The sequence below is a fragment of the Chiloscyllium plagiosum genome, unplaced genomic scaffold (assembly GCF_037043375.1).
Source record: "Chiloscyllium plagiosum isolate Xiang-an unplaced genomic scaffold, Cpla_swu_hap1 HiC_scaffold_4, whole genome shotgun sequence".
NCBI lineage: Eukaryota > Metazoa > Chordata > Chondrichthyes > Orectolobiformes > Hemiscylliidae > Chiloscyllium > Chiloscyllium plagiosum.
Genome location: NW_028270142.1, coordinates 123,656,208 through 124,721,786, shown reverse-complemented (window position 1 = coordinate 124,721,786; position 1,065,579 = coordinate 123,656,208). Strand labels below are relative to the sequence as shown.

Sequence of the window (1,065,579 nt, the reverse complement as noted above, 5' to 3'; positions counted from 1 at the left end):
GTCTCATCTTTACATGAGCCTCCTTCTTCCTCTTGACAAGAGATTCAATTTCTTGAAAGGCAAAACAAAACATCGACAGTTAGCTCTGATTCCACAATTGAATAGTGCAGCATCAAATGCATTTCCTAGGGAAAAGATCATCCCCTTCTGATTTGGTCAGCTTTGAGCCAGCATTGTGGATAAACTCTTAATAGACAAGCTGATGAAAGGTGATTGGGGTGGTTGTGAATGTAGATTAATCAGATCAGTCATGACCTTATTGATTGGCAAAACAGGCCTGAGGAATGAGTAGTTTATTTCTGCACTTGCTTTGTAAGTCTTTGCCATGCAAAAAAAGTTTTCTCACATTACATTTGCTTCTTTTGCAACCCATTTTAAACTGTGCCCTCGCTTTCTTGATCCTTTTAGAATGGGAACCATTTCTCGATCTTGTTGCTCTATCTAGGCCCTTGATGATTTTGAAACCTTCTATCAGGCCTCCTCTTCAGCTTCTATTCTCTAAGCAGGTTGTCCCACTTTATGGGAGGTAAGATTGGATATGAATGGCATGCAAATGCATGAAAATAGGCTCTCGGTTCTCATCTTGTCATTTAAAACTTGGTTGTGGAATCTGACAGTGTTTTCCTAATGTTGAGAATTTTATTTTTCTGATTTCACCATGTTGTCCCAACTGACTGACCTTGTCTATGTTGTTCAATGGCTGCAAAAATTCATCCCATTAACTCTGGTCCCTTTTGCAGAGATATTCCCAGAGCAATTGAGCATTTCCAGCACTTTCTGTTTTCTATTTCCTATTTCCAGCAAGTGCCGCATGTTGCTTCCATTTAAGAATAGAATAATAATCTTTTTGATATAAATAGTGAGTATGATATGTCACTGTAGGATGGTGAGTTACCTTGTTAGTGAGTCACCTGCGTAGTTCATTGATGATATTTTCTATTTCGCCATCTGTCAGAAGAAATTTGCATCTGAAAAGAAGAGGCCAAAATGAAGTTCAAGGAGGAAAAATAAATGCAAACATTCATCAAACTACCCAAGTGTCATCTATCACTGAATAAATTGTCTGACGTGAAGTTGAATCACGAAGTACGTGTTCTCTGTTGAGTGACACATTAGCTGATCTCAATGGTACAGGCACTGCAATCAGCCCCAAGGACGAGAAAACAAAATCAGTGAGATTCCAGCTCCTGATTACCATTTAGTCATCCACAACACAATTGTGACAGCGTATCCGAAGTAGATCAATAGCAGTAATATGCCTTTGTGTGGCCCAAGATTATGAATGGCTCTACAAAAATGGAAGTTGTGTTTAACTTTTTCTTTCTCTTTATTGAGTGCATGAGCATGGGCACCAAATAAGGACAGGATAAGATACAGTTCAACATGAAAGGTGCAGTCACCTCGTGGTTAGCTTATTAAACTGCAATTTTATCAATGTTAAATTCCATGGAAAATCATGAAATAGAATTCAGTCACTCTTGGAATTTATATTAGTGGCAGCATAGTGGCTCAGTGGCTAGCACAGTTGCCTCATAGCGCCAGGGACCCGGGTTGGATTCCAGCCTCAGGTGACTGTCTGTGTGCAATTTGCACAATCTCCCGTGTCTGCGTGAGTTTCTTCCGGGTGCTCTGGTTTCCTCGCACAATCTGCGGCACCGCGAGTGGACCGTGTCTCTGCACGGGCCGGAGCCCAGCATGTAACGGGCGACGTGCGTGATTGTGGATTGAAAGCCAATATCCTGGCCTCACTTGAGCTGCAGCTTTCTGACAAGGCTTGCTCTGTGAATATTAGGTGAATTGGCCGGGTTAAATTGACCACAGTATTCATGGAAATGTAAGTTAGGGGCATTAGTCAGGGGTAGGGAAATGGGTCTGGGTGGGTTACTCTTCGGAGGGTCAGTGTGGACTTGTTAGGCTGAAGATCCTGTTTCCACATTGTAGTGATTCTATGAATTGCTAAGACAAGGCTACACATTGTTTCAATCAAGAATCTCTTCTCATTAGGCTACTCGGTGGTGTTTCTCTCCACATGACATCAAGACCCTGTAGATGCCGGTCAGGGAACAGATGAAAGAAGGAAAGATGGGCAGTAAATCACGAGCTCATACAACACGATTAACAGTGACAACATGATGGCTCATCTTTATTTTTCAATATTTATCCTGGAATGAGAGCATCGCTGGCTCGGTCAACATTTATTTCTCCATTCCTAATTACCCAGAAGGCAGTTAAGAGTTAACCACATTGCTGTTGGTCTGGAGTCACATGTAGGCCAGGCCAAGTAAGGATGGCAGTTTCCTGCTGAAAGGACATTTACTAAATCAGATGGGATTTTCCCAACAATTGACAATGAATTCACAGTCATCATTATACTGTTAATTCCATATTCTTATTGAGTTCAAATTCAATCAACTACCATGATGAGATTCAGACTCTGGTCCATAGAATATTACCTGACTCTCTGGAATAACAGTCCAGTGATAATCACACCAGGTTATCACCTCCCCATCTGAAGCAATGTAAATGTGAAACATCGTGGCGCTGGGATAACATAGTAATGAGATAATTTATCCATCCAAGTGCAGCATTCACCTCATTACAGAACTTGGAGCTTGGGTGCAAATTAACTGGGTGCTTCAATTTGGATCTTGACATCTGGTATCTCCCCATGTTTACCACCAGTTTTCGTATTTCAGGAATGCCGTTTGCTTCATGGTGGACTTCCAATTTGCAAGTCTAGTTGCAACTTATCCTTCTGGACAAAGTCAGTTAATTCAAACCTCATCCTGCACAGGATTGAGTTTTGTGCAGGCACCCCTCTGATCTCCAGCATTTACAGCCCTCACTTTCTCCTGTTAAATGTGTCTGATGCCTCCAGATAAGTCTTCTTCATTCAGCTTGCAGATCTCTTCCTCCTGTCTGCTGTAAACAGGACATCCTGCCTTCATCCTACAGTCTGCAGGAGTACCTTCAAGGCGGTGTCACTGACTCAGTGATTAATCGTCATGTCCTTTAAATGAAGTCATTCCTCCACTGCATCCACTAATATGGATTTGTCTTCTTTTGTGTCTTAAACCTGCCTGAGTACTGTCTAAAGGACACCTCACAGTTTGCGGCCAGCACGAGAACCCAGCCACTACTCTTAACCTACTGACTCTACTATCTGATAATTTTTAATTGGCTCTTGCATGTAAACATGACTGAGGTGGTCCCTCCAAATTCAGGTGCATGAACCAACTCAAAAATCACGCCCTCCCGCAAATCTTGGCTGTCTGTAGAAGTCAAGTGATTAACTTTCCATTTGTAAAATGTTACATGACCTGCTGAATATTTCCAGCATTCTCTGTTTGCATTTCAGACTTTCAGCATCTACAGTATTTTGCCATTTGATCATTTACATTATAAAATGGTCAGGTTACAAAGTATATGGACAGATACCATCAAATGATCGTCATAGCTTGTAGTAAATGTATAAAATGTATTTATGACTGCAAGTAGAATTTGATGTATGTTTCAATCTAACAAGATGCACTAATTCATCAGGCAACTTTTGTTTTTTACTATATGTTGCAACAAGTCTATTATTAAGTGGATAACTAATATTAGAACAAGGGGCGTAGTAGTTAATGAGGGTTAGCAGACTCTTTGTGCATCTCTGGAACTCAAATCCACCTACACCAGTACAATGGACGTCACGTAAAGGGTGCACAGATAATAGGTCTTGACAGCTTCAACCCAATTCCAAGTATACATCTTACCACAGGACAAAGTGTCCATAATGCAGTACAAATTGACTCTAATGGAGTTAATTACCTCTATGCTTTGCTGTACCTATTAATGCTGCCCGAATGTACAGTAAATTAGTAAGGTGTCATTAATGGGGTTTATGCTACAATTTGCTCACTTTTACTCCTGAGAATAGCAGGTACAGTACTTCCGAAGATAGACAGACTTCATTGTGCTCTGGATTTTAAACACCTAGGAATTTTAGTCACGGCATTGGTGAATTTTTGTGCAACAGCAGTACTTATTGTCAAAACCAATACTGTTCCATAATTATCTATTGCATTTCATAGATTTGAGGAACATTGTGTTTCTACAATTCATTCACAGGATGGGGCTGTCACTAAGCTAGGTTAGGTAAAAACAAGGACTGCAAATGCTGGAAATCAGAGTCTAGATTAGAGTGGTGCTGGAAAAACACAGCAGGTCAGGCAGCATCCGAGGAGCAGGAAAATCAACATTTCGGGCAAAAGCCCTTCACCAGGAATAGAGGCAGGGTGCCTGTAGAGTAGAGAGATAAATGAGAGGGGGGGGGGGGTGGTGGGGAGAAAGTAGCATAGAGTACAATAGGTGAATGGGAGTGGGGATGGAGGTGATAGGTCAGACAGGAGGGGGGGAAAGTAGCAAAGAGTACAATGGGTGAATGGGAGTGGGGATGAAGGTGATAGGTCAGACAGGATGGTGGAGTGGATAGGTGGAAAGGAAGATTGACAAGTAGGACAGGTCATGGGGATGGTGCTGAGCTGGAAGGTTGGAGCTGGGGTGAGGTGGGGAGAGGGGAAATGAGGAAATTGGTGAAATCCACATTGATGTCATGGGGTTGAAGTGTTCTGAGGCTGAAGAAGCTAGGTTAGCCTTAATTGCCCGGTGCTAATTCCCGAATGCTGTGAGTCTGGTGTCACATAAATGGTCAAACCAGACCAGGATGACAGATTTCCATCCTAAAGGGCAGTACTGAACCAGATGATTATTTTATTGACAATTGTTCTCAGACTAGCTTTTAATTCTTGCTTGTTATTAAATTTAAATTTCATTGTGGCAGGATTTGAACCCATGTGCCTACAACATCAGCCTTACTGTCCTTGGTTATCAGTACTGTGATGTTCTGATGATGCCATCACAACCATTACCCTTTATTGGTGTCAAAGGAAGAACAAATATGTACATTAAGGCAAAAGTCTATTTTTCAGTTGTGACAGGTTATCAATGTTATTTGTGTTCACATTTGGAAATATATCATAAAGCTGCTTGGCCCTGCACTCCCACAAGAACCTGTGAGCAATATTATTTATCTCTTCGTTAGCCTCCACATCTTCACCCAACTATGTGAGACTCACCCTGATATCTGCTGGAATTCAGTACAGCTCTCTGTTTTTGAGCTGGTGTGTTCCAAACTGGATGTTGACATATGAGTTGCTGAAGTAGGAGACAAGGTCTTTCCTTTACTTCCCCTTGAGCTTTGAGCTTTGTTGTTGAAATTGAAAATGACAGATGATGCACTGAAGTAGATTGTTTTACATCTTAGAGCAGCCCAGAGAGGTATTACAATAGCTGAGAAACACTTCAATAAAGCTGAGTGAAGTGCAAGCCACTGGCACAAAGAACATCTGTGCATTATCATTTCTTATGCAGCCAGCATTGTCAACTCTATCAACATCAACATCCCAAAGGCAATGAACATTCTCCTGACCAAAAGACCTTTTGTGATGTCCATCTTTTTGCATCTCCAGTCTCTGCATGTGGTGTATATTGATTGCAAATTTCTTCTGTGAGGAAAACAATAACCAAATTGATGTGTCACAGTACTTTTTAAAAGTGGACATGCTGTGCAGCGTTTATGGAATTTATGTTTGAGGGATTGCAGAGGTAAACTTCTTCAGAAAATTGGTGTAGTTTCCAGACTTCTGTAAGACAATGATTTGTGCACAATTGTGGTGAAAATATCACTCTCGTGTTCACAGGGTTCGAACAAGTAAATATTTTATTTGAGGAAATGCAAGTGTGCAGGTTTCAGTCAATCTAAGAGTTTCACTCAGCTATGCAAAGCCTACAGTGTATTCAAAGTACTCAAACGTCTGCTGTTCCATAACTTGGTTTTACAGTTTCTCAACATATTGCCCATCTGGCATCCTGTGATGACTTCACTTAAAAAACACAAATAATATTGCCTTCCCTATTGTCTCCTTATTGTCCTTCCTTTTTGATCATTGGTTAAGTTAATCTGACACAGGCAGGACATTCCCTGAAATCTTGTTCACCGATAACATTGTAATAATTTAACTATGTATAAATGATATGACTTTATGTCAAATGTTAATATAGTATTTTAATATTAATATAAAATAAATAAAATTATATTTTTGGAATATTCTTTTCTGCACATAACAAACCTAATGTATAACTTCCTATTACCTTTTCCTATTGACTCCTCACAATGCAAATGTGAAAACAAATCAGGTTTCTGTGTGATAAAATTGATTGGTTTTATAGTTCGAAAATATATAAATGACTCCTGTGAAAGAATAGGGTAATTTAACTTTTGAAAGAGTCCAACTGATCTGTTTAGAGCCAAATGTCATATTAATGGATGAACTTTGGAAATATGGGTTAGAATTGACTTAAGGAACACTCATTTCAGAAATTCAGGAGAATGAAAATGCCTAAGCAAATCATCTTTGAAGCTAGTTTGATCGCAACTTGCATTATTCTTGCTAAAAGTGTTGGCTTGATTCTATCCAGAAGGTGAAAGTGAGGACTGCAGATGCTGGAGATCAGAGTCTAGATTAAAGTGGTGCTGGAAAAGCGCAGCAGGTGGGGCAACATCTGAGGAGCAGGAAAATCAACATTTCGGGCAAAAGCCCTTCATCAGGAATGAGACAGGGAGCCTCTGGGGTGAAGAGATAAATGGTAGGGGGGGTGGGGTTGGGGAGAAGGTAGCTAAGAATGCAATAGGTAGATGGAGGTGGGGATGAAGATGATAGGTCAGAGAGGAGGGTGGAGCGAATTGGTGGGAAGGATGATTGACAGGTAGGACAAGTCATGAAGATGGTGCTGAGCTAGAAGGTTGGAACTGGGGTGAGGTGGGGGGAGGGAAAATGAGGAAACTGGTGAAGTCCACATTGATGCCCTGGGGTTGAAGTGTTCCAAGACGGAAGATGAGGCATTCTTGAGATGATTCCCTCGTAATTTCACAGTTCGATAAAAGAGTACAATGGAGATGTAGGCAGTGAGCTAAAGGCTCAGGCCAACACACGGGGGGCATTGATTTAAGTTGCACTATGATGGAGTTCAACTACAAATTGTAAAAAATGGCAAATTGAAAGGCAGTCTGAGTAAAAGTCATGTGTCACAAGGTTAATTTAACTTTATGAGGTAGTAACAAGGAGGATTGATGAGGCTCATTCAGTGAATATTGTCTCTGTGGATTTGGTAACTGCATTTGACAAGATTCCACACAACAGACTACTCAGAAAAATTAAAGACTATAAGATACATGGGGATGTAGAGAGTTGTTTCAGTGTCAGGGAACAAAGGATAATGGTTGACAGATACTTTTGCAAGTGGAAAGCAATTTCCAATGGTGTTGTTCCAAAGGGCTCAGTTTTGGATGTTTGTAGCTTGTATTAATGCTTTAGCTGTTTTAAATCAAAACATTGCTGTCAGAGGTGCTCCCATCCACTACCAACTTGGCAAAATCACTTTGCAACTCATTATCTGGCCCTCCATGCACATGAACTGAGAACTGTGAATTTCCTAAGCTTACAACAAAGTTACAATGAAAATTCCATTGTTATATCATCAACAGTACTATTTGTATTTGAAATAACAAAATTTGCAAAGGCGATTCACAGGAATACTACAAACAAACTTTGATACCCAGTCACATGAGGAAAGGTTCAGGTAAAGATTTGGTGAAAGAGATAGGTTTTAAGGAACATTATAAAGGAGGGAAGAGAGATAGAAAGGAGAGATTTAGGGAGAAAACTCCAGAGTTTAGAGTTTCAGTCGCTGAAACAGAAGTCACACTGTTTACTCATATTCTGCAAAGTCTCAATCTTAGACTTCAGGCAAGTCGCTGTGCAAAATATTAAATGGGAAAAGTTTGCGGGCTGGTGTTGTTGTATTAATGTCACAGGACAAGTAATGAGCATGTGACATATTGGGAGTGCTCCTACTTCAGGGCCAGAAAGTTCAAGTTCTACCTGCCATGCAACTATGTCATAATATGTCTGTACCGGTTGATTAAAAACATATTTTTTAAAAGGGTAAGAGTAAGCCAAACAAATAATAAACACAGTCCATTACCCTGCTGCAGAAATCTTAGTGTCATTATCATGGTCGTGAGTGTGATGCTTGAAAAGCACAACAAGTCAGACAGCATCCAAGGAGCAGGAGAATCAATGTTCCAGGCATCAGCCCTTCATCAAAAAGGGCTTATGTCATTATCATGGGTCAACTAATACATTTTACAAATATATTGATCAGTACCAAGCTACAAAGGGGATAAAACATTAGATCGATATTAATGTCTATTAGGGGTATTATGGTTTCCTACCACAGTCTAAAGATGTAGGTTATGTGGATTAGTGATAGGAAATGCAGGGTTACAGCAATAGGGTAGATCTGGACTCAAAGTTGATATGGACTCAATGGGCCAAACAGCATGGTTCCACACTAAAGGGATTCTATGAATAGATAAGGGGGAGGGGGAAGAATCAATTTCTCAGCTTATTTATGGATCTCAGAAGGAATAGCCTGGGACAGGTAAGTTTTCTCAGTCTTTTTCTACCAACAGAGATGAGAGGTTATTATCCCAGGCAAAGAAAGAAGAAGGTAACATAATGATATGCTTTTCACATTCAGTCACAAGATGTGGGTATCACTGGCTGTGTGCATTTATTGAGGAGAAAGTGAGGACTGCAGATGCTGGAACCCTCCAACCACAAGGGATGAACTCGGATTTCACCAGTTTCCTCATTTCCCCTCCCCCCCCACCTTGTCTCAGTCAAATCCATCGAATTCAGCACCGCCTTCCTCACCTGCAACCTTCTTCCTGACCTCTCCGCCCCCACCCCAGTCTGACCTATCACCCTCACCTTGACCTCTTTCCACCTATCACATTTCCGATGCCCCTCCCCCAAGTCCCTCCTCCCTACCTTTTATCTTAGCCTGCTGGACAAATTCCTCATTCCTGAAGAAGGGCTTATGCCCGAAACGTCGATTCGCCTGTTCCCTGGATGCTGCCTGACCTGCTGCGCTTTTCCAGCAACACATTTTCAGCTGTGTGCATTTATTGTCCATCACTGGTCGCCATTGAACTAAGTGGCTTGGTTGGCCACTTCAGAGGGCACTTCAGAGTCAACTACATTCCTATGGGCCTGGAGTCACATGTTGGCCAGACCAGGTGAGGATGGCATATTACCTTCCCTGAATCAGGTCAGTAATGGTCATCATTAATTCCAGATACTTTTCCCCCAATTGAATTTAAATTCTATCATCTCCTATGGCAAGATTTGAACCCAGTTACCTGGAACATTATCTGAATTTTGGGATTATTCGTGTAGCAATAGTACCACTAGGCCATCGCTCGCCTGCTCTATCTGAGAAAAAGTATGCACATGACTGACACAAATCATGTAAATTAATTAAAATTCATGGAGGATTATCTCACTCACATATTGATTAGTGGAATGTAACAGAGATACATTTGTTCAACAATAATATTTGTTTTGCATTTAATATAATGTCGGATGTTTATTAACTTACTTCACTCTGTTGAGTCATATTTACATACACTTGCTGGCAATATTAACTCTTTTTTTTCCTATCTTATTGTGCTCTGAACTTCATCTATTCCTTCCCTTTCTAATTCCTTTCTACATGGAAAATATGGATATGTCCTCCTACTCAGGCTGTTCTGGTCTTAAACTAGCAATGAGACTGTTTAGGAGAACACTGGATGGTAACTTTTTCCCTGTAAATTTCTTGCCCTCTCTTAAGAAAACAATTTCCACTGGTCCTCATAAGTAGCAAATCTAAGAATGGAAGCTCATTAAGAGAAGCTAAGACCATGCAGTTTCACAAAGCTACACCATTAGCATGGAGAAAGTATAATTATTAATCAATGCTTGTACATTATTTCCTATGCTACAGTTTTAATATTTCTGAACAGTCTCCTGAGGGGTATCTTGATCACAATTTTTCCAAAATTCAAATTAGCTTTCTGAAAAACAAGACTACATTTGATGAAGTATGGTATCAAGAGCCCCAACAAACCTAGAATCAATAGGAATCTGGGGCAATCTCTCCCTTGTTGTTACACCTAGCACAAAGGAATTTGGTTATGGCTGTTGGAGACTAGTCATCTCAGCTAAGGAATCTCTGCAAGAGTTCATCAGGGTAGCTGAATTAACTGGGGAGAAAGTGAGGTCTACAGATGCTGGAGATCAGAGCTGGAAATGTGTTGCTGGAAAAGCGCAGCAGGTCAGGCAGCATCCAGGGAACAGGAGAATCGACGTTTCGGGCAAAGCCCTTCTTCAGGAATCTAAGAATGGAAGCTCATTAAGAGAAGCTAAGACCATGCAGTTTCACAAAGCTACACCATTAGCATGGAGAAAGTATAATTATTAATCAATGCTTGTACATTATTTCCTATGCTACAGTTTTAATATTTCTGAACAGCTGAATTAACTCCATGGAGGCTGATATCCTGTCACCAAGTCACCCTTTATTTACTGGTGGAGAATCCTTCACACTGATTCAGCTCCCTGAGAACCAGCTCTCAGAGTGAACAGAACCTCTGACACTCCTGTTTTTTTTTGCTTTTTTTTTTACAAATCTTTCTCTTTTTTTAAATTTAGCCCCCACACTACCACCTAAGTGCGGTAGTGCTTATTTTTTCCCCAGCACCCATGGTGTGTGTGTGCAGGTGTGAGACACAGTGAAAGACACAAAGTGCACGAATCTTTATTCAAATTCCACCACCAGGAAGATAGGAAAACACCCGGGTGGCCAGTGACAAACACTGCCCTTCACATCAAAGGGCAGTGCTGTGTGATCAAAACAGTGAAGGGGAGGGTAGGGACTAAATCAAAATAGAGTTGGAGGGAGAAATGATGTACTCCACTCCCTGCGGCACCCACCACTCCCTGAACAACTCTAGGGTGTTGGTCGACATCGCGTGCTCCTTCTCCAAGGACACCCGGGCCCTAAGGTAACCGCGGAAGAGGGGCAGGCAGTCGGCCCTAACGACCCCCTCCACGGCCCGCTGCCTGGACCTGTTAATGGCCAGTTTGGCCAGGCCCAGGAGCAGACCCACGAGGAGGTCTTCAGACCTGCCCTCCCTCCTCCGTACCGGGTGCCCAAAGATCAGTAGCGTGGGACTGAAGTGCAGCCAAAAACAGACGAGAAGGTTTTTAAGAAAATCAAAAAGGCAGTGCAAACGCCCACACCCAATATACACGTGGTCCACGGACTCCACAGCGCCACAGAATAAGCAGTTGGGCTGGGAGTCCGTGAACCACCGCAATCTGCGGTTGCAGGGGACTGCTGCGTGCAGCACCCTCTACCCCAGATCCCCGAGAGAAAGGGGGAGGAGTCCCGCGTAGAGAGCCCTCCACTGGGGATCCCCACCGGACACTCCTGTTTTTTTTTCTTTTTTTCTTTTCTTTTTTTTGTTTTTTTTTCCTCAAAGGGCAAGCACACCTGTTTTTTTTTTTCTTTTTTAACCCCCACAGTACCACCTAAGTGCGGTAGTGCTTATTTTATCCCCAGCACCCATGGTGTGTGTGTGCAGGTGTGAGACACAGTGGAAGACACAAAGTGCACGAATCTTTATTCAATTTCCACCACCAGGAAGATAGGAAAACACCCAGGTGGCCAGTGACAAACACTGCCTTTCACATCAAAGGGCAGTGCTGTGTGATCAAAACAGTGAAGGGGAGGGTAAAGACTAAATCAAAATAGAATTGGAGGGAGAAATGATGCACTCCACTCCCTGCGGCGCCCACCTCTCCCTGAACAACTCCAGGGTGTTGGTCGACACCGCGTGCTCCTTCTCCAAGGACACCCGGGCTCTAACATAACCGCGGAAGAGGGGCAGGCAGTCGGCCCTAACGATCCCCTCCACGGCCCGCTGCCTGGACCTGTTAATGGCCAGTTTGGCCAGGCCCAGGAGTAGACCCACGAGGAGGTCTTCAGACCTGCCCTCCCTCCTCCGTACCGGGTGCCCAAAGATCAGGAGCGTGGGACTGAAGTGCAGCCAAAAACAGAGGAGAAGGTTTTTCAGGAAATCAAAAAGGGAGTGCAAACGCCCACACCCAATATATACATGGTCCACGGACTCCACAGCGCCACAGAACAAGCAGTTGGGCTGGGAGTCCGTGAACCACCGCAATCTGCGGTTGCAGGGGACTGCTGCGTGCAGCACCCTCCACCCCAGATCCCCGAGAGAAAGGGGGAGGACTCCCGCGTAGAGAGCCCTCCACTGGGGATCCCCACCGGACACTCCTGTTTATCCTTTTTTTTTTAAAATTTTTTTTATATAAAAATTTAACCCCCACACTACCACCTAAGTGCGGTAGTGCTTATTACATTCCTGTGTATATTTTTTTTTTCCCCCAGCACCCATGGTGTGTGTGTGCAGGTGTGAGACACAGTGGAAGACACAAGGTGCACGAATCTTTATTCAATTTCCACCACCAGGAAGATAGGAAAACACCCAGGTGGCCAGTGACAAACACTGCCCTTCACATCAAAGGGCAGTGCCGTGTGATCAAAACAGTGAAGGGGAGGGTAAAGACTAAATCAAAATAGAATTGGAGGGAGAAATGATGTACTCCACTCCCTGCGGCACCCACCTCTCCCTGAACAACTCCAGGGTGTTGGTCGACACCGCGTGCTCCTTCTCCAAGGACACCCGGGCTCTAACATAACCGCGGAAGAGGGGCAGGCAGTCGGCCCTAACGACCCCCTCCACGGCCCGCTGCCTGGACCTGTTAATGGCCAGTTTGGCCAGGCCCAGGAGCAGACCCACGAGGAGGTCTTCAGACCTGCCCTCCTTCCTCCGTACCGGGTGCCCAAAGATCAGGAGCGTGGGACTGAAGTGCAGCCAAAAACAGAGGAGAAGGTTTTTCAAGAAATCAAAAAGGGAGTGCAAACGGCCACACCCAATATATACATGGTCCACGGACTCCACAGCGCCACAGAACAAGCAGTTGGGCTGGGAGTCCGTGAACCACCGCAATCTGCGGTTGCAGGGGACTGCTGCGTGCAGCACCCTCCACCCCAGATCCCCGAGAGAAAGGGGGAGGACTCCCGCGTAGAGAGCCCTCCACTGGGGATCCCCACCGGACACTCCTGTTTATATCTGTCAGCTAGGGCTTTCTGATTGGACCAGATTAACAGCCCCAGTCAGGGAATTCATATTCCATGTTGTCCACCTGGCTGACCTCATTGCAATTACTACAATAGTGTCCTCAGCCCAAACATCTTCAACAGACTTATCAATGACTTTGCCTCTCTCAAAATTCAGAAGTGGAGATGTTCATTGATGATAGCACAATGTTCAGTGGCATTCACAATTCTACAGATCGTGGAACAGTTCATATCTAAATGCAACAGACCTGAACAATATCTCAGCTTGGGTTGACAAGTGGCAAGTAACATTCACAGCCACACGCACCTAAATTGACTACTTCCACTGGATCTCCCGCCCCACCCGCTGCAAGTTCCTTTCCAGCCCTGATCAGATCCTGAACCTTGGCAATGGATTCTGGGTCATTGCTCAGAGAATGGCATTAACCCTGCTCACTGCTGCTACATGCCTTGTTGCTCCCAAAACTTGAATCACTTCCTGTGCTATGGTTTGCTCAAATAGCCTGCAACCCCTGCTTTCATTTGAGCAGTCTGACAGAAGTTCAAGTCTATTGCTGAGGATGACAATTCCCATGGTGCTGGGTCCTCTCACCTGCCTCATTCATAGTCATACCCTCCTAACCATGACCACTGACCAATCAGAAGACAATATCCTAAGCAATGTAACCACTGTGTAAATTGATCAATGAAAATATGACTAATATATAAAGAATCCATCATAATCCGAATTTTCTTGGAGAGGCATTGCAAGGCTGAACCATTCCTCTGGTTTGATAATAACCCCTCCTTTCATGCCTGGCTTCACTTTTAGTTAAGTACCTTTTTAAGAAAGAACTTATTTACTTGACAATAGCTCAGTTGTTATTTTGCAGATCTGGTTTTCATGTGAAGTGTTTGTGATTGTCAAATCATACGAGCACTGAGCATGGTTGTGTCAATTTCTTATTTTTGCTATTTTAGTGGCAGCATTGACCTACTTAAGATGAAGGAGTTAAACCCTATTAAAATGGTGGAGCAAGGAATTTGACACAAACATGTTGAGTGTTCACTCAGCAGTTCTAAATTGTCATTCCCAAGCTAATGTTGTCTGGAGACTTTGAGACACATTGACCTCTCCTTGTAATTGCAATTTGTTTTTAAGTTTTATGAAAATTTGGATTTCGAAGATGGATGGATATGAAATAATACAAGCGAAGGAACATCATCTGTAGTGGTTGACAAAGAAAGGACATTTACCTCAACAAAAATGCTTCACATTTGAGTATGTTGTGTAGGGAAGGGGTCAGAGGGATTGTAATAAGACGAAGGCGGAATTATTGAAGTATTGCCATAAATAGAAAAGACAAAATAATTTGTTTCGTGTTTTTGCATTCTATATGTTTGCCATGACTTTCACAGTGACAGAGATCTCAGTGTAACTGATTGCATTTTGTGGCACAGGGACAATGTTTGCTCTTCATTCACAAGATAGATTTAGATGAAGAAAACATTTTTTTCTCATCTGTCTAAAATGTCAGCATTTCCATCTTCGCATTACAGCATCTATTTGTTTCTTGAACAAGTGCCCTGGCCTCAACCACTCTTCATGTCAGCCTGTTCCAAATGTTTATTACCCACTTCAGTTAAGAAATATTTCTTGGTAAAATTGCTAAGGTTGCTGTTCAAGATATGCAACCTTTTCGGTGCTGCACTGTGCAGTGTTTTACATCAGTGTCTTCATTTACTTTCTTCAGCAGACTTTAATACTTATAAGGTATCTTATAAGACATAGGAGCAGAATTAGGCCATTCAGTCAGTCGATGGGATCATGGCTGATTTGTTAATACTTAACTTCACTTTCCCATCTTTTTTCTATTCCCCTCAATGATTAAAAATCTCAGCTTTGAATTGACTTAATCTCAACAGCCCTCTGCAGTAAAACATTCCAAACATTTTCTATTTTCTGAGTAAAGAAATTCCTCCTCATCTCTGTCTGAAATGTGGGACCCCTTATTCTGAGATTATGCCTTCTAGTCCTTGACTCTCCCACAAGGGAAAACAAAATTTCTGCATCTATCCTGTCAAGTTCCCAAGGGACGGCACGGTGGCTCAGTGGTTAGCACTGTTGCCTCACAGCACAAGGGACCCAGGTTCAATTCCTGCCTCGGGCAACTGTCTGTGTGGAGTTTGCACATTCTCCCTGTGTCTGCGTGTGTTTCCTCCAGTTTCCTCCCACAGTCCAAAGATGTGCAGGTTAGGTGAATTGGCCATGCTAAATTGCCCGTAGTGTTAGGTGCATTAGTTAGAGGTAAATGTAGGGGAATGGGTCTGGGTGTGTTGCTCTTCGGAGGGTAGGTGTGGACTTGTTGGGCCGAAGGGCCTGTTTCCACACTGTAGGGAATCTAAGATGTTTCAACATGGTGACCCTTCATTCTTTGATATTCCAAGAAGAACAGGTCCAACCTACTCAATCACTCATCATAAGGCAGACCATCCATACCTAGGACCTACCTAGTGAACTTTCTCTGGAATACCTCAAATATCTGTGTACGTTTCTTCTAATAAGGGGCCCAAAGCTGTTCACATTATTCTAGCTATTACCTAACTAGTAGAAAGTGAGGACTGCAGATGCTGGAGATCAGAGTTGAGAGTGTGGTGTTGAAGATCAGAGTCGAGTGTGTGGTACTGGAAAAGCACATCAGGCCAGGCAGCATCTGAGGAGCAGGAGAATTGATGTTTCGGGCCATTCAGGAATTCCCCGAAATGTCAATTCTTCTGGTCCTCGGATGCTGCCTGACCTGCTGGGACTTTCCATGACCTAACTAAAACCTTATAAAGTATTAACAAAACCTCCCTCCTTATATACTTCATTTTCTTTGAAATAAAGGCCAACATTCCATTTGGCTTAAACAAAAACAGAAATTGCTAGAAAAGCTCAGCAGGTCTGGCAGCATCTATGGAGAGAAATCAGAGTTAATGTTTTGGTCTTCAGTTCTTCAGTTCTGATGTGAACTCTGATTTCTTTCCTCAGATGCTGCCAGACCTGCTGACCTTTTCCAGCAATTTCTGTTTTCGTTTCTGATTTATAGCATCTGCAGTTCTTTTGGTTTCAATTCAATTTGCCTTCCCTGTTACCCGCTGAACTTAGAAGTGAACCTTTTGTAATTCATAGTCAAGGACTCCCGAACCCCTCTGTTCTGTAGTTTTCTACAATCTTCCTCCATTTGAATAACATTAAAATCCTTGACTCTTGCAGCCAAAGAGCATAAGCTCATATTTACACACATTATCTTCAATTTGCTAAGTTTTTTGCTGAACCTGTCTATACCTCTCTACAGGTTCTTTATGTCATCCTCACCACTTGCCTTCCCCCCTATTTTTGTAACATCCACAAACTTGATTATAATACATCCACTTTCCTGATTCAAGCCAATAATAAATATTGCAAGTTTTCTGTGGTCTCAGCACTTAACCTTGTGGCTTTCCACTAATTACAGGTTGCCATCCTGAAGATGTCCTCCTTACCTGAACTTTCTGTCTTCTATCAGATTGCCAATCCTTTAACCTTACTGTTATACTGCATATACTCTTAATTTATTAGGTAGCCTAATGTGTGTGGTAGCTTATCAAACCCCTTCTGAAAATCTAAATTTTATATATCCACTTCTTACCCTTTCTCCCTCCTACTTGTTTCCTCCACAGGTAAATCTGTCAGGCATGATTCCCCTTATGAAGCCACGCTGACTCTCACTGATCATGTTATGACTTTGTAAAGGTTCTCCTTTTAGATCCATTATAATAGACCCTAATATTTTCTCAGTATCAAATGTTAAGCTAACTGGCCTATAGTTGCCTAGTTTTAGTTTCTTTCTATTCATAGACACTTGTGTTACACTGACAGCTTTTTAACTCTCTTGGAAGTTTCCAGAATCTGAAGATTCTTGGAAGATTACCCGTGCATCCATGATCTCTGTAGCTGCTTCATATCTTAGGGTGCACCCCATTAAGTCCAGGTTCTGAGCTTTTGTCTCAATGCAGTAAGACCACCCGAAATCTGAAGGAAGCCATTTTTTTCTCTCACCAGTTGAAAGCTGTTGCCTTTAAACAGTAACTAAGAGACTTTGCAATGAGTGTATCAGGCACCCTTTTCTTGTAGAAAAGGAATTAATGAACAAAAGATTGTGGGAAGCAACAGGAACATCATAAGGAAGTTTGTGGACTGGAGTAATGATGTTTCCCAGTTTTTTCCTCTACATATGCATCAGCAATTTTGGTTTGTATCAGTCTATATATGTACAGGTGTTTTAAAAGGGTTTCTATTTTAACTAGAAGAGCTATATATTAACAGTTCATAGTTCTTTACTGAGAATTTATTTGTTTGTCAGAAATAGTAGGTCTTTTTGAGAACAGGATCTTGGTCATTATTTTTATAACTTGATTCCCATCAGATAGGTAAGTTTGAGTGCATTGATTAAATGTTGAGTATATTCCTTCGACCTGAATATAAAGGAGCAGAATTAGGCCAATCAGCCCATTGAGTCTGCTCTATCATACAATCATTGCTGACATGTTTTTTTACCCTCATTCTCGTGCCTTCTCTCCCGTTGGTCCCTTTACATATCAAGAACCTGTCTATCTCTGTCTTAATTTGTGGGGGTATGTGGAACATTCCTTGTTCCAGTCCGACTTGAGCCCCCAGCTACAATTCTTTCTCGGTACATTGATGTCACCATAAGTACTGCTTCTCTCTCTTGGCTGGAATTGGAAAGGTTTAGCAATTTCACTTCCAATTTCCATCCTGCTCTCACCTTTTCTGGTCCATCTCTGACTCTCCCATTCCCTTCCTTGACATCTGCTTCCATTTCAGAGAATAGACTGACACCGATATCCACTACAAACAAATCCACTACCACAGATACTCCGACTATATATTCTCATGCCCTGTTTCCTGTAAAAACTGCATTCCATTCTCCCAGTTTCTCCGTACTCATCATACCTTCCCATGTATTGACAGAAAGTGTAACACCTGCCCATTTACTTCCTCCATCTGCAGTATCCAAGGCCCCGGACCCACTGTGATGATGATGTTTCTTTAACAAGATTATGTTGTCCTTGTTTTTTTTTCAGAGAGATCTAGGATGAAGGGTTTTAGGACCAATTTGATTACAGCTAACAGATACTGCCTGAGGCAGAAGACTTTCAAGTTAAAAAAAACTTGTACAATGAAAGGGGAGTGGCCAGTTCTCCCAGCTCAGTTTTCTCTGAGTTGGTTGGTTAGCAAGCAGTCAGTTGTGAAGCTGCAGTACCCAAAGAAGCAGATCCATGCTGATCCTTCCTCTCTCTGCCATCTCTCTTGTTGGCTTTTTCTGTTTTTTGCAAAGGGGTGTTTATGGGGATTGTTGCAAATATTTGAAATAGCATCATTAAGAGGAGATAATCTGTTGGTTTTCAGATAGCTTAAGTCATTCTACATTCTCTTCTCTTTTGTTTGTGTTTCAGTTGGTAATCTTGTAAATAATTCTGTTTTACTGAAAACTAAATGGTTTGACGAGCTGCATCACACCTGGAATATCCACTCTACACCTGCTTAAAACAATTAGCAAAGTTAGACTATGGGCTACTTTCTTGAAATACTTTTGAGGGCGTCTGGCCTAGTCCATAACATGACCTCCCAGGTGAAGCAGCGATTTACCTGGACTTCACTCAATCTGGTCTACTGTAATCACCTCTCACAATGTGCTCTCCTCCACACTGGGAAGATTAAATGCAGACTAGGTGACAGCTTTGCAGAACACTGACAGTCTGTCTGTAAAAATTATCTTAAGTTTCCTATTGTCTGCTACTTCATCACACCACTGTATTCCCTGGCCAACCTTTCTACTTGGGCTTTCTGCAGTGCTCCAGCAAAGCTCAGCACAAACTGGAAAATCAGCATCTCATTTTCCACTTGGGGATATTCGGGACATAAAACTAAATGGTCATTGGATAGGCATATGGACGAGAATGGAATAATGTAGGTTAGATGGGCGTCAGATTGGCGCAACATCGAGGGCCGAAGAGCCTATACTGTGCTGTAATGTTCTGTGTTCTATATTCTATGACACCGCAGCCTTCCAGATTTGTTAATATGTTCAGTGTTTTAGGATTTGAGAAGCTTCTCCCATGCCCTTACCTCAAACCCGCACCCCAGACCTTGTCATCAAATAGACTGGGGCCACAACCAACCCATTGTCAGCTATTAATGGTCTCCGTTAGCAGCTATTGCTTCTCTCAGGCTGACCTTTACCCATTCCTATCTCTGTTCAACTGTTGTTCTCTCTCCTTTTCTCTCTCTCTTTCTGTCTCCTTCTACACCTATCATTTATTCCTCCCTCCTCACCATCCCATATTCAGCATATATTCTAGCCCTTGCTTAGCGACAATCAGTTCTGAAAAAGGGTCACTAGATCCAAAACGTTAAGTTGCCTTTCTCCTCACAGATGTTGCCAGTCCTGCAGAAATTTTCCAGCAATTTCTGTTGATGTGGAATTACTTTCTTTTTCTTATTAAGGGGTAATAATGTTTAGTCAATATTGCATATATGCTTATGGTCCAACAAAAGCAAACTGCAGTCTTGTTTTCATGTTGCATCAACAATTGGCATTTGTTCTTATAACTCCTGGGCTATCATGATGACTTTCACCACAGGAACTCAACAGGACTTCTCTAATCAATCATCTCAATTAGTGACAATGCTTTCTCCAGACTATTAGTAAACAGTAATTTTTTTGTCCAAATTAGATTCACAAGAATCAACAGGAAGTGCAACAGGTTATCGTTTGCAGATGTAATGATTGACTAGCATCATTATAAAACAAAATATATTTATATAGAACAACTGAATGCAAACAGCACAGCACCTCTTCTTGGCAGTTGATACACAAGACTGTCCTCTTATCTGATTTCTTCCCAGTTGCACAAAGCTGGGCAACCACATTTGCAAAAACCTTATTTATATTTTGACAATAAACTTCATGCTGATGTTCCGCACCTCAAAGACAAAAATGAACAAGAAAAACGTCTACTTTGTAAGCATAAATTCTTTTGAATCTTAGAATCCCTACAGTGAGGAAGCAGGCCATTCAGCCCATTGATTGCCATCCAGCCCCACCCCTATCTTATGTGTATTTCACATGGTTAATCCACCTAGCCTGTATACTATGGACAATTTAGCATGACCAATCCACCTAAACTGAACATCTTTGGATGGTGGGAAGAAACCAGAAACCCATACACACAGGAAAAATGTACAAACTCCACACAAACAGTACCTGAGGGGGGGTAGCAAACTCAGGTCCCTGGCTCTGTGAGGCAGGAGTGCGAACCACTGAGCCAATCCAGTGGCTCAGGACTGAATGTTTAGAATGATAATTGAAACTATAAGGCCAATAATTAACTGTTTGATTTGCTCGACTTGTATCTAAATATCATTCACTGCTTTCTAAGTGGTAGTGTCACTATCTCTGAGCCAGGTGGCTTGGGGTCAAGTACCAAATGCTCCAAGGGTGCATGATAAAGTCTCTGAACAGAGTGATTAGAAAATATCTGCGAACCGATATGTATTTGAGTGGAGAAACACAAAACTGCAAAGTAGACAATAAGATCAAAAGATTTAGGTGCAGAATTAGGCCATGCAATCCAGCGAGATTGCTGTTCAATCATTGCTGATATGTTTCAGAAATCCTTTCTCCTTCCTTCTGCCCAGAACCGTCGATCCCTTTAACAATGACATTCTAATGTACATCAAAGTGATAATTATACTATAATAAAAACTAAATAAAAACCCCAAAACTCGAGCTTTCCCTTTCTTGGCTGTGTTTAGGAAGACTCAGGCAGACACAAATTTTCATTGCATTGTTGATAGCTTTCATTGTTGTTCATTGATAGGAAAATACTTCATCCAGTAGATACATGAGCAGCTTATCAGAATTGTTACAAAAGTGAATCTTGCTCATAAAGATGCTCATAGACATAGATTTTTAATATTTCTGATTTCAAAAGCTGTCAGCTTTTGAGATCATTATTCCTCTCAAGCTGTCAGCAAATATTGGAGTTCATACCTGTACAATCAAACTAATACAAAATATATACATGCAAATTTTGTTGTCATTGACCTACACACTCCCTATGTTAGAAATCAGAGAACTGACTGGGCACTTTTACAATCTTTGATGTCAGACCAACTGTTGAGTGAGATGTAACTGGGTTTTTAACAGCATATAAAATTTATAATTACTGCTGAATGTAAAGCTACTGAGACTACCTTTAATTTCCGTTGAAATTCCACTAACTGCCAGGGCAGAATTTTAAGCAATTCCACCAGAGTATTCAGTTACAAATCTGTGGACTACTGAAGTCCAACCGCATGATCATCTCTCAACTGTTAAACTCTATTAAAGATGAAAGATGTTCAATGCATTCCACTTGTGGCTCTCCTGCCTATGAGATCACCTTAATCTGTTTGACTTTGATATTGCTTGATGATATAATTGCTGTTCAGGCCACCTTTGGAATACTGCATGCAATTCTGGTCTTTCTCCTACAGGAAGGATGTTGTGAAACTTGAAAGCGCTCAGTTTTTCCTGGAGTGTCTGAGGCTGAGGGGTGACCTCATAGAGGTTTAGAAAATCATGAGGGGCAATGATAGGGGGAATAGATAAAGACTTTTCTTGTGCTGGGGGAGTCCACAACTAGAGGGCATAGATTTAGGGTGAGAAAGGAGAGATTCATTTATATAAATGATTTGGATATGAAAATAAGAGGTATAATTAATATGTTTACAGATGACACCAAAATTGGAATTGTAGTGGACAGTGAACCTCAGATTGCAATGGGATCTTGATCAGATGGGCCAATGGGCTGAGAAGTGGCAGATGGAGTTTAATTTAGATAAATGTGAGTTGCTGCTTTTTGGGAAAGCAAGTCTTAGCAGGACTTGTACACTTAATGGTAAGGTCCTAGGGAGTGTTGCTGAACAAAGAGACCTTGGAGTGCAGGTTCATAGCTCCTTGAAAGTGGAGTCACAGGTAGATAGGATAGTGAAGAAGGCATTTGGTATGCTTTCCTTTATTGGTCAGAGCATTGAGTATAGGAGTTGAGTGGTCATGTTGCAGCTGTACAGGACATTGGTTAGGCCAATTTTAGAATACTGCGAGCAGTTCTGGTCTCCTTCCTATCAGAAGGATGTTGTGAGACTTGAAATGGTTCAGAAAAGATTTACAAGGATGTTGACAGGGTTGGAGGATTTGAGCTCTCGGGAGAGATTGAATAGGCTAGGGTTGTTTTCCCTGAGCATTGGAGGTTGAAGGGTGACCTTATAGAGGTTTAAAAAATCATGAGGGGCATGGATAGGATAAATAGACAAAGTCTTTTTCCCTGGGTGGGGGAGTCCAGAACTAGAGGGCATAGGTCTAGGGTGAGAGGGGAAGAGATATAAAAGAGACCTAATTGGCAACTTTTTAATGCAGAGGGTGGTGCGCATACGGAATGAACTGCCAGAGGAAGTGGTGGAGGCTGATACAATTACAACATTTAAGATGCACTTGGATGGGTGTATGAACAGGAAGGACTTAGAGGGATATGGGCTAAGTGCTGGCCAATGGGACTAGATTAGGTTGGGATATCGAGTTGCCATGAACAAGTTGGACTGAAGGGTCTGTTTCCGTGCTGTACATCTCTATGACTCTATAAGCTCTATATCTCTATGACTGATGGTCACTTCAACTTGGCACAAGATTCAAACCAATAGAAGAAAAAGGGATATCCATTCCATAGAGATTGGTAGATCATCATGGATAGTTTTCAATTAGATCAGCAAAGAATGCAGACAATTCACTGGTGATTGCAAACTGCAGGCCACAGATTAATTTTTGGGTGTGATTTTCTACGGAGAAGGCAACCTAAACAATAATACCAACCTTTATTTTCTCTTTCAGGTGTTCACTGCTTTGCTGCACACTTTATATTATCAGTTCTAACCCTCAGCATTTGCTATTTTCTTTTGCTCTCCTCACTGTCAACTTTACTGGAGCAAACAGCTAAATTTCTTGATTGAGGAATATTGTATTTACAGCATACAGTTCAACCTGTGCAAAAATCAACATTCTTCATCAAACATTAGTGCCCATCTGCTGTTATACTCAAATGGCTTTTCTCACAAGTGAGCTCTGAAGGTCTCAGAAAGTGTTTCTACTGTTGGAGAAGTTTTCCATCAAAACGACTTGTCTTGTTATCTGACAGCTGATTTTGCAGTGAGAGTGGCAGAATACTGCCCAAGAAATGGGTATTTTTTGGCTAACATGTTGTCCTGTTGGCCCGAATTGTTGTTGTCATGTCTAGGTTCAGCCAACTCACCCCAGGCTATGAGGGCTGTCATCATCACTGTGTTTATGTATTTAAAAAGTGACTTCTTGGGTTTTGGTTTCAATATTATTTTTTAAATGTTCTATTTGTTAATTTGATGGAATTGTGGAGGGACTCATTTGCTCCTCATTAAGGTAATGCCATGGGATATTTTATGCATAAATGAAGAGCAGATGGAACCTTTTTTGAAGTTGCAACTTCAACTGCTCAGTGCTCCCTGCGCACTCCATCAGAGTGTCAGCCTAAATGCTGTGCTCCTGTCCTTGGACCAAGGTTTGAACCCGTAACCTTCTCACTCAGTGCTGAAAGAGGTTTTACAGAATCATTATTGACGGCATATAATAAGACTCCTTGCTTGATTTTGCAACCTTTTCAAGCTGGAGACCAGATTCTGGCAGTGGTTTGCAGCATTGAAAATCATATCCAATATTCTGCAACAATTTACTGGGTTGAAACACAATTTTGCAACAATTTACTGGGTTGAAACACAATTGGATCTTGTGCAGTATGAAAATCTGACAGCAAATACATCAACAAAATAGTGAAAATATTATGCAGGGTTTAATAGCAGTCATCAACTTCATGACATGTACTAAACACAATGGTTGAGTGACCTTTTCATGCTCAGCATCATTTCATGTCAACTATAATTAACATAGATGTCTGATTATCTATTTTAATTGAGAAACATGGACAACCTGTAAGATGTTTCTTTAAATATCTTCCAAAAACAATATTGATAAGTCAAAATAATAAAGGAAGACAGTCTTGATTGAAAGACCTTGTTCTTTTCCTGTCTTTCAGCAAAGCTTCCCACCCTTGATTAGTTTCACACATTGATTAATATTCATAGAAAAGGTATTGTTATCAGTCACCTTTTAAACAACAGTTGCAAGGAATAATAATTAACATTAAAATTATTTTTCTTTGTCCTTCAATTTTTTTTTGTATAAATAATGAGAGTGCACTAGAGGCTAGAAGGAACAGTTAGGTTATTAAGATGCTGAATTGTTCTGAGTAGTAATGTTACAATTAACCATGAAATGATTAAGCATCAATGATATCTGATAATTCAGCTCTAAGTCAATCTCCTAATATGGTTTGATGAAAAGATTTAGATTCAAAACTATCTGATGTTTTTGGCTGTCATCTACACATTATTTTCTTTTCAATCATGATTCCAGTAGCAGCACTTTTGGTTTAAGAAAGAATGCAAAATGAAAGAGAAATTGAAGCAGGAAAGCAAAATACTCCAATCATAACTCTCGACAATAGTCTGACTTTCAAATGTTTTCTGACCATGACATAATCTGTCTTAAAGTATTCTTGTGGCACCTTAATAATGAGTTTGAAATTCAAAGCTAGCCAATTATTTTTGAGATATGTTTATTCAATTAATTATTTTGGAAATTATAGGATAGTCTACAAAGTATAACAGTTTTTACAAATTAGTGATACAGTACTCATGACCAAATTACAGCGAATTCTTCCTGTAAAACAACATGCTTGCTCCAGCAAAATGCAACAACAAGGATGGTCATAGAGATCTATTGTTCGGAAACAGACACTTCAGTCCAACTTGGCCATGACAACAAGATATTGTCAATAAATCTAGTCCCATTTGCCAGCATTTGGCACATATGCCTCCAAACCCTTCCTATTCATCCAGATACTCATCCAGATATCTCTAAAATGTTGCAATTGTACCAGCCTCCACCACTTCCTTTGGCAGCTCATTCCATATACACACCACCCACTGTGTGAAAAAGTGCCCCTTCGATCCCTTTTAATATTTTTCCCTCTCACCCTAAACCTATGACCTCTAGTTTTGTATTCCCCCAACCCAGGGAAATGACCTAGTTTATTTCATCTAATCAAGCCCCTCATGACTTTAGAAACTTCTACAAGGTCACCCCTCAGCCTCCGATGCACCAGGGAAAATAGCCCCAGCCTTTCAGCTTCTCCCTATAGCTCAAGTCCTCCAATCCTGGCAACATTCTTGTAAATAACAGGGAGATCAGAGTTGCATGCAATATTCCAAAAGTGGCCAAACCAATGTCCTGCACAGCCAAAACATGACTTCCCAATTCCTATACTCAATGCACTGACCATTAAAGGAAAGCATACTAATGCCTTCTTCAAGGAACTATGAACCTGGACTCCCAGGTCTCTTCGTTCAACAACGCTTCCTAGGACCTTACCATTAAGTGTATAAGTCATGTCCTGATTCGCCACTCTGAAATGCAGCACCTCACATTTATCTAAATTAAACTCAGTCTGCCACTCCTTGGCCCATTGGCCCATCTGATGAAGATCTGAGGTAATGTTCTTCACTGTCCACTACACCTCTAATTTTGATGTCATCTGCAAACTTACAAACCATATGTCCTATGTTCACATCCATTTCATTTGCATAAATGAAGAAAAGTAGTGGACCCAGCACTGATGCTTGTGGCACACCACTGGTCACAGGCCTCCACTCTGCCACTCTCCAGCATCACCCTCTGTCTTCTACCTTTAAGCCAGTTCTATATCCAAATGGCTAGTTCTCTCTATTCCATGTGGTCTAACATTGCTAACTAGTCTACGATGAAGAGCCTTGTCCAATGTCTTACTGAAATTCATATAGATCATGTACACCACTCTGCCCTCATCAATCCTCTTTGTTACATTTTCAAAAAAAACTCAATTAACTAAGTGAGACACAAACTACCATGCACAAGGCTATGTTGGCTATCCCTAATTAGTCCATGTCTTTCCAAACACATGTAAATCGTGTCCCTCAGGATTGTCTTCAACAACTTGCTCACCACTGATGTCGGACAATCCCAGTCGATCTTTGGAAAATTAATATCGCCTACCACTGCCACCCAACTATTTTTACAGATAACTGAGATCTCCTTACAAATTCATTTCTCAATTTCCTGCTGACCATTCAGGGGTCTATCACCCAATCCCAATAAAGTGATCATCCCTTTCTTATTTCTCAGTTCCATTCAGATAACTTCCTTGGAAGTATTCCCAGGAATATCCTCCCTAAGTACAGCCGTAATGTTATCCCTAATCAAAAACATCACTCCCCTCCTCTCTGGCCTCCCTGTCTATCCTTCCTTTGACATCTATACCTTGGAACATTAAACTGCCAGTGTTGTCCATTTCTGAGCCATGTCTCCATAATTGCAATGATATCCCAGTCCCATGTTCCCAACCATGCCCTGAGTTCATATACCTTACCTGTTAGGCCTCTTGCATTGAAATAATTGCAGTTTAATTTGTCAGTCCTGCCTCATTCACTGTTTGTTCATAACTGCCCTAACTGGTTGGCTTGCTTATTTTCCCAATGGTAGCACTCTCAGACTAATCGCTTTCATCTCTCTTTCCCTGGATCTCATCTTCTGCCAACCCACCACCACCACCACTTATTGATTTAAATCCTCCCAAGCAGCTCCAGCAAATCTCCACGCCAGTATATTAGTCCCCCTCCAATGCAAGTGCAATACATCCTTCCTTTACAGGTCACTTCTATCCTAAAAGAGATTCCAGTGATTCAAAACTGTGAATCCTTCTTCCCTGCATCTGTGCCTCAGCCACACATTCATCTGCTCTATTCTCCTATTCCCACCCTCACTAGCTTGTGGCACAAGTAATCCAAAAATTACTACACTCGAGGAACTCCTTTGTAAATGCCTGCCTGACTTCCTACATTCTCTCCTCAGAATCTTATCCTTTTCCCTTCCTATGTCATTAGCTCCAGTGTGTACAACGACCTCCTGCTGGTCTCTCGCTTCTTTGAGAATATTCCGCACTCTCTCTGAGATACCATTGATCCAGACACCACACCATTCTGAATTCTCACTGCCAGCCGCAAAAATGTCCATCTGTGCCTCTGACTAGAGAGTTCAATATGACAATTGATTGCTTAGAACCTGATATACTCCTTGTTACATTAGAACCAGTCTTGGTATCAGAAACCTGGCAAACAGTGCTACATGCCCCTGATAGTCCATCACCTCCTATGTTTTCCAAAACAGCTTGCTTGTTTGAGATGGGGACAACTACAGGAGACTGCTGCACTACCTGCTTCCCTTTCTTGGAGGTAATTAATCTACCTGACTGTATCATCAGTTTTTCTCCATTGCTGAAATTACCATCCATGACACTCCCCCCCCCCCCCCCCCCCCCAACTCCTGTAGGTTTTCCATTGCTTCTAACTGCCACTCCAACTGATCCATACAATTGATAGAATTCACAACCAAAGACACTTCGTGAAGACATAATCATCAGTAATATGGAACACAAAGTACAACTTGATTATTTCTCCAGCAGGTTTGACAGAGCTGCACACAAGTTATGTATACAGAAATAGATCATAGTTTCAAACAGCAGAGTGGTCAACAGAATTGGTGAATGGAACAAATACCAATTTTGTCTAGGTTGGAAAATTTCTGTCATAATTAATGGAGCATATAAAAACAATTTATATGATAACTTCCATTTTTAAAGCTACTGTCAAATTATTGTGTTATGGAATCGCGACAGTTGGCTAAGCCAATCAGCCTTTCTACATTTGTACTTGCAAAACAGCAATATTAAACCATTGAAGACCCCTAATAATTGCACCAATGATTCTTAATCATTGGGACTGCATGGTGGCTCAGTGGTTATTACTGTTGCCTCACAGCATCAGGGACCTGTGTATAATTCCACCATCTGTGTGGCGTTTGTACGTTTTCTCCGTGTCTGCATGGGTTTTTTTTCTGGGTGCACTGCTTTGCTCCCACAGTTCAAAGATGTGCAGGTGAGGTGGATTGGCCATGAAAAATTTCCCATAGTTTCTAGGTGGATTAGCCATGGGAAATGCAGGGTTACGGGCAGTGGGTGGATTTGGGTGGGATCCTCTTTGGATGGTCCATGTGGACTCAATGGGCTGAATGGCCTGATTCCACACTGTCGATATTCTTGTTTCTCTATTCTATGATTCCAAACAGAGTTTTGAATAACCAATGCTAGATTTTGTGAACAATTAATTCCAGACAAACAAGCAACAGGCTGATTTGGCTCAGCTGTCTGTCTCCATGTCATGATACAATCATTTGACAGTAGCTTTCAAAATAAGAATTAACTTGCTTAAAATTGTTTTTATGTGCTCCATTTATTATGGCAGCATAGGTAAGGGATAAATAAAAGAAAATAACAAAAACTGGCCAGATTACTGAAGTGGTTTTCACACGATATTGTTACATAGACATAAATATGGACTCCTAGGTTGCTTATCTGGGACTGTTGATTAAGGTCACCTTCTCTGTTTACTCAGTTATCAGTCTTAGCAGTTTTAAATCAGCTTTCTACTATTTGGGCTTCTGGATGCTCTTCTGAGAGATTAGGCAGACAGCTTCAAATCTTTATGCTGTGTTGTAAGTAGACAAGCTCTCATCTGCAAAGAAATCATGTCCCAAAAAAAGTCAATTCTGATTCTATCCCAACAGATGGATCATCTCTTCCCAAGGACTCAACTGCCATTCAGCAGCTCCCATCTGATTCAACATCGGGTTTCTTCCAGACTTGCTGGAACCATTTCCTGCTTATTAACATCATTATTGCCCAATTTTGCTGACTATTTAAACTGCTTTTCCCAGTGTTGCTGTGTCCATTAGAACACTTTTAATTAAGAATCAGTATGCAATTAGCCTCCAGGACGGGCCTCACAATAAAACAAAAGCTTGTTTGTTCTGCTGTTTTCCTTTGTGCTACATCCCTCTTAGACTCAGTAGCAATTATGTTTTTAAAGGAGTCAATTCAACCAGGCTTTTTTGAATTAACTAGAAGAGTGAGTTTATTGAAAAAACGTGAGGATAAATTAAGAATTCAATACACATACAAACAAATTATAAGTAAGAGGTATTGACTAAAAGGCTAAAGGTTTAAAAAAATCAATCTCTGAACTAATCATGAATAGCGAATAAGTAAATGTTACAGCCATTGCAGTGGATGCTACTGGTAGTGTAGATGTAGACAACTGAACAATTTAGTTGGAGATTCTTGGCTTTGTAGATTTTTCTTTGTCCTGATTCCTTTCAGCAGTGCCTTAGCATTCAAAGATGTGTAGTTTTTTTCTTGCAGTGCAGGGGCACCTAAATGGCTGTTCTCAGAGTTGTGAACCTCACAGCACACCAGTCCACACACTAGGACATCAGGTCATTGACATACATAAACTAATATAGCAGTCCGATTTTAACTCTTTGCTTCTGTATTCTTGAAAGGCTAAAGTCCACATATTTTGCGAGATATAATTTTCTGCTGAGAGGAAGGCGTCATTATCTCTTTCTGTTAGTTTTCTCTCTCACTTTGGAGTTCCCCTGACAATCTATAAATGTTACTTTCTATGGGTCTCACAGAGGACTTTGCCAGAGAGTGACTACATTTACATCTGCAGTCATTTTTTGGCTGTGGTAGGTTTTTTTTAAAAAATACATTTTGGAGTTAAAAGTTAATATTGTTTGTGGTACTTCAGGGTTCTAATCCATCTTCATGACAGTGTTAATGACCATGACTTGGGTATATAGAGCATAACTTTGAAATTTGCAAATAACACGAAATGTGAAAATTTAATGAACAGTTAGGAGTAAAATAATATGTTTCAGGAAAGTTAGACAAGCTGGAGAAACAAGCAGATATATGGTGGCTGAAATTTAATGTAGAAAAGTGTGAAGTGATTTATTTTGATAGGAAGAATGAGATAATGCAAACCAAGTGCAACAATTTATGGGAACAGAGACACCCAAGTGTACAACAAAAAAAAACATTTGCACATTGTTAAATAAATTGAGAATCCTGTTTTAGATATCATACAGGATCTTTGTCACTAGTTATGGAGACAGGTTAGATCGAAAGGAAGTAATGCTGAATCTTTCTAGAACAATAGCCAATCCTGAGTCTGTGACTTCGAGTTTTGTTTCAAGAAACCTTTTTTGGTGACTTCATGGAGAGGCTGCCACAGTCATCAAAGTCTCAATATTCTCTCCAGCTGAACAGTCAGCCTATACCTCTATAATGCATTCCACACTTTACAATAATTCAAGAAAATCCTAAACACAGTACAGCTATTGCCTTTGTTCTTTGATGTTCCTCAAGAACAGAGAAACAACAAGCTCAAGAAGCATCCCCAATAATGAGTGTATGATACACTCCCTATATTTCATCAAATTGTATTTACACAACTTCAATCTTTATCTCGAGCAGTATTTTTCCACTAAAGCAAGAGACTGAGAGCCAAGAGACTTTTTACCTTGATTAGGTATACCATCATGCAGCAGTATGCCAAGTTCTTACTATTTCTACACTGAGAAGGAGCTTTGTGTTCAACTCTGGGTCCATACTTCAAGAAGAACGTTGAGGCCTTGTGAAAGAACAGAGGAGATTTACTAGGATGGTACAAGGATTGAGGGTCCATAATTATATGCTGAAAATGTGTTGCTGGAAAAGCGCAGCAGGTCAGGCAGCACCCAGGGAACAGGAGAATCGATGTTTCGGGCATAAGCCCTTCTTCAGGAATGAGGAAAGTTTGTCCAGCAGGCTAAGATAAAAGGTAGGGAGGAGGAACTTGGGGGAGGGGAGTCGGAAATGCGATAGGTGGAAAGAGGTCAAGGTGAGGGTGATAGGTCAGACTGGGGTGGGGGCGGAGAGGTCAGGAAGAAGATTGCAGGTTAGGAAGGCGGTGCTGATTTCGATGGATTTGACTGAGACAAGGTGGGGGGAGGAGAAATGAGGAAACTGGTGAAATCCGAGTTCATCCCTTGTGGTTGGAGGGTTCCTAGGCGGAAGATGAGGCGCTCTTCCTCCAACCGTCGTGTTGTTGTGGTCTGGCGATGGAGGAGTCCAAAGACCTGCATATCCTTGGTGGAGTGGGAGGGGGAGTTGAAGTGTTGAGCCACAGGGTGGTTGGGTTGGTTGGTCCGGGTGTCCCAGAGGTGTTCTCTGAAACGCTCCGCAAGTAGCCGGCCTGTCTCCCCAATATAGAGGAGGCCACATCGGGTGCAGAGGATGCAATAGATGATGTGTGTGGAGGTGCAGGTGAATCTGTGGCGGATATGGAAGTTTCCTTTCGGGCCTTGGAGGGAGGTGAGGGGGGAGGTGTGGGCGCAAGTCTTGCACCTCCTGCGGTTGCAGGGGAAGGTGCCGGGAGTGGAGGTTGTGTTGGTGGGGGGTATGGATCTGACGAGGGAGTCACGGAGGGAGTGGTCTTTACGGAATGCTGATAGGGGAGGGGAGGAAAATGTATCCTCGGTGGTGGGGTCCGTTTGGAGGTGGCGGAAATGACGGCGGATGATGCGCTGTACATGGAGATTGGTGGGGTGGTAGGTGAGGACCAGTGGGGTTCTGTCCTGGTGGCGGTTGGAGGGGCGGGGCTCAAGGGCGGAGGAGCGGGAAGTGGAAGAGATGCCGTGGAGGGCATCGTCGATCACGTCGGGGGGGAAATTGCGGTCCTTGAAGAAGGAGGCCATCTGGGTTGTACGTTTTTGGAACTGGTCCTCCTGGGAGCAGATGCGGCGGAGTCGAAGGAATTGGGAGAATGGGATGGCGTTTTTACAGGGGGCAGGGTGGGAGGAGGTGTAGACCAGGTAGCTGTAGGAGTCGGTCGGTTTGTAGTAGATGTCCGTGTTGATTCGGTCGTCTGAGATAGAAATAGAAAGGTCGAGGAAGGGGAGGGAGGAATCTGAGACTGTACAGGTGAATTTGAGGTCGGGGTGGAAGGTGTTGGTGAAGTGGATGAACTGTTCAACCTCCTCGTGGGAGGAAGAGCGCCTCATCTTCCGCCTAGGAACCCTCCAACCACAAGGGATGAACTCGGATTTCACCAGTTTCCTCATTTCCCCTCCTCCCACCTTGTCTCAGTCAAATCCATCGAAATCAGCACCGCCTTCCTAACCTGCAATCTTCTTCCTGACCTCTCCGCCCCCACCCCACTCTGACCTATCACCCTCACCTTGACCTCTTTCCACCTATCGCATTTCCGACGCCCCTCCCCCAAGTCCCTCCTCCCTACCTTTTATCTTAGCCTGCTGGACAAACTTTCCTCATTCCTGAAGAAGGGCTTATGCCCGAAAAGTCAATTCTCCTGTTCCCTGGGTGCTGCCTGACCTGCTGCGCTTTTCCAGCAACACATTTTCAGCTCTGATCTCCAGCATCTGCAGTCCTCACTTTCTCCATAATTATATGGACAGGCTGATCAAGCAGAAATTATTTTCAGAGTGGACGAGGTTGGTAGGATATTTAATTAAATTATTCAATTTTTTCATAACGGCTCTGAAAGGAGTTAATGATCACATACATTGGCTCCACCCATTCTACTGATATCACTCACAGTCTATATGTGGTGACAAGGAGCTCTACTCTAGCTTCCCGAAGTTGCAGGTGTATCTGAGGTTATCCAGGATTAAAAGGAGATCTTGAGCAATTGGGTCAATGGGCTGAAGAGTGGCAGATGAAGCTTAATATGGATAAATGAATGGTATTACATTTTGGTAAAACAAACAGGGGCACGACTTATACAATTAAACGTAGTGTTGTAGGACAGAGAGACCAAGGGGTTTTGGCACTTAATTCCTTGAAATTTGCATCATATGTAGAAGAGATGGCTAAGAAGGTGTTGAGCACACTTGCCTTTATTGCTCAGACCTTTGAATACAAACGTTGGGAATTTATTTTTAGGTTGTCCAGGATTTTGGTGAAGTCTCTTCTGGAGTACTGTATCCAGTTCTGAGCATCTTGTTATAGGAAGTGTTATTAAGCTTGAGTATTCAAAACAGATTTGCCAGGATACTGCAGGGAAAAGAGGACTTGAGTTATGGGGAGAAGCTGTGACATTTTCTCCCTGAAATGTCGGAGGTTGAGGGGTGACCTTATAGAGGTTTATAAAATCATGAGGGGTATTGAAAAGGTGAATGGCATGTGTCTTTTCCCTGGAGTGGAGGATTTCAAGACTAGGGGGCGCATTTTTAAGGTGAGAGGAGAAAGATTTTAAAAAGACATGAGGGGCAATCTTTTTACACAGAGTGGTTCATGTGTGAAATGAACTTCCACGGGAAATGGAAGATATGGGTACAGTTACGACATTTAAAAGACATTTGGATAAGTACATGAATAAGTACAGGCAGGTGGAACGAGTTTTATTTGGGATTATGGTCAGTGTGGATTAGTTGGACTGAAGGGTATGTTTCCATGTTGTATGGCTCCATAACTCTATGGTGTATCCTCTGACACTAATGATTGGATAAGATCAAGAACAGTGAAGATTAGTGGCAGCAAACTATCTGTGATAACTCTTATCAAGGTCCACATTCTGGTGGAGATGGCAAACACTAGAAGGTGCAAGCAGCGGTCATCTGAGAAAATACCCCGATCAAACTCATCAATTTTGTTAAATTAAATATGGGGAAATTACTTTTAGTGGCAGCCCAGTGCAAAACAAGAAAATACGAACTTGAAATAAAGAATCTTTACTTTTATGTTGTAGAATATTTTGATCTGGAATGCTCTCCCTACAAGGATGTAGCATTCAAAAAAAAAGATTGAATGAATAATTGTACATGAAAAATAAAATGCTTTGAAAAATCAAGAGAATGGAATGAATTAGGTTGCTCGACGAAAGAGCTAGTGAGTGGCATGATGGACCAAATGGCCTCCTACTGTACTGTATGATTTTATGGTTCTATGGTATTGCTGCAACGGTAAGGTATACTATCATGCTTTCTACATGTTTCATTGAGATAAACAGCAGAACTACATTGTTTCATTTCCTATCCAAGTCAGAAGTGTGGCATTTCCTAAGCGAACACTGGCAGCAAGCACATTTGTTGACTGCTGTCATAAAATCCTATTGTTATTGGACACAGTGAGCAATGTTGTAATGTGTTTGATAGAATACGCAGAGATAATGAAGTACCTCAACAATAACACTGAGTTTTTGAAGATGAACAGGTATATATAAAAATGCACTAAGCAAAGGACAGTTACATAATAGAAATTATATGTGAAAAATCAATCCTAGTCACTCACAACAGAGTGTTTGCCTAGCTTGATTGAAGGGTGTATTGCCAAATCAATGATTGCTATTCTGACTAGGCAGATCATACAAATGCAGCCCCTTTATCTGTCCTTTTGCACATTACTGCTGCTTTGTGATTACTTATTTTCCTCATCCTGCTTGTCTCATACTTGGTGGTGCCCATTTAACTCTTTAAGGATATTGCTCAATGTTAATTTGTAAATATGCTCTGGCACTTTTTGAGTCGCTGTCTGTCGGAGACAGGTTTTCAGCAAATGTAATGGCAGCAGAGCCGATGGAAATTCTTACCAATAAAAATGCAAACAGGGATACCTCTATGGTTTTAAAAGCTCATGCTCTCATTTCTGTTAGATACAGTCCTACTGCCACAATTCAAAATAAGTTACAAAAAAGAGTAGTTGTGACATAGTGATAATATCACCAGACGAGTCAACCAGATTTGCAGTCTAATATTCCAGAATGAGTTTGAATTGCATCATGGCAGCTGGTAAAATTTGAAATCAATAAAATAAATCAGTAATCAAAACCTAGTCTAATATCAGTCACATTCACAGCTACGTGATGAAGGAGCAGCACTCCGAAATAAACCTGTTGGTCTCTAACCTGGTGTTTTGTGATTTTTAACTTTGTTCACCCCAGTACAATATCAGCTCCTCCGCATCGTTAATATCAATCATGGAACCATCGTTTATTCCCAGAATAAAAAAAATCTGATTCACAAATGTCTTTGAACAAGGAAAATCTGTCCTCCTTAACTGGTCTATATGTGACTTCAGACCCCATGGTTGAAGTTGAATGCTTGTACTGTACCTTTAAGAGAATATGGTAGCAATACGGTTGACTCTGAACTGCCCCCTGAAATGGTCAGCAAGCCACTCATTCAAGGACAATTGGAGAAGGGCAATAATTGTTGGCTCTATCAGTGACATCCACGTCCCATGAATTAATTTTTTAAAATTACGTTTCCTCACTGAAATCGTTTATTTGAGTGATGTTAGGAATTAAAGCATTAGAATTCAGTGTTGTTCTACTGTTAACACAGTTACCATGAATATTGATATGTCGATCTTTTCAGCATTAGGTGTTAATGATGTTCAATACAAATTAGCATGGACCTTCAAAGGTTCATTTGAAGCCCGACCCACTACGCCCCTAACTCCAAGTTATTGATGACCTTTTATTTTTAAGAATTTTATGAAATCGCTGTTAAGAACCTGTCTTTTATGCACAACAGTCTGTCTGAGAGCTGCTCGTGGTTGAGTTCTAACTGTAGAAAACAGGTTGATTACTGAGGACATTGATTAATTATAAAGTATTAACTTTTAATCCTGAAAGTAATAAGGATGGCAGAAATCAGACTAATGACACATTTTAAATTGGGCTACAGGGTACCACAGCTGCTTATTAATTAATCTACATGCATAAATTTAACTAAGTCAAGGCAGCAACTTATTTATTCCTGATAAAATATAAAATGATATAATTTTAGGAATGAATGTTTTAAATATTTAAACTTCATCCTCTCAGCTTGTCACATAAGACTGTTTTCACTTCTCTGAAATCTGTCTGGGTACTATATGAATGAATATCTAAGCTCAAGAGCTGAAAGGAGTATGTTACAAGAATTAATTGATGCGAGAAAATTGATGATTACTCTCAGATGTGCAGCTGAAAAACACTGAAAGTACTTTTGAAAGCTTAATATTTCATAGAACCTGATGCCAGGTTGAAATGAGAAAGCATATGCAAATAAGGAGGACTTTCATTGGAAGGTTAATCTCTTCTGCAGAAAGAGAAAGGCTCTTTCAGTGATAATTCAAGTGATCTCTAAAGCTCAGCATTGTGTCCACTACGCTGGTGAAAATTGGTGGTCCAGGAATGGGGACAGTGTTACAACACAGCAGTGAATCCTTCTGTTAATTAAACCAAACACCCAGAAAAGCTCACCTTGCCTCATAATCTGTTAAAATATGAGTGACATAGAACTCCCAAATTCCACTATTTCAAGAAAATAATACTAATTTATTCCTTAACTCTAAAAGTGAACATTAAACAACTATTCACAATTCTAAGTCCTCCTTTCTCTTAACTGCTTATTTTCTGCCTCCAAATGTATGGGAATGGGTCTGGGTGGGTTGCTCTTCAGAGGGTCGGTGTGGACTTGTTGGGCCAAAGGGCCTGTTTCCACACTGTAAGTAATCTAGTCTAATCTAAAAAAAACTCTATAACAATATAGTGTTCCAATAAAACACTTATTAAAATTACATCAACTTAATTTCAAAACCTTACAGCAGCTGTCAGTATCAGTATTATTCTTTTTCCAGCTGAAGATCTCCCTGGGTCATCTTCCTTCTTTTGTTGTGAATATGTTTCATATGAAAAGATACCTTTGATAGAGAATGTTTCAAATGGCAGTGACTCTCTCGATGCCAGTTACTGTATCTGACTTTCAAACTGCCTGCCTTTTTAATAGCCCCACATCGGATGTCTCATTGGTTTGATGTTGGCAAAAACAATAAATTTAAACTCAATTGAGTTTTAGTATCCTGGGGCATAAGTTAAACTAAGAGAAAGTGAGGACTACAGGTACTGGAAATCAGAGTCAAGGCTATTGTGCTGGAAAAGCACAGAAGGTCAGGCAGCATCCGAGGAACAGGGAATCACCGTTTCAGGCATAAGCTCTTCATCAGGAGTGAGCCGGGGGGCTGAGAGATAAATGGGAGAGGGGTGGGGTTGGGGGGAAGGTAGCTGAGACTACAAAAGATAGGTGACGTTGGGGGAGAAGGTGATAGGTTGGAGAGGAGGCAGAGCAGATAGATGGGAAAGACGATGGACAAGTCAAAAGTGTGGTGTCAAGTTGGAGGCTTGGGACTGGGATAAAGTGGGGAGATAGGTGATGTGGAAACTGGTGAAATCCACATTAATCCTGTGTGTTTGCAAGGTCCCAAGGGAAAAGATGAGGCATTCTTCTGCCAGGTGTCGGCTGATTAGGATTGAGCGATGGAGGAGACCCAGAACCTGCATGTCCTTGGTAGAGTGAGAGTGGGAGTTGAAGTGTTCAGCCACAGGGCAGTGGGGTGGTTGGTTTGGGTGTTCCGGATATGTTCTCTGAAACGATCTGCAAATTGGTGTCCTGTCTCCCTGATGTAGAGGAGACCACACTGAGTTCACGGATACAGTAGATGACTTTTGTGGAGTTGCGGGTATATTTCTGTCAGATGTGGAAGATTTAAACTGATTAGTTAAATTTGAATTGTTATCAAAACAGCAAACAACTTAGATATCTATTTCATAGTCAAATGTTACATATTTTCAGTTTTCCTGTACACTCTGAGACTGCTAGCTAGTCATATGACAGGTATTTATAAGCTGTCAGTGCAAAACAGCATTCACGCTCTCTTAAAGGTACAGTACACACCTTCAACTTCATAACAACTTCATATTAAAATTGGGTCCCAGTTACCAATCTTGAAGATTCAAAAGCAGCTCATGTTCTCATCCATTTATCCATTTACCCACACAGTCACACAAGCAATCTTGGCTAAATATATTTTAAAAACGAAGCATGAAATTGCATTCGCTCAGAACGGTTTCAGTGATTTCCACTCACTTTAATTCATCCTGATGGATTTATTCTTCCCTCATTCTAATCACTCTACTTGGCATTCAACCCTACTGTCAAGAAATATTCAATGTTTGATTCATGGTCAGTGTTGACTGAATTGTTCTCAGCCAGGACTCCAGAGAATAGTATCAGTGAGGTATAACACTGACAAATTGTTTTCCTACCTTTATATAAGTCCTTAAATAAATTGTTCTCTTTCAAATCTATGTCTAACTTTTCTGCAACTTCATTTTTGACTCTTTTTAATCACTTTACATCAACATACATTGAAATTCTCTTAATTATAGTTGCATGTATTATGTCATTGACTGTGGGCATGTTTCCCCATTAGCAATTCTGCAGGAATTAACATAGTAAACCAAATTTCTCCTCCTTCAAAGAACCCTTTCTATAAAACCAACTCAGTGGATTTCCTTTCAAGTAACTAGTTGATTATAGCCTGAAATGATTTATTTTCCATTTGCTTTTGATCAAAGAAAAGAGGAAAGAGGATGTCATTAATCCCATTGAGCTAGTTCTACTGTTACCTGTGATCTAATTCAGTATGCTGGATTTTCCATTTTACCTCTTATTCACGCAAAGTTTATCAATTTCAATTTTTAAATTAGTCATTGATTTTAAATCAAGTGAATTTGTGGATGGCTATTCTGAGCGTCTATTCTGTTTTATATATAGAAGCATTTATTTCTGATTTCATTTCTGAAGATCTAGCATAGTCCATACAACTGAAGCCTAGACACCCAAACCAGCAGAGGGTATTGGATAATTATCCAGACATGATAAGGATCTTGAAAATATTTCAGCAGAGAGACTGAGGTAGAGTAGAGGGATGACAATATTATGGATGTGATATTAAACAGTTGGTTTGTGATATACTTCTGTAAAATTGTCAAACATTGAATATTTCTTGTCAGTAGGGTTGAATGCCAAGTAGAGTGATTAGAATGAGAGAATAATAAAAGTGTATCTGTTGTAACATTTTTATACAAGTCTGTCATCTCGAAATTAGTGTTCCAATGTTCTCCTTGCTGGTCTTGTATCTACAGGCTCTGTAAACATTAGTTTATTAAAATTTTTGCTTCCCATATCCTATCTCATCCTGTCAGCATTAGTCAGCATCCAGCACTAAGGATTGGCTTACTTCTGCTCTCATTAAACATCTGCAACTCTCTTACCAAGAACCCCTTTCCTCTAGCCACCTCAATTTTCCGTTCCTCTGACTGTGGCAACTATTCCTTTCAGTCCAGAACTATGAGCCATACCTTTCAACATTTATGTCCTATGCTCTAAAATGTTCTTTAAAAACTTGCTATTTCCTTCTCCTTTGCAATCCTTCCATTAATTTGTTGTTTTAATTAAGTTTCTGGTCATCCTTCCCAATATTTTGGATTCATTTTTGTATAATTATGCCACAATGTTTTGTTAGAAATCATATGCATATGCCAGTTTTTGTGCACATGGCATTGCAGCATAATAAACTCCTGTGATACATTACCATGCGTAGCTTCATAAAGGTCACTGGATTCGAAATGTTAATTCTGTTTTTCTCCCAACAGGTGCCACCAGACCTGTTATGTTTCTTCAGGACTCTCTGTTTTTGTTTCAGATTTCTAGCAACTGCAATTCGTTTGTGTTTATGCTGCTGCCTTTATGAAGTCTTGGCCATATAAAATATCTATTTATTGATGTTTGCAAGTAGTTTGATACTCTGTATAGAATCCTTAATTTAATAGATTTCATGTCAGAAATTATATGAAAAATAACATCCATTTAACAAAGTTGCAAAATGATCACCAGAAATATGATTTTAAACATTTCTGGCAAGGAATTAAATTTTGAAAATGTATGCAGCATGTACGGAAGATAAAATACAAACCAACTGCCATTCTGTGAACATAATTGAAGCCTGTGGAAAATGTTTAACAATAGACATGATGTAAAAGAATTGAGAAATTCTGCATCCTAGCAACACTTCTTGAACTGCAGGTTTTATGGCTGATGCAAAGTATATCATAACCTTGACATTGTCGCAGCTTCAGTTCTTTCTTTGTGTTTTCCTCCTTGAGTGAGTTGTACAAAGGGATAGTTCACTGGGGAATCAATGTTGTCTTTTGCTTCTCACATGCCCTATTCTTTACTGGGTGTTGCTGTAGTACTTAATATTGAAACCAACTTAACAGAATGATATATTTCCATTTGTTTCTTTACGGACTTCTGCCCACTGTATTGACTCAAACAATTTTAATCATTATCTGCAACTTCTATCTACTTTCAGTTTGGAAGTGTGAGGTGGTGTGTGGTGCTGACCCTTTTATGAATGGCATCATTATCATTTAATAACGTTACCTGACTTTAAACATGGGTATTAGAATTCAATCAGAAATGGGAATCCTAATTAATGGCTAAACAAAGCGATACTGAGACCAATTGTAGCATACCAATGCTGACCTGGCTGTGAACAATTTAGCCAAAACAGGCCAGGAATCAAATGTGGGGCATTCCCATTTGGTCAGATTCAGTGCCATGTCAGGTAGAGCTTTTAACCATTAATACCTTTCTGTGTAATTGCAATTTCATATTTCTTTGTCATGTTTAGCCAACAGTGTCAGTGTGTCCATGTAGCTAATGGCAAGTGAAAAAGAACACAAGATGCTTTTGAACCTTTAACAATGATGACAGCAAGCTGACCCCCATTCCAGTTTTCAACATAATACTTAGGTTGTCGACTCTCACAACTATAAAGGAGAGAAGCCCCCAGAATCCAAAGGCGTAAATACAGAGATGTTGTTTAAGTTCCCACAGACCTCCAGATGCTTAATTTCACTGACAACTTTCCAATAAACTCCATATTCAAGTTCTTTCTGCTGTGTGAAGGGGACCCACTGAGTGCACCAATAGCTACTGGAGTGGAGGATTCAAAATGTTTGCAATGATTGAAGTGAAGAAATGTCTCCTTACCTCATTTTTAAATATCTATACCTAATCCTGAGATTATGGGCCAGATGTTCAAAGCGGAGTTCAGGACATGAGCATAGAATCTATATATAATACCCCTTTTAAGCATGACAAAAGCATGTTAATGATGCTGAACATTTCTGGGAGGTCTGAGGTGCATTCCTGACATTAGTGGCAAAAACAGACAGCTGCCACATTGGGCCTTGGGCTGCCTAGTCTAAGAGTTTAGCAGCATAAAGGAGTGAAATGTATGCATAGGGTCAAAACTGAGGCAATGTACAGGTTCTGGCGTAGGAAACTGAAGAGGTCAACAATAGTAATCATTTAAAAAAAAAACATTTTTCTTCGGTCTTCAATGAACTTGGCAGTTATGCAGTGATGTACATGAGTCTTTCCTTACTTCAAAAACTCCATTGAAAATTGTAGTTCTGACCTTCTGGTCCAAAATGAGCTTTTAATTAGAGATGAATGGCTCCTTCCCCTACTATGCTTGTATTAGACTTTCTTGGAGGTGTCAGGATGCAAAGGAAACCTCTAAAATAGCAACTGTTAGGTTGCAGTGACACATGGTCATGTCCCAGAGGGCAATTAAAAAACTGGCTCTAAGACTCTTATTTAGCCAGTCTGCATCTACATTGGAAAGGCCTTATAAATCTCGTGCAATTTAATAAGCTTACCTCTCCCTTTGTTCTAAGCTTCAGATAATGTGGCCCCGTTCAACTCAATGTTCCTAAAAAGAGAACCTACAGGGGTCAGAAAAAGACTCAAACATTTAAAACTATGAGGAGAAGAAATTTCTTCATTCAGAACCTTTCAAATTCTCTTCACAAGATGACTTTGTTTACTCAGTTTATATCGGTATATTTAAGATCAAGATTGATAGTTTTTCAACACTTCAGGAACCAAAGGAGTAAGGGTGCAAGCTGGCAGGGTAGATCAATCGAGATCTGATGCAGTGACAAATCACTTTGAGGGGCCAGGTAACCTTTCCATGCCTCTAATTATTATGTTCTAAAGATTTTCATTGAAGAGTAAGATACTTGTAATGATATGTTATGTCTTATTTACCTCCAAACAATCTTTCTGGCACCAAAAAAATTTTCTATAAGTGTAAATAAACATGATTAAAAAAAACAAAAATTGCTGAAAAACTCAAAAGGTCTGACACCATTTGCCCAGAGAAAACAGAAGCAATGTTTTGTGGTTCAGTGACCCTTCCTCAACTTGGTATCATTTTCACCTCACACAACATTTTGATTTAGCCCCACCTAGTCTCTCACTTTTCATTTGTCATTGTTATAGTGACCCTGGTTTGTGATTATGAGTATAATTTGTTTTTTTTAAAAAATCTGGGTTCTTCACATGTGGGATTTTGGTTTATGAACAGGGAAAGGGGGTTAAAGTGAGAAAAGTGGAAACTAGTGTTTATGCAAACAAACAGATTTACAATGAAGCCTTTGTAAATCTCTGAAAATCTTTTTCTATCTCAGTCAATGTATGGATATTTGTCTGTGAAATATTCAATTCCCTTCACAATAAACAAACACATTTGACTGGCTTTTCTAATTCCTTGTCAGCATGCTAACAGTTTCCGATCCATTCATTAGGATACCTAGATCTCTCTGCACCTCAGAACTCTGCAACATCTCCCTATTTGGATAATATACTTCTTTTTTATTCTTCCCATCAAATTGGACAATTTCACACTTACCCCTCATTACAATGTTTCTACTAGGTAGTCCACTCCTGTCACCTGTCTAAATCATTTTGTAGACTCCTTACATTTGTTTTACCTGAAGCTTCATTCCTTCAGATTTTAAACACTTTTGCAATATGTTTTTTCATATCTCTTACTGTCAATCCCATCTAGCTTTTTCTCTATTTCATTTTCTGTACATAATTTGACATTGAATAAACTGTTCTAATTTAGACATCCTGGCTTATGCTTGAAGGGATAGAAATTCAACTCAGTAATTTGTACATAACAGGTTGTTTCAAATCAACCTCTAATTATACACAGCACTTGACATTTAATGCCTTTGATGATAAAACATCCAAATAGCAGAGACCGTGTAGAATAGGCAGCCAATCTGAGACCTCCCGTTATCCAAAACATTGTTTAAAATGAATCTTTCTTCCCATATGTTGCGTTTAGGATTCTTCTATCTAGCGAAGGAGACACACATCTGTTTGCCCTCTTCATCCCAAATTCCATTCAACTCATTTTTTTTCTTTATTCACTCAGATGTGAGTGTCATTAGCTGGCCAGCATTTATTGCCCATCCCTAGTTGCCCTTGCAAAGCTGGTGGTGAGTTGTTTTCTCGAACTGCAGCAGTCCATGTGCTCTAGGTGACCCATAATGCCCTTAGAGAGGGAATTCTGGGATTTTGACAAAGCAACAATAAAAGAACTGCCATACATTTCCAAGTCAGTGGTTTGGTGGAGAACTTGCAGCCGGTGGTGTTTCTATGTATCTGTTATTCTTGTTTTCTAGATGGATGTTGCTGTAGGTTTGGAAGGTATGGTTTAAGGACCCTTGGTGAATTTCTGCAGCACATCTTGTCGAGAGTACGGATTGCTGCTATTGAGCATCAATAGTGGAGGGACATGGTGCCAGTCAAGTAGACCTATTTTGACCTGGATGATTTCAACTTCTTGGCTGTTATTGGAGCTGCACCTATCCAGCAAGTGGGGACCAATACATCATACTCCTGACTTATGCTTTGAAGAGGATGGACAGCTTTTGAGGAGTCACAGGTGAGTTTCTAACCTCTGACCTCCTTTTGTAGCCACTGTGTTTATGTGGCGAGTCCAGTTGATTTTCTGGTAAGTGGTAATCCCAAGGATGTCGAAAGTGGGGGATTTAAAGATGGCAGCACCATTGATTGTCAAGTGGTGGTGGTTAGATAGTCTACTTATTGTAAGGGGCCAAGTGGTATTATCACTGCATTTTTAATCAAGAAATCCAGATAATGTTCTGAGTATCTGGGTTCAAATCCTGGCAGATGGTATAATTTAAATTTAATTTTAAAAAATCTGGACTTAAGAGTCAAAAAAAGACCATGAATCCATTGTCAATTGTCTGAAAAAAAAAACATGATTCACTGATGTCCTTTTGGGGATGAAGCTACCATCCTCTACCTGGTCTGGCCTACATGTAACTCCAGACCCACAGCAATGTTGTTGATGGTAGAATGTTAACACAAATGTAAGAAGTGAATTAAAACAGTGAGTGGTTTATGACTACCCTGAATAAGAAGAATCATATTGGACTCAAAGCATTCGCTCTGCTTTTCTCTCCACAGATGCTGTCAGACCCATTGAATTTCTCCAACACTTTATATTTTTATTTCAGATCTCCAGCATTTGCAATATTTGATTTTTATTTTGGGAACATTAATGAATAACTCACTGACTCTGTTCTTTCACAATTGGCATTAAAAAACTTGGGTCACTGCACTTTGTTTATTGTTCATTCATTATTCAAGATGACATTTTCCAAATGGAAAATAGACTGAAAATGATTGAAATTTTTTTTTCATTCTACTGTTTAAGTTCAGAAGTTTTGCAGAAGTCTTTGTGAAATCATTCAATGCAGAATTGTATGTGTGTGTGTTGGAATACCGAAAGAGCTACCAGTTTGTTCCAGTACCTTGATCTTTCTCCCTAACCCTGCAAGTTGTTCTCTTTTAAGTTGCAATCCAATTTCTTGTTGAATCTCGTTCCTCCATAATTTCAGACAGCACATTCTTGGTCATTACAACTCATTGAGGCTCATCTCCCCCATGGATTTTTGCCAATTACGATAAATCTGTGGTCTTCTGCTTATTGAACCTCCTGCTGATAGAAATGGCATTCACTACCTACTCCATCCCTTACATTATCATCTGATAATTGTCTGTGCTATTTGAATGAAGTTGACGTCCTATTTAAATTATTTGAGTCATGCTGTTATTTCTCATTTCTCGTATCTTTTTGCCCCTAGAAAATTAATTTATTTATACCAATCGTTTCCAGAGAAAAAAAAACAACAATGGTTGTGGCTGCTGGTAACCTTAGGTTATGTAGTCATCATTATTTCTGAATCATGCAATAACTACGTAAGTGGAAATTATCACTACAAAGATTATATCTTTGATATGATGAACCAAACATTGTGGACTGAATCTGAGCAGCTTGTCAGCAAGGACTTGATGAAATGGACTTGGAAAATGTTGACACCACAAAATTAATTCACTCAAGTAGACTTAGCAGGAAAAATGTTCCTATTTTCTTCACATGGCCTGAGTTAGCTGAAGTGGTGCATAAAGAGATTTTTCCTGCATGCATTCTAGCAAACTCACATGAATGTTTTCAGGATTAGGTTATTACTGATGGGTTATTACTCTTAGATGCTGCTCCTGGAATTGATTTTGCCAGTCACTTATTACCCTTGTTTTAAATTTTCTTATTCCTTCCACCTTCCTGCTTTTTTCAAATACATGTATATTGAACAACTTTCTCCTGACATTAGTCTCCAGTGTTCTCCTTGTTGGTATAATTACTGATATCAATATTTCATCAGTATAATAATAAGATCTGTATATACACTAGTTTCCCACCAAACTTCTTGACAAGAAGAATTTCACCACCCTATTTGTTCTCTATCCTAGCTTATTTCTCCCAATCTTTATGTACTTCCTCTACATTTGCCTATTTCTTTATGCATTCCTTTGTTATACTCAGCTGATCCAATTTTGGTTGTTTAATTGTCTGTATTATCTACATCACTCCTTGTGTTATGTCTCTGTTAGCTTCACTAAGAGTCACAGAGTTATAGAGTTGGACAGCACAGAAACAGACTCTTTGGTCCAACTCGTCCATGCTTACCAGGCATCCTAAATTAATCTAGTCCCATTTGCTAACATCTGGCTCATATCTGTCTCAACTCTTCCTAAGGCTGGCAGGATTCAAGCTGTTTAGCCAGAAAGTGTTGCTCATCCCAAGATTGAGTATGAAATTCATGTTGATAATTTTGTGCAATATTAAAGAAGCTCTATTGGAGGTGATGTCCTTCAAATGAGGTATTAAATCATTAGCCTGTCTACTGGTCTACTCTTATTGTTCAAACCAGAAAAGAAAAACTGCATGTTATTTATAGGTCTAAATATATATATAAAGTATGTATAATGCAAATAAAAATGGTAATTTAGTCACATGGGTTTGTGCTGTGTTTCAGCTCCATTTGAACACTTCTTTGAAGGAGTAATATGAAGTTTGGACTGACCGATCCTGTAGAATACTATGTTTGGATTTCCAGAAGGTGTTTGATAACGCACAACATCAAACATAAATACAGAAAATTAAAGCTCATGGTATAACATGTTAGCATGGACAGAAGGTTAGCTAGCTGGCTGGTTGGCAGAAAAGAGAGAGTATGCATAAATAGGCTTTGTTTGATTGGCAGGATCTGATGAGTGGAGTCCTGCAGAGGCCTGGGTTGGGACTCAGTGTTTTATAGGATACATCAATGACTTGAATGAGGGGAGTGAAAACATAATAGATAAGCTTGCAGATGACAGCAAGATGTTAGGAAAATACATTGTGAAGATGACATAAGAAAGTTATAGGCACATACATATAGGCTGAGTGAGTGAGCAAGAATCTGGCAGCTGAAGTATATTTGTTCACTTTGACAAGAAGAATACTGGAGGTGAAAGAAAACCAAGGTAAAAGAGACTTCATCACAACCGGATCAAGATACACAAGTACAGGACATGGATGAGGGATCAGATGAAGAAGATAAAGGTCAGAAGGTCACACCCCCTCCTGAAAATCCAATGCCTTCACCACTTCTCTTCCAGATCAGATTGTCATTAGGAAGGACTATAATTATAGCAATGTGGTTAACTCTTGACTGCTCTCTGGGCAATTAGGGATGGGAAATAAATGCTGGCCTAGCCAGCGGTACCCACATCCTATGAATGAGTAGGAAAACATTGTGGTCCCCTTATTAAAAGAATGGTGAATATACATTGAGGGCAGATCAGAACAGGTTCACTAGATTGCTACCTTGGAAGAGCGGGCTGATTTAGAAGGATAAGTTGAAGAAGCAGGGCTTGTTTCCATTGAGGTTAACTGAGTGAGGGATGATTTGATTCAAATGTGTAAGATCATGAATGGTCTTGACAGAATGAATGTGGAAACGATGTTTCGTCTCGTGGGTAAATCTGGGAACTAAACAGCAACAGATTTAAAATTAGGGAGTCAACCAGTCACCAGGAGGAACATTTTTTTCTCAGGGGATTGTGCAACTTCAGAACTCTCTTTCTTAAAAGGTATTGGAGATGGAGTCATTGAAAGACAGAGGCAGATTGATTCTTATTAGGTAGGGGAGTCAAAGGTCAATGGAGCTAGGTGACAATGTTGAATTTGAAGCAAAAAAAGATGAACAATGATCTCATTCAGTGGTGGTGGAGCAGGCAAAAGTTGTTGAATCATTGAATGGAATGATTAATCTGAATGATTTACTTCTGTACCGATTTAATATGGACATATAAACTTTCTCTGATTTTTCTTCATTTAACTGCAACAATATATCCTAGTTCTTTTTTTCTCAACTTATATAACTTCTCCTTAATTGCATCTCTGTTTTTTAACCTGAGCTATTCATTGTGGAAGCAAGATCCACACTCAAAAACTTGGATTTATTTTGATTTGGATTTATCAGTGTAATGGACACTTGTTCCACATATGGAAGTTTGTTCTGAATGTGTATGCATCAAATCCTTTCATAAACTGTTGTTTGTAACCTCTTTTATTAGAGGCAAGAGCCCCAATCTTTTCAAATGTTGTGAGAGGTTTCACCTCTCATGTTTGGCAGAAGTTTTGAAAATCTTTTTTCTTGCATCTTCTCCAGTATCTCTTGTTATTTTTTTATAAAATGCAGACCAGATCTCTCTTACCTTATAGTTTGTTTGTTGGACTTTGCTTTATAAAAAATATAGCAGATAGACTGCTGCTGGAAAAAGTACAGCAGGGCAAGCAGCATCTGAGGAGCAGGAGAGTCGAGATATCGGGCAGGATTTTTCTTCAGTCCTGTTGAAGAATCCTGCTCAAAGCGTCGACTCTCCTGCTCCTCAAATGCTGCCTGATCTGCTGTGCTTTTTTTCAGTGTCACACTCTATCCCTGGATGCTGCCTGACCTGCTGTGCTGTTCCAGCAATAAAGTTTCAACTTTGATCTCCAGCATCTGCAGACCTCACTTTCACACTCTATCTACTCTGACTCTCCAGCCTCTGCAGGCCTCACTATCTCTTTTATGAAAAACATAATTATTGTCACTACTCAAATTAACTCGTATGTGGGGCCCTTCGAATATACTTTCACAAGATGTACTATTCTAATCTGTACATTATTTCTCTGTGAGTTTTCTTATTTATCCATATGCCTGTCTATTGTCTGATTATTTGTTTAAGTATTTCAGTTTCTGTGCAACTCTTGAATGCCCCAATTGGATTTGGTGCTTGGCAACGAACCAGGTCAGATGTCAGATCTCTTGGTAGGAGAGCATTTTGGTGGTAGAGATCACAACTCCCTGACCTTTACTATAGGGAAAGGAGCAGATGGTATGGGAAAGTATTTAATTGGGGGAGGGGAATCACAATGCTATTAGACAGGAACTGTGGAGCATAAATTGGGAACAGATGTTCTCAGGGAAATGTCCAACAGAAATGTAGAGGTTGTTTAGGGGGCACTTGCTGTGAGTGCTGGATAGGTTTGTGCCACTGAGGCAAGGAAAGGATGGTAGGGTGAAAGGACCTTGGATGACAAGAGATGTGGAACATCTTGTTAAGAGGAAGAAGGAAGCTTATTTAAGCAAGGATCAGACAGGGATTTAGAGAGTTACAAGGTAGCCAGGAAGGAACTGAAGAATGGACTTAAAAGAACTAGGAGGAGGCGTGAAAAAGCTTGAGTGGGTAGGATTTAGGAAAACCCCAAGGCATTCTACACTTATCTGAGGAACAAGAGGATGGCCATAGTGAGGGTAGGGCTGATCAGAGAAATTGTGCCTGGATTCGGAGGAAGTAGGGGAGGTCCGTAATGAATACTTTGCTTCAGTATTCACTAGTGAGAGGGTCCTTGTTATTTGTGAGGACAGCATGAAACAGGCTTATATGCTTGAACAAGTTGATAGAACATTGAACATTGCAGTGCAGTTCAGGTCCTTCAGCCCTCGATGTTGCGCCGACCTGTGGAACCAATCTGAGGCTCATCTAACCCACACTATTCCATTATCATCTATATGCTTATCCAATAACCATTTAAATGCCCTTAAAGATGGTGAGTCTACTATTGTTGCAGGCAATGTATTCCATACCACTACAACTCTCTGACGTCTGACCTACATCTATCATCCCTCAATTTAAAGCTCTTCCCCTCGTGATGTTAAAAAGGAGAGTGTACTGGAAAGTTTGAAAAACATGAAGATAGATAAGTCCCCTGGGCTATTCCCAAGGTTACTACGGGAAGAGATTGCTGTGTCTTTGGCAATGATCTTTGCATCCTCACTGTCCACGGTGTAGTATCAGATAATTGGAGAGTGGCAAATGTTATTCCCATTCTTGAACAAGGGATAACCCTGGGATTTACAAATCAGCCAGTCTTATGTCAGTGGTGGGCCAATTGTCAGAGATGATTCTGAGAGACAGGATTTATGATTATTTGGACAAGATTAGTTTGGTTAGAGATAGTCAGCATGGCTTTGTGGGTGGGGGGGGCGCTGTGGTTATGCCTCATAAGCCTATTGAATTATTTGAGGATGTGACAAAGCACATTGATGAAGGTAGAGCAGTGGGATGTGGTGTATATGGATTTTAGCAAGGCATTTGATAAAGTTCCCATGGTAGGCTCATTCAGAAAGTAAGGAGGTATGGTATACAGGGAAATTTGGCTGTTTAGATACTGAATTAGCTGGCCCATAGAAGACAGTGGATGATAGTAGATATTAAGTATTCATCATGGAGCACAGTGACTAGTGGTGTTCAGCAGGGATCTGTTCTGGGACCTCTGCTCTTTGTGAGTTTCTTAAATGACTTGGATGAGGAAGTGGAAGATTGGGTTAGTAATTTTGCTGATGACAAGAAAGTTGATGGAGTTGTGGATAGTGTGGAGGGCTGTTGTAGTTTGCAATGGGACATTGACAGGAAGCAGAACTGAGCTGAGAAATGGCAAATGAGGTTCAATTTGGAAAAGTGTGAAATCATTCACTTTGGAAGGTCAATTTTGAATGCAGATTACAGGGATAAATACAGGATTCTTGGCAGTGTGGAGAAACAGAGGAATCTTGGAGTCCACGTCCATAAATCCTGCAAAGTTGCTACCAAGGTTGATAGGGTGGTTAAGAAGGCATAGGGTGTGTTGTCTTTCATTAGGGTGATTGAGTTGAAGAGCCGCAAGTTTATGTTGCAGCTCTATAAAACCCTGGTTAGACCACACTTAGAATATTGTGTTCAGTTCTGGTCACCTCATTATAGGAAAGGTGTGGAAGCTTCAAAGAGTGTGCAGACGAGGTTTACCAGGATGCTGCCTGAACTGGAAGGCATGCCTGATGAAAAAAGGCTGAGGGAGCCAGGGCTTTTGGCATTAGAGCGAAGAAAGATGACAGGTGACTTACTGGGCGTGCACATGGTGATGAGAGGCATAGATAGAGTGGATAGCTAGAGACTTTTTCCAAGGGTGGAAATGGTTATCATGAGGGGACATAATTTTAAGGTGATTGATTGGAAGAAGGTTTAGGGAGGTGTCAGAAGTAGGTTCTTCACACAGAGAGTGGTGGGTGTGAGGAATGCACTGCCAGCAGTGGTTGTAGAGTCAGATACATTAGGGACATTTTAATGACTCTTGGATAGGCACATAGATGATAGTTAAATGAATGGTATGTAGGTTTGTCTGATTTTATACTAGGATAAAAGGCCGGCACAACATCGAGAGCTGAAAGGGCCTGTGCTCTGCTGTACTGTTGTATGTTCTACTTTCTAAATAGTGAGAGTCTATTTACCTGCCACACTTAATACAGCAGATCAGATACTCCCTTGAGGAGATTGCTGTTGATTATCTATAGTCATTGAGTCAATACGAACTGTGTACAGATGCTGACCATTGATTATTACCGATTATAACATGAGCACATTTTTACAGATAAAGATTGTCATGTCGATGAGAATGGTCTAATATCAATTGCTTATCAGGATTGATTAATTCTGTGGGTTAGTTTAAATAAAACAATTAAACACATTTTAAGTTATAAAACAGACGTTGCAGCAGCCAACTGATTTTTCTGTATACAGCTCGCGGATCCACAATTGAATAACTGGCAGGCAGAGATGCAACATTGTATGCACATAGCACATTAAGTCCTAAAAGGTGAACTGCCTCAAGAACGTCAGAACCAGGAGCAGAAGTAGGCAATTCAGCCCCTCCAGCCTTTTCTGTCATTTAGTACAATCAAGGTTGATCTCACCTTGTCTTCAACTCCACTTTCCTGCCCCTTCTCCATCACCCATCAACCCATTACTAATTAAAAATCTGTCTATTTCCACTTTATGTTTTTTCAATGCCATGGCAACCATCGCACTCAGGAGTAGCATACTCCACAGATTTACAACTCTTTGAGAGAAGTAATTTCTCCTCATCTCTGTTTAAAACTGCTACCTCTTATTCTAAAGCTATGAGCTCTCGTTCTGGATTGCCCCATATGAAGAACCATCCTCTCTCGGTCTGCTTTATCATCTTGTATAACTCAATTAGATTTATGTGAACTCCAGACAGTATAGGCCTAAACTGCTCAATCTCTCTTCAGAAGACAAATCCTTCATTTCTGGAATCAAACTAATGAATCTCCTCTGAACTGTCTCCAATACAACTACATCCCTCCTCAAGCAATGGGACCAAATTATATGTAATATTCTAGGTGTGGTTTCACTCATGCTTTGTAAAGACAGGGTACACATTTAATATGCCTTTCCAAAATAAAGTTTAACTATTCACAATAACAGCAATAAATTACTGATAAATCCAATGGTGACTTTCTTTGGATATGCTATTGATTTCCATAGTCTTCAGTGATATTGCTTTCGTATTTTTTTCTCTTATTAACCGCAATTGCTGTGTCAGATTTTGTTTCCTCTGACACACTACAGCCAACTTTTATTCCAGATTAGCTGTTGACTAATCTTGTTCCTTCAATGGTTCAAATCCTCTTGGTATTTATTGTTTTGTCCTGAGCAGCTTTCAGCTTATTTTGAAATTTCCAATGTTTCACGCTGGATTTTTCAAATTCAGTGAAAGATTTTGTCTTTCGTTGTCCAATTTGTTTCCTCCTTCATAACCTACTCTGATAACTCATTCCTGATGAAGGGCTTTTGCCTGAAATGTCAATTCTCCTGCTTCTCAGATGCTGCCTAATCTTTTCAGCACAGCACTCTCGACTCTCTACTCTAAAAACTGTCCAGCTTCAAATTTTTAAAAATGTTCTCTTTTCTTTGAAACCTGGATGTCTTTTGTTTGTTGCTTCAATGGTTGTTTGGTTTGCTTAAAGGCCTGCTTGAGTTTTTTTCATTACCTTAGCTGCTGCTCGCACTTTGAGTGCGAGCAGCAGCTAAGGTAAGACAGTTTGTTTTAAAATTACTTACCGGTAGCGGGCAGCGGTGTTTTTTTCTCTCTTTACAGAAAGAGCGGGAGCAGCAGGGGGAAGTGACGAAGACCGGAGGGGCAGCCGGGTAGGTTTTTTTTTCCCTTTAAAAGCACGCAGGAGAAGAACCCGAGGCACTACAGAGGTAGTGTCTCCCACCCGCCCTCCTCCTCTAACCTAAATAATAAGACCCGTTGTGGTAAGTAGGTAAGTGCTGCATTTTGCTTGTTGTATTCTTTAGACCCAGTTTTTTTTTATAAAAGGTTACTTTCAGAGGGATGGCAGTGAAGGCAGTACAATGTTCCTCTTGCAACATGTTTGAGGTGAGGGATGCCATGGACGTCCCTGCTGATTACACTTGCAGGAAGTGCACCCATCTCCAGCTCCTCCAAGGCCGAGGTCTGGCATTGAGGGTGAGTTGGAGGTTTGGATTAGGAGTTGGCTGGCTGGAAGAAGACAGAGGGTAGTAGTTGATGGCAAAGGTTCATCTTGGAGTGCCGTCACTAGCGGTGTTCCGCAAGGATCTGTTTTGGGACCATTGTTTTTTGTCATTTTTATAAATGACCTGGAGGAGGGGTTAGAAGGTTGGGTGAGTAAGTTTGCGGATGATACGAAAGTCGGAGGAGTTGTAGACAGTGAGGAAGGATGTGGCAGGTTACAGCGGGATATAGATAAGCTGCAGAACTGGGCAGAAAGGTGGCAAATGGAGTTCAATGTAGCTAAGTGTGAGGTGATTCACTTTGGTAAGAGTAATAAAAAGATGGGGTACTGGGCTAACGGTCGGATACTTGGTAGTGTGGATGAGCAGAGGGATCTTGGTGTCCATGTACACAAATCCTTGAAAGTTGCCACCCAGGTAAATAGTGCGGTGAAGAAGGCATATGGCGTACTGGCTTTTATTGGTAGAGGAATTGAGTTCCGGAGTACTGAGGTCATGTTGCAGTTGTATAAGACTCTGGTGCGGCCACATCTGGAGTATTGTGTGCAGTTTTGGTCGCCATACTATAGGAAGGATGTGGAGGCACTGGAACGGGTGCAGAGGAGGTTTACCAGGATGTTGCCTGGTATGGTAGAAAGATCGTATGAGGATAGGCTGAGGCACTTGGGGTTGTTTTCATTGGAGAAAAGAAGGTTTAGGGGTGACTTGATAGAGGTGTATAAGATGATTAGGGGTTTAGATAGGGTCGACAGTGAGAATCTTTTCCCACGAATGGAGTCAGCTATTACAAGGGGGCATAGCTTTAAATTAGGGGGGGGTAGGTATAGGACAGATGTTAGGGGTAGGTTCTTTACTCAGCGAGTCGTGAGTTCATGGAATGCCCTGCCAGTAGCAGTGGTGGACTCTCCCTCATTATGGGCATTTAAGCGGGCATTGGATAGGCATATGGAGGATAGTGGGCTAGTGTAGGTTAGGTGGGCTTGGATCGGCGCAACATCGAGGGCCGAAGGGCCTGTACTGCGCTGTATTCTTCTATGTTCTATGTTCTATGTACTGCTTCATTATGTCTAAAGGGAATGTCTCATGCATCATATACTGCTAATTGTTGTGTGTACTGTGCTATTTGTCTGTCATTTTCTCTTGCATTGTTTTGAGCTCATGACAATGTTTCTGTAGCTATTCCTGTTGAGCTTGATATGTTTTATACGTAAATTGCTCCATAATCTCTGGTACACTCACAATCATTTCATTGGATTGATGGGAGAGTGAAGATAATTCATCCTGCTTTCTTTTTTTTTCTTTTAGCTCTTCATTTATTTTTGTGAGCAGAGCAGAGGTAGCTTTGCTCAACGTCAACAGCTCAGAGATTGTATTGTCAGTCTTGGGTTTACCCTGAGCTATTATTTCAACCTTTTCTTCTTGAAATTTTATTGCTCTTCTCTGGGATTTTAGTTCCGTTAATTCAAAAGAGAGTAAAGCATTCTGTTCTTCTTTCATATTCAGTTCTGTGTGTGCTTCTTGAATTGTCCACTGAATTGTTGTGTCTCTGATGTCTGACCAATTCTATGGATTGTGACCAGTGCAAGGTCATGGCATGCTGTTATATCTGCAATTGGTGGTCGAGCAGTGTCAGAAATAGAACATCATCAACATCCAGGCAATTGGCTGTATTTGTACTCCAGCACTATTGATCCAGCACCTGGAATTGGTGAAGAGTTGATGATTTTTATATTTGTAGGTGTTATCATGTCTTCCCATGTCTGTGGATACATGGTTTCAGAAGCCACAGGGCCACAGGTTTTCATTGGCATTTAACCTTGCATCACCTTAGCAATAGCAAATTCCCATCTGCTTTCTTGGAACAGATTATTTGAACCTTTACAAACATTTGAGAAAGCATGATGACATTAAAATAAAGCTAAGAACTGCGGATGCTGGAAATCTGAAAAACAAAAAACCGGAAATTGCTGGTGAAACTCAACAGGTCTGGGAGCATCTGTGGAGAGAAAACAGAGTTAATGTTTGAATCTTGTGACTGTTCATCAGAGGTATGATGGTATTTATGGTTTCCATGAGAGTGACAGTGTGACAGATGTGTTTATCATTATTTGTCTCATTGTGTACATCCTCAGACTCTGGTCTGTTGAATTCTTCATAAACATGTGTCTGGAAGGTATTCTTTACTTTAGCTTGATCATAATTCTTGTGTGTGATCTGCATGGAAAACTGAAAAGTTATTTGCTACTGCATCAACTTCTGTTCTAGTGCATTGTGCCTGCCAATGGCCTTCAAAACTATTGACCTGCAAAATTGATTAAAATTGGGGAATTTCCTTGGTGCATGCAGAAGACTACACCTTCTACATATCTTGCTATTTTGGGGTATTAAATGATTGTGTCAAATGTTAAGTTTGTACTCAGTAAGGTTTGCTGACCCATAAGGACTGCTTTGCACTTACATCTATCCTTCAGTGACTCTTTAAAGCCATAAGCTTTGGTTTGTCTTACAAACCTGGAAAGCTTCCATGATATTGTTTGTGATCAGCAAGTCAACTCCATTTGCTATTGCATCATCTGAAAAATCACATAATGAGCCCTTTCCATTCCATTTAATCATGAAGTGGTCTATGGATTGTGTATGTTCATGTCCAACTGAATAGTGGATAAATAGAAAGGTTTAATTGATTCTGAAATGGCCTTCCAATATGGCCTACACCTTTTGCTATTGCATCATCTGAAAAATCACATAATGAGCCCTTTCCATTCCATTTAATCATGAAGTGGTCTATGGATTGTGTATGTTCATGTCCAACTGAATAGTGGATAAATAGAAAGGTTTAATTGATTCTGAAATGGCACGGTGGCCCAGTGGTTAGCACTGCTGCCTCACAGCGCCTGTAGACCCGGGTTCAATTCCCGACTCAGGCGACTGACTGTGTGGAGTTTGCACATTCTCCCCGTGTCTGCGTGGGTTTCCTCCGGGTGCTCCGGTTTCCTCCCACAGTCCAAAGATGTGCGGGTCAGGTGAATTGGCCATGCTAAATTGCCCGTAGTGTTAGGTTAAAGGGGTGGATGTAGGGGTATGGGTGGGTTGCGCTTCGGCGGGTCGGTGTGGACTTGTTGGGCCGAAGGGCCTGTTTCCACACTGTAAGTAATCTAATCTAAAAAAAGTAATCTAATCTAATTTTTAGGAATCTTACAGCTCCTTAGTTGTTCATCATAAAATGATAAATCTACATAGACATTCATTCCCAATTAATAAACAAATCCTAATGGCTTACTTATTTTTATCATCAGCCCCCAAATATGGAAACCATAGCTCTGAATTCTGTTTCAATACTTTAAAAGTCTGTTAGGAGGTCTGATGTACCTATATCCCAATTTAAACTTGGGAATTTTGTGGACATGATGACATAATGCCTTTGACCTTCCTTTCCTTGCCTTTAATCTGGCATACATGCCTTTCTCAAGTGAGTTAAGCTAGTGTCTCAAGAGGAATTTGTCTGCTTGCCAGAAAGCTGTGTTTTCAACATTCTCTGATACATAGTGACCAAGGGTTGGCTCATGAACTTTAACATGATTTCAGACTGTTGACCATGTGTTCCACCTGTGTATTAATCTGCTTACAGCTGCTCACATATGTTAGGCCTTCTCAAAACAAAGTTATGAAGCTTCTATTACAGTAGTGCACTGCTGACAGACCCAGAGCAGATTAACAGACAGAGTCACAACATTGGGTACATGCAGCACATGGACACCTTAAAGGCAACTCTGTTGAAGGCCTCATACAAATACATGTTGATCTCAGACTGATATCTATCTTATCATGTGGAGGTGATGGACTGAGTTATAATTGCATCTGAAAAATTAATTTTGATATCTTCAGAAGTCAAATCCTTAAATATTTTGTAGCCTACCTGGAGTTTTCTTTTGCATTTTTTTTTCAATTGTAAATAGTTCCTTAAGTAACCATTCATTAAACCTGAGCCATCAATATTGGAAGTTGTCAAGCTATTTGAATAGGCATCATCAGCTGAGCTTAGTCTTGCCTTGAACTGATTTCTATACTTTTCTCCATTCATGTTTGCATGGGTAGACATCTCAGGTCCACCAACTAGACGAAAGTGAGGACTGCAGATGCTGGAGATCAGAGTCTAGATTAGAGTGGTTCTGGAAAAGAATAGTAGGTCAGGCAGCATCTGAGGAGTAGGAAAATCAACGTTTTGGGCAAAAGCCCTTCATCAGATTCATCACTGACTTGATCCTCTTCTTAGCCACTGTCTCAAACTGTTTGCAAACTGTGCGAAACATCTACCCCATATCATTTGCATTTCAAGCTTTGCAGACTACCATTTCCATAACAATTCCATTATTGTCCCCTGTTTCAGCTTACCTGATTCTCAATTACTCATTTATGTACTTATTATCTCTGGATCAAGCTATTCCAGTGGCAGGCTGGTTGACACCTTAATATTATCACTCCATACACTAGGGCTGGTCCAGTAAATTAACCACTACCAAATTCCCTAGGAAGATTCGGGGATGGGCAATAAACCACTGATGTCTATATCCCCATTTTTTAAAAAAATGTCTTCCACACTAATCACTCCTGTGCTTGCTGACCGGCAGTATCATCTGGTCCTCCAATTCTTGAATTTTAAAATTGCTCTTGTCATTCTCCTCTATGGAATTCTTTGTCCCAGTCTCTGTAACCTCTTTCATCCTAAAATTTTACAAGATATCTATAATTTTTCACATTGAAACTCCCCATTCCCTTCACCCCAACTTTTGGATTTGTGCCTGCAGCTGTAGGTGCCACAGTTTCCCTTCCTTGAACCAGAAAATTGTAATGGTCTATCAGCCTAGACATGTAAACAAAACACACATCAGGTGAATGATGATCAACTCGACAAGAAGCTCTTTTAACTATCGAGATAATTTATTGCTTTTACAACTTCGCAGTTGCAGTGTTAGTGTGGAGTTATGAGCCTGAGGCCAACTTAATTGAGATACACAAATCTACAATATCTGACAGAGATCTTTCACTTAGCTACAAATACAGAATTAAATCAGGAACATTACTATTTTTAACAAACACAGTTCTGAAATTTTTAAGTGCCAAACCAACAATTTGGTTGAAGGCTATTGAATTATCGATGTCTTCTTTTCTTGAGACGTGGACAGTACAAATGCCTCAGCCAATTGCCAGGAAAATGCTTGATGTTGTTTGCTCTTGTCTTCTTTACGCTCACTCTTTCCTCACTTTCACATGCACAGCTCAATGACTCTTTCTTCCATGTACACCTAACCTATTTAAATTCACATATGGATTCATGTTTAGCAAGGTAACCGCATGATACATGTTACTTATTGCTCTTCAGTCTTCTCTCAGACCTGTACCAGTCCATTTGACTGATCCCATGGCAACCTGAGCTTTGTCCTTGGTTACCAGTCGCTTTTGTCTGACAGATAAATTTCTTCTAATGTTCCATTATATTAATGTTTTTCAGCTTGCAGTTCAATGTGATTGAGTCATTATTAACATTCTCATTTGTGTTCAAGTTCTGCTTGTTGTTAGACAAACTTAAAACTGACTTTACCTTCTCAACCATCTCGATATCTTAGGGTCATACGCCCTTGTGACCTGCAGAGGTTGATCTGCAGTTATTTCTTTCATTTCAATGTGCAACTTCCATTTAATTTTATTGTGAGACAACAGCAGTGCATTGACTTTCATTACTCACACCCATGGAATAAATATCCTTTCTTATATGGCCAGATATTGTAAACAAGCCACTTCTGTATCCATGGAAACCTGAACTGAAAGTAAACCTGCTTGTTAAATGAATAACGTTGGAAAAGAGATTTGAATTGTGAGTGAATTATGTATTTTTGGGTTAGAAAATGCACTCTGAAGATCTTTGAATGATCCAGGTTGTAGGAAAAGTGCAGGTATTTTAAATTCAGAGACAACCTATTACATAGAAATCATAAGCTATAATTGCATTCCCTTGACTCTTGAGGTATTGGTTTTCAACACTTTTTATGCAACAGCTTTTTATAATGCTGCTGTAATTTGAATTTCGTTTTGTGCATTAAATTTTGAATTTAATTATGTGGTTTGGTGATGTGTCATTAAAGACTCCACACATAGGTGAATATAGATTCAGGATGAAAAAAAAATCTGTGTCACCAGGGGTGTGAGTGAGGGACAAATATTCCCACACAATCATACATATTTCTTCTAATATGGCAGCCACGTGGGATGTTAACCTTTCATTTCTGTCACGATTCATTTTCTGCGTTAATAATTAGATTGGATCAGTGCAAAAAATTCCATGAGCTTATCTTTTTCAAATATTAAACTGTAACCAACCTCTTGATAAGGATGACTCAATTGTAGCAGGGACTAAAACAATCTTCAGAGGGATGAATAGTGAGGGGTCACTCATGTGCTAGCAATAACTGAAGTGTAAATGAAGAAGTGCACAGTGACTTAATCAGTGATGTGACAATTTCAAAGAACTGTTTTGTCTGCCCTCATTCATTTTGAAGTTAGCAGAAAAATTACAAGAAAGCAAAATGAAATGCAAAAGGTTAAACTTCTCTTAGACACTTGACATGGAACTGTTTGTAGCATTTCTTCTATTTGACAGATGGTTAATATCTAATAAAGAGATGATGTTTTATTAAAAATGAAAATGCTTTAATATGAATACATTTGGATATTAAATATTAAGTATGAAAACACAAATTTATCTATATATAACAGATTGCAAAATGAAGATTAATTGTATATTTTATAATTTATAAAGGTAGGACATTCAAATTCAGTTTCATACAAAACTGTATGTTACTCACTGCATTTACAATTAAACTCAATATTCAAAGTGTTTATTACACAACAAATATGCAGTTAGAGGAGTTTTCTACACTTTCAAGCATCTCAGTAAACTGGAACGGCATTCGGCAGTGTCTTTTCCCCATTGTGACTTTGTATCCCTTGACAATGTATCTTGGACCTTGGACTGTGTCAGACTCAGTCACGTAGAACTCTTTGTACTGGAAAACCAATAATTTTCAGGCAGACCAAAAGGTGTTTCACACTGAATTGATAGTCTTCTAGCTGCAGCTGTTGTATAACTCAGTGTGTATGCTTGGAAACAGTCCATAGACTACAGATACTTGCACTTTGGAGCTGCTCAGGATGATCCTAGACAAAACCTACGACAGCTTTTTCAAAACTGCTTGCAAAGTGCATACAGATGTAGGAGGATAATGGTGTCTTCTCCACCAAAATCACCTTGAGGGGAACACAGAGGGGTTGATAGTCCAGCTGGTCAGAGAGATCCTGTGAGAAGGAATCTGCATTCAACAGGCAAGCTACATCATATACTGATCTGAAAGCTCTGGCAATGAGGCATTTGGTTAAATAATAGTCTATAGTCTACTCAGGGCGTCCTATGATAGAATCTATCATCCCCATTTCATGTGAGGTATCTCAAGAACAGTGGTCAACTGTGGAACATTGCCTGATAGATTTGTGAGCAAAGTTACTTGACTCCATAATTTTTTCCACAAGTGACAGGTGGTATGGCATGTCCAACTGGATGGAATTTTTCACAGCTGCCTGCCAACCCCATTCTTCACATTACCAAAGATACATTGACCCTTAGCATGTGTAATCATTTGGAGCCAAGTTTCTGACTCAAGATGGATAACTAGTGTCTGGAATTTTACTGAATTGACAGAGCCCCTCAGGAGAAAGAACCCTGAAAGTTTTGTTCTAGCAAGGGGTTGGTGAATGGAGCAAGACCTGCCCCATCAAGAAGCAGCTCAGAAATGATGACATAAGCAGCCAGTTTAAAGCTAGCTGGTTAAAAAGGCCTGTCTTTGGTCTTTGGGTTGTTTGCTTATATTTTATTGTCTTCTAGCCACCATTCCTCATGACCCCTCACAGCACCATCTATTCCCCATGCCACCTTCATGCTCTTACCAGCCAGAATGACTAATAATATCATTCATACAAACTCATGACCCTCCTCTAACTTCCAATAGACCTTTATACCCTACATGCCAATAGGTAGCATCTCCATGACCACTCATCAAATCTGCACACTGCAGAGAACCAATGAACACTTATTTGGGAAGTACTTTGGAAAAAAAAATGTTTATAATATTCTTTTCAAAAAATAACTGGTGTTGCTGCAACCTGTAAATACTGTCAATCAACCAGACATTACATGCAACAATATCAGAAACAAGAAGCACTTGCATATTCTTTATACTGAATTAAACTTTGAGCTATCGACAAACGATTGCAGAAAAAAAGTTGATTGTCAATCAGGCATAATATCAGGATGTATTAACAAATAATTTTTTAATTGTAGTCTGTACTTTAAGCCAAAACTAATTTTGCATGCCTGTTTTGGGACTTTGAAATAGTCCCAGCTCCTACTTCAAAAATTGAGCCCCATATTTATATGAATGTAGTCAGAGTTTCATTTTTGTATGAGACTGCATCAGGCATAACACAATGCTCTAGATAATAGGACCACACTATTCATGAAAAACAGGTACGGAAAACCCAACAGAGTTATGTAAATAGAGATCGTGTTTAGAATCATAGAATCCCTATAGTTGTTGGTCCTTCAGCCCAACAAGTCCATGCCGACCCTCCAAAGAATAACCCACCCAGACACATTCCCTGAGCCTATAATTCTACATTTATCTCTGATTACTGTGCCTAACCTACACATCCTGAACTATGGGCGATTTAGCATGGCCAATTCAGCCAAGCTGCATATCTTTGGACCATGGGAGGAGACCAGAAGGAAACCCATGCAGGCACAGGGAGAATATGCAAATTCCACACATCCAAAGCTGGGATTGAACCTGGCACCGTGAGGCAGCAGTACTAACCACTAAGCCACTGTGCCACCGATGGTTTACTTCAATGGAAGAATATTATTGTAATGATTTTTTGCATTTTCTTCATGGCGATCAGTGAAATCAACAGAAAGTTTCACCTCTGGGTAAGAAACTGGGAATGTGGTGAAAGGCTGCAGTGTTTAGCTTCGTGGATGGACTCCGGCAATCATAATATCAGGGTAGGCTGAAACTCAAATGTTGGCATGGTCAATTTGGGGGCTTGCCAAGGGTCAGGAGTGGGAAGGTTGGTCATTGAATGAAATTAAGCGGTTTTGTGCTGGGGAAGTAAATCATAGGGCATTTTGCCATGAACACTAGAGATGCTTATATTTTAAAATATTCCCTGTAATTAAAGATGAAACTTAAGATAACATTCTAAAATGATAGATGGTTAAGCCAAGATAACCACTTCCTTGTGGATGCAGGTAATCTCATTGCCATAGGGAAGAAACTCAAATAGGGACATTTTGAGTGAAAGGCTTTACTCCTTTGAACAGTCACGTACAGCAAATAAAAGGCAACTTTTTTTGAGAGACAGACATATGCAAAGATACTGCTGTAGAGATGCAGACAAGGGCTGGTCAAACAAATAGGGAAGCAGCATAACAGATCTCAGAGATTAAAGGAATAGGGAGTCAATGAACTGGGTCTTGCCAGTGAAAAATCCAAACCAGAAATTTGAAGTTGAGTGTTTAGTGATTGTAATGAGTTTAACCAGATGCACCTCAGACAATAAGAGTTCCCTGATTCGGGCTGTTAACCTGGTCCAATTAGGGAGCTCTGGCTTACAGATAAGAACAGGAGTGTCTGTCTCTCACACCTGCACATAAAAAGAAAAAAGAAAGAAAAGGAAAAAAAAAAGGAGAGTCAGAGGTTCTGTTCTTTCTGAGCTTGCTCTGAGGAAGCCGGATCAGTATTAAGGAGTAAAAGGACTCTGCTCTTTTCCCTGTGTTAAAAGAGGAGAGGAGAGGAGACTGATTCTGTGTCCTCGCATTAAGGAGTTTATTTTGAAGTTCTTTGTTTTTTCTTTAAAAAATATAAAAAAAAAAGAACAGGAGTGTCAGACAGCCTGTCACTCTGAGAGAGCTGGATTAGTGTCAAGGACTCTTCACATGGAAGTAAAGGATGATTTGGTGACGGGATACTGGCCTCTGTGGAGTTAGTACAGAGTGTAACAAACAATTTTTGATGGACAGTAGCATGGTGGGAGGAAGTCCAGCATGGTGGGAGGAAATTAAACCACTGCAGAGCTGGAGATTTGTTCCTGTTTTGTGGCATATTTGCTAAAACAGCAATGCTTAGTGCAAGCATTTTATTAGGCATGTCTCAATTGGATGAGGTATTGTAAAAAGTTGGCTTTTGTTGTAGTATTTCATCTGAGAAAGAAAAATTAAGCATTCAGTTGTGCTATAAAATGTTCGAAACTGCAGCAGATATCAAGGGACATCAAATGGTGTAACTGCATTGAATCCTAGTCACAGATGATCATGCTCAAGCAGTCAAACATTTGAAAGCAATCCTAACTTGTTAGATACAGTCATGAACATTCAAATTTAGCTTGTTCAAGCAAGCATAAAGGCGTCAAATGCGGCAGGGTTACGATATAAACAAAAGAAACAAATCTAAAAGCGTACTGTCAAAACTTTTTCCAGCAGCCTCCTTCATCTCTTCCATTTCAAAGGCATGCTAACCCTCCTTCTGAACATTCCTGAGCATTTTATTTTCCATTCCACCACTACACCAGGTGACCAACTCTATGGAAGAAACAAGGGATGCATTGCCAAAGGACAGATAATAAATGAATAGTCAGGAATGTAATGCAGCAACATTGCAGAAATAATAACGCAGAGGGATTAATTTTAGAAGTCTATGTGCAAAAAGGAATATTAGCCTCTCTTCAACTTGCAAAGTCTCCATCAACAGCACTTTCCAAACACATAAATGCTACCCCTGGAAGGCAAGGAGTAGCACATGCATAGCAAAGCCACCAGCCACAAACTCTCTGACAAGCCACACAGCACTCTGACTATAAATGAAATCGCTGTTCCACCACTGTCTCTGGTCACAAATCTGGAAGTCCCTTCCCAACAGCCACCATCTATTTGCCCACTTTTCTAGAGCAGCTGACAGCTGAAATCTGGAGCTAGGGGAGAAGGAAGGCCTAGGACAACAAAGATGACCCACACCATCCTCACCACCTGCACTTCATTAGCTTTCATAATGAGGAACTCCACAGGTTCCTGGCAAGTGTCAACATTAACTAGGGAGCAGGGACAAGGGCTCAGGGGTGAGGAGAGGGGCATGCAGGACTTTAGTCTGAAAACAGGGATGTGTTGGAGTGGATGGGAGCAAGAAGAAATGAGGATGAGTATATAGAGAGAGTACTGAGCATATACGAAGGGAGGAAGGAAGGATGGGAGTGGGAGAAAAGTGGGAAGGATGAATGGAATAGGTAGTGGAGGAGACAAGTAAAGTTGTGGAGGAGATTGGGAAGAGGAAGAGTACACAAGGAGGGAGATGAGGGGAGAAGAGCAGTGAGCGTGATAAGGGACATAAGGAGAGGTGAAGAAAAGAGGTGATGGAAAGTGGTGTGTAGTGTGGAGATGGGTAGCTGAGGATATAGGAATATGGAGAAGATGAGGAAAAAGGGGAAGTGGAGCAGATGTGTTAAGAAGATGGGGAAGAGTAGGAGAGGATAATAATCATTTATGCCATTAAATGTAATATATCATATAACAAATAATTATCGTCACTGCAATTACCAGCCTAAATGATACTAATAACATTTCAATGATCATGACTGTGGTTTGCTTATGTCAAACAATCACTGCAATTGGGATGTGGAAAAATGATTGAGACAAACTTTTGTTTAATCTTATCTTCTCCTTGGTTGGATTCCAATAGCATGAGTTGAACACTGACATCTGCTTTAAAAGAAAATGAAAATTGACAGTTCATGTGCTTGGAACACTGTGTATTTTCATTTCATGGTCACTGATTTCAAAAGACCACTACTAGGTGTTAAGTGATGCCTGAATTAATGCTTTGGAACACAGTTTGTACACTTTTGAGCACAAATCATTGCAGATGAGCTCTAAAGGACATTGCTGCTAGGTTGGGTCTGCAGCAAGTAGTGAGGGAACCGACAAGAGGGGAAAATGTACCTGATCTCATTTTCAACAATTTCCCTGCCCACATGATGCATCTGTTTATGATAGTATCCACAAAAGTGGATACTATCCTTATGGAGACAACACTCAATCCTTATGGAGACAACATCCTGCCTTCACATTGAGAATACCTTCTGTTGTGCTGTGTGGTGCAATCATGTGCTAAATGGGATAGACTTTGAACAAATCTGAATTATAAACTTGGGTATCCATGAGGCCATCAACCGCAACAAAATTGTACTCATTCTGTAACCTCATGTTCCAACGTATCCACAACTCTATCACTACCATCAAAGTTCAGTAAAGACTACAGGAGGGCATGCTAACAGCAGCTCCAGACAGACCTAAAAATGAGGTGTCAACCTGGTGAAGCTACCAAACAAGACTATTCGCATGCCAAACAGCATAAGCAACAAGTGATAGACAGGGCGAAGTGATTCCACAACCAACAGCTTGACAGTCCTGCTACATCCAGTTGCTAATGTGGTGGACAACTAAATAACTCCTTGGAGTAGGAGGGTCCATAAATATATGCATCCTCAATGATGGGGGAGCCCAGCACATCAGTGTAAAAGATAAGGCTGAAACCTTTTCAAAAATCTTTACCAGAAGTGCCAAGTGAATGAACCATCTTGACCTCCGCCAGAAGTCCCCAGCATCACAGATATCAGTCTTCAGCCAATTCGATTCACTCCACGTGACATCAGGACATGGTTGGAGCCACTGGATACTGCAAAGGCTGTGTCTTAACAACTTACCAGCAATAGCACTGAAAATTTATTCTACAGAATATGCTGCACCTCTGGCTGTTCCTATATAGCTACAGCACTGACATCTACCCAAACTTTCAGTAAAGTGACAGAAGGTGTTATTAATAGTGCTATCAAGCAACACCTGCTCAGCAATAGCTGGCTCAGTCATGCTCGGTTTGGATTCTGTGAGGGCCATTCAGCTCCTAACATCCTTGTGGCCTTGGTTCAAGCACGAACACAACTATTGAATTCCAGGGGTGAAGGGAGATTGAATGTTCTTGACATCTAGACTACATTTGACCAAATAATCATCAAGGAGCCCGAGCAAAACTGGAGTCAAGGAGCCCTAGCAAAACTGTGTTACTGAAAAAGCACAGCAGGTCAGGCAGCATCTGAGGAGCAGGAGAATCGACATTTTGGGCCTTCATCAGGAGAATTCTGAAACATTGATTCTCCTGCTGCTCGCATACTGCCTGACCTGCTGTGCTTTTCCAGCAACATACACTCGACTCTGATCTCCAACATCTGCAGACCTCACTTTCTCTGAGGAAAACTGGAATCAATGGGATTTAGGGGGAAAACTGTTCCCTGGTTGGAGTTATACCTGGTACGTATGAAAATGGTCGTGGTTATTGGAGGTCAGTCATCTCAAATCCAACACATCTCTGCAGATGTTCCTCAGGGTACTATCCTGAGCTAAACCATTTTCGGCATATTCATCAATGATCTTTTCTCTATCACAAGGTCAGAAGTGGGAATGTTCACGAATGATTGAACAATGTTCAGGACCATTCACCACTCCTTAGACTTTGAAGTAGTCCATGCCCAAATGTAGCGAGACCCAGGTAATATCCAGGCTTGGACTGTAAAGTAGCAAGTAGCAAGGAAAATTGACACCACATAAATAACTAGATTTTTGTCAAAGTATTGTGAAGAGTTTGTGCACCACGCTATTAGAAAGATGTGAACATAAAGATTGCAGAAGAGGTTTACATGAATGGTTGCATTGATGAAAAACCATAGTTATGGAGGAAGTTGGAAAGGTTGGAAAGGTTGGAGAGGAACAAGAGATCCGATAGAAGTTTTCAACATCATGAGAAATCTGTATATAATGGATAGGGAGAACCTTTCTGTCATCGGGTGACACAGTGGTTAGCACTGCTACCTCACAGCACCAGGGTCCCAGGTTTGATTCCAGCCTCGGGTGGCTGTCTGTGTGGAGTTTGCACATTCTCTCCATGTCTGTGTGGGTTTCCTCTGGGTGCTCTGGTTTCCTCCCACAGTCCAAAGATGTGTAGGCTAGGTGAATTGGTCATGCTAAATTGCCCATAGTGTTAGGTACATTAGTCAGAAGCGGATGGGTTGCTCTTCGGAGGGTTGGTGTGGACTGGTTGGGCCGAAGGGCCTGTTTCTATACTGTAGGGAATCTAATCTAATCTAATAAAAATAATCGAAAATGACAAGGCACAGAGTGAAAGTAGTTTGTAAATGTAGCTAATGTGACGTGAGAAAATACTTTTTCACGCAATTAATGGTTCAGGTCCAGAATACACTACCAGGAAGTGTTGTTGAGATAGGTTAGACTGAGGCATTTAAAAACATCTTAGGTGATTATTTCAATAGAAACAGTGTGCATGGCTATGGGGAAAAGACAGGAGAATGGCACTAATTCATAGCCTTCATTTGGAGAGTCATAGTGCATGCAACAATATTGGTTTCAGGCTAAACACCATAGAGTCAGACAGATATATTGCATTGAAAGAGACCTTTCAGTCCAACTTGTCCATGCTGACCAGATATCACATATTAATCTAGTCCCATTTGCCAGCATTTGGTCCATATCCCTCTAAATCCTTCCTGTTCATATGCCCATTCAGATGTACCAGCCTCTATCACTTCCTCTGGCAGCTCATTTCATACACACACCACCCTCTGCATGAAAACGTTTTCCCTTAGGTCCCTTTTATATCATTCCCCTCTCATCTTTAACCCGCCTTTGGACTCCGTCACACCAAGGAAAAGACCTTGCCTTTTTACCCTATCTATGACCCTCATGAGTTTATAAACCTCGATAAAGTCACTCCTCAGCCTTCGATATTCCAGAGAAAATGGCCCCAGCCTATTCAGCCTCTCCCTATAACTGAAACACTCCAAACCCTGGCAACATCCTTATAAATCTTTTCTGAACCCTTCCAAGTTTCACAACATCCTTCCAATAGGAGAGAGACCAGAATTGCACCCAGTATTCCAATAGTGGCCAAACCAATGCCCTGTACAGCCACAACTCCTATACTCAATGCACTGATCAATAAAGACAAATATACAAATTGCCTTCTTCACTATCCTATCTTCCTACGACTCCACTTTCAAGGAAATATGAACAGGCACTCCAAGGTCTCTTTGTTGAGCAACACTCTCCAGGGCCTTACCCATTAAGTGTATAATTCCTCCACTGATTTGCCTTTCCAAAAAAGAGCACCTCCCATTTATCTAAATTAAACTCCACCTGCCACTCCTCGGTCCATAGGCTCATCTGATCAAGATCCCGTTGTATTCTGAGGTAACCTTCTTCACGAGCCACTACAATTTTGATGTCAGCAACAAACTTAGTAACTGTACCTCCTACGTTCCAAGAGGAAGAAGAAGGCTTGTGTTGGGGTGAGATGTGAAGGCTCAGTTATGATGATTGAGAGTTACAAGGTAGCCAGGAAAGACCGACAGAGAGAGTTAAGAAAAGCGAAGAGGGGCCATGAGAAGTTGTTGGCGGATAGAATCGGGGAAAATCCTAAAGCTTTCTATAGGTATCTAACAGATAAAATAATTACTAGAGTAAGATTAGGGCCAATCAAGGACAGTAATGAGAAGTTGTGTGTGGAGTCAGAGGAGATAGGGGAAGCTTTTTGAATATTTTTTGTCAGTATTCACACTGGAAAAAGACAATGTTGTAAAGGGGAACACTGAGAAACAGGCTACTGGACTAGATGGGATTGAGGTTCACAAGGACAAAGTGTTAAAAATTTTGGAAAGTGTGAAAATAGATAAATCCCCTGGGCTGGGTGGCATTTATCCCAGGATTCTCTGGGAAGTCAGGGCGGAGATTGCAGAGCCTTTGGCTTTGATCTTTATGCCATCATTGTTTACAGGAATAGTGCCAGAAGACTGGAGACTAGCAAATGTTGTCCCCTTGTTCAAGAAGGGGAGTAGAGACAACCCTGGTAATTATAGACCAGTGAGCTTCACTTTGGTTTTGCGTAAAGTGTTGAAAACAATTATCATCTCGAAAGGAATAATTTGATTAGGGACATGCCTCACAAACCTTATTGAGTTCTTTGACAAGGTGGCCAAACAGGTGGATGAGGTTAAAGCCATTGATGTGATATTTACACTTTTCAGTAAGGCATTTGATAAGGTTCCCCATGGCAGGCTGCTGCATAAAATACGGAGGCATGGAATTGAGGGCAATTTAGAGGTTTGGATCAGAAATTGGCTAGTTAAAAGAAGACAGAGGGTAGTGGTTGATGGGAAATGTTCAAACTGGAGTCCAGTTACTAATAGTGAACTGCAAGGGTCTGTTTTGAGGCCACTGCCGTTTGTCATTTTTATCAATGACTTGGATGAAAGCATAGAAGGATGGGTTAGTAAATTTGTGGATGACACTAAGGTCGGTACAGTTGTGGATTGTGCCAAAGGATGTTGTAGGTTACATAGGGACACAGAGAAGCTGCAGAGCTGGGCTAAGAGGTGGCAAATGGAGTTTAATGCAGAAAAGTGTGAGGTGATTCATTTTGGAAGGAGTAACAGAAATGCAGAGTACTGGGCTAATGGTAAGATTCTTGGTCATGTAGAGGAGCAGAGAGAGATCTCGGTGCCCATGTACATAGATCCCTCAAAATTGCCACACAGGTTGATAGGGCTGTTCAGCAGGCATCCGGTGTGTTAGCTTTTATTAGTAGAGGGATTGAGTTTTGGAACCATAAGGTCATGCTGCAGCTGTACAGAACTCTGGTGTGGCCACACTTGGAGTATTATGTGCAGTACTGGTCACCACATTATAGGAAGGATGTGGAAGCTTTGGAAAGGATTCAGAAGAGATTTACAAGGATTTTGCCTGGTATGGAGGAACTATCTTACAAGGAAAGATTGAGGGACTTGAGGCTGTTCTTGTTAGAGAGAAGGAGGTTGAGAGGTGAATTAATTGAGGCATATAAGATAATCAGAGTGTTAGACTGGGTGGACAGTGACAGCCTTTTTCCTCGGATGGTGATGGCTAGCACAAGGGGCATTGCTTCAAATTGAGGGGTGATAGATATAGGACAGATGTCAGAGGTAGTTTCATTTCTCAGAGAGTAGTAGGGGCGTGAAATGCACTGCCTACAACAGTTGTAGACTCGCCAACTTTAAGGATATTTTAATGGTCAGTGGATAGGCATTTGGACGAGAATAGGATACAGAGGAACCCCGATTATCCGAATACCAATTATCCAAAAATCGGATTATCCGAAGGTGATCTTGAGGTCCTGATAGAAACATTACACTAAAAGCATGTTTCCAACAGTGATTGGGACTTTTGTTTACAATGATTAAACAGGCACTGTCTCCAAATGACTGACCTCCCTCCCTCCCTCTCTCTCCCCACACTTTCTCTGGAGTTCTACAGAAGGGTGTGCCCTAACCACTCCCCCTTCCCCAGATAATCTCTCCAACATTGTCCTTCCTGTACAGGGCAAATGTGGAACCTGTCAAAAAGTTGCGGTAAAAGGCTGTGTGTGTGTGTGCGCGTACGCGCTATTTGGAGACTTACCCCACAAAGGCAGCAGCAGCAGTAACAGTCTTATTGTTGGTGTACAGAGAGGGGGGCGTGGGCAGACAGGGGGGCAATATTGGATGGGGTTGGGGGGGGCAGTGTTGGATAGGGTTGGGGATGGGGGCAGGATGGGGGACGTGTTGGAAGGAGTTGTGGGGCAGAAGCGGGGGGGCGGTGTTGGACGGGGTTGGTGGCGGGGTTGAGGGCGAGGTCTTGCGTACTGTTTGCTGCTGCTCATTTCCTGAACGGGGAGCAGACTTTAAAAGTTCCAAGATCCAGAGGAAAGGCATTTAATCAATTAACCAAATAATCGATTATCCGAATGAAATAGTGCCCACCCATCTCATTCGGATAATCGAGGTTCCCCTGTAGTGCAGGTTAGATAGGCTTCAGATTGGTCTTATAGGTTGGCACAACATCGAGGGCCAAAGGGCCTGTACTGTGCTGTAATGTTCTATGTTCTTACATTACAACAGTGACTAAACTTCAAAAATGATCAATTGACTATAAAGCACTTTCGGTGGATTGGGATCATGAAACGCACCGTATAAATGCAAGTCTTTTGTCTCTTAATCTGACTTGTAAAATCCTAGTACTCCAGAAAATACCAGCTCAAATGGCACAAAAGCATAATCATAGCAAAGCATCAAACCTACTCAGTTTACAACATTCTTGACTATGAATTTGCAGAATTGAGTTCAATCTCACTGAAGATTTGATGACCCAATCTTGGTACTTCAATGCAATTTTGAGGATAGGCTTCATTTTCCATGCTTTTTCCATTTTTACCTCAGGATATCATGAGTATGGCAGGAGGTATATTCAAATTCCACAACATCCACTCCTCCATCACTGGCACTCAGGAGCACTCAGGAGCAGCAGTGTGTTTCATTTATAAGATCTTCACCATGGTCGCTGAGCACCTTACAACTCCATGACTACTTTCACCAAGAAGGACAGGGAGCAGCAGAGATCTGGGAGCACCACCACTTCCACGTTCACAAACAAGCCATTCTTCGTCCTGACATGGAAATAAATTGATGCTCCTTCATTGTTTCTGGGTCAAAATCTTGGAGTTCCCTCCTTAACAGCATCTTGGGTTGACAGAGTTCAAGAATGCAGTTCACCACCACCTTCTCAAGAGCAATTAGGGTTTGACAATAATTTCTGGCCCAGCTAGTAACGCACATCCAATACGTGGATTAAAATAAAATAAATGGAAGTTCATTCTTAGGCTTAGCAGAATTAAGTCAATGTGCATCTGGGTAAATATAAACAGCAAGCTTTCAAAGACTATAAATGTTATATAATCACTGTCGGGATACAAATCATTTTAGATACTGCCAATTTATTACACTCCTGAAGTCACTGAGGACCTGTCATGAACATTTCATTGGCTTTGTTGGGACTTATGAACATAGACACAAAGACTCTCATTCCTTTTACTATATTTATAATCTTTTAATATTGCAACAAACTGTATCAGTGATTTCCACTTGCTTTTCTCCAAATGTTCCTGGATCCTTCTACCTTGTTACCTATTCTATTCAGTATCGGTGTAATTTGGTCTCCCCGACCTCTCTTTGATTCCTGTCAAAGCATTTTCCCCAAACGCCATGGCCAAATCAGTTCAGAAGCCCAAAATGTGTTTCCTACTATCACCTATCTGTGAATCTTCATCAAATTGAGTAATTAATTGGTCAGAATAGTCTCTCCATCTAATAAAATATGACAGCATGCTCATGAAGTTTGAGGGCCAGTAGGCAGCAATCCTTAGAGGTATTTGAAGGAGACAGAGCATTCAGATGAAGATATTCTCCAATTGTTTTTGCATAAAAGATAGCCTCAATAGCTGGGCCACTATAATGGCAGGGAAACCCCTCCACACGCAGGCCGGCCAATGTAGCTGAAACCAAGCTATATAAAAGAAAAGGATTTTGGCAACTATACAGTTCCTCAGCATCTTTGAAGACCCAAAAGCCATTTGGAAAATTCTAATGGGCCTCTGACAATCAGCCTTTAACCAGCCTTAATTCCATTTCATAATTTGTGACAAATAACATTTGTACCTCATTGGACGCAGAGGTACAAATGAGAGAATATTTAATGGTGGCTCAGTGGTTAGCACTGCTGCCTCACAGCACCAGGGATTAACTTCACCCTCAGATAAACTATCCATGTGGTGTTGCACATTCTTCCCGTGCCTGAATGAGTTTCCTCTGGGTGCTCCGGTTTCCTCCCACACTGTAAAGATGTGCAGAATGGGTGGATTTGCCATGCTAAACAGTCCTATCGTGTCCAGGGATGTATGGGTTAACTGGATTAGAAATGCATGAGAAATTGGGAAATGCAGGGTTACAGGGAATGGAGGATGGGTTTCGTCTGAGTGGGATACTCTTCAGAGGGGTTCATATGGACTCAGGGCTGAATGGCCTTCTTCAACGCTGTAGGGATTCTATGATTAACCATTTGCCCCTTGATAGACAATAGCATTGCCATCACTAAATCCCCCACAGTCAACTAGGGATTACAAGTGACTATAAGCTTAACTGACAAGCCATGTAAATACTGTGGCTCCAAGAACAGGTCAGAGAATGCCGTAGTTCATCTCCTTACTCCCCAGAGCTTGTCCATCATCTACAGAGAGCGTAATGGAATGCTCTCTGCGTGTGTGGATGAGTGTAGCTTCAATAACACACAAGAAACTTAACACCATCTGTTGTTTAAGGCAGTTAGTTCGTTCAAGAGTTAACTGATATCACAAGGTAACCTCCACTGCCAATGTGCATGCACTCTATGAGTTCCTGAGTGACCACTCTTCATGTGAACAGCATGTAGCTAAATTTGTTGTGTACAATAGATTTAACTAGCTATTAAGTATTGTTCAGTCATGTTTTACTGTCTAATCAAGACTGAAACTACTTCATTCCTGAAGGGCCTTTGCCCTAAACGTCGATTCTCCCGCTCCTCAGATGCTGCCTGATCTACTGTGCTTTTCCAGCACCACACTCTTGACTCTGATCTCCAGCATCTGCAGTCCTCACTTTCTCCTACCTTCCGCCAATGTCATCATGTGAACAACCATTTCCAAATACTATCAGTAGCTTGAGTAATACCAACAATGAAGATTTGTGGCAGTTATATATCGAAGAGAATCCCAGAGCCTACTATCAGAAGTTAAGTTTCACAATATATTGACACTGCTTGCATAGAACAGTACAATACCATTCAGCTACTCATTGATTAACACCATCTACCAACTTAAATATTTGCTCCCATAATGCACAGTGGTGGCAAAGTGTACAGTCTTCACAGTGCACTGCACCAACTCTCCAAGGCTCCTTTGACATCGCCTTCCAAATCCACGACCACTACCACCTGGAAGGATAAGGACATAGGTGCATGAAAGCACCACAACCGAAAGTTTCATTCCTGGCCAATACCAAACTTTCCTGGAAAGGACATCACCACTGCTTTACTGAGGCTGAGTCAAAATCCTGAAAAAACCTCAAGTGCACTTTCAACACATGTACTGCGCCAGTTCAAAAAGGCATTTTTGTGTTACATTCTAATTAGGGATGGGAAATAAATGCTGGTCTGGTCAGTGATGCCTATTCCTATGGAAGAAATCAAAATGCATTTGTGGAAAAGTGGCCTTGTAGTAGCTGTTCAGCTTCTTCATGAAATTAATATTAGTAAACATAACAAAATTATTCATAATAACAATGTATGCAATAGCATTCAATACTAGTGATGGCTCACAGTCGGTCTCAGCAGACCAGCCACAATAGCCAGTGAGAAGAATCTCATTGTCCAATTTTTCCTGTGAGCTCTGCATTATTACCTCCTATAGAATTGATTTACAATTTCTACTTGCTTTATCTATTTAGTTTTTACTGAGGACTACATATGTTCCATTTCATTTAATTCTGGGTGACTGACACCTTTTTTGCTGCATAATGAAGTAATGACAGAATACACGAGTAATTAAAGATGAATTATAATTCTTCAATGCATCAGTGAATCATTGTATGAGTGCACATGGTGTATATTATAAATTAGTTCTGCTTTTATAGTAATTCTATGACCTTTGAATTTCTTGGTAAGCCCTGCACAATTATTATACTGGTCATGTATACTTACCTACATAAAGGAATTGTGGGCTGGTGAATTAGCCATCTACTGTACTCCATTATATCAGAGGGGTTTCCTGCTACAAACCCATTTTACCCACTCAGGTCTGTTCATTTTAAGACCAGCATCAGCATTTGTCAATGTATGTGATATTGTGGAATGGTCACTAAAATGGTTAGTCACCGACTGAGTCATATAATTCAATGTGAACCATGCTGGAAGGCATGTCTTCATAACACCCAGTGAGCTGTTTGAACAAAATATGTTTGGTACTTATGATTTTGTGAGATTTCCCCTTCCCCATTGCCCAATTATATCTCCCAATAGAGGTGAAACTGGTCATTTCTGGAGTGGTGGCATCACTGTCTGGCACCTGAGAGATGTTTTATGGTGGAAGGAATTGAGCGTAAGAGTTGGGGGGTTATACTTTAGTTATTCAGAGAATTGGTGAGACCACAACTGGAGTACTATATGCAATACTGGTCACTGTACTTATGGGAATGGGAACTCATACCTGGAATGAGAAAAGGTTAGACAGGCTGGGACTCATATCCACTGGGGTTTGTAGAAGTCAGAGGTGACTACATTGAAACATAAGATCCTGAGGTGACTTGACTTGGTGGGTGTTGAGAGGGTATTTCTTTTTGGTGGTAGAAATCTAGAATTAGGAGTCATACTTCAAAAATAAGGGGTCATCCATTTAAGATAGATATGAGGACTTTTTTTTCTCAAAGATGTGAATTTTAGAATTCCTTTCCTCAAAAAGTATTGAATGCAGAATTACTTAAATATTCTTAACCCAGAGATGGATAGATTCTTGATTACCAAGGAGATGAAAGATTGATTGGGATATGCAGAAATGTAGAGTTAAGGTTAAAATCAAATCAGTCATGATGGAGCAGGCTTGAAGGGCCAATTAACCTACTCTTGATCCTTGTTTGTGTATTTCTATGTACTGAAAAGGTCACATCTGAATACAACCAGGGCTAAGCTCTTTGTGCCACATTTTTCTGTTTCTGTTGAATCCACAGGGAGCAAGGAAAGAATATTACAACATAATATCCAGGTGCACTAAACACTGGGAGAGCAAGATAGTGCCAAAGTCGTGAATAGTAAATTAATAGGTGGAGTTGGAGAAAGGGAGCCTCTAATGAAGTTCAAATCAGTGTACACTGCCTTTAAGTACAGAGAACATAATTAAATTGAGGAGTTATGGGCACAATCGAGAGCGTGGTGCTGGAAAAGCACAGCAGGTCAGGCAGCATCCGAGGTCAGGATGAAGGGCTTATGCCCGTAATATCGATCCTCCTGCTCCTCGGATGCTGGGTGACTTGCTGTGCTTTTCCAGCACCACACTCTCAACTCTGATCTCCAGCATCTGCAGTCCTCACTTTCTCCGCGTTATGGGCACAGAGAGTTTTGTGGGATTATGGTGTTGCGGCGAAGACAGTAGCCTGGCATGGTCTGGGTGATGAAAATTCCTGGCTAAAAGGTGTTTAGAAAATATCAAAATGAACAAAATGAAGAGAGGTTGCATTTTACAGAGATCATTGCAGTAACTAGAGAAATATGATAGCTTAGTGGGTTCTCGGAATCAATTTGGCCAGAGCAAAGGAATAAGGAGAGTGCTCATTGTAATCTGTAAACCACTAATGGAAAGGGTATAGAGAAACAAATATGCAAGAAAATTACAGAGAGATGTAAGCATCATAGAGTAATTCTAATGGGAGATTTTAATTACCTGTGTATAAACTTGGATTGTCCTAGCATAAGGGCCAGTAAGGGACAAGCATTCCTAGATTATATAGAAAAGAATTCCTGCAATAGTTCAGGATGATGTTGGAAAATGACAGTGGTCAATCCAGAGTGAGAATAATTAACTGGTGAAGAGCTAAGTCTAATGAGGCAGGAACACAGCCTGATCAAATAGATGGGAACCAAAGGTTGATGGAAAAGGCAGCAGCTGACAATGAGCTACCTTCAAAGAAGAGATGATTTGAGCACAGGTTAAGGTATATTTCCTCAAAAGGGAAAGGAAGGAGAAACAAATCCAGAGGTCCCTGGATAACAACTATGGGAGAAAATAAGTTGAAACACAAAATATCTGGTCATGATAGGTGCCAGTTAGCAAACACAATTGAAAACCAAGCTGAATACAGATGATTCAGAAGGGAGGTGAAATAGCAAATAGGTGAAGCAAAGAGGGATCATGAAAAGCCTTGGCAGCTATCATAAAGGGAGATCCCAAAGTCTTCCATATATGCATCAAATATAAAGTGGTGGTAAAAGGAAGAAAAAGGACAGTTAGGGATCAAAAAGGGGGTTTATAAATAGGGGCAAAAGGCATGGCAGAGGTGTTCAATGAATACTTGACCATCCTCCCACCTCTGTCATTGCCAGTGAAGCAGATGCTGTCTGAACAGTGGTGTCAGAGGAGGCAAGTCCATCTCTAAAAATGTTGAAAATAGCTGCCAGGACTGAATAAAATGCATCCAATGTTATTGAAAAAAGTGAGAGTGGAAACTGCAGAAGTACTGGAAATTACCTTTCAGTTTTCCCTGGATTCAGGGTCATGCTAAAGGACTGGAGAATTTCAAAGATTGTGGCCATATTAATGAAAGATTGTAAGACTAGGCCCAGCAATTGTAGAACACTCAGTTTAACTTAGGCATTGGAGAAAATTCTAGACACAATTATTTGGATTAGAATCAGTATTTTAAAGGTGGATTGATGATGAAGGTTTATTTGCTAAAGGAAAATAGAATCTATCTTGTATGCTGAAGTATTTTTAAGAGTTGATTGTTGTACATGGACAACCAAAAGTTGTTTTGTAAGGTGGGAGGTTTATGGTTGAGTTCCCCAGGTATCAGTGTTGGAATTCTTATTTTTGTTGATACCTGTAAATGATATTTATGGGCGGCACAGTGGCAAGCACTGCTGCCTCACAGCGCCAGAGACCCGGGTTCAATTCCCACCTCAGGCAACTGTCTGCGTAGAGTTTACATATTGTCTGCGTGGGTTTCCTCCCACAATCCAAAAATGTGCAGGTTAGGTGAATTGGCCATGTTAAATTGCCCGTAGTGTTAGATGTAGGGAAATGGGTCTGGGTGGGTTGCGGGTCAGTGTGGACTTGTTGGGCCAAAGGGCCTGTTTCCATGCTGTAAGTAATCTAACCTATATCATGGTAAGCAGGGAACAATTTCTAAGTTTGCGGATGACATAAAAGTTGGGAGAATTGTGAACTGTGAGGAGGGCTGCGCACAACTTCAGAAGGATATTAACAAACTGGTGAAGTCGATAGATAACTGTAAGATGATTTATTTTGGTATAAATAACATAGAGACAGTATAACGTAAGGCTACGATTGCTGACACCAATGCCTGTGCACTATGCACTCCATTAAATTGCGTGAGCACAGATTTAGGGGATGCAGCTGGGGTTGGGGTGCAGAGATAGGAACCTAAAAGTTGGGGAGCAATCAGAGAACGCAGGATGAGGAAAGAAGAGGGGAGATTGAGATCCAGTATCGAAAGCAAGGGGGATGGGGAGTGAGATCTGGGGCAAGTGTGGAAGGGTGACCGAGGGGGAGCAAGCCTCTTGGCTCATGGGCCAATCTTGCACCAACCCCTTCAGGTCCTGTGCTGTTTTCCCTTCTCGCTCAAGGGGTATCCTCAACCCGGTCTGTGTTCCCTCTCCCCACCACTGAAGCCCAGATCAAAATCACATGTACTTGCCTGTGCATAAGGAGCAATGTATTTACACATGATGTCAAATGTAACTTTTGCATGATTACATCAGTGCTTGGAACCATTTACATGAGCATTTCTGAATGAGCACACATGTATATTTGCCCACAGTTGCTGATGTCAGCAAACGCTGCCATAAAATAAGGGCTGAGAAACCTGGTGTATACACATACAAAACTTTGTTTTCCAACCTTGATAATTTCCAGGCAAGTCTTTCATTCCAATATCAGATATTTATTAACGTATATCAAAACAGCTCACACAAATTTGTGTTTCAATGCCTCTTGATAGCAATGTTAATTTTGGCTCAGACTGTTTCTTGTTTATTGATGATTTCATGTTCTGGCTCAACCTGTGGTCAACTGATTGCTACGACTATTTTTAGTGGGATTTCTTATACTTTTAAAATCTATTTTAGTCCATAAAGATCCCTCGTATTGAAATCAGATGATGGAAGCGTAAGACTGATAGTCCATATTTAACCATGAGCATAACATGAGCCATGAGTCTGCATTTGAATATTTGTCAGTGGTAATGCTTTCAAGTGGTACTTATTCAATGATAACCTAATTACTGATGCTCAGTTCTGCCATGACCACTCAAACCTTAACCTCTTTCCAGTATGGACAAAAGAGATGAACACAAGAGCTCGAAGTTAATGTTCTTGACATCATGCCATCCTTTGAGGGCTATTTTACCAAGGAGTCCTTGCCAAACTTGAGTCAATGGAAGTCAGGAGGGAGAAAATGAAGTTTTGCTTAATACAATGAAAGATGGTTGGAATTGCTTCGAACGTATCAGCTAAGTCTCATGACACTGATGCAGGCACTCCTCAGTGTGGTATTCTGGACCCAACCATCCATAGGCCAGTCCAAAGGACACTCACATAACTTTCAAAGGATGAAAATTACATGAAGAGAAAATTGGGCAATGATGGCTCACTTTGCATTTGAAAAGGCCCACATCACTGATACCACTGAAATAGCTTGTCACCTGCCTGAGAAATATGAACATGATGGGTGTGTGCGGAGGAGCTCAGTTTCTGACATTCTTGTTATCGAAACCTGGTCGTACAAGACAAGGCAAAACCACCTAACAGTTTGATTGCAAATCATAAGAAAAGCCAATCAGTCTGTTTGAAACAATTGAGAAAGATATATATGGATTATACAGTCCTGACAAATTAAATTTTAAACAAAATTACTACTAACTTGGGTCGGGTCAGATGTTGCAAATTGCATTGTGCCCCATTAATGTTTTACCATAATGTTTTGCAATGCACAATTAACTATTAGAATCCATCCAGGTTTTAAATGCCTTTTTCCCCAATTGTCTTGGCTTTGAAAGCACTGACTCATTGCGAAGTAGTCTTTCACAGACACTAGTAGCTCTCTGGTTTAGCAATCGAATTATGTTTTAGTTCTTCACAATATGTGAGTCTGAGGAAAGGCATCTTACACACAATTAGGTTTTTCTTGAATAATCACAAGAACACAAGCAATAGGAACCTGTTCTGTCATTCAACAAGATCATGGCTGATCTGACGGTGATCGCAATTCTACTTTTCTGCCTGCATCCCATAACCCTTGATTTCTGTTGATCAAAATTCAATTCAACTCAGCCTTGAATATATTCAACAACACAATTCAGTGAAGAAAATTCCATAGAATAACAGTTCCTGGAGAGAAAATAAAACTCCTTATCTCAATTTTATGTTTAATGTTTTAAGGGCAATGCAGGGGATTAGTTAGCTCAGTTGTTATACATTCAGTTTGTGAGGAAGGATCATGCCAATAATGAGAGTTCAACTCCTGCACCTGCTGAAGGTGTAGTGGCTCTCAGGTTAAACTGCCATCAGTTGTCTCTCTCTGATGCGAGAAGGCCAATGTTTCAATTAATGGACACACTTACTTATTAAACTGCTTACCACAGATCTCATTTCTCCCTCAGACAGAAAATCATGTCAGCATTTATTTTGTTAAGTCCCCACAAGATCTTACATGTTTTGTAAGATTAATTCCCATTCTCTAAACTTGAATATTTATAGGCCTAACTTTGTCTCAGAAAGTAAACCTTCTTAGGTACCAGTCAAGTCAATCCTTCTCTGAACTTCTTTAATGCAATTACCAATATATCACGTCTTAGCAAGCAGAACAAAATTGCATGTAGAACTTCAGGTGCATTCTAAGGGCCTGTACAGCTGAAGCAACACTCCCTTACTTTTATATTTGATTGTCCTTGCAATAAGTCTCAACATTTTCATTAGTCTTCCTAGATACTTGTAGCACTTGCATACCAATTATTCATCTACAAGAAGACTCAAATTCCTCTGTACAAAGGAATTCTGCAGTTTCTTTCCATTCAAATAATATATTACTTTAACTGTTTTTCCACTTTGATATTAACTTTATCTTCTTTAGTTCACCATGTACATGATCATTGTCATATATTCTTTCTTTTTCAATGGAATGCATTTTTGCTGAGAGTTCTAAAATATCTCCTTAAATACCTCCCATTGTTTCTCTATCTTTTAATTTATTTTCCTAACCCATTTAGTCAACTCTATCTTTTATTTCCTTGTAACTGCTTCTTTTTTACTTTTGAGACATTTGTATTTGACTAAACTTTTTTGCCCTCAAAGTGAATATGAAATTCTATCATGTTACAATCAAATGCTTTTTTTTTGCTATGAAGTTAATATAAATCCTGTGTTACTGCACATTATGAGATCTAAGCACATCTACTGCCTGGTTGACATTAGAATGCATTGTTCCAAAACATTGTTTGAAATACAACCTGAACTCATCTCACAGGTTGCTTTTATCAAACTAATGCATCCAATCTATATTGTTACAATCTCAACTGATGTTACCACTGGATAAAGCAGAGCCCAGAGTGGAAGCTGGCTTGATATATCCTTTTGTTCCTTTGAATTTAACATGGTAAATGTTTATTAAAATACAACTACATAAAGCTGTAGGTTTGGTTTTAACAATAAAACAGAAGCTTATCACACAAAGGACTTAAGAGAAAAATGAAACAAACCGATTTTATATATAACACAGTTTGAAGCATTTCAAAACACAGGGCAAAATAAAATACCATCTCCTTCCCAAACTAACAGTAACTAGATGAATAAATAAATGTGAACCAGTGGATGTAATACGTTTGGATTTTCAGGAATATTTGGTAAAATTCCACAAAAGAGTTTAGAGTGTAAACCAAAGCACATACTATTGGTGCACTTACTGAGCATTAGTTAGTAGACAGGAAACACAGAGTAGGAATAAATGGATAATTTTTGGAGTGGAAGAGAGATGAGTTGGGTACTATGGGGCCCAGTATTTTGGTCCCAACTAGTCATAATACATATAATTTACATGGGGGAATCAAATATAATATTTCCAAGTAGCTGATGACACAAACAAGGTGGAATTATGAGTGGTGCGGAGGATCTAAAGAGGGTTCAAAGAGTGATTTAAGCGCAGCAGGTCAGGCAGCATCCAAGGAACAGGAGAATCGACGTTTCGGGCATAAGCCCTTCTTCAGAAATGAGGAAAGTGTGTCCAGCAGGCTAAGATAAAAGGTAGGGAGGAGGAACTTGGGGGAGGGGCGTTGGAAATGCGATAGGTGGAAGGAGGTTAAGGTGAGGGTGATAGGCTGGAGTGGGGTGGGGGCGGAGAGGTCAGGAAGAAGATTGCAGGTTAGGAAGGTGGTGCTGAGTTTGAGGGATTTGACTGAGACAAGGTGGGGGGAGGGGAAATGAGGAAACTGGAGAACTCAGATTTCTCCAGTTCCCTCATTTCCCCTCTCCCCACCTTGTCTCAGTCAAATCCCTCGAACTCAGCACCACCTTCCTAACCTGCAATCTTCTTCCTGACCTCTCCGCCCCCACCCCACTCCGGCCTATCACCCTCACCTTGACCTCCTTCCACCTATCACATTTCCAATGCCCCTCCCCCAAGTCCCTCCTCCCTACCTTTTATCTTAGCCTGCTGGACACACTTTCCTCATTTCTGAAGAAGGGCTTATGCCCAAAATATCGATTCTCCTGTTCCTTGGATGCTGCCTGACCTGCTGCGCTTTTCCAGCAACACATTTTCAGCTCTGATCTCCAGCATCTGCAGTCCTCACTTTCTCCTCAAAGAGTGATTTACTCAAGCGGGCAAATGTACAGCTGCAGCCTAATGCAGATCAATGTGAAGGTGTCCACATCATTAGCAAAAACAAAATGGCAGAGTAATATTAATGTGTCAGGCTGTGAAATGTTGATGTACAAAGGAACCTGGGTTTGCTTCTACACTGGTCAGTGTAGTCTAAGTGTGCATGTCCAGTAGGAAATTAGGAAGACAAATAGTATGGTATACTGATCTTCAATGCAAGAAGGTTCTGTTAATTTTATAATTTCTTGACCCACTATTTAACTTAAGGTCTTCTAGATCACCCTGGTTATATGACTCACCAGAAAACTAGCCCTAACTTGATTCAGTTGAAGATCCCACTTTCTTTGGTATTCACATCAGTGCCCCAATCTTTGAGTCATATGTTCAACTTTCCACATCATTTTTCTTGTGGCTAAGAAAATTGTCCTTGTTGAAAAATTTAGCTCTGAACTGTTCAAAATCTCTGTCAAATGTATTAGTCCTACCTATCTTAAATCTATCTTATGATACCTATGAAAACCATCCAAGCTCTCCTCTTTCTCATGCACATTCTTTTCCAGTCCACAGCAGATATCTAAAACCCTGGCTTTCTCTCTATTGCAAGGAACTCTGCTTCTTCCCTGACTTTACGACTTCCTACTCCCCCTACATTTTTTGTTCACTTCCTCAATTGAATGGAGGCCTGCACCCTCATGCCATGGTCAGTTCATTCATCCAAATTGCAGCCCCTGTTTTTATCCATACCAGTTGCAAGAGCCTCAAACCTTTTGGACAATTGGAAGAAATGAATTCCTCCACTACTACCTTCTCAACTCACATCCAGTCACATCTCCCTGACTCTGACCAGAGAACAATTCAGAAGGCTGTAACCTGAGGGGCACGACTGCCTTCAGGAGCAGAGTGTCCAAAATATCACATGTGCTATACAATGTTCCCAGCTAATGAGTTCTAAGATAGAGGCCCTCAAGGCAGAAACATTTACTGCAGACCTAGTCATCCATCATCCTCAACATGTGGCTGAGTGAATAAATGCATTTTCACTTCAATATTTTAATTATTACATAAATGGCCACTTGGCATTACAAAATGCTATTTCTGAAAGAGAAATGCTATCTCAGCGTGCTGTCTTGGACTCATCAAGAAAGGTACAAGAATTCCAGTTTCAAAAGAAAAACAATCTGTATGGGATGAGAATAAATGTGTTGATTGGTTGACAAATGGATTGGTCAAGACATCACCTTGGAGAATGCACCAGCCCGTGCATGCAAAACTTAGAATGTAGTGTATAAAATTAAATTTGAATTCTGTGATTTGATATCACTTACTCAACTATCCAATACATGCCATGAGTTACGCAAGCGACCAATATACAGTTATCAAATAGACTCTAAACATTGCTCATTTATGCTTTCTGGAAGGTACTTGTTTGTACACAGGGTTTGGTCCATTGCAGGTAAAAGAATTTCTCCAAGCGTTGTCTTTTCAATTCACCAAACTCTATGGAACACTGTACCCTACTGAATTTAACATGGTATCTCCCAACAGATCAGAGTTGACTTGCCTTTTATGAAGTTTAAAAATAAATTCCTGGGTATCTGTTCCCTGGTGCATTCTTTATGGCAAACGTTTGATTAACCAGTGTTGACTTGCCAATAAATTAGCATCCAATTTTTCATGCAGTATAAATTGTTGTTTACTTTGAAATTTGGTATTCTTGCATCTGTCCTGATGAGTGCCAGATGAAAACTGTCAACACATGACTCTTTTCTCATCTGTATAGCTAAAATATGTCCATTCCTGAAATGGAGAACAAAAGGAAACATAAATGTCATAAATCATCGCTAAGAGAGAAAAATACTGGAATTTTAAAAATTGATCAAATAACATTGGAAAGCAAATTTAAATTAAGATAAAAGCAAATTACTGCGGATGCTGAAATCTAAAACCAAAAGAGAAAATGCTGGAAAATCTCAGCAGGTCTGGCAGCATCTGTAAGGAGAGAAAAGAGTTTTGAGTCTAACTGATCCTTTGTCAAAAGCTTAATTTAAATTAAGCTTTTCTCAATATTGCATTTGCAATCACTTCTGATTAAGAGGAACATAGTTAGATTAGTGTATCTATTTCAAAGGCAGATCAGCCCATTCTGCATCTCTTGGGGAGGTTGGGACTATTAATAGGTCTCATCACATTGCCCAGCGACCCAATGGATAATTGACATTCTTGTTTGATATTATAGACATAACCAAAGACATGCAAATCGGAGGCTATTAGTAGAAAGGTTGCTGCACACATTGATCTTTTGCCATGACAGATTAGGTAGATTATGTATCATTATACATTTGCATAGCATGTTTAAGATATCAGAAGCAGGTCCTTCTTCTTGCACATAATAAATGTCCAAATTAGGGCACAAAAATATGAATGATCTTGTTCACTTGAAGATTATAATTCAATTAGCACTTTGTGTAAAGATTTGGGTTTTTTTTGTTAACTCAACTTAAGCAAAAATGCATTTTAAATGAGAAAAGCTTAATTTCAGTAGTCTGGCAGGCAAAGGAATTTCTTTTCAATACTGACAGCATTTGTAGACTGCTTTTACATAGCACAAGTTTGTGACATCTTTTCAGAGTTGTTGATGTAACACTGCAAAGCTTTTATTGGGATTCACATAATGGCACTGCTTTAATGCAGGTACTAGTTTGGCACCAGTCATTGCTGGCTCCATACCACTCTGTATTTGGCCATAACAGAGTTTCAGCATAATTAAAATGCATGCTCAGAGCTCCACTCATCGGTATCCAAATGCTGATGATGTTTTAATGGCAGTAAAGACCTGACTATCTGGTTTAGCTTTTCAGGAACAGAAGGGGAGTCCAATATCTTGACTGCTTTTGAAAATTGATTTTATACCATTTTCAGTTGGACTAAATCTCACATTAAAGCACCTGCTATTACTCTACACTAATAGTCTGTGATTAGGAGAGGCGGAAAGTAATTTGCAACTGGCAAGACCTCCGGTACATTCTCTGCCCATATATTATACTCTGATGACCAGAAATGCATGCATGCTTACAGATGCTTATTAGCAGTGCTTATAGAGATTTTGAGAGTGCAGGTGATAATATCTTGCTTTCAAAACATTACCAGGTCCCTGCAGTGAATTTTCAAACATGAATTCTAAAAGAGCTTTTTTTTAAAATCTGATTTGCTACAACTGAACAAAGTTAAGCCCAAGCAGTCAAGATTACAATGTTGACACTTTCGAGCCAAAGATGTGGGTTACATCACCATTATTACGTCAAAGGGTAGTGGAGACTGATATTTATCAGTGTGCAAAAGGAAGTTATATCACAAATTCAGACTCACTATCATATTCACTTTGGAGACCTCACATTAGGCAAATGAAAATAAAACAAATTTGTAACTATTCATAAAATGGAGTCAAAATACAAACATGTGAAAGAAAATTACACAGTAGATCACTCATTACTGTTTAAGGGAAAAATTTGATCTCTATTTTCATCCCTTAGAATGGAAAATCATCCCTTAGAATGGAAAGATGAAGCTTGTTAGTAGAATCAGAAAATAAGGAGAATAGAAGAACATATATAGTACAATCAAAGAGAAGGATTCAATGGTTTTGATTGTATAAAGATTATCTGATTGAGCCAATATTGAGGCAATCTTTTAAAAGTATGCTTATAGTAAAAAAAACTTAAGTAATAATTATGAAACAATGGAGGAATTTATAGAAACATAGAATAAAACCAACAAAACAAAAATGGAGTATGGCCCACGGAGTTAGTGCTCGTCTTGCTCTTTCTCTTATTTCCACAACTTTCATTTTTTACCTTTGAGCATTTATCCAATTTTCTCCCAATGTTATTATTGAATCTGTTTCTTTACCTACTCAGACAACATATTCCAGATTATAACATATGGAGAAGTAAACAAAATCATAGCAGATGAAAGTCTAAAATAAATAATGAAATGTTGGAAAGAAGACATTTCAGTCAAAGTTTGGCTGTCACAAATATGCTTTTATCAAGTGTCTACACCCAAAAGGTTAGGTAATCTTTCTGGCCCAGAGAGGCTAAGCCACAACATATAAACAAGAGAGCTGTCATTCATGAGATTTATTGGGATTCCCATGAAGGCACCTTTTGCCTTAAGGTTTTGGTGTAAATGTAAATAGTAGAGTTAAAGTTTCAAGTCTGTGACCTGTCATCAAAAATGAAGGAAAAATAGAGTATGTGAAAACAAAATTCTCAGTATCTTTGGAGACAAAGGTTATATTAGTGTATTGAGTGGGCACTCTTTATTTTAGATCTGAACACTAAAAGATGAAGCATTTTAGGAAAATTAGAAAATAAAGTGTTTGGGAAACAGTGGCGATCCCAGTCACACAGAGAAGCTCAAATAGGTTGAATTAAATGAAAAATTATCTTAGTGAGGCAAGGCCACTGAAACTAGAGACATAATCTATATCTATAATCACATAATTTGCCTGAACTACACAGTATTTCCAGTATTTTCTGTTTCTCATTTCAGGTCCCCGGAATTCATAATGATTTAACTTACATTTAGAAAAAAAACTTAACCAGGTGGTAGAAAAAGATTGGGAATGGGGACTAGTTGGGTTGCTGCTCCAAGCTGTCTGAAAATCTCAGGAATGGGAGCACAAAGTGATAATGTGGCTGTGGAGAACACTATAACTGCTGGAGGCTGAAGTCATTAAAATGACAGAAGGCATTGAAAGTGTCATAAGTGTTGGTGGATACAGACTAAACAAGGGAAGAATGCATATAAGAAATAAATAGAAATGAATACGTTCGTATAAGGACAAACTAATACAGTTGTTTAACAGGGACAGTGTTTTTGGTTTGTCCTGGGGAGGAAACAACACTTTCTATCTCAGGTTGAAGAATGACGAGATTCAAGGTAGTGTGGGGACAATTCTCCAAATGACATGAAATGGGCTGAGATACCAGCAGACTGGAAGTAATACCATAAAGGTAAACTGGATTTCGTGCATGAAAGCTTGTCCAATGGCAAAAAACTGAGGTAGAAGTGGATTGTTAAACAGAGATTCCCAATGCATTTCAAGGTCAACATTTTCTCCTGCTTCTGTTCCAGTGTCCTCTTCCCTTTCTGTCAGGAATAAATGAGTTGCAAACTGTAAGGAAACAGTCCTATCTGTTAAACAAAGATATAAGTCAAATGTTCCCCATCTAAGACAGCAAATGAGGAGAGGCAATGGTTTAGTGGTATTACGACTTGACTATCAATTCAGAGACCCAGGAAACGTTTTGGGGACCAGTGTTCGAATTCTGCTGTTGCGGATGGTAAAATTTGAATTCAGTAAAATGAAAAGTTTAATGAAGACCATAAAACCTTCATCGATTGTTGAAAAAAAAATCTAGTTCACTAGGGAAGGTAGCTGCTACCCTTACCTGGTCTGGGTAACATGTGACTCCAGACCCAAGCAATGTGGTTGACTCTGATCTGCCCTCAGGACAATTAGAAGATGGACAGGAAACGGTGCCCTCGACAATGATGCCCAAATCCTGGGAATGACTTTTTTAAAAAAAAGATTAACAACATAACGGCATAAAATGGGCATCCTGTAGATTATCATTTCACAGAAGCCGATTGTCCAAATGACATGCAATGGGCTGAGATACCAGCAGACTGGAAGTAATACCATAAAGGACGAAAGTAACATTTAAGCAACTTCCTGTAGGGAACATGGGACCTGTTTCATCAACAAACTTCAAAAGGATGTCAAAGTCAGGACCCTCCGACCGTAATGACATGTGCACAATGTATTGATGCAACAACACACCAGGTATGGGGAAGTTGATTGACAGGGGACATCCACTCACGACATTCGCTCAACAGAACTGCAGGCAAAGTCAATGACTCAGGTAGTCCTTCTCAATGTGTCGCACGAATTGCGTCGCCCACCAATTGAATCTCCAGTTGCCGGGCGCTCTGAGTTGAAGGTTGTTTCCGGTCGCCTGCGATGCTCATGGAGTTGGGACCACGTTGAAGAAAACGCAAGTGCCATCAAGCGGTTGTTCTCCCCAGTTCTCAGACAACGCGATCACATCCCCCCTCCCACTCCACGTCAGGCACACGGTGCTTAAATGCAGGAATTGGAAATCCTCTTGCACTGGCCTGAGCTGCGGAGTTAAATGGGAAGTCCTGACAGGAACAATTATCAAAGCGTGTTACAACCGAGAGCAAGCTTGAAATGCACAGTCAGGCAGCATCTGCGGAGAGACGCACACACACACACAGACCCTATCAGCTCGATCATCCTCTGTCAGTGCTATGCCCTTATGGCCCCCCACCCCCCCGCCCCATTCACTGGGGGACCTTGCTCAGTAACAATAAAGCAATTGAAAACACATTCCCACGCCATCAGTAATGTAGGTTGAGATGTGAGCTGATCCTGACCTGGGAATTGAGCCCGGCCGTATTTACGTGATACAAATAAATACCTTTACAGTAAGGTTCAAGTCAACCGCCCAACGCTGACGCTAAGGCAGTTCGGTTGTTTCCAATTCCGGGCAGTGGCCCCCGCTCGGTGTGGGACAGTGAGATGTTGCGGAACGATATTTAGAGCGATCGTTAAAAGGACAGCTCCAGCCTGGTTCAGTCTGTGGACAGAAATCACTGTGGTTCGAACCTGTGTGACACATGTGTCTTTAAAGGGAGGGGGGGGGGGGGGGGTTGACGAGGGGGTAGGTACGCGGTTTTAAAAAATAAAGAATCAAAATGGATCAATTCCACCCCCGCCTCCCCCAACATGTTAGCTTTAAGTGGAAATTCCTTGAGAGTGGCTGTTTGAACACTGGTAGAGAGACCGGTACTGCCCCTGAAGTGAGGCAGGTGGTGGCTACATAAACACCTGACCGTGAGTACATAAACGCTTCAAGCTGCTTACCTAGAGAGCTTGGATGTTATGAGTGTCTCCTAGATATATTACCAGATATAGAGGAGGTGTTTGAGAGCACCCAATTGTCAAGGCAATCCTTTATTAATAAAAAAAGATTTTGTTTTCGGGATAGGTAGACGAAGGGGAACCGGGAAATGACTATTGCAAAAGCCTAGCGCTGAAAGACGTGACACGAGCTTCCCCTGACGCTTAAACCTTTTTTTCCCCCGTCTTTCCATTCTCACAGATTACATGTGCATAGGCATATGAAACAAGAAAAGCTGGCTTCCCGTCTGACAAATAGGAAAGACCTGTGTTTGAGATCAACTACCAAAATGTTTCAGAATCCAATACTCCCCTTCCAAGGCAAACCAGGTGCTATTTCTCAGTGCTGTGTCGGAGTGAGAGTGGAAATTGCCCCGAGGCTATTGCCGACTCTGTTTCGGTCCCAGCCCATTTAACTCCAGGGATTTCCATTCGCTGTCCGCATGTCGCAGCGAAACAACAAAAAAAGAAATTTTAACATAAAAGAGACTTGAGAAACAAATGTCGAGAAAGAGAATTTGCACCCGGGGTTAACATGGGGTTGACCCAGACAGAGAATCGCACCGAAAGAGGAAAAGGGATTACAATGTGAGGATAATGCAACAGAGATTTGGAATGGCTGAAGGAGATGTGTGTGTTCGTGTGTGTGTGTGTGTAGGCGGGGGTCTCCTTGGTTTTGGGTGCTTCAGATCCTTTCGTTGTTTGAATCCTTGCTAAGAGCTCTCCTGCAACGTATAATCAGAAAAGCTGAAGAGAGCCTGACGTAAGGAATGCGCTCCCCGTTCCAACGTGCTGGCTGTCAGTAGGTGGGAAATGAGAAGGGGAGAACTCGGCGCCTTGTCAGATCATTGTCAACATCACCCCTACTTTCACCTCCCTCCCTCCCCGACATCTCATCACTTTTACCACAAGGATGCTCCAAGTGGCAGTGTCTCGACACTCGGGAGAGCAGGAAGGAGCCGTTCTCATTTGGATGTAAACTGCCTGTTTCTGGACTTGACAATTCTCTCTCTCGCTCGGATTAACCGGAGGACATCCGCCTGTGCGCCAGTGATTGTTTTCCATCGTTTTTATTTTCGAGAAAAACAAATCTTCCCGTCACTTCTGCCGGCGTAGTGTCTGTGTGTTATACATAATCCCAGCTGCAAGTTATGATCGTCTCTGCTTTGCTATTAACCTTTTAAAATTGGACCTTTTTGCTTGTTAATTGAACCGGAGGTTTGGGGGAAAAGTGCAAATGTTTACTTAGAAACTTGAGGTAAGGATAATACTGCATAGCAAGCCCAGTGCCTGCAAGTTGTCTGTGTGTGTGTGTGTCTGTGTGTATTTTGTGTGTCTGTGTGTGTGTATGTGTGTGTATTTTGTGTGTGTATGTGTGTATTTGTGTGTGTGCGTGTTTCTCTGTTTCTCTCTTTCGCCACCTAATGTGGAAACAATTCACACAGCAGAGAGAGAGAGAGAGCACTGACTGAAGTGAAATAAAACGCCATGAGTCGGTGCATTAGCACGGAAGCAAGTTTAGTTTGGGGAACCAGTGGGCACACGTTCGTTAAAAATCGGCGCAGCTGGTCAGGAAACTCTCAGGATATTGGCGAAATTTCATCCGCTCTCCCTCCTTCACATTGGTCACCAGGGCAGCCCGGGCGGAATGACAGTGTGTACTGTCAGCGGGCAACACCAGTGAGGGAGCCTGGCTGGGGCACGGCTCGCCAGGCTGACCTGGGCAGCGGTGGGGGCTTGGTGAGCGAAGGCGGGAGCAATGGGCGATTGCGGGAGAAGATGCAGGATCAATGCAGCCCTCGCTAAGAAATATCAGCAGCACGCATTTGGTGACTACGTAGCTATTGGGGGAGGCTAATCCCTGGCAAATGGGGAGGAAGCGGTGGGTGTGTGGGTAATGTTTTTTTTTATCAAGTAGAGACTGGTACAATTACATTTAAAAGGATGAGTACATGGATAGGAAGAGTTAGGTGGGATGTGGGCCAAATGCTGGCAGATGGGACTAGGTTAGTTTGGGATATCTGGTCGGCGTGGACTTTTTGGAAAAGCATAGCTTCGTCAGGAAGGGCTTTTGCCCGAGGCGTCGATTCTCTCGCTCCTCGGATGCTGCCTGACCTGCTGTGCTTTTCCAGCGCCACATTCTCGACTCTGATCTCCAGCATCTGCAGTCCTCACTTTCGCCTATGGACTTGTTGTACCGAAGGGTCTGCTTCTGTGCTGTACAGCTCTATGACACTATCTGAGTACACCTATTGACGTGGGATTAGTGCAGATAGGTCGGCCTCTTCTGTGCTGTAAGACTCCCGGTGACACTCGGGCGGCCAGATCCGTTTGACACACTAGTGGTGGTTGTAATCCAGCGATACAATTCGCACCAGCAAACCAGCGGGACTGGCCAGACCGAGGAGAAATCTCAATCTGCACGCTACACTTGGCCAGTGAGGAGACTTCAGCAGTGACAGAGTAAATCGCGTGTGTTCAGCAGCAAATCCCAGCCGCCCCAGCTCTAACAGCCCCTGAATTCACCTGTTTTTATTTTGTTTGATTCTGGAATTTAAACTGTTAGGGAAAAAAAAGATATTTAACATGGCTGGCCCATATTGGTTACCAATGAATCTGTCGCCAATAAACAAAACACAAAAAAAAACCTTATGGGGGGTGGGAGGGGGGGAGCGGTGTGGATTTATCCTGGAAACCTATTAGACATGAGGTGTGGTGTATCAGGCGGAAGGGGATCCCCAGCCACCGCTTCCCGGTGGAGCCCTGGTTCCTCGTGATGGGGTTCATTAACCAAGCACACAGTGTTAGCTAGGATCGCTCCAACCTTATTTAACCCCTTCCACCCCGAGGGGGGAGGGTGTAAACAGCCCGTAGGGTGTTCTCAGCAACGACTGTTGAGCAAATCATGCCCACCACCACCACCACCCCCTTCCCCGCAAATAAAAATTAAACCCCTCACCATTTTATAACTTGCTATCAGAAACCTCATTGGGACGAGGGAAGGGAAGAGAGTGGGCTCTGACTGGGGGGAGGCCGGGGTGGGGTAAGAGCAAAGAAAACGCCCCCACCCCTTCCCTCTTCAGACAGGGTAATAGTGCAGCCTCAGTCTACATCACCAAAGCCTTTCCCCACAGGACACTCCTTGCACTTAATGCTTAGATGAGTGCACAGCATTGGGCAAAAGGGTAGCGGGGGAAACCGCGCTGGGCAGTTTTAATAATGCGCCCACCACACAATCCTGCCACCTTCCCTCTGCCTCTTCTCCCAGTTTTAGTTGGCACAGATGGCTTTGTTCGAACACAGTAACATTTCTCCCCCCAAACAAGATGTGGTTGCATTATGAGTCATAGAGAGTGCGATCTCTCTCCACACTCTGAGCTTGTTCAATCCGCCAGTTCTCTCATTTCCCCCGCCTCCCCACCCCATGTCCCTTTCTCATTTTGGCTGAGAGCCGCTAATCCAGCTCGGGAGTTGACCTTCCCCATCGAGGTGAGTGGCTTTCCCGGTCCCCTATCCGTCCGCGCTCCTTGCACACGCATTAAACTGGGAAGGTGTCGTATTATTATTTATTGGTGGCGGAGGAGGCAACAGCCTCCGACAGATCAGTCGCTTCCAATCCCCTGAAGGGAGAGGCCATAAGGGGGAAGCAGTGTGCGCCCATCGTGATGAGCAAGTTAAAATAGCGAGAATCCACCAGCCTCCCCTCTCGCTTTCTCTCTCCAAGAGCCGCCGGGTTGGATACCTGTCCCAACGTCTATTCGTCCCCATTAGTCTTGCGCCTCAGCCTGACACCCACTGAGCGAGGGAGGTTTTGTTCGGCACACCTTTCCTCAATGCATGAATCCTCTTGAATCAGCAGGAGAGCGGGCGCCAGGCAGAGAAAGCTCTGTTGATAACACAGCCCAAGGTAGGTACAGCGCCAGACTGGCAGACAGTATCAGAGATAGCACTGAGCTGGTCAATGCGTAAAGAGCAGCTCGCTTCTTTCGGAGGGAAAATGAAGTGGGATTCAACGTCGGGGAGGTTCATTGCTTACACCACCTTACTATTGCTAAACGGATTGTTAATGTACTCCAATTAAAACAGGCTAAAACTTCAAAGAGTTGAATATGTTTAAACACAAAATCCCTCCATAACAGTTAATCCACACGTTCAGTTTTTGTTTTCAAAATAGCATGTTATTAAATCAACGCGTAAATCGCAGGAAGGTCAATTTCGGGCACTGTCGAGTGCACACGGGCAATATTCAAAATTGGCCATTTGTCCCTGGAGCGTGTCGGTTTGGAAAATGGTCGCATCAAACAGTTCTGAAGTGCTTAGTCAATTGCGAAATGCACGTTTGCTGATCTGGTCACTGGCAAATATGATGAGGAATTGCTATTCTCCAGGCCTGTTGGTGAAGTTAGTCTGCGTTAATAGGGAAGAGCTCATAGTTTATTGCTGTGCGCAGGTCTTCAATGCGTTCCTTGCAAACGGTTCAAATCTGCAATGTGCGTGTGAGAGAGCGAGAAAAAGGAGGAAAAAATATCACACAGTAACGGCAATTAGCTTTAAGTGTTTTTCGAATAACCAGGAGAGAAACATTGCACTTTAATTAGCGTTAATTACCAAAATATTTTGAGATTGTGTGAGAATGTGGTATTCCTGGTTCAATTTTACAAAACAATGAAGCAGACGAGTCCTTTTTGGGGAAAAAAAACACACCGGTGTGAAAATAAGTTTATTTCGTGACTGCGTATTTTCGCCTGGCCACTGCTAAACAGAAGGCGAGTTACGCCTTTAATTAAAGATGAATCATAGATTAAAAATCTCTCGTTGGGTGAAAGAGTAACGGGGAATAGAGCGAATCAACTAACATTAGATGGTGGATGGGTGGGGGTGAGAGAGAGAGGGGGGAGTAAATATGACTTGAAATAAGAGATTGTTAGTGCCCTTGAGGATATTAAAAGAAAGTGATACCTTTTTTTCTTTTAAATTTTTAGGTTCAGGGTTGTCAACTGCACCGTCTGTCTGACTCTCAGGTTCTCCGCCAGCACAGAAATACAATTCTGAATGCATTGAATAAACCAGAGTGTTGCAGAGCAGAAACAATTATCACTTCGGGACTTACAGGGTTATTCTTCGCTTTTTATTCAACACAAAAAAAATCCCAGGAATTTACCACAAGGGGGAGAGCTTGGACAAACCTACAAAGATTGCAATGAAATCATCTCCAGGTCTGTCTCTCTAAAAGGCGATCCTGTTATGTCCAGCGTCTGGGCTCTTGCTGCTATTTCCTCGGCGTTTCTTGGGCTAACTGACCTAGGATGAGGTTCCCTGAACCCGCGGGCACTGTGATACTCGCCGCCGCGCTGTGGACCGTGAGCGGCTTGGACCTGGGGCAGAGTCCGTGTACCACCCTGGTCCAGGGCAAACTCTTCGGCTACTTTTCCTCGTCGATGGTCTTCGCTTCCAACTCGTCGGTGTGCTCCTGGATTTTTCAGAACCCGGACCCTCGGAGGTACACGCTGTACATGAAGGTAGCCAAGACCAGCAACGTTTGCGACCGCCACCAGATCCGCACTTACCAGTTCGACTCCTTCCTGACCAGCACCCGCACCTACCTGGGCATGGAGAGCTTTGACGAAGTGTTGAAACTCTGCGACCCCTCAGCCCGCTACGCCTTCCTGCAGTCCGCCAAGCAATACCTTCAGATGAAGCAAATCGCCCGGCCCCGGGCCAGAGGCTCCCGGCTCAAAGACAAGGAGTTCTCGGCCGAGTACCTGGTGGTGGGCAACAGGAACCCCAGCAAGGGAGCTTGCCAGATGCTGTGCAAGTGGCTGGAGACTTGCCTGGCCCTCAGCACCAGCTCCCGTCCCTGTGGCATCATGCAGACCCCTTGCTCGTGCTCCAGGGGTGAAAGCCTGGGACAGGCCACCGAGATGCTGGGCTTAAACAAGAAGGAGGACATTTGTCTGAAGGACGGCGTGTACTTGGAGCATTGTATCAAGAGCCCGAAGGGGAACGGCGAGACGGATTCTCGCGGTAAGTGACTTCTCTTGGCGACTCGACCTTCGCTTCAATTTCGGTTGCAGCTCGAAATCTCTCCGTGCTGTTCTCTCACAAACCGACTGTCGAGTTAAGTTTCTTGGTACCTGTGAACCAGACATTTGTGGGTAGCCCTGTGAGTGTCTGTGTATGTGTGTGCGTGTGATTGGGGAATGCAATATACCATACAGGTCTATGAGCTTGGAGGTTGAGACATTTTTGCGGGGGGACTGGTGGGCGATCAGTCGGCGAACGACACATTGAGGAAGGGAGTGAGTGAGGTTCTGGGTGATGGAGGACCACGTCTTAGCCTCTCTCACCGATTGCTGCAAATTGCTGAGGCGATTTCCAATAACTAAACCAAACTAAACCTTTCACTGCTTCCTCACTACATCCTTACTAACAGATTTTGTTTTTGATTTGTCTGTTTTAAAATCTGAGAGGATATTTAGTTGGAGATAGCCTTTTCATGACTTTCAAGACCAACTTTCCGACGGACCTGTTGAATTTATTTTTCCTTCCAGCAATGAGATCGACATCATCTGATTGTTGTGGGTGGTGGGGGGAGGTGTGTAGTGAGGCAGAGGTGTAAGGATAACGCGTTTTGAAAGGAATTGCGTGCTTTAATTTTCGAAATGAAATCCTGCCTCATAATCTCCCACTGGAATTCGAGTTACGACAACAACAACAAAAAAATTCCGCGGAAAATCTGTAATGCTAAAAAAAATGCTTTCGTCAAGCCCAGAAAGCCCTGTGCGTCTTTGGAAATTTGAAAGTCGGATTTCGAGACTGTCGCTTGTTCGCAGTCAGTACCTACCCGGGGGTGCGGGCGTGCGCTGTTGTGCAGACCAGCAAGGCGGCATAAGCATGGAGCAATGCGTCGTATCTTCCAATCACCCCCTCAAATAACGCCCACTCCCTACAGTTCAAGAATACAGCTCTGTTGCACGCTGCAACTTTCTCGCAGGCTGGTTTTAAATCCTTCACATCTCATGACATGACCGCTTTTTAAGAAATCTCTGAGCGCTCGCCTGGTGTTCTTTGACTTCTACCATTGTTCTGGTCCCGCATGAACAGGAGAAACAAATTGAACAAAATTAATCTGTACTACACACACACAAAAAAAAGCGGTGTTCAGAAACCCAAGACCAAAATCTGCCCAAATATGGAATCAGGCTATCCATTTATAGAGAGGAAATACGTTAATGATTCAGGATTGAGAATCATTAATGATAAGACGAAGCTTTTCTTTTCACAGATAGGAACAGAAACGGGAAATGGGGTGGATCACGTATAACGGGGAGGTGGTCTGGGAAACTGAACGACCAGTGAAGTGTTTCATGTTGAGAGTAAGCGATGTTTGAATGGCAGAGGCATGCTAAGAGTTGTTGTCAAGACATTTGTGTTTTGCTAACTGAATGTAGAGTCTGCTTGTAAGACATGTAACTATTTAAATCTGGCCTCAGTATGTTTCGAACAAAAAGCCACCCAGTTGTCAGTTGTTGACAATTGTGTGTGGTCAAGAGATAGGGATGGAGCTGCATGTGTAGAACTGTTCCTTTTGCCTATCTTAAAGTCATTTTGTTTTCTTCCTTAGTATGTTTTGTTAAGTAATGACAACATGGTTTGTTTTGGGATCGTTTGAGAAGGATGACAATTGTGAATGACCACAAACACTTTTCTTTTAAACACAGCTTCGGTGTTGTACCTTATATACTCGGTGCTGTTTCTTGTCATGTTTCTTGTCAAGATAAAACAAGTTGATTTATGGCACCTACAGAACAATAGCGAATTGAGAATACATTAGCACCTAATCTCACCGACCAGCACTTGGCTTGTGTCCACACGGGATTTTGTCTGCATTCCCAATGGTTCTGAAAGTTGGACAGTTTGGCTTGTATCTCTGTCGGCCGTCTTTCATTACTCGTCACGTCACCAACCGGGCTGCCGTACATCTTCGATATGTTGCATGGCTTGCTTTTCGTAAATAGACAACGATGTTCACAGCATTCAGTCAATAGGTGCAGACCCCTGAACGCATGTTACAAGGTGTCACCTCAAGACATTGGTGATTTCAGTGATCATTTTTGTTAAGGGATTGGGGATGAGAGAGGGATGCACAGGCCAACATCGCAGCTATGTTAAACCAGCTCCAGTAGGTTAAGATAATTCACAATTATTGGGAGCATTAAATAAAGTATATCTTTGACAAATGACTTCTGTACTGATTATAGACGGATTGTCTAGCAAAGGCAGGCCACCAACGATGATGCAAATTAGAATGAATATATGGTACATATCAGGATCCTTGTTCTGGAATAGACCCCTTTCCCAATGATGGCAACATACAGAATAAATAGATATCAGAAAGTGCAATTGTGAGGATGGATGTCATATAGAAGCTATATGGGTATGGAGAAAATGAAAATCAAAGTCAACAGTGAGTACTGCATCTTGGAGTGAATATATCTAGGATTTTGTTCATGCTTTTTGACAATTAAACTCTTGCTGGAGCCTGATGATAAACAAGGGAAGACTGTGGAATCAGTGAGATCATTCATCTAGTGGTCATTTGGTGCAATAAATGTGAGAATTCCATAATTCTCTTTGTACATTTATTTGCAAAGTAACAAAACTAACCAGAGGGGGAAAAGAGGCATAGCTAGGAGACCTGAGTTCAAGTCCCACCTGTTCAAGATGTGTATAATACCATCTCTCAACAGGCTGCTTAGAAAATATCTGTTCAACTGTGTCTGAACCATAGGAGCAGGCAAGTAGTGCAAGGTGTTAATCTACCAATGCTCTGCCATATGGACCATTTGGACTCAGACTGACGAACATGACTCTCCCTCTGGGCTGTTTCTGATCTCATCAAGACCACTGTGGTGATGGGGGATTGCCTCAGTGTGCACCCGCTTAGTCAGGAATTGCTATGAAGAATCATTGGTATGAAGCCAGCAAGACAGAAAAAGACCAGAGCTCACTTTATAGCTTTATGGATGTGCATAACATGGTGTCTTACCTTTTCAGATTATGGGAATGTTATATGGTCGAATTATTTGGTCAATCAGTTGGCTAGGCATATTTTCTGTGATGGATGCTACCCATCAGCACTGAAAATTGCATCTCATAATTATATCTGGGAGTTTCTCCCTCCAAACATTACTGATTGAAGTATTTGAGTCTCCACCTTCAGCCTGCACAGAAAATGAAATAACTTGTGAGAAGCCCATCAATTATGAATTTAATGTTATTGATCAGACTGAGTGGCCCTTGTCTGAATAGAGTTGGCTGAATGGATTTTCTTGTTCTATGTTCGAGTTTATGGTTGATCTGCAATTTTAAATGGAAAAAACTGTGGGTGGGAAAGGTTGGTGCCATTGGCAATATTTGAGTGGATATCAGCTGCATCAAGTCATCTGCTGCAACAAATCAGCTGTTCTACTGTTCCAGGGGCTAGTTCCCAGATGGTAAAGTCTTTGATCTAGTCATCTGGTTACTCAATTAAATGTTAAGCTGCTCGTGATGCAAATTTGTTACAGAGAAAGCAAAATAAGGATGGACTTTTGGGAAAGGTTCTGACATATTTATGTTATTGTCGATATCAAATAAAAACTGATGAGATGTTATTTTATGCAAAATCCTTGTCACAAGATTTCAGTTCATAACTGGAGTCCAGAAACAATGGATATAGGTTTAAAGTGAGAGGGGAAAGATTTAAAAGGGACCTAAGGAGTACCTTTTTCACACAGAGGGTGGTGCGTGTATGATTTGAGCTGCCAGAGGAAGTGGTGCAGACTGGTACAATTACAACATTTAAAAGGCATCTGAATGAGTATATGAATAGGAAGGGTTTGGAGGGATATGGGCCGCGTGCTGGAAAATGGGATTAGCTTAATTTACGATATCTGGTCAGCATGGAGGAGTTGGACTGAAGATTCTGTTACTTTGCTGTATTTCTTTATGACTCTATAACTGCTGATCCAATTATATCCCTTTCCTGAGTGGAAAGACACTTGAGTTTTGCAAACGTGAGGAATCAAGGGATAGAAATCAAAGGGAAAATAAAATTGTGTAAGAAGATCATCCTTGATTTTACTGAAAGACAGATAGGTTTGAGGAGTTATGTGACCTGTTCCTATGTTGTACATCTGTGCAACTGTTGTTTCAGTTGTCATGGTGCAGAATAAGTAATTTTGAATATTCCCAGGAGGGAGTCAATGCTTCAATTTCACCAGCATTAATGAAATGTTACATTTTATCACTGGGATTTATAATTTATTTCAAAACCACTAACCCACATTCTAGAATTCCTGCCTCTACAATTCCTCCGCTCCCTCACTTTTAAGGCATTTCATTAAAACTTTCCTATTTTATCACCTGTCTTCCTCTTAGATCCTTTGTTCAATTTCCAAGTTTTGTCTGGTAAAATTTCTGTGAAGGATTTTCCAAATATTCAACAATGTTAAAGGTACTACATAAATGCAGCTAAATCAAATTGTTTCCATAGCTTTTTAATGATCTTTATAAACAGGATTCATCTGTAGTAGAGACTCGAGGGAGATGATGACAGCTGACATTCAGTCAAAAATCCTTAGCAAATGAGTTTAGAATATTTGAATATTATGTTCCTTATTACTGTCTACCATATGCCAAAATATGTCAATGGGCTTTACGGAATGTTTTTGGAATAACAATTGAGTTTTAAAGTGGGAGGATAAGTCAATAAAACTACAAAAGTTAAATGCATGAGATCTTTTTTTATATAAACATGAGAATCAAGCATTAAATTAGTTAAGTTTCAGTAAGTTTAAATGTAGATTTTTATTTTACATTTTAAGTGAGTTGCACTTACATATATGGGTGGAATGTGATTGGTTTTGTTAATTTGTATTTGATATTGTGCTGTACTTGTCAGAATAAGCCATAATGGTATAAAATGAAATTCTAATCTCCCCTCTCCTTGCCATATGTCTCACTTATATTCATTTTTGTGATCGTAACATATTGAATGAAAGCCTTTTAATTTCTATCCTCTCGCATTGTGCAACATACCATTCTTCAGTTGTCAGCTGCTCTATCCAGTGATACCTTCAGGAATATACATGTATGGGTATTTGGAAGCCAGGTTCTGCCCAGTTAGCCTCCATAGTTGAGCAGCCAACTGACTTTAACTATCTAATAATGAATGACTACCTGAGTGGTGTACTGCAAGATGCTTGATTTGTGTGGAACATAGCCTAGCATGACTGAACAATTGAAACAAACAGGAATTCTTTTTCTTTAGGAAGAACTTCACTTTATACCAAAATGTACAGTATTTGTGTTGATATACTGTATCTCATTGGGAGCATCCCATTCAGTGTGAAAGGAATTATGATTAAAAACAATACAATATATATGAAATTTATTTTGTCCACTCAATCCAACTGTAAAAGAAAAAAAACTGCTTTTAAAGAAATATTGTATATAACAAGATACATTTTGATGAAAAAAATTCCATTTTGCATATCAAAAACCAACAATAAACACAAATATAGCGCAGTGTGACTCAAAACCAGAACCCCTCTAACGGATTTAATTAATGTACTTTATTTCCCAATTTCAGAAGAATATGAGCATCAAGAATAAAGCTTCTAATGTAAGCCCATTGAACATCTAAAATATCTCAAGGTACTTCATCAGTAAGTCATTAAACATGCTGAGCTGGTAAGGAGTTATTTCATGGGATCAGTAAAACCTGATGAGTGTTGACACCTTCCGAAGTTATGTGACAGTGAACTTAGGATCGAGGTGGCTGAACATTTTATGCAAAAATCAGAATCAGTGAGATAGAGGACTTGGACAGGGAACCAGCTGATATTTCAGAGATTATAGAGGGATTTCCAAGAATGTAGAGGTATTTATTTTTGAATGTCGGTGCTTATTTTATTTGTTACATTTCAAGAGATGGAGCATAAGTATAGGACAGTTAGGATGGGAATAATGTGTTGAATGGCCTTGCAAGACAGGATGTGCCCAGCAGAGTTTTGGGCAATCAGTTCTTATTGAGGGAAAGAGGACTTAACAAGTATTGACAAGATTTAGGATAGCCAAGTGATGTACTAACCATGACAATTACAAGGGTTATTGTGGTGCATGGGGATGAAATGAAGGCCAGGAGGTGAGGATAAGTGATCTCTGTGATGAACACAAGGATTTCAATCTCAAGCCTGAATTAAACAGGATTGCAAGATAACATAGAATCTCGGTGGTCTTGAGAGAAACATAGTGGGATGGCTGAAGTTGATGAAAAAGGAACAAAGTTGGTTGGTTTGAGAGAAGTGGCAGACAGCTTTAGCAGGGAACCAGCAGCAATAAGTAAAAGGTGAGGTGATGCCTGCAGGTAATTTTTAGTGACAGCATGTAAATTAAAAAAAAGAACAGTTGTTTATTACTCTCTGAACTAGTCACCTTTTGGCTGTATGAGAAAAATTATCAATTTACCCAAGTGAATATCAGTTTTAGTGCTTAGTCATCCAATGTCATTCTCCAAATGCCCTACTGCTACCCAAAGGGACATAATGTTAGCTCATTACAAAAATAGAAATTTCTTGAGAAACTCAGCAGGTCGGTCAGATCTGTGGACAGAAAGCAGAGGTAACATTTCGGGTCCCGTGACCCCTCTTCCAAACTATTATTTGTGGTAGTGCACTAGTCAAGCATGGCATGAAGTGAGAGTTTAGAAGTGCTTAACATATTGTATTATCTAGCCTAACATTATTTATTATCTATCAAATACCTCAGAAAAGTGAATATTATGTTATCAAACTAAATTTAACTAATGTTGTGCAATTTCTTTGATACTTCTTGATATATCCTATTCTAATAAAGGTCTTAAATTGATGTATTATTGGTCAGATACCAATTAATTGCAAAACGTTCCTATTGCATGAACATGTGCTAAAAGTTCATAACATATTACAGGTGTTATTATTTGGTGCTTGGATTCTGAACTAGAGGTAAATGGGTTTGTGATTTTCAGTGATGTGCATATCAGATTTGTTTTAAGAGGGGATCAGAAAGTCATTTGAATTACTGAGCTAAAAACACCCTTTCTCAGAAATCAGATATCTTAACCGAAATGACTAGGCAAGCTATATGGTGAGATAATTGGTAGGATGTGAATTTGGTCGAACTTTTATAATCTACTAAAATAGGTTGCCAGATGCCAAAAGCAGTTTGAGTTCAAAAGAAAAGATCCATTTTCGCAGAAGAACTGAATCAGTTTGTGGAATGAGTTGGTTTGTGGAATCAGGGTTAATCAGAGCTGGAAATAAATCAAAAGCTATTTTAGCAGACTCAAAGTGTTCAGACTCGAAAAAAAACCAGACAGTTCAGTAAGAAATGTTGAAGTGAATTCAGGAGTGGTACTCCACTGGGGTTGAGTTGCTAGAAAGGATACTTCTGGGAAAAAAAGAGTTCATTTCATTTACTTTTTCTGATGAGAAGTTTCTACTTTTTAAAATCTTTTATGTAATAAGCTTATGTTCTTTTGGTAAAAGTACATTGACAGTCTCTTGTGATTTTCTGTGACTGATCTCCATGGTAGCCAAATCGCAAAAGAAGTCAATTAAGCCAAGTTATACTCTTGCAACTGATTTGTTCAACACTATCATCAGCTTGGAGGATAAAATACAGGAACTTGGGAAAATATTTGGAAACTGCAAAAACACTGCCTTATCCATGACTGACATTATGATAGCTGCTCAGGAAAACACCCCCCAAGAATATTCCCATTGAATATTTCCTCTGTGCTATCTGTACAATATGTTTAAACAGCAGTATGAGAAATAGACCACCTTCACTGTGTGACATTTCCATTTCCTGGATACCATGCATGACGTTTCTTTGAATTCGTCTCAAGTCACCGAAAATTCAGCACTGAAGGCACCATTGTAACTCACCTTCTCTCTATTGGTGCCAGTTCCACATCAGAACCTGTACTCAAATCTGAATTTCTGACACTTTTAACTCTTTGCCTGTGAATCAAATAATTGACTCAATTTAAGGACTTAATTGACCGTTAAGTGCTTTGGAGTATCCCAAAGTGGAGAAAGATGCTATACAAGAACACGTACACGTTTTTATTGGCCACTTATTCATTGCATCCTTATTTCTAGCAAACTTTTGCATTAGCAATAAATTTTGTCAATTCTTTATGAAAAAGCATAACCTCTATTTGTCTTTTACTGATTTATCTGATGAATGAATGCAATTTCATGTTATTTACCGACTCAAACTTGTATGCAACTTGCAAAAGTCCTTTTTCTTCTCCAGTCAACACTATTTGTTTCAACTTTGTCAATGTAAATATTTCAGTCATTCCTTCTAATACTGCAATTATAAATAATATTTTATTATGCTTTCAAGACAGCTGTTAAAAGTCTGTGTTGTCTGTTCTGGATTTATTTTACTTGGAAATCTTAAAAAGGAGAGGAGGCATGAAAAAAAGCTTTAATTTCACATGAAATACTATTACTTTGCCAAAACAGATGCTTTGTAATTCCCTGCTGTTCTTGAATTATTTGGAAGTTAAAACACTTCAGGTGATTAATCGCCAATGTAAGTTTGCTAAGCTCAAGTTCAAAGTAGACAAGAAGGAGGATCTCAACTTTAATTGTCATTAGGTAATCTTTCTATTAGGGAATTGAAAATGTACTGAGATAAAAGGCTGGGAAAGTAAGGATACTGGATGAATGAGATGCAATAGGATAAGTGTTCTTTCTTTACTCTGTTTCTTGTTCCTGCCTAGCCCATCTCCTACCTAATCAAAAAGATGAGTTTGGAAACCTTTACCATAAATGTCCCAATATGTCTACCCCAATGCTAAGCAGTTTTGGATGTGTACTAATCTTTAACATGCAACTTGCATGTAACAGTAAAACCATAATACTTTGGATACTGAAGATATGAAATAAAAATGCAAAGTGCTGTAAACAAAAAACTCAACAGGTCTGCCAGCATCTGTGGAGAGGAAAACAGTTAATATTTTGAAACTTATATGGCTTGGGAATTTGGACTGAGAATTGCTTTAAAATGGTCAACTATCCCTCTGGTCTCTGCTGTTTAAATTTAAATTTATTTTTTTTTTAATTTGAAGACTTAGTCTATCATCCAGTATTTGAAAGACAAAAGACAGGGCTGATAGTGAACAACCTTCACTCAAGTGCAGACAGCAACAGAATCAAGTCTGTTAGCTGACCATCTACCTATTTAGAAATACATTTTTACTGAGGAAAATTTGGCACCCTTAGCAACACAGCAATGAGGATGAATTAATTTTGTGTAGGTAAGTGAATATTTTTCAGCTGTAAGTTACAGATGATTTTCTGTATTAAGCAACCTGCACGGAGCTGACAGTCTGACCTATATAGTGTCGGAGAAAGCAAGATGGGAATACAGTAGAGAGGCAGCTGTAAAAGAACAAGGCTAGTCAGCATTTGCTTTGCAGGTTCAATTTTTTTTCCATCAACTTCCAATTTGCATATATAGTTACTTCTTCTCATTGTACAATAGAGAAAGTCAATCCTTGGTATCACAGTGAACTATATAGACCAAACAACCTGTTTCAATCCCTTGTCTGTTCTCGGTTTGCACAGCCGAGTCAGTGCTATAGTTGGCTCAGTCACTACTGGACTAGATAACACTTGCAGTGTCTGATAGCTGAGAGTGTGGGATGATAAGTTGAGTTCCAAGTTTTAATGTTTTCCACAACAGACAAGCTTCCTATACTGTTTGGTGAAACTTTACAGGATGGCTGCTTGGATAAGACTCTTCAAATGTTACCAGGGCCACATGAAATTAAGAAGGGAAGTGGCAATATGAGAAAGGAAACTTAAGAAAGAACAGTGTTTTAAAAGAATACTTTTTCACTCAGCATCAGTTTGTTTTACAGCAGAAAGATTCATTTCTGCAGGAAGTCAGAACTTCAAGCATATATCAGTCTAAGTGCATAACGAGATCTTTGTGTGTTAGCTCTTCGCATCTGTGACTATCAAACTGATTTGTCTGAAGGGTCTTGATTTCCTTTCTTATTATTATTGAGACAGATCCCATTTGGGATATGTAAGAAATGAACTACAGTAACAGCCCGTGGAAATGGATGGTAGAGTTGGGAGGGCTGAAACCTGTGGGTAAGAATGGATCTGAGTGAATTCTTGTGCACCTGTATTCCCTATTACATAATCTCAATGACATAGATATTGCCAGTAACTATGTTCTGTTTAAACCAGTAAGGTGGAGTGGTAAAATGATCATTGTATGTCTAACATTGTGTTACAAATTAATCAAATTTGAAATATAACTAGACAATGCATATAAAAACAAATCAATCAGTATTTGAAAGACAAAAGACAGGGCTGACTGTTTCAAATCGACTCTTCATCAGAGCTGGCATTGTCAAGCCAGGGAAGTTGACTTCTTGAATGAAAAATGGGCAGATAAGACATAACAAAGAAGCAGAAGAGAAAACAATGGACAGAAGTATGACTTGAAATCATTAAACAGCAATAACTATCTATGAGTAGATTTTAAAGAGTTAGGCAGATGCAAAGATGCTGTCTGGATCTCAGTCAAGTGACTGGTTATATCTGTGGAATCTGAATGAAGGAGCAAGAGATACAGTTCGTGATTAGCAAGTTAAATGGTGGAAGATTATTGACATCTTTTGGGAGAATATATACCAGGTGCTTGAAGTCATAAAAACTCTACACACAACACTAAGATTAACCTTTGAATCAGCAATATTCAGTAATAGATGTTTAATGCATGCTTGCTTACACAGTCAATAGACAATAGACAATAGACAACAGATAATAGGTGCAGGAGTAGGCCATTCAGCCCTTCGAGCCTGCACCACCATTCAATATAATCATGGCTGATCATTCCTAATCAGTATCCTGTTCCTGCCTTATCTCCATAACCCTTGATTCCACTATCTTTGAGAGCTCTATCCAACTCTTTCTTAAATGAATCCAGAGAGTGGGCCTCCACTGCCCTCTGGGGCAGAGCATTCCACACAGCCACCACTCTCTGGGTGAAGAAGATTCTCCTGAGCTCTGTCCTAAATGGTCTACCCCGTATTTTTAAGCTGTGTCCTCTGGCTCGGCACTCACCCATCAGTGGAAATATGTTTCCTACTGCCAGAGTGTCCAATCCTTTCATAATCTTATACGTCTCAATCAGATCCCCTCTCAATCTTCGAAACTCAAGAGTGTACAAGCCCAGTCGCTTCAGTCTTTCAGTGTAAGGTAATCCTGCCATTCCAGGAATTGACCTCGTGAACCTACGCTGCACTCCCTCAATAGCCAGAATGTCTTTTCTCAAATTTGGAGACCAGAACTGCACACAGTACTCCAAGTGTGGTCTCACCAGGGCCCTGTACAGCTGCAAAAGCACCTCTTTGCTTTTATACTCAATTCCTCTTGTTATGAAGGCCAGCATGCTATTAGCCTTCTTCACTACCTGCTGTACCTGCATGCTTGCCTTCATTGACTGGTGTACAAGAACACCCAGATCTCTCTGTACTGCCCCTTTACATAAATTGATTCCATTGAGGTAGTAGTCTTGCCTTCCTGTTCTTGCTACCAAAGTGGATAACCATACATTTATCCACATTAAACTGCATCTGCCATGCATCTGCCCACTCACCTAACTTGTCCAGGTCACCCTGTAATCTCCTAACATCCTCATCACATTTCACCCTGTCACCCAGCTTTGTATCATCAGCAAATTTGCTAATGTTATTGCTGATACCATCTTCTATATCATTAACATATATTGTAAAAAGCTGCGGTCCCAGCACGGATCCCTGCGGTACCCCACTGGTCACTGCCTGCCATTTCGAAATGGAGCTGTTTATCACTACCCTTTGTTTCCTATTAGCCAACCAATTTTCAATCCAATCTAGTACTTTGCCCCCAATACCATGCACCCTAATTTGACTCTCTAACCTCCTGTGTGGGACTTTATCAAAAGCTTTCTGAAAGTCCAGGTACACTACATCTACTGGATTTCCCTCGTTCAACTTCATAGTTACATCCTCAAAAAATTCATGAAGGTTAGTCAAGCATGATTTCCCCTTCATAAATCCATGCTGACTCTGTCCTATCCTGTTACTACTATCCAGATGTGCCGTAATTTCATCCTTTATAATAGACTCCAGCATCTTTCCCACCACTGAGGTCAGACTAACTGGTCTATAATTTCCTGCTTTCTCTCTCCCACCTTTCTTAAAAAGTGGTATAACATTAGCCACCCTCCAATCCTCAGGAACCGACCCCGAATCTATTGAACTCTGGAAAATAATCACCAACGCATCCACGATTTCCAGAGCCACCTCCTTCAGTACCCTGGGATGCAGACCATCAGGCCCCGGAGACTTATCAACCTTCAGACCTAACAGTCTCTCCAACACCAAATCCTGGCAAATATAAATTCCCTTAAGTTCAGGTCCTTCAGCCACTGTTACCTCAGGGAGATTGCTTGTGTCTTCCCCAGTGAACACAGATCTGAAGTACCCATTTAATTCCTCTGCCATTTCTTTGTTCCCCGTAATATATTCCCCTGTTTCTGTCTTCAAGGGCCCAATTTTTGTCCTAACCATTTTTTTGCCTTGCACATACCTAAAAAAGCTTTTGCTATCCTCCTTAATATTCTTGGCCAGTTTACCTTTGTACCTCATTTTTCCTCTGCGTATTTCCTTCTTAGTAATCCTCTGTTGCTCTTTAAAAGCTTCCCAGTCCTCAGTTTTCCCACTTATCTTAGCTATGTTATACTTTTTCTCTTTTAACTTTATATGTTTCTTTACTTCCCTCGTTAGCCACGGCCGCCCATGCCTCCTCCTGGGATCTTTCTTCCTTTTAGGAATGAACTGATCCTGCAACTTCTGCATCATACACAGAAATATCCGCCATTGTTCCTCCACAGTCATCCCTGCTAGGTTATTGCACCATTGAACTTTGGCCAGCTCCTCCCTCATAGCTCCATAGTTCCCTTTATTCAACAGAAGGACTGTCACTTCCGACTGTACCCTCTCCCTCTCAAATTGCAGATTGAAGCTTATTGTATTATGGTCACTACTTCCCAATGGCTCCTTCACTTCGAGGTCTCTGACCAATTCTGGTTCGTTACACAATACCAGATCCAGAATTGCCTTCTCCCTAGTCGGCTCCAGCACCAGCTGCTCTAAGAATCCATCTCTGAGGCACTCCACAAAGTCTCTTTCTTGAGGCCCAATACCATCCTGATTCTCCCAGTCTACCTGCATGTTAAAATCCCCCATAACAACTGGAGTGACATCTCTGCGACAGGCCAATTTCAGCTCCTGATCTAACTTACATCCGACATCCAGACTACTGTTTGGGGGCCTGTAGATGACTCCAAGAGGGTCTTTTTACCCTTAGTATTTCTCAGCTCTATCCACACTGACTCTACATCCCCTGACTCTACATCCCCCTGCGCAAGGGACAGAATATCGTCCCTTACCAACAAGGCCACCCCACCCCCTCTGCCCGTCAATCTGTCCTTACGATAGCACGTGTATCCTTGAATATTCATTTCCCAGGCCCTGTCCACTTGAAGCCATGTCTCAGTTATCCCCACAATATCGTATCTGCCAATTTCCAAAAGAGCCTCAAGCTCATCCATCTTATGTCTAATTCTTCGTGCATTCATGTACAGTATTTTTAATTTGTTATTGCTCTCACCCTTCCCATCAACCCTTATTTCACTCAACCTTACAGCATGATGCCTGTGTGAACAATTGCTGCATAGGTATGAAGTATAGGTGTCAACATAACGCACAAAGAATGAAATATGTAAGCATCTGAAGCAATTGATGGACACAGAAGGGGGTCAATATGTATTCTTATAGGGGACCTGGTGGCATAATGATATTGTCAATGGTTTCATAACTTGGTATCATAGTGAACTATATAGACCAAACAACCTGTTTCAATCCCTTGTCTGTACTCAGTTTGCACTGCCGAGTCAGCACTATAGTTGGCTCAGTCACTACTGGACTAGGTAACACTTGCAGTGTCTCTTAGCTGAGAGTGTGGGATGATAAGTTGAGTTCCAAGTTTTAATGTTTTCCTCAATTGACAAGCATCCTATACTGTTTGGTGAAACTTTACAGGATGGCTGCTTGGATAAGACTCTTCAAATGTTACCAGAGCCACATGAAAGTAAGAAGGGAAGTGACAATATGAGAAAGGAAACTAACGTTCGAGTGCTGTGGATTCAAATCCCACCATAGTGGCTAGAGAAATTTGAATGTGGGGAAAATCTGGAAATAAAAAATTAGCTCATGGTGACCATTGTTGATTGTTGTAAAACCAATCTGGTTAATTAAGGAAGGAAACCTTTGCCCAATCTGAATTAAATGTGGCTCCAAACCCACAGTGATGTGGTTGACTCTTACCTATCCTCTGGAATGATCTGAAGAGTCAATCCATTTGGGGTATGCAATGCTGGCCTTGCAAGCAACACTCACATCCCGTATAAAAATTAAAAAGGAAAGAAGTTCTGGCCTATTAATATATGGTAATTCACTTTTTGCAATATCTTCAAGTAAATGGACTATGGTGCAACTATCAGGAAGTATCATCATTAAAATCTATGAATTAAGATGCAGATACATGGAAGCTTTGTGGTCGATGTTCACTTGGATACTGACTTGGAATGATATCATTGTTGTTATGATTTGGAAGCAATGTCAAAGCATAATTCAACAATGTAACTCAACTTCTGGCAACTGAAACCTATATAATAAATTTACAAAGTCATAGGGCAATCCATATTCTATTTCTCTATCCATCATTTTGAATTCAGCAGTGTGCAGTCAGCAGCTTGTGTGTTATTGTCATAACCAGTACACTGCTGACATACTTCACACAAGAGATTGTGAGCGTTGTTTTATGAAATTATCGGTCGGTTCGCCGAGCTAGTTGATTTTCTTGCAAACGATTTGTTTCCCTCCTGGGTGACATCTTCAGTGCTGTGTAGCCTCTGGATGAAGCACTGTAGTTGTGCCTTGCCCCAAATATATACAGTTCTATCTGTCATGGCGGTCGGTGCTACTTCTGATTTTGCACTGTGGTGGTCTATAAATGGTTTCTATTTCAACATGCTTGTTTATCACATGCCTTGACTTGAATTGGTTATGATTTGCAATGCAAGACCAAAGTAGATTCATTAGCAACTTTCAAAAGACATATGCATAAATACTTGGAAAGAGAATATGTGCAGGGTTATGAAGAAAGCATGAGGTCAAATTGAATATGTCTTTCAGAGATTTGGCACAGGAACAATGGACCAAATGGCCTCCTTCTCTATGATGTACCACTTTTGTGACTTCATGAAACTGTCAAGTGCAAAGTTGACAAGGTCTGGTTTAGGCTATCTGATTTTACCCCCCACTTTATTTTAACACCCCGGCTGATTGCTTTTTCCATTGAACCTAAGCAATCTCAGGGAGTTAAACTTGAACTTTATTACAGATAAAAACCTACTTCAGATACGTCTAGGCAGAGGAAAGTTCATGGTATATTTTTCTGACTTAAAACTAAAAGAAGTTGTGCTCCTTAAAATAAATTTTCTGGTTTATTAATTGCAGGAGAAAGGGCTGTTCTGTTCTCAGTTTTGTTTGCAGGTCTAGCAACTGGGGAATTGTATCGTTCGTAGTGTTTGTGTAACATTTGAAAATCCAGGGAGCAATGCTTCTTAATTGAATGCTCTCTGAATGCATTCATAATAGTTGCTCATTAAATTAGCTTCTCTATCATTGCTAAGGAAAGCAATGTATTCTGTAATATTTACGAGACGGCATTTCTAACTCAGACCCAGATTTATGCAATAAGTTTCCATTATGTACGTTGGTAAGTTTCTACAGTTACTAGAATATGCTCCAGGCCATGTGCTGGTGAGCACAGTGCAACACTAACCAGCAGCTAGAAAAGGAAAAAACATTCAAGGTCTCTGATGCACAAACAGCTGCTGGAGAACAAGTCCCTGTTGAGATGATGAGCCTCTGGACTTGGTCACTAATGAGCTGACAGTGTTGAAATCCCACCAGTTGTTATTAGCCATCAAGGAAGATCCTAGTCAGGAACTTGACTTGATTGATTATGTCTTGGTTTAAACAAAGTGACCACTCACCGAAAGAAAAGCACACATTGCTGTCGAGTTTGCTTTAACAAAAAAAATGGAAGTTTATTGCAAAAAGAATGTGGATAAAATAGAATTATATAAACTAACTTTTTATAATACATATTCAAACATTTAAATACATGTTAAAAGCATGATCCCGTAAAGCACTCCTTTAGTATTTGAAAAGAAACGAAAAAGCTTTTGAACACCCCTTGTACAGTTCTCAAAACAGCACCCCTATTATATATACACTAGTTTTCCTGCATCTAACACCTTGGTATGTTTGAGTTACTTGAGATGTCAAGTTTTAAATTAGAACTGTAATAGCTTCTACCGGGAGCTATCATACATTTGACTTTCACAACAGTCAGTTCAAACAACCTCTTCTAGAATTTTGTCTGGTCTCAAACCAAAATGAACTCTTCATTCTAAAAACCTCAGAGGTGTGAGGACTGCACATGCTGGAGATCAGAGTCAAAAAGTGTGGCACTGGAAAAACACAGCAGGTCAGGCAGCATCCGAGGAGCAGGAGAGTCACATTTTAAGCATAAGCTCTTAATCAGGAATGAAGAGTTGCCTTGGATGCTGCCTGACTGACTGCGCTTTTCCAACGCCACACTTTTTGATTCTAAGAACCGAGCTCACTATATCTTTCCATCCCCAGGATTACTGCTGTACGCATCCATTCTGTTCCAAGGTCTTCGGAGGATTAAAATATTATGCAAAGTTAGAAGTGAGACAAAACATTGCTCTCACCCAGCCTAAGGTTGGGCCCTGTAAATATTAAAAAAAGAATCCAGAGCTTTCTAATAATCTTTGAGGTATCAGTAGATTGATTGCTGCCCTGCATAGTGAATAAAGTATGTTCAAGTTCATTGAGGCATCAATACCAATTCACTCCACAGACAAGCTTCAAAAAGCTCTTTTTAAAGGAATCGCTGTGTTTCCCAAAATACTTTGAAAAAAGCTCAGTAATTACGAGCTCAACCTCAGAATCAAAGCTTATAACACAGGACATTAGAATTATGCGTTTAAATCCGATCATTTAAATCACAATGAAGATGCAGAGTCAAGCAGAGAAACATCTGGCAGACTGGAGGAAAGGATAAAGAGCCTGTCCAAGTTATGTCTGATAGCTGTGGCATGTCAGTGCCTACCTACCTTCATGGTTTGGGTAGCAGTGCTTGGAGAGCCAGGTCTGACAGAACAATCACTGAGAGAAGCATTATGCACCTTGATCAGCCTCTTGGTACCACAACCCTCAGGGACACAGAAGTTGCTGTTGTCCATCAATAGAGAAGAATTGTGACATACAAGAACCCATAAATTTGCATCTCAGGATACTCCAGCCCTGCCTTAATACCTTCCCTCTGCCAGGGACCCAAATGTTTATGCCAGGCGAGGCCAAGCATCTGCGCAGGAGACACAGCAGGCTGGAGCCTTCTATGCCCCAGACCATCTAAGGATGCCTACTTGAGTCCCCTGAGGCTTGGTGGCAAAGCAAGCCTCCACAAGCTCAGCTGTAGCACCAAGGTGGCACCAAGATGTAATGGTAGGAAAGGGAAGATTGAAGAACATTTAAGTTATTCTGGATGCAAGGGGGTTAACCTTCTGTGCAAAATTAAATTTCACACAAATGCAGCACTTTGTGCAACAGTCTTGTGATCACTTCCAAAGAGTTGAGGCTTGAGTCCTTGTTAACTACTTCACAGTATCCAGGAGGGTATTGGATGATTATTTGGATAGAAGCAGTCTGATATGGGGGAAAAGCAGGAGCTTGGCACAAAGTAATGATGCTTATTTGAAGATCTTTTGCAGACACAATGGGCTGAATAGTCTCCTTCAGTGCCATAACTATTCTGTGATTCTGTGACTACCTTGAAGAACAATGATCATACTGGATATACACTTGTGCATCAAGTGCAGGAGGGCAAATAAATGGCCTCTCCTTCACTGCTGTCATCTGGGTGGAATCTGATTCAGTGGAAAGTGGGAATGGTGGTTGGTATTTAGAACTCAGTCCGTATAGTTTAGCCTTTCTACATAACAGTGATAACTGAATGTCCATTGCATGCATATGTTTAAGTTAGCTAAGTTAAATTGCAAGTAATCCTGTAGGACTCCGTACTGATGCTCTGGCCAGAAAACTGAACAGGAGGCTATTGATGCAAAGGGATCAAATGAACTTCAAACTTGTGCCAAGCAAGGCAGATTAATGTTTTCAAGTTAAAAGTCAAACATTCCCTTAAACTCATTCTTCTGAGTTTGCAGATATGTTAATACAAAGTCTTCAGCATCAGCATTGAGGCCGTCAGCATCTCTGTCAGATTTCCTTCATTCCTCACTTGAGAAATTGGGGCTGACCAACCACATCCTCTGCTGTCATTGAGTTGGCTCATGCTGGATGTAGCAAGCAATCACAATTCTGGAGACCTATGTGACAATTAATGGAGTGCTCCTGCTAAGTGGTCTAGCCAATGCAAGCACATCTTCTGCAAACTGGTTGCTGGTTGAATAATGGCCCTAATGATTGGATGGGCAGCATTATAGTTCTGCTTGGCATCACTCTGAGGATGCAGGTGTGGATGAGCCAGCAGCGCCTGTAGTGGGGAAACAGGATTTCAGCATCAGTAAGCAATCGACCAAGAAAGGGTGAACAGAAGCAGTGAAAGGTAGGGCTAGGGAATTACACTGGTGTCATTCACCATGCCTTGTGGCTAACAAGCTAACCACGTGGACTTCAACACTTATGCAATCTGTTTGCAAAACAAAAACATCACAATGCCTCCTTGGATAACAGATACACACTAGCAGGAATTGCTACCTGATATTACAATGCTGGATATTGAGTGTTTATAATCCCTTCATGTTCAGGAATCTGGCTGAATGATGCTATAGTGCTTTGTGTGCTACATGCAGTCAGTCAAACATTTCTTGCAGCTGAGGGACCTCGGTGATTGTTGGAAATCCAATTGCTCAGCCACTTGGGCTTGCTGAGTCAGTGTATACTGGGCAAACTATATCAATTTCCTGCAAAGGGCATCAATGAATTCATGAGTGCACTTGTGGGCTTTCATCTGGAGCATGTAACATACGTGTACAATTAAGGGTTGATACGTGCCAATGTCTAGGAAGCTGAATGCTAATATAATCATCAACACTACAGGCATAGTTCTTCCTCCCAAGTCATACAGCCACCAATCTGCCTGTAGGAGGTGACAAATGTAGGTGATGACATCCCTATTCATGTCAACATGTCCCTAGCCCTACCTTTCACTGCTTCTGTTCATCCTTTCTTGGTCGATTGCTTACTGATGCTGAACATCCTGTTTTCCCACTACAGGCGCTGCTGGCTCATCCACACCTGCATCCTCTTAAGCTTCCTGGGCCTCATATCTCTGGTTTGTCTGGCAGTATTTACCTCTTTTGATCCTCCTTATACTCTTCCTTATCTTTCTTCTCAGCAGAGCTAATACTGCTGCTTAGTTAAGTTTGTCAAACATCTGGCATGGAAGAACTGATCCGTGAAGAAATATCAAGAATTAGATGAGATCTTGTTATCGCTGGTTTGGGCACTTACCTGGCTGTTCATGTCAAAGCCTGCCCCTACAACCACCACACTGTGGAACACCCTCATGATCTATGATTACTGTATTTTTCACCTTCCTGGTGCTACTCTCTTTAAGGTATTTGTAACTTAGGTCTTTTTATTGCATTCCATGCAAGTTGCATTGATCGCCTTCATTATCTCCTCTGACACAACTTTACGTCTTTCAAATGTACAGGCTGCAAACAGTTTCATCCTTATGCCCTTAAGTTTCATATACACAGGCCGATGACTGCTTCTGCTTGGCTGATTGTGGAGTATCCTGACTCCTCGTCTACCCCACTGCTGGTGATTCTTATGGGCCCCTCTTGTCAAAGGTTAATGGTTGACAGAACATGGTTGGATTGTCTGTGTTTGGTGTTGTAAGAGTTTATCTACTGTTATTCCCCAGTGAGTGCAAATCAAGCATGTGCAAAGTAGTAATTTACAGTAACTGTTTTGATTCTTTCAGTTGGGCATGTTTGCACTATGGAGGAACATGTCTAAACAGATCTGGGGTTGCTGCTATTTATTTCCAATCCTGATTCGGAGAAAGGTAGTAGTTGCAAATCATTTGCAAATCTCCTCTCCTCCTCTGGTATAAATTCTGCCTCCATAATTGTAGATAACATTCTCCTTTCCTTTGGCACCTCATTTATCCTTCTTCAGTTCTGCCACTGAGACTGTCAATCCCTTCAATATCTCCCTCAATATTTCTGCTCTTACCCCAATGCCACTTCCAGCCAGATTCCCATGCTGAGTCTTCGGGTTTCAGATCAATAGCTCCTTCTGCCTCTGATAATATGTAACCGTTCCATGTTCCCTTTGCCCCATCACTATGATTCTCCCATCTGTATCCAAGTTTCCACTCTCCATTTACAATGAAACATTCTTGTCATGCAATGGTGCTGGCTTAGTTGGCATTTACTGCCTACTCCTAGTTGCTCTAATTTATTGGTGTGCCCATCGAATGATTGGATACACCTGACTGGTATTTCAGACCATTTTGAGGGCAGTTCAGATTCAACAGTAGCAAGTATTCCAGTGCCAGTCAATGCTATCAATTTCTCACCTGGTTTGTTTTGGCTGAAGGGTAGACAGTCAACAAGCACAGTAGAAATGTGACATCAGCCAGACACAGACTTTTTCAGATTTGGGAATCTACATGTTGTTTAAATTATGTGGAGTGGGTGAGTAACTAGTTATAATATAGTGTGTTCCTGGCTGTTGTTAGTTGCATCTGATTGATTTCATGGACCCCTATAAGAAAAGAAAGGTAGGTTTTACTGAAACAAGAGTCTTCAGGAAAAACTAACTAAAAATACTTTGATAGCACTTCAACCTTACCACCCTGTGTGTAGAAATACTATTACTTTTCGGTTCTCCTCCAAGTCAACCACTTGAATTTGATGTATAGCAGCATTCTTGCCTTAGGGTTAAAATCCTAGACCTTGTCTATTAACAAAATCGCTGGAGTACCTGATATACTCAAGTAGTTTAACAGGAAGACCTATCATAATTAGCAATACATTAGCAATGGGAATGAGCCAAGGGTAATAAATGTTGACCCTGCTGATGACTCCCACATTTTGATTATTAAATGCAGTAGATTGTGTGCAGTACCAAGTCCTTCTTATTTTGGGCTTAAGCAAATCCTCACTGGAGGTCAGTAAATTCCTGCCATTCCACACCTCCTTTATAAATCAGATCTGAAAAGATTACGTTTTAAAATGAAACATCATTCCTTGCACTTCTGTGTTACATGATGCAGAGGTATTCATTATTATTTAGGTTGTATAATGTTAATGAACATTAATCAGGAGCAAAGGAATTGTCAGCTTTTAAACTTCTACTTCACTCACTAGCCTGTTATCTTTGAGTTTCAGCTTTGGCATAAATTGATTGCTTTACGAGTAATGTGTATATATGTTCTTGGAGATCACTAGAGGGTAGAGATGTCCCTTTGCTTCAAATACAAGTTACAGCCTTCGACTGGATGCGTAAAATTACTGTAGGATTATTGTCACACTCCTGTCACTTTCCCCCCTTCCATTTAGGAAGCTTCCTCGATGTCTGCTGAAGATAAGCATTTGAGCTTCAGGCCAAAGAGATTGATTGTTGCTTCCCTGTGTAGCAAGAATGCTGATTAATATTACTGAATAAAATGATTTAATAGGTCTGGTATTAAATTTAGGGTTGTTATTTTTACAAGGAAAAGCAGGCATCTAAGTTCATCACTAATAATTTAGCATTAGTGAAAAAGCATACTTTTGAAATTGAAAGGGCAAAATGCCACATTGATGAGAATTATTTCTAATTACAATCACGTTATTGCAAAGAATGACTGAGTGCACTGTAACTGATGATGAGCTGAAGAGTGCATGGTATGTAAGGTGATGGAGCTGGATGAAATTACAAAGAAGAGAGATATTTGAGGGGTGAAGGTAGGAAGGAAGTTGAAAATGACAGTCGTGTATTGAAAATGTCATTATGCATTTTGTTCACTTGAGATAACAATAGATGGACTCTGTTAGGAATAGAATAATAAATAAAATATTAATGTTTACTGTCTCAAGCAGTTCTAATGTTAAAATATCTCTGACTGAATATATAGCTGTAACCGCCCTACAAACACCACAATAATAATGAGTTGAAACTAACTGCTTGCGGAAACAAGAAATCTATGTAGTTTTCAAGAATTCTAGTTGGATTAGAAAGATGGAAAGAAAGAGCGAAGAAGAGCAAATGATTCATTTCTGGTGTCCTGGCCAATAATTATCCATCAACCAGTATCACTAAAATTGATTTGCTAGTTATTATTACATTATGTAGTTTGTAGAATCTTGTGTGCAAATTACTTGTTGCGTTACAGCACATTGAAAAAGTGCTTAATTCAATGTAAAGCGCTATGAGATGTCCTGAGATCTTGAAAGATGTAAGTATAAATACATTTTTAAATGTATTTATTAGCAATCATATGCTGTGCAGGTAAATCAAATAACTGTTTCAGCTTTGGGTTAAAGTAAAGGAAAACCTTACATTTGAAATGTTCACTGACACAACTAAAGATAACATCAGAAAGCTTTGTAAAAAACATTGATGCAGATTTGTAGATTTTAGATAACTTGTATCAAATATTGGTTGTGGATTGTTACTGTGACTTGGTACACAATTATTCCCCAACCTCTATGGCGCTTTCATGAGAATATTGAGTATTAAGGGACAGTGGGAAAAAATTGAATGAGAAAACTGCAGACGTGGAAAGACAAATTTAAGTGCATTAGAATTTAATAGTGTATGCTCAGAGTTTTCTGGTTAACTGCAGGACCAATGAGCAGTTAATTGAATATAGCACAATGCCAAACTTCTTATAATGACTGAGAAAAAAAAAATGACAAAGGCTTTGGAAAGCTGTTAACTGGAGGCACAGCTAAACAGCAAAACCTTCACATTCAGTTGAAACTTTTAATGTTTTGTGAACAGCACCAGTTCATGAGGAACAAGAATTTGATAAAGGTTTTTTTGAAAAATTGTTTTAATTTCAAGCTGTCTGAGATAGAACCATAATGGCTTGCTGGAATTCACTGTCATGGATTTTATATGGATGCAGCATTTAAGATTGGAGTTACATTAGATTTAAAGCCGCAATTATAAGGAGCTGCTCAGAATTCAATTAAAATCCCTAAATCATCAATTTGAAAACTTTAAGGATGCATTCACAATGTGTCTGTAGCAGAGGAGCAGAGCAGTTTAGCTCTGCATGGATGCTGCAGTTAGAGAGTTACAGAGTAAATGCAGCTTGCATCTGATATCAGGGCTTGACCTGTGATTGGAATGAAGCTGTGTGAGTTACTCTGCAGAAGGTAGTTTAACTCAAATTAAGCTTGGGAGTTTCATCTTCCAAGATTAAACATTCTTGAATAGCTTCTTGATTAGCGTCAGCTGAACATGTAGATTGGATAAAACACCCTAAGCCTATTTGCAGCAATCATATGTGTCTTAATGTGAAACATTTTAGACAGAAAATACGGAGATATGACATTGAGGGTGAGTTGGAGGTTTGGATTAGGAATTGGCTGGATGGAAGAAGACAGAGGGTAGTAGTTGATGGCAAAGTTTCTTCATGGAGTGCCGTCACTAGCGGTGTTCCGCAAGGATCTGTTTTGGGACCATTGCTGTTTGTCATTTTTATAAATGACCTGGAAGAGGGGTTAGAAGGTTGGGTGAGCAAGTTTGCGGATGATACGAAAGTTGGAGGAGTTGTTGACAGTGAGGAAGGATGTGGCAGGTTACAGCAGGATATAGAGAAGCTGCAGAGCTGGGCAGAAAGGTGGCAAATGGAATTCAATGTAGCTAAGTGTGAGGTGATTCACTTTGGGAAGAATAACAAAAAGATGGGGTACTGGGCTAATGGTCGGATACTTGGTAGTGTGGATGAGCAGAGGGATCTTGGTGTCCATGTACACAGATCTCTGAAAGTTGCCACCCAGGTAAATAGTGCGGTGAGGAAGGCATATGGCGTACTGGCTTTCATTGGTAGAGGAATTGAGTTCCGGAGTCCTGAGGTCATGATGCAGTTGTATAAGACTCTGGTGCGGCCGCATCTGGAATATTGTGTGCAGTTTTGGTCGCCATACTATAGGAAGGATGTGGAGGCACTGGAACGGGTGCAGAGGAGGTTTACCAGGATGTTGCCTGGTATGGAAGGAAGATCGTATGAGGAAAGACTGAGACACTTGGGGCTGTTTTCATTAGAGAAAAGAAGGTTTAGGGGTGACTTGATTGAGGTGTACAAGATGATTAGGGGGTTAGATAGGGTTGACAGTGTGAACCTTTTCCCACGTATGGAGTCGGGTATTACAAGGGGGCATAGCTTTAAATTAAGGGGGGGTAGATATAGGACTGAAGTTAGGGGTAGGTTCTTCACTCAGCGAGTCGTAAGTTCATGGAATGCCCTGCCAGTAGCAGTGGTGGACTCTCCCTCTTTATGGGCATTTAAGCGGGCATTGATTGGATAGGTATATGGAGGATAGTGGGTTAGTATAGGCTAGGTGGGCTTGGATCGGCGCAACATCGAGGGCCAAAGGGCCTGTACTGCGCTGTATTCTTCTATGTTCTATGTTCTATGTTCTCAAGTCAAGAGTTGCTGTCATACTGCTGCAGTTTGCTGTTTTGTGCCTGAAATTGCAGCAAAAAGTTGCTTGTAATCTCCAAGTAGTTTACATTTCATCTGTGAATGAAAAACATTGATCAATTGGAAGATTTGCAACTTGAATGCTCTTGTGATGCATATGAATCCAGGTGAATGAAGAATATTTCTACACATTTAGTACTTTTGTTTTGCAGGAGATGGTGACGCTTCAAAGGGATAAATATGAGATAGCTGTCTCATTGTACCTGATCTCTTTCTTGCTCTGGTAGTCAGAGTGTTGATTTTGTTTTCCCATTTTAAATCTTGTGCAATGGTATCCAACCCTGCCCAGCCTCCTAAGATATCCATGATGTATGATGGGCACTGGATAACATGTTAATACTGAGGATCAAAAAGTGGTTTGAAGCCTATTAATTGACAGTGCTCAACCCACATGCTTGAATGGTGGGGCTGACTTGCTGGTCTATTTTTGCTCTGCTGTCTTATTGACATAGGTGTTAACAATTGTGTATTCCAGGTTTTATTAATCTGGCATGGACTATCCTATGAAGGGTTATCACTTTAACCCACAGTTTATGGTCAGGGAATATCCCAATTCTTGGGAAAGGGATTCTGTTTAAAGTACAGGCTGTTGGCCACAGAAAAGACAAGGCTTTTCAAATACTAAATTAAAACCAAGCCCAACCAACAGAGACATTAATCACCTCATCGCCAGCTCCCAAATGGCTGAGGAGAGGATGACATCCACCAGTCGATATAATTAAGGAGATGACAGAGCCCATGGGAAGGTTGTTCACATTTTACATAATACCCAAGATCAGGAGTACTGTACGTCGTTTTGCAAGACCAGCGAGAGTGAGAACAGGAAAACAATATGCTTTCAAACAGTCCAGGAGACCAATCAGGATTTTTGTTTTGTTTTCGTCCTCTCAGTAGAACATTCTGAAAACGATATAACTGCATCAGTCATGATTTGGAGGTGCCGGTGTTCGACTGGGGTGTACAAAGTTAAAAATCACACAACATCAGGTTATTGACCAACAGGTTTAATTGGAAGCACACTAGCTTTCGGAGTGTCGCTCCTTCATCAGGTGACTATCACCTGAAGAAGGAGCGTCACTCCGAAAGCTAGTACTTCCAATTAAACCTGTTGGACAATAACCTGGTGTTGTGTGATTTCTTACTGCATCAGGTTCAGGTAGGAAGGGGTCGAGAGTGGAAGAAAGAAAGAAACACGAAGTCAGGCATCTTTGAGATTAGTTAATCGGGGCAGCTCCCGCTTTCCTGTGACAATGGAGAGCAGAGGAAGGTGTGTACCCCAATGAATGGGCTACAGCCCCGAGGATACTTTGGGAACATTTCACCCGGAGCCTGCAGAATAAATAATCCAGCACCGTTTGGAGAGTTGCCCGCATGTCCCGGGAGTTTCACGACTGTTTTGTAGTTAGTCAGGAGAACGTTTAGCATTGGTTGTTTCATTTTGGGATCCATTGTACGCATTAAACATACTATTCAAAATCTGAAACCTGTGGCAATTGCATTATTCATCATCCTTCCTGGTGGTTTATAAACGTAAGCCCAGATCTTTGACTGTAAATAAGTGAGTTCATTGGGAACCAGTAAAGCTGAATGATCCTCACACAATCAGAAACACCCTCCACCTATTATAGGATGTATTGTAATCAAATGGAACGCTGTGAATCATTAATAAACAATTTATTCTGGATGTTATAGTAAGGAAAGTTTCATTGATAAAGCAGTTAAGGATGCATGACACTTCCCTGAGGAACTACTATAACGATGTTCTGGGATTATAATGGTTAGCTTCTATTGATTCAACTTGAAGACCGATCATCAACTTTGACATGACTTCAATCACTGACATATTTACGCCCTGACTCCCATTGACCATTCAGGGTTCTATCAAGGACAGTGACTCTCTCTTCTACTTTGGCATTCAGCCTGCGTCTCTCTTTCTGGACCAAGGCTGCGAATAGATCTGGAATCAATTTATTCTGGCAGAACCTGAACTGATTGATGGCTTGATGCTATTTTTATTCTGTCCGGGTCAAACTTTCTGAACTTTGTTTGCCTGTTTTATGTCTTCACACACATTTTCTTGGGGAGTGGTGGGAAATTACTTGAAGGACCAGCAGGTTGAATTTCAATCACTGGATGATAGGTCTGGATGTTTGGGCACGAACCTGTGGCTTCTGGCACAGCAGCACTCAGATCTTCCCACTGAGCCATAGGACCTCCCACTAGCTGAACTGTTTCCTTTGAAGCAAATCTTGTAAACATTGCAAATTAATTCAGCATCTATACCAGATCAACAGAGGACAGATATGACATTAACCTGTTTACATTTGTTCCTTCAAAAGAAGGTGCTCTGCATCAGGATAGAATGAAGCAAAAGCAAATGCAATGAAATTTAACATAGTGTGCTACTAAAGAATAAGCTTAGGTTCATAATTATGAAGGATTTAATGTAAGTGTAGTTTATTGAACTTAACTGGAGTCTGTAATTGCTCATTCCAGTTGGTTCCATGTCAAAAAGAGAAATAAATAAAATGATAATTCTCAACTATGAGGAAAGAGAGGCATGTGTTCACATGAATCTTTACCATTGAAGATTTCTCAAATTCAGTCAAGCTGTTGAAAGGATATTTGCGGTATATGGAAATGGAGATGAAATATTTCTCCAAAGCAAGGCAAGCAAAATCGGATGGTGAATCAACCATTGGCCTTCTTTTGTTCACACCTCAAGGTATAATCAGAGTTCTGAAAGCTGGACGTCAGTTAACCTTAGTCACAGACCATGGAGGGAAGCATAAATAGCAAATGGTTATCATGACCTGAAACTTTAACTCTCCCTTTCCACAGATGCCATTGAGTATTTCCAACATTTCTATTTTAATTTTCCAGCATCTGTAATATTTTGCTTTTGCATGTTCAGTGTAATAGGAGGAGTTATCATGATTCTCGAAGTCGGAATAAACCTGAGTACTGGCTACAAATGTATAAATGAGGCACTGAAGGCAAGTGGAAGCGCATACATCTGTTTGAAATGGTTTAGAGAATACCTATTTTTACTTTGTCAGTGAAAGTGCTCTAAAATATGGAAGAAAACAACATAATGCTCATAAGGAAGGAAGAACAAGTAGATAAAACAAAATTGACCAGAGATGGAAAATGTGATGATAAAAGCCAATCAGTTATTTGAGGGAGAGACAAGTGAAATAGGAGCAGAAGTAGATTATTAAGCTATTGGGCCTTACCTGCTATTTAGTATGATTATAGCTGATCGCCTTGTGTTTCAAATTCCACATTTCCCTCTGTGCCGATAAATTTAGAATCTTGTTAGGCAAGAATATCAATCTACCTCTGGTTCAAAAATATGTTATTGCCTTCACTTCCAACCTTTTTGGAAATAGGGAGTACCAAAGTCTCAACACTCTTTGAGAGAAAAAGAATTTTTACCCATCTCTGTCCTGAAAGGCAACCTCTAATTATTAAACAGTATAATCCCTGTACCACTCCCCAGTTCTGGATTCACCCACATGAGAAGACATCTTTTTCATGTCCCCATTGTCAACACCATTCAGAATCTTATGGACTTCAATCAAACTCATTTTCTAAATTCCAGTGGAATCAAAGCCAGTTCATTTAGCCTATTTTCATAAGTTGGCTCACTCATTTGAGATATCAATCAAGAAATTCTCTTCTTAACTGTCTCCAAAACATTTGCAGTCATCCTTAAATAAAGAGACCAAAACTACACACAGTTTTCGACATGTGGTCTCATCAATGCCTTGATCCTTTGCAGTCTGCCGACTAATGTAACAGGTCCACAGCAGACACCATCTCCCTGGCCCTACACACATCTCAGGAATGTCTGGATAACAAGGACACCTCCATCAGGCTCCTACTTAATAAAAGCAAATTACTGCAATGCTGGAATCTGAAACCAAAAGAGAAAATGCTGGAAAATCTCAGCAGGTCTGGCAGCATCTGTAAGGAGAGAAAAGAGCTGACGTTTCGAGTCTAAGTGACCCTTTGTCAGAGCTCCTACCTGTTGACTTCAGTTCTGCTTTCAACATCATCATTCCAAATAAACTCATCTCTAAACTCTGAGACCTAGTCTCAGTTCCCCGCTCTGCAACTGGATCATTGACTTCTTGACCTATAGACCACAATCAGTAAGAATAGGCAACAACAACACTTCCACCATAATCCTTAACATCGTTATTTACAAGGCTAAGTACTCAGCCCCCTACTATACACCTTGCATGCTCACCACTGCATGGTCAAATTCAGTCCCAACTCCATTTGTAAGTTTTCTGATGACACCATTGATGTAGGTTGTACCTAAGACAATGATAAGGTAGAGTATCGGAAAGAAGTTGAGTGCTTAGCGGCATGATGGAAAGACAACAATCTCCCTGCCAACATCAGAAAAATGAAGGAGCTAGTCATTGACTTTAGGAAGTGGAGGGGATAGTACACCCTTGTCTGCATCAATGGTGCTGAGGTTGAGATGGTCAAGAGCATCAAGTTTCTGGGAGTGACGATCACCAACAATCTGTCCTAGTCTACCCATGTCGACATGATGGTCAGAAAACTTAAACAATGTCTCTACTTCCTCAGGAGGCTAAGAAAATTCGGCATGTCCAGAAGGTCTCTTAACAATTTTTATAGATGCACCAGAGAAAGCATCCTCTCTGGATGCATCACAGTGTGGTATGGCAACTGCTCTTCCCAAGACTGCAAGAAACTACAGAGAGTAGTGAACACAGCCTGGAAGGCAAACCAGCCTTCCATTCATTAACTGCATCTATAATTCCCACTGCCTCCAGAAAGGACCAACAAAATCAAAGACCCCTTCAGTCCTGGTTATACTCTCCTCCACCCTCTTCTGCCAGGCAGAAGATTTAGAGGTTTGTATACACATATGAACAGATTCGAGAACAGCTTCTTCCCCACTGTTATCAGACTTTTGAATGGACCTCTCAAATGGTAATTATGATCTCTCTCTTTGTACATTCTCTGCAGCTGTAGTACTGTATTCTGCACTCTGTTCGGTTATTCCAATTTACTTTATAAAGTATAATCTGCCTGTATAGATGCAAAACAACACTTTTCACTGAATCTCAGTTCATGTGACAACAATAAATCAAACTCACCCTCAAAGTATACCTGGTGCATGATTTCATTGCTTCTAGGATAGCATTCCATTAGTGTTCTTGATAACACACTGCAACTGAATACTAACTTCTGTGAATATTGAAAATACTCTGAAGCTCAAAATTCCACAGTTCTCAGTTTAAGTAATGCATTGCTTTTTCATTCTTCTTGACAAAGTAAACAATTTCACATTTTCCTCATTATAATCTTATCTGGCAGTTTTTTTTGCCCACCTACTCAAACTATATATATTCCTCTGCAATCTTCTTATGTATTCTTCATAACATACTTTCCTATCAATCTTGGTCTGTCTCTGCATTCATCTGCCACACATTTGCTCCCCTTGTCCAAGTTATTGAGTACAACTCTGCAACTGGTGCCTCATGAATGCCCAGACTTGATTTACTAGGTTGGCTCTGAATCTATTCCAATTAACATAATGGTACTACCAGGCAACTCAATTGACAATATGTTCCTTGAGAAGATGGAAATTCAAATTCACAAGGATTGTACCGTGGTTACTCCTCCCATATGATCCATCATGGACAGGCACATCTCCAACAGGTAAATTGATGAGGACAGGTTTGAATTGGTTTTACCCTCTTATGGTTGCCTTGCCATCTATTGTATGGATCATGTCTATTTAATATTAATTTTTTGGTAAGTTTTGAAAGGGTGACTGAATATTTTGAAAACAACTAAACTGACACCCACTGCGGCATCGTGTAAGCAACTGTTTGCACAAGCAGCAGTTGAAATATGAATTGTAGCCAATTTGTAGTGAAGGAAATGTACATTTGTAGCTTTTGATAGAAGATAGAATAGAATTGAATTTGCTGTTAACAGGAAGTTGATTGGTCTATGGAATAATGACTGGTTATCAATGACAGAGGGCTTTTGCCTGCCAACAACTGTATGATTGGTTCACAGACAACTAAACTGCTGCAGCTGGGAACAAGTTTCAGAGAGAGAGAGAGAGAGAGATGGGTTCATTTTTTTTCCCATCTTGGGAGCGGTCTCTCTGTCCACTGCAGTCAAAACTGAAGAGAACCTGCATCAGTTATTGTAAGATGTGATTTTTAAGTAAAGAGTCATAGTTTTTTAAATATAAATAATCCAGCCACTTTATGTCCCTTCTTAACATGGGGAAGCATCTGGAGAAAGGTGACGAAAGCAATGTGCTAGCCAGCAAAAGAGTCATAAGGATAAACTCAGCCACAGAATCTAGGAACAAATATTACTGAACTGTCTTTTCAATTTTTCTTCTCTTTCCAGTACCCTATTTTACTGGTTGTTTCCTATCTATTATCTTTCTATGTATGAGTAAGGGAGGGTTTTTAAGAAGGTTTGATTTTAATTATTAGTGTTATATGCTAATGGTTTATATCTGCTTACCTGTTGCTAGAGGTTAATTACTTGTAATAAAGGAAACTGTTCAGTAGAAACCTGGGACATTGCCTGTTTAGTATTGTTCCATGAATATGACTGGGTCAGGTTGTTATTTGATAGTCAGTGGGACAATTCTTCCAGTTTTGGCTCAAGCCAGATAATTATAAAGAGTACATTGCAGGATCAACAGGGTGGTCTGTATTGGTATTATGAGTGGTCCATCTCTTTTTATTGTTTTTTTTAAATTTTCCTGTTGCAGCTTGATTGAATTAAGTGAGTCATTTAGGATCTAATCACATTGTTTTGAGTCTGGAATCACTTGTCGGCCAGACAAGTGGATAGAGATTAAAATAAAACTGTAGATGCTGGAATCCAAAGTAGACAGGCAAGAGGCTGGAAGAACACAGCAAGCCAGGCAACATCAGGAGGTGTAGAAGTTGACATTTCTGGTGTAACCCTTCTTCAGGACCGGGGGTGGGTAAGGGGTGTAGCTGAAAATAAAGGGGTGGTGGGGGCAGGGTGGTGAAGTGGGGATAGGTGATGACAGGTAGAGGGTATGACCTAGTTGGTCAATGAGAGGAATAAATCTGGTTAGTGGCAGGGAGCAGTGGAAGGGAGGGGGAGGGGCTGGGAAGAGAGTTGGGAGATGGGGAGGGAGGCAATTTGAAATTGGAGAACTCAATGTTGAGTCTTCTGGGTTGGAGGATGCACACCTCATCTTCTGTCTGGGCATCCTACAGCCCGAAGGACTCAACATTGAGTTCTCCAACTTCAAATAACCTCTCTCCACATCCCCCAACTCCCTTCCCAGCCCTTTGCCCTCCCTTCCACTGCTCCCTGCTACTGACTGGACTCATTCCTCCCATTGACCAACCAGCTCAAACCCTCTACCCAGTTCACCACCCTGCCACTGCCACCCCCTTTGTCTACAACTCCCCCCACATCCACCCCAGTCCTGAAGAAGAGTTACACCCGAAATGTTGAGTTCTGCACTTCCTAATACTGCCTGGCTTGCTGTGTTCTTCCAGCCTCTGCCAGGCAAGTGAGGATGGCAGATTCTTTTCCCTGAATTGCATTTGTGAACCAGATGGATTTTGACAGCAATCAATGATATGTTCTTGGCACCACCATCACTGAGGCAAGTTTTCAATTAAAACTTGTTATTAAAAAAAAAATTCCAACCAACTGCTATGGTGAAATTTCAGCACATGTCCATAGGGAATTAACAGAATTATAAATCTCACTTATATTATCACAATGCAACTGGGTCCTAACAGCATTTGACTTGCTTCTGATCATCCCTGTTAATTTAAAGGTTTGAAGACCTGCTGTTTGAAGACCCGACATAGAACTGTTGTCAGCAGATGATGAAAACTGGTCTTTAAAAATAAATTAAAACCACGAATTCATCTTCTTCATGCCAATTGACATTTTTCCCTTGACACACCTTCAGACTGATAAGATTAAATTATTTTGCTATAATTGGAAAAGCTAAGTTTGTAGGTACATTCATGCAAATTGGTTGCCCACTACATCTGTTTTCTTAGCTTAAACATTCTAATCCCATTTTTAAATCCACCTTTGCTAATGTTATCCTAAAGCCATTGATGATGAAATTCAGTTCTCACAATTGTCTTCTCTCAAAGTGTCACCAATGCAACAAATCTGGAGCAAGCACCTAGTCCAACATTTCCACAGTTTGTGATGAGTTGGCATTAAATTGGTATCTCCAACAGCCTGTTTGGAAGGGAAAAAAAATAAAAGATTAAATGGTGTGTGAAATTTTCTGAGGTTGAAGTGAGAAATCATGGAACAGCTGTATAGAAGGATATGAGCTGTATAACTGACGATGTGCAACTGTGTAACCCAGCAAAGCTCAGTACAGTCACGGGATAATATCATTGAAATATTTTAGTCCTTATCATTGATGTGCTTCTCTTTTTTTGAATACAAAATTCAGTTTGAACATTTTTTTTTATAAAAGGGTTTACAACTTTCCTTTGATGTTTACCAAATTGTATTTCTATCGAACAACTATTGCACAGAAGGTAGGCCACCCATCAGATGTAGATATTTTTAATCAACCTGTTCAAATATGTCATGACACAACACTGGAGTAGATGGGAGTAGAACCCATGCATTCTGGGTCAGAGGTAGGGATGCTGGTATTGCATCACAAGATCCTACTTGGCCAATGCATGCTGATACTTATTACTATAATTTGGATGTAGAGCTATAGATGTCTACAACACAGAACAAAGTCCTTCAGCCTATTGAGTCTATGCTGGTTAAAATAAACTACCTAACCATTCTAATCCCATTTTCCAGCATTTTGCTCATAACATGTATGTCTTTGCATTGCAAGTGTACATCTAAATACTTCTTAAATGATACAATTTGACATCTTTGATTGATGTTCAAAGCACAGTACTGATTATTCTACCAATCTACAGCCTGTATCAATGTGCATTTTAGCAACCAGGTGATAGAAAATATGTATCACCAATGAACGATTGAGCATTCGAACCTCAGTTCAAATGGACAGCATAACACTTCTTTGAAATAAATAATGGTAAATGATGGAAAAGCATAAAATTGGCAATTGTATCTTTTTTTGTCTGTTCTGCTTGTCATGTAAGAACTTTTGAACCCTGGCCCAACCTTGTGATGATGTCACAGTGCTGCTGCCCGCTAGCATAAATCGCACAATGTAGACAAGGGAGTGACTGTATGAGCGAAGAAGAGAAAATATGCAGAGAAGCTTATGGAATAGGTCAACTAGAATTAAGTGTCAGGGTAGTAAATCGTCTATCAGTAACGGAACTGTAAGATTAGAGCTTGGTCATCATATTTAGTGGTTTTCAGTCTTAATGTGTAATAAACAGTGTCATAGTGAAATCTAAGCCTCAATACAGTTCTTGGTTTTATCTTCTCCTCAACCAGTCTGCCTTATACATAAATTCTTGGATAAAGACATGGAAACCATAAGTAAGAAGGATCTTCTTTTCCCTTCAACATGTTGTTTGCTGTGCCTTCACAGGTGGTACATCTTAAAGTTACATCTTCATTTTATCGTGATAGTTGATTGTAATTCATGATAAAGTAAGATTGCTATAAAACTGACCTGAATTGTGCATACCATAGACAGTTATCAAAGAGCTATTCCAACAGCCTTTGCCTGGCAAGTCTATCTTACAACCTCAAAGTGGGTAAATTAGCTCAGATTTTACAGCTATTCTTAAGTGAAACTTATAGCATTCATCATCACTAATTGCTGAAACTGTCAACAATCTCTGGGCTTGCAAAGTAAGGTAGAATTCCAGATGTTGGTATGGCGATTCTGTGGTCCATGGTGCTTTGGCATTTTTGTACTTGGATGTTAAACTTTAATAAAGAAAATAATGTGCTGACATGAACTTTGGAAAAATTACCCACTTCTTAACAACTTCCTTCATTGGAAATGTTTAATGCCTATGTGGTCTGGGCAAGGAGTCTGACTTAACTTTCACAACTTTAATGATACCACGAATGTGCCAAAGGAGATTTATGATCAATAAATGCCTGAACAGCTATAAAACTCAGAATCTAATTTTTCAATTTTGTTGCACAGCTCTACAGATTTACTCACATCTAAATAACTCTTGAACATGATTTTGCTCTTATTTACAACTTCCTAATTTATTTTTACAGTTATAAGCATTTAAAAAAATCTTCAGTCATTTGACTTTGCAAATTACTTTTTATATTTCTGTTCACTTATTATGGAAAAGCTCAAAAGTTCTTGAAATGTTTCACAGCTTTTATAAAAGCAACATTTTTTAAATCACTGTTGTCATCTCCACAAATTCCTTGTTGTCCATGTTGACCATGTCATATTCTCTTGTAAATTTTGTCAGCACTAAAGATGGATCGGTAGTTTCAAACATGCTCTGCCCATAATGGAAATGTGGTTTAATTTCATCCTTTTTATGAAACAGTGGCTGTGTCTCTCCTTACTCATTCTGTTTGCAGACTATGACTTTATAAGGACTATTAGAACGTAAAGTTAAACCAGAAATAGGGTTTATTATCTATCCTCTTGGATGCTATTGTATTGCATGTGTATGCTTTGCAACATGGACACACTTACAAATATATAAAGATATGAATAAAAAATAATGAAGACTTTATTTAATTATGAACAATTAATATGTGTGCTGAATTGGTATCAGTCAACAACCATCTCCAACAAGAGAGAATGTGACATTGTCCTTTGGCATTCAGTGGCATTACCATTGAATTCCACACTATCAACATTCTGGGATTATCACTGACTAGAAATTGAACTAAACTAAATATAAATACTGTGGCTACAAGTATAGTTCAGAGTCCAGAAATTCTGCAGCGAGTAATTCACCCCTCTTGTCTCCCCAAAGTTTATCACCAAGGTGAAAATTAGGAGTGTGATAGAATATTTGTCTGGATGGGTGCAGCTCCAACAATAGCCTTAATATCGAGGACAAACCATTTCCCTTGACTGACACTCTATTCACCACAGACAACATTCTGTTACTTCACCACTGATGTACAGTGGCAACATAGAACATAGAAAAATACAGCGCAGTACAAGCCCTTTCGCCCTCGATGTTGCACCGATCCAAGCCCACCTAACCTACACTAGCCCACTATCCTCCATATGCCTATCCAATGCCCATTTAAATGCCCATAAAGAGGGAGAGTCCACCATTGCCATTGGCAGAGCATTCCACGAACTCACGACTCGCTGAGTAAAGAATCTACCCCTAACATCTGTCCTATATCTACCACCCCTTAATTTAAAGCTATGCCCCCTCATAATAGCTGACTCCATACGTGGAAAAAGGTTCTCATGGTCAACCCTATCTAAACCCCTAATCATCTTGTACACCTCTATCAAGTCACCCCAAGTGCCTCAGCCTTTCCTCATACGATCTTCCTACCATACCAGGCAACATCCTGGTAAACCTCCTCTGCACCCGTTCCAGTGCCTCCACATCCTTCCTATAGTATGGTGACCAAAACTGCACACAATACTCCAGATGCGGCCGCACCAGAGTCTTATACAACTGCAACATGACCTCAGGGCTCCGGAACTCAATTCCTCTACCAATAAAAGCCAGTACGCCATGTGCCTTCTTCACCGCACTATTTACCTGGGTGGCAACTTTCAGAGATAGTGTATAGGCAACAGTGTATACCATCTACAAGTTGCAATGTAGTAACCTACTGAGGCCCTTTGACAGTAACCTCCATATCTATGATGTCTATCATTTGAGAAGGATAAGGGCAGCAGATGCATGAGAACCCTAACTCAACTATTACCTGCATGTCCCCTTCAAGTTACAGAATCCCAGATTGGAAATAAATAGTTTTTCCTCACTGTTTCTGATTCAAAATCCTGAAGATCCTTTCCTAATAGCACCATGGATATCCTTAAACCCTAAGGACTGCATCAGCTCAAGAAGACAGCAAGTACTAAAAGGCTAGGGAGAATGAGGTGTTGAAGCATTATTAAGAAGAATTAAATGGAGAAATTAATGGGGTTGAAAGCTAACAAATCCTGGGACTTGATGGATCTTGACTCCACAGTGTGGAAAAAGCTGGCTACAGAGATGATCAATGCATTGGTTATTATCATCAAAAAATTCATAAATTCTGGAACGATCCTTGTGAATGGAAATGTAACAAATGTTAGCCCACTAAATAAGAAGAAAGCAAGAGATAAAGCAGAAAACTGCAAATCTGTTAGCTGAGCCTCACATCAGTTGTAGGGAAACTGCCAGAATTTGTTATAAAGAATAGGATGAATAGATGTCCGGTTGATAATAATATGATTGAGCATAGCCAGCAGGGATTTTCAAATTGGAAATTAACATTGACAAAGTTTTTGAAGTTTTTTTTAAGCTGTTACAAATTTAAGAAAGGAGTGTCAATGGATGAAATATACTTGGATTTTCAGAAGGCTTTTGATAAAGTCCCCTTACTTGCATTGACCCTCTTTATCCCTCTTAATACTTCAATTATCTCTCCTTCTTCAAATCTCTATAGAAAACAGGCCTAGTTTATCCAATCTCTGTTCATCAGACAGTCCTCCCAAAACTATGAACAAATTGGTTGAACCTTTTTGCATTTCCCTTATGGCAATAATATCTTTCTTAAGAAAAGAAGAGCAAAACTGCACAATTATACAATTAGAGCAAGACTGCACTCCTCCTGTACTTAAATGCTCTTGCAATAGGAGCTGCCATTAACCCTCCTAGTAGCTTGCTGCACCTGTGACATTAGCCTTTATTGATTTATCACCAAGGATACTGAGGTCCCTTTCCATTGACATTTTATAACCTCTAACCATTTAAGAAATACTCTGCCACATCTGTTTCTCCTTTGAAAATAGAAAACCTCACATTTTTCCCACCTACCACGTCCTTGTCCAAATCCTCCTGGAGCTGCATTACCTCTTTATCACAGCATACAGTTAACTTTGCATCATCTTCAAATCTCCATATTGTTTGGTCCGCAACTCCAAATCACTGATTTAAAGAGGGTCCCCATTTATGAGTGTCCCATTTAAAAACATGATCCCATGCCTTGGTGTAATTTACTTCACACAATCTAGTCTACCGTATTCTCTGCTCACAATGTGGTTTTGTTTATGTTGGAGGAACAAAGCATATACTGGGTGACGGCTTCACAAAATGCTTGCATTCTTTTCACAAAAAAAGAGCCTGAGCTTCCAGTTTCCTGCCACTTCAGAACCTCACACTGTTCTCTGGCCAACATCTCTGCTTCAGGTTTGCTGCAGTACTCCAGCAAAGCTCAGTGCAAACTGGAAGAACAGTACCTCATTTTCAACTTGGGGACACTGCAGCTTTCCAGACTCAATATCGATTTCCATAACTTTAGTGCTTGAGGTCTCCATGTTGTTGCTCCTACCGCAAACCAAATCTTACTTTCACATAGTCTGCCTTTACACAACACCCATTGTTCACCACTGACAGTCTCCATTAATAGTCATTCATCCTCCCAGTCAGATTGTTATCCACTCCTTTCTCTATCCAACTGTTCTTCTATCTCTTTGGACTCTGTCCCCACCTATCATTTACTCCTTACCCCTGACATTTTCCTAGCTATTATGAGACTGAGGAAGGGTTACTTGACCCAAAATGTCTGATTTCTCTCCACAGATACTGCCAGACCTGTTGAGTTTTCCAGCAATTTCTATTTTTGTCTCTGCAATTTGAAAAACTTGACATACTCCCATTTCCTGTACTTAAGCTACTTACATTGTCCTGAATCGTGTCTGTAACCCAAGGAATGCTTGAATCAGGAATGACCTCATTCCTGGTGAAGAGCTTATGCCAGAAATGACAACTCTCCTGCTCCTTGGACACTGCCTGACCAGCTGTGCTTTTCCAGCACCAGACTTTTTGACTTTAATCTCCAGCCTCTGCAGTCCTCACTTTCTCCTCTGGCAGGTTACTGCTAAGTTCTGTGACAGCTAACTGTTTTGGTCTGTTTAATATATTTTATAAGGTCAGTCATTAATTGTATATAGATATATATTAAAGTTGGTTTTTAATCCATTTGTGACAGCTGTAATGGGGACATGAATTCTTTAACCTTCCCCATATTCTGTGCTAAGTAAACCAAAGCTGTTCAGAATGTGAACATTGCCACAAAATGTCTATTTTCTCATAATTTATTTTTTGTCAAAGCATTGCCCAGAGTTGGTGGGCATTTTTCTGAGGTCGGTCGCAAACCTTGCCTGTCTCTGATGGCAAGATAAAGGATTTAGTCTTGTAAGTACTCAATTTGATCTGAAGAAAGATCATTGGAGCTGAAACATCAACTTTGATCTCTCTTCACAGATGCTGCCAGATCTGCTGAGCTTTTCCAGCAACATCTGATCCTTATATTTTTCTTTACCATTTCCATGTGCACCTTCATCAGAAAGCAATTGGCCAAATACAAGTGAGTAAAACACTGAGGATACTCAACTTTGAAAGTGCTGGACACATTCAGCAAATCAGGCAACAGCTATGCAGAGTGGCACAGATTTAACCATTCAACAGCCATGTTTTAGAATTGGTAAAATAGTTTACATGACTGAAAACCACTATCAATACTCAGGTTCAAGTTGAAGCTTAGCTCAATTGGATCTCAATTGAAAAGCCAAATCTCACTTGAGATTTGGTCAAAATGACTCATGTAGCCTAATATTTGTACCTTCATCAGAAAGCAATGATTTTAAATCTGTTCACCCGATCACACCTGCTACCTCTCATAAACTGATGTTTTCTGATAACTATGTACTGATGAAACCAGTTCCTGGTTCCCCCACTAAGCACTTTAGTTAAGTTGTCAAGTCATCTCACCTTTGTGCCTTTTTAGTGATTATTCAATGCATATTTAGCAATCACGGTTGACCTAGAACATTTAATCTTATGCGCATTCATCAAGCAGGCACTTTTAAATCGGTTGAGATTAGGACTGATGTCAGGATGCACTCCCTCACACAAGGGAGCACTAAATGCCTTGATTGTTCTATACTGAATCACAAGTTATTGCGATACAAGGGGAGGGCTTTTGGTCCATCATGTCTGCAACAGCTCTCTGAGTAAGTGTTATAAGTTAGTGCCATTCTCCTGCCTCTTTCTCAGGAACCTGCACGTTGTGTCTATTAAAATAATCATCTGGAATGCCTTGATAACTAATTTCTTGTAGAGGTTCAGTGTAATCTCTCATTTCTAGTAGTCAACTGTCCTATTGATAATGCTGAGAATACTGCATACTCTCTTAATTGCTCTCTCCAATTGTCCTGTCATCTTTGATGACTTATTCTCATGAACACCCAGGCCTCGCTAGTCCTGCATATTTTACAGAGTAGTGCCCTTTAATTTGTACTGTTTCTTCATCTTGTCTCTACCAAAATGTACCCCCTTATTTTCTCTATTGCCCATCATACTTCTTCTGTTTATGGCCATGGACATAAAACTTAGTGAATAATTCAAGACATAGTTAGATGTAATACAGTGAAATATGTAATCAGGTTTTCAGAGGAGGCTGTTACTGGATGCCACCACAGAGGAAATGTCCCTTTAATTACCAACTGTTGGCTGAGTTTCATCAAATTTTATTCTGTCTATATACTAATGCTTTATAATGACTGATGGTGTTCAAAATTGTAATACCTGTTGTGTGTCTAATGAGACGGATCACACAATGCAGGTCAAAGCATTAAAGTTGTCTCCATTTGTGTGGTTAATGAGAAAAAGCTAAAGCTATCCTCAAAGTTTGTGCGAAGATTTGTAGCTCAGGTGCTCGTTGTTGTGTTTCTGTTCGCCGAGTTGGGAATTTCTGGTGCAGACGTTTCGTTCCCCGGTCTAGGTGACATCCTCAGTGCTTGGGAGCCTCCTGTGAAGCGCTTCTGTGATCTTTCCTCCGGCATTTGTAGTGGTTTGAATCTGCAGCTTCCGGTTGTCAGTTCCAGCTGTCCGCTGCAGTGGTCGGTATATAGGGTCCAGGTCAATGTGCTTATTGATTGAATCTGTGGATGAGTGCCAAGCCTCTAGGAATTCCCTGGCTGTTCTCTGTTTGGCTTGGCCTATAATAGTAGCGTTGTCCCAGTTGAACTCATGTTGCTTGTTGGTACACCAACTAGCCACGAAACGACACGACCAGCTATCCTTAGTATCCACACATGTAGAGGACAAGCAACATGAATTCGACTGGGACAACACTACTATTATAGGCCAAGCCAAACAGATAACAGCCAGGGAATTCCTAGAGGCTTGGCACTCATCCACAGATTCAATCAATAAGCACATTGACCTGGACCCTATATACCGACCACTGCAGCGGACAGCTGGAACTGACAACCGGAAGCAGCAGATTCAAACCACTACAAATGCCGGAGGAAAGATCACAGAAGTGCTTCACAGGAGGTTCCCAAGCACTGAGGATGTCACCTAGACAGGGGATGAAATGTCTGCACCAGAAATTCCCAGCTCGGCGAACAGAACCACAACAATAAAACTAACCTTCGCTGATTGGTCTAGAATCTGGCAAAAATGGAAAATTCTCCTTTCATTGAAAAATTCAGTGCATCAGGATTGAAGAGATCAGTTGCATCCAGTTTGGTGTTGCTGGCTTTGATGAAATCTTTTCTACAAATTAGTTTTGTTGTGAATTCAAGCGGAGGTTCCACTTCATCCATACAAAACTGAAGACCTCAAGAGCCTTTATTGTAAAAAATGAATCAAGTTAAATTAACACCCTTGGAAGATGTGAATGTCTTCCTGGTCTGCCTTCCAAGCAGTCAAGAATAGGAGAACATCATGGGATGTTACAGACTCTTGCCATGCAGAAGAAGGTCATTCAGCTCACTGTGCCTGTGCTAGCTGTTAAGAGTTAGCAATTAGACATGCCCTGATCTTATCCCATTGTGCAATAAATGCATCCTTTCTGAGTATTTATCCAATTTCCTTGTGAAAGTTATCATTGAATCTATTACCATGTTTCCGGAAGTATATTGCAGATCATGTAATACTTTTTTTTAACAGAACAAATAAAACTTTCTCCCCAAGTTCTTTTGCCAATTATCTTAATAAATATGACACCACCGGTGTCTGCCCTCCAGCCGATGGCAACAGCTTCTCTCTGTCAACTCCAGCAAAACAGACGGTTGTGTTTGAAATTTCTCTGTCTTTAAAACTGCGTCTGGTACTTCATTTGAATTAGTTGTTATTTTAAGAATGCTCCCCCATCTCAGCTAACAATCCAGTTACAGTGCAATGAGCTGAGATTAGATTCTAATGAAGTATCAGACATAATAGTGAAAATGGAGGTGCAGAGATGTGCTGTCATATCAGTACACACCATCATCAAATACCAGAGTGCTCTGAAAATAAGTCTGTGCTAACACAAGTGGAGATGGTGATTAGGATCTGCATAGAAGCCACTAGGGAAATAAAAATGCTAATTTAATAAAACTTGAGTTATGTGTAAAAGAAAATACACCGAACCTGCTCCTGGGCTCACTAATCTATATGTCGTGCAATCTTCCCACAGGATTACTTAATAATCAGACAGTAACAAGGAGCTTGCTTTGTAAAAGGACAAGGTACCATTGAACAAAGTAACCAATAGGGAAATGCCATGCTAACTGCTTTGGATCCTCTGGAATGCAGTTGAAATGTTTTCTTACAAACACTGACCTGTAAAACAGTTGATTTAATTATCTTGTTTCTGTGAACGTCGAAGCTATCTTATTTGCTGCTTAGGTTTCAGAAGATTGGTACTATACCAGAGACCTCTCTTTCGTCTCCTGTACATATTACCTTTTGGTGTTGTTCTCCATCAGACTGCAACTGCAAATAGTAAAATTAAATGATGTTCAGACGTAAACACATTTAATTTAGTTATAAACAAAAACAAATTGCTGAAGAAACTCAACAAGGCTGACAGCATCTGTGGGGAGGAGACAGGTGTTGTTTCAAGTCTGTTGATTATTCATCAGTACACAACTTCTGTTTTTGTTTCAGATGGCCAGCAAATGCAGTCCTTTGTTTTATTTAAATTTAGTTAACTCTTTTATATATTTTCAAGTCCAGCCAATTGCTAATTACCACATGCATGGAGTCAACTGAACTGCTAAGATATTAAGGGCTGGTAGAATTGAACTAATCAGCTACTGAGCTCCCTTGAGTTAATTACTATTTACAATGTTGATCCAGGTCATTCACACAATTGGCAAAGTTCACTGATTGAACAGAAGTAATTTAAGAAATACGTCAATAGCTGGAAAGAAAAAGGATGTTCTAACCAATAATACCTCTTTTGTAATTTGCAATATGTTAAATAGATGGTACGGTCATCTTAATGGTTCACTAGAGAGGAAGGTCATCACTCTCATTGTGATTACTTTCGCCAGCAGGAGCAAGAAATGCAATGGCATTTTTACAAATATGTGACATATTTTCTTGCCATCATGTTTATGTTCTGCAGAACTATACTGTTTTTGACGAACAGTTCCCATATAGACTGTGCTCTATAAAGTAAAGAATCAGCTGATTGAGATTTTCTCCACATCATGACCAAAGTGTGTCGCGTAGAGCTGAGCAGCCAGGAAACTAATTGGATTTTCTTTGATTTGAGCTGCCCTACATGCACCACTGATGCTTTGTTGAGTGTTAGCATGTGCCTTGGATTCCCTTTGGAGTTCAATCCTATCAGAATAGTTGTATGTGTGAAAGCTTGCTATTTAGATATAGACCAGTTTTGGAGCTGGCAAGTCTGCAAAAAAAAACACAGTTGAGTTCTACCCCACTGTTCCTTTCTTCCTGTGGCTAGTTTATAGTCCTACACAATGCTCTTTTCTTGACTTGGCTACTGTACAGGACTGCCTAACGAGGACTAAATAATTATCAAAAATGAAACAATGCAAATGCATAAGCATTTTGTAGAAACATGGAATTCAGCACAGTGGGAATTCTTTCAATGTTTAAAAATTTTCTTGGGACCTGGGCAATGCTGGCAAGGCCAAGTCAAATGTTGTAAGGAGAAAATAAAAGCACATGGTGTAGGGACTATTCTATTGGCATGATAAGAAAATTAGCGATCTAACAGAAAACAGAAAGTAGGCAGAAACTGGTAATTTTCTCATTGGCAACATGTAATAAATGGGTTGCCACAGAAATTCATACTAGGGCTTCAATCTGTTACAATCAATATTGTTGACCAAGATGAAGAGAGTGCAGATATAATTGTTGGTTTGCTAGATGACTCAAAGATAGGTAGGAAAGTAAGTTATGAGGGGACAGAAGGAAGCTACAAAAATATATAGTTAGGTTAAGTAAGTTGATAAATATATGGAAAATAGTGTATAATGTGAGAAAATGTGAAATTGTCCATTTTAGCAAGAAGAATTTTAAAAGTAGCATATTATCTAAATGGCAAATGATTAAACAGCTCTGAGATGCAGAGAGATCTGGGTGTCCTATTACACAAACCTAGCATGCAGATATAGCACGTAATTAGGAAAACAAATAGAATATGATAGTTTATTACAAGGGGAATTGAATACAAAAGGAGGAAGACTATGTTTCACCTATAATGAAGAGGAGATGGCCTAGTGGTTTTATTGCTAGACTCTTAATCCAAGAACTCAGCTAATGTTCTGGGAACCTCGATTCAACTCCCACCATGGCAGATGGTGGAATTTGAACTCAATTAAAAAGTTCTGGAATTAAGAATAAACTGATGACCAGAAAACCATTGCCGATTGTCTGAAAATCTCATTTGGTTCACTAATGTTCTTCAGGGAATGAAAACTATCATCCTCATCTGGTCTGCGCTACATGTAATTCCAGCCTCATAGCAATGTGGTTGATTCTCAACTACCTTCTGAAATGGCCTAGGAAGACACTCACTTCCAGGGCAGCTAGGGAAGGCTAATAAATACTGACCAGCCGGCGATATCCATGAGTGGCTTTTTAAAAAATACAGAACATTTATAGACTACATCAGTAGTACTGTATACAGTTCTGGTTTCCTTATTTAAGGAAGGATGTAAATGTGTTGGAAACAGTTTAGAGGCAATCTTCTTAACTCACAGCTTACATGGACAGGTTACCTTATGCAGAAAGGGTGGATAGTTTAGGAGTGTACCTTTTGGTGCTTAGAAAGGTAGGAGGTGGCCCAATGGAAGCATATAAGATCCAGAGTCGATGCAGGAGAGATGATTTCAGGTTTCAGTAAGTCTAGAGTTAGGAGTCGCTGTTTAAAAATATCCAGTTGCCCATGTAAAAAGAGGTGAGATAAAACATTTTCTAACACCAGGTCATGAATTTTTGATACTGTTCTACAACAAGCAGTGGAAACAAAGTTTAAGGTGAGGGATTTAGATTATTGGTAAACAAATGAGTGAAAGATTATTAGGTCGTGGGGTTGATGGGCAGTCAGGATGCTTGTGAATTTGAAATCAGAATCTAGTCAGCTGGCCTTGTTTGAATAGCAGAACACACTGAAGAAGTTAAATTGCCCAGTCCTGCTCCTGTTTCATATGTTTGGCCATATTCCCCCTTCCTATTTGCTCTCAAAGCCTTCCTGAAAGATTCATGTTAATATTTTCTTTTAAAAGCAATTGGCAATTTTCATGGTTGTTATCTTATTATCTTACTTTGCAACAGATAATCTGAGGAAAATATTGTCCTTTAGTATATTGACTCCTCAACATTGCTGTTCTCCCGAGTAAAGTTAGGGAAGGAGGTTCTGTACAATAATATTGCTAGGTTGCTGTGGTCCATCCTACAGATAATACTTACAGCAGTGAAGAATGTAATGCATATTGAATCTAATGGTCCAGGACACAGCTGAATTGATCATGTAAACTGGTCAGCATATGAGCCATTTTTTGCAAGAAGTCCTGATCATCAGAATGTTTTATTGAGATTAGTTGACTTGAAACTTTTGTGGGTTCACAGTCGATATTGAAAGACACTTAGCTATTCTGCCACTTCTGGGTAGAATCTTCTCTCTCTGGTGCAGAACTAGTAGGAGTTTAAAATCACACGTGATGATCTGAATGCTGCTGCCCTTCCTTGTCTGCTAGATTTAATTCTAACCTGGCAAGCGCATCATCAACCTGCCTTCCCTACCATCAAATGGGGCCATTCAGTGATCAATTAATCACCCAATTGATGGTCTCATCCTCTATCACTGGCATTGAGCCAGTGACAGGTAGTCCTGTCACCATAGAATGCATGACAGCTGTAACTATGTGCCAAAATTCTAATGTCTGGAGTGAGGATCCTAATGAAAGGCATTCAGTGCCTGATTGGGTGAATGGACATTAGGAAGGCCTGAGCCACCCTCTTGCTGACCACCCTGCAGCGCCAACTCTGCCCACCCACCCAAGACCCATCCCTTCCCCTAACCACCTTCTGCCCATCCTCCAACACTCTTAAATCACTTCTTGATCATGAAAATCCAGAAACCACTTCCCTTGCAGTAGCCATGCTCTTCACTGTAAGTATAAGAGCTGCCGGTGACTCTCAGTCAGTGAACACTCTGCCCCTTGGACTCTGGGGAGATAATGGTCTAGATGCTTAACTAGAAACTCAGATAATGTTCTGCGGACCTGGGTTGAAATCCTGCCATGTCAGATGGTGGAATTTGAATTCAATGGAAAGAATCTGGAGTTAAAGGTGTAAGGATGACCATGATACCAATCTGGTCTCACTTTCATCCTTTAGGGAAGCAATCTGTCATCCTTTCTTGGTTTGGCCTACCTGTGATTCCAGACCCACTACAAAGTTGTTTATTCTTAATTGCCCTCTGGGCAATTAGTGATTGGCAATAATTACTTACTTAACCAGAGGTATCGCCATCCTGAGAGTGAATTTTTTAAAAAATCCAGAGGAAGGCCTGCGAGTAGTCTCACCATTGCCTGATTGGTTTGTGGTTCAGCAGATCTTACTGAAAAGAGACAGCAGATGTCCTTCATTAGTCTCCAGTCAAGGCAAGGCAAGACCCAATTCCTCAACAAGATTGTGTGTATGTGACTGTGACCCCATCTTTGCAGGGTCTGTCTTTGCACTAGGGTAGGGTGGACCTGGGGATGGTAAGATGCAAGTTGTTGATGTATGACTTTCTCTGTAAAAGCTTGTTGAATAATTTGAGTATTCTCTGTGTGGCCTTCTCACTTGGATTCAAGCTCCAAATGTTGTTGAAGCGGAATTTTCAAGTATGACTGTGGTGGGATCAGTGAACAACCACTGAATGGGGATTAAGTCTCCAAAAGTCAGAACTACATTAGCAATTTCACCTGGATAGACCAGAAGGATATGTTAGCCCATATTGAATAGTTTTCTCAAATCATTCAAGTGCATGGTTGGAATAGCATTCAGGAATCTTCATCTGTGTAGAACCCACTTTGTGACTGACTTCGTAGTATTTAATGCAATGGTACATTGTCAAAAACTGAATCAACATTCTCTTGCTTCAGGCAAAAATAATTCTGTGCCCCATTTCATTTGCCACTTGTATGTGGTGGATATGAGAAACACATTTACAAAAACATTAACACTGTAGCAAATGCAAATCAATTTCTGGGACAGTTCAGATGATCAGTTCTGTTAATTAGGATGTTCTATAACATTCCTAAAGAATGAGCTATTAGGTACTATTGGATTGTTCAAGCTATAACTGATAGACTATATGTACCTAATGGTTCCAAACAATCCACCCTCCAAAACCAAGGCAGCTGGAAATTTGATTTATTCATTGTTTCTTCTCCTGTCTCTGTTTTTTTTTGGAAATAGATGTACTTATCTGTGAAATCTCATTAATAGATGTCATAAATCATAACACCAAATTTTGTTGGACTCATTATGCCAACTTATGACAGCACAGATTTAAGCTTTATATATGGCCAGTGAGACACCAGTGCTCACAACTATCCAGTCCCCAAAACAAAGTTTGCATGTTTCTGTTCTGATACATCAATGTTGAAGGAATTATCTAACATAATTCTAAAATATGAAACTTTACTGCATTAATGGGTAAGTTCACAATAAAATATGAAGACAATTCAGAGTCAGGCTCATATACTAGTGGCAAACTCAAACATTTTGTTCACTTCTGAGGGGACAGTTCTGATCTGTTCCAGTATTATTTTCTTCATTGTTATTTCATAAAATTCATTAGTTCTGAAAGAAGAAATGCAAATTGCTAGTGGTTTGTGTATTGGGATTGGATGGCACATAAGCAAGAATTCTGTCTGCATTGTTTTGATGAAAAATATTTTAAATTCACTTAACACATACATTTTAAAAAATTTATTTTCATAAACGTAGGGATGACATTTTAAAGTTGTATTAGCTTCCATTACTATTTTGTTTGCATTTTTTACATGGTATTAATTCCATATGGACATGTTACAGACATCTGTTGCAATAAAGTAGATGATGCAAGTTCAAATCATGCAGTTAAAAATTACAGAAAAATAAAGTCAGTTAGATTAATGTAGCATAGAGTGGTAAAAAAATAAAATGAACAGAAAGGATACGCTTTTCAAGAAACAGGCTGTTCAGCTCAAATGGTAAATGTTGGTGTTTGTGCTCCATTTGAACCTTCTCCCATCTAAAGCTGCCACCATATCAGCTGTTTGATTCTTCCTCAAGTGAGTGCCTGCCTTCCCCTTAAATCATCTACACTATTTGCATCAATCACAGTTCCACATTCTCATCATTCTTCAGGTAAAGAAGCTTCTTCTGAACTGCCAGTTGGATTTCTGATGACTGTCTTAGAGTGATCCTTCTTCAGTTTCCTCAGTGTGCATTCCATCAAGATGTGTCATAATTTTAAGGTTCCCTATTAGTCACCTCAAAGTCTTTTTCCTGCTATGTACCCTCACACATTTCTGGTAACATCAGCACCAGATGCTATCTGGTGTCTCTATAACCTTTTAATAAAATGAAATTAAAGACAGATCAACAATGCAGCCCTTAAAGTATTGTTTAACCATTCAGGTTACCATAACAAATGTTTGACATGACTTCCCTACTTTTCAATTCCACATCTATCACAATAACGTCTCATGCTTGTTTTTTTCATAACCTCGCTGACTCGTGGCATAACCTTTTGGTTATTGATGTATTTATACTTTGAGAGCCCTTCCTCCTCATTCACATTTCACCTGTCAATAATAAATAATCTCCCTTTTTTTTAATAAAATATATGCCCTCAAATTTATCTGCGTTGTATTTCATGCACCAATTTATTTGTCCATCCTGCAAGTTGATTAATGTCTTCGTATGATGTTAGAATCCATCTCAAGACTGATGTAATCTGAAAATCTAGAAATTGTGTTTTTAATTTCAAAGTCCAAATTGTTATTGTAAATTGAGAACAGCACTGGTCATCATGAATCGCTGTCTTTTTGAAGAACTTCCATTACCTACATTATTAGTTCAGACCTCTGTAATATATCCACTTGGTTACGTATTCACCATTCCGAGTGCCATTTCTAAATATGCCTGACACCATAAGCAATGCATTCCCTAAACCTTATTTCAGTTGGTTGATGGGATAATGCAAAATTTTGTGGGTCATTGGTAAGATAAGCAGGAGAAAAGGGTGCCGCTGATTAATGGCTATGGAGTGTAGATATCAAAAAAAAAGACAAAAACCATATGTGGATAGTTTGGAATTAAGACCATAAGACTATAAGACACAGGAGTGGAAGTAAGACCATTCGGCCCATTGAGTCCACTCCACCATTCAATCATGGCTGATGGGCATTTCAATGCCACATACCTGCACTCTCCCCGTATCCCTTAATTCCTTGCGAGATCAAGAACTTATCAATCTCTGCATTGAGGACATTTAACGTCCCAGCCGCCACAGCGCTTCATGGCAATGAATTCCACAGGCCCACCACTCTCTGGCTGAAGAAATGTCTCCTCATTTCCATTCTAAATTGACCCCCTCTAATTCTAAGGCTGTGCCCATGGATCCTATTCTCCCCGCCCTTTCTAAGCCATGCATTATCTTATAAGTTTCTATTAGATCTCCCCTCAACCTTCTAAACTCTAATTAATACAATCCCAGGATCCTCAGCCGTTCATCATATGTTCGGCCTACCATTCCAGGGATCATCTATGTGAATCTCAGCTGGACACGCTCCTTCCTGAGGTATGCGGCCCAGTATTCTGGACATAGTATTCTAAATGAGGCCTAACCAGAGCTTTATAAATTCTCAGTAGCACATCGCTGCTTTTACATTCCAACCCCCTTGAGATAAATGAAAACATTACATTTGCTGTCTTAACCATGGACTCAACCTGTAAGTCAACCTTTAGAGAATCTCAGACTAGCACTCCCAGATCCCTTTTTACTTTGGCTTTATGAATGTTCTCACCTTTTAGAGAATAGTCCATGCCTGTATTCTTTTTTCCAAAGTGCAAGACCTCGCATTTGCTCACATTGAATTTCATCAGCCAGTTCTTGGTCCACTCTCCTAAACTATCTAAATCTTTCTGCAGCCTCTTCATCTCCTCAGTACTACCTGCCTGTCTGCCTAACTTCATATTATCGGCGAACTTGGACAGAATGCCCCCAGCCCAAATAGTTAATATATAAAGTGAACAGCTGCGGCCCCAGCACTGAACCCTGTGGGCCTCCACTTGTCACTAGCTGCCATTCCAAAAAAGAACCTTTTATCCCGACTCTCTGCCATCTGTCAGAATTATGACCATGTAAAAATAATAATGGAAGCTGATGCAACTTTAAAATGTCATGCATAATTTTTTTAAAATAAAGTTTAAACGGGTACAGAGTAAGAGAATGTGGTATATTTTTCATCAAACCAATGAAGACAGAATTCTCATTGATGTGCAATTATTTGTATTTCTTCAAATCTTTTGGATAACTACCCTTTATTTGCGCTCCTTACTTTCTGTCTTGATACCAGTTAGAAACTCATTCTGCTCTTGGATCCAGCTAGTAATCGATCCTACCAACCAAAGCCCCACTTGATCTACCTTCTGAATATTGAAAAACCCATCTAGTTTGCTAGTAACCCATCTCAGCAGACCTTTCAGTTATACTGAAGCATCATGTGAATCGAGAGTTAACCTGAATTAAATGCCACAAAGAAATTGACCAAATTAAACTGAGTTCTTAAGGATGTAACATAACAGGAGAGCATTGTCTGTCCTGTAAATATGAAGAAACAGAACTAATGTGTTTCAGAAAGTGAGCATTCATCTGGAATTTTCAGTGATCATTCAGAACTACTCTGTTTGAGCATGACCTGATTCAATTTACGTCGTTGACATAATTGGCTGATTAATTGGTGAGATTCCTCTAGGATTAAATTATGCAAGGAGGGCAGAAAGTCGCATCATTCAGATCTAATAAAGGCTGCAAGAAGATAGTTCTTGGCCTGAGGTGAATATTAACACAAAAAAAGCTATCAATTGAGGTGAAAGGAATTGAAACTAAAGGAACTCCCTGGCTCTTTGAGATTCTAAAACATGCTATATTTCAGACTAACGTGCCATATTTCTGTCTACTACCTTTGCATATTTACTGGATATTCTTCTGAAGTCTGGAATTGTTAGTTTTGTTCAGTCACATTCTGAAAATTAAACTGAACTTGTCATTAATCTTGTCTGACCCAACTATTCACCGATTCGGCAGGGTAATATGAAGACATCAGTTAATATTAGGTAGTATCGACTAACTCCAGAATACAAGTGATACAGTGACTCCTTATGAAAGCAATTCATGAAGATATTCACTACAGATCCAATTTGTGAAAATGAATCTGCCTTCCAACTAGAGAGATTGAATCCTGCATCTATAATAGGGTTGGATGTGACAGTAAAGTTCAGTTTTTGAACAGCTTTACTAAAATAAGGATAATATGGAGGTATACACTAAAGACAATGATTTACAGAACAGCACAAGCTATATGTTGTTTGTGTCATTTCGGGAAGGCAGGGCACATCTTGTAAGTTTCCTTGCTCCTTTCTTGTCTGTTTTTTTTTTACCTTTGTTACATACTCCACCAATATGAGAGGACTATTCCTATACTGGCAACTGTCCTGATATTGAGAGTGTGGTGCTGGAAAAGCACAGCAGGTCAGGCAGCATTTGAGGAGCAGGAAAGTCAACGTTTCGGGCATAAGCCCTTCAACAGGAATGATGTCCAAAACGTCAACTCTCTTGCTCCTCGGATGCTGCCTGACCTGCTGTCCTTTCCCAGCACCACACTCTCACCTGTGATCTCCTGCATTTAAAGTCCTCACTTTCTTCCAACTGCCCTGATATCCCCCACCAACTAACTTATCTAAGTCAGCCATTTTGAAGTGTACATGTATGTTTCACTACACACATGGCTCTTGTTCTGATTCTGTTCTGAAAGAAAAAGTGGACCCATTTTTTTCAGCTCTGATTTTTTTAAATTGAACTCAGACCAAAAGTCCTTTTACAAAACTTGACCCTTGTGTTGTTTTTCAAAAAGGCATTTATTTAAAAAGCTGATGAGTTATAATAAAGTTGTATCTCTGAAATCTAATTTATAAAAGGGGAATAAAAATAGTTAGAAGTTAGAAGGTCCTGGCACCAGCTGGATTTTAAAAATATTCAATAACATCAGATATGAAACCTGCTGGAAAAGTGAAACTGAAACAAGAGCTTCCATTTATATGGTTTATTTAATTTTTTTATCGTGAAACATCTGAAGGCTCAAGAAAGAAATTTTACAAGCAAAATTTTGCACAAAATGCTTAATGAGATATTAGTTAGAGACAAAACAATTGCAGATGCTGGAATCCAAAGTACAAAAGCAGAAGGCTGGCAGAACACAGCAAGCCAAGCAGCATCAGGAGGTGGAGAAGTCAATGTTTTGGGTATAGCCCTTCTTTAGAAACATTGACTTCTCCACATCCTGATGCTGCCTGGCTTCCTGTGCTCTTCCAGCTGCCTGCTTGTCTACTAAGGGGAAATTAGGGCAGGTGGTCGGCACGTTTTTAGAAAAGTACCTTGATTAAAGAAAGATGGGGAAGTAGAGAGGTTAAGGGAGGGTGAAGACACAGCAGCTCGCAAGATGAAGGCATGGCCAATAAATGGTGGAGTGATTAATGCAGAAGAGTCCATAATTGCAGGAATGCAGAAATTGTGGAGGATTGTGGTTTTGGGATCATTTATCAAGACAGGGAGATGCAAGGGGTCGCAATAGAATTGGAAAATTAGGCAATTTTACAGCTAGAGCATTGCACAACCAGGGTCCAATGTACATCAGTGAGGAAATGGAAATGGCTGGGAGTCAGGATATGGGAAGTGGAATTATTGAGGGCAAAAAGCACAAGGCTGGCTAGGTCTTGAAACAGGTGCATTGGAATACTGAAATCTAGTGATGGCAACATCATGGGTGAATGTTTCAGTGATAGACAAGCAATGGAAGAGGCAGAGTCAAGCACTACCATGGAGTTGGAAGTAGGCAGACTTAGAGATGGGATGGATATGTGATCAGAAGCTCAGGGTGAGAAGCAAAATATTCAAATTTATGGGACCATTACTAGAAAATGGGACTACTGTAGATTTCTGACTATATGAAAAGTGTGGGAGACAGGAGGACACTACCTTGGGAGGCTGTCCTATGCACACAAACCAACTCCCCACAGTATTGATATCTCCCAAATCTTTCTTTTTGCATTGGTCTTCGAAAAAAAACAATGATGTCTAGAATTGTAACAGCAGTATTATATTATTATAGCAAATATTCAGAATTCAGCTGTAATCCAAGAGTGAAGATGCACTTTAATATTGATTTTTTTAGCTGCATATTCAATGCCTTGAATATAAGACATGCACAAACAAGAACATGTATAACTGACGTTTAATTGGCTGTTGTTGCCTTTGCAGTTATGCAGGTTTTGTTGAAAAATGCTTGTTTGTGATAGCTTTTTTTCCTCGTGATTCATAAGGCAGAACATTCCTACAGCCAGTCCTGTTTTGCTGCTTTAACTTCACTAAAATTGTGCTAGAAACTGTATTTCACACAGAGACAGGATTATGTAATTTCAAGATTTCAATAAAGGTGCAATGGTTGAGCAAGATCTGCTCTGAAGAATTTCCTGTTTGATCTTTTATTGTCAACATACAAGAGCAGTTCAATACCAAACACAACTCACAAATTCACTATTCATTAAGAAGATGGAAGTTGTTTTTATATTGTGCTATTGATGATTTCAGGGCATGCCAAAATGTTTCACAGCCTCCCAAATGTTTTTATGGAAGTGTATTCACTGGAGTAAAGTAGAAAAAACACAGCCAAGTTAAAGTCTGCACAGGCCTGAAGAGAGATGAGATAATAGCCCAATAATTTGCTTCAGTGAAATTCATTAAAAGATAAATACAAGGCAAGACACTTGGAGATCTCTGTTCTGTGAAATAATGTCATGGGATCAGTAATGTCCACCTGCAGAGGGCAGTCCAGTTCTCAGATTAACATCTTGTCTGAAAGATTGCACATCCTCAGTACACGGAGTATTGGCCTCGATTTTGAGTTCAGATCTTTTGAGCTTGACTTTCTGACTTGAGGCAGTTTATTGTTGTTCACACCACTCCAACTTTGACAAATATTTTTGCCATCATTATGCTAGTTTAAGAGTGTAAGCAGACAGCATCTCTGGATTAGCAAAGTCAATCTGACAGATTTATAATGTCTTTCCTGACCTCAAGATGTTCCAAACAGCTTTGCAATCAATTACTTTTGAAGTGTAATCACTGTGGTAATTTTGCAATGTAAGACTGTTGAGAGAGTATCATCATGATTATATGTCATGGGGAAAATTGCATCCTGTGCACAGGCTATCAGGAATACTTGAATCAAAAGTTGCTACAACTTCTGGATCCCTGGTTTCTAACTATAATTAGAAGTTAACAGCTTTGTTTATTCACTCATAATGAAAATGTTGATAGGGTGATGACATAAAATGTTGATGTAGTGCCCGTGTTGAAAGAAATTTGTGTTCCTGTGGAATTTTCTTTGTCGATAGTCTCTAACATAGATCTAGTTCTAGCATTGGGACTGCCAAATGATGGACGGATGGTCCCAATATTCTGGTGGGGAAAAGATCAAAATGATGTCCTTGCTGACATTGCACATGATTTGATTAGTTGGAAAATATGGATGATTTCATGGCAGTGGATAAGAGATGAAAAGAACCATTGGAAATTTGTTGGTAAGGAAAAAGCTGTTTGTGGTTGTGTGTGACAACACTTTCTGACACCAAAGAAGATCAAATTGACGTGGAGTCCACCAGTATTCTCAAGTCTTTTAGAGTGACTTGTGTACCATGCACTGTAGGGCCTGAATGCATTATCTCCCTCTCCAGGGCTGAATTGATTTAGCTTCCTCCATTGTATTCCGCAGTACTTTTCTTTGGTATTGTTAGAGTCATAGAGGCATAGAGATATACAGCATGGAAACAGACCCTTCGATCCAACCCGTCCATGCCAACCAGATATCCCAACCCAATCTAGTCCCACCTGCCAACACCTGGCCCATATCCCTCCAAACCCTGCCTATTTATATACCCATCCAAATGCCTCTTCAATGTTGCAATTGTACCAGTCTCCACCACATTCTCTGGCAACTCATTCCATACACGTACCACCCTCTGCGTGAAAAAATTGCCCCTTTGGTCACTTTTTATATCTTTCCCCTCTCACCTTAAACCTATGTCCTCTAGTTCTGGACTCACCTACTCCAGGGAAAAGACTTTGCCGATTTATCCTATCCATGCCTCTCATAATTTTGTAAACCTCTATAAGGTCACCCCTTAGCCTCCGACGCTCCAAGGAAAACAGCCCCAACCTGTTCAGCCTCTCCCCGTAGCTCAGATCCTCCAACCCTGGCAACATTCTTGTAAATCTTTTCTGAACCCTTTCAAATTTCACAACATCTTTCCAATAGGAAGGGGACCAGAATTGCATGCAATATTCCAACAGTGGCCTAACCAATGTCCTGTACAGCTGCAACATGACCTCCCAACTCATGTACTCAATACTCTGACCAATAAAGGAAAGCATACCAAACGCCTTCTTCACTATCCTATCTACCTGCAACTCCACTTTCAAGGAGCTATGAATATGCACTCCAAGGTCTCTTTGTTCAGCAAAACTCCCTAGGATCTTACCATTAAGTGTATAAGTCCTACTAAGATTTGCTTTCCCAAAAATGCAGCACCTCACATTTATCTGAATTAAACTCCATCTGCCAGTTCTCAGCCCATTGGCCCATCTGGTCCAGGTCCTGTTGTAATCTGAGGTAACCCTCTTCGCTGTCTACTACACCTCCAATTTTGGTGTCATCTGCAAACTTACTAACTATACCTCTTATGCTCGCACCCAAATAATTTATGTAAATGACAAAATGTAGAACCCCCAGCACCGGTCCTTGTGGCACTCCACTGGTCACAGGCCTCCAATCTGAAAAACAACCCTCCACCACTACCCTCTGTCTTCTACCCTTGAGCCAGTTCTGTATCCAAATGGCTAGTTCTCACTGTATTCCATGCGATCTAACCTTGCTAATCAGTCTCCCATGGGGAACCTTGTCGAACGCCTTACTGAAGTCCACATAGATCACATCTACTGCTCTGCCCTCATCAATCTTCTTAGTTACTTCTTCAAAAAACTCAATCAAGTTTGTGAGACATGATTTCCCACACACAAAGCCATGTTGACTATCCCAAATCAGTTACACTGCCCCACTGGAAAGTATTTGTTAATTACTAATAAATTGATGGTGGGTTATTAAAAAAGAAATCAACTTAATGAACACTATCTGTTTGTGAAGGTCAAGTTCTGCATTAGCCTATTATCTATCTTGATTGGAATCCAGAATGTCATCCAAGGAGATATGCAGATTAAGGTGGAACATTAAAGATTGAATGGAATAGGATTTGATAACTAAGATTGATTGACTGATGGAGATGCTCCTGTCAGGCAGAATGTGATCAAGAATGGTTGGGAGGACATTTTATTGAAGAAAGGAATTACAATTGTGAGATCAGGATTCAACATGTGGTGCTATCATGTTTTCAATTCAATGAACTAGTTCTATTCCCTCTTGTTTGTTCCACTTCATTGTTCACCAAGTCCAACTTGACATAATGCCACCACACTGTTTTCATAAAAAGTACATTCTTGAGGAAGTTTCACTCTTGTAGTTTGTTTTTGACTGACAGCCTTGCCTAGGTTCACTGTTCAACTGGATTGAATATATGGCTTTCATCCAATTATAGAGAAAAATGTCAGATGTGTACATCATTTTATTTCTCGATTACCATATCTCTAACAAAGTAAGTGAAGTGAAGCTCTCTGATCTATGTCATGAATTAGGGATGTATAAAATTGCACATGACACTCCCAGCAACAGTTAAATACAAGCAAATAAACTCATCTTTGTTCAATGACACTTTATCAGATTTCAACTGGGGATGTGTTTCTCTTTGTGCACTCATTTCCAGCCAAGAGTCTTGGAGTCATAAAGATGTACAAATAGAATTAAGGCGAATCCAAATGGTTTTAAAAAATATATTAAGGAGAAAAGGGTAACTAGGGAGAGAATAAGGCCCCTTAAAGATCAGCAAGGTGACCTTTGTATGGGGCCACAGAAAATGGGGGAGATACTAAATGAATATTTTGCATCAGTATTTACTGTGGAAAAGGATATGGAAGATATAGACCGTAGGGAAATAGATGGTGACATCTTGCAAAATGTCCAGATCACAGAGGAGGAAGTGCTGGATGTCTTGAAATGGGTAAAGGTGGATAGATCCCCAGGACTTGATCAGGTGTACCCGTGAACTCTGTGGGAAGCTAGAGAAGTGATTGCTGGGTCTCTTGCTGAGATATTTGTATCATCGATAGTCACAGGTGAGATGCCGAAAGACTGGAGGTTGGCAAATGTGGTGCCACTGTTTAAGAAGGGCAGTAAGGACAAGCCAGGGAACTATAGACCAGTGAGACTGAGCTCAGTGATGGGCAAGTTGTTGGAGGGAATCCTGAGGGACAGGATGTACATGTATTTGGAAAGGCAAGGACTGATTAGGGATAGTCAACATGGCTTTGTGCATGGGAAATCATGTCTCACACACTTGATTGAGTTTTTTGAAGAAGTAACAAAGAAGATTGATGAGGGCAGAGTAGTAGATGTGATCTATATAGACTTCAGTAAGGCGTTCAACAAGGTTCCCCATGGGAGACTGGTTACCAAGTTTAGATTGCATGGAATAAAGGGAGAACTAGCCATTTGGATACAGAACTGGCTCAAAGGTAGAAGAGTGGTGGTGGAGGGTTGTTTTTCAGATTGGAGGCCTGTGATCAGTGGAGTGCCACAAGGATCGGTGCTGGGACCTCTACTTTTTGTAATTTACATAAATTATTTGGATGCGAGCATAAGAGGTACAGTTAGTAAGTTTGCAGATGACACCAAAATTGGAGGTGTAGTGGACAGCGAAGAGGGTTACCTCAGATTACAACAGGACCTGGACCAGATGGGCCAATGGGCTGAGAACTGGCAGATGGAGTTTAATTCAGATAAATGTGAGGTGCTGCATTTTTGGGAAAGCAAATCTTAGTAGGACTTATACACTTAATGGTAAGATCCTAGGGAGTGTTGCTGAACAAAGAGACCTTGGAGTGCATGTTCATAGCTCCTTGAAAGTGGAGTCGCAGGTAGATAGATTAGTGAAGAAGACGTTTGGTATATTTTCCTTTATTGGTCAGAGTATTGAGTACATGAGTTGGGAGGTCATGTTGCAGCTGTACAGGACATTGGTTAGGCCACTGTTGGAATATTGCATGCAATTCTGGTCTCCTTCCTATTGGAAAGATGTTGTGAAATTTGAAAGGGTTCAGAAAAGATTTATAAGGATGTTGCCAGGGTTGGAGGATTTGAGCTATAGGGAGAGGCTGAACAGGCTGGGGCTGTTTTCCCTGGAGCATCGGAGGCTGGGGGGTGACCTTATAGAGGTTTACAAAATTATGAGGGGCATGGATAGGATAAATAGACAAAGTCTTTTCCCTGGTGTCAGGGAGTCCAGAACTAGAGGACATAGGTTTAGGGTGAGAGGCGAAAGATATAAAAGTGACATAAGGGGCAACATTTTCATACAGAGGGTGGTGCGTGTATGGAATGAGCTGCCAGAGGATGTGGTGGAGGTTGGTGCAATTGCAACATTTAAGAGGCATTTGGATGAGTATATGAATAGGAAGGGTTTGGAGGGATATGGGCCAGGTGTTGGCAGGTGGGACTAGATTGGGTTGGGATATCTGGTCGGCATGGACAAGTTGGATCGAAGGGTCTGTTTCTATGCTGTATATCTCTATGACTCTATAACTGTATGTACAGCATTGAAACAGACCCTCCTAACCTAATCTAGTCCCATTTGCCAACACCCGGCTCATATCCCTCCAAACCCTTCCTATTCACATCCCCAACCAGTTGCCTTTTTAAATGTTGCAATTGTATCAGCCTCCACCACTTCCACTGGCAGATCATTCCATACACGCACCACCCTTTGCATGAAAGTTACCTGGCAAATGATTGCGTAGGCTAGGATTGTTTACTTTGGAACAAACTGAGTGGAGATTTTATTAACAGTTCTAAAACTAAAATTATAAAAATTTATGTCAATAAAATTATGAGGGATCTTTTCAGAGTAGCCAACAAGATGGCAAGGTGATTAGTTATAATGTATGAGAGTGTGAAATTATTCATTTCTGACATAAGAACAGAAAAGTAGAATATTTTTTTAACGATGTTAGACGTCTGAACATTGATGCTCAAAGAGATGTGGGTGTGCTTATGCAAGGTATATCAAAGGTTAATATGCGAACAGGGCAAGCAATTAAGAAAGCAAATAACATATTGGTTATTATTGCAAAAGGATAGGACTAGAAGATTAACAAAGTCTTGTTGCAATTGTACAGGTGTTCTGGTGAGACCAAATCTGGATTTTGGTCTTTATATTGAAGAAATACATTCTTTGGTGGCAGTAAAGCAAAGGTGTAGACTTAATTCCCTAATAATTGTATCAACTGTTTATGCTCACTCAGTTAGTCTCAGGGATGAGGGTGTTGTCCTAAGAGGAGAGACTGAACATATTGACTCTGTATTTGCTATAGTTTAGAAAATAGTCTCATTCAAATGTGTAGGGTTCTGAAGGTGCTGGGTAGGGTACATGCTGAGAGATTGTTTCTGCTCATCAGGAAATCTAAAACATGAGAGCACTGTCTACAGATAAATGTCTAATCATTTTAGACTGTGATGAAGAGGAATTACTTTACTCAAAGGTTTGTAAATGTTGCAAGTTCTATACTCCAGAGCAGAGTGGAGTTTCCATTGTTGAATATATTTAAGGCTGTGATAGACATATTTTTGGTCTTTTGGGCAATTAAAATATATAGGTAATGGTCAGGTAAGTGGAGTTGAAGCATGAGATCATCTGTGTTCATGTTAATTGGTGGAGCAATCTTGATGCAGCAAATGGTTTACTCCTGCTCCTGTTTCTTGTGCTCTTCTGAGAGTATAGGAAAGACCTAATTTCCTTAGCAGAGACCAATGAGGCATAAATTTGATATAATTGGTTGAAAAATGAGCAGGGAATTGAGCATAAACCTTTTCTTCCTCGCAGAAAATGGGGGCTCAGAACTTACTGTCAGAAAGTGTCACCAAAACAGAGGCCCTCATTCCTCTTAAAAATGAGACAAGGTTCAACACTTGAAGTCCCATAGTCTACAGGACAATGATCCAAGAGCTGAAAAGTGGATTTTAACTTGTCATTTTCTTCCAACAAAAGATAGATGGACCAAATGATCTTCTTTTATGTTGTTAGCTTGTTTCTACATCAGTGCATATTGCTACACATTTTATATTAGTGATACAGTTACAATTAGTATTGGTTTAAGGTTTATAATGTGCAGCTTTAAAGCCAATTCATTGTAATTTTCCCCTTCACTGCCTGAACTTGGTTCTGTTAATGGTATTGCCACCAAGCCATGAAAACAACACACACACACACACACACACAGAATGAAAGCTTATGGTCCTATTCTAAATCCTGGAATTGTACCTAATGTCTTTAATTTGTTTAGCTGTCAACTGGCTGAAGATGAAAGACATCTAACAATGTTGTTTGACTTGGTACACATTAGGTACCTTCTGTGAATAAATAATACTTCTGGTATTGCTGGTTGCAGTCAGTGATCTGTTGGGCATACTCACAAAACACAAAGTTGGTGTGGAGCAATTCTAAATAATACTGCATTTTTGATACAAGCAGCACAACTTATTTATCAACAACAGAGTAGTTGGGTTATAAACAGTATAATATTTTGAGTGTTAGCATTTACTTTGCCATTTACTTTAAGTTATTAACAATGCAGTATTTGAAGAGTAATAGTAGTGTAGCATTTTGTGTCTTGACTATTGTATCTGTAGCACATCAACAGCACATTGTTTAGGTACATTAACAGCATGGTATTTGGATGGTTATTAACAGCACAATTTTGGGAGGTTGAATGCATTACATTACATTCCATTGTTTTAAGCTGGAGGGGTATTATTAGCCCAATAATGACGTGGCATTACAACTAAACAGTGGGGGTGGTAGCGGATTTTAAGGAGCTTTCGATGGTAGGAAATGTCATTTATGGAAATGAAAGAGGTGGGACCTGAAATTTTGATTTCCTTATAGCAGGTTGAAATGCACAGATTAATTTAGCAGCTTGCTAAGACAGTCTTTTATTTTCATCACCCCTTTTCCCCCCTCCAAGCTCCCACCCATAGTGGATTCTCACTTGTGATATATTTGTATGCTGCGTAAGTGCACTTTAGTTGCATCCTCACTTCAAGATGGCACACTGGAATCTGATGGGCACACCCTTGTTTAACGGTGGCTTGCGTCACTGTGTCTGAGTTCCACAATTTTACTTGTTCAACTCAGCAGCTCAAGGGAGGGCAGCAGCGAATGAGGGGTCTCAAGAAATATGGAAATAAATAAAGAAGTATGGAATATGTTGAATTCAATTGGAGCTTAGGAGGGGAAATGACACTAATTATTAGGCAAAAGCAGTCGATCAGAACAACTAATAAGCACTGATGCAGGTTAGGCAAATTGCCTAGAATGCACAAACCACCGTTCTCTTTTTCCTCTGATTGGTGTCTCCTGTCTTTTTGACTTTGCTTGCTGCTAAGGATCAGGCCAGACCCCCTCAAAATATTTCAAAAAAGTTGCCCAGACCCAAACTTTGCTATGTTTTTTAAAGCAGGTATAACACGGATATTCTAGGAGTGATGCAGCTGGTCAAACCACTCAGTTTTAAACAAAATAGAATTTATTTACAAGATTACCATATATGAAACACAAACAAAAGAAAACAGAATACAGAATAACTTAATTTCTCCGAAAACCCAACAGATTATCGCAACTCAATGATGCTGTTACAAATACCTGCGACAATCCCTGTAAACACCACTTGGCAAAAAAAAAAGAAAAATCAAATATAGGGTCTTACACGAGAGATGTCAGACAGAGGGAGGATCAGCGTGGACCTGCTTCTTTGGATCCAGCAACTTGACAACTCGACTTGCTAAAACAACAAATCCAGAGAAAAACTGAGCTGGGAGAACTGGCCACTCTCCTTTCAATGTACAAGTTTTTTTAAAACTCGAAAGCCCTTTGTCTGAGGCAGTATTTGTTAGCTATAATCAAACTGACCCTAAAGCCCATCCACACCAGACCATTCAGAATCACTGCTTTTATGACATCTCTGAAAAAAAAGCCGAGGACAGCATACTCTTGTTAAAGGAGCAGCAGCATCACACTTGCTGAAGTGCGTTCAGATGGATCATCATAAATAGATCTCCACTGCCCAACTATATGGAGGCCTCCCAAACTCTCTTACACTTTATGCCTTTTACATTCAGGAGGATATGTATGTGACTGATATATTGTCAGACTCTCAGTGCCTTATTATACATTGTGTTGTTCCAATTCATGTTGTAAAAACCCATCCCATCTACCAGAAGCTTCTTGGGCCATTGTACATATATCTCCTGTCCTTGCGCAATTAGACTTTTACATTCTTCTTTATTCCATGCCAGGCTATCTCTTCTCTGGCTTTTAACTAACCTGGGAATTTTGGTTTAGAAGTTTACGCCTTTGAAGCAGCTGAACCTCAGCACACTTAGGCCAGGGAACAGTCATCACAACCTACCAAACTAGAATGAAAACAAAAAGTGCTGGAGGAACTCAACAGGTCTGAGAGTATCTGTGGAGCGAGAAATAGAGTTAATGTTTCAAGTCCAACAAGTGTGGCTCAGGCTGAGACACTAGCAGTTAGATCCTGTTAATCACTTAGATCCTGTTAGTTTAGCATTCTGGAAGGATCAGATCAAATAAATTGTAGGTTAGGATGAAGAAGAAGGGCTAATGCCCGAAACATCGATTCTCCTGTTCCCTAGATGCTGCCTGACCTGCTGCGCTTTTCCAGCAACACATTTCCATCTAGGATGAAGAAGACCCTAGTGATTAGCTCATGCAAAAAAGAGATCAGGAAAAGTCTATATTTGAGATCCTGTCTGTGTAGCTGGCTGAATGACACAATTTCAAAAGAAATATATGAAGAAATTATATTGATGTCAGTAGTAGACATAACTCAGCATAAGACATTGTTGTGATGCACTTTTTAAATGGAATGCAAAGTTGCCCCAAGCAATTGTTCCAATTTTTGACATAGTGTACACCAATCTGCATGATTAGTGCTCTTTCTTTCATGGTGTATTGCTATTTCCTGATTAGTATTTTTAAATCAAATATTTAATTTATTTTATCCTCTTTTTTTTAACCACACAAAGATGACATTATCCAATTTGCAAAGCTTCCCAACATCTTGTTTGCTTTGTAAGATTTGGCTGAACACATCTTATTAAACTGCATCTTAAAATGATATCTGGTGTGGTCCTCGCCTCTCCTGTGAATGATTAAACATTCAAATGAGAGATAATTAATATAATTCCATGTATTTACAAGCTGCTGCCCTCTCTATGTCCTCCCACCATGGGTGACGCTAATGGCAGTTAGTGAATACCAAATCTTACAAGCTTACGCCTTACAGTACACAATATACTTTTACAGTCACTTAGGCTAATTTCTGGGCCAAAATTCAAGAGCTCAATTTAACCTTAGCTATTCTCAAGTAGATCATAAAGTAAGTTATAGGTGGAAAGAAGCCATCTGGAAGTGATTAGTTTTTGTTCTTTATACTCTGCTAATTTTTACAAGTGAATGAATCAGAAGCTTGAATCAGTAAGAAGGAATAACAGTTGAGGTACACACGCTGGGATGAATTGACCAAACCCTGGAGTGAGGGGAGGTAGGTGAGGAAAATTTGGGATAAAGCCACACAGGAGTGCAAACATCTTCCTGTCAGCTCCCACATTTCCTGGATGTGATTTCTGTATGCTAATGACAAACTGCCCAGTAGATTGCAAGCCAATTCATGTTTGTTCATGAAGCAACTAGTGTGCATTTTCTGAAGGTAATGAAATGTAAACTCATAGAATGCCACAGTGCAGATAGAGGCCATTCAGCCCATCAAGTCTGCATTAACCCTTTGAAGAGCATTCCACCCCATCTCTATAATTCAAAATTTACCATAGCTAACCCACCTAACTTGCACACTATGGGGCAATTAAGCATGGTCAGTTCAGCTAACCTGCATATCTTTGCTCTACGGGAGGAAATTGAGCACTTGACAGAAATCTACGCAGACCCACAAGGAGAACTAACAAACCCCACACTGACATTCACCTAAGGCTGGAACTGAACCTGGGTTGTGGTGCTGTAACCACTGTGCCACCGTATGTACTGATGACACGCAGAGCTCCAACAGATCATCAATCCACAAGATGTCAGTGCACAGCAAAGTATTGGAGCACAATGGAAATAATAGATGACCTGGACATTTAACAGTACATCCCCAGGCATGAGGCCATCTTCAGGAAGAGTATGATTATGTGTATGATTATCTCCTGGAGATTGGTGTCATAGGTGGTGCTTGCATCGGAGAAGTAGCTTTCCTACTTTCTGTTCACTTTAACATTGCTCTCACTGCAGGCTCAGTGAAAACTGCTAGCCACACAATCACTATGAATTGCTTTCCAACTACCAATAGTTGAAGGACTCCTGGCAGATTATATAAGAAGACCCCTGCAGAGGTGATCATGTTCGCCAGCTGCAAATAACCCTATCATCCAGAAAAATCAATTAAAAGGAAAATAACATCAGCCTGACATCTCAGTGTTGACATGCTCTAGCATGTTTCCATAGCATTTCTCACATTACATCAGGGCAGCATGGTGACTTAGTGGTTAGCACTGCTGCCTAACAGTGCCTGGGGCCCAGGTTTGATTCCACCTTTGGGTCACTGTCTGTGTGGAGTTTGCACATTCTCCCTGTGTCTGCGTGGGTTTCCTCTGGGTGCTTTGGTTTCCTCTCACAGTCCAACGATGTGCAGGTTAGATGAATCGTCCATGCTAAATTGCCCATAGTGTTCTGGAATATGTAGATTAGGTGCATTAGTCAGGGGTAAATATAGGGTGGGGGGATGGGTCTGGGTGGGATACTTTTCAGAGGGTCAATGTGGACTTGTTGGGCTGAAAGGCCTGTTTCCACACTGTAGGGATTCTGATTCTGAAATCAGAGTCCTTGCTGTTCCAGGTTGAAAGTGAGGGTGCTGAAATGATTTAAGGAGGAGTTATTAAGAGATCACCCCAGAAACACAAATTTCTTGACTCCTGAAGGAAGTGCTTTATTTTAATGATTCTTTCTTTGGATGTGGATGTTGTTGGCAAGGCCAGTATTTGTTGTTTTTCCCTGATTACACTCGAACTGTGCTCGCTGAGCCATTCCACATTTCTAGCAATGATGGTTCATGGTATAGGATTTACGTGCTCACAATGCTAGCTCAGACCCGACACTGTTCCCAGAGTCAGAGCATGTTGCAGATGCATGGCAGGATCCTAACAGGTGCTCACTGCCACAACGGATCTCACTAGAGCCTGACCACAAAGTCCTCAATTTGTGGCCCTGAAAATGCAAAGAGTTGGCTGAGGATTTGAAGACGCTCTGCAGAGTTACAGCTGTATGGCCCATGGCAGAGATCACTGGATGCCCGAGCAGAGAGAGAGAGAGAGAGAGAGAGAGAGAGAAAGAGAGAGAGAGACGAGGTTGTTACTAAGCCGTGACATTCACTCCTCTCTTTGACAAGCTAATCCTTGGAAGCCTAGCAAAGCAGGGGAAAGAGAGAGGATTTTTTCAGGTATACCCTTTGCATACAATGAGTGGGTAAGAATAGGGAGAGGGAAAATTTCAGGAAACTCAGGTCAACATTGTGGTAAAATGAAAAATCAATGAGACTAGATGTGCGAATCATTGTCTATTACTGGTAAGTAGGTGGTGAAAGAAAGAAGCAAAGCTATTATCTTGTTTTCAAAAATAAATCAATGACTCTTTACATGTCATAAACCTTGTTATTTAAATTATTTTAAATGGCAGATCCGAGCATTGTTTATAAATATACAATAACGCTGTTCATTGCTACACTGAAGAGCAGGAGAAATGAAAATTGGAAAAGACTGTTTAGCTCTTTGAGCTTCTTTCATCATCAGTAAGGTCAGAAAATGAAATTCTGTATAAATGCCACTTTCCTGCACTATCCCCATAACATGATTGCAAACCTACAAACCACAGAGATGGAGAATTGCAATTTGTGATGAGATTTCTCCTTATTTTAGTCCTAAATGCCTGAATCTTTATTCTGAGAATATGATTCTGTATTCTTGACTCATTAGCCAGGGGTATTTTTTTTCAGCTGCTACCATGTCAAGCTCATTAAAGGTTAATATTTTTCAATGAGACCACCTTTCACTCTTCTATATTCCCTGAAAATATTGACCAAGTCAACTCAATCACCCTTCAAAGAATAATCCCCTTAACCCTGGAGCCAGTCGAATGAGCCTTTATTGCATTCTCTTTAGGACAGGTATGTTTAGTAAAGATATTGAACAAAATCTTCTCAAATCATAAGTTGATGGTACTATTACATAGTTGAACAAGAGTCTATTATGTTATTTCAACCACAAATGATGAGATTGGGGGTGGCTCAGTGGTTAGCACTGCTGCCTCACAGTACCAGGGACCCGGGTTCAATTCCTGCCTCAGATGACTATCTGTGTGGAGTTTGCACATTCTCCCCGTGTCTGCATGGGTTTCCTTTGGGTGCTCTGGTTTCCTCCTACAATCCAAAGATGTGCAGGTCAGGTGAATTGCCCATGGTCAGGGGTAAATATAGGGTAGGGGAATGGGTCTGGGTAGGATACTGTTCAGAGGGTTGGTGTAGACTTGTTGGGCAGAAGGGCCTGTTTCCATACTGTAGGGAATCTAATCTATATGTTAAAAACCATTTGTCTCATTCAGACAGAAGACAAAAATGTCATTGTATAAATTATTTTGCTGACTTTAGAGAAGATGCATTTTGTTTAAAAAAGTTCTTTGTTACAAAACATCTTTCAGAATTATATTTTACCTCGATATGAATTCAATACTTATTGAATTTAGGAAAAAAAAAGTGATGACTATTATTTTGTTTTGGGAATAAAGCAGTAAAATAATCTGATCCCATGTTGCATTGTGGGGATGAAAAAGTTTCAACAATCTAATGGGGTTCTCACTCATACGTGTCTTATCGATTTTGAATCCTCTCAAGTAGTCAATTGTTATAAAAATCAAAGTTCTCTAAGTACATCAAAAGCAACAAATTATTTGATGGTTCATTATTATGTCAATCAACAACAAAGGAGTGTTTGGTATTAAGTAGTTTAGGAGCTTTTGAATCTTTGTCAAGCATTCAAAGTGGACTATAATGAACAATGTTAAAAATCACACGACACCAGGTTATAGTTCAACAGGTTTAATTGGAAGTACTAGCTTTCGGAGCGCTGCTCCTTCATTGACTAGTTGTGGAGTACACAATTGTAAAATACAGAATTTATAGCAAAAGTTTCCAGTGTGATGTAACTGAAATTATACATTAATGAGTACCTTGATTATTTGTTAAGTCTCTCATCTGCTAAAATGACCATGTTAGTTTCACTTCTTTCATACGAAAATCACAATTTTTTAAAAGTTACATTCTCAGGTTAACTTTAACAATTAGTGTCATCCCAGATAATATGTTCAACAACTTAATAAACAATTTAGGTATTTTTCAATGTATAATTTCAGTTACATCACACTGTAAACTTTTGCTATGAATTCTGTATCTTACAATTGAGCCCTCCACAACCACCTGATGAAGGAGCGACGCTCCGAAAGCTAGTGTGCTTCCAATTAAACCTGTTGGACTATAACCTGGTGTTGTGTGATTTTTAACTTTGTACACCCCAGTCCAACACCGACATCTCCAAATCATGTAATAACAATGCTTGCCAAGTACCAAGAAATCTGTTGAAGTTGCACAAATAGATGGTATTTATTTTTCTCAGCTAGAGCAGATGGCCTGTCAATTAATGTACTCCAGTGGCGTTTTTTTTAACTGTTGTAGCCGAGGACTATTTTGTTTTTATCGGCTGGAATTTAAATAACTCCAGATAATGACACTTAGGTATCAGTGTCTACTTTTTAACTCCACAAGGCTTCTCATTAAACAAATATAATGGATTCCATGTTTTACATGAAGTGGAGCTTATATTAATTGGTATATTGTTTATACATATGTTATAACCGTTTCTGAATCTCCCTCATTTTTATACAGTAACTCCTCTTTTTTTTTGCCAGTGCGTTAACACATCTCCATTTTAGTCTCCCTCTCAGCATTCCAGAGATAAATATTATTTCTTACTGGGAATGAATTACTTCGGATTATTCTGTCCTATATTTGCAGAGCATTATTTTCCAATTTCCAAATAGTTTACTCAGTTTACATATTAGACCAAATCCAGTTAAATGGTGACTTGATTTGTATAACAGCCTGATCCATTAATGTAATTCTCATATTTTCCACCCTGACAGTTTTCATTTGTGAACTAACATTGATTTTACTATGGCCCACAGATCTGGTTTTCCATCTGTAAAGTGGGAAAGTGAGTACTTTCAGTTCAAGAAATCTCTATCTCAGTTCGGTTTTTTTAAAAAAATCCTTTGCAGGATGTGGGTGGTGCTGGCTGGATTTGCACTTATTCCCCAACCTTAATGAGAAATCTCATTAGATATTACTGGCTGAACCTGCTGAAATCCATTAAAATAAGGAACAGCTGAGCCCCCAGGGAACTCATTGCTTGATTGACAGCACTGGCCCTTCTGTCAATTTTTGCATAATGTTTGTAAACACAAGGTAAGGAGCTTTCAGTGTTTGCAGTTTATGCTGTCAATGTTTTAATGGTCTGGATTTTAACAGTTTTATATGCTTATTTTGAATGGACATTATTTTCTTTTAAATAGTGGAAAGTAATGGATGGTTTTTACAATTTTCATTTTACACATCCGATTATCACTAATAAGGCTCATAGTTTCCAATACAGCAAGCAGGATGAATAGGTGTGGGAGTTGTTATGAAGGTATAAGGGGTGCTGTACCTTTAAGAGAGTTGAAGTAGCTGGCAATGCCTGGGTTGCTATGTGACAAAAAAAACAAATTTGGCCAATTAGTTTAAATTATGCCCCAAAATACCAAACTCCAATGAAGATTGAATTTGGTATTTTGACAATATTAACACCAATGAAACAATCCGATGCTTTGGGGTATAAAACGGAACAAAAGTTGAACAGTTGGAGAAGAACTGCTAAGCCACCAACACATGCAGACATCCCGGAGAATAACTCTCTTAAAAGTACCTTTATCTATCAACAACCTGTGAACCAGAAATCCCTAAGAAGAAGAAAATAAGACAGAGGAAGATAAAAAGAGAAGATTTGACAGCTGGCTGGTTTTGAAATTTGAATGTTTTGGTAAATCTCAATCGGGGGTTTTATCCGACCAGTATTGTAGAAGGGGAAAGTGAAAGATAGGTGAGAGAAAGGAGTTGTAAATAGTTGTTAGTTAATATTCGATGTTGAACTTAAAGAATAGAGTTCTTAATTTTTTTGTACTTAAAGTTGCGACTTTTGGGATGGTTATGGCCTTTCAAATTTTAACAGATTACAGCACGGGTTAAATCTTTTCTGTTGCTGGTTTAAATTAGTGGGGGGAGGGGGCTTACCCCATGTTGTAACAAAGTGCCATAGCTTGGCAAATAGGGTTATGAGGAGTCATCGAGCTCTGATGGGATAACTTGACATGAAGGACCATGAAGGTTGGCTTTATGACTTGTCATGAAAAGTGATTATGGTTTGACAGGATGTGAGAGGTTAGGACCAGAGGGCCTTTTGTTTGTCATTAAAACTGTAAATAAGCATCACAGCACTGAGATGGGCCTCTGACAAACTATTCTAGCACCCAGTAATCTCTAACGAACTTTTGACCTCTATCATGGACTGATTGGTTTGACTGCAGTCCTCAAATGCATCCATGATCCTCACCATTCCTCCTTTTCCCCTTTCTACCTCCCACGGTGAAGACACCATGTTCATGGGCAATTTCCCACAATACTTGGAGGCTAAGCTGGGAATTTTCCCAACACCCACTTCCAATCTTGAAAATGAAAATCCAGGCATCTACTTTGTTCAACTTTCCACAGATGTTTTCATACCTGCTGAAATTTCCAGCATTTTTATTTTTGTTTATGTTTTCTGGTGTTCTGTTTTTGCCAGTAATTCCCCCCTTTCCAATGGAAACAGTGAAACATCTTTTTTTTGTTTCTTCAACACTTTCAATTGTACATTTGTTTTTGTAATTAGTTATTTGCCTGAATTGTCTATTTGGATTCAACAAAGACACAAAGTCTATTGATGTTTGTGCTCAGCACTGTCTCATAAGAGCTCTGAACCAAAATATCTTGACTTTCAGTCTTTAAAATAAAGCATCCATTATTTCACAAATACAAAGCAACATTTACATAAAACCCAAGACATTTGGTTGACTTCCTACTCTATGCAGTCATCCATATGTATCATGCATCAAACAACCTACCAATGGGCATTATACACCAATTTATATATGATAACCAGCTTGGTCATACACACCACAAGATGTCACCATTGTGCTCTATTTTATGTCAACCTCTGTATCTGTCTCATTGCAAACTTCCATTAATTTCTTCCCGTGATGTAATTGTTTGCCTCCAAAATCAGTCTTGTCATGTTACGTTTGACCTTTCATATGGTCTTACTGTAGCTGTGACCTCTTCCATCGGCTTTAGGCATATAGTGCAGGTTTTGGGCTTCTCATCATAATTCACCACTGACTCAATATGGGTCATTTTGTTTTCGTTATTCACTGGTCTCTGGCCCACATAAGTGCCAGAAATAAGAAAAATGACTGCCACTTACATTGCCCTTTAAAAATGGTGTGTTTTAACGACAATTAGCCAAGAAGAGATGGATTGTGAACAGTAGACACATAAAAGCAGCAACAGAATGAGACTTGTACAGTCCCTTAAGGCTGCTGTACAAGTCAATATGATCATAGCTGCTCATCATCCCTAACTCTGCTTTCTTGCCTGCTCCCTAAATCCTGGGATTTGCCGTGAGACCAAACACCTTCCAACCTCTACCTTAAATGTATTTAATGTCAGGCATTCACAATCATTCGGGGTAAGGAATTTCTAAATTTCACAATCTCCGGAGTAAGAAATTTCTCCTTATCTCCGTCTTAAGAGATCAATGTATTATTTGGTGACTAAGCTCCATGTTCTGTATTGCTCAGCAGGGGGAAATGTCCTCTCGTGTCTCACCTATCAATCGCCTTTGGAGTTTTGTACACTTCAATCAGATCACCCTTAATTGCTCTCAATGCTAACCAGCACAGGACTAATTTGCCCAATCGCCCAACAGAGCACAAATCCCTCTTCTGAGGACCTAATGAACCTTCTTTGCTCCATCTACATTGCAAATATTTCTTTCTTTAAAACTAGATGCGGACCTCAATCTGTGACTTCACCAATGTCATGTACAGTTACAGCAAGACCTCTTTTGAAATAAAGTCCAATGTGTAATTTACTCTCCTAATTGTTTGCTTGGCTCTATGCCAACACTTTGCATAGTTTATGAATACACTCAAGTTCCTTTGAAAATCAACATTTATATATTCCACACCTTTTAAAGATTCTTCTGCATTTCTATTTTAAAATAAATAATATCATATTTTCCAATTTGGGTACTATGTTGGCCACTTGGTTTTCTACTCACTTATGTGTGTTGCTTTGCATCATCCTTGTGTCCTCTTTACAGCTTACCTTCTGACCTAGCTTTGAACTATAAACTTGGATACATTATTCCCAGTCTCTTTGTCTCAGTCATTAATGTAGATTGTAAATTCCTGAGAATCCAGCACTGATTTTCAACACAATCTAGTATTCACAGTATTCCATATGGACGTAAGAAATAGTAGGAGGAGTAGGCCGTATGGTTCCTTGAGCCTGTTACACCATTCAATAGGATCATAACTGATCTGATATTCCTTGCGCCCACTTTCCTGCATCTTCCTGTAACTCTTGAATCTGTGACTGATCAAGAATCTATCTATCTCAGCCTTAAGCATACACAAGGACTCTGCCCCTGCAACTGTCTATAGCAAAGAGTTTTAAAGACTCACAACCCTCTGCAAGAAGAAATTCCTCCTCATTTCAGTCTTAAATTGGCATCCTTTATTCTGAGACTATGTCCTCTGGTTCGAGATTTTCCAATGGGGAAAACATTCTCTCAGCATTTACCCTGTCTAGCCCCTTAAGATTCTTATACAGTATATGTCGAGATTAACACTAAATTCTAGTGAGTAGAGTCCCAACCTGTTTAGCATCTGCTTATAAGACAATCACTCTATACTAGGGATGGTCCTAGTGTATCATCTCTGAACTGCCTTCAGATAAATGACATTATTCTTTAAATAAGGGAATCAAAACTTCTCACACTGTTTCACATGTGGTCACACCAACATCTTGTACAGATGCAGTAAGACTTCCCTACTCGTATATTCCAACCAACTGGAAATATGGGCCAATATTCTGGATTAATTGCTGCCCCTGAGCTTCATGCACAAGTAACCTCAAGTCTCTTTATGTTGCAGCTTTCTGCAGTTTTCTCCATTTGAATAATACTTTTGCTCTCCCAATTAAAATAAACAACTTAATATTTTTCCACATACTCCATTCACCAACTTTTTCCCACTTAGTTCACATTCAGTATCTCTCTGTAAATTGCTTGTATACCTTTTGAAATCTGCCTTTCCACATATTTTTGTGTTGTCTGTAAATTAGGCTACCAGGCATTCTCTTGCTTTCGCCAAATCTTTAATATTTATTGTATACAATTGCAGTCCCAGCACTGATCCCTGTAAAATCCCAGTGATCAAAGGATGCCAATCTGTAAAAAACTCCTTACCCGCACTGAATGTTTCTTGATTATCAGCCAATTCTCTATGCATGCCAGTGTCCTACCTTCGGCACCAAGGGCTCTTATCTTATGATTTAACGTTTTGTGAAGTATTTTGTTGAATGCCTTCTGAAAATCCAAATACAACACATCTACTGGTTATCCTCTATCCACCATGGTTGAGATTTCTTCAAAAACTCTAATATATTATTCAAACACAATTTCCCTTTCATGTGCCCGCTCTATTTGATTAGATTATGATTTTCTAAAATTTCTACTGGTGCTTCCTTAATAATTGATTTCAACATTTTTCCATCAATAAATTTCAGGATAATTGGCCTAGAGTTACCTACTTTTTGCCACCCTTCTTTTTTGAATAGGGATGTCACAATGACAATTATCGAGTTCTCTGGTACTTCTTCAGAGTGCAAGGACTTTTGGAAAATTACTACTCATGCATCCATTGCCTCTGTAGTTGCTTCTTTTAGAATCCTTGGGTGGAAAAGCCAACTGCTTTTAACCCCATTAATAATACTACTTCTCTAGCACTGGTGAATGTACTTAATTCCTCACCCATATGCTTCAGTGTTAATGGGATATCAAAGTGTCTTCTACCATACTGTCTGATGTAAAATATCTGTTTAATTCCCCTACCATTTCCTTGTACCCAAAACTATTTCTAAGGGGCCTATGTTCACTTTGACCTCTGTGTTTTTCTATATATTTAAAGAAGCTGTATTTGCTACTTTTTATACTCCTCACCAGTTTACTTTAATAGTTTATTTTCTCTCCCCTTATTATCTTTTAAAGCTTCCTTTGCTAAGGTTCTGAATTTATTTCAGTCTTCAGTGCTATCACTGACTTTTGAGTCATTTACCCTCACTTGCTACTTCATATCTGTCAACCAGTCCTCTATTCATGCTAATATATTACCCTAAATCCATGAACCTTCATGTTCTAACCTTTTGTATTGCACTTTATCAAATGCATTTTAGAAATCCAAATTTACTGTATCAACAAGCTCTCCTTTATTTACCTGATACATTGCATCCTCAAAAAAACTTTGTCAAGTTTAAACTTGTCCATATGACTTCCCTTTCGGAAAAGGATTTTGACCTGCTGTGCACAATGATTTTTTTTTCAAATGGATTGTTGAGCCTTCTTTCAAAAGAAGTTCCATCATTTTCTGACATGTGATATTAGACTGAACTGATCTACAGTTGGTTGCCTTCCGTCTCTCTTTCAATAACTGAGTTACATGTGTTAGCATGAGAAAAGCCAAGTTACAAATCACTCAACACCAGGTTATAGTCCAACAGGTTTATTTGGAAGCACTAGCTTTCAAAGCACTGCTCCTTCATCAGGTGACAGAACTACCTGATGAAGGAGCAGTGCTCCAAAAGCTAGTGCTTCCAAATAAACCTGTTGGACTATAACCTGGTGTGGAGCGATTTTTACCTTTGTACACCCCAGTCCAACACCATCATTTCCAAATCATGAGAAAAGCCGGGTGATAAAGGTGTCTGAGACATGATCACAGTGTGAGTTTTGTTGAAGGTTTTAAAAAAGAGATAGAAAAACAATGGGACAGAATAAATGTGCAATTCATAAGTGAGCTAAGCGATTAGATGCGGATGGATTTGGAAATTTGAACTGTCGAACTGGAACCTAGGGTTGGAGGAAGTTAAAAATGCTTGAGGGGGCTAGTTGTTTTTGAAGATGATAGGAAAACAGAACTTGGTGTTGTTTTTGAAATTCTAGGATGCGTGTGAATATCTGTGATTTGGAATGTGGGACTCTGGAAAAGTAAGCATTGGATAATTAAAGTTAGGATGTAATTTAAAAACGCAAAGGAATATTTCAGCACTAGCGGGGTAATGTAAGATACAGATGATGTGGAGCTGAAAATATTTTGATAATGTGATAAGCCATTTGAAAATCATTAAAAAGGCCATTGACGTCAGTGGAACACTAGAAGCATACTATAATTTGTCTCTGTTTCTCAATTTTAAAGTATATCAGCAATCACAGTTTTACAAAAAAAAAGAAAAAATCTGCTCAGTTACTCAAATTGCATAAACTAAATCCTTATAGAAAAATTATATTAGTCAATCAAATAAATTGTGACCAAATGATAACACCTGAGTCAAAACATTATGGGTTCAAGTTCACTCCCAGAGTCCTACATAGATTCTAGGCAGACACTTCAGTTTATGAAACTTGTATTGCTGGGTGGATCATCTTTTGATGACAGATTCAATTAATCTATTGTTAGTAGTTCAGTTGGATGCAACGGATCCCATGGAACCATCTAACAAAGAGCAAAGAACGCTCCCTGTGTCCTCGTCAGCATTCATTCCTTTGACAAACAGCACCTAAACACATAACTGGCTATTTATCACATTTAGGATTTGTTGCATCTTACTGTAGATCCTTGGCTAGCAACAAAGGTTCAGTTATTTCTCGAGAGAAAGAAGCATATCATCAACTATGAGGTGCTTTGGAACACCCTGACTCAATGAAAGGTGCTATCAGAATGTAAATAACTCCCCTTTTACATTATTTTGAACAATTATTTAGCAGCTCAATGACTTAATAGCTTCAGTACAATGGATAAAGCTAAATGAAAACTGAGCACAGTCCAATGAAAATCAAAATATAACAGATGATGGAAGCTCAGTTGTCTGAATGATTCCAGCGTGTTGTGGAATAAAGCCAACAGCATTGTTCAGTCCCCATATAAGCTGCAGTAATTCATGGAGTCCTGCCTCCTTACCCAAAGCTAATGGAATGGTTTGCCTCAAGCTATACATAATCAATTGTCTCCTATAATAAAGAAATACCATTGTTCTCTAACTCTACACCATGAGTTGCCTTGAAACTTTGACCAGATTTTCAGATGAAACACAAATTGAGAATCATTCTAATGTTTTCTCATAATTCATTTATGTTTTATTATTAAATTATCTTCACTGAGACCTAACCTGCCTATATTTTCTTGACTCTTTAAAGGACTGAGAATAGTTTTTGAATGTGTAAATGGAGCTTTAAACTTAGAATGAACTTGAGTAAAGGATGGATTATCATAGCGCCATAGAGTCATAGAGATGTACAGCAGGAAACAGACCCTTCAGTCCAACCCGTCCATGTCGACCAGATATCCCAACCCAATCTACTCCCACCTGCCAGCACCGGCCCATATCCCTCCAAACCCTGCCTATTCATATACCCATCCAAATGCCTTTTAAATGTTGCAATTGTACTTCTGGCAGCTTATTCCATACACGTACCATCCTCTGTGCGAAAAAGTTGCCCCTTAGGGCTCTTTTATAGCTTTCCCCTCTCACCCTAAACCTATGCGCTCTAGTTCTGGACTCTCCCACCCCAGGGAAAATACTTTGTCTACTTATCCTATCCATGCCCCTCTATAAGGTCACCCCTCAGCCTCCGATGCTCCAGGGAAAACAGCCCCAGCCTGTTCAGCCTCTCTCTACAGCTCAAATCCTCCAAACGTGGCAACATCCTTATAAATCTTTTCTTTCAAGTTTCACAACATCTTTCCGATAGGAAGGAGACCAGAATTGCACACAATATTCCAACAGTGGCCTAACCAATGTCCGGTACAGCCGCAACATGACCTCTCAACACTCTGTCCAATAAAGGAAAGCATACCAAACATCATCTTCACTATTCTATCTACCTGCGACTCCACTTTCAAGGAGCTATGAACCTGCACTCCAAGTCTCTTTGTTCAGCACAACTCCCTAGGACCTTACCATTAAGTGTATAAGTCCTGCTGTGTTTTTCCAGCACCACATTTTTCAACTCTGGTCTCCAGCATCTGCAGTCCTCACTTTCTTCTAGTGTATAAGTCCTGCTAAGATTTGATTTCCCCAAATGCGCTATAAGAATATAATGAGTGTGAATGTTTACTGAGGAATAAACACAGTGAATAATCTTCAGGAGTTACTTTGGTAATAAGTGAAGAGGGAGTTTGTAACTGTGAGTGGGGTAAATTATTTAGTAATGGCAGAAGTTGGAGGCAGTTGTATGATGAGAGAACATGGAATTATGATTACGTCAGCCAAAGTATTGTTGGTCCTTTAACAATGGTATTCTGAAGAAAGTAATAAATAAGAAAAGACTAATGATAGCAAACCAATTAACATTGAGCTGACAAAAAAAGTAATTGTGAGATGATTCAGTGTGAACTAAGATAAAGGGTGTAATTTAGGAGATGGTATTGATTTAGTAATAACCAAAGAGAGAATGTACCAATCCAGGGGAGCTAGCTAATTGGATATAAAATTGGCTTGACGGTAGGATTCAGAGGATGGTGGGAGAGGGTTGTTTTTTCTGACTGGAGGGCTGTGACAAGCAGTGTGCCATAAGGATCAGTGCTGAGTTCATTGCTTTTCACCATATGTATAAATGATTTGGATATGAATATAGGAGGTATGGTTCATAAGTTTTCAATGACATCAAAATTGGTGGTGTAGTGTAGAGGTTTATCTCAGAATACAACTGGACCTTGATCAGATGTGACAATGGGCTGAGGAGGGGCAGATGGAATTTAGTTTAGATAAATGTGAGGTGTCTTATTTTGGCAGGACAAACCAGGGCAGGACTTAGAAAGTTAATGATAATGGTAGGACCCTGAAGAATGTTGCTGAACAAAGAGACCGAGGGGTGCAGGTGGGTAGCTCCTTGAAAGTGGAGTCACAGGTAGTCAGGATGATGATGAAGGCATTTTGCATGCTTGCTTTCATTGGTCAGTGCACTGAGTATAGGAGTTGGCTATACAGGACATTGGTGAGGCCACTTTTAGAATACTGTTTTCAATTCTTATCTTCCTGTTGCAGAAAAGATGTTGTGAAACTTGAAAGGGTTCAGATAAGACTTACAAGGATGTTGCTGGGTTTGGAGTGTCTGAGCTATAGGGGGAGGCTGAATAGGTTAGGGCTTTTTTCACTGGAGCATCAGAGACTGAGGAGTGACCTTATAGATCTTTGTAAAATCATGAGGGGCATAGATAATGGGAATACCTGTGGTATATTTCCTACGGGAGGGGGGTCCAAAACTAGAAGGCATAGATTAAGTTGAGAGGGGAAAGGTTTAAAAGAGACCTGAGGGACAACGTTTTCAAGCAGAGGGTGGTATGTATATGGAATGAGCTAGCAGAGGAGGTGGTGGAAACAGGTATAATTACGGTATTTAAAAGGTGTCTGGATTGCTATATGAATAAGAAGGGTTTAAAGACATATGAGCCAAATGCTGGCAAATGGAACAAGATCAGTTTAGGATATCTGTCGGTGCGGATGAGTTGGATTGAAGTGTCTGTTTCCATGCTGTATAACTCCATGATTCTATGACTCCATGTCCTGCAGTCAATGATCAGTTCGCAGTGAGCTGAGTTAGAGAATATGTGAATGTGATCATTTAAAATGATTTACAACGCATGGAGTAATGACAGATCATTTCAATAATAACCTAAAACAGAGAGAAATGCTCGCCACCTCATTTAGTAATGAGCTAAGAGGGAGGATGCAATTGTGGGGAATCAGTTGGTAATGATCTACAACACAGCTTGTAATGGGGCATTATTTAATTATGAGCTGAGACAAAAGGTCCAACTACAGGGAGTAATTTAGTAATGAGGTAAAAGATGGACTATTGCTGTGGAGCTGAAAGCCCAGAGAGATTGTGATTATTACGTGGGGTTGTTTAAATTCGAGAGATGAATTTCAATAAAATTGCCTTCTGATCACAGTAAAACTGCCTTAATCACTTTTTAAGTGTGTCATAAATGCTTAGCCAAACAGCAGCAATAACTATTACAGCATTCAAATACCTCCCCACCACATGACATATTTGGGAAAAAGATCAGCTTTGAAAAATATTACCAAGGATATGGCATTCATTACTGGAAGCCAAGATACTGGTGCCATCATCAGCGATTACAATGGTTTAGGAATTTAAATTCATTGCTCTATAATTGCACATCACTGTGGTTCTCTCCCTGTTGCTTCAGCAGTCCCCTCAGATATGGACATCTGAATGGCCCAGTTTCCAAAAGAGCAACCCCAGTTTCCAAGCCTCTACTATTAATTGCTTTGCTTTGCTGTTTCACATAAGGGTTTTGCTATTTACTTATTATACATACAACAGAACCCAATGTAAAGAATCACTTTTCCACCTGACATCTTTTGCTGGTCTTCATTGAGTGTATGTGCGCTAAACCCACCAAGCAGCTTAGATATAAACTTGGATGTATTATTTGTGCATCTCTGTTTCTAGGCAGAAAAGGCATCATAGAATCCCCACAGTACAGAAAGAGGTTATTTGGCCCATGGAGTCTGCACCAACTCTCCAAAGGGCTTCCCACCCAGATCCAGTCCCTATCCTAGTAATCCTGCATTTACAGTGGCTAATCCACTATCCTGCACAGCTCTAGACACTATGGGCAATTTTTAGCACAGCCAATCCACCTAACCTGCACATCTTTGGACTGTAGGGGGAAACCACAGCAACCAATGGAGAACTATGCAAACAGGAAGAGAATGTGTAAACTCCACAGAGTCACCCAAGGCTGGATTGAACTTGGGCCCCTGGCACTGTGAGACAGCAAAGCAAACTGCTTTGTGCCACCCAAAATTGGCAAGGATTTCATGGTCATCTTTAGAGTCTGAATTATTTTTTTTTAGTGAATGCAAATTTCATCATCTACAATGGCAGGATTTGAACGTGGGTCTCCAAAACATTATCTTGGTCTCTGAATTAATAGGTCTAGCAATAATATCACAAGGCCATCACTCCATTTTTAATCTCCCTTTTCTCTTTTTAAGGAAATTTGACTTGTGAGGTTATAAGTGAACCTATAATCTGTATGTTTCGCAAATAAATTTATGAAATGTGTTGCTTGCAGAATGGTTAGTTTGAACAGATGCAACAATGTGCTGAAGGAGTTTCTAGTTTTAAATTTCTTCATTATCATAGTTTAATTTTCATTGGTTTCTGAAATACTTTTAATTATTTGTACTTACACCTCATCCTTCTTTTCCCAAGCTACTAAAACTAAAACTTACTGACTCATTGGTCAGATGGGCAAATCAGTGGCAGATGGAACTTAACCCTGAAAAGTGTAAGGTGATTTAGTTTGGAAACAATAATAAGTCACAGGAGTACTTAATGAATGACAGGATTCTAGGAAGCCTCAAAGGTACAGAAGGATCTTGACCACAGAGCCCTGAAAGTGGCAGGACAGGTTAATAGTTTAGGTAAGAAGGCATATGGGACACTTGCCTTTATCAGTCATAGCATAGATTATAAGAGCAGGGAGCTTCTCAGAAATGGCTAGGCCACAGTTGGTGCACTGTGTATAGTTCTGGTGACCACATAATTGCATTGTGATTGCACTGAAGGGGGTGCAGAGGAGATTCATCAGAATGTTGCCTAGGATGGGGCAGTAAAGGGGTTGGATAAATGTAGGTTGCTTTCTTAGGAGCAGAGAGATTTGGAGAGATGGGAGAACCTGATTGAGTTGTATAAGATCATGAGGGGAATGGACAGGATAGAGAAAAATCAGCTGTTCCCCTTATTTGAAAGGTCAATAAAAGGTGGCATATTTTAAGGTGAAAGACAGAATGTTTGGAGCAAACTAAGGAAATTCTTTTTTCACCTGGAGCGTGGCGGGGATCTAAATGCACTGCCTCGGAAGGTAGTTGAGACCTTCACAATCTTTAAAAAAGACTTGGATGAATGCTTGAGATATCGTAAAATTCAAGATTATGGACCAAGTGCTGGAAAGTTGGATTAGTGTAGAGTTGAAGTAGTTTTTTTTGACAGTTTAGTCTGTACTGTATGATGCTATGACTATCTGACATAGTTGAAAATGTGTTGCTGGAACAGCACAGCAGGTCAGGCAGCATCCAGGGAACAGGAGAATCGACGTTTCGGGCATAAGTCCTTCTCCAGACAGAAGGGTTTATGCCCGAAATGTCGATTCTCCTGTTCCTTGGATGCTGCCTGACCTGCTGCGCTGTTCCAGCAACACATTTTCAGCTCTGATCTCCAGCATCTGCAGACCTCACTTTCTCCTATCTGACATAGTGCAAGGACTTCTATTTCTTTACTGTTAAGTTGTCAATTTTTAGCTTTTTTTCTAGACAATCTTACAAATGTTCAATTATTTGGCCTTCAACTTTTTTAACATACTGTATTCCCAAAGAAACATAAATTGAACTCAAACATAAATTGGACTAGAGCTGTCCCAGTGCTTTCCACCAGTTTAAGCCTGTGCCAACTTTTCCCGGTAAAATTCAGCAAATTCCTCCACATGTTGACCACAATCATTGTCGTTGACATATGTTTGCAATTGGTTGAGTCAAAAACAATATACAGTGGATGCTGGAAACCTGAAATAACAATATAAACTTTTGGAAATACGCAGCAGACTACAACAGTTAAAATTTCAGGTTGTTGACCTTTCACTGGCGTGGTATTGTTTGTATATTGAGTTGTTCTCTTCAAAATGACTGAAGCATGGATGTATAGATCATATCTTAGTCAGCCCATTCAATGTACCAAAGTGTTATAATTTGGAATTAACTAAAAAAGAAAAAGGCAACTAATCTAAAGATGAACTGGCTCCACCCAGCACAGAGGTCAAATGTCAGGTTTCAAGTTCAACTTTGAAGTTAACTCCTATTTTTGAAAGCCATTACTGTAGCTTTGAAATTGTTTGCAGTGACAGGAATTCTCTTGTTGAAGACCATTTTTGGATGTAAGACTTGCCTGCAGTTCTGTGGAGAGAATATGGGCATAGGGGAGGAAATGGAATTAAGGTAGAAATCCAGTGAGGAATCTGAATGTGAGGGTTCAGCCATCTTGAGGGGCCAAATGGCTGACTCCTGTTCTTATTTTTCACGTTCCAGTCCTATGAAGTGAGATTAATATAATGGATCAAATTTGGCAAGTATGGATGAGTTTAGACAGCTAAAATATTTAGCATCTCATAAACTCCAATCTTAAATGGGTGATATAGTCGAGGGAAAAGTTTTGATGATGAGTAGCTAAACATTAACTTTATGCTACTTCTGTTGGGATAAATATAAGTAGTTTGTGCATTTTTTTGACTCAATTGCACTACTTGAGTTGATTATCAAAGTAATGAAATGCATTTGTAGACGAGATCACAAAACCTAAGCTCACACTTCAGTACAGTGTTGCTGTACCATCAGAGATACTATCTTTATAACACTAGATTGACTTACTGAGGCACAGAGGGTGTCTCATGGATGGAAGAAAATATTCAGTAGCATTATTCAAAAGGGACACTCATTTATTCAGGCGTTCTCTCTATGTTTCTAATATTTCTTCCAAAATGAACAGTTTAAACAGATAATCTGGTCCTTTATCATATGATAATTGTGAGACCCTGCTGTGTATAATTAAATGTTAATTTTCTACATTGAAACCAGTGAATTGTCATTGCATCAAAGGAGGATATTCAGCCAGTTTAGCCTGTACTCACTTTCAACAAAACATAATCCATGCCTACTGTCCAAATATAACCCTGTATTTTTTTCATTACAGTGAAGGACTGAGTAGTGTTGCTAACCAAAGAGACATTGATGTACACGTTCATAGTTCCTTTAAAGTAGAGTCACAGGGAGACAGGGTATTGAAGAAGGTGTTTGCTATGCTTGCCTTTATTGATCAAGGCTTTGAGTATAGGACTTAGGAGGTCATGTTGTAGCTGGAAAGGACATTGGTGAGGCCACTTTTGGAATACTGCATTCAATTCTGGTCTCCCGCTATAGGAAAGATGTTGTGCTACATGAAAGAGTGGAGAAAAAATTTACAAGGATGTTGCCAGGGTTAGAGGATTTGATCTATAGGGAGAGGCTGAATAGACTAGGACTATTTTTCCTGGAGCATCGGAGGCTGAGGGGTGACCTTATGGAGGTTTATAAAATCATGAGGAGCATGGAGACCCCAAAGAATGTTTTCACATCTGGCATAGATTTTCCTTCACACTTACCCACTTCATCTACTGTGTCTTTTGCTCTTGATGTGGTCTTTTCTACATCGGGGTGAGAGGACGTCAACTTGCGGAACATGTCAGGGAACATCACACACACACACACACACACACAGACAACAACCACTACCCTGTGGCTGACCACTTCATCACCCCCTCCCACTCCACCAAGGACATGCAAATTCTGGGCCTCCTCCGCTGCCAAAGCCACCCAGCAACTGGAGGAAGAATGCCTTGGGACCCTTCAACCAGACAGCATCAACATTGACTTCACTAGTTTCTGAATTCGCCTCCCCTGACCTCATCCCAGATCCAACCCTCTAACTCGGTCCCAACCTCTTGACTTGTCCTACTCGTCCATCTTCCTTTCCACCTATCTGCTCCACCCTCCTTACTGACCTAACACAATCACCCCCATGTGCATCTTCTTATTGCCTACCCAAATCCCTCCCCTCACCACCCCCTCCCACCCCCCACTACATTCCTGATGAAGGGCTTATATCCGAAACATCAACTCTCCTGTTCCTTGGATGCTGCCTGACCTGCTGTGCTTTTCCAGCACCATCCTCTGAATAGACAAGATCTTTTCCCCAGGTAGGAGTGTCAAAAACTAGAGGCATAGGTTTAAGATGAGAGGGGCAAGATATAAAAGAGGGGCAACTTTTTCACACAGAGTGTGATGAGGAAGGGTTGAGAGGGACTTGGGCTAAATGCTGGCAAATGAGACAAGATTAATTTAGCATATCTGGTCAGCATGGACAAGTTGGACCAAAGGGTGTGTTTCTATGCTATACAACTCTATGAATCTATGGCTGCATTTTAAAGTAATGCGTTGTTTGTCAAGTGCTTTGTGACATCTTTGTGAAATCAAATTTATTCTCTTTTAAGTATCTAGGATTTACTACCACTGGAAGCATTGAGAATTTCTGTGCCCTTCAAAAAGCAATTAAACAAAAGTGACCAAGACTCTGATGCAGGAATGTATCAATAACAAATTAGACTGATGTGACTGTTTCTTAAAAATGTACCAAAATCAATTTGAATGATGTCTTCCTTATTCTTATCATCTTTGAAAATGGATAAATTAGGAAACCTATATCGATTCTTTCATTGCACTGATCATGTACAAGTCTCCTGATAGTTAGCAATTTAGTTTTTCTCTGCTTCTCCAAACATGCATCGATCAAGCTCTAAAACACTGAACTCCACTTGCAGTCTTTCTGCAATAACACTCTTCGCCAGCACATTTCTTGACATGATGCTATAAGGCACAGTAATGGGTCAGAAACAGTTTTGTTTAACATTATATTAGATAACAACTGGTTCAGAAGTTGCTTGAATAGTGAACCAATATATTCACGAAAAATATAGCAACTCACTGCAAAAGATAGAGCATGATTTCTGATATTTTCATAAATTATTGGATGGTTTGGGCTGCTGCATCACTAACATTGGCAAAACGCAAAACAACTTGCAACTTTGCCTTGAGCCTCCCCATTGAATCTTACACTATTAATGTGATTCAATTTAATCGCTTAGGGCAGGTAGTTTATTTCATAAGCATCCTTTTAATGACATGATTTATGGTCCCAACATGCTACTCATCCTTGGAGGCTTGGAAAGGGAACAATTAAACTGTGGAGTCGCAGTTACGCAGGTAGTCAATGTTCTGAGAGATGTTAAAGATCTTTACATTTATCTGGCTAATGCACCAGTCTTGGTATCCACACTTCACTTGGTGTTAGTATATTGTCCAAGCTCTGATTCACCTTTCCTAACATTTTTATGTGGTGCAGTGTCAAATTTTATTTGGTAATTGAGGCTGTGAAACACCTTGGGCTGCTATATAAATTTAAATGCTTGTTTTTCATCTCTCAGTTCCCATAGAAACTGCTTCACTAAATATCATGATGAAAATAATGGCTCGATAATTCACGGCTCAAGTGTGTCTGTATTTTTCACTCACTACCATTCACTCGGAGCCTCTCAAAGCAACAATTCATAATCATAAGTATGTCACAAGGCCCTCTTTTTCTGTATGTTCTCTGAATTTGTTCTTGCTTTACCTTTCTGTCTCTTTTTTCTGTTTGAATCCACTCACTTTATTTGAATGTATCTTTGTAATTTGACTCTTTTCTCGTTCCTTTTCTTTATTCTTTTTCTTTCATTGATTAAGGAGGTTGATCATTGGGTTCATTTTACATGAAGTTCCAGTTATGACATTGACATCACTGTGTCATTATTGTTTTGTGTTTCTGGCATTATTGTGCAGGATTCGAAGAGACAAGTTAAAAAGAAACCACCGGTCCACGCGCTCCTTGCCATAGTTATGTGTCTCTAGAGGATTGCAGGAGATCAGAGTCAAATAGTGTGGTGCTGAGAAAGCACAGTCAGTCGGGCATCCTCCGAGGGATGCTGCTTGACCAGCTGTGCTTTTCCAGCGCCACACTCTTCGATAGTTACAGAGGAACCTTGATTATCCAGCATTCTATTATCCAGACAAGATTGCAAGGTCCCGATGCTTGGCTAAACTGTGTTATCCAGCATTCGATTATCCAAACAAAACATTCCCTGCACCTGTCGTTTCAAATAATCGAGGTTCCTCTGTACATGGCTGAATATTTATCAAAGTGGCAGTGATCTGGAAAGTTGGTGGCAATGCAAGCTCTGTCATTTCTGGTCAGGAATCAGGAGACTAGAAAATGTTTGTTAGTGGATATTGGAGGCTCAGTTGTGATGGCCTTTAAAGTCAAATTGATTTGAGTACATAAGGCCTAACAGAAGGATGGTCAGATTGGCAAAATACTGGATGACTGCAATTCGCCCAGTGTCATTAGGTTCAATAGCAGCCCATTGCATCAGATGCATATTAGAGTCATAGAGTCACAGAGATGTACAGCATAGAAACAGACCCTTCAGTCTAACCCGTCCATGCCGACCAGATACCCCAACCCAATCTAGTCCTACCTGCTAGCACCCAGCCCATATCCCTCCAAACCCTGCCTATTCGTATACTCATCCAAATGCCTCTTAAATGTTGCAATTGTACCAATCTCCACCACATCCTCTGGCCACTCATTCCATACACGTACCACCCTCTGCGTGAAAAAGTTGCCCCTTAGGTCTCTTTTATATCTTTCCCCTCTCACCCTAAACCTATGCGCTCTAGTTCTGGACTCCCCTACCAGGGAAAAAACTTGGCCTATTTACCCTATCTATGCCCCTCATAATTTTGTAAACCTTTATAAGGTCACCCCTCAGCCTCCGATACTCCAGGGTAAACAGCCCCAACCTGTTCAGCCTCTCAAATTACTTTGACCCTCCCAAAAGCTCAACTGGAGACAAGAGGGTTTGAGTTATAAGGAGAGGCTGTATAGATTGGGATTTTTTTTCCCTGCAACATAGGAGGGTGACCTTGTAGAGATTTATAAAACCATGAAGGGCATAGATAAAGTGAATAGCCAAGGTCTTTTTCTCTATGGTAAGGGAGTTCAAAACTAGAGGGCACCATTTTGAGGTGAGAGGAGTAAGATTTAAAAGTGAGCTGAGGGGCAACTTTTTCACACAGAGCATGTTCGAATGAATTCCCAGGAGAAGTGGTGGATGCAGGTACAGTGACAATATTTGAAAAATATTTGAACAGGTTCATGAATAAGAAAGGTTTAGAGGGATACGGGCTAAATACAGGCAAGTGTGACTAGTTCAGTTTGGGAAACCTGGTTGGCATGGACGAGTTGGATCAAAGGATTTGTTTCTGTGTTTATGACTCTATGACCCTAAGAGCGAGAGCAGTAGTTTTATTAAAACACTGATAAATCAAAGTCACTCACCATTTGATTTTGGTTAATGTGAGCATTCTTTCATCATTACTAGGTCCAGATCCTAAAATGCTCTTCCAGCTATCACTGAGGAAAATTTATTCAAAGACTGCAGTGATACATGAATATAACAAACTTTGTAGGGTGACTTCAAATCAACAATTCCAATCTAGCCCATTTGATGAAAACAATTGCAAGATCTATAGAGAATCATATTCCAGTAAAACTCAGTGGCTTCAATAGATGACACCACGTTATAGTCCAACAGGTTTATTTGAAATCACAAGCTTTTAGATTGCTGCTCCTTCATCAGGTGGTGAGCTATATGTGGAATGACCTGATGTGGAATGAACTGATGTGGAATGACCTGATGAAGGAGCAGTGCTCCGACAGCTTGTGATTTCAAATAGACCTGTTGGACTGTAAACATGGAGATGTGTGTCCACCCCTGCCCAATACCGGCACCTCCACTTCAGTAGGTGAGGAGGGAAAAGAGGAGAAAAATAGAGATGTGGAGTGGGGAGAGAGCAAGGTAAGCTGAATAAATGCTGTATTGAAATTGAATTTACCCAAAACTGGAAAGAGCCAGGCTTATTGCTTTTGAATCTTAAATTAATTGGTATTCTGTACTAGAAGCTGCATGACTTTGCTTGTAGAGTCTCACATTAATTGTCTGTTCCCCTAGCTATTACCAAATCTGTTTCTGTTCTAATCAGGTATCTATGATCACTCAGCTAGCAAGTTCTTCAAGAGCGATTAAAAATTTTCAATTACCAGTTGAGCTGCCAAGTCACTTTCAATTTTCTACTGTAGTTTCACACTGCAGCATGCAATGCTGTTTCAACTTGATATTCTTTGTTCCATATAAACTATGAAAGGAAATAGAAGAAAGACTTGCATTTGTATTGCACCTATCACAATCTTGGGACATCCCAAACTGATAAATGGCAAACAAGTGTTTTTGAAGTGTGATCAATGTTGTAATGTAATATAAGAAATCTGGCAGTCAAACATATGAAGGTCCCACCAAGAGTAATTCAATGATGGCGAGACGGACTGTTTTACTAGTTGTTTAAAAATTGAAGTAAAATGGTGTGTTAAATGAATTCCATTAATGTCGTAGAGCTATAATTTTGGAGAACTTAACTATTGGAAGGATGCTGTAAAACTTGAAAAGGTTCAGAAAAGATTTACAAGGACGTTGCCAGTGTTGGAGGGTTTGAGCTATAGGGAGAAGCTGAATAGGCTGGCGCTGTTTTCTCTGGAGTATTGGAAGCTGAGGGGTGACCTTATAAAGGTTTATAAAGTCATGAGAAACATGGATATGGTAAATAGACAAGGTATTTTCCTGGGGTGAGCTTTAGGGTGAGAGGGGAAAAATTTAAGAGACCTTTTTCATGCAAAAGCTGGTGCACGTATGGAATGAGTTGCCAGAGGAAGTGGTGGAGGTTGGTACAATTGCAACATTTAAAAGAAATCTGGATGGGTACATGAATAGGAAAGGTTTAGAGGGATATGGGCCAAGTGCTGGCAAATGGGACGAGATTAATCTCGGGTATCTGGTCGGCATGGACGAATTGAACCGAATGGTTTGTTTTCATGTTTTATGTCTCTATGACTCTATGACTAACAATGTAGATCTTTTGTGTTACAGTCACTCACTCGCAGCTGTGATGTGTTATAAATTTCAGCTTCATCATTCAAGATGGGTAATTACTGTGTCAACTTGCATTAACGCAAGTTACAGTGAGCATTAGACCCTGACTGTGAACTCAAGTTTTTTTTCTTGCTAGCTTTTACAGCAATATATGAATAAGATTTGCCTTGTAATATCCTTACCAATAATTTATTTATAAGCATGTAGCATTTTCAATTCAACAATAGAACCAATGTAAGGGCAAGAGTCTATGAGGGAATTTTAAACCCAGATTTTAAAAATGGACAGTTCTAAGCTTATATAAATGTTATTTTGTTTATTGATAGATTTAGGTACATTGTTGTTGCCGTTGACTATGTACAAAGCAGGACCTTCCAAAATTCATACTGAACTGATCACACTTGCTCAATGCAATGAAGCTCTTTAAATAAGGAATATTTAAAGAGGTACAGACAAGTATTCAAGGGAAACTTTATATCTTGCTGAAATAAAACTAAGAACTGAGGATGCTGGAGATCTGAAACAATACAGAAATCACTGGAGAAACTCAGCAAACTGGCAACATCTGTGGGAAGAAAGCATTTAACATTTTGAGTCTGGTGACTTTTCACCAGCTTGGAAAACTTGGTATTTATGCTGAAGCTAAATGGAGGCAAGGGAAAAGATGAACAAAGAGGTGCAGACAGAGCTAGTAAGAGCTAGCTCTTATTATTTCTTATCCAGCTTTTCTTCTGTCCTGGCCTGCTATCCGTTAACTCCTTGCTAACCTACCTGTTTCATCTCTCTCTCTTTCTGGGCTCTATTTACACCTTCCTGTTCACCTCTTTCACCATCCCCTGCTCCCCACTTCAGCTTTAACATAAATACCACTTTTCTCTGAGCTACTAACAGTTCTGATGAAGAGTTAACTGATGGAGACGTTAACTATGCTTTCTTCCCACAGATGCTACCGGACCAGCACAGTTTCTCTGGAAATTTTTATTTTTGTTTTATGTCTTGTTGTATTTATCCAAGGTGTACACGTAGGCTTTTGGAGTCTAGAGTAATTGCGAGCTATGGAGATTTGGTGGGAAAGTGGACTTGAAGTCAAAGAGCAAGCAATGATTACCTCGGATGGTGGAGCAACTCGAAGGAATCATATAGCCTACAACTTGAACTATTGGTTCTGTTCTTCTTTGGAGTGTTTGCAAGTCATTCTATTTGAAATGTCAGATTAATTGAGATGTTTCTTTTATGATGACCTTTTTGAAACTCATTACTGACTCCTCTGATTATAGAGCCCTCTGATTATTACCCTTACTGCTGGCTTCAAGCAGTGCAAACTTGTTGTAATGCAGCAAATCCCCAAAGTCTATTCAGGGTACTAACAGCAACAATTTGCATTCATATAGCACCTTCAACATAGCAAAATGCTGCAAGATTGTTCATAAAGATCTCATCAAACATAATTTCATCGTGAGATATGCTATCAGCTGTAATTAGAAAGGTCAGGTCATGAAATTTCATGAGTGCTTCTTTTTATCAGCATATTGATGTCATGAAAGTGACTTTTCATATCAAAACTATAGCTATCTGCAGTATGACCACCAAGCAAAGAGTCCAATAAATAATCCACCAGAGAAAATAAAACCTTTAGCTTTTGCAGATATTGACTCCTGTTGACCTGTCTCTAAACTGTCTGCACTGAATCATGTTCTATAAGAACCTGCAGCGAAAGGTACACACAACATTTTGGACAAATAGAAATACAGCCTATGTGAATTGGTTGAGAGACTGAGATGTGGTGATGGTATTTCATGCACCATGCATCTAGATGACCCTAAAATCGCTATTGCTGAGTCAATTAGATTTCCTGAGTCATGAAGATATGTTTAATTTATTTGTATCTGCCAACTCTCTAAGAGGTCAAGAACTGAAGAATAAAATTCTGCTGCTCTCAAGGAGGAAAAAGCTAAGTACAAAATAAGTTTGCCTATGTCACATAGATCCTTCAACAAAGTTAATAGATTATGTTTTAACAACAATAATTCTCATGTTATCTTACCACTGGTTAGCACAGGCATCCAGGGTTCAGTGAGTCATCTCCATTCCCTTGCTGCAATATAACAAACAAAATAATTTAATTTGATTTATTGTTGTTCTCCTATAACGTGAATTTCATCAATACAATTTGGCTGAAACACGATTGGTAAATTAGGGAACAATTTTTTAAAACATGAACTTTTAAAATATGTGTTGGTTATAATGTGATTACATCGTGATTTTTGTATAGCACAGGGTCGCACAGGAACACAATTACCATATAATTGCAGAATTAACTGTATTTATTCTCTCGTGTATTTGTTTGCAATTAAAATAAGAAGTATTGTATAGTGCCACTCTCCGGCAATATTGAAACACAGAAAAATAAACCAAAACTTAGAATGTGAAGGCAGAAGAATAAAGAAATGAAGAAAATTGTGTTCATCTTTACAGTCCTTCTTGTTAAGTGCCATGCCGTGAGCCATAAGACCTGGTGGCAAGGCACGAGTCCCTTGCCATGCAGCTGGAATGATTCAGCATTATCTTGCCTCCATCGACCAATGCAGATCGCTTAGATGCTGCCATGAGTCTGCTTTGGGCCCAGCTCACCGATACCGCCACAGCTGATGCCACCGAGTCTTGTCCTGGGCTCAACTTCGCTTCCACAAATCTGCACTGGACGCAGATGCCGCTGGGAACTGAAACAGCAGCAGTCGGCACTAGGAATGCCTGGTTGATGCAGGGGCTGCTGGGAAGTCAAATCTGCCTCCGAGGCTGCCACCACAAGTCTGTGTTGGGCCCACTTGAGTCCAGGCTGGGCCCACTCACCGGCACCAATGTCATTGTCACAATTAAGCTTTTTAATGAGAGTGGTCAGTGAAATAAATGAGAAAAAAAACCAAGGAAAGTGAAAATGAAAAGAAACAAAAAGAAAAGCAGATGGAGCAGACGATCCCCAGTCCGACGCTCTACTCCACCGCAATCTTACTGGATCTTGGAGAGCATCTTAGTTTGTGATGTATTGAGAAGTTTTCCTTTGTGACTTCTTTTCTCATCTACAAAACATGGTAGCACCCATGGGGCTAGACTCTTCTCGGACTTTGCTCCAGTATTATTCTTTACATGGAAACCTATACAGCGATTTCCAGCAGATATCTATTTCAGAGAATATGATGCCTAAGTCCAATGTTATTCTCTCCTGATTCTGCACATTACCCATTTCAGGTACCGAGACAAACAGTTGAATAAGGGCACAAATGGAGTGGCCGATCTGTTCCATCTGTGATCAGATAACTCTATGTTGTAGAATGTCAGTCTGAGTCTTTGCAGTCAGGATGGCTTCATGAAACGTTGGCCAACTACTTTATAGTAAACTTTTTGGAAAAAGATAAATGATGAGAGCCAATCTTTCTAATAGAAAATCTTAATTGATTTAAGTTTTCCAACCACTGTAACTTATTCAAGGATTTAATACTCTTACAACCAAGAGCACTTTATTTATTCATTAATGGGAGGTGGCCCTCGCTGGCTGAGCCAGCATTTATTGCCCATTTTTTGTTGCCCTTGAGAAGATAGTGATGAGCTGTCTTCTTGAACTGCTGCAGTCCGTGTTCTGCAGATAAACTTACAATGCCATTAGAGAAGGAATCCCAGAATTTTGACCCAGCAACAGTGAAGGAACAGTGACATATTTTAAGTCAGGATGGTGCGTGGTTTGGAGGAGATTTTGTAGTTTGTGGTGTTCCTATGTATCTGCTCCCGTTGTCCTTCGCAATGGGAGTAACTGTAGGTTTGGAAAGTCCTGTTTAAGGTTCCTTAGTGAATTTCTACATGGTGTCTTGTAGATGGCACACACTGCTACTACTGAGCATTGGTATGAGAGGGAAAGGATGCTTTTGGATGTGATGCCAATCAAGCAGGCTGCTTTTTCCTGGCTGATGTCAAGCTTCTTGAGTATTGTTGGAGCTGCACACATTCGGCAAGTGGGGAGTATTCCATCAAACTCCTGATTTGTGTCTTGTGGTGGTGGTCAGGCTTTGGGCAGTCAGGAGGTACTTGCTGCAGGATTCCAAGCCTCTTGCCTGCTCTTGCAGCCACTGTATTTATATGGCAAGTTTAGTTGAGTCTTTGGTAAATGGTAAGTTGATAGTGGGATATTCAGTGATGGCCATGCCATTAGAAAGATTGGTGTTGGAGGGAATGGATGGTTTTGGATGTGGTGCCATTCAAGCAGGCTGCTTTTTCCTGGGTGATGTCAAGCTTCAGTAGTAGAATTCCCTCTTTTTTGTGATGATTATTGTCTGACACTTGTGTGATGTGAATGTTACTTGCCACTTGTCAGCCCAAGCCTGAATATTGTCCAGGTCTCATTGTATTTGGACATGGTTAAAAATCACACAACACCAGGTTATAGTCCAACAGGTTTAATTGGAAGCACACTAGCTTTCGGAGCGACGATTGAATTTGAATCAAAATTTGTTGAAGAACTAATTGCAAAATGTTTCAATGAGCTTTGCATTATATTGAAAGCAGTGCAATTAATTAGCTAGAAATGGTTTGTGCAGGGATATGGGGAAAGGCAAAGGATTTGCACTGAATAATAGAAGTAGTACAAGCGTCATGGGATAAATGGCCTTCCTCTCACCAAAACAATTCTATAAATATTGTGAATTTCTCAGTGTACGTATCATAGTATTCAAAATAGGACAGGGGTATACAATTTGACTCCTCAGATCTTCCTTTTGCCACTGTCACTAAAATTATGGCTGATGTAATTGTAGCCAAGACTCCACTTTTCTACTTGCCCCACCTTCCCATATGCTATCATCCTTGACTCCTTTGCAGGCCAATAATCATCCTGTAAATTGTTCACTCATTTATTCTGCTTTCAACGGGACAGAATTCCAAAGATTAACAACCAGAATGCAGAAATTGCTCCTCATTTCATAAATAGGAGACTCTGTATTGCAAAACTGTGCACTTCCTGTTTCAAGATTTGCCCCCCTCCCCCCCCCCCCCCCCCAAGGAGAAACATCCTCTCAACAACCCACACTGTCAACCCTTAAAAAATCTAATGTTTCAGTAAAACTTCCTCTCAGTTTTTCTAAACCTCAATGGATATGAGCACAAACTGGTCAATCTTTACCTTGTGAGCCAATCTCTTGACCCCAGAAATCACGAACTGCCTTGAATTCAAATCTATTCCTCCTTAAATACTGGGCATGTAGTACTTCAGGTATGACCTCAACAATACCCTGTACATTTCCCAATTTTCATAATTGATTCCCCTTGCAATAAAGACCAGGACCTCATTTGCCTTCCTAGTTATTTGTTGTGCCTACTTGTTAACATTTTGTGATTCTTGAATGAGCACTCCCAGTTCATTACTACCAGAACGTTCTGCTGTCCCTCCCCATTAATAATATTCTGTTTTTACCACTCATTTCACCTGAACAGAAAAGCATGTCATTCTTCCACATTATACTCCATATGTCAAATATTTGGCCACTCACTTAATCTATGTGTAGTCCTGTAGACTTTGTGTGCAGTCTTCATCACAAGTGAATGATGTGGGGATTGGTGAGAAAGTTCAGAGAATTGCATGAGATCTGCAATAAGGGGATTCCTGAGTCAAGAGCAAAAAGAGCAAGGTAGGAAAAGTAATGATTCATACCAATTTACAACTAAGTACTGAAAGGCAAAGTGAGATTTCATTTGCTTATTTGTGTGTACTAATATCCCCATTATTATGTCATTTCATTTTCTTGGTATGCAATTTCCCATTCTTCAATCCATTGAATATAAGCTAGATGGCAAAATTCCCAACATGAAAATTACAATGGTAACCAGCTTTCCACTTGCTCCTACAGCCTTCCAACTGGGACACCAGGTACCAATATCTCAGGGTATGCTTCATAGGCAGTGACAACATGCATTCCTTGTCCACCAGGATCTTCAGGTCCCCATTTCCCTCTGCCAGTTTCCCTCTGTCTAGCATGTCTGGAATGATAGACAGGAATCATGCAGAGTAACTGCAGACTGCTGGTCCTTGATCAGATGCACATCTGGGGTATGAAGATGTTCTGGTGCAAAGAGTCCTCAGAAATGCTGGCAGTGGCCAGTACATCTAACTAATGGGAGAATACGGTGACTGAGGTGCCGAAGGGGCCTTCTGTGTAGTAAATGGGGCAAGTTTGCAAAGATAGATTAAGAAAATTCACTCATGCCCAGGTAGAGAAACCCTCCCTGAAACTCGCCAAAAATGACACTTAGCCAAAATCTGTTACGTTTCATCCCTGTGTCATCCTTAAAAAATTCCTTTCCTAATTACCTTTGAATTGCCAGTACATTTGACTACAATCCACTTGGTTCATTGATCAAGCTCATTAACATAGTTTAGAAGTGGGCGAGGCCTTTGTGGCACTCCTCCAGATAAATTACACCAACCTGAAAATGACCCATTTACTCTGACTCTTTGTTTCCCTTCAGTTAGCCAATCCTTGATTCATTCTGATATATTATCACCAATGCCATAAGCTCTTAATCTATTTAAAAATATTGAAATTAACTTGTTAAGATGCAGCTCAAGGCAGGTGTGACTTGAACTCAGATCATCTGATCCAGAGCTAGGTACATTACCACTTTGCCACAGGAGTCCAAAGTTTATTTGTTTTTAAAATCAACCTGTTCAAACAAACTACAGTACATGGCAGGAGGAACTTAAACCCAGAAACAGGGGCACTATCATTATGCTATGGTCTCAATTTATGGAGTATCCTTTTATGTAGAACCTTGTTGAATATTCTTTGGAAATAAACTACACGGCATTTGCTGGTGCCCTTTCATACAGTTTACTTATTGCATACTCAAATAAGTCTAAAATTATCAGGTGTGATGTTCCTTTATGCAACCTGGCTGACGTGGCATGGTTTTATTATGATATCCAAAGTGTGCGTGCCAATCATTCCATTTTAGCAAATTATATTTATTTAGACAATGAAATTAATGATATTATGCTTGAAAATATTTTTATTAATTGAATTTTTTTCCAATAATGCTAAGTAAATTCTAGCTGTTGAATAAATGCTGAGTATCTGATTAATTTGGCTGCTCTATTGAAAATGCCCCTTTAAATTGTGTAGAAGTCATATATTTGTCCTTCTATTTCACTCAGCCATAAATTTGTTAAATTAACTTGCCACAGAAAAAAAACGAAGAAAACGTGCTGCTGGTTTTCAATAATGCAAAGTCCTTGGTCAAATGGAAGAAACATCTGAGATCTGTACTCTTTCATTGCATTGTAAAGACTCAAAATCATATGTTTTCTTAAGGATGCTATTATATTTACTGGCACTTTCCATCATTTCCTGGTTTTTTCATTCTCAATCAAAATGCTAAAGAGCTCTTCTGGAAGGTAGGAAAAGTAATGATTCATACCAGCATTTGTATCTCATGTATTCACAAGCAGCTGTAAAATAGTTACTGGTAGACAGGTGTCAAGCAATCAGGATTATAAGTGCTTTAAAACCCTTTCTAAAAGAATGAAGCTCCACATCATACAAACATTTTAATGGAAGTGTGTGGCAAAGCATTTAGCTCTTCTAATGTAGGTGAGCAATCTCACTAAACACGGAAACTGAAAGTTAATGGCCATGAGTGATGTTTGCCACTATTCAGACACTACTGTCAAGCCAAAAAGACTTCAAACAATCATACAATTGTGTAATGTGTTATAGAAATTTCAATGCTATTGTGAGACCAGGTGTTTAGGCTATACTCTCCAAAGGCTGAATGATTAAAACCAAACAGCAAATTTGTTTGGCTGTTCACAACAAGTAATGTACTGACTGTATCTAACCAGTCTGCATTTGCAAAGCTCGCAACACATGTTCAACGTTAAATGTGATTCAATAATTAAACATAGACAATATTGAGTGGTTGAAGAATTACCAATTCAGAATTGTCCATCAGGCTTTCAGCATGGGCCACTTGTATACACTGGACGATGCATTTTAATACATATATATTTTGCAGACAGAAATAAACATCCCTGTTTCAGCTCAACAAAATAGTGACAGCTATTCCCTGGTTCATTTCTCAGGGTAATGACTTTACCACTGAAAGTCAACTAACTTAGATTAAAATTTAAACAAGCTCAAGTTGGCTTATTATCAATCATCATGAACTGAAGTGTTCCCCATGTCAACACATCTATTAATCAGAGTCTGCTTGCCAATTGAAGATGGCGTTGCATGATTATTTTAATAGAAATGGTGCTGGGATATGAAGAAAAGACAAGACATTGGCATGGGGAACAGAACCAGAACAGCCACAATGGAAATGTGAATTAGAATTGCATTTAGAACAACTTAAAGAGTTAAATACATGAGATACAAATGCTGGTATGAATCATTACTTTTCCTACCTTCCAGAAGAGCTCTTTAGCATTTTGATTGAGAATGAAAAAAACAGGAAATGATGGAAAGTGCCAGTAAATATAATAGCATCCTTAAGAAAACATATGATTTTGAGTCTTTACAATGCAATGAAAGAAGGGAAAAATTAGAGAATCAGAGAAAGTTTGCTAAAAATGTAAAAACAGATAGGAAAAGTTTCTTCAGATATTTAAAAAGAACAAATTTCTGATGTAAGTGTTGACCCTGTTGAAAATGAGTCTGGTGAAGTACTATTGGAGGATATAGCAATGGCAGATTAATTGAATAGATATTTTACATTGCTTTTTACCAGACAGGATTTAAGGAATGTAAATAGCAGCAAATCAGTATTTGAAAAGGAGAATGTCAAAAAAATTACAAGTAACAGGAAAGTCGTACTGAGTAATGTGTTGGAGTTACAAGTTGATGAGTTCCCATGTCCTGATGAATTTCATTTCTGGATTCTTAAAAACATATCGAGTGAGATAGTTGATGCATTGGTTTTATTTTTCCAAACTCATCCGATTCATGGAATATTCCTTTAGATTGGAATATAAGTAATGCAACTCCTTTGTTTAAAAGAAAGGAGGGAGACAGAAAGAAGGAAACTACAGGTCCTTAACATCTGTCATCAGGAAAATGTTAGAAGCTATTGGAAAGGACATTTTACTTGGGCACTTAGATATGTTCAAGGTAACACGATTTTTTGAAAGGAAAATCTTTTGAAACCACTTTATTATAGTTTTTTGAAGAATTAACTTTTGCCATAGGTAATGAGTGGATGTATTGTGCTTAGAATTCCAGGAAGTATTTGATAATATGTCATATCAAAGGTTCTCACCATGAGTAAATAAAAGCTCATGGTGTTGGAGGTAACATACTGGAATGGCTGGCTATCAGGAAGCAGAGATAGGAATAAAAGGGTCTTTCTCAGGCTGGTCGAATGTGTTGTATGCCACAAGAGGCAATTCTGGGATATGAACTCTTTATAATTTATGTAAATTATTTGGATGAATGATCAAAGGAGTGGTAGCTAAATTTGCTGATGACCAAAAAAAGATAATTTAGAAAAGGGAGTTGTGAAGTGAACATAAGGAGCCTGCAAAGTGTTTTAGCTAGGTTAAGTGGGTGACAAAGATATTGAAAATAGCATACAATATGAAAAGTGTGAAAATATCCATTTTGGCAGAGAGAAGAAAAAAGAAGCAGTTTTTTTAAATAAAAGATGAGATGTTGCAGAGCTCTGAGATGTTGCAGAACTCTGAGATGCAGAGCTCTGAATGTCCAAGTGCATGAATCACAAAAGGTTAGTATGGAGGTACAGCAAGGAATCAGGAAAACTAATAGAATATTATGGTTGCAAAGTAAACTGAATGCATGAGCAGGAATGTTATGCATCAGTTATACAGGGCATTGGTGAGATTGTATCTGGAGTACTATGCACAGCACTGGGCACTATATTTGTAGATGTTATGTGTTGAAAGCAGTTCAGAGGAAGTTTATTTGATTAATACCTGGAATGAGCAGATTACTTTATGAAGAAAGACTAGACAGGCTGGGTCTGCATCCTTTGGAGTTTGCAAGAGTCAAAGAAACATAATTAAAACATAAGATCTTGAGGGGACTTGACCTGGTGATGTTGAAAGCATGTTCCCTCTTATGGAAGAATCTAAAATTGTAGTTTAAAACTAGCGGGGAGCATGCATTTGAAACAGAGAGAAGGAAACTTCATTTTCTGTCAGTGTTGTCAGCTTTGAAATTTCCTTTTTCAAATGGCAGTGGATACTAAACCTGTAAATATTTTAGAAGGCAGAGGTAGATTGATTCTTGAATACCAAGTGGATTATTGGGGATATGCAGGAATGTAGAGCTGAGGTTTAAATTGGATCAGTCATGATCTAATTAAATGGCATATCAGGCTTGAAAGGCTGATTAGAATACTCTTGATCCTATTCATGTGTGTTCTTGTGAGACCAGTTGTCATTGTCTTTCATTGCTCTGATGGTTCAAGAGGTACAGTAGTAGTGTCCCGACTTCAGAGCTGGAAGGCCTATGCTTGAGTCTCTCTTGTCCCAGAGTTTTGTCATAACATGGCTGAACAGATTGACTAAAAAATGTCATTCACTGCCCTGACTAACATCTATTACAAACCGATCGACTCCCACAGCTACCTGGACTACACCTCCTCCCACCCTGCCCCCTGTAAAAACGCCATCCCATTCTCCAAATTCCTTCGTCTCTGCCGCATCTGCTCCCAGGAGGACCAGTTCCAAAAACGCACAACCCAGATGGCCTCCTTCTTCAAGGACCGCAATTTCCCCCCCCGACGTGGTCGACAATGCCCTCCACCGCATCTCTTCCACTTCCCGCTCCTCCGCCCTTGAGCCCCGCCCCTCCAACCGCCACCAGGACAGAACCCCACTGGTCCTCACCTACCACCCCACCAATCTCCATGTACAGCGCATCATCCGCCGTCATTTCCGCCACCTCCAAACGGACCCCACCACCAAGGATATATTTCCCTTCCCTCCCCTATCAGCATTCCGTAAAGACCACTCCCTCCGTGACTCCCTCGTCAGATCCACACCCCCCACCAACCCAACCTCCACTCCCGGCACCTTCCCCTGCAACCGCAGGAGGAGCAAGACTTGCGCCCACACCTCCCCCCTCACCTCCCTTTAAGGCCCCAAAGGAAACTTCCATATCCGCCACAGATTCACCTGCACCTCCACACACATCATCTATTGCATCCTCTGCACCCAATGTGGCCTCCTCTATATTGGGGAGACAGGCCGGCTACTTGCGGAGCGTTTCAGAGAACACCTCTGGGACACCCGGACCAACCAACCCAACCACCCTGTGGCTCAACATTTCAACTCCCCCTCACACTCCACCAAGGATATGCAGGTCTTTGGACTCCTCCATCGCCAGACCACAACAACGCGACGGTTGGAGGAAGAGCGCCTCATCTTCCGCCTAGGAACCCTCTAACCACAAGGGATGAACTCGGATTTCACCAGTTTCCTCATTTCCCCTCCCCCACCTTGTCTCAGTCAAATCCATCGAATTCAGCACCGCCTTCCTAACCTGAAATCTTCTTCCTGACCTCTCCACCCCCAACCCAGTCTGACCTATCACCCTCACCTTGACCTCTTTCCACCGATCACATTTCTGACACCCCTCCCCCAAGTCCCTCCTCCCTACCTTTTATCTTAGCCTGCTGGACAAACTTTCCTCATTCCTGAAGAAGGGCTTATGCCCAAAACATCGATTCTCCTGTTCCCTGGATGCTGCCTGACCTGCTGCGCTTTTCCAGCAACACATTTTCAGCTCTGATCTCCAGCATCTACAGACCTCACTTTGTCCTTAATTAACTTAAATCCTGGCAGTGCATTGCCTGGTCATGTAACTGCCTTGGAGGCCAAAAATATTATGTTCTTCATCATGGAAGACCTTTTGTATCATGATGAGACAGGCAGAGTGAAGATATTCCCACTTGTGAGAGAACCTAAAACTAGGGGACCATTACAATAAGAGAGTCATGGATAAATTTAACAGACAACTAAGTAAGGAATCAAGAGTGTGTTTAGAATGTGGAACACGCTGCTACAAGGAGCTTGTGAAAGCAAGTGGCACAGCTGCTTCTAAGGGAAAAAGAGAAATGAGCAGAGGTATGTCAAGATGAGCATAAACACCAGAACGGACCAGTTGGGTTTAATAGACTGTTTTCATGCAGTAAGTTCAATGAGATGTATTTGGTTTGATGTTCTGCTCACTGGAAGGATTTAATTTCATTATTGCCATTCTTTTTGTCGTGACACATTCGGCATGCTGCTAAAGCAGGCTAGCACACCAATTTGATTTCCTTGAATGCTCATACACCAACATTTCTGCAAGCAATCACATTTAATCATGTGGTTGACTAGCACGTGTGATAAAGTCTCCTGACAGGACAAATGCATTCGTGCATGATTACTGAGGTATGTGGAGCAGGTGAAAGCAGGAATAGCTTCAATTGTAGATGAATGATAGCAACCAGCTGGCACAAGCATTCAAAATGTGAACAAACAAGAGCTGTGAAGTAGCTACTTTGAAACAGTTCCTAAAAACAAAAATCAAAATAGTAAAACCCATTTAAAAGTCCTTAGTTTTATTATTGTCTAACTTTTTAAAATGCTAAAAAAAATCACACAACACCAGGTTAGAGTTCAACAGGTTTATTTGGAGACACTAGCTTTCTTTATCAGCTGATAAAGAAGCAGTGCTTCGAAAGCTAGTGCCTCCAAATAAACCTGTTGGGCTATAGCCTGGTGTTGTGTGATTTTTAACTTTGTACACCTCAGTCCAACACCAGCTCCTCCAAAGCATTTTTTAAAAGTTGTACTTTTTATGCAACTATATCCATTTCTGCATGATTGATTTTCAATTTTCAATATTCATACTGATTCTTTACTTTCTCACTTAAATTTATTTTCCTATAATTCCTCCATTTTTATCTTCCAATGTCATGGTAATTTGTAGAATGCTGGCTGTCATGTGGTACCTCAGATGTTGTTGTTCACATGTAAACCCAAGTGTCAAACATTTTTGAACAATGAGGGAATTTGCAGCAATGCTCAAATTGACATTTTCCTATCCTTTTTTGTCTCCTTTGTTCTCATTGGGGTTAAGATTCTTGACTGCTCTTGAATCCGCAAGTTGGTGGTGTTTCATTTGATGAAACTGGAGAGAATGAAACAAGGTTAGCATGCAGTTGTAAAACTTCTTTCCCACTTTCCTACAGGACACTTTTTTTCCCCTCTCTAACACACCAAACCCTCTTGGCATCAATCCTGTGAGAATTAAGATCATGATGATCACATTGATTCCCATAAGGACATAAGGCCACCATGAAATTGACAGATAAACACAGAGGAGAGGAGATGCATCCTTTTACTGTGGTGACATATCCAGAAAGCTCATTATGTTGTTGACTGAGCTGCAAGACTATGTTACCTGTCAGCATCTGTGGAGAGAAGCAGAGTTAATGGTTTAGCTCCAGTGACTGAAGAAGCGTCATTTGGCCCAAAACATGAATTCTGCTTTCTCTGCACAGAAGCTGCCAGACCTGTTGAGTTTCTCCAGCATTTTTTGTTTTTGTTTCTGACTTCCAGCATCCACAGTTCTTTCTTTTAAATGATAATAGCTGTATTTGATTGATGTTTTATAGGACTTTAAGGGCTGCAATAGTTTTCAAAGGAAATTTTTGAAAGAGTGTTTTGGTTTTAGCATATGGATTTTAATAATTACTACTTACTGTGTGGTTTATTGATTGTGTACGTAGTGATTACTCGATGAGGGGGAATGGTGGGGAATCATGGAGTAGGCATAGATAGACTATTTGCATATATCTTTCTAAAATTGTTTGAATCCCAAGTATGATCCAAGGACTGTGAATTATGAATCCTGAAGAAGCGAGCTTTATCCCTCAGAAACTTGCAGGTATGAGATGGCCACAATGCACTGGAACCCATCAGGCTGGGCATGTACTGTCTGGCTTCACCATTTTAATCCTTATCCTACAATTTCTGATGATGAATTAGGAACAGAAATTCCAAATTTGTGTCCCAGTCTTCATTTTTAAAGGCCTCCAGAATTGAGACAATTCTGCAAAATTTGTTCCAATATGTAACTTAAAGACAGGTAAAAGCATTTCTTCACAAAAGCAGGGTGATTTTGGCTTTGCTTTTGTCTATTAGGAATTATGTTGCTCTATCTGCCACCATCCTAACTCCGCACTCGACATAATCACTGCCTTCGCTTCAAGCAGAAACATACTGAGCAGGAAGTCAAACCAAGTGATACTCATTTGGGTGACTAGTTGTAATTGACAGCAGCTACATGTCAACTATATCCATTTAATAATTTATTAAACTTCAAAGAAAGCTTCAAGAAAATAATAGGCAGTTAATAGAATTGGTAGAAGTGATCCCTGGAAATATAGAGAACTCACTATATTATATAGGTGAAAGTGAGGAATGCAGATGTTGGAGATGAGAGTCAAGATTTAGAGTGGTGCTGGAAAAGCACAGCAGGTCAGGCAACATCTGAGGAGCAGAAGCAGTTTCCTCCTGACTGAAATGTCGATTTTCCTGCTCCTCAGATGCTGCCTGACCTGCTGTGCATTTCCAGCACCACTCTAATCTTGACTCAAAGAAATGTATGTTTGTTTTAATATTGGTACAGTTGTACACTTTGAGTCAAAAGGCACAGTCATAAGTTTCAATCTAGGACAAAGATAGCACAAAGATGGATCATTAATGGGCAGTTTGCATAAGGGTTGGAATCTGATTTCAATCCCATCTTTTACAATTCATTAGTTTCCAGTATTGAAAGCAGGAAAGTAATTTTTCTACTGCCTGTCATGTCAAGGGATTTTGTTTGAAGTGCACACAGGCCACCTTCGGCCATCCAAACCCTCATAGGAGTGGAGCTAAAGAGACACGAGTCTTGCTGGGAACCCAGCAAAAACTTTAAACTTTTAGCCTAGCATTCAGATAGTATGACTGTGGGCTGTCCTTCTTTATAAGGTTAGGTCAGGGAGTCAGGTGATATCAGTAGCATTCTGCACTGTTAAGTGCCAGCAGTCAGCCAGGATAATGGAACTCTGCAATTTGGGATGGGCCTCATGATTTTATACTTGGGTATACAGGCATTCCAGCTTATAATAATGGAGCAGGCTTCAATGAATTTTTCATCTGTCATATTTGTTAATGTATGCATATTTAATAAGACAAATAGTCTGTAAATTTTCTGCCTCAGCTGGTTAGTATAAGGAGGGAGAAATTTCTAGCTGATGTCATTTGCACTATCTTTACAGAAGTTATATGACAATGTTATGCATTGTTGTGAATCATTTGTCAATGGCTTATCATTCACATTTGAATGTACTCTTGTAACACTTTATCTTTGCACAGTATAACCATTATCGTGCAAACCAAGGTTTGAAAAGTTTGTATTTGGAGAACCATGTTGGGTGGAATTGGGAAAATAAAGTATTTCAAAAGAATGTAGAGGGTTAGTGAGATCTGAAAGTTGGCAATTTGTATGCATTTATTTCCATTCCTATTTATACTCACATTCAATGAGGACTGTTGCTCAGTCCATGTTCTACTAAGTGAGCATATCTGTGGTTTTTCCATGCTTACATTGGCTATTTTGTTCAGCACATGCTTCTGAGTCCAGCAGTTTGTATTTGACAATGCTGTGTGACAATTTTAATGTTTTCTGCTGCTAATGGCTGAAAGTCTCACCTTGCCAAATGCTGGGAAATGGATCAGAAGCTTTCAAATTTCAATTTAATGACTTCATATAGTTGTTAGAAATGTGATATTTTCTGAACATGATAAGTCCATATTTAGTTTTCTCTCAGATGCGTTATTGATGCCTTTAAATGCAAGATGACGAGCACTGACAATCTATTTTAACAAAGGGGAAATACATTCATAAGCAAAGGGCTGCACACAATTCTGTCTAAAAAGAATAGCCAAATTATTAATAAGGATTAAGCTGTTGTTGTAGAATTGGTTATTGAATGAAATTCCTATGTCATCCATTTTGGAAACACACATAAATAATGTATTTTGACTGAAAGTTTTTTGTTAATGAACAGCTCTCATTTTCCCCTACTTTCATTCAAACTGGATGTCTAATAATAGGGCATGTGGGTGAAAGCACATGGGGTGGACAGAAGTAGAAAGCAGATAAGCGGATTTTGTTTTGGAGAATGAATTTGTGCAATTATTTTCCTTTTTTAAATATATAAACCAGTACATATGACTAGTTTCAGTTTAAGACTAATTTTACATTATACTATTCGAACCTGAAGTCTTAGGCCCTCTGATCAGGAAATACCTAGCTCTGTAACTATCTTCCTGAACCGAGGAAAGTACTTGTATCACTGGAGGAGAAAGTGAGGTCTGCAGATGCTGGAGATCAGAGCTGGAAATGTGTTGCTGGAAAAGCGCAGCAGGTCAGGCAGCATCCAGGGAACAGGAGAATCGACGTTTCGGGCATAAGCCCTTCTTCAGGAATGGGGAAAGTTTGTCCAGCAGGCTAAGATAAAAGGTAGGGAGGAGGGACAAGGGGGAGGGGCGTCGGAAATGTGATAGGTGGAAAGAGGTCAAGGTGAGGGTGATAGGTCAGACTGGGGTGGGGGCGGAGAGGTCGGGAAGAAGATTGCAGGTTAGGAAGGAGGTGCTGAATTCGATGGATTTGACTGAGACAGGGTGGGGGGAGGGGAAATGAGGAAACTGGTGAAATCCGAGTTCATCCCTTGTGGTTGGAGGGTTCCTAGGCGGAAGATGAGGCGTTCTTCCTCCAACCGTCTTTTTGTTGTGGTCTGACGATGGAGGAGTCCAAAAACCTGCATATCCTTGGCGGAGTGGGAGGGGGAATTGAAATGTTGAGCTACAGGGTGGTTGGGTTGGTTGGTCCGGGTGTCTCTGAGGTGTTCTCTGAAACGCTCCGCAAGTAGCCGGCCTGTCTCCCCAATATAGAGGAGGCCACATCGGGTGCAGAGGATGCAATAGATGGTGTGTGGAGGTGCAGGTGAATCTGTGGCGGATATGGAAGTTTCCTTTGGGGCCTGGAAGGGAGGTGAGGGGGGAGGTGTGGGCGCAAGTCTTGCACCTCCTGCGGTTGCAGGGGAAGGTGCCGGGAGTGGAGGTTGGGTTGGTGGGGGGTGTGGATCTGACGAGGGAGTAACGGAGGGAGTGGTCTTTATGGAATGCTGATAGGGGAGGGGAGGGAAATATATCCTTGGTGGTGGGGTCCGTTTGGAGGTAGCGGAAATGACGGCGGATGATGCGCTGTACGTGGAGATTGGTGGGGTGGTAGGTGAGGACCAGTGGGGTTCTGTCCTGGTGGCGGTTGGAGGATCACTGGAGCCAAACAGTAATATTAGTGAAAAATCTCAAGATGTTAGATGAGCATGGAAACATGCGTGGTTTACTTTTTCACTCACAAACTTATGAAAATAACAGGCAAGTAAGCACAACTGATTTATCGGCTGTCCTCAACCTATGATCCCTGTAGTGGTTTAAGCCTGCCTTTCTTCTTCTCATAACCCCAAATTAAATGGTAATAATGAAATTGGGGAAATTTAAACACAATAAATCTGGAATTAAATAAACTATACAGCTTGTCTTAAAGCCCACTTGGTTTACTAAATGCTTTTTTAGGTAAGGAAACATATTGTCCTGACTCAGTCTGACCTATATGTGCCTCCAGATCACAGCAATGTAATTGACTCCTAACTTTCTCTCTAAGATACCGTAGCAAGTGACTGAGCCATACTAAAGGAGGTATTCCTCATGAGCAGTAAGAAATGGTCAATAAGTCTTGCCTTTGCCAGTAATGCCCACATTCTATGAATGAATAAGAAATATCTTGTCCAATTGCAGCTGGTCAGACTACTATCTTAGACCCTTATACAGTGATGTACACTGTGCAGCATATCTGGCCTTAACAAATACCCACTACTCAGATAATTTTTTCACCAATTCCAACTGCAAATGTGAAAGACAAATAATATTTACACAACTCAATCACTCAGGGCAGGCGACAAAGGCAATAAGTGTTGTGCATTATACAGTCAACTAGCAATGATCACAATCTTTTCGTAACTTAGAAAAGATGTGTTTAGAATGAGAAATCTATCTCTAAAAATAATAGCGTTTTATGGTGTTTGCGTGTGTGTATGCGTCTGTGTGTGTGTGTGTTTCTTGCTACTTTTATTTTGAGAAGTATAGATTGAAATTTGAACAACGATCTTTCTGGATGACAAAAATCTAAGCAAGCAACACAACATAATTGAATCTTTCAGCCTGAACTGTTATGTGTAGTGAATTATATGGTGTTTTCTGGTGTGGATTGAAATTCAATCTAATGGAGACTGTTGAAAATTATTTTGCTTTGAATACCTAGAAGTTTATTAATTAGGAAATGTTTGAGCATGCTTGATACTTGGAACAGCTGGCCATGTAAAGAACCTGCTGTGAAGACTTGACATCAGTTTCTGGGTAAAGTACACACTGCAGGGAGCCACACTGCATGCTGTAGGCTTAATACATGCTCTTTCTTTTCTATTTTTAATCTAATTCTTTTAATTAGCAGTGAGATTAAGAAGTTTGTCACACACAGCAGAATGAGGAGACATTTATAAGTAGATAATTTATGCTAGGTTTAAATTCGGATGTCAGAGTTGCAAAAATCAAATAAAATCATTGGGAGTCAGACTTCCACTGAATAGTGTATGCATTAACATTATGAAAAAAGGTGGAATAAGAAGGAAAACTAGCATTTGTACAGTTTCTAGGCTTTCTGAACTGCTTTACAACGACTAAAGTCCTTTTACAGTCAACAGTTTGCACACAGCAATGAGGTCGAGCAACAGGAATAAGACTATTGGATGGATTGTCACCAGGGTGCTGGGAGGTTTGTGTTAGGAATTTCTCTACTTGTCAGACAATCTTCTTTGAGCCCCTGCCTGTCACATTTTTGTTCTGAGAAGGCAGAGGTATTTTGGAGCTTGGCCTGCTACTCTGAAGGCAATTTGGAGGAAGCCGTGAGGGCAAGTGAGTTTAAAGACAGGCTGGCCTGTCTCAGTTCCCAGGGACTTTATCCTAGTTGTTAAACAGCTGCTGCATCCTCCATCCATCACCTCTTACATCTCACTCCATGTCCCCATTACATCTCCATGTCCATTCCTTCGTCACCATTACATCCCCCATCCCATTCGTTCAGTTGAACCAAAGAACCATATGATAGCAGTGGAAATTTACTTAAGTTCACAAATTTTGATTTGAAAAGGATTTCAGTTCCTATTGCCCTTGAAAAGTGACAATATAACTTCTATCAATATATGATCAATAACTGAAACTTTATCGACTTTGCACCTCTTAATCCTGCCCAAATAAATGGACAGACATTGAAAGAATGAATTCAAAGAAGTAATAACTTAGTGTAACCTCAAAAAAGGTTGTCTGTCAGGGAAGCAAAGACAGCCCCATGCTGAGTTAATCCATTCGTGAGCCTTGTATCTCAGAATGAGGCGACTTCTGAACAGTCTTATCAAAAACAGAAATCCAGACATTTGTTTATCAAGTTGGATTTCATGATAATTGTTGCAGGGAGGTGTTTGAGATCCTATCCCTGCAATAGAGTTGGCCAGGTGGGGCTGCAGAGCATAAGCACGTGACAAACAGCCTAACTTTTTGCTGGTGCCAATATGAGGGCTAGGAATCCCAGGACTGGAGTCCACCTGTTAAAGATCTCCAGAGTTAGCCTGAAATGCTGAAGATCCAAACCCTTGTCCAGGTAATTTCTTTTCATGATGTTTGTGGAGATGTAAATATCAGTGCGTTACACTGATCTTTAGTGGACTTGGCTGGGCTGATGTTGAAAGGGTGTTTCCTTTGTGGAAGAATCTAAAACTAGAGATTAAAGTTTAAAAATAAGGGAGTGCCCATGTGAGACAGAGATGCATTAACAATTTTTTTTTCTCTCACATGTTTGTGATCCTTTGGAATTCCCTTCTTCAAAAGGCCATAATTGCAGAGTTTATAAATATTTTTATGGCAGAGGTAGATAGACCTTTAATTACTGGGGAATGAAAGATGACCGGGGATATGTAGGAATGTAAAGTTGAGGTTAAAATTAGATCAGTTGTGATCTTATTGAATGGCAGAGCAGACTTGAAGAGCTGAGTGTCCTACATTTATTCCTTGTTCGCATGTACATTTTGAAGTAAAAATAATCAGAAGTCCAGTGAAATGACTGTAACAAACATTATTATGACATCTCCACACATAGCAACTCAATTCGAAATTTCTGTTGGGCATTACGGGATATTATCTCCAATTTCTCCTCATTGCATATGGCCCATTTCTTGCCATGCAAACACTCATCATAAAAAGGCCCATTCTTTATGTCAAGCCAGTTTGTCCTGTATATGACATAGCTTAATTATTGCATGTTCATGAAACATGATTTTTCTTGTCCATTCATAGAATGAAGTAATCACTGGCTAAACCAATGCATATCCCCAATTGCCCAGGGGGCAGTTTAGAGTCCACTGTATTGCTGTGTGTCTGGAGTCACATGTTGGACAGTGTAGACAAGAATGGCAGTTTCCTTTCCAAAAGGACATTCATGAGCCTTGTAGCTCAGAATGAGGCGACTTCTGAACAGAAATCCAGACATTTGTTTATCAAGTTGGATTTCATGATAATTGTTGCAGATGTGGGCCAGATGTTTTCTTATCCCCCAACAACTAGCAATGGATTCATGGTCATTTTGAGTCACTTAATTCAAGTTTTTTAATGAATTTTCTACCACCTGCCCTAACAGGGTTTGAACCCAGGTCTCTGGATTATCAGTCCAGTGATAATACCACTGGGCCACACCTCCCCTAATGAGAGCAACGCTGCTATGAACATTCATTGAACCAATCCTTTTAAGGGCATGGGTCTCATTGTCAAGGCCAGTGTTTAATGTCCAACCTTAATTTTCTTGAGGAGAGTTACATGCGAGGCCAGTAGTTAAGCATCAACCACATCGCTGTGAATCTGAAGTCATATGCAAGCCAGACAAGGAAGGTATGCTCCTTTCATAAATGGTACGAGGGAACCAGATTTTGTTTTGTACAGGAATTGATGATAATTTCACAGTTCGGTTGCAATCTTTTAATTCCAAAACTAAAATTGAACTTAAACTCCATTTACAATTGGAGTGGGATTTGAACCTGTATCCCCAGAGTATGAGCTTTTGCTCATTAGCTTTGGGTCCATTAACCTGAGCCTCTAGGCTACTTGTTATGTAAGAGCTTCAAGGCCTTGGAGCAATCTTGTTATGATGTCATGGAGCTGCGCAAAGCTGTGTATAAATAGCATAGTGCAGCTGGAGCTAGAACTAGAATGACAGGCTATAATATCTAATGGACTTGAACACAAAGAAGATAGATTAGTTATAACCTAATGCAGCTATAAGATCAGAGGCTGATATATCCAAGATTACCACGTATAGCAATATAGAGTATTAATGTATAATAAATAATGCTATGTTGAAGTCTTAGCCTGAAGAATTCTTGACTTTGTCTTCTCCTTGTCCAGTCTGTAAAGAAGCCAAAAGCTCACAGTGTGATATAAAACCGCATTATAAAAAAGCTACCAGTCCAGTGACAATATCACTACACCATCATCTCCCCATAGAAGGCATTGAGCTGTCCCAGTGCTTGTGTCATGTAGGAAATGTTACTAACTTTAACCCCATTTACTGTTCCTTTCTCATTAATAATTTTGTTGTATTCATTTGGCTCCTTCTCAAGTGTTCTGGTTGACTTGTCTTATGATAATTCATTCCATATTCTAATAACCTCAAATGTGAAAATGTCTTTAAAGGTACTGGGTCCAAAAGGATAAAAATAAGTCAGTGCTGCCCTTTGCTCCAATCTTATATTCTTTCCCAACAGTAAGATCAGAGCAGAAAAGAGAACTATCTTACCTTATCAGACATTTCACAGATTCTAATTAAAAGATAAAATTAACAATAGAAGAACATTGTGATTTTTAATAGAGGTTCTTAATAATTATATTTGAATTACTGCTGTGTTGTGTTTTATGGACCATGATGTGAAGATCTAATAATTTTAGGATTGAGAAGCCAAGATAAAATCATTAGCCCTTTTTCGTCATGCGTCTTAAAAAGCTTAAATCTGATGTAGGAATGTAGCAGGTTTAAAATCAAAAGGGAATTTTAGGGTTTGCTATGCTTCAAATTAGTGTTGGCAATTGTTATCATATGAATATGTAATGTGATTGAAGGGAATTCTCCACGTTGTTATTAACAGGCATTATTCTCTATCACAATCAAGCTAATCCTCTCTAATTCTCTCTGTATCCACTATCAGGATGTCCTAGGATTTCCTGTATTGGTATGATCTTGAATGACTGACCATGTGCATGGTGAAGTGCTGGCAGCCTATAGCTGTCCTGAATGTCCATAATTTTATTTGCTCCTCATATATCGGAGAGGGGGTAATTGAAACCTAACTTTGCTGATGGAGGACACATGGTCCTGCTGGATTGGCGGGTGCATGTGGTTGCTGCCCATGGAATTTGCCCTGAGGTGTTGGTGATTGATGGAGGTCTGGAAAAGCAAGTGGTGAGCTGGAGTTACCAGATAACTGCTTTGACTTTCAGGTCAGGAACTGCTATGGTCGAATTTACAACTGTCAGGTGGGAAAAGTGCAAATTACATGTCAGTGAGGTGAGATGACTTGATAATGTCTGCTAATGCATGCAAATAGAGCTTGCATGCTGACTTAAGAATCTCATCCAACACTCACTGGGAAACTGTGACTTTATGATCTCAATGCTGGGAAGATGCTTATGCTAATCTCAAGCAACTTCCCCAACTTTGTCATCAATGTTCATGACACGCATGGGATCATACAATCCCTACAATGTGTAAATAGGCCCTTCAACCTAGTAAGTCCACACCAACCCTCCAAAGAGTATCCCACCCAGACCCATTATCCTACACTTACCCCTGACTAATGCATCTAACCTACACATCCCTGAACATGATGGGCACTTTAGCATGGCCAATTCACCTAACCTGCACATTTTTTTGGATAGTGAGAGGAAACCGGTACCCCCAGCGGAAGTCCACGCAGGCGCAGGGAGAATGTGCTCTGCCATACAGACAGTCACCGGAGGCTGTAATTGAACCTGGGTCCCTCGCACTGTGGGACAGCAGTGCTAACCACTGAGTCACCATGCCACCCAATGCCTGGAAAGATTCTATCCTGTCCTGTTGTAATATTGTTATGATCCCAGCTGACAGTAACGATGTTCAAGTCAAATCTTGGAGTGAAAGATGACTTGATAGATTATAAAAGTTTCCTTCATTTTTATCAGGGAGGCTAGACACTGAAAATTTCACAAGAGGATGCCAATGTACTTTTAACAAAAGAACATAAATGTTTATTAAACAAAAGGCAAAAATACATGAATCATACTACATGAGACAAACACTTCATAAACAATTTTATTACAGGTATGAGAAAGTAATTTCCTTTTCTTTTATCCCTGCACTATCCTTACAGAGAATTCAAACTCAGGGAACAGTCCCCTCTATTTCACTGATGAGGTTACTCACTCTGCTGGCATGGCAGTAATCTGTTTCCTTTCAGCAAGTTTCAGTGCATTCACTGAATGTTATTTTATTTTCTTAATGTCGATCTCTGAAACCCTTGCAGCAAATCGCTAACTCAGTTCACTTTGTTTTAACATGAGTTCCTTAACCTTGTATCTTAAGCAATCAGATGGGATGACCTCCTCTTTGAAAACCCTATTGTCTTTTTTTACTGGAACTTTCTCCTCACTGACTTCTAAGCATCTCAGGACTTCTCCCCAACCCTGACTGCTTGGAAACTGCTGATAATAGCATGCTACTGAATCAAAGACTTGTTACAGTGTAGAAGGAAGTCATTCAGTTCATGGTGTTTTTTTGTTTATCTGTTCCTGGGATGTTATTGCCTATGGATAGACCAGCATTTCCTGTCCTTCCCGAATTACACAGAGCATAGTTAAGAATCAATCACCTTGCTGTGGATCTGCAGTTACACTTAGGCCAGAACAAGTAAAGATGACCAATTTTCTCCCCTAAAGGATATTAGTGAATCAAATTATTTTTTTTAAAAAAATGACAATTAATATTCATTACATGATCACCATTAGACAAGCTTTATTAATCCCAGATTTTTATTGAATTTGAAATTCACCAGCTGCATCGTAGGATTTGAATCTGCCCTCCCCTCAGAATGTTAGCCTGGGACTTTGGATTATGAGTCCAATGATAATATCACTATGCTTCCCCACTTATGCATTGGCTCTCTGAGCAATTTAATTTAGTGCCAATCTCCTAAATGTTTTCCTGTAACTCTGAAAATTGGTTTTATTTAAGTAATCATTCAATAATCATTTGAATACCTCACTTCCAAACAGTGTATTCCCTTCACTGTATGAATGCAGAAGGATCCACCTTTGAACCCAAGTTCTCAATATAACTCAAATATTCATAGTAATATGGTGACTAAAATTATATACAGTGTCTAGTTATATCTTGACCAAGGACTGATACAAGTTTAACATAATAACTCATTTTATTATTCCATCCTCAAGTAATATATCTAAGCAGTTGCTTGATTCCTTTTATGGTCTTATTAACATGAATCACTTTTGATTTGTACACCCTTTGCTGATGTCATTTTATTTATTAAAATGTATAATTTAAAGCATATTTTTGAGAATTGCAATACAATTTTAGCATGAAAATGAGAAAATGTGCCTTATTTTAATTTACCTTCAGGCAGCAGTGAATAAGAGGTACCAAAAAGAAAAATTGCAAATGCCTGAAATAAAATAAGAAATTCAAGAATCTTACAACCACTTAACCAGCAGTTGCAAGGGAAAGTGAAGTTAATGGACTGGACACGTAAGTGAGTGGAAAGCAAGGAATAAAATGCATTGAAGGTTGTGTGTAGTGAAGCTTGCCGCTTTGAATCCTACTCCTACTATGACCTCTCTGTCCTTCACCTTCTACATTGTTCCAATGAAGCTCGACAAGCTGTAGAGAGACGCAATGGACTTGATTAAGATCAATGTGTTGAATGGGTTAGGATCTGACGGACATTTCAAGTGACAGTGTGAAGAAATAAAATATGTTTAATGTGGAATATTTAATGAGCTAAAACTCTTCTTCTGTCCTGCCACTGTAAGGATTCTATGTAATAATATACAATGGGAGTGGAAAATAAAAAACTCTAGCTTGGTAGGCATGCACTATTGTGTTTAAAATCTGAGTATAGAGTGTTGTCTGGACTGAAGGAGGAGAAGAATACATTCCATCTGGACTTAAAGTCATTGAGTCATAGAGATGTACAGCATGGAAACAGACCCTTCGGTCCAATCTGTCCATGCCGACCAGATATCACAACCCAATCGAGTCCAACCTGCCAGCACTTGGCCCATATCCGTCTAAACTCTTCTTATTCATATATCCATCCAAATGCCTCTTAAATGTTGCAATTGTACCAGCCTCCACCACTTCCTCTGGCAGCTCATTCCATACACGTACCACTCTCTGCATGAAAACGTTGCCCAGTAGGTGTCTTTTATATCTATCCCCTCTCACAATAAACCTATGCCCTCTAGTTCTGGACTCCCCCATCACAGGGAAAAGACTTTGCCTATTTCCCCTATCCATGCCTCTCATACTTTTGTAAACCTCTATAAGGTCATCCCTTAGCCTCCGACACTCCAGGGAAAACAGCCCCAGCCTGTTCAGCCTCTCCCTATAGCTCAACTCCTCCAACCTTGGCAACATCCTTGTAAATCTTTTCTGAACCCTTTCAAGTTTCACAACATCTTTCCGATAGGAAGGAGACCAGAATTGCTCACAATATTCCAATAGTGGCCTAACCAATGTCCTGTATAGTCACAACATGACTCCCAACTCCTGTACTCAATACTCTGACTGATAAAGGAAAGCATACCAAATGCCTTCTTCACTGTCCTACCTACCTGCGACTCCACTTTCAAGGAGCTATGAACATGCACTCCAAGGTCTTTTTTGTTCAGCAACACTCCCTAGGACCTTACCATAAAGTGTATAAGATTTGCTTTCCCAAAATGCAGCGCCTCGTATTTCCCTGAATTAAACATCATCTGCCACTTCTCAGCCCATTGGCCCATCTGATCAAGATCCTGTTATAATCTGAGTTAACTTTCTTCGCTGTCCACTACACCTCCAATTTTGGTGTCATCTGCAAACTTACTAACTATAGCTCTTTTGCTCACATCCAAATAATCTATATAAATGATGAAAGTAGTAGACCCAGCACCGATCCTTGTGGCACTCCACTGGTCACAGGCCTCCAGTCTGAAAAACAACCCTCCACCACCACTCTCTGTCTTCTATCTTTGAGCCAGTTCTGTATTCAAATGGCTTGTTCTCCCTGTATTCCATGAGATTTAAATTGCTAACCAGTCTCCCATGGGGAACCTTGTCGAATGCTTACAGAAGTCCATATAGATCACATCTACCGCCCTGTCCTCATCAACCCCCTTTGTTACTTCCTAAAAAAACTCAATAAGTTTGTGAGACATGATTTCCCATACAAAAAGCCATGTTGACTATCTCTAATCAGTCCTTGCCTTTCCAAATACATGTACATCCTGTCCTTCAGGATTCTCTCCAACAACTTGCCTACCACCAACATCAGGCTCACTGATCTATAGTTCCCTAGCTTGTCCTTACCACCCTTTTTGAACAATAGCGTTATGTTAGCCAACCTTCAGTCTTCCGACACCTCACCTGTAACTATCAATGATACAAATATCTCAGCAAGAGGCCCAGCAATCGCTTCTCTAGCTTCCCACAGAGTTCTCGGGTACACCTGATCCGGTCCTGGGGATTTATTCATCTTTATGTGTTTCAAGACATCCAGCACTTCCTCCTCTGTAATATGGACATTTTGCAAGATGTCACTATCTATTTCCCTACATTCTATATCTTCCATATCTTCTTCCACAGTAAATACTGATGCAAAATACTGTTTAGTATCTCCACATTTTTTGCGGCTTCACACAAAGGCCTCCTTGCTGATCTTTGAGGGGCCCTATTCTCTCCCTAGGTACCCTTTTGTCCTTAATGTATTTGTAAAAACCCTTTGGATTCTCCTTAATTCTATTTGCCAAGGCAAAAAGACCTTTCTGCCCTCATGAGTTCCCTCTTAAGTATACTTGTACTGTCTTTATACTCTTCTAAGGATTCACTCAATCCATCCTGTCTATACCTGACATATGTTTCCATCTTTTTCTTAACCAAACCCTCAATTTCTTTAGTCATACAGCATTCCCTATATCTACCAGCCTTTCCTTTCATCCTAATAGGAATATACTTTCTCTGGATTCTCATTATCTCATTTCTGAAGGCTTCCATTTTTCAGCTGTCCCTTTACCTGCGAACATCTGCCCCCAATCAGCTTTTGAAAGTTCTTGCCTAATACCGTCAAAATTGGCCTTTCTCCAATTTAGAACTGTAACTTTTAGAACTGGTCTATCCTTTTCCATCACTATTTTAAATCTAATCGAATTATGGTCGCTGGCCCCAAAGTGCTTCCCAACTGACACCTCAGTCACTTGCCCTGCCTTATTTCCCAAAAGTAGGTCAAGTTTTGCACACCATGAATTCAACCTCGTGAGTAACATTGAATATTATCAGCAGCATATTGGTGACAGACAATTCAGAGAAACTGATACCTTTTAAGTATGTACATTACAATGAATTACAATAATCTTATTCAAGGGCATGCTATATCCAAAAAAAAAGCTAAGCTACAGAGCACCTATAGAGGGAATATTTCATTCACACTTTGGATCTAAAGGTGCAGTCACCAGAGTCCCAACAGTCCGCAGGATTGCTCTCACATTAGGAAGAGATGATTGGTGATGAGTTTAACCTCAGGTAATGAGCACGGTTGAGAATGCTGGAAATATCATGGGAGCCTCAGCCATGAATGGTGGAACAAACTCAGTGGGCTGAGGGTTTTCATCAGCTCCTATGTTATTGCCTTAGCTCTTTGGAAGTTGAACCCTCATTGTTGGCATCACTCACCAACCATCCAGCCAACTGAATTAATGGTTCTACGCGTTTAGCAGAGTTGTTACTATAAAGCATAGTCTTAAGGGTCAAAAGTTTTTGGTTATCTGTAAGGCATTACTTTCGCTGAGCAGGTCTTAATGTCAAATCCATTGTTGACAATTTCTTTCATGAAAGATAATCACATCCAATTGCATCCTGCAGTTAAACCCAGGAGAAACTGCAGCCAGCTGAAAGTGATCGATCAGCTTCTTTGCTGCAGAACAATTAACTGTCAGGCCCTTACTACCTCTCATTAACATTCATTTGTCTTGTCATCATGATTCTTGTGCTTCTCAACAGATTATTTAAATCTTTAAACAGTCAAACCTGGCAGAAAGCAGTGGCAAAAGCTAAAAGTGCTGGAAATGTACAGTATCAAATTTAAATTCTAAAAGAGAAAGTTAGATTACTGTAACTCAAAATACTTCAGACCAACCAGTTCACCATTGTTGGCAAAGAAGCTTCTGGAAAAAAAATCATCGGGATAGAGTTAGTAGTTGTTAGTAGTTGCATGGGAAAAAGAGGGTTTATTCCATGGATTTCTACAGGGAAAATCATGTTTTACCAGCTGTTGGAGTTTCCAAAGGGGGCACAAAAAGGTTGATGAGGATAATGCTGCTGATGCGGTGCATATGAACTTCTAAAAGGTATTTCATACAGTACCAGACTCATGAGGAAAGTTATAGATCTTAGATTAAGAGGGAAAACACCCTCATGGATGCAGAATTGTCTGAGTGATAGGAAACAGAGAGTAATGAATAATGAATGCCATATGGATTTGAGGTAGTTTCCTATTGGTTGTTATTGGGGACCCTGCTTTTCCAGAGCTATGTTAATGATCTATATCTTGCTGGGCAGGAGACAATTTCAAAGTTTGTAGATGATACAAAATTTGGAAACTTTATATACTGTGAGGACAACAGTGTCAAACTTAAGATGTTTAGAATTCTCTTCCACAAATGGCTCTGGATGCTGGATCTGTTGTCAGTTGTAAATCTGAGATAGATACATATTTATTCAGCAAAGTTATGAAGTGATATGGGCTAAGGGCAAGTATATGCAGTTAGGCCACAGATAAGTAAGAATCTCATTGAATGGTGGAGCAAGCTTGAAGGGCTACACAGCCTACTCTTGTTCCTATGTTCCTCTTGTTCCTACATAAGATGGATAGTTCTGAAGAAGAATCATACCAGACTCATAATACAAACTCTGTTTCCCTCTCCACAGGTGCTGTCAGACCTGCTGAGTTTCTCCAGTATTCTCTGTGTTTATTTTAGAACGGACATAAACGTTGGTGGAGTGGGCAGCCTGGTGACAGGTGCAGTTCAATGCAGGGAATTGAGGTGGTGCATTTGGTAGGAAGATGAGCAGATAACATAAAATAAGGGGTATCATTCTAAAAGAAGTACAGGAGCAGAGGGATGCGGGTACACACATGCAAAAATTATTGCAGGTGACATTCAGGTGGAGAGACAGTTAATACAATGAGTGGTTTGGGTCAGCAATGCCAGAAAGTATGGTTGAGGCACGGTCAATGGAGGCATTCAAGAGAGGATTAGTTGATTATTTACATAGAAACAATTTGCAAGGGTGTGGGGACAAAACAGGAGACTGGCACTAAGTCAGTATGTTCAGTTGGACAGTTAGTACAGACACCAGTGGGCTGAATGACCTTTCGGGCCAGAATTCTTCTTTCATTTTGTCATTCAGCATGATTACAATTTGGTAGGAATTATTTCCCCTCAGATCTGATAATTGATACTACTCAAAACATTATTAATTTCATACAATGATTTGATTTGCCAAACATTTCTAGCATTTTTGGCTCAAAAGTTTATTTCATGAGATTTTATTCTAATTTTTGGTTGAAATGATTCTCTCAACTCCTGTCAGTGTTACTTGGCTTCTAGCCTGAATTCCTTGTTGCCACTACAAGAAAGCAGCTCCCCACCCATTGCCTCCTTTTCTGCTGTGTATTTCAGTTCAAGGCTTCATTGCCAAAGCTATAACTTGCACTTACCTCTTCAGCCAGTGTTTTTCCTCTCACAAGCTTCAGCTCGACATTAGAGCTGATACCCCACCTGTATCAAGTCCCTCATTCCTACCCCTTTGAGTCTTTGCAAGCTGCAGTTGTGTGATTATAGACTTGTACAGCACAAGAACAATAGCCTGCATTTAGTTAGTGCCTTTAACATAGTACAGTACGTTCAGGTGCTTCACAGAATGATCATTCACCAACATTTAACACTGAGGCAGATGAGGAGATATTATGCCAGGTAAGGAAAAGATTGGTTTAAAAGAGGCAGAGAAATTTAGTGAGAAAATTCAGAACATAGAGACTTGGCAGCTGAAGCGAGAGTCACTAGTTAGAGTCATAATCATAGAGATATACAGATCAAAAACAGTCCCTCCAGTCCAACATGTCCATGCTGACCAGATATCCAAAGTTAATCTAGTCCCATTTGCCAGCATTTGGTCCATATCCCTCTAAGCCCTTCCTATTCATATCTCCATCCAGATGTCTTTTAAATGTTGTAATTGCAGCAGCCTCCACCACTTCCTCTGGCAGCTCATTCCATACACAGACCATCCTCTGCATGAAAATGTTGCCCCTTAGATCCCTTTTAAATCTTTTCCATCTCACCTTAAACCTATGCCCTCTAGTTTTGGTCTCCCCTATACTGCGGATAAGACCTTGGCTATTCACCCTATCTGACCTGTCATAATTTCAGAAACTTCGATAAGGTCACCCCTCAGCCTCCAATGCTCCAGGGAAAATAACCCCAGCCTATTCAGCCTCTCCCTGTATCTCAAACTCTTCAGCCCCAATAACATCCTTGTAATTTTTTTCTGACCCCTTCTATGTTTAACAACATTTTTCCTTTAGCAAGGAGACCAGAACTGAATGCAGTATTCCAAAGTGGCCTGACCAATGTCACGTTCAGCTGCAACATGACATCCCAACCCCTAGACTCGATGTGCTGACCAACAACGGCAAGCATACTAAACACTTTCTTGACTACCCTGTCTACCTGTGACGCCATTTTAAATTATGGCTGTTCAGGAATCAAGAGTTGAAGGAGTGGTGATTTCTCAGTGGGGCTGGAGGGGATAGCGAGCAATTAAGACCAGGGTGAAATTTGAATGCAAGGACATGAATTTTAAATTTGGGGTGTTGCACAAAAGTGTGGATCAGCAAGTATAAAGGTGTTGGATGAATGGACTGTGGTATTGATTAGGTCATAACAAGAATGACTACAAGGGATAGAATATTGGCATAACACAATTGGAACACCATGAGAGGCCTCTTGATCACAGTTTCTCTGCTAACCTAGGCCATACTTTGTTCTTTCTCCATGCCCTTTTGAATTTGTCTTTTCAAATATTTATTTGATGTTCAATGGCATTACTGTCACTGAATATACCACTTGCAGCATCCAGAAGTTCCATTGAACAGAAACTGAATTGGACCAGTTATATAAATGCTGTTGTTACAACAAGGCTGGGAATTCTATAGCAAGTGACGTGTCACTTGATTCTTTAAAACTTATCCACTATCAACAAGGCACAAGTCAGGAATGTGATGGAATACTCCCAACTGACCTGGATGAGTGCAACTCCAACAACACTCAAGAATAATATCCAGGATAAAGCAGCTCACCCGACCTGCACCCCATCCACCATTTTCAGCATTCACTCCCTTCACGACAGTGCACAGTGACAGCAATGTGTACCATCTACAAAATGCACGTCTCAGAGAAAACAGTGTGATAAGTCTTGATTTCAATGCTGGGAGTAGGATTCTGACAGTGAAAAACGACAGCAATAGTTGGAGGGAGTTGTTCCTACTGAAACTTGAAAAGAAAATGGCTGCAAAAGAGCACAAAGTTAAAGTCCAAAAAGTTTCATTGGAAGCACACTAGCTTTCAGTGCGCCGCTTCTTCATCAGGTGATTATGGAGGACATAATTATAAGGCACAGAATTTATAGCAAAAATTTACAGTGTGATGTAACTAAAATTATACATTGAAAAATACCTTGATTGTCTGTTGAGTCTGTTCGAATACCATGATAGTTTCACTTCTTTCATGTGTAAATCACAAAACCTTTGTTGAAAAGTTGCATTCTCAGGTTAGCTGTAACAATTGGTGTTAGCTGGACAATATGTTGAAGGTGTTAGCCCCCTGTTTTCTCTGTCTATGCCATGATATTTAGATTGATTTCAATCTAAAAAGTGAGATAACAGAGTTTTACATGAATGCATGCAGTTTTTGAGCAAAGTACAATGTAACTCTGGAAGTACAAATTCACCCCACAAAATATATGTGTGCATGTGGATTTTTGTGTGTGTATGTGTGTTTGTGTGTGTGTGTGTGTGTGTGTGTGTCCCGAAGTCTGCCTTGAAGGATGGTCACCCGAAGGTCCGAGGTTGAATGTCCTGGACCGCTGAAGTGTTCCCCAACTGGGAGGGAACACTCCTGTCTGTTGATTGTTGTGCGGTGCCCATTCATCCGTTGTCGTAACCTTTGCTTGGTTTCCCCAATGTGCCGTGCCTCAGGGCATCCTTGCCTGCAACGTATAAGATAGATAACGTTGGCTGAGTCACATGAGTACCTGCCATGTACAAGGTGGGAGGTGGGAGGTGTTTTGGTGGTATCTATGTCCACACTCTGACACGTCTTGCAGCGCCTACCGGGACAGGGTTGTATGGAGTTGTTTGAGGTTTGGCGGTTGTTTAAAGGCAAGTAGTGGAGGTGTGGGGAAGGTCTTGGCGAGGTGCTCACTCTCATTGATAATGTGTTGCAGCTCACGAAGAACATGGCGTAGTTTTTCAGCTCCTGGGAAGTACTGAACAACACACACACACAGGCACTCCTATGCACACACATACACACGGACACACATATACACAGACACTCACACACACCCTTACAGACACACACACTCCCACACTCATACATGCACCCCCTCACAGACTTAAGACACTCTACACTCACTACACACACATATACACTCTCTCTCACACTCACAACCCCCAACCCAGACAGACACACACACAGACAGAAACAAAGACCCATATGCACACACATATTTTGTGGGGTGAATTTGTACTTGCAGAGTTACATTGTACTTTGCTCAAAAACTGCATGAATTCATGTAAAATTCTGTTATCTCACTTTTTAGATTGGAATCAATCTAAACATCATGGCATCGACAGAGAACACAGGGGGCTAACACCTTCAACCTATTGTCTAGCTAACACCAATTGTTACAGCTAACCTGAGAATGCAACTTTTAAAAAAAAGGTTTTGTGATTTACATATGAAGGAAGTGAAACTATCATGGTATTCGAATAGATGAAAGACTCAACAGACAATCAAGGTATTTTTCAATGTATAATTTCAGTTACATCCCACTGTAAATTTTTGAAGTAAATTCTGTGCCTTACAATTATCTTCCACTACCACCTGATGAATGAGCGGTGCTCCAAAAGCTAATGTACTGCTAATTAAACCTGTTGGACTATAACCAGGTGTTATGTGATTTTTAACTTTGTACACCCTAGTCCAACATTGGCATCTCCAAATCATGCAAAGGAGTAGTTTGTGTTCAACTAAACTCAATTCGCCTCAGCTTGAGGGAAGAATGGATAAAAGACTGTACACATAACCAATTATTTCTTTTACATTTTGATCTGCATGAGGAATGGATTTTGGTGAGAACAATCCATTCTGTTGTAGAAAGATTTTAGATTTGAATTGTGGAATTATGTAACAAGGAAGGAAAGTGTTTTGCCTTTTATTCCTGCATCTAATCACTGAAAGAGCTATATTCTTAGTCCTATCTTCCTGACATTTCAAAACACCCTCTTAAATTTTCCCTTTATAACTTTTGCATCCATTCCATTTCCACCATAGGTTAGGTTATTGAATGCCTGTTGTATTCTGAGCTGTTTCTGGAAGAGTTATCATCCCGGTACCAAAGAAATATCAAACAGTGTGCCTCAATGACTACCGCCCAATGGCTCTGACCTCCATACTCATGAGTGCTTTGAGAGATTAGTCATGGCTCACATCATCTCCAGCCTATCAAATTGCCATGATCCTTTGCAATTTGTTTACTGGCTCAACAGGTCCATCTTCCTGGCTCTACACTCAAGTCTGGAACATCTGTATAACAAGGATATTTATGATATGGAGGTGCCAGTGTTGGATTGGGGTGAACAAAATCAAACATCACATGACACCGGGTTATAGTCCAACAAGTTTATTTGAAACCGCAAGCTTTTGGAGACCTGGCTCCTTCCTCAGGCAGCTACTTATATAAGTCTTCTGCTTATTGACAACAGGTCTGCTTTCAACACCATAATTCCAAACAAACACATCTCTAAACTCTGAGACTCAAGTCTCAGCTGCCCCCTGTAACTGAATCCGTGACTTCCTGATCCATAGTCTGTAATCAGTAAGAATAGACAACCACACCTTCTTTACCATAATCCTCAACCCCAGTATCCTGCAAGGTTGTATACTCAGCCACCTATTCTCCACTTTATGCACTCACCATTATGTGGCCAAATTCCGTCCCAACTCCATTTACAAGTTTGGTGATGACATATCTTGGACTCTGACCCCGTATCTGGATTTGCCAGTTATCAAGAATGTTCCTCCTGTCTGTTCACCCTCTCCAACCTAGTTAGAATTTTATAGGTTCCTCCCTCATTCTTCTCAACTCCAGTAAAGATAGTCTGAACCAATGCAATCTCTCTTCATAAATCAGTCCTCCCACCCCAGGAATTAATCTGGCAAAGTTTTATTCACTCCACCCATAGGGAGAGCATCATTCCTTAGATGAATTGCCGGTATTCCAGGTGTGTTCTCACCAAGGCTCTATATAGCTGCAGCAAGATATCCCTGCTCCCGTACATGAATCCTCTCGCTATGAAGACGAATATGCCTTGTTCACCCATTGTTGCATTTGCTCACTTACTTTCAATACCTACTGTACAAAGGCATCAGAGTCTCTTTGCAGCTGACTCTTTCCTAACCTACCACCATTGAAATAAAAATCTGCCTTCCTGAGTTTTCTGCCGAAGTGGATGACTTCACATTTATGTACCATTTTGCTTTACCTGCATGTATTTGCCCACTCAATTCAACTTGTCCAAATCACATTGAAGAACCTGCATCCTCTTCACAGCTCATCCTCCCATTTGTGTCTGAAAACATGGAGACTGATTTGATGGGAACCTGTGAAGGTACAGAGTCTATGGGGTTTAAAGGTAGGGCTATCATGAAGGGTATCTGGGTATTCTTGGCCTCACCGATACATAGAGATGGAGGCTGGAAGTCCCTGGCTAACTCGCCCTCATCGTCACCTTTTATCACGCTGGAATTTGAAAGTACATGATAGGAAGGAAAATGGCTATGACCACACACAGAGGCGGCAGGGTAAGTGACTTGAAGGAGGAGGGGGCAGCAGCTTCTACCAACTTGAGCCCCTTTAAAGGGAGTCAACATTGCACCCGTGCACTTAGGATACATAACCTGTGGGGTGCCTCCTCCCTGCCCCAGACGTTACTGATCACCTCATTCACACCAACACTATCGGACATAGAGACCAGGGAATGACTACAATGTTTTAGGGTGAGAGACAATAGTGTGAGCAGAATCCATAGAACAACGTACACCTTGTTAATCCTGATTCTACATGCTACAACAACCTCTTGCCCACGACATGATACTTTGTATACAATGCACCATCCTTTGAAACTTAGAACCCTTACAGTGTGGAAATTGGCCCTTTGGCCCAACAAGTCCACGCCGACCCTCTGAAGAGTAACCCACCCGGATCCAGTTCCTTATTTCTCTACATTTCCCCTGACTAATGCACCTAGCTATTGGCAATTTAGCGTGCCTAATCCACCTAACCTGCACATGTTTGGACCATGGAAGGAAACCAGAGCACCCGGAGGAAACCCACGCCTGAGGGTGGAATTGAACCCAGGTCCATGATGCTGTGAGGCTGCGGTGCTAACCACTGAGCCACCATGCCGCCCCAGTACTGTCCATAGGTTTTCTACTTTCTCTCTGTCTCTCCTACTAGGCCTCAGTGTGGTCCCTGGTTCCACATCTAGGGTGGAATGACACTGCTCGGCAGGAGAGTCCATTAACTTGGAGTTCTGGTCAGGTTACCCGAGGGGGTGCTTTATCTCTATTTTCGAGGCATGCTTCCTTGTGTGCCCTGTGTCATTGTGAGGAAGGGGCACATGGAGTGAGTGCCAGATTCCCACTACCCTCCTTCCCACCCACTCTGTTGCCATGCCATGTGACTGGGGGAATGGAATATAGGTGTGTGAGGCTCTTCGTCTGATAGTATTGTGAATTGAATGACACTGACAGCAGGGTTACTGTCAGAGGTGGAGTGGAGTGAAGAATGATACTTTCTCGGTTGGAAGGACATAGATTTTTCAACATTCCCGCAGCTCGAGAAACGATAAGAATAGTTTACAGGCATTTAATTCCAGAAGGAGCTATCAACCTGTTTCATATTGAGGATTTGAGGGGTTGGGTGCAGTGGTAAAATTATTTGTATAATAAAAATCCATTTGGAAAATTAATCCAAGATAATCCTGAACTGATTTCATGCCAAGTGTGGTATAAATATGTACAGTTCCGATCAACTTTGATTATGATGTGGATACATGTTTTCATTTTTCCATTTTTGCATTTTCCATGTTCCATTGTCCATTAAATTCATTTTCTTCAATTCCTTCCCTTTCTGTTGGATCTCCTCTCTCCTTCTCGTAATATTTGGGCGCAGTTCCACAAAAGCCTTGTCCAGACTGTAAGATAGATGTCCCAACTGGCCACTTAGGTTCAGATATCCATTCAGATATCAATGACTATTACACAAAGTGGCCAGTGAATACAGCACAATCAGTTTGGAAATAGTACATACATGTAAGGATGTCTGCTTGATTTAATGGATGAAATATATAACAGATTCTGTTGATGCATTTTTACAACAAATACTGAGTCTACCGAATATAGCAATAGGTGCAGAAACACAATTATTTTCCAGTGGAACATTAATGTTAAGAACAAACCTATCTTGAGCTGGGATCCACTCAAGCAGTGTCATTCCACCCTAGATGTGGAACCAGGGACCACACTGAGGCCTAGTAGGAGAGAGAGAGAGAGAGAAAGTAGAAAACCTATTGACAGTACTGGGGCGGCATGGTGGCTCAGTGGTTAGCACCGCAGCCTCACAGCACCATGGACCTGGGTTCAATTCCACCCTCAGGCGTGGGTTTCCTCCGGGTGCTCTGGTTTCCTTCCATGGTACTGAATAGCACTCTGGAGTCAGATCTATGGAAGTTTTGGTTTTCTCTTTTCTTTACCAGGAGTGCTGAGAAAACAAGAATTGCTGGAAACATTTTGTCAGAAGTTGGTAAGAACCTCTGAAGGTTACCACTTGTCCTAATGTTTTGGACATGAAAATTAAGACAATTACTGAAACAATGCTCCAAGTCCAAATTATACACTAACATCTTTATTCGGTTTACACAGTGCAATACCCCTGTTACAGAACAGTTGTTAATCATGTGCTTGAAATACAAAAAGTATATACAAATGAACGAGGTAAAAACAATGACTGCAGATGCTGGAAACCAGATTCTGTATTAGTGATGCTGGAAGAGCACAGCAGTTCAGGCAGCATCCAAGGAGCAGCGAAATTGACGTTTTGGGCAAAAGCCCTTCATCAGGAATAAAGGCAGAGAGCCTGAAGCGTGGAGAGATAAGCTAGAGGAGGGTGGTGGTGGGGAGAAAGTAGCATAGAGTACAATAGGTGAGTGGGGGAGAGGATGAAGGTGATAGATCAGGGAGGAGAGGGTGGAGTGGATAGGTGGAAAAGGAGATAGACAGGTAAGACAAGTCCGGACAAGTCATGGGGACAGTGCTGAGCTGGAAGTTTGGAACTAGGGTGAGGTGGGGGAAGGGGAAATGAGGAAACTGTTGAAGTCCACATTGATGCCCTGGGGTTGAAGTGTTCCGAGGTGGAAGATGAGGCATTCTTCCTCCAGGCGTCTGGTGGTGAGGGAGCGGTGGTGAAGGAGGCCCAGGATCTCCATGTCCTCGGCAGAGTGGGAGGGGGAGTTGAAATGTTGGGCCACGGGGCGGTGTGGTTGATTGGTGTGGGTGTCCCGGAGATGTTCTCTAAAGTGCTCTGCTAGGAGGCGCCCAGTATCCCCAATGTAGAGGAGACCACATCGGGAGCAACGGACACAATAAATGATATTAGTGGAGCCTACCTGACTTTTGGCAAAGCACCATATCACCCTTTTACAGCAATTTGTCCTGCTTTCTGAGGTGAGTGGTATGTTACATGGAAAAGGTCATCCTACACTATCAAAACCAATCTCAAGCCATAATTATGCAGTGAGGTATCCAATTTAAAAAAAAATTAGATTCCCTACAGTGTGGAAACAGGCCCTTCAGCCCAACAAGTCCACACTGACCCTCTGAAGAGTAACCCACCCGGCCCCTGACTAACAACTATGGACAATTTTAGCATTGCCAATTCACCGAACCTGCACATCTTTGGAACGTGGGAGGAAACCCATGCAGACACAGGGAGAATGGGCAAACTCCACACAGATTGTTGCCCAAGGCTGGAATCAAACCTGGGACCCTGGCACTGTGAGGCAGCAGTGCTAACCACTGAGCTATCATGCCACCAAATTATTAGATGCTCTTTTTGACAAGGGGCAAGAATCCCCTTCAACTCTCTTGAATCATCATGACAGTTGAAAAATCTTTATCAGTAACTTCTTTCTTTGATTATAGCATAATGAAACAACCCAAATCCTTTCAAGGTTCAGACTTTCTTTTATATAAAATCTGTTTGAAGAAGTCCACTTGGCAAAGTATGTAAACAAAACATGCCTGCTCATCTCACTACGTTTCAAACTGAAATAAACTCTGGACATTTTGCTTTGCATCTTTTTCACAGCCTTCAAACCACCTAACACCAAATGATTTTTTTAAAAAAACATATCAATCGTTTGTCTTCAGATTCCCAGTCATGGTGAGTTGGGATAAGAGAGACAGATAACAAGAGTTGGGAGATTTTCTGATTTGATGTTCCAACCTTGGGGGGGAAAAAAACACTCCTAAAAGACTTGGGAGGTCATTCTGGGAGGTGAGTGTGATCTGTATTCTGTCTCATCACCAACAGAAATGGTTCAGAGTTAGACACGGTGTGGTGTGGGTTTGAATGCCCAACTCAGTTCTCTGGGACTTAATCTGAGTTGTTTTGTGCAGTATTAGGTCCTCCAGTCCTCACCCACTTCATCAGCTCCCCCACCCTCCACCACCACCCTCGCCCACCCACTATTTATGTGCTTTCCATGCTAATTCACACAACCATGACTCCATCCACACACAAGGTCCCTCATACCTTCCGTGCTACTCCATCTATTCCTAATTGCCCCTTATATCCTCATGATGGATGTACGGCAGGAAGCCCAAGACTTACTTAAATTGTTGTTGAAATAGATGCATATAAGGGAAAACATGATTCTCTGTTTGGTAGATTTTCTCATTTTGTTTTCACTCGGTATTTATTTGTGTATGGTAATGATGTATCAAGTGTTTATAGTTTCTGCTATTGATGTTTCAGAGGTTTGTGTTATTGACATAGTTAGAAGTTAATGGTAACATAAACATTTTTCAAAAGAAGTTATGCTTTTTTTCCAAGATTTTCTACATGTGATATTGTTACTATAGGGTTTATTGGCTTTGTACAGAGTTTTTGCAAAAGCAATAGCAATTGGCTTGAAGGTTATGAGAAACCATCTAACCTGGTTAGAGATGCATATGTTTGCATGAAGTCTATGAGAAATCATAGCAAGTAGAAGCATAAGTTGGCATAGATAAGATCGTTTGCAGTCATCTTTCAAAAGATTTGCATATTAAGATTACAGTTCATGATGGAGAATCATGGAAAAGCTGGCCTGATAGCACAATAATTACAGGGGTCTTGGAGAACCCTAGCAATGCAATGGAGCTAACCAGATGAAAAGTACAAATCATGTGCCATCGAAAATTGGGGTTGGAAGGAATGGGGGAAGGAATTCTTTAACAGAGCTCCATTTGCAGTTTTTTACATTTTGCAGACCCTGCAGAAGACAAGCTAAAGCCTTAAAGTTAGAGGAAATGTAAAGCTTCACCAAAAGTGAACATTTCTTTTTTAAACGAATTGTATTAATTTTTGACTTTTTGTGAGTTTGGTTGGTCCTGATTTTCCAATGAGAAGACAGTCTTTGCAGAAGCATAACTAGGAATTGTGTGTCAGGACCCAGTTCTCCAGGAAAAGTTAGAGGATATTAAACATGCTGAGACATCTGATTAACTATTAAACTGATCCCTGTCCCAACACTGACCCTGTTTTTGACATTTCCTCACAAGCCGCTGACTAAACCCTACCCCTCTGACCAACAGCTTTGACCCCCTCCAACCACTCACTAGACCTGACACCTCTACCTTTCTCCCTACCCCAAACCAAACTAGATCTGACCTTCAACCTCCACCTGACTCACATCAAAACGGAACACCAGTGGACATCACTAAGGCAATTGACATACTCTCACGGATTGGCTAACTCTAATCCCCGTGAACCTCACCCTACCCCAACTCCGCACAGACCCAACTGGAACCAACTCCCCAGCCTACACTATCTTCCTATCCCTCTGTCCCCAGAAGGCCCAGTTCCATTCTCTTCTCCCTGCCCACTGCTCCCCTTAAGATATCTAAACAGTCACCTGCTTACATGCCAATGTAAACCCTCAACTTCCGAGCACCTTACATCCTCAGCCCCCTGGCACCCCACCCAATCACTTTCCTTACACACTCAACTTATCTCAGTCCCGGTGAAAGTGGATTCAGGAACTTTAAATCCTGGAATATAGCAGGTATTGTGGGGGTGGGGGTGGGGGGGGGGATGTTGAGGAGCAGGTGGGGGTAGGGGGAATGCTTTCAACATTGATCCACTTTACTGCTAGCTACATAGATTCCTAGCCCGCACTAGACTGCTTTAACTACACATTTCTGACTCCGTATTTCACTCCGAGAACTCCTTTAAATGTCACTTTATGTCTGATCAGGATTGGAAATAAGGTTTCTGATCCTGATCTGAAAGTCTGGGCCATTGTGCTTCACTCATGTCTCTGTTTACCTGTTATGAAACCATGCTGCAAATCCATGCAATCAAGAGCACTCTGAATTAATGCACTCCATTGAGTTCAATAGAAATCACAAATCTCAACAGCAAATTTCAATTAAAAGTATGATTAAGTGAGTCAAAAATACGACAGCTTTTTACAAATTCATGACTTCAATGCTCCAGAGCTATAAACTACTCATGAAGTGTATAAAACATTTGTAAAAAAATAAGGTCCCACAAATAGCTGTGACATGATAACCAGATAATTTGGTTTAATGGTGTTGCTTGAAAAATAAAGCCTAAAATCACAGTTTTTATGGTTTTAGAAAGAGGCCATTCATCCCATTCTGTCTGCACTGGCTCTCTAATCATTTTAACTTAATGCCAATCTCCTGCCCTTTCCCTGCAACCCTGCAGGTCATTTCACCAGGGGCAGCACGGTGGCACAGTGGTTAGCACTACTGCCTCACAGCGCCAGAGACCCGGGTTCAATTCCTGCCTCAGGCGACTCTGTGTGGAGTTTGCACATTCTCCCCGTGTTTGTGTGGGTTTCCTCCCACAGTCCAAAAATGTGCACGTTAGGTGAATTGGCCATGCTATATTGCCCGCAGTGACAGGTGTAGGGGAATGGGTCTGGGTGGGTTGCGCGTTGGTGTGGGCTTGTTGGGCCAAAGGGTCTGTTTCCACACTGTAAGTAATCTAATCATCCCAGGCCATCTTGAATGCTTCAGTTAAACCAACTTTCCTCCATGCCCTGAATTCTTGCTACATAAAAATACCTTTCCTCTCTCAGAGTTTTTGAACACTTTAAAACTGTGCTCTTTTACTTTTGGTCTGCTTGCAAGGAGGAACCTTTTTTCTTCCCCCCCCCCCCCCCTCCCCCCCCCTCACCCTCTCCATTGTATCCAGTACCCTAAAGGTTTTCGAAACCTCTCGCAAATGTCTGCTTAATTTTCTCTCTTCTAAGAAAAACAGTCCCAGCTTCTCCAATCTTGCCTCATAAATGAAACTAACAGTAAGAGTTAAGAAGAGGAAAGCTGCTGGTATGGTGTACGTGGACTTCCAAAAGGCATTCGATAACTGTCACACAAGAAACGTTAGGACTGCAGTGGGTGTGCAATAAAAGGGCCAGTAGCAATGTGATACAAAATTGGCCGAGGGATAGCAAGAGTTAATAGTTATGTTTTGAGGCTGGAAAGATGTTTGTAGTGGAGTTCCTGAGACGTTTATAAAGTTAAAAATCACACAACACCAGGTTATCGTCCAACAGGTTTAATTGGAAGCACTAACTTTCAGAGCGCTGCTCCTTCATTAGGTGGTTGTCTCCAATTTCTGAGAGGTTGGCGTTAGACCCTTGCTTTTCTCCTCATATGTATAAATATTTGGCAAGGCATTAGAAATAACTAATTCTTCTTTGATTAATGGTAATATCATTTGAACCTACTTCAGAAGGTGGACATGGTTCAGATGTTAATCTAATATGAAAGAATACCAGTTAGATTTTAATGGAATCAGGAAGACTCTGTGATTGTAAAAGTGGCTGATTGGATCTGGATTCAACAGTTCCAAACCCATTTCTGACAAAAAGAGGGCAGAGTGTGAAAAGGTATTAACCATTTGAAATTTATAAGCATTGAATTAGGTTGATGACTTTCAGCTATTTTCACTGTCAGCTGAAGTGAGGCTGTAGTAGATTATTAGAAGGTTTCTTATTTTTAACTCTGTGTGGCTTCTGAGGACAGTCCATAATGAATACTTGGTGAATAGTAATTGATATGGAATGTAGGGTAAGTGAGGCCACGGGGAGGTGGGTTGAAAAGGCTCATGAGTTGGTACTGAGTTGGCTCGTAGGGGAAGGGTTCATGGGGTGTAGCTTGAGGGGTTGAGGGGTGCATTTGATGATGAGTTGACAAGGAAGTTATTAGTGGCCTTTGTCTCTTTAACTATGTCCATCTCAAGGTAATGACAGCCCGAGAATGTAGAAGAATTGACCAGAATGTGCAAAGTGAAGGGTGGCCATCAAGCACAAAGGGAGTATCACATGCTGCCAAGACGATTGGCGAAGGAGCGGGCGCGACTAGATAGAGACATCGCATAGCTGATAGGTGTTGCATCCAATTGCTCAAGCCTCCTTCTGTGGTATAAACATCCTATGATTCTGTGAAGAGGGACAGGCTGCATTATGTGAATCAACACAATGTTATTCATTCCCCCAACAAAGGCAGCCAGAAGCATGACAAAGGCTCAGCCCTATGTTACGAACATATTAATGAAGTGGAGCCATTATTTGACATGCTCCACTGAAAGCAGCATGTGCAGGACATGAACCCACAGTTTTTACCTCAAATATTGGTGCAAGCCAATTTTCAACCGAGCTTCTTTCACTTTTTAAGTATTTTGTTGTCACTTTGCTTGTAACTTCCATTTTGCTTGCATATAGGCAATTAATATTAGATTTGACAATTTGAACCAAAAGAACCCTGAGGATTTTAACTCTTAAATTTTAACAGAAACATTTGTCCGAAGATTTATCACTATAGATAAACAGTATAGTCTCTTGTAAGAAGTTTATTATGGTCACACATTATTGAATTTTAAAATATTGTATGCATATAAATAGGGAAAGTAAGTTGCTTTAAATGTCAAATGTAGAAAACTGAGGATCATTTTAGTTAGTGGGACCAAGCTTTAATTTCATGCGATGCATTTTGAGTTGGTCAGAATGGGATGATTCAACCCAACAAAGTTGCTCATAATGATCTGATTCTTCTTTTATCCTTTATAACCAACTGTTTGCACAGCTGTGCTGCAAGGCACAGAGAATATTCAAGCACAAAAATTGCTTTTAAATGCAAAGCTAAAATACGTGAGAAAAAGGTTTTCTCAAAATGCAGAGCTCCAAATGAAAGCAATCGCCTTTGAAAGGTGTGGAGAATGCAGTGTTGCAAGTTGGATTTCTCTGTAATGCATGACACCATGTATTCTGCATACTTGGCTCTTGATTCTGTTTTCCTGAATAAACTGTTGATTTAAGAAAAGAAAGTATATGGCAGAGCTCCATCTTTGGCTTTTATAAGCAAGCCTGTTTATTCAGATCCAATCTCCATTTGCAGCCTATTCAGTTATGAGAGCATAATACAAATGGGATATATTTGGTAACATTCATGAGGCAGGTGGTACATTTCAGATTGGATTTAAGGATGTGAAGAGGTCATTCAATCCTACAGCCGGCACTGCCAATGAAAGTCCTTTTCTTAGAATCTAAAATGTTAATTTTTCATTTCCTTACTCATGCTGTGCTAACTCAATACCCTCTTCAGTTTCATTGAGTGAATTCTTTGCATCGATCTTCATAACACAGAAAGGCGACATGGTGGCACAGTGGTTAGTACTGCTGCCTCATAGCGCCATGGGGTAGGGTTTGATGCCAGACTTGGGTGACTCTCTTGGGAGTTTGCACATTCTCCCTGTGTCTGCATGGGCTTTTACTGGATGCTCTAGTTTCCTCCCACTTCCAAAAATGTACAGGTTAGGTAGACTGGCCATGCTAACTTGCCACATAGTATTCGAGGATGTGCAGCCTAGGTGGGTTAGTTGAAACTTTATTGCTGGAACAGCACAGCAGGTCAGGCAGCATCCAGGGAACAGGAGATTCGACGTTTCGGGCACAGGCCCTTCTTCAGGAAGCTGCCTGACCTGCTGTGCTGTTCCAGCAATAAAGTTTCAACTTTGATCTCTAGCATCTGCAGACCTCACTTTCTCCTAGGTGGGTTAGCCATGGTAATTATGGGGATGGGGTGGAGGCCTGGGTGGCATGCTGTTTGGGGGATCGGTACAGAATCAATGGACCAAATGGCCTCTTTTTGACTGTAGAGATTCTATGAAGAGGACTGTGGTGTTTTGAATCCAGTTATTTTGGCTCTGAAACATGTAACATATGTAAAGATGAATAAAACATCTGTTACAATAAACTGAAAGAGTTAAATGCCTAGAGGTCATTTGTTCATTGAATTCATGCAAATACTTAATTTGATTGGCATTATCAATTGCTAAAACTTACTTTCTGTTGCCCTTGCATATTGAAGATTATTTTGTTCATATAATTATTGAGGTATAATGACTCAAATTAATATCTGCATGAGACATTATGGAGGGTGTAGGGGTGGGTGGAATGGAGAACGTAACAGATGCCAAATCTTGAAAGGAACAATTCTGAAGTGTAACTGATGACTTTTTAAAAATATCTTGGAGATCAGGATGAGGTGAGAGACAGCTAAGGGATTGAGAACTTTGACACCAGTGGGAGTGGGAGAGAAGATGTACAGTAATCTTGAAGTGGAGAACTAAAGGATACAGGTTGGGACACATGGATGGAGAAGGTGACAATATTGTGGTGGAATTTTAAACCGAAAGAAAAGGATATTAAATTTTATGCAGTAACAAAAAAACACATTTCCATGGAGATGATGTCATTATTTTAAGTTAAAAATCACACAACAACAGGTTTAATTGGAAGCACACTAGCTTTCGGAGCGACGCTCCTTCATCAGGTGATTGTGGAGGGCTCGATTGTAACACAGAATTTATAGCAAAAATTTGCAGTGTGATGTAACTGAAATTATACATTGAAGAATTGATTGTCTGTTAAGCCTTTCATCTGTTAGAATACAGTGGTAGTTTCACTTCTTTCATGTGTAAATCACAAAACCCTTTTTTTTCAAGTTGCATTCTCGGGTTAGCTGTTGACAATGGTGATAGCTAGACAATATGTTGAAGGAGTTAGCCCCCTGTGTTCTCTGTCTATGACCTGATGTTTAGATTGATTCCAATCTAAAAAGTGAAATAACAGAGTTTTACATAAATTCATGCAGTTTTTGAGCTCAGAGTTTGACATGAATCTATGTGGTTTTTGAGCAAAGTGCAATGTAACTTTGTACCAAAAAAATTCACCACACACAATATATATGTGTGCAGGTGGGTCTTTGTCTGTCTGTGTGTGTCCTCCAAGGTGGACTTCGGGACAGGCAGCAGAGGAAAGTGGCTGAGCAGAGGCTGATAGCTAAGTTCGGTACCCATAGGGAGGGCCTCAACTGGGACCTTGGGTTCATGTCACATTACAGGTGATCACCATTGCACTACACACACACACAGATATTCCTACATGCACACACACTCTCACATGCGCACAGACACAGATACACACAGACGCGCACACAGACACCCACACACACCCTTATAGACACACAGACTCCCACACATACACCCCCTCACAGATTTAAGACACTCTGCACTCACTACACACACACACACACACACTTTCTCACACTCACAACCCCCACCCCAGACAGACAGACACACAGACAGACAAAGACCCACATGCACACACATATATTTTGTGTGGTGAATTTTTTTGGTACAAAGTTACATTGCACTTTGCTCAAAAACCACATAGATTCATGTCGAACTCTGAGCTCAAAAACTGCATGAATTTATGTAAAACTCTGTTATTTCACTTTTTAGATTGGAATCAATCTAAACATCAGGTCATAGACAGAGAACACAGGGGGCTAACACCTTCAACATATTGTCTAGCTATCACCATTGTTAACAGCTAACCCGAGAATGCAACTTTTAAAAAAAAGGGTTTTGTGATTTACACATGAAAGAAGTGAAACTCTTACTGTATTCTAACAGATGAAAGGCTTAACAGACAATCAATTCTTCAATGTATAATTTCAGTTACATCACACTGCAAATTTTTGCTATAAATTCTGTGTTACGATCAAGCCCTCCACAATCACCTGATGAAGGAGCGCCGCTCCGAAAGCTAGTGTGCTTCCAATTAAACCTGTTGGACTATAACCTGGTGTTGTGTGATTTTTAACTTTGTACACCCCAGTCCAACACCGGCATCTCCGAATCATTATTTTAAAGCATACTCATCAGTTGGACAAGAAATTGCCATCCAAATATCCCAGATGGCTTATTTCAGCATCATGGTGAATTTGACCACAGTTATTTCAAGTCTTGAAAGAAAATTCTACGTAGGTACTACATAGGTGAGGTGCTGGAAGACTGAAGTGTGGCTAAAGTGCTGCCATTATTTAAGAAAGGTGGTAAGGAAATGCCAGGGAACTATACACCAGTGAGGCTAATGTCAGTGATCAGTAAATTGTTGAAGCGGTTTCTGAAGGATCAGATTTACATATATTTGGAAAGGCAAGGACGGTTTAGGGATAATCAACATGGTTTTGTGCATGGGAACTCCTGTCTCACGAACTTGATTGATTTTTTTGAAGGAGTGACAAAGAAGGTTGAAGAAGGCAGAGAGGTGGATGTTGCTTATATGGACTTCAGCAAGACATGTGGCAAAGTTTCACATGGTAGGCTGGTTGCAAGGTTAGATCACATGGAAGCCATTTGGTTACAATATTGGCTCAAAGGTAGAAGACACAGAGTGATGGTGGAGTGTTCTTTATTGGACCCGAAACCTTTTACCAGCGGTGTGCTGCAAGGATTGCTTTTTGTCATTTATATACATGATTTGGATGAAACTATAGGAGGAATGGTTAGTAAATTAGCAGATGACACCAAAATTGGTGGTGTAGTGGACGGTGAAGCAGTTTACCTCAGAGTAAAATGGGATCTTGATCAGATTGGTCAATGGATCGAGGAGTGACAGATGAAGTTTAATTTAAATAAATATCAGGTGTTGCAGTTTGGTAAGGCAAATCAGGGCAAAACGAATACAGTTAATAGTAGGATTCTTGGGGCTGTTGCCGAACAAGGACCCTTGGGGTGCAGGTTCATAGTTTCTTGAAGGTGGACTTGCTGGTAGACAGTGTAGTGAAGAAGCCATTTGGTACGCTTGTCTTTATTGGTCAATGCATTGGGTATAGAATTTGGAATGTCATGTTGCGGTTGTACAGGACATTGGTGAGGCCGCTTTTGGAATACAGTATTCAGTTCTCCATGCTTTAAGAAAGAAGTTGTTAAACTTGAAAGGGCGCAGAAAAGATCTGCAAAGATCTTGCTGGGTTGAAGGATTTGAGCAATAAGGATGGCTTAATAGACTGGGGCTATTTTCCGTGGAGCATTTGAGGCTGAGAGGCGTGACCATATAAAGGTTTATAAAATCATGAGGGGCATGGAGAGTGTGAATAGCCAAGGCCTTTTTTCCAGGGTAGGGGAGTCCAAAACTACAGGGCATATGTTTCAGGAGAGAGGGAAAGATTTAAAAGAGACCTAAGGGGCAACTTCTGCATACAGGGTGGTGTGTGTAGGGAATGAGCTGCCAGAAGTGGTTGAGGCTGGTACAATTGCAGGCATCTGGATGGGTGTATGAATAGGAAGGATTTAGAGGGCTGTGGGCCAAAAGATAACAAATAGCACTAGGTTTATTTAGGATATCTGGTCAGCATAGATATGTTGGACTGAGGGGTCTGTTTCTGTGCTGTACAACTCTATGACTTTGTAATCCCAAGGATAAGAGCTGAAAATGTGTTGCTGGAAAAGCGCAGCAGGTCAGGCAGCATCCAAGGAGCAGGGGAATCGACGTTTCAGGCATGAGCCCTTTGATTCTCCTGCTCCTTGGATGCTGCCTGACCTGCTCCGCTTTTCCAGCAACACATTTTCAGCTCTGATCTCCAGCATCTGCAGTCCTCACTTTCTCCTAATCCCAAGGATAGTTGAGCAGAACTACAAAATCAAAAGATTCATCCTGTCACCATTATTAAACATTGCCCTGATGTCTTCTACAGACATGTTTCTGTCTGAGCAAAATTGCTGAATGAATGTCACTGAAGACCAAATCTGAGTACAATGCAGTTTTTGTGATATCTACACGATAGAATGAGGGCTGATCAATAAAGCACTGATGTGCAGAATGGCTGGCTCCAGACGCATCGCCATTGAAACAACATTGCCACTGATTGTAAAGTATCTCCAAGGATAGGATGTCTCCACAGGTTTTATGTGCAAATGTTTCTTGGATGACAAACATTCTTTTGAGTATTGAATTTATTTTGCTACTTTCAAATGTCCTTGAGTTATGTGTTATATAATGCTCCAAAAAACACTTTTGTGTAAAGTTTTGTGTTGTTCTTTATTAACAATGCAAATTCCACAGTCACAGAATGTTCCGTAGAATAATTTCAAAATAAACCTCTTTCTCCCCTTTGTTAATTTTCACTGGGATGTACTGTTGTCCTGACTGACAAAGTGCCGATGCCAAGTTTGATCAATCCCAAGGATGTACATGACATCAACAATTCCTCATACTTGTCAAGTTAACCAGAGAAGTAACTGCACTACCTCCAAGGTATAATCTTCCCACTGGACATGTACTTGATTATGAAATTCAAAGATATATTTCACCAATTTGGCTTGTTTAATGTGGTGCATTACGCTTTTTGGATGCATTGAGCAAGGTTACCTTTTCTAATGTTTAAATTTGCAGAGTGCTTGTTACTAAGTAACCGTGGAAATGAGGAATTAATGCTAGCCTAGGCAGCACTCCCCAAATTCCATGAATGAATAAAACCTTTCCACACATAGAATAACAGGGTAAATTTGGAATTGTAACATTAGAAATAAGAAGACTTTTTTTAAATTGTAATTTGGAATCCCAGGCATATATTTTTCTGACAATGCAGCATGTTTTATGTTTTCACTTCCTCCTCATCAGTTCAAAGCAGTACCTTCCTTCTTTGTTGCCCATTCTCTGCCAGTTCAAGCTAGCACAGTATATCCCCCTCAGTTTATGCTAATGCCTATCATTTTCATGCTAACAATCCAAAATAAAGCTTTGGAATGGACTTTCATCCAGGAGATAGGAAACTGGAGTTGTTTCTGTGTCAGAAATGGACTTCCAGTGGGAAATTGTAGTTTAGATTCTCATGGAGTCTGCCCTTATTTGATATGGCTATGGCATACCTGACCAATTAAAGTTGGATGAGGCAAAGGAAAGGAGATGGTTTAAGAATCCCAATGCAAGTATCCCTCTTGTTTGAACTGAATAAAAAAATAATCAGTTTGTACCAAAGCTTGACATTGCACCACAGGGAGAAAGTGAGGACTGCAGATGCTGGAGATCAGAGTCGAGAGTGTGGTGCTGGAAAAGCACAGCAAGTCGGTATACTTGAAACATCAATTCTCCTGCTCCTCGGATGCTGCCTGACTTGCTGTGCTTTTCCAGCACCACACTCTTGATACTGCACCAGTGGGAACTGTGTGTGTGTGTGTGCGCCTCTTCCTGGAAACTAAGAGGCGACCTCGCCTTGCAATCAGGGCACATCCATGTTCAGATTCATTTCCAGCTAACTCCAATTCATCATCCTTGCTTAGATCTTGCTCCTCTCTCAAGCCTTTCCTTTGCAGCTAGTTTGGAACAGAGTGGGGATATTGGAAAGTTTTCAGGTTATGGGCCTTTGATAAACCCACAATGAGGATAGTTAATTTCATAATGGATGTGAATCTCCTTCAAGGCTCACCCTCCCTCCCACGTTTGGGAAATTGGGAGACAGTGGTCAAACACTTTTTCTAAAACTTGCCTTCTCTTTTAACCCCATGAAAGATGGAAGCCGTTGGTCATCGGCATGGATTACGAAATTCAAATACAGAGCACCTTAGTGCCGTACCTTTCTTCCTTTTCTTTTCGGGCTTGTTCAGCATATATTTTGGTTTGTTTACACTTTACATTAAAAAATCAACAAACATTCCTGTCAACCTCCAGACAAATTACTAAAAGCATTACGTTCAGGAAGCAATCTTTCTGTTGCTTTCAGATGTAATTGCATAATATATTGTGCTAAACACTGCAGGGATACCTTGTGTTAGCTAGATACTTACAGATTGTATCCTCACTCAAAATGACTGTCATTACTGCAACAGTGAGTTCTCTGTATATTCATACCAGCAATGAGCATATCAGCAATGAGCATGCAGCAAAAATGGAGCTGATAGTATCAAAAGGATATCAATTTTGAGTTGCTGTCCAAAGTTCAAATGTATTCAACTATTCATTGAGCATAGGAAGAGACTTCAGGGCTTGATCATGAGTTTTTCATCTTTGGCCCTGTGCTGAAAGTCGTCAAAGCAGTGAAGTTACACCTCGCTCCTAGCTAATTTGCTCTGAAATATTTTGTCCTCCTGGTGATCAAAAGAAGGGTTAACTTAAGTTCAATTTAGGATGGTGTGTCAATTGGATGGTGACTTTTATTTATTTATTCTTCCACATGAATGTAAATGTCACCGATACAGCAAGTACTTGTTGCACATCATTGTTGTTGAACTGAGTGGCTTACCAGGGCCTTTTGAGTCTATTATATTACTCTGGATCTTGAATCACATTGCAGACTCAACCAGTAGCTTTCCTTCCCTAATGATCATCAGTGAACCAGATGGGGCTTTTGCCATAGTAGGTTTCAGAATTAACCTGATCTTTGCACTCTTATCTTATTGAATTTGAATTTCAATCATTATAGTGGAATTTAAACAGCATTAGCCTGGGGTTCTGGATTGTGAATTCAGTAACATTGCCATTACACCACCGTCTTCCTGACTGAAAGTAAGTGGTATAATGATAGAATGTCTACAACACTGAAGGTTGCCACTCAACCTGTTATGTCTGGGCCAATTCTCTCCAAGATATTCTTAGCTCTTTTCTCTTGTCTACATTTTCTTGGTAACACAGTATTTTAAAAACAAATAATTATCCAGCTTCCTTTTGGAAGACAATCAAATCTGCCCTCCCCATACTCTCAGGCATTCAAAACCCAAACCATGTGTAAGCATTGAAACGTTTTTGCTCAGGGTGACCCTTCTCTTTTGCTGATAATCTTGAATCAATGCCATCAAGTTGACGAACCATTTGCCAAGAGAAGCAGCTTCTCCCTATCTACTCCCTGGGTTTACCATTAGCACCCTGGGGTTACCATTGATTAGAAACTTAACCAGCCAACCATATCAACACTGTAGTTCTGCAAGGGCGGGTCAGGGGCTGAGAATTCTGTACTGAATCCTGCATCACTGACTCCTTAAAGCCAATGATGTTCATGGAGTGGAGACATGGGTTGAAGGTAAGTATGTGTGATTGGAAGGTCAGTAATATAGCTCCCCATTATTTAAAGCAGGTATTTCAGACCTCTAACATATCCTGGCTAACTATTCAAGAAAAATAAATCAGAGCCCTTCGAAGTCCCTAACTCAGAGTCGAAGGCTGTTTCAGGATATTCTGGATGCAGAGTAATTGATCATTGCAAGTTAAGCTGCCTGGGCAACTCCCACATAGTCAATGAATCATAACATTGGAGGTGTCCCAATGTTCAGGATACATTTGGATTATGGCTTTCTGGAGAATGTAAGACTTGGCCCTATATCTTTCTGACTATTAGTGAGCAGTAGAGTAAATCCAATGGCATAATAGTACCTTGATTGTTTCTTGTCTGTAAATTAATTGTTTTGGTCCTTGATTTGTCTAGGACATTCTCTCTGATGGGCATTATATTGAACATGGAGCATAGAACATACAGGCAGTACAGGCCCTTCGGCCCTCAATGTTGCACCGCTGTGTGAAACCAATCTGAAGCCCATCTAACCTACACTATTCCATTCTCATTCAAATGCCTATCTAATGACCATTTAAATACCCGTAAAGTTGGCGAGTCTACAACTGTTGCAGGCAGTGCGTTCCACACCCCTACTACTCTCTGAGTAAAGAAACTACCTCTGACATCTGTCCTATATCGATCACCCCTCAATTTGAAGCTATGTCCCCTTGTGCTACCCATCACCATTCTAGGAAAAAAGCACTCACTGTCCACCCGGTCTAACCCTCTGATTATCTTATATAAGATAATAATAAAGCTACAAGATTGTAATATTCTTATTAATCAATACAGCCACCTTTCCATGCTTTTTTTCCCAATACATAGGAAGCTGTTTCCTAAAATCTGCCTGCATGACTGCATCTCTCTTTTAACTTATAACATTTATATATGTATCACAACTTCAGAATGTTCTCCTTTCCCTTAGTTCAGTGACATCTTCTACCCTGGCATCAGGGAAACAACATGCCATTCTAGATTTGATTCTGTGAGCCACATTAATGCTTGTTTTCTTCACTAATGATTTCTCTCTTATTAATGTTTTCCCAATCTTTCTCCTGTCTACTCTTTACAGCTGAGTCAGCCATGGTGCCTTGGAGCAGGCTGTATCTGCACTCCCTCAGGGAGCTATCATTCTCACCAGTGTTCAGAGCCAAATACAAGTTTGAGACCGAAGTGCACGAGGAGGGAGGTTTCCTGTGCTGCCTTTCTGGTCCTTCTTGACTGCGGGGTGGTTAGCCACTTTATCTCTGTGGGCAGGCTTTATATTACCAGAAAGCTACATCCAGAAACATGCATTTACATAGCTCTCAGTCTCTTCAATGCACTGAAGTGACACCAGCTGCTGTGCAATCTCAGAAACCCAGAGCTGAAGTTCCCCTACAGCTGATGATATTTCCTACTCATAAGGTCATCCAGAATATTGGAAGTTTTCACACATGGCACAGGATGTGCAACCCAGTGAGCTCTTCCATCATTAATTGTTAGGCTCTTAATTGATTCGACAGAAATAAATTCAGATCGTAAGTGAGAAAAACACTCAGCTATTCACCATGTGCTGTTTTCCTGGCATTGATATTACTTTGTTTTACAGTGAGTTTAATTGAAAACAAGTTGAGACATATTTGGATTAAGTTGATAAAACTTACCATACTTGGAATCCATTTAAGCAGCTAACTATATTTTAGTTTAACTTTTGCACTCAATCAATTGCCTTTTGGGCTATTTGGGGTGGCATGGTGGCTCTGTGGTTAGCACTGCTGTCTCACATCACCAGGGTCCCAGGTTCGATTTTGGCCTCGGGCGATTGTCTGTGTGGAATTTGCACATTTTCCCTGTGTCTGTGTGGGTCTCCTCCCACAGTCCAAAGATGTGCAGGCCAGGTGAATTGGCCATGCTAAATTGCCTGTCGTGTTAGGTGCGTTAGTCAGAGGGAAATGGTACTAGGTGGGTTACTCTTCAGAGGGCTGGTGTGGACTGGTTGGCCTGAAGAGCCTGTTTCCACACTGTAGGAAATCTAATAATATCCTTTTTTTGCCACTGCTCCTTGCAAAACCACCATTCAACTCCGTCTTGTATGGTGTATCTGTGCAATCACTTCCCATACATTTTGCAAGGATTGTTCCCTCTGAGACACCCTAATCCATTCCATGATTATCCCTTTCCTTTGGTACCTTTCCACATAACTGCAGAAGGTGCAACACCTACCCCTTCACCTCCTCCCTGCTCATTATCCAAGACCTTAAACAGTCTTTCCAATGAAGCAACATTTCACCTGTAGTTCCTCCAATCTTGTGTATTGTATTCACTGCAGCCAATGTGTTCTACTCTACACTGGAGAAACCAAATGCAGACTTGGTGACTGCTTTGCAGAACACCACCATTCTGTGCGCAAGCATGACCTCAACTTTCCCGTTGTCGGTCACTTTAACACAGTGCCCTGCTCGCATGCCCATGTGTCTATCCTCAGCATGCTGCAATGCATCAGTGAATCACAGTGCAAATTGAAGGAACAACATCTCATCTTCAGACAAGGCACTTTCCAGCTTTCTGGACTTAATATTGAGTTCAACCCCTTCAAATTGTGAACCAATTCCCATTCCTTTCTTCCTTTTCCTTTAGCTTTCCTTGTTACATTCTCTGTCACCATGTCCTCTCTTCCCTCCCCCACCTGAATGGGACTGTCTTCTTTTTTCAGTCTTGCAGTTAGACACACCATTTTTCTGCTATTGTCACATTCCAATCACTTAATCTGAACTATCAACATCCTTTCTCCACCAGCATTCTACACCCCACCATCATCGCATTCCCCAAACCTACTCCCAACAAACTAAACAAACTATAGTATAAATGCTACCCCCTCCACACTTCAGCTCTGATTAAAAGACATCTAAACTCTAAACATTAGCTTACTCTCTCTCCATGGATGCTGTCTGACCCGTTGTGATCTCCAGCTTTTGTTGTTTTCAATCACACCCCTCATTCTGCTAAGTGATAGAAGTCATGGAGTTGGGAAGTGATGTTGAAGATAAGGAAGACATAAGCTTCTTTGAATTTACCAAATTTAAAAGCAGTCTCTGCAACATTGACTTGCAAATGCACAGTCATCTGGACTGGATCATAGGAACATAGAAACATAGGAAACAGAGACAAAAAAAAGGCCATTCAGCCCTCAGCCCTGCTCCACCATTCAACCAGATCATGGCTGATTGTCTGTATCAATTCAGTTTTCCTGCAGTAACTCCATATCCCTTGGAATCTTTAATATCTAGAAATCTGTATTAAACAAACTCAATGTCTGAGCCTCTACAGACCTCTGGGATAAAGAATTCAAAAGGTTTTCCATACTTTAATAAAGAAATTCCTCCTCATCTCAGTCCTACATGGCTAAACTCTTATTCTGAGATTATGATCAGTGGTTCTAGAGTTTCCCATCTGGGGGAAACATCCCTCCTCCATCTATTTTGTCTAACACTGGAAGAATTTTGTCTGTTTTCACTGACATAATCTCTTCCAAACGCTACAGAATACACACCCAATCTCCTCGATCTCTCCTCATAGGCTCTCTCTATTATCCCAAAGATCAATCTGGTGAAGCTTAATTGCATGCCCTCTATAGGAGGTATATCTTACCTACCATGGATAAATACAACATTGTACACAATACTCAAAGTGCGGTCTCATCAAAGGTCTATCAAATACAACTACACCTCTGATAATAAAGGTCAATATATCATTGGCCTTCCAAAATATTTACTGTACCAGCATGTTAATTTTCATTGGCTCAGTTGAAGCATCCACAAGGACATTAAAAATCCATTCAGCAACGAGTATGGGGATATGATCTTGGGTAGGTTAAAAAGTCAAAATATGAGTTGATTGCATTTGGAATCAAGATTCAGATAGTCAGCTGGAGCAGCCTAATTTGTTTTATCTTGCACTTAATTCTTCTAGGTGTCAAGCACCTATTTTCCTGAAAGAAATCTGATTGCCTCCTTTACCCAGTAGATTTTTCAAGTTGTAGATTGCACAATTTTTCACAGTTGTAACACAGATATAATTGACAGAATCTCTTTTCTTTTTAACCTAACCCATGAAGTACTGCACTTCTCTAAATTGGAGAAATGGCTCACTAACAAGAGAAGGGACCCAAACATCATTGAGCGAAGAGAAGCCTGAGCTTCAAGTTGTGCTGATTTGTTAAGACAACTTTTGATTTAAAAAATCAGAGATCTGTTACATAATACCTTCCAGAAGTGCTTCATGCCAAAATGCTTTGGAGCCAATTAAATGTTTTTAGTCGTATTCACTGTGTAATTTCCTTCTTTATAATTGAGACACAGCAAGCTCCCCAAAACAGCCATGTGCTATAATGATGTGTTTTAGTTATGATGATTGAGGGATAAATATTGTCCAGCACACTGGGGTTAAGTCTGCTGCTCCTCTTCAAAGATTGCTGTGGTGTCCTCTGACACCACAAGAGAGATCAGAAAGGCTCTTAGTTTCATTTCTCAACTGAAAGACTGATATAAATACCAAGCTCCTGCTATGGCTCTGTGGTAGTCACTTCTACCATTCATTTGAAACTGTGCTTGTTCTTATGATTTATTTTGACAGCTATGATGAATGTAGGCTGTGTGCATCTTTAGCTTATTGGTTAGTGGTACTCATCGACTAAAAAACAAGAGTTTCCAACGGAGGAAAATATCATTTCTGCTTTTCCAGTCCAGGAAATGATGCAGATGTAATATTCAGCCAGCTTCTTGTAGCAGTACAATTGTCTAGAATTTCACAGAACATAAGCATTCAGTCCATTGAATTTTTTTCTTTAGTTTTCTGAAATACTTAGTTCTATTCCTATTTTATTTTATCTTGAATGATCTATTCACTTCCCTTCATCATAAGGCCAGATGTGGGGATGTTCATCGATGATTGCACAACATTCAGCGCCATTCACAAATTCTCAGATACTGAAGCAGTCCATGGCCAAGTGCAAAAAGATTTGGACTGAAAAGTGGCAAGTAATATTTGGGCCACACAAATGCCAGGCAATGACCATCTCTAGTAATCAAAATGAAAATTTTCCTTTAGTGTGGAGCATTATTAGATATAAAATCTAATGCCATACCTTCACATTTAACTGTGGTACCTTCACTGAATCCCACACGATCAACATCCTTGAGGTTACTATTGTCCAGAATCTCAACTGGGCTCACAAAAGTGGCTGCGAGAACATGCCAGAGGTTAGAAGTACTCTGCCGAGCAACTCGCCTTCTGATTGTCCAAAGTCTGTCCACTATATACAAGGCACAAGTCAGGAGTATGATGGAATACTCCCCACTTGTCTGGTTGGGCACAGCTCCAACAATACTCAAGGGGTTTGACATCATCCAGGACAAAGTAGTCTGTTTGATTGGCATCACATTCACTTCCATATCCGCCACAAATACACCTGCACCTCCACACACATCATCTATTGCATCCTCTGCACCCGATGTGGCCTCCTCTATATTGGGGAGACAGGCCGCCTACTTGTGGAGCATTTCAGAGAACACCTCTGGGACACCCGGACCAACCAACCCAACCACCCTGTAGCTCAACACTTCAACTCCCCCTCCCACTCCACCAAGGATTTGCAGGTCTTTGGACTCCTCCATCGCCAGACCACAACAACACGACGGTTGGAGAAAGAACGCCTCATCGTCTGCCTAGGAATCCTCCAACCACAAGGGATGAACTTGGATTTCACCAGTTTCCTCATTTCCCCTCCCCCCACCTTGTCTCAGTCAAATCCATCGAACTCAGCACCGCCTTCCTAACCTGCAATCCTCCGCCCCTGACCTCTCCGCCCCCAACCCACTCTGACCTATCACCCTCACCTTGACCTCTTTCCACCTATCGCATTTCCAACGCCCCTCCCCCAAGTCCCTCCTCCCTACCTTTTATCTTAGCCTGCTGGACACACTTTCCTCATTCCTGAAGAAGGGCTTATGCCCGAAACGTCGATTCTCCTGTTCCCTGGATGCTGCCTGACCTGCTGCGCTGTTCCAGCAACACATTTCAGCTCTGATCTCCAGCATCTGCAGACCTCACTTTTTCCATCACATTCACTCCCTCCACTAACATGCTCAGTGGCAGCAGTGTGTACTATCTACAAGATGGGCTGCAGAAATTCACCAAAGATCCTCAGACAGCACCTTCCAAAACCACGGTCACTTCAATCTTGAAGGATAAAGGCAGCAGATACATGGGAACACCATCCATCACCTGCAAGTTCTCCTCAAACCCATTCATAACGCGACTTGGAAATTTATCGCTGTTCCTTCGCTGTTGCTAGGTCAAAGTCCCAGCACTCTCTCCTGAAATGTGTTTTGGGTGAACTTACAGCACATGGACTGGAGTGGTTCAAGAGGCAGCTCATCACCGCCTTCTCAAGGACAACTGGGGGCAGGCAATGAAGGGCGGTCAGTCAGCAAGGCCCCTGTCTCACAAGTGAATAAAATAAAAGTGATTAAGAAATTCTGATTCCAACAATTTTTTGAAAGGCATTTCATGTCTAATAATGCTCCACAATGAAGGAAAAGTTTCATTTTATTTATCTGAATAGAAAAAAAAGTTGCAAGGTTACAGTGAACAGGCAGGGAATGTAAATGGCTGAGTGGCACATTCAGACTGTCAACATGGACATGATTCTTTCTGCGCTATAACCATTGTATGGTTCTATTTTCTTTCAATGACCACAGAAATATAATCCGGAGTGCCTCTGCTGCTTAATATGACAGCACTGGACCTTCCCTGGATCAAGAACCCCAGTCCTAGCTGCCAGCTAATCAGAGAAAGCCCCCCTTTGCCAATGCCAGATCACTCAAATTGGCACTGAGTGCCTTTGCACAATGGACCTCAACCCCACCATCCCCCCCAGTCCCAGAATTCTAGAAGGATTTTTTTCTTTTCAGGTCTTCCATGTAGGAAGGTCCCTTAGTCATTGCTGGAAGAATATCAGTGGCTGCGAGATGAGGCACTTTTGAAGGAAACATTAATTGTCCACTTATGGGTCTCAATTAGTGTCAGGTTGGAAAAATGCAACATGGGCCTTTTCACCAAGGACTTAATAGGAACATGGGTGTGGAGTCAAGGCGGGGGGTAGAAATGGGCTCCCCATTCATTCACCAACCTCTCACCTGATTAAGCGCACCTCCACCTCAAAACTCACATTGGTTAAGGCATTACTTTCTGCCTCACAGCTCTAATAACATCATAGAAGAGGAACAACAACATTGGTGAATTTTTACGCCAATTGACAATGTTTCGAGTGTAGCGACTCCACATCAGAACTGCACTGATGAAGAGTCACCAGACTCAAAACATTGACTCTGCTTCCTCTCCACAGATGTTGCCAGACTTGCTGAATTTCTCCAGCAATTTCTGCTTTTGTTTCAGATCTCCAGCCTCTGCAGTTCTTTGTTATGTTTTAATGGGAAAGGAGATGGAAAAATCTGAAATTGCTTCAACTTCTTTATCCGATCAAAGCAACAACAGACATTGTCTAATGTGAAGTTAAGGAATCACACATTATAATTATACATATTTCTTCTAATCTTCATGTTTCTTTGAAGCTGTGAAGAACAAATCATTAACTAGTATTATCTGAGGAAGTATACACTCTTTTTAACCCCCTCACGTTGTTCCAACAAAGATGTTCAATTAATTTTAGCATGCAGTTATTAAAGGTATTAAAATATAATGACAGAAATTGAAAATCTACTCTTACTATTGCTGTAGCAAGAGCTATGGATTCCATAAGACCATAGTCAGGGGTAAATATAGGGTAGGGAAATGGGTCTGGGTGGGTTACTCTTCAGAGGGTCAGTGTGGACTTGTTGGGCTGAAAGGCCTGTTTCCATACTGTAGGGAATCCAATCTAATAAAAAAATAGGAATAGGAGGAGACCATTTTGCCCCTTATATCTGGTCCACCATTCAATAGGATTGTGGCTGACCCGACACTCCTCACATCCATTAGCCTGAAGTTTCCCCTTAATCTTTGATTTCCCTACTAATCAAGATTCACTTTACATTTTTTCATCAGGAGCACTATTGAAAAACAGCAAATAAATCGAAAACTAAAATTAAATAATGTTTTGAATGATTTGCAATTATTTCAAATTGTACTCCGTAAACCTTATTGACAACCAAATCAAACTAAGCTTTTACATTTTAAGCTTTTATAAAGCTTTCACAATTGTTTTATTTCCTGGGCTGAAACACACTCTGTCAGGCTCAAGGCTTCCAGTCTATTGAAACAGCTTTGAAAAGAAAAGTGTGTAGAGGGCATGTGGATTGCAGCAGTTCAAGAAAGCAGCTCACCACCATTTTCTCAAGGGGAGATAGGGATAGACAGTAAAAAGAAATCTCGTGGATAAAGTTTTAAAAAATATGGTGAGGATCCTATTTTCTCAGCTGAGGAGTGTATCTTCCTTTTATATTTTAAGTCTGTTTGTTTCTTCAAGACCTGTCTTGTTGTGAAGGAATTTTGAGAGAAAGGGAGAGAAGGAGTGTTGAATTTTCCCATATTTGGCAGAGAGTTTCATGGAAGGTCCTGCTCCTTTGGTCTTGGCAATGTTTCTTATATAATCTTCCCCTACTCACCACCACATCAGTGATCCGCCCTTCTTGTTGAATTGTATAATCACAGAAATAAAAGTGCTTGCTGCTGATGGGACCTTCCACATTGTACCCCAGCTGCACCCCATTTCAAATGCCATCATTCAAAATCTACTGCTCCACTGTCATTATAATCGGAGTGGCTGAGAAAGGGAAGTGTACACCTTGGTTCGTGAGCAAAGACCTGAAGGTCTTGGTGAACAGAGGGGTGGAGAAGAGAGCAACTTTTATTCTTCCAGACTGCCAAAGGAGGCCATAGTACCAGACAATGCCATCTTGGACTGAGAAAGGCACTTGGGTCAGTGTAATATCCTGGTCAGGAGAAGGTCAATGACATTCTACACTCTGCAAGGGCAAGTACAGGCATCTTCTCTCCACTATCTGACACGCACTGTAATTCTGCCTTTGCATGCATCTATCACCAAGGCTAGTGGTCCACCGGTCCCAGTAGTTTATACAGCATGGAGAAATGATTTCAAACAGGTATAGTTAGGTAGCAGTTTTTCACTCATCCACCTATTCCTCCCAAACTACTATGCTTCATGACACCAGTGCCTCCTAGTCAATTACTGGGGACACCTCACCACCTTTCCTGCTCCTGAACCATGACTAATGGCTCTTCTAGTCATTTTTGCATCCCATATGCTCTTTTATATTTTATTAGATCTTACCTTTATATTTGTAGTTGCCCTCCTTCCCCGGTCATAATGACCCCCTCCATCCCAACATAAGGACTGCAATCCACACCATTGAATTTTCCACTTTTCTCAACATAACACTGACTGCCTTCTAATAACCTTTCTGGACATTTGCTGCCCAAGCCTTAAGGACTGACCATGGCCAACCACTGGACAATGCCCATGATGTGTGCTGGAGCCGCCTGACTGACAACAGTCCTCCCGTACTCTTCTTGGACTTTCAGACATGGCTGTTAGAGTGAATTGTATGCAATATGTTTACCACATGAGCTGCTGGCATATACTGCGGGTATAACATTGAAGTAGCACAGTGCCATTCAGCAGGATTTCCATCTGCTTGTCTTATGGTGCTGGCCACCAGATTTAGCTGCCTGCCTTTCTCTAAGATAAAGATAGATAGATTTTTGAACAGTAAAGAAATTAAGGGTTATGGTGAGTGGGTAGGTAAGTGGAGCTGAGTCTACAAAATGATCAGCCATGATTTTATTGAATAGTGGAGCATGCTCAATGGGCCAAATGGCATATACCTGCTCCTATTTCTTATATCCTTATGTTTTTTGTCTCCACTAAATAACAAGGCAGAGATGCTATGAGTACCTAAGAGACATTTCGATAAATGTGATGTGATGCACTTGGGTGGGACAAATAAGGCAAGGGATTTCATGATAAGCAGTAAGACTCTGGAAAGCAGATGAGATTCGGGAGGGAGAATGATTGAAATTCATAAACTTTTGAGAGGCAGAGATAATGGGTTTGACAGAAAGAAACCTTTTACCCTTGATGGCGGGATGAGTGACTAGAGGACATAGATTTAAATTAAGAGATGTGAGAAAATATTTTCTCATGAAGAGGGTGGCATAATTTGAAGCTCACTGTCTGTAAAGGTGGTAGAAGGAGAAGCCCTCATAACATTCGAGAAGTATTTAGATGTGCTTGTGATGTCAATATATTCAAAGTTGTGGGCCATTTGCAAGAAAATGGGATTGCAATAGTTCATTGTTTGTTTTTGACTAGCATGCACACAATGGGGCTGAAGGGCCTCTTTCTGTGGTGTAGACCTCTATGGCTCTTAGTAAGCTGAATGTGAGTGAGCACTAAGAAAGATGTTCTTTTGTGCATCCTGTGCAGATACATGGGATGGGCCTGTTTCCCTGCACACACCGTGACATGGCAGGAGCATTGCGATGTAAGGTATCGGTGACTGCCAGAGTTTTGTTGAAGTGCTTGATGTGTCTTTTGAATTTAGTCAAAGCTCAGCCATGTTGATGCAGTGAGGCTGGTGTTTTGCCAACGGTGACATCCGTGAACGGAGGGTACAGGTGGCTGCTGCCCAAGGAATTTGCCCGTGTAAGAGTTTGCTGAATGAAGGTGAACATGGAGGCCCGGGAAAAAAAATTAGCCTGCTTCATCCACCAGCTCAGATTTCCATCAGAAAGTGGTGCCATCTAATTTCTCAACTGCATAGAAACGGGGCGAGCTTAGCTAATGATGATATACAAATACATGGAAATAAGGTCCTCACCACTTGTAAGTGGGATTTGTATGTAGCCATGGAAACTCAAGGGGAAAATCGGACTTTGTTTTCTCAATGTCGAGAATCTTGTTTTTTCCATTCTCCCCACATTCTCCCAAATTTCTCCCTATTTCCCATGCCATTTAAGGACTGGGAACATTCCAATACGTGAGGTAAATATATGTTGTTTTAAGTTGCTGATGGGAGTCAGGTTATGCTGGAATATAAGCACATTACAGTTTTTCTCAATCTGTCTACAGCTTTTGAAAGAGCAGGCCATAGTGTACCAAGTCTCCACTTAGTAGCATTCTTATCTATATAACCAGAGCCAGGGAAATCTCTGCAATTGCTTTACTCCACTTTCAGGCTGTTACTTCTGTTGTTTGCAAACTTCTAACATTAGGGAGAAAGTGAGGTCTGCAGATGCTGGAGACCAGAGCTGAAAATGTGTTGCTGGACAAGCGCAGCAGGTCAGGCAGCATCCAGGGAACAGGAGAATCGACGTTTCGGGCATAAGCCCTTCTTCAGGAATGAGGAAAGTTTGTCCAGCAGGCTAAGATAAAAGGTAGGGAGGAGGGACTTGGGGGAGGGGCGTCGGAAATGTGATAGGTGGAAAGAGGTCAAGGTGAGGGTGATAGGTCAGAGTGGGGTGGGGGCGGAGAGGTCAGGAAGAAGATTGCAGGTTCGGAAGGCGGTGCTGAATTCGATGGATTTGACTGAGACAAGGTGGGGGGGAGGGGAAATGAGGAAACTGGTGAAATCCGAGTTCATCCCTTGTGGTTGGAGGGTTCCTAGGCGGAAGATGAGGCGCTCTTCCTCCAACCGTCGTGTTGTTGTGGTCTGGCGATGGAGGAGTCTAAAGACCTGCATATCCTTGGTGGAGTGGGAGAGGGAGTTGAAGTGTTGAGCCACAGGGTGGTTGGGTTGGTTGGTCCGGGTGTCCCTGAGGTGTTCTCTGAAATGCTCCGCAAGTAGCTGGCCTGTCTCCCCAATATAGAGGAGGCCACATCGGGTGCAGAGGATGCAATAGATGATGTGTGAGGAGGTGCAGGTGAATCTGTGGCGGATATGGAAGTTTCCTTTGGGGCCTTGGAGGGAGGTGAGGGGGGAGGTGTGGGGCCTCTCACTTCCCTCCAAGGCCCCAAAGGAAACTTCCATATCCGCCACAGAATCACCTGCACCTCCACACACATCATCTATTGCATCCGCTGCACCCGATGTGGCCTCCTCTATATTGGGGAGACAGGCCGCCTACTTGCGGAGCGTTTCAGAGAACACCTCTGGGACACCCGGACCAACCAACCAACCACCCTGTGGCTCAACATTTCAACTCCCCCTCCCACTCCACCTTGGATATGCAGGTCTTTGGACTCCTCCATCGCCAGACCACAACAAAACGACGGTTGGAGGAAAAGTGCTTCATCTTCCGCCTAGGAACCCTCCAACCACAAGGGATGAACTTGGATTTCACCAGTTTCCTCATTTCCCCTCCCCCCACCTTGTCTCAGTCAAATCCATCGAATTCAGCACCGCCTTCCTAACCTGCAATCTTCTTCCTGACCTCTCCGCCCCCACCCCAGTCTGACCTATCACCCTCACCTTGACCTCTTTCCACCTATCACATTTCCGATGCCCCTCCCCCAAGTCCCTCCTCCCTACCTTTTATCTTAGCCTGCTGGACAAACTGTCCTCATTCCTGAAGAAGGGCTTATGCTCGAAACGTCGATTCTCCTGTTCCCTGGATGCTGCCTGACCTGCTGCGCTTTTCCAGCAACACATTTTCAGCTTCTAACATTAGCCCACTTTGTTTTTTTTTAATCAACGTGACATCCCTTGTACTGTCCAAAATCACTTCCTTGAATGCAAAACATATAATTCTTTTGCCAATTAAGTATTGGAAACTGTTGTCCATATCGTCAACGACAACTACCTAACTATTTTAATCCTATTTCCCAGCACATGGACCATAACCTTATATGCCTTGGGATTGCAAGTGCAAATCTAAATACTTCTTAAATGCTATGAGGATTTCTGTCTCTACCACCCATCTCGGGAGTGAGTCCCAGATTCCCACCACCCTCTGGTGAAAAAGGTTTTCCTCACACCTCTGCTAAACCTTCATGCTTTACCTTAATCTATGCCCCCTGGTTATTGATCACTCCATCAAGGGGAAATGTTTCTCTTGTTGTTCTTGCTGTTCCTTCTTCACCTTTGGGAACTGGTATCAGCTGAGTAAGATTGTCACTTACAAACAGAACATACAAATCAGGAGCAGGAGTGGGTCATGCAGCTGCTTGAGCCTGTTTTGCCATTCAATAAAATCATGGCTTGTCTGATTTTAAACTTAAATCTACATTCTTTCTTACTCCTGATAACCTTTCACCCCCTTATCTATTTATCTCTGACTTAAAAAAAACATCAACGACACTACTTCCACCAACTTTTTTGGAAGAGAGTTCCAAAGACTCATGGGTCTCTGAGGAAGATTAGAATGAGAATTAGAATCCGATTTATTGTCACATTTACTCACGAGTGCAGGGAAAAGTTTAAAAGTCGCCACTTACATTGGTACAAAAGATATCTAGGTACAGATTCTTAGGAATAAATTAGAAAAATAAAGGAATAAAAAGTTCAGAATTACAGCTCTTCCAAGCAGAGAAGATGTGTTGGCCTGCAGTCCATGCCGGGTGGGCTTCGCCTCGAGGGCAGAAGTCTGCGCTGGTATCTCTTGAGGACGGGAGTCTATGTAGGCTTCACCTCGAGGCCGAGAGTCTGTGCTGGATTCTTTCGAAGATGGTGGTCTGCGCTGGATTCACCTCGAGGCTGGGAGTCCATGCTGGATTCATATCGAGACCATGAGTCTGTGCTGGATTCAGCCACAACCAGGTGTCTGTGCTGGCTTCACTTTGAGGCCGGGAGTCTGTGCTGGATTCATTCGAAGGTGGGGGTTTGTGTTGGATTCACCTTGAGGTCGGGAGTCTGGGCTGGATTCACCTCGAGGTCGGGAGTCTGGGCTGGATTCACCTCGAGGCTGGGAGTCTGAGCTGGATTCAACTCAAGGTCGGGAGTCTGGGCTGGATTCACCTTGAGTTGGGAGTCTGGGCTGGATTCACCTCGAGGCTGGGAGTCTGAGCTGGATTCACCTCGAGGTCAGGAGTCTGGGCTGGATTCACCTCGAGGTCGGGAGTCTGTGCTGGATTCACATTGAGGCTGGGAATCTGGGCTGGATTCACCTCGAGGCTGGGAGTCTGGGCTGGATTCACCTCGAGGCTGGGAGGCTGGGCTGGATTCACCTCGAGGCTGGCAGTCTGTGCTGGATTCACATTGAGGCTGGGAATCTGTGCTCCTTGAGTCCAGGAGGCCGTGCTGGATTCACCTTGCACCCGAGAATCTGTGCTGAATTTCCTTTATCTCTGTTTTAAATGGGCAACCCCTGAGTTTTAAATAGTGACCACTCGTTCATGATTCTCCTATAAGAGAAATCATACCCATCAGTTAAGATCCTTCAAGATTTTACTCATTTAAGTCAACTTTGTGATTGCCATTGCTGCACCACAGCCAGTATTGTCTACTTTCACCTCGTTGACATGATTTGATTATGAGTCTACCTTGGCTAATACGCTACCAAAACCTCAACTTCGAGACTTGAGTTCCAATGATCTCCTATTAGGACTTCCATGTTGCACCCTCTGTGACTACTTATCTCCTTACTGCTCTCTGTATCTTAGCAAAATCTTATTCATCCATCACTTCTGCTGTTACTGTACTTCAGTGATTGAGCAACATTTTAGTTTTTTAAGTTTCCACTTTTTCACATCAATTTCCCTCTGGTTTCACTCCTGATAGCCTCCTTCAGACCTTAAAAGCCTTTGAGATCTCTTTGTTTCTTCGATTCCAATCTCTTGTATGTTTCTGATTTTAATTTATCCCCCATTAATGCCCATGCTTTCATCTGTGACTAGAAACTTTGTAGTTCCTTCATTGCATCTCCCTTAGTTTTTGAGGTGCACCTTCAATCTGTGACAAAGAATCCTGCAAGTTCATACTGTTTGGCTGAAGAAATTTCTCCTCATCTCAGCCTTAAATGGCCTACCCCATCTCCTTAAATTATGAACAGCATTCCTTCTCAATTTCTTGACGATTGTGAGGGCCTCCATAGCAACTTCTGGAACTGGAGGCCAATGCTGCAATTGGCATGCTGATGCCAACACAGAACCTTGAAGTGCGTGCCTGCAGCTTAGAGGGAACACTGGCTCTGGGCTCCCCAGTAATTGGTAACATCCTTTCTACATTTACCATGCATAGTCCTTAAGAATTTTAGAGATTTCAATGAGATAGCCCTTCAGTCTTCTGAGCTCCAATGAATACAGTTCTAACCCATCCAGTCTATCTTTATACATTAGTCCTGCCATCTCAGGAATCAGTTTGATAAACCTTTGTTGAACTCCCTCCATAGCAAAAACATCCTTCTTTCAATAATAAGTCCAAGACCCCACACAATACTCAAGATGTGTTCTTGCCAAAGCCATGTATAATTGCAGCAAGACATTCCAGCTCCTGTACTCGAATCCTTTCGCTATGAAAACTAACCTGCCATTTGTTTATTCAACACTTGCTGTACCCGCATGCTTTCATTCAGCACCTGATGTCTTGATGCAACCCCCCTTCCTATGTCATTCAAATAAAAATAGACCTTCCTGTTTTTGCTACCTCACGTTTATCCACATAGCACTTCTGCATGCATTTTCCCACTCCCTCAACTTTAGAGATATTGCATTTAGTTCCGTCAACTAAATCATTAGCATCTATAATGTGAATAGTTAGATACCAGCCATTGATCCCTGTGGTAGTCTCCAAGCCATTGCGTGTCACTCAGTAAAGAGTAATTTATTCCTTCTCTTTGTTTCCTGACTGTGAATAAGTTTTGTATCCATGTCAGTACACTGCCTTCAATCCCATGTGCTTCAAATTTACATGCAAATCCCTATGTGGACCTTGTGAAAAGCCTTCTGAAAATCCAAGTAATCCACATCCATTGGCTCCCCCTTATCAGCTTGATTAGTTACATACTTGAAAACTTACATTTGTCAAGGATGATTTCCCTTTCATAAATCCATGCTGATTCTGTCCAATCTGGACACTGTTTTCGAAATGTTCAGCTATTAAATCTTTGAGAACAAACTGTTGCATTTTCCTACTATTGATGCTAGGTTTACCACCTGTAATTCCTTGTTTTCAGTCTACCATCTTTATTAAAGAGAAGGGTTACATTAGCTACCTTCTAATTCATAGGAATTGTTCAACAATTTGTAGGATGTTGTAAGGTGACAACCAATGTGTCCACTATTTCTAGGGCCACTTCTTTAATATAGGATGTAGATTATTGGGCCCTGGGGATTTATCGGCCTTTAATCCCAGCAATTTCCCCAACAGTATTTCCTTACTACCACTGATTTCCTTCAGTTCCTCCATCTCACAGTACGTTATGTTCCTCTGCAATTTTGGAATGTTATACTTTTTGAAGACAGAGCCAAAGTATGTTTGCCATTGTTCTGACATCTGACAAAAGTATTTTTGTTGATATTGGTCATGTTAAGTGTCTTGGGAAATTTAACTTTGCTAAATGTGCTTTAACAATGCAAGTAGTAATTATGGAAAGGAAAGTTACAGAGAATTTCATTTAAGGCCAATTTTACATGATTCACACAGAAACATAGGAAAACATTACAGCATAGAAGATAGCCATCCAGTCCACCATGTGTGCTGGCTGAATATATTACATAGCCTGATCCCACTTCCCAATTCTTCACCTGTAGCTCTGTAACTGTGACTCTTCAAGTGCTAATCCATGGTTTAGGACAACTGTCCAGAATTGGAGAGGAACTTACTTTGGGGGGAAGAGGATCTTGTTCTCATGGCTTATAGAGGCATCAACAGCAGAGGCACAACAAAGAAAGGGATTAAGTATGAGGAGCTAGGTACCACATTTGCATTATCAGTTCATTTGTTTTATTTCTGCTGTCTTTTGCATTGAAATGGAGAATCTTTCATTTTGCCCTTTTATTATTTTTGTGCCTTAACTTTTGCTTTATTCTTATATTTTTACTCTCTATCCCTTCCTGATGCTGTCAATTTATCATTTTTTAAAAAATATTAATCATTTTCTCTCTGTGTCTCTGCTCTTCCAGAATTAGGAAGCAAAACCTCAACAGCTATCGTCTCTGGATTAATGCCTAACTCACATGCAAATTGACAATGGGGTCAATAAGATTAGAGAAATGAACGCATAGGTCAAACATGAGTGCAGGTGGAGGTGGCTTCCAGTTTGTGGAACACTAATACCAGTACTGGGGAAAGTGGCATCTGTACCTTTGGGACAGTCAACACGAGAACCATGCTGGAATCAGTGCTGCATATCTAGGTCAATAGAGAGGGGTTTAAATTAAATAGCGGGGTAAGAAATCAAATTTTGGAAGATCTGCCATCCATACCTGGTCTGGCCCAAATGTGACTCCAGATCTAAAACTGCCCTCTGGACAAATGGGCAATAAATGCTGACTTAGCCAGCAACATTCACATCTCATGAAGCAATACCAAAAACTTACATATTTTCCAAGCTGAACAGTTGCATGCAACTTTTGATGTCTAATATGTGCACTAATTGTACAAGTGTCAATTAAAACAAAAGACACAAATTTATTGATGCTGACTCTGATTTCTGGTTTCAATGTCTTTAAATAAAATGTTAATTTCCATGCAGGTAGCCTCGCTTATTCCACATTGGACTCTTGACTTGCTGAAATATGTGGTCAAGTGTGATTTTGGGTCAGTATTTGTCCTTTTTAAAAAACATTTTAGCTGAGGGAAAGTCTAAGGCATAACAATCAGAGGATGAAAGTTAAAATTTGAGAATCTATATTAACCACAATGTATTGGAGTTCTTTAAGGAGTTAACGTTTGCTGTGGATAAATAGAACATGCTGTATTTAGATTTTAAGAAAGGACTTGACAAGCTGCAGGGTCATTGAGTGACCAGCAATTTAATTGGAGCAGTACATAAATAATTCAAGTAAATGTGCAAGTCAGAACTTGGGGATTCTGCAGCCGATATTTTACCTTCTGAAGTCCCAAAACCTATCCATAATCCACTAGGCAGAAATCAGGAATGATGGAATACTCCTTACTTAATGGAGCAGTCTGCATGATTGGCACTCTGTCCCCAACTTTATACCATGCTCTCCCTCCATGGATGTAGTGTGTACCAGTTCCGAGACATATTGCAACAGCTTACCGATCCTCCTTCAATAGCAGCTTGTAAATGGTGTCCTCTACCAACTATGGAAAAGAGATGGAGTAAAGAACATAAGAACATAAAAACTAGGAGTAGGCAATCTGCCCCTTCGAGCCTACTCCGCCATTCAATAAGATCATGGCTGATCTTTTTGTGCCCTCAGCTCCACTTACCCACCCTCTCATCATAACCCTCAATTCCTTCATTGTTTTAAAAAAAAAATCTATCTTCGCTTTAAAAACATTTACTGAAGTAGTGTCAATTACTTCACTGGGCAGGGAATTCCATAGAGTCACAATCCTCTGGGTGAAGAAGTTCCTTCTCAATTCAATCCGAAATCTGCTCCCCCTAATTTTGAGACTATGCACTCTTGTCCTAGTTTCATCTGCCAGTGGAAAAATTTTCTCTACGTCTATCTATTCCCTTCACAATTTTATATGTTCCTATACGATGCCCCCATATTCTTCTAAATTCTAATGAATCCCAGGTCTACTCAGTCTCTCCTCATAAGCCAACCCACTCAATTCCAGAATCAATTTAGTCAACCTCCTCTGCACCCTGTATCGTGCCTCCACCTCAAGTAAGGAGACCAAAATTGCACGCAGTACTGCAGGTGTGGCCTCACCAGCACCCTATATAGTGCAACGTAACCTCCCTGCTTTTAAACTCAATCCCTTTTGCAACAAAGGACAAAATTCCATTTTCCTTCCTAATAGCCTGTTGTACCTGCAGAACAACCTACTGTGATTCATGCATAAGGACTCCCTCTGCATAACAGCATGCTGCAACCTTTCACCATTCAAATAACAGTCTTTTTTACTGATACTCCTCCCAAAATGGATGACTTCACATTTATTAACATTTATAAAGGATTATCCATACATTCATTGTCAGAATAGCTACTGAACATGTAAGAAAGGAACTTTGAAAAGATGAGATGAGAACAAGATGGAGCAAGGGTGTGAGTACATAGAGTCCAAGGTTGGATCTTTCTTTCCTCTAGGCGAAAATGAGGACTCCAGATGCTGGAGATCAGAGTCTAGATTAGAGTGGTGCTGGAATGATGAGGCGCTTTTGCCCAAAATGTCGATTTTCCTGCTCCTCGGATGCTGCCTGACCTGCTGTGCTTTTCCATCAGCACACACAAATCTTTCTTTCCTGTCGTTATGTTCAATGAAACCTGTCTGTTCCACTCTTTCGACCTGATCTTACCAGTGGAGGCACAATCTGCAGTTGCAAATTCCCCTTAAGTTCACACACCATCAGGACATGAAACTTCATCATTAATTCTTCACTGTAATTGATTCAAAGTGCAGAAACTCCCTCCTTAACATCACTTTGGATGTATTTACACCCTTGGACTGCAGACGATTCAAAGATGGCTCACCAACACTTGGTTGAGGGCATTCAGAATGGGCAATAAATGTCGACATTGCTATCGACAGCCACATCCCTTGAAAGAATTTAATAAAAACAGAAGGCAGAGAAGAATTAGGTATACTGATGGTGTTGAATGGACATAGAAAAGAGAAGGATTGTATGGAGTACAAACACCAATATCGACCAGTGGGCTGAAAAGCCTGTTTTGGCACTGTAGTTGAAGTGTAATTACTTCCAGCTTGCCATGTTTCATGGTTAACAGTGGAGTTTCAATTGCTTATGACAATGACAGATTTACTCCAAGTAAAATCAATGTCCAAGAAATCCATGGTCAGGGAGGATGTTTATGAGCTGCAGAATTGCAGACAATTACAATTCATCACTATTTGATGAATGTAAGGTCTAGTCCAGACAGCAGGGGGTGCTCATAACCTATTAGGTGAGCTTGCAATTGTTGCTAATGCATTCAGGCATTTTATTTGAGATAATCTGCAACACTGAGATCTTTCCAGCTCATTGCCTATCATTCTTGTCATCACTATCAAACTATCCTGCTTGGTTCCACTAAATTTGAAGTTTTTATTGCTACCATTCAGAACAATGTTGTACCAAACATTTCACCTGTTGCGTTCATCATGACTGAAAGTGCCCCTCAGTGCTTTCACTGAATGAGATGTTATTTGCATTAGTTTGCAGGCACAGTGATCAGGTGCAAGATGATTTAAATGTGTAGTGAATTAAAATTTAGAAATTGTTTCAAAAGTGATGTGAGGTATAAAGTTCAGTCTGCGGGTGTGCTGATAGCGTGAATGTTATTATCCGACAATAACCTGGCAGTGTTGCCTCCTTCAGATGTCAAGCCATTTCTACTGTTTCTAAGCAACAGCTCAGGTGCACCTGTGTTTAACGGAAATAAAAATACATAATTAAAAGTTTTGAATATTTAAAATCACGTCTTGTCAATGTTGCGAGTGCGCAGCAAATCCTTCAATGTTTAACTGAGAGAAGGAAACAGATTAACAATTTGTCCCTTTCCAGCAACCAATGCTAATGGTGCCCTTCAGAGTTCTGTTACCTGTAGGCGCCAAGTCAAGATCTGAAACTAAAACGGAAATTGTCTTTCTGCACCAGCATCTGACTCAAAGTCTTGTGCTTGCTGTGTGACTGTAGACTCTGAGGATTCAGGAACTGTTATACAATACGGAGCTTGCAACTGAGTACAGTTCCATCATTGAATAAATCCCATGCATTTCCACTTTCTAGTAGGATTCGCTCAATAAGGATAAGGTGAGCAAAACCAAATTGACTTTTGAACTTGTAAGTTCATGGCCACCAATATCAAATTTAACACTCCTTACCATCATCCCCGTGAGGTGCTTTGTCAGAATAGATTTTAGTGAATATTTAAATGAGCCTCACGTGTTTTTAATCCATTAAGAGATTTAACACTGTCCAGCACAGAGCATGCTGCCTGTTTGAAGATCTGAACAACCTTTGTTAGAACATGTAGCAATGTGCCCTAATTCAATTTTGACATGAGACCAACTTGGTAACTTCTGGAGTCGAACATGTGCCTGAACTGAATGGCAATTGAATTAGGATAGGGCAAGTGTGACAATGGACAAACAATTGCCATTGCTGAACCTCATTTGAAAGAATTTGCTGAACAGCCAGTCCTCCTCATAGAAAGCTCACTGATCTACTACAGGGAATTTTGGTAAATGATTGATTATGACAGGGCTGCAGCGGGTACCTCAAAGGGCAAGAGTTGGAAGATTCAGGAGTGGAAGGCAACAGCAGAGAATGTTTATTCATAATTTGTAGCTGCAAAGGGATGAAAGATCCGAGAGCCTTTCTGGCTCAAAAAACACGAGCAACCACAGCAAACTGTGTGCCAAAGCTGCAACCAGCATTTCATCAATTTAGATGAGGATGTCTTACATATCCAAACAGAATGGCCACTTCCCTACATCTGTTAAACACAAATATTACAAAGGAGAACTAACAAGTAGTCACAAGTAGATGGAGATGAAATAGCAACAGGGCTCATAACCATGTCAGCTGCAGAAGGAGTTCTGGCTGCCAAAAAATTGGATTGGCTGGACAACCACTTCCTGTGCAATTTTAGTTTCATTACTATCCTATGCTTTGAGGATTTTGTCTCTTTGGTTTGGTTTTCACCCCATTTTTATCAGTTGTGAGAAGTGGGCATTGCATTTTCTGTTTTGATTTTAGATTGATGAGACCAATAGGATTATAGCAACATTGATCTGGGTTTGAGAGAGATTCAAATAAATGTAAACAAATGGTGGAATTTTAGGGACGAGTATAATCTGTTTTAGCTAATCCCAGTTGGCAGAAAATTAATAGAATCAAATCAATGAGAAGCAAAATCCTGTTGGATGTAAAGGAGGCAAGTAATCTTCCTCACCAATTGGCATCTGGATTGGTATTCAGTTACAGTTCTCTGTATGATTCCACAAGAAGCAGATTGTTACCAGTGTAGTGTTCTCTATCTTGGGATGGCTACCAATCCAGTCTTTTGAATATTTCTGCAAAGGTAAAGGGACTTTTCAAGATTGATATATATTAGATGCATTTATTTTCAAAGTACTTCTCTATCCTTTGATGACGAAATTAATCGTTATTAACTGTTGATAGTTTTGGCAAAGTGATCTCATTACTATTAAAGAAAAAAACTCCTTACCTCTTGTCTAGTTTAGGACAGGTCATAGCAATTCATTAGTTTTGCAGGAGATGCGGTTAGTTTCTGTCCAATGTATAGAGCCGGTGACAAAAATAGAAATCGCTGGAAAAACTCAGCAGGTCTGGCAGCATCTGTGGAGAAAAATCAGAATTAGCATTCAGGTCAAGAGAACAGTTCTGAGGAAAGGTCACTTGACCAGAAACGTTAACTCTGATTTCTCTCCACAGATGCTGCCAGACCTGCTGAACTTTTCTAGCAATTTTTATTTTGTCTCTGACTCACAGCATCCACAGTTCTTTCAGTTTTTATATCGAGCCAGTGTTGGGAGAGCTTGACCAGTATCTTTCCTGCAGACGTTAGTGACAAAGCAATTCTGACAATTTTCTGTAACCCATTTTAACTTTGGTCAAGGACTGATTTCACCCTTGATCCAACAGAATTTTTGATAAAATGAATCTTAAACATTAAGTGCAGATATACTTTAACTGTTAATATTTAAATGCAAACCTTTATATTGAACTTATTGCAAAGGAGATTTAACTGTGAGGCAGAATAAGAGGAGTAAAAACATAAAACTTTCAGCCCATTGCTGCCATTAACCTAATTGCCCACATTGTTCTAGGTTTATTTGACTATTTATGAAATGCTAAGTTTGTGCTGCCTCAATATTTTTCCTTCTTAACGGTTTAAGGTTTGACGATTATTTTTAGAACTGCAAGTATTGTACTAATTTCCTGGTGTCTTATCTTCACTTGCATTTCTAATTTATAGCTTTCTGTGCCCATTCAGTATTTTTTTTTCAAAACAAGTGAATAATGACATTGCATCTAACTTGTGAAACAGTGAGAACTAAACTCACTGAGTAAAGAGTCAGAGATGGTTGGGAAAGTAGCAAATGTTGATGTTCTGTGACAAACTAGTTTAATTTTATGAATATATATTAAAAAAGGTATGGATGCATGATTAGTATCAGTGTTAGAACCCTATTAGAATTCTATTAATGTTTTTTTAATTGCTTTTTTTCCTTTAATTGCCTGTATTTGAATGAAAATCCTTAATTTCTGAGCTTTCAACATCTGTCCTTTCAATTGCAATATTTTCCTCTGCCTGTTTGCCCTCTTTCTTCTATCAATCTTAACAACAGTCTTGTTTTCGCTGACCAGTCTTGATATTCCTGTATTTCACTTGCTGTTTCTTTGCTGATCTTGACATCTTATCCTTTACTAACAGCTTATTCACTGACTAATCATGTCGCCTATTATTTGGACAACTAATCCAGAGGCATGGGACAATTGATTTGGAAATATGAGTTTAGTTCTCACCACAGCAACTGGGAATATATTAATTAAATAAATAAATCTGGAATAAAATATCAATTTTAGCGAAGCTACCACCTTGTTGTAAAAACCTGTTAGATTCACTGATGTCAATTTTCAGAAGGAAATCTGTTGAGATATCTCTGTGATTTCAGACTCACAACAATGTGGTCGATTCTTAGGCATTCCTTGAAATGGCCTATCAATTCAATCAATTCTGTTGGAGAAAGTGGCTTACCACAACCTTCGAGGAAAATTTGTAGTGGGCAATAAATGTTGGTCTTGCCAGCAGTACCTGCGTCCTGTGAATGAACAATAAGAAAAATATTGAAAGTTTTGGTGTTTTGCTGTTTCTTTAAATGCTGTTGAAGTTTTTCTGCCTCTTGCACCCTCCTTTACAGCTGTTGAAAACTTATTCCATCTTGGTCTTTGACCTTTTGCACTCTCAATCTATCTATTATCTAAACCTTCTGCTTGCTTGTTCTCTTTCACTTGTCCAACTCTCTTTTATTTGTGACAAAGCTGTATCCCTCACCTGTCCTTCTTTCTGTCACAGCTCTCACTTTTATTCTAGTCTTTCCTCTACTTTCTTTAATGCACTTTAGTCTTTGTTCTCTAATACTCCTTTCTCCTTACCCCTTACTCAGCTTGGCCTCCAATCCTCCTGTTGTCCCTTTATTTTCTTCTTTACCTCCTTCTTCTTTCTGGAGGTAAAGGTATATTTTTTATTCACAACTGAGAAGCACTTTACCTAAATTATATTGGCTATTGGTGTTTCTGAACAAAGTGTTTGACTGAAATGAATTTTTTTTAAAAAAAATCTTTATCTTTGAAGTCATTTTATTTACAAATTTGCCAACCAAGAAAAAAAGAGATCTACTCATTGTGTGGCAAATAACAATCCTAAATGCTTATTTTATGAGTTTTGCAGTTTAAGGTCACTGTACACTTCCTCCTCTTTCACTAACCTCCCTGCAATATGTTATATAAATGTCTTTGGATTTTCTTGGTTTTAAGAACCATTCAAACACAAATCAAAAGAAGGTGATGAAAGTGGCCTACGTTGCTCAATTAATGTGTGTTTACACAATTGTTAACCAATCAAAGCTTTTATTTATTAAAAATGCATGATGCATATCTAACATATGCAAGCAAGAATGAATGCTGCTGTGCACTTTCTCAATAATTGATGATTGGCTGAGTGAACAATAGCTCATTTTGTGATTTGATCCTATCCATGTTCTGTTAACACTTTTTTGTTGCAAAGACAGTGCACAAAAAAATTCATTTTTGCCTTTATATTATTTTTTAAAATATTCCTTTTTGCATTTCCATATTTAATTTTCATTTTTAGATTTTGTTTCAATCTTTTCATTATTTATATTATGATTTTTTCCTCATTGCCAACCTTGTGGTCCAATCAAATATAACCTTACATTATATTTTGGTTATCCTCAATTGAGCTCAACTATTCCCATTCAGCAACTGAGGGTAACTTCTCTCAAAGGACGGTTGAACAATTGGAGATTGCAGCGTGTAAACTCTTTGTATTGAGGGCAAAATCTGATTGCAAGCATCGAAAACTGACAAATCTCCAAAGTGCTCTAACTGCATCCTTCTCCTGTGGAAGCCTCAATCACAGTCAGCAAGTCCTCCTCCTTGACAGGAAAACCACTGACTGTAGACTAATAAGTGGAGGAAAGGAAAGAGAGAAGGGGCTTAGAAGCAAAGTGCTTCCCTGATCCCCCTGGTAAAGCTGATTGCATGATGCATTCATTTATTCTTAGAGGCTTGATTGTAGTTAGTGAATATAGCTTAGAAGCGCCGGGAAATTAAAAAAAAAGAAATAAAGTCCTGTATCTCATACTGCTCTGGTTCTTGACTAGGTGGCTGGAATGCCTGGTCGTCTTGGGGTGACTGTACCAAATCGTGTGGGGGTGGATTGCAGACCCGAAGCAGGACCTGCCATTCCCAGTTAGAGGAAGGGTTTGTTTGTGAAGGAGTTTCAGAAGAAGGAAGATTATGCAATAAGCAGCCTTGTAATAGTAAGTTTCAATTATTTTATAGGAAAATGAACACTGTATAGTTTGGCCTCTTGATTTAGCTGTTCTCCTAGATTCTCCCTCTATTCTCCTTTCTGACCTTTATTTTCTACTTGTACACCTTCACACATCCTCCTTGTCACTCCTGTGACAAAACTAAAACTCCCCTGTTATGCAACAATGCATGTGGCACAGTCTGTCAAGCCCAGGACTAACTGTTCTCCCAATCAAATCTAGTTCAACTCAATATGGTACAATACATTATTTTGAATTTAAAGTCCAGCAATTCCAATTTTCACTCTCTGTTTCTCAGCTCCTCTTCTAAAACAGGCTTAAAGCTAACCCAGGATAAATTCTTAGAAGAATTGCCACCTTCAAATAGGCTACCTCAGAACTATGTTCCTAATCTTCCTAAATTCTGATAATGGCTCCCTGTAGCGTGGATCCACTAGTCTGTAATCTCAGTTCTGACTTGGTTTGTCTGGACTCACCACTGTCAGGACCTGACCTCAAGGGATGGAACCATCCACATTTTCACATTTTCTGTCTTTATGTTGGGATTTATCACGCTGCTTCTTATTTGTTTCATCACACTCATGACTTAATTCTTTCACTCCACTCTTAATCTCACTCCATACATGATTCATTTTTCTGAATATCACTGTTTCCATCTTTCTTTTCTTATGGCCTCAAAGTTCAATAGATATGTGGAGTAATTACAATGTGTGTTATATAACTGTCTGATTATTGTAATGTTTTAAGTATGCTTAATATTGTTAAATTAAGCTGATTCGTACCATCAATATCCCTGCTAATAACTTGATGTAAAAATATTTAATTTGGTGCATACCTTTTACAGTAATTAAGAAATTGCATCATCAGGGATTGTGTTCTTTTCAAAATGACCTGTTTTCATGCTATTTATAGAAACATTGAAAATTTCTTTCGCTTAGTGAGTTAACCCAATCAGAAGCTGATCCATACAAAGGACAATCATGTGAGATGTGTGTGTGTGCGGAGTTTTCCACATTTAGCTGTGTTAATTACACATGCCTAGGTTGGGTAGATTTAATCAACAGGTGTCTTTTGCAAATGAATGTAGACAGGATCAGAGTCTAATGAAATAATTTCACAGCACTTAACATTAAGATTCAAGCAGGGAACAGCTGCCACTTGTCAATTTACTGGAGGGTGGAAAATGTTTGTAGAGTCATCCCCGACAAGAAATCAATGCCATCAGAAAATGAAAGGAGTTGGCAATGGGAGAAAATTGGCTGAGAAAATTCATCAGGAAAAATCCAACTTCTTGCTGCAATTTCCAGCTTTTGCAGAAATGTGAATATTGTCACACTTTAATCTTGCTGCCGAACCTAACCACCCTTAGAAGTCATTTGTATGCAGTGGAGCTTTCTTAGCTTCCTTCAAGATGCTTAGCTCCTGATAAGTCTGTCAAGTTGAAAAATACATTTAAAAACCTCATCTGATGTGCAAAGAAATTTGCTCCATATCTATTCATTTAAAAAAAAAAAAAATTTTCCATGGAGGGAAGAGAGAGTAAAGAAAGAATCATTCAAAGCTGCTTTTATGAACTCCTTAGTGGCCTGCATTTAAAGAAACTTTGTTAGAGATTGGATTTTGCTTCTCTCAATTCAAGCTGGAGGATGGCCAGGGGAAGAAGAGAGACAAAAAAACTGCAATAGAAAAGACGGGTTCATTTTGAAGAACATATTAATAAAAGCAATCTTGCAGTCAAGGCCATTTACAAATCAGAGAAATCTCATGAGATGGTTCATAAATGAACCGAATTGGTGAGAAGATTATCAGGAGGCTCGCTGTAGCTGACAACATTTAAAAATGTAGAATTCCATATATAAAAATAATGGAGAGATTTTCAACATATTCTGTGATTAGGTTTTTATCGGGTTTAATTACTTTTTCTGCTTTTATTGGATTTTGATGTAAATTTGTTGAAATGATGAAGGTTTATGACATCCTCCTCCAACTGCCTAGATAGATTGAGTACTATGGCGTGTGAAGCTAAAATAAGGCAAGTAAATATAATTCAGCTTATATGAAAGATTGTGGTATGTGCAGATATCCACCTCCCTTAAAAAAACTCAGATACAATAGTTTTAAATAGGAGACACATTCCAAATTATTTCAAATTCCAAGTATAAGATTGTGCTAGACTGAACTTCCAAAATGGCTACAAGTATTTGATTAAGCAAACCAATTGTTTAACTTATTAAAACACCTAACCAGATATCATTTAGGAATGCAATATAGACCAAATGTTTCATAATCTGCCCCCCCACCCCACCCCCGACTAAAAGAAGTCCAACTCTTTACTCATGTTCTACTTTGACATTGAGATTATGACATGTATAATGTGGATTGAAAATACTCTGTGGAGATTGCTTGCCAATCTGTTTGCCAATGTTACCCCGTTCTCTTCAGCTACAAACTTTCAGCTCTTTGGATTAGATTTACTCTATTACATAGGGAGCTAATTGTAAGACAATCTCTTATAATACATATTCCCCAATTTTTATCAGTTGACAAAAAAACCAGAAAGACCTGATTTAGTAAAAATCATTGGTATACCTTGACATTTGTTTGAAATATGGGATCTTGATGGTGAGACTTTTGAACTGAAGACACCCTCTGTTAAAAAAGGTATTTGATGTATATGCTTAATTATCTGCTATTATAACAATTATGTAACCTAGTTAAAAGAAAACAATAATTCCAGTAAAATGGACTGCAGAGATTTGAAGGTGTTTTTACTATTATCACAGTAATTTCAATTCTATCTTCAGATGATGTTTACCCAGCAAACATTTTATGTTGTATTTTGGGGGGAAGAATTTGATTTCACAACAGATTTATACTAACAAAAGATGGAAGCATAATGTCCTCTTGAAATTTTGATGTGTGGTAAAATTTTGTTAATTGATTGGAATTTTCTAAAATGCTACATTGACACAAATCACAGGAGAATCAAGCACTCCTACCATATCTTAAAATATTTTCTGTGCATACATGGGATGAGGGAAGAAAACGTTCTGAATCTTAAACTTTATTTAAAAAAATCTGTCTGCACTTCTACAATCTGATCTACAGCATTTTTTAAATTTAAGAAAGAATGTGTACAATGGCCTCCTTCATCCTTCCAGCTCAATAAATGCATCAAGCTGTCATTTCCCCATTCTATTAATTGTTCAAAATAATGTCCATGGCTCTGTTGACTCCTCTGACATTTATTTGAATGAGCTGCTGTTAAAGTCAAGAGTTGTTCATGCCCTCTTGATCTATGTATAGACCTAACAGCTTGTTTACAGGGGAAATTGACTTGATCCAACCATTTAGTCTAGCCATTGCTACCCAAATCTTATTGGCCCCACAAACTCATGATTTTAAATGTTTGCTGACTAGCGTTGAGGGAAGAGCAAATTGTGAATCAGGGCCACATTCAAATTTGTGCAAGTAGCAATTACAAATTCTTTTCTTCTAAATCCAAATAACAATGTGCAATGAAAGGGAGAATTGGGTGCTGAATCGTCAAGTGACTCCCTAAGACTATTATGGGAATTTGGCAACTGGTTTACACTTCCTCCAACTCTTGGCAGAGACACTTTCAAATGTGAACACAATTTAAATAATTATTTTAGTTTATGAGAACTTTGTATTCTTTTTTCTTTTAAGCTGAAGTAAATTACAACACGGTCTTTAGAACTCAGTTTTCCTTTTACTCCAGGCACTTCCACACGAAGTGTGATTGCAACACCATTAATATGTCATTAATTAAACAAATTTTCTCAGACAGCTATTAGAAATAAAAGTAATTCTAATATTTAAAATAACTTTATGTCTTACTTCATTTTTATTAAACTAAAAATCTTTAGTCTGTTTGCAATAATGAATAACTATTATATTCTTACCTTTCTAAAAAGTCATTGGCCTATACCAATATCATATGGTAAATGTATGCCTATGGTATTGTTTTCCTTAATTGAATGCAGGCATTAATGTTCAGGAATCATTCTAATAGGCTAAATGTATTGGTTGTCAGCCTTGCCTGAATAGTCACACTCTTTCCTCTAAGTAATAAGCTTGTGCACGCTGACAGGCAAAAGAGATAAGCAATAACATACAACCAAATGAAAGCACAGGAAATCAAAAGTGTAAAGAATAATGGCAATCTGGAAAACTGGGACTGATATTAAAGGAAGGGAAACTGAAGGTGAATATTTCTGAAAAAGGAAACCATTTGTCGATACTTTGCATCATGCACCCATCAAGACAAATGTAAGAATGCTAAATAACAAATTATCACACCAATGCATGCCTAAGGCAGAAAAGGGGCCAGTTGGTTGGAAAGCCCATTCTGATTGGCTGACGTGAATGCAATGTGGAACTTTGGGCTCCCCAAGACATTTGATAATTCAAAAATAGAGCAAGACTTAAATTTATTCCTCTTAATTGCAAAGATTGAGCCATTATTTATGAATGTATATTTCATGTAACAAGCATAAATGAGACATTTATATGTTTATATTATTTACCTAAAAGTGATAATTGGTGAAAATATTAGCACACTTGGGATTGTTTTGCACATGTTGTTCAATTATGGAATCACATCTAGCAGTACTTATCACACATTTGGCAATATCATGCATGATTTTCAGTGCTGATACATTGCCAAGCATATTGGCCATGTGTTCCAAAGGTTTGCTGATCAAATCAAAAAGTGTTGACCTTGTTGTTTGAAACAGGCAATATACAGATCATACTCAAACAGCCTGTATTTGAAATAGCCAAAATAAAATGTCTACTGTTAGAAATGTTTCTGCAATTGAGCAGCACTTACCGAAAACCCCTAAATGTGCTCACAACAATGCTAAAATCAGTTCAAAATAATCAGTCAAGTTGTAACATGGCTTTTTATTGCTTACTAAAAGCAAAATACATTTTACAATGCAATTCAATATGCAAAACTTATTCTTTGCGAACAAAAGAATATGTTCAAACCTTGCACCTTTTTGAAATACCCAGAGATGAATGGAGCCTATGCTGCCCTCTACTTTCTCCGTCACAATGCCTCAGTCAATCAAAATCACTTGGAAACACTTTCATTATCGGATAAATTGCTGTAACCACTTGAAGTCTGGCAATTCTGCATTATTATCATGATGAGTACATTATGAATAACTTCAGTAACATGTCTCACTTTTGTGAAAGAGAAATGGAAGAAGAAAAAGTAAGAACCACAAAAAAACAAAAATATATTTAGAGTGATATCAAGATTAAAGGTTTTTATAATATTATAGCAGGAAAGAAAGCTAGTAGAATATAACCAAAACTCTTTAAATGAATATTGGGGTCATATTTTAAGTTAAATTAACAATGGGACAGACCTGTTGGGTTTTAGCTTCATATCACTTGTTACTTCTGAGAAACTAAATAGCTGACATTCCACAGAAACTATTCATAACTTGAGGAACCGAACCCTGAAAAGTGGGTTCACGGAAACAGTGAAAAAAGCAGTCAAGATTGGTAGTTTCTCTCCTAGAGTTTTAAAAGAAATTCATAAGGAAATTATTGATACTTCAGCTGTCAACTTCAAAAGCTTCTTGGATCAGGAATTGTCCCTTTAGAGTGGGACATTACAAATATGATTCAATGAAGAAAATTGAGAGGCAGAAAAATTGGGCAATTGCACACCTAATAGTCTGTAATTTGTTGTGGGGAAGTTATTAGAATGTATAATTAAGGGCGGAGAAATTTGAGATGATTAGAAAGAAGTAATATGGATTTGTAAAGGGGAGTTTATGTCAAAGGAATGCTTTGAGAAAGTATCTGAGGTAGGAAATGCCTTACAAATATACTGTATATAAGCTTTCAAAATACATTAGTAAAGTTCTAGGAAAGAGAGTATTAGCTGAACTTCAAACATATGGAATTGAAGGAAAGTTATTGACCTGTTTAGTTTAGTTAAGTAGTAGAAAATACAGTAGGTATATTGGGTTTTGATTCTAATTAGAAAGACTTAAGTGCAAACATAGCCACCCTCTATGAGAATGGAAAGAGTCTAGCAAAGAAAAAAAGATGAATTTTACTGCACCTCTACAAATGTTAAAGATTATAAAAATCAGCTCTCGATTAACACAAAGGCTGCTGGGATGACCTTACCTTGGATTAGTCCTGACAAGAGCCTACTTTACTCTCCCACCTCCTCACTTGATAGCATCATATTGGGTGCTGTTTATCATGCTTAACAAACATAACCTTCCTGGACCCATCCCCTGCAGGCCTTTTTTCTGACCATTGTTATTGTTAAACTTTTATATCTCTGACAACCTCATCTGTCCCCATTCTTTGACTTTACAAATTCAGGTGATTGGAGGTTTTATTTTTATCTTCAAGCATACTCTCTTCAGACTTGGAAGAAAGGAAAACATTATTGTGGAAGGTAATTTGTTTCACTCTCTTTGATATTCTGAGGTTCTCTGCTGAACTGGATAAGCTTTCATTTCTGCTACTTCTTTTGCAAATACATTATCCCTGCTGGAGCAGGCAGTTTTTTTTTTATTGTTGCAGTATCTTGAATCTTTAGATATTGCTTGTCTCTTCTTGGTGATGTCTTCCATGGAATTGTATTTCTAACCTATATTGGTGGATCTTTGTTCTCCACGTTTCAATACATCTATGCTAAAGTCGGTAGACATTTTAGTTCAATTTATTCATTAGTTTTGACTTTTTAAATTTGCTCTCAGTGATTGGAGAGCTAGGAAAAACAATTTGTTTACTTCCTCAGTTTATAAACTGAAAATTTCTTTTGTCTGGATGCAGTGTCTGTGATTATTGTTGAGGATTATTCCATGAAAGCTAAGAATGTCAAATATTCTACTTGGATTTGACCTATCCAAGTCACTTCAAATCTCATGTCTGACTTGGATTTGACATAGCTAATTGCCCACTGTGCTGATTTAAAATCTAACTCGGTTCAGTTGCAAATACTTCCGTTGTCTTGAGTGGAGCATGCTGTTTAGATGCTGCCTCTTTGTTGTTCATTTTGAAGTTTGTTGACGCTTGGAATCTGAATGCTCTCCAATGTTGATAGGAGTAGAAAATATTTCCACTGAATCAATATCATCACAGCTTTCCATATTAGATATGGGTACGAAACAAACTTCTTATTTCAACACAATTGACCTCAGTTTACATTCTGCCAAGAGCTGAAGGAGCCATGTAACCATTGTCTTCTTGCAGGATGTCCAATTTTCTGTTCTATCTGGCCCATCTCTGAAATCAATTCATCCTGGCATTCTAGTTCTGATGCCCTAACCTCCTATTGTGGTTCAGCAGATAATTTTCTTTTTTAAAAAAAAACTCTTTATTTTGGAATAATGAAAGTCTTCTCATGCTTTGCTGCTGTTTTAGAGGGTTTTTGTAGCTTCACAGCTTTAATAGAAGATTTCCCACATTTCCAAGATATAATAAGGTCTCTGAAACATTTCTGTGTTATTGTAGAAATTAGTCGCTTCTTTAAATTGCTGAATGGTTATCTGCTTTAAATGACGAGAGACACAATTCCCCAGTTTTCCACTCATAAATTATATGAATTTATCTTGTGGCAATGTCCAATCTAAACTACAATTTATTTTTCAAATTCTTGCCCTTTCAGTCTGAATTACTGTGCATATTTCTTCTGTTCTCACATTTCTGTTATTAGACCTATTTGAAGTGTTCTTCAGGATTGAATGTTGGCACAAGCTGTCTTTGGGGTTCGCTGCCATCAATAATCAGCGGTATCTGTTTTTTTTTAAGTCTCTTGGTTACCAGCATGTTTACCTCAATGGGACTGATGCTGCTAAATTGCATCTACATCCTACAGCTGCAATGTTATGGATGCTGCCATTCACATCTTCTATTGAGTTTCTTAAATATTGCTGGAGCTGCATTCATCCAGTCAAACAAACCTTTAAATAAGGTAAATTGACACTTAACTATGATGGTCCGTGGGCCAACTTAGGTGACTGCCCACTCTCTGAACTGTGAAAATGAGTTTGGGAGTATATGGGGATAAACCCACCCAGCTGAAATGTGTAATATCTGACCCATTGCTGGAGTAACTAGTTGGGCATAATCATAGTAGATGGATATTAATGCAATTAATTGTGAGGTGATTCATTTTGAATTTTAAAATAAGATTTTCAATTTCTAGAGACCACTAAAACATTATGTTCAAGTCTAAAACATCCAAATGTCAGATGGAATGTCACCATTTATAACTTGAGGGCTAGAATATAAAGGGACACCATTTTTACCTCAGCTATACCCAGGCCTTGGTTGAATCAAATCTGCAAAATAATGTACATTCTGGGCACAATACTTCAGCATGGTCATAGTGATTTGGATAGAGTCACAGTGCAGGTTTACCAGAATGTGGATTATGTGGAGAGATTGCAAACTAAGTCAGAATAAACCAGTTTGTATCCTCTGAAATGTAGATTGGGGTGTTTTGATTAGCTTGGTTCACTGATAGGAATCAATAGATAAATGAGGGTAAGGACATCACCTTAAAATCAGAGCCAGTCCACCCAGGAGAGAAGTTGAGAAATATTTCTTCATGCCAATAACTAGAAATAGAATGCTGCCCCAATTAATAATGTTACATGTGTGATTAATAGGATGTCGCCTCGCACAATTCAAGTGACAATGGAGTTAAGCAAGTGGGTGGAGTTAGAACACAGGTGTGCTACGATCACATTGAAAGGAAGAACAGTGTTGAGGTCTTGAATGAGCAACTCCCATTCCAATGTTCATTACTGTCTTTCCACCTGCTGTGGTGTTTCACCTTGACACTAGCCCCTTTCATAGTTTCTCTGAAAAGCATGGACAATTTACTTCCAATTGGTGCCAAAGGTATTTCCTTTTGAAATCTAATTGTACAGGATTGGAAATGTTCACATTTGGCACCCTATGCAGTTATGAGCTCATGTGATGGTACACAGTCCATTCTGTACTTAAAAGCTTGCTTTGCACCAAAGTGTTTCAGTCAGAACATTGTTGTATTCATGGATAACTCCATTACGAACAGGGTTGAATACCATAAACATTTACAGCAGAATGTGAGCATAAAGCCCAGCATGTGGGTATAGCCAACAAAAGAAATGTCCAACCTAATCTGACTTTCTAGTTGTTGATTCATAACTATGTAGAACAGAGCACTTTGATTTCCAAGAACATTTTTATGATAAAACTTTCCCACTCAACCGAGCCTTTAGGATGGAAGCTTCCAGATCTCATGTTCCTTTGAGTGAAAGATTTCTCCTAAACTTTCCTCTAATTCTCTCACCAATTACTTTAAATCTATGCTCTCTAGATATTGACCATTCCGCTAAATGATCTAGGTCCTTCCAATCCATTCCATCTGGGCAACTGATAATTTTGTAACCTCAATTCAGCCTCCTTTGTTCCGAAGAAAACACTCAGAGGGAAGTTTCAAAGAGAAGCTTTTTTTTTATTTCAGAAGTGAAGAAATATGTAATAATGTAGGTAACAACAAGCTTGAATTTCAAAAACCTGAACATAGTAGGGAGAAAAGAATCATTGGGAGAGGCAAGGATTTTCACAAAATGGAGATCATGGAAAAATAGAAGAACTGCAAATGTCAATCCTTTAATGATTTCTTATTTCTAACTTTCTTTTTAAACTCTGTAAAGTAATGCAACCACTTTTTATTGCTCTTTTGTATCCATGATGTGTACCGAGATACTTGTACCTAAGATGGTGCCATAAGAAGAAGACATTGTAAAAGCTTTTCACTGTACTTCTACAATGGAGTACACATGACAATAAAGGATATTCTGATTCTGACATTACACCCTTCAAACCTGACTCTCAATGTTATAGATTAAGGCTGATCTGTCTCTGACCTCAATTCCTGCTTTGTGTCTGTTCATCATTGCACTCAACTCCTCAATTTTTCGACAATCTATCTACCTCCTCTTTAAACAGTCTCAGTGATCTAGCCTCCACATGTCTCTGGGGTAGAGAATTCTAGACATTCACCACATTCTGTGAGAAGAAATGCCTTTCTTTCTCAGTTTTTGATAAACATTTCCTTATTCTGTAACTGTGCCCCCCCCTCCCCCCCCCCCCCCCCCCCCCCCCCCCCACCCTCCCCATTTGAGATTTCCCTACTGGTAGAAACATCTTCTTAACATCTACACTGTGAAATTATTGAATGTTTCAATAAGATGACCCCCTCATTCTTCTAAACTCATGATTATGTTGTGTTGTGCTCAAAGAAATTAAATCAGGGCTTGCAGCTATGTAATGATCCATTTTTGTTTGAATTCAGAATCCAAAGCAGAGAGGTCAGACTCATTGTGAAGCATAGCATGGACATGAAAAAAGCAAAGAGAAGGACAGTCTAGACCAAGTGGTTGCAAATAGATAACAACAAACTCAACATTTAAAATCTGAGAAAAAGAACGGAAGAAGGGAATAACATATTCTGTTTCAAGATTCCAAAAATTAATAAAATACCACAGGATAACATGCAGTATTTCTTTACCTCAAAACTGTTTGGTCTCAGATAGAGTAGACAGTTTCCAATGAGAGCAGAAGAAGTAAGCTAAGAATGTGAAGAGAATAATATTGGTAAAATAATGGGAAATTATTACAAGAGGAAGAGACAGGGTTTTGGAAGCTAAAGACAGGGAACAAAATCACCTAAGAAAGATACATTTTCTTACCTGATCGAGAATATATCTGGACCGTGAAATGGCTAGCATATTGTCTTAGTAGAAAACATCATCTTCCACTGTATGTGCCAGCAGTTTGCACTGGGCCTGAATGTGACACTGATTCCCAAATTTTAGAAAAAGCAAAAGATTTCAGACGCTGGAAGCATGAAATGGGCCCCAACACAATCTAAAACAAGCTCATTCCAGAATTAGGTTTTATGTTGTTGTGACCATTTCTGGATGGAAATGCACTTTTCTTTTTCAAGATAAATAAGCCTTCAGCAGTCAATATCCCTTTATACAGCCAAATCCCCTTGTCTGTGGTGAAGATTTTTTTTAAAATTTGAGATGAGAAAAAACAGTTTTGCATTTAACTTTTGATGATTCATCTGTTTGAGATAGGATAATTTTTGAAAAGTACTATGTCTTTTATTGTAGGGGACAAAAAAAAAAGCTCTCATCCATCAATTCTCCTTCCTTAAATAATTTAATTGTGAAATTGTAATCCTGAATATTCTTAAAGTTAAAGCAAAGGTTATTTACATAAGCCATTGCCTTGCTGTAGCACATGGACACTATAGTTCCAGAAGCCAATCATTGAGGTCAATAGACTACAGGAAACACCAAGATGTTGACGGTTTCCATCGCTATGGATACTCCCTATCTCAGACAGGTAAGTGGTGAAATGAAAAATCTTTGTTTCATGCTAACTCTTACTGCACCCGACTGTATGTTTGTCAAAGCTTTCACTATGAAACTGTTTCACAATGCTTTTTTATCACTTCTAAACCTGCATGACATTTTTTTTTCATTTTCCATTCCTTTAAAGTGGCTTGGTTGCTTTAACACAGTTGACCCGGCTTGATTTCTAAGTGCATTCTTTTAATTGAATACATGCTTTCAGTTTAAAATATAATGGGGCCCCTTTGTGAAAGGAGAAAAGGAATAACTAAAGACTTAATATTTCATTGCAGGCCTCAATGATCTCCTGTGGGTAATTAATAAGTTAGAATTTAGTCAAAAAATGGATTCCTAGTCATAATTTGCTCTGCTAAATTATAAATGTTAGCTAGAAAGTCGTTGATATCTCTAATTCAAATAAATTTTGATTAGAGTTTCAACCCATTTAAACAAGAAATCTCATCTATATGCAGACACAATATTAGCAGATTACGAACTGATTTACTGTATTAAATGCACATGAAAGGGTTTAAGACTGACCCCTTCAGAGTATGACTATCATTTTGAAGTTAAAGTGTACATTTACAGGCAGAGTAAGATCTTGGGTATCTTTGAATTTTTGTCCAATTAAAACTTCATAACTATTTATACTGTAATTTTTAAAGTCCCAAAGTACTTCAGAAGGAGATTTGGAAATCAAGGCTCAGAGTAGCTCTCCTCTCTCTGAGTCAATGAGCCATCTGGGAGACATAAGCACCATGTAATGCTGTTCAATTGCTATGCTATTAGAAATATTTTGGAAGTGATGTTAAAACAAAGCTTCACCCATTCCTTAAGGCAGATATATCAGATTCCAGAGCACCATTTTGAAAATGTGTGGATAAAATTGAAGCCCATGGAGTAAATGGAGAAGTTTTAATGTTGGTTATGAGGAAGGTGAATGGTTTGGTTTCAGAGTGGAGAAAAACATTCAGTAGTGTCCCTCCGATATTAAGACGTCTGTTTTTATTTCTATATTTATAATGAGGATTTCAACTTGTAGAGTGCAATTTTAAAATTTGCAGATGATACAAGAGTAAAACTTATTGTAAGCAGTGAAGAGGTCGGTAACATATTTGGGAGGAGATACAAAAACAAAATACTACACATGTCTGAAACAAAGACTGAAAAATATTGGAAGTATTCATTCAGTCTTGTAGCATCTGTGGAAGCGTTGATTAGGCAGAGGTTAATGCTGGCCAGGACATTAGGGAAAGAGTTTGGCAGGAGCATTGAAGAAGGTGGGAAGTGTGGTTTCAAGTGCTTGATGTCAGGATAGAAGCTCTGAATTCTCCTGGTAATGGGCTGTAAGCGGGATGTCAGTTCTGGCTTCACATAACAGGAAGCTAATTGTAATTGCTTTTGTATACAATGAATACTTATTAAAACACAAGATTTTATGATTAAATGTTACCATTTTGACTTATAGTAGAGGCAGGAAATACTTTCACAACCAGCTAAAACTGTCATGGCTCCAGGAGAACCTGTCTTTGGGGTGGAAGGGCTGTCATCACTTGGATAATTTGCTGTAAGAGGGAAAAGGACAAAGACCACTACAGGCAGATTGAAGGTAACCGAGGAAAGGTATGGAAAACTGAGGGATGGTTGAGGGTGATCAACTGAAGGTCAAAAGCAACCAAGGGAAGATTGAGGAATATTGAGTGGAGATCCAAGATCAAGGTGAGCAAAACCAAGATGTACTTAGAAAATGGTTGAAGAACACCAGTGTGTAATCAAAGAATATTATGGGGTGAGCTTGGGTTCTGCCCTCTGTTTAATTCCAATTGGTCACATAAACCCAATGTTCCTGGAGTTTCCCTTGGAGGAGAAGCAGTGAAGATGAAACATGACATCAAGTCCTGGAGAACACTGGCCAAAAAGGCTTGGGAGATCAGAGGATGAGGCTGGTCATATAGAAGCAATCTGGGTCAAAAGTCTGGAGTTCCCACTCTTACAGCAATGTGGGTGTCCTGCAATGCAAGGACTGCAGCAGTTCAAGAAGACAGCTCAATGCTGTCTTCTCCAGCACAATTAGGGGTGGACAATAAATGCTTGCCCAGTCATTAATGCCACATCCCATGACTGAATTAAAAAGAAACAAAACAAGAGTCAGTGTAATAATGAGTAATAACAAATACATGGATAGGCAACAATTAGAGGAATATGGGCCAAGTGCAGGGAAATGCGAATAGGTGACCCCACTACACAATACACACTGTCTCTCTCTCTCTCTTTCTCACATACGCAAACACACTCTTACATACTCAGACACTCACGCAGACCCTCTCTCATGCTCTCTCTCACACACACACACTTACACTACTCACAATCCCGCCCATACATACCCCCTCACAGGCATATAATCCATCACACACGCACACACACTTTACCAAGTTTTTGCACTTGCAAACGCACTCTCTCTCATGTGCACTCACACTCATGCACACTTTGCAGAATTATATTTGCAAATACATTCTATTTTGCTCAAAAAATGCACAATCTGTAAGTAGTCAATACAGGCGGTCAATACATGTAATATTTTGTAAATTCCACTTTGGAAATAGCACCAGTCTGACTCAAGATTGGGATAGAGACAGCGTCTAACCTTACACCTTTAATGCATTGCCTGAGCTGAGATGTAACCATTTGTTATAAAACCTTATGTTATCTTGAGAAAGTGACTTAAAGAAATTCTGGAATTTACAAATTAATGAACTTAAACCTGCAATCCATTCTAAAAGATGAAAGAATTAACAACAATCCAGGTTTGTTCTATATATCATTTCAGTTGCACCACACTAGACTTTTGCTCTAAATTCTGTGTCTTATGGCCTTATTCTGCACAACCACATAATAAAGGAGCAGTGTGCCAAAAGCTAGTACTTCCAATTAAATCTGTTGGACTATAACCTGGTGTTGTGTCATTTTTAACTTTATCTAGCATCAGCCAACCCCATTACAATCATTTTGACACTTTGATTATTCACTGGGAATGTGCTTCAGAAGCAAATCAATAGGCTGCCCCAGGTCCACCTTGCTTACAGGGATAAGTACCCAGCTTGTGTAATGGACTCAGCTGCTTCTCAGGAATGCTTGCTACCTGACTTAGTGCTCACTCGTTCGCTGACCACGCGAATACTGTCAGTATTGACTTCCTTTCCTTGCCATGCGAATTAGCGCAGTCATAAAAACAGGCAGCTTGCCTTGCTGCCACACTGTCTTCAGCCTAGGGAATGTACATTTTGTAAATGGCAGTGCAGTACATCAGTCTCATACCTGCACAATGTACCAGCAGTTTATGCAGCGAACATGTTGCATGTGCAGCAAGTAAGTAGTCGATGTCTTAATATCTTAGAGCAATCCTCACTAAAGTCCATGGAAACATGATATCAGTTGGTGAGGTGGGGTGGCACTGTAGGTCAATGGTAGCCTTCCATGCCATACAGCTCAGGAAATTGGCCAAGGTCAGGTGTGCAGCTGGCATGTTTGCTGTCAGGAGGTACGTACTTATGTAATCCAGGTCAGTTTGTGTGGCCCACAGCAGCAGGTTTGGGAGTGTTTGACTGTGGTGGGTGGTAAAAATAATGACTGCAGATGCTGGAAACCAGATTCTGGATTAGAGTGGTGCTGGAAAAGAACAGCAGTTCAGGCAGCATCCGAGGAGATGGGTGGTGCCAACTCAATGTACACAATGGGAAAGAAAATGGCTGTGACCACTCTCCGAGTTAGCAGGATCAGTGACTCGACCCATGAGAGAGAGGAATGCAGCAGACATTGATCATTGGTCCATAGTGGGCAAATAACTAGGTCACAAGTCCATGCTGTATACAACACATGGGCATGCAGACTGCCTTCTTTATTATCCTACAGTATTGACCCTCTCTGTATGTGGCACCTCATTATTACTGCTATTGCCTTACAACTCTGACAGCTACATCTTTGTGCACAGAAGGAGCCAATCATTATGTATTGAGGAAGGACAAAGGTGTCATGATGATCCAATGCCATATGTATGCATTGTTCCTCTGCTTCCAGATTCAGAGTAGAGCTCCATCCAATGAACATTGACTGTGGACATGAGGTGCTGCTGTATGGTGAATGAAAGTTAACATCAAGACCATGTATGCTGTACTGGATAATAACACAAGCCTTTTTCACCTGTGCCACCAAAATGTCCTTAATAGTTTTTTTAGAAGTTTGCTCAAGGCAAGGAAACCCCTGCCCCATAACCTTGGACAGGGAAGGTCAAGAGCAATTCAAAGATCAGGTAATGTTTGGTTAGTTTAAAAATTGCTCTTTAACATTACTCCACTGATGTCTCTGAACCCTGAAATCAAGAAAGGAATTAAACATTTTCTTATCCCCAACATCTGCCACCTTGAATCAGACTGCTCACTTTGTGTAAACAGTTTTGTGTTGTACACTAGCTAAATGTTTAATTGAGTCGAGATTGTGGTGCTGGAAAAGCACAGCTGGTCACGCAGCATCTAAGGAGCAAGAAAATTGATATTTCAGGCATAAGCTTTTCATCATGAAGAACTCTTCCTTTAATATTCAGAGTATTGAGTATAAACGCTGGGAGGTCATGTTGTGGCTGTACAGGACATTGGTTAGGCCACTACTGGAATATTGCGTGCAATTCTGGTCTCCTTTCTATTGGAAGGATGTTGTGAAACTTGTAAGGGTTCAGAAAAGATTTACAAGGATGTTGCCAGGGTTGGAGGATTTGAGCTATATGGAGAGGCTATTTTCCCTGGAAGGTCAGAGGCTGAGGGGTGACATTATAGAGGTTTATAAAATCATGAGGGGCATGGATAGGATAAATAGAGAAAGTCTTTTCCCAGGGGTGGAAAATTCCAGAACTAGAGGGCATAGGTTTAGGGTGAGAGAGGAAAGATATAAAAGAGACCTAAGGGGCAACTTTTTCACGGAGAGGGTGGTACGTGTATGGAATGATCTGCCAGAGGATGTGGTGGAGGCCAGTACAATTACAGCAGTTAAAAGGTATCTAGATGGATTCATGAAAAGGAAGGGTTCAGAGGGATATGTGCCAAATGCTGGCAAATGGGACTAGATTAGGTTGGGATATCTGGTCAGCATGGACCCAAGGGTCTGTTTCCATGCTGTACAACTCTATGACTCTATGACCTTGCAGAAGCAGTTCCGTTGGATAAAGAAAATAACCAGAACAAAAAGTTTGTTTCGAGGCATATAGAATGTGCTATAGGAAAGATGTTGTGAAAGTTAGAAGGTTTCAGGAAATATTTACAAGGATGTTGCAAGGGTTGGAGAGTTTGAGCTATAAGAAGAAATTGAATAGACTGGGTCTATTTTCCCTGGAGTGTCGGAGGCTGAGGGGGTGACCTTACGAAGTTTATAAAACCATGATGGGCATGGATAGAATAAATAGCCAAGGATGTTTGTCCAAGATAGGGATAGGGATAGGTTTAAGGTGGGTGGGATAAGATTTATAATGGACCTAAAAAGCAACTTTTTCATGCAGAGGGTGGTTTGTGTATGGAATGAGCTGCCAGAGGAAGTCGTGGATGCCAGTACAATTGCAACATTGAAAAGGCATCTGGATGGGGGTATGTGAACAGGAAGCCTTTGGAGGGATGTGGGCAAAATGCTCACAAATGGGACTAGATTAATTTAGGATATCTGGTCTGCATGGACAGGTTGGACCAAAGGAGCTGGTTCCATGCTGTACATCTCTTATGACTCTGTGACAATGCAATGAATTGAATAAAGCAGTGCATTTCTGAATAGCATAATAACACTGGAGATGACCCCTCTTTTTATGAAAAGGGAAATTGTCTGCAAACACATTTTTAATGAAGATAGTGCCCCCAGGTAAATATATAATGATTGTCACTCAATTCATTTTCAGATGATTGTTTCACAGAATAAAGTATTGTGGATGTGCCGTGTATTATCTCAATTGAGAATTTCAGATCATGACATACACTAAAGTTTGAGCTATCTAATCACCACTTATTTGCAGAATTAGAATCACCAATGGACATCTGATAGAATCTAATTAATAATGTAGTGTATTTCACATTAACACATCCAGCGTTTTCAATAGTCACATCTTTCTTGCTGTCACTCTGTCACTGAGTACTATCTCAGAAGATTGTTGATAACTTAAAACTGTACTGAATTTAGGATAGGTTTGGTAATTTTTCTTTCAATTAATTTCTTTATTAAAATTCAGAAAACATTCACTGGGTCCAATTTTAATTGTCTCCAGTTCTGAATTTGAAATAATCGAAAGTGGAGTCGACAAGTGAGATTGCTGATCATATCATGCTGCAATGTCACTTACTCCACCAGAAGTAAAGCTCAATTCAAACAAAATTGGCATGAGTAACTTTTGAGATGTAATAAACTCTGCTAAAGCATATTTTGTAGCTTCTCACTACTGTGGTGAGCTGATGCAGATTGTTTTGGTGCCCTTTCACAAAGCTGGATGTAACACAATCTAAATTGCATGTTTTACTCATGTAATTTGGTCATGTAGACCTGTTGGATACATTTGCTTGAGGTGTTTGTGAACTTTTAGGAAATTGCTCATAATAAGTTACGACTTTTAAATTTCAGTCCCCATTGAAAAATTTGCATTGTTTTGAAAAGGAGATATTTTATAGAATTTTTTTTAACAGAATATTACCTTTCTACAGAAATGATATCAAAGTGTTCAACTTTGATACTTGCACAGTGTAAAATTCCTGTAGTATTTGCCTGTCTCCATGCGCAATGGAACTCTTGAGAGGCTGGAGATAATGTATAGGTGAAATCCACCACACTCTTCAAATTTGAATTATTTTGAGACAAGTGACACTGGAAGCAAGTAATTTTCAACAGATTTTGTGCACTTCAATTCATGCAATTTGAGGAGGCTACAGTATCAATATGTGGTGAAATATGCAAAGCTAATAACAGCAGTTGGACTGTTATAAAAAGGGAAATTCCTGGAGAAACTTAGTAGGTCTGGCAGTATCTGTGGAGAGAAAGCAGAGATAACATTTCGGGTCCAGTATGCTTTTTTAGTGACTATGAAATGTTTGCAATATACGCTGAAGACAGTGAGTGGGTGGGAAATAAAGGATTAAATGATATGTGGAGACAGAGCCCAGAGGGAGAGAAAGATGGTTAGACAGACAAATGGATGGATAATGGTGAGCTGGGGAGAACAAAAAGTTACTAATGGTGAGTTGGCAAAATGGGTTGACTTTGCTGAAAGCAGCCCATATGATGATAAGACCTGAAGTGCTGCAGTGGGGAAAGGACATGGAAGAAGGTGTTCAGGCACTGAAATTATTGAACTCAATATATTTAGTCCTGAAGGCTGCAGGGTCCTTGAGTGGAAGATGAGATGCTATTCTTCCAGCTCGCGCTGAGTATCACTGGAGCACTGTTGCAAGCCCAAGACAGAAATGTTGGCCAGAGAACTGGGTGGCAGGCAATCAGATGCTTGGGGTAATTTTTATGGACAGAATTTAGATGTTCCACAAAGCTGTTGCCCAGTCTGCATATCATCTTTCCAATGTAGAGAAAACCACATTTTGTAAGGGACAGATACAGTAAACTAGATTGAGTCCAATCACTGCTCACCTGGAAGATGTATCTGGGTCCTTGGATAGTGAGGAAAATGAGTAAATTTACAGTTGCAAACAAAAGTGCGGTGGCAGGGTGGTGGGATGATGTTGGGAGTGGAGGATGAGTGGACCAGGGTACCCCAGAGGGAATGGTCCCTGTGGAAGGCTGACAAGGGAGTGGAGCGAAGTATGTGGCATTCCACCAGAGGTAGCAGCTAATGATCCTTTGTGAATTGATACTGGTGGGGTGGAAAATGAGAACCAAAGGAACCCTATCAATGTTCAGATTTCAACCTCTGCCCTCCATTCTGACTACAGGCAAGATGAATAGGAAAGTGAAGATGGCATAATCAGAATGGAGGCCAGCCTATTCCCAGAAATGAAAACAGGGATGACAAGGAAAGGAAGTGAGGAGTCAAAGATAGACCAGGTGAAGGTGAGAGCAGGATGGAAATTGGAAGCAAAATCGATAAAAAATTTACAATTCTGGTTGAAAGAGGAAAACAGCCCAGATGATTTCATTGATGCAGGGAGAAAGAGTTGGAGGTAGAGGCTGAGGACTGGAACAAGGAATGTTCTATGTACCCCATAAATAGGTGGGTGCCCATGGCCACACCTTTGACCTGAAGATAGTGAGAGAAGTTGAAGGAGAAGTTATTCAAAGTGAGGGTGAGCTCGACCAGGTAGAGGAGGGTGGTAGTGGTTGGAGGTGATTCGGGCTTTTTTTTCCCAGGAAGAAGGGGAGAGGTTTGAGACATCTGATAGGAGATGTGTGTATAAAGGGGTTGCATGGTCATCACTAAACCTTTAATTCCAAATATTTTTCAATTTGAATGCCTTATTAGTCTGAGTTAAAATCTGTGATGCAGTCAATAACATTGCTGCCTCTGAGCCAGAAGTGTCATGTTCACATCCCACTCCAGAAATGGATGACCATTGGAAGATGTACTCACAGCAGGGCCCAAGAGTTTGATTGTTAATCTCTAAATCTTTGCAGTACACCTATGGCAGCTAGTAGGGATGGCAGAGTTACTTGGTCAGATTGCTTGATGCTGTGGTGACCCACAAATTATAACCTCTGGTAACAGTCCAGTAGTCTGTTCCAACAAAAAAACAGCTGTGGAAACAAACCATACATGTGTATTGTTTGCCTAGAATATCACTTGACACAAGGAAACCACTAAGTCCTTTTCCAGAGTAGATAGAATAATGTTCTTTATTGTTTTTAAGAGGTTGAATGAGGATTTGAATTAAGTATTGAGCTTCAGACTATGATAGTGATAACAGATGAGAAAATCTTTGCCATCCACCTCATTGATAGCCTTCTATTGGCCTGTATTAAAATTGGTTTTCTTGGGTCTTACTAGATAAAGTAAGCAACTTGATGCTAAAACTGAGAGGATGTAACTATCGGGATAAGCTGAAAGAGGTAGCTCTCTTATCTTGATGGAAAAGAGAACCTGCTCAGCAATTTTAAGGTAATGAAATGTAGAGGGTAGACATGTCAAGTATCAATGGTTGTTATCCAATTTAATGTTATAAATACATAAACATCACCTATAAATTCAAGAGCAAATTCAGGGAAAATGTTATGGAGCTTGCTGCATTTGAGGCAAATATCATGGATGTAATTAAGTGGAAATTATAAGTATATGTGTGAGCAGAGACCAATAGGATACACAGATAAGGTTGGATGCAGTAGCTTGGACAGCATTTCATGTGGAATACAGAAGAACCTCAGTTATCCAAAGGACACGGGTGGGGACTATTTCATTTGGTTAATTGAATTCCGGATAATTGAATGCCAGAATACATTGTTTAGTCAAGCATCGGTACCTTGCAATCTTGCTGGATAATCTGATATTTGGATCATCGAATGCTGGATAGTTAAGGTTCCTCTGCAGATCAGTTGTAATAGACTGATCAGCCAACTGGTCAGTGTCTGTGCTGAAGACTCAATGTGAATCAGATCCATCATTTTATTGACCACTGCTGAGCATGTTTATGTGAGGGCTTCAGTCAGGACAATTTTGTTTCCTGTGATTAAATAGCCTGTTAAAATTTACATGCACACGATGTAGAATTGAATAGGTGATTGGTAGAGTAAAAGAAATTTCATAGCCCTGGTCTCACATCCCAGCAAGTAGCTCCTGCTTTTGGAAGCAGAGGAAGAAATGGTCCTCTGGAAAATAAGAAAAGGAAGAAGAAATGGTTTAGAGTCACCTCCATCTAAAAATAATTAATTCAGATTCAAGTTGGAAAATGAAACAGAAAAAATGCAAAAGGAAATTCTAGTCTTATATGGAATTGCATGTGGTACAATTCATATAAGACTAGAATATTGTCTTGAATAAATAATTAGAATATATTTTAATTTCCCTGCTTGTTGAACAGTCTGGCATGAAGATGGGAACCTACAGTTCATCCTGAGTACTAAGCAACTTCCATGGACAGTGGAAAAATGGAAATGGAATATATTGAATGTAAAGTGTTATTAAATAAATCAGCTTGAACAATTTTACTTAGCTTACACCATGTAAAGAGTCTTGGGATGATAGTCTATGTGAAAACTACAAGTAAGTGCAAAGTGTGTTGACCTAATGTGGACAATAACATGAAATAGCTCCTCAAAGGTGGGTACCTAGTCACCAAGTCATCCTTACATACTTGTGCACAGTACATGACACTGATCCAGCTAGCTCAGAGCCAGCTCATAAAAAAGTGAGCAAAACTCCTGATACTCCGGTTTATATCTGCCAGCCAGGATCCCTTGATTGGACCAGGTCAACAGCCCCAGTCAGGGAACTTATATTCCGAGATCTACCTACGTGACCTCTTTTCAATCGCGACAACATGTATTCTAATGTTATTACTTAAGAGTTGAGAAACTGCTAAGAATTTCTATCAGAGCTTTCTGATCGAGCAGATGTTAGGTATAGCAGGTGATATGACACTAAGCCAAACGCAAGAAGGTCTAGTCACTTGAACAATAGTTGAAGAGGAGGGATAGTTAGAATAAGTCAAAGCCTTGGGTCAGGACAAGAGACAAACTGACCTTGATCACTGACTATTGGCTACTTTCATAAGACCCAAATGTTAAAGTCATTGGTGTATTTTTGACTTTGAACAGTGATGCAAAATGGTCAATATTGGATCAGCTAGCTCTTTGTATGTCCCTCCTAATTATCAGGAGAAATGTATAATGCTGACTGACGGAACAGTGCCAATATTACCTTTGCAGACAAGCAGAAGGCTGGAAGAACACAGCAAGCCACGCAGCATCAGGAGGTGGAGAAGTCAATATCTCGAGTGTCACCCTTCTTCAGGACTGGGGATGGGTGGAGGGGGGGCTGCAGATAAAGGGGCTGGCGGGGATAGGGTGGTGAAGTGAGGATAGGTGAAGACAGGTAGAGGGTACAACCTGATTGGTCAATGGGAGGAATGAATCCGGTAGTTGGCTGGGAGGAGTGGAGGGAGGGAAAGGGGCTGGGAAGGGATTCATGGGGATGGGATCGGAGGTTATTTGAAATTGGAGAGCTCCGTGTTGAGTCCACCAGGTTGTCGGGTGCCCAGGCAGAAGATGACATATTGTTCCTCCAATTTATGGTTTGGTTTGTTGTGGCAATAGAGGAGGCCAAGGATGGTCATGTCAGAAAAAGGAGTGGGAAGGGGAATGAAAATGGGCAGTGACTGGAAAGTCTGGTCAGCCCCTGTGGGCCCAGCTGAGCTGCTCGGTGAGCTATTCCCTCAGTTTACGTTTGGTCTCCCTGATGCAGAGAAAACCACATTGGGACCACCTGCTGCAGTAAACTAGGTTGAAAGAGGTGCAAGTAAACCTCTCTCTAACCCTGACGGACTGTTTGGGACCCTGAATGTAGATGAGGGGGTTGATGTGCCGGCAGGTTTTATATCCTTTCTGGTTGCAAGGGAAGGTATCTGGAGGTTTAAGGGGGTTGGTGGGGAGAGGGTGCAAACCAAAGGCTGTCGAAGGGAATGGTTCTTGCAGAAAGCAGAGAGCGGTGGGGACGGGAAGATATTCTTGGTAATGGGATCTGATTGGAGTTGGCAGAAGTGTTTAAGGATGATGCGTTGGATGCAGAGACTAGAGATGTGGTAGGTGAGGACAAGGGGGATTCTGTCTTTATTGCATTTGGAGGTGGTAGGTTTTAGAGCAGTGGAATAGGGAATAGAGGTGGTGCAGTGGAGGGCTATCTGGATGACAAAGGGTAAAAAAGCACATTGTTCGAAATAGGTGGACATCTGGGATGCTATGGAGTGGAATGTCTCCTTGTTTGAGCAAATGCGATGGAGGTGGAGGAATTGGGAAAACAGGACAGAGTCCTTGCAGGAGACTGGCTGGGAGGAGGTGTAGTCCACTCAGTATCCTGCAAGAACCCCATCCCATTCTCCTAATTCCTCCGCCTCTGCTGCATCTGTTCAGGCAAGGAGACATTCCCCTCCCAAGCATCCCAGATGTCCATCCATTTTGAACAATGTGCTTTTCCTCCTCTGTAGACAGCCCTCCATTGTACCACTGCCATTCCCCGTTCCACTGCTCTAAACCCCACCCCTTCTCCAAATGCAATGAAGACAGAGACCCTTTGTCCTCACCTACCAACCCATCAGTCTCCACATCCAATGTATCATCCTTAAACACTTTTGCCAACTCCAACTAGACCCTACCAACAAGAACATCTTCCCCTCCCCACCGCTGTCTACCTTCCACAAGGACCGTTCTCTTCCATTGTCCTTAGTTTGCACCTCATCAACCCCCTAACCCCCCCAGTATCTTCACCTGCAACCAGAAAAGATGCAACACCCGCCAACACGCCACGACCCTCATCTCCATCCCAGGCTCCAAACAGCCCTTCCAGGTGAGACAGAGGATCACCTGCCTCTCTTCCAACCTAATTTACTGCATCAGGTGCTCCCGATGTGGTTTTCTCTACATCTGGGAGATCGAACATAAACTTAGGGAATGTTCCGCCAAGCATCTCAGCCGGATCCGCAGGGGCTGACCAGACGTCCCAGTCACCGCCCTTTTTCATTCCCTTTCCTGCTCTTTTTCCGATATGTCCATCCTTGGCCTCCTCCATTGCCACAATGAACCAAATCACAAATTGGAGGAACAGCACTTCATTTTCTGCGTAGGTAGCCTACCTCCCAGAGAACTCAGCATGGAGTTCTCCAATTTCAAATAACTTCCCTCCCCATCCCCCAACTCCCTTCCCAGCCCCTCCCCCTCCCTTTCACTCCTCCCAGCTACCTACTGAATTCATTTCTCCCATTGACCAATCAGGTCGTACTCTCTACCTGTCTTCATCTATCCCCAATTCATTACCCTGTCACCCTCCCACCTTTATCTGCAACTCCCCTTACACCCACCCCCGTCCTGAAGAAAGGTTACATCCGAAACGTTGACTTCTGTACCTCCTGATGCTGCCTAGCTTGCTGTGTTCTTCCAGCCTCCTGATTGTCTACCTAGGATTCCAGCATCTGCAGTATTTTTATCTCTAACCAGATTTTACCTTTACAGTCCCCAGTAAAGTCATATTCCCCAATATTGCTGTCAGTGGGACCATTGCTCCACATCAGTCAGCAACCTTGGGAAAAGGAAGCTAAATCAAACAGAAGTGTTGCCATATCAAATATTTTATGGTATTTGCATGTATTGGCATTGTCAACATGATGCGTTGCCAGGTACCATAAAGTTCCATCTGTTCTGTTCCAACTACATGTTCTACAACCCTGATGTTTCACAAATGACTTGGTCTTTTCCACTCAGTATTTCCTTTTGTTTTCCTAATTATCTTTCATTCTTTTTCTGAACGGTAATGTCAACTTATGGTTGTATTCTATGTGATTTTGTGCAGCAGATTCTAGCTAGATTGGATCATTCACCTATTATTCACTCTCGAATTAGATGAAAAATTGGGTTAAGGGGGTCAAGGGTTATGGAGAGAAGGCGGGAAATGGGGTTGAGAAACACATCAGCCATGTTTGAATGGCAGAGCAGACTCAATGAGATGAATGGCTTAATTCTGCTCCGATATTGTATGGTCTTTATTCACTTAATGCTGGTTATAATGGATGGACTATCTTTGTTGAGTTAAATGGCTTACTGCTATACATATTAGAATATGTACATACAGATTGGTTAGTAAACTAACAAGTAGCAGTGGTCTGTAGAAAATGAAAGCATTACAATTCTCAGGCATTGAGTCATGCATGCTGCATAATTCAGTAGCACTGAGGACAAGAATCAATATTATTTGTGTTGTGATTGTTCTTTAAATTCCCACACAACTCTGCCACTTTCGAGTTTGAGTTTCTTTTGAAGTTACTTCACAACTTGTGAAGTTTGACTGAAAGAAGTCAAATTTCTTTGTTGACTTGGAATATGCAGGGAAAAATGAGGGCTGCAGATGTTGACTTGATATATGCAGGGACCACTGAAAGCATTAGCGGAGGACACACTTGGAGTTTTGTAGATCGACTCTCATTACCAGGTGGTGGATCTGCTGTCTTGTAAGAAATGTGCTCCTAATAGACAGTTGGGACAGTGTGGTTACTTGTCAAGTTTATTTTTTTTTTCATTGTAAACATAAGGAAACAACATTGTGCAGCAAAAAGCAAGAAAAGTGAAGGATAAGCAGCAGCTCCAGAAAAACACTTGCAAATTTATTAAGATAGAATGTGGCTGGTAAAATGTGTCCTGAAGCTCTACTGTTCACATTATTTGTGTGTGCATATGTTGTGCTTGATAATACTCTAGCATTTAACAGACAATTAGAGTTCAGGAAAGCAACCAACAGGTGCAGCATGTTATATTTGTTATGGGTCTGTTTGAAATTGCAGAGTATTGCTCTCAGCTACTATGTTGTGTTTTTTCTCCCCTGGATATTTTGTTTTCTAAATAAATTGAGATCTGACTGAGATCTTTTGATTGAGTCATAGAGTAATAGAGATGCACAGCATGGAAACAGACCTTTCAGTTCAACCTGTCCATGCCGACCAGATATCCCAACCCAATTTAGTCCCACCTGCCAGTACCCAGCCCATATCCCTCCAAACCCTTCCTATTCACATACTCATCCAAATGCCTCTTAAATGTTGCAATTGTACCAGCCTCTACCACATCCTCTGGCAGCTCATTCCATACTCGTACCACCCTCTGCGTGAAAAAGTTGCCCCCTTAGATCTCTTCTTATATCTTTCCCCTCTCACCCTAAACCTATGCCCTCTAGTTCTGGACTCCCCAACCCCAGGGAAAAACTTTGTCTATTTATCCTATCCAAGCCCCTCATAATCTCTATAAGGTCACCCCTCAGCCTCCGCCACTTCAGGGAAAACAGCCCCAGCCTGTTCAGCCTCTCCCTATAGCTCAAATCCTCCAACCCTGGCAATATCCTTGTCAATCTTTTTTGAACCCTTTCAAGTGTCACAACATCTTTCCGATAGGAAGGAGACCAGAATTGCACACAATATTCCAACAGTGGCCTAACCAATGTTCTGTACAGCCACAACATGATCTCCCAACTCCTGTACTCAATACTGTGACCAATAAAGGAAAGCATACCAAATGCCTTCGTCACTATTCTATCTACCTGCAACTCCACTTTCAAGGAGCTATGAACCTGCACTCCAAGGTCTCTTTGTTCAGCAACACTCCCTAGGACCTTACAATTAAGTGTATAAGTCCTGCTAAGATTTGCTTTCCCAAAATGCAGCACCTCGCATTTATCTGAATTAAACTCCATCTGCCAGTTCTCAGCCCATTGGCCCATCTGATAAAGATCCTGTTGTAATCTGAGGCAACCCTCTTCACTGTCCACTACACCTCCAATTTTGACTGTGCCTCTTATGTTCGCATCCAAATCATTTATGTAAGTGACAAAAAGTAGAGAACCCAGCACCGATCCTTGTGGCACTCCACTGGTCACAGGCCTCCAGTCTGAAAAACAACCCTCCACCACCACCCTCTGTCTTCTACCTTTGAGCCAGTTCTGTATCCTAATGGCTAGTTCTCCCTGTATTCCATGAGATCTAACCTTGCTAATCAGTCTCACATGGAGAACCTTGTTGAACGCTTACTGAAGTCCATAGAGATCACATCTACTGCTCTGCTCTCATTAAACTTCTTTGTTACTTCTTCAAAAAACTCAATCAAGTTTGTGAGACATGATTTCTCATGCACAAAGCCATGTTGACTATCTCTAATCAGTCCTTGCATTTCCAAATACATGTACATCCTATACCTCAGGATTCCCTCCAACAACCTGCCCACCACTGAGGTCAGGCTCACCGGTCTATAGTTTCCTGGCTTGTCTTTACCGTTCTTCTTAAACAGTGGCACCACGTTTGCAAACCTCCAGTCTTCCGGCACCTCACCTGTGACTACTTGTGACTGAGATACAAATATCTCAGCAAGAAGCCCAGCAATCACTTCTCTAGCTTCTCACAGAGTTCTCGGGTATACCTGATCAGGTCCTGGGGATTTATCCACCTTTAACCGTTTCAAGACATCCAGCACTTCCTCCTCTGTAATCTGGACGTTTTGCAAGATGTCACCACCTATTTCCCTACAGTCTATATCTTCCATGTCCTTTCCCACAGTAAATACTGATGCAAAATATTCATTTAGTATCTCTCCCATTGTTTGTGGTTCCTCAGTGAGGACTTTCTATTCTCTTCTCAGTTAAATGAAACCAATATTGGACTCAACTTCAGCAACACATTCCACCCCGACCTTAAATTCACCTGGACCATCTCTGACACCTCCTTCCCCTTCCTGGACCTCTCCATCTCCATTAATGACGACCAAATTGACACTGACATTTTTTACAAACCACCAACTCCCACAGCTACCTGGATTACACCTCTTCCCACCCTACCTCCTGCAAAAATGCCATTCCGTATTCCCAATTCCTCCGCCTCCACCGTATGTGCTCCTAGGAGGACCAGTTCCACCACAGAACACACCAGATGGCCTCCTTCTTTAGAGACTGCAATTTCCCTTCCCATGTGTTTGAAGATGCCCTCCAATGCATCTCATCCACATCCCGCCCCTCCGCCCTCAAACCCCACCCCTCCAACCGTAACAAGGACAGAACCCCCCTGGTGCTCACCTTCCACCCTACCAACCTTCGCATAAACCACATCATCTGATGACATGTCCGCCACCTCCAAACGGACCCCACTACCAGGGATGTATTTCCCTCCCCACCCATTTCCGCTTTCCACAAAGACCGTTCCCTCTGGGACTACCTGGTCAGGTCCACGCCCCCCAACAACCCACCGTCCCTTCCTGGCACCTTCCCCTGCCACCGCAGGAATTGCAAAACCTGCGCCCACACCTCCTCCCTCACCACCATCCAAGGCCCCAAAGGAGCCTTCCACATCCATCAAAGTTTTACTTGCACATCCACCAATATAATTTATTGTATCCGTTGCTCCCGATGCAGTCTCCTCTACACTGGGGAGACTGGACGCCTCCTAGCACAGTGCTTTAGGGAACATCTCCGGGACACCCGCACCAGTCAACCCCACTGCCCCGTGGCCCCACATTTCAACTCCCCCTCTCACTCTGCCAAGGGCATGCAGATCCTGGGCCTCCTCCACCATCGCTCCCTCACCACCCGATGCCTGGAGGAAGAATGCCTCATCTTCCGCCTTGGAACACTTCAACCCCATTGCATCAATGTGGGTTTCACCAGTTACCTCATTTCCCCTTCCCCCACCTCACCCCAGCTCCAGCCTTCCAGCTCAGCACCGCCCTCATGACCTATCCTACCTGCCTATCTTCCTTTCCACCTATCCTCTCTGACCTATCACCTCCATCCCCACCCCCATTCACCTATTGTACTCTATGCTACCTTCTCCCCAGCCCTACCCCCCACCATTTATCTCTCTATCCTGGAGGCTTCCTGCCTCTATTCCTGATGAAGGGCTTTTGCCCAAAACGTCAATTTCCCTGCTCCTCGGATGCTGTCTGACCTGCTGTGTTTTTCCAGTACCACTCTAATCTAGACCCTGGTTTCCAGTATCTGCAGTCCTTGTTTTTACCTATTGAACTTGTACTAGCTGCTGGATGATGAAGCTGTCATGAAGTAAATGAAGTGATTTGGCTGCAAATTTAAAAATTAGAGGATGGAGCATTTCGAAACTTGAAACCAGCAATCTCAGAATGGATCTTGCTGGAGCTACCCAGGTGAGGCTACACTGGACACTCCATCCTGCAATGTAAGCATGGTCTTGGATTTTCCAATGTGCAGTCATTACTCCAACATAGATGGGAATTACGCATGTGGATATTGTGGAATTCGCATTCTTGCAATCTCCAAAGGAACTGCATTAGAATTTGAAGATACCTCTCCAAGTGGAACCCTAATGAAAGAAAGAAATGAAATGAAAGAAATTCCATTTCATATCAGAGGATTCTGATCAAATTGAATAAATATTTACACAGGGAAAGTAGAACTATTAAATAATTAGTTTAACTCCTGAGTAGCTATTAAACTGACTCCATACTTAATCCCCACGCACCCCAGAACTATGTCAACCCCAGACCATTCACAGATTCCAGACTCTAACGTGACGCCTCTCCTGTCCTCCCCAAGATCTCACACTCCATATAACACCCCTGGAACTTCTCACCCCTTCTCCCCACTCCCCATTTCCCTGTTTTCAATTCAACAGCTTTCTTCCCTTCTTCTGACATCCCCTTCTCCCAGTCTAGACCCAGCCTCTCTTTCCCTGCCACGAGGCCAGATACCCTTTACTCCACTCCTCGGCAGAACCCCACATCACCTGTTCCAGACCTGCCTCCCATTTCTCTTGCACCGCTCCAAACTCAATATATCTTTGTGCCATCCCCAGGCTCCAAATCCCACTGGGGCTCAATCCCTTTGCCCTCCTCTTCCCTCCACTGGACCCAACACCTATTGGCCTGACACTCTGTGTCTCCCACCCCCACCCCTGCTGGATGCACATTCTCCCACTCACCCCTACCTATTCTGAACATTCTATCACTTCCCCAGACTTTTTGCATTCTTGCACTCTGACATCCTACCTACCTGATACCCACACCTAACCAACACCCCTGTCCCCCAATCCTCACCCCCCCGGACCGCATCAATCCACTTGGTATTAAAACCTAGCACCTGTCCACATGTCATCTTACCCACATGACACCTTACCTATGGGATCCTATTTACTTCCATCCTAACTAGCTGATACCCTACTTACCTATCATACTGGCACCCTACCGACTTGACACTCTACTTAATTGTCACACTACTGTTATCAACACCCTTATCTCATGCACAGTCAGTTCTGCTAGAATGTGTGTTTCTTCAATGTGAATTAGCTTTAATGTGATTGAAGACTCCAGAACATTATTTGTAGAACACAAGCTTTCCTTACCTGTAATGGCTATAATGTGATTCCGGCCCCATAAAATTTGAATGACGTGGCTATTGCACAATTTTGTTACAATGCAAAATAGCATCTGAATGGAATTATGGTGTTATGTGAGAACGTTGCCACTTGACAATAGTTGCCAAAGTGGCTGTCTGGACCTTGAAATTTCAGAATTTGGCAGCAGGAAAATGAGCTGCTATGAAAGGGGGAGGCATGGTTTGACTTCCTCTAGCAGTTCTGCACTGCCAAAGCAATATCAGAATGGAAGTATTATTCTGCATTTCTGAAGGATCCCTGATTAGAATTTTCTGCCAGATACCCTTTAATAAAAGGGGTGGAGTGGCAGTCCATGTGAGATATGTATTCCTCATTAATCCGGCTGACTGTAAATCAGCTCCAATGAAATGATGGCGGAGCAGAATGAGTGTGGCACTGTGGCTCAGTGGTTAGCACTGCTGCCTCACGGCATCAGGAACCCAGGTTCAGTTCTCACCTTGGGTGCCTCTCTGTGTGGGCATCTCCTGTGTGCTCTGGTTTCCTCCCACAATTCAATGATCTGCAAGTTAGGTAGATTGGCCATAGTAAATTGCCCATATTGTTCAGGGATATGCAGGCTAGGTGGATTAGCCATGGTGAATATAACTAAGGAAGGGTTGGATGCTCTGTGAAGGGTCAATGTGGCCTGAATGGCCTGCTTCAATGCTATAGGAATTCTATGAAAATTCACCAACAATGCAGTAATACAATGAAAGGAAAAAGCTTTTTTTTTTCCTTTCTGCCCTCGTATGAAAAGCATTCCAACTTCTCAGTGCTTATGAACTTTCCTGTGCACATATGGCGTGAAATCAGTTTACATAGGTGTCACAAAGCAGTAAGTTTGGCAGTGTCCAGAGTCATTTACAGCAGGAAGTAAGATTGAATTTGGAGAAGTCACTATGAATTGGTTCTCCAAGTGCAAAGTAAACATGGTGAAATGCTTATTTTTACTTGGCTACAGATACAATATTTGAATCAGACAGGAAGCCATTCATTTGGATCCTGGCTGATTTTAGGTTAGGTTAGATTCCCTATAGTGTGGAAACAGGCTCTTCAGCCCAACAAGTCCACACCGACCCTCCGAAGAGTAACCCACCCAGACCCATTTCCCTTTGACTAATGCACTTAACGCTATGGGCAATTTAGCATGGCCAATTCATCTGACCTGCGCATTTTTAGACTGTGGGAGGAAACCGGAGCACCCAGAGGAAACCCACACAGACACAGGGAGAATGTGCCAACTCCACACAGACATCGCCCAAGGCTGGAATCAAACCTGGGACCCTGAGGCAGCAGTTCTAACCACTGCGCCACCGTATCACCCCAAATTTTAATTCCATGTGTCTTAAATCTACATCTCTTCCTTAGTTCAATTTCCTCATGTATCATAAATCTTTAAACTTCAATCTGGAAATTCTCAATTGTCATGAACTGAATGGGAGCTATGTTAGGTCACTTTTAATTGAGGAGCTATGCAGCAAAATGACAATCAAAAGTGAGTTCTGAGATGCACACAAACAGTTCCAATAATAGATTTGCAACACACTGTCATGGCAAAGTTCAAATGAGATTTTTTTTAATGTTCAGACTGGATGATCACACACTTACTCTCTGAGGAATCAATTGCCACCATTTTATCCAGTTACTTCATCTTACAGCATCTGTTTGAAACTTCCATCCATACTACTTACAATATCATCTAAATGGTTGTCACCACACTCTTGGATAAATGGCTTTCTTATTCTTTATTTCAGCCTCTCATAATCATATTACAATTCTGTTGGTCTAATAACATTTCTAAAGGGGCACCACAAGTCACATCCTGTAAATTGATATGTATAACCATTATCCCTACACTCTGTCTCGTATCTCCTGACCAATTCGTTACGAGACAGAGTGTAGGGATAATGGTTATACACATCAACTCACTAGCATTTCTGCAGGCACAGAAATGATTCTGTGATGCTTCCCTCGGGTGAGGGTCAAGAATGTCACTAAATAGCTGCAGGGGATTCTGAAATAGAAGCGCCAACAATCAGAGATTGGGGTTCACGTAGGGACCAGTGACGCAGATATAAAGAGGGATGAAATCCTCTATCAAGCATTTAGGGAGCTAAGTGGCATATTGAAAAGTAAGACCTTATATGTTGAAATCCCTGGAGTACCACAAATCTCTGGAGCAATATGCTCCTGAGTATAGGAGTAGATAGATGGAGCAAACAGATATGTGGCTGAAGAGTTGGTACAGAAAGAAGAGCTTTAGATTCCTGAATCATTGAGTCCATTTCTGAGGCAGATGAGTCCAACAGGTTGCATCTAAACTGGAATGTGACCAACATCTTTGCTCAGGGAGATGGGGATTTGCTCGTTGGTGGGGTTTAAACAAATATGGTAGAAGGAAAGTCAGGGCATATGTAGGCAAGTTAATGCACAAGGGAGCTTGGAAATGTTGAATGGAATTTATTTTAATGCAAGGAGTGTTGCGAGTAGGGCAAATGAAGCAGATGAGTTGATGGCTGATTAGCAGTTAGAGATATGATATAACTGCTTTCTTGGAGGTACGGTTGAGGGAAGAGCAGGGCTAGCGTCTCAATATTCTGGGGTGGAGAATTTTTAGGCAAAAGGATGAAGTGAGTTAAAGAGAAGATGGTGTCATAATATTGATCAAGGAGTCAATTACCATAATAAGGAACAATGATATCTTAGAAGATTCTTCAGTTGAGGCAGTATGGGCAACATTCCCACTAGTTTGTTTTCTCCCACACAGACCTCCAAGCTCCTTTTGTAGCGGTAACCTTTGGAACTGGAAGCCAATGTTGTGAATGGCATCAGCACACCAGTGTCCAAGCATAGATTCTCAGAGTGATGGGCAAACATATTGCAATGTAGCTCAGAGGGTGCATTACATATGGGTATATAAAATGAAAAAGAGGAAATCACATTGTTGTAAATGTACTATAGACCCTCAAGTAGTCAGGTAGAGATAGAAGGGCAGATATGTCATCAAATATCTGAGAATTGTAAATACAATAGCATAATAATTGTCGAGGATTTCAGCTCTGCCAATATTAACTGGGATGATGAAATGTGAAAGATTTAGAGTGGGTGGGGGGGGGGGGGGGGGGGGGGGTGAAAGTATATCCAGGAGAGCTGCTTAAGCCAGCATATAGAAAATCCTATAAGATACAGGGTAGTGCTGGATCTAATTTTTGGGAATGAAGCCAAGTAAGTGGGAGAAGTGTCAGTGGGAGACCATTTTGATGATGATGACTATAACTCAGTAACATTTTAGTTGTCATGGAAAACAATGAAGATGGGCCAGAAATAAAGCTTTGGAATTTGGGAAAGGCCAGTTTTAAGATGCACGAAGGACAGGAAAGTTGAGTTGAGAACTGTCAGATCAGCCATAATCCTAATGAATGCTGAACAGGCTCAAGAGGCGGAGCGGCCTACTCCAGTTTGTTATTTGTTATGGTCCTATGGTCTCAGATGACATGACAGGGTGTGGCCAAAGTGGATTTGGAGCAGCTACTTGTAGGAAAATTGGGAGCATTTCAAAAATGAAACAGTGAAATTGCAGGGCCTATGCAATCCTATAAATTGGACAAAAATTTCAGGTAACCTTACATTTCAAGAAGTGATCAGAATTGAATATGGAAAATAAAAGAAAGGTTATGGTAGATACTGAGGGCTCAGAACACCAGAAACCCTAGAGGCACATAGAAAGCGCAGGGAATTGCTTAAATAAGAAATGAGGAAAGCAAAGTGAATATGAAAGAAAACACTAATAGATAAAATAAGGGCAAATCCAAAGGCATTTCCATAAACAAGGGGATAACCAGAGAAAGAATGATGTCCAGTAGGGACTTATAAGGCTATCTGTAGGTGGAGCCAGAAGACGTGGGTGAGTTTTTAAATAAGTACTTTACATCTGCATTTGCAATAAGTAAGAATGATGTAGCTAGAGAAATCAGTTAAGAGGGATGTGTTATACTTGAACAAATTCCAAATGATAGGCAAGACGTTTACTGAGCTTTAAATTGGGTGGGTCCTCAGGCTCAGACTTCAAGAGGGGACATTGTAAGGACGCTGTCATTAATTTTCAAATCTCTCTGTTCATAGCACAGCTGCCAGAGGGCTGAAGGATAGCTAACATGGTGCCATTATCCCAGAAGGATAGTAAGGATAAACCAGGAAAATATATGTTAATGAAGATAACATAGATAGGCCGGCCAGATGATCAGAACAATGGCAAATGGAATTTAATCCTGAAAAGTATGGGATGATACATTTGGGACGGGGGCAGGGGGCTAATGAGGCAGGGGAGAACACATTAAATGGCAGCACCCTTGGAAGTACAGAGGATCAGAGGGAGATTGGTATGCATGTCCATAGATCTTTGAAGGGAACAGGACAGGTGGGTAAGGTGTTTAAGAGGCATTTGGCATATTTTACTCTTTGAGGCATTGAATACAAAAGCAGGGAGTTTATAATGAAGCTGTAAAAGACGTTAGTTAGGCCACAGCTGGAGTACTGTGTGTAATTCTGTTCGCCATATTATTGAAAGCAGTGATAGTATAAAGGAGATTCACTGGGAAGCTTCCTAAGCTGTGAACAGACCAGATAGTTTGGAAGTGTTTTCGTTGGAGCTGAGAAAGCTGAGCAGGAAACCTGATTGGTGCATACAAAATTATGAGGGACATAGATAAGGTAGATAGGAAAAAAATTGTCCTCTTCATAGAGGGTTCAATAACCACATGGCATAGATTTAATGTAAAGGGCAGAAGGTTAAGAAGAGATTGAAGGAAGATTCTGTTTTGCACAGAGGGTTGAGGGTATCTGGAACTCAGTGCCTGAGAGGATGGGAGAAGCTGGAACCATTATAACATTGAAGAATTAGTCAGATGGTCACAGTATACAAGGCTACAGACCAAATGCTAAAAAATAGAACAAGAGTAGATAGGTGATTGATGACTGGCATAGAAATGATGGGTCAATGGGCTTTTTCTGAATGGCTGTATGGACTCACATTGAGGCCAGATCAGATAAGAATTTCCTTCTCCAAGGGCATCATGAATCAAATTTGAAAGCGAATTGATAAAGCCTTGTTGGACTCAATTACTGAGATGAGTTTTTGACTTCAAATTTATGAACTGAATTCCAATTGCTCCTGCTGTCATTGTTGGAATTTGAATCCTCATCACCAGGACCTCATTCTGGGCCCTGCTCAGCCAACAGTATTACCATTATTCCACCAGCACACCCAAAGGACTACAATGCATCTTTTCCCACTCCCACATCATTAACTGGTGATCCACAAAAATCTATTCCTGCCCTCTTCCAGTTATCATTGACATGTTTGCCTTGTACATCATTATCCTAAAATCAGCTACAATGTGTTCCAAATGTATGCTGATGCTGACACCCAGCTCTTCCTAAGTCCAGCCACTATCTCTCAATTCTCATTGCTTGTGTGATATCCAGTACTGGATTGTGGAATTTCCTGCTGAAACCCTTGAATATACCTTTGTGCCCTCCATCATTGGCAGTTGAAGTTCATTTCTGCACCAGAGCCACCATTCATCTCTGCTCTATAAACTTAAGATCATCCAAAACTCTGCTGTCTGTACTGTAACCTACAACAATCCCATTCACCTGTTGACCTGTGGTGGCTGACATTTGTTGCTTACTAGATTGGTAATGCCTCGAGACTATACTTCTTGTTTTCAAACATTGCCTTAGCCACATCTTGCCCTATCTCTGCAACTTCATCCAGTTATGCAACTTTTCACACAAAGGATGGTGAGTACCTGGATTCGGCTGCCAGAGGTAGTGGTGGACATGAGTACAATTTCATCATTTAAGAAACACTTGGACATGCACATGGATGGGATATGTCCCGAGGAATACAAACCAAACACAGGCAAATGTGACTAGATCAGTTGTGAAAACTGGGTGGCATGAATAATTTGGGCTGAAGGGCCTGTTTCTATGCTGTAAACCTCTATGACTCTGTAACATTTACAGATTTACATTTCTCCAATTCTGCCCTGAACACATCTTAATAGAACACAATTTGGTGGCCTTGCTTGAAGCTGTGAGATGTAAAAGCTGGTATTTCCTCTTGAAAGGGTTCCATCCTCCACCCCTGTCTTCTATTAAGACACTCCATTAACTACTTCCATGACCAAGTATCTGGCTTAATATGGCTTGATAATGAAGTGCCTTTATTTGGATTGGTGTCAAATATTGTTGAATTGTGTTCCTGTAAAGCACCTTGAGTCTCTTTTACACCAATTGGACAAATACATGGTGCTTGTTATACCTCCAAAGGCAGCTCACACCTTTCCATTGCTAAATTCAGTCTGTTACCCTGTCGCAACAGCCTGAAATTGAGGATTTTGGGAAAGAAGTGGGCAAGGGCTGGTTAGTGGAAGAATGCGTTGATCAAAAAGACTGTGAAATTAGTCATGCATTCTTCTACCACCACAGCAACATGTTTTGTTTTTAAGAAGTTATTTCATAGTGCAACAGCTCCTTATAAGGATGGCCTTATGCAATGCTAAATTCCACCACCTTGTTTCAGCCAGTTCTGAGAAGTATTGATTCATTTCAGAGACATTCTTGCAATTTGCTTTTCCAATTCTTCTCAGTAGTCTACTCAAGTGTGTGTGTGTGTGTGTGTGTAATAAAAGCAGCTTGCAATTGCACAGGCCAAATTCGAAGAACCTGATACTAATTCAGTGTATCCATGTGTGCCTCCAGGCGCTCTAACTTTATGCAGATTATTTCTCAGAGTGAGATTTCATTTTCTCTTGGTTCTGTACACAGTGAAGACTAAATGCAGTAATTGGCTCAAGTAAGGGACCACGGCAGTGGAAGCAATGGAGAAGATGAAAGCAAGTAGGAGCAGGAAGAAAAGAGAGAAGGGCTATATGAAAAGATTAAGAAGGGGTGGTTATTTCACTCATCCACGAGATGCGGCAAGGACAAAATTTCTTGTTTATCTGTTTTTGCCTTGAGAAGGCAATGTAAGCTGAGTGTCTTCCTAGGCCATTTCAGAGATCATAGACTGATAGAGTCATAGAGATGTACAGCATGGAAACAGACCCTTCAGTCCATTATATCCAAGCCGACCAGATATCCCAACCCAATCTAGTCCCACCTGTTAGCACCCAGCCCATATCCCTCCAAACCATTCCTATTCATATACCTATCCAAATGCCTCCTAAATGTTGCAACTGTACCAGCTTACACTACTTCCTCCGGCAGCTTATTCCATACACATACCACCCTCTGCGTGAAAAAGTTGCCCCGTAGGTCTCTTTTATATCTTTCCCCTCTCACCCTAAACCTATGCCCTCTAGTTCTGGACTCCCCGACCCCAGGGAAAAGACTTTGCCTATTTATCCAATCCATGCCCCTCATAATTTTGCAAACCTCTTATCAGGTCACTCCTCAGCCTCTGATGTTCAGCCTCCTCAGCCTCTCCCTACAGCTCAAATCCTCCAACCCTGGCAACATCCTTGTAAATCTTTTCTGAACCCTTTCAAGTTTCACAAAATCTTTCCGATAGGAAGGAGACCAGAATTGCACACAATATTCCAACAGTGGCCTAACCAATGTCCTGTACAGCCACAACATGACCTTCCAACCCCTGTACTCAATACGCTGACCAATAAAGGAAAGCATACAAAACACCTTCTTCACTATCGTATCTACCTGCGACTCCACTTTCAAGGAGCTATGAACCTGCACTCCAAGGTCTCTTTGTTCAGCAACACTCTCCAGGACCTTACCATTAAGTGTATAAGTCCTGCTAAGATTTGCTTTCCCAAAAATGCAGCACCTCACATTTATCTGAATTAAACTCCATCTGCCAGTTCTCAGCCCCTTGGCCCATCTGGTCCAGATCCTGTTGTAATCTGAGGCAACCCTCTTCGCTGTCCACTACACCTCCAATTTTGGTGTCATCTGCAAACTTACTAACTGTACCTCTTATGCTCACATCCAAATAATTTATGTAAATGAAAAATAGTGGAGGACCCAACACCGATCCTTGTGGTACTCCACTGGTCACAGGCCTCCAGTCTGAAAAACAACCCTCCACCACCACCCTCTGTCTTCTACCTTTGAGCCAGTTCTGTACCCAAATGGCTAGTTCTTTCTATATTCCATGAGACCTAACCTTACTAATCAGTCTCCCATGGGGAACTTTGTTGAACGCTTACTGAAGTCCATATAGATCACATCTATTGCTCTGCCCTCTTTGTTACTTCTTCAAAAAACTCAATCAAGTTTGTGAGTCATGATTTCCCATGCACAAAGCCATGTTGACTATCCCTAATCAGTCCATGCCTTTCCAAAGACATGTACATCCTGTCCCTCAGGATTCCCTCCAACAACTTGCCCATCACCGATGTCAGGCTCACTGGTCTATAGTTCCTGGCTTGTCCTTACCACCTTTCTTAAACAGTGATATCAAGTTTGCCAACCTCCAGTCTTCCGGCACCTCACCTGTGACTATCGATGATACAAATATCTCTGCAAGAGGCCCAGCAATCACTTCTCTAACTTCTCACAGAGTTCTAGGGTACACCTGATCAGGTTTATCCACTTTTACCCATTTCAAGACATCCAGCACTTCCTCCTCTGTAATCTGGACATTTTGCAAGATGTCACCATCTATTTCCCTACAGTCTATATCTTCCATATCCTTTTCCACAGTAAATACTGATGAAAAATACTCATTTAGTATCTACCCCATTTTCTGTGGCTTCACACAAAGGCCTCCTTGCTGATCTTTAAGGGGCCCTATTTTCTAGGAGAAAGTGAGGACTGCAGATGCTGGGGATCAGAGCTTAAAAATCTGTTGCTGGAAAAGCACAGTAGGTCAGGCAGCATCAAAGGAGAAGGAGAATCGACGTTTCGGGCATAAGCCCTTTTTCAGGAAGGGCCCTATTTTCTCTCTAGTTACCCTTTGTTCCTTAATATATTTGTAAAAACCCTTTGGATTCTCCTTAATTCTATTTGCCAAAGCTATCTCATGTCCCCGTTTTGCCCTCCTGATTTCCCTCTTAAGTATACTCCTTTTTTCTTTATCCTCTTCTAAGGATTCACTCAATCTATCCTGTCTATACCTGACATATGCTTCCTTCTTTTTCTTAACCAAACCCTCAATTTCTTTAGTCATCCAGCATTTCCTATACCTACCAGCCTTTCCTTTCACCCTATCAAGGATATACTTTCTCTGGATTCTTGCTATCTCATTTCTGAAGATTTCCCACTTTCCAGCTATCCCTTTACCTGCGAACATCTGCCCCCAATCAGCTTTCGAAAGTTCTTGTCTAAAACCATTAAAATTGGCCTTTCTCCAATTTAGAACCTCAACTTTTAGAACTGGTCTATTCTTTTCCATCACTATTTTAAATCTAATAGAATTATGGTCGCTGGCCCAAAGTGCTCCCCCACTGACACCTCAGTCACCTGCCCTGCCTTATTTCCCAAGAGTAGGTCAAGTTTTGCACCTTCTCTCGTAGGTACACCCACATACTGAATCAGAAAATTGTCTTGGTAGTTAAGATTCAACCACATTGCTGTAAATCTTGTGGACTGCTCTAGTTAAAGATAGCAGGTTTATTCTCTTATTGCACATAAGTAAACCAGGTGGGATTTTACGGTCACCGTTATTGGTTTGTTATATTATATTTGTTTACTCAAATTTTAAATTCTCATGGTGTGATTTGAACACATGTCTCCACATTGTCTCGGAAGAAAGATCACTGGAGCGAAACATTAACTCTGATTTCTCTCCATAGATGCTGCCAAACCTGCTGTGCTTTCCCAGAAATTTCTGTGCTTTCTCTAGATTGTTAGTTCAGTTCTTTGAATGATTAGTATAATAATGCAGCAACCAACATAGCACTGGTGGGTTTTAAAGAAATAGAGAAGGAAGATGAAGAGGGCAAGGGGATGAGTAAAAGTAGAGTGGCAAAAGTGAGGGGTCTTATGGAGGAGGGAGCGGTAGCAAGTAAGAGGAACTAGAAAAAACATCTGTCAGAAAAGTTTAGTCTTTGAATGTCATAATTCTGTCAGTGTAAGCTGTTGTGTGCAAGCTTAAGAGTTTTGTAAAGGTTAATTTAAAACTTACCTTCAGACAAAAGGGAATAATGAGAGGATCATCGATGTTATTGAGTGAAGAAAACTCCCAAATAATCTCAGCGTGAACATCAATAAATAATTTTTCAATAAGGAAAAGTTGATTTGAAGTTGTAAATAGCAGTAAGGACTTGGGACAGAAAAATGCTTTAAAATTGCTTTCGGCAAGACTGTGTATGAAGGGCTTTTGCTTGAAACGTCGATTTTTCTGCTCCTCGGATGCTGCCTGACCTGCTGTGCTTTTCCAGCACCACTCTAATCTAGACTCTGGTTTCCAGCATCTGCAGTCCTTGTTTTTACAAAGGCTGGCTATAGACAAGGTTTTTCTGGTACTTAAAATATGGCTAGATACCCCATCACAATAAGCATGGTACACACCGTTCTCATCATCAGACTCATACACAGTCTGTAGATCAGAGTAGTGCTGGAAAAGCACAGCATCCGAGGAGCAGAAAAATCGACGTTTCGGGCAAATGCCCTTCATACACAGTCTTGCCCAAAGCAATTTTAAAGCAATTTTCTGTCCCAAGTCCTTACTGCTGCTTGACCTGCTGTGCTTTTCCAGCACCACTCTAATCTAGACTATAGCCAGCCTTTGCAAAGTCTTCGAAAGGGGCATTTCAAAGAAATGCTGGATAGATATGCAGTCAAGGGTATGGACCAGTAACACACAAGACATGAGAGCAATCCAGAATTGTGTGAGCAACACTATCAGGACAGAGCCTTTGTGTGGTAGGTGATAGAGCTATGAGAATAGATGATAGAATAACAAGGCTGAAGGTAAAGAATGTCCAAAATGTATCCATGCTACACGTTAGTTTAAGCAAGATTAGGTATATCATTAGAATGAAATTATACTTTCAAGTATGCAGTAGAGTTCTTAGTTATTGAGTTTTCTAATTTGGCATGAGAAGATGGTTACATTACGAGCCAATGGGATAGCTGATTCCTCCTATTTCATGACAGAGTGAGGTTTTGCACTGTGTCATTGAAGATTCTGTGTAGACAGATTTCTTGATATAAATGTCTATTGTAGGCTTTTCCATGAGAGATTTTTACTAGAGCTCCATAATTATACACGTAATCATTTTAAAGCAGTTACTATATGTTCCACCGTTGGGTTTGTTATTAACATAACAGGTCATTTATTATTGTTCATGGCAGACAGCATCATCCACAGGACTAGCAAGCATTCATGTACGTACCGAGACTTTTAAACTGGATTTCCCAATGATAAATATTACTGCTTAAGGCCGAAGTTGTAACTCACTCAACATTCCTGATAATATAATTGAGGAAGAGATTCCATTTGTTGCATGAGCAATACTGACAGATTAGCAGAGCCAATGAAGAAATATTGACCTTGAACCCTGACCTTGCTCTGCCCCCAGGTCAAGTTAGCAAGATTTCTCACTTACAATGGTTGAAAGAGGCTCTTCAAATGGTGCTAGTTTTTTAGGCACACAAGTACTGCTCGGCATGTTTCCAAAGTTAATTCATGTTGTGAATTACTTAATAAGATATTGACTAGTGAACCCAAACAAAACAAATAAACTATTCAGTCATTTTTGGTGAAATTGGGTTACAAATGTAGAGGATGGGATTAAGATCTGACTAAAACCATTTTGAACTGACACAATGAAACACATACCAGGTTATTACTATTAACTACATCAAGTAAGATTTTTTGACAGAAACAACTGCAATCCATTATGTTGCTTGATTGAGTTGATCAGTGCTAGATTTTACTTTTGTAACCATGCTCATATATTTCGGCAGAAACTTGAGCTGCAGGCCTCAATCCTTCAAGTACATTTGGGATACAACATCTTGATTATAATCAATGCTGAATTGGCACTCTTAGATATTCTAAGCCATCAGTCTGATCAGAAGTGGTTAACTGTCATTGACTGAATTAATAGGTGGCATTATAGATTGATGCACTTTGCCAAAGACTATTCAAATCTGAGCTTGAGTCCTTTCTCGTGCAAATTCTCAATTTGAAAAACACAGATAGGTCAAAATGTCAAACAATCTAGCTCAATGAGTGATACTTGAATGAGTGAAATATTCATAGGATGAGGTGTGGAAAGTCTGACTTTTATCTCATCAGTTATTACAAAGCAGAAGATCTTCTCTGGTGAAGTTCTTGTCTATGTATCCGAAATGCCTGATCACACACCTTTATTTATAAGCATGCATTTGTTCAATGCGTAAATGTAGCAATGCAGAATAAGCATGTTATTAGTATGCATATAATATTTTTGAGTGCTGAATCCAACACAGGAAGATTGTAATGGCACAGGACAGAAGTTTTACAAAATAAAAGTTTTGTTAATGATGGATGACTTACATTCACTTTTGTATCTTGATGTAATGGCTACAAAAGCTATATAAATAAGCTTTATGGTCACCTACTATGATAGAGCATTGGTTTTCAGCTTTTAAAAAATCTTTGCAAGAGAAAATACCCATGAAGCAAACAGGAGCACAAATAGAGACTTGTTCTCCAGCAAGCTACTAATCATCTTAAATTGCAGTGGGATGTGATTTTGATAAAGTTATGAAAAATATTTGCTATTTGTCACATAATCAGGTTCAAAAGTGTAGCACAGGAGCTTGATTTTTGGTATTTATTGTGTGAGTTGTGTAGCATTAAACTTATTAGTGTAAGATCTGCATGGGTTTATATAAGATATTTTATGAACTAAGTCAGCTAAGTATGTCGAAATTAGGAAGTTAGTAAGACACATCGTTGGTTCCATTAGCTTGTAGGATATTTATAAAGGATAGCATGTAAGTGGTATAAAGTTGGATCCCAGTTCTGCTAACATCTGCCAGGATAGCTCGCAACTGACTAATATTGATGACTCATATTATTAACTTTATTATATGAGTCACAGGTTGATTTGCTTTCCTTGCTCATGTCAGTGCCCACCAAACAAGATGCAATAAAAGCAAAATAAATTCACCTTTGATGTGTCTTCAGCCTTGACAGTCAGCCAATCAGATTTTGTTTTGAACCTAACATGCAGCTCTCGAAAGATTGGTAGGCACTAGCACACAAGAAAATTGAAAATATGCTTGAAGATCTGTTTAAAGGAATCTAAAATATCAAAGTGAGCAGATTCAATAAAGTAATAAATTAAATTGAAAAAGCAATATCAATAAAATCACTAGGCTATGAAATATGTTATATCAGTAAAAATTGAAGAAACCAAATAAGGAGCAGTACAGAAAAAGACTGCCAGGAAAGTTAAAAAAAAGTTTGCTATTATTTATAATTATAGTTGAAATGTACAACATTGAACTTATGGACATAGAATTACTCTGTGTGTTGTAGTGCCTTATTAGTGAAGAACAATGCAATGTTTCAAAATCACTTAATGTGAAGTGAAAATGTTATTAAAAATGGCTGAGCGAAAGAGGCTGAAATTTCCCAGAGGTGCTGACATGCTAAGGTTCAGCGATACACTACATACAAACTCTCTTGTGATTGAATGAGTACAGTGCAGGAACTTGTATTCTTTAACACAAGTCATGTCCTTTACTGTTTGACTCTTAGCACATGACTGACTGTACTGTCTGTTTTATCATCAGCTTAGGAGGCTTGCTTGATTTCTAACTTGTGCATCTGCTGTGCAGTAGACCCTGAATGTGACCGTGGATAACCTTGTAGTGGCAAAGAAAGAACAATGAAACTGAAAACTGGCTACTTGAAGGCCTTGCATTTAAATGGCTTTGAAATATAAATTGGGAGGCAAAAAAGAACATAGTCCTTTATGCTGGTTTGTTCTCATTAAAATGCCAAACTTTGAAGTATTTATTTGAAAAGGCTGAAGGACATTCAGCAGTCGAAGGACAACAAGTCATGATTGAAGTTTTGGGTCAGCAGCAAACCTGCTGCTATGGTGGTCTTTGTGTGCATTAAGTTTACACATTGATAATTCCTTCAAAGATATCTGTACTAAGAGTAACTATTTATTGTTCAGAGTACTAGCAATGTCAATTATTATAATTCCAGCCTCAGATTTTCTTTCCTGAGCTGCCGAGCAAGTAAATCTTTTTGCAAGTAAATCATTAGTCGAGGCTCTATTGCTGAAATTACTAAATCTCACCTTTTCAGTGCAACAGTTTTTAAAAAAAGCTGGTCAGTTAGGATTGGCCAAAGTCCTGGCAAATTGAAATCACACTTTTCCAGAATATGAATTACTGAAGTTAAACAAATTTAGAAACTTTTGTACATTTCATACCACAACAAGATGAATTATCCTAACAAGAGCTTTGTACTATTGACTTGGAGACAGGACATTCCTATTGAAGTGTGTGACTGAATTGAATGATGTCCTTTTTGTTGATCTGTTCCAATAAAATCCCATGGCAAGTCAGGAGGCATTGCAGATCAACCTTAAAAAGTGTGGAATTTAAAACAGCCTTGACTAGGTCAACTATCACCTCTGGTCTCAGCCTCATCCTCAATTTGATAGATTTTGGCAGCTCCAATGCAATCAACTTCCATTTGGCAGCTCAAAAAATAACCAGACAACTCCTGCAAATACCACTCTGAACCATCTCGCAAAAGTATTTTACCATCTCAATATAGGGAGGCAGGTAATGACTGGGTGACGATGGTGTTGATAATCAGTGCAGCAAGTAGAAATGGAAACTGTAGCTCTGTGATTTTTAAAGATGGTCGGAGCCAGGGATAAACCTTTCTGTGTGATAGTCTTCCTTAAATGTCGTCAGTTGTCTCCCGGAAAAATCTTAAAATAATAATTTCTATAGAGCTGCTCAGACTTTGTTCTGCTTGGTTAAATGCCTTTCAGTGGCATTATGGAACCTGTTCTCTCCAAAGTGATGGTAAATTTGATTGCAAACTTTAATTTTCCATCGTCATCAAACTTATGGGATGTTCAGAATGAAAATCAAGGCAGAGTATAAACATTTGGCTTGCATTTGATCTTGTTTGCCAAGTGTTTACCTTGTCTTTCAGATTGATACAACAATTTTTGCACTGATGTAAATAGGAGGGAATAGATGTTTAGTAAAAACAGACAATTTTGGAGGCACTCAGCAGGTCTGACAGCACATGTGGTGAGAGAAGGTCAACATTTTGAGTCACTTATAACATTTCTTCATCACTGAAAGGTGTTGAAAAATAATATTTTTGTACTTGAAAGTATTTGTTTCAAATTTGAGAATACATAGTATTTTATGTTTACTTAATGGATGTGTAATTTGTGAATCAAAAGGCTATATGCAAAACTGGCGTGTGATTCTGTGAAATTTAGTACACCATGATAGAGAAGTCTTATGCAATTATTTTGTTTATAAGCTAACATGTCTTTGGGAAAGGGTTACGCAAAAGACATTTCATGCTGCAACCTCTTCTGCTCAGTCTTGTTGGCACAGCCAGCAAGTCCTCTCCCCCTTCAGAGTCACAACTGGTTGTATGCTAATTAGGGTGCCTGGGGCAGTGGTTTCTTCAGCTCTGTTGATGGTAGTTCATTTCTGTACTCTCATCAGGTACAAACTGCAGGATTGCTTCCTTCTAGGGAGCTTCCCATCTGCTGTGTTGATTCACTCTACTTCAGAAATCAGAATAGGTTGGGTTATTGAAATTAGACTCAATAAAACTTTTCTATCCATTTGTTAGCTTTTAAAATAAATCACTGCATTAGATATTTGCATTTTCTCTTCATGCTCTCAGTGTGGTTGTTTGTTTTGAGGCCAGCTGTGTAATGAAATGTGCATTCTCTGACAGCATGTCGCTGTAACTTCAATGTAACAATTGATCATGATTAAATTTTTACTGAAATATAAGTAGTGTTGTCACCCTAACCCTGCCGATTTGAATTAATGAAAATATCACATCATCAGGCCACGTTTCACAGGCTAAGCTGCAACTCTACTTTATTTTCTCAAAAAAACTATTCAAAAAAGGAAAAATGTAATGACTGTGACTGACTAATTTAGCTCCTATGCTAAGGGTAAAGGACAGAAATAGGTGAAAAATGCTGAATTTTACCAGCACTACCTGTTTCATAGAACATAGAACATAGAAATGTACAACACAGAACAGGCCCACGATGTTGTGCCGAAGTTTAATCCTAATGTAAAATATAATAACTTAATGTACGCACCCCTCAACTCACTGCTATCCCTGTGCATGTCCAGCAATCACTTAAACGTCCCCAATGACTCTGCTTCCACCACCACAGCTGGCAATGCATTCCATACATTCACAACTCTCTGCATAAAGAACCTACCTCTGACGTCTCCTTTATACCTTCCTCCTAATATCTTCAAACTATGACTCCTCATACCAGTCAATCCAGGCCTGGGGAAAAGTCTCTGGCTATTGACTCTATCTATTCTACTCATTATCTTGTATACCTCGTTCAGGTCTCCTCTCTTCCTCCTTCTCTCCAGAGAGAAAAGTCCAAGCTTATTCAACCTTTTTTCATAAGGCATGCCCTCCAATCCAGGCAGCATCCTGGTTAAACATTCTTTGCACCTTCTCCAAAGTCTCTGTACCTTACGTATAGTAGGGCGACCAGAACTGGACACAATATTCCAAGTTTCATGATTAGATCTTCATCCACCCTATTTTTTGAGTTAGAGTTTGACAGTTTTTGAAACTTGCACTGAAATACTATGGGCTTAATGTAGAAAATTTGCTCTTTTGTCTTCCTCATACTCTGTGTGTCACCCCATGTTGACTTGAGTGTCTCCAGGCTGCTGAGATTAAGAAGTTAAAAAGGGCTGTTTTCCCTGGAGCATTGGAGGCTGAGGGGTGACCTTATAGAGGTTTATAAAATCATGAGGGGTATGGATAGGGTATATAGACAAGGTCTTTTCCCTGGGGTGGGGGAGTCCAGAACCAGTGGGCAGAGGTTTAGGGTGAGAGGTAAAGAGACCCAAGGGGCAACTTTTTCAAGCAGAGGGTGGTGCATGTGTGGAATGGGCTGCCAGAAGAAGTGGTGGAGGCTGGTACAATTATAACATTTAAAAGGCATCTGGATGAGTATATGAATAGGAAGGGTTTGGAGGGATATGGGCCATGTGCTGACAGGTGGGGCTAGATTGGGTTGGGATATCTGGTCAGCATGGACGAATTGGACAGAAGGGTCTGTGTCTGTGTTGTACATCTCTATGACTCTATGAGTCTATAAAAGAAGAGTAGATTGATTAAGCGGGCACTGTATTGCCAGTCAGAAAGAAGGTTGCAATCTCTTGTCAGTTATCCTCCTCCTGTTCTTGGCTTGCAGCCTCTGGAGGAAAGCATAATGATTGTTGGCATGTCAGTTGTGCAGTTCCAAGATGAAAAGGTGAACCTTAAGCAGGAACTGTTAGTACATAGGGAAAGAATTATATGTTCGCCAACTCTCTGATGGCACATTGCGTACCATATCTCCATCTTCAAATGCCAGGTCAGATCGGCTTCCAATGATTGACAATCCTCTTCTTCATGATGAGTTACTATGGACATGTGCTTCTTCCCCTGCAGTCTCCAAATTTTGCCGTTATATTTATCAGGATTCATGAAAAGGCTGGATAAGAATAGATGGTAAAAATACAAGGTTTTAGGAAGTAACACTTAAACATGCCCACATGCATTCCAGAATGTGAGTTAGGTGGTATATCTGCTCCTTAGAATATGGTATACTCAGGCATAGATTACCAGTTTACCTCTCAGCTTTTAAGTAATCTTCACAAACTCGCAATTCACTTACATTTGCAGTAAATGTATACAATAACTTTTTAAAATTCTTTCATGGAATTTGAATGTTACTGGGAAGGCCAACATTTTTTGCACTTGCCTAATTGCCTTTGAGCTATAGAGCCCATCTAGTGCAAGTAGACTTTCAGTGCTGTTAGGAAAAGGGAGCTTTGCTTTTTGACAAAGTGACATGGAAGGAATGCTGATTTTGCTGCCAGTCAGGATGGTGTGTGACTTTAGGGAATCTTGCAGCTGGTTGTGTTTTGATGGATCTGCTGTCCTTATCCTTCTAGGTGGTACAGGTCATGGGGTTTGAAAGGTGTTATTTGCAAGTTGCTGCAATATGTATGTTTTATTTGACACAGACTGCTGCTGTCAGAGGGGGTAAATATTTAAGATGGTGGGACATGGTGTTGATCAACAGGCTACTTTGTAGTGGATGGCTTTGAAATTTTTGCGTGTTGTTGGATCTACACTCAGTTAAGTGATTGGTGTAAGTTCCATCGCAGTCCTGATTTGAAACTTGGAGACAGTGGACAGTCTTTTGGGAGACAATACCTGTATAGATATCCCAGTCTTTGACCTGTAGCTACACTTCTAACACTGTAGCAAGACATTTAAAAAGTATTTAGATGCACATTTGTAATGCCAAGGCATACAAGATTGAGGGCAAAGTGTTGGAAAATGGGACCATAACTGATAGGTGGGTGTTTTTGACCAGCAGAGACTCGATGGGCTGAAGAACTTTCTTTTGTGCTGTTGACCTGTATAAGAGGTCTCATCCTCCTTTATCATCCACGTGGTGCATACTGCTGCATTAATTGCATTTTTCCTGGACGTTTCAGCAATAACTTTGCTGTAGCTAATAGAACAATGCTTCGGCAACATTGTTAAAAAAAATCTTTTCTGCTTCTCTCAACTGCTTTTAAATAGCACCTCCCCACAGTCTTTCATCTCTTTCAATGGATTAAATGCTGTAAAAACGATGCTGTTCCCTCCCTTCTGAACTTCCACTGGTGCATCATGAAGCCAAATGTTCAGAGTTATTAAATCCAGAGGCATTGAAGTAAGCAAAAAAATTGATCCCCATGTGTAATATTTAGTTACAACTGAATTATTATGAATTACCACTTTTCAGGCATTACATAAATACTGTTGTGAGTTCATTGTGCCCTAGGTCATTGAGAAATTTGCCTTGGATGGTGAATCTGTGGAACATAAATATGATTAAGAAAGGGAACAAAAGTACTTTACCAAGTGCGTTTAACTTCCTTTGAAAACAGCACTGATTTAAGCGGCATAAACATGTACTCAATGATGTGCTGCTTCCTGACAGCACTCTACTAGTGAGTGCTTATGTGTGTGTGTTAATGAATTTGTGTAATTTAGAACCAATCAATAGTTCTTTGGTACTTATTGTTTGTTTTTTGAGTGATGGAGTGCATTCACTTTGAAACAAGAAAATTTCAGCACAGTTCAATCAAGATATATAAGTTATATAATGAAAGTTTTATATTTCAAGAAATGATAGTTGCTTCTGTGCTATGTTCCCTGTGGAAACTATTTTCTTTAAAAAGGTAGAATTTCCCAGCAAATAATATAAAGATTTGCAAGCCAATTGTTCTTTACTGTAACAAATACAATTAAGTCTGCATAGACTAAAAGTTACTTAAGAGGCAATTAACATGCCAACCTACCTGATGAAGGAGAGCGGCACTCCGAAAGCTAGTGCTTTCAATTAAACCTGTTGGACTATAACCTGGTGTTGTGTGATTTTTAACTTTGTACAACTTACAAACAAAGTATTGACAAACTAATAAATTCATCCAAATTAGCTTTTAACACCTATGTACATTATAATATGCCCTCAGCATATTTGTCTTGGGTCCCTCACATGTCTTAGTTTTCCAGCAGGCTACCTTCATCCTGCAGTCCAAACGCAACTCTGGCAATGTACTTTGAACGTCTTGTCGCTCTTCTTACTGAGTATGATTGTACGCTCATATTCACCTTTAGCTGAAAGGCTCACTCTGGCTCCTTGGTTCTTGAATCAGCAAATCTCCAGTCTATTCCATTTTCTTTGTAAAAGAAAACCAACTTTAACAAGCACCCGGCTGTTATGAAAACAGAAATAGCTTGAGAAACTCAGCTGTTCTGGGAGCATTTGTTGAGAGAAAACACAGTTAATATTTTGAGCCCAGTGACCCTTCAGAACAACAAGATTCACCTCCCAATCTTCTAAACCCCAATGAGTGGAGCGCCAATCTGTTTAGCCTTTGTTGATAAGACAATCCTTTCATATCAAGGATTATACTGTTAAGAATGATGTCTTCCAATTATCTGAACTCCCCTTGTCTTTTCTGTTCCCATACTTAACAATAAGGTAGAGGTAAAAAAACTGCCTTACTATACAAAGCAAACTTTGTGCCTAAGTATTTTTCATGGAATAATGAGAGGGAAGTATTTCCTTGGAAGGCAGTAAAAATATGAAAGGGTAGAATTTCTGAAGAGCTCCATTGATTGTCATTAATGCAATTTGTTACACCTGACTGGGTTAAAGCTGGAAATAAAATACTTCTATTCGTCACAAATGTCAGCAAGTACACAAAGTTCCCAATGTACATATCAGGTAAAGGAGGAGAAAGTGAAGACTGCAGATGCTGGAGACTCAGAGTCGAAAAGTGTGGCGCTGGAAAAGCACAGCAGGTCAGGCGGTATCTGAGCAGGAAAGTCAACATTTTGGGCATAAGCCCTTCAGCAGCAATATGTCAGGTAAATCCAATTTACGTGCACCAAGTTTCTATACTTAATACAAACTATTATTTATTACAATTTAACAAATCCCAACTGCAGGTAAATAACTCTGATCTGTCAACATATTGCTGTACTGGCTAAAGGTCTAAACCACCACACAGACACATATACTTGCACATTGACACAGACAGACAAAATAGAAAATTCTTGCTTTGGGTAGAGGGGGAATATAAACAATCTTAAATTGAGGAGTTCTTTATATATCTTCAGAGCTTTCTGACAGACAATTCTGTGAAAATAATCAATTCTAAAGCACAGAATTGACTCGCCATCACTTTGTTGAGTGAGGATAATTTTGGCACAGCAATTGCCATTTCTGATATTTGTGACATTTGCTGAAGTGAATCTCAAATGGTTGACAAATTGTTACTTCAATACTTGAAATTGCAACTCAGTCCTCTGACTTAGTTAATATCGCTACTTTAATATATGGAATTATACATGAAATGGAAATATTCAATCTTTTCATAAACATTGAGGTTTATCAATTTCTGTGATAGTACAATGTTATGATTAACACCTTTTGTATAAAAAAAACAAACTGGGTAAGAACCTGTTTAGGAATGAGATAGACTATTAAAAAGGGCCAGAAGACATCACTAAATGCTTGGAGACAATGATGATTCCCAGGCTGGTGGGATGTTGAAAATAGGTCAGTGAAAGCCACCGGCAAGTAGGTAAAATACATCATCTAAGCTGCAGTTAGTGACATTATTGTGTGTTTTATATTTGAGGCATTTCTGTAGGAGAATTTATAGTTGTGTTTCTCAGATGAAGAAATTACTCAGGAGTTCTTGCAACCCGGATAGTCTGAGAGAAAGATCTCTAAGTGAAAGGCATTTTAGCCTTTCATGTTCCTATTGATGTGAGCAATTAGTAGTCAAGCTTGTTCAGAGAAATGAATTGATTTATTAGATTTTCTGCTAGCTAGCTATTTATTTAACTTGCCATTAATACCTTGAAAATTGCAAGACTAGAATTCTAACATAAAAGGTATAGAAATCCTGGTAAAAGACAATGATATGCTTCAGTAAAATTGCCTTTCTGGGCTTATTTTTTAAATTGTCATGTCAAGTCTTTCCTTCCTGTTATATTGATTTGAGGTAACACAGAAAATCTTTATGGATGTGATTACTTTGACTGCAGAAGCGAAAAGGAGAATGGGTTATGTTCACACAAAATGTATGAACTCATGAAGACATGAGTTGAAAAATCTGTTGCTGGAAAAGCGCAACAGGTCAGGCAGCATCCATTCTCCTTGGATGCTGCCTGATCTGCCGCGAAAACTCCTTGAATGCTGCCTGACCTGCTGCCCTCCTTGGATGCTGCCTGACCTGCTGTACTTTTCCAGCAACACATTTTTCAGCTCTGATCTCCAGCATCTGCGGTCCTCACTTTCTCCTCATGAAGACATGAAAACTAAGTGGAAAAATATTATGAAATATCTCATATAGTTTAAAGCATAAAAGGTGACTAGGAATGAGTTTGGACTGGAAGACAATCTCAGATTTCCATTTAATTAATGTGCTTGAATCTCTTCTTACCATCAAAAAAGGCTGTGTTTCAGTCCGTATTGAAGGGCTTGCCATTTGCTGTTGATGCATTTTTAGAACTGATTTTGAAAATAAACTAAAATGGCTTTATCAAAGATAGGTTATTTTGCAACATTTATATGGGTATGCCATTCTATAGATATATTAATGGCAAACAATTCATATTCCTGGTTGGAAAGTAATAATCACTACTCCACTGAGATTTCTTTTGCATTTGTTTATGGACTCACAACCACACTGGATGTGTTCTCAGGGCAGTTCACAATCTACGAATCTGTAAACCTCATTTGGCCTCTTTTTACTCTTTGAGTGCTTTTGAGAAAGAACCAAGTATTTGAGAAAGTATTCATTGACAAAGAACCAAGGGCAAAGTTTATTCTTAAACAAAGGTTAATTTATTGTAAATCTGCAAACTTTATTGCGCATTTATTCAAGTAAAAGTGATCATGTCATTATCTAAAATGTATATACAAGATTTAAAGTAAGGACACCATGCTTATAAAGATGCAAGTACGATCAATCTCGAAGATTGTTATATGACTAGCTTTCACAAAGACTTTTCTTTCCACAGCGAGTCAAAAACTTGAAATCATATTCCAGCATCCAGATTTTGGAAAGACACAGGAAGTTTTCATATTAGTCTGTGGTTACAGCACTTGCAGATTGTCTTTTTATCAATCTTTGTAAATGTTCGTTGAATTTTAAACAACCTCTTCCTGGGCTAAGTCCTGCTATGGAATTTGAATTCAAGAAAAATTTTAAACTTCGGGTCGAACAATGCTCATGAAACCACGTTTGATTATCAGAAAAATCCATCTGGTTCATTAGGGAAGGAAACTGCTGTCCAGGTCTGGTCTGATCTACATGTGACTCCAGATCAACAGTAATGTGGTTGAATCTGTCGGGGCAATTAGGGATGCTGAATTTGAGAGCACTGCCCACATCTCATGAATGATATTTTACAAAAGTTCCATTTGTGTTTAATGTCAATTGAAACCTACAATAGTATCACAGTGATGTTTGTTGTGGGAGCCACTTTGTATCTTTCTTTGTTCATTGACCAATCATATAACATTATAATTACACAGTCAAGGCCAGAAGGTGTGTTTGTCGCTGCCAGGACATCTTTTTCAACTGAGAAGGCCCCTTAATAATCTTCATTGCCCCCCACCCTCCTCATACCTGCCCAAATCCCCAGTCCCATTTAACCCACCCACTCATACTTCTGGTGTGGGAATTCAGAATTGGAACTCATAGTCACAGTAAGGCTAAAGTCTTTCACATAGGTTTGGCATCACTGCTTGGCTTTTTCTTTGCCCCTGTTCATAAATTCCAATGAGAGTTCACGATTCACTAAGGTATAGCTTGCAGCCATGGGTCATGGATTTGCCAGATAATTGTATAACCTAATAAAACTTTTCTTTGATCCTGGTTATATGCTGTAGCCAGGCAGTAGCATCCAAAACTTACACAGGTACCACAAACAACTGGAGAGGTGGCAGCGTAGTGATATTATTGCGAGACTGCTAATTCAGTGATCCAGCTAATATTCTGGGGACCTGCATTAACATTCCACCATGGCAGATGGTGGAATTTCAAATCAGGAATCATCTGGAATTGAGAGACTAATGATGATCTTGAAATGATTACCAGGAAAAGCCCATCTGGTTCACTAATATCCTTCAATAAATTACCAGTAACCAATTACCCTGCAGTAATGTAACATTTCTAGACAGTCAAGTTTTGTTAATAAATAGATAACACTTTGCATTGTGTGATAAATATTTTCTCATTTTACGTCAAAATTAATCACACTTACAAAACCCATCATGAAGCATGTTACAGGAGATCCATGTATCACAGATGCTGGAACCCTGAAAGATAAACAGGAAATATTGGAAATACTCAGAGGCCTAGCAGCATTTATGGGGAGTGAAGTGAAGTTTCTTGTTCACAATTTGAATTAAAGAATCATAACATCTCAATGGTGCAGATAGAGGCTATTTGGCCCATCAAGTCTGCATTGATCCCCAAACAACATTCCACCACAGACCAAGCTTCTCACCCTATCCCCATAACTCTGCATTTGCTGAGGCTAATCCACCTAGTCTGCACATCTTTGCACTGTGGGAGGAAACCGGAGCACCCAGAGGAAACTCACTCAGACATCGGGAGAACATGCAAACTCCAGATACCTAAGGCTGGAATTGAACAAGGGTCCCTAGCACTGTGAGGCAGCAGTACAGACTACTGCTAATCTGAATTAGTTATGATTTAGAGTGAATGGCCTCTCTTTCCCTCTACACAGAGGTCACCAGATGTGCTAAGCATTTCCAACACATGTCCTTTTGCCCCCTAAAAGGAACATTATCTCCTTATGAGTTTCTCATTCTGATTCAGCAAGAAACCTGTTGGAAGAAAGCTGCTGAAAATCTCATCTGGGGAATTTTTAAGAAAAGAATTAAGGTATAAAAGTTAGCTGAGCGAAAAAAAAAATCAATCTTGAAGCAATACACTGATAATTCTTCGAAATGGGTAATTAATAAAAATTAAAATAATAAAGTAGCAAGCAACTCTTTTAGAGTCATAGATTTATACAGTTGTACAGCATGGAACAGACCCTTCAGTCCAATTCATCCATGCCAATCAGATATTTTAAATTAATCTCGTCCCATTTGCCAACATTTGGCCCATATCCCTTTGGACTCATCCAGGTAGAATCATAGAATCCTTACAGTGTGGAAGCAGGCATATTTGGCCCATCAAAGCCACACTGACTCTTCTGAATCTAGACCCACCTGCCCTACCCTTGTAACCCTGAATTTCCCATTGGTAAACCACCTAGCCTGTATATCCCTGAACACTAGGGACAATTTGGCATTGCCGAACCACCTTACTTGCACATCTTTGGACTATGGGAGGAAACCCAGGCAGACATGGGAAGATTTCCAGACAGACAGTCCCTAGAGACTGGAATCGAATCCGGGTCCCTAGCACTGTGAGGCAGCAGTGCTAACCGTTGTGTCACCCTCTATGCTTATCCAGATCCCTTTAAATGGTGTAATTGCACCAACCTCCACCAATTACTCAGGCAGCTCATTCCATACACGAACCACCCTCTGCATGAAAACGTTGACCCTTTTAAATCTTTCCCCTCTCACCTTAAAACTATGCCCTCAAGGTTTGGACTGCCCTACCCTGGGGAAAAATCTTGGTTATGCATCCTATCCATGCCCTTTTTGATTTGTAAGTCTCTATAGTCTCTGATGTTCTAGGGAGAAAGGCCCGCAGCCTTTTTTGCCAAAAAAGCAGAGCTAGAGAAAATCAGATAAGTCCCAATTTCACATTGCTGGGGAAGGGGAAGGGAACTAGGGTCAAGATAATATGTTGGATGTAATAAACACAGGCATTGCACTTGTCTCTGGTGGTGCAGACCCCAGCAAATTGCAAAGGAATGTTGTGTGTGTGTGTGTGTGTGTGTATATATACACACACACACACACACACTTCTGGATACATATGTCTGGCTTATTCCCAGTTAAACACACAATCACACATAGTCACTCACTCACATATTACCCACACATTGACTTTTCCCAGAATCACACTTTTTAAAATCAATTTTAAGCCTGTTTTAATATAAACACTCAAATGAGTAGTAGCTCAGTGCTGCACTGCCTCATGCAACCAAAGGCACTAAGGTGTGTGTACTGCTCACTATTTCTTCCACAAGTTTTATCCGTTCCAGTTGTGTACTTCTTTCTCCCTTTCATTGAGTGGACTAGCGATACAATGCATTTTGTTTTTAAGAGAATGTCAAATGTATTCCTGCTCCCTTCATGTTGGTAGATAGGTGATTGCAGGTTGTGTTCAAATACTTCACAATTACTTGCGGTCCAAAATGGAGATGGTGTTATTGATTAATTAATGAGGATTAATATCGCTGAGCAAGTATTTGAGGCGGATGTGAAGGCTGCACAGTATGCTACTTCTTCACTCTGCCGAACACTCCAATTGCCTTACATCTCATTATTGTTGCAAATACTACTCCTACCTCTTTGGCCTGCTCTGTCGTGTTGATGTGAGGGTGACTCCTGTAGAGTTGGTAAGGTGAGAGTGTGACAAAGGCTGAACTACATCACCCAGGATTCACTCTGGCTTTCAAAACAAACATATAGACTCAAGCTCTCACTCGAGAGTTGTATCTAAGGCACAGGAACACCTGTGTTTATGTCCTTATGTCCAAGTTCTTGATCTAAGAGGTGGTTCATTGAGAGGGGTACAATGCTGCTTGTAAATGCAATGGCAAAATAGTGAGCCCAGAATGCCTGAAGAACTTTGTGAATGTCCTCACCTGTGCCTTACCAACAAATCACTTTCTTGAATTGTCACGTACGTGTGATGCATAAATCACAGTGCTTTTGGGCTGGAGTTCCAGGATTTAAACCAGTGACAGGAAAGGAAGAGTGCTTTATTTGATATTCAAGATGATATACAATTAGCAAGGAAACTTGAAGGTGATAATATTCCAAAGTACCTACTGCCCTTCTTCATGAAGTTTGTTGAGATTTAAAGTTTTTAAAATGGTGCCATTAGATTTTTGGTGAGTTGTTGCATGGCATCTTGTAGATATTACATACTGCTGCTACTACCTGGTACTGGAAGGAATGCAAATTTAAGCCAATAGAGGAGATAGAAATCCAGTGGGTCACTATTTTATCAAGCTTCTCGAGTGTTGTTGGAGCTGCATCCATCTAGTTGTGCCGAGAGTATTTCACCACCATCATGATTTCTGTCCTGTAGGTGGTGAACAGACTTTGAACAGCAAGGGGATGAATTAAATGCTGTAAAATTCTTTATCTTTGACCTGTTCATTTCTTTAATTATTTATATGGCTAGCCTATTTCAGTTTCTGGTCATTAGTAATCCCCTGGGGGGATTGAGTAAATAATAATGTAATTGTATATTGATACATAGGTAGTCATGTTGTCTCTTGTTGGAGATAGGCATTGCCTGATGCCTATGAGAGTGTTGCTTCCACTTATCAATTAAAACCTGAAGCCTGAATGTTGTGCAAATCTGCAGTAGACTGCTTCATTACTTGAGGAGTTTTGAATGTCACTGAGATTTGTACTGCTAATGACTGTTGCTCCAAAGGACTTCCAAGTGGAAAAGTTTCAATTGAACCTTTGTTACTTAAAATTAACTTTCCACCTCCTGCTACTCTGAGTAATTGCCCATTACTCCCATTCTCTATTTCCCACCTTGAAGCCAGCTAGCAATCCATTTTGCCACTTATGCCTGGCTCCACACTCTTAAACCTTCTTCATTAGTGTATTGTGGATCACCTAAACAAAAGCTTTGTTTTTGAAAATGATTACGTATCATATCACATTTATTCAACGAGTCTATTTTCACAAGAATTTCAGGGTGGTCGGGGGTGGAGCAAACTGTTTCTCCAATGGAAAGAGTCAAAACCATGAAAATACCATGAAGAATCGTATGGGCAAAGGCCCTGCCTTTGAGTAAAATTATTCCATGCAGGTGGTCAAAGGACGGTGAAGAAACCTCAAGGAGCAGGTTAAATTTGACTTGAGTAATTCTCAATAAGAAAGATTTCCTCAGCAAGAGCAAACTACTGTGGAAAATACTGAAATAAAAGCAGAACGTATTGGAATTCCAGAGCAGGTCTCGCTGTTCCTGTTGTTAAATCTGTCTCTGTACTTGGAACGCTATGTACCATCAAATTTTCACAAACATAGAGGCAGAAGTGGATAAGGACAGCAACTCAGAAAAGTAAAAGTTTAAACTGCTTTCAATAAAGGATTTAGATTGCACTTGATCAGTTGGCTCCTGCTCTTTTTATCATAACAGTTTAAATCAAATCCATTCATTACCACAGAATTCTTCTCACACACAAAATGGAACCATTTTCTGTTATTCCGATAGAATTAATAATAACTTACTAAGCTAAATATAGCTTGTCTTTTGAAACCACATGATTTGGATGTTGAAACATGCTTTTCGCATAGCCACCAGCAAGCTTAATATAAAGCATAATCTATTCCTTGTGCTGAAGATGAAATCACATTACTCAGTAGTTTACTGATACGCAAGATGCTGTAGCCAGATTTCTTACCTATTTGCTGTTGTGCCGAATTCATCATTGGAAATTTACAAGTTTTCTCGACATGCCAGTGGTATTTTGTCCTCTTGTGGATTATCTGAAGGCTTCCTGTTCCTCAGCTTGTCCAGTGCATAAGATCCAAATACCAGACTCAAAAGCTACTGATTTTCTTTGGGCGTTCAATAACATTAATTTACAACTGAGTTGTGCTGTCAGGAACAGGACATAATCAAGTACCTGCTCATTGAATGGATGACTAACATTCTGATTGGACTTTAATAGAAGGGATCGGAGCTGTCTAATTTGGAAAGGCTGTCAATGTTGTGATAGGTAAAGATTGGGACACTTTTGATGTTCTGCCACCGAATGTTACTTGCACATCAAGCCATCCAGATAAATGAACAGACGTCACCATTACATCAATACATTTTGTCTGCTTTGACGATATTAGTTTCTTGGAAACTGACCATGGAAATGTTACTGGAGTTCCAGTTTCAGAATCGGAGGTATAATTTTGAATGATGATAGTACACAGCTCACAGATTTTTGTTTATTGTAAGCCTTTGATTTATTTTTTAAACTGGAATTCTCCATTAGCATGAAAAGTTCTCCAACTTTTTCATATTCACCATGGCTATAACTATTCTTGCAAACACTTTTTATAGCATGGTGCATTTCCTGTTTCTTTACCCCCTCCCCTTAATTGTTTGCAAGAATGCTGTGACTTTTTTTTATTTGCTCTCGCTCATTTTAACACATCCTCACTTAATCCTCATTTGCTTAGTCTTTTCACTTTATACATTGTTCTCTTTTCAAAACTACTTTGTTGAGCTGCTTTATGTCAAGATCTGTTTGGTATCATTCACTGTGACAGGCAAATAATAAGAAGTCGCCACAGCAGCACAGCTGTAACTGAGTAACAATCAAATGAATCTTCTTTTTCAGGCGACCCTGCAGCAGAGGAATGGTCCCCCTGGACTGTCTGTTCTTCGACTTGTGGGCAGGGTACACAGACCCGGATGAGATCCTGTGTATCATCTCCATATGGCACCTCGTGTAGTGGACCTCTGCGAGAAATGAGACTATGCAACAATTCAGCAGTGTGTCCAGGTTTGCTTGAACTAATGGAAACACTTGTTGTTGCTGTGCATTGCCTTCACTTATTTATCCCAGCCTCTGACCTTCCTAATTTTAGTCTATGTTTGTAACTTATCAAGGTATTTGACCTTGACAGTGCTGGGAAATGGCGATTGATAGCATCAAAATTCCAAAGTCAAGAATGACATTGGTCTGATGCAATGCTGATGTCGTTTGCAACTGATCTGACACTAAACTCAAAGTCAATACCAAAGGCACTGATGTGACAATACCATTGCCTGGACCTTTAGATCTTCTAGACAAGTGAAGAAAGATTCGTGGTTTATGTTCTATCATTTACAAGTGTGTTGTAGACTTCTACTGTTGATGCAGGGTTAAAGCATGGCAGACATACTTTGCTTCAGACTCTTAGCAGATATAAGGGAAAGAGTACCTTCATCTTCTCTTTCTGACTTTAATTTTGGCTCCAGAAGTATGCTGCTCTGACGAATTCCCCGACTTCAATTTATTCAGCACAGTTATCATTCCTCATCTGATGCTTTCATTGTGTAAGGCTTATTTTTCTCTAATGTGAAATCACTTAACATTTGGAAATAACTTCTTTACTTCTCTCTGTACTTACCTGGAAAGATAATTGCTTTTTAATCCAGATGACATGATAGAAATAATCACAAAAGCCATAATTGTAATCAATTTGGCAAAATGTGTGCTGTAGGCGTCGGATAGGAAAAATAAGTCCACTGATTTTCCACTAAGCTAATACTATAGATTGAGCTGTCAAGAATAAAACTTGGTTTCTGCTTTGTATGAGCAGTGAGACAGTACTGACTATGGTCTTATTGGCATGTTGTATTGCCTTCAAAGGTTTCAAAAAGTTATGAAACGTCTGAGAAAGAATTTATCAGCTCAGTGAGCTAATTTACAACCTGATCTACAAATCTTCTCCAAAGTTTCAAAATGTCTGGCCTGCTGATAACACTAAAAACATTCACAGAGCATTCTTTTATGAAACTTCTGAAGTGATTAGATTCCCTACAGTATGGAAAACGCCCTTCAGCCCAATAAGTCCACACCGACCCTCCGAAGAGTAACCCACCCCCCGCTGACTAATGCACCTAACACTATGGACAAGTTAGCATGGCCAATTCAGCTGGCCTGCACATCTTTGGAATGTGGGAGGAAACCGGAGCACCCAGAGGAAACCCAAGCCAATACAGGGAGAATGTGCAAACTCCACACAGTCACCCAAGGCTGGAATCAAACCTGGGACCCTGGGGCTGTGAGGCAGCTGTGCTAACTGCTGAGCCACTGTGCTGCTGTGGTTCATGTTTTCTTTCTGTCTAACACATTTTAAAATATTCTGCAAGTTAATATTGAAGTACAGCAAGTAATTTTTTTAGGAGGGCCTTTGATAATGCTATCACATTTGGTTTTGTGATACCAACCACTTGTAGCTTGAGATATCAACCATTTGCCCATAGTTCACTTTCAGCAATTGAGTCTGAGTGAGTAGACACTCATGTCTTTAACAAGATTTTGTTTTTTGCATGACAGCAATCAAGTGCAAGTTATATTGTTGAGATAAAACCTTGACACCAAAATCGTGAGGAGACCAGTGGATTAAATCTGCACAAAAGATCAAAAAATGTTCGTTCTTACCCCCACTCAAAGCTGCATGATCAGATTTGAGTAGAGCTTAATATAGCCTCCAAATTAATCTTTTCAAGACTATTACCTGATGCAAGAGGTGCAAGCCCTGGTTTTTAACATTATTTCTAGAGTTTGGCTTACACTCCAAGGAGTAGAATTTGACTATTCAATTTGCTATCTTTCCCACCTTTTTATTTCAATTAATGTTGCTGAGACATGTAAGCTGAGCTGTCAGTTTGTGATCACCTGCTTTGCAGTTTTGCAGTCAAAATCTACCCAAAGTGTCCATGTGTGATTGCATACATTTTTGCAAAAACCTAGTTGTGTTTCCTTCTAACACCCCAAAATGGCTCTCCATAGTAGTAGATGACTTTTACGTTCTTGTTATGAGCACTAAATATTGATGGATTTCTTTAATTGATATTTTTATTGTAAGAGGTGTTTTACATCATTTCTTTTCCTTAGGGAATGGCATACATGATGCTTGCATTACCACTCTGTGGTGTTGTCTCATAGTTGGTAAGGCCACTTTTGGAATATTGCATTCAATTCTAGTCTCCTTCCTATCCAAAGGATGCACTGAAACTTGAAAGGGATCAGAAAATATTAACAAGGATGTTGCCAGGGTTGGAGGATTTGAGCTATCAGGAGAGCTGAATAGGCTGGGACTGTTTTCCCTGGAGCATTGCAGGCTGAGGGGTGACCTTATAGAGGTTTATAGAATCAAGAGGAGCATGGATAGTATAAATAGACAAAATGTTTTCCCTGGGGTGGGGGAGTCCAGAACTAGAGGGCATAGGTTTAGGGTGAGAGGGAAAAGATATAAAAGGGACCTAAGGGACAATTTTTTCACACAGAGGGTGGTGTGTATATGGAATGAGCTGCCAGAGGAAGTAGTCGGGGCTGATACAATTACAGCATTTAACAGACATCTCAATGGATATATGAATATGAAGGGTTTAAGGAATATGGGCCAAGTGCTGGCAAATGAGACTAGATTAGGTTAGGATATCTGGTCGGCATGGATGAGTTGAACCGAAGGGTGTGTTTCTGTGCTGTACATCTCAATGACTCTACCCCCAGAAGATGCCATGCATTCAGAATCATTTGCCACTATGTTAAAAGGAGATAGGAATAGGAGGAGGTGATCTTGTCCCTCAAGCCAGCTATGTCTTTCACTGATATTATGGCTGAGCTGACCATGGCTGAACTTCACTTTCTGCATTGTCTCCTTTCCAATCAAAATTTATTCTAATCCAGCCTCAAGAATGTTCTGTGAACTGAGTGCCACAGTGAGAATTCTAAAGGATGATGACCACCTGAGAAAATAAAATTATCTTCACCTCAGTCTTGAATAGGAGACTGCTTTCTTAAAAGAAAGAGCTGAACCCTCTAGATTTAGATTTCCCCATGAGAGGAAATAAACTAGCACCATCTGCACTGTCAAGTACACCAAAATCTGGAATGTTTCCATACAATCACGTTTCAGTCTTCTAACCTCCAACCTGCATTGACCTAACTTCCTCAAACATCATTCCTCTGCTGGATAAGTATAGAATCATAGAATCCTTACAGTGTGGAGGCAGGCCATTCGGCCCACCGAAACAATACCAACCATCCGAAGAGCATCCAACCCAGATCCAACGTCCCTACCCTATCCCTGTAACTTTGCATTCCCCACCTAATCTGTGCACCTTTGGCTGTGGGAAGAAACTGGAGGAAACCCATGCAAACAAGGGGAGAATGTGAAAACTCCACACAGACAGTCGCCTGAGGCTGGAATCAAACCCAGATCCCTGGTGGTTTGAGGCAGCAGTGCTAACCACTGAGCCACCAGGCCACCACATATATAAACATATATTAAGTAGCAGAGAAAGGAATTTTGTAGAGGATCAAATAGAGAACCACAGACAAAAAGAGCACATAAAGTAGAATAGAGTTTAAAGATTTCGATAGAGAGAGAGTTTCCGAGAAGCAATGTGGAATTCAGAGACAGTATGATATCTCATAAAACATCATGGCTTTTGCAGAAAGAGAGAGAGAGAGAGAATGACAGTGTGAGAGACAGAGAGAGAGCGAATGGGAGTGCCAATGCAATGTATGATATTCAGAGAGAAGAACAGAGAGAACCCATAAAACATACGAACAAATGAACATACAAATTACAAGATGAAGTAAGCCATTCACCCCTTCAAGTCTGCTCCATTATTCAGTAAGATCTGTCAGTATCCTGAATTCCACATTTCTATCTATCCACGATAACATGGCTAAAGCAATATGGAATTTGGAGAAAGTGGAGAGATATAATTCCCAGGTAGCAGCACCAAGAGTGGAGCAGGAGAGAGAGAAAAAGAGAATACAGGAGCCCATGAATCCATGTGGAGGGAAGAGAGTGGCATTTCAGCCTGTGGGCTAGAAGAAATCAATGTGATATCACATGGACAATTGTAAGTGATTGATTGACAAGTATTCTCTCATTTATCTTTCAAAATATAGTGAGTGAAAGGTTCTTTAAGTGTTACTTAGGCCTGCAAACAGTAACAGTGCATATGAGGAATGGGAAAAGTAATTAATTATAAATTAAGAAAAATGGATGAATTAGCACCTAATAAAATGGCAGGGTGGTTGATATGTTGAAGATGCAGTATTTGAGAGCTGACAGATGCCAGTGTGACTGAAGGAAATTATATTTGCAGTAGGTGCCTGTAGCTTGCGGAGCTTTTGCTCAGTGTCATTGATCTGGAAACAAGCTAAAAATACAGTGATGAATTACAGAGAGGGTATGTTTTCTCGTAATTCCAGAAGGCAATCATACCCTTTAAGTTAAAGCATTGCATTTGGCCTATGCTTGTGACTCAGGTAAAACAGATAAGGGAATTAAAAGGTAGAAATGAGGTTACTTATTACTTATCAAGCCAGGATATGTCTAAGTGTTTGTGTGCAGACACAGGCTGCTTTCGTATCTGAGGAAGTAGACAGGCAGGAGGCTGGAAGGAATCACAAATGATGCTGAAAATTTTGCAAACATCTGCTAACTTGACTATCTATGACCTTCTTTTGATAGTAAGCTTATTAATGAAGCAGTTTAAAATGGCTGGGCTAACAAGACCATCTTGAGGACCTCCAGAGATGTCCTGGAGCTTATTGACCTTCAACAATTACAATCATCTTCCTTTATCCTAGGTATCACTCCAATAGCTGTGAGTGTTCTGCCTGATTCCCATTAACTGTAGTTTCGCTAGAGCCCTTTGATGCCATACTTGGTTGAATGGTGCCTTGATACGAATGTTAGTTACTCTCACATCACTTCTGAAGTTCTTTTGTCCATGTTTGGACAAGCATTGTAATGAGGTCAGGAACCAAATGGTTTGGAAAAACCCAAACTGAATGTCTGTTAGCAGGTTATTTGCAAGTGCCAGTTAATAAGACCATTAATGACCTTTTCCAGTAATAATTGCTGATAATTGATTGTAGACCAATATGGCATTGATTAATAAGGTTGTATTTGATTTTTCTACTCAGGACACACCTAAGCAATTTTCCATATTTTTGGGTAAATGCCAGTGTTATTGCTGCGCTAGAACGGCTTGGCTAAAGATTTGGCTAGTTCTGGAGGCCATCAATAGTATCCTCCAACTGTTGTTGGAGTGCACAACCTTTGAAGTGTCCAGTGTTTTCAGCCATTTCTTGACATCATGTGGTGAATTGAATTGCTTGAGGACTGGCATACATCACCCTGGGGACCTCAGGAGAAGGCCAAGATGGACCAATCATTTGACGCTTCTGGGTAAATTGGATCAAATGCTTCAGCTATGTCTTTAGTGCTGATATCCTAGTCTCTCACATCATTGAGGATGGGATGTTTGTGGAATATCTTGACTGGAAGTGGCAGGATTGCAGAGCTTAGATCTAATCCATTTACTGTGTGACTGCTTAACCATGTCTATTGCATGCTCCTTCCACTTCTTGGCACACAATAAAGTACTGTGCAGTAGTTTCACAAGCTTGACTTTCATGTTCTCCTGCCCTCTTCATTAAACAAAGATCGATCCATTGACTTAATGGCAATGGTAGAAGGTGGGGGGAGGTGGTGGTGCAGTTTTGATGGCAGTGAACCTCTGTGGAATTCTTTATCGCAGGGGGCTGTCAAGGCTATGTTGTTAAGGATATTCAAGGCTGATATAAACAAATTAGTAAGGTAATTAAAAGTTGTCAAATTCAGACAAGAAAGTGAAGCTGAAGATGATCAGATTAGACATTGAGAATAATGAGAAAATGAACTGAAATTAGATTTACTGTCAGGTGTGGAGTTAAGTCAAGCTCAATAGTTTTTCAAAATTCTGATAGGTTTTCAGCAGTAAATAAGGATGAACAATTTCCTTTGATGGGGAGATTTAATAAACAAGAGGGCAGAAATCAAGGTAGTACTCACCCTGGAAAATAAACCTAGATTTATGAAAATTTCCTAATAATGTGGGTTCTTTACATATTGGTGAGTGAACTGCAAGTTTACAATAATTTTACACTTATCAATTATTCGAACAGTTCATTAATTGCTCATGGAGTGAATATGTGACTGTCAGTGTGAGCAGGAGAAAGCCCTGATGAAGGGTTTATGCCTGAAATGTCGATTCTCCTTCTCCTCTGATGCTGCCTGACCTGCTGTGCTTTTCTAACGGCACACTCTCGACTTTGACAGTGTGAGTAGTTCTGATTGGCCATGGCTTTACAAGAAAATTAGTAACTGTGTGAACTATGAGAGTGTGGAAGAAACAAAGGCATAATCTGAGTATGGACAGTCAGATGAAGCTTGTCAATGATATTGTGTTCAGTTGACGTTAACTGCCCTGTGAAGTGGCTGAGCAAGCCAGTATCAATTGTTCAGGAGGTGTGTGCACCATTGCTTTCTATGGGAACATGGAATGGACTAAAACGGTTGATCTTCCCAGCAAAGTCCAACTCACAAGAATGAGTAATAACACAAAGTAATTTTGTTTAAGTTTCAGTATAAATAGGACATTTCATGTAATTAAAAGAGGTAACTTCATTTGATTATGGTTCTGTAATAACATAATTTCAATCAATATAGGGATGAAAGACTTTAATTATTTAAAGAAACTGGAAAAGCTAGGATTTATCTTAGGGCTGAGAAGTTTAAGGGGAACTTGAATAGTTTTTCAAAATTCTGACAGGTTTTCAGCAGTAAATAAGGAGGAACAATTTGCTTTGGTGGGAAGATTCAATAAAGAGGCCAGAAATCAAATGAAATTGTCCAGAACCCAGAGGACATTGGCTTAGGGTAAGAGGGGAAAAATTTAAAAAGGAACTAAGGGGCAACTTTTTCATGCAGAGGGTGGTGCATGTATGGCATGAGCTGCCAGAGAAAGTGGTGGAGGCTAGTACAATTACAATGTTTAAAAGGTATCTGGATAGGTAGATGAATAGGAAGAGTTAGAGAGATAGGGGCCAAGTGCTATCAAATGGGACTATATTAGGTTATGATATTTGGTCGGCATGGACAAGTTGGACTGAAAGGTCTATTTCCGTACTGTACATCTCTATGACTCTCTGACAAGAGGGTCAGAGGAGAGAATGAGGAGGAACGTTACAAGGCAGTAGTTTACACAATTCTGGACTTCTCTGGTTGAAATGTTGTTGTATTCAAATTCAGTGGTAACTTTCAAAAGGGGTTTAAATGTATCCTTGAAAAGGAAAGCCTTGCAGTGCCTTGGGGGATAGTGTGGGCTAGTGGAACTAATTGGATAGCTCCTCAAAGGTGGACTATGTGGTATCCTTCTGTCCAGCTTAATTACAGAAATGAACAAGTTGTTTGATAAATCATGAGCAAAGAATTAAACAAATATCAGGGAAGATTATCGATTGGACAAAATCCACTTTCTCTTGCATTGTTATGCAAAGCAACTATGTTTGGAAGTAGGTGCATATGTAAGAAAGATTCAGTTGTTTTTGAAATTCTGCTGCCAGACTAAAGAATGCTTCTTTTTGTCACTGGGTATTACTAAAAATGATTGTTTCCAGAAGAACACCAGCTCACCATGCATGGATATCCTGTTTAATGTGCAAGTTAGACAATTATCTCTTTTGGAAGAAGATTGATGCTTATGGAAATTAGTATAGTCTGAGATGAGCACAATGATAATAATTATTATGATTCCTTTCTTGTTGCGTCTGGAAGAAGGAGTATTGTTCCCAAGGACAGCAACCAAAATCCACACTGATTCATAATGTGTTCATAACTAGGTGTCTCATTCGGTTACTTTGGACTTCAGAATATATTTATACAAAATCTTCTTTCATGATTGTGTGGAGACTTAATTGTGACCAGAATATACTTGGCAGGCTGAATAGCCTTTAGATGTTTTACACATTCTTTTGTATGCACAAAAAAACTCTGCAAAAGTACAATAATTGATTAAATAAAGCATTCATCAGAAAGCAGAATAAAACATGATCAAAGTTAAACACTCAGTCTCTTATGACTTCTGAATGACAAGAATAATTCTTTCCTGTATAGAAGCTCTGCAACAGGCATCAGACTTGGAAAGCATGTCTTTGAGTCAGAGAGGTTCATTACCTGCTTAATTTCAAATGGTTGCCAAGAACCACACTTTATATCATAATCTGGTGTTTGTCAAGACATCATGAACTGTGGTTCATAATTGGCATACTGTTAGGAAAGAGACGCTGAGCTCCAGTTTGGCACATTTGATTAGATAATATCAGAACAGTGACAGTGGCAACAGTCCAGTCATGGCCACACAGCAGATATTTGGTATGGGAACTGCAGAAGAAACATTGTTCTTCAATAATCCCACAGGAAATCACTGAATTGTTAAAGGACAAACTCGGCAGAAAATGAGGGCAAATAAAGAGGTGACCGGGCAGCACAGTCAGCTTTTGTTTGAGCTTAGTTGAGTAACGTCACTGTGCTTGGCTCCCCTGACTTTACTTGTTAAAGGAGCTCCTTGCCATATTGTGGTCTTCTGATGCAGAACATAAAGTCCTCATTTCCTGTGGTAGAATAAAAAATGAAATAAGAACAAGCAAATTGTTATTCGTCGCTATTGAACAAAGCAGCACTGGGCCATGGCCCAAATGCTGAGCCCAAGTCCATTGAACTGAGAGCCAAATTGAAAAGACTGGAATCATACATTCAAGTCATCACCACTATTAAAGGTCTTCCTTAGCTCTGAGCTAATTTGCTTAGTCTTGGTTTCTCGTACACAGCACAGTCTGTTTTACACAAAAGAAAGCCTAAACAAGCAAAGTTGGGCTGGATTGAACCCATTAGATTTAAACAAAATTGAATTCCTAGGATGTGCCAATGTTTTGTTTAACCAAGTCCTGTAGAGTTAAAGAATGAACAGTGGAACAGCTTGTTACTCATGCTTCTCAAATGCACTAATTGGAACAAAGAAGGTTTATCCACATTTTGTATTTCAGTACAAAGTGACTAGGATCAATTTTTCATGCAGGCGCGTTTAACCACAAGTGAGCAGTTCACCTGCAGTGTAATCTAATCATCTATCGTCAACTCAATGCCATTATTTTTGACAACTCTGTGCCCAGCTCAGACCTTTGTATGGTATTAGAATAATAGGAGTGACCAGCAAACTGTGAAATGAAAATGACATTTATGAGGAATTGTACCCTTAAAAAGGTAAGTGCCGTTATTATATTTGAGCTTTGAAAATGCTCAAAAGGCATTCTGAGAAATTAGCAGTTGACTGATGAGAGAGAGGAGGAAGAAGTGCCAAAATGAAAGAAAAGGTGACAATAAACAGAGTTCAGAAATAAAACAAATTCTGCAGGAGGGAGTGGGAGGGGGTTCAGTTCAGAGCATCCATCATCTGACACCTTGTCAAGGACTGATCAAGTAGAAGTTGTCTGTCTGGGGTGGTTGCAAGGAAGGGTTGTCTGGTTTGCCACTCCAGGGCACACTTTAAAATTATTGTTGTAAAATTCTGGGGGAGAATTTGGAGGCATTTATAAGGCCAGGGCACAATATCACTGACTGTTATATGTTCGATGCAGCACTGGTGGCCTTGCAGCAAATGGCTCCTTGCAGGCTTGAAATCTGAGAGTCCCTATTTTGATTGCCAGTTAGGTGTACATATTTATTTGGTAGCATTTTGCCAGATTCAGATAATCATAGTTGGTCTAGGTGATGATTGTGCCTTCTTGATAGGCAGCACCGTTTAAAATATGACATGCTGCAACTGATGTGCTTCCAAAGACTTATCCTACATTAAAGTAAGTCAGATCCTCAAGACAGTATTTTTGCAATTGGTTCTCTTTTTGCGGCCTACCTTCTGAATTAAAGCCTCACATGCACTTATCTTCTGAATAAAGATTGATGTGTATGTTTGTTTATAAATTTAGGTAGGAACTAACCAAATCTGGTGCAGTATCAACATTTTTGTTTCTCAGCACATCTAATTCAAATCTATTCACTACTGTAAGACTTTTGATGGCTCCAAGTGACAAATGGTTACCAAATATTGGTCATTGAAGTTAAGGTAATTTATTATTGATAAATATGAGCATAGCAATTGGATAAGGTATATAGTAATTCACTCAAACCAATCTACTATTCTGTTTTCACAATAGCTTAAAGCTTTTATTTTCAATGTCCTTCATCTTGTCCTCAAATGATAATATCTTAATGACGTATACTTCCATGGCTATGATCTGCACCCCGAACAATATGATCATTACCAAAATGTATTAGCCTTGGTTCAATAATAGCAATCTTGCCTCCAAGTCAGAGGTTGTGGATTCATATCTCACTTCAAGACTTCACTGCATAAACTATATTGACAGGTTTGTGCAATATTGAAGAAATAGTACACTATAAGTGGCTTGCCTTTTGGATGAGGAATTAAACTAAATTAGATGAACATGAAGTATCCCAAGTTTCTTTTGTTCTTGAATCAACATGACCAAAAACTCATTGCTTTTTTTGGCAGTTTTGTTGCACATAAGCTATTTATTGACATTATATGAGTTATTACATTTCAAAACTAATTCCTCTGTTGTTAGAATGAAATATGTTGTATGGTTGTGAAATATTGCACATAAATTAACAGTTCTTTCCTTCTCCATCTATTTGTGAGGCTCAGTGATCATTGATTGGGACCTTTAACCTAGACATGTCCACATCAATCACTGAATGGAAATCAGAAATTGAACCACCGGCAAGCATTTCCCCTATCTTTTTCAGAAATCCAAAGGTCAATTTTAGTAGCCATAACTCCACTCCACCAGCTAACTTAACCAATACATGGTTCAAATCTATAATCTTTATGCTTTGTATGGTTTAGATGCACATACATTCTTTGTTGCAAATGATAGACACATGCATGGTACCATATGGATATCTATCCATGTTATTTCAAAAATTATTATTTCCTGGTGTGGGAGAGCAAATTTTGTCTATTAAGACAGCATACATTTTTGAGCAGAATGGAGTGATGATTGAAGCAGAGTTGCTGTACAGACAGTTTATGGCACGCCAAGACCATCTAATTTATACTAATTGCCTTTTTCAGCACCCCAAATTTTCACACATAAACCTAATCATAAACTGAGATCAAGACCTTGTTGTTCTGTTTTCAGTCCATGGTGTCTGGGAGGAATGGTCGCCATGGAGCTTGTGCTCCTCCACATGTGGAAGGGGTCACCGAGATCGTACCCGTTCCTGCATCCAACCTCAATTTGGAGGGAATCCCTGTGAAGGACCTGAGAAGCAAACCAAGTTCTGCAACATTGCACTTTGTCCCGGTATGCTGTTTATTACATTTACAATTAATTCAGAGGCAGCATTCAAGATTAATTTTAATCCATCAGTTATGAAAACAACAGAGTTTTTTTTTACTTCACCTGATTTTATTCTCCATTGAAATGCAATATTGGGTTGTGTGTAAATCTGGTTTTCAGTTCAATCCTATGGGTTTTCAGTTAGTTAGATTAAAATTACCTCCTTAGATATTGTTACAATCCATGTGCAGAAACCTTGAACCAAAGTAAATTTACCAAACAACCCCAAAATGGCAATTTCACTTCTTGTAACTAGCACTTTAACAGTTATTAGACACAAGTTAACAGGAAAATGTATGTCAAATGAAAAGGTAAATTGCCATTAAATAGTCAAGATAACACCAAACATCTTGCTAAAAGCCAAAAAAAACCATCACTTTCTCGAGACAATGTGTGCTGCGGCAGTTAATGAGGTAACTCACCACCATCTTCTCAAGGGCAACTAGGGATGGACAATAAATGCTGACCAGTCAAAAATGCCTACATCTCACAAACAAATAAAAAATAAAGACATATGGCACTGAGTGCAGTGCCAGAGCTTTCCACATTCTGAGTGAAGAAAAGCTTCGTCATCTCAGTTCTAGAATTGATTTGCTCAAAAGCTGGGCTTCCTAACCATTTGACAAATGTCTTACAAAGACTAACCATAACCTAATGCAACTTTGGCCGATAAAAATCTGGTATTTTAGCCCAAGACTTCCGAATACACACATGTCCTATAATTGAGATCTTGTAGGTAAACTTCAGATGGGTAATCTGAAGGACTATAAACCAATCCTCAGCTAGCCTGTGAGATGGTCTTCACTTATGATGTGATCACATTCAAAGAACTTTATGGCTATTTGCCCAGAACATCTGTGTGAGGCAAGCTCTTTGGTTGAGGGTCGACATTAAGAAGTTAACTGGTGCAGATCACTAAACACTCGCCAACATCTCCTCTACGTCCATGATTTCAGCTCATGAAACCTGTAAATCACCCTCTACAACAATTTAATCTGCTTCTTGCCTAGCTTGATGACCTGGAATTAATTTGACAACAGTCAGACATCACAATCTGACAATATTATGGTAAAATTATCCCTGTAAAACTTCAGTCTCAACAGCCTGTGCTGACCTTTCTGAAATTACTGGAGATCCCACTAATTTATACCCAGCCAATTTGTCTCTTAACAAGAAATCAACGCTTCAGCAAGTGTATTAAGAATAATGCCCACAATAACAGAACAAAGTAGCTAAGCCACATTTTATATTAACCATACACAAGGGAACTGGCAAACAATTCCCATGAATGATGTAAATCATTATCTTTTATTTTTCAGTACCTTCAGCAATACTTTGGAAGAATTCTTACAATCTAGCAACATTGGCTACAATGCTGATCCTATCTCAAACAACAACTGTTAATTGTTTACCTCACTCGATGAACATGGGGATACTTTACCCTCAACCAAAATCTCTATAGCTTTCTATCCTCTGATTCATTCTCTCAGTGAGTTTATGGGAGAGCCCATGCTTGTCATAAACACTACTGGGAATGCTCCATAACTGGGAAAATGCAACAGTTTCCTTTATTATTCTTTAAACTCCAGCATTCAACCTTCTTATGAGTCATTGAGTCACAGCAACATATAGCATAGAAAAAGGCCCTTCAACCCAACACATCTGTGCTGGTCAAAACAGCCGTCCTAACTGAAATAACTGCACGGGGGTTGATATCTCATCACCAAGTCACCCATTATTTGCAAGTCCATAGTATATGGACTCTGACCGGCCAGCTCAGAGCAAGTCCCCAGTGTGAGGAGACACTCTGAGTCTCCTGTCATATCTGTCAGCCAGGGCTCCTTAATTGGCCCAGGTTAACAGCCCCAATTAAGGATCTCATACTCAATGTGATCCACCTGGCCCTCATTATAATCAGTACACTAATCCTAGACTAACCCTAAAGAATTAGCACATTGGTCCATTTAAATGAAACATGAACCTTCACATTTACTAACCTGAGAGGACTAGATGTTTATCTTCTCCACTATTTTGAGCATCAGTTTCTTCTCAACATCAATATTGAATTTGCTCTCATTCCAATTTATTTGCAAGGTTCAAAATTAGGACCTGTTGGTAAACATCTTGTCACTTGATTCATGTTCATATGCCATTACTGAGGATCCCCATATTATGCAAGACTTTATTACCAAAGAGACAGTATTCTTGATTTCCTGCACCAACATCATCTTTCTAAGTTTATCTAAGTTCTGCTCCACTTTCATGGATCTACACCATCCACCAACTGGCATTTCCTTTACCCTGACAAATTCTACATATGTCTGGTCAGTTTGCATTCTCAATTTTCTACATTTCTGCCTTTAGGTCACTAACTAAGTATTGAATTTGGCAATCTTTATTTTCTCATTGTCAAATGCATTGCTGAAAGAGAGGATTATACACAAAGCTGTCCATACGTAAACACTTTGTAGGAGTGCAGTTTTGTGGCAGTTTGCTTAAAAGACATTTCACTCCCTCTTCTCTAAATTTACGTCCAAAGGAGAAATTCTCTGAATCAGCTTTGACTCTCAGTCAGAAGATCAGAGTGGGCCATTTGGCTCATCAAGTCAGCTCTGCTATTCAATGAAATAATGGCTGATCTGACAATCCTCAACTCCACTTTCCTTCTTTTCCAATGCACACTTGATCACCTGAGTGATTAAAAAATCTGTCTGACTGTCGAGACCTGTGACAATTCCTTGTTAACTTAACTTCACCTAATTGGAAATCAATGCACCATTTTGATTTCCACTTTCCTCCCCTTTTTCTAAGTCAATCTTTTATTAGTTCTATTGCATTTCCAGTTATGGCCTGTTGTGTTTTATTATTAACAAACTATTCTGTTCTTTCCTAAGTCCCTGCTGCTGTGCAAATTCTTTAAAGATTCCATTCACCTGAGCTCCGAATTTTATGTTCAACCCCACATGCTTTGCTACAATCATTATTTTTGCAACTTGTTTCAAGTCACATCAAGACTGTTTCTTGCAATTAAGACTTGAACCTCTGAAGTACACATGTACATTTCCCAATCAGTCTCTATGTCTTTGTACTGGACTTTAATGTTGTTATGAACCAATGGGGAGGGCGGGGGAGAACCATAAATCAAAATATTTTTACCAAGTTACCTAAGAAATTCCCAATATTTCATTTTTTAAGCTTAATTCTAACATGAATTAGAACCAGTGCAAGCTAAATGTAAGTCAACAAGCAAATGATAATTGAAATGAAAAGGTATTTACGTATGTGATACCACAATAACTGCAAGACTCCCAAAACTGGAACACCATATGGAGGTCTGAAGTCCTCTACTCCGGTTCAGCTAGGTAGGATCTCCCACTTTCCCAATCATTTGATTCAGCCATCAAGTTCTATTCAGTGATAGCTACATTGCATCTAAACTCTCTAAGATGGTCATCCTTTGATAAGAACTGTCCTGCAGAACCTCCTCCTTTATATTTATGACACTCTCGATGGCTCTGATTTCTGGTACAATGTCCCTCTATTCACTCCATAATTGATAGCCTTATCCATGGCATCCACGCTCTTTACTCTAAGATTGCCTCTTTACAGCACATTCCTTCCCCATCCTCTCTTTGTTGTCAAAACATTCCCTCAAATTCTGTTGTATCAAACAGGCAATTAAATGTATTGATTCTTAAATAGCTTATTGAACATGATAAATCTAATTGCACAGGCCAGATATTTTGCTTCTGATTCATTAAAATGGATATCTGATTCAGATGATAAAATCTTAAATGAGTAAATATAAACTAGCAAAATTTGGGTTTGAGGACCGAGCCTTGTGTGACCTCACTAGTTATGTCTTGTCAACCGGAAACACATATAACTAGCGCAGTGCTGCATTGGTAACAAACACAGGACATTGAGTAAATTTAAGGAGAAGATTTGCTGGTTTTTAATTAATAATGAGTTCAAAGGTTGTGGGGAGCAGGTAGGAAAGTAGAGTTGAGGCCAAGATGAGATCAGCCATGATCATAACAAGTGGTGTAGCAGGTTTGAGGACCTAAATTGACTACTCCAGCTCATAATTCCTATATTTATCCCTGGACTGTACTCAGGTTAGATGATTTTGCCAAAAGTGATAACAGAACAGCGTAATTGGCTTTTTTTAATGGAAGTAAATGTTTGGGGTTTTCACTCTTGATTTCTAAAGCATACAAGGTATGAGCCAAGTGCTGGACAATGGAATTAAAAGATTTAGATGGTTGTTTTGACTGGCATGGACATAATGGGCCAAAAGCCTTTTTTGGTGCTGTGGATTTCTATTCCTTTATTTCCACCATGAAAATGCATTCCAGGTGAGGACAGCTTCACCTGTGAAGTAAATTGTTTTATTGTCATACAAAATTGTGAAAGTTAACCAGTTACAGTTAATTAATCTCTTCAATATAGTAAAAGACCTTAAGATATTTCAATAGTGCAATCAAATAAAAATTGTCTCAGAGCCGAAGATTAGAATGGGTGCCAAAATGTTTGATCAAAGTGGTACAGACATATGATTTGGACTATACTGCTATATTCACAACTAACTATAATTAGAAGAAAGACACAATAACAAAATAAAATCTTGCCAGACTTTGAGAACAGGAAAGAAACAATTAGGACCAATGAACAAGTCCCTTTGATGACAGTTGGGATGGATTTTATCCCAAGAGAAATAGATTGAGTTGGGGAATTTCACAACTCACTAGACCCAGCTTGGTAGAATATTTCCCTTGAACATTATCATCCAGTAACCAATTTAGGAAACCTCACTGGCCAAGTGGAGATGAAAGGCAAATGAACTTCTCATCATTTAATATGGCTGTCACTCCTGTGATACTCCAAGCTTTTAAATGTCCTGACGTATTACTGTCTTATAAAAAAAAGCATGCTTCTCTTCATACACCACATCAAAGATAGCTAACAAGTTAATTAACCCTTTTAAGTGTCAGTAAACAGTAAACTTGTAAATCCTTATTGAGTAGCTAAACTTTAGAAACTCAGCCAATCATTTATTATAGCATAATCCTACCCCTCAGGGTAATATTATATTCATAGAGGTCTACAGCAAAGAAAAAGGCTGTTCAGATCATCAAATCAGGTCTGTTCTAAAACAAGCACGTAATGATTCTAATCCCATTATTCAGCACTTGGCACAGAGCCTTGAATGCCTTAGCCTCACAAGTGCACATCTCAATACTTCTTAAATATTATGATGCTTTTTGCCACTCTCACCCTTACAGGCAGTGAGTTTCAGATTCCTACCACCCTCTGGGTGAATAAAATGTTTCGTCACACCCCATCTAAACCACCGGCCTCTTACTTTAAATCTATGCATCCTGATCATTGATTGTTCCACCTAGGAGAAAGGTTTATTCCTGAATACCCTGTCTATGTCCCTCATAATCTTATACATCTCAATCATGTCTCCTCTCGCTCTCGTTTGCTCCAGGGAAAATAATTCCAGTCTATCCAATCTCTCTTCACAACTGAAATCTCCAGCCCAGGCAACATCCTGGGAAATCTCCTCTGTACCCTCTCCAATGCTGTCACATATTACAAAGAGCTCTGTTAAAATAGTATGAAAGGATAGTTTTCATGAAACCTATGTGTATCAATTGAATAATTCCAGCAGAGTGTATTTCTCACTGACAGTGACAGCCTGTTTCTTTCTAAATGAAAGAGTGGAAATTAAATAAAAAACTTCAAATCATGACAGTTATAAGGATTGTATATCACCATTTAAGGGTACTTACAATTCAACATTGAGTTCAAATCGCTCTCCCACCTGTGTGCTGTATGTCCTATTCCCTTTGTTCTACCAACAAATACTGGATCTTTTTGAAATGGGAGTGGTACTTTCACATTCAGCTCCTGCCCCCATTTTTAAAGGCTTGTCTGCTCTTCCCAACTCCATTAAAATTCAACCCAAAAATGAGTCTCCCTCCCTGCCTTCTCAGCCCAGTTTCTCATGAGAAAGAAAATAAAAATATTTCTTCACCTCTCCTATATTGTGTACTTTATTGATCTTCTCTATTAAATTATATCATCAGATAACCTTCAGAATAATAAGTTTCAGCAATTTTTGTTTTATATTCATTTATATGCATTTTGATAATTAAATTACTCAGCATTGCAATCAACTTGCCACAGATATCTTTGCTAATTCCCATCATAACCTTGAAAATGCGGTGTTTTAATTTATAGTTGTTTGTTTTCTTTCCAACAAGTGGATGGGAACTGGAATGATTGGTCTAGCTGGAGTCAGTGTTCTGCCACTTGCTCAAATGGGACACAACAACGGACAAGGGAATGCAATGGGCCTTCCTTTGGTGGAGCTGAATGCCAGGGTTTCTGGTCTGAAAACAGGCCATGCTTTCCAAGACAGTGCCCAGGTAAGGTTCATTCATTCAGATTGTGTCCTGTGCTTTTTGTTAGTGAATTATTCAGCGATACCATTTTATAAAGGGAGAGGGAAAAGCTGACAGGGAAGAGCTTCAATATTTTATTCTTGAATTCGCTGTGAACCCAAATTCAAATCTTCAGATTCTCTTATTAAGTTAAAAACTATGGTCTTAATATGACTGGAAAAGTATTCAGCTCCCACAAGTCCAAGGCGCTAACTTTCTTTGTGGAAGATCTGGCATACATCCACAAGGAGGTTCCACCACTGAGTCTGTCACAGCACCAAGGGCTGCGCAGAGAGGTTCTCAATTTTCAGAATGTTTGGGAGGTATCCTTTCTAGTATTGGCACATTTTGGCCACTACTATACTGGTAAGTGACAAATAATGTAGTCCTGGAAAACAACCTCTTCTTCAAGGTTTCCTGGGCCATGAACACATTTTGATAGGTGGATCTTTTTAAACATTTTCTGTTTAAATAACCATTTTCCTTTTACACATTGGGGTGGGGGGTTGGTGGACTGCAGTCCAGGAACCAGAAAGGCTGATATTTGAAACCAGAAAGGCAGTTATTTGTTTTCGGGGCAGCTTAAATGTAATAAAAGCTGAAACCAAATAAACTTCCAAATAAACTTGGGAATTTTCCACTCCCAGCAGGAGTCCTTCCATATAAGTGTTGGGGAGTAATGGATGTCACAATACTAACAACCCTCAATGGAATCTCACCAACCAAACTGGAATGTGGAAGCCTAATTTCTGAGCCTAAGCTTCTCAGCATAATGCTGTTCTGCAGATTTTTGGGATCCATTGTCTGAACAGGCACTTGCCTCATTTTTGTCCATATGTTCTGCAATAGCAAATCTCAAAAAACATGTTGATCACTGAACCAGTGCATATCCCCTTTTCAAGTTACAGCTTGATGTTGCTATATTTTTCTAGATACTGCCAAAGCATGGCTCACTGATATACTGAATCAGAGTCTTAAAACACACTGATTATGTAAGTGACCAGAGTCTTGTCAATTATGATGAGGTTAATAATATGGAGCTGGTAATGTTGCATAGCAACTGGTGACTTGTGAAATGATCCCTGCTTTGGCAGGATTGTTCCAGCCAATAGTTTATTGTCAGAAAAACTGAATTGAGCAACTTGCAATATGTGCTGTTATAATATGATTGTCTCCCTTGATTGGTAAGGTAGAATTTTCTGATTTGGAGTACTCTGTTTTAGCATACTGAGAGCAGGACTGACATTTATGTTGAAGAAATATGATGACAAATCTGACAGTCAATTTCATCTTTTGTAAATAGTGAAATTGGATTAGTTGTAAGGTGTTTTCAGCTGAGACTTCACCCTTTTCAACACTACACTGTTGACACCCAAGTGTTGGTCCAATGCCATACACAATTCCAACATGGGCCATTTGGTCAGATGAGTTGCAAACTGCCACTCTGTCTAGAATCATAGAGTGACAGAGTCATACAGCTTGGAAACAAACTTTTCCATTCAATTAGTCCATACCGATCATGTTCCTAAGTTAAACTAGTCTGACTTGCTTGCATTTGACCCATATTCCTCCCAATATTTCCTATTCATCTACTTATTCAAATGTCTTTTAAATGTTGTAACTATACCTACATCTTTACTGTCACTGACAGTTCATTTTGCACATGAAACACTCTGTAAAAAAATTGCCAATCATGTCCTTTTTTAAAACTTCCTCCTCTCACCTTAAAATTATGCCTCTTAGTTTTGAACTCCCCCACCCTAGGGAAAAGACCCTTGCTATTCACCTTATCTATGCCCTTCATGATTTCATAAACCTCAATAAGCTCAGTCTCCTAAGCTCCAGTGAAAAAAGTCATAGCTTATCTAACCTATTTTTATAACTCAAACCCTCCATTCCCAGCAACATCCTGGCAATTTTTTTCTGAACTGTCTCCAATTTAATAATATCCTTCCTAGAGCAGCGCGACTGGAACTGCATGCGGTGCTCCAGAAAAGGCTTCATCAACATCCTGTACAACTTCAATATAATATTCCAACTCCTTTACTCAAAGGTCTCAGCAATGAAGGCAAGCATGGTTAATGCCTTCTTAACTACCCTGTCTACCTGTGACACAAATTTCAAAGCATTGTGAACCTGAATCCCTCTACATTATGTTCACCAAATATGACAAGGCCCGCTGAAGAGCACCAATCCTCTATTTTACTCTTTCCACATGTAAAATAATGCTAACAGGAGGTAAACTTTGAATCAACAAAATAGTAAAAGCCTTACAAGTCTTCCTGAAGTACTTTGTGTTGAGTTTGCCCGCATTGCTACTCTTAGAATCCCTACAGTGTGGAAACAGGCCATTCAGCCCAACAAGCCCACACTGGACCCTCTGATGAATAACCCACCCAGATACATTTACCCTCGACTAATGCACCTAACCTACACATCGTGATCACTATGGGGAATTTAGCATGGCTAATTCACCTGACCTGCATATCTTTGGATTGTGGGAGGAAACTGGAGCACCCGGACGAAACCCAAGCAGACACAGAAAGAATGTGCAAACTCCACAAAGACAGTCGCTTGAGGTTGGAATCAAACTCGGATCCCTGGTGCTGTGAGGCAGTGGTGCTAACCACTGAGCCACTATGCCACCCTAAAGCTTTTGTTTCTTTAAAGATATACTTTTGCCCCCATCACTTAAAAATGCATGTCACATTTTCTTTTCAGAATTGCCTAAAGCTCCAACCACTAGGTATCACTTTGTGAAGTGAGCACTCATGTTCTCATTTGTCAATGATTTTTTTTAAATACAAGCATAAAATATAATAAAACTGTCTAACTGTAGGATAGAGTAAGTCGATGCTGCATGTGGGATATCTCCAAAGTGGAGACTACTGGAACTCCAGACATCATGCTCTCTTCAAATTGAGATCCATTAGCAACTTTGACTTTTTGTTTTACAGTGGATGGGAAATGGCAAAAATGGAACAACTGGGAACCATGCACCAAAAGCTGTGATGGTGGGACACAGCTTCGAGTGAGGGTCTGCTCTGGGCCATTTTTTGGAGGACTGCAATGTGATGGACCTCAGGAGGAGTACAGATTGTGCAATGACAAAAAGTGCCCAGGTAAAGATTTGGGGCTGTGGATGTATTCTAATCTAAACTTAAATGAGTGTGATGCATTTGGGAAAAGCTTTTGTGTCATAACTTTCTGTATTTATCGACTGAGGAAGTTGTTGGTCATAGTTTCTATTCCACAAACGATGACCCACTGAGGATCTGCAATGTGCATTTACAAGCATAACCATGAAAATGAGTAATTATATGGTTTTGAGAAAATTGAGACATGGAACTATTTAAAACAGCAATTGAAGAGTTGAAAGACAAAAAGAGATTTAGCAAGAATGAGATATCAGGAGAAATTGAAGAGACTAAGCTGTATTTTTCTGAAAATGAGGAAACTGAAACATGACCTGATAGACATCTTCTTAATTTTTATTTTACAATTCTGAATGTGTTCAACAGTGTAAAGATAGAGAATATTCTTTCAAAAAAATTAATAGCTAGGGGTCATAGCTGGAGAAGAGCCTCTAACAAATTTAATTTAAAAAATCAGAAAAACCCTCTGTACTCAGAATAGTGGGAATCTGAAGAGTATTGAGAGGAATTGCATAGATACATTCAAAGCAAAACCAGATATGTACGTAAGGAAGAAGGGCATGTCAACTGCATGGGAGGAGGCTCATGTGGAGCACAAATAAACCTTATTGAAAGGTCCTGAACCTCTGCTGCAAATTCAATTTTAATTTCATGGCACAGAATGCAGAGTTAGTTGTTTGAGTTCGAAATGCTTAAGGGAATTTTAATTTTTTTTAGAATTTATTCTTTCATTGCATGTGAGCATCACTCAGCAAGGCAAACATTTGTTACCCATATTTAATTGTCACTTGAACTGACCACCTTGCATTTCAGAAAGCAATTCAGAGTGAAGCACATTGGCTTGGGTCTGGATTCAGTTATCAGTCAGACCAGGTAAAGATTTCCTTCCCCAAAGAGCAGTAATGAAACAGATGGGTTTTTATGCTAATTTAAGTTAGGTTCATGGACTAGAACGATTAATTAACTCAACATAAATTCCAATAGCTGCTATGGTAGGATTTGAACACATGTTAAAAGCACAGGTAGTCTGGCCTCTGGATCATTAGTCCAGCGACATAAATATTACTCCACTTTCTCCCCCATCAAAATGAAAAAAGGCCATTACATAGAGTGGATAATTAATTGAGGCAGAGGAGGGATTTGAGTTATGATTTATAGGACTGCAGAAAGATTCATTTTGGGTGGCTGCTGTGAGGAGATGGACTGAATGGCTTCCAGTGTCATAAATATCCTATATTTCTATTTGTGGAATCTTGCTGTGGTGCCACCAGTAATCTGGAGGACCAGCAAAAGACTCTTTTTGTCTCCTTATGGGAAGGGCCAACAAACCACAAATTGATCAGGCAATGCCCAGGCCAGTAGACGTTTTCCCATGAATTAAGACCCCACAGGCAGGAATCACACTGACCAATAAGCAGCAGGAAGACCTTGTGCACAGCAGCACCAGAGGTTGAGGTCAGGCCTAATGGAGAAAGAATACCTACCACAGTCACAGGATCAAAGAGAGACCCAAGCCACAGGTATAGTGTTTGTGTGTGCACGTGTTCGTCCACGCACGCTCTCGCCCAGAACTATGTGCTGAGGGATGCATTAAATCTTGCGCAGCTGCTACCATGGCGCAGTGGAGAAAGACCACCATCCAAGATCTTTCTATTGAAGTCAAATAGGGGTCTGTTCAGTTATTGGACTCTCCCAATGCGTCAAATATGTGGAAATACAGTAGAGTCTTGCATAAGTGAAAGAAAATGCCTTAATTATTTTGTTAGGTAGAGTCAAACTCCGATGTTTGTTTGTTTCACCATATGTTACTGCACACAACAGAGCTGCTTTAGTTACTATGTATGTACAGAAAGGTATTTTTATGAATAAAGCACATTTTGAAATCAAAATGCTTTCATATGCGCATGCATGTGCACATGCATTGGGAGGGATATGTGCAGGTGTTGGTTCTGCAAGGAGTGGCAGGTAAAGTGGATCATGAGCATTGTTAGCAATGTCATGTGACTGACCCTCCTCGATGGAGTGCCTTTCATCAAGACCCCCCAAACCACCCCCCCCCGGCCAGGGATGACAACCTGGCTTCATGGTATCAGCTGCTGTGCACAGTACACCCCAAAAGGTCCACCTGAAGCTGATTTCCTCCCAGCAGGGGGCAGAATGAGGCCTTGAGTGATCACTTATTGGACAATTAAAGGGTTCGCTTGGTCATGCTCAGACCATGGGCTTCCCCTGTACGCTTGCCTCCCTTGTGTGATAAACCTGGTCTCTAGGAACTAACAATCAACTGTTAGGCCACTGCTGTGGGCATTGCTGGAGAAAAATCACCAGGACATAAAGAAATACATTCTGTTTGTCATTTTCTTGGAACATTTCTCTGCATCAGATGTGAAAATGTTGAAAATCAGAAAGAAAAGCTGGCAGGTTAACACTTAAGCACCATCCAATTGCATAATGGTTCTTTTTGTTTTCCAATTAGTGTAGGAAGTAACAAGGATAGATGCACTAGCCAACTGATGGTTGCACCATTCGGCAGGAGAGGAGGGGATGTCATGTAATGAAACATCCAGGAATACATTCAATTACTGTTGTCAACCGTACTTCCATCATAGCGTCATATAATATAGGACATAACCCATCAGCTCACCGAACCCTAACCAATTAAGTTCATTCAGTGTCTTAGGTTATTTCGGGCAGACACAGGAAGATGGTAAGGTTCGAGTAGGCCAACATCCCATCTAATTCAATGCCTGACTCATCCCCAAGCTCACTACCAGCCCAACAGCAGAAGATTACTACTGCCTCACAGCACCAAGGACTTGGGTTCGATTCCAGCCTCAGGCGACTGTCTGTGGGGAGTTTGCACATTCTCCCATGTCTGTGTGGGTTTTGGCTGGGTGCTCCAGTTTACTCCCACAGACCGTGGATGTATAGGTTGGATGCATTGACCATGCTAAATTGCCCATAGTGTTCAGAGATGTGCGAGCTTGTTGGATTAATTATGGTAATTGCAGGGTTACAGGGATAGGGTAGGGAAATGGATCTGGGTGGGATGCTGTTCAGAGGATCAATGCAGACTTGATGGCCAAATGACCTCGATCTACACTGTAGGGATTTTTTGATTTTATGATTCTATTCCATCCATAGGTTTAATTCTTAGCGGTTGTCTTAAAAATAATCATGGTCAGGAGAAGGGAGTAGTTTGCCATAAACCTCTTTCATTTAGAAAACTTTGTGTAATGAGACAGAGTTAGAAAGAAGCAAGAAGCTAAATGACTATGTATGAATAATAGATAGCTATGAATGGGGCACAAGGTACTAACACATTCAAGGGACTCTGATGTTTAACTCATCATGTTATTATAAGCAATTGCTGACAGTTGCTGCTGTGAGACACAATTATTAAATTGCTGAGGACTACACCTAAATTAACTGTGTGCTCAACTACTTAGCAACCAATGGATAGTGTTTCCATGGCTACTGTTTCAAAATGGTTGTCAAGGTTTCTCTTTAAAGAGAACCACATAAAGAGGTGACAAAGATAATTACAATAAAAAAAAGCAAACTTCAAGGTCACGGTAGGAAGGATTATGTTTTTACATTAATAAAACCAATTTGTACATGGTTAGAAGTGAAAAATAAGGCTTTGAAATTCCTTTGAACATCTCACAAGCTGCCTAATAGCTCTGCAGCGCAGAAAGGACAGTAAAGACAACATTCATTTTGTAACAAGTTTAGTACTGAAGGTCAAAGGTAAAAGAATAAAATATACTGTCACAACATTTAAATACAGTGGAACACCCTCTTATTCTCTTCAATGTTTCCACACAATGTTTCCAAGTGGGCAGCACGGTGGCACAGTGGTTAGTACTGCTGCCTCACAGCGCCAGAGACCCGGGTTCAATTCCCGCCTCAGGTGACTCTCTGTGTGGAGTTTGCACGTTCTCCCCGTGTCTGCGTGGATTTCCTCTGGGTGCTCCGGTTTCCTCCCACAGTCCAAAAATGTGCAGGTTAGGTGAATTGGCCAAGTTAAATTGCCCGTAGTGTTAGGTGTAGGGGAATGGGTCTGGGTGGGTTGCGCTTCGGCGGGTCGGTGTGGACTTGTTGGGCCGAAGGGCCTGTTTCCACACTGTAAGTAATCTAATCAGTGTCACTTTTTTCCCTAAATTTCACAAGCGTGTTTGAATTTGGACACAGCTCTCTGTCCTTTTTAGTGAACTGACATCCACAGTGAAAGCATATCAGACCCTGCACAGTTAAAATTCTCCTCAATAGGAAGAATAAATTATCATCCCAAGTTATATTTGAACAGACAATTCAGTTTTTATGAATTCATTATTGGGATAAGGCCAACACACATATTGTCCATCCACTAGCGCACTCATGTCATGGATTTTTTGAACTATTGTAGTTAGGTTTTCTCTTTTATTCCTTGATTAGATTAGATTAGATTACTTACAGTGTGGAAATAGGCCCTTCGACCCAACAAGACCCGACCCGCCGAAGCGCAACCCACCCAGACCCATTCCCCTACATTTACCCCTTCACCTAACACTACAAGCAATTTAACATGGCCAATTCACCTAACCTGCACATTTTTTTTTGGATTGTGGGAGGAAACCAGAGCACCCGGACAAAACCCATGCAGACACAGGGAGAATGTGCAAACTCCACACAGTCCCCTGAGGCGGGGATTGAACCCGGGTCTCTGGTGCTGTGAGGCAGCAGTCCTAACCACTGTGCTACTGTGCCACCCACAATGGTATGTGGATGTCTCTGGCTGGGCCAGCATTTATTCCCTACCTCCAGTTGTTCTTGAGAAGTGGTGGTGAGCCACCTTCTCTAACCGCTGCAGACCATTTGCTTGAGATAGACACACAATACCATAAGGGAGGGAGTTCCAGGATTTTAACACTGTAACACTTAAAATAAAACAGCAGTATCTATCTAATTCAGGATGGTAAGTGGCTTGAAAGGGAACATGTAGATGGTGGTGTTCTCATCCAACTGCTGTCATTGTCTTTTGAGATGGCAGTGATCTTGAATTTGGAAGGTACTGTCAAATGAGCCTTGGTGAATACCTGCAGTGCATCTTGTAGATTGTGCATGCTGCTGTGAATGAACATCAGTGGTGGATGAAGTGAATGTTTGTGGATGTGGTGCTAATCAAGTGAGTTGCTTTATCCTGGGTGATAACAAAAGCTGCACTGAGCCAGCCAGGAATATTCCATCACACTCCTGACTTGCACATAGTGGACCAGCTCTGGGGAAGTGAGTTACTCGCTGCAGGATTCCTACCCTCTGACATTTTCTTGTGACCAGTATTTCTCGTGACCACGATAATTGGCGAGTCCAAATCAGGTTCTGACCAATTGTTAACTCCATGATATTGATAGTAGAGCAGGTAGCAGTGTAGTGGTAATGTTTCTGAATTTGTTTTCCAGAACCATAGGTTAATATTCTGGTGACATGACTTTGAATCCAACAATGGCAGGTTGTGAAAATTTAAATTCAATAAAACCTTTAAAAACAAGTGAACCTAATAGCAACCATGTAGCCACTATCAATGTCATAAAAATCCATCTGATCCACTAAGGTTCTTTAGGGAAAGAAATCTACTGTCCTTACCTAGTCAAGCCTACATGTGACTCCAGACACACAGCATTGTAGCTGACTCTTAACTACCCCTGTGGGCAATTAGGAATTTGCAATAAAAGCTGACTTAGCCAGTAAAATATGGACAAATAAAAAAAAACCTCAGTGATAATGTACATATTTCCCTGATTTCCATCAACTCTAGTCTTGCTTGAACTCCTTGATGCCACACTCAGTCAAATACAGCCCCAATATCAAGGGAAACCACTCTTATATTACCTGTTAACTTCATTTCATTTATCCATATCCAGACCAAAGCTGGAAAGAGATTAGCAGTGGTTCTCAGAGAATCTAAACTGAACATCAGTTAATTGGTCATTGCTAAGTAAGAGCTGGAAATGTGTTGCTGGAAAAGCGCAGCAGGTCAGGCAGCATCCAGGGAACAGGAGAATCGACGTTTCGGGCATAAGCCCTTCTTCAGGGCTTATGCCCGAAACGTCGATTCTCCTGTTCCCTGGATGCTGCCTGACCTGCTGCGCTTTTCCAGCAACACATTTCCAGCTCTGATCTCCAGCATCTGCAGACCTCACTTTCTCCATTGCTAAGTAAGTGCTACTTGATAACACTATTGATGACGCCTTCCATCAATTTACTGATGATTGTGAGTAGACTAATGGGGTAGTAATTGATGTTCTGCATCTTGGTGTTAATGGCTCAATTTCAAAGTTTGCAGATGACACACAAAACTTTGAAAGATTATGAAATGTAAGGAGCACATTGTGGAACTCCAAAAGGTCAAGGTGGTGCAGTGGTCAGATAGGTAATGGATGAGATTCAAAGCAGAGAAGTGGGAGATGATGTACTTCAGTAGGAGAACATTAAAAGATAATCTAAAATAGGTGATGTAATTCTAAAGGGGTTGCAGGATCAGAATGACTTGGGATTTTCTATGCGCAGATCATTGAAGGTTCAGGGCAAGTGGAGAGAGCAGTTGATAAAGCACACAGTGTCCTCAACTTTATCCACAGGGACATCGAGTACAAAAACAAGGTGATGTTGAACTTGTACAAGACACTGGTGAGATCACAGATAGAGTATTACATACACTTCCAGGTGTTAGAATTAGAGGTAGGTGAGCACTTTGGGGACAGCGACCACAATTCGGTGACTTTTACTCGAGTGATGGAGAGGGATAAGTGTGCACTGCAGGGCAAGAGTTATAGCTGGGGGCAGGGAAATTATGATGCGGTGAGGCATGACTTAGGATGCGTGGCTTGGAAAAGTAGGCTTCAAGGCAAGAGAGTAATTGATATGTGGAGCTTGTTCAAGGAGCAACTATTGAGTGTCCTTGATAAGTATGTACCTGTCAGGCAGGGAGGAAAGGGTCGAGTGAGGGAGCCGTGGTTTAATAAGGAATTGGAATCCCTTGTTAAATGGAAGAGGGCGGCCTATGTAAAGATGAGGCGTGAAGGTTCAATTGGGGCGATTGAGAGTTATAAGGTAGCCAGGAAGGACCTGAAGAGAGAGCCAAGAGCAGCAAGGAGGGGACATGAAAGGTCCTTAGTTGGTAGGATTAGGGAAACCCGAAGGCTTTCTATAGGTATGTCAGGAATAAAAGAATGACTAGGGTAGGAATAGGTCCAGTCAAGGATAGGAGTGGGAAGTTGCGTGTGGAGGCTGAAGAGATTGGGGAGACACTGAATGAATACTTTATCAGTATTCACTCAGGAACAGGACATTGTTGCCGATGTGAATACTGAGTCACAATTAAGTAGAATGAATGGCTTTGAGGTATGTAGGGAAGAGGTGTTGGAAATTCTGGAAAGGGTGAAAATAGATAAGTCCCCTGGGCCTGATGGCATTTATCCTAGGATTCTCTGGGAAGCAAGGGAGGAGATTGCAGAGCCATTGGCCTTGATTTTTATGTCCTCGTTGTCTACAGGAATAGTGCCAGAAGATTGGAGGCTAGCAAATGTGGTTCCCTTGTTCAAGAAGAGGAGTAGGGATAACCCTAGTAACTATAGGCCGGTGAGTCTCACTTCTGTTGTGGGCAAAGTCTTAGAGAGAATTGTAAGGGATAGGATTTATGAACATCTGGATAGGAATAATGTGATCAAGGATAGTCAGCATGGTTTTGTGAAGGGCAGGTCGTGCCTCACAAACCTTATTGAATTCTTTGAGAAGGTCATTAAGGAGGTGGACGAGGGCAAAGTGGTAGATGTGCTGTATATGGATTTTAGTAAGGCGTTTGATAAGGTTCCCCATGGTAGGCTACTTCAAAAAATACGGAGATATGGCATTGAGAGTGAGTTGGAGGTTTGGAATAGGAATTGGCTGCTGGAAGAAGACAGAGGGTAGTAGTTGATGGTAAAGGTTCATCTTGGAGTGCAGTTACTAGCGGTGTTCCGCAAGGATCTGTTTTGGGACCATTGGTGTTTGTCATTTTTATAAATGACCTGGAGGAGGGGTTAGAAGGTTGGGTGAGCAAGTTTGCGAATGATACGAAAGTCAGAGGAGTTGTTGACAGTGAGGAAGGATGTGGCAGGTTACAGCTGGATATAGGTAAGCTGCAGAACTGGGCAGAAAGGTGGCAAATGGAGTTCAATGTAGCTAAGTGTGAGGTGGTTCACTTTGGTAAGAGTAATAAAAAGATGGGGTATTGGGCTAATGGTCGGATACTTGGTAGTGTGGATGAGCAGAGGGATCTTGGTGTCCATGTACACAGGTCTTTGAAAGTTGCCACCCAGGTAAATAGTGCGGTGAAGAAGGCATATGGCGTACTGGCTTTTATTGGTAGAGGAATTGAGTTCCGGAGTCCTGAGATCATGTTGCAGTTGTATAAGACTCTGGTGCGGCCGCATCTGGAGTATTGTGTGCAGTTTTGGTCGCCATACTATAGGAAGGATGCGGAGGCACTGGAACGGGTGCAGAGGAGGTTTACCAGGATGTTGCCTGGTATGGTAGGAAGATCGTATGAGGAAAGGCTGAGGCACTTGGGGTTGTTTTCATTGGAGAAATTAAGGTTTAGGGGTGACTTGATAGAGGTGTACAAGATGATTAGGGGTTTAGATAGGGTTGACCGTGAGAACCTTTTTCCACGTATGGAGTCAGCTATTACGAGGGGGCATAGCTTTAAATTAAGGGGTGGTAGGTATAGGACAGATGTTAGGGGTAGGTTCATTCCTCAGCGAGTCGTGAGTTCATGGAATGCCCTGCCAGTAGCAGTGGTGGACTCTCCCTCTTTATGGGCATTTAAGCGGGCATTGGATAGGCATATGGAGGATAGTGGGCTAGTGTAGGTTAGGTGGGCTTGGATCGGCGCAACATCGAGGGCCAAAGGGCCTGTACTGCGGTGTATTCTTCTATGTTCTATGTTCTATATTGTGGGGACCACATTATAGGAAAGATTTGCATTCATTTTATAGTGTGCAGAGATGATTCACAAGAATGATTCCACGGGTGAGAAACTTCAGTTATGAGGATAGATTGAAGAAGTTAGGACTGTTATTCTTGGAGAGGAAGGCTGAGAGGAGATTTGACAGTGGTTTTCAAAATCCTGATCAGTCTGGATAAACAAAAGCTGTTCATAAAAGGAACAGGAATAAAGGCATTGATTTAAAATTATCTGCAGAAAAAGCAAAGGTGATGTGAGAAAGAAACTTTTGCACACAGTGGCTGGTTAGAGTACAGAATGCTCTGCTTGGAAGTGCAGTGGAGGCAGGTTCAACTGAGGTATTCAGGAGACTATTGGATGATTAGTTAGATCGCGATAGTATGGGAAAAAGCAAGAGATTGGCACTAGGTAATGATTCTGGATTAGTGGTGCTGGAAGAGCACAGCAATTCAGGCAGCATCCGAGGAGCTTCCTTTTTACTAGGTAATGATGGTCATTTGAAGACCCAGTGCTGGCACAATGGGCCAAATAGCCTTCTTCTGTACCAAAACCGTTCTGTGAAGTTCTGCATGCAAATAGTGAGGACTCAGATGCATTCAGAGAGTATACGAGAGATAATTTGCCATATCTTAATTATATGAAGCCTTGAGCTAGGCTAGCGAGTAGGCTTTCAATCATAAGAAATAATTTTAAAAAGACACAGCATATATATATCTGTATATATATATATATATATATATATATAATGTTTACACACGCACACACATGCAAAGCTTTTTACCTTACACTCATCAGGACTGTATGCAGGGAAACTAATTTAGAAAGGATGCACCAATGTGTATAATATGGGAAGAGGGTGCTGATTCGTTGTGCTATTCTTGGCATGGGGTGCAACAGGTTTTCATGGTCATAGCAAACTGATTAAATTCAAATCAGGCAAGTTGACTCTGATTTGTCAGGGCGTTGTCATGGGGATTCAACAGGGACTGGCTGTCTCCGCAGCCCTTTCCTGTGTGTGAAAGTGAACGTGAATATAACTTGCATGAATCACTAGTATTTATGGCTAACAAAGCGATCTTGTTGATATAATTTTCCACCTGACTTTCTCCCAAATAGCAGCTAAATCTGGTCAGAATCAACTCAAATTGAACGAAATGTCAAGGAGTTTTAGTTTGCTTACAAATCATGTTCATGACCTTTTAAACTTGCTGCTTGAGCCCTTCATCTAATCCAATTCCTGTCAGTAAAATTGGCTACTTCCCTGTGAATAAATAAAAATATCTTCCAATCGCATTTACTTGGGGGAGCAGGGATTAATTCCATTGCATATGGTGGGACTGAGTATTGATGGGGATTTCTTTTACCTCAGAGAATATATATGAGACAAGATTGACACACTTTTAGCCCTGCTTTAAGTTTTTAGCCAACAGAATTTAATTGTATTCAGGCAAGGCATTCATCCCATTCTGGCCCTGTTTCATAGAGCTTTGAGGCTTTTTGCTCTCATACTAACAATGCCACCAGTAAGAGTGGCCCCTAACACTACTGTAGGAGACCCCGAGGACAAAGAGTTGTCAGGAATACTCCAAAACCCCCGATAGGTTCCTCAACCAGGACAGGCCAAACCTGCTCAGTGGAGTGGGGCTGGGCATTTTGGGTAGAGTGATGGGGGAAATGTCCTTAGGGATGGAAAGCTATGAGGTGTGAGATTTCCGATTGGCTTCAGGGATTTGGAAATGTGCCAGCTCACCACTCCGTTTCACAGCCTGTCATCTGCGTCAAGGTTTGCACTTTGACCATAAACCTCTCCTGTCACTCGTTAAAACTAAGCGGCGCTGGGGTGAGGCCCTTCAGAGGGATGGGATTGTCCACTTTAGGCTCTTAGTTGGGCCACAGGTGAGTGACTAACATAATGCTAACCTTGTCACTCTTACAATTGCCCCTTTTATAGAACCAGCCACCTACCTTCCAGCCTGTGGATATCCTGTAAGATGCATCTCCAAGATTTTATGCACACAAGCTGAGGTGGTTGTATGAATCCAGCACAAAGCAGTTGGCCAGCAGTAAATTAAATCCTGATCCACTGCTGCAGAATTCATCCATCCCTAATAAACATTTGATGGATGGGTCGTTTTCTGGTTATTTCTCCAAAGGGTAGGAAACGATAAAAATACTTCAGACACTTTGCAGAACAATTTAAATTAATTACTCTTTAAACATTTGCAGGACAGAGAGATAGGTACTGCTTAACTTCTGTTTCTCAGTTTAAAGGGGAATCATTTCACTCAGCTTTTATGATTGTCCACCTTGTGCCCTGCAACTCTATGGCTCTTTTCCACTCTTAATTCCATCGTGTACAATTATGCTCAAGTTCACACTGATTTATAGCAGATTTTAAATTTGGATTTGTATATTTGCTTGCACAGAAACTTGGCTGCAATTTCAGGACTGCCAGAAGGGCGCAGTGTCGAGAGCATTCTGGGCATAATTTGCTGATTGCAACAAACAGAAAGATTCAAAAGTCATGTTTATACCATGTCTCCATACCAGTAATCTTATGAAGACTGCTGGACTCCTTCCAGTACTGTGGTGTTACATTCTCTCACAAGTACCCGCATACATGGATTCTAACGCCCTTTATCACACAAAATATATTCCAAATTAAATATGTAGATAAGCTGCAAGGTCATTGCTATTCGGAACTGCTTAATCATTTGCAATGCTTGCAGGAGTAATGCTACCTTGCACTCACCATGACTTTCATTGTGTTATCTGTTACATTCCTAGGCACTGCAAAGTATTTATCTTGTGAATGAACTGACATGTTCACCGGTTTCAGTCGTCATGGACTCTGTCCTATATGAGTGAATTTAGCATTGGTGCGAAGATGTAATGTACAAAGCTTCAGCTGCAATGCTTGAATTGCTCTGTCTTAATTCTAATTTTCTCAGTGAGTTACCAGTAGACTTGGTCACTGCAATGCTCATAAGCACGCTTCAAGCTCCATCTCTGTTTTTGTGACCGTAGCTTCAAACTATGAAAAATAATTTTCCACGATCTCCTAAAAGGGAGTGATGAAATGGTATTTTATTGTAAGGCATGATGTACCCTCAAACTATCTAAATTAATGTTACATGCAGCATTGCAAGGTCAAGATAGAATAGAATCAGCTAATGCAGCTGAATTCTTCTGTTTTATTATTCAAATGCTAATTGGCATAGAGGAGTGAAAGAAGTGTTTGCTTTAACTATTTGTCTATCATAACTAATGCATAATTTCTGCTTTAGCACCTCATGAGTATTGTCAGGAAGAAAACTACAACTCCGTGGTGTGGACAAAGACACCAGCTGGAGAGTCTGCAGTGGTCAGTTGCCCACCGAGTGCTGCAGGTAAATATTTCTGGCAGGGAGTGGACCTTTCCTTCCTTTAAAGGGATATATCATATGTCCATTTAACGTTTAGAAGTTTTGAATAAACATGATGTTGAAATTGTGTTTGGGAGGGAATATCAGTAACTATTGGATACTTTTTGATACACGTCTCCTCTACATGGAAGAGAGGTTGGGCAGTGAAATCATAAAATCAGTGTATATTTTCCTAACCTTCTGCATAGTTGCCTGGTGCTGTTTTTGATTCGTGGTAGGTCACGTTGTCTTAGAGAGGCAGAAGACATTATTAGCACATTTCAATCAGGCTCTCTCAATGCAATTTGGAAACTGATTTAAAATGAATGATTTTGATTTTATTGTCACCAGTATTTTACAGCAAGAATACAATAAAATACAGGGAGAAGTTTTCATTTGTCACCATGGTATGGCGCCATTTTCAATAATTTAAGAAGGTAAAAACAAAGATATAGTTTGAAGAATGCCTCATAACTGAGTTTCCTCGGGATTAAGAAACACAGCAGAAAATAAGTGCTGGCTTCTGAAGTTAATGCTTCCTTCTAGCACTCCTCATGGAGCATTCCTCCCACACATTTGAAGATGGATTTCTTATTTTCGCTTGCACGCTGTCCTCACTACTGTAATTGGTGACTACCTCATGCTGCTGCTATCTGCCAACCAAGCCATATCCTTAATCATTATTCTGTCACTCTGGGCTGTTGGAAACCATTCCCAAGTATCTATGGAAATGCACTGGTTTTCCCATCTGATGATTAGCCTGTCAATCTGAACAATTTTTAGACGGGAAGCATAAGAAGAACATCACAATTAGATTCTACTATTAAATAAGGCTGGACCTACGTCTTCCCAAACCTCAAAACCCTTATTTACTGCATAGACTCTTGGCCTCTTCATAAGTGCCAGGCCATTATAATCATTGAGATGAAAAGTCATAATTTGTGTTCATCTATTTCTCACCTTTAACAAATGGGTCTTTGAGCTACAGATAACAATATCCATAGCTGATTAAAATATGCTGTCATTAGGAGAGAAAATTGAGTTTAACCTCAACCTCCACATAGAATATCGACAGTCATCAACTGCCACATAGAATAAATGTATTGGGAGTGAATTGTTATGAATTTTTGCAATAGAATACAATGTACATTCAATATACCTGGAGTCATCATTAAAGCAGAGAACTTGAGGCAGAGTATTCTGAGACACAGCAAACATTGCTGTGAGTCCTCAAGGGACTCCCAAGGTAATACTTTTTGACCAAGAAGTGATGAAGACTTAGGACAGTTGATTCTGGTTAGGAAGGGGAAGAAGAAGACCCTTAGTCAGAAGCTAATAATCATGGAATCCTGAAAGTTAGTCACCGGCAATTACATTATAGATTGTTTTGTAAAGCAAGTCAAATCATATTTCAACAAAAAAGTCCTGCTAAGTTTTATAGTTGAATGAGATGAATTTTGTTTGAATTATTACCAAGGAAGAAAGTACTGGGACTCAGTTTACCAATTAAGTGTGCGTTATTTGACTTTATTTGACAATAATACTGATTCACTGCGCTTGTACAAACCTTCAATACATTCTTCCAAATTCTATCCATGCTGTTTAAATAAATGACAAATAAATGAATCAACAACTGCACTAAATTAAAGCACAGAGGGTATTTTTATGCACTTGTTAGGCATTGGCAGAAAAATGCCTACTATTTCACTGTGAAATGACATTGACAAATGTAACAACCAAATATTTTGATTTTCTCAGGAATAATCCTGAGAAATTGTGTCCTAGATGATGAGGGAATTGCTTTTTGGGAGCCTCCGCGTTTTACCAAATGCATTTCCAATGACTACCAGATGTTGCAGTCAGAGGTAAGTATATTACTTGATGTATTGCTATCATTGCAGAAGGTATTCTCTGATCTAGGAATTTGCGATATCTATTATGTGTAGAATTTTAATGTCATTTCTCGTTCATAATCTATTACCCACTTTTTTTTTCTATTCACAGTTCCACTAATTATATACAGTATTTGTAACTAATAGTAGAGATGAGGAGTCAAATGATATGGGAGAGAAAGGGAGTGTTGAGATGGAGGATCAAACATGATCACTTTAATGATGGAGCAGACCTGATGAGCTGACTGGCCTTCTCATATTCCTGTTTTCTGTATTTCTATTTTGAACAATAACTGGAGATTGTCTTCTGGCATTATTTCTCCTTTTGCTATTTAAAAAAATATATTTTTACATGAGAGATTTAGCAAATTTTACTGACACTGAACAGGTAATGGCCAGAGTAGTTACCAATTTAAGAAGTTTGATGTTTCTTGATTGTTAACTCTTAATATCCTTCTGAATTGACTCAACAAGTCACATTGTTTTCAGAGGCAGGTCCATGAGAGATTCTGAGGGGAGCTAGGGATGAGTAGTTAATAGTGATCTGGACAATGACACCCTAATCGAGAATGAAGATCAAAATACATATAAAGAACTGAGGTTCTGCCAGGATCATCCATTACCATGAATCAGCAATTGTAAAACTAATTGCCCATCTCAATAAAATACAACAATTTAAATCGATTTAATTTGAGTATTTTTCTATCGCACTTTAATGGGTAAATTTTGTTATGTGATGTCAGTGAATTTGAAATCAAAGCTGTCATACCTGTTGGGACCATCATGATGTCCTTGCCTTCCAGCAGACTTCCAATGAAGCACTTTGAGCATTCCTTCACCTTTTGATTAGGCACTGTACTGCCTTCCAGACTCAATACTGGGTTCTTCGAGGAGAAAGTGAGGACTGCAGATGCTGGAGATCAGAGCTGAAAATGCGTTGCTGGAAAAGGGCAGCAGGTCAGGCAGCATCCAAGGAGCAGGAGAATCGACGTTTCGGGCATAAGCCCTTCTTCAGGAATGAAGAAAGTGTGCCAAGCAGGCTAAGATAAAAGGTAGGGAGCTCCCTACCTTTTATCTTAGCCTGCTTGGCACACCTTCCTCATTCCTGAAGAAGGGCTTATGCCCGAAACGTCGATTCTCCTGCTCCTTGGATGCTGCCTGACCTGCTGCCCTTTTCCAGCAATGCATTTTCAGCTCAATACTGGGTTCAACAATCTTAGATTGTGACTGCTTCCTTCAGGTAGACGTTGCTGGTTATGATTTTGTTTCTGCAATTTACAAATCCTTCAGATAAACATGTTGTTTCTTTATGCCCCTTTACACCCAGGTTTTGCTTTGTCCCATCATCTCTCTTGTTAATTAATCACACCAGACTTTTATCAAGGGTCTTCCCTTTTGTGTCTTCCTCCCTTTGAGCTTTCTCTTTTTTTACGCTTGCTTAAAATCTAATACAGATCTAACCTTTGTTAAGCTCTTTAATCCCATTGATCAGAAATGTTAACTCTATTTCTTTCTCCACAGTAGCTGCTTGTCCTGCTGTGAATGGTTTATGTGGATATTTTCAGATAGCCAGCATCTATAATGATTTTCTTTTGTTAAAGTCGAATTGTGTTCAACTAACTTTGTGATTTCTTTGAACAGAGAAGTTTAATGAGAGTTGTATGCTTGATGTGTACATTGGATTTAAAAAAATGATTAAAGTGTGAACTAACAGAAACCTATGGGATTGAATAGGCAGTGGTTACATGGGTACAAAATTGGTTAAGGGACAGAAAGCAGAGATTGGTGATTAATAGTTGATTGCTTTTCAGGCTGATGGGAAGTATACAATAGTACTGTTAGTACCTTGGCTTTTTTGACAAATATTAATGTTTTGGGTAAACAGGAAGTCATTTCCAAGTTCCGAGATGATACTGAACTAGAAAAGATGGCTAACAGCAAGGTGGAGAGTAACGGGTTCAGGAGGATATGGAGGAATAGATTTTTGCAATGTCAGTCCGACTTCAGAGACCTCTGAAAATGCTGAACTAGAGCCTCCATTTCCAGCAAATCTCATTCAGCAAGGGAAAGGGGACAGGGTATGAATCATATAGATTGGAAACATAAATTTTGCTGAATTCAGACTGATTATTTTCACAGTTCAGAGGTCTTTAACCCACAGTTTGGGAACCACATCGTTCAAGTATCCAACGATCTTCAGCTGCTTCATCTATGACCTTCCGTCCATCATATGCTTGGAAATGGGGATTTCACTCAAACATCCCTGGAATCTATTCACCATAAATCCTGTTCTCTGTGGTACGGAGGACATATCCACAAATGTTGTCCCACTGTCCATCTCAGTTAAACAACAGGAACTTACAATTTACACAATACCCATAGTGAGAAGGAAACTGCACTGTACTGATGAGACGGTGGCAATCCATTCTAATGTTAAGGGTGTGTTTTACTGAACATGCAGAGAAAATTACTTTTTTCAGGGTTTTTTTAAGGAAGGGAGAGAGATGGTAAAGTAAAGTAATTTTGAGAGAAAATGACAGCTGCTGAATTACAATTAGAGACACTTGCATTTGCAAAGTGTTTGAATGACAATTAAAATTGAAAGTGCTTTCATGTTCCTCTGTATAATTTTTGTCCTCTTTTGAATAAAGTCAGTGGTTAGATCATAGCTAACAAATAGTGTAAAGTTTGTGAAGTATTTAATTAGTGCATTTAGTCTTTAATACATCTATTCATCTCCAAAATATAACTCAAAGCAACATCAAGTATACATCCCATATAGATTGTATTTTTAAAATATATTCTTCCGTGAGATATGGGCATTGTTAATGAGGTCTGCATTTGCTACCATTACTAACTGCAGTTGAAATCAATGGCTAGCTAGGCTATTCTAGGGGGCAGTTAAGATGTAATCACATTACTCTGTGTCTGGAATCAAACATAGACCAGACCAGCTGACAGGGTTCCATTCCCTAAAGGACATTAATGAACCAAATAGGTTTTATGACAAACAGTGATAGTTTCATAAACAACATTACTGTGACTAGCTTTCAATTCCAGATTTTATCAATTAAATTTAATGCATGGTGGACTTTGACCGATAAGCCCAGTGCATCCATCTGTGCCTCTGGATTGCAGGTCCACTGACATTATTGCTATGCCAATATTGCTGTTGTAAACACAATTTCCCTTTTCATAACATGATAAGGTAGACTTTTGTTGTGTATGGGTCTGAAGAGTTGATTGGGTGCATGCAGTAATCACCAGCCACGTTGTTGATTTCACAAGGACTTGATCAGAATAAAAAAGGAGTTTGTAGGAGACAAACCTGAGACATGTGTACTTCTGTAGTAATTTGGGTCATATTCATGTTATTTACATAGCAAGATTCATCAAATTAGACCAGAAGGGCAAATATTCTAATTGAATAATCCACACTGAGAGGACAGGAGATCAACCAAAATATTCAAGAGCATGAAGTGATAAGTTTACCTTGTTCAGCACAGATCTCCAAGCAGAATGAGAACCATATTCCACCGACATCCATTAAAAATATAGTGCAAACAACTCCATGAAAGACACAACTATAAAGACATAGATAATGTGCAAAGATTCAAGATACTTAAAAAAAAAATCAGCAGGAACCACTATGGCAGCAATAAAGAGTGGCATACCACTCCAGAGTTCTCTGCAAATTAATGCAAGAGGTTACAGACTCTCTAAATCAACAGAGAAAAATAGCTCCAACTATCAAGAAAACAGTTCAAGTGAAGTACCTTCGACCCAATTAACGGTCATTCTTCCAAATCTGAAGAGAAAATGATAGGTGAGGATAGTGAAACCTCAAAATCATCTGAATTTGTAAAGTCAAGGACTTAGAATTGACAAATGAAAATAAATTAGTACAAACATACATACATATGCGCACACATGCATACACACGTACACACACACAATATACACATGCATGCAATGTAATAATTACAGGACAAAAGAACTGAGTGGGGGAATGTTATCTGTTGGTCTGGTTGGGTTGCACTACCACTCTTATGATTTTGCAGGGATTAGGTCAGAATAAAGAAGGAACTGGTAGAAGATAGACCTTGGGCTTGTGTGCTCCCTACAAATCCTGTAGTAATTTAGGATCCTATTCATGTACCCTGTACGTAGTTGCAGTCAACATCCTATTGTCTGTTTAGCAAATCGATCTAGCTAGAGCAGAAAGGCTGAATGGGTGTTAGATGACTTCAGGTTTGAAGATGCCCACACAGCATGGTTGTTTTTCAAGAAATGGGAAAAGATCAATTTGAGGGAAATGGCATTATATGATCAAATACTTTCAAAAATAAGCATTAACTTTAATTTTAATTCCACTATTTACTGCCCTTGTGATCAACTCATTGTATGGGATTGAGAAAAATATTATAGATGCTGGAACTTTGAAATAAAAGCAAAAATGCTGCAAATGCTCACCACATCTGGCAGCATCATTAACGAGAAAAACAGAATGGTAACATTTCATACTGATGCTGGATATTAGCATTATAACCTATTATTTCCATGAAGAACATAACAAAAATGTACATTGTGTATGAACTCAATTTATGCTTTTAAGATTTTGCACATCTTCATATCAAGTTATACATTGCACAAAACGTATTGTTAACCTGCAGACAAGAGAACACCTGTCTAAAGCTCAGCGGGGATTAACAGGGGAAGGAGTGTCAGAAATCATAAGAAAGCTGGCAGACACTTCGGAAGGAGGGACCAGCTACAGTGGAGACATTCTAGCCTTAATTGACATTTTGAAGAACATGACAGAAATCTTCCGTAGAACCTATTACACTCCTGTCTCTGGAGATATCCAGGTTAGTAGATGTGATGGTTGGTTGATGGAAAAGATATAGAAGAAATTTTCCCTGCACAGTTCCAGTTTCATTGAACCCAATTGAATTTGCAATCCACCTTTGTGTCTTCATGATTTAAATATGCTTTGAAAAGCAAATCATCATGGGAAAATGGTTACAGTCGTACTTCGGGCAAAATTACAGAGCTGAGCCATGGGCAGATTCCCACTCACTTTAACTGTTTTAGCCAATGGAGATCTTTAAATTGAGAATTGAAACTCCAGTCCTCTCACTTACTGTTGTATCTAATATGTGTAAAACTGTTTTCAAGCAATATTGCTTAGTTTGAGAGTTTAGACCTCATTCTAAATGGATACAGGGCGGTAAAAGAACTTCTCTATTTGAACTTAGTGAACATTCAATTGACTATTTCATTCAGACAAATCTGTGGGGAGGTTTCAGAATGAAGCAGAAATGCTGTATTGATGCTTTCGGGACAACATTTGAAGCTGTGCTTGAGACACATTATTGATGCACAATTGAAGAAATGTTTTACAATTTTAACTTGGCACTTGAATATTGGTGTTTCACTAATAATTTTCCCTTCGTGGAACAGACAAATGTTTTCAGAAAATATTTATTGTTCTTCAGCAATTTACTTTCTAATTAATGACTTCTATACTCCTCCTTACCTTCCCAATTTATTTTGCAGAATTTTGTTCAGATTGTGAGCAATTTGCTCTCAGAAGAAAATAGGCCAAGATGGGCAGAAGCTCAGCTGGTAAGAATTGAGTGCAGAATGGAGAATTTTAAATCAAAACACTATGTTAAAACAATTATTTTCTTTTCAATGCTTTCATTGAAGATCAATTCTCTGCTGCTCTTTAGAGTAGAAGTCATTGTCTGATCAGGTTGTTTGAGTTACAGTGACAGATCTAATGTTCAAAAAGACAAATTGATTTTTTTTTGACATAATAGTAACACAGACATCGTGACAAGAATAAATCAAATATCTGATAAATTATTTTGGAGTCTACGATAATTGACTTTTTCCTAACCAGCGTCATTTCAAATTCAGCATTTGAAAACTGGTTAGAGATGGAGAAAAATCCATAGCCTATGCAATGCAGAAGAGAGTGTGTTTCATAAGTACCTCACTCTTGGAGAGGTTCTGAAGGTTCATTCGTATTGATAGCTTGCCCATTTAATACATCAAAAATAATTAATTGTAGATAGCATATTTTGAAATGTTCTAAGAGGTGGATTGAGATGATATTAATTCCATGATTGTTCTTACTTTTCTATCTTTTGCTCTTATGTTCATCTATTCCTTCCTTCAAATCCATTGTTTAGCAAAGCAAACATTTGGAATTTTGCTACAAAGGATCAATTCAGGAAATGTTCCTTTGAAGTTTTGTAAAAACAGGAAATAGTTTATAAAATGAAGTGAGGCATATTGGACAAAACACAGATAAGTAATCTGAATGTGGAAATGATTTTCCTTAAGCCTTCAACTTTGGGGACAGAGTCTTCCACAGAGATATGTTTGGAACTGGGATCATGTGCAATGAAGGACTTATGCCTGAAAAGTTGATTCCCCTGCTCCGCGGATGCTGCCTGACCTGCTGTGCTTTTCTAGCGCCACACCTTTTGACTCTAACTCTCCAGTATCTGGGGTCCTCACTTTGTCCTATCAGGAAGTCTTGACAAGGAAGACATAAGGAAGGCATTACTACCTCTTGAAAGGTTTTGAGGGAGGCAGAATCTGACTGGTATTGACTACTTGTCTTGTAATAGCCTGTTCAGATCAGTTAAGCCTCAGCTTGGGGCCAAATTGGTGACGAGATGAGATCTTTTCAATGATCAATTCACATCCTCTCCTTCGCATTGTGGACAAAGCATGACAGGTAACTGGAGGTGATCTCCCAACAACAGGCCAAACAACAATGGGAAATATTGTTTTTTGAATTTCTTCTGATTTGCAAAACCAGGAATATCAGAGTCCCAGATGCAGCTTTAAGCCATTCAGTGGAGGTTACCTTCTTCATATTGTTGGCCTGTAAATTTTAGAAGCCTTCAGGATCCATCTTCAGATCCCCTCATGGCCATCTACCTAAAATGACAGTGTTTGATTCTTTTGGTGGGGCCCACAGTTTCAGGTGCTCTGATTGCTCCTGCACAGGACTTGGACACCATAAGGATCACCTTAGCCTTCAATCATCATGTAAGGGAGGAAGATTCTGCTCAATGGGAGAGTAACACTGAAACAACAAATCTGTTCATATAAAAGAAAGATTTGGTCATCTAGTATGGCTGTCCACCAAAAACATTTTAAATAAACAGCTCTACTCTGACCACAGTTAACTTTGATGGAATATGGAACAGATTTGGGAGGCATTCCCATACTACTGCACCTGCAGGATATACAGAGTCTGAGGAACTCTGGGAACTAGAATTTCAGGAAAGGTACTTTAAGGAGATGCTGACGATAATGCTTAGTCTGAAACACGAAGTGAATTTAAATTTAGTTCACTGAAAAGGACTGCTTTGAATTTTAAATTTGTTTCACTGGTTTCAAAGAGTAAGCACTGACAAACAATGCTTTAATCTGTTATTGTGGGAACAAAGTGGTTAAAGTACAGAGTATTGCACTTCGTTGGGGAAAGAGTGCCAAAGGAAGAAATTGTTAACAATTGTCATATATCTGAATATATCCTGCTAAAGATTCTGCTGCTATGGTTACTATCATGGATGAGGTGGCTCAAAGTGGTAATGAGATTTTCAACTGTATATGTTCTGTAATCACCATTAAGAGTGTTGCTTGGTAACGAATCAAAAAAGAGTGGAGACTAACAGAGACAGCTTCATCAAAAGGAATTGCTAACAAAAGTGATTAGGTTGGAAGGGCCACAGTGGCCATTTTATTTCAGGAATGCTAAATGATGTTGAACATTTCAGATTAATGCTGAGTTATTTCTGTCTGCTCACAAGATGTAAATGGTACTTACTGAATAATTTCATTCCTAAACTCATTCAAATTATTTCTGCTTTACAACTATTTCAGTTATTTTAATCTTCTAATTTACTGCTGATTTTTCTTGAATATGTAACCCTTACTTTTGAACTTACACAATCTCAGAAAGCTCCTGAATTCCAGGCGACAATGTTCACAATCTCAGTCCTATTTTGCCAGACTTCCATGTGTGTACAGAAATATTTGAAACTGATCTCCCTGGGCTAGGTATGGATATATTGACTTTGACTCTAGGGGTGTGTGTGTGTGTGTGTGTGTGTGTGTGTGGTGCATTATGGTTTAGAATTGTCCATTGTCACAGTTCACTCATGAGGAATGGCTATTTGGATAAAATACTGAAGAACTGATGCCATTGGAACTGTATTCCAGTATGAATGTAGCCTTTGGGGAGGGGGTTTGGGTGGTGGTGAGGTCAGGCAGTGAAATGGGTGAACAAAGCTAGCCTTTAGAAATCCAAAAGTAAGTGATATAGTGGGAGGAAAATTTAATCCATTCTATTTCATTAATCAACATCAAAAAACAATGATTGTGTCTCAAATCTCATTCTTCAAAGAGGAACACAAGCACATTGTAAATCTACAAAACTATGAGCAAAATGATTGAATAGGTCATTGACTGTACCATACAGCAAGCTTTGGAAAGGCATAACTTGCTCACTGACCCTCAGTTTGGGTTGCCCCAGGACCACTCAGTTCCTGGCTTCATTGCCATTTTGATCCAAACATGGAAAAATTGACTCAACACTTGATATGAGGTGAGAGTGACTGCATTTCATTTTCAAGCATCTTTTAACCAAACGTGGCACCAAGGAATCCTGGTAAAACTGGAATCAATAGGAATTGAGGGAAAGGGTCTTCGCAGTCATGCCTCCTTTAAAGAAAGATGATTGATTATGGTTATTGGCAATCAGTCAGCCCAGCTCTAGGATATCTTTGCAGGAGTTCCTGATGATAGCTAATTTTCAAGATGGCGGCATTGGCAAGGTAGGCAGCATTCGGGCTCTGGATCCCGTCAGCTCCAGATTGGTCAATTCCTCCCTAATTTCTTTACCATATTTTGCTTTTTTATCTTTTCCTTCATCTTCTTCCTGTTGGTGACATTGGAGAAGGTAACATCACAATGTTGGGCAGCTGGAGTGGGACACTTGGCAAGACGGCGATGATCCAGTACTTGTTCCTCCCTTCTCTTGAATTAGTTCATCTTAACCAGTGCAGGAGAAAGAATGCCACAACTTCCCACAGAAAGAAGAAAGATCAAATAACATTCCACTTTGTATAGTGTATTTGTGCAAAATAAGACAGGCATGGTGACTTCCATACTAAATTTGACTGAAAACTTGATTGAGCTACAGGTAATCTGGTGATATGATAATATGATGGAACAACACAATGAATAAGGCAAGAGAAACAAAATGGTAGAGGAGGAGAAATGTTCACAGCATTGTTAAACTGATCATTGTTATGGGCATCTGGAGGTCAGAGTTTCCATTCTACACTTCCACAATGGACACCTGGTTGTCACTTAATTCAGCATCTGCTTAAATGCTGTTACCTCTTGAAATATTATGTTGTGAGTATGTGACTATAATTCATATGATGCTTCATTTCATCTTACAGACTGGGCCAAATGCAAAGGAAGTGATGCAAACTGTTGAGAATTTTATTGATGTTATTGGCTTTCGACTGAGTGACTTCAGGGATTCCTATCTTGTGACAGAAAATCTAGGTGTGCTAAGATTTATTTTTACTTCTAAAATATGTTCCTTGAAATTGATATTAATTTTCTACTTCATTCCACTGCTCTCTGCCACTGCCTCTCACTGCTCTAATAAAGATAGTCCCATATGGGTTGCACTGAGTATTTAGGACTGATGCAGACTTACAATGAGTCACATTGCTTTCTATCCATCTTTACATTGGTTCATGACCTGTGTTCTTTGATTGTAGATAGTTCATTTCCTTTGATTAATCTTTCACATAACCCAACAGTTAAACTACCAAAAGCCCCAGAAATTAGAAAGAAGAACAAAATCGCATTTATAACACCACTCACAATCTCAGAATAACCCTCCCATCCCCACCTCTGCCCCCCCTCCCCACCACTCCACTCTCCCAAGAACCCTTGAAAGCTGCTGCAGCCAATTTAATTTTCTGTGGTGTAGTTATACTAGCCCTATAGAGAAACTTGACAGCCAACCTGCATCCAAGAAGGTGCCAGAAACAGAACTGAATGGTCATATTTTTTAAAAAAATTTGATTGACAAATGAATGTTTGTCAGGACTTGAGGAAAATTCCAGTCTCCAGCAACTTGTTTGTAAGGTACCAATTGATTTATATGCCATCATAGATAGATGTGGCCTCTGTTTAATGTCCCATCTGAAAAATAGCACCTCCAATACTGAGCAAATGAATTCCAACCTATCCCAGAGAGTCCAGATGAAGACACTGGTCCATGGGTCTTCCCCTGCAGATGTAACTGGGGTGGCGACGTGGAAGCAGCAGGATTCCTATCCTCCTGCTTCATTAAATGACACTCCTCCAACACCACTGCAATTCACCACAAGGAAGGGCATTAAATTCCACCTTCTGAGTGGGGATTAAACTCATGATCTTGTGACTCAATAATGAAGTGCTACCAGTAAACCAACGTTTACACCCACATATAATCTGTGCTTTGGTTCTGCTAGGTGAATGCACTACGTATCAGCTATCATGCAGAAACACATTAATCAAACCAACCAGACTGTGCCACTGTCTGTGATCCATTTGATCCTCCTTCCAACTTACTCATTTAAATCTTTCATTATGACCCTCTACTTCCTTCTCCTCTGTATGTTTGTTTAGCATTCCCTTAAATGTATCAATACAATATTGTAAACTTTAACCATGTCCCACGATAATGAGATCCACACTATTATCGTTCTTTGAATACTTTCTGCATTCCCTATTAGATTCCTTGCTTAGTAGCTTCCAGCTATATTCCTCCTTGCAACTGACACAAGTGTTTTGGATTTAGGTTAAGTTGACTTTAATGAAATGAGACAGAGACTGTCCCACAGTAAACTTGGAAATTCTGCTAAAAACAACCAAAGAACAGTGGAGAAGGTTCAAAGAAATGTTTAACACAATACAAAATCAGTTGATACCCCAAGAGGGAAAAGCTACATTTCACAGAAAGAAAATAGCTATGGGAAATTAATGAGATAAGGGACAGCATTAAAACTGAAAAAGGAACTTGCAAAAATGCAAAACAAAAACAGCACACATCCTGCTTACTGGGCATGATACAAATAAAGGACCACGGACAGCTTTAAAGAGCTACTAAAAGAGATTAAGAAAAGAAACTTTCCAGGGACATTAAAATCAATAAAAGGATATGTTATACCTATATAAAGGGACAATGGTGGTCATGAGCAGCATTGGCGCACGAAATGATGATATTGTCAATGACTATCAGGAAGTGGTAGGCCTGTTAAATAATTAATTTGCCTCAGTATTTACAGTAGAAAAGGAGGATAGCTTGTTGGATGTCCTGAGGAAATTAATAGGAAATGGGGAACAGGGAATGAGTAAAATTAAGATAGGTAGAACATTGGTAATGAGGAAATTAATGGAATTAAAGAGCGACAAATCTCCAGGATCTGATGTTTTCCATCTAAGGGTGGTAAAGGAAGTAGTGGAGCATATTATAGACACCCTAACTGTAATCTTTCTGAGTTCTCTGGATACAAGAGTCACCCTTCTGGATTGGAAAAATGTACATGTCACTCTTGTTTTTCAGAGGGCAAAGGAGGGCAGAGGTAAAACCAGGAAATTATAGGCCAGTTAGTTGAACATGTGTGGTGGGGAACTTACTGGAGTCTATAGTTAAAGATCAGGTAACCAAATTCTTCACCCTTTTATTTAATCAAAGGGGAGCTAGCATTGGTTCATGACAGGTAAGTAATGCATGACAAATCGCATTGAATTTATTGAAGAGGTGACTAAGGTAGTGATAGGAAATGTCAATGGATTTGTTTATATGGACTTTCAGAAGGCATTTGATGAAGTTCCACATGAGAGACTGTTAAGTAAGATAGAAACCCACAGATTTGATGGCAAATTACTGGCATGGCTGGGAAATTGGTTGAGTGGTAAGCGCCAAAATGTTCAGGTAATGAATAGTTACTCAAATTGGCAGGATGTGTTCAGTGGTGTCTCAAATGGATCTGTGTCAGCACCTTAATTATTTACATTATTTATGAACACTTGGATAATCATATATCCAGATTTGCTGAAGGCACAAAGATTGTTGCCAATGTAGACGGCATAAATGATACGTAAAAGCACAAAGGGATATGTTAGACTGAATAATGGGCAAAACTGTGGCAGATTGAGTTCAATGTCAGCAAGGGTGTGCCTATTTACTTTGAACCAATACAGCATAGATCAAAGTATTTTCTAGATGGTGTGAAGTTAATATAGTGGACTTCCAAAGATACTTGGGTTTCAGGTGCTTATCTCTTTAAAATGTCACAAGCAGCTGCAGAAACAAATCAAGAAAGCTAATAGAATGGTGGCCTTCATACCTGGAGGACTGGAGTACAATGATGAAGTTATGCTGTAGTTATACAAAATCCTGGTTAGACTCCACTTGGAATACTGTGAGCAGGTCTGGACACCACACCTTAGGAAGGATATATTGACCTCGGAAGAAGTACAATGCAGATTTATAAGAATGATACCTGGACTACAGGCGTTACATTATGAGGATAGATTATACAAATTAAAACGGTTTTCTCTAAAATTTCAAAGTTAAGGGGTGATCCAATGGAAGTCTTCAAGATATTATCAGGAAAATACAAGGTAGGTAAAGATAAACTATTTCACTGTTTGGGGATTGTAGAGTTAGGGGTCATAGTCTGAGAACCAGGGCCAAACCGTTCAGCAGAGATGTTAGGAAGCACTTCTACAGATAAAAGTTATAGATGATTAGACCTTTCTTCCACAAATGGCAGAGAATGTTGGATCAGTTGTTAATTTTAAATCTGAGGTAGATAAACTTTTATTAAGTAAGAGTATTAAGAAATATGGCCACAGTCCATGATCTCACTGAATGGTGAAACAGGCTTGAGGGGCTGAATCGCCTACTCCTTTGTTCCTAAGAGAACCTGCATTATCTCAGAAGTTTAAAAACTTTGATTTAGTCATCCCTTAATCCTTTGACAAGAGAAAAACAACCAAGTCTGTCTATATTTCCTGACATATGTATCCATGGACTTCTGGTATTATCCTTGCAAATCTTCACTGCACCTCCTCCAGGCCCTTTCCATCCGTTTCATATTCTGTTGAGTTTAGTGTGATATTAAATCAGGATCCATAGCCCCTTGATGTTCTGTGTTATTAGCTTCTCTGATGTAGGTCAGTGTCAGGTATTCCACATTAAGCTGAAACATAATTGCTATGAATACATTCTGCTTATCGAGAACACATAAGGTGGTGTGCCATAGGAATTGTATGCCTACAGTCAAAATTCACTTTCTTATGGTGCCACAGACTAATATTAAACAAATCGAAACCATAGTTACTCAATAGGAACAGACATGGGCCAGAATTATATAAAGGTGTGAGCTGCTTGGTTTATGGCCAGAGTTGTGACAGAGAAAAAGTATCCAAATATCTCAATAGATCTTGTACTTAGCCAAGCACACCTGAGGATCCAGGCAAAGTCTTATACACCTCTCATATAATGTCCTTGAACTTATAATCTGTGCCACACCTAATGAAGACAATTACATCTGCCACTGATTTACACATCTGATCAACCTATCTATATTTCCTGTAACCTAACACTTTTTTCTCATTTTCAACCATTGGTCCAATCTTTGAGTAAATGGCAAACTTACTTGTCATCTTCCCCATATTCTAACTCTAGCGTTTATGTGTATTATGAACAATAAGGGACCCAACACTGACTCAGTGGCATACCACTGAATGTCAGTCTTTAGTCTCATAAGTTTCCTTTAACCACTACCTTCTATTTCTTCCTAAGCCAAATTTGGACTTATCTTTCCACATTACCCTGGATCCAATTTACTATTATCATCTTTTTCAGCCTCCAGTGCAGCACCTTGTACAACATTTTGTTGGAATCCTTATAATAATATCAACTGCACTACCTTCATCAATACTCCTGATAATCTCCTTAAAATTCAATGAAATTTGTTCAACATGACCTAATTCTAACAAAGCTGTGTTGGCTATTCCTGATGAAGCCTTACCTCTCCAAATGGAGATGAATTCTCTCCTTCAGAATTTTCTTTAACCTTTTCCTGACTACTGATGTACTCACTGGCTGTAATTCCCTGGTTGTCAATTTTGATAACAGAAAGCACATTAACTGTCCTCCCAGTTCTCTGCCACCTCCCAAGTGACCAGAGAGGAATTAAAATTTGGGTCAGAGCTCCTGTATTTCCTCCCTCACCTCCCAGAGTAGCCTGGAATACAACTCATCCAGATCTAGGGATTTGTTGATCTTTAAGCCTGACAGAGCTTCCAATATCTCTTCTCTACGCACACCAATCTGCTGAAGAACCTCAAGTTCCCTCTCCTCAAATTCTGCACTTTCATTCTCCTTTTTCCGAGTGAACCTAAGTGCAGTTGTAGAACTAGACTGGCAGATATCGGAGAAGGAGGCCATTCAGCCCATTGAGTCTGCACTGTCAATCAATGACAGCTGTAGGCTAGTATGTAAGGTAACTGTTACCAGAGGGAATGATCTTCCAAATAGAATGACTACTTGTATTATACAGCACCTTCAGCATCAACATATAAAAAAAAAATCTATGGTGTTTCGCAGGAGTGCTGCTAAATCAAGCAGTTGGTCACTTAAGGAGATATAGAGGCAGATGTCTAAAAGAAGTTAGTTTTAAATAATTGCCTTAAAGGTGAAAAGAGAAAAAAAAGGCTGGGAAATATGGGGAGAGAATACCAATTTTTAGGGCCCAAGCTTAGAATCATAGAGTCAGAGAGGTGTACATCATGGTCCAATTCTTCCATGCCGACCAGATATTCTAGATTACTCTCGTCCCATTTTCCAGTTGAAACCATTTCTGCCTTTGATAAATCTATTGGAAATTAGGGTGCTGATAAAGCTCGAATTGGTAGAATACAATTAACCTAAAAATTCTCAGGACTGGAAGAAGTTACAGAGACAGAGATGAGTAAGGCAACAAATGCATAAACTTCAATGGAATGAAGATGTGAATAATGTCAATATGAATTTGCTCTGAATTCTATGAACATCAACATGAAATCTCCATTCTGCAATCTTAGGTAGTAGATACCTGTGCAGGAAATGAATCCTTTTAGTTATTGCATAACTTGCTGAAGCTACGAATCAAATGGGATTCAAATTATTTAATTGAGAAACACAATAGGGTACATTTTGTATAGAACATAGTCATAATACCTTAATCGGAAATATCTCTGTACTTAATTTCCATATTTTTAGCTATTTTACAGTTGTCATTATTTATGTAGATTCATGCTTTTCCCGATATTTTTTATTAAATAATGCAGTGCTCATTACCTGAAAATGCATTATGTTGAATAATTCAACGTGTTTGTATCATCTGGCTTTAGTTATGAAAATTAAGTGTTTGGAGTGCTATAATTTTTAAGTGTTTGCCATAATAAATTGAAGCTATCTGGAGAATGCAGCTCTGAAAGGAAAGGCCATATTTTCTAGCAATACCTCAATAAGCATGTGCACAAAATGTACACTTGCATTAATTGAGTCCTGCAAAGCATTTTTTGCTCAAAGGGATTTTTAAAATTAATTTCTGTCTCTTTGTTAATGTTAAACACCATCATTTTTTGCAGACGCACCTCTTTGAATTAATTGAAAATAATCAGAAAGAACTTTGATGTTTTTGTTTGTTTCAAACCAAATATTTGTTACTGTCTTAACAGGTAGATTTTATCCCTAATTCTTAGTAGAATGCCATATAAAACAAGTACGATTCAATATGTAAGGATTCAACATGAAATGTATGTTTTGCCCACTCATTCTAACACAGAGACTTGTTTAAGTGCATACTTTTTTGCACATCTTCTTGTCTACTTCCCTGAAGATGCCAAAACATGGTTTAATGATTGTTGGAAATGTTCTTGTCACTAAATACAGTGTTCCTTGGCCCTTTATTCTGCACTTTCAAGTTGTTAAAATTGCTGATCTATACTTCAACTCCATCTACCTTTTGTCAGATACTTAGTGATTCAGAAGGAAAAGCATATAAGACAAGTAAAATGTGTTTTTTCTTCTGTCTTCAAAATCTGCCATCTCAGTATTGAAAATTCAAAATGTTCCCACATTCACCACCTTTCTTAGAATCCATACAGTGTGAAAGCAAGCCATTCAGCCCATCAGGTCCACACTAACTCTCTGAAGATCATCTCTCCCAGACCCACCCCATCCCTGTAACCCTACAATTTGCATTAGCTAACCCACCTAGCCTGCACACCCTTGGACACTACAGACAATTTCCCATAGCCAATCCACTTAACCTGAACATCTATGGATTGTGGGAGGATACTGGAGCACGTGGAGGAAACCCATACAGTCGCAGGGCAAATGTGTGAGCTCCACACAGACAACCCGATGGTGGCATCAAACCCAGGTCCCTGACACTGACAGTACTAATCACTGAGCCACCCTGGAGAGGATTTGGAATTTGTAATCTCTGTAACATGTTGAAATGTCATTTAATTTTCATCTTAAAATGCAGCTCAATTCAAAAAGCAAGCCTCATCCTTAATGTATTTATTAAGAGGAACTAGTTTTTCTGTATCTACCGTATTGATTTCCCCCTTAACACTGTAAACACTTCAATCAGATCACCCCTCATTCGTATGTACTCTTACTTGAGGTAATTTCTTAATTAAAAACCCAATGCACAGAGTTGAATGTTAATTCAATAGAACTTGAAATAATCGAGCAAGTTCACAGTGAAATTTCAAACCGTTAAGTATCAAGAACTAATTGTGCACAGGCAGGCAATTTAGATTACCAATGATTTATGTTCAGTCGGGAAAAGATATGGAGAACATTGGGACTGCAACGTTTGAGTCCATGTCGTCAGCACTCCTACTGAAGGAAGACAGCTGTATCTAGCTGGCAGCCCCATGAAGAGAACTCAGAATTGTGAAGTCAGACATCTGAGTAGACTGCCTGTGTAGAAGTGTCCATTAAAAGGCCCACAAGCTGGTAGGAATGACAGGTTAGACATGAAAATTTGTAGCCTTTTCTTTGCTGTGGATCAGTCTTTAGAGCAGGGAGCTCCAATTGCCCGCTAGCCTATTATCAGGCAGTGGCCTTGATTGAGCTGTGGCAAGGGACAATAATCCACACAAGTGCCAGGGAATGACCATCTTCAATGGAACAGAATCTAAACATGATCCTGAACATTGAGTGGTATCATCATCACTGAATTTCCCAGTATCAATATCCTGATAGTTACCATTGACCAGAAACTGATCTGGACTAATCAGATAAGTACTGTGGCTAAACAAAACAGGTCGGAGGCTTGGAATCCAGTGGCAAGTAAATCATTCCTGACTCCCCAAAGCCGTAGATGTGGAGGGAACCAATAACAGGGAAAAAAAAACTTGACCTCATCCTTACCAATCTACCAGCTGCATATGCATCTGTCCATAACCGTATTGGTAAGAATGACCACTGCACACTCTTTGTGAAGAGAAAGTCTCTCCTTCAAGTTAAGAATATTCTTCATTGTTTATGTGGCACTATCGCCATGCTAAATGGGACAGTCTTCAAACAGATATAGCAACTCAGGAGTGGGCATCCATGAGACCCTGTGGGCCATCTTCGGTAGAATCATATTCCAACACAATCTGCAACCTTCTGGCTCTATATTCCCCACCCAATCATTACCATCCAGCCAGGCAATCAACCCGGGTTCCGTAGACAGTATGCCAGAAACAACAGTAGATATCCTGAAAAATGAGGCATCAATTGGTGAAGTTACCAGACAGGATTAATTCTATGCCAAACAATGGAAGCACCAAGTGATAGATGGAGCTAAGTGATCTCACAGCCAACTGATCAGATCTAAGCTATGTCCCATCCAAATGTGAATAGTGGTGGACAATTCATCAATGATCTTTAGATAGCACTTCCATCTAGAAGGATAGGGCAGCAGGTACATGGAAACACCATCACTTTCAAGTTCCCCTCCAAGCCAATCACCGTCCTGATTAGAAATATATCATCATTTCTTCACTGTCACTGGGTCAAAATCCTGGAATTTCCTCCCTAATGGCATTGTGGGTCAACCAGCAGCAGGTAGACTACAGTAGTTCAGTGCCACCTTCTCAAGGGCAACTAGTGATGGACAATAAATGCTGGCCAATTACCACCCCATCAGTCTACTCTCAATCATCAGCAAAATGATGGAAGGTGTCATCAACAGTGTGACCTACACAATAATAACCTACTCAGTCACATCTAGTTTGGCTTCCGCCAGGACCACTCAGCTCCCGATCTCATTACAACCTTGTTTCAAACATGAACAAAAGAGCTGAATTCCAGAGGTGAGGTGAGAGTGACAGCCCTAGACGTCAAGTCTATATTTGATCAAATATGCCATCAAAGAACCATAGTAAAACTGGAATCAATGGGAAACAGGGGGCAAACTCTCCACTGGTTGCAGTCATACCTGGCACATAGGAAGATGGTTGATATGGTTGAAGGTTAGTCAGCTCCAGCACATCTCTACAAGAGTTCCTAAGAATAGTATCCTAGGCCCAACCATCTTCCGTTGCTTTATCAATGAACTTCCTCCATCAGAAGGTCAGAAGTAGGAATGTTTGCTAATAATTGCATAATGTTCAGTACTATTTTTGATTCCACAGATACTGAAGCAGTCCATGTTCAGTGAGTCTGAGCTGGTCTTGTTGCAACATACAGTATTCTAGAACTAGGTGTCCAGTTTGGAAATAAGGGGTCACCCATTTAAGACAGAGATAAGAAATAAAAAAGCTCTTGCAGAGGGAACCTTCACATATTGCTAAGGCAGAGGGGATTGCATTACCAAGGGGATGAAAGGAGACATATAGGAATGTAGAGTTGAGGTAAAACCAGATCAGCCAACATCTTGTTGAATGGTGGAGTAGACTTGAGGACCAAATGGTCTACTCTGTTCCTTGTTTGTGTCTACTCCAAAGGAGTAATACAGAGTAGACAGTGAGTTTATTACCTCTGTTTAGTGAACATGGCAATACCATGAGAACACAGTCTCGGTATAAGATGTGAATTAATTCAAACAGGAATGTGGAGAAATTTCTTCACTCAAACATTAGTGAATCTTTAAAATTCTGTGCCCCAAAGGGCTGTGAATGCTCCCTTGTTGAATCAGCTTAAAGCTGAGGTAGAAAATATCTTGGTTTCAAGGTGCATAGGGAGCATGCAGAAAATTGGAAATGAAGTTGAAATCATTATTTGATTCAAAGACCAGAGCTTTTCCATCTCATCGGAAGCAGACAGTGAAGCAGGGAGGTTTTTAACATGATTTCAGATATTAATCCCTGCACTTTTCGCTAGCAATGGGACATTGGGATATTTCAAAGTCAGGAGCAGCAGTGTCTTGGTCATACTGAGGTTTTAAATGAGTACTTTGCATCTTTATTCACAATAGAGAAGGATGATGCAGGTATACAAATCCAGGAGTTTTGTGACATACTTAAGCAAATTAGTATTGAGAGGGTGGAAATATTAGCAGCTTTGACAAATTTGAAAGTGGATAAATCTCCAGATCCAGATGATACACATTCAAGGCGGGTGTGTGAAGCTAGGCAGAGGATTGTAGCCTCACTTGCATTAATTTTCAAATCCTATCTGGTCACAGGAAAAGTGCCAGATGATGATGGACAGCTAATATGATGCAATTGTTCAAGAAGGGTGGTAGGAGGAGACAGGAAAATACAGACCAATGAGTCCAGCATCTGTAATAGGTAAATTATTGAAAAACATTTGTGAGTGGCAATATTAGTCTGCACTTGGAGGTTCCATAGCTTTGTAAGGGGGAGATCATTTAGAATAAATTTGTTTGAGTTTTTCAAGGAAGTGACTAGGTGTGTAGGTGGGAATGGTTCAGTTGATTCATATTCATAGACTTAATCATGAAGGAGACATGATGTATGATGTATAATCAGTAAGATGCAGATGACATGAAGATTAGTGATGCAGTAAATGGCAAGGAGGAATGCTTTAGAATATGGGGAAATATAGATGTGCTGGTCAGATGGCCTAAAGAGTGCCAAATGGAATTTAATCCCAAAAAGTGTGAGAAGATGTATTTTGAAAAGACTAACAGGGCAAGGTATTGTACATTGAATGTGAATGCCCTATGGAGTACTGAGGATCTGAGGGACATTAGAGTGCATGTCCATAAATCCACAGCAATAGCTCTGGTAGATAAGATAGTTAAGAAGGCATATGGGCTACCAATGATTTTGATGAAGAAGCCAGATACAGTTGGGAATTTACTGATATGTTTCCCACTATAGCAGAAGACTATCTTTCACTTCAGAATTAGACTCCCAAGCTTTCAGGGTAGATGGGCATTTACTTTCTATTCCCCATGGAGGGGTCTCATAGTGGCAACATTCATCCCTAAGACTTGACTGGACGACTCACCCTCTAATCACATTGGCCAACCTGCCAACTTGCTGTGGCACATCAGAACAATTCTGAACCTGCAAGGATGTTTCAATATGGAGGTGTCTCCTCCTTATTTCCTACAAACTCTCTTCATTAAATTTCATTTGTCACCTAATTGCCCACCATCTTCCTTGTATTTCACAATGCTTCCAATATTTGGGAATTGGTAAATGTTGGAATTGTGCACAGCTCATCAAGGTCTAGTAGCAATCACTTCTCCTGGTGACCCTGTGGAACAGCAGACATTCTGATTGGACTGTCACCCCTAAGAGGTAGACAAACAGGAGGCTGAAAGAACACAGCAAACCGAGCAGTGTAAGGAATTGGAGAAGACCACGTTTTGGGTGTAACTTTTCTTCAGGGCTGGGGGTGGGTGTTAGGGAAGCCATAGATAAAAAGGGTTTCACCCAAAATGTCAACTTCTCCACTCCTGATGCTACTTGGCTTGCTTCCAGCCGCCTGCTTGTCTACCTTGGATTCCAGTATCTGAAGTTTTTTGTCTCTAACCTCTGAGAGGTGAGCTACTGACAGTTAATGATGGAAGTCTTGGTTTCAGTCTCTTAATTGACCGCTACTGGTAAAGTTCTTCCAAATGTCTGACTGTATATACACATAGGCTTGGGGCAATTTTCAATCCTGGGACTTCCACCTTTGATATTAAATTCACCCCATGATTTTAATGCTGTGAAAATGCAGGGAGGAAAGAAAATATATTTGAAAATTCAGGGGAGGGAATTTCAAAGATGCCTTGATATTTTATTTGTTGTATCCTGTGGTGAAAAGATATAAAGCAATCTTGATCTTGCTCAGTTTCCTTCATAGAATCAAAGAATCCCTACAGTGCAGACCATTTAGCCCATGGAATCCACAACCCCCTCCAAAGAGCATCCCATCGAGACACACCACACTTTCCCCCTTCCCTATCCTTGTAACTCTGCATTTCCCATGGCTAAATCACCTAACCTACACAACCCTGAACACTACAGATAGCTTAGCATGACCAATCCAACCAACCATCATATCTTTGGACTGTGGGAGGAAACTGGATCACCCGAAGGAAACCCACACAGACACGAGGAGATTGTGCAAACTCCACACAAACAGTCTGAATGGTCACAACGTAACAGCATCCCTGACAATGTATCAATCACTTTTCACCAATGTGTGAGGTTCTGTCGAGCAAAAATCTTAATCCTTGTTTCTTTTCCAGTGATCTGTATTTATAAACGGCCAGCCGTTGGAGCTACAGATATCAATTTCCCAATGAAAGGATGGAGAGGAATGGTTGACTGGGCAAGGAATTCTGAGGACAAAGTGACTGTTTCAAAAACTATTTTTTCTGCAGGATTGACAGGTAAGGTGGCACTGTAAACATTTCCTTTTAGTGTTGGAGATTCAGTGATTGCTATACAAGTGTCAGTCAATATATTGAAAGCACTCTGGGGCTAATCACATTGTTATTGAAAGGCAACTGCTTCACCTTTGCAAAATCATGCATATTATATTGGATTCAGTTGCTTTTTTTCTCCTGCACAACAGCAATGACTGCTCTTCAAAGATTGCACAAAGCAAATTGGAACATTAGGATGGTACCTGCTGCTTTATACTGACACACATATCATTATAGACTATTAGTCAATCTTTCATAGTGCGGTCCACACAGCCACCTACTTGAGCTCAGAGGCTAGTACAGCCTCAAAACTGATTCACTTGTGAACATTAGTGGTGCAGATTGCTTCATTTCAAAATGGGTCAACTGCACCATATCTGAATACCTACCTGTTCAAACTTATGGACTCTTTTTCATCTGGAAATCAAGGCCTAATGATACAAACAAAATCCTGTTTGCCTAGAATCACAGCACAGCCCTGAAGGAAGCCAAATAAATATTATGGTTATTATAGCAGGTCAGACAGGAGGAATGTTACTCAACTCCTACCTCCCCAATGCCTGTCTACTATATACAAGGCACAAGTCATGAAAATAATGGAATACTGTCCACTTACCTGGATCAGTGCATCTCCAACAGCACTAGAGAAGCTCAACACCATCCAGAACAATGTAGCTCACTTGACATGCACCTCATCCACCATTTTCAAACTTCATTGTCTCCACAACTGATTCAGAGTGGCTCTAGTGTGTACTATGTACAAATTCTGCTGCAGGAACTCACCAAGTGTCCTTTGACACCAGCTTACAACTTTGTGGCCACTGCCACCTAAGAGGACATGGGCAACCTTTGCAAGGGAACACCACCGCTTGCAAGATCCTCTGCAACTGCTCTTACTTTCCTGACTTGGAAATATGTCAGCATTCCTTCAAGGTCTGAAACTCCCATCCTGTCAGTACTTACACAACCTATAGCCTCCCGCATCCCACTGCAAATGCACCCTTCATTTTATGGTGGCTCTCCTCATTCTTCCTAACACAATAGACCACTTTATAATTTTCTTCGTTGAATTTCATCAGTCACCTAATTGCCCACCATCGTCCTTGCATTTCATAATGCTTCTAATATTCGGGTATTTGTAAATATTGAAATTGAACTGCACTTCAAAGTCTAGGTGATTGATGTGAATCAAGAAAAGTAGTGGTGATAATGTTGACCATGGGAACCCAAATATATACAATGGACCAGAAATAAAGTTTTTAAATTTAAACAAAGTTAACATTAATAATATAAGTTAGGGCCTGGCCAATGTGACTGGGAAAAGCTACTTGTAGGAAAACCCAATGGCAGAGCAGTTGGGGACAATCAAAAGGGTAATAGTGAGAGTGCAGAGCCAACATGTTTCTGTGAAAACAAGGGATAGTACCAACATGGATTGTACACTCAATGGTAGGTTCTTAGGAAGTACAGAAGATCAGAGGGACTTTGGTTTAAATGTCCATAGATCCTTGAAGGCAGGAGACAGGTAAATAAGGTTGGCAAAAAGACATATGGGATACTTACCTTTGCTTAGTCAAGGCATTGAATGCAAGAGTAGGGACATTATGATGGAGCGGTATGTAACATTAAGTAGGCCAGAGCTAGAGTACTGTGTGCAGTTCTGATGTCACACTTTAGAAAAGATGTGATTGGACCTGAGATGGTGCAGAGGACAGTCACCAGGATATTACCTGGCCTGAAGCTATTCAGCTATGAAGAATTATTAGCGAGGCTGGAATAGTTTTCCTTAGAGCTGAGAAAGCTGAGGAGGCATCTGAGGTGTACAAAGTTCTGAGGGGCAAATTCAGGGTGAATAGGAAGAAACACTGACCCTTAGTCGAGGGATCAACCCCAATGGTTGTAGCAGTTTTAGAAAGGATTGATGAAAAATGTTTTCACCCAGAGTGTATGGTTATCTGGAACTCACTGCCTGAAAGGATGGTGGAGGCAGGAACATTCAAGATATTAAGAGCTATTGAGATGAGCATGTGAAATGCTGGATACAAGTTGTGGACCAAGTGTAGGATTTGAATAAATGGATGCTTGATAACTGGTATAGGCACTCTGGGCCAAGGGATCTCTTTCCATGATGTGAAACTTCATGTCTCTAGCAGTAGACTGACTTTAAGTCATCCGGTGTAATGTTAATTAGTGCTGGTCCTCCATGAACTTGCACCCCTTTTTGAGACAGACAGTGAATAGCACATTTTGTACTGGCTACATGCAGTTATGTAATTTTGAAACCTGAAGTTAAAATGAATGGGCACAGAACAACCATATATCACTATCCATGTACGTGTCTCCAAGAGTTGTCTAATCCATCTCCACTTATGCCCAACAAGGAAAATGTTGAATATTAGTTTTACAATCAATTCAGTATTTCAGAAAAGGACCGAGCAACACATTTACAGAAACTTCCCTGAGGACATAAAACAATTTGAATGCAGCCTACAATAATTGATTCTGTATATGACAAGATGAAAAATATGAGACAGGAAATATTTTCCAATCTGTCCCATTATAATTGTGCATCCAATTCTCACAAACTGATTGTAAAAGCTTCTATAGGTACATGAAGAGAAAAAGAAAGTGAGACAAAAGTAGGTCCCTTATAGTCACAAATTGGAAATTATAATGGGGAGCAAAGAAATGGCTGACCAATTAAATATATACTTTGGTTCTGTCTTCATACAGAAGGACACAAATAATGTCCCACTAATATTGGGGAACACTGGGTCTTGTGAGAGAGAAGAGCTGTAGGAAATCAGAATTAGTAAGAAAGTGGTGCTAGGAAAGTTGGAATTAAAGGGCTATAAGTCCCCAGGACTCAATAATCTGTATCCCAGAGCATTGAAGGAAGTGACTCTAGAACTAACGGATGCATTGGTGGTCACCTTTCGTGATTCTATAGACTCTGGACCAGTGGATTAGAGGGTATCTAATAAAAATCTATTATACAAAAAAGCCAGTAGAGAGAAATCAGAGAATTATAGACCAGTTAGCCTGACATCAATAGGAGGGAAAATGCTAGAATCATTTGTAAAAGATTTAATTGCTGTGAATTTGGAAAACAATGACAGGATTAGACAGAGTCAGCATGGATTTATGAAAGGTAAATTATGTTTGACAAATCTACTGGAATTTTTCATGGATATGTTGGGGCAGATTGACTTAATTAATTAATTGCTTGACACTTGGGTGTACTTCATTGTCAAAGAGCTTTATTGTTTTGCACTAGTGGCAAGAAAATCTCAAGGATGTACAGAAGCTTCTTCACTGAACAAAGGGAAACATATGTATTTATACATTTGCAATCAGATTAGTCATGGAATGCATGATCAGTTGATAGACAGTTTTAGGTCTTCCCATGTAATCAGGTACTTTTCAGACACCCCATCACATTTCGTTGGGCATCCACAGTTCATATTATTCAATCACATTCCACACTTCAGCTCCTGTACCAGTTAATCAGTACACCTCTGCCAATAACAATGGGGCTCCATCTGCCTTAGACTGAAAATCCATGCCAGTGCAGTTAAATCCATTAATACCTTCCATTTTTCATATCTATCATCTGTGGGTACAATTACCTGGGGGTGTTAATGAATGTGGATCAGAGCCTTCCCTTCTATCCCATGATCAATAACAGACTTTGGACCAGCCTGGCATGGAGGCTTCTGTCAGTATTTCTCAACGATGTCCCCTATCAAAATGTCTCTATACAAGCAGCTGTATTTGCTTCTGTTTCAACAGAGTCCATTGTTCACATTCACAACATCCTCTGTGTCTTATTTTAATCTTGTTAACATGGATATACTCCTTTTAGAAAGGCTTCATAACTTCAAAGAATGAATATGGAAGCTACTATTTCAGCTAAAACTCTTTCCCAGCCATTAATGTCAACTGAGAGCCACTTTCAGCATTTTATGGTTCTTTCAATTTTTATTCAGCATTTTAAGCTTCTTCAGCCATGGCTAGTCCTAACCGTTGTAACTTATTGAGTTGATAAAGGAGAACCAATGAATGTGGTTTACTTGGACTCTCAGAACACCTTTGATAAAGTCCCAGCTATGTTTGGATCCCAACTATTCACAATATGGATTTATGACTTAGATGGGGGAACTAAATGTAATATCTCCAAATTTTCAGATGACAGAAAACTGGATGGCAGAGTAAACTGTGAAAATAATGCAGACATACTTCAATGTGATTTGAACAAGTTGACTGAGTGGGCATATATATATATATATAGGAGATGAAGTATAATGTAGATAGATATGTGGTTATCTATTTTGGGAGCAAAAAGAAGGAAGCAGATTATTGCTTGAATGGTGACATATTGGGAAAGAGAGAGGTACAAAAGACCCAAGGTGTCTTTTTACACCAGACACAGAAAGCATGCAGGTGCAGCAGGTAGTGAAGGTGGCAAATGGCATGTTGGCCTTCATAATGAGAGGGTTTGAGTAGAGGATCAGAGAGGTCTTGCTGCAATTACATAAGCCTTAGTGAGACCACACCTGGATAATTGTGTGCAGTTTTGATCTCTCTATCTGAGGATGGAGGTTCTGGCTATGAAGAGAGTACAACAGAGGTTTACCAGACTGATTCCTGGGATGGCAGGACTAACGTATGGAGAGACTAGAGAGAAATTGTAGCAGGACTAGGCAGAAAGGATGTTCCTGATGAATGACGAGTCCAGATACAAGGGTTACAGTCTAAAGATATGGGGTAAAACATTTCGGATTAAGATGAGGAGAAATGATGAGGATAGTGAGCCTGTGGAATTCTCTGCCACGGAAAGCAGTTGAGGTCAAAACTTTTTCCCAGGGTGAAGGATTCAATAATGAAAGGTCACGCTTTCAAGGTGAGAGGTGAAAAGTTTAAGGGGGATACACGCGGCAAGAACTTTACACAGAGGGTGGTGGGTGTCTGGAACGCATTACCAGCAGAGGTGGTAGAGGCAGGCATAGTAGATTCATTTAAGATACGTCTGGACAGATGCATGAGTAGGTGGGGAGCAGGGGGATACAGATACTTAGGAAATGGGTGACAGGTTTAGACAGTAGATTTGGATTGGCTCAGGCTTTTAGATTAGATTAGATTAGATTACTTACAGTGTGGAAACAGGCCCTTCGGCCCAACAAGTCCACACCGACCCGCCGAAGCGCAACCCACCCATTCACCTACATTTACCCCTTTACCTAACACTACGGTCAATTTAGCATGGCCAATTCACCTGACCTGCACATCTTTGGACTGTGGGAGGAAACCGGAGCACCCGGAGGAAACCCACGCAGACACTGGGAGAACGTGCAAACTCCACACAGACAGTCGCCTGAGTCGGGAATTGAACCAGGTCTCTGGCGCTGTGAGGCAGCAGTGCTAACCACTGTGCCACCGTGCCACCCAAAGGCTTGGAGGGCCGAAGGGCCTGTTCCTGGGCTGTAAATTTGCTTTGTTCTTTGCTCTTTGTTCTTTGTAAAACATTGAATGTTTTCAAGAATCTTGTTCACTAATGTCTTTTAAGGGAGCAAACTGCCAATCCTTATCTAATGAGGCCTCCATGTGACTCTAGACTCACAGCAATGTGGCTGACTCTCAACTAGAGATTAGGGATGGGCAATAAATGCAGAGCCAGCAACACCCTCTTCCTGCTAATTAATTTTTTAAAAAAGAGATAGATATATTTCTTCAGACTAAACGGATCAAAGGGTATTGGGAGAAAGCCAGGATGATCAGCCCAGATCATATTGAATGGCAGAGAGGCTTGAAGAGTCAAATACCCTACCCCTGCTCCTTTTTTTTTGTTTTTGTGTTTGAAATATTGGAACAAACAGGTTTGAAGGGCTGCAGACACTTATGCTTTCTCATATTTTTCAATGTAATTGAGTAAGGAAAATTACATGGAACAGCCAGCTCGCTCCATGGACTACTGTTAATCTAGCATATTGTCAGCTTTTTACCTATAATTTGATTTATTGCATAATAATTCATTAGCTTCCATACCAAATCAAAAAGACAGCTAGGATACTGAACAGTTCCCATATGTGGACAATTTATTCAGAGCTGTTCACCATTGGCAGGGCCAACCCTTTTAACATACAAATTGCTGAGATTCCCAAGGCTGTACACTGCTGAGATTCCCAAAGCTGAAATTCTGTTCTTCTGATCTGGCAGTAAATAAGTCTGTCACAAAGCACTGTTCTGCTTTCTAAGACCTGCAACATTTATATGATTTGCCCCTTGTGTACTGAGCTTGCAACATTATATCAGACACCGGTAGACATTTCAGAGTGATAGAAAACAAGAATTGAATACAAATACTATCCCCAAAGGAATACTTTAGCAACAGTTTCATACAATTTCACGTTGGTTCTCCATGTCATGCATTGATCAGTCACTGGTGTTTCCCAGTGGAATGGACTGTTCAGCAGACTTTGAAGTCAGGAGGATGAGCTGAAGTTTTTCAATTCTGATAAAGATTCATGGCACCTGTATTTAGGGAGAGATGAATTTCAACCTTCTTTTAAAATAAAAGACAAATCATGAGAGGTTTTTTTTGAGCCAGCAGTGTTTCATTTCACCTGAGTGGAGGCTGCTATAGGTCACTGAAGGAGCATCATGTGACCTGGTCACCACTTGGATACAGCAGCAAGTATATCTTGGTCATTGCTCAACGCCTTTACCGTCGAAAGAAAAACTGAAACATCAGTTTGGGTGCAATTCAAATAGGAGTCAAGAGTGTGATGCTGGAAAAGTACAGCAGGTTAGGCATCATCTGAGGAGCAGGAAAATCTGATGAAGTGAGAACAGTGCTCACTCCCTCACTCCATTTGTGAATGGTCTTGAACCACCAACCTTTCAGTTTACAGCCGAATGCAATGACCAATCAGCACAGAGACTTGTTGATTCTCCTGTTCCTCAGATGCTGCCTGACCTGCTGTGCTTTTTCAGCACCACACTCTCAACTCTGACCTCCAGCATCCTCACTTTCTCCTAGCAATCGAAATAAGAAGTCATTTACTGTTTATTTTCCTTCATTTGTCAGATATGAACATAATTGGCCGTGCCAACATTTATTGCCTCTCTTAAATTGCCCTCAAAAAGGTGCTAGTGAGATGCTTGAACTACTGCAGTTTACATGGTGTAGGTAAATCTAGACTACTGTTAGGGAGTGAGTCCTTGGATTTTGACCAAGAGACAATTAAGGGTTGGAGGTCTGCTTCCTTCACTTGACTTAAACTTTCAGAAACTTGATGAAAAATTGATAGCTGAAATGTTTGCGACTTATTTTTCCAAATAACTTAAGATACAGCAAACATTGGCCTGAATCTGCCAAACATTAATAATGCTGGTTGGATTGCTGCTGCATCGAAAATGTCCTGAGTCAATACTGTGTACATTTTTTCTAGGGTGTCTCAACACCTTCTGAAATTTGCAACATGGCATTTCTGAAGGAACTCTGATAGAACACAATGGGTTTGGAGGGAGGAAGGATGGTATGCTGAAGGCTGGACACGCACTCCTTCTAATGGGATAAGCTGCCAAATAGCAAGTTGAAAAGCCCAGTCTGAATTTTATTGAATGGGCGAGTGGGTGACTGAGTGAGAGTGTAGGTGGATAGGATGGTGCCAATGGCTAGAGAATAAGGTGCAAGTTGGTTGACTGGTGAAGAGGATGGTTGAGTTGGATGGTGGATGGTGGTTGGAGTTGGACGGTAGATGGGCTGTCAGGATGGGTCTGGTTATGAGGTAATCCATTTTGGAGGGATTGTCAGGTCAGGACCAAGTTTGGGTGAAGGGGGTTGGGGGCTTGTCAGTTGATTGAAGGTACTCAAGATGGGTCGCAGAGCATTTGGGTTAGGTGAAAGCAGAAACATAGAAGGTAAGAGCAGGAATGCACCACTCAATCCTTCAAACATGCTCCACCTTTCAATATGATCATTGCAAATCATCTTACTCAGTATCCTTGTTCTTGATTTCTCTCATACTGTTTGTTCCCTTTAGTTCTAAAATCTATATTTATCTTCTTTTTGAAAACATTCAATGTTTTAGCCTCAGCTGCTTTCTGCAGCAGGGAATTCTTAGCCTCATCACTCTCTGAGTGAATAAATTTCTCCTCAGCTCAGCCCTAAATGGCCAACCCCATCTCTTTAGACTATGCCCTCTGGTACAGGACATCCCAGTCACCAGGAATGTCTTTTCTACATTTACTCTGTCTAGTCCTGCTAGAATTTTGTAAATTTCTAGAAGATCCCCTTTCATCTACTAAACTGTAGTGAATGTAGACTTATCTAGACTCTACATACATCAGTCATGCCATCCCAGGAATCAATCTGGTAACCTTTGTTGCAGTCCCTTCAAAGCCAGAACTTCCTTCCTCAGACAAGAAGATCAAGACTGCACCCAGTAATCCAGGTGTGAAATCAGCAAAGCCCTATATAAACTGCAGCAAGACCTCTCTGCTCCTGCACTCAAATCCTCTCGATCTAAAGGCCAACATACCATTTGTGTCAGAGAAATTAGCCCAATAAAGCAGAGATCGCACAAACACAGATCAAAATGGAATTTACAAACAGTTTATTAACACAGTGATATTGCGGAAGAGAATCTGACCAAGCTGAAACAGCACAGACAGTCTGTCCAGGTAGCCGAAACTCTCTTCCTCACACTGAGAATCAAGCCAGGTTTTATAGGAATCCTGTACAATGATGCTAATTAAAAATAGGGAAAATACAAAGTATTTGATAATTAAATAATCCAGTTATGATGGTGTTAATTGCAAAGCGGTAATCAGAAGAATGTCCTGACTGTAGATACAATGTAGCATCCTGGCAGCATCAAATAGTTCTTAATGGGACCAGGAGATTTCAGGTCTCTTCAAGGTTAGGTGAGAATGCCCCTTTTAAAGCAGTATGGTGTTTCCATTGTTTCTCTCCTGTGAGCGAGGTATTCTGGTGCCTCTCTGTGTGACCTGTCCTTTGTGTGGCTTTGGTATCACTGGGGTACGAGACTGCTCTTAGGGCTTTGGAACAGCTGTGTTGATCGGGTCCAGGAAGCTTATTTTTAGTTTGTTTTGGTAAGTGTATTCACTGGTCTGCGAGTGACTATGGTCATGTCTGGTTTCTCTTGTCAGCTTATTTGGTCAATGCTGAGGCATTCTGGGTGTTCCTTGTATGGTTTAGACAGGCTTGATTTCTGTGTTCCGTGTGGCCATGATGTGGGTAGTTAGGGTGGCAGATCTTTTCCCACAATTTGCCTTCTTGCACTTGCATGCTTACTTTCATTGATTTGTGTAAAAGGATACCTGGGTCTCATTACAGCCTCCCCCTTTCCCAATCTATCTCCATTCAGATAATAATCTGCCTTGGAGATATTACATTTATTTCCCACATCTAAGTTATTACTATATATCACAAATAGCTGGCATCTAAGTGCAGATACCTGGGCTACCCAACTGTTCACTTCCCACCTACTCATAAAATGATCTGTTTCTTCCTTCTCTTTGTTTCTTGTCTGCCAGCCAGTTCTCTATCTATGTCAGTATCCTACCCCGAATTCCATATGAGTGAATTATTTATGCTTATCTCTTTTGTGGAAACTTATCAAATGCCTTCTGAAAGTCCAAGTAAACACATTCCCTATCTTGCCCTTATCACCTCTACTGGTTAGAGCTTTTAAAAAGTCCAGTAGTTTTGTCAAGCATAATTTCCCTTTGTGAATCCCTGCTGACTTTGTCCAATCCTATAACTGTGCTAGGGTGGGTCAGGGAATTTGTTGTGTCAGAGGTTAGTTGGCTTGTTGTGGGAATAGTCAGGGTGTCAGTATAATCAGGTGATTGAGTGGTAGTCAGATCCATGTTGGAAGAGAACATACTTGTGTTTTCTGGACAGTTGAGGAAATTAAGGGATAGTATTGAATAGTCAGAGCGGATTATAATGGGAAAGGTTAGACGTGTAATTACTCAAGTTTTACATGATATACCAATCCATCAAACCATCTCTGGGTTATTATCCAGTGCTTGGTTTCCAGGGCAGGATGGTGCTGGTTGAGGTGGTGCTGGTGGTGTAGAATAGTCAGACCCTTGAGGGAGGAGCTATCTTAGGCTGTGTGTGAAAAGACAGACTAAGGCTTAAGGCTTTCCACCATCCTCCTGGCTGCTTGGACAGTCAGACATACTCTGTGTTTGGAAAACATCTAAAAGTGGCCTTACAGGAAAGATGTGAGCCAATTCGCTGAAAAGCACCTGCTATTGTGAACTTTCTTTTAACTCCAATAATCTTGAAAAGTGTCATCCACATTGCTGTGAGTTCGAAGTTGCATGTAGGCAAGTTGATTAGACAGATGACACATGGTGAGATGAATGTGCAGGAGAGAGGGCTTTATGCAAATGGGTTACATTTGAACAGAGCTGGGACTGAGCTCCTTGTGCAGCGTTTTGCTCAGTGGAAGCATATAATTTAAGTCAGCAAGGGTGTGGGAACCAGAAGAAAATATTAAAGATCAACACCAGGCTGAATGAAAAGCTGGGAGAAGCAGATTGCACTAAAATAGAAAGCAGTAAATTAATATGTGGAGTTGGAATAAAGGAGAAGTCCAGATCAGTGTTACACTGCAGAGTGTATGTGAAGGCTCAGGGTTTAATGAATAAAAAATGAGGAATTACAAATTGACATATGAGATCATGATATTGTCGTGATAATGAAGACATGACTCAAGAAACCAGAGGTCTAAGTGTTAAAACATTCCTGGTTACAAGATATTCAGTAAGTATAAGAAAGAGAGAAAACAGAAGGGGTGATGTTTTTGGTTAAGGTGAGCATTGCAGGATGTTTCAGAGCATTCAGGAAGAGAATTTATTTGTTTAAACCTAAGGAGTAAGAAAGTTGGAATTGCACTGCTCAATTTACTATCACCAACTAATGGGAAAGATACAGGGAAACAAAGTTGCAAGAAAATTACTGAGAAATATAAACAGTATAGAGTACTTACAATAGGAGAGTTTAATTACCCATATAAAGACTGGGATATTGTAAGCTTAACGGGCAGCGAGAGACAGGCATTCTTCAATTCTGTTCAGAATAATTTTCTACAGCAATATGTGTCCAAGAAAGGAAGCACTGCTCGACCTGAGTTGGGTCAAGGAGGTCAAGTGATAGTGGCAGAACCTTGTGGGGAAAGTGAATATTGTATCACAAGGTTTATGATGATGATGATGATGGAAGATGCCATTGGTCAATTCAGAGTAAAATAATTAAATGATGGAGAGTGGACTTCAACGAGGCTAAAATAGAGTTGGGCCAGATGGATTGGAACTAAAGGCTGACGGAAAATCCATAGCTGAACAATGGACTTTCTTCAAAGAGGAAATAATTAGCCCACAGTCAAGGTATATTCTCTCACATAGGAAAAGTAGGACAAACAAATCCAGAGCTTCCTCGATGAGAAAGGGGACAGAAATTAAAGTGAAGAAAATAATCTTTGTTTATCATAGGTATCTGGTCGTAAATGCAAACGAGATCTAAGATGAAAATACTGAAGGTTCAGAAAGGAGGCAACAAAGCAAATAAGAGAAGCAAAGAGAGATTACAAAAAAAAAGATTGGCAAGCTAACAGAAAGAGACTCGTTTAAGCTCAGTATTAGTAAAATAATGGCAAAGGAGGAATAGTACCAATTAGGGACTATTTGCAAAGTCACATGGGGTATCAAGAGAAATGGTTGTGGTGTTATACGGACACTTTGCAGCTTGTATCTTTAATCTTAAGTCAGATGTTACCCAGGCTAGTGTAACAAAGGAAGAAACTCTGTCTTCAGAAGGAAGTAAAATTGCTTAGAGGGAATCATTGCATAAGCAGTTTGTACTGAAAGTTGTAAGGCACCTTGATCTGTTGAAATGCATGATATTGAAGGAAGTGAACTGAGTTGAAGAATTTTGAAAGGCACTGGCAATTATCTTTCAATCTTCCATGAATTCAGTGTTGGAATACTAGTGAATTGCAAACATTACATCCTAGATCAAAAAGATTGTAAAGATATTTCCAGCAATTATAGACCAGTCATTTTAATTCAGTAGTGGGGAAACATCTCAGAACAATAATTCAGGTTAGATTAACAGTCACAGTGAAAAATGTGTGTTATTCAGATGAGACAGCATGATTTTGTTACAGGAAGTTTGTTTCTAACGTGAAGTTTTTTTTAAAGGAGTAAAAGAGAAGGTTAGTAAGTGGAAGGCTGTTGATGCAGTGTACAAGGATTTCAATTTAATTTATCCAGTGTCACACACAGACTTAGGAGAAAGATTATAGGCCATGGAATACAATGGACAAGAGCAAAACGGATATAAAATTGGCTTAGGGACAAGAAACAGAGAGCAATGGTTAATCAATATTTTTTGGGCTGGAGGAAGTTTTGTAGTGGAGTTCCCCAGGGATCAGTATTTGAACTACATAAGATCTTGGTGTGCAGGGAATGATTTCAAAGTTTGCAGATAACACAAAATTTGGGAGAATTATAAACATTGAGGAGGACAGTGTAGAACTTGAAAAGGGCTCAGAGGTATGAGGTAATGCAACTTGGTATAAAAATGTGGAGAGATAGTATTAAATAAAATGTACTAAAGGATGTGCAATAGCACAGAGAGCTGAGTTGTGTATGTTTATAAATCATTAAACGTGGCAGGACAGGTAGAGAGAGTTATTAATGAGACATATAGTATTCAAACTTCATTACAAGGGCATATAGTACAAGAACAGAGATATTATGCTGAACTTACATGCAACATTGGTTTGACCTCAAATGGATATTGTGTATAGTTCCAGGCACCTCACTTTTGCAAGGGTGTGAATGCATTGAATAAAGAGCTGAAAAGGTGTATGAGAATGGTCCCATGCATGAGAAACTTCAATTTTGAGGATTTGTTTCCCTTGGAGAGCTGAAGGATGGTTAGAATAGGTAGGGAGAAATAGTTACTGCACATAAAAAGGCTCTTGAACCATACCTTACAATTTTCAGGTGTATTGCAAAAGAAAAAAATTGTGAGAGGCCAATACAAAGATTGCACAGCAGGTGGTCCAGGTCTGAACTGTGCTGCCTGGAAATGTAATGGAAGTAGGCTCAATCAAGACAGAGGGGATTAGATGATTATTTAAATAGAAGTAATATACAGGAGAAATAGAGGAAAAAGCACGAGGTTGACACTAATCCAAAATACCGAAAGAGGCAGTGCTGACACAATGAGCAGAATGGGGTCCTTCTAATTTATGTAAGATGTAACAATTTTGTGATCCTGCAATGTACTTACCATGGAATGATCTGAAGGCTCTGACTAAAGTGTTCTGCAAAGCAATGGAACTGCCTATCAAAAGTCAAAACTTCCTGAAGAATTTTCATTTAGGAAGTCCATGCATCTGGACTTCCTCAAGATGTCAACGTACACCTTCAATCATACTTCTGGTCTCCAAACATCCTGGGACCTGAAGATTTCGGCCATTACTAAAATGAAAGTGTCTATAGCTGATAAATTCTGCGCATGGAGTAGAATCTGTTTTGAATTAAAATGTATGTAAACAAATCTAAGCTGGCAAGCATGTTGTGAACTTCTGCATTTCATTTAATGGTTTGGTATTGCTCAGTCCACTTTATCATGACTTAATTGCTATTTTTTCACACGCATCTTTCAGTAAAATTCTACTTTTCGTTTTACCCTATTGGCTGCTGTAGAGGGCTATCTTACATTGACACATCGGCTGATCAAATCTCTTGTTATAAAGCCTTGACTGTCTTTGACATCCTAAGATCTGGACACAATAGCATTCCTCCTGTACATTGGTTTCTTTTATCAAATTTACTTTGAAGGCTTCTGCCTGGTGCTGCCCTGAATGGAATGTTCCTGAAGCTGCATTTGGAGAGAGGTGTCAAACATTTTCAATGAAAAGCCAACATAGCCCTTTTGAGAAGAAATATTTGAAATCTGCACATCCATGATGAACTAGAACTGTTTTGTTTCTGTCAAGGTTGAGGTTTCTTTGGAATGTGATTTCTGTGAGAATGTACCTTTCATTTGTCATTCTTAATTTCTGTTAATTGTCAAGTTGGCTTGATTCTTTTGTGCTTATATTTGAAGGAAATTGCAATGGGGAATATAAAAACAGGCCCTAACTTTAACTTCCAGCAACACACAAGTGAGGACTGCAGATGCTCTGATCTCCAGCATCTGCAGTCCTCACTTTCTCCCCTAACTTTAACCTAAGCTGCCTAGTGGAAGGTAGATATTAGTGACATATAGATATGATTTGTTTGGATGGCTAGTTTGTAATGCAGGGTAATGCCAACAGTATGGATTCAATTTCTATGGTTGAACCACCTCATCTACCAGTTGAGGTTACCATGAAGGACTCTCCTTCTCAAGTTCTTCCCTTGTCTGAGGCATGGCGACCTTCAGGTTAACCACTAGCAGTTGTCTCTCTGTCTAATGTAAGCAGCCCTATGGTAACTTTACTTTTTAAGGGTAAGCTGGCCAGCTAAGTGAAATAGTTTGCTTATTTACCCATACAAGTGGATAAATAGCTTTCACTGCATTAAAATTTTCACCTTTCTAAGATTGTTAGTTTTCAGGTTGGGCTTTGATTACATTTAAGTAGGAATGGGTATACTGACCTCCCTTATTCCTGATGAAGGGCTTTTGCCCGAAACGTCGATTTTGCTGAAACTCCTCGATGCTGCCTGAACTGCTGTGCTCTTTCAGCACCATTGATCCAAATACTGATCTCCCTTGTCCTAATGTTTGAAGATTCTGACAATTAACGATGCTCAGCAGAAATCTACAAAACAATTGAATTTAAATAATACTGCCAATTGCAGGGATTTGCACAAACACATTAGATTAGATTCCCTACAGAGTGGAAACAGGCCCTTTGGCCCAACAAGTCCACACCGACCCTTCAAAGAGTAACCCACTCATTCCCATTTCTCTCTGACAAATGCACCAATCACCATTAGCAATTCAGCACGGTCAAATCACCTGACCTACACATCTTTGGACTGTGGGAGGAAACCCACACAGGCACAGAGAGTATGTGCAAACTCCACACAGACAGTCACCCGAGGCTGGAATCGAACCTGGGACCCTGGCCGTGTGAGGCAGCAGTGATAACCCTGAGCCACCATGCCGCCCTCATTGTGCAATGTTACGGTCAGTTAACACCTGAAGTACAATTTGAGACACTTAAACACATGGGCTGAGTGTTCATTTCTGGGTTGAAAATTTCTCCATTGAAAATAAAGTAAGCGTTAACTGGGAGGTGAAGACAACTTAACTGACCATGAAATCATGTCACAAAATCTCTTATGGACAGTTGAAGGCAGTCAAGGTCTTGTTTTCATATCTGGTCTAAAAGACAGTACCTCTGACAGTGCAGCATGCCATATTATATTGTTAGATCAATCTACTGATGTGTTCAGTGGCAAGCATTCAATTGGACTTCCATCTTTTTATTTAACCATATATTTCAGTTTTAAACCCACAAGTTGATTTAAAATCACAAGTTAATTGCTATTGTTCATTGTACTGTTGTCCAAAGAAGACTTTTATATTTTCTTCTGTAACAGATGCAAATAAATTGGCATCATATTGATTCGATCCCCTACAGTTTGGGAACAGGCCGTTCAGCCCAATAAATCCATACCGACTCTCCGAAAAGTAACCCACCCAGACACATGCACCTACATTTACTCCTGATTAATGCACCTAACACTATGGGCAATTTAGCATGACCAATTCACCTAACGTGCACATATTTGGATTATGGGAGGAAACCCACACAGACACAGGGAGAGCATGCAATCTCCACAGGCATTCACCTCAGGTGAGGATTGAGCTTGGGTTGCTGGCACTGTAAGGCAACAATGCTAACCACTGAGCCACTGTGCCACCCAGCCTACTTTGGACAATGGTGCAAAAGAGAATGGAATATATAAAGCAACATAGATAGTTTCACATCTCCCAAACATTTAATTCCAGTTCAATATTTTAGACCTGCTCCATCAGTGACCATTGAAGGTACTGGGGAATAGGATGGCAGTTCAGGATTGTTGCCGTGGGTGAGGAGAGAGGGAGTGCAGCAGGAATGAGAAGTCGTCAAGCTTCATTCAGCTATTTAAAATCACAATTAAAGGGCATGATTAAAGTCAAAATTTGTCAAAGTGGACAATGTGATTTAACAAGTCCTGAAAGGAGAAGTGACTATTAAAGGTCAGAGATGAAAGAGAGTTCCTGCAATGATATTTTCTAGTTTACATGATTTCCCCAAAGAATATATTCTACAATGATTGTAAGATTTCTTCAATTCTTTGGAAGATGTCTTTAACTACTTTGAAATTGTGTTTCAGTTCATTGTAAATAACTTGTCTCTGCTTACCAACAATTGTACACAAGTAAGTGATAAATCTGTATTTATATTTGCAGAGCCAGATGAATCTTCAGTTTATGTGATAGGAACTGTCCTGTATAGAAACTTGGGGGCATTTCTGGATCTTCAAAGGTAAATCTGTTTCACCTTATTCACTGAAGTTATTTTAGATTGATAAAACAAACAGACCCTACAGCAATGTTCAAAGGAGTAAAAGAGTTCCAGTATGTGAGATGAAAACTTGTGGGATGAACAACAAAAACCTATATTTATACAATAACACATCCTAAGTTACTTCACACAAAGCAAGATGTGACACTAAGCTAAATGAGTGTTTAATTTTTGGCCTTTATTATTCAGTATACTTTTCCTAAAATTATAATAAATAATGTTCATATGAAAGACTTCAGTGGAATTCAATAATTTGTTCAATTTTTAATCTAGCTGGGTGACAATCGCTTGAAGTCGAGTGTATGGTGCTGGAAAAGCACAGCAGGTCAGGCAGCATCTGAGGAGCAAGAGAATCAACTTTTCGGGCATAAGTCCTTCATCAGGAATCCTGATATAGGGCTTATGCCCAAAACGTCGATACTCCTCCTTGGATACTGCCTGACCTGCTGTGCTTTTCCAGCACCACACTCTCAACTCTGATCTCCAGCACCTGCAGTCCTCATTTTCCCCAGACAGTCACAGAAAGAGAAAACTGTCTGACTGCAAATATTGATTACTATAGATTAATGTTCCTTCTTTCTCCTGCTAGGAGGATCTTGGATTTTTTTTAACCTTTTTAATGGCTATTTCAGATGGAAACAAAAATATTTAAAACTGTGATTTGATTGAGGTACAATAAAAATATCATTACATAACTCTGTAAGTAGTATGCTTGCAGTATTCTTTTTAGAAATTCTTCCCTGAATGGAAAGATGAAGGGCAACACGGCACGGTGGCACAGTGGTTAGCACTGCTGCCTCACAGCGCCAGAGACCTGGGTTCAATTCCCACCTCAGGCGACTGACTGTGTGGAGTTTGCACGTTCTCCCCGTGTCTGCGTGGGTTTCCTCCGGGTGCTCCGGTTTCCTCCCACAGTCCAAAGATGTGCAGGGTCAGGTGAATTGGCCATACTAAATTGCGCGTAGTGTTAGGTAAGGGGTAAAAATGTAGGGGTATGGGTGGGTTTCGCTTCGGCGGGGCGGTGTGGACTTGTTGGGCTGAAGGGCCTGTTTCCACGCTGTAATCTAATCTAAATGCTGGGACTTACCTCAAGAATTCTTCTAATCAATCTCTAGCTTTGATACAAATCCAGGTTTGCACATAGTTAGCAGGATTCTACAAAGCTTAGAGGGCTCAATTTAACCAGAATCAGCTGTATCAGTTTTGGATTTCAATGTTGGTTTTCTCTCTGTGATCACTGGTATGTTACCTTCCATAACTCTCTTCTTAACCCATGTATCTCGCCCATATGGCATCATACTTTGTCATCTTCTCCCATCTACCAAAGACAGAAGCATTGACACAACTGGGACTGCCCAACCCCAGCACTATTTGGAAGTCTAGCTGTGCTCTCAGTCAAGGTTTGGCAGGCTGCAGCTATCTGCTTTAGTGGGATCTGGACATCCTTCTAGATAGTGAAGTAGAACAGTTGTTACCCATGGAGCATGCTCTAGGATGTTGATGCCTAATGTCCAGGTTGAAGGGCTAGAGGAGCAAATGGTAGCTGGAGTATCCGCTAATTGCTTGAACTTCTCTGTCAGAAGTCAGCTGCTCTGTTTGGAATTATTTTCTATCTGGTGGGAGGGAGAATGCAAAATTACATATCAGTGAGGTGTGTTGATGTAACAGTGAGGATTTAATGGATTCAAATAGGCTTCTTGACACTTACTAGTGGGGATCTAATCTTGCTTTGCTAAACTTAGTTGGAAAGTAGGACTTTTTCCGCATAATATCTTTAATCTCTTTACTCCTGATTGCACCTAATTCTAGGAGAAAGTGAGCACTGAAGATGCTGAAGATCAGAGCTGAAAATGTGTTGCTGGAAAAGAGCTCCTGAAGAAGGGCTCATGCCTGAAACGTCGATTCTCCTGCTCCTTGGATGCTGCCTGACCTGCTGCGCTTTTCCAGCAACACATCTTCAGCGCACCTAACTCTCCCAAGTTTCTCATGAATTCCCAACATTGCTCAGTGGCTAGGAAGATTCTGAACATGGGCTGGAACTTGCTACCTGAAAGGGTAATAGAGATGGAAATCCTCAACTCATCTAAAGAGTATCTGGACGTGCATCTCAAGTGCTGTAACCTGCGGAGCTATAGTCCAAAGGCTAGAAAATAGAATTAGATTGTGTGGCTTATCCTATCAATCCATAATCAGTAACTAATAGAAGAATACTTTGCCAAGCTGTCCCATCAGTGAACCCAGTGGAAACTCCTGAAGAGAAAGAATATTTTAGGAAATACTTCCTCCATTCCTTTATTCATCTGTTCTCCTGACATATTGAATTGAATTGAATTGAATTGAATTTATTGCCATGTGTACCAAGGCACAGTGAAAAGCTTTGTCTTGCGAGCAAAACAAGCAGATCACACAGTTAGGTAGCATAGATAAGTAAATAATAGGTAAACAGCGGCAAAAACAAAAACACACGTACAAGCGAATATTAAGAGTTTGTGAGTCCATGTAGTATTCTAACAACAGTCAGGTAGAAAGTGTTTTGAAACAGTCGGTGCACATGTTCAGGCTTCTGTACCTTCTTCTTGATGGTAGAGTTGGAGAAAAACATTGTCAGGGTGGGATGGATCTTTAAGAATGCTGGCGGCCTTTCCTTGACAGTGGGCCTGGTAGATGCATTCCATCGATGAATTCTATAGTTGGGAGTTTGGCCTTTGTGATTGTCCGGGCTGAGTTCACCACTCTCTGTAACTGTCTCCTATCTCGAACAGTACAGTGTCATTACCAGGTAGTGATACATCCAGACAGAATGCTCTCAATGGCACACCTATAAAAATTGGCAAGAGTATTTGCTGTCATGCCAAATTTCCTCAGCTGCCTGAGGAAGAATAGCCTTTGTAACCAGTGCGTCCAAGAAAGCTTGCTGTGGATGATCACATGATTTCATTTTATATATATATATATAAATGAATAAACTTTGACACTGCTTTTCGATTATTATGACCACAGCTGATATGTTAGTGCTTTGATTTCCACAAATCCATTTTTCACCAACAACCTTTGATTCACTGGCTTAACAAGGGTCAATTTACCCTGATCTTAATAATACTTAATGAACCTTCTACTACTGTCTTCTGAAGCAGGGAGTTCCAATGTTGTATAACTCTCTGAGAGACAAAACGCCAGTCCTTAATTTAAAACAATGTTCCTTAGTTCTAGACTCGCCCACAAGAAGAAGCATCTTGTCAGGATCATTCAGGATCTGAGACACTTCAAAGAAATCACCCCGACTCTTTTAAACTGCACTGAACATAAATCCAATTCCAACCCATTCTCAAAATTCAATCCACTCATTCCAAGTATCAGACTCGTAAACCTCTTCTGAATAACCACCAACATATCTGCATCCTTCTTTTAATGAGACCAAATTTGTGCATAGTATTCAAGACTTGGTTTCATCACTGACCTACGTAATTGAAGGATTGCATCCTAATTTGTATGTTCAATTCCTCTTATAATAAAGGATAACGGCCTTTTTTGTCACTTGCTGTCCCTGCATAAAAATGCCTAGGCTGGAATACCTAGATCCCTCTGCACCTTGGCATTCTGCAATCATTCCCCAATTAAGTAATCCTCAACTTAGCTTTTTTATTTTCACCTCCAGACGATCACACAAATTTTGAACTTCCTACCTCAAAAGTTGGTGGAGGTGGAATCATTAAGCATTTTAAAGGAAGAGAGATGTATTTTTGTTAAATAAATATCTCAAAGGTTATCTGTGATGATTAGTAAAAAAGACAAAGAGTAAGGGTTTCTTCAAAATATTTAAAGAGTTAGCAAAGTGAGCATGGATCTTATAGAAATTAAGACTGGAGAGTTAATAATGGAAAATAAGGAAATGAATTTGCACCAGTCTTCATTGTAGAGGATATATGTTACATTGCAGAAGCAGCAATAATTCAGGAAATGGAAAGGAGGAAGGTATTAAGAAAAATCAGTGAATTGGTATTGAGTAAATCGTTGTAGATTCTGGATCAGTGGTGCTGGAAGAGCACAGCAATTCAGGCAGCATCCGATGAGCAGCAAAATCGACGTTTCGGGCAAAAGCCCTTCATCAGGAATAAAGGCAGACAGCCTGAAGCATGGAGAGATAAGCTTGAGGAGGGTGGGGGTGGGGAGAAAGTAGCATAGAGTACAATAGGTGAGTGGGGGAGGAGATGAAGGTGATAGGTCAGGGAGGAGAGGGTGCAGTGGATAGGTGGAAAAGGAGCTAGGCAGGTCGGACAAGTCCGGACAGGTCAAGGGGACAGTGTGGACTGGAAGTTTGAAACTAGGATGTGGTGGGGGAAGGGGAAATGAGGAAACTGCTGAAGTCCACATTGATGCCCTGGGGTTGAAGTGTTCCGAGGCGGAAGATGAGGCGTTCTTCCTCCAGGCGTCTGGTGGTGAGGGAGCGGCAGTGAAGGAGGCCCAGGACCTCCATGTCCTCGGCAGAGTGGGAGGGGGAGTTGAAATGTTGGGCCACGGGGCGGTGTGGTTGATTGGTGCGGGTGTCTCGGAGATGTTTTTTGGTTGATTGGTGCATGGAGGTCCTGGGCCTCCTTCACCGCCGCTCCCTCACCACCAGACGCCTGGAGGAAGAACGCCTCACCTTCCGCCTCGGAACACTTCAACCCCAGGGCATCAATGTGGACTTCAACAGCTTCCTCATTTCCCCTTCCCCCACCTCATCCTAGTTTCAAACTTCCAGCTCCACACTGTCCCCTTGACCTGTCTGGACTTGTCCGACCTGCCTAGCTCCTTTTCCACCTATCCACTCCACCCTCTCCTCCCTGACCTATCACCTTCATCTCCTCCCCCACTCACCTATTGTACTCTATGCTCCCCACCTCCACCCTCCTCTAGCTTATCTCTCCACGCTTCAGGCTGTCTGCCTTTATTCCTGATGAAGGGCTTTTGCCCGAAACGTCGATTTTGCTGCTCGTCGGATGCTGCCTGAATTGCTGTGCTCTTCCAGCACCACTGATCCAGAATCTGGTTTCCAGCCTCTGCAGTCATTGTTTTTACCTAAATCGTTGTCGATGCAGGTTAACCAGTGTACAGGTTCTGATTGACTTCATCCTTGGGTCTTAAAAAAAATGACTAGGGAAATAATTGAATCATTCGTTTTCATTTTCCAAAAAACCTTCATTCAGGGATGGCCCCATTAGGTTAGAAAACATGAAATCACAGGGTTGTTTATTCAACGGCTACCATAATGAAAATGTGGGAAGCCATTAAGCTTGGATACGTTTAGGGTAATTGGGCAGACTTTGTGAATGAGAAATCATGTTTGGCCAATATTTTGGAGATCTTTGAGAAGATAAGGCATGTGGATAACATGAAGATAAGTAGGAAGATAAATTGAGAAGAGAACACAAGGCTCTTATGAAAGAATATTAATAGGTTAAGTGACTGGCAAATGGTGCAACAAATGGAATATAATGAAAGAAAATATGGAGTTGTACATTTTGGTCAGAAAAACAAAAATAAGTATATTTGCTATATGGTGAGTGTTTGCAGAGCTCAGAAATGCTGATGCATGAATCACAAAGAATAGTATGCGAGAACAGCAAATAATTAGAAAAGCCAATGGAGCATGATCTTTTCTTCAGATTAGATTACAGTGTGGAAACAGGCTCTTCGGCCCAAGTCCACACCGACCTGCCGAAGCGCAACCCACCCAGACCCACTCCCCTAACACTAGGGGCAATTTAGCATGGCCAATTCACCTAACCTGCACATTTTTGGATTGTGGGAGGAAACCAGAGCACCCAGAGGAGACCCATGCAGACACAGGGAGAATGTGCAAACTCCATACAGAGAGTTGCCTGAGGCAGGAATTGAACCTGGGTCTCTGGCATTGTGAGGCAGCAGTGCTAACCACTGTGCCACCTTGCCACCCCATTTATTGCAAGGCGAACTGAATACAAGAGAATGGAGAATACGTTTCAGTTATATGGAACACTACTGAGATCACATCTCTATACTGCTGCTGATTTCCATATTCACATGTAATTACTTCACATCCTTTCACATTAGACTCCATCTGCCCATTCACTCAATTTATTGATGTCAGTTTGCAACATCATTATGTCCTCTTCACAACATATCTTTTTGCCTATCTTGGAACCATCTGCAGGTTTCTCTCTCTTTGACTCCCTTAACTAAGTCACTGATTTAAAACATTGAGGCCCCAGCAATAAAGCATACCACTTATGATGTGCTGCCAATCTAAAAAAAGACCCATTTATGTAAACTATTTGTTTTCTGCCAGTCAGCTAAATATCTGTCCATGCTCAGGGTACTGATTGTCACTGAGAATTAAAACCACAACAATCAGCAAGTTTCCAGTTCTATCTCAGTGTGGAATCTTCATAGTAATTGTAACTGTCCTCTCATTTGAAACTTGAACATGACTACCTTCTTAATGGGATCATCTGGTGATGATTATGGGCAAGCTGACTTTTCACCTATCATTGTTGAAATCAGCCATCTTAGTGTAGTTTGGGATTGAGATCTGAGATCTTGCAATCATTACCACACAATATTGTTCAATATTTTGTTGAGCAATTAGAGAATTACTTTTAAAAAGAATAAATTGCATGGAGAAATTTTGCAATAATTATCCTTTGTTTTGTTAAGTTCCTATTCCAAGTAATTATCCTCGACGTGACCTCCCTTAAGCCTTTCAAATACTGTAATTTATATGGTTACTGTAATGGATATATTCAGTAAAACAGTAATAATGCCAAAGGAATCCTGGCTGTCATTACTGCTTCTATTTATATGAGATGCAGGAACGTTGTACCTAATCTATTACATGGCTGTCACCATGGAGAAGCAGCCTTATTGTCCTATTCTACCAACAACAAGGAAAACAATTGAGAAGAGATGGATTTTGTGGTGAAGGAAAGACAATTAGTGGAAAAGATTATTCAACATGCTCACTTTGAGTCATTACTTAAAGCATATTTTCTTTTGTGCATTTTGTAACAGATTGTGAAGTTATTCATCCTATAAGGTCACCTAGTTTTGGTTTTCCATTAATCATTTCTGTTGAATCATTTGTATGCAGAGCTGATCTTGTGCAGTGAAATAGTTGTTGAGTATACACAGCTTGAGACTGTGCATTCTTTTATTGATCAAATGGCATGTTAGAAGGATTTATATAGGGAGTTGCTGGACTGGAGCACATGAAAGGACAAAGGGACAATTGAAGAATACTGATATCAACAAATCTGAGAGCAAGACTATTACACCTGCATTCACTATAGTCATCATGGCTGTTGAGTACATTATTACTGACTGCACAGGCAGCCATGAGGTAGGGAGATGGGCCATGCCACAGATGCCCCTAGTGTGCCTGAGTAATCCTCATAGGGAAGCTGATCAGAAGATGGATGAAAGCCTCTCTCTGTTACAGAATGCAACATTTCAATGTATAAACTGGAAAACAAATATATAAAAGCAAAAGAATGCAGTTGCTTGAAATATGAAAAAGAAACACCAGAAACACTCAGCAAGACTTCAGAGAAACCAGATGAACAATTCAGGTTGATGAGCTTTTCTCAAGGGTGAAACATTGAGTGATATTTAATCGAGACAACAGGCATCTCATCTGCTGTCTGAACTGGTAGCAAGAGCCTTGTTTGGTACTTTTAGGGAAGATCTGCCTTATGAAGGGCCAGTAACTGAACAGAAATGGGCATTTCCAAGGATCATCAATCGAATCAGAAGTTCCGTTTGACAACAGTGCCACTTTGGAAACTGCCTGTTGCCCTCTTCAGTATCATTGCTGCATCCTGATGTGTGCATCAGAAGATCATCGAATTATATAGTACAGAAGAGGCCCTTCAGCCCATCAGGTCTGCATCAACAAAAAAAACTCTAACTCTATGGTAGTCCTACTTTCCAACATAGGCCCATTGCCTTGAAAGTTTTGACACCTCAAGTGCTCATCCAAGTTACAGTTAGAGTTAGGCTTTTAAAGTTAGCCAGGTTTCCCACCTGAACTATCCTCCCAAGATTGCTGTTTACTTAATGTTATCTCTGTCATCAATAGTTGTAATTCCCTTTTAGAAGACAAAGGATTGAAATGTTCCTCTTCAATTTGTGTAATCCGATCAAAATCTGCTCTTTTAAATTGTTCTCAAGTTCGTGTTTTTGTTGTGGCATTTTCTCAGATGACTACTTCTGGTACTTCTTGATATGCTACCATGACCAATACGTGCATTGTTTGTGGTAAATTGTTGCCACCAATCTTCTGTTGTCTTTGTTTTGCCTTGAGCCTGGTTAATGATTAGTGGTTGAGGATATGCCAATATATGCCAAATAAGCAGAAGGTGTTGTTTGGAGGGGAGAGCCGTGGCAGTGAGCGTAACCAGATTCATGGATGTGCTTGGTGGCGGGGGCCTGGGTTGAATGCTGCCACAGGATATAGTAAGCAAAGCAGTAGTAGACGTCCAGTTTGTGGCCACTGCCATTCGACGCCTTAAACCGACAGTGATCAGACCCGACATCATGCACCAGTTGGAGGATGCTCAGGTGTGTGGTGGAATACCGCCTGTGCTTACCCCTGCCCTGACGGAATTTCACATTGTCTCCAAGGTTTCATACTTCCAGCGGGAACCTGTGCCCACAACCTAAGCCTCACCCGGAGTTTTAGTTTTGCCCCTTTTAGGGATATAAAATGGCTGGCCCTGTGCAGATTGCTGCTGCACACTGCCCACCTCTTTTCCCTCATTGCAGTGGTTCATAGACTCCCAGCCCAACTACTTGTTCTATGGTGCTACGGAATCCATGGACCATGTATATTATGGGTGTGGGCGTTTGCACTCCCTTTTTGATTTTCTTAAAAACCTTCTTCTCTGCTTTTGGCTGCACTTCAGTCCCATGCTCCTGATCTTTGGGAACCCGCTGTGGAGTGGGGGAGTTAGGTCACAAAACCTCCTTGTAGGTCAGCTCCTGGGCCTGGCCAACTAGCCATAAATAGGTCCAGGCAACGGGCCATGGAGGGGGTTGTTATGGCCAATTGCCTGACCCTCTTCCGTGGTTACGTCCGTGCCTGGGTGTCCCTGGAGGAGGAGCACGCGGTGTCTACCAGCACGCTCGAGCTGTTCAGGGAGAGGTTGGCACCGCAGGGAGTGGAGTGTTTTATTTCCCCCTCCAATTCAGTTTTGATTTAGTCTCTACTCTCCCCTTCACTTTTTTGATCATGCAGCATTGCCCTTTGTTGAGAAGGGCACTGCTTGTCACTGGCCACTCTAGTGTTTCCTTTCTTCCTGGTGGTGGAATATAAATAAAGATTTTAAAAAAGTAAGCAGAAGGTATGCTCTTCTTTGATAATAAGGGGGTTTATTGCATGCGAGCAATAAGTTCAACTTCATTTAGAGCTTAGGAGACTGGTAGAAATACATCTGCTCCCTCTGAAACCAGGAGTCGACTTCACCCACAGACTATGTATATCATCAATAGAGGGGATGGAATCAATGTAACATGAGCATTAACTCTTTCAGAACCATCAGAACCATTACGTTATACAACAGCTGCCTGTAGGGTTTGGCAGAGATATCTGAGACCAAAAAGACCAGGTAATGTTTGCATGTTAATTCGGGGCAATTAGGTGAGAATATATCGGTAACTAGTAATCAATATGGTTGGGGTTTTGTGATATGAGAGAAATATCAATAAAGCTGAAATAAAACTCTGAACCTAAAAATATAGGGCTGGACTTTATCGAACCAATCTTTCAACCTCTGATTTTAAAAATCCTAAACAGCTGTAGAGGCTGGAAGCAGAAACAAAAACAGAAATTTCTGGGAGAACTCAGCAAGTTTGACAGCATCTACGGAGAGAAAGCAGAGTTAATGTTTTGAGTCCAGTCACCTTTCTTCAAAACTGAGTGTATTCATATTTAAAATGTAAAGCTACATCATTTGGGCTGGGGGGGGGGGGGTGGCGGGGGGTGGGGGGGATGTTGTCTCAGGTTACAAGGGTCTGAAGGGGTTTATGCTGGGGAATGCCTTAAGCATCACCCACAATAATGATGTCGTACGGGCTGGGTTGGTGAACAGAATCTGAAAGGAGAAGACCTATTTCCTGGATCTTCTTCATAGTCTTCCTAATAATGTTTATCATATTAATGTAAGTGATATATAGTTTCTATTATGCAATAAACTACATATTGTTTCAGACAGAATCATCTTCTAGTTAGACTGCCAAATAGTCGTCTTTCTACCAAACTATACTAAACAGGTTCTGTAGATATCTATTATGAAAGTGGATGGTGGCAGCAAATCCACATTCTCGTGAGCAATAGCACAGAGAGCTCATCCAACGTGATGAGTAGAGGTTATAGGTTCTCATACAACAGGAACTATTCATACTGTCTTAACTAGTAGTTAAATCCACAATTACTCTTCCTGTAAAAACAAATTCCACCTGAATTCTCCCTTATTCCTGACTTAATGTTAAACGTCTGTCATCACAACCAGTTTCTTTACATTGACTTTGGACTTAAACACTTTACCTGTTGAATACAGTAAACAAAAGAGTAATAAAACAGTAACAGTGAACAATGATACAGCCACATAAGTCAGAACTCAAATTGTTAACAGTTGAAAGGCCAGTAGCAGTCCTCCCAAAAATCCCTGCAGCAGCTGTAGTTCGTCATCTTTACTCAATTCCAGAAATACTGATTTGCAGAAAGGTTGCCCTTGGTTGCAAATTGTGGATTGCTGCTTTTGATTGACGATGCCTTCTCCACAACAAGATGGTGATGTGATACTGCACCTCCACAGACAGCCAGGAGAGATGCAATAGCACAAAAGTGGATTGGGAGGGAGAAGAAAAAAACACAACTTAGCAGGAAGTATGAAAATAAGAATAATGAATTGGTGCACATGTTCTTCCAAAACTAATGATCCACCATTATTTGTGGCTGATATATTGTCGAAAGATAATATGAAAGAACAAAAATAAACACAATTAAATGAAGAAATTTAATATTGTGTGATCGATACAAAATTATAAAACTCTATTTTACTTTGCATGCACAAAATTAGAAGACGATTTTCTGTGGATAATAGAAATAATTCACAAAATGCAACCTTCTTGTCTGCTGAAGTAGTTTTAACTTCTGTGCCTTCATAATAATGTGAGCACCTTTCATTACCTTTCATCATTTTGTTTCAAACTGCTAATGATTTGACTGTTAAAAACAAAACCTGTGTTGTGAAAATGCTGTAATGCTTACAGTTAACTCCCAAAAACAGGTGATATGAACCTAGATGGTTGCCATAGTAATTGGATATGTTAATTAGAAATCAATGGAAATCTTTTGAATGCCATCCATTGCATGTGTGGCATTGTGACAGGCTTATTTCCATGTCATGTTGCAACATTTTAACACAATAAGAAAGAAATGAAAGAGAAGATGAAAAAAAACTAAATCAATTGGTAAAATTTATGGTTTATCTTGTCGTTGAAGGAATTAATAATAAATATTTTCAAATAACCTGCTGAGGGATGTTATTACACTCCGTGGAGCAGGTGAGACTTGAACATGGGTTCAGAGATTGGGACATGCAAGAGAATTATGTAAACATTTAACAGAAGAGATATTTTAAGAGAATGGGTGATAAACATGAGACTTATTGAAGAATATTCTCCAAGGATGTGATCCTAATTTTCACACGAGGAAAAGCAGCAGCAGTGACACAGTGGGCCAAAGGGCCTTTTCTTGTGTTGTTGCATTGAATGGGCTGAAATTTCAAACTCCTCAGGGACACGTCTGGAGGTCATGGGATCTTAAAATGGTTGGATGGGGGTGGGGAAGGAGGTAACCCCCATCAGAGTCGAGATTTTAAAGTCGGTTCCTCGTCAGGTCAACAATGCCCATATTTCACCACAGAATTTTTTTAAAATGCCTTTGAGACTTCTTGAGGTTACTCTCCTGACATCTGCTGGTTTTCAGTGGGCATGTAGAGTACCCATTGATCCACAAGACCCAGTGGAACAATGATGGTTTACCAGTGATACGTAGCTAGATATTGAAGTGATATTGTAGCTGGGCTAGTATTGCAGAGACCCAGATAATGTTCTGGGGACCTGGGTTGGAATCAATCATGGTAAATGAGAGAATTTGAATTCAGTGATTATCTGGAATGAAAAGGCGAATGGTGATTATGAAACCATTGTCATAATAACCCAGTTGGTTTACTAATGTCATTTCAGGAAGGAAATCTTCTGCCTTGACTTGGTCTTACTGATATGTGACTTCAGACCCATAGCAGTATGGGTAGTTCTTACCTGTCCTCTGAAATAACCTTTCAAGTCTCTCAGTTAAGGGCAATAAGGGATGGGCAATAAATGGTGACCACACCCAATGAATGAATGTTTTTGAAAAATGAATTCATTGCAGAAGGTGCAAATTCAAACATTAGCTATAATGAGGTAATCCCATCAGAATCGAGATTTTAAAGTCGGTTCCCAATCAGGTCAACAATGCCCATATTTCACCACAGAATTTTTAAAAATGCCCTTGAGACTTCTTGAAGTTACTCTCTTGACATCTACTGGTTTGTATGTGGGACTTGCCCCCTCATGTCCAAAGGCCCTATTGCCTTTGTCACTTCATATATCTCCCTTTCACTGCTGACAACCAGGAATGGAGATATTGTCATGTCTCCCACAATTCTACTGCATTGTCTATCTCCAGCAGCTATGACAGCTGGATGGACAGTCTTCTATTCATCTTCCAGCTTTAGTTGAACAGATTTCCCAATTAGTTGCTTCCTCCAAAATTACATTTTGAGTCAGCACTTGTGGATTCCCGATTCACATTTTATCCCAATGGTGTGAGAAGTCCAGGAATGGAAATCTTGCCCAATGACTCCAGCCATTTTGTTGTCTGAATGAGCCTGTCTAAACTTACATCTTGAGATATTTTTATAAGGTGCTACTAACAATGAACACATTGGATGACATTATTTGGCTCCGTTGAGTAGCTCCCTTCTGACTTAGAGAGAGTGGAACAATTCGGAATCTTCTCTGGGGATCTCTTATTCAAAGTGGCAATCTCCCATGCAGGATTGGGTGCTTATGTGTTGACTTCTCTCAACATTAATCTCAAGAACAAGAATGAAAAGGGAACAAGGAGGTGCATGAGGATGCTATCTGGTGCAAGGGGATATGAAATAGAAAGAAGGATTGATTATAATGTATTCTTCTCAGCAGAATAGTACAGATTGAGCATTGAAGAAATAGCAACGATAATCATGAAAGGATGGGACAGGTTAGAAAGAAGCAGTTTGCTTCCAGTCGTGGAAAGGAATAAGAGGGACATAGGAATGTGATTAAATTTAAGAGATTTAGAACTGAGGCAGGGTTAACACTTTCCTGCAGCTGAAGAGACTATGGACCTCAGATCTGGGATTAGTGATTTAGGCAGAACTAAGGTCCGATTGGAGAGTAGGTGAAGGGACGGAATGTGAACGAATATAGGATCAATAGTGAATAAACAGAATGTAAACTCTAACGTACACTGTTTTTGTGGTTGTTATTGAAATTCATACATAGATTTATTACAAAAGTAGGTTAGTCTCATTTCAGACAATACACATAAAATCAATCTATTTAAATATAAGTAGCTTACGTTTCTAATTTGGAGAGTCATGTTAGGGACTGAAAATACTCTGTCCTAGGATACTGCTCTGCATTAGCAAATCTAGCTGTCACCTAATTGTTCTACTATTGGTTGGTTGAGCCCTTTAGATTGAATTGTGCTGGGCTCCAGGATGCAAGAAGCAGGTAAAATTCCAGGGAGATTCATTGGGATGACTGCCCAACACAGTCCTATCACATTTGAACTTCCCAATGTCAGTGATGGCATAGACTTGTCTGCCCAGTTCCCAGACACAGCCAGCCAATTTATAAATTTCACTTGTGATTTTTATTTTGGGCTGTTGGCATTTTGCTGGTAGCAGAACAGTGCCCTGCCAAATTATAAACTTATTGGCTGCAAAGGAACAGCCACTATGATACTTTTTTTCTTTATTCCTTCATCAGGCATTGTCTGTCTCTAATTGTCCTAGAGCTGAATGGCTTGCTCAGTCTTTTCAGAGGGCAAACACATGACAGTGTATCTGGAGGAACAGTAGGCCAGACCACATTCTTAGGCCATTTTTAAAGGATATCACCTGACTATTTTGAATAATTAATCGTAGTTATCATGGTCACAATGGCTGAGGCTAGCTTTATATCCCATATTGTTCTTAATTAGTTGAATTTTAAGTTCCATCATCTGTTTTGGTGGCGTTTTAGCCCATAACCCCAGATTATTAACCCAGGTCTCTGGATTACTAGTTCAAAGACATTATTGCCATGATAATATTTTCCCAGCTTCCCAGGATTGGAAGCAGTCGAGTTGGTGTTGTGTTATGTCAGTATGTCAGTATATCTTTAACGAACATGCATATGACCTGAGGGTAGAAATTTCAATAGCTTAATGTTAACCCAGACAGTGACGTGTCTGTAAATGTGATGTTTGTAAATAATAGTGGACTGTGATCAATGGTGTTTTTGGATTATTCAATACCATAAAATCAATATATCATGTGGGAATGTATAAGCAGCAGCTAAAAACACCAACCTGGAGGTATCATTCAGAGCCAGAGGGCCTCATTGGTCAAGGAACTGGGATTCCCCTCTGATTGACAATATAAGAACATAAAAATTAAGAGCAGATGTAGGCAATTCAGCTCCTTGAGCCTGCAGCACTAATCATGGCTGATCTCATCTCTGCCTCAATGCCATTTTCCTGTCCGCTCTCACAACCTTTCGAACCAATACTCATTAGAAATCTGTCAGACAAGGCCTTTCTACTTGCTCAGGGATGAAAAAAAATCTGCTTGACCCAGCAAATAAAAAAGATATTTTTTGCCACTTCTGCCAGGCCGTCTCAAAATGGACGTGCCCTCATTATTCCCTTGCTGTCTCAGCAGCAGCCACTTATCATGAGGGCATTACTCTATGAGGTGGCAGAGCTGCTGTCCTTCACTCTTATTAGAGCAGCAGGGTGGCAGCGTTTTCTCCTCTCACCTGCTGGGTTTTTTGATTGCTGCCTCCTGGTTGTAATATTGCGTGGGAAGCCCTGTCGCCTCCCAAGAAACTCCTCAACTCCAACCCCTTGTTCCTTCAGAAAATAACACAAATGTATTGGGGCACTCAGTCAGTCACAATGAGACTCTCTTCCCTGTTTATGGGAGATAGCCCGAACCATTAAAAGGACTGTTTTAAGTCAGCAACTGTCACAGAAGCTGCCAATAACACAATCTTGGAATGTAAGAGCCAATTACTTTTTTTGCTTTGACTTAATATCCTATACCTCACATTTGAAATCACTAACACATTGTCGATCTTTTGCTTTCAATTTTAGGAATGCCACAGTGTTGAATTCCAAGGTACTCTCTGTCATTATGAAACCTTCTCCAAAGACTTTGGCCAGCCCTTTGGAAATTGAATTTTCTCATCTATATAATGTAAGTTTTGTTTTCAGATCACGTTCAGCGACAAACTGTTGTTATCCACAGCACTTTGAATCAGGAATCGTTCTCTAAGTGCAAACTTTATTCATAATTGAAAATGAATGCAAGCTTTAAAAATAATAGTTTACGAAGGAAATAGTTTTTGAAAAACAGCCCTTGGTTAATTACGAGCAACTGAAGTAGGCATTTACCTTGGGTCCTGTGTGGAAAGGGTTCCAAGCTATTTTGGTTTTGCTAAAGAAACAGCAATACTCAATACAGTACTCTATTAATTCCTGTCCAGTCTTCCTGCAGATTGAAACAAAATGCATACATTTCTGTATCTCACAGAGGTGGACTATGCATGTGACACCAGGATGTCACATAGTGATTCATTAATTAGGTTCCCACCCACCACACCCTGTCAATTATTATAGTATAATGAAATCCACTGGACATCAATTTATTTTCTGAATGTTTCATTTTAATATTAAATGTACTCTACACCCTGTAAATGTAGCGATTATGGTACCTGCATTAGTTTAGTCTGGAATCACATTGTGTATTCTGCTCATTTATCTGAAGTGGCTATTAACAATAACATCATGCATGAAGGAGCTGTTAAAGCAAAAAACCTTTTGACTGATTTGTTTTTTTTTCTTCAATTTTCATATTTTCAGTGCCTTATTACTCTTTTCACTTTGACGTTAGTGAATTATAATTCAGTTCACAATAAAGCCATTAAACAAATCCAGGACAAATAAATCCCTAAAAGTCATTATGAAGTTTTCAGGTTGTTGTAGAAACTTGACTGTTTGATGGTGTTACTTAGGGAACGAAGGTCGACCATCTTTACCTAAAATGGTTTACATGTGATTCAAGTGGTCACGGTAGTTGACCCTTAACCACCTCCTAAAATGGTCCCCTCACTATACCTGGAAATACATGGTGGGCTAACTCTCATTGAGATGTGGGTACCAGTAATTCAATGAAATGGCAATGGTCACCTAAGGATCCACAGCCACTGGGATTTTACTCCTGTGTTGGAGGCTGTTATGGAGGTGGAGTGCAGTAAAATGTGGTGGCCTGGTGACCAGGCTATGTATGTTGGATCCTGCCTGGTCTTACCTTCTGTCCAGCCCATCCCAGCTTCAACCTTCCATCATCGGAACTTGTTAGCAAGTCCTCAGCAAAATCCAGAAACACTTCTCTGGGAATAGATATAGACCACCATTCCCACGAGTTTTACATACAAGTTAGTCCATGAGATGTGGGCTTCACTAGATGGGCCAGCATTTGCTCCCCATTCTTCATTGCCTTTGAGAAAGTGATGATGAGCTGCTTTCTTAGACTGCTGTAATCTAGGTGGTGTATGTACAACCACAATGCTGCAGTGAAGTGTGCTTCTGGATTTTGACCTAGCAAAAGAGACAAAGAGCCTAATCTTAAGGCAAAGGCAGGAGGTTGAGAGGGGATTGGAAAAAAGTGTTTTCACCCATAGGGTAGTGGAGGCATCTGGAATGTACTGTCTGAGAGGATAGTTGAGGCAGGTAACATCACAACCTTTAACAAATACTTGGATAAGAACTTGAAGTGTCGTAACATTATAGGTCAATGGGACTAGTGTTGGAAACAGGGACTAGTGTAGGTAGCAGTATATTTTTGTTGGTGCAGACTTGATGAGCCAAAGTGCCTCTTTTGCACTGTATGATTCTATGATTCTAGAAGGAGCAATATAATAGTCAAGCTGTGACAAGCAAAACGAAGTTGGAACCTCAAGTACCATTTCCAATAAAGACCCAATGGCCATTAAATGGGTTTCCCATGGAGTCACCTCCAGCTATTATGTCGAGGGGCATGGATCCAGCTTCCCTTGTGAAAATCAACGTCGTGATTTTGCCTACCAGCAGGCTCAGTTCTAGGCAACCATGCTTTTTGAATTTCCTCGATTTTTCAGACCAGTCTGTGTTTTGGGAATGTCTTTGCTGGCAGGGAATCCACCCAGAGCGATTTGGGAGTGCTAAAGTCAATGCACATGATTGTGCAGCTCTTTTTAAATACTAACCTGGATAGCTGGTCATGTTGACTGACCTCCAAATCTTATCCTTTGATTTTCCTTCCTGTTGAGAAAGGTATTTTTTTACCTATAATGGACCTTTGAAAAACTTAGACTCATAAGGCATATAAACTGAATTGAGAAAGGGATGGATCAGTAATTGATAAAGGATTGGCAGGAACTTTGGCCTGTGCAAGGTTTATTGTTTACATTTCAGTATATCTTCTTGGGTAGACTCAACCCCATTTTAAAAAGACTTCATTTTATTTAACAGGGCACCACGAACCAGTCATGCATTGCATGGGATGAAACAGACACGTAAGTTGTTAGAAATGTAAAATGTAACATGCCAATTAAAAACAGCTTTTAAAAAAATTCATTATGATCGGCTGAAAGTTTTAAGAAGCAAATTCACTCACAGCAAAAAGATTCAATATTGGCAAAATTTTATTAACAACTCTATTGAATTCATTTTTTGTTGTCCATGCTGAATTTCCTTTATTCTTATTTGCTGCCTTCCTCTTCTTAATGTGTTGATTGATGCATTGGGTATGTTGTATGTGTGTCTCTAATTCCCTGGTGTCAAATCCATGCTGTCATATGTCTCACATGAGCCTCAGTAGACAGTGTCAAATTCATCATGAGGAGTAACAAAGCCGAGTCTGCTCTTGCCTTTGATCCGTGATCACATTCTCAACTTTTAGCAGGAATTTGATCTGATTTTTCCCCTTTGCAGCTGCTGCTGTGTGCAGAGATCAGTTCAGTCAGAACAAATCAACAAACTTGACATGCTTCTTAGTATTGCCCAGTATGGGATGGTCCATTTGTTCACAAATCCATCAAAATGATTTGTTTAGTCTAATAGCTGCAATGTTTATGAAAATATGATCACTTTTGTATTATTGCATCTTTAAAGGTATTGCTTTTTTGGTTGTTTGCAAGTTACTCTGGAGAAAAACACGGACAGGAAGTTTGAGCTTCAAATAAACAAGGAGGGATTTTCAATTGAAGCAGTTGTTCAGTTAACAATTGTACTTTTACTTGTTCAGTCAATTTTGCTAATTTAATTTGATTGTTTCATTACTGTTATGTGAAATCTATGTCTGGAAATAGAGTTGCCACAGAACTAACATTTGAGGCTCATCAAGTCTGACTGCTCGCTCAATACAACTCTGTTGTCTTTTCCGCTGATGGGTGAACTGGTCTGAGTATAATAGCTTGACTCAGTTGATAGCTTTATCTACCCCCAGGATTTAAATGTCTAATTCCCTTAAACTGGGTAAATAAAACAATACAGTCGAGATCAAACTATTTGAACTCATTCCAGTTCAGGAGAATGAATTGAAATTGAACTGGCTATTTTTTGACTAACTGACTGAAAAATTAAATTTTGGATTTATATATCCATATGAAATAGCAATGGTCTGGACAAATGAACTCTGAAGTCTTGGCAGTCAGTATTTGATTTACATTCAAATCCAATTATCTTAACAAAACTAAAAAGCTGACTGTGTTCTTGACCATTTCACACTGTACTCGAACATTGTTATTTTGGATTGTTTTTCCTCCCTTTTTAGTTATCCCTTCCCTTTTTAGTTATCCCTTCCATTTTCCTTTCTTCTTTCTCTGCTGAAGATACAGCCTATTAAGGTATAGATTGTGGGGATGCAAGCAGCCCTCGGGTATGCTAGCCTAGTGGTTATTCTTCTTGTCAGAGCTGTTCATATGTAATTTGACCCTGAAAGTTACAGTTCTGTGTGCGTCCAAAATCCACATGCTGTGTTCAGCATGGGCGATGACAGAAATTATGAAACAATATTTTATTGTCAATCGCTCCAGTTGATTTTTAACAGCTCCAAAACTATTTTAAAAGATATTTATCATGTATTAAACCAATAAAATGTTTCTTCCATTCCCAACAGTTTTGTTGACCATACACTTGGACAAGGATTTTTCATACATTAGTCTCACACTTCCTACTTTGTCCTCCATGTCTTCATATTGACTTCACCTCCTTAAATTACTCAATTCACAATAAAGTAGTCAACTTGGCAGCAATCATTACTTTCTACAGTAGTATGTCGTGAAAATTGACATTTGCAATGCAGCAAGAATATTATTACTTTTTATTTTTCATCCTTAAGGCCTCAGAGATCATATAGAAATAATATCCCATTTTAAGTAGTAGATATGTTCCTAGATTTATATCAAAAATCTATTTATCTCAAAATTGCTTCTATTGGAACAATTATAAAATCAATCTGCAAAAGAGATCCCTACAGTATGGTCAGCATACTGTCATGATATCAATTACTCCGATAATCTCTCATGCTCTTTTGCTTCATCACTTAACATGACCAGCTTAGCTGTGCTAAATTTCCATAAGGTTGCAGATATTTATTCTATTACTGAACAATTTCTCTGCCTGAGCCCCATTTTCCTGTGGACCCAGTGACCATTTCCTTGGTGATGGGGTGTTGGTTAGTTAGTGCCATGCTGTAATAGCACTCACTTATGACAATTTGTATAAGTGTATGTGCCAGAGATAAAAGAAATGTTGTTAATTTGGTGTTGAATCTCACATTGTTTAGTCTGTCCAGCAAAAGTATTATGTTTAGCAATGAGGGAGATTTGTAGATGCTGATAACCACATAGATGTGGAGTTTAAAAATCGGATCTTGAACTGTAGGCCATTTGTACCACTGAATGGATTAACCATCAAAGATGCCTGCAACTTTATTTAACAATTGGAGACTGTGAGAGTACAATTGTGATTTAATGCCTTTTGGTGAAAATGTGGAGTGACTTCAGATGATAATAATATCCTGGATATTCCTGATAATCTGGCCATTAATCTGGCAGTGGGAAGAAGGAAAACACTGATAATTCTAACCAAGGCAGACCCAGAGATGGTTTTTTTTAAACCATGGGATGTGTGTTGCTGGCTGGGCTAGCATTAATTGCCTGTCCCTAATTGTTAAGGGTCAAACATATTATTGTGGGTCAAAAGGACATTTTTCAACCAGATGGTTTTTTTTCTGACAATTGACAATGGTTTCTTAGTTCCAGATTTTGTTTTAAAATTGAATTCAAACTACACCATCTGTTCAAGCATGGCTTGAACCCAGGTCCCCACACTATTGCACGGGTATCTGAATAATGGTTTAATGATTATGCCACTAGACCATCAGCTCCTACTGCCATGGAGCACTTGAGAATTTGATGGCCATGCAAAACCAAAAGACAGGGGCCGTCAGGTTTTATATAAGCCTGATCAGCGCTATGGACCCAAACCACTGGAGATTGCTGAAGTTAATGGCTTGGCACATGGGATCTGTTACCCTGTGAATGTACTGTCGCAGTTTTGAAAATGTTATCGACCCATTGTAATTTTTGGAGAATTTTAAGAGACAGCATCACAGGACAGACTGATGGTTCCAGTCAACTATAAGGCGCAATGGGCAAAATTACTCATTATTGTAGTGAAGTGTCAAAAACTAGCCTTGCTAGGAGGAAACTTTAAATACTCTGAAGATAAACTGAAATGAGGTGTTTGTCATCAAACAAAAATTACAATGTAAGAAAATGGAATAGTCAAGTATCCCTGGGTGTTTATTAAAACTGGCCACATGATTCAAGGATATAATGCCAACATACGTGTGCAGAGGAGTGCCACACCAGTCTACCACAGACTTTGTCCAGTGTTCGTTGTCCAAAATGAGCGAATAAGGCAAGAATGGAGGTGGAGTAATTCGGTCACTGCAGTTGTGGCAATGCCAAAAGCAAATGTTAATGAAAGGCTATTAGGGAATTATAAAGAACTTGTGAATCAGATAACCTAATGTCATTCACCCTGTAATCTGTCAAACATTGAGGATCTATTCACTTGGGTGTCAGGGAGCGGAGCCAGATTTTATCAAAATTGGGTGTGAAAAATGTGTACCTGCAACTTCAATTAGCTGAATCAAAGTCATATTTGACTGTTAACACCCTGATGGGCCTACTGCACTTTCACAGGCAGCACATACCTCCCCTGCCCCTTCACCAATTCATCAAGGGGTAATGAACCTGATTTTGAGAGGAATTCAGTGAATAACGTATTACCTGGATGACATACCTAACTGAGCTCGAAAGAGACAGACACATGGTGATTTGCTGAATGAAGTGCTCCAATGTTTGGAAAAGTGTGGTATTTAAGTGGATGCAGTTAAATGTGAAATATTTCTAAATTGTGTCGTTCATTGCTCAACAAAATGGGCTACATCCTAACCAGGGTAAAGTTCAAGCAATAAGAAATGCTCCACTTAGCTAGAATGTTTCTTACCTCAGATTTTTTTTGGGGTCTGTTGAATTCTTGCAGTAAATTTGCAACAAATTTGACAAACCTGTTGCACGCATTGAATGAAGTTTTGTCAATGGTTTTGGCCAAACAAATGTGGCAAAGTGAATGAATTGTCCAAACATATGTTGGAAGATGGTATAAATCTTATATATTGCAATGTGTCTCAAAACACAAAATTAGCATGAAATGCCTTTCCATAGAGAGTAGATGTAATGATCTCTCATGTGGATGATGATACGGAGAGATCCATTGTGTTTGCCTCTCAAATACTCAGTGCCAGTGAGTGAAATTCTGCTCAGATAGAGCATGAAGCATTGTCTTTGACTTTTAGAGACAAAATTCTTTTACAAGCACTTGCAAGGTCAGAGTTTCAGAAACAAAGCTGATCAGAAGCCACTGATGGCTATTTTGAATCCAAAGACACCAGTACCCTCTTCAGCTGCAGTACAAAGCAAAAATGGGCTTTGATGTTTAGATTAGATTCAATTCCCTACAGTGTGGAAACAGGGCGAAGAGTAACCCACCCAGACCTATTTCCCTCAGACTAATGCACCTAACACTATGGACAATTTCACATGGCCAATTCACCTGAACTGCACATCTTTGGACTGTGGGAGGAAACCAGAGGAAACCCATGCAGACACGGGGAGAATATGCAAACTCCATCCAAGGCTGGAATCAAACCTGGGACCATGGTGCTGTGAGGCAGCAGTGCTAACCACTGAGACACTGTGCCACCGTGTTGCTTGCTGATCAGTATGACATTAAAGCAGACAATTGGAATATCCATTTTTTGCATATAGTCTTGATTACATCACCTTCCAACATAGAACCCAACTGTATTTTTCTTTTCATTTGTAGATATGTTGGCCAGTCACAACAGATGACATTGGCAGAACAATTCATACAACAATGTCATAGATGGGTGACCAACAGAGACAGTGGATTTAGGAATCAAGGAACTTTTTATAACTCTACTGAAAGGAGGTGTCAGTTGATAAAATTGGTGATATGCAAGCATCCAGAATTGTAATTCTGGATAAGTAAGTGAACTGTGTTAACTTCATAATGAAGATTTTGGAAGAGTTTAATGGAAAGGCCAGCAAAAAGCTATTTTGCATCATCTAGGATGGTTAACCTTTAGAATTCACCATGTAACTGTGTAGAATGTCAGGTTGCAGAAAACAGTCCTCCATTGATAACATTGTAACCACGGTAAACAAAAGGATTGGAAAAGTATTAAAAACAGGAAAAAAAATCAACAAAACAAGACCTGGAAGTAAATATAAGGGTAAACTAGCAAGTCTTAGAAGACAGACATTAAGAACTTTTTTAAAGAGATAAAAAAGAAGAGAGAGGTTAAATTATACATACCCACCTTACAGCAAGAGGCTGGGGAAATAACAATGAGGAACCAAGAAATTATAAATGTGTTGAATAATTACTTTGCATTACTTTTCATGATAGCGGAAGGTAATTGCATTTTAAAAATTCTGGATAATCAATTGGCAAAAGTAGATGTAGCACATGAAATCAGGACAATGACTATCACTGGAGAAAACGTACTAAGGAAATTAATTGTGCTGAAGGCCGACAAGTCCACTGGACCAAATGGATTGCATCGATTGATTTTAAAGAAAATATCTACAGTGACAGTGGATGTATTGGTAGTTATCTTCCAAGAATACTTACATTTTAGAAATGTCCCAGAGGACTAGAAAACTGCCAATGTAACAATCTTTGTTCAAAAAGGAAGTGAAATGAAAAGAAAACAGGTAGCTATGGTCAGTTAGCTAGCATCTGTCATTAGCAAACTATTAGTCTGTTATAAAGGATGGGATAGCAGCACATAATGTGATCAAGTAGAATCAGCATGGTTTCATGGAGAGTAAATCGTGCATAACAAATTTATAAGAATGCTTTGAAGAGTTAACAAGCAGGATGGATTAAGAGGAATTAGTAAACATAATATCTTCGAATTTCCAAAGGCATTTGATAAGATGCCCAGCATGAGTCTACTTAATAAATGCTCATAGTACTGGGATAGCATATTAGAATTAATAAAAGGTTTGCTACCTAACAGAAGACAGAGAATAGGTGTAAAGGGAGTATTGTGAGAAAACATGAGATTATGCATTTTGGCAGAAATAAAAGAAGATATACTCGGTACAGCAGGATTTGGGTCCTCATGTATGAATCCCAAAAAGCTAGCATCCAAGTTCATTAGGTAATAAGGCAAATGAAATGTTGAGCTTCATTTCAAAGGCAGTGAAGTAAGATGGTGAAGCCTTGCTAAACCTTTAAGAGGTACACCTGAAGTACTATTAACAGTTTTGGTCCAATATCTAATGAAATAATCTAGTGACATTGGAGGCAGTCCAGAAATGTCCTCTAGTTTGAGCCCAGGTATGAGTGGAATATCTTATGAGGCTGAATATATTGATCCTGCATTAATTGGAATTTAAAAGAATGAGAAATAACCTTATTAAAACTTTTAACATTCTTATAGGGGTTCACAGGTTAAATGCTGAGGAGCTATTTCCTCTTGTGATAGAGTTCAAGAGCAGAGCATACAATCTCAGAGTAAGGGTTTGTCTGTTTAACACAGAGATGAGGAGGAATTTCTTCTTTCAGATAGTGTCATAGAATCATAGAGCTGTACAGCATGGAAACAGAACTCTAGGTCCAATTCATCCATGTTAATCAGATATCCTAAATTAATCTAGTCCCATTTGCCAGCATTTGGCCCATATCCCTCTCAACTCTTCCTATCCATATTCCCATCCAGGTGCCTTTTAAATGTTGTAATTGTTCCAGCCTTGACATATTCTCTGGTGGCTCATTCCATACAAACACCACCCTGTGCATGAAAAAATTGCCCCTTAAGTCCATTTTAAATCTTGTCCCCTTCACCTTAAACCCATGTCCTCTAGTTTCAGATTCCACCAGCCTGGGCAAAAGACCTTGGCTATTCACCCTACCTATATCCCTCATGATTTTATAAACTTCTACAAGGTCACCCCTCAGCCTCCAACATGACAGAGAAAATAGCCCCAGCCTATTCAGCATCTCCCTGAACTCAAGCCCACTAACCCTGGCAACATCCTTGTAAATCTTACCTGAATCTTTTCAAGTTTCACAACATCCTTTCTCACGCAGGGCGACCAGACTTGAACACAGTAGTCCAAAAGTGGCCTAACTAATGTCCTGGATGATAGTGAATCTGTGGAATTGTTTACACAGAGGGCTGTTGAGACTGGAGACTGGATCATTAAGAACATTCAAGGCAGATTCTTAATCAGTAAGGGAATTAAAGATTATAGGGAAAAGGCAGCAAAGTGGTGTTGAAGATTATCAGAACAGCCAGGATCTCATTGAATAGCTGAACAGATCCACTGGGCTGTACATTTACTTCTGCTCCTCTGTCTTATGGGTCTCATGGTTTTATAACTCAAAGCTCCTGCTCCTTTTCTCACATCAATGCAACAATCAACAGATAATTTGGTTTGGAATTTATAAAACTGACTGAAAATTGGCAGACCAATTTTTATTTGATTCCCACTTGGTTAATTTAATGATTTTACAATGTTGTTGAGTTTTTTTATTGAATTGTCACTGCATGAGATGCTTTTCTGAACACCAGCGACCAGCAAATATCCAGCAGGTGCTCTCGGATCTACAGTTGTGGGGTACCCACGAATGGAGGCTTATAATTTTCACATTTAATTATTAGTTATACTTTTTGACTTTGCTGGAGATAAAAACAAAACACAGGGAGGGATGTAAAATGGGCTGCTGAATTTTAAATCATCTATTTAACATGAAGACTTATTGCCAAAAGCAAACACAGAAAGTGCTTTTACAGCTGCTACTCCAAGTAGAAATAGCTGGAGACATGTCCGAGCATGTACTTATTTGTTCTTCCTATCGAATTGACAGTGTGTGGGTCTGTAATTATTTAGGTAGGAAGGATAAGCCAATGTTCTATTGCATGAATGCACTCCAGTGATTTCTGTTTGAAGGTGCATACAGACGTCAGATTCGAGCCCCATTATTTTGAGTCTTGCTTCATGTTTGTCTTTACTCGTACAAACCAGGCAGCATCTTACTGAAACTGTGCTAGAGTGATTCTATTGCCTCAACATTCTCCACAGAACATGAAACCTCAAACTGTACATGGTATATCATGCTCTAAATTTGCAAAAGTTTCTGTTGAATATTAATCATGAACGTTTTTGTAATATGGCACACCGGCAGGAAATCCAGCATTTTTGATGTCTGTAAATTGCATGTCAGTTCCATACTCTCAAAGTAGACCTGTGTTTAATTTACAGCACAAAAGGTGTCCATTCATCCAACAGGTCTCTGCAATTCCTACAGTCATAGAGTCATGGTCCCTCTATTCCCATCCCTTTATGCACAAACCTAGCTTACCCTTTCAGCTATTTACCTTCTGTCCTAACTATTCCCTTTTAAAGTACACTGCACATTCTGACCAGGCAAAAGTGAGGACTGCAGATGCTGGAAACTAGAGTTTAGATCAGAGTAGTACTGGAAAAGCACAGCAGGTCAGGCAGCATCCGAGGATCAGGAAAATCGACGTTTCGGGCAAAAGCCCTTCATCAGGAATAGAGGCAGGAAGCCTCCAGGGTGGAGAGATAAATGGGGGTGGGGGGGGTGGGGCTGGGGAGAAGGTAGCAAAGAGTACAATGGGTGAATGGGGGTGGGGATGGAGGTGATAGGTCAGAGGGGAGGGTGGGGCGGATAGGTGGGAAGGGAGATTGGCAGGTAGGACAGGTCATGAGGACAGTGCTGAGCTGAAAGGTTAGAACTGAGGTAAGGTGGGGGGAGGGGAAATGAGGAAACTGGTGAAGTCCACATTCTGACCAGTCTCTGGTAGAGAAGTTTTTTCTTAATTCCTTATTGGATTTAAAATAACCATCTGGCATCCATAGACTCCCATGCAAGTTCTTTCCATCTAAGCCATTGAAATAATTCATGATTTGAAAGATCTCGATCAAGTCAGTCCAATTTCAGATCGTCCTGCGTCTGTATCTATTGGCAAAATATTAAACTTAGGGATAAGAACTAGTGATGCTTGTGAATCATACTGACAGAGTGTGACATTTCAGGTGGCAGTGACCCGCATTCTTTCCGGGAGTGTGGATTGCGAGAGATTGTTTCTGCTCCTCTTAGCTGACAGCAATAATTTTATACCTACTCCATTGGGTCATCTCCCTGTTGGCATTGAATGATAAGATTTTACTACATGTTGTGTGCACAGTTTGTTTTCAAAGTATCTGGTCCTCTAAATGATATTGGATTCTGAAATGCATTTAAGGACTCTGAAACAAAACATAGAGAATGCTGGAAAAATTCAGCAGGTCCGGCAGCATCTGCAGAAAGATAAACAGAGTTAATGGTTTCAGTCTGGTGTGACGACTCTTCATTATTGATTAAAGGACTCCGATTTGCTTAATTTAATGTGGAGACTGGGGCTCAATTTCCAGGAATAGGTCAACAGGTCGACAACTTCAATTTTAATTCCATCACCAAATTATTTTTTTTCCTTGGCCAAGAGAGTTAAAAGTGCTCCCCTTTTAGTATCATTGAGCCTTGTTTGAAACAAAAATTGTAACTAGAGAGCTTAGTATTGGATCATAAAATTGGAGTGATGCCCTTTCATTGAGCTTCCACTCAATTTATTTCAGCACCGTTAGCTTGGAAGAAGGGGCAGAAAAGAATGTCAGAAATGAAACAATCTATTCAGCTGACATGTATCTCCCAATCAAATGTTCAATATTGGATTAGCATAGATCTAGAACTTTGTCTTCTTTACATCAAATGCTGATTTGTGCCATGAGAGTCCTCGATGTACAAAGTTGATGGGAGAGCTGGTAAGAAACTAAACTCTTGTGAAAAGAAATATCCCTGCAGTTCAAGCAGGGTGAGCTGGCTCCAAAACAATACATTATTCCTGAACTCATTTCTTTTTCTGACTTCTTAAAAACCATTTGTGGGATGTGGGCATCAGTGGCTGGCCGGCATTTCCTGCCTGCCCCCAGTTGCCTTTGATAAGCTGGTGGTGAGCTGCCTTCTTGAACTGCTGCAGTCCAGTCATTGTGCATTGATCCACAATGCCAATAGGGAGACAATTAATCCCCAGCAATGGCTGGGAAGGCCAGTATTAATTGTCTACCCCTCATTGCCTTTGGATACAGCTATGACTTGCTCTGACATTTCTGAGGCGACACTCAATCTATTTTGCTGTAGAAATGGATCCACATTTAGTCCAGACCAGATAAGGACAGCTAGATCCATTATCTGAAGGACATTAATGAATCAGTTGATTTTTTTTAGGATAGTCCAAAAGTTCATAATCACAATTACCAGGATTTGAGTTCCAGATTTTGTGAAATTAAATTCAAATCCTCAAATTATGATAGTGGGGTTTGAAATTGTGTGCTCTTGATTTAGTCTTTTGGTCAGTAGTCTCACAATATTATCCTTACATTATTGTGCCCATTCTTGTGTAATAGCTCAGTGTAATTGAGGTAAATCTATGTAGCAAATACCCTTTCTAATTTGTTGTATTGAAGTATTCTTTGCAGTTTTCAAAAAAAAACAAATAAGTGAGAATATAATTAGTGTGCTACAAATGTTATTATTGGAACTTGTTATTTGACACCTACTGAAAAATTGCAGGATTAAAGAGCACTGTAAAGTAATGTAATTATTTACTCGTTAAAAATAATTTAATTATCACAGATAAACTATAAAAAAAAAGCTATGTCACCTGATAAAGGACTGCTGAGAGTTTTTAATTACGCTTACATTAAGTGCCTTGCTAACTTTCAATCGTACTGTCAATTCTGTATTAGCATTTTCAAGTGGCACCTTATCTTGAAGGGAAGTTCCCTTTCCCAAAGATGACAAGGGACACGAGCTGAATGGGAACTTTATCTATCCAAGAGTACCCTGGCCATTTGAATCAATAAAAGAACTCAGATCTGCTCTTACTAGATCAAAAACTGCATATGTCACATTTCAAAAACATGTGTCACCAAGATTCGATGTGAGAGGAGGCTGATTTCTCTACGTTATTTCCTCTGTGAAACATGACCTGACCACATTCCTGGCCTTGCGAACACTGTAGGTACTATATGAGGGCAGAAATGCTAATCCTATCCAATCTCTTTGGAATACCTCTTTTGCTTTCACCTGAGAAAAGTGGCAGGAGGGCTTCAATTTAACATTTCATCCAACACTTCTGACAATGCAGCACTCCCTCACTGCAGTGCAGTGTCAAACCTGACTTTTTTTTTGATTCCGGTTCCTTGAAACCACAATCTTCTTATTTGGAGGTGTAACTGTTACCAAATGAACTCCAACTAAAGATGAGGCCAGCAACAATTGAATGATGGAAACCTGAGAAATTGATGAGACCAAACTTGGTGAAATGCAGAATTCTTGGAAATATTGTCAAGTTGAACAAGGTTTTAAAGATTTAGACTGCTGAGATCATGTAGTAATATGGGGATAAGGTTAATAATTTTAAATTGGATGCATTCCTGGGACAGAAGCTAATCTAGACCAACAAGCACAGAGATGATGAGTGATTGGTATTTGTACGAGTTAGGATATAGGAAGTAGAGTTTTGAATAACCTGGAAGATGGTGTTAGGAGTTGAGTGCAGATTTGCCTTATAAAAAGGTACTGAAATATGTTGAGTTAGCTAAAGCATTAATGACAGTTTCAGCTGTGGAAGGTTGAGACAAGAATAGAGAAATTTGATATTATGGATACTGGAAATATTTAATGGTGACAAAAGAATTTTTTTATTGGATTCTGACATCCCTGGTTGGCCAGCATTTATTACCCATCCATTATTCCCTGAGCTGTTTTCTTGAATGATTACAGCCCATGTGATGTAGGAACACCCACAATGCTGCTAGTGAGGGAGTTGAAACACTTTGACCCCCTGACAGTGAAGGAGCAGCAGTTTAGTCCTACGGCATTATGTAACACCGAATATATAATCAGAAGTTGAGGTGTTGAAGTGGTCTTGTTTAGCTTCAGAAGCTGGCTTTGCATGATGACACCAATGAAGTTTATGGCAGAGGCTAAAGGCACTGACTTTGGCATTCTCAATATATAATTGGAGAAACTTTCAGCTCACTCAATACTCATTGTCTGATGAGCCATGTGACAAATGTAAAATCATAAGATTATAACACACTGGAACAGAAAAAGGTCATTTGACCTATTGAGTTCACTCTGCCATGCAATGAGATCATTGTTGAAATGATAATCCTCAATTCCACATTGCTGCTCTGTCCCCATAAACTTTGATTGCCTGAATGATGAGACATCTGTTTATCTCAGTGTTGAATATATTTTATTTACTCAGACTCAACAGCTCTCTGTGGCAAAGAATGACACAGATTCACCATCCTCTGAGAGAAAGTATCTCCCTGATCTTTATTTTCGAAGGGTGATTCCTTACTCTGAGATTATGCTGTCCAGACATAGATTGTTCCACAAGGGGAAACAACCTCCCTGCATTTACCTTGTTAAGCCTGTAAGAATCTTAAGGTATGCTCTCCTTCATCTAAACTCCAATGACTAGAACCCCAAACTCTGTATTCAAACACTGTTCATAAAAAATTCCTCCAGCCCTGACATCAACCTAGGGATAGTAAAAAGAGAAAGTGTCAGAGCATGTCAGCAGGTTTGACACCATCTGTAGAGACAAAAAAACAGAGTTACGGTTTCAATTCTGCTGTGACACTTCTTAAGAATTTAGTCAACTTGGTGACCTTCACTGGGCTATCGCTAATGTCAGTCCATCTTTCCTTAGATAAGGGGATCAAGTCTGTTTGCAATATGCCAGCTGTGGTCTGATGAGTATCTTGTAGAGTTTTGACAAGGCCTTCCTGTTTTTGTACTCCATTCTCTTTGAAATAAAGCCCAAAATTACCTGTTACCCACTGAACTTAGATTCTAGCTTTTTGTGATTCATGTATTGGATTTCAACATTCCTCTGCACTACAGCATAGGTTAGATTCCCAACAGTATAGAAACAGGTTTACTTAGCCCAACAAGTCCACACTGATCATCAGAAGAGTGACCCACCCAGACCCATTCCATTACCCTACATTTACCCCTGACCAATGCACCTAGCACTATGGGCAATGTTAGCATGGCCAATTCACCTGACCTGCACATCTTTGGACTGTTGGAGGAGACCAGACCACCCAGAAGAAACCCACGCAGACACAGGGAGAATGTGCCAAACCCCACACGGACAGTCACCCAAGGTTGGAATCAAACCTGAGTCTCTGGTGTCGTGAGGTTGCAGTGCTAACCATTGAACCACCATGCTGCCCAGTCTTCCTCTATCTAAATGATATTCATCTCTTCTTTAGGTCAAGTGTGTAATCTCACATTTTCCCACATTATATTCCTTCTGATTAGTTTTCCCAGGTGCAGGTAACGTGCCATTAGACTCCTCATAACATCCTCACTATTTACTTTCCCAGCTATGTTTGAGTCATCCAGAAATTTAACAACAGTATATTCACTTCTATGATCCAAGTCATTGATGTATTGTAAATAATTGCAACCCCAGCACTGATCCACATGGACTTCACTAGTTATAGGCAACCACCTTGAAAATGTTCCCTTTTATCCCAACTCTGTGCCTTCTATTAATCAGCCTATCCTGAAATCAAGCTAATAAATCATCCTGAACATGATGGGCTCTTGTCTAATTATGTGCAGGACTTTGTTGAATGCCTTTTGTAAATTTAAAATTTCAGAGGTACAAGTAGCACTGAGTTGCACAAATGCAGATAAGCTAACTATTGATGCTGTTTTGTCTAGAATTTGAGTGTTGCTTGGATTATGACATTTATTTCTGTTCTTTTTTGGACAGTCCATTTAAAAAGAACTTGAAGAGAAATTTTCACGTAAACCTTCTGAATATTATTCTTTTAACAGAACAGAAGATCAGCCGCAGAAAGGCACAGGAATTGTAACAAAATATTTAATGGACTCAAAAAGAATAGATTGAGTACCACTGATTTAGGTGGCATTACACTATGTTTCCAGCAGAAAGAAATTGTCACAGTGCACTTCCAAGTACGGAAGGTCGAAGTAGATTTTCAGTTTCAATATAAAGAAACCTTTGGCATTATCTGTAAGCTTTTACAAGATTTCTCTTACCGTGAAGAGCATGGCTCCTGATGAATTAAAAGATAACGATCTAATCGAGGGTTTAAATAAAATTCTGAATTGAGAGAATACTGGTATGTGATGCAGAATCTCACAGGCAGTGAACCTCATAACATTATGCTTTATCTTTGAGCGTGAAATTGCACAAGAATATAATCCCTTGAACCTGCTTTGAATTGCTCTTGGTACACTGAATCAAAATAGTGAATGATTGATATTTGATAAGGCACTGCATTCTGTTGCATTTCTGAAATCCTCATCCATGCTTTTGCTATTCCCACATGAGACTTTTCCAATCTACAAAGCAGCAGGAGTAAAGCATAGTTCCTTGAACCTATTCAGTGAAATCTTGACTGACCATGAGCTAGCTTGTTATGCCTGACTTTACCCTATATCTCATGATATCTTTTGAGACAAAACTGTATCACTGTTAGATAATAAAACAAAGAACTGTCAAAAATGTATGTGCGAAACAAAAATAGAAAATGTTGGAGAAACTCAGCAGGCCATGTGGAGAGAAAAACAACTGAGTGATCATTCTGATGAAGGGTCACTGGACTCAAAACATTAATTATGTTTTTCTCTTCAGAGATGCTGCCAGACCTACTGAAGTTCTCTGGTTTTAAACGTCTCAGGTTTAGAATTCACAAGTGTCATAGCATCATTTACCATTTACACAAGGACTTTCCTAATTTTGTTATACAAAGAGGAATTTCCTGATTTCACCCCTGAAAGACAAACTTAATGAACATATGATATAGGAGCAGACAAAACCATTATTGAATCTGCTCTGTGATTCAATAAGATCATGACTAAACTGTTTGTGTACCAAATTCCATATTCTCATCTAAACCCTGAAAGTATTTGATTATTTTGTCTAACCTATTTCTGTCCTAAAAGTATTTAATGTTGTGCTCAAAGGTTTTGACCATTACTCCTTAGTCCTAAATTTCCTTGAATAGTTTCTTCCAACCTGCCATGTTGGATCCTCCAAATCACCCATGTAATCTTATTAATTCCGAGGAATGCATCCTCAGATTTTTATATCTCTTCTTTATCTGGGCTTTATTGATTTATACGTATTTTTAATCGTATAGAAGCTTTGCTGTCATAGGCAACAATTGTTGCCCATTCCTAATTGCCCTTGAAATGAACAGCTTGCTAAATAATTTTAGAGGGCAATACTTTGGATCTGGAGTGGGGCAGACAAGGTAAAAATTGTAGATTTCTTTCTCTATGGTACATTAATGAGCCAGATGACTTTTTGGTGCAATCACATATAGTTTGGTTGTCACCATTACTGAGATTAGATATCAATTCCATTTTTTTTATTAATTGCATTTAAATTCCACCTGCTGCCATTAAGGATTCAAATCCACATCTTCAGAGTACTGACCTTGGTTTTTGGAGAAAGTGAGGACTGCAGATGCTGGAGATCAGAGCTGAAAATGTGTTGCTGGAAAAGCGCAGCAGGTCAGGCAGCATCCAAGGAGCAGGAGAATCGACGTTTCGGGCATAAGCCCTTCTTCAAGAATGAGGAAGGTGTGCCAAGCAGGCTAAGATAAAAGGTAGGGAGGAGGGACTTGGGGGAGGAGCGTTGGGAATGCGATAGGTGGAAGGAGGTTAAGGTGAGGGTGATAGGCCGGAGAGGGGCTGGGGGCGGAGAGGTCGGGAAGAAGATTGCAGATCAAGAAGGCGGTGCTGAGTCCGAGGGTTGGGATTGAGATAAGGTGGGGGGAGAGGATATGAGGAAGCTGGAGAAATCTGCATTCATCCCTTGTGGTTGGAGGGTTCCTAGGCAGAACCAATGTAGGTGGTTTTTGGATTATTGTTGTAGTGATATTATCTCTTTGCCACTGAGGGAAATAGATGGTGACATCTTGAAAAATGTCTATATTACAGAGGAGGAAATGCTGGATGTCTGAAATGCAAAAAAGTGGATAAATCCTCAGGACCTGATCAGGTGTACCTGAGAACTCTGCGGGAAGTTAGAGAAGTGATTGCTGTGCCTCTTGCTGAGATATTTGTATCATTGTTGTCACAGGTGAGGTGCCAGAAGACTGGAGGTTGGCTAACGTGGTGCCACTGTTTAAGAAAGGTGGTAAGGACAAGCCAGGGAACTATAGACCAATGAGTCTGACTTCTGTGGTGGGCAAGTTGTTGAAGGGAATCCTGAGGGACAGAATGTATGTGTATTTGGAAACGCAAGGACTGATTAGGGATAGTCAACATGGCTTTGTGCATGGGAAATCATGTCTTACGAACGATTGAGTTTTTTGAAGAAATTACAAAGAGGATTGATGAAGGCAGAGCGATAGATTTGATCTATATGGACTTCAGTAAGGTGTTTGACAAAGTTCCCCATAGGACATTGGTTTACAAGGTTAGATCTCATGGAATACAAGGAGAACAAGCCCTGGATACAGAATGGCTCAAAAGTAGAAGACAGAGGGTGGTGGTGGAGGGCCTGTAACCAGTGCACAAGGATTGGTGCTAGATCCACTACTTTTTGTCATTTATATAATTGATTAGGATGTGAGCATAAGAGGTATAGTTAGTAAGTTTGCAGATGACACCAAAATTGGAGGTGTAGTGGACAGTGAAGAAGGTTACCTCAGATTAGAGCGGTATCTTGATCAGATGGACCAATGGGCTGAGAAGTGGCAGATGGAGTTTAATTCAGATAAATGCGAGGTGCTGCATTTTGGGAAAGCAATTCTTAACAGGACTTATACATTTAATGGCAAGGTCCTAGGGAGTGTTGCTGAACAAAGAGACCTTGGATAGCTCCTTGAAAATGGAGTTGCAGGTAGATAGGATAGTGAAGAAAGTGTTTGGTATGCTTTCCTTGATTGGTCATAATATTGAGTACAGGAGTTGGAAGGTCATGTTGCGGCTGTACAAGACATTGGTTAGGCCACTGTTGGAATATTGTGTGCAATTCTGGTTTCCTTCCTATCAGAAAGATGTTGTGAAACTTGAAAAGGTTCAGAAAAGATTTACAAAGATGTTGCCAGGGTTGAAGGATCTGAGCTATAGAGAGAGGCTGAGCAAGCTGGGGCTGTTTTCCCTGAAGCATCGGAGGCTAAGGGGTGACCTTATAGCGATTTACAAAATTATGAGGAGCATGGATAGGGTAAATAGGCAAAGTCTTTTCCCTGGGGTGGGGAAGTCCAGAACGAGAGGCATAGGTTTAGAGTGAGAGGGGAAAGATATAAAAGAGACCTAAGGGGCAACTTTTTCAGGCAGAGGATGGTACGTGTATGGAATGAGCTGCCAGAGGAAGTGATGGAAGCTGGTACAATTGCAATATTTAAAAGGCATCTGGATTGGTATATGAATAGGAAGGGTTTGGAGGATTATGGGTCGGGTGGGACTAGATTGGGTTGAGATGTCTGGTCGGCATGGATGGGTTGGACTGAAGGGTCTGTTTCCATGCTATACATCTCTATGACTCTGTGACTCCCTCAATACCCTCTAGAATCCAAATATACATTCTGTAAATCTCTATTGCAAGTTCAATATATCCTTCAAAAGCCCCATTTTACTCTAAGTGTGGTCTATCAACAGCTTTGTGTAGCTGAAACTTCTGTCCCTTTGTATTCTATCTTTTAAATATAAAGGTTAGAATTCCAACACGTCTTTGATTATTTTGGTGATATTTTAATGATTTGTGTACCTGGGCTGCCAACATTTCTGGATTTTCACTATTTCTAGCTTTTCACCATTAATCCTTTGTTTTGATTCAAATACCTCAGAGGCATTGCTGGAGAAACACAGCAGGTCAGGCGGCATCTGTGCACAGAAAGCAGAGTTTATATTTCGAGTTCAGTGATTTTTTTTAACAGCCTCACAATTATCCATGTTGAAATCTATTTGCCCCAGTTTTGTCACTGAATTAATCACTCTCTTTGTAATTTTATACCTCCATTTCTAGTGCTTATAACACCCCATATGTCTATGTCATGGCAAATTTAGATTTGTGACTTTCTGTTCTATCATTGTAAGTCATAAATGTATAAAATGAAATGTTGAGCTTACAATACACACCAGCTAGTCAATTGGTGCATCTGTATTTCCAGTTCAGAATTAGAATTAGAATACAAATTAAGTTTTACATAGGAACATAGAAAATAAATGCAGGAGTAGGCTATTTGGCCGTTCAAGCCTAGACTGCCATTCAATATGATCATGGCTGAGCATGCAATCCCAGTATCTCACTCACGCTTTCTCTCTATTCCCCTTGATCCTTTAGCCGCAAGAGCCATATCCAGCTTCTTCTTGAATATATCTCATGAACTGGCCCCAACAGCTTTCTGTCATAGAGAGTTCCACAGGTTCACAACTCGCTGAGTGAAGAAATTCTTCTTCATTTCTGTTTTATTGTCACATGTACTCAAGTACAGGGATACAGGAAGTTAGTGAAAAGTTTACAATGTCATCATGCACAGCACCATTTGAGGTACAAAGTACAAATTCTTACTTAAAGAGGAGAAAAATTAAGAAATAAGTTAAAAGTTCAATATTACAGTCCTTACCAGTATAAAGTAGTAAATAAGAAATAAAACTAAAAGTTCCACATGACAGTCCTTCTTTCGCCATGGGCTTGCGGTCACTCCACACTTGGCTTTCCCCACGTCAGCTTGATCTCTCTCTCCCACATTCGATTTGATCTCACAATCCCCATGCCTCCTTGCAACCATCTCACCGCCGATTGCCATCCTCTCTTTTCTGCACTGGGTTCGATCTCAAAATCCCTGCGCCTCTGTGTTGCTATCTCACTGCTAACGGCCATCCAGGCTCAGCACTGAATCACATCAAGCTGCTGGAGTCCCATTCTGGCACCGTTCCGGGACTCTAGTCACTTCCACGATGCTGCCGACCACCAGAGTTCTGTCTAAGCACTGCCTTGTGGCTGATAATTACTAAATCTCAAATATTATCCTTCCAGTTTAAAACCTTCTTTATTCCTTTGATGGCAATCACTTCCGTGCAATGCAATACCACAAAGAAGTTTCTACCCAGCAGACTACTAAGACATGCTTCTTGCAAGAAGCTTTGAAATGGTTAAAAAAAATTGTTTTTTTCATGCAGTGGTTTCTCAAAAGGTTATTTGATGTAAACCTTAAAATTATACCACAGACCCATTACTGAAAAAGCCAATAATCAAAATCTGGTTTCCGCATTCAGCATCTTTTTTATGACTTGAAAATTCTGCATCTATTCATTTGCATTTAAATCAAGATTTAAGCAAGATGTGCAAATGTTTATTATTATTGATGTCTTGGGTTAATACTAATGGCTAGAGGTTGCAATAAGTGGTGTACTTCAGTAAACTAGGAACAGAGAGCCAATTAGTTTTCATTGTAAACTGATTCAGCTAGGTATGGCTTCAAGAGACAATTTATCTGATACATAAGTTCCAGATTGTAAAGGTTAGCGGGTAGCAATCATGCAACAACATTAATTGGAGTAAACAATGATTTTAAGAACATTTTCCATTTTTGAATGTAAGCATAATTTAATATGATGATCAGTTCAAAATATTCATATTTCTAAAAACGACATGTACTTTTTGGCATATCAGTTCGGAAGTAAGTGCTGCAATATTTTAATCCTATCTTTGGCTCTGTGTGAATGTTGCTTATGCTGAGAGAACAGACTCAGAGATTTTTACCCCAAGGTTGAAATATGCTACAGTCATTTATGAGAAGATTTGCATTTTCTTTAAAATTACTTAAACATTTCTTATTTACAAATATGTATACATCACGTCAGTTCTAACAGTATATTTTTAGAGAGATTTTCAACCTGATCTTTATAAAGAACCAATCCATTGTAATTCCTGCTCCCGTGCAGTTCTGAGGAAGAGTCACTGGACTTTAAATGTTAACTTTGATTTCTCTCCACAGATGCTGCCAGACTTGCTGAGCTTTTCCAGCAATTTCTGTTTTTGTTTGTAATTCTTGCTCCCATTGATTTAATTTACTAGGTCACCTAATTTAATATGATTGCAAACTTCTGTCTCGAACTGAGCAATGAGATAGACTACCTGGACCAGATATCTATGGGGCAACATTTTGATTAAGATGATCATCACATTATAAGGTTTACATCAATATCAGAGAAGAACAGGGAACAATCTCAAGAACAATATTTAAAAGGCATCTGGATTGGTATATAAATAAGAAGGATTTAGAAGGATATGTGGCAAATGCTGGCAAATGGGACTAGTCAGATTGGAATGTCTGGTCGGACCAGATGAGTTAGACCAAAGGATTTGTTTCTGTGCTATATGACTCTATAACTGAAGGACCATGTTGCATTAAAGAGGCAATGTAAAATTGGTGTTGGTGTTGAGCTATTGATACAGATTCACAGTTGTTAAAAGTATATTAAGAATTAGAAGGTTAATCAAAGGGACCTGAGTATTTTGTTCCATTGCGCAATTCTTGTGAGTCTATGTTTACCTGAGCATCAATGGACATCTAGGAGTGGCAGCTTTTCATGAAAAGCATAAAGCTTGATTGAAGTTTAAAGAGATTACAGCCCTGTCTTCAATCAAACTGTTGTTCTTAATTATGCTTCAGTCTACTCAAAGCTAATTAAAATAATGTAATTATATTTACATAAGGATGCAATCTTATACTATGTCAAACTTTACTTGACACCACTTGACTTCGACCAAGATATATTAGCATACTTTGATATAGTAGCACTAATCAAGAATACTTTAACAATCCTGCATCCTTCATCTGTTGTATTTCAGGATTTTCTTTTAGCTCTCTTATTGTAATTTGTTTTTATTTTTCCATCAAAGACTCAGAATCATTTATAAGGCTTATCTTTGCATCCTTTCAGTACCAACTGCCTTCACATCATAGTATGATTCAGTAGTATAAGCACTAAACATGCATTAAGCCCTAATTGGTGATAATCTTTAGCTATTGACCTTGTCATGTTTTTACTTTGGTCTTAAAACCTGAGGGTCCAGGATTGCAAGTTTAAGACTACTGTGTATCCTGAATCTGCACTTGCTGTTGACAAGACCAGGGTTACAAATTTTCAGAAGGTAGCCTCCTAATTGCTGATTCTGCGCTCGCTATCCTTTAGATGATAATGGTCACTGAGGATGGAAGCACAATCAGAGGACTAGCAGCTCCAGAGCTTGTTATCATCCTCATATGTAGTGAAATCTTATTAAAAATAAATTTTAGTTCCCAGTGGCCAGTTTAAAGGAATTGGACGGTAAGATTTTACATTTCAAGACCTTTACTGTAGCACTAGAATCAAATTGACAAAATACTGTATCAGATAATTTAGATAGAAGAAATTATGGAAAAAAATAACTCATTTAATTTTAAAATGATTAAAAGTCTCCCTGTACAGTTTTACTTTGCTCCGTCCATTACGTGGTCACTACATTCTCCAGGAACCAGTTTGAAGTGATTCTGAGTGCTATTTATCTTTCCGACTGGACAGCTTCTATTCTGACTTTCATTATATCACTTATCTGGCATTTCCCTCCCTTTAGCCAAAGATAGGTGAATCTTCCAACTTTCGATTAAAGTTTAAAGTCCCACATACATTTTTGTAAGGTCAACCACAGAGACTTGCTACCCCTATTTCTCAGCTCTGTCTTACTTGTTTGGATTCTTGCAGATTGATCCTGTTTGTGCAATTCAGTTATATTTTTCAGAAAACCTTTAATACAATAATTACCTATAAGCTTCTCCCTTCCAAAAAAAAATTGATTGCCATGGCAACATGAATCACTTGAGCATTGTAGATATATATAATAACGGTTCTTTACAATCCTAACTTCATTCTATCTTAAAATTAAATAGATGGTTCAAATGTAATCATTTGTTTAGAAAGCCTTACATCCTGTGCCTCTGGAATCTAATAGTTTATTAATCAGTAACCACAGATGCTTTGATCATTTTTCAGGCTGCGAATATCTTGCACCTTCTTTCCCGGAAATTACCTCAATTCCCCTTTAATCTTTAATAACCACACTGTGCGACCATATTGCCAACTGAATTCAGACAGGCTCACTTCATTCCTCCATTTTACCCAAATTAAAGACACAGTGATGCAGCAAAACAACCATGTAAGCCCTTGCATAGGTAATAAACATTGGCAAGAACTTCAGAAAAGATAGGTGATGCTGAGGCAGGTCTGGGGTCTCATGGACACTTTATCATAGAAGCACCTTGATAGCTACCACAGGAGGGCCCCACTGTACACTCCTGAAGCCACTCGCAAGTGGAAGGAAAATCTCTTTGCGTTGCTCCATTAATGGGACTTAGAACCTCAAATACTAATGGCACCTCAGACTTCTGTAGAGAAGCTGCCTCCAATGACCTGCTGTCCTCCATATGTGGTGCAGCGTTGTCTCCCAGGGAGAATTTGTGGTAACACCACAAATCTTTACCCAGTTAGAGCCTCAACCACTCTAATTAGATGCTCATATATGTGACGTGCTCCCACGCAGTTACATCTGTGTAAAATGTTGGCAAGGCTGTATCTGGTGTACTTTATGCACACTTGGTCCCAGGTTTTAAGGGTATACTGGAATAGGAGGCAGTTCAAAAGATAGTCACTAGGCCGATTCCTGGGATGAAGGGGTAGACTTATCAAGAATAGTTAAACAGTATAAGCCCTTATCAACTCAAGTTTAGAGATCTGAGGAGTGATTTTATTGAATAGAATTCTGAAGGGTTTGATAGGGTGGATGGTGAGAACATATTTCCATCAGCAGGGTTATCTTGATCTGGGGGACATAGTTACAGAATTAAGGGATGCACATTTAAAACTGAGTTAGAGGGTAGTGCATGTTTAGAATTCTTAGAGAAAGTTGTGGAGGCTAGATCACTGAAAGTATTTCAAGAATGGGTCGATAGATTTGTGAAATACAGCGGAGTAGAGAGCTATGAGGAGATATGGTATGGAAGAGGAGTTGAGACCTGGGGCAGATCGGCCATGATCTTGTTGAATGGTGGGTCATGTTGAGGGGCCAAACACCTGCTCCTATTTTTTAATGTTATGTCCTCAGTGGTAATGAGGAATCCTTACCCTTTTGCAGCCTTAGCAATGTGTCCTTCTACTATCAAAGATTTGTCGTTACCATTCAGAAATATTCCTTTTAAAGTTATGTACTTTGTTTTATGTTGCTTCTTCTCATTGTTTCTTCCATCTTACTGCACTTTTCTACATTAAACTTCATCAGTCAGATGTTAGCCCCTTTCACCCATCTGTTTGTGTCCTTCATGAAATATGTTAATTTCCCCACTGTTTACCCTAAGATATCTTCAATGCCAGTTGTCTTTAGTCAAAACTGGGATATGAGAAATTATCAATAAAACATTAAATATGGATGACAATTCTTTTACCTTGCAAGATTTGAGAAAAAGCTATAAGCCACATTTCTTTACACTGACATACATGAGCAGAACACTGGAACAAATACCCTTTAATCTTTAATAAATGATGGTAACAGAACCATAACAAATTAGTTAAATGAAGAGTAAAATCGGATTGGATCTAAGATGTGCATCTGACTGGAAACTGCCAGCCTTCTGACAGACATTAGAGTAAGATTACCCTGAGAGAGAAGGCAAACAGAAGCAACATTTTTCAATTCCTTTAGCTTTTTTTAAATGACATCATTTATACTAGTATATCAATCACTGTTATTTAAGTATCTTCACCACTTAAACATCATTGTATATCATTTTTTAAAAAGTGGTTGACCTGCTTATCCAGCAGTCTTTCTGGATCTGTGTAGTTCTCAGATTAGAAATAGGCTGTACTAGCTATTGGAAACATCAATTTAATTTATGGAAATGTAGGTTTGGAATCTGGTGACCAATTGTCTGTGATTATGGCTGGTCGTTGATTTGGAATCTTGCAATACACGAGAAGTGTAATAAGATGGTAAAGCTCACTCTTGCTCTATCTACTTCAGTATGGACTACTTGCAGATCCCGATGCTGATGTGCTTTGAGAGCACTTTCTTGCATGATCTTCCCAGACGTAGTTAGATAGAACGGGAATCCCCCACCAGCAAGATGGCCGATGGCAGCAGTTGTTGACGGATACGGTTCTGGTGCACTTCAGTCCCCAGTTGCTGAGCAAACCAATTTCCAACAGCCAAGGACCATAGCCTAGAATGTGATGGCTGTTTGCTGCTGACTGATGGGCAAACCCAATCAAACCAGAGATGGACTGTGCAGGCTTTCCCTTCCAGATATGCTTCACCTCAAGATGATCACCCTCAAGTACACAGAGAATCTCCTCTCCCCACCTCTCCGCTCCCAAACCCCCCCAGCTACCCCCACCACCACCCCCAACAAACCCCCACTTTATCTATCGTGACATTCACTGACATCCCCCCACATTCCTGGTCTCGCCTTGAAGCAGATCTCTGAAAGATCCCATTCTATTCCATTCCATTCAAATGCACCATCATCTCCTGACCTGGGTATCAGCAGCAGATTCTATGATTCCTGGCAACATCCACCTCCTGAGAACAAATAATAAGACGAGATTAAACTTGTCCTGGAGTGCAGCTTTTTATGGACCACTGCTGTATAATTAACACAGTACTGTGAAATTCAGCAAGGGCAGGTACTTACAATTAGACTTGTTTGACGGCCCATTGTGAGGAGTCAGAGACAAAAAAGCCTAAACCATAGAACCAGAGATGTTGTAGCAGGTTCACAGCAGGCATGCATTATAATAGAAATCTCAGCAACCGTTGCTCAGTAACAAAGTTAACATGTAGTTGGAAGGCTCTGAAGGGGAACTAAATAGAAGGTCCTGAGTGAGTAGTGTTTGCTTTCAATTTGGCAACTTGATTCAACTGAAATCCAGTCTTGCCCCTGATATGCTCAGATCAATGAAATGTAACTAATTATAGAATCTAAAAAGTATACTATAAATACTTCTATTTGTGTTGCTAAAAACATAGGTGCTACTACAGTTAGATTCAATCCAATAGTCATAGAATCCCCACAGTGTGAAAACAGGCCATTTGGCCTAAAAAATCAATAACAACCCTTCGAAGAGCATCCCATCCAGACCCATTCCCCCATCCCTGTAACACTGTATTTCCAGTGGCTAATACACATCCCTGAACACTATGGTCAATTCAGCATGTCCAATCCACCTAACTTGAACAGCTTTGGACTGTGGGAGGAAACCATAGACACCGGGAGAATGTGCAAACTCCACATAGACGGTCGCCCAAGCTTAGGTCCCTGGCGCTGTGGGGCAGTAGTGTAACCACTGAGCCACGGTGCTCAGTGGTTTGTCAACTTCTTTAAAAATTCTTTTGGCTAAGTATGGCGAAATTGATTTTTCTATGCTTTTATACCTTGAATGTCAATACCATGAAGATTCGCCATATGAAGATTTCAAAATTTAAAACCAAATGTAGCCTTGAACCAAAGCAGAGTTAGAGGATTAAGATTAATTGGAAAAGCAATGGACATAATTCAGTCACAATTTTAAAGTCTATATTGATCCCTATTTTTATATTTCTGTTATAAATTTCTCTGTCTACATTCATTATGGAGATTCAATTTGTGAATTTGCAACCAACATTGAAAATGATACAATTGATGAAGATAGTATCAACTTAAGAGTTGATGTAGACCAACACTGTTCTGTACATTAGCAAGGGCAGGTTATGGAAAGGAAGGGGTGATTGGTGGAGCTGGGATGGGGAGGGTGCCAATGTGGTAGCATCTCACCATCTGTGGGAGATGATAGAAATGTCACAAGGTGAATTCAGCAGAGGAGGAGAAGAATTAATTTAAAAATTGAGAATTTAAGCACAGGAAATGGCTGGAGCCATAGGTGTTACCATGCTTAAAAAAAATCTCCTTATCTATTCACCACTCCATCCCTCCTACTCCCAAGCTACCAATGAGAGGCAGTGTCCATTCAGCTGGGGATCTTCCCACATTACAGCACCATTGACCATTAACAAAGAGCTGGTGGCTTGGTAAAATGGCCCTTAACGTAAGTGACTGACATTGTGCTTTGCTACAGAGAGACATCTGAGATATAGTGTGTTTCATCACAGGAAATAATGCAATGTCATATGATCTTCATTGCTCTCACAGACTCATAGTGGGGTGAAGCCACAAAAAGCTGTAAATCTTCTTTTGTGGTACAACAACATGAATAATATTCAGTTAATTTTTTTAATTAATTAATGCTTTTGCACTTTTCAATTGGGTTTCCCACAGCTTGGATTGGGCAACCTCTCCAATTCCAGTCCCAATTATAGCAAAACTTGTTAATGGCAGGACAAGTTCAGGGAACAGATCTATCACATTCCTCACAATTTTATTATTACCAACTTGGTTGTTTATATCATGGAAGGCTATTACCTTCATCATGCCTTCAGCAAACCAAAAAATGACAACATTGACCTTGTCTCTTGATGTAGTCTGTCAATATTTCACCAGCTTCCATTGAAAGGTGCAACCATCTCGAAATCAACCATCACCTTTAGAAAAATATTTGTTGTTTATGGAAGTCTCTCTTCACCTTTTGTATTTGTTACTTTATTTGCTTGCACTTGCACTTTCAGGACATTATGTTTTTTTGGACCACAGGTTCTTTTTGTATACCCCAGTCAGCTTCCATTGCTTGGAGATTCCCATTGCTTTTTTTCTCTCCAACCTACTTCACACCTCTCCACAGAGTAGATTTGTTATTTGTCAGCTCTACTAGTCATCTGCTCATCTCCTCCTGAAGTACTTTTAGAGTTTTCCTTTCTGGCTAACAAACCTGCCACTTTCAAATCATGAAAAATTCTACCAGGGTCATAGTGGGCTTGCCATAGGGCTCCTTAAGATGAGCTTTGTCACTTGGACCACTCTGGTGGAGCCAAGTAGTGTTGCCCAGAAAGTGTGTGCCATATAATGCTGTGCACTTCACAATTGGAACCAACAAAGGGGAGGGTGGGCATGGGGTGAGTGTGTGTATGCAGACAAACTGGTGGTTTAACAACCATCTTCTAAAGATAACCTTCAGAACATTGACCACCAACAGCATCCAAAATGGCAAAACATAGAGAAGTATCATCATATCCAAGAAGTCAGAGACAAATTATTTAAAACTGTTTCCAGGGTGATTAGCTTGGATTTTGATCTTGTTTACTTGTTTAACATCCTGTTGGTGATTGGACAAGTAGTCTCTGATAATACAAATAGCATATAGACCTTGTTATCTTTTCAGTCCTTGATCTTTTGAGTTGGTGAATAACTGTCTCATTATCTGTCTAATTAAGTGCTTGATATCTTTGGATGATCCCACTTTCAAGATCTACATACTATATATCCTACTGACCACTGGGGAGAAAATAAGGTGAGGTAACTCTTAAAGCTTCCAATAGGACACATGTCAAAGTGTTAATCACTGAAATCTCTCATGATAGACAGCAGGTAGAGAGGAATCCTGATGAATCTCATTTTGATTCTCCCATCAGTAATCCTTTAATGTTTCAGAGTGAATGTATATCCTAAAATGTTTGAGTATCCTGGAGGATACCACTTTATCTGCAAGATGTAGCATTCTGTGAAGCTTTTCCCAATGCTTCTGTAACAGAGAGTAAATATACAAGCTTCCTTTTATACATCTTCCAGCTTTGCATGGTTATACACTCCATGGGCGGCACGGTGGCACAGTGGTTAGCACTACTGCTTCACAGTGCCAGACACCCGAGTTCAATTCCCATAGTCCAAAAATGTGCAGGTTAGGTGAACTGGCCATGCTAAATTGCCAATAGTGTTAGGTGAAGGGGTACGTGTAGGGGAATGGGTCTGGGTGGGTTGCTCTTCGGAGGGTCGGTGTGGACTTGTTGAACTGAAGGGCCTGTTTCCACACTGTAAGTAATCTAATTAAAAATCTCATACTTAGAATGAACATTTCCATGGACTCATTCATAAAGTGAGTTTAAGTATGCAATGATATGAGCAGACCAGGCCCTCAAAATATTCTCTGCACGTCACATTTACCAGCAGTGTTAAAGTGTAATGCCTTCATCAGTCATCATTGTCACAGTTGAAGGATACTCGACACCTGAGCTGATCTGCAGTTAAGGAGGCACTAATTTATGACAGATGCGCAATGGTTGGCCATTATAAATTCTTTTATTTATGCGTTGTCAGAAATGACTGCTCATCTCCCAGAGGGATACAGTATAAGTGAGTCTGATAGCGAAAAGTGTACAAGAACGGATATCTTAACAGTGCAAGTCAACATATGTTTAGACAAGTGATAAGTTACTTAAAACTATATTTCAACCAGGCCATCTATGTGCCCTCAGTAACTTTTCTTTCTTCCTCTGCCTCCACTACTTTTAAAGTGTAGCCCTCACTTTCATGACTGGAATGAAGGAATCCTTATTTGTGTTTGGTCTGCTCCTCACCTCTTGTTTTGTTATTGATGAGCATGTATGGCTAGAACAATGGAGTGTAGGCCAATGTATGATTGTGGCAGACAATGTGTATGCTGGTCCTGAGTTTCCATGGGGTCTCCAGTCTGTCCATGGACAATACTAAACACAGATGCTGGAGCCAGCATGGTCCTGACAACATTGATGGACTTTTCCATCCTCCAATACAGCTTATGACTGTCACAGTCAAACCTTACTGCTGTCCCTGCACACTATCTATGTATTTTGACGAAGTTTATTAATGGCTGCAACCAAGAAATCATTTTCTGCCTGGGGCTGAGCAGGTGCCCCACTCTCTTGCAGTCTTCTGAATGCCCAAGACGTTTTTATTTTCCACAACTCATTGCAGAGTTGTGACGGTGATGTGCTCACCAAATTGTACTCTGGTAAAGATCCCAGGAAAGCAGAGCAACAGTCCATAAATTCCATTCTGAAGAATGTTTAGTAGCTTGGTTTCTATGCCAGTGCAGTTCAAGATTGCTTGATAATTAATCAGCCTTTTTCTTTATTGCTAGGAGACTCCTTGGTTTCAAAGAAATTTATGGACTGATTATAACTGATGCTCACTAATTCTCCTGGATTGTACAACTAGTTTGCATTTTAACGATAAGTGGTTACACCCATGACATCACACAAGCATATCTTGATTGATTATGCTAGCCATTTTTATGTTGGAAATATCCAGTTTGGATATATATGGCCAGGGCAGTCCTGACACAGCCTGACCTATTTCCATCCAGTGATGTAGGTGAAAGGCCTTTTGAAAATCAAATTGACCAGATGAAATATCAGAGTAAAATATTTAGATATCACAGGATCCACTAATCTGGGTTCAGTCATTTTTTTCTACTGATTGTTTGGAACATTTAGAGCATTTCAACTGATGTAATTTCCCTCCAAGGTCTTTCCATTTCCTGGAAGTCTCACTCAAGCCCCCACATTAATGTGTGTGGCAGATCCACACACAGCTCTGCCAACCAGTGTTTGCATATTCTCTCTAAACAGAACAGAAACCAGACTCCAATTCCAGATCTTATTTACTTTATGTACGTAAGTGGCTGGTGTTGCAATACACAACACTCAGCAATTTGGACGTCTGAGAAGAGAAAAACTGTTAATGTTTCTGGTTGACAATCTGGTTGAAATTGTGCTTTGATTTCAGATTTGCAGCTTCTGCAGTAATTTGCCTTTGTTTCAGTATAGTGAAGCACTTCTGATTTTCTCTATATTATAAATACTTTGTACTTGTCCTTTGGGTAAAGGTTACTCTAAGAAGAGACAAAAGACATTCCTAACTACAAAGAGAAAGTCATTTATCAAAGAAGAAGAAAATCCAATACAAGAAAAAAGTTGAACTGTGACTTGTAGCCCTTGGTATACTTAAATTCAAAGACAAATATGCTCCATATAATTGATCAGACCTGATTCAGTTGTAGGTGTAAGCACCACTAGGATGATTTGAGCATAACATTTAGATCACATTTAATGCAGTAACAAGATCGGTCAACATTTCTAGATGTCTTGTCCTTCAGATAAGATATTAAGCTAAGGCCTATGTCTCCCCTCTCAAATGAATGTAAAACACTCAACATCACTGTTTTGGAGAAAAACTGGCAAGCACTCATTGATATCTGAACCACAGTCATCGCTTAATGTCAAGGCATGGTCTGATGCCATGGCTATCCTCTGAATGCCCTGGGAGGAAAATAATGACCATTGCCATAAAATAAGGTGTACATTTCACTGTACCTGCTATGTCTGGAGTAAATGTCACAGACTGTGAAGGACAAAGCTAGACTGGCAGCACTTGGATACTTGCACAACAGCTCCTTAAATGTTATGCCTGTGCAAGGAATCTTGGGATGTTCCAACAGTGGCGCATACTTCTGTCTGTGGTGACTGAGAAAATTGGGCTAATGTCAGAGGCATAGGATACCTAAGGATGTGGTTTACACAGTTAATGATTTGAGTCTGGGACAGTAGTGTATGAAACTTGCTAATTTTCGAGGAGAGAAACTACCTTACAAAAATCAACAAAAATGACATTTAGCTGGTTTCTGATAAGACTTAGTTGTATGACTTGTTACACTATGCATAATACAGGATGGGTTACTTATCAACCGTTCCCATGGATAAACAGACATGCTGCTGTTTTAAGTAAAAAAAAATGTGAAAATTTAACAAAAATACAGATTTTGAATTAAATGGACAATGCTCTAAGCATACTCACACTGTAATATGCCCATTGTCTAGATGTACAGTAGTTTTTTCAAGTGCACATCCTTGCAAGTACATCTTTAAGCATGCACTCGCACTCACAACAATATTGTCATTGGAGCAGAAATTACATGGGCAGATGTCTCGAAGGGCCCCTCTGCAAAGAAAGTTGGTGGCCAGCCAACAGATTGTGAATAGCATAAGATGTAATGGAAGGGCTAAGTTATTGGTGAATGTGACTTCTGCCCCTCAATCAGATTGACACCGGTGGCTCTAGAGCTTAATAGTGGGCAATGTGGGATTGAAAGTAGAACCAGAATGAGAAGACAAATGGGTCTTTGCACCAAGGTGAAGTAAAGGACATTCAGCAGGAAGAGCTTGGTGACCTTGGGGTAGGGAGAGGAGGGATTGCAAGATGCGTAGAGAAGTGGCTGCAAATTTCCATGCAAAAAGTAGATACAATCTTCTGGAGGCAGTAGTATTTCTGATGTACAATGGGCACTATTCAAAGGTAGTATCCTCCTTCCTTTCGCAATTGTTAAAAAAAAATGATCTGCCCACTCCTGCCCACCTGCTCATGTCAAATGTGCTATGGCAGAGGCAGAGTAATTATTTTATCTTCTCTATAGTGTGGGGTTGAGCTCCACTTGTGAATGGTTGAGAAGGTAGTAGGCTGGGCACTTTGCTTGTGTTATGTGTCCATGCTGCTAAAAGCCCACCTAGTTGGAACATGCAATAACTTGCCAATGTAGCTCTGTTGTTAGGACATTAGCAAGCTGATGGTGTATCTTTAATCCAAAAGAGAAGTACATCAGTGTTTAATGAGGTCTCTGAAAGCAAAATGATTCAGACTTATGATTGAACTATTCAGATTATATTATTTTCTCCAACCTCTTGGAATATATCAGCACTTGCCTTTCCTTTTAGGTTTCCGTATTTTGTGTTTCCCTGTCCTTTTTCCTTTATCTCTGCTCATTGAGTATTTAATGTAACAAAAGAGTATCAAGCAACATTTATGTTATTTTTTGTATGTGCAGAGGCATTGAGGTTGTAAATAAGGGATTAATTGAACATCTAAAACTGGTAAAATTATGTGTTGTTGCGTTTAAGTAAAACCTAACCATTGATATAGCCATGATAGAATGAAATATTTTGCATCATTGTGTTATAGGACATAAAAAAAGAATACGCTATTCATGTCTTTGAGCTTTTTCTGCACTTGCTTATTCCATGGTTTATCTTGTCTCGGCTCATTCATCTGCCTTGCTTCATGATCTATAGGCGAGAGTGTGGTGTTGGAAAAGCACAGCAGGTCAGGCAGCCTCCAAGGAACAGGAGAATCAATGTTTTGGGCATAAGCCCTTCTCTAGTGGGACAATCCTAAGCACCACCCTCTTGATCTGTCCATCACCTTTCCCACCTATCCACTCCACTCTCCTCGCCGACCTATCACCTTCTCCCCCATCTTCATCTACCTATTGTATTCTCAGCTACCATACCCCCAACCTCACTCTCCTCCCATTTTTCTCTCATCTGCCTGGTCCACAAGCCTCATTCCAGATGAAGGGTTTATGCCCGAAATGTTGATTCTCCCACTCCTCAGATGCTGCCTGACCTGCTGTGCTTTTCCAGCCCACCACATCTTGACTCTGATCTCCAGAATCTGCAGTCCTCACTTTGTCCCATGATCCGTAGACTTTGGGCGAGATAATTCTTGATTGTTCTCTTCTGTTGTATGAGAAAGTGCTTCACATTTTCACTCGTTAATAAGCTGGTTCTGGTTTTAAGAACATATCCCTTGCTCAGGATTGTCCCACTAGAGAAACGGTTTCCCTGTATCAAATAGAAGCCCTTTATTATATTAAGTACCCCAATTCAATTACATCGCAATCTGCTAAAGTTAATGAAATCTAAGCCGTGTTTATGTGTCACCTCTTCATAACTCTTAAATTAAGGAACCTTTCATTTCTTCTTGATAGTAAGCAGTCACACTACATCTTTTGACTTAAATTGGATAACAAAAATTTATAGGTTTCATTATAGAGGTTTTAATTGAAATTCTAATCTTGATGGAGAGCAATTGATTAGCTAGACCATTGGAGTATGTTAAAGTGGCAAGCTAATTTAGCTCCTTGGGACGAATTTGGCTTCATTCTTAGAATTTCATCAGAGGTGAAAAATGTATGTCTGAAGAAGACAAATTGCAATAGGAGTATAATCTAACAATTAGCTTAATACTATCAATGAGAACCAAACAAACTGTAAAGCTGTGGCATAAACTTACGCAAGGCATTAGTTCCAAGTTAACAGGAAATAAATCTGTATATGAAACATTATAGATGACCTCATTGAAAAAAAAGGACTGATTAGGTTTCGTATGTTGTACCACAATAGCAGCAAAGTGTATTTTTATAACATTTTTAATGGAGAACCTCCAGTTACAAAATCATAAATGGCGAAGAGCACCATGCTAAACGAGGAATATTGAGGAAAGGTGATCAAATACTTGATTGAAAAGCTGTTTTTAAGAATTATCCTATCCGGTGGATAATTTGGAGGGACAGAGAGATTTAAGGAGGAGATTTATTTGTTTAGAACTGAAAGGTGGTAGTAATGGAACAAAAGGAATCGCAACATATAAAAAAACTAGTGTCAGAACAATATATGTTTCTTAGTAGGTTGAAGAGCCAGTAAGCTTCCAGAAATATATAGCAAAGAGGCTATTCAGGGATTTAATGTTAGTTAAACTTATGGCAGATGAAAAGAATGTTAATTAAGCTATAACTAGGAAACACATGCTGAAACCCAGCTAAAACTATGATACTGAAATGCTGAAGCTACTCAATTAAACCTAATGCATGTTTGCTTTAGTAATTATCAGGCTAAGTTACCATATTGTTTGCTATTGTAATAATTGATAGGCAATGTGGATGTAATGAAATGGAACACTTGTGTCCTAAATTCCTTTTTGAACAATACATTTGAGGGCCTTTAAAGCACAAATCTAGAATAAACATTTCCAAAAAAGATAGATTCATTAATGACAGGGGCTGAACTGGCCAGGTGGTATTGTTGCTGGACTGTCAATCTTGTGACACAAATAATGTTCTGGGGATCCAAGTTTGAATTCCACCTTACCTGGTCTGGCCTACATGTGATTCCAGACCCACAGCAATGCAGTTGACTCTTAAATGCTCTCTGGACAATTAGGGATGGACAATATATGCTGGCCGGTGATACCCTCATCCCATGAATCAGGGTGCACCTGCTATAATGGTTTAATAACTGGCAACTGATAAGCCACTTGAACAGTATAAATCTCACAAATGTATTATTACAGCTGTGAAGAGCATAAGTGATGCATAAAATGGCTGAATAATAGCAGAGAAAAGCATATATAAAGTATTCAAAGTCCTTATGGAAGCTGTAATAAAATATGGCAGTGACACATTGGTGGGTGAGGAACAGTCTCAAATAAACAGCTAATGAGGCATGCGTAGGAGTACATCACCGAGATTGTGAACAGTAACCAGCACAAAAGAAAGAGTAAAAAAAAATTTCATGACTTGAAAGGTAACACCAAAAATAAAAGACAAAACAGTGCTTTACATTAAAGTTGAAAAATATATGCATTGTCAGAACTGTGCACTATTTATATGAAATTTGAAAACACAAGATTGCATATAAACACATGTGACACTGCTGTACTGGCACAAATATCAGAATTGAGCACTTAAAAAAATTCAAACTAAAAATAGCAAGGCCATGAAAATGGCACTTCATTGCAATTGGGAGACAGTATTTCAGAAATATTTCTCTTAGGCTCTTGCATGTCAAAATAAAATGGGTGCAAATTTAAGGGCACAGTGCAATTAGGGTGTCAGAGAATAAATTACTCACAGCATTCCATATTCTATCACTAGTCAATTCAACTGAGAGAATTTGAAAGGTTTTCTTTATTGAATCCCCTACAGTGTGGCAACAGGCTATTTGGCCCAATAAGTCCACACTAACCCTCCGAAGAGTAACCCATTCCCCTACTTTACATTTACCCCTGGCTAATGCATCTAACCCACACATTCTTGAACATCATGGGCAATTTAGCCTAACCTGCATATCTTTGGAGCATGGGAGGAAACCGAAGCACCCAGAGGAAGCCCATGCAATCACGGGGAGAATGTGCAAATTCCACACAGACAGTTGGCCCAAGGGTGGAATCAAACCCAGGTTCCTGGCACTGTGAGGCAGTAGTGCTCACCACTGAGCCACCACGTCTATGGGTCTTTGGAGTTTAATCAGTAACTATTGACCTCATATTTTAAATTGTATTTTTGTAACTAACTATGCCCAAGCATTGATTATGCATGTGCTACTTTTTGACATATAAAGACAATAGTCATTTGTGGATGCAAGTTAATTTACACCTACACCTTACACTCTTTTACTAATTTCATGAATGAATTAAAAAAAAATCAAAATACTGCAGAATTGAAAGAAATGCAACAATATTGTTTAAATAAAAGCTGCAGGAACAATGATGGGAAGTTGCTACATAATTTAGAGAATGCAGAATAGGTGTAAGGACCAATCAGAGAGATGATGGGCTCTTTTCGGTTTTGTATTTTCTTATATTCCCAGACTGTGAAGGAATCAAAGACTAAATATTAAGAAGTACAATTTACAGCAGAGCAATGGTGGAAAAAATAAAAGAAAGACTTTAATTTATATATCACGTTTAATGATCTCAGGATATCCTATGATGCCTTAAGGCCAATGAAATACTTATGAAGTGTAGTTACTGTTGTAATGTAGGAAACATGGCAACAGTTTGTGCATAATGGTACGTGAGCAACATAATTACTGGATAATCTTTTATCATAATGTCGATTGAGGAGTTAATGTGCACTAACGCTATTTTTGTGTTGGACTTTTTGTTGACCTGAGCAGACAGATGGGGCGTGGTTTAACAGCCCAGGCAAAATATTCAATCTCCAGCAGCACACTACTTCAGTGGAGTATAGACCTAGATTTTGTGCTGAGGCCTCTGTAGCATTTCTTGAACCAAAGCCTCATTAATCAATATTGAAGGTATTGCCACTGAGCCACAACTCAATTATATTGACAAAAGGCAATGGCAAAACCACTGTTGTCAGTTAAAGGTATGATTGTGAGTACATTGTAAGAGTTTTGTGAAGATGTAGATCTCAGACTTTAAACAAGACTAGTAAAGCAACAGGACTGAAAAGAAGAAAAAAAAATGCATGAAAGAACTGAGAGCTCATGCAAACACTATGTTAAGAAAGATCGTGGCACTCTGAGAGGTTGCTCTGCTGTAATGGAATAATGCCCATTGCATATCATTTGCCTGTTGGTACTTGTGTTTGCTGCAGTGCTGTGCCATTTCCTAGCCCTATTCAGTGGTTATAGGTGCTCGTGAAAGCAAGAACACCTGAACTATTGATGCATGACCATTGCTGTTGAAGACACAAGCAGGCCAGATATCTTCTGCACCACATACAGCTTACCCCCAGGTGTCTATACAGCCAGGCACCATGATCACTTGATCAACCTGGGGAACATCTAACAGCAGGGCACCAGCAAAAGCAATCTGCAAAAATTAACTGAGCAAACAGAAACACTTTAAGCAGCAGCAGTTGCAGTGGAACAAAATGAAACTAATTTCTTGTCAATATCCTTTGCAATATATTGGCCTTTTATTTTACAAAAAAGAAATCAGAAGTAAAGATGCAAAAGAATACGGACCTCAGGCAAATAAACATGGAATCCCAGAGGACTATGGGCCATTTCTGTCATTAAAGAGACACAACGGGCGGTGGTTTAACCTTAGGGTCACCACGCCACACACAGGGAGGGGGGGAAGGTTGAGAAGGAGAGCCTTCCTTGATAACATTGGCTAGTAAGAGAATCAAACCCACCTCATTGTGCATTGCAAATTAACCATCCAGCCAACTGAGCTTACTAACCTCCCTTCACTTGAACTTCTATGATCATTGAAGTAAGTTTAATGAAAGGAAAAATGTCCAGTTTCAAAGTTTATTGGAATAGGTAGATATTATTGATGCTCACACTGCTCCTGTCAGTAGAGTTTGTTTTTTTTAATCTTGGCAGCTGCAGGTTTTCTGATCACTCCTGCTTTGCAGTTGCTTCTCAGCTAATATCTTGGTTTGTTTCACATTCTTCTCTTGGACTATAGTTTATGATGTGAAAGGATCTGCAGTTATCTGGCAGGCAACAATCACTTGTACCATGGCCATAACCTTCCTTATTCTGGCTGACTGCAGCAGTTGATGAGTTTCCACAACTCGTTCAATGAGATGAGTGAGCATATTATGGGGGGAAGATAGTTGGATAGTTGGTAAATCACATTACAGCCACTGAATACAAGCATCCAAATGGATGTCAACTGCTCTCCTCAAGCTGAAACTTCAAGACAGGGATTAAAATCATCCAACTTCTGACTTGAAACGGATGTTACTGTGAAGTCAAAAGCTTATTCATATTCCTTGGTGAGGTATCTGCTTTATACCATACATTTTCACAGGACGCAGAATGTAATCTGACTTTTGGACTATTTTAAAAGTGGTCTCTGTCACCTTTCCATTGGTGTAATGAGAAAACTGAGGGGAAGGCAACATAAGGGCAGAGAGGTCATCGATGGTGGCCAATCGGAATAGTATTGCATCAGCCAACAGATTTACAATGATGGATGCAGCTACTCGGAACAGATGTAGAAACAGTGGTAGAGCAACAGGCATGCGGACTGCACTTGCTGCACTAATGATAACAGGGCATCCAGAGGCTTTCATTTCACAAGAGCTGATTGCTTTATACAGCACAAAGCAGAGTTAATGTGAAATATCTTATTAACCAGATATATTTGTGCAACTATTGACTGGATGCCCATGTTCGTTAAACATCAGGCAAATTGTGTTAAATGCATACTTTTTCAAGTCCTTCCTTAGTTTTATTGAATTTGTTCTCCATCAGTTGCCTTTAACAAAGTCACAATAGGAACTCGTCAGCTTTTTTCAGAATGTTCTCTAAGTTCCATAGTTTCTTTAATGTAAATTTGGCAATGATGAGGGAAAGAATCTAAATGAGCAAGAACTTCTTTCAGGGATTTCTCTTGTCTGTCAATTCATTTCTTTTTACAAGCATGAGATATCTCGAATAAACTTCTTGACATGAAACATTTTAGCTCACTTTATTCTGGTCAGTCCCTGCTGGTGTGCAGTAAATAAAGAGTTAAATGGCATTGCAACCACTATCACATTGTATTCCGACAAATGACCAAACTATGGTAGCTCCAAACAATGTCAGTTGAGTTACATTACAATAACAACTAAAATCCTTCAGACAAATGTAAACCTTGACTTTTTGTACAAACCTGACACTGTTACTTTAAATGCAGAAAGGCAATGATGAAATCATCGATGATTGTCTTTTAATGTAGTCACGTGGCCATTCTCTTTAGCTGCGCAGCTGGAAGAGGCTTTCACTTCACATGGGTCGATGATTGCTTTATAGAGCACAAAGCAGAGTTAATGCGAAATTTCTTATTAGCCAGATCAGAGGAGTTCACATCAAAGATCAACACCACACCAGAAAAGGTCAGCAAGTTGTCATTTTTGCACTCAAAATTGTAATAGCTGTAAACACATTTCAAATCCGCTTCATTTAAATTTATCACAGATGATTAATCTAGGTCACATTACTGTATTGATTTATTTGCAGTAATGGTATGCATTAAGGGATCTTTGGGTCAATTATGTGCAGTGATCTAGCTTTCTTCTACATCCATTATCTGTCAGTCATGTTATATCTTTGTAATTTGAAGTGGTTTTCCATAACCTTCATTTCATCATCTTCTAATCTGCTGTCATTGTGGTTGTTTGCTTCTTAAATTAGGATCTGGGTTAAAAAAAAAGTTACATTAGTTTTAACCTGTTTGGCTTGCATCTTGATCAAACATCTCCCTCCCTCATAAAATAACAGATAATGTTATTACTTTCACAGTCCACATCTCAGAGCTGGTGCCTTGAGTAATAATGAGTTGTTTTTGCTATCATATGATTGCTATGACTATAATGTATACTTTTCTTTGAATTGCATGTTCAGGCTCAATTATATTAAGACCTGCATTGGAATCTCTTATCATGGCTTGACTGGTAAAGGCTATGTCATGAGTGTAATTGGTGCATACTGACCAGAAGGTCACAGACTTGATTCCTTGTGTATTGATCTCACTTGGGGCAGAATTTGAAAGCTACAAATTGGCTTAGTGGCTATGAATTTTATGAAGGGAAAGTAAGCCAAAGTTGGGAATCATGAGTGTTCCACAGGCTAATCAAGCAACAGCCCAACATAGACATGGATTTGGAATTTTACCTTACAGGTAAATGTTTTATAAAAGTAGTTTACTGCAACAAAATCTTATTTTTTCTTTGCTCCATCTTGGGTTCATCTAGTGATTAGTAGTAGAAGATATTGCACTATCCATGGGTGGCACAGTGGTTAGCACTACTGCCTCACAGTACCAGGGACCCAGGTTTGATTCCTGCCTTGGGCGACTGTGCAGAGTTTGCACATTCTCCCCATGTCTGTGTGAGTTTCCTCTAGGTACTCCGTTTTCCACCCACAATCCAAAGATATGCAAGTCAGGTGAATTGGCCATGCTAAATTGCCCATAGTGTTCAGGGATATGCACGTTAGGTCTGTTAGTCAGGGGTAAATGTAGGGTAATAGGTTTGAGGATTGGTCTGGGTGGATTACTGTTCGGCGGGTCGGTGTGGACTTGTTGGGCCAAATGTCCTGTTTCCATGCTATGGGGATTCTATGAATGATACATCACCATGGAGTATCTACAGAATGTTCACCATTCTTAGTTAGAATGAAGTTTATTTCACGATAGCAATAAGTACAAATACATTTGGTAGCAATAGGCACTAGGAATTTTAGGAGCTGGTACAGGTACATCTGCTCTCCCTGAAACCTAGTTTGTCTCTGTCCACAGATTGTGTATAACCTCAGGAGAGTGGATGGAACCAATGTAAAATGAATATTAAATCTTCAGAACCATTACCTGATGCAACATGTGAGATGGCAGGTCAGGTAGTTGGGTAAGATTAATAGGAAGAAAAGAAGGTGAATTACTTAGTAGTAGTGTTTGGTGGTCAAGTGATATTCAAGTGGTGGGGTAATTGAGAAAATTGGGGAAGTGCAATTGGTGCTGGTTGACATGGTTCATCATTTTAGGGTTGAGTCAGGTCAGGATGGTTCTGTCAGGGTGAAGTCTAGTTAGATCTTAAGGACGAATTGGGTAATCAGATGTAAAGACCAGGAGTATGGTCTGCTTTGGTCAGAGCTATTGTTAGGTAGGTCAAGAGATTAAGGGTGATTGTGGAGGTGGATAGAAGGGTTTGGTCAGAGGATGGTCAAGTCAGAGGGAAAATTGGGTTGGACCAGTGAAAGGTGATAGTTGATAGTTGGGTTGATAGGCAGGTGGAGTCAGCGGGAGTACTTGAGTGATTTGGAGGTGGTTAGATCAGAATTTGGAGGTAGTCGGGTTGGGGCCGAGTTGAAAACATTTGTGCAGGCTCTTGGAAAGTACAGGACTTCCCATTGGAATTCCTTTGGTAATTCAAGTCATAGAGTCAAAGAGATGTACAGCACGGAAACAGACCTTTGGTCCAAGTCATTCATGCTGACTAGATATGTCACCCCAATCCAGTCCCACCTATCACCACCCAGCCCCTATCCCTCCAAACCCTTCCTATTCATGTACACATGCATTTTAAATGTTGCCTCCACCACTTTCTCTGTCAACCCATTCCACACATGCGCCACTCTCTGTGTGAAAACGTTGCCCCTAAGGTCTCTTTTATATCTTTCCCCTCTCACCCTAAACCTATGTCCTCTAGTTCTGGACTTCTCCACCTCGGGGAAAAGACCTTGTCTATTTGCACTATCCATGCCCCTCATGATTTTATAAACCTCGATAAGGTCACCCCCTCAGCCTCCAATGCTCCAGAGAAAACAGCCCAAGCCTATTCAAGCTCTCCATATAGCTCAAATTCTCCAACCCTGGCAACATCTTTGTAAATCTTTTCTGAACCCATTCAAGTTTCACAATATCCTTTCCGATAGGAAGGAGACCAGAATTGCGCACAATATTTCAAAAGTGGCCTAACCAATGTCCTGTACAGCTGCAACACGACCTCCCAACTCCCGTACTCAATACTCTGCCCAATAAAAGAAAACATACCAAACATCTTCTTCACTATCATATCCACCTGTGACTCTACTTTCAAGGAGCTATGAACGTGTACTCCAAGGTCTCTTTGTTCAGCAACACTCCCGAGGACCTTACCATTCAGTGTATAAGTCTGATGCAGACTCGCAGCTCAGGTCTTCAGAAGGTTCCTGATGTCACCTTCTGTCATAAATTTAGTCTCTGATGATCCAGTAGCAAGATAATTTAGGCCTTGAATATTTTTATACACAATAGATCTAGATAGCTTAAAGGGTTAGTATTGACATGAAAGCAGAAATGGCCTACTCCTATGATATGTATTCAGTTCTGTGCAGCCTGTGAGCACCTTCAGCACCTGAAAACTAATAGGAAGAAAGTTAGCTCAGATGCCTTATTAAGCAAAAATTTTGTCGCTTAAGTCTTGGCTCTTGGCAAGGTTGATTTTGCTTTGAAACTCCTTGCTTTAAAGTTGCACAATGATTTCAAATTTATACTTTTGGAAATGTATGTTATTTATGTCTATGTCTGAACATGTTCCAGTCAAGATTTGTTATGCAAGCAATATTAATTGTGAGTCAGTGAATTACAGTGATATACAGGTGGCAGCACTACTGCCTCACGGTGCTGGGGACCTGTGTTCAATTCCACCTTTCAGGCAACTGTCTTTGTGGAGTTTGAACATTCTCTCCATTTCTGCGTGGGTTTCCTCTGGGTGCTCCGGTTTTTCCTCTGGGTGTTCCGGTTTCCTCCCACAGTCCAAAGAGATTCAGGCTTTATGGATTGGCGGTGGGAAATGTAGGGTGAATGGGTAAGTTGGGTGGGATGCTCTTCAGAGGATCTATGTGGGCCTGTTGAACTAAATGGTCTGTGTCCATACTGTAGGGATTCTAGGACAGAGTTCAAGTAGTACTGCAACTCAGGGTGAGAATCTTTAAATTTGGCCATGAATTTAAAACAATTTGATCATTTACAAGACCATTATTCATTAAACTTGAACACTGCATCTTTTGTTTCTTTTTGTTAAAAATCTATTCTGTTTGTCTTTTTTTGAAGCAAAGGACATCAAAGGGTCAATACAGTAAGATATCACCATCAGAGTGTGCAATTCACAGAGGGTACAAGATAAATCAATAAGTTACCATTGAATAATGTTAAATTTGGGTGTTATAAGTTGGCAGTTATGGGAGAAAGGGAAAATTGCAAAAGGGAACTGGTTCCACAGTTTTAAGTCACAGGAAAATGAATTAGATTACAAGTTGCTGTGATAAATCTTGATTTCAGTGTCAGGTGAATGTAAGGTTGAAACTCATAAAAAGCAATGCATTTGGACCTTGGGAGAAATAAGCAACAGAGGTTTATTGAAACATCAGTCAATGCAGATTGAGTAGACCAGAGATGGTAACCTGGGGCCTTGAGATTCTTTGCTTTGCCAAAAGTGCTGTATAAATACCAGCAGTTATGGGACTGGACTAGTACTTTGGGAATCATTAATTAAAACCTCACCAAGTTCAATTCAATACTTTGGAAATATTTAGGCTAATACAAGGAAGTCAGTGGTTGGATATCTGTGAATCTAAACTGTTTTCTGAATGTCCTTAAGAGAAGGAAGCTTACTTGCCTCAAGAAATTATTTCAGTCCTACTTTATGCTTATTCTTAATACATTCATAATGCCCTTCAGGCAACTATAGACGAACAGTAATAGGGCTCTGTGGAAAAGTAGCATGTCCTGTTTCAAGCCCCCCTGGCTGAGAACTGCATGAACAGGTTGATAAAAACATAACTAGATGACCAATGAATACTACTGGCACTGTGTATGCATCAAAAGTCATAGGCAATGCAACAAATTGGAGTGAAGCTGAAATTAAAATTGTTTATTAGACCACATAATTTGTCTTTTATCCTAAAATGCAGCAAGATTTAATTGACGCAAGTGAACTGTTATTTAATACCAGATGGTTTATCATTTTTGCCATGTTGATTTTTTTTACATTAAATGTAATAATTTACTGGTGATGTTTGTGCAATAAAAATTATTCTACAAACTTGAAAGTGTGAGGACAGGAAAAGATTTTAAGAGGATGTAGGTGTGTGGTAGATGAAGTAGTATGTTGGGAGTAAGAATGAAGAAAGGCAGCACACGATGAAGAATACAGTTCTGAAGGACAGAAAGACTTGAGGGTATATGTGCACAGTCTGTTGGCAGGTTGAGAAAATGTTTATTAAAATAACTGCGATCTTGTGATTTATAATTTAAGGCATTAACTACAAAAGCAAAGAACTTCTGGAAATCATTGATCCAGCCTGATCTGTAGCGTTGTACCTGAACCTGTGCACCACACTGGGAAAGAATTGGAAACGGTGAATAAATTATTTGTGAGAATGGTTCCACAGTTGAGACCCTTCAGTCACAAGGAGAGATTGACAAACCTGGGATAGTTTTGCTTGAAGAGAAGGTTGAGAGATTTAAAGAGCTGTTCTAAACCTCAAAGCTTACAGTAGATATGGAGAAATCATTTCCATTGGTAGAATTGTTGCAAACAATAGTGCACAGACTTAAGTTGGTTTAGCCAAAGAAGCAGAGGTAATGAGTAAAGATGACACCTTACGGTTCTGTTGCTGCACTAGCATAAGATGAGTTTTTTTATTCATTCACTGGATGAGGGCATCACTGGCTAGGCAGTATTTATTTTCTATCCCTAATTGCCGAGGGGGCAGTTAAGCGTCAACCATATTGTTGTGGGTCTGGAGTCACATGTCGGTCAGACCAGGTAAGGATGGCAGTTTCATTCCCCATTAGTAGCTAACAATGGAATGGCTGTTGTAGCAGTCCATGGGATGACAAGGCCGGGTATTTGTAGGCTGGAGTAAGGAAATGGGAAAGATGCTCAGGGTCTAGGCTTTTTACCTCCCTTCCTTTTTTGAACAATGGCAGTTTTCCAATCCTCAAGTATTTTTCCAGAACTGAAAGATTTTTGGAAAATTACAAGCAATCCACTATCTCTATAGCTACTTCTTTCAGGATTCTTGAATTCAAGCCATCGGGGCCAGTGGACTTACCTGTCTTTGGTGCCATTAGTCTGTCTAATACTACTTCTCCAGCAATGTTGATGGCACTTGATTCATCCCCTTTTGCTTTAGTAGTAATGGAACATTCAAAGTATCATAATGACTGGTGCAAAATATCTGTTGAACTGTTCTGCCATTTCCTTGTTCAAATTTCCTTTGCACAAATACAGAAATAAAGTCACTCACTTCAAGGGCAGTTAGTGATGAGTCACAAATGCTGGCTTTGCCAGTGACACCAATATCCCATTAAAAAAAAGGTCTTTATATGCAGTAAGTGGCTTAATCCTATTATGGACTATTTTAGAGTGTGTTGGAGGCAAATCCAATTTAATTTTCAAAAGGAATTGAAAAGGAAATTATTTGTAGGCCTGTGGGGGGAAAGGGTTGGTGGGAGGTGTTAGAATTCTATCATAAAGAGCCAGCATCAGTATGATGGACTGAATGACTGCATTCTATTGTATTATTGGTTTATGATTCGTTTCTTCTCAGGATGGGAATGAGCCATGTCATTGGAGCAAAGAATGGAAATGTTACTTTGCTTCTGACTGTGAATACTTACTGCTAAGAGAAGGTGCCATAAATGAAAACTGCTCAGTAAACCAATGCTAAACTTCATATTTACGAGAACAAAATTCAAACTGGTGAAAAAAATAGCTTTTGGATGACTGGGTGTCCCAAAAACATGTGACTTTTGTTTTGGGGGATTTTTTAAATGCGTAATGTAGAGTTGAAATTATCACTTTAGCTAAGCAGATCACTCATTAACAATTTTAATTAGGAATAAGCTACCAGAAACTATGTCATTTTTAATTTGTGGTATTTATGTCGTCGGTCCCCATTAAATTCAGCATTAATGAGAGAGCTACCATAAGATTTTGGCAGAGCAATATGTATCACACTATTGTTATCGCAACAATACTTGATTAGAAAATAAATATCTTTAGTAACACGAAGTCTTTTGAGTCCACCAACACCAATTTATTCTGACTTGTCCCAAACCCATCTATCTTCTATGATTGTTCTATTTAAGCACTTCTCTTTAGAGGTATGTTTCATTACTCACTGAAACTACTCATATTATCTGATTCAATATCTGTTCTTGGTAAATTATTCTCCAAATGTATTTTTCTCTGTAAATCTGCCTTTCCTTAAGTTTCCATTAATGTTTGAAGCTATGTATTAGTGAAATAACACTATTTTGTGCACCCTTCTGTCTCTTCAAAATTAAGTGAAAACTTGGACCATTTTTTATTCCTTTTCTAAAGAAATATTCTTCAACATTGTTAAATGGGACTCTCCTCATTGCTTCTTCTGTATCCATCAAAGAGCAATAATATATTTTGGAAACTGCACAAATGAATTTAGGGGAAAGCTGACTGAACATGCGGGAGAAAGGGATAGAAGAGCGCATAGCTAGGGATCGATCAAGTAATATGGGAGAAGTCAAAAATGAAGCATGATAACTGCATAGATCCATAGGACAAATTTATAGCACTCAATGCGCTGCGGATTCTAATAAACCATGTAACTTTTATGACACGGGACCAAATCCATATGAAACCAATTGATCCAATTTCCTCCCACAGTCCAAGTACAGGTTAGGTGGATTCACCATGCTAAATTGCCCATAGTGCCCAGGGATGTGTAGGCTATATTAGTTAGTCATAGAATTGCAGGATTACATGAATAAGATGAAAGAGTGAATCTAGATGAGATGCTCTTCAGAAGGTCAGCATGCAGTCAATGGGTCGAATGACCTGCTTCCACACTGTAGAGATTCTATTCTATTCTATCCTATAACTTAGAACCCATCCAAATGAGACTTATTAATCCTTTATTCACTAGCAGTATAACCTCTTAAATCTAGCTGTGACATTACTGAGTGACTGGCCTGCTGATCTTGGACAAAGATCCAAAACTTGACAGGGGACCATGGAAAAAAAATATTACTATCTTCTTATTGTTTCCAGGGTCATGGCTACCCATTTAGTTTCTCTGACTGCATATGTGATTTATAATAGCGTTCAAGTATCACTTTAAGAACAAGAGGTCGGGAGCCTTCTCCCATGTCATTTACTGAGTTGAAGTTGTGAAACAGTGCAACAGTTTGATTCTCTCAATGCCAACCAGGGGATATCCATGGAAAATAGAAACAATAGAATGTGTGTCACTCCTTGCCCCTGTTAATGAAAACATAATACTTACAGTATTGGCCTCAAGGAAATTATAATTTATTTTTAGGAAGTATTTTTAAAATGTGTAAGATGTAATGAACTAAATATATGGAAACATTTTTCATAACATGTGTTTGTCAGTCTTATGAAAATTATAAGAGATATTTCTTCCTCCTCTAATTAAAAGCAAATTACAAGATTCCCTTTTCACAGACACATTACCAGTCCCTTTGCATTCCTGTGTCAGGACATTTCTGAGATGTAGGCTTGATGTTGTAAAATCATTGTACAGATGTGTTATAGCCTACTTGCCCACAGAAGAAGTGCTGAGAGCTCTTCTCTGTGTTTTTTTTGACAGTTACAGCAATTGCAAGCTAAGTGAGGAGGTGATAATGATTTGTACAACACATCTTAGACCAGAGTTACTAGCTGTTCTTATGGATGTTGTGAATTCTTCTAATTTGGGTCTGTTGCTATTCCATTCTTTGATCTCTATTCCTTACTTTGATGATTTTTTTTTCTTTGAACAAATTTTATACTCTTTTGGTGTTTCATTGACTTTGAGATTTATCTATGATGTATTTGCATTTTTTTTCCTTTGAGACTGGATGCTTATCTATATTTAAAAGTCAAGAGTTGCATCTTAGTTGGCTGCGGCAGGATTTATACTTGAAGTAATTTTGCTTCAATATTACTCATTCTCTAAAGAGTAAATTTGTATTCTTTAGAATGTTATAACATTCATTGTTTATAATCAAAAGCTAGCCAGACATCTAGTACAGTGTGACACCTGGACATCACCTTGAACTTGTGGATTCAATCACCCCCTTTTAAGACTGGTCAGAATTGTAATCTGCTGATCTTTGGAGGAGCTAACAGTAATTTCTTTATATTTCTTTATATTGAAAATAATAAAATATGATGGATATTGCATAGCTTGGGGCAATAATGAACAGTTTTGATCTTGCAACGTATAACATAACAGTATTTCGAAGCATTATTATTTGTCTGCTATACTCTCTGATTAGCTCCACGAACTCAAAAAGAAGGGATAAGAGATAAAATACCTCTCGTACCACTGATGGACAAATGTGACTAAATACTACCTTTGGTATATCTGCACTATATTTCTTCATATTAAAAACAGGTTAACACATCTGCATCATTTAGGATTGATCATAAACATCATACTTCCTTTTTCAGGAACAGCACCAGTTGGGAAATCTACTGCAGTGTGTTTTACTATGCTTATACCAGGACAGAAAGTGAAAGGAAGAGTTTTTGTTATTATTACAAGGATATTATGAGCATTGGCAGCATGGCTAACATATTGCCCATCCCTAAATGCCTCTATAAAGATGATGGCTTGTGTATGTTTTCTTTCATCTGTTACACACAAAGCAGATCTGAAAGCGCGAAAATATATGAAAAGGCCAATCTTAGTAAATATAGTATTGTATAATTGAACTCATTCAGAAAGGAGTATATTTGTAAGTTGCAACAGTTAAATACCTTGTGAAATTTGCTGATTCCCATTTACCTGGGATGTAGGAAAGAGGAGGAGGTATCATTAGTGTCAGACAACCAGACGTACTCCAGGCAAATACAATACAAATACATATTTGGATCAGTTTCATTATTTTTGCATTCAGAGAAAATGCTTACACTACAGAAAAAGGCCATTTTACCCATTGTGTCTGTGCTGGCTCTTTGTTGGACAATTTACCAAGTGTTTTGCTCCCATATTCTTCCTGTGGCTTTACATTGTATTTATTTTCAGGTAATAAACAAAGATTCCACCTGTAGCAATGATTTTCCAATCTTCCATCACTGGACACATATCTTAGAGCCTTAAAACAAATAAAGAGCTGCGAATGCTGGAAATCTGAAACAAATACAAAAGTTCCTGGAGAAACTCAGCAGGTCTGACAGCATCTGTAGAGAGAAAGCAGTATTAATATTTGAGTCCAGTGACCCTTCTTTGGAGCTCTTCTGAAGAAGGGTCACTGGACTCAAAACATTAACTGCTTTCCCTCGACAGATATTGCAAGACCTGCTGAGTTTCTCCAGCTATTTTTGTTCATTTATATCTTAGTCATGTTGATCCTAAAGGACACTTCGTATTTCTCTAAATTAAGGCAGCAGAAGATCATTCAGAAAATGAATAAAACTTGATTGATTCCTTGTTATATGTATAGTGTGTCAGGGACAACTGAGCTTCATGAGCAGTAGAATGCTTAACAATATTTAACTAAAAGGCATCATCATTTTCCTTACCAAAGCATGCATACACATCACTTTATAGAATCCCTACAGTGTGGAAACAGGCCCTTCAGCCCAACAAGCCCACACCAATACTCTAAAGAATATCCCAGCCAAACCCATTCCCCAACCCTGCATTTACCCCAACTAATGCACCTAACCTACACGTCCCCGTACAATTCACCTAGCTGCACATCTTTAGATTGTGGGAGGAAATATACAGATTCCACACAGACAGTCACCAAATTTGGGTCCCTGGTGCTGTGAAGCAGCAGTGCTAACCACTAAGCCACCATGCTGCCCAGTGTTTAATTAGAGTTTTAATTACTTTGCAATACTTCAATCTGTTCTCTTTATCCTAAACAGTTAAGATGGTGGAAATCGTTATGCAAATGGATTGTATTTTTCAGTTCCCAGTTACTTCTTCCACACACAGTTTGACTGAACTTTAATTTGTAGTTGGGTCTTTTATTGCACTATTAGCCTGAAAAATTTGATCTGGTAATTTTGATGTTGCTCATTTCTATTTCTGTTGACAGAATTAGCTGGTCCTCTTTGTTTTTGTTAAAAGGCATTTAGATTGAACCTTCTCTTCTTTAGTCTATTTCTGTCTTGCCTTTGCTGGCATTCATGTATTTTATATTTTATGCATGTTCTCATATTTTCAAAACTACTTGGTTTATGTGCATGTGTGCTAATTTTGAAAAATACTGTCTTCCAATTTTATTTCTCCTTACTTTGGAAATGTTAACTTTTTCCAATTTTGTTCTAACCAACCTTTATTGTTTCTTTTGGCGAGCTGTTATACCCTGAAGTATCTCCACAGGTTTCAGTCTTCTCAGTTGGGGTGCAAGTTAATAACTTAAATTCAGCATTCCGTCATTAACTGCCCAGTGTGGTGGTAAACTCTCCATAACAACATGACTAAAGGGGGAACTAAGTTTTACAAGTGCTCTTCGTAGTTCCATGGGCTTAAATATGGAGCTTAAATGTGTTTGATACACAGCTCATATATTTTACCATTTTCTCTAAAGAAGAACATCAGTGATTTGATTGCAGACATTGTGCATTTTTGCATGGTTTTTAATAATTCAGATTTCTCTTATCTGGCCCTTATTACACTTAAAACTAATCACAACATTGTTCATACAAGTGGAAATGTAAGGTGTGTAGGCTAAAGACTGCTGTGCAGGTGAATGCTATGAGGGTGTTATAATCACTGGGTGTGTCATCCTGAGGTTCAGGATCCTGTTTCAAGGTTGGAGGGAACACTCTTTTATAACTTTAGCCATATTAGCAACTTCCTTCTAGGTAGGAGAGAGAGCACCTTATCCTGCCTTCCTCAGGAGAGTTCACCTGACTGCAATCATTCAGATACTGGAGCAGGACCTTGGCTAAAGGGGAGAGTTTAGAAGGAGCTGGGGTTTATGAGTAATCAGATTGCCAAGGTCTATTCAAAATTGCTGTAATTACTGCAAGCTCTGTTAGGTGCATTAGTCAGAGGGAAATGGGTCTGGGTGGGTTAGTCTTTGGAGGGTCGGTGTGGACTTATTGGGCCAAAGGGCCTGTTTCCACACTGTAGAGAATCTAATCTAATCTAATCAAACAAGTAGCTGAGGCCTTTTCCCTGTGGGCCCTTTATTGCATTGACCCTGTAATTAGACATCCTTGCTAAGCCATCCCATTCACCCTCCGCAATTGGCTGTATTTCTATTGCAATGGGAAAGATTCTGTGTAAAGCCCATAGCATTTTTCTTTTATTCGCTCACCAGCTGAAGGTGTCATTGGCTGGGCCAGCATTTTTCATATTCTTAGTTGCCTTTCACCAGTTGGTGGTGAGCTGCCTTATGGAACTGATACAGTTCCTGTGCTGTAGATTGATCTATATCATCTGAGAGAGTGTGTTCCAGGGTTTTGTTCTGAAAAGCAGCAATAATATTACCAAGTTAGAATGATGAGTGGCTTGAAGGGGGGCTTGTAGGTGGTGGTGTTCCCAAGATCTTCTCGTCTTTTCCTCCTGGAAGGTAGTGGTTGTGGGTTTGGAAGGAGCAGTCTGAGGAGCCTTGGTGATTTGGCCAGACTTCATCACACCACTGGAACAAAAATTGCCGGTGTTCAGCCTTACCACTCTGAATCCTCATCAGTGCAAATGCCACCGGGTACTGCAGCAGCCCAAACTCGACTCCACTACCACCAGGAGTCCACTTTGGGCCCACCTTGCTGATGCAGCTACTGCCGTTGCCGCCGGCAACAGAAACTCTCCTCTGCTTTAGCACGGATGAGTTGGAACTAGGACTACCTCATGGATGCAACAGCCACCGGGAACTCAAATTCCCCTCTGGTACTGCTCCTTCGAGTCTGTGCTGAGCCCACTTGCTGACTGTCACAAATCTACACTGGGCCTGAGATGAAAGAAAGTTAGTATGCTTCAAAGGAAAATGATGACTTTAGACTTGTCATTCCAAATAGTTTTGCAGTTGAGGTGTAATTTCTGGGTTTATCTCAGACTAATAGATGCACATTGATTATTATGATGAGTCACTAAGGCCATATCATTGGATCCGTCAATGACCACCGTGACAGAAGGTGGATTGATGGACCTTGGTCCCTTCTTGTCTCACAATTTGTATGTTTCTATCTTTAGGTGGTGGCCTCAATTTGACAGTTCTACTGAAATCCACTCAAAAGCTGGAAATGCCTTCAGGCAATGGGTCGAAAGATCCCAGAGGAATTTTCACACTGCATTGAAGACAGAAAGCCAGTTGCTTTTATATAAATGTGAAGGTTGTTTTCTACTTAACTGAGGCTATGGTGAAACTTTCAAAAACAAAACAGAAGGGAGATTTGACCTGGTCAAAATGATATTTGACTTCCAATTTCCCCTGTTAAAAAATAGAAGGGCCTCATTTCTTTATAACTGACAGCCTGTTGGATGAATGGTGGAACAATGTTGTTTTGAAATTCTGGGCACAATTTTGTAGTAGTCTGAGCAACATGGGCCGTGACGACAAGTAAAGCAAGACCCATTGAGACCCCAGGTGCAGCACCCATCTTTTATGCATCTCACAAACTATGTGATGCAATCATTACTAGGCAGCAGCAAGATGACAGTTTCTGGAGATTAACCTTTGTTTAATACCTTTGTGAATGGCAAAAAATGAACTCATGGGAGCCAGCCATATGCACCACACCAGACTAGACTCGGCTGCATCTCTGAGCTCTTTGCTCGTTGTCATAGTGCTCACTCACTATTTACATTTTCCTTGCCTTGTATTTTTGTACTTTGTGTCCACAGCCAAAGATACCTGGCTCATATTGCTGCTATTTTGCTGTGCCATTAAGAAGGGGCTCAATATTGTTATGGTTGTTGATGCAGAGGTGCTCATGTTGGATCGGGTAGGACTAGGTCAGAAGTCATGCAACACCAGGATATTGCTCAACAGGTTTATATTAAATCCACAAACTTTTGCAATGTTTGGAAAGCTTGTGATTTCAAATAAGCCTGTTGGATTATAACCTGGTGTCCTGTGACATCTGACCTTGTCATGGTGGTTAGCAGACCTCATTCAAAGGAAGGATGCTAGCCTTTGCTCGGGGTTCTTAACACACTAAGTCTAGGTTACGTTTGGCGCAGTGTGCTGAGTTAGGATTTTTTTATTCATTCACAGAATGAGGGCATCACTGGACAGGCCAACAGTTATTGTCTCTGCCTAATTGCCTGGGGGTTGGGGGGTGGGGAGTAGGTAGTGATTTAAGATTCAACCACATTGCTTTGTTTCTGGAGTCACATGTAGGCCAGACCCAAAAGGGTATTAAAGAACCAGATGGGTTTTTCCTAAATTCAATAATGGAGTAATGCTCTCTTCGATTCTCCATTGCAGATTTTCATTGAATTCAAATTCCACCATCTGCCGTGGTAGGGTTCAAACCCAGATCCCCAGAGCATTACCTGGGTCTCTGAAGTAACAGTCCAAGGATAATAACACCAGGCCATCACTTCTGTTCACCTTCTACTCATAAGGTGCCAGCTGCTGAATGATAAGCAGCAGACCACCCATCTTGACTCTTTCTCCTGTTGTCGACTGTTTTCGTGGCACATGTGTTTCTGTTGAAGCAAGTATGGACATGAGTGAGTGGGCAATGCAGAGGGCATGCAGGATTGGTATTGTCAGGCTGGAGTGGGTGAGAGCAATTGGAAAGATATTGCAGGCAATAGTGAGAGAGCATGGCAGCATGAACATTGGAGTGAGCTGGGTACAGTTGCAAAGGTTGAGTAAGGGTGAGGTATCGAAAAGAAGGTGGTGGCACTTATACTGGTGCAGTGAAGAAATACGTTGACTTTCTTCCTACAGTGCTGAACAAATGGCTCTGATTATTTTAACATGATTGGCAACCCTTGGCCAGGCTGCCATGGTCTGATGTGGCCTCCACTGTTGTTCCTGAGAGGTACTCCATCATCCAGCAGGGCTTCCAGGACCCTACCAACAAAGCAGGGCACTAATTTCCCCCTGTCTGCCACGATTAGGGCAAATGCCAGCAGCCATGCTGTACAAATCTGGATTGGCTATGCTTTTCCCATCCAACGGCCTTTTAAAAATGGTGTGGACATAAGGTTCGTCTGTTAATTTCTGATTTCCTGAGACGTGGTTTGTTTGGGGAATAGTACTTGATAAGATGGAAGCAGAAGTCAGACATGAGAGATGGGAAGGGGTAGATAATTAATCTTCAAAGTTTGTGCGAAGATTTGTAGCTCGGGTGCTCGTTGTTGTGGTTCTGTTCGCCGAGCTGGAAATTTTTGTTGCAAACGTTTCGTCCCCTGGCTAGGCGACATCATCAGTGCTTGGGAGCCTCCTGCGAAGCGCTTCTTTGATGTTTCCTCCGGTGTTTATAGTGGTCTGTCCCTGCCGCTTCCGGTTGTCAGTTTCAGCTGTCCGCTGTAGTGGTTGGTATATTGGGTCCAGGTTGATGTGTTTGTTGATTGAGTTTGTGGATGAATGCCATGCCTCTAGGAATTCCCTGGCTATTCTCTGTCTGGCTTGCCCTATGATAGTGTTGTCCCAGTCGAATTCATGTTGCTTGTTGTCTGTGTGTGTGGCTACTAAGGATAGCTGGTCGTGTCGTTTTGTGGCTAGTTGATGTTCATGTATGCGGATTGTTAGCTGTCTTCCTGTTTGTGCTATATAGTGTTTATAGGACAAATGAAACGTTTGCAACAAAAACTTCCAGCTCGGTGAACAGAACCACAACAGATAAGTAATCTGTTGGCTTTGGTAAAACATCGCGAGGCATCACTGTGACAAACTTCCAAAAAAGCTCGATACAACTTAGACTTCGCTAAAAACTGCCATCTTGAGCCCATGATTTCTGACAGTGCAATTTTAACAAGAACACAACAATGTCAGGAAACTGTCTGACACCAGATAGCAATCCTTTGATGATTAGAATGCAAATTGATAAACCATGTCACAAATGCAGAATCTGAGAAATCATTGAGTGTGAATTTTGAATAATCCACAGCGGAGCCATCAAATTTTACACTTCAGAACAAAATGATTCAATTATCACAGCTCTGCCACCTCAACAAATCTTCCTTTTCCCAACACCCATTGAAACTTTTCTATTTCCATTATTAATTCACTTTCCTTTTTTGGTTACCATGGATGTTAAAACTCTTTTGGGCCCTGTCTGTGGTTTTGATGTTTTCCTGAGTAAATTAAAGCATCTAAATCCCCACAAAATATCCTACCTGATGCTTAAATAATATGATTGATTTGCTTTTATACTCAGTGTTGCTATTTTTAAAACCATGATCCTATAGTTTTCTTTTTTAAATCGAGTTATCACTTGTCCTCCCACTTTAAAAATATGCATATCTGAATCCTTTGTTTTTCAGCGATATTAGCAATGTGGGGCAGGATGTGTGATTTGTGTGGTGTGCTAGAGAGGATGAAAAAAGTGAATTTAGAAACATAAGAATATAAGAAACAGGGGCAGGAGTAGGTCATCTGGCCCATCGAGCCTGCACTACCATTCATTAAGATCATGGCTGATCTTCTTGTGTCCTCAGCTCCACTTACCCACCCACTCACCATAAGCCTTAATTCCTTTATTGTTCAAAGAGCTATCTACCTTTGTCTCAAAAACAATCAACAAGGTAGCATCAACTGATATGTTGGGTGAGGAGTTCCACAGATTCACAACACTTGGGGTGAAGAAGCGCTTCCTCAACTCAATCCTAAATCTCTTCTCCCTTACTTTGAGACTATGACCCCCAGTTTTAGTTTCACCCGTTAGTGAAAACAACCTCCTCGCTTCTATCTTATCTATTCTCTTCATAACTGTATATGTTTATTTAAGATCTCCCCTCATTCTTCTAAATTCCAATGAGTATAGTTCCAGTCTCCTCAATCTCTCCTCATAAACCAGCCTTCTCTCTTCTGAAATGAATCTAGTGAATCTCCTTTGCTCACCCTCCAGTGCCAATTTGGATCATTAGTTATTTATCTACATGATCTAGGCATTGTTGGAAAGTTTATTGTTTACTGCCAATCCCAAATTGGCCTTGAAAAGGTGTTAATAAACCACATTAGATTTAGGTCACCCAGTCTTTAGTTCTTCTCAGACTTTAGATTAGATTCCCTACAGTGTGGAAACAGGCACTTTGGCCTAACAAGTCCACACCGACCCTCCGAAGAGAAACCCACATAGACCAATTTCCCTCTGACTAATGCACTTAACACTATGGGCAATTTAGCATGGCCAATTCACCTAACCTGCTCATCTTTGGACTGTGGGAAGTAACTGGAGCACCCGGAGGAAACCTACGCAGACACAGAGAGAAAGTGCAAACTGCACACAGATAGTTGCCTGAGACTGGAATCGAACCCAGGTCCCTGGAGCTGTGAGGCTGCAGTGCTAACCTCTGAGCCACTGTGCACTTTAGGTACATTAGTTCATCTAGTACCTTTTCCCTTGTGATTATGCTTATTTCAAATTTATCTCTCCATATCATCACTTGAGTTTCAATTGTCTTTGGGTAGTTTTCTACATTGAGGTCAATCACACTCCCATCACACTCTGAATGACCAACACTATCTTTCATTACTCAAATATTTCTAATATCTATTACTCTATTTTTATGTTCCTAGTTAGATTTCCCTCACTTGACTTTGTACCTTTTAAGTTTTTTGCAGGTTCTTAGGGAGACTTTATTACTAATCGTTGTGATTTGTACAGTTCTTTCAAGTTGATGCTATCTCTAAAATATTTAGCTTGCCAGATGATCCATTCTTCTCACAGAGTTTTCATCCTTGTTGGGATAAATCTTTTTAAGAAGATTGCTGCAGCAATGCTACTGTTATACTTCTAACTTAGTCATAGTTCACCTAAATCAGCCCTATCTTCATGTTCTCACATTTACATTTATTTCAGTTTAAGACACTAGTCATAGACCCACATTTCTCCCTTGGAAACTGCACATAGAATTTTATCATGTTATGACCACAGGCACCTCGAGGCCCTCTTTCCATGCATTTATTGAAGGGCAGTCAGACTCATCTCTGGAATTCAGCTTCTTTTGTCCAAGTTTGAACCAAAGGTATATTAAAATTTGGATTACGATCCTCATGAAACCCAAACTAAGCAGGTTTTTTGACAGGTAATGACTTACTATCACTTTACTAATGATTGAACTGAGTTTGATCGGCAGTACTTAGCCATTTTGTATTTGTCCTGCTTTTAGGAAATTTTCACCTTTGTCAGGTAGATGTTAGTGTTGCAGTTGTACTATACCTTTGTTAGTGGTATGTGTATCCAATTTTAAGCTATATGGGCTGTTCAGCATCTATTTCATAAAGTATAATTGATGTGCTACAAAGGATGATAGATTTTACCGATGTAAAAAACAGACATTAGTCTCCTTCTGGATTGTGCAGTGATCACTCTTACCAATATTGACATGGACAGATATGTCCGCAACAATAAAAAGACCAATGCTGGGATAATACTTGCTTGGTTTTGATCTCCCTCTGATATTTCTCCAAGTTCCCTCCTTCCCTCATTCACCTGTTCTTCATTCATCTGAGGATGTTTTCTTTGAAGCAAAGAAGGTTGAGGGATGGCCTAATTGCTGTCTAAAAATTTAGAAGGGGTGGAGTTAGGGTAGTTAGAAGAAACCTTTCACCTAAGTAAAGAGGTCAATGAGAGGCATAGACTTAAGAGGCTGGAGGTTTACAGATGGGTTAAGGAAGATTTTTTCACTCAGATGATGGTGGGTACATAGAACCCACTGTCTGAAAGGGTGGCTGTGGTGGGAATGAACACAATCTTTAAGAAGTATTTATATGGACACTTGAAATGCCATAGCATGCAGAGCCAATTGCTGGAAAATGGGACTGAAATAGATAGGTGCTTGATGACTGTGTAGACACTAAGAGGTCAAACGTCCTCTTTCCTTGCTGTAAAACTCCATGACTTTAATTGTTCCTTCCACCTGTTTGACTGTTCTTCATATGTGGGTCTCAACAGTGAACGTTAAAAGCCCATCTATCAACACCTTATTCTGAACTCAGCTGTCATCTACATGGGTACTGTCGTGCAGAGTTAAAAAGACTTGAAGTATAGCTGATTTTATTCCCTAGTATAGAGCTTTCTAAACTGTGGGCTGTAACCCCAGATGAGTCACCAGTCAAGATTGTGGAATATTGAGCTCCAAAGCAGCAACAGCCACCATTTTGGTCTGATCACATAACCTCTGTGTTACCCCTTTTAAAATACTCTCATTATTCTGCATGGCTGAATCGATGACATACTGAGGCACAATTTCCTGTTGTGTGAGAGTCCATATGAGAAGATAGATGATCATTCTGCCTGCCTTTTCATCAAGTGCCTCACAAAGAAGTTGGAGGAAGACTGGGGTTGAGGTGGTGGGAGATAGGGAGCTTGCTCCATATCTATCGTGCCCTCACTTACAACAGAATTACTCCACTTCACTCAATTCTGTGCTACCTCTTTCAGCCCTCTCCATACAATCACCACTTCCAAAAATAATTTCACTTGGGATCACGCAGAATCCGATGAATGAAAATGAGGTCACACCAAAAAATGTTTTGTGAAACAATGACTCTGTAGTTTCTAAACCCAAAGGTCTAACTTTCTAGCTCTGTCAACATGGTCAAAGCAAACTACAGTTATGTAGCAGAACTGACACAATCAATCTTTGTTTGCTGTGGAAAAATAAATTTGTTTAGGAGTTCCTGATAATAATTGAAGGTGACAATGAATAAGGAATGATAAAATGTTAATGACAGTAATTGACTCTGGCTTTTAATACTTTCCACTTTATTTTGTGCTACAATACATTGACCAATGGCTTATCCTACTAGTTTCTGCTATTGCCTGGGGACAGGTACAGCAATGAGTCTGTATGCGCATCATTGTACCCGAGAAATGGGGTCAGACTATAAATGAATGAGAAAACATAGCTGCAGTTTCAAGAGGACAGCCTCAGGGTGCACTACTTTGAAAAGTGAGTGATTTTTGAAAGTAGTCCTGATCGTTCAGTTGGAAATGCACTGTCTTGTGCAGTAACCAGAAATTACAGACATGAAGCCCAAACTTGTGCCTGAGCTACTTATGAACAAGGGCTCAGTCAGGATATACAGTGGACCTCAATCCCCATTTGGGAAGGAGAGAAATTAACCAGAGTTTAAGCTCCAAAGATGAAAAATCTACAATGGGTTAGGAAAAGAATAAAAAATTATTTGTAACAATTTGATACCTGAAAAGATTTTATTTTGAGAGGGAGGGGTGATTTAAAGACTGTAATCTCACATGAAGACAAAGCGTCAACAAATTACAATCGTCAATTGAAAAATAAACCTATATATCTACTCTTTTACCAAAAGTATATGACGGAACTTTGAGGAAAGGTTTTGTTTCTCATTTGTCCTTACACTATGGTTGTTGCTGCAGATCTGAGCCCATCACTTAGAGTTTCATTCTTATTTTCCAATCTGCATTCAGCTGTCTGGGCCCTAAGCTCCAGAATTCCCTCCCTATGCCTCTCTGTCTTTGTACCTTGCATTCCCCCATGAAAACAGTCATTAAATCAACTACTTTAATCAAGCTTATGGTCATCTGCCCATACCTCCTTATGTGGCTGGATGTCATATTTTGTGGATTAATGTCTCAATGAACATTAGAACATTAGAACCTTACAGCGCAGTATAGGCCCTTTGGCCCTCGATGCTGCGCCGACCTATCATACCAATCTGAAGCCCATCTAACCTACACTATTCCATGTATGTCCATATGCTTGTCGAATAATGACTTACATGTACTTAAAGTTGGTGAATCTAATACTGTTGCAGGCAAAGCATTCCATACCCTTACTGAGTAAAGAAACTACCTCTGACATCTGTCCTGTATCTATTACCCTTCAATTTAAAGCTATGCCCCCTCATGCTCGCCGTCACCATTGTTGGAAAAAGGCTTTCCCTGTCCACCCTATCTAACCCTCTGATTATCTTATATGTCTCTATTAAGTCACTTCTCAACCTTCTTCTCTCCAACGAAAACAGCCTCATGTCCCTCAGCCTTTCCTTGTAAGACCTTCAAAGCAATGAAGCATTGATACAAATTGGTGTTTTCTTTTTCTGACACCAATGAGGGTCCTAGTATATGCCAATGGCTTGTGAACTCCATGTAGCCTGAGTATTTTGCTGTTTGTGTTGAAGGACAAATGGTTTTAGTATTTCTGTCGAAAACACGGTGAAAATAGTATAATTAATAATTAATAAGGAGATTAAAGTCACTGTAGTGCTTGAGAGCCAATGTAGGCCAGTGAACAGAGGGATGTTAGGGGAACAGGACTTGGGATGAATAAAGACACGGACAGCTGAATTTTCAATGACCTTGTGTTTAAAGATCGATGTGGGAGCTCAGCTGCAAGTGCATTGGAATAGTTGAGAATCAAGGCAACCAAGGCATCAATGAGGATTTCCACAGAATAGGAGCTGAGACAGGAGCAAAATCGGTCATTGTTATGAAGGAAGAAACAGGCATCTAAATCTTCAATAAAAAACATATACAGTTATTGGAACATTTTAGTTATACAATCCAACTATATGCTGTCTGCATTACATTCTTGGAAAAAGGTTTTCTCCTTAAATATAAGTTCACATTCACTTATAATGAAGAGTAATTAAAGGACATTATATTTTCATAGAACTCCTTCAATACTGTTTAATATAGCTGAACAATGTGCACTTAATCATGCAGTTTGGAAATATCTCAGTACTGTACTCCTGGTAAAATGGTGACTGGCCATTTGTATCACACCTTGCTTGGTTAGGCTGGGGAAATTAGTCAAGATTTCATTTGTGCTCGCTATATGACAATATCAGTGGAGAGTGTGCCTAATTCAACACTGAGCAACAACAGCTTCAAGCTCACTAACCTGTAGCACAGTTTCAGACTCTGTTTCTTCTCCAAGTTTAATAAGAAAGAAGAATGAAAAGCAGTAAGCACTTGTGGAAATGCTCCTCTTTGTAAGTCAGCATGTTCAGAAAAGGAGAGGAAAATACTGGAGAAACAAGAAAAGGTTTAAACATAGAACATAGAACAGTACAGCACAGAACAGGCCCTTCAGCCCATGATGTTGTGCCGATCACTGATCCTCATGTATGTACCCTCAAATTTCTGTGACCATATGCATGTCCAGTAGTCTCTTAAATGTCCCCAATGACCTTGTTCCCACAACTGCTGCTGGCAACGCATTCCATGCTCTCAAAACTCTCTGTGTAAAGAACCCGCCTCTGACATCCCCTCTATACTTTCCTCCAACCAGCTTAAAACTATGACCCCTCGTGTTAGTCATTTCTGCCCTTAGAAATAGCCTCTGGCTATCAACTCTATCTATGCCTCTCATTATCTTGTATACCTCAATTAGGTCCCCTCTCTTCCTCCTTTTCTCCAATGAAAAAAGTCCGAGCTCAGTCAACCTCTCTTCATAAGATAAGCCCTCCAGTCCAGGCAGAATCCTGGTAAACCTCCTCTGAACCCTCTTCAAAGCATCCACATCTTTTCTATAATAGGGCGACCAGAACTGGACGCAGTATTCCAAGTGCGGTCTAACCATATAACATTTCAACTGATATATCAAAGTTTGTTGTGAACACTTGAGTAACTCCCAGGCAATTCATTGCATTCTATTCAGTAAAATCAATATTCAGGCGATTCATATCCAGGGACAGAGGATACAATCTGTACGTTTGCACTAGCACTTGCTTTGAAAATCAAAAGGAAAAGGAAAATAATGGGCTATCATCATTTTGTTTATGAAAAGGTCACTCTCCGTAATGCTCCCATCTGGATATTTGTCACTTCCAACCATTAAGCCCTGGGTGGTGACTGAGTGAAAAGCAGTTACCTTTCCAAAGGACTTGAGTATAGAATCAGTAATTTAATGCCAAGATTGCTCTTTCACTTAAGATGAACGGTGCAATGGCTGCCTCCTAAATAAAATTCTATTCAGTTCATTTTATTAAAAACAAGAAATGAAAAAGCAGAGCAAAGCAAATTGGGAGTTTTTCCTAAAATACAAAAGATGCCAAGTTGGACCATGTGACGATATGATGATGGCTATAGCAAGCACTGTAGAGTGCATTTCACTGTATTTTTATTCTCAATTGCATTTGTAAATCCTCCTTCATGTAGCAGCATAAAATGAATCCATTTCATGGTTCATTTGAAATGAACCATGTTAGCTTTTTACTAATGGTGCACTTTTATCCCAGGGTAGGATTGTGAATTGCATTTGCTTGCTGGAATTCTTGCAGTTTTTATTTCTGCGTATATATCTTTGTCTGAAATATAACAGCATAAATGATTGACATTCTAAATGAAATGAGAATATAGTAATGATTTAGCAATATTATCACAATAATTTTCTTTTTGGAATTGCAATGGACTTATTTCATTGATTTATTATTTATTTATGTAAATTTTCCCCTCGATTGGTGATGCACAAAATGAATGACACACAACTCAGTAGGAAACAGCTTCATTGTCATTTCACAGCTTTGCATCATTTGATTACAAGGTTATTTGAAGTGATATTTCTTCATTTGTAAAATTCATATTGCATTATTTGCCTGATCAAATTTAGTACGAAATGGGGGGAGGTGCTTTGGAGGATTAAATGGTAAATTAGTAAATATTTATCATTTAATTATTAAATTCATGCTTACATCACTTGTGGAATTGTATACATATTAAAAGCACTATTTTAAGCTCAATAGGAAAGAGATCTGGTATAATCAGCCTTGCTCAGGCTCTTGTGATATTTGAACCTAACTAGTTAATATTAATGCCTCTTCAATCACAGACATAATGATGAATAGCCCTGACCCTGGTTTCCACCCAGCAACCATATACAAACATATTCATGCATGGGTCAGAGAATAATGAACTGTGTTTATTTTTCCCCTCCTCCTATTTAGCGATGTAAGCCTTAACAGATACAACATGACAAATTATTACTGACCAGGGTTCTACTGCTACTTTTCTTTTTGTGGATGACATTCATTGGGAGACTAATTTTTTTTACATTGTTAATTGCACTGCAAAAGGTAGTGGTGAGCTATCTTCTTGAAATACTGTAGCTCATTTAGGGTATGTACTCATAATGCTATTAGGGAGGGAATTTCAGGATTTTGACTGAATAAAAGTGAAGAAATGGCCATCTAATTCCATGTCAGGATGGTGCATGTCTTGGTCGGGAACTTGCATCATTTTGTCCTTGACCTTCTGGATGGTAGAGCTCACAGGTTTGGAAGGTGTTGTCAAAGGTGTCAGGGTGAGCTACTGCAGGATTTTTGGTAAGACCATTAGACTGTTAAAACATAGGAGTGCAAATTAGGCTATTAAGCCCATAAAATCTGCTCTGCCATTCAATCAAGGCTGATAAGTTTCTCAATCCCATTCTCTCGCTTTCTCCCCATAACTCTTGATCCCCTTGACAATCAAGAACCTATCCACATCAGTCTGAAATATACTCAATGACCTGGCCTCCACAGCCTTCTGTGGCAATGCATTGCACAGATTCACCACTCTCTGGCTAAAGAAGTGTCTGCATATATCTAATCTAAAAGGTCTTCCCTTTATTCTAAGGCTGTGCCCTCGGGTCCTTGTCTCTCCTACCAATTGAGACATCTTCTCAAGATCCACTCTGTCTAGGCCATTTGGTATTCTGTAAGTTTCAATTAGATTTCACTTCCTCATCCTTCTAAACTCCATTGAGTATAGACATAGAGTCCTCAAACGTTCCTCGTGTATTAAGCTTTTCATTCCTGGAACCATTCTTGTGAATCTTCTCTGAACACACTCCAGGGCCAGTACATCCTTCCTGAGATATGGGGCCCAAACTGTGCACAATACCCCAAATGTGCTCTAATGAGAGCCTTATAGAGCCTCAGACGTACATCCCTGCTTTTGTGTTCAAGTCCTCCTTAAAATAAATGCCATCATTGTATGTGCCTTCCTAATTACTGACTCCACCTTTCAAGTTTACCTTGAGAGAATCTTGGACTAGAACTCCCAAGTCTCTTTGCACTTCAGACTTCTGAATTTTCTCCCCATTTAGGAAATAGCCAATGCCTCTATTCTTCCTACCAAAGCACATGACATCACACTTTTTCACACTGTGCTCCATCTGCCACTTCTTTGCTCACTTTCTTCCCCTATCCAAATTGTTCTTCAGCCTCCTCGCCTCCTCAAATCTACTGATCTTTGTATCAACTCCAAACATTAGCCAGAATGCCCTCAGTCCCTTCATCTAGATTGCTAATGTATAAAGTGAAAAGTTGTGGTCCCAACACTGAGCTTGCAGAACACTACTTGTTACTGGCTGCCATCCTGAAAAAGACTCTATTATCCCCACTTCCCAGCTTTCTGCCAGACAGCCAGGCTTCCATCCATGGGCCCTTATCTTACTCAGTAGCTTCTTGTGCGGCACCATGTCAAAGGGCTTCTTGAAGTCCAGTAGATAACTTCCATTGGCTCTCCTTGGTCTTACTTGCTCATTACTTCCTGAAAGAATTATAACAGACTTGTCAGGCATGACCTCTCCTTGATGAAACCACGCTGACTTTGCCCTATCTTACCGGACGCTTCCATAATGATACATACGGCATCAATGGTGAAGCCTTTTGATGGGGTGAAAAATAATTTGGCTGCTTTGTCCTGGATGGTGTCAAGTTTATTACAGCTGCACTCATTGAGGCAAATAGGAAGTATTCCATCACACTCTCAAGGTGTGTCTTGTAGATGATGGACAGACTTTGAGGAATCAGGAGATGAGTTACTCACCACAGATTTCTAAGCCTATGTCTTGCTATAGTAACTACAGTATTTACATGGCTGTCTACTTAGTATCTAGTCAATGGTTAACACAAGGATTTTTCCAGAGGAGGATTCAGCGATGGTAATGTTATGGAATTTCAAGGAGCAATGTTTAACTTCTCTCTTTTTGGAGATGGACATTGCCTGGCATTCACTGTGTACATTTACAAAGCAATTGGACTGCCAGGACATAAAATATTTTGAACTGTCTTTTTAACTAATTGAATTTCTCCTTCCTTATTACAAATCTCTCTCTTTCACATATTGTTTACTTATCAAAGTCAATTGAAGTTGAACTGTCCCTAAACTTCTAAAATTAGGTGGTTCTAACAGGGTATATAAGGTTGGCCTCTGATTTTGACCTCATTTGGCCATTGCTTAGCATACTTCCAACATACTCCATAATTTGAAATATGAGGAGTCTGTGGATATGGTTCTCTGTGACCATATCATAATCCAGTTAACAATCTTTTTACTTTAACCTTTGGGATGCTTGTTATTCAATGTGTGCCTCTGGCTGCTCAATCATGGTCCGTCCCTCTATGGGATATTGACTGATTTGAATTCAATGTTGTTACTTTCATGCTCTGATACAAAGGAAAGCAAAGACACATCATTAGGTTAATTTCAGTATTCAACTGTTTATTCATCATGTGTTTGTGTAACTATTGAACGAATGACAAGGGGTGATTACACTGTTTGGGAGATATGTACCTTCCTGTCATTAGGTATCTTCCAGCAATACTTGTAGTAATAATAGCAGTTGCAACTGTACCATTGCTGCTGTGACTGAGATCAATGAACCTTTCAATTCTAAAAGTTGCATCGAGTGCCCTGAGAAATGGTGACAACATGATAAGGCATTATATAAATCAAAATAATCTTGTCAAAAATCAAACCACATAGCAGCCCTCAATGGCAAGGTTTCAGCCACATTCTGGTTGGACATTTGACAACCATATCAGAGGCAGGAAGGCTACCAAATGGTTGAGGAATGCACTGGATCAAGGACCCAATTTTTTCCCCAATGCCAAGCTATTTTGCTAGATGGCCCACTAAAGCACCAATTAATGGCAACTTTTTTTTGTCTTATTTCATAATATTCATTTGATTCAAATTGTATCATTGAATTTGGTACTGCAGTGCTTCTGAAATAAGGAGTTAAATAGTCTGCATGCTGTAAGTGCAGTGATTTTGGTGTGGAAATAGTAATATTGCTTTGCTCCCACCAACAATCTGTCAAATATTAAAATCTCATTTAAAAAATCACATCTTAAAAAGATTAGCACTCTGCTACCCCACAGCACTGCCATTTTGCACGTGGGTGTGCTGATCAGACTGCAGTTGCATATCCCACCCACTAGCAATCTGACTCAGCTTCCCACACAGCATGTAGGAAAGTGACAGATAGGAAATGTGCTACTGTGACTGACCGAAGGAGATAAAAAGACATATGATCCTGTTGGATCCTTGGGAAATAAGAAATGAAATCAATGAATATACATAACTCTGGGATTTACAAAATTAATTATAAAAGGTATATGCATGCCTTTCAGCTCACTTATATCCATAAATAATGTTGGCCCTTTCTAACTGGTGAATATTGATAGGAGCACGATAAAAATATCCCACTCAGTGAGCGATATCAGCATCTTTTCAAGGTCAAACTTAAAGCAATCACTTAAAATCCCATTCATGTATCTAGTCCGTCACCAATACCAGCAGTAGCCCCATATAAGCCACATGCTCAACACTAAATGCAGACTCAACTCCTCAAATCTCAGTCCCTTCATATATCAATAGACATGAGCAACACTCACCAGACAATGTCACTGTGACTAAGCACAATAATACATTCCCATCATGGTCACTCTCTGAAACAGCTCTCCAGAATTCTCCACCGCTTGACTTAGTAAGTAACTAGTCATTTACTGTTACAATGTACTTGTTCCATGCTTTTCAACATGAATGTTTTAGAACTGGGTATCTGGTGAGCGCAGGAGAATTATAGTGAAGAAAGTATACATTAACATCATGCCATCATATTGTGTCTACCAAAGTAGCTTTATTTTACAAAATGTTTGTACCAGAAATAAGAAACTATTGCAGACATCACATGATGATATTGTTTACCTTATTTAAGGAGATACGTAAATGAATTTGAAGCGGATCAGAAAAGGTTTACCAGACTAATGCCTGGAATATACAGAATGTCTTTTAGGGAGAGGTTTGACTGGCTTGACTTATATCACTGAAACTGAGAAGAGTAAGAGTCTGCTTGATTGAAACACAAGATTCTGAGGAATCTTGATATAATAGATGTGGATACAACATTTGCTCTGAGTCAAGAATCTAGAATTAGCAGTTATTGTTCAGAAATAAAGGGTTCATCATTTGAAGCAGATGGGATGAATTTCTTATCACACAGATTAGATTAGACTCCATATAATGTGGAAACAGGCCCTTCCGCCCAACAAGTCCACACTGACCCTCCGAAGAGTAACCCATTCCCCTACATTCACCCCTGACTAATGCTCCTAACACTATGGGCAATTTAGCATGGCCAATTCACCTAAACTGTACATCTTTGGACTGAGGGAGGAAACTGGAGAAAACCCATGCAGACATGGGGAGAATGTGCAAACTCCATACAGACAGTTTGCCCGAGACAGGAATTGAACTCTGGTCCCTGGCGCTGTGAGGCAGCAGTGCTAACCACTGGGCCACCGTCTTTGGAACACTCTTCCTGACAATGTGTGGAAGCAGGAACTTTGAATATTTTTAAGGCAGAACTGGGTAGATTCTTGTTAAGCAATGGGGGAGAAGAGTTATTGGATGAAGGCCAGAATGTGGATTTGAGGTTACAGTTGGATCAGTAATGATTTTATTAAATGGTGGAGCAAACTTGAGGGAGAAAATAGATTATTCCTGCTCCTGCTCCTGCTCTCTGCCTGGAAGTTTTGAGGTAAATTTAACAGATACCAGTCTGTTCTGACAATGAGGCTTCCACCAGCAAAGTGCCAATGCTGATTTCAGGTGCTGAATTTTGTGATTTTACTTCATGTGCACATCTGATCTTGGCTCATCAGTACTGATTGCAACACCTGGAATATGTGCAATCACTTTATCTGTTATTATAAAGGGATAAATCTCTGGGATCTTTTTTCTTTATGGTTTTTGCTTTATGGTTGCCAATTTTTGGCCACATGGTCACTTTTATTTTTAAAGTGTGATCCAGAAATTTCAACTGCATGTGTCAGGCATTATCTGCTGGCATAGAATGGCACTCAATAAGATGAACAAGGTTTCAATGAAGGTTTATCAGTGACAAGAAATCCTCAGAACTCATGCTATAAATCCCCTTCCATTCCTCACTCCTTCACTGCATGAAACCTTGCCAGTTTTGGAGAGAAATGGGTGCAAGCCCTTTTGAATATATGCATTTAGCTCTTAATAAAATTGAAGTTTCAGATGGTAGGTAAATCCTTTGGATGTTTAGAATATGTGTACATACATTTGACTCATATGGATATTGTGGGTTCAGGTATTCCCCCATCGAGACTTGAAAAAAAAAGTATTTCCCTCATTTCAACTGAAAATGGACATGCATGTGTGCATACGATCATTAAAATCTGGAAATATATTTTTCCCATGACACAAAGCTTGAAAATAAAAGAATTCCAAAATGTAATTATTTTTAGTAAGAACTAACTGTGGTTACCACATCAGGCATATTGAACATAAAAATTGTCTCTTGCACAGAGGAACAATGTGTCCCAATGATTATTCACACATCTATTTCAGGAGAGACAGGTGTCATTTACTCCAAAATTTGTTCTAGCAGGAACAATTTGGATCTGAGAAACTGAAGCAATTTTAATTTGAATTCATCTCGAAAGTGCAATGTGACTTTTTAAATTTTCAGTTCTGTGTTGTTACTGAGACTTAAATTATTTGTTAATTATTCATATAAGGAATTCATGTAAACTCGAAAAAACTTAAGCTTGAAAGATCCTTTGCCATGGGTTGGTGCCAAACCTGTCACCCGCTCTTTGACTCATCACTTTAATGATGGCATACTTACTTTTCTCCAGAGCATTTTCTTTACCACCTCCTTTCATTGCTTCCTTCTCTGTGTAGCTCCCAAACCCTTGGAACACTGTTACAGTGTGCATTTCTGTTCTAAGTCTGTGCCATTGGGAGAATGGAGCTGTAGTGCCTCTTGTTTTGGAAACAGGTTTGGCGGGCACTTGCTTGTTGATTTGATGACTTGTCCTGTACCTAAATAATTTGGCATGTTTACAGAACGGTTGTGTTTTATTTTACTATCGGGAGCAATGTAAACTGCCATTTCGTGGCTGGGAAGAAATATTTAATAATCTTCAAAGCTGTCTCAATATTGCCTCGACAACCTGTGAGGGGTTGAAAAGTAAATTGAAAGCCCGCTCTCAGGTAGCGAGTAACTGCTGCAATTTATTGATTTTTTTTATTGTTTTGTTTTCATTCGAAAAGACGGATCGCCTACCTTTGCAAATATTGTTTAGATTGTCTTTTGACGTGTTCGTGCTATTTTGTGTGTGTGATCCGCTGTCACTAATCACTATTCTGATACCACTGGGAATATTCTAGGCATCAATACATTTTCTTCTTTTGTGGATCGCGGGACCTGTTAAAGAGAGGAGCGGGAGCAGTTCCCGCAGCCTCAGAAAATTACTTTTGTTATTCTCTCCTAACCAGAGAATGTGGGAATGGAGATTTCACTGTTGAGTGTGTGTTTCGCTGTGGGAACGGCTGCGGTTTGGATGGGGGAGATGAATGGTCGTGCAAGTAGTTGGATTAATTCTGTACGTCGCTGTTTCATTTTTTTTTGGGGGGGGGGGGAAATACATTTAAATATTGCTGTAAATGTTCCTTCTGCGTAGCCGAGCTGGTGCATCGCCCTGTGTCTGCATCTTTTTTTCCTGTTGTTTTTGGTGGATGTTTTGGGTTTGTTGCATTGATCCTGGCTCCTAATTTAAAGATGTGTCTGTATCTTCTCTCTTTTGGAAATTGTCAGCTTCGCCGTACAGGGGGTCTGGTCGAGCCGCGGCTGCAAGACGTTCCCCATTGACTCGTCACGTACAAAATGCCAGTGTGACCGGCTCTCCAGCTTCGCCATTTTGGCTCAGCTCTCGTCAGATTCGGTAAGTCCTTTTTATTTATTATGATTATTTTGGAGGAAATATTGCATTTCGTCTCAGGGGAGCGAAAAAAAAATATGAACAGCGTGAGATCTGCAGGTCAAATCACTGCCTTGCAACACCAACAGGGGCATGTCACCTGTGATTAGAGACTGACATTTCAGTTCAGAAATCTGTATGTTTGGGACTGCTGCATCTATTAAGAAGCTGGCATTTGCCCACCGCTCCTGGCATTGGAATAAATTGCAATCAGCATTGATTAAAATGCCCTGCCCAGATGGTTTCACCAGATATTAGTCTGAATTGCCATGTTTGTGGTCAGTTGCCTCAGATGTGGAGGAGTGAAACAGCTTAAGACTCAGAGATGCTGTCAAATACAAACCTGTTTTGCACATAAAAGTAAATACGCTGCAAGCAGCAAACCATCTCTATTCCTTAAGTGACTATGAATGGATTACATAATTCTGTAGGAAAGAATTATCTAAATGAAATACTTATTTTGGAGCACAGTATCTTTATCGGAATGTTCTCTAATGTTTTGATGAATATTCAGAGATTTGTTGAGTTCCAAGTATCAAAATGCTTATCTCTAATCAATGCAAATGATTTCATATTAGATAGAAATGATATGATCAGTTAGTGACATACTAAAATAAATAGCAAGTAATTTTATGCCAGGATGGTTGGCTAAGTGGTACAGCTATAAGATAAACATCTCCTAAACATTCCGCCATATGTGTTTTTTTTAAACTGCATTTAACTAAACAGTTTAGGAAACAATTGTGAGCTTGGCACCATGTGTCAGCAGAAGCTCATTCTTTTTGCAACTGCTGTACGTTATAATAGCATGAGGAAGTCAAACTTTTGTACTCAACTGAACATGTTACATGGACCCAGATGATTCTCTCAGTTCCACGTAGTCGTCGAGATAAAATATAAAACTGTTAGATTATTTTGCTTACATTGCCATTGGAATTTAATCTTCATTTGAATGGACTAAGAGGAAGATGGATGCCAGTCATGCTGTCAGAAGGACACTGTTTAGAATGGTCCAAAATATGAGTTAAAGACCCTATGATCTTTTGGAATGTTATCTTGAATTAATAGCAATATAAGTCTATTCCTTTGATTTATTGGCAAGAGAGCTAAAGACTGTGTAGCTAAGGATTTTCGTTTGGTTTTATAAGCAAGTGTGACACACAACTAATATTGGCTATTAATGCTTCATTTAGATACATATTATTTAATGATTATATCATTAAATATAGAGTCAGTGCTTACTTACATACATGTGTACCTGTATGTTAAATGAAATGACAGTTATCCTAATCGTTCTCCTATAGTTAATTCTGTACTGAAAATGCAAGTGTCTGTGCATGTGTTGTTACAATGGAATGTTTATGTAACAAATTCATATTGAATATTTTTTGATAAAACTTTTCAAATTAACAGCAAAATATAACTACCACGTCTGCACAAGTTATGGTCTTATGTGAAAATCAGCAGTTGGTATATGTGACATACAAATAGAATATTGTGACTGCACCATCAAGCAGTCAAGCTAGCTTTTGCATTCAAAGGATTTTTTTTTTGTTGATGGTATAAATAACAGGAAACCAAGCAGGTCAGGCAGCATCTGAAAGGCAAAGATGAAATCTTAGTAAGGGTATGAGTTGAAGATCTATTGGAATCTCTGGAAATTTTACTTATTAGCTTAATCAGTGGGTGATATTAGCATTTAATTTTCTTAGCAAACATGTGTTTGACTCTTAGTTATTGCTTGCTGAAGTGATGTATAACTGAAATAGATTTTGATTATAAATGTTCGATTTGTTGCAAAGTTATTGATTATGAGATAAAATTATTCCATGAAAGGCATAATATTGCTTCACAAACATTGTTGGTAGTAACTAATTGGTTTATGCTGTTGTAAAGTTTCATTTGGCCTCTGATCACTGGCATTAATTGGTCTTCCAGTGAGTTTACAAACTGTCTGGATCTTGCGGGGGGTGCAGGGGGGTGGGGCGGTGTTATGTGTACCTCTTCCAATCCAGTTTATATGAAAGTGACAATGAAACAGATCTGTGGTGGGGATCTGGGAATCCAGCAGAGAGAAATTCTCTGCCTGCCCACCCTTGTTCTTGCCTCCACATCAGTGTCAAAATCATGCTCCTTGTCTCAGTTGGCAGTCCTTTCAGTTCGAGACCCAAACATTGCTGGTTGACCATTGCAGGGTTGCTTGAGCACTTGAATTAGAAGGGAGCAATGCTAATATAGTGTTATGGTGTGGAAGGGAGAGACTTTGGAATAAAATATTAAATGAAGGTAATGGCTTGTTTGGTAATATATCGAAAATCCTATTGTTTGAAAAAGAGCACAAACTTCTCAAGGTGAAATGTTGATCAGGGCGCCATCTTTATAATGGCAAGAAAACTCAAATAGGCAATGTTTTTGTTTCTGCTGTTTTGGGAGATTCGTTGATGAAAAGTATTCCACTTTCACCCACATTAAAACTATGACTACAGTCTTTCAGTGCTTTTCTAGTTATAAAGTGATTTGGAAAGTCTGAGGTCATAAAACACACCACATAAATGCAAGTTCTTCCCTTCTATGGCAAAGGACATTGCAAATGGTGTGAAGTGCTTTCAGATATTTTAACGGTAAGAATCTTGATAAATGTCAATTTTTATTTGAACCCATTTAAGGTCAAGATATGTATTTAAATTCTCATATCAGGGGACACTAAGCAGTCCTGCAGTCTTTCTAACTGAATGGTAGTTTTGCCAATAGTAGCAAGCATAGAACTTGCATTTACATTGTTAGCTTATCCAGCAATACCATGATATTTTGTTAGATGTTTCCAGCACAAAAGAAGACAATTCAGCCCATCATGTCCATGCTGGTCAGCAAAGACTTGACCTCACTAAACCCATTTTTTCAGCTATTGGGCCCACAGCACTGTAGGTTATCCCAATTCCAATGAGGATCTAAATCCTGCTTAAATGACTTGAGAGTTTCTGAGTCTTTCACCCTTTCAGGCAGGGACTTTCAGACTCCCACCATCCTCTGAGTGAAACAAATTCTCATCTCCTTCTTTGCCTCTACCTCTCACTTTAAATCTATGCCCCTTGGTTTTTGACCTCTCTACTAATAGAAATGGTGTTTTCCTATGATGCTATCTGTCACCCTCATGGTGCCTGCTCAACCTTCACTGCTTCAAGGACAACAACTGCAGACTGCCTAACTTTTCCTCATATCTGAGCCCCTCAGCCCAGGTAACATCCATCCATCTATTCATGTAAACATGGTGGCTAGAATGATCACAGGAACATCCCACATGCCTCAAATAATCAATTATCTCTGTCCTGATCTTAGCAACTGAAAAATGATTCCACTGAGTGGGAAGCTCAGAATCACAGACACAATTTCATACATTCCTCATCCTGGAGAACTGTGGAAGCTCAGTCATTGAATGTGGTTCAGGCAGATATGTGACAGATATCTAAATACCAATGAGGGATATGGAGGTAGTGGGATAAGAAGAATTTAAGTTGCTGATCAGCCTTAACTATATTGAATGATAGAGCAGGCTCAATGGGTCAAATAGTATACACATGTTCATATATTCCTTATAAGTATTGACCAGGAGACTGGGACTGCTCCCTGCTCCTCTTCAGATTGTAACTTGGGATCTTTTACAACCATCTGGCCAAGCAGCTAGGGACTCTTTTATGTATCATCCAGAAGACAGTTCTTCTGACAGTGCAACACTTGTTTGGTACTGCATTGATGTGTAATCCTAGATTAATATTCAAGTATGGTCTGACTCACAAGTGAGAATGTCACCGATGAGCTGTTCAACACTGCCAGTACTGTCCATAAGTATATGCATTGGGATCATTATTCCCTTTGATACACAAAATTGGAAATTTGGTGGAGCAAAAGTAAATACTTTTGTTTTAGAAAACATTATTTGTTTTCTTTTATTCTTTACCGTATACAATATAACTTTTTGATTATCCAAACATTGATTAGCCGAACTTTGGATTATCTGAACAAGATCTAAACTGTGTTATCCGAACATTCGATCATCTGGACATTCAATTATCCGAACAAAATACTCCCCAACTGTGTCGTTCAAAAAATTGAGGTTGCCCTGTATAAGAATAAGTTATCTTTTCTATTGCTGTTGCTTGATGGTACCATCAGAAAAGAATGCTGGATCTGTGAGGCAGCTGGACTCTGCATATCTCTGCTCGTTCATGCTCTCTCTTCTATGGTTAACATGGTACATAGGTGGCAAATATTTTCTTCAATCAATCTTGATAAGTCAGATCTATTAACTTGAGATTCGAAGATTTTAGTGTTGTGGATAGAAGCTTTAAAATAGAATGTTCAAGCATCAAAAACAAATGTATAGTATTATTCATGTTTACTTCCCTGTACTTAAATACAAAAATGCACAGCCAGCATGCTATACATATGGAATTGTGTTGGTGTTATGACTAACATGTGTACTTCCTATTTAAAATTTTAGATATATTTTACTACATATTGTTAGAGATTAATATTCTGCAGAACTGTAATGAAATCCCATGAACCATAATGTAAGAGGTCTTGGGGCATTATTTAGTTAATATAGTAAATAATGACAAATATAACAGCATACTTTAGGTATACAGATTGATGAAATAGATAGACATACGACAAAGTTAATTTAACACAGTGGAGTGTCGGTTGATTCATATTTGTCAGAAGAATAGTGTGATGATGCAGTCACTTTAAGAGGTTATTTCATCCTACTTTTTTTTTTGAAGAGAGGTTGTAAGGCAGAGGCACTGAGCTGTCTACTGAAGACCTGTTGAGTAAACAGCTCGGGTGGCCTTGGGTTTTTTTAATAGCCTAAATGGATGTGGCCAGGTCTCACAGACCCAGATTTCTGGGTTTCAGTTTTTTCAGTAACATCAGAAGATATTGAGATCTCAAAAGAATTGGAGACTTCAGTGAATATCTCTTGGCTGCTACTATCTCTAAATCTTCTCTTGATTTTATTTTCTTCCTGGATTTGAGAACTTCCTGTGAGAATCTGAATTTTCCTTTTTACCAAGGGGTGTGTTTATGGGATGTTGCTATAATGGAACAAGTTAATTATAGTTACTGTATCTATTATTCCATTACATTTCCAATCTGTTAAATTGTTCTAAATTTCTCACGTAGTATTTTAACTACAGTGTTTAAATAAATTGTGTTTTGTTTGACATCGAGTAGTTTGACCAGTTGTATTGTATTATTTTACATTTACCTTTTAAAATAAGAAAATGTTAGGGTCTAAACTACCTCCCCAAAATATTTTTGAGGGGGCTGATCTAGTCCATAACAATAGGAGGAGGTGATATAAACTAAAATTCCAATTTTAAACTGTGCGTAGGAGCAGATGGAGTATCCTATACCTCTGAATGTGGCACGTCTTTTCAACAGCAAATAATTTCTTTAAAGTAGCAAATTGATGAAGTTATGCCAAACCATGAGAAGTCATGAGGACAGATTTAAAGGCCTTAATGAAAATGGTTCAGGACTTCAATTATGTGGAGCAGCTACATTAGAGCTCAGACTAGAGAAAGGGATGATTCAGTGGCTGGGTTCAAAGTAGGAGTAACTGAGGAGAAACTATTTTTACTAGTAGCATACTCCATCTCCAAAGAGCACAGATTTATGAAATGGGTAAAAGTACGAGATGATATGTTAATTTTATTTATATAACAAGTTCTTAGGATATGAAATCGACTGAATGGAGGACAGTGGAAGCAAATGCAACAAAAGAGAAAACATGGGACATGGAAAGCTGATTGGAACTGATTGGAAAAGCTTTTCCAATGAATGTAGATAATGGCTTGAATAATCTCCTTCTGTGATCCTATTATTTCTACAACACTTCGTGTTGCTCCTAATCAATTCAGTGTTGCAAAGTGACTATTCCTGAAACCAAACCCTCAATGATACTTTGAAAGCACCTGCCCACTGGTAAACAAATATGTTTATATTGTGTTATAGTCCAACAGGTTTACACCTGGTGTTGTGTGATTTTTAACTTGCACACCCCAGTCCAATACTGGCACCTCCAAATCATGGCTTATGTTGTAGCTTTGGAGTGACAGAGTTACTCAGGTCACAGAATGAAATGCCAGAATGGCTAATCAGTTTCCTATTGCAAACACCATTGACCTTGATGAACACAAATTGTAGTTAGCTTTGTACAGAAATGCACAATGTCATTATTGATGTTGCATCACTGTCTTTACAGAATGTTCAATTCTCTAATGTTGTTCTCACCTTTAGACAAGGTTGCACTGGTTCATACTGCGGTAAATCTAGCATTTGTTGTCGCACAGAACTACCCAATATCAAATATAAAGCAGAATCTTTGTAACAGTTTTATTGATTGATCTGGAAACTAAGCCTGTTGGAAAACTCACAAAAAAATGTATTTCTTTTGAAGATGGACCAGCAGGACAAAATTGCCTGATGAATTGAGATACTTTAACCTTGAAATGACTGTAATTTAGTGAAAACACTTAACACATTGTCATGATATTCCATTGTCAATTATTTTAATATGGCACTAATTGATTTCAGTGGATTGATGCCTGCTTCAATAAGAAAGACAAAGAAAATTGTGTGAAAACTAAGTAGATTCACAGGCCAATATTGCACACAGTATTACTGAGGATCTTGCATCTTGATCATTTGTTTAATTACATTGAAATCTGTCTTGAAGGCCATCTGCTCAGAAACCTGTAATCTGATTAATCAGACCTGAATTTCTGTGTGCAGTCTATTCTTGGAGACCCTATGATGTTGATCTTGAAGGTGATTATTGTTGACACATTTTTCTTGTTGTCAAGTGCAAATTGAACGATGTAATTTTCAATTGAAATATCATGCAATTAGAATTCAGTAAAGAACATCTATCAATCACTGCACTATAAGTATGGAATAAAATGCTTTGCAAAATGTAGAAGAGTGTGAAAGCGTTACATACAATATTAGATCAACACCACATTTAAAACTAATGAAAATTGTGACTGGCATTCTTCTCATAAAATGAAGAATATTATTTCTATTGATGAAGGACAAATTGGAAGGGGGAAGGTAGAGGAGAAGTGAGACACTTTTAAAATAGAACATTGTAGGGACTTAGGGTGGTAGAAATTTATCATTTGTCTGAGATTTTTCCATTGAATATTTTTGATATTTCATTTTCATTTTATTGGAAAGAAGGTAATCTGAACAGAAAGGGGAGTATAAAAAATTACTGCATTTAAGAATTTTTTAATTGTAAAGATTGAGTGGCGATATGATCAACTGAGCTGCAAAGAAAGTTAAATGGCGAAAATGACATACAGATATAATGTTTTTACATCATTGTGGAATGAAATGTAAATTCATAGCAGCCTTGACACACACAGTTGATCTCAGCATACTGCTGAGATCTTGATCTTGTCTGTACCACAGTTAAATAGAGATATTAAATAGATGCCAGACAATTTCCCACTCAGCTTCCCACCCCATCGCTACCATCATTGACATGGAAAATCTGAATGACTCATGCGTGTCCCAGCAGTAGCCTTGTTGCAGCAGAAGCTTGGGAGTCGACCATTTTTTCAATTTCTTAATTATAATCTTGACAGGGAAAGGAACAGAGATAGTTTTTTTTTCTATATCAGAATTGATTAGGATTAGTTTAATTCAGTGGTTATCTGTGCTGTTGATTAGTTTCAAAGCAAAAATGGTATAATAAGGCGTGTATCAAAACAGTTTATTTTTCTTATTTTTAAACCCCTAAACTCATAAGAGAATGTGTATTGGCACTTTAATACTGGGGGGAAGGGTGGGGGGGGGGGGGGAAGACAGTGGGGTGGGGGTGGGGGTGGGGGTGGGAGGTCACTCATTATTCGTACTCTTAACAATGTCTGTCAGGTACATGCGGTGTTTTTTCATGAACACAGCTTGATAGAACACCAACAATTTATTTCCCTCCTATCACTAAATCACATTACACCTATATGTATCTATCACAATCACTTACTTAACGATGATTTAATAGTGAAAGCAGTACTGTTATTGAGAAATCACCTATAGGAATTGTTTACTTTTCTCAGTTATGGATATTTCTACTGTCAGTCTCTTGCTAATCAATAAAGCTTTCAGCCCTGGAAGTACAGAGTAAGATTGGTACAGCAGATAGCAGATTTGTTGGGCAAAATGGCCTCTGTCTGCTCTGGAGGCATTCTGTGAACAGCTCAAGGTATTGTAAGTGCTTGAGTCTGCTCTGAAGCTCAGCTAAATTGTGGCTGATCTGTACATTACCTCCATTTACCTATTTTTGTTCCATATTCCTTGATACCTCTACCCATTGTAAATATATAGAGTCATAGAGATGTACAGACCCTTTGGTCCAACCCATCCATGCCGACTAGATATCCCAAACCAATCTAGTCCCACCTGCCAGCACCCGGCCCATATCCCTCCAAATCCTTCCTATTCATATACCCATCCAAATGCTTCTTAAATGTTGCAATTGTACCAGTCTCCACCACTTCCTCTGGCAGCTCATTCCATACACGTACCACCCTCTGTGTGAAAAAGTTACCTCTTAGGTCTCTTTTATATCTTTCCCCTCTCACCCTAAACCTATGCCCTCTAGTTCTGGATTCCCCGACCCCAGGGAAAAGACTTTGTCTTTTATCCTATCCATGCCCCTCATAATTTTGTAAACCTCTATAAGGTCACTCCTCAGCTTCCGACGCTCCAGGGAAAATAGTCCCAGCCAGTTCAGCCTCTCCCTATAGCTCAAATCCTCCAACCCTGGCAACATCCTTGTAAATCTTTTCTGAACCCGTTCAAGTTTCACAACATCTTTCCGATAGGAAGGAGACTAGAATTGCACAGAATATTCCAACAGTGGCCTAACCAATGTCCTGTACAGCTGCAACATGACCTCCAACTCCTGTACTCAATATTCAGTCCAACAAAGGAAAGCATACCAAACGCCTTCTTCACTATTCTGTCTACCTGCAACTCCACTTTCAAGGAGCTATGAACCTGCACTCCAAAGTCTCTTTGTTCAGCAACACTCCCTAGGATCTTACCATTAAGTGTATAAGTCCTGCTAAGATTTGCTTTCTCAAAATGCAGCACCTCGCATTTATCTGAATTAAATTCCATCTGCCACTTCTTAGCCCATTGATCCATCTGATCACGATCCCGTTGTAATCTCAGGTAACCTTCTTCACTGTCCACCATACCTCCAATTTTGGTGTCATCTGCAAACTTATTAACTGTACCTCTTATGCTCGCATCCAAATCATTTATACAAATGACAAAAATTAGAGGGCCCAGCACTGATCCTTGTGACACTCCACTGGTCTCAGGCCTCCAGTCTGAAAAACAACCCTCCACCACCACCCTCTGTCTTCTACCTTTGAGCCAGTTCTGTATCCAAATGGCTAGTTTCCCCTGTACTCCGTGAGATCTAAACTTGCAAACCAGTCTCCTTGCAAACCTTGTCGAATGCCTCACTGAAGTCCATATAGATCACGTCTACTGCTCTGACCTCATTGATCCTCTTTGTTACTTCTTCACAAAACTCAATTAAGTTTGTGAGACATGATTTCCCATGCACAAAGCCATGTTGACCATCCCTAATCTGTCCTTGCCTTTTCAAATATATGTACATCCTGTCCCTCAGGATTCCCTTCAACAATTTGCCCACTACTTAAATGAAATTATTTTTTCTTTAAAGCAATTGGGGACACCCAGCAAGTAAAGAAAGTACCGAGAACCTTTCTACATCTTATAGGCATCACATATTGTGCACTTCAGCTGTCCCATCTCTCACACTAAACTTTGCAGATCTTAAAACTCACAAAATTAAATCCCCTCAATCTCATTTTTGTTCATTTAGACCTTGCTGTGCATAAACTGGCTGAAACATTTGCAAACATTGCAACAGTGACTACGTTTTTAACAACTTGATTTGTGTAAAGTTTTGGGACGCCTGTTGCTATCAAAGACGATTGGTAAATGTAAGTCTTTCTCTTCTGAAAGGGTCACTTGCTTATTTTTGCATTGCACCTCCTTTGAGATAAAGGCCCAACATGCCATTAGATTACTTGCAGACATTTTGTTCTTGCGTACCTGTTCTTCGTGACTTTTATACATAGAAACCTACATTGCTCTGCTCTTCCCAAGTTGTTAATCTCATAATTATGAAAATATTTTGACATAGTCTGGAACTGATGACCTTGCATTTTCTCAAATTTAAATCTTATGTGTACACTAAATTTTTTCTTGTCCTTTTTATGTCCATGTTAGACCATAAGACATAGGAGCAGAAATTAGGCCATTCAGCCCATTGTGCCTGCTCCACCATTTAATCATGGCTGATAAGTTTCTCAACTCCATTCTCCTGCTTTCTCCCTGTAACCCTTGATCCCCTTGATATTCAAGAACCTATCTATCTCCATCTAAAATATACTCAGTGACCTGGCCTCCACAGCCTTCTGTGGCAATGAATTCCAATGATTCACCCTCTCTGGCTGAAGAAATTTCTCCTTTTCTCTATACTAAAAGATTTTCCGTTTACTCTAAGGCTATGCACTCAGGTCCTAGTCTGTCCTACCAATGGAAACATCTTCCCAACGTCTACTCTGTCCAGGCCATTCAGTATTCTGTATGTTTCAATTAGATCCCCTCCCACCCATCAAAACTGCATTGAGTATAAAACCAGACTCTTCAAATGTTCTTGGCTATTCACACTATCTGTGCCCCTCACAATTTTATAAGGTCACCCCTCGGCCTCTTAGGCTCCAGGGAAAAAAAGTCCCAGCCTATTCAGCCTCTTCTTATAAGTCAAACCCTACAGTCCTGGTCCTTCATAAATCTTTTTTGCATCCTTTCCAATTTAGTACCATCTTTCCTATAGCAGGGATTTTTCTGATTTTATTTCAGAAACTTACTATTTTATTATTTTCTCTTGGAAGTCTTCATGCCATCTTTTACCAGTCATTTTGGGTGAGAAAGTGATGTCATGGTAATCTCATTGGACTAGTTGTCCAGAGGCCCATTTTAGTGCTGTATAGGCATTCACATCCCACAAGTATGCTGGTAAAATATATAGTAAATGCAAATAATAAACCTGGAAGTAAGAACTAACCTAAAAGTTACCACAAAACCATTGTTGATAAGCATAAAAAAGTGTCTGGTTCACTGGTATCATTTAAGGTAGGTAATCTACCAACATTGGTCTGTCTTATATTTATTTCCAGACCCACAACAGTGTAGTTGACTGTAAGTGCTCTCTGAAATAGCTTGGAAAAGCAGTTCAGTTCAGAGGAAATCAGGAACTGACAATAAATTCTGGCCTTACTGGTGAAATCTATATCACATGAAAGACGAAAACTTAAAATCTCTTTCTTCTGACTATTCTGCCACTGGAAGCAATTTCAATAAATGTACTGTTTCAAAATTGTGTTCATCATTTTGGACAATCTTTAAAAAATCCTGTTCACATTTTTAGTGTGCAAGTAAAGCCCAGTTTCTCCTGTCTCTCCACAGAACTGAAGTCCTTATTATCCCATTGCCAATCCAGTATGTCTCTTTAGCACCTTCTGTAAGGCATTGACATCCTTCCTAAAGTGTTGTGTTCAGAACTGAATAATACTCCAGTTGAGGTCTTAGAAGCGTTCTTTAAGTGTTTTTGTTCAGAATCCTAGCTTTTGCACTTGTGGCCTCCATTAATAAGGACAATGACGCCATATGTTTTTAAACAGCCTTCCTTTGTTTTGCCACCATGAAAGATTTTTCCATGCTTCCCTGTTCCTGTCCTTCTTCTAATTTTGTCTCATTTACTTTAAATTAATTTTTCTTGTGCTTCCCACCAGTGTGCATTACTTAACACATTACTGTCAAATTTCATCTGTTCTGTGTTTGTTCATTTTTTATATCAAAGAGAACAATGTTCCCTGGTGATTTCTGGAGAATACTACTGTATGCTTCCCTCTGACCTTGGAAGAGTAAGAATTCACCACTGCTCTTTGCTTTAATTCTCTTAGCAAGGTTTGCATCCAGAATTCCTCAGTCCATTCTGATTGACCTCTATTTTATTTTATTTAAAAGTCTAACATTGGGGTATTTTGTCGTTCTCCTTATGAAAGTCCATATATGTAACATCATCCACACTACCTCCCCAGTCACATTCTCGGTGTAAATGTGTGCAGAAACATTCCAAACCTTCCCATCTGCTTACAGACCTCAATCCATCACTGCTTCAATTTCCTGCCTTTCTGACAGGCAAAACAATATCTGCCTTGCTGACAGAGAAATCAGAGAGGCCTGTCTTCCATGTCAGATGAGGGTCTGTATTTGCATTAATTTGGAGACACTACAAGATGGAAAAAATGGGCCAAGTGGCTATCCCAAGATGGGCTATCCCATCTGTATCTCTGACTCGCTGACTCCCATCTCTCACTGTGTTCCACACCACACCCCCCCACCCCCCCCCAACCAACAAAAAAAATTTACCTTCTTGCCAGTGTGAGTCTTCCTGACTTCACAGCCTGGATCTTTGTTCATGATCTCCAGCTGCCAATGGCTGCTGATCTCTGAGGACCAGCAACTTTAGACAGGGCAGGATGTTACTGGTGAGACAACTGATAGGTCTAAGAAGCCTATTCGTCAGGACTTACCTGTCAAATTGGTGCCTGATCCAGTGGCCCTACTTGCATTTGGGAGTAGAGAATGGTTACCAGTTGAAGGCACCCACCCCCGCACCTAGTACGTTTACATAAAATAACAGCCACAATGGCTCTTGTGTGGTGATAGTGCCCTATCTCTGACTCAGGAAACCTGGATTCAAGTCCTACCTGTTCCAGAAATAGGTAGTAGTATTTTTGAGCAGGTTGATTAAAAAGCATACAAATAATAACCATTTGCTCTTCCTATTTCTTCAATTCCTTTTCTCAAATTTCCTATGAGCTTTGGAATTCAGCTTGATTCTGTACTATACTATGTAACATAATTCTTTGCAGAATTTTATTTGATGTTCCAAAACGTACAGATGCATGCGCAATGTGGATTATTATCTGATGCTGGAATGGAAAATTTAGTGTTTAGGCCATAATGTTATACGAATAATCAGATGCATTAAATCTTTGCTGAGGGTCTAGCTTTATTTTCTCTTTTCAATGGCTAGATGTAATTTGCAGATATTAACAATGAAAACAAACCTGTATGTCTCCTTATTTGAATGAATGTAAAATTATATTTGGGTGAAACTGAACCACAAAGAATTGTAATTACAGAAATTCAAGGCAGATGTTCCCTCATTCATGAATAATGTTGGTATTCAAGGGGGTCTGTAGAAGTAGGCAACAATATTGAGACATTTAAGTTCTTTGTGGAAAAGTATTTGAAAACATATTGCTTACCTTTTGGAAAATTGTTGGAATAAGTGACTGCAATATCTTTAAAATTCATCTGAGAGATAGTTTTATAGTTTTCTTAAACTAACCTAGACAAATGGAGGCAATAAATTTGGAAAATAACCATTGAGATTTGCAGCCATCTTTCAGGATACGCGTGTATACAGGTACTCTTGTTTCCACTTTCAACATGAGAGGCTACTCGTAAATTAAGTTATAAACAACAAATGCCAGACATCTGTTGGAGGCCCTTCAACCTTGAAGAGAGGGATAAAAGGCTACTGTTTCTGATGAAGAGCATGCACTATCTAATGGGTGGCACAGTTGCTCAATGATTAGCACTGCTGCCTCACAGCACCAGGGACCTGGGTTTGATTCCACTCTCAGGTGACTGTCTGTGTGGAATTTGCACATCCTCTCTGTGTTTATGGGCTTCCTCCCATACACCAAAGATATGCAGGTTAGATTGGTTACGGGAAATGTCAGGTTATGAGATGGGTCTGGATGGGGTGCTCTTTAGAGGGGCAGTGTGGACATGATGGGCCAAATAGCCTGCTTCCAAACTGCAGGGATTCTATCACCATCTGGCCTCTTACTTATTAGTCAACCATTTTCCTATCTTTCCAAGTTCAATGTAATAGAGGGAGAGCTCTATAGAGGTAAGGGTGGAATACTTTTCAGCAAGCAATATCTAACATGTGCTATCCCATGATATTACCTATGGGAGGGTGATTAAGAATCTGATGAATGGCTGTGATGTTTAATTGTAAATTTGTTCTGCCCCTTTACTCCTAATAGGTGCATCCAATAAATTGTAGCTGCTGAAACCTACCAACAATCAGTCAGCATAGAGTTGTTGCTGATTTTAAATGTCACTGTCTCAGTTCTAACTGTTTTTTGTTCTGATAGTTTTTGTTGGAACAGTATGTGATATCTGAAGTATGATGAATGTCAACTGGATGTAAAATTTTACCATTCTGCTGATCAGTGCATTTTGGGATTGCATGCAGGCAGTATTAGAATATGCATTGAGTACGGACGAGACAATGTTCTGGAGCAGCGTGTCGTTGGAGAAGAGCAAACAGATGTGTTCAGGATCCATTTTAGAGATATGAATTCTAACTTTATTTTTGTCTTGCATTGTAAATTGCTGTATCCCACATTTATTATGTAAAACTTGCATACTGTAATTACTGTGACAATGCTGGCATTGCAGCACCTCCACTGAAGGGGCAGGGAGTGGGTTGTAGAAAGTGCAGTTAATGCCTAACCAGTTTTTATATAACCAGTTTTCATTATAAATGTTAACATCAAAATTATAATGGAAACTAGAATGACAGGAAATGTGCACAGATGTTAGATGCCTCCTATTTTAGGAATGGAAATGGCTTGCAGAGCAATGATCAGACAATTATACAGTCACCTCGACTGTTAGTTGATTGTCACTTATATTTTTAAACAAACAACATTTAATAATAACAGCATGGGCAGATACCCAATTTGAAACTATCTTGGCTTCTTGGAAACCACCCACAAGAAGATGGAGTTTTCTGCCTGACTTTCACTCTTTGCCCAACACGACACAATTCATCTCTTTAATGTCCCTTATTGTTTGCGAGTGGTTGATGAGGATCTCAGCAAGTTAGAGAAACTGCAAAGTGTAGAGAATTTTTTCCTTCACTCTACTGGGTTATGTTTGTTTTATTTTTATATCACTTCCATGGAGCACATTGAAAACAACACGATAAATAATTTGGTATCAATCTGCGCAGGGCAAGAAGGCCCCAGCTTTGAATCTTACTCAGTGTTGAATAAGTTGACATTTGGTGGCTGGCCACCCTACTCCAGAGAAGGAGAGGAAAATATCAGCCTGGCTTCACCTGTTTGATTTAACCCTTTGCCAAAAAATATAATTGCAAAAACATTGGAAGCAGGCGGATCAAGTATTGTGTCAGTGCATTTTGTTGATACTGAATGGTATATGCGCAAGATCTGAACAAATCAACAGAAAGCTGTCGCATAAAACTAATTATATAAAAAAAGTTATTTTTATAGATGGATATCTTTCATAAGAGAAACCTCTGCGAGCATGTTTAAGGGAAAAAAATAAATCTGCAAACTGAAACAGAAACCTATCTTGGGAGGTCAACCAATTGCAGAATCTGAAACAAAACCAGAAATTGCTGGAGAAACTCAACAGGTCTGGCAGCATCTGTGGAGAGGGAAACAGAGTTAATGCTTTGAGCCTGCTTCAGTTCTGACGTTTCTCCAGCAACTTCTGTACTTTGTATCTTTCGAGGAACTTAGGGCAAGGCTTTTGGGTGGACTTCTGAACTCGATCGGCAGGTTGAAATGTCAGTCAGAACCCTGGGCTGTGGTCAATGATTAGCCTTTTAGCCAGGCAGCCAATTAATGGCTCAAGAGTGGGCTTGTTATCTTATTAAGGATGGCAGGCCAGCCCTCAAAGTTAGAGGGACCATGACTGATAACAAGGCCACGTAAAAGTAGTGTGGCAGCTGGGGGGTGGGGTCTTAACAAGGCAGCCTTCAGCTACTGAGGCAAAGTGACCTACGTAGAGTGCTAAATCAGCCCAATCTCTCTCCCACCCACTTCCCTCCCCATCCCCTTTCCCACTGCACAGTTAAACAGACGTCCACTGCTCATAGGGATGTGGAAATTGACCCAGAAAAATCCTAGCTGATCTTTAAAAACCTAATTGATTAGACACTGTATGTGGGCAGATAGCATTGTCACTCCTTCATCGTTCCCATTAGTCCCCTCAAGCCCCACAAAAATGAGATGCAACCAAGGAATCGGCACTCAGGCTTGTGGTGCTCTTTTTATTTTTGCTTCCTGGACTCAGCACAACCTAAAACTCAAGCCTTTTCTCTCTTGTTATGTGCCACATCAAAGATTTAACGTCAATTAACTTGATGGTCTAGCAAATGTCACATGATATAAACACAGCGATTTTCCCCAGATACTTTAACATGCTGTAGAAAAATTTCATTACATCATGTTTTAAAGCTTGATAGTGATAATTAATTTCATGAAAGTATTCACTGAGAGCTTTGATTTCTAACAGCTTCTTCATTCTGGCTTTCTCCTAGAACATGGACAAAGTGATCCTGCCTTCGGTCACTCTAATTGTTGGCTGTGGAGTTTCCTCGTTGACTCTCCTACTGCTAATCATTATTTATGTATCTGTCTGGAGGTAATGATATGGCATTTTGTTTTATTAATGAAACTGAATCGCACCTTATTTTCATGAGATTATATTGTGGTTGGCAAAGTCTGACATAATTCACAGCTTTTGATCCAATGAGGATGGCCTTGACTGAAGAGGTCATTATGAAGAATATAAATCCATTACCGTGATAAAAATGTCTTAAGGATTTTTTCCAAGACACATGTCTTTTTTGACCTCTTGATCCAGAGATTCATGTTAGTAAAAAGAACATACTGAGGCAATATGAAATAAAATTGTAAAGTTGTTACAAGGACAGAGAGGTGTGGTTAATATGTGCATAAATCATTGAAGGTCATGAGCATGATTAATAAAACAATACAGCATCCTAGGCTTTATAGATATAGATATCAAGTACTAAATCAAGATATTATGTTAAACTTGCATTAAACACTGATTCAGCCTCAGCTGAAGTGTTGTGTCTATTTCTGGGCACAGCCCTTGAGGAAGGATGTGTAGTCATCAGAGAGGGTGCAGAAAAGATTCATGAGAATGATTGCAGGGATGAGGAACTTCAGTTACAGAGACAGATTGGAGAAATTGGACTCATTTTTCTTGGAGGTGATTGAGAAGAAATTTCGGAGAGATATTCAAAATTATGAGGGATTGGGACGAAGAAGGTAGCAAAAACTTTTCCATTGGTGGAAGAATTGAGAACAAGAGAGCCCAGGTTTAAGGTAATTGACAAAAGGACCAGTTAAGAAGAATTTATCAATGCAGTGAGTGGTTGTGATATGGAATGCACTGTCTGAGAAGCCAGGGTGAAGCGAGGCATTCAGAGGGGATTGAATTAGTCTCTGAACAGGAAAACATCATGCACAGTTAAAGGGAAAAGGTAGGGAACTAGGATTCATTGAATTGCTTCTTTAAATGAATGGGTATAACAAACAAAATGGCCACTTTGTTTTCTGTACACATTATGTGATTCTGAGCTGTAACAATGAACAAATAACTTGCTCTCAGCCCTAGTCAATACCACCATTAAAGTGAAAAATCACACACCAGGTTATAGTCCAACAGGTTTAATTGGAAGCACACTAGCTTTTGGAGCGACGCTCCTTCATCAGGTGACACTATCACTTGATGAAGGAGCGTCGCTCCGAAAGCAACTGTGCTTCCAATTAAACTTGTTGGACTATAACCTGGTGTTGTGATTTTTAACTTTGTACACCCCAGTCCAACACCGGCATCTCCAAATCATGACCATTAAAGTGGGGGTTGGTTAGTTCAGTTGGCTGGTTGGTTGGTTTACAATGCAGAGTGATGCCACCAGCACAAGTTCAAATCTTATACAAGCTGAGGTCACCATGAAGGTTCTGCCTTCTCAGTTTTGTTCCTTGTTTAAGATGTGGTAAGCCCCCAGGTTGAACTCAGCACCAGTCGTCTGTCTCTCTAATGAGAAGCAGAACAGTAGTGACTTTCTGTGCTCATCATTGTGTATCCACAAGTCTTCACCATCTAATTTTTCCTCCTCCTCTGGTTAAAAAATGTGGTATCCAATAGACACATTACTCCTGAGATTCACATATCCAATTTGCTTTTGTACCTCCTTCAAAATTTGCTACCTGTTTTATTAAAATATTTATTTCCCCTCTCTCCACTAGTTATTAAAATGAACAGGCTGTGGAAGATTATCCTTTACAACTAGGAATATTGCTGAAATTGATTCCAGGCTTATAGTATGTGTGGGTCTCCACTGCTTGCTGGCAGTAAAAGTCTCCTGTTGAATTAATTTAACCAATTAAAGTTCAGTTGATTCCAGATGTGCATTTGCAGGAGAAATCTAAATTGGCAGTCTCACTCAAAGGTTCAAGGATGGTTCTGAAATAAGACATTTTGTAAATAAAATGACAGTGAGGCTAAAGGTCGTGTCAGCTTCATTCTACATCTTGCCAATGTTGTGTCTAATCTGAATCAATTTAATAATGAAGTTGGATGTCTAATGTGGAAAGATGTTTCATTATTTTATGGCTAGCACAAATAAATCTCATAGAGATTGGACATAGAGAAATAAATGACAAACAGAGTGAACAGACTAAACTAAACTTTGAGAGCAAATTTTATTGAGCGAAGTCTTTCTAAAACACAAGTAGAATTTTGATCCTATCTTTTTAGATTTGGGACAGGAGCTCTCTGGATTGCTCACTTCTGGTACAATGTTGTGAGGAAAATGACTCAGGAAATTTGTTATGTGCAAAGTTGTCCAAACATTTCGTAGTTTTGAATTAATTTACATAGGTAGATTTCTTCCTAAATTTTAGCCACGTTGATTAATATCTATGTCTTGGTGTCATCAGTTGCAATTTTTAGAACAGCAAAATGTTTCAATAGACTTAGTGACTTTCAGGGTCCAAAGAATCTCATTATGGGGTTCAAACAGCAAATGCTTCGTATATTGGTAGCGACCTGTACAACAAAGCAAAATCTGCTACTAATATTAATATTTTAAAGATAAACTTGGTCTTGCAAATAATTTGTCATTTGCAAGTGAAATCAGCACCAGGAGAGATAAAATGATTTGTGATCACTCACTTGATCAGTGGTATGACTTAAAGCTGGAATTTTCCATTTTTAGGGAGGGCTGTCCATAAATTAGCACCTGGGTGGCTGAATATACAGCCAATGAGAGTATCATGGAATGATTTAGGCAGAGGTGTCGAAGTATGCAGTCAGATGTGGTCAGTTTTGCAAAGGTGCCTTTATTATGGAGAGTGTCAAGGGATGAATCAAATTTGGAAATAACTTTGTTCAGCTTGAGACGATGGCTGGGGTAGGAGAACATGGTTGTGTGGTTTAGGTGGGTTGTAGGGGGTTAGCAAAGACACTTAATTTGCTCTTCCCACCATTTTAATTGGAGTAAATACAACTCCTCTGGCTGGATGCCAGGAAAGCATTCTCATATTCATTAAGAATAATTTTGGGAATCTCGCCCAATCGAAGTTCTCGGTTCTGCAGTCCTGTTACGTCAAGTTTTGAATGATGGTAGCCAATTAAACACAGAGTTTATATTCCACAGGCTTTAGGTATACTCCACGAAAATCCATATCAAAGATGGAGGGGCCAGAAAATTAGTGCAAAAAACAAAGCTGAAGTATTGTCAGCGGTCTTCAGATTGAAGTGCCAAATAGATGTTCAATCTCCATCTTCTCCCCTTAGTGTTACAGATGCCTGGCTTCAACCAATTTAATTCATTCCAATTAATGTCAAGAAATCTCAGAAGCACTGGCTACCCCAAAGCCTAATGAGCCTGACAATATTCCATCAATAACGCCGAAGAGTTGCGCTCCAGAACTAGCTGAGGGTCAAGCACAGTTACAGCACTGGGATCTGTCCAGCGATATATCCAATTGCCCAGATATGTCATGTCCACCAACAGCAGGACCAATTGAATGTGGAAATTTGTCACACCATCCATGTACTCTCAATCATCAGCAGTGGTGGAAGGTGGCATTGACAGTGCCATCAAGCTCCTGATCTCATTGCAGCCTTATTCCAAAAATTGACAAAAGAGGTTAAATGAGTGTGACTGCACTTGATATCAACACAGAATTTCACCACTGGTCACAGATCTCTAGTCAGAAAGAAACATCCTTCCAGTGTTACTGTCTGTCTTTTATGACTAAACTGTATCCATCTTGTCACGTCATATAACTTCACCTTTTACATCAGCTTGCCATGAGGCACTTTGTCAAAGGTCTTGCTATAGTGCATGTTGACAACACCTACCAACTTGCCCTCTTCAGTCATCTCTGTCACTTCTTCAAAAAAACTCAATCAGGTTTTTGAGACCGTCCCTACACAAAGCCATTCTGTCCACTGCTAATATGTTCATATTTTTCCAAATGTCAGTCAATCCTATCCCGAAGAAACTTCTCCAATAACCTCCCTACCACTGACATAAGGCTCACTGGCCTGTAATTTTCTAGATGATCCCTTTTGCCCTTTTTAAACAAAGGAACAACATTGGCTATTCTCCAGTTCTCTCGGGCTTCTCCTGTGAATAAACAGGACACAAAGATTTCATACAAGGCACCAGCAATTTCCTCCTCTTTCTCCCTTAGCGTTCTGGATGGATTCCTTCAGGCCCTGGAGGCTTATCTATCTTAATACTTTTCAAAGCACCTAACACTGTCTCCTGTTTTCTATTGATATGCCATAGAAGATCAATACACCCCCTCCAAGACTCACCATCCACCATGTCCTTCTTCTTTGTGAATACTGATGCAGAGTTTTGCTAAGAACATCATCCACTTCCTCTAGCTCTATGCATAAATTTCCTCATTTTTCCTTGAATGAACCAACCCTTTCCCTCATTACCATTTATTCCTTATATATGTGTAAAATGCCCTCTTCAGTCCTTTTAATCCTGTTTGACAAAAACACTTCATGCCCCTAATTACAAAATGTCTCTAAAATGGTAATTGTATAACTTGATGGACTGATGCCTGGTTGATGGAGACAAGGCAGAGATAGCTCAACAAGTGAAGTCATGGGTAGTCAATGAGGATGGGGATTGGGAGATTCCAACTCAGATTGGTATTGATTTTAATGCACAAAGGTCAAGTTTACATTGATCCAGGCAGGAGATGTGGGAGTAAGATTATCAGTATCAAGTATTAGACCAGAAAGGCAGAAAATTGGTTTGGAAATAGAAAATAACACTGGCTGTAGAAAGGCTGATAATCTGCTGAATGAGTATGTGCCCTTGAGCTCTTAAATTAGAACAATGGTTTCAGTTACAGGTTTTGCAGAAGAGGAGGCAGTGTATCGACAGAATTATATTATGGGAAGTGGTGTGAGTTACAAAGTGGTGTTGGCTATGATTGATCTATAATTCAATGTCATAAGCAAGTTCCAGTACAACAAATCCTTTTTTGCCTTTAAATAAGCATGTCAATATATGTTGGCATAGTTTTTATCTATGTATCATCTGGACCTCTGACCAACTGTAAGATAGGACCTTGTGCCTTTCTCGTCTGTGTATTTAAAACATGTTGTGAATATGTAAATTTGAATGTTGAATAGTAAAATACAAGTTCTTAATAAAGTACTTGTAAAATATTCCTGTTATTTTAATAAAAGATAAGAATTTTGCTTCTGTCAAGGCGAAAGTACAAAACGTTACCACTTCAACACATTTATATCTTTGTGCATCAATGAATACTAAACTGCTCATTGATTGAAAACCTGATCCCTATTTATAAAAGCTGAGTGTCAATTACCCTGTTCCAAAGATTAGAAATCCTTGACTCTTAGTGTTTGCTTTCTAAATCAGTAGTAGTTGATATTTATTCTGTATAATCAACAAATCAATCATTTATTTGGAAGTCATATCCATCCTGATTGAAACCAATATAGAGTTGGATTGATAAGTATATTTATTTTAAACTGAACTTCACTCAAAGTGAATAGGTCACTTGCAGTCTGTATTTTGCTTTTTGTGTGTTGATTAAGATTCTACAATTTGTAAGTCATTACTTTTGATGCTTGTGTGATTCAGAACCTTGGAGAGAGACATAAAGAAAAGAAAGCAAATCACACTTCAGAACTATCTCTGGTCAAATCCCACTTATGCTGACAAACTTTGAAAGATTCTCCTTTAATGCCAATTTCTAGCTCTTCATCTTTTTTATTTAGGTCTTCTTGTCAAGTGTATGTTGTCTCACAGTGAACAAATATCTATCTAACTTTCAGTGGATCAACTGTTTTCAGTAAACCTCTTGTGTAGAATTACCACTTCAATATTTGATAAACTGACTCCCGTATCTGTTCCTCCACAAGTACCAGTATAATGTAACTGAAGTAATCTTAATAACCTTGTTTTGTATTTCCTTGGCTTCCCAGTCTAAAGGACAATATTCTTCATTTTCAGTCACCAAACATGTGAAGGACGATTGGCATGAGATGCATCACAAAAATAATAATTTTGCACAATTTTGTAATTTAGATTTGAAACTTGTTTTTTTTAATATATTTAACTTTTCCAATATTTTATTTGTCCTGAAAATTCTAAATTTTAAGACACTTCAATGTGGCTCTTAGTTTCAGTTTCCCTGGTTGAAATGATGACCAATTTAACTGAATAATCAAACTTCACAACTGTTCTCTTTCTCCTGTTATTGTGATATCATCTTTCCATAATGACCTTTACTGATTAACTAAGAGTAATATTTGGTAAATAGGATTACTAATTCAAAGATTCTAGTTCTCTTCTGCTTACTGTAAACCAATGTCTTTAAAAGTTTAAAAGTATGACTTTGAATTTTAAATTCCATTTTAATCTTGCTAATAATACATTTCTTAATTTACACAATGTGATCCCATAGAAAATCATAGGCATTCTATGAAGATGCCTGAAAACTTCCCCTTTTGATACCAAAACATTGTGGGTTATGTCTTAGTTGAACGCAGCCTATTCTCAGATCTTAAGCCAAAAAAATTTTACATTTTTCAAGGTATGATTCAAGTCAAAACAGATTTTGTTTAGTTTCCATGGTTTCCTTTCTGTATGTCTTGTCTCCCAAGGCAGTTTCTGAAACACTTCTGTGATAGGAAAATAGCTTTTATGTCAGTTGGCCTACACTGTCATCAAAGTATAGCCAAAAGCGCTGAAAAGGTTTATTTTTCTCATTGTGGGAGAGTCCACTTTAACATCTGCATTATCCTGTCTCCTCATTTAGACTTCTGAATTCCACCTACAAGGATATGTTTTGTAGAAATCCATCTCAGCAACAAGGCTAGCTATCTTTGAAATGTTAGTTCCAATTTCTATTTTTTTCTTTACCTCCCTTGCATAGTTTATCCTTTAGTTTATTGTCACCACCAAAATGTCACAGTCCTGAGGATTTCTATTTCTTGTTCTATTTCTAGACAGTTCTGTGGCCCTTGCTTGATTGCATAATTCATTTGAACTGAAGCTTCTACTTGCACTTTGATGTCTCTTGGGTTTACAATCTATAATGGTCCAAGAGATCAATTGATTAGCATCGTACCCTCCAAATGTTTGGACCAAATTCTTTGCACCATGCTAGTGCGGCTATCCTCTTACAGTTTGGTCAATTTGCTCAGATTTTATGCAGCATTTCATGAGTCATTGCTTGAGTTGTTTCATAGAGTCAATTACTGCAGCTGTTTTGTATCTAATAATCACTCGTTTTAGTGACCTTAATGTGTATTCACCAAACTAGAAACCAGTTGAACTTTTGTATTCCTTGATCTTAGTTTCATCTTCATATAGGAATGAATCTAGATAACATCTTAACCAATATATACTGCACACAGTCAAATTGCAGCTCCTATCTAACACTGCAAAGTTATCTTAACCCATGACTAACACAATAGTTACTGGACTGAAGCTTTTTGTGATAAATACACAGTTCCTTAAAATTAACTATTATCTTGACTGGCTTTCAAATTTTCTCTGGCATGTGTGACTTCACCAACCCTGCTCTGTTTTGGGTAGCTCTTTGCACAAAGATATTCTGACTCACATCTGTTAGCTTCTGAAAGCCGAACTGAGATTCATTTGTTGTTGTTGCTCCACTTCTGTCATCCGCAGTGGCACACCAATAATATTTTATCCTTCTCATTCCTTTTTGTAGCTTTTTTTTTTGTAGTGGTGCTTGCACCCAGCTTCTGGAGAATCTAGAAATGCCTCAATCATAGAATCCCCATCCTTTGTTCCATTTGTGCTATCAAAACTGGCATAAATTACTGCTTCCTTCGGAATTTATCCAAGGCAGTAGACATCTGCTCTAAAAGTGTGTCTTTTTCTGAGAACTGAACCCCAGAAGATGAAGGACCTCTCCATAATGCAACACCTTAGCAAAATTGAGTAATCTAAATGCGAACACTGCACAGAGAATCTCTGAATTGAATTTATACAATCCTTTACATACTACATGAAAATTTATGATATATTCCTCCATAGACTATCAACTTAATTCTGATGTCTATTAACATCTGATCATATTTCATGAACATCCAGTAAATCATTTCGCTGGTACATTTTATTCAGAATATCCAGTAAAATAGGCATATCTACTCACTACTCAACTGATGGGCTTCGAGTTCACAAGATACTTGGCTTCTGATTTTACTTTGTTAGGAAGCGACAATAGCATTACTTCTTTTGGTAAGGTGGTTGTTCAACTGGGATCATTTTCAGATTCAAAAAGCATTTGTGGGGAGATTGTACCCTGACAATCTATATTTGTGTTCAGCCATTCTTCTTTAAAGATAGCCTGATTGAATTCTGTTTTAGAAAAATAAATCTTTATTTCCACCCTTTAGAACATTAAATTCATTAGAGCCAATTGGTGAAACTGGAATTTAGAAGTCAACTTTTACTTCATTTAACATTAACATTTTAAGTGAGACATTCCAAAAATATAGCTCCCAACTCTACAACTTCCTATCAGGGTCAATAATTGTTTTCGTCTGTGTAAGCACATAATTATTTAATGAGTGACTTGTTCCTCTCCCCCTCATTCATTGACACTCAACTGTAATGTATGCAATTAACAAAGTAATGTTTTACTTTTGTAATTTTTGTAATTTTTGTCTGTCATATACATTGCAGGTACATTCGGTCAGAACGGTCGGTAATTTTAATAAACTTCTGCCTGTCAATCATTTCATCAAATGCTCTTATCCTGATAGGACAAACTCAGACAAGAAATAAAGTAAGTGTTTTTTTTACTATATAGACTACATGGTATTTAGCAGATCTATATTTAGATGTTTTAACCTTTATTTGTTCTTTCTAAAGAGATTCAAGACAAGGTGACAGCAGTTTGGAAACTGAAATCTAAATGCATAATTGTCATTATGTCCTCTTAATTATGACTAAGAGCCTTGGGTAATTAGGTTAGAGGTTCAATCCTCATTGAAGAGACTTCAACACAATCTGGACTAACATTTCAATGGCGTACTAAGCACTGTGTTGTTAGTATGATATGTTTTGGATGAGTTGCTAAACCGAGGCTTTGTCTTCCTACTCAGGAGATACTATTTGAAGGAGAGCAGGTGTTTTGCAATATTTATTCATCAAACAACAGCTAAAGATGTTGTCATTTCTTCAGTTACTGTTAAGAAAGTTGGCTTCCACATTTCCTGTATTCTAGTAGTGAGCACACTGGTTGTGAAGCATTTTTATATTTTCCCTGGGTCATGAAAGCCCTTATAAAAATGCAAGTCCTTTTTTTAGCTTGCCTTTGAAAAAAGGGTTAGCATTCTGAAAACCCCTTTGTATTCAAGGGCCCGATAATTCAAGGATAGCTGAAGACAAGAGACATGTTGTTGAGCTTTTTCCATTTTGCATTGTTCAGGACAGATGCAAGATGCAGTTCTGGTCCCGTTCCTTCCAGAAGGATTTTATCAAACTTGAAAGGGTTCAGAAAAGATTTACAAGGATGTTGCAGGGTTGGAGGATTTGAGCTATAGAGAGATGCTGAATAGCCTGGGCCTGTTTTCCATGGAGCATCGGAGGCTGAGGGATGATCTTATACAGGTTTATAAAATTATGAAGGGGCATAGATAGGATAAATAGACAAAGTCTTTTCCCTGGGTTGGGTGAGTCCAGAACTAGGGGACATAGGTTTAGAGTGAGAGGGCAAAGATATAAAAGGAACATAAGGGGCAACTTTTTCACGCGGAGAATTATACGTGTATGGAATGAGTAAGTGATGGAGGCGAGTACAATTGCAGCATTTAAAAGGCATCTGGATGGGTATTTGAATAGGGAGAGTTTAGAGGGATATGGGATGGAAATGTGTTGCTGGAAAAGCGCAGCAGGTCAGGCAGCATCTAGGGAACAGGAGAATCGACGTTTCGGGCATTAGCCCTTCTTCAGGAATCAGGACAGTTTGTCCAGCAGGCTAAGATAAAAGATAGGGAGGAGGGACTTGGGGGAGGGGCGTCAGAAATGTGATAGGTGGAAAGAGGTCAAGGTGAGGGTGATAGGTCAGACTGGGGTGGGGGCGGAGAGGTCGGGAAGAAGATTGCAGGTTAGGAAGGCGGTGCTGAATTCAGCACCGCCTTCCTAACCTGCAATCTTCTTCCCGACCTCTCCGCCCCCACCCCAGTCTGACCTATCACCCTCACCTTGACCTCTTTCCACCTATCACATTTCTGACGCCCCTCTCCCAAGTCCCCCCTCCCTATCTTTTATCTTAGCCTGCTGGACAAACTGTCCTCATTCCTGAAGAAGGGCTAATGCCCGAAACGTCGATTCTCCTGTTCCCTAGATGCTGCCTGACCTGCTGCGCTTTTCCAGCAACACATTTCCATCTCTGATCTCCAGCATCTGCAGACCTCACTTTCTCCTTAGAGAGATATGGGCCAAATGCTGGCAAATGGGACTAGATTAGGTTAGGATATCTGGTCAGCGTGATGGGTTGAACCGAAGGCTCTGTTTCCATGCTGTACTTCTTTTTGCGACTCTATGACTCGCAAAACTCCAAATTTCAAAGGGAACAACAATTTATACTCCATTAAAAAAAATAGAAATGCTTAATGGTTGAAAAGTCAACTCTGATTTGTCCAGGCATTGCCATGGCGAAGACTGCTGCCCAAGCCTCGCCCCAATGATTTTGTTTAGTACCCTGTCAGTTTTTTTATATGATCTGTATGGCAAGACCTTGACTTATCAGTGCACCACTATTTTGTCATCCAGTATAAATTGTTGACTCTTTTGAAATTTGGTACTCTTGCATTTTTCCTGATGAATCAAGTCAAAAACTTCAACAGTGCTGCTTTTTCTTTCATTAAACCTGAAAATGCTTTTTTGGCCCTCAAGCATTTTACATGCACAGAATTACTTCTGAATATTGCAATAACTGTTGACATTGACATTTGTTGAACACATTTAACTTTGTAGCAAGGCTTAACAGCAGTTGGATAAATCAACATCGGCTATCTTTATGTAGCTTGTGGGAAAAGCTCTTTTCTTCGGTTAGTGCCACTGAGTCTGTCAATTGTGCCTGAATTAGCTAAACATGGTTATGTTTGATGTCTGTCTCAAAGGACAGTGTATTTGACACCATGGCAACGATGTATCAGCCATTTTAAGTGCTCTGCTCTTGAATTACCTTTCTCTTGGTCCAGGTTAGCTGAGCCACAGTAATGTCATTGGCTATCTTTATTATTTAATTTAAACTTGATGTTACAAATATGCATCAGATGTATGCTGTAAACGTTCAATACTGGCTAAATCCTGAATAGATAGTATCTCTACATTGATGTATTAGAAATAGAAATGTGGTATATATGTCCTTTATAGAATTGCCCATGACAAAATAGCGGTGAGCAGTATGATAAAATCCCAAACATACTAAATCAAAGAATAATGAGAGCATCATCTTTTTGCTTCAATGATCAGTAACTGCAGAATTTTTCTTGCCTATGAAAATGGCACTTGTAAGATTTTTGGGTTAACATATTATACTCCTGAAACATAAATAAATTCTGATTATCATAACTTAAGTGAATTACAAAAAGTAACATCATTAAAAAACCACTCCAATAGACCGTAAGAAATGGAAACAGGACGAGCATTTTTGACCCCTTGAGCTTGCTCCACCATTCACAAGAATCATGGCTGACCTGATACTCCTCAATTCCACATTTCTGCCCTTTGCTTATAACCCTTGATTCACTTCCTGATCAAGACTATATCTACCTCAGCCTTAAATATACACAAGAAAGTTCCCCCACAGCTCTCTGTACCAGGCCATTCCAAAGACTCATAATGTTCTCTTTCCACAGCGGCCTAATCTTAAATTGACCACTGCACGTTTTTGATGTAATGTGTAGGTAAAGAGTCCAGTTGTCACCTGATGTTTCAAAAGATCACCTGTTTCCATTCAGATGAGCATCATTAGCACTGTTTGGACTGCACCCAAAAATAGCTCAGGTTTCCAGCTCTTTATTTCCATGTATTCGTCGAATCCAGCAAAAAGAGGCCAGTCAACCCATTTTGTTGTTACTGACCTTCTGAAGAGCATTCCAACCAGACCTACAACCTCCACTCTTTCCTTGCATTTCCCATGGCTAATCCACCTAGCCTGCACATCCCTAGACACTTTAGGGTAATTTAGTATGGGCAATCCACTTTATCTGTACATCTTTGGTCTGTGGAAAGAAATCAGGGCACCCAGCGGAAACCTGCAGACACATGGAGAACATGCGAACTCAACACAGTCACCTGAGGCTAGTACTGAACCTGCGTACTTGGCACTTTGAGGCACCACTGCTAATCGCTGTGCCACACGAAGGGCATTGGATCAGGGACTTAAACCCTGACCCCTCAGATTAAAAGTCTGATGCTCTACCGACTGAGCCACCCAGGCTCCCAAGTCTTACCAGATGATTCCTTCATTCTTTGGTCAATGTTTATTATTTGATGTGATTTATATTTTCACCATGCTATTCTCCTTTACACTTCCTTCTTGGACTATGAGATTCATTAGAAGGCTAATATTTATAATTCAGCCCAGGTTGCCCATGAGCTGCCTATAACAATGATTTTTCTTTTATGGAATGGGAGCATGGTTGGCAAGGTCAGCATTTGTACCTTACTAGGCCATGTAAGAGGACAGCTCCGAATAAATCAAATCTTGTGGATCAGGAGCCATGTGTCAGCCAGGTCGCGGAATGATGAAGGGACATCTTCCTGTTAGTGAGTTAGATGAGATTTTATGATATCCCAGTTGTTTCCTGGTCCATTTTAACAATGTTAGCATCTTATCTCTAATTAATTGCCTTCTTTTCTTTGAAAAGTTAGTTAATTAAATTCTCCCAGCTGCAATTTTAAATTTTGCCTGTGGACCATCGCCAGATATCTGGATTACTAGTCCAGTAATGTTTCTCTATGCTCCTGTCTCCCTCCTTAATGTCAGTTGTTCTATCTTTTATGTTTTAAATAGTCTCATGCTGATTTCTTTGATGCCTCTGAAGTCACCCTCCTCTTGCGAGGTGGTACTTTGATTAAAAATCTAAGATGATATTCTCTGAAGACCAGCCCTGGAGGTCGTTTTGTCGCCTTATTGAGTGCTTGCATTTGACAAGCTTTTATGAGTGGAATTGAAATTGCAATCCTCAAGAGTAACATTGAAATGGAAGTTGACTTGTCTGCAATATAGGGAGTTCCAGTCAGGCTTGGATGAGCTGACTCATAAGCAGGCCAATAGGGTAATGCTCAGATGACTTATTCATCATACATACCCAAACTGCACTCAAGAAATAACACTGTACACCAAGGGATGTGCAGCAAGGAATGGAAATGTGTAATTTTATCTCCTTCTTCTGCTCTCAGGAATTAAGGATTGGAGCTTCAAAAGGTCAATTGCATACCCTTCATTTTCAAATATCAACTCACTGCTGTGCCTTTCCAGTGAATTGTCTTCAAACTTGTTTAAAGAATCCCATTCAACTTAATAGCTGACTTCACTGTTGAAGATTGCAATTTCCCATACCACATTTCAATTTGCTTTCATTTAAAATGCTTTCATGGGATCTGAGCATCACTGACAAGGTCAGCATTTGTTCCCCATTCCCATTAGCTTGGGCGGCACGGTGGCACAGTGGTTAGCACTGCTGCCTCACAGTGCCAGAGACCCGGGTCAATTCCCGCCTCGGGCAACTGTCTGTGTGGAGTTTGCACATTCTCCCCGTGTCAGTGTGGGTTTGCTCCGGTTTTCTCCCACAGTCCAAAAATGTGCAGGTTAGGTGAATTGGCCATGCTAAATTGACCGTAGTGTTAGGTGAAGGGAGTAAATGTAGGGGAATGGGTCTGGGTGGGTTGCTCTTCGGAGGGTCGGTGTGGACTTGTTGGGCTGAAGGGCCTGTTTCCACACTGTAAGTAATCTAATCGAATCTAATCTAATAAAGTTGGTGGTGAACTATTTCCAAATCTGTTGCCAGTCCTTGTGAGGGAAGGGGCATTCCACAATTCTGTCTCAATGAGAGCACAAGCGTGACAGTGTTTCCAACTCACAACATTTGAGGCTCAGAAGGGAATAAGCAGTTGATGGTATTCCCATGCATCTGCTATCCCTGTCCTTGTAGATGGCAGGGATGGTCAATTTTGTATGTGCTAGCTAAGGAGGCTTGGTGAATTGCTGCAGTTTTCACACACATACTCTTGCTGCTATGTGCCACTGGAGGAAGGAGTGAATGTTGAATGTAGTAGATGGGATGCCAATCAAGAGGATTGCTTTGATTGGCGTAATGTCAAGCTTTTTGAAGTGCACTCATCTACCAGGTGGAGAATATTCAAAAATGATTCTGATTTGGGCTTTTGGAGTCTGGCTTGTGGAGTCTGCAAGTGAGTACTTTACTGCAGAGTTATCAGCATCAGACCTGCCTTTTTTGCCACAGTATTTATATGATTGGTCCAGTTCAGTTTCAGGTCATTGGCAGCCCTCAAGACATTCGGGGATTCAACCATGGTATTGACATTGAAACATAGGAAATCGATCCCATAGTAGGCCATTTGGTCCCTTTGGCCTGCTCTGCCATTCAGTAGAATCATGGACTACTCATCAACCAACTCAGTAGGCTAAGCAGTGTTCTCCCCACACCTTCTCATCCCTCAACAGGCTCAACGCTCTCTGGGTGGAGAAATTTCTTCTAATTTGTCTATAAAATGGCCTACTGCATATCCATAGACTATGATGCCTGGTTCTAGAATGCCCAGTCATCGGACTGCCCTTCCTGGGTTTACACTGTCTAGTCCTGTTAGAATTTTATAGGTTTTTATGACGTACCTCCCCTCATTCTTCTAAACTCCAGTGAATGTAGTCTAACCAATCCAGTCTCTCTTCGAACATCTGTTCTGCCATCCCAGCAATTAATCGGGTAAATCTTTGTTGCACTCCCGTCATAGCCAGAACATCTTTCCTCAACTGAGACTGAATCTCTGCACAAAATTCCAAGTGTGGTCTCACAAAGAGCCCTGTACCATTGCAGCAAGACACCCCTGCTCCTACTCAAATCCTCTTGCTATGAAGATAATTTATCGGACAGGATCATTGTTTGGTACTTGTGTAGCATGAATGTTACTGCCACTTATCAACCTCTTACGTTGTAGAGGTTTTTACCATACTTACCACTGTCATTATCTGCAAACTTTCTCACGTCTGATGGAGAGGATATTATTAATAAAGCATTTGAAGATGTTTGGATGCAGTGAAGGCCTTGGTTTGAGATGATTAATTTCCAACAACCACAAACGTCTGTGCTCAATATGACCCCAGCCATTATGTTGTTTTCCCAGATTCCTACTTATTTCAGATCTGGTGGGTCTTCTTGGTACCTCACATGATCAACTGCTAGCTTGGTGTCAAAGACCGCCATTCTCACTTCAGTTCTTTTGTCCATCTTTGGATCAAGAATATGATGAGTTTAGGAGCTGACTGGCCCTGCAGGAGAATGCAGAGCTTTGGTGAGCTGTTTGTTGCTGTGTAAATGCCACTTGGTAGCAATGTTTTTGACACCTTCCATCACTCCGTTGATGCCAGAAAAAAGACTGACCTGGCACAGGAATTAGGAGCTGAAGGAGGCCATTCAGCCCATCAAGCCTGCTCCATGATTAGGTTAGATCACAGCTGATTAGAATGTGGCCTTAATTCTCTTTTTCTGTCTGCTCCATAGTTCTTGACACCCTTGACTGAAAAAACCTGCTCAATTTTGCCTTGGATTTGCTCAGTGACACTGACTTTGTTGCTCTCTGTAGTTGAGAATTCTGTAAACTAATGACCCTCTTTATCCCAGACTTAGTTGGTATTCATTTTTTTGTTTAACTGTGTCCTCTTGATCTAGAGTCTTTCATAAAATGAAAGTCCTCTCAGCATCCACCCTGTCAAAAATGTTATATTTTTTTCTAAGATCACCTCTCATTCTTCTAAACACCAAAGAATGTAATCTTCACCTGCTCAACATTTCCTCATAAAGGTATCTCTTTATCCCGGGAGGCAGGCAAGTGAAGCTCTTCCAAATTGCTCCAATTTGCAGTTTTATCCTTTCTGAAATAAGGGGATCAAAACTAAATACTGTTCTCAAGGTGTGGTCTGTCTATTGCCCTGATACTGCTGTAGCACGGCTTCTTTACTTTGATACTCTAGCCCCTTGCAATAAATAACAGCATTAGATTTTCTTTCCCCTTCGTTTACATATCTGTATAAATAATATGTACTGGACACCCAGATCCCTTTGTAACTAGAGTTTTGCAGTCTCTATTTGTACCAAAAATACACTACATTTATATCCTTCCTAAATAATCCTAACTTTTAGCAATTAATTGAACTGAATCTCTTTCCAGAGTCATAATTGTGACAATCACATGGCCTTAAGGGATGCATTTTGTCCTTTTTATTTTGAAGGAATGTTTTGAGCCATAGCCACAGAGCTGTCTCCTCCAAACCAATAAAGTAAACAGCTTATGAGACCTTTAAAGTTGGAACAGCATGACTGGGTGGATTCAGACTCCCATAGAACCAGGGTTTTAGTTTAGCTTTCAGTTGCTGGGGTTTTGAAGCTGCATGTGGAAGCTATTATTCCTCTCTTTGTTACAGCAAAAAAATGGAGTTGCTTCTGCTGCCAGGATAGCATGTGAAGCAATCTATTTTATTAAATTTGTATTTATGGGATGATACTATATTGTGACAGTTGCTGTTCAGTAGTTAAATAATCTATTATTCTGGTAAGTTTTCCAGTAGTTAAAGGTAGGCCAATTCTTCTGTCTTTTGTTTGCATTTTAATGATAGGGTAAGAATAGAGTGTGTTTTGCTGAAAGCCGAGTAACCAATTGAATTATACTGACAACGCAGCATCTTACCCTTGCCTTTAAATAAAAAAAAAAGTTATGGTCTAGGCTACCTACTTAATACATTTGAAGGAGGTTTGGTGTGGTCCATAACATAATGTCCACTTAACAATTTAATTTCCTACCTATCTTTGTATCACCATAAAGCCTATCCACCATACCTTTTGCCTTTTTATCCAAGTCATTGATATAGATTGAGGTAGGAGAAAGTGAGGTCTGCAGGTTCTGGAGAGTCCGAGTCAAAAAATGTGATGCTGGAAAAGCACAGCAGGTCAGGCAGCATCCAAGGAGCAGGAGAATCAGCATTTCGGGCATAAGCTCTTCATCAGGAATTCTTAATGAAGGGCTTACGCCTGAAACATCAGCTCTCCTACTCCTTGGATTTGTTAGTATAGTCCCAGGCATTGATTTCTGTGACACACCACGACTAACAGTTTCCCAGCTGAAAATGATCCTTTATCCGTACTCTTTGCTTCTGTTAACTACCCAATCCTCTATCCAGGCTTCTACTTTCTATTTTCTAATTCCACCTTCTATTCCAAGAACTCTTTAATTTTGTGATGTAACTTTTGATGTAGTACCTGTTCAAATGTCATCTGTAAAGCTATAAGGATACTACACGTACAGGTTGCCTTTAATTCATTTTGCCTGTTATTTTCTTAAAGAACACTAAAGTCTTCTACAATGAAGACAAAAACAAAATACATTGTTAATGCTACTGCTATCTTTTGGTGTACAATTATTAACTGTCCACTTTGTCTAAGGGAATAATATTACATGAGTTACTATTTCCCTTTTCAAAAAACTTACCTCAAAAAACTCTGCCTAATAATCTTGACAGTATTGTATGATTTTTTTTCTTTCAATTTTGCACTATCCTAATTTTCCTTATCCACATCTTTCATTCTCCTTTGTTGAAAGTTATGAAACATATCCTTGAATATTTTAAAAATTATTTTCCCAGTTCACTTTAGCCATCTCAGTTCTCATACCCTTATAATTGTCCTTATTTAAGTGTAAGATATGAGTTCAAGACCCACACTTCTCACACTCAAACTGAAAGTGAGAATATGTTAAATAAATATGTTATCATCTTATGGTCACTATTGCCTAGAGGCTCCCTTACTGTGACGTCATTATTTAATCCTATCTCTTTGCACACTAGCAAGTCTAAAATCATCAACTCTTTGGTTCTAACTAAAATGTACCTCTCCAGTAAATTGACCCAACTGCACTCTAGGAACGCATCTTCCAACATATTGTGGAATTATTGACCAAATTGGATTTGTTCTGCTTTGAGTGTACAAGATAGACATAGACAATTTTCATCTTGTCAGAAAGATACCAGTGTTGAATGTCGGCAGTCATCTTTCAACAAGACCAAATATTCAAATTCCAAATATGGGGAAGATGATGAGTATTAGTCAAACACTTTTAGCTGTCTCACACTTGGTTTCCAGAAGATATCCTGTAAATAAAAGAAAAAGAAAGAACCTGGTATTTTAAGCCTCTTTCATGATGTCAGAATGCCCACTGCTTTAGGGCCAGCAAAGAGGAACAGCCACTGTTTAATGTAGGAAAGCACGACAAGTAATCTGTGCTTAAAAACATCCCAAAAATGCCAGTGAGATAAGTAACCAGTTATAGCTATTTTCTTTGGCAGAGGGAATAACTGTTAGAATCATAAGTTGGTCTCCTACCGTGCGGTAACCAGTCTGCCTGTTAAATCTGTACCAGCTCTTTGCAAGCATGACTTAGTGAATGCAACTCCCACTTCTTCATGAAATAGAAAAGAAAATCTGCCGATGCTTTAAATCTGAAGCAGAAATAGCTAGAGAAACCCAGCAGATGTGCTGGCATCTGTGGAGAGAAAGCAGAATTAATGTTTTGAGCTTAGTGCCCATTCACTGAACCTGAAACATTGAACTCTGCTTTCTCTGTACAAATGCTGCCGGAGCTTTGGGTTTCTCTGGCTATTTCTGGCTTTTGTTCTGAAAACAGCAAATGCTGGAGATCACAGTGGGTCAGACAGCATCCATGGAGACAGAGCAAGCTAAAGTTTTGAGTCTAGATGATTCTTCATTGGAGATGACGTGAAGCGTAAAGAGGGAGCATTTATACAATAGTGGGGAGCAATGCAGAGGGTGGAATGCTGGGAGAGAAAGAATGTTGATAGTTTGGGTTAAATGATTTGCACAGCAATGGTCTAACTGCCTGACTTGAAAGAACAGACAGTCCCACAGAGATGAGGGGAGGGGAGGGAGATTGTAACAAGTGAAGCTAAAAGAAATGAAGGAATGGGAGTTGTTTCACAGTTTGAAGCTGTTGAATTCAGTCTTAAGTCTAGAAGGTTATAGAGTGGTTTTTGCTCCCAATTCCTCATCTCTTTTCTCACAGACTTAAAGATATTGTTTCTCCAGGTGCTTATTGAATTCTCTATTGAAAGCCGAGTTTGAGCCTTCCTACACCATGCTTTTCTTTATACAGTTCAGATCTGGAAAACCCTACCAGAGGTTGTGGTAGAGCCAGATACCAACTGGAGCTTTCACAGTGGAATCTGATTAGTATTTGAAGAGAAAAATTAACGGGACCATATGATAAGGGTAGGCAAGTGGGACTAGCTGTGCTGTGTTGGACAGCTGACCTCCCAATGTGCTGTATTTTGACCATTGGCAAGAACTGAATTATTAGGTTGTGGTTGTTAAAATATGGTCAACCTGGTGAATAAAGTTGATTATAATCATTATGTTGACAATTCCAAACTATATTAATGGAGATAATTCTTACATTAAGAGGATAAGAGTGTATTGTATGATTTCCACTTGGGAAAAAAATCCGTGATTTCCCCAAAGAGATGACTTGGGTCACTGCTGCACTTCTTTGAAATTGATGATAAAGTGTGGAATTTGGACACAGGCATAATAAGGGTAAAGCCAGCAAGATGTGTCTCCTTAGTTCTCATTTTACAGAATACCTGAGCCATTCTATGCTGCTCCATTGTAAAACTCTGATCCAGTTGCTTGCTTTTGCATAAAGTGCCCAGTTTCCAATTCCTAATGTACTGAGTGGAGCTAATTGGCTGCCAACTTCACCATGTGACAACTGTATTTTTTTATGAATGATTTAAGTTGGCCATGGAACAAAGCACAACTGGCCAATTTTTCTGCAATTCAGTGTGCCTCATTGAACTGTAATATTTCTTGACAATTGATATGTTTGTCAGGATTCAGCTGCGTAAGCACACCGTAACCAAGTTCTAATGGTTTTTTAATTTAGCACTGGTAAAATTGCTGCTGATGAATGGAAGTCTGGTTTCAGGCACTGACTGCATGCAACAAGACCCACTTCTGCATTGCTTGCCCTATCGGTCTTTTACTTTATCCATTCACTCACAACTTATCTCCATATTAAATCTCTTACTAGTACCTGTGTTTTGGATCTGTCATTACTCTGTATTTTTACCTAATCTTCCACAGAAAGAAGTGCCATGAACATTATAATTTTAAAGGAAAGTATTGACACACACACAAAATAAAGTCATCTGAATGAAGGATGATGCATGCGTTAATGAAATTGATTTTCTGAATAATTGTAAACAAAAGCAATTTGTTTTTTTTTCTGTCGATAAACTCTCTTGCTCATTGTATTTGGCATCTTAACCTGTTGTTTGCTAAGGATGGACTGGATAGGCTCTTCTTTCAGTAGTAAATGGAGGGGGTAGGAGCATAAAAATGGGTATAAAGAATCTGTGAATTCTAGCAAATACTGTGAAGTTAGTCAGGCTTAAAGCAGAAATATGCAGAGGCAAACTTTGAACAGGCACAGAAGCAGATGAGTAGTTATTTGAAATTATCACTGATATGAGTTATTTAATATTGTTCAGTGAGTAGTTATTTAAAATTATCACTGATATGAGGAAGCACGATGGATTTGTTTTATTTTTTCCATTCACTTCCAAAAGAATGAATGAGCAATTATTAATATCAATGTTCATGTCTTTATATCAAAGACATAAATATCCAGTTCAGATTAATGCTACATCCTAAGGTTATGCTCTCATATATTTAAATAATGAATTTATGTAGCTAACTCAAATGTAAAATGAATTAACATTGCTGCGCTTGAGGGAAAATTTGAGCTAGCACGTTAAATTTGGATAATTCCTTCCTGGCTGCAATCCTCTTGCTCTCGTGATTTCATAGTTTCTGCCTCTTAGCAACATGAAGGAGCAACTTTATTGTCATTCAGTTTGTTCAGCAACCTGTGGAAAATTCTTTCGTTCTGATTCTTCTCAGCCTGATGATATAGTAGAAATTGGAAATTTATCACGTGAAAAAAAACTTCAGTCTAAGCTCCCACAGCCCTCTGCAAGAGCAGCGCATTAAGGTCGGTCAATCCATACTATAAGTAAATTGATTGTTATGATATTATTTAAAACTAAATGACTGCTTGCCTTATTTAAGAACAATATTTCTCTGAGCTAATGTTAATGAATTAGTGTATTAGTGAAAAAGGAAAATGTCAAGCTGGTCAAGAGCAATTCAATCTTGTGGTAATTCCCGTTCAGATGAGGATATTTTCTCATCAAGGATATTTTGAATGGCAGGTTTGAAATTCCTGCATTTAAATGATCCACAGAGCAGATTTAATTTGTAACTGTGAAACTGTTCAAAGAAAATTGCTGCAATTGATTCTGAGAGTTGCATAGTTACTGCTATTTGAGCACCCGAAGATATAGCACCTGCTAGCTATAGTGATTGCTTTACATAGAGCTCCATTGAAATGAATTAACTCCGATTATCACACAGCTGCAAAATCACATTGACTCAAATGCATCTAGTCCTGGTGCATTGGCAGATTCTCCACCAGTGGAATTAGGTGAATTTCTTTTTAATTAAGTGACCAATTCACTGCCTTAGTTCATATGCTGGCATAGAATGTGACATTTACTCTGCTGTACTGACAAAAGTGGGAAATGTTGAAATATTATATGATTCAAAAAGAAATTGCAAGTTCTCAGTGTAGGAAACACTTTCCTTCTCACAAGATGGAAGCTGCTACAGAATATTTTTGCTTCTGTTCTCAGAGTTCTGACAATATTGAATTTTCCACATTTCTCTTCTCTCATAATAAAGTTTGCTGTTTTACATAGTATTGATGTACACTCAATTAAAAATCAACCTTATAATGCTGTAAGAATTGAATAGTAATCATTGCTCTGGGCATGAAGATTTTTCATAAGGAACAGGACAAAAAAAGACCGTATCATGGAATTTAGTGTGTAGTGAACTGATTCTGTGTGAGGATTCAGCAAGAAACACTTTCGGGGATTTAAACTGAAATTATGGAATGATGAGTGATCTGTATAAGGGCTTTGCTAGAAGTTGAGCAGTTAGTAAATCTTCCTTCCTTTTGTAGGGACTAAGCAAAGAGCATATCCCTCTGAATGTAACATTGTACAGGGATTGTATGTGCCATCTGTTCATGAGTTCCTTTGGAAATAAGCCATACATCAGCTCTTTCTATATGGGGAGCTGACTGGGGCCGAAAGAAAGCTCACATCATTCTGCATGAGGTCTCAGAGAGGGAGTGCGCAATCATATGACATTCTTGTCGGAACATTTTAATTGGAATCGAGCAACTTTCTGGAAGTGGGCTTCAGTGAAGGCTAATTGATCCTTTGTAGAAGGATGAGCTGATCATTTTAAAGAAGTAAAAACAACAGCGAATATGACAAATCTGAAACAAAAACGGAAAGTGCTGGAGAGACTGAGCAGGTCTAGCAGCATCTGTAAAAAGTAATGCAGAGTTCACATGTCAAGTCCATTGACCCTTCATCAGAAACAAAAACAGGAATTACTGGAAAAGTTCATCAGCACTGGTAGCATCTGTGGAAGAAGGCAGAATTAATGCTTCGGGTTGAGTGACCCTTCCTCCTTACATGAGTTCTGTGAGACAAGAGCAAGCAGAAACAAGGGGTTTGACCAGTTCTGCCAGGACTGTTCTGGTGAAGGGTCACAGAGTCATAGAGATGTTCAGCACCGAAACAGATCATTCGTTCCAACTCGTCCATGCCGACCAGATATCCCAACCCAATCTAGTCCCACCTGCCAGCACCTGGCCCATATCCCTCCAAACCCTTCCTATTCATTTACCCATCCAGATGCCTTTTAAATGTTGAAATCATGCTAGCCTCCATGGTCGCTGGAGTCAAAACGTTAACTCTGTTTTTCTTTGTATAGATGCTGCTAGACCTGCAGCATTTCTCCAGAAATTTCTGATTTTGATCCTTTTAAGGACATGACTTCACTGGAGAGTGTGCAGTGAATGGGGGAGAGACTTCACTTGGGTCTTGTGATGCTGCATAAATGAATATTAAGAGCTAAAAATGTGATGTGTTCTGAGTTCAGAGCTGGTTAATTAGTCTTGGAAGACCAAATCAAGGCCAGGTTTGTTGGGTTTACCACTAATAGGACAGTCATGTTATCAGATTAATCAAAGACTTCATTTTAAATGACCTTTTGCTTTCTTACTTTTCCAGGTAATCTGTACCCTAGTGGCAGCGTTTCTGCATTTTTTCTTCCTTTCATCATTCTGCTGGGTGCTGACAGAGGCCTGGCAGTCATATATGGCTGTCACAGGAAGATTACGAAATCGAATCATCAGGAAACGGTTCCTTTGTCTGGGATGGGGTAAGTAGATCGAACCTTACATTTCTGATAACCATGGAAACACTATGTTTCAGAGTGGCTTTCAAACCCACATCTGTTTACCTATGGTAACCCCATTTTTAACTTGTCCTTTCCTTAGGGTTAGCATCAAATGTTACTGTGCTCACTTTTTGAGGTGTTATTTAATTGATCAGGAGTCACAGCTGAATGTTATACCAATGAATCCTCTTATAACTGTCGCCACCTCCAGAAGATGTCACTGGTTTCCAGGGTAACTGAGGATGAGGATGACCATTTGTCTCATCTTCATTTCCTTAAAATTAACCCTATATTTTCCCCAACACTGCACTGTAGTTCAAGACTTCTGTCTCTACCCAACAAAACTCATTGATGTTGTTGAAATGAAAGAGCGGGCATGAGATACATGATGTTAGCTTTTCTGCCTTAGTCTACCTGCTTGACATGGGCAATGATATAAAAACACACAAATTCCAGTAACTCTCAGTCTTGGTTGACAGAGCTACCACATGACCCCAGGAGCTGATGAGAAAATCAAGTTTGAAGGGATGTGTCTTCCATTATTTCTCTTTGAAGAAGTACCTAGCTGCCTCTTGATGCTTGCCACTGATGTTACAGCAGAGATGAGCAAACATTTTTGAAATGTTGTCATCTAAACAACCACAACGTGGAACAGTCAGTTGCAGCCATCCCTCAGCTCAGGAGATGTATGATCTTCTGGAAATTGTTCTTATGACTGCTTCTGAGTTTTGTATCAAACTAACGGTTGAGTGCTTGTTCTGTATTATTTAAAGAAAGAAATTAAAGATATTTATAACTTCTAGCATTTCTAAAGTAATGTTCTGTATTTCTTAGGAACTTCTCATCCATTATTCAACATGCTATGCAATGAGTCTCAAAGGTTTTGCAGAATAAGTCAGTTATCCCACAATAATTTATTGTCTGGCTTTGAGAAAAGTATCTGATTTTCAGTATACCCTTTGCTCACACCTAAACATTGATCATCCATCCTTTTATGGGTGAGTGTAGTTTCAACAACACGCTGGCATTTCTACAAGAATCCAAGTCAAAGCAATCCACTAGATGGCAATTGATCTACTGATTTAAGCACCCACTCCCACCCACCATTAAAGTACTGTGCACATGGCTTGCAAAATCCACTATAACAACTCACTAATGTTTTACTTTAGGCAGCACTTCCCAAACCTGCAACCTCTCAACAGTTGGAAGGACAATAGCAACAGCTGCACAAGGACTCCATCACCTCTGGGGTGTCCTTAAAGCAAAAACCCACCTAACTGGACTCATATCACTGATATGTGGGAGCATTGTCATTGGACAAAAAGCATTGTTTTAAAAATGTCTAATGCCTCCTTTTAATAGAGAACAAGGCTAGGCAAAACAAAAATTCTGATCGTAAAAGTGATGCCATAATTTTGAGAATGAATGAATAAGTTACTGATATTTCAGGTCCTGATATGGTGGATAGGTGGCTGAAGGCATTGGCACTTTGCACAATCAACTAATGTGCCAGTTTACTGACTGTCCAACATTGGGGGCTGTTTTTCATGAGGCTTGAAATGGAGCTACCTGTCCATGAGTGGGCTGGTTAAGTGCAGTTGAGGCCTTTTGTCAAGATCAGCTGCTTGGAGATAGCCCCTTGAAGGCAGACTCTAGGTGCAGCAGGGTCCAGGCAAGCTTATCGGCTGTTCTTTGCCTGTATTCAGCTTCAGCTGGAGGCAACTCTGTGGAGGGTTCTCTCTCGTAACCTCCAGCATAACGGCTTTTGAGAGTTTTGTTCATTTTAAGTTTTGAAACTTGGCAGGGGATAGTCCTCAGGAGTGACTCTATCTGTCACTCATCGACAAAAGCATTCTGCTATTGCTTATCAACTGGAAAGCCTTCTACTTGGACACTTCAGTCCACTGCCTCGCTGCTGATTGGGCAATTCAACAAAATTGCAGTCATTGTTCAGTCAACATTGTCTTCTGATCCTCATTTGGGGGTCTTCAAAAACCTCCTTAGAAAGCACAGCACATACTGCACACTTTCATTTTGGAGCATCACTACCTACAAGTACTGAACCATGCAGCAAAAGATTCTGCTGAAATAATTAAATGTCAAGAACTAATCCTGAGGCATTTTGGACCGAGGGACCTAGTGCGTTGTGACAAATTTAATCTCTTAAATTTAGATTTGAAAAAGTTTGAAAAATTTGTTTCAACACTGAGTGTTCAGCTTTCAGATTCTTTCTGAATCTTGAAAATTCTGAATAGATATGTTCTTAAAGATAATAAATTAAGTGCACTTCCCTTAAGGCTGCAACAAAATTGTTCCTCCGTTGTGACAAGGAGCAATAAAGGAAAAAGGACATAAAAATGGTGCTAGTTTAAATACAAAGCAATATCTCATTGGACATCAATGTTCTGTGTACTTTGTTGTTTCTCAAATTATGATAAATTATTCCACATTATTATACAATAATTTTAAATAACATCCAATGCAGTTCTAAAATGAATAATAACATTGCATAGATGCAGTTTTGATTTATTGCTGGCATTGCCAAAAGTTATTTTAGATATTTAAAATGTGTTGCTGGCAGGTCATTATTATTAACATTATTATAAAATGCAGTGACTATTATGCAGTGCATGTCCACCTTTTTCTCCAATTATTGCAGAGTTCTGATGTAGGGAGCCACAGGTGACTCGGTGGTTATCACTGCTGCCTCATAGCACCAGCGACCCAGGATTGATATCAGCCTTGGGTGACTGTCCGTGTGGAGTTTGCACATTCTCCCTGTGTCTGCGTGGGTTTGCTCCGGGTGCTCTGGTTTCCTCCCAGTCCAAAGATGTGCAGGTCCGGTGAATTGGTCATGCTAAATTGCCCATAGTGTTCGGTGCATTAGTCAGAGGGAAATGGGTCTGGATGGGTTACTCTTCGGAGGATCCATGTGGAGTTGTTGGGCAAGTGGCTTGTTTCCACATGTAGGGAATCTAATCAAAATATGTATAGATTAAGCTGTTTGCATTCTGTGCTGATACCTGCATTTAAATCAAATGCCCTTTTGTAAAATGCTACAGTTTCCAAGTGGGATTATAAATTAGGTAATGGGGATTTTGGATCTTTTAGATTTTTAAGAAAAACCTCTATAAAATTTCATATCTTTGCAATTACATAATCATTTCTGCTTTTTTTTTCAAGGTTGTGTAACTCCTGCTTTGTTGTCATGTACTCTATCTTTTTTTTAAATGCAGCATTCCAGATTTATGTATTGGAGACAAGCAGAACAAAAACAAAACTGGTTGTCTGTTGTGACGAGGAGAGGACTGATTTTGTGCCACATTTTATTGACTTTTGAAGGATTTCTTACTGCAGGCTGCTGATGTTTAAATGTTAAATGTATTAGAATTAGGTTTTATTGTCATGTTTGTTCAATTACAAAAGTACAGGAGGACAGTGAAATGGCTGACACAAATACGGGCTCATTGCCTCAGAAATATGAATTGCTGGAAAAGCACAGTAGTTCTGGTAGCATTTGTAGAGAGAAAGCAGAGTTCACATTTCAGGTCCAATGATCCTTCTTCAGAATTCATTTTAGCGAGGAAAAGGCTGGTGTATGTGTTGAAAATAGGTTTGGGGCAGGGGGCCAGGAGTAAATGATATGTAAAAATGGGGCCCAGAGCGAGAGAACAACAGCAGACGAAGGAATGGGTATAGGTCAGCGTGGGAGAATCGGTAGCTGCTAATACGACCATGTAATGACAAAGCCTGGTGTGTAGGGAGTCATGGTAAGAACATGGGAGAAGTTGCTCAGGCCCTAAAATTATTGAACCAATATTGAGTCCTGAAGACTGCAGAGTCCTCAAGCGGAAAATGAGGTGCTGCTCTTCCAGCTTGCACTGAGCTTTGCTGGAGCCCTGCAGCAAGCCTGAGATAGAGATATTATCTGGAGAACATGGAGGCATGTTGTAGTGGCAGACAACAGGAAGTTCAAGGTCATTTTTGCAGACAGAATGCAGGTGTTCTACAAAGCGGTTGCCCAGTCTCCACACATGCTGCCAGACCTGCTCAGTTTTTACAGCTATTTCTGGTTTTGTTTCTGATTTTCAGCAACTTTAGTTTTTGATGTGTTCATTTTTAACTTGAGTTCAGTAGCCTGCATTACTTAAGGAAGTATTCCTGCAGCATACTATAGCTGCCCATATTTACTTTCGATCAGGTATGAAGCATCACACACAGATTATGGTGTACCCTCTTTCCAACACGGATCAGAAGACAAAGAGAAGACAATAGGAAAAAGAAAATTCACCACTGTTGACAATTTCTTTAACTCACTGGAGCTTAGTTCAATTATTTAGCTTAACCTTTATAACTCCCAATGCAACCTTAATTTCTATCAAAACTGGAATGGAACATAACATAGTGAAGCTTCTTCAGTAAATTGATATGTGCATTTCAAGCAGAGTCAGCACGGCTTCATGAAAGGGAAATCGTATTTGACTAATTTTGAGTAAGACTCAACCAGAGTGGATAGAGGGGAACTTAACGGTGTGTTGTATTTGGATTTAATGTCATTTGACAAGGTATCTCTCAAAATGTTAGGACATAAGATTACGACAGTGCAGGGTGGCACGGTGGCTCAGTGGTTAGCAATGCTGCCTTGCAGCGCCAGGGACCCGTGTCTGTGTGGGTTTTCTCCGTGTGCTCCGGTTTCCTCCCACAGGCCAGGTGAATTGGCCGTGCTAAATTGCCCATAGTGATAGGTGCATTAGTAGGGAGTAGGGGAATGGGTCTGGGTGGATTACTTTTCGGAGGGTCGTTGTGGACTTGGTGGGCCAAAGGGCCTGTTTCCGCACTGTAGGGAGTCTAATCTAGTATATTAGCAGAAATAGAGAATTGGCTATTGGGCAGGAAATAGTCAATGGAATTGAGGTTCTTTATCAGGTTGATGACTTGTGACCAGTGAAGTCCAACAGGGATATGTACTGGGACTGCAATTATTTATAATATGTTTAAGTGACAGAGGAAGGAGGTGGGTGTACTGCAGCCAAATTGGCACAGGACAGAAAAATAGATGGAAACACGGGTCATTACAAGGATCCATACAGTATATAGAGAGATATTGATAGATTAAGTAAACAAGCAAAGATAGGCAAATAGAATATAATGTGGGAAAAAGTAAAATTCATAATGTAAGGGAGAACAAAAGGACAGAATTATTTAAATGGAGAAAACCTGCAGAAAGCTTAACACAAAGAGACTTCGGGATACTTGTGCATAAAACACAAGAAGTTAGCATTCGACTGCAGCAAATAATAGGAAGGCTAACAGAATGTTGTCCCTTTTTTCAAAGTGGTTGGATTATAAGAGATGGGGAGTTTTCCCAAAACTGTACAAGATACTGGTGAGTCCACATCTGGAGTACTGAGAGCAGTTTTGCCCCCCTTAATTTTGGAAATATTTCATTTAGAGGCAGTTCAGAGAAGGTCGACTCAGATGATCCCTTTTATGAGACGATTGTCTTCTGAGCAGAGGCTAAACAGGTTGAGAATCTACTCACTGCAGTTTAGAAGAATGGGAGGTGATCTTATTGAAATATGTAAGATTCTTAAAGGGACTGGCAGGGTAAATACTGAGAGTGTATTTATGGGAGAGTCACGGACCGAAGGATGTAGTCTCAGTAAAGGGGTGCCAATTGAAGACTGAGATGAGGAAGAAATCCTTCTCTCAGAGGGTTGTAAATCTTTGAAACACCTTGACACAGCAGCTATGGGGGCAGATTCCTTGTGGATGTTGAAGGCTGAAATAGATGGATTATTTATTGTTAGGGGATCAAGGGTAACAAGGAAAGGGCAGAAAACTGGATGTGAGGAATGTCTCATTAGCCATGATTCTGTTGATGCCAAAGCAGGCTCAAGGGACCGAAAGGCTACTGTTGTTACTAAGTCTTAATGTTCTTATGGCCTTATAAGGAAAATTGGAAAACTAAAAGACCATTCAATCCAATGAGTATTTCCCAAATGCTCTGTAATATTGGCAACAACCTACTTTATCAAAATTCCATGTTTTATCCACCAAGGAACACCAAGGAATGGTTTTAAGAAATGTATTTTCCCAATTATCATCCTGCAATAGAAGCATTGAATGCCAGAAAGCTGACACATGGAGACCAACAAACTAAAAAAACCCTAAATTTATTTAATGAGCCCATTGCTTGAGATTTCACTTTTTTGAAATATATCTTGGAAAGCAAGTACAGAGGAACCTCGATTATCCGGCATTCAATTATCTGAGTATCGAATTATCCAGCAAGATTGCAATGTCCTGATGCTCAGCTAAACTGTGTAATCCAGCATTCGATTATCCAGAATTCAATTTAACTGAATGAAATACTGCCCGCCCATGTCCTCCGGATAGTTGAAGTTCACCTGTAGATGAAATGCTATTGGGAGTAGGTAGGAATGTGGACTTGAAGTCACAGTCACATCAGCCCTAATCTTGTTGAAGGGCTGATCAGACTCAATGGGGACCAATAGCCTACTCCTGCTCTGAACGTCAAGAAGAGTTCCACTTCCTTTTTCCATGCAGGCTTGAACTACTGTTTCTTCTCCAAAGCCTGTTCTAAAACAACCAATCTCTCATAGCTGTGGTCATCACTGAAATGGCCAGTTATCGTTAATCAGTCCCTTTAAAATAACCGAAGCAGCTGCACAACCCCTGTTCCTACTTCCAGTTTTCACAGGCAACATTTTAAACTGCCTCTCTGCCACCTCCACCCACAGCCAGCTTACACTCTACTGCCCAGCTCACCCCAAGGCTCTGCATGGTGTCTGGTTTTAACTGGCTTCCATCTGCCTTGAAATCTGAGTACACAGCTGATTAAAAACCTGAAGTCTTAGTTTCTCTTTCATTTATGAAATGTCTTTTACGAAAAAGCTACATTTAATAAATCATTTACCAACCCGTCTGTGAGGATAAAACTCACACATGTTTCACCACTAGTCTAGCAAATTGCCATCAGTAACTAGTAAATCAACTTTGGGTGTGAATAATGCGGTAAAAACCTGAAAACTAATTGTGTTGTACAAATGCAGTGCAAAACATTGCAAGATTTTTTTTTTCAAATGTTTTAACTCTTTCAGATTAATCTTGCAAAATCAAGCATGTATATGATTGGTCAAAATGTCTCTTTTTCTACTGTAAAACATTTGTGATTCTTCAAAATAATGTTGGAATATTTACCTTGATAAGATGAAAACTGCTTATATTACCATGCATATTGCATTTAATGTATATCTAAAGAGAGTTGCTTTGCCGTATAGTGATGTATTTTTGAAAATTACTTGCACATTCCTATTTTGCCTTTAATTTATTTTAGGTCTTCCAGCCCTAGTTGTGGCAACATCTGTTGGATTTACCAAATCAAAGGGATATGGAACAGTGAACTAGTGAGTAGGCCATGGCACTCTTGCTTAATGATTTGTTTGGGAAATATATGCTCACCCTTTTACTGTCATTTCTATTACAAAGGGAATCATTACAGTCTTTCAGTTCACTAGGAGTTAAACTTGTTGTGAGTACTAGGCACAGACTGCTCCTACCTCTCATAAATTGCCAACCATAGGCTTGTGTTAATCATTCATTTGTCTAGCACCAGGCATGTTTTGAACTGCAGAGAGAAACTTCAGTCAAAGTTCAGTAACTTTTTCATTTAGCTTTTTTTCTTTACCTCTTGTGGTTTAATGCTTCATCATTTAATTACATAACTGTTTATGTTTGCTCTATTGAATGTTTAAAAACTAAAATCATTATTATAATACAACAATTATGATACTGTATCTGTTGTGGCGTACTATTGAAAAAAACACTTGTACAGGTTTCAGATATTTATTGTACACTTTGCTTAAGGGTGATAGTTGGCTTGTACTGGAAAGAAGACATGTACTACTCACTCAGAAAAATGCTCTGAAAATTGGTGATGGTGATCCACATGCAGTTTAAAAATGATTGGAAGTTCTCAAAAGCCACATCATATACCTAAAACTCATTACTAGTTACCTTCGTATTCTCTGTGCCACATATATATGTGCATTTATTTTAGAGAAAAAAAAAACTTACTGATAGGAAAGAAAGCCTTGGTTTTGTGGAGCACCTTTCCTGACCTCAAGACATCCTAAAGCACTTCACAGCCAGTGAAGCCATTGTTGTAATGTGGGAATCTTACAGCAAGCTGCCATGTAGAGCAGTGTGAAGACTAGGGTGCTGATTTGCATTCTCAGGTCAAGTTGCACAGTGTTGGGAGAAATCTGGTCCACACAAACCCAAATTTTAAAATGGAGACCTACACTTCGTATTTTTGGTTGGGTGGGAAGTGCAAGCAGGCTGGATTGGCCAGTGCTGCTCCATGTAACCTCTGTATCCCCCTGGACTGTCTTCCATGTTCCCTCAGATCACTGTCACCCCATGTTATTTCCATGTGCCCCCAACCCCCATGTATTTTCCAGTGCCACTCTCCCTTTATGCACTACCCAATTCCATACAAGATCATTTTATTTTCCTTGGAACGTAGGTTGAGGAGTGGCCTATTCAGCACCTCGAGCCCGCACTACCATTCATCCACCTCACACTGTTATTCCACACTACCCTTAAACTCCTTGATGTCATTAGTATCTAGAAATTTATTAATCTCTATCTTGAACATACTCAATGACTGAGCTTGCATAACCCTCTGGGGATAGAGACTCTGTCCCCTCTGAATGAAGAAATTCCTCTTCACCGCAATCATTAAATGGTTTAAATTATAAGTCTGTTTCCTGATTTTTAAAAATTATTCATTCACAGGATGAGGGCATCATTGGCTAGGTAGCATTTATTGCCCATCAGGCTGTTAAGAGTCAACCTCATTGCTGTGGGTCTGGAGTCACATGTAAGCCAGATCAGGTAAGGATGGCAGCTTCCTTCCCTGAAGGACATTAGTAATCCAGATGGGTTTTTCCAACAATCAACGATGTATTCATGGTTATCACTAGACTCTTTAATTCCAGATGTTTACCAAATTTGGATTCCACTGTTTGCCATGGAAGGGTTCAAACCCATGTCCCCAGAACATATTCTGGGTCTCTGGATTAACAGTCCAGTAATAATACTACAAGGCCATTGCCTTCCCATAGCTTCTGTCTCCAACAGTCCCGAGAAACATCCTTTCTGTATCCGCACTGTCTAGCACTTCAAGAATTTTGTAAGTTTCAATGAGCTCACCTCACATTCTTTTAACCTGCAGAGAACCCAGGGCCAGTTTCATTTTGCTTTCTCTCAAGAAACAATTCCATGACTGCATGAAATCAATCTGGTGATTTTTTTTGCTGCATTTACTCAGTGGTGTACAAGGGAACCAAAGAGGCACCAATAATCCACATGTGGCTTTACAAAGGATCTATACTTTAAAAGCAAAACATATTACATTTGTACTCAAATCCTCTTGTGATAAAGACAGTCCTAGATGCTTGCTGCAGATGCATATTAACTTTCAGTGGAGAGAGAGCTCTCCCCATGTAATAAAAATCTTCAGATCATTGTTTCTAGGATGTGAATAAAAGTTGAAATAGTTGTAATCTTATTACCTTGTATCAGCAAACAATAAATTACATCAACATATTCATCCTCAAATGGATAGAACACATAATGTGCTGAAGTCCAATTACACTTGAAATTCAGCCAAGCATCCACAATGGCCACAGCTGTCCAACCAATAGGTTTGTTTCTGGGAAGATGCTCTTCTCTGTCACTTTCTCTCTCTGTCTTACACTCCTTTCACGTTCTCTCATTTTTGTGTTGAATGTCTAGAAGTTACTAATTAGTCCAGTGCTGGATGTATGCACCCTACCATTGGTATGTTTGCTGAAGTGGTTGGGTGGGATGCTTCGTTTTCATACACTCTTTCCATTATTTATGCTTCGCCTCCATCTTGATCTATCAAAGACGACACTCAGTAGCTGGCACCTTCATAGTTGCTTCATCTTCAGTGAGAGCATTGTTAAGGCAATGGGGATATGCGATTTTTCAAAGAGATTTTGAAGGCGTCCTCAAAGCATGCCTCTATCCCCCTGGTGTCTGCTCATTGTGACAAAGATTGGGGAAGAGAGCTAGTTTGGGAAGTCTTGTGTCAGGCATTCATATGATGTCGTCCACCCAACACAGCTGGTTGACTGTAACCAGTGCCTTGGCACTGGGGATGCTTTCCTGAGAGAGGGCATTGAAACTAGAGTGTACATCTGGCCAGTGGATTTGTGGGATTTTGCAGAATTATTGCTGGTGATGCTTCTCAATTTCAATGGAAAGTTCTTGTCTGTTGACGTAAGAAGAGCAGATAGTTAAATTTTCTTTGCAATGATGATTATTTTCAACTGGCAAAACCAAAAGTAAGAGATCATTAGATGCCTCACAAGTGTCAAAATCAATTCTAATTTTATTGGGCAAAGCCATGTAAATGATGAGTGAAAGATGGGAGGACAGGCTGATAGGGTTATTTGTAGTATTTTTTTTCACTGCATTCTGTTGCTTTCATTATTGGAAAAGCATTGTGTACGGTTAGACAACCCTTTATCCCAAATCCAAAAATCCGAAAAGCTTCGAAATCCAAAAGCTTTCTTGTGAAGTTTTTTTTTCTCATTAACAAAATTGCTTGGCATGCAACAGTTAACCTAAGTCCACACCCACTCGATGCATGTCACTCAGATGAGATGTGGGGGGGGTGGGGGTAGGTGTGGCCTAGCACTGGTAGGCCTCAGTTCTGTCTCAGGGCTCATAGTACTTGCAGTGAGTCTGCTTTTCAGTAAGAATTTTTTTACTTTTCACCGTCAAATTGTCACTTATTCCGAAATTTGGAAAATTTCAAATTCTGAAAACCAGCTGGTACCAAGTGTTTCATATAAAGGATTGTGCACCTGTATACACAAAAAGTAGAAGCCAAAGATTTAGCATAAAGATAGCAGCTTAGGATGACAATGTGTAACTAGTAGAGTGCTATAGGAGTCAGTGCTGGAACCACAATTATTTAAAATATTTATTAATGACTTTATTGACAGAGTAAATGTATTATATCCAAGTTTGCAGATGACACTAAAATAGCTTAGGAGCCAAGTAGTGGCAATGTCATAAAAGGTCTTGAGGTATTTGGATAAGTTTAGTGAGTGTGTGAAAACCTGGCAGATGGAATTTAATATGGGAGACTGTGAAGTTGTACACTTCAGGAAGAATAGAAGAGCTTAGTGGGGAAAAGTGTAGAAAACTACAACACAAAGGGATTTGGATGTCCTAATGCATGAACCACACAAATATAAAACAAATTAACATCCAGGTACATCAGGTAATAAGGAAGGCAACTAGAATGTTGGCCTTTATTTCAAAGGGAATGGAATGTAAAAATAGGGATATCCTGTTAAAACTATACAAGGCACTAGCCAGATCAGAGTTGGAATAGTGTGAAAAATATATTGGTCCCTTTATCTAAGGAAAGATATACAGGTAATAAAGGCAGTCCACAGAAGGCTCACAAGGCTGATAGCAGTATAGAGGGATTTTATTTTGTGAAGAGAGGTTGGCTGGACTTGTTCTCGTTGGAGTTTAGGAGAATGAGAAGAGACCTTATTGAAACATATGTTTCTTAGGGTATTTGATGGGGTTGGTGCAGAGAGGTTGCTTCTCTTTGTTGGCAAATCTAGGACCCAGAGGCAGAGTTTCAGAGTGAGGGAATACCCATTTAAGTCAGAGATGAGGAGGAATTTCTACTTTCGGAAAGTAATGGATCTGTGGAATTTTTTTACTGCAGAGATCTGGATCATTAAGTATATCAAAGTCTGAGATTGGCAGAGTGTAAACCTGTAAGGGAATCAAGGCTTTTGGGAGTAAGACAAGAAAGTGGATTATGAGGTGAGCTGCAATTTCATTGAATGGCAGAGGAGACCTGATGAACCAAATAACTTATTCCTCTATTTCATAGTTTTCAATACACACAAGACTGGTTACTATAAGGGTCAACTTGCCTTAAAGAAGAGGTCCCAATGATGAATCACCATATTAAAAACATGCATGCGATATGATAAAGAATCTAATAAGGATATTTGAAGGTGTGAAAAGAAAATTACACCTTTTCAGAATGTTCCACATTCCCCAGCAGATTTTCCATTTTGGGCAAACTTGCAAACCTGGGTTGTGCTGCGTAAGGGATTCTGTGCTTTTCCAGCACCACCCTTTTTGACTCTAACTCTCCAACATCTGCAGCCCCCTCTTTCTGCTAAAACTCTGCACAGCCAGACAAATATGGTATGCTGGAGAAAATGTGATTTTCACTTCATTTAAAATGGGGAACACGACTTCAGCAGGGATCTTTAGAGTTTTTGCACATTAGCCTTTCCTGATCGGAACAAAGACTAGAGGATAATAGTGTGGGGGTCTGTAATGCAGAAGAAAATTGGATTTCTTCCCAGCAAAATATAGTTGGAAGTTCTTCCACATAGGAAATGCAATAGCATCCACTCTCAAATGAAAATTGAACCCTGAACATGAATGGAAGTTTGATATAAATCTAAAGTTAAATACCGCGAATAGTTTGTTAGGGATCAAAAATTGACAAATATTGCCGCTACTAAAATTTCATATACAATCCTGATAATACGGTTCTACTCAACCTGTAGGGAGGCCAACAAGTCTGTCAACATTAGAATACAAGACAGATAGGTTAGTGTTTTATTGATAACACAATATCATTTTGCCTAAGAAAAGCAATACCTATGCGGTTAGGCTTAACCCTGTCCACTCAACAAGGACAACATTTTGAGTGGCACGGTGCTAAATGTGAGCAATGGAAACATTGCTGTTCCCTCGACAGAACATGTGAGACACAAGTGCACAGGGCAAGCAATTGTGTATCTCCTTAATTAATCTAATTACAGGTTTGTGAACTGAACAGTGCAATTTCTGAGAAGAATGTATGGTTTACAGTGGACAACTTTAATGTAAGTTATGACATGGAGGGAAATTGAGACTGAATTAAGTTTGTGTTTGTGAGAGAGAGAGAGATGAGACAAAAAGCGTTAAACTCAGTGAATTCAAATCATTCCTAACAATTGAAAAAGCCTTAAAGAATGAAACTCCATATTTGAATTTTAATGTTAAGCATCAGAGTGGTTAATAGGGGCTAATTAATATTCAAAACAATTTTAGAAGGTCATTTAGACTTGACTTTCTGAAGTGAATCTTCTTTGGTGTTGTGCAAATATAGAAACTTCACGCTACTGAATTATTTTGGACTGTGAGATTAAGATGTTACAAAAGTAATGGAGAAACAGCGCAGAACAGATTGTAACTCTTGATTTCATAGGAAAATAGGAACAGGAGTAGGCAATTCAGCCCCTCAAGCATGCTCATCCATTCAATAGCATCATAGCTGACCTGTGGCCTAACTCAATATGCCTGCTTTTCACCTAAATTTCTTGATCTCCTTGCTTAATAACTGCTTAATGTCTCTAATCTCAGATTTAAATTTAACAACTGAACTAACATTGACTGTCATTTGAGGAAGAGAGTTCTAAACCTGTACTGTTCTTTACATGTAGAATTGGTTTCTAACCATCTTTCCTGAATGGCCTGGCCCTAATTCTTAGACCTTGTTTCCTGATTCTAGAACTCTTCAAACAGTGGAAACACCTTGTCTACCCTGTCTTTCTATATTCATTTCCTCAAGTCCTTGATTAGATCATCCTTAAACTACTAAATTCTAGATATTAAAGGACTAACTTCCTGATCTCTTCTCATAAATTAACCCCTCAAGCCCAGCTGTCAGTCTTGTAATCCTATGTTGAGCTCCCTCCATGGCCGAAACATCCTTTCAGAGGTGTGGTGCCCTGACCTTCTCCCAGTACCCAAGATATAAAGGCCAGCATTCCGTTAGCCACCTTCAATATTTTCTGCACCTGTTAGTGGCATTTTAGGATCTATACACCTGAATTCCAAAGATTGTTGGACATCTGCTGTATTTAACTTTGTGTCTTCTAAAAAATACCCCAATCTATTCTATGTTGGCCCGAGAAAGATAACCTCATACTTGCATATTTTAAAATCCATCTCCCCAGCTTTACCCATTCACCTAGTCTATCATTATCCTGTTGTAATTTTATACTGTCACCAGCAAATGCTCCTCAATATTGGGTTGTCAGCAAATTTAGAGATTTGACTTTTTATGACCGTATTCGACATTATCACAGTCATTAATGAATATTTTAAAATTTTGAGGTCTCAGGACAGATCCCTGCAGATCAGGACAAATCATGTGCTGCCAAATTGAGTATTTAACAATTATTCTTACTCTGTTTTCAGCCACTCCACCAATTTCCTATCCGTGTTAGTAATTTGTCCTGAATTCTATGGCTTCCACCTTAGCTAACAGCCTTCTGGAAATCCAGATAAACCACACCCTATGTCTCACGTCTGTCCACCACCTTCATCACCTCTTCAAAACACTCTCTGTTCGGGTTTTCAGGCATAACCTACCCTCCAAGTCCATGCTGACTCGCCCTGACTCACTGAAGATTTTCAAGGTGATCAATTGCCTTATCCTTGATTCTAGATTCTAGCAATTTCCTCACTACAGACGTCAGACTAACTGGTCTGTAATTCCCTTGTTTCCCTCTGTCATCCTACTTAAAGAGCAGAGTGACGTGAGCAACTTTCTGCTTCAGGGAACTCTGAAAGATTATGATTAAGATGTTAGTAGTGTGTTCTCCTACCTCCTTTAACACCCGTGGACAGAAACCATCAGGTTCTGTAGATTTATTATTCTTTCAGTTCCATTAATTTCCGCATTTTATTTAGACCCTATCCCTGACTGTCTGTTCTTTTGTTTGGGACTTCTGACAAGCTAACCTCCTTTCCTGCTGCAACTACTGAAGCCAAATAATTGTTCAGCATTTCAGTCATTTCCCCATGGCCACTGACAGCATCTCCACTCTCGGCCTTCAATGGACCAGTAGTCCTCTTAACCATCCACTTTCCCTTTATATAACTATAAAATTTCTTCTTACTGTCTTTTATGTCCTTTGCAAGTTTCCTTTCATGGTCCTTTTTAGCTTTCTTACGAGCTGCTTTGTGGTTTTTTGTTGGACTTTGTATTTGTCCCATATGTAAGATCTGTCCTGTTCTTTGCATTTTTGTAATGCCTTTCTTTTAATTTTATGCTGTCACTAACCTCCTTACATGTCCATGGCTTTGTTTGTTTGTTTGAGGTATCTTTGTTTGAGGTGGAGCTTTTTCTTCTCACAGGTACAAACTGCTTCTGAATAGCATTAAGCATTCCTTTGAACATTCTCCACTGTCCCTTAGTTGTTTTACTTATTAGCAGAGCTTCACAGTTTACTGTAGACGGTCTCTGACTCATCCTACAAAGGTTTGTCTTACACAAATTTAAAATTCTAGTAATTGATCTTTTCTTGTCTCTTACAAAAGCTACATGAAACATAATCTTGTTATGATCACTATTTGACAATTCCTCATAAACATGAATTAAATCAGGCCCATTGTTCATTACTTGATCCCATATTGCTTGTTGCCTTTTCTCATCCAAGACACATTGTTCTCATAAACTATCCCAGACACAGTCTAGAAATTCACAACCTTTCAGACTGATGCTTGTCATCTCTCCCAGTCTATGTTAAGATTAAAGTTTCCAATTACTACTCAGCCTTTGTTACATCGATGCCTAATTTCTGCATTTATACAATCTTGCACTTCTGAGCTACTGCTAGGTGGCCTATATATGAGCTGAAAAATGTGTTGCTGGAAAAGCGCAGCAGGTCAGGCAGCATCCAAGGAGCAGGGGACGACATTTCGGGCATAAGCCTGAAGAAGGGCTTATGCCCAAAAAGTCGATTCCCCTGCTCCTTGGATGCTGCCTGACCTACTGCGCTTTTCCAGCAACACATTTTTCAGCTCTGATCTCCAGCATCTGCAGTCCTCACATTTTCCCTTTTGGCCTATATATGAGACCTATTGTGATTTTAGTTCCTTTATAGTTTCTCACTTCCACCCATAAGATCTCCGCTAGTGCTTTCCCCTCATTACATCCTCACCAGAGAAGAATTCTACATCTAATCATACATCTCTTCTAACTCAAATTTGTTTCATGATTAAAAAAATAACAATGCATCTATTAGCCTCTCCATTATTTTGACTCCCTTTGGACTCTCAGTGCCTTATTATGGTTTGGCATTTCTGAGTATTGATTTCAGTCCTCTTCAATCTATTTAGCCATACAAATGGATTTACTGATCTATCAGTGTGAATGTGAAGCGCAATCTCAAACAATTAACTTGCAATGTCTTTCCTGAAACAAATGAATCCTGCTTTGAGCATTTTTATTGTTATTTTGCCATTCAGAGGTCAGAGCTCTTATATTGACTGGAGCATAAATTCTGAGAAAGGAGAGAAATTCTCCCATATTGCCTTGGGGATGTTTCTCTTTGAAACAGGATTTTGGCTAGGAATTCAACCTGATTGATGGGTGTGTCTTTGTGGTGGTTGGAAATGCTTCAGCAGTCAGAGCAGTTAAGTTTGCAATGCTGAAATAAGGGCTTCAGTGTTGATGCGGAGATCAGGGCAGTCTTCAAGCAATGTGACAGGAGAATACAGTCTGGTTGTAATGTAGAAGTGAAGGTAATTTCAAGAGGCTGGAGACAAATCAGTGTCGGAAGTGAAGAGGAATTGCAGCAGGAGAGCCTGGATGAATATGGATTTTTTTTTGATTGTCAGAGGGAAGTCGGGAGATGTTGATTACAGTAGAGTGGGTCCGATATTAGGGGTAGTGATCGGGTGAGGTCTGACGGTTGGAGAAAAGCTGGTGATCTTGGTGATCTCACCTGCCCCACAAGTAGTGCTTGAAAACGTTTCTCATATAACAGACCTTCCTTAGCTTCTCGGTTAGATTTAAAGTATATAAAATCTGAGCCATATAGACTGATTAAGTATTTAAATGATCAACCTGTGTCCTATGAGCAAGTTGGCTGCTTTCTGGGCTTACTTGCTTTCACACTGGAGGTGGCTGGTTTTGAAGATCATTTGTGTTCATTTTCAAGACTTTTAAGGTCTCTTCATTTCACCTGACCCAAACACATCCATTATTAAGGTTAGGATTTCCCTTTAGATTTCACAGATTTCAATTTGTTATTTGAAATAATTTATGTAGTTTGAACTTCAGAAAATATATGCCAATATTTTGTAAGTGTGTCATGGAACATGTCCATCAAACTATGGGTATGCCTCTTTATAACTCATGCAAATCCACTATGACATCATATTTTAAAAATTTCTAATTTTCAATCAAGAATGAAAGTCCAATTTATTACTAATTGACCCTATCATTCAATGTGTCTCCGAGTGCAATTCGCCTCTGATATTGGGAAGTTGTAGCAATTGGATCTGATTTAAATCGGATTTCAGACTGATTTATATACTTTCTCATAGGAACAGAGTAAAGAGTAAAAAGATAAAGGTTTATAAAATCGAATGAAGGAATTCTGCACATCCCATTTGTATTAGCTCATTGCTAGGGTGATTCAACCATCCCTCTCTCTGCTATCATCTCCCCCTCTCTTTATCTACTTCAAACATCTTCTTTCAAATTTCCTTTAAAGAATGATGTTCTCTGACCCAGCAACTTCCTGTGACCAAAAAATGTCAGACCAGAAGTAGGCCATTCCGCTCATTGGGCCTTCTGCACCATTCAGTGACTGATCTGATAATCCTCATCTCTACTTTCCTGCCTTTTCCCCATGACACTTGATTCCTTTACTAATTAAACATCTGTTGTTTCAGTCTGGAAAATGCTAAATGACTCACTCTTGACAGCCCTCTGCAATAAAAAAAAGTCCACAAGTTAACTACTCACTGAAAGAAGTCATTCCTCCTCATGTTTGTCTTCATTGGATGACCCTTTGAGATTAGGCTCTCTGCTTCTAGATTCTCCCACAAGTGGAAGCACCCTTTCTACATCATCTCTATCAAGTCCTCTAGAATTTTGTGTGTCATAGAATCTTGTGTGTTTCATTAAAACCACCTCTCATTCTTCTAAATTCCAGTAAATACAAGCCCAATTTACTTAACCTCTCCTCATGAGACAGGCCATCCATAACCAGACATAGCCTGGTGAATCTTCTCTGGACTGCCTCAAATTCAGTATTTTTCCTTAGCTATGGCATCCAAAACTGTTCTTGGGGTGTAAAGGTGATGTTATGGAAAACAGTTCCAGGATTAGTGTCGATTTCTTGGCTGATGTCCACTTCTGAGATGTTTCTGAATTTTACGGCAAAGTCCAGTCACGTGATTATAGCAGCCACATTTGGTCTGCTTAATATATTTTTAAATCCTTAACTGTCCACAGGGCAGATAAGAGTCAATCACGTTGCAGTGGATCTGGAGTCACATGTAGGCCAGACCAGTTTCCTTCCTTAAAGAACATAGACATGTATTACAATTGATGTTTACTTATATCTTCTGTTAAAAACCTGTACTAAACCTACCTAGCCTTTTCACAGTATCTCAAGTCTGTTCTTGTGCTATTTTTTCCTGCTCCTGGTGAATCCATGCAGTTTACTGTTAGTGTTTAATATTTTTCTTCAATAGAATGCTGAAAGCTATGTAGAGTAGCCTAACCAATGTTTTGTGTATGTTGATACAGATTATGTATCTTATATATAATTTATAAGATCCATTTTTTCCCATTGCTATATGTACCTGGATTTACATTGCAACTAACTCTTAATGAGAACTAAATATTAAGAAGGAATATTAACATAGCAACTATTATGGTTTAGAAATGTTTTTGCAACATTACGAGCCTGATTAAGCCATGTGTAAGCCCCAGGCCTGCGTACATTTTTTCGAAAATTCATAGAATGAGTGTGTCACTGGCAAGACCAACATTTATTCCCCATCCTGAACTTCCCCGCAGACAGATATGATCAGTCACATTGCTGTAAGTCTGGAGCCACACCTGGTACAGAAGCAGTTTCCTTCTTTAAAGGACATTAATGAATCAGATGGGTATTTTTGACAATTGACAATGGAATCATAGTTATCATTGGACTCTTAATTCCAGATTTCTATTGACTATCTGCCATGGCAGGATTCAAATCCAGGTCCCCAGATCATTACCAGAGATGCTGGATTAACAGTCCAGCAACAGGACCACTGGGCTATCATCTCCCATTTCTCATGATGAGATATTTCCATTATTACCCTTGTTCACAGTGTGATAATGTGGAGGTACTAGTGCAGGACTGGAGTAGACAAAGTTATCACACAACACCAGGTTATAGTCCAGCAGGTATTTCCAAATAAATCTGTTGGACAAAAACGTGGTGTTGTGTGATTTTTACCCATTGATAATTAGACACCCAGCTTGCTTACTTTTTGGCAATGCCAGACATTTTGGTGAGAAATTTGATTTGTTTGTGTGCTTGATCTTTTGGACCAAATTGGAAAGGGAGGTAAAGAATGTTTAGAACTTGTCCCAATTTTCTGCTTGGCCAGGCATGTTTTTGCTTTTTAAAATCAGAATGCTGTTCTCAAATGAACAGACTCTGACATCTTCCAAATCATCCTGATTTAAAATAAGAAACCCTGTGTTGACACTGGCTTTCCTGTCTTATTGCTGTACGTGAACAGCCATAGATGTAAAAAGGTCTAGCTAGTGACCACGAAATTAAAATCAACACGTGCTGAATTTTAGCATGCTTAGATTTTTGCTGTCCATCAGCAATTTGCTGAAATGAAGATTGTCAGCACAGAGCAGAAACAATTTGCAAAGTTGTCGACTGCTCAGTTACAGAGGGTACCGATAGTGGTAATTATATTGGGCTTCTTTTTATAACAATTGTCTGTGGTGCCTAAAATTGGCAAGTGCTGAGGATTAGATACAGTCTGAAAAGGGTTAGGAAGTCAAATAGTGGAGATATTTCTGTGCTTTTTAAAAAAGTTCTTCTGCTTTGGGATCTTTATAGATAAGTTTTAACCATGCAGTCTCTGTGGCTGTGTTTGAGAATTCATGGAGTAGATTTGTTCCTTTTAAAAAATAAAATGGTCTAGAGTTTTGACCTCTTTTTTTATCACAGTTCAATACCATTTAGTGTCTAGAGCTAGTGGGCATAAATTTAAAAATAAAAAAAAATCCTGTAATTCATTAAGAATTATTTACATTTATCTTTTTTTAAAAAGAAGGTATCTTCTAAGCATTTGCTAGTAATTTAATTTGCGGTTCCTTGAGCATCATGGAAACATTTATCCAGAACTATTTTCTGCCCTCCTCTATTAATGGTGCTTCCTACTATGTTGAACAGATGGATCTTGAAAGACTCTGTATCCTGATATTTATTCAGTGATCACTACTTAGAATTTCTCGGATCAATCCTGGACATCAGTTGCAATGTAGTCAAATAACAACATAACGCAGAAGGCTTACAGAATGAGATAGATGGATTTCAGAAAAAGTCAAACGGAGTTGGTCATAAGATTTACCTGATTGAATGCAAGCAGAAGGGCTATTCTAGCAATGGGTGACCTTCAGCCCATATCTCCTCTACTTTCAGTAACTTCGGCACAGCCATCTTCCATTACTGACTCCTGCTGTCTGCCAAAACACAGAATTATTAATAAGATCTGAAGTTGTTCATGTTTTCCTCTCTTTAGAAGGTCAGTGAAAATAAATCAAAGGGCACACACTTTTTAAAAAAAAATCTTTCATCTGATGTCGATGACAGTGGCAAGGTCAGACTTCATAACATCATGGGCAAAATTGATGTCTGTTATTATTGTCTGTGATCAAAATGTCTTCATACGTGAGTTGTTTATATTTTCTTATCCTCAGAGTGATTTCTCAATTTAAGTGATTTCAGCAGGAGCTTTTGTGAATTTTGAAGAAAGATTATTTAGTATCAAGGTAACATCTCTCACATGCCTCCGTTTCTTCATTGTAGCTGTATCAAATTCCTGGAGTTCCTTAACAACACTGCACTTGTCCCTGTGCCCCAATGACCACAGTGGTTCTAGGACAATTAGAGATGAGTAATAAATGCTGGCAGAGCTAGCAATGTCCATCCACATCCTATGAACTAATTGGAAAAAAATCTATCACAATACACAAAGGTGAAGTAGAGATCAAAAGGAAAAATATACCAAGTTGTAATGATTTCAGTCTTTTATCATTTCTTAGCTGAATTGATTCTTTAGCAGGAGTAGACATATGGTAAATGTAGAGGTTTCCTGGCAAGTTGCAAAGTTTCTTGCAGTTTTTGAATTATTTAGAGGTTGACTCTCAGGTGAACATGAAATTCAAACAGGATAGAACCTTTTTCTTCTTGCAAGATATAGTGGATTAAACTTGCTTGGTTGACTTGTAGTTGGTTCAGTGGCTTTACAAATGATGCTTCAGATAGTATCTCTCATGGTATTTCTGATTCTAACTGGCTTCTGCCACAGCTATTATGTATGTGACCTATTATGAGTATATAGTTTAGCTTCCAGCAAAGGTCAAGGTTGATCTTACACAACCAGTGTTGCAGCACTTCACACTTTGAGGTTTTGAGACAGTCAGGATCTTTGAAAATTAGTGACCCATTCATTTCAAATTGGCTGCATTTTTTGCCACCACAATGGCAACGGTGCACTCGTGCTTTTGTCATTGTGCCTGTGATAAAACTGCCAGCGATGCTATGGGGAGCTGCTAACGTCACAGGTCAATGTATTAGGTGCCTGTCTATTGCTTTCCCACTTGCAAGCCCTCAGCTGCCTCACTTGCAGTCTTGTTCACCACCTTATTCAGCTCTCACATGCTGACCGGCTTATCGATTCTCTTATCGCCTTGCTGTGAATACTTGACCCATTATTGCCTCATCCATCGCCTTGTTAACTGCCCAAGTCAAGTGTGGGCAGTGAATGAAATAAAAACTGGAGCAATGGAACTGGCTTGCAAACTGGAGTCAAGATGGTGAGCAAGGGGGCGATTGTGAATGTTAGTGGACTGTATGGAGATTTCTTTGTTGATAATTGATGAGACTAGTTTTCAATTCCAAATTTTTGATTTAATTAACTAAATTTGCTGTTGTGGTGGAATTCTAGACTATTTATAGAGCATTAGGCTAGGCCTCTGTGTTACTTATGTGGTAACATTATCATAGAGCATACAGCGTGTAAACAGACCCTTTGGTCCCACCACTCCACACCAATCATGTTCCCACACTAAACTGGTCCCACCTGCCTACCTCCTAACCTTTCCTATTCATGAACTTATCGAAATGTCTTTTAAACGTTGCAAATGTACCTGCATCCATCACGTTCTATGACAGTTCATTCCACACATTAAAAAAAAAGTAATGAAAAGGTTGCCCCCATGTTCTTTTTAAATCTTTCTCCTCTTATGTTAAAAATATGCACCCTAGTTTTGAACACACATCCCCCTCCACCCCACCTTCAGGAAAGATCCTTGTCATTCACCTTATCTATGCCCCTCATTTATTTTAAAAACCTCAATAAGGTCATCCCCCCAACCACCTCCGATCCAGTGAAAAAGTACTAGTCTTTGCTGTCCATTTTTATATCTCAAACCCTCTATTCCTGGCAACATCCTGGTAAACCTTTTCTGAACCCTCTCCAGTTTAATACTATCCTTCTTATAACAGGCAACCAGAACTGTACACAGTACTCCAGAACAAGCCTCACCAACATCCTGTAGAACCTCAATATGATGTCCCAACTCGTGTACTCAAAAGTCTGAGCAATAAAGGGAAGCATGCCAAATGCCGCCTTAGCCACCCTGTCTATCTATGATGCAAATTTCAAAGAATTATGAACTTGAATCCATAGTCTCTATTCTACATTATTACTACAGTCAAAGAGTTTTCCACCACAGTGTGAAGGAACTATACGTATCCATGTGTGATTAGCTCTGTGATATTTTGCACAGAATGGAGGGGTACTGATCAGAAGCACAGCTCTGGGTACACAATCATGACAATGGTGGCAACATTTTTTTGTTCCAGTACAGCAAGAGATGATTCATAATTACCCTTGCAGTGTCCTTCAGGAAAAGACATTGAGTTACGATGACTCTGCAGAACAGTCTGAAGTATAACGATAAGTTGGCTGATGTGCGTCAATTTAGTGCTGTTGACAGTTCACCCTTTTCAAAGGGACTTACCAAGTTCACAAGTATCTGTGATTTTCCGTAATCTAATTATGTCACAGAATTGTTCTAGCACAGAAGAGGGCCTTTCAGCCCATCATGTCTGCACCAACATTCTGACTGAGCATTTCTCTTAGTGCCTTTCTCCTTCCTGCTTTTCTGAAAGCTTCAACTGAACCTGCCTCCATCACAACCTCCATCAGTGTGTTCCAGATCCTAGCCACTTGCTGCCTGATAAATATGAAGAAGGTATTTGGTTGAGTATCAGGACTGCCAGTGTTGACGAAGATCTGTTGCCAGCCGTCTTAAAAGATGGTTTTTCCACTTAAACAACCTTTTACATTCTGCATACATTGGACATGATAGTTCTGACTCCTTAATTACTTTGAAGAGCAGTAAAGAGTCAACCTAATTGCTGTAGTTATAGAGTAGCGTGCATGTTTGACCAGTTCGGAATGGCAGATTTCCTTTTTTATTGGTTCATTAGTGAACCAGATGGTGTTTTTTTTTAAATGCTGATATGGTGGCTCAGTGGTTAGCACTGCTGTCTCACAGTGCCAGGACCCTGGGCTTGATTCCAGCCTCAGGAGTTTGCACATTCACCCCGCATCTGCGTGGATCTCACCCCACAGTCGAAAGCTACGTATGTTAGCTGAATTGCCCATCTTAAATTGCCCATAGTGACCAGGGATGTGTAGGTGAGGTGGACTGACCTTGAAAAATGCAGGGTTGCATGAATAGGGTAGGGATATGTGTCTGGTTGGGATGGTCTTTGGAAGGATGGTGTGGATTTGTTAGGCTGAATGACCTGCTTCCACACTGTAGGGATTCTTTGATTGATGAACTTTTATGGTCGCCATTAGTGAGGCTGGTTTTCAATTCCAAATTTTGTTCTAAGTAACTAAACATAAGTTCCACTGACTGCCATCATTGCATTTGAACTTGCATTGGCATAGCATTAACCAGACCCCCTGAATTACTAGCTGCACCACTACCACTGCACCATCTTCCCTGTATACCAGGGTTTTTCCATCCTAGTGTGTAGGAACGATTCCCAAATGTGATTATGCATATAATAGCTTGTGCAGAATGGGGATGCATTGATCCAAAGCAAACCTTGTAAGTGCAATGTACATATAAAATTGGTAATTGAATATGTCACATATCAACACTTAAATGTTGATTCTGCCTCAGAATTACTTGGCAGAGGATGATCTATAAAGCATCTGTCATGTTGGCTCTTCTCGCCTCACGTAGTTGTAGCAGTTGACATCCTGGGGGCAAGGTCTCAGCCATCACTTTACCACTAAGGATGGTCTTGGCAATGAGCCATTGTCTTAATCTGCTCTTTCTCTGCATTCACTACAGTGACAGCAGAAACCATCAGGATTTGTTGGTCACAGGATGGAAGGGCTGGTGGAAGTCATCTTTCTTTAGTCAAAGAAAATCTGTTCCAAAAAAATGTAATTTCACACGGCATACTGTGGAGATTCAGTGAATTTGAAATTATATCTGTATAGACCTTGATTGAATTTTATATAATTGAAAGGACAGAGCATGGGTCAGGTTTTTATTTGAAATGTAACTGTCCTAAAATCTTTTCTTAATATTTCTGTTTATTTTGCATAAGTTGTTGAAATATCAAAGGTAACTCCTTGGATGTGAATCCACTTCTGAACTCCAGAGGACCTGAAAAGGTGCCAAATAAATGTAATTCTTTTTATTCACTCATTTTGCATGTACTATTTCTAAATATCCAGGCATCTTTCACGATGAAGTACCATGAATAATGTCCCTGGTAACACCATCACCATTCCTGGGTATGTGCTGTACCTCTGGATTGGACAGACTCACTGATAATGGTGGCACAACAGAACACAGGCAGGAGGAGTTTGCCCAAGAGTTCAGTATGTGACTCCAAATCCATTAGTCTCATGGCATCAGGTCAGTCATGGGCAAGGAGGCATCCTGCTGATTACCACCTAGGCCGTCTCCTCCAATGAATTAGTTTTCTTCCATGCTCAACACCACTTCGAAGAATCACTGAGGCTGGCAAAGGCACAGAATATGCTCCAGAACATTAATGCCCAGCATCAAGAGAAGCTCCGTAACAATACTACAGATCAAGCTGGCTGAGTCCCAGAGGATATAATTATTAGGCTGTGCCTGCAGCAGCTCGTAAAGAAACCAGAATTATACCTGACCTCATCTTTACCAATCTACCTGTATCACTTACATCTGTTTATGATAGTGTCTGTTGGTTTGATCGTTTCTTGTGGAGACAGTTTCCCAGCTTCACATTGGGGATTCCCTCCATTGTGATGTGTGAGACTTTCACTGTGCTGATTGGGACAGATTTCATACAGATCTAGAAACCTGCATCTGGGCATCCATGGTGTTCTGTGGGCCAGCAGCAGCAACAGAATTATATTCAACCCAAGTCTGTAACCTAATGGCCTAGCGTATTATTCACTCAATCATTATCATCTCACCCGGGACCAACCCTGGTTCAATAAAGAGTGCAGGAGGGCATGTCAGGAGCAGTACCAGGCAACACAGGGCTTAGTGTATGCCAAGCAACATAATGACATGGCTAAGCAATCTCACAACCAAAGGATCAGATCAAACTTCTGCAGTCCTACCTCATTCAGTTATTAATGGTGATGGGCAGTATAACAGCTCACTGAAGGAGGACATTCATAAATACATCCATCCTCAGTAATGGAGGTGTTCAGCACATAATTGCAAAACATGAGACTGAAGTATTTGCATCCATCTTCTCTGGAGCAGATATCCCATCTCAGCCTTCTCTAGAGGCTGCAGCAGCTGGTAAAGGAACCAGAAATATACCTGACCTCATCTTTACCCAGTCACCCCAGCATCACAGATGCAGTTTTCAGCCAATTCAATTTGCTTAACATGATTTCAAGAAATGGCTGAAGAGACTGGTCTGCGAAGTCTGTGACCCAGGCAGCATTATGCAGTTGTACTGAAGACCTGTTCATCTTCACAAAAAAGGGCAACTCCAAAGTCACCAATTAACATTGCATCAGTCCTCTCTCAATCATCAGCAAAATGATGAAAGGCATTATCAACAGTAACATCGCATGAGACTTGCTGAAAAATACTCTGCTCACTGATGATCTGGCAGGGTTTACTCAGTTCCTAACCTTCTTACTGCCTGGATCCAACATGGCCAAAGGATCTGAAGTGAGGATAACTGGACTTGATATAAAGGCAGCATTTGATCAAATATGGCATCAAAGAGTCTGAGTAAAGTCGGTGTCAATAGAAATCAGTGAAAAAAATTCTCCACTGATCACGGTGTTGCCTGGAACAACAAAGGAAGGTTGTATTAAGTGGATTGCAATTATCCAGCCACAGGGCATTTGTTCAGGAGTTCCCGGGGTAGTATTTGATACCTAACCATCTGCAGCTACTTCACCAGTGGCCATCCATCATGAGATCAGAAGTAACAATATTTGCACAGTATTAAGCACCAATTCATGAAGCTGTCCAGTTTGAAATATAGCAATACCTAGACAATATGTAGGCTTGGACTGACAAGTGGCAAATAGCATTCAAGAATTTCCTCCCTAATGGCTTTGTGGGTCAACCTGCAGCAGGTGGTCTGCAGCTGTTCATGAAGGCAATTCGCTACTACCTTCTCAAGTGCAACTACGAACGAGCAATACATCCTGGCTCAGCCAGCGACAGCCACATACCATGAATGAATTAAAAAAAGCCGCAAAATTACCAGACACTGACCATCCTTACCAAGCGGTATTCAATTGTCTCCCCTTAATATTAAATAACATGACCATCGCTGAATTCCCCATCATCAAAATCCTGTGGCTTATCATTGACCAAATACATGTCGGAACCTGCCATGTAAATACTGTTAACAACAAAAAAAAAGTCTCAGGCTGGGACTTCCACAGTGAACGGCTCAACTCCTGACTGCTAAAGGCATACCCACCATCTATAAGGTACAAGTCAGGTGTATAATGAAATGCACTTAGAAACTAGGAGCAGAAGTAGGGCATGCAGCTCTATGAATCTGCTCTGCCATTCATTCAAGGTCATGGCTAATCCTGTATCTCAATCCCACTTTTTCCCTGTGTGCCTGATGCCATTAATATTTAAAAAGGTATCAATCACTTTCTTGAACATATTAAATGTTTGAGCCTTCACATCCTCCAGTGATAGAGAATTCTTAGGTTCATTGATGCTTGAGTGAAGAAATGTTTGCTCATGTTTTGAGAAGATTTGTAGCTCAGGTTGAGGTTCTGGATGTGGGTTTGCTTGCTGAGCAGCAAGGTTCATTTTCAGACATTTTGTCATCATACTAGGTAACATCTTCAGTGAGCCTCTTTCAGTATTCTAATAAAGAGGAGGAAAACAACCAAAAACTGTCATTCCTAGATGTCCCAGTAGAGCGAATAGTCACTGGGAACTTCAAACCAGCGTCTACAGGAAAACAACACATACAGACCAAATATTGAACTACAGAAGCAATCATCCCAACACCCACCAATGAAGCTGCATCAGGATATTATTTCAATGAGCCACCACACACATTGCAGCACAGAGGAACTAGGCAGAGCAGAGGAAAATCACCTATACAATGAACACCAAGTCCGCCAATTTCTCAGCAACAAACCAAAACAAGCAGACAAAACGTGTCCAGAAACCCTAGCCACTCTCCCCTACATCAAAGACATCTTGGAAATGACTGCCAGACTACTCAGATCCCTTGGCATCATGGTAGCCCACAAACCCACCAACACACTAAAACAGTAGCTAATGAACTTGAAAGAGCCTATACAGACAACAAGCAAAACTAATGTCATTTACAAAATATCGTGCAAGAACTGTAACAAACACTACATTGGACAAACAGGCAAAAAACTAGCCACCAGGATACATGAACATCAACTAGCCACAAAATGACATGATTCTCTCTCACTAAGATCCTTACATACAGATAAGGAAGGACACCATTTCAACTGGACAACACATTGATTCTAGGACAAGCCAAACAGAGACATGCAAGAAAATTCCTAGAAGCATGGCATTCCAACTGGAACTCTATCAACAAATACATTGTCTTGGAGGAGAAAGTGAGGTCTGCAGATGCTGGAGATCAGAGCTGAAAATGTGTTGCTGGAAAAGCACAGCAGGTCAGGCAGCATCCAGGGAACAAGAGAATCGACGTTTCGGGCATTCCTGAAGAAGGGCTTATGCCCGAAACGTCGATTCTCCTGTTCCCTGGATGCTGCCTGACCTGCGCTTTTCCAGCAACACATTTTCAACTCTACATTGTCTTGGACCCCATTTACCACCTCCTGAGAAAAAGAACAGGAAATGACATCACCGCAGGAAATTACATCACCAACCCAAGGAAACCCAAACATACAAATAGAAAGCAGGAAACATCAGCTTTGCTTTATCTAGAGGTACACTGAAGATGTTACCTAGTATGGTGATAAAACGTCTGGAGATGAACCTTCCAGCTTAGCGAGCAAACCTACATCTATGTTTCAGCATCTCAGACCTAAATACTCTACCCTATATCCAGGTGTGCCCTGATTTTAGACTCTCCAACCCAGAAAAATATCCTCCCCGCATTTGTCCATCAATCTTTATTAGATTTTAATATGTCTCAATCCGATTCAAAACTTTACACTTGACTAGATAGTTGCAGTTCTAACAGCACTCAAGAAGCTAGACACCTTCTAGTTCAAACAAAGCACACTTGATTGGCACCTCTTCTAATCCTTTGAACCGTAGCTTCTTCTACCACTGTGTACCATCTATAAGATGCACTGGAAGAACTCACCAAGGCTTCAGAAATTACCTTCCAAATGCACAACTTCTGCCATCTAAAAGGACAAAAGATACATAGGGATGCCACCACCTGCAAGCTCCACTCCAATCCACAAACCATTTTCCACTGCCTTGAAGTGTGTGTAGAAGCTTGTTCCCTTGAGGCATTCAAGAGGGCAATAGATTGCTCTGTTTTAAAAAAATGTCATGTGCAGGGCAGTAGGGAAAAGATGGGAGGATGGTATTATGTCATTGTATCCATTTCGAGAGCTGATGGAGTCATGATAGGCTGGTTAGGTGCCCTCCGTGATTCTATGATGTGAACATTCCTTGGTAGCGCTGAACGTTTGGTCTGTTGAATGTTGCATTCACGTAACCTACAAGTATGTTGTTTGGAGCATAATTGCCGTAGACGTTACACCATTGAATTAATCTTCTGAAAAAATGTACACATTTTTTTCCCTCTAAACCCAAAACCACAATACTGAGCTTGCGAACACCAATTTTTTTCAGCTGTCATATTTTGCAGCATTACGATCTTCCACATTTCATGATCCTCGATAGCAGCAAATATCTTGGTATTTCTCTGAAATATTATTCCTAATCTGTTTCATAAAGTCTTTGCATATTCCCCACTTTGTCTTCTTGCTTTGTTGCTGACAATTTTACCAGTCACTGCCAGGTGGTCTCATTTCTTTCTCAAGTATGTTTCCAAAATATATATATTTTAATTGTTATTTTCATTTATTGAGGTTCTTCTGGTGCATCTTACATTATATGGGGTAAATACATTCTTGTGATCCTTTTTACTGAAAGGAAATTGTGATATCATCTGCTGCCTCACAGCGCCAGAGACCTGGGTTCAATTCCCACCTCAGGCAACTGTCTATGTGGAGTTTGCACATTCTCCCCGTGTCTGCGTGAGTTTCCTTCGGGTGCTCCGGTTTCCTCCCACAGTCCAAAAATGTGCAGGTTAGGTGAATTGGCCATGCTAAATTGCCCGTAATGTTAGGTGAAGGGGTAAATGTAGAGGAATGAGTCTGGGTGGGTTGCTCTTCAGAGGGTCAGTGTGGACTTGTTGGGCCGAAGGGCCTGTTTCCACACTGTATGTAATCTAATCTAAAAAAAATCTAATCTGTCTCTGTCATTCTGAGTTTGGAGAGGATTAATGACCCAACATGTTTTTTTGATTTGGAGATGCCAGTGTTGGACTGGGGTGTACAAAAATTAAAAATTACACAACACCTGGTTATAGTCCAACAGGTATATTTGGAAACACTAACTTTCGGAGTGCTGCTCCTTCATCAGGTGATTGTGGAGAATAAGATTGTAAGACACAGAATTTAAGGCAAAAGTTTACAGTGTGATGTAACTGAAATTACATATTGAAAAAGACCTGGATTGTTTGTTAAGTCTCTCATCTTTTAGAATGACCATATTAGTTTCAGTTTTTTAATATTTAAATCGCAAAACTTAAACTTTTAACTTTTTTTAACTTTTAAAGAAGTTTTTGACTTAAAAAAAAAGGTTTGGAGATTTACATATGAAGGAACTGAAAACAACATGGTCATTCTAACAGATGACGGACTTAACAAACACTCCGGGTCTTTTTCAATATATCATTTCGGTTACATCACACTGTAAGACACAGAATTTATAACAAAAGTTTACAATCTTATTCTCCGCAACCACCTGATTAAGGAGCAGTGCTCTGAAAGCTAGTGCTTCCAAATAAATCTGTTGGACTATAACCTGGTGTTGTGTGATTTTTAAGTTTTTTTGAGCCCATCATTTCATGACATTAAACCACTCATGGCTTCTTTTCTCCTGCACTGATTGTTCTGGAGACTGCTAAACTGCACTGCTGCTCTTACAATTCTTTCTCACTGAATTGCTTCTATCTGAAATAATCCTGGTCACTCACTGTCCTTTTGGATGGCTCCATCGTCTATAAATCAAAAATTTATGTTTACATCTTTTTGGGCTATTTCTTATCAACAATCTCTTTGTCTGTTCTACTAATTGTTAACTAGAACACTGAACAATTTGCCTGAAGATTTTTTCTTTCAAAAGCCTCATTTCAACATTTAAACACATATCCAGATAGCTCTCACACTAAATCTTTTCCTTCTTAAGCCATGCAAAGTAGAAATAGAAATCCAACTTAAAACTGTGCTTGGTTCTGACCATTGCAGAACTCAAGGTTCCAAATAAAAGAAAAATAATAACATATCGTGAAACATTGTCGCGCGTGGGTCTGAAAAGGTTCATACTGAGGGGTGCCAGAAGTAGTATCCACTGTGATGATGTCATTTAGAACTGTGGGTGGAATAGTTTGGGATCTTGGCGGAATAAGACCTAGCATCCAGGCCCTTCACATGATGTCTGTAACAAGGTCTATCATGACAACATATCCTGTAACTAGTTGGTAACATACAACAACCTCTTCTGTTCAATACAAGATTCTCTTCTTGTTATGCCAGGAAATATTATTTTCTCCCTACTAGAACAAGCATTCCCCATAGATCTCTATACTTAAAGAGAATAGTGGCAGCAAACCTACCCCATGGTAAAATCATCATTGTCCCGGAGGTCTGCTTGCTATGATGCTGAGTTTAACCTGAAGGTTGCCACACCTCAGACAAGGGGTGAGGTTGAGAACCTTAGTGGTAACCTCAAACAGAATAGGAATTGAAGCTACACTGTTGGCATCACTCTGCCTCACAAATCAGCCATTCAGCTTACTGAGCTTCACCAGTTGAGAATCCTCCTTTCAACCTATCCCCTTGCATGAGTTATGGTGATCCTCAGATTAAACCATTACCAGTCACCTCTCGCAAATGAGAGAGCAGCTTTATGGTCCTCTGGGACTGTGGTGACTTTACATTTACCCTAACTCATTGAGAGGTACACACTTTTGTTTAACTGAATGTGCAATACCTATCAATCTTTCCAATGGCTACCAACTTTACTTCAGGGGAGTGTGGAGATCTGTCAACTGTCTGAAAAATATCACTCATATACAATTGGATTTGCCAACTTCAGATTTGTGATTATACAACCTCCAAGCCCCTCTGCTCTCACAACCTCTCAAAGCAGCACTATTTAGATTATGTTGTGTGATAATGTTATTCCTCCAAAGGTTCATCCCAGTGCATTTGCCATGTGTGCATATTTTGTTGTTGTTCAGACACTTTGAGCTTTAGTGTTATTTTAAAGATGGTTTGAACATTTCCCCATTATTGCAGAAATGTGTGAGATATTTTAACTTTGTGAAGAAGCATTGTTATTACATGACTTCATAATACTAGAATCAGAAAAAGTCAAAAGTGATGCCAATACACAACATGCTCATCAACGGATTCCTGTTTTAGTTTAGATGTCAAATGTTCAACAGTTATGCTTGCTTTTCAATCAAAAATGCTGCTTAGATATTTTTCCAGGTTCTTCGTGTTATTAAAAGATAATAGGTGAGAATCTTGGATTGTGGGGCAAAACAGGTTGCAGTGAATCAATTATCTGTTCTGTGCAGAATTTGATTCATAGTTACATGGATTGTAACGGAACTGAATATCTGGCACTGTCTATTACAGGTGGCTATTTCAACTCTGTCCATTTTGAGCCACCTCTTAAGGTGAATGTTTATTTCACTGACTTCAACACTTTGTACTTTTTAATTACTTAACATTGTTCCTGTCCTGCTATCAGCCTTGATGCAGTAATAGTGCTGTTGTCTCTGTAGCAGTTTATTAGCTCAAACCCTAACCTGGCACATATTTCAAGTTTACAGTGCATTGCAAGAGTGAGAGAGTGCAACACAGTTGGAGGTAATGTCTTTCAGAAGACTTGTCAAACCAAGAACCTTTCTGCTAACTCAGGTGGATGTAAAAGGTCACATGGCAGTGTTTGAAGAAGAACTATGGCTAACATTACACCACACCCTCTCCCCCACCACCACCAACAACAGTGCTAAATTATCTTATTATTTAACTATCTATAACTTGTGTGCCAGTAAGATGCCCCCAATATCCTACAGTAAAGAAAGTTCTCAAACATATCTTAAAACCTATAAAACAGTCTCTCGAGTTTGTGAAAGAAAGCCACTTATCATCTTTTACTGAAAAATGCAGAGAATATTTCTTGGAATTACAATTTTCTTAAAAGTTTAATGTGGCTATGTTTGAATAATACAATGAAAGCAATAATTTACATGAACTGCTTCATGCAACAAAATCCAAGGGGAAATACATGTGAATTTGTTTTCACACAGGATCCTTAGAGCAAGATACTTAATTCTCAGGTTGAGTTTTAGAAAATTGTGCATGTGCGCACTTTCAGATATTTAAATTTGGGCTTGTGTAGTTCCTGTATTTATATCCAGCTGTGTGGTTTTATGAGTTAGAGCTTAAAAGCATTAAATATTTAGTGGAATGGCTTTGACCTGCTTGCCAACAGCCAGTGAATACCTGCTGATCAGTTAGCAGCAGCATTTTTACTTTAAAATGCTACAGCAAGTTTCAGATTGGTGTGGGTGATATATATTTTGATATATTTTCTTCACATTTTGAAATTAGTTTGAATGAAAATTGACATTAATTCAAGTAAATAAGTTCAGAGCAAACTTTTCAACATGTTGCATGAAATGAATTAACAATTTAGCAGTCAGTACTAAGAAAAATAAATATCCCTTTTACCCTCATAGAAATTTGAATAATTCAATTCTTTAAGTAGATTTGCTCTGTATGCATTTTAGCAAGATTTTAGAGTCCTATGGTTTCATCTTGTCCTGTAAAATGGGTGTGTTAAATTAATGTGGGATTTAATGATACTTTTTAGAAAGTCTTCTGTATGAAGAATAATTAGTTCCATCTTAGCCCATCTATGCTGATCAAAATTCGATGACACCACCAATCCCTAAACCCCTCCATCAGAGGACCTGCTGATTGGTTGAATGTTGTAAGGTTTTCACCTTCTTCATACTAATTGGAAGTCCATTACGCACATTGATCACTCTTTGTACAAAAAGCACTTAACTGTTTGTATTTTAGAGGTCTCATTGACCGAACTGCAGAGTTATCTGAAATAATGGCAGGGAATCCCATTTGAAGTTGTTTTTGCTTCACTGCGGATCCTTTATTGGAAATGTAGACAAGCAAAGTCAAAAGTACCCTCCCAGTAGCCGCCTTGCTGATCATCAGATCTAACCCTGCAACTTCGATGCTTCCATCTTATCTTTTCATGCGGAATTTTGAGGAAACCTTTTCATGTAAATTAAAATGCACTATGACAAGTTTTCTGCATTCCTCCTGATTTATCATTGGTGAGGTGAAGCAGGATCTGATTGTGTTTTTCTACCTTATATTAGGCTACTATCAACCAATTAATTGCCACATTTGCTCCTGATAATTAGATCCATTTCTTTCATGTAACTAGTGAAGTCATAGAGATGTACAGCATGGAAACAGACCCTTTAGTCCAACTTGTTCATACTGACCAGATAACCCAACCCAATGTAGTCCTATCTGCCAGCACCCAGCCCATATCCCTCCAAACCCTTCCTAATCATATACCCCTCCTGATGCCTTTTAAATGTTGCAATTGTATCAGCCTCCACCACTTCCTCTGGGAGCTCAAACCATACAGCTACTACCCTTTGCGTGAAAAAAAGTTGCCCCATAGTTCTCTTTTATATCTTTCCCCTCTCATCCTAAACCGATGCCCTCTAGTTCAGGACTCCCCCACTCCAGGGGAAAATACTTTGTCTATTTATCCTATCCATGCCTCTAATGATTTTATAGCCTCCATAAGGCCACCCTCAGCCTCCAATGTTCCAGGGAAAACAGTCCTGCCTATTCAACCTCTCCTGATAGTTCAAATCTTCCAACCCTGGCAACATCCTTGTAGATCTTTTCTGTCAGGGTGAAAGGGAAGGCTGGTAGGTATAGGGAATGCTGGATGACTAAAGAAATTGAGGGTTTGGTTAAGAAAAAGAAGGAAGTATATGTCAGGTATAGACAGGATAGATCGAGTGAATCCTCAGAAGAGTATAAAGAAAGTAGGAGTATACTTAAGAGGGAAATCAGGAGGGCAAAACGGGGACATGAGATAGCTTTGGCAAATAGAATTAAGGAGATATCAAAGGGTTTTTACAAATATATTAAGGACAAAAGGGTAACGAGGGAGAGAATAGGGCCCCTCAAGGATCAGCAAGGCGGCCTTTGTGTGGAGCCACAGAAAATGGGGGAGATACTAAATGAATATTTTGCATCAGTATTTACTGTGGAAAAGGATATGGAAGATATAGACTGTAGGGAAATAGATGGTGACATTTTGCAAAATGTCCAGATTACAGAGGAGGAAGTGCTGGATGTCTTGAAATAGTCAAAGGTGGATAAATCCCCAGGGCCTGATCAGGTGTACCCGAGAACTCTGTGGGAAGCTAGAGAAGTGATTGCTGGGCCTCTTGCTGAGATATTTGTATCATCGATAGTCACAGGTGAGGTGCCGGAAGACTGGAGGTTGGCAAACGTGGTGTTACTGTTTAAGAAGGGTGGTAAAGACAAGTCAGGGAACTATAGACTGGTGAGCCTGACCTCGGTGGTGGGCAAGTTGTTCGAGGGAATCCTGAGGTACATGATGTACATGTATTTGAAAAGGCGAGGACTGATTCAGGATAGTCAACGTGGCTTTGTGCGTGGGAAATCATGTCTCACAAACTTGATTGAGTTTTTTGAAGAAATAGGGGAATGGGCCTGGGTGGGTTGCGCTTCGGCAGGTCGGTGTGGACTTGGGCCGAAGGGCCTGTTTCCACACTGTAAGTAATCTAATCTAATCTAATCTAATATGTAACAAAAAAGCTTGATGAGGTCAGAGCAGTAGATGTGATCTATATGGACTTAAGTAAGGCGTTCGACAAGGTTCCCCATGGGAGACTGATTAGCAAGGTTAGATCTCATGGAATACAGGGAGAACTACCATTTGGATACAGAACTGGCTCAAAGGTAGAAGACAGAGGGTGGTGGTGGAGGGTTGTTTTTTAGACTGGAGGCCTGTGACCAGTGGAGTGCCACAAACATCGGTGCTGTCACTTACATAAATGATTTGGATGCGAGCATAAGAGGTACAGTTAGCAAGTTTGCAAATGACACCAAAATTGGAGGTGTAGTGGACAGCGAAGAGGGTTACCTCAGATTACAACAGGATCTGGACCAGATGGGCTGATGGGCTGAGAAGTGGCAGATGGAGTTTAATTCAGATAAATGCGAGGTGCTGCATTTTGGGAAAGCAAATCTTAGCAGGACTTATACACTTAATGGTAAGGTCCTAGGAAGTGTTGCTGAACAAAGAGACCTTGGAGTGCAGGTTCATAGCTCCTTGAAAGTGGAGTCGCAGGTAGATAGGATAGTGAAGAAGGCGTTTGGTATGCTTTCCTTTATTGGTCAGGGTATTGAGTACAGGAGTTGGGAGGTCATGTTGCGGGTGTACAGGACATTAGTTAGGCCACTGTTGGAATATTGTGTGCAATTCTGGTCTCCTTCCTATCAGAAAGCTGTTGTGAAACTTGAAAGGGTTCAGAAAAGATTTACAAGGATATTGCCAGGGTTGGAGGATCTGAGCTGCAGGGAGAGGCTGAACAGGCTGGGGCTGTTTTCACTGGAGCGTCAGAGGCTGAGGGTTAATCTATAGAGGTTTATAAAATTATGAGGGGCATGGATAGAATAAATAGGCAAAGTCTTTTCCCTCGGGGTCAGGGAGTCCAGAACTAGAGGGCATAGGTTTAGGGTGAGAGGGGAAAGATATAAAAGAGACCTAAGGGGTAACTTTTTCACACAGAGGGTGGTACGTGTATGGAATGAGCTGCCAGAGGATGTGGTGGAGGCTGGTACAATTGCAACATTTAAGAGGCATTTGGATGGGTATATGAATAGGAAGGGTTTGGAGGGATATAGGCCGGGTGCTGGCAGGTAGACTAGTTTGGGTTGGGATATCTGGTCGGCATGGACGGGTTGGACCGAAGGGTCTGTTTCCATGCTGTATATCTCTGACTCTATGACTCTAAGTATCACAACATCTTTCTGATAAGAAGGAGACCAGAATTGCACAGAATATTTCAACAGTGGCCCAACTAATGTCCTGTACAGCTGCAACATAACTTCCCAACTCCTGTACTCAATACTCTGACCAATAAAGAAAAGCACACCAAACGCCTTCTTCACTTATCCTATGGGACTAATATTTTTGAAGCTACCTGAGTCTGTTTTGAAAATGGAACAAGTACTAAGGTTTCCACAGTATTCACCCTATGAGCACTCCCTCACAATTCCCCTTCCTTCTCCATAAGAAGTATGTGTCATCTGATATCACGGATTTATTTGCTTTTTGATATTATGAGCCTGACAAGGATGTAAATCATTCATTCATTCATTTTAGTTCTATTATCTTTTACTTAAACCTATTTCTGTTATTTATCTTGTGAATATGACTTCAACCTCCACCAATACTTTGCAGAAGTGGTGCTAAATACAGCACATCGCCATACTTTGACGCTTAATTGGAAATTTTTATGATTTGGGCCTTTTACCTGTGTCCGATTGATAAGTTATTCTACTGTATATTGTTTTACATACACATAAGCAAATATACATTCAACAAAGGTGGTCAGAAAAAGCTGTATATCTGTTGCAATTGGCCTATTGAGCTGTTAAGCTCAATGTTAGCTTTGATGTGGAAGTTTATTGTGAAATGAAACTCACCCAAAGATCATTCTAAAAATAACAAATTGGCTTCACACTATGTTCCTTAATTGCTTCTGTTTAACCTCATTGTTAGTGCAACACCATATTCCTTTCATTGTATCTTTTGTTCTTGAGCATTTCTGGAATGGGACAAGTGTTCGCCATGAGCTACTAGCCTTGGGTATTCTTGCTGGTTGGATTTATGTCCATTTTATTGCCTGAGAATAGCTTTCTGAAGCACAGTTGGAGCTCTCATAAACTATATTTATGCAGCAGAAACACATTTAGCTCGCATCAAAATGAACAGTGCTAAATGTGGTCTATGAATGTTTAAAAAGTCCTGTCAGAAAAATAGCAAATCATGTTGGCCAAGGAATACTATGTTGAATGTAGGTATTTGAGAATTACGAAATGAAAAATTGCCACTCTTTGCACCATGGAAAATTTAAATCATTTATTCATCACTGAGTCAAAATGAAGACCATACAAAGAGCAGAGTAATTACAGAAGTGGCAAGATTTCTAAAAAACGGACCTGACTGTCAAGGAACGATGATAACTGATTCATTTAACAGATCCATTGAACAGAGTGGATAAAGGAGACGTACTTAGATCAGAAATTGTATTCACTGGGAATCAATGGTTTACCTCAGTTGTTCTCAAACTTTGCAATGCGTGCTATACTAATGTTGGAAAAATTCACCTTTTGGTGAAAGTGGATCAGAATGCCTCTGTATGGTATCCAAGCTACATTTAAAGTTGACCTTGCTATCATCATGTAATCTTCTGTCCGCCTGCTCTCATTCTTGTTGACCATTTATGAATAAATGCATTCTCTTCCATGATCTTCCTGTGGATGTTTCCATTGACCTCATTGTGAATAAATGCATTCTCTTCCATGATCTTTCTGTGAACGTTTCCAATGACCTCATGACACGCAATAGATCCAGAAATAAGAACGCAAGGTATAGGATCAGGAGTCAGTAAACCGTTGATTCCCAGTGAATACAATTTCTGATCTAAGTACGTCTCCTTTATCCACTCTGCTCAATGGATCTGTCAAATGAATCAGTTATCATCGTTCCTTGACAGTCAGGTCCGTATTTTAGAAATCTTGCCACTTCTGTAATTACTCTGCTCTTTGTATGGTCTTCATTTTGACTCACTGATGAATGGACAGTCCCTTGCCCCTGCTCCAACATTTATTCTCACTATGATTATGACTAAGAATCAGTATAAATCCCACTTTTTTTGTCTGTTCTCCAAATTCCATTCAATGAGAGACCAACAATCTATCTCCTTCTTTATTCAACAATGGTGCGTGCACAACTGTTTGCAGTAGAGAATTCCATAGATTTGCAACCTTCTGAGTAAAGAAAGACCTCATTGAGTATTGTTTATAAAAGAAACATTTTATCAAAGCTTCTCATCTTGCATTCATCAGGACAGTTTGCAAATTTAGAAGTATGAGGGCTCAACCAACATGTACAGAGGAACCTCGCATATCCAGCATTTGATTATCTGAATTTCAGATTATCCAGACACGATCGCAATGTTCCGATGCTGGGCTAAACTGTGTTGTCTGGCATTCAATTATCTGAACTCTCGATTGTTTGCACAAAATACTCCCTGCCTGTGCTGTTCGGATAATCAAAGTTCCTTTGTATATTTTATGAGAGGAGAGTGCTGACTGGCAAGTAAACTTTGGTAGGTGCTTTACTATGGAGAGTGCATGAGTTGCACAATTCTGGCAGTTAACTGTCAAACATCACTTGTAGATACATTCTCCATGGAAATGTCTCTACCAATCAGATTTGGTACCAGCTGTATGATGCATTAGCAAAACAGTCATTGTTTATATGCAGTCATTGACAGTGGGTGTTAGAAAGCTGCTTAACTATGTGAAGGAGCATCATATCCAATTTAAATTAGCAAGCTCAACTTACCACTCCAGTCCTGCTACAAGACAGGACTAATCTTGGGAAAATGGAGTATATTTGCTCCAGAGCAGCAAATGAAAGAGGGAAAATATATTTAAATAATGGTATCCTGGACTGCTTTCATAGCCAATCTTAATCTTAAATGTAACATTTATGGGTATTTACTAAAATTAGTCCTGTGTGCACACTATTGGATTATTTAAGTTGTGTTTAGGGGCTTCCTTGCACAAAGGTTAAATATCAATTATTATTTTCATCCTGCAGACTTTTGTTTGTTAAAAAAAATCCCAGTTGGGAAAAAAATGAAAAAGTACTGATGAATTAAAATTTTCATCACAATTAATTCCCTTAACTTTATACTTACTAGAGAACAGATTATGTTGTCAATTTATTGTAAATTATTTGCTGAATGCTGATTTTAAATTTTGGTTTAAATATCTGAGCTTCATCAACAAATAGCACTTTATTCATCATTCTTATAGATTTGCTCCTGAATTTGAGTAATGAGTTTCTTTATCAGACTTGGCATTAGAGTTGCTTTGCCAACCTATACTTAATTAATAAACAAATGTTATTAATTACAATAGTTTCCCATTAATCTTTGTTAAGAAATAAATCAACCTGCTAATAAATATTGCAGTAAACACTTCCAATTATTGGAGAAAAAAAAGAGAACTCTTGGACTTATCTTTCTGAAGTGTGAAGTTCACAAGTGATGTCACATTAACTTGTTAGAATTATAACTTTAGGCAAGGTTCCCCAGATTGTGTAACCTGTCCCTGTACTGGACAGCATGGTAGCTCAGTGGTTAGCACTGCTGCCTCACAGCACCAGAGACCCAGGTTTGATTCCAGCCTTGGCTCTCTGTCTATGTGGAATTTGCACATTCTCTCTGTGTCTGCGTGGGTTTCCTCCCGCAGTCCAAAGACGTGCAGGTCAGGTGAATTGGCCATGCTAAATTGCCTGTAGTGTTAGGTGAATTAATCAGAGGGAAATGGTTCTGGGTGGGTTATTCTTCAGAGGATTGGTGTTGGGCTGAAGGGCCTGTTTCCCCACTGTAGAGAATCTAATTTAATCTTAGCAATTTTCTTTTCTCCTAATGGAATTTTTATTCATCCTCATACTTGGTTGTGTCCTGGTGATCCTCCCAAATTTTGCCCACACAACCTCACTCTTCATGTTTAAACTGCAGGGTGAAACTTGGGTTTTTCCATTGCTTCTCAACTGCCATTGTAGTGGTAATCACAGGGCTTGTAAAGGATATGTAAGAGATCTTCAATTCTTTCAGTAATCTGCTCACTTTGAACTTGAAGAAGGCTGCAGCAGTATGGAATAAACCATTTGTTTGCATTTATAGACTGCACTAAGTTAACTTCCTCTTGGGTAAGAAACTTCTCAAGATTCTGGAGTTGAATAGGAATAGACCTGAAGGCCATGAAACGAAAGAAAATAAAACACACAACAATGCAGATATTTGATGAGGAGAAGGAGAACAAAAAGAGAGAAGGAAGCATGGAAAGAACAGGCTGGTGGATGCACTGAGTCGGAAAGACAAGAGATTGAAGATTAGGAAATGTAGAAAAGTGAGAGGCAGAAGGGAAAGGAGTAGCATTTGAGAAAAAAAAGGAAAGGGGTGAAAATAGATAATGGTTGTAGAAATCAAGGAGATTGACAAAATGGGAGCTCGTCTTTCTACGTGCACACATTCACTGAGTAAAAGGACCATCATCATACTGATTCACCAATAGCAAAGAGGAAGACATGGCACAATTAAATATGAATATTAAAGTAGGATATTGAGAGAAGAATGTTTCATCAAGAATGGGGAAGCGAAAGAAAAGACATGAGCATTATGCAGATTAAGAGAAGGAAAGTTTGGACTGCAAGAAGATTATGGGGAAACAGAGCTTGAACTAGATTCTGTGTCACTTGAGTTAAGGATTCTATTTCATTTTCTTGTAGCAATATTAAGGTAATCAGTTCCCTAAATGTGTTGTATCTCCCATTTTCTAGGTAGGAATGCCATCAGTTGCCTGAGGGTCATCTGACACTATTCTCTCTTCTAATGATATGTTTACATGTCTGGCCACTACTACTTCTTTCACTTTAATATGCGTAGATGTAATTCATCCAGATCAATGGTTTTATCCTAAGTTTAACTGGTGGATCAATCTCCTTTCTAATTTTTATGTTAAATACTTTTGTATGCTTTTGAATCTCTACTTTTAATGTCAAGTCCAATTTGGAAACACTGAGGCCAAGTAGTTACGTAATATTTCTGGCATTATCTGTGAATTTATCTGTTGTGTTCTTTTTTGAACTTATGCATGTTGTTATTCCATGCTCATTTAATTTCATAGTTTTTCTTTCGATTTGTCTCTGAACCATTTTTGCTTTTTGTGATGTTCTTTTTTGTCATCAATGTACTTGGAGTGTATTTCTTTTAGTTCATCCATTGGTTAATTTTTTGGTGTGAGATATATTTCTCTTGGACTTTAGCCACATTCTAAGTGTTTCTCATTGTTGTTCTATTTCTTTGTCAATAATCATTTTCTAGTTGATTTGCCCCAATTCCATTGTCATCCTGTTAAAATTTGATATCCTTCTAGTTTATTACTTCTTATTACCAATTCTGCAAATGTGCATTTTTGTCTTTGGCACCAAGGATGAGCTATTTAATGTCCATACATTAAAGTTACATTCCTGTCTAACTACTTTTTAAATAGTTGTTTGATACAATATAATTTAAGTATTGCTGAATAAAGAATCATCTTTGTTGAAGATTTTCATCTTCTGCTCATCAGGACAATTTATAAGAAGTACCGGTGCAAGCCAAAATCAACATTTATATATACTGTTGGAGAGGAGAGTATTGATTAGTTGGCAAGTGGAATTTGATTGGTAGAGGTAATGGCAGGGAATTTGCAACACTTAAATGATGGCTGACAATTAACTGCTGAGTTTTATTTAAATTTTAAAAACAGGCAGGTTCATTTTGATTGGTAAAAGCATTGCCGTGAGAAATGAAGTAGAGAAGAGCCATGCCCTCTTTTGTAGAATCGAAACAGGCACAGAATGTGTACGTGCTATTTACATATCTTAATAGACTGTATCTTTTCCTTATATTTACCATTAAAATGGTGCCGTCAAATCAGCTCTCTTTCCTTGGTGCCCTCAGTGGGAAATCGGCCAGGAAATTCTCCGTTCCTGTCTATGACACCCCTACCTTAACTGGTCAATAGACATATCAGTATTCCTACAGTCCTATGTATATAAGAATGGCCTCATTGACAACCTTGTAAATAGGCCCTGAGGCTATTTGCAGACCATGAGAGGCTGATGTTAAAAGAGAGTGCGTTAAAACCATCCATAGGTTAACTCCATCATTTCTTGCTGATCATCATGCAAACTCACAAACGGGCTGAAGGTAGTCACTTTTGGTCTTGAAAAGTATCTAGTCTGTGGCCTCTGAAAAGTTTGAGCAACAGGCAAAGTAGCTGTTTCTTGCTGCTACTATGGAGTCACAACAGGAATGGTGCTCATCATCAACAGCATTCTGCCATTAATTCAAAAAGGTGTCCTGATTATCACACAAGTAAATGTAGTGGAATGTGAATTAAGTACTGTATGATGTTGGGGTGTAGACCGTATGCCCAAAAGACTGGTGGATCACATCAAGCAGTATACTTTGTTAAACAACAAATAAACAGAAATCGAAATTCTCTCAATACTGTTCCCATCCTGGGACGGGAACAGCATGGAGTTAAATACAAAATAGAGCCTCACTCGACTCATCGAACTAAAAGTAAACTGCTAATAAATATCCCTCAACATTGCCCCATTAAACACTCCCTGTAGGAGGACGGTAAGGAGGAAAACTCCCCCAACTCCTTGAGCCAAAAGTGAACTGAACGTACAGCTTCCTTGACACCATCCCCATCAACAGTCCTGGGATAGGGACAACAAGGTACTGAACATGTCTCAATTGGACAACATTTCCTAAATAATTCTTTCCGTATGAAGAAGATGACCAATTTAGGATTGTCAATCTGGCTGACAGTGTTTTCATGCTTGTGTACACCGGAGTGTAGGTGAATACATACTGAATAGACATTGTATACACTGAATACAAAGTGCTGTTTTCTACATATGCAGAAAGAACATACTGTTGCTTCTGATATCACGGGATAGTTCCATTCTCGTGCAATTCTCGTGTTATCAGAAAATCGCGCAATAGCAGCACCGTTTTAACTAATGGCACCAGAATCAGATTATGACCAATGCACACTTTAAAAGTTTGCACTTTAGAAACAGTGTCCCCAATTGGCAATTGCATAATAGCAAATCTGCATTAATGAGACACACATTATTGAAGAAAGACCTGTTGCAAATTAGCAAAATAGATGAAAGCCATTTTCAATTTTTTTTTTACCTCAAGGGAATGCCTTGACTAATCAGACTTAGCTTGCTGGATTTCAAATTTAAACAAAGCTTGACAATTCATTGTCAGTCATTGTCTGATTGGTGCATTCTCTGTTAGTCCACTTGCCAACCAATCAGCAGACTCCTCATACAGTGTTAATGTTATTTCCCCTTTACATTGCTATTTATTGTGAATTCATCTATTTAGTATGAGTAGAAAAGGTTGTACAAAAGCTGTTTTTGTTTCAGTGATCTATTTCTCAGATGTCAGAGATTTCTGTTGGGGTTAATTCTTGTCTTGTAAGCATTGGAAGTTGTGCTACACTTACATCAATCTGTTGCTTTGCTTTTGCTAATTGTTTAAGTTGACATTTATATTCATTTTGTGTCACATTAGCTTTGACTAATTTTGAATAATACCTGCAAAATGTGTCCGTCTTTTAACACCATCTGTGGTCATAATTTGCTGAGGTCAAAATTGGATATGGGATGATAACCAGGACATGGAAATTTGGGCTCAAAATGTGGTTTACTTTGCTGTTGATGTAAGTTGATTGGAAAACTCATTAGTGAATGAACTGCATGTGACACTTGGATAAATGTGATTTCAAATTGTAATTCGGTCTAAAGATACAGATGTCTGCTTTACAGTTTAACATTTGTGGGCATTCTAATCAAAGACTAGACTGTCCAGCCATAAAAGCAGATGCATGACAATTTGCATTCTTTAGAACCTTTATCTAACCTTGTGCATTTGTATTGTTTCCTTGCAGTTGCTGGCTCAGCTTGGAAGGTGGTCTTCTCTACGCTTTTGTGGGACCTGCGGCCGTTGTTGTTTTGGTATCAAGTTTCCAATCTCATTTCATTACCATTTATTGCAGTCTCAGTAGTACAGTAATGAAAAAAAAAGTTGCATTTTGGAGCTCCAATTGTTGACCGTAAAACTATATTTTATGTTTATACATTTTTATTTCAACAGGTGAACATGGTTATTGGCATTCTGGTATTTAACAAACTTGTATCCAAAGATGGAATAACAGATAAGAAACTGAAGGAACGGGCAGGGTATGATTATAAATACATCATCTAGCATTTTCTTATCTTTAAAAGATACTCACCATATTTCCTTGATTAGAAACAAGCAATATTGTCATTTATTCCTGGAATACAATATTAATTAACCTTAAATAAGCCTGCTAATAGTAGCCTTGAAGTGTTAAAATATTAATGATTATCATATTTAATCTTCAACAATCCATTGACGTATTATAATGTTCACACTGATGTCATGCTTAGTCACTCTACGTTTGCCACAGTGTAATTTTCTTCATAACTGAGTAACTGTTCTCTGGCATGTTTGAGAAGGATATTTGAATTTAAAAGCAAAAGCATCCTTTTTTTTGTTCACCGGCAATGTTTTGCTCTGCGGCATAAATTCCTATTGCCTGCATTCTGTAGAATGGTAAAGTTGCTGGACAGAAATTAAATTAAGCTCTAAAGATCCTTCCGTTTAAAAATCAAAATTGAGACTATCTCATAATTTAGTGGATTTTAAAGCCCAGTGTACAGTTGGACTGTTCTGTTATACATACTTAAATATTGATGCTTCGGAGCATGTTAATAAAACGTTGCTCAATGTTTTTTAAAATCTCCTTTACTTCCTTCCCTGATGCTGTGATCTATGCTGATGTACTTTTCCATAAACATTAGCTTTCAATGCCTCACCTCATGCTTTCATCTTTACAAAATGTATTGCCAAAATGTTCAATCATGTGAAGCATTATAGGCAAGTCTAATTCTGAACTTTCCTGACAAATTAGTTAGGCAGAGTCCGACAGGGAGCTGGATAGCAATCAACATAATATTCATGGCTGCTCTTTAGATTATGGAGACTGCTATACTATTGTCAGTCACCAATGCCAATTGTGAAGATTAGCGAATTCAACACAACCATACCTCATTTTTCTGACTCAATTCCAGGCTAATTTGTATGTATTCTAACTGATTAATTAGCATATCTAAATATTCATCTTTTAACAACTGTATTGGTATTTTTGTGCAACTGGAAAGTAGAATTTTACATCAAATTAATATTAGCAAATTTACAAAACACATAATTTTCTTTAATTTCAAAGACATTTTTCTTTAGGAGTGAGTTTGCTTCACAGTAGTGAGATGTCTGCATACTGACTTAATCACTGATCAGACAATGCAACATGTGCATTGCCTCCTAATCTCTTCACATGATCTCCATGGTGATAGAAGAATGATATCAAGTAAGCATAAACTGTTAATGTTCATTCATTCAGGCTGTTGAAAACAAAATTAGTTCTTTCAAAAATCTGAATGCTATTTGTGCTGAGAGTTGTGGACTTCAAATACCCAGGCCTTGCATTTGAATGCAGGGCCCTTTACGGTGAAAGGGCTGACTTACTCCATGGCAACAGTCGACATGCTCTGTTGCTTAGCGACTTACTTTCTCACAGTCGACGGAAACAAAATGGAGACCAGCTGCGAAAAGATTTATCAGTAAAATATTGTTTTCTCCTGGAAAGAGTGAAATGAAAATGCAAATAAAGATTTATATGGTTTAGTGAAGAGATTGGTGATAGGCGGCTCTGAAGCAGGGGCAGGAAATGAGCTGCAAAATCTATTGCACAAGCTAGCTGGACCTCTGCCAAGTTGAGTCCATCACATTTCTTGGCTGTTGTCTTCAATGCCTTCTGTGACTCCTTGCAGTCTGATATTTAGAGGGACCCTTAACTCTGCAGTAATGCGATCAGTGCCAGGAAGTAGTATAATGGCTTTGTGAATGCAATTAAGAGAAGACTGCACAAAAGGATTTTCTTAAGCCTTTTGGCTGAACAGCCTGTTTACCCTGAAAATGTATATGTTTTTGCATTCAGCAGTATGAGCAAAATGTGCTCTTTTTAAGATTGGGGATGTTTGTGCTAGGGATTGGAGCAGGGAATGCCCACATATCTCAGAACAAAGAAATGAGGTACAACATGGGATCCACTGCTTTTGACCTGTGAACCTGAAAACATGGGTGTTCTCAGGGAAGTGTTTGGAAAATTAAGCCAGAATATATGGGGCGAGATCGCAGATATCATTCTCAGTCCCAACTGTTGTTCCTCCATTGTGCTAGTTCACAATAAAATCTTGTAACTTAATTCTTAACTTTGTCTGTTAATTTGAAATTTATGGACAGGATTTCCCAGCTTTGAGCGGTATGGAAAAAAGGATTGAAAATATTGGTGGAGCGTGCAGGTTCAGACCCGCTAAGGGCCTTTAAACTCAAAGTGAAGGACACTTTGTCTCAAGTTTATTCCATCACTGCTGAGGGGTAGGGATGGGAGGTTTGGGGATAGAGAGGAATTCCAGGCCTATCTAGCAGGAGGCTGAAGTGGGGGCAGAATCCTGCCGTCCCGAGCCTTGCTCTGATTTAAATCCAGAGGGAAGTCTTTGCGTCTGGAGAGTATTCAAGGCCATTAGATCAACACATCAAGAGACTGTGTATCAGAAAGCAAAGGTCTTGCAGAACCCACATCCATTCCCTGACCCCCAACTTCTTGCCCAACACTTCTCTTTGACCCCATTCCACTCAAATTGTGCATGCGGCCTTTAATTAATCCAAGGTCAGTTAAAGGGGGTAGACACATTTTGGCAATGTGTTATCTTCTCCCTTCAGTGCCCCTGACCATGGCAATCCTGCTGGATGGGAAAGGTTAATATGGACTTGTAATTTCCTATCTGGGAGTCTGTGTGATAAATGTAGATGTTTCATTCAGATTATTTGTTGGTATCATAGGTTTATCAGTCTTTTGTTCCCTCTCTTTGAAAATATCCGTCCCTCACCCATGACCACTTGTAACATTCAGGAGGGACAGACATTCAAATCTGTATCTGCAGGTTATTTATTGACTTGTTTGTTCTCTGATATCTCAGTGTTGTAGCATTAACTTATTTACCCTTCTGAGCCCTTAAATCTTCAAGTGCCGTTTCTTAATTCAGAGTAATCAGAACCCATACTGAATTCAAGATTGAAGTTCAGAATGGTCATCCCCTTCAGAAACCCTATCTCATGCAAATAGTTCCTGTAATGATCGTTGAAATAGATTTTAAGTACATTTGACTCAGTAAATTAGTATTCCCTCTGTTTTGCACATCTAGATATAATTTTATTTGAAGAAAATTATTGAAATAAATTATTGATCATATTCATGGATCAGTGTAGATTGTGCAGAATTGAATTATGAAGCATCTGCTTGCTGTGTTAGGACTGCACAAGGGAGTGCGAGCAGATATTCTACCTGCTTTCCTCCACATGCCAGAGGAAAGCATTGGAAGTAGCCGTGCTATCAAGCCCAATCATTTGAGCAGCATTGTAGGGCTCAGGAACTGTCATTAACCTGGCACCAGTTCAGCATTGTCATTGGAGACCATCAGCAGCTGTCAAAGAGCTCTGCACTGTCTCTGCAGTGAATTTGAATGCAGGACTCCAAAATGTGATGTTATTCAACACCTCCCAAGAAAATTTAAGGCTTTACTTGCAAAGGTTTCAAGTATTTCAGAATATTTCTTCAAGTTAAACTACATTCTGTCTGTCCCTTTTTCTATAATCTACAGACTTTTAAAACCTGAGATTGACAATGTCTTAGATTTTTTTAGATTAGATTCCCTACAGTGTAGAAACAGGCCCTTCAGCCCAACAAGTCCACACCGGCCCTCCGAAGAGCAACCCACCCAGACCCATTCCCCTCCATTTACCCCTGACTAATCCACCTGACACTACAGGCAATTTAGCATGGCCAATTTATCTAATCTGCACATCTTTGGACTGTCTTGTTTCTATGTATCATTTTATTACATCTCCTTGCTTTCTTTCAATGTTTGAATGTTTAAACAAATGATTAAGCGCAGACATTTAACATTTAAATGGAATGTTTTCTTTAGTCATCTACCCCATTAATCTCCAGCTGGTATTCTTAAAACATGATGGTACTTTACTCAACACAATCCTGATGGCTGACCCTCAGCAGTTTGACACTGTTTGGTCAAATCTGAGGAATGGTTGGTTAAGGTTATTAAGACATCATTAGTTGACCACTTTAGGTCCTCAACAGGGTAAAGAACAGACAAGCTATGCAACTCCTTACCAGAGCCCTGTAAAATTTCAAACCGGGGTGGATGGGAGTCAGGAAGACTACCCTTTGGATTTTACATGCTCCTCCTGCCTTCAAACCCATAGATGGAGGAAGTAAAATCATGCCCTTAGTCACCAATGTACATCAAAAGCTACTTGTATCCTGTCGCTGATCCCCAAGGAAATTCACTGTATACCTTCTTACAATCTGATAAACATCAGTTCACCACAACTCTCTGTTTTCTATGTGTTAGCTAATTTTGTATATTTCAAAAATTAATTCCTATGACCTGGGGCAGCATTTATTGCCGATCCCTTTTGTCCTGGACAAAATGGTGAGGAGCTGCTTTCTTAAGCTGCAGCTGTAGGTAGACCCACAATACTGTTGCTGCCCTTTTTTATCCTCTGGGCTTCAACTCTGTTCATAAACCTACCTAATTCATCAAACAGCTTTTGAAGGTCTGCTCTTCATAAAACTCAGTTAGTGGAACAGGATTTGCCCTCAGCAAAACCATGCAAGCTGTCCTATGTTAGTCAATGTTTGTCCAACTATTTCTTACATATCATTAAAGACTCAAACTTAAACTGATTATCCCACTGATTTACTAACTTGTGAATATCTAATGAAAGCATAATGAACATTTCTTCTGCAGACGTTTTACATCACGTAACGGATACCTTGTGATTTTTCGGTCCAAACAGTGTCCATGTCAAACATAATCCCAAACTAGACTAGTCCCATGTGTCTGCTCCTGGCACATATTCTTTCAAATCCTTCCTTTTTATGTACTTAGCTAAAAGGTTGTAACTGTGCCCACATCCACCACCACTTCAGGAAGTTTATTCCACACGCGAACGACCCTCTGTAAAAAATTTGCTCCTTATGTCTTTTTTAAATCTCTCTCCTCTCACCTTAAAAATGTGACCCCGAGTCTTGAAATTCCCCCATCCCAGGGAAAAGTCAACTATAATTAATCCTATTTATACCTCTCATAATTTTATAAACCTCAATAAGATCATCTGTCAACCTCCTACACCCCAGTGAAAAAGGTCCCAGCCTTTCTTCATAACTCAAACCTTCCATACCCGGCAACATCCTGGTAAATCTCTTCTGAACCCTCTCCAGCTTAGTAATATCTTTTCTATAACTGGGCGACCAGAATTGGACACAGTATTCTAGATGTTTTATTCCTTGAGGCAACATGAAGAGTGTAAGTATTAAAAAAGATTTGAAAGTGAAATTTGTAGCAGTTTGGTGACCAAACCACATCTCTGAGGCCACATAAGTTTGAAGGCATCGATAAAGGAATCCAATCATTATTAATGATAAGTAATTTATGCCAAGGCAAATAAAAAGGATGCTGTCTCACATTTCTTTGATTTTTAATTGACAAATTTAAAAATAAAGTTAACACAATTGTGTGGTTATTTACTCATAATGTATTTACTTAATACATAATATTTTACAAACTGGAAGAAAAAGATCTCAACCCACATAATGGAAATATGTAACATTTAATGTGGGATTGATTTTACACCAAAACGTAATGACTGTGCTTGTGAAACCTTGCTTCTTTTCAAGGAAATATGGGATGTTGTTTGTCAGTTTAAGTGGATTTCTTTACTTCTGTGTTTTATGTTTTAAATACTGACAATGAACAAACTTGCAAAGTTTTATTTTCTGGATGAATATTATTTGTCTCTGATTTTTGTGTTAAAGTTCAATTTTTGTTTCAGTCTTTTAATTTTAATTGCAGTCAGATGACAGTTCCCATTTACGGTATGACGCTCAAATGTTCCAAGTGTGGAGTTATATCTTCAGCTGAAGTATCGGCTACAGTCACCAGTAACGCCATGTTAGTTCTTGTAATTTCAATACTTGTTTTTATTTTTGTCTTCTGAAGCCCATGTCAGCAGTGGACCGTAGGTTTACTCGGCAGTTTGCATGCTTGGGTTGTAAAGATTAAAAGATCATCTTGTGCTGAGAATGAAACTGTGACTATGTTTTAGCAGCAGCAAAACTTCTGCTTCTGCTGCTGTTATACTTAGCATGTTTAAACTTTCCACAGTCTAATATCCTTGAGCTCCAAAAAAAAAGAACAATCTGCCTGACTGATTTGTGGAAGCAGTCTTTAAATTTCTGTTTAAAGTAATCACCTAATTATTATGGAATCAGGTGGGCGAACTCCCATCCAGTAACAAAACTTCAGTGATGTCTGTTGTAGAAGTGGTTTGAAATGTACTTTTTAGAAATACAAATGTATGAATACAATGCAGATATTGTGATTTTGATGAAGTGGACAATGCTTAGGAAGGCTCTTCAATCTACTACCCACACGGTGCAGTGCTGTGCTGTCAATTTCTGTCAGTCCGTATGGGATCATTGCATTGCATATTTCCGAATTATTACATTACATGCTTTTAAACTCCATTGGATTACTGTGCCATTAAATTTCCACAGTCACTCCCAGCTTTTGACATTCTGTGAGACAAGGACGTTATATTTGGATTATCAGATTAAAGAGTGTAATGCTCTTTAATCCTGCTCCACAGGGAAAACAAAGGAATTCTGAAGATTTAGATCAGAAAGGTGTAGTTCTTACAAAATTACATGGCAATTTGTATTTTTATGGTGCCTATAATGTAGGAAGATGCAAATTAATGCTGCCATGATGTTTCATTTGAATCATAAACCCCTAAAATGTAAAAGGAGGCCATTCAGCTCATTGAGTCCACACTGACCCTCTGAAGAGTGTGCCATTCAAACCCAGCCTTCCCCTAATCCCACATTTCTCGTAGCTAGTCCACCCAGTCTAAACATTCCTGAGCAATTTCAGAATGGCCAATCTGCTTAACCTGCACATCTTTGGACTGTAGGAGGGAACGGGATCTCCCAGGGGAAACCCACACAGCTACGGGGAGAATGTGCGAACTCTGGTCACCTGAGATTAGAATCAAACCTGGGTCCCTGGCACAATGAGGTAGCAGTGCTAACCAATGAGCCAACCTGTCACCCAGACATTCCCTGGAGGAATTGGGGTCATGGGAAGAAGTGCAGTTGAGGGAAAGCTAGGTTTCATTGAAAATTTGGAACTCCAGTTGCTTCCTTAGGTAATGTTGCCCAGAACCAGTATACGTTTACCTTGGACATTCTCTTATCAGAGCTTCCAATTAGCCATTAATACTGTGAATACAATCAATTGCTGCAAAATCTTGGAAAACCTAAGTGCATGAATGTTGTAATTCTCAATCATTTGCTGTTCTTAAATGGGGAATTGGCAATATTTACAATGGCGATAACATAACGCTCAATCAATCATCTCACTGAATTTGTGTTTGAGCTGTGTTCACTTGTGATGTGACAATGTTTATGATTCAATGTTACTGATGCCAAATGTCACCCATACTTTAATTATGCTAACATTTCTGGCAATGCATGCTCCCTAATCAAACTTAACATCCTCTCCATCAGTTCTCTCAGGATCAGTTCATTCCAGAAAGGAAGAAAGATCCTAAGGGGAGGCAGGGGTGGCCGTGTCTGACGAGGGAAGTTAAGGGCCATATAAAGACAAAAGGGAAAAAGTATAACATAGCAAAGATGAGTGAGAAATCAGTGGACTGGGGAGCTTTTAAAGAACAACAGAGGATAACTAAAAAGGAAATACGCAAAGAAAAAATAAGGTACAAAGGTAAACTGGCCAAAAATATAAAAGAGGATAGTAAAGGCTTTTTTAGGTATGTGAAAAGAAAAAAAATGGTTAAGACTAAAATTGGGCCCTTGAAGACAGAAATGGGTGAATTTATTATGGGGAACAAAGAAATGGCAGAAGAGTTGAATTGGTACTTTAGATCTGTGTTCACTGGGGAAGACACGAGCAATCTCCCGAATGTAATAGTGGCTGAAGGACCTGAACTGAAGGGAATTTATATTAGGCGGGATATGGTGTTGGAGAGACTGTTAGGTCTGAAGGCTGATAGTCCCCGGGACCTGATGGTCTACATCCCAGGGTACTGAAAGAGGTGGCTCTAGAAATCGTGGATGCATTGGTGATCATTTTCCAATGTTCTATAGATTCAGGATCAGTTCCTGCGGATTGGTGGGTGGCTAATGTTGTCCCACTTTTTAAGAAAGGAGGGAGAGAGAAAACACAGAATTATAGACCAGTTAGTCTGACCTCAGTGGTGGGAAAGATGCTGGAGTCAATTATAAAGGATGAAATTACGACACATCTGGATAGCAGTAACAGGATAGGTCAGAGTCAACATGGATTTATGAAGGGGAAATCATGCTTGACTAATCTTCTGGAATTTTTTGAGGATTTAACTCTGAAGATGGACAAGGGAAATCCAGTGGATGTAGTATACCTGGACTTTCAGAAAGCCTTTGATAAAACCCCACATAGGAGGTTAGTGAGCAAAATTGGGGCACATGGTATTAGGGGCAAAATACTGACATGGATTGAAAATTGGTTGGCTGACAGGAAACAAAGAGTAGTGATAAACAGCTCCCTTTCGGAATGGCAGGCAGTGACCAATGGTGTGCTGCATGGATCAGTGCTGGGACCGCAGCTTTTTACAATATACATTAATAATATAGATGATCGTATTAAAAGTAATATTAGCAAATTTGCTGATGACATAAAGCTGGGTGGCAGGGTGAAATGTGAGGAGGATGTTAGGAGAATACAGGGTGACCTGGACAGGCTAAGTGAGTGGACGGATGCATGGCAGATGCTGTTTAATGTGGATAAATGTGTGGTTATCCACTTTGGTGGCAAGAACAGGAAGACAAATTACTACCTTAATGGAGTCAAGTTAGGTAAAGGGGCAGTACAATGAGATCTAGGTGTTCTTGTACATCAGTCAATGAAAGCAAGCATGCAGGTACAGCAGGCAGTGAAGAAAGCTAATAGCATGCTGGCCTTCATAACAAGAAGAATTGAGTATAGAAGCAAAGAGGTTCTTCTGCAGCTGTACAGGGCCCTGGTGAGACCGCACCTGGAATATTGTGTGCAGTTTTGGTCTCCAAATTTGAGAAACGACATTCTGGCTATTGAGGGAGTGCAGCCTAGGCTCACGAGATCAATTCCCGGAATGGCGGGACTGTCTTACACTGAAAGATTGGAGAGACTGGGTTTGTATACGCTTGAGTTTAGAAGGCTGAGAAGGGATCTGATTGAGACGTATAAGATTATTAAAGGATTGGACACTCTGGAGGCAGAACGAGTGTTTCCGCTGATGGGTGAGTCCCAAACCAGAGGACACAGTTTAAAAATAAGGGGTAGGCCACTTAGAATAAAGTTGAGGAGAAACTTCTTCACCCAGAGAGTGGTGGGTGCATGGAATGCTCTGCCCCAGAAGGCTGTGGAGGCCAAGTCTCTGGATACTTTCAAGAAAGAGTTGGATAGAGCTCTTAAGGATAATGGAATCAAGGATTATGGGGATAAGGCAGGTACAGGATACTGATTGAGGATGATCAGCCATGATCATAATGAATGGTGGTGCTGGCTCAAAGGGCAGAATGGCCTACTCCTGCACCTATTGTCTATTATCTATTTCCATCGATTTATTGAAAAGTATCATAGAATGGTTGCAAATTAAAAGGAGGCTATTCGTCTTGATTTGTCTGTGCTGACCCTCTGAGAAGATAATTCATTTAGTGCCACCTTTTCAAAAGTTGCTTTTTCAGATAATAATGCAACTCACTTTGAAAGCCTCTGCTAGCCCCACCTCCGAGACTCTTTCAGACCTTGCATTCCAGCTCGTACCCACTTGTGTGAAAAAAGAATTCACTTATGTCACCATTGTTTACTTGCCAAACATCATTACTCTATACCTTCTTGGTTTCAATCCTTCTATCATTGAGTACAGTTTCTCCATATCTAACTTATCTAGATACCTCAGGAATTTGAACGCCGGTGCTGAATCTCTTTGTTTCATTTCCCAAGGCAAATAGTCCAAACCTCTTCAATTTTTCAACATGACTGAAGTTCCTCATCCCTGGAACAATTCTTATGTTTTTTTTGGGTCTACTTTTTTGTGTCCTTCCCAAAATATGTTGCTCAGAACTGGGTGCAGTATTTTAGTAAAGTTGCACCAGAGTTTTAAACAAGTTAACCATAACTTCCTTGCTTTTGTACTCAATGCCCCTGATGATGCCAGGTTGCTTTATGTAATGATCTCTCAATCTGACCAGCCAATTTCAATGATTAATGTGCTCATATCCCCATGATCCTCTGCTCCTGTAACCCCTTTAGAATTGAACATTTAATTTGGCTCACTGCATTCTTCCTACCAAACTGGACCACTTCACACTTCTTTAAAAAATATATCTAAATGCATTGAACTGTTAAACAGCTTCCTTCAAAATACAGTATCTAGTTTTATCATATAACAGGGATTTGAGAAGGCAGTTGGCAAGAGGAAGCCAACAGAAGTGTGCCATTAACAGTTTTGGCATCAATGAGCTATTTTTGGGTGGGAGTATGAGGATAAGACTTTTCTTGCATGCGGTGATGACATTTTTAAGGTTGGCATTTGTTTCCAATTCTTAATTGCCCTTGAACCAATTAGCTGTGTAGGCCATTTCAGAGATCATAGAGTAATACAGCACAGAAACAGATCCTTCAGTCCATGCTAACCATGTATCCTAAACTGAACTAGAACCAACACCCACAAATGGAGCTGCATCAAGACATTATTTCAACAAGCTATATCACACTGCAGCAAGAACTACAAACAGCAGAAGAAAAATATCTATATAACGTTTTCAAGAAAAACGGGTACCCAATAAACACAATCCACCGATTCCTCAGAAACAAACCCAAACAAGCAGATACCACACAACCAAAAACTATAGCCACATTACCCGATATCAAGAGCACATTAGAAATGACTTCCAGACTACTGAGACCCCTTGGCATCATGTTAGCCCACAAACCTACCTACACACTTAAACAGCAACTAATGAACATAAAGGATCCATTAGATACTACTAGCAAAACTAACATCATTTTCAAGATACCATGCATGAACTGTAAAAAAAAAAAATCAGACAAACAAACAAGAAACTTGCCACCAGGATACATGAACACCAACTAGTCACCAAAAGACACGACCCACTATCACTAGTTTCCATACATACAGGGAAAGAAGGACACCATTTTGACTGGGACAACACACATCCTAGGACAGGTGAATCAAAGACACGCACGAGAATTCTTCGAGGCATGGTGTTCTAACCAGAATTCCATCAATAAAGTTGTGTGATTTTTAACTTTGTACACCCCAGTCCAACACCAGCATCTCCTAATCATGACTTCCATGAATAAACACATTGACTTAGATCCCATCTACCTTGCCTTGAAAAAAAGAACTGGAAATGACATCAGCCCCTTTAAGAAACCAAGACCTATAAATAGAGAGGCAGGACAAACCACCAGTGCTTCACCGGAGGCTCTCACTGATGATGTTACATGGTCATGGTGACAGAAAGTCTGAAAACAAACCTTCCAGCTCTGCAAGCTAACTTAATACTGAACTAGTCCCGTTTGCCTGCAATTGGTCTATATCCCTCTAAACCTTCCCTATTCCTGTACCAGCCCAGATGTATTTTAATTATTGAAATTGTACCTGCTTCTACCACTTACTCTGGCAACTCATTCTATGCACACACCTGACTCTGTCCTCTCACCTTAAAATTATGCCATCTAGTTCTTCCTAACCTTGGGAAAAAGACCTTGGCTATTCACCTTGTCTATGTCCCTATTGATTTTATGAACCTCTGTAAGATCACCCCTCAACCTCTGATGCTCCAGGGAAGAAAGGTTGAGAGTCAATTGCAATACAATGGGTCAGGAGTAACATCCAGGCCAGACCTGGTAAGGATGGCAGTTTTTTTCACCTGTAAAGGGCATTCATGAACCAGATACATTTTTACGACAGCTAACAATGGCTTTATGCTCACCATTAGATGAGCTGTAAATTCCAGATTTATCAATTTAATTCAAATTTCATCATCTGCCATGGTGAGATCACATCTATATCTTGAGCATATTACAAATAAAAGAAAACAAAAAATACCCAGAACATTGGCCTGGATCTCTGAATCACTAGTCTAGTGGCATTATCACTACACCATCACCTCCCGTTAAGTTGTGAAAAACAGCCAGACTGTGAGGTTTAATCAACATTGTCAATTGAGAAAAGACTGTAACTCTAGTTTGAAGGATGAGCCATGTGAGGGAGCAAAACAATGCAAAGGAACAGATTTTAGACACGCATAACTAGGATCAGCTATTCTCCCCTTGTTTAGCACTCTTCATCCAACAAGTTATTCACATGACTGATGTCAACCATGTAGTCACTGTTGATTCCAGTTTTCATTGATGAGTGGAGACTTAGGATGAATTATAACTGGAACTCAGCAATCTAATCTAGGATTTAGCCAAACTGCGACTCATATCATACTCCTGATGATATCACATTCTTTTTCAGAGTCACCTGTTGGTCATCAAGATATATGTGTAAAAGGAGAACAGGGCACTCTAGTGCTATGGTGGTAGTATCCCTATCCCAGGACTGTGAGGCCTGAGTTCAAGTCTCACCTGTTACAGGTCATGTAATAACATTTCTGAACAGGTTGATTAGAAAAATAAGTTAAATAAAAGGAAGGTAACAGAACTCTGTTGTAGCACAGTGGTTAGAGGCCTGATCGCTGAACCGGGAGGCTTGAGTTCAGGTCCCACCTGCTCCAAGTGTGAAATAACATCTGTGAAAAGGTTGATTAGAAAAGTAGATTGATATTTTTTTAAAAAGGCAACGGGACCTGCTTGTGACAGTAGTAGTGTCCCTGCCTTTAAACCAGGAGGTCTGGATTCATCATGAGATATGTCACAACATATCTGAACAGTTGATTTAAAACTATTTTTTAATGAAGGAAATAGAAAAGTCTCGCTGCTGAGTGAGGGTTTCATGCTAAGTGTTAAAATCGATATGGTACATATTCTTCCCCTGAATATCAATGAGAAAGCTATTTATTTGCAATTTTAAAGGCCTTAAAGTTTCATGGTAACTGGTTGTTTTTGACAGCACACAAGGAAATTATTCTCAGCCCTCGTGTCACCCATTTATAAAAAGCATTCAGTAGCAAGTTTTTGATATATGAGCACTGATTTGCATATTTCCAAACTTAAGGAGTGTTGATGCAGGCTATAAAGAAAACTTTTGTATGCACATTTTTAATGTATAATTAAAATAACTTTTATTTCCAGTTTAATCATGCATATGTAAAAATGCTTCAGAAAACCATTAGTGTGGGATGATCCTCTGTATGCACTCATAGCCTCTGGAGTTCTGTCATTTCCACTTGCCGATGCAGTGTTTTTGGTGTTGATTAAGAAAGACTGTAACATTTCACTATTTATCATCTCCATAGGGCTTTACCTTAGTATGCACAGAAAATCTAAATATAGACTCCGAACAAAAGGGCCTGGAGCATTAACCTATATTTATGCCTCTGCCATTTTCCTTTTAAAGAGCAACTAAAAAGGCTTTGCAGCAGTTTTGTGCTCTGTGAATGAAGAAGATGTTCAACAAAGACTTCAGGAGCAGGGCCCCCAAGGGGTTGCAGGCCTCCTTCATGTGGGATTTGTACACGTATTGTTAAATGATGTACAAAACGCATTGGGTCTCTCCAAATATAAGACATGTGACAACAGTTAAATTTAATTCTGTAGACTATTGTGGGCTTGCCTTCCATGATTAATGGGCCTGTAACTGCTGATTACATTAAATGTTAATAAATATAGTGTGATGAATGTTGTGAGGGGTAATGTCAAATCTGCTGGGCTCTGAACGCAAGCTTTTGAAAGAGAGGGAGACTGAAGGATTCTATAAAGTTCCAAAATCTGAGCCAGTAGCTATGGAGAAAGTGAATATATAGCTGAGATATGTTGGAATATATAGCTGAGATGATACATTTTGAGGGGAAAAAAAACCTTCAGGCCTAAATGTTTGTTGCAGGGACTGACGAGAATAATGTGTATTTTCCAGATTCATCCATGTTGAAGATTTCAGAATGGTTCAGAATAGGACATATAGATTAATAAGAAAAGTTGAAAATAGGTGCTTAAACAAGGGAGCTGAGTCGCTTCATTGTTAAGTAGACCTCGTGTTAAGAGTTCCAACATCTGTTGTCATCTTGGGAAGAGGATTGTGTTTTGATTTATGAAATCCAGAAATATTGAAAGGAGGACAAGCACATGGAGCAAGCTGGTAGTATTACTTTAAAATATTAGCCTAATGAGACACATTCTTGCATTCTGGACGTTGTTCTCGACTGACTTTCAGGGTTGGATGCAAATTTTCCAGAGTTCCTTCCATCTATTTTTATTCTTTTGTTTTGCTTCCACCTGGAAGTATATCACGTGTCATGTCTTGAACAGAACATGCTTGATGCGACCTGGTTATTTTCAGTCAGTCAATTCATGTTAGTTGATCATTATTTCACTGTAACTTAAATCTGCTTACAGTGTTGGTCAATGGACAGTCATAGCAGAGAAAGCTAATGCACAGAATGGTGGAAGCATCCAGCCTTCACTAACCTTCAATTATGTGCAGCCTGCTCACTCCTTTATCAAGGAGAGGTCATGCCTGACTAATTTGTCTGAATTCTTTGAGGAGGTAACAAGTGAGACAAAGGAAAGCCATTGGACACGATTTATTCAGATTTCCAGAAAGTCTTTAACAAGGGACCACACAGGAGACTGCTAATCAAGGTAACAGCAAATGGTGTTGGGAGTAAGGATAGAGAACTGGCTGACTGGCAGAAATAGAGATGAAAGGGTCCTTTTCAGGATGGCAGTCACTGATTAGTGGAGCTCCTCAGGGGTCTGTATTTGGACCACAATTATTCATGCTATACATTAACGATCTGGATGAAGGAACTGAGAGCATTGTTGCTAAGTTTGCAGATGACAGATGGTTGGAGGGGAAGAAAGTGATGAGGAAGTGGGGAGGCTGCAGAAGGATTGGGATAGGCTGGGAGAGTGGTCAAAAAAGTGGCAGATGGAATACAATGTGGGAAAATGTGAGGTTATGCACTTTGCTGGAAAGAATACGGGCTTAGATTATTTCCTAAATGGAGAAAGGCTTTGGAAATGTGAAACTGAAATGGATTTGCTTGCCTAGTTCAGAATTATTTTAAGGTTAACATGCATGTTCAGTTTGCAGTTAGGAAAGCAAATGCAATGTTGAGCATTCATTTGAGAGGGATAGAATAGAAGAGCAGAAATGTACTGCAGAGGCTGTATAAGGCTCTGGTCAGATCTCAGTTTGAATATTGCAAGAAGTTTTGGGCCCCTAGCTGGACAAGGATGTGCTGGCTTTGGAGGAGGTCCAGAGGAGATTTACAAGAATCATCCCAGGGTTGAAGGGCTTGTCGTACAGGAGCAATTCAGGACTCTGGGTCTGTACTGAATGGAATTTAGATGGAGAATCTAATTAAAACTTAGAGAATACTGAGAGGGCTGGACACAAAGATGTTTCTGTTCATAGGAGAGACTAGGACTTGCGAGCACAGCCTCAAGATGAAAGGATAACCCTTCAGAACTGGGATGAGGTGGAATTTCTTCAGCAGAGGGTGGAAAATCTGTGGAACACATTGCCACAGAAGGCTGTAGAGCCCAAGTCATTGAGTGGAGGTAGATAGGTTCTTGACTGGTAAGAGGGACAAGGGTTATGGCAAGAAGGCAGGAGAATGTGGTTGAGAAACATATCAGCCATGATTGAATGTAGACTGAATGTGCCGAATGGCCTAATTCTACTCTTATGGTCCTGCTTTTCCCACCTTTGATAAAACTGCAAGGTATCTGACGATACAATGATGTGCATTAATCTTAAGGAACAAGGTTATGCTATATCTAAGATTGATGGCATGTAAACATCCATCTCTGTAAACAGCTTGATGTAAAAAGGATTCAGGTTGTTACCTCAATTTCACAACAAGATGATAATTTTCATTGTTGGAGTCCTAATGTGGGAGAGCTCACAATGTCAAATCATAGCTTTGTGTTGTTGTAGAATTATAGAACCTTACAGCACAAATTGAAATCATAATACTTGCAATGGCTCTTTGAAAGACATATCCAATTCAGATATTTGCTTTTCCAATAGCCTGCAAATTTTTCAAATATATATTCATTCCCCTTTTTAAAATTATGATCACATCTACATCCTTAAACATTCCCAGCGATGGATGCTAGATCATAATATACATGGTCTACTATTTATTTGTTTATACAATGAGGGCATCACTGGCTAGGCCAGCATTTATTGTCCATCCTGGAGAGTAGTTAATAAGCAGTCACATTGCTGTGGGTCTGGAGTCACATATAGGCCAGGCAAGGTAAGGATGGCGGTTTCCTTCCCCGAAGGACATTTCTTATCATCTTGCATCTAGTTCTTTTTCCAAGTTTATTACCAACCCATCTGCCAATGGGACTAGTTTCTCCTTTATTGCACTGGCAAAATCACTGACTACTTTGAATGTTTCAGTTAAATCTCTGTGTCATTTTCTCTGACCAAAGGAGAATAATCCCAGACACAAAAACAGAAATTGCTGGAAATAAAAACCCAACAGCTCAATCATTTTCATCTGACTGATGAAATTCTCAATCAATTTCATGTTTGAGAAATTATGTATTTCCACATATGCTGCCTGACCTGCTGTGTTTTTCTAGAAATTTCTGTTTTTGGTTCTGATTTCCAGCATTTGCAGTTTTTATTTTGTTTAGAGAATAATCACAGTGTTTGAAATCTGAAATCCCTCACCAATGGCTTCATTCTTGGAAAGCTTCTCCACAATCCCTACAGATCATTGACGTTCTTCCTAACGTCCCAGTTTTGACACAGCACACTGGCTGAAGCCTAACAGGTGCTGTTGAGGTAGAGGGATATCATCTGGTATTGTCTTGTTGCTCACAATGGTCACAAACTCAGTTGTGTCGATTTCTGTCAATTTGACCAGCACCAAAAATCAGAGAAGTGTGAAGTTGGCATTGGGCAAAAAACATGAAGGAAAGATTTTGAAGGCAGTATATTTCCTAAATAAGTGCTATACTTGATGGTGTAGATTTTGACTCTTTGCAATAGTGTAGAATGAATGATTGTGAACCATTTCAAATCTCTTCTGATTTTGTTTTAAACGACTCACATGCAATAAAAAAAAACTTTGAATAATTTCAAGGATGTCGTCCGGACTGAAGGGTTTGAGCTCTAGGGAGAGGCTGAATAGACTGAGGCTATTTTATGTGGAGCGTCGGAGGCTGAGGGATGACCTTACAGAAGTTTATAAAATCATGAGGGCCATGGGTAAGGTAAAAAAAAAGGTCTTTTTCCCAGGATAGGGGAGTCCAAAACTTGAGGGCATAGGTTTAAAGTGAGAGAGGAAAGATTTGAAAGGGATCTGAGGGGTAATATTTTCGTGCAGAGGGTAGTTGCGTATGGAATGAGCTGCCAGCGGAGGTGATGGAGGCTGATACAATTACAGCATTTAAAAGGCATCCAAATGGGCATATGAATAGGAAGGGTTTAGAGCGAAATGGGCCAAATGCTGGCAAATGGGACTCGATTAATTTAGGTTATCTGGTCAACATGGACGATTTGGACCGAAGGGCCTGTTTCCATGCTGTACATCTCTATAACTCTATGTAAAAGAGTTTTCCTTGCTATGTTCATATCATGCCAATTTTATCTTGTACAGTGAGCACAACAATAATCTATTTTGCACTGCATTAGTGTAATTTAATGCTAATTAGGAAGCAAAACCCTCAATTGACAGCTGAAAAATCCACAGATAGGATATTTACCACATACCAAAAATAAAATGATACTGAATTATGCAAGATTTTCTTTCGAAGTATCTTACCATTACTTCAGTGGGAGATTGGCAGAATGCCCAGAGAAATTAGAAATAAAGCAAAGTTATAGCTAAGTGGACAGACTTTACAGAAATGCACTTCATGCAGATTTCCCAGGATTTCTGCCAAGCACATGGCAGGAAGCATGGCCCAACCTTGTAAAAATTTAGCACCTTTCTCACAAATTCCTAATAAAATTTCTCTTTGAACTGGCACAGATATATGCCAAGTGATTTGATGCACTGTAAATGTGATTTTTTTTGCACATGCCTCATTTATAACATTTCTTAAATTGGGCTTCATATCTCATCTGATAGATGGTTCACTACGACTATTCACTGTCAACATCAGACCTATCTGACAGCTGAGCTGCTTGCTTGAATGGATTCTGACAGAGCTTTCCCTCCACGCGTACGTAAAGCTCTGTACACAAGAAACTCATTAATTTTGCAGCTACATGACTTCTGCACACAATTTGAAGCTGGAGACCTTCAAGTCATGCAATAACATGCTTTTAAATGAGCTCTCTATCAAAATCATTGCCTTTTACAGCTAGGAAGTGAAATTGGGAAGGCCTTCATTTCCCACCTTGTGTAAAAATCTTGCTGAATGCACAAGGTCTCACATCATGTTTGGTCAGTATCAAAGAGGTTTAATACACAGTTCAAAAAGATAACTAGGGCTTTGCTGCTTTCATGAGCTGGTTTCAGTAGTACATATTTCTTTCCCTAGTTCAACAAAAGACATTGCTGAATATGTTTATGTATCCTCAACTTTCATTTTTTTCACATAATGGCTAAAGGATGTTTGAACCATATCAACCAGTGTAAAAAGAGATAAGCAGATGAATGTTAAGTAATTTGTCACTGGTAAAACATCTGACCTTGAAGCTGCTCCCTTAGTTCTACACAAAAATAAATTTTAACCTGACCAGATCCTATGGAATCTTAAACAGTCAGAATTCCCATGGTGGTGTAATATGACTAAACGCTGCATTATAATGTCATATTAACTGCACGTTGTGGTAGCAGAGCAGTATGAAATGTTGGTGCTAAAATATTTAATGAGGCACACCACTGTTCATTTGTCTGCAAGTAATTTTCTTTACCCAGCCATAAGTTGACCTCGGGATCAGAACGACCATGTTTATAATTTATGTAAGTCTAACATTTAATTCTTCCCTTTTAAGCATTTTCATCCCCATGATAAAACATAAATTTGTTTTGTTTTGTTTTGTTTTTACCCACACTTTTCTACTCCCCAAAGAGGGAAAAAAAATGTTGGAAAAATGAGCCAAAGCACAAGCGTTCCTTCTGTGGTCACCAAGTCTGACAGTGGGATGTCAAGCTGGAGCTACTGGCTCACAGGCAGCAGCACAGCTACTGAACCACATGATCTTGTGTGATGTAAGTGAACTGACCACATCATCCTACAGCTAATGATTTCAGTTTGAAATCACACAATCCACACATATAATATCTTGACACAGCAGTTCATTTTGAAGCGAAATTGTAGCCATTTCCTTTCTAAATCCAGTGCACAAATAAAATCCTTCTTTTCATCAAACAAACTTCTGGAAAGTGCAGCCAGGGAAATACAGAGGAACCTCGATTATTTGGCATTCGATTATCCGAATATCGAATTAGCTGGCAAGTTCGCAAGGTCCCGATGCTGGGCTAAACAATGTTATCCAGCATTTGATTATCCAAATTCAATTAACCGAACAAAACACTCCCCGCCGGTGTCCTTTGGATAATCGAGGTTCCTCTGTATTCAGGTTGAGAGGGGTCAGAAATAAAACACAGAGTATCCTAATTTTTAACAATAAGGGGGTAGAGCACAATTTAAAAAAAAAAGTTTTGTAAAACTTGTTTAAAACATTGCTTTGGCTTCAGAAGAAATAGTGTGTCTAATTCTGAAGTTTTGGAAGAATGTGAAGGCGTCTGAGAGGTTGCAGAAAGGATTTGTGAGAATAGTTCCAGGGTTGAGGGACTCAGCATTGTAGAGAAATTGAAATATCCATTAAATGCTAAACTTTGTATCCTGTCACACAGCCAATTTCACATTCTTGTTAGCATCGTTCCACTCATGGACAAGAACTTTTCTTGCGAGTCTCTTGATTGTGTGACACTGTACCAAATGACATTAATGTCATTACCCTGATCAACCCTCACGTGATCCAAATTAATGGCTTTCCTTTGAGAAGGATAAGTGGAGATTTGACAAAAGCATTCAAAATTCTGAAGGATCTATACAGAGTAGATAGGGATAAACTGCACCCAATGGTGGATGGGTCAGAGATAAGAGGGTATGGACTTGGATTAATTGGTAAAAGAAGCAAATAGAGACATAAGGAGAAACTTATTCAATCAGAGAGTGGTCAAGTGTTGGCAGAGAGTGTGATGTAGACAGGTTCCATTGAGGCATTCAAGAAGGAGTTGGATTATCTGGAAGGAAAGAATGTACAGGTTTATGAGGAGGACATAAGGGAACAGGAGACACTGGCATAGTGGTAATGTCACTGGATGTCTAATCCAGAGGCCCAGGGTAATATTATGGTGTGTCGGTTCACAATCTGCTATGTCAGCTGGAGAAATTTAAAATTGAAAAAGAAATCTGGAATTAAAACAGTCATAATGAGACAAGAAAACCTTTTGTAAATTGCCATCATCAGTTGATTTGAGAAACCTGTCTGGTCCCCTAATGTCTCTGGCCTACATGTGACTCCACACCAACAGCAATGTGGTTGATTCATAACTGTACTCCGAAGTGGCCGATAGACAGCCAGTCACTTCGGAGTACAGTTGTTGGACAAGAAAATGGCGGCTTTGTCACACCAATATCCCATAAAATATTTTTTAAAAAAATAAAAGCTGCATTGTTCTTTCAGACAGTCAGCAGGGACAAAGCAGGCTGAATGACCTTGTTCTCAATTCAGCGATGTTAAAGATCTGGATAGTTCTGTGTGCATCAAATATTTGATCCAACATGAAAACAAAAAAGCCATCATTTCTAAAAAATATGCAAAATTAAATGGCAGCCAAATACTTTTGATTCCTCTGAGCATAATTCACAGTGTTTAGGTTTTTTGCTGAAACAGTTTAATATTTACAGTAAATATGCTAAAGTTTTAATGACAACTTGATCTTAATACATTGTTTACCATGGCCATAAGTTCAGAAGATGTGGGACAGAGATTAATATTAGGAAGTTAAGGGCAAGAAGGGAAGTTGGGATAAGTGACTTGTGGAGAAAGTGATCAGTAAGGCCAGTAACATGAATAATGTAAATGAATTAAAGCACTCACTAGTTGTGCTTCAAGAAATCAGGACTGAATTAAAGCTGAAAAAGAATAACTTATGTTGGTAGATACAACAAAAAAGCTACAATCAGATGCATTCACAACACATCCTGGTTCCTGTAAATTTATATGCTGATCAGCAAAAACATTTCATGTTGGCTACAGGCCACATGACCTAGGCAGTCTTAAAAATCTCCTGAACAAGTGTTCCTCAGTGGTGCATAGTTAAAACAAGGGGACCAATTTGTCAGATATATACTGCACAGACAGCTTGACAACCTTGGGAATACGTTCTTTCCAGTAGTCAGTTAAATGTAACTTTTGGCAGTAATGGTTATGGAAACCATTGCAAGTATGGAAAAGAAATGTTCACCACAGCGTTTTTATTTTGATTGAGTAGTGTGTCATGTGTGTAGATGTACTCTTGTCAAAATGTGTTACAGCTGGGCATGCACACAAAGATCATTACAGCCATCATTTGATTTGCTGTCATATACAGTTACTGCAGCCTTTGTGCTAGTAACGAAACTGTGCAGCATGTGAACAATTTTTCTCCATTCTCTGTCAAGAGTTTTGATAATTTATCTTTGTACTTTTCTCGCACTTAATAGGTTATGAATTCCTGACCATCAATCTATCAGCTTGGAAATAGCAGCTTGTTAAAGTTGTGTGAAACCCTCTGATTAGCATGGCATTGTAAGCTATTAAATTATAGTTTTTGACATAATTTACTACCGTCAAAGAAATTCAAATTTATGCCTTTCACACTACAGAATGTTCCAGAACTTTTTACAGCCAATAAGTACTTGTTTTAAAGTGTAGTCACTGTTCTAGTGGAGAACCTGTTGCCATTAGCTGATAGTGCCAAGATTAGGGGTCTCAAATTTAAGGTTTTGGATAAGTGATGCAGCAGAAATAAGAGGGATAACTGTTTTGTACAGCGAATGATAATCATTTGGAATTTATCACCACCATAGCAGCTGGAGCAGGAGAATAGTGGGAGCAGAAACAATTGACGATCTCAAAATGAAATTTAAGACCAAAATTTGAAAAGGTATTTGAAGAAAATAAATCTGTGGGCCTTCAGGATTCAAATGAGCAGGAAGACTGACTGAATTGATCTGCAGGATTCCTACATGAATTCGATGGAGCAGTTAGCCTCCTTCTGTACCATAAGTACCTCTGACAGGAAAGCATGAAACCCAATTTGTGTACAGCAAGCTGCCATGAAAAGCAATGTGATAATGACCAGATAGTCTTTTCTTGACTACGTTGATTGATGGTAAGTTATGGTCAGAATACCAAGGGCAAGAACTTCTTTAACTGACCACTTTCTGGGTCTTAGTGGTGAACATAATTTCTAATGTGACAGGCATCTCTCCAAAACCAATCCATCTGATTACCTACCCTTCCCACCACTTTCCCTACCACTGTTCAGAGGGAAAAATCCTGGCTGATCTCCAGTGTTGTATCAGTACACAAACATTTTTAGGCTGCATTATATACGGAAGTCTCTGGAATGGGGCTTGAGTACAGAATGTTTTGACTCAGAGGTGATTTTACCACCATTGAGACAAGACTAGTACCGAAAAACCACAAGAATGGTCCTAGCTCATTCAGTGGTACTCTTGCCTCTGAGTCAGAAGATTGTAGATTCCAATTCTATTCTGGAGATTTGAGCAGCAATAGTAGGCTAACAGTGGAATACTGATTGTCCAACTGGAATGTTGTCTTTCAGATGAAACATTCAATTTGCATATTCAATAGGACTGTTGCAAATGGACATTAAAAATCCCAAAGCATTATTCACAAAGAAACAGGATATCCTTCCAGTTATTCTAGTCAATGCTATTGTCAGTGCAATAATGGCTGCACTTTGAACATCCCCATTGGTTATGAAATGATATCCTGAGTTGGTGAAAGGCATTGTATAAATACAAGAATTTCTCTTTAATGAGTGATTTTATCTGTGATCCATTGTGTTTCAACAATACTAAACACAGGATTATGAAATTCCTTTGAGATAATCAAATATAAAGTCTGTTTAAGCAGTAAGGAGCTTTGTCCATGGAACTTATAAAGAATGAATGTTGGCTAGTGCTCGTTTCAGAGCTGAAAATGTGTTGCTGGAAAAGCGCAGCAGGTCAGGCAGCATCCAAGGAGCAGGAGAATCGATGTTTCGGGCATGAGCCCTTCTCCTGCTGCGCTTTTCCAGCAACACATTTTCAGCTCTGATCTCCAGCATCTGCAGTCCTCACTTTCTCCTAGTGCTCGTTTCAGGCTAATTGATTTGTCAGTCCCTGTTTACAGTGTTATTGTTGGGCTCATTCTTTTCTCCTGCTCTGTCCTTAGCTTTGTTCTTTACTACTTGCAAAAAAGTGCGAAGTAGTGTTCCCCAGTGGTCACTGCTGCTCAACATTTAAGTAACCAATTGCACTCTGGAATTGGATGTGCAATTTTTGCTTGTCATCAAATACTGTAATGAATTTTGATAGGAATAATAAACTTTATATAATAATGAGCAGCATGTTAACATTATTCAAACTGTGAGTGAGGAAGTTGCCAGATAGCTATACAAGAGTCCAACTGGTGAAAGTAGAGCATTTAGGAAAGACATAACACAAAAAAAGTTGGTTATCAATTTCAGGATATAAGAATAGGTACAAAAATAAGATTTGTATGGGTAATTACATGCAGAAATGTTCAAAACATGAAGGGCATATTGATTCCTGGGGCATCGAAGGTAGAAGTTGACAAGTTACATTACAACTGTACAAAACCTGAAATACTGCATGCAGTTCTGTTTGCCACATTACTAGATGGATGGAGATGCTTTGTTGAGGGTGCAGGGAAGGTTTACCAGGATGTTGCCTGGTCTGCAGGGTTTTAGTTATGAGGAGGGGTTGGATAAACTCGGATTGTTTTCACTGGAAATAAGGAAGCTGAAGAGTGACCTGATAGAGGTCTATAGAATTGTGAGAGGTTACATAGGGTGGATAGTCAGAGGCTTTTTCCCAGGGTGGAAAGGTCAACTACAAGAGGGCACTGATTCAAGGTGAGAGGGGAAGCATTTAGGGGAGAAGTGCAGGGTAACATTTTTACTTAGAGAGTGATGTGTGTTTGGAATGCACTGCCAATGGAGGTGGTGAAAGCAGGCATATTAGCAACTTTAAAGGCATATCTTGATAGACATATGAATGGGAGGTGAACAGAGGAACAGAACCTGTACGTGGGCAATAAGGAGTGGGTCTAAATAAGGATTGGAATTGGCGCAGACTTGGTTCCTGTTCCTGTCCTGTACTGAATTGAATTGAATTGATTTCTGTAGGTCTGAGGCCATGAAAGTCTTTTATTGCAACAGATGAACAAAAAGCGATTTCATCCATTAAATAAATACCTCTGCTTTTTTTCACTTTAATCTATTCCAGGGTCCTTTTAACATATCTTTTAACATTTTCTTTGTAAAGTAAGTTCATGTTTAACTTTGTTCAATGAAGGGTTTGTGACATAATTCCACATGTTGTAATGCTACCTTGAATTATTTTTAACCATCTTATTCAACCAGTGCCAAAATCTATTATAATTTATTTGCGAGTATTGAAAAGATTTGTAGCTCAGGTTGATGTTCTGGATGTAAGTTTGCTCACTGAGCTGGAAGGTTCACTTTCAGACATTTCATCACTATACTAGGTAACATCAGTGAGCCTCTGGTGAAGCACTGGTGCTTTGGTCCACTGTTTACGTTTCCTTAGGTTGGTGATGTCATTTCCTGTTATGTCATTTCCTGTTTTTTCCCAGTGGTTGGAAATTGGGATCCAAGTCAATGTTTGTTGTTAGAGTTCTGGTTGGAGTGCTATGCTTCCAGGAATTCTAGACATTAAAGACATCTCAGAAGTGATTGCCAGACTACTCAGACCCCTTGGCATGATAGTAGCCCACGAACCCACCAACACACTAAAACAGCAACTAAAGAACTTGAAAGACCCTGTATAAACAACAAGCAAAACTAATGTCATTTACAAAATATTGTGCAAGAACTGTAACAAACATGACAGTGGACAAACAGGCAGAAAACTCGTCACCAGGATACATGAACATCAACTAGCCACAAAAGAATATCACTCACTTTCACTAGTACCTTTACATACAGATGAGGAAGGGCACCACTTTGACTGGGGCAACACATCCATACTAAGACAAGCCAAACAGAGACACATGTGAGAATTCCTAGAACCATGGCACTCCAACTGGAACTTTATCAACAAACACATTGACTTGGATCCCATTTACCACCCCTTGAGAAAAAGAACAGGAAATGACATTCCCAACCCAAGGAAACCTAAACCCACAAATTAAAAAGTGGGCTATACCACCAGTGGTTCACCTGAGGCTCATTGATGATGTTACCTAGTATGGTGACGAAACGCCTGAAAACAAACCATCCAGCTCAGCGAGCAAACTTACATCCATTATATTTTATGTTATTAGTACCTTGAAAAGTTCTGAAGATATGCTACATTTGAACTTAACTTTTTCAACTCAAGTGAAAACTTCCCCAATATTTCTTACCTGCAATTCCTCATTGTATGGCTTCAGGTGAGAACTACTAAAATAGAGCAAGCTGATATCAAAACATGAAACTAATAGAAGATGTTAAAGGATATTTCTCAGTTAGCAAAGGCATAGGAAATAAGAGCCATTCATCCCTGCAAGCTTTCTACACTATTCCATAAGAACATGAACATTTTTTTACCTTAACGTTTTTGTATTATGCTCACATCCTTTGCCTCCACTGCTATCCGTAAATCTGGTGAATTTTGTTCTGAATGTACCCAGTGACTGAACATCCTCAACTCTCTGGGATAAAGAATTACAAAATTTCACAAGCATTTTTTTGGGGGGGGGAAGTGGAGGGGGAGAAATTCCTCCTCCCAGTCTTTCATGACCATCGTTTAGAGCAGAGTGGTGCTGGAAAAGCACAGCAGGTCAGGCAGCATCCGAGGAGCAGGAAAATCGACATTTCGGGCAAAAGCCCTTCATCAGGAATAGCTTCATCAGTTGATTTGAAAACTTTGGTCCCTAATTTTCCTCACAGAAAATCGTGCAGCATCAAATCTGCCAAGCCTATCAAGAATGCTAAGGGCCAAAAAAAGGTTTGCTCAGCCCTACTTGCGCTGTTGGACTTGAGTCAGTCTCTACCCCAGGACAAACTTTGCGTGGGCCACAATCTGCAATGGCTTATGTGACATTTCTCATTGATAGGATGCCTCATTTAAATTGATATAAATTTGTAATGCAGTGGTCCATGAATAAAGTTTACCCCCTATATATTTCAGTTCACCCTCTCTTCACTTCTACTTTGAAATACTAGGGAGTGTAGATGTAGCCCTACCTCATTTCTATTATGGACAATCTCCTTCTACCATGGATCAGTGTGATGGACCCTCTGCATTCCTTGTAAGGCAGATTTCCTTTCTTAAATAAGGAGTTGAAACCTCTATGTAGTATTCTAGATGTGGTCTCACAAAGACCTTATATAGTTACAGTAAGACTTTGCAGTAATCCATGAAAATACCTGATTTTAACTCTGTGTAAGTGAATAGAGTTTGAGATTTAAGTGTGTTAAAATTGAACCGTTGTACTGTGGACTATAATAAAGGCCAGCAGACCATATTTTTCACAATTGCTTTTGGAGCTGCAACTATCTATGAATCATATGCCAGGGCATAATGTCACACTCACAAAAAAACCCAGAAATTGCTGGAAAAGCAGAACAAGTCTGGCAGCATCTGTGGAGAGAAATCAGAGTTAACGTTTCGGTTCCAGTGACTCTTCCTCACAACCAGACCTGCTGAGCTTTTCCAGCAATTTCTGTTTTCATTTCTGATTTCAAGCATCCGCAGTTCTTTCAGTTTTCATAATGTCACACTACCTTGTTTCCATGTTCCTACTTCTCCACAATACATTTCATCCACCATATTCTTGCTACTCAGTTTATCGATATCCCTTTGCAGTCTTTTATCTCCACTCAGTTTACATTCCAACAAAACTTTGTATCATTGGCAAATGCTCCACTTGCTCCTTTTGTCGAAGTTATTGATACAAAACATTAGCATTCGAGATCCACAAGCATTGAATTTGCAGTGTCAAATGACTTGGTATTTCTACTTTGTTACCTGTCTTCTAACCAATCCACTAACGTGTTCATGTATTACCCCTAATCTCATGGGGTCTAATTCTGTACAATAAGCTCTTGTGCACCACCTTGTCAATTTAAAATAAAATCCAATTAAACATCCATTGATTCTGCATTATCGACCCTGCCAGTTACAAACTCAGGGATGTTCACAAATTGCCAAAAACCCTTTCACTTTCATAAATCTATATTGACTCTGCTGAATTATATTATGACTTCCTAAGTTGCCATGTCCCTAATAATATATGCAGATTTCCCTTCTGCTGGTTTCAGATTAATTGATTAAAAATTCCATTTTCTCTCTTGGCATCATCCTTATCTAATGCTAATTTTTTGCTCTTTGTCACTTGTAAAAGGTGAGATGTGTTTCACTGCTCATCGTTCGTGCAAATAATTTGTACTTTGGAATCCAATATTCAGTAAATGTTCAGAACGAGCATTTAATTTGCAAAGTAATTCTTGTATAATTCATGTGACGTTCTTCTCTTTGGCACGAAGAATAAAGAGGCTATATACCCCAAAAGAATGGTGGAGGGGGGATGCTAGTGGTAACAGATGGATTAAATCCTGAAAATTTGGAAATAAGGCCATTACAAAAATTGCAAACAAAGGACTAAGATTCTTTCCTCGAGGTTTACAAAATTGAAATGCAGTAAAATCACTTTATGCAAAGACAGAGCCTTGGGAAAATGACATTTGAAGTAGCATGTACCATTCTGGTTTCTATATGACAAAAGGAATATAACATAGGAACAGGGATAGGTCATTCAGCCCCAACTGCCTGTTCTGCCATTTTGAGCGATCATGGCTGACCTGTGGTCTAACTCCTGAGACCGACCTTTAATTCATATGCCTTAATACTACTGCTTAACAAAAAAGTTGCTGATCTCAGATTTTAAAATAAGTAACTAATCTAGCATCAATTGCCATTTGTGGAAGAGAGTTCCAAAGCTCTATCCCCCTTCGTGTATAGAAATGCTTCCTAACATCTCTCCAGAACAATCTGGCCGTAGTTTTTAGATTGTACCCCCTCGTCATAGAATCTCCAATCAGTGGAAATAGTTTATTTTTTGTCTACCCTGCCTTCTTCTCTTAATATCTTGAATAAATTGATCAGATGAACCATAAACCTTCTAAATTATAGAGAAAACAGGCCAAAATTGTATAATCTCTCCTCCTGTAATTTAACCCCTGAAGTCTTGCAGCACTGGAAAAAGAATGATGATGTTACCAGAAATAAGAGGTTATAGAAACCTCTCGGACAGTTGGAGAAGCTAGAGCCATTATCCTTTGGGGATAAGCTTGAGACGATTTGACAGAGCCGTTCAAATAATCATGAAGGATGTAAATGGATTGGATAACAGGAAGCTGTTCGCATTGACAGAAGGATTGACATCAAAGAGCAGGTGATTGATCAACAGAAACATGGGGGAAAACGACTTCATGCAATAAATCACTAGGATTTAGAATGCACTGGCTGAGAGGGAGGCGCAGATAGATTATGTAATTGTTTGCAGAAGGGAATTGGTTAATTATCTATCGGGGAAAAAATATTGCAGGGCTATGGGGAAAAGTAGAGGAGTGGGATGAGATGAGTTGCTCCTGCAGAAAAATGACATGGTCACAATGATCCAAGTGGCCTCCTGTTTTCTGATCCATTCTATGATTTATGGGCGTTTTTTTCTCTCAAAAAGACTAAGTTCACGTGTTGGATGATAGTTTTTGATAATGAAAGAATATCGTGGAATTATTATAATATGGAACAAAGCATTCATACCATCACATCTGTGCTGGGCCTCCTAAGGATTAATTTATGTACTGCTTCCTCTTCCCTGCACATGTGTTTTTTTTATATATATATATATATATATATATATACTGGTATAAGCATCAATTAGACCTCATACAATTTTCACGACAAGTCTATTGATTACACCGTTCTCTGGACTATATTTATTTGTACCTTTCCTTAGAGAGTATAATCTATTCTCCCAGTTTTTCAGTATCCATTGCATCTACTCTGACTAAATCACGTTTCGAGTGCTTCCAATTTGTTTTCCCTTTTCCTGAACCTTAGAAATTGTCAATTATCTGGGTGTCAGCTGTGTTGATTCCATATGTTAAATTACTGCCCTAAACCCTCCTTCCCCCTCCCAGAATTCTGGCAAGCTTCCTCTTGTCATCTTTATCATCCCCAACCAAATGATCGCCTGCTGGTACTTCCATCTTCCCTCTCCTCCTCTTCCGGCATCCTGAGGAAGGAGTTCCCAGTGCGAAACATGGGTCCACTTCTTTATCCCCCCCCCCAATAACCTCGCCATTTCCCTGGCACCTTACTCATGCATGCACAGGAAATGCAACAGCAACCCTTTTATCTCATTCAATCCTGTTGTCCCAAACCTCAAATGCTTGTTTTTTTTTGGTGAAATAGCAATTTATTTGTACTTCTGTCAATTTAATGTACTGTATTTGCTGCCCACAATGCAGACTCCTCCACATTAGAACAGCTTAACATAGGTTGGATGACAGCTTTGTGTAACAACTCCATTCAATCCACAAGCGTGATGCTTCACTCCCACTCTGACTGCTTTGTTCTCAGCCTCCTACGCTGTTCCAGTGAAGCTCATTATAAGCTTCCAGGAACAACACCTCATCTTTCAATGCTGCGCTTTACACTCTTCCAAAATCAATATCAAGTTGCAACAATTCCAGATCAGAACTTCTGCTCCCATGTTTTTATTTTGGATGATTGTTGCATCAATTTGCATCTGTTCATTCATCCTTTAATCGTACATATATCTCTTTACCATTATCCCTTTGCTATTCAATCTTTCCTGTCTTCCTCCATAAGATTTTGGTTTTTGTTCACACCTTGTCCACCCCTTCGCTCATTCGATCTTTACTTTCTCGAGCTCTACAAAAATATCAAGTTGAAACATTAACTCTCTTTCTCTCTCCACAGATGCTGCTAGACCTGCTGGGTTTTTTCCAGTACTTTCTATATTTTTATATCAGAAACACAGATTTGTTTCGACAGAAAGACAGTGGCTGAAACAAGATAATGTAAACTTATGTAGATATGTTGAAGTTTATTTTATTACTTTAAGAAGGAGTAGAGGAAATCTTTAGAGGACAGTTTCTGATTCAATAAGTTTCCAACTGAGCAAGATGTGTATGGAAGATTTGCATCAAATCTCCTCCTATGTCCTTATTACACATATCACATCTCACTGCTGGTAATGACATATCCTCTAATTATTCAAAATGTATTTTTAAGTGTACTGAGTGCAATATGATTTGCTGCTTTATGAAGCTGATGATGTTTTTAGACCAATTATTGTGCTATTAATCATTAGTATTTTCAGCATTGAATGCATAACATCGCACCAGAAAAAAAAGACATTACGAGGAAAAATGAATATTCTTACTGATCAGTTTATTGAAATGGAACTTAGTATGAGGAAATCTGTAATGTCGCTTCCGTCGATAGAAGCAATTAGCTCCTTTAATTGAAATGAAACTAAATATATTTGTTGCAAGTCTGAATGGTTCAGATATTTTTTGTGCATAGGAAACAGTACAACCTTTAGTATTATCTTTAGTACAGTGGAGATTTTTTAAAATTTGTTCATGGGATATGGGCATCACTGGCTAGCCAGCGTTCATTGCCCGCTCCTAACTGCCCTTGAACTGAATGGCTTGCTCAATTGTTTCAGAGGGCATTTGAAAGTCAATCATATCGTTGTGAGTCTGGAGTCACATTTGTTCACTCTGTTCAGTTACTCAATGCACTTTGTATGGTATGATCTGTCTGTACCGCATGCAAAAAAAAACTTTTCACTGTACCTGTCTACATGTGACAATAATAAATCAAATCAAATTTTAGGCCAGATCTGTTGAATCTGGCAAATTTCATTCCCTGAAGAACATTATTTAACTAGATTTTTTTTCTCCCAACAATCAGCAATGGTTTCACAGTCATCGGTAGATTTTTAATTCAAGATTTTTTTAAAATTGAATTCCATTTCCATTATGTGCTGTGGCATGATTCAAACCTGGGGTCCCCAGAACGGTTGCTGGATTTCTAGTTAGCGATAATTCCAATCGGCTGTTGCCTAATCGTAATAGTTGTTTGTTTGGCACTTCTGCTTTATTCTATTTGGATTCTGTGTTAAACTGGGTCTCTTTCCCTCCTTTACAGGGCATCTCTTTGGAGCTCTTGTGTTGTCCTGCCACTTTTAGCACTGACCTGGATGTCTGCAGTGTTAGCCATCACCGATCGAAGATCAGCCCTCTTTCAGATCCTCTTTGCTGTCTTTGACTCTTTGGAAGGCTTTGTCATTGTAATGGTCCACTGCATTTTGAGAAGAGAGGTATGTCACATGGAAATACATGTGAGATTAAAGGGCAGGGGAAACTCTTTGCAAGGTTAACAAATCCTTCATGCACGATCTATCATGAAGTAACTGAAAAGGGAATAAAAATATGTGTGAAGTGGTGATGCCAATGGTATGTTTGGTTTGCATGTGTTTCCTCTTAAATCTGGATTTGATATCTGTTTTACATGTTTCAAAAATATTCAGATGCGATCAAAAATACTTGCCAGTGATTGTAAGGTGTTAGTCCAGGATTTAGATGTCATTAACCATCATATGTGTGGATTATATGATGTCAGTATCAAGGATTATTTCTTGTGATAGTGCAAGAGAAACTGATTATTTTTCTTTCAGGAAGGTCATTTGCACAGCTCAGTCAGAGTTATCTCATTGCTGTGTGTGATCATGTCAAAGGTTGATCAAAATCTGCTACATGATTTTGACTGTCTTCATTGTTCTGCATGGTGTTTCGATTGAAGGAAAAAAAAGTCTGATATGCTTTTCAGTGGTGTATTTCTACGGACGTGGAACCCTTTTCCTGAATAAAAGGGCACCTAGCCCACAACAATGCCTGAGTCTGGAAAGGAAAGTTAATGAATAGGAGTAGACCTAAGGTATCACTTGTTAAAGTTACGATGTCTAAAATGGAAAAGGGGGAAGAAAGTTGAGAAAATGATAGTGAAAGGGAGGGCTGGGTGAGCAGAACTAAATTGAAATGTGTTTTTGTATTTACAAATGATGTGTTTATTTCAGTCGTGTCGACTTGATATTACAGTGTTGTTGTTATTCCTCTTATTCAGGTAATCTTTTTAAAATATATGTACGTGTTCATGTGTGATATATAGATGTATTTACCCATATGAGTGTGTACTGAAGTCAAATGAATTTTTTTTTTAAAATGGCACATTCTCGGCAGTAGTTTGCAGTGTGGTAGTTTATCAAAAAGAAACTTCTTTATATACTTTCCAGAATGACTCTTAACATTCCAAAACTAGGGACTATAATTGTGAAAGCAGGAATAAATTCAGTTGAGAATTTAGGGTAGAACCTGTTACTAAATGGGAATGTTGGGGGAAAAAAAACGTGGAACCAACAATCACATGAATGTAGATTCATTTAAGGGGAAGCTCAATAAGTACATGAGTGAAGGAAGAATAAAGAAGAATAAGCTGATAGGATGAAGTGAAGTGGAAAACAGTAGAAGGTAGCTTGTGTGGCAAGTTACAAATTGGCACTGGTCCAAATAGCCTTTCTTTGTCGAGTAAATTCTGTGTAAAACAATGCATTGGCTCTCGGTTTTGATGTCTGATAACTAAAACAATCGGCATTACAGATAAATAAATGTGATGTGAGATCTATAAAATGAATGTACTGAATGAAGCAGTTATTAATTAAGAAGTTTATTGGGAAGCACATCAGTACTAGATGTGGAAGGTAATCAGCCAAGAGTGTCGGAAGAACCAATTGTCTCCACTCTTGAGCAATTGTATTTTTTCTTGAGCTTCTCCTTAAATCAATAAGTGATAGTAAAAATAATAGTATAAACCAGAGTGTACGTTAATTGCTGGCTGTACATTGACACAGGTAGTACTGGGAACAATGTTATAGAGTCAAGATGTTACTTGCAGTTTAGTATTCGGATTTGGAAATTCGACCATTAATGTTTTTCAACAAATTATTTTACTGTTCGAAAAATGTTAAAAGAATGAAATTTTCCATATTGTATGGATTGAGTGCTCCTCATCTTTGACTAAACTTGAAACTGTGAAAGAAAAGAGAATTCATTTTGTAGGAAACTGCTGCCAATTGAGGCAGTGGAATAATCAGAGATGCCTACGTGTCACAGTTCTTGAATGCTGAATTCCCATGACTCTTGAGCAACATTAACCTGAAGCAAAATGCAGGACCAAAAGTTTTGGTGGTGCAAGTTATCATCATCAGGTCACATAGCACCTGCTATTAGCCAAGCCAAGGCCAATTTAATGGTGCCCTTTAAGGTCTTTCTCATTTCCAGGTGCAGTATTTGAGATCAAAGTGGTTCACCTGCATACCAGGGAAAATGGTGTTCATGCAATGAAGGGAATTTTGAACACATATTGAAATAAAACAATTTTCTTGAACCCTTAAGTACGAAACATCCTTTGTGGGTTTAAATGCATGCTTTCCATCACATGACTCTATAGAAATGATTCTCTGTACCTTTCCAATTCTGAATATTTCAACATAGTAAGTACAATTCTGATTATTCTCTGAATAAATGGATTACATGATTACTCAAATAACAGGTTTTGTATTATTTTGAACACAACTGTTACTTGTTGCAATCCTCAAAATGTTATTATTACACAGTTTGTGATCTGCTCTCATAAAGGGAAATGTGGATGAACAGTCTGTTCAAGTGTTCTCCATTTTAGCTAGGAAAGACAGAAACCAGTGTACTCAGCTACCACCTTCACTGCAAACTATGGAGCCTTGCCGTCCATTTTATCTCCTCAATGGCCACTGCCTCAGATTGAATCAAACTGTTTATAACTCCTGCATCCTCAACAATCCTGACCACCGTTTTGCATTGACACAATGTAGCTTGCATCCCATCTGCACCCTGTACTTATGGACTTTAATCTACTTATCTCTGGATGGAGAATTTCCATCCTTGTGTTCAAATCCCTCCATAACCTGGCCGTTCAAATCTCTCTAACTTCTTCCAACCCTGCGCTCGCCACTAGTCCACATTCTATTGTGCAGAATTCATAATTGTGAGAGAGACTGGATTGGAGGGAGTGGGAATGTACAGATGTAATCTGTTGAAGTAGGATGGACCTGACAAGGACTAATGGATGAACACATGAATTAAGTTGACATTAAGCTGAGTAAGCAAAGAACAAAAATTGAGGAACTATGACAGCATGTGAAAGAAAATAAGGATGCAGCATGACTTCTTGTGTGAGAATCTACCTTTGGCAGCTGTACCTCCCATTACCTAGCTCCCGTATTTCAGTGTGCCCTGCTCTGCAGCTATACCTCCCCTTCCACCTCAAAGACTCTTTCAAATGCAATTTTAGTGAATGTTTACGATATTCTTCTTAAAAAAAAATTACCTTTGCCTCATCCTATATCCTTAAACAAACCCAACAAATTACTCTTCCCTTGATATAAAATGTAGTCTTTAAAGTTGTGCATCCACATTTAGATTTTGGAGTGACAGCTCTGTGAAGCTATTGAGATAAAACTCTCAAAATAGACCTACCTTTTAAATGAATTGCTGGCATTTCTCTTTGGTGTTTTAAAAAAAACAGTTTAATTTTCATCTCTTGTCAGCTTGTATGAATCCTCAAGCCAGCCATTCTGAATTCAGTTCATTTATGTCCTAAATATCGATCTTTTTGTAGGTCTCTCTGTAGCTTAAAACTTTCAACTACAACAAGAAATTGTTGGCTTTTTGGAAAGAGTGTAGTGTTCAGCAATTTACTTATCGTAACATTTCTCAGTGAAATCAACTTCTGAAAATATCTGATTTCACATTCTACTTATAAAGTGAAAGCTTATTGAATAATTTGTCCTTAATTTCTGAAGTCCAGGAAGTAAAATAGAATGGACTATGTCAGCGGTTGTTACAGTACATAATGCTAGTTTAAGGCTTTTCATGTGAGCATGAATCTTTGCTTCAGTGACACCAAATGTGAATTAGAGGCTTTTCTTTTTTAAAAAATCTTCAAGCATTTCCTGTGACATGAAAGACTAGAGACTCGCAGTCAATACAATTTTTCACAGAATCAGGGATTGATACGTTTGAGGAAAACAGTCAGTACATTGTGCCTACATTGGCTGTTTGGAAGAACTGTCCAGTGATTTCACCTCCCCAACTTGTTATCCAGGGTCCTGCATTTTTGTTTTTTTTTTGTGCATTTACTGAATTCTCTTTTGAAGGTTCTTGTGAAATCTGTTCTCACCATCTTTCCAGGCTTGCATCCCAAATCATTGTAACATGTTGTGTGAAAACCCATTTCCTTCTCTATTTGCATCTATTTGCCAGTGACCTTAAATTTGTTTCCTCTGGTTCAGGATCCTTTGGCCAGGAATAGCAACTTCTCCTGGTTTACTGTATCAAAACTCAAAAAGGATTTTGAACACATTCTGCTGAGGAAATGAATTTTTTTTTTACGTTCCTCCATATAACTGATGTCTTTATTTTCCGATTTGTTGTAAATCTCCTCTGGTCTCAATCAAACGCTTTGACATCAGTTCTTAATTGTAATGCCCAGAACCTTAAAAAAACATGTGTTTGTACATCTCCCGCCCACTTTCTTTTTGCTTCCACTAAAATCCTTCCATTTGGCTTATGTAGTCATGGCTGTAGGAGGTGGAACATTTTATCAGGTTGCCGTGTAGATACTCTGCCAGCTTCCCTCGTCTACATTAATTAAATCCGAGCATCCCCTCCTTGTTGCCAATCATGGCTCCATCAGTGGGTGAGAGTGGGCACACAACTTGCAGGGAACACTACAGCAAACCCATACAGGAATGCTTACTGTGCCTCTGTGCCTCTGGGTGAGAGATGGGGTATGCAGTTTCTCCTCATGCAGAGGCACTCAATGCCTGACTTAAAGTGCTTTGTTATTCAGAAGGGAGGGGGCCTGCTGCTAATTACCTCTTCCCGCACTTGCTTTGTTGCCCTGGAACCTGTGACATTCCTGACACAGGTCAGTATGCTACTAGTAGAAGCAACCACCTCCCACTGGCACTGTCATTTATCTGAACTACCAGCCTCTGAAGAGTATGCAGCTCTCAGCAAGTAGGACTTATACCCCAGGGGCCCTCTCCCACACTGTCCAGCTGGGTGAGCCATCTCTAAAGATGTAGAAGCATAGAAAATAGGAGGGGGAGAAGGCCATTCAGCCCTTCAGGCTTTTTTCACTATTCGTCATAAATGTGGCTGATCATCTAACTCAGCATCCCGCTCCCACTTGTCCCCCAATATCTTTTAATACATTTAATCCCAAATGTCAGATTCACCTCCTTGAAATCACCAAGGTTTTAGCCTCAACCACTTTTTGTGCTGGTGAATTCAGTTTTCTGGGTGAAGAAATTTCTTTTCATTTTAACTCTAAATTGTTTACCCCAGATCCTTAGACTGTGACCCCCAGGTTCTAGATTCACTGGCCATCGCGTACATCCTTCCTGAATCTGCCCTGTCTTGTCCTAATGGAATTTTATAGATTTGTATGAGATCCCAACTCAATCATCAACTTGACTAATTGCATTCTTGAAGAATTCCAGTGGTTTGGTAGTGATTTCCCTTTTCTAAATTCATGCTGATTCTGGCTGGTTCTGCTGACAAGTCTATTATAGTACTTTACCAAAAGCCTTTGGAAAGGCCATACCCAAAACATCAACCACAGTTCTCTTGTCTATGTCCTCTGCTTCATCATTAAAAATTCCCATCAAATTAGTGAAATCTGAATCAACTAGAACCGCTGACTTTATGGTAATTTTCTCTTGGATTGTTGTCTCTAAATGTTTCTTTTCTACTCATCCTGGGCTGACCATTCTGTAATTTTTGGTTACCTTTTGTACATGGCTGTAATATCAATCCTCTGGTTCTCTGAAAACAAAAAAGTGCTGAAGATCATAGCGGGTCAGGCAGCATCCATGGAGAGAGAGCAAGCTAACCTTTTGAGACTTGATGACTCTTCATCAGAGACACCCAGACCCAAAACGTTAGCTTGCTCACTTTTCATGGATGCTGCCTTAACCTGCTGTGATCTCCAGCTTTTTTTTAAATTTCAATATAGATTCAGGGATCTGCAGTAGTTTGCTTGGTTTTCTGCCTCACTGGTGTATCAAAGGAGAGCAGAAGGATTGTGACCAAAACTTCTTTAATGAATTTTAAACATGACATCTTTAATACCCGAACTTTCTCTGCCTCATTTTAATCTCTTTTCGTCATCCAGATTGTGCTAACTTTTGACGGCCTACTTTTCCTCCTCATGGAGCCGTGCCTACTCTCTATCTCGACTTACTCCATTTTTGAAGAATAAATTATTCTTACTTGTTTATTGTTTTATCTACCAAACCTCTATTGCAGCCTAGCTGGGCTGAATCCCTTTTTAAATTGTCAAAAGTCTACCTAATTTTAACATGAAAACTTAAAGGTATAACTGAAGGGTATCTGCACCTAAATCTGAATCAGATTGTTCTGGGCAGCAGCAAGGAAAGCTATTGTTTTGTACATATTGTCATCAGATACAGAGGAACCTCAATTATTCAGCAATCGATGAACCAAATTTCGGATGATCCGAACAAGATCGCAAGGTCCCGATGCACGGCTAGCTATTTTTTCCAGCCTCGATTAACCAAACAAAATACTCCCTGCCTGCGTCCTTTGGATAACCAAGGTTCCTGAGTATATAAGTTTTCTGTTTACAACACACCTTGCTTGCTCCATCTAGCCTTTCTGTTTTTATGTTCAAAATTCTTTCATTCCCAAATGCTTAAACATTCATCGCCAGTTGGTCATGCAATGAATTTTAAAATTCTATCTGTCTATCTGTCCCTTTACTCTTGCCTCTGTTACAGGGAGGATATTGGGTAGAATTTTATAGAGGTTTCAGCATAATAGGCTACGGTGAGAAATGTGGCAGAATCAGATGAGAAGTCCAACTATCTGAATGTCAGAAGCATCTCACTCCACCTAATATGTGCATTTGCCATGTGACGAGGCAAAACTCTATCTTTTAGACAATACGTTAATCATGTTAGACAGCCCCTGGTGGGTGAGACGTGTTTCTTGCTAGGCAGTAGTGTGTTTCCAATTAAAGGAGATTAGAGCTTATTAAACACTTTATTAACACCACAACTCACCTCATTAACATTCAGCATCCGATTTTACCTTGTATGCTGAACAAGTTAGATCTTGAGAGTGTGGAAGTCAGAGTATCTCCCTGGCTACTTCAGCTTGTCACTTGCCCCAAAAGACTCCATTTTGGAAATCAACCACCAAATCTCAGTAACATGGAACTCACGTCTCCAGACATGGGAATCTGACATGTGCCAGCTGAACTTCCTGATGAAGGGCTTATGTTCTTCGATTCTCCTGTTCCTCGGATGTTACCTGAACTGCTGTGCTTTTCCAGCACCACACTCCCGACAGCTGAAGAACTGTCATGGTACATCTCTGGTCCACTTACGGGACTTTGCTGCACTTCAGTGTTGCACCTTGGGCTGCACTAGCAACTCTCATTGTAATGCTGCAGCAAGGAGAGTGTATGCTCATGGGCTGGACCAGGCTGCAGCTAGAATTAGAATAGCCCTTATTGCCACATATACTCAATGAGTATAGTGAAAAGTGTATACATCACCAGTTACAGTGCTGACTTAGACACAAAGTACTGAGGCACAGCTTCCTTAGTTACTAGATTTAAACAATACAGAGATAAAATGTCCAGCATCGCAAAAATAAACATTCAGTAAAGCAGCCATATGGGCACTTAGCTTCCAGTCTGCACTGGGCCCTGGCTCCACACCACACCAGCGACAAGCCAGGCCGGGAGGCTGCTGCAGGAGGCCAGACGGTCACCATACTATACCAAGAGGCCCCTACAGGAGGAGGCCACTGCACCAGGCCGGGAGGTTGTCATGCCAACACCGGGAGGTGGCTATGGAAGGTCACCACCCAAGCCAAGAGGTTACTGTGGGAGGATGGGAGTTCATCATGTTGGGATGCCGCTGTGCCAAGTCGGGAGGATGCCATGCTATGCCAGGAGGCCGCTGCACCAGGCTGGGAATCATCTCCAATGGCTGGGATTCATCGCCAGTGGGTTCTTCACCCGCTGTCATAGTGCTCACTCACTTTTGAGCCTATCTAGATGCTTACTGCTCTGTCTTGCCTTGCCTTTTTGCACTTTGCCAACACTCTTTGTCAACAAGAGATGCCAGTCTCACAGTATTTCAGTGTAGCCTTGCTGTTTAGCATCCAGCAGTGTCTAATAATGTCTCATTTGGAAACATTTAGACTCAAAGCCAGGAATTTTCTCATGATTGTTCGCAGTCCTCAGTGACGTCAAAAGACATCAAAAGACATAACCTTCCATAAGAGGGTCCTGTCAGCAAGTCAAGGGCAGCTTCCGATACTAGTTTAGGGGCTTGAGCGTGGTTGGTCAGCCACTTGGGTCATTCAGAGTCAGGATGCTCTCCACATAAGAGGTGAGGGTCAAATAATGGGCAACACACCACCTGTCTTGACTCTTTCTGCCCTATTGTGAGCTGTTCTCCTCCTTGATTCAGAGGCTAGTATTACAGGAAATAATAGAGGGTGTTATTTTTGCTGCAAGTAGGGAGGTGACCCAAATGAATAAGTGGGCAATGAAGAAGACATTCAGTGTTAATGTCAGCAGTTGGGGTGGCTGATAACAGGTAAGGTCGGTGTTGAAGGAGGATGAGCCTTGGTGAGTAGACTAGCAGAGATACAGTGAGTGTGAGTTATCGGAAAGGGTTGATGACATGCTGCTGGAAGGAATAATGTCAATGACCTTCTTTCTATAGTGTTGGGCATTCCTTCAGCTTACTGGCACTGCACTGACCCATGAGGTAACCTCTGACCAGGCTGACGTGATCTGGTGGTGCGTTTTCCTCTGCTGGTCTTGGGATAAGTGGACATCCTGTGTTGTACCAATCCATCAAACAGAACCTCCAGAGACCTACCTGCAGTGAGAAACACACCACAGTTTCAGGTGGACAGTGCTCGTCTGTGTGCACAATGGGCTTTTAAAGAAATTGGGGATACAAGGGACACTGGTCTTCCGGCCTATATCCAGTGAATGGTGAGTTGTTTCAGAAATGGCACCTAGTAAGATATGGATAGAATTAGATTTGAGGGACACAGTAGAGGTAGGGTAGATACATTTGGTAAGATATGGTGAGAAATTCTTCATCGCCTCACGACAAGGATCCCGCAAGAAATCCGACAGAGCTTGCATTTAGCCAAAAGAAAAACCAACTCAACCCATTAATGTATTACTTTTGAACTAACCAACCCATCGTATTAGCTCTTAGCTATTCTGTCATCATTGGGCTCAGTTGATATGACTCCCACCTCTGAGTATGCCTCATGTAGCTGAAATTCAGTCCCAATTCCTTGCAATACATAAAGATCTTCTGATTTGTCAGGAATGCAGTTCTTTCAGTGACATGTTGAATAGTGAGCTATTTTCCTGTTCAGGTCAGTTGCCTGTTACAAGGCAATTTGTGTTCAAAGTTAATGGAGCTGAAATATTTAATCAAGAATTGGGTAGATTTTTGATTGTGAAACATGATTGTTTTTGTGTAAAGGAAAGTTAGGCTGCAACATACTTTGATCTTAGAATTTTGCATTCTTTATTCCTCCAATATCCTTGCCAATATCTGTTCCTCAACCAATGTTATTAGCAAACAAGTAACATTTTATTGCTTGTTGTTGGGCTTTACAATGGCAGGAGAGTCAAGAATTAGTCCCCTAGTCCCACTATGAAGAATTGGCACTTTAGGTCTGAAATGGGACATTTAATCAGACAAGCGATAGTGAATTGAAGAAATGTTCCATCCTGGCTGACTGTGAATGCTCAGTTGATTAATACATCAAGTCTGAGATTGATGGATATTTTGGGAACTTTGAAAGTCAATTGATGTGAGGATGGATCTGGATTTGATGCAGAGGAGTGACTCCGATTATATTGAATCTCAGACTCGAAAGGTGGTATAGCTGACCTGCTCTCTTTCTTCTACATGCCTCTGCACAAGGTGTCTTCTGTTTTTTTTTTCATTTATTCATTTACAGGAATTGGACATTGCTGGCAAGGCCAGCTTTTATTGCCCATGACTAAATGTCCTTAAAAGAGTGATGGCAAGATATCTCTTGAACCAAGTCCATGTGGTGAGATGCACCATCGTACTATTGGGATGAACTTAACTCAACAACACTGAAGGAATGATGATTATTTCCAAGTCAGGATGCTGCCAGTCATAGAGGGCAACTTACAGGTGGTGATGGTGTGTTCCCACACATATACTGACTGTCCTTGTCATTCTGGATGGTTGAGGTTACAGCTTGGAGAGATGCTGTCAAAGGAATCTTGGTGAGTTGCTGGAGTCCATCATGTCAATGCTGCCATGTTTCATTGGTGGTGGAGGGAGTGAATGTTTTAGGTGAAGGATGGTGTCCCTTTGTGCTTGAGTTTTTTTTTGATTGTCAGTGGAGCAGCACCAAACCAGGCACCGAGAGAGTATACAATCATTCTCTTGACTTATACCTTGTAGATGGTGGACAGTGTAGAGACAGAAAGTAAGTTATGCACCCCACAAATCCCAAACTCTGAGTGGTCTTTATAACCACAATACTTATATGGGTGGTCCAGTGCAGTTTCTGGTCAATGGTAAACTTCCAATAATGTGAGTGATGGATTCTGCAATGATAATGTCAACAAATGTTAATGTTACATGCACTCTTGTTAGAGATGGTCGTTGTCTGACACTTGTGGTGCATATTTTATTTCTGCTTCCCAGCCAAATTACGGATTTTGTCCAGGTCTTGCTGCATTTCAGTGTTGACTGCTTCAGTATTTGGTGTTGAACATTGTGCAATAATCAATGAACATCCCCATTTCTGACCATATGATGGAGGAAAGGCTATTGAAGCACCCGAAGATAGTCGGTCCAAACAATGCTGCAACCATGTTTTGGGACTGAGATGACTGACCAGCCAAAACCATTTTACTTCGTGCGAGGCATTACTACAATCAGTGAATATTTTTCCCCCTGATTTCATTAGCTGTATTTTTGCGAAGGCTCCTTAATGCCACACTCGGTCACATGCTGCCTTGATGTCAATTGAATTGAATAGAATAGAATTTATTATCGCATGTACCAAGGCACAGTGAAAAGCTTTGTCTTGCGAGCAATACAGGCAGATCACAGAGTTAAATAGCATAGATAAGTAAATAATAGGAAAATAGTGACAAAACAAAAACACAGGTACAGGCGAATATTAAGAGTTTGTGAGTTCATTCAGTATTTTAACAACAGTCAGGTAGAAACTGTTTTGAAACCAGCTGGTCCATGTGTTCAGGCTTCTCTACCTTCTCCCTGATGGTAGAGATTGTCAAAAAACATTGTCAGAGTGGGACGGATCTTTGAGAATACTAGTGGCCTTTCTTTGACAGCGGGCCTGGTAGATGGATTCTATAGATGGGAGGTTGGCCTTTGTGATTATCCAGGCTGAGTTAACCATTCTCTGTAACCATCTCCTATCTTGAATGGTACAGTTGCCATACCAGGTAGTGATACATCCAGACAGAATGCTCTCGATGGCACACCTATAAAGTTGGCATGGGTATTCGCCGCCATGCCAAATTTTCTCAGCTGCCTGAGGGAAGAAAAGATGTTGGGCCTATGTAACTAGTACGTCCACATGAAGAGTCCAAGAAAGCTTGTTGTTGATGACCACTCCCAGGAGCTTGACACTCTCCAGCCATTCCACCTCTGTGCTGTTAATGTGTAAGGGGGGGCATGAGTAACATCCTGCCGAAAGTCAATAATGAGTTCCTTGGTTTTGCCGGCATTGAGAGCTAGGTTGTTCTCAGTGCACAATTTTTCCAGGTCTTCCACTTCCCATCTGTAGTCTGTTTCATCGCCATTTGAGATTCGACCAACTATGGTGGTGTCATCAGCGAACTTGTAAATGGCATTAGTCTGGTATTTGGCGACGCAGTTATGGGTTTATAGTAAGTACAGCAGGGGGCTGAGTACGTAACCCTGGAGGGGGCTCCAGTGTTGAGTGTTAGTGAGGATAAAATATTGTCCTCAGTCTTCACTGATTGTGGCCTGTGGGTCAGGAAACTGAGGATCCAGTTGTAGGGAGTGGGGCTTAGTCTGAGATCACTAAATTTAGTAATCAGTCTCAAGGGGATAATAGTAATGAAGGCTGAACGGTAGTCAATGAGTAGGATTCTGAAGCAGCTGTTCTTGATGTCAAGATGTTCTAGGGAGGAGTGAAGGGCAAGTGATGTGGCATCTGATGTGTATCGGTTGTCCGATAGGCAAATTGGAGTGGGTCAAGAGTAGTGGGGAGGTTGGAGTTGATTAATGCCATGACCAGCCTTTCAAACACTTCATGACCACCGAAGTTAGGGCCACTGGGTGGTAGTCGTTGAGACATGCTGCATGAGCCTTCTTCGGCGCAAGGATGATGTAGGCCCCCGTGAAACAGGCAGGGACAGTGGCCTGCTGCAGGGAGAGATTGAAGATGTCCGAGAAGACCTCTGCCAGTTGATCGCCGCATGCTCTGAGTGCACGGCCTGGTACTCCCATTGCTTTCCTTGGATTCTAATCTGACCTCTGATGCAGTGACTGCTGGGATAAGTTCATCGTCGGAATAGCTGTTACCTTTCCGCCGAAATTCTACTCAAAGCGAGCATAGAAGATGTTGAGACGATCTGGGAGGGATGTGTCATTGTCTGCTATCTTGCACTGTCTCTTTTTAGAACCTGCCAAGGGCAATCACTCCCAGCTCACCTAAGTGTCCTTGCTAGAATCCACTTGAACATTGAACATCATGTTGCTGAGTAAGTGCTACTTTATAACAATGTCCATGAGCCCTTCCATCACTTTGAGTTTTCCCATTTAACAGCTGTCACTGAACTTAGAAGAACTAAATATGCATTCAGAAGATGATTAGGGGGTTAGATAGGGTCGACAGTATGAACCTTTTCCCGCGTATTGAGTCGGGTATTACAAGGGGGCATAGCTTTAAATTAAGGGGGGGTAGATATAGGACAGATGTTAGGGGTAGGTTCTTCACTCAGCGAGTCGTTAGTTCATGGAATGCCCTGCCAGTAACAGTGGTGGACTCTCCCTCTTTATGGGCATTTAACAGGCCTCGCAACATCGAGGGCCCAAGGGCCTGTACTGCGCTGTATTCTTCTATGTTCTATGTTCTATAACTTGAATGCACCTGCACATCCACCAGTGTCATTTATTGTATCCGTTGCTCCTTATGTGGTCTCCTTTACATTGGGGAGACTGGATGCCTTCTCGCAGAGCGCTTCAGGGAACATCTCCGGCACACCCGTACCAATCAACTCCACCACCCCGTGGCCCAACATTTCAACTCTCCCTCCCACTCTGCCGAGGACATGCAGTTCCTGGGCCTCCTCCACCGCTGCTCCCTCACCACCCGACGCATGGAGGAAGAATGCCTCATCTTCCGCCTCGGAACACTTCAACCCCAGGGCATCAATGTGGACCTCACCAGTTTCCTCATTTCCCCTCCCCCCACCTTAACCCAGTTCCAAACTTCCAGCTCAGCACCGTCCCCATGACCTGTCCTACCTGCCAATCTCCCTTCCCACCTATCCGCTCCACCCTCCTCTCTGACCTATCACCTTAATCCCCACCCCCATCCACCCATTATACACTTTGCTACCTTCCCCCACCCTCCTCTCTGACCTACCACCTTCATCCCCACCCCCATTGTACCCTTTGCTAGCTTCTCCACACCCCCACCCCCCTCCCATTTATCTCTCCACCCTGGAGGCTCCCTGCCTTCATTCCTGATGAAGGGCTTTTGCCCGAAACGTCAATTTCCCTGTTCATCGGATGCTGCCTGACCTGCTGTGCTTTTCCAGCACCACTCTAATCTAGACTCTGATTTCCAGCATCTGCAGTCCTCACTTTTGCTCTGAGGAATGTGATAAGCAATTAAGTAACTTCGAATGTTTCTTTCTTTCAGAACAGGTAGCTCCCTCTAATCACAGAGGCACTTGCTCCCTCTGAATTCACCAACTCCACATAGTTTGAAACACATAGTTTGAAACAGCTGAGCTGATATTACACGAATACATTAATTTATAGAAAAACAGAGCTTTCATGCACATCTCATTTAAAATGCTTGTCAATTCACCTTTGTTGACTCAATTAGGTTTACTGGTCATCGTATCCGATGAGGCCTGAAATCAAGCACAGGAGTTGTGATGTTCAATTAACACACGCCTATTGCCTCTGATTCAGACAACAGGACACCTTAGCACTGCATTCTCATTTACCTGACCATAGGATGTGGTGGAGGCTAAATGTGCTGATGAGTGAGTGTGTGCCTCAGTAAAGCACGCATAATCCTGAGAATGGAAGTTTGATTGCAACACTTAAAGAGCTAGTCTGCATTTCTTGAAGGCAAGCTGCAATTTAGTTAGCCAAATTCAGAAATAGATCTTAATGTTAACATGCTGCAGAAAAGATACAAGCATGGCAGATTACAGGCTCCATTGTTCTCTGATATTGCATTGAATTCTAGGGTGCGATAGATGGGGAGAGATGAGATTTCATCTGTGTATAGAGTGCTTAAAAGGCACAGGTAGTGGGACCAGATAACTGTCATGATCATTGTCAGTTCAGACCTGAATACAATGCTACAAGATGTTCAGCATCCATCCACATGTGGTCAAGATCAGTGAATGGGTGCATGTATTGCACTAATGCTTCGCACAGCAGTCATTGTACCCCACCTCTCAGACCTTCCAGCAATCTCTGACAATCACCACTTATGCCAAACGTTTTGCCGTACTCAACAGTTTTAGGTGCTGCAAGACTCACACTAATATCCTAGGCTCGAATGCCTGGTCACATACCCAACAATGCCAGCTACATCATCCAGCTAGATTGCATTTACTCCCAGTGACACAATTCCCACTTTATTGCAGGCCAGGGTCATGCACAAACCCAACACAGCAAGAATAAAGCACGGCGTGATGGCCTCACTCCCAAAAGGAATGGTGCTCTCCATCATTAGAATGAACTTTACTGAGATCATTATCCACAGCAGGGCAGAAACTATCAATCATAATGGTCTTCTCATACCTAATTTACCTTCTCATCCCACTAATCCCCTCATCTGTCAATCTCTTATTTTCAAATTATAGATGGTGGAAGTGTGCAAGTCTAATTTGTCTACTGCTCTCACCTCAACACAACCATTTGTGCATTTCAGATACTAAAGCGCCTCAATCTTGGTCAGACAGTAATGGAAAAGAAAGAATAAAGATGGGATGGACAAGGAAGGCTTGGTCAAGGAGCAGTAGCCTAGATGTTGTCACATGGATAAAAGGCACTTAGGCAATTCACAATTGATTTAGCTCAGTTGGCTGGATTGTTGGTTTCTCAGGCAGTGTGATACCAACGGTGTGGGTTCAATTCCCATTACCAGATTGAGGTTATCATGAAGGACTCTCCTTCTCAAACTCTTCCCTCGCCTGAGGTCTGGTGGCCCTCAGGTTAAATCTTCACCAGTCACTTCTCTCTCAAATGAGAGAGCAGCCCCTATGGTCTGGTAAGACTATGGTGACCATACAGTCAGTTCACAAAAGTGATTAATGTTATGGTATGAATGGTCTAATAATCATTTGCTCACCAGGGAATGATTAACTGAGTGGGTTAGTTTATTTAAAACAGTAAAATGTTCTAATTTATGAAGCAGCCATCACAGTGTAACAGCTGATTTCTCTGCGTGCAGTTTGCAGACCAATAGCAGATGAACTGCCATGCAGAATCGCAACACCATATAAACATAGTACATGAAGTCTTTAAAGATGAATTTTGTTAAAGCCAAGTTACATATAAAACATCACCACCTTACTTTTTGAAAGATTTTTTAAGTATTTAAAACAACAATGAGTTTGTGAGTCTGCAAAATGTGCAAATAATTTGATGTTGCATCCAAATGTCTTGATGATGTATTTGTCTATGGTTACCACTGAATGTCACAGTCATCAGTGATATTGTGTCAAGTTATTTTTCATGAATTACAGTTGCTGTTCCAGAATTCACTTATTCTAGCATGCTATAGACAGTTTATTCCAGATTAGTCACTGACAAATCCAAAGCCATTTCAAGTGGTTCATATTTTCTCGATGTTTGCTGTTTTGTACCTTAAAATCTGTGGCTTATTTAACACACTGGATTATTCTAATTCTGTCAGTTTTAGCTGTGCCAATCCAGTACAATTTCTTCTTCATAACTAGCTCTAATAACTGTCCAAGCTTGTCAACCTTTTCTTTTTATTGTCATTAAAGCCTTCACCCCTTCTACTTATTGTCTTTGGTTTCTTCTATGCCCTGCTATGGCTGACATTTATTTTTGGAAGGACTTCTTGTGAGAGATTTACAGTTCCTTGCATGCACTGTTTATCTTCACTTGTTTTTGCTGATCTGTCATATTCTCTTGCATTGCCGTGTGCTCAAGTCAATGTTTCTGTAGCTGCCTCTGTTGAGCCTGATTTATTTTGCATGTGTGTTACTTCAGATCTTCCTGTACACTGACAGTTTATTTTCATTGGATTAATGATATAGAAATTGTAGTTCATTCCACTTTCTTGCATTCTCTTACAGTTCTTTTTACACCTTTCTGAGCTGAGCAGATATATCCCCTAAAGACTTCATCACCTCAGTGATGGTAATCTCAAATTTGGATTTATCCTGATTTTGCAGTTCAGCCATTAGCTCTTGAACTTTTATTTTCTTGCTCTTGTTTCTGTTTCATATTCAGTTCTGTGAGTAATTGAATAGTATCCTACAGTTTCTATGTGCCTCTGATAGCTGACTGATTTCCATGGATTGTGATTAGTACAGAGTCATGTCATGCTGTGACATTTGCAATTGTTGGTCCATTGTTGACTGCGAAGTAGAAAATCTCCAACATCCAGGTAGATTGACAGTTCTTGAACTCCAACACAATAGTTCCTGCAGATGGAATTGGTGGAGAATTATATGCTGAAAGTTTCATATTTGATTTTTAGAGTTCACTGGCATAGTCTATTGGGCTCTTATCCTGGTCTACCTTAGCCAATAACAAACTGTCATCCATCTGAGGACACATATCTACATTTTATGAAACGCTTCAGACAGTGTGATAACATTGATGTTTTCCATGAGATTGACAGTGTAAAAATTCTCTTCACCACTTTTTGTCTACATTGTCAGATTCTGGTCTGTTGGTCACCTCAGGTGCATGCTTCGTTTTGGAAACCAGACAGACTTTACTGTAACTTTAAGGTACTCTACATGAGTGGTCAGTGCAAAGTAATATGTAGCGGCTTCAGCCTTTTCTTTGGTGCACTGTCTCTGCAAATGACCTTTTTTGCCTCATGCCTTACGAAATTCATTGAAATATGGACCCTATCATAGAATGCCGCACCTTTCACATGTCTTCCTCTGTTTCTGTTTTCTAGTAATTTCTTGTAACTTAATTCCATTAAGTTTGTACTTTAGATCTGTAAGCTTTATTGACCTATGAGGATCACTTCATACTTTGTTCCAATCTTAAGTAGTTCTTTGCTTCTCTAGGTCTTTGTTTTGTCAAGCAAGTCTTTCTGCAAAGCTTCCCCAGGAGTGGTTGTGATCACCAACTGAACAATTCTATTTGCTAGCTGTTCATCTGGAAAATCACAGTTTTTTATTTGTATCTGCTCATAGAGTGGTTTCTGGATTCTATAGGCTTCTGTCTAAATGACAAAGTTTGATCTGACTCTAAATTGATCTTCTGATGTGGTACATGTTTTCTTGGTGATCTTCTAGCTCTTTGGTAGTTCAATCTGATCTATTAAGTCCTTGTAGACTTTTATTCCCAATTGCTAATCAAATCTTAATGGCATTTTTGTCTGCATTGTGGACACCCCCTAATCTAGAAACCATAGATATATTGCTGTATCTGACTTTGAGCTAGAAATTTTTTCTGGTCATTCTAACAGATTGCCTTTGAACTTTCCTCGCTAGCTATTGATCTGACATACCCTGATCAAGTGAATTAAACTAACCTCCGTGCCAAGCAATGTTTTCAACAACCTCTGATGCTGTAATAAACAGACTTCCAGGATTGTTTCACGCACTTTAGCACAATTAAAAACAGTTAAATATGTGTTTCATCTCTGGATTATCCTGCTTATTGACTCCTCAAACAAGATAGACCTTATCAACATGATGTTCTCCACCACTGTTGACTATGTCATTTTAAATAATAATAGTCCAGTAATTATCTGTGATTAATTAAGTCAGTAGTTTAGTTTATTTAGAAAAAAGTAAAACACATTATAAATTATATAGCAGTCATTACAGCAAGCCAACTGATTGTTGTGTGTGTGCGCGCACATGCACGCAGCTTATAGACACCAGCAGACTGCATGGCAGGGTCAAAACATTGTATGGCACACCATACAAAATCCTTGAAGATGATCTTAAAGGTAATATGCACATAAAACAAATAGCTTACATTTATTTGCAACAGACCATTATTTAATTTCAAAATCTAGTTTGGAATAGTTGTGCGTTTTTTTGCATTGTGACCAAGTGGACACTAATGGGGATGATAAGTTGTGCAAATACTAATTAATGGTGAACTGATGTTGTGCTTTCCGGTAATGCAGTCAAACATATTCATGCCAGCCAGACAGAAGCTCTGTTAGTTGCCTCCTTCCATCTTACATTTACTCATCTTGCTTCTCTTTTAAATGCCCCGGAGCGAAGACATTATGAATGTGACCAGGATACCAGACATTGACTTGCATGGTGTGCTGAATGTGGTCACTCATTAGGGTACTGGATTTCCTTTTGGAATGGAGCAGATGAACTTTGAGAAATTGGGCAATTTTTAATGCAGGTGTTTTGAGGGAACTAAGTACAGGTGTCCATAAAAAACAACAAAAGCACCCCAGGTCTTACAAAGCACAGTCACTCACTGAGCCATCTTTGTGTGGGCAGTAGTGGTTTGGGCTAGCTGGCTGATGAGCTACAACAAGGGCAGTGGTGGGAGGATGAAAGTTGTCACCTTGAGAGTGGACATCAGCTTTGTGCTCCATGGAACAACTGACACGTGCCCAGAGCGGTGTCTCAGGAGGACAGACTACTGGGCAGTGTATGTTGCTCATTACTGAGGTTTAGATAAGAGAGTTGCCTCCTGAACCCTTAAAATATGGCCTCTTGATGACAGCCCAGTTCTCCCTCATCCTTCCTGATGAAGGGCTCCTGCCCGAAATGTCAATTTTTCTGCTCCTGGGATGCTGCCTGACCTGCTGTGCTTTTCCAGCACCACTTTAATCTTGACTCTAATCTCCAGCATCTGCAGTCCTCACTTTCACCTACTGGACAGTATTGACATCCCTCAAGCCTCTTTGAACATTGACACCGTCATGGTTGTGGACTTGCACTGAACTTCCTGAACCTCCACTGCAGCACAGTTTGCCACCATTTGTACCATGAAAAGGACGAGGTCCTCGAAATTCTTAAGCCATGTTGGTGTTTCTCCATAATGTTTGATATTGACCACAAGCTCCCCAGCACACAAAGCATTTTATTGTGCAAACTGTTACAAGCAGACCCTGGCTCATGTTCCTAATTCATTTCAGTTCCAGGCAGGATACGGCAAAATGTTAAGCTCCTGGAGAAGAAATGACGAACTGGCTCCCATTCTTTATTCACAAACCCCCTTGGTTGGTTGAAACAAGGTTAATTAAATAGGATCCCTGTTCCTATGGATACCTTTTTCCCAGAATGAATGAGAAAAAGAGCAAAATCAAGCAGTCTTTTTTTCAGTTAACAAACATGGAATTTATTAATAACTAAAATGAGAGAATTTGCAATGCAATACACACTGGTTAGAAATAAAAGGCAAGTCCAAAGGATATAAGTGAAGAAGGAAAGATGTACAGATCAATCTCTGAATTATTTGTGAAGATCTGATAGTTGAAGAATGTGACTGTGGCAGTACAGGTTCCTAATAACATTGACTGTTGAACTTCAAAATGTTAGATTAATTACCTTTAGTTCTGGAGTTTGGATGAGATTCTGTAGTTCTGATACCTTTTGACCATGATTGAATTCCAGTATTCAGGGTGAGAGACAGAGTCCTTTGTTTTTGCTCGGATGCTTGCTAGCTAGCCAACTTCTATCACCCAGAATATTTGAATGTCTTCACATGCAATGCAGGGTAACTGTGAGATAGTTCTCATGCTGAGACCTTCACAGCACACTCCAGTAGAGTTGAAATTGAGTAGAGTGCAATAGGTGTCATCAGCCCTTCATTATTGGTTTCAGAGATGACAGTCCAGTCTGTTAAGACTTGCCTCTTTCTCCCCATTTGGAGGTTTTTTGAAGGTCCCTCTGCATACATTCATTCTATGACTCTGTCTCTCTCCATGAAGCCATTTAATGTATAGCTGGATCAGCCAAATGAAATAAAAACGCATTTTGGAACTAAGGGCTCAAAATGCCTAATATTTCAGGGTTCTGACTCGTTTTTGGAACAATATCCACCAATATTCATCATCGGCTGCCCTGTTGAGGTTCATTTCAGTCCTTTGCTCCATCCTGGCTCTCTGACCTATATCTCATCATGTACATCCTGGCTTTCTGACCTATATCTTATGGAAATTCATCATTGAAGATATGCAGAGTGTCAGTCTTCGAGCTGATAATTGTGAACGCGAGGGAAGAAAAGTAATGATCTTCATCATTACAGTCATATTCCTGTTACTTCACTGCCCGCTTGGGTTCCTGGAAAATATGAAGGTGGGGTTGTGGTGGGGATGGATGTTCAGGGAAATAGGATATGCACACTTATTTTATCTGCAGCTTTTAAAACAGAACAGGGTGAGGAATGAGGGAGGTGATGAATTGTGAGAGGGAGGCGTAGGTATTAGGAATATGATCATCTTTGATAGTTGAAATCCCAGCACTCGACCAAGCTTCAACATCCCAATAATGGCCAGCACCATCTCCTTTCTTGGGGGTTTGGGCATGGAGCCGTGCCTGTCCCTCACCAGGTTAGTGCTGCTGCCTTTCGTTGTATCTCATTTTGTTCCTCAAAAGAGTGGGATGTGAAGCAGTGCGATCTGTTTGGATGACGGCCCTGGCAAAGTTGAATAGCTGGCAATGTAATCAAGCTGTGGGATTTGAGTGTGAAGTTCGCAGCCGTGGTAAACATAGAAGACCGAGGTGATGCATTTGAATATTAGATGCGAGTGTTAATTTGCAAAGCTTGTTGGCGTGTGAGAAGTGGCAGTTTGATGAATTGAGTAATTGGTGGGAGGTAGCATCTAAAGATGTATGTTGAGCTAATAACCTTCTGTAAGAACATAAGAAAGAGGAGCAGGATAGGCCATCTAGCCCCTTGAACCTGCTCCGCCATTCAATAAGATCATGGCTGATCTTTTCATGGATTCAGCTCCACTTTCTTACCTGCTCACTAAAGCTCTTAATTTGTTTACTTTTCAAAGATCTATCTAACTTTGCCTTAAGAACATTCAACGACGTCTCAACTGCTTCACTGGATAGGGAATTCCACAGGTTCATAAAGGTTTTGGGTGAAGACATTCTTCCTCAACACAGTCCTGAATCTGCTCCCCCTTATTTTGAGACTATGTAACATTCCATTCGGATCCCTGGGGCGAGATTGTGACTGTGACCTCCATGACTGTCCATGTCCACTTCCTTTTGGATTGAGGGTCTCTGATGCATCACATCATTCCCAATTTCCAACTCCACCTCCAAGATCCTCAGGACGGCCTCAGAAACTATTACATCCCACACTCTTCTGTGTTGTGCACTTCTTTTCTATTTCCCAGATCAGACTCATTTCCTGTGCCCAGATTGGTGTACTGCCCGCATTGCTTTGAGGAGTGGGTTAATCAAGCATTACAATCCTTCTGTTCCTTTTGGGGAGAATTCAAATCTTGTAACTGTTTCAAAACCAAACAGACATATGTTCAGACATAAACTCAATGGATTCAATTCAGGATAAATGAGTTTTAGGGATTGAGAGTAAAATCATATAGTCACCTTAGGGTGAGCTTGGAGACAGCGGACTCATACAATTCTCTGGGCAAGTTGCTGAATTAATGGACAGTTAAGGACCATTTTCCACCCAGACCAGAGATTTTGACTCTCAGAAGGAGGAAGACAGCAACAGCAAGTGGGAAGACTAGCAGGTTAGCCTGCTTAGGCTTTGATTGATAAAAGAGTGTATCTCTTTCATGGGCCCTCTTTTTTTCCCTTTACATTCTACCCTAAGAGTCACTGCAGGTATTACATCGGTTTTAACTTCAGATCTGAATTCCACAAGAAGTGTAAGGATTTTAAGAACCTCCCCTCCTAGCAAAGGAGACCAGGTATATGATGGATTCAGAAATTCTTAGAACAAGAGAAAGCCATTCAGTCCCTTAAGTCCATCTGCCTATCCTTTAGATCATGGCCCATCAAAGTCTCAAATTGATTTAACTACCTTCATAGAATAAAAGTTTTTTTAATGTCTTCAGAATTTCCATTGACCCAGCAACTACAGCCTTTTTAAAAATATCATTCATATGATGTAGGCATTGTTGACTGGGCCAGTATTTATTGCCCATTCTTAATTGCCCTCAAGATGGTGAGGTGAACTGATGTCTTGATCTGTTGCAGTGCTTAGGATGCATGTAAGCCCATAATGCTGTTAGGAAGAGCATTCCATAGTTTTGACCCAATGACAGTGAAGGAACGGTGACATTGTTCAGGTTGGTATGGTATGCGACTTGTTGGGGCGTGGAGGGGGGAATCTTGCAGGTTATAGTGTTCCATGTACCTATCGCCCCTGTCTTTTAGGTGGTAGAGGTTACAGATGTGAAAGGTGCTGTCTCAGACTTCGTGAGTTGTTGTAGTGCATCTTGTTGAAGATAAATACAGTTGCACTGTGCATTGGTGCTGAAGAGAACAAATGCTAAAGGTGTTTGAAAGGGTGCAAGTTTATCAGATTCCTCTGTCTTGGATGGGTTCTTGAGTTGCTGGAGCTGCACTCATCCAGGCTAATGGGGAGTATTCCATCTCACTCCTCCCTTCTACCAGAAAGGTGCTAGGCAGGTTTTCAGGAATCAGGAGATGAGTTATGTGCCACAAAATTCTCAGCCCGTTATAGCCACATGGTTGGTCAGTTTCAGGTCATTGGTCACTCCCGCAATGTTGGGGAGTGAATTCAAGATTTTCACTGCATCTTACAATAAATCCATTGCATAATGTTTCCAAACATTGACCCATTATTAAGGTGTAATGTTAAAATTCTTTCCACATAATCCTGACTGCTGTATTGACACTGCAATCTTCAGTCACAGTAAAATTGTCATAATTCTTTGAAAAGTTTCAGGTTCCCTTATCAATGCCTTTTTGATCCAAGGTTTGAATTTGCAAGCTGGAACTGCTTTAAGAGCAGCCATACATTAAATGGAGCAATTCTGCCTGTACTGGAGACACCATCATCCCTATCATCATGCACCTTACTGTTTTATTGTGTAGGCCTCTGGCCTGTCTAACAAGCTTGAAACTTTCTGACCTCGGAATGAGGGATGGTTGCCTGCATCTGACATTGTCTTGCTTTCTCATGCTTCTGTTGACAGATCATGGGTCTCATAATTTCAAGGCCTTAGAATGAATAGTACAGCTTTTGTTTAAAGGGGTTAACGAAGCCAATATACTTTTGTTAAAACTACATCAATAATACTTGCTGCAGTCAACAAATTGTAACTGGGACAAATTTATTAACAAACTACTACTTTACTATAACAATGGACAGAAATTGATGGCAACAAACTCAGATGTGTCAAAAAGATCACATTATACTTTGATAATAATGGTAGAATCTTGTTTTCATTGCCACTAACAAAGCTTTAAGAAATAAAATAATTATGTCCAAATTTATTGACAATCCTTTTTCCTCCTTCCTGGGCAAAATGTCACTGTTATCCTTCTGGTAGGTTTGCAGGTAGAAAGCCCATAAATTTCAACTGGTGTCTTTTGTTTCCTAACTGCTCCTAAATACAATATAATCCTACATTATGTTTGGGGCAATGGGTAAGACCTAGGGCAGCCATAATTGAGACCCTTAGGTGACTGCTTCCTGTCTGTCCTCAATTTCCAAGCTAGCAGGAGTTGGTAGGGGAGAGCAAGGTGTGGAAGGCTGGGTGATTATCTGGGGAATGGGCCTGCCTGATGACAGTCTCCTTTTCTGTTCTTCCTTCCCATCCCAACCTCTGATATCCAGCTCCTCCCACTTCTCATCACTTTCTCATCCCCTCCTGGCCCTAATAACACAGCCCCATTTTCTCAGAAATCCCTGCACCTTCTCTTCTGGTCCCACCAAATGGACACCAACGCTCACCTACTAACAGGATCCTGGCTCTTTTTTGCTGGGACTGACTGTCACCCCAGCAGTGACCTTTTTTTTTAATCAGTCCCCCTTCTCTTGAAACAGTCAAGAGGAGAGTCCTTCAACACTGGTCCAGCACCCTCAAGAGCCAGCTCTCAGGGTGAACAGAACCTCTGACATTCCTATTTTTTCTTTTTCTTTTTTTATTTTTTTTTAACCAGCAGTGACCTTTCCACCTAAGTGTCTCTGCTGTGATTGGAGGACTCCAGGCCAATAAGAGATCCAGCCTCCACCCAATTAACATTCCACAGAGCAATAATTGGCTGTAGGGCAACTATCAGGAGCAGGGCTAAATTCACTGGAGGCTTATTTCAGTTACAGGGCTGGAAATTCCATGCTCTTAAAAGACCTGCCACAGATATTCACCCACTAAATGTTTGAACCAGCCATGAGGGGAATTTCTGTCTCCTCTTGATTTATTTTTAAATCAGTCTGTTAGGACATGTTAAGACACAGCTCCATGGCCATCGCATAGACAGAGAAAATCCAGCCATTCAAGCCTACACCACCATTCAGTATGATCATGGCTGATCATAAGATTGCAGTATCCCACTCCTGCTTTCTCTCTGTATTCTTTGATTCCTTTAGCTGCAAGGGTCATGTCCAGCTCGCTTTTGAAAATATCTAACAAATTGCCCACAACAACGTTCTGTGGGAGAGAATTCCACAGATTCTAAACTCTCTGAGTGAAGACATTCTTCCACAAGACATTCTGAAGTTGAGCTTAAACTAATACCTTCTGGCTCAGATATAAGGGCATTACCACTCCATCACGAGATTGTATGGACATTGGTCTTTTGATAATTAAGGTAATTAATGTACCTAAATCTAGGTCTATTGAAACCAGTTCACATTTTTGGTTTCAGTAATTCTGTGAAGCGAATTTCTTTTGAAATATCTGTAGTGCTTTCATTTAAATTATATAACAGAAATGACCAACATTTAATTCATTTTCATATAATAAATTATTTAATGTTTTTCAAGACGTGAACACTGATGTTATAACTTCACCTTGAAAGGCCTCTACTCCTTTTTCACACCTCACAAGTACTTGAACCGGGCTGTTCATTAAAGATCAGCTTTTTCCCAACGGTCTCGAACTCTTCCTACTTGATTCTATATTTATATTCTCCTTTTAATCAATCATCAATACTTTAGTTTAACCAAAAATTCTTGTCTCACTTCACAGGTTCAGGATGCGGTGAAGTGTAGAGTTGTAGACCGGCAAGAGGAGGGAAACGGAGACTCTGGGGGATCATTTCAGAATGGACATGCGCAATTAATGGTATGGTCTTCTATGTAAAAAATACTGTCCTCGCGTTGAATACTTACCTTTCTTGAGTGTTTGCTTTTGAGCAATACTTTTACGTGCTGCTATATTGGCTGAGAATTCTTTCAAACTGGTTTTCATGCTTCTCCCAGGGCATAACATGGTTGTCAGTGGATAGACAGTATTGATAATTCTGTCACCTAATTGCAATGTAGTTTGTTGGGATAGACTCCATTGGAACCACAAATCTATATTTCTGCCCACCCTTTTTTGTGCCTGCATTTTTGGAAATTAACATTCTTCATTGTGTCAGTTCAGTAGATATGGCATTACATAAGGGTTTACTGTAAAACCGTAACGATTTTACAGTTAGTTTTTAGCTAGAGATGTTACTACAGAAATCTTTGTATCTATGGGCAACTCTGCGCCAGTGGATTCCTGAACTATTAATGTCTTCTCAGTATCAACACTGAAGGAATAAGGCTACTCAAACAGAAGAATATTTTGTTTTCTTTCTTGTCGTTTCATCTTCACAAGATGGTAATTCTTATTCTGGTGAGTTTCTGTGAGGACCTACAGTTCATAAGACCAAAGAACACAAGAAATAAAAGGAGGAATAAAAGATTTTGCCCCTCAAGCCCGCTCCCCCATTCAGTAGGATTATGGCCAATTCAATATTCCGAAATACCTGATTCCCCTACTGATCAAGAATCTATCCGTCTTAGTGTTAAATATACACAAGGACTCTGCCCTCACATTGTGGATGAACTCACAAAATGAAGGGACAAGCAAGAATCCAGGGCTAGATTTTATTGTATATAAAATCTGTCCCAATTTGAACAACCTTTTCATCAAAAATCAAAGAGATATATCTCTCCTAATCTAGTTTTAGGAAGCAGCTCAATGTTGGGCTGAATGGCCTGTTTCAGCATTGAGGTAAAAGGTATGGAGACTGCAGAAGTGCAGTGATAAGGAATGGCTTCCCACAAATTAATTATTAGTTTCAGATGTTTGACACAATTGCAAAACATACTTAAGATTTTACTTTTTCAAATAATCAGCAAAAATATTCACAAGATTCTCTGATGCATTTTTCCAATGCTGTAATATACTCTTATGGTAGCGATGTTGGGAAAAATTAAACTTACAAATAAGTAAGTCCCTTTAGAGCCCTTTTTAGTTTTTTGATGAGATGGTTATTCAAACTGTATTTTTTTAATAATGTACAAAAAGTTAATGGGCAGTATTGATCATAGAATAACAAATGGGGGCAGGAGAATGAGCCAGCCCTGCCGTTCAGTGAGACCATTGCTGATCTGAGTGTGGCCTTGACTCCATTTTCCTGCCTGTCCCGTGTAAACTTTGACTCCCTTGTAAATCAATAATCCAACTGAAAGGACAGAATAGGCTTCAAGGAGCCAGGAGGCCCCTCAATAAGGCTGAGCCCTGGAATCTCTGCACTTCATGATCACTTTACAACGTACATCACTGTCACTTAGCTTTCTTAGCTAAACAGCCACACTGACCAAAACTTGAGGCTTCAGTTTTGCAACAGATAGTCTTATTAATACTGCAGACTAGATTAGATTAGATTACTTACAATGTGGAAACAGGCCCTTTGACCCAACAAGTCCACACCGACCCTCCGAAGAGCAACCCACCCAGATCCATTCCCCTTCATCTAACACTACGGGCAATTTAGCATGGCCGTAGTGTTAGATGAAGGGGAATGGGTCTGGGTGGGTTGCTCTTTGGAGGGTCGGTGTGGACCTAATCTGCACATTTTTGGACTGTGGGAGGAAACCCATGCAGACACAGGGAGAATGTGCAAACTCCACACACACAGTTGCCTGAGGTGGGAATTGAACCCGGGTCTCTGGCGCTGTGAGGCAGCAGTGCTAACCATGCATTATAATTTAACTCCATGGCCACAGAGTTACAAGGTACCTCTTGCTGCTGTTGTAGTTAGCTGGTTAGTTTTTTTTTTTTTGTTTTTTTTTTCTTCCCACACTACCACCTAAGTGCGGTAGTGCTTATTTTTTCCCCAGCACCCATGGTGTGTGTGTGCAGGTGTGAGACACAGTGAAAGACACAAAGTGCACCAATCTTTTATTCAATTTCCACCACCAGGAAGATAGGAAAACACCCGGGTGGCCAGTGACAAACACTGCCCTTCACAGCAAGGGACAGTGCTGTGTGATCAAAAACAGTGAAGGGGAGGGTAGGGACTAAATCAAAATAGAGTTGGAGTTAGCTGGTTAGTAAGCTTTATCAGTCAATGAGCCATAATTGAAAATCGACTGATTGATTGATTGATTGAATACTGAGGAAAACATTTTGTGAATTCTTTGAAGAGGAGGTACATGTTCCTTCACGTTTGCTTTGGTCATTGGACATTAAGAAAAAATGCAGCCCCTTATGACCTTAGAATTGTAATCTTATAGAGAAGAGGAAACTAGCCACAGTCCAGTAAACTCCTCCGTGTGAATTGGAAGAGTGGCAGGCGATGATATCATACCATTTCGCAAAGACATCTCCACGAATTCTGGTCTCCTTCAAGTTGTGAAATTTGAAAGGGTTCAGAAAAGATTTACAAGGATGTTGCCAGGGTTGGAGGATTTGAGCTATAGGGAGAGGCTGAACAGGCTGGGGCTGTTTTCCCTGGAGCATCAGAGGCTGAGGGGTGACCTTATAGAGGTTTATAAAATCATGACGGCAATGGATAGGGTAAATAGACAAAGTATTTCCTCAGGGTGGGGGAGTCCAGAACTAGAGGGCATAGGTTTAGAGTGAGAAGGGAAAGATATAAAAGAGACCTAAGGGGCAACTTTTTCACACAGAGGGTTGTGCGTGTGTGGAATGGGCTGCCAGGGGAAGTGGTGGAGGCTAGTACAATTGCTACATTTAAAAGGCGTCTGGATGATTATATGAATAGGTAGGAGAGATAGGGGCCGGGTGCTGGCAGGTGGGACTAGATTGGGTTGGGGTATCTGGTCGGCATGGACGAGTTGGACCGAAGGGTCTGTTTCTGTGCTGGACATCTCTATGACTATATGAGTGAGTTGGTATGATCATTAAACTATATTTTTTTTCCACAACCAATCTTGTTGAAATGAGAAACTAGGAGCTGCAAGCACTTGGTCCATCACCATCAAACAGAAGATCATGATACCAAATGAGACACATCCAGTATAGAATACTTGCTCATCATTCAGATCAGAAAGTGAGGGAAATTCAGAAGAGCTATCCCCTGCAGTCATCAAAGAAAGTGGAGTGCATGAAGTAAGATAAGGCTGACGTAACCATTGAATCGCTCCAAACCTGAAATGTTGCTGTAGTCTTAGTGCATTTGTAGAGAGGCTTGCATTGTGCTCAACCTGTATAATTCCATCTTTTTTTTTTACTTCTTTTTCTTGGAAGCTGTTTTGCATTATTTAGAAATGGAAATGGGGTTATAACAAGTTGACTTTATTCCTGTCTTATTTTTATGAAGATATAGTGAAGATAAAAATGTTAAAGAAGTAATGATTTGTCTTTGAATTCCAGTGGATAGAAGGGTAAATTATGTGATACAAGGTCACTGGTGCCACATCTCACTTGGGAATGTGGACTGGAGAATTGGGCACGAGGTCACTATGCACCAGTAACAGTGCTTCCCATTTTCCAGTATTTTAGTTGTGGCCTGTACTCTGATTTGTGCCCCTATCAAATGAGGCTTACAAACAGAGACTTGCCATGCCAAATTTACTTTCTAGTGGATTCTTCTGAGCAGTTTACACCTTTCTGGCCCAACGCCTTGAGATTGGCATTGAGATGATTCCAGTTCCATTGAAAAGTTAGTTCTGTGGCCAGAGAACCATGCATTACCAGCATGGTGCACTTTACAGTCAGTGTTTGTCACAATCGTCTCTGAGCACTAATTGAGTGAGTACTGATTATTGAAGCAGGCGAGGAGCATTAAATGTCAGGGGGAAAGAAAACACACCCAGCAGCAATATTTAACCTCACTTCTAAACTGTTTTTCCCTAACTTTTATAGACTGACTTTGAAAAGGATGTAGATATGGCATGTAGATCAGGTAAGTGACGAAATAATTTTATCTAAGATTTACAAACGTGTTCAAATGGAATTTTATTTACTCCGCTCTCCTCCAAAAGATTCCATGCTGTGGTTCATTCTACAGGTGCCCTCTTCTCCTTTGGCTGAGTAATCAATATTGTTGTGTGCGTCCTCACAGCAGTGATCATTGACTGTAATAAAACAAACAGAAAAGGCTGGAAATGAATGGCAAGTCTGCTAGCATTAGTGGAGAGGGTAACACAGCTAATATTACAAATCAGTGGCCTTTTTGTCAAATGCCGTTAAAAGGCCATCAAATGAAAGACTGTCAACCTGAAACATTGGCTCTGTTGCCCCTTCTGCAATTACTGCCAGACTGGCTCAATGTTTCCATCATTTTCGGTTTTAATTTTGGATGTCCAGACATTTTAATATTGGTAATCATTGGCTGGGCGTTCTGCCAATTGTGGCAAATTCTAATCATCTGAGCGCAATCTTATTCTGACCTGATGACCCCCCCAAACATTATCAATAGCTGATCAATGGATAATCATCCACCTTAAATGATTTCTCTATTCCCTCAAAACCAGCAGCACTGTTGCTAATTCTGGTACCATATCTGATATCCAAGCTGGCTTTTTTGGAATGTGAATGGAATGGACATGCTTCATGCTGTTTTTTTCCCCTATTTTAATAATCCTGCTGTGCTGGTCTTATTTTAAGAATTGCTAACACTCTGCTTGATGGTCTTGGGCTAAGTTTCCTTTGAGCTCCTGCTCCACTATTGTAACCTTAGCGGAAACCCTGCTTTATGTGTACAGAAGGCCACTGTGGGGGAAGGGGGAACGGGTGAATGGAATTGTCTCACTCATCTTGGTGTGACACGAGCTAAAGGTGAGAACGTTGCAAAAATACAGAACAAATGAAAATTTCAGAATCGCAACATCGCCAAAAATGTGTGCGTCATTTTCTCCTCAAGCCCGGTGACTTCAGGAAGTCATCTTTGGCTGTGGTTACCATATCTTCGTTTGGAGTTCATTTAAGTTCCAACATACCTTACTTACATGCCACATCTCCTCTCCTAGATGGCACAAATTCAGAGTAGGTATATCTTGCGACTGCACCTTGCTGGGTACTTGTCATGTCCATGGTGCAAATGCTGCATTGTACCGTGGTGCTGCATGCTCCATTGCCTCCACCTTGCTTGGGCTTTCATCCATTTAAATTGCCATCAGCAAATCTCCAGTATCACCACATTATTACATCTGCACTCAGATGATCTCACACAACACTTCAGGCCTTCAACACTTTGTAGCTCAGAAACGCCTCCAACCTGCATTATTCTGCCAAATTGTCTTGCGTGCACCAACAGACATTTCGCTACACAGGATGCACCATATGGCTCTTAGTTTGTTTTCATGGCATTCACTCACTTAATTCTAGGCTGCCAGCCTCATTGCTTTCTTCACGCACTTACTTCAAAACTGCCAAGTCTCTGTGTGCATCACCTGGTTTTCATAGTGAACAGGATCGTCATGCCCAGTTACAGGCTGCCAGCGTCTGTGGCTTCCATTGCTCTTAAGTTCAAAGGAGAGGCAGGCAGTTATATATACTGGGCAGCACTGAATAGTTAAAAGAGTGGCATCATGCTATATCAATTTTCAGCATGTGCCAATAGTTCACACAGAAAATGCACTGCATATGCTTCAAGTAAATGGCCATCTATGAATGTCAAAGGTGTCTTGACCTTAATAGGGAGAGATCAATTTGTGAATACCACAATAGTCAATCAAGAGCAACTCTATTCCAGTCCAAGTGATAGGCCACTATCCGTTAGCTGCCTGCTCCTACCACAGCCTGCTCTTACCACTTCAAGGTAAATGACCTTGAAGTCCAGAGATTGTAGATCAAGTACAGGCAACACCCTGTCCTAGAGCATTTCCCCAGATTTCCTGTCTGCAAAGTGAGCAAAGGTTCCTTTCATCTTGACTTTGCATTCAGTAATAATGATCAGACAGAACAGTGTGAGAGCTTACAGCATCTGAAATGGGGCAGCTCAGAGGCAACCAATATCATCCATGCTGGAAGTGCCATCTATGAACAGAGAATCAGAATAGAATCATAGTGCAGAAGCAGGCCATTTGGCCCATTGAGTCCATACCAACCCTCTGAACAGCATCCGCCCAGACACACCCTCTCTGCCCTATTCCCGTAACTGTGCATTTCCAATAGCTATCCACCAAGGCTGTACACCTCTGGACACTATGGGTTATTTAGCCTAACTTACACATCTTTGGACTAAGGGAGGAAACCGGAGCACCCGGAGGGAACCCAGGGTAGATTGGACAAACTTGGGCTGTGTTCCTTAGATCATAGGAGGTTGAGAGGGGCCATGATTGGGATGTATAAAATTATGCCGTGTGTAGATAGGGTTGACAAGAAAGAAACTTTTTCCCTTGATGGACGGATCAGTAACCAGGGAACATAGATTTAAGGTAAGGGGCAGAAGGCTGAGAGGAGATATAAAGAGAAACTTGTTCACCTGAGGATGATGGGAATTTGGAACTCACTGATGTCAGGCTGGTAAAAAGCGAAACCTCATAACATTTAAGAAAGTTTTTGGTGAGCACAAGCACATAAGGCTATGGTCCAAGGGCTGGAAAGTGGAATTAGAATAGTTAGGTGTTGATTTTGACTAGTAGAAAGTGAGGACTGCAGATGCTGGAGATGAGAGTCAGAAAGTGTGGTGCTGGAAAAGCACAGAGGTCAGGCAGCGCCCGAGGAGCAGGATTCCTGATGCAGGGCTTATGCCCGAAACGTCGATCCTCCCGCTTCTCTGATGCTGCTGGTCTGTTGTGCTTTTCCAGCATCACACTTTTCGATGATGGTTGATTTTGATTAATTAACATGAATGTGATAGACTGAAGATCTCAGTGATGAGTGCTTCCCCTTTTTGCCTGCATGATTCACCAATAAAGCTATCCAACAGGTTGGTTGTATACTTAATAAGTGGAACATTGTGAGAAAAGCCACTTTGAACTGTGGAAGACCGGCTGCCATGATTGTCACTCATCAGAACACTTGCACTGAATATGGGAAAATTCCAGCCAGGGTTTCCATTGATGTTGCAATAGAGTGAATGAAGCACAGAGGAAACCTTTATTTTCTGTGCTTTACTGACTATTTTAAGAAACTTGTCCAGTTGTTGCAACTGAACCCTTATTAAGAGCTCATGTCACAACTGGACACTGTGTGTGGATTCCTGAGTGTGTTTGTTCACAGTCAGTAAAGTATCAGAAATAAACATATTATGTGTTATTTGTTTATGGTGTAAAATATAATTTCCAAAACCCTCTCAGGAGTGACTTTAGATTAAGACTTTATCTGATCAGTTGCCTCTGAATTTCCTCGAAATACATACAGTCAGTATTTCACTTGCTGTTCTGATCGAAATTATGTGCTTTTGAACTGCTTATTTCAGAGTTAATATTTCTCCTTGAGGGAAGCTGAGTGTGGGTGCTAATGGATTGTATTGCAACACTACTTGAGACACAGTTTTAGTTATTTTTTATTTAAATTCATATTCTTTTTAGTTTATCAAGGTGAAGGATGTCAGCGCTGGGGAGTGGAACACTTTTCTACTTTGAGAAAGCAGTGTCAGGATCAAGCACTCCCAGGTTAGGAATAGCATGGGCTAGATAACTGATTAAAGCTCCCTCTTACACTGCACCGACACCAATGTCTTTCTCCCAGTCATGTAATGACACCAGCTAATTATACGTCCTCTCTCTCTGTGAAATCATTAGTTTAGCGTTAATGTAAACTGGGGGATTATCACAGAGACCACCTGAATATTGCACTTAATTGAAATGAAAAATCACATTTCAGAGAATTCTTTCTTTGAAATAGATGCCACAGAAAGGAAAGTTTAATATATCAGAGAGAGAACAGTGATGCAAGCTAAGTGGGGAGATTTTTTTAAAAAGTTTTGTGTTTTCTAATAATTAATTTGCAGAAAGCTCTGTGGGTGTAACATTTTGTGTAAAACAAGCATCACAGTGTTACTTAGGGTTAAAATAGAGATTTTTGTGAGAATATTTAGATATGGGCACAGTGGGAACATGCCTATCAATAAACTTGCTTATTCATGTTCTGTCAGGATAAAGAAGATGTAAAATCAATGTTCAAATAGAAGGAAAGAGTGAGACTAAGGGAAATAGAACAAGACCAAATAAATTGTTGAATCTGTTTATACATAAAATAAATATATCAACTTGTGTTAAAGTAATTTACTATTAATTGTTAATATTATAGCAATAAAACTATTCTTATATTTGAATAGCTTCACTACCATAATGTTAGTGTTTTATTGCAGTGAACACAAAGATAACAAACCCAGTCACCCAGTGAGAATATAGCAAATAAATTCACATTTATGTAAATAGAGCCCTGAATGCGATTCCATTAAACAGCTGCGAATATCTGGTGGCCCTGTTAGTGATTTCCTGTGCATGTGGCATTTTGCGACATGTTGCTGGCTATTACACACTCACAGAGCTATCCAAATAAATCGTCTAATGATGTGCAGCAATTTTCTTTTCCTTTTCACAAAATATAACATGGTTATTCTTGATCTTACAGTTTTAAATAAAGATATTAACGCCGTCAGAACAGGAACTCTGACAGGAACTCTAAAACGCTCAATGGTCCACGAGGAAGAAATGAAAATGAAGTTTAACCATCAAAAGTTGTCCGGTTTCTCAAGTCTTCCGGCGAATGTGTCGAAGATGCATCTGCAGGGATCGCTGAACTATCCAGGCTCATTAAACATGAACGAATTCAGTGACCACACCTTGAAAATAAATAAGAGCGAGCAGCCGAAATCCGTATATATATGCGACGGTGACATTTTCAAGCAGTTAGACTCGGAACTAGCACGAGCACAAGAACAAGTCATAGATGCTAACTATGTCATCTTGCCCACCAACACCTCGACCCTGAGGCCCAAACCAAAAGACGAAAGCAAATATAATATTAACATTAGTCAATTGCCCCAGACTAGACTCATTCATCTCAATGCAGACAGTGGGTTTTGTGCAAAAAACTCACCAATGGATCACATTAACATTGCTTGCAATGAAAGGGCTTCTCCTGGCCACCAGATACAGAGTTCTGCAAATGAAACACAACTCCCCAATAACCTTTGTGATACAGGTGATTCAGGGAACTCAGGGATGGTATCCAAAAGTGAGACAGTTTCTACATTATCCACAAGCTCATTGGAGGTAAGAAAATAAAATTGGAATCCTCTCTCTCTCTCTCTCTCTCTCTCTCTCTCTCTCTCTCAGTAATTTCTGATTTCATTTTACCATTTAAGTGTATAATTGGCAGTCACAATCAAGTCAGAGGAACCATGCAATTTGAAAACTCAGATTAATTACCTAAGAAATATTTTGTAATTTTTTTTTCAAATGAGACTTCCTAGTGATCTGTGTTAAATATTAAAATGACTTCACCCAACTAGTGCCTTGTGAAATCCATTGTTAGGTAATTGTGTTACTCACATAGTTTCTTCACAGTGCCAGTTCTATTTTCACTTATGCCTTAGCGAGAGAAGATGTGCAGAAGTCAGCCTATCTTCTGCAAGGTGGAGAGTAAAACACAGGTTACTGAGGCCAAGTTTATGGAGTTTATGCGTTGTCCCAGGCAACACAAAATGAAATTATTGTGAACAGCAACCTGTTCACCTGGCAACCACTTTCAGGAGGGTGGAGTTAATAAGAAGTGGAAGGAGAAAAGACAATAATCAGAGCAAAAATAAATAGTTTTCAAGGGAAGAATGTCATCAACCCTTCTTCAGCATCAGACCTTTTTATCTCTTCTCCAACTTGCTCCCACATAAAGCAAACCAATTGCTCAAGGAATAGTCTACGCTCACTTAGGGCCACTTCAGCAGTTTTCTGTGATGACAGCATCTTTATCTTCCATCTTTCCTTTTCTGAAACTACTCAGATGACAGTAACAAAATCTTGTTGATAGAACTGTACTTATACAGATGGATTAAACATTATTTACATTTCCCAGGAGGTAAAAAGTAAAGTGGCCAAGGTCTTACCAGATCATAGGGCCACTCATTCATTGGACAGCACGAGAAAGACAACTGGTGATGGTTTAAGCCCATGGTCACCCTGTTTCAGGCAAGGGAAGAGTTGAGAATGAGAATGAAATGCATGACTTGCTTCTTCTCCAACTTGCTGTAGTTGGATAAGACCTAGAAAATACACCGTGGAACACTGACATTAATTGGCAATTACTTTGTCCATTATGATAGAGAGTGTTGCAAGATCTTTTCTCCCATTAGTACCTTGCAGATGTTATCTTTTGGGTTGTTTATCATGTCCTCCATCAGGAAGACCAGTGCAAAATATTGTTTTGAATTATCTGCCCTTTCCCTGCTCCCCATTATCAGTTCTTCATCTTTTAAGTAACCCTTATTTACCTTTTTTACTCATTTTCTTTTAGAAATATTTTTGAAGTAAATTTCTTACCGATTTATTTTCACAATTTTCTCCTGTTATTAGTATTGTCCTCAATCCATTCCGAAAAAGTCCTAAAATCATAAAGTTCCCAATCCTGTGGTCTACCAAAATTCTTACCACTTTTTAATCTCTTGGTTTTTGACTGGATGCTATCCTCGATCACCTTCATTGACCACAGGTTGTTAGCATCTGTGTTGAAGCATATTTCAGCAAATTTTGTTTTTTTCGGTCAATTCTTCATCGATTTTGTATCGGTACCTTTGTTTCTCATGTTGAGCCATCCTGTAAAGCAGAAAGCTTTTATTTTACAATGGACATGATATGCAAACTATAGATTTGACTCTGTAGCTGGATCACAAGTTTGTACATGAATTTACATCAGTACAGTAGCTTTGCAAGCAACAGACATTTTCATTAACTAATTTCCTTCAGTGTTCCTCTTCTCCTATCAGCCACACTCACCGTTTGCTACTTGTCACAGTAACTTCTGTTGAAGAATTGAGAGAGTGCAGCACCTGGTGAAATCGACTCTTCAAAAGCAGTTTGAAGGAAGGGTCACCGGATCCAAAATGTTAACTGCCAGACCTGCTGAGCTTTTCCAGCAATTACTGTTTTTGTTTCTACAAAAAACAGGGTTTTTTTAGATTAGATTACTTAGTGTGGAATGACAAATCAGAAGTTGCTTTCTGCAAACAAGGAACAATTCCAGCAGGCTTTTCCCATTCCTATGTTATTGAAATGAAATGGGGATCATGTTATTATCATATGCGATTTACTATTCAATCTTACATAGTGGGGACTATTGATGATCTGGAGACATAAGCTCAAATTTTAACATTGCCACTGAGGAGTTGAAATTTAACAAATTGAATAAATTCAGAATATGCAAAAATGAAAGGTGGTATCATTCATGGTGATCATGAAACTTCTGTATTGTCTTAAAAGCCTCTCTGATTCAGAAATATTTTCAGGGAAGAAAACTTGTCTCCTTACCTGTTCTGATCCTACGTATTACTCCATAATGATGTAGTTAATTCCTAACTGCCTTCTGAAATATTCGAGCAAGCTATGCAGTATTAAAGAAGGCCACTCATTACTACCACTTTACGAAGGCCAGTTGGGAATGGGTAATAAATGCTTGCATTGCAGTAATGCCCACATCCTGAAAAGGGATAAAAGGATTCTATCAATACAGTACATGCAAAACCAATGAAGAATCAACACTTGAATTGGAAGATAATTTTAAATCACTCACAAAGACACTAGCTGTATACATCTTGTTGCGTTGGAACCAGCATGCCTGATGGAAGCAGTTAGGTTTTGTGCCATCATACTTAGAGATATAAGCAGTAACCTCTGCAGTAGCTTGAACTCCAGTTTAAAGGCACTAGAGGAGCTCATTGGTTTCAGTAAAGACTAACACTGGCTCAGCCAAACAAGGACACATGTCCTACAATCAAATTTCTATAACGGTTTGGCCATGCAAATCTTCAATAGTGAATCAGAAAAAAAAAATCTGAGCTAATGGCTGAGTGGCTGGTTTCCACAGTTTTGACTAATGTTATTGTGAGTGAGATCCTGCGTGACATAACTACTAGTCAAGAGTTTGGTGCTGGAAAAGCACAGCGGGTCAGGCAGTATCCGAGGAGCAGGAGAATCAACGGTTCAGGCATAAGCCCTTCAGGCATTCCTGATGAAAGAACCATTGATTCTCCTGCTCCTTAGATGCTGCCTGACCTGCTGTGCTTTTGCAACACCACACTCTCAACTCTGATCTCCAGTATCTGTAGTCCTCACTTTCTACTACCTGAATAACTAAAAATCAGATTTGACTCTTGACCAGAACTGAGCCTATTGCCATTGTTGAGCCTGAAACACTCTAAATTGGCCTTTGTATATCTGGAATGTGGGGTCAATATCAACAAAGGTATTTAGTCTTGATTGTTATCTAGTGTTCCCATGGTAAAATGTGCATCAATATAAATATTTGGCAGGATTGGTATTGGATACACTGTCACACCAACTGTATTTCTGACATATGTTTTCTGGATCTTCACCTGAGCAATAACCACTTGGGTGATATGAAGTTAGATTATCAAAAGGGCCATCAAAAATAATTTTTATAAAATTTGAAACATAGCACACAGATAAACAATGCTGGTTTATATTTGAAGAGGGGAGATAAAATAAGAAATGTGTAAGTATTGATACTTTCAGTAAAATGTATCAGCCATATTAATAAAGTATGATAGCAAAATGTATGCGCTAAACTAATAAGGTATGGTACTTTAGGTCTTTTCAGTAGTTAGGTCTTAATTGGAAAATCATAAGCAGTACATTCATGATTTTCCGATAAACTGAATGTCACTCGCTGCATGACAGTTCTGAAGCATTTTGCCTATAGATTTATAGTTGACTGGTTAATTTGAACAGAATTTAAATGATATAGTTCTCAATCAGTGGGGGATGCCTTATGTTGACTTTCCTTATCACTCCATCCCCATAAATAAAGCTATCAATATTAACACTTGTAATAAAATGTCGAGGAGAACTCATTTAGATTCTTAATAGGTTTCTACACATTAGTTTCCCCGAGCTTCTCTTCAGACCTCAAAGGAATAGAAGTCTAGAGTCTGAAAAGGTCACTTGGTCAATTTAGCATATCTACTGACCCTGTAGATTTTGTTCTGTCATAGATCCATTTCACCTAATTAAAGTCTCTGTTGGGAAAATACCTTCTAATCTCTACTCTTGTTGGAGACTTGCTAATTTATATGTCGGTTCTTTAGTTCTGAGATTGAAATCTAAATTGAATAACCTGTTTCTATGTGTCCCTGAATCTTCTTTGCTTCAGCAAAAATAAGCTAAGTTCTTTTTTTTTTTATAATCTTTAGAGCCCTAAGTCCCAGAATAATCCTAGTCGCGCCTCCCTGAACTCTCTCCAATGTGTCAGTGTACCGTTGAAGGTAGGATAACAAAAATTGTGCACAGTCATCTAAAGGGCTAATTTTATGAAATTGTGCTCTTAGTCTGGAGTCTAATTTTGCTGGAAGTTCATATTGAGAATTTGGGCATACATGATTTATTGCCCATTAAAATTGATTGGCAGAAAATTTTGGAGAAGCCAAGATTCCCGCAACAAAATCACAGCAGGAGTTGCTTCACACTGGGAGCAGAATTAAGATAATTACCCTTAAATGTGCTGTTTAGTCTTGAGTTTTATGGATCCTGTGACAAATGACACCCCACCGTGTATATCTTGTTCCATATTTATGTACATGTTCTTATCCTTGTCTAAATTGGAAATGATTTGTCATCCTTTACCCGTTCACTTAATTTATCGAGGTGTCTTTGAAGGCTACAAATCATTCTGATTACCTACCTATACATTTTGGTGCCATTTCCAAATGTTAAGTTGCAACAGAGTTCCTGCTGCATCTCATTTATTAATAGCATAACTTAACAGAATCTAAAACATATGCCATGTAATGAAATAGTCACTGCCACTACACTCCCTCTGGACCCAGTTGGAGCCTATTCCACTTATTGTTACCTTTCACTGTCGATTCCAGTTTTCAGTATAGTTAGTAAATTCCCAAATGACATTAATATGTTAAACTCCATCAAGTGCCTTCTAAAAATGAAAATTAATTAGATGGACTCAACAACTCTGATCTTATAATTAAGAGACCTTCTCAAAGAATTCCTGTAGATTTATAATGCATGAACTTGTTGCATTTAAAATCACACTGAGTACCACCTGACATTGTACAATTTATGTTGCTGAGATAGCCACTATTAATGTCCCATTAAAAGTACTTGAACAGTTTTTGACATCATTAATATTGGGCTAGCTTGTCAATCCCCTGCTTTGTGTCTCAGTGCTTTTATGAATATAATTATATTAATATGTTTGTAAAAATGAAAACCCATGGTCCTCAAGTACAAACCTCAGATTTAAAATGATGGAATTTGCAGCTGATAAATTTAACCTCTGGTGGTGCTGACTCTTCAAATTGAGCCACCTAGTTTTAATCACTCTACTGGGCCTAGCCTTGAATATTATATCTTTCTCCTTTCCAATTAATTATCCTATTCAAGTTTACGTATTATTGCATGTTTCTAATGGTCACTGTAGGAAAAATATTCATGTTCAACTAGTCCTTCTTTGAGAAAGAGAACCTTTTGAAAACTTCTCCCTTAAATCTCTGGTGAAAACTTAAGAGTTTGTGTTCTTACATTACAGATCTGCCAAGCCATTGAAACAAATTTTAGTTATTTAAGTCTGTAAAGTTAATTTTGAAAGCCATCGCTAGATCCTTCCTTAACCTTCTCTGATCGATTGATAAATGCTCCCCAATTTTCAAGCCTTTCTTCATAATTTAATACCTCAGAGTTCTGCTCTATTTGCAATGAATTTCTGCTGCACCTTTTTGTGACTCTTTTGTTTAATGCTTCCTGTAATTGGATGCCAATAACTTTCATGCAGTAATTCAAACACATCAAAACAAATTACATACACAAATTCAATACTACTTCCTTGGACTCTTGTGTGTATTTGGATCCTTTTATAAAAAGCTCAGATACCCAGTTTCAATTTGCACTCCAAAATCTCTGCACACAAACATCTCATTGTTTCTGCAAACCAGTACTCAATTTTCAAAACCTTTTAATTAGGCTAAATGTGCTTCTACTGATCTTTAATTGATCATTGACTTGGACAGTCTTAAGGAGAAAGGGAGTTGGAGAGCTAAGATGTTTATAGAAGTGACCTCTGTGCCTGAAAGGCATGGGTTCAAATACATTTAAGGCTGGTATTGTACTGTCATTCTACATTATTGAAATTACTATCTTTTGATGGATTGATATATCAAGACCTGTTTTGATTCAGTGGAGGCCTACCAAACATCTTTTGAAAATCCTTGTAATGAACTAATTTTAATTAATTCGCTGAACATTTCAAGTAGAACTTATTCATTACGTATCCTTGTTGACTGTTCCACATTAATCATTACCACGTTAACTAATATTGAACAAACGTAGGATGGCGAGAGGGAGATGGAGAGGCAAGGAGTTCAGAGAAGTAATTCCAGAGTGTATTCTTATGGCTTTGTCAGATGGAAATCCAACCACCAGTGATGGGGCTAAGGGAATCTAAACACAAAAGAATCCAGAGTTGAAGAGAGTTTATCCTTACAGTGTGGAAACAGACCAACAAGTCCACACTGACCCTCCTAAGAGTATCCCATCAAAACCCATTGCCCTAAAACCCCCATGACAAATACACCTAACCTACACATCCCTGAACATTATAGGCAATTTAGCAAGGCAATTCACCTAGGAATATAGGGCTGGAGTTGTTGACAAGAGATATAGATGGATAAAATCATGGAAATATTTGAATCCATGCATTGGAATTTTAAAATTGAGGCTTTGTTGGATTGGGAGTCAGTGAAGATCAGTAAGCTCAGGAGTGATAGATGGATAGAACTTGGTGTAAGATAAGCATTGCACTGCAGAGTTTTGGATACAATGTTGTGTTCAGAGGTAACAAAATAATAGATCACTTTTACAGCAGAAGACAAGCTGAAACAGGGGTGGAGATGGGCAGTGTTACAGAGGTGGAAATAGACCTTCTTTGTTATGGGGGAAATACTGGGTGAGAAGCTCAATGCAGGACTAAATAGGATACTAAGTTTACAAACACTCTTGTTCAGCCTTCAACGTGTTTAACCCAAAAAAGTGAATGAATTCAGAAGGGACTGGGTGGGGACTGACAGATTATTCAGGACTGGAGGGAATAGATTTTGTAAGGGCTAAAGTCAATGGTATTGGTCTTCCCAATATTTAATTTGAGGAAATTGCATCTTATTCAAGACTGCTTGGTGGTTTGATAAGCAACTGCAACACCACAGTGGCAGTGGAGGGCTTGTTGGTGATTGTGATAGGGGTGAGATAGAGGTATGAATCATGTACACAAGGAACTTGACATCACATCTTTGAAAAGTGTCAAGGTAGGAAACGGGTCGAGACAATGGATAGGTCCTTGAAGATACTAGAGGTAATAGTAGGTAGAGAAGAAAGATCTTTAGAAGGTATTCACTGATTATGACCAATAAATTGGTGAAACAAACAGGAGCAGTGCCACACAGCTGAATGTCAAGCACAAGACATGAGGGGCAGATGGGTATGTCCAACTACAGGTAATTCTTCTATAATGTGATGGTTGTGTTCTTGTGAAAGCGGCATTCTATAAAAATCGCACTTTAGAAACAGCGTTTCAAGTGTTGGCGCTGTAATCATGTTATCGCCAACGCACATTTTAAACATTCGCGCTTTAGAAACAGCATTCCCAATTCGTCAATTATGTTACAGTGAATTCACAATAATGAAACATGCGCTGCAGCAGAACCAACTGTATGTCAAAGGTGATGGAAAGGCTAAGGAGGATAAAGAAGAATAGCAAATCAACGTCACAGTCACTAGGCATCCTCTCTAACAGAAACCTGATTGAAAAAGTTCAAATAGTAAAATGTGCATTTGATGGACACAACAATTATTATACTCAAATCTCTATTTTTGTGAGTAAATTGAAGTATAAGTCCAGTTTTAACACTCATTTTCTCTGTACTGGAGTTAGTGACAGTGCCATTTAGCTCACTCATACCAACAATTGCTAAGTGTGCTAGAAACAACACAAGGTCCATAAGATATAGTAACCGAAGTTGGCCAGTCTGCCCATCAAGTCTGTTCCACTATTCAGTTAGATCATGGTTGGTCTGATAATCCTCAACTCCACTTTCTGCCTTTTTCCTGTAACCCTACATTCCTTTACTGATTAAAAATCTGTCCAGCTGTGTAAAAGCTTCCATCGTAAGTTGGGCATTAATTGTTTTCCATTCCAAGGTTTCTGTACCTGCTGGTGTTACTTTGACCAGTGAGCACCAGGCAAACTCATTTTGAAATTGCTATAAAACTAGAGGTTTCCCTTAGAACTCAAAGTAAATCTCAGTTACTGAATCACCAAGCAAACATGAAGTCATTTAGCCTGATTGTTTCTTATAGTTTGAAACAATGAATATTTGGAAATGTATTTATTCAGTAACACTTCAGTCTCAAGCAAAATAACTTAACAAAAATAACTAATATTTAATCATTCCTGCTCATTATCCTTGGTGCCATTTTGGAACCATTCTAGCTGTCTTATAAGCATAAGCCCTTCATTACGAATGAAGGGCTTATGCCCGAAACATCGATTCTCCTGCTCCTTGGTTGCTGCCTGACCTGCTGTGCTTTTTCAGCACCACGCTTTCAACTTTGATCTCCAGCATCTCCAATCGTCACTTTCTCCGAGCTGTCTTATGACCCATTTTATTCCCTAGTCCAAAGCTTGATCTGGTTTACATACTGTAGTGTTTTCATGTCTGTCCATGTACTTTGACGCAATGTGATTACAGGGCACTGTCTCCATAAGTAAATGTTTGGCAATGCTTCGTTCCTATACAATGCTTCGTTCCTATGGGAGTGCCATTATACTCAGAATGACACTTGCTGCAAAGGGTACAACAATCATTTCAGAATGATTTATGTTTTTGTTTTGTTTCTGTGAACAAATGAAAAGTGTGTGTAATGTTTTCACATTTTAAGAAGTACAACTTCAATAACCCATTACTGTTTTGTTTTCTGTGTTTGTCAAGCAAGTTAATTCAAGCCTCTCCATTTCAGGTATTCAATGTCAGCATGAAACATTCCCCATAATACAATTAAATGCAAAGTCAAGCTATGTACCAACAAAGTGTCTCGGTTCTAACCTTGTTAAGGTGCCTCTTGCTGCAGAAGCGAAACATAATCTAATTTCTTACATCAGCCATCCTCTGGCAGTTCTGAACAAGATTGCTAAATTTGGGCAATTGTATGGTGCGGCTCCTGCCCTTGAGGAACTGAGTTAGAACTGTTGAAATTGGTTTTGCATAATTCCTTAACAGGCAGCAGATAAGAAATACTTTAATTTTGTCAGCCTGGACGAGATGCTATCTGGGTTCCAGAGGTTGGATAGATAACAACCAACTTACTGTCCAGAACTCTCCTTATAACATAATTTTCAACTGATGATGAGCACAAAAGACATACTGACACTGAAGAAAGTAATATTAAAATACAAATTTCCAGTGACCTCAGAATCCAATGTGCACTTTTTAATAGATTCCATTAATTCTTTGTTTTTTTATTGATTTCTAGAGAAGAAAATCTCGATATGCTGAGTTAGATTTTGAGGTGAGCTCTTTCTTTAGTATCTGCTAGATTCACTCATTAAATGTTGACTGCATTGACTACATCTTACCTGCATTGTTTAGTGACATCTTGATTTTTATCTCTAGAAAATAATGCACACACGAAAACGGCATCAAGACATGTTTCAGGACCTCAACAGGAAACTTCAGCACGCTGAGAAAGATAGAGAATCTCCCACAATAGACAGCAAAGTAAGAACGGGTTTTTTCTAATCCATAAGAGCTCTGTTACATCTTGGTGTGGGGCCCAGAAGGCAAAACATCACAATGATGTCTGTGACTCGTTTTTAACATTGTTGCTCGAAGTTCCATGTAGGCCAAACAATCCAAAGTACAGTCTTGCTTTTAACTTGTCTCAGTAATGCAACAAGCTGCAGAGAATGAGAATCCTTTTGCTATTCTTCAGTAGCCCAAATCACTATGACTAGACCTAGTTCAAATGAACTCTTGGATTACATGTAACTTGTTTATGAAAACACATCACCAACAAAAGTGTTATTGGATTTCAGAATTAATTGAAGCTTTATTTTTTCTTTTCACCTTCCCTGGTAGCTGATACTGACTTCACAAGTTCTTGAAGCTGTCATAACCTTACTTAATGTGTAGGTTGTAATTTAAATCACCGGGTTTTATATTTCAATGTTAAAGTCAATTTAAAGTCAGCTTACATCAAGACTGCAGGAGCTGCAGGCCCAGGTTCAAGTCCGACTTGCTTTAGAGGTGTATCATAACATGTATGGACAAGATGATCAAGGATATCTGCATCAAGATTGACATAATAATGCATTATGTATGGAGCGTTGCACTGTCAGATGTATTATCATTTTGGTGAAGGATCAAACCAGGATCCCATCTACATGTTCAGGTGGATGTATAAGATTACATGAATGATTTCAATGTTAACTCCACTGTCATTACCCCTGAATAAACATGATAAAAAGACAGACTATCTGTTTGTTAACGCATTTATGTAAATCTGTTGCTACATTTCCTCCACTACGGCAATGACTGCACATCAAAAAAATTGCTTAATTGCCTGTAAAATGTCTTGAGACATATGGAGATTGTCAAAAGTGCTATATAAAAGCAAGACTTTTTTTTAAGTCAACCTTACATAAGAATGGAAAATGACTGACAGCAAAAGGCGATTGATTGTGGTTTCTTGAGCCACAATAATAAGACTCATGTCATAGATCAGTAGAGAATAATCCGCACAAATATATACCCTACAGGGATAGTATGAAGTAGTTTATTAATGAAGAAAATTATGAGCAACTAAAAAGTCATTCAGGCGGTCAGATCAATTTGACTAGAGAGAAAGGGAAACTTGTCTATATTTATGACTTTGCTGACAGTGTTCTCCAAACATAGCAATTAGTAGCTGAACTGAATTGAATTTATTGTCTCGGGTACTGAGGCACAGTGAAAAGCTTTGCCTTGTGAGCAATACAGGCAGATCACACAGTTAAATAGCATTGTTAAGTAAATAATAGGTAAACAGCGGCAAAAACCAAAACACAGGTACTGGCGAATGCTAAGAGTTTGTAAGTCCATTCAGTATTCTAATAACAGTAGGGTACAAACTGTTTCGAAACCAGCTGGTGCATTTGTTCAGTTTCTGTGCCTGCTCCCCGATGGTAGTGGTTGTAGAATAGCATTGCCAGGGTGGGATGGATCTTTGAGAATGCTGGCGGCCTTTCCTTGACCGCAGGCCTAGTAGATGAGCAGTGTCTTGTAAATAGAATATGTTGGTTCTGTTGGCAGTTATGAGCTGATGTGAAAACAAAGTGTTTAATTCTCTGCTGAGCATGTTCTCAGAGTAAAATGGACATGTCAGTTTTCGCTCAGTGGTAGCATTCATTCTTCAGAATCAGAGGTTCATGGGTTCAATCACCAAGGCAGAGTTTTTAATGCATCATCAATGTTGTCAGGGTGAATAGTGTTACAGTGCCGGCAGGATGGGAAGTGAGTGGGATTTCTGCTTAGAGATGGGGGCAACTGCACAAAGTCCCACACGGGCTGGCCAATTAGTTCTGTGGCATTGAGGGAGTTAGCCATTTGTGCAGCATGGTCGAGCAGGACATAGCTCAGTCCAGTGTTACTTCACAGTTGGTTGAAGGTTCCAGCTCCCATAAAGAAAGAGCACTCAGGAAGGCACCTTTCCTGTTCAAGCCAGCAGCATCCTTCTGACCGTAAGACAAGAAGATTTCAAGCTGTCACTGCTATTACACACCCAGGCTAACAGCCACCCATCACCCTATCCTGTCCCTTAGTCACCTTCCCTCTATTACTGTCTGCCATCATGCAAACCCGACCTTCAGTGATGTTCCAACTACCCATCATCATACTTGATGGGCTGTTTTCCCACCAGCGAAGGCCCAGCCCTAACATGTCCCAGTCAACCTATTATCTGCCATCCTCAATCGTCCATCTAATGCCATTGCTCTCGGTACTCTCAACTCTCCCAGCATCACCTTTGATCTGCCTTCAATCATGATTGATTCCCCCCTCAATCAGGCACGTTGCAGCTCTTGTCAGAGATTGACTATCTCCCTGTCACCTAGATTCATCCTTTCTACCCCCAAGACTCTCCTTAGGGTTGCTACAAACTGACTTACCTCCTTGAACAACTACCCTCATAAGCTTAATGAAAGCTCAGCCTCATCTGCTTGAGTCCAGCTAAATTCACCCTTGCAAGAAAAGCAGCTTCTAATCTCTGCAGGAAGACCACACTATCTTTTAAACAATCATGAATTGGAGGAACATGTGTCTTGTTTGATGCTGACTTTGTTGAGGTACATTTTGATTTAGTGACCAAGAGAGTGCGTACTGTTCTGATAAAATAGGCTGCTGCAACCTGACACAGAAACCATGATCCACTGCCGATTTACTTCCCAACTTTGCCTCCTGCCTTCAAGAAGTTGACATTTTGCCTTCTATACCATGCCCTCCTTGTTTCACACCCCCAGGATTTTTTGCTAGTTTTTGCGCAATATTTCACTGCTCTACATAAGTGGTCCAGCAGTTTTAGCGATGACATCTATAAGCTATTGATCAATTGGATGTAAAAGTTTGCATTGTAATATTTGAAGAAGATCAGAGATGTTCAGAATATGAATGAATCATTTATTCCTCAATAAACGGAACTATCTGGTCATTTTGTTTTACTCTTTTGGAGGCAAAAACGTAGTAATTGGAATATTATGGGAAAATGTGAGGTTATTCACTTTTGTATAAAGCACAGCTGTGCAGAGAATTTCTAAGTTGGTGAGAAGTTTTTAAGTGTGGACGCACAGATGTCCTCGTCAATAAGATGATAATCCTCCTATTTCTTATGTACAAACTGCCCCTTCGCAACATTATCCAAAGGGATAGTTTCAGTTTTCATATACTCACTGATGACACACAGCTCGACCTCACCAACAGCTCTCTCAGCTCCTCTGCTATTGAATTATTAAACTGCTTATCTGACATTAGTAATGGATGAACAGAAATCTCCTCTTATTAAATATTGTCAAGACTGAAGTTGTTGTTGTCAATCCCTGATCCAAATTCCACACCCTAGCCCCCAACTTCATCGCTGCATGACCTCATGGACCTACACTGGCTCCCTCTTACAGAAGTGCACTGTGACGTGTGAGGGGCCATTACATTGTACCCCATGCCAAATTAATAAAATGTTTATTGTTGTGAATATAAAAACAGGGCTAGGCCATTTAGCATTTCAGGCCTGCTCTATTATTTAATATAATAAAGTTTGAATACCTAAATGCCATTACCCACACATCCCCTTTATGTCATTGGGAATCTGAAATCTATCAATCTCTACTTTAAACATGATCAAAGTTTCCATAGCCCTATGTGGTAAAGAATTCAAAAGATTCTGCACCCTGTTAATCAGAAAACAATCACGGTATCTCAGTCCATTTTATTTTTAAATTGCGCCCCAATGTTCTATACTCGGCAACTTGAGGACGCATTTACCTGCACCTACCATTTCTCTCCTTTTAACTGAATATTGCAATTGTTGTTTCCATCTTGGCAACCTCTAATTTAAAAAGAAAAAACAAATGTCACTGTGTAACACTCTTCACCTCCAGCCCACTCCTCTGACCCCTCCTCTGAACCAGCGATCTAGTCCACCATTCCAGCATCTTAAATCTAACTGGAAATTTTATGAATCCTGATCGAGACATTTCAACGACTCCCTTTGGACAATTAAGTTTAAACATTTCTGAAAAGTAGAATGAAACATATCTGGCCTTTGAGAATCGAAGATTGTAAGTATCTGTTTAATGTGTTTTGTTACTTGCCATTTCTTTTTGTATCATTGCAGTCTTTACACCAAGAGTAGTAATACTAAAGCTGAATACTTTCTGGTGTTCAACAGTTGAAGAAGTGAAAGACAGCATTTCTGTTCTAATATATATTTTCAATGGCAGTTTGTAAGAAAAGCTCAGATATTTAATGTTTTACATGTAAAAGAGAAGTTGGCTGGAAACTGTCATTTTACAGTGATATTAATATGTAGGGTGTACAGGGTACAATTTAAATCTGCAGACAATGCAAAACTTTGAAGTATTGTGAATAATGTGTGAAATAGTGATAACTTCTAAAGGATATGTGCTGCTGGATTGGCCAAATGAATCACAGTTGACATTTATCACAAAGAAGCATGATTGGAGAATGAGGAGCAGTGATCTGCGGAGTGTAATTCTAAAGGGGTGCAAGAACAGAGAGAAAGATCAAAGAGCAGTTCACACAGCAACAGGCCCTTCAACACCAAGAACGTGCTGACACATGACGCCTGTTGCCTGTACACCCAGTCAGTATCCCTCTATTCTCCACCACCTGTTCATCTATCAAGATGCCTCTTATACATTGATATTGTATCCACCTCCACCACCTCCTCCATCACAGCACATTCCAGACACTTAACTCTCACATATCCTTTAAACTTATCCCTTTTTACTTTAACTTTGTCTTTTAGTCATTGGCATTTCTACTCTGGTAAAAAGTCTCCAACTGCCCATTCTATCCATGCCCGTCATAATTGTGTAAACTTCCTTCACGCCGCCCTCATCCTTCAGCACTCAAGTGAAAACAAACCAAGTTTGTCCAATCTCTCATTATAGTTTATACCCTCAAAACCAGACAACATCTTGGTAAAGTGTTTCAGTACCCTCTGTAAAATCTCCACATCTTTTTGGAAGTACCATATATCGTACCTGGGAATCTCTAAGAATTCTAGAATCCCTGCAGTGTGGAAGCAGGGTATTCATCCCATAAAATCCACGCTGACCATCCGAAGAGCATCCAATCCAGACCTACCCTTTCCATACAACTGTGCATTTCCCATAGCTAACGCATCTAGCCTGCATATCCCTGGACACCATGGGGTAATTTAGAATGGCCAATTCTTAGAAACTGCACATCTTTGGACTATGCGAGGAAACCAGAACATCCAGAGGACACCCAGAGGAACCCATGCAGACACTGGGAGGATGTGCAAACCCCACACAGACAGTCGCCTGAGGCTGGAGTGGAACCCAAGTCCCTGGCGCTGTGAGGCAGCAGTGCAAACCAATTTTGTTCACACATGATTGAAGTTTGGAGGCATGTTGAAACAATAGTTAAAAGGCTCACAGGACTCCATAAATAGAAATACAAAAAAAAAACAAATCCACAATGAGCCTTCATTAAATGCTGGCTCAGCTTCATTTGGAGTATTGTGTCTAATTCTGAGCACCACCCTTCGGGTATGTTGTGAAAGTTGAGGAAAAGATTGACAAGAATTGTTCCAACATTGAGGGACTTCAGTTACAATGATAGTTTGGAGAAGCTGGAGTTGTTTTCCCTTGAGAAAAAAAGATGGAGAGGAGACCATAAGACATCAGCAAATGCAGGAAAGTAGATGTCAGGAATGTTGGATCAACCATAATCCTATTGAAGGAACAGTTCCTCTATTCACCTCTCAGGCCTTCAAAAGGATTATGGTTGATTCAGCATTCCTGACATCTACTTTCCTGCATTTTCCCCTTGTAACCCTTGATTCTCCTACGTATCAGGAATCTATCTATCTCACCCTTAAACATACGTAAGGACTTTGCCCCCACAACTCTCTGTGGCAAAGAGTTCCAAAGACTCTCAACCTTCACAACAGAGAGGAAATTCCTCCTCATCTCTTCATCATCAGAAGTTTTGATATAGGTGTTCAAAATTATGAAACATCTAAGTAGAGTAGATTGGAAGAAACTGTTCGCATTGGCCGAAGAGTCAAGAACCAGTGGGCACTACTTTCAGGTGATTGGCAAAAAGAATTAATGATGACCTGAGGAATAACTTGTGCAGCAACTAGTTTGGGTCTGAAATGCTCTGCCTGACAGTGCAGTCAAAGAAGATTCGATCATAACTTTCAAAGAGGAATTGATAAGCATTAAGCAAATAAAATAATTACAGGATTACAAGGAAAGGGTATGAGTTTGGAATTTGCTGAGTTGCTCTCACAGAGAGTTGGCACAAGGGCAGCCGGCTGTTGCTGATTCCTGATGAAGGGCTCTTGCCTGAAAGATGGATTCTCCTGCTCCTCGGATGCTGCCTGACCTGCTGTGCTTTTCCAGCACCCCACTCTCGGCTCCGATTTCCAGCATCTGCAGTCCTCGCTTGCTCCTATTTCGACACTGCAACCATCCTATAATTCTAATCACCTCATCAGATGTAAACTTATTGAATAATAAAAACAAAATTTCATTTACAGAGTTAATATATTGCTTGAGTATCTATCTGGAAAGCACCTCTAAGTCTAAAGAGAAGAGTTAAGGTTTTCTTGAAAACTATTCCCATCTGCAAGTCCCACATTTTCTGTCATCTGAAGTGCCAGTGTCTAATAAAAACAAACCTGCATTTGTATTGCACATTAAAAAGCTCTTCACAGCCACTGAATTATTATTGACTGGCCATCACTGTAGTCTAGTCAGTAAATGCTGCAGAAATTTAGATTGATCAAAGTCTGTTCAACAGCAAATGAGGTAAATTAACCATTTTTTTTCTTCTTGGTATCTGTTGAAGAATAAAGACAAGAATACGAAAGAAGCTCCATGCACTCATGCCTCTCGTGTTCCAGAATTTCTTGTGGCAGAGTTCCTGTATCCATGTGAAAGACAACACTTCCACTTGTACAGTGCTATTCCTATAGATTAAGTGCTCACGGCCTAACATGAAGCTTAATTCTCAAACTTCATGGCTTAATGTGATCCGACTGGGCCCAACAAATACCAATCCAATTTTAAGTGCAGCACTGCAGACTTGGAATTGAAAGAAACTCTTTGAGAATTTCCACATCCTAATCCCCTAATCCTTGCTGGATGGGGTTCAAGTGTCAACATTTTGTCAGTGTTTTGTTTACTTCAGCAATCATGTGCGGATGGATGGTGTCCCCATCCACTTCTATGAAACTTCTCTATGACTATTCCCGTCTCATCTAGCAGCTTTCAGGTCTTTTCATGTGGGGTGTTATTCAAGTGTAAATGGTGTCACAGTCACAGTTTGGACTACAAAGCTAGCATTGTTTTATCAGTTGCTTCTCCAATTATAATCACTGCTACTGGACATGTGCAATACATCAGAAAACTGCTCCAGTGAAGAAAATGTATTTCTCTAACATTGGCCCAGATTGTTAACAGAGCAGTGAACATGTAAATATAATCTGTATATATTTCCAGGTACCAAATGTGAACTTTGCGCTTTTGTCGCAAACTTTCCTCATGATTTACCCCATCCTCACTGATGTCATCTAACTTTCCTTTCGATGAGAATGTCTGAGCTAGTATGTGGCAAGCAATTATATTGAATTTTCATTTTTCTTTAATGCTAAGCCTCTCTCACCAGATCAGGATTTGTTGTCCATCTCTAAGTGCTCTTGAGAAGGTGGTGATGGTTAGGTCAAGGGATTCTGACAGATTAATAGAAATTTACGGCTCACCGTTAAACTTGACCTTCACATCCTTTCCCTCTTTAACTTCTTCCTGATACCAACGCCCTTATCCACAAGGACGATACGTCTTCTGATTCTCCTCAATGACTTCCTCGCCCCTGTTGCCCTGGATTCTCAGTTGAGAACCCAACCACTTCCCATCTGCTTGGATGGCAAATAATTGGGGAGGTGTCAAATTGAAGCCATTAAGTGACCGTTAATAGACCAATTAAGGAACTTCATTGGTGGCAGTTTGAATGCATTGTTTATCGACCTTCTTGACCTAAGCTTCATTGTCTTCAGGGAGAGGACAGTTACAACCGTTGAGTGTAGTTCTCAGTCTACACGGAAAATTAATATGCAGTCAAGGTTCATTAAAATAATACAACAGGATTTCTGTTTGAAGCATGCAAATCACTGAGTTAAGGTTATTGAATTGTCTTCACTGGGCCATTTGCTGCATTGTTGTGTTTAAATTAACAGTGTTTGAAAATTTAGGACCTTAGATGTGTAGAACAGTACAATACAACAAGAACTGTCAGCATATATATTTGCAGCATCTCTCTACTCCATTTTATTTGTTTCATTGATAACTGCCTGTACAAATGAACAAATAATTAACACTTTTTCTTTACATGTTCAAGAATGATACTAATATCTCTTTATGTACTTTTCTCTCTTTATCTTCCTATCTGTCTCCAAACAATCTAACCTTGCTATTGCATTATCCTAAGTCTGACCACAGTTTGAAATCTTTATTCCTAACTGCCAATGCCTTTTCATGGAATTTTAGACAAGTAAAGGCTAGAAGGAGGCTATTCAGCCAATTGAGCCAGCGACTCTGAGCTGAAATCCAAACTTAGGGTGCATTCTGTCACTTCTTAACTTTACATGCTTCCTAAGGTTTTCTGTTTTGTTCCTGGTCATCTCAGCACAAATCTTTAGTTTGTAATACAGCCAGAATTCTTTAAGTCTGTACAACCAAAAAGAGAATCAGTTTTATCCATATTGAAATTCGTGTAGGTGCAGTTGTATGATAGAACCATTTTTGTATGGGATTCTGTTTTGGGAGATCAAGAGTTTTGTTTAACGTGAGAGGGAAAAGATTTAAAAGGCACAGGAGGCACAGCTGTTTCATGCAAATGGGTGTGTGTATGGAATGAGCTGCTACAGGAAGTGGTGGAAGCTGGTACAATTACAACATTTAGAAGGCATCTGGATAGGTATATGAATAGAAAGAGTTTAGAGAGATATGGGCCAAATGCTGGCAAATGAGACTAGATTAATTTAGGATATCTGGTTGGCGTGGACAAATCTGACTGAAGGATCTGTTTTCATGCTGGACATCTTTATGACTCTATGACCCTAAAAATTAGAAGTATGTAGGTTTCATTGACAATATCTTGATCAAGTTTGATTTTGCCAGACCTTTTCAATTCTGGGCGAATTTGAATTTTAGCTCAGGCTGCTAGCAGACATTTGCTGCATCAGATTATGGCAGTGAATTATATCACATTCTCCATTCATCAAATGAGCATTATCATTGTGCTCTGAATTACTTCAACCAATCATTTTGTCATCAGTGTAGTATAGCTGACAATCTTTGTTTTGTCGCACAGTGGTAAAAGAAAATTCTCTGTTTATAAGAGCAATTCAAAATTGACCTGGTAAAGCAATGTAGTTTTGAAACACATTGTTAACATTTTCTGCTTTGTATTCCTAGCATGATAGAGAAAAGAAGACTAATAGTGAAAAGCATATACAGTATTGCAATTAATATATAATTTTATATTTCCATCAACAATTCATGTACCATCTTAATATGTTACACTGAAAAGTTTTTCATTATATTCTAATCAGTAAATGTGGAAGGACATCACCACTGAGAATTTCTAACTTACTGCCCAAGCTCAGGAGGAACACCCAGTGACACTGGTCGCTTGAGCCTTGTTAATCTTCATAAACAACATGCAAGAACACCAGTGCAAAGATCAGATCAAATCCAAAATGTGGAGTTTGAAGAGCTATAGTAGATATTTTTGCAAATTATTGTCTTTGTTGACCCTTCTCCATGTCTGGCACCCCTCCCTATTTATCCCCATCCCCCATCCTCACCCCTGCCCCAACACAGTTTGGCAGGTAGCTATTGGTATTGCTACTCAGATTTTGTTTTAGTTTAGGTGCTTATTGTTGATTCAGTACTATTGCCTTTCAATACTGCACTGCACTTTTAGTTTTTAGAATTGTTTTCTTTATTACTAGGCAGTGAAACGATGGAGTGTTTCATCAGCAGGAAGTGATAAAACCAATCTCAGTGTAAGTACGGTGTTTTCTAACTGAATTCCTAACAGTTCACTGTATGCAGGTCGCTTTTGGCACATTGCACAACGGAATGGCATGGTAACTGCAGAGGTTTCTCAATGGGAATCCTGGAACTCAAATGACTTCACAGCGCTAAACACTGTGTGTCGAAGACTATGTGCAGAGGGAACAGCTTGTATGGAAAGATTCATCTGCCAGAGATCATGACAGACAGCTAAACTTCACTGATGCTTGCTTATGGGTCTCTGTGGTCTACACTTGTTCCCGTAACAGCTTAACTTCTGTGATCTTTTCCATTTTTGTCAATTGCACAGAAATATTGTTATAGTCAACCCAGTTTAGTTTACTGACAAAATTTCATGAACTGGTTACCTGATCCAGAAAGGTATTACAGTGAAATTTATTGAAAATATACTAATCTTACAACTTGCTTTATTTTTCACTGACCAATTGCTTTTCATGGATGGTATTAGATAATGAATATTGAAGGTTATAACCTGAATTAAATACAGGATACAGTTTCTCCCTTAGCTTGCTAAGGTGTATGTAAAAGGGGAAATTTTATATAAAATTTATGATTACCTGTATTTTTCTTTCAATGTCCCATCAGCTTTTCTTGATCTAATTTCAGAAGATCCAGTGGCAGCTTCTCTGAATAACAAACTGTACAAAATCAAAAGATGTTTTGTGGTTTCTGAATTGAGCTATTATTTCAGCTTATTGCTATAGTATGGGGTACAGGGCAGGCCAGAGGTTGGGTGATCTTGAAACTGAGGTTGCAAAATGAATAAACCTTCCTTAGCTTTTAACGTGAAGGCTCGATTACCTCTCATCAGAATATCTCATTAGGTCATCGAGCTGAAAGGTTAACTCTGTTCCTCAGATTCACTAGCTTTTTTTCTTTGTCCTTATTTGCAGCATCCTCAGTACTTTGCTTTTGCGTAAGACTTGCTCAGTGTCCCAGTATACGGAACCTTAATTTCAATTCCTAGAGAGACTTTGCTCGAAGTTACAAAATATGCAGGCTTGGAATTTCTCACACATTTACATTCAGAGACAAACATATTCTAGATCCAAAAGGCCAAAATTCCTAAAAGATTTTGAAAGTTTCGATATAAGTGAGTTATGCTCATAAATACAATTCACCTGAAGCTCTTAGATCCATTAACCTTACATCTGAATGAATTTCTTCTACAAAACTGACCTGGCTCCAACTCTCAAATGAAGGCTATTTGCTAAGTCACAGCAACACAGGAACCATTTTACTCTTCATCAGTGGAAAATAAAACAAACTATAAGTTTAGTGTATCTTCAATGAATTTCACTTTCATACCTTTCTGGATCAGGTAATCATTTCACAAAATTAACTTGAGTAGACCACCACAATGTCTCTTTGCAATTGATTATATTACGTCTTGTGCGTATTTTCAGAAACTGATTCCGCTTGCACAGATTCCATGCATTGGAAACGCAACTAATGGAAAAACAGCATTTATTCTAACACAGCTTCTCAGCTCAAAGTATAATCTCTCTCCTTCAGATGCAGATTGGTCTACAGTGTGTTTCAGAATGTTTTATATTGTCTCAGTATGCATTGGTGTAACATGATTACAATGAACATGAAACAGTTTGATTGGAACTCTGCACTTGGGTTTCCTTGGATTTTAACCGTAATTAATAAGATGACCATTTTCCCAACAGCAAGAGAAGCAGACTCCAATCAAGCGGCCTTGGGAAGGAATCAGAAAGGTACAATCTCCACCCGCATGGATTAAAAAGGAACTGGATCCCACCCATCAGTCTCCCTTAGAAATGAGAACGGTGGAATGGGAAAAAACGGGAGCCACAATACCACTTGGTGGACAGGACATCATTGATCTTCAGACTGAAGTCTGACCTGAGGAGTGACTTTTTTTTTTAAACTTTAAAACAGATTGGTTTCTTTTGAAACCTTATTACAGTACAGAAATCTTGTTCTCAGAGAGATATTGTTTTAAACCTTGTGATGCAGTCAGCGTCGTGTTGTCTCACTACGGTGAGAAAACACGTTAGCGAACACAGTAACCGTAGTCCAGAAACTCTTATCAAAGACAGTAATGGGCAAATATATATATATAAATATATATATAAATATATTAAAAAAAACAAGTAACTTCAGTTTAGTGTTGATTGCTTGATATGCAAGCATTTTTTGCATCAAAATTTAATGGCATTTTCTTGTCATATTGTGTATTATATTAAAAATGAAATTTCAAACAGTAAATACAATGAACATACTTAAAAAAAAAACTGTGATGTACCTGTCAAGATTTTAGATATATAAATTGAAAGCACAAGGCCATGGCTGCCCTGCTGTATAATATGTAATTATTACACCTATTGACTTTTAGCTTAAATATCTTTCTACTGTGTTTAATTTCCTGTTAAGTTAACAGAATTTAACAGTGTTATGTACAATGACAGAGTTAAGCTAATGTTATGCCATGTGTTTAATAATCGTTGACCCTCGGAGATTCTACTTTTATGGTTGGTTAAACTGGTTCTGGTTTCCTAGATCTGTGTTAGTCAGTTTTATGTACAGTTTTCAGAGCACAAAATGAATGTCTCCTTTCTAATAAAAGAGTAAACTATACACAGTGTGTTTATTGTAGCGATCCAAGAAAAAAATGAAGGGGTGAGATAATCTAAAACCCAATGCATCAGGAATGTGAATTTACCAGTTTTTCTTTACAATTTTCTGTTCCAAAGTTACACCAAATTGATTTTTATTAAGAATGGCAATGTATGGAATCTGATGGCCACAAACAGCTCTCTGAAAAGTAATGGACATTTTTGATACTGCCAGTGCAGTATATACTGCCACTGCAACTTTCTAGCAATTATGTCGAGACCGTCACTTCAAATGCTTATGCTGTCCAACGGACTGGATTTTCCAAAGAGTGGCAATCACCCTTAGGTTACCATTTGGCTCAAAATTCCCTTTGACTTGGACCTGCTCTGCATTTTTACCAGAAATTACTTGACTTGGCACTGCTTCACATTACTGGAAATGTAGCAAACAGCTTTCCTTGGGAGACTTCCTTCTAAGGGTACAAAAGTAGAGGAGAGATAGGAAACACCCTCTTCTGCAGAATGGAATTCCGTATGGTAAGTTTCCAGGTACATTTAGATGTTAGTGATTGGGTGAGAGGGTGCTGTGACGGATGAGGTTGACATTGTGGAAGGTTACATGGATGAGATTCTATGTGGTTAGCATGGCAGCTCAGTGGAGCAGCAGCTGGATAAGATTCTTGGGTGACAAGTGGGTAATGTGATAGATAAGCAAATTCATGAAGTGGAAAGTGGATGAATAAGTAGCTGAGTATGGCTGTACACCTGAGGTGATATTCAATCTAGAGGTTAGTCAAGGGGTCAGTGTGAGTGATTGATATGTTAATTGTGGATTTATCCAGGAGTTAGACCGAGGGTTTTGTGTCTTAGATTTTCAGGGTTATTTTCCAGCTAAGTAAGTCAGAACTGTTGAAAATGTTTAACTCTAGAATAATTCCAGTCACTTTCATAGAGGGAGCAGCTCTCTGATCAATTCTAATTTAGATTTAAAATTTCCGCAAGGTTCTAATTGACATCTCCAGTTATACATTTGATTTTCAAGAATAAAAAATGAGGGCCATTGTTTGGCATAAAGTTAAAAATCATACAGCACCAGCTTATAGTCCAACAGATTTATTTGGAAGCACTAGCTTTCGGAGCACTGCTCCTTCATCAGGTGGTTGTGGAGAATAAGATTGTAAGTCACCGAATTTATAGCAAAAGTTTCCAGTGTGATGTAACTGAAATTATATATTGAAAAAGACCTGAATTGTTGTTAAGTCTCTCATATTTTAGAGTGACCATGTAAATCATATGCAAATCGCAAAACATTTTTTAAAAGTTACATTCTCAAGTGCACTTTAACAACTGGTGTCATGCCGGCCCAGATAAGATATTGAAGGTGTTAACTCTCTGTGAGGCTGTCTGTGCCACAATGGTCTGATTGATTGTAGTCTAAAAAAACAGATTTTCAGAATCTTACATGGATTCATGCAGTTTTTGAGCAAAGTAAAATGTAATTCTGCTAGTATAAATTCACCCCACAAACTTATATGTGTATGTGGGTATGGGTGTGTGTGGAGGGGTGGAGGTGGGAGAGGGTGTGTGTAAGTGTATGAGAGAGGGTCTGTGTGTGTGTGTTTATAGTGCAATGGGGTCACCTGTAGTGTGACATGAATCCAACGTCACAGTCGAGGCCATCCCCATGGGTACCGAACTTAGCTATCAGCCTCTGCTCGGCCACTTTTTGTTGTTGCCTGTCCCGAAGTCCACCTTGGAGAATGGTCACCCGAAGGTCCAAGGTCGAATACCCCAGACCGCTGAAATGTTCTCTGCCTGGGAGGGAACACTCCTCCCACCGGTGGGCCGCTGCCCTGAGCTTGACATGAATGCTCAAACCGTCAGGAAATATATAAATGCAAGATTCATCAGCCATACCCACAAGGTAGAGCAGAACATCACCCGATCACAACGCAACGCCATCCATGCTCTCAAAACCAATCACAACATTGTCGTCAAACCAGCAGATAAAGAAGGAGCCATCGTCATTCAGAATGGAACAGATTACTGCAAGGAAGTGTTCCGACAACTGAACAACCAGGAACACTACAGGCAACTATCAGCTGATCCAACCAAACTACACACCCGTGAGGTAAACACGTTGATCGGCATGTTTGACCCAGTCCTTCAGAGTTCCCTATGCATACTCATCCCAATTACTTGCGTCGGTGACTTCTGCTGCCTTCCGAAGATACACAAAGCCAATACACCAGGACGTTCCATTGTATCAGGCAATGGTGCTCTGTGTGAGAACCTCTCTGACTATGTCAACGGTATTTTGAAACCCATTGTACAGGAGACCCCCAGCTTCTGTTGCCACACTACAGATTTCTTACAGAAACTCAGCACCCACGGACCAGTCGAACCGGGAACATTCCTCGTCACAATGGACATTTCAGCACTCTACACCAGCATCCCCCACAATGATGGCATCACAGCAACAGCCTCATTACTCAACACCAACAACTGCCAATCTCCAAGCACCGTCCTACAACTCATCTGCTTTATTCTTGATCACAACGTCTTCACCTTCGACAAACAGTTCTTCATCCAGACACATGGAACAGCCATGGGGACCAAATTTACACCCCAATATGCCAACATTTTCGTGCACAGGTTCGAACAAGACTTCTCTACACAGGACCTCTAACCAACATTATACAGCAGGTACATTGATGACATTTTCTTCCTCTAGACCATGGAGAGGAGTCACTGAAAAAACTACACAGTGATATCAACAGGTTTAATCCCACCATCAAACTCAACATGGACTATTCTCCTTAGAGCCGAAAAATTACACCATGTTCTTCGCAGCCTGCAACACATAATCAATGAGGATGAGCACCTCACCAAGACCTTCCCCACACCTCCACTTCTCGCCTTTAAACAGCCATCAAACCTCAAACAGATCATTGTTCGGAGAAAACTGCTTAGCTTTCAGGACAATACCATACAACCTTGTCACGGTAGACACTGCAAGACTTGTCAGAATGTCGACATGGATACCACCATTACGTGTGGGGACACCTCTCACCATGTACATGGGAGGTACTCATGCAACTCAGCCAACATTTTCTATCTCATACTCTGCAGGCAAGGATGCCCTGAGGCATGGTACATTGGCGAGACGAAACAGAGGTACGGCAACGGATGAATGCACACCGCACAACAATCACTAGATAGGAGTGTTCCCTCCCAGTTGGGGAACACTTCAGCGGTCCGGAGCATTCGACCTCAGACCTTCGAGTGACCATCCTCCAGGGCGGACTTCGGGACAGGCAACACCGAAAAGTGGCCGAGCTGAGGCTGATAGCCAAGTTCAGTACCCATGGGGATGGCCTCAACCGGGACGCTGGATTCATGTCACACTACAGGTGACCCCATTGCACAATACAGACACACACACACACACAGACACACTCAGACCCTCTTTCATACAGTCACGCACACACACACCCTCTCCCACCTCCCCCTGCCCCACACACACGCGCGCACACACACACCCCTACATACATGCATACGTAAGTTTGTGGGGTGAATTTGTACTTGCAGAATTACATTTTACTTTACTCAAAAACTGCATGAATCCATGTAAGATTCTGAAAATCTGTTTTTTAGATTAGAATCAGTCTGACCATTGTGGCACAGACAGCCTCACAGGGAGTTAACGCCTTCAATACCTTATCTGGGCCGACATGATACCAGTCGTTAAAGTGCACTTGAGAATGTAACTTTTTAAAAAAGGTTTTGTGATTTACATATGAAAGAAATGAAGCCAACATGGTCATTCTAAAATATGAGAGACTTAACAAACAATTTGGGTCTTTTTCAATATATAATTTCAGTTAAATCATACTGGAAACTTTTGCTATAAAATTCTGTGTCTTACAATCTTATTCTCCACAACCACCTGATGAAGGAGCAGCAATCCTAAAGCTAGTGGTTCCAAATAAATCTGTTGGACTATAACCTGGTGTTGTGTGATTTTTAACTTTGTACACCCCACACTTAACAACGGCATCTCCAAATCATTTTTTGACATGGTATTTAACTGCTTAAACAACAAGTTTCTGATTTTCCGTCATGTATATAATGAGCTAAGCAATCTTTCTTCAAGCGACAACCCTTGCTGCAATTGTTCAAGGCATTGGTGAGACCACACCTGGAGTATTGCATTCAGTTTTGGACTCCTTGTCTGTGGAAGCATGTTCTGACTATAGAGGGTGTACAACAAATGCTTTTCTGACCAATTCCTGGGCTGGCAGGATGACATACAAAGAGATTTGAAGGCGAATCACGCCTAGCCACCAGGCCCATGATGGAGCACTTAACAAGAAGGACAATAAACTTGAACATTTCCTTTTTTTAACATTTTCTGCTTTTATATTCTATGTTTTGGTTTATTGTACAGCATTTTAAGATGGTGCTGAGAGTTGTGACACCATACAACAGTTTTCACTGTATTTGTGTGGCAAGGTACACATGAAAATAAATAAATAAATTCACTGCATTTTAGAAGACTGAAGGGAGATCTTATAGAAATTTAAAATTTCTATCACGACCAGACAGAATGAACACAGATAGGGTGTTCCCAATAACTAGGCAGTTCAGAACTTCGGGTTCACAGCCTGACCATATGGGATAGGCCAGGGAGGACAAAACGAGGAGAAATTTCTTCATTCAGAGACTGGTGAGCCTTGGAATTCTCTGCCACAGAAAGCAATTGGAGAAAATAAATATTTTCGAGAAAGACAATACACAATTCCTCAGGCTAAAGGGATAAAAGTGTATGGGGAGAAAGTGGAGTGAGGATTCTGCGTTGGATGATCAGCTATGATCATGTTGAATGGTGGAACAGGCTCATAGAGCCAAATGGCCGACGCTCGGTCCTATTTTCTTTGTGGTAAAAACAATGACTGCAGATGCTGGAAACCAGATTCTGGATCAGTGGTGCTGGAAGAGCACAGCAATTCAGGCAGCATCCGACGAGCAGCAAAATCGACGTTTCAGGTGAAAGCCCTCTGAAACGTCGATTTTGCTGCTCGTCGGATGCTGTCTGAATTGCTGTGCTCTTCCAGCACCACTGATCTAGAACCTATTTTCTTTGTGTCTAAAAACAATGTCGCAGTTTCAAGCAGTGAGGCAATCAAACAAAAAAGGCAGAACTTCTATTCCTGGTACTATCTTTTGATCTATGCTTCAATGTAACCATGTATAGATTTTAAGTAAAGACAGAATTGTATTCATCTATGATGCCCCATTATCAAAGCCTCTGTCAGTATTCATTGACTGTTCACAGAGCTGATTGCTCTTTGAATTTTCCATTTTAAAAATGGACTTGCCTGAGTTAAATCTCCCTCAATATATTAAAAAGAACTAATCCAGCCCCAGCTGGTCTTGTGTGCATTTTTCATCATCATATTTTGAGAAAGATATGAACGTTTTGGAGGGGACACAGACAAGATTTACTCAAATGGTTTTAGTGATGACAGATAGCAGTCTGGAAAAGGTGAGGCAGTTCTGATAAGAGAGGCTGAAGAGAATTGATGGAGGTATTTAAAATCATGAAGAGTGTGCCAGAGTGAACTATTTTATACCCATCCATGGGAACTGTATGTTGCTGGCTAGGCCAGTATTTATTGCCTATCCCTACAGGTGATGGTCAGCTGTCTTGTTGAAATTCTGACATCTGTAATGTCCAGATCTGAGTCCTCTCAGGGAAGAAGTTCTTGACTCAGTGACATTAAGGACTAATGATAACACTTCAAGTCAGGACGGTGTGTGGATAAAAGAGAAATATTCCAGCGATCAAAGTGTCAATAGTCAATGGGCACAGATTTAAGGTGATTAACAAAGGAACGAGAATCACTTTTGAGCAAAAACATGTTTTGCTACAATGAGTGATTAGGGATTTGTTTTATATGATATAGCATACAGATTTGATAGTTGTCTTCAAAAACAGATTTGAATAAACTTTTGAAGGTGAAAAACTGGCAAGAATATGGAGAATTAGGGGAGTGGAGTAACTGAATTAATCATAAAAGGCACAATCTCAATAGGTCTAGTGGTCTCCAGTGCTGACATATTCTATGATCCTATCACAACTGAGAAGACAATCTATGATAGACAGCTCCTGCTACAAGGGGTTTTCTCCTTGTGTGCCTGAATTGTTCATTTTTGTTTGACATCAACTAATTATTTGCTTATTGTTTGCAATTACAAAGAAAACAGTTTCAAGACTTAGCTCATTATGACTTTAAATACTTCCATCTCTGAGCTTTTTAAATGACTGCTCACTAAATGTAATACAGCTATTGTTTGTAGTATATACATCTGATGTGGAGGAAAATGTAGGTGGTCTGATTAGTAAGTTTGTATATGACACGAAGATTGGTGGAGTTGCCGATATTGCCATCGATTTTGAAAGGACACAACAGGATATGGATAGATTGGTGACTTGGGCACAGAAATGGCAGATGGAGTTAAATCCAGATAAATGTGAGGTGATGCATTTTGGAGGATCAAATTTAGATGTGAATTATATTATAAGTAGTAGAACCCTCAGGCCAGGGCATAGAGTACTAGAGTTGGCAAGCCACATTGCAGCTACATAAAACCCTTGTTAGGCCACATTTAGATTATTGTGTGCAGTTGTGGTCGCCACACTACCAGAAGGAAGTGGAAGCTTTTGAGAGAGTGCAGATAAGGTTCAGCAAGATGTGACTTGGCCTCGAGGGCATTTGATATGAGGGAAGGTTAAAAAGACTAGGATTGTTTTCACCGGAAAGATGGCAGCTGAGAGGAGACCTGATGGAAGTCGACAAAATTATGAGAGGCACAAATAGACAGTTGAGTAGTCAGAGGCTTTTTCCCAGGGTTGAAGTTTCAAGGTGCAAGGGAAGTTTTTCAGGCAGAGAGGGGTAAGTGGTAAGTGCCCAGAACGCACTGCCAGAAAAGGTGGAAGCAGGTACATTGGCAACATGTATGAGGCATCTGATTGGTGGGGGGGGGGGGGTGAATAGAGTGATTTTGACCGATTAAGGGCCGAAAGTTTGTTTTTTAGTTTAGTTAGGGCATGATGATCAGCACAGACTTGGAGGGCTGAAGGGCCTGTTTCTGTGCTATACACTTTAGTTCTTTTGTTCTTCTTTGATGCAAACAGGAAATGCAATGATGAAACCTTGAAAATAAAATGCCGAAAGCCATCGATCAGAGGGCAGATGGATACATGTTGAAAGTAGGCTGTTCACTGTCAATGGTCACCCTGAGAGTGTTGCCCTACTTGATGAAAGCTCCCAGCATTAAATATAACACTTTTCCTCAAATTCTTTTTGGAAAAAAGTCAAAGCCATCCTGAAATAAGACAATTCTTTCAGCTTTGGCACTTCCTGCTATAGACGTCAAATTCCTCATGAGCTAGATGATTATCAGAATGTATAACATTTCCCTTGTAATTTTGTTTTGGCTCTGGAATCTGTGAACATGTTAGGCAACTGTTACATCCACATCAGGCATGTAGACAGAGTGTAATATGAACTGCGAATTTGCACAACTTGTTTAGTCCCCTTTTCAGTACTTTTTAATGTTCCAAATTTAAAAAGAAATCAATGCTTTTGCCTTAAGGAAGTCAACAATTAGTTTAGCATACAACAATTGCTCAAAGTTACAAGATAGAAACAGATACTGTTATTGACTGGAAATCACATACAGATATTGAAAGTAGTACGGATAAGATACCCATGAAGATTCAAATAAAATCTGACATTGCAACCTGGTTTATTTGATGATTTCTCTTTTCAAGATGAAAGCGTTGAAACCTTACATTCTGAAGTCAACACTGAATTGAATTGCATTGAATGATTTAATGCAATTCACTTGTGTTTTACAGTTAAAAATCACGCAACACCAGGTTATAGTCGAACAGGTTTAATTGGAAGCACACTAGCTTTCGGAGCGACTCTCCTTCATCAGGTAATAGTGGAGGGCTCAATCCTAACACAGAATTTATAGCAAAAGTTTACAGTGTGATGTAACTGAAATTATACATTGAAAAATTGATTGTTAAGCCTTTCATCTGTTAGAATACAGTGATAGTTTCACTTCTTTCATGTGTAAATCACAAAACCTTTTTTTAAAAAGTTGCATTCTCGGGTTAGCTGTTAACAATGGTGATAGCTAGACAATAAGTTGAAGGTGTTAGCCCCCTGTTTTCTCTGTCTATGCCATGATGTTTAGATTGATTCTAATCTAACAAGTGAGATAACGGAATTTTACATAAATTCATGCAGTTTTTGAGCTCAGAATTCTACATGAATGCATGCAGTTTTTGAGCAAAGTGCAATGTAACTCTGCAAGTACAAATTCACTCCACAAAATATATGTGTGCATGTGGGTCTGTGTGGGTCTGTGTGTGTCTGTCTGGGTTGTGAGTTGTGAGTGTGAGAAAGTGTATGTGTGTGTGCAGAGTGTCTTAAGTCTGTGAGGGGATGCATGTGCGGGTGTGGGAGTGTGTATGTCTGTAAGGGTGTGTGTGGGTGTCTGTGTGCGCATCTGTGTGTATGTGTGTCCATGTGTATGTGTGTATAGGAGCACCTGTGTGTGTGTGAGAGAGTGTGTGTGTAGGAGTATCTGTGTGTATAGTGCAATGGTGGTCACCTGTAATGTGACATGAACCCAAGGTCCCAGTTTAGACCCTCCCTATGAGTACCGAACTTAGCTATCAGCCTCTGCTCGGCCACTTTTCTCTGCTGCCTGTCCCGAAGTTTTGTGTGATTTACACATGAAAGAAGTGAAACTATCACTGTATTCTAACAGATGAAAGGCTCAACAGACAATCAATGTTTCAATGTATAATTTCAGTTACATCACACTGTAAATTTTTTCTATAAATTCTGTGTGTTAGGATTGAGCCCTCCAATATCACCTGATGAAGGAGCGTTGCTCCGAAAGCTAGTGTGCTTCCAATTAAACCTGTTGGACTATAACCTGGTGTTGTGTAATTTTTAACTTTGTACACCCCAGTCCAACACCGGCATCTCCAAATCGTGTTTTACAGTGAATAATACAGTAAAATACAGTGAAAAACATCAACTGTCACCACTATTGGGCGCCATTTTGAATGGTTTAAGAATAAAAACAAAAAGAATGAAAAAATACAACTGGAAGAGAGTCGATCTTCGTTCGTACATTGATGGCTTCTGTAGTTGAATAGTTGGAAATTTCTTCCACACATCGGGTTAAGCAGAACATGTTCTGGGAGGGTGTGTAGGCTTTCTTGTTTGATGTTAACTGCTCTGCAGGTTATGGCTCTTGGTACCCTTATTCAACACAGCTCCATCTGATTGAGTCGCTGAGTTTTGTTTTGGAGTTCAGGAAAAAAATGGTGTTGAACACCCAGTCTTAGAAGTAAAGCAAAATGGTTACTATATTATCTTTGAACATTTAGAAGGACTCATTGTATTGTTCAAGTATTAATGTCTCTTTTTGTGATGAGTGCTGAGATAACACAGATGGCATTCTCTGCATTTTTGACTGTAGTGAATAAACAGCAGTAGTCCTGTAACTACTGGAATCTGTCTTGTAAGGTTCTAACAGAGCTATTCCTACTATTTAATCTTCTTTACAAAAATGTGATCACATTATTGATGTGACACATTATTGATTTCGACTGATCACCATTAAATGCTCTTAATTTTGTATATTCCTTAACTGTTTTTCAGTTTCCCACCTGCATCTCCCAGAAGGTGTAATAGGAAGCTTAAACTCACCAGTCATCTGTCTCTCAAGAGAGCAGCCCTATGGTACCCTGGGAGTATAGCGACTTTACCTTTACAGGAAAGGGTATCATTACCCAATTCTGATGCGGGTATCCCCATGCTTGCTTTTTCACACATACTCCTGGTTGGCTATTACGAACAGTAACATTTGATGAAGTTATATTCCACCTTTCTGGTATCGCGGATAAAGGTAGCACTGGATTTTCTGTGGTCGAGTTTCGGAACATAGAAACAGAGGAATAGGAGTAGGCTGTTTGGCCCCTCAAGCCTGACCTGCTGTTCTTTAAGATCATGGCTCATCTATGGCCTAACTCTGTCTACCTGCTTTTAGCCCATATCCCTTTGCTTAACAAAAAAAATGTCTCTAGACCTGCTGGATATTTCCAGTATCTTTCTTTCCCCTTTTCTTGCAGATTTTCAGTATCTACAGCATTTTGCTTTTTCTCCTACTAGTAATTTGTGGGTCATTAAAGGATAATTGCAAATTGATGGCATCATTGACTTGATAAACAAAACCAACCAATTGACCTAATTACAGGGGCATTGTACACTTTAATTGATATGCAAAGCATGGTATTCCTGAAGCATATCACTGTTTATAGTACGGGAAAACAACAGTCAGCCTCCAGTACTTATTATACAGAGCCTTCAGAGCATGACAGATTTAAACAACAACTGGCTTTCTGAACTGGATTTTAAAGACCAAATTTTCTACTGGCTTCAGAAACAGTCTAGTAACTAAAATGGTCCATTGTATATTTTCTGAATAGCTTTTCAGTGCATTGTTTTCTTCATCCTCTACTAATTGCATATTCACAAATATTTCCTTCCCAACAGTCATCATCTGTCAATTCAAAAGCATTTGCTCACTCAATATTGGGTATTGTGCAGTGATGTGAAATAACTACTGAATGTCTCCTTTTTGTGGTATAAATAAGCTGGCTATAAATAGAACTGCGGTGCCAGATCAGCCATGGCATTACACTCTTTTCAAAACAAAAGGCTAAACAAGTTACATCCATCAGCAAAGGATTAGCCTTCTCTCCGGGGAGGTTTGACCTTTCTGAAGTGTTGAGCCCTTCAGCTGATGGATGAGCCAAGATGATCATGCAATTCTTACTCCTGGCTAAGTGAGCTTCTCGCCTTCATTTTCGATTGTCTAAACTACTACATGACCACTCACTGCTGACATGAATTTACTCAGCATACACAATGTGGGAGGATGGTTATTATCATTGGAGAGATTGTCTGGTGTGTCAGTCAGTCCTGGAATCATTTAAACTCTGTCAGCTTAAGTTTTCTTTGTCAATATGTTAGCTAAGATTTTCTGCATGAGAGAATAAAGTGTTCATTAATTACTTTGGGATTCACTTGTTCACAAGAACTCCAGACAAGAGACTACACAGACGTTAGTTACATGAAGTATATGAAAAGACTCCTTTCTTTCACATTATGACGAAACAGTGTACCAAATAGTGATGCACATTGACATACTATAAAGTTATTATATCTTGCATTTGTCACTCAAAGGCAAGAGATGCATGGGAACACTACTACTGCCAAGTTCCCTTCTAAATTGCACACCATCCTGACTTGGAACTATATTACTGTTACATCAATGGGTCAAAATCCTGAAACTTCCTCGTGAACAGTGCTGCGGGTGGGGTTATTCCATACAGATGACAGTGTTTCAAGAAGGTGGCTTTTTACCACCTTCATTACGGCAAGTAGGGATCGGTAATGGATGTTGGCCTTGCCAGTAATGCCCACAACCCAAGAAGGAACAAAAAGACATGAGTAAATAACACAGCTGATCATTTAGCACAAATCTGCCCACAGTTAATCTCCGAGAATTGATGCAGATTAGATATTCAGTGCAAATTCCTTCTTTGAGCAATTTAATTGATGGCAGATCACAGACTTGGAGAGAGTAGACCAACCTATTGTGGTTCCTACAGGGCAGCAGCAATGACTTAAAGGGGACAGCATTACTGATTGAGCATATTTTTATGTAAGTGTGCTTTATTCATACATAAAATGAAAGGTATATTTCTGATGTTTATGGATACAGTAGTGGGGATGCATCTACAAGAATCTGTGGATCAAAGCAAAACTACTGTTGGACATATGAAATAAGATATACAGAAGTGCAGGAAAACCATAACAGGTCTGGTAGCATCTGTGAAGAGAGAAATAGAGTTAATACTTCAAGTCCACTAAGATGCTTCTTTGGAACTTAAATGAAGTGGAAATGGGTGGGTTTTTTTAATGCTGTGAACAGGAGCTGAAAGAAGTGGAATGGAGTGCGTGGGTGCTCAGAGAAGAAGACAAAGCCAATAATAATAGTGGTAAAATATAGACAGATATATAAAACAGCTGTAAATGTTAGGTTTGAAAAGGAGACAATGAGAGATAAAACAAGGTCATGCTGAGAGACAAAGCAAGGTCAGAAGTCACACGACACCAGGTCCAACAGGTTTATTTTGAAATCACACGGGCATCCACAGGTCATACTCAGAAACTATAGAACTCAACATTGCATCTGTGAAGTTGTAAAGTTCCGAAGGAGATTTCTTGTTCTAGCAGCTTGTGCTGAGCTTCATTGGAACACTAGCCGTCCAAGGATAGAAATGGTGACTTTGGAGCAAGTTGGTTTATGAAAATGGCAAATAGTTGCAAGATCAGTGGATTCATTTCTAAGGACAGATCGGAGGTGTTCTGCAAAGTAATCACCTAGTCTATGTTTGGTCTCATCAATGTAAAGATGACCACATTCTGAGCAGCAAACACAAGAGACTAGATTGATTGAAGCACGAGTCAAACGCTGCTTCACCTTGAGTTCTTGGAGACTTAGCCAGAAATGCTATCATTGTTCTGGGATGGACATGAAAGGGTCAGAGTAGAAATGTGGAAGACAGGTCAGGTACTGTTGAGGCCCCTGTCAACCACAATGAGGAGGGGTGGGGAGGATTCTCAGTTAAGGAAAAAAGTCATATCAGAGGTAGACAGATGAAAGGTGGCATCATCTCAGACATGACCGAGTTGGAGGAACTGGGAGAAAGGAGTGGATTCTTGCAGGAATTTGAATTTCAGGAAGAGTAGTTGAGATAACTGTAGGAGACAATGTATTTACAGTCGATGCCGGTGGACTGCCTGTCCCCAGAATTGAAACAGTGAAGTCAAGGAAAGGAAGGGACAGTCAGACATGAACTAGGTGAGGGTGAGGGATGGATGTAAATTGGAGGAAAAATTGATTAACTTTTCCAACGCTGTACAAAAATAGGAACCAACACTGATGATGCCATCATTATATCACGTAAAGAGTTGTGGGTGAGTTCTCAAATAGGAACGGAGCACCCTTTTCCATCATTTGTACATCTCAATAGAGTAAAACAAGTCTCACCCCTTCAATGGCTGGCTTGATGGATGCAATGTGGTTGCTACTGGCCAATAGCGATGATTTAAAATTATGTTTTCAGAGTAAAGGAATCATTAACAAAAAGACTAGAGTGGACATTGAAATTAAATATGAAGAAGGCAGACTTGTCAAGAATGTATCAATGTCTGTTAGAAATAGGATGGGCTAAAATCATCACAGTCTGATAATAAATTTGGACAGAGTCATACAAGATGGAAATCGATCCTTTGGTCCAACTAATCCAGGCCGACCATGTTCCCAAACCAAACTATTCCCATTTGCCCGCATTTGGCCCATATCATTCCAAACCTTTTCATGTACTTATCCAAATATCTTTTAAATGTTGCAACTGTACCTACATCCTTTGGCAGTTCATCCCACATACGAACTACACTCTGTAAAAATGTAGCCACTCATGTTCTATTTAAATCTTTCTCCTCTCAGCTGAAAATTATGCTCCCTATTTTTGAATTCCCCCATCCTAGGGAAAAGAGTCTTGCTATTCATATTATCTATGTCATTCAAGATTTTAAAATCATTTATAAGGTCTCCCCTCAACCTCCTGTTTTCCAATGAAAATGTTCTAGCCTATCTGGTCTATTCTTATATAACTCAAACCCTCCAGTCCAGGCAACAACCTGATAGGTCTTTTCTGAACCCTCTCCAACTTAATAGCATCTTTCCCATCGCAGGGTGACCAGAGTCCTCCAAAGTGACTTCACAGATGTCCTGTACAACCTCATCATGATGTCCCAACTCCTACACTCAAAGTTCTGAGCAATGAAGGCAAGCATGCTAAATACCTTCTAACTACATGTGACACAAATTTCAAAGAAATATACATCTAAGCCCCTAGATGTCTCTGTTCTACACCATTACCCAGAGCCCTAACATGAATTGTGTAAATCCCACCCTTGTTTGTTTTACCAAAAATGTAATACATTGCATTTTTTGAAATGAAACTCCATCTGCCACTCCTCTATCATTCATCCAATTGATCAAGTTCTCTTTGTAATCTTAGATCACTTTCTTCACTGTTCAACTATACCACCAATTTTTGTGTCAAATGCAAACTTGCTAAAAATGTCTCCTAAATTTTCATCCAAATCATTTATATAAGTGGCAAACAAAAGTGAACCCAGTACCTATCTCTTTGGAACACCACTGGTCACAGGCCTCCAGTTCAAAAATCACCCCTCCACCACCCTCTGTGTCTCCTGCTGCTAAGCCTTTTTTTTATCCATTTGGCAAGCACTTCCTCAATCCCATGTAATCCAAACTTTGCTAATTAGTCTATTGTGCAGAACCTTGTCAAAGGCTTTATTAAAGTCCATATAAACAATGTCTACCATTCTTCTCTCCTCAATCTTTTTGTTTACTTTCTCAAGAAGCTCAATCAAGTTTGCGAGACATGATTTCCCTTACACAAAGCCATGCTGACTATCAGTCCTTGCCTCTCCAAAGGCATGTCGATCCTATCATTCAGAATTATCTCCACCACTTATGTCAGGCTGACAGATCAATAGTTTCCAACCTTCTCCTTACAGCCTTTCTTAAACAAAGACACAATATTAACCACTCTCCAGTTCCCAGCACTTCACCCATGGCTATAGATGATGCAAATATTTCTGATAGACACCCTGCAATTTCTTCCCTAACTTCCTATCATGTCTGGGATACACTTGGTCAGGTCCCAGAGATTTAACTACCTTTATGTTTTCTAAGAGCTCCAGCACTTCCTCTTCTGTAATGTGAACTGTTTTCAAAGCATCAACATTTATTTCCCTGAGTTCTCCTCTGTTTCTTTCTCCACAGTAAAAACTGATGTGAAATATTCATTTAGTATTTCTCCCATCTCCTGGGGCTTAACACATAGACAACCTCGTTGATCTTTAAGGGGCCCTATTCCTTTCCTAGTTGCTCTATTGCTGTTAATGTACTTGTAGAAGCTCTTTCAATTATCCTTAACCTAATCTGCCAAAGCTACCTTATATCCTCTTTTTGCCTTCCTGATTTTCCTCTTAAGACTCCCCCACACCGTTTTACTCTTCAATTCATTTGATTCGACTTGTCTATGTATAAGATATGACTCTTTCTTATTCTTGACCAGAATCTCAATATCTTTATTCATTCAGTGTTCCCTATTCTACTCTTACCAACTTTACCCTTCATTCTAACAGGTACATAATGCCTTTGAATTCTGAAATATGTTTTGCTGTTCCAAGCAGTGAGTTTAGCCCATGCCCAGGCCAATTGAACACTTTGATAAAAAGTAGCAGTTGGGGCTTGATGAAGGATGTTATACCCCAACACAATTTTAGCTGTCTTTAGCTGGCAAGGACAGTACCTTAAACCCTTTCACCAGCAGCAAAACAAACTAAGACAATCGGGCAGATCAAGAGCACCTCTCTGTGCAATTGAGAGTAAAGGTGAGATTTTTGAAAGGACTTTTGAGCCATTTAGTGAGTCTGGTACTGGCAAAAGGGGATCTTAAAGATCAGTTTAAGGTAAAACTTGTTATACACTTCATGGTAAGGTCCTAGGGAGTGTTGCTGAACAAAGAGACCTTGGAGTGCAAGTTCATAGCTCCTTGAAAGTGGAGTCGCAGGTAGATAGGATAGTGAAGAAGGCGTTAGGTATGCTTTCCTTTATTGGTCAGAGTATTGAGTACAGGAGTTGGGAGGTTATGTTGCAGCTGTACAGGACATAGGTTAGGCCACTTTTGGAATATTGCATGCAATTCTGGTCTCCTTCCTATCGGAAAGATGCTGTGAAACTTGAAAGGGTTCAGAAAAGATTTAGAAGGATGTTGCCAAGGTTGGAGTATTTGAGCTATTGGGAGACATTGAATAGGCTAGGGATGTTTTGCCTGGAACGTTGGAGGCTGAGGGGTGACCTTACAGAGGCTTATAAAATCATGAGAGGCTTGGATAGGATAAATAGACAAGGTCTTTTCCCTGGGGTGGGATGTCCAGAACTAAAGGTTTAGGATGAGAGGGGAAAGATATAAAAGAGACCTAAGGGGCAACGTTTTCACACAGAAGGTGGTACGTGTATGGAATGAGCTGCCAGAGGAAGTGAGGGCTGGTACAATTGCAAAATTAAACATTTAAAAGTTACCTGGATGGGTATATGAATAGAAGGGTTTGGATAGATATGGGCAGTTTGCTGGCAAGTGGGGCTAGATTAGGTTAGAATGTTTGGTCAGCATGGACGAGTTGGAATGAAGGGTCTGTTTCCGTGCTGTACATCTCTATTATATTATTCTATTACTATTTGTTCTTAATCTTGAATATAAAGGTATTATGAATGAATAAATGATTTGATTGTCATGTGTACATTAAGAATCTAATAAAATGCAGTGCAAAGCTTTCATTTGTCGCAACAATTTGGCACCATTTTGAATATTTTAAGAATAAGCCAAAAAACGGATATAACTTAAAAAGAGTCCATTAGTCCCGAGCCGGCTTATCTCTATCAATGATGCCCGTGCCACCTCCTCCACTGTCTCACTGCCGATTACACCAGACCTAACCATTGTCAGAGACATCGATCCTCGGGCACCATCTTTCAATGCTGGGCCTACCTTATCAACATCGTTTCCACCGAAGTAGCATCCACCAATTCCAAAGCCAGGCCTTGTGCTCAACCTGGAAAAGGAAGTAAGAATTCACTTGAGGTCCCTGCTGGGCCCACTCTCCTCTGCACTGGGCGTGATCAGCATCTGTGCTGTGCTCACTCTCCTCGGCAATGGGCCGGCTCGAGATCCGTGTACTGAGCCCAACCCAAGTCCATCCCATGGGCCCACTCAAGGTCTGCAGTGGGACCTTTTTCCCTGGAACATAGAAGCTTGAAAGAGTGACCATTTAGAGGTTTCTAAAATTATGAGAGGGGTATAGAGTCAGAGGGGAAAGATTTAAAAGGGACCTAAGGGTCAACCATTTCACACAGAAGGTGGTGAATGTATGAAACAAGCTGCCAGAGGAAGTGATGGAGGCTGGTACAACTACAACATTTAAAATGCATCTGGATGGGGATATGAACAGGAAGGGTTTAGAGAGATATGGGCCAAGTGCTGGCAAACAGGACTTGATTAGTTTAGAATATTTCATTGGCATGGACAAGTTGGACCAAAGGGTTTGTTTCCGGCACTGTCTGACTATATGACTCTCCAATTGTATTATAGATACAGGCCAGGACAGACAAAAACTGAATAAGTGATAATAAAATTTAATAGATGAAAAGGAAATGGTGAGCTGTACTGAATACAATTGGATTAGATTAGATTAGATTCCCTACAGTATGGAACAGGTCCATTGACCCAAAAGTCCATACCGACCCTCTGAACAGTAACCCACCCAGACCCCTATGTTTACCCCTGACTAATGCACCTAACGCTATGGGCAATTTAGCATGGCCAGTTCACCTCACCTGCAATTTCACATGGCCAATTCACCTCAACTTTGGATTGTGGGAGGAAAGCAGAGCACCCAAAAAAAACCCACGCAGACACATGGATAATGTGCAAACTCCACACAGACAGTTGCCTGAGGTGGGAATCAAATCTGGGTCCCTGGTGCTGTGAGGCAACAGTGCTAACCACTGACCCACCGTGCCGCCCAATAGGCCTAGGAGTACGTGAGAGTTAGTGACTATGCTAAAAGCAATCAATGTCACAGCAGGACCGATGTGGGGTGAATAAAAAACATGAAAGGATAGAATTAGACTGTAAAATTATCAAACTCAATGTTGTGTCCTCGAGGCTGCAGGGGCCCCAAATGAGGTGTTGTTCTTCGAGGCAGCTCAATAGGATGGATCCCATTGGAGTTCACAGTGAAATCTTTAACTTGGCAAAATACATTCCAGTCCATCCCTCACAAATGTAACCCTCCTCCCAATCACATCCACTCTGCCTTCTCCTGATTATGGTCTCTCTCCCTCCTCTCAATCACAGGCTCTTTCTTTCCTCCTCCCAATCACACTCTGTCTCCTTTCTTTTCTCACAGTCACAGTGTCTCTCCCCCTTCTCCTGATAACTGTTCCATGCCCTTCTCCTGATCACAAGCGCTTTCTCCTCTGATCACAAACTTTCTCCCTGACCGTTTTTGCTGTTGTAATTGAAAAAGAAGAATAAAAACTGGTCAATGTGCAAAACCCATGCCCAGCATTAACAGTTTTGTAAGGGGCAGTTTAAATTAAAATTGCCCCATTATTTCAAGTTGACTTTTTTCCATGAATCATTTGTTGCCAATTATATCTAATAGGTTCATTTAAACATTTATTGGGCCTTACCTTCATTTGCTTACAAGGCTTAAAATATCATTAACCTTGAAGGTCAAGTTTAAAATGTGAATGCCAGAGATCTCGAAGCTTTCTTTGAACAAAACAGTGCTCAAATGAAGAAAACTACCCTGAGGAAGGGCAGGTTAGATTTGAGCAGTTACATTTCATGGAGCAATGCAGTGGTCTGTTCACCAGCTTGAGAAAATGAGCTTGCTATCGCACTAATTGGATTTTGCCACAGTGAAAAATGGCTTTTGTCAAAAGCATCCTTGCAAATTAAACTGAGGTGGGGAGACTGCAGGAACAGCTCGGTTGGCAACACATTGGCTAGATCTTCTCTTGAGAATGTGTTCAAGCAAATTTGAACATCTAGTTAAAGCACTTCAAGACATCGATTCTGCCAACCTCTTCATCACCTCAAGCAAAAACCAATACTGTCCATATTTTGTCTTTTTTTTTAATTGCCCACAGTTTATGGAGACATAGAGAGGTAAGGACATTTTGTGCTGCACATTATGCTGTCACCTGAGGAAGTAGGACCATGACAAATGATCGTGTGTGATGTGTGAACAAACAGTCCAGGTTAAAACAAACACACGCTGTTTCTTACAGTATTCTATAAACTGTGTTTGATTAGGAGTCAGTCGTTTCAGTTCTGAAAACTACCTTAAAGATAGGCATATGCAAAATCTTTGACAAAACCTTTCAATGGAAACGAAAGCCCTAACACAATGTCCCATACTTTAATGTAACATGACATGCAAGATGTTATGATTACAGCAGTGTAATAGTCACTGGACGAACTTTTAATTCACTCAACATCTTTTCGTTTAAATAGAATTAAAAACATAGCCAGTATTCTGCAGACATTATTTTAATTGGTGCAATGTAGGCAAAGAGAGTAGAATAGGATCCTTACAGTATGATAACAGGCCCCATTGGCTCAGTAAGTCCACACCAACCCTCCAAAGAATAACCCACCCCCCTACACTTCCCCCTGACTAATGCACATAACTTACACATCCCTGATCGTTATGGGCAATTTAGCGTGGCCAATTCACCTAACCTGCACATCTTTGGATTGTGGGAGGAAATCCATGCAGACATGGTGAGTGTACAAACTCCATACAGACAGTCACCTGAAGCTGGAATTGAACCTGGATCCCTGGCACTGTGAGGTAGTTATTCTAACCCCTGAGCCAATATACCTCCCTAAAGGCTCCAGTATTTATGGGGAAAGGGTGAGAAAGGGTCCAGGGTCACTGAAATTCTGCCCAATTTAACAACAAGCTCTCTCATCATGCATGTGTCTTTCATTCCTACTTTGCTCCATCTGTGCTTTTCCTACAATCTCAATCTCATGAATTATTTACAGCTCTCACCTAACCCCTGCTGCCCCCACTCTTTCTGAAAGTCTCTTTCGCCTGAGGCATTTATCTCCAAAGTTATTCACAGTCCTCTTGGCAGATGTGTGGAATGTATGTTCAATCTTATTTCCTTGAGATGTTTTAGTGACAAGTAGTTTCTCACAACAGCTGAATCCTGGGCTGTGACGCTTGCACTAACCTGAATAAAGTACAAAGTTAAAAATCACACAACACCAGGTTATAGTCCAACAGGTTTAATTGGAAGCACACTAGCTTTCAGAGCGACGCTCCTTCATCAGGTGATAGTGGAAGGCTCAATCGTAACACAGAATTTATAGCAAAAATTTGCAGTGTGAAGTAACTGAAATAATGCATTGAAAAATTGATTGTCTGTTAAACCTTTCATCTGTTAGAATACACTGATAGTTTCACTTCTTTCATGTGTAAATCACAAAACCTTTTTTTAAAAGTTGTATTCTCGGGTTAGCTGTTAGCAATGGTGATAGCTAGACAATACGTTGAAGGTGTTAGCCCCCTGTGTTCTCTGTCTGTGACCTGATGTTTAGATTGATTCCAATCTAAACAGTGAGATAACAGAGTTATACATAAATTCATGCAGTTTTTGAGCTCAGAGTTCTACATGAATGTATGCAGTTTTTGAGCAAAGTGCAATGTAACTCTGCAAGTACAAATTCACCCCACAAAATAGATGTGTGCATGTGGGTCTTTGTCTGTCTGTGTGTGTGTGTCTGTTTGGGGTGGGGGTTGTGAGTGTGAGAAAGTGTGTGTGTGTGTAGTGAGTGCAGAGTATATTAAGTCTGTGAGGGGGTGCATGTGTGAGTGTGGGAGTGTGTGTGTCTATAAGGGTGTGTGTGTGTCTGCGTGTGTAATTTTTCAGCCTCTGGGAAGTACTGAACAAAGAAGGGTACCCTGTCAGTTACAGCACCTGTCTGTCTCCTGAGGAGATCATTACGGTTCCTTGCTGAAAATTATGCCATGTTCTTCGTGACCTGCAACACATTATCAATGAGGATGAGCACCTCACCAAGACCTTCCCCACACCTCTACTACTTGCCTTTAAACAACCGCCAAACCTCAAACAGATCATTGTTCGTAGCAAACTGCTCTCAGGACAACTCTCAGGACAACTCCATACAACCCTGTCATGGTGGACGCTACAAGACGTGTCAGATTGTGGACATAGATACCACTATTACGCATGGGAACACCTCCCACCTTGTACATGGCAGGTACTCATGTGACTTAGCCAACGTTGTCTATCTTATACGTTGCAGGCAAGGATGCCCGGAGGCATGGTACATTGGGGAAACCGAGCAAAGGCTACGACAACGGATGAATGGGCACCGCACAACAATCAACAGACAGGAGGGTTCCCTCCCAGTTGGGGAACACTTCAATGGTCCAGGACATTCAGCCTCGGATCTTCGGGTGACCATCCTCCAAGGTGGACTTCAGGACAGTCGGCAGAGGAAAGTGGCCGAGCAGAGGCTGATAGCTAAGTTCAGTACCAATAGGGAGGGCCTCAACCGGGACCTTGGGTTCATGTCACATTACAGGTGATCACCATGGTACTACATGCATACACACACACAGATATTCCTACACACACACACTCTCACATACACACAGACACAGGTACACACTGACGCGCACACAGACACCCACACACACCCTTATAGACACACACACTCCCACACACACACTTTCTCACACTCACAACCCCCCCCCCCCAGACAGACACACACAGACAGACAAAGACCCACATGCACACATATATTTTGTGGGGTGAATTTGTAATAGCAGAGTTACATTGCACTTTGCTCAAAAACTGCATACATTCATGTAGAACTCTGAGCTCAAAAACTGCATGAATTTTATGTAAAACTCTGTTATCTCACTTTTTAGATTAGATCAATCTAAACATCAGGTCATAGACAGAGAACACAGGGGGCTAACACCTTCAACATATTGTCTAGCTATCACCATTGTTAACAGCTAACCCGAGAATGCAACTTTTAAAAAAAGGTTTTGTGATTTACACATGAAAGAAGTGAAACTATCACTGTATTCTAACAGATGAAAGGCTTAACAGACAATCAATTTTTCAATGTATAATTTCAGTTACATCACACTTTAAATTTTTGCTATAAATTCTGTGTTAGGATTGAGCCCTCCACTATCACCTGATGAAGGAGAGGCACTCTGAAAGCTAGTGTGCTTCCAATTAAACCTGTTGGACTATAACCTGGTGTTGTGTGATTTTTAACTTTGTACACCCCAGTCCAACAGCGGCATCTCCAAATCCTGAATAAAGTAGTGAAATAGATTGAAGAGCAAATCAACAGTACTCAATCATTCACAATCCCATGAAGAGGAAACCAACAAATGGAAATTCTTCCCCACACGGCCACCTTTTTTAGCACACTCAGAGTTAAACCTTGGGAAGCAAAAAAGAAAAACATGCAAAATTCTGAAGACACTTCTGGATATGAGTGAATGAGGAACCCCTCTATTAATCCTAGGGTATGATGTGGAGGTGCTGGTGTTGGACTGGGGTGGACAAAGTTAAAAATCACACAACACCAGGTTATAGTCCAACAGATTTAGTTGGAAGTACAAGCTAGCTACCTGATGAAGGAATAGCACTTCAAAAGCTTGTACTTTCAAATAAACCTTTTGGACTACAAACTGATGACATGAACATGGATAGCAGTGAGTTGAGGGCTGCGTAGGTTAAATTACTATATTTTACATTTGGATTCAACCTTGGCACAACATTGTGGGCCAAAGGACCTGTTCTGTGCTGTATGTTTCTATGCTCAATGGTGTTGTGTGATTTTCAACCTAATCCTAGGGTAGGTATTCCTCATCCTGTAGGTATCAGTTACACACTTGTTTTAGCAAGAAGCTGTTCCTGTGCAGATAAGAACATCTCAGATAGTCTATCAAGAAGTAATAGTGCACTATCATTAAGAACAAAACACATGTCTGGATCAGGATCAATAAAACATTCCTGCATAACATTCCTGGGGTAGCAGTCTTTCTGTTGGGCTGGCAGAAACTTTGTGATATTTTCTTTCTCTGAGGCTGTTAGTGCATGAGTACTAATTGTCTGGCTTTCAGCTCAGCAGGAATGGGCTTCCGAAGTCCAGAAACAACAGCTGGGCATTCAGAATATGGACATTCAGATTTAAACCTAGCCAAGTGACTGGAGTGACCAGATGATGAAGGATAAAGTCTATCTGTTTTAAAAAGACCATATGAATTTTGCTGCCGAGCCTGTCATGAATGAGTGCCCAGCATCCACAATTCTTTGTTTCATGTTAATGGGTGCTTGCTTTCCTAAGATAATCTTTTCCAACTTTAAACAATGATTTCTGTTCTCTGTCTCTCGAGTTTCTTTTTCAAATCTCATCACTCATTGATTCACAGTGACCATCGAATTCTGAATATTTCACTTAAAGATGATCTTTTTCCGCTATTAAAGAATTTTCTCTTGTGCAAATATATTTAGAGGGGTAGCAGTCTTTCTGTTGGGCTGGCAGAAACTTTGTGATATTTTCTTTCTCTGAGGCTGTTAGTGCATGAGTACTAATTGTCTGGCTTTCAGCTCAGCAGCACCTTTCAAAGTTAGACTTCAAGCTCCCACTGATACTCAACTTGAAATATTGCCACAGTGTCCTTTTAAATCTGGTTAGTTGTGCCAGCTGTGTGCAGTTAATCCAGTCAGGTACCTCACTGTTCTGGATCTGGTTGAGGTTGTGTCTTAGCTGGCCTCACAAATGCATGACACAGTTGTCTTTTTCGAACCTTTGCAATATGATTTTGTTTTCCCTATCAATCAATTGATCAACACAATTTTAGGCTTTACATTATTGCATAAAGACAAAGGCAGAAATAGCCCTGTCGATCCTGCAAGATCCTCCTTGCTAACATCAGGGAGCTAGTGCCAAAATTGGGAGAGGTGTCTCATGGCCTAGTCAAGCAACAGCCTGACATAGTCATCCTTACAGAATCATATCTTAGAATGTCCCAGACACCACCGTCACTATCTCTGAATACACCCTGTTCCATTGGCATGACCAACTAAGCAAAGATGGTGGCACAGTGGCATACAGTCGAGAGGGAGGTGACCTCAACATAGACCCCGGACCCCATGAAATCTCGTGGCTTTAGATTAAACATAGGCAAGAAAATCTTCTGCTGATTGCCACGTACTGTCCTGCCTCAGTTGATGAATTAGAATTCCTCCATGTTGAACACCACTGGGAGGAAGCACTGTGGATGGCAAAGGCAGAAAATACACTCTGGAGGATGGATTTCAAGGTCCACCATCAAGAGTGGTTCAGCAGCAATACCACCGATCAAGCTGGTTGAGTTCTAAAGGATATAGCTGCTAGACTGGGTCAGAGGCAAGTGGTGAGGGAACCAACAAGAGGAAAAATCTGATCCTTACCAATCTGCCAGCTGCAGATGCATCTGTCAATGACAACATAGGTAAGAGTGAATACTGCACAGTCCTTGTGGAGACCAAGTCTGCCTTCACATTGAGAATACTCTCCATCATATTGTGTGACATTAACACCATGTTAAATGGCACAGATCTCAGATCTAGCAACTCAAGACTGCATCCATGAGGTGCTGTGGGCCCTGTAACCGCATGGCCTAGCATATCCCCCACTTACCCATTACCATCAAGCCAGGGACTTAACCCTGGTTCAATGGGGAGTGCAAGAGGGCATAACTGGAGCCACTGCCACTCCCCCAGCCAAACTGTTCCGGCAGAGTTACAACATTGGTATCTCTCTGACAATGTGGAAAACTGCCAGGTATGTCCTGTACATAAAAAGCAGGACAAGTCCAACCCAGTCAACTACCACCTGTAGGACTTTGGCTTAATCTACCAGCTTACTTTCCTCTATGTGTGAGCCGAGTCCTGCGTGTTCTTTAAATGAAGCAATAGGAGAAGATATTCGGTCTCAAACTCTGAGTTTATTTTAGCAGTAAGTGGACAAAGTATACAGAGCTCTGGGTCTAGACATTTCTGTCCCTGACAAACAACAAAGTGTGTTAGTTCACAAAGTACGACCTATTCCTGTCCCTGACCCAGTCTTTTATACAATACAAAACATCATGCTATCACTGAGATGGGATTGTCTTCTGGTTGGCTGTTGATCTGACTCCATTCTCCGCCTTCTCGCGTTCCCGGATGTCCGACCCCACGTGACCTTCTTCTGCCCGCGAAACAGAACACCACGGGACCTTCTCGTGCGCGCGAAACAGATACATCATCAAAGGCTTCCGAATGCCTTGCACCAAGCCATATATTTACAAGTCCCCCTTTTGGTCTCATGAAAATGAGACCAACAAACCAGTTTTATACATCACATTCGCTCTCCGATACATAGTCTTCCCTTCCTGCCAGAGTCATGGTTTCCTTCTCCATCTGTGACATCTGGTAAGGGGAGAGAACCTTCCCTCCAATTGCTGTGATGATTACCCAGTTCAACAGAGATCTAATACAGGGGATACAACAACATCCACACAACACTAACGCAGTCATCATACCAATGAGGGACATAAAACAGACACAATTAATCCTTTCCATTTCCCAAACCATGAGTCGAAAATGCCTCCTAGAGGGTTGTCAATACCTGAATGTTCATGCATTTATTCAGACAAGGTTCTTAGTCCTTCCAGGGCTCTGGTTACCGAGCCATCAGGTGCCGTGTTGTTGGGGATGAACGTACAACATTGATCACCGAACATAGAGCACACTCCCCCCTTTTCTGCTAACAGCATATCTAAGGCCATTCTATTTTGTACTGTCATCAATGAGGTCACTGCCAGTTGTTCAGAGAGTCCCGCCACTGCGTCTCGAGTTCTTTGGCTAGCTTGAGTACATTGTAATGTACATAATTAATTCAGTCGACGTTTTTATTTGGCGTGACTGGGAATAGAACACCGATAATGGGAGATTCTCAAATTCTGCTGCTGTTTGATCTGCCAATTTATATTCATCAGGTACATCGCGGGGAACACCTATTGCATCTATGTAAGTGGTTGAGCCAGATGTGACATCAAACAAATCCCTCCGTGTTCGTGCATGTGGATTTATTCCCTGTTGTCGTTCTTCTAAGAGGAATAAGGGTACCCGTAGCCTGACCATTGCACAGGTTCCAGACCAAGCTGGAGGTAGACTAATATGCAGTATTCTATCTCCACAGTACCAAAAAAGATCAGCTCTGGCCCAAACCATTGTGCTAGCATTGTGCTAGCATTCTGCCAGCCGGTTACATCAATCGTGTCCTGACACCAGTCAGCGGGCATGTCTCCCACGATTGTATTAGAACTTCGAGCGAAACAAGTGTAATTGTTGGCCCTTGGGGTAAACACTGGAGGTAACGTGGAATTCTTTACAGGTGGGAAAATAGCACTTAAGGTGGTACAATTTGGAGGGTCCGCCTGCATGGTGAGGGCCATCATGCAGTGAAATCCTGTTGTGTCTATATTAGGAAACCATGACTCTGGCAGGAAGGGAAGACTATGTATCGGAGAGCGAATGTGATGTATAAAACTGGTTTGTTGGTCTCATTTTCATGAGACCAAAAGGGGGACTTGTAAATATATGGCTTGGTGCGAGGCATTCGGAAGCCTTTGATGATGTATCTGTTTCGCGCGCAAGAGGAGGTCACGTGGTGTTCTGTTTCGCGGGCAGAAGACAATCCCATCTCAGTGATAGCATGATGTTCCTGGCCGAGGAACACGCGATGCAATTACTCATATTCATTGCGGTCGCTGTCATCCAGTCCAGCCATAGGTTCTTATCCCCATACCCGGTGGCTAATTTAATAATGTCCCTTCTCGTGAGGTTGTTGTGGTCTATTACCACGACTCCTGAACTTGGTTCTACCACCATGCTTGTTGTGTTTTCAGTTTGTGGCTGGTTCGTAGGAGGGTCCACGAAGGTTACCTTCACTAGTCCCATGTTATCCACTCCTGATTGATCTACACCTATTACAAAATAAAAGCTTCTGTCATCACTCCCACAGTAAATCTGTACCTCTTTGGGACCAGCGTTAATATCGAATCTTGTCAGGGTTAACAAGAGTGGATTTTTTAGCTCTGAGGAATGATCGAGTTGCCCCTTTGTCAGGCTCCCATGGTCTCGAACTTACCATCTATTATCCGAGGGTGACGACTTCTTGGGTGTCCATCGTACCCCTGTCCATGTTAATACACGACGGGCATGGGTCATAGTAAATAGCATAGAGGCAAAGATATACATCATACTCCCTCCAGCTCCTTGTATCTTGGCCACAATCAATTACTTCGCATAAGTCAAACTGGTATGTTATACCATGGTTTTTATCATGTCTGATGTGTACCTGGCTCCCCGCCTCCCTTAAACATTTGTCCGCCTCTTGTCCTATTGACCTTTCATTCCTGGGACTTTCTCCCTCACCTGTGTATTTGTCCCTCATGGTTAATACCCCTATTAACAGCAGCATGACACTTATACATAAAATAATAGCAAAACCTCCCAACCTCAACAGCCGAGAGTAGTGTGGGCTTCTTACAGAGATACACATTATATCCTTTACACAACTTTCCTATATGTTTTAAACAAATTCTTCTTGTGTTCTGGTCCTGTCCTCACTTCTGCTCTCCAGAAAAACCTTTCCTTGGAGATCTTAAGAACCTCTCCCCCTTTTTCCAGAACCCTCTTCCTGCAAAAGTTAAAAGTTTAAGACCCTTCTACTCTTTTTCTGTTCTTATTTGTTCTAGAGTTCTCGTTGGCGGTTCCGTGGCTGCGCAGTGGCTCCAATGGTACCAGCTTTCTCCTTTCCCCTGTAATCTGACCGCATGAGATGTCCTCTCCACCACCTTGTAAGGTCCTGTCCACCTTGGCTCCGACCACTTCCGTTTGATCACCTTCAGCAGGACCCAGTCTGTGGTAGATGGCGCCTGGCTCTGTAGGTCTCCCTTTGCCGATCCAACCTGTTTGGAGAAAGCTGACACCAGAGCTGTTAGTTGGTCATAGTAAGGTTTGTACCTTAGAGAGGCTCCTCCTCCCTCTAACATCTGTATTCCAGCTCCTGGTCCCGGGAACTGCTGTCCTGTTGTCAGCTCATACGGGGTGAACCCTGTAATAGAGTTTACTGAGCTTCTAATGGACATTAAAGCTAAAGGTAGGGCATCCACCCAGCTTAACTTTGTTTGTGCACACACTTTTCCTATTTTTCCTTTTATGGACTGATTCATTCTTTCCACTTTTCCCTGTGACTGAGGATGGTACACTGACCCAAACGCATGTTTCAGTCCTAAAACTGCTTCAACGTCATGCAGGTCTTTATTCTTGAAATGTGTACCATTATCTGACCTGACTCTCTTTGGAAACTCATGCATTGGAATGTATTGGTTTATCAAGAATTTGATCATGGTTTTTGCGTCTTCCTTTATCGCAGGTATCGCTTCTGGCCAACCAGTGTACGCATCCACTGCTACCCAAAGGTACCGGTATCTGTTTACTCTCTCTATCATGTCAGTATAGTCAATCACTATTTCCTGACCTGGCATTCTTGGAAGAGGGAATTTTCCCTCGTGTGGTTTCACTGTTGCTCTCACATTGTATTCTGTACAAGTTCTACATTCTCTGATGTAATTTTCAATCATCGCTGGCAAGAACGGATGCCACCAATGTGTCAGATACCTCTGCATCTGTGTTTTTCTACAATGTGTGAGCCCATGAGCTTCCTGGAGCATGGAAGCTATCAAACCTGGGGGTAGCATTGGTCTACCGTCCAGTGACCTCCAAATCCCTTCTGACTCTGTGGTCCCTCTCTTTCTCCATACTGTCAGTTCATGAGGAAAGACTTTCTGCTGCTGTTTTACTAACACTTTGCATCGCAGGCGGCCAGCAGGTCTCTCTGTTTGCATCATTATATACTGTGCTGTATACCCTGCTGCTTTCTTTGCAGCTGAGTCTGCTTCCTGATTGCCCTTCGCTACTACTGTATCTGCTTTATCATGTCCTCTACACTTGACCACTGCCACTTCTGCAGGTTTCATTAGGGCCACCGCTAATCTTTTCATATCTTTTTCATGTTTAATTGGGGTTTTTGTTGCTGTTAAGAATCCTGCTCTGATCCATTGACTGAGTTCTACCTGTATAGCCCCTGCCACATATGCAGAGTCGGTGTAGATGTTTACTCTTTTTCCCTCTGACCATTCTAACACAGCTATCATTGCCTGTAGTTCAGCCAACTCGGCTGATTCTTTGCCTGTCACTTTTCCTGTCAACAGTTCCTCAAATCCCTCACTTGTCTGTCGCACCACTGCATAGGCTGCTTTAAGTCCTTCAGTTGGATGTCTGTAACAGCAACCATCTGTGAACAGCACTTCTTCTGGGTCTACTAGTGGAATTGCCTGTCAGTCTGCCCTAACTTTGGTATCTCTCTGTACCCTTTCCTCACACATGTGTGGCTCTCCTTCTCCCATGTTGTCAGCCATGTTGATTCCTTCGTGTGTGAAAGTTATATGTGGTGCATTCAGGATTTTCTCTAACCTGGTTTGCCGCAGTGACGTCATTGTAAAGGCTGTTGAGTTCACATAGGCCACTATACTATGCGTCATCAGTACTGTTAGTGAATGGCCCATGACTATATGTGCTACCTTTTGGAGAATTTTTGCTCCCCCTGCTGCATGTCTTGTACATGGCGGGTGTCTGTCCTCTATTGGGTCAAGGGTAACACTTACATACATCAGCACCTGCCTGCCTCCCCCTTTTTTCTGAAAAAGAACACCATTTATTGTGTGTAATTTTTCAGAAATATCGAGGAAAAATGGCTCTTTGTAATCCGGGACCGCTAAATCAGCAGCCCGCGTTAGGGCCTATTTAAGAGATATGAAACTTTCGTCTGCCTCCGTGGTCCACTGCAAATGGGCTGACAAATTTCTCATGCCTTGCTCATTTACCATGGCCCTCAGAGGGAAAGTGAGCTCCCCATATGATGCAACGAATTGTCTGCTGTATCCTGCCAACCCAAGAAATGAAAGCATGTCTTTTACAGTGACTGGTTTGGTATGATGCAGAATGGAGGATCTATGGGACGGAGACAAACCTATTCCTTTAGCGGAAAGAACTCTACCAAGAAAAGACACCGTTTGTCTGCAGCATTGCAATTTAGCCCGTGAGACTTTGAAACCGACACTATACAGGTGAAACAGCAATGACTTTGTGGCTGCCAGACAAGAAACATGGTCGGGTGCTGCCAAAAGAATGTCATCCACATACTGGATCAATACCACCCCCTTTGGGAGCGTCAGATCCTTCAGCTGCTGTTTCAGTCCCTGATTATACACCCCAGGTGACAAAATGAACCCTTGAGGGACCCTTGTATAACGTAGTTGTTGGCCTTTGTAGGTGAACGAGAAAATGTCCCTCAAATGGTCAGCTAGGGGCAAACAGAAAAACGCGTTGGCCAGATCAATGCACGAGAACCACTTATGGTCAGGGGTCAGCACAGACATCGCAGTGTATGGGTTTGGAACTGGAACTGTTGGAGTAGAGGCAACACTATTGATCCGTCTAAGATCATGCGCCATCCTATATTTACCTGTGTTCTGCTTCTCTACAGGTAAGATAGGAGTGTTCCAGGGTGACCGGAAGGGTTCTAGCACCCCTGCTGCTAACAATCCTTCAACTGTGTCGGCAATGCCGGCTTCAGCCTCTGGTTTGTGTGAGTATTGTCTCTGCCAAATCGGAGTGTGGTCTATTAAATTGAATGTGATTGGTGTGACGTGTTTACAGTGACCAACGTCCGTTGAACCTGCTGACCACAAGGTATCTGGTAGAGTGTCAAGCATCGCTGCAGCCTGTAGCTGATCTGTTTTTTCCCTGCCGTGAAACCTTTCAATCTGCCTATGTTCCATCAGTACCTTGTCAGTTGTCCTGTACATAATTCTGTAGGCTTCCTCTGATGGTGAATATTGTAAACCGGGTAACTGAGTCCAAACCCAATCAGTTAGCGCCATCAAACGTTTGGACATAGGTCCCAGATCCTTGGCCTGATATTCAGCATGCACGGCCAATGTGACATGAGGTATAGCTTCTTCAGACATCTCATACCATTCCAACTGTTCTGCAGTTAGTTCAACAACACCCGCCACACCTTCTTTCCCTAGCAGAATGCAACTGGAAGAAATATGCCATTGAGTCCCTTCTAGGTACTGATAGAATGCATGCTGATAGATTTCATTATCATCTCTATCATAATATAGGGTAACATGGAGGGGATCTGCAGGAGGAGCATAGGGATGCAGCATCTGAACCCAGGGTCGCCATTGGTTGTATAAAGACTGTATGCCGTTGTTTTGCCTGTTTTCGGGTTCGAGGAGTCCCCAGTATATATCTGCCCACTGCCCTTCTGCCATTGGTGATGTGTCCGGTGATAACATCATTTGGGATCCAGAGTGAATCATTGTCATAGAACAGTTGACAGAGTAGCCATTCGGAAAGGTCACTACCAGTCCGTCTGGTCCGCACAGAACCGAGGCCCTGCATCTCACCAGCAAGTCGCGACCCATCAGATTCACAGGGCATGCAGGTGATGAAATATACCGGTGACGGAAGGTCTGGCCAGCCACTGATATGATCAGTGGCGATGTCAAAGGCAGATTTTCTGGTTTACCCGAGAACCCTACTAACTGGACGCTGGAGGATGACATGTTTGACCGAGGTATATCACAAGTGATGGTAGAAAATCTTGCACCCGTGTCAACCAAAAAAGACAGATTCTTGTCCATTACCCTCATTTGCATGTAGGGGTCTGCCAACCCCACATGTCCCTGAGTTGTCGGGCCCCGTCAATATTCATACCCCTGCTCTTCCGGAATAGTTTGGGTGTACTGTCCTTGCACCGGGGCTGCAGCTGCATTTGGGGCTTGGTAAGGCTGAACAGCCCGTTGAGAAGGAGGCTGACTTGAGCGGACATACTGTCCTCGGATCGATCCCTGGCCTCCCTGAGATCCCCACAGCATGGGACAATCCCTTCTCCAATGCCCGGGTTGGCCACACTCAAAATAGGTATTGGGTGGCTGACCTCTGAGTCCTCCGTGGCCCCTTCCTCTACCACGCATTCCTCCTGCTACATCTATAGGCCTGCCCCCATAGTGGGGGTGGTGTGGCATCCAATCAGGTGTTGGGTCTAGACTCGGGAGGAGTGTTTTGAACGGCTGCTGAACCATCTGATTAGTCGTCTTTTGGGAGGCCTTCTTTGTATCATTAGCCTTCCTTCTAGCCTCATCGAGCTGTAACTTCAGCAACTGCACTTGAGCTGACTCGTTGCTCTGTTTATCTTCATCCTGTTTTGTCCTGTGACGCTTCATGTGGTGCGTCAAGTGTTTTTCCCACTGTTCTGTAGAACAACCTGGATACGGGATTACTCTCCATTGCCTCTTTTACTTCCTTAGGCATCCCTGCCATAACGGCATTTCTAAATAACATGGTCTGTAGCTGACCAGACCCTAGATGGCTCCCCGCAGTATCTGTCCACGTGCCCTTACACCTAGCCAAAAAAGGCAGGCATATCCTCACCCTCCTTCATTGTGAAGGTGAGTGAGTGCATCGCTCCCGGTGGAATCGGAAATCTATCCCTCATTGCCCTTCCCACACAGGTGGCATGCTGCGCAAACGAGTCTGAATCAGGTAGTAAGGTGGTCCCCGCAGAAGCTTCAATCTGCTGTATTTCCCACATACTCAATTGCTTGCCCAACAATGCTCTCCAGTCGCCCATGGCTAACTTGTGGCCTAGTGTATATTGGCAAAATTTAGTCATCCAGGGCCCACCTCCCTCCATGGGTGGGGACATTTTATCCAGGATGCAGTTCATGTCAGTAAATGTGAAGGGCTGATAAACATCCCCCATATAAGAGCCTCTGTAAATTAATGGCATTTGGTGGTGCTGATACTTTATGGGTTGTCATAATGTGTCTCTTTGACGCAGGTTATAACTTGTTTCAGGTAGGGGCTTCAGTGGAGGGCCATGTTCGGTATGCATTGTGAGTGAGCCTTTCAATGTGACGGGGTAGGTGTGTGGGTCATCCTCTGTCAGGGATTCTTCGTCCTCAATGTCCGTACTATTTTGAGACTCCTCCCCATCCAATTTCTCTCTGTCTCGTTCTTCTCTCAAATCTCTCCTTCTGTCTAAAAACCCATCACCTAGTAACTGACCTGAATCATGTAATCTTCCCCTCTTTTCATTCTCAACACTATACAGTGTTGAGTGAGCATCTGGCTCTTGCATTGATGAATGTCTCCCCTATTTTGGCTGTTCTTTGTTTCTGCTGTGTGTCATTATCACCCTGCTTGCCTCCTCTGCTTCCTTAACTCCCTGTTCAGCTTCTAGTGTTAGTTTTTCTACTTTTCTGATGCTTTCTTATACTGCTTCCGCCAGTCTCTCTTTTACTACGTTGTACTCTCTTGTTCCTACTTCTTGCACATCTAACACCCCTTCTTGAACATACATGAGTGGCATTTGTGTTACAGGATATGGGGGCGGTGGTTGTACCCCAGGCAATTTAGGATATAATGGCGCGGATGGTCCTGCCTTTTCTGTCTCCTTTGCCAGTTCTGTTTTAGAGGTACCACCTACTCTCTTTTGTAATGTTTCTACTGCTACACAGGCTAACGTCATGTTGTGCAGATGAATCCTCCTCTCTTCTTTCTCCTTGCCTTCTTTTGTCCACTTTCTTCTAACTAATATTGACCCGTTCTTTCCCTTCATGTGCTCTTCTACTTCTAGTTTAGCTTGCTCTTCTGCTTTTCCTAAAAATGGCGACAATTTCTTCCTCTCCTCATCTTTAGGGACTTTGCCCTATTTTTGTAATTCTTCCCAAACCTTGTTATATTTCTCCAGCATTGTTTTTTGTTTGTTCTTTGCAAGCCCACTGACTAACTGACTTCTGGCTTTACCCCACTGCTGTTTTATGGGCAACATTAAGTCAGAAGAACATCCTCCGTATTCTTCACACTCTTTATCAAATTCCCCTTCCATTTTATATGTTTTTTTTTAACCCTCCCGTCCAGTAGTCAAAGCAACCAAAGCAACCTACCAAAGCAACCCACCCAATCAGAAACAAATCCGGTGGCCAGTCAGTTTGTATGGAGTACACCCAAGCAACTGACCCTTTCAGTGAGAATTATCAGCAGTTTCGTTGTCACCGTTAGGTTTCCACTGCCGACTCTGTCTTGCTGAGAAACCACCGTCTTTGTTTTCAAGACACTACTGGCTTTTCTGCCACCCTCCGTACATTCCCCAATATAATTTTAAAACTTACAACACATCAATCATAAACCAAAATTTGTGAGCGTTGCTTTGATGAGATCCTGCTCAATGGACTTTAAACCTCCTCACACTTACGTACCTTGTTGCTTTTATGAGGACTCTAACCCCAGGGGACTTTAAACCTGTACGTATCAAACTTTGTTGCTTTTATGCGGACTCTAACCCCATGGGACTTTAAACCTGTACGTATTATATCAATACTTTATCCACTTACTATTACTAGGACACTTGCAGTATAATGACAACAATCAATTTGGTATCTCCAATTGCAGAACTTCGATATAAACAAGTGTCTGCTCACCTTTTTATGCGGCGCTGCTTGTTGTTGTCATCAGACGTCTGTTGTCCGTTGTTTCTATTTTTCTCTCTTTTCCGTCACTTCTCCATCTTCATCACGTCGGGGTCACCAAATTGTTGGACTTTGGCTCAATCTGCCAGCTTACTTTCCTCAATGTGTGAGCCGAGTCCTGCGTGTTCTTTAAATGAAGCAATAGGAGAAGATATCCGGTCTCAAACTCTTAGTTTATTTTAGCAGTAAGTGGACAAAGTATACAGAGCTCTGGGTCTAGACATTTCTGTCCCTGACAAACAACAAAGTGTATTAGTTCACAAAGTACGACCTATTCCTGTCCCTGACCCAGTCTTTTATACAATACAAAACGTCATGCTATCACTGAGATGGGATTGTCTTCTGATTGGCTGTTGATCTGACTCCATTCTCCGCCTTCTCGCGTTCCCGGATGTCCGACCCCACGTGACCTTCTTCTGCCCGTGAAACAGAACACCACGTGACCTCCTCGTGCGCGTAATAGAACACCACGTGACCTCCTCTTGCGCGCGAAACAGATACATCATCAAAGGCTTCCGAATGCCTCGCACCAAGCCATATATTTACACACCCCATCAGTCTACTCTTGATCATCAGTAAAATAATTGAAGATGTCATCAACAGTGCTTTAAAGCCGCACCTGCTCAGCTTTGCCCAGTTTAGGTTCAGCCAAGGCCACTCAGCTCCTTACTTCATTACACCCTTGGTTCAAGCATGGACAAAAGAGCTGAATTCCAGAGGTGAAGTGAGAGTGACAGTCCTTGACATCAACACTGCATTCAACTGAGTCTGGCATCAAGGAGCCTTAGCAAAACTGGCAGGAATGGGAGAAAGGGGACAAAATCTCCATCAATTGGAGTCATACCTGGTATATCAAAAGATGGTTATGGTTGTTGAAAGTCAGTCTTCACAGCTCCAGTACATCTCTGCAGGAGGTCCTCAGGGTAGTGTCCTCAGCCTAGCCATCTACAGCTGCATCATCAATGACCTTCCCTCCATCATAACATCTGAAGAGAGGGTGCTCACCATGTTCAACACCATTTGCGACTCCTCAGATACTGAAGCAGCCCATGTCCAATGCAACAAAGCCTGGATAATAAAACACAATCTAACCATCATCCCGTGACATTAAATGCTGTTACCATTACTGAATTCCTCACTATCAATATCCTGGGGCTTACCATTGATCAAAAACTCCACTGGAATCACATGCAATAAATGGATCTTCTTCTGAGTGGCAGCCAGTTATTAGTGGAATACTGGGACCCAATCAACCACCAACTTCTTCCACATGCTGTATACATCGCTATCCTTTATTTTATTCTGTTTCTTACATCTTAGTCCAAAATCCTAATGTCCACTTTCCTTTATTTTCCCCATAGGCTTCATCCTCTTACTGATCAAGAATCTAACTCAGCCATAAATATAGACAAGGACTCTGCCTCCACATATCTCTGTGGGAAGGAATTCCAAACATTTATAACCCTCTGTGAGAAGCAAGTCTTCCTCACCTCAAACTCAGATTGGCACCCCTTAATTCTGAAACCAGGCTCCCTGGGTCCAGAGGGAATTCCATGGCAATAGGGTCTAGTTGGACACATGGTATTGTTGAAACTGATCTGAACTGTGTGAGTTGCTAAATTCATGAGTTTGCTGCTTACAAATTCAGACATTCATCTGCACAGTTTTAATTGGTTTTCTTCCAGACATTTCAACACTTTTGGAAGACGCACTTTATTCAGCTAGTACCTCTGCTTGTGACTTCTGAAATAAATTGCAAACTAAACTCAGTATTCTTTTAACTTCAGAGGAAACACATATATTTTTAAAACTTAATTTTTCACAGCCTTGCAGAATTAAGAGTTTAAAATAGATATTCTAACATTCCTGCCCATACGCTACACACGCACACACACACATGTGCAAACACCTACACACTCATATACACATTAACACATTAAACTATTGTTTCACTTCAAGGGTTGTAAAAATGCATGCAAACAAATAGACCTCCTGGTTTCTTGACATCAAGCTCACAATAAAAATAAGATTAAAACTATGTCTCCCTCTTCATAGCACATAAATTACAAAATATTTATTAAAGTTAAATTAGCACATTATACTGAATAGTGGTTAATAATAAAGCATATTGAGCTCGAGTTTTTAATGTGTTGCAAAAGGAAAGGTTATAAATCTGTTGATTTATAGAACATAGAACAGTACAGCGCAGTACAGGCCCTTCGGCCCTTGATGTTGCACCAACCTGCAAAAGTAATTTGATAAGGTAAAAACAATGACTGCAGATGCTGGAAACCAGATTCTGGATCAGTGGTGCTGGAAGAGCACAGCAATTCAGGCAGCATCCGACGAGCAGCAAAATCGACGTTTCGGGCAAAAGCCCTTCATCAGGAATAATGAAGGGCTTTTGCCCGAAACATCGATTTTGCTGCTCGTCGGATGCTGCCTGAATTGCTGTGCTCTTCCAGCACCACTGATCCAGAAAAAAGTAATTTGATGCCCATCTAACCTACACCATTCCATTATTATCCATATTATATCCAATGCCCATTTAAACGTCCTTAATGTCAGTTAGTCTACTACTGTTGCAGGCAGGCCATTCCATGCCCCTGCTACTCTCTGAGTGAAGAAAATACCCCAATATCTGTCCTAAATCTATCACCCCTCAATTTAAAGATATGTCCCCTTGTGTTAGCCTTCACCGTCCAAGGAAAAAGGATCTTCGTGCCCACCATATTTAACCCTCTGATTATCTTATATGCCTCAATTAAGATTAGATTAGATTACATTACAGTGTGGAAACAGGCCCTTCGGCCCAACAAGCCCACACCGACCCGCCGAAGCATAACCCACCCATACCCCTACATTTACCCCTTACCTAACACTACGGGCAATTTAGCATGGCCAATTCACCTGATCTGCACATCTTTGGACTGTGGGAGGAAACCGGAGCACCCGGAGGAAACCCACGCAGACACGGGGAGAACGTGCAAACTCCACACAGTCAGTCGCCTGAGGCGGGAATTGAACCCGGGTCTCAGGCGCTGTAAGAGCCACCTCTTAACCTCCTTCTCTCCAACAAAAACAGCCTCAGTTACCTCAGCCTTCATCCTTAGACTTTCATTCCATACCAGGCAACATCCTCGTAAATCTCCTCTGAATCCTTTCCAAAGCTTCCACATCCTTCCTATAATGTGGTGACCAGAACTGCATGCAATACTTCAGGTGCAGCCTTTCCAGTGTCTTGTACAGCTGAAGCATGACCTCGTGGCTCCAAAACTCAATCCCCCACTAATAAATGCCAACATACCATTTGCTTTCTGAATAACCCTATCAAATTGGGTGGCAACTTTTGGGGATTTATGCACCTGGACACTGAGATCTCTCTGCTTATTTACACTGCCAAGAATTTTACCATTAGCCCCGTACTCTGCATTCCTGTTATTTTTTCTGAAGTGAACTACCTCACACTTTTCCGCATTAAACTCCTTTTGCCACTTCTCAGCCTAGCTCTGCATCTTATCTATGTCCCTCTGTAACCCACAACATTCTTCAGCACTATCCACAACTCTGCCCACCTCACTAACCCATCCTTCGATTCCCACATCAGATCATTTATAAAAATAACAAATAGCAGTGGCCTCAAAATAGATCCTTGAGGCACACTACTGGTAACTGAGCTGCAGGATGAACATTTCCCATTAACCACCACCCTCTGTCTTCTTTCAGCTTGCCAACTTCTGATCCAAACAGCTAAATCACTTTCAATCCCAAAACTCCATATTTTGTGCAATAGCCTAACATGTGGAACCTTATCAAACTCTTTACTGATGCCCATATGTACCAAATCAACCGCAAAACCTTCATATACCTGTTTTGTCATCTTCTCGAAGAACTCAGGAAAATTAGTGAGGTACGACCTACCCTTCACAAAACCATGTTGACTATCCATAATGAAATGATTCCTTTCCAGGTGATTATAAAGCCTATCTCTTACAATCTTTTCCAATACCTTATCCATAACCAAAGTAAGGTTTACTGGCCTATAATTACAAGGGTTGTCCCAATTCCCCTTCTTAAACAAGGGAACAACATTTGCTATCCTACAGTTTTCTGGCACTACTCCTGTCGACAATGATAACACAAAGATCGAAGCCAAAGGCTCTGCAATCTGCTCCCTGGCTTCCCAGAGAATCCGAGGATAAATCCCATCCGGCCCAGGAGCCTTCTCTTATTCAGATCTTCCAAAATTACTAAAGCCTCCTCTTTGTTAACCTCAATCCCATCTAATCTTGTAGCCTGTAACTCCGTACTCTCACTAACATTGCCTTTTTCCAGTGTGAATACTGACAAAAAGTATTCATTAAGCGCTTCTCCTATTTCCTCACACACACAACTTTCCACTACTATCTTTAATTGACCCTAATCTTACTCTTGACTCTGACGCCAGTTTAATATGATTTAGTAAAGTTGACACGTAGCGAAGGCCTTATCAACACTACGCTTGTTAAGAAGCAGCAGGCCAAACATTGGTAGGAAATGGATATGCTTTTATTTTAAAATGGTTTTCCTTTTGGATTAAGAAGAAGAGCAGATCGAATTTTTGCATCTGATAAAGGAATATGGAGACTCCTCCGCCCTGCGCTTTCCTTCCTTCATTATCAATTATGAACTCACACTTTCTGACCTAGAATGTCCTAGCCAGCTTCCTACACCTGAAAGTTAAAACTACTATGATACCCGTATCAATAGGATTGTTGCTTGGTAAATTAGAGAAAAATATATTCAAGTATCTTCAATTATCGCATAAGACCTGAAAAAAGCTGGCAATATGTGCTTAGATTCTCTGGAGTTTAAAATAATGAGAGGTGAACTTATTGAAGAGTATAACATTCTTCGGGCGCTTGCCCAGTCTGATATTGGGTAGCCATTTCCTCTGTCTGAATAATTTGAAATGTTGGATCATCATTTGATGATGAGGTTTAGCCATTTAGGACAGAGATTAGGTGACTTTTTTTTCCACTTACCTGGTTGAGAAATTTTTAAACGTTCTTCCACAGAAGGTTGTAGATGTTCAGTTGAGAAAGCTAATAACAACAATAGATTGTTGGGTACAAGTGTCCTCCCTTATCTGCCGGTGATGCATTCCAAGACCTACCGTGGATGTCCGAAGTCACGGATAATAGCGAAACCTATCATTTAAATGGGAAATTTACCTCCCCGGCAGCCCCCTAGAATTATTTCTGGAATGTTCCATGCAATATTTTTGAGCTGCAGTAAACCGCGGATAACTAAAACCGCGGAAACTGCATCTGTGGATACAGGCATTCTACTGTGTTAAGGAATTCAAAGAATAAGGAGAGAACATGACAAGTTGAATTGAGAAAGAAGGCCAGCGATGATTTTTTGGATTAGGCTTAATGGACTGAAAGGTCCAAGTCATGCTTATACTCTAAACTCCTTATAATTAAATGTAACAAATTCTTTATCAATAAGTCAAAAATTAATTTATTGTGATTAATTGTTAATTAATTTTTTGACTACTCTGTTGATCACATAACATTACAACAACCAAGAGACTCCATGTTTGTTGATAAACTTTCTTCAATTCTTGTTAGAAAACCATGTAGTGGTCTGTGTAAGTGCATAAGATATCAAAAACTTCAAAAGATCTTTTGCTCATTGAAGTTCATCGCTCCATAATATTGATTTTCTCATTATACCATTTAACAGTATTTTGAGTAACATAAAAGTTAATCCATTTATTTCCTTGATTAGTGGACTGTTCTAAATATTTATCATTTTGGTGCAAAGATGTGCTCCTGATATTCAATTTTATTTTACTTCTCATTGATTTCTAGCTAGTACTGCTTGGTTGACTCCCACTTAATGATTTTTATAACTTGATTAGCCTTCTCACTGTCACTCATACATAAATCCAGTTTCTGTTTGTCAAGATTTGTCAACTGCGTCAAGTACCTCTGTTGTAAGTTGTAACAGAGTACAGTAACTGATTCAGCTTCTCAGGCCATTTACAGATTGAAAAATGCTCGGGATGTAGGTTTGCTCATTGAGCTGGAAAGTTCATTTCCAGACCACTAGGTAACATTTTCAGTGGGCCTCAGGCTAAGCACTGCTGATAAATCCTGCTTTCTATTTATATGTTTGGGTTTCTTTGGGTTGGTGATGTCATTTCCTGCAGTGAAGTCACTTTATGTTCTTTTTCTCAGGGAGTGGTAGGTGGGGTCCAACTCAATGCATTTGATGATAGAGTTCTGGTTGATGACATCACCACAAGAAATGACATCACCAACCCAAAGAAACCCAAATATATAAATAGAAAGCAGGACTTATCAGCAGTGCTTTGCCTGAGGACCACTAAGATGTTACCTTGTAGGGTGATGAAACATCTGGAAAAGAACCTTCCAGCTCAGCGAGCAAATCTATATCCAGAACCTCGACCTGAGCTACAAATCTTGTCAAAATTTGTTATGAAAAATGCTTATATGCACTCATATGTTAAGTTCTGAGTCTAAATTTTATTTTCTTCAGCAAAAGCATTTTTTGTAAACCTTCCTTTGAGAGAAATATGATTGTATCAAGTCACATTTTAAAAGTTGACACAATATTGACAGTAGACAGTACTATGTGCAATTGTCACTGTTATGTAAGTAATTGGACCACTTCTAGAAAATAAGAGAAAGTGAGGACTGCAAATGCTGGATATCAGAGTCGACAAGTGTGATGCTGGAAAAGCACAGCAGGTCAGGCAGCATCCGAGGAGTAGGAAAGTTGACATTTCAAACATAAGCTCTTCATCAGGAAGGAAAAAAATACCAATGACTTTGGCTGAATAAGCCCATGGAGAAAGATGGTTAACAAGATATCCAAGAGTGGAATTTGAGCAAATAGTTTATTTCTTTAACGGGGCATTCATAACTTGCAAGTTGTGAAACACAACAAAGGTAACCACAGACAATCTGATAAGATGCTGAGGATAACCATGGGAGCTCTAATGATTGTCAAATGATGATGATGAATGTTTTATTGTATTGTCATAAAATCGCACAATGTTCTATTTTGATAATTTGCCTTTTGAATGCAATTTGACTACTGCCATGCACGCAAACTGTACTCAAATTGCATTGTGCTTTTAATGAAGGTCAACAACAGCATGCAAAGGTCGCACATGGAAATAAGCTTCAAATTTAAATATTCTTAAATATTCCTTAAATTAACCTCAGCATGCAAAGATGTGAATAAGAAACAGCAGTGAACTAGGAAAGACCATTAACCCCCAAGCCCATTCGTTCAAATAATAACTAATTATGATCGCGTTTCATGGGTTTTGCTCAATGCATTTATTATTTTTTATTTCATTTTGTTTTTAATTATGCTCCAATTCTACACCTTCATAAGATCTGCGTATTACCCAGATTGTTTGTTGGCTAAGAGAGTGTGAAACCTTTTCTCATCTCACTACTGCATTGTAACCAATTACTACTAGTGCCCAAAGTGAACTGGAGTAACCCCCTTATTAAACCTTCCTCAATGTGAAGCATTCTTTCCTTTTCGAGCAGCAGTAAAACCCTCAAAGAAGGAAATTGATGTCTTGAGTTCACACTCGACAAGTCAATTCTACAAATTATTTCATACTGTTAATCAAAATTTTTCTTCTTTATTTTATGAAAACTACACTAATCTGTTCTTTAAAGTTTCCATATTACCATATGTGATGGATAGATGTTTCTTTAATGGTAATGTTACTGCTCAATTATGAGATTTCTTTTTGAGGAGCTGTTGTCATCATTTGGAGGTTTCACCTTTATGTAGATACTTTCAAAATAATCGAGATGGTAACATGGCTCATCTTTTTGTATTAATTGGCAAGATTAACCAGAGGGATTTTTCTTTTTATTAATCATTAGTTCGATGTGGGTGTCACTGGCTGGGCCAACATTTATTTCCCATGACTTATTGCCCTTGAAAGTGGGGTGCTGAGCTGCAGTCCATTTAGTAGATGTTGACCTACGAAGTCATCAGGAAGGGGGTTCCACGATTTTAATCCATTATCACTGAAGGAACAGCTATATATCTATAGACTCAATATGTGTAGCATGGAGGTGTACTTGCAGTTGGTTCCCAAGTATCTACTGACCTTTTCTGTTGAGATGGCATTGTTTGTGAGTTTGGAAGGCACTGTTTAAGGATCTTTGGCAAATTTCTGCAGTGTGTCTTGTAGATAGTATACATTGCAGCTACTGAACATTGTTGGTAGAGGCAATGAATGTTTGTAGTTGTGGTGACAATCAAATGGGCTGCTTTGTCCTGGATGGTGTCTTGTTTCTTGAGTGTTGTTGGAGCTGCATTAATCCAGACAAGTGGGGAATATTTCACCACACTCCTGACTTGTGCCTTATGGATGGTGGAGGCAGGAGGTGAGTTACTCATTGCAACATTCCTAGCCTCTGACATGCATTTGCAGTCACAGTATTTATATTGTGATTCCAATTGAGCTACTGGTCAATAGTAACCCCCAAGAAGTTGATAGTGTGGGATTCAGTGGTAGTAATGTCACTAAACATTAAGGAGCAACGGTTAGAATCTCTTATTGGAGATGGTCAATTGCTGCATTTGTGTGACACGAATGTTACTTGCCACCTATCAGCCCAAACCTGGATATGCTACAGCTCTTCTTGCAATTTTGGGCAGAAATTGCTTTAGTATCTGAAGTATCATGAGTATAAAGTCAGAATGAAGCATAAAATCAGCTTTTACATGCACATAGTTAATGTTCAGTTCAATCTTTCAATTGCTACACACAACATAATAAACCAAAATTATCTCCAAAGTATAAAATAGATAGGATTCTTTGGTTGCTGCAACAAATTGCACACTGCTTGAAAAGCCTTCTCCAGTGTCTCTGTTAGAGTGAATGTTTTGTCATCCCATGAGCAGATTTATCCAAGTCCCATAATATCCCATTATCCTTCCTTTCTAATACCTTTCATTTCTGCAAAAGCAGAATATTGTGACTACTGGATTCACTGAAAATACAAGCAGATCTGGGATGGACCTGCGGATGGACAAGGCAGGACAGGTAACTTTCCAGGAGAATATTGGGCATACTTAGAGATTTAACAATTTCTAAGCGAGGTAGGGAAAGCTGGGGCCCTGTGAAGAAAGAACAAAAGAAGCGATCTGTGACGGAATGAAAGGCAGGACACATAAACTAATAAAAGACTAATGATGCAAGGCAAAAGGAAGTGATAATGCAACAAGCAGAGAAATAAAAGATGTGTTTAGTGGTAGTGTGATTGGGGAAGAAAAAACAGCAGAACACAACCAACATAAATAAATTGTATGCATTTCAAAATAAATTTGGGCCAGATGGTATTATGAAGGAGTATGACCATCCGACATTTGCTGCTAATTTAATTCAATTTCTGCTGAAATCCTGCCTCTGTTTTTGTGATCAACATAGAATATAGAACATAGAAAAATACAGCGCAGTACAGGCCCTTTGGCCCTCGATGTCACGCCGATCTAAGCCCACCTAACCTACACTAGCCCATTATCCTCCATATGCCTATCCAATGCCTGTTTAAATGCCCATAAAGAGGGAGAGTCCACCACTGCTACTGGCAGGGCATTCCATGAACTCACGACTCGCTGAGTAAAGAACCTACCCCGAACATCTGTCCTATACCTACCACCCCTTAATTTAAAGCTATGCCCCCTCGTAATAGCTGACTCCATACGTGGAAAAAGGTTCTCATGGTCAACCCTATCTAAACCCCTAATCATCTTGTACACCTCTATCAAGTCACCCCTAAACCTTCTTTTCTCCAATGAAAACAGCCCCAAGTGCCTCAGCCTTTCCTCATACAATCTTACGACCATACCAGGCAACATCCTGGTAAACCTTCTCTGCACCCGTTCCAGTGCCTCCACATCCTTCCTATAGTATGGCGACCAAAATTGCACACAATATTCCAGATGCGGCCGCACCAGAGTCTTATGCAACATGACCTCAGGGCTCCGGAACTCAATTCCTCTAGCAATAAAAGCCAAAAACGCCATATGCCTTCTTCACCGCACTATTTACCTGGGTGGCAACTTTCAGAGATCTGTGTACATGGACACCAAGATCCCTCTGCTCATCCACACTACCAAGTATCCGACCATTAGCCCAGTACCCCGTCTTTTTGTTACTCTTACCAAAGTGAATCACCTCACACTTACCTACATTGAACTCCATTTGCCACCTTTTTGCCCAGCTCTGCAACTTATCTATATCCTGCTGTAGCCTGACCCATCCTTCCTCACTGTCAACAACTCCACCGACTTTCGTATCATCCGCAAACTTGCTCACCCAACCTTCTAGCCCCTCCTCCAGGTCATTTATAAAAATGACAAACAGCAATGGTCCCAAAACGGATCCTTGCGGAACACCGCTAGTAACTGCATTCCAAGATGAACCTTTACCATCAACTACTACCCTCTGTCTTCTTCCAGCCAGCCAATTCCTAATCCAAACCTCCAACTCACCCTCAATGCCATACCTCTGTATTTTTTGCAGTAGTCTACCATGGGGAATCTTATCCAACGCCTTACTAAAATCCATATACACCACATCTACCGCTTTACCCACGTCTACCTCCTTAGTCACCTTCTCAAAGAATTCAATAAGGTTTGTGAGGCACGACCTGCCCTTCACAAAACCATGCTGACTATCCTTGATCACATTATTCCTATCCAGATGTTCATAAATCCTATCCCTTACAATTCTCTCTAAGACTTTGCCCACAACAGAAGTGAGACTCACCGGCCTATAGTTACTAGGGTTATCCCTACTCCTCTTCTTGAACAAGGGAACCACATTTGCTATCCTCCAGTCTACTGGCACTATTCCTGTAGACAACGAGGACATAAAAATCAAGGCCAATGGCTCTGCAATCTCCTCCCTTGCTTCCCAGAGAATCCTAGGATAAATGCCATCAGGCCCAGGGGACTTATCTATTTTCACCCTTTCCAGAATTTCCAACACCTCTTCCCTACATACCTCAAAGCCGTCCATTCTAATTAATTGTGACTCAATATTCACATCGGCAACAATGTCCTGTTCCTGAGTGAATAGTGACAAAAAGTATTCATTCAGTGTCTCCCCAATCTCTTCAGCCTCCACACGCAACGTCCCACTACTATCCTTGACTGGACCTATTCCTACCCTAGTAATTCTTTTATTCCTGACATACCTATAGAAAGCCTTAGGGTTTTCCCTAATCCTACCAACTAAGGACTTTTCATGTCCCCTCCTTGCTGCTCTTAGCTCTCTCTTCAGGTCCTTCCTGGCTACCTTATAACTCTCAATCACCCCAATTGAAGCTTCACGCCTCATCTTTGCATAGGCCGCCCTCTTCCATTTAACAAGGGATTCCAATTCCTTATTAAACCACGGCTCCCTCACATGACCCTTTCCTCCCTGCCTGACAGGTACATAATTATCAAGGACACTCAATAGTTGCTCCTTGAACAAGCTCCACATATCAATTACGCCCTTGCCTTGAAGCCTACTTTTCCAAGCCACGCATCCTAGTTCGTGCCTCACCGCATCATAATTTCCCTGCCCCCATCTATAACTCTTGCCCTGTAGTGCACACTTATCCCTCTCCATCACTAGAGTAAAAGTCACCGAATTGTGGTTACTGTCCCCAAAGTGCTCACCTACCTCCAATTCTAACACCTGGCCTGGTTCGTTACCCAGAACCAAATCCAGTATGGCCTCACCTCTTGTTGGCCTGTCTACATATTGTGTCAGGAAACCCTCCTGCACACATTGGACAAACACCGACCCATCTAACGAACTCGAGCTATAGCTTTCCCAGTCAATATCTGGAAAGTTAAAGTCCCCCATAACAACCACCCTATTACTTTCACTCTTCTCCTGAATCATCCTCGCAATCCTTTCTTCTCCATCTCTAGGACTATTAGGAGGCCTGTAGAAAACTCCTAACAGGGTGAGCTCACCTTTCCTATTCCTAACCTCAGCCCAAACTACCTCAGATGGAGAGTCTTCATCCATCGTCCTTTCCACAGCTGTAATACTAGCTTTGATAAGCAATGCCACACCTCCCCCTCTTTTACCCCCACCTCTGACCCGACTAAAACATTTAAATCCTGGAAACTGCAACAGCCAATCCTGTCCCTGTTCTACCCATGTCTCCGTAATAGCATCGAAATCCCAGGTACCAACCCATGCTGCAAGTTCACCTACTTTATTTCATATACTTCTTGCATTGAAGTATACACACTTCAAGCCACTTTTCTGTTTACAGGCACCCTCCTTTGAGATTGATGCCTAACCTCCCTACACTCCAGGTCCTGCACCCTAAAGCTACAGTCTGGGTTCCCATGCCCCTGCAGAGTTAGTTTAAACCCCCCCCCCAAGAGCACTAGCAAACCTCCCTCCAAGGATACTGGTGCACCTGAGGTTCAGGTGTAGACCATCCTGTTTATAGAGGTCCCACCTTCCCCAGAAAGAACCCCAGTTATCCAGATACCGGAATCCCTCCCTCCTGCACCATCCCTGTAGCCACGCATTTAACTGTTCTCTCTCCCTATTCCTCGACTCTCTATCACGTGGCACGGGTAACAAACCAGAGACAACAACTCTGTTTGTTCTAACTCTGAGCTTCCAACCTAGCTCCCTGAAAGCCTGCCTAACATCCTCAGCCCTCCTCCTACCTATGTCGTTGGTGCCCATGTGGACCACGACTTCGGGCTGCTCCCCCTCCCCCTTAAGGACCCGGAAAACACGATTAGAGACATCACGTACCCTTGCACCTGGGAGGCAACATACAGAACGTGAGTCTCTCTCACCCCCACAGAACTGCCTATCTGTGCCCCGAACTATCGAGTCCCCAATAACTATTGCTCTGCTCTTCTCCACCCTTCCCTTCTGAGCAACGGGGACAGGCTCCGTGCCAGAGGCCTGAACCCCATTGCTTACCCCTGGTAAGTAGTCCCCCCCACAAGTATCCAAAACAGTATACTTGTTCTTGAGGGGAATGGCCACACGGGGTCCCTGCACTGGCTGCTTCCTACCAGTCCCCCTAACTGTCACCCATCTGTCTGCAATCTTTGGAGTTACTACTTCCCTAAAGCTCCGATCTATGACCCCCTCTGCCTCCCGAATGATCTTATGTTCATCCAACTCCAGCTCCAGTTCCCTAACACGGTCCATGGCATTCCTCACCTCAAACATGTTGCAAGAGGAACATTGCACTGCCTTCACTGCCATCCCTCTAAAAGTAACCTTTTAAAAAAAAACTAGGTCTAAAGAATAGAACGAGCAAAATGCAGCACTTACCTACTTACCACAGCGGGTCTTATTTTTAGGTTAGAGGAGGAGGGAGGGTGGAAGACACTACCTCTGTAGTGTCTCGGGTTCCTCTCCTGCACGCTTTTATAGGAAAAACAACCTACCCAGGTAAGCTTGCGCTACACCAGCTTCCGGCTGCCCCTCTGGTCGTCGTCACTACCCCCTGCTGCTCCCGCTCTTTCTGTGAAGAAAAATAAAACACCGCTGCCCGCTACCGGTAAGTAATTTTAAAACAAACTGTCTCACCTTAGCTGTAGCCTTCCGGGTTCGTTTAAACTCAGCTGCTGCTCGCACTCAAATCATGGAAATCATGAGCACAGAAGACTGTGGAGGCCAGAATCACTGAAGGTATTCAAGAGTCTTGACTTCTCCAAAGTGCTTAGCACAAGGTTTCAGGATTCAATCCTATTGAAAATCTAGGTTAGGCACTCATCCACTATCTGAATGCCAACATGCATCAAATCCAAACCAGTACTGTCAGTTACTCCTGATCAATCCTTGTCCACCATGAAAATCCATGTACAACGCCTCATCGTATTTCCAGAAGGAATGCACTTAAAGTTCACTAGGCTGATACCCAGGATGAGCTGAAAATGTGTTGCTGGAAAAGCGCAGCAGGTACCCAGGATGACAGGATCATCATATGAGGATGGACTGGATCTGCGTTCATTAGAGTTTAGAAGAATGAGAGGGAATCTAACTGAAATGTATAAATTACTAACAGGGCTGGACAGATGAGATGGAGGGAGCACCTTTTCCCTGCTTGGGGAGTGTCATAGTCCCAGGATATAGAGTAGAGCATTTAGGACTGAGAAGAGGAAACAATTCTTCACTGAAACAGTGGTCAATTCGTGGAAATCATGAGCACAGAAGACTGTGGAGGCCAGAATCACTGAAGGTATTCAAGAAAAAGATTGATAAGCTTTTTAGACATTAAAGGAAACAAGGAGAATGGAGAGAAAATGGGAATATAAGTCAGAGAATCAGCAATGGTCCTATTGAGTGGTGAAACAGGCTTGAAAGGCTGAATGGAGAAAGTGAGATCTGCAGATGCTGGAGATCAGAGATGGAAATGTGTTGCTGGAAAAGCGCAGCAGGTCAGGCAGCATCTAGGGAACAGGAGAATCGACGTTTCGGGCATTAGCCCTTCTTCAGGAAAGGCTGAATGGCCTATACCTGCTCCTAGTTTCTGTCTGTTCATAATCTATTCCAGGCCTCTGCTTCAACCAGCATTGCCTTCTTGTTTTGAGTTTATCGTGCTTCCTGTGCATCTCTTTTACATCATCAAATATGAAACATTCTGTGGCTCTGCCCTCTATAACTATCTCATGAAACTGTAAGCATCGCTGCCTTCTAATCACTTTAAAATGTCTCTTCCAACACCTACTCTAATATATTTCTCACTACTGCCTGGTATGTTTATCTGCAGCAAAGTACTTTGCGATGTTTGCGATGTTTAAAGAATTATGTAAATTCAAACTGCCTTTGTCACTTCGATTTCTCTTTATCTTTTTTTAACAGGTATGTCACCAACAAACAAGAAAACCTGTACATCAATGCTATTCTGATTTCAGTTGCTAGGATTGGTCCACCATAAATCATCTAAACACATTTGTTTGTTTTCTATCATCAGTGTCTCATTCAGTATTAAGGCTGAGCTGAAAAGTTCATATAGCCTACTAATATATTACACAGTTCATTGAAGGTTCAATGTAACGAAAGTTTCATGAAGTATTAAAATTAAAATTTCCATTAATATGATAATAACAGTGCTGCACAAATGCCAAGCAATAAGTATCTCCTATAAGAATCTAACTATTCCCCTTGACATTCGATTGGATTGCCATCACTGAATGCCTTACACCTGGTCATCAGGTGTGAGGCACTGTCATTGCTGTTATACGTGGTACAGGTCTGTCCTATTCCCAGAACTTGTGTCGCTGTAGTCACCCGGGCCAGCTTCCATTTTATATGGAGATCAAAGATGGACCGGGTCCGAAGGGACTCGATGTATAGCGATCTGGGTAACGGGGGAAAAAACACACCAAATGCCACCCTCACCCTGATGGCCACCTTTGTGTGTGGCTGCATCAAGCTGTGTGTGGATCCCCGGTACGCAAACACCAAGTGTCACTACGTACTGAGGTTCTACCTGTCCCTGATGTTGCGAAGTATTGGCCTGGCCTCGCTGCCATGGAACGCTCCAAGTAGTTGGATTGTTCCGTATCACCTGTCCTTCGTGGAGAAGTTTATGAAGAAAAACATCTTTGACCACAAGTCCATTAGGAAGTGGTCAGCACGTTGTGTCCTTGAGACCCTTCGGGAAAAGGAGAGGGCGGATCCTATCAAGCGGTTCCCTGAGCAGACTGTCAAAGCCATTTGGCAGAATGCCTCATCACCAGAACTTTCCAACAAGCACCAAGACATGGCTTGGCTCGTGGTGAGAAGGGCTCTGCCTGTGAGATCCTTTATGCACGCCCGGACTCTCTCCCGCACCGCATGCTGCCCTCGAAGCGGCTGCGGGGTGGGATGGGGGGAACGAGACTGTCACACACCTCCTTCTGGAATGTGCCTATGCAGAAGAAGTCTGGAGAGGAATGCAGTGGTGTTTGTCCAGGTTCATCCTGAGCAGCGCCGTGACGCGGGACTCCGTGCTCTACGTTCTGTTCTCCGGGACGCACACCGAAACGAACATCAGCTGTGCCTAGAGGATCATCAACTCGGTGAAAGACACTCTTTATGTGGTCTGAAACCTATTGATCTTCCAGCTGAAGGAGTTGACCCCGACTGAGTGTTGCAGACTGGCACATTCCAAGGTCTAGGACTACATGTTGAGGGACGCGCTGAAGCTTGGGACAGCTGCCGCCAAGGCGCGGTGGGGAAAGACCGCCGTGTAACATCTGCCTGCCTAAAGAAGAACAGGGGGCCTTTGCAGTCGTCTGGGCTCCGCTGACGCCTCAGCAGAAGAGCTGGATAGTAAATATATAGGAAAAATAAATTTCGATGTCTGTATGTAAAGCAATGTCATGTGTGCACAAGATTGGCATGACCAATTGTATACAGATCGAAATAATTTTATGAATAAAGTATATTTTTGAAATAATAAAAAAAAAGAATGCCTTACAATCAACATCCTAGTTGCTGGAAACAGCAGACTAAGACTAGGATTCCTGCAGCAAGTTACTGAGCACCTATCTCTCAAAACCTTTCTACAATCTATAAAGCACTAGTCAGGAGTGTGATGGAATAATTCCCACTGGATGGTTGCAGGTCCAAAAACACTTAAGAAGTTTCATGTCATCCAAGACACAGCAGCCTGTTTGATTGGCATAACATCAACAAACAATCATACCCTCCACCACTGACATACAGTGATAGCTGTGTGTATTATTTACATGATGCTTTGCAGTAAATATCAAGGGTCTCTCAAGGACACTTTCTAAATCTGTAACCTCGACACTTAGAAGGAGAAAGTCAGCAAATGCATAGGAACATAACTACCTGCAAATTCTCCTCCATGCCAAACTCCGTTTTGCAATTTGGAACTATATCACTACTCCTTCACCTTCACTGGGTCAAAATAAGACCAAGAGGAGAAAGTGAGGTCTGCAGATGCTGGAGATCAGAGCTGAAAATGTGTTGCTGGAAAAGCGCAGCAGGTCAGGCAGCATCCAGGGAACAGGAGAATCGACGTTTCGGGCATAAGCCCTTCTTCAGGAATGAGGAAAGTTTGTCCAGCAGGCTAAGATAAAAGGTAGGGAGGAGGGACTTAGGGGAGGGGCGTCGGAAATGTGATAGGTGGAAAGAGGTCAAGGTGAGGGTGATAGGTCAGACTGGAGTGGGGGCGGAGAGGTCGGGAAGAAGATTGCAGGTTAGGAAGGCGGTGCTGAATTCGATGGATTTGACTGAGACAAGGTGGGGGGAGGGGAAATGAGGAAACTGGTGAAATCCGAGTTCATCCCTTGTGGTTGGAGGGTTCCTAGGCGGAAGATGAGGCGCTCTTCCTCCAACCGTCATTTTGTTGTGGTCTGGTGATGGAGGAGTCCAAAGACCTGCATATCCTTGGTGGAGTGGGAGGGGGAATTGAAATGTTGAGCCACAGGGTGGTTGGGTTGGTTGTTCCGGGTGTCCCAGAGGTGTTCTCTGAAACGCTCCGCAAGTAGCCGGCCTGTCTCCCCAATATAGAGGAGGCCACATCGGGTGCAGAGGATGCAATAGATGATGTGTGTGGAGGTGCAGGTGAATCTGTGACGGATATGGAAGTTTCCTTTGGGGCCTTGGAGGGAGGTGAGGGGGGAGGTGTGGGCACAAGTCTTGCACCTCCTGCGGTTGCAGGGGAAGGTGCCAGGAGTGGAGGTTGGGTTGGTGGGGGATTTGGATCTGACGAGGGAGTCACGGAGGGAGTGGTCTTTACGGAATGCTGATAGGGGAGGGGAGGGAAATATATCCTTGGTGGTGGGGTCCGTTTGGAGGTGGCGGAAATGACGGCGGATGATTCGCTGTACATGGAGATTGGTGGGGTGGTAGGTGAGGACCAGTGGGGTTCTGTCCTGGTGGCGGTTGGAGGGGCGGGGCTCAAGGGCGGAGGAGCAGGAAGTGGAAGAGATGCGTTGGAGGGCATCGTCGACCACGTTGGGGGGGAAATTGCGGTCCTTGAAGAAGGAGGCCATCTGGGTTGTGCGTTTTTGGAACTGGTCCTCCTGGGTGCAGATGCGGCGGAGTCGAAGGAATTGGGAGAATGGGATGGCGTTTTTACAGGGGGCAGGATGGGAGGAGGTGTAGTCCAGGTAGCTGTGGGAGTCGGTCGGTTTGTAGTAGATGTCCGTGTTGATTCGGAAGCCTGAGATAGAAATAGAAAGGTCGAGAAAGGGGAGGGAGGAATCTGAGACTGTCCGGGTGAATTTGAGGTCGGGGTGCAAGGTGTTGGTGAAGTGGATGAACTGTTCAACCTCCTCGTGGGAGCACGAGGTGGCGCCGATACAGTCATCGATGTAGCGGAGGAAAAGGTGGGGGGTGGTGTCAGTGTAGCTGCAGAAGATGGATTGTTCCACATATCCTACGAAGAGGCAGGCATAACTGGGGCCCATGCGGGTGCCCATGGCTACTCCTTTCGTTTGGAAGAAGTGGGAGGATTGGAAAGAGAAGTTGTTCAGGGTGAGGACCAGTTCAGTCAGTCGAAGGAGGGTGTCAGTGGAAGGGTACTGGTCGGTACGGCGGGAAAGAAAGAAGCAGAGGGCTTTGAGTCCTTCGTGATGGGGGATGGACGTAGTGTGACATCGAACAATTCTTCCGCCGCCTTCGCCTCCGTGCCTACTTCTTTAACCAAGACTCTCGCCCACCCTCTGACGACCCCTTCTCCTGCCTCCAACACACCCCATCCACCTGGACACCCCGTGCGGCCTCCTACCTGCCCTCGACCTCTTCATAGCCAACTGCCGCCACAATATTAACCGCCACCTGAACTCCCCCCACCCCTCTCACCCACTCCAACCTCTCACCCTTGGAACGCGCAGCCCTCCACTCCCTCCGTTGCAACCCCAACCTCACTATCAAACCAGCAGACAAGGGAAGCGCGGTAGTAGTTTGGAGCACCGACCTCTACACCGCTGAGGCCAAACGCCAGCTCGCAGATACCTCCTCCTACTGCCCCCTTGACCATGACCCCACCCCCTACCACCAAACCATCATCTCCCAGACCGTCCATAACCTCATCACCTCGGGGGATCTCCCATCCACCGCCTCTAACCTCATAGTCCCACAACCCCGCACCGCCCGCTTCTACCTCCTGCTCAAAATCCACAAACCTGACTGCCCCGGCCGACCCATTGTCTCCGCCTACTCCTGCCCCACCGAACTCATCTCCGCATACCTTGACACCGTCCTGTCCCCCTTAGTCCAAGAACTCCCCAGCTACGTTCGGGACACCACCCATGCCCTCCACATGCTCCATGATTTTCGCTTCCCAGGTCCCCAACGCCTTATTTTCACCATGGACATCCAGTCCCTGTACAACTCCATCCCCCATCACGAAGGACTCAAAGCCCTCCGCTTCTTTCTTTCCCGCAGTACCGACCAGTACCCTTCCACTGACACCCTCCTTCGACTGACTGAACTGGTCCTCACCCTGAACAACTTCTCTTTCCAATCCTCCCACTTCCTCCAAATGAAAGGAGTAGCCATGGGCACCCGCATGGGCCCCAGCTATGCCTGCCTCTTCGTAGGGTATGTGGAACAATCCATCTTCCGCAACTACATTGGCCCCATCCCCCACCTTTTCCTCCGCTACATCGATGACTGTATCGGCACCGCCTCGTGCTCCCACGAGGAGGTTGAACAGTTCATCCACTTCACCAACACCTTCCACCCCGACCTCAAATTCACCTGGACAGTCTCAGATTCCTCCCTCCCCTTCCTCGACCTTTCTATTTCTATCTCAGGCGACCGAATCAACACGGACATCTACTACAAACCGACCGACTCCCACAGCTACCTGGACTACACCTCCTCCCATCCTGCCCCCTGTAAAAACGCCATCCCATTCTCCCAATTCCTTCGACTCCGCCGCATCTGCTCCCAGGAGGACCAGTTCCAAAAACGCACAACCCAGATGGCCTCCTTCTTCAAGGACCGCAATTTCCCCCCCGACGTGGTCGACGATGCCCTCCACCGCATCTCTTTCACTTCCCGCTCCTCCGCCCTTGAGCCCCGCCCCTCCAACCGCCACCAGGACAGAACCCCACTGGTCCTCACCTACCACCCCACCAATCTCCATGTACAGCGAATCATCCGCCGTCATTTCCGCTACCTCCAAACGGACCCCACCACCAAGGATATATTTCCTTCCCCTCCCCTATCAGCATTCCGTAAAGACCACTCCCTCTGTGACTCCCTCGTCAGATCCAAACCCCCCACCAACCCAACCTCCACTCCTGGCACCTTCCCCTGCAACCGCAGGAGGTGCAAGACTTGCGCCCACACCTCCCCCCTCACCTCCCTCCAAGGCCCCAAAGGAAACTTCCATATCCGTCACAGATTCACCTGCACCTCCACACACATCATCTATTGCATCCTCTGCACCCGATGTGGCCTCCTCTATATTGGGGAGACAGGCCGGCTACTTGCGGAGCGTTTCAGAGAACACCTCTGGGACACCCGGAACAACCAACCCAACCACCCTGTGGCTCAACATTTCAATTCCCCCTCCCACTCCACCAAGGATATGCAGGTCTTTGGACTCCTCCATCGCCAGACCACAACAAAATGACGGTTGGAGGAAGAGCGCCTCATCTTCCGCCTAGGAACCCTCCAACCACAAGGGATGAACTCGGATTTCACCAGTTTCCTCATTTCCCCTCCCCCCACCTTGTCTCAGTCAAATCCATCGAATTCAGCACCGCCTTCCTAACCTGCAATCTTCTTCCCGACCTCTCCGCTCCCACCCCAGTCTGACCTATCACCCTCACCTTGACCTCTTTCCACCTATCACATTTCCGACGCCCCTCCCCCAAGTCCCTCCTCCCTACCTTTTATCTTAGCCTGCTGGACAAACTTTCCTCATTCCTGAAGAAGGGTTTATGCCCGAAACATCGATTCTCCTGTTCCCTGGATGCTGCCTGACCTGCTGCGCTTTTCCAGCAACACATTTTCAGCTCAAAATAAGACCATAAGACTTAGAAGTAGAAGTAGGCCATTCAAACCATCAGAACTGCTGCACCATTCAATGATATCACAGCTGATTCGATAATCATAATGCTCCCCTATCCTGCCTTTCCCTATAACCCTTGACTCCCTTATGATTAAAAATCTATCTATCTCCACTTCGAATATAGAACATAAGGCCATATTTTGTGTTTCAATAAGGTCGCTATTCATTCTTCTTACTCTAATGAAATTATGCTCAATCTCTCCTCATTAAACAGGACTTTCGTGCTTGTTGTCAGCTTCATAAACCTTCCCAGATCATTCCTTTGATAAGGGGCCCAACTACTGACAACATTTTTGCTGTGGTCTGACTAGAGCCTTAGTTAGTTTCAGAAAATGCTCCCTACTTTTATAGCCCCTTCCCTTTCAAACAAAGGTCTACATTCTGTTTGCCTTCCCTACTAAATAATGAACTTGGATGAAATTGAACACGGACTCCCAAATCCCTCTGTGGTGTAGCTTTTTGCAGTCTTTCCTCATGTAAATTATATTCAGCTGTTCAATGCTTGCATCAAAAGTACATGACTTAATATCTTCCCACATTATATTCCATCTTCCAATTTCTTTCCCCACACATTTAACCTGTTTCTCCCTCTCCAGACTCTTTATGTCATTCTCATCACTTGCTTTTCCACCTGTTTTTGCATCATTTTTAAACTTGGCTTTTCTACATACACTTTCCTTATTCAGTTCATTAATCTACAGTGAAAATAATTAGGACCCCAGCACTGATCCCTGTGGAACACCACCGTTTACAGATTTCCACCCGGAAAATGCCTCCCATCCCAAATCTCTGCCTCCTACTTGTTTAGCCAGTTCTCTATCTTTGCTAAAATGCTACCTCCCACACTGCATAATCTTATCTTATTAAGTAACATGATGTGTGGTACATTATCAATGGCTTTCTGAAAATCAACATATATTGTATCTGCACTGCTACATTATTTCATTCCAACCAGCTTTGCCCCCCTGAATTTGTAAATGCCCTTATTAAAAGTTAGTGCAGTTTTTTAAACTCAAAACTCTTTCAATCAAACTGAATGCTAAATTCTACCATGTTATAGACACTGTTTCTTTTACTTTTACATACTTTATTAAACCATTCCCAATACGAATTGTCAGACCTAAAATAAATTGATTCTTGGTTGAATCCATAACATAGTGTTTTAAAAAATTGTCCCAAATCTACAAATTCTTCGTCACGACTTCCTCCTGTAGGGGACCTATAGATTACTTCTACTGATATCTTCTTTCATTTTTTATGTCATACCTGCACCCATATGGATTTGACATCTTCTGATTCAAGATCATTTCTTGCCATTATACTTACTCCATCCCATACCAACAATGCGACTCCACCACCCTTTTCTTCCAGCGTGTCCTTTTGAATTCCCTTAACAGCACCGTGGGTGTCCCTTCAGGACTGCTACAGTTCACCTCCATTTTCTCTAGAACAATTATTAATGGGCAATAAATGCCAGCTAAGCCTGAATCACCAACGTCTCTTGATTGAATAAATAGAGTGATCACTGAGTCGCAATCATTCATATTTAATGTCCAAATTACTGCTTTTCTTTTGCATTCAAAGTCAGTTTTATTTTATGGCAGAATAACTCGATAAAATTCTTGATGCATCATTAAGAAGAGATTTGTACAGAGGAATGGTGTGTATTTTCTTCTGCTATCATGCAGCCTTACTGGAATTGACTGTTGATACTGTCAAATTGTCATGTGATGTTAAGCATGTCAAGAAAGTGTACCATTAAATCTATTTCTCGTTAATATTGGAATTTTATGAAAAGAAGCACTGATAGTTCAAGACTCCAGGAAAGTAACAGACATAAGAGTCTGCTGCAAGAGTTAAAAAAAGAGCAACAAAGATACATTTTTTAAAATGTATTTATTCAAGATGCTTTGTGGTTGTTGCTACATAAGGCAGCATTTTGAATGGCTTATGAAGGTGACGTTGAGCTGCTTCTTATGAAATACTGCAAATCCTTGATGTACACCCATAATGCTTTCAGGAATTAATTTCCAGGGTTTTGACCTTTCAATAGTGAAAGAAAGGAGATACAGATTTGATTCAGGGTAGTGTGAAGCTTGGAGGGGAATTTGCAGGCGATGGTGTTTCAGTGCGTCTGCTGCCCTGGCTCTTCTGGGTGGTGCAGGTTCTGAGTTTGGAAGATGTTGTTGAGGGAGCCTTAATAAGTTACTGCTGTGTATCTTGTAAACAGTACATACTTCAGTGACTGTGCATTGAAGGAGGAGTGGTAGATATGGTGCCAATCAGTTTGTTTTTTCCTGAATGGTGTTGAGCTTCTTAATGTCATTGGAGCTACATTCTTCCAGGCATGTGGAGAGTACTCCATCATACTCCTGACTTGTGCTTTGGACATGATTGATAGATTTAGGAGAGTCAAGAGGTGAACTATAAATTGGTCTCAGAATTGATAGCCAGAATGGAAATGTAATTTTTAAGCACGGGTTCCAGAACTTGAGGGAAAGTTCAGAGTAGGCACAAAATGTCCTATCTAATGGAAAATGTGAGGTTTAGTCATGCAAATGTCCCACATTGTTTTACATTTGACCGTGTGCTAGTTTTTTAGATTAGATTAGATTAGATTACTTACAGTGTGGAAACAGGCCCTTCAGCCCAACAAGTCCACACCGCCCCGCCGAAGCGCAACCCACCCATACCCCTACATTTACCCCTTACCTAACACTACGGGCAATTTAGCATGGCCAATTCACCTGACCTGCACATCTTTGGACTGTGGGAGGAAACCGGAGCACCCGGAGGAAACCCACGCAGACACGCGGAGAACGTGCAAACTCCACACAGTCGCCTGAGGCAGGAATTGAACCCGGGTCTCTGGCACTGTGAAGCAGCAGTGCTAACCACTGTGCCACCGTGCCGCCCACCAATAGTATTGTAGTATAAGGGATTAATAATTGTTATGTTAATAGTTTGAATGTATCATCAGTGATGTAAGATCCTATGTAACTGGAGATAGAGGGAAGAAAGGTCTAATGGATTTCCACTGATATTGGTCACTGTGAATAATGAAAATAGTCAATATTTGTTTATTAATCCAGCTTCCAGGTTTCTTCTATCAAAGGTATCCAGAGTCAAGTCATATTCCTTATACAAATAGAGGTTCCTGACACAAGAATATAAGATATTGAAGTAGGCCATTGAACCTTTTGAACTTACTCTGCTATACAACAAGATCCAGGCCTTAACTAACTGCTAACTTGTGTCTGTCTGAGGCCTTCTGAATGCCCCAAACCTTCACTAGATTACAGTAATTACTGTCAGAAAGCGAATGCACCTACATCCATGCATCCAAATTATTTCCATTTTTACTATTGGTCCCCTGCATGACTTCAAGTGTAGCAGCTATTAATCACATTTAAGGGCAGGTCAGAGTGGATTCCACCACATATACATTTTCAGTGCCAGAAGCATATCCATGCCAGTGACCACATGAGGGAGTTACAACATGACTCTTAGCAAAGATAAATATACTTCCGTATGGACATATACTGGCTAAATAAATCACATGAAATTTGATTTTCTCACTCAGATTATTTTGAAGCCAGCTGCATTGTAGCTTTCATAAAAATATGAAAAGCCTGTCAGGTCAGACAGCATGTGTGGAGAGAAACAGCACTCACATTTCAGAGTGAAAATGACCCTTCATCAGAAAGAATTGCAATGCTATCAGCATTCTGAATCTGACTTAGAAGCATTTCGCCTGTCGGATAGTTAAGTCCTATTTGTGGTGGGCTTTCCTGATTATATGTGGAATTTTACTTTTGGTTTATCATTTCTTTTGTCCAAGCGACATTTGTGAGAAATGTCCCAAGTGAGATTTGCAACAGCTAAATGTTCAAGCAGTCTTTGCAAAGGATAGGAAAAATGTTTACACAGTATGAAATACATGCCAAAAGCAAATTAGATGAGCACGGCCTTGAAAATGCAAATGGTTTCTCCTTTATTCGCACAAACCTTATTGAATATTAATCAGAGGAAAACAGAAAGGTAAGACAGTTCATATAAGATTTCCCTGCCTCAGGTGCAAAAATTGATCATTTTTACATATTTCATGATTGCAAATGTTTATTTTCTACTGCTAAAAGCTTAAGGATTAAAACAGAATAATGACCTTAACTGCCTTTCATTTAATTGTCCATCTTGAATTTGTTTTGGAAAATGAGCCAGGGTTTCTTGCCTGTGCAACAACTGTTGATCCCGTGTACATTTTATATTTTCATTCACCATGGGAGCGTTGCTATGGAGACATTTGTCAGGAAGAAACAGACATATTTCATTACACCTGAATATTGAAAGAAATTGGCCAGTTCGTTGACAGCTAATCAATAAGGATGTCATAACCATGAAGGTGTTTTGTACCAGGATTTGAAGGTCCCTTTCCCATCTTTGATCTAATTGAGTTCAGAAAACCTAGGCCCCAAAAAGCCCTGGAATATGTTAATCCCATACATTTCCATTTTGTGTTTGTTTGCTCCATTTATCATTGTGTCACATAATTTCCCTCCTCTTCAATATAGCTCTTCTTTTATTTTCCTATCAAGACAAGAGATATGAGGGCTGAAGATCGGAACGTTTTCCACTTCAATCGCTCTATGACACATCAAGTGTTTCCATGGCAGGCATTGGAAAGCTATATTCAGGCTAATGCTCTTGTTACTCTGCTCCAGCAATGTGCATCAGCTCTAACATCAGAACAGCTCTCATTATAGTACACTGTGATATTTTATATCTCGACTGCAAGTCCACCCCATGACCTCACTGAATGAGATTGCCAATTAGCACTGAATTAGAGGCAGCTTGGTGCTTTGAGCCCATGCTCATCAGTGAACTTTTACTGTGTAAACATATTTCATGTCCAATGGAACAAATCTTCCAGCTCAACTTGGCTGATAATGGGGGGAAACCCCGAATTTTCTCATTCACACCTGATATTATTGCATCAAGGACTGATGCTGAAATACAGAGAAAACGAATGACCAAAGAAACAAAGAAGAATTGGGTGGTTAACTCACGAAGAAATTAATTGGAAAATAAAATACTGAGAGCTATAAAAGGAGATTGGGATTTACTGGAGTACTTTGGGGTACTTGAGAGAATGCTCGATTATAGGAATGTGAACATGAGCACCTCTAGTTTGAAACCTTGATGTTTTATTTGATGCAGAGTTGAACTTCAAATTCATGCATCATCCATCACCAAGTTTGTTTACTTCGACCACCACATTCATGTTGGCATCAATTCCTTCACAATTCTATATTCATTCACAGGATGTCACTGGCTGGATGAGCATTTACCACTCATCCTGTTTTTTTCATTGTCACTGGCTAGGCCAGTGTTTAATACCTATCCCTAGTAAAGAGTCAACCACATTGCTGTGGGTCTGGAGTCACATGCAGGCTCAACCAGATGAGGATGATGGTTTCCCTTCATAAAGGGCATTAGTGAACCAGATAGGTTTTTCCAACAATCAACAATACAATCTTAATTTCAGATTTTCACTGAATTCAAATTCCAACATCTGTCATGGTGGGATTCGAACCCATGTCCCCAGAACACCACCTGGGTCTCTGGGTTAACAGTCCAGCAATGATACTACTCGGCTATCACTTTCCCTTGAGAGTTGCCCTTGAGAACGTGGTGGTGAGCTGCTTTCTGAAATCATTGCAGTCCATTTGGAGTAGGTATAACACAATGCTTTTGCAGAGTGAGTTCCAGATTTTTTACCCAGTGGCACTTCAGAAAAGCCGATATATTTCCAAGTCAGGATGGTGAGTGGCTTGGAGGAGAACTGCAGGTGGTGGTGTTCCCATATATCTGCTTCCCTTGTCCTTCTAAATGGTAGTGATTGTGGTTTTGCTGTTTAAGGAGCCTGGGTGAATTTCTCATTGCAAGTAACCATTGATGATGGAGGAGATGGGTGTTCCTGGATGTAGTGCTAATCAATAGGGCTGCTTTATCCATGGTGGTGCCAGATTTATAAAACCATAAGAAATCGGAGTAGAAGTTAGGCCATTCAGCCCATCGAATCTGCTCCTCCATTCAAAAAAAAGTCAAAACGATAGCACTTTTCAAAGGGAGAGGAACAGACAAAAGCAGCACATGGCCTGTGCAGAAGAGAGAAAGAAAGAAACCTACACAGCTAACTGACACAGCAGTGAACCTGCGCAGTTACTGGCCTTGCTGTTGAATTCATGTATCGCCAGACATCGGAGTACATCCGGGAAAATTAACAAACAATGAAATTCACAACTGATCTTGGAGGAACCTGTTTGGGAGAGGTCACAGCACAGAGACAGATAAGTGAATAGTTTTAAGTGTGGCCTTGGGGCCTAGCTGTAAGTCTGCAGCAGTGAATAGAGTGGGCTTTTTTTTTGATTATATGTTTTATTGAGATATGTCTCTTGATTAAACTTAAAAATATAAGCCATAAGTATTAAGTTAGCCTGGAGTAGTATTTTATAGAGGAATAAGATGGGCTTTGTTTGGGTCTGCAGATGGGAAGAAGCAAAAATGGCGTTTAGTAGAGTGATGGACTCTTCTTGTTGGATATGGGAGTTTAGGAAGTGTTTACGTGTTACTGAGGATTATGTCTGCAATAAATGCCATTGGTTGCAAATCCTATCAGATTAAATGGAACGGTTGGAGCGACAGTTAGAGACAATGAGGAATTTACAAGAGCAAAAGGGTGTGATGGAGGGCAGTTATAGGAAGGGAGAAAAGTTGGGCAGATACAGTCACATAGATGAGTTAACTCCAGGAAAGGTAAGAGAGGTAGGTAGGTAGTGTAGGAGTCTTCTGTGGCAATCCCCCTTTCAAACAAGTATGCTGTTTTGGAAAATGTAGGGGTGATGGATTCTCATGGGAATGTAGCACGAACAGCCAAATTTCTGGTATCAAGACATGCTCAAATGCAATGAGGAGTATGCCGGGTTCCAAGAGATCGATTGTGTTAGGGAACTCTCTCATCCGAGTCACAGACAGACTTTTCTGTGGCCAGCAGCAAAAAAATCAAAATAGTGTGTTGTTTCCATGGTGCTAAGGTTAAAGATGTCTCAGAGAGGGTGCAGAATGTTCTCAAGGGGAAGAGGGCCCAGCAGGAGGTCATTGTATACATTGCAATCAACAACTTAGGAAGGGAAAAGGTTGAGATTTGGAAAGGAGAATACAGAGACTTAGGCAGGAATTTAAAAAGGATGTCCTCGAGAGTAGTCACATCTGGATTACTCCTGGTGCTGCGAGCTAGTGAGGACAGGAATAGGAAGATAGAGCTGATAAATGCATGGCTGAGGAGCTGGTGTATGGAGAAGGATTCACGTTTTTAGATTATTGGAATCTTTTCTGGGGTAGAAGTGACCTGTACAAGAAGGATGGATTTCACCTAAATTGGAAGGGAACTAATATACTGGCAGGGAGATTTGCTAGAGCAGCTCGGGAGGATTTAAACTAGTAAGGTGGAGGGTGGAATCCAGGGAAATAATGAGGAAAGAGATCAATCTGAGACTGGTACAATTGATAAAAGAAGCGAGTCAAACAGTCAGGGCAGGCAGGGATAAAGCAGAGAACAAGGTGGGACTGATAAATTACCTGCATTTATTTCAATGCAAGGGGTGTAACAGGGAAGGCAGATGAACTCAGGGCATGGTTAGGAACATGGGACTGAGATATTATAGCAATTACAGAAACATGGCTCAGGGATGGGCAGGACTGGCAGCTTAATGTTTACCTGTGGATAAATGCTACAGGAAGGACAGAAAGGTAAGCAAGACAGGAGGGGGAGTGGTGTTTTGATAAGGGATAGCATTACAGCTGTACTTAGGGAGGATATTCCCAGAAATACATCCAGGGAAGTTATTTGGGTGAAACTGAGAAATAAGAAAGGGATGACCACCTTATTGAGATTATATTATAGACTCCCTAATAGTCAGAGGGAAATTGAGAAACAAATTTGTAAGGAGATCTCAGTTATCTGTAAGAATAATAAGGGGGTTATGGAGGGGATTTTAACTTTCCAAACATAGACTGGGATTGCCACAGGATTTAGAAGGAGAGGAATTTGTTAAGTGTGTACAAGAAGATTTTCTGATTCAGTATGAGCATGTACCTACTAGAGAAGGTGCAAAACTTGACCTACTCTTGGGAAACAAGGCAGGGCAAGTGACTGAGGTGTCAGTGGGGGAGCACTTTGGGGCCAGCGACCATAATTCTATTAGGTTTAAAATAGTGATGGAAAAAGATAGACCAGATCTAAAAGTTGAAATTCTAAATTGCAGGAAGGCTAATTTTGATGATATTAGGCAAGAACTTTCAAAAGCTGATTGGGGGCAGATGTTCGCGGGTAGAGGGATGGCTGGAAAATGGGAAGCCTTCAGAAATGAGATAACGAGAATCCAGAGAAAGTATATTCCTGTTAGGGTGAAAGGAAAGGCTGGTAGGTATAGGGAATGCTGGATGACTAAAAAAATTGATGTTTTGCTGAAAAAAAAGAAGGAAGCAAATGTCAGGTTTAGACAGGCTGGATTGAGTGAATCCTCAGAAGAGTATGAAGACAGTAGGAGTACACTTAAGGAGGAAATCAGGAGGGCAAAGAGGGGACATGAGATAGCTTTGGCAAATAGAATTAAGGAGAATCCAAAGGGTTTTTACAAATCCATTAAAGACAAAAGAATAACTAGGGAGAAAATAAGGCCCCTCAAAGATCAGCAAGGCGGCCTTTGTGTGCAGTCTCAGGAGATGGGAGAGATACTAAATGAGTATTTTCTATCAGTGTTAACTGTGGAAAAGGACATGGAAGATATAGAATGTAGGGAAATAGATGGCGACATCTTGAAAAATGTCCATATTACAGGGGAGGAAGTGCTGGAGGAAGTGCTGGATGTCTTGAAACACATAAAAGTTGATAAATCTCCAGGATCTGATCAGGTATAACTTAGATCTCTATGAGAAGCTGGAGAAGTGATTGCTGGGCCTCTTGCTGAGATATTTGCATCATGGATAGTCGCAGGTGAGGTGCTGGAAGACTGGAGGTTGGCTAACGTGGTGCCACTATTTAAGAAAGATGGTAAGGACAAGCCAGGGAACTATAGACCAGTAAGCCTGATGTTGGTGGTGGGCAAGACTAGATTAGATTCCCTACAGTGTGGAAACAGGCCCTTTGGCCCAACAAGTCTACACCAACCCTCCGAAGAGCAACCCACCCAGACCCATTCCTCTACATTTACCCCTGACTAATCCACCTAACACTACAGGCAATTTAGCATGGCCAATTCACCTGACCTGCACATCTTTGTGACTGTGGGAGGAAACCAGAGCACCCGGAGGAAACCCACACAGACACGGGGAGAACATGCAAACTCCACACAGACAGTTGCCTAAGGCGGGAATCGAACCCTGGTCCCTGGCGCTGTGAGGCAGCAGTGCTAACCATTGAGCCATCGTGCCACCCTATGTTGGAGGGAATCCTGAGGGACAGGATATGCATGTATTTGGAAAGGCAAGGACTGACTAGGGATAGTCAACATGGCTTTGTGCATGGGAAATCATGTCTCACAAACTTGATTGAGTTTGTTGAAGAAGTAAAAAGAGGATTGATGAGGGCAGAGTAGTAGTGATCTATATGGACTTCAGTCAGGTGTTTGACAAAGTTCCCCATGGGAGACTGATTAGCAAGCTTAGATCTCATGAAATACGGGAGAACTAGTAATTTGGACACAGAACTAGCTCAAAGGTAGAAGACAGAGGGTGGTGGTGGAGGGTTGTTTTTCAGACTGGAGGTCTGTGTCCAGTGGAGTGCCACAAGGATAGGTGCTGACTCCATTTCTTTTCGTCATTTCCATAAATCATTTGGATGTGAGCATAAGACATATAGTTAGTAAGTTTGCAGATGACACCAAAATTGAAAGTTCAGTGGACAGCGAAGGAGGTTACCTCAGATTACAATGGGATCTTGATCAGATGAGCCAATGGGCTGAGAAGTGGTAGATAAATACGAGGTGCTGCACTTTGGGAAAGCAAATCTTAGCAGGGCTGATACACTTAATGGTAAGGTCCTAGGGCATGTTGCTGAACAAATTGACCTTGGAGTGCAGGTTCATAACTCCTTGAAAGTAGAGTCACAGGTGGATAGGTTAGTGAAGAAGGCTTTTGGTATGCTTCCCTTGATTAATCAGAGTATTGAGTACAGGAGTTGGGAGGTCATGTTGCAACTGTACAGGACATTGGTTAGGCCACTGTTGGAATATTGCGTGCAATTCTGGTCTCCTTTCTATCTGAAGAATGTTGTGAAACTTGAAAAGGTTCAGAAAAGATTTACAAAGATGTTTCCAGGGTTGGAGGGTTTGAGGTATAGGGAGAGGCTGAATAGGCTAGGGCTGTTTTCCCTGGAATGTTGGAGGCTGAGGGGCGACCTTATAGAGGTTTATAAAATCATGAGGGCCATGGATAGGATAAATAGACAATGTCTTTTCCCTGGGGTCGGGGAGTCCAGAACTAGAGGGCATTGGTTTCCAGTGAGAAGGGAAAGATATAAAAGAGACCTAAGGGGCAACTTTTTCACATAGAGTGTGGTACGTGTATGGAATGAACTGCCAGAGGAAGTGGTGGAAGCTAGTAAATTGCAACATTCAAAAGGCATCAGGATGAGTATATAAATAGGAAGGGTTTGGATGGATATGGGCCAGGTGTTGGCAGGTTGAACTAGATTGGGTTGGGATATCTGGTCGGCATGGACAAGTTGAACCGAAGGATCTGTTTCTGTGCTGTACATCTCTATGACTCTCTGACTCTATGGCTGACAAGTTTCTTATCCCCATTCTGCCTCCTTCTCCCCGTAACCCTTGATCCCCTTGACAATCAAAAAACTATCTATCTCAGTCTTAAGTACACTCAATGACTGGTCCTCAACATCCTTCTGTGGCAATGAATTGCATAGATTCACCACTCTCTGGCTGAAGAAGCTTCTCCTTATCTCGGTTCTAAAAGGTCTTCCCTTAAACGTCTTCAGCATGATTGAAGTTACACCCTCGCATGTAAGTGACATATTGTACCTTTTCTCCATGATTTTCTTATCTGTAATAAAGACCTCCCATTCTCTACTCTTCATATACTCCGATGGTCCCGTAGCAAGATTCACTAGCTACTGTTAATCCCTCCCTGCTAATTTCTTCTACCATCCTCTTCACAATTAAGTCACAATGCTTCTGGATATCAATAAGATATCTCCATGAAAATCCTAACAGCTGAAGACAGTGGAAAGCAGGTCTGTTGTCTGTTGATAGGATAATTTAGAATGGGTTTTGTCAGAATATTGCCCCTTCTGAAGGAGTCCAGCATTCCAGTCAGAATGTGAGCACCTGTTGAGTCTTCTCTCTCTGATATATTTGTTCATGGGATGTCTCTGAGGTATTTCCCAGGAGACTGAGGCAAATGTGTCCTTTATTCTCTTATGAAGCCTCATAAAAGCCTTGAAAAGGCCTCAAAAGCTCTTCAGAGAAAGATGATCAGTTTCTTTCTTAAGCAGCGGCACTGACTGCTGCTGGACAAAGTCTACCAAATGTTGTTCTTTTTTGCCCACCTTGAGCCTTTCATCTGCTCTGGGAGCAGCACAATATGGTTTGATTTATTTTTCAGGGCTCTATTCAGGGCTCTGCCCGTTAACAGGTTGCCAATATACTTTTAACAAAAGAACATAAGTATATCACACAAAAAAACAAGTTTTAAAATTATTATATGTATACACACATATATACTGCATCTTCACTTATAAAAAGGAATTCCCCCTGAACCGATTATATATAAATCTGAGGTTGTAAGCATTTCTTTTTGGTGACTTCCTGCACACTCACAGATGTGATTCCCTCCATCTCTCTCCGAGACACATATACATGCTGTGTTTTCTCTAATTTAGGTAATTTGAGTCTGACACAAATGCTTAAGACTTCTTTCCATATCTGTTGGCCTGGGGTGTGGAGGCTACTAAAATCATAACTGCCCTTCTGCTGGCAGAGTTCTATTCTTCCGAATTCAACGTGTTTGTGCCTGCCCCACTCATCTGCTTCTCTTTCCCTCTTCATAAAAACTCAGTCAACAATGATCTCAGCTGGTAACTTGTTCATCATTTAAGAGTTAATATATAACGCTCGTATGGTATGACAGTTCTGTCCCCCCTTAACAGAAGGCCCAGGTTTTCAAGTCCCACATGCTCCAGAGCTGCAGGCTTGGACAACCAGAAGGCCTGTTCCTGTGCTCTACTGTTCTTTGTTCCTTTTGTTCTTTGCTTGCTACTTTCCAAACTGATGGAACATTTCTAGAATCTTAGAAATTAACACCAGTTAATCTACAAGATCATTAACAAGCTCTTTTAAGAACCAAAGATTAAGTTATCTGGAAACAATGACTTGTCAACCATAGCTCTATCAGTTTGTTCAGGACTCCTTCTCTCCTGATTGCAATGTTTACATTTTACTTATTCATGGAAAGTGGGCATCATCGGTTGGGCTCGCATTTATTACCCAGAGGTCAGTAAAGAGTCAGTCACGTTGCTGTGAATTCAGAGTCACATGGGTACCAGACCAAGTGAGGGTGGCCGACCTCCTTCCCTCAAAGTCATTTGAGAACCAGATGGGCTCACTTTATGACTGTTGATTTTTATTAAATTCAAATTACATCATCAGCCAAGATGGGCTGAAAATTCACATCATCAACCTGGTGTGTTCAATTACTAGTTCAATAACATTCCCACTATACCATCACTTCCCTTAAGCTTCTCTGTTCCTTCCAATCATTTGGTTTTATAACTGTTCCTGGGCTGTTTTTGAAACTTCTACAGTGAAGACAGAAACAAAGTATTTGTTCATTTCATCTACTATTTCCTTATTATCTACTATTAACCTCCTATTCTTACTCTCAAAGGAATCAATGCTCACTTTATTGAAAACAACAAGTGCTGGAAATCGCAGCGGGTCAGAGAGTATCGATGGAGAGAGAGCAAGCTAATGTTTCAAGTCTAGATTACTCGAGTTGACTCTATGAAAGGTGGGGGGCAATGTTTAAATAACTAGAGCAACATAGAAAATAAGGGCAGGAAGAAGTCATTCAGCCCTTTGAAACTGCTCTATCATTCATTCTGATTATCCAACTCCAACGCCTGCTCCTGCTTTTCTCCCCATGGTCCCTTTAGTCTCAAGAGCTATATCTCCAACTCCTTCTTAAAATCATACAATGTTTTGGTGTCAACTTCTTTCTGTTGTCCAGAATTCTACAGGCTCACTGTGCTCTGGGTGAATAAATTTCTCAACATCTCAGTCCTAAATGTTTTATCCCTTATCCTTAGTGTGTGACTCCCGGTTCTGGACTCTGGAAGTGTGCCTTGCTGTTGATAATAATGCCTATGAAACTTGAAGGTAAAGTTGGTGGAGAAAACATCTGACATGTGATGGGTGAAGACAGATCAGCATATTTTAGAACTGTGTAGCTAAATAAGGCCATACATGCTGAAGGAGATTGCTTTTGGTTATGTAAGTCATGTCTTTGCTGTTTTGACTATTTGAAGTGAAAGCTATGTTTTTTTATTCAAGTTTAATTCCAATCTTTCTGAGTTGGAGTGAAGTAAAAGGCTACAAACAATGGAATATAGTTGATAATTTCTTAATTTGGGTATCATTCAGCAAATTTAGTCATTTTTGCTTACACACTCCCCAGAGGTAACATAACACATCAATATTCAGGAGGCAGATTTTGCTTGTGTTTTGGATACTCCAACCAGTATATGCGTTAAAACACTTTCCCCAGTGCTCTTGATGGTGAGGGAGACACAAAATTCAATTAGTGGTTCAAATCCATATTATTTACAAAATATTCCTTGTTAAAACATTGTATGAGACACTCTCAAAATCCCACAATACTTCTTCTCTATCTAGCTCTATCTATCTGAGAAAGGGTATTTCCTGCAACAATCCATGTATTTGAACAGAGCCATTGGAATCTCCTTCCACTCCGATGTAGGGTTGGCTCTCATCAACAAAGGTGGGTCTCGCACAGTCAGGGTGGATCTTTTCTCTCTCTCTCCCTCTCTTCCTCAGGTGGTTGGAGCTCTGCTGCTGGGCCTGGTTGAGTTTTTGCTCATTTTTCACTGAGTCTTCACTGAGAGGGGACCTTCCAGGGGTGTGGTTTTACCTCCCCTAGCCCCAGGATCAATGGAAATTTCTGTGGCCAATGGGGTCATGACCTAGACTCAAAGCATCCAGTGGGGTTGTGCAACACTCTTTGCTGTTGCCATGCCAGGGAGGTGTAAAGTGCACTACCTCAGATACCGGCTTAAGGTTATGGAGCCAGAAATTCTGATCAATATGTCTCCAATACACAACCTTCGGACTGGTTGTAACTGGTTCCACTTGGTGACCTTTTGACCTTGGTTTCCAATGTTCTCTGTAGCCAATAACTGCTGGCTAATTCTGTTTGACCAATTTTCTGTCAGGCCCGACTTCCCTGGATGTGGGTCAATTTAGAGCCAATATTGGGCCTGTGGTCCCTTGACAACAGAATGGTTTTGGGGGGAAAGATGGAAGGAGATTTAATGCCCTTTCTCAAGGTTAGTTCGTAGATGGGTTTGGGGGTGCGTTCTGTCAGATGAAATAGTGCTAGATGGGGACCCCTCCTGGCACTTTCCTGCCTCTGCCCAATTTCAGTTCAGGGCAGAAAGTCTTCTGTGTGGCCTTTCTGCCCGGTTACCAATCAAGCCCTTAAGTAGGCAATTAATGCTTACAAGAAAATTATTCAAAGGGACAACTCAAATTTTTACTTTTTTTAAAAACTTTTTATTTTTCTCATAGTAGTGGATTCATTTATTAAGGCAAAAACTTCAGTTGTACTGATAAAATCACAGAAGCAGCATTCACTAAAATCAAGCGTGTGATGTCAATGTCTACATTGAAATAATATAATGCAAATGACTAAGTCGTATTGGAGTATGGTGCCAGAGAGAATGCTTGAAGCAAGTCTAATGCAGCAAAGCCAACAAGCTACGTTTGCATCCGATGGATTAAGACAAACGGAATAATCGAGTATCTGGTCATTGTCTTTGCTTGTGAATATTTTAATCAAAACCTACTTCAGCGTCTCGGTGAGTTGAGGTCCCTGCAAGGGACTGGAGGATAGTTCTTATGCGGACTGGAGGCAAGTCTCAGCAGGGACTGGAATGAGGCCCAATGTTGACTGGAGTGAGGCCCAGTGCTGACTGGAGTGAGGCCCAGTGCTGACTGAGGTGAGGCTGAGTGCCTACTGGAAGAGGCCCAATGCTGTCTGGAGGCCCAGTGCCGACTGTGGTGGGGCCCAGTCCCTACTGGAAGAGGCCTGGTGCTGACTGGAGTGAGGCCCAGTGCTGACTAGAGTGAGGTCCTGTGCTGATTGGAGTAAAGCCCAGTACCGACTGGAGGTGAGGCCCAGTGCCTACTGGAAGAGGCGCAGTGCTGTCTGGAGTGAGGCCCAGTGCTGACTGGAGGCAAGGCCCGGTGCTGACTGGAGGTGAGGCCCTGTGCTGACTGGAAGTAGCCCACTGCTGTCTGGAGTGAGACTCAGTGCTGTTTGGAGTGAGGCCCAGTGCTGACTGAAGTGAGGCCCTGTGCTGACTAGAAGCAAGGCCTGGTGCTGACTGGAGGTGAAGCTCTTTGCTGACTGGAGGTGAGGCCCAGAGCTGACTGGAGGTGAGGCCCGGTGCTGACTGGAGGTGAGGCCTAGTGCTGACTAGACTGAGGCCCAGTGCATTCTGGCAATATGTGGTCAAGTCACTAATCACTCATGGCTGCCTCTGAAATCTTGCAGACATAGCTTGCTCAGGAAATCAATTATGAATGCTTGTTCAATCATTGTCTCAAAGAACAATTAGGTTTCACCTTGACCTGCACAATCGGTTTTTCTTTTCATTGATGAAAGAGATCAACTAGGATGCTTGTTCACAGCAAGCTTTCCCCAGTTCAGCTTGATCTTAGCAGGCTTTCCTCTAACTGAACTGGATGAAACTAGTACCACTCCAAGTCAGTCCTGTTTTTAATCTCTCCAACAGAGTTCTACAGAAAAGCAAGTAGTTATCTCCTATCATCTGATTTAAAGGAAGCCTTGTTAAAAAGAAAACTCAAATGTCCACAGTGAATTTTCAATGACTCCTTTTAAGGAAACCACTCCAGGAATCTCCACAAAATCTGAAACAATCTATCTTTAACTATCTTTCAACTGGAATTCTCGAAGTGATATCAAACATAAAGTGGTTTTGGAATATTGCACCACCTCATTCATGATGCTCTTGAAAATATTCATCCCTCAATCACTAATTAGATAGTCATGATCACGTTGTTCTTTATGGGACCTTGTTGACTGTGATGTTTTCTACTTTACGGTATTTCAACCACTTGATTTCAGAGATAATCATGAGCGATTGGTGACTTGACCACATATGAGCAATATTTCAGTATTAGAGCAACTGACTGTAGAATATTCTATTCTACGCTTCAAAAAATGCTTCGTTGTTCATAAAGCATTTTGGAACAATCAGATTTCATGACAGATTGCATATGCATGTGATAATATTTATTTCATGTTTAATATTATTGAATGTATTTAAAATCATAGTATTCCTTGTTAGTCCTGAGTTTGGAGAATAGCTGTGATGTTCCTAACTTATCAACTGATTTAGGTATTAATTTTTATGGATTATGTTGTACCTTTTAAAATATAATTAATATACAGAACATGGGCACTGCTGGAAACACCAGCATTTGTCTTTCCTCCTTTATTACTCTTCAGATGGTAATGATAATCCACCTTCAGGAACCACTGCGGTCTGTAGGGTGAAAGTACTCTTTTCTGTTGGTCGGCTTGTCCATCCTTGTGTTAGAAAACTGATCTTGTCAGTGATCTTGTAAATAGGCCCTTGCCATTTGTTCACTTTGCAAACTTAACTCACAAAAAAAAATCACAGAAATGTTACAAAACAGGAAGAGGTCATTGAGCCCATTGTAACCTCAATTCTCAAAATGAGCTTTACCACTTGGTGCTTTCTCTGGCCTTTTCTCTGTAACCTTTCACTTTATTTCTATTCAGATAATTACCTGATGCCATCTTGATTGCCTTTATTACACCTACCTTTATCCATAGTTACAGTGTATTCTGGACTGTAACCGTTTTCTGTGTGAAAGTGTTTTTTTCTCTCATGTCACAGTTGCTTCTTTTGCAAATTACTTTTAATCTGTGTTCCCTCATTCATAGTCTTTGCACAAGCATGAACAGTTTCTCTCTATCTACTCAGACCAGACCACTCATGATGCTTAAAATTTCCATCAAATTTCCTCCTAGCTTTGCTGTTCATTGTTCAGTGTGGACCATGAAAAACAGCATATGGGCTACTGACTGCCACTTTCTTATCTGAAAAGTGTTGGTCTTCCTATCCTGGAGATGCAAAACATCTCAAAAATTACATTAAGAGCTGAGGCAATCTGTTCTACTGTTCAACAATGCAAAGATTATCTGACTGGACTTTTCCATTAGCAGGATACTGCCTTCATTCTACCTACCACACAACTGCAAAGAATGAAGTTGAACCAACTATGAATTTCAGGACTAGTCCAATTCCACGTTGAAGGCTGTAGATGACAATAATTGGCTGATTGAATCAAACAAGATTAGAGTGGTGCTGGAAAAGCACAGCAGGTCAGGCAGCATCCAAGGAGCAGGAAAATCGACGTTTTGGGCAAAAGCCCTTCATCAGGAATGATTGAATCAAACAGTCTGTTCCTTTGATTGTTTGATCGTTACTATGTCATAGACAGTATACAAACCCTAAGTTCATCCAGCCTGCTCACGTGGAGCAGGGAGGGTGAGTGGGATGGAGGCCCTGAGTGGAGCAGGGATGGTCAGTGGCTGGAGGTCCAAGCGGAATGGGGATGGCTAGTGGCTGGAGACCTGAGTGGTGGGGGGGTGGTCAGTGGCTGGAGGCCTGAGTGGAGGGGGGGAACGATCAGTGACCTGAGGCCCTGAGTGGAGGGGGGATGGTCATTGGCATGAGGCCCTGAGTGGAGCAGGGATGGTCAGTGGCTGGAAGCCCTGAGTGGAGCAGGGATGATCAGTGGCCTGAGGCCCTGAGTGGAGCAGGGATGGTCAGTGGCTGGAAGCCCTGAGTGGAGCAGGGATGATCAGTGGCCTGAGGCCCTGAGTGGAGCAAGGATGGTCAGTGGCTGGAAGCCCTGAGTGGAGCAGGGATGATCAGTGGCTGGAGGTCCAAGCGGAATGGGGATGGCTAGTGGCTGGAGCCTGAGTGGTGGGGGGGTGGTCAGTGGCTGGAGGCCTGAGTAGAGGGGGGGGACGATCAGTGATCTGAGGCCCTGAGTGGAGGAGGATGGTCATTGGCATGAGGCCCTGAGTGGAGCAGGGATGGTCAGTGGGTGGAGGCCCTGCGGGAGCAGGGATGATCAGTGGCCTGAGGCCCTGAGTGGAGCAGGGAAGATCAGTGGCTGGAGGCCCTGAGTGGAACAGGGATGGTCAGTGGCTGGAGGCCCTGAGTGGAGCAGGGATGATCAGTGGCCTGAGGCCCTGAGTGGAGCAGGGATGGTCAGTGGCTGGAAGCCCTGAGTGGAGCAGGGATGATCAGTGGCCTGAGGCCCAGAGTAGAGCAAGGATGGTCAGTGGCCTGAGGCCCTGAGTGGAGCAGGGATGGTCAGTGGGTGGAGGCCCTGAGTGGAGCAGGGATGATCAGTGGCTGGAGGCCCTGAGTGGAACAGGGGTGGTCAGTGGCTGGAGGCCCTGAGTGGAGCAGGGATGATCAGTGGCCTGAGGCCCTGAGTGGAGCAAGAATGGCCAGTGGCTGGAAGCCCTGAGTGGAGCAGGGATGATCAGTGGCTGGAGGCCCTGAGTGGAACAGGGGTGGTCAGTGGCTGGAGGCCCTGAGTGGAGCAGGGATGATCAGTGGCCTGAGGCCCTGAGTGGAGCAGGGATAGTCAGTGACCTGAGGCCTTGAGTGGAGTAGGGATGGTCAGTGGCCTGAGGCTTTGAGTGGAGCTGGGATGGTCAGTGGCTTGAGGCCTTGAGTGGAGCAGGGATGGTCAGTGGGTGGAGGCCCTGAGTGGAGCAGGGATGATCAGTGGCTGGAGACCCTGAGTGCAGTGGGGATGGTCAGTGGCCTGAGACCCTGAGTAGAGCAGGAATGGTCAGTGGCCTGAGGCCCTGAGCATGGTGGGGATGGTCAGTGGTTGGAGGCCCTGAGTGGAGCAGGGATGGTCAGTGACTGGAGGCCCTGAGTGGAGTTGGGATGGTCAATGGCTGGAGACCCGAGCGGTGTGGGACAAATGTTGGATTGGCACTGATGCGGGTGGTCAGCGGCTTGTAAGCCTGGTCAGACCATGAGTTGAAGCCCCCTGTGCTGATCTACTGCAGGCCCTTTATAGAAAGACTGTAATGTTTATCTTTTTAGCTTTATTTCTCATTTTTTCTAACTTATGCTATGAATAAGTTAATAAGTGATGTAACTTTTTCTTTTCTTTTTCCCTTATTTTTGTATTTTGTATCTAAGATTTGTACTTAGATACTTTGTACTGAGCATAGCGCATTGTGGGGTGATACTGTAAACTTTTCATTGTACTACTGTACTTTTTTACTTGAATACATGTGACAATAAAGGATATTCCAATTCTAAGTAACCAAGTTCCTTCATCGCTGCCAGGTTGAAACCTTTGGTTTTTTTTCCCCAACAACATGGAGGGAATTTTATCAGACATGTCGTCCAAAAAGAAGGACATCACCATTTTGCCTATGGAGATGGGTAATACATTCAGGCCTTTTTAGCCATCCTCACATCCTGAAAATGATTTTTTTAAAAAGTTATATCATGATTAAACTGGGCAATTTGCAATTAAATTTGAAAGAAAAGAGTTAACATTAAAGAAAATTCTGAAGGGGGGAAACACAGGAGTGAAACATCTGCATTATTATGGCTCAGCTGTGTGCAGCAAGAAAAAGACAGGTGTGATTAAAGCCTCCGCAACACTTTCCCATTGTGATTCAGAGGCCTAAGTGTTGTCTGGCATGCTAATTACTTGTATCGATGAATAGAAATTAGGTTATTATTATAGCAAAAAAAAAGAGGCTAACTGTTGTCACTCGGCCTGTTTTCAATTACTCACCATACCTTTCACAATGAGATGCATAATTTCAATGATCCTAACATATGCTCTAAGGTAATTGCTTGAAATTAACGAGTTTGAATTCTATGTAAATTCATATAATCAAATGTGCCATTGATTTTCTTTTATTCACCTTAAATTAAAAGCTGTTAGCACTATGTGTTCACTGGGGATTCCTGTCACTATCTTCAAAGGTGTAATGGGACATAAGAAAAATGTAGATATTACATAGACAAATTACATACACAGGCTTCTCATACTGTTAAGGTCGTAAGTTTCTTTCAGAGAGCTGATTAAGGAGTAACTCATTATTCATCAGAATCTTGATAATTTATTTCATAAGTAAGCATTTATGCTTCCTAGCATAGCAGGGTTTGAGCACACTCAAATAGGAAGTCAAGGCTCTGCACTGCAGTGTAATACCGAGAGTTGTGCTGTTGGCTGTGCAGTTTTTCAGATGAGATGTTAGAGCAAGGTCCTGTCTACTATCTCAGTGATCGTTAAAGATTAAATGGCATGAAGAAAAATGGAGAGTTAACTTTGGTTTCCTTGTCTGTATTTATCCATCAATAAACGTTGCATGAATTTATTAAGAGCTCATTGTCATACTACCATTTATGGAAGCTTTCTCAATGTTAATTGGCTGATGTATTTCCCACATTACAAAATATTATGACACTTTGAAGATACTTCATCTCTTACAATTACGTTACTACAATAGTTCAATACTTCAAAATACCAAAAGTGCTTAGTGACATGCGATAGTTATGAAAGGCATTAGATAAATGTCAGTCATTCTTTTTCACTCATACATTTGAAAAGGTCTTTACAAGGCATTTTATCTTTATGAAATATCTCCAATAGTTCCATGAATGACGAACATTTGTAATCTGCAATCACTGTTATTGTTTAACTAAATGTAGTAGTCAATTTATTATTGATTATACATGAAAATTCTTTTTTTTGCTAATGTTGGACTTAAATTTAAGGATCTATGCATTCCAGTTGTGTTTGTTATTAAACTAAACAAGCTTTAAAGATATTTAGTGCAAAGATTAAGGTTCACCACCCTCTAAATACATCCAGTGAGGTATGGATTTTATTTGGCATTTTATTAGCCAGTGAACATCCTCATATGATGAAAAAGGATAAATTACAGATTGTTAAAACTGCTGGGTCACAAATGTATTTAAAGAGATTCAGATAAATAGATCAGTTAGAGCTGATTTGCATTGAATGCTTGAGGTATTAAGGTAATGTCTAGCACAATGATATCTTAAGTTGAATCCATTTCAGCTTGTGTTCAATGCAGGGTGTCATCTTGGAAAAGGAATTGAAGCCAGCACTAGGAGCTGCTGCACAATTTTCTTAAAAAAGCTGATTGCTATTTATAATGTCCACTCATAAAAGAACGTGAATGACATTTTGGTGTCTAGCATTTAACCAACACTGTCTCTTAATATGGACAAGGCATTTGTGAGTAAGTAAATCTGTGAAATCCATTTCAGCCAGCTCTGGAGGAAACTCTCATGACATAATCACCATTTTGTGATCTTTGTAGCTCGAGTGACACCAGTTTTGGTGTTATCCGCAAACTTACTAACCATATCTCCTTTGTTCACATTAAAATCATTTATATAATTGACAACTGGCACATCAGAAGAATTTCTGAGGTACTTTGTCAACACTTCATCAAAACTTGAACAATATTTGTTCCAATAGTTCTGAGGGCATATTATAGAAGTCACCAGGAGGAAAGCCACCTTGCTATAGGGGTCATTCTTGGTCTGGCGAAGAGTAGCACTCCAGATGCTTGTACTTACAAATAAACCTGTTGGACTATATCCTGGTGTTGTGTGATTTTGAACTTGGTCTGGAAGAGGAGAGAACGGATGGTATGAGGCTAACCAGAGCAACTGGAGCTTCTGCTGGATAGAGGGAGAAGATAATGTATTTCTCCTCAATGTGTATACGATGTCCCTCCGCCCCTCAAGCTACTCAACTGGAACCTTCCCTGTTGCATGGTCCAGATGCTATAGATTCTCCCTGTGCCTTTCTGTAATATGCTACTTCCATGAGACCCAGGGTGCTGTACACTTTTAGTGGAAGTGGGTGTGAAGAACATTATGGCAATTACAGCTATTCAACGGAGTCAGAGAGTCATACAGCTGTATAAAATGGAAAAAGACACTTCGGTCCAACTCGTCCATGCTGACCAGATATCCTAAATTAATCTAGTGCCATTTGCGAGCATTTGGCCCATATCACTCTCAATGCATTCTATTCATATACCCATCCAGATGTCTTTAAAATGTTGTAATTGGACCAGCTTCCACCACTACCTCTGGCAGCTCATTCCATACATGGACCATCTCTGTGTGAAAATGTTACCCTTTAGGTCAGTTTTAAATCTTTACCCTCTCACCTTAAACTTATGCCCTTTAGTTTGGGATCCCCTACACTGGGGAAAAGACCTTGGCAATCCATCCTATCCATGCCCGTTATGATTTTATAAACTTCTGTTAGGTCACCTCTCAGCCTCCGATAAACGGCCCCAGCCTATTCAGCTTTTCCCTATAGCTCAAATCCTCCACACTGGCATCATCATTGTAAATCTTTTCTGAACCCTTTCATATTTCACAGTATCCTTTCTTTAGCAGGGAGACAGAACTGAATGCAGTATTCAAAGAATGGCATAACCAATGTCCTGTACAGCTGCAATATGACATCCCAATTCCTATGTTCAATGCACTGATTAGTAAAGGCAAGCACGCCAAATGCCTTCTTCACTATCCTATCTACCTGCGACTCCACTTTTAGCTATGAACCTGCACTCCAAGGTCTCTTTGTTCAGCAACACTCCCTAGGACCTCACCAATAAGTGTATAAGTCCTGCTCTGATTTGCCTTTCCAAAATGCAGCACCTCAGGTTTATTGAAATTAAACAACATCTGCTGCTCTTTGGCCCTTCTGATTAAGGTCCCATTTTACTCTGAGGTACCTTCTTCACTGTCCACTACACCATCAATTTTGGTGTCATCTGCAAACTTACTAACCATACCTCCTTTGTTCACATTCAAATCGTTTGTATAGAAAACAAAAAGTAGAGGACCCAGCACCGATCCTTGTGGCACTCCACTGGTCACAGACCTCCAGTCTGAAAAGCGACATTCCACCATCCCCCTTCTATTTCTGAGTCAATTCTATATCCAAATAGTTGGTTCTCTTTGTATTCCATGTGATCTAACCTTGCTAGCCAGTCCACCATGTGGAATTTTGTTGAACGCTTTACTGAAGTTCAGATAGATCACATCCACGCAATACCGAGTATTAAGTTGTAGGTTAACGAGCGATGGATTCATGACACAGAATAGACCATTTCTGACTAAGATGAGCAAATAACAGCAGATATCCTTCCCAAAAGGAAATTAGTTAATTAGATGAGTTTCTTGTGACAGGTAACAATTATTTCATGGCGAGTTAATGCAAGTATTCGAGCCCTTGTAGCTACAGCCTCTGAATGACTAATCTTAGTGATGTGCCCACTATACCATTGCACCAAAAAGTGGAGTTGGGGGTCAAGATATATAGACTATAAGATGTAGGAGCAGAATCAGGCCGTCTGGCCCATCCCATCAAGCCTCCTCTACCATTTGATCATGGCTTTTATGTTTCTCTATCGCATTCTCTTGCCTTCTCCCTGTAACCCTTGATCCTCTTCTGAATCAAGAACCTATCTATCTCTGTCTTAAATACACTCAATGACTTGGCCTCCACAGCCTTCTGAGGTAATGGGTTCCACAGATTCAGCACTGGCTGATGAAATTCCTCATCTCAGTCCAAAAAAGGTCATTCCCTTCACCCTGAGGCTGTGCTCTCAGGTCCACATCTCTCCTACTAGTCTTTTCCATGTTCACTCTATCCCGGCTTTTCAATATTAGACAATAGACAATAGGTGCATGAGTAGGCCATTCTGCCCTTCAAGCCTGCACCACCATTCAATATGATCATGGCTGATCATCCTCAATCAGTATCCTGTTCCTGCCTTAGCTCCATAACCCTTGATTCCACAATCCTTGAGAGCTCTATCCAACTCTTTCTTAAATGAATCCAGAGACTGGGCCTCCACTTCCCTCTGGGGCAGAGCATTTCACACAGACACCACTCTCTGGGTGAAGAAGTTTCTCCTCATCTCCGTCCTAAATGGTCTACCCCATATTTTTAAGCTGTGTCCTCTGGTTCGGCACTCACCCATCAGCGGAAACATGTTTCCTGCCTCCAGAGTGTCCAATCCTTTAATAATCTTATATGTCTCAATCATATCCCCTCTCAGTCTTCTAAACTCAAGGGTATACAAGCCCAGTCGCTCCAGTCTTTCAGTGTAAGGTAATCCCGCCATTCCAGGAATTGACCTTGTGAACCTACGCTGCACTCCCGCAATAGCCAGAATGTCTTTCCTCAAATTTAGAGACCAGAACTGCACACAGTACTCCAGGTGTGGTCTCACCAGGGCCCTGTACAGCTGCAGAAGAACCTCTTTGCTACTATACTCAATCCCTTTTGTTATGAAGGCCAGCATGTTATTAGCCTTCTTCACTACCTGCTGCACCTGCATGCTTACCTTCATTGACTGGTGTACAAGAACACCCAGATCTCTTTGTACTGCCCCTTTACCTAAATTGATTCCATTTAGGTAGTAATCTGCTTTCCTGTTCTTGCCACCAAAGTGGATAACCATACATTTATCCACATTAAACTGCATCTGCCATACATCTGACCACTCACCTAACTTGTCCAGGTCACCCTGTAATCTCCTAACATCCTCATCTCATTTCACCCTGCCTCCCAGCTTAGTATCATCAGCAAATTTGCTAATGTTATTACTAATACCATCTTCTATATCATTAACATATATTGTAAAAAGCTGCGGTCCCAGTACTGATCCCTGCGGTACCCCACTGGTCACTGCCTGCCAGTCCAAAATGGAGCCGTTTATCACTACTCTTTGTTTCCTATCAGCCAGCCAACCAACTTTCAATCCAAGTTAGTACTTTGCCCCAACACCATACGCCCTAATTTTGCTCACTAACCTCCTATGTGGGACTTTATCAAAAGCTTTCTGAAAGTCCAGATACACTACATCTACTGGATCTTCCTCATCCATCTTCAGAGTTACATCCTCAAAGAATTCCAGAAGATTAGTCAAGCATGATTTCCCCTTCATAAATCCATGCTGACTCTGACCTATCCTGTTACTACTATCCAGATGTGTCGTAATTTCATCCTTTATAATAGACTCCAGCATCTTTCTCACCACTGAGGTCAGACTAACTGGTCTATAATTTACTGCTTTCTCTCTCCCAACTTTCTTAAAAAGTGGTATAACATTAGCCACTTTCCAATCCGCAGGAACTGATACCAAATCTATCGAAATGTGGAAAATAATCACCAACGCATCCACGAATTCTCGAGCCACCTACTTCAGTACCCTGGGATGTAGACCATCAGGCCCCGGGGACTTATCAACCTTCAGACCTAACAGTCTTTCCAACACCAATTACTGGCAAATATAAATTCCCTTCAGTTCAGATCCTTCAGCCACTGTTACCTCAGGGAGATTGCTTGTGTCTTCCCCAGTGAACACAGATCTGAAGTACCAATTCAATTCTTCTGCCATTTCTTTGTTCCCCATAATATATTCCCCTGTTTCTGTCTTCAAGGGCCCAATTTTAGTCTTAACCATTTTTTTGCCTTTCACATACCTAAAAAAAACTTTTAGTATCCTCCTTTATATTATTGGCCAGTTTACCTTTGTACCTCATTTTTTCTCTGCGTATTTCCTTCTTAGTAATCCTCTGTTGTTCTTTAAAAACTTCCCAGTGCTCCGTTTTCCCACTTATCTTTGCTATGTTATACTTTTTCTCTTTTAACTTTATATGTTTCTTAACTTCCCTCGTCAGCCACGGCCACCCATGCCTCTTCCTAGGATCTTTTTTCCTTTTTGGAATGAACTAATCCTGCAACTTCTGCATTATACACAGAAATATCCGCCATTGTTCCTCCACTGTCATCCCTGCTGAGGTATTGCACCATTGAACTTTGGCCAGCTCCTCCCTCATAGCTCCATAGTTCCCTTTATTCAACTGAAAAATTGTCACTTCCAATTGTACCCTCTCCCTCTCAAATTGCAGATTGAAGCTTTTTGTATTATGGTCACTACTTCCTAATGGCTCCTTCACTTCGAGGTCCCTGACCAATTCTGGTTCGTTGCACAATACCAGATCCAGAATTGCCTTCTCCCTGGTCGGCTCCAGCACCAGCTGTTCTAAGAATCCATCTCTGAGGCACTCCACAAAGTTTCTTTCTTGAGGTCCAATACCATCCTGATTCTCCCAGTCTACCTGCATGTTGAAATCCCCCATAACAACTGTAGTAACATCTTTGCAACAGGCCAATTTCAGCTCCTGATTTAACTTACATCCGACTTCCAGACTACTGTTTGGGGGCCTGTAGATAACTCCCAAGAGGGTCTTTTTACCCTTAGTATTTCTCAGCTCTATCCACACTGACTCTACATCCCCTGATTCTAGGTCCCCCCCGCGCAAGGGACTGAATATCATCCCTTACCAACATGGCCACCCCACCCCCTCTGCCTGTCAGTCTGTCCTTACGGTAGCATGTGTAGCCTTGAATATTCATTTCCCAGCCCTATCCATTTGAAGCCACGTCTCCGTTATCCCCACAATATCATATCTGCCAATTTCCAAAAGAGCTTCAAGCTCATCCATCTTATTTCTAATGCTTCGTGCATTCATGTATAGTATTTTTAATTTGTTACTGCCCTCACCCTTCCCATCAACTCCTATTTCACTCAACCTTACAGCATGATCCCTTTGAGTTTTCTGCCTCATTGATACAGTTGTCTTTCTTGACATTCCTTGTTCTAACTTTCCCTTCAATTTCCTTCTTAAACATCCAGTTTGTCCCCTCCCCTCCGCCCCCACCCCCCCCACCCTGCTACTTAGTTTAAACGTGTTGCAGTAGCAAACGTGCCTGCCAGAATGCTGGTCCCCAACCTATTAAGGTGCAAACTGTCTCTCTTGTATAATTTATGCTTACCACAAAACATACCCCAGTGATCCAAGAATTTAAATCCTTGCTTCCTGCACCAGTTCCCCAGCCATACGTTCAAGTCCATTATCTCCCTGTTTCTGGCCTCACCATCCCGAGGAACTGGAAGCAAACCGGAGATAAACACCTTGGACGTCCTGCTTTTCAGCCTTCTTCCTAGTTCTCCGAAGTCCTGCTGTCGTATGATCCTCCTCTTCTTCCTGACATCATTTGTGCCGACATGTGCCACCACCTCTGGCTCTTCACCTTCATCCTTGAGGATTTCCTGCACTCTGTCTGTGATTTCTTTAACCCTGGCACCAGGAAGGCAACACACCATCCTTAAATCCCGTCTGCTGCCACAAAAACCCCGGTCAGCTTCTCTCACTATGGAGTCCCCTATTACCACGGCTCTGTGCGATGTCCGAATCTTCCGCTCTGTCTCCACGCCAACTTTTGATTGACAGACCTGGCCGCCTCGCGGACTGCCAGTGTCATCTATCTCTACTGTTTCCAAAAGATTCAACGTGTTCCTGACAGGTACTTCCCCCGGGGTCTCTTGCACCTGTCTCCTCTCTGCCTTCCTCATCATCTGCTCTCTTCTGGTATGGTCGGTGTAATAATCTCACTAAAGATCTTGTCCAGAAAGATCTCATTCTCTCGGATGAGCCTAAGGTCCTCAAGTTCTTTCATCAGTGCTGCAATATGCTCTGTCAGTAGCTGAACGTGCACACACTTTCCACACTTATACGAGCCAGACACACCAGAGTTGTTGACCTCCCACATCAAGCACGTAGCACACTGAACCAGCTTGGCAGTCATGTCTTCACCCTCTTCAACTGTGGCGTAATCACTTCACTCAACCTCCTTGTCAAAGAGTCCTGAGCTAAAGCCTCACTCTCCAATCCACAGGAACCTCCTTGGACCCTCTATTTGGGGCAAGTCTGTGGACTTTTAATTTAGGTTAGAGGAGGAGGGTGGGAGGGAGGCCCTACTTTGTAGGACCTGGGGTCTAGAACACACCCACTTAAATTACAATCACTTACCTTCCCAACCGGCTTTGCACTCTGCCTTCACTTCCGCCCAGCTCCCGTCGCTCTCTGATATTCTGTAAGACCCAATGAGATCCCCCTCATCCTTCTATACACCATCAAGTAAAGATGCAGAGTCCTCTACGCCTCCTCATATGACAAGCTCTTCATATCCAGGATCATTCTGGCAAAGTATAGTAGTTAAGTGGCTTTACAACTAATAGATGGAGAGGATTTTCCAGAGTATTTCTGCCCTTTTTACCCCTTGCTTTTTTGTTTCTCCTTAGACATTAACATGACTTTGAGAGAGACTGAGTAGAAAGGATGGTCCATTGTAGGTGGTGATATTTGGTTCAGGAAATGGAGAAATGAAAAACAAGGATTTTGAAAGGCTGAGACCATTATTTTCCTTCTCATCATTTTTGGCCAAATTATCCAATTTTGGAGGTTTCAGATAAATGCTGGGTTGAACAAAAAAGGTAGTAAATGTTTTTTCCTCAAATCTTCTTCTTTCTGACTGTTACGTTAAATGCTTGTTGAAAAATAAAATCCTGCCAACCAAGCACAAAATACTGTTGTGCTTGTTAATACAAATGTAAACACATATTGAATTTTGTGTCCCTCCCATGAACATGAGGCAATGCCTCAGTAATAATCGTATAAGTTAGAAGGAAAAGTTCAAATGGGTGGCATAGTGGTTCACAGTACTGGGTACCTGGGTTCAATTCTAGCCTTGGGTGAATACTAGAATTAGAATTCCTACGGTGTGGAAACAGGCCCTTCAGCCCAGCAAGTCTACACCAACCCTCTGAAGAGTAACCCAACTAGACCCATTCCCCTATTACTCTACATTTCCCCCTGACTAATGCAGCTAACTTACACTGCCCTGAACACTACAGGCAATTTAGCATGACCAATTCACCTAAGCTGCACATCTTTAGACTGTGGGAGGCATCCCACATAGATGCACGGAGAATGTGTGCAAACTCTACACAGGCAGTCACCCGAGGCTGGAATCAAACCCACGTCCCTGGTGCTGCAAGGCAGCAGTGTTAACCACTGAACCACCATGCCACCCCTCAGTCCAAAGATGTGCAGGCTAGGTAGATTAGCCATGAGAAATGCAGGATTGAGTAGGTGTGTTTGAGTTAGATGCTCTTTAGATGGTTGGTGCAGACCCAATGTGCAAAATGGTCTCTTCCTGCACTGTAGGGATTCCATGATTCCAAAATGAAACAGAATGTTTGCAGTTAGTCAGAAGTGGAATCTGGTACACACAAGACTTTAAGGATTCTTTGATTGATGACAAACACAAACAGAAATTGTTGGAGAAACTCAGCAAGTCTGGCAGCATCTATGGAGCGAGAAACAGTGTTTCTAGTCCAATGACTCCTTTTCAGAAATGAAGAAAAGTCACTGGACCCCAAATGCTTCCTCTGTTCCTCTGTCAATGGATGCTGCCAGATCTGCTGATCTTCTCCAGCGATTTCTGTTTGTTTTGGATCTCCAGCATCTACAGCTTTTTGTTTTGTTCCTGAGATTGATGTTGCATCACAGATCCTCTCTTCAATGTTCTTTGGGGTCTAGTTGGAAACATACTGCCACTCATTAGTTCTAGACAGAAAATAATTGAAACAAGTACAAAAGCAACTGAGAGTACTTTTAAAGAAGGTCAACCATTGGGTGTTCATGTCTGTGTCTGCTGCAGCCTCAGAAGTTCAAGTGCTAATGATCCCTGATAACCTATGCTCATGACCTTTTCATTCAAAGTATTTCCTTTGATATTATCATCGTGCTTCTCCCCCTTCTAAATATTTCAAAGAGCTTGAAGGTAGGATGATAACACTGTTGGTCTGGGAAAGAGTCTCAGCAAAGCAGGCCTATTGGAAAATCGGATTGCTAATGAAACCATTGCCCTGCTACTCTGGCAGGACTAAGTCTAGAAGATTTCACCTCATGATATTTGTGACGGAAGTTAGGTTTGCAACCCTTATGCACTGTGACGCAAATTTCCTTATTTCAAGGTCTCGATACAAATGCTTCACCTTTGTCATGCAACACTTATGGCTTAGGGTGCTGCTGACGTTGAATCTTATGCTGATTTTCAGTGATCTTCATTATAAAATAATAGGCTTGATATGATCAAATGAATAAATGCTTACAATTCCTCTAAAATAGGCTCTTAGCTCAACTCTGTTATTAGATGAGTCACTCTCTGAACATCAAGGGAGATGATGTTCTCAGTTCCTATTGCTGTTGAGTAACATTCATATTTTCTTTCCACCTGCAGCCAATATTTAATTCCAAATATTGGTCAGAGGAAAGCATTTCAAGCAGTCTGGGCACAGTGTCTCATGACTTACTCAGAAAATTACTTTTCAAAATATACTCGTAGATAACACCAAAAAAAAAATGAATGGAGCCAAACGTTTCAGAGCAAATGTTCGAGGGAATAAAGCAGGGCAAAGCATCTAATTGTTCTGTTTGCCATGACATCCAAAATACAGCCCCTCTAATTGAATTATATCATGCTGAAATATTCTTACAGAGTTCGGCAGGATAGATGCAGAAAGGATGTTTTCCCTAATTGAGGGTCAAGAATAGGGGGCAAAGGTTCAGAATAAAACATAGACTGTTATATGAGGTTCCTGTCAAGCTTAACATGATCGACTGGGGATTAGGATCTTCTGGTTCTACTCGAAGAGTCATGTTGTGTGAACAGTATGAAGTTTATTTCAATATTGCATCTATTTGTGTGGGGAGCGAAATCTGCTCTCCTTCCCTGAAGGAGGTTTACACCTGAAACGTTGACTTCCCCACCTCCTGACTCTGCCTGGCTTGCTGTGTTCTTCAGGCCTCCTGCTTGTTTACCTCCTTACCTAATGCAGCTTACAGGTACCTCCAGATCTACAGCAATGCAATTAACCTCAGGAAATGTGGAATGGAGAATAAGTGCCATTCGAGCCAATAACAACCACATCAAATTCAATTTCAAAAATAATTTGGGGAAATGTGAACAGAAATTTTGGAGGCACAAAGCATAATTTCCCAATCTTCCTTCCAACCACTGAATTGTTACATTGCTGGAGGATGTCCAGGTGAGACCACATCTGGAGTACTGTGAAGAGTTTTTGTCTCCTAACTTAAGAAAAAATGTTATTTCATTGGAGGCGGGTCAGGCAGGATTCAGGTGTATGATCCCCGGTATGGAGGAATTATCCTATGAACAGGTTGGGAGTCTACCGATTGGAACTTTAAAAAGTACAATGTGATCTCATTAAACATATTGGATTCTTAAGGAGCTTAGCAGAGCAAATGCTGAGAGGATGTTCTCCCTCATGGAGGAGTTTAAGACCAGAGGGCATAGTCTCAAAATTAAGGATCACCGATTTCAGACTGAGGTGAGGAGGTATTTCTTTTCTCAGAGGCTTATGGGTCTTTGGAACTCTTGCCACAGAGAGGTGCGTGGGCAGTGTCCCTTGTGTCTATTTAAGGCTGAGATAGTTGGATTCTTGATCAGTGTGAGAATCAAAGGTTATGGAGAAAGGGCAGGAAAGTGGATATGAGACATGTTGGATCAGCCATGATCCAGTTGAATGGCGCATCAGGCTTGAGGGTCTGAGCGACTTACATCTGATCTGATTTCTTATGCTCTTATTGTCTGACAGTTCAAGGTGAGTGGGAGTCAGTTCTAAGTCTCAATGAGATCTTCTGTTATCTTTGTCTATTGTGGCCCGCAGAGTCAATTTTAAGTTTGCTTTTGCTTCACAGAGATGAAGATCTTTAACCTGCAACAAAATAATGACATAGTCAGGATTTCAACCTGCACTCTTGATTAATGCAGTTGTCGATTGAAGGGATTTTGATTATCCACAAGTACTGGCCCTGTGCTCAGTTAGAAAAAGATCTGACTCCACCCACTGCAAGTGTGGTCACAGCCACTTTCCATTTGCGTTCACATTTTCAACGACTGAATGTGGAAGGCAATTCAGGTTACACTTGGCACAATGGACCTCAGACTTAGCCTTCTATCGAACTTCAATGAGCATTTCGTCCTGTCACTCCCTGAACAGCCCATCAGTACTGATCCTCCACATGTTCCCACTCACTGCCTCAATTACATCTGCAGTTCTCAACATTACCTCTGACACCTGGCCCTATACTTTAGTCTTAGGCAGAAGTGGGTACTGCAGATGCTGGAGATTAGAGACAAGATTAGAATGGTGCTGGAAAAGCATAACAGGTCAGACAGCATCTGAGGAGCAGGAAAATCAACGTTTCAGGTAGAAGCCCTTCATCAGGAATGAGGCCTGACCTGGTGTGCTTTTCCAGCACCACTCTAATCTCTACACTTTAGTCTTGCCTACTATTGTGCTGCACAGATCCCCTTTGAGGTTATGGAAATGTTGACATTCAATAACAACCTCCATGCCTCCACAAGCAGAATGCCATATCCTCGTACACAATCACCTGTATCTTTCATACAAGGGTGGCACAGTGAGCCAGTGGTTAGTACTGCTGCCTCACAGTGCCAGGACTCGGCTTCAATCCCAGCATCGGGCAACTGTCAGTGTGGAGTTTGCACATTGTCCCTGTGTCTGCGTGGGTTTCCTCCCACAATCCAAAGATGAGCAGTTTAGGTGAATTGGCTGTGCTAAATTGTCCACAGTGTTCAGTGATGCATAGCATGTGCAGGACTGATCATCCTGCACTTCCTGGACTGTAATGTTGCACATGCACCAATCATGTTTCCCCAAAGCAGTTGACTGGACTTCAAATGAACATTTGTTTGATACAACACATCCATCCTAGGACAAGCCAAACAGAGACACGCACAAGAATTCCTAGAAGCACGGCATTCCAACCGGAACGCTATCAACAAACACATCGACTTGGACCCCATTTACCAACCTCTGAGAAAGAGAACCAGAAATGACATCACTACAGCAGATGGCATCACCACAGGAACTGACATCACTACAGGAAATGACATCACCAACCCAAGGAAACCTAAACATATAAATAGATAGCGGATCACTAATGCTAGTGCTCCACTGGAGGCTCGCTGATGATGTTACCTAGTATGGTGATGAAACATCTGAAAATGAACCTTCGAGCTCAGCAAGCAAACTTATACCCAGAACCTCAACCTGAGCTACAAATCTTCTCAAAACTCACTAACACATGCAATGTATTTGGCATGTAGGCTGTTGGCACATGCTACAGGTGTGAGATGAACAGAACAGAGTGCTGTACTGCAGTATGTCCATCACTTTGACTTATCAGGTGGACAATCTTGACAATCTGAAAATGTGTTGCTGGAAAAGCGCAGCAGGTCAGGCAGCATCCAAGGAGCAGGAGAATCGACGTTTCAGGAAGAAGGGCTCATGCCCGAAACGTTGATTCTCCTGCTCCTTGGATGCTGCCTGACCTGCTGTGCTTTTCCAGCAACACATTTTCAGCTCTGATCTCTAGTCCTCACTTTCTCCTCCAATCTTGACAATCTATCAGTCTGAGCTAAGTTGCAAGGCAAAGCCGAAGTAGGATGAATCTTTAAACGCTGGCTGAGATGTCAAATCATCAAAAGGCAAGAGAAGATGAGGCAGGGATGCTATGATCATTAGAGTAGGTGCAAAGTGATGAGCACTAAGCGAGTGAATGAGTAGACCTTAGTCCATGACATGGGTACCTGTCCATACATATAGAATACCTTGGCAGCCACATTCCAGTGAAAGGTGTCCGTGCCAGTTAAATTGGCATCTTTACTATTATTATTTGGTCCTTGCTGTAAATAATTTACACAACTAGACATTTTTTATTCATTCATTCACAGGATGAGGGCATTGCTGGCTAGGCCAGCATTTATTGCCCATCCATAATTGCCCAGAAAGCAGTTAGGGGGAGTTGCATGTAGGCCAGACTAGGTAAGGATGGCAGATTTCCCCCTAAAGGGCACTAGTGATCCAGATGAGTTTTTCCTGACAATCAACAATGGATTCATGATAGTTATTAGACACTCATAGCTAATTTTAAACCAAGTCAGAAAAATATTTGTTGAACAAAGGTGTTAAGGGATATGGGTCAAAGGCAGATATATGTAGTTAAGCCACAGATCACCATGATCTCATTGAATGATAGAACAGGCTAGAGGGGCTGAATGGCCTACTCCTGTTTCTACATTCTGAGATAAGGTTTACAAGCTGTTATACTTATGAAAAATTAAAATCCAACCAAATGCAATCATCACATACTTCAGATTCATTTATAGAATCGATGGACACAGCATTGAGGAAGGCATTTAGTAGATTTGCCTTTATTGGTCAGTGCATTAACTATAGGAATTGGGATGTCATGTGGTGGCTGTACAGGACATTGAAATGCTGTGTTCAATTCTATGGAATGTTGTGTCTCATTCCTGATGAAGGGATTCTGCCCAAAACGTCGATATTCCTGCTCTTCGGATGCTGCCTGACCTGCTGTGCTTTTCCAGCACCACACTCTCAACTCTGATCTCCAGCATCTGCAGTCCTCACCTTTGACCCTGTGTTCAATTCTAGTCTCCCTGCTATAAGAAAGATGTTGTTAAACTTGAAAGAGTGCAGATTTACAAGGATGTTACCGGGGTCCGAGCATATGAGCTATAGGGAGGGGCTGAATAGGCTAGGGTATTTTCCTGGGAGCATCTGATGTTGAGGGGTGACTTGATAGAGGTTTATAAAATCATGAAGGGCATGGATAGGGTGAATAGCCAAGGTCTTATTCCTAGGGCAAGGGAGTCCAAAACTAGAGTGCACAGGCTAAGGGGAAAGATATAAAAGGGATCTAAGGGGTAACATTTTCACACAGAGGGTGATGTATGTATGGAATGAAATGCCAGAGAAAGTAGTAGAGGCTGGAACAATTACAATGCATAAAAGTTATCTGGATAGGTACAAGAAGGGTTTAAAGGAATACGGGCCAAATTCTGGCAAATGGGATTAGATTAGTTTAGGATATCTGGTCAGTATGAATGAGTTGGACTGAAGGGTCTGTTTCCATGCTGTACAACTTTATGACTCTCTGACTCTAATTAAAATTTGCCCTTCAATTTTAGTTATTAAAAATGAGGAGATATTAAAGAGTCAGGGAGATAGAAAAGTTTCTTTAGAGTACTAGGCAACTGACATACTGATTCATGATAATGCATTTGAGATTTTTAAAAACTGTACAACCAATGAACAGGAAAGAAAAAATATTCACAGGTCCTATCAGTTTTATAGAAGGATTGGTGAATGTTTGTTCAAGGAATATGGAAACTTAGCATGCTTAACAAGGAAACACATGGTTTCTTGGCCTTTATTGTAAGATGATTTGAGTATAAGAGTTAGGAATTTTTGTTGCAATTGCATAAGGCTTTGATCAAATCGGCTCAAGTATAATGTGTAGAGTTGATTTCTATTTTTTTGTGGAAATATACACTTACCTCTGCAGTGCCGTATTGGTTCACTAGATTAACTCCAGGGAAGAGTGTTTTTTGGTGAGAGAACAAGTTGGACATATACTCTATGAGCATGAAGAGAATCAGAAACAATCATATTCAAACATTGTGAAAGGGCTTGAAAAGGTAGAGACTGAGATCTTGATTTCCCAGTTAAAGAATAAAGGACAAGGGTGAACCATTTCAGGATGGGAAGGCCACGATTTTGGATGATGAGATGAAAAGAGCTTTCTTCATGTTGAGGGTTAATGCTGTTTGGAAGTTTCTTCCTCAGAGAATTATGGATGTTCTACTACAGCATAGTTTTAAGTTGAGATTGATAGATAGACATTTGTTCTCACAACAAAATCCGGGGACCTGGGAATTATCAACAAAGTGGAGTTGGGGCTGAAGATTAGCCATGATCCAATTGGTTGTTAACAGGCTCAAGGAGTTTTGTAGTCTATTCCTCACATTTCTAACATTCTTGTCCTAAATAGATTTGAAAAAGGAAGATTAAGATAACAATGAAGTGGAGTCCATCAAATATCTTCTCTGCCTTAAACAAAAAAAAGCAGGAAATTATATCTATAGAGTGCAATTATCCTAATCCATTATGAGTATCATATATCTTTATTCACTATAATGTGCAGGTGCTATTGAATACTTTAGGAGCAGGCTCTGACTTTTATTGAATTGTGCAATCCCTGATATTGTTAAAGTAACCCCTTTGGAATGTTTATTGAGTGTGCAGCTGTGAACTTATTCCCAGTTTATGGCATTGAGAGGAATTGCAACTGGTAAAAAGTCTGTTTACATCAGATACTCTGGTACTGCTCGTGCAGGATTAACACTGCCTTGTTCATACAATGTAATTGCTTTTTATCTTGAGCAACCATCTATCCTTTCTATTTCTGAGATAATAATTAAGTTGGTACACAAATGTTCAGCATAATATTGTACTGTAAAGCAAGCAGAATATTGTTCCTATGACCAAATCTGTTGCTTTATCAAATTTAGTAGAGATGAAACAATGTGTGGGGCTAACACAACTGCTCAACATAGGATCTCATGTTTGAAATTCTACTAAGTAAACATGCAACTTGCTAATTGGAGGTAGCAAGATTAGAATGGTAGATGATTATTTAAATGGGTAGGAAGAGAAGGAAGTTTCAAATGAGACCTGGGTGTCTTTGTGCACCTGTTGTTGAAAGTAATGAACAGGTGCAGCAGGCAGTAAGGAAGGCACACTGTCTGTTGGTCTTCATAGCAAGAGGGTTCAAGTATAGGAAGAAGAAGAATTTTTTGCTGCCATTTACAGGACATCGGTGAGGCCATATTTGGAATAGTGTGTTCAGGTCAAATTTGATGCAGAATGCAGGGATAAAGGCAGAATTCTTGGCAGTGTGGAGGAATCTCCACACAGTGTAGAAGGATCTTGGGGTCCCCGTCCATAGATCCTTCAAAGTTGCCACCCGATTTGATATGGTTGTTAAGAAGGCATATGGTGTGTTGACTTTCATTAGCAGGGGGATTGAGTTTAAGAGCAACGAGGGTATGTTGCAGCTCTATGGAATCCTGGTTTGATGACACTTGGAATATTTAGTTCAGTTATGGTCATCTCATTATAGGAAAGATGTGGAAGCCTCAGAGAGGGTGCAGAGGAGATTTACCAAGACGCTGCCTGGACTTGAGGGCATGGCTTATGAAGAAAAGTTGAGAGACCTAGGACTTTTCTCATTGGAGTGAAGAAGAATGAGAGGTGATTTGATAGAAGTGCACAAGATAATGAGAGGCATAGATAGAGTGGATAGCCAGAGACTTTTCTCCTATGGCAGATATATCTATCACAAGGGGGTATAATTTTATGGTAATTGGTGGAAGGTTTAGGGGAGATGTCAGAGGTAGGTTCTTTACACAGAATGAGGTGGGTGCATGGAATACACTGCCAGCAATGGTAGTAGAATCAGATACATTAGGGACATTTAATTGACACTTGGATAGGCACATGGAAGGGTATATAGGTTAGTTTGATCTTAGAGTAAGATAAAAGTTTGGCACAACATAAAGGGCTGAAGGGCCTGTGCTGTGCTGTACTGTTCTCTGTTCTATGTTCTAAATTGTGAACCACTTCTTCCCTTATATTTTATCATGTTCTCTCTCCTCTCCCCCACACCAGAGGGACTGTTTGTCCTTTCAAGCCTGGCAGGAGACACACCATTGTTCTGATATTCTCACATTCTGATCACTTAATCTGAACTATCAACATCTTTCCTTCACCAGCACCCTACACCCCACTACCATCACACACCTTCTTACCCCCACCCCCAACTATAGCTAAAATGCTGCCTACTCCACACTTCTTCATTTCGGTTCTGATGAAGAGTCATCTAGACTTGAAATGCTAACTTGCTTCCCCCCTTCCCCCCCATCCCACCCCACCCCACCCCACCCCCCCACCATGGATGCTGTCTGACCTGATCTCCAGCATTGGCTATTATCAAGGAGGTGCATAAATAGTTATTTCTCTGATTGGTAGATGTGACAAGTGCAGTCACCCAGGCATCATTGCTGTGCCCTCACTTTTAATAATTTACATCCATGACTTATATTTGGGGACAATGGTGTGGCAGGTAAAGTAACAGACACTAAGATAGGTAGCAAAGTAAGTTATGGAAGAAGACAAAAGGAAGTTACATGTGGATAAAGATAGGCTGAGTGAGTGGGCAATAGCTGATATTTGATACATAATGTGGGAAAATATGAAGCTGTTCACATTGATGAGAAGAATGAAAAAGCAGAATATTCCTTACACAGAGAGCAACAGAGGAATTCTGAGGTGCAGATGGATTACTTGTTCTAGTCTATGAATCACAAAATGTTAGTACACAGGTACAGCCCTTTAATTATGAAGGATAATTTTGGACTTTTCATTTGAAGTAGAATGTATATGTATTGGAGATGGTTCAGTAGAGGTTTACTGGATAGAAACCTGGAACAAATGGGTTATCTTATAGGGCACGTTTCTGCTGGCTGGACTCAATTCCATTGGAGTTTAGAATTGTAAGGGGAGACTCAATAAAAGTCTATATTATTCTGAATGATATTGACAAAGTAGATGTGGAAGCAATGTGGGTGAATCCAGAACAAGGGTGCACTATTTCTAATTGAGGTATCATTCTTTCAGGTCAGAGATGAGGAGTAAGGTTGTCTAACTTTGGAGGTCTCTGCCTCAGAGAGCTTTTGGAAGTGGAGTCATTGAATATTTTTAAAGCAAAGGTGAATAGGTTCTTGCGAACAGGAGAATCAGGAGTTATTGAGGCAAATGGGAATGTGGAAATTGAAACACAAAGAGACCAGGTCATGATCTTATTGAACGGCTGGATGGTTTACCACTGCAGCCATTTTATATGTTGATGTGAGATATTTGTGAACTGTTAAGAGCAAAGCTAAATTTTATGGTCCTTTCTTTCATCCAATCATCTGCTGGAAACCTCTTAGGTCTCTAAGTTGTAATGAAAAGTCAGATATTGGTTGATCCCTGAGCAGCTGAGTGTCCTGGATATTTTTGATTTTTACTGTGTTTTCTGGTACATTGATAGATGTTTTTAAAATGCACATATACAGTTTCCATGAGGCACTTGATGGAAATGTCTGCCATCCAATGTCCTGTTTGACAATGTTCCATTTTCTTGTGAATGTGACTTTCTATCGGGTCGATAATGACAAACAACCTGGTCGATTGCAGCAGATCATTCATCCTCTTGTGACACTGGAGTTTGATTCTCTTGTGGTACCTGCCATCTTGTTGTTATCATGGTTCATGCCAGCTTTGTCAAACAGGATGGTCTCCTGTTGCTGTTCTTCAGAATATAATTTCGCTCCCAGTTGGTCTGCTGGAGAATCTCTGGCTGAACCTTGGGGTCACTTTATGTCTCAACTCACAGATCTCGAAGGCTGGGTTGGGGTGACCAACACCAACTATTAGATAGTCCTGCCATTTAGTGGGTGAGGTGTTGTCCAGTTGCCCTTTAAATACTGTGCCTGGAAGTTCAAACCGGGAACACCTCAGCAGATGTGGGAACTTCTTCCCTGACTCCTCAATAAGATACAGTGCTGAAATAAAACTGAAATGCTTTGGATTCTGAAAGAGAAAAGAAAGTATTAAAGAAACTGAAAGTGTTTAACATCATCTGAGACAGGAAAACAAAGTTATTGTTTCAAGTCCTATTTGGCTCTTCTGCAGAACTGACAAGGAATTCTTTTATATGGTCCATATTTAAGGATACTCATCTTATAATTGATAAATTCTTCACTATTAAAAGTTGTTATCTCGTTATTATTATTTGTGAATGAAATCTCACTGCTGTACACCTTACAAACTCTATGAACTGTTAAGTTCAGGGAATTGGAAGATGCTGTGGGAATAGCCTTGCTGAGTTACTGGAGTTACAATGTAGGTCAGGTTAGATGGGTGGTAATTTCCTATCACTGAAAGAAATTAGTGAAATCATTGTGTTTTTTCATGACAATCCAGAATTTTTCATAGTTACCTTTTTCTGATGTTATCCCAGATTGATTCAATTCAATTTCAGATTCTGCTGCTACAGAATTTAAGGTCATGTGTGACATCCAGTTAGATGTCTCCAGCTCTAATCTGATAAGGTATCTTGAAGGGATATAGTAGCAGTTGACATATTGGGCACTTCAAAAGGAACAGTTGAGATTCCAATGTGTTAGCACTGATATCCTGCCTTAACTTAGTGGGAGACAGGCACACAAAATTCAAGAAAAATGCTTGAAAATATTCATTTTTGCCTTTTCATTTCAGCAGGATTAATTGTGAGGCCAATGTTAGAGCTGATATTAGAATTTAGAGTCATGACCTTTTTATTGACAATCACTGTCTGCTGTCAATCATCAATACACTTTCCTCTCTGCTAGCCTGTGCCATTATCATTCTTCTATTCAAGCCTTCCCAGATACAATCCCTCAATCTACTTCTAGGTTGTCTCTAATTAGAGTCACAGAGATGTATAGCATGGAAACAGACCCTTTGGTCCAACTCGTCCATGCCACCAGATATCCCAACCTAATCTAGTCCCACTTGCCAGCACTCGGCCCATATCCCTCCTAACCCTTCCTATTCATATGCCCATCCAGATGCCTTTTAAATGTTGCAATTGTACCAGCCTCCACCACTTCCTCTGGCAGGTCATTCCATACACATATCACCTGCTGTGTGAAAACGTTGACCCTTAGTTCTCTTTCCTCTCTCACCATAAACCTATGCACTCGAGTTCTGAACTCCCCCACCCCAGGGAAAATACTTTGTCTATTTATTCTATTTATGTCCTTTATGATTTTATAAACCTCTATAAGGTCACCCCTCAGCCTCTGATGCTCCAGGGAAAATAGCCTCAGCCTATTCAACCACTCCCGATAGCTCAAATCTTCCAACCATGGTAACATCATTGTAAATCTTTTCTGAACCCCCCTTTCAAGTCTCACAACATCCTTTGGATAGGCAGGAGACCAGAATTGCACGCAATATTCCAAAAGTGGCCCAACCAATGTCCTGTACTGCCGCAACATGTCCTCCCAACTCCTGTACTCAATACTCTGACCAATAAAGGAAAGCATACCAAACGCCTTCTTCACTACCCAACTAACGGTGACTCCACTTTCAAGCAGCTATGAGTCTGGACTCCAAGCTCTCTTTGTTCAGCAACACTTCCTAGGAACTTACCATTAAGTCTGTAAGTCCTGCTAAAATTTGCTTTCCCAAAATGCAACACCTCGCATTTATCTAAATTAAACTCCATCTGCCACTCCTCAGCCCTGATCAAGATCCTGTTGTAATCTAAGGTAACCCTCTTCGCTGTCCAATACACCTCCAATTTTGGTGTCATCTGCAAACTTACTAACCATACCTCCTATGTTCACATCCAAACCACTTTTATAAATGATGAAAAGCAGTAGACCCAGCACCGATTCTTGTGGCACTCCACTGGTCACAGGTCTACAGTCTGAAAAACAACCCTTCACTACCACCCTTTGTCTTCTACTTTCGAGCCAGTACTGTATCCAAATGGCTAGTTCTTCCTGTATTCCATGAGATCTAACCTTGCTAACCAGTCTCCCATAGGAATTCTTGTCAAACACCTTACTGAAGTCCATATAGATCAAGTCCACCACTCTGCCCTCATCAATCCTCTTCGTTATTTCTTCAAAAAACTCAGTCAAGTTCATGAGATATGATTTCCCACACATAAAGCCATGTTGACTATCCCTAATCAATCCTTGCCTTTCTAAATACATGTAAATCCTGTCCCTCAGGATTCACTCCAACAACTTGCCCACCATCAATGTCAGGCTCACCGGTCTATTGTTCCCTGACTTGTCCTTACCACCTTTCTTAAGTAGTGGTTCCACGTTAGCCAACCTTCATCTTCTAGCACCTCACCTCTGACTACTGATGATACAAATATCTCAGCAAAGGGCCCAGCAATCACTTCTCTAGCTTCCCACAGGGTTCTCAGGTACACCCAATCAGGTCCAGGGGATTTATCCACCGTTATGCATTTCAAGACATCCAGCATTTCCTCCTCTGGAATATGGACATTTTTCAAGATGCCATCTATTTCCCTCCATTCTATATCTTCCATGTCCTTCTCCACAGTAAACACTGATGCAAAATACTCATTTAGTATCACTCCTATCTCCTGCGGCTCCATACAAAGGCCACCTTGCTGATCTTTGAGGGGCCCCATTCTCTCCCTAGTTACCCTTTTGTCCTTAATGTATTTGTAAAAACCCTTTGGATTCTCCTTAACCTTATTTGCCAAAGATATCTCATGTCCCCTTTTTGCCGTCTTGATTTGCTTCTTAAGTATACTTCTATTGCCTTTATACTCTTCTAAGGATTCACTCGATCTATCCTGTCTATACCTGTCATATGCTGCCTTCTTTTTCTTAACCAAACCCTCAATTTCTATAGTTATCCATTGTTCCCTATACTTACCTTTCACCCCAACAGGGATACACTGTCTCTGAACTCTCGTTATCTCATTTCTAAAGGCTTCCCACTCTTCAGCCGTCCCTTTCCCTGCGACCATCTGCCCCCAAACACCTTTTGAAAGTCTTTGCCTATTACCGTCAAAATTAGCCTTCCTCCAATTTAGAACTTCACATTTTAGATCTTGTCTATCATTTTCCACAGTTATTTCCATTGTCGGAGCCATTCATTCTCAAGTGGCTATGAATCACACCTCTCTGAGCCATCAGAGTCTTTTCATTGTAACATATTCTGTTACTTTATGTAAGCCACCTCTCCTCATTGTTTCAGCATGGTACCTGTATTTTCGCAGTTGCTATTCAATATCCTAAATGCAGCCTTCTAGCCTGCTAAAATAGCAAGGAAAACTACAGCTATAGAAAATGATAGAGATAAATCACTGTCATGAAGTTCAATTAATTCATGGCTGTCAAAAACATTAGTCACTTTCTGCAACCGTGCCCGTATTACTGTTCAACAGTTATCAAGTCAATGGACACAATCAAAGCAAATGCTAATCTTAATGGAAATTCTGTCACATTAGGAAAATGTATTAGCCATTCTCACCCAGCCTTTTGGCTGATGTTTTTTCTTAACCCTACAATTCACATAAATGGCTCACCATAACTTCTTCATCCTGGACTTCAATTTCAGTTTGTAAGCAGAGGGATGGTGAGAATAATGCATTCTTAAAAGTGTTTTATTTCATAATTAAGCTACTTTTCTTTACAGTTTCCACCCATCTTTCAATGTTGAGACTGATTGGACAGTGAACTGGTTGCTTTAAGATTGCACATTACTTGGGAATCTCCCAGATTCTTCAGAAAACAATTTACAGATTAAGAGCTCAACAAATTCAATGAACTACAGCACGTGTGCTGACATCTTTACTGAAAAATGGGGAGGAAGCTAGGGAAAGTAGGGAAAATTTTCAGACTTAACCCTTAACATTAGAAAGAGTCCACACAAAATTTGCTTAATAGGGGAATGGATCTGGGTAGGTTATTCATCAGAGGGTCGGTGTGAACTTGTTGGGCCAAATGGCTTGTTCCTACACTATAGGGGTTCTATGATTCTATGATACATATTTTAAAAAATGCAACTTGTTAGATCAAAGGGAATATTGTTTTTGTGGATCAATTGAATAAATAATAATAATGGAGCCAAATCAAAATTGTTGTCACTTTGCTTTTGCGAATAATGTTATTGACTATCAATTTGGGAAGTGTGAATGAACAGAAACCAGAAAGCATCATTTACCTGTAATAACAAACTTTTCACAATGAGTACTCGGACTGGTAAAAAAATCAAATCTGTACTGTGAACAATACTAGGAAGGAGAGAACAAATTAAACAATTATCAAGAACTCAGTAATATTTAAAATGGATGCGTGCAGCTCATGGAAAATAAATCTAGTAATTGACATGAAAACTCAGATCCAAAATGCCACATAGCGGAGTGTAGATTACCCAGGCTACTTAGAAGTCATGCAACTTTATAGGAGATGCAGATAGACAAACACCTTAGCATTCACAGTTACTGATGGTAGTTAGACATGTTGATCAGGCTTTAGAACAAAAGCAGACAGACAGGAGGCTGGAAGAATACAGCAAGCCAGGCCGCATCAGGAGGTGGTGAAGTCAATGTTTCAGGTGTAACCCTTCTTCAGGACTGGGGATGGGTGTAGGGGGAGCTGCAGATAAAGAGGGTGGCGGTGGCAGGGTGGTGAGGTGAGAATAGATGAAGACAGGTAGAAGGTATGACCTGGTTGGTCAATCAGAGGAATGAATCCGATTGGTGGCAGGGAGGGGTGGAAGGGAGGGGGAGGGGCTGGGAAGTGTGTCGGGGGATGGTAGGGAAGTTATTTCAAATTAGAGAACTCAATGTTGAGTCCTCCGGGCTGTAGGCTGCCAAGTCAGAAGATGAGGTGTTGTTCCTCCAATTTATGGTTTGGTTCAGTGTGGCAATGGATCTTTTCCGGTTGCAGGGGAAGGTACGCGGGGATTTGGGAGGGTTAGTGGGGAGAGTGTTGCAAACCAAGGACTGTTGAAGGGAACAGTCCTTGCAGAAGGCAGAAAGGGTTGGGGAGGGAGAGACGTTCTTGGTGGTGAGACCTAGTTGGAGTTCCCCGAAGTGTTTAAGGATGATGCGTTGGATGAGGTGACTGGTGTGGTGATAGGTGAGGACAAGAGGGACTCTCTTTATTGCATTTGGGGAGGGTTTAAAGCAGTGGTTCAGGGAATAGAGGTGGTGCACTGGAGGGCCGTCTAGATAACAGAGACAGGAAAAGCCCATTGCTCGAAGTAGGTGGACATCTGGGATGCTTGGGAGTGGAATGAATCCTCGTCCTAGCAGATGCGGTGGAAGTGGAGATATTGGGAGAACAAGATGGAGTTCTTGCAGGATACTGGGTGGGAGGAGGTGTAACCATGTAGTTATGGAGTCTGTGGGTTTATAGTAAACATCCATCTGGAGATGGAGACGGAGAGGTCAAGAAAGGGGAGGGAGGTGTCCGAGATGGACCAAATGAATTTGTGGTTGGAGTGGAAGCTTTGTGTGAAGTTGATGAACTGCTTCAATTCAGCTTTGGGTGCAGTAGCTGGGGCCCATCCAGGTGCCCATGGCCACCTGCTGGATTTGGAGAAAATTGACGGACAAAATTGATGGGCCCTAGCTATGCAATCCTCTTTGTTGGCTATGTCGAACAGTCCCTCTTCAGTACTCACACAGGCACTGTGTCCCAACTGTTTCACCATTACATCAAAGACTGCATCGGTGCAGCATCCTGCACTCAGGCTGAACTGGAGCAATTCATCAACTTCACCTATAACTTTCACCTCGCCCTCAAATTCACTTGGTCCATCTTGGACATCTCCCTTCCCTTTCTTGACCTCACCATTTCCATCTCCAGCAACAGTCTCCAGACGGACGTTTACTATAAACCCACAGACTCTCATAACTATCTGGACTATACCTCCTCCCACCCAGTATCCTGCAAGGACTCCATCCCATTTTCCCAATTCCTCCGCGTCTGCCACATCTGCTCAGATGAGGATTCATTCCATTTGAAAATCCGTGCTTGCTATTACCAATAAGATGTTTTAAAATTAAATTACCCACTTATCGCATCCTTTATAACAGATTTTTAATGGTATAGCCCTGGGTAGTGTTGTTGAACAGACCGACCTAGGAGTTCAGGTACATAGCTCTTTGAAAGTTGCATCATAGGTAGACAGGTTGGTTAAGAAGGCATTTTGCATGCTTGCCTTCATTACTTAGACCATTGAATATAGGAGTTGGGACATCATGTTGAGGTTATACAGGACATCTTTGAGACTACTTTTGAGTACTGTGTGCAGTTATGGTCTCCCTGCTGCAGGAAGGATGTTATTAAATTGGAGAGTGTTGAGAAAGGGTTTACTAGGGTGTTGCTGGAGTGGAGGGTTTGAGTTATAAGGATAGGCTGGGATTGTTTTCACTGGAGCGCAAGAGGTTGAGGGGTGACCTTACAGAGGTTTATAAAATCATGAGAGGTATAGATAAGGTGAAAAGGAAAAGACTGTTCCTCAGGGTAGGGAGTTCAAAACTAGGGGGCATATATTTTTTAAGGTGAGATGGAAAAGATTTAAAAGGGACCTGATGAGTAATTTTGTTTTCTACTCAGAGGGTGGTTCATATGTGGAATGAGCTGCCAGATGAAGTGGTAGATGCAGATACAGTTACAACACTCAAAAGATATTAGGACAGGTACATCAATAAGAAAGGCTTAGAGGGATATGGGCCAACTCAGGTAAATGGGACCAGTTCAGTTTGCGTAACTTGGTCGGTGTGGATGAGTTGGACTGAAGGATCCACTTCTGTGTTGTATGACTTTGTGACCCTCTGAGATACTCACATTTCCTTGAATACTGGTTTAAGGCTAACAGTCTGTCATTTGCTATTTTCTCCCTTGTTCCACTCTTAAGTAGAGTGGTGGGGTTGGGGAGGGTGATGCATTTGTAATCTTTCAATCTACAGAAATCATTCCCGAATCTTTGTAACTTTTGAAGATGATTACCAATTTATCGATTCTCGATATCGCTATCTTGTTCAATACTCTGGGATGTAGACTATCAGGTCTTATCAACTTTGTCCCTTTCATCACCTTATACATACATTGAATCCCTATAGATTGAAAACAGGCCATTCAGCCCAACACGTCCACACCAACACTCCAAAGAGTAAACCATCCAGACCCATTCCCCTACCCTATTACTCTACATTTCCCCTGACTAATGCCCTTACACATCCCTGAACATTATGGGCAATTTAGCACATCCATTCACTTAATCTGCACATCTTTGGACTGTGGGAGGAAACCAGAGCAACCAAAAGAAACCCACGCAGACACAGGGAGAATGTGCAAACTCCACACAGACTTTTTTTTATTTCAAAAATATACTTTATTCATAAAATACTTTGATGGTCTGTACAGTTGGACATGTCATACATATGTAAACATTCCATTTGTTTGCATACTGAAACACAGTAATCATTCCTATTTACAGGTCTGTACGATTACATTTTTAGCTGAGGCGTCAGCAGAGCCCAAATGACTGAGTGGGCCCCCTGTTCTTCTTTAGGCAGGCAGACGTTACGCGGTGATCTTTCCCCACCGCGCCTTGGCGGCAGCTGCCCCAAGCTTCAGCGCGTCCCTCAGCATGTAGTCCTGGACCTTGGAATGTGCCAGTCTGCAACACTTAGTCAAGGTCAACTCCTACAGCTGGAAGATCAACAGGTTTCGGACTGCCCAGAGAGCATCCTTCACCGAGTTGGTGATCCTCCAGGCACAGTTGATGTTCGTCTTGGTGTGCGTCCCGGGGAACAGGCCATAGAGCACGGAGTCCCGCGTCACGGCGCTGCTCGGGACGAACCTCGACAAACACCACTGCATTCCTCTCCAGACTTCTTCTGCGTAGGCACATTCCAGAAGGAGGTGTGTGACGGTCTCGTCCCCCCCCGCAGCCGCTTCGAGGGCAGTGTGCGGTGTGGCAGAGAGTCCGGGCATGCATAAAGGATCTCACAGGCAAAGCCCTTCTCACCACTAGCCAAGCCATGTCTTGGTGCTTGTTGGAAAGTTCTGGTGATGAGGCATTCTGCCAAATGGCTTTGACAGTCTGCTCAGGGAACCGCTCGATAGGATCCGCCCTCTCCTTTTCCTGAAGGATCTCAAGGACACTACGTGCTGACCACTTCCTGATGGACTTGTGGTCAAAAGTGTTTTTCTTCATAAACTTCTCCACAAAGGACAGGTGATACGGAATGGTCCAACTACTCGGAGCATTCCGCGGCAGCGAGGCCAGGCCCATCCTTCGCAACACCGGGGACAGATAGAACCTCAGTACGTAGTGACACTTGGTGTTTGCGTACCGGGGGTCCATGCACAGCTTGGTGTAGCCACACACAAAGGTGACCATCAGGGTGAGGGTGGCATTGGGTATATTTTTTCCCCCGTTGCCCAGATCTTTGTACAGCGAGTCCCTTCGGACCCGGTCCATCTTTGACCTCCATATAAACTGGAAGATGGCCCGGGTGACTGCAGCGTCACAGGTTCTGGGAATAGGCCAGACCTGTGCCACGTATAATAGCAATGACAGTACCTCACACCTGATGACCAGGTTTTTTCCTGCGATGGAGAGCGACCGTAGCTTCCATCTGCCCAGTTTCTGCCTCACTTTGCTGATACGCTCCTCCCAAGACTTGGCACACGCCCCAGCCCTCCCAAACCAAATACCCAGCACCTTCAGGTGGTCGGTCCTGACGGTGAAGGGGATCGAGGATTGGTCGGCCCAGTCCCCGAAGAGCATGGCCTCGCTCTTGCCTCGGTTTATCTTGGCCCCCAAGGAGCAATAGAAGTATATAAAATTATTAGAGGCATGGATAGGATGGATGGTCGGAATGTTTTTCCTCAGTGGTGACAGTGGGAAAGTTTAAGGAAGTATTGTATGGAAAGGTTTTTTACACAGAGGATGGTCTGTGCCTTGACTGCATTGCAAGGTGAGGTTCTCTAGCCAAGTTTAAAAGAATAGAGGGATATGGATCATGAGAAGGCAGATGGGATTAGTTTAGAATAGCGTCATGGTCGACACAGACATGATAGGCCGAAGGGCCTGTTCCTGTGCTGCACTGTTCTGTGTTCTGTCTAATACATTTTGCAATGGAGAAAATGATTAAGGAGAAAATAAATGAGCAGGGAATGGTTGAGGCAGCGCGCATTGCATTATTTTTAACGGTGAGTGAAAATAACTTTTGAAGGATGGTATGTAAAGACAGTGGGGCAGTGAAATGATTTTAGAATTACACTTGTAAAGACTTAAACAGAAGAATACAGGAATTAAGAGCAGAAGTAGGCAATTCAGTCCCTCAAGTCTGCTTTACTATTTGATACGATCATGACTGATCTCATTTCAGTCTCGAGTTGGCATTGAGAGCACTCCAATCAACAATGCATGGAATGTTCTAGGCAGTATGTTATATAGTCCCACATTTCTATCTATTGTTGTCAAGATCCATAGGAATCTGGAGCTGAATGCTGCAGTGCGCACATATTCTACTTAAATAGACTCTATTTACCATTTGTTGAGTAAATGAACACATTTTGTTTTGCCTTCAGTTCTCTGGTGAGGCAATCATGTAAGTGCTCTGTTCATTTTTTCACATATATAGGACAGTAATGGAGTTTCAGTAAAAGCTTTTGACATCTGTTGTATGTTTCTCTGGATGCAAACTGCAAATGCACTATTATCTACAAATTCTTTCACAGAAGATTTCTAATCTATGTATTTAACTGAATGCTTTTGATATTAAATGTTGATTGTTGTGTAACCAAATTTCATGACCACAGTATGTGAATTCTTGTACCAAATATCTAAATGGAAATACGTGTCAGTGGTCATAAACCATCCTTTTTTGTATTAGATGTGCTCTGAATCCCAGAGTTAAAGCAATACATGGTTTTTCACATGAGATGCTTTTTGAAAAGCACAGAGCAATTCATCAGGAAAATAGGTAATATATTAGTCTTGGTGCAGGTGGGAGAAAGGTGGCTAGGTCTCCTGTTGGGTGAGGTGGAAGTACAGAAGCCATAAAGGACTATTAGCCTGGAGCAATTGGGTAGGTGAAAACAAGGAAGGGAAGATGTGCATGTGAAAGCCTTGGTGGGAGGTGGGTGCAAGAACAGAGATAGAATGAGTGTGATGTTGATAAGAGAAAATTATAGCATTTATCATGATGGAGGGGTGTAGGTTATTGACTCTGTTTCTAAATGCTGGGTGTTTCTGTAGATGGTTGAGACTAACCCAGGTGTCAATCTCAGACCAGATTGGCAGGGTGTGGTGGTACGCTATCCTCTACCAATTCTGAGGAAAGAAGACAGCCCTCCTCCACACTACCTGGTCTGCCTGGATCTCCAAGTCCCTGTCGAGAAAGTCTAATCTTCTCCTATTCTTCCATGTCTGGGACAAATGTCATGCATGACGGCTCTGAGCAATTGACTGAGTGTAGAATGGCCTTTTTTAAATAGGGTGCTGGCATCAGGAATCCTGGCATGTCCCAACAAAGCAAAAGGTAGTGGATACCCTTTGGGATGTGGTTCACAGTGAACAAGGTAAGTTTGGGACAATAGAGCAAGAAAATCCAGTTGGCCTTGTGGAGAAAAACCATGCATGAAAAATCAGCAAAAATGGTACTTTGATGATTTCTGGTCAGGTTCAGTCCAGTGTCTTTCAGTATTTCTGCAATTCATGGCCTCAGCAACTGCACAGCAACTAGGGCGTCCTGTGGAATGACTGCATATCATCTTTTAAAAATTATGTGATAGACCCACCCCACCTACCCCCCTCCACCCCACCCATCCCCAAGGTGCTCTGATCCTTTTGAGACACTCATTTTGAATTTAGTTGTGTTTAATGCTGTGAATTCACTTCAAAGTTCAGACACACCAACACACTGATGCCTTTTTAGTATGCCAGACAGTTTGGGACTGTAGAGTTACACTGCTGACTGTGTCTTGCAATCAGAAGGAAACTGTGTACTTTTGTATTTACTTGCATGGGTTAAGGTATATATAAAGTGTACATTGGTTTAGGGTTTTGGACTTGATGAATTGTTTCACAAACCAGTGCAGACAATGATGTGTCAAATGACATTTTTCTGCACTGTAACAATTCTGTGATTGTGTGGTCTGTGCCTCAATACCTTTTAGATACCTGTGCAATAAAACCCTTTATACTGTTGCCTCACAAATATCTGTTGATCGTAATCTTGAAAATTATAATTATCTACTGATGACTTAGGAAACGTGTTCCAGTTGTCCACTACTCTTTGCTTTAAAAATGCTACCCAATTTCACTTCTAAATGACTGAGCTCTTCATATAGGTTTGTGTTCTTTTGATCTAGAATCCCCAGGGGGACGTTTCTTCTCAGGAAATCTCTCCAAACCTATTCTCATTCTCACCCTTTGAATCTCATGGGAAGACAACACAATTTTATATGATCTTTCTTTGCTAATCTTGGCATGATTCTAATGAGCATTCATTAAAAACTTTGAAGGCCATTATTACCTTCCTTAGATATGCTCCACCAAAAAAAATGGTACCTGTTCAATTACAGGATACAAGGCTTTTTCTTAATCCCTTGTTCTGCTAATTCTAAGCTATAATGGGGCCAGTTAGCTCAATTGGCTGGATGGATACCAAAAGTATATGTTCAATTCCTACACTGGTTGAAGTTACTTGAAACAACCTGCTTCTCAACCTTTCCCTTTGCCTGAGGTGTGAACTTGAAGCTAAGCCACTGTCAGTTGTCTCTCTATCACAAGAACCAGCCCTACACTCTGGTAAGACTATGGAGACTTTACTTTTATAGGCTGTTCTAATTCAGTGCCATTATATTCTTTATCTTCCAATACTTCCGATTCAAAGTTCTTGTTCGGATCTGCTACTCCCCTCCATTGCCTTGGTCCACTCCAATTTGTAATCTTCTTCCAGCCTTGCATGTCTTCTCATATCATCCAGTTGTCTATCACTTAGTGTGCTTTGAACCCCTATACTTTCCACTCTACTGTTCGATTAGATTAGATTAGATTCCCTACAGTGTGGAAACACGTCCTTTGGCCCAACAAGTCCACACCGACCCTCCAAAGTCTAACCCACCCAGACTCATTCCCCTACTCCCTACTAATGCACGTACACTATGGGCAATTTAGCATGGCCAATTCTTCTGACCTGCACATCTTTGGACTGTTAGAGGAAACCGGAGCACCCTGAGGAAACCCACACAGACACGGGGAGAATGTGCAAACTCCAAACAGACAGTTGCCTGAGGCTGGAATTGAACCTGAGTCCCTGAGATGTTAGCCATGCTCGCCCCCCACCACTGAAATTCTCTCCAGTTAATGGAGCTCACCAACTGTATGAAATTAGTAATCAGCTGCATAAATGGAAATAGCAAAAAAAGTCGCTATTTAATTTGCTTTGGAAGTGCTGGTGTTGGACTGGGGTGTACAAAGTTAAAAATCACACAACACCAGGCTATAGTCCAACAGGTTTATTTGGAAGCATTAGCTTTTGGAGCGCTGCTCCTTACCACCTGATGAAGGAGCAGTGCTCCGGGAGCTAGTGCTACCAATTAAACTTGTTGGACTATAACCTGGTGTTGTGTGATTTTTAGCCATTTAATTTGGCTATTGCAAAAGGAAAACTCTTAATGTTCCACATCTAGATGCAATCTCTATTCTTTTGCAGTTGGAGAAACACAGCAGCAAGATTGCAGCACACAACAAATAATGAAATTTCCTTTTTGAATTAATGATGTTAATAACGGTCAATAAATTATTCATTATTTGGGTAGTGGAATCACAATATAATTGGTATTATTGGTTGACTTGCTAAATGGAGCTTCCTCTACACAAATAATTGATAGCCTATTAAATACAATTGTACATATTAATACAAAAAAATCTGCTGACACTCAAAGGTGGAAAGATTTTACAGTTTGATTACGACAGTCCCATTCATCAGTTCGGGTTGATTCTTATTTATATTCCTTTTCTCTTTTCAGATTTATAATATGGCTGGTAGCAATTTGTTACATTTCACTTTCAACCAGAAGCACCAAAAACCAAAGCTTTTTTTTGTAATCTCTCTCTTAGTATAACTTTTGATATTTCATAGGGCAGCACTATACTCGATTTATCATATAACCTTCTGAATTAACACCACAGAGGCCGGTAGCCTGTCACCAAGTCAGCTTTTATTTACATGTGGGAAGTCCTTGATACTGATTGAGCTCCATCAGAGCCAGCTCTAGGAGTGAATAGAACCTCTGACACTCCTGTTTACATCTATCAGCAGGGATCCCTGATTGGACCAGATTAACAGTCACAATCAGGGAACTCACATTCTACTCATAATCACTACACTCTGAACCTGAAGACATAGGCTGGTTCTTTCCTTTTATAGCTCTTCCTGCATCGGGTCAGCTTCCTCCAACTCTGCCTCTGATATGGGTTCCATACAATACTCAGTAACTCGCCTCTTATGCCCGGAGTGTCTTGAAGAAATTCATTCTTCTCTTCAGGTGGAAGATGCATTAAAATGGCACCATCCACTGTTAAATTTCAGATTTCGGGGTATAATCAATGCTTGATGGAAAGGGAGAACCCATGGGTTCCAGAGCAGTCGGAAAGGCAGTTGGTGAGCTGGACAAGTTTTGCTCCAGTACCTTTTGCGAGTTTACAGCTTTCATATGGTCCATGTGCATGCCCAGGACCGTCACACCTACACAAACTTTAAACCCCAGTGGATCTGACCTTGCATTGACCATGCTTCTTACCCATGCAGTACCATTCCTGTGGTTCCTACACCAATCTTCATACTTTGAAGTTAACTGTCTCTCTCATTTAGCAGTCTTGGTTTCAACATTGGCATTCCTGATACTGTTTCACCCTCCTCCCCAGGTCCAGGAAGATCAGCTTTAACCTGGTACAGAGCTTTCTCCCCATTAGCAACTCTGCTAGGGCTATCCCTGATAGTTCCATGACGGTGGTCCTATAATCAAACAGGAACCTGGATGATTTGGTGTCTGGTGAAGCTGTTTTTTTGAGCCTGCCTTCAAAGTTTGGACTGTTCTTTCTGCCAGACCATTGAATGATGAATGATATGGAGCTGTCCTGATATGATGATACCATTCAACTTTATGAAATACTCAACTTCCCTGCTGGTAAATGATAGTCTGTAATCTGTGACCAATACTTCCAGGAGACTGTGTATTGCAAAACATGTGCACACTTTCTTCTATCATCATCCTGTTTTTGATGAATGAACTCTATGCACATCCAGCCACTTTGAGTGGATGACCACAATGAATAAGAACATAGAGCCCATGAAAGGGCTGACATAGTCAACATGTAATCAAGTCCAGGGTTTCCCTGGCCATTCCCATAAATGTTATAGAATACTGGTGGTAATGTTGTCCCTGTTGGCACTCTGGGCACTGTCCCACCAGGGCAGCTCAGTCTGCATCTAATCTTGTCCACCAGACATAGCTTCTCACCAACATCTTCATTTTGGAAACCCCTGGATGACCCTAATGGAGTTCAGCCTGTGTCTGGCGGTGACCTTTGCCCAGGACAATCACTCTTGCTCCCTATAATAATATACTGTCTTTGACTGTGATCTGGTCTCTCCAGGTCCAATAAGGTTGTGATGGCCCTTTGGTTGCCCCCATCACCAGGAGATATTTCAGTTTGGCCAGGACTGGATCTTTCCGTGTCCACAGTCTGATATTGTCAGCTGCGTCTGGAAAACCTAAATCCATTACAGGCTACCACCGGTAGTGTATCTGCCAGTGGGAGGCAGCTCGATGCATCTGCATTTGCTACTTGACCTCCCGGACTGTATTCCAACTTGTAATTATAAGCACTTAGTATTCAAGCACCGCCATTTTTGGTCTGAGGTTAATGGTGACACTGCCTTGTTCTCTTTAAGTTGACCTAGTAGGGATTTGTGGTCCATTATTATTACAAATTTAAATCCGTAAAGGTCCTGACTCCAGGGCCTATCTTTTCTGAGTGTATTTATGCTCTGCATTAGCCAAAATCCTGGCTACATATGCTGTTGGGTGTTCCTTTCCATTGGGCTACCTATGACTTAATACTACCCCAGTGCCATACAGGGAGGCAGATCTCACTTGGGATTATAATGTGTCAACACCTTAGAGGATAATAACTGCTTCTTCACTTCCCTGGAAGCAAAGGCTTCTATCATCATCCTGTTTTTGATGAATGAACTCTATGCACATCCAGCCACTTTTGTGACACTTTTGTGACAGTTGATGCAAAGGTGCTAGGATGGAGGCTAGATTACGTATGAACTTTCTGTAATAGCTCACCAGCCCAAGAAAATGCCTAAGCTCCAGTACAGACATGGGAGTCAGGGTACCTTTGCTCACCATCACATTATCTTCCAATGGATGTAACCTGGTCTTGTTGAACCTGTAGTCCAAATACATCACTTGGAGCGCCTGCAGCACATATTTTTGTCTTCAAAGGTGTATACCACCTGGAAGAAATGCTGAAGGATTATGTCCAAATTCCTTATTGGTATTCTCTGTTATGCGCTAATAATAAATGATGACCTGGGGTATACCTTGTAAAGTGTTTTCCATCGTCCACTGAAAAATTGCACAGGTTGACAATACCCCAAGTGGCTGTCACTTTTGTACAAACCCTTATGGGTATTAATTATATTCTACTTCTGGGAATTCTCATCCAATTGCAATTGTTAAGTACTTTCCTGGCTCATGTCTAGCTTCATAAAGGACAGCACCCACCATCCCTCTCTTCCAACTCGGTGCATAAATCCTCCATGTGAGGTATTGGATTTTTATCATTTGTTTACCATTTGTTTAAAATCCCCAAGAAGGCGAACCGACCATTCAGACTTCCCATTCAGAGTTGCCCATTCCACAAACTGGATAGGTTTGATGATTCCTTTGCTTTCTAGCCTTCTATTTCTGCCTCTACTCATGCCTGTAAGGTAAATGGCACTGAGTGGGCCTTGCAGATCATGAAACTTTCCTGGTCAATATGCAAATTGGCCTTGGCTCCTTTGATAGTATTCAGAGCTTCCTGAATATCCTCCAGGTATTTAATTAGGATTTCACTCAAGTAGCCATTTTCTAAACAAAAAAATTGAGCTCAACAAAATGAATCTTTCTCAACCAATTTCCCCCCATCAAGCTTGCGCCCAAGCTTTTTACTCTACTGAACCAGCTGCTTCCCACGAGAGACTGGGAACAGAAGTTGTACCCTTAATCTGTAAAAGTTCCCCAGTGTAGGTTCTCAGTCTAGCAGAGGTCTTATGCAAACTTAAGGATGGTAGTCTAGAGTGAATTTTGTTAAAGGCTGTTTCTGCATTCGCTAAAGTAGCCACACAGTTGTTGACCTCCATTAGAACTGGGTGACCATTTAACCAGACCTTCATTTTGATTGATTCTGATTTAGACGTTGCTAAGCAATTTAACTGTTTGAAACCAGATGTAGGTGGATTTTCCATGGTGTCCACTCTTCTGGATACCAACCTATGATTTCTGTAACTCAGTTTAGGTCAAGTGCTGTATCGAGTCCGCATTCCGGCAGTAACTACAGTAGCTTGCTGGCCCAGATCCTAAAGATGGTTTTAAATATTTTGCTGAGGCTTGGCTTGATTTTGTGTTTTTACTATGGGCTGACCCAGAGTCTCTCTATTCAAGATATATCCAGAGTGAGGTTATGCAATTGCCTTCACTCAAGTGGTATTCCCCACGCTCAGTTTGACTGGCGAGGGTATCCACTTTTATTGGAATACCCTGTAACCCATGTGCTCCACTTGCTGCATTGTCCAACAATAAAGCTAGTTGCAGTTCCTGTTTGAAGTCCAGTTACAGATATTCCATGATATACCTGCCTCAGTTGGTAGGCGCTTTTACATGTTTACACCACTAATCCCAAATACCTCTCACTGTTTCATTAAGGGTTGAACAAAAGTCACATGCCTCTGCCAGTTGTGTAAATCTAGTCAAAAATCCAGATATGGATTCCCTTCCTTCTAAATTATGAATAAAACTGATAGCAAATCAAAAGTAAAGGAGGCTTGGGATTGCAATATTCCCTGACTAAATCTGCCAACTCCTGAAAGGTTTTAGTGTCTGCTGCCTCAGGGAATGTTAGGCTCTTAATAACCGAAAAAGCTGCTGGTCCACAAGCTGTCAGGAGAATTACTCATTGCTTTTTATCTGTCCCAATGTCATTTACCCTCGCAAAAAGTAGTACATTCTTTCCACGTACTGGGCTAAGTCTTAGGTGGGAGGATCGAAAGAGTCAAGCTTCCCGAATAACAGAATGATGTCAGAAATGCTTACCCCAGCTCAAAGACAATTGTTACGAGTGAAGTTCTTCAGGAGTATACTTTCCTCTACTTGCCACTGAAATAACTCCACAGAGGTCGGTATCCCATTACCAGGTCATCCTTTTTGAACGCATGGAAAGTCCTTGACACTGATCCAGCTTTCCTGTTTATATCTGTCAGCCAGGACTCCTGATTGGACCAGATTAACAGCCCCAATCAGGGAACTCATATTCTATGAGGTCCACTTGGCTGACCTCATTACAATCCCTACATCTTCTTCCATCTACCAAACTGGTTTAACTGCAGAATAATAAGAACTGCAAAGGCCCTGAGCAGTATGTCATTGTATGCAGTACTTATTAAAAATTAAATATGTGAAAGAACTGTATAGATGAAAGTATTTGTCTAATAATTGGTGCTACCTCATTCACCTCTACTTGTCTGTTTCTGTTTTCCATTCCACTATCCTGCATTTTGGATCCTGCCCTTTCTCTCCAGTTTCTCAATGATAATAAATTTGTCCAGATTTGCCTTACGATCTAATTTATTTCCCATTAGCCTTAACACTTTTTCATGATATTAAGAAAATGTGGTCTATTGGGAGGTAAAAATATTGAGCTTCCAGCTACTTAAAGCTACTTTAAATGTGTGCTGGTAAATGATTTGGAACTGCACGCTGACATGAGTTAAAAGTTGGTTTGTTATTGTCAGTTCCAGCAAAGGTATATTAATCCTTTATAATATAATTAGAATTACAAGGCTATGCTGTGAAATAGTGAACATTCATTGCAGTGCATAAGACCAGGAGTATACCACTGGGAAATGATTTTGTGCTGCAACCAATGGCCCTTGTACAAAGTCTATTTACTTTATCCTAACCTCTCATTTATCAACGGGGCCTCTCAATGTAGCATTATGGCATCACTGATACTCGATTCCTCCACGTCTGGAGATTCCTCTTAAATGATTAACTTTCTCTGCACAGTTGCTCAACCCTGTCAATCTGGCTGTATCATATTAAACAATCATTAGGAGTATCTATGTGCCTATATATTCTTGGCTTTTTGACTGCTCCTGTACGTATCTTATTAATTTGAGAAGCTTTCTTTTCATCCTTGATCTTTCATTTTAGTAAACATATACAATACCTCATTTTCTCTAACTGAACCAAGATAAATTAAATTTAGCTTCTGCATTCCCGCAATTATTTTTTGTAATGATGATTAGTGATAGCATGAATTTAGCTGAATTTTTATAGCATGCATTCAGCTATACCGAATTGGTTAGGGAGAAGGCAATATCAGAAGCACAAAGTTTCTGCACTTTTACAGCAATGTTGTCATGGCCCATCGTCTTTGTAGTATCAAGTGCCATCATGGAATATCTATAATGAATCAAATCATAAATCAGATATGAGCTGAAGGAGGTAATGTTAGAGATGTACAGAACTTTGGTTAGGCCACAGCTAGGGTACTGTGTGCAGTTCTGATCACTACACTACAGGAAAGATGTGATTGCACAGAAGTGGGGATGGAGGAAATTCATCAGGATGTTGCCTGGGATAGATAACTTTAGCTATGAAGAAGGTGGAATAAGCTTTGTTGGTTTTCTTTAGAGCAGAGAAGGCTGAGAGGGACCTGGTGGGCGGCACGGTGGCACAGTGGTTAGCACTCTTGCCTCACAGCGCCAGAGACTCGGGTTCAATTCCCGCCTCAGGCGACTGACTGTGTGGAGTTTGCACATTCTCCCCGTGTCTGTGTGGGTTTCCTCCGGGTGCTCCGGTCTCCTCCCACAGTCCAAAGGTATGCAGGTCAGGTGAATTGGCCATGCTAAATTGCCCGTAGTGTTAGGTAAGGGGTGGATGTGTAGGCGTATGTGTGGGTTGTGCTTCGGCGGGGCGATGTGGACTTGTTGGACCGAAGGGCCTGTTTCCACACTGTAAGTAATCTAACCTAATCTGATTGAAGTATATACGATGATGAGGGGCATGGGCATTGTAGATAGGAAGCAACTAGGTTTAATGTTTAGTCTCTAGACTATTATTCCAGGGACTCAGGTATTGGAAACCCACTATGACAAATGTTGGAAGTTATATATTTTTTAAAAAATGGCATTAAGAGTGTAATAGTGGCCATGAATTTATTGTCGATTGTTGGAAAAAAATAACATCTAGGTCAGTAATGAACTTTAGGGAAGAAAACTGTCATCCTTGCCTGGTCTTGCCCTACATGTGACTCCAGGCATAACATCAAAATGGTTGACTCTAAGTACCCTCTTGGCAATTAGGGGTGGGCAGATAATGTTGACTGAGGCAGCAATGCCCACATCGTGTGTATATGAATGTATATTAAAAAAAGCTGTTCCCTTTGATAGTATTGGTCAGTAATAAAGATCATAATTAAAGGTGAAGGACAGGAGGTTTGGAGGGAATTTGAAGAGAAGTCTTTTCACCTAGAGAGTGTTTGGAATCTGGAATGCGTCAGCTGGGATGAATAAAGGCAGGTAACCTTCTAACTTTTAAAATGTACATGGAAGAGCCGTTGAAATGTCATGAAATTTAAGGCTATAGGCCATGTGCAGGAAAGTGGGATTAGATAGGTCTACATGGACTCAATGGAGCCAAGGGTCTCTGCATGGAAGTAAAGACTTCATGACTCTATGGTATAGAAATTTTGAAAAAAATGTACAAAAAAGATGTATAAGGATGATGCCAGAATTGCAGGTTAAGACTTCCATAAAAAATTGAAGAGGCTGGATTCCATTCTTCCACAAAGATGTGACTGAGAATCCACAAAATATGAGGAGCAGATGCAAGGAGGATGTTTCTATTGGAGGTGGGAGTTCATAACTAGTCAGTATAAAGTTATTAATAATTCATTCAGGAATCACTAATAAGAGTGTGGGATTTCCTACCAAGCAATGTCATTGAGCCAAATAGTATCGATGCATTTATATGGAAACCAGATAATTGTAAATTGGAGAAATAAACAAGCAGTTTGATAAGGTGAGATACAATAAATTGGGTGGAGTTAATGTAAACTGAACTCACATGAAGCCCGAATAGTGATATAGATCTATCCAGCTAGGTAGCTTGTTTCTGTCTGTAAAATTCTATACCATAACTTGTTTATGTCCTTGTGATCAATTTGGTTAAGAAATTTATTTCATGTAATTCACAATCTCGTCAAAGAACTCCAAATTATCACAGCATCAACAACAATATAAGACTCAGAGCTTACAACAACATGGAGTTCTTTCAGTATTTGAATAATTCACCATGTTACTACGCATAAATGTAATAATTCGGAGGGTCACGTAAATTTAACACAGCAAGCATGCTACCCCTGATAGACTTTGCATATACATTTAAAATTAGTATTTGCAGTATGAACAGGCCATAAATTATTAACAGCTCAACAGCATAAATACAATTATCATATTGGAAAAGTAATGGGAGACAAAGCCACTTTTAACAAACAAAATGCAGCCTGCAGGTGATTAATTCCAATCCATGTCATTATAGTCTTGTTCATTTTTCTCTCATATTTATTTCATAAAGACTCATCTGTTTCTTTTTGCCTGTTCATTAGTGTCTTTTTTTTCTATATTTCTACAATTTCTGTCTTAATGTGATACATACCATGTGTATATAGAGAGAACAAGACAAAAAACAAGGTGGTGAAGGGCTGTCTTGCAATCTCTGTGGAAAATATACTTTGCAGTTTGGCATTAGGCCTTGGGGATCCAGAAGGTTCTATCTCAGGTTCATTCACTGAAATTGGGAACAGAGAAACTTTTAGATGGAAAAAAGTAAAAATCCATCAAATTCACCTCTGTCCATTCTGGTAGTGACAAGATACAATGGTAATGGAGCTAGACTAACCATAACAATCAATCTCTATTAATTAGCAAGGTTTGTGAAAGTTTGTAGCTCAAGTTGAAGTTTAGGGTGTAGGTTTGCTCACTGAGCTGTAGATTTGATATCCAGACATTTCATTACCTGGCTAGGCAACATCATCAGTGGCGACCTCCAAGTGAAGCGAAGTTTTTGTCTCCTGTTTTCTATTTATATGTTTGTCCTGGATGGGGTTCCTGGGGTTTGTGTTGATGTCATTTCCTGTTCATTTTCTGAGGGGTTGATAGATGGTATCTAGATCTATGTGTTTGTTTATGGAGTTGTGGTTGGAGTGCCAGGCCTCTAGGAATTCTCTGGCATGTTCACAAACCTTGCAAAAACCTATGGGCATAACATCTCTGTCATGTCTTTGCTTAGCCTGTCCCAGGATAGATGTGTTGTCCCAGTCGAAATGGTGGTGTTTTTCCTCTGTGTGTAGGGCTACGAGGGAGAGTGTCGTGTCTTTTTGTGGCTAGCTGGTGTTTGTGTATCCTGGTGGCTAACTTTCTTCCTGTTTGTCCTACGTAGTGTTTGTGGCAGTTCTTGCAGGGAATTTTGTAGACGATGTTGGTTTTGTCCATGGGTTGTATTGGGTCTTATAAGTTTGTTAGTTTTTGTTTGAGAGCATTGGTGGGTTTGTGTGCTACTAGGATTCCGAGGGGTCTCCGTAGTCTGGCTGTCATTTCTGAAACTTCTTTGATGTATGGTACCCGGAAGAAAGTTAGCCACCAGGATTCACAAACACCAGCTAGCCACAAAAAGAGACAACCCTCTCTCCCTCGTAGCCCTACACACGGAGGAAATAAACCACCATTTCGACTGGGACAACACATTTATCCTGGGACAGGCTAAGCAAAGACATGCCAGAGAATTCCTAGAGGCCTGGCACTCAACCATAATGCCATAAACAAACATAGATCTAGATACCATCTATCAACCCCTCAGAAAATGAACAGGAAATGACATCACCACAAACAGGACAAACATATAAATAGAAAGCAGGAGACAACAGCTTCGCTTCACTTGGAGGTTGCCACTGATGATGTTACCAAGCCAGGTAATGAAACGTCTGGATATCAATCCTACAGCTCAGTGAGCAAACCTACACCCTATTAATTAGCCTGCAACAGACTTTGAGGCGCAGAGAAACCCTCAACATAATGGAAAAGTTTGGTAATCATAGATCTAAAGTCACTGATTTCCTCCCTAGCAGGCAACACTTTCCATAAAATGTGACTCAAGTAACTTGTGTGCTATGCCCCAAGCAATCAACCTTATCTTTATCTATCTGAACTGTGGTCTTCAATCTATACTAATGATGAAAGCAGTACAATTGGGTGTGGGGTGGGATGGAAAACCAAACAAGCCAGAAATTTTATTGCTACTGAATGACTGTTCTTGTGGATCTTGTTACGATTCCGGGACAGCAAGCTAGACCAAAGCAGACTCACTAGCACTAGATATTGCAACTCATGAAATTAAAATATTTCAAGGTCCTCAAAATTGCCCAATTGCTCCTATGCAGACTTTGTGAATTGATCAGATATCAAGTTTATACTTTAAATGTAAATTAACAATTGATTATTAATACTGTAACTTTAGCAGCACAAACTTAAAAAAAGTAATCTAATTAATGTCTATGATTTAAAGTCAATCATCTTTGATCACAGCCACCATGTATACAGACAGACATGCACAGTTAAGGAATCATTTTAAAAGACAATAAAGGAGCTGTAACTCACCGGTTCACTTAAGTAGTTTGGAACAATGGGTTTTTAAACTTTCATATAATCTTTAGTTAATGAGTTTTTCACAGGTGCATGGGACTACATATCTTTTTAGAATTCTGAAGTCACTGGTCAATGCAAACAGCTTCTGAAAACCACTGGAAGCTATTACTTATATCTTCCAGACATGTTTTTTTTTCCCAGAGATGTCAATAATTCAATGACTGAATACAAACTAGAGGGGAACCAAAACTCTGTCCAGCATCTTTCACAACTATACTCCCTTCTGTCGAAAACCCAATCCAAACTGGTACAACCTATGGTTTCTCTTTCGACACTTTTTCTTTGTTTGACTGGCTGGCCCTAGTTTCTCTTTGAGTGCCCCTTTAACATCCAAGCAGTTGCCAATCCTTGAGCATAATACATCTCAGATATTGAACTATCTCCTGGATGTTCATAGAACAGTTATTAACGTTCCAGGCCAGTCTGCAAAAACAAATATCAGTTTGATTGTTCTTCCCTTCCATTATATAAAACCAAGACCAAATTTCACCTCTCAAATTCAGTTTGCACTTTCAATCCAAAAATGAGAGAAAAAAAAATGGAAACAGTGAATGTTCCAACAATCTCTAATGATTATTTGACTTAATGATCAAAATGCCTACTAAAACTTAATATTTAAAATCTGCCATAGGGCTATTGTGAATGCAAAAACATTACCACAGAGGAGAAGAGAACAAAAAGAGATATCAAACATGAAAAGCCTTTTTTTTATGGGTAACAAGAAAGGAAGAAAGAAAAGTCTATGATTAAAAGATGCATCCCGTTTTTTCACAGCAGTCAAAAGCTTTTAATAACTTCTTTTTTACAGTTTTGTCTACATGTGTGAAGTACATTGTGTAGAAGGTAATTTATCCTTCATTTGAACACAGGAGGGGGGTTGTAAATCTATATTTTAAACGTATTTCTAAGACTTCTTTTTGTCCTCTATCAATGATGGACTTTATCTTTTTGGCTTTGATTTCATGCTCATCAAAGAATGATTTGTTCAGAATAGAGTAGTTTTTTTTATAAGGATTGCCAGTAACAACTACTCCCAGGTTAAATTAGATATAGAATTAACCTCCCTCTCCCCGACCCCAACAATATGTCTCCAACCCTAAGCTCAGAAGAATACACCCATGTGGAGTGTAGAGGAACAGAGGGATCTGGGTGTACAAGTACATAGATCCCTCAAAGTTGCCACCCAAGTGGATAGGGTTGTTAAGAAAGCATATGGTGTTCTGGCTTTCATTAACAAGGGGATCGAGTTTTAAAGAGCCACAAGTTTTTGCTACAGCTCTACAAGTCCCTGGTGAGACCATACTTGGAATATTGTGTCCAGTTCTGGTTGCCCTACTATAGGAAAGATACAGAGGCTTTGGAGAGGGAGCAAAGAGGTTTACCAGGATGCTGCCTGGACTGGAGGGCTCGCCTTATGAAGAAAGATTGAGTAAGCTGGGACTTTTCTCTCTGGAGAGAAGGAGGAAGAGAGGAGACCTGATCGAGTCATACAAAATAATGAGTGGCATAGATAGAGTCAATAGTCAGAGACTTTTCCCCAGGGCAGGATTGACTGGTATGAGGAGTCATAGCTTTGAAGATATTAGGAGGAAGGTATACAGGAGACATCAGAGGTAGGTTCTTTACGCAAAGAGTTGTGAATGCATGGAATGCGTTTCTAGCTGTGGTGGTGGAAGCAGAGTCATTGGGGACATTTAAGTGACTGCTGGATATGCACATGGATGACAGTGAGTTGAGGGGTGCGTAGGTTAAGTTACTATATTTCACATTAGGATTAAACCTCGGCACAACATTGTGGGCCAAAGGGCCTGTTCTGTGCTGTACTTTTCTATTTTCAAGTTCTAATACACCTACATGACATTTTCCCATTTTCCACATTGGTGATCTTGTGAGAAGTTAGCAACTGGTATTCATTGTAGCATCTTGCTGTAACCATGTCGCCACATGTGAACTGAGTTGAGATTACCTGAACTTAGTCCACCTATAACTCTTATCTTTGATCCTATTAGTTTGGGTTTTCTTCAAGTTCATGCCCCAAATATGGAAGACCGGATTCTCAAACACTTTCAACTCTCAATCCCCACTTGTTCCTTTCTTTGGAGATTGAGTGAACTAATCAGCAAAGCTAAATTTTATAAACATTTTGAGCTTTTTCTTTCATGGGTGTCTGTTAATGGCAGGTGAATTCATCCGCATTGAGATCTGGTGTCAACACAGATCATTTATGTAAATGACTTGGATGTGAATATTAGAGAGGTGGTTAGTAAGTTTGCATTTGACACCAAAGTTGATGGTGTAGTGGATAGTGAAGAAGGTTACCCCAGAGTACAATGGGACTTTGACCAGATGGGCCAATGGGCCGAGAAGTGGTAGATAGAATTTATTTTAGATAAATGAGATGTTTCATCTTGGAAATGCAAACCAGGCCAGGACTTATACAGTTAATGGCAGGTCTCTGAGAAGTACAACCAAATGAAGAGACCTAGAGGTGCAGGTGCATCGTTCTTTGAAAGTGGAATCTCAGGTGGACAGAATGGTGAAGAAGGCATTTGGCAGACTTTGCCTTCATTGGTCAGTGCATTGACAATATGAGTTGGGATTTCATTTGCAGCTGTACACAACATTGGTGAGGACATTTTTAGAATACTGCATTCAGTTCTGGTCTCCCTGCTATAGGATAGATGTTGTTAAACTTGAAATAGTTCAGAAAAGATGTACAAGGAAGTTACCAGGATTGGAGGGCTTGAGCTCTAGGGAGAGGCTGAATCCGCTGGAGTATCGGAGGTTGAGGGGTGACTTTAAGGTGGTTTATAAAATCATGAGAGGCATGGATAGGGTAATTAACATGGTCTTTTTCCCAGGGTAGAGGAGTCCAAAACCAGAGGGTATAAATTTAAGATAAGTGCGGAAAGATTTAAAAGGGACCCTAAAGGGTAACTTTTTCACATGGAGAGTGGTGCATGTATTGAATAAGCCGCCAGAAGAAGTAGTAGAGGCTGGTACAATTACAACATTTGAAAGGCATCTTGATGGGTATATGGATAAAAAGGGTTGAGGGGGATATGGGCCAAATGGGACTGGATCAGTTTAGGCTATCTGATCAGTACAGATGAATTAGACCAAAGGGTCTGTGTTATAGACCAGACAAGACCCCCTCGAAATATGTTAAGAAAGTAGCCCGAAACCTAACTTTTCTTATCTTAAAGGCAAATGTGAAGTGCTGTGTTCCAGATGCATTATGACTCGTCAGACTACTTGATATCAAGCAAAGCACAATTTATTTAAACACCACAGTTAAAATTCAACCAAAGAAAGAGCAATTTAGAATAAAAATTCTATTTAAACTTAACAAAACAATACTAATTAACTGTTCCAATATAGTAACATTCCAAAACACATCCCTTGGCAAAAAGGAAAATTCAGAAAAATAGACTTGTCCCACAGGTAACTCAGCAGCAGAGAGAAACCCTGGCTTCTGGCTCAAACCGAAAGAGGGAAAAGACAGCTTCTATTTCTTAAGTCCACAACAGTGACTGCTTACAACTAAACCTAAAACTAAAAAACACTAGAAAGCTTGGCCTGTGAGAGCTAGTTGCACTCAACTAGGCTGCCTCCATTGTTCTGAATTTTAAAAAAAGGCCTCACAAACTGTTTACTCTTATGGTTTTGATAGACTGCTTGACACCTCTGCCTTACAATCTCTCTTCAAACAACCTCGTAAAGCCACAGCATTATAACACTATTCCCATGCTGTATAAATTTAAGATTCTATGACTTGGAGAAATTGAGGACTGCAGATGCTGGAGAGTCAGAGTTGAAAAGTGTGGCACTGGAAAAGCACAGCAGGTCAGGCAGCATCCAAAGAGCAGGACTCTATGACTTTATCAGGAAGAGCTAGATTAGCATAAGGCATTCCTTCTTTTAACTTCATGTCCACTATAAAATAATATTTTTTAAAAATCCTTCTGTGAGATGTGGCAGTGACTGGCAAGGTCATCACTTATTTCCCAAACCTGATTAACCTTGAACTGAAAGACTTACTAGGTCACTTAAGAGGACAATTAAGCGTCAACCATATTACGTTGAACTGGAATTACATGTAAGTCAGATCAGGTAAGGATGGCAGATTTCTTTCCCAACAGGACATTAATGAACCAGGATGAGTTTTTGCCATGCTAATATATTGTGCCAATTCATTGGATTTGGATATCTAGTCTTTCAAATCTAAATTAAGATGCCATTATCTACTTTATATAGAATTGTGACATGAGGTAGGAAATCAAATATTTTATTCAGTCAGCATTAGTTTTTACAGGGATACATAACATCCTATAAATTTACTTAACTTACTCAGATATATTTGGAGTGAAATTTGACTTTAAAGAATCACAATAAATTGGCAATTTATTTTCCGTTATGCACGATTTACTTTTTTATGATGGTCGGTCACTGAAATGAAGCCATCATTGTGGCTTCTATTTACTCTATCACGAAGGTCAATAGAATGAGAGTAACAATGCCTTTTTTGGTCACATGGGTGTCTGATCTACTGGATAGAAACCAAATGCAGAGTCACAAAACCAAGCTATTGAGAAAGTGACACAGTAACATTCTGCCTTCTGTCAATGGCTTAAAGACATTGTTCCCTATAATGGACATTGATTCATATTGCAAGTTGGCAATTCCAATGCTAGTGACATCTAAGAGTTTGTAGGTGTGCTGTTCAACAGATTAAGGTATGCAACCTGCCTGTTTGTAGGACTATGGCCATAACACATATTCTGATATTTAATGGGTAATTATGTCCCACTTCTATCAGTGGGCTAATCACCAAGTACCTTGCAGTTTGACTCTAATTTATATTTTTGAGTCCAACACAAAATATTGATTAGATTCTGAACTTGCAGCAGCAGACATGTTTAAAGCCAATTGGAATCCAGACAAGTGGCTTGTTTCCTTTAAAGGAACATAGTCATTGATTGTACAAACCACCAGCTTGCAGGAACTCCTCACAAACAGCGGACTGTATTGAACTTTATCAGTAGCTAAAAACAGAAATTGCTGGAAAAGCTCAACAGGTCTGCAGCATCTGGGGACAGAAATCAGAGTTAACATGTCAGGTGAAGTGATCCTTCCTCAGAACTGATGTAGCTCGGAAAATGGATTTATATGCAGAAGATAGGATGGAGGGAGTTGGTAAGGAGTAAACCATAGGTGAGGACAGAGCCCAAAAATAGAGAAGAGCAGTTGAACAAACAAAAGCGTGGATAGCAATCTGGCTCAGAGGGTGAATATCTATTAATGGGGATTTTTGGTGGCTAACAATGAGTTGTGTGTGATAGCAGACTATGGTGATAACAAGGCCTTATGTGTGGGGTTGGGGTGGGGACAGGGGAGAGCTCAAGACATAAAGTTATTGAACTCAATATTGAGTCCAAATGACTGCAAGGTCCCCAGGTGGAAAATGAGGTGCTGTTCTTCCAGCTTGTGCTGAGTTTCATTGCAGCAACCTTTTATTGTATACTCTGCTATTGCACACCACCATTGTTCATCACTGACATTTTAGTGGCTTTAGGTTAAACATAAGCAGTCTTGCCAAATCCAGTCATGAATGGTGGTGGATGATTAAAAAAACTCACTAGAGGAAGAGACTTCACAAATGTCACCATCCTCAATGATGGAAGAGTCCAGCACATCAATACAATAGAAAAGGCTGAAGCTTTCACAGCAATCTTCAGCCAGAAGAGCTGACTGGATGACCAATCGCAGTCTCCTCCAATGGTCCCCCCGAATTGCACATACCAGTCTTCAGCCAGTTCGATTCACTCCACGTGGTATCAAAAAACGTTTGGAGACACTGCATACTGCAAAGGCTACTGGCCCTCACAACATTCCAAAATAGTACTGATGGCTTGTGTATCAGAAGTTGCTGCTCCCATAGTCAAGCTGTTCCAGCACAGTTACAGTATTGGTATTTATCTGACAATGTGGACAATTGCCCAGGTATGGCCTGTACATGAGAAGCAGGACAAATCCAATCCAACCAATTACCATCCCATCAGTCTCCTCCCGATCATCAGTAAAGTGATGGAAGGTGTCATCACCAGTGTTATCAAGCAGCACCTGCTTAACACTAACCTGCTCAGCGATGCCCAGTTTGGGTTGTGTCAGGACCACTCCGCTCCTGACCTCATTAGAGCCTTGATTCAAACATGGACAAGAGGGCTAAATTCCAGAGTTAAGGCGAGATAGTAATCAAAGCTGCATTCAACTGAGTGTGGCATCAAGGAGCCCTCGCAAAACTGGAATCAATGCTTATCAGGGAACTAATTCTCAGTTGGTTGGAGTCATACCTGACACATAGGAAGGTGCTCCTAGTTGTTGGAGGTCAGTTATCTCAGCTCCAGGACATTTCTGGAGGAGTTCCTCTGGGTAGTGTCCTAAGTCCAACCATCTTCAGCTGCTTCATCAATGATCTTCCCTCCATCATAAGGTCAGAAGTGGGAATGTTCACGATGATTGCACAATGATCAACACCATTTACAACTCCTCAGATACTGAACCATCTATATTCAAATGCAACAAGATCTGGATAATATCTAGGCTTGGGCTGACAAGTGGCAAATAAAATTCATGCTGTACAAATGCCAGGCTATGACTATCACCAATAAGAGATAATTTAACAAATGCTTACCATCAGTGCATCCCCCACTATCAACCATCCTAGAGCTTATCATTGACCAGAAACTCAACTGGACTCACTACATAAACACAATGGCTACAAGAGCAGGTAAGAGGCTGGGAATATTCTAGCGAATAACTCACCTCCTGACTCCCCAAAGCCTGTTTATCATCTACAAGGCACAAGTCAGGAGTGTAATGGAATACTCCTCACTTGCCTGGATGAGTCCAGCTCCAACAATACTCGAGGCGCTCAACAACATCCAGGACAAAACAGCCCATTTGGTTGACACTACATCCACAAGCATCTACTACCCTCACCATTGGCACTCAGTAGCAGCGGTGTGTACTGTAGATGAAATGCAGAAATTCACAAAAGATCTTCAGACAGCACCTTCCAAATCCATGACCACTTCCATCTAGAAAGACAAGGGTAGCAGATATATGGAAACACCACCAAATTCAAGTTGTCCTCCAAGCCACTCACCATCCTGACTTGGAAATATATCACCATTCCTTCACTGTCACTGATTCAAATCCTGGAATTCCCTCCCTAATGGCATTGTGGGTCAACCCACAGCAGGTGGACTGCAGCTGTTCAAGATAGCAGCTCACCACCGCCTTCTCAACAGCAACTAGAGATGGACAATGAATGCTTGCCAGCCAGCGATGCCCACTACAACAAAATGAATACATTAAAAAAGTTGAGGCTCACCACCCATTTCCATTATATATATATAATATATATGAAATAAGCGATCCAGCACTGGTTCGGTGCTACATCACTGGACGTTGGTCCCTAGTCACACAACACCCTTTGTCTCCTGCACTAATCTAATTTTGGATCCTACTTGCCAAGTTACCCTGGATCCCATGTGCATTGTCTTCTTTATCAGTCTCCCATGTGGGACATTTTCCACTTGTTTAAATCCATACAAACTACATCAACTGTACTATCCTCATCTATACATTTGGTCACTGCCTCAAAAGGTCAATGAGACTTGTTAGAGGTGATCGCCCTCTGACAATGCCATGCTAACTATCCCTGACTAAATCTTAGCTCTCCAAGTGGAGATTTATTCTCTCCTTCTCAATGCTCTCCTGAGGATTGTTACTTTGGTAAGCAAGTAAGTTGATAGTAAGAAGACAAAACTTTTAATAAGTAGACAGAACAAAAATTGCTGGAGATCACAACAGTTCAGGCAGCATTCATGGAGAGAAAGCAAGCTAATGTTTCAAGTCTAGATGACTCTTCATCAGCATTGTTTCAAAGCAAGATGGTTTTGTGAAAAATATACAAGGCACTGGTCAGACCACAGCTTGAATACTGCAAACCATTTTTGTCCCTCTATGTAAGGGAAGATGAATTGGATTGGAGGCAATCCAGAGAGGATTCACTTTGGTGTTACCAGGTGTAGAGGAATTAGGGAGGCACGATGGCTCAGTGGTTAACACTGCTGCCCCTTGGCAATTCCACTCAGGACACTGCAAAGGTTGCAAGGCCATCTACCTCTAATCTGCTTGCCCTCTCTGATCCTTGAAAGTTCAAGCCCAGGAGGATCAACTTACGTTTGGTAATAAGACCCTTTGTGTGACAGCCCCTTCTCGATCCATGTACCCCTGGGAATCACCCTGCCAAGATATAGGACCGGTGGTCTCTATAGCAGTGCACCAGCTACACATAAGAAGCCTCATAGACAGGGTGATAGTAAGAGGCTTTTTTCCCAGAATGGGGGACTCAATTACTAGAGGCCATGAGTTCAGCGTGAGAGAGGAAATGCTTAAGGGAAATGTGTGTGGAAAGTTTTTTTACACAGAATGGGGAGTGTGCCTGGAATGCATTGCCAATGGAGGTGGTAGAAGTGGGCACAATAGCGTTATTTAAGATGTATCTAGACAGAGGATTCTGGGTAATCCAAGATGGAGGACAGGAAAAATTTCTGGCTTTAAGAGCTACTCCTTTTTTTGAGGTATTTTAGGTGTTGGAGGTGATTTCCTTGAATTCCAGGCGCAGCATTTAGTATTTTATATGCTGTTGCATTGTTTTGGAACTTTGGAAAAAAAACAGTCAAAACAACAGCAGTTTTAAAAGGGAGAAGAGCAGACAAAGGAAGCACATGGTGAGGACAGTGCAGGAGAGAGAGAGAGAGAGAGAGAGAGAGAACAAACCTGCACAGTTACCGCCTTTGCTGTTTGAATTCGTGTATCGCTGGACATCGGAGTGCATCTGGGAAAATTAACAAACAGTGGAATTCACAACTAATCTTGGAGGAACTGTTGGGAAAAGTTCACAGCACAGAATCAGATAAGTTAATTGTTGTTTTAAGTCTGTCCAAGAGAAAGGCTGTATTAGTAAGTACAGTGGGTTCTTTCTTGATTATATGTTTTTGGAGATAAGCCTCTTGATTAAACTTAAAATATAAGCCATAGCTATTATGTTGGAGGAACTGTTGGGAAAAGTTCACAGCACAGAATCAGATAAGTTAATTGTTGTTTTAAGTCTGTCCAAGAGAAAGGCTGTATTAGTAAGTACAGTGGGTTCTTTCTTGATTATATGTTTTTGGAGATAAGCCTCTTGATTAAACTTAAAATATAAGCCATAGCTATTAATTTAACTTGGGGCAGTGTTTGTAGAGGAATAAGACGGTGTTATTTTCTGGGTCTGTAGATTGTGAAGGAGCAAAAATGGCCTTTGCAGTGATATGTACTTCTTGTCAGATGTGGGAGTTTAAAGAGAGTTTAAGGGTTACTGCGGATTATATCTGCCATAAATACTGTTGGATGCGAATCTTATCAGATCGAGTGGATCGGTTGGAGAGACAGATAGGAGCGATGAGGAATTTGCAACAACAACAGTGTGTGTTGGATGGCAGTTACAGGAAGGGGGGAAAGTCTCAGATACAGTCACATAGATGGATTAACTCCAGGAAGGGTAAGAGAAGTAGGCAGCTAGCGCAGGAGTCTTTTGTGGATATACTCATTTCACACAGGTATGCTGTTTTGGAAAATGTAGGGGGTGATGGATTCTCTGGGGAACGTAGCACGAACAGCCAAGTTTCTGGTATTGAGACTGGTTCTAATGCAACGAGGGGTATGTCAGCTTCCAAGAGATCAATTGTGTTCGGGGATTCTGTAGTCCGAGGTACAGACAGAAGTTTCTGTGGCCAGCAGAGAAAAAGCAGAATGGTGTGTTGTTTCCCTGGTGCCAGGGTCAGGGATGTCTCAGAGATGGTGCAGAATGTGCAGAGAGGGGCCAGCAGGAGGTCATTGTCCAATTGGAACCAATGACATAGGAAGGGAAAAGGTTGAGATTCTGAAGGGAGATTACAGAGAGTTAGGCTGAAATTTAAAAAGGAGGTCCTCAAGGGTAGTAATATCTGGATTACTCCCAGTGCTATGAGCTAGTGAGGGCAGGAATAGGAGGATAGAACAGATGAATGCATGGCTGAGGAGCTGGTGTATGAGAGAAGGATTCACATTTTTGGATCATTGGAATCTCTTTTGGGGTAGAAGTGACCTGTACAAGAAGGACGGATTGCACCTAAATTGGAAGGGGACTAATATACTGGCAGGGAAATTTGCTAGAACTGCTTGGGAGGATATAAACTAGTAAGGTGGGGGGGAGTGGGATCCAGGGAGATAGTGAGGAAAGAGATCGGTCTGAGACGGGTACAGCTGAGAACAGAAGTGAATCAAACAGTCGGGGCAGGCAGGGACAAGGTAGGACTAATAAATTAAACTGCATTTATTTCAATGCAAGAGGCCTAACAGGGAAGGCAGATGAACTCAGGGCATGTTTAGGAACATGGGACTGGGATGTCAAAGCAATTACGGAAACATGGTTCGGGGATGGGCAGGATTGGCAGCTTAATGTTCCAGGATAGAAATGCTACAGGAAGGATAGAAAGGGAGGCAAGAGAGGAGGGGGAGTGGCATTTTTGATAAGGGATAGCATTACAGCTGTGCTGAGGGAGGATATTCCCAGAAATACATCCAGGGAAGTTATTTGGGTGGAACTGAGAAATAAGAAAGAGATGGTCACCTTATTGGGATTGTATTATAGACCCCCAATAGTCAGAGGGAAATTGAGAAAAACACTTGTAAGGAGATCTCAGCTACCTGTAAGAATAATAGGGTAGTTATGGTAGGGGATTTTAACTTTCCAAACATCGACTAGGACTACCATTTTGTTAAAGGTTTAGATGGAGAGGAATTTCTTAAGTGTGTACAAGACAATTTTCTGATTCAGTACGTGGATGTACCTACTAGAGAAGGTGCAAAATTTGGACCTACTCTTGGGAAATAAGGCAGGGCAGGTGACTAAGGTGTCAGTGGGGGAGTACTTTGGGGCCAGTGACCATAATTCTATTTGTTTTAAAATAGTGATGGAAAAGGATAGACCAGATCTAAAAATTGAAGTTCTAAATTGGAGAAAAGCCAATTTTGATGGTGTTAGGCAAGAACTTTCGAAAGCTGATTGGAGGCAGATGTTCGCAGGTAAAGGGACAGCTGGAAAATGGGGAGCCTTCAGAAATGAGTTAACAAGAATCCTGAGAAAGTATATTCCTGTCAGGGTGAAAGGGAAGGCTGGTAGGCACAGGGAATGCTGGATGACTAAAGAAATTGAGAGTTTGGTTAAGAAAATGAAGGAAGCATATGTGAAGTATAGACAGGATAGATCGAGTGAATCCTTAGAAGAGTATAAAGGAAGTAGGAGTATACTTAAGAGGGAAATCAAGAGGGCAAAATGGGGACATGAGATAGCTTTGGCAAATAGAAATAAGGAGATATCAAAGGGTTTTTACAAATATATTAAGGACAAAAGGGTAACTAGGGAGAGAATAAGGCCCCTCAAAGATCAGCAAGGCAGCCTTTATGTGGAGCCACAGAAAATGGGGGAGATACTAAATGAATATTTTGCATCAGTATTTACTGTGGAAAAGGATATGGAAAATATAGACTGTAGGGAAATAGATGGTGACATCTTGCAAAATGTCCAGATTACAGAGGAGTAAGTGCTGGATGTCTTGAAATGGTTAAAGGTGGATAAATCCCCAGAACCTGATCAGGTGTACCCGAGAACTCTGTGGGAAGCTAGAGAAGGTGATTGCTGGGCCACCTGTTGAGATATTTGTATCATCGATAGTCACAGGTGAGGTGCTGGAAGACTGAAGGTTGGCAAACGTGGTGCCACTGTTTAAGAAGGATGGTAAAGACAAGCCAGGGAACTACAGACCGGTGAGACTGACCTCAGTGGTGGGCAAGTTGTTGGAGGGAATCCTGAGGGACAGGACGTACATGTATTTGGAAAGGCAAGGACTGATTCAGGATAGTCAACATGGCTTTGTGCGTGGGAAATCATGTCTCACAAACTTGATTGAGTTTTTTGAAGAAGTAACAAAGAAGATTGATGAGGGCAGAGCAGTAGATGTGATCTATATGGACTTCAGTAAGGCGATCGACAAGGTTCCCCATGGGAGACTGATTTGCAAGGTTAGATCTCATGGAATACAGGGAGAACTAGCCATTTGGATACAGAATTGGCTCAAAGGTAGAAGACAGAGGGTGGTGGTGGAGGGTTGTTTTTCAGACTGGAGGCCTGTGACCAGTGGAGTGCCACAAGAATCGGTGCTGGGCCCTCTACTTTTTGTCATTTACATAAATGATTTGGATGCAAGCATAAGAGGTACAGTTAGTAAGTTTGCAGATGACACCAAAATTGAAGGTGTAGTGGACAGCGAAGAGGGTTACCTCAAATTACAACAGGAGCTGGACCAGATGGGCCAATGGGCTGAGAAGTGGCAGATGGAGTTTAATTCAGATAAATGCAAGGTGCTACATTTTGAGAAAGCAAATCTTAGCAGGACTTATATACTTAATGGTAAGATCCTAGGAAGTGTTGCTGAACAAAGAGACCTTGGAGTGCAGGTTTATAGCTCCTTGAAAGTGGAGTTGCAGGTAGATAGGATAGTGAAGAAGGCGTTTGGTACGCTTTCCTTTATTGGTCAGAGTATTGAGAACAGGAGTTGGGAGGTCATGTTATGGCTGTACAGGACATTGGTTAGGCCACTGTTGGAATATCGTGTGCAATTCTGGTCTCCTTCCTATCGGAAAGATGTTGTGACACTTGAAATGGTTCAGAAAAGATTTATAAGGATGTTGCCAGAGTTGGAGGATTTGAGCTACAGGGAGAGGCTGAACAGGCTGGCGTTGTTTTCCCTGGAGCATCGGAGGCTGAGGGGTGACATTATAGAGGTTAACAAAATTATGAGGGGCATGGATAGGATAAATAGACAAAGTCTTTTCCCTGGGGTCGGGGAGTCCAGAACTAGTGGGCATAGATTTAGGGTGAGAGGGGAAAGATATAAAAGAGACCTAAGGGGCAACGTTTTCACGTAGAGGGTGGTATGTGTATTGAATGAGCTGCCAGAGGATGTGGTGGAGGCTGTAACAATTGCAACATTTATGAGGCATTTGGATGGGTGTATGAATAGGAAGAGTTTTGAGGGATATGGGCTGGGTGCTGGCAGGTGGGACTAGATTGGGTTGGGATATCTGGTCAGGATCTGGACAGGTTGGACTGAAGGGTCTGTTTCCATGCTGTACATCTCTATGACTCTATGACTCTATACATGAATGGACAGGGAACAGAGGGATACAAATCCTTAGAAAATAGGTGACAGGTTCAGATAGAGGAACTGGATCAGTGCAGGCTTGGAGGGCCGAAAGGCCTGTTCCTCTGCTGTAAGTTTCTTTGTTCTTTGTGCTAAGAATCAATTACATGAGCTGCAAGCAGAGAAATCAATGCATCCATATGGCATTGAGTGTTGCTGATACCTTTGGTCCTCCTAAATGGAGGTCCTTTATGTTTGGCTCCCTCTGTGTACGAAGGCTTTAGTGCCAAAGTAATGGCTAGCAATGGCTGTGCCACCTACAGAGAAAACCAATGCTGTTGAATGACTATGGTGCAGGCAGCCTATAGGCTTGCGTGCTAGACACTTCAGGTGCCAATGACCTCAGCCGTTTTCCTTTAAAAGCTCTTAGAACTGGGTGCACTACAGCCCCATCTCTCACAGTTCTCGTTGCTCGCCCTGCTCAACCCAAGTATTGATATGGAAATGCCGGTGTTGGACAGGGGTGGACAAAGTTAAAAATCACACAACATCAGGTTATAGGAGAAAGCCTGTACCCACACCACTCCCCTCACCTCAGCCCAAGGCCTGAAAGGATCCTTCCACATCTGACAGAAATTTACCTGTACCTCCATTAATGTCATCTACTGTATCTGTTGCACCCAATGTTGTCTCCTCTACAGCAGGAAGACAGGACACCAACTTGCGGATTGTTTCAGAGAACATCTCTGGGACACCTTCACCAACCAACCCCACCGCCCTGTGACTGAACACTTCAACACCTACTCCCACTCTGGCAAGAACATGCAGGTCCTGGGTCTCCTCCATCACCAAATCCTTACCACTCAACACATGGATGCCTTATATTCTGTCTTGGGACCCTGCAACCGGGATCAATGTGGATTTCGTCAGTTTCCTCATTTCCCCTCCCACCACATTATTCCAGTCCCAAGCCTCCAACTTGGCACCGCTCTCCTGACCTGTCCATCCCATCTATCCGCTCCACCTCCATTCTGACCTATCACCTTCTCCCTCACTTTCATCTACCTATCGTATTCTCAGCTACCTTCCCCCCCAACCCTGCCCCCGTCCCATTTATCTCTCAGACCTGCTGTCTTCTTCCAGCACCACACTCTCAACACCAGGTTATAGTGCAACAGATTTATTTGGAAGTTCAAGCTTTTGGAGTGCTGCTCCTTCGTCAGATAGCTAGTGGGGTAGGATCATTGGAAACAGAATTTATAGCAAAAGATGCAACTGATGCGATATATTGAACAAACCTAGATTGCTGTTAAGTCCTTAAACACCTAGAACTAGGTTGCCGGATTCGATTCATTAGCATGTAAATCCCATGCAAGCAGCAACTGAATCCACCAGGTTTTCTCATTTAGTTTTCTCAATATCTAGTTTGTTTGATGAGTCTTGTGAGATAGGAGTGTGAATATTGACAAGGCGAGTTGGACTGTTAATAAGTTCTCTAACAATAATGAACGGTGACTGGCATTTCACTGCTGCCTGAGCAGAATCTCACCAGACTACTTGCGAAAAGTATGAAAGATGGGATGAGATGATCTTAACATCAAGATGAGCCCCAATACATTTGTCATCTGATTCTGTCACACATCCTGCCATCACCTGGCATTGCAGAAACCCCTTTAGGATTCTAACCTATTTGCTCAACTCTAAAGGTTCCGTCCAAGAGATTGGATTATTCAGTCAAGCTGACAGGTGGATATATGTGCAAGAGATTAAAAAAAAGAGATGAAACATGGCATTCTCACAGGGTACTGGACATTTTTTTCTGAAAACGTTAGACTGTTCTGACAGAAGGTGGAAACTTTTATTGATGTTATTGAGACAAACAAGAAAATGCAAGTTAATTGTAACCCTGGATTCTGCTAATGTGTCTGATAGGGCATTTTTTTCCCCACGCTGCTAACTTCTTTCCTCTGACAATATGTGATGCATGGCTATTGCATGTGATAGTGCAATTCACCCACTGTACCAAGTAATTCCAATGGTGGTTCTGTAGAGACTACAAACGCTTGAGCTTATTACACTGTTCATCATGTTTCACTGCCTGCTTCAGATACAAGGCACTGAGAAACTTCAATCTGAAATTACAAGGTGGGGAAATTGCAGCTAGGCACGTATGCAGAAATAGCAACTCTTAAAATAAAAAGATTCATGTCATCTCTGGAATGAGAAAGGACAAAATATCAACCTTTCAATGGTAAACATTTCTATAATAAATGTTTGCAGGTTATTTTCAAGATTGCACAAATCTAGGAATCCCTGGGTTGCTAATGCGTTAATGCATATGCATTTGCATAGTCTGAGAAAATCATGACAAAATCAGAGGAGAGCATGTGCAGTTGGTATTCATTATCAGCCAATGTCATTGTTTTAAAGCTAAAGTTAAAATTTGCAGTACCATTAAAGCTGACCTTAGTCTGCTCATTCAAATAATACTGGTAGTTCAAGGACTTGAGAAATTAAGCACACTTCTTAGTTCTATTTGTATACTTTTGAAGCACATACATTTAATTCCTACTTTGTTTCTTTGTCTCTTTTAATATTTTCTTTTAAGAAGTTTTATTGCCTTGATTAATTAATGTAGAAATGTTTTAATCAATCTGTTTAGATACATCATGACAAATCTCTGGAACAAGGTGGACTTGAACCCAAATCTCTGGGTCCAGAGGCATATTACCACTGTGCCACAGGGAGCCTTTGTTACTTAACTTTTGTAAACTGAGTGAGCTTTAGTCTTCCTTTTGATTAACTATTAACTAAGGCTCATGGTAAATGCTTAAGGTAAACCAAATGTTAGAAATTGAATTTGAGATTTGAAATCCATTCAACTGTGTACAATGGCTGGGAAACCATTGACTTTTTATATTAGCAGAGTAATGTGATAAGAAGTATAGTCCTTTGTATGCAAGAAACCAAGGGATTGATATTGCAACAGTGGGCACCTAGTCACTATCCAGTTGGACATGGATGCTTGGGAACCACAGTGTGCCTGATGTACCCAATTCATTAATGCAGTGAATGATTGCAGAGTTGGCTGGGAGTATACTCACCAGCTGTGGAAGAGACTCATTTAGAAATTGGTTGGTTTGTGCAGAAGCTGGCAATAATCAATATTAGAATATCTTAGCTGGGTTCATTAAGTGGTTGTTTGCAAAAGGTAAACTTAGAAGGATGCAATTATTTCAATGTTGCAAAGGTTTTTATTCATTCACAGGATTGTGGGTGTCACTGGTTAGACCAGCATTTATTGCCCGTTCCTAATTGCCGAGAGTGCAGTCGAGAAACGAACACAATGCTGTGAGTCTGGAGACCCCTGTAGGCCAGACCAGGTAAGAATGGCAGATGTCCTTCCCTGAAGAACATTGCTTACAGGCATGTGGAGTAGCAGCAAAATCGATTTTTTGTATTCGTTCATGGGATTCGGACATCACTGCTGGGCCAGCCAGAATTTATCAACCATCCCGAATTGCCTTGAGTGTCTTATGCAGTTAACAGCCAGTGCCATATTACTGTAGGTGAGAAAGTGCAGTCTTCTTGAACTGCTGCAGTCCACATAGTTTGAGTTGACTCACAATGCCCTCAGAAAGGGAATTCCAGGATTTTAATTCAAGGCCAGTGATGGAACGATGATATATTTACAATTCAGGTTGATGAATGACTTGGAGGGAACTTGTAGATGATGGTGTTCCCATGTATCTCTACCCTTGTCGTTCTGGGTGGAAATGGTCATGGGTTTAGAAAGTGCTGTCTAAGGATGATGGATTTCTGCACTGCACCTTGTAGACTGTACACACTGCTGCTGTTGAGCATCGGTGGTGGAGAGAGTAGATGTTTGTAGATATGGTGGACTGCTTTGTTCTGTATAGTATCCATCATTTTGAATGTTGTTGGAGCCACACCTATGCAGATAAGTGAAGAGAATTCCATCACACTCCTGGCTTGTGTCTTGTATGTGGTGGACAGGCTCTGTGGAGTCAGGAGGTGAGTTAATCATTGCAGTATTCTGAGCCTCTGACAGCTGTTGTAGCCACTACATTTATGTAGCAAGTCTAACTGAGTTTCTGGTCAATGATAATCTACTGGATGTTGATAGTGGGTGTTTCAGTGATGGTAACACCATCAAAGGGAGTTAGTCAGGTGGTCTCTTATAGGACATTAGCATTGCCTGGCATTTGTACGGAATGACTGTTACTTGCTACTTGTCAGTCAAGCCTGGATATTGTATATATCTTGCTTAGTTGAACTCGGACTGGATCAGTATGTGAGGAGTCATGAATGGTCCTGAATATTTTGCATTCTCACTTCTGACCTAATGATGGAGCAACTGAAGATATTTGGGTCTTGGGCACTACCCTGAGGAACGCCTATAGTGATCTCCTGGAGCTGACTGACTTCTGACAGCCACAATCATCTTCCAATGTGTCAGGTCTGACTAAAACCAGCAGAGTCTTGCTATTCCCTTACCTTGACAAGGGAATGCTCTCCTGCCCTATGCTCTCCACTCTGTGTTGAAAAATTAGTGCACAACAACTGATTTCTGCTTTCACTTCTACTGGAAGATTTTCTGTGTCCTAACCAGGAACCTGGAGAGATGATTGTCATGTTGCAGCTTGCCCTCGCATGTTTGAAAGACAGAACAAATAAATAGCCAGTTACACAACTTTTTAAAACAGCAGCCAGACATGAGACAGCTGTTATTTGGTTATCAGATAGACCTCAGTGTAGATGCCCAATGTCCCATAGAGTGATAGACCACGATCTATTATAATATAAAAATGATTAAGATCTGAACATGGTATTCAGCACTGCCATGGTATTGTTGTTGAGAACTAACCATTTCCAAAGTACTTTAATGAGACCTTAATCTCCTTTATAAAATGCTGTAATTGTTCGAAAGATATTTTGCTGGTAGCTCCAGGTCTTCTTTTGGAAAGGTACTTACATTTGAAGTCAAGTTTATGTGGTGGCTGAACAATGTACTGAAATCTCAAAGACGTGGCAGCACATTTTTGAATACAACATTGTTTTTGCAATTCCATTTTAGGAGAAGGAAAAGGAGCAACTGGTAAAAGGTACAACTTGTATCCAACTCGAGGAGAATTTGTTCACACAAATCTTCAAACTTGCAACTTATCATACAGAAATTCAACAGGCCTTACACATCCGTGGATGCAGGGACAAAGAGAGTATTTTAAGTGCAAAAGCACTTCAGCGGTATTTTCTGTTTTCATTTCAGATTTCCATCATCCACAGTATTTTGCAGTCATTAATAAATCATACAAGTGCAGTATAACATGTCTGTACTTGTTGGAGGGACTGGGTTTTAAGAAGGTTAATGTAGTCTCAGGATCGGACTCACATAGTTGTGTTGCTGCTTGCAACAAGATCTGCTGCCACTGCTAGAGGTTCTTGCAATTAATATGATGATAATCCTATTTTCTTTTACATCAAACTCCCTATAAGCTGCAACTCAGAAAAGCCGTTAATATCAGGCAGTTGCACTTGATGCAGGTCTTAGGCAAGTTAGAGATGCCATGTTTTCTGAGATACACCATTACTACACTTTCTCCATGGACCACATAAAAGACAGAAGGATGTGGCCCTGAAATGCAGAAACATTAAGATGTGTCAAAGTTCATATAGGAGCTTGTATAAATTGATCTTCTTCTCCTGATGGCTACTTTAGATGGATTGACAATTTTCTGAATGTTCAAGGGCTTCCACTTGGTTACCAATTGATGCAACTGGTCTGTTGTTATGAGCTGCACATCTCCATGTCAAGACCCATTTTCCTAGCACCTATCCTGATGCCTTAATATTGTGAAGAAAGTGAGGACTGCAGATGCTGGAGATCAGTCAAAACATGTGATGCTGGAAAAGCACAGCCAGTCAGGCAGCATCCGAGGAGCAGGAGAGTCAACATTTCGAGCATAAGCTCTTCATCAGCTCTTCAACATTCTTGATGAAGAGCTTATGCTCAAAACATTGACTCTCCTACTCCTCGGTTGCTGCCTGACCAGCTGTGCTTTTTCCAGCGCCACACCTTTTGACTTTGCCTTAATATTGTGCCAGTTCTCCTTCTGCACACTTTCCCTTTTACAGACCAATGGAAATGATGGCTGCCTGGCCAAGTATTAGTCCTTGTACATTTAATTGATGATTCCTTTCAGGAAGATGCACTTGGAGTCCAGACTCAACAATGGGAAGCTTCAAGGTCAACGAGAACCTGATTAATCAGGATCATTATAATTTTCCAGCAAAGGGTCCATTGCCTACAAAGAGAGTCTTCCATCTCATAGTTTGTTTCTATGCCGCAGAACATTTTTATCCATCCTGCAATAGAAGGAACAATGAAAACTCCAGCAGCCTATTGGGTGAACCCATCATCACATGGTTCCCATTAAATTTGCCCAAATTAGGAAAGAATCGGGTGATAAGTTCGAAAAAAGCAGCCACAGATTTATAGCCTTTGTTTTCTTGTGTAAAATGTCCGTTTTATAGGCATGATTTGGGAGTTAAACAAGGGAAAATCTGCCCTAATTTTGAGGTGTACTATCCATTGCAGGCAATGCTTCCTGGAAAGAAAAAAAGGTAGAAGAAAGTACATTAATCAAAGGGGAAGAAGCGAAGGATGTAGGGGTTTCAATTGCATAGTAGGAAGGAAATAATTTGAGAGCCTGGTAAAATCTGAAGTTTGAAATTTGAGTTGACATTTAACTCACTGATACTTTGATTAACTTACTGTCGATGCACTAACCCAGCACATGCAAATATATGCTTTCTAATAAAGAGTCTGCTGAGCAAAGACTTGAAAGTGCAGAAGCCTAAAGCTAAATACAAGGGAGCGCAATTTATAATTCAGGCAATTATCAATGAATTTGTTTGAAAAGGTTAAACTCCAGGCACAGTTAGAAACTATTTAGAAGTGCATGCCTCTGGCTTTCGAAGTGTAATTGTGCTTTGTTTGATGGGTTGCAATAAGTGAAATCCTTCTTTAAAGTGGTGTACAAGATTGGTTCAATTGTTACTCTCCAGCTGATACAGTTTAAAATGTAAGTCCTGCTCTCTGTATTACTTTTGTGTTGTTACAATTATTCATTTTGTATATGCATTAACTTTCACTAAAATGCAAAACTGACTTCTTGAAATGCAATCTTTGTGGATATTTTGGTCTCAAATATTTATTAGCAATAACATTATATTCAGTCGGTAAGAACACAGGAGGAAGGAGAAGTAATTCATTCAGCCCCTCATGGGCGGCACGGTGGCACAGTGGTTAGCACTGCTGCCTCACAGTACCAGAACCCGGGTTCAATTCCCACCTCAGGTGACTGACTGTGTGGAGTTTGCACATTCTCCCCGTGTCTGCGTGGGTTTCCTCCGGGTGCTCCGGTTTCCTCCCACAGTCTAAAGATGTGCAGGATAGGTGAATTGGCCATGCTAAATTGCCCGTAGCGTTAGGTGAAGGGATAAATGTAGGGATATGGGTGGGTTGCGCTTCGGCGGGTCGGTGTGGACTCGTTGGGCCGAAGGGCCTGTTTCCATACTGTAAGTAATCTAATCTAATCATGTCTGCTCCACCATTCAATGAGGTTTGAGCTGATCTGACGATCGTCAACTCCACTCTCTTACTTTTCCCCCTTGATTTGCTGACTGACTAAAAGGCTGTCTATCCCAGCTTTGAATATACCTAATGATGCAATCTTGACAGGCCTCAGCAGTAAAGAATTCCACAGATTCACTACCATCTAAGAGAAATGTCTTTCTCAACTCTGTCTGAAACAGGAGGACACTTACTTCGAGATTATGCCTTCTGGTTCTAAACTCTCCCACAACCACACCTCAGTGACCCTGTCAAGTCTCCAAAGAATCGTATGTGTTTCAGTAAGGTCATCTCTCATACTTCGAAACTCCAATGAGCTCAAGTCCAACCTACTCACCTTCTCCTCATAAGAACATCCTTTCATATCTGGGAAAAATCTGGTAAACATTCTCTGAACTGCCTCCAATTCCTCTGAAAAGGGGTGAGGGGCAAAACTGTACTCAGCATTCCAGTTGCAGTCTGACTAGTGCCTTGTATAGTATTAGCAAGACTTCCAGATATTTAAACTTCATTCCCTTTGAAATAAAGGCCAACAGTTCAGTTGTCTTCCCTTTCACCTGCTAACCTGCCTGCTCGACTTTTTTGATTAATGTACAAGGACCTTGCAGTCACTCTGGACTGCAGCTTTCTGCAGTCTTTTAGCATTTAAATAAAATTCAACTCTTCTATTCTTCCTGCCAAATGCATTTACTTGAGTACAAGTTACGTCTAGACTTATTCCAGTCCTCAGCTTGATTTTGTGTCTTTCCTGGGGAGATAGTAACTTACATTTAAACAAATTATATCTAGTTTGCTCTTTTCAACACAAATATTAAAGCATTAGAATCATAGAATTACTACAGTGTGGAAGCAGGCTATTCAGCCCATCAAGTTCACACTGACCCCCCAAAGAATATTCCACCCAGACCCACACCCCTATCCTATCCCTGTATCCCTGCATTTCCCATGGCTCATCCAACTAGCCTGCACATCCCTGGACACTATGGGCAATTTAGCATGGCCAATCCACTGAACATGCAAATGTTTGGACTATGGGAGGAAAGTGGACTGGACACAGGGAGAATGTGCAAACTCCACACAGATAGTCACCCGAAGATGGAATCAACTTTGGATCCCAGGAAGCGTAAGATTGCAGTGCTAACCACTGAGCCACCGCACCACCTCCGAGATGTTGGGGAACACTAGCCAAGGTAAAGATTACTAAAAGAGCATTCCATTGACAAAGGTTTATATTATTTTGTTGAACTTCTAAACATTACCATGGTTTGATTTGAAGAAGGTAATCCTTCTAAGATCTTGTCAAACTTTCTTCCCTCTGCAGGTTCCAGCAAAAGCAAATTATCCATTCATTCAATCATTCACAAATTGTTCAACTGAGTGCAAATTGGCTGTATTGTTTACTTATACGACAAGTAGCTATTAAAATGAGAATATAATAAGGCACAGAATATAGGAACAGGAATAGGCCATTTAGCCCCTTGAATCTGTACAAGCATTCAATGGTATCATAGTTTATTTCATCCATATACAAGTCAATTTATTTGACCATTTAATTATCAATCATTTTCAATTAAATATGGCCACTTTCATGATATATAAGGAGGATACAAATTGAGGAATAATTGACTTGCATCTCCTATGACTGAATGAGTACGTTCAATTTAATCAATTCCACTAATGAAACATGAATCACAATGAAAGAATTTGCAGTTTCCAATGTCCAGAAATTAAGTAGTTTAAGTAAAAGCAGTTTTTGTTGTGGCCCCACATCCTTCAATTTACAAAACCAAAATTTCACGGAGAGTTCACAAAATTATTTGACAAAAGTTATCACAAGGATGAAAGATTATCTTCTCATCTGAGTGAAGAGTATTTCTTTAAGGTCTAAGATAAGGAATGACTCTAGACCTCAGAAAGGTACAAAGTCAATATTGTAAGTCAACTTGAGAAAAATTTATTTTGAAAGCAATTGAAAGGAAATTGGTGCAATGGAATCATCAGAAGAGTATGTTAAGATGCTAAGCAAGTCCACCTAAGCTCCTTACAAACAGAAGTATGTATATTATAAAATATTAAGGAATGCTGAAGGTAGGACAGCAGGACAGAAAAGCTCTGGATCATTTTAAAGATAATGTGCAGATTAATGCATTAGATAGACAACAAAGCATCAAGAAAATTTTCAATAAATACAATGTAAGGAAGCACGTCAGATAATAATCTCAGCAATTGTGTTTTCCAGTTGCTGTCCATCTTTAAATAAACATGTTTGATTGTTTCAGAACTTCATTTGCACATTTTGTTTAGTGAATGCTGATGGCATCATGGTGAAAAATAGTACAGAAAACATGCTGGCTGAGGAATTACATAGTTAGTGAATATAAAAAATAAGTTACTTTGCTATTTTAGTGGATGGATCACCCTCTTATGCCAACACTTTGGATAGTGCCATTCAAAATGTATTGGCATGAACATTAAACTTGGCTCAAAGGGCAGAGTGAAATAAAATGAATCAACAGCACATTTAATACTCTGTCCTATTTCTGTTGCCATTGATTTATTGGGAGGAAATTGGGTGATCTTTAACAGAGGCTGCTGATTTACTTTACTGCCCAAGATGAATTTCTACTCTATTGAGTCTGGCGCTGTAGAACCAAATATTTAAGATCACAGTTAGCTCAGTAGGATCATTGAAACACCACCGGCTAAAAGATGCAGAATATAAAAGGAACATAATCATGATAAATTCTTCATACACCTTAGATAAAACAATATATGCAGCATTGACTTTCACACTTCTGTTTTTGTTCTGTAAAGCCCAAGTCATTGCCATAATGAGGTTCCTAACTGGGTTCATCTCAAGTATTTGTTGGTAGATAATTATTCTCCAAAAAGACAAGATTCCTGCAGTTCCTTCCACAACTCAATTAATTGAAACTACCATATGTGTTTGCTCCTGGTCAGCAGCTTCTTGAATGATCATATTTTTCTTGTTAAGGTCCCCTACATGCATCATTTGGTCTAAGTTTGCTAATTATTGTGCATAGTGATGTTTATTAAACTGATAGACTTGCTAATCTAAATTATAAAGTAGAGATTGAATATGTAATTCATAACGTTGCCTATCTCTTGAGAAGGAAAATGCATTTGGCCTTAAACCTCATATAAAAAGTAAACAAAATTAAACCATTTGGAAGAGGATACTTTAAATTGTTCAAAGTATTAGCAAATGCAATACTAAATATATCATCATGTTAAAGAAGGATGCTAAGCTTAAATGATGCTAAGCTTTAATCTTCTATACACCTAAAAAGATTTTGCATCTCTTAATGAATCATGAAGCAACTGGAGAAAATTTCTAAAATGGGCACAATGTTTCTGGACAACAAACCAAATGAATGGTACTTCTACTTGATTATGATACAAAAACCCAATTTGTCCATTTAAAATGCTTTTATTTAATACAGGGCAATAAACAACACCAAGGGATATCTTCCTATGTCTACAGTTGACAAGAGTTCGTCAAATTGCCAAGAGTGCAGAAAAAAGTTGCCAATAGTGGGTTGTGGTGGGTGTCATCAGATGCGCAGTCAAGACTTCTTACTAAGTGCATTACTCCTTCAGGAGGGAAATTGTGTTTCAATAGAATTCCCTTTGAACTTGATTCAATCCCAGATATCATTTATTGTACTACATTCAATATTTACAAGGTTTCAAAGTGGTCATATTGCACATGTAATAATCCTGATAACTTATTGTTCAGAACTTGTCAGGCTGTTCCAGTACAGCTACACCATTAGCATTGACAAACTATGTGGGAAATTGCCCACATATTTTCTTAATATAAAAAGCAGGAAAAATCCAATCCAGCTAATTTCTGCTCAGTCAGTCTATTTTTGATCTTCAATGAAGTGATGGAAGGTGCCATCAACTGCACTGTCAAATGACATTTGCTTAGCAATAACCTAACACTGATGCTCAGTTTGACTTCTGCTAGTTCCACTTAGATTATGAGATCATTAAAGCCTTATTTCAAGCGTGAAAAGGAGAGTTGAATTCAAGAGGTGAGGTGAGAGTGCCTGCCTTTGATATTAAGGCCTTATTTGAGGGAGAGTGATATTAAGGAGTCCTAGCAAATTTGGAGTCAATGGAAATCGGGGTAAAACTTTCTACTGATTTCAGTCATAGAATCATGAAGGAAGATGTCTGTGTTTGTTTGAGGTTAATCATCCGAGTTCCAGGACATCTCTGTACATGGATTTCAGGTTACTGTCACCAGACCAATCATCTTCAGCTGCTTCCTCAATGACATTTCCTTCACTGTAATGTTAGACTTTGACGTCTACAAGACCTCTCACTATTTTATTTCTTTGTGGACCTTTGAGATCCCTACATGGCAGTGACTTCTGAAACCATAAATTAATGTGTTAGTACATGGATCAAACTGTTGGCTTTGATGCTCACTGATAATCGTGCAATGTTCAGCACCATTTGTGACTCTTTAGACATTGAAGCATTTTGCATCTGGTATGACTAGCTTCTAGCTCACACTTGATGCAATATGCTTTTTTAAACTGGTCTGAAGTAAAGTAAAAGACTTTGTCATTAAGTGTTGTTTCTGCTGTGTTGATGCATACATTTTTTCATTGCTTAGCTACAGCAGCTGCCAACTATCTACATGGATAATTCTTAAAGTGGTAAACTCTTCAAAGCTATAAATGTTCTGTACTGGTCCTGGGTGCACCAGAATTTTCACCATTGTTACCTTGTGATATTTACCATCAGTGTTCGCTGATGCTTCCAAGCTTTATGTGTTCTGATACCAACCATGTTTGCTGTCTGCTTTCCTTACCTAGGTCAATGGCCGACTTGGTTTACAGTGGTAGAGAAAAAAAACCATTAGTCTCAATGAAAAAAAAATTGTATTAAATAACATGTTGTTTATTGTATGATAGCAATCAGGTCCAAGTTACATTAGTCAGTGAGACATTGCCACTAAGACTACTGTGAATCATGTCTTCAACATGCACATGTACATAAATCCTAAGATCTTTTGCCTTTTCCTGCACAAGTCTTTTATGCCACCATCAGAACATTAACTGTTCGAAACCATTGCCTTATATAGCACTGTATTTCTAGGAGAAAACCACACCAGATGGATACACCAAATAATCTGACATACCACTTGATATTTAAAAAAAAGTTTGACTCAGTTCCAATATTCTTCATCAAGAAGTGAAGTTCACTGCTGGCTGAAGGAAACTGCAAAGTCAGCCCTAAGGGAAAATTTTGTTACACCTCAGACACTGCCAAATTCCAACTCACACTGACCTGAACTATCTTGCAATTTCTTCACAGTGGATGTCCAGACATTCCCTTACAGGTTCTCCTAGTTATAATCCTCAGAAAAAGAAAGGTATAAATAATAAATAAACAATCTAAATAATTGCGCATAAAAGCTAGGTCTGGTAGTTTTGGCTTGTTTCTTTAAGATACTGGTATGGATATTTCATAGAATTGACCAGATTGTTTCCTTTCTGTGAATGCACACATCTATTTTCAAGACTTAAGCAGTTATTTGTTGATTATCCGACAAAGTGGATGCATCAAGGTTGGTTACAAAACATTATGGTACAGGTCAACCATAATCTAATTGATGGATAAAATGGGTTTGAACATTTGAATGGTCGGCTTGTGTGCCGAATTGTTCCTATCTTTCATTTATTACTGATTCCTCTGGTAATTCATGGGAGATATATCACTGCCAGTTGAAGAATGGGATGGGGCGTGGTGACAATCATTTTAATTTGGGAGGACATATGGAGAATGGATATTTGGTCTGCAAGGTAGTTATCTTTTAATTTTCAGAACCAGTTAATTTCACACATGGGTAAGTTGTTGGCTCGCTTGTATGTTGGTCTCTGTGAATTAAGCTCGGGAGTGCAATAGAAAGCAAATTTAAGCATGCTGACTTGAATGGATATGATGACCCAATGGGTTTTGCAATTCATCACCAGATCTTACATCATTTAAAAGAACACTTGCAAATCCTTTGTTCACGTCTCAAAACTGCTTACTCTGTGAATTTTATACCAAAATGGAAATATAACCCTGGCTCTTTTCTCTCCTGAAAGATGTATTATTAAGTCCCTCAGTTGTTTCCTCAACCTCACCTCAACAAACATGAGGAACTTTTCCACCTTTTCTCACTAAGATTGAGAGCATGCAGTCCGTTGCCTTGTCTAGTTTCTTTCCTTATCCACGTTCTCAGAAGCAATTTTCCTCTAAGCTATCTTTTCTGAATTAATTCTTAACTCATATTGTTCACTGGATTCTCTCCAATATTCCCTCACATCACCTTAAAGTTTGTCTTGTCCGCTTTCAGTCCTCTTGGCTCTATGCACACAAACATGGGGAATCAAAACAAACTAAAGGGTAAAACTTGAAAGTTGCAGGAGTAGAGGGTCCTGTATGTAGGTATGATTAAGTCAATGAAGATAGCAGGACAGGTTGGTGTCATGGACCGCAGGGAATATCCATGTGGTTCTTTTGGATTTGGTTAAATGTAGTTAAGACTCGACAACAGCAATTTCCTTAAATGTGCAAATTTATTGAGTAACAATAAACTATGGAAAAGGAAGGAAAACCAACAATTATAAAAGAAGGAAAGAGAAGAAACAATAAGCCTCACTTCCTTCTGCCCATTGGGGACCGCTCCATCAATGACTAGTCTGGAAGCTTAGATTTCTACCTGGCATCATTCACGATCCCAATCCAAGGTGAAGTCCCACCACTCGGAATGAAACTCTCTCTCTTATGCAGTGTAACAAACAGCAAGTACAGAAAAGAAACAAGCTGTCTTCAGTACAGGACTCATTTAAGCTGTCAAATATCATCAACAATTTCAGCCTTTCAGCCCATCCTATACAGTTGGGAGAATGGTGAATACTGCATGCTATATCCTTAGATTTATTAAGAGGGTCAGAGAGTGCAAGAGTAAAAAGCTTATTTTGAATTTCTACACAACACTGAACTGAATGGAATTGAACTATTTTTTGTCACATGTATTCAATATAAAATACAATGCAAAGTATATAGCGTCGCCATACACAGATGCCATTCACATTAAGTTAGAACAAAATAATTTTTAAAAGATAAAGGGAGTCCAACATTTCCCTTTCTGCTGCTACAGACCTGTTCCATGTTATGCCACCATGCCACACGGAAGCGGAAGTCCTGCCTGCTCCAGGCTCCACAGGCCAAGCGACCGATTCTGTAGCTAAGGTGCCTCTGAAAACGCCACTACCAATCCAGGGTCCATCTAAGCTGGCTCCTGCCAAAGAGCTCTTCGTTCCTTCATTATAACTTCCTCACATTTGATTCATCAGCATTTGGGCAGGCACTTGCTTCAGTAAAGTGACAGAAGCACAGACTGTAGTTGACAGGCCTCCAGTCTTCATGGTAGGCCGACCACAGCAGCATGGTTCAAATGGTGCTGTCTCTTGCATTGAATCCCATCGGCAAATTTCACTGTTCAATTTCTTTCACCATTCCCTTGTCTTTTTCCTTAATCATGCTGTTTTCCTATGGAGATTTCCAGACTTGAACAAGAGCAAATGTCACAAGGCTATCAACTTAGTTGGAAACCTGTGTGGAAACCGAAGAAAAGCAACTCACTGGATTACACTAAATCCCACTGGTCTAGCTGCAGCTGGAGCTTTATTCCTGGCTCTGGATATTGTATGCTGGGAAGAAAATGAAGAAAATTTGAGGCACAGAATTAATCACTACTTGGAGGGGTCAAAATTACTTAAGGACAGTCAGCATGATTTTGTCAGTGATAGATCATGTCTAACAATTTGATTGAACTTTTCTGTGGGGTGACTGAGAATGTAAATGAGCGTAGTGTAGTCGAGATGGACTTCAGTCAGGTTTGTGATAAGGTCTCACAAGCAAGATTGGTCAAAAATCTAATGAGATCCAGGGCAATTGCAAATTGTATCTGAAATTGGCTTGAAGCAGAGAGTGGTGTTTCAAGGGTTGTTATTCATGACTGGAAGCCTGTGGCCAATGGCATACAGTAGGGTTTGGTGATAGAACCCTTGCTGTTTGTTGTGTACACATGCATCTCAGGGGTATGCCTACAGATGGCATGAAAATGTGGTAAATGACTAAGAATAGAACAGAATCTCTACAGTGTGGAAACAGGCCCTTCGGCCCAACAAGTCCATACCGACCATCCGCAAAGTAACTCACCCAGACCCATTCCCCTACCTTATATTTACCCCTCACTAATGCAACTAACCTACAAATCCCTGAATACTATGGGGCAACTTAGCATGGCCAATTCAACTAACCTGCACATTTTCCAATTATAGGAGGAAACCAGAGCAAACACAGCAGAATGTGCAAACTCCACACAGACAGTCGCCCGAGGCTGGAATCAAACCCAGGTCCCTGGCCCTGTGAGGCAACAGTGCTAACCACTGAGCCACCGTTCTGCCCCAACCACTGAACCACCATGCTTAGGCTTTTCTTTTCTGAAACATTTGGAATTCAGAAGAATGAGCTGGTGGATCTCATAGAAACCTTTAAAATTCTAACAAGGCCAGACAGGGTATACGCAGCAAAGATGTTCCTGATGACTATGGAGTCCAGAGCCAAAGGTTGGTCCAAGAATTTGGATTAGGACATTTCGGATTGAGATGAGAAGATATTTCTTTACTGAGAGAATGATCAGCCTGTAGAATTTTCTGTTACAGGAAGTGGTTGAGGACAAGTCATTGAATGCTTTAAGAGAAATTAGATATGGGGCTTAGCGATCAAAGACAGGAAGAAAGCAGGAACAGGAGATTTAATTGAATAATCAGTTTTGATTATATTGAATGCCAGAGCAGGCTCAAAGGGCTGAATAGTCTGCTGCTGCTCCTGTTTTCTATGTTGTTATGGATTGTCCTCATTTCTTCAAGAGGAAAGCCTCTTGTTCAAGAAGATTGTCCTCATTTCTGCATTCCATAAGGCATGCAGACAAGACAGGGTTTGCAACTATGGTCCATGTGCTAGATATCGATTTTTGCCACTTATAACCATGATCTGCATCAGATTTTACAATATTAAACACCAGGTTAGAAATAAAAATCAGATTGTTTTATTATAGGATTTTGTCTGTACAGCAGCAGCACTTAGTGACACATGCACACATTCAGCCAGTACTCAGTGACACTTTTGTCTGTTTCAGCTTTTAACCATTAGATCCAGAGGGTGGGTAGCATTTTCTCTCAGGGGTTTTCCCTCACAAGACTGGCCATTCTAAGGACACATTTAGGAATAATATATCTTCAAAGGGAACAAAGATGAAATTTGACCATTGCCTTTCTTAGGTATAATAGTTCGTCTTTTTCTCAATGTTATCATTAATGATGCAATTATGAAACACAATTTAATATATGGTCTCAAAGCATTCAGATCCTGGTATCATTAGATATGTGTGTGGAAATACAAATACTGATGCAAAATATTATTTCAAATTTACATTTAAGTGTTCATTCTTGCTTGGCTGCTTCAGTGGTTCAGTGGTTCAGTGAGTAATGAATGCTTGACTTTATCCCCAAGGGTTGTCCTTCTAGTTGAACTCATTTGTTTCTGTTGCACAGAAGATATTTCAAGTACTTTACTAGAACACTGTATTATGACACAGTGCTCCTTGATTTGATTTAGTGTAGTCAGATGACCTAAGTACATAAAGTTCTCATGATATAGCAAAGTTTTTGATTCCAATTAGTTCACTGGTTAAGAAAATACAATTAGTTACAGAGTCAGAGAATCATGCAGCAGAGAAACAGGCCATTTGTTTCACTATGTCTATGTCAACCAACAAACACCAAACTACACTAATTCCAATTGCCTCTATTTGGTCCTTAGCCTACTATGCCCTGGCATTTTAAGTGCTTGTCCAGATGCTTCTAAAGTGTTGTGAGATTATCTAGCTCCTAAACCCTCTCAGGCAGTGTGTCCCATATTTCTAACATCCTCTGGGTGAAAAACAAATTTCCTCAGATCCCCTGTAAATCATTTACTCCTCACCTTAAACTCATGCCCTCTTGGTCTTAGACATGTCTGCCGTGGGAAAAAGATTCTCATAGTCAAACCTATCTATGATTCTCATACTTTTTTCTACCTCAAACAAATCCCCGCTCAGCCTCCTCTGCTCCAAGGAACACAAATCCAATTCTATCCAGTCTCTTCTCATCCTGACACGTTCCATTCTAAGCAACATCCTGGTGATTCTGCTCTGCACCCCCTCCAGTGCAATCACGATCTTCTGATAGTGTGGCAGCTCCCTCCCCCCCCAAAAAAAATGCACAAAGTATTAATCATCTGTGGCCTAACCAATGTTCTATAACGTTGCGATAAGACTTCTCTGCTCCTATGTTCTACTATCCAGCTAATGAAGGCAAGCGTCCCATTTCTTCACCATCCTGTCTACCTGTGTTAATACCTTCATGAATCTGTGGAGTTGTAGACCAAGATCCCTTTGTTTGTCAGGACTCCCTCGGGTCTTCCATTCTTTGTGTAAATACTTACATTATTAGACCTCCCAAAATTACCTCACATTTATTAGGATTAAATTCTACCTGCCATTTCTCTGCCAATTCACCTGTTGATAAATATCAGACTGTAGTTTGAAACCATCCTCCTCTCTATCAACGATGCCACAATTTTCGTATGATCTGCAAACTTACAAATTATACCTTTGACATTCACATTCAAATCGTTAACGTATATAACAAACAGCAAGGGTCCCAGCACTGAATCCTGTATTACACTGCTGGTCCCAGGCTTTAATCACAAAAAATAACCCTCTGCCACCAGACCTTGCAACCCAATATTGGCTCCCATTCTCAACATACCTTTCAGACCAGCCTTACTTCTCAAATGCCTTACTCATACCCATGCAAGGAGAAAGTAAGTGCTGCAGATGTTGGAGATCAGAGTCAAGAGTATGGCACTAGAAAAGCATAGCAGGTCAGGCAGCATCTGAGAACAGGAGAATCGGAATTCCTGGTGAGGGTCCCGTGCCTGGGGCGTCGATTTTCCTACTCCTCAGATACTGCCTGACCTGCTGTGCTTTTCCAGCGCCATACTCCTGACTCTGATATCCATGTAAACCACACCAACTGTGCTACTTTATCAATATACTTAGTCACCTTTTCAAAAACCTCAGTTAACCTAGATAAGATCTCCCTCCAATAAATCCATGCTGGCTATCCCTGATGAATCCCTGCCTTTCCAAGTTTTGATTAAGCCTAACCTTCAGAACTTTTCCAATAATTTCTCTCCTACTATGTCAGACCAACTAATCAGGAATTACTTGGCCTATCCCTGCTGCCCATCTTGAACAGAGGGACCCATGTGAGCTATCCTCCAGTTATCTGGTACTTCACCTGTGGCCAGTGAAGAATTAAATATCTATGCCAGGGCCCCAGCAATCTCCTTTGCTTCCATTAACAGCCTGGGATACAGTTCATCAGTTCTTGAGGATTGATGCACCTTTATGTCCATTAACACATCTAAGATCTTAACATATTCTTGAACCTTTCCATTCCAACTGAAATCACCAGCTACAATGTCTTTCCTCAGTTGAGAAATATTCTTTTAAGACCTCAACCATATCCTCTGGCTCTATGCACAAATTGCCAGTATCATCTCTAATAAGCCCCAAATTTTCCATGGTAATCCTCTTACTCTTATAATGATTATAAAATGCCTTGGGATTTTCCTTAATTTTGTTTGCCAAAGATATTTCATGGTCTCTTTCTGCCCTCTTAATTTCTTTCCTAAGCATCCTCCTTTATTCCTTTTCCAAAGGTATTCCTTGTTTTTAATGCTCTGTACCTAAATACGCTTGCCTCTTTTTCTTTATCAAACTCACAATATCCCTTGACGCCCAGAGTTCCTTGGACTTGCTGCCCATGCCCATCATTCATGGAGGAAGATGCTGGCCCTGAATTCTCACTGGATTACTTATAAACAAGTTGCCAAATACAGACTTACCTTCAAGTAACTGCTCCCACTCTATGTTTGTGAGATCCTGTCAAATGATATTGAAATTGGCCTTCCCCCAAATTAGACATTTAACATCTGGCCCACCCATTTCCCTTTCCGTAATGACTTTGAAAGTCACAGAGTTATGGTCACTATCTCCAAAATGTTCGCTCAGTGACACTCCAATTTGACTGGCTTTGTTCTCTCGGATTAGGTGTAGCATTGCCTTCACTCCAATCAGACTACTTACATTGCGGCACAAAAAATGTTCTGCTGGATGCATTTTTAAAATTCCACCCCAGCTAATCCTTTCACACTAAGGCAATCCCAGTTGATGTTAACTAAGGTAACATCTCCTAAAACAATAATATTGTTTCTCTCACACCTTTCTGTAATTTGCCTAAAACCTGTTCCTCCGTCTCCCTCTGAGTATTGGGAGGCCTGGAAAATAATCCCAGCAAAGTGAGTATCCGTTTTTTGTTTCGAAGCTCTAACCAGATGGCCTTGTTCGAAGACCCTTCTCTGACATCCTCTCCTATTACTGCACTGATGGTTTCCTTTCTTAATATCCTCAACTGTCTTACCACCCCATCCCATCACACCTGAAATTTCTGTACTCTGGAATGTTGAGGTGCCAGTCCTACTCCTCCTTCAACCATGTCTCAGTGTTGCAACAATATTATATTCCCACATGCTGATTAATGCCCATCGTTTTACTAGTCAAGCTCCTTGAAGTAAAATAGATATAATTTAGCACATCCCTCTGCCAAATTAGTCTACAACCTCCACAACAGCAGAAGCAGACCACCCATCAAAGATGTTGGACCCATTCCGTTTCAGTTGCAACCTGTCCAGCATGTAGAACATCCACTCACCCCTAAAACTGTCTCAATTATCCAAATATCTAAAGCCCTCCCTCCTATACCATCCTTTTAGCCACATGTTCATCTGACCTATCTTCCTATTTCAATACTCAGTTGCACATGGCACTACTGGAAGCAATCCAGAGATTGCAACCTCAGCTTTAATCAACTATCTAACTCTCTAAATTCCTGTTGCAGGACCTCATTTCTAATTATTACCTAGGTCATTGATACTGACATGTACCATAACTGCTGGCTGTTCACCCTCCCCCTTCAGCCTGTTTTGCGAGATCCCTGATCCTGACCCCAGGACGGCAACATATGATTCGAGAGTCTAGTTTGGCGCCACAGCACTGCTTGCTAGTTGTCCTTTCAATTGTATCACAATCAGTAAAGTCTTGCAGTCTTCTTCTTCCCCTGCTGTGCTGCAGATCCAACTGTGATGCCACAAAATTGTCTGTTGTTGCTTTCCCTAAGAGATCAACCTCCATAACATTATCCAATATGGTATATCCATATGTTTTGTTTAGTGAATATTACCTGGTGATAAATCAGAAAGATGTATTGCAGGGATGATTTTAATCCTAATTGTCAGGTGGACCACATTCAACATATTCCTTATACCAATAGCTTGAATTTAAATCCTCAGTCTTTTGCCTATAGTAGTATTTATTACATATGGGGACACATTTTTCTGTCTGGTAATGTTCCCGTACAAATGTGTAACATGCTTGCTCATTTTCATCACATGTTGATCCATTTAAAAGAAATTTAAGAAGCACACAGAAGAGTTTATTACCCATCACACATTAAAGCAGGAACAATCCCAGTCAGAACATGTACTATATATTTACATAGTGATGTGTGTAGCATAACTGCAACTAACTTTTATGTAGTGACTTCAATTTAATAAAGTACAACCAACTTCAGCTGTTTCATCAATGACACTCGTTGCATCATAAGGTAAGAGATAGGAGTGTTTTGCTGATAATTGCACAATGTTCTTCACAATTTGCAACTCCTATGATACTGAAACAATGCATTTTCAAATGCAATAAAACCTGGACAATATCCAGATTTGAAAAGTACCTCATAAATGCTATGTAAAGACCACCTCCAAAGCGAGGCTGTTTAACCATGGTCTCTTGTCATCCAATGATGTTTCCATCTCTGAATCCTTCACAATCAACATCCTGGGGGGGTACTGTAGACCATAAACTCAACTGGACTTGCACGTAAGTACTACAAGAGCAGATTAGAGGCTAGGATTACTGCAGAGAGTAACTTATATCCTGACTCCCCAAAGTCTGTCCACTTTAAGGCACAAGTTAGGAGTGTGATGGAATGGTTACCACTTTTGCACGGTGGCTCAGTAGTTAACACTGCTGTCTCACAGCACCAGGGTCCCAGGTTCGATTCCAGCCTCAGGCAACTGTCTGTGTGGAGTTTGCACATTCTCCCTGTGTCTGCGTGGGTTTCCTCTGGGTGCTCCGGTTTCCTCCCACAATTTAAAGATGTGCAGATCAGGTGAATTGGCCATACTGAATTGCCCCATAGTGTAAGGTGCATTCATCAGGGGTCAATATAGGTTAGGGGAATATAGGTCTGGGTGGGTTACTGTTCAGAGGGCCGGTGTGGACTTGTTGGGCCAATGGGCCTGTTTTCACACTGTAGGAAATCTAATCTAATCTTTCCTGGATCAGCACAGCTCCAACAACATTCAAGAAGCTTGACACCTTCCACAACAAAGTAGCTCACTTCAATGCCACCAAAACCACAAGCATCCACTCCCTCTATTGTAGCAGCAGTGTGTATCTAGAAGATGCATTATGGCAATTTTTCAAAGTGACAATACTTTCCAAACCCATGACCACTTTTATCTAGAAGAACAAGGGCAGAAGCTACATAGGAACACCACCACATGCAAAGTTCCATCCAAATCGCTCCTGACTTTACCATCATCCCTTCAATGTTGCTGAGTCAAATCTTGGCACCCTTTCCCTAACAGTATTGTGAAATCATCTACATAAAATAGACTGCAGTAAATTGAGAAGGCTGCTCATTACTGACTTCTCAAGGGCCATTAAGGATAAGAAATAAATGTTGGTCAGCCAACAAAGCTCACATCCCCAGAAAGAATAAACAGCATGTGTCAAGATCCTTCACAGGGACTTAGTCAGACAAAATAATTTATGCACAGCAAAGAAGGACACCCTAGAACAGATAATGAATTAGTTTTTAAGGAGTACCTTCAAAGGAAAGGGAGGTGGTGAGGTGGTTAAGTGTAATCGGGGAATACCAGAACCTAAGACCTTCACAGTTGAAGACAGCAATGCTGGTCAAAGAAAGTTGGGAATACACAAATAAGCAGGATTGGAGGTGCATGGAATTCTTTGTGGCATTTTAATTGGAAGTAATTGGGGTGTATTCCATGTGTATACATCCGCTCCATTCTTCCACTTTCACATATGGTTCTGACTCCAGGTACTTTGGAGGGTACTTGTTTCCCAATAATTTGTATTTCTTTCTACTATTCTTTACAATGGCTACTAGGATTGAAGTTCTTGTGTTTTTTTCTTTCCTTAGATTCCAACCTTCATCTTTTGACAACTATCTTTTGCTACTGAAAAGCCAGATGGTGAAGGACAGAAGTGGACCCAATCTTTAGACAACTTTATTTGCAGTGTTGCACATTGTAAGCATACCACTCATAAGGTGCCAGTGGCGGTGCCAGTGTTGGACTGGATTGGACTAAGTCAGAAGTCACATAACAGCAAATTATAGTCCAATAGGGTTATTTGAAATCACAAGCTTATCGAGCGCTGCTCTTTCATCAAGTGAAGCTCATAAAGTAACTGCCACAATTTATGTCTGTTTATTTATAAGGGATAAAGTAAATGTCCATTTAATGCACATCACTTGCACATGTTGAACACAATTAATGTGCAATTATCTCAGATCACTGTCTCCCCTTTCATCCTAGTGCTGACTCTGTATACTGCCAGTTATCCTTCTCTCCCATTTGCTTCTCCCTCTATTTTGTTTAGATTCTTTCCTTGCCCAATCACTTATCCTACTTCTACCACCAATCTAATAGTTATTGCCAGTATTGCAGTGGTCCAAAATTGAAATTTATTTGATTTGACATAAATAAGATTCACCTAACAGTAGGCATCCAGTTTAGCATTCCACTCTATTGATGTGAACTAACATCTCGACCCATGAGTCACACTGACAAAACATAGATCTGTTCATTATTTTCAAGTTATTGAATTGTACTGTTTGTTATCATTATCCTAGATTTTGATTGGTGTTCAACTCTAAGGTTTAAGTCTTGATTAAGCTAAAAGTCCAAAGCACAATCTCAAAATCCACTGTGACTTTAAATTTACCATCAGTCCTTAAATGGTCATTCCTGCTTGTGATAGATTTAACTGGGTTGAGCTGCTATTCTAATAACATTCAAGAGTTTCACATTGTCAGTTGGATTAACAATGCTTCTCTAGTCTTGATAACCTGCAAACAATGTATTCCTAAATTACCAATCATTAGCTGAAGGTGTTTGATTTAATAAAGTAAATTAAGCATAAATAATTGGTTGTTTATTTACACACATTAAAATATAATTGCTGTGCTTCATCATCTAATATCAGGCATGAGAGGCAATAATCAGCTTGTCACCTTTCGGTATTATGCAGGTATCAGGATACAGTTATTGAGGAACTAATGAAATATTTATACCACAAACAGTATTTTAATCATTCCTGTTCAGGAATCCTGCTTGAGGCTGTACTCTTTCTTTATAGCTAATGTAAACAACTCAGACAAATGCTGTGGTTCTGTTCGCCGAGCTGGAAGTTTTTGTTGCAAACGTTTCGTCCCCTGTCTAGGTGACATCCTCAGTGCTTGGGAGCCTCCTGTGAACCGCTTCTGTGGTGTTTCCTCTGGCATTTATAGTGGCCTGTCCCTGCTGCTTCCGGTTGTCAGTTTCAGCTGTCCGCTGTAGTGGCCGGTATATTGGGTCCAGGTCGATGTGTTTGTTGTTGGAGTTTGTGGCTGAGTGCCATGCTTCTAGGAATTCCCTGGCTGTTCTTTGTTTGGCTTGCCCTATAATGGTAGTGTTGTCCCAGTCAAATTCATGTTGCTTGTCGTCTGCGTGTGTGGCTACTAGGGATAGCTGGTCGTGTCGTTTCATGGCTAGTTGATGTTCGTGGATGCGGATCGTTAGCTGTCTTCCTGTTTGTCCTATATAGTGTTTTGTGCAGTCTATATAGGACAAACACTATATAGGACAAACAGGAAGACAGCTAACGATCCGCATCCACGAACATCAATTAGCCACGAAACGACACGACCAGCTATCCCTAGTAGCCACACAGACCCACACAGACACCCACACGCACCCTTATAGACACACACACAGTCCCACACTCACACATGCACCACCTCACACACTTAAGACACTCTGCACTCACTACACACACACACATACACACACACATTTTTATACTCACAACCCCCACCCCAGACAGACACACACACAGAGACAGACAAAGACCCACATGCACACATATATTTTCTGGGGTGAATTTGTACTTGCAGAGATATATTGCACTTTTCTCAAAAACTGCATACATTCATGTAGAACTCTGAGCTCAAAAACTGCATGAATTTATGTAAAACTCTGTGATCTCACTTTTTAGATTAGAATCAATCTAAACATCAGGTCATAGACAGAGAACACAGAGGGCTAACACCTTCAACATATTGTCTAGCTATCACCATTATTAACAGCTAACCCGAGAATGCAACTTTTAAAAAAAGGTTTTGTGATTTACACATGAAAGAAATGAAACTATCACTGTATTCTAACAGATGAAAGGCTTAACAGACAATCAATGTTTCAATGTATAATTTCAGTTACATCACACTGTAAATTTTTGCTATAAATTCTGTGTGTTAGGATTGAGCCTCCACTATCACCTGATGAAGGAGCATCGCTCCGAAAGCCAGTGTGCTTCCAATTAAACCTGTTGGACTATAACCTGGTGTTGTGTGATTTTTAACTTTGTACACCCCAGTCCAACACCGGCATCTCCAAATTGTAAAAGTTCAGGGAATTGTTGCACAGCATATGGAACACGGCAAATAATGTATGGATGCTACATTTGCAAGGGAATATTTCAAAACTGAAAGAGACTCTTTTATTTACTATCTTTGCAATACTGCTAAATTTTGTTACCTTGGACTTGCTGGTGTTGTATGTTTTTGATTCCATATCTTAATGCTTAACAAGTTCATCTATCTAAAGCAGGTATGGAATTATTAAGTTATAACTGGTTATAATCTGTTCTCATTCGTCAATTAATAACGCAGAAGTGTGATAGGAAGTGGATAGGGAGGTAGGGTAATGAAGGGAAAGTGGGAACTTCTTCCATACAAAGTATAAGATTTGGATTTACTGAGATTTATTTCAATGAGTTGACTGTGATTGAGCCAATCTAAAACAAGACTAAGTCGGAGTTAAGATTTCATTTTTAAAAAAGGACTTTGAGATACAAGAATGGAAGTGGTAAACCTGTTTCCTTATCGGTCTGTTTTCAGCAGCACGGGAAAAGAGGCAAGTTGTAAACCAGTTCCATTCCTGTTTAAAAGCTACTGGCATCATTATCCATTTTAAAGCTTACAGAATATTCATGGACACACACAGCATTTGGAAGTATTCAAACATCACATTTGCAGAGTGAAGGAGTGAACAATGAGTTGAAGGCAGAAAGATCATGAAAGGTCAGTAAAAATGATATTATCTCCTTCACAGATCATCATTAGAATCTATAGCCAGTATATTATCACTTATTCACTGTGAGTTATGGCAGTGTGTGACCTTTAAATAGTATGATTGCCAAGTTGTTACTGCGGTCAACTGGTGAGCTGACAAGTGAAAGAACAGCATTGTCAAAGTGGAACATTCTGCAGAAACATTAGAATAGATTATCTAGTGGCTAAAGTGCTGTTCTCCATTGTTGAAAGTCTAACCCAGAGTGAAATCCAGTACTAAATGTCTAAACTCTACCCTATTTTTAAAAATGAATTTATTAAAAATCAACTCAGCCATCTGTTTCATATTTTGACAAATGCTTTAGCTTTCATTCATTTTCTTTTTCATGTCAGTGAAGCCATCTATTTAGATATTTGCAAACTTTGGTAGATGGGTTAAATTGTGTTTGACGTCAGAAGAACTTGTGATTTCTGAAGAGCAGCATTTGTTTCAGATAAATGGTAAATGTAATTTTGGTAGGTTTGACAAGTTTGTGAGCTCCTGAAAGGCTAATAAATTTTCACGTGCCCTTTGAAGAGATATTTGCTTATTTTGATGGAAGTTTGATCTCAAGGGATGATGGGGTTTGTTCAATAGATTGAGTAGGGGTAGAGGGGTAGAGGATATTGAATGGGGGCTATGAACTAGGTGGGTAAGTGGATGAATGAGGAGAGTGGTTGGTGATGAAAGGTATGTGAGAGCATGAAGAGAGTAGAAGTTGTAGCTGGTTAACAGTCAGTGGGGGTATATAGGGTAAAAGTGTAGGGAGGTTTTAGTAGGTGAGATTGAAGGCTGCTTTAAACTAATCTGCAGATTTAAATATCCTCACAGATCCTTTAATAGCGATGTCTTTGTGGTCCCAGCCTCCACCATTTCTTCTGGCAGCTCATTCCATACATGCACCGCCCTTTGCATGAAAAAGTTATCCCACAGGTCCTTTTTAAACCTTTCCTTTCTCACTTCAAAGCTATGTTCTCTTGTTTTGAACTCCCCTACCCTGGGAAAAAAGCCTTGGCTGTTTACTCTATCTATACCCCTCATGTTGTAATGAGCCTCTATAAGATCACCCCTTCAGCCTCCGATGCTCCAGCCTATTCAGCTTCTCCCTATAGCTCAAACCCTCTAGTCATGGCAACATTTTTGTAAATCTTTTCTGCACCCTCTCAAGTTTAACAATATCCTTCCCATAGAAGAGCCACTAGAATTCTACACAGTTTTCTAAATGTCGCCTCGCCAATGTACAGCCACAACATGACATTACAATTTCTATATTCAAGTTTTTGGACCAATAAAGACAAGTGTTGCAAATGCTTTCTTCACTACCCTGCTTATCTGCAGCTTTACCTTAGCTCAGTTGGTTCGAAATCTAGGCTATAATGTAGAGTAAGACGAAGTAAGTATAGGTTCAAGTCCTATACTAAATGAGGTTACCATATTAATCCCTCCCTTTCAGCCTGTCCACTTGTCTGAGGTGTTAAAACCATCAGCAGCTATCTCTCTCTAATGAGAGACAATGACGTTGCCTTTATCTTCATCAGTATAGTTACACTTTCTTGATTAAGTAGCTAAAGTTTTGTGTTTGGACATTAAAGAATAAGCCTCTAGCTCAAAAGTAGAAAAATATCTCTCTCTTTCTCTCTTTTCTGTGAGCAGACAAGTGAAATAAAATCCGAATCAGCCTGCTACGCTCCTCCACAATGTCCATCTTGGAAGGAAAAAGGATGAAAAAACCAAACATCTTTAGATACACTGAAAAAAGACAATTCTTGAACAAGTGAATAACAATGAGAATTGGTCTGTCCACATCCTGGGTCCTCATCCAAAAAGTCAAAAGGAAGTGGATAACAGCTGAAGAAAAATATTTCATTGACCCTTGTAATCCAGACTGGTGCCAGAACTGAGCTTCATTGACTTTTGTTTCTTCCTCGTCCATAATACTTGTCTCTTTTTGTGTCCATTTATATATACATAGACTTTTTTAAATGGATAGAATTTAAGTTATAGAGTTACAACAATAATTCAAAGTTAAAAATCACGCAATAACCAACTGATGAAGGAGCAGCACTCTGAAAGCTACTGCTTCCAATTAAACCTGTTGGACTATAACCTGTTGTGTGATTTTTAACTTTGTCTACCCCTGTCCAACACCGGTATCTCCAAATCATGAACAATAATTCACGTTTCCTTTCTGCCATTTGTTCAAAACAATCTACAATAAATCTTTCTTTTTTGTACTGTATAAAAAACTGACAAGTCTTTTTTTCAACCTGAATTCATCATCAGGTAAATAGTGGATTGGATAATTTGATTTGATCTTTTTGTATCTGTAACAACTCTAGAATTTCCAGTGCATTCTCACAGTGACAAAGGGACGTCACCTCTCCTGGACTAGACTCACCTTCATTTAGTCGAGAATGTGGTGCTGGAAAAGTACAGCAGGTCAGGCAACATCCAAGGAGCAGAATCAACATTTCGGGCATAAGCCCTTCATCAGGAAATGAAAGGAGGAGAACTTCTTCATGGTAGACATCCTTGTAGGAGGCTTCACAGTAAGGTTAAAATCAACAAGGAGAAAATGAGAACTGCAGATGCTGGATGAGGGTTGATTTTAACCTTAAGGGCTTATGCTCGAAATGTTGATTCTCCTGCTCCTTGGATGCTGCCTGACCTGCTATGCTTTTCCAGCAACACACTCTCGACTCTGATCCCCAGCATCTGCAGTCCTCTCTTTCATCTTCATTTGTGATTGCATGAAAGAGTGTGCAACAGAGATTTACCTAAATGCTGCTGGATGAGAAGATCTAAGTTATGAGATGGATAAAGTTAGATTGCTTTTCTTGGAACAGCAGCAAGTTGAGAGTACACCTGGTGAAGGAGTATAAGACAAATAAAAGGTTATGAGGGACATAGGTAGCATCATAGGAAGGCATTATTTCCATTAGTAATGGGCTCAGTAAATGAGGCATAAATTTAAGGTAAGAGGTAGAAGACTACAAGGAGAGTTAAGGACATTTTTTCACTTAGAGGATGATGTGAGTCTGGAAGTCACTGCCTCTAAGAGTCAGAAATTCCTTTAAACAGCATCTAACAACTCAGCGTGTCAGCTTCCCCATGCAAAAACAGATCAGCCACTTCCAAAGGGAATGAGTTAAAGGTCTTCAGCCCCATTTCACTGCAACCATGAGAATGATATTCAGATTACTATTTTTGTGGGCAGTTTCTTCCAATAACACCTTTCAACCACCACTCACTCGGCCTTCATAGACTCTGGGATGAGGGGGGTTACCTTCTGAGGAAAATTAGACAGCTTGGCCCTGCATGCATTGCAACTTTCAAGAATGTGAGGTGATCTTATTAAAACAGATATATGATTCTTAGGGGAGGGGACTTGATAAGGTGGATACTGAAAATATGTTTTTCTTTGTGGGACATATTAGATCTAAGTGACACAATTTAAAAATAATGATCTTACATTTAGGTTGGAGATATTACAGAGTTCTGAATCTATGGAGCTCTTGCTCCCAGAGTGTGGTGCTGGCAGAGGTGGATAGATTCTTGATGAGAAAGGGAGTCAAAGGGCATTGGCAGAAAGTACGAAAATGAAGTCAAGTCCACAATTAGATTAGCTGTGATCTTATTAAATATTGGAGCAGACTCAATGGGCCAAGTGACCTAGTCCTGCTCTTCATTCACATGTTTATGTGTTTATTAAAACTGAGTGAAATATGTCTGCTACAATCTTGGCCAAAATCTAGATTGATATCACACAAGGTTATAATACTGACTTCCATAATCAAGGGCTTTAATGCCTGTCTTGGTTGAGTGCCATGGAATGGTAGAAGTTGCCAACTTCTCATTTGACAGTTGGACAATTCTATGCAAGACTAAGAAAGCACAACCTCAATTAATAATCCCTGATATTAACTTATCGCCTACAAAAGTAACAACCATGGTGAGATCTATTTACTTGGTCCAAACTTGGGGATGAGCATGTTCCTCACTTCCACATATGGAATGAACTCACAGAGACCTTTGCCCAGTGATCTTTAGAGCTGCCTTAGTGAAAGGAGATGCTACTGCACGGGATCTTCCAGAAATTGGTAGAGGTTTGGCCAACCTCAGTACAATACGTAACAGCAACCTGGAACAAAATCTCCTTTCGAGTAAACCAGCTGGACACATGTTGCCCATGAAAGCCAAGATTTCTGTTACAGGATGCCAAACTATCCCAGTTCTAACTTTCTGGCTGTGCAAGAGCAGTTAGTTTCATACAGTCAACTTGTCTATGCTGGCCAGCTGTCCTAACCTAATCTAGTCCCATTTGCCAGCACATGGCCAAAATCCCTCTAAGCTCTTCCAGATGCCTTTTAAATGTTGTAATTGTACCAGCCTCCACCACTTCATCTGGCAGCTCATTCCATACACGCACCACCCTCTGCATGAAAACGTTGTCCCTTAGGTTCCTTTTAAATCTTTCTCCTCTTACCCTCAAGCTATGCTTTCTAGTTCTGGACTCCCCCACCCCAGGTTAAAGACCTTGTCTATTTACCCTGTCCATGCCCCTCATGATTTTATGAACATCAAGAAGGTTATCCCTCAGCCTCTGGTACTCAGGTAAAACAGCCCCAAGCCTATTCAGCCTCTTCCTATAGCTCAACTCTCTAACCCTGGCAATATCCTTGTAAATCTTTTCTGAACCTGTTCATGTTTCACAATATCATTCCTCTAGGAAGGAGACCAGAACGACTTCAGCCAATCCTTAGAATATAGGTTCTTTGCTGAAATTCTTCACTAACTCTTCTATCTCTTTCTTTGTCTCTGTGTCAAATTTTGTTTGATAGCACTTTGTGAAATGTCTTGAGGGGTTATGCTATGGGTGGCACGGTGGCACAGTGGTTAGCACTGCTGCCTCACAGCGCCAAAGACCTGGGTTCAATTCCCTCCTCAGGCGACTCTCTGTGTGGAGTTTGCACATTCGCCCCGTGTCTGCGTGGGTTTCCTCCGGTTTCCTCCCACAATTCAAAAATGTGCAGGTTAGGTGAATTGGCCATGCTAAATTGCCCGTAGTGTTAGCTGAAGGGGTAAATGTAGGAGAATTGGTCTGGGTAGGCTGCAGGTCGATGTGGACTTGTTGGGCCGAAGGGCCTGTTTCCACACTGTAAGTAATCTAATTTTGACAAACAGATTCAAGTTGCTAATGAATCTGGTGATAGTCCTTCTGCAAGATTAAAATGAAATAAACTACAGAAAATTGCATGACTGTTTATCAGTTCCTTGTCTCAAAGCCACTAAAGCAGAAGTAGCCAGAAAACCTGTCAGTTTTGGATTAATGGAGAGAGACCTGTGTACACAGGAACCTAAATTATCCGAAGGATATAGACAGTGAATATTTTGCTTGGATAACCAAATTCCGAATAACTCAGTTCGCCAAGCATCGGGACCTTGTGACCTTGTTCATTTAGTCTGAAATTCAGAGAATTGAATGCCGAATACTCAAGGTTTGTCTGTACTCATTTTACTGTGTTCCACTTTTGACCTGGAAGTTCTTGGTACAGGCATGTAATGATTGCTATCACAATAAAGCACGGCATTTCTTAATTTACATTAAAAAATTAGTTTGCATTTGCATTTGCCCACCCCCAAGCAAAAGCCATTAAAAAAATCTCTAAAAGCCAATTGTCATTTGATCTTGTATAATATTGCTTAATTCAGGAAGCAATTACAAAGATTAAATCATAAAACTAAAAGTCAATTGCCATTGAATTGTTATGTATTGTGAACCTTGCATGACAATCTTGGAACTATTAAGGTCAGAGAGTATCATTATAGATGAGTAATGATCTAATAAAAAAATATATTGTTTCCTTTACAATAAAGGCTAAGTTAATTTATTGCAGCATATCATTTTCCAAGGGAGGTAAGAATTGCCTGAAGTCCTCTAGAAGACATTGGCTGAAATTGGATTCAGGAATGCTCATTTTTGTTTCTAAAATGATGGCTGAGGCATATATGTGCAAACTGTATAGGATACCATATTAATAAAGGCTGGTCATAATATGTAGGTCAAGAGGTCACAATGGTTTGATCTTAGAGCAGTTGTTGCCCTCGTTGTAGATTTCAATGTCTGCTGTGTTTTCACTTTAAATAGCAGACCATTTCTTTCTTCGTGTTTTTTTAAAACTGTGGACTGAAATGAGGAAAAAATTGTTTTAAAACAAGTGTTATGCAGGAATTGTTGCGTGTTTTGAAAAGCAAATAACCTGACACACATGGCAATTTGTAAAAGCAGTAATTGAAGTGGTTGCTGATGAACTGGAGCTGAGTGGTTGTCTATTCAAACAGAGCTTTGGTTGAGAACAAGAAGTTCATTGGTCTATGGTATAGTGACCAGTTATTAATGACAAATATCTTTTGCCTGCCAACAATAGTGGAAAATAAAGAAAGCCAAGAAGAAACTTTCTGATTAGCAAAATAAAACAGATTTTGTAAATAAAGAGTCTTGAACAGCCTTTCGAGTCTTCCCTCTTTTGTGTACGTGAATGAGTTTCCTTTCACTATCTTTGTCTGCCAGCGAAGTTTGTAGTACCAGGTATCTGTAGGAAACATGGACTAGCATGAGGTTGTGGTGGAGGAAAGGAGAAAATAAAAAGTCAACCATCAGCAACTTCACTGTAAGTAAATATTGTACAACAAGGAGGAAGTGAGATAAGAAAGGAAGATTAGAAATCCAATTTTCTTGTTCCAACAGCATAGGTAGTATGAGGAAATCAGTTCTACTAACATAATTTGATAAGTTAGGCTGCAAATTAAAATGCAGAAACTCAGAAGTAATCATCTCTGGGATAAATAGCAAAAGGACAAGCAGATTAGATAAATAAGTGCATGGCTCAAAGAGTGGTGTGGAGAAAAATGTTTTAGATTCATAAGGCGTCAATATTAATTGAAGACTGAGCTATTCCACTGTGATGAGCTTCATTTGACCCATATTGGCGTCAGTATCCTGGTGAATTGTATAACTAGTGCTTTGGAGCTTTAAGTAAAATGGGGTGGTGGGCTCTGATGAAGGGGGATTTAGATATCCAAAGAGAAATAACAAAGAGAATTGGAACAGCACAGCAATATGCGTAAAGAAAAGTAGAATTGAACACGAAAAAACAAAGTGTTTAACAAAAATATGCTTCAGCAAATAGGATCTTTACAGGAAATAGAGGTAGAAAAAGGTAAATTAAAGGTTCTTGATTTAAATTCATGAAGAATCTGCAATAAGATAGATTGACAAATGGCAAAAATGTAAATAAATGATTAAGAACGACTTGTCATTACAGAGATCTGGTTACTAAGTGATGGATGGTGAAGAAGGGCTTATGCCCGAAACGTTGATTCTCCTGTTCCTTTGATGCTGCCTGACCTGCTGCGCTTTTTCAGCAACACATTTTTAAGCTCTGATCTCCAGCATCTGCAGTCCTCACTTTCTCCTATAAGGAGGCTAATAAAATGCTATGCTTTGTTGTCAGTGGAATTTAATGCAAAAATAGGGAGGTTATTTTTCAGGTATACAGGTTATTGATGAGACTACATCTACACTACAGTCTACAGGATTGGTCTGCTTATGTAAGGAAGATTTAATTCTATCAGAAATACTTCAAAACAGGTTTATCAGATGAATACCTACCATGAGTTTCAAAGAAGACTCAGATAATACTTTATCTGTAAATGAGAAAAAAACTGCCTGCAGGTACAAATCATTACAATTAGCAGGCAGGAGGGAGTTAGCATGCAGTCTGCATAGCACTACATGATTGTGGGTTAATGTTATGGCACAATCCCTGCTCTGAGGTTAACCCCTGTTGTGTCAGATCAAGAAACCCCAGTATTTTCAAAACTGATACAGCATGCAGTGGGCTCTTTTCAAATTACACCAAACCTTTTATGAATGGGACCTGTGCCTGGGAGTATGCCAGTTGATCAAATATTCCTGATAATCAAGAGGTCCATGTAATCCATGTAAAACACACACACTAAGATAAATGTAATGTAGGGGGGTATACACATCACTGTTATATTTTACGTACAACATAAATCACTTAAATAATAGTGCAACTTTGCCTTAAATAAGACGTACTGGCAGAGAACCGTCTCACTTGCACCCTCAACTGATTACACAGACATCACAGCATTTGAGGAGAAATTGACTCGAAATTGAATCAACTGTTGATATTTTGTATGCTGTTTGATTGAACTGCAAGTATATTTATATTGATACAAATGAATTAAAAGAAAAATCTATAATAAACTGGACAGAATAATACAGTAAACAGTAATTGAGGTATACAATTTTTGCCAGTTTATCAAGACTGCAAAATTCATAAGGTGCAGGATAAAACAAAGTTTGCTGTACAGACATTTCTTTTGATAATTGTCCAAAACAGTCATTAGTCTGCTTCAATTTTCAAGGTCTTGAGTTTATTAATGCTATGTCATAGCTGAAAGTAACACGAAAAACTTAAGACTAACCAACCAGAACTGAAGACCTACTGGCCGGACTATTTCAAATATCTTAGTGAGCTTTCATAAAAATACTTCAATAAGTGAATTACATGAAGACTTTGAGGTGGACAGACCTGAATTGGAGTCTACAATTGCAATGTTTCAATAACAAGCAATTTTGTTGTAAAGTTTTCAAACGACAACAAGGCAAAGTAGAGATTGAATAAAATGTAATTGGCTGAGAAAGTTGTTATTGACATTGCAGGTACAGGATAGATGGTGCAGTGTCTTGAATGAATAAGACAAACGAGACAATAGGAACGTTCAGTAGTTTGGGGGCATGGAATGGATAAGAGCTATTGAGTTGAGATTCTGCTTGCAACTGTCGGACTTGGTAAGAGATGTGTGTAGTGGCACAGTCAGAGTGAGTGTGTGATTGCAGGGAGACAATGATGGAATTTAGTCCTACAGAGTCCGGATGATCATTCACCATCTTGTTTCATCTCTGCTTATTCCTCAGGACCACAGTCTCCATTGTGACTAGGGTAACTACTCATGAAGCGAGCATTATCTGAGGCCACGGTCTCTTTTGTCAAACTGGGGAAAATGGATAAATGGATAACCCTTCTCTCCCCTACCATTCCATCCACCAGGTTCTCTAAGTCCCTGTTGGTGAGATGGTGTACCTCTGTCAGTCATGACTTTTTAGAGTAGTGCAGCAGCACATAGTGAAGAGCATATCCAGGCTTGCAGCTTTTGAAATGCTGTACAGCTGCTGTTTATGTATGGAGTCCGAAGTGACGACTCTACAATGTCTTATCATTGGTCAGCATTTTCACCAGTGGCTGAAGAGTTGCTCAAGAGTGGAGGCTGGAAGGGAATAGTGAAGAATATTTTTTTTTAAGATTACTTACAGTGTGGAAACAGGCCCTTCGGCCCAACAAGTCCACACTGAACCGCCGAAGCGTAACCCACCCAGACCCATTCCCCTACATTTACCCCTTCACCTAACACTACGGGCAATTTAGCATGGCCAATTCACCTAACCTGCACATTTTTGGACTGTGGGAGAAAACTGGAGCACCTGGAGGAAACCCACGCAGACACGAGGAGAATGTGCAAACTCCACACAGTCAGTCGCCTGAGGCGGAAATTGAACCCGGGTCTCTGGCGCTGTGAGGCAGCAGTGCTAACCACTGTGCCACCGTGTGAGAAAAAAACATTGCCAGGACTCACGGATGGAAAACCTCCATGAAACCGCCAAAAGTGACATTTATCCAAAATAATGGAAGATCCAGCCCAATGTACCAATGTGAATCCTTGTAGAGAACAGCTTTCCTATTCTTCAAAGGGGAAATGGGTATGTTATAGTATTGGACAGATTTCCAAAAGTAACTGTACCTGTAGATGACATCATGACAAGATGGTCTAGTATAGCAGCTCTCTATCTTACTCTCTGTACAGTCAGTGGTCAGCTCAGCAACCAGTTAGTTTGCCTGTCAACTCTGTGCGTAATGGGAAAATAGCATAAGTGTAGAGCCCAGACTGAACATAAGCCTGAGATGTCATCTTAGTCGAGAAAGTTTGTTGTTAATAAGCTTAATTGTGGGAACAAGGAAATGACAGAGGAGTTAAACAGATATTTGACATCCGTCTTTATGATAGAAGACACATCAGGCATCCTATTAATTCCAAAGAACATGGGGGAAAACATGATCACCACTAGATAATTAATATCTGACAAACAATTAAGGCTAAAGGCAGATTAGTCTCTTGGCCTTGATGGCTTGCACGCTAGCATACTAAAAGAAGGATCTACAGAGGGAGTGGATGAATTGATTGTATTTTTCCAAAATACTAGGGCTCTGGAAAAATACTAGAGAATTGGAAAATTGCCAGTGTGAAACTGCATTCAAAAAGTGACGGAGACAATTCTGTAGTCTGAAAACCTTCACATCCATTGTTGGAAAAATGATGGAATCAGTTATTAAGGAAGTAATAACAGCACGTTTGGAAAATCATTATCTAATCAAGCGTGGCTTCATGAAAGGGAAATCATTTTGACTAATTTATTAGAGTTTTTCAAGAAGGTCTCAACCAAATTGAATAGAGAGGAACCAGAAGATATATTGCATTTGGATTTGCAGAAGTTGTTCAACAAGATATCTCACTAAATGTTTATGCATAAAACAACACCCATGGTGTTAGTGGTAGAATCTTGACATGGATAGAGAATTGCATAACACGCAGGCTGGTGGTGTGTAACCAATGGGGTTCCACAGAGATTGATGGTGTGATAATACATGGAACAGCCATGGGGACCAAATTTGCACCCCAATATGCCAACATTTTTATGCACAGGATCAAACAAGACTTCTTCTCTATGCAGAATCTCCAACCAACATTATACACCAGGTACATTGACGACATTTTCTTCCTCTGGACCCATGGCGAGGAGTCACTGATAAAACTACACAGTGACATCCACAAGTTTCATCCCACCATCAAACTCACCATGGACTACTCTCGACTGTCTGTCTCATTCTTGGACACATGCATCTCCATCAAGGATGGACACCTTAGCACCACACTCTACCGTAAACCCACAGACAACTTCACAATGCTACACTTCTCCAGCTTCCACCCAAATCATATTAAAACAGCCATCCCCTATGGACAAGCCCTACGCGTACACCAGATCTGCTCAGATGAGGAGGAACGTGACGGACACCTGAAAGTACTCAGGGATGCCCTCACAAGAACGGGGTACAATGCCCAACTCATCGACCGCCAGTTCCGACGTGCCACAGCAAGGAACCGTAATGACCTCCTCAGGAGACAGGCACGTGCTGCAACTGACAGGGTACCCTTCGTTGTTCAGTATTTCCCAGGAGCTGAAAAACTATGCCATGTTCTTCGTGACCTGTAACACATTATCAATGAGGGTGAGCACCTCGCCAAGACCTTCCCCACACCTCCACTACTTGCCTTTAAACAACCGCCAAACCTTAAACAGATCATGTTTGTAGCAAACTGCCCGGCTGTCAGGACAACTCCATACAACCCTGTCGCGGTAGGCGCTGCAAGACGTGTCAGAGTGGGGACTCGGATACCACCATTACACATGGGGACTCATCCCACCTTGTACGTGGCAGGTACTCATGTGACTCAGCCAATGTTGTCTATCTTATACGTTGCAGGCAAGGATGCCCTGAGGCATGGTACATTGGGGAAACCGAGCAAAGGCTACGACAACGGATGAATGGGCACCGCACAACAATCAACAGACAGGAGTATTCCCTCCCAGTTGGGGAACACTTCAGTGGTCCAGGACATTCGATGTCGGACCTTCGGGTGACCATCCTCCAAGGCAGACTTTGGGACAGGCAGCAGCGAAAAGTGGCTGAGCAGAGGCTGATAGCTAAGTTCGGTACCGATAGGGAGGGCCTCAACCGCGACCTTGGGTTCATGTCACATTACAGGTGACCACTATTGCACTATATACACACACACACACACACACACAGACACTCCTACACACACTCCTATTCACGTGTACACACGGGCGTACATATACACAGATGCGCACACAGACACCCACACACCCTTACAGACACACACACTCCCACACTCACACATGCACCCCCTCACAGACTTCAGACACTCTACACTCACTACACACACACATACACTTTCTCACACTCACAACCCACAACCCAGATAGACGCACACATGCACACAGACAAAGACACACATATATTTTGTGGGGTGAATTTGTACTTGCAGGGTTACATTGGACTTTGCTCAAAAACTGCATGAGTTAATGTAAAACTCTGTTATCTCACTTTTTAGATTAGAATCAATCTAAACATCATGGCATAGACAGAGAACACAGGGGGCTAACACCTTCAAATTGTCTAGCTATCACCATTGTTAACAGCTAACCTGAGAATGCAACTCTTTAAAAAAGGTTTTGTGATTTACACATGAAAGAAGTGAAACAATCATGGCATTCAAACAGATGAAAGACTTAACAGACAATCAATTTTTCAATGTATAATTTCAGTTACATCACACTGTAAAGTTTTGCTATAAATTCTGTGTGTTAAGATTGAGCCCTCCACTATCACCTGGTGAAGGAGTGACGCTCTGAAAGCTAGTGTGCTTCCAATTAAACCTGTTGGACTATAACCTGGTGTTGTGTGATTTTTAACGTGATAACAACTGTTTACAATATATTCTGGATTAGTGGTGCTGGAAGAGCACAGCAGTTCAGGCAGCAGCCAAGGAGCTTCCAAATCGACGTTTCGGGCAAAAGCCCTTCATCAGGAATAAAGAAGGGCTTTTGCCCAAAACGTCGATTTCAAAGCTCCTTGGATGCTGCCTGAACTGCTGTGCTCTTCCAGCACCACTAATCCAGACTCTGGTTTCCAGCATCTGCAGTCATTGTTTTTACCTGCTTACAATATATGTTAATAACTTAGAGGAAGAAAGTGAAAATGATATAACCAGATTTAATGGTAACACAAAAATAGATGGAAAGTTAGGTTGAGAGAAGGATATGAACAGTTTATAAAGAGATGTTGATAAGGTTAAGTAAGTGGGCAACAGGTTGGTAAATAGATTATAATGTGGGAAAATGTGTGAACTTGTTCATTTTGGAAGGGAGAACAAAAGAACAGAGTTTTATTTGAATGGAGAAAAACTGCAGAAAGCCGCAATGTATAGGAACTTGGGAGTACTTGTACACACAATACAGGTATATCAGGTATTCAGGAAAGCTAAGGAATATTGGTGCTTATTTCAAAAGGTTTGGAACGTAGGAGTAGGGAAGTCTTACTACAACTATACAAGATGTTGGTGAGATCTCATCTGGAGTACTGGGAGCAGATTTGATCCCCTTATTCATGGAAGGATATCATCTCTTTGGAAGCTGTTCAGAGAAGATTCATAAAGATGATCACTGATAGGGAGGGATTGTCTTATAAGCGACGATTGAATAGGTTGGGACTCTACTCATTGGAATTTGGGAGAATGAGAGGTGATCTCATTTATTTTAAGGGGCCTTGACAGTGCAAATACTGAGAGGATATTTACTCTCAAGTGAGACTCGAGGACCAGAGGTGTAGTCTCAGAATAAGGCAGCTCCAATTTAAGATAGAGATGAGGAGGGATTTATTCTCTCAGAGCGTTGAGAATCTGTGGAACTCCTTTTCCTGTTTCTTAAGGTTTATCGAAATAAAACTAATAAATAAATAATGAAGTTTCCAACGCCAGGGTGTCTTGATTTCTGTATATAAAATGTAAGCATTTTGAAAATCGGAACCTAACTGGGAATTTTATCACAGACAAGCAACAGCTCCTGATTGATAAAATCTAAAGTTTTCATTCTTGTTGACCTTCAGCATATTCAAATAATGAAATCCTCAGTTCTAAAAATCACAGTGGTGTGATGTGGTTTTCTATAATTTTTAGCAATGCAATATGTAAACACAGATATTCGAGTTCTTATTAAGACAGGTCTCTTGAAGATCGTAAGACCATAAGAAACAGGAACTAGAGCAAAACATTTGGCTCCTCAATCCTGTTCTACCATTCATTAAGATCATGGTTGATCTGAATGACATTCCTCAAGTCCACTTTTTTGCCCTTTCCTCATAATCTTTGATTACCCCTTGAATCTGTCTATCTCAACCTTGAATATACATAAGAGTCTGCTCCCACAACTCCCTGATTACCAAACTACTGATTTCAAAATTTAATTAGTTGTTCTTTCAACAGTTCTGAAAATTACATTCACAAAGAATATTTAATGCATTTCAGTTGTTTGAATGCAGAGCTGAAAAAAATGTTTTGCCCTACATAATACCTGAGACATTGAAAGGAGAAAATAAAAAGTAGTTCTTTTAGTTCTTTCACCCCTCAGAGCAATGCATTTAGGTCTGGTATGAACACTGGAGAGGAAATGTAAACATGCAAGAAAGGATGAATTGAGAAAAACAGGTTTTTTGATATTATGACTGCAATCCAGCTCAAACACACCCATTAACAGGGATACATTTGGATACCTGAGAGTAACCTTCCTTACCAAAGTAAGGGCTTTTGCTTGTGTATTTAGTAACAATATGAATAAAGATGTAAAAAATAAAAGCAAATTACTGCGGATGCTGAAATCTGAAACCAAAAGAGAAAATGCTGGAAAATCTCAGCAGGTCTGGCAGCATCTGTAAGGAGAGAAAAGAGCTGACGTTTCGAGTCTAACTGACCCTTTGTCAAAGCTAAGAAAAGGGGAGAAATAGGGAGGTATTTATACTCGGCTGAGAGAAGGTGAGTCATGGCTCCAGAAGCAAAGGTAGCAATAAAGAGGTGATAATGACAATGCAGAGAGAGATTATAGGGAGATTAGGAGCTGTGAGTGAACAAGGCTGAAGCCAGTGTTACGTGGCAAAAAATGTGTGGGATGGGGGGATGGGTGAAGCAGAGGCAAAATGGAAAACAGGGGAGAAGGGTAGCAAAGGGGGAAAGAGGAGAAGAAAAAGGTGATGAGAGAGTAGGGAACAAGAGAAAGAGAGATAATCAAGAAATAAGACGTACAGAACAGTGAAAAAAAATAAGTGAAATAAAATTACAGAGCAGAATGAAAACAGAAGGGTTTAGATGGGATAATCATCTGAAGTTGTTGAATTCAATGTTGAGACTGGCAGGCTGTAACGTTGGAAGATGAGATGCTGTTCCTCCAGTTTGCGTTGAGCTTCACTGGAACATTGCAGCAGGCCAACGACAGACATGTGGGTATGGGAGCAAGATTGTGTGTTGAAGTGGTAAACCACGGGAAGGTCCAGGACCTGATTGCGTACAGACCAAAGGTGGTCAGCAAAGTGATCACCCAGTCAGCATTTTGTCTCTCCGATATAGAGGAGACCACATTGGGAGCAATGAATGCAATAGACCAAATTGAAAGAGGTACAAGTGAAACGCTGCTTAATCTGAAATAAGTGTTTGGGGCCTTGGATGGTGAGCATGGAAGAGGTAAAGGGGCAGGTGTTGCATCTTCTGCGATTGCATGGGAAGGTGCCGTGTGTGAGGGGAGAGGTGTTAGATGTGATGGAGGAGTGGACTCGGTTGCCCCGGAGGGAATGATCTCTGCGGAATGCAGACAGGGGAAGGGAAGGGAAGATATGTTTAGCGGTGGCGTCATGTTGGAGTTGGCGAAAATGGCGGAGGATTATTCTTTGCATGTGAAGGCTGGTGGGGGGAAAGGTGAGAATAAGAGGGACCCTATCCTTGTTCTGGGAGGGGAGGGAGAGGGTGAGGGTCATGGCACGGGAGATAGACCGCACGCTGTCGAGAGCCCTGTCAACAACTGTAGGTGGGAAGCCATGGTTGGAGAAGAAGGAGCACATATTAAGAGCACCACTTTGGAAAGTGGCTTCATCGGAACAAACGCAGCAGAGGCAAAGGAGCTGAGAAAAAGGGATAGAGTCCTTACAGCACGTAGAGTGAGAAGAGCTGTAGTCCAGATAGCTGTGGGAGTCAGTGGGCTTGTAATGGATATTATTGGATAGACTATTGTCGGAAATGGAGACAGAAAGGTCAAGGAAAGAAAGGCAAGTGTCAGAGATGGACCAGGTGAAGGTGATGGAGGGATGGAAACTGGAAGCGAAGTTTATGAATTTTTCCAGGTCAGGACGGGAGCATGAAGCTGCACCGAAATAGTCATCAATGTACCGATAAAGCAGTTGTGGGAGGGGACCCGGGTAGGCCTGGAACAAGAAATGTTCCACATACCCCATGAAAAGGCAGGCATAGCTAGGACCCATACGGGCACCCATTGCTACACTTTTGATTTGGAGAAAATGGGATGAGTTGAAGGAGAAGTTGTTGAGAGAGAGAACATGTTCAGCCAGGTTGAGGAGAGTGGTGGTGGATGGAGATTGTTTGGGCCTCTTTTCGAGAAAGAAGCGAAGAGCTTTCAAGCCATCTTGGTGTGGGATGGAGACGTAAAGACATTGCACATCCATGATGAATAAAAGGTGGTTAGGGCCTGCGAATTGAAAGCTGTTAATGTGTCACAGGGCATCAGAGGATGTAGGTCGGGAGGGAGTGAACCAGAGAAGTAAGGATGGAGTCAAGGTAGGATGTCCCCAGTTGCATCTCATTAATGTGTCAAAGTAACTTTGTCAGCATGCATTGGAAGCAGACCAGTGAAGAAGAGAGAAGATTGCAGCAGATTTAAATTTATCATTGAATGAAACCTGGCTTATTCAAGCTGTTGTCCATTTCCTTAGTCAACGTTTTGGCAGAATGTTCTCTTGATATTGGTTTTCCGAAACACCAATAGCATTCAAACTAACAGCATCAGAATGGGAAGAATATTAGATGAAGATGAAATGAAGAGTCATAGATCGCTGTGACAATTTGCTGAGATGGGATCAGCATGCACACAGGAGATAAAGTTACCATAGTCTTACCAGACATAGGGTTGCCCTCTCATGAGAGAGAAACGAGTGGTGGTGGTATAACCTGAGGACCACTATGCCTCAGGCAAGTGGTGAGAAGGATAGTCCTTCATGGTAACCTCAGCCAGTGTAGGAATTGAATCCACACTGTTGTCATTAGGTTGCAATGCAAACCAGCCATCCAGTCAACTGAGCTAACTAAACCCAGAGAGAGAGAAAGGGAGAGACACTCAGATAAACAAAAGAGAGGTATGCCAGTGTACAGGAGCAAATGGCCAGCAAGATGGGAGAGAGGTGACCAGATACATGTAGGCAGTGTGTCAGGTACATAGGAAAGAAGTGGCCAGGCACACAGGAGATAGGTGCAATGGAAAAGGGACACAAGACGAAGCCTGAGGCCACAAGAGGTCTTTAACGATTTAGAGACATAGTTTAATTTCCTTGATGTCTCAAAAGAACAATGCTCCCATTGGCAGAGACTGTCATGCCAGACCGTGAAATCAGCAACACTCTAGAATCACTTTCTCTTGGATCTAGTGGACAGTTTTCAAAGGCACTAAAGCTCAACATTGTCCTCAACTACAGTTTTCTGCTTAGAAATGTGTAGGATAAGTGGTGGATGGATCAGTTGTGAGGCCTAATATTATCAAAGTGTTCTGGTATTGAACAAAGCCACATTACAAGCACTCAGGTTCATCTCTCTGGCTGGATGCCCACAGGTACAAATGCCAATAGCAATCCAAGCAAGACCATAGCAATCAGGGATTTATACTTCAGAAACCAGCTAGCCTCAGATTTCTAGTTTTTCCATTTCTAATTACAATGAACTCGTATCTTCAAGGCATCCTCCTCTAGGTGACTATCAAACAGATACATCAGAATATCAAAAGGTTGAGGGCGAGGTGCAGTATTCGATAAACACTGGGGAAGATGAGGAAATGCATAGAAAATAAATAATGGGTGTTATTGAAACTTACGAGGAGAAAGTGAGGTCTGCAGATGCTGGAGATCAAAGTTGAAACTTTATTGCTGGAACAGCACAGCAGGTCAGGCAGCATCCAGGGAACAGGAGATTCGACGTTTTGGGCACAGGCCCTTCTTCAGGAATGGGCCTGAAGAAGGGCCTGTGCCCGAAACGTCGAATCTCCTGTTCCCTGGATGCTGCCTGACCTGCTGTGCTGTTCCAGCAATAAAGTTTCAACGTTATTGAAACTTAACCAGGTGTGAAACTGATGTGATGAAGTACACCAGCTGAAAAAAGAGAAAGCAGTATAATACTGCAGAATGTTGGTGAATCAGTGAACAAGTACTGTTTTGATTTGGCTGGGTGCTTAAGCTGCTTTCTATATGGCATCCAAGATCAGGGCACAATGCTCCTGCTGATCAACTCTTCAGCCACATCTTAGTGAGAGCAGTTCCTTTCTTCCTGTCACTTCTGAAGAAAAGTACAAATCTGTAAATTTCAACAATATTGCAACAGTGAAACTTTGATGTTGTCACTGCTCCACTTGAACCATTCATCACCAGCACTTACATCTTGCATCTCCTTTAGTACGGCTGAGATCCCACTATGTGGAGTGCATCATAAATAGCTGTTCAACCATGAGACATGAAACCCAGAAATCAAAACAAAATCTTCAACAATACTTAAAATTATTTGGTCTAATTCAGTTATAATCACTATTCCTAGTTGACTTCCTATTTCATTCCCCACACAGTGGTATCATTCCTTCACTGCATCTCATACAGAAGCTGTATTCAGACTCATACCTAAATATACAACAGCTTCATATTTACTGGTCTCAGTCATTCAAAAACATTGCATAATGCTGCTAGAATGGAGTGATTGTCCCCGGGAGATAAGATAAGGCAAGTTATTGCTATATTTTTCCAGACACTCTCTTTCATTAAAACCATTTATGAGCTTTTATGCCTGAATTTTACAACAATCAAATTCCCTTTCAGCAAATCCAGTGAGAGTTGAGTTTGCATCAAGCAGTATCAAAGTGTGAATTGCCCTCATTCAGACAAAATGGCAATTATTTGCATGCAAGGTATGGTGAGGTATTATCGTAAGGCATACAAATTGAATTGAATGCTTAATTATCAGCATTAGATATTACAACTCTGAGTAAATAAAATTCAGTTATAGGTGAAGATTTATGAGGAGTTCCAATATATAATTTAGAGCATTTATCATATTCCTTTTCGGTTGTTTATCTGAATGACCTGCCATCAGTCAATATCCTTCCTGCAGCATCAATCAGAAATTCATTACATTTCTCTAGGCTTTGGATGTTGATACCTGGAATACCATTGGCATAATAAGAATGGTAGAAGTCATTGTGGCTATTGAATAAAGTCAGCAACACAAAAAGACACTTATGCAGGGCCATTAACAAAATAAAGAATCGCAAGAGAGTGTAACCAGCAAAAATGTTGATATCAAGTAAAGTAAGGATGTGTTCAGACAGAGTTTGCAGATAGCAAAGGATCAATGGGTAGTCAAGGTTAAAAAATGAGAGAGTTAGATCCAAATAGTAAGAAATCCACTGCCTTTAGATCATAAGAGACATATACCTGAATCTTACACTATTTTGCCATTTTTGTCATGTTTCTTAGTACGTTTCTCTCTGCAAGGCTGAGCTAGTTTCTCTCATGATTATCCTAAACCTATCTTCTCAATTACCTCCAACATCTCTATATCACCCCACTTGTCCAATGCTAGCTTTTGTATTTTGCAGATACAAGTAGCATGCCCCCGTGGGAGATGCCATCCTCCACCCTTGAAGAAGACAGCATAGATGCCTCAGAAGATGCATTAGCAATGTTGCCTCCTGCACCTTTTTCCAGCTTGGATATGGCCAGTTTGCTGGGTACATTAGCTAAATTAGGATCAGAAGTCTCTGTCAGTGAATACATTGCTGCCACAGCTGGCTGGTGATAAAATGCCCCATGTGAGTGGCACTTGGAAGTCTGACCAGGCATGAGATCAGCTCTGGCAGGAGAGGATTTCACAATGCTGGTCTTTAGAAATTCTTTTGGAACAGCAGGCAGGTATATTGGAGACTTTGGGCAACCTAGTACAATTGCTGCAGCAATCCCACTGAGATCCTGCTGCGTTTGGCATGTGATGATCTGGAGCTCAGATATCCCCATTTATGGATAGATTGAGATTTGCATATACAGGTGCAAACAGAGCAAAGTGTCATCAATGCCATTAATGCACCTTGACAAGTTCTTCATCTTTCTTACACAATCACCACCTCAGATTGTGGAGCAGGCTTCTAAAGCTGGAGTGTAGAGATCTGGCCCTGCACTGGAGCCCATTGTCAATGGGTGACCCTAGGGAACAGGGTGCATCATGTCTTATCCAAAGAGGACTACACCTTCCTCAGCTTGAAACCTCACAGAGCTGAGGGTGGTTAACAGGCTAAAGGTGGATGGCTTGGCTGTCTCAGAAGTGCACTGAGTAAAGACCTCTGAGGAAATTTTGTGTGTTTCTGCTGATGCTGAGTGCCTGCTGATACCATCCTGTCTCCTTGTAAGGAAAGAGCAGTGCAGGACTGTGCAAATATGTTGCAGACTCAAACTGCTAGACCGGACTCTCCATGGAAGTTGTCAATCTTCTCATGGAATCAACAAGATTACCATAAAACCATATGGTGTAGGAGCAGGCCATTCACCCATCAAGTTGACACCACTATGTCGGAAGCAGCCTGGAAGTATTGTGTGCATTGTTAGTCACCTGTATCAGTTCCTACAGATCACAGGGTGGAAATTGTAACCTCACTATTTAAAATGGCAGGGAGAGAATTACTGACCAATTCACCTCAAATTAGAATTTGGGAAAATGCTGTGGTCTATCATAAAACATACAATAGCAGAAGATTTGAAAAGAAGTAAGAGGATTGGACAAATCCAGCACTGCTTTATGAAAGGCAAATCATTCATAGCAAATCTACTGGAGTTTATTGACAATCAGGCGAGGCAATGGCTTAGTAGTATTTAGGCTAGACTATTAATCCAGTAATGTTCTGGGAACATGGGTTCAAATCCCACTATAGCAAATAGTAGAATTTGAATTAATAATCCACTGAGGACCTGAAACTATTGTTGATTGTTGGGAAACCGATTTGTCTCAATAATGTCCTTCAGAGAAGGAAGTACGCCATCCTCACCTGGTCTGGCCTACATGTGACTCCAGACCTACAGCAATGTGGTTAACTGCACTGTGTCCAGTTTTGGTTGCCACATTATCAAAAGGCTGTGGATGCTTTGGAGAGGGTGCAGAGAAGGTTTACAAGGATGTTGCCTGGTATGGAAGGTGCTAGCAATGAAGAGAGGTAGAGTAGGTTAGGATTGTTTTCATTAGAAAAAAAGAGATTGAGGGGGGACCTGATTGAGATCTACAAAATCATGAAGTGTTTAAACATGGTGGATAGAGGTAAGCTTTTTCGCAGGGTGAGGGATTCAATACGAGAGGTCATGCATTAAAGGTAAGAGGTGAAAGGTCTAAGAGAGATACACGCGGAAAGTATTTTACACAGAGGGTGGTAGGTGCATGGAACATGTTGCCAGCAGAGGTAGTGGAGGCAGGCAGGTTAGATTCATCTAAGGTGTGTCTGGACAGATACATGAGTAGGTGGAGAACAGAGGAAACAGATCCTTAGAAATTGGGCGATAGGTTTAGACAGCGGATTTGGATCAGCTCAGGTTTGGAGGGCCGAAGGGCTGTTCCTGGGCTGTAAATTTTCTTTGTTCATTGTTGTTTGTTCTAACTCTCACCTTCTTCTGAAATGGCTTAGTAAGCCACTCAGTTCAACGGCAACTAGGGAGCGGCAATAAATGTGGACCTGGTGCAACGTGGATAAAAACAAAACCTGGCAGAATAGATAAGGGAGAACCAGTGGACATAGAGTCATAGAGTCATAGAAATGTACAGCACAGAACCAGACCTTTTGGTCTAACTAGATATCCTAAGCTAATCTCGTCCCATTTGCATGTCCCTCTCAATCCTTCCTATTGATATCCCTATCCAGATGTCTTTTAAATGCTGCAATTGTACAAGCCTTCACCACTTCCTCTGGCAGCTCATTCCATGCATGCACCATCCTCTGTGTGAAAACATTGCCCCTGAGGTCCCTTTTATATTTTACCCTCTCACCCTAAACCTATGCCCTCTAGTTCTGGACTCCCCCACCCCAGGGAAGAGACCTTGTCTATCCCAACCATGCCCCTCATGATTTTATAAACATCTATAAGATCATCCCTCAGCCTCCGATGCTTCAATGAAAACAGCCCCAGCTGGTCTATTCAGATTTTCAGTCACCTTCTGATAAGGTCCCTCATCAGAAGTTGGTGGACAAAGGTTAACATATTGGTGTGGATTGAGAATTTATTGACAGGCAAGAATGGTGATTGGGAATAAATGGGTCTCTTTCTGAGTGCCAGGCAGTGACTAGTGGGGTATTGCAAAGATCGGTGCTTGTATCCCAGCTGTTCGAGAGGTGTAGACAGAATATACATTCTGGATGGAGGATTCAAATAGAACATTTTCAGTTTTCCATTGACAAAACTCTACAGGATTGTGAGCTGTGAAGAAAATGCAAGAAGGTATCAAGGTTGAGTGAGTGGGCAAATCCATGAAAGAGTCAGCACAATGCGGTTATACATTTCAGTGTGAAAAACAGTTTTATTTAAATTATATATTGGGAATACGGATGTATAAAAGGATCTGGTGTTCTTGGACACCAGTCAAAGAAAGTGGAAAGGCAAGTACAGCAAGCAATTAGAAAGATTAGATTACCTACAGTATGGAAACAGGCCCTTCTGCTTAACAAGTCCACACTGATCCTCTGAAGAGTAACCCATCCAGACCCATTCCCCTACATTTATCCTGAACACTATGGACAATATAGCACGGCCAATTCACCTGACGTGCACATCTTTGGACTGTGGTAGGAAACTGGAGCACCAGGAGGAAACCCAGGCAAAGATGTGGAGAACGTGCAAACTCCACACAGACAGTCACGCGAGGCAGGAATCAAACCCAGGTCCCTGGCGCTATGAGGCAGCAGTGCTCACCATTGAGCCACTGTGCTGCCCCCAGATGAATGGTATATTGGTCTTCACTATAAGAGGATTGAGTTCAGAAATAGGCATGTCTTACCGCAGTTGTACTCAGCTTTGGTAGAGTTCTTGCGGCTCTGTTGTAGTGTTCCTACCTCTGACCCAGGAGGCCTAGGTTCAAGTTCCACTTGCTCCAGAGGTGTGTAATAACAACTCTGAACAGGTTGATTAGAAAATATGAATGCATAGCTCTGGTGGAGCCATAACCTGGAGTATTGTGTGCAGTTCTGGTGTCTTTACTTCAAAAAGTATACTCTCCATAGTGAGAGTGCCGGGGATGTTCTCTGTGCTGATAGAAGTGGCAGGATTGTCCTATGAAGGAAGATTGGTCTGACTGGGTGTGTATTCTCTACAGTTTGGAAGGATGAGAGGGAATCTGACTGAAATGTGTAAATTCTAACAGGGCTGGACAGATTAGTTGCAGGGATAATGGTTTCCCTAGTTAGTGAATTGATATTAAGGTGATCTCAGGTTATGAGGTAGGCTATTGAGGACTGAGGAGAAAGTGAGGACTGCAGATGCTGGAGATCAGAGCTGAAAATGTGTTGCTGGAAAAGCGCAGCAGGTCAGGCAGCATCCAAGGAACAGGAGAATCGACGTTACGGGCATAAGCCCTTCTTCAGGAAGAAGAAGGGCTTATGCCCGAAACGTCGATTCTCCTGTTCCTTGGATGCTGCCTGACCTGCTGCGCTTTTCCAGCAACATATTTTCAGCTATTGAGGACTGAGACAAGAAATGTTTTCCTCACTTAAAGGATAGTGAAACTGTGGAATTCTCTACTGCAGAAGACTGTGGAGACCATGACACCGAATATGTTTAAGCGATTAATAAGTTTTAAAGGCTTCAGGGGATATGGGGAGAAAATGGAATACGCATTGAGATACACCATCAGCCATGAACACATTGAATGCAGCAGCTGGTTTGAAGAACTGAATGGCTCAGTCATAATTTCCTTATTTCAAATCAGGGCAATTTCTATTTTGATCCAATGAAAAACTCATCAGTCGCCCCATGACACAGCTATTGGAATGGTCATAAACCACCACACTGAGAATTAGCAAAACAGTGCTGTGATTTCTCCTTTGCATGCTGGTGGCAATGATTGATACTCATAAATGATAATGTGCATGAGCAATTTAAAAAGTTTCTCTTGCAATATTGGACTAGCAGCTTCATTAGGCTTCAGTCTATGCAGAAATATTTGTGTCTGTCATTCCATGTTAGGATCATAACCTAGCTTCCAAATACCATGGGATGCCAGTGCCACAGCAAGTTTTTCTTTCACCCCAGGTATTTCTTGTAGATTTAGCAGATAAAGATTTGTCAGGATTTGTGTTCAGACTCAGAATTGACACTGGGGAGTCAACATGTGCCCAAGCACACAGGAGCAATTAGAGGTCAAATAGATTTGTGCAATAAATTAACAGGAAATAGCCATGCTCTTAGATCTAATCATATTGTTGGTTGGGAACTCATTAAAAGGCAGATAAGCAATAATTTTATTTGCCCTTCTTGAGATTTAAAGACATTCTTCGCCTCTTAAAAGGGGATGTAGAATTTAGCCCAAGGTAGTTCTGACTTGAATTTGATCAGAATGTCAGAGCAAAGAATATTGGAAGGATATACTGAATTCTCAAATGTTTTTCATTCTCAAGTGCTAGTGATGGACAGTCCTCAACATCCCACGTATTGACAGGAAAATGTCCAATCATTGAGAGCAACACAAGTGGGCAGAGGTGACATTCATTGTGAAGTAACTAATGCAGCCCTGAGCTCTTTCTTGCAGTTCAAACATTGAACTGAACCAACCATATAAATACTGCAACTATAAAAGCAGGCCTGAGGCTAGGAATTCTGTAGTGAGTAACTCACTTTATGTCTCCCCAGTACCTATTTGCCAACTTCAAGGATCAAGTCAGCAATGAGACTGAATACTCTTCATTTGTTTGAATCAGTACAGCTCCAACAAAAAGCTTGGCATCATCCAGGGCGAAACAGCTCACTTGACTGGCACCTTATCCACAACCTTCCACATTCACTTCCTTCACCACAGATGTGACAGTGGGAGTCATGTGTGCCATTTACAAAATACACTGGATTAAATCATTCAGGCTCCTATAGCAGCCTCTTCCAAACACACAATCTCTATCACCTGGAAGGAAGATGATGCATGCAAACACCACCACTTGCAAATTCCTCTCCAAAACATCACATGACTTGGTAATATCTGACCATTCCATCATTATTGATGGATCAAAATTCTGGTTTTCTCTTTCTAACAGCATTATCAGTGTATCTAGACCACAAGGACAACAGGTAATTCAAGAAGACATCTCATCACCATAACAATTAAAGATAGGCAGACAATTCATGCCTGTCGAGTTAGTAGCAGCAACATTCTGTGAAAAAATGAATAAAAGTCAGTCTCCCAATAGGATTTGCAGTCCTATAGGTTTTCCTGCTGTTTTTCGAGGAGGTGACAAAGGTGACAAAAGATCGACGAGGGTAGAGCAGTGGCAATTTTTTTTCCTCAGAGTTGAAATGTCTAAAACTAGGGAATATGCATTTAAAGGTGAAAGGGGGCAGGTTCAAAGGAGATGTGAGCAAGTCTTTTTTTAAACTCAGAGAGTGGTAGGAGTGTGGAGTGCACTGCTAGGGTTGTGACAGATATGGTAGTGGTGTTTAAGATACTTTTAGATAAACATGTGAATATACAAGGAATGGAGGAATGTGGATCAAGGGCAGGCAGAAGGGATTCATTTAATTTGGCGTCATACTCGGCACAACATTATGGACACGAAGGGCCAATTCCTGTGCTGTCATGTTCTATGTTCTAGATTTGACATATTTCCATAACAACCGTAAATAATTATTAACTTATTTTCTTGAACTAAGTAATGACGATTGAAAAGATTGAACAACAAACATTGACAGAGCCTGTGTAACATTATCAGGACTGGTGATTGTTTGCTAGAAGGTTCATCTTGATCCAATCTGCAACTTTTAAATTGACATATCAATACTGGACTTCAGAGACAGAACAGTAAATGTTCTCTAGACTTGCGCTATGGTTGTGGTGTCACACAAAGACCAAGGTACTAAACAGAATGGTTTATTTTCTAATATTTCCTCAATATATGTTATGTGACTGTCAATGATTGCTATTTCTGTTCAATATTTGACCAATTTAAGTTTTAGTTTACGTTTGTTGGGAAATCAAACTTTTTCCACTTTTAATAGGAGATGTCAGCATGAAGAAACAGGCAACCTGTCTTCATTACTTAAATTTTTATTGAGTTTTCCCAATTTTAAAATATGCACTAGTTAATATTGACCATAAGCTCATACTGTAAAGTAACATCACATAGTTTTATTTGTATGGGACAGGCAAAAAGCTGGGACATTTTTTGCCTATACCTTTGGGCAATATAGACCAACTAATCCAAGTTCAGTAGTGCTTTGGAGACACTTTATTGAAAAATTATAATTCCAATGACGATGAAAACCACAAGGATGAAAGCAATTGATCTCAGCAGTGATAAATTGCAAGCAAGCATTTGTTGAGATGAGCAGACAAATTCTGTGGCATTTTTATATACAGTAGTTTACTTGGAAACACAAGCAGCATTTTAAAACAAAATTGGAAAGCTTAACAGAAAATTACTCAGCCACATTTTCTCAGAGGCAGAATTCCAACAGCGACATCTAAAAACCTCACAACTGGGGCAATGTGTTCAAAAAAAGTTTCTTGTGATTACTACTTGCGTCAAAGTTTTATTCTCATTACAGATTCCTATATTCCAGTTTTAAATGATGGGTGTCAATCTTACAAATTTATCACATAATGATGACAATTTCCAGCCAGTAGTGGTGTCTTATCCCATCAGTTCAGAGTCTCTTTGATGTTTAATCTGATGCATAGAGAAACTCACCATTTGCAATACCACAGGAAACAAGTCAGTGCTCACCACTTCTAGCTCAGTTTTCTAAATTTCTTCTTGTCAGAAAGAAAAATCCTCATTCTTCATTTGAAATCAAGAATGATGAGTATTATCAAAGACATATTAAATTTTGTGATATAGCCCGATCAAGGAAATCTATTTCTCTTTGAAAATCCAGCATGGCAAATTATGCCCTTTGGCTGTTAAAGGCGTGCCTGACAATCATGAATCAAACATGTCAAAGGATAAGCCAAATGAGCCAAAAGATCTTATCAAACCATCTTTTAAGGATGAACAGTGAGGTAACTTTGAATGTTGTGAATCAGAGCAAGAATCAGGCATGTTGGTAAATGGCAAGCGGGGTGCAATCTAATCATTTATGTTCGGTATCATCTTTCTCAAATAACAATCAAACAGCAGAAAATATACAGACATTCAATTTCACATTAATATCACAGAAAACACATGAATGTGAGCATAACAAATCTGTGATTCATTCAACCCTCACTAGTATTAGAATTATAGCATTTACAAGAATGATATGTTTTGAAACTATGCCTTTAATTTTAAGGAAGGTGTAGGGAATCATATGACTTGACATCAGACAGACTTTAGAACAAGCCTCAATGGTTTGATGTTAAAAGGGGGGCACAGATTATTTTGCCAGGAAGAAGGTGCAATATTGTTAACAGTGGATAGACTAGATTTCCGGCCTTAGGCAGGTGCACAGAAGTGGGAGAAATCTTGCTTTTGCGATACTGACTTTCAAAAATGGTCACCTGTGCTTCCCATTTTAAAGGTTTGGTTTGGGAGTTGGCAGTGGTGATGTGGGGCAGGGAGGGAAGGAGAGGAGTATGGGATAGTAGTTGCAGGCTGTACTGGGAGTCAGGTCAGGCAACCCAGGAAGAGCTGAGGAGGCAGCCAGTTCCCAAGGATATGTGTCTCGAGCTCCAGCATGTGGCTGAAAATTAAAAGAATGGAATAAAATATAAAATGTTGCTCCATCCCTCATCCCTCCACAATTCCATCACTCCACCTGACCACCACAAACTTGCCATGACCCATCCATGTCAAAGCTTTGGCACCTAAATCACTCCATCCATCCCCCATCACCTCAGTTTCTTGCTTTATCCATCAATGTCCCTCTGTCCAACTCCAATGGTCATTTGTTCTCCCTTCACTAATTTAATACCTGCTTCCACTCAACACACTCCCCTTTAAGGGATCTTACAGTAGTCCCTGAACTGAGGCAGAAAATCTGGACTTAAGTCCCTCTTTTCCTGAAAGCGTGCCACAACAAACCTAAACAGATGATTAAAATAACTACCTTGCCCTTTACCCCATATAAATTCACACGTACACATGTACACAGAAGAGAAAAATTAGGTTCAGTTAATCAAAGTTCTGTATTGCAGGCCATACTTTATTAAAAAAAGCACTCTCATTCATAAAAAAAAACTCCTTGTCAGTCCCAAGTGATTATGCACCTTTTACCCACAATCTTCTCAAACAGTTAGCAATCTCAACAGTGCCCATGAGTAAATTTAGTTTCCTGAGTTCAAGCTTTGATTACCTTGAAGATTTGTGTCTCTTTAATAATAATCCTGTTGTTATCCTTTTTTTAATTATCTAAAAACCTTTAAAGCCTCATGTAAGAAAGTGTATCATTATTTACAAAAGCATTCAATCTAACACAGATCTTGGGCCAAACTTCCAAGTATTTTGGAAATTATCCATTATTTGAACAAGTTGATAGCAAGAAACCAGGAAATTACAGAAAAAATAATCTAATATCTTGTCAAGAAATTGTTAGACCTAGAATTAAGAATAACTTTAAATGTTCCTATCAATCAAAGAAAGCTGGCATTAATTTGTAAAGGAGATGCCTTGCCTGACAAAACTTATTTAGATGGTGGAGACATGACTAAAGTAATGGACAACAGAATATGTATGTCTGTTATCTTTCAGAATGTCTGTAGGCACTTAATAAAAAAGCCTCATCAGCAAGTCTTAGCTAAAATTCAAATTCATGGAATTGAAGATAATTATTGAGAAGTTAGGAAATGAATTCAGTAAATCACAAAACCTATTATTAAAAGTTGAATTCTCAGGTTAGCTTTTAACAATGGGTGATAGTTAGACAACATGTTGAAGGTGTTGACCCCCTGTGTTCTCTGTCTATGCCATGATGTTTGGATTGATTCTAATCGAAAAAGTGAGATAACAGAGTTTTACATGAATTCATGCAGTTTTTGAACTCAGAGTTTTATGTGAATTCATGTAGTTTTTGAGCAAAGTCCAATGTAACCCTGCAAGTACAAATTCACCCCACAGAATATAGTGGGTCTTTGTCTGTCTGTGTGCGTGTGTCTGTCTGGGTTGGGGGTTGTGAGTGTGAGAAAATGCATGTGTGTATGTGTGTAGTGAGTGTAGAGTATCTTAAGTCTGTGAGGGGGTGCATGTGTGAGTGTGGGAGTGTGTGTGTCTGTGTGGGTGTCTGTGTATATGTGTGTCCGTGTGTGTGTGTGTAGGAGTGTCTGTGTGTGTGTATAGTGCAATGGTAGTCACCTGTAATATGACATGAACCCAAGGTCCCGGTTGAGACCCTCCCTATGGGTACCGAACCTAGCTATCAGCCTCTGATCGGCCACTTTTTGCTGCTGCCTGTGCCGAAGTCCGCCTTGGAGGATGGTCACCCGAAGGTCCGAGGTCGAATGCCCTGGACCATTGAAGTGTTCCCCACCTGGGAGGGAACCCTCCTGTCTGTTGATTGTTGAGCAAGGTTAGATCTCATGGAATACACAGAGAACTCGCCATTTGTATACAGAACTGGCTCAAAGGTAAAAGACAGAGGGTGGTAGTGGAGGGTTGTTTTTCAGACTGGAGGCCTGTGACCAGTGGAGTGCCATAGGGATCGATGCTGGATCCACTATTTTTCATCATTTATATAAATGATTTGGATGCGAGCATGGAGTATAGTTAGTAAGTTTGTAGATTATACCAAAATTGGAGGTGTAGTGGACAGCAAAGAAGGTCACCTTGGATTACAACGGAATCTTGATCAGATGAGCCAATGGGCTGAGCAGTTAAATTCAGATAAATACAAGGTGCTGCATTTTGGGAAAGCAAATCTTCTCAGGACTTATACACTTACTGGTAAAGTCCTCGGGAATGTTGCTGAACAAAGAGACCTTGAAATGCAGGTTCATAGATCCTTGAAAGTGGAGTCTCAGATAGATAAGATAGTGAAGAAGGCATTTGATATGCTTTTCTTTATTGGTCAGATTATTGCGTACAGGAGCTGGGAGGTCATGTTGCAGCTGTACAGGACATTGGTTAGACCACTGTTGGAATATTGTGCGCAATTCTGGTCACCTTCCTATCGGAAAGATGTTGTGAAACTTGAAAGGGTTCAGAAAAGATTGCCAAGGCTGTTGCCAGAGGTGGAGGATTTGAGCTATCGGGAGAAGTTGAATAGGCTAGGGCTGTTTTCCCTGGAACGTTGGAGGTTGAGGGGTGACGTTATAGAGGTTTATAAAATCATGAGGGGCATGGATAGGATAAATAGACAAAGTATTTTCCTTGGGGTGGGGGAGTCCAGCACTAGAGGGCATAGGTTTAGGGTGAGAGGGGAAAAATATAAAAGAGACCTAAGAGGCAACTTTTTCACGCAGAGTGTAGTATGTGTATGGAATGAGCTGCCAGATGAAGTGGTGAAGTCTAGTACAATTGCAACATTTAAAAGGCATCTGGATGAGTATATGAATAGGAAGAGTTTGGAGGGATATGGGGCAGGTGCTGGCAGGTGGGACTAGATTGGGTTGGGATATCTGGTCAGCACAGGTGAGTTGGACCGAAGGGTCTGTTTCTGTACTATACATCTCTATGACTCTCTGACTTTACATTGCTCGTTTGCAGTGTTGTAAGAGCCCAAATATTTTCTCTTGGAATTATAAACTGAAACATAACCTGAATGATAAAATATGAGAACTTTGCAACTTAAAAAGCAACTTTTCAAGTCATGGTGCTGTACAATATAATGTTGATTTTTGGAAAATAAAGGGAGAATTTGAGACTGAATGGCACCAAGAATTTTTGTTCTGCCGGTCAACTGCCCTCTGATTGATTGAGCTTCAACTTTTATTTTTTAAAAAAATAATCAAAAGTAAATGTCAGAGGCAATAGAGAATGGCAAACATTCAGAAGCTACAGACAGAAGGCATTCTCTCACTTTCCATGAGGAAATAAAAACAAGTAAACTTAAAATAAATAGTTTATGAAAGAAAAGACCTAAGTTTATCTGAATCAACCATTGAATTGAAGAATAACCTTTACTGTACAGACAACAGTTTCTTTTTGCAAAAGTCAAAAGGTTTGAGAGAGAAACAATACTTTTCACCTTGTGGTCTGAACTGATAATTTTTATACTTTTATTTACTATGCTTGTATTCCACTTTAACCCATAGTATATGTGCTAACACATTTGCCTTTTGTTTGTCTTAAGTGTACGTGTGCTGTTGGGTTTTTAAAAAGGTATAGCTTAAGTTGCATAAAATAGAAATTCCTCCTTTTCATTGTTCTTGTTAAAATTAACTTTTCACAATAAATAATGCTTTTTTTTTACTATTATTGAAGGAAGCTGACATATATTACTTTTGTCCTGAATAACTGACAGTCATGAAAATTAGTCACTTGGATTTTTTACATTTTGTGATAATTTGTGGAACAGTGTTACATCTTTCCCAGTTCAGTCTATGACACCATCCAAGGTCACAAATTCAAGAAGTAACTGTGATTTACTTCTTTCAAGTCAATATGCTATGCTCGCTGTTTATAATGAGGCCAGCTCTACAATGGAGAGACCAAATGCAGAGACTGTTCTGTTCATTTTGCAAGTTTGAGATCAAGCTTACATTTCAATTTCAAACTTTCTCCAACTTCAACCTTTCTACACATGGCCACCTGCAATGCTCTCCTCAAAACAGTTTCAAGGGATAGGATCTGATTTTGGCTGGGCATTTTACAGTCTTCTGGTTCATAAACTGTATCCCCATTTTGTTTAATTTTCCTTTTTGGGTTGTTTGTTTTCTCACATGTTTCTATTCTTTCCCTTGCTCTTTTCTTGAAAATGGAATCTATTTGAATCCTGCCACTCACACTTTGTTTTGTTTTGCTTACTTGTCTCTTTGTTTCCTTTGTTTTATCATTCTCTTTGACCTTGAAGCATGAAACCTCTTGTCATTCAATCTTTTCTGGCTTCCACATTGTCACAGGCTTTCCCAATTGTTATTCTTCCTAAAGCCCTCCTCTCTTCACTTGTAAAAAAGTGATTACATTCATAGTAATTCCAAGTTCTGATGAAAGGTCACTGGCCTGAAAATTGAATCCTGCTTTTCTTTCCACAGAGTCTGCCAGAGCTGCTATTTCTTGGATTTTCTGTTTTTACTTCATACTTATTAGTGACTTAGATGATGAAATGAGAAAATCACAATTTTTAAAATGTTAATTACATATTGAAAGATATCCCAACCCAATCTAGTCCCACCTGCCAGGGAAAATGTGGCAAACGGAAGTGGGATCTAAACATATTAAACAGGATATTTTCTAAATTAAATATAACTAGGAACAGAGAAGATAAGAAATAGATGTTGGATGTGTCGGTCATTAAAATATTGTGAACTGTTACAGTAAATAAGCAAAAAGGGTGATGGAATGCTGGCATTTCTCTCCATCTGGATGACTATAATAGGGAAGAGGTTATGCCAAAGAGACATTAGGTTCTGGTTAGTAGACCACACCTGGAGTACCATAGATTAGGAAAGACTTCATCTTGGATCGTCACATCAGTTACAATATCCTGCTGGATTCAAACTTGCTGGTTTTCAAAGATTATATTAGAATTGAAGAGAATTCCTACAGAGTGGAAGCAGGCCATTCAGTTCATTGAGTCACAGTGACCCTCCGAAGTGCATCCTTTTTTGATCCACCTCAAATTATTGTTGCATTGCGTGAATGTTAAAATGTTACGGGATGATTTGATTGCTGTTTAAGACATGAAAAGGAATAGATGGCACAGATAGAACAAAGTTAATTGTAGGGTTCAGAGAGACTAGGAGTAAAGGGCATAGTATACCAATTGTAGCCAGACTTTTTAGGAAATATTAGACTCAAAAAAATTGTACACATTTGGAATTCACTTCGGAAACTGGTAAATGATGTCAGGTCAATTATTAACTTTAACTATGCAATGAATAATTTGTTGTTAATCAAAGGTATTGGGTAAAATAGGCAGAATATAATCTGGGGCAATGTGAAGTTATACATTTTGGCATAAAGAATAGAGGACCTGAATAATTTTTGAATGGCTAAAGACTGCAGAAAGCTACAGAATGGGGATTTGGGAATCCTTGTTCATGAATCACAAAAAGTAATAGAGAAGAAAGAAGTTGGTGTTTATTTAAAAGCGAGTGGAGAATAAAAGTAAATAACTTTTGCGAAAGCTTTACTAGGCACTAGTCAGAACCTAGGTGGAATACTGTGAACAAACAGAAAATGTTGGAGAAACTCAAAACGTCTGGTGACATCTATGGACATCTATGGAGAGATGCAGAACCTCTCCACAGATGCTGCCAGATCTGCTGGGATACTCTAGCATTCTTTGTGTTTATTTCAGATTTCCAGCATCCATGTTGCTTTTATGAGAGGAATATTATGAACAGTTTTAAACACCTTATGTAAGGAAAGATATACTGGCATTGGAGGCAGTCCAGAGAAGCTTCAGTTGGCTGATATCAGGAATGGAGGAACTATCTTGTGAGGAGAGCTTGAGTAGATTGGACTTGTACGTATTGGAATTTGGCTGAATGAGAGGCAACTTTATTGAAACATACAAGATTCTTCAAAGAATTGACAAGGTAGACGTGGAAAGGTTATATTCTTGTGTGGTTGGATTCTATAAACAGAAGGCATAATCTCAGAATATAGGGGTTTCACACTTAAGACAGAGATGTGGGTGTGTGAATCTATGGAATGCTTTACCACAGGGGGTTGTTGAGGCTGGTCGTTAAGTGTAATCACAGCTGAGATAGACACATTTTTAATCAGTAAGGGAATCAAGAGTTACAGGGGAAATGCAGGAGAGTGGAGTTGAGGATGATCAGATTAGCCACGATTGAATGGCAGAACTGAGTAGGCAGAATGGCCCACTTCTGCTTCTACAGCTTAATGTCTTAAGGCATATAGAATAAATGTGTCCATATGGATTTACCGAGAAATCAGCCATGATACAATTGAATGACAGAATAGTCTGAAGAGCTACTATCATTCCTTATTTGCTAAATGGAAGAAGGGCTCCCTGATGCCCTTGGGTGGATATAACCTACTGGTGAGAATTACTGTTCATCTCCACCTTCTCATTCGATGAGCAGCTTGCTCTTTTCTGAATCAGCTTTGCTATATCCCCTGCTTACTGCACAGAATCATACCACACACAATGAAGTAGCTCAAGCAAATCTTGTGAGCAGAAATCCTAATGTGAAAATGAAGGCATGCTACAACATTCAGTGAAGTCATTGCCACTTAGTACAAACCACCCGACACTTTTACTCACTTTGCAACAGCCAGTAAAAATTAATTAGTACCTAGCCTGAAAATGGGCAATGATATCTTCAAATGGTGAGTAGTATCCTGCTGTTGAACACATGTTCAACTGTGAGAACTTAATAAAGGATGATTGCTGGAATAAAGAGGTCAAAAATGACATTGCTTGACAGAAAGTCAGCATTCTGCACTGACTAACATAACAATCTCTGCTTCTTTCTGGCATAAGTACTGAGCACACAGTCTAATGACCTGGACAAAATGGTGTCTGGTATGGCCAGCACTTGAAGTACATGCTTGTGGTGCAAAAACCACTTGGTTTTCCATAAATAAACCTTTCAGCCCTAACATTTGATTCTTATATACTAAAATCAATCACGATAATTGCCATACCCCACCGTGCATTCTAAATTGTCATACTTACAGGTGACACTTCAAGCTGAAATATCTGGAAAAATCAATTAATAATTTTGTATGTTAATTAATAAAATTGTGGATTACTTAATGAAGCTATTTTTAACAAATATCTAAATTACCATGTATAATTAAACACTTAAATATGTAACTTTGTTAAATTCATTATTTTCCTTTTTAAAGCAGACACAAATTGATGTGGAATTTTGATATCTCTTAGTTAAATCTAAACTGATTCAAACAATGTTGTGAATAACAATATAAAGCACAGAATGATATAGCTGATCAAACCACTTAGTTTTAAACAAAATAGAGTTGATTTACAAGATTACTGGCTGAAACACCAACAAAAGAGAACAGAATATAGAATAACTTGACCTGTCCGAAAACCCAACAGATTATCCCAACTTAATGATGCTGTTCCCAATACATGCAACAATCCCCATAAATACCCATTGGCACAAAAGGTAAAATCAAACACAAGGCCTTACAGGAGAGAGGGAGATGGCAGTATGGAACACTCTCTTCCATGCAGCTAGTTCTTGGATTAGTTGACCTGACTGCTTTCAGTGATTAGCCAGACTGCCAAAACAAAAAGAAAAGCTGAGCTGGAAGAACTGGCTCTACTCCTTTCATTTTACAAGTGTTTTTTTAAAAGAAAATCTTGAAAGCTTTTTTCTTGAGGCAGTATCAGTTAGCTATAATCAAATTGGTCCTAGAACCCATTCAAGCCCAGACTTTTCGGAACCTGTGCTTTACAAACCTCCTGAAAAAAACCCAAGGACAACATAACCTTGTTAAAGGAGCAGCATAATCACACTTAAGAGAATCCTGAACGAGGACTAGTAAGTCTCTTTGTACTTCAGATTTCCGCAGCGTTAACCCATTTAGAAAATACTTTGCGCCTGTATTCTTCTGACCAAATGGTATAACCTCAGAATTTCCCTTATTCTATTCCATCTCCATTTACTTTTACCAACTATCCTAGCCAGTCCAATTCCTTCTGCCCCCTCAACATTATTTGTCCCTCCACCAATCTTTATGTCATCAGCAAACACAGCAACAAGGCCCTCAGTTTCTGTAAATGGGGAGAGGGGAGTGAGCAGCGGGACCTGGGTGTCTTTGCACACTAATCACTGAAGGTAAGCATGCAGGTGCAGCAGGTGGTTAAAAAAAAAGTAAATGGTATGTTGGCCTTCATTGTGAGAGGTTTTGAACATGGGGCAGGGATGTTTTGTTGCAGTTATACAGGGCCTTGGTGAGGCTACGCCTAGAATACTGTATGCAGTTTTGGTCGCCTTTCCGAACGAAGGATGCTCTTGCTCTCGAGGGAGTGCAGTAAAGGTTTATTAGGCTGATTCTGGGGATGGCAGGATTGACATATAAGGGGAGATTGACAAAGTTAGGATTGTTTTCACTGGCGTTCAGATGAGTGAGGGGGATCTCATAGAGACCTATAAAATTCTAACAGAACGAGATGCAGGGCGATGTTCCTGATGGTGGGTGTATCCAGAATCAGGGGTTATAGTCTGAGAATTTGGAGTGGACCATTTAGGAGAGAGATGAGGATACATTTCTTCACCCAAAGAGTGGTGAGCCTGTGGAATTCATTATCACAAGATATAGTTGATGCCAAAACATTAAGTGTATTCAAGAGACAGCAAGATATAGCACTTGGGGCAAATGTGATCAAAGGTTATGTGCAGAAAGCAGGATTATGCTATTGAGTTAGATGATCAGCTATGATTGTGATGGATGACAGAGCAGGTTTGAAGGACAGAATGGCTTCCTCTTGCTCCTATCTCTATGTTTCATACAGATTAATATATATAATGTGAATAGTTGTGGCCGCAACACCGACTCCAAAAATCACTGGCTACCATCCTGATAAAAAGACCCATTAATGCCCATTGTATGCCTTCTGACAGTCAGCCTACACTCTATCTATGGCAGTATCCAACCACTAAGACCATGGGCTTTTATCTTATTTAGCAGTCTCCTGTGTGGCACCTTCTCAAAAGTCTTCTAGAAATCCAAATAGATCAAATCTGCTGGCTCTCCTTTGATAAACTTACTCATTATATCCTTAAAGAATTCTAACAGAATTCTAATAAGCATGACCTCTTGATGAAGCCAACTTGGAAATGCATGAGTAAATAGGGCCAAGCACTCTGCAATCTCGTCCTTAATTAAGGACTCTAAAATCTCACCAACAAATCAGGTCAGCCCAACTGCTTATAATTTCCTGTACTCATGTTTTAACCAAACTCTGCTACACATATCACACAAGTTAAAGATTTAATCAAAATACTGAAAGTCCTGTTCCGTGACTACCTGGTCAGGTCCGCGCCCCCCAACAACCCACCCTCCCGTCCTGGCACCTTCCCCTGCCACTGCAGGAATTGCAAAATCTGTGCCCACACCTCCTCCCTCAACTCCATCCAAGGCCCTAAAGGAGCCTTCCACATCCATCAACGTTTTACCTGCACATCCACCAATATCATTTATTATATCAGTTGCTCCTGATGCAGTCTCCTTTACATTGAGGAGACTGGACGCCTCCTAGCAGAGCGCTTTAGGGAACATCTCCGGGACACCCGCACCAATCAACCACACCGCCCTGTGGCCCAACATTTCAACTCCCCCTTCCACTCAGCCGAGGACATGGAGGCCGTGGGCCTCCTTCACCGCCGCTCCCTCACCACCCGACGCTTGGAGGAAGAATGCTACATCTTCCACCTCAGAACACTTCAACCCCAGGGCATCAATGTGGATTTCACCAGTTTCCTCATTTCCCCTTCCCCCCAGTTCCAAACTTCCAGCTCAGCACCGTCCCCATGACCTGACCTACTGGCCTATCTTCTTTTCCACCTATCCACTCCACCCTCCTCTCTGACCTATCACCTTCATCCCACCCCCATTCACCTATTGCACTCTTTGCTACCATCCCCCACCCTCCTCCCTGACCTATCACCTTCATCCCCTCCGCCACTCACCTATTGTACTCTATGCTACTTTCTCCCCATCCCCACCCTCCTCTCATTTATCTCTCCACCCTTCAGGCACGCTGCCTGTATTCCTGATGAAGGGTTTTTGCCCGAAACGTCGATTTTACTGCTCCTCGGATGCTGCCTGAACTGCTGTGCTTTTCCAGCAGCACTCTACTCCAGAATCTGGTTTCCAGCATCTGCAGTCATTGTTTTTACCTATTTTACCTGACTGATCATCTCATGTGAACAGAAAACACTGACCAGTTTATGTTTATGCACATTTTAACGATTTCTCAATCTGTCAGTGATGTAGTGTTATACCATCTTGTGGATCACCTGGGTCTTGACCAAAACAGTCTTTCTGCATCTGAACATGCATTTGCAGGTGTGAACAAGTATTGAATAGCTTCTAGATAGGTGTGACAAACCACTACACTGAAGACTTTGCTAGTTTTGTCCACTCTGTAGTAACAGTGTTGCTTGTTCCTCAAGCATATAACTAATGTTGACTTACCACAATAACTTCATGTCCATTGTCAATCCTCCAGCAATGCATCAATGGTATGACACCTTTTCTTGCCCAGATGGTCTTTCTTGAAGGGAGAGTGAGGGCAATGACCAATTCAGTTAGCCTCTCTGCAAATTCTTCTTTACAGTAGTGACACTCATGCCCTTTGCAGTGATATCATTCAAGAACATCTTCAATAAACATTTGGGTTTTCTGCCTGTGCATGAATTGCAATATATTCATCAGGAAGTTGATATTGTGCATTGGTGCCCAAGCACAGACCTTTTTCTGGATTGTTTTCTATCATTATCAGAAAGACCGGATATATTTATTCTATGAAGCCTTGCCAATAGCAGACTTTATCTCTGAAAATCTAAGAACTGTGGTTGTTGGGAATCTGAAACAAAAACAGAAGTTGCTGGTAAGAGAGAATGCAGAGTTAATGTTTAGGGTACTTCGACCCTTCTTCAGAAGATTTTCAAAGTTCTCCTCTTAGGATCATTTAGCTTGATCTCCAAAACCAAACTGCATAAATTACTTATATAACTGTAAGTCAATGAGGAATTTATTCCCATTATCAAACGTTTGTCTCCCATTTCTTGTTGAATACCTGTGGGCTTTTTTGCTAAATTAAAATAGAGTGTAGAACTTGTTTGCTCTTTATGTGCCTTTCTGTTTGTTTATTTTATCTTCTTTTGCTTTTAATTCACTTTTTCACAATTGTGTCTTTTTAAAATAGGTTTTGCTGAGTATAGATCTGTACCTTGAAGAGGGAAAAACCTATAGTAACAGGTTCACACCAAATAATCACACCAGCCTTGGCACCAAATTTGAGAGAACACAATGTGGAATTAACCAACCACTACACAGGAGTAAACTTCTTTCAATTAAAAGGGGAAAAATAAACTAACGGTATCCTTTGAGTACTTAAATTAGCTTTAAGCCTGTAGGAAGGCTTTTTACTGTCAGTTTTGCTCTTAAAGCTGTAATAAATATTTTGACTGCTACACTTTAATTCTTATTTCAGGAATCAGGCTGAAACTTCATTCCTCATTAATTTCCAGCTTTACAGATATTAATCTTTAAGTGAAGAGATGATAAATCTGTCATCTGGTCATTTAAGTTGGAGATCTGTGCATGTGAACTTACTGTGTTTGGTCACTTGACTACTTTACAATCCAGGGTGGCCTAACCTTCACTGAGCATTCTTTATTTACTGGTACTTACAATATGGAGCCACCGTGATGTGATGTTACGTGATAGCTGATGATCTTCACCTATTGGTATGTGATGCTTATTTTGCAACATAACATATAAATAAAACAGGAGTTACTTGTTACTGAAAGTTTCGATCAACTTTTACGACAGAACCTGGTTTTTTTTTATTTCAATATATACTTTATTCATAGAAATAAATCTTTGGTACTTGTACAATTTGTCATGTCGTTCATAGATATATACAATGCATGTCTTAACATTACAAAGAACAGATTGAATTACTCGAATTTACAGTTATCCTATTTCCACTTCCCTTTATTAACCATCCAGTCTCTTATTATTTACCTATGGCTTCAGCAGAACCCACCTACTAAGTGGGTGCCCTATTATACTATAGCAAATGAACCTTCTTTAACCCCCGGTTTATGGGGTTACCATTGTCCATTTGACTGTCCTGTCTCTGGGGTAGCTGTCTGCATCCCCATGGTGAGCACGAACTGCTGGACCTTCGCTGGGTTGAGGTAGCTATCCAGGCTCTCACTGGGGTCATTTACCTGCTCTGGAGTCATTGAGCCAAGGCAAGGGTCCGCACCGTCCGCAATGGGACTGTCAGAGGATCACAGCTCTCAGTTGTCTGTAGTTGTGGGACAGTGGGTACCCCCTGGTTCTCACTGGGTGGAGGGTGGACTTTGGGGGATCCGTTGTTTCCTGGTTGGGAGGAAATGCCCTCCTCTTTATCTACGGCGCTCTGTCTCTTCTTCTGGTGGTGATGACCTTCTTTGCGCCCGTCTTCCCCATCCGAACAGCTGGCCATCCCTCCCTCGTGCAGATGTCTTTTCCCCCTTTGCTGGGAGGCTTTGGGGCCTGGCCGGATTTTCTCTTCCTGTTTTTAACAGGTATCCACTCCTCTGCCTGCTCGATTACCTTCTCCTCCATTGCTTCCATCTGCCCAGCGAGAGCTAGGATCAGCTGCTGTGTCTCTCCACTGGCTGTCACCTCCTCCACTCTGGCCTGTTCTTCTTTCTGGGTGCCACCAGACTCTGTTTCCCTGCTGTTTGGGTGGACATTACTGGTCTTTGTGGGTCCACGGCTCGCATTGCCACCTCCAGCCATCTGTGCGTAAGTGCCCCCCCCCCCCCACCCCGCCTTGGGCAGGTCTTGTACATGTGGCCCGCCTCTCCGCACAGGTTGCAGCTCTTTGCTTCCTGACAGTCCTTAGTCAGGTGACCCTCCTGTTTGCAGTTCCTGCAGATGGTCACCTTGCAGTCCACTACCACGTGTCCCGACTTCCCGCAGGTTCGGCACACTTTCGGCTGCCCTGCATATGTCAGGTAGCCTCTGTTCCCTCCAATTGCGAAGCTCGAGGGTGGGTGGAGAATGTTCCCATTGTCATCGACCCTCAGAGTTACCCTGACCTGCCGTTTACTGGTCCAGATCCCAAAGGGGTCGATCACATCGGTGGCTTCTCCCTCAACTTGGATGTACCTTCCCAGGAAGGTCAGGACATCAGCTGCTGGAACATAGGGGTTGTACATATGGATTGTAACAACCCGACTCCTCTGTGCAGGAAGCACACACAATGGGATCGCCGACAAGATCGAGAACAGCGGCTCCCCTTCCTTCTCCTTGAAGACCTTCAGGAGCTGTTCGCACTGCTTCACACTTCTGAAGGTCACATCAAAGTAGCCTGCCCCAGGGAAATCCTGCAGGCAGTATACGTCCTTTTTTTATTTCAAAAATATACTTTATTCATAAAATACTTTAATGGTCTGTACAACTGGACATGCCATACATATATAAACATTCCATTTACATTTACAGGAAAACAGAGTAATCATTCCTATTTACAGGTCTGTACAATTACATTTTTAGCTGAGGCGTCAGCAGAGCCCAAATGACTGCGCAGGCCCCCTATTCTTCTTTAGGCAGGCAGATGTTACATGGTGGTCTTTCCCCACCGCGCCTTGGCGGCAGCTGCCCCAAGCTTCAGCGCATCCCTCAACACGTAGTCCTGGACCTTGGAATGTGCCAGTCTGCAGCACTCAGTCGGGGTCAACTCCTTCAGCTGGAAGGTCAACAGGTTTCGGACCGCCCAGAGAGCGTCCTTCACTGAGTTGATGATCCTCCAGGCACAGTTGATGTTCGTCTCGGTGTGCGTCCCGAGGAACAGGCCGTAGAGCACGGAGTCCCACGTCACAGCGCTGCTGGGGACGAACCTCGACAAACACCACTGCATTCCTCTCCAGACTTCTTCTGCGAAGGAGGTGTGTGACAGTCTCATTTCCCCCCGCAGCCGCTTCGAGGGCAGCGTGCGGTGTGGCTGAGAGTCCGGGCGTGCATAAAGGATCTCACAGGCAGAGCCCTTCTCACCACCAGCCAAGCCATGTCTTGGTGCTTGTTGGAAAGTTCTGGCGATGAGGCATTCTGCCAAATGGCTTTGACAGTCTGCTCAGGGAACTGCTCGATAGGATCCACCCTCTCCTTTTCCTGAAGTGTCTCAAGGATACTACGTGCTGACCACTTCCTGATGGACTTGTGGTCAAAGGTATTTTTCTTCATAAACTTCTCCACGAAGGACAGGCGATACGGAACGGTCCAACTACTCGGAGCGTTCCGCGGCAGCGAGGCCAGGCCCATCCTTCGCAACACCGGGGACAGGTAGAACCTCAGTACGTAGTGACACTTGGTGTTTGCGTACCGGGGATCCACACACAGCTTGATGCAGCCACACACAAAGGTGGCCATCAGGATGAGGGTGGCATTGGGTGTATTTTTTCCCCCGTTGCCCAGATCTTTGTGCAGCGAGTCCCTTCGGACCCGGTCCATCTTTGACCTCCATATAAACTGGAAGATAGCCCGGGTGACTGCAGCGGCACAGGTTCTGGGAATAGGCCAGACCTGTGCAACGTATAACAGCAATGACAGTGCCTCACACCTGACGACCAGGTTTTTTCCCACAATGGAGAGCGACCGTAGCTTCCATCTGCCCAGTTTCTGCCTCACTTTGCTGATACGCTCCTCCTAAGACATGGCGCACGCTCCAGCCCCTCCGAACCAAATCCCCAGCACCTTCAGGTGGTCGGTCCTGACGGTGAAGGGGATCGAGGATTGGTCGGCCCAGTTCCGAAGAGCATGGCCTCGCTCTTCCCTCGGTTTACCTTGGCCCCTGAGGCCCGTTCGAACTGGTCACATATGCGCATGAGTCTGCGCACGGACAGCAGATCCGAGCAGAAAACGGCGACGTCATCCATGTACAGGGAGGCCTTAACCTGCAGGCCCCTGCTGCCAGGAATAGTCACCCCTCTCAGGCTCGCATCCTTCCTGATTGACTCGGCAAATGGCTCTATGCAGCACACAGACAAGGCAGGAGAGAGAGGGAAGCCCTGCCTGACTCCAGATCTGACTGGGAAGCTATCTGATTCCCACCCATTGATTGAGACTGCACTGACAATGTTGGTGTAGAGCAGTCTGATCCAATTGCAGATTCCCTCCCCAAAGCCCATTTTGGAGAGAACATCTCTCATATACCTGTGTGATATTCTGTCAAAGGCTTTCTCCTGGTCCAGGCTGTATACATTTTTTTTTAAAATTCAAAAATATACTTTATTCATAAAATAATTTAATGGTCTGTACAATTGGTCATGCCATACATATGTAAACATGTGCATACAGAGATCAAAACTTATCATTTTTATACAGGTCTGTACATTTTTTGATCATATGCCCATATAATTAGCTGAGGCATCAGCAGAGCCCAAAAGACTGCATGGGCCCCCTGTTCTTCTTTAGGCAGGTAGATGTTACACGGTGGTCTTTCCCCACCGTGCCTTGGCGGCAGCTGCCCCAAGCTTCAGCGCGTCCCTCAACACGTGATCCTGGACCTTGGAATGTGCCAGTCTGCAACACTCAGTCGGGGTCAACTCCTTCAGCTGGAAGATCAGCAGGTTTCGGACCACCCAGAGAGCGTCCTTCACCGAGTTGATGATCCTCCAGGCACAGTTGATGTTCGTCTCGGTGTGCGTCCCGGGGAACAGACCGTAGAGCACGGAGTCCCGCGTCACGGCGCTGCTCGGGACGAACCTCGACAAACACCACTGCATTCCTCTCCAGACTTCCTCTGCGTAGGCACATTCCAGAAGGAGGTGTGTGACAGTCTCGTCCCAGGGCAGCGTGCGGCAGCGTGCGGTGCGGCTGAGAGTCCGGGCGTGCATAAAGGATCTCACAGGCAGAGCCCTTCTCACCACCAGCCAAGCCATGTCTTGGTGCTTGTTGGAAAGTTCTGGCGATGAGGCATTCTGCCAAATGACTTTGACAGTCTGCTCAGGGAACCGCTCGATAGGATCCGCCCTCTCCTTTTCCTGAAGGGTCTCAAGGACACTACGTGCTGACCACTTCCTGATGGACTTGTGGTCAAAGGTGTTTTTCTTGATAAATTTCTCCATGAAGGACAGGTGATACAGAATGGTCCAACTACTCGGAGCGTTCCGCGGCAGCGAGGCCAGGCCCATCCTTCGCAACACCGGGGACAAGTAGAACCTCAGTACGTAGTGACACTTGGTGTTTGCGTACCGGGGATCCACGCACAGCTTGATGCAGCCACACACAAAGGTGGCCATCAGGATGAGGGTGGCATTGGGTGTATTTTTTCCCCCGTTGCCCAGATCTTTATACAGTGAGTCCCTTCGGACCCGGTCAATCTTTGACCTCCATATAAACTAGAAGATGGCCCTGGTGACTGCAGCGGCACAGGTTCTGGGAATAGGCCAGACCTGTGCAACGTATAACAGCAATGACAGTGCCTCACACCTGATGACCAGGTTTTTTCCCAAGATGGAGAGCGACCGTAGCTTCCATCTGCCCAGTTTCTGCCTCACTTTGCTGATACACTCCTCCCAAGACATGGTGCACGCCCCAGTCCCTCCGCACCAAATACCCAGCACCTTCAGGTGGTCGGTCCTGACGGTGAAGGGGATCGAGGATTGGTCGGCCCAGTTCCCAAAGAGCATGGCCTCGCTCTTGCCTCGGTTTACCTTGGCCCCCGAGGCCCATTCGAACTGGTCACAAATGCACATGAGTCTGCGCACGGACAGCGGATCCGAGCAGAAAACGGCGACGTCATCCATGTACAGGGAGGCCTTAACCTGCAGGCCCCCGCTGCCAGGAATAGTCACCCCTCTCAGGCTCGCATCCTTCCTGATGGACTCGGCAAATGGCTCTATACAGCACACAAACAAGGCAGGAGAGAGGGGGCAGCCCTGCCTGACTCCAGATCTGACTGGGAAGCTATCTGATTCCCACCCGTTGATTGAGACTGTACTGACAATGTTGGTGTAGAGCAGTCTGATCCAATTGCAGATTCCCTCCCCAAAGCCCATTTTGGAGAGAACATCTCTCATATACCTGTGTGATATCCTGTCAAAGGCTTTCTCCTGGTCCAGGCTGATCAGGCAGGTGTCCAACCCTCTGTCCTGCACGTAGGCGATCGTATCCCTGAGGAGTGCGAGACTCTCAGCGATCTTCCTGCCCGGCACAGCACGGGTTTGGTCAGGGTGAATCACCGACCCTAGAGCAGACCTGACCCGGTTGGCGATTACCTTTGACAGAATTTTGTAATCTGCATTCAACAGTGAGATTGGTCTCCAATTTTTGAGTTCCTCCCTCTCCCCCTTCCGCTTGTAGATGAGGGTGATGATGCCTTTCCTCATGGATTCACTCATGGTACCTGCCCGAAGCATACTGACAAACACCTCCAGCAGGACCTGGCCAATCAAGTCCCACAGAGCGGAATAGAGCTCGACCGGTAAGCCGTCGCTTCCGGGAGTTTTATTCTTTTCGAAGGACTCGAGGGCCTTGGTCAGCTCGTCCAGAGATAGCGGCTGGTCCAGCCTCTCCCATGTTCTGTCGTCTAAGACCTCCGTGATAGAGGACAGGAACGACTGGGAGGCCGCGCTGTCGGTCGGCTTCGCGTCATACAGACTGGCGTAGAAGGATTTACTGATCCTCATGACGTCAGCCTGAGATGATGTTAGCGAGCCATCTTCTTCCTTCAGGCTGCTGAGCACGGAGCTCTCTTTGTGCACCTTCTGGAAGAAGAAACGTGAGCATGTCTCGTCCTGCTCCACCGAGCGGACCCTGGACCGGAAGGTTATCTTGGAGGCCTCCGAAGCAAAGAGCGAGGCTTGCTGGCCCTTCACCTCCTTGAGGTCCTCCGTGACATCCACCCCCATCGTCTGCAGCAGGAGCAGGTTCTGCATACTTTCCTGGAGCTGGGACAGTTTTCCCCGCCTCTCTCTCGCCTTCTGAACACCTTTGAGGATGAAGAACCTCTTGATGTTCCCTTTTACTGTTTCGCACCAGTCCGCTGGGACTCAAAGAGGGGCTTCACGGTTCTCCAACCTGCGTAGTCCCTCTTGAGCTCCTCAATGTTTCCCGGGGTCAACAGCTTGGTGTTCAGTTTCCACGTTCCCTTACCAGCCCGCTGCTCGTCCTGTAGGTGACAGTCAGCCAGCAGGAGGCAGTGGTCAGAGAAGAACACCGGCTTGACGTCGGTGGATCTGACCGAGAGCGTTCAGGACACAAACAGGTAACCTATCCTTGAACGGATAGACCCGTCTGCCCGTGACCAGGTGTATGCTGTATACGTCCGCTGCAGCGAACCCATAGCATCCGAATGTACTTTCTTAATAAACAGGATGCGGTTGACCGGTGTACGATCCTCTACATTCTTCACAGTCACCCGGACTGTGTTTCAAACCCCCTGCCCAGGGCTGTGGGCAGCTGTTGAGGCCATAGCTCTGAAGTTGGCTGGTCCCTGAATTGGCGTTAGGCTGAAGCCAGCATGAAGATCCACCAATAGCAGGTCAGCACAACCAAACGATCCTCCAACGTCCAATCACGATCCAGCGATGATCTCCATCTGCTCCGATGACTCGCAACTTGACCCCTGTCCTGATAAGAACAGACACTTGATCTTAGCCAAAAGGATGAGAAGCGACAGAACTGGTATTTACATGTCTGCACTACAATTACAGGTACTTACGTGTCTGCACTCAAATTGAGCAATTTGGATGTGCGGCAGCACGTCACCTCTGCCTGTCATGCTGCAAGAGGACGGAGCTCAGTAAGCTGGAGACTGAGACCATTATTCCATTAGGTCACATGGCATGACATGATAATGATGATATCACGGGCATGTACGTAAAAGGCATATCATATATCTGTTGCAAGGCATGACACCACACCTATCAGCATGCAAAACAGAGAACAAAAAGCAGGAGTAGGCCAATTGGCCATTCAAACTTGCTCCACCATTCAGTACGATCATGGTAATCATCCAACTCAATAGTCATTTCCTGCCTTTCGTCATATACTTTGATCCCTTTAGCTCCAAGAACTATATCCAACCCTTTCTTGGAAAATATGTTGCTTTGGTTTCGGACTGCTCCCTCTAACATATTAAAATTCATTTTGATGTCAGTTTGGTTCAGAACTGACACAAGTAACTCTGTACCAGATGGTAATTGCATTAAATTTTACAAAAAACTATACATAATATTGAACATGTGATTTCAGCTTGTATTTCAGTATGGTACCTCATTGCTTTGCTGGAGCTGCTGTCTTTAAGATGTGAAGTAGATTTTTTGTCATGTTAATGATAATGAAGAGATTCATTAACTCTGTGGATTAGTTCATTTAAAAAAGTAAAATATATTTTAGATTACGAAAAAGACTTTGTAGAAAACCGGTTGATTTCTGTGTGTTCAGCTTGCTGGCATAAAGCAGATGACATTACAGCCGGAGTTTCAACATTGTATGTACACAGCACAGAGCACTTAAAGATGAACATTCTTACAGGTGAGGGACATGTTCCATAAATTTTAAACATTAAAATACACTGCTCTAAACTGGGGTATAGGGTACACTGGAAAGGTAATACAGAGGAACTGCGATTATCTGAAGGACATGAGTTGGGAGTATTTTGTTTGGTTACTCAAATGCCAGATAACATAGTTAGCTGAGCATCAGGACCATGCGATCTTGCCGGATAATCTGACAGCTGGATAACTGAATACTGGATAATTGAGGTTCCTCTGTACTTATTGCCTTTCCCCAGTTGTCCTGTGGGCAATAAGATTCCACAATACAACATGGCTGGTGTAATATATAAGGTAGACTGAGAAGAGATAGAAGGTTACAGTACTGAAAGATATGAGTGAACCCTTTAGGAATTGAAACAATCCCCAGATTATATCCACATTTTCTGCTGCTAGCCCAGGAATTGCCAACAATTGCAAATTCATTAGTTAAAAACTACAAGACTTCTGAATTCGTCAAACATATTAGAAATTCTTTAATTTATAGAATCCAACCCATAATCTGCTAAAGTGAAAAAAAATGTTATTTTATTTCAAACAAATAATTTTTGAGGTTATCATATAAACTTTTAAAAAACTACTAATTCATATATTGGATTAATTTTTAAATGGCTTTACTTACTGGAAGAGGAATTGGAGATATGTACACCAATGTTTATGTGTAGCATTAGTGGTACCTTTCAGCACATGATCACATGCTGTCATAAGCTTAATGAATGCTGACATCAAAATATAACTTATGTTCAAATTACTTTGAAAATTGTTTAGACATTATTTGTCTAACATCATACATGAAGAATAGCCAATGGAATTTGGAAAACTGGTGTTTGAACCTAGCACAAGTTGATACTTTTAGGAAATAAAACAAATATCTGCTCAAATGTTAAGGTTCACATTGAAATGCGGTGAAATTCTTCTCTGTATCATTCAAAAGATAAGTTGGAAGTGATTAATTGATTACAACAGGACTGATCAGCTCACTCTCATTTGGCAATAGTTTGCATGCTTTAGGAATTTGATTATGTGTCAGATCCTAGTCTAACCTTATTTACATGTAAATTTTGAATATATATCATAGACAGAAATACTCTCGAGAAACTAATGTACTAAGAACCATGACATTCTGGGGAATAGAACAGGAATCAGACTATTGTTAACTCTGCACATGGATGCCAATAGGTCTTAGATCAACTGAATTATTAATATATTCAGAAAGATTTATTCATACTGTCCTGATATTTGTCAATATGCTTATAAAGTTTATAAAGATATAGTTAGCATAATAACTACATGTTAACAGAGCTGCCATGCTCATATTATAACTATCGTGCTGTGCCATTCAGTACAGACATAAAGCTAGGAAACTTGTCAAAATTGTCACAAAGCCTTAGTCAAGTCAAAGGAGTCTGCTCAGGACATCCCAGTACAGAAAGTCAAGGCAACCTCTGATACCCATCCAGGGTCTTCTCAGGGCTGTTAGAGTCAAGATCTTCTGCTGATGAGGGTTGAGGAACCAAAAGACAGGAAGCCCATTGGGTTTGGTACATTTTGGCGCAGCCGTTTGGGCGCTGGCCTTTTGGCATGGCCGTTTGGACGCCAAACCTATTTGGCGCCAGCCCATTTGGCGACGGATGTTTTGGCACTAAGAACATTGCTTTAATTGTAAATCTGTCTGTATGGACAGCTTTAGTGTAACAAAATTACAATATATCTGTTATGAACTAAATAAAGCTACGTTACAGCTTTTAGTGATTAACAGTTTTAATGTTTTTATTTTTCAATAAAGTTACAGTTTTAAAACATTTTAAAGTTCTACCTTTGAATGATGATCAATCAATCAACATTTTTTTCCTAGCGCCAAAACATCCGGCGCCAAATGGGCTGGCGCCAAATCAGCTGGCGCCCAAACGGCTGTGTCCAATCATCCCATTCCGAGCCCATCAGCCATCTTGACTTATTCTGCTTGAACTGGGGTCCTTTTTCTCTTGGGATGAGAGAGAGGCAGATTTATGAAAGATAAAAGTGGATGGAACCCAACCTTACTGTCTAAGGATATGGGATAGGCCGTACAGGACTGAGGTAAGGAAAGATTTCTTCACCAGAGAGTGGTAAGCCTGTGGAATGCTCTGCCACAGAAGGTGGTTGAAGCTTCTTATGGTTAAAGTGATCAAAAGTTATAGGGTGAAACTGTGAACAGGATGATTAGCTCTATTCACATTGAATACAGAGCAGGATCGAAGCACAAAATGGCCTACTCCTGTTGATATTTTCAATGTTTCTACAGGGCACAGCTCTTTCAGTTGATACAGAAGAGAGGTTACCCAAGCGGATGAATAGATCACACAGAGAGCATACAGGTAAAATGCTGTCACAGTTTGTAGTGGATGAGGGCGAAGATGGTGTAGGCATTTGTGAGAATGGTAAAGCATGTCTGTTGATGTGAGATGGCTACAGTAGCAGAGACTGAATAAGTATGCTGTATTTAATAAGCTGGAGTATTATGTACATTCTGAGCACCTCACTGGAGGAAGGATGTGAATATATTGAAAACAGTGCAGAAGAGGTTTACAAGAATACTTTCAGGGATGACACCACCTGTTATGAGGAACAATTGGAAAAGTTGGGACTGTTTTCTTTAAAATGGAGAAGGCTAAGCGGAGATTTGCTAGTTGTTTTCCAAACCATGAGGATACAACTGATAAGGAGGAACTGTTCCAATTGTAATTGCTTTGAGGTCCAGAGGGGACAGTGTTAGAGCGTTTTGTGAAAGTAGCAAGTACAAGGTGAGAAAAATCTTCTTCACACAATGAGTATATAGGAATGCACTTCCTGGAAGTGTGTTGGGGACAGGTTCAATTGACACACTCAAGAGGACATTGCATGATAATTTAAATAGAAAAAAATGCCAGGGTTACAGGGAAAAGACAGGATATTGACATAAAGTTAAAAATGCTCAGAGTCCCATTGTAGTCATGATGGACAAGTTGATGTTTCGGGTGTAACCCTTCTTTAGGACTGGGGATCGGTGTAGAGGGAGCTGCAGATAAAGGGGGTAGTGGGGGTAGAGTGGTGAATTGGAGATAGGTGAAGACAGGTATGACCTGGTTGGTCAATGGGAGGAATGAATCCGATTGGTAGCAGAGAGGAGTGGAAGGGAGGGCGAGGGGCTGGGAAAGGAGTCGGGGGATGGGAAGGGAGGCTATTTGAAATTGGAGAACTTAATGTCTAGATTAGAGTGGTGCTGGAAAAGCACAGCAGGTCAGGCAGCATCTGAGGAGCAGGAAAATCGATATTTCGGGCAAAAGCCTTTCATCAGGAATATTCCTGCTCCTTGAATACTGCCTGATCTGCTGTGCTTTTCCAGCACCACTCTAATCTAGACTCTGGTTTACAGCATCTGCAGTCCCTGTTTTTATCTTGGAGAACTCAATGTTGAGTCCTCTGGGCTTATGCTGCCCAGGCTCCTTGTGCATTAATAACAGTTTTGTGATTGTGTGATAGATTAAATGATATAAGAGGCATCTTATCTAGTGTTTATTATTGGATGTGGGCAATTTATTTTGCTAAATACTGAAGATAAGTATTGAGTCATAAGTATGTTTCTGTTGTGAGCAGATTCACTTAATTGTTTCTGGAATATCAGTGGAGGAGCCACAAAAAAATTTTTGGAAAATGACATTGAGTTATCAAATCATACAGCACAGAAACAGACCCTTCAGTCCAACCAGTCCATGCCAACCATGTTCCCAAACTAAACTAACCCCACCTGCCTGTACTTGGCCCATATCCCTCCAAACAATTTTTATTCATGTATTTATCCAAATGGCTTTTTAGCATTGTAACTGTACCCGCACCCACCACTTCCTCTGGAAGTTCATTACACACGTGAACCACTAAGAAAAAATTGCTCCTCATGTCTTTTTAAAATCTTTCTCCTTTCACTTAAAAATATGCCCACTAGTCTTGAAATCCCCTACCTGAAGGAAAAGACACCTGCCATAGCCCTTATTTATACCCCTCATGATTTTATAAACCTCTGTAAGGTCACCCAACAATCTCTTACGGTCCAGTGGAAAACGTTCCAGCATACCCAGTCTCTCCTCAAAACTCAAACCCTCCATTCCCAGCAACATCCTGGTAAATCTCTTCTGAACCTTCTCCAGCTTAATAATATCCTTCCTACAACAGGGCAACCAGAACTGCACACAGTACTCCAGAAGATGCCTCATCAATGCCTTGTACAATGTCAATATGACTTCTTAGCTCCTCTACTCAAAGGTCTGAACAATGAAGGCAAGTGTGGTAAATGTCTACATGTGATGCAAACTTTAAAAAAATATGTACCTGAACTGCTAGATCTCTCTGATCCAAACACGACACAAGGCCCTACTTTTAATTGATGGATAAGTCAAAGAGCCACCATGGAGATTCACTCCCTATTTATAACTACAAGGCAGGTTCCTTTTTCTGTATGTAGGTAAGATAATAAACACTGTATATGTACAGAAAATAATTCCTGACTCTTGCTCTTTCATTTTGTTGAGAAAAACAGTTGCAACAGCTTTTCCCTTACAATCCCGCAGAAATAATAAACTATTTGAATCGTTTGCATTGCTAACCCAAGTTATCATTTGTAACACTCTTCCCCATGTGTTTATTTTCAATCAGCTGACAACATCTTATATTGTCAAATGCTTTTTAATTAACCATTTCAGGATCGTTCATTAGAAAGAGTCTACTTGCTGCGCATTTTAGCATCTTTTGTTACAAATCAAAGCTTATGGAACTGAAGGCATAGTATTGATCTGTTTAGAATAATGGTTAGATTTTAAAGGTGGGGAATGGGAATTGTGTTCATATGCATGAATTGGAAGGTAGTGACTTGCGGTGTTCCACAAGGATCTCTACTGGAACCTCGAATATTCAGTACATTTATCAAAGACTTAGGTAACATAATAGAGAGTCATAAATCAAAGCTTGCCAATGACACAAAGATTGGTGTTATAGTAAATAATGTAGACGGGAGCATGAAATTACAAAGAGACATTGATGGATGAAGTGAATAGGCATAAATATGACAGATGGATTTCAGTGCTGCTAAATGTGAGGTCATGCATTGGAACCAAAAATGGATAGCTCCAAATACTTTTTTAACTGGTACAGAGTTGGGAATAGTGAAATCGTAAAAACAAGGGGTCTATGAACTAAGATCACTAAAACGCAATAGTTGCAAATAAAAGCAAAAAGGCTAATGCAACCCAAGTCTAAATATTGGTTAAAAGAGGCAGGAAGTGTTTTGGAACAATATGAAATCTTGCTTAGGCCACATCTAGGGTATTGTGGACAATTTGTGTTAGGGGGCTTCAATGCTTAGATTATGAGAAGAGTTTACTAAAAGATTTGTATTAACTAAAATAGAAAATGCGCAGGGATGATTTGAAAATATGGCAATGTTGCAAGGAAGTTCTCAGATGCACGTAAACTATTTCCCCTGGCAGAGACATACAAAATCATAAGAAATAGGAACTTGGGTAGACAGTTGGCCCTTCAAGTCTGTTCTGCTTTTGCTAAGATGATAAATTATCTTTACTTTCCTGCCTGTCACTATAACTCTCAACATCTACCATGATCAAAAATGTATCGAATGGAAATTAAAAACTTGAAAACACTAAATAACATTATTTAAAAATCCCACAACACCAGGTTATAGTCCAACGGTTTAATTGGAAGCACTAGCTTTCGGAGCGCTGCTCCTTCATCAGGTCATTTTAACTTTGTACACTCCAGTCCAACACCGGCATCTCCAAATCATTAAATAACATAGCTTTCATTGCTCCCAATGGAAGAGATCCCAAAGACACTCTGAAAAAGAAAAATCCTTCCCACCTCTGTATTAAATGGGAGACCTCTTATTCTGAAACAGTGGCTCCTTCTTTTAGATTCCCTAACCGAAAGGAAATTTCTTTGACAGTCCACTATGATTTGATGATAGATAAGTCCAGTGTATAAACTGCAGACTCTGCCAGATGGAGTGCAAGTAATGCTTGAAGGGCTGAGTAGATGCATTGTTTGGCAGATTGTTCAGTGCATCGTTCGTGATTCCTCAGATAGTAAATCAGCCATTACCTGGATAATACCCAGGCTTAGGCTGACAAGTGGCAAGTAACATTCATGTCACACAAATGTCAGACTGTGATCATCACCAATGAGAGATAATGTAAGCACCGCCTCTTGACATTTGATGGTGTTAGCTGAAAATGTGTTGCTGGAAAAGCGCAGCAGGTCAGGCAGCATCCAGGGAACAGGAGAATCGACGTTTTGGGATTCCTGAAGAAGGGCTTCTGATTTCCAGCATCTGCAGACCTCACTTTCTCCTCATTTGATGGTGTTACCATCACTGAACCCCTCACTATCAACATCCCAGGGAGTTACCATTGACCAGATACTCAGTTAAACTTGTCACATAAATACAGTGGCTACAAGAGCAAATCAGAAGCTAGGAATACTACGGAGAGTAACTCACCTCCTGACTTGCCAAAGCCTGTCCACCATCTACACAGCATAAGTCAGGAGTATGATGGAACACTCCCCACTTGCTTGGACAAGTGCTCCAACAAAACTCAAAAAAGCTTGACACCATCCAGGACAAAGCAGCATGCTTGATTAGCACCAAATCCACAAACATCCACTCCCTCCATCAAAACATTCAGTGGGGGCAGTGTGTACTATCTACAAGATGCACTGCAGAAATTCACAAAAGATCCTCAGACAGCACCTTCCAAACCCACAACCATTTCCATCTGGAGGGACAAGGGCAGCAGATAGATGGGAACATCGCCACTTTCAAGTTCCCCTCCAAACACTCACCATCTTGACTTGGAAACGTATTGCCGTTCCTTCACTGACACGAGGTCAATATCTTGGAATTCCCTTCTGAATGGCATTATGGGACAACCTACAACAGGTAGACTGCAGTGATTCAATAAGGCAGCTCACCACCACCTTTTCAAGGTCAACTAGGGATGGGCATTAAAATTGGTAAGCCAGCGATGCCCACTTCCCACAAATGAATATCATAAAAAAAACACATCCCATGAACATGTAATAAAAAGGTTGACAGGCTCTCACTATTTGCTTAGACCACTGGCAACAAACACTCTCTTCTCCTTCAGTTTCCTCAGGGAAGGCCAGACAGAATCAATTGCCCTTCTGCCACTTGAATGGTGCCTGTCAGGCCTTCTTCACTATTAAGGTCCCCCAGAGATGGAAGTTTTGCAAGCAATTCCATATAGCACTAGTGCCAGCAGGAGAACAGTGGTTTCTGGTGGCAATTCACCCTCAGACGTCCAGGCTCAATGAAGTCCACAAGCAAGTGATGACAGAATAGGGACAGTGGTCACTGGAGGGAGGGGTGTTGGTATAAAGTTCATTCGGCAAGCCCAATCCTCCAATTACAAATCCTGGTGATGAATCCATAAATCAGCCAATGAATGAATCATGACTTTAAGAGGTGTATTTTGTCCTTTTTGTTTAGAAAAATTGAAGAAGTTGAGATAGAAGTGTCGAGCGTTCTATTCCAAGCCAATCAAGTAAATGGCTTATGAGGCCTTGGGGTTTTTTCAAAGTCAGAGCAATAGAAGCAGAATGAAGGGATGGAGTCAAGCTCCCACAGAAACAGGATTTTAGCTTAAATTTCAGGAGCTGTTGCGGTTTGGAGGTTGCTGTACTTCTCTCCCAGCTACAGAAAAATGCTTGAGTTCTGTCTGGATTTTCACTTGATTAATAAGAGATGATAAATTCTTAATCTCGCAAGGAGTTAAGGGATATGGGGAGAGTGCAGGTAAGTGGGGTTGAATTGCCGATCAGCCATGATTGAATGGCGGAGTGGACTCGATGAGCTGAATGGCCTTACTTCCACTCCTATGTCTTATGAACTTATGATGTTCTTTTCTCCTGGTTTGGAGAATTGCATATGAGACAAAATATTTTACTTAATTTACCTTTGCCAAGGGTGTATTTATTGGATGTTACTATCTTGAACATCCAATCAGTCGTAGTTAACATAAATAAATATTATCTTGTTAATTATTTTGATCGAGTTACAGTTAAGCTACTTTTCTAAAAATAAATCTTCCTTTATTATAAAGTGTAATAATAATGTGCGTTTAGTTTCAAGATTGGTAGTTTGGCCAATCAAATTGCATCCAGAATATGACACCTTACACTTGATGCTGATTCTGGGCTTCCAGATGCATGGATTCCTCATTAGTTCCTGTGGATATTTGTAGCGTAGAGGCCATGGAGACAACAACAGGTTCTGTGTCTGGAACCATTGTGGACAGTTCCAATGAGCCTCCATTGGGAATATCATTAACAAAGTAGCTCCTTAGGAGGTGAATCAGGTAGTCATTGCAGCAGACACAAATGATTTTTAACTAGTATCACCTAACCATGGAGATCTCTGATAAGGAGGGCAATGGGATGCCTCTACATAGATCTTTTACGTATCTAAATCTACATGATTTAGATGCATTGTGTAAAAGTCATGGAGCACATATTCAATACAAGACTGTAAGAATTTTAGGAAAAACGAGAACTTTTCCCCACACCCTCACATCAAGAAAAAAGGGCAACATTGCATATGGTATGGACATTTCACAGAAAATTCACAGAAAGTTACAATACAGAAGGAGACTATCCAGATCAACATGTCTGCGCTAGCTCTTTAAATGAGCATCATCACCTACTGCCAGTCTCTTGCTTGTTCCCCATATCCCTGCACATTATTTCGACCGAAATAATCATCTAAAACCTCTTGAATGCTTGCTAACTACTTGCGGTGTGAAAAAAGCTTTTTCTCTGACCACCTTTTGCAAATGAGTTTAAATCTGTTCTAAACCTTCTCACTCTCAATCCTTTTACAAGCAGGAACAGTTCCTCCCAATCTACTCTCCCAAGCCAACAAACAATATTGAAAATCTCTTTCAGATCTCTGTCATCTTTATTGTCAAAGGTGTGAGGTGATCAGCCTTTGAGGCTTTCAATTATTGGAAAGTGTTTGTGAATCATAGAACTGAGGTTAAACTGTTCACCTCACATTATTCCTGCTTCAGTCATTATTAGGATTAATTTACAATGTCCAGTGGCATGATGAGACTTCATGGCTAGGATGTTGAATCAACATAGTTTATTGTTATGCAGTTGAAGGCATGGACTGTAACTTTAAGAGAGCGTGAATGTTGTTTGGAACTGAGAGATTACAAGAGCAGTCTCAGAGTATATTGGAAAATTGAAAATATGTAACATTTGCCTGTGAAGTCGATACCTGAATTGGTTGCTGTTTTGACAACAATTCAAATTTAACCAATCAGTTTAAATTATGCCTCAGGATACTAAAACCCCAACGTGTTTGAATTTATTGTTTTGACATTATCAAACCAATGAGATGATCTGATGGTGGGGATATCAATAATGGCAGGCATTTTGAAAATTGGAAAAGCAACTGCCATTGAGAGAGAGAGATCCAAGACATTGAAACACTCTCTATCAAAGGTCCCTTTTCATATGAAACATCTTCACAGTAAAAAGAAAGAAGACAACCCAGAGCAATCTTCAGCCAGAAGAGGTAACACACACTGAAGACGACAGCCACTGTATAGTTTTGAAATTAAATTGATGTAATTTCAGTAAGTGTTTTATTAGAACAATATATTGTGATAGAGTTGGAGGCAGGTAATAAGCAGTTAAGAGAAAGGGGGGCTTAGAGCTGTGAATAGTTGTTGTTTAATGCTCACGTTTAGAGTTAAAGAATAAATTAATAATATTTTCTTTAATTAGTGGAATTTGGGAGTTTTCTGTCACTCATACTTTAACAGATTACGAGGCGAGGCGAGCTTTTCTGGGTATTTGGTTTAATTAACAGAAGGTTTCACCGCTGTGTCGTAACCACTTACTGCACAATGTTCACATCCAGAATTCTGTCACAATAGATCTCTTTAATCACTACTTTGTGTGCCTTATTACTGAAGTCGTCTCTCACCTTGCTCACAAGTATAGCTTGCTTCCTCAGTCAAAATGAACACTTGGCATACAATTTGGGTTTGATAGCAACTATTTTTCATTTCCATTGCACACTTGTGATTTGGATGAGATAAAAAAAAATCACAAAGAATAATTCATGGAGTAAGTTGCAGACTCGCCTGTCAATCCAGGTAACGTCTCTTCCCCACCACCATGATCCTTTATGCTTTCTTCTGCCTTGCAATTCCCGTCAGTCCCAACAAGTATAAACCAATCCATAATCCCACTGTCACAAGGAAACATTATTTAGAGGTGATTGAGGACTGGACAGTAATGAAGGGACGGAGTTGCTGCTGGTAAAATTGTTGCCATGGACTCGCTTTCTGTTTGACTGGGGTCAGAATCCATATTTAGTCCTGATGTCAGGTCCACAGTGTACTGGCAAAATTCCAGTCATCATTTGTATATCACGAGAGTGCAAATTTTGTCATGAATCAGATAATTGATCAGCATTTTAGAATGTAAACTTTTTTTTAAAAGCATGAGTTTTCATGAAAAGTTTGTTGATTTATTTAAGGAGTGGTAACTGAGTCAATTTAACAAATGAAAACAGAACATTTTTAATCAGCATGTTTGGTTCACTACCTTCAATGTTAAATAAAAATAAAGCTACTTTAAAATAAAACTGTAGCAACTCCTTTTTTAGTAATGATGCCGAATAGTAGTTGGTTTCTTAGCCATTAATAAAATATTTTAAGGAGTTAAAACATCCTGGTGAATGTCCTCACACCTAAAACATCCTATTTACTCAGAATCTCCTTGAAGACTGACAAGTGACCACAATTAGCCAAAACATTTATTGGTGATCAATTTGATTGGAGGGGGTAATCAGTTTTATCAATGGTAAAGGCCAAGGCAGAGCATACAACCATAGAAACTCAACTCAAGCCGAACATAATTCATATTCAAAATTCTTTGATCTTTTGGTTTGGATGGTTTTGATCAAAGCAGATTGGTAAAGCCCTTTGCCAAGAAAAATAAAATGCTTGAAACAGGAAGTGATCAATTGAACTGGTTAAGACTAATCTTTCTATATTGGTAATAAAAGTCCTGAAAGATTTTCTATGTTTTCTCAACCCTGTGTTAATCAAACAAATTTATTGCCTGCTACTATTTAAATTCACTTCACTGGTAATCGATTCAAATTTAATTTTGCTGAACTCAATATGTTAGATTTTCATTGTTTCAGAGTTAAAGCAGCTTCATATCATCAGATGGATGCATTACTAATATATTGATAATCCTCAAAAATCCTCATCTTCATTTTTTAATAGATGTTGATTCGGTACTTTGAAAAGGACTATTGACTGCTGCATTTCAACTCAAGAAAAATGATAAGAAATATAACTACATCTTACGAGTCTCCCAAATCTTCCACTATTACATTAACATTAACACAATTGACTGTAAAATCAGAACTGCTGCACATTTCTAAAGCTACACTTTCCAAAACTTTAACTCATCTCCCTGTTATGGAAAGATTTATGTCAAGAGCTTTGCCTTGTATAAATTACCCTGGGGTTTATTGTTCAAAAATATTCTGAAAGCCATCTCAAACACCAGTTTGCCTGACTCAAAATTGGACAACAGATACCTCCACACATCAAGTTTTGTAAAGCATTGCATCGTATGTGGAGAAAGTGAGGACTGCAAATGCTGGAGATCAGAGTCGAGAGTATGGTGCTGGAAAAGCACAGCAGGTCTTGCAGCATCCAAGAGACAGGTGAGTCAATGTTTTGGGCATAAGCCAAAGCATTTACCTCACCACTAATGGCGCTAACCATCAACAATGTGCAGAGAGGCACATACAGATTTGGAAGGTTACCCTATAGGAAAGTACTGTGGTATGAACTTGGAATATTGCATAACATCCAATGTTGTGTTAAGAAAATAGCAACTGTAAAATTAAAATGATCAGAATCATGTACATCACTTCTGCTGAAAACAGAATCTGAAAAATCATATACATATGAATTAAAGACTTACTGTTTTGTCTGCCATTTCTATGCATTCCATTGAGAAGCTGAATTACAAGATGACTTATTCAGGGTGTGTCCAAGGTTATCAATGCCATTTACATTGTCCTTTTTTGTCATAACATCATAGAATTTTACAGCATGGTCCAACTTGTTCATGGTGACCAGATATCCTAAATTAATCTAGTCATATTTGCCAGCATTTGGAACATATCCCTCTCAACTCTTCCTATTCATATACTCATCCAGACACTTCTCAAATGTTGTAATTATACCAGAGGAACTGCTTCCTCTGGCAGTTCATTCCATGCATGTCCTACCTGTTGCATGAAACCACTACCCCTTAGGTCCCTTTTAAATCTCTCCCCTCTCACTTAAAACCTATGCCCTCTAATTCTGGGCTCCTTACCCCAAGAAAAGACCTTGGCTATTCACCCTATCCATGGCCCTCATGATTTTATGAACGTCTATCAGGTCACCCTACTGTGTAAAAAAAAAGCACGGTGGCATTAGTGGGCGGCACAGTGGCACAGTGGTTAGCACTGCTGTCTCACAGCACCAGAGACCCGGGTTCAATTCCCGCCTCAGGCAACTCTCTGTGTGGAGTTTGCACATTCTCCCCGTGTCAGTGTGGGTTTGCTCCGGTTTTCTCCCACAGTCCAAAAATGTGCAGGTTAGGTGAATTGGCCATGCTAAATTGCCCGTAGTGTTGGGTAAAGGGGTAAATGTAGGAGAATGGGTCTGGGTGGGTTACGCTTCGGTGGGTCGGTGTGGACTTGTTGGGCCGAACATGTGGACTTGTTTCCACACTGTAAGTAATCTAATCTAATCTGTAAGTAATCTAATCTAATCAAAATACCCCTAAGTCAGTTAAATGAATAAGGATGTGCACTTCCAAAGAACCTCTCAACATCTTGAGACAGACACCATGTACTTTACAGTCAAGTGTTAATTTTGTTACTAATATAATCGTGAAAATACTTGTAATTTTGGCACATCAGACTCTCACAAACATGAACAGCAGTGATGTATTGGTCATCTGATCTGTTTGAAATGCTGGTTGAGATGTAAATATTGGGAAAGGAAGAGAGAGTGAGGGAGGGGGAAGGAGAGAAAGAGGGAGGGGAGGAGAGAAAGGGGGAGGGAGGAGCAAGAGAGAGACTGAGGGAGGGGGAGAGAGAGATTGAGGGAAGTGGAGAAGAGAGAGTGAGGGAGGGGAAAGGAGAGAAAATGAGAGAGAGAGTGAAGGAGGGGGCAGGAGAGAGAATGAGGGAGGGGCAAAGAAAGCAAGTGAGGGATGGGGAGTGGGGGAGGGACTTAATATTACCAAAAACACATTGAAGATGTTTAAAACTTGGTAAAGTTCTCAATGTTACTTGCAAACAAAAAAAATGCATTATCTATTTTCTTTGTGATCGAGTATAACTCACTCCTGATAGTGAGCAAGTAAATAGATTTAATAAAATCAATCAGAGAAGAATTTCATTCTGCTATTGGTGCATTTTGATAATACTGTTGAAAACCGTCCCAACAGCATTGCCTACACAGCATTATTTCAAGCAATAATAAAGTATATTAACATTCCTTAATGTTGTCTAACACAGCACCACCTCAAATGTAAGGATTTAGGCCTTCCACATCCATTGCTTGGCAGTTATGTTGCTACGATGAGTGGAGAGTGTCAAGCTCCTGGGAGTGGTCATCCACAACAAGCATTTTTGGACTCTTCATGTAGATACACTGGTTACAAAGGCATCAACAATGTCTCTTCTTCCTCAGGCAGCTGTGGAAATTTGGCATGACGGCGAATACCCTTACCAACTTTTATAGGTGCACCATCGAGAGCATTCTGTCTGGATGTATCACTACCTGGTATGGCAACTGTATCATTCAATATCGGAGACGGTTACAGAGAGTGGTGAACTCGGTCCGGACAATCACAAAAGCCTACCTCCCATCTATAGAATCCATCTACCAGGCCCGCTGTCAAGGAAAGGCCGCCAGCATTCTTAAAGATCCATCCCACCCTGGCAATGTTTTTCTACAATCTCTACCACTGGGGAGAAGGTACAGAAGACTGAACACTCATACCAGCCAATTTCAAAACAGTTTTTACCCTACTGTTGTTAGAATACTGAATGGACTCGCACACTCTGAACATTTGCCTGTACCTGTGTTTTGGTTTTTGCCATGGCTTACCTATTATTTACTTATCTATGCTACTTAACTCTGTGATCTGTCTGTATTGCTCGCAAGACAAAGCTTTTCACTGTGCCTCAGTACACGTGACAATAAATTCAATTCAATTCACTTCAATTCACCACTGAATTCCTGAGTTTTCAGGCCTGTTAAATCAGGTCTGCAGGCACCAGAGAGTCCAAAGAGTACTGCTGGGCTACCTGTCTCAGGTCGGAGAATGAAATTTGGCTCTGTCACCTTGGCACATCATTTGCAAGTCTGATGACAACATACATCACCGTGAAACTTGTTAAATTTCTTTTTTAAAAAGTGTGTGGAATCTGAAATTGTTTTAAAGAGCATTTTAAACAGTATGCTTAAGACTTTGAATCAACTGTTAAGGGATTGTTGGATAATACGGTATAATGTCCCATGTGACATGGAAACTCTTAGGCTGGAAGTAGTGTTAAAGGAGAGAATCTACAATAACAAACATATGTGGTAGCAGACACAAAAAATATCTGGAGCCAGAATATGATCCTCATATAGATGGAAATGTGTTGCTGGAAAAGCGCAGCAGGTCAGGCAGCATCTAGGGAACAGGAGAATCGACGTTTCGGGCATTAGCCCTTCTTCAGGAATGAGGAAAGTTGGTCCAGCAGGCTAAGATAAAAGATAGGGAGGAGGGACTTGGGGGAGGGGCGTCGGAAATGTGATAGGTGGAAAGAGGTCAAGGTGAGGGTGATAGGTCAGACTGGGGTGGGGGCGGAAAGGTCGGGAAGAAGATTGCAGGTTAGGAAGGCGGTGCTGAATTTGATGGATTTGACTGAGACAGGCTGGGGGGAGGGGAAATGAGGAAACTGGTGAAATCCGAGTTCATCCCTTGTGGTTGGAGGGTTCCTAGCCGGAAGATGAGGCGTTCTTCCTCCAACCGTCGTTTCGCTGTGGTCTGACGATGGAGGAGTCCAAAGACCTGCATATCCTTGGTGGAGTGGGAGGGGGAATTGAAATGTTGAGCTACCCTGTAGCCTCTTTCCACCTATCACATTTCCGACGCCCCTCCGCCAAGTCCCTCCTCCCTATCTTTTATCTTGGCCTGCTGGACCAACTTGCCTCATTCCTGAAGAAGGGCTAATGCCCGAAACGCCGATTCTCCTGTTCCCTAGATGCTGCCTGACCTGCTGCGCTTTTCCAGCAACACATTTCCATCTCTGATCTCCAGCATCTGCAGACCTCACTTTCTCCTCATATAGATGTTCAAGTGGACTGTAATATTTGAAGATCTGAATTACTGTGTGCATTGCTTGTAGACACTGAAGAAAAAAAATGGTTTAATACAGGCAACCGCATCATGAACTGGAATGATATTGGTTGACCAATTAAAATTAATTAGGTTTACATAATATGCTACCAGTGTAAAATCTTCAATGTGATCCTGCTGTTTTTGTCCTCAGTGTCTCAGACATCATATTTAATTCCATTGTTTTGACCTGAGGATAATGCCACCCCCGGGATTGTCAGGTTGCAGGAAACACAGTATGACTCAGGCCACAGCCAACATTTGAAGATTAAATCCAATATGAGGTCCAGCTGAAACATATTGAAAGACTATACTCAGTTAATATTTGGAAACTCACAATATCATATTTTCCATTGCTCACAAGAGGTAGAACTTTAAGATAACATAATCGGTTTTGTGACAGACTGAGTTGTGCTGTCTTGATTTCCAATTATTTATAATTATATACTATTCCACCAAACCCTGTGTTTAAGTATTGTCATCTTATTTTTCAGTCTGTTTCTCACTAATGTATGAAAAGTTAACATTTTACTATTAATTTATGAATTTTTAAATAAGATAACAGCAACTTGATATTTCTTTTTCCACTCCCATTTGAAAATTACACTCTGTTAGTGCAGAAATATTTTGTTGATGCAGTATTTTTCTGCATACAGAAAGTCATCTCAAAGTTTTGCACATGACAAGGAAGGAAACAGCTGTAGTTGAGTAGAAGGGATCAAGGGGAAAAGAAAATTTTAGGCTGAATAATTGAAATCATGATTTAAGGCAAGAGTTTGACAAGAGTTTGTATTCAGGGAGAGCACAGTTAAAGTTAACCAAGCTCCAGATATCAGTGGCCCAGCTTCCAATCTTGAAAAGGATGAAACTACAAACACAGCAATATTAAAGGCTCACAGACATCTTTGACTATGTTCCTGAAAATCTCTTGACCAAACTTCCTCACCAACTAATCAGGAGAACATTATTAAATTGAATCCAGCACTTTCTTATCCACAGAAGACAAGTAATGCTACGTAATTGGGAATCATCCCTTTCCATTGAGGTCCTCTCTGGAGTATCACAGGAAGTGTGTTGGAATCTTCATTCTTCTTGACATACTTAAACAATATTTCCAACTAGCTTAAAAAAAGTTCAACTATTACAGATGGTTTACATAACCAACAAAAACTCAAGATCATAACAATTTATCAGAATATAATCTTCTGCAATTTCAAAGATGACAGAACCAATGGAAGATTGTCATCTATATCAAAAAGCTTGCTATGTCATGTGCATCACCATTAAAAAGGATTCACCAACAAATAGTCTTAAGTACTGGAATCAAATTGTCCAAATGATAAGAACATAGGAACAGGATAGGCCATTCAGCCCATTAAGCTGTTTCATCATTCATTACATTATGGCTAATGATCTACCACACTCCCACTTTCCTGAACGATAATCATATCCCTTGATGTCATTGGTCTCCACAAATGTATTGTTTTCTAGCTTTGAGTTTCCACTGCCCTCAGGCTAAGAGGATACCAAAGAAATTCCTTCATATTGCAATCTTAAGTGATCTACTCCTCCTAAGATTATATTGTTCTGTTTTAGATTCGCAAGCCCAAGGGTATATATACCCATTCTGTCAGCTCTGTAAAAACCTTGTAAGTTTCTATGTGGTTATCTGTCATTCTTCAAAAATTCAAGAGTACAGACCCAGCCTCATCCAACTCTCCTAATAAGATATCCCATCTTCTGTGGAAATGGGTGAACCTCTGTTGCTCTCCCTCGATGTTAATTATTGTTTATCATTCTTAAAAGTAGCAGCTAATGAGATAGTTGATGCATAAGTTTTAATTTTGCAACATTCATCAAATTTGGGGAAGGTTTCTTTAGATTTAAAAGTTACAATTTTTTTTCAAAAAAACTTTTATTCAAAATGAGAGGGGGGTGGAAAGCATGAGACTACAAACTAATTAGCTCAACATTTGTCAGGCAAAATGTAAGAGGCTATTATTAAAAATGTTTTGCCAGGATATTTCAATAAGTCCATTGTAATTAGACAAGCCCAACATGGTCTTGCCAACAAAAAAACATGTTTAACTAATTTAGGGGCATTCTTCAAAGAAGTAACATGCTGTGGATAAAGGGGAACTACTGGATATATCATACTTAGACTTCTAGAAGGTATTTGATAAATATTTCTTCTTGATGATCCAGTTCACAATCTTGGTCACCCTGTCAGCAATTGTCCTCAATGGTAATCAAATCATGTCCATTTGCCTCAATTTGTGCATTCAAGCTATCAGCAATTTTACAAATGCTGTAAGCAATTAATTGCAATCTCTACATTTTTTTTATTATATTATCATTTTCTTATACTGGATACTTACTTATGCTATTTTTTTGCTTTCGATTTTTGTAGTTACTTTTCCTAGGTTTGCTTTTCTCAAATTTGAATTCTGTGTCAGGTTTGCATCTTCCTGCTTATCTGCCATTTCAGATCTATTACTCCACCCTCAAAAATTACATTTCCACAGAGTTTGGTATCATCAGGAAAACTGAAAATAATACAATGTGTCCCCTCACCCAAATCGTTTCTTTAGCAAGTAAACAGGTGTGGACAGATCACTGATCCTTCCAGCACCAAACTAGCAACAACCTGTCATTCTGAGAATTATCCTTCTACAAAAGATCAATTTACTCCAACAATGCACAGTAATAAATCTGTCTGTCCCCAAAGTCTAAGCTCTGTTTAGTCTTTAAATTGCAGAGAAATACAATTAAAATGTAATATATTTTACTAGTTGCAATAAACCTGACTTAAAACAACTCTTTCCTCTAAGCAGTGAATTCCCAAATAAACCAAATTCACCACCTCCTCGGACATAATCTCCTGTTCTTGCATCCTTTATTAACTGTGTAGTTTGAAAACCTACGTCTGATATAGGGAAACTGATGAGTCACTAGCTAGCTTAGCTATTCCAATTAAAATACCAATTCAACTAACTACTTTTGGCTGATTAACAGTTAACTATCATGGTGAAGCAGTTTCCTGTTTGGAGCTATCCAGTGATGGAAAGAAAGTCAATGCTGTCTGAGTCTGTGAGAATATGCCTGTCATTAAACTAATGTGCTGTCTAACTAAGACTAAGAACAGCTAGATAAAAAAGTCTCAGCTCTTTTTGAGATGCCATTCTGGTCCACTTACATGATCCTTACAAGCAGCCAGCGGAGAAGTTCAAGAATTCTATGTTTTGGAAGACAATGATAAGGTGCTAAATGGTAGAGCAACAATGAAGGCAGAGATGTCTGTTACCACATTTATGTCGAATCACAGTCTCCTGTAGAACTAGAATCACGACAGTGTTGAAATAAGCCCTTCGGCCCAACAAGTTCACACCAACACTCCAAAGAGTAACCCACCCAGACCCATTCTCCTACATTGTTACTCTACATTTACCCCTGATTAGTGCACCTAACCCACACATCCCTGAACACTATGGGCAATTTATCATGGCCAATTCACCTAACCTGCATATCTTTGGACTGTGGGAGGAAACTGGAGCACCCGAAGGAAACCCATACAGACATGGTTAAAAATCACACAACACCAGGTTATAGTCCAACAGGTTTAATTGGAAGCACACTAGCTTTTGGAGCGACGCTCCTTCATCAGGTGATTGTGGAGGGCTCGATCGTAACACAGAATTTATAGCAAAAATTTGCAGTGTGATGTAACTGAAATTATACATTGAAGAATTGATTGTCTGTTAAGCCTTTCATCTGTTAGAATACAGTGATAGTTTCACTTCTTTAACTATCACTGTATTCTAACAGATGAAAGGCTTAACAGACAATCAATTCTTCAATGTATAATTTCAGTTACATCACACTGCAAATTTTTGCTATAAATTCTGTGTTACGATCGAGCCCTCCACAATCACCTGATGAAGGAGTGACGCTCCGAAAGCTAGTGTGCTTCCAATTAAATCTGTTGGACTATAACCTGGTGTGTGATTTTTAACTTTGTATACCCCAGTCCAACACCGGCATCTCCAAATCATCACACAGACATGGATAGAATGTACAAACTCCACACAGACAGTCGCCAAAGGTTGGAATTGAACCCAGGTCCCTGGCAATGTGCTAACCACTGAGCCGCCATGCCACCCACAAACTAGTTCTCAGTAATCTCTAGGTAGTATTGATGGTTAACCCTCTGTTTCATTACTGGCCTGTGTCTTCCCACCGTCTCTTTTTTGCCTGTCTTTCTTACTGAGTCTGTTGTTCTTTGTGCCACTGGTTCCAGAATTAAGAGCACCTTTCTAGCTCATGTCTTGCCTCCTGGATATCATTCATTTTATGAACATGGCCATCAGGAAACTCAGTGAGCAGTCTATGAAATCCATCCATAGGCCCCCAAACAATTCATTTGAAGACTTGAACATATAATCCTGGGTTGTTAAAGGAACATTACATTATCATAAGTGCCATTAAACACAGCCTTATCAACTTGCTCACCTGGATGCAAAATGTCTCTGGGAATCTTTTCAAAGAAGACCAGAAATTTCTGAAAGTGTCCTAGCCAACTTCCATTTTCTGTCAATTATACTGTACAGAGATTAATTAATCATCTCATTGTTGTTTGTGTGGGACCGAACTGTGAGTGCAAATTAGCTGCCACATTTGCTTATGAAACAACTGTAACTCATTTCCCAAGTAATTGAGCAGCTGTGAAGCACTTTGAAGTGTCCTTCTAAATGCAAATTCATTACTTCTTTGATATTAAATTCTGCTGCCTATCATGCTAATTCTTGTTGTTAAATTAATTAGTGACTTGAGCTACACTTCATTTCAACTGTTCTTTTACAAAATATACTTACCTGATTGAAATGTACCTGTTTCTTCTTGCTCACTTCAAGACTTTTTCACGATTTGGCATCATTTGGTTCTGAGCTGGTGATGAAAATTAACAATGTGACAGAGTAATTTCACTGCACAATTCTAGACTACACCAGTTTTCAAAAGGACTGTCACATATACTATATTATTGCTGTGATGGTGTTCATGGCCAAATAGTCTGTTAATGTTTGCTGTTTGCGATATACATTAACATGCCACTTGTTTGAGATATTGAGATGTTGCTGATTGGCAGAGCTTTTACCCCAGCTTTGGTCAATCACCACAGGAAAAATAAAAAGAAAACTATGTGAGGGGAAGATTAGGTTTAAAAAAACAACAGTGATCCACTTGATTTGTGTTCAGTAAACTTCCTCTTGCACTATTTCCTTGGTTATTAAAATAAAAAGTATTAAAGACATTGCTATGGGAGGTATTTTAAAAAAACAAACAGCTTCTGTGTAAAATGTTCCCTTATTTTTACCAAGCATAATTGAACAACTCATTTCTCACCAAAGTCATTTTGATATTTGTTGAGTAATTGCCGGTTGTCAAACCTATCAGTTCCAATAGATTATTCCATGAATATTTATAAAAACCCAATTCCTTGCATTAAAATTGGTATTAGAACTATTTAAAAAAGGGCTGCTGTGCATAATTATAAATCTGTAGAAAATGACAGGGTGATATCTTTTCAAACATCTGTTGATGTCAAAACTGTGTAGAATTGTAAAGAACTTTTTAAACTCTTTCATTTTGAAATGAATTGTGGCATTTGAACTTAAATAGTTGTAACAAAATCTTTTGGTTTACATGAGAAGAGGGAATTTCCAACATGTAAGGCTGAACTGCTGCTTAAAAACAATCAGGTTGCACTCAAGCTTGTAACTGGTGACTGTGTGAGACACATAAACTTTTCCTCTACTCAGATAGTAAAGCTTGGTTTTGTACTTGAATATTTGCGTTTATCAAGATGGGTTCTGCTGTTGCTGCTAGAGAATGATAATCTGTTCATCTGTCCATGAAGAACAATGAACATATAAACGTACAAATAAGGAACAAATCGAGGCCACTCAGCTGTTTGAGCCTGCTCCACCTTTCAATAAGATCATGTCTGAAATGATATTAACCTCAACACTACATTCCTGCGTATCTCTGGCCATGTTCCATCCCCTGGTTTTCAAGCACCTATATACTTCTGCCTTAAAAATATTTAAAGATTCTGTCTTCTGCGGAAGGGAATTTCAAAGATTCACAACTCTCTATCTTTCCCAATATGTTATTCACAATGTCATCAGCATTCTTTTTTGCTGCAATAACCTTTTTCGTGGCACCTTATCAAATTCATAAGAAAAATCTAAGTACAATATATTGACCAGTTCCCCGTTATTCACAACACAAGTTATTTGTTTGAAGAACTCTATTGTTAGTTGAGCATGCTTTCCCTTTGACAAAACTATGCTGGCTCTGCCCTGAATATTTTGAACTTACCTTCAAGCGCCTTGTCGTAACATCTTTAATAATAATATCTTCTCCTATTTTCCTTTAGTTTCCCATTTGCAGTATTCCCCTCCTTTTGAATAAAGGACTTACATTAGCTGTTTGAATTCCTGAAATGACATTCCCCAAATCTAATGACTTTTGGAAACTTGAAACCAACATGTCACATACCTCATCAGGTCAATCATTGCAGGAGTCAGTGCAGAATTAAAATTGCCCTCTCTTGCTCTGGTAATGTATGTCAGCCCTCAACCTTCAGATTACAGCAGAACATAGGTTTCTATTTTTCTCAAGTTATGTTCATTTGAACTAATACAGCCAATTTAATGTTACTTTGTGTTCAGTTTAGCTCGTGGTTCCATGCATGATAGAAACTGAATTAAAATTTCCATGACATGTACTGCAGGAAATGTCTTTATTTCTTGTTAGTTACATCCACATCCTTTCAACTGCTCATTCCCTCTTGTCTCCTTCATTTTGTACAATTTCCCTCTCTTTAGCAAAATCAGATAATCATAAGTTTAATAAAAAACTGAAACCATCTGCTTCACCCAGTTGTCTATCAGTACCAAAGATATCAGTGCCTTGACCTGCATCATTCACCTCAGTAAGTAATGCAGTCTTCATTTCTTTTTAGCAAATATTTGGCTTCAACTTCACTGGCTGGAAGTCTGTTTCTTAAGTAAATTATTTAAGTTTGGAATTTATATAATTATAAATCTATTGACTTAACTGATTCAGGTTCAAACAAAACAAAACTTCTTCATATCCAATATGCTTTCAGGCTATATCCTGCTACTCACCAATATGTCAAATTACAGTGTCTAGAGAGATGACTAATGTAGCTGCGATGTGAAAACTGCCTAATCCTTGCCAAACTCTTCTTTTTGTTGTCTGACAGAAGCCTGTGAAAAGAAATTGAATGCTGTCATTGGTTTTACGTTAAATGGCAACATTGTTAATGTTGCTCCTAAAACTTCAGGTCTAGTTTCAGAAAGTAGTATAATTTGTGAATAATTTCTTCTAGCCTGCACAATGAGTGTACTTAAAACATAATGAAAGAGTCGAAAACGGTTTTCTTTATATTCTGAGTATGTGTGAAGCAAAAGTTGTTCTTTCTCTTCCTTTCTTAAGTTTCATCCTGCATTGCTTGCCATGAGGATTGAGATAGCTGATCCGGCTTTGCAATAACCATGCCTCTCCTGCCTTGGGAAGAAGGATTACTGGAATCTCGGAGGGCAGTTGCATTTGCACTTTATTGAGTCACTTCAGGTCCAATTAGCGGCCCATGCTCAAGGTTATGATGTGGAGTGAATGACAGAACCGATAGCTTTTCAGTGCTGAAAATGTAAGATGGAACATTCACGGATCTTTGGGGAAGAGGACATTTGTTTCCTTTTAACGCACTGGAAGATGGCAATAGGAAACTAGCTGTTTCAAATTTCTTTCCTCATTATATTGCTCATAACCAAATCAAATTGAAACTTGGTGTCTCTACTGAGCAATAGAAGAAGAGAATGCAGGACAGCAAGTTGTGAGGAGACGAGCAAAGAGGCTACTGTTGGGAAAATCAGCAAGGCTATTTTGCTCTGGTGAGAGACTGGTGCCAATGTTTATTCTCACCTGGACACCACCTTTGAAATTTACATAATCACCTGCAAGTGTGATGGAATGTAGTAGTGAGTAAGTTGTGTGTTTCTTGTTAACTGCTAACAATTATGAAAGAGAAGGAAATAGTTTGGAGAAGGTTCATTAACTTTTGTTGAACACTTTTCGTTACATGGACTAATTTGGATGAAAATATTTTAGCAATGACTCCATTACTGTTGTTGCATCATATGAATGGAACTTCCAGAACCTAAGCTGTTTGCAAACACATATACTTTGAGGGGGTTTTCATCCTGGCTCAAGGATAGAGATGTTCAGTTTCTCCCCTCTTTAATTTTTGCTTCAAATTTGAACTGATTCATTAACATATGGACAAATATTTAACAATTAACCAGCATTTAATATTAATTAGCTTCTGATTTCAGCAATTGTTATTAAACCTCGCATGTTTTGATTGATTTATATATTCTCTGCGTGCATAAACATTTCAGCTGAAGATCTCACATGGTGGACTGAATTTTGAAGGGTGAACAAATCTTTATTATTTCTGATAGGCAAAAGTGAGGACTGCAGTTGCTGGAAACCAGAGTTTAGATCAGAGTGGTACTGGAAAAGCACAGCAGGTCAGGCAGCATCCGTGTGTGCGTATTTCTGTGTGTGTGCCCATGTACGTATGTTGGTGTGTGCATGTCTGTACTTGCACCTCTGTGTGTGCATGTCTGTGTATGTATGTCTGTGTGTGCATCTCTGTGTTTGCATATCTTTGTGTGCATCTGTTGTGTGTGTGTCTGTGTATGCATGTCAGTGTGTGCATTTCTGTTTATGCATGTCTGTATGTGCATGTCCATGTTTGTGTATGTCTGTGTGCGTGTATCTGTGTATGAATGTCTGTGTGTGCATGTCTGAGTGTGTGTGTCTGTGTGTGTGCATGTCCATGTGTGCATGTCTGTGTATGTATGTCTGTGTGTGTCTATGTGTGCATATCTGTGGGTTCATGTCTGTGTATGCATGTCTGTATGTGTGTCTGTGTGTGCAGGTCTGTGTGTGCATGTCTGTGCGTGCATGTCCGTATCTGTGTGTGTGTGTGTGTATCTGTGTATGAATGTCTGTGTGCGTGTCCATGTGTGCATGTTGGTGTGTGCATGTCTGTGTTTGCATGTCAGTATTTGCATATCTGTGTGTGTGTGTGTCTGTGTTTGAATGTCTGTTTATGCATGTCTGTGTGTGTGTATCTGTGTGTGCATTTCTTGTCTGCATGATGTGAACATGTTTGTGTATGCATTTGTGGAGAAGAGTTCAGAGTTAATGTTTCAAATCCAATATGAGTCATCAGAACCCTTCTTGAGGCATTAACTCTGGATTCTTCTCCACAAATGCAGCCGGACCTGCTGAGTTCCTCCAGCATTTTCTGTGTTTGATTCAGATTTCTGGCATCTGCAAGTATTTTGTTTTTATTGTACATTGGTGGGGAGGTGTTGGCTAGAAGATGCTGCAATCAGCTCTGTCAAAGGCTAGAAACAGATTGAGAAGGATGAGGATAAATAGGATGAAGAGAGATATCTTTGACCTGGTAATATATGATCTGCATGTAACATTTTTTTAAAAATCTCATAAACATCACTGAAAACAATTAAGTGTAGTATTTGTTTCAAAATATTATCAAAATGTAACACAAATTGTTGAGGAATTTTCATATTGAAAGACGCTGTTGAAAAGTTGAGAGACACTTTGAATGCGTTACGATCATGCTGTGTCTACCTTCCTCAGAGCTGTGCAGTTTTCTGACAATGTAATGAATGCTATTGTAGTACTGCAGCAATACTAAATGCAATTATAACATTTATTAATGGACTCGTAAGCGACACTGTCTCAGATCATAGTATTAATACATTCAACGCCTTCAAATTTATTCAGTCAGACCTTATTCTGTCAACTGGAGTCCTTTTAATAACCTGTGATAAACTGCAAGGGACTAAAGGGCAGTAGACAACTGGCTGATAATGATAGCGTAGTTGAAATAGATTTGCTGGGAACTTTATGTCTTTGTTTGATGTATTCAAACTCTCCTGTGTAGGCCTCAGCAGGGCCTTTACATTTGGATTGATTATTTGAATAGGGAATGATTATTTGTCATAGCTTCTCTTTGACAGGCATTTGAAAACTGGGGTAGACAGGCAGGAGACTGGAAGAACACAGCAAGCCAGGCAGAATCAAGAGGTGGAGAAGTCAACATTTTGGGTGATGAAGGAGCGTCGCTCCGAAAACTAGTGTAATTCCAATTAAACTTGTTGGACTATAACCTGGTGTTGTGTGATGTTTAACTTTGTACACCCCAGTCCAACACCGGCATCTCCAAGTCATGCAGAAATGTTGACTTTTAATGTGAAATATAAAACATTGAATAAATGAAATAATTGTCCTTTCGAAACCTGACTACAAGAGATGGTGGTATTTGCCAACATTTATCCAATTTATTGCCACATGGGTTCACATATGATTTTGCAAGGATTTGTTTTAAGATTCTTTATAAAATTCTGTGCATTGTAAGAGTGATGCAAGTACTCTTGAAATAAAAAAAAGACAAAAAACTTCACAAGTGTCTTATAGTTATATCCTGCTTATCAAAATATCTACTTCAAGTAAAATATTGTGTGTTGTGAATGCTAACATAGAAATACACAGAATACAGGTTACAGAAAAAGGACAAACATCCCAACATATGTATCCAGTATTTCGGCTTCACATGAGCCTTTTCTATCCTGTCGCATTTCAACCCCTCGGCATATACCTCTACTACCTCTCTCCTTCTGGAATTATCTGTGCAACTTCACCTGAATTGCATCTTTACTATTTTAGGTTCAACTACTCATTGCGACAGCAAGACATGCATTCCAACCATTTTGGGTAAATAATCTTTCCTCAAATCTCTGATGCAATACATTAGGAACCATTTTACATTTATGATCTGTAGTTTTGGATTCTCCCATAGTGGAAATGTTGAACTGTTTGAAAGGCATGTTTCAATAATGAAAATGTGTAGTCAGAGCCTTTCATTACAGTAGTAAAAAAAGTCTTTGTTATTTTATTTGATGATTGAAGATTGTGAAGTGTAATTATTTGATGATGCTTAAGTTCTTTCAAGCATGTAAATAACTAAATCACATTTAAAAACCACAACATTTTTATCTTATGTTTATAGAGTGATTTTTATGAAATAAAACATCTTGAGGCACTTCACAAAAGCACAATAAAACAAAGTAAGATATTTATCCACATCAGGAAATATAATGTTTGATGACCAAATGCATTGCCTAAGAGCTAGGATTTAAGGAATGCTTTAAAGGAGTAGAAGACGTCTTGTAGGCAGAGAGGTATATGTGTGTGCGTCTGTGTGTGCATGTCTGTGTATGCATGTCTGTGTGTGTGTGCGTGTCCGTGTGTGCGCATCTCCGTGTGTGTGCCCATGTATGTATGTTGGTGTGTGCATGTCTGTACTTGCACCTCTGTGTGTGTATGTCTGTGTATGTATGTCTGTGTGTGCATTTCTGTTTATGCATGTCTGTGTGTGCATGTCCATGTTTGTGTATGTCTGTGTGCATGTATCCGTGTATGAATGTCTGTGTGTCCGTGTAAGAGTGTGTGTGTGTCTGTCTGTGCATGTCCATGCATGCATGTCTGTGTATGCATGTCTGTGTGTGTGTGTCTGTGTGTGCTTGTCTGTGCATGCATGTCTGTATCTGTGTGTGTATCTGTGTATGAATGTATGTGTGCGTGTCCATGTGTGCATGTTTGTGTCTGCATGTCTGTGTGTGTGTGTCTGTGTATGAATATCTGTTTATGCATGTCTCTGTGTGTTTGTGTGTGCATCTGTGTGTGCATTGTTGTGTCTGCATATCCATATGAACATGTTTGTGCATGCATGTCTGTGTGTGTGTCTTTGTGTGCGTGTGCATGTCTGTGTCCGCATGTCCATGTGAACATGTTTACGCATGCATGTCGATGTGTACATCTTTGTGTGTGCATGTCTCTGTATGCATATCTGTGTGTGCATATCTGTGTATGCATGACTGTGTATGAATATCTGTGTTTGTTTCTGTGTGAGCATATCTGTGTGTACATGTCTGCAAGCATGTCCGTCTGTGTATGTCTGTGCGTGCATGTCTGTGTATGTGCGCGTCTGTGTATGCCTGTCTCTGTTTGCATGCCTGTGTGTGTTTGTGTATGAATATCCATGTATGCATGTTGCTGTGTGTGTGTGTCTATGTGCATGTCTATATTTGCATGTGTATGCATGTCTGCATGTGTGTCTCTGTGTATGAATGTCTGTGTGCATGTGTGTGCCTGCATGTCCATGTGTGAATGTCTCTGTGTGCATGACTATGTATGCATGTTGGTGTGTGCATGTCTGTACATGCATCTCTGTATTTACATGTCTGTGTGCATATCTGTGTGTGCATGTCTCTGTGTGTGTGCATGTCTGTGTGTGCATCTCTGTGTGTGTGTGTCTGTGTATGCATGTTAGTATGTGCATGTCTGTGTTTGTGTATGCCTGTGTTTGTTTATGCCTGTGTGTATATCTGTGTATGAATTCCTGTGTGTGATTGTCTCTGTGTGTATCTGTTTGTGCATGTCCATGCGTGCATGTCTGTGTATGTGTGTGTGTGTCTGTGTGAGCTTGTTTGGGTGTGTGTGTGTATATCCGTGTGTGCGTGTCTGTGTGTGTGTGTCCATATATGCATGTTGGTCTGTGCATGTCTGTACTTGAATCTTGGTGTTTGCATGTCTGTGTGTGCCTGGCTGTGTGTGCATGTCTGTGTGTACATGTGTTTTGTGTGTGTGTGTAAGCATGTCAGTGTGTGCATTTCTGTTTATGAATGTCTGCGTGTGCATGTCTGAGTGCATGTGTGTCTGTGTGTGCATATCTGTGTATGCACGTCTGTGTGTGTGTCTGTGTGCATGTCTGTCTGTGCATGTTTATGTATACATGTCTTTGTGTGTGCGTTTGTGTATGCATGTCTGTGATTGCATGTCGGTATTTGCATGTCTGCATGTGTGTGTCTGTGTATGAATGTCTATTTATGCGTGTCTCTGTGTGTATCTGTATGTGTATCTGTGTGCGCATGTCTGTGTTTTCATGTCTGTGGATACGTGCCTGTGTGTGCCTATCTGTGTGTACATGTCTGTCTGTGCATTCTGTGTGTTCATGTCTTTGTCCATATGTGTGTGTTTGTGTGAATGTATGTGCATGTGTGTCTGTGTGTGTGTCTGTGTGTGCATATCTGTGTGTGTGTCCGTGTTTGTGTATGTCTGTGTGTGTGCATATCTATGTATGAATGTCTGTGTGCGTGTCTGAGTGTGTGTCTGTGTGTGCATGTCCATGTGTGCATGTCTGTGTGTGTGTGTCTGTCTGTCTGTGTATCTGTGTTTGCATGTATCAGTGTTCATGTCTGTGCATATGTATTTGTGTGTGTGCCTGTGAGTGCAAGTCTGTGCATGCGTGTCTGTGTATGTATCTGTATGAGTATGCCTGTGCATGCATATCATGTGTGCATATCTGTGCATGCATGTCTGTGTGTGCATATCTGTGTATGCATGTCTCCGTGCATGTTCATGTGTGTCTGTGCATGTGTGTTTGTGTATGAATGTGCGTGTGTACATGTCTGTGTGTGTGTCTGCATGTGCATATCTGTGTATGCATGTCTCTGTGCATGTTCGTGTGTGTCTGTGCATGTGTGTCTGTGTATGAATGTGCGTGTGTGCATGTCTGTGTGGGTGTCTGCATGTGCATTTCTGTGTGTGTCTGTCTGTGTGCATTTCCATGTTTGCATATTTCTGTGTGTGTGTATCTGTGTATGAATGTCTGCCTGCGTGTCTGTGTGTGCATGTCTGTGTGTGTGTCTGTCTGTGTGCATGTCCATGTTTGTGTATGTCTGTGTGTGTGTATCTGTGTATGAATGTCTGAATGCGTGTCTGATTGTGTGTGTGTGTCTGTGTGTGCATGTCTGTGTGTGTGTCTTTGTGTGCATGTCTGTCCGTGCATGTCTGTGTGTGCATGTCTGTAAGTGCATGTCCGTATCTGTGTGTGTCTGTCTGTATGTCTGTGTATGAATGTCTGTGTGTGTGCCTATGTGTGCATGTTTGTGCGCACATGTCTGTGTTTGCCTGCTGGTATTTGCATGTCTGTGTGTGTGTTTGTGTATGAATGTCTGAATTGTGTATGAATGTGTGCATGTCATGTGTGCATGTCTGTGTGTGTGTCTGTGTGTGCACGTCTGTACGTGCATGTCTGTAAGTGCATGTCCATATCTGTGTCTGCCTGTCTGTCTGTCTGTGTATGAATGTCTGTGTGTGCGTGCCTATGTGTGCGTGTTTGCGCGCGCATGTCTGTGTTTGCGTGCTGGTATTTGCATGTGTGTGTTTGTGTATGAATGTCTGTTTATGCGTGTCTATGTGTGTGTGCTTCTGAGTGTGTATCTGTGTGTGCAGGTCTATGTGTGCAGGTCCGTGTGTTCATGTCTGTGTATGCATGTCCGTGTGTGCATGTCTTTGTGTGCATGTCTGTGTGCATGCCCATATGTGTGTGTCTGTGTTTGCATCTGTGTATGAAGATGTGCATGTCTGTGCGTGCATGGCTGTGTTTGCATGTCATTTGTGCATGTCTGTGCATGTATATCTGTGTGTGTGCATGAAAGTTTACACATGCCTATATGTGCCTGTCTGTGTATGCACGCCCATGTGTAAATGTCTTTGTATGCATGTCTGAGTGTGTGACTGTGTCTGCATCTCTGTGTTTGCAAGTCTGTGTGTGCACCTCTGTGTGAGCACATCCATCTATGCATGTCTTTGTGTGCATGTCAGTGTATGCCTGCCTATGTATGGATGTCTGTGTGTGCATGTCTGTTTGTGCTTGTCGATGTGTGCATGTCCATGTGTGCATGTCTGTGAGTTTGTCTGTGTGTGCGTGTCTGTGTGTGCGTGTCTGTGCATGCATGTTTGTGTGTGTCTGTGTGCATGTTAGTGTGTGTCTCTGTGTATGAATGTCTGTGTGTGAGCGTCTGTGTTATTGTGTCTGTGTGTACAAGTCTGTGTGCATGTCCATGTGTGCATGTTTGTGTGTATGCATACCCGTATGTCATTGATTGTATGCCTGTGTTTGCATGCCTGTGTGTGCATGTATGTGTGTGTGCATCTGAGTATGCATGTCTTTGTGTGCATGTCCGTGAGTGTGTCTGTATGTGCACGTGCCAGTGTGTGTGTTTGTGTGTGCATGTCTGTGTCTGCTTGTCCGTGTGTACATGTCTGTGCATGCATCTTGGTGTGTGCATCTTTGTGTGTCCGTGTCCATATATGCATTTCTGTGTGTACATGTCTGTGCATGCATGACTCTGTATGAATGCCTCTGTGTGTCTGTGCGTGCATGTCTGTGTGTGCATGTCTGTGTATGCATGCCTGTGTGTATGTCTGTGCGTGCAAGTCTGTGTGCATGTCTGTGTATACATGTCTCTGTGTCTTCATGTCTGTACGTTAATGTCCATATCTGTGTGTGTCTGTCTGCGTATCTGTGTATGAATGTCTGTGTGTACGTGTCCATGTGTGTGTGTTTGCGTGTGAATGTCTGTGTTTTCATATCTGTGTGTGCATGTCTGTGTGTGTATGTCTGTGTGTGCATGTCTCAGTGTGCATGTCTGTGTGTGCGTGTCCGTGTGTGTGTCTGTACATGCAAATCTCTGTTTGCATGTCATGTGTGCATGTCTGTGCATGAGTGTCTGCATATGCATGTCTGTATATGCATGTCTGTATGCATGTTCGTATGTGTCTGTGCATGTGTGTCTATGTATGAATGTGTGTGTGCATGTTTGTGTGCATGTCTCTGAATGTGTGTCTGCATATGCATTTCTGTGTGTGCATGTCTCTGTGTGTACACGGGTGTGTATGCATGTCTGTGTGTGAGTGTCCGTGTTTGTTTGTGTATGTCTGTGTGTGTGTTTCCATGTATGAATGTCTGTGTGCGTGTCTTAGTGTGTGTGTCTGTGTGTGCATGTCCATGTGTGCATGTCTGTGTATGCATGTCTGTGTGTGTGCCTGTGTGTGCATGTCCGTATCTGTGTGTGTCTGTGTATCTGTGTTTGCATGCCTGTGTGTGCGTGTCCATGTGTGCGTGCTTGCGTGTGAATGCCTGTGTTTTCATATCTGTGTGTGCATCTTTGTGTTTGCATGTCTGTGTGTGCATCTCTGTGTTTGCATGTCTGTGTGTGCATCTCTGTGTTTGCATGTCTGTGTTTGCATGTCTCAGTGTCTGTGCATGCGTGTCTGTGTGTGTGTCTGTATGTGCAAGTCTCTGTGTGCATGTCATGTGTGCATGTCTGTGCATGCATGTCTGTGTATGCATGTCTGTGTGCATGTTCGTGTGTGTCTGTGCATGTGTGTCTGTGTATGAATGTCTGTATATGCGTGCCTATGTGTGCGTGTTTGTGCACGCATGTCTGTGTTTGTGTGTTGGTATTTGCATGTCTGTGTCTGTGTTTGTGTATGAATGTCTGGGTGCGTGTCTCAGTGTGTGTGTCTGTGTGTGCATGTCATGTGTGCATGTCTGTATGTGCATGTCTGTGTATACATGTCTGTCTGTGCATGTCTGTAAGTGCATGTCCGTATCTGTGTGCCTGTCTGTGTATGAATGTCTGTGTGTGTGTGTGTGTGTGGGTGTGTGTTTGTGCGTGCATGTCTGTGTTTGCGTGCTGGTATTTGCATGTCCGCATGTGTGTATTTGTGGAGGAATGTCTTTTTATGCGTGTCAGTGTGTGTGTGTGTCTGTGTGTGCAGGTCTATGTGTGCAGGTTCATGTGTGCATGTCTGTGTATGCGTGTCCGTGTCTGTCTGTCTGTGTGTGCATGTCTGTGTGTGCATTCTGTGTATTCATGTCTGTGTGTGCATGCCTGTATGTGTGCATCTGTGTTTGCATCTGTGAATTTATGTGTGTGTGTGTCGATGCATGCATGCCTGTGTGTGCATCTGTCTGTGCACGTCTGTGCATGTATATCTGTGTTTGTCCATGTCAGTGTACATATGCCTGTATGTGCCTGTCTGTGTGCTCATGTCTGTGCGTGCATGTCTGTGTTTGTGTGCTGGTATTTGCATGTCTGTGTGTGTATGTTTGTGGAGGAATGTCTTTTTATGCGTGTCCGTGTGTGTCTGTCTGTGTGTACATGTTTGTGTGCATGTCTGTGTGTAAATTCTGCGTGTTCATGTCTGTGTGTGCATGCCCATATGTGTGCATCTGTGTTTGCATCTGTGTATGAATGTGTGTGTGTGTGTCAGTGTGTGCATGCCTGTGTGTGCATCTGTGTGTGCATGTCTGCGTTTGCATGTCATTTGTGCATGTCTGTGCATGTATATCTGTGTGTGCACATGTCAGTGTACATATGCCTGTATGTGCCTGTCTGTGCATGCATGTCTGTGTATGCATGCCCATATGTAAATGTCTGTGTTTGCAAACCTGTGTGAGCATCTCTGTGTGTGCACATCCATCTATGCATGTCTGTGTGTGCATGTCAGTGTATGCATGCCTGTGTATGAATGTCTGTGTGCGCGTGTCTGTTTGTGCTTGTCCACGTGTGCATGTCCATGTGTGCGCGTCTGTGTGTGTATGTCTATGAGTATGTCTGTGTGTGCGTGCCTGTGCATGCACGTTTGTGTGTGCCTGTCTGTTTGCGTGTTAGTGTGTGTCTCTGTGCATGCATGTCTGTATGTGTCTGTGTCATTGTGTCTGTGTGTGCATGTTTGTGCGTGCATGTCAGTGTGTGCATGCCTGTGTTTGCATGCCTATGTGTGCATGTCTCTGTGTGTACACAGGCATGTGTGCATGTCTGTGCATGCATATCTGTGTGTGCATGTCTGTGTGTGTCTGAATGTGCATGCATGTCCATGTGTGCATATCTGTGTGTGCATGTCCGTGAGTGTGTCTGTATGTGTGTGTGCCTGTGTGTGCATGTTTGTGTCTGCATGTCTGTGTGTACATGTCTGTGCATGCATGTTGGTGTGTGCATGCATGACTCTGTATGAATGTTTGTGTGTGTGCCTGTGAGTGCATGTCTGTGTATGCATCTCTGTGTTTTCATGTCTATGTTTTCAGGTACGAGTGTGTGTCTGTGTGTGTGTGTCTGTGTGTGCATGTCTTACTGTGCATGTCTGTGTGTGTCTGTTTGTGCATGTCTCACTGTGCATGTCTGTGTGTGCATGAATGTGCATATCTGTGTTTGTATGTCATGTGTGCATAGCTGTGCATGCATGTCTGTGTGCATGTTCGTGTGTGTCTTTGCATGTGTGTCTGTGTATGAATGTGTGTGCATGTCTGTGTGTGCATGTCTCACTGTGCATGTCTGTGTGTGTCTGTTTGTGCATATCTGTGTTTGCATGTAATGTGTGCATGGCTGTGCATGCATGCCTGTGTATGCATGCCTGTGTGCATGTTCGTGTGTGTCTTTGCATGTGTGTCTGTGTATGAATGTGTGTGTGTGCATGTCTGTGTGTGTGCCTGTCTCTGCATGTGTGTTTGCATGTGCATGTCTCTGTGTGTACACGGGCATGTGTGCATGTCATGTATATCTGTCTGTGTTTGCGTGGCTGTGTTTGTATGTCCCACTGTGCATGTCTGTGTGTGTCTGTGCATGTGTGTCTGTGTATGAATGTGTGTGTGCATGTCTGTGTGTGCATGTCTCACTGTGCATGTCTGTGTGTGTGTCTGTGCATATCTGTGTTTGCTTGTCATGTGTGCATGGCTGTGCATGCATATCTGTGTGTGCATGTCTCTGCATGTATGTCTGCATGTGCATTTCTGTGTGTGCATGTCTCTGTGTGTACATGGACATGTGTGCATGTCTGTGTGTATCTGTCTGTGTGTGTATGTCCATGTTTGTGTATGTCTGTGTGTGCATGTCCATGTGTGCATGCCTGTGTGTGCATATCTGTGTGTGTGTCTGTGTATGCATGTCTGTGTGCATCTGTGTGTGCATGTCTGTGTATACATATCTCTGTGTGTATGTCTGTACGTGCATATCTGTATCTGTGTGTGTCTGTCTGTGTATCTGTGTATGAATGTCTGTGTGTGCATGTCCATGTGTGCTTGTTTGCATGTGAATGTCTATGTGTGCCTGTCTGTGTGTGCATCTCTGTATTTGCATGTCTATGTTTTCAGGTACGAGTGTGTGTCTGTATGTGCATGTCGTTGTGAGCGTGTCTGTGTTTGCATGTCTGTGCATGCGTGTCTGTGTGTGTTTCTGTATGTGCATGTCTGTGTGTGCATGTCATGCGTGCATGTCTGTGTGCATGCCCGTATGTGTCTGTGCATGTGAGTTTGTGCATGAATGCCTGTGTGCGCGTGTCTGTCTGTGCATGTCTCTGTGTGTGTCTGTATGTGCATGTCTCTGCATGTGCACATCTGTGTGCTGATGTCTGTGTGTGCATGTCCATATATGCATGTCTGTGTGGGTGTGTCCATGTTTGCATGTCTGTTTTTTCATGTTAGTGTGTGCATGTCTGCGTGTGTGTGTGTCTGTGTTTACATGTCTCAGTGTGCATGCCTGTGTGTGTGTGTCTGTATTTGTGTCTGTGTACGCATGTTAGTGACTGCATGCCTTTGTGTGCATGCCCGTATCTGTGTGTGTCTATGTGTATCGGTATATGAATGTCTATGTGTGCATGTCCATGCGTTCATGTCTGTGCATTCATGCCTGTGTCTGCATCTGTTTAATGAATGTCTGCATGTGCGTGTCCATTTCTGTGTGTTTGTGTGTGCATGCCTGTATTTGCATGTCTGTATTTGCATGTCTCTTTGTGTGTGTCTGTGAGTGCTTGTTTGGGTGTGTGTGCATGTGTGTGTATGTTTGAGTGTGCGTGTCTTTGTGTGTGCGTGTCCATGTGTGGATGTTGGTGTGTGCATGTCTGTACGTGAAACCCGTCTGCATGTCTGTGCCTGCATGTTTGTGTGTGCCTTTTCGTGTGTGCATGTCCATGTTTGTGTATGTCTGTGTGTGTATCTTTGTATGAATGTCTGTGTGTGCGTGTCTGTGCGTGCATGCCTGTGTGTGCATGTCTGTGTGTCCATGTCTGTGTTTGCACGTATGTGTGGGCATCACTGTGTATTCATGTTAGTATGAGTATCTGTGTGTGTGTCTGTCTGTGTATGCATGTCTCTGTGTGTGCATCTGTTTATGAATGTCTGCATGTATATGTCCATGTATGTCTGTGTGTGCATGTCTGTGTATGCATGTCTCTGTGTGTATTTCTTTGTGTATCTGTGCATGTGCATCTGTGTACAAATGTCTGCATGTGTGTCTCTGTGTGTGTGTCTGGGTGTGCATGTCTATGTTTGCAAGTTGGCATGTGCATCTCTCTGTGTGTGCATATCTGTGTATGCATGCCTATGTAGGCATGTCTGTGCGTGCATGTCTGTATCTTTGTGTGCCTGTGTGTGTATCTGTGTATGCATGCCTGTGTGTGTCAATGTGTGAGTGCCTGAGTGTGCATGCCTGTGTTTGCATGACTGTGTGTGCATCTGTTTATGAATGTCTGTGTGTGCGTCCATGTGTGTGTGTTTGTTTGTGCAAGTCTGTGTTTATGTGTCTGTATGTGTCTATGTATGAATATCTGTTTATGCATGCCTGCATGTGCATGTCGGTATTTGCATGCCTGTGTATGCATGTCTGTGTGTACATGTCTGCGTGTCCATGCCTGTATGTGTGTTCTGTGTGTGTATCTGCGTATGCATGTCTGTGTGGGTGTACCCAAGTATGCATGACTGTGTGCACATGCCTGTGTTTGCATGTCAGTGTTTGCATGTCTGTGTGTGTATCTGTTTATGAATGTCTGTGTGTGTGTCCATGTGTGCATGTTTTTGTGTGAAAGTCTATGTTTGCATGTCTGCATGCGTGTCTATGTATGAATGTCTGTTTAAGCATGTATATGTGTGCATGTCTCTGTATGAATGTCTATGTGCGCATGTCTGTGTGTGCATGTCTGTGTGTGCATTCTATGTGTGCATGTCTGTGTGTGCATGTCCGTATGTGTGTGCCAGTGTGTGTGTGTCCGTGTAAGTGTGTGTGGCTGTGTGTGCATGTCTTTGTGTGTGTGTGTTTAAGTCTGTGCATGCCTGTATGCATATGCATGTCTGTACATGCATGTCTGCATGTGCATGTCTGTGTGCATGTCCATGTGTGTCTGTGCATGTGAGTCTGTGTACGAATGCCTGTGTGTACATGTCTGTGTGTGCATGTTTGTGTGTGTTTCTGCATGTGCATTTTTGTGTGCATGTCTCTGTATGTTCACATCTGTGTGCTCATGTTTGTGTGTGTGTGTGCCCGTGTATACATGTCTGTGTGGGCGTGTCTGTGTTTACATGTCTCAGTGTGCATGTCTGTATGTGCGTGTCTATGTTTGTGTCTGTGTGCACATGTCTGTTCGTGCATGTCTGTGTGTTCATGTCCATGCATGCATGCCTGTGTGTGCATGTCCATATCTGTGTGTGTCTGTGTGCATCTGTGAATGAATGTCTATGTGTGCGAGTCCATGTGTGCTTGTCTGTGTGTGCATGCCTGTGTGTGCATCTGTTTATGAATGTCTGCATGTGCATGTCCATTTGTGTGTGTGTTTATGTGTGCATGTCTGTGTTTGCATGTCTGTATTTGCATGTCTCTCTGTGTGTCTGTGTGTGCTTGTTTTGATTTGTGTGTCTGTGTGTATGTCTGTGTATGCCTGTCTGTGTATGCCTGTCTGTGTGCGCTTGCCAATGTTTGCATGTCTGTAATTGCATGTCTGCATGCATGTGTCTATGCATGAATGTCTGTTTATTCATGTCTGTGTGCACGTGTCTGTTTGCGTGTCTGTGTGTGCATGCCTGTGTCTGTGTGTGCACAGATATGTATGAATGTCTGTGTGTGTCTGTATCTGTGTGTGCGTGCCCGTGTGTGAGTGTCTGTGTGTGCATGTCTGTGTATGGATGTCTATGTGTGCATGTATCTGTGTCTATGTGTGTGTGTGTGTCTATGTGTGCATGTATCTGTGTGTGTGTGCATGTGTGTGTTTGCATGTCTCAGTGCACATGTCTGTGAGTGCGTGTCTGCTTGTGTGTCTGTGTGCGCATGTCTTCAACTGCATGTCTGTGTGTGCATGCCTGTGCATGCATGTCCGTATCTGTGTGTGTCAGTGTGTATCTGTGTATGAATGTCTGTGTGTGCGTGTCCATGTGTGCATGTTTGTGTGTGCATGTCTGTGTTTGCATGCCTGTATTTGCATGTCTCTCTGTGTATGACTGTGTGCGTGCTTGTTTGGATGTGTGTGTGTCTGTGTGTATATGTCTGTGTGTGCTTGCCAGTCTTTGTATGTCTGTATTTGTGTGTCTGTGTACATGTCTATGCATGAATGTTTGTTTATGCATGTCTGTGTGCATGTGTCTGTTTGTGTGTCCGTGTGTGCATGTTTGTGTTTGCATATCTGTGTGTGCATTCTATGTGTCCATGTCTGTGCGTGCATGCCTGTGTGCGCATTCTGTGTCTGCATGTCTGTGTGTGCATGTCCATATGTTTGTGCCTGTGTGTGTGCAGCTGTGTATGAATGTCTGTGTGTGTCTGTATCTGTGTGTGTGTGCCCCTGTGTGAGTGTCTATGTGTGCATGTCTGTGTTTACATATCTGTGTGTGCATGTCCATGTGTGAGTATCTGTGTGTGCATGTCTGTGTTTGCATATCTGTGTGTGCATGTCCATGTGTGAGTATCTGTGTGTGCATGTCTGTGTATGGATATCTGTGTGTGTGTGCCTGTGTGTGCATGTCCAAGTGTGAATGTCTGTGTGTGCATGTCTGTGTGTCTGTGTGCATGTCCATGTGTGACTGTCTGTGTGTGTATGTCTGTGTATGGATATCTGTGTGTGTGTGTCTGTGTGTGCATGTCCAAGTGTGAATGTCTGTGTGTGTGCGAGACTGCGTGTGCAATTTTGTGTGTGCATGTCTCTGTATGTGCACGTCTGTGTGTGCACGTTTCTGTGGGCGTGTCTGTGTTTGCATGTCTGTTTTTTTTCATTTCCATGTGTGCATGTGTCTGTGTATGCATCTCTGTGTGTGCCTGTCTGTGTATGCATGTCTGTGTGTTTGTGTCTGTGTGTGCATGTCTGTGTTTGCATGTCTCAGTGTTCATGTCTGTGTGTGCGTGACTCTGTGTGCATGTGCGCATGTCTGTGACTGCATGTCTGTGTGCTCATGTCTGTGTATGTATGTGTATGTGCAAATCTGTGTTTGCATGTCTGTATTTGCATGTCTGTGTGCGTGTGTCTATGTATGAATGTCTGTTTATGCAAGTCTGTGTGCATGTCAGTGTGTGAATGTCTGTGCATGCTTATCAGTGTGTGCATGTCTGTGTGTGCATGTCCGTATGTGTGTGTGTGTGTGTGTATCTGTTTATGAATGTCTGTTTGTGTCAGTGCATGTCCATGTGTGAGTGTCTGTGTGTCCATGTCTGTGCTTGCATATCTGTGTGCTTGTCCATGTGTGTCTGTGTGTGTGTCTGTGTAGGAATGTCTGTGTTTGTGTGTGCATGCATATGCGTGTATGTCTGTGTGTGCATGTCCATGTGTTCATTTCTGTATGTGCATGTCTGTGTGTGTCTGTGAGTACATGTCAGTGTTTGCATGTCTGCGTGTGCATTTCTGTGTATACATGTGTGCATGTTCACATGTGTGTGTGTGTGTGTGTGTGTGTATGTGTGTCTGTGTATCAATGTGCATGTGTGTCTGTGTGTGCTTGTCTGGGTGTGTGTGTTTGTGCTTGCATCACTTTGTTTGTATGTTTATGTGTGTATGTCCATGTGTGCATGTCAGTGTGTTCATGCTTGTGTGTGCATGTCTGTGCTTGCACCTTTGTTTTTGCATCTGTGTGTTTGCATGTCTGTGGTGCATATTTGTGTGTGTGTCTGTGTCTGTGTGTGCATGTCTGTGTGTGCATTTCTGTGTATGCATCTCTGTGTTTGTATATCTGTGCTTGCGTGTCAGTTTGTGTCCGTGTATGCATTTCTGTGTTTGCATGTCTGTGTATGCATGTCCGTGTGTGCATCTCCGTGTTTGTGTCTGTGTGTGTTTTGCTGTAGAAATGTCTGTGTGCGTGCTTCTGTGTGTACTTGTCTGGTTGTATGTGTTGTGTGTCCATATCTGTGTGTGCATGCCTGTGTTTCCATCTCTGTGTTTGCATGTCTGTGTGTACATGTCTGTGTATGCATGTCTGTGTGTGCACGTCCACATGTGTTTTTGAGTGTTTGCATGTGCATGTGGGTGTATGAATGTGTGTGTTGGTGTGTGTATGAATGTGTGTGTGTGTGTGTGTGTGCACCTGTGTGTGCTTGTTCTTGAATCACTCTGTTGGTATGTCTGCGTGTGCATGTCCATGTGTGCATTTCTGTGTGTGCATGTCTGTGCTTGCACCTTTGTGTTTGCATCTCTGTATTTGCATCTCTGTGTGTGCATGTCTGCTTTACGTATTCGTGTGTGTGTTGTCTGTGCATGCATATCAGTGTTGGCATATCTGTGTGTGCATTTCTGTGCATGCAAGTGTGCATGACTCTGTGTGCATCTCAGTGTTTGCATGTCTGTGTGTGCATCTCTGTGTGCGTGTCTGTATATGCGTGTGACTGTGTGTGTATCTGTGCATGAATGTTGGTATGTGTGTGTCTGTGTATGCATGTCTGTTTGTGTGTGTCTGTATGTCCATGTCTGTGTTTGTATATGTGGTGCATGAATGCCTGAATATGCGTGCCTGTGTGTGCCTGTCTATCTATGTCCGTGTGTGCATATCTGTGTTTGCATGTCTGTGTGTGCATGTCTGTGCGTGTATGTCTGTATGTCCGTGCATCTGTGTGTGTGTGTATCTGTGTATGAATGTCTGTGTGTGTCTGTATCTGTGTGAGCGTGCCCGTGTGTGAGTGTCTGTGTGTGCATGTCTTGTACATGGATATCTGTGGGTGTGTGTCTGTGTGCATGTCTGTGTGCGTCCATCTCTGACTTTGCATGTCGGGTATGCATGTCTGTGCATACACATCTGTGTATGCATGTCTGTGTGTGTCTGTGTATGAATGTCTGTGTGTGTGTGTATGTGTGTGTCTGTGTGCACATGTCTGTGTGTGTGACTGCGTGTGCATTTTTGTGTGTGCTTGTCTCTGTATGTGCACGTCCGTGTGTGCATATCTGTGTGTGTGTGTGTGTGTGTGTCCATGTATGCATGTCTGCGTGGGCTTGTCTGTGTTTGCATGTCTGTTTTTTCATTTCCATGTGTGGGTGTGTCTGTGTGTGCATGTCTGTTTGTGCCTGCCCGTGTATGCATATCTGTGTTCTCATGTGTGCGGTGCATGTCTGTGTGTGCGTGCCTGTGTGTGTGTCTGTGTGCGCATGTCTGTTACTGCATATCTGTGTGTGCATGTCTCTGTATGCATGCCTGTAAATGCATGTCTGTACCTGTGTGTGTCTGTGTATATCTATGTATGAGCATCTGCATGTGCGTGTTCATGTGTGCATGTTTGTGTGTGCATGTCTGTGTTTGCATGTCTGTACTTGCATGTCTCTGTGTGTGTGTCTGTGTGTGCATGTCGGTGTGTGTGTCTGTGTGTGCATGACTGTACATGAATCTCTGTGTTGCATGCCTTTGTGTGCATGTCTGTGTATGCATGTCTGAGTGTACATATGTGTGTTTGTGTGTTTGTGTGTCTGTGTATGCATTTTATGTATGCATGTCTCTGTGTGCACGTCCATGTTGGTGCATTTCTGTGTGTGCATGTCCATGTTTGCATGTCTGTGTGTCCAAGTCTGTGTTTGCATGATGGTGTGTACATCTGTGTGTGTGTCTGTGTATGTATGCTTGTGTGGCATGTCTGTGTGTGCTTGTCTGTGTATGTATATCTGTATGTCTGTGTCTGTGTGTGTGTATCTTTGTATGAATGTCTGTGTGTGTGTCTGTGTGTGAGTATCTGTGTGTGTATGTCTGTATTTGCATCTCTGTGTGTGCATGTCCATGTATGCATGCCTGTGTTGCATATTTGTGTTTACATGTCCGTGTGCGCATCTCTGTGTGCATGTCTGTGTTTGCATGTGTGTGTTTGTGTCTTGTGTGCACGCTGTGTATGCATATCTGTGTATGCACGTCTGTGTGTGCATGTCCGCATGTGTGTGTATCTGTGTATGAATGCCAATGAGTGCATCTATGTTTGCATGTCTATGTGTGCGTGTCCGTGTAAGCATGTCTATGTCTGCATGTCAGTGTATGCATGTCCGTGTTTGAATGTCTGTGTGTGTATCTCTGTGTTTCCATGTCTGGGTGTACATGTCTGTGTGTGCATGTCTGTGTGTGCATGTCTGTGTGTGCATGTCTGTGTTTGCATGTCTACATATGCATCTGTGTGTGCGTCTGTGTACATGCAAGTCTGTGTGTGAAGATCTGTGTGTGCATGTCCATGTATATGTGTCTGTGTGCGTGTTCATCTATGTATGCATGTCCATGTGTGTGTCTGTATGCCCATGTCAGTATATGTGTGTGCGTCTGTGTGTGCACATCTGTGTGTGCATGTCTGTGTATGCATGTCTGTGTGTGCATCTCTGTGTTTGCATGTTGGTGTGTGCAGCCCTGTGTGTCCATGCATGCATGTCTGTGTATTCTTGTCTGTGCATGCATGTCCGTGTGATTGTGTGTGTATCTGTGTATGAATGTCTGTCTGTGTTTGAATGTCTGTGTATGCGTGTTTGTGTATGCATGTCTGTGTTTGCATATCTATGCGTGTTTTTGTCTGTGTGTGTGTGTCTGTGTGTGCATGTCTATGTATTAATGTCTGTGCATGCATGTCTGTTTGTGCATTCCCATGTGTGCATGTCCGTGTATGTGTATCTGCGTGCGCATGTCTGTGTTTGCATGCCTGTGTTTGCACGTCTGTGTGTCTGTGTGTGTGTGTGTGTGTGTGTGTGTGTCCAATTGACAGGTGGCTTGTGTAGCTGTCATTCTGGAACTAGGCAACAGTAACAAGGAAGATATTGGTCTTTCTACTCATTGCCACTTCTTGAGACAATTTACAGAGAACTCGTAAAATTGCGTAGTTTATATCTCCTTACTTAAGAAGGAACAGCCAGCCCTAGAGACAATGCAACAAACTACCACTATTTTCATTCATGCCATGAGGGTGTTATCCATTGAAAAGTAGACTAGTCCTGTATTCTCTGAAAGTTGTAAGAATTAGATTGAGCACATAAAATGCTTAAAGATTGTGACAGGATTAACACTGAGAAAGTGCTTCCCCTTGCTGATGAGTCCATAACACAGGACTTAAATTACTGGTCCTGATGAAGGTCATCTAACTCAAAACCTTAACTCAACTTTTTTCCCACAGATGTTGCCAGACCTGTTGAGTTATGGCAGCGATTTCTGTTTTTCTTACTGATCTCCAGTATCTGCAGTTCTTTGATTTATGTTAAATTTAGGGATGAGATGAGGACAGATTTCTTCACACTAAGATTTATGAATCTTTGTAATTCTTGATCCTAAATAACATTGGAAGCTCAGTCACTGAATTATAAAAGTGATGGAAATGAGGGATCTAACAATAGGATCGGTTAATTGAGATAGATAAGCACATATTGCAGAGCTGGCTTGAATAGCCACATAGATTACTCCAGCTGCTTTTTTTTAATATTCTTAAGTTGTGAGTGAACAAAATACAGCAAGCTCAACAATTCAAGGACGGGATCTCATTTAAGGGAGAGATAAGAACAATTTTACTTCTCACAAATGGTCACGAGTCTTTGCAACTCTCCAGTGGAAGTAGAATACTTGAATGTTTTTAAGGTAGAAATAGACACATTTGTGGTAACCAAGGATTGTAAAATGACCAGTGGTAGATAGGAAGGTGGCATAATCAGGTCAACCATGACTTTATTGAATGGCCAAGCAAAGTCTCAATGCTGAATGGCCTACGCGTCCTCCTGCTTAACATGCTCATTTGCAAATCATATATCAATGCGATTTTCTGCACCAATGCTGAGATTTGGAATTAGTTATTGACCCTTTTCTGAAAACTTCAGACAAACATTGTCCAAAAGGAGAGGATAATTATTTTTGCTAATTTGGTGCAACACATATATCAGTTTCAAAGGTATAGCAATGAAAGATGCAACTATATTTTAAGGTCATCAGATGCTATGATACGATAATGTTCTAAAGGAAATATAAAATGCATAGCACATATGCGTCAATTCATCACATTAAAGGTACATAATTTTATCAATTGCAATTGTAATTTGAAACACTTAAAATTATGAAGTTTTGATAAAATACCCTGAGAACAAAGATCATTTACACATGCTGTTGCCTCCTTCAACAACAGATAGTCGAAGGACAACCTTCCACTTTTCTCTTTCTGGTGACAAAGAATGGGTGCCTGCATATATCTGGATTTGGGCTTCTGGTCATATTTTGACATTATGAAATATAAGGACAAAGTCAACCACAAAATGTTGGTGGAAACGAAAAACTGCAGATACTGGAGATCAGTAAGAAAAACAGAAATCGCTGCCATAACTCAGCAGGTATGGCAACAAAGTAGAGTTAAGGTTTTGAGTCTGGTGACCTTCATCAAGACCTGTAATTTAGGTGGCGCAAAATTTAGTTTGTAAACATTTTCTGAATTACAGAAGGAAGTGAAGACAATGAGTGAAACAATGAGCGTCCGAAGCACAGTTACAAGCAATTGAGAACAAAACAAAAAAAAGTGATGCTGTTTTAATCTCTGTCCATTATCATTGTGTTTCCAACAAACTCCCTTCATGTAAGGTATAGACAGGATAGATCGAGTGAATCCTCAGAAGTGTATAAAGGAAGTAGGAGTGTACTTAAGAGGGAAATCAAGAGGGCAAAAAGGGGACATGAGATAGCTTTGTCTTACAAAGGGTTCTTACAAATACATTAAGGACAAAAGGGTAACGAGGGAGAGAATAGGGCCCCTCAAAAATCGGCAAGGCAGCCTTTGTATGGAGCTGCGGAAAATGGCAGAGATACTAAATGAATATTTTGCATCAGTATTTACTGTGGAAAAGAATATGGAAGGTATAGACTGTAGGGAAATAGATGGTGACATCTTGCAAAATGTCCATATTACAGAGGAGGAAGTTCTGGATGTCTTGAAACGGTTAAAGGTGGATAAATCCCCAGGACCTGATCAGGCATACCCGAGATCTCTATGGGAGGCTGGAGAAGTGATTGCTGGGCCTCTTACTGAGATACTTGTATCATCGATAGTCACAGGTGAGGTGTCGGAAGACTGAAGGTTGGCAAACGTGGTGTCACTGTTTAAGAAGGGTGGTAAGGACAAGCCAGGGAACTATAGACCGGTGAGACTGACCTCGGTGGTGGGCAAGTTGTTCTGAGGAATTCTGAGGGACAGGATGTACATGTATTTGGAAAGGCAAGGACTGATTCGGGATAGTCAACATGGCTTTGTGCGTGGGAAATCATGTCTCACAAACTTGATTGAAATTTTTGAAGAAGTAACTAAGAAGATTGATGAGGGCAGAGCAGTAGATGTGATCTATATGGACTTCAGTAAGGCGTTTGACAAGGTTCCCCATGGGAGACTGATTAGCAAGGTTAGATCTCATGGAATACAGGGAGAACTAGCCATTTGGATACAGAACTTGCTCAAAGGTAGAAGACAGAGGGTGGTGGTGGAGGGTTGTTTGTCAGGCTGGAGGCCTGTGACCAGTGGAGTGCCACAAGGATCGGTGCTGGGCCCTCTACTTTTTGTCATTTACATAAATGATTTGGATGCGAGCATAAGAGGTACAGTTAGTAAGTTTTGCAGATGACACCAAAATTGGAGGTGTAGTGGACAATGAAGAGGGTTACCTCAGATTACAACAGGATCTGGACCAGATGGACCAATGGGCTGAGAAGTGTTCTCTGGGACACCCGCACCAACCAACCCAACCGCCTCATGGCTGAACCTAACCTCCTTCCACCTATCGTATTCCCAACGGCCCTCCCCCAAGTCCCTCCTCCCTACCTTTTATCTTAGCCTGCTTGGCACACCCTCCTCATTCCTGAACAAGGGCTTATGCCCGAAACACCAATTCTCCTTCCCCTTTGATGCTGCCTGACCTGCTGCGCTTTTCCAGCAACACATTTTTAAGCTTTATTGGTCAGAGTATTGACTACAGGAGTTGGGAGGTCATGTTGCGGCTGTATAGGACATTGGTTAGGCCACTGTTGGAATATTGCGTGCAATTCTGGTCTCCTTCCTATCAGAAAGATGTTGTGAAACTTGAAAGGATTCAGAAAAGATTTACAAGGATGTTGCCAGGGTTGGAGGATTTGAGCTATAGGGAGAGGCTTAACAGGCTGGGACTGTTTTCCCTGGAGTGTTGGAGGCTGAGGGTGACCTTATGGAGGTTTACAAAATTATGAGGGGTATGGATAGGATAAATAGGCAAAGTCTTTTCCCTGAGGTTGGGGAGTCCAGAACTAGAGGGCATAGGATTAGGGTGAGAGGGGAAAGATATAAAAGAGACCTAAGGGATAACTGTTTCACACAGAGTATGATACATATATGGAATGAGTTGCCAGAGGAAGTGGTAGAGGCTGGTACAATTGAACACTTAAGAGGCATTTGGATGGGTATATGAATAGGAAGGGTTTGGAGGGATATGGGCTGGGTGTTGGCAGGTGGGACTAGATTGGGTTGGGATATCTGGTTGATATGGACAGGTTGGACCGAAGGGTCTGTTTCCATGTTGTACTTCTCTGTGACTCTATGACTCTATTACTTGACTACTGCTATTTGGCTAGAAAAATTTAACTTAAGCGGTTAACAAACATATCCAAAAGATATTCAGCTCTCAAAATATCAATTCTGCTGCTTCCTTTTGATGATGTGTACCTGTATCAAGCACTTAGCTATATCTTTAAATTGTATTTTTCTGCTGTTGTGGTTATTTGTCTGCTTTGGACACTTGGACCAGTTTATATATGAAAAACACTTTGCCCAAGCCCTCTTGTCAATGAGGTAGGCAAAGAGGCACAGAATTCAATTTGCAATTCAACTTGATTTTATTAACAAATTATTCCTTTCTAAAAACACTAAGTAAGCATTTCTCGAATTCCAACAAAATTTGCTCTCTATCTAGTACAACCCATCTGAGAAAGGATACCACCGGCAGGGATTGATGTGTTTGAATTGGGACATTGGAATTCCATTTCTCTCTGATGTTGGACTGGCTCTGCTTCATAAATGTGGGGCTTGCAGGTTAGGTGGATCTTCCCCTCAGTCTCCTGCCACAAGTCTTGCTGCAATCTTCATTGTGGAAATGGCTTCCAGATGTGTTTTTATCCCTCTCATCCTGGACCTTTCTGAATTTCTGCAGTCTTTGGCCAATGGAGTCAAGCGTGATGTTCAAAACATCCAATGGGTTGCACCAACACCCTGGGGAGGTCTCAGGCACCAGCTGAAAATCAAGATACCAGGAATTCTGATCGACATTTCTCCATTACACAACCTTCTGGCTGGTTGGAACTATTTCCCCTGAACCTTTGTGACCTCTTTGATCTTGGTTTCCACTATTCTCTGTGGCTGATATCTACTGGCTGCTGCTAATTTGCTTTGACTAATTTTCTGTCAGATCCAGGCTGTGGGTCACTTAAGAATATCCAATCTTGGGCCCGTGATCAATTGAGCACAGGATAATTTACTTTGAAGACTCTCCATTTTTGTTGAATCTGCTCGGTCTTTGGTAAATCCAGAAGTTGAACTTGCAAGTCGTTCCCCTTGTCAAACATTCAAAATCTGAATGAAAGAATTGGAATGTTGTAAGCTAATAAGTTACATCCCCTGCCATTACTTCTCAGATTACAAACTCAAGTTAGACTTGTTTTTATAAGTTTAACTCCAATAATTTAGTTTCTAACTGCCCCTGGCCACTTAAATAGCTTTCACCTCTCCATTTCCAACTGTTAACTAAGCAACATGATGGCTCAAGGAAATGAGAAGACAAAAGTACTCAATATGTGATGTTCTTTGTAAGTTACTTACAATTAAATCTAATTGTTGAAGAATCCAGAAAAATCTTTTAGTTTGAGAACCTTATCAACAGAAATAAGATGAACATGGTTATGTGGGTTGTCAGGGCAATTGGAGATGGACAACCATAACTTCAGGACAAAAATACAAAAGTTAATTATCATAATGCTCCTCAGAAAGGTTTAAGTGACAATAGATGCTAAAGCTGAAACATTAAGCCCCAGATTGGCAACTGCCACAATATCGCTTCGAAAAGCATTTATTGGTCAAATGGTTGTATAGAGAAGGCCATACAATGAACAACAATGAGCCCATATCAAGACTAGTATACTGTTGTTCCATATTGTGAACCAAGTGATCTTATTACTGCACTGCATTAATGTTGTAAATGTTTGCTCTGTAAAATATACGGATAGTGATATACAAGTAAGGATATTTTGGTCAATTGAACAGTCCTCTTTTTTTTGTTACTCATTCATGAGTTATACCAGCATTTATTGCATGTCCCTAATTGCCCAGAGGGCAGTTAAGAATTAACCATATTATTGTGGGTCTGGAGTCACACGTAGGCCAGACCAGGTGAGAATGACAGTTTTTCTTCCCAGTGAACCAGTTGGGTGTTTTCCTATCAATAGGCAATGGATCTAATAGTCAGCATTAGACTCCTAATTCTGTATTTTCATTGAATTGAAATCCTACCATCTGCCAAGGCAGGATTTGAACCCAGATTCCCAGGCTATTTGGGTCTCTGGATTAACAGTTCAGTAATAATACTACTAGGCCATCAATTATAGAGGGATTCACAACATATAGAATGCATTATTGCTAATTATGATGGATTTCATTGTCTGTGAACAAAAATAGAAAGAGGTAACAGGGGTTTATTAAAATACAAAGGTCATCTCAAGCAAAACAGTGAGAAGAAAATAGAAAGACTCAAGACAATTGAGCTAGTTCCAGCCAAAAAGTGAGAATAGTGGAACATTTCTCTGGATGACAAAAAACTTCAGAACAGTGAAAGGAACAGGGGAGATCAGAAGCTGTTCTTCAGACCAGAATTAATAATAATCTGTACTGAGATTGATTTGAAAAGGCTAAGAGACAAAAAGTAGAAATATCAGCGTTAGGTAGAGAAAGGACTTGTAGGGATGAGCCACAGGAAGGTCTGAATGGTGCTTGTGGAATACAGTGCTGAAAATGTGTTGCTGGAAAAGCGCAGCAGGTCAGGCATGCAGCATCCAAGGAACAGGAGAATCGACGTTTCGGGCATAAGCCCTTCTTCAGGAATCCCGAAACGTCGATTCTCCTGTTCCTTGGATGCTGCCTGACCTGCTGCGCTTTTCCAGCAACACATTTTCAGCTCTGATCTCCAGCATCTGCAGTCCTCACTTTTTCCTTGTGGAATACAGTCACAGGAAAAGGGTCATAAAACAGCACAGAAAGGGACTCATCTGTTCATTGTGCTGTTTTTGCTCTTTGGTGCAGCTATGCAATTAGTCTCACTCACCGCTCCTTCCACGCAGCATCATTGTTTTCCTTTCCTCCTTCAAGTATCTATCCACTTTTATTTTAAATGTTTGATGGTTGAATCTGCTTCCACTATCCTTTCAGACATTATATTCCAGATCAGAACAGCTCGTTATGTATAAAAAGAAAAATTCTCACATTATCAATCTTCTACACTTTAAACAATGTTTGGCAAAGCAGTTTCTCAGTTGTGTGGTCTTCCCAAAAGAAGGAATTAAAATAACAGCAGTGAGCATTGTACCTAAACTAAAGGAAATATGAACAAATCATTATTTCATGTGGAAAGAACATTTAGGGTCCTCGACAATGGCATTGCTGCAAATTAAATGTTTCAACAGAATATACCAATATTGTTCCCTCAGTTTATAAATAATATACATATCATATTATGAATTGAAACCCAAATACAAAGCCCTAGGAAACATACCTCTAAAGCCATCAGTGTGCTCAGCAATGTACAGGGAGTTGCAGTGATGTCAGTACTGGAGACGAATATTGAGAACATGAGAAGAATAGAACTGAGTGAGAAGGTAAATAGGGTGAGGTATATAATAGGTGATCCGTTATGTTCATCATCAAAGGTGAAAATGATCCCTCTCTGATCTTTAGTAACTTTTTAAAAATTGGGTATGCAATAAAAATGAGGCTTTTGGATTGTACATTTTAAGATATTGAATATTCTTTGCATAATACAAAAGAAAGATTTACATTGAATCACTGAAATGTTTTTAGAGCATTTCAGAGACAGATAATTTATTGACTTGCCATGTTGTTTAAAATATAATAATATCATTCAATTTTAAATCGGTTATTGACACTGAGTACTTTTAAATGGTTTTCAGAGAATTCAAGAGCAACAAAATAAATGTAGGACTTTTTTTTCAATGGTAAGGAACGTTAAATACTTTAAACTCTGCAATTCATTGTGACACTAGGCTAGATTCAGCAAAAGGCTATCTTGAAATAGGCATCAGATCAAATTCATAAGACCATAAATTTCTACTCTTGACAGATCACCATCCCATTCAGATACCAGAATCACAAGGAATAATACAATACTAAAATCACAAATTAAACACTCATGTTATTTCTTGGTTTGACAGGAATACCAGTCATCAAACAGTGTCATTAATACATTATGGCTATTAGTTACAAATACATTATAAGAAGTTATTTGTGTGCTCACTTGTTGAACAGTCACTTCCAGTTGATTGCAGAAGGTCTCCAGGTTATGAATAGATTCCGATCTCACGTACATGTATTCGTTTGTAAGTTGGAACACAATATAATATGATACCACAGAGTTGTGAACACAGCCTAGTTCATCAGGCAAACCAGCCTTCCATTCACTGACTCCATTTATACTTCCTGCAGCCTTGGGAAAGCATACAATATAATCAAAGACCTATCCCACCCCAGTTATACTCTCTTCCACACTCTTCCATCAGGCAAGATATAGAAGTTTGAATACATGCACAAATAAATTCAAGAACTGCTTCTTCTCCGCTGTTATCAGGCTTTTGAATGGACCTCTCAAATGTTACTGTTGATCTTGTTCTCTACACCTTCTCTGCAGCTGTAACACTGTATATTGCACTCCACTTTGCTACAATGATGCACTTTGTATGGTGCGATCTGCCTGAATGGCATGCAAAATAATACTTTTCACTGTATCTTGGTACATGTGACAACAATAAATTCAACAATCTTCCTCTGAAGTATCTGATCATAAGAATGAGCAGATGTTCGCTTGTTGGATCCTTCATAAGTACAAGTGTTTATAAGTCAAATTTGAATAAGTTGGAGAACTCCTGTACACTAGACCATAAGACATAGGAGCAGAAATTAGGCCGTTCAATTAGGCCGTTGAATGCTGCATCATTCAATCATGGCTGGAAGGTTTCTCAACACCATTCTCCCGCTTTCTGCCCTTGATAATCAAAAACCTGTCTATCTCAGTCTTAATGACCTGGTCTCCACAGAGTTGTGTGGCAATGAATTCCATAGATTCACTACTTTCTGGCTACTTTCTAAAGGTCTTCCCTTTACACTAAGGCTGTCCACTCGAGTCCATATTTCTCATACTATTGGAAACATCTTCCCAACATTGACTCCAACCAGGTCATTCAGTATTCTCCATATTTCAGTTAGATCCCCTCTCATTCTTCTGAACTCTTTTGCAACTAACTAAGTTGTCCAGTTATAGCACCAATCATTTTCTCCTTTCCATTGTGGTTGTGGGTGAGTCTGTGTGTGCGTGCGTGCTCGTGCGTGTAAGTTGTGTACACACACACACACACTCACATGTTTAGCTAGTCAAGAGTCTTACACCTGAACCCCATTTCTCTGGCACTTTTTCCCTCATACTGAATCTCATTTGTTCTATTGTTCTGACTTCTTACTTTCAATCATTGCTGTCTACTGACCACCACTGTACTGAGGTATAGTTTCACTGCTTTCCTCCCTCAACTTTTGCAATGAGCAGATCCTCATTCCCTGGAATTTTCAATTTGATTTCGCCTCATTACACATTCCTTTGAGTTCACTGCCCTCTTATTTTTTAATTTCAAAAATACACTTTGTCACAAAACTCATTTATAAGTACATGCAGATGTTCTAAATCAATTCTCTATAGTTTTTGCAGAGAAATAAAACAAGCAAAACAGTGGCATTTTGACATTTGTCAGAGCTTCTTTCCAGTTGCAAACACAAAGGCATTTTCTATTTACGCAGAAAACAATTTATGTTCATTTTAAGGCACCAAGAGTGTGCCTTGTTGCATTTTGGCAGAAAGACCTTAGACAGTGGTCTTACCAACTGTGCCTTGGCACAGCTGACCTAAGCTTTAGTGTGTCTGTCAGCATGCAGTCTTAGGCGTTGCAATGTGCCAGTCTGTAACGCTTGGTCACGGTCAACTCTTTACATGGGAGGACCAACCAGTTTCAGGCAGAAAGAGCACAGTTGGTGTTCATTATCCTCTTATCCTTGCTAAGTGTCTCCTTTCATTTGATCTAATACTCATGGCCACACAACCTTACTGCTTCCATTGTGTTATTTACAAATAACACTCCTTTGATCACTTCTTCTATATCCTTCAATCTAAATACACCTGTCCTTCCGCAACCTTCAGACTTGCTAAAACTTGCAATTTCAAATTTCTATTATCTCGTCTTTGGGCCTCCAACACCTGAGAGACTGATCTGAGTAGTCACCTCCTTACGTACATTCCTCTCTACCACCCAAGTATTTTCCAACAATGTATTCCTCATTTCCACTCTTGTAACTTTAGACACACCTAGACATTGGTACAACGTGTCCACATTGACCATGTTCCCAAACTTAACTAGTCTCACCTGCCTGTGTTTGGCCCATGTCCCTTTAATATTTTCTTATTCATGTACTTATCCAAATGTTTCTTAACTGTTGTAACTGTCCTTGCATCCACCACTTCCTCTGGTAGTTCATTTCATACACTAACCACTCTCTATGTAAAAAGGTTGTCCTCGTGTCCTTTTTAAATCTGTCTCCTCTCATCTCAAAAATATGCTCCATAGTTCAAACTCCCCTACATTGGAGAAAGGAGCTTTATTTATCACCTGATCTATTTCATTCATGATTTTATAAACTTTTATACAATCACCTCTCAACCTCCTAGGCTCCAGTGAAAAAAGTCCCAACTATCTAGCTTCTCCCTATTACTTAAACCATCCATTCCTGGCAGCATCCTGGTAAATCTCTTCTTAACATTCGATAGTTTAATAAATAGAAAACTACAACTGGATACAGTATTTTAGAAGAGGCTTTACAAATGTCCTGTACAACCTCAACATGACTTCCCAACTCTAATACTCAAAGGACTGAGCAATGAAGTCAAGTGTGCCAAATGCCTTTTTAACCACCCTGTCTATACGTGACACAAATTTCAAAGAATTATGTACCCAAACACCTAGCTCACTCTGTTCTATAACATTACCCAAGGTCCTACCATTAATTATATAAGTAATACCTTGTTTGTTATACCATAATGCAATGCCTTGCATTTATTCAAATTGAAGTCCATCTGCCATTTTTCAGCCTATTGACCCAGTAATCAAGATCCCTTTGTAACCTTAGAAAACCTTTTTCACTGTCTACTGTGCCACCAACTTTGGTGTTATATGCAAAATTATTAAACATGCTTTCTCATCCAAATCACTTACATAAATAACAAACAAAAGAGGACACAGAACTGATCCCTGTGGAACACCAGTCAATACCTACTCTCTGTGATAACAGTTTTAGATATTAATATAATTTTAAGAATTAGGATTTGGTGTGTTACTTTCATAAAATCTCTACAATGTGGAAACAAGCAAAATGGCCCAACCCAACATTCCAAAGATTATCCCACCCAGAGCAATTCCTCTATGTCCCCTCTGACTAATGTACCTAACCTACATATCCCTGAACACTATGGGCAATTTCGCACAGCCAATTTGTCTAACCTGCACACCTTTGAACTGTGGGAGGAAACCAGAGCACCCAGAGGAAACTCTTTCAGACAACGGGAGAATGTGCAAACTCCACACAGTTGCCCAAGTCTGGAATTGAACCTGGGTCCCTGACACGGCTAGGCAGCAGTGCTAACCACTGAGCCAAAACACAGCCCCTGTGTAGCATTTTAAAACATGTTAGTTCCATATAGTCATTCTGGAACAATGATTTAATCCTATATTTGCCATAGAATAGGGATACTCTACTTTATTAATTGAAGACTGTTTTCATGAAGTTGGTGGGTAAACAGTGAGGGTCATTGTTTTGTTTCTGGTTTAAGATTATTGAGGATTGAACTTAACTTAGAATACCTAGAGACTGAACATTTCTAGGTCACTTAGAGGAGAGCTGACTGGCATTAGAAACAAATATATTTTCTCTCCTAGAAAGGAATACAGAACATTTGGAAGAAAATGTCATTATCTTAATGAAGTCTACTTTGTGTTATTTGTATACCAGGTTTGTTTGATTAGAAACCTGTTTGTTATTAAAAATTGAAAAAGTCTAAGCTCTCAATTTTATGAGTATTCAGTAATAAGACTTCATATTTTATACTTAATAAGGAACTGGAAAAAAAATCATTCAGTTGATCTTAAAGAATTGATATAGGGAATTTGAATTGCTTTGACAGGAAGTGTCAGGAAAAAAAAGATTTAATTTTTCTATGTCTTCTAAGATATATTTCTAATTGTTCTCTCTTTCAAAACAGCTTAGGCTTTTTTGTTGCTTTCATCTTTTGTGAATTTTTGACTGAAAATAATCTGCAATCTATCAAGCCAGGTTTCATTCTGGGATCTGACTTGTTCAGTAGTGTTATTGGCTGAGATCATTACAACTGAGGTCTCTTGCCAGGATCTGAACTTACTGGAGGGAGTTAAGTTTTAAGAGAACTTTCAGAGGGACCTTTGTCGCCTTTAAAGTATTTAAAACATAGATACTTAACACAGACAAGCTTTTCTGAAGTTTATGGCATGGATTGAATTTTTAACGTGGCTTTCAAACTTGCTTGGAGTTTTCTGCGAGTAACGAAATAACAGTGGATGACTTGAAACCCATAACTAAGGCAAAACTAGGAGAGTTAATGGACATGTCACAGTTAGAATTAGTACTCTATTTTCCCTCTCTTGACCAGTCCTGTTTTCAGAACTGTTATAGTCATAGAATCATAGACACATACAGCACAGACCCTTCGATCCAATCCATCTATGCCAACCAGATATCCTAAATTAATCTATTCCCATTTGCCAGCACTTGGTCCATATCCCTCTCAGCCTTTCTTTCGATGAATCACAGGACTTGAAACATTAACTCTGTTTTCCCTTCATTCATGCTACCAGATTTGAGTTTGTCCAATTTTTGTTTTTTTCTGTATTCCTCAGTATAATTGAGGAGAAAGTGAGGTCTGCAGATGCTGGAGATCAGAGCTGAAAATGTGTTGCTGGAAAAGCACAGCAGGTCAGGCAGCATCCAGGGAACAGGAGAATCGACGTTTCGGGCATAAGCCCTTCTTCAGGAAGGACTTATGCCCGAAACGTCGATTCTCCTGTTCCCTGGATGCTGCCTGACCTGCTGCGCTTTTCCAGCAACACATTTTCAGCTCCTCAGTATAATTGTTTGTTTTCTAGGGAAGCAAACTTGAGAGGTCTTCATTAACAATTATTGTATTGCTAAAAGTGCACTTACACTAATAAATATTGTACTTAGTTTTTGTGCTGAATGTTCTTAGGTATGCATCTATGGTAACACCATAAAAATCACAGAGATTACGGGTGCAATGCTGCTTTTGGAAAGTAATGAAGGACCAACTAGACCCATCATTTCATCATATTTAATAAATAATGGGTCACCTCTTTGTCACTGCAAGTCCCTGTCAAATTGGTGCACTACTCATATAACATTATTTAAGTAATATCTGTCTCAATATTATGTGGTCTGCTTTTCTAAATTGTTCCCTCAGCAGGTTATTTGAGTTTTCAGCCCATAACAGGTAAAGTGGTACCAGTAATTGTTTTGATGGATAGGCTGCAGCATTTTCCAGTAAATAAGAGCATCCCTTTGACCAGACAGATGCCCATTTACAGCAATGCCCTGCCAAAACAGGAATCTTTAAATGCTAGTAAATGGGGTGGGGTGGGATGGGGGGTGGAATGGTGGCGGTGGCAGGAAGAGCAGGAGATATCTAATCAAAATGTTGTGCAATGCTCTGCCTTCTTACAACTTTAACAGGGTCTCAGCTTCACATCCACATTTCACTGGAGGCAAGTAAATAAGACTGGAGGTTCAAAATTATTTCAATATTCTACTGTCTGGTTTTGTGTGTGATTTGGATATAAACTGGAGATCATCCCATACAATCACAGAAAGTTTAGCATAGAGTATGTGAGTCATGTTGAAATGAACACATTTATTGAATTCACTTTAAACGAAAAATGTCATCAGTAGACCTTGGTAATGTGGAGAGATCAATATACTGTATTCCTAATAGGAATCACATTACCAGTACATATTGTTATCATGGCAGATGGCAAAGCTCTGCACTGACTGTGCTAATGCTCCATGAATGTATTTCTTGAAGCCATTACCATGGAGACAAACAATAACTATGTATGTGTATCATTACAGCAGCTTGCTCATTGCTGGAATCAATAACTAAGAATGAGGGTCTCTTATAGTCAGAGCATGTAAACACGGTGATTACCTTCCTCAAAGTTCATTTTTAAACCATTGCTGTGTGGCTGGAGTCACATGTAGGTCTGACCAGATAAAGATGACGGATTATCTTTCCTAAAGGACATCAGTGAACTCTTGTACAACAATTGATCATTAATTGTATTAATCACTCTTACTGTAATTTCAGTTCCAGATCTTCATAAATTGAATTACCTCTTTCATTGGTTCCCACACAGTAATTTGAACGAATGTCCCCAGAGCACTCATCTGGGTCTCTGGTTTATTGACCCAATGACATAAGCACTATGCCACTGTATTTCTGTCAGATTACATGGAAACTGAACCTGAGGGAAGAAGCTCTGCTAGAGTCTGTACTTGTAAGTAATGTAAATAGTCAATAAATTTTCATTAATTTGATGTAGCAGGCTTTCTGGCACTCATCTGTCAAAAACACCCAAAGCATGATAGTGACATTCATACATGTGTTACTGCTTTGGATTAAAATTAGGTAAGGTCTACAGCATTCATTCTGCTCTGTTGATTTAATGATGTGAATTTGATAATTTGATCAATCTATTGCTCATTCAATGTTAGTTTTGGGAATACTAAAATCAGAGAATTGATCAGATCATAAATGTATTTTTTATCAAATTTTATTCTCATCGAGGTGAAAAATGCCAGAGAAAAGTCCCATCTTAATTTTCACCACGTCTTGTCAGCTTCAAGCTGCTATTCAAGTAAAGGACAGGCTAAACACAGAGCAGCGATCTCTCTCCTTTTTCTTCCTAATTTGTCTAAATTTCTGAATCAAAAGAGCACCATCTACTGTGCGATATGAATCTTTCTGCTTTTCACACCACGTGTCAACATGAGTTATTCTTGTTAATTCACTCAGTGAAACTGACAACTTTTCTGACATTGTGCTGTGGATGGTTGACACAGCTCAAAATTTCACGCAGAGCACTTGCACGTAATGGAGAGATGGAGGATTTCTGTTCAATCAGTCTGGGCTGAATTCCAATTTAGATCTCAGAGGAAGCTGCTGAATAATAAGGGATTTTGTAAGAACATCATCTGTTTAGCAATTACATTGCTAATTATCACCTTAAGCCAATAATGACCGTAAAGCCCTGTCATTATGTTACCGCTATTGCTGCACTTCAGATTTTGTACAACTATGAAGTATTAATCATATCCTGCTCTTACACATACCAAAATATACTAACTAAAGCACCTCACTTAACAGCAATTCACTTCATTTAAAGAAGTGATCATGTTGATCTCAAACATGTTGATCTGTGAGCTAATGACCATTTAATACTTTACCCTGGTTTGCCTTTCTGTTTATTAAAGAGAAAATAGGCAAACAGATCTTGCAAACCATTGTAGAAGTGCTCAATTAATTAGCTTTAATTTTTAAAAAAAATTCTGCCAGAAAAATCTGCCGATGTCAGTGGTAAAAGTTTCAATGGAACTGAATTGATTTTTGGGAAAGAGTTCCACATTTTGACTGCTCTGTGTGAAGTAACAAGCCATGCCATCATAACTTTAAGTTCGTTCTGGAACTTCCTCACCGTATCAAATCATTTAATCATTTTCTACATCCTTAAAGTTTCATACTCATGCAAATTCAATCCTAATCTATGTAATCCTTTGTTGTAATCTAATCTGTTTAGACCCAGTATTATTCTACAATTATTATAGAACAGGACTGAAAGGGACTCCTTCTGTGGCTCAGTTAATTAATGGACTGTCCACTAAAGCACTGAACTGCGCAGGCAATAATGGTTTCAAGTTTCATCCCTGTTGCGTGAATGATAACTGATTTCAGCTAGTTGTCATTGGCAATACTTAATTGGCTATAACACTCTTTGGGATTGTGAAGAAATGAATCAAGGATCAGACCAAAAATTCGTATCCTGTCCTTCTGAAAGATACAATGCATTTCTGGGTTCTGCTTAATAAGGACAATCTCAACCACAATGCGTCTGTCAGCCATGTCTCTATTGAGTCAGTTGTGCCTCTGAGTGCATATTTCACTCCAGAGAATATAAAATGGTGGCTGAGTTGCCCCAGATCTCAACTCTGTTTTCATGCAACCTCAACGTAACTATCAACTCTGTGATATTTGAAAAATCTATCAACACTCTCTGTAATTTCTTTCAGCCCTATCCTCCACAACTCTTTGTGGTAAAGAATTTTAGACACTCATCACTCTTTGGGAGAGAGGAAAAAAATCCTTCACATCTCAGTTTTAAATGAGTGTCCCCTTATTCTGTAACAATGTTTCCTAGTTCAAAATTCACCCATTAGTGGAAATGTCCTCTCAATATCTCCTCTAATGTCTCTCAAAATCTTACATATTTCAAAAAGATCATGCCTCATTTTTCTAAACGAAATGAACAAAGGCCTAATCAACTCAGCCATTCTTGATAAGTCTACCCCTTCATTCCAAGAATCAGGCTAATGAAACTCTTTTGAACTAACCCCAAGATTCTTTTTTATATACAGGGACAAAGACTTTAAAGCTTACCCCAGGAACTCCCAGTACAGTTGTGGCTAGCCTTTCCTATTATTAAACTCTAACCCCATAAATTAAAGGCCAAAATTCTATTTGTCTTCTTAATTATTTGTTCCCCTAAAGGATAACTTTTTCTGTTTCATGCAGAAAAACTCCCAGATCCCTCTGTACTATGTTATTTTGGACTTTCTCTCCATATAAGTATAGTCTGCCTTTGATTCTTCCCACTTAAGTGCATGACTTCACACATTCCTACATTAAACTCCATCAACCAAGTTTTTTCCCCACTCACTCAACTTATCTACATCCCTTTGCAAATTCCTCGTGTCCTCATAATAACGTACCCTCCTATTTATTTTTGTATCATCAGCAAAATTTAGATACTTCACACTCCACTCCTTCCTCTCAGTCATCAATGTAAATAGTTAATAATTGAGGCCCTAGTACTGATTTTTGCATCACTGCACCAGTTACATCTTTTTAACCTGAAAAAGACCCATTTATTCTAACTCTCTGCCTTCTGTACAATAAACCTGACCTCGAACATTGATAAGATTTTGGATCCCATTATGAAGGATGAGATTTCTGAATACTTGGTAATGCATAGTAAAATAGGGCAAAGTCAGCAAGCTTTCATCAATTGGAGGTCATGCATGACCAATAAGTTAGAATTCTTTGAAGAGGTAATGAGCAGGTTAGACAAAGGAGAGCTAATGGATGTTGCCTACTTGGATTTCCAGAAGGCCTTTGACAAGGTGCCGCACAGGAGGCTGCTGAGTCAGATAAGAGTCCATAGTGTTAGATACAAGGTACTAACATGGATAGATGATTGGCTCGCTGGCAGAAAGCAGAGTGGGGGAATAAGACTCCTTCTCAGGATGACAGCTGGTGACTAGTGGAGATCCACAAGGGTCAGCGTTGGGACCACAACTTTTCACTTGATACATTGATGATCTAGATAAAAGAACTGAGGGCATTCTGGTTATGCATATACATGATACAAAGATAGATGGAGGAACAGGTAGTAATGATTAGGTTCCCTACAGCCCTTCGGCCCAATAAGTCCACACCGACTGTCCGAAGAGTAACCAACACAGTCTTACTTCCCTCTAACACTATGAGCAATTTAGCATGGCCAATTCACCTGACCTGCACATCTTTGGACAGTGGGAGGAAATCAGAGCGCCCTGAGGAAATCCACACAGACATGGAGAGAATATGCAAACTCCACACAGTCACCCAAGGGCTGGAATTGAACGTGGGGACCTTGGTGTTGTGAGGCTGCAGTGCTAAGCTGCTGTGCCACCCCAGAAGAGATAGGGATGCTGCGGAAGGATTTAGATAGATTAGACAAGTGGGCAACGAAGTGGCAGTTGAAATATACTGTGGGAAAGTGTGAGATTGTACACTTTGGTAGGAAGAGTAGAGGCATGGACTATTTTTTAAATGGAGAGAAAATTCAGAAATCTGAAGTGCAATAGGATTTGGGAGTTCTAGTCCAGAATTCTCTCAAAATTAACTTTTGTGGAATGAGTCAGTAGTTCGGAAGCCAAATGTAATGTGGCATTTATTTTGAGAGGACTAGAATATAAAAGCAGGGATGTACTTCTGAGGCTATATAAAGCTCTTGTCGGACCACATGTAGAATATTGTGTGCACATTTGGGCCCCCATACCTCAGGAAGGATGTACTGGCCCTGGAGTGAGTTCAGAGGAGGTTCACAAGAATGATCTCTGGAATGAAAGTCTTAATGTATGAGGAACATTTGAGGACTCTGGGTCTATACTCGATGAAGTTTAGAAGGTTGATGGGGAAACCTAATTGAAATTTACAGAATATTGAAAGGCGTGCATAGAGTGGATGTTGGGAAGATGTTTCCATTAGCATCAGAGACTAGGACCTGAGGGCACAGCCTTAGAGTTAAGGAAGATCTTTTAGAATAGAGTCAACGAGAAACTTCTTCAGCCAGAGTTGTGAATCTGTGCAATTCATTGCCACTGAAGGTTGAGGAGACCAGGTCATTGAGTACAGTGATAGATAGGTTCTTGATTATTAAGGGGATCTAAGCTTACAGGAAGAAGGCGGGAGAATGGGGTTGAGAACCTTATCAACTTTGATTGAAAGGCGGAGCAGACTTGATGGGGTAAATGGCCTAGTTTCTGCTCTTATGACTTATGGTCTTTTGGTTTAAGCAATTCTCAGTCCTTGCTAATATATTATCTCTAATACCTTGAGCACACAATCTAAGCTGACATTACAGTGCAGTATTTCAAATGAAACATAAAACATGGACAAGTGTGCGCTTTCAATTGCATGTTGAAATTCCCATGATACTACATAAAAAACAACAAACATTCCCCCTCCACTGCCTTGGTCCCTCTCTGTTTTATTGTTCATAAAACAACATACACTTTAAATAAACATCTAATCAGTTGTGAAGCATTTTCTGAGATCCTGAAAGATATTTTATATAAGTAACTGTTTCCTTCAGAGAAAAAACATGGTACCACTCAGTACCTCGACTGTAATATGAAGAACAATCACTTTGAAGAGACACTGGAGGGTATCCTTGTAACCGTACCTCAGCATGAGTCAGAACCTTCAAGACAGAAGTTCATAAAATGGAAGCAATAAAATTAGACACAGAAGACTGAAGAAAACTACCAATGCCCAAAGGCTATAGAAAGAAATGAAGCAACAGATCATGAAATTTATCAGGCGCAGAATTACGAGTTGAATATTATACAGTGAATTTGGTATACATTTGTATTACATAACTGTTAGTTTAACAGTGGCATAAACGTTTTAATATTGCTTTTATATAAAAAGATTGATATTCATTAGCTATACCTCTGACAGCTTCTAGTGTATAGCCAAAACATCTGAAAGAAACTAAGATTTTGCAATGATATTTGCTTGAATGCTAGGGTGTCCTAAAGTTGGAATATAGTGCTTACATTCTGTATGAGCAAAGGTTTTTCAACTTTGGGGAGATTTTGTAATTTATGGAAGAATTAGTTTGAAGCTGAAACATTCAAAGTCTACATGAAAGTCAAGTATTATTAGCAAATATTGCAGTCTTATGAGCATCTGTGAAGTCTCGAGCAGCTTGCTCTCAATGACAAGATAATAATATGCTTGAAACATTGAAATAATCTATCGCAGCTGGAAGCTAAGGTTAAAAGGTTAGGTGCTGTGCTGGATGATGGCTTTATTCAATGAAACACATTAAAAGGAGAAGTATTTTAATTTTACTTTCTGTTTGGTGACACTCCTGTGTAACGCCTTGGTCCATTTCCCACTATTGAGAAAAATCACTAAGTTTTGCTTCGCTTCCAACCATCAAGCCCTTTTGATCCCACATATTTTGCACCCACAAACCTGGCTATGCCAAAACTATCAAATGAAGAGTAACCAACAATTGCTTGAGAAAATTTTCAATATTGCAACTAGATTTTCAAGGAAAAAGTAATGACAAGCTTCAGAAACTAATAAGACTTCTGTAGTTTTTTTTTAAATGACAGATTTCCTGTGATTTCTGTTTGTCTGACTTTTTTTTGGTAAAAGTATACACCAAATTAAACACTGAAAAGCTCCCACTGGTATATGTTGTGCCTGTAAGATGGATGATGAACTGAATCTTCTGACTAAAATAAGGAATATATAGTGTGGAATTAAAAAAAGTGCTTGGAAAATTGAACAGATCAGGCAGCAACTGTGCAGAGCTACAGAGTAAATGCTTTAGGTGTGGAGTAAAGAGTTAACTATACTTTTATTCTGAGAATAGCTACTGAGTATGTTCATAAAGAGCTATGTCGTTAATAATATTAGATCACATTGAAGTGGGACCTAAGTCTGTCGGCTTCCAGATATTATTTCTCTTACCATCCCTTGTATATAGTCACAATTAATAATGGCATTGGTTTTGATGGTGATTACCTTTTATCAAGAATTAACCAAGAGTTAATCAAACTACATGGTAACAAGCAGTGATCATACCCACACAACCAGATATTATATAAATTCAGATTGTTACTTTGACAAGTCTGTTGAAACGTGTCCTTACTATGAGTGCATTACAAATATAAATCCTTGTGCTCAATTATCAAAAACAAGAACCAATAATACATGATTGCAGTAAAATTGATACACTGGCATATGATTCAATTAAATTCTGCATTGCAACACAGAGTGTCATTGCTTCCCTCAGCAAATCAGTAGCGGACCGCACAAAAAATTATTCATTTTTGCTTGATATACAGGGCATGGCATGGAACGCATTGGAGGATACTCCAAGGATGATTGAATATTTTGCATGCACTGAACTATGTCAAACACTTGTTGTATCAGATCCACCATAATTCCATCTATTCATTCCACAACGTTCTTTTGATTCATTCATAGAATGTGGGTGTCACTGACTGGGACAGTATTTATTGCCCATTCCTAGTTATGCTTGAGAAGGTGGTGGTGAACTGCCGTCTTGAATTGTAGTTATCTACTTGGTGGGGATACATCCACAATTTTATTAAGGACTGAGATCCAGAACTGTGAATTAGTGACACTGAAGGAATACTTCCAAGTCAAGATGGTGAGTGACTTGGAGGGGAACTTGTCAGTCATCACTTAGAAACCAGAGATGGAAACATCCAAGCTACCAAAAGCCAATATATGTAAATAAATTCTGTAACCTGACAGAAGAACTAGAGGCTACCTATAGATGCTTTATTTATTCAGTGAGGTTTTACAATTTGAAGTGGAGCTGAGATGGTGTTAAAAGTACAATCAATGCTAATTTTCAGAAGGAAGTTAGATAAATATTTGCTTGGGAAGAATGAAAGAGCTAAGTGGACTGGCCCTAAATGGTAATTTCATTTTTCTGGCTCAGGTAGAATGATGTGTTGCATCAAAATATGATTTTATGATTATGTGACCTTCCATTTGCTCAATTTGAAAAGCTATTGCACAATTGGAACAAGATTTTAAAAAATATTGATTTGAACGAGTCCTGCTTTTAATTTGTGATTTTTTTTGCGTTAAATAAACTCAGTTGTTGGAGGGTGTGCTGATCTGAACTGAGAGGAACGGGAGGCGAAATTTGCAACAATTGTTATCCAGTAAGTTTCTGCTGTAACTTTCAGATATATGGATAGAGTATGAAAGCAGCATTAAGCTTGGCTCTATCATATTGCAATGATTGAAAGTCTGCCAGCTTACATTATCTAGTCTGACACTGAGAGATTGGTCACATGAATGAGGTATTAGATCATATCTGGCAAAAATGACTCACATGCATCAAGCCGACAAACAGGAGTATAAAAAACATCTATTTGTATAAAAATTTGAGAGCAGCCGCTAAACTCCACATGTCACACTCCAGATGTCACATTTTATTGAAAGTTACTATAAATCACGACTGACTATTTAAAGAATATTTAAACATTTAACTGAATATTTAAAAGAAAACTTCCTGTAATTATTAGTTTTGTAGAATTGCTATCTGATGCGACTGTGGTGAAATCTATAGGGGTCTGAGCAACCTGAGTTATGTCAGGTTTGTGTCAGAATTGGATGAAAAGTCTGGCAAAGCCCACCTTTACATGTGGATTCTTGTTGAATCTTTTATGCTTTTGCAGAGAGGTGTAGCAACTTTTTAACTAGGTGGCTGTGAGTTATATTTCAAGGGGGATTATAGCTTGTTGAATGCCTTATTATTGACCTGATGTCACTCATTAATATGCAGATTGCTATCTTACCAGATGCATCAAACAAAATAGATACCAGGAATTCTCATCAAGGAAATCAGAACAGGTTCTGGCAGCTTCAGGTGGTCACTAGCTGGAGGACTTCCAATGTTCATAAAGACTAAACAATATCTCAGGGAACAACATACAAGTACCAGCCATATGCACACCTCATTCACGGAAATTGGCATCTGACATTTGCCAGTCTTTCATGTCTGTCATGGCACCTCTCTGATACTCCTGCAGGCTGTTCAAGAAGCACAGAGCTGCATTGTAGGGCACACAAGTAACTAACATTGAAAGGTTGTAGCAGGGACACTTTGTATATAGAGACAGGCACTCAGCCCACATACTGGACCAGGTTGTATCTCAGGACTGTTCACTTGTTTTGTTAATGCTCACTTACTTAGCATCTACCTGCATGCTCACAGCAACCATGCCAGTCCTTGCCATGCCTGTTAGTGCTGCTTGGCCAGTGCTAAAGCCTATCAGTACTGCTGTAGTGGTGTGTCCTTTGAGCAGACACACATCAAGTGTGTTTGTCAGAAGCAATCTATCTGGTGGGGCCAATCCACTATACATCATACTGAGAATCAGTATATCACCTTCAGCATTTCCCAGCTCTCCGCACAGCAAGCACACTGCTTTTCTACTCAGTCAAATGCCCATGTCAGAAATGGGGGTAGGGTGAGGAATACTAGTCCTCAGTGGGGGGGGGTGGTATTGTTTGTTGGGGGTCCCAATAGCTTCTGTCAGGGGTACAATCTCTACACATTTCCAGGAGCTCCCCAAGGTCAGCTGTTAACTTAGGACCCTCACCATCAGGGGATCCACTGAACTTCAGTCTGGAGAATTGGCAATGATCCGTCCAATTTGAGGACCCCAGCTGTCAGGGGTGCCATATATCATTAACTAGAGAGCTGGAATGAGAACAGACAGTTGTCTGGTCAGTCATGCCTACAGATGTTGAAGTCAGTAATAGGTCCGGAGCAAATACCTTCCTTGAGGTCTGTCCGTTGATCTTTCAGGAGGGTGCAAGGTGAGACCTGTGGGACCACTGCTCGAAAAGGTGAGGGAGTCAAGGGCTGGAGATGGGGGGAAACAGAGACATTTGTGAGAGTGAGAACAAGGACAATTCCAAGAGAAAGTGCAAGATAAAAGGTGGGGGTAGGCCGGATAGCATAGGAGGTATGGTAGGCATTGAGGGATGGAATGTATTGACAGTTAACAATCACCAGGCCTCCAAAGGGGACGTGCAGAGCAACATTAAGGGGTAATGTCAGGGTTTAAGGAGACTATTGGAGGCAATGTCCAATATGGTGAATCTCCACAGCATGGGGGTTGGGGGGGCGGGGGGGGGGAGATCAAAGCAAAAGGGGGCATGGAGACTCTGTGGGGTTATCTGGTGAGTAGGCAAGGCCTGGTGCTGCCTCTGTTCTGTTTTACTGGAAAGAAAGTTGTTGTTTGGAGACAATGGTAGCAGTTCTGCATTATCAATCGATTCTGTAAGCATTGAGAAGAGTGTTGAGAATGTTAAATTAGTTCTATAAATCATTCATCTAGTTCCAAAATGAATGAACATTTGGCTGTCAAGGATTGCTAATTAATATTTCTAGATTCTAGGTAGATTCATGTTGCCATTGGGAAGAATTTATGGGAAGACATTGTAAAGATTAGGTTACTGGATTTTTTTTAGAATATCATAGACTTATTTTATTAAAAATATGTTTGTTTTATGATCATTAATCACAGATTTATCATGTAATTTTCGACTCCATTGAGTGGCGTGGGCACTGCTGAAAAATATTGGAAAATATGACAAAAAAGAAAACAATTATTTTCTCAAAATCAAGAAAGAAACTTCTGGCTTTCCAATTAAGGTTTAAAATGTAAGTTTATAACCTCACTAATGAGCTGCATTTACATCTCATGAACTACCCAAAATGTCTCATTTCAATGCAGCCTCTTCTCCCCATAGAAACTCTATTGCATTAATTCCTGACATGAGAGGCTAAGCACTTACTTGGTGGCAGCATCTTCTTCAAACCTTCATCAAACACTATCTCCTTCTCTGAATGCTCCATGGACACAAACCACTTCCACATAAGTTGGTGTCAGCAACCCACCTCCCTCAAAGTATCATCTTGACATTCAAACTCAACTCATTCCAATTCAATCTCTCAGAAATTCACTTCAGATCTGAGTCCATTTGCATGCTTCTGCAAATTTACTTTGTAGACTGAGACACACACACATCCCATGCATTGGCACAGGTTTTTTTGTCATCTTATGGCTTAAATGTTCATTTGTAAGGGGTTAGTTCAGTTGGTCAGGTAGCTGGTTTTCAATACAGTATGATGCCAACAGTATGGGTTCAACTCCTGTACTGCCTAAAGTTACTATGAATGGTTCTCCTTTTCAATCTCTCCTCTCACCTGCAATGTAGTGACCCTCAGGTTAAACAACTGAGAGTTGCCTTTTTGTCTCAAATGAGAGACCAGTCCTATGGCCCAGTAGGACTTTAAGAGCTTTAATTTTGGTCTCTAATTTTTGGTCTACAGTAATGTGGGTAGTAACCTGCACTCAGATCGAAAAGCCCAAACTTGTGAGGAGTTAAAAAAGGCTGCAAGAATCTTCTAGACTGGGCTAGAGCGAGTGTCTTTAAGAAATGAAATTTTTGTGAAAAACAGTTCTAATACAGCAAGTTACTGACTGAGAAAAGAAAATAAAGGGTATAAGTTCTGGTGAATGTAATACCTTTTTTGATTAATTCTGAAAAAATAGATTTGTCTTCACAAAGGATAAAGTATATCTGTAATGTGTGTTCATTCAGTTAGGCTATCAAAATGCAAGAGATGTTGTCCTGTTTTATGATTTGAAGTATTGGTTAGAAAAATAGTGTTTAGCCAGTAACGTTTGCCATGTTTTGTTGCAATAAATGTTAGAAAATGTGAAATTTTATTATTTCATTCCTTCTGTTATTAACCGAAATTTCCTTTTCTTTAAAAAAATTATGTCAATCATAACAAAATTGGATGTTCTTTGTGAAATGTTGAAGTCACAGGTTGAAATGCGAACATTAGATTTGGCTAGAGTTTAAACAGACAAGCCTACAAAGATTTCTGGTGTTGTGTTGAAGAGTCAAAAATAGTTTTGAGTATTGCTGAAACAATCTTCATGGAGACAACTTGTCATTGAGTTTCTTTGAATCTTTCCAGATATGGGCTATGGTGAGAAATTTAAGAAAATTGTGTGAGATGTTGAATAAGGCCATTCTCCACATTTAGGGTAAAAAGCTACACTTGCCAACCAAATTCCTGATGTCAAGATAACATTCTTGGCAGCAAATAGCAAGAGGCCTGGTAATTGGAATTATCATTCATTATCACCGTGTGGACCTTTATCTTGAACACTTGGCACAAACATATCATAGCACAATACAGCTGTTCACATCCTATACCCATAGGCTTGGCATTGAAAATGTACCATCCTCATTGTATTGTCATGGCACACCTCTGATCCACTTACTGTAAGCTTCTGCACTTTAATTCTACACTTTGGAGCTCACAAGCCCCTCTCATTGCAATGCTGCTGCCATGATATTTTTCACTCAGGCCCAAGTACTCAGTTCAGGAATTAGACAAAGTTCTACCTCAGGATTGCTTGCTTGTTCTCATGGTACTTACTTTGATACTTGCAGCATCCCTGTGTTGCCTTGTCTTGCGTCTTTGTACTTTGGCCCCTCTGCCAGAACTTAAGATAAAGTGGGCAGATAAAGCCCTCAGATGGATGGCTTGTGTGAGGACCTGGGGAAATGTGAAGTCTTTGTAACCATTTTTCAGGAATGGAATGGTTACATTTGAGATTCACTAATACAAGTAAGCTGAGCCTGAGACTCCATTTTGAGGAGTGATGGCTGTTGCCTTTTATCTTGTTGTGAGTGAAAGGTGTGCAATGGAGATGAAAATGGTTGTGATCACACACAGAATAGATAGGACTAGAGTTTCATTCCATGAGGGAGGGTTCCTCACTTTTAAGCAATGTGATGCCCTGCTAAGCATTACGCTGACACCATACACTGAAGCTCAAATAAGCTTGCAAGCACCTCAGGATATGTGAACCTTAGATATTCACCTACTGTGTGCAGTCCGAATTCTTTCCTTAAATATTCTTGATGATATGAAATTAATGCCTGAATCCCATTAATAGCTGTGATGCAAGAGAAATGTTTGTCAACCTGGAAAGATTCAGCCCAGCCGCCAATGTAATAGTTACCTTCCACTTATCTATTGGCTGCATATGTTGCAGGAACTGCTCACTTTACATCATTGACCATTAAACATTGGTTGCACTAGGAAAGGGGAGGCTTTGTACCTTCAATGTTACATTTCGGATTAGACAGAGACTTGCAAACACAGCTGATGGTAAAAGTGGAACATATAATAATAAATGTGAAAACTTATTTCAGTGTCAACAATGAAATGACTAGTTGCCGGACCATAGAGATGTTGGTATCTCCACAGGAGCAGTCCCTGCCTTCATCTGCTTGTTAGGAGTGAGAAGACAAATATCTGGCATCCCACCATCCACCCTAACTCTGTGCTTTCCTGTAATAAGTGAAAAGAAGGAAATCAGTGAGGTGAAAGTGTGTGGCAGAATTGTGCATGCTGGACTAGATTGGGGAAAGATGTGGGCCATCCTAAGTAAGTGTGCAATATAACATGTTAACAGGCGTTTTGGGAGGTCTAGGGGGTGGGGGTGAAATAAGACTAAGTGAGGGAAAATGTTGCATGCAACAGTGAAACTGGTAGAACATGAGGGTTGTTGGTAGGTGGGTGAAAGAGCAAAGATAGAGTGAGTAGGAGAAGGCAGAGAGAAGGCAGACAGGCACTCACCCTGTCAGAGTGGAGAGTGTTGTTGATCTTCTTTCTAAACTGTTGGGCATTTCTCTGGAGCATGGGGATCACACTGACCAGGATGGTAATCTTGGATCAAACTGACAGGGTCTCATATCTTAGCATCTTCTGCCAGTCCTGGGGGATGAGGAGTTCTTCATCCATACCACTCCATTTGCCAAGACCTCCAGGTATCTGTCTGCAAAGGTACAATTCAGCAGAGGTATTGTGAGAGAAAGATATTAGAAAAAAAAACAACCTCATGGATCAAGAATCTAAATGCAAAGGGTACACTAGAGTTGACTTCTCACAGTTCTTTCATTTTCTGCTCAATGAGATTACATTACTATTCATTTAGGCTATGAGAAAGTAATAAGTCAATTGTCTGCTAACGTCTCCAAAATCCCTGAAAAGCGTTGAGTATGTTGAGTTGCAAATGATTGTTTTTTTTAACCTGTCAATTTAATTTGATGATAAAATAGATTTGGACTCTCAGGTGTACTAATTCCCATTTCTACCTAGAAAAGTATGATGTTTACTTTGCTATGGAAAGGATTCGGAGTTCCTAAACTATCACTGAATATCACTGCCAGTGTCCTTCAGACTCTCTAGATCCAGAAAAGAGAGTTGCTTGAGGCCAAAAACATCTCTATAGTTTGAACTACACAAAAAAAATCAAAATAACTGAAATAATTCCAGAGAGGCTGGTATTCTGTCATCCTATCACCCTTTACTTACATGTGTAAAGGCCTTGACCCTGATCCAACTCTCAGAGTGGCAGGATGTCTGACACTGCCATATTTATCTGTCAGCCCGGATCCCTGATTGGACCAGATTAACATCCCTGATTAAGGTACTCATGTTCTATGAGATTGACCTCGCTGACCTTGTTGCAATCACTATAGAAACAAAAACACGAAATTGCTAGAAAATCTCAGCAGAAACTAGAGTTAACACCAGCCAGGTCAATTCTGACGAAGGGTCACTGGACCTGAAATGTTAACTCTGATTTCTCTCCATAGATGTTGTTGAGATTTACCAGCAATTTGTGGTTTTGTTGTCTATGGTTTGGTGCCCAGGAGTATTGGTAAAAGCTTTATTTGGACTGAAAATATCAAACTCATGGGGAGATGAAATTAGACTGGAAGAGCCTCTATCATTGGCTAGAGGGAGAATCTCAATATAAAGGAACCCTCACTGTGAGAGATAATTCTAATTTTGCAAGTTACCAGGCTGAGAAAAGAACAGAAATAAATGCTTGGCAAGTCAGTATCACTTTGGATTGATTCTGAAAATATTGCATTTCTACATAAAGGACAGGACAAAATAAAGATGTCTTTCAGTTGTGCAAAAAACATATAATGTTCTATTCTCTGGTTTAAGGTATATGTTACCTACAATATTCTGTTAACAGTTGTTCTAGTTGTCAAGTCACCAGTAAGCGTCTGAAAGACATGAAATCATGTCAAGTCATTCTTTCAACTAATAAATGGAAGTTCAAATTTTTTAAAATTTACTGTCTCTATGTAGATCATAATAAAAGCAATCAATTTACTTTGCACTGTTTGTTTCTAAATTTGATGCAACATGGTGATATTGTTGAGGGAACAAACAGAGAAACCAATCTAAAGCCAATTGCAACTGACAATCTCAAGAAACTTGCAGCACAAAAAAAAATTAAACTCAGAACCAAATTAGACACTTCTTCACAGAAAGTTCCTGGACAGAAAGTTCTTTACAGCATAAACACAGTTAGCTGCTCAGTGTTATAACCTATGCATCACACCTTAAAGTGCCTGTGAGAAATGCCCAAGTGATCAGTCAGCTAGCATGGTTAACGAAAGCTTGTCCCAGAAAAGAAAAACAGAGCACAGACCACACAGCAGGTGATGCACACTGTCTATTAACTTTATAGCATCATATCCTGCACAAGTGAAGAAAATGGTGCCATGCACACGTTTCATTGTGCTGCAATGTAGCAGATTTAGCACGCTGACTGTAAACCCAGTGGGGGTCATTTTATCTTTCATCTCCAGCATTAAAATGTGTCATAGTGATTTGCTTACCCATTTTGCACACAGATCAATTTCTACTTGCAATGCAAACTTCTATCCAGTGAAAAGTCTTAAAATATGATTATTTGTGTGATATTGTGTTTCAGTCTTGGATATTGTTTTCCTTGACTTCATTCAAAGGAGAAACCAGAAGATATATATAAAATGGCACTTCTCTTATGCTGTCACCCACATTTGGAATCCTTGTGATTCCTCAGTCAGTTCTTATTCTATCATAGGACAAGCTTGAAAGGGTTCAGAAAAGATTTACAAGGATGTTGCCGTGGTTGAAGGGTTTCAGCTCTTTGAAGAGGCTGGGGATGTTTTCCCTGGCATGTTGGAGGATAAGGGGTGACCTTATAGAGGTTTATAAATTCATGATGGGCATGGATAGGGTAAATAGACAAGGTCTTTTCGCTGGGTTGGGGGAGACCAGAACTGGAGGGCATATGTTTAGGGTGAGAGGGGAAAGATTTAAAACCTAAGTACACAATGTTTCTCACGCAGAGGGTAGTGTGTATATGGAATAGGCTGGCAGAGGAAGTGGCAGAGACTGGTACAACTACAGTATTTAAAAGGCATTTTGATGGGTATAGTACGGATTTAGAGGGATATGGGCCAAGTGCTGGTAAATGGTACTAGATTAATATAGGATATCTGGTTGGTATGTACAAGTTGGACTGAAAGGTCTGCTTTTGTGTTGTGCAAATCTATAACTCGATGTGGGCATTGGAAAGACCAATAGATCTTACTCATTCCAGGTTGACTTTGGGAAGTTGGTTTTGAACGTCATTCTTGAACTACTGTTGTGCATCTGGTACAGGTATAAAGTAAGTGCTGCTGAGCAGGGAATTCCAGAATTTTCACTGACTGTCAGTGAAAGAATGGCAATATAATTGCATGTCAGGATGGTGGGTGGCCTGGGTGAAATTGACAGGTGATGGTGTTTCTGTGCATCTGTTCCCCGTTTCCTTTGAAGTGTAGAGTATGTGAGTCTGGGCAGTGCTGTCAAATAGGACTTTGTTGCAGTGCATCTTGTACACTTTGCTGTCACTGTACCTCTGTGGTGAAGAGACCAACTGTTTAATGCGATGAATAGAATGGCAATCAAGATTACTGCTTTGACCTGAATAGTGTTGACCTTCTTAAATGTCATTGAAACCACATTCATACATTTAAGTGGAGAGTATTCTATCTCACTTGTGTCTTATAAATGCTGAGGAGAAAGTGAGGTCTGCAGATGCTGGAGATCAGAGCTGAAAATGTGTTGCTGGAAAAGCGCAGCAGGTCAGGCAGCATCCAGGGAACAGGAGAATCGACGTTTCGGGCATAAGCCCTTCTTCAGGAATGAGGAAAGTTTGTCCAGCAGGCTCAGATAAAAGGTAGGGAGGAGGGACTTGGGGGAGGGGCGTCGGAAATGCGATAGGTGAAAAGAGGTCAAGGTGAGGGTGATAGGTCAGACTGGGGTGGGGGCGGAGAGGTCAGGAAGAAGATTGCAGGTTAGGAAGGCGGTGCTGAGTTCAATGGATTTGACTGAGACAAGGTGGGGGGAGGGGAAATGAGGAAACTGGTGAAATCCGAGTTCATCCCTTGTGGTTGGAGGGTTCCTAGGCGGAAGATGAGGCGCTCTTCCTCCAACCGTCGTGTTGTTGTGGTCTGGCGATGGAGGAGTCCAAAGACCTGCATATCCTTGGTGGACTGGGAGGGGGAGTTAAAGTGTTGAGCCACAGGGTGGTTGGGTTGGTTGGTCCAGGTGTCCCAGAGGTGTTCTCTGAAACGCTCCGCAAGTAGGCGGCCTGTCTCCCCAATATAGAGGAGGCCACATCGGGTGCAGAGGATGCAATAGATGATGTGTATGAAGGTGCAGGTGAATTTGTGGCAGATATGGAAGTTTCCTTTGGGGCCTTGAAGGGAGGTGAGGGGGGAGGTGTGGGCGCAAGTCTTGCACCTCCTGCGGTTGCAGGGGAAGGTGCCGGGAGTGGAAGTTGGGTTGGTGGGGGGTGTGGATCTGACGAGGGAGTCACGGAGGGAGTGGTCTTTACGGAATGCTGACAGGAGAGGGGAGGGAAATATATCCTTGGTGGTGGGGTCCGTTTGGAGATGGCGGAAATGACGGCGGATGATGTGCTGTACATGGAGATTGGTGGGGTGGTAGGTGAGGACCTGGTGGCGGTTGGAGGGACGGGGCTCAAGGGCGGAGGAGCAGGAAGTGGAAGAGATGCGGTGGAGGGCATCATCGACCACGTCGGGGGGGAAATTGCGGTCCTTGAAGAAGGAGGCCATCTGGGTTGTACGTTTTTGGAACTGGTCCTCCTGGGAGCAGATGCGGCGGAGACGAAGGAATTGGGAGAATGGGATGGCGTTTTTACAGGGGGCAGGGTGGGAGGAGGTGTAGCCCAGGTAGCTGTGGGAGTCGGTCGGTTTGTTCTGTGCAGAGGAGATGACCTGGGGGGTGCAGTGAGAGAGGGACTCACTGAAATCTTTGTAGAGGGAGGAAGAGAGCTTCTTCAAGGAAGGCATCCTTGTAAGAGGATTCGCAGTAGGTTAAAATCTTTGAGGAGAAAGTGAGGTCTGCAGATGCTGGAGATCAGAGCTGAAAATGTGTTGCTGGAAAAGCGCAGCAGGTCAGAGTTCATCCCTTGTGGTTGGAGGTTTCCTAGGCGGAAGATTGTGAATGGTTGTGCCTAAGCTATTTTCCTAAGGTTCTCCTGTGGTTGATGATCTGGGATTGAGATAATCGACCTCCAGCGACCTCAGCCACATCTGTTTTTTCTAGGTATGTCTCCATCCAGCAGAGAAACTCCTCCACCCTAATCCCATCATCTCCAGTTTCGCTAGGATTTTTTGATGCCATGTCTTGATGTTAACGGCAGTCATTCTTACCTCGTCTCTTGTATTCAGATCTTTTGTCCATGCATGGAATAAGGTCTTAAAGAGGTCAGGAGCTGAGCGGACAAGTTGGAAAACAAAGTTAGTGTCAGTGAGAGATTTTTACTCTATAAGTGGCTCTTGATAGCATTGTCACTGCCACAGAACAGAGGGATTTGAGGGTCCTCACCCATGAATCACAATAAGCTAACATCCAAGTTCAGTGGGTAACAGCGAAGGTAAATGCTTTTACTTCAAAGAGCACAGAATATAAAAGTATGGAGGTTTCACTATAACTACAGGTTATAACTACAGGATCCTTTATGAAATGCTCAAGACCAGCTGTTTTTCGGAATTTGGAATTTTTCAGAATGTGACAGTTTAATGGTGAAATTTTTAAAAATCTTACTGGAGAACCAGACTTCTAACTAAGAACGTGCTTGGCCACACCCTCCCTTCCAAGTCCCATTTGAGTGACACACATTAAATGGGTGTCGACTTGGGGGCGTTCACAGAGAAACCCCAGGCCTGTCAGTACTTGGCCACATCCCCCCCATCACATTTGAGTGACATCGAGCGGGTGTCAACTTGAGTTAACTGTTTGCTCGCCAAACAACCTTGTTAATGAGAAAAACAAACTTCACAAAAAATCTTTTGGATTTCGGAGTTTTTCAGTTTTTGGATGTTCGGATAAAGGATCTTCTACCTGAATATAGGGCACTATTCAGACCATAGTTAGAATACTGCGGATAGTTCTGAGTCCATTATCTAAAGAAAGATGTATCGACATTGAAGGCAGTGCAGAGAATGTTCACTAAGCTGATGTGGTAAGGAGAGACAGTCTTATGAGGGGTGGTTGAGTAGATTGGGCTTGTGCTTATCGGAGTGTATATTGAAACATGTATAATTCTTCAAATACCTGACAAGGTAGATGTGGAAAGGTTGTTTCCCCTCGTGGAAAAGTCAGTGAAATTACTCCGCAGAGGCTGATATCCCGTCACCACATCACCCATTATTTACACATGCCTAGTACCTGACACTGGTCTGGCTTCCTCAGAGCCAGCTTGCAGAGTAAACAGAACTCTGACACTCCTGTTTATATCTGTCAGCCAAGGCTCCCTGATTTGACCAGATTAACAGCCCCAATCAGGGAACTCATATTATACAAGCTCCACCTGACTGACTTGACAATCACTACGTCACTCCTCGTCTAAGTTCAGGGACGTAGGCCTATTCTTTTTCTAGTATTGTCTCCTGTGGCATTTTTACACCAGCTCCTGTTCCTCTGAGTAAGCCTCGGATACAAGCAGCATGTACTAGGCCCTAGCTTGCTTCTTGCACCCAGAGAGTCTCAGAAGAAATTCATTCTCTTCTTCAGGTGGTAAAGATGTCGAGGCTGTGACATCCACAATATTCATCTCAGACTCCAAGGTTTCTTCGATGCCAGATGGAAGAGGAGAACCCATGGGGTCTGACAACCTTTCCAGCTGTTCTCAGGGGCTGGTATGTTTTACCCCCGCCCTGTTTGCAAATTTGCAGCTTTCATGTGGTCCACATACTTGTTCAGGACTGCCTCACTGACCCAAACTTCGTACATCTTGGGACCTGACCTTGCATCAACCATGCCTCATATCCATCAATGGCTGTTTCCATGGTTTTGGCACCCAATTTCTTCCCTTGAAGCAAAGACTCTCTTGCTTAAAGGAATGATGTGTCCAACATTGGCATTGATGATGCCATTTTATCCTTCCTCACAGGTCCGGGAAGATCAGATTTAACTTGATGAGGAGTCTCCTACCCTTTAGAAACTCTGCTGAAGCTATCTGTGTAGTTGTACGAGGGGTGGTTCTGTAGCCAAATAGGAACCAGGACAGTTTGGTATCGAGTGAAGCTGTAGGCTGCTTCTTTAAGCTTGCCTTCAACGTTTGGTCTGCTCTTTCCACCAGACCACTGGATGATAGATGGTATGGAACTGTGCTTGTATGCCAAAGGCTATTAGATTGTAGGAAATACTCTAATTTCCTGCTGGTAAACAATGGTCTGTCACCAATAGTTCCAGGAGTCCTTGTATTGAAAAAGGTGCTCACAGCTTTTCTATCATTGCTACTGTGTTTGACAAATACACTCTATGCACATCCAGCCATTTTGAGTGGGCACTCACAATGACTAAGAACAATGAGTACATGTAAGGGCCAGCATAGTTGACGTGTAACTGAGTTCAGGGTTTACCCAGCCATTCCCATGAATATGCAGCTGCTGTGGCAGTAATTCTTGTCCTTGTTGTGCATTGTCCTACCAACACGGTTATGTCTGCATCAAGTGCTGGACACCAGGCATAACTTCATGCCAAAATCTTCATTGTGGACATCCGGGCGGAGTGCAGTCAGTATGCGGTGGCATCCTTTGCTCAGGACAACCACTTATGTTATCCATAATAAAATGCTATCATATACAGTGATCTGGTCTCATTGGATCCAGAAAGGTTTCAGTTCTGATTGTGATGGCCCTTTCGTTTCCACCATTGCCACCAGCTGGTTTAGTTTTTCCAGTACCGGATCTTTTTGTATGCACAGTTTGATACTGTCAGTGGTGACTGGAAGAGTGCCCAGAAAGTTTATAAACAGAATGGAGCCTCCCAGTCGTTGTACCGCTGGTGGTAGTATCCCCAGCAGGAGGCAGCAGAAGACACCCACATTTGCTTCTTGACTCCCCAGGCTGTGTTTCAACCTGCAATTGTGTGCACCAAGAATGACAGTCTACTGCTGAATTTCACCTGAAGCTATGGGTGGCTCAGCCTTGTTCCCTTTAAGTAGCCCTTGCAGGGGTTTGTGGTGTGTTACTATTGCAAATTTACATCCTTAAAGGTATTGATGGAACTTTTTCATAACAAAGATAACCACCAAACCTTCCTTCACTGTCTGGGCTTATTTGCACTCTGCATCAGACAAAGATGAGGAAGCATATGCTATTGGGTGTTCCTCTCCATTGGACCATCTGTGAACCTACCCAGAAACCACATGGGGAGGTGTCGAAAGCTCACACCAGGCCTCACTTGGAGTCATTGTGTGCCATTGCCTGAGATAATGATAGCTGCTTCTTCACTCCTCTAAAGGCTATCTTTTGGCTATGAGATAATTTCCAAGGCTGACCCATATTCAATAGCAGATGTAAAAGCATCAGGATGGAGGTCAGACTATGTATGAACTTTGCATAATAATTGGCCAGTCCAAGGAAAGTCCAAAGGTCCAGTATAGACATGGGATACAGGGCACTTTTGAATGCCGTCTCTTTAACGTCCAACAGGTAACTTGCTTGTCGATTCTCTCGCCCAAGTAGGTCACTTGGAGTGCCTGGAACATACGTTTTTTTCCCTTCTAAGGCATACACCCACCTTGGAGAAACATCTTAGGACTACATTCAAGTTCTCTAAATGCTCCTTATTGGTCTTCCCTGTTATTAGCACATCAACCAGATAAATGGTGACCTGGGTAGACTTTGCAAATGTTGCAAAGTGTTCTCCATCATCTGCTGAAAAATGGCACAGGCTGATGATACCCTAAAATGGTAGTCTTGTACATTAGTACAAACCGTTTTGAGTATGAATTGTAGCATACTTCTGGAAACCCTCATTTAACTGCAAATGCAAGTATGCAGGGCTCTTGACCAGCTTCATAAAGGACAGCAAGCGACCCTGCCAGCTTTGTGCATAAATCCGATATGGGAGCGATTGGTATTTATCCAGCTATGAGATGTGATTTATTGATTGTTTAAAATCCCCACGAAGGCAAACAAACCGGTCAGGCTTCACAATCACTATGACTGGTGCTGCCCATTCCATAAACTGTGCTGGTTTGATGGTGGTTCTTTCACATTCCAGCCTTATGATTTCTGCCTCCACTTTTGCCCATAAGGCACATAGCACTGGGCAGAATAATTGAATTGCTTCCTGGTCAACATGCAAGGTGGTCTCGACTCCATTGATAGTCCCTAGACCTTCCTGAAAAGCCTCCAAGTATTTAATTAGGAACCAACTCAGGCAACCATTTTCTAATCAAAAAATGTTGAGCCAATCAAGGTGAATTTTCCTCAACTAATTTTGCCCAAACAAGCTTGGCCTCAAGCCTTTCATTACGATCAGTGGTAACTGCACCAATGACTTCTCGTTAGTGAAGTTGTTCCATTAATCTATAAAGGTTACCCAGTATAGATTCTCAGTCCAACCGAGGTCTTAAGGGTCTTAAGCAAACTTAAGGGTTGGAGTTCAGAGAAAATTTTGTTAATTACTGGTTCTGCAATTACTGATACAGTGACACTGGTATCAAGTCCATTAGAACTGGGTGACCATTTAACCAGACAGTTATCTTGATTGCTTCTGACTTGGATGTTGCTTAGCAATTTAATTGTTCAAAGCAAGATATCAATGGGCCTCTCAGAGTATGCACTCTCCTGGATACTGGCCTATGAGTTCTCTTACTCAGTTCAGGCCTAGTGGGACTCTTGCTGTCTTGAGTCCCTATGCTGGCAGCAACTGCAATGGCTTTCCGGCTCAAATCCTAAAGAAAATGTTAACTGTTTGGCGGAGCCTTGACTTTGTTTTGAGGTTTTGCTGTGGGTTGGCCGCGAGTCCCTCTGTTCAGGATACATCCTGAGTGAGTCTATGCAATTTTCTTCAGTTATGTGGTATCCCCCAAGCTCAGTCAGCCTGACGAGGTTGTCATCGGCACGCTTCTTAACTTATATGTTCCACTTGACCATTTGTTAAGGACAAAGCCAGTTGTCATGCCTGTTTGAAGTTCATCTGGGCTTTAGTTAGGATGTGCTTTTTCAGGGTTACATCTCTAATCCCACTCTTGTTGCCAGTAAAATGACTCCACAGAGGCCCATATCCTGTCACACAGTCTCTCTTTATTTACATACATATAGTATTTGACACTGATCTGGCTTCCTCAGAGCCAGCTCTCAGAGTGAGCAGAACCTCTGACATTCCTGTTTATATCTGAAAGGGCTCCTTGACTGTACCAGATTAAGAGCCCCAATCAGGAACTCATATCCAAGAGGTCCACTTGGCTGACTTTGTTATAATCATTACATGAGGACCAAAGGGCATAATTACAGAATAGGAGGTTGCACATTTCAGACACAGATGAGGAGAAATTTTGTCTTGCAGAAAGTTCTGAATCTGTGGAATTATTTATCAAATAGGGCTTTCACGATTGGGTCATTTAATAAATTCAAGGATGTGACAGATAGATTTTTGATTAGTGAGGGAATTCAAGGGTTAAGGGCAAAAGGTTGGAAAGTGGAATTGAGAATTATCAGATCAGCTGATAATCGTTCAATGATGGAGCAGACTCGATAGGCTGAATAGCCTTCTTCTGTTCCTATGCCTTCATGGAATCATAAAATCCCCAACGGTGTGAAAACAGCCTATTTAGCCCAACAAGTCGACATGGACCCTCTGAAAAGGGACCCTCTGAAGAGTAACCCACCCAGACCCATTCACCTACCCTATTACTCTATATTTATCCCTGATTAATGCACCTAACCTACACATCCCTGAACACTATGGGCAATTTAGTATGACCAATTCAGCTAACCTGCAAATCTTTGGATTGTAGGGGGAAACCAGAGCACCCGGAGGAAACTAAAGTAGACACAGGGAGAATGGCGCAAACTCCACACAGACAGTCACCCAAGGCTGGAATTGAACCGGGGTCCCTCGCGCTGTGAGGCAGCAGTGCTGACCACTGAGCCACTGTGCTGCCCTCCTCTCTTATGGCCAAAGACTTAACTGAGCAGAAGTGCAATCCACATCTAGCACATTCCAGTTTGATTAAATGTCCATTTGCCAAAAAAAAGACATGGAAGAGCACAAAATCAAAATCACTGCCACATACCATTGAAATCTTTTGCTGTCTGCTTAATTCATTAGTACCACAAGACAGGAAATGGAAAATCAGAATGTTGGTTTGCTCACTGAGCTGGAAGGATTGGTTTTAGGTGTTTCATCACCATACCAGGTAACATCATCTGTGAGCCTCCGGATGAAGCACTGGTGGTACGGCCCACTTTTTATTTATATGTTTAGGTTTCCTTGGGTTGTTGATGTCATTTCCTGCGGTGATGTCATTTCCTGTTCTTTTTCTCAAGGGGTGGTAAATGGGATCCAAGTCAATGTGTTTGTTGATAGAGTTCTGGTTAGAATGCCATGCTTTTAGGAATTCTCGCATGTTTCTCTGCTTGGCTTGTCCAAGGATGGATGTGTTGTCCTAGTCGATGTGGTGCCCTTCCTCATCTGTATGTAAAGATAATAGTGAGAGTGGCTAGTTGATGTTCCTCTGTCCTGGTGGCTAGCTTTCTACCTGTTTGTCTAATGTATTTTTTGCTACAGTTCTTGCAAGATATTTTCTAAATGACATTAGTTTGTTGCCTTGTTGCCTTTACAGGGTCCTTCAAGTTCATTAGTTGTTGTTTTAGTGTGTTGGTGGGTTTGTGGGCTACCATGATGCCAAGAGGTCTGAGTAGTTTGAGAAAGCGAATGCACTGCTTGCAGATACCAACACTTACCAACAAGTAGCACAGACCTAACCCCACAACTAGAGAACTGAACCACCTTGCTACTCAAAAAAACTTCAGAAATCTGGAGAAATAAATATGACCGACTTCTAAAATATGAAACCACACGGATCCAACACACCACGCTTCTCTGGATTACCCAAAATTCACAAACCAGGAGCCTCTCTCAGACCCACTTCACCTTCAACACCAAAACCTACAGACAATCCAACAAAACACCCGTGGGATCTCCAATATCAGGGTTCTTAGCAGAGGCAGTAATGCAGAGACTCGAACAAACAGCTCTGCCAACCATCCAACCCAAACTTTGGGTCCGCTACATGGATGACACCTTTGTCATCACTAAATGAAACAAATTAGAGGAAAGAGTCAAGACCATCAATCATGGCATAAAATTCACTAAAGAGGAGGAAAACAAGAACAAATTGCCATTCCGAGATGTCGCAGTAGAGCGAACAGTCAATAGGGAACTTCAAACCAACATTTTAGATTAGATTAGATTAGATTACATTACAGCATGGAAACAGGCCCTTCGGCCCAACAAGTCCACACCGACCCGCCGAAGCGCAACCCACCCATACCCCTACATTTACCCCTTACCTAACACTATGGGCAATTTAACATGGCCAATTCACCTGACCTGCACATCTTTGGACTGTGGGAGGAAACCGGGGCACCCGGAGGAAACCCACGCAGACACGGGGAGAACGTGCAAACTCCACACAGTCAGTCGCCTGAGGCGGGAATTGAACCCGGGTCTCAGGCGCCGTGAGGCAGCAGTGCTAACCACTGTGCCACCGTGCCGCCCACAACATCTACAGGAAAACAACGGATATGGACTAAATACTGAACTATAGAAGCAATCATCCCAACACCCACAAATAAAACTGCATTAGAACATTTTTTCAACAAGCCACCACACACTGCAGCAGAGAGGAACTCTGAAGAGCAGAGGAAAATCACCTATTCAGTGTATTCAAAAAGATTGGTTACCCAAAGAACACAGTCCACCAATTTCTCAGCAACAAACCCAAACAAGCAGACAAAACACATCCAGAAACCCTCGCACTCTCTCCTACATCAAAGGCATCTAGGAAATGACTACTCAGACCTTTTGGCATCATGGTAGCCCACAAACCCACCAACACATTAAAACAGCAGCTAATGAACTTGAAGCACCTTATACAGACAACAAGCAGAACTAATGTCATTTGCAAAATACCTTGCAAGAACTGTAACAAACACTACATTGGACAACCAGGCAGAAAACTAGCCACCAGGATACATAAACATCAACCAGCCACAAAAAGGTATGACCTATTCTCACTAGTATCTTTACGTACAGATGAGGAAGGACACCACTTCGACTGGGACAACACATCCATCCGAGGACAAGCCAAACAGACATGCGCAAGAATTTCTGGAGGCATGGCAATCCAACCAGAACTCAATCAACAAATACATTGACTTGGATTCCAGTTACCACCCCCTGAGAAAAAGATCAGGAAATGACATCATCACAAGAGACAACCTCACCACAGCAAATGATGTCACCAAACCAAGGAAACCTTAACACATAAATTAAAAGCGAGCCAGTATTTAATTCGAAAGCTCATTGGTGATGCTACCTAGCATAGTGACGAAACGTCTGAAACTGAACCTCCCAGCTCAGCGAGCAAATGTACATCCAGAATCTCAATCTGAGCTATAAATCTTCTCAAACTTGTTAGTTGCTCATGCTTTTCTATTTCCTCAGCATCAATCTTCCAAAGAAGCAAACCTACTGCTGACTGATTTTTGTAACAATTTATAAACTTACAGTTGACAAGCAAATAGACCTGAAATTAAAGCTGAACTGTCCTTCTTAGTCAGGTTATGGAGGATGAGCTGAAAATTGGATCTTTCATTGGCCAAGTTTGGTGTAGTGATGTTAATCTGACTTGTAGAGATTTTTAATCAACTCATTCAAATTTTTAATGTCATATCTTTGATGTTAGCGTGGCTTGAATGCCGACATTCTAGCCCAGAGATAGGGACATTACCACTGTACCACAAGTGATGTCTGTAATCAGACCTTGTATGATAATGCCAATAGGACTCCTGTTAGTGGTTTAATCAGGGGCTCTGCACCATCGCTGTTGTGACTTTATTCCCAATTTGAAACAGTTAGGAAGGAATGAAGATGTTAACATTTCCCTTAGTGAAGGCAGGATGAGCAAGAGTGTTCTTCTTTGCTCCATGAGGACATTCAAACTGGCAAACCCAATCCAAGACATCTCACCTTCTTTGCTGCAAAGTGCACTCCCCAAATCCCCCCTATCAACGAACTATAAGTCAGTAGCTGATCAAGGGCAGTCTGATCATTAGCTGTCCCTCCTTTACACTCATGCCTGCAGGTAAATTCACCAGCAGCATTTTAACTATAAGTATATTTCACAGAAAATTTAAGTTTCAGCCTGCATTAAAGGCAGAGTGGTCAACCGTTTAAGTATTATCCTTTAAAAAAAATGAAAAACTGTACATTACTCTTGTAGTCAAACAAACAAAATTTTGGAAGATGTGGCACTTTTAAGTTCATAAGTTAATTCGCTTGAATTCTTCCAATTGATAGCACTGAATTGGATCAGATTCAGGTTAATTAAGTCAGGTTAATTCAGTTATATCCATAGAACCCACCATTGCTTATTCTGCGTTCAGTTACCTTTTTTTATTTCTTTATAAAACTCACATTTAGAACATTGAGTAATGAATTCAATCTTCATACTTAACCTACCATGAACAGAAGTCTGCAAGATTTTCCTGATTGTTTTTCAACAAGAATTTAATGATCCTCAACAAGCAATTCTTTTTTTTCACATTTGGCATAACTTTTGCAAAACACACTTTGGCATGAGCAAAACACTGAGTTGTCATGAAAATAGAAGATGCCTCCATTCAATTTCCAACGATATTTTCAATAGTTTGAACACATTCACCATGTTAAGTTACTTAATTTGGAGTAGAAAATGTAACTGTAAAAACGACCCTTGGCTTTGAGTATATAAGGAAATGGATGACTCCTCTTTATCGCTATTTTAACACATTCACCCCCTTTTTTTTAAATGGGTTAACACCATCACTAAACAGTGCCAAAGGAATGTCAAATGAATGCACTCCGGGTTTAGTTCTGAGGAAGGCTTCCTTGACACGAAATTCTAACTCTGACTTGTCTCCACAGATGCTGCCAGACCTGCTGAGCTTTTCCAGCAATTTCTGTTTTTCACTCAAGATTTTTTTGAATTATATAGTCATCGGTCATTTTTTTGACTATTGAAATTGATCTGTTCAGTGGGTTCTGCATTAGTGCAGGAAAGCAGGTTGGAGTCTGTTGATGAACCATACTTATCATCAAAGGGTCTCTTTAAGGAGAAATATCTTAAATTTATCTACAATATTTATAGTTCAAAATTTGAGCTTTCATATATTAGTAACTTTTCCAGCTTGCTCCATGTCCTGAAGAAATATAAAGTAATGAATTCAACCATTTTTCTTACAAGTTTTTTATTTTACCAAGTCACTGAGATGATTGAGTTGCTCATCATTGATGTGAAATAGTAATAGAAGCAGGCAGAAGTATTTCAGTGATGTTGCATTGTTTCTTTCATATATTAGCTGCACCTTTCCAGTACACCTTAAAACGCCTGGTCATTAGAACATATCCGACCACAAACTTTACTCAATTCCCATGAGTTGAAACTTTATTGCTGGAACAGCACAGCAGGTCAGGCAGCATCCAGGGAACAGGAGATTCGATGTTTCGGGCACAGGCCCTTCTTCAGGAATCCTGAAGAAGGGCCTGTGCCCGAAACGTCGAATCTCCTGTTCCCTGGATGCTGCCTGACCTGCTGTGCTGTTCCAGCAATAAAGTTTCAACTTTGATCTCCAGCATCTGCAGACCTCACTTTCTCCTCAATTCCCATGAACCAACAGAAAAGATCAGTCTTCCTCCATAATGACGGAGCTTGGTGTTTCTACCATTCTGTGCAAGTGGAATAGGCTCTTCAATAATACACAAGCTTACATCACAGGGAAAACTGATTGGCTATGAAATTGGATCACAAAATTGGAAAATAGACCCTCCAAACACTCAGACAATGTGGCAAATTAAATGTAGCATCCTCATAAAGATACTGATCGGATTGTTACAAAACTCTCTCTTTACATCCCATCTGACTTTAATTTCCTTTGGAGAAAATTTAAAAGCAATATTGTGTAAGGCCTAAGACAAGCACTTCACCAAATGACATAGACTTGCCCTGTGTGAGTTTAATTAAAATTACTCCCATCACCCCCATTTCTCAGTTGGCTTGATTGGATCTCTTGCAGCAAAATGAAGAAATAATGGACTCGATCTTTGTCAAATGTATCTGGTATGCAGAATCTTTCAAGAGCTATCATGAAGAGATGAATATATACATTCTTTGTTTTATATATGTTGTTTTTCCAAGGAAGCTGAAATCATGCCATGGCTCAAGAGAACGTGATTTATTTTCATTTTGCCTGGGTTACCTTGGAGAGTGGCCTGAATATTGGAGATGAGCTGACAAAAACCCTCCACCTCCTGGCATATAAAAATAGTTTTCTCTTCTTTTTTTAAATGTTATCTTTGTAACACAGGGATTTGTAAATTAATTCAGGGTTGTGTTTCTTTAAAGTGGGGATGTGAATGGAGATCTGCAAGAAAGCCTCCATTGATGGAATTATATTTCATCAATGAAGGACAATACAGAAAGGCTGAACTGTATCTTGAACAACGCCATGCTTTCATGCTCCCTGTTTAGGATTCTGGTCAGTGAAGACCACCTAGAGACTGAACTTGATCTGATCCAACATGACATCAGAAACCGTGAATTTGTTTCCTGTGCATTTCTCCCTCTGATACATTGCTTTGCACACTGACTTGTCGCTTACCAAACAACACCATTGGAGACAATCCAGTGACCAGCTTAAAGAAAATGTTGGCATCAGCTTCCAGTTATGTCACTTTGCCATTGAATGCGTGAGAATTCTCTTGAGGTTTTTATCGAATCACAAACAAAAAGAAAGCTGGAAATTGTTGCTGGGAATGTCGCCAATAATTCAGATCTGTTGTCCTTTTCAGATGCATTCTATTTGCCAAAACCGTCCTTTTAAGCTTTAGGACAGTATTGAGCACCAACCAATTCATATTGGGAAGAAAACATAAAGAAGTCCAGTTCAAAATGTCTGAGACAGCATATCAGAACAGGTCAAGTGGTGTTAGGTGCCCTGATGTACAAGAGTGAATGGAAATGTTAGTTTGCAGAACAAGATTGGAAACTCTTCAGGGGTTTAACAACTGTCCCATCTGATTGGCAATTATTGCCTGGGTGAAGTTCAACACTGAAAATCAGTTTGAGAAGAGGATTTGCATTGCCAATAAGAGAGATACCAACTAATCTCCCTTTCATTTATTTAAATAATGGGAGAATCAGGCAAGATTCCCTCTGGGTGTGCAACTCTTCCTTCTGGAGAGCTACAGGTATTACTTCATCATTTAGGTATTATAATAGAAAGCCCATGCCATTTTTTATGAGAATGTTAGCAATTTGGTTACAGCAAACATAAAGATCAAATTTCCCATAGCATTTTCTTTAATTCTTGACAGCTGACTCATAATTCAAAATCAAACAAAACCATCAATTTAAAGTGCAATGTTATACATACATACTACTGGTGGGGATCCTTGCTTGTTGACTGCTTGTATGACAACATGACAGGCATGTGACACAATGTTCCTTCTATAATGGATGGAAAATATTTGGTCACGAGCCCACCAGTGCTTTAAATATGCAAGCTGTGGATTAGGCTTGCTGCCAAAAGCACGTGTTTGCAAAATAAACCCTGTGGCGCTTGATAGTACAGCTTGTAACCTACTTATTTGAGGTTGGCTTACCAACAGAGATTGTTTGATGTTCCTGCACATTTTGATTATAACATATTAATCTCTGCACACAAGCTTCTTCATGGCCATGCTCCTCCACATCTCTCTAATGTTTTCAAGAATTGCAATCCTCTATGAATTCGATGTTCTTCCAAGTCTAGCCTCCTTTCTATCCCCCATTTGCTTTATCCCACTATGATTGCCATAGAGACTGTTAACATTTAAGATAAATTCAAAATACAGAACAGAAATGCCTGTATTTTAATATATGGAGCATCTAACAGTTAGAAGGAAGCTACTTTCTATGATATTTTAAAATTACGTGTTAGTGTAATTCTTTATCAGACTTGGGATTGTTCAACAAGTGCTAATATATTGCCAATCGCATCTAATATTACACGGTTAATGCTTGCATTACTCAGATCATAATTTCTAATATAAACCTTACTACATGCGCAATTAATCTGAGTCCAAATAATATGTAAGGATTTCTTACTCTTCTGCTTTGGGTCTCTCCCAATTTTATGTATACCTTCGTTTTCATCACTATTATTACATTATAGATTACAGACCCTCGCCAAGTTAGATCAAATCATCTTCGATAGCACCAGAAAATGCCACCTCCCATCTAAAGCATCACTGCCATCACCATAAGAAATTGGTTTGGGCTCTGTTTTTGGGCCAAACTGCCCAACCTTCACTAGTTTCATCTATGCCAGAACAAATCTTAATGTCATAATAAATCCTAATAAACTTTGAGTACAGGACAACATCCCAATTTCTACTTACGCTGCTGGTATCAATATGCATCATGATCATGAGTGGTTCATAGATACTCCTCAGAAGTGGAGTTGAAATGCTCATCAGCCATGATTGAATGGCGGAGTGGACTTGATGGGCCGAATGGCCTTACTTCCGCTCCTATGTCTTATGGTCTTAAAACGATTAGTGACATTCTTGACTAGGACTCTAGGAAGGCAACATGCCGCCCTGGTTTCACATCAGGGTAGCCAAGCAAATGTCTGTCTATTCTGCTGATCATGCAACCTCCCATTGCTTTCTCATGCATCCTCCTGATGCTCTCCACTCTCTCCAAACAGCTGCAAACAAAGAACAAAGAAGATTACAACACAGGAACAGGCCTTTGGCCCTCCAAGCCTGCACCGATCCAGATCCTCTACCTAAACCTGCGCCTATTTTCTAATGATCTGTATCCCTCTGCTCCCTGCCCATTAATGTATCTGTCTAGATACATCTTAAATGACGCTATTGTTTCCTCCTCTACTACCTCCACTGGCAATGCGTTCCAGGCCCCCACCACCCTCTGTGTGAAGAACTTAACACGGATATCTCCCCTAAGCCTTTTCCCTCTCACTTTGAACTTGTGACCCCTAATAATTGAGTTCCGCACTCTGAGAAAAAGCCTCTTGTTGTCCACCCTGTCTACATCTCTCATGATTTTGAAGACCTCAATCAGGTCACCCCCAACCTCTATCTTTCTAATTAGAATAATCTATTCAAACTCTCTTCATAGCTAATGCCCTCCATACCAGGCAACATCCTGGTGAACCTCCTCTGCACCCCCTCCAAAGCATCCACATCCTTTTGGTAATGTAGCAACCAGAATTGTACACAGTAGTCCAAATGCAGCTGAACCAAAGTCCTATACAACTGTAACATGACCTGCCAACTCTTGAACTTAATACCCAATGAAGGAAAGCATGCCATATGCCTTCTTGACCACTCTACTGACCTGCGTTGCCACCCTCAGGGAACAATGGACCTGAACACCCAGATCTCTCTGCAAGTCAATTTTCCTCAGGACATTTTCATTTACTGTATAGCTCGGTCTTGAATTGGATCTTCCAAAATGCATCACCTCGCATTTGCCCAGATTGATTTCCATCTGCCATTTCTCTGCCTATCTCTCAAATCTATCTATATTCTGCTGTATTCTCTGATTGTCCTCTTCACTATCTGCTAATCCACAAGTCTTAGTGTCATCTGCAAACTTGCTAATCAGGCAACCGATACCCTCCTCCAAATCATTTATATATATTACAAACAACAGTGGTCTAAGCATGGATCCCTGTGGAACACCACTGGTCACAGGACTCCATTTTGCGAAACAGACACCAATCACCATCCTATGGACTTTACTTTAGGTCCCTCAATAAGCCCTCACTCTCATTATATATGCACAGCATATGTATGCTATGTGTACAACTCCAGAACTTTGAGATGGTCAGAAAACTATTACTTGGTTTCCAAAATGTAAATCACCATCTCTTTTTCAAAGCTGGTAAACGTCACTATCAGATGTCCTATAGATAAATAAATAAAAATACCCCCACTTCTTATTGTTCTCTGTCAATCCAAATGTATACACAGATTGTGGGTAGGATAGATTAGGTTAAACTATAATCTTCCCTCTCCCACCTGTCTCTAGCACTCACCAATGAAGAAAGCCATTTGATAACGTGCAGGAAAGCTTCTTGAGCTCATTAAAATATATCCTTGTTATAATTAATGCCATGTGAAAGAGGGAAAAAAGTCATTTGTCTTTTGCAGGATTAAAATCCAGTGTTGTAGTTAGTTTCTGGTAGTGTCTCATCACTTTGTTGAATTTGCTGTGAGATATTTAAGCCAGTGGTTTTGTGCACTTCCAGCAATATCTGGGCCTGTCTCTCTTCTGCCTCTCCAACCCCCTACAAATAAAGCCTTGGGACTAGCTTTTGCAACAATCAAAGGCACAGGTCATCAAAACATACGCCAAGCCGAAAAGACATTTGGATACATGAATAGATAACGTTTAGAAGAATGTGGTCAAGCACAGATAAATGGGACTAGTTCAGTTTAGGAACTCAGTCAGCATTGACAACTTGGGCTGAAGGGCCTGTTTCCATGTTCTGTCACTCTGTGACTCTATGATTCTATGACACTTTGTCTGTGAAAACAGGTGCACAAAAGAATATGAATTGGGGCAGGAAATGAGGGGCTGAAAATAAAGCATCGTGCTTTGTTCTTGTCAAGTATGAATTGGATCATTATAGTAATCCATGTGTCATCTGCAAAGGCTGGAGCAGCATGGATCCTACAGCTGCTACTGGGATTGCAGGCTTACTTAAAAATTTATTATCATTTTATTACAGTATTATATTTCACTAATAAAAGATTTTTATTCATTTTGTTTCTTTAAGTACATGAATAGGAAAGGTTTGAAAGGATATAGGCCAGGAATTGTCAGGTGAGACTAGTTTAGTTTAAGATTATCTAATCTTCACCATGGACATCCAATCCCTCTAACCTCCATCCACCATGACCAGGGCCTCCCAGCCCTCAATTTCTTCCTCTCCCGATGTCCCCGATAGTACCCTTCCACTGACACTCTCATTCGTTTGGTTGAACTAGTCCTCACCTTTAACAATTTCTCCTTTAAATCCTCCCACTTCCTCCAGACCAAAGGGGTAGCCATGGGCATCTGTATGGGCCCCAGCTATGCCTGTCTCTTTATCGGCTACGTAGAACAGTCCATCTCCGTAGTTACACCGACACCACTTCCCACCTCTTCCTCTACTACATTAATGACTGCATCAGCCCACCTTGTGCTCCCACGAGGAGGTTGGGCAGTTCATCAACTTCACCAACACATTCCACCCCAACCTTAAATTTACCTGGACCATCTCTGACACCTCCCTCCCCTTCCTGGACCTCTCCATCTCTATTAATGACAACCGACTTGACACTGACATTTCTTACAAACCCACCGACTCCCACAATTACCTGGATTACACCTCTTCCCACCCTACCTCCTGCATAAATGTCATCCCGTATTCCCAATTCCTCTGCTTCTGCCGTATCTGCTCCCAGGAGGACTAGTTCCACCACAGAACACACCAGATAGCCTCTTTCTTTAGAGATCGCAATTTCCCTTCCCATGTGGTTGAAGATGCCCTCCAATGCATCTCATCCACATCCCACACCTCTGCTATCAAAGCCCACCCCTCCAACGTAACAAGGACAGAACCCCCCTGGTCCTCACTTTCCACCCCACCAACCTTCGCATTAATCATATCATCCGCCGATGTTTCCACCACCTTCAAACGGACCCCACCACCAGAGATATATTTCCCTCCCCACCCATTTATGCCTTCCGCAAAGACCGTTCCCTCTGTGACTACCTGGTCAGGTCCACAACCCCCAACAACCCACCCTCCCTTCCTGATACCCTCCACTGCCGCCACAGGAATTGCAAAACCTGCGCCCACACCTCCTCCCTCACCTCCATCCAAGGCCCCAAAGGAGCCTTCCACATCCTGCACATCCACCAATGTCATTTGTTGTATCCGTTACTCCCTATGCAGTCTCTTCTACATTGGGGAGACTGAACGCCTCCTCGCAGAGTGCTTTAGGGAACATCTCCGGGACACCCGCACCAATCAACCCCACTGCCCTGTGGCCCAACATTTCAACTCCCCCTCCCACTCTGCTGAGGACATGCAGGTCCTGGGCCTCCTCCACTGCCGCTCCCTCACCACCCGATGCCTGGAGGAAGAACGCCTCATCTTCCACCTCGGAACACTTCAACAATAGGGCATCAATGTGGACTTCACCAGTTTCCTCATTTCCCCTCCCCCACCTTACCTCAGTTCCAACCTTCCAGCTCAGCACTGTGCTCATGACCTGTCCTACCTGCTGATCTCTCTTCCCACCTATCCACTCCACCCTCCCCTCTGACCTATCACCTCCATCCCCACCTGCATTCACCTATTGTACTCTTTGCTACCTTCTCCCCAGCCCCATTCCCCCATTTATGTCTCCACCCTGCCTGTAATCTTGATGAAGGGCTTTTGCCCGAAACATAGATTTTCCTGCTCTTTGGATGCTGCCTGACCTGCTGTGCTTTTCCAGCACCACTCTGATCTAAACTCTAGTTTAGGATTATGTTTGGCGTGGACTGGTTGGATACCATACTGTATAACTTGATGACTATATGTTGATTGTGTATGTAGGCTGATCAATCTATCATCCTTGTAAACCTTGATTGGGAAAGAAAGTATGACACAACAGACTCTGGATGAAGTCCTCTCAGTTCATTACTGTTCCAGATGGGATACCTCAAATTAGGTGGCAAGCGGTGAACGAGATGCCTTTCTTAATTCAATCACTCCCTTGTTGGTCACAAAAAGTTTAATTTAAAATTAATTCTTTTCCTTGTGGATAACATTCTCCCAGATCCAAATGACCTTATTCTTTACAAAAATAGCCAAACCAGCCAGGCCAGAATTAGTAATGTAAAAGACATATACACAGATCATAATCTACATATAGGAGTCCAAAAGGATAAAAGTTAAAAAGGAAACATGGATCGGTCTCTGAATAAATTGTGAAGACCAGGCCACATTGCAGCTGTTGTCACTTATTGTATTGTTGTTGTCTGAACGGTTGGTTTTACAATCTTTAGTTTTGTAAATTAATTGAAATTCTGCAATTCTGATTCCATTTGTCTGTTTCTTTTCATTTGGTTAACACCAATCAGAGTTATAAAGGATCTTTACCTGCAACACAGGGGGTAATGGGTGGATAATTCTTTGATTGTGACCTCCACAGCTTGCAAATACTTGAACCCAAGCTGATATGCACAACAACATTTAGTCCCATTAACACACTCCAGTAGAGTTGAAACTGGCTGAGGTGTTCTTTAAAGTGAAAAACACAAAATGCGTCAGCAGTTTAAGAAATTGTCCACAGGGGTTGGATTGCAATTGAACGAGGGATTGTCAGCCCCTTATTATCCTTGCAGTTGCAAGAGATCACAATCCAGTCTGTTTTCACTTGTGTTTTCCCATCTTTGAAGGACTGTTGCTTGAAGCACTCTTTGCATCCATTGAGTGAAATTCCATGTGCATCCTTCCCTCCAGACAGGCACATAATTTACCTCCATGGCATTTTCTTTTTGCAGATAAGCTCTCTTTTTTAAAAAAAAGCATCTGGAAATGTAAGTTCAAAATGTCCCCAGACATTGGAGTTCTGATCCATAACCAAGACAGTTTGCTGCAAAACAGAATACATTGTACCTACAATACTAAGGTAAGTTTATTCAAGATCAATGATGCAACATATGTTAATGAAAAAATTATATCCAAAGCTACTTTAACCTGAAAGTTCACCTACTGCTTATAACTCATTGACCTACATACTCAAAAGAGTGGCAATCATAGTCAGTTTTCTACTTTTTTTTCTCTGTTAGTACTGAGCTCCCCATTTGGGAAATTCTGATCTCAGTTCCTTTAGAAATGAGAAGCTTATCTGGAATCAAATAGCTCCTTCATAGTTCCTGACACTCAGAGGAATGAAATCAAACCAGCTGTCAGTGTGCCATGTTCTGAAATTTAAATAACCAATCAGTCATTTCGACAGCTCCTGTGAAAAATAATTAAAGTCAGTGTAGGATTAGGATGATAGTTGGTTAAGTGATGCCTGGTAGTCAGGATGCCAGGGTGGAGAGGTGCATAGAGTGCCAGGGCGCCACAGAGTTAGGATGTCAGGTGAGTACAGTGCCAAAATACAAGGAGGGTAGGGTGCAAGAATGCAAGGTAAGCGATGAAATGCTTAGAGTAAGGTAAGAAAACTTGTTGGACTGTAGAGGTCTGGTTTGGGGGAGGGTGCTTTTCAGGGGGCCACCTGAAGTAAGGGACTGCAGAGGTGTATTTGAGGGTGAGTTGGGGGTTCAACTTAATCTTTACCCAAGAATTTGATCAAATTTTTAATCTTCAATCTTTTCCTGGTAACTACGAGCTTAACAGAAACAGAATCCTCCGAACTTTCTGACTTCCATGGGTCAGAATCTTCAATTACTTGGGCAAATTCCACAGAGTTTGCTGTAACTGGGATTCCATGTGATCTCAACACACCATTCCAGTATGTCCTGCTCCAGTCACTGTCTAACCATTGGGATATCTGGGCAGATCTGTTTATGTAAATGAAACATCTTAGGTTTACATGCCTTAAGAAAGAGCTGAAATAGCAAAGCAACTTGAGTAAAAAGACCCTGGTGTTTTATTGGTGAAAACAATTTCCATCAGGTTAAATAGCCTATGGAGCCATGATGTGCTGTGACAGAATAGCCACATAGATGAAAGTGTCAGAGTAGAGTTGGTACCCACACACAACCAGGCTACAGCCTGAATCAGAGTATTCAGGAACAATGGAAAGTACTACAAATATTAACTTTGAATAGGCATAGTGTTCCAAAGCTTGTCCTTTTCCATGAGGAACTACAGTTGCATCTTTATGGATGTTTCTCACACAGCCTCATTCTCACACAGAACAAGGACGTTGAGCCCTGTGAACTCTTGCCAAGATTTTCATGTTCTCCTGCGCTTATTCTCATGTAGAACAGCTTTTGCAGATGAATCGTCTGCTTTGGTATCATTAACTAATGATAGGTCAAACAAAAAAATACATTTTGAGCTGACCCAGTTGAAGATTGAAAGACTATGAAGACAATTTGGAAAAATCTGATCGATGCAAATTTTGCTAAGTGAATTAAGCTGGAAGCAACATGTGTCTCAACATACTTTTGGAAATGGGTGGTGCAATTAGATTCAAGATCAAGGAACAATCAACATTGATAGACACACTGAAGGAACAAAGTAGATGGTTGAGAAGAATGGGTTGGAATTCATGCTGTTTATTGTCTTATTTCTAACATTCCTAAATAACAATGAGTAAAGAATTTTCTTGGGAAAGGCATAAAGACTTACTTTTCAAGTATATGAATAAAAGAACAAGGAACAGGAATAGGCCACTGGACCCAAAAGCCAGCTTTGTCATTCAACAAAGTCAATCCCAGTTGATTTCATTTTCCACCTCAACTCTACATTCTTTTATGCCCCCGGCAATCTTTTATTCCTTGGTAATCAGGAACCTATCTAACTCTGCCTTAAAAAAGAATTTTAGGATTATGCATCAACTGCCTTTTGAGGATAAGAATGCCAATGGCTCATAATCTTCTGAGGGAAAACAACGTTTCCTCATCTTTGTCTAAAAAAGATGGCGCCTTATTTTTAAATATGGTTCTTAATTGTAGATTTTACCAGAAGAGGAATTATCCTTTCAATATCCACCCAGGCAAGTCCCCTCAGGATCTTATAGCTTCAGTTAAATCACCTCTGACTTCGTCTGTCTAGCCTTTCCTTATAAGATAATTTGCATATTCCAGGTATTAGTCAAATAAACCTTCTCTGATCTACTTCTAACACATTAGCATACTCCCATCAGTACAGTGACCGGAACTGTATACAATGCTCCAAACATGGCCTCACCAAAACCCTGCATAAATAAACCATAATCTCCCTAATCTTGCATTTAGTTCCCCTCACAATAAGCCTTAACATTCTATAGCTTTCCTGATTACTTGCTGTATCTGAATACTGACCTTCTGCGATTCATATAACAGGACATTCAAAACTTGCTGCGTCACAGTGCTCTGCAACCTCTCACCATTTAGATAACAAAAAAGGGGACACTTTTGTACTTTCCCACATTACACTCCTTTTCATTCAAGCTGTCTATGTTCCTTTTGTAAACTCCTTTGACAAATACACAGTTCAACTACTTCATACATTAAAAAATAATCTTATGGACATTGGTGCTGATGGCAAGGTTAACACTTGTTCCTACCCTTAACTAGCCTTAAGTAAGTGTTGGTGAGTTGACCTATTGAACTGTTACACTGTATCTGATCTTGGTATATCCACAACGCTCCGAACCAGGCACAAATAGCAATGTCTCAATGTGTTAAAACATGGCTGAGCAATAACAAAGACAAATACCCTTAATCCATGGCATGTAGTGAATCAAGTTGAATTTTCTGTTACCTAGCAACCTTCAGTGTCTGCAACTTTCACTTTTCAGATTTATTTAACCAGTATGATCCTAGCATTTTGAAGCATCACTGCAGAGTGACATAAAATTAATCAGATTTTAAAAATTCATCTTTTTAATTAGATAAAATATTTTGGCATTAAGGTTCAGGAATGAGCTAGCCTGACACTGCTGCTCTCTACTATCTCCCTATAAGTCCCAGTATTACAGCATAGTACACTCATTTAATTGTTTTTTTTTCCGCTAGTTTAAATTGTGTGTTATTTATAAGTCAGCTGCCAATTTTCCCTCTTTCTTCCCCGAAGTTGAGAATACTTAGTGATGTGGGTTTATACATGCATCATCGATCATCCAATGCCTCATACAAATTTGTTACCCATGTAACTGGTGAGTGTGGCAATCGTTTGATAGTAGCAGGGAGAATCACGACCAGGTCTGCAATATCTATTCTTGCATTTTCTCATGAGGTAATTACAGAGAGTCAGAAATGTGCTGAACATGAACCTCATGAGGCCATGAAAGCTGAGATCAATGACAATGTGATATTATGAAACAGCCTGAAAAGCACAGATGTAAACTGGATTTGCATTTATTTTTATTCTTTATAGATAAATATCTAGTGGATGTGAGCATCACTGGCTAATTTATTGTACATCCCTATTTGCCCAGGAGTCATATGTAGGCCAAAGCAAATAAAGATGGCAGATTTTGATCCATAAAGCACAATAGTAAACCAGATAGATTTTTACAATAGTTGACAATGATTACATGGTCACCCTTAGATCTGAATTCCAGAGTTTTATTGGATTCAAATTTCACCATGATGGGATTTGAACCCAGACATTAAGCCTGGTTTTCTTGTCCAGTAATATTACCACTATATCATTCAGATGGTTAACATTATGGAGGCCTGTCAAGTGTGTCAGCATTTACAAAAAATCTTCAATTTAAGCAATAGATGTACTGAGTTCTTTTCTATAGTGTTCAGCTATTGTTGCTTGTCAATTCTATTTTTGATAATAGAATGTGTGACAAGGATTGAAGTCTCATATAAGTGGGAACCCTCCTTCAAACGTTGTCTGTAATTCTTATGTAAGATACACAGAGGTTGTAATTTCTAACATTGCACTGAGTGACAATAAGAGAATAAAAGGAGCTGGTCTAATGTAGATCTAGTGTGGCATACGAGGAATGAAGTACAAATAGAATGGAAGGACAACATAGATGGGAGATGACAAATGATGATAATGAGTGAGGGCCAGTACAAAATGTCATTGGTGTGTCAGTTAATGGTAGTGAAGAAGGCGGAATGAATGCCATTGGACTAAAGAGGAACAGCATTAGCTGATAGAAATGCTTTTGGTGCCAATATGTAACTATTGAGGGAAGAAGAGGCAATACTAAATAAAGAAGTTAGACAAATTGTATCAGGTGAATCTTGTTGGAATTAAGATGATTCATAAGGATGTAAGAAAATAAGAAATAGAACATAGAACATAGAACATAGAAAAATACAGCGCAGTACAGGTCCTTTGACCCTCGATGTTGCACCGATCCAAGCCCACCTAACCTACACTAGCCCACTATCCTCCATATGCCTATCCAATGCCCGTTTAAATGCCCATAAAGAGGGAGAGTCCACCACTGCTACTGGCAGGGCATTCCATGAACTCACGACTCGCTGAGTAAAGAATCTACACTTACCTACATTGAACTCCATTTGCCACCTTTCTGCCCAGCTCTGCAACTTATCTATATCCCGCTGTAACCTGACACATCCTTCCTCACTGTCAACAACTCCACCGACTTTCGTATCATCCGCAAACTTGCTCACACAACCTTCTAGCCCCTCCTCCAGGTCATTTATAAAAATGACAAACTGCAATGGTCCCAAAATAGATCCTTGCGGAACACCGCTAGTAACTGCACTCCAAGATGAACCTTTACCATCAACTACTACCCTCTGTCTTCTTCCAGCCAGCCAACTCCTAATCCAAACCTCCAACTCACCCTCAATGCCATACCTCCGTATTTTTTGCAGTAGCCTACCATGGGGAACCTTGGAGCAGGAGCAGGAGCAGGAGTAGGCCATCTGGCCAGCTGAGCCTGCTCTGCCATTCAATACGATTATGGTGATCATTTTGTGGACTCAGCTCCACTTATCCTCCTGCTCACTATAACCCTTATTCCTTTATTGTTCAAAAGCAATCTATCTTTGCCTTAAAAAAACATTCAAAAAGGCAGCCTCAACTGTTTCACTGGGCAGGGAATTCCACAGATTCACAACACTTTGGGTGAAGAAGTTCCTCCACAACTCACTCCTAAATATGCTCCCTCTTATTTTGAGCCTATGCCTCCTCGTTTTACTTTTACCTAAGAGTGGAAACAATCTCACTGTTTCTGTCTTATCCAGACTCTTCAAGAACTTATATGTTTCTGTATGATTCCCTCCTATTCTTCTAAATCTCAATGAATATAGTCCCAGTCTACTCAATCTCTTCTCATAAGCCAACTCTCTCAAATCTGGAATCAACCCAGTAAACCTCCTCCGTACCCCCTTCAGTGTCAGCACATCCTTTCTGAAGTGGGGAGACCAAAACTGTGCACAGTACTCCAGATGTGGCCTTACCAGCACCCGATACAGCCTCAGCATAATCTCCCTATTTTTCAACTCTGTCCCTTGAGCAATGAAGGACAATACTCCATTTGCCTTCTTAATTACCTGCTGGAGCTGCAAACTAACTTTTTCGTGATTCGTGCACAAGGCCACCCATGTCCCTCTGCAATTTTTCATCAAGTAAATAGTAGTCCGTTTTGCTATTATTCCTACCAAAATGGATGACTTCAAATTTCCCAACATTGTACTCCATCTGCCAGAGCCTTGCCTCCACGAAATTCAATTTAAATTGAAGCTGGAGGTGTGTGAGATTGCAATAGAGACAAAGATGGTTGTAAAGCAAAAGATGGCCTTTGTACAAAAACTAAGAACAAAAAAAAGTACAACACAGGAATAGGCCCTTTGGCCCATAAAGGCTATGCCAATATGCGATGCCTTTCTAACTTAAAATGTAATGCTTCTACATGGTCTGTATCCTTTATTCACTATCTATATATATTTCTTTCAAGATGCCTCTTAAATATTCCTGTTGTATCTACTTCTACCACCTCATCTGGCAACGCATTCCAGGCGCTTACCACCCTCTGTGCAAAAACACCTGCCTCTCACATCTCTTTTAAACTTTCGAGTGTTGAATTTGATAAAGTGTATATGTGGATTGTGCCTGATGGGAAGCTGAAAGTGGACAAATTGCTGAGGTGACTGCTTGTTAGCGAAAGTTTGGTTGACTGTTGTAAAGGCAAATGCCAATGACTTATTCCTATTCAATTAAATTTTCTCAATTATGATGTACAAAATGATGACCTTGCCAACATGTTCATTTACAACAGAGTGTATTGGGTAAGAACCAGGCAAAGTTACCATATCAAAGTTCCTGTCTTCCATTGTGGGTGGAGTACAGTTGCTCTGGCAAAATTGTCAAGAGATTCTAAACTGAAGGTCAATGGTGAAGTTTTGTGAGCTTTCATCCCTAACATTTATATTTGTTCAGATATTGTGGGCCAAAACACTATTCACAGCCTTTCACATAAGTGCTAAGTGTCACTTTTTAAATTTTCTGTTGGTTCATAACTAAAATGACAAATGTGAAACTCATCAGATTTAAAGAAAAATGAGTCAGAAACATAAGGCCTGAGTGGGAGTACGTGGAGTGGTATAAGCAAAGCTTGCTGTTCTTGAGTGTGTGCCGACTCAGTAATTGCAGCAATACATTGCTGCACCAGATCACAGGATTGAAGATATAAACCTTGAAATGTTCATAAGTCCACTAGAAAAAAACAATAAAGTTCATCAATAATATAATTTTGAACAAGTTGGAATAGGGGTTACAGTAGGTATAAGATAAGACTTTTTAAGTCAGCTAATTTAATTTTATTCAGAAGGAAATTGATTCTATCATCTAAGTTAATTGAAAGATTTTGACATTTATCAAGATTACAATGAAACAATGGCAAACGAGAGGCCAAGTTATAACCATGACTACTTTATGTATAGTCTTCTTACACTAACACTGCATGAAGTAATAGGGTAAGAAGAGGTACTGGCCGCAGGGGAGAAGCTGAAGCTAATGTAGAGACAGCCAACAATCATAGTCAAGATTATCATCTGACTATACAAATGGACAGAATGCCATAGGCAGAGGCAAATACAAATTGCTGCAGAGTGATGTATCCCACTGGGAAGATGCATTCCCCAACAATAAGTGGAGCGCTGCTAGAGACTTGTTATGACAGAAAAGTAATGTGCTGCCTGGAGCTTTTCAATTTGCTGTGAACTCTGGAGTAAAAGCTTCTTAATTGCATGACAGTCCTAGAGCTCCAGATCACTTCAAGATGTTTATAATGAGATGTAACTAAAATGGTTGTGATACAATTATAAAAGGCTATGGAAGAAATATTAGAACATGGAACACTGAGCTGATTGTTCATCCAATGCAAAATTAACAACACAATTCAATGAAGAAACTAAGATTCAACAGCAAGAAAACATTTAAACAAAAATTATAACAATGTAGATTGATGAAGGTCTGAATTAAAAATGGAAAGTCCTGAAGAAACTCAGCAGGTCAGGCAACTTCTAAAGAGAGACAAAATCAGTTAACCCTTGGAGTCCAATGGTACTTCTTCAGAACTGATTTCCGCTGAGTCTTTCGAGTTTTTGGCTGAGTGCGAGTTACATTAAGTTTTACAAAGGGATTCTTGCTGTGAGGCTCAGCAGAATTTCTTACCATGCCAAACATGCCTCATTTAATACATACCCTACCTGTATGACATGGCTATTGATGAATTCTAGCCACATTTTATGGTGTACCGTTCCCAGAATAATTCACCACTCACTTGATTTCCCTTGTGCCTGCACCATTTTGAAAGCTTGCTGTGTACATGGATGATCAATGACAACAGCAACTGCCCCTCACCTAGAGCATAATGGATCAGAAAGTACAAAAACATGCTGCCCATGCCACAGAGTCAACATTGAACCCCATTCTTTCACCCTGTTTGCTGATTAAAAACCACACCATATACTTTATCTGCCTTTAGGTATACCCTGGCTGAAGACTCTCTCTGAGTCCCCAGTACTTTCTTCCCCAATGCATAGTGATCTTCTATATTTTCTCATTGTCCATTAGGGGAAAAGAATCACATCTAAATAAGCAATCAGACAAATCTGAACATGAACTGTTATTGACAGCCTGCTTGATAGGGTGACATAGATTAAGATCTGAATACTGAAGGATACTTGACATTTAAGCAGAACAGGAAGCTAGAGAAAGGTGGAGGGATGGTTCTTTTAGATAAAGTTGGAATTAGCACAATGGAGGATGATGGCATCGCTGAAGGAAACCGGAGTGTGGAAATGGCTTAAGTATGGATGGGACATGACAAAGGCAAGAACTCACATGTGATAATGCTGTACAGGCTCCTAATTATAATCACAGAGTAAGATGGGACATAAATAGAGAAATAATGAGAGTGTATTCGAAATACACACCAATAATCACAGGAAATTGTAACTTACCTTTCGGCTGGAAATGTCAGATATGCAAACGTACCATAAGTGAGGAGTTCATGGATGTTTTCAGATAAATATTTGATATCAGCATGCTTTGGAGCCAACCAGAGTGCAGGCCATTCCAGACTTAGTTATGTACAATAAGACTGGATTAATTAATGATGTCATAGTGAAGGTGCCCATGGTAGCAGTGACAATAATATTGAATTTTATATTCAGTTTGAAGACAATATCTTCAAACTTAAATAAGGGCAAATAATATTATATGCAAGCAGAGGTGACTAAAATGAATTGGCAAATTGGTTAAAGGATGCATCAACACAGATCAATTGACAGCCATTTTAGGGGATTTTTTTCAGGGTATACAGAATAGCTACATTTCACCCAGTGAGGAAACAAATCAAGGGATGGACCATCTTCCTTTATGAAATGAAATAGTCAAATATAATACTAAATATATATAAAAACATACAAAAATGAGTGGCAGGTCAGATAATTGGACAAATTAAAAATAAAACAAAGAATGATTAATTAATTATTAAGAAGGGAACAATTAGTGTTTAAGAAAATTCTACCCAGAAATATAAAAACAGATAAGAAGAGTTTGAATATACATGTTTAAAATATTAAGTAACAAAGTGAGCATAAACCTGGAGATCGTGAGTCTAGAGATTTGACAAGAGAAAATAAAGAGGTGACAGATGAATTTATAAGGTATTTTCTATTTGTTTTCACTATAAAGGAAAGAAGTAATACCTTGGAAGCAGCTGTAGATCACCAAACTGTTGGAAGGGAGAAAGTCAGGAAACTTACGTCACCAAAGAGGTACAAACTGTTGGAGCTGGGGATTGACAGTGACCATGTCTTGATAGTCTTTGTGCTGTGCTCTTAAAAGAAATGGCTTTTAAGTTTAGTTGGTGCATTGGTTTTAACTTTCAAACACTCCCTTGATTTGGGAAAGTTCATATTAGATTGGAAAATATTTTATTCAAAAGGGGATAGGAACAGAAATCAGGAAACTACGAGGCAGTTTGCTTAACAATTAGATGTTATTAACAGACATTATAGCAGGGCTTTTATATAAAATCAAGATAATTAGGCAGAGTCAACATGGTTTTTTGAAAGTGAAATTAACTTGAAATAAATTATTGGAGTTCTTTGAGGAAATAATGTGCTGTTAGTAAAAGGTGGATGTAATATACTTAAACTTTCAGAAGGCATCTGATAAAATGCCTCTTTAAAGTTATTGTGGAAAGTAAGAGTTCATTGCACAGGACATAGCGTATTGCCATAGATAGAAGATTGTTTGGGAATAGAAAGCAGACAGTAGCCATAAATGCATATTCTTCATGTTGGCGAGATAGTGGTGTGCCACAGAGACCAGTACTTGGAGCTCAACTGTTTACAATTTATATAAATGATTTGAATGAAGGGATTGGAAGTGTGATCACCAAATTTGCTGATGACTCGAGGATAAGTAGGATAGTAAGTTGTGAAAGGGGAATGAGGAGACATAAAAAATTTGTTAACTGAGTGAGATGAGATCCGAAAAATGGAGATTAATATGTGAAATTGTTCAATTCAGCAGGAAGAATAAAAATTAAGTTGTGAGATCTGAGTATCCAAGTGCATGAATCACAAAAGACCAGCTTGCAAGCAAAGTAAGAATTGGAAAAGGTTACCATTTATTGCATGGGGAACTGAATGCAAAAATAGTGTTGTGTGTGTTATGCTGAGCCTGCATCTAAAGTATTGTAAATGATATTGGTCACCATATTTCAGGATAGAAGCAAATGCATTGAAATACATTCAGAGGAAGTTTACCAGAGTAATGCCTCGAGTGGGTGTGTTGTCTTATGAGAAAAGGTTGGATATGCTTGGCTCACATTTGTTAGAGGAAGAGATTGATTAAAGATTCTGAGAAGCCATGACTGAGAGGTACAGAGAACATGTTTCCTCTTGTGGGAGAATCTAGCACAAGGAAAACAGATATTAGGTGAGTTTTTTTTTGTTATGGAGAGGGGATTGAGTATTTGTAACCCTCTTCCTGAAAAGGCAATGGTAACAGAATCTTTGTAAGCAAGAGGCAGAAAGATTATCTGGATAAGCAAGAAAGTGGATTGAAGGTTACAATCAGATCAGTCATGATCTTGTGAAATGGCACAGAAGATCTGAGGGGCTGAATGGTCCACTTGTGCTCCTTGTTCACAGGATGGTATTTAAAAGGTGCACTGCAGAAACCCACCAAAGCTTCTTTAACAGCATCTTAGAAACCCGTGGTGTCTACCTCCTAGAAACCTGTTACATCTACGTCCTAGAAACACAAGAGCTTTGGATTTGTGGGCACAGTGCCACTCGCAAGCTTCTCTGCAAACCAGTCACCATCCAGACTTAGAACTATATCACTGTGTCTTTACTGGTTGAAAATCATTGAACTACCTTCCGAACAACACCGTGCTGTACCTATACCACTTGCACTACAGCATTTCAGTAGGGTGGCTTGCCATCATTTTATTAGTGGTAGTTAGAGATGGGCATTTAGTACAGGCCACATTACTTATGCCTATATCTGATGATAGAATAAGTCAGGTTACAATGAAAGTCCAGTATAATGCAGATGTTGGATTCCAAAAAGTAAAATTACATTGTAACTGGTCTGAATTATTGTTGGGCTATGCTAATAAGCAAACTTCTGCTTTACTTTAATCAGTTTTTAACTATGTAATGAAGATGTAAAGAAAGATTTACTTTTCTTGGAAACTATGAGACTCCAGCTTTATAAATGAATTCTATATTTGGAATCATGTTACAGATCAGGAATACTTTAATTGAAAATTTAGGAACAAATTATTTTACAAAATAAGGAAACACTTGGTTTTGGGATACACTTGGATTTAGTTCCATTCAGATCTGTTTGAAAATCTTTGCTGAGCTTAAATGGACACAAATGGACCTAAAATCAAAGAACTTTACCGAAGAGCTTAAACTCAATGTATTCAGCAGTCTGTTCAGCTCCACTCGGTCCACTTTGAAAAGACTTTCAGTTTTTAGATGTTTTCAATTTTTAGGAGTGTGTATAATGGATACTCGACCTGGATAACACACGTTTCCTGTACTTGGATTGCTGAGCACTGGTCCAGTCTAAAACCTGTTGTCTTCCCAGAAGGCAGACTTGTTTGCCTTGCCTACACTGTTTTGCTATTTTCAGTGCTGTCCACCTGTCGGGCAGAAAGCTCAGACTGTTATCATCCAGGCCAAAATCTACAGCCAGAGCCTTTAGTGAGGGTCATAGAAGTGATCAGGGACACCGGTCATAATCTTTAAGTCCTTTCTGGAATCAGGGGAGGTGCTAGAATATTGGAAAATTTCCAACATTATGACATTGTTCAAGAAAGTTTGTAGGGAGAGTCCCAGTAACTGCACTCCAGTTAGTATTTTGATAGCGGGAAACCTGTCGAAATTTGGGATATAATTAGCAATCGTATGTAAAAGGTTGATGAGGAGGGGGCAGCAGAGATTTTATAAGGGAAATCATATTTAATTTTACATGCTGGAGTTTTTTTTTTGAAGAGGTGACTGAAAGACTCAAAGAAATTGGTGCGGTATACGTGGATTTCTAAACAACAAACTTGTGAAGAAAGTTATAAGTCATGCTGTAACAGGGTCAGTAACAATTTGCTACAAAATGGACTGAGTGATGAGGAAACAGGCACTAATAGTAAATAGATATTTTTCGGGCTGGAGGAAGGTTTGGTTGTGGAGTTTCCCAGGACTTGGTAGTGAGACCCTTGCTTTTCTTGATATATTATAATGATCTGTATCTTGGTGTGTAGGGGACAATTTCAAAATTTACAGATGACACTAAACTAGGAAGAATTGTAAACTGAAGGAAGACAGCATGGAACACCATAAGCAAATTGATAAGTTGTTGAAATGAGTGGGACAGGGAGCAGATGAGGTTTAATGCAGAGAAGTGTGAGGTGATGCACTTTGGTTAGAAGAACATTAAAAGATCATATAAAGTAGGGGATGCAATTCTAAAGGATTGCAGAAACAGAGGGACCTGATTATATATGTGCACAAATCATTGAAAATGGCAGGACATGTGGAGAGAACAGTAAATAAAGCATGCAGTGTTCTCAGCTTTATTAAAAGGGACAGAGAGTGCAAGATAAAGGAGGTCATGTTGAATGTTTTAAAGACACTTGTTAGAACTCAACTGGAGAGGCTGGACAAACTACAACTTTTTTCTTTAGAGCATAGGAGATTGAGGGGGACATTTTACAGAAGTGTATATGATCATGAGAGCCATGGATAGGTGAATGCACTCAGAGTTGGGGATAGAGGGCATCAGTTTAAGGTTAGAGGGGAAAGAATAAAAGGAGACCTGAGGGGCAATCTTTTTACAGAGAGGGTGGTATACATATGGAATGAGATGCCAGTGGAAGTGGATGAGGCATTTAAAAGGCATTTGGACAAATACATGGATAGGAAAGGATATGGGCCAAGTGCAGGGAAGTGGGGTTAGCATGGATGGACATTTTGGGTTTACATGGATCATCTTGGGCCAAAGGGCCTGTCTCTGTGTTATAGGAATCTATAACTCCATGGCTCTATAAAATATTGTGTACAGTTGTAGGTGCCACTTTATAGGAAAGATGTGAATGCATTGAGAGATCTAGAGCAGAAGTGATCTAGAGGAGCACTTGCAGGAAAGAGACACTTCAGTTATGAGGATAGATTGAAGAAGTTAAGACTGTTCTCCTTGTAGAGAAAAAGGTTGATTGAGATTTGCAAAGCCATGAGTATGCTGATCAGATTTAACAGGGCGAAACTGTTCCCTTTATTAAAGAAAAGACAGGAGAGCATAGATTTAAAAAGGATATGCAAATGAAACAAGGGTGATATATGGAGTGCCTGCTTGGAAATGTGATGGAAGAATTTTCAACTGAAGCAGTCAGGAGGGTATTGGGTGATTTTTAGTTTAGAAACAGTGTGCGGGGATATGGGTGCCAGGTAGTAGGTTGGCACGACATGATGGAACTTGATGGACTGAATAGTCTTTGTGCTGTAACAGTGCTGTGATTCAGTAAAGCCCTTACCAATATGATATCACACTAAAGTATGCATGCTTGCCACAGTCAACATTTTTTAATATCCCAATAACTTCTATAATAAAAGTTACCAAGCCCAATTTCATGCTGTTGATCATTTAATTTTCTTATCAAATTAATATTGTGCATCCCAGAGATAACATCTTCTGTTCCATAACTACGAGTTTTATAACTGGATGCCTCCTTTCACAAATCACATGAACTCAGCACTTGTTATGTCGTGATTTTTGCTAAGTGAGGGTTGGAGAAAGGGGAATCATTATCTTTAATAGTTAGAGATCTGCTTCTCATTACAGTGAAAGTGAAAATTGTTTACTTTATCTCTCGATACCTAGTCTTCAGCTAATGATCTGCCTCTCGTTATCAGGAATGATGCAACACATCTTTCTCTCTGGCTAGTTGATTTTCAGTTAATTGCTCTAATTCAAGGATTAGAGTATACACATTCCCCCCTTAGTTATTTAGTTATCTTCCTGTGAAGAATAGCAAAGCGAACATTGTCCTTATGGCATTCACAGATTAATAACTTTCCTATTGACTGCTACGTTTTACACATTGTTTTCTCTTTTTTTGAATCATCTTTGATTTTATTCAGTTATGTACACAGTCACTTTACAAGCCTTCATCTGTGACTGAGGGATAAAATTACATGTTTCCAACTCACCACTTGAATTTGTCAGTCAGGTTAGGTCTTATCATCATAGAATCACAGGAGAAAATGAGGACTGCAGATGCTGGAGATCAGAGTCGGATAGTGTGGTGCTGGAAAAGCACAGCCAGTCAGGCAGCATCCGAGGAGCAGAAGTCAACATTTCGAGCATAAGCCCTTCATCCCCCTCCTATTATCTCTAGGCTCCCTGGCCCACAAGCCTCATTCCTGATAAAGGACCTATGCCCGAAATGTCGACTCTCCTGCTCCTTGGAGGCTGCCTGACCAGCTGTGCTTTTCCAGCACCACACTGTTAGAATAATAGGATCCCTACAGTGTTGAGGCAGGCCATTCAGTCACTTGTATCCATACTAACCCTCCAGCGAGCATCCCACCCAGACCAACCCTGTACCTCATCCCTATAACCTTTCAAATATATTTCTTCAAATTTCACAGGTAATTAATTTCAACAGTGAAGATACTTTATTTTGCTACTGCTTTTCTTTAACCTACACTGATCATACCAAAACACTCCTTTAAATCCATAGTCATTGACCTTGTGTCCTCTTTGCTGAGTATTCAGGCTAAGTGATTATGGTACACCTGACCTTGATTTCAGTTGTAGTGTTTGCTACTCAGTTGAATACATTTGTCAAAATGTTAAGCACCAACCACATAGTTATCATAATATTGACTAGCAAGAGAAAACATTCCTTTTGTTATAATTTGCTCTTACAATAGACAAAATGTACTTTGCAAAGATAGGCTGGGATTTTATTCCCTGGAGGGTAGGAGGCTGGGGGGTGATTTAGTTGGGGGTCATAGGTAAGGTGACTAGCAAAGGTATTTTTCCCAGAATAGGAATTCTAAAACTAGAAAGTATAGGTTTTAAGTGAGAGGGGAAAGATTTAAAAGGAAACTGAGGGCAGCTTTCCCACCCAGAGGGTGGTGCGTGTATAGAATGAGCTGCCAGAAGAAATGGTAGGGGTGAGTACAATTACAACTTTTAAAAGACATTTGGACAGGCACATCTAAAGAAAAGATTTAGAGGGATATAGACCAAATGTAGAAGTAGTTCAGTTTAGGAAACCTGGTCAACATGGACGAGTTGGGCCGAAGGGTTTTTCCCATGCTGTACCACTCTTCGACTACACATAGCTTACAATGATTCATTGAGAAGATGGACATCAAAGCTTTCTTGAACTACGGAATCCCGCAGGGTTAAGATACATTCTCAATGCTTTTGGAAGGGAGAACAGTGGCATAGTTCCAAGTCAGGCTGGTGTGTGACTTGCAAGTGGTGATGACCCCATATATTTGTGGCTCTCATTCTTCTAGATTGTAGAAGAACTAACACATACAAACACCTCTGTCAAGTCCAAGTAACAGCTAAGTTTAAAAATAAAGAGTTATACACTGATTGTCCAAATGCTGCTTGGTAGGTTAAGATATTGGCACTGATATTAACAATCCTACCAAACACTACGGTTGGCCTTTTCTGATCTCCAAAGTTGAATTTCCAACCAGTGACTCTAATTCACGTAATTGATGCTTAAAAATGCAAGTAAGCAGCCAGCTGAGCACCAGCAGAGACTTTCAGATGAGGTCAGTTTTGAAATGGCTTTGGGCTGACATAAGACAAGGTTAGCCACACAGCTTTCGCCATTCACGTCCATCGCACATCTATGCAGTACTGCTTCAGCTGATTCTTTTAAGTCTCTAGAGAGGAGATCACTGCATGGTAGACAGTAGTGTGTGAAAAAGTAATACACAGACTGGATATAGGCTCCTCCATAATCTCAGACATGCGGTAGCCTGCAGGCAGATTATCGTTTAGCTGGAGTATTATATTTGGGGAAAAGGTACAAACTAGGTAAGGGCTTTTGCCCGAAATGTCAATTTTACTGCTCCTTGGATGCTGCCTGAGCTGCTGTGCTCTTCCAGCACCATAATCCAGAATATTATATTTGGGTAATCTTCCTAACGTGCATGCTTGCTAAAAGGCTGCATTTACTCTCTGTAAAGGCTTACCCGTTGGTTGCCAGCTTCCAATGTAATCTTTTCCATTTGCCAGTTAGCTGCAGCTCAACAGTGAAGTGAGATAGACCTTCTCTTGAGTTTCTGTGCTGATGCTTGGCAAGGATAGAAGACGATGGGGCATCCTTTTCAGGCTGGTTTCCCTTGATCTCCTCCATAGACAAATCTGGCTATTCTGTCCAGACTTCTCATGATTTTAAAACTTCAATCAGATTTTGTCTTGTCTTCTCCTCTTCAAGGAAAACAATCACAACTTCTCCAATCTTTCCTCATAATTGAAAGAGTCTCATCCCTAGAACCATTCTCATAAAATTCTTCCCCTCCTCCTCAATGAGTCCACATCTTTCCTAAAGTGTGGCACCCATAACTGTGTAAAATACTCCAGCTGAGGTTTAACTAGTGTCTTATGTTGATTCAGTATAGCCTCCTTAATTTTGTATTTTATAGAACTATTTAGCACATAAGAACACAAGAAATAAGAGCAAGAGTAGGCCACCTTTCTCCACGAGGCTGGTCTGCCATTAAATAAGTTCATGGCTGATCTTTTCATAGACTACTCAACTCTACTTACCTATCTGCTCACTATAACCCTTAATTCCTGTTAATAAAGCCTAAAATATTGAGGGCTTTATTAACTGCTCTTTCTATCTGTCCTACTACCTTTCTTGGCTTATGTCCATGTTCACCCAAGTCTGTCTGCATCTACACACCTTTTAAAAGGATATCATTTGTTTTATACTGTCTCCCATTTTCTACTTACTAAAATGTATCATCTCATGTTTCCTTGCACTGAACTTCAGCTGTCACCACTATATTGTTGTTGTCAATTTGAAGCTCTGCACTGTCCCCGTCACAGTTTACAATTTGTTCAAGTTTTGTATTGTTTGCAAACATTGAAATTGTCCCTAACACTCCAAAACCTAGTTCGTCTAATTTGTGGAAAACTCCTCTCCAAACCTTTGTCCAGCCAGAAAAATATGTATGAAACATTGTTCTGTTTCAAATTACACAACAAATTTTATATTGACCTTATTACTGTTGCCTTTTTGTTAACTTTGAGCTATGACAGTTTGCATAAGTCAGTTGTGTGGCATTGTATAGAATCACATTTAGAAATTGATATACATCATATCAACAGAATTACCCTCAAAAATCCTCTGTGTTATCTCTTTCAAAAATTCCAGCAGATTATACTAGTCTATGATTCTCACTTAAGACATTTAGACTAGCAGTCTATGATTCTTACTTAAGACATTTATGCTAGCTTTCCCTAATTGACCCATTTTTGTCCATATGTCTATTAATTCTATGCTTAATTATTGTTTCTAGATGTTTCCCCACCAATGCATCAAAACTAACTGGTCTGAAATTGTTGGGTTTATCCATGCAATCCTTTCATGAGGAAGTATGTAATGTTGGCAATTCTCCAGTCCTCTGGCACCACACAAGATAAAATGCAAGGATTGTGGTTAGTGCTACAATTTCTATGCTCATTTCCTTCAGTGTCCTTGGATGCATTTCATCTAGTCATAGAATCATAACCAAACTAGTCCCATCTGCCTGCTCCTGGTCCATATCCCTCCAAACCCTTCTGATTCATGTATCTATCAAAATCTCTATTAAACGTTGTAATAGAGATCCACTACTTCCTCAGGAAGTTCACGTGAACCACCCTCTGTGTACCTTTTATGTCAACTATAAATCTCTCTCCTCTGACCTTAAAAATGTGCCATCGGTTTTGAAATTTCCCATCTTAGGCAAAAGACAATTACCATCAACTCTCCCTCTACCTCTCATTATTTTATAAACTTCTATCAGGTCACTTCACAAACTCCTATGCTTCAGTGAAAAAATGTCCCAGTCTATCTAGTCTTTGTAACTCAAACCTTCCATACATGGTAACATTCTGGTAAATCTCTTCTGAACCTTCTCCAACTTAAAAATATTCTTCCTAGTCCTACCAACAGCTTGTCCAATACCTTGTCTAATACCTCTCCTTATCAATTTTGAACCCTTTAGTGTTTGGGTTTTCTGCTCTGTCTCTATGTTCTGCTTCCTTAGCAAAAACAGATACAAAATGTCCATTTTAACCATGTCCCTTCATTGGTACCTAATTAGTGGTATTCCTACTGTTACCATACTTTCGTCCTGACACCTGTCATAAGCACAATTTATCTACATTATCCTTGCATTCAGGGAGCCCTGGACTTCTTTGATCTTCCCTTTAAAGGATGATGCTTAAATTCTCTCAACATCTCTTCTTTGAAGATAATGCATTGTTCAGCGACTGTTCCTCCACCTAACCTTTGACTCAGGTCTTTGTGGCTCTGCTATGATCTTGCCTCATTGAAGTTGGTACTCTGAGTTAATTATCCTTTCTCTGAATTGTTCATTGTCTCTTTAAGCCATCATCCTTATGGTACAATTATCTTAACTGATTCCCCAATGACGTTTTATACGCTCGGCTCCCAAGAACCAACTCTAGCCATGTCTCCTTTCTTGCTGGTCTTAATGTAATCAGCTGAAATAAATTCTCCTGAAAATAATTGAAGAATAACTCCTCATCTCTGATCTTAACACTGCTATCATCCCAGTCAATATAGTCAGTCAGATAATTAAGGTCCCCCATTGAAACTACTCTACAGTGCTTGCATACATCTCTAAATTCCTGACACTTCTTTTTTTTCCCACATACCTTAATATTCTTTAAACTACATTGAGCAGTGCAACTTCTTGCCTCTTAGCTTTGGCCAAATGTATTTGTACCTTGATCTATCTGAGATTTCTCTTTCTCTAGTACTTGAATTATCTGCTTAACCAAGACTGTCACTCCTCCTTTTCTTCATTTTCTATCTTTCCTGAACACTCTGTAACCAGCAATGTTTAATATCACATTCTGCTGTTCCTTCAACTAGGTTTGTATTAATGCTACATCTTAGCTCCACATGACAATCTGTGCTTGTAACTCAAGTATTGTATTTTATAGACTCTCTGCATTCATATACATGTTAATTTCTCCTCTATTCTGACTTCAAGTATTACACTTACTATTCTCCTGTCTAGTGTTATCTGACTATTTTGTTCAGCCTGATATTACTCTCTCATATTCTAGATATTTTCTAACCAACCTATCAAAAAATGTTATTATGCACCTCTGAAGCAGATCGAACTTGAACCCGGGTCTCTTAGTCCAGAGATGAGAAGCTACAACTGTGTCACATGAGCCCTCCTCTCTCATATCCTATCGTGGTTCCAATAATACATTAGAGTTAGTTTAAAGCCTCCCTAGCAGAACTATGGAAACACCCTGTAGGTTAACTCGTGCTGGTTTAGTTCAAGTACATAGCATCTACTTTATACGGTGTGACTGCCCCCTCTCAGAACCAATCCTAGTATTGCATTGATCTGAATCCTTCCCACGCACCATCTTTACAGCTGTGCTTTATTTTGATTTTTCCATCAATTTCTCTACTCACTTGTGCATAGTGTTGGAAGTAATCTGGATGTTGCTCGTGTTGAAGTCTCTGACCTCCAGCCAATCTTCTAACAATGCATCTGAAGACGTGCCATTTCTCTGTGTAATTTCAGTAACAATAACTGCAAAGTTTAATGCGAACCACCCCCATCCCTCATTTTAAGAGATGTAAACACACTTTACATAAGCCTTTTATTGCTGGAAATCATTTCCACTCCCCAGTTCCCCCCTCAGTCTCTGTCTCCATAGACAGACAGCCCATTAGGGATGAAAAATGCGTGGGAAGCTCGTCAATTAAATTAAAATGATTTGGACCTCTCACTGAATCCATCAGGTGCCAGAAATGAAAATCAACACCATCTGTTCTGAACTCATTCCCCAGTAACTTCCTCTATTTCCTTCTTTAAGTGTGCACCTGATTCTCAATATTTCTTGATTTACTCAGCTTCAATAGTCACTTGTCATAACACATTCCATATACTAATAATTCTTTATGTGCAGTTTGAGATATGAGGAAAAATGAGGTAGCTAAGATGCAATATCGGATTGCACTACAGGGAAAAGGATTGCAATATGACCCAAAGGCTTATGAAGTAATAGATACAATATTAATAAAATAGCAAGTGTAATAAGAGTGCAGTAAATCAATATAGAAGATATCAACTAGCCAAAGCGATAAACATAACATTGTAAAAGTTTTAAATTAAAAAGACTGATATCTAATATCAGGCAATAGATAATATCACACGAGATAATTGCAATAATTACTGACAATATGACCAAGAACGTTCAAATGCTGGGCATCCAGGAGCATGCCCAGTTAGTTAGTTATTGTTACACCTTTCAATACATCCTCTTAATGTGTTGGCAAGAGAGTTGATTGCAGCACAGTCAATCTGACAGGGTTTTTGAGATTTTTCATCTCCTTAGCTAATGACAATTCAGAACTGAGGCATAAACATAAAGAACGGAGGAGGAAGAATGTGCTGTAGCACTGTCAGGAAAATCAGAGGGAACTCGAAGAAAAGATGTAATAGTGTCATAGAGCTGTGAAGCACGGAATCAGACCCTTCAGTCCAACTTGTCCATGCCGACCAGATATCCTAAATTAATCTAGACCCATTTGCCAGCATTTGGCCCAGTCCTATTCATGTACCCATCCAAGCCCTTCCAAGGTCATAATTGTACCTGCTTCCAGAACCTCTTCAGCCAGTTCGTTCCATACATGGACCACCCTCAGCCCTCAGTGTGAAAAGGTTGCCTCTTGGGTTCCTTTTGAATCTTTCCGACTCTATGGTTGTTTTCACAAAGCTTATGGCAGTCTGTTGTGAATATCGAGTAATCAGCAATTTTCAGGGTATCCCTTCTACGTCCCAAGTTGTGAACTGATTTGAACATTAAGAACACTGTGCTTTTTTCACATGCCGTTAATTTGTTTCAGCATGTTTTTAAAATTTGCAACTTTGACTTGTTTAATCCTTCACTTTGTCGACAACAGATGACATATTCCTTGTTGTTGACATATTGTTATTTGAGTGGTGATGCCAACATCCTTCATCACTTGTAACAAAAGTTTGCAGACAGCATAACACGAGATGAGAAGCTGGGGCAAACTGGATAACTGGAAACAAATCTGTGGAATAAACAGAGTCATGAACTGGTTGGTCAGCAAGCTGGCTTTGTTGTTCAGTAACCACATCTGCTTTGCCATGATGACTTCAATGCAAGTCACAAAGTGATCTACTAATGACAACAGCACTCCTGCCCATATAGGGGTTATTAACCTGCATGATCTACAGGTCGGACACAGCATTGCAATACTGGAAAGAATGCAATCCTTTTCCATTTTTTAGAGGACAGAATGGATGTACTGCACCTGAAAAGTAATTTATGTATAATCAATGTTACCCTGCACCATGAGAAAATTGTAATTCTAACAATACCACAGACTTGCTCTGCTTATTTGTCCAGGGCACTGGAGAATAAACTTTAGTTCGATCTTATTAGAAAAAGAGACTCAGTAATATGCAACAAGTGATGGCAAACTGAGAGAGATTGCAAATCTCACCAGCTCCAACCTGGAAAGAGATACATAATGGTTCACTATTTATTGACGTCTTGATTTGCCTGTTTTGCATATTTGCAGCAAATATTTACTTTGCAAGCATTAACATTTCACCACAGAATTATGGAATCCATACAGTGTGGAAGCAGGCCATTAGGCCAATTGATCCCACACTGACCCTTCAAAGAGCACTCCTAACCTTACTCTCTATACCCTGTATTTCCCACCTCGCCTGCACATCTCTGAAAACTGTAGGCAATTTAGAATGGCCAATTCACCTAACCTGCACATCTTTGTACTGTGGGAGGAAATTGGAGCACTTGGAGGAAATGCACACAGACATGGGGAGAACATGCAAACTCCACACGGATAGTCACCTAAGGGTCGAATTAAACCTAGGTCCCTGGCTCTGTGATGCAGCAGCATTAACCACAGAGCTACAATGCTTGCTTGCCCATCAATATGCTATCGATTGAAATCTATCTTAAGCTTTCTTACACAGAACATAGTTACAATTTTGGCATTGCAAGTGTAATCACAGCACTGTTAAATCATTTGAGAATACATGAACTGTGTAATATGGTGGATTTGAATGTTAAAGGCAGATTGTAGGCTCTTCAATATGTAGAGCACAATTGTAAATATAAGTGTGTCAAATCAGCATGCTTGCCATTTAGTGCAATTATAAATTAACGTTCCAGTCTGAATAGCCAGGGTTACAGGTTTCATTTGGTGCTTACTCTTTTCGTGACCTTCAAGTTCATCTTTCAGGTCATATATTTCGTTTCCATGATAATGTGACATTGCATACCAATTAAAGTTGGCAAATATCAATAATCGTTAGGTGTCTTGTGACAAGAGATATCATGTATTCACTTTGACTCAGTTTTAAAAATGTCTCCAGAGGAATCAAAGCTGGAATGCAGGAGTTGTGATCTAAAATCAGCTAAGCCTGAGGATGTAACTGGTTAATCAACATCTGACAGGAAAGATAAACATGTCCGGTGGGACAGAAAAAAAAAAGACTTGCTTTATGTTAATACATTATCAAGTCTCAAACATATGGATATTTAAATTATCTCTCAAATGCTATGGCATACAATGTAACAAATTACACTTGAAGTACATTTGTAGAGATTGGGGTTGAATTTTCCCATTTGTCGAATGAGATTCATAACTTTGATGCTTGATACCCTTGGCAATATTTCTCAACTCAATAATTATGCCTCTAAGTTGCCATGTGGAATTCTAAGACAAGGGAGGTAGCAGTGTTTGCCCTTGCTGAGACTCGGCAATGTTCACACCACTAGTGTAATATTTTAAAAATACAAGTCCATGATACTTTCAACGCTACAAATCATAAACTAGTTTTCATACTGCAGTCCATTCAAGGAAATGGACAAGAAAGGCAAGTTAGTTCCTCGGTTTGCCAATAGGGTCTTGGAGATGTTGGTCAATAAAGTGGTGGAGAGAAAAGCAGTGTTGTATCCTGCCAAAGGATGCCACATCGTCAGATTCAGCCAGTCTAGAGTTGCATCAGTTCTAAGCATATTGCATAGCCTCAGAAGGAAGTAGGTCAGTGACCTTCTGCAGTCCTCAGCAGATTCTCTCTGCAACCTCAGACTCTCAGGTCTGACCCAACCATTGCACAGACCTTGACCAAGGTTCATAGCTTCCAACTCTCGCTATTTCTTGTACCATGTATACTTAATGACTATCACCCAACTCATTCTCCCAAATTATTAATTTTTCCTGTTCTCTGCTTTTCCTCCTCACTTACTGGATGCAATATACCATCTCTTCTGCTTGCATATCACTGCTCTTCCATCCACTTTTATCATTCAATCCTTCCCAATATCACATTAAAGGGAAAATTGTTCTATTATCCAGAATGATGACTCCAAGACATCCTGAGTGATCTGCTTGTAATCTGTTGACTTGAGATGCAAGACTGTCAGCTGCCAAAAATGTGCGCTGCAAAATCACTGATGCCCTTACTCTGGTAGGACAAACATCTGTTCTTTTATTCATTCAAGAATGACGGTATCATTGGCTGGGCCAGCATTTATTGACCATCTCTTATTACCCTTGAATTGAATGACTTTATTGGCCATTTCAGAGGACAATTAAGACTCAACCTCACAATCTGTGGGTCTGGAGTCACATGTAAGAGCAGCAGCTTCCTTCCCTTAAAAGCAATTAGTGAACCACAATGAAATGCATGGCTAATTACGTGGCCATGCATTTAGTTTTATTCCCTTTGAACTGGGCAGGATGAGTAAGAGATAGGACCATTGATGAGCAATGACAACTGTTTAAGAAGAAAATAAATTTCTCCCAACTGAAATGTATTCCAGAGAAGAAGAAGGATTGTAAGAAGGGAGACAAAAAAAGCCAAACCTACATGGCAATGCAAAGAAGGTAAAAATAAAATAAAGGTGAAAACTAAGGCATGTCATATTACAAAGGCTAGGGGCAGACTGGAAGCTGGGGAACATTTTAAAGATCAACAAAGGGTTCCTAAAAAGTAATAAAAAGAGCAAAGATAAATTATGAAAGAAAATTAAAGCAAAGTATAAGAACAGATGGTCAAGCCTCCATAGTATCTAACAGCGAAGAGAGTAGTTGAAGCTAATGTTGGTCCCTTGGAGGATGAGACTGGGGAGTTATTAGTACAGGACATAAAAATAACAGATACACAATATCAATGTTTTGCCCAATTTTTCATATTGTATAATACTTTTAGCATCTTAACAGTGATAGGAAATGCAGAGGTTACAGAAAAGAAGGAACTTGAATTTCAACACAAGGGAAAGGTACTGAACAATTGGGATTGAATACAAATCGCCAGGGCCTGATGCCTCCATCCCTGGAGGCAGCAGAGATCATGGATCAATTGGTTAAACTATTACAAAATTCTTTGCATATTGGAAAAGTTCCATATATAAAAATAACATGCTTCTCCAAAAAGGGGAGTTAGTTTAAGGGGAATTGTTAGAATCCATTATGAAAGAAATAATAATAAGACATTTCAAAAATTAAAACATAATCCATGAGCAACAGTATGGTTTTATGAAGGGTAATTCCTGTTTGACTAATTTGATAAAGTTCTTCAAAGTTGTAACAAGCAAAGTGGATAATGAGGATCCTGCAGATGGAATATGTCTGGATTTCCAGAAGGCATTTCATAAGATGCCATACAAAAGATTAAAATACAAGGTAAGGTCACATGGGAGCAATCTGTTAGCTTGAATAGAGAAGTACCTAACCAACAGAATGCAGGGAGAAGGGTTAAGTTATTCTTTTTCTGGTTGGCAATATGTAACTAGCAGGAAGTCAGAGGGTTCTGTCCTCTGGCACCAACTATTTACAATTTATGTTAATGATTTGGATAGAATATACTATAGCCACATTTGCAGATAACACAAAAATATGTGGGAAAGTAAGTTGCAAAGAAAAATATAATAAATTTAGAAATGGATATTTGTTTCAGTTAGGTCAATGGGCCAAAATTTAGAAATAGTGAGATTTTAACCTGGGCAAGTGTATGGTTATCCATTTTGGTCGACAGAATAAAAGCTTATTATTTAAGTGGCGAGAAACTTCAAAATGCTTTGGTCTTCTCATGCGTGAATCTCAGAAAGTTAGTCTGAGGCTACAGCAGGTAATAGGGAGTGCAAAATGAATTCTGGCATTTATTGGGAAAAGAGTGGCGTATAAAAGCGAGGGTGTGTTGTTGCAACTATCCAAGATTTTGGTGCAAGTCTGTCTAGAGTACATTGGACAGTTCTGGTCCCCTTACTTGAAGAAAGATGTACATGTATTGGGTGGGGGCGGTTCAGTTCAGAGGATGTTCACTCAATTAATTGCAAAGATGAAAGACTTGATTGATGAGAAGCGATTGAGTGGTTTGGCCTATACTCTTTAGATTTTCGACAGATACAAGGACACTTATTGAGGCATATACGATGCTAAAGGGGATAGAGAAAATAGATGTTGAGCAGAAAGCCAAAGAACTGGGGATGTTGGAAATCAGAAATGAGAACAGGAATTGTTGTAAAATCTCAGCCAGTCTGGCAGCATTTGAGGAAAGAACGCAACATTAACATTTCAGGTTCAGAGACCTCTTTTCGGATATAGACCAGATGTTTCCTGTTTGGAGCAATTTAGAATGAGAGGTCATAATTTTAGGTTAAGGGGGTGGCAGGTCTGACACAGAGATGGGGAGGAATTACTTATCTCAAAGGCTCGTGACTCTGTGGTGTTCACCCCAAAGTGTGGTGGACACCAGGGCAATAAATACATTTAAGGAAGAGATAGACAGGTTTTTAATTAGTAATGGGTGAAAGGGCAAAAGTGAGGTCTGCAGATGCTGGAAATCAGAGCCTAGATTAGAGTGGTGCTGGAAAAGCACAGCAGGTCAGACAGCATCCGAGGAGCAGGAAAATCGACATTTTGGGTAAAAGCTCTTCATCAGAACTGAAGGCAGGGAGCCTCCAGTGTGGAGAGATAAATGGGAGGGTGGTGGGGGTGGGGAGAAGGTAGCAAAGAGTACAATAGGTGGATGGGGGTGAGAATGAAGGGAGTGAAAGGGTCGTTGTGAGTGGGTAGAAAAGTGGATCTGAGACCAAGATGAAATCAGTCATGATCAAATTAAATGGTGGAAAAGACTACAGGGGTTGAATTCTCCTGCTCCTCGGATTCTACCTGACCTGCTGTGCTTTTCCAACACTACACTCTCAACCTTGGAGGGGTTGAATTCCCTGCTGGTACTCTGAGTTCTTAAGTTCTTAACTTCTTGTTATGCTCGAGTCTTGGGCCAGTGCTGAGTTTTGGGCCCAGTCCAGGAGCAGTACTAAGGCCCATGTTTCCACTTCCTACTGCAGATTTGGAATTGACACCATCCAGTTTCTCAGGGACGGAGAGATTAGAAGCTGCATAGAAATTTATTGCCTATTATTGAGATGCAGTGCATGGAAAACATGTAATCATCACTTATTGGTGAGATTCTGAAGCCACCACGTAAAACTTACAGGGAAAATTAGAATTATAAAGTCAACATATGATTTTTTTTCACTTTTAGCATATTTTCACATATATCTTACCATTGTTTCTGCCACTCAATGGAGTGGAAATTCTGCCCAGAGGTTAACACATGTATAAATATTCATGCCCTTGAGGTAAGCTGTGAAATAGCTATGATATCAATTGTTATCTTCTGGTACTTTGCTCAGAGGCTAAAACTTGTAAAGCAAAAGGCAAGCTGCCCTGTAGTCTTACCATCAGATACACACTATCATTAACAGCTATTGATTTTTTTAGATTAGATTGCCTATAGTGTGGAAACAGGCCATTTGGCCCAACGAGTCTACACCGACCCTCTGTAGGGAGTGGGTTACTCTTCGTTATGGACCAGTTGGGCCAAATGGCCTGTTTCCACACTGTTGGGAATCTTATCTAAAAAAAACAGCTTTTAATGATAGGCTAACACTAACTTAGAAGTCTGGTCAGCACTTTTATGACAGTCCAAAAAAGCTCTGTTTGGGTATGTCATTACGTGGAAGGAGCAGTGGAAATATCAGTATAGGAGAAATAATCTTTACCTTAGAAAAATATGAAGAACCGTGAGGGGATATTGAATTAAAATGAGGCAACAAACCCTCAGATGATTTCCCAAGTGCAAAGATTTGGTTTCATGAAAGGGCTAAGACAAGAATTTGGATGGGTGTTTAGAAAGATGTAGGAAATTACAGTTTCAGGTCCCAATACGACCAGCAGGTTAGAAAGAAACCTCAGCAAGTTTTCATTCAGTCTTAGCATCCTTTGATGCTTACTTTCATTTTAAGAACCATGTTTTTGAATACATTCAGTTCAAAAAGAAATCCCAACAATCAGTGGTCTTACTATATTCCAGTAAAGATTTATATTATCTCACCAATTCATGCAAAGCTGGGCCATTGAGAGTTGAGATCATTTGAATTCTCCACCATAATGTATTCCAATCACAGCAAGAGTTGACCTTTGCACAGTTTAATCAGGACAATAAAGAGACATCAATTTAAGACTGAGATGAGGAGGAACTTCTTCCCTCAGAGGGTTGGAAGCTTTTGGAACTCCTTGTCACAGAGAACTGTGAGGCCAGTCATTGTGTATACTTAAGGCTAAGATAGATAGTTTTTTGATCAGCAGTGGAATCAAAGGTCACAGGGAAAGGAAAGGAAAGTGGACGTGAGGTGTCGGATCAGCCATGATCCTATTGAGTAGCTGAACAGACTTGAGGGGCCAAACGGCCTACCCCTTTTCCTATTGCACATGGTCTTATGGACAATTCCAATGCAAAGTGTGACAGCAGAGGGTGATTCACTTCATGCCCACAGCTTGATGTGAACATGCCAATGTGCTTGGCCAAGGTACATCTGCTTTGTCTAACAAAAGCCGACAAAAAATGCAGAAAAGGCAAGAATCGCGTTTTGTTGTGCTGATGTTGTGGTGTAATGAAGCATCACAAGCAATGAAATAGTTTTGCAATATTTAATGCTTTACTGTAGAGAATTTGCCACCTTTGAACACTTTGCCACATAAGATTATCATTTCAAGGTGAACTAAAGTTCCAGAATGAAGGAGAATCTAAAAACAATTAACAAGACAGGAAAGTTACACAGTTCCTTGCTGAAATGCATATCCTTGGTCCTACAGCAAAAAAAATATGACGACTAGAATTATTGCTTAGTAACCGTAAAGATCAAGACTTTTGATGTTAAGTTTTCTTCTTGTTTTAGGAATGTCTGTTACCATGTCGCCTGCTAATTTAGAATAGCTTCACACTGTATACCTTTCGACCATCAAATGTCAAGATCCAGCAACTCAATGCTTTCATTTAAAAGTGGTTTTGAAGTAGAAACTACACACAATGGTGAAGTCACTCAGAAACCTATTTAAATCATGCAGAATCCAAACAAACCCTTGTTGAGTTTGAAAGCTTGTGTCCAACCAGTTCCACTACATGGCCACCAGATGTATTAACCAGGTAAAAGGGTAATCCATGCCAAGATTATGATTACATATCATTTTGTGAGGAATTGCCTCATGTTTTCTAGGAAACTGAGCTTTTGTGTAAAGAAGAATAGATGACAACATGTGAAGATTTTTCACTGCTTTTTCTGTTGGCTTACATTTCATGCCATGAAGACTTGATTATATTTTGAAGCGAGCTTTCTCAACTTTTCCAAGAATATGATTAGCGTTATGATCATTTGCTAATTGCATTGGATGAAGATGAACACTTTACTGCTTGTCAGCTTTGTAGCAAGGAGACAGATTTCAAAACACACTACTATCAGACCCGGCTTCATCATTTCTGGAAGAAAGTCCTGTGGTACTTGTCTCTTCAGTCCGTGATGCAAAGCATTAAAATCCCTCTGATACTCTTCTGGATCAAAATGAACAGAATTCTCCATTAACTCTAATGATGACGCTAGTTTGTATGACCAACAATATTAAGGAATAAGCACTGCACATGTCTGCTGAGGAGGTATTGAAATCTTCAGTGTTTTCAGTTTTGCAAGATAATCCCAATGCTCTTTTATTTGGCAGCAGGCAGGGTGCTTCTGATGAGATTTAACAAGAATACAGGGAACAAAACGTCCTGCACATGTCGGAATATTCAACAACACTGAACCACAAGAGTGATGTTCTTCTTTTATATAAAAGCCCAGAAAATGTCTTTGTCTTTGCTTAGTCTTCAAGAGATATTGTCAGATATGTTGGCAGTCAATGCTGAAGTTCTTCAACTCCACTTTTTGACTGAAATATTTTGTGATAATTTCAGATGCACTCATGACAGTTCTGACTGAAAATCCTCCAGTTAAATCAATAATCTCTGAAGAGATTTGTATTCGTTCTTTGCAGTCTTTGTATAAATCTCTTTGTATGAATCTAACCCCTCCATTTCTCTCAGTATATCACACTTCTCTTCATCCTAGTATTGAGGATCCAGCACAAAACATCCAACTGGCATTGTATTGCTATTGTGGTTTGATGATGATATTCCTCAGCTCTTCATGATAGTACAACTTCATCATTCAGTAGTCTTTCATCGCAAGATCGTCTCTGCAACAGGAGCTATTGTGAAAGAGATAAAACTATTTATTGCCCTGTCAAGTGGAGGTTATACCATTTTGTTGACCACTTTTGGGTAAGGCTGCTGGTATATGAAACTTTATAGCACAGCCAGTTCATCACACAAACCTGCCTTCCCTTCATTGATTCCACCTATACTTCCCACTATCTCAGGAAAGCAACAAACATAATCAAAATCCCTTCCCACTCTGATTATACTCTCCTCTACCCTCTTCCATTGGGCAGACAATATAAATGTTTACATGTCTGAACAGATTCAAGAACAGGTCCTTCTTCACTGTTATCAGACTTTTGAATGGTTCTCTCAGATGTTAATGCTGATCTCTCTCTCTGCAACTTCTCTGTGGCTGTAATACTGTATTCTACACTCTGTTCTGCTACTGTGATGCACTTTGTATGGTACAATCTGCCAATATAACATGCAAAACACCACTTTTCACTGTATCTTGGTGCATATGATAACAATAAATCAAAACAAATCAAATCAGTAAATTAGTGGGCTGAACTTAGCTCAGCCATTCAGGTAATGACACTGTAGAAACTTAATATCAAATAAGGACTGTAGCTGGAGTGTATATAGTACAACTATTTATGTCAAAGCTGGCTAAAAGAAGAAACAATTGCAAATCTGCATGGCAGATGTAATTATATAAGAGACAGAGTCCTATACTTAAGTAGACCAAAGTGACACTGAGACCAGTGATAACTGCAGAGACCAACCATGACGAAGAAGTGAGAAAGCCCATGTCAGAATGAACCGAGCCATGTACAAGCCTGACCAGCTAAAGACGGTCCCTGGTAATAACATTCAAATTTTCTGCAGGTTCAGGGAATTCAGGAAAGTGGCTAAGAGTTCTCAGTATTACATTATAACAGTGTATATGCCAGTAATCTTCAGTAAATTTGCAATTGTACTTCTGAGAGCTCTCAGAACCGACTTGTCTTCATCCTAATACAGCAATCTGGTGGCTAATGGTTCTGTCAGTGTTCTTAGCTTTGGAATACTGTCAGCAAGCCCTATTCATTTCATTTAACTGCTGAACATAGGGTTCTATGGCATCCTTCCAACTGCGATCCTCCTCCTTCCTCAGCCACTTCATATGACTTGATCAGAGACGATCATGAAAACTTCATAGTACTTGAATCAATGAATAATCTGGTTTTGGAGCAGATGGCTGTGTCATAAGCACATTCAGCAATTGGTGATTACATCTGGTTCAGTTGAAAATGTAAAGTGAAAACTTTTAGTCGATAACTTTGATAAATAAGAAGTTAAGATTGTTTGGAATTGCTGGGGATAGCAGAGATACAGGAATGTGTATTGAAAGAAAGACAAGTAGACATCTGCTTGTACTCTGGTCGAAGTTTGGAAGCCTGCAATCACAGAATATGCCATCCTGTAGTTTTGCAAACACTTTACAGTCTATGTTTTTCACTAATAACCTAGATGTCAGTCCTGAACCTATATGAAGATCCAAAGAACTTGCATTAACACTGACTGCTACTATGTCCCCAAAGACTCACATATAAATACCTGAAAACTGATTGAAACGTCAACTAACATGCTGTAGCTTGTATGTTACATAGAACATAGAACATAGAAGAATACAGCGTAGTACAGGCCCTTCGGCCCTCGATGTTGTGCCGATCCAAGCCCACCTAACCTACACTAGCCCACTATCCTCCATATGCCTATCCAATGCCCGCTTAAATGCCCATAATGAGAGAGAGTCCACCACTGCTACTGGCAGGGCATTCCATGAACTCACGACTCGCTGAGTAAAGAACCTACCCCTAACATCTGTCCTATACCTACCCCCCCTTAATTTAAAGCTATGCCCCCTTGTAATAGCTGACTCCATACGTGGAAAAAGATTCTCACTGTCGACCCTATCTAAACCCCTAATCATCTTGTACACCTCTATCAAGTCACCCCTAAACCTTCTTTTCTCCAATGAAAACAACCCCAAGTGCCTCAGCCTTTCCTCATACGATCTTTCTACCATACCAGGCAACATCCTGGTAAACCTCCTCTGCACCCGTTCCAGTGCCTCCACATCCTTCCTATAGTATGGCGACCAAAACTGCACACAATACTCCAGATGCGGCCGCACCAGAGTCTTATACAACTGCAACATGACCTCAGTACTCCGGAACTCAATTCCTCTACCAATAAAAGCCAGTACGCCATATGCCTTCTTCACCGCACTATTTACCTGGGTGGCAACTTTCAAAGATTTGTGTACATGGACACCAAGATCCCTCTGCTCATCCACACTACCAAGTATCCAACCGTTAGCCCAGTACCCTATCTTTTTATTACTCTTACCAAAGTGAATCACCTCACACTTAGCTACATTGAACTCCATTTGCCATCTTTCTGCCCAGTTCTGCAGCTTATCTATATCCCGCTGTAACCTGCCACATCATTCCTCACTGTCTACAACTCCTCCGACTTTCGTATCATCCGCAAACTTGCTCACCCAACCTTCTAACCCCTCCTCCAGGTCATTTATAAAAATGACAAACAGCAATGGTCCCAAAACAGATCCTTGCGGAACACCGCTAGTGACGGCTCTCCAAGATGAACCTTTGCCATCAACTACTACCCTCTGTCTTCTTCCAGCCAGCCAACTCCTAATCCAAACCTCCAACTCACCCTCAATGCCATACCTCCGTATTTTTTGCAGTAGTCTACCATGGGGAACCTTATCAAACGCCTTACTAAAATCCATATACACCACATCTACTGCTTTCCCCTCGTCCACCTCCTTAGTCACCTTCTCAAAGAATTCAATAAGGTTTGTGAGGCACGACCTGCCCTTCACAAAACCATGCTGACTATCCTTGATCACATTATTCCTATCCAGATGTTCATAAATCCTATCCCTTACAATTCTCTCTAAGATTTTGCCCACAACAGAAATGAGACTCACCGGCCTATAGTTACTAGGGTTATCCCTACTCCCCTTCTTGAACAAGGGAGCCACATTTGCTAGCCTCCAATCTTCTGGCACTACTCCTGTAGACAACGAGGACATAAAAATCAAGGCCAATGGCTCTGCAATCTCCTCCCTTGCTTCCCAGAGAATCCTAGGATAAATGCCATCAGGCCCAGGGGACTTATCTATTTTCACCCTTTCCAGAATTTCCAACACCTCTTCTCTACATACCTCAAAGCCATCCATTCTACTTAATTGTGACTCAGTACTCACATTGACAACAATGTCCTGTTCCTGAGTGAATACTGACGAAAAGTATTCATTCAGTGTCTCCCCAATCTCTTCAGCCTCCACACGCAACTTCCCACTACTATCCTTGACTGGACCTATTCCTACCCTAGTCATTCTTTTATTCCTGACATACCTATAGAAAGCCTTAGGGTTTTCCCTAATCCTACCAACTAAGGACCTTTCATGTCCCCTCCTTGCTGCTCTTAGCTCTCTCTTCAGGTCCTTCCTGGCTACCTTATAGCTCTCAATCGCCCCAATTGAACCCCAATGTTATATGTTATTCAGCATAACTCCCATCTTCAAGTTGTCCAATGGAACATTTAAGAATTAATCTTGAGGACTGCTGAAAAGAGACACACTTTGAGCGTTGTGTGTTGCACTCATAAGGAGAATATGCAAGTATATCAATTCAAGGTGAAAAACAATGGTTATACTACATAGAGAGTGTGCTGAATGGTTGTCAAGTGAGTTCCGTTTGATGTAGTGGGACCATGGAGAATTCACCAATTAAAGGTTGACGTTAACTATCAAACTTCATTTAAATTTTAAAACTGGCAAGTTGAGTGATTGGTCAGGATATTTCCATGGAAAATAAACCAATGAATGATTGGCACTTAGTTAGTTGTATTGAAATAGGCACAATGTATGCACATGTTCTTTCCGTCAATAAAGAACATTGCGCGATGTATTATCGTATGTAGCTTCCAGTGTACTGAAGCATACATCCCTGCAAATCTGACTGACATTTTTAAATTGGTAACATTTTGGATTGTCAGTTTGGGCTTGCAATGTGGCAGTCTTGTGCATACTGGCAGCTACATATATTAATGCACAGACGCTATGTCCTTTGCAGACAGAAAGAACATATACAAGTATTATGTTTGATTCAACCCAACAAAGTAGGTGATAAACAGTTTCCAGTTCAATTTTCAAGGCAATGTCCTGACCAGTGTCAACTTTGATGATTTAAGGTTTAAACAGCCTGGCAGGTAAGTATCAATCGTCATTAACTGGTGTAGTCTCTATGGCAACACATTTATCAATCAGAGTCCACTTATGCAGCATAAATGTTGGTTTTCCCCTGAAATAAATGTTCTAGTGAATTATCCTGGTGTGTGCAGGACAAAAGCTCTGCTACAATAGGTTATAGACTCCTGATGGAGTGAAAATATGCCATTTAGCCCATCGAGTCCACACTGAACCTTCAAAGTGCATCCCACCAAGATCCAGCATCCCATTATATCCCTGTAACTCTGATCTGCCATGGCTAATCCACCTACACTGCATATCCCTGGATATTATGGACAATTCAACATGGCCAATCCACTTAAACTGTGCATCTTTGGAACATATGAGAAAATGCATGCAGACGTGGGGAGAATGTATATACTCCACACACAGTTGCCTGAAGCTGGAATCAAACTCAGCTCCATGATGCTGGGAGGCAGCGGTGCTAACCACTGAGCCACTGCGCTGCCCTATCCTTTTCTAGCAATAGTAAATATATTTTTGCTTCAGCAAAAGAATGATATGATCAATAATGCAGTATTTAGATTAGATTACTTACAGTGTGGAAACAGGCCCTTTGGCCCAACAAGTCCACACCGACCCGCAACCCATCCCCCTACATTTACCCCTTCACCTAACACTACGGGCAATTTAGCATGGCCAATTCACCTGATGTGCACATTTTTGGACTGAGGGAGGAAACTGGAGCAAACCCACACAGACACAGGGAGAATGTACAAACTCCACACAGTCAGTCGCCTGAGGCAGGAATTGAACCCGGGTCTCTGGCGCTGTGAGGCAGCAGTGCTAACCACTGAGCCACCGTGCCACCCACATTTCTTGGATAAAATAGAAAGAGCTTGCATTTATCAAGTGTCAGTCAAGTATTCAGAGATCCCAAAGTACTTTACAGCACATTAAGTACTTTTGAAGTAAACAGAAGTGTCAAAATAGTCTTGAAAAGGGTGTTGTTTCACCATGTTGGGAGCCAAATGCTCCACTCTCTAAGTCATTACCATATGCCTCCCCTGGAAGATGAAGCTCAGACTGTAATCTGATGAACATGCATCTTTCAAAAAAAAGGCTTCACTTCAGACTCACCATAAAAGCTTCTGATTATCTTCCCAACCTTTCATGGTGTAGTTGGTGATAAATTTCATTTGATGATACTCCTGTGAAATGCCGTGGGGCATTTATACACACAAGGCATAACAACAACACATCAAAATCTACTTTTGTGCATGTATATACATATATACACACACACATAGATTTTGATGTGTTGTTGTTTTGTCTTGTCTTAGAGTAGAAAAAAATTAACAACATCTGTGCAGTCAGTCCAGGGAATTGCAGTTAGTTCTTATGCCTGGAGGACTGGGATATTTGATATGTTGAGGTCAATCCTGATTCTATGATCTGAATTTTTTAAAAAAATTCAGCCTTGACTGGGAATTGGGAGAAGAAATAATGAGCATTTAATGATTAACCTGAGATGGTGAGATGTATAACTCAAAATGAATTAATGTATTTTGAGAAAGCTAAATTTATAATAACATCTCAATTTTACATAACATCTTTATCATATTGAAATGGCTTCCGGCACCTCACAGAAGCCTTATAAAATGCAGGACCCAGTCACATAAGGAGATATTAGGTCAGATGACCGAATTTTGATCACTGCAGCGGGTTTTAAAGAAACTATCTTAAAGGATGAAAACTTCATAGAGAGTTGTTGCAAGGGAATTGTGCAGCTTGGAATCTAGGTAATCAAAGGCCTGGCTACCAGTGTTGGTTCATTTATATTTGGAAATGCACCAGAACTGCTTGGATTAAAACAGGAAGGATAGAAAGGATGAGAATATATACATTGAATTTGCATGTTATGCACTTATAACGTAGCGTTGTTGACAATCTCAATATGCCCTTTGGCAGTTTGCTGCCAAATAATAACTATATTTTGACATAAAATCAATGTTTGGAATGTAGAAATACTGGGAAAGAGTAATCCATGTCTTCTGTCTGTACCATTTAGAATGGACATAGCATTGATAACCTGATTCATTCAATCTAAATTGAGGGTGATAAAAGCCATCACAGGTTGTAGAAACTGTCCAGAGTGTTTAGGGTGTACCAAGCAAAGTTACTTGCATGTGAGGTGATTTTAATGCAATTGAATTATCTCCTTATTGAATGACAGTTCTGGAAAAATATTCACAAAGACAGGTACAGCAGTTTGTGAATTTTGAAACTCACCAGCCCACAGTTCAGAGGCAGAAACCACCACCAACTATTCACCCTGCAGCATGTTGGCTTCCACTTCTGCTATTGTGACATAAATGCCTGCAGTTCCGTTTACTTTGTTAAATTCATTTTGCCATTGAAATCTCAGGAGATGTTTACACACTCGAGTGGGCAAGATGATGTTGCACTATTTCATGAAACACAGGAGACTTTTTTCCAGTGTCCTGGTAAGCATTTCACCCTCAACCTACATTGTGGATAAACATTGTTGTTGACTCATGGGATGGGGCACTGCTGGGTAGGGTAGTGTTTTGTTATGGACCAGACCAAACCCCCTCAAAATATTTTAAGAAGATAGCCTAGACCCTAACTTTTTTTTTATTTGAAAGGCAATTGCCCAGGTGTTACCTTCTGAATGTAATTTGAATGGTCAAATTACCAGTCATGAAACAAAATACATTTTATTCATATACTACAGGCAAAATTAGAGGTCACACAACACCAAGTTATAGTCCAACAGGTTTATTTGCAGTCACAAGCTTTTGAAGCGCTGCTCCTTCATCAGGTTCAACGCTCTGAAAGCTTGTGATTTCAAATAAACCTGTTGGACTATAACCTGGTATCATGTGGCTTCTGACTTTGTCTACCCCAGTCAAACAGTGGCATCGCCACATCATGGCTAGTACCATTAAAATGCAACTAAAGAAAGAAGACATCGGGATAATGTATTTCAAGTGGAAAACTTAACAGAATAATATATTATTTAGCTACTAAACTGCAACTATTACAAGATAGTAACATCCCATAAACACATCCTTGGCAAAGGCAAATTCAATAAAATAGATTGTCTCATGTGCAACTCTAACAGAGAGAGGAAAAACAGCATCCGCATCCAGCTTCAGGACCCAGCAACAACTGCTACTGAAATTCTAAAAGTAAAAATTCTGGTTCCATTGGAGCTTGACCGTATTGATCAGTGTGTTTCTATTGTTCCAAATTTTCATGGTAACCTCAGCTGGTGATGGGAATTGAACCCACACTGTGATATCACACTGCTTCACTGACTAACTATCCTGCCAAATGAGCTAAAATGGTCCCCATACACAAATACAAAGATGGCAACCTTGAACAAAATGTTAGTCTGAGAAATTAAAACCCACAAAATACCTTGTGACCATCTGATTGAGGGAAAATGGTGGGGAGGAGAAACAGAGTGAAATTATAAAAGGTACAAAACGATATCAAGAGGTTTCGTGAAAAGAGAGACATTTTGCCAAAAACATTGTCTGACAACAACTTTAGTATTTTATTTCTGCATCCAATTGGCATGGTGAGTAAGTGGTAGAGCTGTAGTTACAAGACTACTGCTAAAACAAGATGTCATATGCTTCCCAACATTCATACAGACCAGATTAGGCAGAGGTCGCGAAACATTTACCAGATTTCACGTTCAGAACATCAAGAATAAGGAATGTTTTTGACTGTGCTATCTCAAAAATGAGTTGGAACGTGGGATGAAACTCAATAAGCTATGTAAAAAAATCCCATAATCTGCTGCATAGTCAAACATCATGATCATATTGTCTCGGTAGGAGATTAGGGCTTATTCTATTAAAATTGTGTTTCTCACAGAAACCAACAAAACAGTTGGAGAGCTCTGAATCCAGAGAGCATCCCATGGCTACTGTCAAGAGAGCAATGAGTGGGAATATTGCATGCAGTTTTAGCACTAAAACACAATTAGTCCAAAGAACAGTGTAGTTATTGATAAGGAAAGGCAATGGCAGCATGAAGTTTTAATAGAGGATGATTGCCATTCTGTTCTTAGTCACCTGTTGCGTAGAGGTTTAATCTGAATCATGGGGTCAATTAAGATGAATGAAGAATTTTGCATACCAAATCTATCATGTGTAAGTATTTCAAAAGAATCCAATGGAATGCATCCAAGTGTGCTGGAGTAAATGAGGATAGAAAGATTGTTTTCAAAAAAATGAGGACAGAAACATGCTACCGCTGAAGTAATTCACAGCTCGTTGAATTCAGGATTGGTGCCAGAGGACAAGAAGATAGCTGGTGTTTGGATTCAAAGCAGAAAGCTTCAGAGTACAATCCTGGGAATTATTGGCCTGTTAGCTTAACATCTGTAGTAGAAAAAGTACTAAAATTGATAAAGCAGAAAGCAATTTGAGCTACAAACAAAACAACAAAGTCAATTGCACTTACACAGTGTTTTTAGTACTAAGAATTTTTAAAAAAATATGTGTTTAGGAAGGTGTAAGCAAAATATAAAAAGGAAAGGTAATAGTTCCATGATAACAGAGATTATAATGAGGAGGCGATGCTTAGTTGACTGCCGACTAGCTAAAAGCTTTTACCTACAGGCCCAGTGACAGAAAAGTTCCCAGGTTCACCACCAACAATGTTCATCCTAGAATTTTAAACTTACAAGCCATTAGCTTTTCGGCTTCAAATTGAAAATTGTTCCCATATTTCCTCTCCTGTAAATTCAATTCAGATGGCCTAACCAATGCTTTATTTAATGACTTAGCTAAGGGTTTCCTACAGTGTGGACCGGAACCCCAAATCAATGTAGCACAGGGTGGACAAGGTTTTAGCTCCTCCAGCCTTCTCCTATCTCGGTCTGATGGCTGTCACTGAGGAGTCATGATAATTTTCAATGTTTAGGAGGGAAGCAGTGGTTTAACTGCTCCTTTTGGATATAGTCCAATATACTTATTATTGAAAGCAAAACCAATGAACTTAATTAAAAGCTATCAGTTATTGGTTCATGAGCATGATGGATTAAAACTCAGTATTTTTCCATTATTTCTTAACATATAAGCTCCAATGTGATGTAGGAGGGCAATTATGCCCTGATTGTGAGAATTACTATCCTTACACAGGAGGAAGGCCTGCCCTAACCCTAACCCTAACTCTAATTATGACCCTAAATCTAACCCTAACCCTAATTCTAACTCTAATCCTAATCCTAACATAAATCCTAAAACTAACCCTAATCCTAACCTTAACCCTAACCATTCGAATTGGCAGGCACTCTCTCCTAATTGGCCAGCAGCCCCATTACACTCAACATATGAATATACAAGTTAAGAATTAGGTGCAGGCTATTTGGCCTCTTGAGCCTGTGTTGTTATTGTTTAATAAGATGCCATTGATCTTGTCAAAATATGGCTCAATCTTACCATTTGCCATTCCAGAAAAACCTACTACTCAGCACAGAAGCCAGACGTCATTGACATTTCTTACATCTGTGCCATCTTCCTCAAAATACACATTCATGCTGAGCTTCTCAACACTGGGATTATTATTATCAGATTATAATTTTACATTTCATTGCCATGTGGTAATGATCCTTGTGATACCCCAATAATTACAGTCTGCCAATATAAGGTTGACCTATTTCTTTATTCTCGCTGTTTTCTGCCTGTTAGCCAATCCTTAATCCAAGTCAGTACATTATCAGTACATTATTTGATTAATCAACTTCCTATCAGAACCTTATCAAAAGCCGTCTGCAAACTCCTCTTTATCAATTTTGTTGGTAACATCTTCAAAACAAACCAAGTTGATCAAGCATAATTTTCTGTTCATAAATTCATGTTGACTTTGTCTAATAAGTTCATTTTAATCCAAGTATCCATTTATTACACCTTTCTATGACTGATATCATCATTTAATCTCTTACTGATATTAAGGTGACAGGTCTGTAATTGTTTTCTTCCTTGCTCCTTTCTTAAATAGTGTGGTGACATTTACAATCTTTCAATCTGTAGGAATCATTGCAGAATCTTCTAATTTTGAAGGTTAGTTATCAATGCATTCCCTGGAGTGAACTGGGCCTCACACTGTGTCTGCTTTAAACATTAAAGGTTCTGGTCTATAACCAGATCCTATCATAGTTTGATGGTCTAGTTTTGGCATTATAACTTTCACAGCCCATTCTGGCTCATGACTGACTTGCTAGGCATTATTACAAAGACTACGTAACTTGTTGCAATGCAATAAAATGCATGTTGTTATGTAAGTTAAACGTCTCTTCTTGCTAAGATTCAACAGAGGTTCTACTACTGCTGATGAAATAGGTCCTGAGAGACAGTACAGTGGTTAGGATTGGTCACAGCACTCTACCTCCATCACAAGCTTCTAAGTATTGGTACCACAACATACAACAATTGTGACATTTCAGGACTGTCCTGAATTTTTTTCTGAACAAACATTTTGTTGTATCATCACTACTACTAAAGTTAAAAATTAAAATATATTATATTTACACATGCGCAAAAAACACAAGGCATTGAGGAACACATAATATAACCAGTCCAAAGTCTATCAAAGTCGTAGCCTATTTCAAATTGATAAAACAAGGATCTATTATCTCATCTCAGGCTCTTTAGGTTGAGAAATATTATGCAATTCATCATCTTGTCTCAAACTAGAAACACAGATTTGACTTATTCACACTAGTTTTGGTGAGAATGCCTCAATATAACAACGCATGGCAGAAGACAGCCATGAAGAATAGGAGAATAGGTAGTTTGTTTGTTTCCTGGCTCTGCTACAATGTATAAGAGACATTCATTCTCAGGTACATTAGATCAAAATGAGTTGAAAAGATGGTGCTCTGGGGTTTTGAATAAGCATCCTTACTCCCTGAACTCAATGCAATAATTCTTAATCATTCACTGTCAAGGTCAGCATTTATTAGCCCCATAACAATTGCCAGAATATTAACACATATCAAAAAAGCCATCATACAAAAACTTGCAAAGAGGGAACACCAATGACTGCTTCCCCTTGACAATCATGGCACATCTCACCACTTGCTGTCTCTTAACCAACCAATGTTTAGAATTAGAATCCCTACAGTGCAGAAACAGGCCATTTGGCCCAACAAGTCCACATTGACCCTCTGGACAGTAACCCACCTAGACCCATTCCCCTATCCATTATTTACCTAATGCACCTAAGCTACACATCCCTGAATACTGTGGGCAATTTAGCATGGCTAATTCACCTAACCTGCACATCTTTGGATTGTAGGAGGAAACCACGCAAACATAGGGAGAATGTGTAAACTCCACACAGACAGTCGCCCAAGGCTGGAATCGAACCCGAGTTCCTGGGGCTGTGAGGAAGCAGTGCTAAACACCATGCTGCCCAAAGCATGTTCACATTGTCACATGCTTCATTATGGTACCAAACCAAACATGTAGCACTTTGTCTAATAGCTTTTTCAAAATGCATTAGCTGTAGCCAAGTTGCAAGTGAAATTGAAAGGTGAGGGCACATATAATTCAGTACCTTCCTGTCTTTGCCCTTGCCATCACAGTATTTTTTTTCTCTTTTATATCCAGTATTATTTTACACAACAGAACAGTTTTTTTTCCCAGTTTTTTCACCAATTCTACATTTTTTTATTCAGCTATTACCCACTCCCAATAAATCATCCATGTTTTCAATTAAATAATTTACGTGCAAAGCCTGTTAAGAACACCCACTACATTTTTAACTGCTGTGGAGATGAAATCAGATGTCCTGCAAGCGAGTGAGCCATCTGAGCTCAATCAGTGGGTAATGATCTTCCAACTAGCAACCTCTTCCTTCCACTGCTAGAATTTAACTGATGGAGGGAATGGCCAGCACCAAGCAATTAGCCTGGTGGGCTTCTTTGCAGGCTCTGTTAGCAATGGAAGGCTCAGACTTTTACAGTCTGCCTGAAGTCATCAGAAAATAAGTCCAATATGTTACCCTGCCCCATTTTAGCCTCTCAAATCCTGATCTCCACTCACTTCATCCTTGACAACACCCTAATCACTTAAGGTCAATTTGTACAGCTGGTTTGCAATACAGTTTGGGTTCACCAGCTGAGGTTATCATGAAGGACTCTCTTTCTCAACATCTCCCCTTGTCTGAGGTACAGTGAGCCTCAAGATACACCACCTGAGGATATGTTTTTAATGAGAGAGTGGACCAATGGCAACTTTACATTTCCTCTCAAGTTGTGTGTCAGATATGTTGCCTTTTGAATGGACTAGTGAACTGATACTTTGGTTTTTAAGGTGGCTGTAAAAGACTCAACAGCACTAATTTAAAGAAAAATAGAGGAATTATTTTCAGTGTCTGAGCCAATTTTTTTTTCGGAATCAATATCACACAGGACAAGTTATTGTATCATTTTCCCATTGCTGTTGTGGATACGTGTTCATATCAGAGCAATCTGGTGTTTCACTCGAAGCTGGTGTACTTGGTCACTGCCTTTGTGCCCTCTGACATGACATGTTTGGCAAGCTCCCCGGGCAACAGCGGGTACAAGGTGGTCTGAATCTCTCAGAAGTTGATGGTGCAGCATTTGTTGTAATGGGCCAGACAGGAAGCCTCCACCATGTTGAGCTTGAAAATATCAATGATGAGTGAGTTCATAATGCTTATGACTTTAGAAGAGATACCGATATCAGGGTGAACCTGCTTCAGCATTTTGTAGACATAGTTGGCGTAACTTTCTTCAGGTACTCACATTAGGATCCTAGCCTCTGACCTGCTCTGATAAACTCTGACCTGCTCTTCTAACTTCTATTCTATTCCAGATCAGTTTTTGATCAATGGTAACCGTAAGATGTCAATAGTGGGGCATTCAATGATGATGATATCAGTGAACGTCAAAGGTGATGAGGTCTCTTTTGTTTGAGATGATTATTGTCTGGAATTCATGTGGTGCTAATGTTACTTGTCACTTGTCAGTCCAACCCTGCATAATATCCAAGTCCTGCTGCAGTCAGATATGCACTGTTCAGTATCTAAGGAATTACAGATGGTGGTGTTGGACATTTTGGAATCATCAATGAACATCCTCACTGCTGCTCTTCTGGTGGAAGGAAGGTCACTGATGTAGTAGCTGCAGATTGTTGGTCTTGGACATTACTATGAAAACAACTTGCAGAGATGTTCTGGAGCTGAGATGATGTGCAATAATTACAAACAACTTCCTTTGCGTCAGGTATGACTCTAAACAGAGGACAGATTTTTTTCCCAGATTCCCATTGACTTCCATTTTCTGAGGGAATTTCACTGTCAGCCTTGGTGGGATAGACTCATGCATGTGAATCTATGTATCCAAAGTATTGGACTACATTTCTGGATTATTACTCTAGTGACATTACCGCAATGCCATCATCTCCTTGTCAATGGTGCAGGATGATCTTTGCTGAATTTTATTTGTAGAGCTGTCATCATTTTCAGAACCTCTTGAATCCACACCAGCAAATTCTGGTCCACACATAGTGTTACCATATGCATTGGTCACCAAATAGAGTTTCCACAATGTCATGATTGATGCTGGAGGCTTACATGTTTCTTATGAAAAGTTAATTGATTAGATCTCTGGATGCCCAGATTAGCTTCTCATGTAACATATTGTTGGTGATGTGTCATCTTACATCCTTTTCCATGCTTAAGCCAGCACACACTTCCTTTGCTTGAGTTCTGCTAACATGCCAACATCTTTGCCCCAGAAATCATAATTTCACTGGTGACTTCTTCACCATGCCAAGAACGCATCATAGTTATTGAGCTTCTTTTTTTTTGTAGCTGTAAGTGACAAGAAGAAATTAGATACACCCAGGCTGGACGGAGTTGTGGCATTCCTAACAAAGGCTCCAAGAAAGAAGTTGGAATTGGTGCAAGGTATTAAAATCACAGGGCATTTTGCCAAAGTAATAGTCTGAGGTCCACACTCAGTACAGGAATCTGAGGTAGGATTGAAATCAGACAGCCAGGATCCTTAGTCACTGTTGCTGTCCAGTGACTCCTGCTGTAAAGTTAAGGTCAAATGTACAAAGGATTTTATTTTCAGCTGTGATAGTCCCAGTGCTTGAATCACTTACTAATCATAGTCAAGTCTCTTCCATTAAGATCAGCCAGTTCAATGGGACATGTGTAATCATCCACTAACTTCACTCAGCACCTGAAAAAAAAGTGACTGTGAGAAAACTCTTCAGGCAAATAAAGCATAAAGATCTGTTGTATTGAACGTTGACCTTTGTTTGACTCGCGACTGAAAATGGCTGGATCACCCTTTTACTCTATCTTTCTGACAGGCAAACGATCAGCAAGGTATCTTTGACTCGCAGTTAATGATAGAGATCAAACACTGCTGATGGATTTTAAGGGATATGTCAAAAGATTCAGTGGAATTTGAAAGCAAAAACAGCAAATGTCTAGCCTGACAATTGTCCATGTCTTTCAGTGTGTAACAGGGGCCAGCATGGTATAATAGGTTGCAGGTGTTTTATAAAGTCAGTCATTTCAGAAATGCACTTGTACTTGAGACTGCATTGATCGTTTTTGTCCTCTGTGGCAGAAGATGGGATAAAGCCATTGGATTCATTCAATTCCATCTTAAGTAAGGTTGGTATTGTTCATGATGCTAATGTTCTTCAATAGACCAAGAGCACTCACCGATTAAAAATGGGCTTTGCAGTAGACAAGTCAGCCATGAAATAAGAGTTGCCGGTAGCTGATGCAATAGATTATCAAAAGACATGCAGTACTTGGAGCCGAATACCATTGCTGAGCACAATTTTTGCTTAATCAGTAATTCAAGGTGAAAAAGGCACAATAATTAGTAAATTAATTCATTATTAAACAAGTACATCTGTAGTTACTTTAAATTTATTACACATGATTAACCCTTTGAGTACTTGCTGAATTAGTTAATCTCAGTTTGAGTATCAGCTTGAGTATCGTTAGTGACCTCAGTCCCATTGGGGCAAAAAGAGAAAGTAAATCTGGCATCATGCCCACTCTTCATTGTTGGTCTGTGACCTTAACAGTAGGAATGTTGGGTAAAGACAGTTTGAGCTCAGCCGTAATATTCTTGATAGGAGAAACATCTAATCATATACAGAAACAAAAACAGAAATTGGAGTGAATGCTCAGCAGGTCTGGCAGCATCTGTGAAGAGAAATCAGAGTTAAGGAATCAGATCCAGTGACCCGTGTTCTGAACTGACAATATTCAGATCTGTGTTTCTCTTTGATTGATGCATTAACAGTGAAGTGAGACTTCCACTCATTAACGGAGGTCTGCTAATATATCCACATTTCGGAAGAAATTAAATACATGGGACAGAATGACAGTGTTGGAACCAAGCGTCTAGCTGTTGAGATTGAGGGAAATTGAGTTCAATTGCAGAGTTCAAAATGTTTCATTGCATTAAATATCCACATTTTGTTGTGCATGGAGAAGTTCATTGAAGAAAGAACTTTTTGAAGATAAGGAACACTTGCCAGGTTTTTGAATTTCCTCATTGAAGTGTTACGAGCAAAAGCAAAGGCTGGAATGAACACACATTGTGGATTGAGAATTGAAAGTCAATACTGTCATAATGAAAGCAGATTGTTAAAGCAATCAATACAACCTCTTACAACTCAAGAATTCTTAATAACTTTGGAATTCCAATGCTGAACCTCTCCCTCTGTTCATCTTTAGAAAGCTTCTTAAAACGTGGCTCCATAATCTCTTTGACTATGCATTTTGATACATATCATAATAGCTCTTAAAGTCACTGAAAGTCATATTTTGCATGATAATATTCCTATGAAGTGCCATTTACTGTTATAAAAATTCAAGATGTTGTTTTGTTTAATTTATTGTGGTGGTCTTTTATGAAAGCATACAAATGCTAGGCTGCAGATGCTTTTAAACAATAAACCAGAAGTTTGTTATGTAAAACAAAAATATGTAGAAATGTAACATAGTTTGAAAGATTTCAAAATATATGGAAAAACAAGTTCCCATCTATTCATCACACCATCATTTCACAGTTAATCAAAATCCAGAGAAATTCCTTCCATATCAAATCTATAGGTTTGACTTAACTGTGTTTTTAACTCAGTCCCTATCCTGTGATCTTTGAAGACTTTTCTTTGAATCCTCAAACAACTAGATGCTGCAGGATCAACACTGATATTCTTCCAGGAGTACAGCAGAATGCATCTAAGAATAATAGATTTGGTTACATCTGATTCTGCTCAGTATTGCCTGTTTTCACATCACCATATAAAGGCCACAACTTTCATTTTCCTATTAATGGTAGAGTGGCCCAGGACAGCACACCTCGGGAGTTTATTCATCATATTCCTCGATTCTCTGAGGGATCAAATATCTATTAATTTCAGTCTGGAACATATTCAACAATGGAGGAACCACAACTATCAAGAATACAGAGTTAGGAGAAAGTGAGGACTGTAGATGCTGGAGGTCAGTGTTGAGAGTGTGGTGCTGGAAAAGCTCAGAAGTTCAGGCAGCATCCGAGGAGGATAATCGACATTGTGGGCATAAGCCCTTCATCTCAGTGACACCAAAGGAATCATGTAGCCTACTCTTAGTGGCACTTCTCAACGACTCTCTGCTCTGCACACAAAGGCAGGATATTTATAGGAATAATACAGAGGTCGACCAGTCACATGTTTGAATGCCATTACATTGTCGAAGAGAGGTAATTACAATTTTACAATGCCCGGTGATTGCTGATTTTCTGTGATAACTAGAGAATGGTTTACAGGGACTGGTTATCGTATTCTTCATTATCAAATGTAAATGTCCTGATGAATGGCTTATGCCCGAAATATCAATTCTCCAGCTCCTCGAATGCTGCTTGGCCTGCTGTGCTTTTCCAGCACTAGACTCTTGACTACAATACAGAGTTCTAAAGATTGAAAAATGTATGTGTGAAGATATTTCTCCTGATCTCAACCAATCATGATCAATCCTTTATTGATCCTGAGTTCCTCCTCTGTTGTGTAGAGTCTCCAGTGAGAGCAAACATTTCCTACATTATCCCAGAGCCACTTTAAATAACATTCAACAGTCCACCTCAGGCAAGTATGCTCTTAGGCAAAGGGACCAAAATTAAACATGGTAGCCTAGCCTCAACAAAATCCATGAATAAACTGTAGCATGATTTCATTTTTCCCCTACTCAATCCCTTTATAAAAGTGATTACAGAATTACCTTTCCTAACTTCAGTCACAGAATTGTTACAATGCCGATGAAGGCTCCTTGGATGCCATGTCTGCGCCAGTGTTTTGAATTATTGCCAATTTTCCTGATGCTCATGCACATCATTTGGATAATTTTTTCTCTTGTACCTGCATGTCGACTTTCTGTACTTTATGCCTGAGGTCACCTGTTTGCCTCTGAGTGCAAATAATTTCCAGGTTGTCACTTCCTCATGTGTATTAGAGTTAACTGCCATTCAAAGTCCACCCCTAAAGATTGAGCCCACCTTTGACCCTCCCTGCTTGTCATCCAAAACTGGCCCCCTCAACTCCTCTCTAGGGTGCTTAATCTCTTCCCACCTCAGAAGCCTGAGAGATATCTCAATCCAGTTGTCATCACTTTACTTCACAGGGATGCTTGCAGTCTTGGCAGCAGCTGCTACTGACCTGTGGGGACTTTTAGAGCAGCGAGCCACTGAGGACCTAAATCCAATTCCCAGGATGCTTATTCCTGCCATCAGATGGGCAGTGAAATAACTCTTCAGGGGCTTGCATCCCATCACCAATCACCCCTTGTTTACAAATGCTTAAAATTAAAAATCATGCAACACCAGGTTATAGCCAAACCGGTCTGGTGTTGTGCGATTTTTAACTTTGTCCACCCCAGTCCAACATCGACCCCTCCACATCATGGTTACAGATGCATAGCCTTTCACAATAGCACTGTCTCTGAGTCAAGCATTCAGCCTCTCAGTATCCTTGATAATCATTCTTTTATGTCAGCCGGGCTTCCTGATTGGACCAGATTAAGAGCCGCAAACAGGGAATCAATATTCTATGATGTCCAGCTGGCTGACCACATTATAATCAATACAGGCAGCCTTTCAAAAAACCATTCCTTTTGAGATGGGCTTGTCCACCACAGAGGCAAACAGTACAGTCCCATCCCACATTCAACCCCATGGTTACCTTTACTCAGGTCTTCTTATTTACGTATCTAGAGAAATGTGTACAATTTCTTTAAAAATCATTTCCTGGTGTATTATCATAATTTCTTTGTTCCTTCCTCATCAATTACTTGGCCCTCCTTTTCTAAATTCTGAAACCTTCTCCCAGCATCAGCTTCATTATCATTGTTTTTGTAAAATTATTAACCTCTTCCTTTAACCTCCATTGTTAGTCATGGGTAGATTACATTTTTATGTTTTTTTTTGTCAAAACTAAATTATGTGGTCATTACCACATTGCTGTTTGTGGGACCTTGCCTTACACAAATTAGATGTCAACCTTCTACATTACAGCAGTGACAATACCTCATTACCTGTAATTGAGATGCTCTGAAATTATTAAGGCCACCATTTTTCTATGCAACTATAGGTATTTATTCTTTCATGAATGTGGAGGCAGAGGTGTAATGGTAATATCACTAGATTAGTAATCCATAATTCCAGACTAATGTTCTCAAAGATTTGACACAATCTTTAATGCCATCATGCCAGACTGCGAGACTTGAATGTAACAACAATCTGGGATTTTAAAAAAAAATTGCTTAAAGATGACCATGGAACCATTGTTGATTATTGTAAAATCTCATCTGGTTCACTAAAGTCTTTTAGGAAAGGACATTTAACAGTTCAATGTATTTGGCTTACCCACGTCAAGAAAAACCTTTGAAAAACTAAAACTAAAAGAAGATTTGTCCTTAATTTACTGTCCAAGTTTGCGTGTTTAATATATTATAAAGATTTGTCACAGGAGGTTGATCCTTCACCAAACTGCTCATAAGAAATGTATCCAAACCGGCTTTGAGGTGTTGATGGTCTGTAATGTATTTTTGGCATTTTCTGCTGTCAGTCCAGAGGGGGTCACTTTGATCAAGTATAGTAATAAAAGAAAACTTTGCTGACAGCTTCCTTTCCAAATACAAGGAAACTGTTCAACTGTTCGACTCATACTGTCAGCATGACCGTGATCAGTAAACTCAACATCCAGAGTTCAAATACAGAAACATTTTGATTTATACAGGTCACTGACTCGTATCCAGAGAGTCACAGTTCCTAAAGAGGCAGACCTATATTTAAAGAGGTTACTAACATTGTTTAATGCAGTCTTTAAACATGTTGAATAGAAATACTGCAGCATTCTTAATATAATGACTTGCCAAAACTAGAGCTGGAGGAGAAATATTGTCAGGTCAAATTTTCGAACTACATAATTAGTTTTTGATTGATTGACTACTTTAATCTACTCAAAATCATGGATGAACAAGTGCTGTCATATACCAATGATTTTATGTCAGCTGCCTGACCAATTTTAGGGATTCTGATCAGCTAATCTTTGCCATGTGCAGCATAATTTCCATTAATGTTGAGGATGTTGTTATCGACTTAATTCTCAACCTCCCACCTCCGTCATTACGTTTATTTTTTTTGACACAATCTTTAATAATGAGTGAATCACACAGCTATAACTGGACTGGAAGTCAGATAAAGTTACAGAACAAAACTTGCAACATGTACAGGAGACAATTATGTTGTTAGGAGAGCTTGGCATTAACATCTTAATTGTAGGAGAACAGTCATTTCTATTTGTAATAGTACTCAGAATAAATTATAATGTTAAAACAGGTTGGTTTGGGTGGACCATAAAAGTATTACAAACATAAATTCAAAGCGCCCAAGGAGATGAGCTAAGGAAGCAGGCAGCCAGTCTTCTTACAGGAGGGAAATTGTCCATTTAAATGTTATACTAAGGTTGCCTTATTGTTAATCATGATTTTCATTGTAATCTTCAGCCAAGTTTTCTGAGCCTTGAGAATTTTAGTGGCTAAATGGGGCAAAACTACTTAAAACTGAATTCTGCAACCCTGTACAAAAATACAGGGCTCATTGACTAAATGACATTGAAACAAAATGATATGGAATGGAATAACATTAAATAGGGACATACTGTGCAGATTTAGAGGCTGGGGGAGATTTTGAAGTTTCTACTTGCACATCTGCTGAAAACTCTTTTGCAGTTTTGCCAATGTGAAGGAAGTCTGCCAAAGTGCTGTCTGATTCAGGTGGTCGACTCCATTTTAAAATATAAACTGACCTTGTGGAAATGATTTGTTTCTGTTTGCCTTATCTCACTTCATAGTCCTCCCAATCTGGTAAAAGGAGCTGCAGAATTTCTAGTCTCCTTCCATAACTACAATCATTCATACCTGCTCTAATTTTGGCATGCATTGGTGCAACCTCTCAAAATCTTTCTTGCAGTATGATGACCAAAATTTATACATGAGCTACCCTAATGTCCACTGTAAGCTAGGCAGATTGTTCATGAAAACTGAAGAGAAATAGAGGAGTATTGCAGGAACTCTGACATAAATTCAACCCATATTGTCTCTGTGATTTCAAAGGTTTAGCATTCCTTCTTTGCATTGATCTGTTAGGCTTTTATATAACCTTGTTTAAAAGACTTGGACTTTCAAACCTTCATTCAGTTGATTAAAATGTAATGTTACAACTGAGACTGCAAGAGTGCACTATTACTCTTGCCCCCCCCCCCCCCCCCCCCCCATTCCATGTGTCACAACATAAAAATAAAAGCATTTTTCCAATTAGCAAGGTAACTAATTAAATACCTTACCTAGGTCAGATTTTAAGCAACATATCAGGAGAAAGTAAGGACTACAGATGCTAGAGATAAAAGTTGAAGAGTGTGATGCTGGAAAAGCACAGTCAGTCAGGCAGTATCTGAGGAGCAGGAGAATTGATGTTTTCAGCATAAGCCAAAATGGAGGGACTGCTGAAGAAGTTATGCCCAAAATGTCGAATCTCCTGCTCCTTGGATGCTACCTGACCTGCCAGGCTTTCCCTGAAAAAGATATATTAAATTTACTAAATGCAATTATTTGTTGATTATAAAAAACTCAATTATTGCAGATGCAATTAATTAACGCGGACTGAAGTATGTATGGTTCTTTGTCTAAATATTGTCACATGTACAAATAAGAAAAAAGAGAAAGAATTAATTCCATGAAACAATTGGCCAATGGGCTATTCTGGAAGGCAACGTGCTAAAGTATAGAGTGCCCTGAAATCTGTTGGTCTGATGCTCTGGCATAAATACTGAAGTCATTAATCATACATGGTTGACTCATGAATTTGTGCAGACACAGCTTGTTCAGGAAATACAATCTTGAGGTTTTTATTCAAACACTCTTTCAAAATACCCAATGGTTTTCACCCTGATCTCCACAAGTGGGTTTGTTTACAAAAATGTGAACAATCTGCTTGGCAACTTGTTCATGGCAAGCTTTCCTCCCATTAAACCAGATAAAATAAATTAAGGAAAACCTTCTTCAAGTCAGTCACTGATTAAAAAAAAAACCCATAAAGTGTCTACAGAAAAGCAAACAGTTATTATCAGTCATGTTATTTGCAAGAAGGCTTGATTAAAATATTTGTTAATGTTCACTGAACTCGTAAAAACATCTTTTAAAGAACCAACTTCAAGCATTTCTGCAAATCTTTACATAGAGCCACTTTCTACAATCCTTCTAAATATAAGTATTTCAAGCAATGTTAGATTTAAAGTGTCTTTATAATACTTAATAATTCTGGCTGTAGGTTCTATGTCCTCCTTTGGTTGCGACATAAGCAGAGGTTTTTTTTAATCAATGAGGTTCCTTGTTTAATCTACAGATCAGATTGAGCTAAATTGGTCTAATCTGGGTCTCTAAATTGATCTTTGCAATCCTGTGCTGAGTCGGGTTCTGAATGAGTTAATGTGCACAGTATTCATTGTGATTCTGTAACCATTGCTGAAAAATGCACTTCTAAACCTTTTCCAAGGATAAGATCAGGCCTAGAAGTAATTAGCCCATAGTGAAAATGTTTATAGGCATTTTTAAGAGTTACACATGTTAAAACAAAGGGGAAGTAAATCCATTAGGACAAATAAGAAAAAAGAGGAAAGATTAGTTCCCTGAAAAAATAACTTTGGCCAATGGGTTATTCTAGAAGGCAAAGTAAAAAAGAATAGTGTGTCCTTGAATCTGTTTGTCTGATGCTCTGGCACAAATACTAAAGTCACTAACCATCCATGGCTATCCCTGCAGGAGAAAATGGAAGAGGTCAGATTTTGCTCGTGCATGGCATCTTGTGGTGTTTTGTGTGAGTTAAAATTTTTCCTACGCCTTACAGCTCAAAAATGTTCAGCATGCTACCTGGTAGGAAGTAGGACTTGATTTTAATGATAAGGTCAACAGTGCATCCACAACTTTTGTGAAAAGTAAATTTAATTCCATCAGCTGCAATGGTGTGATGCAAACACCTATCCCAGCACATTAGCCTGGATCCTTAGATAGCTGGTACAATAATATTGTCACCACACCACCATCACCGCATGCAGCATAACTTTATAAAATACAAGGTAAAACTAACAATGAGATACTATATGCAACATTGATTTCAGAAGTATGTCTGTAAATTGCCTGACAAATTATGTCATTGTGCAATTCCTCAACAGAAGTCACTGGCAGATTTTCACATTAATATCAATATGTGCCATTCACATGCTATTTTCTTCCTATAAATTCCAGTCCAATGTTAAAGCCATAGTTAGGTTGGGCAGAACAAGGTTCCTTTCCTATTCCCCAGTAATCTTGATGATGACAGTTTCTTTACAAAAAATCCTGAAGAAGGGCTTATGCCTGAAACGTCGATTCTCCTGTTCCCTGGATGCTGCCTGACCTGCTGCACTTTTCCAGCAACACATTTTCAGTTCTGATCTCCAGCATCTGCAGACCTCACTTTCTCCTCTTTACAAATATTCCCTCACAGAAATACAGTCATTTCACTTGTGGAACAAGGGTTTGATTCCTGTCAGATGCAGTTTTCTCTCCTTCTCTGTCTCTCATGCAAAGTCTGCGTGTGAACTAAGCCTGGGCAATCGAAATCCATTTTCAAGTAAATGCACGATTCAATGCTAAATTGGCTGCTTCAAATCAGAAAGGTCAGAATGAATGACCATGTAGGAAGGAGGTTTGGTCCAGGAGAGAAGAAAGTGCTTTTTTAAAGACTGTCATTAAGTCATATCTCTGAAGTAGATATAAAGAGATACAGTCTATGTCTCTTCGTGCTGCACCTGATTTGTGAATGTGTAATGCTGATGCAAAAAAAGTGAACATGTTTTGTTCTCAAATACGGACATTGGCATGCATTAAGATGTATGAGAATAAATACATTTGAACATCTTTAATGATCCAAAATATGGATTCTGGTAATGAATAATTGCAGTTGCAATTTTTTGAAGTATATTAAAGGCATTATTAAATAGAGTTGGCACATTTGAAAAGTAAAGAATCTGAAAAATTAACACCTCATTGGTTGGTGCCTAAACTGAATGCTCCTCAAATGCTTACTGCCTTAATTATCCATCCAATTTTCACTTCAACTTCATTGAACTGTCTGCCTAGTTTAGTTGTGAATGTTTTCTATGCATCTCCCTTTTCTAAGATTGAAACCATGTCATTTGTTTCCAGCATTTTTGGGAATCTGTTGATTAATATCGAACAGACTTAATTGACATTCTGGAGATTTTCTTTCCCCTGCTTATCTTTGGATTATGAAAAAGTTCAGTATGGTCTATCAGAGTTTATTGACTTCATCAGAAAATAAAGGCATTCTATTGCAACGGGAACCATTCTCGGATCAACATTGATCAACTTAATTTTCAAAATGTCAGACAGCAAGATTTACTGTCAGCAAGAGAAAATAGGTTGTATATGATTGTAAAGAAAAAGTGAGGGCTGCAGATGCTGGAGATCAGAGTCGAGAGTGTGGTCCTGCAAAATCACAGCAGGTCAGGCAGCATCCGAGGAGCAGGAGAATCAATGTTTGAGGCATAAGCCTTCCTGATGAAAGGTTTATGCCTGATACATCAATAACCTGGTGTTGTGTGATTTTTAACATTATATTTTAAGATTACGATGTCTTTAATGTTTCTTTTGGTCCACCTAAAGTATTTTTAATAGTTATAGAACAGTAATAGAACAGTTGATGTGAAGTTCTAATTGCATCAGACTCCACTAATTCCATGTTACATTTGTTTATGACAGACTTCAAACTCAGGTTATCCAACTTAACTGTAACTTAAACTGTAAGTTCTGTTCTTATGCAAAGAAATAGTGCTGCCGATTATTGTGGCATCCATTGCTGGGGCTGTAGCTAAAATAAGTGCTGAAATAATCAAACAATTCTTCTTTTTGTATCCCACTTCCCATACATCTAAAATTCTCCTCTGATTCATAAATTATAGGTGATGTAAGTATGCATTTCTCCCCTGGACCATCACCTTACACTCTACACAACAATAGACTTTGGTGATTTAAAAGGATGACTCCTGTTTCTATGTTTTTCCATTTCCCCATTATGAAGGGACAGTCCAAGTGGCAAGAGGGAGTGTGCAGAGAAGAAAGGAAATGAGAAACAGAAGATTTAACCTGGACAAGTCTCTTTTGGCTGGTTGTTCATGAGAGACACATATGAGTATGACACCAATAGCTGCAACCTCAATTTCCCACTTCACCAAGAGTTTTACCTTCCCTCTGTTTCATCATTCCCTTGAAAAACTCAAGAAGCATAACCTATCCAAGCAGTGCAGGAACAGCAAGGAGACATGAGCCAAGGAGAATTTTCTGAATTCTGAATTTCAGAACCAAATTTAATCAGATCGAGACTGAACATGAACATTTTATGGTGTCTTTATAGGACCAAAGACATAGATGTAAATTGTAATTGCATAACCTTTTATATTTGCATAAATAGAAGGTAATTTCTTGGTGATTTGGGGGCAGGGGGAAGAAGACAGTTCCACCTGATGGTAAAGGTGTACTGTTACTTGATCTCACACTAGCTCAGGAGCTGACATCGTGTAAAAAAGATAACATCAAAGAAGGATCTGGGCATTGAGATACTAGGTCTGAGTAGGCTGCAACCAGGGCATTGGCTGTGGATAGCAAAGGTAGCAGCTTAGTGGATGGTGAAGTCAAGTGTGAGTACTGTAGTAGCGGTGTCAGATAAGTTAGTGCAATGGGATGGCATACAGATGAAGGCAGACCTCAGTGGGGTGGAGGAGCTAACTGAAATGTTTGGTGTATTGGGAAACCTGCTGAAAGCATGCATTCAAAGGCAGATGGAGGAATCCAGAAACAACATAGCTCAAGGCTTTATGCAGATCTTGGAACCCATCCTTCCATCGTGAAAGAGGTGCCCAATTTAGTACTCAACCATGATGCAATATTGGATTCCAACGTATCAGATTCCATTGCAACCCAGAAAAAGAAACACAGCAAAACGATATTAAACAAATAAAAAATGGTGATTAGTTGCCTTTTGCATGCAACATGGAATGATTTCAATCCTAAATTTCAATTAGAATGTTTATTTTGTGGCAGCTTTTATTTTTACGACCAGACAGTCACAGTGATGATGAAACAGAGTGAAGGCAAAACTGTTGGCGAAGTGGGAAATTGGAGTTGCAGCTATTGGTGTCATACTCAAATGTGTCTCTCATGAACAACCAGCCAAAAGAGATTTGTCCAGGTTAAATCTTCTGTTCCTCATTTCCTTTCTTCTCTGCACACTCCTTCTTGCCATATAGACTGCACCTTCATGATGGGGAAATGGTAAGACATAGAAACAGGTGTCATCCTTTTAAATCATCAAAGTCTACTGTTCTATTCAAGATCATGGCTGATCATCTATATAATATAATAAGACCATAAGACCATAAGACCATAAGACCTAGGAGTGGAAGTAAGGCCATTCGGCCCATTGAGTCCACTCCGCCATTCAATCATAGCTGATGGGCATTTCAACTCCACTTACCCGCATTCTCCCCGTAGCCCTTAATTCCTTGTGACATCAAGAATTTATCAATCTCTGCCTTGAAGACATTTAGCGTCCCGGCCTCCACTGCACTCCGTGGCAATGAATTCCACAGGCCCAGCACTCTGGCTGAAGACATGTCTCTGCATTTCTGTTCTGAATTTAGCCTCTCTAATTCTAAGGCTGTGTCCACCTTAGTCTCTCGCCTAACGGAAACAATTTCCTAGCGTCCACCCTTTCCAAGCCATGTATTATCTTGTAACCTAGCGTCCACCCTTTCCAAGCCATGTATTATCTTGTAAGACAGTTCCAGACTAGTCTAGAAAGCAGAAAGATTGCTATAGCATGAAAAATAACTTCCCTATCACTTTATTGCAGTAGTTTGACTTCCATTGTTTGCAAGAATTTGTCCATTCATCAACCATATGGTTTGTGATAAATCTAATCACACAGTAGCAACCCTCTGGTTTACCATGAATACTAATGAAACAGTAGCCTATTGTTTACTGATAGGTTATAACTTCAGCCATCATTTCAGGCACTGACTTGTAGAATTCTGCGCCGATGGTCACACATCAGCTGGGTATTGAGGGAGTGGAATCTTTATGGTTATAGTACCAGACAGAGTTTGCATGCAGCAACCACAAATCCTGTATATCTTGAGATATTGTATATTTCTTATATATTTCTTATATATTTATCGGTTTCCAGAGAAGCTGCTTATCTCTGGATAAGAGCAAGAGAAATGCATTTTGTCAAGGAATATAGACTGTCAGTGATCTCCCTCATGGGGCAATGGATGGCAGACTGTGAGTTATTACAAATATCTTCAATTTTGGTCTGAATGAAGCCTGATACATAAAGGTTCCTGGCCATAATCACTTTAGTAGTCACTGGAAATGTTGTCATTGCTCCTTCCTGAGTTTGTAATTGTGGGTCCAGTAAGTAGCAAATCTTGCTGAGGACATCCTTAACGAAGCAGTGTGGTTCATTCATCTTTCCTAGGTTTCAGGCAAGAGAATTGAATCCTGAACACTCTGGGTGGATATGGCCTCCTACTATGAGCTCTTCTCCCTTTCCTCATTGCACCTCTTACAGCAGGTAGTTTGCAACTTATGTTATATTGCAAAGGAAGTGTTCCCCGAACTAGTATTAATAACTGTCTGCAGAAAAATATTTATGTTAGCAAAATCTCATTCAGTAACTGTCACAGCACTTCCTGTAGATTTCTGCTGCTTGAACAATCATGCATAAAGCACACACAATTGCAGGACTGAAGCAAAAGAAATGAACCAGCAAATAACATGCAAGTAGTTGCTTATCCCTTTAAGTAATGCTGGAGACAATTCTTTCTTCTGCTGCGGGTGTGTTTACCTGTGTGAGTTTAATAGATGATATTTGCTGAAGCTTTGAGATTCAGAACAGAAAACGTAGCCAAGTCATGAAATTGGTTAATTTGCGTGTGCTAAGCCAGTGAGATGCATGCCAATAAAAGTGTGTGCACCTTTAGATGTTACACTGATTAACAAATAGTTTCGGTGTCATGCAAATAAATATCATGTTGGTTTTTCTTATAGTTTGAATAACTTCTCAGTTCAATGACACCTCAACAATATGTCAAATGTTTGCAAATAATAAAAATTAAATATATTAATAGAAATAACAAAAATTGACTGAGGAGCATAAGAGTCAGCCTTTTAGTCCCTCAGGTTTGTGTTATCATTTACCCTGAGGCTGTATCTTAGCTCCACCTTCCTTAATAGTCTTTCAGAAAAAAAGACATGCAACTCAAAAATTCCAGGTTTCAACTTATCTGTGTAAAAGGTAAACTTTTGTGTTTTATACTTAAATGACCTCCATTTAATTATCTTCTTTGGATGTACCTCACTGAATCTTTCAACCTCAACTTTCTGAACTCAAGCCATGTCTTTGCAATCTGTGATTTAAGCTTCCAAATCATTGCATACTGTATCATCACTCCTTTGCAAGGTGAATGTATGCTTTATATTTCTTTCATGCTTCCCAACCAATTAAATTGCCTTACAGGTGACAAAATAATAAAACAAGCAGCCACCTGTGGAATGCTCAATATGCGCGAATAATGATTCTGTGAAAATGGTGACATTTCTGATTTACCCACAAGGTTCATAATGCAGTGAGAATTCCAATTGTTCATCAATGATCTTTAAATACTTAATCATATTCTTATTTTCATTGCAATCATTGAAACACTTATGCATGACACTTCTTTCTTTCTAATTCTCTGTTTGAAGGATCATTAAAAATAATTTATGCACATTAATTTGACCTTGTTAATTGAATGCTCAATTTAACAGGTTCTTGAACCAAATCATTTGATATGTTAAATTAATAGAATCAAAAAATACTTTGTACAGTTCACTGATATTACTAGATTAGTGTTGCTGCAAATTGGTTGAGTTTCTGTAGAAATCGTAATTTTGGACTCGTGGTGTGACAACTCAGGAAACTGATCTCTGTAGGTGGAACACTGAGCTGTTGTGTATGGAAAATAAATCCAGTGAGGAGGTAAGCCTGAATTATGGAGAATACACAAACCCATTAAATACCCACAAATATAGAGATTCACATATCTTCAAGCTCAAAAGTGTGGCATTTCCTCTTTCAGTTGTGGCAGAAATCTACTCATATCTGTATCCAAGATGGTGTAGTACAAAGCCTTAGAGTTCCAGGTAGGTGGCTGATAATGTGGACTTGATTTTGCCAGGCTACAGCTAAACTGCAGTTCTGTGCCTGCAGAGACAAGGCAAATCTATTTCCTCTGATAGCAGAGCCCACAATGTAGGATATAACCTTAAAATAAGAGCTAGGCTATCAAGGAGTAATCTTGGGAAGGATTTCTTCATTCCAAGGGCAATAGAAATCTGGGTTTTTATTTCCTCCAAAAATTGTCATGGTTGAATCAACTAAAGTGTTGAAAACTGAGATTGTATCACTTTTGCTTTGCAAGAGTATTAAGGGTTAAAAAGCAGAGGTGGGTGGATGGAATTAAGCTTAGATGTGCTCTAATTGAATGGTAGAACAGATCAGGAAGTTGAACTGATAACTCCTGTTCCTATTTTCTTATAAGAAATGTGATTGGCATTTCTATGGCATGATGCAACAGGAACACATTTTTTTTCATTTTAATTCTGTTCTTTCTGGTGACAGTACATGAGTAATTAATACAAAAGGGCTGTCAGCTGTATCGTCAACCTGCAAAGGAAATGCATTTTAAGTCTCGTAGGAAAAAGGCCTGAATCTGTAGTTCATCTCTGCAGGACTAATATCTGTTGATTGTGCATCATTATTGTTATTGTGGCTGACCCTCAGCAAGGTGCCATCCTGGGGATAGTGCCTCATCAATATTGCTCCCAGTGAAGCACAAAACTGAGCAAACAACTGTGGACTTATGTCTGTCCACAATATCCGCTCACTTTTGCTTCAGAGTTTTGACTTTGATTACATGCTTAAATCTGCAGAGAGAAGCTTGATTCCCTCAGATTCTTCCTCAGAGATAAGAATGTGATGATTTATTGAGACTGATACCTACATCTGATATGTAAGCAGCCAGCATAAATATATAAATTGGACACAGGGCTTTGTTGCATTGCATGGCCACTGAATATCATTGTCATCCCAATTGGCTTATTTAGCAACAGCTAACACAAACATAGAATCTAGTCTCCTCTCTCGACTACAATACTGCAGCATATGTGCGCCATATTGTAATAGAGTTGGTAAATAATAATTAAATATTCATTAGAACTTGTAACCATTGATAAGCATATTTTCTTACCCCACAGAGCAGCACAGGGCTCAGTGGTGACACATACATGGCACTGGTTCATAATTTACAGAAGCTGAAAGAAAGCACATCCCCCTGAAGAACAGAATTTCTAAACAGCCACTCAACTGATTGCATTTGAGAGACAAAGGGTAAAAGGACTGGTCCCTTTAGCAGCTGGTTCCATATGTGACAAGTCATTACTCGTCAGGAATTTTGTTGGCAACCAAAGAATACAGTGGACAAATAGATATATTGCAATCAAAGTACTGATCCAACGCTACTAAAATTCATTATGTGACACCAAATGTGCTGTAATTGCCGAGGGGTCATTTGCATTGGAATCTGTCCATTGTCCAAAAGTATTATACATCATTATTGATTCCATGTTATATCAAACTACATATGCACACATTCTTGCCAATACATATCAAACTTGCAATAAAAGCCAGTGAGGCTGAGTAACACCACATCTCTTGTTATTGTAAACGAGAACCAGATTGCAAGAGTTTACAATTCAAAGCAGGGTATCCATGAAAAAAAACACTTTTTGTTTTATGTGTCAAAAAGGTAATGCAGTATTCTGATAGATTTGCAACATGTACTCTACAGAAAACTTACAGAGAAAAAAGCTACAATAATTAAGACAAAAATAAAACAAGATTGTTGAAAAACAGAAACAAGACCACATGTTGAAAGTGTACAGATGATCATTTTAGTCAGAGTTCTGTCCTGATGAACATTCTAGTTGAAGTGCCTACCTAAGATACTGTGTGAGGTATTTTCAGCATTTTATGTTTCCTTTCCAAAACATTGGTGTCTGGAGGACATAATGAGAAACAACTCAATTGTATGAGAGGTTTCCCAAAACTCACTTGAAACTATCACCTCCAAGTGTTTATCTTTATCCACATAAAAAACAATTAGTTGACTAATTAGAGCCCAATAAGAGAATAAAGAAGAGTGAAATCCAAACCAAAATACTTTCGAATACTAATTAGATTTCTAAATGACGTAATTACAGGTTATTTTGCTTCAGAACACACTCTCTAAAGGTGTTTTCATTCCCACAGCAATATAACATCATGTAACAATTAGTTGATACAATAGATCAAGCCTAACTTGAATCATTTCGGTGAAACAACGCAATATTTTTTGCAATGGGAATCTTTCTGCAGGATAAGACTTTGAGACAGCAAGGAAAAATGTGTGACATGGCAGTGAACTAAATAGCATTGTACATGCTGCTCTTCTGATCAGCAGTTGTTCAAATTCAAAATAATTGATTACATTTTAAAAATAACTAGTTGATTAATTGTATTTAAACAAGATTCAGTAATATATAGTCACCTTATAACCTTCCTCTCAAATAAAGTCATTTGAGATTGAATGGATTGTTTGAACCCAAGACATGCTTCTAACAATTTACACAATCCATCAACAACGCCGTCTACTTCCAACTGGATAACAGTTCAAACCTCAGTCTGTCGTTCACTGGCTGAAACCTTACACCAATCAATTATGGCCTTCAGTATTGACCACTCCAGCGCTCTCCTGGCTAACATCACCCATTGTAATCCTGAACTCATGCAAACCTCTGATACTCATATCTTAAATCACACCTCTCTTCCTTATTCATTCATGGGATGTAAGTGTGGCTAGCTAGGTTAGTGTTCATTGTCCATTTATTGCCCTTGAGAGGAAGGGGTGAGCTGCCTTATCAAACTGCTGCAGTCACTTTAGTCCAGATTGGCCCACAATGCTGGGTTGAGGTATGAGTTTCAGGATTTTAACCCAGCGACACTGAAGAAACAGAGATAGAATTCCAAGTTTGGGTTATGCATGTCTTGGAGGGGATTTTGCAGATGGTGATGTTCCCACTGAAAAGTAGTGCTTGTCCTTCTGTACCTAAGGAGCCATCATGAATTCTACAGTACATCTTGTCGATGTTCACAGTGCAGCTACTGAATTTTGATGGTGGAAAGAGTGAATGTTTGAAGGTATGGGCTGTCTGACCTTGGATGGTGTCAAGCTTCTTGAGAATCGTTGGAGTACTGTTCATTCAGGTAAGTGTGGAGGGTTCCATCACACTCCTGACTTCTACCTTGTAGATAATGGACAGACTTTAGCAGTCAGGAGGAGAGTCAGGAGGTCAGTTACTCACCATAATATTTCTATCATCTGACCTGCTCTCGTAGTTTTTGTATTTTCATATGGTGTGTTCAGTTGAGTTTCAGGACAACAGTAACTCTGAAAGTGTCAATAATGGGATATTCAATGATGGTAATGTCTTTGAATGTATGAATAATTTTATTGTCATTTGTATCTTACAGTGAGACAAACAGGAAAATATAGTGAAAAGTTTTTCTAATGTTGTCATGGTCGGGCTTCATTTTAAATAGCTTAAGAATAAGAAAAAGAAAGGATACAACTTAAAGAAAGTCCATCAGTCCTGAGCCAGCTCATCATCGAGCACGCTTGTGCCACCATCCGTCCTCCACCACTCCACAGCTGTATACACCATCCCAAACCAATGTTGAGGTCGCCACTCTTCAGGTGCCATCTTTCACCCATTATCCTTCAACACTGCCTCGCCACTTTGCAACATCACCTCCATCGATGTAGTAACCATCGATTCTGATACAAGATCCCGTATTGGCCCCAGAAAAGTAAGTAATTGCTCACTGGAGCCTTGCACTGGGCTCACTCTCCACCGCCATGAGGTCTGCGCTGAGATTCCTCGCCACTGCCAATGTCGTCTGAGCTCAGGACGCGAGGTAAATAGGGAAAAGAAAAGAAAAAATACTCAAGAGATGAAAGAAAACAACGGGGTTGTGTCTCGATTAGGAGCCCTACTCTCTTGCCATGTTGATGACATCATAATATATTGGGTGGGTTCAGTTGGATGGAAAATTAGGGAAATAGTTAAAGGCCGGGAGCTCGGCGGAGGTTATTAATGTTTCTCAAACAAGGAATAGGACAAAGGATATGGAAATGCTCAGAAATCTAACTTCAAGCACAGCAGGTAAGGGGAAAGGGACAACTTTAAGAAGGGAGGCAGTCACCGCAGAACTGAAAGTTTCACTTAAATGCACACCAGTGTACGAAAAAATGTGAATTAACTGGTAGCATAGCTATAAATTGGCAGGTATGATAGTGTGGATATCACAGAGACATGGCTGCAAGGAGATCATGGTTGGTAGCTAAATATCTAAAACTACCTGTCCTATAGATAGGACAGCAGATGGGCAGAGGGGCCAGAGTTGCCTTGTCAGAAGAAATTGCATTGAATCAACAGCAAGAAGTGATATAGAGTCAGAAGGTGCAGAATCTGTGTGGATATAGTTAAAGAACCGCAAAGGGAAAATGACTCTGATGGAAATTGTGTATAGGCCTCCTAGCAGTGGTCAGGATGTGGGGAAGAAACTAAACCAGGAGACAGAAAAGGAAAATGAAAAAAAGCACTCATAATAATCATGGGGACTTCAATAATGTGGAGGGACTGGGAAAATCAGGTTGTAGCAGATCCCAAGAAAAAGCAGTCGTTAAATATCTATGAGATTTTTGTTTTTTGGAGTATCTTGTGGTAGACCCCACTAGGGAACAGGCCATTCTGGATTTGTTGATGTGCAATGAGGTAGCTTGATTAGGAACCTTAAGATAAAGGAACCCCTGGGCACAGTGACCAAAACATGAGAGAAGTCACTCTGTAGTTTGATCGGAGAATCTAGAATAACATGTAATACTATTACAATTGAATAAAAGCAACTATAAAGATATGAGGGAAGAGTTGACCAGAATTGATTGACAGGGGAGCCTAGCAGGAAAGACAATGGAGTAACAATTGCAAGAGTTTCTGGGAATACTTTGGAAGGCACAGCAGAAGTTCATTAGGAGGAAAAATAAACATACTGAGGGGAGGATGAATCAGCCAATGGATTGAGAGCCTTTAAGAATGAAAAATGAAATAAAGTGGAGGAAGATAAAATATGAGGGTAAGCTAACTAGTAATATAAAAGAAGATTGCAAGATTATTATTTGATACATAAAAGATAAGAGAAGGACAAGGTTGAAAATTGGGTTGGAAAATGAGACTGGAGAAATAGCAATGGGGAACAAAGAGATGGCTGAGGAACTGAATGGGTAAATCATGCAAAACAACACCAGCCATGTGCCAGCACATAAAGAGACATGGCCAGAAGTGAGTGTAGTGGCCATCACTAAGGAGAAGGTGTTGGGGAAGCTGAAAGGTCTGGAGATGAAAATAATCACCTGGACATTTTGGATTACAGCCCCAAAGTTTTGAAGGAAATGGTTGAGGCGTTCGTGGAGGCATTGGTAGTAATTTTTCAGGAATCACTGGAGTCAGGGAGGGTAACGGAGGACTGGGAAATAGCTAATGTAGCTCCCCTGTTTGAGAAAGGAAGGACTATTGGCTGGTTAGCCTGATCTCAGTTGTTGGTAAGATTTTAGAGTTCAGTATTTTGGAGTACTTAGAAATGCATAGTTAAATACAACTGAGTCAGCATGGATTTGTCATATCAACAAATCTATTAGAATTCTTTGAGGAGGTAACAAACAAGGAGAGCCAGTGGACATGATCTATTTGAATTTCCAGAAGGCATTTGACAAGGTGCTGCACATGAGGCTGCTAAATAAGGTAAGAGCCCATGGTGTTAGGGACAAGATCCTGGCATTGAAAGAGGATTGGCTGACTAGCAGTAGGCCGAGAGTGGTGATAGAAGGGTCTATTCCAGGATGACAGGAGGTGACTAGTAGAGTTCCACATGAGTCTGTGTTGGGACCACTATTATGCACATTATACATTAACAATCTGGGCAAAAGAATTAAGGGCATTGGTGCTAGGTTTGCAGATGATACAAACATGGGCGGAGGGACAAGTAATGTTGAATCATAAAGACTGCTGAAAGGTCTTGGACAGCCGAAGAAAGTGGGCAAAGAATTGGCAGAATTGTACGTGTGGGGCGAGGTTTTGCACTTTGGTAGGAAAAATACAGATATAGTCTTTTTTCTAAATGAGGAAGTCCTTCAGAAGTCTGAAGCACAAAAAAGATTTCGGAGTCCTAGTTTAGGTTTCTCTTAAGGTTAACATGCAAATTCAGTTCGTTGTTGGAAAGGCAAATATTAACATTCATTTCAAGAGGTCTAGAATACAAGAGCAGGGATATATTGCTGAGGCTGTATTAGATCTAGCCAGACTGCATTTAGAATATTGTGAGCTGTTTTGGGCCCCGTATATAAGGAAGTTTGAATTGGTGTTAAAGGGGGTGCAGAGGAGATTTAGAAGAATGATCCTGAGGATGACATTTTAGGGAACTGAGTTGAGGAGGAATTTCATCTGCCAGAGGATGGTGAATATGTAGAACCCATTCCTACAGATGACAGTAGAGGCCAAGTCATTGAGTGTATTTGAGTCAGAGATAGATAGTTTCTTGATTAGTAAGGGAATGAAGGATTATGGGGAGAAGGCAGGAGAATGGCACTGAGAAACATATCTGCCATGGCTGAATCGAGGAACAGACTCAATGGGATAAATCACCTAATTCTACTCCTGTATCTTATGCTGATATGCTCTTATAGAATATCAAGAGGTGGTAGCTAGAATGATTCTTATTAGAGATGGTCATTGCTTGGCATTTGTGTGACGTGATTATAACTTTTCACTTTTCAGCCCAAGCTTGGTTATTGTCAAAGTCTTGTTGAATTTGAACATAGATTGCTTAGGTGTCTGATAACTTGTGAATGGTGCTGAACATTGGGCAATCATCAATGAACAACCTCACTTCTGACCTTATGATGAACAACAGGTCATTGATGAAGCAGCTGAAGTTGTTTGGGTCTAGGATGCTATCCTGAGGAACACTTGCAGAGATGTCCTAGAGCTGAGATGACTGACTTCCAACAAACAAACCTTTCTATGTAGCAGGTATGACTCCAAACAGCAGAAGGTTTACCCCATGATTCCCAATGTTTTGTTTTACTCGCACTCCTCGATGCCACATTCAGTTAAATGCAGGCTTGATGTGAAGGGCTGTCACTCTCACCTCTCCACTCGAATTCAGCTCCTTTGTTCAGGTTTAAACCAAGGCTAGGGGGTAATGAGGTCAACATTCCCATTTTACCAAGCTTTTGGTTACTGGTCCAAAACTTCCTTTTGTGATTCAGTGTCAAAGTTTGTTTGATAATGCTGTTGTGAAAGCTGTTATGTGGGAAAATATGAATTTGTCCACTTTGGCATGAAGAAGTGAAGAACAACATTTTGTTTAAATGGGGAGAGATTGCAAAACTCTGAGCCACAGTGCAATCTGGGTGTCTTGGTACCTGAGTCACAAAATATTAGTATGCAGGTAGAGCAAGCGATCAGGAAAACAAAAGGAATGTTCTTGTTTATTGAAAGGGCTATTGAATATTAATATATGGATGTTTAACTACAGTCGTGCAGGACATTGGTGGGATGCATCTGGAGAATCATGTACAGTTTTGTTCTCCTTATTGAAGAAAGGATCTAAATGCTTTGGAAGCTTATCGGGAAAGATGATTAGACTGAACCTATATCCATTGAAGTTTAAAAGAGAAGCCATCCTAATGAAATATAAAATCCTGGTGGAGCTTGACAAAATGGATGCTCAGAAGGATGTTTATCCTTGTGGTTCAGGTTCTCCCATTTAAGACAGTGATTAATAAAAAAACATTTTATTTCTTTCAGAAGGTCAGGAATCTATCAAATTTTCTTTTCTCAGAAAATGCAGGGGCAGGGTTATTGAATTTATTTTAACAACAATGCCAGATAGATTATAGATTAATATAGGAAGGTCAAGAGTATAAGGGATAACATGAAATTTAAGTTGAGGCCACATTCAGATCAGTAATGATATCAAATGGCAGAAAGGCTTGCTGTGTTGAATGGGCTCCTGCTGGTCCTCATTGATCTTGTGTGTAACATCAAAGGTCATTTTGCTATGTTAAAACCTCTATATGATAATTGTTGATATTTAATTGAAACAAAAATATAGCAGTTACTAAGAGACAATTATGCACCATTGCAGTTTGGACCAAAGTCAGACTCAAGTGATATTTAGCAACCATAATGTTGTTTACGAATTGACAAGAGTTGAGAAAATGCTAATATTTTTATGATGATGATTACAAGAGACTACACTGGCTTAAATGTGAAAATAAATGCATTAGTTTTATAACAGTGAGGAGATAAAAAGTCAGTGTAAAATAGTATTGTATGCGTTAAATTCAATACCATGACTCTGTTAAGTTAGTTCCCCATAGGAGGCCACAATATCTTTGGACCAAGAAGGGAAGGAACAGATCAGGATTCTCAATTCAAATTTATGTCAACTCCTGTGTAAACATTGACACAAGCATATGGGTGACTAGGCTTCTGATGTTCAGCACTAGATTTTCCATTTCTGCTCAGCTCCTATGGCTCTGTCAGATGCACACACTCATTTTTGTCTCAAAACATGAAGGTTGGACCTAAAGCACTGGAAGTATCCACCCCAAGATGACAGGCTGGTAGTTTAAATATTTATTTGGATGTGGTTCAGTCCTACATTCTATCTGCACATTTTCTATCCAAATATGCCACCTTACCCGCATGTTAATCTCATGTTCTTCAAATATTGAATTGTGAAAGAAGTCCAGGGAGGTTACCTACTGTGGTCGGGAAATAGGGGGACTCAGGGCTGGGGACTAGAGGTCTCAGGGGTAGGGGTAAAAGTCGGAATCATAATCCCAGATTGGGTGACATGGTGGCTCATTGGTTAGCACTGCTGCCTCACAGCGCCAGGGATCGGAGTTCGATCCCAGCCTCAGGTGACTGTGTAGAGTTTGCACATTCTTCCCATATCTGCGTGGGTTTCCTCTGGGTGCTCCGGTTTCCTCCCACAATTCAAGGATGTGCAGGTTAGTTGAATTGGCCATGCTAAGTTGCCCATAGTGTTCAAGGATGTGTAGGTTAGGTGCATTAGTCAGGAATAACTGTAGAGTAGTGGGGGAATGGGTCTGGGTGGGTTTCTCTTCGGAGGGTTGGTGTGGACTTGTTGGGCCAAATGGCCTGTTTCCACACTTTAAGGATTCTATGATCTTCTATGAACACGAGGTATCAGCAGTGGCTGTCCAGGGAATACCAGGTAGAAAGACACATGGAGACTTGGATGCCTTTAGTTATGAGCCAGAATCTGCAACCACAATGATAAGTGCAATCTGCGTTGCCTTCCACATTCTCACAGCTCCTAACTGCAAACGATGGAAAGAAAATGACTGTGACTATTTGTGAAACATTGGATGTATTCTGTCCCAGAGTGCCAGCTTCATTTCAGATGGTCATGAGGGGCATGGATAGGTAAGGTATTTTCCCCTGGGTGGGGGAATCCAGAACTAAAGAGCATAGGTTGAAGGTGAGAGGGGAAAGATTTAAAAAGGACCTCAGGGACTCTAACCCTTCAAAGGGCAGTAGCATCAAACATGCCCTTACAGAGTGCAGGTTGCTGCCATTTGAAATCATTTCACACTGCATGTGAAAGTGTACAACTCTGTGAGGAGCAAATGCTATTCACAAGCAATCTCGACTGGATCATTGCTCACTGCAATTTGAAAATAGTCATATTTGTGAGGCAGAAGTAATCATAGGTGACCTTAAAAGTGGCATCTGTGATCCACAAAGTCTAAGATAATGCAAGATTTCACAGGCGGTAGAGGGGCATGGAACAGATTTCTAATGACCTTAATTTGTTATGTATAATGCAACATTCTCTTATATTCAATAATACCTTCCTTGTGTGCTGTGGGATTGAGAGGTCAAGGTCTGCTGATGTATTCATTTGAATCCAGCACAATGTCAAAGAACCATGTAAAAGCATTTATTAAAGGCATTATCAGAATGCTTCATGTCCTACTGTACGGAGGAATATGTTAAACAATTATTTCTGAGTTATACAAATGCTGACGACTCATTTTACTAAAGATCCATTCTACTTCTTATGCTCCCCACACAGGTTCATTGCAAGCATGACTGATGGATCCACCCACGTCAGGGGTTATCATTGCAGTTGCTGTGATACAGCAAAGGCAGAGAGAAATGCAGAGGAACAGATCTGACAGCGAGTCCAAGAGCAGGAGCAGCAGCAGCAGCAGCAACAGCCTACTGAATTGCCTCCTTATAAAGTGATCACAGCTGAAGAGCCCCTCAGGAGGTATGACACAGGAGGGCCATAATCGATTGCCCTCAGTACCATTTCCTCCCGATGAGTGAGGAATGGTGTCAGTGCAGATTGTGGATGTTCCAGAACAGTGTCACCGAACTGTGCCAGCTGCTGAAGCGGGATTTGTGATTTGAAGGATGGGTGGCACCCCTCGGTGAAAGTGAGTACTGCAGGTGCTGGAGATCAGAGTTGAGATTGTGATGCTACAAAAGCACAGCAGACCAGGCAGCATCCAAGGAGCAGGAAAATCGATGTTTCGGACAAAAGGGTGCATCCCTATCCGAGTGCCCGTCAAGTAGATACATGCATCCAACATTTCAACAATTGCCTCCTATTCAGGGGCCATGAGGAACTTGTGTGAAATTGCAAATTACGCACCTACAAATATATTAAGGAGGTCACTAATGTCATTTGTTCCACATCTCACCAATTCATCTCATGAATTGAATTGAATTTATTGTCACGTGTACCGAGACACAGTGAAAAGCTTTGTCTTGCAAGCAATACAGACAGATCAAAAAGTTAAGTAGCATAGATTTGAAAATAATCGGTAAACACCAGCAAAACAAAAATACAGGTACAGGAGAATGCCAAGAGTTTGTGAGTCCATTCGGTATTCTAACAACAGTAAGGTGGAAACTGTTTTGAAACCAGCTGATGTGAGTGTTCAGGCTTCTGTAACTTCTCCCTGATGCTGGAGGTGGTAGGAAAACATTGCCAGGGTGGGATGGATTTTGAGAATGCTGGCGGCCTTTCCTTGACAGTGGGCTTGGTAGATGGATTCTATAGATGGGAGGTTGGCCTTTGTGATTGTCTGGGCAGAGTTCACCATTCTCGGTAACCATCCCAGATCTTGAATAGTTCAGTTGCCATACCAGGTAGGGATACATCCAGACAGAATGCTCTTAATGGCACACCTATAAACGTTGGCAAGGGTATTTGCCATTGTGCCAAATTTTCTCAGCTGCCTGAGGAAAAAGAGACATTGTTGGTCCTTTGTAACCAATGTGTCCACATGAAGAGTCCAAAAAGCTATCTGTGGATGACCACTCCCATGTGCTTGACACTCTCCACTCGTTCCACCTCTGTGCCATTAATGTGTAATGTGCATGAGTAACATCCCACCGAAAGTCAATAATGAGTTCCTTGGTTTTGCCGGCATTGAGAGCTAGGTTGTTCTCAGTGCATCATTTTTCCAGGTCTTCCACCTCCCATTTCTAGTCTGTTTCATCACCATCTGAGATTCATCTGACTATGATGGTGTCATTAATGAACTTGTAAATGGCATTAGTCATTTGTGATTGTCTGGGCCGAGTTTACCATTCTCGGTAACCATCCCAGATCTTGAATAGTTCAGTTGCCATATCAGATAGGGATACATCCAGACAGAATGCTCTTAATGGCACACCTATAAATGTTGGCAAGGGTATTTGCCATTGTGCCAAATTTTCTCAGCTGCCTGAGTACAGTACAGTAGAGGGCTGAGTACACACCCCTCGGGGGGTCCAATATTGAGTGTTAGTGAGGATGAGATATTGTCCCCAACCTTCACTGATTGTGACCTGTGGGTCAGGAAATTGAGGATCCAGTTGCCAAGAGTGGGGCTTAGTCCGAGATCACGAAGTTTAGTAATCAGTCTCAAGGGGATAATAGTGTTGAAGGCTGAACTGTAGTCAATGAGTAGGATTCTTACATAGCTATTCTTGGTGTCAAGGTGTTCTAGGGAGGAGTGAAGGGCAAGTGACATAGCATCTGACGTGGATCTGTTGGTCTGCTAGGCAAATTGGAGTGAGTCAAGAATAGTGGGGAGGCTGGAGTTGATTAATGCCATGACCATCCTTTCAAAGCACTTCATGATTGTTCCCCCATGTCAAAATCATGGCCTGGCCAGTATGCTGTATCCTTTAAACAATCTTATGTTCCTGTTACAAGGTGATTACTGGGAAACAACTGCTACCCTCTATAACCATAGCAGATGATTCTGTTATACAACTTCTTGCCTGAGGCCAAGCATAGAAACACTGCTGCCTATTCTTTGACTACTGCCCTGATGAAGGAGATAATAGGCCTGCTGATGATGAAATTTCGATACTTAGCTCAATCTGGAATGACTTTTTAGTAGACTTTATAGGAAGGGCTCTGCTTAATCCAAGCTTGCTGTGGTCTGCAGATGTTGAGGAAAGATCACTCAATACTCTGAGAAAATTACCAGGAGAAGCAGAAAATCCTTCATAAAGTTAAACTTTTATTTGCAAATATAAGCTGTGGCAGTCAGAAAATGTTTCCCCTGTCTGCCCACCTCTTCTGGGGGCTTCTTCTGTTTATATTTTTCTAGTTTGCTCACTTATCTGATAGCATTAGCATTACCATTACTTGCTTGTTTTGCCTTTCTAAACTTATCATCTTCTCCACACTGGTCTACTGATTACCCTTAACCTATCACAATACACAACTGTTGTCTTTAGCACTAGCTCATCTATCATTGATTTAACTAGCCTATCATAGTGTGCTACCATTATCTGTTACCTAAGCCCTGTAGCAAAATCCTATGCATGCATTACACCACTAAGTTAACTACATAACTGCCAGATTAACTTCCATATATTCCATATTCCCCGCTTTGAGACCTATTGGTCTCACGCAGAGAAAGAATACAATGAGGTTGAAAGCACAAAGGCCAAATTGGTAGTAGTGGCCCGAAAGTGGGCAAAAATAATTTCCAGGTTGCAGTTCTCAAAGGATTCCCCTTCCGTACCTGGAGTCACTGGGCAAAAAACCCTTCCCTCAATAGTTAGAACATGAAAAAAGACCCAAAGACCCTGCACAATCGCAGCACATGCAACACACGCAATTCATCTGGACAAGGCTTCAGCATTTCAGCAAACGTTGGATCATAGTAATAGAGCGTTAGAAACTTAGCGGAGGGGGGAGTGGTCCAGAGTCCACTGGAACAACAGGGAATTGCCACACAGCAAGACACCAAAAAAAAAGGTTTGTTAAGAGGTAGAGCACAACAAAAGACAAATGCAATGATAATCAGCATGATACCCGCAACAATCCCAGTCTTGGTGAATCAAACCTCCCATCCCCCCAAAACGCTATAGAACCAGCCAAAAAACTGATGGCCAGACCTCACATTCTCCATAAGCTCCTTCTATAAATCCCTTAATTTATCCATCACCTCAGTAAAGGTTCCCTCTGGGCTAGTGTTATTGGGTATGAAGGTACAGCAATGTTCCCCAAACATGACACAAACACCACCTTTCTTAGCCAACAGAAAGTCCAAGAACTGTCTATTTTGCTAGGCCATTTTGCTGGTTGCATCCAACTGCTCACCTGATGCTGAGAGGGCATCATCGGTGTAATTAATAAACCTCTGCTAGTTGTAATAGATGTAATTAATCCATTCAGCATTTTTGATAACACCAATGGCAGGGATAAGTGCTTCCCAGCCCATGGTAATCTCATTTCTGGCCTTGAACTCATTGAGGTAGCCCCTTGGCAGACCTATACCATCAATGCATATCGCTGGATCAGGGACATACTCCCGTTTAGGGTGGTGCAACGTCAGTTGTGATAGGGCGTCAAACCGGGCTTGTGGTGACACAACAATCTCATGGAGGAGCATCACATGGGCGCAAACACTATCCCAACCAGAAGGAAGAATCGGACGCATCCCCCCTTCCAGGCCACACAGCCAACAGGTATTTACTAAGGGAATGTGCTGAGAATTCATAATGAACTTGTGTTGCATCGCACTGGCACCAAAAGGCGTGACAGTCACAACATCAAGCATATTCACACAGGGTCCTTCAAAGTCGCCTACCGGAACAGAACCATTCCGTCTGAAATATTCAAAGCTCAAGCCTTTATGCACCACGAAATCAGCTATGGAGAATATCTGGTTACTTTTACTGGTAGACAAAGGAATACCATAACCACAACACTGCTGGAGTTACTGCCTCTCCCACTTTTCGTGACGGAATAATGTGGAAGCCTGTAGGAGGAGGCACCAGAAAGGGCAATAGGGCCACATATATAATGGTGAGTGATAGCTGATGGGGTCGTCGTCATTGCCACTAGGGGCAGGTGGAAGAATTATAGGGCACAGTTACAACAAAGTACGACAGTTGTGGCTTAGCGCACAGAAAGCAGTCCTGTCTAGTCAGCATTGCAGCCGTGTAACTTTCCCATTGCTACCAATGATTTCTACAGGCAGACAACCATGCTAGGTGAGAGGGCCCCACACTCCTTACTCCTCTATACTTTTTGGCTAAGGTTTGCAGGGTATTGGCACTACCAACCGAGATCCGCCAGGTCTGCCAAATTGATGGTCTGCCAGGAGTAGAAAGATTAGGGGGGCATTAGAAGTCTCCTCCAACCCGTCCTTAGCCACTCAATCAGGAGAAAATTCACCTTCGACAGACCCATCTCTGATAGCCCCGGAAGCACGAGTGTCCCCGAAGACCTCACTCGCCAACGACTCAAAGTCACGTGAAGGAGTATCGATTCCCAGTACATACCATTTGGTCACTGCTGCCCCTTCCTCACCCACACTTACCTCAGCTCCAGAGTCTGTCTGTATTTGCGGGACAGCCCTGGTACAATAATTGAGATGATACCATGGGGAGTGTCCCTCCACTTGAACGGCAGTGGGCAATGCCTCGGTAACGGTGAAGGGTCCGTCTTTTCTCAACTTGTTCTACATTCGCTGGAAAACTTGTACATACACCTGATCTCAGGTTTAATAGGTCTCTTTTCTTTGCCAGACACCAGCTCCTTCAGTTTTTCCTGTGTGGATAGATTCATGTATCACAGTTAGCTGTTGCACATACTGCTTAAGTTTTAGCTCTAATTGTTCCAAACTAAGTCCTTCATACAGACCTCTCCACCTGGGCACTGGCATGGGTCCATCGGTAAGCATTTCATGCAGCATCAAGTTAGTCATGCGGTTAGTCTGCATACGATAGCTCATCAGCACCAATGGCAGCACATCAACCCAATTATGAAGTCGCAGGTAGATAGGATAGTGAAGAAGGCGTTTAGCATGCTTGCCTTTATTGGTCAGAGTATTGAGTACAGGAGTTGGGAGGTCATATTGCGGCTGTACAGGACATTGGTTAGGCCACTGTTGGAATATTGTGTGCAATTCTGGTCTCCTTCCTATTGGAAAGATGTTGTGAATCTTGAAAGGGTTCAGAAAAGGTTTACAAGGATGTTGCCAGGGTTGGAGGATTTGAGCTATAGGGAGAGGCTGAACAGATTGGGGCTGTTTTCCCTAGAGCGTCAGAGGCTGAGGGGTGACCTTATAGAGGTTTACAAAATTATGAGAGGCATGGAAACGATAAATAGACAAAGTCTTTTCCCTGGGGTCGGGGAGTTCAGAACTAGAGGGCATAGGTTTACAGTGAGAGGGGAAAGATATAAAAGAGACCTAAGGGGCAACTTTTTCACATAGAGGGTGGTACCTGTATGGAATGAGCTGCCAGAGGATGTGGTGGAGGCTGGTACAATTGCAACATTTAAGAGACATTTGGATGGGTATATGAATAGGAAGGGCTTGGAGGGATATGGGCCGGGTGCTGGCGGGTGGGACTAGATTGGGTTGGGATATCTGGTCAGCATGGATGGGTTGGACCGAAGGGTCTGTTTCCATGCTGTACATCTCTATGACTGTATGACTGGAACTTGCGTAAATTTTATTAAACTTGGCTTTTAAAGTTCCAATAATCTTCCACCATACCTTGCAACCAGGGATGATATACACATCCAATCTCTGCTTGATCCTCAAAGTCTACCGCACCAACTTAACCACTCTTTGAATAAAAGTAGTCCCATTGTCTGAACTGATCTCTGACAGTATGCCAAACCTTGGAAGAACCTCATTTGTTAAGAATTTCTCTACTGTGCCTGCCCCTGAGTCTTTCAGACGGAGCTGCTTCTATTCATCTACTAAACCTGTCAATTACCACCAACATCTATCTCTTCTGTCTCAATGTCTTTATCATGGCCACATAGTCGATCACCAAATGCTTAAATATTCCCTCAGGTACAATAGGAGTCGCTATCCCCTTTCTGATATTATTTTGAGCACATACATCACATTGTGACAATATGTAATCCACTGAGGCCTGCAAGTAAGGCGACCATAAGCCGTCCTCATTTATCTTCCTCAGTACTTCCCCTCTAGCACAGTGATCCAACTCATGTGTCTCTGAGATGACAAAGGTCAACAAAGGGGTAGGTGCCACCCACAAGCCTTCCTCTGCGCTTCACAGGCCTTCTTCTTGGTTTTGCCTGGCTCCCCCTTGTCTCCACAGTACTTGTTCAGCTAAGGTCGCCTTACCTTGCATCTTAATTATGTCTGCTATCGTAGGCTCTGGATCTAAATGCACCTGGGGCTCAATGACAGCTGAAGTGCACCCAGAGGCCATTCTAGATGCCTTATCTGCTGCTTGATTACTCTTAACCACCTTATCACTGCCTTTTTTGTGCACCTGGCACTTTATAATAGCTGGCACATTTGGCTTCATTTACATGGTTGTCAACTCTGTTGGCAATGTTGTATGGGATCTCTGTTGCTCTTCCTGAAGTCCCTTTGCTTCTAGACTGCCCCAAATAGTTGGCAGACCCCATGAGCATAGGCTGAATCAGTATCCGCCTTCTCACCTTCTATCAACTTGCATGATGCTGTTAGTGCTTTAACCTCAGCTAGCTGTGCTGAACAAGGTGGTATTCAGGCCTCCAGTTTGACTGTCCTAAACTGAGATTGCTCTTGTTGCACTACTGCAAACCCAGTGTGATTCCCATCATAGTCTCTGTAATATGAGCCATCTACAAATATAACTATTTTGTCCTCCTTAGGCAATGGCTCACACTGTAAATCAGTTCTCAATTTCGGGAATGTAGTCACCTCCCTTACACAGCCATGGGGCTCTTCCTCATGTTCTAGTGGAACATAGTCTGCTATGTCCCTTATTGCGCATCTCTGTATCTCTCTATGTCCGGAAATGTGAATAACATCCGATATGCTATTATCCTGGCAGGCATCAATAAAAATTGTCCTTATGGTGTGTGTACAAGATCACAGGATAGTCCATCGTTATGGAGGATGCCTTCTCATATGCAACTTGAGCTGTCGCTAGCCCCTGGTAACAAGGAGGATATCCCTGAGCCACTTCATCTAATCTGGTGCTATAATACACAATAGGCTGCTTAGCTCTCCCTATGCAGAGTACTGCTGCAATATTACCTTCCTGTCTGTTTGACACATAAAGATGGAAAAGTTTCTCATAGTTAGGCAGGGCTAATGCCGGGGATGACTCCAATGCCTGCTTAAGGGTGTTGTAAGCTTCATTCCTGGTGAAGGACTTTTGCTCAAAACATCGATTTTCCTGCTCCTTGGATGCTGCCTGACCTGCTGTGTTTTTCCATCACCACAATCTTGATTCTTGTCTCCAGCATCTGCAGTCCTCACTTTCACTGAACACATTTTTCAGCCCTTCCAGATCCTGGGTTCCCCTCAGGCTGTCTCCCCCCCCCCCACCTTTTATAAACAATGGCAGTATCTTCCCCCGTGGGGCTTCTTTCCCTTATTGAAATTGCTACATTGTGATTCCTCAACAGATTCCAATTCTGACTCTACTTTTAATTCTTCCCATTCTTTTCCGACTTGTTTTGCTCGAGCCCATCTTCCTGCCTGTGTTACTGTATCTTCTACTCCCTTCTCCCATCACTCTCCCTATCATTCTCTGTCTATCTCTGCTTGACATTCCTGCAATAATTTAGATATGCCTCATAATCTCTTTATGCTTTTAACATGCATAACATCTGAATTTCACCTCACAATGTTTCTTCTTCCTGTTGTATAGCTTCTTTTTTTTTGTCTCCTCTCTTGTTCTGCCTCTACTTAATATATTCAGCTCTTGGTCAACTTCCTCCAAATCTGATTCTCCCTCTATCTCTACCATTCCCCTTATTACAGGACAGTGAGTCGCATTTTCTTTGCCTGGCTAGGAAGGGTTTTTTTCTAATTCCTTTAAGTCTGGTTATATGGATGTTTTCTCTTGCTGAGCCTCTGTTTCCAAAGGCTCTTTGTTCTGCTCTGTGCACATGGAGATTTTCTCCTCCAGAATCTTTGTTTCCAAAAGCTGCTTGTTCTGCTCTCTGGTACCTCCTCCACCCCCAGCCCCCATTCATGACTGGTGCCTGACAGGCTTTTCTCAATTCTTCTCCCTCAATCCTAAAAAAACTGTAAGATCTCCACCTCCTGTTCCCTTTGCTGTACTCTCCTTTTAGATTTTTCTTTGTGTCTGTGGTTCTTAATTAACCCTTCCATTTCATCGCACATATTTATATCAAAGATACCTTCTTTTGGCCATATGGTGAGTAAGTCCTTAGTTCTTTTTTCCTATTTTTCTGAACTTTTTATGACATCATTTCTTGCTACTGGGAATTTCTTACTCAACATTTCAACAGTAGTCCCTTTGTCCACAGTTAAAATTACGTCAGTTTAATTATCGTATAGTCCCTGCTTTTAAAATTCAACAGTTCTTGCAAAATTATTTTACTTTTAATCATCAGTACCAATCTGCTGGCTTTCAATTTCATTCAGAATGAATAATACTAACAATAAAACAACCTGTTCTGCCCATACAGTCCCTTGCTCTTTCCTAGGGCGGTATCCGCAGGAACTTTCTGTCCTGTCCATACAGTCCCCTATTTTATTAGGGCGGTATCTGCAGGAACTTACTAACACCACATGGAACTTTATCTCAATCAATTTCTTTGTTCTACATCCACTCACCCCACTGTGCAGTTTTCTAGAACAATCCTCTGTGTCTCCCCAAACTTTAATTTACCATCTACCTTTTGGTTCTTTGGATCAGAGAGACCTTATGACAGTTTCTATGTCCTGGAGAACCTCCCTTACTTGACAGAATATAGTCCAAATTAGCAGAAAAAACACTTACCATATTTTTGAGGGTGGCCAACCCTCTATTCTGTCATTCTCAGGAGAGTCCTCAGTTAAAGTGGGAAGTGCCCTGCAGCTGCCACCTCTTTTCAGTGAACAGCTTCATGAAAGTGCTGCAGTCAGTGATTTTAGTGTTAAATTTACTATATTATTTCATTAAAATATATGACTTAAGTATTTATTTAGATTGTGCTATCATTTGAGTTAGGCTAATTACTATTTCTGTTTCGATTTTTACTGACATTTTTGTTGGGTTGTCCCTCACCCTGTTTTTCACATACACCCCATTATTTCTATTGCACAATTTTCTATAATGCAGTGTCGCATGGGAATGCAACTACTTTGTTATGGGACAACTACCTACAGTACCTTATCAAACAGCTTCTCAAATCCCAAATCAATGACAACCACTGTTTTCCTTTTATTTATCCTGCAGCAGGAATTGTGAGATGTGAAGGAACTGACGAGCTTGGAGAGTCGTAAGCAGTATTCCAAGGAAGAAGATGATGACATTGAGCAGGAACAGCAGGACCTGTTGCATGATCGAGTGCAGCAACTTTGGATGGTACAAGCCAGGCAATACTTAATTGACACCTAGATGAGAGCTGGGTACAGGGATCATCCATTGACTGTAAAATTGTTGTTGATGGTAAAACAAGAATTTCTGTTTCAAGAGGCAAATACAGCTTCTGTTTGTTTGTACTTTTGTCAGGTTTTACTGTTGTTGAATAAATGTGATTGGTTTGAAGCATTTTAAGTCAGTCTTACACTGAATCAAGATAAGATGTTGTACTAGAGTGATCATTGAGGAAAGGATAGTAGTGACTTAGAGTAAGAGGAGATGTGGCAAAGGACAGGTAGGATGTGTAGCTTGGTACTTAAATTGTCATGCAAATAGGAATGTGTACTTGTACGTTCAAGGAAGTGTTAGTTGTGCCACCTGTGTGCATTGAGAAGCATTGGTTTATGAATGCTGTGAACGTCATGCACAGTGAAGGGCAATGCAAGACTGCCAATGTTTGACTGGGTACATGCTGATTTGAAGAATCTCAGGCTAGAATTGCAGCATCAAATAATTCCACCTATGGCGAGTCAGAGGATCAGGCAAACATCAAAAAAAGTGGGGTGTTTTTGGCCTGTGATACCTAGTTAATGAGGCGAATTTGGGAGGCTAGTGTGAGAAACTTGCTGTGCCTCATATATGGAGACTCTTAATTAAATTCAACGAAAATTACACTTAGCCAGTTTCTAGTAAGATTCAAGTTACAATTTCAACAGCATCCGAAGCAGGTGTCCTTGCAAGTACATATCGTCCTAACTTTGAAATACGGTCAGTTCTGCTATAATGCATGTTTCTTCAATGCGAATTGGCGAAAATGCGATTGAAGAATTTAAAACTATTATTTGTAAAAAGTGTACTTTCCTTACCTGCATTGGTTATATTGTGATTCCGGCCCCATTTGTTTAATAGTGCTGCTATTAAACAATTTTCTTCTAATGCAAGTTTGCACGGGAACAGAACTATCACATTATATCAGAACTGGCTATACATCATTATTCTTTCATTGTCACTGGTCAAAATCCTCATTATACCCTTCCTGTCAGTACTGTGAGTGTCTCTGTGCCCAAGGAAAGTGGCAATTCAAGGAGGCAATCCATCACCAAATTCTCCTCACAGTGAAGTATTGGCTCAAGCACTAATGGGCTTGTTTCAGGCAATGTTGAATTCTGATTACTAACACAACAAAACTATTAACATGTCAAACGTGCTGACCTGCTAAACTGTAGCACATCACATTATCTTGTAAGGCCACTTCCTGACTACCAGCTGGCCAAATGGGCAATCTGTCCATCAGGAGGGAGCGCTGGGGGACTCGGAGGGAAGCTGGACACGACTTGCGAGGTAGACTAGAGGAGACTGCATGCTTTCTGAAGCGGCCCTTGGGGAATATTCCTGCCCTGCGTGGTCCACAAAAAGTCATTTAGCTGTGGGGATCAAGCAGCTCCTGCCAGGAATCCTGCAGCTTGAGCTCTTCCCTAATTGTCTCGTAAATTTAACACCTGAAGCTGATAACATGATCAGATCATGACTGCAGCATTATAATGAGCCTCTCATCAGCCTGTTACATAATATTTTAATTAACTTAAAGGAATGGGAACAGGGTTGAGTTTGATTCAGTTTACAAATTCCTGATTTGTACATTCCAATCTTGCCCCTCTCTCACCCACAAGGCATCGGATGAAAATTGAGACAATTGTTTCTGCAGTTTGTTTTTGAAAGCTCCTTCAACCCTTTTTGGCAATGAACTTTAATGACACAACAGATCTGCTGGTCAATATTTGAGCCCAATATTTGACCTTTCATCAGAATATGTTGGACATATAACAGTTTTGAAACAAATGCTTTGCAGGGAAGAGGAGATGAACCATAAAGGACAAAATGGAAGGTGTGTGCTTGGGTGATGCACGAATGAGATTAAGTAACAGAAGAGTTGACAGTGCTGGGTAAAGGTGAGCAAGAGGGAACTTGGACATACAAAAACAAAAGATGTCTCTTGAGGACATGGTATGGCAAAGCTGCTTGTATTGTGGGATACATAGAGATCGCGCCTCTTCTGCTTATGCAGGAACCTTATTTAAGTCCATGTTACAGGTCTGATTTATACAGCTGCATTACTTTTTTTTCTGAGTCCAAATGCTGGTTTAACTATTCAAAAGTAGCAAGCATCAAGCGTAAATAGACTCATACTTTTAAAATAACCAAGAGCGACTCAATAAATAAATACAAAGTAAGTGAACATGAATTGAAGCTCACCGTCAATGTTTGCTGAGCACCATCATCTCCCTTTCAATGTACAATCTGTGCTGGGGGCTCTTGTGGTAATGTCCCTGCCCCTGACCCAGCAGACCCACTGTCACATCCCATCTGCTACAGAGGTGTGTCATGATGTCTCTGAACATGGCGTAAGTGAGGACTGCAGACGCTGGAGATCACAGTTATGTTTAGAGTGGTTCTGGAAAAGCACAGCAGGTCAGGCAGCATCCGAGGAGCAGGAAAACTGATGTATCGGGCAGAGTCCATTCCTGATGAAGGGCTCCTGCTCGAAACGTCAATTTTCCTGCTCCTTGGATGCTGCCTGATCTGCTGTGCTTTTCCAGCACCACTCTAATCATGTCTCTGAACATATTGACTGGGAAAAAAATCCATATCACCTTGAACATCCTATCACAGATAACGTCATTACATAACTTGTTCATGGAACTAGGTTAAAAATCACAGCACACCAGGTTATAACCCAACAGGTTTATTAGGAAGCAGTAACTTTCGGAGTGCTGCTCCTTCATGAGGTGGTTGTGGAGCAGTGCTCCGAAAGCTAGTGCTTCCAAATAAACCTGTTCGACTATAATTTGGTGTTTTGTGATTTTTGTAACACCCCAGTCCAATACTGCCATCTCCAAATCATGTTCATGGAGTGTGAGTGTTACAGACTCAGACAGGCTAGGATACCCATCCCTCAGTGTAGGGATATCCTCAGTGCTGTTAGGGAAGGAGATTCAGGATTTTGACCCAGCACCAGTCAAAACCTACTGATACGGCTCAATGGCCAGATAGTGTATGACTTGAAGGAGAGCTCCAGTGGTGTTTCCATTCATCTGCTACTAGTTAGCCACATGTGGGTTTGGAAGGTGCTGTTGAAGGAGGCTAAGTTACACACTGCTGCCGCTGAGCATTGGTGGTGAAGCAAGTAGATGTTGCTGGTGCGTCGGGTGCCAATCAAGTGGGATGTTCTATTCTGGATGGTGTCAAGCTTTTTGATTATTGTTGGAGCTGCAGTCATCCAGTCAAGTGGACAGCATTCCATCACACACCTAACTTGAGCTTTATGAAAGGACCTTTTTGGTCTGTAAGTTAAAATAGATTACTATAAGTCTGAACCAACAGGAGAGGTTTGCACCTTAGAAAAATCAAGTGGGTGTACGCTACTTTTTTGCAGCTGTGTGAGACAATGCAGCATTTTGAAGCACCCTGGGGGATATTTAAGACAGAGTGAGTTAAGGCAAATATACAGAATGACAGCAGTCCAATTGGTTGAGTGGCAGGTCCGTGAAATGAAATTTCGAAGTGAAGAACAAGTGGAACAACTTTGAGGCAACCGAGCCTCGTCTTTGAGGAAATCAAAATAAATTGCAAGAGACAATTTAACACACCCTTTTAATCTCGACTTTTGATTATTAAATTTTATTTTTCCTTGACTATATATTTCTCCACTCATAATTTCATTATCAAATCATCTGTATTTTGCTTGTATTAATCATGATAAATGTGTCTGCATTTTGGGAATCTGGAAAGGTGTAAATAAAGTTGGGTAACGTTGATTAGAAAATCCTTTCTTTCTGTCTGCCATTTGTTAAAGTTGTGTGTGTTGTAATAAAAATCTGTAAATGATGAAATCTGGGGTAAATTGCTTTTGACCTGAATGGTAGTCAGTCAAGGAAATTGGCTGTCTTGGTGGTCTTATTAGGATTCTATATGTTTTGTGATGGCTTGTAAGGCAACAGGCCATATTAATTAATTAAAAATCAAAAGAACCGAGGATGCTGTAAATAGAGATTAAGAAAAGAAATTGCTGGAAAAGCTCAGCAGGCCTGGCAGCACCTGTGGAGAGAAATCAGACTTAACATTTCGGGCCATATTCTGAGGAAGGGTCACTTGACCGAAACGTTAACTCTGATTTCACTCCATCAATGCCACCAGATCTGTTGAGCTTTTCCAACAATTAATATCCTTGTCCCAGGCCATAGTTATTAAGGCTCAAAATCACACAACACCAGGTTATAGTCCAATAGGTTTACTTGGAAGCACTAGCTTTCGGAGCACTGCTCCTTCATCATAATCACTAGTGCACTCTTCCCAGCTAAGTTGTTACAAATGGAGATGGCGGACAACATTGGACGAACAAGAGGTGAGCTAACTACTGCAGAATTCCTGCATTAATGGGCATATTGATGACATGGAGAGTCTCAAAATACCCACATAGATCTTCCATCACAGACCTGGCACTAATCAGAGAATCCAATCTCTTAACCAATTCTATTACCCGTGAGCAGATCCAATTTAATTTCTCTGTAGTCAATCAACTTTGGAATACTCAAGTGACTTTTTATTCATCAAAGCCAGCTGCTGATTTATTAATCCAGATAATATTCCCATTCAATATTCATAAAGGCAATCTGTCCTGGGTCCCATCCATGTTTAATGTTTAGCATATGTCCCATCAAGTTTCTGAATCATACACTGTCTTGAAATTGCCGCACTCCAGCTGAAGGAAAACAGCTGCTAATAACTGGACTTTCTGGAGTCATAGAGTCATACAGCATAAAAACAGGCCTTTTAGCCCAACTTGTCTGTGCTGACCAGGTTTCCTAAACTGAACTGGCTCCATTTGCCTGCATTTGGCCTATTTCTCTTTAAACCTTCCTATCCATGTACTTATCCAAATGTCTTTTAAGTGTTGTAACTGTACTAACCTCTATCACTTCCTCTGGCAGCTCATTCAATATATGCATCAACCTGTGTGTGAAAAAGTTGCCCCTTAGATTCCTTCTAAGTCTTTCCCCTCTCATCTTAAACCTATACCGTCTAGTTTTGGACTCCCTTACCGTGCAGAAAGACCTTGACTATTCATGTTATCTATGATTTTATAGATTATGATTTCATAAACCTTTATAAGGTCGCCCCTTAACCTCCAGAGAAAGAAAGTTCTCATCTATCCAGCCTCTCCTTATAACTCAAACATCCAATCTCGGCAACATCCTTGTAAATATTTTATTGCACCTTTAACTCTTTCTTTAAACTTCAAATGTGTTGTGGGCAAAGATAAAGGATTCTAGTTAATAATCTAGTGCAAACAAGAATACATTTAGGACAAGTGATAATCTTTGTTCATTTCCTCTGTTTCTTTAAGTTTTACTTAATGCCTATTTTAGGATTTTCATCCTGGAGGAGGGAGCCAGTGGATAGCTGACAGCCATGTTCCTGATACAATTCGCTCTTACTATCTTTTTGTTGGGATGGTAGGTGATAGCACATGCTGTCACCCAGGTCAAGCCTAAGACAGATATGAGGTGAGGTGATGTCTGGGTTAAAGATTTGTTTCTGTGTGCTGAGATTTTGGCTGAATTCCAGAGATGAATGTCAGACCCCCTAAAATTCAACCACAAACACTCTGACCTCTTCCCTTCTCACCTATTCAAACCTCCATCACCCTTATTTACCCCTCCCAGTTCTTCACTTCACTCCCTGAGTCCTCAGTCTCCTTACTCATATCCATCCCCCTTTCTCGCTGCCTCTCACTCGCATTACTTACCTCTCACTAGTTTCATACTTCTCTATTAATACTGTACCCACTCAGAGCCCTTCTAATGACACTGGGCTGTCTTTGAACAGCTCAAAATTCAGTCAAAACAAAACAACTGTACTTCAAAATCTATTTCAAAAGTCATAACCATCAAATCAGCTCATAAATTAGTCAAAATAATCAGACATTAGTTTAAAATCTACTTTGAGAACACCGAATTCGCTTAACAGCTCATGAAGTTGATGAAATAACCAAGCTGACTTTCCCATTGATAGCTGCATTAATAACTTCCAGTGAGTTTGTTCTATTACTGCAGTTGGAATTCAGTCAAGCGCTAATAAGTTTTAATTCAACACCAGTGTGAGTGAAAGCCTCTAGAGTTGAATACATTAAAGCCTTTGAAGTCAGCCAGAAGTTTAGCCATCAGTATAGCTTTGAAACAGCCAAACAGATGGCTGAGCTGTACTTCACTGACAATGTGATGCTTTTTTCCTCACTCAGGCAGCATAACATCCTATGCATGTCTTCCATTCTTTTATTTTTATTTGTTCCTTTTCTTGCCCCATCTCCATTTTTTTTTCATCATTCAACCTTTCTGTCTTCCATCCTGTCACAGACCTTCCTTTTATCATTGTTTCATCTCCCACTTGCTCAAAAATATGGCATTTCTATCTTTGACAAAAGGTCCAATACCTTAAACGTTAACCTCACTTCTCTCTCTGAGATGCTGATTGACATGCCCAGTTTATTTTTGTTTACGGTTTTTCCTCTGTTTTAAGACAATCATAAACATCTTACACTGATGCTCCAATTACAACAACCGAATAATATGAAGCAAGTATGACCTTCATGCAATATTGAAACAGCATATGTTTGCTCTGTAACATTTCAGATGTTATGCCATTTTGATTTACATTCATCATCTTGCACAGAAAGCACAGATGTACATTGGCCATTTTTTCTTGAATGCCTTTGAAACAAATTGCTGTATTTAGCTCGATCAGAAAGAATCTGCGTCTATTTCATAAAAGCTGAATGTCACACAAATAGCTTTGGAATGCAATAGTATACAACAACAATCAATTAAAATGTCATGAAAATACCTGTCACCTGTGGTATAATGTCTCACTTAACATCACAGATAATTACAATTTATCAATGTAGCTTATGGTATTAAGGTGTTTGCTTAACACTGCATTATTAGATTAGATTAGATTAGATTACAGTGTGGAAACAGGCCCTTCGGCCCAACAAGTCCACACCGACCCGCGGAAGGGCAACCCACCCATACCCCTACATTTACCACTTACCTAACACTACGGGCAATTTAGTATGGCCAATTCACCTGACCCTGCACATCTTTGTACTGTGGGACCACCCGGAGGAAACCCACGCAGACACGGGGAGAACATGCAAACTCCACACAGTCAGTCGCCTCAGGCGGGAAGTGAACCCGGGTCTCTGGCACTGTGAGGCAGCAGTGCTAACCACTGTGCCACCGTGCCGCCCACAATGCAGAGTACCTAAGAGTAAGTCTTTCATAATATGCAACTAAATTCCAGGCAGGTGTTAATGGCTCCCAAAGAGTAAATTTTCCTTTGGAAAGCTGTACTGTCAAACATTTCTTCATTAGTATGAACAAAATACTGCAGATGTTGGAATCAGTACTGAAACCAACAAATGCTGGAGATCACAGCCAGTCAGGCAGCATCCATGGGGAGAGAGCAAGCTAACACTTTGAGTCTATAAGACTCTTCATCAGACCTGAGGAGATGATGAGGAGTCGCCTAGACTCAAAACCTTAGCTTGAGATAAGGTAAAAGATGTAAAAAAAAACACATGATTTTCATTCCCTGCCATTGAAAGATGTACAGTTAAATGCCTAAGCCCTAGCTTTTGGAATTTCCTCACGACATATCTCTGCATTTCTTTCCCTCATCCCTTATGTACAAGTTATTGGATAATGCAACATATTCTATAATACATGGTCATGTCCAATATTACATAGCATATCATTTGAAATATTCTTTATGCATAACTGTATTTTGCGATATGTAGAGGTACCTTTATTCCTAATCCCGAAATCCTAAAAGCTCCAAAGTCCGAAGGATTTTTGTGAAGCATTTTTTCACATTAGCAAGGTTGTTTGGCCTGCAAACAGGTAACCCATATCGATACCCACTCAATGCGTGTCACTCAGATGCAAAGTGTGGGGGCTGGGCCCCGCACTGGCAAGCCTCAATTCTGTCTCAAGTCCCGTTTTACTCAGTGGGTCTGCTCCTAGTAAGATTTTTAAAAATTTCACCATCAAACTGTCACTTATTCTGAAATTCAAAAAACTCTGAATCTCGAATATAAAGCATTTCAGATAAAGGATTGTGCACCTGTATTACAGAAAGTGAATACAACAACCCTGCAGAAGAATGGTTGCTTGAGGACTCCAGTAGTGTGTGAATGGAAAGATTGGTTTTTTTTCAGTATTATAGATATGCTGTTTGGACCTTGTAAATTTGGTTGGAATATAAGGACTTCAGTGAATTTTTTTTAACGAGGTCCTCCTGCAAATACAACTATACCTTTTTTGTAACTGTTTCTACTCTTGGTAATGTTATCGAGTAAAAATACAGTCTGTGTTTCAGTTTAAGTTAAATTAGAAGTTAGATATAGTCATAGAATCATACATCATGGAAACAGATCCTTTCATTTAACTAGGCCTTGCTGACTGTGTTCCCAAACTAAACTAGTTCTACTCACCTGCATTTGGCCTATATCTTTCCAAATCTTTCCTTTTCATGAACTTATCCAAATGTTGTTTAAAAATGTAACTGTACCTGAATCCACCACTTCCTCTGGCAGTTCATTTCACACACTAATCACTCTCTGTTTAAAAAAGTTGTCTTTCATGTCTTTTTTTAAAACATTCTCTTTTCACCTTAAAAATATGCCCCCCTTGTTTCAAACTCCACCACCTTGAGAGAAGAACCTTGCTTTTCACCTTATCTATATCCCTCATGATTTTATAACATCAAGAAGAATACCCCGCAACCTCCTACACTCTAGTGACAAAAGTCCCGGCCTATCCAGCCTAATTTTTTATAACTCAAACCCTCCAAGCCCATCAGCATTCTGGTAAATCCTTTCTGAACCTTCTCCAATTTAGTAGTATCTTTCCTATAACAGGCCAACAATAACTGTACACAGTACTCTAAATGTGGCTTCACCAGTGTCCTGTACAACCTCAACATGTTGTCCCAATTCTGTACAGAGGTTTGAGCAAAGAAGGCAAACATGCTAAAAGTCTGCTTAACTACCCTGTCTAGCTGTGATACAAATTTCAAAGAATTATGTACCTCAACCCTGAGGTCTCTCTGTTCTACCACAACACTCAGGGCATTGTTGAAGTCCTCCCCCTGTTTGTTTTACTAAAATGCAATAACTTGCATTTATTCAAATTAAACTCCATCTGCCACTCCTCACCCATAGACACAATTGACCAAGATCTCTTTCTCGGCAAAAGTGAGGACTGCAGATGCTGGAAACCAGAGTTTAGATCAGAGTGGTGCTGGAAAAGCACAGCAGGTCAAGCAGCATCCGAGAAGCATCGATTTTCCTGCTCCTTGGATGCTGCTTGACCTGCTGTGCTTTTCCAGCACCGCTCTGATCTAAACCCCAAGATCTCTTTGTGACCTTTTTCCTCTCCACTATGCCACAATTTTGGTATCATCTGCAAACTTATTAACCATGCCTCCTATATTCTAATCCAAATCATTTATGGAAATGACAAACAAAGGTTCTTTAATTCAGTTTATCTTAAACTATCTGTGTATGTACAAACAATGCTGTTGACAAAAGTAGGAGACTTACGGTACTTAAAAACAATACTTGAACTTTTGACACAACTAACAACCTTTTGGAAGCAAGAAATCAATGCATTTGCTACAGACAAAATTGATGAGATTGGAGTTATGCTGTGAAGCATCTGATGAGTTTTGGTTTTAAAGAAATCTAAAAAAAAAAATGAGAAGAAAGATAATGCAATAGGGTGTCGACATTCAGTCTGCTGTGGTCAACTGAATAACTCAGTTTTGTGTTTTATAGAGAGAGAAAGAGTGAATTCTAGTGAGTTGGGGAGGGTCAAGTTGCTCTGTAAAGAGACCAGAAGTGCAGTTGCAGAATATATCCCAAAGGAGTGATTACATGTTTTTAGTGTACCAGGGCATGCAATTGTCAATAAGAACTGTATTTGGACCCAGAGTTCATATTGTTGGGATATGTCTTAGACATAAGCTGCGAGCTAGAAGCCATAGCCAGAATAAAAAGAAAGTGCCTTTCAGAGGATGGGAATGTCTAAACACCTACCAAAATGAAATCCCCATTTTTTAATAAAAAGGCTGGGTTGTATTTGTTGGTTTGAGCTCACTGTAGAAGTCCAGATTATTTAGAATCATGATCCTATTTCATCATCAGTCATCATAGGTTAGTTTGTTCACGTTTGTGTAACAAGTAGTCCTTCAGTTTTCAATTTAAATCTGGAGATCTTTTATTTTCTTTCCTTCGGTTCTTACTCACATTATACTCTTTAAATTATTATGCCCTATCCATCCAGTTCCTTTCAAATATCCAGTCTGTTCAGTATTCCCATAAGTGGGATAATATTAACACCTATTTATTTTTGCTTTTGCACTGCTTCCTCCTGAGTTTATTCTGAATAAAATTAAGAGAAGGAAATACAAGATTTTCTTTATTACAGTGGAATTGTATTCAAAAGTAGGAAGATTATGCTTCAGATATACAGGCATTGGTGAGACCACATCTAGAGTACTGTGTGCACTACTAAGCTGCGTGTTTAAGGAGAAAAGGAAGACCATTGTGAGCAGATCACCGGAAGTTTACTAGACTACCACCTGGAAAGGAGAGGTTATCTTATGTGGAGAGGTTGGGCAGGCTGGGTTTGTATCTGTTGGAGGTTCGGAGAGTAGGAGATGACATGATTGAAATGTATGAGATCCTGAGGAGTCTTGACAGTCTGGTTGTGGACAGTGCACTTCAACTTCTGGGTGAATCTAGAATGAGGGCCATTACTTCAAAATAAAGAGTCACCTTACATTAAAGACAGAGATAACTATTAAAATAGGACAGGATCAGCCAACAGCAGACTGGGAAAATCTACAGCATAATGTAGAGCTGCATTCAAAAATGTACTGGGGACAATGTATTGTTCCCTTTAATGTGAAATGTAGGCGCAACAAGCCTGGAGAACTCTGGATGTCAGGAATGTTCAGGAATGGACAAAAAGGAAATGCGACACGTATAACAGGTGCAAGGGGAAAAAATCAACGGAGGCATAAGTGGAGTGTAGAAAGTGCAATTTAGAAAGTAATTTGGAGAGCAGAGGGGGCATAAAGGAACATTGGCAGTCAAGATAGAACCTCAAGATATTCTGCAAGTAAATCAAAGGGAAAAGAATGACCAGGGAAGGTCTTGGGCCATTAAGGATCAAGGGGGAAATCCATGTGAAGAGATGGAGGATATTAGTAGAATGCTAAACATGGATTTAATTTCTGTCTTTATTCAGGGGAAGGAGGGTGTTGGTACAGAATTCATGAAAATGATGGACTGCGAGGTTCTTGAACAAACCTAAATAGGGAGTGAAAAGGTATTGGAGGGGTTGGCATTAAAGAACACCCAGATCCTTTTAAAATCCACACTATTTAAGTCATACTCCTCCTTTCTTTGTCACACATCAGTATATAATTTACATTTAATCACACTGATCTGACATCTGCCATGTGCTTGCCTGCTCAAATAATATCTAAATCACCTTGAAACCTCCTTGCCTTCTCCTCATAGCTTCAAATTCCATCCAGATTTGTGTCTTCAGAAAAGTTGGAAATATTGCCTTCAGTTTCCTCGTCCTGATCATATCTGAATCCTTACTGTATTGCACTAGTCACTACCTACCACTCAGGAAATAAATAAAAAACATTAATTTGCACTTTCTGTTTCCTGTCTGACAACTAATCCATGCTAATATCTAATCTTTCATGACACATACTTTAACTTTGTCCACTACCTTATTATGAGAGAATTTATCAAAACCTTATGAAAATCCAGATAGATCACATCCGCTAGTTCTCTTATACTTATTCTATTAGTTACATTCTCAAAACACTCCAGTAAATTTGTTAAGCATGAATTGCTTTTCAATAATCCATGCTGGCTTTGTTCAATCCTGTTAATGCTTTCCAAATATTCTGTTATCACAACCTTTACAATAGACTCTAGCATGTTCCCCACTATTGCTACTCATCCAATTGGTCTCTTATTTATTTCCTTCATTTTAAAATAGTTGTTTCATATTTTCCACCTTTCAATCTGTAGGAACTACCCCAGTGTCTGTAGAATTTTAGAAGATGATTACCAATGCATCCAATATTTCCAGTGTCACTTCCTTTCGTACTCTAGGATATGGATTATCAGGGCCAGATAATTTGTCAGCCTTTCACTCCATTAATTTTCCCAGCACTAATTTCTTACTAATACTGATTTCATTTAATTATGCCTTTTGCTAGAACCTTGGTTGCCTATCATTTTTGGGAGGTAATTTGTACTCGCTTTTGTGATGACAGGTCCAAGGTATGTGTTAAATCTTACACCCGTTTCAATATTCCCTCTTATAATTTCCTCATGTTCTGATTGCAATGAAGTATCAACGACTGAAATGGATAAAGTATTCTGACAGTTTCTGTATTTGGTAATGTTCATATGTCTGTTTTTAGAAAATACTGCAGATTATCGAATAGCAGCATTAATATTATTCAAAAAGACTATACTGTACATTATGAAATGAACAAGGCTTAATGAAATGTTACTATGGAGGTTATATTTAATCTAAGTCAGTATGGGAGATGTATATGCCCTGTGCAACTCTAACAAATGGTGCTGAGATAAATGTAATTTTTGAACTGATTCAAAACTTTATTTTACGTGGTGAATTCTGATCATGATTGTAAGGTTATTTGCATGAAATTTGGATGTCAAAAGTACAGGCAAATAAAGGATTTCAGATAAAGCGAATTAGTTAAGAAGAGTATAAAGCATGCATGAGTGTTCATTTGTTTTGAATTCAGATGTCAAAGCCATCATAATTAATGTAGAAACGGTGTGCATTTGAAGACAGGTGTTGATTTCACTGAAATCATTTTATATTTTTAGTCACAAGCAAAGGATTTTTGCTAAGTGTTGTGCTGGTGGTACAACTATGGAAATTTCTTGCTCAGTTTAATGAATAATTGAGGATTACAAGTAGCTAAGTATAATGTCTCAAGAAATTGCATTATGTCAGAATGAATGGTCTCTTGATTCACATTTTGTTGAGAGGAAGACTTTTCTATTTGGATAATTAAGTTTTAAACCAACTTGAAATTGAAAGATTACAAATGTGGTGACTGTTTTCTGAAACACTTTGTTAGGTGCAATGAGGATTTAATAGCTTAGGTCTTGCACATCTTTTTTTTGACATCTGATTGAAGAATGTGGGCGGAAACAATGAAAATTGCTGTGAATAACTCTGGGCATCTCTAGACTTGGAGACAGGGCAAGAGATTTGTCAGAATTCATGTGTTTGCTTCAGTGCCAAAAATGGATGAGAATGGCAGACAACGTCACCATTGAAAGCCCCAGAATGTCTGGACAAAGCCACTGACGACCACTGACAGAATGGCTTGCTCCATGTACAAGAGAAGTAGAATTTGTAAGGAGCTGCTCCTCCAGTCAATGATGCTGTCCTTGTCATATTTCTCAGACTGTAGGCTCCCTTATCCTTGCTCTCGCTGCTCCTCAGGAAATTGAATCTGAGTTTGGAAGTGCAATAAGAGTTGGATGGTGGAAAGCCATGACGTGGATGAAATTGTTGAATGTCCAACTGGCGAGCCATGTGATCCAGTGAGGGGCTGTAGTGTAGCTGTTGTGGGCAGGTCTGAGATGAGGCCTCTTGAGGTTATGCAAAAATAAATTCAAACAAGTCTCTTGCTTTGAGCCATTTATAGGTGAAACCTTTGTCAGCCTGTAGTTTGGGTCAAATTCTTTGTACTAAGATTACATCATAGGATTCATGCCCGTGTCATACTGGGACTTATACTTTTCTTAATTGAACTGATTTAATTATTGTTATAACCCAGCCATGAGTACTTTTTTGCTTGGAGGCTAATTTATTGAAGTTAACGTAGTTGTGAGATCCAAAAGGATTCTCTGTTGCACCAAGAGTCAAGTTAGAGGCTTAGAGACTGCAATCTCTGAATATTCTGCAGTGCTCATGCAATAATTATGCAGAATTTTTCCCAAAGAAAAAAAAGGTGCAGTAGAGTTCAATATTGTAGAGATTATTTTTGGACTGCAAAAGACAGGTAGAAGAGATGACTGTAGATTCTGTAGCAGCTGAGTCATGGTGTGGGAGGAGGCTGTGTGTTTGGAAGAGGAATATGTGTGTATGTAGTGGAGATCCAGAGTTGATGCAATGTAGAAACCAAATTAATAATGTTTATTTGATATTTAATGTGAGAAAATGATTGAAATTTGTTCAATTCATAATTAATTGTTTGATTTTCATTTGGAAACTCTTGTCTTGGTTCATCATCCATTAAATCTAAATTATTCAGGTTCCTCCATATTCCATTTTGGAAACAAAAGTATGGGAAATTTACTTATCATAAATAAAGAGTCATGGGTCTGGATGGGTTACTCTTCGGAGGGTCGGTATGGACTGGTTGGGCTGAAGGGCCTGTTTTCACACTGTAGGGAATCTAATCTAATGTAATGTCTTATTGATAGATTCGAAATAAGAAGTTTAATATATAGATTTGTATGCAATCCTTTCATATTTGTACTTCTTAACCATCCAGAATACAAAACTCTAAAAGAAATTCAACATAAATATGGAAGTCAATATTATCGTATGATTGCATCATCTCATAAAAGAGTGTGATAAAAGCAGTCCTTGACATCAACAAAGTAGCCCCTGAAAATCAAACAAAAACTCTTGAGAATATCTCATGAAGAGAACTCAAAAAAATTGTTTTGAGCCCTAGGTTTGAATTCATTTCACTGACAGACTCTTTATTCTTTCTCTAATATTTGTAAGTAATTCAAGTTCTAAGGTCCACTATGGACTCACAGCATCTTATTGAACCATAAGAATTCATTCATGGTGTTTTCCAAGGGCAGTCATTAGAACATCGAGAATAAAAAAGAAATAGGACCAGGAGTAAACTACATAAACCATGAAGTCCACTCCATCAATCAGTATGATTCTGGCTGATGTTTGGTTTCAAATCTATTGGTTGCATTTTCCCTAATGATCAACTCAGTCTTGATTTTGAGGAGTTTCATGGAGGGTTTCTGTCTGTAAGCTTTAGCAAGTTATCTCATGCAATTCTCTGCAGATCACCTTATTATGCATTGACCATGCCTCTGTGTTGCACCATTCGTGCTATTGTACCAATGGGGGAATTACTTGTTACTAATGAAACCTGTCAGAATTTCTGGTGTGGGTGCCATTTTTAATGTTCAGCTGTGCACTTGGTGAAGTACAGTCAGTCAGGAGCTGCTCATCACAGTGCACACATTGGCAGTGAGAAAGAAAAGCTTCTGAGGGCTCATACATGGTATGGGTGACACTTCATTACAAATACATTCTGAATTTGTGAATGTATTGCTCACTCATCTGATCATCTATATTGTTATTGCTGCTACAAGAATCAAGCTGTGCAGATTGTCCATCCATGGCGCAACACCATCTTAGAACACTGTCTAAAGAAGCATTACACTTACCTTCATGCTTAGTGTAAAATAACATCTTCTCATTGTTCGACATGGGAAAGTACATATGCTAGAAAATCTACAAATGATTGAAACATTCACCTTTATACAGCAACTACAAAAGCGAAGTATTAATCAGCCATCAGAGCAAAGATCCTTATGATTATCCAATGAAATATATCTTCTGCTGACGCCTTGAAGACTTATTTGTATTTACTCGTTCACAGCATCTTGAACTTGTTGCTAGGCAGCATTTGTTCACCATTCCTGGTTCCCCAGAGGACATTTAAAAGCCAACCACAATGCTATGAGTTTGAAATTCTGTCGACCAGACTGGTTAAGAATGGCAGACTTTCTTTCTTAAAGGACATTAGTGAACCAGATAGGCTTTTATGACAATTGATAATGGTTACATTGTCTCCATTAGGCCAGCTCTTTATTCCAATTTTTGTTGAATTTAAATTTCACCATCTGTCCTGGTGGGATTAAAACACATGTTGTTGTGGTTCTGTTCGCCGAGCTGTAAGTTTTTGTTGCAAACGTTTCGTCCCCTGGCTAGGCGACATCATCAGTGCTTGGGAGCCTCCTGCGAAGCGCTTCTTTGATGTTTCCTCCGGTGTTTGTAGTGGTCTGTCCCTGCCGCTTCCGGTTGTCAGTTTCAGCTGTCCGCGACAACCGGAAGCGGCAGGGACAGACCACTATAAACACCGGAGGAAACATCAAAGAAGCGCTTCACAGGAGGCTCCCAAGCACTGATGATGTCGCCTAGCCAGGGGACGAAACGTTTGCAACAAAAACTTCCAGCTCGGCGAACAGAACCACAACAACGAGCACCCGAGCTACAAATCTTCGCACAAACTTTAAAACACATGTCCCTAGTCCATTGGCCTGGGGTTCTGGATTGTTGGTCCAGTGACACTACCACAACTTCCCTGCCAAGTACAAAGGTTTGAGCTTTGAGTTTGACTGGACAGTCCGGGTTTTCAGTCCAGCTCTGTCATTTACCTACTCCCTCAGAAAGAACAATTGCATTGCGCAATTACACCTACTTGGAGGATTCAGGATTAAGCTGGAGTGGGACCTTTCACAGTGAAGCAGAGCAGTTTTAAGTTTTGTGGAATTGGTTCCTGTCAAGTGCTGCCACTAAGCCTTCTTCCTACTCTTCTTGAACAACCATTTTAATGAGTTCCTAACAGGGATCTTCCTTTCTACACTGGGCCCATTTGTTTAACAGTGGTAGAGGATGAGTTACTACTCAGTCTTAACAAGAAGAAATACTTGTCTTGACGTGACAGTAAGTACAAGATAAATAATCTGAATTAAGTTTGACAAACCAATCAGAGGACACTGATAACGCATCTATCTCCTTTGTGTTCTTGATCAAGACTCCTCTTTTCCTCACCCAAAACTTGTGGCATCATCAAGGCAGGGGCTTTACCTGGTTCAATGGAGAGGTTATACCAGGAGTGGCATCAAACATACTATTTGAACCATTATATTACACAACAGGAACTGAGTTCAAGATGGCTGAGATTTATTGTTATTCATTGGGTGTTCATGATTAACTGTATATAAAATATGAGAATAGGGATGCCAACATTTAGTGTCAAGAATGCACTGTAAGTAACAGGTACATATGATACTGTGTGTACCTGTAAGCTGCAACAGAATGTGATAAAGTTATTGGAAGGTCAGCCAGGCAAGGTAATGGTCGTGGAGTCAGACAATGGTTGATTTGTTTTAGAAATCATTAAACATGACTTCCACCTCACAATTTGCAATTATCTGAAGCTATGGATTCATAAAGCTGTCAAAGTTATATGCTTGGAGAACAGCTCCTTGTAGGGAAGCTTTATTCAATAAAACAAGAGTTGTGGAAGGTTAATTTGTCAGACAGTTCTAATGTCACAGTCTCCCTGACTCCTGGTGTGCTTCCTTTACTAGAAGTCAAGCTGTTATCTGAATTCCAGAAGCTGCCTGACACATTGTTGCTTCATTCCATTTCCTGAGTTGGAAACCATGCCTGGGGTGTTGAAAAGGTATTGGATACAGGCAGCCATCACATTGCCAAATGCTACGCCAAGAAAGAGGCCCCCAGATAACATAGGAAGGAGCAGCCTTATAACAGCAGCTGTCAACCATTACCTGCAGATATGTAAAAGAAAAGCAGTTTGGTTGCAATTCAGTCCTACGCTCCTGATCTTTGGAAATTTGGTGCAGAGGGGTGTGGACAGTAAGGAAGACCTCCTTGTGGGTCTGCTCTTCAGCCTGGTCCAGGCAGTGGGCTGTGGGGAGTTCATATCTGCTGACCGTCTGCCCCTCTTCTGTGTTTATTTTTGTGTCCAGGTGTTCTCGGAAATGGAGCACGTGGTGTTGACCAATGCTCTTGGTGCCTTTAGTTAGAGGTGGGCAACACGAAGAATATACTCTTCATCTCACGCTCCAACTCCATTTTGATTTAGTCCCTTCCTGCTCTCCCTACATGCCCTTCACTTTTGGTGGTTTGTATTGCCCGTGATGGACCATGCCTGTAAATTTTGAATTGGCTTCACAGGTGTTTTTACTGGTGGTGCATACCAGTTGAAAAAAAATGTCCAGGGTGTTTGGTGGTGAGTAGGTTGTTCAGTTGTTTGTGATAACACTTGTGAGTAGAGAGAGAAAAAAACAAAAGCAGTCCTTGGAGGGTCTTGTGATCCAGTGGTAGTATCCCTGCCTTGAAGGAAGGTGGTCTGAGTTCTAGTCCAATCTGCTCCAGTGGTGTATTGTAAAATTTGCAAACAGATCAATTAGAAAATATAAAAGAGGGACAGTCATGCTATTTTTATTCAGTTGCAAAATACAAATTGCAAAATGTTTTTGAACAACTGTAGTTCATTTTAGTCTATAAGTTGGACATGATGCTTGTGGGAATGGAGCTTTTTGTTTATGCATTCGGAGGATAAGGGCGTTGTTGGCTAGGTTAGAATTTATTGCCCAGAGGGCAGTTAAGCATCAACTATATCCCTGCAGGTCTGGAGTCATGTGTAGGCCAGACCGGGTAATGCAAGGCAGATTTCCTTCCCTGTGGGACATCAGTGAACCAGATAGTTTTTATTTCTAAAATGGATTCATGATCATTACTAGACTCTTAATTCCAGATTTTTATTGAAATCAAATTCCACCACCTGCTGGCAGGATTTGAACCTAGGTCCCTGGAACATTACCTCAGACTCTGGAGAACAGTCCAGCAATGATACAATTACACTATCACCTTCCCGTTAACTGGTTGTTAACTGATTGTTCTTTGAAATAGCTGTCAATTACTTGATTGCTTAACTTACTTTTTTTTTTCTGTACTGTGCTATTCTGTGCAAAGAATGCATTCTTTTTTGACCTTTGTCTAAATCCCATGGTTGTTAAATAAAGGATTGGCATCTATTCTGTGTCATTCGTGACAAGGACTATTTGGTCAGTCAGTGGGTTGAAGGTGGGATTTTACTTTCTAAAGTTTATTTAATATGCAAATAATATGTTAGAGTATCATAGAATCAAAAAGATCTGCCAGCACAGAAAAAGTGTCCTCTGGTACATCACATTTGCGAACATCAAAAGCAATCACCTAATTATTCCACCACAACTATTGTAATACCTTAAATTCTAAAACTTTTCCAAAAGTGATGAACAAAAATACACCAAGTGAGAAGCTATTGTACATGCAACTTGCATTCTGGAGCCTGGATATTGATGATAGGAGGCTCAAACTTTCATTTCATAGCGTGGCTGACCAGAATTTCTCCCACTTGTACTGCTTGCCATTGGCATGTATTCAAAGGACTTGCAGGTCCATTCAACCTGTGTGCTCGTGTTATGACCCATTTATTGGCGATTACGTCCTCTGGTGGAACTCCAACTTGGACCTTTTTGCTTGGAGGCAGGGAATTCCGACTACAGATTATTTCTTGAATAAAATTCAATGAGTGTAAGATATTTAGAAAAAAGGAGTTTTATTTTTCCCCCAGGAAAATCCAGTAAGTCACAAATTAGAACATAGAACATAGAACTAATTATGTGCACAAAGAACAATTTATGTACACAAAATTAATCCTAGATACTTAGAATGGCATGGCTAACAGGGAAATTACACAAATATCTTCACTCTAGTCAGGATTTATAACATTCCATTGGTATAACGCATCTTTGGTGCTGAGCAGTTACACTTTGGTACATAATAACCTTATGGATTTGTGGTGCTTATTTACACAGGGAATGGAAACTATACAATTTCAATGCATCAGACATTCACCATTGCATTGTCAGTCCCTGTGCACATCTCAAATGGCAAAGCATTTCATGTCTCAGCACTCCAGATTGATAAGCACAGAAATTAATCCATTCCCCTGAGGAGAATGCTCCAATTATATGAAAAATTCCAATTCTCCTGTGCATACTTCATGAAGCAATGGTTAATGTATAGTCAGTAACAGAAGTGTAAGGGTTCCAATCATAACAACTTAGAGAAAGCACTTCAGCATCAAGAGGTTTACAATATCACCAGCATCATTTGGCAGCATTACAGCATGTAAATACACATCAAACTGACTGTTACTCTACATATAATAATCAACAATCTTCTATTCAGATCTGAGCCTCACTTTGCTTTTGTCTGTCAATCTCGATTGCACAAAACTGACCCAGTGCAAACATTCTTCTTTAACTCCTTATTTGTTTTCACTATAGGTGTTTATCCCATACACCCTTCCAATACAAATGCTTCCATCCCACCCCAACAGCTCTTCATTCTTCAAATGAATCAACTCTTGACTGGAATCAAATTCAAATATTTACAAAACCAAAGTTTATGTTTCCAAGACCTAGAACTTTGAGCAACAATTCAACTGTCAGCAATGGTCACCAGATAGTGAAAAGGAGAGGAAATCCCACCCAATATTCCCCTTTCCAAAGTGGCATAATTTGCACTTCATAAGCCAAAGATCAACTATAACATGGAATTGGCATTATTCTGCATTGCAGACCTTACACCAATGGCAGTGTATGCCTCGGACCCTGCCTTTCTGCATGGTTTGGCTCCTGACAAATTTGTGTATGACACAAAACTTTAAAGCACTGGAAGCAATGAGGCCAACAGTGTCAAAATTCAAAAAGATATAGACATGTTGATGGAGAAGGCAAAAAGTAGTAGATGAAATTCCATGCACAGAAGCATGAAATAATTCAGTATGGGGGGAAGAATGCAGAACAGCAAAAAGGAGAATAAAGAACATAATAATTAATGGAATGCAAGATGACCGTGACTAGTGTGGATATGTGCACAAATCACTGAATGTGGAAAGAAATGTTTATCAATTTGTAATCGAGTACAAAAGCAAGGACATTTTGTAAAACCTATATAAGCACTGGTTCAGTCCTAACTGGAATATGGTGTCCAGTTCTGGGCACCACATTCTTGAAAGGATTTGAAAGTACAGAGGAGGGCAAGGGAAACATTAATGAGAATGATTCAAGGAATAGGAGATTCCAGTTTTAGATAGATTGGAAAAATGTGCAATGCTCTCCATGGAGAAGGTTGAGATGAGGCACTCAAAATCACCAGGAGTAGATAGGCAGAAATTGCTCCCATTTTTGAGAACAAGAGGGCGCAGACAAAAGAAACATTGGTAACATGAGGAACAACCTTTTTTTTTCCAGCAGTGCATTTGGAATACACTGACTGAGAGCATGGTAAAGGCAGGTTCAATCGAGGGGGTCAAAAAAGAATTGGACCATTAGTTGAAAAAGAGAGACTTGCAGGGCCAAAAGAAAAAGGCAGAGAGTGCCACTCAGTGAAGTTCTTCTTCAAAGCTTTGGACTTTAACCATTGCTTAATTCTGTTTAATCTTTTTGACGCTTTGAAGGGGTTGTGTAAACATTGTCCTGTGAGTTGATTAAATCACCACCATGAATGCAAGAAGTAGCTTTGATGCCTTCAGATGTGCCGCTTTTTCATTATTCATTTGTTACTGTAGAAGAGAGTGGGATAGTACTGAGAGAAAAGACAATACAGTAAAAGAGCATGAATATGCATGTGAAACAAAATCCGAGAATAATTATATTCAGAGTTAGAGAGCTAAGTGTGTGCTTGCAATTTGTCGGTACATGATGTAGCAAAGCAGTTGGTTTTGCTGCATTCCTGAGAATTAATTTCCTGTGGTGAGAGGAAAGATTTTCTAGACTTGCATCTTGCTGATGGATTTACAAAGTCAGAAATCACATGACACCAGGTTATAGTCCAACAGGTTTATTTGAAATCACAAGCTTTTGGAGCATAGCCTCTGCATCAGGTGAATTGGTTACATTCCCCCGTTTGCATGGCGGTCAGTGCAAAGATATGCATCTAAAGTTCAGAAACTTCTCTAAAGGAGACAATTACGAGCCTGCATCAACATGTTGAGGCCTGATGCTTCCAAGATATTGGTCCTGTGACCTCATTGTTATGGAGCCTGTGCTACAGACTGCCTCCTCCTCCCACTGGTTAAGTCTAAAACAGAATCAGGGCCAACTCTGCAAGTAAACTCAGCGAATGGTCAGGGTGTAATGTGTTTACTTTCTCCACATGGAGAACAAACTTTCAAAATTTTCTGTGCAAGTCTCTGAACAAACAGGATTGTTGGTGTACATGGGAATGCTGCAGAATTGTCAAAAGAATGAAAGAGGGTCACATTTTGATGGTATCTTTCACAACAACACTACATACAGAATCTGTCCAATGAATCACTAAACTGCAGGTAGTGCTCCCTGCATTAAGTATAATGACAAGCATTTTAAGGGAACAAAGCTGGCTGGACCAAGCTCCAATGAGTCAGTGAAGAGCTGACCGTTGGGATTCTCAGCATATCACAAACTGCCATACCAAAGTCTTGGCCTGACAGTTGCTGCTAGCCAATCAAATGCTGGCAGCCTTTGTGACCTGGAAATCCAGGCTGCAAAGCCACGAAGCGCAGCAGTAACAAGTAGGTGAGTTAATTTTGTTTTAGGGAATCATGGTTTAAGGAAGTCACCCCCGTTGCTTCCCATGCATGTCTCCGTTTGCCCTCAGGTTGAATCTAATGGACATCTCCACTTTCGTGGTTTCCTTGCCTCTTACCTGCAGGGAGGAGATATACTTGGGTTGAGGTGATGGGCTGAGGTCCTTAAGTAGCTATAAACTGGTCACTTAAGCATCTTAATTAGTAGGAAGTCAGAAATGTCTCCCACGGACCTTCCAGTTCAAAACTTATAGCTGAGGTGTTAGGAACTAGCCACTTTGGCATGGCTATTTTCCCAATACATTACCCCCACCTCCTACTCTCAGAAGAGGAAACTAGCTATTTTGACACAGCTTTTTTTGCAATACATTACCCCCACCTCCTCCTCTCAAAAGAGGAAACCCCCATCCACTTCCAATGTAGGAAATGCTGCATTTTCATACAAGGTCCTCGAAACACAACCAGATGTTCTATTTTAGTGATGTTGGTTCAGAAATAAATATTGGCTGCAATTCTAGGGATAATTTTCTGTGAACTGTGATTAACCTTTCAAAGAGAATGCAGCTGTGCATGCTCCTGGTGTACATCGACATCCACTGTAAATATGGGCCCAAAGATCAGTGAACTGCCGCCAGATTTCTAATGCATTTTTCCCATTTTGACATGACTGCAAAATTCTCAAGTGAACATAGAATGCTCAATTTCTATTGGCATAAATTGACAGTATGTAAATTGCATTCAGAGTCATAGAGTCATAGAGATGAACAGCACGGAAACAGACCCTTTGGTCCAACTCATCCATGCTGACCAGGTATCCTAACATAATCTAGTCCTATTTGCCAGCACTTAGCCCATATCACTGTAAGTGTGTTGCTGGAAAGGCGCAGCAGGTCAGGCAGCATCTGAGGAGCAGGAAAATCGATGTTTCGGGCCGGAACCCTTAATCAGGAATTCCTGCTCCTCAGATGCTGTCTGACCTGCTGTGCTTCTCCAGCAATACACTGTCAACATCTGCAGACCTCACTGTCCCCATATCTCTGTAAACCCATCCAATTGCCTTTTAAATGCTGTAATTGTACCAGCCTCCACCACTTCCTCTGGCAGCTCATTCCATATAAGCACCTCCAACTGCGTGAAAAAGTTGCCCCATAGGTCTCTTTTATATTTTTTCCCTCTCACCCTAAACCTATGCCCTCTAGTTCTAAACTCCCCCACACCAAGAAAAGACCTTGTCTATTTATCCTATCCATGCCCCTCATGATTTTATAAACCTCTATAAGGTCACCCCTCAGCCTCTGATGCTCCAGGTAAAACAGCCCCAGCCTGTTCATTCTCTCCTGATAGCTCAAATCCTTCAACCCTGGCAACATTCTTGTAAATCTTTTCTGAACCCTTTCAACTTTCACAATATCCTTCCGATAGGAAAAAGACCAGAATTGCATGCAATATTCCAAAAGTGGCCTAACCAATGTCCTATACAGCAGCAACATGACCTCCCAAATCCTATACTTAATGCTCTGATTAATAAATGAACGCATAGCAAACGCCTTCTTCACTATCCTATCTATTTGCGACTCTACTTTCAAGGAACTATGAACCTGCACTCCAAGGTCTCTTTGTTCAGCAACTCCCAGGACCTTGCCAATAAGTGTATAAGTCCCGCTCTGATTTGTTTTTCCAAAATGCAGCACCTCATCTGCCACTCCTCAGCCCATTGGCCCATCTGATCAAGATCCCATTGTAATCTGAAATAATCATGAAAAACAGTGAAACAGCATTGATTCTTGTGGCACACTGCTGGTCACAGACCTCCAATCTGAAAAGCTACCTTCCACCACCACCCTGTCTTCTACCTTTGAGCCAGTCTGTATCCAAATGGCTAGTTCTCCCTGTATTCCATGAAATCTAATCTTGCTAACCAGTCTCCCATGAGGAACCTTGTTGAATGTCTTACTGAAGTCCATGTAGAGCATGTCTACCACTCTGCCCTCATCAATTCACTTTGTTACTTCTTCAAAAAACTCAATAAATTTCATGAGACATGATTTCCCATGCAAACAAACCTTGGTTACTATCCTTAAGCAGTCCTTGCCTTCCAAATACTTGCAAATCCTGTCCCTTGGGATGCCCTCCAACAAGTTGCCCACCATGGATGTCAGGCTCACCAGTCTGTAGTTCCCTGGCTTTTCCTTACCACTTTTCTTAAACAGTGGCACCAGGTTAGCTGCCAGCCTTCTGGCACCTCACCTGTGACTATCGATGATACAAATATCTCAGCAAGGCGCCCAGCAATCACGCTCCTATCTTCCCACAGAGTTCTAAGGTACACCTGATCAGTCCTGTGGATTTATCCACTTTTATGTGCTTCAAGACTTCCAGCTCCTCCTCCTCTGTCAAATGGACATTTTTCAAGATGTCACCATCTATTTCCCCACATTCAAAGGCAACTGAAATTGGACACAATGACTGAAGGATGGCTGTGAAACATGAACTGTTGTGCTTCAGCACCTTCAGGCGAGAAGGGAAGAAAGTTCAAACAAAGGAAATGCAAAGTTTTAGATAGGTCTTCTTTCTAGGGTATTTATGATGTCAGAGCTTAGGTTTTTATCTTTGTATTTGCTCTATGTATTCTGGAATCTGCAGGGGTGTCAATAAAGGAAATCAGAGACTATGAGGCAAAATGCACTGTCTGCTCATTTCTACTCTCTCTTAGTTGCACATACACACACCCACTCATCAAGCAGAAGGCTCACAAGGTTTCATGAATCTCACACATTATGACAGCAACCTATTTTATGTAAGCACCATTGTCTCTTCTCCAGACTACAGCAGATGCACATATTCATACCCTAATATTTAGTTTGTGCTCTCATTATTTTGAGATTCTGCGCCCTCCCTCAATCTCTGAGCTAATTTAATTATTTTCAATAAAAAACAAATGAAGTGTAATACAGAATTATTAACAATTATGAACAATTGTTCTGATTTAATGAATTAACAAGGATATGTGGCAATTATTAGAATGGTTCCTTTGAGTGGAACAGTCCTACATCTCTGTGATCACTTGTTCAGCTCTGTGTAATGTTCATAAGCAGGCATATGGATTTAAGATTTCAGTAATATTGCAGTCTCAGTTTTTAGCTAACTCTTTGTGAGTCATTCCCCACTCATATTTTAAAATAGTTGTCTCATCTTGGAAGAGGATGAGGAGAAGAAGCAGAATTTTAACTGTCTGCTAGGCAGGCTATGAGTGCCCCCTACTGATGGAACTCTGTTGTAGTAAATGACTGTGTTGTCCGAGTATAGTGTGATTGTGCTGCTCGCAGCTGGCATATTTTATACATAATATAATCTGGTAATGGTATCTTGTAATTGACAGTGCTACCATATTTTTTTTAAACAAGTAGAGAAAGTTACTTTAAAACTATTTTGGAATGTATTGTGGCTTACCTTGTTAAAATTAGTTTGCAATAAATGATGAAACATCTCCTGATCTTTTAATCAGCTATTTGAGGGCGACAAGGTTGCTTGATGGTTAGCACTGCTATCTCACGGTGCCAGGAACCTCGGTTCAATTCCACCTCTGGATGACTGTCTGTACGGAGTTTACACATTCTCCCCATGTCTGCATGGATTTCCTCCCACAGTGCAAACCTGTGCGGGTTAGGTGGAATGGCCATGCTAAATTGCCAATAGTGTGCAGCCTAGGTGAACGAGCCATGGGAACTCTGGGGTCATAAGGATGGGGTGGGTCTGGATGGGATGCTCTTTGGTGGGGCGATGTGGACTTGATGGGCCAAATGGCCTGTTTCCACATTGTACGGATTCTATAAAAACACTTTGATTGTTGGTTGCAGTTTAATAGAAACATTACATTTTTAGTTAAACAAAATGCATTATTTAACAGAAGCTTTGGCTATTTAAAGATATGTATTCCTCCAATTATTTTTATTACACTTTTTCAATGCTGGCCGCTTATTTTTATATTAACGTAGTAAGAAATCTCAACGTGCTTCATAGAGATGGAAACCAAAAGATACATATCTTTGGAACAATAGCAAGAGATATTATAAAATACGTGACAAAATTACAGCACTTATAAGTTCTTCCCCAACCTGACTTTTCTTCACTGGGTCAAAATTCTGGAACTCAGTCCCGAATACCATTGTCAGTGTACATACACTCAATTGCCTGTAATTGTTCAGGATGACAGCTTGTCACAATCTTCTCAAAGGTAATTAGGGGTAGATAATAAATGCTGGGCCAGCCAGCGACTCCCACATCCTCTGAATAAATAAAAATTAAACTTTTTCAAAGCGATAGTTTTCAGGGAGGTTCATAAAGGAGAAAAGAGTTTAGAGAGAAAATTTCAGTGCACTGTCCCCAGGCAGTTGAAGGCAAGATTGTCAATATTGGGATGAAGGGATGAAGAATACAGACAAGATCAGAGCAGTAAATGGAGAGTTAGTGGTTGATGTGGGGGCAAGTGTGCAAGTTGTTGGCGGTAGCTGTAGAAGTCTTGATATTTACAGAAGTGAGGAAAGTGAGACACTGAACTGATTTACGAAGAAGGGATTTAAATACAGAGATTAACAAAAAACTTTTAGGCCTCAGGAGATTCTCAGCCAGCAAGCTAATGGATGAGCAGAAATTGATGCAAGATTGGACACAGGTTGCAGACGTTTGGCCAGTTATCGGAGGATGGTGGAATCTATCCAGCAGAACACAATCTTGCAATATTTGAGCCTGAGTTTGATAAAGGTATGAGTAGGGGAATGAGACCATGTTGTATGATGAATGAACATTGGCCATTACCACAGAAAAGTTAGTATCTTATTTGAAAGGTGACAACTCCAACAATCCAGCCCTCCCAGAATATGGCAGTCTGAATTATGATAAGCATTCAACACAGCTTGATATCAATCTTTTTATTTTCATTTGTTCACTGAATGTGGATGCTGCAGGCTACAGTCTAGCATTCCTTGATCATCCTTAATTGCCCTGGAGAAGATTATTGTAAGCCAACTTCATCAATCATTGAAGTTCACAGGGATGGGTAGGCAAACCCACAACATTGTTAAAGCAGGAGGAAGTTCTAGGATTCTGACCCAATGGCAGAGTAAGAATGCCAATGTATATTAAACCGAGGGTTGTATGTGGTTCAGTGGTGAAACTGTGGGTAATGATGTCACCTAAGATAAAAGGAGACCAATTAATGTTTGCCCTAGTGAAGGATTGATGGGCATCACAAATAAATTACACACCTGTCTATTAGCATCCTTCCATCTGTAAGATAATGGACAAAATTTGCAAGGTTATGCCACAAGGCTCAAGCACATCATAAGAAGTTGCCAAATAATGTTGTGAGTTATTTTTGCCATTGATGCCTTTCACCAAGCTTCTGTAGCTACCAGCCATTGTTGTATTACTGCCAGCCCACACAAGTTGTTGCTATTTATTTTGCCAGCTGGTGACTTGCACTGTAGTAATTAATGTTTAGGGCCTTCACGTCGTGCTTGCTAGCATCCATGAAGTGGGAACTCAGGCCCTCCACTGTTATGGTATCATCTTGGGTACGCGACCATCTTCTATCCTGCAGACATGTCCAGTCCATTGAAGCTGTCTCTCTTTCATTATTGCCAACAAGCTTGGCAGCATTGCCTTTGACAACACTGTATATTTGTAACTTTGTCCTAGTGGGATATATCCATGATATATATAAATGTTGAAGTGAAAATAAATCATCTAAAACAGAAATACACTGTAAGTCAGTCAGCACCTGAAACAGTAATGTGAACCTTGATCAGTTTTTGTTTCTTTCTAAGTCTTTTCTACTTATTATATGCCAGGGAATTCCAAAGACTTGAATTTCAAATATGTTATGCATTATAAAGCATTCCCAAGACAGACACAACACAGTTAACTTCATGGAAACAATG

The 1,065,579-nt window shown here is 40.4% G+C and overlaps 1 protein-coding gene, 1 long non-coding RNA gene and 1 pseudogene across 16 annotated transcripts; 2 read left to right on the top strand and 1 right to left on the bottom strand.

The window, feature by feature from the left end:
• Positions 1 to 90,841: 90,841 nt before the first annotated feature.
• Positions 90,842 to 659,196, top strand: adgrb1a (adhesion G protein-coupled receptor B1a). Of its 14 annotated transcripts, none has more exons than XM_043687842.2 (35): positions 90,843 to 91,239; positions 94,964 to 96,005; positions 263,146 to 263,304; positions 274,624 to 274,731; positions 323,157 to 323,321; positions 334,599 to 334,763; positions 341,072 to 341,236; positions 344,209 to 344,373; positions 356,680 to 356,781; positions 358,555 to 358,661; positions 363,362 to 363,556; positions 364,248 to 364,316; positions 368,186 to 368,294; positions 380,501 to 380,644; positions 397,182 to 397,257; positions 412,766 to 412,868; positions 415,184 to 415,227; positions 484,416 to 484,542; positions 501,131 to 501,234; positions 509,849 to 509,951; positions 524,634 to 524,784; positions 532,163 to 532,232; positions 569,707 to 569,773; positions 569,913 to 569,998; positions 575,837 to 575,935; positions 601,697 to 601,868; positions 627,301 to 627,396; positions 631,420 to 631,459; positions 635,034 to 635,117; positions 636,082 to 636,725; positions 640,874 to 640,945; positions 646,218 to 646,253; positions 646,358 to 646,462; positions 656,505 to 656,558; positions 658,266 to 659,196. In XM_043687842.2, exons 2-35 carry the CDS (start codon positions 95,288 to 95,290, stop codon positions 658,458 to 658,460), a joined length of 4,899 nt encoding a protein of 1,632 aa, XP_043543777.1. In that variant the 5' UTR covers positions 90,843 to 91,239; positions 94,964 to 95,287; the 3' UTR covers positions 658,461 to 659,196. The 14 variants fall into 14 exon arrangements, with proteins under 14 accessions (XP_043543780.1, XP_043543782.1, XP_043543777.1 ...); XM_043687843.2 differs by lacking the exon at positions 90,843 to 91,239 and adding an exon at positions 93,155 to 93,888; XM_043687845.2 differs by lacking the exon at positions 640,874 to 640,945 and having other exon boundaries at positions 90,842 to 91,239.
• On the bottom strand, positions 251,830 to 322,420 carry LOC148150479 (uncharacterized). Of its 2 annotated transcripts, none has more exons than XR_015757040.1 (4): positions 322,224 to 322,420; positions 317,904 to 317,958; positions 311,404 to 311,547; positions 251,830 to 252,035 (listed from the first exon to the last, which is right to left on the bottom strand). It is a non-coding gene; the product is annotated as an uncharacterized LOC148150479 (long non-coding RNA). The 2 variants fall into 2 exon arrangements; XR_015757041.1 differs by lacking the exon at positions 251,830 to 252,035 and adding an exon at positions 308,902 to 309,579.
• A 241,719-nt stretch (positions 659,197 to 900,915) lies between the features above and the next one.
• On the top strand, positions 900,916 to 912,400 carry LOC148150478 (uncharacterized; annotated as a pseudogene).
• Positions 912,401 to 1,065,579: the final 153,179 nt, after the last annotated feature.

Coding starts and splice junctions, on each gene's coding strand:
- adgrb1a (XM_043687842.2), top strand. CDS start 95,288: ATGAGGTTCCCTGAACCCGCGGGCACTGTGATACTCGCCGCCGCGCTG. Junction 636,726..640,873: donor TATCCACAAGCTCATTGGAG/GTAAGAAAATAA, acceptor TATAATCTTTAG/AGCCCTAAGTCCCAGAATAA. Junction 646,463..656,504: donor CTCCCACAATAGACAGCAAA/GTAAGAACGGGT, acceptor CTTTATTACTAG/GCAGTGAAACGATGGAGTGT.